Raw genomic sequence first — 1,153,433 nt, forward strand, 5'->3', positions numbered from 1 at the left:
ACTGTAATCAATGATATGATAAGAAATAACAGCTGAGAAAATATATATTCTAATATTCAATTAAAAATTGTGATCCATATTATGAACAGTTCCCTTCTGCCTACTTCCGTGATGTTACCGCAGAAAATAGCAGGAGGAGCTTACCTTAGATTGAGTGGTCAAAGACACCTGTTCAGAAGAGATGACCCTTAGCTAAGACCTTCCAAAACAGGAGTCAGTCATCGGAGAGAGGAAGATGGAAGAAAGAGACTGAACAAAGGCTCTGAGGTAGGGAAGAGTTTCACGTGTGACAAGCTCAAGAAGAAAACTGGACGCAGCATAGATTAGGAAGAAGAGAGTGGCAGGGGAAGAGTTAGAGGGTCACCCAATAAGCCATTTGGTCAAAGAGATGAGGTCAGAGAGGGAGGTAGAAGCCAGATGCTGCTGCTTTGTAAGGCAAGGTGAGGAGTTTGGATTTTTTTCTTTGTCCAAAGCAAGGCCAGGATCCATTTTACGTTGTAAGAAAATTACTTTTACTATGATGTGGAGAGGCGATAGATGAGAGAGGGCAAGATTAGAAGCAGAAAGGCTGCTTTGGAAACTGTTGCAGTACTTCAGTTGAGAGATGGTGATGGTGTAGGCCAAGGTGGAGTGGGATACAAGTAGACACGTTTGGAGGCTTGTTTGCATTTCTGATCTCATGAAGCAAAATGCTGGAAGAGTACATGCTGAAATTACCTAGTAGGTAATCAAAGCTTAGGTTATAGCACCATTAAGCAGTGGAACCTGAAAGAACATGAAAGATAATGAAGAAAAATGGAGAATATTAGAAAAATCTAGAAAAGAAGCATGTGAAAATGTAGGTGTATAAGTTGCTTGGTCTACTCGCTCCAAATCTCCTGGCTCCTTTAAGTGACGTGAGGTCCTTGAAACTGCAGAAAAATGGAATGACATTCAGGATTATCCCATTTTATTCACAGGTGACCTATATCAAAACATTTGTTGCTCTGCTCTTTGAGGTGCTCCAGCAAGCCTGTGTTCTTTAGAACTCTCCAGAGGAGATGGAAGAGCTGTTATCTATGGAATTGCATGCCTCCCAAGGTTGGGAATCTGACAGGCGCTTCCAGAAACTCCCTCCTCACCCTCCCCTACACTCTGAGAGCAGCCGTAGGAGGACCTCCAGCAAGCATTCAGTTGGTGAGAAAGGTGCACTCTCTCATTCTTATAGGTCCCCTTCTCCAAGGCTCTACAGTGATACTCTTGGGGTCTCCCACCTCACTTGGCCTCTAATCATAGTGACTGCATTTTGAAGTAGACTAATAACTTCTATTTTGACTTCACTTCTCTTCATTCCTCCTCATGTATTACTGGTGGGTTTATGGAAGGCAGGGCATAAATTGATTTTAGTAGAACTGATTCTACTTTCTTACTAAGGCTCTGGTGGAAATGCCTGGGACGCAAGTATATACAATCGACTGCTTTCTTATTTATTTACTTGTTTATTTATTTATTTTTATTTAATTTCTTGGGTGACATTGGTTAATAAAATTACATAGGTTTCAGGTATACAATTCTACAAAACATCATCTGTATATTGTATTGTGTGTTTACCACCTCAAGTCTTACTCGGCCCCCCCCCATCTACCTCTCCCTAGCCTCCTTCCCTCTGGCAATCACCGTACTGCTCTCTGTGTCCTTGACTCTTTCTTTTTTTTCTTCTTTGCTTAATTCCTTCACCCTTCTGTGGTCCTGGCCAATACCTGAGCAACAGGAAAATTTCCACCCAACCTCCTCTTAGATTGGTTCTGTTTATTTGATTTTATGATTACCAAAGCTAACATCAAGAACTGGCCAATAGTTTAGATCTCTCTGGTTCCATTTGTTGTCTTTTGGATTTCTTATGGTTTAAAGTTGGACTGCTACAGGGACTAATATGTTTTATGTGTTTGCTCGGATCTGTCTCCTGGCCGTGAGTGCTTCTTGGATGATTCTCTGTTTTTTTCTCTTTACCAGTGGATTTTCGATCACTCTTGGATTTCCTTGTAGAGATCTGTCACTTTCTTAGGGGGCTCTGGGTACCATCAGTATTATACAGAGAGATTTCCAACCAGTGCCTACCTATTTCAGGAGAGGGTATAGTTGTCAACTCCTTTCACTTGTTCCTTCCCAGTTTTTTTGGGTTTGTGATTCACATTTGGAAGAAGAGGTGGAAGGCAGAATGAGAGAAGTAGGAAAAAGTAGAGAGGAAAAGTGACAGGAAGTTCACCAGCAGTTGGATTTCTGGAGGAGATTTTGGAGTTTAAATTGTGAAAGGACCCTAAAACAGCTCTGGGGTACACTAGAGTTGGAGATAAGAAAAATAGGGGGTTTGGTGAGATTGTGCTGTGGGTATGTGTTAGCCTCACAATGATGGTTTTTGAGTGATGGAAATAAAAGCTGTAATGCACTTATAATTACTTTTTGTTGTTGATCTGTGTTCTTGGAACTTGAGTTTGTCCTACTCTGTGCTCTATCAGCCTATAATTTTATGGGGGTTGTACAAAGGAAACATAACTAATAATTTCAAAATGTCTGCTCTTTTCTCATATAAAAAGAGGGGAGGCCTGAATTCGGTGAAAGCAAAAGAAAATCAGCCCAAGAGGTGACCAGGTGATAAAAAGCACTTTGACAATCTTTGTAGATTTGGAGGTGGAGTGAAGGAAGCCTGGGTTTCCCACAGAATCTGAGATGGGTTGTCATGCATTCTGTTTAATGTTGAAGAAAACGGTAATCTCAGATGACAGGAGATCTGAGGGACATCCAGGTGGTAGGAACACGAGGTTCCTAAACAGATGACTTTAATTCAAAGACAAGGCCTTGGCTTTTGATGCTGAAAAACTATGCAGTTAGTTCTAAATTTGCCATGTGCAAATAAATGATGGACATTCTCTGGCAACCTTCACAGTATTCTTGCATTGTATTATAATCTGCCTTTGTTCAGCACAGTTTGGAAAAGCAGCAGTCTTGGTCTGTGGGCAGAGTTGATGGCCCATAAGTGGGGGAAAAAAGTCTATGTTAGCAGCTGGAATGTGGTATGTGAGCATTTTTATTTTTTATTAAAATTTAGAGTATACAGACATTTCCTCAGGGATCCGGGCTTGGTGGTGGGCAGAGCATTTTGCCTGCCTCGGCTGAGGTCCTCCTAGGTCTTATCTAGTCCACGTGGGGCTTACTGAGCTTCTTGTACCTCAACATTGTCACCCCAAAACTCTAGGAGTAACTTTATATAATTGTCACAGCTACCTTTAATGCATTCTGTCACCTGGCCCTAACATCTCGATGTCTAGTACTCTCTCTAGTACAAATCAGAATGAGTGGCAGTCCTGCAACTATGCCACAGCCACTGTGAGAGAGTGACAGTGAGTTAACCTGTGTTATAAGGCTTAACAAGAACTGAGCTCCATCAGTTGGCATAGGGCTTCTCACAGTTTAAAACAGTTCCTATGTATGTCTTTACACAAATTTATAAATAATATAGTACATATATATCCATATACACATGCATATATACAGGGTGTTCCAAAAATGTTTATACACTTTAATAGCTGATAGCTCAGTTTTGAAAATGAAGTGTATTTTAATAAACACTGCCTTTATAATTACTCCAAGTGTATGTATACTTTTTTGGGGACACCCTATATTTATGCTTTAAAGAGGGTGAAGAATATTAATCCAAAATATAAATACATGGATATATATTCATATCTGTATATATGTATATGAAGAAAACCGTAAGCTGCCTGTGTGCGTAGGCACCACCTTAATAAGTTTTCATATTAACTTCATTATTGTTTGCTCTTTGGGAGAGAATATAATAGTAAATAGCTACCGTGAGTGGGGCAATTTTTTGTTATAAGGCTGTTTGTATTTTACAATGACATTGAGGATTAATTTCCCTTATGATCACCTGTTACTCTTTTGCTCAGGCAGAAAAACATAATAAATCAGATTGGATTTAAAGACTCTGATATCAAGTCAACTGAAAATCAATGTATCCTGAGAGAAAGTAATAAATTTGTGAAACAAATTCAGAAAGCATGAGATTTGGCTCCCCTTGCTCAATCTAGAGATCTTAAAGGGATTCACTTGGTCTCTTGACTAATAAGTGGGCCAGTTCGTTTCTTTGTAGTGCTCGTCTCACCCAGGAGCTTTTCTTATCAGATTCTGCTACGTGCCCTCTTATTGGAGCCTGGACGCTGTTGTTCCTTCTAGTGTATGCTGCCCTTAAAGAGGCCAAAGGGTGTTCTTTTGAAGACGAAGCCCGTGACAAACATTTATTATCAAGGAGTGAATGTGGGCCTGTGTAAGCTGCAAGTGTATGAATAAGATTTACTGAAGACAGAACTATATATGACAGGCAAGTGCAGAACCCAGCAGCGATGCCAGTCCTTCGCCCAGGACTCTGTGTTGCAATGGGGTGGAGGGGAGTGAGAGCGCCTTTTAGGGTAGAATATGTAAGTTGGAAGGAACCACAATGCAGCATGTCCCCAGCGGAGTGGAAACAGAGTAATAGGGTGGACCGGTGTGCTATGTGCCTGACTCCTTAGCAGCTATTTATATCTGAAAACCTATGCATGAAAGAGACAGTAATAATTTGAATCATCATGTACCCCCAGGTGGGAGAGAAGAGTAATTTTCTGGTAATAATTGGAGTATTACGAATGAAAGAGAAATGGTTTCACTTTTGATTGTTGGGGTGGAACTCAGAGCCATTTGGACTTAAACCCTGTTTTATTATACATACAGGGGTGGGTAAAAGTAGGTTAATAATAATAAATAAATAATAGAATAATAATAATACAAGAATAACCTGTGTTTCATGCATTCACAACTGTAAACCTCCTTTTGTCTACCCCTGTATTTGTCACAATGAAGAAACATACAGGAGCTTCCCATAATAGAACTTCCTAGGTTAGGTATCAGATCTGTAGAATTCGCCTTTTCCCCAAAATTGTTTGCATTTTTAAATGTCTTAATGGATCTTTTATTTAAAATATCTTTAAGTTCTTATTTTTATCAAGCCTGACATTTTACATATGAATTGTTTGATCCCACCTATTTTATTTGTTACCACCTACTGATAACAGGCTTCACTTAGAATAGAGAACAGGAGGTGTGGCACCAGGAGACTTGGGAAAGCCTGGGGACATTACCCTCTTTGCTGGAGAGAAACTACAAAGAGGTGACAGAAGCAGGCCAAACTTCACAGCTGGAAGGAAGCCTGGAGGGCACTAAATCTGACCCTCAGTTTACAAAGGAGCAAACTCAGTAAAATACACAGGTAACAAATGGTTAGGCCAAGGTTTAGAATTATAAAAGCAACAAGATTATAGTTGTTGAAAAGCAACACATCTAAGTACATTGTTTTTCTTCCCCAAAGTGTCAGGCTCGTGTGGTGGGCAGACTTAGCTTAGGATCAGATGCCTGAGTTCCAGCCCATGGGCTCTGTGATCTCGTGACGCTCTCTCTGCCTGTGAACCTCATGTTCTTCATCAGAAAACCAGTGCTGACCCAGCATCTTAATCTTAAACGTCTGAAAATCAGTGGTTCCATATTCATTTGTTCATTCATTCACTTCTTCAGCAGATATTTGTTGACTCTTATGATGTGTGAGTGTTTACTATATTTTTGGGGAAGAAAACAAAACCAAAATCCTTGCCTTTAAGGAGTATACAGTGTAACATAGTATGTAAACTATATAAATGATTTATTCAGTATTAAAATTTGAATGCTATGTGCTTAATAAATGAAAAGTCCTAAGAAATGTACAAAGAGTTTATATAAGAAAGGGATTCTTTCTCACAGGGAGACAGAGCTTAGGCAGCTTCACGAAGGAGCATTTTTTTAAGCATTGAAGGATGGGTAATATTTCATCAGGTAGAAATCATCTGGGTGGGTACAGGTCAAGAACACACCCTAAACAAAGGGGAAAACCCAAGGTTAAAAGATGCAGGGACAGAGAGAAAACATGGATTCTATTCAGAGAACTGACAGAAGTGAAATAGACTTGGTTGGAAGTAACCCTGGAAGGATTGGCTAGAGTTGGAGCACACAGGTTTCTGTCATCAGGAGAACTCAAAAGCAAGAATCCCTTGAACTAGCTAGATACCAGGGCTATAAAGAGGAATAAGACATGGTGTCTGCACCGAGGGATTTGGACTTTATTCAGTAGGAAGTGGGGAGCCCTGAAAGTTAGTGAACAGGAGAAGTCAACGTGGCTGATTATGAGCTTCAGGTGGATGACTTTGGCAACACCACATGGGGTAGATGAAGACAAGAAACTGGACTCAGGAGCTACTGGGTGGGAGGAATGCTGATATTAACAAGGGGGACACTGGACCTGTGCTTGGTGGCAGAGGGATTGCACTTTCTGAGTGAACAGTCCTTGAGAATCTGATAAAAGCTGTAGCCCCATTCCTCAGAAAGGATGTCCATACATGGGTATGCAATTGCGCGTGGTTTCAGTAGGTTTACAGACATCATGAGGCCATTTGTGGACCCCAAGTTAAGAAATTCTGATCGAAAAAGAGTTTATGGAGGTTATGTCTATAGAATGCGTGCCATGGTGTAGAAAGTTGAAAATACCTCTAGGCTGTAAGCCTGGACGTTTGGGTGAACTGCAGAAATGGGGATGTCAACAGGATGAGCTTATTGAGGATGTCTGTGATCATATCTTGCTCTGTACTTTCCACCCATGGCTGGGAGCTTTTCCATGACTTGGTTCTTGCCTTCTTCTATTCTTCTGAATCCTATAATGAGAGGAGACTGGATTCATTTCAGTGAGTGGAGAACAGCTGCTCTAGACTTAATACACTTGAACATATTCAGACGTACTACTTGTGACCTAGGACTCAGGAACTTGCGTATCTCTTCTTTATCATCTTCATACAAGTTCTTGCATATTTTAATAGTTGGAAATTAATTTCTCCCATCGGCATTCCAAACATGATTAATGTATTCAGTATTCATGTGGCTCTGATATAAAATTATATGGAAATTCCAGTACAATTTCAGTAATTAATGTCTGCCAGTTATACAGGGTTATAATTATAGCACTCACAGGGACTTATGTAGTATACAAAAAAATACACAAATAATCAGAGAAAGTAATTTCCTATACTCAATCCTTCTGATAATGGAAAAAACTACTAGCTAATCATAATGTGAAGAATGTTAATAAATGGCCAAAACAGAGGGATACTTAACTTTTTTTCAGATTTCAAGGAGAAATGTTTCTTTACTTTTTTGTTTTGTGGTAAGAACACTTGACATGAGATCCCACCCTGAGAAGAGTACGTTAGTGTCAGATAAAAAGACACTTAGGAAACTAAGAATGAAATGATTTGTACTTTCAGTTCAAATATGAACTATGTGTGCTTACGAAATTTTTGACATGGTAGATACTTGGCTCAACTTTGTCATTCTAAATCTTAAATTATCAAACATTTAGAACTAGAAAGTCCTTCCCTAGAAATCAGCTAATCTAACATCATTTCCCCTTTGCAAATGAAGAACTGAAACACACACAAAAAAATGGTTATTTTTTTTTCAGTGTTCAGTGACTTTCCAAAAGAACAGGGACCTTGACTTTGGAAGGAACACTTTATTTCACTCTTGAGTCAGATCCTGGGATCCTCACAGATGGTGCACTTCTGAAGAATTCCAGTGGCCAAGGGTATTGAATGCTTCTTTACTCTCAAACAAGAGCTCTTGGTGAGGCAAAGTGTGCATTTTCTAACTGAATGAACTTTTCTCAATGTAATGAGTAATAAATGAAGAGCATTAGATTCTATCATTCGAACACATATCTAGAGTTTTTGTAATGAAGTATAGAGCTGCACTGTATATACCTTGCTTAGCAGACACTTAATCAGAATACTCCCAAGTAATTTCACAAATCCTACCAAGTTCTTTCTATCTCTAGGGTTTCTCCGTAGAATAGGAAGGAGGGTGTCTGCTGTTTCTACACCAAAGAAGATAACCTCAACCCAAACATGTTACATGTCAGACCTAAGAGTCGGATATAATGGCAAATTTTAAAAATGATGGAACCTGGTCATTTTATTGCTATTAAAAAGATAGAGGTTATACATATTTTTACAAATAAGCAATTATGTAATTACAGATACACACAGTGCCACAAAGGATAAGTTTAGGATGGAAGGTGGTCTGGGCATTAGTTTTTGCCATTAAACAAAGAATCTAAAAGGTTGCCTGTCTAGGGCAGCTGTAGCATTACCTCTGTGATGTTTTTGTCTCTGGTTCCTACTTTCTGTCCCTAGGCTATTTGTCTTAGCCTTCCTAATTTGGCTTATAAAAAAAGAACCATACTATGTTACAGGTAGAAGGGACTCCGCAGGTAGCTTTTACTCAGTGTTCTGAGATCAACCACATTAGAATTAGCTGCATTGTTCCCTGACCCCAGACCTGTACCGTCTGAAACTGCCGGGGTGAGGCCCAGCAACTTGTGTTTTAACAAGCCCTGCAGGTGATTCTAAAGCAAGCCAAAATTTGAGAACCACTGATACTAGACAACCCATCCAATTGACCCAAGAAGGAATTAAGGCCAGGGTGTAATTGGCTGTTCACTTTAAACATGGGTTAATATTATGAGCAACAAAATCAAAGTGGTACTTTCAGAAAAAGAATCCTTGCTTTATTTAAAACTTGAAGTAATTTTCTATTTCCCTTATATTTGTAGATATAATGGTAGTCAGGAAGAAATGAATTTTTAAAGTTTATTTTAAGATGTTTGCACATTCTGAAAGATCTTTGAAAACTGTGTTCAAGACTGTGCAAAAATGAGTTACCTTTAATATGCCTGAAATGCTTTGCATTCACTAGAAGAAAGACTCAATTTAAATCCAAAGGATTATTTCCAGCTTTTATCGCATGGCAGAATAAATCACATAGTTTGTTATTAGAAATTAGACTATGAAATGTTCAGTATTATTCAAGTTTTGAATAAGAAGTATACTTTGTCAAATATTTTGTGACTGCCAATGCAGACAATCATAAAATAGAGCCAGAAAAGGAACTCACTCAGTTTGTAAGGCAGTGTCTTTGCCTAAATGGAGGCTGCGATTAAAACAAGGCCTGGTCACCTGCATAGTAAGAGACGAAATTCTAGTCAACGCATCGCCGCTGCTAAAGTTGGCACTTTTATAGTCCCTCCTCCCTCACCTGCATTTTTCAATACAGTTGGCATCTGACCTGCAATAGATGTTGCCAGAGAAGGAGCAGAGAACCATGGAGCTCATCTGCAAATTCTCTGCTTTATATGTTGTTTCTTGTAATACTCTCAAGTTTCTGAGTGTCAATGAGAAAAAGTTTCCAGGGGAGAGAGGGTCCAGCGTTGAGGTCCATATCCTGCCATTGATTTCTGGGCAACACTCTCATCGACTTCAATGGGAGTTCCGCACTTGGATCAATGTCAGGATATGGGCCTTTACATTTAGACGTGAAAGTGTTTTAATAGTGGTTGGCAAACTAGTGATGAATTAGGGTGAAAGACACAAAGAATTGGCTGGAAATTTTTAGACCTATAAGCTACTCTTAACCATTAGAAGAGTTATTTTTTTAAAAATGGTGTCGGAAATTTGCATGTGCTGATTTGGGTCACTAAGTGTCCCAGCACACTAATTAAATTACTTGAGTCCATTCTAGGTTCCTTACAAACAGTGTGGGAAGTAAGTCCTTAAGCGATCAGGCCATTTGAATTAAATATCCTCTGGACCAGTGTGGAACAAAAGCACATGGTTTCCTCTCTTGACTGGAGGCTCATGTTAACGTTTACCTTCAGGATCTTATGGTTCGGAACATTAGCGTATTCCTAATAATTTAGTTGGAAACACTGAAGTTTAGGTACTTCATCCCTCTCTTTGGATCTAAATCTCTTCATTCAGATAATAAATTAAAAAATGATTTTTCACTGCCCTTGGTGGTAATCCAATTCTACTTGAAATTTTCTTTTTAGCATTAGATAGAGTATGTATATACATATATACAAGGTGGGCCAAAAGTAGGTTCACAGTTGTGAGTATGGGAAACACAGAGTTTATTCTTGCATTATTACTTATTAATTACTGTATTATTTTCCACACGAACAACTGTAAACCTACTATACAGCACCCCCTGTATGCTACGGTATTATATATATGTAAGTTTCTTTTTTATTGCTATACAGATGAAAGAATATGTGCCCACAGTCTCCATCTAAGTGAAAATGTTAATTACAGCTTTCAAGCCTTATTTCTTCTGGGCCAGACACTTTGTGGCAGTTGTAGCTTCCTGCACTTGCGTCATTTGCTGGTAGTTTTGTCTTTGTGATCCCCTTGCTCCTTTCTTTGAGCTGTGTGACTGTTTGTGTTCACGGAATTTTACTGAAGTAACGTTTTAGGTTTCCACCATGAACACCCCCAGAGCACCCTGTGATCACAACGGGAAAGCCCCTAACACTGAATTGGGAGCCAAGCATGATTCCCCGCTGGACTCAATGATTTCAGTAAGTCAGTGTTCCCAGGCTTTAGTGTGAAGACTCTTGACTCCTTCAGTCTCAATGAAGATCCAGTTATGAACATTTCTTTTCCCTTCTGACCTCCCTGATCATTTTCTGTTGCGTGATCACCAATTTGAGAGAGGGACAGAAATGGACAGTTTTTTAATTTCAGTTGAGTAAAAATATCCATTCCCATCTTACTCTCATGCATAGAGCTGTGTGCAGCTTAAATTATTACCAAAGGTACACCAGTCAGCTCTTCAGATCTCATCTGCATTCCGATGCGTAGCAACGTGGTTATTTCTAGTGATAGTTATGTCTAAAATAAATGTAATGAGTGAAGACTTTTGCAGGAAGGAGTGATATGTGATCTTGAGTCCGTGTTTGAGAGCACGAGGACCAGCACTTAGGCTTCCATCTTTCTCTTGAATCTCACACTAAACACTTCAGATTCTTACTGCCGGGACTAGAGATTAGTCCTGGAAGAGGACACGTGTGGGCAGAGAGGAGGAAGAAGCCTGTGCCAGGAAAAAGCAGGAAAGAGAATATTTTGTTAGTGGAAGGGCCGATGAACTCACAGTGACAGCACTAACTAAATGTGTGTACAGAGAGAAAACGCCAGTGGGATTTGAGACGTATAAAAGGTGGGCATTGTCAAGCGAATGCTTTCTTTCTGTATTTAACTGAATATTTGAGCAGTTACTACCAAGCTTTTTAAAAAATGGATTTGATTTTTAAAGCAAGACTCTCTGCGTAACACTTTGCCCAGGTATTGATGGGTCAATTCTGATAGAAACCTCTTCTGTAGTGTGATGCAGCCAGCTTCCTACCCAGCACTGTTCACGCACCTCAGATAGAAGCCGAGCGAGGCATTTGGTCCGTGGGAAAGCGTAAGTTCAGGAATTGTCAGGACACCCATTTTAGGTGAGGCGAACGCCAGATAGCATTCTAGGAAAATGGAGAGTAGTTACCAGGGAGAAAAAGGCCAATATTATGTAGCTTTTATTTTCAGACCTTACTGATTCAGTATCTCCATTACCTTTTTCAGTGTTTACATCATCTGTATATTTTTACCCATACATTGAACAGTTATTAAATTTAGCAATTCAATTAGGTTTTGAGAAAAAGTTGTAATGTGTTTGGAACTTTTTCATGAAGGAAAGAATAGACTCAAGTAAAATACTGTTGTTTTATTGCTTTTAAAAGTGCAAGCTTCAGAATAAATTAGACCTGTAAGGATTTTTTTAACTTTCTAAAACATCAGGAATTCTATATATTACATAGAATATATATATATGCTATATATATGTACATACATTTCTATGTGTTTTATATATATGTATATATTTTTTACACTAGTAGCCGATGTGAACTGAAAGTTTGTAACTTAAAGTCTAAATAACTTTGCTGAAAACATATAAAAGTGAATCTGGAAGGCGCCTTTTCTCAAAGTTACACAGATTATGCTTTTAAATTCACTAATATGAAAAGTAGTTTTACCAGCCTTCGTTGTAATGCCCCTTCTCTGCACCTAGAAGAAACAAAATCTAAATTTTTTTTAAATGCCCTGCACATTATAGATGTACAGTAAATATTTTGTTGAATAAATGTTGATTCACTAGTTATCCAGAAAAGTTAATTGTTACTTAAGGTCTGAGTTGGTGGTTATTAATTGTGGAATTTTAGTTTGTGCTTTCTTGGCTACAAACACAGATTAAGTTTTCTTTCCTTTTGTTTTGTTTTTGTTTTGTTTTGTTTTTTTTTGGTTTAGCTGAGCAGGTTGTAAAGCTTCTTTCAGGGTCAATGCAAACTCAAACTAGTGTCATTGCAAGTGATAATCCAGAGCTTAACTCCACAAAGAAACAGAACAAAATAGGGCAAGTATGTGTGTGTGTGCTTGTGTGTATGTATTTGTGTGTGTGTGTGTGTTTATTGTGTGGGAAAGAGAGAAAATGCGCTGAATTCTTTCTTCTGAAGCTGAGCAGCAGCTCATAATACAACTTTGTGGATTTATGCCCTTTGGTCCTAACCTCAAAGATACCACCCTCATCACACCAAGTTACCGGATCCCATTAGTTTGGGCCTTAACACTGGGTGGGATGTGCTCCCTCCAGCCCCACCCCGTCCTTTTCCGCTGCACAGCTGTGTCGGGCGCACAGCTGTGCTGCGAGCGCTCCAGCGCTGGCCTGTGCAGCTGTGAGAGCTGCTTAGGAAATCGTCGGGAGGCAGCTGCTCAGGCCGCCGGTCGTGGCAGCCTGTCTGCGTGAGCCTGACCGAGTCAGGATTCAGTGGTGAATGGGGGGCTCTTGTCACCTCTGTGTTCTGAACATGCACAGATGTGTGCTGTGGAATTTGAAGGGAAAAACTTAGGCCTAGGTTTCTTGCAGTATTTTAACTACTTTCATTATGAATCTCAAAATTATAACTGTTAAATAGGCTCCAGATTGTTGCTCAATTTCCATATGAACAGCCCCATAAATAACACATGCGTGGTTCTAATAGTATTTGAGGACTGGAGAATTCCCCTTTTATTAATTATTTCATAAAAAGTACCAGCTTATCTGTCTTTAGAATGAAATCATATACAGAAAATCCTGTACTAAGTCAGAATTTACCCCCTTAAATTCTCTTCTAAATACTGGCTTATTCTTAGAGGTTAACAGTTTCTGTCCCTGTTTTATTGTTTTCTACATGAGCTAAATCTTTTCCCACATTAGCTTTGAAGGCCTCTGTGAGCACTACTGCGTGCCCAGTACCATGACAAATTTGGGTTAATGACAGAGGCGAGAAATACAGGAGAAGGACCCCCTCTGTATGTTCAAACTTGAGAGGGGAGGTGGGAAGATAAGAGGTCAGGGTGGGGCAAGAGTAGGCTTACAGCTGAGTTTGTGAAACACAGGGTTTGTTCTTGTATTATTATTTATTTATTATTGTATTATTTTCAATATGAGTAAGTGTAAACCTACTTTTGCCCCACCCTGTATTTTAAACATTAGCTTAGTTTTAGGGAGAAAAAAACAATGTGGAAGTGTCCTAGCAAGTGGGTAAAACTTGCTGAGCAGTGTCAAAGGTGGGGAAGAAATCTGACGTGTTCGGCAGACAGAGCTGGGCTCTGTGGCGCGGAGGGTGCAGAGTGAGGAGCTGGAGACTCAGGTCAGATGGGCAGGGAAGAGGTGGGTTATAGAGAGTTTTAAACGTCCTCACATTTGCTTGTGAAAATTGGAAAATGTTAAGGGTTTTTACCTTTTAAACAAAACACCTGCGCAAGTTCAGAAGGGTAAGTAAAGGGCGAGTAAAGGCTCAGCTAATATTGACTAAGATGTTTTTGATGAATCAAATATCAGAAAGTCCTAAACATAAGTCAGAGAGTGTATTTAATCAGTACATCCGTCAGGGTTCTAGCCAGAACCAGACACATTCACTAGGGGTTGATGAAGAAATGTTTTAATGAAGGTACTATTTGCAGAAATGCAACCAGATTTAAAAGACCTGGGGGTGGCTGAGGCACCTTTGGACTAACAACAAAAGGCAGCCAGTTCCCCTGTAAGCCAAGGTCGGGGGGACACAAACAATAGCCTGAGCCCAACTGAGAACTGGAATTGTGAAAAAGTGGCTGCCAGACAGAAGCTGTAGTGTCAGTAACCAAGCGGGAACTGAGCGAAAGCGGGACAGAGTGAGAGGACTGCATGCCCCAGTCTTGCTCCCCTGTCCTCTGACCTCCTGCTCCGGGCCTCCTTGGCCAAACCCAGCCAGACACGGCGAGAGCACGCGATGAGTTTTGTAGAGGTCAACCTCCAAGGGCACAGCGCAGGCCAGGCGGACAGAGAATGGATCTGGGGCCGGTGGAGAAGCAGCAGGACGTATTTAAGATTTTTTTTAACTTTATTTCCTAAATCTAGAGGCAAAGATCTTGACTAAAATTTGAGTTCCATACACTATATCGATTTTCCTAATTTATATATGGCTGATTGAAAACAATTACACTTCTGTTTACAAAAATTCATGAGGATGCACTAGTTACAAAAGTGTCTTCACATATTATACTAAGAATAACATGGCATGAAGTCGTGTTTAGACGGTTGACAAGAGGAGAAATGCAGATGGCCAAAGAAATGTCATAAAATAGTTGAACTCACTAGTAAAGAAATAAAAATTAAGAAAGCGAATGTGGTTCCATGATTTTCTAAACAAACTGGAATGATGAGAAGAAAGGTGGAGCCCTGGTCACTGCGGCTCAGCGGTTCGAGCATCAGCCTGCGACTCGAAGGGTGGAGGGTTCGATTCCCAGTCAAGGGCACGTAACTCAGTTGGGGCGCCTGCGGGAAGCAGCCAGTAGATGTGTCTCTCACACATCAATGTTTTTCTCTCTCTCACCCCCTTCCTCCCTCCCTTCCTTCTACTCTCTCTGAAAAAGCAATGGAAAAATATCCTCAGGTGAGGATTGACAAAAAAAAAAAAACACGTAAAAAAGAAGAGGAAAGGTGGATTCTTAGAGTGAGAGTGTAATCTGACAGCATTGTCGCATATTGATGGCGAGAGAGTAAAATTGGGACAAGCTCTTTGGAAATCAATTTTGTGATTTATATCAAGAAACAACTAAATTCATTCTCTTTGCCCTAAAAAAAAATTATTTAGTGGGATTTATCCTAAGGAAATAGGCATGCAAATATGTATGTTTACTGTTATTCAAAATAGCAAATATTAGAAACAACTATTACCAGTTTGTTAATGGTTTAAAATATGGATTTCATTATAGAATATTAGAAGTGCTTGAAGCTGCTTTGCAGTAAATACATATAACAAAACAAATGTTAATTATGTAAGTATAAAAAGTGCAGAAAAAGTATTATTTAGCAGGAAGAAAAGTTTTCACTATCGTGATGAACACCGAAATGTTAGCAATAGTAATCTCTGAGTGGTGGGTTAGCGCTAATTTATTTTTCTCCTTTCCTGCTTGTTGCTTGTACCTTAGCAGTAGCTGTGAGGGCTCACACTCCTCACTCGTGGCATATGATTGTCTCAGTCTCTGAAATATCTTCTCTTATTTATATCCTTGATCCCCAACGCTCCTTCTCATTCCCCTTTTGTCCATGGTCGGTCTTGAATGGCATGGTGTTCGTAATCTTTTGTGTGATCATGACTTGTGCAATGTGCATTACTTTGTGTGTATGCATTTTTAACTTAGGTCAGTGATATTGTGCTGTTGGGTTTTTTTTCTTTAACCCAATACTTTGTTTTGAAGATCTATTTACATTGCTGGTTACATCTACTTCAGCTTAGTGTTTCATCTAAAAATTATAAATTTTATTTATATTCAGAAAAGTATAACATAAAATACGTTCTACAATGCTGGATTGGCATCACGCAGTCCTTCAGTTAACCCTTCACTTGGGGGGAAAGTGAGCTCGATACAGGGGACTCCTATGAATTAGTGCAATTTTCGGTTACTAGAAATTTATATTTTTTATTTTTGAAAATAAGTCAGGAGTCAGTATTCTAAGCTAGAGCTCTTGAATATTTTATTTTAGGAACTGAGTAACAAAGTTATCAGTGCTGTGCAGAAAGTTAAACGGCCTAGAGTGGCAGCTCTCAAGTGTCTTGGCCTCAAGAACACCCTTCACTGTATAACAATTATAGAAGACCCTGAAGACCTTCGTGTAAATTTATGAAGATTATGTAGATTTTTGTAGTTTATGTAGATTAGGTCTATCCATATTTACTATGTTAGAAATTAAACCCAAGAGCTTGTTAAAGCGTAAGAACACACACACTAGCTGTCAGAATGACAACAGCATCCCTTTTCACATAGCTTCTGGAGAATTCCACAGCACATTTGTGACAGAGCAAGAAGGAAAAGGGAAAACCATGTCCTAACATTGTTATGAAAATAATTTTCACCTCTTGGACCCCTAAAAAGTCTTGAGGACTCCCAGGGTCCTGGATCACACTCTGAAAACTGCAGATCACCTTTGAGAAATGCGAATGTTTTATTGTCTTTTGTTGGCACAGTTTGCACTAATTCCCAATCCAGGGCCCTGAAATAACATGCGCAAGGCCCCACATCACTCAGCAGGTTTAGTCTTGGGATTATAATATTGTCACCACCTTAACTGTGTAATGTCAGCAGTTGAATTCCTTCTACCATTGCTCTTACATATTTTTAAACTATTGGGCAAAAATTAACTTAATATAGAAGTGGTGAATGTTTTTTCTTATTCAAACATCGGGAGGTTGGACCCGACATAGGTTTATTTCTTCTGCTTATTTGTCAGCTTAATTACATGAACTACAGAGACATACACACAGAACCACCTTCCTTGATACTTTATCACGTTGCCCTTATTAAAAAGAATACCAGTATCTGAAACCCAAGTCTCCAAGTTGCTGTAGCTCTGGAGGTTACATTTGGCTTCCTAGTCAGGCTAATCAATGGCTCCCATTTGGTAAAACTCACAGGACCAGCAAGATAAAACTAATACTGAGATGTGAGAATGCATACTACCTGCTGGTATTGACCTTGGGTTCTGGTCTAGACATATGGAGATACTGGGAGACAGACTTTTTTTTTTACTAAAAATTCTCACTGGAGGATATTTTTTCCATCGATTTTCAGAGAGTTGGAGAGAGAGAGAGAGAGAGAAACGTCAATGTGAGAGAGACAGACCAATTGGTTGTGCCCCGAACAGGGGGCCAGGGGCCCCTGAGGCCAGGGATCAGATTGAGCCTGCAACAGAGTGCGTGCCCTTGACGAATGGAGCCGAGGCCTTTCGGCCCCCTGGCCGATTGTCCAGCCTGAGCCAGACTGGCTAGAGCAAGTCATCAAGCCTTTTAGCTCCTGGCACGTGTTGAATCAGGTCAGAGCCCTGAGCCCACAGGCACCCTGGGGACGTTGGTTAGTTGTAGGTTGGGGGAGGGTTGATAGAAGGGGGAGAGACAGGCTTCATCTTCCTGATAGTTCGGCCCTCATGTCGCGTAGGTGCCGGTGGGATAAAGAGAAGAAACGCAAAATGCCCCCAGGGAAAGTCCTGGAGGGGCCTAACTGGACCGCCCGGGAGCCGGAGGGCAAGAGCCACGCCGCACGCGGGCGCCGCCCAGCAGAACTGCCGCGAGGGGCTTGTCTGAGGCCTCCGCTGCCCTTCTCGTGCCCCGTGGCCCTCGGCCAGCCACGGAACAAAACCTTGTGAGAAACACGCCGAGGTCTTCATCATGATCATCACAGTGGCTGCCATTCGTGGGGTCCCGTGCTGTGCCAGGTCCGAGCAAGGTGTTTCATGTGGATGATCTCACCTACGAGAATTCTCAGAACAGCCATATGAGGCAGGGCCTGCTGTTTCCTCCATTCCTCACATGGGGAAAGCGAAACAGAGAGTTTCAGCAAGTTATCCAAGATCACACAGCCAGTAAGAGATTTAGGGTAGCCCTAGCAGAAGGCTTTGTGTTTTCAAAGACCAAGTACGTACAGAACGTAACGTTTTACCTAAAAGAATAATTCTCTGAAAGTGGGGTTTTAGGCACTTTATTTCCCTTAGATAGGGCAAAGATGGATTTTTGGGGGCAGTAAAGAGAAATAGCTTCCTCTGGTCACTTCCAATCACAACGCCTCTCGGGGCCTGTGGTTTGTACTTACTATTAGGAAACAGTTACCCTGGGACACAGGTGAAGGAGAATTTTCTTAACACATTTTGAAAATATGTTTTAAAATTGAAAATGCAAAGCCTTTGCTGCCCAGGGACTCAAAGAGAATCCAGAACAATAAAGTTAAAGTGATAACTGTGGTCTCTCAGAAGAGGCTGCTGAATAGGTTTGAAGTTTTATTTGCTTAGAATTGTCCTGATTCCATTGTACTTTTGCATGTAACGCGCACAGCCTGTGTACCAGCAGGCGCTGCCTGAGAAAAAGACGGCCCTTTGAAGTGTGACTCTTTCCCACACAAAACGCTGCGACCACCGAATGAAGATTCAATAGTACAGCACATTTGGAGCCCCTGCCAGTAGAGCAACGCGTGGTATGCTTTTGCCACCTTGTGGAAAAACACGTACTTGCACTTCTTTTAGGAACTTGAAGCAATTTTCACATATTTATATTTAAAAGAATGGAATGAAAGAATTATAATTTTAAACTAATAGATGCTATTATCTGTTTCCTTAGTTATTACATGGTAATTAAGGAATATTTATGATGTCCCAAAGCAATATTCAATATTATATGCTTATATATCTTACCCTATTTTGGTAATGTAAATACTATCAGTTATTTTAAAACTAATAATAAAATTATTTTTTCTGCCATATTCCTAACTTACACCTACAAACATAAATTATTTCATGCAGTATATTTCATGTTCAGTGAGTAATGCGTATTGCGATCAGTCTCGAGGGTTCCAGTTAAGTTTTCCATTTTAATATTAATATGCATTTTTAAAATTAATAAATATATGTATCAGTATTCTATATACTATTTATAATAGAACACTGTAAAAAGAAAACAAAATGTCAGCTGATTCATGGAACTTCCAAGTTTAAAGATAGCCTACACCACAGTTACCTATTAATTTTGCTTCATTTTTGTCAGGCTAAAAATCTATAAAATTTAGGTGAATAATTACATATGCAGACATGTTTTTATGAATTTGAAACATTTTACTTATCCCTAAAGGAATAAAATCATATTGTATTATATCCCAAACCATATGAAGAAAGGAATTCTTTTCTCGTTTTTAAATTTTGTGTGTGTGTGTGAGCTCGAATGCCTCTTTAACAGCGACTGCTCGTGAGGCTGAAAGCCATTAGATATTCCAATCAGCTCTCTTTTTATAGACATTTAGACATTGGAGATGAAAGTACGGTTATAAGATGTAATTTACTCATAATTTAAGTGCCCCTATTTAAATAATAATAGAGATTTCTTCTATATTCAGATCACGGGAGAAACATTTTTAATAAGATGGTATTATCCTATGTGATTTGGTTAATAAACAAGCCACAGTGTGTTCTGTGTGGTTTTTAAAAAATGATTAATGGAGTCATAGTCAATCTTTAATCTCAGGGTAGAGTAATCCTTAGCCTTCTCCCCACTGTCTAGGTAGCATTCCCTCAGGAAAACCCAACAACTATTTTAATATTAGTCTGAATAGAAGCAAAAGTACTGTAAAAATAATTAAATAATGCACATAAGGTAAAACTGGCGGAAAGTGGGGATAATTTGCCGTTTTGAATTTAAGGTAATGTAGACCATCAGAAGTAGCCTGGCATTAAAGAAAAAGGCAGTTTGGGAGTGAACAGGCCTGGGTTTGAATGCTAGATCCAACACTTAATACCTAAGTGATATTTGGCAAAATACCCAGCCTCTTAGAGCCTTGGATTTCTCATAAGTAGCAGCAATATAGACACAACAGGATTGCTGAGAGGGAAGAGGGAAATAGCATCAGTAAAATAATGGGTGCGTGAAAGCAGAAGAGGAAGGGAGGAACATTTATTAAGCATTTAATTTTTCGCTTTGACAGAATAAAGACATTGACAGACTAGGCTGTATGGGCTACAGGCTTGAACTCAAGGAAATCTTTGGATTAAAGCAGAAATGCAAGTTAACTTATACTCAGACTTAATGGAGTTAGACAGTAGACTTCAGAGACCTTCAGTAAATTCAGCAAATGCTGTACCTCATCTCTGTTCCTTTCATTTTGCAGTACAGTTGCAGCAATTTATTCTTGTTAGAGCCCCTGGATGTTGTTGCTGATTCTTAAGCTAGAAACTTAGGAGTCTTTCTCAGTTCCACACTCTCTTCCTGCCTCAGTGGAATCCATCAGCAAATGTGGTCAGTTATATCTCCCAGACATTCCTTAAACTCTTCTAGTTCTCTCCTCCCCACTGGTGTTCCTTTGTCCAGGCTAGCTCTTTTTCATTCTTGCTAGCAGTTCCTCAGCAAGGCCCTCTGATTCCCCTGAACCCTGCCCCCGAATCTAAAATAGTCTTTGCTTCCTTACTCCCATTTTATCTATCTTAGAAAGAACGTCGCCTGGCCGGTGGCTCAGTTGGTTGAGTGTCGCCCTGTACAACAAAAGGTTGTAGGTTCGATTCCCAGTCAGGACATGTACCTTGGTTGTGGGTTTCATCCCTGGTCGGGGCATGTATGGGAGGTAACTGATCGATGTTTCTCTCTCTCTCTCTCTCTCTCTCTCTCTCTCTCTCTCTCAAAAATCAATAAACATATCCTCGGGTGAGGGTTTAAAAATATTTTGTAAAAAAGGAAGAAAAAGAAAGAGCATCATCTATGTACCAGGAACTATTCTAGATATGGGATACATTGATTAATCTAACAGACAAATATATCTAATTGCAAAAGCTCACATTCCAGTACAGAAAATAAAATAATTAGATTGTATACTATAATAGAAGGTGGTAAGTGCTATGTAAACAAATAAAGCAAGGTATGGGATGGAAAGTTGGGGAGTAAAACTACAATTTTAAGTAATATGATAAGAAAAGTCCTCCCTGAGACGGTGACATTGTAACCGAATAGAAACTCCATTTCTTTAACCCTTTCTCGTTTCTCTCTATCCACTCCCATCGTTAATCATTAAGCCCTTAGCACATCAGATTCTGGTCGTTATCAAAGCCTCAGTTCTGTTGAGTTTCGGTCAAGCTGAAGATAACATCTTGACTTCAGTTGTGTTTCAGCCCCAGGTCCATGACGGCTGAAGACCCCAAGAGACCATATTCTCACACAACCAGACAGAACAATGCCATGGCTGACATCAGGACCTGAAACAGGGATCAGCTACTGGCTACCCTGGCCCCAACCAGTCAGTGGAGCTCACCAACCCAGCTCCTTTAGTCGTCATGGCTAATGATTTTTCTCCTATGTAACCTGTCCCCTGGAAGCCATCAGGGAGCCAGGTCTTTTAGACCTAGCTTACCTCTGACTCCGGGCTTCGCACCATTTCCTCAACCAGTAAACCTCCACTTCTTTGCTGCGAACTCCTATTTGTGTTTGGTTGGGCTTTGATGTGTGCAGGTGAATGGGCCCCTGTAGTCTGGTAACAACATCTGTATACATCATCTTAAAGGACTCTTCAAGGACGCGCATGGGGATGAGTTAAGCAAGTAACAGTGGGGACAGTGAATGCAGATGCTCTGAGGTAGGAGCATGCCTGGCATGTGTGAAGAGGGAGAAGCCAGTGAGCTTGGAGTGGATTCAGCTTTTGTCATAAGTAATTAATCCTTTTATTTATCCTTCTATATTCCTTTGTCACTGATCTCTATGAGGGAGGGGCTGTTTCTGTTTTAATCTCTGATGTATCCATTCCCCAAAGCAGCACTCAACAGAATCCCTAACGTATAGTGGACAGTCCATAAAATTGTTTCATGAATGATGTTCTCTTAGCCTATTATTGATGTTGACAGCAAGTGATTTAATGAGGACACCGGCTGTCGTGGGACTGCTCTTTCATTCATGTGCTCCTAGGGAAAGATGTTAATGTTAGAGAGGGAGATGCTGGCTGACTGTTCGGTTTCATCAGAAGGTTACCACACTTGGGCAGGTCCTTCCAGAAGCAATTACAGGTAAGCAGCTTGGCTAGAGGCCATCAAATAATAAAAGAAATTGCATGATCTTGAGAGATATTCCTTCGGGTAATTGTAGGTATAGTGATGAATTACCCTCCCTACTAAGATACTGGAGTCAATGTACTTTCCCTCAGGCCTGGGCTAGGGAGAAGCCGGAATTCCCTTGTCCTTTGTCTCTCCCTTTTCTAGATCCCGCTCCCTGAACTTCAGCAGTTTATTCTTTTCAGTTACTGTGTTTTGTTCCATAGTATGCTTATATCAGAATTTACGCATTCTGTTGTTGAACTACATTTGGGTTGTTTCCAGATTTAGTCTTTTATAAATAATGCTGCTATGAACATTTTTGTTTGTGCCTTTTGGTAGACATTCGTTAGCTTTTAGATAAATAATTAGGAGTTAAATTGTAGCGTCATAGGGTATAGGTTTGTGAAACTATTCAGTACGTGAATTCTTAAACATCATGTCACAGTCACCATCAACAACATTGCATCATTGTTGACAGTTCTAGCAGGTCTACCTGGCCAGTGAGTTATTCCCTGCTCTCTTTCCCAAGAACAGTTTACTGAAGCAGGGGGCTGTCGTATATGTGTGTGATTCCAATACTTCTTCCTCTCAGCCCATAGTCTGTTGGATCAGAGTTAGGCTCTAGAGTTTTTAATCTGACCTTGGATCACTTTTATGCTGTGAGGCTTTGGGCATTTTCTGGGCCTGAGTTTCTTGTTTTATGTCAACAAGATAAAATGTGGTGGCTCTATAGTGGTGTTTGGAAAGTCAGAGGTGAAGTATTTGCAGCATATTGTAGCACAGTAGGGCATTATAAGTACTGAATAAATGGTAACAGTAATAGCTGTCACTTAACGAGTGGTTATTAGGAGGCAGACAATCCCCACATATTATCTCAAGTAACCATATGGAGGTAAACCAGCTATTAACAAAAACTGTAGGGTTAATAAAAGTCTAAATCCCTTTAATAGGATTTAAATGTTTCTTTTTCTTGTGTGTGTGTGTTGTTGCTGTTGTTATAGTTATTGTTGGCAAGGCTTATTTCAAGACTTCCCAGTTTCACATAAGTATTTAACTTAGTATATACTTCTTAAAAAGAATTATTTCTGAATCTCCGACTCTTAAGAAAAGAGAACAGAATACCATCTGGTTGACAGTACATCATATGATCTCACCTTTTTGTGGAATTTAATGAACAAAATAAACTGATGAACAAATAGGTCCAGAGACATAGATATGTGGGACAGACTGACAGATTTCAGAGGGAAGGGGTGAGGAGTGGGAAGAGATTAATCAGAGAATTTACATGCGTATATGCATAGCCCACGGACACAGACAATAGTGCAGTGAAGGCCTGGGGTGAGGCAGGAGCCAGGTGGGGGGGCGGGACAAAGGGAGAGAAAATGTGGGACATCTGCAATACTCTCAACAATAAAAATAAATTTAAAAAAAGAATAGAAACTTTATACTGGGGATATAGTGGTTAATTTAATTCTCTCAGAATGTTTACAGCTAGTTTTCTTATTGCCCTATTTCAAAAGGATTCTATGGTTTAAGAATGAATATATACAAGATTTTTTTTTAGTTATTTCAGTTTACAATAGGACGAACATTTGATGGAAAAAGTGTGCTTTTCTGAAGCTCAGCTCACACACTTTATTTCCAACTGGCAGGTATAAATTATTGTAACAAAAAGCAATAATTTCTAAGTCTTACATAAAATTGAAGTATCTATACCTTGTCTCTCCTTAGAGTGCAAGAAAATTTATTGACTGTAATGAAAATAGTGCTACTATCTCCTCTCCCAGCTTCATTCTTGGAGCTTTGACATTTGAATTCACAAGTTAGCTGTTATTTTTAACAGTTGTTGAAAATAGACTATTTAAATGCCAACAACTCAGAAGTAATTCCCCCTTTTCTAACAATTTACTAGTGACATTCAGCCATGTGGTTTTGCCTTCCCATTGACCTAACATGATTTGAAAATATATATGGGGGGGAAAGAATTTCACAGTTTTTAATGGGTTAGGTCACTCAGTTTTTCAATCTAGACTGTGCGTGTGTGCATGTATATGTGTGTGTGTACGGACATAGGTATTTTAAGGAAGGTTAAATTAAGGAAGGTTATTTGTTGTTCATTATCTGAGGAAGAAGGTATAAAAGTGAAAAGCTTTCACTGTGAGTTTGCTAAGAATTCAGGTGTCCATTATTTCCGAGGGTAGAAGTTCATAAAAATATAGATGATACAGAACAAAAATCAGTCAAGAAAAGAATTGAATTAAATTAAGCACCAGTGGCAGCACATTCAATTGCATTAGGATTGAGAAGAGGGCTTGCCTGTGGTTTAATAAAGTACTTTCCAGGTTCCTGTGACCTCCTGGATGTACTTGTGCAATGACTTCAGGCAGGCATGGGTGTGTGACAGTCCTTCATATTTGCATTAATGCCAGAGACTCTTAGAAGTTAATGAGATGGAAATGTTGGAAAAGATTTCAAGGTTATTCTCATATATTTATGAGAATATTTATGTACAAGGTTATTTATTTAGCATGGGATTGTGTCTTAACAATCACAAGGCAAGAGCACAGATGATTCTGCTTAGTTTCTGTTTCCACTTCTCAGGCTTCCACTAGCCTTTCCTTTTATTTGTATTACATCATAGTTTCCATGATTACAACATATTTTCCCTCCATGGTTGTAGGGTTTTTTTTTAATTGGAAGAAAATGGGAATACGTGTTTCTTCTCTGAGTTTCCACTTGGTTGATGAAACTTTGAATAATGAGGGATAAAAATGAACAAACACTGTAACTGTCCTTCAGGAATTTTCCAGCTCGTGGATGTGTGACTATGTCTGAGGTTTGGGCAGTTTCGTCCTATTTCTATTTCACTTAAACTTAGCAGCCTGCTGTGTTTTATCAAAGTTCAACATCTAGTGCAGTATTCGTTTGGCTTCTCTTTGTAGTTTTCTGATGGAATAAATCACCTTGATAGATCTCCTCACAGTGAAATATCACTACATTCCCAGGAAAATCTCACTTCGGCATGGTGCGTGATTATATTAACACCACTGGATTCAACTTTCTGTTGCAGTAGCTAATCAGGATTTTTCATTAGTGTCCATAAGCGAAATCTATCTATAGCTTCCTTTTTCTGGTAGCTTAAACGAAAATTTAGGTTCTAAGGTTGGTACATTTAGCTGTGGAGGTACTTTTTCAGAATGTTTCTGTGTTGTAGAACACTATCACAGTCCAGATAGGAAGCAATGAAATTCATCTAGATCCAGCATCTATTTTTAATGCTGAATAAAACCTTTTTAGACTCTAGAATCTTCTTAAGAACCCCAAGGTGTCACTGAAAGACCACTTTATACTCTTTGGCAAAAATTGACCCCAAATTTGAAATAATTTAGATTTGTTATACAGAGAACAATTTGCCATTTTTTGTTAAGTTGAGTGTTTCCATGATTTGCAGTCGTGAGTCCGTAGCCTGTACGGAAGGGGACTCTTGCAGATGGTCGCTGGGCGACAGAAGCGTGCTCGCAGAAGCACGTGGGGAACAGCAGACCTGGAAGTAACCCAGACACCCCCCAGTGGCAAATGAATGAAGCAAGCGTGGCACACGCAGTTTTATTATATAAAAGCGAAAATGAATGAATTCATAGCACCTTTGTGCCTTGATCTTAGTGACATCAGGCTCAGTCCTAAAGCAGCCAGAAGATTCCCTTTTTCAGAAGTCCAGAAGACAAAACTAAACAATTCTTAGGCAATCGATTTATGTAATAAATCTATAAATAAAATAAAAGCCTAAAATTCAGAATGGCAGTTATCTCTGTGCAAGAGGAGTGAAAAGAAAAGATAGAGAAGCAGCACATGAATAACTAATTGGTAATATTCTAGGTCTTGGGTTAGGTCATGAGCTTATGAGTGTCCATTTTATTGAGTAAAAGCAAATAAGATAATAAATTAAATGACAAGGCCTGGCCTGGCAATGATGTTTTTATGAAACAAGGGTGATGATTAATCCAGTGCTGTACACTACACCCAAGATGTAATATATATGTGCTTATGTGTGTGAGTACGTGTGTATATGTGCGTATTTCTTATAATGTACCTTCATATAAGTCTCTTGGTTTTGGTCTTTCTCTTTCCAGCTATAATATCTCCTTAAAATCTATTTGCTTGTGTTTTCCAGATGTATAATTACGTCTTCTGAAATAATTTTTGTTTCTCTCCAATTTTCATAATTCTCCGTCACCATACCCATTATTTCTGGTTCATGAGAGAGCATCGACTGTCTTGAGCAGCTGAATGCAAAGTCTTTAGAAATCCTATGATAAAACCAATTCCGTTAGGACACACTTCTGAATCAGGTTTTCAGCTACTTCATTAAAGAATTTTTTTTCTAAAATCACATTTACCAGATTTCCACTCTTTATTTAGTACATGTTGATGAGTAGAGTTTAAAACAAGTGAGAAAGCACATTTTTTGTTTAGAGCTTATGATTTATTGAGACAATTTTTTATTTTCAAATGGTCCATTTGAATTTTATTGGCATTTTGTATTTGTTACCTAAGAACATGAAGATAGTTTCCTGGTGGAAGGAGAGAAGTAGCGAGGAAAACTAATTTGTGAATCTCCAAGGTAAATTTTTATTTCCATTCTAAAAAAAACAACAAATGAAAATAAATCAGGGGCAAATGTACAATAAATGACATATACTTCTTAAAATTACAGGTTACTAAAATCCCTTTTGAATAATAAGAACAGGAATGAAAGTACTTAAAGAAGACTTAATTTTTAAGAACGCTCAAGCATGCACCCACGCACACGTGCGCACACACACATGTACTCACACTCCCACATTGTACCCGGGTGTCATTTTTCTTGGTGCAGGTGTGGCTGAAGTGATGTGTCAACAGCACTAGCTTCCATTACTGCTTAACTAAATGAGCAATCTTTTCAGGTCTCCATCTGTCATTGGCACGATCTTTCTTTCCCTGAAGGAAACATTTGTTTGAAATTATTAACCCTGTGTTTAAGTACTGTTCACCACTGTGATCCGAGGGTCCTTGTCATTGCCTAGAAGGTCACCATTCTGTCGTTTTTGACCTGGCTACACACATCCACTCACCTGGCACTTCTCCTATGAAACTGTAAACTCTGTCTTCATATTTATCTCTTTCTTAGACTATAAAATCTTTAAAGGCAGTGACTATGCTAGTCTCATCCTTGCGTCCTCTACAAGGCTTAGCATGGTGTCTTACTGTCTCTGGAGCTAGTTTTATGATGGCATGGACAGTGATTTATGTCTACTAGAAACTTCTCTAAAGGACCCACTCACCTTTACAAAGGGAAGGGGGCTTTCCTTGCTGTGGATATTAACCCCCATTCAAACCCTGTGCTGAAGGTTAGCTAACCCCAAGCCTTGCGGCAAACTTCCTTCCTCTATTTACTCTCGCCACTGATCCTGCCCCACCGCCTTCTGCTCTTATGCCTTGGCCTGTGGCACCCTGATTTTTCTGCTTTCCAGCCACAGTATTTCTCTGCCTCAGCCCAGGCGAGCTGGGGCCACCATGCCTGAGCTGAAACACTCCAGCACCTTTACGGTGGCTCTCTCACTCCTGGTCAGGACTTCCCAGGCTGAGAGCAAATTTAGTTTGGCTCAGCCCGAGTCAGCTGCCCCTAAGTGCTGGATTTCACCAAGTCAATATCCTTGCCCAGCTCTGCTTAGCAAATGGTGTTCTCAATGCTCCCATTTTCCTTCCACCCCTAACCCTGCCTCGCAGTGGTTTTTGTGACACCTTCAGGCAGTTGCTTATATCACCAGCACCTAAAACGATGCTATGTATGTGGGAGGTATCCAGTACACTTTAGAGACAAGGGCAAATGCTTATGGTAACGGTGGGGAGGGCATTAGGGAAACCTTCAACTCCCACCACCAAACTCCAAATAATTTTAGTCATTCATCTGTGCCTGGAACCCCTACATGTTTGCAAGATAGTTAACTGGAATTCAGGTGACTTGAGACGAAGATTTCTCCTTCCAAACTAACTTATTTGGGTGAAGTTCTAAGTTGAGTGCTAAATTAAGTGCATTAAACATTAGCTTAATCTTCTAGTACATAAAATTTTCAGAGGGGTAATATTTTCCTAACATGTTTTCCTTCTTGATTTATCATTTTCTTGGGCATGTATTTTCCCCTTTAGCTGCTCTTTGAAGTTTAGGTTACCCACTGAGACCCACCGAGCGTAAGGGATTTTTCCCCGCTAGTATCTGTTAATGCACCGTGAGAGGGATTTGTTACAGGTTTTCAATTGTTTTAGTTTTCTCTACTTAAAGCTTATTTTGTAGCTTTACCTAAAGAGCAGCTGTTCTTCATATGTACTAGGGAAGTTGTGCATGTGTGGAGAGATAACACCTAATTTGATTTTGAGGATCCCTTAGGAAATGTGTCCGTTGATTTATTGAGAACCTGCTAAATCCAATCAATGCTAATCATACATTGTAGCTATAAAGGCGTTTGTTAAAACTTCCCATTTCCAGGAATTTATAACCTAAGGGCAATGGCTTATCTAAATGTTTATAATACAAACTATATAAAACTTAATATTTTTTGTAGAATTTATTTTTTTTCTATACTTGTCTCTTGGGAATGATGCAGCTCTTTAAAAAAAATCCACCTTGTCAGTTCATAAAGGAATATTATGGGGAAATTAATTCACAGCAATGACATATTCTAAATTGAATTACTATTAATGATTTTGCCTACATTTAGTTTTTAATTTCCTGTAATAGACTTCACTGTTTTCCAGAATTATCCATCATTAGTATATTCTAAAATTTATAGTAAGATACATAATGCCTATACTAGATTTTCTCATGTGTTACCCTAATAGGAAAAACTTGGGAATTAAAAATCAGCTCTTTCTACTCAAATTCATCTTTTCCCACCTTATCATGAATGCTTTGTAATACCATGCTGTGACCTAACGTAGTGGTCCTTGGTCATTTTCGCTACTTTCTGCTTTGCTAGTGTGATGCCAGTTGTGGCTCTTTTTCTCGTTAAAATGCACATGTGAACATAAGCTTAAAATTTACCATGCAGTTTCAGGTGTGCTTTTGGACACTCCGAAGACCATACGTGAACTCCCAGAAGCTCTGCACTAGATTGGTGTAATTGGAGTCCCGAGAGCACTAGATGGACAGCACTGAATAGAAAGCCCACTGAATATTATTTAAATCACAGCTCTTCCACATTAAATGCCAGAGAAATGATGTGAAGGGATCAGAGGTGGAATCAATTTGAGATTTATAAAATAGGAAAAAAGAAGGGATCATCAGAAGCCACACTAGAATTATTTGTAAAGAGGTGTGACATGTGATAGATTCTGGATATGAGAAAGAAAAAAAGAGATGGTTTTTAAGAAGAAAGGTTTTCAAAGCAGTTTTTACTCTGTCAAGAATTCAGTATCCAATGTAGGTGTTAGTCATACAGCACTGAACAAAGTGAAAGATCACAAAAGGGCATATAACGCCTCCTGAATCAATGAATCATTGAAACCTTTCAGAAAATTGAGATAAAATTATCAGAGCAGTAATAAAATTTCACTTTTATCAAAGCTGCCTTTGGTTTAACATTTAATATTTATTTGAAGGATTATTGGATTTATCTAAGAAATAAATGCCATTAATTCAGAACTTATTCCACTATTATCTCCATAGATGCTAAGGATCTCATTACATGTCCAGATTTCACATATTAATCAGGCAAAAGCAGTCCACAAATTACCAGTCGCTTTTAAAAGATCACTCATAAGTAATAACTTCCATTGCTATATATCTTCTGTATCAACCATATTTTTTTCCCACTAGGATGGCAAAATTTTCATGTTTTATATTGCTATTAAATTTGATTACCTTTAGTTTGGAAGCTTGAAGTGAATCCGTAGTGTGAAAATTTACAGCAATTTATCTACTGTTCCTGATTTTAACCAACGTATATGCAGATCTTCCAGATAGAAATGACACTTAAACCAACTTTACAGGCTGTCATGACAACATGGTTAGTGTTCCATGAGGAGGTTTGAGCTTGATCATATTTGAAGTTGTCCCGGCAAGATAACAATCTACCTGTATGAATGAGGGGTACTTTGACAGTTAGACTGGTTTTAAGGTGGGGCCTCTGTTGGAATATGATCGCTGTTTTGAAAATAGACACAGAAGAAGTAACAGAGCCTGAGAAGAGAGATGGATGCATATCAAGATAGAAAAGGAGATATGTGAGAATGAGAGCAGAGCATGAAAGGCGAGGAAGGAGAGAGGGAAGAAAGGAAGGCAGCCCATAAAGTAAATAAGGGACAGGAGGGTGGCATTGCTGAGTTAAGGAATTTCACTGTTCCGTTCCTGGGCAGGGAGGGTTGAACGTGGGAGCAGGGGAGAAGGTTACCATGGAAACAGGGCACCTTGACCGAACAAACAGGAGTGTCCCGTTGTGTTGTAACTTTGTTGTTGTTATTGTCTCACGGCTCCATGGAAGTCCACTGCGGTAGGTACTGTCTGCCACACAGCTCCTGCTTAATCTAGATTTGTCAACATTAGAGACTGAAAGTTCGAGAGATGTCTATGAGGCACTCTGGGATTTCCCCCTATCTACTTAACCAAACCTTTCCAAAATCTACACATCCGGGCCGTTATCACCGTGGCCAGCTCCATGGAAGCTGCCTGGTTGGACCTCACGTTAACACGATATCCTCAGACAGCGCTGAAGAGATGGTTGGGATTTGCACACACCCACGTATAGGAACAGCATGCCCCTTTTCATATCACTTGAATCCAGCGATGTTATGGAATCAGAACTTAGTCGGTTTCGGGTAGAGTGGCCTGTAATACATGCTAGGGTAGATCATTACCTTCGGCTGTATTACCTAGTATATTCCAGGAATGGTATGGGCACAAATGTTACTCAACCCTTACAACACTTGTTTATGATATCTATTATCATTCCCACTTTATAAACAAACAAACAAACAAGAATTTAGAGGAAAAGTAAATTATCAGGTTATCACTGGTGACACAGAAAGTAAGAGACAGACAAGGAATTCAAACACAGACCTGCTGACTAAAATTTGTGAGCATAATGTTTTGGTAAGATGCCTGTGAAAACTCAGGTTGGGGCTGAGCTGTTGCCCATGGTAACCAACTGTGTCTGAGACTGGGTTCAGTTCAGATGTCACATCACCCCAGGAAGAGCCTGGAGAGACTTTGGAATTATTCATAATAACCACAAATTGAAAGTGATGAGAAAATTGGTGCTATTTTCTTATCAATCTCTAGAAAGTAATTAGGCTATCTCTTCATTACCAGATATTTTTAAAAATTCTTACTGTGAAAGTTTGTTCCATAAGCTTCAACATTATTTCTAAGCCTGTTTTGCAACATTCCAGCATGCCTCCAATTATTTCAAGTATTGCAATAACGTTCTTAATTTCCAAGCAAAATTAAATGAGATTAAACTTTGTTTTAACTTTTTATTGTGGAAAATTCAAGCTTATTTAATAGTAATAGAAGAGCAATGAACCTCTATGTACCCATTGATCAAAGTTCAACAGTTATCAAGAAATGTCAAGTCTTATTTCTGGAAACAACCCAAGTGCCCAGCAGTAGAGTAGTGGATAAAAAAGCTGTGGGACATTCACACCATGGAATACTACGCAGCTGTAAAGAAGAAGGATCTCCCTTCCCTTGGGACAGTATAGATGGACCTGGAGAATATTATGCTAAGCAAAATAAGCCAGGCAGAGAAAGACAAACATCACATGATCTCACTTATATGTGGAATCTAAAGAACATAAACTCATGAACAAAATATATTCAGTGACGTGGAAGCATGGATCAGACTGACGAATCTCAGAGGGAAGGAGGAGGGCGGGTGGGTGGAGGGGGAGAGAGTAACCAAAGAATTTATGTGCATAACCCAAGGACACAAACGATGGTGTGGTGAGGGACTGGGGTGGGGTGGAAGAGGTCATTGGGGAGAAAAAGGGACATCTGTAATACTTTGCACAATAAAAAAAATCTTATTTATCTCGTTCCTCCCCCATACCCACCACAGGTGTATTTTATAGCAAATTCCAGATATCATGTCATCTTGATTAATCTTTATTTTAAATCAGAATGTCATGGAAATAATTGGACAAAGGAAATGAAGAAAGAGGGAACGCAACAATGGTATAAAACAAAACCCAGCAAGTGTAATGCAAACTCCTCATTTTTATTTTCCTCCAGGCCGTATCTCTTTATTCATTTTGCACAGAAATTAATATTTAATATATTTTTTATAATGATGATTTTCCTAAAATGCGATGCAAATAATTTCTGAGTGGGCATGAGCCACTGGGGGAGCTGGGGTAGACTGTAGCAATCCCCAGATGGCAGGACACTGGGGATCGCGGCGGGTGGCTTTGTAATATCAAGCACTGTTCTCTTTAGATTACCGACCATCGAGGTGCTGAGGGAGATGGTCTCAAGAGAACTCTCTTGTACTCAATATATTATATTCAAGATAATCTCTCTGGCATCCAAACAATTCCCACATGGAAACTGCTTTATTGAGACTGATAAAAGGAAGTATTTTGGATTTATATGCTTTTGTATGTCTCATCAATAATGATTGATAATAGTGCTGTACCTTCACTATGCCTTTAAAGATCAAGTTATTGAAATGCATACTTGTTTCTAATATGCATTTTAATGGCAACAAAATGACCTATCTACATTATAGTTTGGATTTTTTGTAGAATGTGTATAAATATTAAAAAATGTTCCTGTTCTTTGTCATGTAATTGGCATTGAAAACTCATATGAATTGGTTATTAATTTCTCATATATCTGAAAGTCAAATTATGGAAGAACATATTGAATATTTTCATATTAAGTTTTGTAAATTCATTTTAATCCCACCCTAAAATATCATTGTGAAATCTCAGTAAATTTCTGCCTCATTAGCATCCGGGATTAATTACAATGTTGTGATCTAATTGGAACCAACAGCTGTCAGTTCTTAAAAATCCAACAAGAAAATTAGGCTGTACAATTGGTTAACACATATAGAAAAATACTTTTTATATTTTTGCATTTTATAGGAACTTTTGTAATACCTTAAATTCAAATCACAATAATTATAATGGATTTGGTTGAAAAATGTGTAATTGGTATTTTATTTAATATTTTTACTTTAAAATATAAAGAAAATGGCTGGTTCTAGATAGTAATGTACTCTAAAATGAAAGGTTGTGTTCATCTTGTAGCATTTTTATTTTAAAAGAATAATTTTGTAAATCAAATATGCCCAGATAATTTGTGTAAGGGTAAATTAAGTGAGGCTGTACAGTAGCCCCTTGGATCTATACCTTTAGTTCTTGTAAGAATTAACTGGAGGCCTTTGAGAAGCACAGATTGCTGGGCCCCGCCCCACAGTGACTAATTCAGGCCTGAGGAAGGCTTCAGTATTTTCATTTTTAACAAGTTTCCAGGTGATGCTGGTGTTGTTGGTCCAGGGACCACAGTTTGAGAATCACTGCAGCAGATTAATTGGGGTTCAAAGATGTAATAATTATAAAAATGTCTTTCATAAATTGGGTAGTGCCTAGAGAAAGAGATAAAGAAGGTACGGATTGCCACTAACTCTAGTGCCACTAATCACATCTCTCCTCAAATATCCCAGATCCCCTCAGCTCTCCCCACCCTTAGCTGATGCCAAGGCTGTAAATTTACCTGAACTGATTAAAGAAATGGGAAGAGAGCTTCGCCCTCCTGCCGCCGTATTTGCCAGCTGCCCCCCCTTGGACTCAGGGGACTTTCACCTGACACAGTGGTTAGACTCTCTCTGTTCCAGTCTAGAGCTGCCACCTGCACTCACGCACTCGTCCCACTCCCACCCTCAAGAATTTTCTCCCACTTCTTTCCCTCTCCTGGGTTTGCTTCTCATCTTACTTGCGTCTTCTCCATAGTCTGCTTTGCTGGATTTTCTTTCTTTTATCGACCTTAAATACCAGACTGATTCCTAGGTCCTTATAAAGGATGTATCAGCACAGCTCTCCTGGGGAAGGAAATGGAGAAGCATTGGTCAAGGGCTGTGAGTCATCAGCCCCTCTGCACTCCAGGATGTAAATGCATGAATGAGGGGTGGGTCTCCTCAGGTGCCCCACAATGTGGTGTCAGAGAAAGACCTGGAAGCACAGGAACCAAGAGGCCCCCCGTCTGAGCCTGATGGACGGTGTAGTCAGGTTGCACCTATGTTAGACCTGGTCTCTGCAGCTGTGGCTGGAGTAGGAGTGAAGTTAAGATCTGACTTGCTACACAAAGGGGAATCCAGCCTGTGACTCATGTAGAGACACATTTGCTGACTTTGATAAGAAAGGAACATCTTCAGCTTTGGGCCGGAGGCTGAGGCAGGGTCATTGACACTATCTGATATCAGATAAAATCAGATAAAAAAATGTGTTCCTCTTTATCCTAGACAGTTTAGGTTTCTATAACAAAATACTAGTGGTAGCTTGAACAACAAACATTTATTTTTCCCAGTTTTGGAGGATGAGAAGTCCAAAATCAAGGTGTCGGTAGACCTGGTGTCTGGTGAGGGCCCTCTTCCTGGTATGGAGACAGTCACCTTTTTGCTGTAACCTCAGTTGGTGCAGAAAGAGGGCAAGTTCTCTGGTCTCTTATACAGGCACTAGTCCCATTGGGTCTCCACCCTCATGACCTCATCTAAACTAATCACCTCCAGAAGGCCACACTTCCAAATACTATCGTGAGGGGGATTAGGGCTTCAGTGTATGAATTCAGTGTATAAACAGTCCATGGCACTCTCTCCCTATATTTTGATAATATCTCTATATTTTCTCAAGAATAATATGTTGAGTTGCAAAAGGATGCATATAATATGATGTAATTTATCATATATGTAAAACATAAAATAATGGGATGCATTGTTTTGGAGACTTCTTACAAAAACATACGTAGGAATAATGAATAGCAACTTTGGGATGGAGGAGACTCTTTCCGAGTGTGAAAACAGAGGGAAAGAGAAAGGACGGCCGTATTTGCAGTAGTTCAGTTTTAGAGAGAGGAAAAAGAGGCGAGAAAACTGGGGGGGGAGAGAATGAGAGGGAATGGAGGCACACCAAAGGTAATGCTAATCTGTGGATGCGTCAGTCCCTAGTGTAGGACTTTCTGTTATTTTTATCCATTGATTTCTTTCCATAATGAAGTATTTTAGAAAGACATCATGCTAGGTTTCCTTCTGTAAAATGGAAAGGGCTCTGCTCCTGTTCCTGCCGGCTGCCTGCCTCGTTGCTCCGGAGGCGCAGGCACCTTCTGCGAAAGGTGGGAGATCATGGTCGCGGTGGTGTCTGCACAGCGTTGGGGCCGTAATGCTTCCGTCCTCTCTGACTGTTTCAGGGTTCTCTTCAAAGGTCGGCCTAAGTTTTCACTATTTTCCTGTCAGATCTGCAAGAGAGGGTGAGAGTCACAGCTGGGGGTCGGCCTCCTGTTTTCAGGGGCTCTACCTCGCTGTACATAGTCTTCCTTCTGCGCTCGTATGTTCAGTTGTCTCATCCATTATGTGCGGACCAGTAGTTCAATTCCCAGAAGAACGTCTTCCTTCAAAGTGACTTTGGGTTGGGAAGGGTGTGTGACCAGACACAGCACTGGCATTCCAGTATATTTAATGTCTGCATCTCACCCAACTTGAGGATGTTTACATAAATCTTTAGGTCCGTAATCCTAATTAAAGATAGTAAATGCCTATGTAATTTTCATTCATCAGTTTCAGGCTCGCTCCCCCACCTGCTAAGAAAAATTAGATGTTGAAATTATCTTTTGAAACACGATTGAAGAAAAGTCTTAGAGTAAGCAAGAAGGAAGAGAGAGAAAGCAAACGACCATCGTCAGGGCTCAATAATCACAGAAAATTAAATTTTTTTCTAGGTAACATAAAACAATGATCTTTTAGTCTGGCGAAAAAGTTCCATCTATCAGGATCTAAAAAAAAAAAAAAAAGTCCGCCTAGGACAATTATCTGTGTTGAGAATTCAAGTAAAGAGGTTCAGCGTTGAAAGGAATTTACACCAGGAAATCAATCAATCATGAAATATTCTGATTTTAATCTCTAGCCGCATCGGGCTGTTTATATATATATTAAACTCACCAGCACTGGTCCCTGGAAGTAAAAAGCAGTGATCATGGTTGTATTTCTCTGGGTAAAGCAGTTACTTTTTGGTTTTATTTCATTTATTTCCTTGTTTCTCCTCAGGGGTTTACTAGGCACTCAGGAGAAAGACTTGATCGGTATGTTTACTCAGCGTTTACACTGAGTTTCCAACCTTCTCGAGGCCTTTTCTTAACTTTCTGGCACAGAAAGCAGGTTCTCCTTCAGCTCTCCAGGCACTACTCCAAGTTCACTTCAACCACACCAGGATTTCTAATCCGTTGCCCAATCAAACTGCTTCCCACCATCTATCCTGTCATCCTGTCCTCATTCCGTTGTCCCACATTCTCCGGTCAGTCATTGCAGTCACCCTCTAATTCCTTGCTGCACTGTCCTGAAGTTCTCACCCCAGACCCCAAACCTGATTAATTCCATCTTTCTCCCTCTTCTCCTGACCTGCCCAGCTCGACGTGGCTGGAGAACAGCCCGTGGCTACACTGACTGGTCAGAGTTTAAAATGGTCACAGATATGAGACAAACTTTCTGTTTCTCCCAAGTCAATTCAGTCCCCAAGACAGTGATTTTTTTACACCTTCTTGATCCTCAAACTTCCAACATTCCCTCTCTACTGCTCACTCTCAGCTGATCTTGTTGCTTTTCTTTCCTCTGAGAAAAGACAGCAATGAAAGACTTCCTAATTTTTCCACTTTTGTACCCCCTCCCCACCTCCCCCAGCTCCTTCACACTGCAGCCTCCTCCCGTGAGATCTTCCTCGGCAGCCCTGTGGGAAAGTCCACCCTGACCCCACCTTTCGGTCTCCTTGCCCAGTTTTCCTTCATAGTCTCATCAGCTGGCGTGTTGTGTATTTAGAATGCAGACTCCACGAAGGCCGAAACTTTGTTTTCTTTAATAGTTTCTGCAATGCATAGTAGACGGCCAGCAGTGTTTGTTAAATAAACGAAATGCTCTACTAGCTCCCTGGGATAGCTGCCTTGATTTGATTATTACTGACCCAGGGAGAAGGGTGTAGTGTGAGAATTAGGAAGTTCTCTTTTACAATATGAGTCAGTACTTTGCTCATCCAAGATGTTCCTTCTTAATGAGTTTATTTTCCCCTCTCAGGCCAGTTAAAATTCGCTCCATTCCCACCCCTGCCACAATATTCTGATGTTATAGTTGATAGAGTATCTCCGGTTATGTAAGCGCTCCACTCCATCCATGCATGCATAATTTCCCAATGGCTCAGCAAGCTTGACAGCATTTTTGGTGTTGATCTTGTCTTTGATGATTACGTGAAGGAAGCACATTATTTAAATATTAACATAATAAAGGGAACACCCTTGTGTTAAAAGTTGTTTCTGGGTACTGATGACTTATGCCTTGTTCATCAGTGAAGTTGGATAAATGTGAGCCAAGGGGACTTATATTCATTTTGCCTATAAATGGATGTTTCTGATAATTGAACAAAAATATTCCAAAGACAACATGAAATATTTCCACCCAAGGTTATGGCCCTAAAGAGGTGTTTCATTCTTAATACAGCAAAGAGGTTGGAAGATAAAAGTCACTCATGCTGCATGGCATCCCAGCAGTGTTCTTTCCCCAACCAACTTGTGATCTTTCTTTTCTTTATATATCAAGCAGGAGACAAAATTTAGTGCAGACAAAGTCATGGAGCACAAGATGAATTAATCCAGTTAAGGATTTAAGGTCTTGAAAATTACCCTGGGGAATGAAGACAATCTATTCAGACATCTAGGGAGCATATGAAACACTCTAAAGTCAAAGGGTAGCCAGACCCCACTATAGGTTACTAAGATATCAAAGGCAATGTCCATCCACAAGCAAATGCCAAAGAGGGCTCTAATTTCATGTTCCTGCTCTATATATACAACTGTATCAATGCATATGTTAGTATATGTTATATACATGTAATTAAAACTCATTTCGACAGGAAAACAAATAAAGTATGTAACTTTTAACAACACTAGTTTGTAAAAAAATACATTTTATTTTAGTGTTTCCTGTTAAGTTTTCTGCAGAGCAAATTAAAAGCTAGGCTTTAGAAATTTAGAATACTTTTGGAACTGGTGCTATTTTGGGGGATAGCTGGGATTGGTATCTTTAAATGAATCTCTGCTGCTGAGATCAGTCTTTGTGGCCTCCAGTCCATCTTGTGTCAAAAATGGCTAGAAGAGGTTTCGTAAATTATGTAATCCCTTCCAGCCCTTTTCCTCATTGATACAATGAGTGTATGAGCCTGGCCAGGCGTGGCTCAGTGGTTGAGCATCAACCTAAGATCCAGGAGATCGAGGTTCGATGCCTGGTCAGGGCACATGCCCAGGTTTTGGGCTCGATCCCCAGTGGGGGGCCTGCAGGAGGCAGCCGATCATTGACTCTCTCATCATTGATGTTTCTCTCTCTCCCTCTCCCTTCCTCTCTCTGAAATCAGTAAAGATATATTTAAAAAAATGAGTGTATGACATTAGAGAGACACAAATATTGGACAACATTGGTTTTATTTACAAAATCAGTGGTTAATAAAAGGGATATGTAGGTCGCATGAGATTGAAGAAGTAGTCATGGCCCCATGTTGGAGGCCCAGTGCCATGGATGCCTGAGAGCCTATCTCGGGCTTTCCATCTGAGATGTGGGCACTGCTTGGCAAAAGAGGAATGCGGAGCTCCTGTTGGACGTGATGGAACATCTGCCCTAGTTAATCACTTTTCCTTCCTTTCAACATGAATCAGGGTGAAACTGGTTTACAGCCAATCCATGAAGTGGCCACACTTGTGTGTCTTGGCCAGTCCTAGCCTGGGCATGTACACAATGGGTGTAGGCACTTTTCTCACACACCTTGAACTGCATGGACATTTTTCTAACAGTCTCTATTAAAAAAACATTCTCTGTTTTCACTGCACCCATTCCTGGCTACCCTGACTAGCAACATGAAACTCATATGTATTGGTCTTTTACAAATTGTCAGTTGTGAGGTTCCTATGTGGCATGCCAGGAATGAATTATAGTTGTGTCAGGATATTGATGGCTTCAGCCCTCAAGGCAGCTGCACATGGCCTAGGCTGACCAGAGTCTGAACCAGTGACCTTTGGCTGTGTATAGCCACTTTCATTTACCCAAGAGTGCCATCCAAAATGGTCTTTTTCCCATGTGTTCTATGACGTGAAAAGGGTTGGAAAACACTGGACTAGACTGGTTAATATATTTTTCCATATCATACTTTGAATGCCCACTGTGGGAACCAAGGAATCTGTCCTGAGAATATAGAGATGGGAATGTCTACAAAACTCATACCTTGATGGTCTCTATGTAGCATGTCATTTCTAAAATTCTATCATGTATTTCCATTACTTCAAAATGGCCAATTTGGGGCAAAAATAATTATATTAAAAGAGACAGTATAGATGACTGAGTGTGGAAACTATAGAATTGTGGGGCTATAACAAAATATTGGAGTTCTTACTACAGCTAACTTAATTTTTTATCTTTTGAGTACACATTTCTATCTCTGCTCTTCTTTCATTGGCTATCTTTTAAGCTATGTTTCTTCACATTACTTTCATTAGGGTTTTAAGTAAAAAGTTATTCTTATGTGATCTTTAATTATTAAAAATATTCATAAATTAATTCATATATAGGATAGCTCAAACTTAACCACAGTTTCATAATAGCAGTATTATTAAATGTTACAAATAAACATCACAAAATACTTTTTAAGGCAAGAACAAATAAGTGAATGGGGTTATAACTTAAATGATAGGTCAACCCTTAGCATTTCCACACACAAAAAAACACTGCCACACAGTTATATCTTCAGAGTCTCTGTTTAGTTAGCTATTCTTAGCACTGTATGAATTTTTCTAAGAGAGAGTCTGTTTATAGATATGATGCTTGGCAATTGCAGTAGATATACAAGAATAATGAAATTTGGCAAAAGATTGCAAAGTCTTAAATGAAAATGTGGCAGCTGTACACGAACACAAACTATTCCCAATTAAAAGAGCACACATGTTTGTATTTTATGCACATCTAACAAACAATATTGAAAGCAACTTAATATTTTTTTTTTTTACAAAATAACACTTTTAAAAATATTTTTATTATTATTTTTTTTAGAGAGAAAGAGAGAGGAAGGAAGAGGGAGAGAGAGAAAAAACATCAATGTGAGAGCCCAACATTGATTCACTGCCACCTGTATTCCCCCAGCCAGGGATCAAGCCTGCAACCTAGGCATGTGCCCTGACCGGGAATTGATCCTGCAACCTTTTGGTGCAAGGGATGGCACACAACCAACTGACCACACTAGCTAGGGCAAAATAACAGTTTTTAACAATCAAAAATAGACTATATGTGCATTTCATTTAAAAATAATGACATTATAATTCTGAGCATGTACTTCTTTATTTTTCAGCTTTTTATTTTTTTATTTATATTTTTCATTTTTTCCTTTCTATTGAATTTATTGGGGTGACATTGGTTAACAAAATTACACAGGTTTAAGGCACACAGTTCCACAGAACATCATCTGTACACTGTATTGTGTGTTCACCACCCCAAGTCAGGTCTCCATCTGCCCATAACCACTATGCCCCCTGCACCCTCCTCAGCCACCCCCGCTCCCCGGCAGTCAGCGCTGTTGTCCATGTCCATGAGTTCATTCTCTTTTTTTTCTTTGTTTGCTCAATCCTTCTAACCTCCTCACCCAACCCCCCAACCTTCCCCCCTAAAAGCTGTCAGCCTCTTCTCTATGATCAGTGAGAGAAAACATCCTTCGTCACTATCTGTTTTTGAGAATGTTGTTGCTAAACATAATATAATAGAATATTTACCTCCCAGAAATGTCATTAAAAGAAGTCCATTTAAACATTCTCAAAAACAGATAATGCTGAAGGATCATAGTGTCTCTGATCATGGATTCACATATTTTGATCCCCTTCTGAGTGGCAGTTACATTGAATATATAGGCATCACCTGCTGGATGTCATGAAGATGAGGTACAATGTACAGTAATACTAACAGGTAGACTATTTCCCTTTTAAAAAAGTGACGTATTTTAATGTGTAATTTGTCTACCCAAAGCCTTCAATCAATTTTCTGAAAGGTTAATACGGCAAAGTCAATTGCCTATGTGTAATCACCCAATCACGTTAGAAAGTAAAATAATTAAACCATCACATATTGATCACCAATCAATATATTGGTTCCCATACAATTGTGTATATGTGTGGGAACATAGTATGTATTCCCTTTGTTGACACCTGATTTTCAAAGGTCTACATGTGATTTTGATGGCCTAACAATTGTATTTGAAAGGTAATTAAAGATGTTTCCCACAAATTATTTCATCAAAAATGTAGTGAGCTTGGGGCATGTACACTTTTTCTTTGTAAATGTTAGCCAAAATTATCATTTTGAGAAATATGAAATATGTACATTTTTTGAAATGTGGGAACTATAAACAAAAATAAGTTCTATATAGAAAAGGTGAGCTGGAAGATATTCTGGAAGATGAGCCTATATTCTCGTGGAGTTTTCACAGGTTACAGCAATTTGTCATTATTTCCCCATTTCACAGACTAGAAAATTGAGGTTCAGAGAGCTTAAGTGACTTGTAAAAGGTGCCCATAAATGCGAAAAGTGCCCATCTGTATTTTTATTGAATTTTACTAAAATTCATGTGTTTAGCTATTAGTTGATATTTTCAAGATTCTAGAGCCAGCTAAATTACTCCTATTTGTAATTTTCTTTCTCCAAAGTCTCACCTAGCATTTCACTTCTTGTGAATACTGAATAAATATTTGCTAATGACTATGTGTTCAACCCATCTGCTTCCTTTCAATTCAGAAGGAGAAAAGGTGGTAACTCTGGTTTCCCCGGATTCAGAGAGACAATAGAAACTTTGCCTTCCAGACAAAGGGTTGTCTTTCCCTTATCTAAGTTACACCTCATGCATTTAAATCTCTGTCATTTCCATGTATTTCCATTCAATTTTCTTTCAAAAGTCTCTATATTAATATTTTACATTCTCCACAATATTTCTACCGCACCTCCCTATTTTTGTACTATTATCACAAATAATATCACCACTTATTGTGGCAAATGAAGGTTTTTTCATCCCACTTATTTACTTTGGGAGCAATTCAATAATTTCTGTCAAAATTGTTACTTGGAAGATCATTCCAGACACCATTATCTCTCTGAACCAAAGGCATTATTAATTTTTCATTCGTTCTTTTTTCAGAAGCTCAACTTCCTAGATTTGTGTTGAAAACCATGATTACCTAGTGGAAGGCCAAAGTGAGCCTTCCAGTTAGTACTGCTTTTTACCAGAAAACGGGGAGAAATTGTCTTAGATTAGCAATATTATTGAAGGCTTTAATCACATTTCTATAAGTATCTGAAATAATTCAAAACGAGTGGTTAATTTATACTGACTCATTAGCAAATAACCACATACGTGTTTATTAGAATAGTGTTCCTGCATTCTCTCAAAATTCAAGAATTCAAACTGATTTTCCCTTCAATCATTTATTCATATGCATAAGGCTGGGAAGTTCTTGAAGGTGTTTTTAAAATCTGAATTTATGGTGCAATGCAGTGTTTTTCCCTTTGCTAAAATTTCTGGAATTTTTGCTTTTTCTCAGATGGCCCTAAAATCTAACCCTATCCTTTCTCCTACAGAGAAGAGTGCTTTTATGTGGCTTAGTGTTCTCAATACCAAACTTTCATTAAGAACTGACAGTTTATTTTTACGTTTAGAAATAATTTAAGTTTAGACGTTGCATTCCTTCAGGAAACTTCACCAGTGCTTTTATACAAATGCCTAAATGTCCATTGTAATTTTTCCTTTATATTTACTTGAGAAACCTGTCGTTTGATTCCTTGGCTTACGTTCTTTGACTTTCGGTTCTGTGCATGTATCTGACCTTCCTTTCAGTATCCAGTATTGCCAATTAATATGTTAGTTCTGTGGTCTGACGGCCAGATGAAGGTGCTTAGAGTCATCTTCCTTAGGCTTTCTATGCGTAAACCATCTTTACTCTTTCGAATGGAAAATTTCATAAAAATTAATAGGTTTAATTTAAAGAAAATTCTTTAAATTGCTTAGTTAAGAATTATGACAGTCACAGCGAATCAATGCATATCGACTCCGTGTTAATATAATTTCCCTATTGGCTTTGACCTTTTCTTTATTCAATTGAACAGATATTTTTCAATGCTTACATTGTGCTAGAATGTATAGGAGATAAAAGATGAAACATAAATCTTGTGCTCTGGCTGCTCTTTGCTTAGAGGAGGATTATATGTATACATATATATATATATATATATATACACACATATATACACACACACACACACATACATATATAAGTATAATGTGAGTATTAAAGTGAAATAATTATACTCTTTTTAAGCATATGATCTTTTCTTTCAACTTAGTAGTTTTATTAGTTAAAGTAATACAGTACTGGGTGTTATAACAAATCATGCGGACATCTCAGTGGCTCAACAAAATACATGATTCTCTCTCACAGACTCCAGTCAGCATAAGGATGGGGTGGCATTTGGGATTATGATCCATACACCATTCAGGGTTCCAGGCTTCCTCAACATGTGGGTTTCAAGGTCCAAGAGGAAGATGGGGGTAAAGAACATAAACCTGGATGTTCCTATGGGCCAGACCTGGGAGGAGGGTACATCACACTAGGTTCTGTTGCCATTGTTGTTGGTTGAATTGTGTCCTCCGCAAATTCACATGGTGAATTTTTACCCCCAGTACCTCAGAATGTGACACTTTTTGGAAATAAGGTTATTGTAGAGGTAATCAGTTAAATTGAGGTTCATACTGGAGTGGTGTGGGCTTCTAATCCAAAATGACCAATGTCCTTATAAAAAGGGGATATTTGGAGATAGACATGCAAATAGGGAGAATACTGTGCCAACATCAATTTAGAGATCAGAGATCACAGTGATGCCTCCACAAGTCAAAGGAGGGGTAGAGGCTGGGCAGAGTGGGGGGAAATAGGGGACATTTGTAATACTGTCGACAAAAAAATATATTAAAAAATAAAAAAGATTGTCACAACCAGCAGAAGCCAGCAAGGAAGCATGGAACAGATTCTCCCTCATAGCCCTCAGATGGAACCAACCCTGCCAACACCTTGATCTCAGGCTTCTAGCCCCCAGAACTGTGAGATAATGAATTGCTGTTGGTTAAGCTCCCCAGTTCAAGCCAGAACCATCACCGTCACCATCACCGTCACCATCACCATCACATGGCCATGTCTAAAAGCAAGGGACCTGGAACCTATATGGTTTTGTGAACCAGTTTCATCCCAATAAATTCAATAAGAATATAAATAAATAAATAAAAACAAAAAGAGTGAGTAAACTTATCAATGAGTTAAGTGATACTTAATAGGCTGACAGCCCGGCCGGGCGTGGCTCAGTGGTTGAGCGTCGACCTAGGATCCTGGCGATCGAGGTTCAATTCCCGGTCAGGGCACTAGCCGATCAGTGACTCTCATCATTGATGTTTCTATCTCTGTCTCTTCCTCTTCTTTCCTCTCTCTGAAATCAATAAAGATATATTTAAAAAAAAATAGGCTGACAAAATTGATAAAATTTAGATGATTATAAGAATAAAAAGGTGTTATAAAAAGTCAAATTAAAATAGATTAATGTATTTCACAAAAATGAATTCTGCAAATGGACAGAAGTATAAGCAACATATTAGTGGAAATGCAATTGTGAAATTAGCCCTAAAATATTCACATGACATTAACCGGAAATTGTATTTTTATAGAAATGCAAAGTGGTAATCAACTTATGGGAGTTTTTCATAATCAATTCCCAATATAAAATATTTTTAAAGATTTATTCATTTGGCTTCTAATTGGTGTTTTTGACCTACTTCTGTAATCTCTTGATCATTGTAATAAAAATGTGTATTTTGCTATGTAAAGGTTTTCTAGAGACTATATGTCCAATTCTCATTGAAGTCAGTGGTCGTTTGCATATGTTGAGGAAACGTTTTAACTTGCTTTACTTAGTGATCTAGGAATTGCTGTGACATGGATTCTTGCCGTCTTTACTGGAAGGGGTGGTTTTGCCTGCGCTTGATGTTCTCCGTTTGCCCTTTCGCTTTACTGTCCTCTCCTCCCCGTGCCGCGTCCTGGGAGGTGGCCCTCCATCGGTCACTTCCATGGGTTTTCTTGCCCTTGGCTTCCAGTTGGATTTATCCAGTGGGAGGCACTGGCAGCAGGAGAAGGGAGCATGGGAGAAAAGTTCACAGTATTTATTTTTCTAGGCACTCTTCCTACATCCTGCCAAGCCCCTTCTCCATAGAATGATTCTCAGTTTCTGTAACTGTGCCACCCTCAGACTTTTCAGGCCCGGGGTGATAACGGCTCCCCTGGGGAACTGTCTCTTCCAGCATCTCTTGCATAAACCCCATCCACGCCTTCATACTTACCCCTTTTTATCAAACTGTCTTCAATTAGCAAGTTTCGATATGTTTTCTGTTTCCTTCCAGGACTTTGATAATAAAATGCCTGGTGTAAACTGTGCAATAAAAAGAATTGCAATGACTAATGAAAAATATATCTGTGCTCCAGTAAAGCTGGGCCTTGGCAGTTTTCTAGATTTATGATTAAAGGTCTCTCTGAGCTCATCTCACCTTGAAGCCAGGTATACCATATAGCTGGTATTTAAACTTATTAGGCTCTTATTTAATCCATCCACTAATATGTTCCAAACTTTTCCTGTGTAGGCTGCCCTATGGTTAGTTCAGATAGGAGTATAGCAGAATAAGGTAGGGCTGCGCCTAAAGGTGCTTGCTCTCTTACCTGAGCCTGAAGACCCTTGTTTTTATTCCCTATTTGTTGTTCATATAATGAGCCAGCCATATTACGTGTAGGATGAAATTTAATATGCTAATTAAATGACGTGTCTTACTCAAAATAAATATATAATAATAAACTGTGTTTATGTTTCCCCTGTATAGTAAACGAATTGTGAGATCAGGACATTTAATCCCTGTTACCTTTCCTCAGCCAGCCTGTCCATTCTGGAAGGAGAAAGTATGGGGAGGGAAGAAGATACGGCCTTTTATTATTTAAAAATTTACTGTGCCGTTTCTACACCTCCTTCCAAGGCCAAGTGGAGCACAACTGGGGGAAAGAAGAGTTAAGTATTATTCCTGCATGTCTTCTTTATAGTGACCTCCTCCATGTATTTTTTAATACCTCAGGATAAATTTATCAGTCTCTTCTATGTGTAAGCTCAACTGGTTTAACTATGAGATTCAAGTTTTATTGGCTAATATTCTACTAGGCATAGCATTGACTGGTTGAGTTATAAAACGCAAACCTGAATGGGTAGTTTTTCAGTGGATTTCTACACCTAGGACTATTTTCATAAGAAAAAACTGCCAAAATTCATGCTAACAGCCTTGGAGTTGTCCATTTCCCTTTCCTCCCTGTCTCTACAGGCTCCCTCCACTTCGCTGCACTCAGTCACTCTTGAGAGCCCGTAGATACGATCTGCACAGGATTACTCTCCATCAACCGACTGGTTGCTGACTGATGTACTCCCCCCAGGTGCTTGGGGTGCCTCCATGAGCACAGCTCAGATGGCTGCCCTCCTTGACAGACGTTCTGCAGGGAGGGACAGTAAATAAGGAGCACAGTTATACATCACTCAGAAAGTGGAACGTGCCGTGAAGAATGACAAAGTAGGGGAGGGAGGATTTCCTAAGGGGTTGGGTGGCCACAGGAGGCCTTAATAGGTGGTGGCATTGGAACAGAGATGTGAAGGATGCAAGGGTGGAGGTGCCTGTGGAAAGTGCATCCCAGGCACCCGGAATAGCCTGTGATGGTCCGAAGGTGAGCCTGAAGGGCAGGAGGAATGGCTCAGGTTGGAAGGGGGCAGAGGTGAACAAACGGGGAGGAGTAGCAAGTGAGGCGGGGGAGAGCAAGGAATAAGGTCATCTAGGGCCTCGGCGGTCATTTAAAGGACTGTGGCTTTTACTGTGTGCCATGCAGAATCCCTGAAGGGTTTTGAGCAAGGAGTTACGTGATTTGACTCATGTGTTTTAAAGAGAAATTGGCCATGCTGGGATCAGAATGTGCAGGAGGAAAGGTAAAGTAGAGAGAGCACTTGGGAGGCTGCTGTGGGGTGCAGGAAAAGCACTGAGGGCTCAGGCCGGAGCTGTCGCCACGGAGGGGAGGGAGGCGGGTGGATTCTGAATGGGTCCCAGGTACAGCTGAGAGTTCATGGCAACTGTAAGGATTTCACCTGAGCCACTGAATGAGTGGAATGCCCATCACCTGAGATGGGGAGACACTATAGATGGAAGAGGTCTGAAAACTAACTTTTGATGGCAGTTGATTATTGTGATTCTTTTATGTAAATAAAAACAAAACAAAAAAAACCTGTTACTTGAAAGACTGAGAAAATGAGATAAAAACTTCTTTTGAAGTTTTCTCACAACACTTGAACTAGCAACCAAATCTTCAGAGGTATCATTTCACCAGAGAGAAGAGTTCCTTCTGGTCAGCTAATCTAGAAGAGCGACAATAATCTCATTGTAAATTGACACAATCGTCCCATTTGCTTTGCTGATATGACAGAATTACTTTAGGGGCAAAACAATCAACCTTGTAATCAGGATCCTAGAGGTTGGGGACTTTTGTCCAGTTCAAAAGAAAAATGCTTGTGCTGCCATTAGCAAAATTTGTTGTCACAAATGAGTCAAATTGGATTATTTGCTGATTTTGATTTGGTTAAGTTTTTATTTATTTACTAAGAATTACTTGTAGTAAAAGTAAACATCATTATGTTTACGGATCACTCATTCTAATTTATGTAAAACTATTTATACAAAATTTGCATATATTAGTGTATGTGCCAGTGAATATAATAATAATAATTATAGTCAGCATTAATTGACAGCTTACTATGTTCCAGTAACCATTCCAAATGTTTTACTTTTAGTCATTACTCCAAATCAATGAGATGGTTGTTAATATTATTCAGGACGGATGCATGGAGAGCTCAGGTAACTTACCTGAGGTTGCACACCGAGTAACTGGTGGCACCAGAGTCCTAATTTATGTAACTCAGCTCCAGAACTTACCATCTTATTTAATTACATATTATTTAATTACATTTTTTTAAAAGTCTCAAACTCAATATCATACTATCTCATAATATTAAATCTAAAGAAATAGATTGATAATTTGATGTTTATATTTTAATATTTTCATTGGCAATAGGGCAAAAAAGTTTTTAGTCTATCAGTCATTTCAAAGTCCCTATCTAACTTCCATTTAATTATTTATATGGAAATAAACATTACTATACTTTCTGCTGTCTTATTTTAATTACTTGGCCAAATTAATAGCTTTCATGTATTTCTTGAAAAACAAAATTGTTATTCCTTGACTGTCATTATCATAATGAAAATCTCAGCAGATAATTAATAAAGCATTTGTGGCAACAAATATGAGAATGAAAGAAACCAGCTGGGGAAACCAGCACCATCTTCATCCAGCCATCAAAATGAAATTATAATTTTAATGATCCTTAAAATTATCCATTTGGCTGTAAAGGAAATAAACCATACTTCATTTGATATTCCTTTATGGCCGATGAACTCAGTATTCTGTAGGCAGAGAGAGTACATCATGTAGACTGATGCATGTAGATTTTAAGGAGAATTTCAAAAGATTTTTCACTTTTCAAAAATAGACATAAAACTGAAAAGAGAACCTTTTCTGATGTGCGCCTTTTTGATCTTTTCGTGATACTTCTGATCTTCAGTGACACACACAACACACACAAATACATACAATGCATAAAAATCAATCAAACCAAAACCACAATTTCTGAAGGTCTAACTTTTTCCAAGTAATTGAAAAACTTTTAGCTTTAAAGGGAAAATTTCACTTTAAAAATCATTTGTGTTAATTGATCAATCCATAACCTATAACGTGCAGTCTTATTCACGCCACTGACGCGCTGTTGGACGTGGGGCTAATCAGACAATCTCTTTGTGCTGCAGCTTCCACAGCTGCAATATGAAAGCATCAGACTCCGTGATCTCTGAGATCCTGGCTGCTTTGGGATTGATCTGTCAAAAGTCATTCTGTAGTTTCTACTGTCCCAGTTTTATCATTCCACTGTGGCATAGTGTATCTGTTATCAGAGAAATTGGGGTGCTGGGGGTGGGGTCCTTATGATATCTCAAGAAAAAGAATTTTCTGAGACTTGCACTGGAGGATGAGTGGTTTTTATTTGCATGAAATTATATCCCTGGGTTTCCAAAATCCCATTCCAGTCACAGAAGTGAAGCTGGGATTTCAGTAAAAGCAAAGCCAGTGTCCAGTTTCCATTCCATGTTGTGGCCGGGTCCGGTTCGGTGTCAGGCTAATGAAAACCCGTTAGTCCATTGTGTGTGGGGGTCCACATGGCCATGGGCCCTGTGGGCCAGTACAGGAGAATGTGCCCAGAGCAATAAGAGTCCCAAGAGCACAAGAGAAACCAAGAGCACGGGAGCATAAGAGAGCGAGTTTCTTTGTTCAGGGAATTAAGTCTTGCAAATCTTCCCTGCTTGCAGTGGCCGCGCCCATTCTGGCCAGTGATCTCTGCTCCCACGTGTGACTGACAGCATGCACCTTCCCTAGGTCACCCCAACTTCACTGGGCATGCATCTCTTCCTCCCTCTGCCCAGTCCCTTCCCCCAGCCACCTGTGGGGAGTCGATTGGTGGCTCCCTGGGGAGTGGAGAGCTGCAGCTTCCTGGTGAAGCTGCCCAAATGACATGCCTATAATACTTGGCCTTCTCTTTGCTCCTTTCCTGTTATTAATAACTAGGTTAATTACAGTAGTATCACATCTAAATTAGCATCGCTGAAATCACACTAATTAGCAATTGTGGCAATATTATCAAGTATTTTTTTATTTGTCTCTTAGTTCATGGCCTTCTCACTGAAAATTAAAAAGTAAATTGAGATTTCATCATAATTTCCTTAGAGGTTGGTAGGGTGAGCAATAACAAGATAAGATAAATTATATATATAAAGTGCTTGGCACTTTGTGTAACATAGGTAGGTGTTCACTAAATTATACCTATTATTGCCATTAATAAGGACTACTTCGAGTGCTAAGGAGACTTTCTAGTTAGGCTTCAAACTCTGACATAGAATAGGCGAGTCATTTCTTTACAAACTAACAATTGATATATTCAGATGTTTGAACGTGCCCTTTAGAGTGTTCTAGAAAAAGGACCATGGCAATGCTTATATCTTCCACATATTTCCTTTGCCATACTTTCATTTAGAATAACCCAGCTGTTCATAAGCAATGTTTTTTTAAGTCAGAAAAAATCCCCACATAATACTGAACTCCAAGTTTTCCTAGATTTGTTTGAATGTTTGATGTGTTAAGTATGTTTATGAAACATGAAAATATCCATGTGGGTGTCACGGATGCACATATGGAACAATGTTGTAGATCAAACGTGTGCCATAGGTTAATACTCTAGCGTCTGTGTAAATTGAGCAGTAAGGTTATAGGCAGGAAATAGCGATTAGTTCTGTTTCTTGTTTCATTCTACTTAGAATAGTTGTTAAAATCTACTTCAAAATTAGTTTTAAAGCTTCGAAGCTTGCATTTCAGTTTCTTGTGTTGAAAGAAATAAATATCAAGCCTGTCTCATTGAGTTGACCTAAATCTTATACTACATCGGCTACCCCCACCAGTAATCCTATCTGGTCCTTGAGGGATTTATACACAGTCACAGCTGAAGACTTTCACTGAGGAGTGGGTGCCTTCTCAAGGACCCCAGGGTTTTTGTCACTATGTTCCCCTCTACTGTAATCCCGGGCTGGGAGGCGGAGTTTGCTTGTGACCAAATATTTTGAGCCCCAGCAGAATATCTGTAATTCCAGTGGTGGACAAGAGTAATTTGGGCCAGTGAGGAGTCCAGTAAAAGACCCACCAGAGATTAGTTAGTGTTGCCGGGTTAGACAGAATTGATCAAAAGGTGGACATGGAAGAATAAATGAGGAACTAAGGGCTACAGTCCCACATGAGGAAATGTATATGGCATAGTCCCTGAAAGAAACAGACACACTTTTATTGCTTCTCTATACCACAATTAATTTTGATGAATGATCATTGCATTTCCCCCCCCCCATTGGAACCCTTTAGCTGTCCAGTCTAAATATAGCTTAGGTATGAGGGAAAAAGTCAAAATCATGTTTCTTATCCTTAACTGTAGAATCCATTCCAAGTTTTGTTTTGTTTTGTTTTGTTTTTGGTGGGGGGCTCTTTTAACTGAATCATCTTTTAAGGATATGAGTTTTATTCATGGAAGGAATGATATTATTTATGTTTTAAACAAATTGATCATAGAAAAAATCGAGGGATTTTAGGAGTGTGGCCAAGAAATTAGATTTTAAGAGATTCTGGAACTACTAACTTAAAAAACATTGAAACAGCTTAAGGTACCAGAGAAAACAGAACCAATTGGTTGCCTATATTCATCTTTTCAAAAACACACCAATACATCCTCTGGGAGAACATATAAAAGTCTTCAGCATTACCTTATATTTAATTTTAAAACTAAGTCTTGGCTTTACCCTTTCAGGACATTTTTGTCATTTGCTGCTTTGGCTAAGAAACGTGCATGGCCTTTGTACCAGCGTGTGCTGAGGCCCTAACACTGTTAACATTGATCATGATTTCAGCAGATGTTTCATCAACTTCCCTCCAAGGCTTTGTCTTCCTTGTGGTCAGAATTAGTACAAACTACTTTACCTGGAAATCAATATTTGGCTTGTTATGTATAGCAATTAATAAGTGATTTTCTTGATCAACCACTAGTCCCTATGTCATTAATCAAAAAAGCTTAGATAATTCTATTTGTTGTTCAATACGACATAATCGATGACGAGTTCATAAAAGCCGAAAAGAAGAAAAATTTCATTTGATGAGATGAGAAAAACAGTATAGACTTAACGACCATTTAAAATGATTCCCAGTCCTAGACTTTAAAAACAGTTTCAGCACAGTTTATATGATATAATACACATAGAAGGAAATACGGTGACTGTGTTCCTCACATTTTTCCTGTGAGGCTCAGTGTAAGAGTTAAGAATGTTGGGCATTTTATCTCGTTTTCTTTTTAGGAAACTCACCTTGGCCAGCGGGAAAATTATAGGTAAATTATCAGATAAACATTTATCATCTCTTGTTACGTTTCCTGCCTCTCTTGGGTGTCCCCACTCCAGGACACCCAGTGTTTAATCCACCTCATTCTTTATCATTGGCCCATTTGGCAACATAGTTTAACCAGATTTCCTTTGAAGTCCTGGATACATCTCGTTAGCATAAATTTAAAGCTATTCTACATTAAGCAACCTGAAAGCTCAGCCATGCAAGCCCAGCATGAAGTTAAGATCAGGGGAGGGTGCATTAATGGGGAGCAACATGAGAAATTTGCCCGCCAAACAGCATACACGGGGTCTTCTCTAAATGGCCTCTTTGTTTACTTTAAAACATGCATTCTTCAGCGTGTCAGGCACATTTCTTAATTAGAAAATACACTCTTTAACGACAGGAATGGTGTGTGTTTTTCCTTTGCCTGTGTCATTATGCATTGAGGAAAGTAGAGTCTCAATAAACAGTTTAATTGTATGTTCATTAATTGAGCATCATTATAGTAAGTTAAAATTAATTTCGAAGTCTTAAAGATGTTAATTTTGGAAATATGGGCTTTTCAGCTTTTATTCTTCATAATTGCTGAGGATATTAAGTTGAATATATTCATTAAACAGCTATTTATGAAGCAGCTCCTTTATTGCAGGCATGTGCTATGGACTAGAGATACACTGAGGTGCTGGGGATACACCAGTGTACAGGACAGACCTGGATCCTGGCCCCATGGAATATATACACGTTTAAAAAGAATTAATATAAAGCAACACTAAAGAGTAACCCACTGCAATAATTACATTATTGTAACACTTAAAGTTTATTAGCATCTTTGACTGTCGCTCTTTCTCTTTTTAAAATTTTCGTATGTCTAAATCAGTATGTGCATAAGATTTAAAATTACTTTGCCTTTCTGAACTTATCAGTGTTACTTTATAGAGATTTATACTCTATTTGTACAGCATAGTGAGACACCAGGGCTATATTCCATTATAAATTCTGTTTTCATACTTGCAATCCTTTATCTGAACATGCATTATAGGGGACATTTCTGTTGAGAAATCAGTTTTTATTGGGGAGGGGCATTTAAAGAGCCAACGTGGTGCCAGTATTTTCTCTTCCACAGTCATCTTTTTGGATAGAAAGAAGGACTTGTGCTTGTTGACATAACTCTGCCTCTTTTTCCTGAATATAATCTGCTGTCCCTCCTTCCTCAAAGACCTATGGTCATGAACTGTGAATGAGACAATGTACTAGAAAGTACTTTGAAACCGTGACATGCTGTGGGTTTGCTGGCTGTTACTCGTTTCAAATTAAGCCTCTGTAAGTGTGGACTAAGGACAAAAGATTGTGAACTACATGTGTTGTGTAATCACATTTTTTGTCAAATATTCATGTATTAGAAAGAGAGGTAGGGAGGCAGGGAAGAGAGAGAGAGAGAAAGAGAGAGTGTGAGGCCAAGGGAAAACAATGATTCAACAGCCATTATCCTAGGTGCTTGAATTAAAAAAGACTTCGTTTCTTCTTTATATTTCTCTGTGTTTTCTAATGTTTTAAGCCAAAATAATATAAGAAAGAAATCAATTTCCAGACATTTCTGCCCTTGTAGTCTCTGCAGACTCAAGTAGTTATACCTGTCCAGATAGGTGGACACCAGCGTTATGTGATTTGAGTACAGGTAGGAATGTCCTGTGTAAAAAAAAAGCCATTAGAATAATATTGTATTTTTATCTCTCTGTCAGTATTTTAAAATGCAAATTACTCTTGCTCTGGGGAAGGGTAATTATGCCACAGATACCTTCTAATGGATTGTATTTTCATATCATGTTTTTAGTAATGCAGAAAATATTGATTGGGAATTTATGTGAAATAAGGCACTTTAAATGCTTAGTTATTAATTGGAAAAAATACAAATTCTCTGCATTACTTTCTTCCTTATATGTATAAAATCAATAAGATTCTCTGAAGCTCTAGAAGTTAGTAATTCTGTGATGGACCCTGAGTTGTTTAACATGTGATTCTGTTTCATGCTCCACTTGCTATTAGCTGTCTATTTCTGGGTGTCCACAGCTGAAGCCTCCAGACCAGGTTCCTTGAGGTGGTTGGGAAATGGGAGAAACACAGAAAAGAGGAAATGAAATTACATTTCCAGTGGACACCTTGCAGGGAACTTCATACCTACTTGACACCCACCCTGAGAAGCAGCATCTTTTTCCCATTGAAAGAAGGACACCTGGAACTCAGGGAATTAGCAAATTATCAAAGTCAGGATAACTTTGACTAACCCATAGCTGATTTGGGCATGGAACCCTGATATGTCTGGATCTAAATCCCTGACCTTTCTGTCACACCCGACCTCTCATAAAGAAATCGTAGCATCAAGGGTTGGGGCAGGAAATTGCTTCCAAGCCAATTGTCTTTCCTGCAGCAGGGCCATGTGTCAGTTCTCAGATGGCAGCTTGCAGTGCTGCAGTTTCAGCGGATGCTTTGATAGCTGACTGTGTTGCCAGTAATTTCCAAAATACTGTTGCTTTGTCTTTCAAGTTCTTCTGATCTCCCAGGGAAATGCAAGTATGGTGTCCAAAGACTGACGTTCAAAAACTAGAACCTAAGAGGTTGAGGATAATTAAGTGCCTGGACACGTCTAGAACAGGCTACTAGAGTTCAGAACTGGGGTTGTATTGACCAGGAACATAAAATATTTCTTTCTTGAGACCTTTTCCTTCATTTCTCTAACCTTAGAAGTTCAACAAGTATGAACTTGACAAGGTGAAGCTGACCGTGTGGTACCAGCTCAGTACTGGTATTGTTCTACAGGCTGTGGATTTAGGTGCTGTTTTGTTTTGTTTTGTTTCATTGCAAGCAGCAGTGAATGACCCTGTCTACTGTAAGGAAAATGAAATACATTGTAAGGCTAGTGTGTGTGTATGTGTGTGTGTGCGTGAGGATTGTGGTGGTTTTGGGATGGAAGATACATGGACTCAGCAAGTAGCTGGAGGGCCAGGTTTGGGGATACCCAGGAATCACAGGAGCTCTAGAGTGATCAGCCGTAGGAAGTGTAGTGATGGCCCCTGAGAAGGAGCAGTGTGGTCAGCATCAGCGTAGCACCCCCACTGGCCCTAAAGAAACAACCCCAACAGTTCCCACATCTTTGTACCGTTCAATCATGACTCAGAGTCCCAAAGAGTGTCCAATCGATCAAACCTAAATGAGCAGATTGCTGATTAGTCCCTTCATTTTATGTGTGTGACTGACTGTATCTTCACGATTAGGCCCCATGAGGGATTCCAGAAAGGTTCCTGGCTGGATGAAATAAAATTACGTAGGCTTCTTTATACATGGGTTCACAAGACAAATCAAATATGGAGTTCTGAAGAAATGATGTTATTTTGCTTTATTTTGTTTGTATAAAAATTAGTGAAACCTATTCAGGTATGGTAGAAATTTTTCTATTTCTCAGTAGTACAACTGCTTAATTTCCCTCTCATTTTTCTATTGAGATTATTTTATTTTATTTTATTTGCCCTTTACAAAAAAGACTTTTAGAGTATGGCCTGGAGAACTTCGGAGCTGTTCTTTCTTCCGACTGAGACAGGTACAAATCCCCAGTGCTTTATTTCGAAGTTGCCTGAACTAAGTAAGCTGACTCAGATCTACATACAGGTAGCTGTAATTAGGTAGGTGCAGTTGGGACTTCAACATGCCGAGATTTTATTTTGCTCCAGTGGAACAGTGACATCTAGTGCCTGAAAAATTGTCACTGGATCGACTGAAAGATAAGACTGGACAGGCTTTGAGGTGGATTGAAGATGAGCGAGGGATCCTTTGTTGGTCTCCCGGCAGAGTGGCCCCTCACACCGCCTGCCCTTCCTTCCCACGGCGCACACAGTGGCTGCAGCCCCCCTGGCGGTTCTTAATTCTGGATTCACCAAATGCCAGTGTATTACTCCTCGATTTGCAGTTCTTCAAGGAATCCCTACGTTATATTTTTCTCTTTTTCCTACCAATCTTATTTCCTGTTATTTCCCCAAACACGTGCTCAGGTACTGTCAGGCTTGATTTCTTAACTTTCAAAAAACAGATCAGGTTATTTCTACTTGCACAACTTGATTTATATTCCGCGTGCCTGCAAGGTTCTTTTCACTGTCTTTTGTCAAATTTTATTTATTGTTCAAGTTTTTATTTCCTGACATATCTTCCATTTCCCTTGTCTTATTAAACCACTTCTTATCTGAATTTCTATAGCATTTAGATTCTCCACAACTCCCTGATTTTTAGTTATACTCTGTCTTGAATTAATTGTTTTTGTCTCTTATAGGATAGTTTGGCCTCACCACTTAGACTGTAAGTTTCTTGACTTCTGGGAATTTCTGTACTTCTAAATAATCTTTTCAAATTATTTGAGCATCTCAGTCAATGATCAATAAACTTTTTGCTACATTTTTGAAATTTTGGTTTTATGTAATTTGGTAGGTTGGTAAATTTTGAGGTTTTTTTTATTCCGATATTTATATTTTGATAGATTCATTGTAATTTCAGTTTCTGTATTACAATAAACAGTATTCCACAAAGGAAAAAGAAAGCATATAACCTTGACAGTTTTTTAAATTTACAGGTGGGGACAAGCAGGCTCAGGTTAATTGAATTACATATACTCATAAATGTAAATATTATGTCATATATACATGTACTGAGAGTATATTCATGGAAAATAAGGCAGCTAACAAAGCTGTATGCAGAACAAAATACATTCATTTAGTCATGAGATAATAAAATATTTATATTTATGTATAATTTATGTATAACTTACAGATTAAAATGATTGCTTTTATTTGCTCTTTATAATCACACTGTAAAGTAAATAATTTTATTACAATTCTATACATTTATTTTTTTAACATGAACTTATTAAAGTCATATGTGTCTTGCACTCAGTTAGGTGCTGCGATACAAAGCTTGGCTCCCTAGCTTTGAGGGTTTTTATTTTTTCCGTTTGGTCCAGTAGATGTAACTGAAGCTGAAGGTTAAGTCATGAGCCAAAAATCACACTAACAGGCAGAGATACAGCAGTAGAACGGAAATCTTCAGTCACGTTCAGAACTGTTTCCCAATGTTTTGCTACCTATGTTTGAAATTAGTACCTCTGTTGGAAACGAGGCATCTAGTGACAATGCACGTAAACTTAAAAGGAAGGAACAGCTCTCATTCATCAGAAAATGACGTGGCTGTTTAAACTGCCCAAACAGAATAGCCGCAAAAAGTAATTTAGCTTTATCACGTTTAAATTTAATCTAGTGCATCTGTGTCTGTTGGTATCTGCTACTATTGTTTTTACTTAATTATTTCCTTTCATTTCTCCTTGTACGTATTGTACTCTCTACTGCACCACTCAGTGCTACGCAGTGTTTTGTGCTCTGTGTACTTGGAGATGCTTAACACACTTTCTATTTTCATACTGAAAAAAGGCGAACATATATGCAGGGAACTAAGAGGAAGTGACAGTGTCACGAAGCAGAGAAGGATTTGCAGAAGCAGAGATTCAAAATGGAACTGCCTGCTGTAAGGTAATCATTGCAACACTTTTGGATCCCTACGTTTTCTTGTACTGTAGATGTTAAAAAGCTGCTACTTACTTAAAAGAGATGTGATTTCACAGTTTAAAGGTCCAGTAACTTTAATGAAAAATGGATGGGTTAATGCAGTCAAAATCCCTTGCTATAATTCATATGGGAAGATTTTTCTTCTGGGCCACTCACTGCTGTTAGATTAGAATGGTGTAATGTATATTTTTGAAGGCCCGATAGCAAATGTAACTAGTGAGTAAATGAAGAGAATTTCTGATTTAGCATGAAAACACAGAACCTGTGGCACGTTGGGAAATAAGATGCAGTCCAGATATCAATGCCGAGTTGAGCCAAGTTTCATAAATGATGAACCAGAAGTGGCTGAGTAAGCAACCGAAGCTGTTGGTTGATTTGTTGGTTGGTTCCTGTCCAAGCAACTCTACAATTATGTCCAAGCAAAAGTTGTGGGGTGGTTGTTTTTGGCAGGTGTCTTAACTTTCATATGGAAATCAACATAAATATAATCTCTGGGTGGAAAGGGAAACAAGCTAATTATCTCACCAACCTTTAGCTACCTCTTGCAGCCATTTTATCCCCTTGACTCAGTCTGAATGACTTGCTGGAAGTATAAGTCTTTTTTTTAAATTTTTTTTTTTATTTAATATATATATATATATATATATATATATATCTTTATTGATTTCAGAGAGAGGAAGGGAGAAGGAGAGAGAGATAGAAACATCAATGATGAGAGACTCATTGATCAGCTGCAGCCTGCAACCCGGGCATGTGCCCTGACCGGGAATCGAACCCTGATCGCCTGGATCCTAGGTCAACGCTCAACCACTAAGCCACGCCCGGCCGGGCAGTATAAGTCTTTATGGCTAAAATTGCTAATTGTGATGCTTAAAATCTGTCCTTAAATTTTTCTAGAGTTACTAGAAATTCGAGTGTTACTCCTCTGTCTGGCCAGGTTGCCTGGCTCTTTTGGAAGCAGAGGATTTTCAGTAGATGCAGATGAAATTAAATGAAAAGTCAAGAAGGATTTCCCTATCCCAAGCCAAACATTTTGAGTTGCAAATCCCCATGGGTTGGGGGGGGTCATTGTTTGCATAGCACAAGACCCTGAAGGTTTATTCTTGAGCTCTGAGTGCCTGAAGGGAAGAGGGAGTTAGACGCTTCAGATTTAAAGGGTAATAAAAGGTGAGAGATTATAGCTTTTTTGTCTCACACTCATATTTCTAATAAGGTCACCTTTATCCAAATATTGTGGCAGGGTAAAGGGGTTATTTAGAATATTGGAAATTTATTTTAACATAACAGACATTTATTAAGTGATGATTATAAAAACATATTTTATTTGGTTCTTTGGCATGAATAAAATGAAAAGGAACTTAGGCTTTAGAGCAGTAGCTGTATTTATAGTATATTTTAGTGTGTGTATACATATATATATACATACATATTTAATAGAGAGAATATATAAATATTTCTCCTTACCTATATCAGGGCTACAAGTTAGCTATATGGGCAGTGAGGAGAAAGTAATTCTGACCAAGGGGTTGTTCCACCACCAGGCCCGTGGAAATCCTCTCTTCTCTGAAATTACATCTCGGCTGAAGTGTACACACTTGGCTCTACGTGATTTGCAGTCTCACTTTTTGACGGAGCAGTTCTGGAGAGGGAGGGGAATAGGTTTTTAAGGGGAGTCAGTGGGGAGATGCTGCATTTGTAAAAATGTGATTATCTATTCCAGTGGTATTGGTTCAGATACTTGGGTGATTATTGTGATGCCTGCTTTGGGCCACGGAATGATCTTAGCCTGCTTTTCAACAAATGAATTTTCACAGGAAATTGCATTAGGTTAGGAAGGAAGAATTAGCGTAGCAGCGTGTCATGCACTTTGCCTGTATTTTACATCATGACTCCCATCCCTGTCCCTTCTGTCACCACGGGTCATGTTATTGGTCTATTGCAACAGCCTCCTAAGTGATTTTCTTCCTTGCAGTGGACCCTCCAATCCAATCTACATGCTGCTGCTAACCTCAGCTTTCTTTTTAAAAAAATATCTTTATTGATTTCAGAGAGAGGAAGGGAGAGGGGGAGAGAGAGAGAGAGAAACATCAATGATGAGTCATTGATCGGCTGCCTCCTGCAAGCCCCCTGCTGGGGATCGAGCCCACAACCCAGGCACGTGCCCTGACTGGGAATCGAACCCCGATCGCCTGGATCCTGGGTGGGTGCTCAACCGCTGAGCCACGCCAGCCGGGCCAACCTCAGATTTCTTAAGCATCGCTTTAGTCATTTCATTCCATGCCTCCATTAACAATTCTTCAATTGCCCCATTTCCTTCTCCATTAAGGATAAAATCCCAAGTGCTACAAAGCTTTCCATGTTGTGATCCCAAATCCTCTGTTGCTTCTTTTAATGATATTTCCGAATAGAATGCCTTTGCTGCGTTCCCAAGTTGGCACATTGCTGGTCAGTGTGCCAAGTTCAGCCTGTGATGCGATTACTTTTTAAAAACAAATTTTCTGTCCTTGAAAAAAAATTTTGCCCTGTCAATTTGAAAATTCAATGTATAGAAAATTATATTTAGTTCTAAGTTACAAAAAGGTATCAGGAGAGCTTTTTGACCTATCAAAGAGGATTGCTTATAAAATTAAATTCCTGCCATCTAACACATTTTTCTAGAAGTGAAATTTCAACCCATAAAAAATAAAACAGCATTTTCCATTAATATAAAAAAAAAATCTGCATTTCCAGTACTAAATTTCTTTTTTACTCTTTATTATTGCTAATTCTGATTTTTCAGTATGTCTGAAATATGATGCATGGTGGGGTAAAACAAAGAAGCCCATATTTTGGGTCTATAAATGCAAATTTGGCAACAAACCAGTATTTTTCATTATAGTATCTAAATTAGAAGGGATACATGTAAATGAGAATAGAACCTGATACAGATAGTGGAAGAAGACAAGTAAGAGAAAGATGAAATTTGTTACAAAAATATTATAAAAGAACAAAACTACAAATAGAAGTTATCTGCAATTAACAGATGGAAAAAATGATGGAGTGAGTCGGCAGCATCCCCAAGGCCATTGTCACCTGCAGTCATTAATTGTATGAGTAAAACTGTACATAAGGTGGCTTCAGTTTACAGAGTTTTGCAACCCAGTTGGAGAGAACTTATACACAAATAACACAGAAGTAATTATTTCTAAGCCAAGCAAGTGATTCTCTAGTCTTTTTTTTCTTTCTAAACTATGTATTGCTCCAACCTAAATCATGTTTTCATCTAACAGCAATATGAGAGTATCACATGATTTTTTTTCCTGAAGCTCTTGTTTCCTGAATATTGGTGGCCAGCTGAGATAAATTCTTTCATCTCTCTTTAAAAATTTAGCTTATTTTACACTGTGTTGGAAGATGTTAAATAATTTCAGAAAAAACAGCTTATTTTTCCAAAGAAGAAATCGCAGCCCAAAATACACATACTAAATTAGTTGGATCACACGGCAGGAAATGCAATTTTTCATACATCTGAATTCTTGATAATTAGCCGTGCTCAGTTTTTCTGAGCAGTTTCCCTGCTCTTGACAGAAACCAACAAGGCAGCAGGGCTGTTTGAGATAATTACATAGTACACTCAACTCTAACTCACATAGAGCTACCAAATTTTATAGATTCCTACTTGTGATACTATAGTTAAGGAGTTTCTTGAATTTTTCAGGTTCAATTCTTATTTGGGGGGATTCTAATTCAGTTATAAAAATTTTCTCCTAGACTGGAAATTGATTTACAAAGTCTTTGTCGGAGTAAAAACACTATATGAAATTTTCAGAAATCTCACTAATCTCATATTATTAAAATGATTTCATATCATAGTAAAACCATATCTTTGCAACATATTCATATGTGACTTATAGTTGCATGTTTCTTTCCTTGTGTGTATTAATGTGTTCATCTGTTTAAAAAAAAATCAGGTTTCTTATACCATTCAGACTACACTGTAAAATAAATTTTAATATCAAAACATGTTTTGACACTTCTTTGCAAATAGATATCAGACTATACTGTATACAGGTCAGTGCATAGTTGAATGTAAGGAAGTAACATGTTTTATATAATCAAGTATGTTTTATAACATGCATGCACTCTTTTGTTTATATAAGCATGTATGTGTTTGGCATCATTTAGTCAAAGACTCCCGTTTGCCCTGTCATTGCTATTATCTACATTTGAGAAATAAAGTATATTTAGCTCAGTTTTCAAACTAATCGAGAATTTGTGGCCTATGTGTTTTAGCAGAAATATATATTTTTTTAAATGTTTGAATTTTCTTGCCATGTGCATTTTTATTTTATTTTATATTTCTTTATTGATTTCAGAGAAAGGAAGGGAGAGGGAGAGAGAGATAAACATCAATGATGAGAGAGTCATTGATCGGCTGCCTCCCGCATGCCCCCGACTGGGGATCGAGCCCGCAACCCGGGCATGTGCCCTGACCGGGAATCGAACCTCGACCCCCTGGATCCTAGGTTGACGCTCAACCGCTGAGCCTCGCCCAGCCGGGCAGCAGAAATATTTAAAAGAGGCAGTTTCAGGCCATTATCTATATTAAATATAAGAAGAGTTTAAAAGAATAAAAATATATAACCTGTGTATCTTCATATTATTTAGCCCCAATTATAATTTAATATGTAATTGTGGGTTATATACTCTATTTTCCATCATGAGATAGTCTGTGTTTCTACAGGAGCCAAATTTCTCAATCAAGCAGCTATAAAACATACAAAAACTAGCGCCGCTCTATTCGTTTATTTTCTAAAACTGAATGGGCAAGGCATCCTGTGTTTTAAGATTGGCTGGAGTTAACAGCTTTTAAAAATAACAAACAGCCAGGCTTTTGTATAATTCTGAGTATAGTCGTTGATAAAACCGTGTGAGTCAGTTAACTTTACAGCTCATCTGGTGGATCCGCTGTGGCTCGGGCTCCCCACTGCTCCCTGCGGTGCGTGCCGGCCTCCCCGCCACGTCACGCGTGCAGGCCAGACCTCCCATTGCAGTGCAGTTACACTGATGGGGATCAAAAGAATTCAGACACCTCTACTGAGAACTCCTTACTTGGTTTTATCTGTTTAAGAATAAATAAAGCTATTGCACATCAAATATAATTTCCTTCTCTTACTTCCAGAATTTCTCAGCTAATGTGAAAAAAGAAGTAAGCGAAAATGATAAGTACTTCATTTAAAAATGACATCTAATTTTAAAAGCATATTTTCTTGCTGCGAAATTGAATGTGTTGAATTTTCCATTCTTGGGTGACAGAGTACTTACTTATAAAACCAGAGTCACAAAATAAGAGCTAAGATAAATATGCTCAATTATTTTACTTTCATACTTCAAAGCATTGAATACAGTGTATTCAGTGAATAATCTAATCTGCAAAAGAGATCTGTTTGAAGAAGTGTAGAGTACGAGAAATAAAAAGAGATCTTGAGCTCTATATTTTTTATGAATTATATTATATCATGTTATGTCATATCATCTTAATTAATCCCCAAAGAGAGGCAGACTATTATGAGCAGACCACCTCCCATATTAAGTGGTCATTTGTTAAAGGGGCAATAAAGATGACAAGACTGAACTAATCACTGATCAGATAAATGCTCTCTATTTCTTTGCAAACCACAGACAGATTCTTGGAAAGAAAAAAGTGGACTATTTTTATTGCACGAGACTGGTGAGATATATGCTACTTTAAAATCTTTTTTTTTAATAGTAATTCATTTAATCTTCATAATACTACTTTTGGGGGGCAACCATCATCCTCAGCTGGAGGCGAGCCAGCTGGTAGGTGTTAGAGATGGGATGTGACCCTAGATAGTTGGGCACCAGACTCTGTACTCTGATCCCTGCACTATGCTGCCTCTATGGAATATTAGCCTAAAATGGAATTCAGTGACTTGTAAAGTTAGCAGCAATGTTTATAGGTGCATTAATGATTCTCTAGCATTGAACACCACATTGTTCAGAATTATATTTGGGTGTGGGGCCAGAGAAGGTTATGGAGGGTTTCAGCTTCTTCAGTATTAATGTTTTCTTTCACTGGCAAAATATCTTTATAAAAGCAATATAATATATGGAGATTTCTAGAAGGCCAGTTCTGAATCTGTAATATGAGTTAAGCAACCCATATTACATCATCCCACTCAACCCTGTAATAAGATATTTAAGTCCTTACTAGTAGGTGTTTGAAAATGGATTTTATTTTGACAAATAGGATCCCCAAAGATTATCTTTGTGTGTGTGTTCAGAACTCATCCTTTCTATGAAAGAAACACAAATACAGATTTGGAGAAATATCATGAATAATTTCTGCAAGATGCAAATATACGTAGTGCAACATTGCTTATCAAGATTATATAATGTTACCTGGAGTACCTCCTTTGGAAGTTGATACATATAAACTCTAATCATTACTAATATTGAGTGTTTTATGTAAGAAATCTCATATTAATGAAAATGTACTTCTAAAAAAGGGGCATTAATTTTCTCTCTAAATTAAAATTTAACCTGGATTTCCTAGAGAATATTTTTTATATTGATTGCATTTTGAGACAGAAAGAAATTTATAAACCATAGAATCTTTGAGCTGAAAGAACCTTTCCAAATCGAAGTCTCACTATAACCAGTATCTGTTTCTTTTGGCTGCCCAGCATCCATTCTCCGCTGTGCTAATAACACTCTGGTTTCCTTAGAGAATCTTCTGCTCCCCACTCTCAGTCCTTGTGATTAGGGTAACTGATCATGCTCTCAACCCCTCCCTTCAATATAGTTCTGGTCAATCACAATAATTCTCCTGATCATGATCTATTCCAGTCACATGATACATATCAGGCAAAGCAGATTCCATTTCAGGACTGTTACCAGGAAAGTGAAGCTCTTTCTAAATGAAGTGGCTGTAAAGATGAGATGGTAGCTTCAGGCAGTTGGTGTTTGTCTTGCCAGCCTCAGTATGAGAATTTACCTGGAGACAGCCAACACTTCGGAAGCAGAGAAAAAGTTGGAAAGAGACCAATGCTAGATGAGGCTGTTTGAGCCCTAGAATAGAGCTCTATGAGTTCTACCCACAAAGTCCACTGAAAACAGGGAAGTCCTACAATATTTATTCCTGTGTAATGTCATCTGATATCTGATTAAGTACTTAAGCCTATAGGGGCATCGAACCTCATGAGGAAACCAGTGCCACTGCCAACATCAATATGTTTTAGAAATTTTATCATATGGAAAATAGATGTGCTTCCTTTCTAGTGTTTCCTTTGATTCTATCTCTGCCTTCTAGTGATAAACAATGTTAGGCCCAATATTTCTTTTATAGGGAAGGCCATGAAATACAAATACTACCTTTCCTCTAAGTCTTGTATAGGTAAAACAGCTACAGTTAAGAAGATTGTAAGTAAATATATCTTTAAGTCTTTCAGTTAAATCATTCCAAAAAAGCTGTGAGATTCGTACTTTCTTTTAATAACAGTGAACTTCATCAGTCATCCATTAAGAATCCTGTTTTAAAGACAGAGAAAAATGCTGCTAATTAGCTGGGGTTAAACAGTGAGTTTGTCAGATGCATGGGCTCTGGCCTTATAATTAAGGTTGAGCACCTGCGGTTTAAAGGATGAAAAATCCCACCTGCTCAGTATTATCTTCTGAAAGTCGTATCAGTTACAGCCAGGGGCTGAGTGAATAAATATTCCCTGAAGAATCTATTAAAGTTAAATTATTTCATTTAGGGGAAATGCATCATATCCCGTAATTCATTAACAGCAATTAATCTATTATCAGGAATTGGAGAAAAAGGAATTCAGGAAATTTTTTAAGAGGAGGGGTTATGAAGAGGAGTACTGGCCATGTTCAAAGGGAACTTTAGGTTGGAAATTGTGGGGGCCCCCTTTGAAGTGCAGACACCAGGCTATGGGCTAGTGATGATTAAGTTATTGGGAGGATAATCCTGCTCCTCGCTTGTAGTGGAGAGGCCTTGGTCTGTCTCCTGGTAGGGGTGTGTGTGTGTGTAAATGTAAACATACAATCATTTCACCTTGAATCATCCTGGTTACACTAAAGGAGTGTTGGTATTGAATAAATGGCATTGTAGGTCTAATTGTTATTTATAACTCCGGAATCAACTTAAACCTATAAAGGGGATTTTGAAATACATGTCTTCTCCTAAGTTAATAAAAGCAATTCGAACTTAAAGTTTTCAGATGCAATTGTGCAATGTTAGATGTCAGACTAATAGTAGCAATAAATGCAGCAATTTGAAGATGTGTCTATGTACAAGTTTCCAACACAAATGACCACAAATGTGGTGGCTTAAACAAGACAGAGTTACTTACCTTACAGCTCTGTAAATCAGAAGTCTGACATGGGTGGGTGTCTCTAGATTAACTCAGGCTCGGGCTACATTCCTTTAGAGGCATTAGGGGAGAATTCCTTTCGGTGCCTTTCCCGCTTCTAGAAGCTGACCACATCTCTGGGCTCAAGGAACCTCCTCTGTCTTTAAAGCCAGCAATGGGGGACCAAGTTATTTTCTTCCTGACCGTTCTTTTCATTGTAAGGGCTCAATAATTAGATTGGGCCCACTCAGATAATTCAGAGTAATTGATTAGTAATTGTCCTTGTATCTGAACCCTAATTCTCTTTTGTTATGTAAGAGAACACATTTACAAATTCCAGGGATTAGGGCGTGGATCTCTTTGGGGAGCCAATATTCTGTTTACCACAGTCTGTTCCATAGGATATGTGCATTCCTGAAAAACCTCATGATCTGTTAAGTAACTCCAAAAATAATAGGGCATGTAGGAAAAATACAGCGTTGGAACAGGAAACTCAAAACCTTTGCAGTTTAGTTACAAGACTACTAACAAAAATGATAACCAAAAATAACTAAAAATTATGTTTAAATGGCATATTGAATTTCTAATAAATATAGGACTTTAAAAGCCAGGGTGGGAGGGATGTACTTCGATGGAAGCAGGCTAAGGAATGGATGGAACTGCTGAGTTATAAAGGCAAAGCAAAATAAAAATATGTGGAAGACAGGAAAATCTTACAATAAACTCTTCCAATAGCATGTGGCCGAATGAACCGGGAAGAACCAGAGGTCAAAGGGCACGCCTAGGACACTACCTCACCCCTGCTTTCTAAGCTCGGCTGTGTTGTCTATTTTCTCTATTTCGTGTTTTGACCTACTTGGTAGGTCAAGCCTTTATGGACTCTCAGACTCATGTAAGAATCAAAGGAACTTCTTTGCTCTTCCAAAATCTCCCCTGTGTACCAGCTGCATTTGAACTCATCCTCTAATTATATTTCCAAAAGCAAATTGTGTCACAGTGTCAAACTTAGTGCAAAGCCACCGTGGAGTCATAAGGAGAGTCAGGGTTAGCTGAGTCCCAAGATATTGTTCACTGACGGTCACTGACAGTGTGTGAGTCAGTTATTAGGGGTTGAATGTATTTAATGGAAGGTAGGACTGAACTTTTGGCATTTTCTTAGGCATACTCTAAGAAGTGCTTTCAAGAAAAACATCACAACCTCATGCAGAGTTTTAGGTAGTCATGGATGCTGAGAAATCTCTATGGCAAGGAATTGGGACTGTATCCCCTATGAAAGACGTAGAATGTAACTTGCCAAATCAAGTCGCCTGTAACTAGAGGCCTCACCCCAAACAGGGACACGCCAAGGCCTAATAAAGAGGGGAAACGAGCTAAATGAAGATGTCCTGTGGAAGGACAAGGTTACTAAGGAGGGGGAAGCGTGTTGAAACCCAGAAGGGTGGGTCAGGAGAGATCTGGGAGCGTTTGTTGTTTCTGTGCCTTACTGTTTGGTGAGCGGCTACATGGGCACCATATTAAATGGGAAATTAGCATGAAACTATGAGAGTTTAGTTTGGTCCCCCTCTGTTCTTCACAAATTACTTCTCCGGCTTATTGAATTCATCAGAATATCCCGCGTGGCTGCCTTGCCCGGGACACAGTGCTAAGTGCTGTCGGTATAGTGGTGAATATTAAGAGGCCGTTTCTGCCCTCACACATTTGGTGTCTGAAACAGGTTTTCAGCAGATTGTCACAATAATATAATTAAAAATTGTGACAAGCGCTATGAAGGGAATGTAACAATGCTCTAAGAACTTATAAGAAGAAGGCATAATCACAACATAGTGGGGTGTGTGGGATGGATGTTTGGGTTTACTTTTAAATGATCATCGCAAAGCAGTGTGCCGTGGAATCTATGTGAGGGACATTTCCCGTGCGCACAGCGATGACAACAGTGACATAATTTACATCTACTGAAGTTGAAACAAATCCATTGACCTTCTGATTTCATTTGCTTTAACACATCGTGGTTGACTACCAATGTCATGTGCAAACAATTATTATTTGAAAAGCGGATGGCACCAGGTACAATTCTAGCCCCTACACATCAGTACATTAAAACTGCTATTGAATGGTTTTATTTAAAACTTGATGGTATTTCTTCCTTTTGCACAAGTACTTTGGTGTCATATGTCCACTAGGGGTCAGTGGTGCCCTTTCTTAGAAAGCAGTCAGCTTTGCAAACCTAATTCTTCCACCTTAGATGCTGGGGGCAGGGGAGGAAAAAAAGGACGTTTCTCTGGTTTGGATATGAATGACAAGAAAGAAAAAAAAGACTTTTAAGATTAAAGAAAATGGGATTGCATAATTTTTTTAAAGGCCACTTTAGAAAAATATTTATTAACTGTTTGTTTTTAATCACTCATTTGAAAGACTGCCCAGAAATACAAATTAAGAATCCCTGATCAAGGAGTTACTCTTAATGCTGTCACACTATAAATTTAATTTAAAAGCTGTATTGGTTTTAATCTGTGTCACCAAAAATATTTCAAACACCTGTTTTGTAGCCAGAATCCCTATATATAGTGTATTTACTGTATTGTCTACCATGTAAAATGAATTTGTATGAGGGGCTTAATAATTAATTTCTCATTGTTATATCAATGTACAGCACTATTGAAGAACCGTGAATTTCATCACACAAACTACCTTCGTTAATTTTAAGTGATACTGTAGTAATCTAGGCTGATTTTTATACAATATAAATAAACAGCCAAAAATTCTGGTGTGTGAACAGTTGATAAATATAATACTTGGCTGGTGTTGCAGTGGCTAATGCCTTTATTATTCTGCATGTATCAAGGAAGAACATCATTGGTAAATTTTATAAATATTTTATTTTCATTTTCCTGATGTGTTCTGCTCTATTTATATGTGTTTTAGCTGGTCTGGTTAACATATAAAGTACCAAAAATATTTCATATGGTAAAAGAGTTAAAATGCACCCTACCTGTATTTCTGATTCAAATCTTCTCGTGATGTTTGACATATAATTTATTCCACTTCCTTTACTTATATTATTTTTATATCTTACTACTACTTAAACCTTTGCAAAAGTTAGACAAAATTATTTTATAGTTGATTTTAGAATTTTTTAGCACAAAAAGGGATTTTCTGGCAAGCAACGTATCTGAAGACATAAATGTAGTTAATTTAAGTCAATAGCTTCTTGATTGTCTGAAAAACGCCAATAGTCACATTAACCAATAGTATACTCCCTTGGTCTCTGTCCTTGATAAAAGGTCAGCTTCCCCCCCCCCCATGATGGTCACTGGAGCTGACCTTGAAGAAGGCAATAGTCATTATTGGTTCAATTAGGTAGAACTTCCATATGGGAAACTCCTAATAAAAATGCTTGCATAGATCTTTATGCATTAATGCTGCTTAAAATAAACTAAAATAGGACTGGCTTATGTAAGTGTTTAAATGATTGCAGACCAGGACGAGGTCCCATATGCTCGTAACAGAACGGTTGTTGCTGCCCCATCACCTGGCTCTGTTTTTTATTTCACACAGACTTTCTGATTATAGCCCAAGGGAAGTCAAAACATACAGTTTAAAATTACCTTCAGTTGATTTGATCAATAAAACGTATTTAAGTGTGTAACACTGGAATACTGTGGAATGCCTGGCATTCCTCATGGCACCTTTGCTACTTTCATAAATATGTCTATAATGTGTGCTGCGTATTGTGAACCGGGACCATGTCTGCACACACATACACTCTTCTAGAAATACTTTCAATTGTCTTGGGCTCTAAAGGCGCATCCAGCGTTCTCTTTTCTTTTCTGAAGTTAAAACACAAGTGTGGCCCTGGCTGATGTGGTTCAGTTGGTTGAGACTGCGGGTTCTATCTCAAGACAGGGCACCTGCGGAGAGTAGCCAGCTGAGGCTCTCTCTCGCATCTATGTCTCTCTCTCTCTCCTTCCCCTCTCTCTAAAGTCAATAAGCATACCTTTGGGTGAGGAATTTAAAAAAAAAACACAAAACATGGCCCTGTTAGTAAAAGACTAAATGAATATGCAGTAAAATTAAGTACATATTAAGCAATTTTGTCCATCAGATCTAAAACGTTCAGGAACAGAAAGGAAGATTCCTGATACTGGCTTTTCAATTCTTTGTGTTAGAGGTTTAAGAAGAAAAAGTAGAAGATAGCTTTTAGTCATAGAAGCTTCAAGCGAGAACTCAAGAATTGTCGGCATAAGAAAAATGAGCTGTCCTGAGGATGTGTGAATTAAAATAAAATCACGAAGCTAACTCATGCAAGCTTTGTAAGTTCAGATATGTCAGAAAAGAGAAAGGGTGGCAAAGCTTGTTATTTCCATGTGAATGCTACGAGGTCTTAGCAAGTTGTCAATCCAGAAAAATGTAACACTACAAATGCAAAAGTAAATATTTCTGGAACAGTGTTTTTTGTTTTGTTTTGTTTTGTTTATTTTTAAAGATTACAACCATCTTTACTACTTCTGCACATCACAGATACACACATACCCTAATTTATTTAATAGACATTTACTGGATACCTTTTTTCATAGCAGACATTTTGGTAGGGAATCTGTGATCAGGCCCAGAAGTAGGGAGTAAAATCAAGTTCAACAAAAGCCAGTTTACTTGCTTTAATCTGTCTGTCTGAACTACTCCTTTGTGTATATTTTATTCACATTCACAGCCCTGCCTAAATTATTCTGTGGTGTTTTGCAGGTTTATTAATCACTTTTGGGACCTTTAGATGATTGCAGGACACTTACTTCTGTATGCAGAGAATATCTCATGTGTTGTGCCTCAATCCAGGATAAATTTGGGCCTTGAGGAAATCCACTGCAGAGTTTTTAATTGTCGTAGTCCCGTTCTCCACACACAAGAGGAGCATAGAATTCTTTAACTATGTGTTAAATGAAACTCATTTTTTCCCATGGTAGCTTCTTGTGTGTAATCTTTTAAATTATATCCTAAGCAAAGCCATTTTATCTTTATTCAGGATTGGATGGCCTGCTAAATTTTAACCAGTTTCCCTTGGGGGAAATACGCTATTTTAGCATATCATATCAATAGCTATTGATATCTGCCTTTATTCGATGAGTTTGTCTCTTGCCCCTAAGACCTTACCTTGCAATGCTGATGGATTTAGCACTCGTTTCCTGAGTTCTGCTCTTTCATGTTTGTTTGAGCGTGGTGATCATGCACATTGACTATTGCTATTTGATTGATTTTAGGGAATTTCGCTCTTTAAATCCCAATTTGTTCTTTGCTTTCTTTAATATTCTCTGCTCTTCTTGATCATGGCCCTAGATTCATTTTATTTCTCCTTTAATGTTTAATAAGCGTTCCTTGTAGGTTTCTTAGAGTGTCTAATTATTGTTCGGCAGTCTTAATTCTTTTTAAAACTTTCAAACCTTTGATTAAGTGCCCAAAAGTAGTTAAAAACGATATAATTAGGTAAACTCTCAGAAGTGCATAGAATTCTTATAACTACTTTTATGTATTATATGAAATACAATGTAAGTGTTGATGTTCAACGCTACATGTGGAAATTCCAAAGTTACTTCCAAGCAGGCGGAGTAAGTGCGCAGACACGGTTCATGTGCGTGTCCCTGTGTTCCTGATGCTCCTGGTCAGTATGTGTGAATCAACAGCTGCGATTTTCACAGAATCGCTGCTGTGGCGGTGACAAATCTGTTTCACTGTACATTTTAAGTGGCTTTTCGGTTGAAAACGTCTGGCTGTACATTGGGAGAAATTTTCTTAATAATTTTTTACGGAGAAGCGATGTCTCCATTTTCCAAGTCACCCACATTTAAAACCTTGGTGTCATCATTGACTCTCGTTAGTCCATTATTGTCTCCTTCGGTCATTAAATTCTACCAAGTCTTAGAAAAACGACCTTGGCCTCCTTCAGTCCCTCTAAATCCCCACTGAAAGTATCATGTGGTCATATCCAGATTCCTAGACAACTTACCCCTTTCTCCTTAGTTAGACACGCAGACCGCGCCACAGCCTGGCTCAGGTCACCTTCCAGGCTAAGTCCCCACACGCCTCCCGTTTGGATCTTCTGCAGCACTTTTCCACTCCACTTACTGTCACCTTAACAAGTTACAGACGTTTCTGCAGCTGTGTCCTTTCCTGCCTAGGGTCTCTGCCCTACCCCCTTTGCAAAGGCCTCTTCACATAGTTGCCCAAAACCCGACTCACTCACATCTCATAATTGGCCACCTTGTTATTTATCGTTGTATGTGCAAGATCTGTCTCTTTAGCTGGGTTTCAGGAATGAGGCATATTTATCCCATCTCTATATCCCCAATTTCTATAAGTGTCTTTATTTAGTGAATACTCTTATTAATTACTTTAACTCCTCCCCACAAAGTACATAAATAATGATATCATGCCGTCATGTCCCAGTGAAAATGTTACTACATTTTCAGGACCGCTGCTGTTCTCATAGCAGCATTATTTCCCTCCGTGGAACATGGCCATCACCAGGCCCTTTGAGCATAAGGACAAAAATAACACAAATTTAATTAAAAAATGTTACGTCCTCCCTAACCAAATGGGTTTCCTTTTCATCAAGAAGACAAAAGCTCTGTTGAATGTGTTATTGCACTGATAAATTAATTTCACAATTAGATTAGGATGCAAATGAGTTGGCTAGGTTGTATTTTTTTCTTGGTAGAAATACGAGAGACCTGATAGGTGATTATGATAGATTTCTAGATAAAATTGACTTTTTATGACTTGTAAAAGTAGGATATAAAAATATTAGCTGACTATTAGTAACCTTAGTGTTGTCCTTTTCTGTGTGGAAGATCAAAAGAAAAGAAAAAACAGCCTTAAAATGTTTACATGTTCGGCAAATAATGGCAGCACAATTCTCACTGATATTATCGAATTTCTGCTTCATTTTGTATTGGCATTTTAATGAGCAGGCACACAGACAAGACGTCAGCCAGATGCATGTGAAGTCAGGAGTGCAGGCAAATGGGTCTCTCAGAATTATTTTTTAAGAAGCATAGTGTGTTTGCTTTATGTCATATTATTTTTACTATTTTCTTTCAAGGACAAAAAATATATCTGTATGTGGAAAACTAAAGACATCATACTTTTCACAGACTCTCTACCATGATCCCTTTGTAAAAAGAGGGGGAGGGAGAAAGAAGAAAACCAAAGAAGAGAAGGAGAGGCCGAGAGAGTTATTGTCAAGCCAGCGCAGTTTCATCGCAGTCATTTTCAGCAATCTGCCAGGTCAGAGCATCCAAACAGCTTTGCCTTCCTTCCGTTTTAGATTAAGTTGCTTATTTGGACCTTTGTACATTATTTAAAAAGAAAGAAAATCACAGCTCTTTATTTTAAAGCTTTGTCATAATAAAATCTAAATTAGCAAGTTTATCAAGTTTATGACACAATGCAATAACTATTTTTTTAAGAATGAAAGCTATTCTTTGAATTTGTTCTTTATAGTCAAAGTAATAGCATGTTTACAACACATAATGATAGAGAGTAACAAACACAACTTTTAGAATAAAATATAATGCGATTTGTCTAAAGCTATATGTGTAGATGAAAATGTTTTGTGGCTTCTGTATACCAGTTTAGTACATTTGATTCTGGAAATTATTTCTAAATTGTTATAAATTGGATTAAATTACATAACAACACACATAGGAGAAAATATTACATAAATTACATGGAGTAAGTATAAATAATGTGTCAGGTTCCAGACTCTGTTTTTAAGATTATAGCATATCTCTGAATACATCATACCAATTATCTTTTATATTTCTAGGTTACTGAAGTCAGCATACATTTAAACATAAACTAGCGTGAATTCAAATTTATGAAGAAATTTCAGTACATTTTAAAGCCCACGTTATATGCTAAATTGATATAATTATGACAAAGGTCTTCTAAGTTACACACCATGTAGGTATAATTAGAAGAAAATTATGTAAGAAAAATAGAAAACACAAAAAGGGAAACATATAATGATGTAGTCGTATGTGCCTAAATATTCCTTGGTTTCTCAGTCTGGAATATAGTGAAGCATGTATTTGAAACTCAGCTCCTTGAAGGCAGGCTCTTGTCTTATGACAGGGCTTTCAAACTTCGGGATTGAACGTAACACCTAGCCTAGACCACATTTATTAAACTCAATTGAACCCATAGAAGCAGGGTTTGTAATAGTTAATGAATGACACGAGACAAATAAATGAGCCATTCCTGCATGGCTCACTCTTTTTGGGGCCATCTTAGCAAACATGGGATGAACCTGATTAATTATATTCAATCTGCTCTGGCAGGTGTGGCTAAGTTGGTTGAGCATCTTTCCATGCACCCAGAGATCGCTGGTTCAATTCCGGTCGGGACAGATTCGCAGGTTGCAGGCTCCAGCCCCTGTAAGGGGCGTGCAGGAGGCAGCCAATCAATGTTTTCTTCGCTCTCTAAAATCAATAAGAACATAGTTTTAAAAATTACATTAAATCCATCTGATAGTCCTGTGCATATGTTTTCAAACTTTGTTTGGATTTTCATCTAAAATTTGGACTTTGGAGAGCAGGAATTGTCTCTTATTTATTTTAATATTATCCCAAGTTGCCTAGTAGAGAGAGGTTCACACATAGCAGGAATTAAATGTCTATTAAACTGGCATTATATTAAATCAAATGAATGTAAATCAAAAACATTTTCTATGTTATTTTCATATTTTACCAAAGAATTATATGCATGTACTCATAGAACAGTAACTATAACTATACACAACCCATGTATGTATACATGCATGTGTATGTTGTAAATAGGTTTGAAAACATGTTTCAGAATCAGTGCCATTCTTACAATTTTTGGAGTTAATTTTTAGTTTTAAATATTGTTTGAAATTAATTATGTATTTTTTCATGGTGCCGCTATAATTTTTATTTATTTAAATGTAATTTTATAAAAAGGAAAGTGGGAATTCAAGTAAAGAGAAATCTGCTTCACAGTGCAACATAAGAGTTCTTTCAATCATGTGCTTTTCTATATTGAATTGTAGGAAAGTGCTTTGAAGAGAACTCTTTTGAAACCTTTTGACATTTAGCAAGCATACAGTTAAGTGCAGATTTTTCAATTTTTCTTGACCCTTGAAGGTTGGTCTTGCTTGGCCTATTCTGTTTGATTTATTTCTTTATTAGTTATCTATAGAGAGAGTAGGGAAATATATATCAAATACGCAAATGGTTTTAAGCTCACTGAATTAGGTTGTATTTTAGGGAGGGAAAGGGGTGAAATTCAACAAATTGCCTTTATAAAGCATCTCACAAAAATTGCATAGAGCACAATGGGAACTACTATAAGTAAAGGAATTATGATGGGAAAAGCCCCCTTATTTCCACGTCTCCCTTCCCCTTCTAACTCAAGGTGGCTTATCAGCTCCAGTACACAGTACACAACTCAACATACTCTCAAGATCATTCATTTATTGATTCCTAGTTTCCAGGTGTATTAATCAGAGTTTGTCAAAGAAATAGAACCAATAGAATATATATAGGTATATATAAGAGGGGTTTTATTACAGTAATTGACTCATGGGATTATGGGGGATAAGTTCAGTGATCTTCTGTCTGCAAACTGGAGAACCAAGAAATATGGTGATATAATTCAGCCCAAGTTCAGAGACCCAAGCAGGAGCATTGATGTCTAAGGACAAGAGATGATGGGTGTCTCAAGTCAAGGGAGAATGAATTCTCCCATCCTCTGTGTTTTCATTCTATTTAGGACCTCAACAGATTGGGTGATGCCCACCTGCATTTGTGAGTGTGATATTTACTCAGTCTACTGATTCATATAAAAATCTCTTCCAGAGACACCCTCAAAGACCAAGAAATTATGTTTTACCAGCTATTTGGGTATCCCTTAGCGCAATCAAATTGACACATAAAATCAACCATCACACTGGCTATATTAATTTTCTATTGCTGTTGCAAAGCAGGAAGATCCAGCTACTAATCCCAAGTCAAGACAGAGAATGACAAATATTATCACAGTGCCAACTACTAGAGTAAGAGCCCATAGACCTCAGCCCACTGTGTCTTCTGTGGATTTGGAGTTACCAAGGAGGCTTCGACACACAGAGGTTGGAACAATGCGTTACTCACAGAAAGAAGAGATGCAGTAATATCCGCATCTTTAGTTTAAGTCAGTCTTTCTTGATGAGTGGTTCCCTCCTGGGGAGGGCAGATAGACCTTCTCATGCTGCAAGCGAAGGCCCCTCACCTTGTGGTGGGAGTAAGCAAGTTGTACTGGTGGGGCTGGCCAGGTGCGATATAACACATAGCTAAGCACCATAAGGAAGTTCACTGTGTTCCTAGAACGTGGGAAAGATTTCCCCTAAGAAGGAAGAAGAATCTGGGGCCAAGCGACAGCCCCAATACCCACTTTCCATCTAAGGGAATGTTCCAGGCTTAGGACACTGAGTGTGCAATCCTGGAGAGGACCAGTAGGTTTCATGACAGCTGCCTTCCCAATAGCTGTCCTGACAAATTACTGAAAGCTTTGTGATTAAAACAACACAAAGTTATTATCTCACAGTTTTGTGGGTCAGAAGTTGAGGCACAGCATGGCTTAGTTGGGTCCTCTGTTGAAATTAAGGAGTCAACAGGGCTGGCCTTTTATATAGAAGTGCTGGGTATGATTCCATTTCCAAGTTCATTCAGGATATTGGAAAATTCAGTTCCTTCTTGTCGTAGGACTGAGGTGCCCTGTTTTTTTTTTTGACAAGTGGCCCGTTTCATCTTCAAGCCAACAACAGTGTGTGGAATCCTTTGTTTGCATCTCTGCCACCCATTCTGCTACCAGCTGAGGAAATATCTCTGCTTTTCAGGGACAGTGTGATTAGATTAGGCCCAAACAGATAATCCAAGGTAATATCCCATTTTTAAGTTTATTTGATTAACAACCTTAATTATGTATCTCTTATGTAACCTAACAAATTCATAGGGGTGAGAGCAGGGGGTGAAGGTCATGGAGACAGAATTCTGCCCACCATGCCAGGTCTGACTGGTACTCTGTAAGGCTAATTTTCACTGAAACTCTGCAGCACTTGACACTGAATTATTCACTCACCGAAGCTCTGCTTCCTTGGATTAAAAAAATAATTTTATGTCGTTTCCTCTATGGCAAGGATATGGAACGTTTAGCCCACATGCTGTATATGGTGTGTGAAATCATTTGGTCTGACCCTGCCAAGGCCACCACAGGTGGGACTTGAAATTCAAAAATTCTGGGAGCTTTTTTCATAGCTAATTTTTAAGTTGATAATTTTGTATGGCCTGCGAATGATGTTATAAATATCCGAATGGCCCTTGGCAGAAAAAAGGTTCCCCATTCCTGCACTGGGACCCAGCTTTACTTTTCTTACCCTCCTTTACAATTTCCCCTTCCTGAGTTCATTCACCATTTACCTGTTGGGGTTTATCTATTCTCACTCGGCATAAATCCCTTTTTACCTTTCATTTTCTAAAAAAATTCTGTTCATGTTCAAGATCAATACAACTTATAGTTATCATCCCCAAATCTATTTCATCCAACTTAATAAGCATTTACTGAGGATCTGCTTTTCTTGTTAGGCTGAATGTTCTAGGAGGGCAAGGATCACCATTGTGATTCTCAGCATTTAGCCTGTGTGTAATATGGGATATAGCTTTACAAATATTTGTATGAATAAATGAATAAATGATAGGATGAGTAAATGAAGGGATATAAGTATAAACATAAAACTTCAGGATAATATGGTAAATGAAACAATTAAATGTGCTATAGAATCCTATACAGAAAATCAACATTGAAATCAGTGTGGGATTTCAAAGAACCCTGGAGGTGATGAAGCCTGGGCTGCGGCCTTAAACACAAATCCAAAACTAGAATTCTTTCCTAAGTCCAAACAAGAATATAAGTGTCAAACTCATTATATTTCTGTAGAGCTGTTTCCTTTTCTTATTTTCTGTTCCTTAGGGAAAGATGTTTCATCAGTCCAGCCTCCCAAGCCAGACTTGGAGATTCAGTGTTTCCTCTCCCCTCCCTTAATTCTACCCCCAATCTAACCATAGAATTGACTCTGTAGATTCTTTGCAATCTCTTTTGAATCCTTTCCATGATTATGTCCTTGATTATGTATTAATTACCCTTAGTAATTATAACAGCCAGCTGATCTCTGGATCAGTGTTGTCACTCCCCTTCCACCCATTCTCAGCTCTGCCGCTCATGTAATCTTTCTAAAAGGTAAATATTACCGTAACACTGCCTGCTTATAACCCTTCAAGCCCACCTCACCCAGCGTGACAAAGGCCAAACTTCTTTTCACAAGGGGCTTCAGGACCTTTCCACCTTCCTGCTGTCCAGTGTTCTCTTTAACCTGCACGTACCAAAATACCTTCTAAGACACAAATATGCCAAGTATTTCACCCGTGGCTGTGCTACATTCTGGTCTCTCTGCTTAAAATGCTCGAGCCAGTCCCCTGGGACTCTCAGTGTCTGGAAACTCCTGAGCATCCTCACACGTCCTACTTAGCTTTACTTCTCTGTGGACCCTTCTGGGACACTCCCCAATTCCCTCAGCTCACTCTAGTTGGGTAGATCTCTCCTCTGTGTTCCCAGGGTACCTTATGCATATCTTGGACTTTGAAATTACCCACATTCTTGAGATTTTTAAATTAGTTATCTGTCTCTTCCTGAGTTGGCAGTGAGCTCCGTGAAGGCAAGACCTGTCTGATTTATCTTTATTTTCCTGTATGGTTCCCTGTTAACGTTACTAAATATTCTATTATTTCACTATTTGCACTGCTCTAAGCATTTTTCAAATATTAGCTGATTTAATTCTCAAACTGAACTGGGTACTGCTATTACCCCCTTTTGCAGAGGAGGGAAACTCTAGTACAGAGAAGTTGGGTAACTCACTCAAGGCTGCCCACGTGGTGAGTGGCAGTGCTGAGACTGGCCCCAGGCGGTTTAGCTCTCAGGTTTCTGCTCCTCTCCGTGCTCTGTGACCTCTTCGGGAAAACGTGATTTGCAAGTTTCTTGAACTACAATGTCAGCACTTTGTAAACAGTGACAAGTTCTTTGTATTTTCTGCCTCTCCCTCCCTTCCCCACTACCTGTGTGTACAAACTCACAGCACCTATGGCCAACTACTAATACTCCAAAAACTTGTTCATTGAACATAAAGATATTCCAAAGTGGATTTATTTATTTTTAAATAGTCTTCTGTACTTAAATTTTCAGCAAGTCAATTTAGTATTTAATTTCTTTTTGAAGTTCCATTCAAAATATTTCTCATGCCATATCCATTGTGTAACATTTGTTTTTCATATTTTAGCTGCTACTTTTGATATTTCCCACCAATTCATAAAAAAAACCACCACAACCTACAAAAATGTTCAAAACATGTTTTCTCCCTTTTATCTATTGTTTACCAGTGATTCAAAAACTGCACCTTAAGCCCAGCACATGCTATTCTTTACTTTGAAGGGAAGGAGGGCCAGCTTGACTCACCTGCCCAGACCAACATGACGTGTCAGTGGAGGTGTTTTTCTAAGATTCAGGGTAGAAAAAGGGTCCCAATGTGTAACTATTCATTATATCTCTTTGAGGAGGAAACTAGTGGAAAATATTTATAGCTTTTGTCTCCCATGGGGGGAGGCGAGAATTCTAGTATGAAGGGGACCTTCCTATAGCCAGAGGCCGTGACTCAGCGTTTGGACTGACTCTGCAACATTAGCTTCCAGTTAATGGGAACTGTCAGCTACAGTGCACCAAGCTGTCACTTTTATAGTGTACGTGTGAAAGCCAGAATGATGAAATTTAATTTCTCCTTGATATGCCACCATTCCCATCTGTAAAACTATCAGAAATTATGGAGGGATTCAAAGTCCAAGGTAACAGTTTCAAAGATAAGAGAAAATGACCAGCCCTGCTATTGCTGCTGGTATTCTATTATCACACCTCTGTGTTCTCTTTAGAGGCGTCATGTGAAAACAGCAAATATTTAAATATTTAGTTGTACAACATAGGTAAATTTCTTATTTAAATGAAGAAGGAAGGAAGAAAGGGAAAAGACACTAATCAAATATAACAAGTTCATGGTTAGCAAAGTAAACATCTGTTATTGTTGAGTTTTTAAAAATACATCTTGGCTTTTGCCTGGAACATAGGAAACATTTCGGTGGCCATTCCCAGAAGTCATTCTCATCAATGCATTTTGATCAGATACAGTAGAGGCTTCTGGCAGCGTTAACCTTGTGTAATATGGGAACGTTTGCAGTGATGGTGTGCGCATTTCAAAAAAAATGTGCTTCAGGTTGGAAATGAAATTTTGTTCATTATTTCACTTTCTCATATTTTTAGCCAAGAATAGTAAATATGGCTTGTGCTTCGAATCACAACTTTGTTTGGTTTTGTGTTGCTACAAGGTGGTTTACTCAGTTCATTCAGGCGAGGAGCCGTCCTATGGTGGTTAAATGGAAAAGAGTGTGGGTTCAAGCTATCTCTGTTATTGCGATTTTCTCTTTTAAGTCTTGCACTCATTTGTTGGGAATAATATTGGGGTAGCTTTAGAAATTAAGCTCATTAAATCATGCATGCAAATGTTTCTTACGCAGGCACACCTTATTCTTTGCTTTGTGCTTTGCTTTATTGCACTTTGCAGATACTGTTTTACAAATTGAAGGTTTGTGATGACCCTACGTTGAGCAAATGCATGGGCACCATTTTTCCAACAGGGTCAGATGATGGTTAGCATTTTTTAGCAATAAGGTACTTTAAATTAAGGTATATACATTTTTTAGATGTGATGCTATTGCACACTTAATAGACAGCAGTGTAGTGTGAACATAACTTTTACATGCACTGGGAAACCAAAAATTTGTGTGACTCACTTCATTGTAATATTTGCTTTATTGTGGTGGTCTGGAACTAAACCCTCAATATCTCCAAGCTATATTTGTATATGCTTTCCCTTTATAATCTCTACATTTTATATTATATCTTATTTGCCGAAGCTAAAGCAAAAATTATAAGTGTTAATTTATTCTATAGATTATCTGCATTCTATAGATTATCAAGGCTGATGTACAGGGGATTTTTTTTTTTTTTTTAATATATCTTTATTGATTTCAGAGAGAAAGGGAGAGGGAGAGAGAGAGAGACAGAAACATCAATGATGAGAGAGTCATTGATCGGCTGCAGCCTGCAACCCAGGCCTGTGCCCTGACCGGGAATCAAACCCTGATCTCCTGGATCCTAGGTCGACACTCAATCCCTGAGCCATGCCCGGCCGGGTCATGTACAGGAGATCTTAAAGCTTCATAGTGCTTTGTTAGGATCAATAAGAAATATGATAGAGAAAAGATTTCAGGTTACCTCCCAGCCAATTAATATGAAATTAAGGCAAATTTTATATTATTTCTTTGGCAATAGAATCAAAGTAAACCCAGAAAATAGCAGGTTCTAAAAGCACATGTTGTGATTTTTATGACTATTTTTTGTTGATTTTCTAATGTTAAATTTAAAATAGATAATTTACTGGTAACTTTTCTCTCTGAACCCACTATTATTACTGTGGAAGTCATCTAGTTCTTTGTTTTGTTCGATCCAGATAGTATCTTAGCCTTGTGGGCTGGTTGGGCGTGGGGGGCCAGTGTGTTGGGTTAGTCATTTGGTTGGTTGGTTGGTTGGTCGGCTGGCTTGATTTGGGGACTTTTCATGTGTGGTGTGGTGGCTTTGTTTTGTTTATGCTGGTATTGGATGGTTAGTTTGGGGGCATTGAATGAGGATTACGATAGCTTTGATTGTGTGTATGATACTGGGCAAGTTGTTTGGTTGTGTGGTTGATTTGAGGGCATTTGCTGTGGGTATGAGTCGCTTTGGAGTTGAGGTGTGAGAAACAGTTTGGCAAAATCACGTTTAGTGGAACAAGGGAAACCTTTATTCCAGCTTGGTATAACATCAGGCAAGACATGAAATCTTCTCTTGATGGTAATGAGCTAAAGATAATATAGCTCTTAATGATAATAGACCCCTTTGATTTGTAAAGTAAGGTGTAAAACTTAAGAGTAAGATTACTGAAAAGATTTCAACTGTTTGAATAACTGTCATTATTTTCACATAATGAATTAAGTGGTTATTTGAAGACACCAAGGACACTGTTTCCTTTGGGCACTTTTAGATGGCTCGCAGCTGTGAAGTAGCCAAAATCAAGACAAAATTTATAATTCACACTGTGCAAAGTTTCCTTCAAGCACCCATTTTTCTGGGCGTGTGCTTGCCAAGTGTGCAGTTTTCCTCCCTTTCCTACCTCTCCAGATTTATCACATACCAGTTCTTAGGAGGCTAAAAGGCTATCATCTGGCTTGCTACTATTTAGAAACCAGCAGCATGTAGAACCTTCAGAAAGTTCATATGGCTCCTTCCCTTTCTGATCGGCAACTAAGAAGAGCTGTTACACCAGAAGTGTTCAGTTATGCAAAGTCAATTCAATTTTAAGCTGTTTAGATACAGAAGTACTGCCAACATTATGGATTTCGCTTACCATGTTGTCAGCTAAGAATTCTGAACATTTACATGTTCTCAAATGAAATCATTTTGGTGAAATTGACACCCAGAGTTTCCCCCCAAATCTCCTCCTCTGTCCCTACTTATACATCAGGATGGAGACAACATTTATTCAATCAGCTCTTGTATCTTTCTTCTCAGGACCAGCCTCTTTCATTTAGGAGATGTCTGGCCATGAGTAAAGGTGACCTTTATAAGAAAATAAATGGACTAATCCTGATAATTGTGGTAGTTGTTGCATATAAATCTTTAGTAATTTGTATTTGGCAGAATCATAGTCCTGATTTTATGAAAACCATACAGTGACCAACTGAATTAATCAGGCATTACACACCATTTACATGTCATTGGAAAACATAGTGGTGCATAATTGTGCACTGCTCTAGATAGTGGCCCTATTACGTGTATCCTAGGGGGCAGTTTAATAAAGCACCTAGCATCGCAGATGACCAAGGTGGTTGATCAGTAGTAGCAATGAATTAAAAGTGCCATGGTTTTATTAAAACTCATGTGATATTTATTGAATTAAATAAACTGAGAGATTCTGTTGATATGTGTGATGTTTTAATATTCAAAGCAATTGCCTGGGCCTTGCAAAGTGCAAAATCTGCAAAACTGAGTGTCAAGTCTATTCTGATTTGGGTGTGGACCAGGGCACACCATACTGTAATAATATTTTCCGCCAATACACTCACTTGTGAGTCACAGGACTGCTATGCTGGCTGTAGATAGAGCATGTTATCTCTGTATCTGAGCACCTGACTTTCTTAAGGACTGCATTTAGGATTTACCAAAACATCCCAGCTCTGTCCCCTGAGGTTGTGTTCTACGTCTGTACACAAGTGTCCCTAAAGCTTTTGTAGTTGAATTTGGCAGGGAAAAAAATCAGTTCTTCCCTCACCCGTATTTTAGGATAGTTGTTCTGATTTTCTTACTTAGGGCCTCCATTGAGGGTGTGCGTTTCCACAGTGGCTGCAAAGAGCCACACCATTGAGCAATTAGAGGACAGCAGAGCACAGGTTCCTGTGACATAGTAGAAAGATCACTGGCTTTATTATTTAAAGAGCTGGGTTAAAGTCAACCTATACTAGCTCTGCTATCTTCGACAAGTTACTGAAGCACACCTAATTTTGGTGTCTTCATTTTTGAAAGGGATTTTGATGGAGTGATTATGAAGTGTCCAATTTATGTTTCAGATTCAGATGAGAGGTTTCCTAGCCTTATAATTCCTGGTGTCAATATTATCCCTCCCCTCCCTCCCTCCCTCCCTCCCTCCCTCCCTCCTCCCATCCTTCCTTATGACCATCTATCCATCTATCAATAACACACACACACACTAATACACTTGCTCAGTATCTGATATTGAAAGTCAAGTTCAAGAGCGGGCATATTTCTCGAGAATCCCCTTTCCAGTTGCATCAGGGCACTGTCTTGTATCTCAGACCTCTTTGATTAGGATCTACCCTCTTCCAATTGTAACTCACTATCCTTTGGCTGAAGACTCCTTCCTCAGTGTAAATACCACACCACTGCTATTAATCAGCATCTCCCTTGCTTCTCTTATGAACGTTAGCTTTCATACCTGCCCTCAGAAACAGCCTCCCAAACAGATCCTGTCAGAGACTATCAGTTTATTACACTAATCTTTCACAGTGTCTACCTTAACATGAGGGATCTCTCCCCTATTATTTATCAGTTATTTTTTTAAATGATTGATAATTTGGCCATATAAGATTCCTAAATAATACTGTTTCAGCCACACATAACACACACTCTTATTTTTACATGTGATATATATTAATTTAGTATAAGCTAAGAAACTCAGTATTTAGGAAATCTTTCCTACACTAATAAAATAACAAACACACAAGTACATGAACACACAAACACACACTCTTGTTCCTGAAATAGGGAATCCATTGTTTTGTAAACCAAGTGACAATAGGTGCTGTGAGGACAAGCTGACTTCACAGTCCACTTGTTGCTTCATGTGGCTCTGCCACTTGTTCTGACATCATCTCTTAAATCCTGAAAATAAATCTGATATCAACACTGTATCTATTGTAGATCTCTCTAGTAACCAGAGAATGCAGGGAAACAAATTATACATCAAGGCCTTTCTCTGTGTTGTTTGGAAGAGAACAGAAAAGGAACATCCAGACTCATAATTTTAAGCATAGTCTGTCTCCCCTAGCTCTTTCACAGAACGACAGCAGAATTTGTTACTGTGTTTCTCATGTTTTGAAAATATTTACTGAGGATTTTTGCATCCCAGTTTTTCTTCCAAGAATGCTGAATCATGATTGCTTTAATCTGCCAAAGCCAGCTGACAGCCCACACACAACCTGTTATCAAGATGCTCTTGAAAATATGTTCTATTTCTAAACAGTCAAGAAACTTGCGTGTTTTTTTAAAAAATTATTTACCATAAAGCTCTCTTCAATTGAATAGTGTTATTCAGTACAGTGCATACTTAATAACAACCACTTTCCCTTCGAGAGAGACTACAAGGGAAGTGCCTGTTTATTTAGCCAATCACTCCCTTCTTTGTTGCCTGGCATAGGGTTCCATTGTCCCTGGAGGGCCCAGAAGCAGTCCCTCCCCCCGTCCTGAATGATTTGTGCAGTGTTTTTAAAAATCTAGTGGCCACAGAGTGGATTTCTAGCCTGTTATAAAATGTCTTAAGCCTGTACGAGAGCTTCGGTAAGTAAAACTGAGTCTAGCCTTTAGGGAATAGAATGTTGGCCAAGAGTTCAACGTGTTAGTTGCCTGATGACATGCTCAGTTTGAGAGCTTTGAAGACTTCTTTTGAATAAGAAAATTCTATTTGCCTGAAGTGGTCCCTAATTCCCTTGTTTCCTGTTTTCATCAACTCCTACCTGCTTTTCTATGTCACTACTTCCTCCCCTTTATTGACCTATTGAAAGGCTTGTGATGAATTAAGCTCGTAAGTGCCAGAGCCAGGATTTGAATGCAGGAATTCTGGGTGCAGAACTTGTATTCCTTGCCTCGTCTTTATTGAGTACCTACTCTGGGTCAAACATTGTACTAGAAGCTTTTTATTTATCACATTTAAGCCTCATAAAGCCCTGAGAGGTAGATATAATTGAGTTCAGAAGTTTATTGGGCTTGCCAGTAAATAAAAGATCTGGGGCAAACACCTTCTAGGTCCAGGACTCCTTATTACACCACCCCAATACTAACTTGAACCCAGATGTCACCCATGGATGGCATATAAATATTAGGGGTCATATTTAGAGCACAGAGTCATCAGAACACTTTTGTACAAAATCCAGGGCATGTTATCAGCTTTTACTTTTATAGCCTTTGATTTTGTGGGATGTCTTATATAGAATTGGTGTCTGGTTCATTATAGGGAAATAGTCTAGTATAGCAAAGTTATAGTAATGGAGTCAACGTGAGTACACACAGTAGACAGTAAATAGGTATCCTAAATTGATGCCATTAGGGGTGTTGGGGAGATTGCCAGTATAGAGTAGTCGTTAGAGCCAAATCTCATGACCTAGACTTGATCCAGGACTGTTCTGGAAACAGAGACATTCGACTTGCTTTCCCAGGTAAATTCCTGTGCTTAGTTCTAAATCCATGTGAAGCATTGAGTACTGTCTGCCTAAACTGCCCGGGATACTTTAATGGTGGAAACAATTATCTGGCCACTGGATGCCACTGTTGCTCAACCAGAAGTCACAAAATGGGAATTCCTGTGGCAATATAATATTAGCCAGTTAAAGAGCGTTGTTGCAACTACTGACTGTGGCTTTATGCTTTCCAGCTATTTTTCTTGATGAGTTCAGTCCTCTACAGGACTTGCACTTGCTGGGGGCAGGTGAATTTGAGAAAATATATAAATAAATGGTTAGCCATGAACTTTTTGATGTTTTTTACTTTTAATCACTCTACTATAAAAATGCTTTTTATTTTCTGCTTAGTGTACTGTAGCTGACAGAATCCATTAGTTATCAGCTAATGTTGCAGAGTAAGACCAAACAAGGTGTCATGGCCTTAAGCTGTTAGAAAGGCCTCTTCCTCCTAGCAGACCCTGGGTGAAAATAGTTCGCATGAACAGTCACTGGAATGCTATGCAGACTCACTAAGCACTGCATTGCAGATTGAGGGAGTGATACAGCTTCCCCATTTATAGTAGGCACACATACCTTAAAAATAACTATAGTGCGTACCTTTAAAAAGCAACATGAAAATTGTGTGTGTTTCAAAAAAGATCAGAAATAAATAAACATGAGATCAGTTTAGGAGTAACCATAATTGCTTTGTATGATAAGATTTGTATAGCAAACACTTCTGATTAATGCAGACCAAGGGCCATAGGACTGGGGACCAACCTCAGGATCTTTTCAGGATCTGTCCCTTCCAATCTTGAAGATGTAGCATTAGCCAGCACAATTAGTCATTGCTGAAATAATAGTTATTGCTTTTTAAAATTGACTTTTAGAGAGGGAGAAAGGGGGAGAGAGAAAAAATTGCATCAATGTAAGAGAGATACATCCATCAGTTGCCTCCCATACGTGTCCCGACCGACCAGGGACTGAACCTGCAACCTGGGCATGTACCCTGACCCAGAATTGAACCTGCGACCTTCCGGTGCACTGGACAACACTCCAACCAACTGACCCACACCAGCCAGGGCTGAAGTAATTATTTTTATCTTGCCGGCTATGTTGATTTTATTTATGTGGTCAAAGAAAAGTAGAGGTGCCAATTTTACATTAATAGTGAATTTCTATTTTCTTCAAACGTTGAAACAGGAGAGTTTCAAGAGGGTAACGCTTTTCAAGTCACAAATTTGAATATATAATGTAATTGCATATATACATAAAATATTCCAATTATCTAAAACATGTATTTTTCCCTAATTATTTTAAAATATGATGCCTTTATTGTCTGTCTTTTGATTGCCTCTGTAATTAACATTTTGCTGTCATCGATATTTGGTGGCTTCACGAAGGGTACTGCAGTGCAGTGCTTAATGCATTTTTAGTTTCTTTATTCCTCATTTAAAAATAAAAGCAGAATTATTTTCTTTAGAGAATAATCACTTGATGGGGAAAAATGTGGGAAAAGGTAAAGGGAAGAGGTCATATGTCTAGAAATGTTTACTTTGAAATTTTTAAATGTCCATGTCATACTAAACTGGAAAAATGCAATATTAATTATTTCAGATAGTAAAAGATTGTTGAAAGTAATGTTTTTCATTTTACATAGAGCAAAAATTTGGGTGAAATTATTGATATATGCATACACATACATATAATTATATGTATTAGTGTCTAACATATTTATTTCACTTCAGATACTAGAAAATAACATTCTGCTGAAATGTAATCATGTTAAGACAAAATAAAAATTAGTTCTGAATCTAGTGTAAACACTATCACTGATTGATGATCTTTAAGTAATATTCTGTGAGATTTATTATTCAGGGAACAAGATGACAGCATTCTGAATAGTATTTTGAAAAGAAATACTGGAGAAACAGAAAACATCTACAATGATCATTAGGTTTTCAGTATAATGTATTACATCTTCTCCAGTGTGTTGGGGAGTTCCTAAATGGAGTGATAAGGAGATGCAGTAGGACAAGCAGTAATTCCATTTGTCTAAAAATCTTCATTTAACAAAGTCACATTAAGCTGTATGAAGCAGACCTCTCCTATCCTCTCACTCTATCTAATAGACAACAATAAATTATCACAATTGTTTTATTTTCTTCCAGTATTTGATTAGGCAAAGAATGTTTTTCTTTCTCTCTCAATGTTTACCTGAAATGCCTACATAGGAAAAATGTGGAGTCAGTATACATGTATTATTAGCTAAGATAAATATTAATAACATATCATAATAGCTGTGAATATCAGTTTCTTGAGAAAATATATAAAATACACAAATTTGTTAATGGCAATACTTTATACAATGTGAGCAAATATTACAAAGAAGAAGCTAGTGTTTTTTCATTCATTTATACAGAGTAATATCAATTGCTTATGACTTAGTTTTATTTTAAAAGTAAGGCTCATGATGAAAAATCAGAAATGATAAGTATACATTATGGCATTATATACTATTAATACAATGATTTTTAAATAGACTATATATTTGAGAAAGTCTGTGTTGTTTACAAATTGTTTAAGTAAATGTCCCTAATTATAGTTAGGTAAAAGTTTCAATAAACAAAAAATATTTCTCTAAATTTATATAGCTTTAGATTTTTTTCCTTACTAAAATTACTTTTGTAAATGTGAATGTTCTAACCTGAAATTCAAAATACTGCCCAGCCTGACCTTTTCCTATTTTAATAAAATTTTATTGGATGCTGCTATTTTTGAGTTCAGTATTATCAGCTGTTTGGATTTTTGTAGTTTTCATAGGCCATGTTGTTTTGATATAGTAGTACATTACATAGAATATGTTTGTTGTACCAGCAATTTAAATATTCAAATGTAGATGTGAATCAAAATATATTCATGGTTGAATTTCTTAAATGATAAACTGAAACCTCAAAAGCAAAGATGTATCAACCAGTGTTTATATTTTGTAGAGTCTATAGGGATCTTTATGGCACATCAAAAGGGAAAACATTTATAGATCAATATAAATTAATTACCAGCCTTCTGTAGAAAATACATAAATATTACCACACATTCTTTTATTAGTACTTTCTCCCTTGTCATCAAACATGATGAAAAGTTTAACTTTTCTCTATTTTATCATTTTCCCATTTCTCTATTAAAACATTTTTGCTACTACTTTGTGAGAGTCAAAAATTCCAATAGGTTGTATGTTGGACCTTCTCTACTCTTAAATTATAGTATTAAATATTTTGCAACATGGAATATTTTCTGACATGCATAACCTGTGAAAGTAGAAAACTGTGATTCATTTGGGGCCAGGACCAAGAAGAGAACCGGCTGGTGGATGGATGGCTTGGGCCTCACTGTCAGATTTTTTCAGAGGTGGGGAGAGGCTTGGTAAGGGTAGGCACCGAGAGAAATGGACAACTGCAATTAAAGAAAGGGGACTAGATTATACAGAGAGGTAATTGATCGGGCAAGGAGGTACCAGGCTATTAAAGTATTGAAAGAAGAAGACTCAACAAGTTTAGGACACTTTCTGAACTATTAGAAGCTGTTTGCTGAAGTGTGAAGGCTCATCCATGCCCATACAAACCCGAGAAGAAAATACATGGTTTCTAAATGATTACTTCAGTTGACTATTTGGCAGGAAGGAGTTCAACAAAATTTCTAAGAATTCTTTGTGACCTTAGTAAAAATAACATCCATTTTTTTGCATGCATGGCAGATGTAACTTCGGATTCTATTGACAAATCTATGCGTTAACCATAACACGACCAAGCTTTTTGCTAAGTTAAGAATTCAGAAGGAAGGAAGTGAAACATAAGAGGCTACCTAAAAAAGAAAATAGCTACCTTTATCTTGGTTCAGATTTTAGGCCAGGTACAATCATAGCCTCAATAAGTAACCTCATTTGTTAACATATCCATAAATATATAAATAAGGAAAAAAATAGAAATGTTCCTTTTCTTCTAAGTTTTTAATTGGCAACTGATATTAAAGATTTACTTTATCTTTAAAATTACAGAGCAGTAGAAGAAACTATGTGGGATATAAGAACTTAGGTTAAGAAAATATGTAAAGCAAATATATAACAGGAAAAGGTTTTACTAGAAAAATTACTTTTTCATAACTTTGGAAAAGAATACTCTGTCCAGGAAGCTGAAATTAGTTTGCAGTTTCAACCACAAACCAAAAATGTCTGTAAGAACTTGGACAGACTGATGAATGAACATAAAAGTGACAAGGATTTGATTTATTTACGTTCAATCACTCCTCCTTAGTGCTTTAAAATTGAAGGCTTAATCATGCACATAGAAAGAAAACAACATTTATTAACCAAAAGTGAGGTCCACCTCTTTGGATATTAAATTAACTACTATAACAAAAATATTTCTTTAATTAATGTATATTCATGCATTTAAAAAAAATGCTTGAACTTTTAATTTTTTCACCTTTGAAACATTGAGCACCACCAAAATACCTGAGAATGTCAACTCTGAGGGTTAAGAGCAAAAATGTTGTTTCAAGTACTAGTTAATTAACAAAAACCAACCAAGCAAAAACCACCACGTGTCTGTCATTTGAGTGATCATCGTAGTACTAGACCTGATTTGTATTTACCAAAACTTCTTCTTGGCTGGTAGAAGAGTGAAGATCCAAAGTCCTGACACCTTCGCAGTAATATAGCAATGAGCTTATTTTAATATTTCCCTGAGGCGTTTTAATACATGGCTTTGTTGGTGCCCCATGCGAAGAGCTGTGTGTGGTTAAATGGGGGGGGGGGGGGGGATATCTAAGAAATAATTGAAGTCTGTGAAAATTATTACTTGCACCTGATAGGTGATCAGTAAATCATAGACTCATGAAGCCTTAGATTTGGAACATAACAATCTCTTCCTTTAAAGATGAGGCAATAGGTCACGTATATGAAGGAAGTTACTTGCGATCACGGAGTAACTTAGATGATGATGAAGATGACAATGGGAGGGAAATTAGAATGCTATATTTTTAAATGTTCAGGAGAAGATAATTGAATTGTCACAGCATCTTTTCTTTCTTAGTTGATTTTTGTCCCAAATGTACATTCATAGCCAATAACAAAATGTCTAAAACAGCAAGTTTTAGAAACAACCTGAAGATTGGAGTGATCTATATGTCTGGGACAATATATCTAATTCAACATTGAACTCAGAGATCAATGTATTATTTTCTCCCACCAGCACCATTGTCATTCATGGTGTCAAGACTCTCCTTGAATTCAATTACTAATGGAAGAAATGAAGTAAAGAAGGGGACATTGGAAAGGGCAAAGGCTAAAGGAAGTTCTATGTTGGGGTTATGGCTTCAGCCATGGGAAAGCATGAAAAACTGGAAGGGAAACTAAAGAATGTGGGCCATACCAAGATACCTTCCACAAGGGGTGCTTTGGCCTTTACCATCTCACTCAAGTTGGAGAAGCTCTTTTACCATTTCATGCTATTTCTGTTTCAGGTAACAAAAACAAAAACTGAGCTAGCATGAGGAAAAAGGGGTTTGAATAACTAAGCCACAAGAGGATCTTCAGACCTATCCAGAGAGGATCTCCACCATTCTTCAGACCTATCCAGACTTTTGCTCCTTTAAAATGGCAGCTTCATTCTTTACCATTGTCACCTGGTCATCTCTTCATCTCTTCGTAAAATGAAACAGGCCAGCTGTGGGCATTTATATCTCAAAAGCTACCAATGAATGACTGAATGTTAACTCTTTCCTTCCCATGTACAAAATTCCCAGAGAAGAGACTCAGGGAGAGTGACCATCTCTCAACCAGTCAACAGTGACCAAGGAATTTTGATTGGTCCAACTTAGAAGAGGGAGTGGGGATTGGTGGAGGCAGATCCAAGTTAAAAATGTCAAACTGAAAGAAGGGCAGTTCCTAGAAAAGGGGTCCTGAGCGGATTCTAGGTATTCATTTGTGGCTTGCTAAGTCACAGGTTGGTTATTAAGATTTTTTTTTCCAGGTTGCAAATAACAGCAACATATTTTAGTTAATTCAACCGATAGGGATTTATTATAAGGATACATGGGAAAGTGAATACATTCATCTCAGAAATGTTCTAGCAATCCGGTTAGCATGCTGTTTCCACATCAGGTAGCCTATGTCTCCTACTCTGATGTTCCTTGATGACTCAGTTTAGATGAGAAGCCAATGAGAGCAACACATAAAGAATTAAGTCTTGACTCTAGCTCATGGCTTCTACTGGTTCGGCCACACAGGGTACCACCTTCCTATTTGAGTCTCTAGGGTCTTGTATTCAGAGTATTTGAGCTAGACTCTGATTGGGTTGACCAGTCACCATAGAATATAGGCAGTTTTGTTAGGTAAAGCTTCATGCCAATTCATTTTAGAGGCTGCTGGTCAGATACCCAACTTTGGCCAGGTATTAATCATTGTTTTAACAGTTAGAACCAGGAAAATGGTGTCAAGGCAGAACAAAATGAGAATTAGAGGCAAATCATAGATGTGTCAAGTAATTTAATTGGTGGATACCAAGTATAGGCTGTCTAGCATCCCAAAAAAATGGACTGTTTTTTGTAACCAATAAATACTGAAATCCTTCTTTTGCCAAGAATTATTTTAGATGTATGAGTGAGTCCAAGAGTCCCTGCCACAGAAGAGATATAAAACTGATGAGGGAGTAAAAATTATCACAATGGACACAAATAGAAAAAGCCCCCAAATATTAAGTTTTTAAAAAGTTTCCCCTCAATTTAAGCTAAAATACACAATCTATTTCTTCATGTCTTACAAATTATTGTAAATAAGACTTCTTTTTTTCAAAAATAGAAACTTAAAATTTTCCAAAAGCACAACATTTTTGTTTTGCTTGTTTTAATCACTTAAATTGTTATTCGGGGACAGAGTGGAAATTTAAAAAGTAGCCTTCCTGGAAAAGAGGTATCTGAGAGTCATCATAGGAAGTAGAAGGGGTTTTAAGGAAAGGGGACTGAGAAGAGATTGAATGAAAGAAAAGAAAACAGGGCGGGGGGGGAGGGTGATAAAAGTAGAAAACAAAGATAATCCCAAAGAGTTGTGTGCATAGTTCCGAAACCATTACCATCCTCAAGTCACCGTGCGGGCTCTAGGCTTAGTTTCTCCGGGCCTGAGGCTGCTTCTGTGTGAACAGTATGCTCAGCTGGTCTGGCCCCCTCTCTGTGCCTGTTTGCTGTGGGCCTAGGAAAGGGAAGACTTCATGCTTCTGGGATGAGGCTGCTGTTTCTCTCTGTTCTCAGCTCCACGGAAATTCTCTGGGGACAAGGCTATAGATAAAAGATGTGGGGGAGGAGTGGGAAGGTCTTAGACGTTGAGTGAGGAGGCAGGGTGGCTTGATTTTTAAGTTCTCCTGATACTTTTTATTTATGCATTTGCTGCTTCTGGAGAAACTGAAAAAGGAAAACAATTCACATGTAGAATGCCTGTGCAAATAGCAAACCAAGAGTTTACTACCCGCATGAGATTCTGGCCTCTGCTCAGGGCACAGTTTCTGAGCTGCAAGAGGCTAGTGATATATACTCTGATAAGACCCAGTGCCAGGATATTTTAGATCAAGAAAAGCCCAGGATCTCCCATAGCTAGCAGTCACCTGGGGGTTGGGCAGGTGAGCTTGCAGAGCGGGAACATGGAGGCCTAAAGCTGGGTCCCTTGTAGAATACACCTAATCATCTGAGGTTGGTGCTCTCCTGAGGTGGCCACTTAAGTTCTTGCAGACTGAACAGCTCAGGCCTGGGACAGTTTCTGACCCTTTGTAACCAAACTGGTAGCTCTGGACTAGAATCTGTTTCATGAGAATGAGCCTCAAACCAAGTTGTCCTAGAGCCCAAGGAAAAAGTGAACAGACCCATAAAGCTAAAAATCCAAGGATGTATTTCTAATGTGGAATTGTAGTTTGACTCATTGTAGGTCAGTTTGGGAGGGTGGGAATGGGGGGCGAGGGAAGACAGGTGGTTATATACCTAATCTGCAGAGGCTGTAAAATACTAAACCAGTTTTTTGTGTTTTTTTTTTTTAATTTTTTACTGATTTCTAAGAGGAAGGGAGAGGAAGGGAAAGAGGGGGAAACACCAGCGATGAGAGTCATTGATGGGCTGCCTCCTGCACGCCCCCTCCTGGGCATGGAGCCCACAACGCGGGCTGTGCCCTGACCGGAAATCCAGCCCGAATGGAGCAGTGATCATCTGGATCCTACACAGGTGGATGCTCATCCACTGAGCCCCCGCCCCCCCTCCCCCCCGTTGGGCCTAAACCAGCTTTTCAACTAATTGCTTGAGTATGGAGCGTGAGGGGGAACAGAGAAGCGTGGAGGCCTTATGCCTGAAGCAACGTTTTATTTTCTATTTCTAGGAAAGTCTATTCTTTGGATGAGCACCTTGGAGCAATGGGAGAAATGGTGAGTTTCTTTTTATTAAAAAAAAAAAATCTTTTCTGTAAGCGTCCGCCCAGGGGCCTGGCACTCGGCGGGCCACCTGTCCCCGACCTCGGGTGAGCCCTTTAAATCTAGCTTCCCCGCCCACACGACCACGCTCGCGCGCGCTGACAGGTGTTTTCCCAACTCCTGAGGCCGAAGATTTTGGGGAGTGGCTGAGCCAATAGGATGCCCCGTTAGGGGAGGGGGCGGGAGGAGGGGCGTGGCTGCGGGCGGGGGCGGGGCCTGCGCGGCGGAGCCCAGCCGGCCGGGCTGCGTGGAGGGTGGTTTCACCCGCCCCCCCACCTTTTTTTTTTTTTTTTCCTCTCTGCGAATCTTATTAATTACTCCGCGGGGCTGCAGCTGGAGACGGCGAAGCGCTGGAAATGACGCTTGGAGCTGTAATTACCGCAGGCGCCGGACAAGTGTGAGGAAAGCTGGCAGGAGAAAGGGCTGGATACGGGGAGAAGCTGCGAGGAGCTCCCCCCTCCCCACTTTCCTCCCAATTTGGACGGGAGGTGCAGGGAAACTAAAAAGAGAGCCGAACACAGCCCGGCTGGGGCGAGAGGCCGGAAACCTACCGCCTCTGTGCAATCAACTTTTTTTGGAAAGCTTTTTCCCCTTCCTTTTTATTGTTGCCCGGCCAGTGAGCGAGGGAAAGTGCGGAGGGCAGGGGAGCGCGAACGGTCGCCCTGGGAAATAGCTGCGGTCCGGCCGGGAGCTCCACGCGAGCACACGCGAGCACCGTCTCCCACGCGCACCCTCGCGCGCACCCTCGCGCGCAGCCTCCCCCGCCCCCGGCCCCCAGCCCCGGCTCCGGCCCCGGCCCCGCGATCGCGGACTCCCTCGCCCGCGCTCGGAGCCGGTGCACCGCGCGCGCCGCGCGCCAGTCCCCCTCGCGCCCCCACGCGCGCCCGGCTGACGGATCTTCTCCGTGTGCTCGAAAGGGGATATGCCATTTGGACATGTAACTGTCAGCACGGGATCTGAGACTTCCAAAAAATGAAGCTGGCGACGGGACTGTGCGTCTGGGTGAGCCTTCTGGTGGCGGCGGGGACCGTCCAGCCCAGCGCTTCTCAGTCAGGTGGGTCGTGATTCCTCCTCGCGCCCCTGTCGCTTAAACCTGCTGCGGCGGTCTTGGCTGCCTGGGTGGCTCCCTCGCCCCCTTCGCCCAGCCTGACTCCCTCTGGCTCTCAGGAGAGGAGGGACCGCTCCACCGGGTCCTCTCCCGGGGCTCCTGGTCGCCGCTCATTCTGTCCCCAAACTTACCTTGACGGTAAATGCATTTTATTTATCATGAAAACACACTCTACACCCCTTTTTCCTTCACCCCTTTTTTTTCTTTCTCGCGCGTTTTCTGTGAGCCCGAGCGGGATGCCTTGTGGTGGCGCCTGTTGTGCGGGACGGGGAGACCCAAACCCCGAGCCCGAGGAGAGGCTCCTCTCTGCGTCTGGGTCCCCGAGGGAAGCAGCCTGGAGAAGCGCGCACCGCCCGGGCCGCGAAAGGACTGGAGTTCCGGGGCGGCGCCCGCTCGGCCCTTCTGCGCGGGAGGGCGGCGGAGCCTCGGGCACGGGCTCCGCACCTGTGCGCGCTGCCCGGGGCCACTGCGCCGCCGGTCGCCGGAGCCTGGCGGGGTCGGACCGGACCTGAGCCCAGCCTGGGCCGCTGCAGCTGCGGGCGCGCGCGCCCCGGCGCGGGGCCCGGAGCTCGGGGCTTCCCGGAGCCCTCGCCCGACTGACTTGAAGGGAGCTTGCCTGCCCGCCTGACCTCTTTTTTTTTTTTTTTTTTTTTAAAAAAAAAAAGGTTGACACACTTTAGCCGCGAGCCCGACCTTCCCGTCGGTGGCTGGGTTTGGCTCCAGGAAGAGTTCTTCCTGAAGTTAAACTTGCTATTGGCCGGAGTCCCTCCAACTTCTCTGTTTACAGCCCGGCGTGGCTACCGAGCCGACCCGTCGCGCGAACCGATTGACCCCGAGGCGGGCGCGGCCGTGCTGGCTGCTCGGCCCCTGCTGGCCGGAGAGCCTGAGCCCCAGCGACCTGGACAGGAGAAAGGCCAAGTGACCCCCGAGAGGCAGCGCGGTGGGGCTGGCGCGCGGCGGCGGGCAGGGCGACGGACAGCGCCTGCGGAGCGAGGGACCTCCAAGTTTCTGACACTTGAGTTTCCCGGGGATGAAAGTGGGACAGGAAAGGACTGGAGAGAATCAGTGTCTGACGCGGTTGAGGGGGGCCCTTTTGGAGAGCCGGAGAGATTTCCGGGACCCCCCGGGGCTGCTCGCGGGAGCGTGGGAGGCAGCCACAGGAGATACAGCCCCGGGCAGTGGCCCCAGGGAGAGCTGTCGGCCCAGGGAGGGTGTCCTTCTGACCTCACCAAGGAAACTGCGCGCAGTAGTTTCCCCGCTCCGCCCCCGCCACAGCCACCTCCCCCCTCCCCCTTGCCTTGCCCAGTAAGTAACAAGTTACAATCATAGAGTGTTTCAAAAATGACCTTCGAGCAGCACCCTGTGCGCCGTCTGTGCTGGCGCGCGCCCCCGCGCAGTTACTCTGAGAGTCTCCGCGCGCACCAGGTCCCGCGCTCCGGCGGCCGCCGCAGTGACACGGGCGCGGGCCGGAGATCCCCAGCGGCCGCTCGGACGCATCCGTCTCTCTCTCCCTCTGCACTCCGGGTCCCTTCACACTTCCCCTCAGTGGCTGGTGATGCACAGTGCCCCATTCAAAAGCAGCTGCGACCCACAGGCCGACTTCCCGGAGAGGGATTCCTGGGAGGCGACCTCCTGGGGGCTGTGCGGCTCAGCCTCGGCCGCTGGGGGACCCGGCTCCGAGTCCGCAGCAGTTTGCTGGTAGCTGTCGGGCTCGGGGCTGAGCTATGCCGAAGAGCCCTTTTCAGAATTTCTGCAAGGAATGTAATCCAAATTAGTTCTGCAGCTGGTCTCTTCTTGGCCCCCCCCCCGTCGCCCCACCCCCCCTCCCGAATTGTCAGACCCACAAGTGAGCCCATTTGGAGCGCGAGGATTAGCGTGCCATTGTTGTTCCCTGCGCGGCTCTGCACTTGAAATTCTGGGGACACAAAGGCGAGCCTCACTTGTTCGGAGCACAAAGTGATCGGGATGAAAGGGCCGCACAAAGAAAAGCTGTCGGGCGCATCCCGGTGTAATTGCAACACCCACGCTCAGGTGATCGGCTGGGAACCGTCCCTGCCCCCGGGGACCGCGGCTTCACCCCGCCCCTCCCGCGGGCGGCCGCACCTGGCGGGGACAGCTCCCCCGGCGTTACCGCGGCGCTTTTTATAAAACCAAGTTACCGTCCGGGGCGCGAGCGCAGACCCGCGTGTCCGCGGCCGAGCACACGCAGCTACTTCGTCTCCCCTCGCGTGGTTAGCAGTCAGGAGCGGTCTGGAGGAGTTTGTTTTGGACCAAATGAGAAATTAAGTGCGGATAAGTAAACTAAGCTGCCAGAGGGCGACAAGATGTTGAGTGAATTGCTTTTAGATGAAACAAATTAAGGAAACGAGGGAAGACAATCTGCTTCTTGCATTATTAGACACGCTTGGAGTTCAGGGGAAAGCGGCATATTTTTGAAATGCTAATTTCTTAAGGAGCAGAAGGAATGCACCTTATTTACTGCTCGATGTGAACAGAATTAAAGTATGCGGGGAAGGGGGCGGCGATGCTCTTGTATAGATTTAAGATATTAAAATAATTGTAACTGAAGAGGACCTTTTTTTGTTGTTGTTCTTTTGCTCGAAAAAAAAATCAGCTTTAGAGATTGTTTTCTGTAATTCGGAAAGGACTTTGCCTCATTTCCAAGTGATTCATTTTATCGAGAAATATTATAGCCAAGGGCCTTTTATGTGGCTACTCTAAAGCCTCTATCACTAAAGCAATAATTCCAAATTTTCTGTCTTCCTGGTGTGATTGAACAATAATCAGTATTACCTCTGGGTTGAAATGATCTATATAGTAGTTTGGAATTGATGGTCTCACACACCTTAATAGTTAAGTGATGACCAAATTCAGTTCCTATTTCTTATTTGCAAGCAACTTAGTCCTGCTTTCCATTCTGTAAAAGAACATACAGTTTCCTACATATTTAAGATATACCTCCAATCTTAGGGGCTGTTTTTACATTTGAGAAGAAAAAGCTTAATAAAACTTAGTTAAAAGATGTTAATTATATATATATTTTAAAAAAACCATCAATCCTTCTTCCTTCGTGTGTTTGCTGTTAGCACACCCATAGGTACACTGGTCCTTTTTTTTCTTCTTTTAATATTGAACTTATATATGTCAAATGGGTCTTTTAAGAAGGTATTTTTTTTTCTTCAGGAAGCTTCTTAATAAATTTATACTGATTACTATAACTGCACATCACTGGGAAACACTCTAATATGGACTGTTGGGATAAAAACTGAAAGATTCTTGGTTGTGTCATGATTCCTGTTTTCTGATTTTCTTCTCAAATGACATCACTTTTATTTATTTTAATCATGCATGCATCCAAAGTCAATTTTTTTTGAAAATCAAGGCACTTACTGCTTTATATATATTTTTCATTTAGTCACTGGAAATGTGTCTTAATTAAGAAATTACATTAGAATATTTACCAGGGCATGTGCTTCATGGAAGATTTACGTATTTTTTACTTTAACCTGAACACAGTAAGTCTGTACTGGCTGAATTTTAGAGTTTGCATTCATTTGAGGAAAAATCATATTTCCTCCTTAAAGTGGATTCAAATATTTAGCATTCATGAGCTTTCTTCCCTTTGGTTCTTAAATAGAAGTACTATTTATCATCTGTCTTATGCATTCACCCTTTCCATAACTATAGATTCCTTTTTTACATCTTATTGTTTATCGAGTTTACACATGTGAATGTATATTTTCCCGTCCACCACAAAGCATATTCTTTTCTGTGTGTGTTTTTAGCAGCAACCTGCCACTCAGCCACTGCAGGAGTCCTCTGAGCCAGTTCTCATTCTTTCTTTCTGATAAATCTGATATGGCTGGTTGGCTGGACAATCGCAAGACATTCCATTGCTCAGATTTATTCCTGAAAGAAAATAAAAAGGCATCGATCCAAGATCACTAGCACATCTTGAAAGTCCTGACTCCAAGGCCAAGTCTTTCTACAGAGAAGTCCCTTTTTCCCTCTCTCTCCCTCTTTCTCCTTTTGACCAAAGAAGGGAGGTAGATCACTGCCATTAAAAACAATAATAATAAAATAAAATAAATGCTAGGGATGCAAGCAATTGGTGGTCCTTCTAAATATCCTCTGAAGCTTGGTGATTAGAGCCATCTTCAGATTAATGACTATGTAAGGTGTACCTTTTAGACAATACATTGAATTAGGGAGCCTTAAAGTGATGTCATTTTTATATTATTTCAAGCCAATTATTAAACAAGTTTAACGTATATTAAAAACAGCAGCAAGTTTTTGCTTTTCTTTTTACAGTATTCTGCTGCTGTCGGATATCCATGTGTAATCTGTAAGTGCCTAAAACAGAAATACGACAAATGACCAAAAAAGATGTTCTGTTACCTCCAAACTTGTTGGCCCTTGCTGCTTGATTTCACCCTTTTTGAGAAATGCAGTTTTATAGAGATGTTAATATTTACATTGAAATTAGCTTATACATGTTCAAGCCTACAGCTGTTCTGCAAAAATTCATTGTCAATTATGTTTCATTGTTATCTTTTACAATGATCTCCAGAGTATGTTGTGCAAGCTAGAAATTAATCACATTATAAACTTTTCTACAGTTTATAACATTTTAGAAATGTTCTATGTTACATTTGACCATATGGGACCAAATTGCATCTTTTCTCTAATACTCATTTTCTAAATTATTATAAACATTGAGCAGTCGGAGTAAAACCTTACATTTCATGCTTTCTAATATAGCTGTTGATCTATTGATTGGAGTTTACAGTTTACAGTGACAAATAATTTCTTAATTTTTCTTTTATTATACTGAAAAGATCCTAAATCAATGTTTCCTGAATCTGTAGCTATTCTGCATAATTTGAAGGAGATGTTAAGTAATTTTGTAGGTGTGACCCAGGACATAACCAGGTGGTTTAGACAAGGATTTCTACATTGTGGGGGACAGTTCCTCTATTTCTTCTTAATACCTTGAATATCTCACTCAATGTCTTTGTCACTTGGCTTTTGTGCCCCAGGGGGTGGGGCACATGTACTCTGTTTCTCCACTGAATAACAGTTTTCTGAAAAATGTGATATTGAGGTACATTCCAGTAACAAGTTAACTGATATATTGCAAACATGTACATACATGTTAATAAACATAATGCAGGGTTTCTAGCAGACCATCCTTGTTACAAGAGCACCTGCCTATATGAAATAAACTGGTTAGTAACTCTAAAGTATTTGTATTTGAGGTAATTGCCCCAAAATATTAATTTTCAGAATTGCCCTATGGTCTCTTCAAATTTCATTGTATATGAGTTTTTCTCTTTTTCTGAGTAGTTGATAATTCTGACATGTTTATTAAAGAAATTGATCTATTTTCCAATGCTTTAATCAAAGCTTGAAAACTACTTCTTTGTTTTTAGATTTGACACAGTAGTGCTTTCTATTTGTACTAAATTTCAAGAGGGAAGAGAACTGCCTCACATTTATGACATAAAGGTGAAATATATAATATTTTGGGACCCAGTTCTAAAGTGCTTTTTTGAACAGGTAGTAATTGTTTTACAGTTATTTTCATTTTGAATACGTGATGATTCTGCAAGCCTGTTGCTTTGCACAACTCCAGGGGGCAGCAGCCACACAGAATTTAATGGGAAAGGTGCATGCCTGAGCTGTGGGCAGCGCAGCAGCAGCACCGCTGTTGTGTGATGCTGCAGAATAAAGCACCAGAGTAAAAGTGAGGAGAATTGGATTCTGGTCATACAGACATTTTCTATGTGATCTTTGGTTAGACTCCTTGCTCTGTGTCTCAATTTCTTCATCTCTGTTAGGGTAGCTAAAAGTGAGACCTAAAAAACATGATTCAAAAAAAACTGATGTAGCCCGGTGGACATGGCTCAGTGGTTGAGAATCGACCTATGAACCAGGAGGTCAAGGTTCGATTCCCGGGCAGGGCACATGCCGGGGTTGCGGGCTGGGTCCCCAGTCGGGGGCGTGCAGGAGGCAGCAGGTCAGTGACTCTCATCATTGATGTTTCTCTCTCTCTCTCCCTCTCCCTTCCTCTCTCTGAAATCAATTAAAAAAAGAAAAATTTTAGTTAGAAAAAGGATGTGTACGCTTTTAAGGAAAGAAACCCATTGCATTTCAATTATTTTTATCTTTATATTTATTTTTACAAGTGGGCCCCTTTTTTTCAAGTGAATTCATGTGTGTAGCCCTGGTACCTAAAACAGGTAAAAGGGGAAAAGAGAGCCACGGTGAGAGGACAGCTCTGTGTCCCTGCCTGTAGCATTTCACCAATTTCCTTCCACTGTTTTCTCTATTCTGTGCTGGCTTCACAGAAACTGAGCACTGTTTAGGAACCAGGGACCTAGTCCTCTTATTATTATTTTTTTTTAATCCTCACCTGAGGATATTTTTCCCATTGCTTTTCAGAGAGAGTGGAAGGGGAAGAGAGAATCATCAGTGTGAGAGAGAGACACCGATTGGTTGCCTCCTGCACTCGCCCCGACTGGGGCTGGGGATTGATCCTGCAACAGAGGTAGGTACCCTTGGTCGGAATCAAACCTGGGACCCTTCGGTCCACAGGCCGAACCACTGAGCCACACTGGCTAGGGCTAGCCCTCTCATTTTTAACTGAGGACACTGGGGGCACAGGGAAGTTAGGTGATAGAAGTTAGTTGGCATCGCCTGACACCAATATCATTTTCTTGAACATACATAGAAATACTTGAAAAGTTGCAGACACTTAAAAAAAAAATTAATACAAAGCTGTGTTGTTTAAAAAGAGAATTGCAAAATTGGAATGAAAACAAATGGATTGGAACCATGGGCCTAATTATCAGATGTGAAGTCCTTTTCAAGAGGAAGTCTATGGGATCATCATCTTTAATTTATATTTAGGAGGTAATCATAGATTGCATTTATAATTTACAGCACATTGAGATGAAAGAAGTAAAGCACCTTTGTTAAGACAGTTCTGTGAGAGGCTCTGTTTACTTGGCAGGGTCTATTCTGGACATTGCATTTTGCCCGTGAAAGCCAGATAAGAGTTGCCCACACTAATGTTTGTGTCTAAAGCACCTTCAAGAGTTTCTTTTACGCGAGACTAGAGAATGGTTTTACTTCATTCATTATTAAGTGATATGCATGCTTAAACAAAAGGATTATAAAGGATAAACAGTGGGCTGCTCATCGCCAGTTAGTTGTTGGGACTCTTTATCAGCAAACCACGGGAATACTTCAGATTTGTCCATGCCCATCTTCAGATCCAACTTACGTATCTTTTACACTGTCTTCATTGGGTCCCCTTTTTTCTTCAGGCATCTGCTTTGCAGAAATGTATAAGCTAAGTTTTAACTACTAAGGCTTGACAAATTTATTTCTGTTGCACATATGCCTCCCTCTAGTTGGCTTCTGCAAGATGTTGCTTCTGGGCCTTGTGAGTTTGCAATGTTGTTAACCTTAACTCTCTCTGGTTGTCGCTGACTTTCCACAAGCACCAGAGCTTTTTCAGTCATGGTCAGCATTGCATGGGCCATAGTGACAGAAAGAAACGTTGATGCTTGTTTTGGCAGGGAGAGTCACTTCCTGTTAGGAATTTGAGCTGAGAATGGACCCCTTAAAACAACATGAACAGAGATACTATGTAACTTCCTGTGCAACACCATTAAACCTCTTGCTTGAGAGGCAGAGGTAGGTCAGTATCATTTTTAATCGTGTCATTTCCATTATTGTAGGGATTACTGAAGCATACTAAACATCAATAAAAATATGTAAGATTCAGTGTCTGAATCCAGAGTGTTAAAGTAATAGAAATCAAGGCTGTATGAATGTATATATTTTATTTGTAACATAGTCTAAAGGTGTTTTAAGAAAATGAATGGTGTAATAAACAGTAGTTTGTTTTCCTAAAGTATCAGACTTGTAAATAATCACTTTCACCTATTACATCTTTACTACTCTTCTGACATTATGTCTGGTGCCATATGCATCTGGTATAGGTGGACATCCAGGTTTTAAGCCTTTAGGGTACGAGTGGGGATTCTAAACCTGCCTTCAGAAGATGCATTTGTTGATCTTTTGTGGTCTTCTGAGGATATCTCACATCTGGTTAGGACTGAAAAAAAGAATGGCCATGGATTCTCTAGTTTCTGTGACTGTATGTAGCATAGCTATCGCTTTAGTAATAAGTTGTGCACACCTGTATTTCAGGATGGGTCTCCTCCACTAGCAGGGGCTGCCTAATTGAGGTCATGGGTGGCAGTGAATATCTTGTTTTACATGAACTCTCCTTTTACTGAAATTATTTTTGTCATCATTTTCCATTCTTCCCCTTAGGCTTAGGCAATATGAATTTGTTTCTGTAGGGACCTATGAAAACCAAACAGGAATAAAACAATAGTACTTCTTTTAGATATGCACTTTTATTTTTAGAAGTTCCTTTGTCTGATCATTTTTGTCTAGAATTGGAGCAGTTAAGCAAAGTTTTTTTTTTTTTTTTTAAAGGGAATTTAATTGCATGGCTTATTAAAATCCATTCTCTATCATTTTTATTGACCTCACCCAATCCTTAAAAACCTCAGAGCAGGGTTATTGCCAGATCCTTCTTACTGGTTCTTTTGTTCGATGCCCTCTTACCTCCAAGACTTCCCTCTTATCACGGCCAGATGACCATTTCTAATATAATACTTTTATTACCCCAGTTTCTATTTAGAAGCCTTCAAATGTATTCCCCTTGTAAAATCCAAAGCCTTCAGTTTCCCTTTTAATCTAATCTTAAGAGTTTCTTGCCGGTATCCTAAGAACCAGGCTGGCCTAGTCAGTATTCCCTGAAGGAACCTGCTTGTTGTCTTTGCCTTTGCTGACCCCTTTGCCTGAGATTCATGGTTCACCTGGTGCCTCTGCCTGTCCCAACTGTGGGATCTTTTCAGATCCACATGAAATCATACCTCGTCATTACACCTTCCTTCACTGACTACCCTAGACTCTAAATAATCCCTGTCTATACCACTTACCTGGAGTTTAATCTTAAACCGTACTAATAACTTTTTAAAAACCAGAGTTTGTACTCCCTGTAAAGATGGATGTGGCACCACATACATAGTAAGTTCTTTAAAAATATTTTTTAAATGAAAGAATAACATACATTTACAGAAGCAATTTTAAGCTCATTCACAGATGGTTATTGTTTGTAATTAAACCATATAGTGCACAAAGTAAGCTGTTCTGAAAATGTAATTATAGAATTCTTAATAATAGATATTAGACATGTTTACCCTGGGAATTTCTGTAGTTGCTTTCTCGAGCTTCCTAGGGCATTTCTTTCAATGGAGTGTTTCCAAGAGTATATCATTTGTCCCCAATCCCATTTTTAGAGCCTGCTCATAATATGGTGCAAAGTATTTCTGTTGGTTTTATTTTTGGTGAGTTAAATATTTGTGAATATCATTCTTAAACATGTGTTTTGTTGCCCACTATTTTTATGTGGCCATTACATTTTGATTACTTACCTCCCATTTTTAAATTTTTAAAAATTAAGTGTATTGGGTAACACTGGTTAATAACATCTAAGTTTCAGATGTACAGCTTCATAATACCTCATCTGTATATTCCATTGCGTGGTCACCATCCACTAAGTGTAAGCAATAAGATGTACTGACCCATCAGTGTATTTCAGGACTGTGATAGGAAGCGAGGATGACATATAAAAACTCAAGATGCCAACTGCCCCCTTTCTTTTATGGTTAGACAAGGGCAATAAAGCACAGTACAAAACATATGTGGCTAAGTGATTTTCCAAACTCTTGCGAGGAATGTTTGCCTCTAGAAAAATGCTAATAGTATTTTATGAAAAAAGGGGTTCCAACGGAATGTGACATTTTCTATTCCTAGGTATATATGATAACACAGCTTTCTTATAACTGAGATCTCTCAGTGTCTTAAAACACGCAACTAGACATATGCCTACGGTTTCCACAAGATCCTGTGAAGGAAGCCCTTGCTCTGAGTGAGAGGTGACTGGGATCCTCTCGGCTGCTCCTTAGGTGATTCACTGTGCGTGCTGACAATCGGTGAAATGAAGTTAGCATTGATAGGGTCAGATTCTGCCAGTGAAAATGCTCCCCCAGACATTTCTCCTCAGGTTAGCAGAATCTGAGAAATTATCAGTGTTCCTAGATCACGGGGGTGCCCTAATTCTATCTTAATTTATAATGGCTTGAAAGAGTTAATATAGCTCTCCAAGGCCCCTGTCCCTCCAGCCTGCAGAGTAGCCTATTAATGAGAGACCTGGGCAATGGAGACGTTCCCACCTCTGTCTGAAATTCCTTTAGAACTTTCCTGATGGCTTTCCTTCGAGGATACCTGAGAAGCAAGTTTGGGTCAGGAATTATTCTTCCTTTTTGTAGATGACTAAGTAGAGAGATAAAGAAGTAGTAGTAAGGGGGAAGCCCCACTGGGGCACCAGCCTGCCCCAGGCTGCCGGCTGCCCTGCCCCGAGAGCCAGCTGGCTGTGCCCCTGCGGCCCAGCTGCCCGGGCCTCCCCAGAAGCCAGCGATGCCTCTCAGCAGGGTTCCCCCGCCCGCTGCACCCGCACCCCTGCCTCGGGGCGCAGCCCTGATGTTCCCCGTGCGGCCGCGGGAAGGAGCTTGTCGATGGGTCTGTCATGTAAGGAGCCCCTCTTGGGGTACCGCGGATCGCCCCTGCATTGTGTTTCCCAGAGTCTTTTCTGTGCGCCCTGTACCTTAAGGAAACCATCCTGTAAGCCTTGTCCCATTGAGGAAACTTCACGGCAGGGGCACAGCCAAGTTTCCGAGTCCCCGTCGATGTAGCTTGGGGACCCTCTTTGACAGCAGTCCAGAGACGGGCGCGCTGGGCGCAGAGCCCGAGGGGCGCCCGGCCAGGGCCCTAACGCCCAGCCTAGGAAACACTGGACACCTGCCTGCACGGGAAAGGCACACATTTTAGTAAGTCCCGTGACCCTCTTTAGCTGTGAATTTGGGCTATAATTACATAATTTTTAATTTTAACTTTTTTAAACTAGATGTAGTTAAAGTCCGCGCTATTCATATAGAACAGCGCATTGTTTTGAGAAAAAGAATCATCACATGTAGTTAAACCTCACTGTAAAGGACTTCGGTGTATCTCTGTATAAAATAATATGCTATATGGAGCTAATTTTCAGAATATTTTCTCTCTAAATATAAGCATGCCTAATGCAGATGTATACACACACACACACACACATATATAATTATTTTTTCTCTTTACATCATATTTTAAAAACGGGCCACGTATGCTCTTACGCAGTTGTGTACTTTATAATGGTTGGGTGTGATTTAAAAGAATCTTGCCAGTTTGGGTATATAGAAGCTATATTCCTAAGGCCCTACCTCTTGAAATATAGTGCGTTTAATTTTTAATCATTTGTCATTTAGCACAGATAAAAATCTATCCTTGACTTTTATCCTCTGGCTGAGTTAAGTGTGACCATTTTAACTGCAATAAACATTATTACCAGCAGTGCATCTAAATTAGTGCCAGTGCTCACCGAGCTCCGATATTTGTTCATATTTTAACTAATATGTTAGCGGGTTTAAGTAATAATAAAAGGATGGGTATTTCAAGTCACAATTTTACTAGGTAAAAATATTAACTAAACAGTTAATAATATTTCCCAGTTGTTTTAACTTCAGATTTAGCAGTCCCATTGTCTCTGGTGATATATCGAAACTTCTAAAAGTGTACTTGGAATTTATAGAAAATGAAGCGATTGGTATTCAGATATAATTCTTTAGTGGCCTCTTTCTTTTCTTTTTTTAAAGTACAGGATGAAATTTGAAAGTATAAAAAGCTTTGAGATAAATTGAAATAGACAAAACATTTTATGCAACTCTTGGTGAAAGGGACATTCATTATTTTTTCTGTACTTACTATATTGCTTGTGGCCAGAATTAGCACGCCATGAGCCAGGGAAAGAGATAAGCAAATAGAATGGCACGCAGCTAATTTTGTTTAGCAAATTTAGATCTGATACATGCTATTTCACTCTGACAAACTGACTCAGTCACTCTTTGAAAGGTGCCGATGAAGTTGGTCTCCCACAGTTTAACAGCTTTCACTCAATATTTATAGGCTCTATAAAAATAAATTTCTCTAAGTGCCATATTTCTCACTGGCAGGATGAGCACTGTGAAGTTAGATTTATTAATGAGCAAAACGGAAAAACAAAAACATTTCAATTATTCCAGGTCTGCAGAAAATAAAATATGTCAAAACATCCAAAATATCTTTCTTTCAAGGACACAGATAGAGAGTGTTTGGTATTCAAGGATTTTGATTACTTGTAAGGGAATCAGAAGTCCCATTATTTTATGGTAATTTTGTGATTTGAATCTGGTGTATGTTTAGACTCTTTCGGGAACTAGTCATTCTTTGGATGTAGAAGTCAACAGGATGGGGTCCACTGTAATTATCAGGAAGTGGCTATAAAACAAAATAAAAAAACCCACAACACCCTAAAACCCAGACCTTAGTCTTTGTGAAAAAAAGTGCCATCATCCAAAAGAAATTTTAGAGACGTTTCTAAATGAGCCTAACTTGTGTGAAAAAAATGGTCACCCTTGATGGAAATGTGATTCTAGAAAAAGCCAGGAATTTGTACAGTAGTATCCACACTTGGGAATTCCTAAAAGTATTTTTTAGCAGAGTGAATTGTAAGGTATGTGAAAAGTTATAACATTATTCATACATCTGCTAGAGCTTTGTCATGGCTCAAGACATTCTCTATAATCAAGCTCACTATCGAGAATAATTCCCATATTCATGAATTGTTCATCTCATCATATTTCCGGTGGTTATTTCAAGGTTAATTTTTTTTCAGACAGCTTCTCTCTTGATTAAAGTTCATAGTAATTGTGTATGTGCTGATATGAAGGTTTTCAGCTAACGACGTCTTTGATTTTATACCGAGTCAAGATCAAATGCTTTTCAATGCTTCCTATATATGAAAAAAATATATGAAAAAATAACTTCATTGTTTATTTTTGATTTCTATTAAGAATGTGGAGACTTTTATTTGTCACTTTCAAAATTCTTGAAACCCTTGTGTAAAGGTATCAGCAACAAAATATATTCTGTTGCCAAGACTAATATTTAAGACCTATGTTTCTTACAATTTTGATTACTAAAATATTGAAGTATATATTCTCATCTGATTGGCTTTCCCAGATTCCTCCCCAGCTCTGCTTCCTCAGACTTTTGCGGATTAAACAGCTAAAGCATTAATACCCAGCTCAGTAGTGGACCTTCAGATCTCTGCTTTGGCATATGCTGTGATCCACTCTGATATGTCTTCACCATTATAGTCACTAAATACTTTGTACTCTTACATATAATAAAAATTTTGCCATATTTTAAAGAATATGAATAGTATTGTACTAACTTTGCCACAACTAAGTATTAGTTTGAAGAAGGCATGTTTCTAAATTGTGTATTAGGGCATAGGTGCTTTTGTATGTGACTTGAAGTGGGAAATAAAATGGCTTAAAAATGATAGAATGTCTGGTGCACAGATTGAGTTGGCCTAGGTGAAAAGTCACATGAGTGAGGCAGGCCAAAGGACTTCAATAAAGCAGGTGCTATGAATTCTCCTGCAAGTAGGTGTGGATACTGGTGGGTCATATGTCTATTAATTGGGCTGCTGAAGAATCACAATTTGAATTTGTGGTTGCCATAATATATGTGGTAATAACCATCTCACATGCTTATATCATTAATCACAATGAAAGTTATCTGGCAAGGTGTCAGCTGTCCCACATGTGTGTACTAAGTCACTTACAACATGGGACTATTCTTTGAGGGCACCACACATATACTCTTCCCATTTGTGGCGAAGGAGAAGAAAACATCTAATTTAAAACTTTTTTTGCACAATTAAAATGTAATATTGGGATAGAAATTATGAGTTACCGTTATCGGCTTAATTATGATACTCTTGCTAAGTTAAATTTGTCTTTTTTTTTCTGCAAAGGAAACTGTGTTACCTGAGAGTAATGCAGTGCCATCTCATTTGAAGAATGATTAGAAGTAGATGCCAAGCCTGAAAAAGAGGCGGCTTGGGAAGGGGGCATGATAGCTATCTTCAAAAGTTGAAGGGTTGTTACATACAAGAGGGATTAGCACTGTTCTCTGTAGCCTTGGAGAACAGAAACATTAACAGCTGTTTGAAATTGTGAGGCATCAGATTTCGGCCGAACACCATCCAGGAGTTTCTCACAGCTAGAGCTTTCCAAAGTTGGCCGGGCCTGTCTTGGGAGGTGGTGAGTTCCTTCATGTGGGGGCTGGGGGGCTCTGATCTCACCTCTTCTGTGATGATAAGGAATGAATGAGGCAGCTGAGGGACAACTGTCAGTGATGCTGGGGATGGGGATTGGGTTCCTGACCTCTGAGGGCCCTTCCCACCCTGAGAGCCTGTCACAAGCACACCACGCCCAGATAATTCTCTCCTGGGCCCCCGAAATCAGAGGCATGGGACGTAAACTCCAATCTCTGTGGCTAGGATCCCCACCCAAATGCTTTTTATCATCATACCTTCTCTCATAGATCAGGAGATTTGTGAGGGATCTTTTAAAGATTGTTTTTCTTAAATATTTAAAAAAAAAAATGTTCTTATTTTTTTTGTCAACCGTCTTTATGTTAGACATTTATATCTCTAATCTAATGTACTGTCACAGATAAGTTACTCTCTATTTTAAAAACCAGACAACATAAAATAAAAATACATAAGCTTAAAAATATGTGTTTCGTTGTGCTCCCAGGTTATCCCAGCAGGTGTTTGTAAGTCTGGGTCTAAGGCAACTAGGGGGAGAAATATATAAGCAGGCGGGGGCATGGAGCAGGAATTAGAAATCTGGGCCTGCAGCTGTGAGTTGAGGATGAGCTGTAGAGAAACAGAAAGAGGAGGGTCTTCCTAAGGGAATTGAAAATTAGAAGGATTCAAAAAGATGAAGGCCCATGTGTGTCTCACTTGGTTACACATAAAGTAGCCCTTTAAGTTTCTGGATGCCTTCCCCTGTCTCGCTTCTGTGGAGGCTGTTCTGAGCTCCTCTTACCTTTCCAGAGCTTTCCTGTTGCCTCTGCCCTCTGAGTTTCGTTACTTGGATATACCAGTGTCTTCAGTTCAATCTGTTCAACATTTTACTTTTCTCGTTTCACAATTTAATGAGATTTTCTTATCTTAATTGGTATAAATTAATATAATAGCACAAATGAACTCTGCATTTGGTAAAAAGCCAAGAAATCAAAATATCTAACATGTTTTGAAGGCCCCTGGTGCCAGGAAGGGTGATAAGCACTCTAAGATACGTTAGCTCGCCTAATCTTCACAACAAGGACACCGCTGCCCGCATTTTACAGGCGAGGAAACAGAAGCTTAGGGAGATTAAATGGTTTACCAAATGGCACACGCCTGTGCAGGTGGCAGATCAGCGATGCCCAAACTCCTGTTAATTTTACGTTGTCCAAATGTCAATATTTCATCTATGAAAATAAACTAAAATCTCTAAAATGTTTAAAATACAGATTGTTTATTAACTATTTTCTACCATTAACAACTACTTTGTTTAATGTTCACAAGAATGATTAATAACCAGGTATATTTATGAATATGCCAAGCTTGGAAACAGCATCAAGTATATTAACAATATATGCTAATTTTCTACTGTCATATTACAATTTAAGTACCTATGGTACTTTATAGTAATCAGATTAGTTGCTTTTAAAAATTGACAATATTAAGTAAAATATTGCAGAAAGTTGAAGTAAAAGTTGAATGGAGGGACTTGATTATTAAATATCCCAAGTTTGAATTCTCACTGTGTAAAGATGGGTTAATTACATAATCTTTTTAAGCTTCAATTTTTTCATTTGAAACTGGGATCTAATATTAATAAGAACTTTATAGTTGTGAGATTAAATGAAATAGTGTGTATAAAACAGTGTCAATCACATAGTAAATCCTCGATAAATGTTAATTATATTACGTATACTATAGTTTTAGTATGGTAGCAAGACAGTTAAAAGCAAAGATTGAAGCATCACAAATTTAAAGTTATAAAATGTTAAATGTGAGAAGACTATGGACTTCCTCTTTCTCATAATGTGAATTTAAGTTGGGCTCATAAACAGATGATACAGCACTGGTTGGTTGAATTACTATAGGTGTGGACTGGCGTGGGTACTGTAAGTAGGCTATTTAGAGATGAATTTGGATCTCTCTGAGGGGCAGTTTTCTGGAACCATTTTTCCTTCATACTCTGTTTTTATAGTTTTGGTATTTTAAAAAAAGCGCTTAGATAGACAGTTTTGTTCCAAAGATTTATATTTACCTGGCAAACTCAAACCCTGTGTCCTTCCATCCTTACTGTTTTTTAAAGTGCCTTCAAGAGTAAGTGGTTTTTAATCAAGTTTATGGGATAACTTTTTTATGTTACCTTTTATAGGCATTTAAACTTTTCAAGATAGGGCACAACGAATATAATGTATGACTGAATATTTTTTGGAAACACTTTTGCATGCCGGAGCAGAATCTTCAAGGTCTGTACACAAACACTGAATGGGTTTTGCCACATGGAAAATAATCTGAAAATGGCTGCAATGATTAAATGCTTTCCCTACCTCCCGGCTTTTACACATTCATTTAGATAATTAAGGCATCAGGTAAAGGCTATGCATGTCCTCATAACGTCTTTAATTCCCAGATCTATGTCAGTAGAGCTCACTTATCGATTAGCTTTGGAACACCTCAAAACCATACGTGTTTAGAAATAGTATTAATTATGGGCAGGGCTGTTTTTGTGCTTCTGAAGTGAACTCCTTTCTTCCAACAGCCTCACACTTCCTACAGCCAGGGAGTTGCATCAAGAAAACAGGTATTTGTCCAGTTTGAAAATCTGGAGATTTTCAAAGATGCCGTAAACTGCCTGTTTTGAGGCTAAATAGATAAATTTTAGAAGGAATCAGGCTGTTATCTTTAGCCTGAGAGGTAGGTAGAAATTCACGTCACCAGCCCCATCGCCCCGCTGCCTTACTCGGCTGAAAGGTGGCACTTCGGAGTAATCAGGCCCAGGGATGGTGGTTAGGTTCCTGTCCGTTTCTGGTCCCCACGATGAGTTATTCCTTTGAAACAAACACCCGGCAGCAGTTGAGGTACTAGAACTTTCTGATGCGGGGAAAGTAACGTAACAAAATGATCACCACGTGCCAACGTCTTTTACATTTTTAAATGTGTTTTGTTAGATGCAGGTGTTGACTTCAGTAAGATTTTATGTTGCTACGGCTATGCTTTTTTACTTAAAGGCAACCCAAAAACTGGAATGTGAAACCGTAATCCAAGGGAATACCACTGATTTCCCCCAGTGATTTTGTTATTTAGCATCCACATGACATTCCCTCTAACCTGAGGTTGATCACAAATATAGACAGAAGTGTTACTTGCATATTTAAATACAAAGACATTTACAAAGATACTTACCCAGTTGAGAGGCCCTGATATCCGTATTTGAAATGAAGATGGCACCAGCCGATGAGACGTCAGGAATGCCTTCTGTAAAGACAATAGTTGTTTCTATGGCAACCTTGCCCAGGTGCTTGGCGGTGTAATTGGAATTAGTACTAATCGACAGTGAGGGTGGGGAGGTAATGGAAAGGAGAGTAATTAACATTCAGGGCTTGGGTTTCAAGGAAGACGGTATGCTGAGCTTGTGGGAAAAGCCCAGACACCGCCCAGGGCGAGTTGGCCGGCTGGAGGTGAGTGACCCCCACGCACCGTCCAGCCAGCCCCCTGCCTCCCTCTCACTCCGCGCCCGCTTGGGCTTTAGAGCCAGTTGTCGTCCACCCCGAGTGGCTCTGACTGCACCCATGAATCAGGGACCAGCTCCTCCTGTCCTTTCAAAGCAGTCTTCGTCTTTCACTGCCCGTCAGCATCCGACTGAAAACCAGGCGTGGAGAGTGCCTTTCCCATTTGGAAAGGGCAGTCAGCGTCCATCAGTTCGGATACTAATTTTGGCTTTAAAGTCCTATGGTTATTTGTTAGGTTTCATGTATGTACTTGTGAATTAACACCCCGCCCCTAACCCCTGCCACCAGATATCAAAGCAGTTTTCTGCTGTTCTACTTGTGCGTTGGGAGGAATGTGTCATGATTCTGTGTCCCTCGTTTCCTTCAATACTGATTTGAACATAGCCTTAATCTGTGTGTAGCGCTTTGTATTTTTAACACTTATTTTTGTTTTACTTTGTTTCAAATCATTTTGTACCCTTACTTAGTTTTTGCAAATATCCTGAAGTGAGTGGTCTGTGGAAATATCTGCCTGAAATGAACACAGCTTGAAAGCAGAGGCCAATTTCTAATAACCGTTTTATTAACCCTTCATCTTTTCATGCAGTAGCTTGAATATCGCCAAGGTTGCTATCACCATTAGTATATTCCTGAAAAAGATGATTTGCAGTTTTTCTAAAGAGGGAGTAGGGAAGTTGTGTGTATTGTTTGATCAAATTTTGGCATATCTGTATTACATAACACTGTAAGTTATATTTTAAATCATAATTGTTATGTTTCTAATAATGATAAGACTTCGAATTATTCCTTCCAACTAAGTGGAACTTACTGTACTTTTAAAAAAATTCAGGGATGAGTGATCGATACTACATTATATGGCTAAGGAGGAGGAGCTTCTCTGGATTTATTTACACTTTAAGAAATAAAGTTTAGCAAAGCAATTAGGAATGCCAGTGCATGTGATTCCGGGAACACACAAGAATGGTAGCAGTGGGAGTCCCAAATAAATATTTCAGAGGAGGTTATAAGCAGCTGTCCCTTTGGACTGTGATCCCTATTTGGAATAGTCCCAGGACTTGTGAAAGAAATCTTCTCTAGGATTATTGCCTGACATGCAACTATTCATGTCCTGAGACCTTACCCCCACCCCTTCACCCCTCACCCCCGGCCTCCTCCCCTGGTCACTGTCTCTCCAGCAGGAGTCAGATGCGCAGTCAGAGGCTGGGCCAGCAGATACTCCCCCAGCCCAGTGCTCGTTCCTTTCGGCCAATTCTCCCTCCTGTTCCTATACTTCAACTGCGAACAAGTTCATCTAACTTGAGCTCTGGATCTCTAACCTATTTAGAAATTATTAAGTAAAAGTGATTGCCAAAGTTGTCCTTCACACCAAGGATCAAAAATGTACCTAGCAAGGCCTTATAGTGCCAAAAATGGTTGAGTTTTACACACATATTTTGCTCCTTAGTGGTTTTATGCATCACCACAGTTCTATTCTGTTATGCCCTGTAGTTTTTATAAGTATGCAAATGTTGAAGTATATTTAACAGCCCTGACTCTAGAAAATGTCCAGTCACTTCCTAAGATTTTTAGGTGGGTCTTGGGAAATCCTGAGATGAAATTATATAATTCGTAATTGAGAAGTAACATTCATTCATGAATATAATTTGCAGTGAGGCATTCTGGAGGAAAAACACCAAGTGGTGATGTACCTGTGGTTGAAATCAGAGACAATGATTAGAATTATATCTCTAATGTAATTTTTTCTAGGGGTGGACTCTCTGTCCCTTGAAAACTGCAAACTGAGATGTACATACCAAGAAAAATCAATTCCTTATCAATTAATTTATTAGTCTCTTAGACTGATTTATGGTCAAAGTAGGTTTGTGATGTTGTCACCAGAAATTCTGCATTAAATATATATATAATGTATGTATCTCGTAGCTTAGAACACTCAAAACTGCATAACTATTCTCAATTAGTGGTACAATTTGGTTTTTTCTTTTCTAAGTTTTGTTCTTACCGACGTCACTTCTTTTTCCAGGTTGAAAATCAAAAGTGCCCCACAGTGTAGGATAGTGTTCTGTTTTCTTTCATACACTATGTGGTGTTTTAATTCTTAGAATGACAGGGTTGCTCAGTTTTCCAGCAGGAGGCCCCTCAAAGCAAGATGATGCCTCTGGCTTGGCAGATTTCCGTATAAATAAATAACACACTGCACATTTCTCTCAAATGTGAGAAAATGCTAGAGAACTTATTTTTATTTAAAAAATAGCTGTATTATGTCAGTGACCTGTAATAAATAGCCCTGCAAAGAGAAGTGACAGCCTCATTCACCTTGCACCCATGCAGAAATAACGGAGCTCGCTTTCCGGGGCCGCAGAGAGAAGAAAGCAGAGAAAGAGAGGCAAGAACCGGCCTTGGACTGCGGCACGCTCAGGCCAGCACGCGGGAGTTTACACCGACTATTTTTATTACACTGGATTTACCACTCAGCACACTGCAGATAACCCCTTGTATTCTAAGGATTCGGGTAGTCATTGATAATAATGGTGGATATCTGGGAAACAAGTCTATTTCCATTTCCCTGCGTTCTGTGTATTTTTCTGTTAACATTTCATCAGCTGGTAAAATATCGCACTGAGGAATTTTTACTGATTGAGCGAAATGATGCAGTGATGATAAATACAGTTTTTGGATAGGGATGGAAGTGTATGTTTAAAGCTTTTTCTAATTCAAGACATGACAATATCACCTTCATATTGTCCTCTACTTTCCCTAAAAATTCCATTAATTATAAACGTTGACGTGTTTAATAAAGAAAAAAGAAACCACATGCTGTAGAACAAACTAAGAACCTTTACATTCTTTCTCCATGAAAATCTTAAAAGATTTTTTTTTAATTTTGAATTTTCAGTTGTGATTCACAAACGTTGTTATTCTAAGACTTTCAACAGAGGCTATGCAGAGAATATAGAAAAGCTCCCAGTGATTGTCGGCCTGAAATTAAAGCCTTTGCTCAGCCTGATCTCATTGAAATGTATGGAAGTCATGCAAACAGTTCAGTGGGATTCAGTGCATTGGACTTATTTATGCATTCTGCCTCGCCATTCACTTGTCCAGCAACTAACAGGCAGTGCACAGCAGTGGGATCAGACAGCCTCATGTACAAAGACAAAGGTATTTGGCCTGGCACCACAATTAGATTATTTCAATTTATATAAAAAGTCAGGACTACAGGATTTAATATAGTTGCCATCCACAAGAGAACCTCAGTAACAACAACATTTGAGACTCTCAGAACTTCTGGGTGGTTCTTATAAATAAATAAATTCAGTCCAACCTACTGAGGTTGCAGATTATTTTGGTCATTACCATATTAATACATTTTAATGTTTACTCTGTTTCTAATATACATAAGACTTGGAATTGTTTGCAGAAAGAGTTCTTAAAATGATCATTTTCTCAAGTTATTTTACAGAAAATAAATTTAAATCTCAGATTGGTTGTTTGCCTAAGAATAGGCAACCAAGTTAGTGGGAAAGACTGAAACCATATCATCTGACATATTTGTGTTACCCGCACAACTATTTTATACAATTCGAGGAGAAATAGATCACTAGACAGTTTTTATACTGGATTCTATTTTGTACATTTAAAATATAACTTTTATATTATTAAAATAATATATTTATTCAGCAAAGTTAGTATATGCAAATGAGAGGGAAATAGCATTTGTAATCTCATCACTTAGGAAAAACCACCACTTATGCTTCATACTAATATATCATGCATGGTGATAAATGTTTTTTAAAATGCAAGTGAGTGTATGTATGTGTCTGTCTATAGTAATTTTTACAAAAATTGTATTTTCTGTTCTATTTCAAACCAAGACTTGTATTTATTTTATACCTTGTACATATTTTTATATCTGGAATTCTTATTTATCCCAACATATTTAGTGGTACTATATTTTTTATTATTTGGAAGCAGGTTATCTACTAAATTCTCTCATGTTGACCTTTATTTTTTTTTAAATTTTAATTGTTCCTCTTTGTTAAAACAAAAGTTTCAGAGAACATCCGTTAGTCAAATCTGTGTACATAATTGTGATTATTTTTCAGAATAAATTTATGCAAGGTCAAAAATTAAGAAAAATGTAAGCTTTTTGTCTTTATTGATTCATCACACTGAAGAAAGGTTTTACTAATTTACTCTCTTGTCAAACATTTAGAAGTTTATTTCTTTTATAATATTTTAGATTTGTTTTTATTTAGTAGCTTTCCTAAATATTAATATGAATATTAATGAATAATATGAATATCAACTTTTATTTTTCATCTTTATATTGATATGTGAGGTATTTTTATAATAATGTCATTTCCTGAGAGTATTCTTAAAAGTTATATATATTGTGAATTAACCACAAATTAATCCCTTTTAAATTACATTAAATTTGAAACTCTTCTTTAGTATTATTACATATGATTACATAAATTCCTGAATATCATACATCTGTTTATATTTTCTAAATTTATAATCACTTTTTAATTTTTTTCTTTTTTGCTCATCCCTCCACTACCCCAACACCCGTCCCCACACCAGAGTATAATCACTTTTAAAAAATAATGCCCAGAAGAAAACTTAAAAATATATATATATTTTTCTCTTTCCCCCAGATTATTTAACTTCAATGAGTGAAAATTAAATATTTTTACAAACCTTTAATCTGATCTTACATAGTAGTGCTAATTTTAATAATTTATTTAAGCAGAATTGGAGTACCTGATACGGTTCAGGTATTGAGTAGTGATAAATTGATGCTGGAGATGTTCTTGGACACAGCACTTCATGTTTTTGCCATAAAAGAAACCTCTGTGCCCAGCATGGAGTCAAAGCGGGGGCCACATACATGCGCGTCCTAAAGGACTGTGGTTTCCCTTTTCTTCATATAGGCTGCTGTTCCCATACTTCTGAAGTGAGTCTCTTCTTATTTATCATTTTATATTTTCAAGTATATAATAACCAGTGAATGTTTACTACCATATCTTGAAAATAAATATTTATAATCTTTAGAAAATATTCCCACAGTTTTTGCCCCCTATACTAGAAGCTGTTAATCTTCCCATATTTAATGAAATATTTGCAGCAATATATATTTAGGTGATTAAACGTATGTGTTTTTTCCTGTTGTTCTGTTTTTTTCTTTTTGCATCAGGTTACTTCTAAGTGCCTTAATGAATTTATTTTCAGCATATATGACTAAATTTGTGGTATGCATATTTATATGGATGTATGTGAAAACTATTGTATTTGAATAATGTTGGAAATTATGTGAGCCCAGGATAATATTTAAACAATAAAATTAAACTTGTAAAAATGTGTGTATCACGGCTTTAAAAGCACCTAACTCATTTCTTTATAACAAGTGTCATCCTTAGCATTCTACTTCAAGAGGAAGGAGGATCGTACTGTTATATAATAGTAAAAAATTGGGCCTTTTGCTTAAGAAAATACTTCTTTTAGGAGGTTTTACTACAGTGTGGCAAGGCACATTTTAGCAATTTCAGTGCAACAGATCAGGACAGGTGCTGTTGATGGTGAACAAACATGAATTTCAATAAAGGGAGAAAAAAGTTAATTGACGTAAGCTGTTCTGTTGTCTTCTCATGTCTGTAGAAGTGATTATTGTTTGTCTTCCTATAAAATTTAATTGTCTTGGAGCTTCCTGAGACCATTTCCAATTAAGAATAGGTAACAAGTAAGGTAACATATGAGGAATGAACGGTCTCCGTTCTAGAGTATAAAAACCAGCACTTGAGCTTTAGGGTCAGCCAACCCGAGTTAAATTCCGAGGTTTGGGACGTGCTAGCTGTCCCGAAGTGCTCCGTATTGGGCTGGTTGGGTGATTATGTAGGGAAGTGTTTGTAAAGCCCTTAGCATACTTGTGGCTCCTGGTAAGTCATTGAGACATATTGCTGTATTTTGTATCAAAATCTTTTTGGTGATAATTTTTAATGCTCTGTTTAAAATGTTTACATTGATTTATTTAAGAGACTTTATCTTTAGTATTTCATTTCAAAGTGCCAAATATATAAAACAAATTTATTTCCTTTCATTCACCCACATTTACCGAGTGGCTACTTCTGCACCAGGGATTGCATCAGGAGACATCTGATGTCATTGACGCAAAGACTCCAGTGAAGTCTCCAGTGAAGGCAGGGGAAAAAGTAGCCACATTGAGTATTTAATGACAAATGGTAAGCAAGACCTGCTCTGGCATGGAGAACAGGTACATTGACTCCCACCTGGAGGTCGGAAAAGTTTGGGGGGAAGATGGTTCCTGAAATGAGGCAGGAAGGTGAACAAGATCTAGTCATGTGAAGAGTGGTAGGGAGGGTGTTTCGGGCAGAAAAACCTGCAGCAAGAGACTTAAAGAAGCTGTAAGTTATCATAGAAAGTGCAGTGGACAATTCAGGGTGGTTAAAGCTCAAATATGTCGGGGATGGGCAAAGGGCGAGACTGAAAATGCAGAGGAAACATATCCAACTAGGGGCTTGTTTTGTTTGTTTTCTTTCTTAAAGTAATGGATGGGTTTTATATGCCGGTTTGATTTATGGAATTTATAGTCCGATAGTGTGTGTGATAAGCAGGTGCACGGTCCATAGTTCAAATAAACTAATATTGGGCACCCCTAACATTTAGCATAGTAGAATATTATGAATGAGATATTAAAGTATAAAGTCTGATAGCCTTCGTAAAGAAGGAGGACTTTTTACACTTGAGAATGTTGGAGACAGAATCAAACTTAGGCCATAATCCTTAGGTAGTTCCTGGGCTTCGGTTATAGTAAGGAAGGAACTGGGAAAGGCCTAGAGATGAAAGGAAACAGATGAAATAGTATTGATTGGCTTTTACCATGTAGCAGGCTTTGCGCTAGGCACTTTCACACAAATATCTCTGTATTTCCTACAACACAGACTTTAAAAATATCTATATAGTATCTGTATGTGTATCTATATCTATTCTATATCTACATTTATAGCTTCTCAAAGAGGTTAAGTAATTGCATAAAGTTAAAAAGTTCATAAGATACCAAGTAGGAGTTTAAGTCTAGTTTCCCCTGACTCCAAAGGCATGTGTTGGAAACCATTAGTCGTTATTTCCGCAGCGACTTCCTTTCTTGCTGGCACAGGAAGTTTTAGCTGGGTTGTCCCCCCTTCCTGGAGGGAGAATCATAGTTTGCCTAAGCCAGTCGTCATCATTTTATTTCCCATTCCAGTGCTGGACTGAGTGGTGAACATGGGATAGAATTCTGGCTGGTGAGGGGGGAAGACTGGCGGGCTTCAAGAGGAAGTTTTTTGTTTTTTGTTTTTAAATATATCTTTATTGATTTCAGAGAGAGGAAAGGAGAGGGAGAGAGAGAGATAGAAACATCAATGATGAGTTATTGATCGAGCCCACAACCTGGGCATGTGCCCTGACTGGAAATCGAACCCTGATCCCCTGGATCCTAGGTCAATGCTCAACTGCTGAGCCACGCCCGGCCGGGCAAGAGGAAGTGTTTTCTAATGAAAAGAGATACACGGGGAAAGCACGCCCTCTCTTTGGCTAGACATCCTCATGTCAGCATGTGGCACCTGGAACTGGGGAAGCCGTGCTGTGGTCCCAGGTGAAGACATTGATGCGGCCTAAGAAAGGCGAGAGTGGAAAAACACTTTCATTCTCTATGGCATCTTTGAGCCCCTGAACTGACCCCAGAATATCTCTATCTCTGGGCCTTCTATTATCAAGGAATTAAATCTTTTACCTTTTTAGTCACTTTTTCAGCCCAACTGTTTTAATTGATACAAGTCCCAAATGTTCAAATGCTGTTTGATTTACTTGCTCAGCTACATAAGTAGCAGATTCATTCAAATGCCTGCCTCCCTGCTTTAAGTTGACTTCCTCTCTGTGGCCATGAAGAAAGAATAGATAAATCCGAAGGAAGAATTGGGTATCTATTAGTGTTAGACAATCCAGATCTGAAAGAGAGGTGAGAATGTAGACGAAAGACTGAAAGACGAAAGGTTGCTTAGAGTTATACGGAACACGGTTATAAATTCCAAACATTTGTTGTGCAATTTCATTATTTTAAATTTGCTCCTACATTTTGTAATGGTTACAAGAGAAATAATAGACGTATATGGATCCTTTTTGGATATGTTTGGGTTCATTTTTGCCTCAACACTATACTTGAATTTTAGGTGAAGTTGTTTAATTGTCATGAGAGCACTGTGGTTGGGCTGGAAGGTGTTCTGCTCCTCACAGAGTTCTGCCTGTGGAAGCCTCGTATAGGATGTTTGTCAGCGTTCAGCAAAAAGGCCTGCTGTTTGGAGAATGCCTTAAAGTGGTTTGAGAAAAGACAAAAAGGAAGTGAAAACTGAAGTGGCATCTTTGGTCCTATACCTCTTTTGTTATTATTATAATAAATATTTTAACGAGTTTTAGAGAGAAAGGAAGGGAGAGGGAGACCAAGAGGGAAACATTGATGTGAGAGAGAAACATCCCTCAGCTGCCTCCTGCACCCCCAACCAGGGATCAAGCCCGAAACACAGGCGTGTGCCCTCGTGGGGAATGGAGTGGGCAACCCTTTGTTGCGTGGGACAACGCCCAACCCCCTGAGCCCCACGGGCCAGGGCTGGTTCTATGCATCTATATTGCCAAACTTTTTAATGTCTTTCAGGTAGAAAATATTCAATTTGGTGAAACATTAGCTGTTCTTTTCCCTTTTAAAATACCTATTTATTGATTCCTGCCATACACAAGAAGCTAATCACTGATGTATGTTACTGCATTATATATTTGGAGTAATATTTTCTTCTTAGCATTTTGTTAAGATATTTTTGGCTATAAATTAAATAGTCATGAAAACGATGAAGTCATTTGATACTCCTGGTAATTCCACATATATTTGAAAAATAATTTTACTTCAACTTTCTATTAATTAACGGACATTTGAACTACTATGACTAATGACTATTAGCTTCTTCCAGATAAACATTTCTCTGGTGCAATATATAGAAAGGGTTTATGTTAACAAATGTCCCACTTAAAATGTTGAAGATTGACATATGATTTTAGGCTTTTCAATCAGATAAGTATAATGTACAAAATATGAATTGCCCTGCTGTCCTATGTATTGGCATTTATGTGACCCTATTAGTTAAGAAATTCCTATTAGTTAAGGAGTTTCATAGTCTGATAATGAATCTCATTTCTACCATGCCATAGTGTTGTATTAAAGTTTGTTTTTCCTGTAATTTTTAAATGTCTTAACAAATAGTATAATTGATTATGGAAAACCCTTTTACCAAATCCTGTTTATGACTTAAAACCATGAGATGCAAGTTGACAAGGTCACGGAGGTCTTAGTCCGTAAGATGTTTTAAAATGCTTAAGCTCCCCGTACAGATTTCTCCTTCCTTCTGCACTTGTCAAACCAGTTTACAACGTCTGTAGTTTATATAATCATGTAGACTTCTGTACACTTCAGTTTTATTTATATTACACAATGATCATGCTGGAAGTTACCCAAAGTTATCGTTGACTTAGGCTATTAGATGAGAGTAGTTATATAATCATCCTACCTAGAGGTAAATGATTAGTATGCTTTTGTATAATGTCTAGTAGTTAAGTGTTAGGTAAGTAACTACAGTTGGCCTGTGAACAATGGAAGGTGTTGGGGGCACCGATCCCCATGCAGTCAGAAATCCCCATGTATCTTTTGATTCCCCAAGAACTTAACTATAGCCATCCATTGTTATCCGCAGGGGTACTGGTTCCAGGACCCCCTGCAGAAACCAAAATCTGCCTGTGCTCAAGTTCCTTATATAAAATGGGGTAGGACAATGCGTATAGTCATCCCTGTGCATACACGAATCAAAAATACTGGTTTTGACCCATGGTTGGTTGAATCCACAGATGTGAAACCCAAGAATAGGGAGGGCTGGCTGTATATTTATTGAAACAAGTCAGTGTATAAGTAGACCTCTGCAGTTCAATTTTTTAAGGGTCATATGTAAGCAAATACATTTTGAGAGCAAAGTGAACTGTAAGAGTGGGGGTGTATCTTTTCAGATTTAAAATGTTTGCAATATTGTGTTTATTTAATGTTACATTTTAATTTTATTTTTTATGTTATATTTTGAATGTTTCTATAAGTGCATGGTACATGCTGATGTTTGGTAACTAATTCTTCGGGTAGTTCATTGCTAACTGCTTGTTAATTAAGTATTGAAAGTAGTCTAAAGATCCCAAGTTTAGTAAACTATTTCATTAGGATAAAATAAGCAGCAATGAAAATAAAACCCATATGTGTATTTTAACCACTTCTAACTCATCTAATAATCAATATGTAGTATCAGTAACAATACTTGTTACTGCTATTTCTGGAACACAGACTATATGCCAGGCTTTGTGATAGATGCTGTACATAAAATATTTCATTAGTATCTGAAATACATCCTGCAAAGTAGGAGTTTTTATCCACAGGTTAGCAATGGAGAAATGAGGACATTTAGAGGACAGTAATCTTCCTAAGCTTACAAAGCTAGTCAGCAGCAGAGGCAGTATTTAAATTCACGTTTGTCTGACTCTAGAGCTAGGTTTAGATCTTCCCGTTTTACTACTCTATAATAGGCCTCTATAACATAAACTTACTTTAAGTTATTTATAAGTAATTCTAATAGTGATCATTCTTGATGATGGACCACAGAACAGTTGTAATAATTTTTTTATAAAAAGTTAAACATCTCAACATTATTAATCTCTAGGATGCTAGACTGAGGAAGGTATTCGAATATTGACGACTATTAACATCAATAGAATTTGACTCTATTGCTATTAGTTCATACCTTAGTATTATTTATAGAAGAAAGCAATATTATGAATTGCAAATGAATAGGAAATGAACAAAAGTCATAATACAAGAGAAAATGTAACAGCTGTTATGAAATGGTAGGATGAACTCCTAAATCTCACCCCTATATATTTTTACTCTTGACATTTTTTTAAGAAATTTCAATTATTTCCTGTTCTCATCATGGTCGGGTAATAGGGTTTTTAGACAATTATGTATTCATTAGTCATCATTCCTAAAGACATTGGCAAAAATACCATGAGCAATGTTTTATGTAGGCTGTTCCCAGCATCTACTTTTAGGGAATTACTCTGGAAAGAAACTTTAGGAGGAGTTGAACTCGAGTTTCAGCATATGTGGAAAGGTATAACAAGAAATTATACAAGGCCAAAGGATATTAGAAAATAAATGTCACATTAATTCAAAGACGCAGAGATTTTCAGAGGCTCTTGGCAGGCTCGGAAGTGCAGAAGCAGTCGATGATTGGAGTTGGCAGATGATGAAGAAGAAAAATTTGGAGATGCACTAAAAGCAAACTGGAAAAATTTCAGAAATAGACTCATCTTTTAAACCTCAAAAAAATGCCTGAGGGAAGACTGCATAATTGCCATTGTGAATTTTAAGAGCCTTTTAGAAAGACTACTAAGGGAAATGTTCTGGAATGCTGAAATTAGCATTGTTGCCCACTACGATAGCTGTATATGTATTCTGAACATACATATTTAGATGCTCCTGGACTTTATACATCATTTAAGAGATTAAATTTATGATGGCCTTGGGTTCTCTAAAAGCATTCCAGCTGTCTGTGTTAACCCTGTGATGATTTGATTAAGTATATAAAGAATCTCATGCTTTTAAATGTGAGTTTAGCTTCTTTTAATTAATTTTTCCCCAGGGTTATTGAGATATGATTGACATACAATGTTGTATAAGTTTAAGATATACAACATGATTTGATACATATTGCATTACAAAATTAACTTCTTTTTAGATAGCTTTGAATTTGACTGAGAAATTTGAAATTAACAAAAATTTTTCTGTGGCATAATTCAAAAAATGTGACTGCTAAATTATGACATAGTTCATGAGCCCATAAGTGAATTATGTTTAACAGTTTGTTCTTATATATAACTTGCCAGTTTGATAACATTAAAGTTAACCAAACTTGATCTCTATATAATACATGTGTGAGATTTGATTTTACCCTGCTTACATGCTAATAAGTAGTCTGCTACTGTGTCATACATAGATGGTGTCAGAAGAAATGAGACTCTTGGGTCAGAAACAAAGGACTTTATTACATCATATTATTAGTAGTAGTTTATTATACCTCCTCTATATACCTTTTCAATGTATATTTTTGTATTTTTAATGCTCACTCTAAAGATTAAATTATGTATTTTTAGGGTAATTCCAATGCATATTATCTATAAATTTAAGGACTTATCATAGAGGGTTGAAATTTTCTCTTAATTATTCCTTTGAGCTAAAGAATTAACCTTAGAAGAAGAGGTGCCTATTAACAATATAGCTAGCGCTGCTCCTTGGAAGTGGTGATGCATATTTAAAAACAAGACAGTACCTACCTATCAGTTATATGTACCATCTTCGAATCAACGCGGGCCTGTACTATACTGAAGTTTGGTGGGACTGGAATTTGGGGCAGTTGCACTAGGAGTCTCTAGTCAGTGAGGAAGGAGCATGAAATAGGTCAATACTTGAAAAGGAGTGTAAAAAAATAAATGTATTAGCAGATAATTTCCATATGATCTGACTCTAACCATGGCATATATATACACTGTGTCCTCCCAAAATGTATGCACACTTTAACAGCTGATAGCTCAATTTTAAAAATGAAATGTATTTTAATAAAACTGCCTTTATAATTATTCAAAGTGTGTGTATACACTTTTTGGGATACACACACACACACACACACGTACACACACGTATATGCGCAGATTTTGCAACTAATATTTACTAGTGGGAATTTCAAGGAGCCGACATACAGACACTTAACAACTAGATTTGCTTTCCGCAAGCGGTGACTTTGCTTTCCAGTCTTTCCCCTTCCATTTGTTTAATGCATCGGCATTCTTTTCTCTTCATGCCCGAAATCCCTTAGGACATAACTTTGGCCACACCTGGCAAAAATCAGGCCCTTCGAAAATTCAAAAACACCTGCGTGAAACACCGCCGCGCAAGCTGCTTTTTGGCTGCTCCTCTAAAGGTCACACCACCCTTAGTGTTTTCTACAACATGACACAGAGTGACAGAACAAAGTAGTTGTCTTTTGTACTTGTCAGCATTGTTATATCAACTTCAAATGATGAAATGCTTCTGAGTGTGCTGTTGCTTTTCCCCCGGGGGCTTGTACTGATTCCTTTAAACTACTATGTGCATCAAATAAACGATTCATTTATTATCCCTGACACCTGAGCTCGATCAAAAAAGTATCTAGACACCACTTCAAAACAGCATTTAGATGCTATTTGCATTTGAAGCAATAAAAATATAGTTTAAGTTACCATTTTTGCTTAACATCCCTGTTTCCCGTAGAAGAGGTCATGTTATCACTAAGGCGGTCAGGGCAAGGTTTAGATTGTCAGGAAAATAAATCATAACTTTTAATGGAAATATTTTTATTCAAAACTTGAGTCAAAGTCATAATTTGATTTGGTAAGATGACGTAACTTGCACAAGTTTGGGTATTAACAGGTGATAGAATGTAAGAGCCCTTACATTGTAGCCGCGTGGCCCACTGAAGTTTATTCCCATTGCATAGCACTTTCCGATGGCACGGCCTGGGGTCCCCAGCCTTCCCACGGCTCTCAGCGACCCTGGGTTATCTGCCGCCAGATGGGAAGGACAGTGCAAGGACGCACGTGGGAAATTTCCGTGAGCTAAGCCTGAAGGCGGCGTGCAGTAATTTTGCTCATATTCTCTTGGCTAGAATTTAATTCATTGACATACCCAGCTCTAAGAGGAGTGTGTTCTAGCTGTGTGCTTAGCAGTGGGCTTGGTAAACCGCCAGCAGATCTCCACTAGGAAACTTAATTGGGGAGATTCCCTGTTACAGTGGAGAGGGGTTTAAATTTGAGGTCAGTCAGCCTTAAGGTAAAAAATATAGCTCAACCATTTATAAGCTATATAACCCTGGGCATATTATTAATCTCCTATTTGTCAGAGCATTCTAAATTATAGAATGGGAAAACTATACCTTCCTCATAGGGTTGTTATGAAAATTAAATGATATAACGGGTACATAGCTAGCCAGAAACATGTGCATTTTAGCAGCTGTCCAAAGCAAATCAAGACAGAAATATTTATTCAGCACACCTAAATTTGGGGGGCAGCTAGGACCCATATATATACTTGATTTCCCACATATGCTTGTTTTTCTTCACATATACTTGATTTTCTTTTTAGGCAGCAGGTGCTAATTTTGAAGGTTTTAACTAAATAACGTTGCTTCATGGTTAGATTTGTTAAGGAAAGAAATTATAAACTTTTAGAGTAGTCAAAAGAGTAAAAAAAAAAATTGAGAGATAGAGAACAAAATTGAGGTGCCATCAGACTTGGTGACTGGTGAGAGTCCACTTACTAGTTCATAAATAGTCGTCTTCTCCTTGGGAGCTCTCTGGGGTCTCTTTTATAAAGGTACTAATCCTATTCAGAAGGGCTCCACTCTCATGACCTAATCCCCTCCCAAAGGCCCCACCTCCTAACACCATCACACTGGGGTATATGTTTCACCATATGAATTTGGGGGGGTGTAATTATTTGTGTGTGTGATATCACATATACATGGAGATAAAGAGACTCCATATCATTTCTCTAATATCTACCTTATGGTAATGTATCTCTCTTGTAATTTTAATATTTTTGAATCTTGGTAATTCAAGTCATTTTACATCTAATATAGTTATACATTTATAAAGGAAACTGGGTTACATACTTTAATGCCATGAGACAGAGTGTAAATAATCCATGAGAATCCACTTTTAGAGAAAAGTACAGCTTTTCATTAATTAACAGAAACAGCGTGACTTACACGCTACTCTTCTTTGTATATAAAAGAATCTAGAGGGTGAAAAACCATATTACCCGTATAAAATTATAAAACCGAGCTTTTAATAACAATAAAATTTATATTTCCATTTAAATTTCAGAGACCCCAGATGGTTGGCCACATGTAATTCTAGATCATTCATTTAGAGTGTTAGATTTGCAAAGCTTTTTCCTTCATCTGTTATCTCTGTTTCAAAAGGACTCTACAGTTTGTGTCAGGTTCTACTGAAGAAAAATCAGGACTGAACTTAATCTTTTCATTGTACAGGGTAGTGAATGATGGGGTATAAGAAGAGTGTCCTTCCATCTTTAAACTAGAACAAATATTTCAAGACAAGTATGGTTTCCAGAGTGAAGTCTTACCCGTGTTCCAAGTACTCGATACTAAATCCAAAATCCTGAAGATATCTTTTTTCTGTGATTGTCAAAAAGGTGAATAAGTGGGTAATTGGGGGGTGGCTTTTACTTTTTTCATTGCAGTTCTGTTTTTCTCTGAATTGATTAGATAGCTATTGAGCTGGTTTGACTTATCAAGTGTCTTAAGTAATTTCTGCCCAATCAGTTGATGAGTATTTACATGAATGGGGTTTGACCTTGTCTAGAGCATCATCGCTTCACATTCAAATTTACTCATTTCACAAGGCCTGCTGCATGCCAGCAAACGTACAAAACGTGCCCAAGATCTTAAGGTGAGTGAACATAGAGAATGGGGTGGGGGGGCATTCTTTTAGTGGTAGGAATGACCTTGCCTAGAAAGGGAGAATCTATTCATGCTGCTTTTGTCCAGGTTGTGCCATCAGATGTATAACCATGCGTCTTTGTCTTCTCTAACCGAAGATACTGCTACTGGTATTGTTTTGTCTAGAGACGGTGCTGTAGCTGACTGTCTACACAAAGCACAAAATCAGCTTCCCCCTTCATAAAGCCTACTGATGTTCTTTTCAGGGTCAGTTGACATTTATGAATTTCCCCCCTATTTTTGAATTCGAACAGAATTGTCCTTTCGGGAAGGACAGAGTTAGGGTGTCTCCTCAGCTTACGCAGGTGTATTCCAAGGGTTTTCTATCGCAGTGGACAGTTTCTAAGATTCCAGGTTGCTTTTTTTTGAAACTTACTTTCTTTCCCTCTTGTACGGTTGGACCTCTCAGCTCTGTGGATGGATTGAATATTTTTGGGTAGTTTGTTCTAGCTTCTGGGTTTAACGTTCATGTGACTCATTGGGGAGCAAGCACTTTGTGAAGCAAAGGTAGTTACCAGTCTTCTAAACGTGTCTCTGTTGCATGGCACAGTTATTGCCCCCACCCCTTGCAGCTTGGAATACATTTCCTTATTCCCTTGAAAGAAATCCGAGAGTCAACAAAACAGGGGTGGGGGGGTGTAATTAATTAAATGCCAGGGCCACTTTTATAATACCTCTATAGTAGTCATTTACATGTTAATATTTCACGATGACTAATTTAACAGACAGGTGGTAGTTCATATTACAGTATGAGACAGGGGCATTTCCTTGGGCCAGTGATTACCCAGTTTTCAATTAGAAAAGACCAATTATTTGGATTGCTTTTTATTTTAATTACTGGGTGATTAGGACAGCTAGGTAACCGTCCTAGAGCAAGGAGAGCTAAACTGTGTGTGGGAATCCCTGTAATGCAAGCCCATACAATAAATAAAGAAACGCAGCTCCAAGACGCTTCAGTGAAATGGTAGATAATTTACCTGGGGCAGTCCGTATTCTTTTTCTCATTTGATCAATAAAAAGTGAGTTTAAAATTTTAAACTGACTTTTTGTGAATTAGACATTGTTTCTCTAAGGAAAAATAAATTCAGGGGAAAGGGATTATAGATTAGCAATTGGTGTTTTGATAAATTGTTCTCTCGTTATGAGGAGTTGCTTAGAGAGTGACCTTTGCCCCCTGAAATATGACTTGAGGCGGGAAGAGCATGAATGGATTCTTGGTTTTCTCTTGTCTATATCTTCAGCTTTTTTGACTCAAGTTCCTTTTCTTAATCTCCGGTTAGCCTCTGAATATTTCCAATTAAGTGTCTCCTATCATGTTAACTTCAACAGATATAAACCAATTTTATTTTCTCCAAAAAATAAGTTGTTTTCCCCTCACACTTTTGTGTTCTTGTCTGTGCCAAAGGAACGGCTGTTTTAACATCCCTTCCGACGTGAATGGTTGCAGGTGTTGATTCCACACTATCATCTTCTTTTCTGGTCAGTAACCCTTTGGAAATTTCTTAGACCAGTTCCTTCATCTGCATGGGGGCTGTCACTTCTGTCCAGACAGTCACAGGCTCCCAACGGAGGTAACTGAAGTAGCCTTTGCTGACCAAATATTCTCATTTCTCTCAATAAGCTTTTGAATAGCAAACACTGCGTTTATTCACAATTATTCTACTTGGAAAACTATTCTGTTGATTAGTACATCAAGTATAAAATATCTAAAATATATTGCGTTAGTTTCAAGGCCTTCAGTAACTTCGTATTACCTAACTCGTAGGTAAGGAAGTACCAGTTAGTACCAAATTACTGAAAAAGGCTAATTTAAATACTTTCTAATTTAATATTATCCATGCATGTTAAGTCCCCTGACTCTCCAGTGAGATTGTAGACTCCTCTTAGGCATCTACTATGGCATTTAACACAGTTTTAGCAGAGCCGACTAATTGCTGATTAATTGAACTAAGCACTTTTGTTTTATTAATATCCTAAAAATTCAGGAGAGGATTTTTAAAAAATGTTATTGCTTTTACTTATGCCGTTGGTTCTCAGCCATAATGAACATTATAATCATGTAAGGAGCTTTAAATAAAATACTATTGCCAGAGCTGTGCTCTGAGAGATTCTGATTTATTGAGATTCAGTTGATCAGAATCTCAGTATATATGGGCCTAGGAATGTATTTTTGCAATTGCTTAGGTGATTCTGAGGCTAGCTGGTTTAGAGACCCACAACCTTATGTGCTTTGTCATCTACACCACTATTAATTATCACTAAATAAAAATGCTCTTTTATAAGTGAAATGGGTAGGGCTATAAAAGGTATGAAACTTATTTCTTACAGAACTCTAAAATATCCTGATGGATTTCCAGAAAGATCTAAATATTAATGCATTATTATAAAAATACTATCTCACTATGCTTTGGGTGATTCCATAAGTGAAAGAATATAATTAATCATAATTGCTTAGGATAAAGGTATTAATCATGGTGAAACTCCTGGCCCTAAGATGGAATATATATGTAATGAGAATAATAGAAATCATCTGAAAATAATTGAACTATTTTTGCAAAATGAATGTATGTGAGTTCTTTGGAGAGTCATTTAGAGATTGAAAGGAATTTATTTTCTCTCTTCTATATTTATTGTGTATTCTAGTATATTTTAGTATTTAAATAGCTTAAATATAATGTCCGATTAGTCAAGGTGGGAAATGTAAGTCACTCTCCAAAAATAAAGAAGCAAGAAAAGTGAATCTCCTGTCTTTTCTTAATAGAACAGTGGCTCATTTGTTTTCTTGGATATTTTCATTGGAAAGACAGGAGGTTCAAAGAAGGTGTATGCAGGAAGTTTGGGCAGGAGAATATAAAATCCTTACATACATCAGAAATTCTAGTGTGTGTGTATGTACATTTATGAAGCCATTTATTCTCCTGTAGGATGGAAATGTAACTAATGATTGGCTAGGGAGGGAGATAGTAGGCAGCAGTAGGGACTGGAGAATACAGATTTTATCAAAGGGGGTGACTACACTGTTCCAATTTACTGTTGTGGATTTATTAATTTTTTAAAAATAATATATTTTAAATTGAATTTATTGGAGTGACATTGGTTAATAAATTATACAAATACTACATTTGGAAATATGAAATTTATGTAAATACCCCCAATTTTAAAATGTGTGCAACTTACTCAATTTTCCTTATGCAGGAAAAATAGTCTATTTTGCTGAATTTGGTCACTGGCCTCCAATTTTCAATCTGCTATATTATGCCCTTAGATATTTATGTCATTGTAAAAATATCAAGAAAATCTTTTTATTTCCTTTACAGATCTTGTAACTATTCTCTCTTTTTTTAACTGACTGGTACTTTAGGCAAATTCTGAACAGTTGAGTAATATTTCCTTCATTACGTGAGCTAGAATGTTGGGCTTACACGTACCAAAAGCATATTGAAATTAAAAGTGGTTGGCTTTTTAGAATCTTGTCCAGATGTTTATATCATTGTCAAAGATGTTTGGTCAAACTTTCCACATTTTGAATCTATTAGTAATATTTACCTGTTTCTGTTGGTTCCCTAAAATATTCATACTTGTGTCTTAAGCAGTTCATGTCTAGGTTAATGAACTGACAAAAAATTGGATTTAAGTATAAGAATTCTCAGTTTGGTTTGATTCTCACTGTGATAAGGAAAAACAGAAGAAAACTAGCGTTTAAAAGAAAAGGTAATATTCAAACAGAGGTCTCTAATGTAGTTATTAAAAAAGCCACAGAGTAGTACTGTGATCTGGAAAAAATTGTGGATATGTAGGACATAGAATCTAAGCAAATTAGGAAAACTTATTAGTAGATTGTTTAAATCATACTCTTTCTTATTTAAATAATTCTCTAAAGTCAGCATGGAGATGGACTTGACATTTGTTGGTGTGGGTTTCTTCCCAGTGATTGGGGAAATGAAACTGGAATATCAAATTCTTATTTACTTGCATTTACAAAGAATTATCATCAAGGCTACATGAGGACGAAATTGTTTCTAATAGTCTCCCGTTAAGTCTTGTGTGTTGGGAAGACTTGCAAGTCTAATTATTGTGAACTATAGTTCATCAAAATTTGGGGTTGACAAGTGTCTCTATTAAGTATATAGAATATTGAGTTTCTATCAGGCTGTGGTTTCCTGATACCCTTACTAATATTTGCAAGTAATGGTATGATGCATTCGAGACCCAGGAATTACTCTTTGATTGATTGTGTGTGTGTGCACATGCACATGCATGTAGACCATAATCTGCACAATATACATGTTTTTGAATCAGAGGAACCAACAATCAAATATATTTTGTCTTCCTAAAATGTTTAGAGTGAAATGACAACGCCATCCATTTTGTGTGTATATAACATATTTTTGTATCCCCATCATAGGCATGGGAATCTCATGTTCCAAGACATCTGTGTTTATAGAAACATTAACTTTGTTCAGTATATGTGATTTTAAATCACAATTTTACAATGTAATTGTAAAAGTCATAACTCAAACGTATGTTTGTTATTTCTGTGAGGGGAATCAGGTAAACAAAACTGAGATATGTAAAAATTAATAAACACAATAAATAGTAATACGTATTACATGGTTACATTTGCAAACCATATGCTTAATAGGTAAAAGTGGAATCCTAACTTTCTAATTATGTACATGTGTGACACTCATCTATGTAATTTAGGAGATCTTGATTTTGTAGGAAAGTTAATATATTCTGGATCTGATCTTTCCTGAAGGCTGTAATTATGTTACAAGGGTAATTTTAGGCATCAGTGGTACTCTCACAAGTGCTGTCAGGTGAGGCAAAGCACATGATCAGCCAGGTAGCTTTCTCCCATGGCTAAGTATTAACTTTAAAAGTTTAACTATGTGCAGCATGAAAACAGACACACTCGTCAACAACATCTAGAAGACCAGATGGTTTGAGACAGCCACTGTTTCTTTAATTAGCTGCTAGTAGGGTTGAAAAATGCCCCCTTAATAGGCTAATAAAATAGTAGGTTTACAATTTAATGCAATTTCTTTTTTCCCCTTGAGGAAGAATGGGCACTAAAACTTATCAAGCTTAAACTACTTTGACACAAGAAAGTAATTCCCATTCATGGAACCTGTTTACAAACTCTGAGTCAAGCAGAACAGAGAAAAGACACATGGGCGAGAAGAAGGGGGTTTTCTTACATAAAAACAATACTTTCTTTTTTATTCCATCAAGGTTTTAATGAGGAAAAAATAGGTTTGACAAACATAATGATGTTAAAAAGCATCAGAATAAGTAACAGGGAATTAGGATAATCCTTTATTATGGACTAGACCTTCCTAGACGGTAGCTTTAGGTTACATCTGAACATCAATCTGAAATACAGTATTTCCCGCAGTCCTTTCCAATTTTAAATTTCTTTTTTAAAAAAGTAACCTGATGATCAATTAATTTAAACATTCAATGTGAGACAAAAACAAAAACATTAAGATTTGCAAGGAGAAAAAAATGTATTAGTCACTGGTAGGGTTTTCTGCTTGAATAACATCAACAGAAAAACACCTATTGTTATAGCTTAATAACCTGAACACAATTCCCACTCAGGTTCTCCTAAAATGTCCTTAGTACATGAAAACAAAGTAAGTAGGAAAAACACTTTAAAAGGCTTGCTAAATTATTAAAATTCTGTGTAAATTGAAATAAGAATTTTTACAGCCATGTTTTTAAAGCTAGCTTAAAAAACTCTTTCCAGAAAGGCAGAATTTGACTACAAACGATCACTCCCTAGTTTCAAGAAACTTGACTGTTTGTTAATTTGATAAGTTTAGGTGAAGTATAGCAATTGTAAAAAAAACCCTAACAGCTTAACAATAACCCACAACCTTTGGACCAACACACACACGCACACACACTCACGCACACACACAATATGAGATATTCAGCTATAAAAAATTGAAATCTTGCTATTTGTGACAACATGAATGCCTTTTCTCTCTTTATCTTGCCTGATTGCTCTGTGTAGGACTTCAAGCACAGTGGTACCTCGGTTTTCAAATGTGATCCGCTCCGGAAGACCATTCGAGTTCTGAAACGTTGGAAAACCGAGGTACCACGTTGGTTTGCTGAGTGAGAGGGGGGAGAGTGAGTGCCTTTGCCTTCTTCCCTGTCTTACAGAAAAAACTTTCAGCCTTTCACCACAGAGTATGGTGTGAGCTGTGGGTAAGCTGTATATGGCCTTCATTATTTTGAGGTGTATTCCTTCTGTACCCAATTTATTGAGGGTTTTCATCATGAAAGTTTGTTGTATTTTGTCAAGTGCTTTTTCCGTATCTATTGAGATGATAAATGATTTTTATTTTTCATTTTATTAATGCGATGTGTCACATGTATTGATTCACGTGTGTTGAACCATCCTTGCCTCCCAGGGATAAATTCCAGTTGATCATGGTGAATGATTTTTTTAATGGACTGCTGAATTCAGTTTGCTAATACTTGGTTGAACATGTTTGCATTGATATTCATCAGGGATATTGGTCTGTAATTTTCTTCCAGTGTTACTTTTTGACTTCGGTATCAGGGTAATGCTGGCCTTGTGAAATGAGGTTGGGAGTGTTCCTTTCTCTTCAATTGTCTGGAAGAGTTTCAGAAAGATTGGCACTAATTCTTTTTTAAGTATTTGCTAGAATTCCCTAGGAAACTATCCAGTCTTGGACTTCTCTGTGATGGGAGGTTTTTTGCTACAGATTCGGTCTCGTTAATCATTATTGCTCTGTTCAGACTTTCTATTTCTTGATGATTCAGTGTACATAGTCTTGTATGCTTCTAGGGATGCACCCTCTTCTATGTTTTTTAGATTGTTGGCCAGTAATTGTTCATAGTCAAGCTGGGCGTAGAACAGTGGCAGCATTTACTGGCCATGACCCATCAGAGCCCCTATCTGGGAAGGAGTTGGGGCTCACAGCAGTGAAAGTTTGGCCCTGTTAGTGAGGGTTTGGAACCAAGATCTGGGCCCCAAGGGTGGGGTTCAGAGCAGTGGCAGCTGAGGTCCCAAATATGGCGAGGTGCTGTGGCGTTTCTCCCCGGGGACGCTGAGGCACAGAAGCGGCCTGCTCCATAAGGCAGGTCCATCAGCAGCCACAGCGACAGCTTTAGCACCAAGTGTGGTGGCTTTGAGGGGACTCTAGGCAGCTCCATCAGCTGGGATCAGCACTGGTGAAGGATGTGGGAGACCTCAGGTATCCACAGTGGTAAGGCTCCCTGGGGTTTCCCCGCTCTCCTTTTCCCATGGGGTGGATTTCCTCTGATACCATCCCTCCTGGCTTCAGGGTTCTCTGGAGTGGAGAATGGGGTGACGCAGGTAATAGGCTTCCTGTTTTGAGCCCCACAGAGTTTTTGCTGCTGCTTTATTGTCATCCAGAGATTTTCCTGAGTTATTTTCTTCAGTGTGTAGTTGGTTATTTATTGTTTTTTGTTGGGAAGATGAGCTTTTAGATGCCGTAGCCCTTCATCTTGCTAATGTCAACTCCCCATTCTTAATTCTTAGTGTATGTTTCAGAAATCTGAAACTGGATTTTTTGCAAGGCTTTTTTTGAGTTAAAGGTTTTGTTTTTTGGAAGCTTATAAGTAAAAATCATTCTATCCTGTCATATCTGCATTAACTGTGTTGTAAAGTTAATTAAGCAATAGCTGGGCATTTCATAGGGATTAATGACTAACAGGGAGGAGTGGATGGCTCAAGGTATAGCCAAGGACCATTAACATCTCCTGCCATTAATTTCCAGAAAATGCCCAGCATCAAAGTCATTATTGCTATTGTGATCTGAAAATGGAAAAGAAATATCAGCATATCAGTTTTTTTTTTAAGGGTGATGTAGTTTGATATGTACAAGGCATTCATGGAGAGCTTAATTTTTGCGTATTAGCCAGTTGCATTGCTGCTCTCCTCTCAGGGTTCTATTTGGGTTATAATTGAGCAGTAACAATTGTAGACCTGGCTATTTCCTGGGGATTTATAAATGACTGGGTGGAGTTAATTGCCTAATGTATAGTTTCAGGCCATTAACCTCAGTTGGTCACTAGTCTCTAGGAATTTATTTTAACCGAGGTCATTATTTGTGCTAAGAAGAAAAATGCATTCAATTATTTTAATATTAATTCTAGTGCATTTTTGTTTTCTTGAAACATATCCAAGAATGGTAGGTATCTATGGAATCTTTCTGTAAGTCCATTTCAAAGCTACTTTTTTTGATTATAAACACTCAAGGGGTGGAGAACATACCTGTGATACTTAGAATAAAGTTCATTGATTAGATTGCTGTTTTTAGCCTCTTGAAGTAATCTATTTTTTACTCTGGTTCAACTTGGAAAAAAGATTGCCTTTGATATCAATCAATCATCTATGAATATTATTATTCAAAACTTATATATTGGTTCTATTGACCATTATGTTTTGTGATGTATATATTCTTAATAAAAATTTTCTTTGTGCTTCTCTTAATGGTGTATTACATTCTAGCAGTGATACCAATTTATTCGTTTTTTGTTAATGTGTTACTAATTACTGGTTTACTTGAAAAGTCAAATATTAAAAGGGTTTTTTCAGGCTGAAAAGGACAATTGATTAACAAAAATTCTAAGGTTACCACTTAAAATCCCATTTTGTAATGAAGCCATTATATAAGCTAAAAGGTGTAGTTACAAAAATGAGTTTTAATTTAAAGAATGTCAACAAAATATTTTCTAGTGTCATGAGAGAATGAATTATATTGGTTAGATTTTAGTGAATTCTAATGCTATTCTTTGACTAGCTTCAAAGAAAATAAATTTTAAAATGCTAATGTTAAATTTGCTATGAAATTTGAACTAAGTATCTGAAAAGTAATTGCTAGGTAACCTAAATATGACTGATATTGAGTATGTTTTTAGTATAAGTGAACTAATTGATATATTTATACATTTTTTAGGACTCTATACAATGTTAACAAAATGTACCATGTGACAATAATTAATGTGTTTAGATTTTCAGATGTTGTTTTAAATAAAAAATACTTTATAAATGAACATTATTTCCAAGTAATGTAATACTTTTATACTTGTCCATTTTTTCTGCATTAAATGCTAATAAACAAGATTTGAATATGTATCATAAGATGCTTTTATTATTGAAAAGCACAGGGAGAATTGTATGAGTCTGCATGTGTGCGTGTGTATACATAGACAGACTTTTATCGAATAGTTTCCAATGAGGAATTAAAGCCCTTTTATACATAAACTGTAGTTCCTTTGTTGTGGAGTTATTTAAATAATTAATTTGGTTCTTTATTTATACAAGTGTAGTTAGACTTAGATTTCAAGAAGCATGAATGAGATCATCAAAATGCTTTTAAGAACATTTAACACTAAAATTAAAATTTAAGAAGCTAGCAGACTTTTTAGCACCAGAAAGAAAATATGAATACTTGTATGGGAATTAGCTTGCTTTTTTTTAAAGTATTTATTATAATAAATGACTACTTTATGGAGTAAAAAAACTGGTCATCTCTATTTTATATAACAGCTTATTTCCTTATATTTTCTCTGTGTTGTAAAATTTATAAAGGCTTTTTCGTATACGTTAGCCCCTTTGTTCTAAGGCAACAATTGTTCTGTTTGAGTAAATGGTTGACTCAAACCTGAGAAATTAAATGACTTAAAGTTCTAAAATAAGTAAGTGGAGAGGTAAGCCTGAAGCATAGGTTTCTTTAAATCTTGTACCTTTATCCTATACCCAGGTTTTACTGCTAGAACATAATAGATCTGATCAAGTCATTTTTAGTGTATACTAGTTACATTAGGATACCCATTTTTATTTTGCTCATAGTTTAGCATTTTTGCACATGAAGACATAGCCATACTATTTCAATTACATTTAAGTCAATACCTACTTATAAAATCAGTTATGATATTAAAATGAGGCTGTTAATTTTCTTTCTTTCCGGCAGAATGATTAATATTAGTATGTATGGAATCTAATTTCTTTTGGAGTTTAAAATTACTATTTTAAAATTTAGCGGCCATGATTCAATTAGTGTTATAATAGATTTTCAAAAATTCAAATAAAAGTATTTTTTATTGTTATCAAACATTGTTGTATTATATTCTACTGTTTTTTTGAAAATCCATTATTTGAAATCTAATATATTGCTGCTGTTTAGATAGTCACATTTCAGTGAAGCTGTAGATCACCCTAAGTGCAGGTTTCAACCATTTAACTAATTTTTTCTTTACCTTAATCAAGTTTAATAATTTTTCAGAGCTTCATATATATTTTCATAAGATCTATTTTTTGATAACAGGAAATTTATATTATCTTTACTCCCTAATCCTGACTCTCCCACATGTCTATTTTGTCTCTGGTTAAAAGAACATGCCAATATTGATGTATATTTTTAAGTAGCACTTCAAAATCTGCTTGAAAATGCCTTTGTATGCAACATTTACATACAACAAGGAATATTTGTTCTCATGACAGGGAGAGTATTCAGGAATGCTGTGAAATGGAGACCAGGGTTAGGAAATTTATACAATCCAGATTTCATGTGTTATTTAGAATGTCAATAGTTTTGAATGTTCATATTGCTCGGGTGAATAAAGAACTAACGCATTGCATCTAAGGTTCAGAAGATATCCTAGTAACTAAGGTGAGTTTGCCAAAAATAATGAGACTCCGTTGTAGGAATAAAAATAACTTTGTAGACTACAGTTTTAAAGGAAGAAAATTCTAGATGGTGAATCGATTAAAGGCAGTGATCTACTTCGACATATACTATTTAGAAAAATTTAAAAATTCCACTGAAATTATTATCTACCAAGAGAGTCCTATTCCAAGCTTAATGTTTTTCAAAGTTTACCCACTTGAAAGCTGTAAACTCCACTTTTCACCTCTGTGAAATGAGCTCCTTTTCATTTTTTTATGGTGCCAGAAAGAAAAACAAACAAAAAACCAGTCTAAGCAACATGATACTATCACTGTAAGAAGAAGAACCCGTTACCTTTACAACAATGGGGACCCTGAGTTATGAAGGCCCTCGCGTTGTGTTGGTCCTAACTTTGATTCTGTAAAGTTAAATATTAATAAAACAAAATGAATCCAGGCATCTGAATGAGTCCTTCTTACTGACTTTTAAGAAAATTTATACCTAATAGATTCTCCGTTCATCGAGAACAGGTTCTAGATGTGCTTGGAAATAAACTAACTGCGAATTTCACACGTCCAAAGGGGAAAACAGCTCAAACATTTGCATCTTTCTTTAGCTGGTGATTGTTCAGTCCCTCTGATTTACTTACAGAGAGAGCCAGCCTCAGCTAGATTCTAGAATACCCTTCTATTCCACCCTTTAAAACTTGACCATCTTACTTTTAAAAGGGAGGAAGATAGTACAGCAGTAGCTGTGAAATAAAGAGGATCAGAGTAAAACAGGTTTAGACTGACCCTAGGACAAAAAGAAATTGAATCCATTTCAAGATAAAACTAATATGCACTTTCAAGGGTACCAACAACTTTAACATTCTTTAAAAAACTTTAGTAGAGGGCCATTTGATTTGGCGGAGGACTTGAAATCAATTACTGAAAACTACAAAAGTTACTTTTTGACTGTTTCTTAACATAAACATGTAAAGGACTATTTGAAGCCCAAAGTTAGTTATAAAAGAAAAGATTTACATGGAAATCCTCAATACTGTTGAACCTCGCTATATTTCACGACTTTTTGGGTACTTTTTATGTTTTACAGCACTGTCAAATGTGCAAATCAAATTTGCTTATAGAAAATGTCTTTCGTATACTATACATATTGTATGGAGTGCATTATTTTTTAAAATTCACTTTGAATTTGCATTGAAATTGCATTCCAAAACTCTCAGTAAATAGAGAGCACTGTGTCTAGTCAAAAGTAATTTTTGCTAATAAGAGACAGAGATGTGAAATCTTAGGTGTAATTTTCTGGGTGGAATAGAAGGCAGAAAGAACCAGATAGTGGGTCCATGGGAACATCAAAGGGAAACAAAAGGAATGAAAAGCAGAGGGAAGCAGAAGCAGTAGAGATGCTTTTGAAGTTATTTGATCAGTTTGTTGTTACATATTTGATAGTTCCATATGTGCCAGACAGCGTGTGTAGGGGATGTAACAATGAATAAAATATAGATTTCAGCTATTACATCAAATATAGTATGTAGACTAATAGAAATATGCATGTGAAGTGCAGAATGAAGAAAATGATTAATTATGTCCCTTAGCTGGGAGACAGGTAAGAGAAGACCTCACAAGGATACTTTTGCAAAATATTTAAGCATTAGAAGATTTATGTGCCCAAATCATTCCAAGGAGTGGTAAGAGTATAGTGGTTTTAGAAAACTATAAGGAATTCAGTATTGTTAGAGTATAATGTTCTTAGAAAGATACTGGAAGATGAGTGAGGCAGGTGAAAAAAGAAGAATCTGGATGGTAGACCAGAAGGCCTTCGTGACCATGTACAGGAGCATCACCCTTTAAGCAATGGGCAGACTTGGTCTTAAGTTGCAGAAGAAGTTGTGCATTGTGGAAGAGTTATCTTAATGTTCTGTTTATGATTAGCTACTTTGGGAAAAGTAAATTTAAATATATACACACACACACACACAGAGCAGGGAAGACTATATAGATTCATTACTCTGTGTTTTTTCTCTATTGTGAAATAGGTAAGTCCTACCTATACTGATGTTTGAGTTATAGATAATAATTGTTTTATTTAAATGTATAATGATTTACAGTTAATTTTCATTGGGAGTTAATTTTTATTGGCAGTCATGCTCCGGCAAGATTAATATTTTGATTTCTGATATAGGCGGATATTCCCTGTAGGATACAGATGATGAGCCAAGAAAGGTAAACATCCTACGCCTCGTATCTGATTTAGTAGATTTGAGAAAATGTATTCAGTAGATTGTTAATCTTTATGACTCAGGCTTTTGGAGAGAGGGCATAGGGGAGTACAAAAAGGGTTCTGAGTCTTGGTCAGTGGGGCTGTTATAGTGAGTGTCCAGCGTATTTAGTCATATATTGAGCCTTAAATCAACCTTGTCACCTTAGGACAAGAAAACAACTGAAAATGAGCTCCAGGGAAAGACAAGTCATGTTGAGCTGTTAATATGATATACATTGCTAGTTGCATCTAACCTCAGGACAATATCTATAATCATGAATGTCCGATCCATTTGTGGATATAAGGGGGAAAGATTATTGGTGCCAATTTCATCTTATTCGGTCCATTACACCCAATAATTATTCCTTTAAACTTCTTAATGACTTTTTATTTAGCTTTAGAGAATTTATTTTGTTTGAGACATATGGGGGTGTAAGTTGACATTTAGCAATTGCCTAGTAGATAAATTGTTCCTTGAGGAGCATCTTAAGAAAGATGCCCAGCAAGATGTGACCATCCATTACGAAGCTAAAGTGGGGAATGTCCTTTACCTATGCGTGACCATTCAGATACTTCTGCTCGGGACTTCGTTTTTTGGGGGGTAACAGAAATGGGAAGGTTCAGTAGAGATTTTTCATGGCATTTGCAATGAATTCAAGAATTTGGATGTGAGGTAATGAACGTGTGTTTCCTAGTTAAGAGTGTCCAGTGGCCATTATAATGGTGAGGGGAAGTGTAAGCAGAGTATTTCTGTGGTAGGAATTTGTCTGGGCCTTTCCTGCTTTGGTTCTTATTGGCGCTTCTCCAGACTTACTCTTGATTCAGTGAGTTATCTGGTAAAGCTCCAATTCTTGCCTACTCAGGTTAACCAGCCGGTTTCTGTCCTTTGTAACCCAGATACTGATTGCACAGTTTGGTAGGGTGATTTGAAATATGCTGTCTATATATTGTTTCTTTGACCAGGGGTGGGGAACCTTTTTTCTGCCAAGGGCCATTTGGATATTTATAACATCTTTCCCGGGCCAGGGCATGCCAAATTATCAACTTAAAAATTACCTATGAAAAAAGCTCCTAGATTTATTGAATTTCAAGCCCCACCCGTGGTTGCCTTGGCAGGGCCAGACCAAATGATTTTGTAGGCATTATATAGCCCACAGGCCAGACATTCCCCACCCCTGTCCGACCATAAACTATTCCTGAGCATGAGTAAAGATGCAACGGAGCAGATTTGTGATTTAGCAAAATCACTTGGATGACAGCATGGATGATGGACTGTGAGGGTCAGAGCTATTGGGATGAAAATAATTAAAAGACTGTTGTAATTATTCAGGTGGGAGAGAATGAGGGCCTAAACTCATAAGAGGCAGTGAGCATTAATGGGAGATTTAGGAATTAGCCTTTAGAAATAATTTCCGAAGGAATGAGGCAGTGACGAGTTCAGGAAGGCTCTCAGGTGTTCTCCTGGGTGGCCTTTAACATGCTGGCCTAAGATGCCAGTGAGAACACTGAGTAAGCAGTGAACACAAGTAGCAGGGAAAGCCAGGCAGAGCAGATCTTCGAAGCCAAGAGAGGAGAGACTTTCATGAAAAGGGAGTGAGTCAAAGCTTCCAGAAGTCAAGAAGAATTAAAATTAGACGAGAGCTGCAGGGTGAGTGGGTTGGACATTATCAGTGAACTGAAAGCAGTGCGTGGGAAATGGCAGGGTTAGAAGCCACATGTCAGAGGCCCGATCTGGAGGTGAGCAACTGGGCAAAATGAATGCAGGTCACTTTTCTAAGAAGCTTGGCTGAGAGGGTAAAAGGAGAGTATATGTTATCATGCAATTTGGAAAAGAAGCTATTGCTTAGAGACACAACGTGGAGAAAACCCAAGAAAACTAGAAAGTAAGTGGAACAGAGTCAAGATTTGAGGCCAATTATTTCTTGGAATCATACATAGTTTTCTCCACTGTAAAACTGGAATAACAGGAACCACTGCACGTGGTGTCTGTGTAGATAGAGATGCCAGCTGAGCATGGCGCCTGATATTTTAGATGGCACTGTCCAGGTGCCCCTTTTCATGCTATCGTGGTCAGTCGACATTTGCTGTTTCTCTAGTTCCTCCTCTGACCTCTAGTCATGTTGGTGGCGTGTAATTTGGATTATATTCTAGGTGTATTCCCAACTCTTGGAGCATTGCTCCCATATTGAGATTCTCATCAGATCTTTGTTGCATGAAGAAAACAAACAAATGAATGTTTAACCTGATGAGAATGTAGTAAATATTAATTTCTTCTTTCCTAAAACATTCCCGCTCTTTGCAGACCCCATTTAAAACATTAGTTTTCATTTGTCTTGTTGCCCCATTGTGTGTTTCTTTCTTGTAGGAGAAAATTTTACCAAAGTCAATTATACATTCTGATAAGGATTTTAAGATGTTTTTCCATGAGATAAAAACGTAAGAGCTACTTTTCATTTATTACAAACTTAAGGAAAATAGGAATGAAAGAAGATATTTAGTATATGGAAATATGACAATGTATAATTAGGACATGCTTTAAGTTACTGAATTACAGCTTTAAACAGAATGTTTAATGCTGTTATAACCCCTTGCTTCCCTCTCCCCAAAGCAAACCAGATATTTCTGGTATAGTATTGTCTTTATCATTGTAGAATCAGAGAATTACTAGATATATCAAGAGATCATCTAATTCAGTAATTGCCTCTAGCCCATGGCATTTAAAAATAATGCTTAAGAATAATTTTTTGCAAATATGGATAAAAGTGACAACTTAAAAAGGAATAAGTGTGGAAAACCAAAGTGAGGAATGTTTCTCTCTCTCTACTGCTGTTTTAAATTCTGGTGTTTTAAAAAATTATTTGTAATATAATATAACCTAAAAAGCTAATTGTACACTCATTGCATTATAGATTAGTTCTAACCATAAAAAAAAAAGAAAGAATTAAACAAAATAATAAAACCAATAAAAGCTTGAATAAACGTTGTTACTTTAAAGCCCTTGTGTCATTTTATCTGCGGTTAGTGTGGTCCTAACTCTCAGAGGCTCAGTCTTTGCAGCTCCCATGCTTGTGCTTCTGTCTGCCCTAATGACTCAGTTTCCCCACCGCTTTCTCCATCCACGTATTTCATGATGTTCACCTTCCTCATCACTCAGCCTTCACTTGGCGCCAATTCATCCATCCTTTAAATCTCTCAACTTGCTTTTCTCAGTTGCCCACTACAGTAAATCAAGTACCACTTGGTGGCAATGCAAATTCAGTCCCCAAAATGCAGGATAAAACTTGATTCAAAGTTGTCATTATGATGGTCATATTGATCATTCAGATTTTCCTGGAAACAAAAATGACTTCAAAATTATTTTTAATTGAAAAATCATAGACTGGGAAATACTGATTTTATAATATCTTGGGTAACCTGTTTAATATCCTTGGCAACTATAAGATTGTACTTTAATTCTAATCAAAATGTTGCATCATGTCTGTCCCCTGTTTTACGGTGGATGTTTTAGCTTTAAGTACTTTATGTTTATTGTTATTCTTCATTTTCTCAAGTTATAGACCCCTGCTAATGTTCTTAAAGGCCTCACTTTCATTCCCTATTGTTCCTCCCTTATTTTGTTTGCATTATTTTTCTATTATCTTCTGTTTTCCCACCATCCCTGTGAAGTTTCTAGACTGCCAGGCGGTCTGTTGTTTAGTTATAAGGGCCAGTCTTGCCTGAGTAGTAGTGTGCTAATGGCCTGTTAGCACACATCATATGCTTTTTAAATAAAACCTACTTTAGCTTTTTATAACGTATAATTTTTAAATAGCATCATGGTATTACTGACATATTCCTGCTGGAGCGGTGAAATCCCTTGCTGTTGTGACTTATCCAGTTTCTAGATTCTCTTCGGGCAATTCATTTCTGTGATCCGTTCAGTAGGTGTTGAATTTTTTTCTTGTGTGCTAAGCGCAAAGGGGACAGTACATCTGATTAAATTCATGCTTTCTAAGGCTTTATAGTTATAGTTGAGCACGTAGACTAGTAAAACAAATAACTTTAGGTTGGTGTTGTGGATTATGAAGGCACAGCAATACAGAGCAGGCAGGGACTAACCTTCCCTCTGTCAGGCACTGGAGATGGAGACTTTCAGACAGGGCTGCACAGAGCAGGTGATGCTGGAGCTGACAGAATTAAAAGAACTCTAGGAAACAAGGGGTTTTTCGGAACTTCAGTGGCTGGAATCAGAGTTCTTAGAATCAGAGCATCAAAACCCTCTCTGCCTCCCGTCTCTGCTACTTTCTGTCTTATCTTTCTCCTCTCTGTCTTTCCCATGAATGAAATCACAACTTTATTGTTTTCCTATTTAGTCCAGAAGAAAAATATTGGAGAAGGCCTTCAAATGGCTGCAGTTCGCTGACACGTTCATTTATGGAACAGTCACTGTGGCCGGAGAGACGGGACAGTATTGTAGTTTGTGCAGCAGTCGTGCTTGGGAACCGGGGGTGTGAGGAGCCCCTGCCCAACTCCAGGTGTCAGGGGCAGCATGTCACAGAAATGGATGCTGGGGCGAGGGAAGGTGGAGTTCTAGAAACAAATGCCCTCGTGTGAGCAGAGTGCAAGGTGGGCGGACTGTGCGAGTGGGAGGGAGACAGATAAGATGGAAGGTAATTGCAAAGGGCCTTTAAGCAATGCCAACGCAGTTTTCCTTTTTCCTCTCGGCAGAGACGTGAAAGGTTATTTTTAAATTTAAATAATTTTTATTATTATGTGCTATAAACCTCTTTACTTTTTTAATGATTTTCCCCTGGTCATAAAAACAAACAAAACAACACACAAGAAAGACTGGGTGAGAAACTGAAGAAAAATCTAAATAGCAGCAAAAAAGAAATTCCTCTCATTAAAACTCAGTAAATTCAAAATGTCAGTGCTTTATGACAATTATAAATTTACCTTGCTATGAATATATGGATAGAAAACTCATACAGAGAGGAGAGAGAGACACTAGAATCGGGTCATGGAAGAAGAGGGTGCCACTCAGCTCCTCACAAGCAAATCTGGCTTCGAGTTTAGGACACACTGACGTTTCAGTTCCATTCCACACTTATTTGAGTGAAGCATGTATTACACAGAAGATTTCAGGTGGCAACCTAGAAATCACACCTGGTATTTAGGACACTGAGTTTTTTATTTTTAGTTTATGAAAAATTGAAGTGTAGCAGACAAGCAGAAAAACGCGTAGGTCTTTAGTGCGAAATTAGTGCATTCTCACAAACTGAATATACCTGTCTAACCAGCACCCAGATCCAGAAATTGAGCATTAATACTACTTCAGAAACAGCTGAAGTGTTCAAGGAGCACAATAATAAGATTAGATTGTGTGCTTTTGAAATTAATAGGAATAGAAAGAGACTAGAGACTTTAGCAGGGGTCCAAGAAGAGGAGATGGGTCTCTAAAGTAGGACAGCATCTTTAAGCCAAGAGGAGAGAAAATATTTAGTGTCTGAGCTGTACATTAGTTTCTGTTGGAGAAATGTGGAGAATTGGTTAATGGGCCTGAAAACATTTTGCTTAAGAACTTCATTTACCAGGTACGAGTAAATAAATTTAAAATATGTTTAGTATTCATGAGATTTTAAGAAACTTAATGTCAAAATAAACCAAAAGTCTAGCATTAGGAAAACACCCTCAGAAGAATCTTTCTTTAGTTCAGAAACAGTGTAACAAAGGGAATTCAGTGAAGATCACAGCTGATGGACATGGATTCACCTTTAAGACATAACCAGTAGTCCTTTGGATTCCCGAATGTTCTTTACTTATCTTTTAAGTTTTCTTCCTGCAAATATTTTGAGCACCAGGAACAACATGTCAGTCATCTGTTCCAGTTAATTTCACAGGAAGATGGGGATCGAAGCTCAGCAGATGGTAGAGCCTTTGCTCTGAGAGTAGCCTGGGTTAAATAGTCACTCTGTGGGTACCTGTCTTGTTGATTTAAGCTCACTGAGAGCAGTGAAATGATTGGTCCCAGCCACTCACCCTGTCCTGTTTATCTACTAATAAAGCCCAAAGGTATGGTAGCAAGAATATTCGCTAGAGCTTAAAAGATATTCATTCTAGTACTTGTGAGATCCTGACTATTTGACCTTAATCAAGACTTTAGGTTCTCCAAAAATATCAACAAGGAAGTTGAGTTAAATGCCTTACTTCCTTCTAGCTGCAGGTAGATTGCTGGACTTTCTCTAAGGTTTATTTACTTTTGTATGAACCCCAAAATGTTATAAAAACCTTTTGGAGTTTCAATTTTTTTTCCTCTTTAAAATAATAAAATTTATGTCAGGATGTTAGTAAGAATCAAATTTGATTAAGGATTTTAAAATAATTTAATTCTAGTCTGCTCCACAAATTATGGATGTTATCACACTTCCAATTCCTTCAAACCAACGAGCTGAGGGAGAGGCATTTCTTTTCCTAAGAAAACTCAGTTGTGGAGTTATCGCCGCAGACCTGAACGCATTCAGCCCCAAGACTTGGTGAGATTTTGTTTGTTTGTCTTGGTTTTGATTTTTAATCTTAGCCCAGTCAGCATACATCCTTTCCCAAGTGAAATACATCTTACTCACTGGCATGCTTATGACTCGAAACCCTGTCGTGGTCGGTGTCAGCCAGGTTTACAGTGAACTCAATGTTCAGAGAGCTTCAGACAAAGTGAGGGGTGAGTCTCCAGAAGGTTCCCTGGGACGTCTGCTCTGCACTGTTACCTGATTCGCTTAAGTGTGCATTTTGGCTGATCAAGTAGTTTGTGGTGGTCTTTGTTGTTTTCTTCATGCTGATTTTTGCCCCTGAAAAAATAATTTTTTAATTAAAAAGTTATTGAATTTATTGGGGTTACATTGGTTACTAAAATTATACAGGTTTCATCTGTAGGTTCACAAGCCTTGATTGATGTTCGCCATCCCCAGCTCAATCTGGAAATATTGTGATGAAAATGTTACTTCTCCAGCTTTCCTTAAGCACGTCCTGGCTCTGGTGCAGTTCACAGCAATTGTCTGCGGGTACTTCATCTTTGGGAAACGTTGCTGCAGACACTTTCATGGCATGCTGCTGAAGTCATTTTCCAAAAGAGATGGGAAGGAAATGGGTAATGAGTTTATTCTGGTTATCGAATATTATCTCTCTTAATCTTGTTGCAGTTTTGCAAAGTGTATTGCTACTTTAGAGTTGAAAGGATTGGGGCTGAAAGGGGTGAGTTTCCTGTTGGGAGCATGTTTGACACTGGAGGCCCTGGAATTTGATTCAGGCGTCCGTGCCTTCTACGCTGGTTTCTCTTTTGTCCTTGGTAGAGCTGGAAAGGTTCTACTTAGAACCTCTCTGTGCTGGGATTAAAAGCATCCCTCTTTCCTTGCGTTTTCTATGTTAGAGTTCCTAATTTGTATCGTGTAAAACTTGTATATAATTATTTCTATCACCAGATAATGAACAATTTGTACCTTTGGAAAGGTTCTTTGTATTAATGCATTAAAATCTGCTTTCAAAAATAATTTATATGTATGTGTATATACATGCATGTATTCATGCATGATATATCACTTACATATCTATATAAGATGTATAAATTACATATGTAACAAGCCACATGTTATGTATATGATTTATAGATCTAATGTCATATCAGCATATTCAGTTTTGCTCAGAAAATACAAATATTTTAAATCCTTAAAAGTCGAGAGTACAATTACTCTTCTGTAAATTCAAAAGCCGCTTCAGGACACTTGGCTCCAAATGTGTATTCTTTTGAGGAAACAGCACATTGTCATTAGTTGCTAACTACATAATCGTAAGATTAGTAGTGTGAAGTCATTTCTTTTTAAAAGCCTCCAAATAAACTTAAATATATAATCAAATACAGCAGTAAAACTAGCAACAACATAATTTTAAGATACTCAAGGCATATGCCATAGCTGTACAGTGTGTCAGCGATGCCAACTGCACATATGGCCTGTTTCTTGCCTCTCCGTGGTGTCTCCCTGTCATTGGCAAGAGCCACAGCACACCACAGTTCAACTCGAAGACGTGGTGTTTACAAACATACTTCATGACACACATGCTTTATATAATATGGCACAAGCTTTAAGTGGTTGCGATAAGAATAGAGCTCTTTAATTCTTATTTGAAGACTCATGGAGAGTATCATCTGGTTTTCTTTAGAGATTTCTCATTTCTCATTTAGAAAATCAAAACTCTCCCCTTTGGTTAAGAAAGCTGTGCATAATACAGTGTTTTCTTCTTAATGTTTTTTCTTGCTGCTCTTGTTTGTGCTCCAGCCACACTGGCCTTCCTTTGGTTTCTCTTACATGCCAAGCCTTTTACATACCATGCCTTCCTGGGAAAGTGCAGTTGATAGCATACTTATATTAATAAGGTCCAACTTCATAAGCATTAGGAGTCTTTGGTGTACATAGATATTCAATGAAATGTCCTATTTTATTGAATCCAGGAAGCACACTATTTTTTCAGAACGTTAGCAAGTATTTTAAATGTGTTATATTCCTTTGATTTTGTCTACTTGCATAGAGGCAGACCTGAAAATTAGTCTTCACCTGGGTAATAATTAATCCCCATAAAAGTTAAAGGTGAGAATTTACTTTTGTTTTTATTTTATTGAGAAGCAGAAATACCTGTAGAAGTTTTCTTTGCTTATAAACATGACAGAAAAAAATATGGAACTATTATAAATGCAGAAATGTCTTTCAATAACACATGAAACTTCATGGGGGATGTGCCATGTGAGACCATGACCTTCTGTTAGGCTGAAATCATCATAAAGTGCTCTGTGAAGATGACATTCACTTTCATCAAACCCTCTGTGTGTTCTGCCTCTTTCTGTTTTAGTCTTTTAGCAGTTCTAGAGCTTATGGTCTCTATAGAACATATCCCAGAGAAACGTTAAGTACATTTTCTATCATCAGCACATCAGCTCTATTACAGGGTTACACATGGGGCATCCAGACAGACACAGAATTGTAGTGGTTGTGAGTAGAGTTTCTGGTTCCAGTTCATGTTTTATTATATGCTCAGTGCCCTACTTCCTAACACTGTGGGCCTTAAGCAAGTTTCCTTGTCACTAAAACAGGGATATTAGCGGAACCTTCAACCCAAGGAAGATATATAAGAATTCAATGAGTTAATGGCTTTTATGCAGAGTTCTTGGGACACAGTAAATCTCAATATTGGGTTTCTTGTTTTCATCAAAAAGTTACTTTTCTTAAATTGCAATATCAGACTTCCTCTTGAGGCGAGAGGAGGTTATCCTTGGAGCTTGGTATAATTGGCATCTTTAAAAGACAATGGGGATAAGATTTCCTGGTCATAGTCGAGGTGGCTGAGCTAAGGGAAAGAGACAGTTCTAGGAGATTACAAGCATTGATTCTAGAAATCAGGGGAGTGAAAGCAAATCCAACAACATGGCAGGAAGTGGAACTTGAATAGAGAAGGTGAATAGATTCCTCTATGATAGAATGACTTAAAGAAGAGGGATGCCTGGTATTTAAGTTATTTGCTACAATATACCACTGCTTCTGGTTCCAAATTTTGATAAAGCTGGCCATGCAGACACCTCTGAATGTGTGGTACTTTGGGGAGTGCAGGGATTGGGTAGTTCCCAGCTGGGCAATCATGATGCAGAAAAAGCACAGCAATGCAGAAGGCAAAATTTAGGGTTTAGAGAGAGAATATAGTAGAAGTGAGAACCCAAAGCTAGGGCTGAAGAGTAGACGATAAGTGACTATTGCTATCCCAAATTCCAAGATTTTGGGAGAGATGTAGGGTTTCTGGCGATAATTGAGATGAATGTATATCAGCCAATTTTTACTTATCTCTTGGAAAACTAGTGACCAAATCCGGTTGGAGTAGTTGGTGGCATTCAGCTTATGACATTATTAACAAGGGAGACAGTGGTCTTGGGGAAAATGCAAGGATAGGACAAGCAGAACGACCAGGCTCCATTGGAACTGGTATGTGCAGGCTTTAGGGCATTAGGGATCAGGAACTCTTAGGGGAGTAGGATCTTGGGGCTGGCTGGAATAGAAGCCATCCCCCCCTTTCTCTTTCTTTCTCACTCTCTTTATTTCTGCTTTTTTTCAGTACTTGTCTAGACTACTATCTCTACCATCTAGCTACTCTTGTTCACTCATGCTTTATATTTATGTATAACTTTTGCCTTTGCTTCCTTGTGAATCTCTCAATGCATGCTGTCTCTTCCACTCTTCTGTTTGGACTTTCTCAGCTCAGATGTCCAAGAGAGAGGATCTCCTTGCAGCCGCTCACATATCCAAGCCAGTCCTGGGAACGGGCATCCTGTGCCTGAATCCTACCTCATACAAAGTGACTGAGATCAGACTGGCACCAGAACACATACATACCTGCTATATACTCTAGAATTAGTCTTATGTTTTCAGATATTAACGTTTCCCTACAGAACCAACTTCAATAAATTAGACTTTCTGAAAATGAGGCACATTCACCTGTATTTGGATTTAATTTTTCTGGCCCATAGAATATTCCAGAAGACTGCATTGAACTCAAGAGTGGGTTGGTTGGATTTCTGCATTCCCGATGGAAGTTAGTAGCCTTGGTTGAAGCTTTCCAATAAAGAATACTCTTGCAAAGACAAGTGACTCAGCCCATTAAGATTATTCCTAGGAATAGTGCTAAAAATAAGCAGATAAACATCTGAACACTTCCCAGTTCTTTCTCTTCACGTATTGCGGGACAGTCGCCAGAGAATCACTGTCTGTTTCCTGTCCTCAGAACAGAGCCCGCTTGTTGGAAGCCTGAGTGACAGGCAATCTGGCCTACCCATATGACCATGTCGTTTTCTTTCCCTAATTAGCCCAGGCCTCACTGTGCTGATGAGGAAACAGATGCACCAGGCAGCAAATTACCTTCCTCTCGCCTCTGAACAAAAAAAAGACACAGCATTTAATTGTCTCGTTTCAATGTGGGCGATCAGAAAGCAATAAAGTGGAAATATTCAGGAAGGGAACATGGCTTTTAAAAACATGTTTTTCTTTTCATTCTAAAGTCACCACAGAATGTAGATTTGAATTATAGGAACTTAGCAACTTTAGCTGGAGATGATTACTTCTTATTAAAGGACTTCTAGCCGCGGTTGGTTCATTAATTGTCATGTGGATAAATAGAGATAAATGTAAAGTGTCTGGGGTCCTGAGGGTGTACAGCACGTTTATCTTCCACGCCTCGTTCTCAGTCAGATTAACTGTAACGGTTGCTTTTGCATTCTTTATCTGGTTGCATGGGAGAGATCCCTTTGCACAGCGATATCAAAGCGGCAGAGAGGAAACAAGGGCCGGAGAGGAGCTAATGAGAGCCAGCCAGACTGCCCGACAGACAGACACAGACAGTCTTTCAGCTTTGGTGTTTGCCTTTGCGTTTGGACCCCGTAGTGCTCTGTCACGTTTATTCATGTCTCTGTGATTTCCAGACCCAACATAGTTTTGAGTAGTTATTATTTTTAACTAAGATTTATTAGAAACTCCTAGGCTGAGAAACATTACACTGTTTTATACAGATCATCTCATTTACTCTCTCCAGTCGCACTACAGCGGAGGTACCATTACTGTACCATTTTGTAGATGAGGAAACTGAGGCTTAGGGCTGTAGAACACAGAGGAATCAGTGTTCTCAGCCAACCTGGGAGCCCAGTGAGAGGCGGAGAAATGGTTAAATAGGATCCTCACGATTGAATACGGGCTTCGGAAGTGGTATCGTCTTTAGGTTTTGCTTCACGGAGAAGCGATTCGCCGTGACTCACTTTATGCACATGTGGCAGTGCTCAAAGGATGTGTTTAAGATGATGCTCGAAGCCTTGTGGGTCTGAGTTCCGAAAGCATTCTTACAGCCCCTCGCTGCCTGTTTATAAAACGTGCACTCGTGTGCTGATGCTTCTGGGAGGGGAGAGGTGATTATTGTCCGTGAGCTCGGGGGCCTGGGCACCACGTCCTGCGAGTTCTCAGATGTGCGGCGGCTCTGCAGGGAGGAACTCAGATGTCCAGACTGAACGGATACTCTGTGGAATGCCTCCGATACCCATCGTATTCGCAGTTTAATGAAGTGAAGCACGAAGAGCCATGAATCAGGCCAGCGAATACAAACCATTGTACTGAAGCGCGCAGAGCAGGACAAGACTAATACCTGTTATCAGGATAGTCTTTGACGTTCCCATGCCAGGTTTTTAAACAAAAGGCTGCTCTTCAACATTAATTTGACGAATAATTCTTAGGCACCTAATACCCTCCAGGTATATAAGTGATAGAATGTGGAGCGAAGTAGACATCATCCCGAACTCAAAGTTTTCAATCTAGCGAGGGAGACAAGCTTAATTAATTTATCTCACCCAGAGTTATAAATTACAAACGCAGCTAAGTGCTGAAAAGAAAAAGTATATTGAGAGACGTTATAAGTGTGTGTGTGTAGGAAGTGGCTTGTTTTAATTTATGGGGCCATGTAATTCTTCTAGACATCACTAACAAAGTTATATTTGAGCTGAAATTTGGAGGAGGTACTTGAGGAATAATTGTGGTGGAGACACAGCCTGATTTGTATTTTAAAGACTTCTGATTGCACGGCGGAGGGTGGATTGAAGGCAGGCGCAAGAGCCCTTAGAATAGTTCAGGCCGGAGGTGAAAGCTGTCAGACTGAGTGGGGGGTGAAGGAAAAACTAGGGAGGAGTAGATAGTTTCCAAACTAATTTGGGATGTAGAACTGATAATACATATATCCATTTGCTTCAAAAACAAAACTCCAGTAGCTTTTTGTTCCACAGACACACTCATGAGAGTAAAAAGCAGCTACTTGTACTTTTTTTCACCTGGTTTTTGGGCTTAGAACAAAACTCGATCGTGTGTTTTGTGTATTTCTATGTTAGTTGCAAAATAATTCCTACTTCCTTCCTTTGTATGAGCTCATCGAGCATCAGAGGTACCGAAACAGGTAATAATACAGCCTCGTAATTGAAAATAATAGAGTTATTCCCATGGTGTTATTATGGGAGTGCTTAACCAAGCTTAATTATACAGGGGAGGCTTGCTGGGGGAGGTGGTAGCAGAAGTGAGTATTGGAGGATTTGGTCAGGAAATGAGACGTTCGCAGCAGAGAAAATGAGGTCAAAGATACGGACACGAGAAATTTCATGGTTTGTTTAGAGGCTGTGACACGGATTTTACAAAGGACAAAGGGCATGGGAGGCAGGACTGGCCACATAATCTGCAGGGCCCAATGCAAAAATGCAGGGCTCCTTGTTGAAAAAGTATTCACACTTACAAGGTGGTGATAGCAGAACAGTCGAGAAGCCCGGGGCCCTCTGAGCAAGTGGCCCTGTGGGACTGCACAGGCTTCCTTCCACGAAGCCGGCATGCCGGGAGGTGCTGGAGGGAAGTTAGGGCTCTGGAGAAGATCCCTAGATCTCAAGAATTAAGAAGACTTCCAGGCTTTCTACTGTGAGTGCTTGGGAGACAAGATGTTGACGTCACCAAGAGAAGCAGAGGCTTGGGAAGGAGACTGGCCAGGGCTCAGGCGGAGGTGAGGTGTCTGTGGAGTATTCTGTTGGAAATACCAAACCAGCAGACAACTGAAAATAAGAACCGGAATTTCGTGGGAGAGGGCAGGGCTGGGGAGTTTTGTGGATGTGGAAATCATGAGAGTACACGAGTCAATCAAGAAGACAGAAGAGCAGCAGGCCACGGACACGGCCCTTGGGCACCCCAACAGTCTCAGAAAGTTGGTTCATAGAAATCTTTAATACACAGCATGATTCTGCAGTGCAGTTGCTCCCCTGAGGCTCATGGTAAGTTTTCGGTGTGTCCCAGGGTATTTGTCTTGCAGCTGAGAGATATTAATACCACCCCATGGTGGCCGTTCCAGTAAAGCCAACATCAGTTTAAGCTTTTCTCTGCTGGGACAATGTGAAAGTTAATACCAATGTGGGACAGGCCTGGTCGGTGCCATTTCAGTCACCAGGAAATTAGCTGCTTTGAACCTTATAACTCTTGCAGGCCGCCTATATTAACATGTTTTAATTAAACAGTCACTGACTGAACTCCTATTTGCAAATGTCCCAGATTTGTGACATCACTGAGCAAATACAGTAATAAATCACAATTTTGCTTGTATTTTCAGAGGCATATTGGGCTATTAATTGGCTTTTCCATCACCCAGGTCTAATTTATTATCTTCTTGGTGTAGGACAATTAAATGGAAGTAGTGCCATCAAAAAATAATTGAAAAAATATGTTGATTTTAGATTTTACGATTTTCAAGCTGTCTTTTGTATTTCATTAAGTATTAAAATATAATTTAAAGAAATTTTTTGCAACTTACTGACTTTTATCAGCTGTCATAAAGTACTTATCTAAGCTATTTATCTATTCAGAATTAGTGAAAATATTAAAACACATACTTCAGTTATATGATGTCATGAAATATTTGTTTTTTCACAAGAGTAATAGCTAGGTTTTAATAGATACTGTTTGGTTAATACAAAACTTTACCATAAACTCTTATTAGATGTTCTTTATGTACTCTGAGCAAAGGAAATGCTAAATAAATGAAAATTCCAATATTAGTAAGCTGCAGTTTTATTCATATACCAAAACTAATAAGATAGTTTTATTCCCAAATCACAAAAAACTGTTGATAATTATTTAGAGTAATCAGTAAATACTAATCTTATTTTCCTCGCCATTGTGCTTAAGTGTACTCTGTGGTTAAGAAAATTAAAAACTAAATAACAATGTCATTATTTAGTATGCTCTACAAAGGCACTTGCTATGCCATGGGAAAAATTTTATTTCATGTTTCTTGTTTTCTGAATTTAATCATCACAATTTTTCTTGGCATCATTGCCCAGATCTCATGATGTAAAACACATTTTCACTTTGTCGAAATGCATTTAGGGCTCTATTATGAACTGAGGCCACATTTTGGAACATGGCAAGAGTGGAAGCTGTTTGATGTGCCAGCTTGGACAGAAAGGAGAAACACGCATTAGTCACCTCGTTTCTCCATTGCTGTGATTATCAGTACATTCAGCGGTAGCAAAGCATATCCCCTGAGCCTGTCCCCAAAAAAGACGAAGTAATTTAACTACAGAATAATAATTATCATATTCAAAATTAACTAACAGTGTTGCCTGTTGATGCTTAATAATTTTATACATATACACAAACACAGAGCAAAAATGAATGCTACCTTGGTTGCCGGCCCATGCTTTTCTGTCTACTTGGTCTAGTAAGACAATATATTTTTTATCATATTTTCAACTTGCTTTATCTTATGTGGACCTTTATTTTCTTTTATATAACCTAGCATAAAAAGCAACTTAATGAAGTAACAAGTTTTCACAACAAATAGTTTGGGAGATAGGATTTTTTAAAAATTTTAATAAAATCTATACGTAAATATACTTGCTAATATATAAGCTACATGTGTTAAACTTACTGTCTTTTTATCACCTGTCCTCTAGCTTAATTTTATTGAGTGTGGTCCACAGATTGCTGCTGTTCTATAGATAAGTACAAAAAATTGAGAATATGCACTTATATATTTTTATACCAATTTGACGCTGTGGCATGCAAGCACATGATCATTTCTATAGTAATTTATTTTTCTAGAAATTACATATTTTTAAAATTTGTAAAGTGGCGGTTGAAACCAAACAACCTGTTCCTTTAGCACAGGTAGTTTGAGAAGCATTGCTCTCTCCATTTATACTTTCTACCTCTCAGCTTTTACTCTCGCTAAATATTACTTCTGGTGGGCGATTTTATTTATGGAACTCCAGACTTTTCAAAGTAAATACTTAGTAACTTTATTTTCTGCCTATTTATAAGGGGTAAAACAAGAAGATGCAACAGTGCAAAGGAAAAGAAAGACTTTAGAGCCATGTAGATCTGGATAAAAATGAGCTGTACCACTTTTTTAGCTGTGCAAATCTGTGCAAATTATTTGCCATTTCTGAACTCTGTTTCCTTAATTGTGCAACGGAGACAGTAATATCTACATCTAAGTGTTGTGCCTATATATATCCAGGGTGTCCCCTCAGAATATATACAAACTTTCATAGCTGATAGCTCAGTTTTGACAATGAAATGTATTTGAATAAACATTGCCTTTATTATTTTTCAAAGTATGTGTGTACATTTTTTGGTACACCCTGTATTTTAGGTTTCATTGCATTTTAGCTCCCTCTTTCTCCCTTTTCCTTTCCCCTTAGTAAACGAGTTGAATTAAAAAAAAACACGTATGGTTCTACCTTTCATTATATACTATACACATTAATTAAACAAACCTACAGTTCATAAGCTTGAAGACTAGTAATTTATTTTGAATGCGTTTGATTGACATACATTATATTTGGCATTATTAAATATCTAACAAGTAACACATAGTTATAAGGTTGTAGATAGTTGATACACAAATGGATTTCCTGAATTTTGTAACAGAAATAGACTTTACTCACTCACAGTAGCAGAGATTTTCAAGTGCCAGTTACATTGACTCCAATTTGAGTCAGAGGAAGCGACAGAACTGGGATTAAAACCTCTCTTTTATCTCTGTTAACTGACTGGATAATTGAGCAAATGTGATTTAGATTTGCTGTTGACTCTCATGAAAATAGAAAATAATTATAATAATTGGTAAATTGTGAATGCTAGTAACACTGCCAGAATATATATGGTATTAAATATACTCCAGCAGTGTTATTAGCATTAATAAGTTACCAGTCAGGGAATCTGTGTATGCACAATGGGACTTTGGATTCCGCTGATGATTTCTGCCCCAGATAAAATAACAACAGTGATAGGTGGCGAAGGAATGGGTCATTTTAAACTGTGGCTACATGTTTCATTTATGTTACAGTGACTGATTTCAAAAACAATCTGGTCCTTATCCCAGAGGAAAAAGAGATATCCACACTCCCCCGTTCACGGCAGCCGCGTTTGCAGTGCAAGCGGCCTCGGTGCCCATCAGTGAGTGAACGTGTAACGGGGCGCTGTGTACCCACGGAGGGAGGGGTGGGGCAAGGGCGCGAACTTTCCACTGGAGCATAAATAAGTCCTGAGGCTCTAATGTAAAACTTGTAACACTGTACTATATAAGAGAAATTTGCTAAGAGAGAACTTAAATGTTCTCACAAAAATAAAGCATAAAAATAGAAAGGTGGATGCTCTGACTAGCGAGCGGGAGTCCCTTCACAATAGGTAGGTATATAGAAACACCGCAGCACACACTGGGTTCCCCAAAGAAGGCAGACACTGTTCCACGCTGGAGCTGATGATGACGGGGTTGTGACTGGGTACAACACAGAGAAGCCGGTCCCGTTGTCAGAAAAGTATCTTTGCCTCTTTGGAACAGTGTGAGGGCTTGTAGCTGGTTATGTCTTGGTCTGGAGAGCAAAACAGCCCATCATTGGACAATAGACTTGGCCTCTCTTCACAAGAAATTTACGTTCTCCTTGTAGAGGTATAATGAACCCGCTTAAAACAAAAAACATCCTGTTGTGAACTTATGGGACACTGCAGGCTACATGTGCACTTGAATTTCAGAGGATGTCAGGATCAGTATGTGCTAGAGCCCTGTGAAGATTTTGAAAAGTTCAATTTGGCTTGATAAGTAGAGCTAAAGAAAGCTGGTGCTCTATCCAAAAGGGAGAATTCAGGGCATATATTAGAAACAGGGATGAGCACCGGATGTCCCAAAGACCGTGACACTTTCCCTTGCAAAATTGAAAAAAGTTGAGAAAAAAGGTTGCGTATGTATAGACTAGATTATCGAAGGCACTGAGAGTCTGAAATATGTGTATGTTGTTAAAAACACAAATACAAATCAATACGTTGATCTCAAATTTGAGGTCTTACTATCCAAAACCATCAATACCATTAATATGTAATGAGTAGTGCAAGAGCTTTACCTGTGCAGTGATTGTCTCTAGAAAGCAGTCACCCAGGACATGAAAATCCGAGAAGCTTTTTATAGTACTGAGCACATTTGGAACTCAAGACATATTAACAGCTTTTAGAGCTGCAGCTAACAAGGGACAGCCACATAGCTCTGAGGCTGCAGTTGCAGTGCAAGCGTGGCCGGAACATAGACGTTATATCCTCAGGGCAAACACGCTGAACCAAGTGTACAGTTACTATAAAAATACAACTTGGCTTCATTCTGTCCCCCGGTGTTTCCAAGTGCCTACGTCTCTGAAACCATGTGATCTTAAGAGAGATTCAAATGTCGAAATCACATCACGGTTTCATTTTGGGAGAACACTTTGAGGTATTTTTATACCAAACATTCAAAACATTGTTTTATGGAACATCTATAAATAATAAGATGATGATATTTATAGTAATCAGAATATGTACTGAGATGCTTATTATTTGAAAGATGCCATCACTATTATAGGTAGATTTTAAAAAGCACTTCCTTAGTGAGTTAAATGATATAAAGAAACAAATCTGTTCCTTGTATGTTTGTTTTCTTTTGGTTGTCTTTTTTTGAATATTGGAACAGTTAAAATTTTAGAAAAATAGATTTGATGGATCCTTATAATAGTCTACAAATGAGCATTGGTGTACTGATATAATAGAGAGAAAAATAATTATTTTCCTAAGAAGAAACAATTGTAACTTTTGAATAATTTTTTGAAGTGGTAATATGGCAGATAAGTTCTAAAGGAAACCTATCATGTTCAGAGGTTACGTTGAATTTTAAATTATCTTGACTATTTAGAACTCCTTTGACACTGATAGTTTTTAGTTCAGCCCTAAGAAAAGCAATTTAATATCTAATACAGATAAAATAGTATACAGTTTCAAAGGATAAAAAGGAAGTTGCTATTGTTGAAATTGTAATAACATTTTAAACTTGTAAAATCGGATGATAGTTTATTGAATATTACTATAAAACAGATTTTATTTAGAGCAGAATAGAGACTTCTGAGAACTTTTAGGGTGCTTTAAATACTTCTAGGGTCTGTAGAAACTGGTGGCTCTGGTTCTAATTTTACTTAAAATTGATGGTTATCATTTTTCAGGCTCTTGGTTGGACATAGCACTGATTTTACCTTATTTTCTATTGTTAAGAATGCAGAAATAGCAAAATTACAAGCACCAAATTAATAGATCCTATTTAATAAGAGTTTATAGTGCATAGAAGAACAGCTCACAGACTTGGAGCTCTCAGAAATAAAGAGATGAAGCTCAGGGGCGTGACGTTATAAAATGAGGAAGTTGTTCCCTTTGCACTGGGTTGGTACAGTGGGGGGTTTCCAGGTGGCGCGGAGGTGGGTTAAAAGTGATTCTCTGGTACCATTTATAGGATGCTGGCAAGTTTCTTTTATGATAGGCAGAGACATTTACAAGAAATAACCCCAGTTTCGCTTGTGTTCATGAAATAAGCTAGATTTAGTTTTGCTTATGTGGCTGAAATGGTTTTGTCTATTCTGGAAATTATCAGGTCTGGTCCCCATTTTCTATTAGATTTTAACCCTATTATATCATTTTTACATGAGATATGGAATTGAAAACGGAAGAAGAAATTTTGTAGCAAACTTGGCTGGCAGAGAGCGTGATGAAGGATGTGTGTGTGCGTGACACAGCCGGAGGACACGGGTCCGCTGGAGCTGGTGCAGAGCGCGGGAGGGTATTGATGGGGCGCGGTGAAGCCAGAAATGGGGAAAGTCACAGCAGCCGTCTCATCCATTCAGATGATGCCAGATGCTTGGCTTTCAGGCCATCTCCGCCTTTTATTTGTCTTAGTGATTCTCAGTAATCCACTTACTGTTTCAAAGGGTTCTTTATAGTATGAATTGGGTGCATGCATAATTTGTAGGAAGACACTTTGCAAATAATTGATATAAAATATCACTCACAGTCATTCTGTTTCTGCTTCCTCATTCATTCATTCATCCATCCATCCATCCATCCATCCATCCATCCATCCATCCATCCATCCATCAAACAGGTATTCTGTGTCTATTGCTGTTTGTGTTCCCGTTAGTATATTCATATCTGCCTTCTCCAGAAAATTTCAAATAAAACCAAACTTGGGAAGTTTTCAGCACTTCCCCTTAGCAATTTGGATTATGTGATTACTTATGGCCCCCTTCATGAAATTATAAGGTAGGTCATTTAGTTCAACTCTAACTCTCTCTCTCCTCTTTTTGTTAATCCTCACTGGAGGCTATTTTTTCCATTGATTTTTTTAGAGAGAGTAGAAGAGAGGGAGGGGGAGGAGAGAAAGAGAGAGAAACATTGATGTGAGAGAGACACATCGATTGGTCGTCTCCCTGCTTGTTGCTCAGGGGAGAAACCTGAACCCGGGGTATATGCCCTTGACCAGGATTGAGCCTGAGACCCTTCAGTGCGTTGGCTGATGCTCTAACCACTGAGCACACCAACCAGGGCTCAGCTCTCTCACTTTAAAATGAGGAAACAAGCCCAGAGAGGTTCATATAAATGCTGGGTTGCAAACCAAAGCGTCTTCTTTCCTGGACCCCCCGTGTTTGCTCTTCAACACTGTGATCCTGTTTGCTTCACGGCAACGTTTATTTTAAGCGTGTGGTGTTTAGAGTCTCACAGAGCTAGATGATGACAGAGCTAGGCAAGGACCTAGTTTGACTGTCATTCTAATATTACTTCCAATAGTGGTTTAAATGTTCCTTTCTAAGTATTTTCCTAAACCACGTTTCCCTTTATAAATAGATTGTACGGCTTTAGTGATTTTTTAAATTGATTAATTTAAATACTTTTTGAGTGCCTACTATGTGTAAAACCTTGCTGTTTGCAAACATCATTATTGACCACTGCTTATTTTGTAAGAAAAGAAACATTTAAAATTCTAGAGGTAACTAAAAAATTATTTTAAGCAGATGGACTCCTTCTAGGAAACTGACATAGTTGCCTAAAATGTAGAATGTACTTCTAACTATGTCAGATTGAATCACTACTTGACAGAAGTTGTTACTTTTATAAACAGAACTTGAAACTATGAGCCTTGCCTGGCCGGGCGTGGCTCAGCGGTTGAGCATCGACCTAGGATCCAGGAGATCGCAGTTCGATTCCCGGTCAGGGCACATGCCCGGGTTGTGGACTCGATCCCCAGTCGGGGGCGTGCAGGAGGCAGCCCATCAATGACTCTCATCATTGATGTTTCTCTCTCTCTCTCCCTCTCCCTTTCTCTTTCTGAAATCAATAAAGGTATATTTAAAAATACAAACAAAAAAACTATGAGCCTAAGTGTGAGAACATAAGAAATTATATATTTCCCCATTGATCCGCAGGCTGCTAAACTGACACATCCATGTTGAGCTGTAAAATATTAACCTCAGAAACACTATGGAAAAAAATCTGTCACCTGTTTACAAACGTGCAGGAAAACAACAACAACAAAAGGCCAGAAGCGATTGCAAAATAATCCTGGCGGAATGGGACCTGGCTTGGAAATATCCCCTCGCCCATGAGAAGAGACAGAACGGAGCTTTTAGTATAAGAAATAAATCTATTTAGATAAGAAATATACCAATATTTTTGTGAAAGTGGTAAAAAAATCTACTTTAAAACATAACACAAAATAGTGAAAAAAGTCTAACAAAACCTACTTAACTACAAAGTAATACTTCCACGTTTGCATCACCCAGCATGCCTGGGTGGCAGGGTAAGGAGAGCCAGTGTTTTGAGCCGCCCTGGGAGACTGACACCCTTTTGTGCAAAACTAATTCTTGTTGAATGGCCTGTGGTGGGCGCAGGATGTTTCTGTCGCCCGGACCCGCAGGTGCTCAGGCCCTGGACAGTTAGCGGACAGCAAGTAGCTTCGGGGAAGAGCAAGCGGAGAACTGCTCTACCCCAGGGTAGGCTCGAGCATCACACACCCTTCTTAGTTCTTTGTATTTAATATTTAGACAGGTGATTAAGCTTAAATTAAAAAGTCCCCAGTGCCTTTGCCTCTATCATAGGTAGGATGGTAATTCTACAAAATGAAACTGGGGCCAGTTATCACCTTTTGAACTGAGTCATGAGTTCATTCACTAATTGAACTGAGTCACTACTTGAATGAAACTGGCTGGGGACATGCACAAAATAATTAGTTTGTACCTCTTAAGTTCTTGGCATTGGGATATTATAATATATTTTACCACATATGAGAACATTTATGCAGAATAATGTTTAGATTTTTTTTTTCTATCAAATAAGCCTATCCATATGTGTAAGGTTTAGCGTCTAAAAATAATTTAGAAATTCTATGTCAGATAAAGTAAATTACTGTTCATAATCAGATTAGTAGATGGCCTAGCTCTATATGTATATATATAGATTTAGTACATATACCTACTTATTAAACATATACAGGGTGTCCCCCCAAAAATGTATATGCACTTTGAATGATTATAAAGTCAGTGTTTATAAACATACAATTCATTTTCAAAATTTAAAAGAATCTGCAGAAATGAATAATTTTTTTTGTCAATGCCTGCTTTCAAACTGATGACCATTCTGGTCCAGGCCCTGCTGATAACGTGAGCAGTGGAATCGCAGGCATCAAGAATCATTTTGTTCGGTATTTGTGCGCCCTCAGTTCATCGACTGTTGCCAGTTTTGTACCATAAACTTTACCTTTTATGTATCCCCACTAAAAAAAAGTCTAGTGGCACTTTAGTTGTACATTTTCTTTGTTCAGAAATTAGTTTGACTTCACCCCTTATTTCAAATCAGTTAACCCTGAAAAGGAGTGAAAATTAAGCGAGTCATCAGCTGTTAAAGTGTGTGTACACTTTTGGGGGACATTGTATACATATATTGTCACCCTGACTTCCCTTAACTAATTTACAGAAAACTTCCTAGACTTGAGACTCTGGAAACCTTCCTTTCACACCCAGCACTGTTCTTGGAAAGTAACTCAAGGAACACAAACTAAAGGTGTCCTGGGTAAGATCAACGCATTGTGATATGTGGCCCCGCACTTCATCCTGTACAACTTACCTGTCAAATATTTGACCGCACTTAAATCTTTTCTGCTTTAGTTCTCAAAACAGATTTGTGTGTGTATGGAAATGGCTGATTGCAAAAATGAATGTTATTTATTCATTCGTTCACGGCATGTCAATGCCTGGAGTGGGCCTGCGCTGCACAATTGATGAAAGTGAATACGGCTTGGCCCTGGCTGGTTGGCTCAGTGGTTAGAGCGTCAGCCTGCAGACCGAAGGGTCTCGGGGTTGATTCCAGTCGAGGGGGGCATGATGTGTCTCCTCAGTGCTTCTCTCTTCTCTCCCTTCCACTCTCTCTGAAAAGCAATGGAAAAAATATCCTCTGGTGAGGGTTAAAAAAAAAATGAACAAGACATGTTTCTGTTCTTTAAGATGGTCTCTTGTTTCCCCTACCCATTACCTGTTGCTTATACTGGGAAGTTTTCAGTCTTACTTCATTTTTCATGTCTTCCTCATGTCTCCAAGTTTTAACTTTTGTTTTCCAATATTTCCAATATTTTATTAACCTCTGTTTTCATATATTTTGACATAAACTAAAGATATATTTCTTGTCCTTAAAAACCCTGTCAAAATTATATCCATTAAGTGTAAATGACACTGTACTCTTTTTTATTTTAATTGTGAGTTATTTCTGCATTTAAATACTTCTGGCAGACTATTTGTTTCTTAACCTTCACAATTAATCAACCCAGTGTTCTTTTTTTTTTTTTTTTTTAAGAGAAGATAACTAATGAAAGAAACACGATGGTATTTATAAACAGCAGACTCAGTCTTTTTATACTTAAGACGAATAATCAGTTGAGAGTACAATTCTGTAATAATTAATCAACTCTTACATATTTCTCTTTCTTCTACCTGTCACTTAATCTCGTACCCTATTTATCTCATCAGTATTTGTACTCGAAAAATATTACACTTATTTAAGGTATGCCACATTTTCTGACAACTGCAATATAGCTTTGTTGTGATTTAAAACTAAAAATATATCTACAGAGGTTGTTGTTAATGTATATTTTATTGCCATGCGTTACACCAACCTCACGTTAGGTAGGTAGAAGAATTCTTTTGAAGCCGTTTCTTGAAATTGCATTTTCTTTTATTCCAAAGGGTTGCTATAAGAAGATTAGATTTAATAAAAACAAAATACTGCTTTAGAGAAAGGTGTGCTGCAGTTTACTTTATAAAGCACTGTTTCCTCAGAATAAAAATATTTGTGCTTGTTTTTCTCAGTTCTCCTTCAAGTGTGAAATACACTTGAATTTTTAAACCCGAAAAGAAAGCCAGCTTGGGAGAGAAGCCGCTGTATATAAGATGTTTGGGGCCACGGCCGATGTCTGCGTATTTTCCTGCAGGATGCCCAGCACCTAGGATGGCGCCTTGCACATAGCAAGTGCCCAACAAGTGTTTGTGAATTAAATAAATGAATGTGTCACATTTTTAACAACATATGATTTTAATACTTGTTTTATCCTTATGGGATCAATGAACAGCAGTGCCCTCTTGCTTTGTGGCTAAGATTTCTAAAATGAACGCTTTTTTCATTCATTGTTTTCTATGCAGTTCAACAAAAAAAGAAATTGAGGCTGCAGCTGAGGTTTTCTCCTTCCTGAGGTTTATGTTTTATCCACATGTTCCTCCCTCTCCCCCCCCCTTTGGAAATGGACACCGGCAGGAACTGAGTACACACCAAATCACTTTTTTAATGGTAAAGAAACTGAGGCCCCAAAGCCAAACCCTCAGCTCTGCTCTCCGTGCTCCACGCGCCGCGGGCCACATGCTCAGCAGCCGCGTGTGGCTGGTGACGAGCTGGCTGCTGTCACTCGGGACCTTGCAGATGTAGGGTGTTCTCATCTTTGCAGAAATTTCTGTTGGGCGTCTCGGGGCTCGACTGTTGCCTGCTACCAAGTCTGAGAAATGGAGCGAGAGCAGGACTGGGAGTGGGACGCGCGGGCCTTGGCTGAGCTTGGGAGGCTCGCAGCCGGGTGGGCGAGAGGCCGGGCGTGAGCCTGGGCCTGGGGGAGGCCAGAGCCTGAGGGAAGGATTTGGGGACCGCCAGCTTGTGGTTGGTGATCACAACCTAGAGAACACGTGCAGCCGCCTAGTGAGAGCCACAAAGGCGCCCAGGGGGAACCGCAGCTGGGGGCTGGTGACTGGGTCCTGGAAAGTGGTCAGGTTGCGGAGGGACTGAGAAAACAATACCACGCGCACGAACGTCCTTCCTTTTTCATGAATGCAAAAGTACACTGGGGCCTCCAAGCCCAGCACAGTAGGGAGATCCATTAAGTCAGGAATTAACTGACACATGAGGGAGGGCCACGAAGCCTGCATGACCTGGATCAGATTTGCCGCGTCACCTGTCATCGTTTCCTAGCGTCTTAACATCCACACTTTGCATTCTGTTTTAAAACGTCATTCTCTGCGAAAATGAGTTCTGAGATGATGGTCGTTGTTCCTAATATTTTATAGTACAGGGAGAAACTCAGAGAATTGTAGAATCAAAACAGATCCTCTTAAAATTAAAACTATTTATTTTTAAAATTTTATTTTACTGTTGAGAGTATTACATATGCCACCCATTTCCCCCCTCTGCCCCTCTCTGCCTGGCTCCCACCCCACCCAGGCCTTCACCTGTCTGTTGTCTGTGTCCATGGGCTGTGCATATATGCATCTAAGTTCTTTCATTAATCTCTCCCCGCCACCCCTTCCCTCTAAGATCTGTCAGTCTGTTGCGTGCTTCCATGTCTGTGGTCCTATTTTGTTCGTCAGTTTATTATGTTCATTAGAGGTTATTATGCTGAGCAAAATAAGCCAGTCAGAGAAAGACAAGGATCATATAATCTCACCTATATGCAGAATCTAATGATCGAAATAGATCTTAATAAAAATTGAGGGCAACTTTTTCACTCTGTTGACATGGAGACAGGCCGAGAAAGTGAAAACGACTTACTCAGTTTGCACCATTTGTTAGCGTGCTCCTGAACAGCGCTAATTACGTTGCTCCTGTTCGCTGATATGGTCCAGCTGCTAGTGCGGGAAGAAATATAAATTGGTTATTTCTACTAGACGTTAAAAGTTTTGATTAATGAACAGTTCTCATCATAGACTCATGGGAATCTTTAAGCTATTTTAGAACAGATAAAATATTATTTACTGCAGAAACAATTTTCACCTTTCTACAGGAGCTCATAATTCAAAGGTTTTCATATTCTTATGCAAATTCTAAAAATGTGTGTGTCTCATGCATAAATAGTCTTCTCTGAAATATATCAGTGTGTGGGGACTCTCAGATATTAGCTAGCTTTTCAAATTGGCCTCTTCATGCTAAGCAGTCATTGAATCTTTCCATTTGACAGCATGTTTTGGGTTGTATGAGAGAGAAATCATCCTAAATTAGTCTGTCTTCTCAGTGAAAAAGAAGATGAATTGTCATCTTCTAGTGCCTCACCACGGTAAGCTTTCGAGGCTAAGAAATACAGTATCGTATCTGTTGACATATAAAAGTTTTGCAGTTTTGCAACGCACCCAGTGATGTTTGGAGAGTAGGCAGAAAATACTTGCTCTGTCTCTGTGTCAAAGATGTCTAAAAGATTGACAAAATTAGGTTTAAATATCCTAAACGTGAATACAGTCCACTAGAACTTTTCCATTCTCATTCCTCAATTTCTTTTTGCAATGCTTAAACACATTTCTCGGATAGCTAGGTAAAACCATTTTAAAATTTTAAAATAATAGCAATAACAAAAGCCCTGATACAATAATCATATGGGACATTGAAATGCATACCTCGTTTGTTATACAAAGAGGCGACAAATTACCACAAATCTCACAAAAACAAAATAGGCTAATATCAAAGTTTGGTGGATATCAATGAAATAAATATGAGATAAATGTGAACCCCATTAAAAAACACACACACACTGAGCTCAATAACACTGAGCTCAATAACTAGTGTTAATACTATTTTATCCGCTTTTGGAAATTGTCTTACTTGCTCTAGTATAAGTACAATTAGTGGGTACAGCCCACTGTACATTTTTAAAATATCTCAGTTATTGAAAGAAGGAGGAGTTTAAATTTATCTTCTACTACAGTCCTTGGCACATATCTCCTACTGTCCCACAGACCTCAAGTGGGAAATTAACATAGATCCCTCTTTTCAAAATAGATTTCCAGGGTTGGAGTCTATATGGGGGTGGGGGTGAGGAGATGTAAGGACTAACAGCTATACAGTTATATACTTGATAGTTTATATCATCATATAACATTTTTTGCAGTTACATCACCCTCACACAAAGCTATAGGTAGGTAAATATCATTCTTGTTTTTTTTTTTAGCTGAAATTACTCAGCTCTGACATGTTAAGTGATTCACCCCAAGTTGCGTAACTGGAAAATGTCAGCCCTAGAATTTGAACAGTGTTATCTCATCCCAGAACCTGAGTGTGTTCCACTAAAGTAAGTTAACAAATGTAGTAGAGAATCAACATTTTCTATTACAAATTATATAGTGTTGAGAAACAAGTTACTAATGCTAGCTTTTACATTTTCTTGTATTCAAATAGTTGTGATTGGTCCTGAAATATTTAGGTTTTAAAAAACAATTTTTAATTTTTTATCTCGATCGTTTTAATATGTCTAGTATGCAGGCCTGTCTTATAGGAAGAAATGACTTGCTCAAATGTTTGTAAACTTTAAGTTTATATTTAAGATTCAGTTTCAAACGTTGATTCTAAACTTTATTATAGGCATTGGTATATGTAAACATATTAAAATTTATATGGAAATATATACATCTGAATGTGCTAAAATGATAAGAGATTCTAACTGGTCTCTCCAAATAAATATTCATTTCCCCAGGAACATCCTTTGATACATTCCCGCAAAGATGCTCTGAGCTATTGTTAAATTTCCCTGACATAGATCAGCCAGGAAAGCTAAATGTATTCTCTGTTTCTTGGTCATATTACGTACGCATTTGGATATATATGTTGGTTTGTAACACATTATAATTTTGAAACCAGAAATTACAGGCACAAATATGTTTCCCCCTTCCCGCTACCAAGGTGACAAAAGACGGTTAAATTTTATTTTCACAGGCTTGACGGTTCTGTGTTTAAGAGACACTCTACTCGAAACTTCTCAGGAGACTCCGACATTGTCGCCGGTCCCTGAGTCTCTCTGGAGGTTGCAGAGTGCCCGTGGGAATGAAATGTGCAAGGTCATTAAGCTTGCATGATTTCAAGAACCTTGGTAAACTCCCTCCCCTCATCTTCCCCCTTCATTCCACACATAACTTTCTGCTCTGCTCAGGACATCTTTCCCCACCCCTACCCATTTATTCTCTACAACAAAAAGAAGGGTATTAACTGCGCCTGATAAATATCTGGAAAAGGACCGGGCGCTCAGAGCCATGCGGTGCACGTACAGGCGCCTCCCACGGCCCTCCCCTGGTGCCCTTCTATTGTGCCTGGCGCTGTCCCTGCCAGGGACCTTCCCTGCAGCCTTCTCCCCTCCCCTGTAAATCCTGCAGGCTTTGTAGCTGTGAGGAGCCGTGCCCTGTAGCAACTGGACAGAAATGAAAGGAATGCGTGCTCCGGGCTGACGTGGAGCATTTTACTGCAGTGTCGAAGTTCAGCTGCACCTAGATGTTGGGAAACGCTGGGACCTTGCTTCAGATGCTGCAGTTAATGATTTTTGGTGAAGGTGGTGATGTTTCTTAAGTGTTTCCCAGGTTTGCTTTGACTGCTTTATATAGTACAGTTGGGTTACTAAAGATGCAACTATTAGAGAGAAGCTGGGTGTGGGTTAATTTTAATACTAAGGTAAAATGTATTAACTAATGAACTAATAAAAAGAAAAATAACTGCTATACTTTAATTCGTAGTATTCTTATCAGTATGTAATCTTTTTTGTACGGTATCAAAAAACGTGATGATGGGTGGCATTAGCTGAAGTTAAGGAGGCCCTTACATAGGACTAGGCTACGTTTATATCAATTCAATCAATTCCATTGAGATATAGTTTAAATCTCTTAATTCTATTTAACATTGGAGTCTAAACAAGTAGTTGATGCTTTTTTTTCTTTCTATTTAAAAAAATATATGTCTTTATTGATTTCACAGAGAGGAAGGGAGAGGGAGAGAGATAGAAACATCAATGATGAGAGTCATTGATCGGCTGCCTCCTGCACGCCCCCTGCTGGGGATCGAGCCTGCAACCCCGGCTCGTGCCCTGACCGGGAATCCAACCGCTGCCTCCTGGATAATAGGTTGGTGCTCAACCACTGAGCCACGCTGGCTGGGCTGATGCTTTTTTTTCAACATTATGAGACACAGTTAGAAATCCCATTTTTATATTTTTTTGTAAACACAACTCAAATACCAACTTTTTTGGTAATGTCTTCCAACTGCACTGCAGAATATTAGTGGTTAATTCATGGACACAATGTTTAGCATAGCCCTCAACGATGGTATTTTATTCATGGCCTTCTCAACAACTGGACTATCAAACAACGAGGCTGGCTCTTTATTCTCTTTTATTTAAAACATTCCTCATTTGCAACCTTCTACTGCCTATTGGAGGGCCCAGGATATAGTAATCACTCTAATTAATATCTGTTGATGGATTCACAAACTTACTGTGCTAAGATGCAGTAGTTTTATCTGAACAATGACTGCCTTCTGCTTAACCTAATGTAGACATAGATTATGGGGAAACTACCATGCACTTACATTTCTCACTCATATTTTACATATGACTATTAGGTGCAACAATATGTGGCATTAAGCACTCAACTAGCTTTCTGCTAGTCTGTAGGGGAACAGGCCTCAGTGTAGCTTAGTCCCTCAGCAGCTGAATGAGTTTTATAACGTCTTCTGAGTATTTATCTAGTATCACACGGGGAGGATCTCTGTTCTAACCTCTGTTTATCAGCCTGAAACATATGGGGACCAGATAGTTACTACAGTTTCCCCTCTGTGGATTCCTTTCACACATAAAGGACAGGTTTGTTTATTAAGAAGTACATTGTATTACATGAATGACATGCAGCCAGTGTATTACATTATGTATAACAACATTTTCTCTTTTTAAAATGTGTCTCTTAATTTAAAATTTCTGGATAGAACTATAACAGGACTATAATGTGACCTGTTTTGAGTGCAAAGGTGTGTTCTATACCTTACTAACTGAAAGAGAGAGCTTACTTTCTGAGCTATATTGCTTTACATTTCAGCTGAATGATTATAAAAAGAAGAATTCATAATTTAGAACAGAAGTAGAAGAATCCATACTTTTTTAAAGGGGAGAGTGAAACTATGAGATTGGTCTTTATCTGAAAAAATGGAGGTAATTATTTTCATTAAATAGATAACGGTTTTCTGTGGAAGTGATAATCACTATGGAGATGGATGTAATTAAGTTAAACTTACTAAATAAAGTTAATGTAATTAAGACTGCAATTAGTTTTATCCTTAAAGCAAATAATATCATTTACTGTATTCTTTGCTTTCTTTTTTTCTTCCAGTTTCTCGTGCATTCTCATTCATTAACGTTATCGAACAGAAAGAGTTTGTCTACCCGGTGGCACTAGCAGAGCCAAACACTAAACAGTGAGACTTGCAGTGGAGAAATATTGGCCCCTTTATTATGAATGGCTCCATCCAGGAGAAGGGGAAGCCAATGTTCAAAAGTGAGAACTCCCCTGGTGGCCTGTAGGTGACAGGTGACATAGGGTAAAATCGCAAGATACTAAGGGTTAGGGGGTTCAGGTCGTGCTGGGAGCTGATTGGACAGAGGGAGCTAAGGGTAATAAACTGCTTCAGGTCTTGAGGACAGATCCGAGAGCTGTCCCAGTGTTCTTCTGCCTGGTTTCATGGGAAAGGTCATTCCACCTTAGGACTCAGCTTAGAGCAAGATGTTATCTTTAGCCTGCCAGAGGCCAGACCTTGTGACCATTAGGTCCAGGCTACTATCCTCTGCTCCCGAGGGGATTGCTCATCCTCTGGGGCAAAGGCTAGGTCTCTGCAGCGTATATCTAGAGAGAAAAATATGATTTCTAGAGCTAGGATTTAAAATTAAATTTAATCAGAATCGTAAGGACCCTCGGTGTCCCTTTATGTTCCAGGTAGGAACAACAGGAAGAATACAACCAAATGGATGGCTCCGACTTGAGGAAGGGAGCCGTCCATTAAATCACCATGCATGCAAAGCAGATGCACACAGCTCCCTGAATTAGTGCTGTCACCGAGCCACTGCCAGCTGAGCTCTCTAGGCAGAGTCACATGCTTTGGGGGACGCGTTTGATGCGTACTGAAATGCCTTCCCCGGCCGCAGACTGTTGCTGTTGCTGCCACAACAAATGACTACCCTTAGTGACTGAAAACACCACGCTTATTATCTTAGAGTTCTGGAAGCCAGGAGTCTAAATGGGTTTCACTAGGCCAAAGTCAAGGTGTTCGCAGTGTTGCGTTCCTCCTGAAGGCCCTTGAGAAGAACCCGGCTCCCTCTCCCGCTGCCCACTTTCCGCAGCCGCGGTCCTCTCCGCTCAGCTTCATCCCTCCGTGTCTGCCTCCCTCTCCGCTCAGCTTCATCCCGCCTGTGTCTGCCTCCCTCTCCGCTCAGCTTCATCCTGCCTGTGTCTGCTTCCCTCTCCGCTCAGCTTCATCCCGCCTGTGTCTGCTTCCCTCTCCGCTCAGCTTCATCCTGCCTGTGTCTGCTCCCCTCTCCGCTCAGCTTCATCCTGCCTGTGTCTGCTTCCCTCTCCGCTCAGCTTCATCCCTCCATGTCTGCTCCCCTCTCCGCTCAGCTTCATCCTGCCTGTGTCTGCTCCCCTCTCCGCTCAGCTTCATCCTGCCTGTGTCTGCTCCCCTCTCCGCTCAGCTTCATCCTGCCTGTGTCTGCTCCCCTCTCCGCTCAGCTTCATCCCTCCATGTCTGCCTCCCTCTCCGCTCAGCTTCATCCCTCCGTGTCTGCTCCCCTCTCCGCTCAGCTTCATCCCTCCGTGTCTGCTTCCCTCTCCGCTCAGCTTCATCCCGCCTGTGTCTGCTTCCCTCTCCGCTCAGCTTCATCCCGCCTGTGTCTGCCTCCCTCTCCGCTCAGCTTCATCCCTCCGTGTCTGCTTCCCTCTCCGCTCAGCTTCATCCCTCCGTGTCTGCTCCCCTCTCCGCTCAGCTTCATCCCTCCGTGTCTGCTCCCCTCTCCGCTCAGCTTCATCCCTCCGTGTCTGCTCCCCTCTCCGCTCAGCTTCATCCCTCCGTGTCTGCTCCCCTCTCCGCTCAGCTTCATCCCGCCTGTGTCTGCTCCCCTCTCCGCTCAGCTTCATCCCGCCGTGTCTGCTCCCCTCTCCGCTCAGCTTCATCCCGCCTGTGTCTGCCTCCCTCTCCGCTCAGCTTCATCCCGCCGTGTCTGCTCCCCTCTCCGCTCAGCTTCATCCCGCCGTGTCTGCTCCCCTCTCCGCTCAGCTTCATCCCGCCTGTGTCTGCCTCCCTCTCCGCTCAGCTTCATCCCGCCTGTGTCTGCTCCCCTTCTCGGATCTTCTCTACCTCCGAGCTTCCTGCCTTTCGTTTTTCCTTATAAATACCCTTTTGATCACATTGGGCTCACCCATATAATCCATTATAATCTCCCATCTCAAGCATTTTATTTAGTTAACAAAATTTTTTTTTCTTGATTTCAGAGAGAGGAAGGGAGAGGAAGAGAGAGAGAATCATCAGTGATGAGAGCAAATCACTGATCGGCTGCCTCCTGCACGCCCCTGACTGGGGATCGAGCCCGCAACCCGGGCCTGTGCCCTGACCGGGAATCGAACCATGATCGCCTGGATCATAGGTCGAAGCTCAACCGCTGAGCCATGCCAGTTGGGCTCAAGCATTTTATTTTTTATCATATCTGCAAAATCCCCTTTGCCATGTATGTTTAACATATTCTCAAATCGCAGGGATTAGGGCATGGACATCTCTGAGGGTCGTCATTCTGCCTGTCTCAAAGACGTAAGTATGGAGCAGTGTCGCAGGATCGACCATTGCCACCAGTGCTCCCTGCCTTCTGCTGGGTTTGAAATGAAACCCTAGGTTGGCAGTTCCCAGGCTCAGGAGATGTCGTGATCACCTCTGAAGTGTGTCCTAAGTAATTTGTGCCCAGGAATAGTTAAGTGCCAATTTTTTAAATGATTTATTTCTTTTCAAATAAACTAGAGTATAGGCAAGGCTGTTCCCATAACTTTTCCTCCTTCTGCTAATGATTTATTAAACGGGAGAGAAATAGGTGGGTAATATTCTTGCAAAAAAATATACATATCCCAAATCTATAGGAAACATCTGTTAGGCATATATTGTAAATGACTAGATATAATTATGAATTATAATTATAAGTGTGTGATAGCGGGAGAATCTTTTATACACGTGAATGCCATTTTTCATGTTGGTCATGGATCACTGAACAGCATTTGATAGCTTTGGCTCTTGAGGGCAAAAAGTTAACGCAGTGTGAATATTGTAAAAGTTAATCTACCTTGAATAGTGTCTACCAATGGCTTAAGTAAACAGTCATAAAAATGTAAATAATGCAAACTATGGTAATTAAATAAAAAATAATAAAAATAATCGTATGAAATGCCTTAAATCCAGTTTGGAAAATACATGGTAGCAAGTGTAAGTTGGGGTGATGTTTGTTGTTATCAACTCCGTGGGGAAAGCGGTACATCATTAAACACAGCCTTCATTCTTTTAAGGAAAATGCACATTTGACGTATTTGCTTTTCCTTTCAAAAATTTTACTTATTATAGAAATTGTGGTATTTTTCATCACAAATTACTAAGGATGACTTGTGCCCGATATACTTTGTACCTGTTCCCACCGTCGAAATTTCAAAGTCGGTTGATATTTACCACTGGCAATAAAAGAATTCTGATAATGACACTTTAGGCAGTTAATATACATCTGATTTCATGAAAAACTGGAAATACATTTCTAAGATCAACAAATTGGTGAGTAAATCTTTCAAGTTAATGCATAGTGGCGATGCTTTGTGCTCTTTACTACTAAAGATGGTATAAGCACTAGGAAAAGAAATTTGGACATTTTAATGAGTTAAGGGAAAATGAGAGAAGCCGCACTTTCCTTTTAAAAGGGAAACCCCCCCACCCATATACAAAATTAGAACTTAGAGTGAAGAGAAATATGAAAGGATAAGTGACTTTATCTGCATTTGATTGAGGCCGTGAGGCTAAGCGCAGAGGTAGAAAACTGAATGTAACCTAAGTGACCACATGACACAAAACCCAAACAGAAAGGGAATCTGGGCGTATCAGAGAATGAAGCTATAAAATCTTGAGCGAAGAGCTTACCCGCAATTAAAGTAAAGACAAAATTCTGGGGTGGATAAGCAAAGTAGCCCATTTTACAAAGGCAAATATGCTAGAATCGTGTAAGAGATTATGTAGTAACTGCTTTGAAATAATCGAACCAGAGACACAGACTTCCTAGGTTCTAAACCCATTATTTTGGCTCCCTGGTTTCTCCTAGGAGGCGGGCTAGAATCTCCATGCCTGGTGTTTATGTACAAACACAAGCTGCTGTTTCTTTCTTTCATTATTTCTTTTTAAGTGAAAGTTAATACCTTTTTTATGTTACATAGAAGGGGCAGAAAAAGTCACACACCCACGACGGTACAAAGCCCTGAAGATCAACTGAGGGAGGATTATACACATGGCTGGAGACAATTTATTCATTTGGACTTTTGCTTTGCAGATAACAAATGGTGGCATTCTGTCGCATCTTGTGTGATTAGCAGATGTGAGGTCGATACATCTTTTAACAGTTTTTGAGAAATAGCTTGAATTTTTGAATTATGGAGGGGTTTATTTGGAATACATTCGATTCTGAGTTTACATGCTTATCTCTTCCAGTCTTTTCCTTTAGAAGTCAACTCTGTTGAGTACACAGAGCAACAGGAACAAAGTTTTAGTCTTGACACATGCTTTAAAATCATTCCCGTTTTTTATTTTTATTTTTTGCATGCAAGTATCCGTTAAAAGTGTGACCACAAGCTGGAACCTCATGGTAGTATCAGCTTAGGGATCCTCTAGTTACCTTAGCGATCAACATTTTAATTGAACTGTCTCACAATGAGATCTTTTGAATAATTCAGTTACAGACACCTCTTAAGGCGCCGGATTTGAGCCTGAAACAAGACAGCTTAACACCAGACTCAGTGTGCCACTGAAATCTACTTCATGACAAATGATAGTGAGGTTCCATTCAATTCAATTAAGTAACCATTTATGAAGCACTTAATATTTCCACGAAAGATCTCAGATAAGCATATGGAAATAATTAAGACACAATGTAAGCAGGGCAGTTGGAAAGCCAGTGTGGAATAAAGCAGTGTTTTCTACAAGCATTTTCTTTGTAAAATGCACACCCCTGTGTTGAATAGATCTATACGTCTTTTATGAAGAGTTAGATTTTTAGTGTACTATGTAGGTGACAGAAAATTAGCTTTTACTCTTCATTGCTAGAATGCTCATTAAATTATTTATACATTTTCTTACTACTTTTATAACTTTTAAGTCTCATAGTGTTTAATATGTTTATTCCTTCTTTAAAAATGGAATTAAATACATACAGATGTTACTTTTAAGGAAACCCAAAAGAAATATTTATGGAAAACATTTTCCTTGATATAAAGTCTATTAAGTAATAAAAGACGGGGGGTTATCTTGAAAATATTTCTGGGGGCCCTGCTGGGCGTGGCTTAGCAGCGGTTGAGCGTCGACCTAGGATCCAGGAGATTGTGGTTCGATTCCCTGTCAGGGCACATGCCCGGGTTGTGGGCTCGATCCCCAGCAGGGGGCGTGCAGGAGGCAGCCAATCAGTGACTCTCATCATTGATGTTTCTCTCTCCCCCTCGCCCTTCCTCTCTCTGAATCAATAAAGATATATTTATAACATAAAAAGGAAAAAAATATTTCTGGGGAAATATAATTATTAGTCTTCTCTTAATAAGCCACAGTGTTTTAGAGAGAAAGATTAGGTCAAGGACGATTTGGAGGAATTAGCTTGAAACTCGAGGTGGGATGTATTAGTTTACCTTTTGAAAAACTTGCTATCAATTATTTTTGTATTGACTCCCTTTCCCAATAAAATAATCGATCCAGCTATTTCCTCCTATTAACCCAATGGGTGCTTTTCAGATATGTTCGAGAGAGGCATCGGGCTAGACATTCTTTATCAGTTCCATTCAATGTGGACACTTCAGGTTTACCGAACTTTAAATCATATCTACTCCAATATTAAAATTATGAGATTTGAGGTAAACTAGTGGAGTGCATGAGCCTTAATCGGCTGAAATTCCATTTTCCTTTAAAATGAAGAATAAGCTAGGTTTTCTCCTACCCTCTCTACTTTAGGATTTCCCTGTCTCTTTGGAAGAGTTAGGTTTTTATTATATTTCTGTTAAACTTGGCTCTCTTGTATCCTCTTTGGTTGTTCTTTGGTTTTTGTTTGAGTTGCAAGCTTGCTGTTATATCCTACAGGGCACCGAGTGCACCAGTCCTTGGCTCTCCCTCTCTGGCAGCGTCACCGTCTAGGACGCCTCCCCACCCTGACTTGCCATGCTATTGCACTAGCTTTCTTTTTTGACCTCCAGATGTGAAAAGCGCTTATTCCATAAAACCCCAGGCCTTTTATACTTTATTTTTGAGGTTGTTCTTGAGCATGCTTGCTCTGTTCAGGTCTCAGATGTCTACCTGAGTCTCATTAGAATAAGCTCTGTTGCTTCCTCAAGAAGGCCTTTCCTGAGTATTTTTATTAAAGCAGCGCTCTATCATATTATTCTGTTTTCTTCATACTTGCACCTGATCAATATTGTATAAAGTTTATGCCTTCAGAAATAATGCATTTTAACACTGGAGAACCGTTTTAAATGAAAGAATTGACCCTGGTTCAGCAAAATTCCATACCTTAGTGATCTAAATGAGATATTTTGAAGTGGAGAGGGCACATCTCAGAATCTATGAATTCACCACCACAAATGCCTTATAGATGTGAGTCACTAGACACATTTATCTAGATCACAGCTGAGAATGCATATTAATAGGAGGTCTCAAAAAAGATGGTCATTTGATTGAATTCATGGAAAAGTCTGGAAATTAGAGCCAGAAACACATTTTATGGCGAATTTAGAAGTGAGAATATTTGATTTTGAATGTGGGTGAGCTAGGAATTAAAGGTGTTCCATCCCCACCACCCCTAGCAGGGTACCTTGAGGCAGCCTTTTACCTGTGCCAGACTCAGTTTACTCAACCAGAAAACTGAGCCTCCTTTCTCAGCAAGGACCTGTATAAGGTCTGTAAGGCTGAGTCTGAGAACTAGTGATGTGCAGTGTTTAAAGTATGTTCTTTACAGTTAAGTCTAGTGTCTACTTACTTTCTAGCTTATGATTTGGGTGAGTTACTTGGTCTCTCTGAATATCAAACTGAAATCCAGTTGTTATTTTTGTGTTTTAATCTTCACTGAGGATATTTTTTCCATTGCTTTTCAGAAGGAGTGGAAGAGAGAGAGAGAAACATGGATTGGCTGCCTCCCGCACACGCCCCGACCAGGGCCAGGGACTGAGGTACATGCCCTTGACTGGAATCAAACCTGGGACCTTTCAGTCCGAGGCTGATGCTGCAACCACTGAGCAACACCAGCTAGGGCTGACATTCAGTTTTTAAAACACAATTTACTGTAAATTTCCCACTGATTTGAGATGCCATATTTATCATGTATTTAATTCTCAGATAGAAACAAGTCTGTTTCTGAATTCTCTATTCTGCTTCTTTATTCTAATTGCTTTGGGGCCAGTATAATAATGTTTAACTTTTCAATCAATTTAATGGCTCTTGTACAGTCTTTCTGGTTTGATAACAGTATCAATTTCTCAAAACTTATCTCACCCCACAACTACCACCCTACAAATTATTATTTTGATTGCAGTTACATTAAATGTGTAGATTCACAGGAAGGAGCATTACTGAAATGTTTTAAATTGTGTCATTGAAAGTTTGATGTTCCATTGATTCAGATTTTCTATTCATTCAATAAAATTTATAAATTTACTTGTAAGTCTTTTGAATTTTTCATTAAGTTTATTACTGGGAAGTTTATAGCTTTTTATATTAATGTGAATATGATTTTTTTCTCCCTTACTTTGGAAATGAAAATCTATTGATTTTTATGTATTTATCTTTTTCTGGCAAATATACTGAATAATCATATTAGTTCTAATAGTTCTCTAGTTAATTTTTAGCATTTTCCTATGTAGATCATTATAGCATCATGAAGTAATGATTTTTTTCTTTATGTCCAGTATTTGTTTATATTTATTTGGGGAGAGAATTGAACTACCTGTGTTATGTATGACAGGGAGTCACGTATCTTGCAGGACTGTGGTAAGCATTGGTAATAATCAGTATAAGACACCTGCCATAGAAGTAGGAATTTAGTCACTGTACTCAGTATTTTTATAGTACTCTCTATGACTCATAAAGTTACTAGTTATACTAAAATTTAAAAACTATTTGAATCGTTTACTTTCAAATGTATGCTATTTGCAGAAAAATATTTACAGTTGCATCCCACAGAAAATCATTGCTTGTTTCCCTCATAATTTTTGTTGCTTAAATATGCTTTAAAACATGACAGAAGTTATAGGGTGGTTAACAAGTAATCTTACTGTATTCTACACTGAATTGTGGTTATGCCAACACTGTTTTTTTAAAACAGCAGAGACATATGCAGCAAAAGTGCATCAAGGACGAGCAAACTGTGATGTTACCAATCTCTGTCCTAAACAAAATTACATGGGGGTTGTCATCCACACAAAGGAGGTTCGGGGTGAACTATTTATATTTGTTGCATCATTACTTAGGAAATGCCTATTAATTGGGAAATGTTTAAATGAATTTGGTATAACACCAGAATGTAATATTTCGTAGCCTTTGCCTTAGAATTTGTGAGAAAATGCATGCAATATGTAATGCCAAAGAGGAAAACATAAATGGTATCTACGTTATGGTAAAATTATGTATATACAAGGGTGGGCAAAAGTAGGTTTACAGTTGTGCGTACACAAAACAGAATTTATTCTTGTATTATTTATTTATTAATTATTGTATAACCTATTTGTCTTTTTGTTATTGTTATTGTTTTGTATTCTTATTTATGATTCACCCTTTAGGTAGTGATGGCTGGTAATTTAACCTACTTTTGCCCCACCCTGTATATGAACAAAAACTGAGGGAGAGAATATCTAAGATGTTGAAACTTTTTAATAAACAAGTTTAGGAGCCTGTTGACCTTCTGGTCTTGCCATGATATAATAATGAATATCATTATTTGCCATAACATAATGTAGGATGAAGACTAGAGATGCAAGTGTTGGGAAATCCTTTGTAAGCAAGGTGCTTAATTTAATTCATGTCTTTGGGCTTTCTTTTAACCAGGTTCTAATTAATTTTCCTAAGAATAGTTTAACAATTTTTTCTAGTCAGTATTAATCAGGAAATACTGCTTATTTTAATAGCTTGAGATATAGAAACATAATTTACTAATCATGTGTTTTTAGGTATGTATGTGTTTATGCATAATTACTTATGCATTCAGCAAGCACTTACAAAGTAACCATATTATATTTTAATTTTAATTTTGCTGCCAGTGTTGACTAGAAACCTTTTCTAGAGGTTACATATACCAACTTACTCATCAACTTCTGATCTTCTCTTTATTATATACAATGATTGACAAATTGGCACATCCTATCCTTGCATTTATGATTATAGTTATTCTCTTGTCTTGAGCTATGTTTTGAATTTCCTATTCATTGATCAAGATTCTCAACAGAGAATCACTTCATTACTGTAGCATACCAAAGGACCACTATTTCTTTTCTTTTTCAAACCACTCTATTTAAATATAAAGTTATAAGTATTAAAGCATTGTAGCTTGTATTACAGTATAAGTGTTTGGAGCAGGAACTTTGGGATCAGGGAGTGATGGGATCAAATCCTAGTGCTGGAACCTGGGCCAGGTATAATTTTAAGACTGTTTGTTTTTAATTAAAATAATATTAATATCTATCTCTGGGGCCAATATGAGTAAATTTGGAAATATACAGAAATACTTTGTCTAGAGTGTGAAATTTAGTATATGCTCAATAGATGTTAGCTTTTATCGTTAGCTTTATGTATGTTTTTATTTCTACAATATAGATTTTTTTATAGTTATGTTCTCCATTTACTTATTACATTTTGCCATAATAGAAATAGTAATAAGAATTTATGTTAGTTTTCTAGATTCAGTGGAAAGGGGTTTTTTGATGTTACCAATTTAGAATTCCAGGGAAAGGAAACATTATATATTCAAAATAAGCAGGTGCTAACCCTGCAAGGTGTTCCTTCCCTATGTAAGTGTTGCCCATCATTTAAAAAACAAAACAAAACACTGAGATCAGCGTTTTGTGGTGGTAAAGGACCTAGTGGAGGTTTTCCCTGGGGATTAGGTGGAATGGTGGGAGATGATAATTGAAAACCAGAGGTCACTGGGAGGAACATGAACATCATTGTGTTCATAATTTCATCTGGTCATGTCTTGATCTTAAATGTTCTCTTCTGAGGTCTTAGCTTTTTTCTTTTCTTTTTTTTAAGCCTGTGAGACATAGAAACAACATTGTTCTTTCCTAAAACAAATGTGAATGAACAAATAGCAAGTTATTCCAGTTATTTGATGAATACACTTTTAAAAAAACAGTCTTTATTGATTTCAGAGAGAGGAAGGGAGAGGGAGAGAGAGAGAGAAACATCAATGATGAGAGAGTCATTGATCGGCTGCCTCCTGCACGCCCCCGGCTGGGGATCGGGCCCCAACCCCAGCACGTGTCCTGACCAGGAATCAAACTGTGATCTCCTGGATCCTAGGTTGATGCTCAACCGCTGAGCCACGCTGGCCGGACTGAGGAATACACTTTTAAGTAGAAAAACGTTTGAGTTTATTTTTAGATCAGATAAATCTGGACTTAGTAACATTTTTTTTCTCCCCTGAAAGTTTTGAAAATGATGAAAGATGGAAAGTCTTGATCAGTAAAATTCTTCATATTTTACATTTTTTGTCTAACAGGCAGATAATAGCTGCACACACTTTATATCTCTCTGCTGGTTGTACTGAGAATGGTCTCCATGGTAGAAGAATGTGAACCGTGGTGTTTTGATTTCATAGCATAAGGAGACTATAAAAAAGAGTTACTGCTGGGAAATTGAGGAGAAGGGGTGTGTTTTGATTGTTAAAAGGAGCCATGCCACTGGCTCAAGACAAAGATTCAGGATTATCTCTGAAAATCTGAAGTTGGCTGCAGTGAATATGTTTGTGTATGTATACGAGTGAGGTCTTTTGACCCCCTTGCTTCCAACGTGAGATAAAAACAGCGCAGTTATTTTTCCCCCACAGCCTTTCCACCCATACCCCTCTGGCTCCTGAGATTCTCTGTCAGAAGAATCTTTCTCTTCTCTTATAACCCCCATATAGATGTTCCAAATATATAATGTTTCAAGTAAATAATATAGGGAAAAAGATGGATTCTAGTACTTTTTCTCAATCGCTAATATTCTGCAGTGTGGAAGAAAACCTGTCGTTCCCGTAAAGATCGTCTAGGTCCTTCAGGGACAGGTATTGTCGTTTGATCGTAACACTCTTTCCAGCACCTCTCAAATTCAAAGACTTGTCAGTCACATGAAATCACATTTCTACGCATGGAGTCCTGAGATTTCGGAATTCATCATAACCACTATGACGTAACTTGCCAGCGATCCCTGGAGCTGCAGAGGGCACAGCTCCGAGGATAAAACCAAGGACTCTCACCACGAAACTCCACGGGGCTGGCCGTGCTCCTGCCGACCCCTACGGAGTAAAGGCTTTTTCACAGGCCTTTTTAAGGCACGCACAGGAACGGGGACATAAAGTGGACGTAGCTGAGTCACCTTGCCTGATTGCACTTTGTGAATCAGTGGTTGCCTGAGAGGTAGTTGGACAGCTGAACAGAGACAGATAATGCTCAGACTTAAAGCACCCCTTCGGGCACGCTCTTTCAAGTGACACCGGGAGGGCGCGTGACAGAATCGTCAGGACACAGGCCTCGAATCTGGAAAGCGCACCGCCACCCCGCAGAGCTCGGTCACCCCACAGGAGTGTGGCGATTCCAGCGTGTCCGATTTGTGATGTGGAGTAGTTGTGTCTTCCTATTGACTTACTATAGAACCAAGAAATAATAAATGATATTTTCTAACGTTTCAAGATATATATGTGTTCTTCGCTGCCAATGAATGGGGCATAGATCAGAATTCTTCCGAGAAAGTACTTCTGTCAAGGACCCATTTTTTTCCTTAGATCAATTCTTCTCGTTGAGGACCTGGTGTATAGCGTGAAGAATAAGTAAAGGGTGAAACGGGTATTAGGGGGAGATACAATTTGTAACATTCGGTAGTTTGTCAGTTTTTAAATGTGAAGATGTTTCTGTCTATGAAATGAAAGTGGTTGAACATGTTAGCCTTTTCGGAAGTCATATATAATTTCTAGCGGAACTGAGACTTGTTAAATTTACCTCAGTGCCTTCCCAAATTAAGAAAAAAAGTATATATTGATCTTGGGGGAGAATGTTCTACATCTAATAGAAAGATAAAAAGAAAGTTTTCTTATACTTTATATACTTCTCCATGACCGGCACAGTGATAATGGGTATGAACTGGAACTTGAATAACAATATCCATTACGAAAATTTGGGTTAGTGGAATTTTAGAAAATATTTTAGAAAATACCAATTATCCTTTGAAGGCTACTCTGTAAGTGAAGTAATTTAGTTAAATTCAGTATAAAGTTTCTAAAATATTATGTCTTTAAAATATACAATGTGTAACTCTATATTTTAGTATTGAATTTCTACCACATAATTAAGGCTGTATAACATATGTGGAAAATGCTGTATTATTAGACTTAGTGATGATTCCAGGAGTTTGTAGCTGCCTTTCCCTCCGTCCATCTGAATAACTGAAGAAAGAGATGAGACAATCTAATTATATGAGTGATTCTTCATTGAACAGGCAAACTAAAAGTAGGTCCCTCAGAAGTCATTCTTTAAAAAAAAAAAGATGTTGTCCTCTGCAACTTCTGTGGGTCATTAGTGATATAAGCTATGTTTCTTGGAAATAGAGCTCAGTGATTCACAATGATATTTAAAAATCTAATTGGATTCTTATCAACTAAATCTCAGTAAGCTAATGTAAGTGCTAATTACTGTTGTTGGTGACATTTACATATATTGAAGTCTAATTTTGCCTTTAAATGAGAAAATTCAGGGCTATATTTACAGAAGCCAAGTTATTTGACACTTAGCCGGGTGCGTCTCTGAGAGCATTATATATAGAGAGAGCACCCGTTAAATTATCAGAGGGGGCCTCTGATTCCCAGTTGGATGCAAAAGCTCTACAGCAGGCTGATCCTGGTTGCTTACACACTAACAGTAACTGAAAAGCAAATTGCAACCAGTAGTGCATTGTACAGAAGCGTGAAGTCATGGGTTCTTTTCCAAGATTACACATTGAGGTAAAAGGCTTTAAAAATTATAGTCTGAAGTGGCTTTGATAATGATAAAGTTTTCTGTTGATCTTTGTTAATAAGCGTACACATTAATATTTTTTTGTGACCCTTAAAACCTTGCTCCCACCTCCTTTCAGGGAAAGTCATCCCTCAGGATGATATTCACAGAGAGAGAACAGACTACCTGGATCGCAAAAATAGTGTCTTTCCCTGACTTTTTATTCAGTTCAACAAATGTTTTAGTCATTGGAAAACAGGGGTTTAATGTTTTAAAAACAAGTCAGGAAGAAAGATTAACATTGGAAAATCCAGTGAGGTGAGGGAACCCTTTCTAGCCATCTCTAGGAATGGAAAATGTGTCTTCCACCATGTTAATACATTTAAATATATTATCATTTCCTTTATATAAAATTATTGCCCAGCTTGTAAAAGCCATTCTTTAACCCACAGCTTAATAAAAATTAGCAGTAAGAAAAATAAGATTCTGTAAGTGACTTGCCAGCTATATTTATAGAGTTGCAAAGGTGGAGCTAATTTAACTACATGAGCTTAAAATCCCATCTACTACACATGTCTCCAACACAAAGACATTATTATTCTAAGTTTTGTATTTATGTAAGTCATCTAAATAGTTTTAAAAATGATCAGATCTATGCAATGAAGCTTCGGAAGTTGCAGTTCCCTTCAAACCTTCCTCCTTCTTCGTATTTTAATGCATCCTGGTTTGGTCCCCTTTTTACTAGACAAGCATTGGACTGTAGCTAATGCATTCAAAATTCCCAGAAACTGACATTCCCTGGAAAATTGAACAAAAGGGACTGAGCAAGAAAGGCAGAACAATTTCAGGTATACTGAATAATTTCTAATAAGGCCCACTAATATTTCTTTTAGTCCCTGGGTACTCAAATCATTGCTACTCTACCTCATTATAAGACAATGTGATATATTTATAGGAAAATGAAGTGAATTGTATGACCAGTGATGCTATTTTATTTCATAATAAGACGTGAGAAGTATCTCCTAGACTGCAAAACACTTACCAGCACTCTCACACACATTCCCAATTCCCTCTTGTACAAATTAGAGGAAACTAAAGATAAATTTGAAGGTGCCGTTAGACTATGTTCAAGGCAAAATATGCAATAGAGAAAGAAGGATGACTTTTAAAACTAGTGCATCTATTGGTGTGTTTTGGTTTTCCTTAAGTCCAAGTACTGGGACTGACACTGTGATAAACTATCATCTCTACCTTAAACTCTCACCCCCGCCTTTCATTTGCAAATGAGCATGCAAGTGGCCTGTTTTTAACACATGGACCATTAACTGGCTTCTTCTATTTGCATAGTAATGATAGTGAACCAATGGTGATTTACAGCTCTGACTTGTATCATAAATAACAGATCATTTACGCTGCTAATTACACTCATTTCCATATCAATAATGCATTCTGGGTTGGGTTGGGCTACTGCGTTGGAAATGGAATGGAATGATAAATCGATTCTCTACGAAAATGGTGTAAAACGTGTACCTCTTGCAAGTAGCTACTATTAAATAATGTGGATTAGTGTACAAGACCTTTTTACACTTCATCCTGTAACTTAAAGCACCAAAAGAGTAGATTTATGAGAAAAATATGGTTCCAGGTGCAAGCACAAGTGTGTAACATTTGTTTACATCTGTTGGAGTCTGTCAGCACTAGTTGGAGTATGGTAATCCTGAGGCCTGTGCCTCGTGTTTCCTACGTGGTGGCCAGTTAGCTTTTAGCTCTGTTCTGTGATCCTAGATTACATTCACAATCTGCAATAGTTATTTTTTAAATACAGGTTTTACTTCAAAAGGGGTGATCATGAAGGTATGTGGATAGTGCTATGAACTTATCATTACTACATCAAAGTTCACTATATGCTTTACAGGTAAGTGGGGTTACACAGGCGCACACATGTGCATGCACATGTATATATCCTCATTATTAATATAAAAGTTCCCAAAGTTCATTTGTGTGTGTGTGTGTCTGTGTGTGCATACAGAGAAAGAGAGAGAGATTTTTTTTAAAGACTTCAATTAAAATATCACCTTCTGTGTTTCATCCACAGAAATAAATTATTAAAACATATTGAAATATGTGTCTAGAAGAAAATGAACAACGAAAAAGGCTGTAATTTGTACGTTATAACCACAGTCTTTAAAAATAATTATTTTAATATACATTTCACAATAAAATGCATTTAGGAATTAATAAAACCATCAGAAATTCTACTTTGAGGTATGATTTAAACCCTCTATGAAGAATGATACCATGTTAAAACAAAAAGAACAGTGACAAATAATATACTTCCAAAGTTGTTAGTCTAGAATAAATACTTTGCGGAAAGTTCAGCTTTTGTATAAATGAAAAAGGAGATGAGAAGTGTCAAATTGTAATTTTTGATGTAAGAAGACATTTCGGAAGATACATTGTTCAAATGTGAATTGATTCAGAAGGAAGCCTTATGATTATAATTGAACCGAGAAGCTAATCATCCACAGGATTAAGCGACTTATCCTGCATACCAGTGATTTGATTCCTAAAGCATCTAGTGGACAGGGTCAAAGAAATGAAAAATACATAAACTTCCCTGTTCCAAATTATGGTTTAAAAAGATGTATACCAGCTAGCAAACAAACAAACAAAATGCTAGAGGAGAATGGAATGAAGCACAGACAATGAATTTAACAGTATTATTCATTCATAGGTCAGTTCATAAAAAGTGAAATAATAAAGATACGTGGAATGATAAAAAGAGGAAAAGGTGGAGGCGTGATGAATTTCTAGTACATTTAATTTTCCTAAGATCTGAAGAACCCCCATCCCCCCAGAATCAATGTTACTTTTATATCATATTCCATGACCAAATTGCAATTGAATTATTACATTAAAATAAAAATGTATTTCATTTTGAGGAGGCTTTTTTGATGTTTGTGTTTAAAAAAAAATGCTTTTATTGATTTCAGGTAGAGGAAGGGAGAGGGGGAGAGAGAGATACAAACATCAATGATGAGAGTGTCATTGATTGGCTGTAGACTGGATTCCAGAATTTGTTATTTTTAAAAGCATAATCTAATATGATCAAGCAAAGAATTCAAAAATATTATTCAAGTTTTAATATATTTTTGGTGGGCAAAATTAGGACCATAGGCAAATCTTCCTATCATGTTGGCTCAGTCTTTTGAGTCCCATGATTAAGTAACCGTCTGTCCCCACCTAGTGAAAGTGTACCTTAATTAAGGGTTCTCTTTGCATTGTGTTATTAACCTCCTTAAATTTGCACACACAAATGCTGAGCTAACAAGACATAGCTTCAAATACACAGAATTTAATTAAAGAATGTTAAAAACAGATGTGCATGCAGAATTATAATTATAGTTAGTTTGTCTATGCTGTGTGGGTAGCAATTAATTAGCATTTAATCATTTTCATCTAGGTATTTGTACACTAACCCCAAAGTTTCATAGAGCAGACATCCCATATGTAGATAAAAATAGGGCACATGCCTGTCATACTAAGTTGCTGCTCTAATTGCAGTATGAACTGAAATGATCCCTGTGCCATTTTCCCACTGTAGATGCATGCAGTTTTACCATGGTCACCAGCTGTTGACATACTAGCTGAATCCCTACCTGTGGTCTTCTCCCTTTATCTCAAAGATGACACCTTTCTGTGATTCAGACTGTCACTGACAGCTTTGGGAACCTTCTTGTGTCACTTTTTAAGATATAGTAGCTAAGTCACAAAGCTTCAATTAGTACTGCCTGCGATGACTGTAATATTAGTCGCAAATATGACTAATAGTTTCTCTAACATGCTTATCTTTTCGCCTTCGCTTGTAGTTGGACTGTGTTTTTATTTGCCCTCCTCAAATACTTATTCCTGTGGCGTTGTCATGAATATTGTTATGTTACTAGCCCTATTCAGAGTAGTTATTTACACGGATTATTCTAAATTTTTACCACTTTTATTTTTATTACTGACCTCGATACTTATTTTGTTATTCTCTAAAATGATATCTACTATGATATTCTGCATATTTTAAATTTCGAATATTCTTTTTTTTTAATATATGTTTTTATTGATTTTAGAGAGAAGGGAGAGGGAGAGGGAGAGAGAAACATCAATGATGAGAGTCATTGATCGGCTGCCTCCTGCACGCCCCCTGCTGGGGATCGAGCCCGCAGCCCGGGCATGTGCCCTGACCGGAAATCGAACCCTGATCGCCTGGATCCTAGGTCAATGTTCATTCGCTGAGCCACACAGGCCGGGCTCAGATATTCTTTAAAGCTATTATATATACTCTACAGTTTATAAAGTAGTGTTCACACTATGAACATTGACAAATATTCTGTTGAAATGATGTTAGAGCTGAAGGGATTAATTTTGACAGTTTTAAATTGTCTGTTTGCCTTTGCATTAGTTCATTCGTTTAATGTCTTAGCTTGGGGCCACAGTAATGTCTAACTTGCTAACCCCCCCCTTACAAAAATTAATACAGGGCAAGGGCCAGTGGTTTTCTGAATAGAGTCTGCTACTCTTTCATGTCATATGGTGGTAAACCACTGCACTGATGAGGGGGGCCCCGTGAGAACTTTCCTGTCAGCAATACACCTGGTGGAAGCTGGTATATTCTAAGTAACTGAGGACAGATTGTTAGTTCGTGTTCCTGTTTTGTTGATGTTGCAGAGCTACTGATTTCCCCCCATGTCTTAATGCATGAATGCTTTTGTGACAGTTCACCAGCATACAGAATTACTAAGCATGCATTTATTGAGCCAGGCTCTGGGCCATGTTCTAAGAAGGGAACATCCCCTGTCCTCACAATGCTTGTTGTTTGCCTGGAAAGAGCCATTGAGTGTGAGCCATGCCATGAAATAGGGCTGATTGTGACCATGTCATGCTCTTTGTAACAATGGAAGGATGATGTATTTTGAAGTCTAGAATAATGAGATTGGGAATAATGAGACTGTTCTTCTGAGTGGGAGGTAGAAAGGAACTTCTGTAAGAGGCTGCACTTAGAACGAAAAAGCGAAAACCCTGTCTGAGAAGACAAAGGCCTGTGTGGGTCTGAACCAGACTTTTGACTTGTTGATTGGGAAATCTTGAACGGGTCTCATGCTCCTAGATTAAAGCACATCGCATATACAGTTGAAGCAGTAAGTATAAGACATTCTAAAATAAGTCAAAAATAATTTTAAAAAATAATTTAAATAAATGCATTTGCAAAGATAAAATTTAAAGTGCAACCCGAATATTTCAGTTTTCTTTTATGGAGCATTAATGGTGGGCTGGCTGGAGCCCATCATTTCTTATATATCAAACATTATTTTCTAAGTGGAAAATTAAGTTTTGCAATTTAGAATTTACTTGTTGGAACAGTTTTCAGAAATTCATTAATGTATGAAAAGACAATTGGACTGTATTTTTGGTGAATAGTGTACACGGTGGGACAAAACAGGTTTACAGTTGTTCCTCTGGAAAATAATACAATAATTAATAAATAATACAAGAATAAACTGTGTTTCCCATACTCGCAACTGAAAACCTACATTAGCTTCACCCTATGTATAATGTTTCCAAAATTTGGATTTAGGTATGAATGCTATAAAATGGATATATGTGTCACAATGATCTCTTTATGTATTAAAGGAAGGCCTGAATGTCTGATATTCTAAAATATTTCGAATATCACTCAGTGATATAATTTTTATAACTTTGCATGTAGAACAAATTCATTTCAGTCTAGCACAAATATTTATGAAATACGTTGAGTAAAATAGTGTAAACAGGTAGACATTATTTTAAAGTAGATAATACAATAAAGCTTTTCTACTGTAGGGCCTACATAGTGTCTCAGTGCAAAATGTTTTAAGGTATCTCAGAAATAATGAATTATTCTGGATCCTATTAACTATAGAGTAGGACACTAATTAATTCAACTCTAGGTATGAATTGATTGCCTAGTATATTCAGGTGTCTTAAACATAAATTATGCAAAAGTGAGTAAGAGGCATTTCACTCTCTACATAGAGTTAAGTCCTCAAAAAATTAGGTGAAGTATTGAAAAATGAATCAAATTACTAAATTAATGAATTTGAATTCTTAAAAACAGGGTATATAATAATACTATGTATTAAAGACACATGTATATATATTTATGTGTGTATGTGTATGTGTACACACACATGCACATACACATGGTATATTAAAATCACAAGCAAGGTGTCTGTTATAGCCTGAATGTTGGTGACCCCCAAATTCATGTTTTAGCTCTACTACCCACTGAAATTTAATATTTAATAAACTTCATTATAATAGACTGACTTCTATAGGACTGTAGTCTTATAGATCTAATACAAGGTTAAAGTACTTTGGAAATGCCAATTGTTCTGTTAATACTTTCTCAAGTTGTTAACTTAATATTTTGAAAATATGTTTAATTCCTTATCTTTTTAATTAATTTTTTTGTTTTCTTAATGTTTTAACAGTTGAAATGAGGCAAAACTTTTTATTTTATTAACTTCAATTATATATAGATGCTGATTTTTTAAATTTTTTTTATTTTTAGCAGAGGCTGACTCTATTGATAGAAGATTACTAGCACATGAAACTAGTGTGAAAATCTAGACTCTTGACTGTGGAGAATACACTGATTTGGACTATATTGCATAATATCCTCTAAGCTACTTTAAAGGACATATTTAGGCATTAAAATTGAATTACTAAATTTGAAGAACAGTAGAAAATGTTATCACTAAATGAATTAAAATGGAAAAATACCAGGAACTAGATTTTACAATGTTAATAAGCATTTCGTCTCATACCACTGATATTTACATTTAATATACATTAAATGTAATTTATTAGCATTTAGCATAGGTGGGAATTTATTAGTATTCTTTCTCATATTTTTTTTCAAAGGAGTACCAATTTAAATTGAAGTATACCTCATTTTTGTGTCATTAAGACAAGATTGACCTCAGGGAAATTTCATTGTAATAAGTGGATACTAATTGATGAATTGATTGATTAGCTTTCAAAGACAGAGGGGAGCAATAATTTTCATTGAGAAGTTTTAAAATTTGAATATTGCTTATCTATGGCTACCCATTTGTTTAGCACCATATTGCCATTACTTTCTTTTTCTTTTTCTGATTTTCATGTATTTATTGAGTTGTTTGGTTAATTTAAGGCAGTATAAGTGAACAAGTAGACAATCCTGATTTTTCTTCTAAGAATTGACAGACATTGCTATATCTGCCAAAAATTCTTATGGTTAAAAACTATGGAATAAATAAATTTTAAAAATATTTATCTAACATTTGTTTTAACTAGAAATGCACATAATAGACCTCAAATATACTTTTAAATTGGACCGGCAGTGCCATTGAAAAATTAAGAAGAGAAAATACATCTCTGATTTTTTTATCTTTGAACGCTAATTTTTGAGAATTTTTTAGAAAATATAAATTTTTCCCCCCTTCTTTAGTTAGTATGTTTTTTCTTAGAAGCATATACCCTGTAGTAAACCAGTTTATGAAACTATTTTATCAAAGGTCTATCATGATACTTTGGATGAAAGGGAGTAGGATTTAAATATGCTGATATTATCATGTGGATTAGTCAAGCTTTGAAACACTGAAAAAACTTGCCAATAACTGAAAGGTAAAATAATTATTATTACTGAAGTGTGCCTTAGACTGCATTGAAGGAAGAATTTCCTTGCCTAATTTCTGTAGCGACCCCAGACTACATATATATGTCAGTAATGTTCTGCATTGCTAATAATGATATAAGAGTTGAACTTGGGTTTCTCACAAAGTTAATATACGTGGATCAGTTCATTTAAACTTGTCATGGTCTTAAAGGCTTTGTTCACATTTTAGGTGAGGGCATTATGTGAGTTTGAATGAGCCAAGAACAAGGCAGTTTGAAATCCCAGAGTTTTAATTCAGATGTTGTAGGTATTTATTATCTTTTTGAATGTGGGAAGAAAAGATGCTGCAAGTGAGCGAACGTTTCTAAATGCCTTTCTGCAGGGTTGCATCTTTTTACAAGTCTCGGGTGGTGTGGGCCAGACCTTTCCAGCGAGGGAATGAAAGGCTGTTGGAAACAGTGCGCTATTGTGCGTTTCCATCAAAGGCAGGAAGCTGGCGGGCGGGCTGGGTCTTCATTCCCAGCGTCTTATCCTTGCTGCCGTGTTTTCAACAGGCTGCTCCTTTGGATGTGGCAGATAAATAGATATGGGTGGACCCAGTGGGAGGGTGACTGTCCATCGATTGAGCTGGTGAGGAATGCCGCTTTAGTAACTGCCCTCCGCGTCTTTGGCAGTCCTATTAGCAACACAAATGCAGGCCCGAGAAAGTTTGGGTGGCTCCACGAGCCTGCAGTCTGTGTGGTTACCCAGTGCCCCAGGCTCTCTTGGCACCATCTTGGAATTCTTAATTTAAATAAGAGACCCAAAGGTTTCGTTTTGAACCGGGCCCCACAAATTTTGTAGCTTGCTCTGGTCCCAAGGATGATACTATAAGTTGAATGGAAAACAGAAATTCTCCGATCTGTTGCATGTTGCTAAATATAGAGCCATATCTGTAGCTGACATAATTAGAGAAAACTAACACCTAGGTTATTATTTCAAAGAGGAAGACAAACACTATTAGAAATGCTGTTGAGAAAGTATTGGGGTGGTGCTTTATAGCCAGGCATTGTTACTCATTTTTAACTGGGTATTTTCTCTTCGTGTTGACCTAGAATATGAATGTAGGTCAGCGATACACACAGCGTATCAATGTCTTCCTAGTCATTACATTCAATGCTGATTAGACAAGTCTACCCCTTTAGTTTTCAAGGGATTTGGAAAGACTCCTGTTTGGTATATATATTTCCATCCAAATATGCCTGTTACATCCTTTATTTACTAATATTTTACCCCCATTTCTAGATGGCATTCCATTCAGCTGTAAGGAATAGAAAGATCTGCAAATGCAAGTGTAGAGCGTTCCGAGACAAGTGACACAAAGAGAGCCCTGTATCACTTATTTTTACCTATGTTGTTATTTTTTATTAAGTTTGTCTTGCCTTTAATGAAGTTTTAGTAAGGTGGGCAGGGGTTAATTGCAGACAAAGATATAATCTCTACACTAAGTTGTAAAATAAGAATTAGAAAATAAAGTAAGTGGTTAAGCATGACCCTTTTTTCAGAATCGAATTACATAGCCAAATATTTCCGTTCTCCGCTCCTGGATCTGTCCTTCCATTTCTAGAATTCCAAAGTAGGTAAGTGACATTCAACAGGATGATTAGGTTCCAGACCTACACGCATCAGACGTGTTTCTGAAATCATCATCAGATTCAGTTTAATAGATTCAGACACTCATTTGTTGTGAAACAGAAAAGCATGTTACTCCTAGTTGAATTAGCATTAGGCTGGCAGAGCTTAAGGCTACTTTTGGCTCGGTTGATGTTTGGATCTAGTTCTCAGAATGTTTATTTCGAGCCAAATGTCTAACTAGACAGAAATCTGTGTGTGTAGTCATTTACTGTGACAACAACTACATCATTAGACAAACCAGTCTGGTTACAGACTCCGAGTTAGCCTCTGTGTCTTTAGCCAGCTTCCTTCTGCGGGTTCCCATTTAAATCTGTTCAAGATGCTTTCCATTTCAGATTCATATGAGACAGAATGAAAGCTGAGACGGAAAAAAAAGGAAGTGCTGTTCTCATTTCTAATATCTGCATATTGCAGGACTGAGAAGGAATTGTTCAACTTGCCGTTTTTATTAGGGTCAGAAATTTCAAGCTTAAGTATTAACTTACCAATTTGGTTTAAAATACTCAGATTGGAGCCTTGAAATGTCTTTAAACTTGTCGTATTAGAAAACCCTGAGTTTTTGGAATGAAGCAATTCAGTGCCACATAAAGTTTTTACAGCATTTCAGATTTCTAGGAGAAAGATCACCTTCCAAATTGTCGATGAACTTCTGGTATGCAAGACACCTCTACCTACTAAAGACAGTCAGCCTGCTGAATTGCAAATATTAAATCACTTTGATTTTTTTAAACTTCTTAGTTAAAAGAATATAGCATGAAAATATAATTTTTATAGCCTTTCACTAATAGTGCAATGAATCTGCCAAGTAAGAAGTTTTACAAAACATTCCTCTACATAAAATACTCCTAAGCGGTGAGCTCTCTTGGTAAGGCATGTTCCTGCTGAAATGGAAGGATCTCTCATAGCAGCCAGGACATTTCAGGGAGAGAATCCCGTGAGGTACTGTACTGCTCAGTCGTCGTTGAGTTTCTGTGTTTGTGTGCGTAGGTGTATTTTAGGAGTACGAATCAACCTTACTGTAACTCTTGTGCCATTTCATGGAGCTATTTCACATACATCGTCTCATTATGGCCCAAGCTCCCTGGCAAGTAGTTAACTGGCATTTTACCCCTATTTTAGGGATGAAAAAGAAATGAAGAATCTGAATGATGAATTGAGTTTACTGGATTCCTATAGATCATCCCGTTATATATCGTTGTTTTATTTTGTTGAAGGTTTTTGTCTAGAACAGAAGCCCTGTAGATAATGTATCATCACCAGGAGATAACTGAAGTATTGTATGGCTGCCTGTGAAAACACACACATACGTACATGTTCAAATGCAAGTAAGTGCTTGTTGAAATAACCTTGGTAATACCTGTAAAATAGCCTAAGTAAGAGAAGCGGGAGGACAGACCTGAACTGGATAACGATTTCAAGCGCGGGGCCCTTTCGGCTGTACCATGCTTGACCCACGTTGTCTGTGTTCCTGGCTTTCCCAGTTCACCAGACGCTTTCCATTAGTGGACAGCAGACAAACAGCCTGCACCGGCTATAGGACTGCTTTACAGTTGCGTTCCTTCCGACCGCCGTTAGCTATGATCATTCTAATGAAATTAAACTTGGTGAAAATGGTTCTCCCGTCGAGTAAATGGGATGTAGCAGTGGAGACCTTTAATATTCTGAGTGATTTTAATAATGCAGCCAGACATGCAAGTGGGTATTTAGCTTTCCTACGCATTGGAAATCACAGGTAAGTGAGAGACTAGGTGTGTAAGGATGATGCCTTCACCCTTGTCAGGGGAACTTTAGGCAAGAGAATCCCGACTAAAGGGATAGGGGACAGGAGGGGATGTGGCTTCTTCCTAGAGCTCATTAAAAGACTTAAGAGAAGAATCACTCGGAACTCTTGGCAAGTTCTAAGAGGCCCAGCACTAGCTCCTTTACCATCAAGGAAGAACTTTCTGTTTCTCTCTATGATCCAGAGCTGGAGGGTTTTAGAAATTGGCATTAGCAAGCTGAGTAAGGGGGTAATAGGAGCACAGGCCAGGGTCAGAGAGAAGTCACCACGTCCCCTCCCTCGCTTCAGTAATTATTCATCGAAATAGGCATCACCATGAATGTCTATCTTTTCCATCATTGACTGTTTTGATGTCATTTTCCTCCTTTGTATATGTCAATATGTCTTTCTAAGTTTTGGATTCACAGGTACCCATCTTGATAATTTCTAAAATTTATAGGAATCCTTTGGGTAGAAAAAGGTTATACTATAAAGATGGATGATGTAGTTGAATTTGGGAAGGGACATCATTTAAAGACTGCTTTTAACCTTCTAACTTAATTGGTTATGCCACTGAAAAATATAACTTTGAAACCAGCAGAATAGAAATAAATGCAAAGACTTGTCTATATCTGATGCATTAACTTAATTATAAAAAATGAATAATGATTCTTTTTCTTTAATCGGGGTTCTAGTTACTGAGATAACACTTTATTACTTCAAATGTTAAATAACTTTAGGTGGGTTTATTTTGTTATAAATCCAAGAGTTTTTTAGTAAAATAGTTCCGATAATTTTACTTAAATTACTTTTTTATGTTACAACTTTTAGACAGGAATGTTCTAATTTGTCTAAATACAAATGGGATCAATAGAGTTGTAAAACTTTTGCTTAACTTAGTATTTAAAGGTCAGTCATCACAGCCCTGGCTGGTGTACCTCAGTTTGTTGGAGTGTCAACCATATACTGAAAGGTTGTAGGTTCGATTGCACGTCAGGGCAAATACCTAGGTTTTGGGTTTGATCCCCGGCTGGGGTACGTATGAAAGGCAACTAGTCAGTGTTCCCTCTGACACTGATGTTTTTGTCTCTCTTTCTCCCTCTCTCCCTTCCCCAATAAGCATATCCCCAGTTAATCATCATAGGGTATAGCTATACTTTATGATTTTGAGGCTAGCAATTACTCAATAAATTATCTTTGAGAAACTATATAAACATGCATATATAAGTATAGATGTGCATATTTGGTTACATGTTAGAAACATATAGGACGAATCATCACTACAAGAACAATTTAATTTAAATGTCATAATCATACATGAAATAACTGCTAATAATAGATATTTATATTTAAATTCACATTTTTGCTTTTTAGCTAATAACATACCACTCTTTTATTATTTAAAAAAATATTCAGCATTCTTGCCTTAAATAATTCTTAGTCTTAGATGAAAAAATCAGAGGAGGATATTACTAATGAGACCACACATGCACTTCATGGTATTGATAGGTCTTCTACATAATTTAAAACAAACATTAAATGACTTTTATATTTCCCAAACTGAGATATAAAACTTAAGGAAATAAAACGTAATTTTCTCAAATTAAATCTCTATATATGTTCCATGTTTTCTAGGTTTAAATTTACCTTCTCAATTATAGTTTATTTAAAAAGTAAAACAACCTCCTTCCCATTTGTGATGAATCACACACACTGTGAAATTTTACATATATTAAATTGTGCACTAGAATGTGTTTACTATTTTTCTTGACTGCTTCACCCTAACCCAGATTCTAACACTAACAAATGCATCAATAAAAAATATTACACACTTTTCATCATTAATGACAGTGACATATGTGTGTGTGTTTTTGAATATGTCTTTATTGATTTCAGAGAGAGGAAGGGAGAGGGAGAGAGAGATAGAAACATCAATGATGAGAGTCATTGCTCGGCTGCCTCCTGCATGCCCTCTGCTGGGGATCGAGCCCGCAACCCGGGCCTGTGCCCTGATGGGGAACTGAACCTTGATCTCCCGGATCCTAGGTCGATGCTCAACCGCTGAGCCATGCTGGCCGGGCTATCGTATGTTTCTTGATAAAACGTCATTGTGATATGGTCTTTTGCTGATTATTATATTGTATAGTTGTATAAAATGTCTTGCTTGTATTTACAGTTATCAAACCTATAAAATAGTTGAAAATCCAGAAAATTAAAATGAAATACAGTTATTTCTTTCAAATTTTGTAACTAACCAGACCATGAGGTCTCTTCAATATCTATCAATTTATGAGTTTATTACTTTAGATTTGCTGTTTTCTTGAAATAAAGCCTGGATTTATTTGTGTGTAGGTCTATAACTAGGACACACAAATTTAAACTGCAGAGTGCTGTGATGTTATCTGAAGAATCGTTCCATTCTGGAATTAGGGCTTGATGTGATGCCTTGGGAGAGCACAGACTTAGTTAGACATTTGTTACTGAACTGTAATGATCAACATTTTCATTGTTCCATCCAGTGATTTACCATCATATCGGAGACTAATGAATGTGAATCATGGTGTCAGCACAGTAGAGCCAACAACTTATTCTACAAATTCAATAGTGAAAATACTTAATGAATTCTCAGCATGAACATGTGATAAACCTCTTTGTACATCCTGCTTTACAGACCAGTCATTGCTGTTTTTACTTTGGCTATATTTTCACAATCATTGCACCTGCAGAAGAGCAGGACACTACCAGTTCTTACTCTTAACAAGCTATTTTATACACGTGATACATATTTTCTGAAATAGGTAAATATCGACATAATAATTACATATAAATATAGAACTTTATTAAGAATGGGCTAGATTGTACCATAGTAAAATATAATCCACATTCCTCAAGGACTTGGAAACATCAAGGCCATATTTCTCACTCATGTTAAAGGTCCAGTGGGACATGGCTGGGTGCCCTTTCCACATCGTCATTGTCTTTACTTCTAGACCTAGGCTGATGGAGCAGCCACTGTCTAGAATTTTGTCATTTGTTGTGCCAGAAGGAAAAGAGAACATGTTGAACTTCTACTGACTCGAAGTTTCTTCTTAGGAGCGACACATGAATTTCTGCTTACATTTCTGTGATCAAATCTAGTCACATGGCCACATGTGAATTCATCGGTGTGTGCAGTTTTACCATGGGCACAAAAGAAGGGAGGAAAAAGAAGTGAACTCTGTTAATGACTAATAGATATAGAATATTGATATGGAGATGTCGATGTAAATGTATTCATATTTAAATAGGTAGAGAGTTGGCCTTTGTAATTCCATATCTCCAGATAAACAGAAACATTACTATTGTTTACTTACCAGTTTTTAACTTGAGACAATATTTGTGATTAGTAACAGTGATTAGAATGAACAGGTCAGTTAGGGAATGGTGTGTAGTGTGATACTGTCTTGTAACATTTGTGTTTCTATATATTTTTACACTCATTCCAGCTTCACTTCCTCTAAATAACCTGTTGCCTGTCCAAACTACATGCTTTTCCATTTTAAGCCCGTGGAAATAGACACTTTATGAAATGAAGCATAATTCTGCATAATTAAATTTGGCAATTAGGTAGTACATTTAATAATGTCCTTGTACAGATGATTTAGTAAAGAAATTATTTTTATTATCTGTAAAGAGAATTAGCTGAAATGAAAGAAATTATATCTGAAGAATGAAGTGGCCGAGTAATAAATTTGGTACCAGAAACTACAAGTTGAGTTCTGTCATTGGTGAGTGGATGATTATTTGGAATGATTTCATTTGTCAGATTATTTTTTAAATGAGATGTGGAGGAAATTCCAGTAAAAAAAATCAGAGTAAATTCAGGTAAAGTTCAGTAGAATTATTATTTCCAAACTTTGCTGCATATTGGAATCATCTGGGAGCTTTAAAAAAAAATCCTAACGCTCAGGTATCAAAACATCTTGCTAGACGTGGCTGGAGAGTGTTGGTGGTCCAATCACCAGTATATTTTAAAGCTCCTTAGGCGATTCTAGTGTATGGCAAAGGTTGGCCACCACTGGTATATAAAATACTTAAAAAACAACAACTTTGGAATGTAAAATAATATTACTGAATAAAAAACAATTTTTAATATCTTTATAAGGATATGTTTTTGTTCTTAGACTAAATAAGATTCAGGTTTATAAATTATTAAGTAGGTTACTATGATATATTTGTTGGAAAGAATACGATTTCTAGATTATTAGGTGGTCTTTTGTCACACTTCAAATTCACGAGGAACTTACTTTGTATTGCTGTTTAGAGTTCATTCTTAAAAGTCAGTTTGTCATGTGTATACACAAGTAAATGTACATATATACACATTGGAACAGTATATATACATATATATGCCCATTTATTTACTTACTTAAAAATTTAACTATATACATATATTCAAGAACTATCCATAGGATAGTGGTAAGGAGCATGGAGTTTAAAGTCAGAGTGCTTGAGTTCAAATCCTGTCTTTGTCTGCGCCTAGCTTTGTTAATCTTCGGTTAATTACTTACATTCTCTGTGCCTAGGTTTCCTAACCTTGAAAGAGTGCCTGACAAGTATTAAGCACTAAATAAATGTTAGTTTCTGTTCTTTTTGTTTTATATTCAGCTATTCAGCTCAACACTTTTGCTTTTTCAAGCATGAATGAGACAATTTCCTTAGAAGTTTTAGTCCAGCGACAGACAAATGTATAAATGATCTTTCGAAAACAGTGTAATAAGCTGAACAGTAAGAGGATTTAGATGGGGAAGAGCTGCTAATTCGGGGGAATGGATCGTGGGGTTTGGAGAAGGCTTCCAGATGAAGGCAACTGTTTTAGGGGAATTTGCCTGTTGGGAGGTGAGGGATAGAGTATTTTTGCAGAGAAAGGATTACATGCAAAGGGACTAGAGCTGGAAGCGTGGCGTGTTCAGGAAACTGCAGGGAGCTGAGAATGGGCGGGTGAGGAATGTGTGGGGAGAGAGAGAAGAGCCAGACCACAAAGAACTTTGTGTCATACTAAGGACTTGGGACTCTTTCTTGGAAATGGAGGATTAATGAAGGACTTATAATGCAAGTTTTGGCATTTTTAGAACCAATAATCAATGCACTCTCAAATACATTATCCCAAATGACAAGCCAGAGTCGGTTGCCTGTCTGCGACGAGTCTCTGAAAGGTTTTTAACAGCGAGCGACAAAGGTAAGCGCTTCGTTAATGCACCTGTCCTGGACTCTTCGCTCCGCCTGGCTTTCCCATAATCTTCAATCATTTAGTCTGTATAATGAAAACTAGATAACTATAATATGTGTAATCATCTTTTATCTGCAGTTTGTAACAGCACATAAGTAGTAGTAATTTTGTCCCTAACATGGCTTTCAGCCATATATGCTGTTCCCATTTGCACCCAGAAATGGGCCATTTCAGCCTGTCACACTGAGCGGTCATGCTAGTTCCAGGTCTGCGGTCATATTTCTGTCCAAAGCGAACCTACTTTTGTGGTTTCCTGTGACTCTCAGGGAGTTGTTCTTTGTACAGTGAGTTACTAGGACATGAGGTATTACTGCAGGCAGGGATTTGAAGGCAAAAACATCTTAAGCTTAGTCTGAAGCCACAGCTACAGAGTCAGTGGCAATAGTGCTAAATATAAAATGAGTCACATTGTGCGATACTTAAAGTAAGCTGAAGGCCTAGAACAAAATCAGAATTAGGCTAGATAGAAACTGATAAAATATGTTGATTTTGAACTCCCTTATTTTATGTTGTGAATATGTAGATTTTGGGGATCCATCAGTCCACACTGTGAGTGGCCTTGGGCTTGTCCCTCAACATTTTGGGGATTCAGTTTTCCTTATCTGTGCTCTGAATGTGATGGCTCTAACATTCGGATAATCATACCCCTGTTACACTGTTACTCGTTGTTGAGCAACGAGAGTGCAGGGAGCTCTAAGTATGCTGCTGATTGACATCAGCATCTTATCCAAACTCAGGAATTTTCTGAAGAGGAAAGCCCAGTGTAGCTGACAGACAACTGAACTTCTAAGTTAAGAAACTTGAGAGATTTCATTCAACATATACTTACTAAGTTCCTTCTATAGGGCAGATCCTGTTCGATGTGCTGCCTGACAAATATGGTTAAGGCGTGGTCCTCAACCTTGACCCTTGGCCTGAGGAGGGAAATAGAATTGCACAATTAATTCTGAGGACATATCTTGACCTTCTTAAGATCTTTCATCAAATGTTATTCTTCCTTTGGGGGCTTTGCTATGTAGAATTACGCACACCACATCTAAATGCTTACTTCCTGTCTCTTCCATGCTAATTTCCTTCTGACTTTTCATATCATACTATAGCTAACATATCATGCATTTTACTTTTTTAAAACTTTATTACCTGTCTTCCCCTTCACCATTATTAGATCCATCAGAAAAGTGATTTTTTGGGGATTTTTTTTGGTTTGTTCTTTCATCCCACTATGCATTGGGCATGTAGTTGTTGCTCAAAGTTATTTGTTGAATGAAAGAGCAAATAGATACATAAGTGAATCAGTAATCAGGGACACTTTGGGAGCAGAGGTACGAGTGATTATTTCCTGCCTGTGGTCCAGGTGGCATTAACAAAATGTGACCTTTGTCTTGAAAAATAAAAAGAAGTTTACCGAGTATTGAAGGAAGAAGGCGAAGAAGGGATAACCTGAGGAAGAAATTCTAGCCTTGACTTGGCCATTAACTTGCTGCATTCATTACTATCTTTGGGCTTCTGCTGGAACTGATGGGTGTGTGCTATTTTTTATTTTCACTTTAGGATTCTACTTTTCTCTCTTGCCTCAGGGCTTGCGTGAGTAATCATTGCATTTTAACCTTTTTACTCTAAAACCTATTATTAAAATTGTTGACCAATGATGGTTCTTGTTTAGTAGTTTCAAACCGTCCAACAATGTTGGTCTGTTATAGCTTAAACTGGCTACCAAATTGGATCAAGGTGTCAGGAGTAGAGATGGCTAGAAGATTGCCCAGGGAAATGAATGAGATTTGCATTTTAAAAATTTTATTGTATTGTGGTTAGAATACTTAACATGAGATCTACTCTCTTAATTTTTTTTTTAAATCCTCACCGAAGCATATGTCTACTGATTATTTAGAGGGAGAAAGGGAGAGAGAGAGACACCAATGTGGGAGAAAAACATTGGTTGCCTCCTATATGTGCCCTGACTGGAAATCAAACTGGAAACTTTTGGTGTATGGGGCAATGCTTCAACCAACGGAGCCACTCAGCCAGGGCTTAGCAGGTTTTTAAGCGTGTCACACCGAATTGTTCACTATCGGCCTAGCGTTGGACAGCAGATCTCTGGAACTTGTTCACCTTGTAAAATTAAACTTTATACTGATTGATGAGTAATTCCCATTTTCCCTTTCCTGTAGGATTTTCTTTTCTTTTTTCTTCTGAATGAATAATTTTCCATTGTATATAAATATTATATATATATACACGCCTCATTTTCTGCACCCATTTATCTGTTGATGGACATTTAGGTTCCTTTCACCTTTGGGCTCTTCTACGTAGTGCTGCCGTGAACACGGGGTGCAAATACTGCTTCAAGGCTTGGATTTCAAATTTTGGGGGTAAATAGCAAGAAGTGGGATTCCTAGATCACATGGTAGTTTTAGTTTTAATAGTTTGAGGGACTGCCATACTCTTTTCCACAAAAATGAGTGCATATAAAAGCTCTATTATTTGTTAAGTTGAGGGAACGCCTAAAATTTCTGAGGATATAACAAGCACACTTGCATTGAACTATTTACTTTTTGTAGTCAAGCAAATGAAACCAGGGAGAAAAACAAGTAAATTTAATAGAATTTATTTTTTTTAAAGATTTTTTTAAAAGTCTATTTGATCTGTTTTAGTAACCACCATAATAAAAACCTAGTACACCATTATCATTGTTTTGTTCTGAAATTTGACTTAATTGGGATCAATTAATTTTAACTGTATGTCAAATAATTGTTTTACAAAGTCAATAAATGAACTAGTAGGCATGATCAATTTATAAAACACCCTGATTTCTAAACTGAATAAACTACAGGCCCTTTCGCCCTAACATTTATTAGCACATGGGAGCCACTTATAAAAAAGCATATGTACTGCTGTCAAATAAAAGTTGAATAAAACAAAATTCATCAGGAAGAAAATTAATGAGTTGTGTTTAATTATTTTTGGTATGACATTGATTTTGGTATGACATAAGTATTAAATTTTTATCTAGTATATTTTTTGTACAAAATAAAACAAAAATGTGTTTTTAGAGTTTATTTAGGTCTCCTATATTTATAGACATGTAGTTAAGTTCCCTTACTATTATCTATGGAATACCATTGACGTTGCTTCATTTAAGACTTTATTGCCCTGCCGGGCGTGGCTCAGCAGCTGAGCATCGACCTAGGATCCAGGTCAGGGCACAGGCCCGGGCTGCAGGCTCCATCCCCAGCAGGGGGCGTGCAGGAGGCAGCCGATCAATGACTCTCATCATTGATGTTTCTCTCTCTCCCTCTCCCTTCCTCTCTCTGAAATCAATAAAGATATTTTTAAAAAAAATGTATTGAGATAAATGTAGATTCACATGCAGTTGTAGGAAATAATACACAGAAAACCCTTGCTCACTCTACTCAGTTAATCTAATGGTAACATTTTGCAAAACTATGCTATCGTATTGTAATCATACATTGACATTCATGTAATCCCCTTTGTAGGGGTGTGTGTTTGGGGGGGTGGGCACGTGCGTCCCACAGCTTTTTCCCCTGTGGAGGCTCCCGTGTTCCCCCCTCACTGTCAGGATGCTAGACTCTTCCAGCACCACAAGGCTCCATATTATTCTCCTTCTAGAACCACACCCCCTTCTGCCCAGCCTGCCCTGTCCTGAACCACTGGCCTCCACGGATCTGGACTCCGTTTCTGAAATGTTGTCATATTAGACATTATACAATTGGGATGATAAAATACGGAACCTTGTGGGACTGGCTCTTTTCTCACTCCTCATAATTCCCTTGAGTTCATCTGGATTGTTGCCTCAATGTTGCATGCCTTCTGGATGCTGAGTACTGGTCTGTGGTATAGGTGGACTGCAGTTCCTGTAAGCATTCATCTGTTGAAGGTTTTCTGGGCTGATTTCAGGTTTTGCCTATTATAAATAAAACTGCTTTGAATTTTAGTGTACAGGCTTTTGTGTGAACATAAGTTCTTGTATCTCTGCAATAAATGCTCACAAGGGCAATCCTGAGTTGTATAATATATATCTAGCTGTATCAGAAACTTCCAGACTCTTTCTGGAGTGGTTGTACCATTTTACATTCTTACCCGTAAAATAGGAGTGATCCAGACACTCCACATCCTTGCTAGTATTTGGTGTTGTCACTGGGTTTCACTTTAGCCATTCTGAAAGCGTGTAAGAACATCATTGTTTTTTTAAAAAATACATGTGTGGCTTTTAGTTTTATCAGGGGAGAGCCTGACTTCACACTCCTAAGCTTCACTAACAGATTGCAAAGGAGGAAGCAACAATTGTATAAGAGCATGATTCTTGTACAAAAAGATCACAGCTTTGAATAAATAAACGTAATGGATCTTTCTCTGAGATGAGAAATTGATCATTATAAATAATTCATAATGTAAGCTTATGTTACTTATTTTGGCATATGTTCAGTCATTTTGGGGACCATTATATGTGCGGATATATAATGGGAACTACAAAAATTCTTTCAGAGCATTTGTATTTTAAATCAGTATGAACTTTCAAGCCAGTTTTCATAGAAAGGGCATATCTAATAAAAATACTTACTTAGCAGCCGATCATGAAGTGAGCTAATCACATATTTATATTGGGTTTCATCTTTTCACATATATTATCTTGCTGGGCCCTTACAATAACTCTGTGAGGAAGTCATAATTTCTCAGTTATTATGCTGAATTAAATTGCTGGTTAGGTCTTGTCCAAGACTGCACAGTTACTAGCAATGGTAGGAGCATGACTGGGATCCCGGTCTAATCTCAAGGCGCTGTGTCCAGTAAAAGCAGGAATGAGTAAGAAGACATTAGGTAAATAATGAAGTCCATGATTAATTTTTAAGATGAATGCTCACCAGATGAACACTTTTTATAACTATTTTCTAGTTGATATGAAATGCTGTATCTTTAGGATCACAAAATAACCTAGCTTTCTCTAGCGACTCAGTCACCTACTTAAGATTCAGCTAGCATTTATTGAGCTACTGGGAGAGGTGCTCTTTTAGGCTGTGCTATACACATCCAGATGTTAATTAATTTTGAAAAGACTCTGCTAATAATATTAACAAAAAATTTGTTACCTCCACACTCAAGTATAATATAGCCAGTTAATCTTTTAGAAGTTGTGTTTTTGTTAAAGTTTGGAGATGGAGTGTGTGTGAATAATTATTGTTCAATTAACAAGAGAGTTTAAGCTGTCTTGTACATGGACATGTATGAGGTGCAAGTAGGGTTGTAAAAGTTTATTTTTGTTGGCTCAATTCTCATCCTTTTAGCTTGATTTGAGCCCCAGAGATTCAGTCCCGTGGCTTTGTAAAAATAACATAATTTGAACTCTGATATAACCTTTAATAATTACATTTAATTTAAAAAAACACTAAAGTATATAAGAAATAGAAACAATGCATCATGGTTTATTTCAAGGCAGTTTTTTTCTTTATATGACTTATTACCCAATTAGATATATGGAAAAATACATAATTAAAAACTATTCATTGTGAAATTTAGACAATACATTGTTTTCCCTTACTGACTAAAAGAAATTATATAACATTTAATCAAGAGACCTCTTAAGGAGTCAGCTTATCTTTAGTGACTATGGAATTGAGCTCACCTATATTTTATGAAAATAAAGATTTGGGGCCCCACGTCTGGCCATCTGTCATTCTTGAAACCTCCTTGCCTTTCACTCTCACGTTCAGTCCATCACCAAGTCCTACTAATTGTCCTCCCTAAATGTTTCCCGAGTTCAGCTCCCTCTCTCGGTGCTTCACCGTCACCCTGTCCAGGCCACCACACAGCTGTAGCTCCCGGTTCCCACCCAAATGCTCTGCCCTCCAGTAGCAAGAGCGGTTTCAAATGCAAATAGAGTCATGTCCCTTCCCCACTTAAAATCTGTAGAAGTTTCCTATTCTGCTCTTAGGAGGAAGTCCAAACTCCTGCACAGATTTAAAGGATTTTTTTCATCTTCTCAGCACCCTCTCTTGCCACATTTCTCTTCAGCCATAACTGATCTTTTCAGTGTCCTCTCGTGGACACTGCTTGCTCCCTGGGTCACAGTTTTCTCGCCTTCAGAACATCCCACTGGCTCCCCGACAGTGCTTCTCTGCCCCCGGGACTGTAGGCCTTTGAAGCATCCAGAACCCTTTCCGTCACAGTCATCACAGCATCTGCTGTGTTCTGCTCTGTTGACTTCTGTTTCTGTCCCTGTCCCACTGTCCTGCAAGGGCCCTTGGTAGGAACCAGCTCTGTGTGTGTTGCAGTTGCTGCTTCTGACATGACGAGTGGAGCATAATTAGTGCTCAGTAAATTTCTATTAAATTAATCAGTGAGGAAACAAAAATGCATTTACATAATAACCTTTTCTGTTACTTTATTGTAAATCAGAAAAGACATGACTTATTAGCAGCTCTTAGATTGGAGGTGAATATATTGACAAAATTTCCATTGGTTGCTATTGTAAAAGACCATATTCTTTTGTAAACGAGTGTTAAAATAGGTGACCTCTTTAAACATATATTTGCATATACATATATATTCCTTTGACCGTGAGCCAGTTGTAATTGAACAATTAAATATTTGCCTCATATATTTTGTTTCTATACATAGAAAGCTTACTCATATTTTTCTTCCTATACTTAGGATTAGTAAATAATACCAATCTTTACATAGAAAATTTAGAATGAACAAAATGAATATTCTCAGATATAGCTTGAAAAGAAAGATTTTTCAGGAAAACCTTTATAATTATACCCTAATACCTAATGCTCAGTGTGCTTTGGTCTTGGGAACTTTGACTAGCCTTGAATTGGAATAATTGGATTGGTGTAATCACTCTCTTTGCAGTGAGTTTCCTCATTAAATGCTTCCCTTATACCATTGTCATAACATGATCAAATTGCACAGATATGTAAAATCATTTCCTAAAATGAACTGTCTTTTAAAAATATGATTTTTAGTAACAAAAATACAAATGTGGAATTAATTAGCTTTGTCTATAAGCAAATTTTGCAATAAAACACTTTAGCTCCATATTTAAATCAACATTTCACCCTGAGGTCTTGCCACTTTTACTGTTATAATAAAATTTAATTAATGTTGCAATGATCATGCCTGCATTTTGGATGAATGTGTTTGTTGGGATTAAGTATGTATCTTGCACAGATTAGAAATTTATTATGTTTACATATAGGTGTGGAAATCCTTAAGTGGCGTCAACTTTTTTTTTGTTGTATGCTTGGTTCAAACTGTCCTTGAATGTTGAGGTCGTAATATACATGTCATTTTATTTTTTGATTTTTCATTTCACATATTAACACGAATATTTTTCTTTGTTGTATAACATACTTAAAAAATGTTCTTGAAGAAATGGCTAGATGAAGTAGTATTATAGTGATATTATATATTCAAAATTTTAGCAAATAAAGTTTTACCAATTTTTTTTTTTTCCATTTTAAAATAACACTATAAACATCATAACAATAAAATAAAAAGGACTGGCTGGAAAATTTAATTGAAACATTTGACAAATGGTTAATACTCTCAGTTTATTAAAAGCTCTCCAAAATCAATAATAATAATAATAGATGCCCTGATAGAGAAATGAGCAAAGTGCAGCTGTGTGTTGTTCATAAAAAAAATGGAAAATTTGATCAACATTAATATTTAGTTATATATATCCAAATGTAGGCAAGACTTTGCCATTTCCTTTGGCCATAACATTGGCAGAATTAAAAAAGACTTATTAAGTTGATAGGATATAGAAAAGAAGGCAGTCTCCTATTGGCTAGTATGAGTAGGAGTACAACCTAGAAAAGTCCAATTCATTTGGAAGACAATGTAGCAATATATATCTTAAAAAGAGTCTTAAGCCATTTCAATTTTTAGAACTTTATTCCAGAAAAATATTTTGACATCTGTTAAAAAAAAAAAAAAAAGGGAGTTATTATGTTCTCTTTTTAAATAATAGGACAAAACTTGACAGTAAAGTTTTTTTAATCTAAATTATGGGATTAACTGGTTATGCAAGTAATTCTATCCAAATATAATTAAATAATATGCTGCCATTAAAATGAAATGTTATTGTGGATTGACAATGGATTACAAAACAACAATTTTATTTTACATGATATGTATGAATATATTCTTATGTGGTTAAAATTTAGAAGGAGGTTACTGTGATAAGAACTTAAAAAATTCTTAAACTTGCTCTTTTTCTGTGGACTTGAAGAAGATCAGTCACAAATTAGGGATGCTTAAAAATATTTTTCAAGATGTCATTTTCTAAAAACACTAATGTCATTAGGTAAAAACTAAAATACATATTGTAGCCATTGGTTTGGTCCTGCTATGGCAGGACTGTAGATACTGTGAATCGATTCCCTGAAAATATCTGCGGAATTAACAGTTTGAAAGAACCTTTTCACAGAGTTCCCTGTAGGCCCGAAGCTGCTATGAAGGGGATAATATCTAGCATTTAGGGATTCTTGCTGGGTAGGAGGCATTAGTTCCATTCCAAGAATCTTGTGTATATTAAGTCTCACAATAACACTATAATATAGAAATCTTGATTATCTCGATTTTTCAGAGGAAGGAACTAATCCGGATGCAGCGTTGGTATCTTGCTTGCTTCTGTCAGAGTCAGTGAGTGGCTGAGGTTGGACGTGAACCTAGGAAATACAGTTTTAAAGTCGTTAAACTCTCCTGTTTCTTAAGTTAAGAACGACAAAAACTTTGACGGGTATAAGTAACTCTAGAAGAGGGTCATCTCTGGATTCATCCTGAACTTTAGATGGGGATGGACTTCTCACAGTCTCTAGCAAAATACAGATTGGCCTGACATCTTTGAGGAAAGCTCTGGAGTTATGACAGCATTCTAAGGAGCACGTTGCTAGGCTATTCCTTTCTGTCCAGTCCCCAGACAAGTAGTTCGCCAACTCTTTCTTCCTGAGCACACTTAAACAGTAGAATTTTTGGCAGCCTATTTTAAAGGTATTAAAAGACCCCAGACCACAAGTCAGCGGCGATTAAGACACAGTCCCCACGACTAGGCCGCTGCCTCGCGGCATCTGTGGAAGCTTCAGTGTTATCCTCTGGGCTGACCTTCGCCTCGAGGACAAGGGTGTAAACTATCTATTTTGTTCCTTGACTCTCACCGATACTCTCAAGCCGTAGCTGCTCCCAAGGACCAGCAACGAGTAAACACACAGCCTTCCGTTGTCAGGCTCTCCGCTGCACAAGCCGAAGGAGGTTCTGTTTGTCGGGTTGGGTTTGTAGGTAAGTAGGGACCGTGGTAGCTAGGAACCCAGGCGAACAAATGAATTGATCGTCATGATTCATCATCAGCATCGGTCTTTGCAAATCTCACATCTGGCTTTTGTTATTTTAACGTATTTTGTAATAAAACGAATGCCCGTGAATCTATGGCCAATCCTAAAACATTTCGTGTAGCTCGTAGGAGGCTGTTGCTCCTTCTCCTCTCCCCTTTCTCTCCTGTTCTCCATCAACAGTAACCAACGTTTTGAAGGTTGTTAAAACCCTGTGATAAAAGAAAATTAAAAGAGTGCAAGAATTTTGCCTCTACTGTTCGTTAGATTGCCTGTCAGTCAGCGAGGGGTGCAGAGAACCCCGCTCCACGCCCTGACACGGCCGTTTCAGAGCAGGGCCTCGGGTGCGACAGCAAGAAGCGGGCACAGACGGAGACCTGGCGGCACGCCCCTGAGGGCACCCATGCGACACACAGCGGTCATTGCTCTTGGGCTTGGAAGCTGACATCTGAGGGCACCTGGTCTTCGTTTAGATTTGACCCAGTCCCTCTCTATGGGTAAAGGGGGGGAAGGAGACTTGTGGATAACACCCAGTTACCAGTAAAGAAATGAAGAAAATGTGATGTCTTTTGATGAGTGTCCTAGAGAAAGAGCTCATAAATCCATTTGAAGGAAAATGCATATGTATTAGATATTATAATCTTCCATTTCAGGGACTTGCATTCTGTAATCCTTCATTATATATTGAAGGACGCAGCATAGCTTTCTTTTCTAGCATGTAGGTCAGCAGTGGAATTTGAGAAATATAAATGAAGCAAAATAAAAAAAATAGATGTTCTGGACATACCACTTCTGCAGATTTGCTGGTTTAAAAATATTTTATACATTGATTCTTTTTTTTCTGTTATGGGTACAGATTATCTCAGAATTAACAGGTGGGAAATTATTTTATATTTAAAACAACAACAACAAAAGCAGAATGAAATAAAACTTGATATTTAAAATGCTTTTTAACCTACTTAAATGGATTCATACCCTCTTGCATAATACTTAAAATATTAATAAATGACGTCTCTGGTCTGAAGAGCTAGTGTCAGAATCCTTAATAAACTCAGTAACAGTGAACATTTCTTGTGCAGTATAAATACATTCTAAATATGTCTTAATGAAAATTTCTGGGATCTTACGTTATAACTTACAGATGGATTAAGTAATTTAAGATTCTGCATTAACAGCTTTTCCTCATTTAAAGTAACAAATTTCTCTTTCTAGCCTCTTCAACTTGGGCATTTTACCTCTAAAGAGGAAAATCACTCGATTTCTCTGTACCTCTCTATTCTCATTGGTAAACTGAGCTATTTTGTTTATTCTAGACATCACTAGCATAGCAGCATCAAGAGCATGGTTTTTGGGTAAGGCGGATCTGGGTTTGACTCATGGCTTTGCACATCCGTCATTGGAACCATTTTTAATATTTTCTAAAATTCAGTATGTTTTTTCTCTGTAAACTTCATCATTGTATGCTTTTAAAAGTTAGCAATTCCACAAAGCTCTGAGTGGCATTTAGAGTTATATGCACTCAAGAAAGATAAATTTTAGTACAATGCCTAGAAAATAATATATGTCCAGTAAATGGTCACTAAAATGATTTTTACTATTATAATTCTACTGTGCACTAGAACATGAGCTCCATGGAGACTTGTCTATTTTGTTCACTGCTGTATTCCCAGTGCCCAGGAGAGTGCTTAGCAAATAGAACATGTTCCATATATATTTGCTAAAAGATTGAATAAATGAGTGAGTGAGTGAATTATTTTACCCCCTTGGGAGATGAGTGACCAGAGAGCTGAATTTTTTAGAAATTCTTATGATTTCCGTTTGTACAACTAGGAGATAAGGAAAATATTAGATATAGTTTTGCTTTTGAAATTGCAGTTTTAGGTTTTACAAGTGCATAATTTAAACTTGAAGTAAAGTCTACAACTTTGGATACTGCTCCTATTTCTGACACAACATGCCTATGTTTGTATGCATATATAATTTCCATATATATGCACATATATATATATGTTTTATAGGTAGCATAATATCTGAGTGATTATGTATTTTCAATGTATATATTTATTTTCTTAATCATACTCTAAGGGTCACCTTTTATCTTATTCTATAATAATTCTGTAACTACATTACATTTACCAAAACATAAGAAAGGTTGCTAATACATGCTGTGGCAAAAGTAGGTTTACAGTTATTTATATGTAAAAATAATACAATAACTAATACTCACTAGTAATAATAGAAGAATAGACTCTGTGCTTTGCATACACACAACTGTAAACCTACTTTTGCCCCACCCTGTGTTATGGTAGATTACCAGACTTAGGCTCTAGCTGGTGACACTGTCACCTGAAACTTTGAAACTGCCCCATGGTAGTTTTGACCAACCTGCCTGATCCGTGGTCCATACATGTTCTGACTGGTTTTGCTGATTTCTGTAAAAGCTACTTATTGTCTTAGAGAGTTGGTAGACATTGCAGCTTAGAAGTTAAATAATATTTAAAGATATCTTGTCTAATCATTTTATTAGTTCATTTCCAGTTCTGATTCTTCTTTGTGATCAGAGAAATCTAGGAGCTTTCTCAACTTTTGAATTAAAAACAAACAAACAATGCTTTCCATCAACACATATCTGCTAAAAAACTTCGTTGAGACTCACAAGACAGGTCCCAATACCACTGTACGACTTCATGGTACCAAAGGTTGCACTTGCAAACACGTCTACAATTGTTCTAAATAGTCAAATATTAGCATATGAACTTTATTCATCTATAGATGGCAGGAACATATTTATTCCATACATTTGTTTATATAACAACATTTGATTGCCCATTTTTACATAGCAGATGCTGTAATGCATTTTGGGTAGGTAAACCGTGAGTTTTAATTCACCCAGAACTGACTACATTTTTACCTGTTGTGGTGACATAATTAATAATACAGACTTTCACACAAAAGGGAACTTATTTGGACATTAAATTACATGGTCACTTTGGATAAGGGAGATATACATAGACTTATTCAAGATGTGAAATGTAACATGTTCATAAATAACTGTACAAGTAATGATAAAAAAGAAATGTGTCATGAATGAGGTACATTTCTGTTGAAGTGGTACATACTAACAGCTCACTTTTACTTTGTGTACACAAAATAAAACTATAGAGCAGAAAGGCATCCTAAAAATTGTCTAATGTGATACTTTATTTTATAGCCAAAGAAACCAAATATATTCCATTTGAAGAAAATGGTTCATTTACTCTGAACTTTTACTTTATTTTTAAAATCAATACATCAAAACACAGGTTTAAATGTTACCGACTCTAAAATGCAAATGAAATATCCTTGCCTCCTTTTAGTTGTCACATTTAATGGGTTATTTTCTCACTTTCTTTCTTGAGAAATGATCTCATATTTCTAATGGCTGTGGGCCCAGCCTGTTTGGATGATACCTGGCTTTATCCACTCCGGTGCACTTCTGGCTGTCCTCTGCAGGGAAATTATTATCACCTCTAGCCTTCCTTTTTACCCTCTGAGTTCTGGCTCCTTGAAATCCCTCTCTGCCAAGTTCTGAGTATCTCATCAAGGAGAGCTCCAAGATGAATGGACCCATCCTTGAGTCATTAAAGCTGTATGCGTTTGCTTATTTCAACATCCTCGCGTGTAGCAAACACTTCTTAACTTCAAGTCTGATTTTTTTTTTTTTTTTAAAGAATCTGCTTTTTCCTATTTGGGCCACTTGAAGCACAACGCTTTAGAAAGAATTTTCTGACATCCAGTTTATCTGTTTCAGAATGTGCAACAACCAGTTTGTAGTTCTGTTTGTCACTAGTTCCAGCTGAATTGGAAAATCACTCACTTCTTCCCCACTTTGCTAAATTTTCGGTATCTTTTAGTAAAATTCCAGTTAATATAGTCAGATTAGTCATGTGCTTAGTAATTAATTCTCTGCTAAGTACTTTAAAGCCGTTTGATATATCAAGACATCTGGATAGCGTCATTGTGTTTTCTCTAAAGGCATTTCCGAAAAGGTATTTGCTTGCAATAAGTTGTAAATTTTTGTTACATTCTAATATTGGTATTACTTCTAGCTGGTGAGCCTCAAGAGATCAGAAAACACGTCTTGAGCAGGCTTTGCTACTTATACTCACTTAATTATACAGTCTTCTGCACATAGTATGTGTGCAGCCAGTGTTTGCTGGTGATCATCCCCGATGCTGACTTGTTCACATTAACCAAACCAAGTGTACTCTTGGGAAATGAAATCACATGCACAGACATATGATACTTAATTCTCTTACAGACATTTTAAAATGAAGTGCATTCAAAATGTTAAAGATTCAAAGGTTTTCTAACTGCAGGAGGCAGATTTATCAAATTAAGACTTAAGACAGAAAACACTAAATAACTAGTTGATATACTTCTGTTTTTCAAGGCATTTAGAAAGACTCCGGTTTTCCTTTTTCTCTTCATTTTATTTAGTTTTGTAAGTTTTGTCTTACTCCTCTTGTTTTCCAGACTTGGCAGTGTTATCATTTTATTGCAGTGCAAAGATTACAAATCAATGAATGTATGTATGGCTTGAGCTCAGGTTTTTAGGAAAGTTCTGTAAATGAAGGGTAACTGTCCAAATTAGTCAGGGCTCATCGTAGGCAGAATAAACAGAGGCTATCAAGGCGTAAAAAATTGTTTCGTCATGTTCTGAACGTGAGATCAGAATTCCTCAACACAGTTCATTGTGCGTATCCTTTCTCTCTGCTTGTTGTAGCTACTGGCAATTTTAAAACTATGTTTGATATTAGCTAAAATCTAGAAAAAGGCAAAGGGTTTATTTATTATTGGCTTTGTGCCCATAAAAGGTACATACGTTATGTACCTTCTGTGGTATTTCTAAACCTGATAAATTTAAATTGCCTTTTTTTTTTTTTAATACTGGGAGGAGAAAAATATTTAAGATACATTTTTAAAGTCCTTCCCTTTCTTTCAGAATGATTCACTGGCTCCATGTATTCTATCATTTACTTAAGGATTCATTCAGAATTTAATAGAAACCTGCAACAGTCAGGCACCAGGCAAGATGCTAGGGATATATAGGTTAATCAGACAAACTCATTGCTCTATGGGAGCAGGAGGCAGGTAATGGGGGAGATACACAGTATCAGGAGAATTTAACTCCTAGAACCAAATATATAATTAACATTATGGAAACAAAATAAGGGAAAAATATTTCAATAAAGGATGATACATCACTAAAAGAGCAAGATGAGTAGTGAGCGTATTCCAGGTAGGAGAGTAGTGGTGTGTTCATAACAAAACTAGTCAGAGGAAATGGTAGAACACAATGTATGGTTGGGGCCAAGATATAGTATTTTCATGCTCAGGAATTTTCCTTTGGAAGGAGGTGATTAAACTTACCAATAGATTTTTCAATAAAAAAGTATATATGATTTTATGAGGGAAAGGGGGATGAGTTCAAGATCTATATGGCAGATTTAATTGACAGGCCATAATTTCTCTCATGTCTGTACTGAGGACCTGGGTAGATCATTGCACCATTCCCCACCTCAAATCTGAATAAGGGAAGCACGAGAAATGCTAGGATGTGTGATCAGTTACTATTTGATGTGCATATGAGACATCAGGGGAACTGGAATATAAATACACATATAATGACATCTGAATTTTAAGAAGGATGTATGGGTCAAATGTAGAAGTATGGAAGTTGGTCTTGACCTAGAAGATGAATCTATGGGAGTTGATAAAAACACTTAAGGAGAAGATACCAAGAGAGAAGAGATAAGAGACAGAAAGAACCCTGAGGATAAGATGGAGGGACATAGAGGAAGATGCACAAAGAAGGTGACTATCTTACATTTCAGCAAATACAGAAAATAGGGGTATTAGGCAAAATGCCATTTTTAAGAAAAAAATAAACATAAGTAACACAGATTTTTAAAAATGCAGATGAAACAATTGGTCCGTCTGTTATGTAACACTGCCAAATACTGTTTGTGGATAATTTTTTTTTTTTTTAATTTTTATTTTATTTATTTTTAAAAATATATCTTTATTGATCTCAGAGAGAGGAAAGGAGAGGGGGAGAGAGAGGTAGAAACATCAATGACGAGAGAGTCATTGATCGGCTAGCCTGCAACCCGGGCATGTGCCCCAACCGGGAATCGAACCCCAGTCGCCTGGATCCCAGGCCTATGTTCAACCACTGAGCCACACCTGGCCGGGCTGTTTGTGGATAATTTAAAAAACAGAATTTTCAGTACATAAATTTTGTTTGCAAATCTTATCTGTTATTAATTTTATTTTTTTACATCTAGGATGCTGAGGTTTTTTTCCACTCTTTTCACTTGAACATATATTAATGTAGTTGACTACTGGAGAAAGCAAAATAGTAACAAAACAAACAACTGCTAATACCTTTCCTCTCATGATAGAGTGATTTGTGATTTACAATGTTAATACTAATAGCAGCAAGGCTTATGGGAATAAAACCAGAAAGAAGAGTCAGAATTTAAGTCTTCAAAATTATTTCATGAGTATAATAACTGAAAGCACTTACTGTCATTTTATTTTATATGAAGAAGAGAGTTGCCTCATTTTACCAATAATGGTGATCAAGTATGGACTTGTTTTAATCTTTGGGTTGGGTGCTGACTCATATAGATGAAAAATAGGATTTTCATAGTTTATTTTGAAAGGAAAACCTGGTTTGTTCATGATTGAGAAATTCATTTAATATCTTTGGCCACCTATTTCCTCCTATGCATCCTTGGTCAAAGCCCTATATGATATATTTGTGAATATCTTTACCAAACTTCCCACCCTAACTTTGATTGATTTATTTTAAATGTAGAATTAAGCCTAATAGATATAATGCATTAATTCAATATGCTAAAGTATATTTTTGCAAAAAAAGTTTTTTTTTTTACTGCCAGTGTGTGCAGTTTTTTGAAGTTAACTTGTCATCCCTACATTAGACACAGTCAAATTAGTTTTTTTAAGGCTTTTATTTGCATTGAAGTGCAATCTTCCAGTTAGTCTGCATACATTGCTGAATTTTTCTGTCATAAACATGAAAAGTACAGCTACACAAACAATTCTTTTCCTCTCTCTTTGAAAAATAATATATTATGGAATATCTTGTAGTTTACTAGCATATATATTTGTTTTGTTTTAATCTAAAAAAATAAATTTAAGAATAATAATTAGATTCTTTCTTTGCTTTTACAATGTTCTGACATATTGAAAGTCACTCCTGAAATTTAACTGCCAGATGTTTTCCTAAGAAAATCCATACCGGCTTCCATTACCTTTAGAAAACCTACTTCAGGTAGAAATGACCGGTGAAGATGAATGCTGTAATTTTGTCTGTAAACCGGCACAAATTATTGTCATTTTGTACTTAAATATGGTTAATTTGTTCTTTCCTGTATACTGCTCTATTGAAACAATTATAAGGTTCAAATATAGCTCTTCAACGGCTTCAAGCTGGTAAAGGAAAATTAGATGAAGCCTTTGGACATGGCCGTGTCATCAGCCTCCCTGCTAACGTACCGTCACAGTTGTTTCAGGAGCCCTGTCTCTCGAACAAAACAGCGGAGTTGTCACAGGCCTTTGCGTCCCTGGCGTCGCCCGCCAGGACCCCTTTCCCTGCCAGGCCGCAGCGGCAGGCAGCCGGGGGAGCAGTGACTGGGGTTAGCTGGAAAGGCTAATCCGTGCTCTGGCTAAGTGGCTGGAAGTGATCCCAGCAGTTATAGGCCAATTCACTTGTCTTAAGTCACTGCTCAGATTCTGGACAAGAATTTTGATGAGGTGTTACAATAACACTGTAACTCAACCTGTCCGCAAATCAGCCTCGTGAAGGCCCGCAGACAGGGCACAGCGGCCGGCTCTTGCTTTTTATGACGTTTCGCCGGAGGGAAGAAGCGGACGCGGCTTCTGTGTCGTTAGGAGTCAGTGGCCGCTGAGGCAGGAACGGGTGCCTCTCGCAAATTCGAGGACAGCTTTTTTCTAAAATACAACGTAGGGATACCTGTAAAATGCATAGTACTCGCTCGGGAGTAGGAAATGTTTAAGAAAACTGCATGTAAAATCAGAAGCAGTTAGCGGAACGGGTAGGGATGAAGCACAGCAATAGGCAGAGCAGCTGTGCCCAGTGCTCGGCAGGACATGGGAGATGCTTCTCGATGGTTACCATTCAGCAGCGGCCTGGCACTCGTGGGCAGCATGACACGCACTCGAGTCCTTACAGTAAATGTAGAAAGAGTTTCCGCAGTGACAGGAATACCTAAAGAAGTGCCCTGTACTCGCTGTTACTCTTGCTCTGTAGGACTGTCTGTCTATACTTATTGTATACGTGACCGTGTGCTTCACAGTGGCCTGGGGCGAGGCTGACATGCGGTAGGCAATAGCTCAGCGTTTTTCACATGGTTTATGAGATGCATTGATAGCGTTATTAGGTGCACGTACATGCTTACGTACGCACAGGTGTATGTGTGGCAGGCATGTGAAACCTTGTGAACTGCAGAGTCGGATTCAGTAGGTCTGGGTTGGGGCCTGGGGTTCTGCATTTCTAACAGGGTCCCCGGCAGTGCTGTTGCTCCTGGCTCATTCAGCCCGCAGAGTAGTGAGGGGATGTGGAACATAACACAGGTCCTAAGGGCTGTGGGAACTTCATCTTTCTTTAAAAAAAAAATTATCTTTATTGTTGAAAGTGTTACAGATGTTCCCCTTTTCCCCCCTTAAATTGCCCCCACCCAGCCTCCGCCCCACCCCCAGGCCTTCCCCATACTATGGCCTGTGTCCCTGGGTTACGCATTTATGCTGGAAAGTTCTGATTAATCTCTCCCCACCCTCTCCCCCACTCCCACCCCGCCCTCCCTCTGAGATCCCTCGGTCTGTTTCATGCTTCTATGTCTCTGGATCTATTTTGTTCCTCAGTCTGTTTTGTTCATTATTTTCAAAAACATTTTTTAAAACTTTTATTTGTTGTGGACAGTATTACACATAAAGGGAAACTTTAAAGGGAAACTTTATTTTTAATATTAAATGAAAAAAAAGAAAAAATGATAATATGTAGAACATAATTAACATAGGTTAGTTCTGGGTAATAGAATATATTTGTTATTAAAATATCAGAAAAATTAATAAAAAGTTCTGAGCTTTGACTTAGTTAAGGGTTGGTTTTCTATGAGTTTATGATACATTTTTGGGTGAATTTATTTATTTTTAATTTTCTCTTTCATTTATTTATTTTTATTGAGATATAAATGACATGTAACATTGTATTAGTTTCAGTTGTATGGCAGGATGATTTGATATTTGTATATATTGCAAAGTGATCACCACAATAAGTTAAGTTAACATCACCACACAGAATTACATTTTTTCTGGTGATAAGAACTTTTAAGTTCTACTACCTTAGCAGCTTTCAAATATACAATACAGCATTATTAACTATAGTCACCGTGCTGTCCAACACATCCCCAGGACCTATGTATTTTATAACTGGATTTTTGTGCCTTTTGACCCCTACATCCATTTCACCCATCCCTGCCCCTGGGAACTACCAGTTTATTCTCTGTATCTATGATTTTGTTTTCTTTGGTGAATTTGTTTTTATTACATTAATTTTAGGCTATGCCTAGATAGCTCAACTGGATTTTTTTGAGGGTCTGATTTTTCTTTCTTTTGTCATAATGTGATTCTGAGTAGGTCTAATGAGGCACTTGGGGTCATGACTGTTTGGCAGACAGCCCAATTTTACTCAAGTAGTTGGTGTGGTGGCATGGGGAGGCATACTACAATTACTTGGAGAGTTAAGTAACCCTCTGTTGTTTAGGTTGGGAGAGAAAACATGGAAAATCCCTCGTTTTCACATCACACATACATATGTGTAATAGGTTTGCTTAGGTTGCATACAGTTTTCCAAGCACCAAAGCAGGATCTACCACACCTCCAGGTTCTCAACCCTTACAGAGATGAGAAAGATTGTGTTTGCATCACCTTTTGTGCACTTCGCCAGTGCAGAGTGGAAAGCATCTCCCTCGAAGTGGTTCCTTAATCATTGAAGGCACAGCTGCTTCTTCTGAACTTAACCCCCTTGACCTTCTACCTAACCTTCTGAACTGACTCATTTTCTTTTATAAGAGCCTGGCTTGGTATTTCCATTATTTTAGAATAATGTGTTACTTTTCTCTTAAGCTTGTCAGCATTTTAAGCAGCAAATGAATGAGCAATAATTAGTCTGAACTTTTCATTTTATATGATGTAGGAGCACATGTAACAATCACATATTTTTCAGTTGGAATGCTATTGAAGTTATTTTTTGAATTATGGACAAATAATCACTTTTAACAAAATGATGGTCTCAAAAAAGAAACCTATCTCCTGCCCATAGTCTGCTTTAGAAAAATTCATATTGATTCAATTCTGATCACCTAGTATATGATTTTGTGAAATGGAGATGGACAATTTATTAACTTTGAGAATACTACATCTGTAGAATTAAAATAAATAAAAGAAACTTAATATATTGAATTAGGTCCCTAATTAAAATCTAGTGTCATCAATATCTTTAGTATCTCAAATGTAATTTTAACAGCTATAAAAACATATGCCATGCAATGGTTATATATGGTAAAGATGTATGCATTTCCAAAGGGCCTAAAATTTCAGAGAGGAAAACGAAAAATACTTTAACATATTTAAACATATAACAAATATATTTAATAAAAATTTTATAAGTATAGTTTAAATATATATTTTCAAAATTATTTTTGTGAAGTATACTAATCTCAAAATAAGTGAACTACCTTCCTGATTGTCAGTTTCTTAAGCCAATATATCAATCATGAGTCTGTTCCTACCACATAACATGTGTGTGTGTTATATTTCCATTACCATGCAACAGTGCAGAATAAAAATCTAAGATTTTACAGTGTTATTTAGATGGCAGCTATAAAGAGATGTGCTGTCCTGAGCACTACCTTCTTTTATGCTTTCTGCAGAGTAAAGCACATAGGGCTGCAACAGGTAGCTGGTAGGTATGGCTTTGCAGCATATTTATTTTGTGCTTTGTTTTAAACATTCACAAATGCTCACCGTGTCACTGGGCAGTCTCAACCCGTCACTGGGCAGCACGCAAACAAACATATGAGTGCACTTGCGCACACAGTGTAAAGAGGCATATGAAAGAGATACAAATGCAATGGGGAAGTTGAACTTTCTCTTTGAAAACATCAGAGCAGAGAGGTTAATTCGGATTCTGTCTCACTGTGTCATTTTTATCTTGTTATGATAATGGCCATTTGATTTTTTTTCATTTTCTTGTCTCTTTTTGCCAAAAATAGCTTATTAAAGATAAAGAGCTGTGGAAATGGCCTTCTTTGCAAAACATTGACAGAGATTTTTTTTTTTAAACATCTTTCGGGCTCCAGATCATTCTCAATGATCATTCCTGACCAGATGTTACTAAAGGTTGTCTATACAAACATTGAGTCTCTTTATATATTATTTGTTTCTATTGTTAAGTTTTCATTGTTGTGCCTTTAGATACAGTGCATTACACTCATTCCTTAATCCATGAGGTTTGAAAAGAAGTGGGTTCTGAACATCCCATCGCTGTGTTGTTTCTTATCATATGTAATTCCTGGCATATTGACAGCTGCTATGATTTTGTGTGAAAGAGCAAAAATCTTGTTAAAACAGGAGCGAAAGAGTGTAGGATAACAATAATGCCTTTGAGATCCACTTATTTTTATTTAAAAAAAAATACATCTTTATTGATCTCAGAGAGAGGAAATGAGAGAGAGAGAGACAGACAGACAGAAACATCACTGGGGAGAGAGTCATTGGGGATCGAGCCCTCAACCCGGGCATGTGCCCTGACCTGGAATCGAACCCCGATCGCCTGGATCCTAGGTCGATGCTCAACCGCTGAGCCATGCCCGGCCGGGCAAGGTTCACTTATTTTTACTACTGCTTTACTACAGTCAGTATGTCCCTGTTCTTTAGATAATCAAATATAATATTTTGATAGAAAACATCAGCTAAGGTTTGAAGCTCTCAACTGTGAATTCACAAAAACAGAACACTTCCATCCTGATTCTGAGTGCTAAATGAATGTAGACTTTGATTTTACTCACTATAAATAGAATGTTGTAAAATATTTAAAATTGTAAAAGAAAAGCTAATCAGAGGGATTTAATAATGAATATATTATAGTATTTGAGAATAACTACATTCTTTCCTTTAAAATGAGACAAAAATCTTTGCTTCTAAATACTAAATTAGTGTCAACAATATCACAAATGATAATACTTATTCATTTTTGTACAAAACTTTATAAGTTGTTAGCTAGTACATTGGTAGCAAATAGGAAATAATCTACTTTCCATCCAGTACAGAATATGTGTTGGTCTAAGTGTACAGTGTATCTCTGTACTCTACGCAGTTAATATTGTTAAAACTTTGGAGAAGTCTTAATCACGGCGCCACAAGACAATCAAAGAGATAACTAAGACTAAAGAGAATGTTCAAAGTAGAAAAATTTGACCAAGGAAAGAAAAAAATGCATGATTTAAATGATGGTGTTCAAATGAATGAAGGCAAGTCTGTCAAGACTGATTTCCCAAATGCATGTCAAACATAAAGAGGTATCTCTTGCAGTTAATATTTCCTAAGTAGCTTAATGTTTTCTGATCGTGTGTAGCGTCTTCATCTTTGAAGTAGGATTGTCAAGGACTGTAATACCACTGCTAGTTTTTTTTTGGTGTGTGTGTGTGTATTTTTTTCTTTTTTTTAATTTATTGACTTGGATAAGAAACATTCATTGGTTCTGTTGAGACTTTTAAAATTCTATATTTTGATAGTGTTATAACCTTCAAAATATGTTTTTAATTACCAGCGATATATAAATACTTCCCAAACTTTAGTCATTCAACTACCACCTCTATGATTTTGGAAATAATCACATAGGATCTATTTATTTTATATATATTCCCTCTTCCAAAGATATATTCAAGTAATAATAATTTGAAGTCTTACATTTGATATGCTAGTTTTTAATATTCTAATATGCATATAATAGATACAAAGCCATTAAAACTTTTCAAAATCATCTGCATGAATTATACAGTGCTGGTAACAATGCGAGGTCCAAAATATACATCAAAATCTAGGTTTAGGAAAATGCAATGTGAAGTGAAAAGACATAAGAGAACTATTTGTATAAAATTAAAATCAAAAGCTGAAATATGGTCCAAGACCCTCATTATCCAACACTTTTAATATACATTCACAGAGCCCCCATACACATTAAATAATATTTTTTGCATTATTTAAATAGTTGAAACACTCTGTTATCATCTGTACCTCCAAAATGTCTTTGTGATGGGTAGGAGAATTACAGGACACCTTAAGCTGTGACACTAAAGGCATGTCAACCAAGCAGTACCCACCTGCAATGAGTAGGCAGGGGAGACAATTTAGTAAAGGTTCTTCCATATCTTCTCCAACAATTGTTTCTACAGCCAGAAGCTAGATAAAGACAGATGGAAAGAAGCTGTGTTTTCCCAATGGTTTGCGTGCTTCTTTTCTATTCTTTGAACATATAAAAGGAAAAAAATATATAAACTGCTTTCCTTGAAGATCCTTGACATCAAAAATCAGGTAATAATCCACATCTGCTCTCTCAGAGACAGAATTGCCCAATCAAAGAGACAAAGTAAGTTTTATCAGCCTGCTATTGATAAAACTGCAAAATACAAACCATATATATATGGTGGCTGCAGTGAGAAAAGATGTATAAATAGTATGGTCTTTTTGCTAGTTCTATTTGTTAAAAGATCAGGCAGGATTAGGTGTCAAATAGCTATTTTTTTATCAGATAAGCTTTACGTTGTTTTAATTATATGTATAACTGTTTAAGCCTGGGACATTAAATTTATGAATCAAGTAAATTTTATTGACAACCTTTCAGTTGTTCAGCACAGTGTTGGGTACCACAGGGACACGGCAAAATAAGCCATATTCTCTGTCCTCAAAGCACTTAGACTCTAATTGGGGGCACTGAGTTATAGTGACCTACACAAAGCCATCTAGATCTAGTGGTAACTCCTGTGGTTTGGACTAAGTGTTATGAGAGCTATGTGGCTCATTTATGGAATGGAATTATAATATTTACCTCACAGAGGGGTTGAGAGGAACAAAAGAAATGTATGTAAATTGTTTAACTGGCCAAGTGGCAGCAGTAAGCAGTCCAAATGGGGTAGCTACTGAAATAATCCGTAATGATGGTCACAGATGAGTGAGGGCGGGTGTCATTTGGAAAGAAAATGAGCAGTGGATCTTGTATTGGGTATTAAAAGATGGCACATTAAAAGGAAGAATATAGTCAGATGTTGTGGGCCTTACACTACCAAGAGATTTGACATGTGATTTTTCTATAAAGTAGTAAGGGGCCTCTCAGTGATGCTTAACCAGGGAAGCGAGATGGTAGTGACATGCAGAGATGAAGCTGAAAATGGTGGGTGAGAGGGCTGGAGGAGGCAGGCCCAGTAGGACCAATTAAATGGGGGAAAGCAATGATCGTCTTTCCCACTGTGGTTGGGCAGTGAAATCTAGAGGTTTCATTGAAAGAAGCTTTCACTGAAAAACTGGTGGGAATGTGGTGACATGTTTTAGCCCTATACTATCTAGTTTATATGCCGTTAGTCACCAGGCGATTTCTAAAATTACAGTGCTTGTTAGTTACATCAGCAGTCAGTTAATAAAATGGTTATGAGGGAGAAATAAACTTAGGTAATAGGTATATTGAGTTTGAGATGACAAATTTATTAGGTAGACTTTTTGATATTTGATAAGAGGTGAAATTGAGAACTCGGATAAATAGACTTAGTGATAAAGATTTGTCGTTATTGATGTAATGGTTGAAATTATGTGAATACCTGCAGTATTTAACAAAATCGGCACCCAAGGGTTGTGTATTTTAATAGAAATGTAAATGGGTTTCATGATTCTGACCATTAAAATATTAATAAGATTTGGGGTTTGAGAGTAGGAGCATAAAACTCCTGATGTAACAGGAAGTAAAAATGAGAATAATCTTACCAGTATGTTACCCATTTTCTTAATTTTCATTAATTCCAGTGCAGTTATATTAATTCATAAAATTGTTTGTAGTGAAGGATGTATTTTTATTAAAATTAAGTTTGAAATGACACTGAGATTTTTTTCCTGTGCTTATAGTTAATTCAGTTTGAACAAATGATACAGAATTTGCAATAGATTGTCAATATTTTTAATGAAATTTGGGTTTTGGTCCTTAATTATTTCATTTTCCATAATTTCATTTCAGAATCGTTACGATATTTTGCATTATTACAATTTATTTGCCATATGTTTTCCACCTAAATCTTATGATTTATACATTTTTATTTCTCTTCCAAATGGGAATACATTTTTTCCAAAAGCGCTTTCAGAAAATCAGTGTTCACAAGATAATTTGGGCTCTTCCTTCTTATGTAGGCTTGTGTATTTTTGAAAACTTTGGTTGGGCTGATTTATTTCTATGCCTTTGCAAACCTTATTTTGTGCTCCTTAAGGAGTAATGATAGGCATTCGAGGTGACAGAAAGGCTAATTACAGGTTCAGAAATTAAATGAGCAGACGTTCTTTTTTCTTCTTTGGCTTAAAAAAGATTTTGACAATGTTACAAAAGATGTGATTTATTTAAACTTGGAGCAGAGACTCTAATCATTCATAGTCCGCAGCCTGCCTCTCTCACACACACACACACGCACGCACACACACGCACACACACTGCTCTGTTTCAGCCTCCTAGCTCAGAAGACTGCCCTCGCTGTCTCCCTGAAACGGGTGGCCCTGAATGGGTGGCGCTGGCATGCACAGAATGCGAGCCGGTCTTAATGGCCAGAGGAGTGTATTTTGGGCTGAGGGAGAATGGAATTTATTTAGAGTCTGCTCACAGCTTAATCTGCCACCACAAATGTGAGTGGCCTTGGCCCTCATTCCCAGCTTCTTTTGATGAACCACCAAACTCTTTTGCCCCCTCCTGAATAGCTAAGGTATAATTTGCCCTAATAATCAAAACTTTGCCTCATTCTGGCCGCAGCTGATTCACCTTTTTTTCATGGCCCATTTTCAAGGGAGAAAGCTAAGCATGAGCCTGTGGGAGAGCTGACATTGTTTGTAAGCCTTTTTCTTCCCTTTCTTTGGTGTTTTGTTTTGCGTGTAAAGGCTGCCCAGTTCCATTATCCCTGGCTTCCCTGCTCTGCAAATTGCTGACTGAGAATTCTTTATTAGCGGTAGTAGGAGTCAAGGGGCTTGAGACAGAAATTCATTTTTTTTTAAAAAAGAAAAAAAAAAAAATTCAGGTTCTAATTGGGCACAGGTCGGCTTGGAAGAGCGTAGCGTGCACAGGGTAGAAATTTTGGCAATTCATGCTCTGAATCACTCCCCCAGTGTTCTCGCATCTCTCTTTCCCCCCATCTCCCTAAACAATCAACTAGCTGTGTGCTGGGATGATTCAAGAGAATGACAAATTGCAGAAGAAATTACAACTACTCAAGTAGCCAAAGCAAGAAGTTGCAGCTCAATAATGAGATATGCAATATTCCACAATTGAAGTACAGTTTTACCATGTGTAGGTTCTTTAATAAACTGTCCACCTTCTTAAAGATGTGTGAAAGTGTGCCATTCCACAGTGCTCACTGCATGGTTTTCATGGTTCCTCTTATAACATTTAAAGTGTAAACACCTGTGTCCAGCTGGTGTGGCTCAGCGGTGGAACGTGGACTATGATCCAAGAGATCGAGGTTTGATTCCTGGTCAGGGCACATGCCCGGGTTGCCGGCTCCATCCCCAGCAGGGGGCGTGCAAGAGGCAGCCGATCAATGACTCGTCATTGATGTTTCTCTCTCTCTCCCTCTCCCTGCCTCTCTCTGAAATCAATAAAAACATATTAAAAAAAATGTAAACACCTGTAAGTACAATAATTCCTCCCCTTGATCTTCCCAGAATCTATTTGATAACCGAGAGTCACAGTTCAAATCTATAGTGGAAATTATTGCCAATAATAAATTAGTAGCTCTTGAAAAAGTTTGTAAATCTATATGTAGGCATGGATAGAGGTTGGTTTAGCTGTAATATTACTTCATAATAGGTTGAAAAGAAAAAAGCCCCACAGATATCAAGAGCTGTGTTTTATAACATTGGATTGGAAAAATCAAATAATTTACTTCTTAAGTCCAGGTAGGTTGTGCCTATGTTCACTTGGTACCAACATTGGCATTTAAATATGAAAATATCAGTTATTCTGCAGATAATTGGGTTATATTATTTCATTGAATTCATTGGTTTAGTCAAGTAGACAAAACTTACATTTTTATTTGTTCCCTTGTGTTGTAAAATACAATAAAATTATATTGCAGCATAAATTCATATATAAATTGAATTATCTAACATTTTTATGTAACTGTTTTCCAAATGAATGTGTAAGTTTACTTTATTAAGAAAGCAACAAATGCAGGTATCTTAGATGTATTTGTTGTCAAATGTAAATAATTTTAATTTATTTTGTACCTGGATAGCTAGCTTAGAGTCATTCTAATCTAAGTATATTATTGGATTTGAAATTGTTTTAGGCTAAATGTGGATATTACATTTTGAAATATTAACAATTCAGTGAAATAGAGATTATATTAACATATTCTATTATTTTTAGGCATCCATGTATATTTTACTATTCTTTTTTTAAACATATCTTTATTGATTTCAGAGAGAGGAAAGGAGGGGGGGAGAGAGAGAGAGAAACATCAATGATGAGAGTCACTGATCGGCTGCCTAGCCTGCAACCCGGGCATGTGCCCTGACTGGGAATCGAACCCCGATCTCCTGGATCCTAGGTCGATGCTCAACTGCTGAGCCACGCCCGGCTGGACTATTTTACTATTTTTAATGAAGCATATACAATATATTTTTGTCAGTGATAATGAAGTGCAATAGACATCAGTCAAGGGTCACTTTATTTTCATATTCTAATTTTAATTATTCACAATGGTCTTTTCCTTAATAATATCTTAACAAGATATGATGAAATTTTATTACAAAGAATTGGTTTATACTGAAACTTCTTCATAGCAAAAAAAATTTGTTATAGATTTTGAGGATGGAGTTGGGATAATACAGATACCACACATTTGTAAAACATAACAGTTAAAAAAAAATTAGCCACTTTAGTAACTTTACCCCTTTAAGTATCTTTAATTTGCTTAAAGGTTGAACTCCTTCATTTAGAATCTGTGTCCACTTGGCTGTGATTTAAGAGGTAAACAACAAAATTCCCTCTGAGAAACATCTATTAACAAAATGCGACTGTATCAGATGTGACATTAGCATAGTTTGAACTTACATTACCTGCCTGTAAACACATGAATTTAAAAACATGAAAAAATTTCTCAGTTCTTTGCCTAGTGTGTATACATGGATGACAGAATGACTAGTAGAAGATATTAAATTTAACATTTTGTTATATATTCAATTGTAATGATAAGACCAGATATCTGCACCAGATTCATACTTACGTAATATGACATACACTTTTTAGATTTAAGTGTTGTTGGGTAATATATTTTTTAAAGGCATATAATGTTTATAACTGTAATTAAATAGCACATGCATAAATATTTTGCCAAATATGCAATATAAAAAGACTTTATTTCCATGCGTTTCACCATGACTAATTCCCAAGCTCTTAGCTGCGTGGGCCTCAGTGTATACCGCCCAGTCTTCCATCAAAAACGAAAGCTGGGCAATTTCTGTGACATTAGACGCAGGCTGATAGGAGTATGACAAGTTAATACTCTCACGTAGGCTTATTAGGACGTAAAACATGTAGTGTAATGCCCGCTGTGTGGTAAGTCCTCTACAGCTTTCAGTTCCATTTCCCCCTTTAAGAAACCTACAGATGTTGACAGTGGCCACAGTGTGTTGTGGTACAGAAGGATTATGTTCCTCTCTTTAAAATCCCGCTGAGTATCCACAAACAATCGTTAATGAAAATGGACAGTTTTTACTGAGGTGGGTCCTTCAGCAACACTCAGCGATGGCCAAGTATTAGCAGGGACTTGCTGATGAAATGCTGCCCTGGGGGCTCCCAGGAAAAGAGACCCTCCCAGGGGCGGGAAGCTGGAGGGGTGAGGCTGGGGGCCTTGACATCCTGGGTGTGAAGGCCAGGGCGTGGGAAAGGGCAGGGGTGCATTGCAGCAAAAAGGGCTGTTTTCCCAGCACCTGGGCAGGAGGGCCGAGGAGAGGGGGAGTTGTCTCTGAAGGTATTCTTAAGGCCTCCAGGACTCTCTGGTCATGGGACGATGAGAGGCCTATTTAGTCTGAAGAATAGGAGGTCATCGCTGTGAAGTGAGAGAGGTTCTTTGTTAGGGACAGTGAGGTGTCAGCTTTCCACAGGTAGATCGTAGACAGACAGACAGCTGATAGGGAGGAACAGTGGTTTACTTCTGGCGATAAAATCGGTTACGTGATATGCTCGGGTTGATCAGTGCATTCAGATACAAAGGTGCAAATTCTCCTTGAGACAGCAGCTCCGTCTTTGACTTCAGTGGAAACGTTGGATATCTCTGCAGGCACATATTGAAAAACAAAACAACAATGACATTCTGTTTTGGAAAAGAAAAGTGAATGAAAAGTAGAGCATGCTTTGTTTCTAAAGAAAATGTGATTTTTTTTTTAAACCTTTCTTCTGTCTGGTTAGCATTTGTTTTCTTACCTTTAAGAAAACACAGAAAATCTTCACAATGGAATATTGGGTTCTGATTCCTTTGATGTAGTAATGCATATACAGTATTGCACTAATGATTAACTGTTGTGCCCCTGAGCTTTCCCCAGACAAAACCTCCTTTCAGCAGATTTCTTATCTGCTATCAGGGGAGTGTTTACAGCAGCTAAAACTCTTAAGCGCCTTGTCTCTGAGACTGATGGGGATAATTAAGCCAGTGTTTGCCAGCCCTCTGCTCTTCCTCTTTGTGAGGTTGGAAACTAGGAAAAAGGGATGCATTAGCCAAAAACAAAACCCTGGAAAGTCATGGTCAGCAATTTGGTATAGATTTTATTGGTTGACTTTCCTCTAACCCTTTCACTTTGTTTCTGATACATACATATTGGAACCATCAGGTAGAATAGAAAGCTGCTCTCTTAACGCAGATCATAAGTTTCTGTAAAGGAGGAAAAATATATAGTAATATATGTCATATATATATATATATATATATATATATATATATATATAATCTCTAAGCTTTAAAAAATAAAATATATTTTTATTTGCTGCCACATATCAGATCTGCCACATATCAAATTTAGAACTAGTTTAATATATGCAGTGGTATGGTATTAATAAGGGAGGGAATGGTGTTCTGAGTTAAAACCAGTCTTGTTCAAGTTAAAACCAGTCTGATTGTTTTAAAAACTATAGTTATTGTGAAATTGTGTGGCAAGATATGATGTTGGACTGGTCCATTTTCCCCATCTTCTGGGTCTCCGGAAGAGGAATTCACAGAATCAGTATTAAGTACTTTGTGCTAAAATGGAGCTGAAATAGAATAATTTATGCCAATTACTCATGCCACAAACTAGGGTAATATACTATTTGAACTTAATGCATATTCAGCACAAATGTTTTCTCTTTTTTCATGTATTGTAAACATATGTTGGCCCTAAGGTTTCATAATTGAAGTTGGAGTCTGAATCCAATGCTTAATGCTGGTGAGTTATTGCTGAGACATTATTAAACTACGAATGTTTCTTCTGTTCTTTAATTCACTCATAGTAAGTTGTCAATTATGGCAACATTTAGCTTTTGTGATCTTTAATCCAGTTAAAGACTATGCTATCAATTTTCCATAATACTTAAATTAATGATTCATAATTTGGACCACTAATATAAATATATATATAAAGAATTCCAGTAATGAAAAAAATCTTAATAACCAAGACATTCTAATTGAAAACCAGATTACACTGATCTAAGATGCCACATAAATGATATAATCAAGGAATAAAAATTTGTTCCCATATGAACATTTATAATCCTCCACTATTTGAATAGTACAATCATCCCCAAAATTTTGTCTGTTGTTTAAGTGCACTTTACTTGTCAATATTTTATAGATAAACCAGAATTTTGTCAAACACAACCATGCTAAGGATCGAGTATATTATTTGACAACAAATACTGTTTGCTGACTATCAAATGTAGAATGTATATGAAAATAAATAATCTTAAGATAAACTATTTAAGCATATGAAGTAGTTAGAAGTAATAATAATATAACATGAATAGCACAGGTCACTTAAGGATTTTATGAATTCCCCTATTGGAGATATTAAAATAGAGAATTCATATGTCGGAAGATAGGGCTCAACTATTTTAGAAATGGAAATATAAACAATAGATTTTATGTTTGAATATTATTAGTGTCAGGCAAATCTGTTTGCAAAACTTGAAGACATCTATAGGAAGCCATTTAGAAATGCTCCAAAAACATGATTTGACCTAGAAAATGTACTTTGAGAAATAGGAAAGCAATGAGCGCACTATGTTCAAGAGGAACTTCATGGGGATTCTGGAGGAGGCGAGTGGAAATCAAGCGGATTCATCGCCGTGAAATCCAGCATTGTTTGTCCACTATCTAAACCTCCCAGCTCAGGGAGGATGCGCTGTATTCCTGCAGTGTGATGCGGGCACCGAGGGACTGTAAGTCTGAACAGTTCCGAGTCTCCCACAATGTGCAGGGCCGCACACCACACCTTTGATAGAAAGCTACATTCCTGCACTATTCAGTGCTACACAGTTGTAAGGAGGCTGATACAAGGAAACCGTTGATGTGTTTATGAGACCATTTTCAGCCTGGGCTTCCTTGTGGGCTGTGCATAGTTCCATGTAATGAAGGTGGGACAGAGAGGAGCTGAATTATTTCAAAGTATTAAGCTTGATGAGACAACGATCTAAAGTATTATTATAAATTTCTGCTAAATTATCTTTTTCCGATTGTAACAAGTTAATATATTTTAATAACTTTTTGCAACTGCATATATATGGTCTCTATTTTTAAGTCATATTTTCCTAGCATTTCTGCTTCTCAGATACACGGATACACTCCTTTGTTTGATAAATTGGTCTTACTAATTTTTCTTAAGAGGTGGAGGACATCTTCAAAGGAACTTTGTGATTTATCCTAATAAAGAGGTAACCATGTAATATTTAAAGAAAATCCCTTTATTTTAAAATTCAGTGTTCAGCCTGGCCTGGCGTGGCTCAGCAGTTGAGCGTCGACCTAGGAGCCAGGAGATAGTGGCTCGATTCCCAGTCAGGGCACATGCCTGGGTTGCGGGCTCCATCCCCAGCCAGGGGCGTGCAGAAGGCAGCCGATCCATGACTCTCTCATCACTGATGTTTCTACGTCTCTCCCCTCTCCCTTCCTCTCTCTGAAATCAATAAAGATATATTTAAAAATAAAATAAAATTTAGTGTTCAAATGAAATAATATTAGCAAGGATCTGCGCGGTAAGCAAAGGGTAAATGGGAGGAAAGGCAAAGGCCAAGAGACAAATGATCTTCTGGAATACCAAAGTTCTCCATTTAGTTATTGCAAGGTAAGACACTGATATAGTCCATTATGTATCGTACCTGTGAAATATTTTATTTACATATATTAACATTCAAATTATGTTTAAAATTACATTTTTAAGCCACCAAATTTCTTTAAAATAATAGTAATAGAACAAAAAATATTCATGTTAGGTTCTTAAGACCTAAAATCTAGCAACATGTCTTATTTAGTAAGGTGTTCCTATGAGCAAGTTATAAAAATAGCCAAACCAAAGCATTCATATTCATTTTATTTCCACATAGAAATGGTGTTGCAGGTAATGTTCATGTAATTAGCCTCAATGTGAGCACTCATACTACTCAGGTAAAAGTTGGTAAGATCAAATTATCACACAAAGCATGGTTCCTACGTGGGCCCCTCTGTCCACCCGGGAAGGTAGAGTGCTGAGATCATGATTTAAAATCAGGGAGCATGTGTAAGCAGCTGCAGAAAGAGGTTGTGATACGTATTAACTTGTAGTAAAACACGTAAAATGGCAAAGAGTAACGCTTTTCTTTTAGGGACTTAAACCTCACGTGATCAATTGTCATGCTTTGTTTGAAATAGATTTTTTGTGATGGCTTTAACTATAATCTTGCTGTTAGAAGAAGTAGATGCAAAAAACAAATTATACCATCAGTATAGCCTTTAGATTTCTTATAATAACATTTTATTCTCTGTAAACCAAATTAAAACAACAAGAGAGTTTAGGGTGGACACTGGGGCAGACCAACTGGCCCTGACGGTGGCTGATGGAAGCGTGTGCAACTTCATTAACGAGGCCTGGCTTCTCCCCTGAAAGCACGTGCGTAACGTGTGTGGCCGTGTGGGGGTCCGTACAGCAAGCTGCTTGCCGTTCCCCTCTCGGGCCTGGCTGACGCAGGCGCCCTGAGTCGTTTAGAGCAGTAAATGCGTTCCGGAGGCACCGGGCTTGTTAACAGAATCAGCTTTTCATGCAAAAGGTCAAATTGCTTTTGCGTTCAAAGTTGAATGTAGTTGCGAGGCTAAATAATAATTGTTTTACCTTTGGGAGCTATTCTAAGTGTATTACTGTACCCAAAAGGGAATTCATTTAATTTTATTTGGTGCTTTTTGCTTAACCCCCGTGGACTGAAATGCACATTACAGATTTCCCTTGTAGTTGACGTGATTCACCTCCTCAGAGAAGGGGGAGGCTGAGGTGGGGACCGGTGATGTGCGTGTAGGTTGGCAGTGCTTTCACTCTGCTTATTAATATAAAACTTTGACTTCTTGTACCGTCTCCAACCCCATAATAGTTCATATAACATATATCCTGTAAAGCTAGGTTTTATTTAAATGTTGTAGTAAACTCTGTGCTGACAAGATGACTGTGAGTATATTGTGATGATAGACATGATTTTAAAACGTCTTTTATTGAGAAGCTGGGAAAATGGGGCTCCTGGTCAAGAGAATGACTGGTGGCATTGCTGCCTTAAAGCTTTAACATGCGGATTTCTTACCTCTCTCTCGGGTTTTTCCATAGCTGTTCAGCTGAAGCTTGGCAAATGACACCCAACCTTCTTTGACTATGTTTAAGGATTTCAATAGGTTTGTAGCTCGGGGCCCTTTTTCCTTCCAAAGGGAGCAAACTTCATAGTTTACTACAGACCACTTTAGCACTAGCCATGGAGAGGCCCATCTTAAAGTTTATTTAATGATGATAGTTTCCTTGGGATCCTGCAGTAGAGAATTCTAGGATTCATAAAATAAGCCGTTAATGTTCTTAACAGTTTTATCAAAGATGTAGTCATCTTGTCCATAAAATACAAGAACACCTGAAATGACACATAATAAAATGACACACAAGGAGTAAAATGCAATGTGATTTATGAAGAAAAGATACAATGAATGATTGAACTGGAAAATATAGCTTGTACCATTAAAATACAGGCTAGGAACTTTTTATTGTAAAATTATTTGAGATAATTTATATAGACAATAATCTTAAAATACACAATTTAAATTAAATATTAAAGCCTGTTAGACAGAAATGTCTGCCTTGTTCAACGTTAGGACAGTCCTAAGCCTAGCAGAGGTCTTTACATTCAATATGTGGTTAATAAGGGCTTCCCCAAAACAGAGGAAAAGAGAAGTGAAGCAGCATGTAGAGATGCTTTCTCAAGCCCAGCTCGAATTGAAGGAAGTCACTTGGAAAAATCAAGGGATGTACACCTACTTTCTTTCTCTAATTACCTTCCTTTCTTTTCCTTCAAGTGAAAGGTCCCGTGAAAGAGTCTCCTGGACCCAGAAATACCCCTATAAAGGGAGTTCTGATTTTCAGGGACAAGTGCCCACCTTGCTCTCTGTCTGTAAACAGATTTGGGAGGCAGGTCTAAAGATAAACAGATTTTTTTCACTTGTGACATTGGCGGTGTAGAGACACTCCCGCTGTTTTCGTGTGTATGTGCAAGCTCATGTGTGTGTGAGTGTGCCAGCGTGGACCTGGGCGTGCACCTGAGCTTACTTGGTGGGACACCGTGATCTGATCTGAAACTTCTCTTTGCTGGTCTCCCCTGTGGCCCCCTCACCTCATGTCCAGGCCCTGGTCTCCTTGACATAGGATTTACTAAGATTGCAAAGCTCCTCAGGAGTCTCTTGGCTCTTCACTATTGAAGAATATCCCATGACCCAGCTTTAAACTTTTTGCCAGCTCCTCTCGACATTTATACGTGTGAAGCTGCTTGGGGACAACTGCTTGAAACCTCATTTATACAGTAGTTATGTTTAACTATTGGTTGCCTCCCAAGTCACCACATAAGGAAAAGAAAGGAACGAAGGACGTCCACTGGTCCTTAACTGCATTAGCCTAGAAGTTACAACAAGTGTTATCACTCAACCCATTGGCCAGACGGAGCCACGAGTTCCTGATTTATAAGGGACGTTTACGGAATCTGTGCCTGAGGCCTGATGATCTGGTTCTTACTTAACTCTCCAGCCTGATGTTTCAAGATTTCTGCCCCCACCTCCTTTTGCACACTGTTCTACTAAATTATGTTTCAGTGTGGATTACCCCCCCCATTTTTTCAGCATGTATCTGAACTATGTTCTAGTTGAGCAGTTTCAGAGGTACTGCATACATTTTTAGTGTAGAAATTTTTGAAGGTACAGAAGAAAATAATAGAAAAATATTGAAATAGATTGTTTTTGTCTAGAAAATAATTCCTAGTAATCCATATCAACCCTTTATTATTAGGTAGTGGGCCCCCTATTTAACGTTTAGGATCATACATTCATTGCCAGACAATTTAAAGCTGGCAAAAATAGTTATTCCCCAAGACTGGTCCGAATTTTGCATTTGGCACAGAACATATTAAATTAGATTTGTGAAGTGGGAGTATGAAAGTTTCCAGAAAGCCAGGCGACTCACCATAGAAATAAGATTTTTCAATAGGCACTTTATTAATGAAGAATATTTTTACTTTCATTTCGTGGTTTGGAGTAGTTTGATTTGGCACACAAAAATATGATGTTATTATACAAGTAAATTTCAACTCATTTTATTTTTATGGTATTACACATATTCATTTATATATATTTTTTATTTAATGCATCTAAGAGAGTAACACATTTTTTTCTTTATGATGTTTTAATGTGGTATTTCAACCAACAACCTACTTTGATTAATATTACCTAATAAATTATTAGGGGTTTTTTCCCAATGAAGAATCTCTAGTTTATTGGTCAAAAGTTTTGTCTTGATTTCTGTATCCATACTTAGGGTATCCATTACCATTATTTCATTAAGTATGTTCTTTGTCTGAAAGTTGATACTGTGCTAATCTGTTTATGTGAGGGTAATTTGCTATTGTATGATTTTAGTGACACTATTAACTCTGTTGGTATAATCTATAGCAGCTGAGCTGTGCACACATCCTCTGGTTATATGTTCAGGAAAACGGACATTTTCTTGCAATAGCTATTGTGGCCATTAAACACTTGAAATATGGCTAGCATGGCTGAGGAACTAAATTTTTAATTTTATTGATTTTAATTTATCTGCATTTAAAGAGCCACATGTAACTATTGGCTACATTGTGGTCATCACTGCTTCAAAAACTTACAGATCATAATGAACCCAAGTTTTGTATTATTAAAAAAAATCCCCTCAAAACACACTCTTTAGAACAGCTAAAAAAATCACTCTCTATTCACTCATTTCTACTGTATTAGTTTGCTAAGGCTGACGTAACAAAATAGCACAGACTGGCGGTCTAAACAGCAGGAAGGCGTGTTCTCAGTTCCGGAGGCTGGAGGTGCGTGTCCAGCTGTGAGCAGGTTGGCTTCTCGTGAGGCCTCTCCTGGGCTTGCAGGCGGCCACCTTCTCTCGGTTCTCACACAGCCGTCTTTCCTCTTTGTTTATTATTACATGAGGCTATATTACAAACTTGAGTATTACAATAGTTTATTCCTTTTGGATGCTCAGATGCAGCCCTCCGCCTGGCTTTTTAGTTGTAAGTAATAACACTGACTCCTTTCTTTTCTTCGTTGTCTCCTGTAAGTCATTGTGTGTTTTTATCTTCATTCTGTGCCGATTTGGAGGAATCTTTTCAGCAGTATTATGGAGACTACCTGGCTCTCTATGCAGGCGCCCCAACAAAATAGGTGAGATTTTCTTCAGCATGTTTCTCAGTGTCATAAAGATACTGATTTGATGCTGAAACACCCAAGTGTTATACGTCAAGGCATGAGCCTAGTTTCAATGACGGGATGTTACCATTTCGTTGTTTTCCTGTGATTTTGGGTGAGTGTTCTTTGATTGTGAAATGATTATTTCATTTTATTTGTAGGTCCTAAACTTTTTCTTGATGCTAAGTGCTGTAGTTTAATTGGCTTATAAGGGAACTGACAAAATACCCTCCCACCCAGAAATATATGATAATAGGAAATTCTGATTGGGGATTGGATGCTAGTATGTCTAAAGCTAGCTGAACAGACTGGAAATCATTTTAAACTGTATTTTAAAAATATTATATTATAAAATGTTAGTTATTCTCAAACATTCTCCCCCCAAAGATCACTAAGACTTATTTAAATATCATATCCTGAATATATGTATTTTTTAAATTAGTAAATTAACAGTCCCTTTTTTAAACTAGTTCTTCAGATCTTAAAGGAAAGAGGTATAAAAGAAAAGCTAGTAATCAAAAAACATGACGCTGATTCTGTTCTGTAAAGCTCTCCAGCACCTATTTGTTCCCTCAGAATCCACTGGCTACAGTGGTGACTTCTGATGCTGTTATTTTTTTGAAGTCTCAAAATTAAGAATGATCTGAAAGCATCAACTAAAGTTGTATTCATTTACCCAAAATAAAGCACCAGAGGACACTAGTGGAAGTCTTGGAAGACATAGACACTCCTAAGTAATTGTCATCAGTTGTGTGGGTCCTAATGTATGTATTCAATTGTTTTGTGGGGTTTTTTTGTTTTTGTTTTTGTTTTGTAAATTAAATGCAGAGCACACTCTACATTTTTTCCTTTGTATTTAAATATCACTTGCATATTAGACTTCTAGAAAATGAAGTTTGTCAATGCTTCCACGAGGAGAGTGGGAGTTTGGAACACTCGCGGCCGCGTGCTTCCCAGGGCTGCGACTTACAGTGTTAGCACTCGGGCCTACCCGATAGGACTCCCTCAGATAAGCCTGTGCCAGGCGAGTCGTGCTCCGTCAGCTCCAAAGCCGGGCTGATTCATGTTCAGAAACCACTTTATTTTTATTTTTATTAATGAGAAATACGAATCAGAACTGAAATTTTAGTTGTCGCAAAGGTCCCTGGAAAACTATTAGTGTTAATGGAAAGAAGAGTTGACTTTGGCATTCCTAAAACTAATAATCATTGTGCTGTCTGTTAATTATTATTTTCCTCGCACCCTTGGTTCTTTCCATTTTTTTCTAAGTCCCTTGGCCCCGAGACTTACAAACGGTAGGGCCGTCCCTGTTCTCTAAAGTTTCAACAGGTGTCGTGCGAGAGATCCAGACACCAGTAGTTAAGGCGGTGGTGTCGCAGAGGCACATACAAAGTGCTATACAATAAACTACAAAACAGAGCTTGACAATTTGTTTTCACTTGATGTTTGTTTGTGTTTTGTATCTTTTTTTCCGGGAAGAATTTATGTAAACATTCGTTTAAATTTTTTAGTGCTTGGCATGCAGCAAGATAGCAAAATTTAGTGTCAATTGAATTTGAAAGTTTAATCACTTTAGACCAGATTATGTAAAAACAACAAAACACAAAACCTGAGCATGATGATTTAGTTTAAAAACTTTTTTTTTTCACATTCTGTATCACTTCATGGCCGTTTTGGGGGAGAGTCGTTGAGGAAATACAAAAATAGATATCAGATAGTGAGGAAATGTAGATACAGTAGATCTGTTAAATGTCCTGCTGCTATAGGGTGACAACATACATGTTGATATGCACCTGACAGAAATAGTGCTCTGGTATTCTTGGCTGTGAGCTTGTTTTATCTGCAGTGACAAAGAACTGCCTATCTCTACCTCTGAGAGTGTGTGTCTGAAATGGAAGTTAAATTGTCTAGACAACTAATATTAGAGAAAAGTTCACTTATCGGCTAAAATAAACTCTCCAGTACATGGACTTCTGAAAGAACACACATTTTTACGTGTAAATGCAATCTTGAATTTCTTAATGGATAGAGAGGGGAAAATATACATTATACTTCTGTATCTTTTCCAGAGTTAAAATGTTACACTTCCTTCTGCTGTCTAGTTACGTTGCTCTCAGAACGAAGGATTATTTTTCTTAAACCCAAATACTAGGTTGATTGAGATACAATATCACTGTCAATATAATGATTTAGGATTTACATTTTAAATTTAAATATAATATTTAGATAAGACTTAAAAAAATCAGTTTAAAGATGAAGCCACTTATTTTACCTAATTTCTTAACTCCCCTTATGTGATTGTTTTAATTTATAGCTTCACATTTAGCTGGTGCTATAGAATAACTGCACTGTAATTACTTACCCAGGAATATTTATATCATATCACCCAGTAACTATCAAGAACTTATCATCTCAGAGAAATCATATTCATGGCCGATTAGCTGAAGTCTGGGCAGCTCATCCTTTATGCTTTGCCCAAAGCCACACTATCAGAGAGCTATGAATCTGAGCTATATTTTGTTAGCTACCCATCACTTTGCTCTTTTCTAAGTCATTTTTTCCTAGATAATATTAGTAAAACGCCTTATGACACATATCCACATGATGTTAAGGGTTGTTGGAGATACCGATCGTTACATTAAATTGTTGCTTTTTTACATGGGCTCTAGAGGAACACATCTTTTAGGTGTTAGTATCAGCCTTCATTGTGCTTCATTCCCAGCAATTTTTGCCTAATGCAATGCAATGCTTTCTAAACTGTGCTCCATGAATCACTAATGTATCAGAAGATGTTTGTAAGAGAGTCTGAAACAGGTAGGGTTTGGGCTCAAACAGGTTTGGGAAAACTGCCTTACCTTCTTTCCCCTTGAACATTTACAGTGACATTAGCGTGACAGAAGGCACTGACCAGTCCTGCAGTAGAGCATCTTCTTTAGTTAAGAGAACGTTTTGCACACATTGTTTTCTGGTACCCTTTCTCTTTAAATACCTTTAACATCTCGGGGACTCTTTTTTCAGGTGACACTGTGTCAAGAATGCTGAGCCAGAGAACCCTGTAAATTACCTAATTGATGGGCTTCCCCTTCTGCGGGAGCAGGTAGAAAGACACTCTCTGGTGAAAAGAAATACGCCACTATCTTGCGACTTAGCTGCCTCCTCTTCGATATAAACCAGGGAAACGCACGCGTAGATCTTGCCAGGGGGCACGTGTGAAAATGTTCCCCGACGCACTGTGTGTGGTAGTGAGGTCCTAGGCTGTCACCCAGGAGCAGGGCGACCGTGTGGTGTGTGCCTGGCACAGCCCATCCTGCAGCCGACGCAAAGGTGGAATGAAGCAGAGCAGCCTGAATAGATCTTGGAAACATAAGCAGAATGCGGGTGTCCCAGGAACTCTCCCAGAGACGGAGTATATGCTACCCTAGAAGAGGTGGGGACTTTATCACATGCAGGATCGTCCCCGCCTCCTGCCTTCTCGCGTTCTGTAACTACCTATTTTGTTTACGAGTTGCATAACATTTTGCACCTACATTCGTGGTTTCCCGTCTCCCTCACTACACCTTAATGATGTTTCTAAGCCTCCTTGGGGAAACCTATATACAAATATACAAAGCTCATTTCATTTTAAAATCAAGAATTACATATCCTCCTATTAAGTGCAGGTGACATTCAGTTCCTTTTAGACCCTGGAGGCGAGGGAGATGGGAAGTGGGATCTCTGCATATGCATGGGACAGGTCTAAGCTTGGGCACTGATCTTCCTCTTGCCAAAACAATCTAGTTTTATTAGTACCTCTATGTACTCATCTGTTTATTGAGTGTGCATAAGAAGATAAGCAGGAAAAAAAAACTGATCACAATAAAAAAAATTATTGTATTCTTGCCCTAGCTGGCTGGGCTCAGTGGTTAGAGCGTCGGCCTGTGGAATGAAGGGTCCTGGGTTCGATTCCAGCCAAGAGCAGGTACCCTGGTTGCAGGCTCCATCATCCTAGGTCGGGGTGCGTGCGGGAGGCGGCCAGTCTACGTGTCTCTCTCACACTGATGTTTCTCTCTCTCTCCCCCCCTTTCACTTTCTTTGAAAAGCAATGGAAAAAATATCCTTGAGTGAGAAATAAAAAAAAAATATATAGTATTTTCTAGAACCTCTTCTTCTGAAGAAGACATTCTTCTTTATTTTGTAACAATAAAAATCAGGGCGGTTACCTTGGAAATCCGGGGTGAGGATGGTATATAAATTCACATGATTATAAGTAGCTTTTAAAGTAGCTTTTAAAGTGACATTCAGTGTTTATGCGTCATCCAAGAGTTAGAGCAATAGTTATAGTTTTGAATTGAAATTATGGTAAATTGGTTCAGATACCAAGGAAAAGTATACTTCTTATCTACTATATGGATAGGAGAGCTAAGAACTGTTAGACACAAGGAGCAGCTACAAAAAAAGTGAAGTAGAAGCAATTGCAAGGAGTCCTGCCATTGGAAAGCCTTGCTGATTATATAATAAAAATACAACTTTACTTCCTTTTCTCCCAGTGCACCAGGCAATAGAAACCACACTTTATTTGAACTCTAAAAAGTCCTAATTTCATGCTATATAATAATGCAGTTAAGGTTGATGGCATCACTTAATTTACTGTCCCATGACCCATTAGAGGCAGTATAGCAGAGGGGCTGAGAGCTCTGGCTCTGGAATCAGAAAGATTGGGAAAGAATCTGATTTTGACAATTACTAGTTGTAGGATTTGGGGCATGTATTTAAACTCTGAGACTATTTATTAATCTATAGAATGGAATAATGTCAGTAGAAATCTCATAGGGCTGTTGCAAGATATACATGAAATGATGCTTATAAAAGTCCTCAGCATATCGCCTCGCGTATAGTGAGTAATCAGACTTAGCCATGGGGTTATTATTGCTATTCTTCACCCAGTTATGTTCTTTTATTTAACCACATGTTTCTCAACTGAGAGCAGTTTTACCCTCAGGGGGCATTTTCCAATGTTTGAACTCGTTTTTGGTTGGCAGACTGTGGGGGAAAGAGGGTGGAGCGTCGGGGAGATGCTACTGGCATCCAGTGGCTGGGAGCCAAGGATGCTGCTGAGTGTTGCGAGGCGTCCAGAAGAGGCCCCAACAAAGAACTACCCAGCTCCACACGCCACAGGTCCCTAGTACAGAGGGCCAGGTATTTGCTTTAACTATTTACATTTGAGCACTAAGCATAGAGATATTATTTTTGTATACTGTTTAATATCTACTGGTATGTAATGCTTTCTTCTGCGATTTAGACAAATCAACGACTCACCCATCTGTATAACCACAATGTCTTCCTTTCTTAAGTTTCTCCCATGAATAAAAAGTTCTACAAAAGGGTTTAAAGATCATTTATTAATTTTTCTTCCCTAGAAAATAGAATTAGTTTTAGGATAGGCTAAAATTACAAAATAATTTTGCATTGAAATTATTTTATTACTTATGTACCTTTTATTATAAGAAATGAGTTCTCAGGAACGGCTGTATATGATATGTCTATGACAGTATGAATATTTGGTAAATGTAAACCTAGGTAGAAATGGAAAATATAAACTTAAGCATGAAAAATTAGTGCATAAAATTAGATTTAAGTAACGTAGCCTGATTAGTGAAATGCAGGCAGCTCTTGGCACACTCAAGTATGGTATTCCTTCTGTACTTACGTGAGCAGAAGGGCATTGAAAGTTATGTGTAATATGAATGTTATGGGTTGTTTTTGTAATGGACTTTGTTGAACGGATGTCCTTAGAATGAGATGGCAGGGATGGCTTTCCTTAGGTCCTTCACTTGGAAAAGTCAGGAACCTGTGCTTTCTTGGACTTCTTCCATATTCCGTAAAACTCCATTATACATTTTCACTATATTCAATGATTTGAATTTTATGTGGTAGAACAGGGTGATTTATAACATCCTCCTTACTATACCAAAGAAATCATGTGTTAATCCTTTCACTTTAGGATTAAATGAATGGACAAAGGTAACAATTTAATTTCATCTCAATACTCTGGACTGTGACATAATGACAATCGTAGATAAAGCAATGGATAGTTTTCACTTCTCTCTCTCAGCATTGACTTTATTTCTACATGATGGATTCTTACTGGAAGTGTGTGGTAGAAATCTCTTGAGACTTAGATTCACTTGTAGAAAAATATTAAAGTTCTAAGAGTATTATCAGTTGTTCAGTGTCAGCGTGACTTTAAGACGTTCAAAAGATATACAAAAGTATTAAACATGGTCATTGATGACCTAGCTGATGAAATGAAAAATATAATCTATAAAATTGTTCATAGCATATTTTCAAGGCTTGTACTCGGGTTTATTGTTGATAATTTGAATTGAGAGTTACTTGACAAATAGAACAAAAATGGGAAAGAAATTCATGTGTTAAAGATTAATGGAATAATTCCACTTGTTATAAATAAAAGCGGGCCCATAAATAGAGGACATGAAAGCGTGGGCCTTCTTTATTCATAGATTAGAAGCTAAATATGAACAAGAAGGGGAGTATTTTTAAAATATGTTTATAAAACCCCAGTATTGTATGATAGGAAGTCATTATTTAGGAACTACAATATAATCCGTTCATGACTTATAAAAGAGATAGGAAGTTTCATGATCTTGTAAAAAATGAAGCATACTTCTTGTTACAGTAATGTGGTGTTTTTTGTTTTTTTTTGACAACCAGGCAGGAATAAGTACTGCTGATGAATACATTTCCCGTTCATAATTGAAAACACGGAGATAGGGCTTTGATTTCATAAATGTGAGGCTAAAGATCCATTACTTTCAGCATCTTCATCTTTTTATTATATTTATGTGACTCATGGTTCTAATTACTAGGATAAGCACAATCATTTTCAAATTTTCCCATATAACTAATAAAATAATCAGGACAAAAATCAGTGAAAACCACAGTTTTCAGTCTTTTGTTAGACACAGAATCCTTTCTCAAGATTACACCTGGATATTTAATATGCAAAGCAGATGAAAAGGAAGCCATTCTAGTGAATGAACTCCCCAAACTTCAGGCATCTCTTTAAAAACCTTTACATTTAAGACTAAAAATTTGTACCTGTTCTGACATTCAGAGAAACATGATGATGTTCTAGAAATTAAACTACCAGCTTATAGGATTTTCTACAAATTGATAACCTGAAATCTTCATTTATGAGCTGCTATATGTAAAGTTGAATTCAGCATACACAGAGTTTAAAGAATAAAGATTTTTAATGCAAAAACATTTTTTAATGATCACAGCAGCTAATGGCTAGTAATTTCTTACTGTGATACCTATGAGACGGCCATGAAAAGCCCCTTCTCAGGTTTCCAACCGTGGCCACTGCTGAACATTACAATGCTGGAGCTGCGCTTGCGGTGCCAGCTCCCGGCAGGAGGCCCAGCGCGGCCTGGATGCTAACCGAGCATTCTCGAGAGACCTAGGACTCCTGCTTCTGGCAACTCTGACTCCAGGGCCCCCTCCGGCCTGGTGGAACCTGGAAGGGCAGAGCAGCCTGAGACTCAGACTCTTTCCGCCCAGTGCCCTGCCTTCCCTCTCTCCTTCCCAGGGCTCAGACCTGCGTTCAGGCCCGGGCTCTACCTTTTCCCCTCCCAGGCACTTACCCTCATAAATCTCCTGCGGGCCTAGGGCGGGGCTCACAGCAACAATCTAGTGTGTAGAAAACGTTTGATTCCATCATTATTTCCTAAAGCAGCCCACGGAAATAAGTATGGTGATTATTTCAATTTTACATGAAAGTGTTCCTGTAACGTTTTCTGTTTTCACAGTGACCAGGTTCGACATCTGTGGAACTGCTTGTTACTCCCACCCTTTGTTTTCCCCTTTATTTTATTTTTCCATCACCCTTTATTCCCCCGTACCCTCTTCCACCTCCACCGCCCCCCACGATTACCACACTTGTCCGTGCCCATGCGTCTCTCCCCTTTTTTCTTTATTGCTCAGTCCCCCCACCGCCCTAACACCCCCAAACCTCCAGAACTGCCTGCCGCCCTCTCTGAGCCGCCTGCTCTGCTCCTTAGTTCAGACCCTCTCCCTCCTCTGTTGCTTTGATGCAGCTCCAGCCCGTCAGCTGCAGAGGATTCTGAATCTGTGGTTTTCTCAAAGTCCATACTTTAACGTCTGTGACCGCGGCCTGACTCACGCGGCTCTCGGGCTCCCGCGCTGAACCGCAGGCAGAGTTGTGTCGCTTCCTGCGCTTTCCTGGGCCTGCCTGCAGCTCCTGCCGGTCCCAGGGCTGGGCTCCCTGGGTGGCGGGCCCTCCCCTTGCTCTGCGCGGGGCTGTTTCTGCTGTGCGGCGGGGTGCGTGGGGTGCATTACGGGGACCACCCTCCCACTTGACAGGAAGGGAAGAATTTCAAGTAGGCCCTGCAGATTCTGACAGAGCAGGAGGCCTTCACCCTGTCACATACTAACTGCCCATTCCCGATCCACGGTCACTTCCTCCTGTCGCGTGACCAATCTCTGCGGGCACTAGAATACTCTGGTTTTACTAATTAACTTTCTCGGGATTGTCCAATCAAGCTACTTTAGTTTTCTGTGTATTCAGTGTATTAGCTCTAAAACATAAAGTCTCGATTATTTAATGGTAATTCTACAGTTGCTCTTCTGAGAAGATGCTGGCTGGGTTACCCATTTCCAGCTGGTTTTCTTGCTCGGTAGCTCCCTGCCACCTTTGAAACTCAGACACCAAACTGATGGGCATGAAGATAACTCCTGACCAGCTGGATTCCTCTGTTTATCCACGCTCTCCTGAAATATAATTGGCATGAACTAGATAAAGGCTGGAGAAATGCCTTATTTTTAATATTTTTATAGGACATATATTCGGTATTCCTGTTAAACAAAGACACTTTTTAAAACATGTTAAAGACTTTAACATGAGGAAGACTTTATTTGAGAGGAAGGGACCACTGCAGTGGGGCTTCGCAGCAGGGGATAGAGCTCAGGCTCAACTCTAAATACAAGGACAAGTGGAGATTTACAGCTAAGGAGTGGGATGAGAGGGTCAGGGAATGGAAAATTGATAAGAGGGGAAACATCACGGCTAGCGGAATTCTTGCTAGATCTTCTGGACAGGATTCTTGCAGAAGGCAGAACAGGGTGATGACATATTAAAAGTGGAGGGCATAGAATTTAACCAGATGTCCAGGGTGATCAGATGCGAGGGTGGGGAATCTTTGCTAAATCGGCTCAGCAGGATTCTGGATGAAGCTGGCCAAGGACAGGTCAGGGCCCAGAGAAGAGGGTTCAGAGGAGCCTGACTTAAGTTGGGTCAATAACGGAGTCTGTGTCATTTAGTAAATAGAGGTGGTCTCTACTTTAATAATATGAGAGGCTGTTCCTCCTGACCAGCCAATTGCTCTTACATGCAATGAAGAAAGCTCGAATCAAAGAATTACAAAGGGAGTGAAATTTGATGCTGAAACTATATCTAACTAAATTTTTGTACATAGTAATAAAAGTAAAGGGTAGCTAAAAAAATTGCACATTTGAGCAACATCTTACGAGTTTTATGTATGCAAATAATAAAATGTATCAATGAAAATGTAAGACATTTCTGGGTTATGTTCAAAATTACTTAGTTTGTTAAAAGAACTTTATTTAAAGTCAGTTTGGCCTCTAAGATAATACTTAGTACAGTCTCCTAGGACAACAAAGAAATATCTTGTATCATAATTTTATATTTTTATATAATGCCAAATATTTTGGCATGCTCCTTTCAAAGTCTTTTTGCAAATATTAGCTTTTATTTTACTTAAAAGACTCCAGCGTTTTCTGTTTCATATTTCTCATCAGCTATTTGTCTTTTGTGGAAAAAATTAAGGATTCAAAATGAAATTAAATACTTCATTAACTAACACATTTGGAGACTTAATAGTGAGGCAGTGATTCATCTCCTAAATGAAGCGAAGAGCCCCATATATATTTTTTTAAGATATTGTGAGTTAAATCAACTGTGATTATCTAAGAATCTTAACTAAGAGAATATATACAATAAATGAATACCTACAAAACTCTAGGAGCCTCTAATAGGCAAAAATATATATTTTAAAATCATTGGATTTAACTACAGAAGAAAAAAGTGGCTGAAAATATCCCGAGGCCAGAAAATATAAGAACATAGATTTGAACCAAGAGCCTTAAAGTGCTGATGCATCTTGAAGACCTAAAAGTGCTATGTTTCTCTCATTTCTACTAGGAGCTCATTTTGTATATTTGAACACAGTTTAAACACATTTTTCTAAAATTCATATAACCAAACTATGGGAATTATAGCTATTTTGGCATTAATGATTTTTTTTTTCTGCTAGGAATTATGGAATGAGAATTTTCTGGACTAGAATGAATGATATTTTAGTATATGCTCTCTCAAAATCTCAATCATTCATATTTTCATATGTTTTTTTAAATGAAAAATCAGAAATTAGGGGGTGGAAAACTCTAGATTTATTGAAGTGTGCTTTCCCCTGATATTTTCTCAAATGCAATTAAATTAAGTAATCTTTCTCACAGTTTGGCTTCACTTTTAAAAACTGAGCTCTTTCCGTGAAAGAAGTGGAAAGAAAATCCCATGACCTTGGCCAGGTACACAATTATTTTGCAAATGAAAAGGTGATGTGTGTGACTTTCCTAATGAGACAAAATTTGCATCAAGTAGTAATCTGATTGCTAGTGTACACCACTTGAACCTGACCCTAGGGTTAAACCAGTTCTGGTTAATTTATAAAAACAACACATACCTGTAAGATTGGCCTGGAGTATATGATTTACTAATACTATACTGCATTTTAAAACTTTCTACTTAGTTTGTTGCTTTCTTTTAAACTAATGTACTGGAAACATTTCTTGAGGGTGATATTTCCATCTTAATTCTCTTAAAATATTCCAGTTGAATACAGTACGCAGAAGGATGAAGGAGCCTTTAGAATGTATAAATCTGTCTTCCTTCACGCTTTATATAATTAATGTTATGTTGTATTGTACAAGCTGTTCTCGATTTTCCTGTATGGACATGGAACATCCATTTAAATTTACTTTAATCCTTTTAAAATTGAAGAGGATTATTTCTCTGAAGGCCCTTTCATGTTTCACTGGATAAATCAATACAGAGCGACATGAGTCAGTGTTGATTCGATGCCTGAGCAGGGCCTGGTTTCCAGCCCGTCGTTGAGTTGAGTGGGTATGTGCAGGCGCATTGTGCATCCTAGTGCTTCGCTCTTTCCGCTGAATTACAACAGTTCTTTCACAGTTGGAAACATTACGAGAAAGATGATGAAAACATGTAAAGCATTCACTTGATGAAATGTTATAATGTTTACCTATTATTTTTCAGCATGAGACATTCAAGATGTTGGCCCTTCAAATATGGATGACTGTATTACAACGGCCACTTGAATTCCTGTTGTCTCATACGTACATATAGTCCTTCCTGTCCCACGTATTTGCACCCCATGGGATGAATTGGGAATAAACTTGCTGCCGCAGGGGCTGGGTCTGAAGAGATAGACTCACCTCCGGAACTGCCATGAAAGTATCTCCTCTGCTGGAAATCAGAATAAATGAAGGGTGTGCCAAGGAAGGTAGCAAAGGAAAGCAGTGACTGCTAGAAGTCTAACATGAAGTTCTGTAGGAATTTCCTATCTGAGAATTGTATTGGGATGGAGAGTCCAGCAGTAGACAACCTGCCATCAGTATTAAATGTGGTTCAAGATTTCTCTGGGTTGGGATTCAAGACCAGGATGACATACAGTCTGCTCTGGACAGTTCCAGTTTTATGTCAGTTGTCCTGGCATAATTATTACTAGCACTCCCTATTACTTTCAAATGTTTCTGTTTTGAAAGATACACTGTCTTCTCTGGGAAGATTTAGAGTTAAGGTCCTTAGTCCAAGAAGGCACAGTGAAACCGGTCAAAACAGTGTGTATGAATTTGAAAACACAGCCTTTGAAACAGTGCACAAACTTAGTTACGTAGCTCAAGGGTGGATTGATGTTGGAGCTTTGGTCAGGATCACTTCTAGGGCAGTGTTTGTCAAACTTTCTGATTATACGAAACATGCAAGAGGTATTTGCCAAAAGGCAGATTCCTTGACCTCCCTCCAGACCTAAAGAATGAGATTTTTCTAAGGTGGGCATGGAATTAGCATTTTCAGTAGCCTTCCTGGTGATACCTACTCACACTAAAGCATAAGAACTATTTTATTAGAGATGAGAGGGGGCCAGCAGTTTGAAAGAAGCCATCCAAAATGTTGTGAAGATGAGTTGGTTGAATATAAATTACAAATAAATATGTAAACTTAAAGAATCTGAAAGCTGTCTTCATTAGTTTTGGGTGATTTCAATAATCTTTGCATTATATTATATAAGTTGGGTTATCATATCCTGAGAATAATGGAAAGGTTATAATAGATCAAGAATAAAGTTTATTAGTTGGCCATATCCTACTGCATAAAAGTTTTCTTTAACAAGTGACATAAAGGGAAGAATGCCTGAGGGGAATGGCAACCTAAACATAAAGGAAAAAAAGCTAATCCAAGATATTTGTAGTTCTGAGGCATTAGAACAGATTGAAACTGAAATCTTTATACAAATTTATTTGTGGAGAAGGGCATGAATATACTCACAGTGTTTAAGTTATGATATGCTGGATATTAGGCAATAAATTTCATAGAAACTGAGGGAATTTGTTTCCAAGTCAGCAGTGACATTTTATGCATTTCAGCCTTGTTCAAAGGGGGTTCACCATCAGCAGTACAGAGGCGAGAAACGCCTGATCTCAGGCCCACCTCAGATCTACCTAATTAGAACCTATACCCTAATAAATCCTCAGGTCATTCAGAGGGGCCTAAAAATTTGTGAAACACTGCCCTACAAGCAGAAGTGCCTGGAAGGATGAACATTTTGCTTGTATTTGGGAAGCCTAATCTCGGGTGGAAGGAGGAGTCAGCTATTATTCAAACAACACTTTATTCCAACCCTGTTATGAATGAGAAGTTCTTGCAAGAACATCATTTACAAAAGCAAAAGCATCTCACTGGCAGTTCAGGTAGTTCAGAGCGGCGTGGTGCCCTCAGAGAAGGCTCAAGTTTTGTCTGTGATTTGGGGCTATCAAAATAAAAAAGAAATGTACTTCTATGCTGTAAGTGACTTTTCAGTATAGTAGGCAAAAGTGTTTCATTGGTATCAAGTGTGTACGCACCAATATTGGTTGAGAGTGCATTTTGTGTCTGTGAGCTTGCCAGAGGTCTTTGGCAGAGTTTTGTTTTTAGAAGAAAAATGTAAGACGTAAATGCTGAAAGAAAGGCAAGTACAAAAAATCACAGAGATAAATTTCCTTAAATTTGGAGGAAGATGCACATTTCTAAGGTTGTTTTCAATCTGTACTGATGACCTCATATCTTAATGAAAAGAAGGCAGAGACATTGTAGATATATTGTAAATTAAGCATTTAGCTCCTCAATTTAAGGGAAGCTGATGGAAAGAGGTCACAGATAAACCAAAACTGCAGTGGACACAAGTTGATCAGAGACCAAACCAGCAACATAGGCATATCCCCTGAGGGGAATCGAACTGGCAACCTTTTGGTGCACAGGACGACACTCAACTAACTGAGCCACACTGGCCAGGACTCCTTAGCAATTCTAAGTAAATCTTCTCTTGTTTTTTTTTCTTCCCCCTTATTAACCCATGTAATGGTATTCCTTATTGATGAAGTCAACCCCAACGTCATCTTATTATGGCTATCTTAAGAAAAGTTGTTTTAAGATATTGCACAAGAGCTTACCCAAATATGCACCTTAATACAATGCTCTACTCAGGAACTGTTTATTGCTTGATAATGAAATCTGAGCACTGAAATGAATGGTGGTCCCCAGACGTATTTACAATGATCCCTTGGAATTTATGTTTCCCCTACCAATAGAGAATATTGTCATGAATTGAAATGAGCATTTAAATTACTGTATCAGAATCATGTCTGAATAATCTAAATTCATTGGTATCAGACTTGTAGTAAGTTAAATATGGATTTTAATAGGTAGCTTGTTCTATTTACCCACTCATTCACTGTCTACCACGTGCCATCCCCTGAGAAGACTGAGACTTACATAAACAAGGCTTAGTTTGCATAAGTCATAGAAACAAATAATTATCCAGTATGACATGGCTAAAATAAATGTTATATCAACTGTCATTAGCCACTGATAAATGGCCAAGTGCATTTTAACTAATAATACCTTGGTGATATTTTTCATTTGTTCATTCATTTATTTATCCACTTATGCAACAAGAAATTACTGAGCAACTACTTTGTGCCAGGAACTGTCCTTGCACTGAGAATATGTCAGTGAACACATTTCAAATATGTCTCATTACCATCAGTTTATTGAGAGAATCTGAAAAAGTTAAATTGCCCAGTCTTTTCTAGATGTGGAATTCTGCAGATACCCATATTTTAAGGTTTTTAAGAGCTATGGATAGAAGAAGGTATAAATTTAAGTGAGTATGAGAGTAAGCTACTTAAATATAAGATTCTCCCCTGAAGAGGCCTCTAATCCAGTGTGCCTATAATTTTAATTGGCACGCAGGCCACTATCGGAATAGGAATGGTCCCTTTGGAGCAGTAACTCTAATGGGTTTATGTAATAGGTGCCTTCACTGAATTAGTTAATGGTGGTTTCCTCTTAGGAATAGGATTGTGAACCCGAAATCAGTGGTTCCACAATTCTGGTCCACAAGCAAGCTGAATCAAAATGAATGAATGATGGCGTTTAACACACACACACACACACACACACACACACACACGCACGCATGCACACACGCACACACACACACACGATCCCCCATCTCCCAAAGCTGGGATTCTGATTAAATAGCTGTATGGGTAGACCTAAGAAGCAATATATTTTTAAAAAGCTACCCAGATTATGCTGTTGTATGAACAAATATTGGAATTCTTACTGGAGGATTAGTTATGACCACCCTGATTCAGGAATTTCAGATCCAATAAGAAACGAGTAGGAGCGTGTACTGGGCCTCTGAAATCTAGCAATCAGAACCCGTGTCTTAACCAGGTTTCTCCCCAGGCATATCCTGGTACACCATGGGGACTTAATTATTTGCTGAACGAACGAGGGCACTTTGAGTGTACTTTGCACCGATCTACTAAAGTTCAGTGTCGGTGTAAGTATACACATGTGCAGGTGGCATTTTAACCACCTAACAGGAATTATCTCTGGGAATTGTAAGTATTTCTTCATCCAAGGAAGCTAGGTCGTGGTCCTGTGTTGGTCAGCATCCCATTTTATATTCATTGCTTTCTGGGCTCATGCTCTCCTCTTTAGTTGCAGAATCCCCAAGGAACAAAATCTACCACTTACTTTTCAATAGTTCTTAAAACAGCTCCAGTGATTTTTGGCAGGGAGAATTCAAATTTTCTTTTAGACCTTACCACAAAAAATACCAAATAGACATTCTTCTATTGACCTAATTTTTGAACTTTAAATTATTCCACCAAGCATCAAGATAAAAAAAGACCACCAATTTTTGGAACTAAGGGGGCTGTTTGAGTTCCAAACATTAAACTCTTTTCACCCTTTTCTGTGTAGATCACAGGAACAATGCCAGAACTTTTGAAAAGGTGCCATCTAAGAATAATAAAATATAATGAAGGCATTAATGATGTTAACTAATTATAGAAAAAAAATAGGACAGATAAAATAAATTTAGAATAGTCTATATTTGGTTGAAAAGCGTGAAAGCAGAGGGGTGGCGTATTTTTTTGCCTTCAGGCTTATGGAAGCATATTTTTAGAACAATATAAATAGTCTCTTCTAAAGAGACAAATTATGCTTACATTTATTAGTCACTTTGTCTGGAAAATGCCATAGGTAGGAGAAACCTAATTTATATGTGAGTGACCCGAGGCAATATGATGCCTGATTGGGTGGGTCTTCTGGAGCTGCTCTCCAGCAGAATATAGAATTACTTGTGCTTAAATATCAGATCAGTGTCTGTCATTAAGTTTAAGACTGTTATTAGTCAAATACATGCTGATTATCACTAACTAAGGGTAAGTCACTATGCAAAAATGCCAAAAATGTGTAAAACTTAATTCCTGTCCTCAACGAGTTTAGGATGAACAAAAAGAGAGTTATATTTTAAAAATTTTATTTTTCTGAGTGGGTTAAGCTCTCATCAGTCATACACACTAATTTGATTTAGTTTCAGATCATTATCTCTAACCATGGTATATAATGGAAGGAAGCTCTAGATTGGAATCTGTTATTTACTTTAAAAGATTGCTTTTCCCCCCACTTCTCTGAGCGCTAGTTTTGTATTCTAAAAAATGAAGTCGGAATAGGTTTTCTCTAAGTTGCTCGTTACTTTGCAAGTTCCTACTGCAGCACATTCCCGTCCGTGCGTGTGCTGTCTTGGTTGCGAGATTGCTTTTACTGGAGACTGGGGGCGCTGAGAAAGTCTGGGTTCAGCCGAGGACTCACCGTGTGACTGTGGCGGAGTCAATGGAAGGGTTGACCCAGGCGCTGTATCAGGCCAGTTCCTGACGTCCCTGAGTGGGCTCCTTGGTTAAAGAGATGGAAATGCGGATGGTTAGCAACAGCATTCCGCAGGCACATGCCGTGTTCTGCAAAACTAGGCATGCACGGGCTCTTGCCACACACACACACACGCCACACACACACGCCACACACACAAAGGGGTGTGTGGGTACATGTGTGCCTGTGTGTGTATGTGTGGACCATTAGAGCTGTGGATAGCCCATAACCAAGGGCGTGTTGAGTGATTAGGTGTAAATATGTATGTCATTTCTCCCACATATATTTTCTATTCTTTGGGGCTTTTTATCAAATCGGGAGGAAGAGAGGAAGAAAGAGGCAGGGTGGAAGCTTAGGCCCAACTTCCCCTTTCCAGCCCTGCACCCTCCAGACGTCTCCACTGCACCATTGCCTTGGAAACTGAGGCACTTGACCTCAGTTTTGACACCATTCCCAGGCAAGAGTCAGGGAGTCACCCAAACCCAGCCTTCAGCAGAAAGCCACTAATCTACTTGCTCCTTGAAACAGCCTCTACAGAGATGAGAAACGTACTGATACAATGGGAGGTATTTCAGTATTATGGGGAAAAACACATATTTTCACTTTAAGATCAAAGTTGCTAAACCTCCCAAACCTATGTTTCCTCGTGTGAAAAGAGGGAAACCAGTGTAAGATTGCTTGGAGATGGTAGATAGTCTTACTAGGTTATCAGCTAGTCTCTGAGTTAGTAGTAGTTGTTTTGATTATACACCTAAAATTTTATATATATTTTTACACCTACTTTTGCCCCACCCTTTATATTATCATGGATAAACCCAGCAAGATCAGTGCTGGCTGTTTGGGCCCCTAGTTCTGCTCTCCTCAAGGGTATATTGGAGACCCTCGTTTCTCATCTTGTGTAAAATAGGCAAATTCTTCATCTAACATGTCTTGGTAATAGGAGTAGTTTGTTGCCATATAATTAGGCTGATAAGATCATGGACAAATAATTTTATTTGGAAAGTAATAGGGGAAAATGTTTCTTGTATGTGTAAATATCTGTTCCTCAAAGAAATGTGTGCCTTTCGTTGGTAATGATAGGCCATTTCATACCTTTATCTCGGCTGCATTTTAGCTCAGTTTGGGTAATTTGGCTTTTGGTAATATAGCTTTTACTTACAGCTTCTCCTAAGCAGCTAGTTGGAAAACCTTAATACACAGGAATGATGAATTATAGAAACACATTTGCTGCTAACTCTCTGATAAACTTAGCAACAAAGAAGCAGCTGGCACTTTATTGACTGCAACTCCCTGTGTATTTCCCCAAAGTTCCAGCTACACAAGAATACAGTTATGTTCCATTTTTTTACTAATTCAGTAGAAAAGAAAAACAGAGGCAGGTATTGATAGGCTTCAGATTTAAAGAACTTCCATTAGGCAATCAATTAACCAATTTCTGAAGGATTTAATCTCACTTTTTTATTATGTTTCTCATTTTCTCCAGTCTTATTCTTCTAAATGGAAAACCTTTTGCTTTCTTTTTTCAGGGATGAACAGGACAGGTTGATCAGTGACGAAACTGAAGTATAGTTTATGTGAGAATATTTTCCAGATTTAAAGTCTACAAGTCTCTTTTTATGGACTATCTTTAGATTCATTCACTCTACTTGTACAATTTAAGGAGTCTCAGGGCTTAGACAGGAGAAAGTAAATTAAGAGTGATGAACATGTGTTCTCCCAAAAACGGATAAAGTTTCTAACGTAGAATACATATGCACCGATCATTATTTATTTTCAGTAATTTGGAGCTACATCATTCTAAGGACTGTGGGTATTTTTATTACATCATTCGAAAGGTCGGGATGAAGACTGTCTTTCAGGGGTGCTGGTAAAATTCAGCTTCTTGACTTGGATGATGGTGACATGGGTGTGATCACTTTGTTTGTTTGTTAAGCTGTACAATTATGACTTGTCTACTTTTCTGTAAGAACTGTCATGCCAGAGCTTAAGAGGAAAACAAACATCTGGGTCATGACTCAGTGTTAGGAACTGCACCTCTCCTCAAAGATTATCAAAGACCGTCTTCCCCAAATTCTATAAAACTGAATTCAGTGTTCCTCACCCACTCACAGATAAATAACCGGTATTACTTTAGAAAGATCTAATATGAACATTCTTTGCGATTGTGGTTTTATGAAGAATTCTCTCCTTCTTTCCTTATAGCAAAGAAGTAGGGTTAGTAATACAATTCTAATTATAGGATTCAGAAAAGTGTAAGCAAGATTCACCTATTTTTTAAAATTCATGTATTTTTAAATTAGTTGTACTCTTGTCATTGACACGTCGCATTTCTGTTATGCGGCAGGCACTGTTCTGTGAATGTACTTCTATAGTGAACCAAACAAATTAAAAAAACAAGTGCCCGTAAGCCGTTGAAGATCTCGCTGTAATGTTGTTACACACAATGGCTGAGTTAATGAAGGTCTGAATACACTGCGTGCGTGGAGGGTAAGGGCCCGATGGACTTTCCTGCTTGGTTCAGCCTGTGGCATCACCAAGCAAATGCTGCCTACATTGAGACTTAATCAAGGATGTATATAAAAAAATTATGATTTGCTATAACAGGAAATTCAGCATAATTCAGGTTATTTTTCCACAGGCTTAATAATGTTATCTACCTTTCACTGTGTTGACTTCAACTTAGCTCTGGTTAGCCTTGGCGTCCTAAGAAGGCTGCCCAAGAGCAACTGTGGCAACATGCTTCCTTTTTTCATGTCCAGGGAGAGGAAAAATGTCACAATTCAGTTATTCACTGAGGAGTGTCATGCGCTTACTGGCTTAGGCTGTTCTGGAGAGATATATGTGGGTTGATGGGACCTTAACACAGTTCAGGATGTTGTGGTGAAGGCAGTGACTTTTGTAACAATGGAATTCTTAAACAGGGCAATCCATAAATAGACTTTAATCAGGCCATGGATTCTTCAGATTTATTAACATTTTTTTTTTTATTCATCCATATATTTATTTTCCTGGGGAAAGGACCAAATCTTTCAGCATATTTTCAAGTGGTACATGACTCTAACGGAGAAGAAATCAGTACTCTAAAAATGGAACTCAGAATAATCACAGTAATCTCTGGCAACACTCTTACCTTTAAATACTAGCTTATTTTGTGTTACTTATATTTTTGCAGTCTGGGATACCATCATCGCCGTCATTACACTGTGAGAGGAGACACAACTGATGACTGCTGGGTCTCAGGAATTATCACTCACTTTTGAATTTTTTTCCCCCCCGCTTACCTCAGTAGGGAGCAGAGAAGGAACAATAAACATAATAATCTCAACCTATTTCCTATACTACCTTTCCTAATTCAGATGCCTTTTAAAAGATAAGGCAAAGTTATTAAAATAGTCTGTGCTTTAAATCTTAGATAAAAGTCAGAATTAGAAAAATAATTTTCATCAAACTGTGCTCAGGATGATGACTAATTTAGAGAAAATAAAAGTCTGATTAAGAATTATTAAATGAGTAAAAACATGGACCATGGATCTACACATAATCACTTAGAGGGCTTTTTGGTGGTGGAATGATTAAAAGGATCAAAGTATATAAGACATTTTCTAGTACGGAAATAAATAGAGATTTTTAAATTTGCATTCCTTGGATGTTTCCAGGATATAAAGGATTACTCTATCTCAAGTAGAAAATTTAGAATTATTTACATGTGAGTTAACAATCCAGTTTTTTATTCAATTAAGCAATCAGATCCTTTCTTTTTAAAGTACTGATTCAAAGATTGATATTTCTTTTTGCTGCTAGGTAGAATAACATTTTTTTGAAAATGTATCTTCATTGATAAGGTATAATAACATTTAATGGAGATACTAGCAAGCAGCTAGTTCTGTTTTCCATGCGTATATTAAGTGATGTGCTATTCGGGTGCTAAGTGTCCAGTGTTTGTACTGAAGGCTTCCATAGTGTCAATAATGACCCAATATTCAAAATTAGCTGTAGCCCCAAATTCTCAAATGCTTGACTAATCATTTTCTTTAGTAATTGAGTTCCTCATAGAATTCCACTGCTCTGATTACTCGCTCAGTAATCTAAGCATATTAATTTGAAAAGCTGCATAAGCGTGTGGCTAGGATAATGGCAGTGAAATAATTGCAAGGAAATCTTTTACAACAGACTTATTTTCATCTAATAAACTCTGCCCCAATGGTTAACTGGCATGTAATGAATGTGATATGAGTTCTAAAATGTATATGCATTAAATTATCTGTTGAGATAGTTGAAGATTAGATATTCTAGAAGATGCTTAGTAATCACTGTAAAAAGATGTTTTAAAATAGTGCATGTGTATTGTTTTTAGCTAATTAGGAGGTCTGGGTTTCAAGAGGAGGCAGTTAAATTTTTGAGCATCTATCAGGTCATTGATATCATGCTAGATGCCTTTCCTGCGTTGTCACAAGTCATCCTCACATCAACATTGTATCCAGCACTGATCCTTCTATCCCTGTTATGCAGATAAGAAAAGGGAACTGAGATTAGTGAGGTTATTTGCCCAAAGTCACAACTGTAGAGCCCCCATCAGGTCTGTCTAGTTCTAAACCAGGCCAGTTTTCAGCTCCTGCCTCATCACAAAAGGTTATAATTTGAGGACTGTATTCCAGCATTTTACATGTGTGTATAAGGACTCGGGTCTTGAAGTTGAGGGTTATATTAGATAATGACCCCTAAGGGGAAAGGAGGGCCATCAATGTTCTGCCTACTTCGTGGCACCCGTAGACATTTAGTGCGCCAACAATCACATTGCTCTCCATTGGATGGCTCTTCACTGTCACCCACAAGGAGACAGACCCCATGTTCTTATCTGGTTTGATAAGAACTACAAAGTCGGCTGGCGATGAGCCCCTTGGAGGAATGGTGAAGAGTGTATTTCTTGTTCAGTTTTCCATGAATTTACCACCAGGCAATCTGCTTCACTGTGAATAATTCCAGGGCGGTTTCTAAAACTTTGTTACATTTGAAAGATTCTGAAATGTATCCCAGCTGCTGGTTCGCAAGAGCAGAGGTTCTTGCTCAGGCCAGCTCAGCTGCCTTCTTGAAAGCACCACCCGCTGCTTTGGAGAAAAACCCCACGGCCTCTGCTTGGGGGGAAACTGGCAGTGCTGGAATTCCTAAACACATTTTGAAAAGGGGAGAGTTTTCTGGGTTCCTGGCTCCCAGCTTCGCTACTCCAAACAGAGCTCTTCAGGCACTGGAGCTCTTCAGTGCTCTTACAGACAAGTGTACGTTGAACGTTTTGGCTTGAGAAAAAGGGCCTGCATTGTTTACCTAAAGAGATAAATTCTGACTTATGTTTATTGATTTGAAAATCGATCTTTGGAAGAAAACAAGAGGCATATTACGTGAGGAACGACTTCTAAGCTTTCAGCTCCGGTCTTCTCAATCATAAACTGAAAGTGCTGGATGAAATTTACTTAGATGCTTCAAAATTAAAATGCCCAGCTCCTTATGACAGGTAATAAGCCATTTACTCAACATTGTTTCACCACTGGCCAAGTTATATTCGCTTATATCTAGATTTCATTTTTACATGGATTTAAATGCTTGGACGTGCTACAGAGCTATCATTAAGAAAGGTTGCATTTTAAATTGCTTGGAAATTTTGAGAAAGCTGGGCAAATATTTGTATGAAAACAAACAAATTCAATCACGAAGCAAAACGCACACACACACACACACACACACAGAGGCACACCCACGCCCCCACCCACAACTGACAATAACAACAAAAACAGACAGACAAGCCAGAACAAATGAAACCACGGTAAGGTGAATTGAAGGGCCTGGGGATGTTGAACACAGAGGTGCCTGAGGAGGGAAGGGCCCTTGGCTTGTTACTCTTAATCCTGTGAAATGCTCTGATGTATGAAAAATGAATTAGCTTTATTTTGTTTGGCTCAGCAGAAGTAAAAACAACATGTAAAAATTAGTACAAGCTGATACATTTTTGGTCCTAAAAATGGAAGAAATTTCTAGCAATTAGACTTGTCCCACAAAATAAATTGCCGGGAATGGTGGAGAGTTGAACACCGAAGGCGTCGGGTGTGACATAGATCACAGTGATGTTCTGGCTGGGCTCGTTGGATCAGGACCATGAGTGTGATGAATGTGTGGGCTCGTGCCCCTCACACAAAGCGCACGTTGCAGAATTACAGAAATTCGTTTCCTTGGCTTTGTTTAGCGGTGGCACGTGACAAGGTGCCACCAACTAGCCAAACTGAGAATCTTCTACGTCAGCTTTCTGCTTCTCCATCTATGCAGTTGTGGGGAAAAGGCCAGAAGTGTCAGCTTCTGGAGAGAATGTCCTGGCAAGACGTGCATGATAAAAAATAAGTCTTTTAAGTACAACCTTAGAAAACATGCATCGGTTCAGTAGATTTATTTATTATAATATAATAATCTACTTGGGTTTAAGGCAACTTTAAAAAACTCCAATCAAGTAAGTCAGCTTCAGTTTTCCCACAAACCAAAAACAACTACTGTCTCGTTCCCACCTGTCAAAATGTTCTAGGTAAAATTAAATTTACAAGAAAGATATCTTATTACGTTTTCTTTTTCCTTTCTGATTTTTTTGTTATTTTTCTTTCCCTTTCTATAGAGACTAACTCAATTTATTTCTTACAACATTTATTTCGAGAAAAGAAATAACTAGTTCAACACAATCCCTTTAGGAGAAAGAAATCAAATGCATAAAACAATAGACCGGGAAGAAAGTTTTTCCTCATTATGCTGCTTTGTGTTCCTAATTTCACAAAACAAGCAAATCAAAGAAAGGCCTGATTACCGCAGTAATTATATCAGGGAAATTGAAATACCCTAATTTAAAAATGCAGCCTAACTGAGCAACCGAGCAGGTATGTTGGTGGGCTGTATATTGAACTGTTGGGCACAAAGCCATTTCTCAGGTAGACTTTTTTTTCGTGTTGAACATATAGTGGGCTGCCTGTGCCATTAATTTCTGTGTGACTCTGCGCACTTTTTGTGATCCTTCCGAGCCTCAGTTTACTGAATGTGTAAACTAGGAATGTAAAAATCCCTCCTTTATAGGGTTTTATGACAATGAAAATGAAACACAGCCTGGGGCTACCTGAAGCCAGGGTAACTTTTCAGGCACTTTTGTGGTTATTTTAATTAACTTGAGGGAGGGTAAAGCCTAGAGTTTTACTCTTATCTCTTTTTTGGATACTTCTTTCTGTGTGGATTTTGAAAGATAAGTGGTGAGCATTATTCTAAAATTATAAGGTGGTTTATATTTGCTAAAGCTCTTTTTTTCATGAGATGCTTTATTCAGTGACTGTTTTTTTGCTCTTGCTTTGTTTTTTTCTCCTAGTGAAGTATAGGGCTTGAAATGCATGACTGCCTTTAAAAATTTTTTTTAATTTCTCTTCACTGGAAATTTTATAGAAAAATAGGGCAGAGCAGGGCAGTGGAAACAGTCATCCGTAAATGCTAGATTTTGCTCAGTGTACAGTAAATATGCAGATCCTCAAGTCAGTGGAGGGCTGAACCCTTCAGAGGAGCAATACACACTTAAGAAAAAGTATGCTATTTTTTAAATTGTGATTCAGTCATAATTTCAATTCAAAATAAAAAAAAAAAAAACAATTTTAAAGGCATGGATGCTAAGGAAATATAATTCCATGTAGCATGGAGAAGCAAAAAGAGTAGGTTTACAAGAAGTTTGTTTTTTTAACATCATCAGTTTTAAAAATCTTGTGTCACTTCTGAAATAGGAAATGCAAACTTTTTTTTCATGGCAGAGAACGTTAGCGTGGGAACAAGAAGGAATACGTTTGAGTCCTAGCTTAACCCTTCAATTTATTGGGCTGACACTGGTTAACAAAATTATGTAGGTTTCAGTTGCACAATTCCACAGCACATCGTCTGTACATTGTACTGTGTGGTCACCACCCCAAGTCAAGTCTCTTTCCATCATTTATCCCCCCTATACCCTCTTCTACCTCCCTCAACCCTCCCTCCTCCTGGCAATCACCACACTCTTGTCCCTGTCCATGAGTTTTTAGTCTTTTCTTGTTTTTTTTCATTTCCTGTTCAATCCCTCCACCCCACCCCAGCTCCCACCCAAGAGCTGTCAGCCTGCCCTCCATCTATGAGTCTGTCTCTGGTTTGCTTGTTAGTTCATTTTGTTCATTAGATTCCACGAAGGAGTGAAATCCTCTGGAACTTGTCTTTCTCTGACTGGCTTCTTTCACTTAGCATAATGCTTTCCGCGTCCATCTATGCTGTGGAAAATGGTAAGATTTCCTTCTTTTTTATGACCCAGTAGTATTCTATTGTGTAAATATACCACAGTGTTTTTTAATCCACTCATCTACTGATGGACTCGGGCTGCTTCCAAATCTTGGCTATTGTAAATAACGCTGCAGTGAACATAGAGGTGATATATTCTTTCTAATTAGTCTTTAGGGTTTCTTCAGATATATTCCCAGAAGTGGAGTGGCTGGGTCAAAAGGCAGCTCCATTTTTAATTTTGAAAGGTAACTCCTTACTGCTTTCCACAGTGGTGGCACCAATCTGCATTCCCTCCGACAGTGTACGAGGGTTTCCTTTTTTAATTCCCTCATCTATAAAACTTGATGAGACTAAACCAGATACTCTCTTGAAGGTCTTTTCATTTAGAAACATCTGCGTTCTAAGAATACTGTGAAATTATGTTTTTAAGGCTGAATATATATTTTGGACATATACTGTCAAAAATGACTCATTTCTGCTAATGAATTTTAAGTACCACTTGAATTAAAATCACCTGACTTGATTGTCAGACATGCTGATTTGGGAGTAACAGCTTCAGTTCCTAAGCATCTGAGTCTTGGCTGTGGCTCTACTAAAGTCTGTGTTTTTAAAATGTGTCCAAGTGATTAAAATTTAAGAACTATTACTCTGGAATTAAAAATCAAATATTTTTTGACCAATATAATATCTTTAGGCAAACATTTTTAATTTATCATAAATCTGTTTTACTCTTAAAATGAATGAAGGATCTATAAAGAAAATAATGAGATCAAAGAATTTCTAATAATTTTGTTTTAACCTATGTTTTTGAATATAAGTAAATGACTGAAAGACTTTTATTATTTTTGTACATTGAAATACTTATAAAAGAAATACTTTCTCAGGCACTTGATTTTTTTTTTTATAAAAGCATTTGCTGCAGAATTTAGAAATTATTGAATAAAGAACACATTACACTTGGGATTTTAATCTAGTTATCTTCAATATAGCTGTTCCCAAATACTCCCCTTAGACGTGTGGCTTAGTCAGATAGGTAATGATACAATAGCATTTATTCCCACCACTCTAATGAATAAGTAGTTATTTTTGTAAAAAGCTTTGTTGAGATATAATTCCCATGCCATTAAGGTGTCTACTTAAAGTGTACACTTCCTCCAGTTGTTTTTAGTATATACACGTAGTTGTTCAACCCTCGAGAGCAAGTGGTTTATTAACCACTTAGAAGTCTTTCCATTTTTAGAAAGATGCTTGCTCAGCTCCTAGTCCCATAGCTGACACCATACATTCCAGACAAGCAATTTCACTCAGCATTTTATTGACAAACCACTTTTATCAGAATGCCAGGGGCTATCTGGGTGCAATTCTGTGAAAGAGTGATTTTCAACTTACACTGGATCATTCGGGATTCCAAAGTAAATTCACCTGAAGGCTTATTTAGTGTGAATGAGAGTTGTCATGCTGCGTGACGAATGCAAAGCTGAAGAGGACTGATGATGGAAAAGGGGTGGGGGCTGGGGAGGAACTTAAGATGAATTTGCTGCAAGGGCACAGCCATCAAATTTGATTAAATGCTACTTTGCGGGTTAGATGGTCTTCGATGTTGGATTATCAAGTGATTCCCACCTCCCTCAAAGCAATATACATTTCAGTAGAGTCCAAATGGACATCCTTGTGTGTATGTGTGTGTGCCCGCCTGTGCATGGTCCTGAGCGTGCACCATCCTACTCTATGTAACAGAAAAAAAATCACCAACATTTTTTTTTTCTTATTTACAAGGATACTATTAAGAGAAAAATAATAGAAGGTACATAGGATACAAGATGCTTTTTGATCATTTCCTCAAAGGGTCATGCCATTTAAAGCCATGTTAGTCATGCTCACATACTTTCTTGGAACTTTTTAAACTTGTACTGTAGGAATCAATATTTGGCTTCTTCCTGATTTAATTAATATTTGGAGATGTCTTTATTAAAATATTACAATGAATCTCATGATACAGCTCCTCTGCTAATCTCATGATACAGCTCCTCCTTTTGAGTGACTGTAAGTTTTTACTTAGCTCCATATTGTCCATGTGTCCTCTGTAAATGCAATTATTGCTCTGAGAAAACATTTAGCTCATTGTGGTGTCAGGAATGGTATTGTATTGTATAATGTGTTCCTGTCCTTTAGCATCAACATTTAAAAAAAATCCATAATCAACAACATGTTTGAAATCTGGCTGTTGTATTTGGTGCTAAGGAAAGCTAAGTATCGCTTTTTGTGTGACCTGCCAAAGTGGCACAGAACATTTGGAAAATCACAACTGTGCTTTCTCCCCATACCTGGGAGGCTGTTTGCGTAAGTCTGGAGAAGACACTCTTTAGAGTTCTTGCCTGGTATTATTGATGTTGCCAACATAGAGTTAGTATCAAATCAAAGCTGTGTGTTGCTATATAGCCATTTTAAAGTAATTCTGAAAAAATTAGTAGACATGAAATATAATAATGTTATTTGTGGGGTGTGTGTGTGTGTGTGTGTGTGTGTGTGTGTGTGTGTGTGTGTACATACTGCTCCTGGGAAACCCCGGCGAGGCTCGGGCCGCCTGTCGCTGTGTCCAGTTCAACGGAGGCAGGGGCGAATCCCATAAGGCGTTTATTGAGAAGGCCACCAGCCAAGAAGACAGGGAGCCTACGAGCATCCCAAACCTGTCCTGCGGAGTGGCCTGAGGGACGGGGCTATGTGGGGCAAACTGAGGCTGGGATGGATGCAGCTGTGTGCCGTCCTGGACGTCATTCTTTTATCTTGGTCACCTGGCGATGTCTCGATAAAGCGACATCCTGGCTGCTGGCTAGGTGGGCCTGGCCATGCAGCTTGGTCTCCGTAAGGTGATGCCGTAACCCACTCACAGCTGCGCCGCCTCCTTAATTGCTTCAGCCTGGGACCAAGCGGAGTGCAGGGGCAAAGGCCTAGGAGGAAGGAGCCCGCGGGAAAACGAGCCTAGATCCCTGCTGGGGTAAGTGCATGTGCTCTACAGTTTTATAAGTAATATAATTATACTTCTGATTAATTCAGGTGCTCAATCTTTGGCCATTGTAAGTGCCCCTATCAATACCTGTGTGTATGTTATCTAGAATCCCCTTAAAAGCCATCTGTTGGGTTCCTACTCTTGACTTGTTAGTCTTTCTAAGACCTTTCTAATTAAGAGAAGCCAAATCTGTAACCCAAATACTCAAAAAGATGTGTAACTTGCTTGTTGTTATTTTTTGCATTATTTTATCTCAAGATTAATGTGAAAATCGAGACAGTCACAGGGGCATAATACTGTTACATAGTTTCTAATTTTTTCCTGTCTTATTTGCAACATCTATAAAGGAAGATGAAGAAATATTAAAAGGAGTACTTCAAGCTTATAATAAATAAGCATTTCCTGCAGCCCTTGCCTACGGTCCTCAGAGCTTATTATTTTGGTGTGTAGTTATAATTTGTAATGTACAAGGCTGAACGTTCCTGTTTCTTAGTGACTTGAGTAATCTCCAAGTACATGTAGGTACCTCAAGGTATGGCTGGCCTTTTTTTTTTTTTTAAGAAAAAAATAATTTAGTTTAAATGCTTTCATAAACATGGAGGTGTTAATTAATTCAGGCTCACCCCATTATACAATTAGAATTTAAACTCGTGTTCTCTACATCTGTTAACAATTGAAAGTAGTGAAAGAAATGACACTGATGATGATTTATAATGACTTGCCCCTAGTAAAAGAGGAAATGGAAGGGAAAAGCTCTTTTCAGGTTAAAAGACCTAGATGGATGTCATAGTTAAGCTGTTGGCTCAAATATATTTCATTCTTAATTGATACTTTCCCTTAATTTTTTTCTTAATAACTTAAGTAGTAAGTTAATTCACATGCTAATCAGTTGTTTATATTAAGTAACTTTCAGAAGTTTCAAAAGTTGCTCCTTCTTGAAAGGAGGTCACCAAAAGATGGTAGTTTTAATATTCCTTTTTCCCTTATCTGTACTGGTAGGTAAATAGAAAATGTGTTGATGCTATATAAGTAAGCTTCCAAAATACACATTTTTCCAATGAATTAATTTGTGTATCTATCTATCTAAGTTAAAACAAATTATAACCTATGTGTTATATACACACACACGTGAGCGTGTGCACACACACACATATATATCCACAAACTTTGATCAAAACCTCTAGGCACCCACTTTGGGAAGCTGTAAGTCACCAAGTGGTTGGTTGAAGAGACATTTTGAAAATGTATTCAGAAAAAAGTGTGATGGGGAAAACAACATAAAAATCAACCCATTGATGCAAGGATGGACAGAGACAGCTTGAAAACTCTATTCAGATGAATGTGAGTAAATATTTTCAGTTCAGTGCTTTTCAAAACATTTTTGACAAAACTGATCTCAGTTAAATTTTAAAATAACTTCATAACAGGCTTTCCTAGCTCAGTGTTTTAGTAAATTCAGCATTTGAAAAGAGATCTAATTTAATCAACGCATCTTAAAGTGTGCTTTCGTATTTTATTAGGGAAAGAACTCTCTGGTCTTATAATTCATTTAACTACATCTTTCACTGTTAAGCTAAGTATCTGAAAATGGATTTGGAAGGTGTAGGTCCTTTAAATTGGGGTGGAGGGAAATAGTAAGAAATGGAAATTGTCATGCTGAAGAGTGCCTCAAGAAACCTGAGGTTCAAACTTATTTACCACCTTGATGTTTTAAAAGCAGAGGAAAAAACTGTTAATGAAATTTGTAAAAGGGTCTAAATTGGTAAATGTGACCCAAGTTCATTAAGAATAAAGAAATGTTTTTAAAATGAGAAACTATGAAAGGTAATTAGAAAACCCCCTTAAGTAAATAATCCCTGAAAACAAAACTAAATTGTAATGTGTAGGGATGGTGGTAAAAGTGCCCTTCTAAGAGATTTCATGATATTCATAAAAGGACACATTTATTGCTTCTACACAGGTGAGACAGAACACAGCATTGAACCACATTCTGATTTATTATTTTAAATGGAGGCATTTAAATGTTTATGTTGCACTGTTAACGGAGAAAAACGTGCCTCCTCTCCCCCAGTTGCTGCTGGGGGTGCAGTCCTTGTGAGAGCCTGAAAAGGGGATTTTCTGAGACTGGCATGGGAGAGGGAGTCATTTTTATTTGCATGGAGTTAAAAACCTGCATTTCCAAAGTCCCATTTCCCTTAGTCCAGTCACAGAAGTGTAGCTGGGTCTTTTGGTAGAGCTAAAAATCAGAGCCAGTGTGCAGAGTTTCTCTTCCATGTTGGAGCTGAGTCCAGTGCAGCATCAGGCTCGTTGCAGTCGATTAGTCCACTGTGCGTGGGGGTCCGCACGGCCGTGGGCCACACAGGAGAATGCCAGGAGGCCAATCGTGAGCCCTGCTCCAGGCCGCCAAGAGGAACCAAGAAAGTGAACTTCTTTGTTCAGGGGGTTATCTATGCCAAATTTCCTCACACTTGCCATGGCCATGCCCATTGTGGCCAACCATCTCTGTCCCCAAGAGGGACTGACAGGCAAGTGCCTTCTCTGTGCCATCCCAGCTTTAATGGGCATGGGTCTGTTTCCCTTTATTGGACCCCTCCCCTGGTATCAGCATGACGTCAAAAAAATGGAGTAGTTGGCATTAAAAACAGTGTGTGAGAGTATGTTTCTTCACATGTTAAACATTGGCATACTCTGAAGTATATAAAATGTATGAAAATCAAATTATACAAGAAAAAAAGCTAAGTGTCATAAAATGAGTGCACAAGGGCAGAATGGATTTACTGATTTCTCAAAAGCTGGTTGTAAGAGCTCTAGTTTGATATTGTTCATTTGTCATTAACAAATTTTTCATTAATGAATGTTTTTGTAATTACGAGACATAAGATTTACTAGCTCATAACTTAAAAAAACCCATTTATTAATTTTATGAAATTTCACAATTAGAACGATTTTAGTAATTTTTCCTTATTAACTTCATCTTGTTCAGCTTCTGCTTTGGCTTTTATTGTGTTACATTCCAGCTCATTAAAGGGTGGGTTGCAATGTGAAAGAAGCAGTGTTTTCATTCATTTGGTGGAAAGATTTCTATCTATGCCATTGTCAGATCTGTGCTCCTGCATTGAGCTTGGAAGGCATGATAAGAAATGGGTGTTATCTTCTTGCTTAGAAACGATCTGCTACCTAAGATTTAATTAAAAAACAAAAGACGGAGAAGGTGGAAGGTGGAAGGGATGTAGGAAGAAGAAAAGAGGAAAAGCAAAGGAAATACAACAATAAGGGAGAGGAAAAGGGGGGAGGAGGGAAAGCAGTTTGGATCCTCTACTCACTTTAGAGCTGTTCCCTTCAACATATTCACATTCATTCCTGCTCTGTGCAGTCTTAATAACTTCCCTAGAAGGGACAGGAATTATTTCTCTGTATATCTGAGTTCTATGTTAATTTGGGGAAAAAGTCTTTATTGATTTCAGAGAGAGGAAGGGAGAGGGAGATAGGAGCATCAATGATGAGAGTCCTTGATCGGCCGCCTCCTGCACGCCCCCTGTTGGGGATCAGGCCCGCAATCAGGGCCTGTGCTCTGACCGGGAATCGAACCCCAATTGCCTGGATCCTAGGTCGACGCTCAACTGCTGAGCCACGCCCGACTGGGCACCTGTGTTCATTTTTAAAGAATTACATGTACTGCTTACATACTTAAACATTTTTTAGAGCAGATTTATTCTTTTAATTTGATCATTTAATCTTATATTTTGGAAGAGGTACCTGCCAACTATATCAGTAATTTTCTCAATAAGTAATTACTGAGCACTAAGTTAGTGAATTTATGGATAAAAACAAGTATTTATTGAAGATTTCAGAGAAGTAACATAGGTTGATTAGTGACGTTTTGGCTTCCCCCCCAAACCCTCTAGAAAGGTGGGTCAGATATTGTTTATGTCAGTTTCTCTGCTGATGCCACTATTAACTGGCACAGATATGAAGTGCTGAACAACACGGTATAATTAACAGTGCCCAACATGGTGATATTCACATAAATGCAAATGAAAATTGAAGATATATTAAAAATAGTATCAATATTAATAATTGTGGTTGTAACAGGGCGATTGGTGAATTTTAAATTCAGATGTGATGAAATAATCATAAATAAGCACAATAGTCCCTGTGTGAGACTTTAAGACAACAAGCTGGCATTTAACAGAGAGGATGTTTATTAGAGAAACCAGATTGCTGACATAGAAAAATATATCCATTTCTATGGAATCAGGCACTCTATCCCTTAAAATCTGAAGAGTCAGATCCTTAAGGTTTTACTTCAAGTATGGAACTCTAACATTAAAAATATTGCCCAGCATGTTTATGTACAGTTTTAGTATTGTCAAAGTCTCTTTCTCTTTATTACATACAGTGATAAAATCTTCTGAGATTAAATATGCTATACACGATTTTAGAATTCTCACTCTTATCACTGATCACAATACAGATGTCATAATTTATTCTGAAAAATTAAAGGTCTCTGATTCCTCAGAGAATGCCCTCAAAGCATACAAAGGCATTCAGCTGTGACACAGATTGCCACCTAATAAAGACCATGAGTTGCAATTATGTAAGTAATAACCTGAAGTGCCTTGCATTGCTCTTTGGTTATTGAATAGTTACCTCATCTTCAAATTTCTATTTAAAGAGTCTTCATACATGTCCTACACCAGGTAATGGTAGTAACACATGTTTATAAAGTGACTGCTATGTACCAGTCACTGTGCTAGATACTTTTGTTACCATCTCATTCTGGTATTTTACTCTCATGATAATCTCATAAGTAATTGTCATTGTCTTTATTGTAAAGGTAAAAAAGACGTACAGCTGAAACTGTATTATTCATCTTGGCTAAAGTACCTAGCCAAATCTTTATTTCATTTTAAGTATTAAATAAATATTTATTGTATGAATATGCTAATGAGTATAGAATGTGCGTTTCTTAAAGATTGTATCTTTGATGTGTTTAGAGTTTGAAATGACTGGACAAATTAGAACTAAAAATACTGCTTGGCTATATGTTTCCTTAGTTCATGTAAAAAGTAAAGTTCTCGAATTATAGGACATTAGGTAAGTTATTAAGGGCTTTTTAAAAGTAGTCGTCGATCTTTTCTCTCCATATTTCTTAATGAACCATTGCTGTATTTTCAAATCTGAAATTTACACTGATGGTTAGGTGGGCTCTGGTGTAATTTAATATTCTGTAATGTTCATACTAAGTCTGGTAGACCATCATATCCTCACTCAGATTGTGTGTGTTTTGTGCAATTTCACATATGATAAATTAAAAAGGACCTCAGGCCAATAACTTTTTTTTCATGCTGGGCTGATTTATATTCAACAATGGGCTATAGACCCAAACTCTACACACACAAAAAAATTTTCCTCTAATTAGCTTCCCCAGCCTGTCACATGTTACAGTTTACCGGGACTACCTAAATGGTGATATTCTAGTGTGGCCAGGTTACAGAGCTCTAAGTCTTTTTTTTTTTTTTAATATATCTTTATTGATTTCAGAGAGAGGAAAGGAGAGGGAGAGAGAGAGATAGAAACATCAATGATGAGAGAGTCCTTGATCGAGCCCACAACCCGGGCATGTGCCCTGACCGGGAATCGAACCCTGATCGCCTGGATCCCAGGTCGACGCTCAGCCGCTGAGCCACGCCCGGCCGGGCTGAGAGCTCTGTCTTGTTGGCATTGTTTCAACACATTTAATCAACTTCACCCTGACCTTCATGACCCAATATCCTGACTGGAAAAATAGCAGGCATCGGGTTCACAACTTTATTTCTACTCATCATTGCTAACCTTTATTTTCTTTAATTGAGGAGGGGAGAGTTAAAGGTGAGATATTTGATCAATATCTATTGATCACCCTTTGATACTTTAGACAGAAGACGCCTATGGGTCAAACCATATAACTTCAAAATACCTTTTGGCTTTTTAATGCTCCTTCAGAGCCTTTTGTAGAAATATCAGTTGTCAGATGAATGCAGGGAGGAATGAGGTGTTTGACAGGGAAAATGTCAACTCGAAATGTTATTAACAAAACTGATTCCTTAGGCTCATTCATGTATAACTTGTGCCTAAAATATAATATAGTTTTAGATGTTTAAGAGTCTTGCTGTCTTCTGCGCTGAATGAATGAATGAGGAAAGGAAATTTCTCCTGTCTGCTTTGTAAGTATTGCATTACTTCTGAAATAATTCTGTACATGCTGTACAATTTGGCTGGTAACATTCCCAAAGAGGAGTTTCATATGAACTGATATTGAGCTAACATTTAATGTGTATTTTTTGCCAGGTAGTATGCTTATGCTTTCTCATTTAACTTACAGTCAACAATCAAGTAACTCTCATTCAGCTCTATATTAATTATTTTGCAGGGATTATAGACTTTTTTGTGGGAGTGGTGGGTAGAATAAAGAGAAAAAACAGCAACTGCTTTATAAAAAGACAGTTATCTCTTTCTTGGTTAGGATACATGGTTTGGGGACTTCAATCTATTATTTCTTTGAACATTTGAGAACATGTAAAGGTACTGTTCAAAATCTTAACCAGCCTTCAACTGCTTCTTGAGAACACTTTTAATCAAGATGTGGTTGGTGGCCTGTTTTAGGGCCAGAAGATAAATCAAATCTTATTTTCAAAAGAAAATATTAACTTTGCCTCATATTACCTTGTTACTTAAAGCAACTGTGTAAAGTCCCTGTATTTTAGACACTAGCCTGCAACCTCAATCTCATATTATGCATGTGATAAAAATATCCCAAAGAATCGTTATTCAAAAGGACCAATTCTAGAAACATACTAAGTATTTATTGCAAGCATTTATTACTCAATTCTTTATGCTCGCACTTAGATAAATGATCAGAAAATTACAGACTTGGTTTCTATTACTTAAAATCCGTGCTGAAATACCTTTCAGAATGTCAGTTTAACATTGTGTTCTTGGTGGACATAACAAAAGGCTGCATACTTTTTTTATAATCTGTGCTGAATAGATTTTATGTAATCCAAAGCACTATTGTAATATATTTGCAAAGAATTGGCTTTTGTAATGTTTGCTTCTGCCAATAATCAGTGTTTTTAATTTTTTTATTTTAATGAAGTAGTGGGAAACATGAACATCTTAGTGTTTCTTTTTTTTACCTGGGATTCAAGAGCTGATATTTGTATTTAATCAGAGAAGCTACTTAGCTCTCAGTTGAACTATATGCTTTAGTCATCTCTTTCTTTATTGTTCAAGTAATATAGATTTTAGAACTAATGGGGACTTGGAAGGCCATCTGATCCAACTGTTGGTTAGCAAAAAGGGAAACTGAGGCTGTGGGAGATTAAGTGACCGAGCCAAAACACAAAGGTAATAGGGGACTGAGCTCAGATTGGAACGTAGGACTTCTGGCTTCAAGTTTAATATGCATTTTATTGTCAGGTCTGTTCTTGGACTCATTTTAATGATGCAAGGATATTTATGTCTTTCCTCTTAAACTATTTCAAATGCTCTTTGGAAGTATTTCATGAGCGATTAAATGTAGAAACCAAAATATTGTTTAGTCAATTGAAAATGCCACCCAGAAACCTGTACAATTAAATCTTATATTCACAGAAGACATAAAGAATTTTAATTGACTTTTGCTTTGTTTAAATTTTTATTATTTCTAAGTGTCAAATCATAATTGTTGGGTAAGTAAATTTATAAGCAGCTATTCATAATAGATTTTTCAAAAGCCATATGAACAAATGCATCTATACTTTAAGAATTAAATTAGAACGTTAGTTTTAAAAAAATGTGACCACACTGACTACAAATTTATTCAGAAATTGGACTGCTTTTACCAGCCAGGCAAGTTAGGACATGGAGTTTAATAAATATTGAATAAAATAAGGAGGAAATGTGAATTTGATGAAGTTTGCTGGCAATTAGAGCAATTTATTTCACTATTAACATGACAAGCTCTAAAAGGAAATCGGCTATGGATGAAAATGCAATTTTATTGCCTGGTATTCGGAGTGCCATGTAATTAAATAAAGAAACAGGGTGGAGGAAAGGGGCGCCCAGGCCTGCCTGTTCCGGCGAAGCAGCCATCCGTCGCGCCCAGGCCTGCAGCCGTCGCCGTGCTGCGACCCGGCTGTCTGAGCGTCTGTATGTGTGCTCGGGGAGAGTTTTATTTAGGGAGCCTTTTTCCTGCTCCAAATATTGTATCTCAAATGGAAGGAAGACAAGTATCTTGCTGGATTAAAAATGCCAGGGACAATTAAATGGTGTATTTTGGGGGGTTGGGGACTGTGCAGATATGAAAGAGCTTACTTCTTGATATAAAAATCAGATAAGAGCAGCCCGGCCGGCGTGGCTCAGCGGTGGAGCATCGACCTAGGATCTAGGAGATCGGGGTTCAATTCCTGGTCAGGGCACATGCTCGGGTTTCGGGCTCGATCCCCGGCAGGGGGCGTGCAGGAGGCAGCCAATCAGTGACTCTCATCATTGATGTTTCTCTCTCTCTCCCTCTCCCTTCCCCTCCTTGAAATCAATAAAGATATATTTTTTAAAAAGTCAAATAAGAGCAGAATGCTACTCTGTATTAGCTACTATTTTACACAATTTTATGCTATTGTGTATTGAGTTTGATATTTTATGTGTATGTGAGTGTATGAATATGTGCAGCCACCACTTAATTAGATGTTTATGTATAAGCAGCCAAGGTAAATATTTCAAGTTTGACATATTATAAAATATCAGGAGGTTCAAGTGATGTATTTTAGGATGTCAAAAAGAAGATACAGGCTATATCTAAAAATAAACACATATGTGTGTGTGTGTGTGTATATAAATATACATAAATATAAATATATATACACACACATATAATGTTTTTTTTTCTTTTCAGAAAACCATTTTATCTTTTGAATACTTTTTAAAAATTCATTAAGTATGCGTGCTTGAGGCAATGGATACATTTTCCTTGATATTTAGGGACATAATTAGGATCATAATCTATAATTATGTATTTGCATAGCGTATATTTTATTTTTGTCTACTTTTAAAGTTTACTTTTATTGGGTGTTGGAATATAGTTATTTGTGGAAGTATTTTAATAAAAATCATCAAATTAGGTTATAATATTTTATCTTTAATTTTCTTCTATAGAGACATATTGAAATTGTTTTGAAAATATTAAAGTATCATTAGCGTTTTGTTTTGACCTATCTCATCATAGATTCTCTTGTGAGGGAAAGTGCATGACTATATTATGAATGTGAGGAATTGTGCCGTCCGAAATATAGGTTGCATAAAATGAGGTAAAAGATATGAAGTGCATTTATCTGTGTAATCTCAGCCAGTTAAATACTATTTATTTGTAAAAGAATATTAATTCAAAGTAGATAAAAAGCATGAAAAATGTTAATTAAGATAGTTTCTAGAAAATATTTGACAAAGTATCTCGCTCAGAGTAAGTACTCACTAAAGAGCAAATGCTAATACTGAAACTAGCTGACTATGTTTTTTGTGTTTTTTATTTTGGTACAAGTGCTCCCAAACTAGTAATGCCTAGGAAGTATATTTTTGTTTACTAAGATTACTAAAATGGAAAAGCATTAGTTTACTGCATCTAGTTTCAAAAGAAAAGCGAATGGGGTAAGCCATTACAAAATAATTAACCATGTTAACTTACCATTCCTCAGTTGGGCACTCATAAATTTAAATATATGTTTTCCTTTTTTATGTGAAGAAAGCATTTTTAGTGCCTTATTAATGTTTTATATTAGATTTATATCTTTTTCTCTTTATGGCCCCAGTTATGTATATATAGTATATATACATGTACATACTAATATATACATATGCCACAAAAATAAAGTTACATAATTTGTAATTTTCATAGGTTCTTATCTTTCACTGATCATAAAAAATCAGGCGTTCATCAGATTGCTTATTTTACATTGTGGGCTCTAGTGAACCTAACGCATAAGCTATTACAGTAAGTCCTTACTTAACATGATACATAGATTCTTGGAAACTGCGACTTTAAGCAAAATGCAATATAAAAAACCCTATATTTACCAAAGGCCAATTAATATAAACAACAGTTAAGTTCCTAAGTCATATTTAAGCTCACAGAAATGTCACCAAAATTCTAAATAAAGACCCCTAATATTAAAACGCTTCTAATATTAAAAATTGAAATAAATCGGAGCTCTACATACAGTTAAGAAAGATGAGTAGAAACAAGTAAAGTAATTATTTTCCAGACCCCTTTTCCAGTTTGGGTCGAGGCGGCGGGAGCCTGTCCCAGCGGCTCAGGGCACCAGCTGGGCCCGGGCCCGGGCAGGCCGCCCTTGGTGGCAGGGCGCACCCCGCGTCCAGGCCACTCGGATGGGCCAGTTTACACACCTGGAGGCCCCGGCTGGGCCCACGCACACGTGGGGGGAATATGCAAGCTCCGTACATTTTCTTCTCATTAGTATTACAACGAAACAACGAAACAGTGCCGTTGTCTGAGGGCCTGCTGTGCAGTCCTTCCTTCTCTGTGGAAGATGTTGGGAGGAACGTCGGGTTTGCTCGTTTCTAGAAAGGCTCAGCTTCTTGAGCAGTGAAGCTGGAAACCTTACAACGCTGGCACATTGAAGCAAACTGGGTTTCAGTTTTCTACTCCTGTGGTTCAGGGAATGATTCTGGTCCAATTCAGATCTATATCTAGTATAAAGAACTGGAAGTTCATTGATGACTGATCAATAATTTGGCATGTTTTTTTCATTTCCTGCAGTGGTAGCTTACAGTACATTGGGACACCTAGATCTACTGGTGGGAATATGTTTCTGGATATACTGGATATGGGTTCCTTAGAGCAAACTGAGCACTCTGAGCACCAGCCTTGACATGACATGTGCCTTACTGTCCAAATGCATGTTGACCTTAGCGTGTGGAAGAAATTTCCCAAGGTTTCTGACAAAAGAAATTCAAAATATTTCTGTTACTGGTTTATTAGGAAAAAGTTTCCAAATTCAGGTATAGTTTGGAATGGCAGAGAGAATGTGGAAATAATGAGGCTCATTGGCTTTGTATGATTGATTCTAAAATTAAAAAGTAAATTGCAAAACAACCCCCCTGCAATTGTGCAGAAAGTTTTTGTAATTTCCCCTTCCACATCCTTCCCTTACTGTGCATGTTCTTGTATTGCTGCTGTGTTATGTGCTGAGACCAGAAATAAATATGTATAAGGAAAGGAATGCAATGACATGTAATAGGTATGATGCTAGAGATGTGTAGGGGTCTCAGTTGAGGCACAGTGAAGCAGTATCTAAGGTTTGTTTTCAAGAAGGTAATGAATAGTTAAAATAAAATATCAGTAGATTTAATGCAAGAAGAGCTTGATATAACAATCAGACTATGGGTGTCTGAAATGGCATGGTGAATCTGGGGAAGTGAAAATAGCCCGTTGATGATGAAGTATGCAGTACACTGGGCTTTGCTTGGTTTCTAAGCAGGAACAAGGCTGAGAATGAGCTCAGGGGATGACTTTGCCCAGGTCTTGCTCACGTGAGGCTGGGAGGGTAGAGGTGCTATTTATGGAGCTAAGAGATAGAAGCAGAAGAACTGGTTTGAGGAGAAAATATCATTATTCAATTTTGGACATGTAGTTTCGGTTGCCTTTGGAACATCCAGTGGAGATACTATATAATCACGTCTAGGGCTCAGGGGAAGTATCTAAGTTGAAAATACAGATTTTAGAATTGCCATCTTAGACTTGGACTGATGGACCTCTGGGAATCAGCAAGAATACCCTGGAAGAATGAAAAGGAAGTTAGGGACAGAATTTGGGGACCTCAACCTTGTAGGGTTGGCAGAGGAAAAGCAGTCTGGAATAAAGGCCACAAAAGAACAATCGGATTTTGTCAAATAATTTGAGGGAGACAGTGATTCTGAAGGAAAGGACTGAGCCAGTACGTGCATGTTGGCTTGGGAGGCAGCTGGTGTCCTTAGCAAGGTAAACTTCGCACAGGAGAGAGCAGAAGCCTGTGTGGCTTGAAGAACACTGGGGGAGGGCAGCAGAGGGAAGGATGGTTATTCTCCTTAGACTCTGAAAGGACATAGGAGGTAAGAGTGTTCACTTGAGAGCTAGTCGGTTGGCTATGTCTTTGTTGTTTTTAATGGGGGGAAAATTAGCATACTTCTAAGGATGTGGGAAATATAGCTAGAAGAGATGATTTGAAAACTTTGGAGAGTAAACCTATGGTGCAAGCTATTTTGATCCTGCAAGGGGCAGGGTTAAAAAATGTCCTGATACGCCAAGGTTGCGAGTTCGATCCCCTGTCAGGGCACATGCAGAAATCGACCAATGAATGCATAAGTAAGTGGAACAGCGAATCAGTTTCTCTCTCTCCCTTCCTCTCTCTAAGTCAATACAAAAAAACCCATATATACAAGTTCTACTAAGCTATATTAAATAAGGACCCACTGCTGCTGATGTTCAATTTACGCAAAATTTATTCACGTTCTCTTATGCTTTAGACACGTTTTTCTTTTAGACTACTTGTTTCTGATAAGTTGTTCTAGTTTCTCGTATTAGAAACTTCAAATTTTACCTTCAAATCTGTGCTCTTCATTTATACTTTCTGATATTTTCTGTATTAAGTATTTTGAGTTCATACTACATAGAAACTTCTTGAATTTCTAAACATCCCCGAATTTTCATTCTGCTGGACATGTCTTTGGCCAAGGCACATTTTCTCATTTACAGTACAGTCCCTGCCCCTGCCTTTATGCACGAGGAAAACATTCCAAGACGTTCAGATGATGCCTGAAACCACAGATAGTACTGAACCCTATATAGACTATGTTTTTTCTATACATACTTACCTATGATAATGTTTTTATATATTAGGCCCAGTAAGAGATTAACAACAATAACTAATAATAAAATAGAACAATCATGACTCTATACAGTAATAAAGTTATGGTAATATAGTTTGTCTCTCAGCAAACTAGCACAGATTGCATTGTTTGCCTTCACAATTTCACAGATAGAAGATTCATTCTTACTGTAGGTCTTAGCATTCTCAGCATACAGTTTATTTCCTTATTAAGTCTAGAACTTTCATCTTTTCACTTAGAGGAAGTACTTTGCAACTTCTCTTTGGCATATCTGAATTGCCAGCATCACCCTCCTGCCCTCTGGAGCTGTTATTAAGTAAAATATGGGTCACTTGAACACTAGCTAGCACTGCGATACCACAACAGTAGATCTGACATCAAGCCAAGATGACTAGGAAGTCACTAAGGGATGGTAGCAAACACAGCGTGGAGACCCGGGACAGACATGATCAACGTCCCCGGTGGGATGAAGAGGGACAGAGATTTCTTCACACCACTGAGAACAGCACACAATTGAAAACTTGTTTATTTCTGGAACTTTCCATTAATATTTCATATCACGGTTGATCACAGGTAACCGAAACCATAGAAAGCAAAACTGCAGATAAAGGGTGACTACTGGATTGCTGGCACAGGCATGATTTGAAATCTCTAGAATCTGGTATTGCTGTCAACTCTTTCAAGATCTAAGCATAATGATAAAAAGAAGAGAGAGAGATAATGTATTTTCTACTCTTTATGTTGGGAAATTAGGAAAGCTATTTCAAAATCATTCCATATACTTGTTTTCTTCCTGTTTCCTCTGTGTTTCTACTTTTAATGTTTTCAAAGAGTATTTTTCAACAGATATTTCTCCTTCCATGCACTTCAACCCTAAATTTAACATTTAGCAGATCACCTAGTTGTCTCAGGAAAACAGGGCTGCCTGAAACAAGCACATGCCCCTGACTTCAAGCATTTGTCTTCGTTTTAAAGCTACCCAGTTCAGTTTAAAGTTACTGATCAATAATATTTGTTTTGAACTCATCAAAACAAATGGCACGTTTGGGAAATGAAGTCACATATTAAAAATCATGGCCTAACTGTGGAGTCTATTACAAAGTTAATCTGGAATTCAAAGATATATATGATGCTCAAGAAGATTTCGATGAGACGAGTTCCCTTCTTTACAGCCATCAGGGTATAAGCAATATTAGACACGGGCTAGGTAAATAGGACCTGTCCTCATGATTTACAAAAATCAATGTCAACGGAGCAGAGTTGCTACCATTGTGTGAACTTTAGCCTGGTCGGAAGGGATAAATATCTTTATAGCTGTGGTTCAAGAACCATACCTATACTTATGTGATTAAGCAGAAGGTATAATCAAATCTAAGCACATGTAATTGTAGTGTTTTGTCAGGTGAAATACGGGGAAATCCTGACGGTCCCTCCCATGTGAAGCTTTGTAACCCATGAAGCTCTGGAGAAGGTGCTGGGGGCAGGCGCTCACTCTTGCTGAAGGCACTATTGCTGCTCATGCTGGCAGACCCTGGTTAGTGACTGGGGTAGATCACTCAGGGTGGCCAGCTGCCTCCTCTTGGTCCACATACACCTTGGGATGCAAATGTAAACCTTCCTCCCAACAGAAGGAAAATAAAAGCTTAAGTACCTTGCACCCCTCACTCTCTTCCCCTCCTTTTCTCTTCTCCCCACTTCTCTGTTCCCTCTCCTTCCTCCCGGCCTTCATTTCTTCCTATATTCCTTTGAGGAGTGAATCTCCTTTGCATAAACAATTGTTTATGTACATGGGCAGAGAGAATAGCTTTAAAATCAAGGCAAGAGTCTTTATTTAAATAGAAATAGAACATATTTGCGTACTCACTTTGGTTTTCTTAAGAATAACTTCCATCTTCAAACAAAAACAAACCCCCTCTAATTAGCCAATGCTAAAATATTTGTTCATTTTTCATAGGAGGTCATGTTTTACCCTTTGGAAATTCACAAAGCCATTCATTCATCTCCTTCTTTAATTACACACATTAGACTTTTGAGATGCCACTTATCTAATAGACATATACAAGGTGGTTGCTTAGAGATCCTGAAACTCATATTTTGCTAAGCCTTTCTTGTACTGCAATTCTGTGGAGTAGAAAATGGACTCTAACTCAGCCTTTATTTTGATTGCTCATAAATTCAGACCCGTGGAATTGTGGAATAAAAGCTGTTGCGTTGCAAAGTTGACTCTATAATACTGGATAGAGCTACAGTCAGTTTTCTGAAATGAGAAAATTTTGTACAAATAGTTTACATCTGTTTGAAGACAAGTGTATTATTAAATATTTGTTGAAATGTATTATCTTCTTGTCAGCACCTACCTACCTCCAGGATAAAGGGAAAAGAACTGATAGCTCTTCAATTTTTTGTGCGCCAGTTGATTATATATTATGCCCCAGTGAACAAGACGTTGAGGTAGCTGATGGTGGAATCTTATTACAGATGGGGAAATTGAGGTTCATAGTATTTAAGTAATTTATCTAAGATCACATGTCTACTAAGTGGTGGAATCAAACTGTCCAAATCAAATCAGGTGCTTAGCTAATGTGCTAATGGGAGGGTTTTCAAAAGCAACAAGACACAATTACGCTCATATGTGTCCACAGGGTAGCATCCCTGCTGATAGCATTTTATTACAGTCTTATATTTTATCTTAAGGGTTGTGTGTTAATTTTAGGTTTTTATATAAGTGAAATAGGATGTAATATCATTCACCAAACCTCAAAATAGTATTTACCCTGTGATTTCAAATGATTCCTGGCCCACATTATCATATTTGAGAAGCAAAGAATTAGGACAACGCACAGTATCAGGATTTTTGAAGGAAGTTGTGTGGGGAAAGCATTAATATTGTTGTCTGTGGGAGTGGGAATGCCTGGAATTGTGTGTGGCACAACCTCTGAATCTATATTCATCATCCCTGAGAATGTGGGGGTTTTAACTTCAGAGGTTACTCCACTGGCAGGAGTTCCAGACTGGTCATGTTTACTGAGGTATGTCCAACACCTACCATGATGCCTGGTGAGAATGGACGTTTCATTAATGTTAGTTGTAGAACAAATCATTTCTGAGACACATAGTATAGACTAAGAGAAGTTTGCGAGATGCAGTACATATCTCACAAACTTACTTTTATAGATTAAGTTTAAAATATTTTTTATCGTATTTGTTTAGATGGAATACATTGGTCACTGATTTTGAAATCAATCTACCCCTTTTCAATTGTTCAGACTATGCATTATAGAGAATTGGCATGGCGCCTAATGAAGACATGTGATGTTCAAGCTCCCCTTTATTTAATATTGTAAAAAATCTAGGCGAAAGAAAAAATAGGAATGGTAGTATAATCTCTGAGGGTTTTTAAATTATTATTTTATTTACTTATTTAATTTTTAAAAATATGTCTTTATTGATTTCTGAAAGAGGAAGGAAGAGGGAGAGAGAGAGAAACATCAATGATGAGAGAGTCATTGATCGGCTGCCTCCTGCACGCCCCTGACTGGGGATCGAACCCGCAACCCAGGCATGTGCCCTGACTGGGAATCAAACTTCGATCTCCTGGGTCATAGGTGGATGCTCAACTGCTGAGCCACTCCAGCTGGGCAATCTCTGGAGATTTTTAGATATCAGGGTAGGATTGTGGTAGAGGAAGCTATAATAAGAACAGGACAAGAAATGAAAGGTTTATAAAATTTTGAAAGTATTATCATAACATACTGGCATATACCATCCAATGATATTGATCTAGCCAGGTATTAACTGTGCAACTTTCCAAATCATTAAGCACAATTTATGGGAAACATTTTAATGAAATAATATTCCTTGCTTAATAAGGAAAATCGGAGAGTAAATCTGTTTTATTTTCCAGCATTTGAATGAAAACTGTTATGTTAGGAATTAAGGGTTTTTTGCTTTGTAGAGATCTATCTGAGTTAAGCACATGCAGAAGTGTTAGTACATTTTTCTAAAATTTATCTTTATAATGTCTGAGTAAAACAGACAGAAATAGTGATATTTGCACATTGGAAGGATATGTTTGTCTTTGGGTCAAAAGCATAGCTAAGATTAGAACCCAGGTTGTCTGAGTCCATTTGTAATGGTTCATCTAAAAAAACATAGGGAATTTTATTTCCCTTATTTTTGAGCATCTTATAAAATAACAAAGTAGGTCTATTGTATAACCCTGGCACCTAGTTTGCAATTATTAAGTGGTTTCCTTCAGATAGAACCCCTTGTCCTTTTTCATTTTACATCTAAATTATTAGTCACTATTGAAAACAGTTTTCTAGAGTAATACTTACTAACTTTCTTTTTTCTTTTTATGAACTGGGATCCTTTGTAAATCTGATGAAAGCTATGGTCAATCTTGCAAGAAAAATGCAGACACACTAGCATGCTAAAAGTTTTCAATCAATTTCATGAAGCTCCTGATCAAAAAACAAACACACGCCAAAACCAAGCAAGCTCTATATAACAACGTAAATTTTTATTTAGCATTCCTATTTGTATAAGACGACTTGCATTGTGTTTATGTAATTGTTAAGTAAAATTGAGAATGGTTTAAAATGTTAAAACCTAGAGCTTGTGATTATGGGTCACACACACGACAAAAATCATGAAACAAAGAGTAATGTACAAGTAGATAGTCTCAGGAGACCTGCTCAGCAGAAGGGCACAGTGTTGGATGTAATTTGTTTATTGACAATCTCTGACAATAGTGCAATGGACCAGCAAATACCACGAAAGTAATGAATCCTTTCCTTTTTAAGTAATTCAAATTACCCTGTGGTTTGAGGCAGGTGCTTAGGTGAACTAATTCGCTGATGTAATGACTTTCCTCATTTGTGCTCCAATGATTTAGGTGAGAAAAGGGGAGAAATGAAAATTTGGGGCCATACGTTTATATCCTACTGTAAAAAAAAAAAAGGAAAACTGCTCTGTTCTGCATGTCACATTTCAAGACTCTCTCCAACTGATCTAATGTAGGACACGGTAGTTAAAATGTCAAACTAAAAACAAACAAAATTTCCGCCATGCTATGCGGCTGTGCTGTGAATAAAACTGAATTGAAAGGTAGTTTGTGGAAAATATTATAAATATTCACCTATCTTTTCAAACAAGACTGCTGTTCTGTTGACTATCGCTGCTCATTAGTGCTTGAAGCCTGAGTTTCCAGAGCCTGCTGCTTATGCTGATGTCTAGGATGGTGAGACTATGCTGGCCTTATTGGGGATATTATTTATAAATAATGCTGCATCATTACCTCCATGTCCCTGCCATGATTATGAGACTCGCAGTAAAACCTCAGGGGAAGTTAGGCAAGATTTCACAGCACCTAGAACAGGTCCCTGTTAACCACTGGCTCTCAGGAAATATTAGCAGAGGGGATAGTGCACTTAAAAGTGTATATGTTGCCCAGCTGGTGTGGCTCAGCGGTTGAGCGTCGACCTAAGATCCAGGAGATTGTGGTTGGATTCCCGGTCAGGGCACATGCCCGGGTCGTGGGCTCGATCCCCAGTTGGGGGCATGCAGGAGGCAGCCGATCAATGACTCTCTCATCATTGATGCTTCTATCTCTCTCTCTCCCTTCCTCTCTCTGAAATCAATTAAAAACACACACACAGACAGAAAAAAATGTATATGTTATTTCATGTTTTTGAAAGCAATGAAAAATATTTCGTAAGTAATATGTCTATTCTATATTTGTAAACGACTTAGACTTTTCCCATAAACTCTGTGTCTTAAAATTGAGAAGGTAATCATTGCATTCTTTGAAGCAGCACTGGCTAGCATTAATGCCATTATTAGGACTTAGTGGTCTATAAATGATTCCAAAAGTTAAGGCAAAAATAATTTCTTTCGTTATGAGTAATGACCTCTCGCCTTCTTTGTAAAGTTGGAAAACAGTGTAGCATAGTGATTTGACTTGTTAGGTTTATTTTTTTTTGTATTATTAGCTGTGTATAATCTGGGGTTTGTTGTGAATTATGCCTCACTTCCTAGATTGTGTAAAATCGGAACAATTATAATACCTACCTTGCAGATTGCTATAAGGAATCAATGAGATAATCTGTGTAAAGACTTTATCCCCATAACTGGCACTTGGAAAACTGAGCTCATAATAAATGTTACCTATTATTACGGTAATTACCACCATGTGTAGAAAGATATTTCACAATGAAAGGGGAATTTGCCACAGAATACATAAAGACTAATATGGTGTTTCCAGGATGAAAAAAATGCCATATACGCATTTGAAGCAACCATTTATGACCTGCCATCCCAATTTCTAGGGATTCATTAAGCATTGGTTGATCTGATATCTACTCTATCCATGAGGGGCCCTTCACCTAATTCCCATCTCAACAAAGGTGTCACTTTGCTATGTATCTGGCGTTGCTGCATATGGTAAAGACAGCCCTGCAACAGAGCATATTAATTCTTTTATCAAAGCTCTTAGTAACTGCCTTGAATATGGAAGGGTTTCAGTGAGTGTCCTGAGCAAGTTTAAAATGATAGTGTCCTCGATATAGGAGCTACACTAGGGAGTATAAAGCAGGAAAGAAGGAGCCTTACTTTACCTACAGAAAGTTTTTTTTAAGGAACTGTGTAGACTTGGCAGGGCTGAGGAAGTAGTTATGATGGTTCCTTAAGGAAGCCTACTCTCAAGTTTCTCTTTCTACCAAAAGAAAATTATTTTATCCTAAACATCAAATATTATTTTCTAATTCCTGACGGGAAAGTTAGAGTATAGCAAATGTCCATTTTTTATCTTCTGAATTAGATTACATGGAAAGATAAGCAAACCTGTGATTATATTTATCCATGAAGTGAAGCTCATGTAAAACATTTTATGTAAAAAGTTATCACTTTTACCAAATAGTGTAAAATATGACTGATATTCAAGCACAAAAGGAGTGAGCATCGTAAAATTTACGGTGTCCTAACTAGAGCAGCCCAAACATTCAAAACTATCTAGGCTTATGTAGCTAAACCAGATTGTTTTTTAATTAAGTTCTTTATAAAATATTTAATTCCCAAAAGATCCCCCTTGAAAAAAAATCTGCTAGTGAGAAGTAACTATAGTAAGATAATGATACATTTTTCCAAATTGTTTTTTTAAATAAGTATAATTTAAGCACTAGATTTCAGGAATGTTTTCTATCTTCAAATAAAAATATGTTTTATTTATTTAGTACCATTTTTATGGATAGGCTGAAACTATTTTATTTCAAAATTCAAATATTTTCACATTGAATTTGATCTGTTTTTTATATAATGTTTTAAGAATATTTGGTCACAAATTTATTTAAAGTAATGAATAGAATCATTGCGAGTGACATATATAGATTTACATTTAATATAAAATTATATTTGAGTGTACATTATGTACAACTTGCATCATCTTTTAAGTTCTTTTCTGGAAACTTTACTTACTTCATATTATAATATTAAACATTTATCAAAATGATAGAGTAAAAGCTTAGTTTTAATTATACAGTGCTAGATCATATAATGTTTTGTTTGATTTTTTTCAAGCCTTTTATATGACTATTTCACTCAGGTTTGTCACTTACAAAATGGAAGGATTAGCTTTAGATATATCATTCTTTATCAGAAACATATATATCTTTTAACATTATAACGTTTGCAAGAAAAGGAATTATAAATTGTTAGTGTTTAAGAAACAGGCAAACCAGGATCACACTTTTATAGAACTGATCTGTTTTAATAGCAAAGGTTTTATCAATTTTTTCAAGTGTCATTTTGGGTAGGGATGGAGAAGAATGAAAAATTAAATCCAAAAACATTTTTGTTTCAATAAAATGGTTCCCGTGCACACGTGTATCATTCACAGGCATTCATTTTAAGTGAAAGCTAAATAGATTTATTTGATAATCTAAAGTGGATTATATATTTCTGCTAGTTAATTTTAAGGCCACTTACATATAGTGATGTTTACAAATATTTGTTTACTCAAGAAATGATAGTACTCCTAGATTTGTACTCAGATGCAAATAACATATTTATAAATTGACTTAAAACTCTGAAATGCCACTTTAATCACACATGATCCCTGCGTAAAAGAGAATATAACCTCAAGAGGTGTGAACCAGTAAGAGAATTAATAAGGGGTCATGTGAGGCAAAGATTAGCGACAGTGAATGGTTGCCGCCCTTAGGGTCGACCAGTTCCCTGGGATTTCAGTGAGCGCTGGAATCATCGAGGACAATCTGCCTGCAGGGCTACTTGTTGAGGGGTGCAGACTTGGAACCAAAAGCGAGGTGGGTGGATGTAGTTAGCATCTGAGAGTGAGTTCCTCCCTAAATTTCATACCCCGGGCTCCTTGCTTGCCTCACCCTGGCCCCAGCTACTGAATTCTTGGAGTCTCTGTCCTCTTACACTCAAACACCTCCTGACATTTCTTCAGATAGTTCACACTCAGGTGGAAGCTGGTGGCAAACAGGATGCACTCTCAGGCTCCGAGGCACAGGGTAGGGTAGAGAATGGGTTGGGGTGGGGGAGGAGCATACAGATTATCTAGCACAGAGGCAGAGAGAAGAGAGGTTGATGAGGGAATACTAAATTAATTATGTCCTTTTGAATATATTTAGGTATTCCTCCAAATTCTAACATATGATCTTGAAATATTTTTGCACATCAAATCCAATATGTCAGTGTCTTTTTCTGGATTAGAAGTAGATAAAATTCCCTTATTGGAAAGCATCCGTCCTCTGCTTTCTCCTTGATCAGCTGCTTTGTCCCATTCTATTATTATTCTACATTGGTCCAGGGGTATGTATTGATGAGTAGAAATTGGTAGAAGCTGCAAAGCGTCTGTAATATCTGTCTGGCCCTTTCTGATGCTTCAGCCTTTATCAAGTCTACTCATTCTGAATGCTGACTCTCATGGGGATCCCCTTGGTTGCTAATACAACATTATAGATTAAAGTTGTAATAACATTTATAAAGTACCTAATGTAGACCTGTTCACATATTGAGAGCTCAGTGAATGGTAGCTCTTGATTGAGTTGTTTTGTCCAGTGTTTATCCCAGAAGTTTTTACAACTGACAACAGAGCTTGATCAATCCTATAGTTATTTGCTTGAGATAATCTCAAAAACTAAATTGAAAAATGAAAACAGTAAGAGTTGACTGCGTAAAATCTGGTGATGAATTTGAGAAATCGCTGGCAAAATTTTTAGGGCTAATCAGTTTGAGTTTTATGTTCTCTGCTTTATAACTAAAATTCATGTATTTGCTCTGATTAGAAACAACACACATTTCAATCAGACTGTGCAAATGTATCACTTGCCTACATCACAGTGGCACAGCTATCATTTACTGCATAGCTGTTATGTTCTAGTTGCTTCACATACACTACGGCTAACTGTTCCATGTCACTGTAGCATCACTGTGACTAATTTGCACAATTCCATAGAACTAGGAAGCAAGAGGGCAGGGATTTGAGCTCAAGTTTACCTGCTCCTCAAACCCATGTCCTTTCTAATAGGTCATGATTTTGTGGTGGGCAATAATTTGTTTATATATGAAAAAATAAGTGCTGGTGTATGGATTTTTTTCTCATTTGGGGGAGAGAAATGCATGAACATAATATAGTCAGTGAAAATTCTCTCAATTTAAATTTATTTTTTTAAGTTAAAATTGATATCACTTGAATGCTCAGGAATGCCACCACAGCTGTATGATCCACCAATCTGTCTTACCTTCCTTTCCCCTTTTTTATAGTTATAAGTCGCATTTTGTAATGTGTTGATTTGTTCCTTATGGATGCTTCGAGTAATTTTGTATCAGGTAGAGATTGATATTTAAAAGGGTTTTATTATGTAAATAATAGCATTTTAAAAGGAAGAAGTTACCCATGCATTGAGGACATCAATATGTCAGACTTTTAATTGACAACTTGCAAGACCTGCTTGTGATTTATAGCTCGATTACAAGCTCACTCTTTCCCCTCTGCCAATGAAATTGGCAATATTTTTTCAGCCCAGATGGTACATTAGCCTTGGCCAGCTGGCTCTCCCCATGCTGCCTCATCACAGGACCAAACAGCAAATATTGCCACGTATGACCCAGTTCAGTAGGTAACACATGAAGGCTTCGTGCCTGGCTCTGCCCTCGGGGCATATGGAAGTGAACCTGAATGAGATTTATGCATCCAGATTTTTACGCTTTATCCAGCTCCCTGACTCACTATTCACTGTCCTGACTCGACTTTTGAAGCTGCTTAGAGTAGGCAAGGGGAGCCTATTCTATATTATTCATACATAGAGTTTTAAAAGTTCATGTCATTGTACCATCCTTAATTCTCACCTTTCAACTATTTTGCTAAATTCAAGATGATAATTTAAAAATCTAGGCAGTATTAAATGTTGTGAAAATTTTAAAACTGTGTTTTTAGAGGGTTTTAAATATCCTAGGTACAGTTTTGATAGAACCCATATAAATAGTTATAAAAGGTGATATTTCTGAAAAATGTCAAAGTCAACTTTTAATGGGGCGATTGGGTACAATAACAATAGCTAATGTATAATCAACTTTACAGGTTGAAACACATTTATATGTATATTTGAAGTAATAATTACTGTAGTTTTAACCCTTCAGTAAGGGAGAGGAATGTAAATTTAAAATCCAGTAAAGCACATCATTGTTGAATATATTTCAGTTTGGATAAAGGTAGGGACACACATTTCTCACTTCCAGTGTACTTTCAGCTTTCTCTCTAATAATTGTTTTCTGTTTCAAATAAAAATGATTTCTTTCAATGCAAGTTGTTCACTTTTATGTTAAAGTACATGAAAGGATTATGCCGAAGACGATTAAACTATATGTAGGACTATTAACTCACGTTCATAGGTGTTCCTTAGAATCAGATGTAACCCTACGTTCTCTTTATTAATTAGTACAGTCTGTAGGTAGTTGCCATGGGCCATGCAAAAGCTATTTCAGTCTTAAACATGCCTGGGCAGATAAGCATTATGACTCTAAAGAAGCATTAGGCCCCGGGCTAAATGGCTGGGGCACGGCTCTTTCGCATAACAAGCTTCCTGCCTGCCAGGCCGCGGGGGGGGGGGGGGGGGGGGGGGGGGGGGGGGGGGCGGGGGGGGGCGGGGTAATGTCGGGAAGCAGCCCTAGAAAACAGCCAGCGGCCTGGAAGCAGCAGCCTTTTCTCCGGATACTCCTCTAACCTTTGAGGAATCGTATTTACACACTCGTGCACGTTCCCGCTCAGTCACGCAGTCGTCGTGGTTGTGCTTCCAGCCTGTCCCTTAGGCTGTGAGCTCGTCAGTGACAGAGAGTTTACCCTTATTTGCTCTTCTCTGTGCTTACGCTGCTTGGCGTGATGCCTCCTGCGGAGTGCGCCTTGGAGATCTGTCACACAGAAGGCAATGTCTCTGGTATTTTCTCTTTGTCAGCTTTGTAAGGACATTAATATGCCTTCACACCACACACACACACACACACACACACACACACACACACACACACACACAGCATAGCATGTGATATGTGACTGTTAACAGTTGGTGGCCTGTCACTATGGAAAAACATCTCACTAGAAAGTAAGAGATCTTGCTTCATTAGAACTCTTCCACTAATTAGTTGTGTGCCCCGAGGAGCCTCTCTTCCCCTGGGCACAGAATCCGTAGTTATTAAATAAAAGAGGTGATTTCTAGGATCTGTGCCCACTGAAAACTAGAATTTTAAATTTACAGTTTGGATTTTAAATTTACATTCCTCTCCCTTATTGAAGGGTTAAAACTGCCACGCTCGTATCAAACCAAGCCTGTATTGTTACACATATGTGCCTGTATGTGTGCATCTAAGAGTAGCTGCGAGGTATTGCTCACACTTATAGTGGCAACTCTGGGGATGGGAGAAGAGGGAAATAAAACTACATGTGGATATCAAAAGGACTTTGTTTTATTTATTTCTCCCTTGCCTTAAAAAATATATGTGTGGGCTATCACACACATTACATATATGGTTTGTTGTTTTTAACAAAATACAAATATAAAGATAAAAAAGTTAGAACGGACGCTAATATGATGCAGGGGAAAGGAGGTGTTTGTTACAGTCCAAAAAGGACTACTAATTTGGTTATATGAATTACTGGCTGTTAAACTTATATGTGGCATTTTTATAGTTAAGGATTTATGTATATGCTGGAAATACGGGAGATATTTACTTTATGTTCCATACTGCCTTTTGCAAAGCTGACAGGTTCGGTCTCAGTTAAATCTTCTGTAGATTTTGTGTGATACAGAATCCAAATGATATTCAAGACTCATAGATTGAAACTCTAGTTGCAGGATATCACAATTTACAGCTAGTCTCTCTAATTAAGGTTTTTCTTTTATCAAAATAATTCAACTTAGGAAAATTGAGAGAGCATGAAAGCCCCTATGCTATTGTTGCTTTCTTTCTCCCTGAAAACTTTGTTGTTGTAGTTAAATCCCTTGCTAGAAACTGCCCTTCCAGTAGACTAAATTCTGCCCTCAGATACTCAGACAGAACTCCCATTGGGCCCAATTCTGCTGTCCTGCTTCAGGCTAAACTCTCCTTGAATTTAAGCAGTCGCACTGAGATACTATATTAATAGCGCCATAGATACACAAAGAAAGACAGTAAAGGGGAGTGTGTTTGTGCTAAGCATGGCTGACTCAGGATCTTACAGTATTCCACCAAATAATCGGTAAAGGATTTTGGCCATTATAAATTCTCCTTCAGATATCTACTAACTCAGAGAATTTCTCATGAATTCTTCCTGTTCTGCTGCATGGTGCTTCTGTTAGTCAGAGTAACCGGCAAGTATCCAAAGATACCCTAGCTATCACGTTTTCTCAATTCAGTTCTTTACCTAGAGAGAGCAGCATCTATCAGGCTGTCTCATGACTACGTATCTAAAACAATCAGAGTAAACAAGGGAAGACAGATGACAAACTTACTAAATTTATTTTTTTAGAAGAACAAGATTTTCCAATTAATACCGATGGAAAACAATATTTCAAACCACCCTTATTTCATTTAAAGTGTGTATATGAGCTATGGAGCCAGAGCTGGCCTTAGGCAAAATTGAGGATTAGGTAGTTTTTGTCGTCAGGTTCGTCCCTTCGCAGTGGTGGGCTCGGCTGTGGCAGGAGGCTCCTGTGTCCTGCTCTGCCTTTGGGTTTCCCAAGGCTCTCAGCTTCGTGGCTCACTAAGGCCTCCCGCTCTCTATACTTTTCCATTCTATTCCTTTCTCCTTCCTAATTTGCACTATCACATCTGCACTTAGAAAAAGTCCTTCTGTTTGATAGCCCAATGGAATAAATGAAATACAAATTGCAAATGAAAAGGTTGTCTGGGTGCCTCTTTTTAGGTAGGGACCTCAAGTATAGACCTAGAAGAAGCCATAGCGATTTATAGTCATGGTGACAGTGATAATACTATTATGTCTGTGGTTCCATAACCATACTAACATCTTGCTAGTCCCAGACAGAGCCTTCATGATACTTCCTCTGCTGGAAGGGCTGGCCGATCCTCATTTTACCCTCCTATGGTCATCTGTACCTTTTCATGACAGGCCATTTGGTTGTAGATTATTGGAAGGGAGTCTAAACGAGCTTAAGCACAGGGATTGTGGCGACTGACAAAAATGGGAAGTCCAGGGATGTTTGGGGCTAGATCCAGGGGTGATACCATATCATTATGACATTGTCTCACTTTCTTAATATCTCAGCTCTAGTTTTCTCTCTTTTGACTTCATTCTTAGCCAGACTTTTCCCTAATCATGACAGAAAGGGCTCAATGCAGTTCTTTTCTCATATTATCTTCACTGTTCTGTTCTTATTGAAAAAAAAAAGAAAAATTCCTTTTACAGGAGAAGGGAGGAAGGAAAAACACGTTGAACAAGCAAAACTATGTGTTCATGGTAGAGCTTATCAAAAGTTGTAATTATATACGGGATTTTGGGTGTCTCCTTCACTACAGTTCTGGAGAACTAGGGACTGTTTACTACTGTATCCAGATACTCTAGTTACCAGGTTTTAAGATATTACAGTGTGTAATATCTTATATTAAGAAGTCATCAAATATTTGTTTATCCATCTGTGTCCTTTAATCTTGACAGTTTTAATAGATATTTTCTCCATTTTAAAAGAGGAAACTGAGGCTCAGAGAGGTCATGTAACTCATCTAAACATGAAGATTGTATGTTGTGACCTGATGTAATAACATACAAATATTGCAGAAAGTTCCTAAAGTTACTCTTATAAATGTTACAGGTCGTACAGAGACCTAGATGGATCTCCAGACTTTCATGTGTTTAGTGACTTTCACTTATTGTGAATCACTTTTGTTTTTCCTAGGCCCACTTAAAATATTTTCACAACTTTAAAAAGAACTTCCTTTTGAAGTTAGTCATAGTGGACAATAATAATGTTAACATTTTAGCAAAGCTTTAGTAAACCAGAAGAACCAAGGTAATACTCGTCAGTGCCTCCCTAGGGAATAAGAAACACTAAGCCACCGTGTGCCTTTCTCTTTGAAATTCGGTCTCAATTAAATTTGAAGTGATTGTAAGGGAGCAACCAGAGGGACCAGCCAGAACTCATGTTAGCCGTTATGAATTATTTGAACATATCAAAGCTGAATAAAAATATTCTTAATTCTACATAATGGGCAAAAAGGAACAATCATGCCAAATTCATGTAGATAATATCTAATCAAGCCCATTAGCCCAAATATAAACATATGTAGAGAGAACTATGGATCCTACCTTCCAAGAGAGTTGTTTTTACCTACATTCCTGGGTATTTTTGAGTCTGATTATTTAAGAGTTTAGATTTATGTAATATCTACTCAGAAAACTGCATATCCTAAGTATGGGTGGATATCAATGCAAACTTTCATCGTATAAACCCATTTCTGAAAATCATTTTGTAATTGTTTTATCTTCTTAAAATAACATAAGCCATTTAGTTTTGAAACTGATTTTTCTTTTGCGCTCATTCTACAAGCTGAAAGCCTGTTCACAGTTATTCACTTTACATTCAATATAGTTGTCGAGATCACTTCTATGATGGTTTGCTTCTTAACGAGGATAGAGTCTGTAACTAGTATTTGAGACCATGCATATTGTTCCTCCACGAAAAGCTGTGGCTCGGCGCCTAACCCATTACCTACTCGGCCTCCTCCCGGATTTTGTCGTCATGGCAAGGGAGCTGTGTGAAGTTATTAACAATTTTGGCTACAGTCTCTTTTGGAATGTTTGTTGTCCTTAGAGACTCACAGCAGGCCAAAAAAAAAATAAAAAAATCACAGTCCCCTTCAGCAACCTGTGCTTCACTGAAATATTGGCTTTGACAAGCCTGCAGGGGTGAGAAATAATTTCGCGTGTGAGGGTTTGCACTTCATGGGTGTCTTTCTGAGTTTATTACCAGGAGGAAATGGAAAGAAAGCCATTCTCACCCTTACCTTAAACCACACAGTTACGTGACCATGGTGCTGAAGAGTCACTCAGCTTTGGGGAAAGTCTGCACTGAGCCTCTCTGTAGGTAGATACCAGTACCTGGCACAGCTCTTATTGAGTATATTGATATAAATACCAGGAACGCTGATAATTGGCTACCTTGTCTTTTCAGAACATCTCATGATCTCTTACATCTTGTTCCTCTTGCTTGGGGCTGTCAGATCACATTCAGGTTATAAGAGAAACCTGTTTGCCTCCGAATCCGGTATCGCTTGCGTTGTCGGGCTGCATCTCAGGGTGCTGTCTTACACTCGTCGGGAAACAGAGATGCTGATAGGAATTCTGCACAGTTGCTTAATATCCGAGAAGAGCTCTTTCCAGGGGCGTCTATCTACAGGCCACCCTGATATTTGTAAATAGACTGATATTTGTAAAAAGATATTTGTAAAAAGACGGCCTTCATGCGGTCTTTTGTAAATTATGCGGTCAGGTCACCAAGGGGAAGATAAAAAACCAAAGCTGGGTGTGAGGGATACATATTTAACATGTTTTAGGTATAAGTAAATTTTTTTCCCAAAGGCAACGAGCAAATGATGTTTATATATTTCATACTATGGAATATGTAGGTTGAAAGATACTCAAATACTCTGTCAAATACCTTGAAAAAGTGAACTACCTAAGCTTAAAACAGACAGAATATTTGAACTAGACCACAAATTGAAATGTCCCAGAAATCTTTTATCTGTTAGGCCTCGTGTAATAAAGAGGCTTTCGGAGTTTATATGCCACAGTCTAATAGGTGACTGTTTAATGGGATTTACATTCACTCAAACAAAATTAGGCTGGTAAAAGACAATACAACATGCTGTAATGTAAATGGGGCTGACGGCGGAATTAAATGTTTGTGGAAACAGGGCAGCAGATCTATCAAGAGCTAATTAGACCGAGAGTTCAGAGGCAGGCTTGGAAGTAAACAGTAGCACAAAGGAAGAAAGCAAGCGAGCAAGGATGGAGGGGAGAAAGGGACCTTTGTGCGGGAAGAAAAGGAACCATACAAAAGTTATTTAATTAGAAGCTCAGATGGAGTTTCTCCCATGAGAAAAACTTGTATTGTGATCTGAACCTGTTGATAATATTAAGTTGAATAATAACGTTGATAAACGATCGTGTGTCTAAATAGTTCTCTGCTGTAATTGGTCTTTGAATGCTTGGCTTTGCCCAAATTCTCTTCGCATGGTCACGTCCCTAGCTCGGTTCGCTCCATCCAGAAAAAGCTTCCTGAAGTTTGCCTTTGAAGTCCTTCGAACAGAAAGAAGAACACCGAGACGAAGTGAAAAGTTTGGGGCTCTAGCGAGGAAAGACCAAGTATAAAACTGACAATAAGCTATCACAATGGAGAACAACTGTGGATTTGAGTTTTAATTTGCACATGGACCAATATAATATTAATTTAGAAATTCAATATTTCATAAACCAACTCTTCCTGTAGTATTTTATTATAGTCACTATTTTTTTCAGCCGAGTTGTCATATAGGGAAAAGGACCTGGCTTTTGGTATAGCTGAGAAACTGTTTTTGATGAAATAAATGAGGATCTATAAGGTTGATATTTAAAGTAGTAAAGGATGATTACTTGATTCACTTTCTCTTTTAAATTCAGCATTTAAATCAGCATTGCATACATCATTTTTCATTAAGAAAAAAATTTAATGAATATTTTAGGATTTAAAGTTGCTTTCACACTGTAAGGGGTGATATGGATCTGTTTTGCATGAAACCAAAAGTAAATCAGATACACTTCAGAATATTTGCATTCTGCTAAGAATATGTTTTAATTATAATAATCCCTTCAATTTGTTGAAAATTCCAATCTACTTTGCCACTCTATTGGGAAGATAAAGTGGGCTAATGTATGTGTACTGTTCACATTACGCGATATAACAGAGAATCTCTAAGCATTTGTGAGACTCTGTTACTATGCCATCAGCATATGGAATTTTCTATGGCAAATGTTATATTGTGTAATTAAACCCAACACTTCAAGTCAAACTGAGTGCTTTTTTTGTATGCCTACTACCCAATCAAAGAATTGTTCTGTGGACACGTTCTAGATTGTTTGTGGTTTGGTTAATTCGTGAAATCCATGGTCTGCATTACTGTCAGCAGTTAATGCCCTGAGATTGCTTTGTTCTTTAATGAAAAGATCAGTAGGATTAGAATTGTTTTGTCCCTGCCATGGAAATAGACCAAGTACCAATGCCCAGTTTCTCTTTGGTGGAGTTCCAATTTGTCTCTGACCCAGAAATATAGGTGGTATTTGGCAGTTTGTCTACCCACTTGTGACAAAGACATCTATCTTGCTTGTTGGTGAAAGAGAGAAACTAGATTGGGACAATTTTACAATAGGTGTATTTTGTTTCAAAACATTTTAAACTTGTAAGGCAGGATCCTCTTAACTTTCGGTGGCATTGCCAGTGTTTCTAAAACTTGGCTAATTACCAGAATCACCTGGGGGGCCACTTAAAAATACAAATTCCCAGGCACCTTCCCTGGAGATTCTGATTCAGTGGGTCTGGGGCAGGGCCAGAAAAATCTCAAGTGACTTTAATGATTAGAGAAGTTAGCCAAGTTGGGAAAACACCCATGGAGTGGTATAAAATACTCCATTACTTTTGCCCATAATGAATAACAAATATGTAATTTACCCTTACTTGTCTTGAAATGTTTCTGAAACAAATGTGATGAACAGACTCCAGGTATGTACGTGACTTCACACCAGTCACAACATTGCCCAGAGCCTGTGCCCTCCCCCAATAAACTAAGGTGATGATAAAGAGAGGAAGTTGTGATGGTAAAAGAGAGATACTGGAAAAAAGAAAGTGATTTCGGTAGTTCCAAGAGCTGCTTTCGCCTGATTGTTATTAACAACTATGACTGGTATTTGGGAGATGGGTTTTGTCCCAGCTCTGTGACTGAGTCCCTTTGTAACCAAGTTTAGAATCACTTTAGCTTTCTGGATTTGATTTTCCTTACCAGTAAAATGAGGGGGTTGGGGGGAATATCACAGCTGAGGTCCTGCCAGGTTAATCTTTCATATCGACAGCATCCCGTTATGTGGCCTAGTCCGAATGGTAGAAGAGTGCACTTCAGGATTATTCAGTGACCATCAGAGAACATTATGAGAACCCGAGAGTTTGGGCATTTGAGAAGTGATTGGTTAATCTTTAGCCTAATTTGTGATTGAACGTTTAAGATACTGAACATTAATTTTTTTCACACATCATGGGGAAAGCTAGTTTTGAGTCACCACGTTATACATTAGCCTTTAAGTATGGGAAGGGTTTTTGGTTTCTTTCTCTTGCTCATTTATTGATCATTAGAAAGAGACACCAGGTACCCTAATGGAAGGCCCCTGGTTTTGACAGAACTGATATTTACGTCTTCTCTTAAAAACATGTTGGTTGCCATAGGAACAAATTAATGGGCACACTGTTAGGAGAGATCATTCTTTTCTCAAATTTTAGAATATAATAACTTCTCTTTTACAATTAAGCATTTTCAGCTTGTTTATGCAAGGACTTTTTGTACCCTTTCTTAGATTAAAGTCTTGTCCATAATTTAAGTACCCTCCCTACAAAACTAATGACCTATACATTCATGAGATTCCAACTTTAATTTTAAAGGGAAAAGTCTGCATTTCAACACAAACAATATCAAGTTTTGCCAACTTTCAAGAGAAAAATAAGCCTCTTACATTGGTATATTTTTTGAAGGAGGATGATCCCAAAGGTCCTTTGATTAATTAGGAAAGCAAAAGTTAGCTCATAAAATTAATGTAAAGATAGTTAGAAAAAAAATTGATAGCATGAGGATGAACAGAAATAAGATGCTAGTCATAGAATTAGCTTCTGGATCATTATGAACACTTATTGCTGTGATGGTGGTAATTATGAGATAAGTGTACAGCCTGATTTTCCTTAATAAAATGGGATCAAGTTATATAATTTTGAAATATAAACTATATATCCCCTTTTACCCTCTCAAAAAATTCCCACTGCAAGTAGAAATCAGCAACATTGTATTATTGACATGATGTTTCAGTATTTTCCTATGGAATTATAATAATTAAAATAAGTAAACCTAAATGGAGAGCTGACAGACTTAGGTAAGATCAACAGCAAACATTAAATCTGATATTTTATAAATGTTCAAATTATTATATGCAGTTCTAGAAAACAAAAGAAATTAAATTCTAATAGAGACGGATAATATAGAAAAATTCCATTAATTCTTCCACTCTCTTCTACTGTCATAACTCATTTTATTTATAAAATACTTATTTAATAAGCAATCAAATTATGTTGAATTCAAATGTACACAGGTTTACATTAAATGAACAATGTTTAATTATTGTGATATATTTAATTTTAAAACCCTTTCCTCAAAAGTGTGAATTTGATAATCTGCAATGTACATCTGCAATCGGCAAAGGAAACCATTCAAAACTTTGTAATCCATTAAGTGTGGTAGATTCTGTGCCCCTGACATAGACTCAAACTCTAGAATCCAAACAAATATTATAAGTGATTCATTTTCTGTGTGGGGATGAATGTTAATTGGATTTTTTAAGTGACCAATTATGTTAGGAAATGAGACAAATCAATATATTTTTAAAATATCGATATATTCATTTTATTAATGGAGGTTCTATTAAAAGGAAATGTTGCTTTTCTACTTTCATGCTAACATAACAGCTGCCAAAGGTACTAAATTTAATATTGTAGTTTTAAGATATAGTGAAAGATGAGAAAGGTGTGTGTGATTTGATTTCAGCTCGTCTGAACTTTTAAATAGAAATATTCTCAAATATGAGATGATAGAGAAGCAGAATTTTAATGGACAAAGCCCATGGACCACCAATTAAAGCTAATAAAACAGAACAAAACAAACAAAAAATTAAAATAAATGTACAAAACCGTTTGATGGTGGTGTGGCCTAAAAATCAGTCAACTCTGCTTCAACCAATGTGGTTATTCTGTGTGAAATTCCAGGCCTGTGCTGTGTCCCCTCACTGAGAAAACCATAAGGATTTCATTGGATAAAGATAGAGTTTTACCCATCTGTCTTCATTTTAGTAGAAGTATAAATTCAGTTATGTGTTATAAAGTTAAAGAGAAATTTAAAATTGTCCATTTCACAAATATAACATAAAGGACTCTTGTGCTGCCTGGTTGGCCCATGAACAGAAATCAATTGTCACTTACATCACGGCAGTTTCTACAGATTGCAGCCACCACTGTTTTATGTGGTGCCTTTTATATGGAAGTAGAATAAACAAAATTCCAACAAAAAGACAAACCTCTTTGTTTCCCCCCACGTCTCTTGTTGAAATATTTGAAGTACAAAACTGGTTATAGCCTTAGAAGGTTTGTCGTATTTAACAACACTAGCGGCAACTGCTGCAAAGGTCTGAGATTTTAGAAAATACATAAACAGTGGAGAATGGATTACTGTGAGACTAATTTTATCACAACGAAGTCCTTTGTGAAGGATTGCCATTATCAGCTTTTTCAGTTTGCTGCTACTGATAATGCAGTGGTTTAAAAGAAAAATATGTATCTTCCAAAATCTATTTTGGGCCATAATGACCATACTGCTCTGTTTATTAATAACCTCCATGACTTATTTAACAAGCATGCCTTCTTTCATTCATTTGACATAAATTTATTAAGCACCTATCATGTCCTGAGCTAGGTGTTGGGTCTATGTTGGCATATAAAGGCGAACAGGAAAGACGGGGGACCTACACAGGATACTTCCCTGTAGTGGTGAGTCTTTTTGATGGGGTGACTGGGGAAGACCTCTCTGTGGAGGTGATGTGGGAACTGAGAACTGAAGGGCAGGAAGCAGCCAGCCATGATATCTTGCCATCCACTGTGACCAAAATATTCCAGGTTCTACCCAGAAATGCAACGATGAATAGAATGAGACAGTGCCCTCAAGGAACTGCCAGTGAATATGTTTTGCTTCTGTACTTGGGGACATCATTTGGAATTCACTGTGGTCACAAAATCCCATTAGTTCAATAAACTGGCGTCAGTTGAAAACTTGGCATTTACTATTACCCCTTCCCATATATATTGCTTATTAACATGATGTATGATTTTATGTTTTACTTATCAAGGTTTCTTAAGGTTCATAGTACTGAAAATACTTCTCTTGATCTTTTCGGTCGAAGTGTATTGCACCCCACTGCCCTTAAATCTCTCTGCCAACTCATTTCTAATATACCTCATTCCCCCAGCTTGCTGACTCTTCTCTCACGTGATAAATAACTCTGCCTTATCAAGGTCAGTTGGAAAGGCCCCTTTTACATATCTCATAAATTTTAGCCAGGTGCCACTGATGTGAGATTAATGTAATGGCACCATGGCAAGCACTCAGCCTTGTCTTAATTATGCTAAGGTTGCCAGTTCACCGTTTCTCTTCATCTGTCTCCTGCTTTAGGGAACACTAAACACTATGTCATTAGACTGTCTGTTCCACAACATTGGCTCTTTGCATTTACAAAGTCATCAGATGGCTTATGACACAGCTTTTCTAAGAAATTAAATTAAACAAATAGTGAAAACAAAAATTAAGGGTAAAGTGCCTGAAAAAGCAAAGATTTCAAATTATAATCAGAGGGGGGAAATTCCTCTATGTTTTATAATGATTTTCCTTTTACTTACCTGATCACTGGGAAAATTTTGGCTCTGGATGATCACAGTTACAAAAAATTACAAGGTTCCCCTTCCTTTTAAGAATGAAGGCTCCTACTTTATGCTGTTGGCCATGATCCATGTGCACATTCTCCGAGATCTTTCTTCCCATCGTCCTTTCCCTTTGTGAATGCCTAGTTTTCAGAGGAAAGCTATCTCTAGGCCATATGTCCTACATGGGTGTTTAAATACCTCGTCTATTTTTTCCTAAAGTCCCCATCTACTTTCCAAAAAGCATGCCAGCATAGTCTCTTACTGAATTTGTGAATAAAAACAGTTCAGTAACCTGGGTTTCAAATTTGTGATGATTTGTTTTGATTATAGTTTTCAGATACTAATATACTTTTTATGAGGGAACAGTATCATCGTATGTGACATCTTTCCTTTCTTAATTCAAAACAAAATTCTTTTTGCATGACTATCATGTTCTGGGGGGCTCTGCTCCACCATGGGGAGGTATATGAATAAAGTCAGCCAAGCTCAAGACACTTGAGATAAAGATAATCTTTTGTTTGTGATAAAATAATTAGAGAAAATAATGCTTTGATTAATTTTATGGACAATGGTACCACATTTCTTAGATTTAAACCACACCTCCACCATTTACTAGCTCTGTGACCTTTGACAAGTTAGTTACCTTTTTTGTGTTTTAATTTCACATCTTTAAAATATGAGTAATAATATTATTGACCTAATAGAGTTATTCTAAGGGCATTGGAAGAGTGTAAAAGCATGTGGATCAATGTCTGACTTATAGTAAGTGCTACAGGGTGTTTGCTATTACTGTCTGGACTCTTCTTAAGCCACTAGTTCACGGTGCACTTCTGTGTGTTTTCCTTTCCAAATCTCTTATTGCATATCATGTGCTATGTATTATGAGAAACAGAAATATGGAGGGGAGGGATCCTTTGCTCAAAGAGTTTATAATTTACTCCCAAAATAAGGTACCATTAATTATAATAGTATAGATAAAATATTTCCAGAGTTCTGAAAATGGACAGAATACTTCTCATTGAGGTAATAAGACAAAGTTTCATGGGAAAGGAAGCATGACATAGACACCAAATGATGGGTGTAATTTGACATGAGGAGCATTTTTGAATAAAGAAATACTATAGTCAAAGGCCTAAAGGTATTCAGGTACTTCCCTTGTACCAAGAATAGTTGCCTTATCTTCAGCTTTTTGAAAAATAGGACGTGGGAACCAGAGTGATGACAGATACGTATTACAAAAGTTGGCTGTGGTAAATCATAGAAATACTTCCTGAATGTCAAACCAGGTTTTATAAATGGTATTGTTTAGGTGCTGGATCACTTCCATAACCTGAGATTTGCCTTATGAACAGGTAGGTAAATCAAGGGTATTGGTGATTACTGAGGTGACATAGGATGAAACCTCCGTGAGGCTCTGCTTTTCACATTCAGAGGTCCTGCCTCAGGCGCAGGTCTTTTAAAAATGTTAATGGAGGATTAATCTCAATCCTTATAAAAGAACTGGACTTTTAAATTTGCCATACGACCTCAATTTTACTACATGAAGAATACTAAGGAGATTCATCTGAGCTAAAATTTTAGAGCATCTGTCCTTTGCTTCTCTTGACTTGGCTTCTGTTTCATCAGAAAAAGAATGTAGATATATATCAGCCTGACAGTGCTGTCCTCAAATACTCTGTGGTATTATTACCAAATCTTCTTGGAGGAATTCTACATCTAAACGTGGAGTTCATATTTGTGAGGTAAAAGGAGTAGGCTTTTATCAGGAAAAGCCTATCAGGAAGTGACTCCTTGATTTCTACTTACTTTTTAGAACAAGAGGGCACTAGAGATAAGAAAGATGCATTGACAATTGTAAAAGTATCATTCTAGAAGGAATGCATAGCTCATAGTGATGTTTTCCAATCACTAAAAGTATGATGTTGCTTTGTGATTTGGGAAAATTAATTTTAATAAGAAAATATTAAAGATAGTTTGAAAATTCTCTAAATTTTTAACCATAAAATAAAATTCTGATAACTTTTGGAATCATTTTCAAGAAGACATTCTGAAAGTTGTAGATGAAAGTACTGTACACGTAATTTAGAAAAATACCAAATATCAAAAAACCTTTCCTGTTATTTCCTACCAACCTGAGTGTCACTTGTATATATAAGTGCAGTAAAAAGGATTACTGAAAAAGAGCTGATATTGCTAATGATCAGATTACCTCTGTCTCTTAGTTCCTTAAACAGATATTTACTTGTTGTCAGGCATTAAACTAATGCTGAAAGACTAAGTCCCTGACTATTTTGACAGAAATGCTAAAATACACGGACATTTATGTATTTATATTGGACTATAATGTACCAATGCATGTGGCTATGTCACATAGTCAAATTAATGTTTCAAAGAGCTACAAAGAACTTTGCAGGACTTTTGTTCCCAATGAGATCTTGATTTTTCTGATATGAAATGGTATCCCATTTTTCTGAAAATAGATAGTTTTCACCCTATTAAATCAGAGGATCAAAAATGGAAGTGCAATTACTTCTAATTTCAGGATACGGCACCGAGAACTACAGTGAAATTCCTTGGCTAGATGATAACCTTAGGCACACTTTTCTGCTCACCTATAGGTAGAAATGTTAACTATAAATGTTAATGTGAGATAAAATTTATGGTTCCCATTCTCCTCTAGAACATGCTAACTAGAAACTGCATTCAACAGTTGGTATGACAATGATGGTTTAGCCCTCTCTGCTGAAAATATTGTTTAAATTGGGCAAGCACACTGTTGATATTCAGGTAATTGTAAATAATGATTACTCTGTATTTTGACAAGGTTATCCTAAAATATATCCCTGACTTACTAACAGTTCCCTAAAATCACAATTAAATTCCTATTGGGCTATATACTTATTCCCTTATGCCAGATGTAATGGTGCCAGGTTTAGGAATGAGAATGTTGTGTTTTCTTTGGGGGTGTGTGTGCATTTTATTGGCATTATTAATGAAAACATTCAAATCCAGAGTTTGTCTACTAAAGCTGTCACCTGAAAAGTATACACTGAAATATGCTAAGGTAAACCAGCAACCTACACCTAATCAAATGTGTTACTGAAGTTTCATTTTTGTTTTAACTTATATATAAAATCTAGGATCTTTTTTACCTGTGAGCTTACCTCTATTATTACACATCCATATGCAGTAATATTCCCTAAACTTGCACTTGAAAAAGCGTAAGTGGGTAATTTTCATGGGGGATCATTTTCTTTTTATTGGTATTCTCATTTCCCATGTTCTGATTTCACAAACATTATGGTTTATTGAAATGCATGTTCACAAAGCAGCTCTTCAACTTAGCTTTTCCCTTTTGATTAAGGCTTGTTGAACAGGAGGCAACCAAATTTGGTGGTATGCAATATTTTGGCATTTTTATACTCTGTGTGCGTACAGCTATAATTTAGAATAGCTGTGACTGGCATTTAATTACCTACACTGAATATTTTAGACATTTGTTTATCTGCTAAGTCTAGATTTTAGTGCCCCAAATTTCAGCTTCATACTAGACACAAAATTGTATATTGGTGTAGGCTCTTTTCATTATGTTTGACAGGAATAAGTATAAATTAAGAACATTATGGGGATAATATCTGATGCTATGTGAACAAAACTGAGTATAATCTTTTTTTTTTTAACAAGGCCACTTATCCATTACGAAAATAGAGATACATAATGTTTAAAGAAAAACTAGAGATACATATGTTTGAAGAAAAACAGCTTTTGACAATTAAAATTAAAGAATCTGTTTGGGAATCATTTGGGCCTATTGTGTGTTTTTTTAAATATAAGGATATTTATTGTGCATTTATCCTGAATTAATGGTTTACATCTAATAATTTATATATATATTAACCATCTTGAGATTCATATTCATCCACAGGATGCCTGGATTAATTTTTTTTTAACTTTATTTTTATTGTAGGCAGTATTACAGATGTCTCCATTCCGCTTTGAACCACCTCTGCCCGGTTCCTGCCCCCTCTTCCCTCTCATTCATTTTTCATTTCCTTTTACCTTTTTCAGTATAAAAGCCTAATTTTTACTTAGGTCGACTTTAGCTGCAGTTTTAATTTCAAACTTAGTTAGCAGGTATTGTCTTTATTTTTAAATATTTAGTTAGCCTGAAGAATCATTCTGGGAATATTTTACCAATAATAATAACCCTGTCACCAGTTTTACTCCTCAGTTGAAATACGAGGCTTTTCCCCCCCTTTCAGCACTTCATTCATCTGTAGGATGGTCTCCTAGCGAGGGAGGCCGTGCAGTTCACGTGGAAGCCTCCTCAGCAGCAGTAGTGAGAGATTGGTAGTTTCAGCAGGTAACTTTTGCCTTGAGATCACACTTCAAAAAACCGCAAGTCTCCTTAGAACCTGCTGAGAAAGGTCCAAGACAGAACCAGCAAGGTCCCCTGAAACCTCTGCCACTGTCCTCTTTTGTCGCAATTCTGGTTTGGTTTTTGATGGAGACTTTCCTCGTAGAATGAGTTTCCATTCAGAAGGAAAGTTCTTCCTCTCAAAAGAAATCTCCCATTAAAAGTCATTCACTTTGGATGGCCTTATTCTTAAAGAAAAGGTAATTGACCAAAAAAACATTCTTTAATGTCCCATATAGCAATATCGTCCCTCCTAGTATTGGTTTTAGAAAGAAATGAAATTCCGTGTGAGGCCTACGCTAAGGGCAAAGGAAGGAAGAAAGAGAGTAGAACAGGGGTGCATGCAATCGAAACAGAGGCCCTAAGTCTCTCAAACTGTGATATGATTCTTTTTGAAGCACTGACATTCTCTTAAAGGGTATTGGAGTTCACAATGAAAATTGCTTTTGCAGCAGAGTGCACAACCAGGCCCGTGGGGACCGATTAGCAGAGTGGCTCTCTGTGTCCTATATACTGTACACTGCTTCGGCGGTCACAGTGACACACAGGGCATGGAGAAGGGAAAACTTTGATTCATGAAAGAACCCCACGTGACTCTCTGCTGGCTTTATTTTTAAAGTGTGTTTGATCATTTACTACCTCCTTTTAAACTAATTCACAAAGACAAAGTGATGGATGGATTAGATACAGTCTGTTGGTTTGCAGTGTAGGCAGAGAAGCGTTTTCTTGCATCATGGGGTATCTTTGACAAATTCAGTTTCCAGTCCCCCTTTCCTGCCTTTTAAGTTATATTCATAAGTTTCGGGATCTACTCATTATAATTTTTATGCTGACTGAAACTCAGAGGATGGCGTTGTCTTTGAGCAGTGAAGAGAGGAACTGAAATGCATAATTATAATTTAAAGAAACATTAGAGAGCCTAGAACCAGCAGGATAGAATCTACATCTCTCTTACTGTTCCTGGAAAGTCAGCTGCTTAGGACAGGACCCATAAATATATTTCTTAGGGCATGAATGCTCTGTTTTAATATTATTAAATTAAATATAGAGGGGAAAAAAGAAAAAAAAAAGATAATTGATATTCTGCTACCAACTCAGATTACTTTCTTTAGAATTTCTACAATTATTATAAATATCACTGGGTACTAGTCTTCTTAGCAGAAGGGTGACTACTCTTGTAGATCTGAATTCACAATTGATTTGTAACAGAATTTTATTTTTTTTAATTATTTTATTTTTTTAAAAGCTTTTTTTTTTTTTAATATATCTTTATTGATTTCAGAGAGAGGAAAGGAGAGGGAGAGAGAGAGAGATAGAAACATTAATGATGAGTCATTGATTGGGTGCCTCCTGCACGCTCCCTGCTGGGGATCGAGCCCGCAACCCGGGCATGTGCCCTGACTGGGAATCGAACCACGATCTCCTAGGTCCTAGGTCGATGCTCAACTGTTGAGCCACGCTGGCTGGACTATTGCAGAATTTTAAATTGAGAATAAGGAAACAAATTATTAAACTAATTTGAAGGATAAAACAAATAATATATCATAGTCTTCTTGTAAAAAAATGTAAGACCAGTATGAAGGGGGAACAGTTTCGATTGGCTAACTTTTGTGATAGGATCCTCTGCTTGAAACACAGAAACATTTTCATTATACAGAAACATTGGCTTGAGCTCTCAACGCATCGGTGTTCTGGCTAAAGTAGGTAGTGCTTGACCATCCAGGCTAACTTGAGACATAGTGAAGCATGAGCCCCCACTTTAATTTCCTTCCTAAAAGTGAATGTGCTGAAAGCAACTATTTATGTCTTACTATATCCTGGTGCTTATTTATATATATATATTCACACTCTGAAATATACCCCCTTCCTGCTCAAGCCCACGATTCTTACAGCGATAGGGAGGGGAGGTCTTTTTTCCTATTCCGTTATCTCGCTAGCTCTTGGCAGGTTCGGGCCCTGTGCATTCATGTTTCTAGCATTTCCAGCACTCAGTGTAAGAACCTCCCCCTGAGCCACCTTGGCCAGTGAGGACACTCCCTGGCACTCCTTGCCAGTGGTAACAATTCCCCCTTCAAAACTGTGAGCCTTGTAATCTCACAAGGATAAATGGATGTGAATATGTTATAATACTATGTCATAGTGCTTTTCTAGTTAAACTTCCTGAAAAATGATGTTACCAACAAGTTTGTAGCTGTTAATTTGAATATTATTCTAGAAAGCAATATTTAAAACTGTGCCTTGGACATGTCATATGATAAACACACACACACACACACACACACACACACACACACACACACACACACACACATCACATCATAGTATTTCTGACCTGCAACTGAGAATCGGCATATGTAGAGGGCCCACGTAAGTTATACACAGACTTTCAACTGTGAGGGTGGTCCCTGCCTCTACCCTTCCGTCGTTCAAAGGTCAACTATAATTCACGTCCTTGATGACAGCTGCTGTGACCTTTCCAGCGGTGTGAAATGATTGCTGCTTTTGTTTGTTCATCTCTAGCATGCTTCCGTTATGCATGCGTATACATGTATGGCACTGAGACCCTCAGAAACTGTGAGCAATATATATTAGGTCTTGTCCTTTAAATCGTGAGCTTTCCAAGGGCAGGGCTTTGGTGCTGTTGGCCTGTTTTCTTGACTTAAATCAACTGTCCTGAGCACTGAGTTGACAGAATGAAGGAGTGAGCCCATATTTCCCCTGTTCCTCTTGTGCTGCATAGAATCAACCTGTGTGGACCCCCCTGGGGGGCTACTCAGGGAAAGCACAGCGCCAGCAGGACACAGCCAACAATAGTCCAGTTCCACGTGTCTCACTAAATGGAAACATGATGAAGGGAACCTACCACAGGAGCCTCCCAGGCTTTGCTTATGTGAGGCAAAAAATTCATAATTTGCCTGTAGATTCCTTTTTATTCTTCATTCACAATGTGATTTACTGAGGCTGCTTTTCTATTGCCTGTTACTTTTATTTAATAAAGATTTGAATGTAAAAAGTTTTATACATAATATCCAGTTCTTTTTTTTTTTTTTTTTTTAACCTCAGGTGCATGCATAAAATGTAACATGAAAGAGCTAGCTCCTTATTTATAATATTTATGGGCATAATAATTTAAACACATTACTTTGTTGAAATAACATTGTCAATATAATCATGATATTTTAAGGGGAATGAAAATGCAGAGTGGTAAACCTGTCTGGATCATTTTGACAAGGGACTCTGAAAATTGTCCGTGGGAGCGTTGCTAAGGTACATAGACTCCTTGTCCATAGAACAAATGTGTGACTCTCCTTCCAGGAATATACAGGGCATGTGCTTGGGACAGTTCCACTTGGCCCAATCCCATTTTCCAGGCCAGTGAGCATAATGGCAGGGTAGAAATGAGATGTGTCTATGTGCCTTGGTAATTACTGAGTATATGTTAATGAAGAGCTATTTCTTGGCCTTCCACCAGCACAGTTAAATATGACCAACCAGAGCTTTTTCTTAATGAATGGAAAGCCACCAGTGCTGCTGTAGAATCCCATATAAACAAATAGCATTTGAGTGTAATTCTGAACGAGCATGAATGCAAATATTCTCAAATGGATTGTACTGTGGACCTTTACAGTTGAAGGGATTCTGAAACGGAATGCCTCTGTGGTGAGATCAGCAGTGTTGGTGTAACAAATGCATATCAAGGTAATAGGCAGCTCACACAATCTGAAACATACCCACACGATGCCAGGCATCGTGAGCAAAGAAAAAGGTGCACGGAGCATGCATGCTGCACTGTAGGAACTTAGCATTTAGCTGAGTGGATAAGACATGGATGCTTATCAACCGGTGGTCTGACGACAGGGACATCTCAGAAGTGATTTTCAAGATACTGTTAAAATCTCGACAGTATCTTGCAAAAACAGAGAATGTGAGGGAATATAATTATGGAAAAAAAAGAAAGATGAAGAGATGATTCTGGTGGTCAAGTATTACATTTATTGGTTTCTCTCCCCGGGGTGGGCAGTTAGCGTGGTCTTAGGAATCCATTTATTATGCGACATTAAAAGATTTTTAAAAGTAGAGAATAATATCAAATCAAGCATAACATTCTGTTATAATGTTTTTATAGTATTGCTCATAGGAAAGAAACTTTATAGAATTATTAGCTTTTCCCAGAAATAACACGTCATTTGTTTTCCCTTTTGATATCTCAGTAGCTTGAACATTTAACAGACTCTCAGCTCTAGAGTGACAGCGGAAACCCAAGCTGGGGCCTGGCAGGCCTCCGTGAAAATGTTTTTGCAGTAATCGGATAGGAACCCTTTTAAGGCATGGGTCTTTAGGCATACATATAAACATACAAATCGCAAATCCAATGTCCTGGGAACCATTTTGGATACGTTTCCATGTAGAGATAGTGTATGAGTTTCCTGGGGCTGCCATAATAAATTACCACAAACTAGGTGGCTTAAAACAGCAGAAATGTATTCTCTCACAGTCCTGGAGACCGGCAGCCCCAAACCTAGGTGTCAGCAAGGCTGTTTACTCTGGAAACTATCAGGAAAAACTGTCCCATGCTTTTCTTCTGGTTCCTGTTGGTTGCTTGCAATCATTGGCAGTATTTGGCTTGTGGACATTTCACTCCAATCTCCGCTGACATCTTCATGTCACCTTCTTCTCTATGTCTATGTGTCTCCCTTTTTCTTTTTTATAAGGACACTCTCACTGGATTGAGGGCCCACCCTTATCCACTATGGTCTTTACTGGAGCCTTGCCTTAATCAGATCTGCAAAAACCTTTATTACAAATAAGGTCACATGAATTGGGGGGGGGGGGGGATACTATTCAACCTACTATAGAAATAATTGCAAATAATCATGATAAACCTGGAGATTCTTGGAGTAACTATTTATTTCTTGCCTGATGAGCATTTACAGCTCCAAATATACCTTTAAATATAAGTAATGATTAATTTATTCTTCTTTTTATTATTTGTGTTCCATAGAGTTACAGAAAGAAAGAGAGAGAATGCCAAAATAAATGATTCTATGGATTCAGCTGATCAAACCCATTGCATTTCAAGTTTCTCTTTCTATGGCTCTGATTTGTTCCTTACTTGCTACTTTCATCCTACCTAGGGCCAGTTATATTAAGAGACAGGTGAATTTTGAGACTGAAGTGTAGAGACTACTTTCTAAGACCTGGGAGGGGCCCTAGCAATGGGTTCACCTAACGATATAATTTCATAAAAATTTGCAATAGGAAGATATTTTCACCACAATTGGTTAACACTGACCTCACTTTCCATTCTGATTTCCCCTCTAGAACATTTCCCGTCATAGTACAGAAGTGCAGGGCCAGAGGTGGTAGAGGGTTATTCATAAGCAGTGGTCCCGGCTGTGAATGTATATGGGTGGTGGAGGGAGAAACAGGGCTTGAAATGTGTGGAGCCAAGCTAGTGTGTGGAGCAGTCTTCGGAATCTTACAGCTCATACAGAAAAAGCTTGATAGATGCTTTCCCATTTGACAGCCATCCTAACAATTTGCGTGGCATTCCTAATTACAGGCTGCGAAGTTGAAAGAACCTTGCAAAAATGATCTATGTGAGAAAGGAAAATCAATTCTCTCTCTATACTCTCTATAAAAAATTATTTGCAACCTTTGTCATATGAAGAAATGATCTGAGTACACAGCCAAGAAACAAACAAACAAACAAACAAACCAGGAAAAATGTATGGAGCTATAGCACTCAATAAATATGCTATTTTTGGTGCAATATATGATGTTTTTGGTATTTGTCACAGTTATTAAACATTAGGGATGTGTTGTGATTTACATTCTCATTAAAAATAAATATTTGTACTTGTACTTAATTTTTCACATTTAGGTTTATGTTCTTTTTCTTAATGAAGTGTACCCAAACATTTATAAGCTTCAAATTTCACAAAAACAGAATCCATTTCTATTTTTATCTTTTCTTCAATAAAGAAATAAAAATTATACTTACACAGAATGAATTTTAATAACTTTGTCTCTTGCAAAATAAGATTAAAACACAGAGCTCATATGAAGCTGTGCTTTTATTACTACCCCCGAAACTTCTGTAAGTCGTTAAAACATCTGAACATTGAATAACATTTTTACTCACAAATTCAGTCCTCACATGTGGATTGTCTTTGCCTCTCTCTCGTACTTCTCCCCTTTCTTGGAGGGTCTTTGAGTAGAATTATTGGATAGTATTTTAATTCTTTTATAAAAAAGAAAACATTAGTATGGATTCTCTTGGGGATACCTTTTTGTCAAAGGCAATGCCTACTTACTCCCCGAATCCTCATATTTTTATAGATTGATTTTTAAAAAATATACAGCTATGGCACAGGTGTAAACTATTTTTGTTCTTATACTTCTGTTTAAACTTCCTTTACTTAAATCTACCTAAGAATGATCTTTATTAATAGCTCGTTATCACCTGGATTTTAACCCATCAGGAAGACCTCTTTTCCTCTCCATTCAATTTCTGTCCTTTATTTTTCCTATTATCTCTTGAAATGATCAAATACATCCCTTTATATAATTCCTGTGTATAATTAAGCAGCATCTTGATCATAAATGAAAAGTGCCCCAGGTATTTTGGTGCCATAGAAACCTGAGATTTGTATGCAGAAAGACTTTTTGAGAACGTTCAGACAGAATGACTCAATTTGCAGAGGCGGAAGCAGCTACAAAGATGTGCTTTGTCCAACGCAAAGCCAGAATTAGAACACAGGTTTTCTCAGTCTGGGTTCAAATTGAGTCTCCTTTAATTTTCATAACTCATTCTTAGAATTTACTCATATCCATATCTATGCCTTAATTCATAACTTTTATTTTTCCAAAAATAATTTCTTATTTCTCTGTAGAGAGCCTATTTCTTAATACCCACCACCGTTCTGTACCAAACTGTTGATGGAATTATGAATGTGTTAAAGTAAGCTAGTGCTACTGACTAAATTTTTGTCCCTATAAATTTGTAGAAAACTCTCATTCAAACTTTGATCATGATTTTTTTTCCTAACTCCAGTAATCTATAGTCCTTCAGGCGTAAAACCTCACTAATTTCAAATAGTGGGGCCCAAATTAAGCCTATCTTTTATTTTCTCGAAGTCTCTGCTTTTTTGTTTCTTGTTTCCGACTCTACAGCTATTCCTCCGGGCTCCTAATTTTCTAGTGTTCCCTAGCATACATTTGCACAGGACATTTGCAAGACAGTTTCACTTAAAAACAAGTAAAATTTTAATTTTCCCTTATCTCTTTAATGTGCATATTGTATAAGGCACATTTATTCATATATCTGTATAAGAAGTGGACTTGTTAACATACTCGGTTAGTCTTCCCATTATTAAAGCATGACATTTAAAATAACTACTTTAAATTAGGAAAAGTACTATTAAGTTTGCACAATTGAACAAAAGGTGCTTAAATAAAAAATTCTGGCACATTGTCTTTATTTTTTTGCAATTTCTAAAAACTGGAACTCACTAAATATTTAGATTATTAATCAGTGAACACAATTTTAAGTGAATGTCTTTTAGTTCAATGATACAGTATATATTATATTTTTAAAAGCAACATATCTGTATTTGTGTCATAATTGCTTCTTTCCAGTAAATATATTCACATGGCTTACTCATTAATTCCCAGCAACAGAAACAGAAGTCATTGTTTAAACTAGTTTTGCTTCCTTAGGTGTGGGTCAGAGCATTTAATGAGCTGTACCTGGAATTTCTCAACTTAAAGTGTGTGTGTGTGTGTGTGTGTGTGTGTGTGTTGGAAGGGCTCCCTTTGGTTTTCCAAGTACTTGTCCCAGAATAGATTTTTAAGTATAATTTATGAGGTGAAAAGAAGAAGTGTTGGTTAATAGAATTTTTAGTTTGTTATTTTAACATCCCATGTTTAAAAAAAGTGAGGAAAAACTAAAGATAATATTGACATCCATATATTACATAAAGTTAAATGATCTGATAAAATGCATTAACTCATTTCTTTTTTTCAATATTTTATGAAGATTTTAATATAAATAAAAGTTGAAAGAATTTTACAGTAAGTGCCCATCTACACACTTCCTAAATGCTACAATTACATTTTACTATTCATCATAAATAAAATTTGGGGGGCATTTTACGGCTAGGTGAAGTTATCGGTTGGCTTTGAGTCTTATTTCTTGATTTTGTTGGTGACTTCATATGACTTCTCAGATACTTTTGTTTGAGGCACAGGCAAGGAGTGTAATAAATTAAATGGGAGTTATAAAATCTTTTAGTATTAACAAAAATTGTATATGTCAATTCATGTGTTTTATGTGCACTGAAAAAAAAAAGGTGCTGGAAATGCAGGTTGTAGCATTGTTTGTGTACCAGCTAAATAATTTCCAGAAACACATTTCTTGAACCAGATTTTATTGCTTAGGCAGTGTTTTTTTTTAAATAGTTCCAATGTTCTATTCAAATCTAATTACTTTTGAAGAGAAAATGGTGATTATTTTCCCTGGCTTGTTGAAATAATTTGGAAAACTTACCTTTTACACACACACACTCACATACTCACAGAGTATTCAGCATAGCTATTTTTGGGTCCACAATTTTATTTTATATATATTTGGGTTATACTTATAAATTTCTTATCTTTCAAAGTTTTGGAAAAAGTGGTATAACTCAAGGGTAAGATTAAAAGACATTCAGGCAATTGTGGACTATAGCTTTTCAGTTATTAAATAATTTACAAACATGTACAATATGGAAATCTTCAGAAATTGTAACTTGGATGTTAAATTAAAAATTATTTTTTTACCCCTTAAAATGTAAGCTATTTGTCATTTGATGTGCCATTGTTCCTAAAACTGAGTGGTATTTTTTGCTATTGTTAAAAGTGTATGCTGGAGTTTTGTTTAGGTAAACAAATTTTGAGTGTTTAACAGATCTTTATGAATTCAAATTCCTTTTCGGTGGCTTTTGCTAATGTAATTAAGGAGTAGTCTGCAATGAGGAGGCTTTGAAAAGAGGAAAATATAAATACATTTTGCAGATAGTATATGAAATTATCCAAGACTTGTGGAATTCAAAACCCTTAAAATTTTAAAGAAATCTATTTTTACTAAGAACAGGGAAATAATCATAACTGCACATTTAATTTTTATTTGTGTTGATACATCCTTGTAAGCAGTTTTGTACATAAGTAATAATTCATACACTAGGGCTGTGAAATATTTTCAAGTCCATTCTACCCACCAGAATTCTTTGTTAAATAGTTTTTTTAATTCTTGACACTACTGCCGATGCCCCCCGTTTCCCTCCTCTTTGCCCCCCTGCCCCCCCGCCCCCCCCAGGCCTTCACCACACTGCTGCGTGTGACCGTGAGCTCTGCGCATATGCTCTGTGGCTAATCCCTTCACCTTCTTTCATCCAGAGCTTCTCACCGCCCTCCCCTCTGACAGCTGTCAGTCTGCCCCGTGCATCCAGGCCTCTGGTTCTGGTTTGTTCATCAGTTGATTTTGCTCATTAGATTGCACATATTAGTGAGATCACATGGTGCTTGTCTTTCTCTGATTGGCTTATGGACTAGTGAGGATATTTTCTCAAGGATGAATACTTTTGTTTGTGACAGATTGGGGGACATTTTTATTGACTGACAAACCCAGTCCTTTAACCACTAGACTGTGCTTTCTTCACATTTTTAAAACATATTCATGCATTTAATAAGATTTTGCTTGGTAGTGGGAACTTAATTTATTTCTCCTTAGATTTCCATAGTAGATAATATATACATATGACAAAATACAAAGAAGTTTGCTTGCTTCATTAAGATAATTTAATTTTATGTTTAAAGCATGACATTGCATTTAAAGTGAATTCCTAGCAGTTCTTGGATTGTTTATGCAATTTTGAGCAAAACTGATTAAACTTTCTGGGTCTTAGTTCTTACAGCACTGAAGTTTTAGTGATTTTCATTTCTTGGATAAAAATCTCCTTTTTGGGATGTAAAAATATATACTTTGGAAAAGCTGACAACGGGAGTTGAAGTTTACTTTCTAAAATTATAGAAATTAAAAACTAAATGATAGTAGTATTAAAAAATAGAAGATATGGTTTGCTGATTATTAAGGCTTGTTCATTGGAATTCAATCAGTTATTGAAAAATCATGACCCCAGCTGGGAAAAAGAACATGGAGTATTTCAGAATTATGTAACATTGTGTGTAAAGTACTCATGAAGTACAAACTTATTTAAGAATCCATATTATATAAAGAATAACAAAAGTTGCCCTGGCCAGGTGGCTCGGTTGGAGCATTGCCTTGTACACCAAAAAGTTGCAGGTTTGATTCCCAGTTAGGGCACATATCTAGGTTGTGGGTTCAAACATACCAACTGATCAATGCTTTTCTATCACATCTATATTTCTCTCTCTCTCTCTCTCTAAAATATCAATAAACATATTGACCCTCAGGTGAAGTATAGCAAATATTGTTTTAGATCCTTAGCTAACTGGAAATAAAATGCTGTTTTAGTCTTTATGAAACCCACAAATTTTGGACATGTTATAGAATACTGGTTGCTAAAGATACCATTTGTTCTACTCACAAATATTATAATATTTTGTGGTATTTGATTAGGCTGTGATGAAACTTTATCTGGGAAATTTACCAGCTTTATTAGATCATTTATTTCATCCAGTTGTGGGAAATGCTTTAGTTTTGGAGTCATGAGGATCCAGGTTGGAGTTCTGGTTCTGCCACTCACTAGCCCAGAAATATTAGGCTACTGACTTACTCTCTGTCTGTCTCTTTTACCTACAGTGTGAGGGTAAGAATATCTAAGGGCATGATTAAGTAAACTAAGCGAAGTATAGAGCATAGAGCTAATACATGTAGGTCCTCAATAGATGTCCAATAAAAACTCACCTCTCTTCCATCTCCGGAAGAGCTTCCCAAAGGAATGCATCTAACTGCTGATCTTTCTAATTCCAATGTTGACATCATCACTTATGATCTTTATTTCTGACCATCAAACTAAATTTCTCTTACACTAACTCACTACTGCCCAACAAGAGGCAACTGATATCATCCCTTAATGAAATGAGATGATGATGATGACAAGGCAAAAATACTTGACTGAGCAAACCAAAGTTAATGATGCTTTCTTTATATGTTAAAGAAATTGCTAGTTACCTAAGTAGTTTGTATTCATTATTTTATGAAGGTTATTATAGAATCAGATTAAGTAATGTATAGGGAAAAATCAATGCTTTAACAAAATAAACACTCAATTTTTAATGACACAAAATATTCTATATTACATATCTTGTGATTTGGAAGAATTAATATGTTCTTAAATACTTGCACCAAGAGCTGATAGCGTATTTTGACTTAACAGTACAAAAGTATTTTATTCGTATGTTTGCCCTTGGTTTCTTATTTGTACAATAAAATAATTGGCGCATTAAGTGAATTGTCCCCTTTGTACCATAATATTTTTGGGGAAAACTGGAAATGTATTAATTGAAAAATGAAAATTTTTTAAATTTGCCACTTAAGTAAGAGGTGAATGGCTCTTTCCTTCACCCCCAGCAGAATGATCCATTTTCATGTGTATTATTTTTAATCTTCTGGAGAGTGGCCATTTGGTCATTGTAGTAAAACATACTTATATTTCTGCTCATCTTAATGATATTAAGGATATGATTATTTTCATAAGTAGTGTAAAACAATAAGAATGTATTGATACAAAGTATTATTATAAAATAGTGAACCCTTTACCTCATTTCATGCTCTAATAAATTGTATATTTGTATATATGGATAGGTGGGTATATATGGATATGTGTATATGTGTGTAAAGGTAGATTAAAGTATAGCATTATAACCATTAAATAATCTAAGTTAGAATGAATTACTCTTTGCATAGTCATAAATAACATATGACTGTGATAATAAAATTCGGCTTTCTCAGAGAGTACCTCTCTTACTCACAAAATATGACAAAATATTTACTGTACAGTGTATTATTTGAGCCTTAAACTGTGCGGGTGGTTTGTAGGAACCAGCCCTCTGGACTGACAGTTTCTCTGAAATCAGACCTTTATAGCCTGTCCCCTTCTTCTAACTCATAAACACTGTGAGTCCTGAATTTTCATAGTATTTCAGAGAGAGCTTATTGCTTTATGAAAACAGGTTAGAAAGTTTTCCCAGCAGTAGTATGCTGTGTTTTTCCTATGACATGCTTTTAATAGACATAAACAAAATTACGAATTCATGGGCAATTGTGTCAGGAGCTCTTCTGAGAAACCCTAGGTGCCTGGTTATTGCTACCCTGAGGGTTTGTTCAGGTGCCCGTGATCCCCGAGCCGAGTGGGTTGAGCCAGTCTGACCTGGCGAGGGGAGCGGGTGTGAGCAACGCAGCGTGCGGGGGACACCGCACAGCAGGCAGAGCAAAGCCACTTACGGGACTGCAGTTTAAATAATGCCATTGGTTCTGTTCGTTCCCTTTGCAGTGTGATCAGTGTGACAGATCCATTCTAGATGTCTGCATTTTAACTTACTCTCCATTCCTTTGACTTTGCTTTTTAACGAGTGGATTGGTGTGAAATTAGGCTCCGTGCTTCAGGCAGTAATCGCACAACTAAAATAATTCCTTATTATTTTAGTTGAATTTTATTTGTTTAGTTGAATTTTATTTGTTTTCTTTTTCAGTTAGAGGCTAAATTGTATGTATATATTTATATGCTCTTCCAGGACTATACATATCTATGATCAACTAAAATTTTTAAAACTCTACTTAACTCCAACATTTTAAAAGGGAACCCAAATAATTTGACATGAAATAACTAATTTATTATCTCAACGTCTTCGCAAATGCCAAAGACACAGTGGGTTAGACCCTCATTACTTCACATGTGCTCTGCTAACCTGCAGCATGGACATGACCTGAGATCTTGTTAGAAATTCGGAATTGTAAGTCCTACTCCCGACCTGCTGTTTCAGCATCTACATTTTCATAAGATCCTAGGTAATTCCTATATACTAGAAAATTTGAAAAGTGTTGGTTTTACTTATTCTGGCTGTTTTTGTTTTTAATGCATATAAATGGAAGGACTGAGATGAAAAATACAGTAGAATTCATATTATATCACAACAACCTGAGTGGAATTTGAAGATGTTCATTTAACTTTTATTTACTTCAGCATTGTTAAATATTTAATTTTTTTAAAGTTATAGCTTCTGTCTTGTCTCACTTTTATTGTTTTCTTGGATCCAGGCACAAAATAAGAGTATTAACAGGAAGCTGGTGCACAGTTTTGATTTAACATTTTAGTTCATGAGCCCCGGAGCCGTTCTAGTTTATATGGTATCACTTTGGCAGCTCATGCCACGGGATGTTTATTCAAATTGAATGGAGTAAGTCTGCAGACATTTAGATTCTGAGAAATGTAAGCTAATGAAGCATGGAGTATATAACTGAAGGTTTTTTCCAATGAAAACCTAAGATGTAAATGTCAAACTGTCATGTATATTACAAGAAATGTAAATGATATTATACAAGTTTTATCTTAAGATACTTTTATTAATGTATGTTTTGATTACATACCTGAGTTTCTAGCGTCTTTAAATGATACCCTAAGGAAATGTGGCACTTTTCAACTTATTAGTTTTTACAATACATATATCTGTATTGGAAAAGAAATTTTCACCATCACACCTGCACAGTTACTGCCATCTGTGTCCCCACATGCTGTCTTGTCTTCTGTGATTATAGGTAAAATTTCTACGCTTTGAAGTCTCAAACACTGGCCTAGCAATTCTCTCCTCTCTCACGTATCATCAGTGTACAAGGATATTGTTATTTCTCCTTTCCTTAAAAAGCTTTCTTTGGACCCCACTTTATCCTTTGGCTACCACCCTGTTTTCTCTTTTCAAGAAAAAAATATCCTCTTAGAAATATGACTAAGTTTTACTATCTCCAGATTTTCTCCTTTATCTTGCTTTTTTAATGTATCTTTATTTCAGAGAGAGGAAGGGAGAGGGAGCGGGAGAGCGAGTGAAACATCAATGATGAGAGAGTCGTTGATCGGCTGCCTCCTGCACACCCCCAACTGGGGAATCCAGCCCGCAACCGGGGCATGTGCCCTGCCCGGGAATCGAACCACGATCTCCTAGATCATAGGTTGATGCTCACTGGCTGAGCCTTGCCAGCCGGGCTCCTTTATCTTTTTTTGAAACTACTCCAGTCAGACATTTGACCTTACTGTCTTACCAGACAGCTCTTATCAAGATAAAAAATGACCTCCATGTTGCATGCTCAAACTTTCGTTTTCATCTTACTTCTTCTATCAGCAACATTTCTCATAATAAGTGATTCCCTTCTTGAAACACTTTTTTAACTTGGCTTCCATGACACGAAAATTCTTCCTACCTCTCTGGTCTTTTCAGTCTCTTTTGCTCCTTTGTTTTCTTCACCTCCACTACCTCAAAACGTTCAAGGACACCTTAGGGCTGAGTTTTAGGACACTTTTTTCATCTATGATCATAATTAGCCTCATTATTTATTTAATGCTGTGTTGCTGACTCCCACATGCATACCTTATCTCAGTAAACTGAAACTAAATTCTCCTAGTTGCTCAAGCCAAAGATCTGGGAGTTATCCTTGACTTCTTTCTGAGACCGCGCACATCCAGATGTCAAAAATGTTGAAGTTTCTGTCTTCAAAATATATCTAGAACCCAACCATGTCTCAGCACCTCCACTCTTGCCACCTGTGTACGAGCCATCCCCTCTTCCTTGGATTACTACGGTGGCCTTCGGCCTGGCCCCTTCTTTCAACCCTTGCCCCTCATAGTCTGATTACCGTACTTTTCAACCTCATTTCTTACCATTGTTCCCTTGCTGCCTTTCTCCTGTAACACTAACCTTTTTATACCTAGAATATATCAGGCATCCCCCTGCCTCAGGACTTCTGCATTTGCTATGCCTTCTGCCTGTATAGGATTTTCCTGTCTAACTGAATGGCTCCCTGGCTCACTTTCTTCATGTACTTTCTCCAGACAGGCCCTTATCTTGGCTAACTCGTCAAAGTTGCAGCTTTCCTGACTCAACCTACCCTCTTTGTATTTAGCTTTTCTCTATTCCTTCCTACTGTCAAACATATTACATATTTTACTTGCTCATGTTTTCTACTTTCTCTCCCCACTAGAATATGAGGTATTGGAGGGCAGGGATTTATTTTTATTTTTTATTTTTATTTGCTGCTAGTTCCCGCTGTTTTCAAGTGCCTGGAATAATGCATATCAAGTACACGATAAATATTTATCAAATGAATAAGTGGGTGAATAAATAAAGCTTTTAGCTTCATAGGCTAGCATGTTAGTTTTAGATAAACTACTGAAAGCGCTTTTAAAAATAAAACAACAAACTGTATATGTAATTCTTTTGAAATATAAATTGAATTCTTATTGGAATTCAAAATATAAAGAAAAATTGAAAATTCAGTCACACATGCGCTCTACAGAATGACACACTCAGGCTTAGGAAATTTGGAAAAAAATTATACCCACCAACTTGGAGCTGAGCTGCTACTTCTGGTCATAGACTCTATCTGATAAATAAACGAGCTCCATGATTGTGCACCAATGTTTTAAAACCTCTTTCTGTTTCAAAATATCTCAGTCAATATCTGAATGTTATGCAGCTGTTTATTTGTCAACATCTTTAAGAAATGTTTGTGTTAAATATATTTAATTTTGAGAAGTGGAAATGAGAGAGCAGGGCTACAGAGCTTTTCATCTTTTGCTTTAAACTTTTCTGAAGTTTTAGTTGTTTTTTTTTAACACTATAAGCTTATTATTTTTGAAGAAAAACTTTTCCATATCTTATTCTCTGCATACCACTAACTTTTTAGCTACACCTCTTATGACATCTTTATATTTTGTATTTTCTCTATATTCTCACACTGACTTTAAGCTACTTGAGGGCGGTGATTATATCTCATTTACCTTTTTATCCCCTACAAACTCAACTGAGTCTTTCATTGAGTTGTTTTCAATACATATTTGTTGAATAGGTGACTGGAATGCAATACGGATTTGTTATCAAAGTGTTAGGTAACATTCCTGTTATTTTTTTTATATTCAGAGCATGGGATTTAGAGAGGGACCCAGAGAGGTCAGTTAGTCTTCATGTACAGAGCTCTTTGAGACAGCACATACCTGAGCCAGCTCTGATAGAGGATCATCTCTCCAGCCTTAAAGGCCCTCCGGAGGTTGGCAAAGGAGTGCTGAGAGATGCAAAGCCATTTGACCCAGGATGCCTATCTCCTAGGAAAGTTACAGCCGTACAGCATTTCACCCAGCCATGGAAAACATTTAATACATTATCTGCCCCTGAATTGTTCTCCCACCTCCCTTTTGTAACTGGTCAGAGGAAAGGGCAAGTATCTCAGAGAGTATAAGAAGAGCAGCGTTTCTGGGCTGCTTCTCTTTCCCTGACAAGCTGGTGTTATAAGGTGGGGGCAGAAGGTGAGGCTGGCTTATAAATCTGGCAGCACCATCCAGATTTGGCTCTGGATAGGAGCAGTGATGGTTGTTTCCAGAAAGTCTTGGAAACAGCAGTTGATGTCAGGCTCCATGCCATCCTCAGGATATTTTTCCCATAATAGGAAACTTGCCTGTGTTTCTATAATATAGGTTCACGTTTTCCAGTGGAATTAAAACTAAGGTAAACATTCCTTAGATTCCTCCTTGATAGGAGTGGTAGTGATACAGTTGGAGAAAGGGAAATCACCAGGGTTAAATAAAAGACATTAGGGTGAAATACAAGATTGCCAGGGAAACATATTTTCTCCTAATTCCCTCATTTTTCAGAGCTTGAAAAAAGTGGAAGCAGATTAGGATGAGTGTGGTCGCTGTAAAGCAGAATTAATAAAAATTAATTTCTCAGAGACCCCTCTCCCACTTTTTATCTTTTTAGTAAATTTTTATCTCAAATTCTGCTTGGTGGAGTTTTAAAGGCAAGACCACAGTTGTAGGCCTTGTCAGAATGCTTCAGATGTAACTTCTGGATTTTATTTTATGTAACACCCACAGTCTTTTTGGCTGAGACTTGTTCTATGTTGCCTTTGTAAACTAATAAGAAAAAAAGTTTTTGTGATATTAATATTACAATTGGGGGGAAATTGTATTTTATTATTTAATTATTTTCTTCAACATACCTCATAAACTTTTACTGTGTAATACAAACTGTTTCTGTTCATGTGCTAATTATTCAGGAATTGCATTACACCATTCTCTTTTCTCCCTTTCATATATCTTTTATTATGTTGTTAGAACCACCAGCATTTTACCCTGCTAGCACCTCTCCTGGAGGTTGTGTGCACAGTCAATATTAAGTACATAGTACAAAATACTGATTTTAGAGCACTTGCACTAAATTAACTTGAATTACACAGTCCGTTTTAATGTTCTCAAAGCACACCCTTCATTACACATACATGGCTTTTGCTAACTGTAATGAGGTTGATAAAGAAGCTGCTTGAAGGAGATAGACATCTTAAGTCCATTGCTATAATTGCTTATTGAACCCCGATCACTAATGAGAAGTCCTGTTGCTATTGTTTTCTTATTTCTTCTTTTTCTTGCTTCTACCTGGGCTTTCTGGTTCTATAGTTATTATTTCATTCCATAGGGACTGGCATCATTCAATAGCTATAGGATTTCTGCCTTAATTCCAGAGCCCTGGGGTGAGGGATTTGGGTATGACTACTTACTCACCAGAACTGAAAGTCATAGACTGACTAGCACAGTTGTCCCTGATTGCCCGAAAACTACAATACTGTGTACCAGAAAAATAACAATCTTAGAAATATATTGATTATGCTGGGACTTGAAGAGAACCGAAGTCCCTCTAGTTCATTCTATGAACTGATTCTGGTGGATGCAATTTAATCTATTTCAGGCGTTTAATCATCATTTTATTTTTATTTTCATTTTTAAAAACCAAATTTGAAAATAAGATACTTATTTATGAGTATTGGTTGCCAATATCATAACTAGTTACATTGCCATGCAAGTCCTATTCCACAGTATATCTATTCTAAAGCAAAGCATCCAGTAATAAAGTGTAACTGTAATAGATTTGGTTGCTTTCATGTATCTTTTATATATTGACAGCTGGTGTCACTAAGACTAACAAAAAGCTAAAAATTCACAAGTGTGATGGGTTTTTTTCTTTCTTACGTGCAATATCAGGCCATTAAGGAAGAGGTGAGTATGCTATGACCAAAAAGTTAAATTCCCTCTTATCTCATAGAATTACCCTCACTCCCCAGCTAGAAATCCTAACACCCAAATGTGGTTGTTGGTCATTATTTTGAAAACATTCCACCTTTACATCAGTTGAATGCCTCCTAAGAGGCCACAGTCTGCCAGATGCATGGCTTGCCAATCTGGGCACTGATCTTTTAAAGATTTTTTGAATATTAAAAAAAAGAAACTGCCTCGCTGCTAGGGAAGACCCCGTTCCGTGCCATTGATTAATTGGCATTGATAAATAAGCTACATTAGTTTTACAAGAAAATGGCATAACAGATTGATGTCGACTAGAGCTCTCTAGGAATAAAGCTGAAGAGAACTAGGCGCACCATCTGGAAAGACAATGAGAGGTGGCAAATGTCATGCAACGGGGAAAAGGAGAAGGTGCTTTTCAGACGCCACATATCTGAACTGACACTTTGATGTGTTCAAGTGCAATCTCCCCTGTCAAAATATTTCTTTCTTTCGCCGTATTTGGTCTAATGCAATCAGACCGCAGTGTGGAACGCTGCCATATCCTCTTAGGTGAGATTTGTCTTAGAGTAACAAGCTGCACGGCTTCCAAATTGTAGTGCCACAATTTAAATGATAAAAAGCAAATGAAATGAAGTAAAATAAAAACATGCAATACCAGCTTCTGTTTAAATTTACAACTTGCCGAGCCACCTTTAATAATAATTTAAAAGTTCAGTGTAGAACACTCAATTTAAAAAGAGCATACTTTATAACTGATCGAGGATTATCTGTTATTTTAAAATTACAAAATTTATAAATACAAGTCCATTTATTTTATCCTGCTCAAATTAATCTTTCTTCTCACTAGGAATTTCTACCGGGCTAATTTAATTGTCTTTATTGATTTATGGGGAAACTACCTCTGAGATGAGATGACAGATCATGTATCGTCATCATCACCATCATCATCATTAGCAACAGCATTTTTGCACTCCCAAGTTCCTTTCATAATGATTAAATAACTGTATTTATTGTAACAAAATATGTTATCTATATTATTCCACTTGTTCATTTTTGCTTTTGGTGCCTATGTCTTTGGTGTCACATCCAATAAATTATCACCAAAGCCAATGTCAACAAGAATGTTTTCTTCTAGGAATCTTATGGTTTCTGATCTTAAGTTCTCGACGTGTTCTTACCTCTGGGCACTGTGTGTGTCTTAAGAGATGTCTTGAAACTAGAGTTTGTCCAAAAAGGATCTGGGATGGTGTGGGCACCTGGTACAAAGTCATAGAAGAATAATTTTTAAAAAGCAAAATATTTAGTTTGAAAGAGAAAATCCAGGGAGAAGAAACTATGCTCAAAAATATAAAGGCTGTTATATGCAAGAGGGACGGGAAATTCTTTGAAAATTTAAGGGGTGGTGGTGGTGGAAGTTGCAGAGAAAAGATTTTTGCTGGTAATAGGATGGACTTAATATTAATTAAGCTGACTGAGAATCAAAGGGCCTCCCTCGAGGAGTGGTGCATGTCTCATCATTGAAGGTGGCTGTGCAGAGGTGGGCCTGACCTCTTGTTAGGCAATTTGTCGGTTAGATAGATGACTTCCCTGCCAATTCCAGAATCCTTTTTTTAAAAAAATGTTATATCAATCTGTGTATTTGTCATTAACAGTGAAAAGTATAGATAAATGTTTAGATTTCCTTCAAACGTATTGCTACTTTTTGACAGCATTATGAAATCTCAAGATTTTTCTGTCCCTTACTTCTCAGATACTTTAATTTTATTAATTATATGGAACTAAATTTAATAGCTAGTAGTTTCCTGGAAATAAAATTACATTTTTCTGTATGATTTCAAGAAAACATTCAAATCCCCGTGCCAGTTCTCTTAATGAGTAGCTGATAGTTTAAAGCAAACATCTATGCCCTGCTCTTATTTACTCCTAGACCATGTCCACGGAAGATCACATAAGACTTGTTTACCTTGCCAAGAGCATCACTTCAGGATTTCATAATTAGCAATTCAGAAAGATTAAGGTATCCTGTCATGACTACTAAGCTAACAAGATGGACATTTTAATCTCAGATTTGGATTTTACAGCCTCTTGCTGGATGTTCTGGCTGCTTTTCCATTTCGCTTCTTTGTGTATTACTTTTCCTCTTAATGTGTAACAATATTTTCCACTTAACTCGATTTTCCTCCTCTGAAAAGCTTCTTATTCAGTCCCTGTGGAATTAGAGTTCTGGCAAATAAAACATTTCTGTCTTTCACTTGTTTTCTGTATTTATCTATTAGCATAAATTGCTATTTCATACCTCTTGATGTGGGAGGGAATATGGCACGTGATCATTACAAACACCCCCCGGGAAAGCTGACTTGTGTTTTCACGTGGAGAATAAATCCGAGGCCGTGCATGAAAGCAAGCCTGGCAGCGAGGGAGCCTCGGATGGGTGCAGCTCCCCGCGCGGCCCGCAAAGAGCAAGCAGCGGAGGGACAGCACCAGGCCTTTGTGACATCTGACGGTGACCACAATCACCTCCAGAAGTAGCTTCCGGAGACCGGTTAGGAGGAAATAACTATCTTGATAATACTTTGGATGGCGACTCACTCCCCACAGAGCCCTTGGAAATGAGTTGTAACATGCGTCCCTCACACAGCCTTGTCAGGAATACCTGTGTGTGCTACGCCTGTTTACACGTGAAGAAGTGAAATCTCAGCCGGATTCAGTGATTTACTAGACCATTTCCCAGTGAATGCCAGGACTGACAAAGCACTTGAAGCCCATGCCCCAAATTCAGCGTTCTTTCCGTTGCTCTTAGCAGGAAGGTTTGGGGGTGACCATACGTGGCCCTCTACAAGAAACCGCAGCAGCCCATTCGGCTTCTTTAAGCTGCTGCGTTTCTCATGAGGAATGGGAAGGCTAGGAAACAAAATAAAACAAAAAACCTGCCATCCTCTCAGTCTTGCTGATAGTAGTATGGTTTATCCTTAAAGTAACTAAGTTCTTATTTTAAATTCTCTTAAAAAGGAGATTGAAGAAGGACCTATTTCTAAATAAATAATGAAGAAAAAATTAAATAGAAAAATGAACCAACATATTTTTTATCCCAGTTGATTGCAAGATTTTGGTCAAATAAATAAATGCATGCCAGGATTACTTGTGTTGGTATAGGGGCAGTAAAAATATAATGAGAAAAAAAATAGCATCTACACTGATGGATTGTAGCAACTTATTTTGTACCATAGGCCTCTAGGAGAACTAATGTGTAGAAACTGTGAACAAACGTAGGGGAAATATCCACACTACGGACCATTTCCCTTCTCCAGAATGAACCTTGGCAGGCCATATTATCCACGTAATTGCCATTTCCTGAGGAAAACAGAGGTTTCTTCGAAGGCATTTAACAAGAGCCAAATTTTTAATTCTGCTTCTGGCACTTACCTGTGGTATCCAGGCACTTTGCCATTTCAATCTGAAATAGTGAAAGATGGAAGGAAAAGATGCTCTTTTTTAAGTTCCAAGCCTCTCTGAGCATAAGCCCATCAGGAGTCCAGGCAAATGTCTTAAAACTGGTTGAAGTGAAAGGTTTTAAAAGTTGTTTTTCTCTGGGACACCCTAAGGTTTTGTCTGTTTGTATGACTGAAGTTTTTTCTCAATTCTTACCATGAAATCATTCCTTCAAAAACCTGTCGGTAATAATAGTGCTCAGTTATCTCTGATTTTCTGTGAAACTAGATGAAAAAATTGCAGAAACAGAAAAGTGAAGTTACTTTTGGAAGATCAAATCACCGACATAAGGCATCTTGGTAAACTTTGGCCAAGCATAATAATCTTCCTCTTTCCAAAATCTTTTTTTCTTTCTTTATATCCCATATCATTTTAACAGAACTCCAGCCAACCAATGGCTTGAACCAGGCATATGGTAGTTATTTTCAACCCTTTTTCTTTCACCGCCCCACCCCCCCATGGAATCAAACACTAAATCTCATGAATTAACCTCTCCTTTCCATTCCAGAACCACTCATTTCTCAGACCCTCCATATTTATCACCTGGATAATTGTAACAACCCTAAATACACCTTCTTGCTTTCCGTTATAACTCCCTCTAAAACAGAGAGAGCCAGGGAGAGCTCTCTGAAATGAACTGGACTGTCACACTCCCCTGGTACAGTATTCTCATGACCTCCTTTGCCTTGATTGTAAAATCCAGATACTGAGCTGGATTTACTGGCCCCTGGCTGTCTCTCTGTTCTCTGTTCTTGTGACGCCTTGACCCCATACTTATAAATCCTCTCTCTGTCTCTCTGTCTGTCTCCACCTCTCCTCTTCTCCATGAATTCATACTAATATTTTCGATTCTAAACAAACTCACAGATCTCATGATATCCTTTCTTCCTTGGGCATTTGTTCACGTCTAGAGATTCTAAGTCTTTAAGACAGGCATTTCAGGCTTGCCAGTGCACATCACACGTACATAAATTTTCACCTAGTTGATACAATTAGTTGACATTTATTGTCTAGATGATTCTAAACCTTACATTAAAAAATGAGCTATTTGAAAGCTTTTGTGCATGTGGCAGTTTGCTGTTGCATATATCACCATCTGGTTGGTTGTCTGAATTTTTATTTATTTGTCCAGATGTCTGGTGCCATATAGACAGACTCTTTTCCCCCATTCACTTGCCACTGTACTGCAGCACCTAGGCGGGGTTTATTGAGGCCTTTGCTTTTATTTATGTACCATCTCATATAATGATAGGCTCTGAAGAGAGAAAATTCTGTTCTCTGCTGCTGTCTTCCTTCAGTATTATATTTCTGGGCAGCAATATGAATAGAATGGCCCCATAAAAATGTTCTTGCTGAATGGATATGTGAATTAAAGTAGCCAACGAAGATCTTGAAGGCTCATATAGTCCACTGGAAATATGTGATTTTAATTACAAATTATTTCCCTTCCCTTCCTCTATTATATTGTACTCTAGCATATATCATAACTAAACTTGCATATACCAATGAGTTTTCGGAGGAGGCCTCACCACTGTGAGATGCTCAGATCCTCTAAGTGCCGTTTAGTGTTTAGAAATCCTCCACAGACATTTACAGCGTTTTTGTCTTATTCTAAAATTGTACAGCGCTCGTTTTTAGATGATTGTCTATGCTTCCAGCTTTTTGAGTAAATAGGATTATTTACCAAAATTGATTATTTAAAAATCCTTGTGGGGATTTCTGATTTTATCATGAGAGACCAGCAGAAGGAGCTTCACAGAAATCAGAGAGGTGGGCGTGAAAGGGAATGTTTTATATTGTTTGATAGAATCTTAGAACAAGCTAGGGATATTGGTTCCTCTATTGTGTAATCTTTTCATTTATGTAACATGATCTGAACATTGTGACATGCCCTTTAAGCTCAGCTTGATTGGCAGGAAGCCACGAATTCGCCCCGACTCTGACAGTGCGGTGCCAAAGCATACTGTCTCATCGCTATAAATCTCATTATTATTTATGCCGTGTGAGTGCGCATTGATTTTCATTCAGAGCAAGTTCCCATAGACTTGTTTTTTGTTTTTTGTTTTTTTACTACTGGACAGTAATCCACTGGGTTTCACTTAAACTCTCGTTCTTGCCCACAGGCTTTAATCATATAAGAATCCAAGTTGATATAAAGCTATTTGTTTTTTTTACAATTACAAGTAAGGCAATGATTTTCTCCATATAGCACCATTCAAAGACTTGATTACTTATAGTGTATTTCTTTCTCAAATTTATGATGCTCTGCCACCTCTGAATGTCCAGGTAACGGTCATTGGTTATGAGGAGAAAAAATGACTAAGATAAAGCTGCTATTTTGAAGGAATTGGCTCTCAGTATATAAGGCAACTATTCAAATTAATCATTGTCTGAGAGTTGAGAGAAATACTGAGATGGATACGTATTTAGCAAAGCTTTACTCGGGGAGATTAACCTCTCATATATAGAAGGGATCATCGTATATTCTCTTTTCTCAACAATAGGAAAGATGTAGGGATCACTGCTTTGAATGTCCCGAGCCAGCTTCCATTTCCTTCGATTATTTCTTCTACGGCTACGTCAAAGTCCATAGTGCTGCGTATTGGTGCCAGTGACCTCCGTTGTACTATATGGAAATATATTCTTAGATGCTATTTCCAGTTACCACATGGGAACCAGTTTCTCTCTTATAAATGGGGATCCCAGACTGACTTGCAGGAGGTATGTTAGGTTCCTGTCATTGCTGCAAGTGCCTGAGTCCCGATAGGAATTCCAACCTCCCTGATCTTACAAGCTTGACTTTTCTCAGTTAAACTTTTCATTCACTGAATTTTAAGTATAGTGGTAATCTGATAACACCTATGACATAAAGTAGACAAAAATTACTTTATGTTCTACGTAACATAGACTAATGGGGTATATGGCTGAAGGTGTTTGGATAGACTGATATAAAGCAGTAGTATGGAGTTATAACTGTCATTCAGCAAATAAGTTTATCAGTGATTATGTTTTTCATTGGTTCGTAATAGGTTAACATTAGTAAATTTCCCTAAAACGGAATAATATTGTTTTCTTTAGTGGAAAAGAAAACTCCTATGTCTCACGTAAAGCACTAAGACTTTTTGTTTTCTATTGCTAGTAAAAATTACCACTGACTTAATTGCTCAAAACAACATACATTTAATTATTCCAGTTCCTGTGGGGTAGAAATACAGGCACAACATGGCTGTGCTTCTTGCTCAGAGCCTCAGAAGGTAAAATCAATGTATCAGCCAGGGCTAAGTTCTCATGTGGAGACTGAGGTCCTCTTTCAAGAGCATTAAGGTTGTCGAAAGAACTCAGCTCTTTGCAGCTGCAGGACTAGGGTCTTTGTTTTCTTATGGCCAGCAGCCCAGGGTTCCTCTCAGAAGCCACAGGCCACTTCAGGTCCTAACCATGTAACTTCCTCTGTCTTCAGTTTGCAGTAGGACCATTTGCTCTGTTCCAGGCCAGTAGAAGAGCATCTTTGCCGTGTTGAATCGCTGACTTTTATAGTGCTCACCTAATTAGGTCAGGCCCACCTAGGATAATCTCCCTTTTTATTAACTCAAAGTCCATTGATCGGTGTTGGCAATTACATATGCAAAATTTCTTCACAAGCAGCAATATATATATAATTATGAGAGTGAAATTATATCATGTTCACATGACTCATGAAAATTTAAGGTTACACCATGGGACAGGATTTGTAGAATTCTACCTACCATAAAGACCGTGTGACTTTGGGAATAATTTGAAGGTAAAGGGAAAGAAATAGGAGGGAGTGAGAGAGAGGAATAGAGAAAGGAAAATGCTGAATGTAAAATTTCCATTATTATAAAATGTATATGGATGGATTAATTAATTCAGACATCTTTATGGGGCTTTACATTAAATACATTGTTTTAAGTCCTAATCATTTATATAGGTTAGATGTTTTTCATATCATGTGACAAAATATTACAGTGACTGCTTTGTTGCACTGTGATTGTTGAGACTTATTTTTTGGCTGACAGTCCTGTATAGCACATTTTAACAGATCATGCACAGTAATAATAGCTTGAATCTTTTCAGATTATAGCCCAATGATCTATTTCAAGCTCATGTTAGCAATGAGAAATTACCTCTCCAAGCTCTTAGGAAGGTATTTTTTTTAAATTTATCATATACTTAGTTTTGTAGCCTCAGATTTAACACATTCTTAATAACAAAAAAAATCACAATTCGTTAAATGTGTAACTTGATACTAGTAATAGTTTGTTATAGTATTAGTTAGTAATGGAACTGTTACAACTTTTTTTCAATATAAAAGCTGTAAATATTGTTTAAAGATAAAAGTTTTTACATAGTAAAATGGGTTAAAATTTTATGAGGAAAAAGGGATACAAAAGTTTTCTCATGACTTCTAAAAGAGACCTGAAGTATGAATGGATTGGCACATAATAAATTTATAATTTAATATAGTAAAAATGATTCAGAAAAAATGAATTTTGATTGACATTGATTAGTGTGGTAGTTAGAATTATTTCGACGTTACAAAGAACAAGGGCATGGTAACCTATATTCTTAAAATTAAAATGCAAATTCAAAACATATTTTCCAGTATTAAAAGCCTTGTTCTCTTTCAGTAAACTTTCAGTTGTTTCATTTTGCTACCCCATTTTTTTGCACCTTATGCAAGTTACCATTAAAAGACGTGGTGACACTAAATCCATTATTTCTTCCTTACTTTATATGTTTTTAAGCTGCATGTTGCCTCTGCCTGCCATCGTGCTTGTTTCTGCCACTCAGTAGAGGAGTTAAATGTTTACTTAGAGCTGTGCTCCAGATATGGGTATGACGGAGATATTTAATAGCCCCCCCTTTCTGTGTGTGTGTGTGTGTGTGTGTGTGTGAAGGGTAAACAGGTAAGCAGAAGAACAATACACATAGGTCCCTGTCTTTTCCCATCTTTGCTTAGCTGGAAACAGAAGTTAACTGGCTTTCATTGTTACTTACACCAGCAAACTTGACTTCATTATCTCCACCTCGCATCTCAAACAAACATAGCATAGCACTGTTGATCCCACCCAAGTTATTTCTAAGTGTCAGGCTCACGATCCACATGAAAATCTATTTGATAACTGCAGGAGAGCATATATGAAGTCACGGTGCACTGACTTTGCTTGACTTGTGACCTTTATTTTCAATTTCATACATCTTTGAACAATGAAGTTCATATAGATTGAGAAGAGGAGAAGGGTTGGATATGACTCTTGAAGTGACTTTTTAAATTTAGTATAAATATGTAGTTAAATAGCTTAAAAATTATAGCATTAATGTACTTAATTTTAGAGAATAAAAATGATTGATTCCACTACTAAACATGTTTGATAACAATATCAAATAATGCTTTTCTGCATAGAAAGAAATACTTCATAGGATTTTGAATACTTCTGGATGAGTTAAACTCAGAAATTTGACAGCTTATTATAGATGTGTTAGGTTACTGCTGGCCTAATGTCTGGTTATTATTATGTTGGGTGGAAAACAGTTAATGAAAAAAGTTCATTGGAAGTGTTCAGGGTTCATTTTCCTGGCTTGAATTTGAGTAAGTTCAAGCACTAATGATTCGATGAAAGAACTAAAAGTGTGATCATGTTTCATTGGCTGCTAAAAGCTTGGATATCAAAAATAGCGATTTACTAATGCAATAGTAATTTAAAAATGATATTCTAAGAAGAGAGGAAATCAATAACAAAAAAAATTAAAGTACTGAGTTACTTTAAAGGGGAGAACTACAAAAGAATGTAACATAGATACAACTTTGATGTGATTATTACATTTAAAATCACAGCTTCCTAATTATATACTGGGTCATTTCCTCAACATTTTGAGGATCTGATCATTGGTAAATTTTAACCAAAGGAACCCTTGTTACAAAAGGAATGCCTTGCATATCAACTGAAGTTACATGTTCACTTACTGCCTAATAATTGCCTGAGTCCCATGAGCATATGCTCTTTTGTATTGAATCCAGCAGCTGACATCTGAGTTGTTGTTGCAGATTCGTGTTTCCGGGTCCCATAAAAGCCAAGCAGTTTCGTTTTTATGTCAATTATATATATTTGCAGACTAGAGACTGCCACTCATATATGACTTCTCTTTTTTGAACCATGTTTCAATCACTATAATGTACAATTGTGCCTTCGTTTATTAACAAGTAGGGAGGTCATGTTGAAGTCTACTACAAACTGGGTTTCAGACAACAAAATTCTAGAACTAGATCATTAATATTTTTCAAAACAAATATATGAAACACTTTCTATCATTTTTTTTGGTTAGAAACCAGAAACACATAATTGTCAAAAATAAACATGATCTTTGTCCTCAGTTTACATCACTGTGAGGGTGTCCTGAAATATTAATGGATCAATCATACTAATAACGATAGGATAAGCTTAGAAGTACATAGGATATATAATTGGGGGACCTAGCCTGGTAAAGGAGGTCAGAACCATCCCCCCCCAAAAAAATTAGGAATACAAAAGCATTAATTGGATTTGACTGGGAGGGAAGCACCTTCTAGCCAGAGAGAAAAGTATATACAAAGACCTTTTAGTAGAATGGGTTGATCGTTGCCAACATGTTCTTTGTTGCAATCTCAATGAGATGGGTACTAGAGATACACTAGGTAATTCAGATGGCACTTAGTATGTATTATCCCAGAATCGAGAGGTCCTAGGGAACACTACACCCTATTTATTATCTTCTGTTAACAGTCCCCTGAATAGACTCTCAGGCTGGGAAACAAAGCCACAGGCCTACTTTGATAACTAGGGCAATGCAATGCTGAGCATTCAAAATGGTGAGTAAAAAGTTTTTGTGCCTGTGTGTTTGTGTTCACTTTAGTGTGTTCACGTGTTTAGATTTAATTTAGGTCTTCCAGTCTCCTGTGACATTGAAGAATTTATAGCAAATATGAAATAGAGTAGGTGAAAGGGACTCAATGAATACATATATTTATATACTCAAAAATATTGATCCAGTGATAGAAGAAGAAAGATTTTACTGCAGTTCTTGTTGCCTGAGGACTGTACATTGTGATAACGAAATTCTGTTTTGATAAGCAAGTTTCTTGATCTTTGGAATGCTACAAAAGTGATTTATTATCCAAAATTAAAACTATTTTCTTTGTCCTTAAGGTACTGCAATAGTTGAAATAGGTTTTCAACTTATTTCACCCTGGAAGGTTCCTTCACCTCTGGCAATGTGATGAAAAATACATTTTGGTTTTTTGGCAAGTTGATAAAAATATATGCATGTTTCATTTCTGAATTAAATATTCTTTAAAAATGAAAGCTCATTTTGGAAGTTATAAAACTGTCACTTTGTAATAAAAGACTGTTTTCATTGACAGAACTGGAGGCTTTGTGCAGAATTCTATTTTCGCCCTAGGAGTTTTTCATATTATCAGTTTGGCTACCCACACAATTTACACTACTGTTTATAAGGGTTAGGAGTAGAGGATACATAATTTCAGGGGTGGGTGGTCAGGACATGGGGATATGTGATGTAGTTGCCCATTGGCTCTTAATGGCTTCTAGGGAGGCTCAGTAAGTGAGGAAGGATGCTGCAGGCAGGGCTAGTATGAATCATTTATTTAAATTTTTACTCTTTCCCTCAAAGGTAGCTCTTCTGAATTTAACCAACACAAGTGGTAGAAGATTATCAAAGTGGGCTGTTCAGAATCACAATATATCTTGTCAACCTCAAGCTGAGGGAATTGCTTAAATAATCTTGTTTATATTGAAGACTATTGAAGAATTTTGAAGAATGTTATAATTTAGAGACTCTCTGCATGCTCCTTTAACAATTTTAAAGTATTATCTGAGTATGTGTGTGTCAGAATTACAATATAATGGTAGATTATAATATAAAGATATTGTAATATCTTTATTGAGAACTGAAAAAACTTTATGAAAACACTGCATTACCACTTTTAGTTGATATGTATACACTTTTCAGAAATATAATGATGTTTTGAGGACAAAGTAAAAAAATAGGCTTAGCTCATCACCGAGTGTTTAAAGTAATTTCTCTGGGTTTCATTCTCTTCATTTCTAACTTTAGGGGATTGGGCCATAATCTCTAAACTCTGCTACTTCATGATGTCGTGATTCGACAAAGTCTCCCTTCTTTTCTTAAAACTGGAAAATAATACTGTTGAATACAATTTTGGCATGGTAAAAATAAATAGATTCTAGCGGGAATCACAGGGTGCGTTCCCCATACTGCACAGGGAGCGTGTGTGTGTGTGTGTGTGTGTGTGTGTGTGTGTGTGTGTGAGTGTCTTCAGTACGTTCGAGTGGTTCACAAGGCGGCATATGACATTGCACAATAAACATTCTAGGAAAGATGATGAACTTTTAAAAAACATGTTGGGATTATAAAACAGTAAACGTGATTACATTTGAAATTGGGAGCATCTCATTCTACAAACTGAATGAACATTGAGAGACCGGGGTGCACCTCCCTTCCTTCTGAGACACAGGAGCCTGGGTCACCAGGTAGGTGCCGCGGCGCTAACCTGGCGAGCATGAGCCATGGGCGCCCGGAGCGGTGCAGGCAACCTTGAGCGAGGCAGGGGCGCTGAGACTCTCTCTTGCCAGCGTGAAATTCCTTATTTAACTAAAGTGGAATGGCAATATCTGGATTAATGATGAACATTGTTGAAAGCAATTAGCTGGTTGACTAGCTCCAGGTTCAGATGTTATTAATTCTAGACGTTCTCTCATAGAGCGAAGTCTCATGAGAACATGGCCTGACTTTGCCCTCTATTTTCTTATGGTCTTCCCGTCGCAGTGTCCTTATAAATGAAGAGACAAGCAAACAGACAAAACAAAAGGTTGATTGCTGCAGCCAGAATGAAAATGCTTTTGTCTTTGAAGAATCAAGCTAAGGTTTTGAAAATGAAAGATTTCATTTCTTATATATTATGGAAGGATTAAATTGCCTATAATTTTTTGAATAAACCTTCCTTAGAAAATATTTAATTTGTACAACAAATCTTATTAATTAAAGCCACACAGAACTGAAATTCTTACCAACTATAACTCAAAGTAGGTCCTGTAATTATGTGCAATCTAAAAAAGGTTTTATGCCAATATTCTTAAAGCGGCTCTCACCAGCAAAACAACTATTTCATTTTTCTAGTGTTAATTTTGAAGAAAATTATGTTATATAACGTCATACAGCTAAGCTGATAGTATTAGGCATTCAGTAAAAAATCTTTTAAAATGTCTTTAGCTCATTTACAAATAAGTATTAATCTTTTTGTGTGATTATGATGCACATTGGCTCAAAATTTTGTCTTAGGTTATGCGGGCAGCAGGTGGAATCTACACTTTAGTGATCATGTGTTATGTTCTAGAACCTACGTGTTGAATGAATTTATTATTTCATTCAATCTTCACAAAAATGCTAGTGGTTTCATTTTATAGATTAAGTATATTAAGCAAAAATATGTTAAGAAAATTATCCCAGCTCTGCAACATGGTTAGTGTCTTAAATTGAATTTGAAAGCGACTCTTTATGATTCCGAAACCTCTGTTTTAATGGCTCTGTTAAACTACCTCCAGCGTATTTGATGTGTTCTGATGGCCACGTGGTTGTCACTGTGAGAAATGGGATCGTTTCCTTCTTTGTTCATTGGGAATTTATGCTCCAGTGTCTATTGTCTGCCTAACCTTACCCTGGCCACCCTCTATCGACACGGTTTACTATACTAACAAATGATCCATGCCTGCTTCAGTTAGATTGTCTGCCCTTTTACTTGAGGAGGGAATTTTCTGCCTTATATTTTCCCCCATATTCTTTATATAGGGTGCCTAGCTAAATAAATATTTGTTGAGTGAGTGAACACATTTACAGTGAATTTTAAAAGTTAGATAGCATTTGAACTTTCAAAGATATCAAGATGTTTCGATAAGAGGTGATAGGGAGATATTGGAGATGTATGTTTTGGACTTTTGCTCTGGTCAGCTTCATAGGGGACTTTTTTATCTTAGATAAATGAATAAATATAGATCTTATTTTTTTTCAGCTGATGTATAACAGATCAAGTATGCATTGCCTTTCTGTCGAAATCAAGAGTTAATGAAAAATATATTCTGTCATGCAAGCTAATAATACAATTATCCTTAAATTTCCCTCAAGCCATTGATTGCCAATTGTCTGATGCTACCTTACTCTTTAGTGTGTGATTATTACATTATGGATTAGATGTTTTTATGTGCAGAGTTTTAACATATATACGTGAGGAGTATTGCATGATGTTTAAAAATGAAGCAAATACGTTCGTTAATAATTTGCTTTTCTACAAATAGAGTGGATATAAGGTTATAATAGTGTGAACTCTTGCTCTCTTGCACTGTGTTTAGTTCCCTTGCGTAGAAAACTAAAGGCCAGGAACTACTGCTAGAGAGCTGGGAATTTTATAAATGCCGTGAACTGTATCTGGGCGAGCCCAGGGAACGGGGAAGCACATGTAATCTGCTGCAGTGCAGTGGAGGAAAGACGAGAACTGTCCTGTAGACACAGCTTCCCGGGAAGAACAGCCGTACATAGAAGTTGAACGTCCTTACCTGAGTTCATATACAACCTCCTTTTTCTAACCTTCTCAGATGCCTTCAGTTGCTTCTGGATGAAAACACTAACTCTCCTGATAGGACAGACCCTGCATAGAGTCTCCGATTCATGATGTTAAAAAATAAGTTCGATTAATTGATTTTTAAGACTAGTTTAATAAACAAATTACAAAATCAGATAACTCCCCACTTTTCATATAGGACTTTCAATCTCATGTAAAAAGAAACTGTGTAGCATTCTAAAGAAAATGATCACATAATTAGTAAAAATAATTGTGAGATGCTCTCGGAAAATGCACAGACTAACTCATTTAAACAGATTACTTGTACATTTGATAAATACTGAATTATTACATTTTAATACCCCCCCCCCACACAAGTATACACAAATCGGAGGCAATTATTTCCTAATGGATGTTCACTTACGGAATCGTTGGATCCTGTCATGTTAAGGATGAGTTGAAAAATTCACATCAATAAAAAGGGAGGAAAAATATTATACGTAAAGATTATCACAAAATAATATTCTGATCGCCATGTCTGTGGAAGATCCATGCGTGACACAGGTGTAGCAGTCTCCCACAAATGAGGTGGAAACTTACAACACAGGAATGTTGCCCATAACACCAGAGCAAATCTTTTTTTATTAACTGAGTTGAACTTTAAAATTATGTTATGACCAAAAATCAATAAAGAGAAACTGATTTAAGTTCATCCAAGTGTGAAGGGGTTTATTACTAGTGCTACATCACTCTAATGATGTTCTCTTAAAAATTTGTTTTTATGATATATTGCATCTATTATTGCTAAAAGGATAAAACTGCAAAGCAACCTTGGACATTAATAAATCAACTTAAGAAAAGTGGGCATATAGCCAAAGGAAAAGTAAAAATTCGGTATAGAGGTTTTAAATATTAGGTAATCATAGTATATGCAAAGTGTACCCATATTAAATTGCTAATGAGGGTTTCCTTCGTAGGATTTTTTTTTTTAAACTAACCAAGTATTGTCCTTGTTAGTGACTTCCCAGCATGAAAGTAAGAAATATTTCTGAGGCTTGTTTTTCCTTTTAACCTTCAAGGTAGAAAAGTCCTATAAAAACACAAAATTGAATGTTTCCTGAATGGAATTTCTGGAATTGTTATTTCTCATGTTCTTACTTCTATTCTATACTGTATAGAATAGATCAGACTTGCATTTAAAATGTTAAGAAATCTTAACTCCCTTTATACAATACATTCTCTAAAATGTGCACTATACACAAATGGCAATGAGCTTATATGATGGAAAATGCAATTTTAGCCCTTGATGAAAAATTTCCCTTGGGCTTTTGACCTTTATCACTTCTATTTTTTTCAATGTATGTATTTATTGGTTGATTTTTCTCCTAAGACTATTTGGACTGTGACACAGAAATATTTGTGATGTAATATAATTTTTAAGGTAAATTTGATTATTTATTTCATGTATCACACACAGGCGAAAAAATTGTTCAAATCCTAAGCGTACATTTCTATGCACTTCCCCCAGTGAGGCACACTATCTAATCTAATCACCTCCCAAATCAACAAATTATGCAAGCACTTCAAAAGTCTCTCGCTTGCTTGTACCTGATCACTACTCATTTCCCCACAAGTAACCACAACCGACTTTAACACCAAAGGTTAGCTTTGCCTGTTTTAAACTTCATATAAATGGAATAAAAAATATGTGTACTTTCGTTTCTGGTTTTATCAACTCCACAGTATGTTTGTGAGAGTCAGTATCACTATTTCAGTGTTTCCTTGCTGTGTAGCATAATTCGTATGACTATGCCATTATTTATTTATCAATTCTACTGTCGTTGAACATGGAGTGGTTACTGCTTGGTGGCTGCTACAAATGATAGAGCAATGAACATTTCGTATGTGCTTTTTAGTGCATGTATGTAGCATCTCTGCTGGGATTATATATGAGAGCAGAACCACTGGGCAGTAGCTATTCATATGTTCAGCTTTAGTTGAGAAAAACATTTTGCTGGAGAGTTTTTCATAGTTGGTATACATATTTATACTTCTACCAGCAATGTATGGAAATTTTAGTTGTTCCTGTTCTACATTTTGACCAAGCATCAGTTATCACCTTCTTAAAAAAATTTCACTTTATTGTTGGAACTATTACAGATGTTCCCTTTTTTATCCCCATTGACCCGTCTCCATTTTTGTTGGGGGTTGTTAATTTAATAGTCATCATTCTTATAGAAGTATAGTGGTAGCTGATTATGGCTTCAAAATGAATTTTTTCAATTATTAATGAAATTTAGAACTCTAAGTGCTTATTGACCATTTTATTAAGTTTTAATAAAGAATGTCACGCCTACCTATTATCTGTCATCTATACTGAGATAAAACAGGATTTGTAAAAGGAGGGACAAGCAGGTAAAGCTAAACTAGGTGAGAAAAAGGGACACTAACACTCAATCCACAACAGTGATTTTGGTAAATTTGTTATGTAGAAATATGTTATTAATAACTACTCAATTTTAAAAGACAGGGTGCAAATTTGGTTAAGTTTCCTAGAAGCAAGAGAAAAGAGAGATGTACAATTAATTATTAATCATGGCTATTCCTGACACCAAGTCCTATGAAAGAATTATTCCATGGATTTCCATTAAGGTAATACTAAGCAACATGCTCAACAACATGCTTGAAACAAATAAAGTAGCATTAGTTTATTTAACTAATTCTCTCAGTATTCTTTAGTGCAAGTGCAGGACCATCACTTGCATTATGAGTCTGATGTACATGGTTATACTGATCTCTATATAGTCATTGGTATATGAGCGAGTGGATTTACAGAAATGTAAAGACTATATTCCTTAATATTATCTTATTGTACATATCAATTAGCAATATTATAATAATGTCCATGAAGCACAGCAACTATTCAAGGTAATTTAGTCTGTACTTCTAATTTTATTTAAAAACTATGCTGTCCAATACAGTAGCCATTACCCATATGCAATTATTTAAGTTAAATTGAGTTAAAATTAAATTTAAAGTTCAGTTTCTTAGTTGCACTAGACATAGTACAAGTGCCCAATAGACACAAATAGATTTTGGTTACTATATTGGACAGCACATATATAAAATATTTTTATTATTACAGAGAAATCTGTTGATTAAAGCTATTCTAAAGCTTTGAAAATATTGTTTCCTATAACTTATAAAAATTCTGTATTATTGGAATATTTCATTCATAACAACCTGTTGTCTGTTGGAACTAGATCTAATTTATCATGTATCTAAGTGTAAGAATTAAGAATTAAAGGTCAGTGCGATTGAAAGATGGTTCTTAGACCAGAATACCTCTGTTCTTCTCTTTACAGTGGCTCTGTGATTTAAAGAAAACCCTCAGTGTCAATAAACTTTAGTCTTACCTTTTGTACTCAAATAGGTTAAACTAAAACCTCCAAAAGAAATCTGACTTCTCTGAATTTTTTATCATAACCTCACATCTAAGGTAATAACAGCATGAAGACAATCTAAGGGATTTTGATGCATTAGATAGAAAAAACTATGAGGTTAAAGACAGTTCATCAAGTCTTAAAGATAACAAAGCAGGGTTCTTAGGAAGAAAGGGACATTCTTCTTCAAATTAAAGCAACACTGTTGAAATATAAGTTGCTTCCTTAAGATATTGCATGTTTACCCATTTAGAAATGCCCAATGAAGATATTAAAGGCGTAAAATCATTTATTTTGACATAAATCCATACTTTAAATTGAAATTGACCTCAAGTCTATACATTTCAATAAAAATATTTTCTGTCTGGATTCAGTTATATGTATTTTAAAAATATTACTTCTCAATTAAAAAATAATGGAAACAGTGGTTTTGGTATATCTCAGATCTTAATTGAACTGAGGCCTTTCAATGGTGTAAATTATTATTTTTGCTGACTTACGGACACCATTGCCCTAAATGATACGGAAATAAAAGTGACTTACTAATGACATTATATCACTCCATCATATTCAGTTTCTCTTTTATCTTTATTTTAAAATTTCAGCTGTATTGGGGTGTAACTGACTCCTTATAGGCCCTATCTCCAAATACAGTCAAATTGGGAGTTAGAGCTTCAACATATCAACCTTGGGGCAACACAATTTAGTCCACAGAACTACTAACAAGTGAGAAAGTCAGAATTTAAACCCAATGAACATAATACTCACATGTACTCTCCGAATCTCTGTTCTCTATTGCAGCTCTGAAAGTAGGTGGGCAAAAAGCACCTGCTGTAGAGTGTTGGGGAATTATTATAAGATATTATTCTCTTTGGTAGCAAAACAAACAAGTTATATTAAAATTTGGGGGACTATGTATTCAGAGTAGCCATTTTCACAATGGTTTTGTAACAGTTTCTTTTGATATCCAAGAAATGGCATATATACAATGAGATGAAAGATCTAATCTATATATTAAAATGATTATGGGTAATTTCTGACTATGTAGCCCATATTCCTGCTAAATATGAGAATGTTTCATCTGCAGAAAATTTAGTTGCAGAGAGTTCTTCTAACATTTAAAGTGTCTCTGCCCGGCTGGCATGGCTCCATGGTTGAGCATTAACCTGGGATCCAGGAGATCGGGGTTCGATTCCGGGTGAGGGCACATGCCCCCGGGTTGCGGGCTTGACCCTGAGTGGGGGGCGCTCAGGAGGCAGCCGATCAATGACTCTCTCATCACTGATTTTTCTCTCTCCCTCCCTCTCCTTTCCTATCTCTGGAATCAAAAAGATATATTAAAAAAATAATAATAAAAATAAATGGAGTCTTTGATATCACTTTTATTTACATAGAAAGATTCTGAATCCTCATATAAATAATGAGGTCAGAAAGTCTCCAAGAGAGCACAGAAGCTATCAAAGTTGAGAAAATCAAAAGATCTAAACTATTTCTTCTATGTTCTGGTGTACAAGTTTATTTAAATTTAATCCAATAAAATACATAGGAGTTACATCAGGAGACTATTTTTCTGAGTTAACTTTTTTGGAGCTCTTATTTGCATAGTTTCTTGAATGTATCAAAGAATGAAAGAGAAGCAATATCCTTCTCTTAAATACTTAAATAAAGGTATTTTTCATTTAACTGAGAAATGAAATGGTGAGGTTAAGTACAATTTTCCTTCTTTAGATGACCAATTATTTGTTTAATGCCAGAGTGTTACAGGATTGTTAAAAGCGATGCCATTGTTATTGGCACATCTTGACAGTTTCTCTGTTAAAGTGTCTACCTCACCCCCTGAAAAATTCAGGAAGCGGCAAAGCTTGTCTTCTTAGTGTCCCGATTTCTCACCCCCTCCAGCCACCCATTAACATCCCCAGGGTCTTCACATTAAATCCGTCATTCTTAGGTGGCGTTCATTCCAAGGCCAGTGAATTTTCTTATTATAGCAATTCTCGTCCTGTGGTTCTAAGCCTCAGTTGTATACTATTCCAGGATACGCACCTGCCTTGGCCATTTTTACATATTTCAGACTTTCTCTCTCCTTTATCCAACTCTCTTTTCCTCTAAGACATCCTCCTCCAAGATAAGTGAGCATATTATATAATGTATTATAGTAATGTGTCCGAAGGGGGAAAAATGAGGGAAGGATATGGGTTGAAATTTTAGATAAGGTGGCATGAGGAAACTTCCCTGGGAAAGTGACTTTTGAATAAAAACCGAAAGCAAGAGAAGAAATTAGTCAACAAGTGTGAAAGGGACCCAGGCAGAGCGAACGGCGAACGGAGACCGTGAGACAGAAAATGCCTGGCCCGTGCAAGAGGCTGGTCACTAATCAGTTCCCTTTTCAGTTTTCAAGCTTCATAAATATTCCTTAAATCAAGGGGAGAGACATCGTAAGATAAAGGGATCATATAGGGAAAAAATAAGCAAATATTTAAATCCTTTGTGCAAGCAGCTGCTTACTATGCAATATTGTGCATAATCATATACATTGCCCTTTAAAAATAAATTTTCAAAAAGCTTAGGACTTAAATTAGTACGGACTGATTTAGTCTTTTATCTAATTGTTTACTTGTCATAAAAAAGAACTACTCATAAACTAATATGCTTTTTAGAACAGAATAGCAGGCTGAAAGAAAGGAAATTACCTTCATTATGTGACACAAAGTTAGTTCCTAGTCTAAACTAAGGAGATGACCTCCTCTCGTAGGTAAAAGTCCATCCATTTTAGGGAGATTCTATGTAGAGAGTTCAAGTAACTCGTCCCAGATCAGAAACGAAAGAAATCTCGAACCTAAGTCTGTCATATTACAAAGACTATGCTGTTTCCTAACCGTGTAATCTGTTTCTGGCATTATGTGTATGCAGTCTGATCCCAAGTAATCCCTAAAAAATGTTTCGTTCTTATACTTGTTATTAATAGTATATATTTAATGTAGCATCGAATCACATTAATAATCTTAGATCTGATTTCACTTCAAGTTGAAATAATGTTTCATTATTCTTTGAGGTCACAATTAATATGTTTCATAGCACATGGCTAAAGACAAATTAATTCTCCTTCTTTCATATATTATATAAGAACAGATGCTACTGCTTCCAAATGCATAGCATTACTCACTGGAAAACAAACAGATAATTCTATTAGTTGAAAAATCTTTTTAGTATAAATCATGATCTACTGTCATTGCTCATATTGACTCCACTTTCTTTTCTTTCTTTAATGTAACTCGACCGGCTACATTTCTCTTTTTCTGGCTCTTATCAGAAGGAATTTGTTTTTATTTAAATGACAGTCCTTTATTCTTATCAAAAAGTTTTATTATAGTATCACCAATCATTTTAATAAGAACAAAATAAAAGGAATTGAGGAGATAAATTTTCTAGAATATATTTATATCCAATTCCAGCTTAGAAATTCCTGCAAAATAGGCATTTATAAACACGGCTTTAGTTTATGAAAACTTATGAAAGAATTTTTTTCGATACTTGTCAGTAGAAAATGTGGAGCATTGCAATCCATAGAACATTTAATTCTAGAACAGACTGAGGTAGTTCTTAGTGCAGTGTAAAGATGGGCGTGTCATTAGATCTAAACCATCCCCAGGTTTTCTTTTTCTTTTTGAATTTAATGTGTAACGATAATAAGCTTTTACATAAAGAGCTCGCTGCTAAATGCATGTACTGCCTTATTTAAGCCCAAATGGTAGTTGCAAACATTACAATATTTTATAAATGTATTTAAGTAATTTGCTTAAGGTCACAGAAGTAGAAGGGCAATTCTAGAATTTGAACAAGACAATTTTATCTACTGATATCTCTCTCTCAAGCATCATCATTATTTTTTAAATATATCTTTATTGATTTCAGAGAGAGGAAGGGAGAAGGAGAGAGAGAGAGAAACATCAACAATGAGAGAGGCATTGATCGGCTGCCTCCTGCACGCCCCCGACTGGGAATGGAGCCCGCAACCGAGGCATGTGCCCTGACTGGGAATCGAACCCCGATCTCCTGGATCCTAGGTCAATGCTCAACCACTGAGCCACGCCGGCCGGGCTCAGGCATTATTTGACTGCCTCCACGAACCCCTCCCTGGCGTGTGAGGCCCTGTGCTGGGGGCTGAGTTTGCAGAGGGGTGCAGGATAGCTGAGATACCTGTCCCAGGATACACTGTCAGTCTTCCAGAATAAGACAGGTCAGGGGAATCAGGGCCAGATGAAAAATGGGTAAACTTGAAAATTTTTATTAGTTCTGTGCCATAACTGACAAAATTATGAGAAATCAGAACTACTGATTATAAAATATTACTAACATTGTCCTGGGTACCGTAAGGGTTCACAAGAGGAGCCTCTCCCATACATTAGGGAACTTGAAGAAACCCCGCTAGTGCTTCCTCTCGGCCTCAGGGGTACTACTCCGAAAGCTCTGTAACAAAGTTCTGACATCAGGGTAAAATGGTAAATGACCCAATACGTTTCAGAAACTAAGCAGAGAGTATGCTTTTATAAAAGTGAACAGTGCTGTCTCGTGGGCAACTGGCAGCTCCTATTTTCTCTCTCTCGTTTACGTTGCTCTCAATCTGCTTCCTTCTATAAGGCCTGCCGCGGAGAGAGGACACTGCATTATTGACAAGTAGCAATGCTTATGACAACTAAGGATATGGCATTTAGTAATTGAATGGAGTTAGTTTGCAGGCATCAACTTGAATTTCAAGATGGGAGGGTTTTTTTGAATTCAGAAGGTAAATGGCACAATTTAACAGGGTAAAAATGACATTTAAAGTATAACTTGCTTAAAATAGTTCATGTATTGTATTATAAAACTATTTTCTCTTTATAACCTAGAAAGAGAGAAATTTCCCACCTGTAGCCCCCCCCCCCCCCCCCCAGTTCAGCAAGAAATAAAGGTAGGAATAAAAATGTGGATACTGGGCAACCCAATTTGTGTAAACTTTAACAAATAAATGATATCCTTGGAGAGACGGAAAGGTTTAGAATTGTGTTTCCATCGGATGTTGATGTTATCTCTTGAAGCCAATCATAGGTACTGATATTCAAGGGAGCCATTTGTTGAAGTTCACCATTCTTTATCTATGCACAGCCAACCAGAAGGGAAAAAGCTTTTGTTTAGAAACAAAAATGATTGCTATTTAATAAAAATATTTTAAAAGGATAAACACAATCTTTTGCCTTATTAAAAGACCAACTTCCAATTATTATTATGAAAAGTAATTTGCTCTAGCAGTAATATATTTCTTAGTAATTCGAGAGCAGATTGCTCCGAAGATGAGATATAATTGTAAAATCAGCTAGTAACTAATTTTACAAAAATAGAAAAAATAAACCTGAATAGATTTTACAGTATTAAAATTAAATGCTTTGGTGCTTTATGTTGCTAATTATTATAATTTTAGAGATTTATATTTGACTAACTGTTGATAAATCAGATAATATAAAAAAGATGGATAAGACATCAAATAATTTTTTAATAATGTGACTTAACTTGTGAATGTCACTAGTCATTTGTTTAAAAAGGATTTCTTACTCCCCCAAGCCCACATTCCTGTCCTGATAGTAGGCAGGATTGGAGATAAGAGAGTTATATATCTTCCTGTGACCTGAGTGACACAGAACGTTCAGATAGAGAGTGGAAGGAGGTTGGATTGAATTAACTAGTGTTTTGCTTCAGAGATTTTAGCAAGGACGTTAATTACTAGTTTTTGTTTTTATGGTGTTCACATGAATTTTTCATGTGAGCTATGATGTCAAAATAGGTAAAATATTATAATATTTTCCAAAGTTACAGAGTGCCTCTCTGAAAGGTTGTGCAGATCATGCCCTAAAGATAAACTCCTTAAGGGTGGAAAGTTTTGACTCTTGTTTACTGTTGTATCCTTTGTTTCTGTTGCATAGTAAATGACCAATTAATAACTTACGTAAAATTATTTATATAAGTAATGAAGGGAATAATGTATGCAATAAAATAATAATTTATATGAAATATTTTATATAAAATTATGGTTATTCCAGTTTTATTAATAAATATAATACTCAACATAATTAGCTGATATGTAAAAAAAAGTTTAACAGAAATTAGCCTACAATAAAACCAATAGTTTTAACTGATATTTTACTCAACTGAGCATTAATTTTGGTTAAAAAAGATGCCTGCTTCATGTTTCATAATGAGATTTCTGTTAGAGATTTATCCTGTAGTGCAGGCAGCCTTACTGATATTATTTCATTACATTGTATGGTATTGTTAAGATGAACTTCATACATATATAAATATTTCATGATCAAGATATATCCTCAGTGTAAATATTTATTGAATAAATGAATGAACAAATTATAAATATGCACATTTTACTAAACCAATGAAAATTAAGTATCACTGATAGAAGTACCACCATTTTAAATAAAATTAAATGTCCCTTTAAATGAAGGGAGATAGAATGCCGTATTATTTAAATGGGTTTATCATGTTTCAAATGCAATTCATGCTACAATTTTAGCTGTGATCAAATTAGCATTCCTTCCACAAACATCTCTTGAGTTGCTGTCACTGTTCAGAATATAGGATAACTAAGGAAGAGCCTTTCTCCTGGACCTTTCTCTTCTCAGTCCCCCAATTTTCTCTCTCATACATACACATACAAACACATTTGCACACATGTGTCAGCAAAACAAAAAGGTAACTATAAAGATAGAATGACTGTAAACATGGAATACATAACAGTTCTACAAATGAGGCAACACTCAAAGAATTGTTTTTCTTCAGGATATCAATGGACAATAGACCGCTGCTTTCTGGCCAGCAAGCCAAAAATATAGGGAGGGCGGCCCATTGGGACATCCTGGAGGCTGGCCCAGCGCGGTGTCGGGAGGGTGAGACCAAGCTGCCGGAGAGAATGAGAAGAAAAATTCCCTTCAGCTGAACTTGAAAAACCAGAGTGCGATTCAGCAGTTCCAATGTACTTTTTTAATGAAGGAAATATTTTGACAATGATCTTCTCAATGAAGCAATAGTATTATAAGAACATTAGAGATAAAAATCTAAGTTTAGCCAGTTAAGAGTCTTATATTTTTCTCAAGCACTTCAGAAAATATTTGTTGATTAAATCAAGACTGAGAAAAATTAAGCCTGTCCTGGATACACCTTTTATAACAGTGCAGAGTGCCACAGGGAGGACCACAGGCACCGTTCAGCACATTCAATCAGCCCGAGCTGTGTTAGAGCCGGAGCCAAAATAAAAACTCCCTTAACCTTTTAAAATATTCTAATATATTTAGAGCTGATTTCATGTAGTGTGAAAGGGAAAACAGCATGCTCCACTGATTTTTATGTGTTTTTTAAAGGTAATTTAACATAGTTATGGCTGCATGCTAATATGTTCATAGAAAAGAGGGAAATAGTCAACAAATATAGGGTAATTAAATATTAGAGTAAGTTTGAAAAGAAGGAAAACTTGGAGAGTTAAATTTTAAATGAACTTCCTCATATCCAACTGACTAATTCTGAGGGGGAAAAAGTAATGAAATAATGTGTATGCATCTGAATTGTTGTTAGCTTTTCTTCTAGCTTGAGCACAATGGAGCTGACATTCTTGCAAAGTCTTCCTGGAAACACGTTTGACAGCTGCTTTTTCAAACTCAAAAACTGTCCTACTGACTGACTGATTCCTAAGGCCAGGATTATAAACTCGCTCTGGTGTAGACCATATTAAACTCTTTCTGATTATAGGAATGTGGACTGCTCATTAATTAGTCATGTGATACTAATCAGTTACCACCCCTCAATTTTCTTTAGTGAAAATATTTTCACTTGCCTTTTCCTACAGAGGAAATGTGGAGAAAATATTCTATTTTAGGAGTAGAATGTTAGTAATTCATAATCAGTTTTGAATCTGAGTTGCTTCTAACTGCAACATATTTTTGACCAATAAGTATTGCAAAGTTGTTAGCCAATTGGCCTCATTAGCACTGTTAATAAATTACATTGGCAGAACATTTTTTTAAGCCAAACAATGTTCCAAAATCTTTCCAAATATTAGTGTGTCCAAGCCGTATAATAACTCTATGAGACAGGTACTATTATTAACTTTACTTAATACAACTTCCTTACTAAGTAGCACTGAAATTTATTCATATTGTAAACAAAAATAACCAATAGTCTTCATAGTTTTTCCATTCCAGCTTTGTGAAAACTGTCACAGAAATTTTCAAATGAAAAAGTTGAAACTTTTCTCTGAAGATATCTTTGGACCCAAATGACAAGAAGGAAAGACTTTAATGCAGCCTTTATTATTGGGATCACGGTTTACATATATGACTTTTCCTATTTGTCTACAGATTCCTTTTCCCTTATGTCTCTTACTGTGATTGGTTTGCCACTGAGTATCTAGGTAAGTTAATCTCCCCAAGATGGAATGAAATTAAACAGGTCTTTCTCATTTTCTGTTATCTGGGAGAAGGAGATTTTCATTAAACTGAGACCATTACCAATTTCTGAGTTGAAATTAATGTTGTACAGTCCCCACCAGCTGCCATGGCCTTTTTACAGAGCTTTAAACAAGGAGAGTCCAGAGTGCCAAGGACTTTCAATATTTTTCTTGTTTCACTCAAAATGCTTCAGTTCTAGTCACCTACTAACTTAGCACGTCTGCAAATAGTTTAACTCTATGAATTACAATTGAGCTAGTTTTCTGATGTCAACGTATCTTTTCTTACTTCACTGGACTGACTCCATAGGTCAGACTGGCATTCAATGAATTCTCATTGATTTGTTGGCTGTCCCTGGAGTCTATCCGACCAGAAGGTCAGTCAAGATTTCATGTTTTTAAGTTAAAGAAAATATGTGTGGGGTGGTGCTAATTCTTCATCTCTAATAATTTAAAAGCCTCAGGTTTCTGGTTAGCATTTCCATGAACAGTGTTGAGGAAGCCTACAAGTCTGAAGTATAGTTGCTCACTCAGATGAAGCTAGTCTCAAGAAGCTAAGCCAGGCTCTCTGTGATGCTTTATCGCCTGAAAAATTATGTGTCTGTGACTGACAGGTAGCTTAGAAAGCAATCCAGCCTGAATAATTTTGGTTTTGGTGTTCTTTCCTTCTCTGGGACCATAAGCATGAGGTTCATAAGCACTGGAGTCTTTAAAGTTTATTATGTACCCATTTCAAATCCTGTTAAATAATTCTGCGAGCTGGGTAAATTACTTAGGTTTATCCAAATAATATATACATCACGTCTGAGGTGAATTCATTCATTCACATTTTAAGTAGCTGCTATCATTACCTTAATGTAATAGACACTGAAGGACACTAGAAGTTAAAAAAAAAAGATGAAGGGAACAATGTATAAGAAAGTAAACAGAAAATTAAACTGCTTACCTGTGATTAGTAATAGCCGTAATTAGTTTGGGGTTCCTGGATAATGGGAAATTATAAAAATCAAACATTTCTAACATATATTGGGATTTATACACATGATAGATCAATCCCAGTCTGCCTTATAGACCAAAAATAACACTGATTATTTTTGAAAAGCAAAAAAAATGTGTGTGTCTGTCTGTATGTGCAACTTCTCTTCACCTCACCCCTAAAAATTTCTCCTTCACTAACACCTTTGTTTCACAGCTTAACTTTGTTCTGTTCTGTCCATCTTAGAGGTATGTGCTGATAAATCTTCAAGATTTTTTAGCTTTTATGACTTTGCCTAGCTATAAAAAGTTAATAACAGATTTATATTTTTATTAGCATTTATGCTGCAAATGCAGGAGACATCTTAAATTCTAATTTAATGCTCCTTTAAAGTCCTTTTTATTGGCCTGTTAATTCCCAGCCATACTGTTTTATTGAAATGTGCTGAAATGTGCCCTAGTCAAAACAGAGGTATGGATCTAGAATTGTAAGGGAAAAATACCTTTAGCAGTTGGATAAACTATACACTCAACCTTCTTGAATATCTACTAGAAACATTACTGGCCTGATCAAGCTATAAAAGTAATGACATGACTTTTAGTATTACAAATAAAGAATTACTCATATGTATACCTCCATAGGTAGAAGATTGTATTGTATACGTAAAATAAAATACCTATTATTGATGACAATTCTTAAATTCCATTTTAAATATGAATTTTCATCATGTAGTTTCAGAAACGTGTATGTGTAGAAATCTCGAGTAATAGGATTACTTTCTTGAGAACTAAATTGTACTGTTGTAAGAGATCTCATGTGTTTATGAAAACTTTTGTCTTTGGTCCATTGTAATTGTGAAATGTCTACTTGTTATGCTGTATGGCTAACCCAATTGTAGCATTTCTTCCATCAGAGCTCATGAGCCATTTTCTGCATTTCTTATTTGCATTCAGTGTGTGACCCAGCAGGTGTCAAGTGAGAGAAGACTGGGGAAGCAGATAGTCCACCTCTAATTAAATACCTAACGTATCCCCTACCATTTTTATGTGCATTTCCCCAAATGGAAAAGCAGATGGCATCACTTGAGCCTATCTAGTGACAACCTCCTTTTTAAATTTCTGCTGAAATAGAAAAGTGGGGACAATGCCAATTCAGCTGTTACCTCTCATTCTCATAATGGACATGATGGCACATTATTTGGGAGGGAGCAGAAACCCCCTGGAGGTATAATATAAGCCATCTTCATTGCCACCGCATCAGGCCAGCCGTATCCAAACCCAGGAGGAAAAACATGTGGGCCTTGCTTTATTTTGTACATAGCAGGAGCTGGCAGTAAAGTTATATGGTAAAATAGATTTCCAACACTTTCCCTGCCTTTAATTGTAATTTTCTAAGGTTTCCTCTGTGATAGAGTTTACAAAAGGGAGCTTTAGTAAAACTATCATTAGCTCTGCGGATCAATATGGTTTAGGGACTACAAAACAACTTTAGTTGTTTAAAAATAGGAAGTGTCAGAGGGTGTCCCCTCCTCCCCATGGATATCAGATCACATTATTGATTGGTCTACAGTGCAACTGTGAAAAATTTTCAGGTATCAGGTGGACTGGCTGGGAATACAATTAAAGCCACTCTATTAGCGAACATAGTATATGGCTCCTGAGAGACCACCTGTGTATCTCAGTATGAGCCCTTCTCTAAAAGACGTGGCCTGTGTCTGTGATAAGACCGTGAACGATAAGAAAGAGCTTAAGACCAAAGGCATCGTTCTGTTTTTCCCTATTTGTTCTCTTTTCCTTCATTTCTCATAACTTCTCCAGTGGCATTTATCAAGTAATTATGAGAAAAAAGTAGAGAGCAAATGGAAAAATATATATGGAAAAAACACATAAAGTAAATATGGAGTGAATTATAATCTCCACATACCTGGAATGATGGCATGATTACAATATTTAGAAGAAAATTTAAAATAAATAATTAAGAATATCAAGGAATTATTGCTCTCACTGCCCAAGTCAATATGAAGAATCAACCAAGTTCTATTTCAATTTGGAATAGTGTCTCACACAGCTAGCTTGTCTAGATTTTAAACACTGAATATTAGGGGGAAGTAGAATTATGGAAAGAAATGAAAAAGAATACATATGTGTGCAAGTAAAATTTTCTATTTCTCAATATACTGTGTATTAAAAAAATAAAGTCAAAACTAATTAGTGGTGACAGAAAGATAGGATGATTCCTTCAACCAGCGGTGCTCAAAATGTGGCCCCAGCCCAAAAGCATCAGCGTGATCTGGGGAATTGTTAGAAGTGCAAATACTACAGACACCACAGTGTTGAGCAGACCTACAGAACTGGAGAGTGTGTCAGCGGTCTGTATTGTAAGTCCTCTACGTGACTGCGATGTCGTCTAGAGTTTGAGAATTAGTTCCTTAGACCTTTGCTTTATGGAGCTGCATTTAGTAGTGAAATGTATACTTACTAGTAAAATTGGTAGTTATAGAGAGATGTATATTTTAACTTAATTTTTTACAATGCCCTTAGTCCTATACTAATCAGTATTCTGATCTTTAAGAAGGGGCAGTGGAATTTAGGGAAACTTATTATAGGCCAAATGCACCTAATTCAGATTCATTTTGATATTTTATATGTTACTGAACATATAGTATATGTTTAAAAAAATGCCATTCTGAAAATGATTTCAGAATGAATGAGGTTCATATTTGGTTTCTTAATTCCTAAACAGTACCTAGCTATTCAACAGTCATACTGTTTTTGATAAAAATAGGATATGCTTTAATTACCCAAACTATCTATATGGTAAAGATTTTCATCATTAGGATATACAGTTGATGAAGTGGGTTTCTTCTCTCAGATATAAGTGTCTATAATTTTAATGAATCGACATTGACCGTAAGGCTGCAGCGTACACTGTAGAGGAACAGATGGCTCTGTGGATAGTGTTCAGACTCTAACTGGACTTAATGCACTTAAGTACCATAGGCCCCAGGTCTTAAAAGAGAGTACCTGTGAGGTCGGTTGTGCCATTTAAATGAATCTCCAGTGAAAATGCTGGCTCTAGAGACTAAAGATAATCATATTTGAAATTTAAACATTTTCAGGTTCAGTAAAAGGATTTTTAGAATGAAAAGCTACTGACGACTATAAAATAATTAACATTTAAGAGCTCTTACATAGAAAGTAGTTATTTCTATGAATATTGTATATTGTATTTATATAGAATTTATTATTAAAAAGGAATGCTTTCGTTAACCTTACAAAGACATATTCCAGCATGATGAATAATATTATATCCAAAAGTTTTATTAGCAGTAAAGTTGATCTTATAATTAATCGGTTTACATCTTTTGGTTTCTCAAGATAAGTTTTTTAGCCTGTCAAAGTCAGATTTTAAAGTATAAACAGGTGCTATATAAAGGTTAGAAGTTGTATCTTACCTAATCATTTAAGGATGTTATAAACAAGTCAATGTGACTGTTTTGTACTTTAATAGACAATACTTGGATATTTAGGGTAAAAGTCCAACATTGAGAGAAAAAAAACCTTTTTCTTCAACTGGATTAAGTAGGACACACTCATTTTACTTAATAGCTTTAAATATATATCATGTGCCTGGAGCATATTTAGTGCATTACAATAGGCACTGTGTGGACTACAAACTTGTTAGTAAATTAGGGCATCTGAGATTCTTATTACTGAGTCTTTGTTATGATAATGTCAGGAAAGAAACTTGTAGGAATTGTAAGAATGGGAAAGAAAACCTGATGGTAGCTTGAAGATGTAGCAGGGTTTTTTGGAGGATTTTACAATTTTGATCGGCGGTAATGAAGAGGTGGACAAAAGTCTTGAAATAACGTGACACTAGGAATAGATAAGGGTGGGAAGATAAGACGACATGACAGTAGACATCTGAATGTTGAGGAAGAAAAGGGAACCATTGTTGACTCAGCTGATTCAAGGAATGGGGAGTTAAAGCCACTAATAATTCCAAACAACGGTACAATATTCAGAAGAGCCACAACTGCATGAGTTGGGCAACATGTACAGAAAAATAACCTGTTTAGGTATCTTTTCAGCTCTTAATGTTCAACATGCATTTACTAAAAACCCATGTGTTAGGCACAGTGACAGACATTGGGTCTCTAGCCTCATGTAGCTTATGTTCTAACAGGGAAGGCAGGCAGTGAACACATTGCAAGCTTGAGTGTGTGGGGGACTGTATCAGGCAGCATTCAGCTAGTCAGAGGAGTCGGGAGGGAAGATTCCCTAGAATACTTACGCTGGTATCTGAAGGATCTGTGTAAGGAGAGGGAGCAGGCTTGTTCTAGGTAGAAGAAACAGCTAGATGAAATGCAATTAAAATCTACTGAGCCATGAAAGAGGTGGTACTTGAAGGAACTGAGGAGGCAGGCAGAGGCCAAATTGTCTTGGTGATCAAGGCCAAGTTTGCTAAAACAATGGGAAGCCCTTGAAGAAGTTTACATAGGTGAGTGCCACTATTAGCTTTTCAGTTTGCAGAAGGCATTGTGACTGCGGTGGAGAGAACGAAGCGGTATAGAACACAGTGGAGGCGGTGTTCATGCTGATCATTTAACCACTTAAGGGGGAGTTATGGTCAGGCTAAAGAAAATAGCTTAGAATAGAGCTGAACCGGTAGGGAGGGAAATAAGAAGAATGAGAGGGAACTGAGTGATATTTGCATTTGCAAGGGAGAATTCACAGGATGTGGGCTTGACCAAGAGAGATATTCATCTCTGACCAACCTGAGCAACTGAGTTGATTATGGCTCCATTCCCAAAGATACAGATCCGACCACTAGAGCTGTGGGGGGAAGTGGCAGATTCAGATTTGGAGGCTTTTCTTTGTAGTGTATGTGAGATATTGCAAGGGTATCTCACCAAAGAATATTCTAAGACTGAAATTAGATGTCTTATTTCTTAAGGTGGTTAACTGTCAATGCACTAAAATTAGACTTTAATGAGTGAGAACATATCGCCATATATCAGAGCATTAGGAGCTCTCAGTCACATTATTTGTACTTTGTAACGTCACTTCTAATATTTCACCTTGAAGATCACTCAGGCCGCTGAGAGTAATTTGTATCTGCCTTGGCATTATTATTTGCTCTCCTTCACAACATTGGCTGCAGCCTTTGAAAGGAGCTCATTCTATTATCTCAAGTTGGAGTCACTTAAATGTTTCCTCTCCTTTGGAATTATATGCTGTCGATTTTACAAAATAGTAACAGATTGAGCATTGCATATTTTAAAATCTTGTCTTTTAACTTTTTAACTGGTTTTGGACTGCTATTCTGGCTGTGGAATTTGTTCTGATATTTTCAAACATAAGCTACTTTAATGATTGCCTGTTGTGGGGTATCTGTTGATAACACATATTATGAAAAAAGTAATGATTTTTTTTTTTCTTGTTGAAATCTTTAATTGGAGAATTGCCATCCCACGTGCTGGTGATTGTAATACAATATCTCGAATAAGAGCTTCAGTGTCATCTCTGATAATCAAATGTCCCCTGCACTGCGCAAGCGCAGAACTATCATGACTCTGTGTTTGTTCTTTAGCTGGTGACATCAGAGACCATGTTCCTCTGCTTCCCTTTAAACAGTAGAGTGAAGTACACTCCCAGTATTTTTTATCTTTGGGTTCAGTCTCTGAGCAATACCTAAAATCCCATCTTTGGCTAAAGAAAATAAAATTATACAAGTCTTACGTTTATACATTTAAATTTGATTTTAAGGGAGAAGTGCTATTTAAAAAAAGAATAGAGAAATTTATCACGACCTTTTTTTTTCATCGCTTCCCCAGAAATGTGAAAAGGAAATAAAGGCAGAAACAAGTCTGAAATGTTTATTTCTTGAAAGAACCACTATCATGAAAGGACGTAGGGACATTTTGACATGTGTGATTTTGTCGCATGCCCCATTGTTCCGTTTCTTCTTTAGAATATAATTGTGTTGATTTAGACAAAAAATATATAACAAACTTCTTGGATTTCCTTATACAGTTTTCTTCCATCGTTATGATCCCTGTTTTATTCTTTGACTCTTTGGTTAACTTTACCTAAAGAAAGAGCAGGGGACTTATTCGGGACCTTTAGAAACAGAAACATAATTAGACGGCCTCTTGCTCCAGGGTGGGAAGGTTGGGTAAAATCTGATTAAAATCGGGTCAGTAACAGTTTAGTGATATTAAGGAAGGGCCTGATTTATAGACAGTCTCTTCACACCCACACTTGTTTGAATGTTTTAATTGTCTTTACCAATGAGGTAAATCCAAAAGCGAGCTAAGTCAGATGGACACGTGCAGTTTGGCTGATGTGACCGAGTAGATGGATTACCTGCCTCTCTTGACCAGCGCAATTAGCCAGAACGGCTAAACCGGTTTGTGCGCGGACACCCCTTAATGCCGGCAGCCAGCAACTAGGATCCTCAACAAAGGCGGCCCAGGCACTTAGCCATATGTTGGAAATGATTTAGGTCAAGCTTGCCAGAGGCAGAAATGGAGTAAATGACCTCAGGTGCCACTTGTCAGTGTTATGTTTCTACCCGAATCTAATTTTAATTTTCAAATATATATGGAAGATATAAACCTATTTTGTTTAGAAATGCCTTGGGTTTAGTGAGATGACAGACAACGAAAAGGAACTCATTTCTTGTAAGCAAACATTTGAATTCAACGCCAACATAACTGTTTTGATCAAACATCAATTACTTTAAGTTGTAGGATAATTAACTTCGCTGTTTAAACATTCATTAGACAACTGCCTGGGAAATTTTAATGTATTTATTTGCATTTTAGAACAATGTAACATATTTATAAAATATTAAAATACATACTTTATATGCGCACAGAGAAATATAACTTTTCCAAAATATGTTTATAATTTACAAACTACTTTCTTCCCCCCTCTGCCGTCCCCCACACCCACTTATTTTACAGCCTGATTTTCAGGCTCCCTTTTGACCTTTAGCCACGTCGCTCCTTGATTCTGTCATTGCTTGTTTTTCCTCCGCTCACTGAGGAACCAGCCTGGTCCTGTTTCTCCAGCAGTTTAGACCGTGGATCCTACTGAGTATCTTCTCTCCCTCAGCACCCTTCCCGCAGCAGCCATGGCCCTCATGAGATGCAGAGCTGGCTGTCACCCTGGGACAGATCTGAAATACTTAAAATGTGTTTGGGGGATGTCCATATTTTAACTGAACATGATTCCACACAGCCAGAGAATTGAAAACCTCAGTAAATATTGTTTTCTTCAAGGGATTTCAAGTGGGTGAGGCTGTTTTTCACCTGAGTCTCAGCGAGCACCTTCCTAAGGGACAAGCAACCGTGATCTGCTGTGTGTGTGTTGTCAACTAAACAGCATACCTTGGGTGAGGGTTGTCCTGGATTGGTCCTTGTAAATCCACACAGTTTGCTAGCTTCTGAAGCCAGGAGACTAGATACTAAGAAAATCGGACTTCTCTGTTTATGAAATTAACCTCACCTCTCTTTAAGAAAGCCAGAAGAGCTGATGCTTGGGACTGATATTGAATTAAAATAGAATTCATTTGGAGGAACATGGGAAAATGTTTTGGGTTTTGAATAGCACTTTTTTTTTTAAATTGCAATGCTACATTTTTACTATTCCACACCTATCTAAAATTATAAAAAAAAGAAAATCATTGCAGTTTGTTTAAATAGATAGAAACAAGCAAGCAAACAAATAAAAATCTGGTGTATTTGTACTCAATCTATTAAGTAGCTTGTGAGCATTTACTAGGTGCTCCCAACTGTGAGAGGACACATGTTAAGTCTTTGTATTTGAAAGTGTCAGGGAGGTTCTCAGGAGTAGGGAGTGCAGAAACATAAGGCAGCGATTTTCAGCCTTTTTAATCTCAAGGCACACATAAATTGCTAAAATTCTATTGCACACCAAAATAATATATTTTTTGCCTATCTGACAAAAAAATAGGTATAATTTTTATTCATTCGCACCTCACACCGGACAGCTATTGTTGTGTTGGCTGTTGTCATCTTTTTATTTGACAATCTAAGGGGAAAAAGGTCAGTGTCCCTGACTAAGGAGTCAGGTGTGTGCACCACACAGGTTGAAAATCGCTCTATTAAGGCATAATCCTTGCCTATTGGAATTCATAACTTCTCAGTTAAATGACATTAATATAATTAAATCAACATTAACCAATTTAAAACCTCCTATGAATGAGTGTTATAGTGTGTGGTGTACCTCTGAGTGTTTGCAGTCCAGGGGGAAAGGGGTTATTGATGATGGTTGAAATAAGATGCTCAGATCTTCAGCTGGGCCTTAGAAAGTGGTGAAGTTCAGGTTTGGTGGAGAAGAGCAGATCAGGTCATTTCAGGAAAGGACCAAGTTTTAAGCAAAGTTTTGGAAATGAGATTAGCCCTAGGCAATAGCAGAGAACACGAAGAACCATGCCCCTCGATTCAGTCCATTTCTCACTCTGTGACGCATAAAATGTTTCATTTCATTTCAAAATGTTCAGGGCACTAATGATCTAAGGCAGGAGAAAAGCAGTTATCAGAATTGCTAGTGATGTGTTTGGTCACTTCATAAATATGATTTAATGATTTTGAAAACAGGCTGAGTAGAAACAGAGCATGCTGAAAGCAGTAATAAGGCATTTTTAAAAAGTGTCAGGTTCTTAAATCATAAATCGAAAATGAAAAAGAACAGACCTTTCTCCTGTGGTTAATCTGTAAAAATATCTTTGGAAAAATAAGAATATTCTGATTGTTCTTGACCAGTAATAGTAAAATTATGCAGAAATGAATTTCATGGTCAATTGGTTTGGGGGATTTTCCTATTGAAAGTATTTTAATTTCTTTTCCTGAAAGAATATCTTTTTATTTTGGCATAATGGAATGGTAAAATCTTGTATGGTCTACTTTTATAAAGTAGCTAAAAATCTAGCAAATTTTCTTCTTCATAGTACAGTATTTCAGTGCATTTGAATAGAAAGTACAAAGTTATCTGAAAAATGACAATAGCAGTTAAATTTCTTAAAGAACTCAAGGGAAGTTTTGTTTGAAGAATGAAGTATGTGTATGTTTTATGTCAACTAATATAGTCATATCTCATCTTTGATATTGTAACTGGAAAAGTTTTGCTCGATATAGACATCTTTAAGAATATTGTTCCTATTTGAAAACCAGTAACTGTGATGTCACCTGCTAGTTCAAAGTTACATGGCAAGTTCTCTGGGCTACCCATAACTCAATATACTTATTTTTAATACTGCAATATTAGCCTTAAGATATAAAAGCTACCGCCCTGGCCTAACGGCTCATTTGGTTGGAGCATCATCCATACACCAAAAAGTTGTGGGTTCGATTCCCAGTCAGGGCTCATACCTAGGTTGCGGGTTTGATCCAGGTCGGGGCAGGTACAGGAGGCAGCTGATCAGTGTTTCTCTCTCACATGGATGTCTCTCTCTCTCTATCTTCCCTCCCCCCCTTCCTCTCTAAAACCAGTAAGACGTGTATATGGGAGGCAACCAATCAATGTCTCTCTCTCTCTCTCTCTCTCTCTCTCCCCTGTCAAAAAAAAAGAAAAAAGAAAAAGATATAAAAGCTACCAACCTTTAAAGTGTCATGACAATAAAATTGCAACTCTTTGCCTTTCATATCCTAAGTATGTATGAGTTTAAAGGAAGAACTAAATTTTTTTTTAAAGTTCTAAATATTTTTTCTTTTTACCACCTCAGTTCTCTATGCTACAGCAGAACCTTAGGGTTTCTTTGCCACCTTAATGCTATAGCACCTCTAAAAGGTGTATATTGTGCTCATGCTTTTATTACAAAACACCTTAAATCAAACCTAAATGTTATTTTACATAGGTATGTCTAATAATTTATTTGAAATTTATAGTAGATTCTAAATTGAAACTGATAATATTTTCCACTTTAGAGTTTGTCTATATAATTTTTGAACAAATGGCTAAGTTCTGTAGTCAAGGTTTTAAATAACAGTAACCACAGTTATTAACAAATCCTTTCTCCCCTTTTCATAATTTACTAGACAAAAATATTCATCTTAAAGTCAGTAAGAATTAAACAATCAAAGAGAATACTGCTGATTTCATAGTGTTATGATAATAATTGAATGAGTTAATCGTTGATAGGGATTTAGAATATTTGTGGCATGTAGTGAGTATTTGGGGAATGCTGTTATTGCTATCAGGCATATCTAGTCATTCGAGGACTGTTTGAGTTATTAATTTAATTTTACACATATACCTATAATTATAGACCAGATATCAAAATGTGGTAAGCATACCATATAAATAATTTCTGATCTTACATCACCATAATGTTTTTCACAGCATATTGGTTATCTCACAAAAATATTTCTAACCCATGGAGAGGCAATAGAGGTTTTAACCATGATTTTCTTTGAAAGTAAATGTCCCTTACAAGGTAGAAAGAAATGTGAAGAAAGACCTCAAGATAATTCCTTTCCCCTTACGAGCCTGAAGACTCATGAATTTTGATTCTAATTGGAAATTGAGTACCTTGCTTTTATAGGTCTTTTCATAAAACTCTCTCCTAGTTCATTAAATCATTAAATGGATATAGCAGGTATGAGTTTTGATTTTTATTAATTGTGACTTGTTTTTCATTATGAGATAATTGTCAGCCATGAAACATAACTGCTGTACATTGGAGCAAAAGCAGATTTCTGCTGAATGACTGTAGAACTGAGCAGTATAAGTTGAAATTCTGGGTGTAACCATATGTATATTTTTATTATTAGTAGCAGCATGTGTTACTATTCAGAGTCCAATGACTTTAATAAAATACATTATTTGCAGTTTCCACAAGTAAACAAGAGGTCTTTGTTTTGTAGAATACTATATGCCATTTAATTTTGTGTCATATACACATACTTTTATGTATCTCATAACTAACATCTATCAGCAGCCTGATAGAAAAGAGTATATTCATGGCAGCTATTTGATGTGCGCAGAGCTAAACACTTGAAAAATAAAAAGTCAAATTTATATAAAATTGAGATTTAAACTTTATCATTAATCATGTCAAGTCATAGGAGAACAGTACAGAAGTGTGGTCAGAAACAGATGAGCTGGAGAAAGACTCCCTGGGTTCCAGCTCTGGCTCTCCTCTTGTAGATTCATGACCTCGGGCGGGTTATCAGACCGCTGTGGACCTCAGTGCAATCACCTATAGATTTAAGTAACAGCTCTGACCTCATAGGGTTATTGTGAGTAGTATTCCATGCGATGCACCTAGAATAGAGTCTTGTTCATAACATGAACACACTCGGTAAATATTAGTAGCTGGTACAATGAAGCTGTTGAGGGGATGCGACTCTGGAGGGCATGCTTCTGCTGGCCACAGAAACTTGTCGGGAAACATGCTGCCTGCTTCCAGGGGGACGGTGAAAGAGTCTTAGGCTATCTGCAGTTGAATTTGCAAATGAGGCAGAAGAAGATGTAATTAGAAATACACATTTCTAAATAAATAACGTGCTGCTAGGAAACGATAGAGGGGAAGTGCGTTCATCACGAGTTAAACAATGGGTGGCATGAGAGAAAATGTCCTAGAAGTTAGGAGTTTACCCTGCGTTTTACGATGAACGCCCCATTTGGTTGGTTGCCTTTTTGTTTTTCTGGCTGTTTCTTTTGCTTGGTGGTTACCAGAGGGAAGGGGTGGGAGGTAGTAAAGGGTAAAGGGGTCAAATATATGGTGACAGAAGATGATTTGACTTTGGGTGGCGGGCACACAGTGCAGTATACAGATCACGTATCACAGAAATGCACACTTGAAACCTATACAATCTCTTAACCAATGTCACCCCAGGAAATTTAATTTAAAAACACACACACATGAATGTCCCATTGCAGATATCATAGCCAGCAGAACGTTTTGTTTCTGAGTAGTAAGTTTTAAGACAGAGGAAGAAATCTGTGAAGGGGAAATCTATGAATATAAACCTGTCATGTGGAATATAATGGTTTTAAAGGCAAATGAGATGGTAGTTAGACGACTGCTGAACTCTTAAGGCGAGAGGCTCCTGCCCCTGCAAATTCTTGACGACAATGTTTTCAGTATAAGTGGACTTGTTTCTGAGATCACGTATCCACTGCAATTCTAATTTTGTGGCCCCGGGATGATCCAGGTGTTTCACTCTCCGGCCATCTGTCCAAGGAAAACTGTGCTTCTCCTGAATTGACAGGAAATCACATGCATTTAGCGAAGTTTATCTTCACAGTTGGGCAAGGATAAATAAAGCAGCAGTGTAGCCCCTGTGAGGATATAAGATCTACTTCAGTTACCGGTCCGTTATACCGGAGGCAGATGTTACATCCTAGAACCTAACAGGAACATTTTTGATCAGCAAAACCAATTATTTTGGTGTGCACCAGCATCTATCACCACCGTTCACTTTCAAAGGGAGCTGCATGGATTTATATAACCATTTTTAGTTACACAGTTTTATGGGAGCATACATAAAATCATATTTATTCCAATGGGCTAATTTTCTAGGTGCCATTCACTGAGATTTATTTCTTATTATCTCACATTTGCTTTCTCATCACAGTTATACCATTAACATCACTTTATAAAGGATTTTCTCAATATCATGAAAAATAACTGTTTTGAGAAATGTGTATAGATTTAAGAGACCATTCTCTGTAATGCAAGTGGATCAACCTAATGAAATATGTCATCGGAATGTTGTTTATAATTGGTGTATTTTCCATGGAGAGGAGCTTTCTAGCTCAAATATCTAACATCTTTGATTTATAGCAACTTGACTTAAAATAATTCACACTTACATCCATATTAGCACTTGTAAATGGCAACTCACAAATTAACATAAGTCATCATTCACTTTTGAGGAAATGAATCCGGGCACAAATGCTGCCCAAGGGCCAGCAACTTGATCTCTAATTCCCAGTCCCATCAACGCGGGGTAATCTTTTCCACTTCTGTGTTAATCTATTTCTTTGCTATTTCTTTCTCCCTAAATTTGTTTACCTTGTCCTTTTAGTCGGTCCTTGTTTATTCCTTCTTACTAATTTTAGAATATAATGTTCTTAAACCTAAACTATAGCCCACTGTTTTTTATTTATTTTTGATTTTTGGAGCACCCTTAATGTTTAGCAAATTGCATGCAAAAAAAACCAACAGACAAAAACACACAACACAAAGCAAAACAAAAAATCAACTGTCCTATTTGTTGGATGGGGCTGTATATGCAACAGCAATTTTTAAATGAGAAAAAGATAATAAAAATTTACAAAATGTCATCAAGATTCAACTGCACCAGTAAGACCTTTGATACTGTATATATTACCCGACTAAAGGTGTCCATTTGCCTGCACGCGTCAAAGCCCAAAAAGACATGAACAGGAACATGCAGCAAAGAAAGTTTATTAATTGAGGAAGTGGCTTATGCCCAGAGTCACAGGTGAGCTAATGCACAAAAATCTAGCTCCCCAAGGACTTCTAGGGGATGGGTTACACAGGGGAAAATCATTAATCCTGGGGACTAGGGGCGTTAGGTTGATAACCTGTACTGACTGGCCAGTGTTGGGTAGGGGTTAGTTGACCATAGCATCAGGTCCTGATGTCAGCCATGGCATTACTCTGTCTGGTTTCATGAGGGTGTGGTCAGTGGGGTGGTTCTGCTTTCTGGGTCTAGAGCTGAAACACAACTGAGGCCTAGATGTTATCTCTAGTTTGACTGAAACTCTGTCTCTGTGGTCAACAGACCAGAAGCTTTATTCCTAAGATTTTTTTGATGACAACCAGAACCTCACTGTCCTGAGGGCTTGATGATTAAGGGAGTGGACATGCAAGAAAGAAGCAGGCAGGTGAGTCAGGGTGCTGGGTGAGGCCAGCCTGCATCAAAAGGAAAGAAAGGAGAGCAGGTCAGATTATAGAAATGAAGTTGCAGCCGGCGTTACGTATACGTCCTGGCCGTGAGTCAGTCTCATCACTAGTGGAATGAAGTGAGCTTTAGTCACCTGGCATCACCTAGTTATTATCTGCCAGACAGTGTTCTCACTGCTGGCGATATGTTCATATAAAGGGGAATGGTCATTGGTTCTAGGGCTGAAGGAGAGAAAGTGCATAGTTTTTTCTGTGACTTTGGAGGAAAGCTTTACACACAGCATGGTGACATTTACTCTGGATCTTGAAGGAAAAGTTTAAACAGGCAGAGAAGGACTGGCATTCCTGGCCGGAAAACAGCAGCTGCAAAGCCATACAGGCAAAACCCAAAAAACCCTGTGGTTTGTCTTTAAAAATGTTAGACCGATTTTATACATCTGTAGTTTTGGATGATTTGAGTGGAACGATAAGAGATGCACCAAGAAAAAGTAGATTTGGATTGAAATTATGAAGACTTTGCCACGCTAAGGATTTTGTAATTTATCCCTAGTCAACAGGAGGAATTTAAAGATTTTTGACAAGAAGTGATGGTGGGAATTTAGAGTTTCTATTTACAATATTCCTTGTCCCTGACCCAATCAGAACCAACTGAAAGATGTGCTCAGAATGCAGATCAAAATTATAACTGGATTAAAAGTGTGAACAAACTGGCTCTCTCATATTTCACCTCAGAATGACTCTCATTCCCCTATGGAAAGATCAGGCTTCTTTCAGAAATGAACTTCAAACACTTCATGGAGAAACTTCAAATACCGACAAAAGGCCAACTCCAGAGAGGCAGATGAAAAGGCCAATCTGAGATTTTTAATTTTTTCCTTCCAGACTCCCCGTCATTACATTATTCCACCATTGCAGGGAAGGAGACAAGAACTTAATTCTTACTCAGAGGCCTCTATGTGGAAACATAAGGCCAGGGCATTAGGTGCTCCTCCTATGATGATATGATCAAATTTACAGAATAGATGCTAGAAACAGACAAAAATAGAGAGACAGATGCAGTGGATCAAAAAGAGAAAGAAGACTTTGAATTAGGAGCAAAGGAGTCAAGAAAGAGAAGAAGAGATACACACCAAGGACCTTTGGGTAGCAGAATTGAAAGAGCTTAGTGAGAAGTGACAAGGAGTTGTGGGAGGAATGGGGAGAGTGTGACATTAGATGACCACTCAGTATATCACCCATCCAAAGAGAAGCGGAGTTTGTTAATCAAGCTATAAGATTTAGGAGCAAGAACAGGTGGAAGGGAGGGTACAGAATGAATTTGGGTTGGGGTAGGAATATATTCTTGAGCTTGGATGCAAGACTGAGAGCTGCGGACTTGAAGTCACTGAAATATAGGTTGAAGCCTACATTGGATAAGATCGCCCAGGGGAGGAAAAGAGAACAGAATTAAGGACACAATCCTGTGGAACAGTGGCATGTAAGAGCCCAGGAAGATCATCCAGGAAACAAGATGAAGAAAAAGTATTAGAGAAACGCAAGGAGAACCAGGCGCATGCTTTCTCTGTGAAAAAGGAAGTAGGTTTCCACAAGGGGAAAGGAAGCCGATGTCTGTAATACCATCTGTGATGTCACACTTTCCAGCTGGTGCTGCCTGTGACCAAAATATTTTCAGGGTAGTATTTGGAGACGACTCATAGGAAAACATGGCTTAAAATAGACCCGGTGCAAAGATGAACCTGTTCAAGCAGGAGCATGTCCACAAATGTGGTCTTTGGACCCTCTCCGTCAGGTAGCATGGCTAGCATGGATCTTTTAAGAGGAATAACTTATAACAGATAAGAGTTTCCTAAGTATCAGGAGGCTTTTGAGAGTGTCATACTTTGGTTTTTCAGCAGAAAGTATGTGCATGTGAATGATGGTGGATTGATGCCATTTTATATGAAGCTGGTCCCTGGAGGCTTGATCCCGTTTTCAAATCTTGATTTATTTTAACTTATATGCATCAGTCCTCATGACTATTAATTATAAGAGGAATTGAAGGGAAGTTCTCAAAGCTTGCATGGGATATATTGTAGAAATGGGAGACTGCACACACGTGTAGTAAACATCTTCCGTGACTGACGAAAGCTAGGGATATAGCACTGCTCAGCAATCAGTAAGTGTGCACGGGATGAAAATCCAGAAATATCAGATGTCACAGCAGTCATATCATAGGCTCCTTTTCCTCCTTCCTCTGAAGACTTTCTCTGAGTGTCCTTGACACACAGGCCTCCCTCTGGTTTTCCCTGGGCCTGCAGCCTCCCATCCGTTGAGCTGCAGCGGGGATGGGTACAGGGCAGGGCAGGCCTTCCCTGGGACAGGAGCTCCGGGAGCGGCGACAGCCCACGTGTTTATACGGCCAGACTCGCTTCCTCTCCTCCTGTGATATATGAACTACTTCGGAAGCTTCCCAGCTGTTTCAGTGGATAAATCACGGCAGTAGGAGCTCATATTTAACCTTCGCTGTACTGGCTTAGTACTTTGTAGCCCTTGTCTTTTATCTCTTTGACTACCTGGAAGAGACTTCAAAAGGACCTGTCCTTGTGCAAAAGGCATCCTTCTGTCCCCCGGCCCTCCCCTTCCCTGTCCCCCTCCTTTCAGCCAGCCCCAGGAGACTCTGAATCTTTTCTCATGATTTGCCTGAACACCAATCAAAATAAAACCAGCACTCTACTGGAGTTCACGTTGTTTAGAGATTCATTTCCTGACATAAGGAAAGAGACTTTCGTGTGTGTGCCTTCGATGGAAGCCTCTGTTAACATCGGAGCCGTTGATACATGGAAGAGATTTTCTATTGTTTTAGGCAGCGATAGCCACAATCAGTATATGTTTTTGTGAATAACCTACTGTGATTTCCTATCACCTATTTCTTTCCACAACAGATTAGTTTTGCCTCTCCTGGAATTTCATTTGTATTTAAGTCATACACTCCAGACTCCTATGCAAGGCTTTTGTTCAGATAATTTTTTAAAAATCCATTCATGTTGCTGCATGTAAGTGTAATTTCATTTTTTCATTGATGAGTAGTATTCCATTATATGAATATACTATAATTCATTTTTTTTGTTTTCCCTCTCATGAACACCTGGGTTATTATGAATAAGCTGCTATAAGTATTCTTTACAGTCTTTTTATGTATATAGGTTTTTATTTCTTTGGTAAACACCTAGCAGTAGAATTGATGGCTCATAGAGCAGATATAATGTTTGGTTTTATATGTAAATTTTAGGCTTTTTATTTTCCCAGTGATTGCATTATTTCATATTTTCACAAAAAACCTGTAAGAGTTCTAATTGCTCTTTTTTTCAGTAACATTTGGAATCCTTGTTTATGCAACGATGGGAAGTAGAAGCATAAAGTAACGGGAAATGTGTAGGGCCATACCTGTTACTGTAGGAACTAAGGCATATTTGCAGCGGAATATTTTTACCACTAATTGCACTGTTTACTGAATGTGAAGGTTTAGTGGTGATTCAGTTCTTATATTTTGCATTTCAAAATCATTTATGGTCATATAACTCAAAGGACTGGAGCACTAGGGCTAGATTAATAATAAGCACTTTCCTTATCTTTTCATTCAAAATTTACTTTGAATACATATGATTTTCCCTTCTTATCTAAAAGGCAGTTGATAAAAAAGAGATTAGGAAGGTGATAAGAACTGTAGATTTTTAACAACATGAAACCTGAGAGGTAGAAATGCAAAACTGAAGACACAAACTCCTAACACAAAAGCATTCCGAATTTGGCAGAGCACTTTTTCTAGTCTTAATTCCTTTTTTTTCTTTTTTTAAATATATCTTTATTGATTTCAGAGAGAGGAAAGAAGAGGGAGAGAGACAGAAACATCAATGATGAGAGTCATTGATTGAGCCCACAACCTGGGCATGTGGCCTGACCAGGAATCGAACCCCAATCGCCTGGATCCTAGGTCGATGCTCAACTGCTGAGCCACGCCTGGCCAGGCTCTAGTCTTAATTTCTAACCATTAATAATTTTATCAAACTGTGAGAGAAAAGGAGGCATTATGAATATAGGGAATTATCCTGACGGTATTTCACAAGATTGCTACTACTCCTGTCTAGAGGCAAAGATAATTGAAAATTCAGGCAAATCGGTGCAGTAGTAATTTCTAGTGAAGTTAATTATGTTAGTATGAAGATCTTTCATGGGAAGGTATTAATAAAGAAAATATCATCAAACTGTCTTTTTATACTCAGTGAATATTGAATATAAAGATAGATGAGTGAAGGAGAAGCTACAGATATATTTTGATATGATCTTAATTGTGTTGCATATGAAGATTTTAGACATTCTGAGTTAGTAGTATTATTTTGGTTTTTATTTTAAGCAGTCTTCAATCTTTTAATGCTAAAATTTTATAATCTTCTGGATGCAACATGTATATAAATAATTATGTGATGTTAAACATATCACTTCTCTTTAATACATGTTTTTCCTCTTTCTGATTTCATTTCACTCTCGGCTCTGTTAGCATTTGCAGTGCCTCTTTGGAGTCTGTAACCTGTCTTTTGAGTTTGTACTTTTAGTAGTAATTGCTTTTGAAATCAAGTGCTTCCTCTTCTTCCGCCTACTCCCAGCCAGGGCTAAGTTTGTGTGGATGTCTCACAGAGGTTGAGGTACCAATTAAGGAGAGGTCATCAGAATGTCAGATGTCTTAGGCCTCAGTAGGAAAGTGGCTGGGTAACTTGATTAAGAAAATCCATGAAGTCCGGCCAGCATGGCTCAGCTGTTCAGCATCGACCTAGGATCCGGGAGATGGTGGTTCGATTCCCGGTCAGGGCACATGCCCAGGTTGCGGGCTCGATCCCCAGTAGGGGGCGTGCAGGAGGCAGCCGATCAGTGACTCATCATTGATGTTTCTATGTCTCTCTCCCTCTTCCTTCCTCTCTCTGAAATCAATAATAATAATTTAAAAATCCATGAAGACTCTCTTGAGTTCTCTGAAAAAAGAAAAGCCTTTATGCCTAGACTTACAAATTTCCAGGAGAATTTAAGATGTGGTATGTCTCTCTCTTCTGCTAAGAGGGGAAATATAGAAGCTGAAGTGAAATCACAGCAGGATTATAATGTAATGAAAATGTGGACTTAGACACTACGGGGACCTGAAAAGGGTATTTTATTTTTCAATTTTTCATTCACATTCATATACATTTAAAAGACGTGTGTGTGTGTTTGTGTGTGTGATAAATACAGATTTTAAAAAAATATTTCATTACAAGGGACTCATGTGGATGAATGGTGTGCCCTCTTTACTAGGGGATAAGTAAGTGGAAGAGAGGTGCAATTATGAGCCCCTGGATTATAAAGCATTTTTATATTATTAATTCTAAATAACCGTTGCCCACCCCCATCTCCTTCCTTGCTCCCCTCTGTGTTTATTGCTCCCATACAGACTCCTGAAATGAGGGGGTGAGTCTGAACCCCCAGCCCAGAATCCCTTTGTTTGGCACAACACTAACTGGTCCTTGTCCCACTTGAATTAGTTGAACCCAGTGTGTAAGAAGCATCTGCCCTGCTGAAGAAGGGGTGATGCTAAAATCAAGTGTAGAGTCTCAGCTAGAGAAAGGGTGTCTGGTGAAAGGAGATGGAGAAATATGAAGATGATGCCTTTGGGCCCCACGTGAATCTGTGTTGGGGAAGCCTGTTGGGAAAGAAATCGCCTGAGTCGAGCCTTTGGACATGGAGTAACCCTAAAAATAATGTCTTTTCGTCTTTATTATATTGTGAATTCTCAGTTTGCCAGTTTAAGTAGAGTAATTAAGACAAGTATATTAGCCAGTCATTGCAATTTTAATGGTAGGTTTGGTTCTGAGTGTGTTAAGACCCTTGAATGTGGATGTGCACAGCATTTCGGAGCGGTTTCAGCAACTACTGGATTGGAAAGTAGTGCTCGTGAAATGATTTTAATTTCATCTGCTTGTTGAAACTGGTTGCTTTGCCTTCTTCCTCCAGCGGTGTGATCTTTTCTTTAATTGTGCAGCCTTTCATTAGCGAGCCCGTGAGGATGATAGGAAACAATTCATTGCTGTAATTCCAACCAGCCTGCCGCAGGCCCCCTGAGAAAGCAGCGCACCCACCCCACAGCGCGGGGTCTGCACGGTGCGGCCCATCTGGCATCGCGATGAGTCCCTTTCCATTGAAAATACGTGAACTCTAACCCTTTTAAGAGTATAAGTAATACATGTGTAAATCTACGTTGTACAAATGTAAAATCTGTTTTCTAGCCTCGGTCATTTTAGTTAAGAAGCAAGTCTACAGTAGCGATTATCTGGCCATCTTAGGCCTCGGGAAAAGTGCAGGGGTCAAGAATAATGAAAGACTTGAAAGGCAGTGATGTCACAGAACTGCACGAGACAGGATCTGGCCTGTATTAATGACCTCTTTCTGAATAAAATATTACCTTAGAGCAGAGCACCTTCAACCAGCAAACACTTGTTATCGCACAGACTCTGAGGGTCACGTTAGGAGAGTGGCTCAGCAGCTCTTCTGACTTGGTCTCCGACGGGCTCGGGCTGGAGTCACCGCCAGGCCTGAGTAGGGCCGGAGAGCGCCCTTCCAGGCTCTCTTACGCCGCTGGCAGGCCGCAGTTTCCTGCTGGCTATTGGCTGGCGACATGCTTTTCTCACTTTTTGGACGTCTTCCTAGGTCACCTGAGTGTCTTCACAGCCAGGCAGCTTGCTCTCCCCAGTGTGAGTGATCTGAAGGGATGCGAGAGAGAGCAAGCGCGTACCCCAAATGAGAGCTTGATGCCTCTGCCCGTTTTACATTCTAACCGCAGGAGTGACGTACGGTCATTTCTACCATATTCTGATGATTAGAACTTAGTCACTCAGTCCAGCCCACACGCAAATGGAGGGGAATTGAACTCCAGCTCCTAAAGGCAGAAGTACCAAAAATTTTGTGGATATATTGTTTAAACTGTCACATGGACTTGGAGTTTTAAAGACAGGCATGAATTTCTTTCACAGAAGAGAAACTCAAGGCCTAATGAAAAGTGACTTGTGCAAAAACAAAAGGACATTTGACAGAGAGCCAGTGTCTCCTGACTACCTGCTCTTTGAAAAGCGTGTGGTTTTATGTGCATGTTTGTAAACAGACCTCAGTTATGCAAAGAAATTTGAGTAACTGACAATCTTAAATGACAAAATTGGTTCTGACCATATTAGATGTAAAACTTCCCAAGATGTATTTTTTTTCTCTGCCTCATCAAAAATACTATATTGACCACAGTCCACCAACGATTCACTCATCATGCAGGGTCATCATTAGGAACAGAATTTGTATTATTATATGAGCAAACAGTGATACAGTCCAGGTGGGTTGTTTTCCTGTACAATGTGCCAGGTCTCGGGCTGCAAATGTAAACCTGGGCCAGACCACGGAGCACCTGATAGGCCATGTTAAGGGGTATGGCATCCACCCAGAGAGCAGTGGGATTCCACGTGTGTTTTTGCAGTAGACTGATGTCAAGACTTGCATTTAAAACCATTATTTTGATGAACATATGGAGGAAAGGTTGGAGACAAGCAAGATTAAAGCCAAGGAGACCAGTTAGGAGTCCATTCCTCTAATGCTAGCTAAAATATAATGATGATCTGAACTAACCTAGGAACAGTGGGCCTAAAGGAAGTGTATTACTTTCAGGGATATTAGGGAGATAAAATTAATAGGACTTAGCAATCTATTTGGCAAAGGGGGTAAAGGATGTCTGCAGGTTTCTGTCTTGGATGACTGATTGGAAGACAGTATCGCTCATTAAGCTAAGGAGTTCGAAGAGAGGCATATTTAGAGGTGAAAATATCCTACTAGTGAGAGCGATAAAGTATAAAACTTGTTTGCTTACTTTTACCAAAGAAGACAATGAAAAATAAACAAATACCGTTTTCACAATTAGATAAGCTGCACAATCAACATTGATTTTTCTTTGGTCTTATGTGGAAAATAATATTCTGCAGTTTGAAATATTTGAGTACTGAATACAATTACAGGCTTGGTTGGGTATGTGTGCTCTCCACCCCCCCCCGCCCCTCTTGGGCTGACAATTTTTGATGTCTGCGCTGACTAAGACAATCTAGAGGGATGGACTGAATTATTTTCCTATCCACCATTTCTATTTATACAGAAATTACACTTGACTGTAGTGACACTAATCATGGTAGAACTGATCAAATCCAGCTCCCCCGCTGATGAACTCAGCCAATAAGCCATTCAAGACTGACAGGTGTTGCTGCTTCCCTTTGCTTTTTTTCTGCACCACTCTTACACGCACTGGGATTTGATGTCACCCTCCTTTGAGCTCCCACATCTATGTCCGCTCAGAGGAAATGCCAGGGAGGGTTTGTTTGATCAGAGACACGACTTACATTTAGCTTTCTCCACGCTTTCCTCTTCCCGCTGCAGGAATATAAGGCCCAGGAGAAATAGGACAGGGGCTCTTGACCTCCGTGTGTGTCACGATGCTTACGCCAGTCTTGTGAAGCCTGTGCGCTCTACTAAGAAATACAATTTCAAATACATCAAATCAAACACATAGAATTACAAAAGAAACCAGTTATAGTGAAACGCAGGTATCAAAATATTTTTTTTGATATTGTAATATATGTGCTCATTTCATAATTCATTAAGTTAGGAACTCTAGTAACTAACATGATTTCCAAGTAGCAATTAATGTCAGAAAAATTTGAAGATATCACTAAAAACTGTAATAGAGTAGGATGATTCCTCTTATTTCTATTGGTGACAACTCACAGACACTGTCACACTGCTGTGATCTGTGGACCACATACGTAACTCAAGGGGATGCTGAGTTTCAGGTAGAGTCCAGTGAAAGTTAAGGAGCTTTTTTTTCCCATCCCAAGTTCATGGGCCCCTGAATTCTGTGGCCACCAGTTTAAGAGCCTCTGGTGTAGGACAGTGCCTCTCAAGTGTTAGTGTACATGAGAATATTCTGGAGAGATTGTTAAAACACAGACTCCTGGGCCCTTTCCCAGGTGATGCTGACTCGAATGGTCTGGGGGGTGGTGGCCCAAGAGTATATACTATAAACATGTACTAAATGTGATTCTCACATATTACGTTCCAGAATTATCCATTGAGAAATAAAAACTTAGGATATAGAATAAGAATGGCAGACATGGGGGCTAGGGGTGGCTACTAAAAGGTTCCTATCCTTTGTCAACATTCCAGCTTTTGTATCTTTTCTATAATAATTATTGTTATCTATTATAGAAATTTTTGTATATAGAAATTATATATAGAGAGAATATTTAGGACACATATAGAATATATTATATATAGAAATTGGTGTAGAAATAATGTCATTATTTATTGCATCACCCATTTTCTCTGAAAGGTACAATTTTTTTCAAAGACAAACTTTCAGATATCTAACAAAATATCACTAAAGCATAGCGAGAGGTAATAATCATAAATGCAATGCAGTGTAGTCCTGTGACATTGAAATCATTTCAGTAATTTTACAGTACATTTGAATTGCGGCACCACTCATCCGCTGAGTTTCCATTAACTCTGCTTAAACTCTCTCTGTCCACAAAGAAGCACGAGTGTCAAGTTTCCCCTTCATGCTCGGAGCCCTGGCTTGCATCGCAGCGCCGCAGAAGGTAATTGTTATTAATTAAAACATTCCGATCAGGCTGTGTTTTGTTTTAATGCATATTGAACGTGTTCGTAACCTCTGCTGTCTCCATTATTGGAAAAGGAAAACAAGAGAGTACTGTTCTATTACTCTCCCCGGGCCTCCTGGGGTTCCCCTGGTGTCATTGAACAGCCTTTTTGATTGGGTGATACCTTTAAAAAAAAAAAGAAGTAGGGACACAGTATTATAACACGTTGCAGAGCAGACTCATTATTGTCAAATTAGATTCACTGACCTTCACTGCCATTTACCAGGAAGAGACAGGCAACACATCAAGGACGCTTTGCAGTGAGTAAATCCACACCAAGTGCCACTCAGCTGAAACTGGCTTACACATACCTTTGTGCTGTTTTAACATGTAGGCTTTTAAACTTGCAGCAAATTAAATGCTCCGATACATCGGTTTAAGTGGGTAACGTATACAGAAATCTATGCACATGAATTTTTATTTTTGAAGTAAATTTTATTCCAAAGGACACTCACCAGATGCTTGTGTGCACACAAACACGCACGCACACAATCAGCGTTTCTATGTGAAATCCGCAGCTTCCTTAATTTATAGAAGGAATCAGTGGCTTCCGTACACATTAAAGTGGGGCTGGCATGGTCAAAGTTTGTGGTCCTTAAGTTAAAAAAAATCCTTTGAGTTATGCAAACCACTTTCCTCTCTATTTCAAAGTTATATCCCTTTTAACTCAGTATTAAGACAGAAGGCTGTACCCCTGGTAGAATGGCCATTGCTGAGGAATTCATTCATTCATTCATTCATTCATTCATTCATTCATTCATTCATTCATTCAGCCCAGGACACTGTTCTAGAAATATGTTCCCTAATAAATATAGCTGTTATAGAGTTGGCTGTTTCCTGTAGCTCTCATGGTGGCGGAGTCTAAGAATGTTCATCGGGTTATGCCTGCTTTATTTTCACAAAGTGATGGAATGTATTGAAACATGTTCTCATGTGTCTCCTTTTTGAAATTAATACTGTATGTGTTCATTTTCACACCTGGTAGTACTTCCTTCTACAAACTAGAACTTGCCAGATAAGGTGGAATTTGATTACATTTATATATTATACATCATAGATATATTTATTTCATGGGGAATTTGGATAATGGAGGTCATTCATTCCATTGAGTTTAAAATGTATAGTAATTCTTTAAAACATTTTTCTGTGCATCTAACCATTACTGTGGGCGTTAGTGTGCTCAGTGGAACTCAGGAACCATAGCAATAGATTTTGCTTTTTAAAAATATTTTGAGACGTGAGAATTAAGAAGTTAGATTAGTAAAGAAAGTGTAGAAATAATAGTATCCCTGCAATGAGAAGAGAGTAAATACCTGAAAGGGAGAGAAATTGAGAGAAGTTCAGGATGGTTGAGTGAAGAGAGCTAATTGTGCAAGGATGGATTGGGGAACGTGATGCTGAACAGCGAAGCCCAGGCAAACTATTAACAGATTTTAAGAAGGGGCTGCTACATGATCATATTTCATTGTTTTTTAATTCATGTTTTAAATTATGGTTGTATGCAAAGTGGTTTGGATTATCATGGATGTGTGCAATCAGGAAAAAGCTAGGAGGAGTGTAGACTAGGATAGTGACAGTAGGATGGCAGAGAAATGAAGATAATTAAAGCTATTTGAGATACGAAATCACAGTGACTTGGAGATGTATTTGTTGTGGGGTATGGGAGAGAGCTGAGTGGAAAATAAGCATTTGGCCTGCAGTAGCTAAGCGCTACTGGTGGTTGTTCACCAAATAAGGAAACACAAGAGGAGGAGAAGCTCATTTTGACAGAAGGACACGTTGAGTTTTGAGCATGTTGATTTTGCAGGGTTTTTAGACTTTCGAGCAGAAATGTGCAATAGGCAATGAACTATACCTGCAAAAGTTCAGAAAGAGTGATGTGGCCTAGAGATAGAAATCTGGGCACCCTCAGTATATAGATGCTAATGAAAGCCCCTGGAGTAGTGGGATTGTTGGAGGAGTACATGTAGAGAATGGAGGGAAAGCCTAAGTTCCACATGAAAACATTTAGATGGAAAGGCCAAGGAAGAGCCAGTGGCAAAGAAGGTGGAAGGGAATGTCCAGAGAGAAAGAAGAAAACCAGGAGCGTCAACACATGAGTGCAATGGAAGATAATACATTCTGTAAACCTGATGATTGACAGCTACTGTTTATTGGAGTCCTAGAATGTGCTCGGTACTATGTATGCCCAGTGCTTTATGTAGATTATTTTATTTAATCATCACAGTAACTCTAGAAGATATTATTAACTATCTTTTATAGAGGAAACTGAATCAAGGAAAAAATTAAGTAGCCCAAGGTCACAAAAATAGTAGATAATGGAACAGAATTGACCACAAGAAGACTTATTTTAGAGGCAGAGCTCTTAACTATGTTTTACAAAAATTGAGAATTCCAAATAGACCTAAATTTATAATAAGCAATACAACCATATGACCTATTAAATGATTATTTTTATGAGCAAATGTTTGTGATATACTTTAAATTAAAACCATGTTACAAAATTTTTGTAAAATATAATCTTCATTCAAATATATCTGAATAAAATGACCGAGGTTGCCTGGAATAGGAGTGGGACTGGGAACTTTCAAATTTAGTGACACTATTATTCACAAATGTTAAAAGTAGCTATTTTTGGGTGGTATGATTATGGATCATTCTTATGTGTACCACTTTATATTTCTAAATATTCTAAAATTATTATGTGTAAAATTTAAAGAAATAGATGAAATTTTTAAATGCCTACCTAATTATACTCCTGGTGGTGGTGGGGTAATGTGATTTTATATCACATTGCCACAGTATATGATTTAAAAATAAATAAAAGTAACTTCAAAAAAATATGTGAAAGCAGAACAAAGAACATGTATACATTATTAGATGGCAGCATATTTGTTTTAATTCTACAGCTCAAAAGTTTAATGAGGGGATTAGAATATGTTTGTTAAACCACAACATCACATGCTTTATACTATGAAACTATGTATCTTTCCGGTTGGAAAACAAATGCAAATTAGAAAGCTTAAAAATGTTGAATAAAATATAACATTTTCATTCATACTTAATGGCTAAAATATTGATTTCATTTAATCCAGAACTGATTGCAGTAACCTTTCTCAAGGTGGGTACCAAGTTATGGAAGCAATATTTCTGTTGGAGGTTAGGGTTATGGCCAATATTACTGTCATTATTTTTAAGAGGCAGAGACAGCCATTCTTCCTGAGCAACCCGCTATGAAGTTCAAGCATGCATGAGCAGAGTTTAGTGCCACAATCAAATAAAACTTACACTGAAGGTTATCTCACATGAATTTAATGATATGCATAATTGTTATTCTACCGCATGATAATTAGGCATGAATGTAAGCAGCTCTTGCAAATGATGCTAATTTGTATGACTAGCACAGCCAAACCGAGCACCAGCAGAATGAGTCGAGCGAAATAATGGGTAACCTCAGGAGGTGAGAGGTGTGAGGGGAGTCTGTGTCCACAGTAGAGTCTCAAAATGATACCAACTCAGAGGAACAAAGGTAGGCAAAGGCAGGTTGAGGGAAACGTGAAAGTGCAGAAGAGAAAATTGCTGTCACTAGTAATGAGCCGGATTGTGTCTCCGCGAAAGATATGTTGAAGTCCTAAGACCCAGTGCCTCAGAGTGTGGCCTTATTTGGAAATAGGTTATTGCAAATGTAATTAGTTAAAACGAGGTCATACTAGAGTGAGTAGACGCCTAATCCAATGTGACTGGTGTCATAAGAAGACAGTCATGTGAAGACAGTGACACGGGGAGAACATCATGTGGACATGGGGGCAGAAAGTAGACTTGTGTTGCCACAGCCAAGATGACAAGGGCTACCAGAGCTGGAAAAATCAAGGCAGGATGCTTGCCTAAGGTCTTTGAGGGGAGTGTGGCCCTGCCAGCACCTTGATTTCAAAATTCTAGCTTCCAGAACCGAGAGGATATATTTATTTTTCTAAGCCACTCATTTTGTGGGACTTCATGATGAAGGCCCTAGGAAAGCACTACTCTCATTTTGCAAGTTGCATCTCCAGCTCTGATTCTGGGTGATTTGGGGTACTTTATACATGAACAAATACTTATTGAATGCCTTCTGCTAGGCTAGTGTTGTTTTAGTGCTTTCTGCGTGCTAGTCTCTCTCTAGTGTTGAAAAAATACTTCTGAATAAACAAAGTGAATGAGTGAATTCTGTTTAGGGGTGAAAGAAGAAAGTCATTTTACTGTGTAAGGAAGAAGCAGGGATATTGGAAGGGTGCATTGTGTATGAGTGTGTGTGTGCGTGTGTGTGTGTTTGTATTTTTTTAATGTAAGAACATCTCAGTGTCTCTGTAAATTAAGACTAAGAGCATGGAAAACATTTCAACTGCATATACTACTGTGCTGCTGTTTCTGTCTTCCTGTAGGTGAGTCAAATATTTTTTCCCTTTGGTGATATTGTTGCCTTCAGATGTTATTGCATTTTATAAGTTGTTTATTTCCATGTAAAAGTTATAACACATTTTTAACTCTTTATGACCCATTTCATTTTATGAATCCATAAAAACAATAAATAATTTTTAAAAATGAAAAATAATTCATGAAATGAACCTACTGCTTTAAAAATTGTATGTAAACTTTTAAACGTGGTACTCCAGGCAGCAATTAGTTTTTGTAAATAGTAAGGCATAAAAAACAAATTAATGATAAACTACCCATATTTGTATGACAAATATCATTCATATAAATTTAGCAAATTAATATTAAAGATAAAATATAATAATTTGTTGACTGTTGACCAAATGTGGTATGTTTGGTCTATAAATTCTTTAAGGAAATCAAGCTTTTTTTTTTTAATCTTTGAGGCCTCCCTTTTTCATTGCCCCTCCACCCCTCCTTTATTCCAGTACCTTGCAAAGCACAGAGTGCACTTGTATTTCTCATGTTTCTTTCCCCTGGTATGAAGGGGAAATTATACCATTTGATATGTTTTACTGTCACATTTATTTTCAAACTGAAAGAGAATCCTGAAAATGGTAATATTTTATTCTTGTACTTCAGAGAGATAATACACAAGCACACCCACCCCTAAGGATACCTCTCGTCCTTTTGAATTTTACCAGGTGAGCTGGAGGTACCTGCTGACACGCTTACCCCTCCTTGAAGATGTGATGTCCTGAGGCCCGCTAGTTTTCAGGCTGCAGGAGAAAAATGAGACACTTGGGGGGAAAATTCCTAATACTGCTCAGGTGTTTTGTACCAGTTTTTCCCTTGTAACTTTTCTCTGTCCTGCATCCAAAGAATGTTCTCTGGGAATCGTGCTGCCCCCTGGTGCCACGTGGAGTAATAGAATAGGATCTTGAAGTTTAGTAACATGTATTCATTAATAATGAATGCAAATTCCAACATAAAGTCTGCAAAAAATAATTCAGTAAACAGTGTGAACGCCACACCTTAGTTCTGTGATATTACAACAATTATTTGCCATATCTTAGAAGAGAAAGGAAAGACAAATAAGAGAAGAGAGGTCATTGGACTGAGAACATTCGGGATGCTACCTTCACACTGTTGCAAATGTGAAGAAACTTAGTATTACGGTGCTTTAGGAAGTCAGTTCCTCCAATCAAGGGTTACTGCTAAGCTTCAAACAGACAGCAAAACAGATCTTTACAATGTTTCTCAAATGAACAGGATTTCGTTTTAGTAGATATGATTTTCTATCTGAGAAGCCCTATACCCCGAAGGAGATTTTCAATAGACGCATCCTCAATTTATTTAACTTTGCTTGAGAAGATGTCTCTTTTCTTTCTTTCTTTCTCAGATGTTTACAAAGAGATTTTTAGAGTTGCGCACTATAGTAGTTAGAGACTAGATGGTGGATGCTTCACTTTCATCTCTGAGTTTTATTCTTTGAGTTTTAGCCTGTGTGCTTTGGGGTAATAACCCTCAGGTGATGTGCCATTACAGAATGCAACGTAGAGGCTCTCTAGATAGAATTTTAGAACTGGCAGTGACCTGAGAGATCATCTCATCTAACTCTTAAGTGACTCTAGATTAAGTCCACATATTGTATTATTATGGAAAAATCCAGTTATTGCAAAATTATAATTCTTGCTTGAAAGGTGCAAATAATAACAACAAACAGAGATTTTTCTTTCCCAACCTTTTGCCACCTCCCCCAGAATTCCTTTCCTTTGCCAGTCCCCATATGAGTTTTATCCTGTTTTAACCGACACCTTCTAGAATGGAGATCCTCGTGTGTTGAGGGAGAACTGGGGTAGCGAAGGGAAGTCTGGCACACTCTTCTGCTGCCGTTTCCAAATCTATTGAGAAAGCAAATCCGGGACAAACAAAGACTTCGCGGCCCATGCAGAATCGGTGTTTGTGCAGCGTTAATTAAGAAGCATTAAATAGAGTGAATGCTTGCAGTAGTTAGGGGCCTCTCTGCAAAAAGCCCCCTAGCTGTTCAGAGATAAAGACTGTAGGAGTCCTAGAGCACTTCAAGTGTTGCTCCTGTTGCTATGGAATCTCAGTGCTTCAGAGCCAGCACAGTGCTTTCTGCACGGGAAAGTCCCCAGGCGACACTTGGCCCTCGAGTGGGCTGACTTTTCAAAGGAGAGAGAGAAGCAGCAGTCCACACATAGTTTCAAATGAAGAATATTCCTTAGCTGAGGATTGTTTTCTCTGCGAACTTAGCACCGTATGCTTCTAGAGTTCCACTGTCAACGATTTTTGGCACTTGTGTATTTGGCTATTTTTTTCAGTGTTGAGGTTGAAAACAGGGTGATATCAACAGAAGGCAGAAAACTGACTAGAAACCAGCCCCCAGCCTGTGACTCGTCAGGGTAGCCGACAAGGTGTGCGTTAGTGCTGTGAAGGGGCCCCGTCTAAAATGTAACTGGCACCGGGGTGAATAATGAATTCTGTACCTCGGCTCATTTTTAGGTGGAAAGCTGGAGATATTGGCCAGAGCTGAGTCAAGCAAAGATAGGAAGATGCCAGGATAACAAGCAGTTAAATGAAACCTCAGGCTTGCATCGGACCTTGATGAGAAGGGAGCAGTGACCTGGCCCCTGCTGGAGACACTCTAGGGAGCGCATGTGGGCCATGACCCGTGGGGGCAGATTAGGGGCAAGTTCCTTGGGCCTGAATAAGGGAAGGGCCAGTTCAAGCAGAGTTTTCCCAAGCAGCGCGAGAAGGGAACCAGGTCAATACGGGCCGGCAGTTTTAAAGGGGAGGCGAGAGATCATCAGAACCCTGAGGGCTCGAAAACAGGTTAGCGAAGTGAAGAATTCAGAAAACGGGGTGGGGGTGACCGGATAGAGAAAGCAAAGGGATTAGCGAAAGAACATACTATACCCGCAAACTCCACGGACACAGACGGCAGTTGGTGAAGACCAAGGGAGGGGATTTGTGAGTGGGGGGGCAAAGGGGGGGCACACCTGCAATAATGTCAACATTAACCATTTTAAAAAAAGAAAACAGGGTTAGAAGGTACCAGAGAAAGAGCCCAGGAAATTGGGCTTATGGTGTGCTGGCTGCAGGGCTCCGGGCTCAGGGCTCCGGGCTCCGGGCTCCGGGCTCAGGACTCAGGGCTCAGGGCTCAGGGCTCCAGGCTCAGGACTCAGGGCTCAGGGCTCAGGACTCAGGGCTCAGGGCTCCGGGCTCAGGGCTCAGGGCTCAGGGCTCAGGGCTCCGGGCTCCGGGCTCAGGGTTCAGGGCTCAGGGCTCAGGGCTCCGGGCTCAGGGCTCAGGGCTCAGGGCTCCGGGCTCCGGGCTCCGGGCTCCGGGCTCTGGGCTCCAGGCTCAGGGCTCCGGGCTCAGGGCTCCAGGCTCAGGGCTCAGGGCTCCGGGCTCAGGGCTCAGGGCTCCGGGCTCCGGGCTCAGGGCTCAGGGCTCCGGGCTCCGGGCTCAGGGCTCAGGGCTCAGGGCTCAGGGCTAGGCGGGCAGAGCCAAGCTTGGCTGTTGAATTGGCTGCATTAGATGGCAAGTTAGAGCAAGTGGACTGGGTAGCTCTCAAGTTGACTGGTCTGTAGCTTTTCGTTTTGTTTTGTTTTATCCAGGAAGACTGTGTAGCAATGTGTAGAAAGGCGCTCAGAGTCACTTATAAACAATGGTCTTTTCCCTTATCTTTAGTCCTAAAGGTGAGGCAATTTTAGGATGGCATAAGAAGCACTTTTGATACTGAAAGAAAGTTAATTTTATACTGAACAACCCTGAAATGTAATACCATTGGTACCGAATACCGTTTGCTGAGGAATATGAAGGTGCAGGCATGGGGTGAAAGAGGCCGGCATAGCCGGTGAGTGAGTGGAAGCTTGGCCGTGTCCAGCGTGGCTGTCGCTGGGAGATGGGGCTGCCACTCAGACTAGGAGCCAGAGGACTGCCGCTGGAAACAAACAGCTTACTTTTTTCTCTAGTGTCTGATGTACCAAATGGATTTTTTCACTATTACAATTTTTAAACTTAGCATACATGGGCAATGAAAATGTATGCATGCATACACTCATAGTTTTTCAAAGCACTCAGAAAATGTTGGCATATGCTTACAAGAAACAAATATGCTTAAGTTTATAGAAGGCTGCTGAGTAAACATTCAATTGATTTTTTTTTAATCCCAGAAAAGTGGTGTATGAGTGTGAGGTATAAACTGTTAATCAATTAAGTCAAGATAAATGCTAAGACTGGAAATTTAAAAAAGTATTCTACACTTAAGCTATATCAAATCCAGTGTTTTACTTTATGTTCTTTAGCCTCTTAATTTTGGTATTATTATTTGCTCCGTCCAGGTCACAGTACACTAGTCTCGGTTAAAATCTACAAATCTTTGTCCTATTCCTGGTCTCCCTAACTAGTAATAACAGAACATAGGAAATATGAAAATAGAATAAATTTGGTATATAAATTTTAGGGAAATGTAAATTGAGTGAATAGTTCAGACCTTTTCTAAAAAAAAATATTTAGTCAGGTGTTGGAGGTAATGATGGTTATGGAATTTTTCAAAGACTTTGGGAGTATTCATGGTGAGGTGAAAGGAGTCACTTAAAACAAATGGTAGAGTTGTGTGTGAGTTGAATAACAGATGACAATTAAATCACCTTTTGATTATTTGGAAAAGTCGTTTGGAGAAAATAACTTTGGCTATTGTGGCAGGATCTCAATTCCTGGATAATCTTGAGTAGCAAACAGGTGACTAGGATTTGATTGAACAGGTAACGACACGTGAGTGATATTTAACACCATCTCCAAAGAAGAAGCCCTCATGTGCACAAGTGGTAGTGAAACATGTATTGGAGAATTCATGTTGAAAGTAAACTCACAATCCTAAAGAAGAAAAATATCAGGCCGGATCCAGCAGAGGCCCCTAATAACCAGAATTGCAATGGCGGTCAAAGCTCTCATCTACCCCTGATTGATTTCTAGTTAATTTTTCTGTATCTAATTAACTTCTATTTGGACAATATGTAAAGAGGAGGAAAACAGGGTTGAAACAGAGTTAGTCCATGGAAGAGCAGATTATCACCTCTCACTTTTCCCGTGAATATAGAAACGTTTAATCCACTGATTTTTACTGAATGCCATTTTTTTGTGTTTCTTCTCAGCGAGTCACTCGAAATACCAAGTTAAAGATATCTAGTATTGGCTGCAATTTTTGCCATCTCATTCCTAGATAAAAAATTTCAGAACCTCTTTCAGAAGTCACTGTTTTCCAGGATACCCAAAGTTTAAATTCCTGGCAATTACTTTAATGACTTTGGCTCTTATAAAATCATCTCTTAAATAATTTAGGATCAAGAAGGTTAATATGAATAAGACTGCTTTAAAAATTCTACAACACTTTTTAAATGCTATTAACTGTAATAATAGCTATAAGAATAATTTAATATTCAAATCCACTGACATTAAGCTGTCATACCATTGTGAAGTGCAGCTATGCATGTATTTAGGCAAACATGATCTTTGAAATTGGAATTTACAAAACAGTCAAATTCAGTGGTGATTATTTCCATTACAAAAAACTTACTTGTTTACGAAATGATTTTAAATTTCAGAAGTACATTAAAATTATGATGAAGCACATGATTTAGTTGAACTTTTTTGAAGATTATGTTCATCATGTAATATTGGGTAGCTTCTGAATACATGTAAAGAATGCTTTTGTTAAACGGACTCTTAAAAATCAAACTTTCTTTTTAAATGATATTTAACTTCATTTAACCTGGAATTGAAATAAAAGAATCTTGCTAAGGATCTATTTTCTAATTATATAATCGACTAGTGCTGTTCAGCCAAACGCTCTGAAGCACCATGCCAAATTTCATGATGTTGTTCTGCTACTGGCTGCACAACCGAAGCTCGGGAACCCTTTCCACGTAGCTGGACGGTTTCCTGAGGCCCTCTGAGTAAGGCGAGGCGCGGAGCCGGGTGCCCATAGCCCCGGAGGAAGAGCCCTGCTCCCCTTCTGCCCTGGACTAGCTCTCTGACCTCTCTTGAGCACTTGAACTTACCTTGTCTGTTTTCTCATCTATATGTATAAACTGGACTTGATCTCTAAAGATTGTTTAACATATAAAATGATTTTAACATTCTGATAAATAACATTTAGTTTACATATGAGCAGGGATTCTAGACAGAATTCTAACACTTTTTAGCCAACCATCCATCCATCCATTAAATATTGATCAGATGCCTACTATGGGTCAAGTAGTTGTAAATGATGTATATTTATATCAGGAAATAAAACAGACTTTCTGTTCTTATAGAGCTTATATTCTAAATAAAGATATAATGTGGCTGGCAGTGATAAGTATAAAGTGTAATGTTTTAGAAAAGTGCTAGTCAAAGTACCATGCAGGGACCAATGCCAGGCTGTTGCTGTTCCTCAAGACAAATTCGTATGTTGATAATAAGCATTTAGAAACTTACAGAAATGTCCAAAGATAGGCAAGATAGTCCTATGATCAGATCTTAGTAAGTCAAACATCATGGGAGATGATATCAGAAAAGTAGCAGGGCTTCCGATTGCATGAGGATCTTGTAGATCAAGATAAGGACTTTTAAATTCTGATTAACATGAGGAACCTTTGGAGATACTTGAACAAAGGGGATAAGTGATTCGATTAAAGGGTGAAAACATATAAAATCTCTTGTATTCGATACAGAAGAGCCCGAGAAGACAAGAAGAAAGGCAGGAGCATCCGATGGAAGCCTGTCGCCCTGCTCATGTAGAGCTGCGGTGACTTGAAGTAGAGACAGTCAGGTGTGGCCGATGGTGCCAGGCTGGTCTCACCGACATTTGGAAGGCAGAGTTTAGGGGAATTGTGTGTGACTTAGATTAGTGCTCTTAGAAAAGATTTTTACCTGAGTAACTGGCTACCTTTGCATGCATTTCCTTTATTCAATATGGTGACAAGTTTAAAATATTAGTTAGAATGCATTTCCATTCCACTTGTATCTCTATGTAAACAGTTTAAGTGATTTAGCTTAACTTTTTTATTTACCTTCTAGAAAATATTATTTTTGCACATATGAAACTTGCCAGCTACATATTACACATTTTTTTAGTTATACAATATGGAGAAGTTATATTTATTTGCACAGCCTTTCAAAGATTCACATGAAACTAGAAATGACAGTGCAAGTATTAAATAATTTTAAACCTATAATTCAGGTCTTTTTTTCTTAGTACTAGTCTCATTTTATATAAAGAAAGGAAATCATAGGTCATTTTTACTTTTAAAGTAGAATCTGATGCCTCAGAATTCATATGCCTTAGCATTAAATGTGATGTTTTTGATACGAAACTGTCTTAGATTAAATAATTTAGGAACTTTATAACACGTTTTGGCATCGATTCTTTTATTATCATTGCCTAAACATTTTTGATGAAACCAAAATGAAAGAAAAAGTTCAAATGTGTCATTACTATCTAGTAAATGTGATATCCTTCTAAGTTTTTTTAAAAAGAATTTCTCTTAAAGGTACAGACATTTCTGAGGTCACATTCAATAATAAAAAAAACAATGTTAAATGTCACTTCAGCTGTTTTCGTGTTATGTTGAATGATGTAGGTTCTACTAAAAAGTTGGACTTTTACATTTTAATCTTACTATAAATTTGGTTACTTTTTGATGCCATGTAATAAAGCTTCCAAGTAGGATATCAGATTTTTTGGAAATATTTTATTTTTCCAGCACTATTGAGATACAACTGACATGTAACATTGTGTGAGTTTAAGTTGTACAACGTGTGGATCACTTATATATCATATTGCCAAGTGATTACTACCACTGGAGCGTTATCTAATAACACCTCCATCCTGAAACGTAATTGCTGTTTCTTTTTTATGGTGAGAAAATTTAAGATCTACTCTGTTAGAAACTTCAAATATATTATACCATATTATTAATTATAATCACCATGCTTTATGTTAGATCTCCAGACCATATTCATATTATAACTTTTGCTCAACACCTCCCCATTTCCTCCATCCCCTAGCCCCGGGCACTGCCACTCTGCTCTCTGTTGAAGACAACAGGATGGCAGTTCCTCAAAAAAACAAAACAAAACATGGAGCTACTATATGATCCAGCAATCCCACTTTCGGATATATAGCCAAAGGTAATGAAAACAGGATCTCTAGGGACATCAGATCATTAAACCCAACTTTCATGGACAAACATCCCAAACTGATTGTCTGTGTAGCATCCAGTACCCCATTAGCTAATGTTTGAAGATTGTGGAATGCAGAGGGAAGTTGCTGGCGATATTACTGGTAGCATGTCTTGGTGATATCTCACAACTATAAAATCTTATTTCTGAATTAAATAAAATGAAAGAAAAAAATCCAAAAAGAAAAACTCACAACATACAGTTGAGTCATACAGTTAAGCCTGAAATGCACTATATAGTTATGAAAAGTAAGCCTACCCTGTCTGTATCAGAGAAATTTCTTTTTGTCGTATCTGACCAGTGAAAGAGAAGAGGTCTTCACAGACTGGCTTACTGAACAAATCATTTGTAAGGTGTGCTATTTCTTTAGACACAGATGCTGCTGGATACATTTATATCATTTACTACTCTTACAGAGAAAGGCCTCCTGGACAATGGCTTCTCACAGTGATGTCCACCTTTTATTATACAAAGCTACATGTATTTTTTTTCGGATTCATATTTTATTGCAGATAAGATGAATTTTGACATTGGGAGTCTTGTTCATTGACAGTGAATCAGTCGGGAAAAATTATCTTTAATAGCAGCCCAACTAAATTTGTAAACTAATGTTATTCCTAAGATTTATACAAAGAATTTCTATCAGAATGTGAGATGTTATAAACTTGAGAAGGGGATCTTATTTTTTCTTTCACACCTAGCCAGAAGCCACGTATGGTTGCCCAGTCGGGGCTGTTGAGTAAATGCATGACAGAACAAGTGAGTGAATGACAGAGATTGCCCTAGAGACTTCTATCTCCTGGTCAAACACCTCATTACAGTTAGTATTTACAGTTGATTATGTTGTGAAAATAACCACCCACAGCTCACCTAGATCTTTTTTAAAGCCACCAAACTGCCGACGATTATGGAATCTGATTTCTAGAATAATAGATGGCATTATGAGAAAACTGTTTAAAATAAATTATAACATGACGTATTTTATTATGTAGTCTGTATCACTATCAGATGGGTGCTTTTTTTGTGACTAAGAATCCCAGATTAAAATGTCCAAAAATTATGTTAGAGGGTGGTCTCAGATTAGGATTTTCATGCACATGAACTGAAGATACAGTGAAGGATCTTTAGTCAAAGCGTTGTCTGTCCGCTGATTGCCTTCCTCTTACCCCAAGTCTACGAATAGCATACTTTTCATTTGAAGGAACTTTTAGTTATTGAGACACAGTTTTACCTGGAATAAACCACTTTGGATGAATAATCCAGGACAGTGGAGTTAGCCAAGGCCTTTGCTTACAGTTTTGTAGGTGCATCGCTGCAGAAAGGCTGTGATCTAGGGGACACAAGGGAGTAAAATGCAGCCCACATCCCGATGGCCAAACCACATGTTCCCTACCCAGCACGAAGCTTATTTCACCCAGAAGAGGGGCATCTGACTGCGTTTGTCCAAAGGCTCCAATTGCCCCAGAGCAGCCCTGGGTTGTAGGACGCCTTAAGGAGAGAGGAACCTTGAAAAGGACCATGTGGGTGACAACAGTGCCACTTTCACTCTCACTCTTTCTCAACTTTGCCCATTACTGATATAGTTTGATTGACTGTCCCTAGAGCATACTTATTATATTTCATGTTATCAGTCAGGTGAACACTGGCTGATGGAAAGAACAAAAAAGAAAGCTTCATCCTCAGACCAAGGCGACAGAAAGGCCGTAGTCTTTCTTAAGTTACATCTTTATCAGTGCCTAAGACACCGGCCTTGATACGTAAGAACCAGTATTACATTAGGAACATCTAGTCCAATTTCTTCTTTTAAATACTTCTAACAGGGGAAAAATCCCACAAACTGCTACTTGAATGGCAGTGAATGGCAAAGGTCTCACAGTGATAAGGCATCACAGGCAGGCTGGTTTTTTTATCACACGCAAGGGGGTGGTTGAAGGCATGATAAACTAGAGAAGAAAGGTGGTTGCTAATGTTTACACGCTCCACTCCCAGTGGCATTTCACCAGTTTGGAGGTTCACACTGTCTCTCTTAATCTGGGAGAGTGAGTCCAGATTCACAGCAAGACTTCAAGGAGAGCCAGATGATGGGGCAGATGGCAGATGACTAATTTGGCAAGCCCTGATGAGTGGAAATTGTTTGCTTTAATTGCTTGTCAAGTCCAGTACCTACATTAAAGTTAAGGACCTAGCACTTCCACAGAAAATGAAATACTACAAAGTAAATAAGAAGGACTCTTTGTGTTTGGTGGGGGGAAGGGAGGTGATAAAAACAGCTGTGAGGGTATTGTGGCAAGAAAGTCATCAGGAATATACAATTTTTTCAAGAATAGATGACAGAAATATAATTTCTCAACTTGTGAAGTGTTTCTATTATGTTTTTAAGCTTTCAACATAGGAATTCTGTGAAACATAATTTAAGAAAAAATCCAATGAAACATTTAAAGGCAACGAAATGTTAAAGAACTGGAACGAAAATTTATATGTGAGTAGTTACAAGTCAGTTCTGATGGCCTATATAATGATTTTAAAATTATTTGTAGTTATTTTAACTTTACTAAGCTAACCTTTGAGATACAAAATGGAAAAAAATATTACAAGAATAACCTATTATATGGGGAAAGCAGACGACTCACAAAACACCATTCATAAATGGAGACAATCATGTATAATTTTTGGATCTATCATGTATTTTATAATCTCCAATGATGAGCTTGTTTCCCCGTGCAATATAGTTTAGCATTTTAAGCATCTCTGAAGGCATGTAGAGACTAGCATAAATAAACAAAGATAAAATACAGATCAAGTAAATTTTAGATGGATCAGCACAGAGCAGTGACATTTGAGCAAAGATCCGAACATACATTCTTACAGGCTATAGTAAGAAGCTTGGATTTTATAATAAGTGCGACTAGAAGCCAAGGATTGTTTTTAGTAAGGGAGTCATGTGAATGATTTATATATATATATATATATTTAATCTTCACCTGAGGATATGTTTTTCATTGCTTTTCAGAGAGAGTGGAAGGGAGGGAGAGAGAGAGACACGGATGGGAGAGACACACCGACTGGTTGCCTCAGCTGGGCCGGGGATCCAGCCTGCAACCGAGGTCCTTGCCCTTGGCTGGAATTGAACCTGAGACCCTTCAGTCCACAGGCGGATGCTCTAGCCACTGAACACACTGGCCAAGGCAATGATTTATATTTTTAAAGAGATCACCCTGTCTCCGTGCAGAGAATGCACTGATGGGGCAGAGAGGGAGCCCAGAAGTCAGTCAGGAAGATGCTGTCCAAGTTTGTGGGGGGGACCGCTGGGCAGCTGGGGGGAACCGCCGGGCAGCTGGGGGGGACCGCCAGGCAGCTGGGGTCACATGACTATAGCCGGAAAATGGCAAGTCTGGCCCCATTTCGGATTCATTGTGAACACAGAGCTGCCAACACCGGCTGTCTCCACGGAGCCATGATAGCCTCAGTAACAGGCCCTGAAAATGTTTGCTCCTCACGTTCTCTTTAAATATTTTATGTTTTGAGGTTTACTACAGCTCCAGCTTTCTAAATACTCAGCACAACACTGTGCGTTAAACGAAAGCATACTTTTTATGTTAACATTCTTGAAAGAGCAAGCAAGCACTTATTAGTGTTAAAAGAGATAGAAAAATTAGAGAATTTTTACCTGGTTACTAAATATTTTTTTATGCAGACAGTCCTTGAATGATGCACACACAATACACACAGAGCTTATCCATACTCCTTGCTTCTTACCTTCCCAGGTGCCTTTTAAAATGACATGAGCTCTTACAAGAGACCTTGGACATTTTTTTTTATAGATTTTTGTTTTAAATATATCTTTATTGGTTTTCAGAGAGAGGAAGGGAGAGGTAGAGAGAGAGAAACATCAATGATGAGAGTCATTGATCGGCTGCCTCTTGCATGCCCCCGACTGGGGATCGAGCCCGCAACCTGGGCATGTGCCCTGACCGGGAATCCAACCGAGATCCCCTGGATCCCAGGTTGATGCTCAACCGCTGAGCCACGCCCAGCCGGGCAAGACCTTGGACATTTTTATCAATGTACAGGGTGTCCCAAAAATACGTACACTCTTTGAATATCATTATTAATTCCAATGGGATAAATCTGAAAAGAAAGACATCAATTGAGCTATCAGCTATTAAAGTGCAACATTTTTGGGGACATCCTATATATTGTTCATGGTACTAGCTCACAGTAGATGCTAAATAAATAATTATTCATTTCTTAATTCATAGTTCATGTAAGCATTCAATTTGAAATTTAGGTGAAAGTTTCACTTACATTTATATATTTTTTTCTCTTCTTGTCTTTCTTGTGTAAGCCAATGGAATACTGGTTTCCATAGCCATAACGGGAGTAGAAGCAATACTGATTTTTAGTATTAATATGGGTATTGTTAATGTATCTTCATTTTGCTTCTAATGTATTTGCCCCATGAACCAAGTGAATAATTTTGTTAATCAACCTTTTTTTATATTGCTTCAAAATCCTAATTATAGTCTTATTTTTAATTTTTTTATTTTTTATTGAATTAAGTTCACTCACTGTTGGGTGTAAATTGTAAGTCAAGAAGAATTAAAAGCCATGTTTGCTACTATAGCTACATTTACAATGAAATTGGACCAAATAGAATAATTGGAGATTTTGTTAAGGCCTCACATACAGCTCTACTTCTGGAGTTACAGTTGGAATGAAAACTCTAAGGAGCACATGAAAATTGTGGATTTTGAAGCTTGAACCATTGTAAGCTTATATTTTAAGGACTTCATAATAGTGTTGGCAAAGGAGGCTGAATTTTGTTAAACTTGTTTTGGCTAGTGGGATGATTTTTCAATTCTGTTTGATAAACAGCTGTGTGAAATCAATGAAACTTGATGGTTTTAGCATTGTCTTGTATACATTGCCTGATTGTAAAATCGATTGACAAATAGAAGTTGTGAGGCATTCAGTGAGGGCATCGTGAAGACACATACAAATGATTTTTACACATCTACCCAAATTAGTTCTTTTAAAACCAAGTCTGTCTTTCAAGATGAAAGTTTAAAAGAATATTTAACTGATTACAGGTAGCTCGAGTCAAACAAATATACAGGAGATTCTCTCTGAGACAAAAATGTTTCCAAAATGGAACTGTGTGTAGTAAAATTCCAAAGACCAGAATGTTTGGAAAATAGATTATTCTGATTAATCAGATTTTCTGTTTATTGGAGAATTATTTTGTTGTTGAAAAATATTTTTTGTATGATATATATAAAACAAAGCTGATCATTGATTGAACAATGGACACTGTTCTGAATAGAGGGTCATTATCTGAATAGTAGTTAAAACTGTTTTATAACAATTAAATTAATATTATTAAAAGGTAATTTCTTGCAAAGCACTGTGCTCTATAGCTCAGCAGATTCAAAATAATGATTAATATATTGCACCTGTCTTCAAAGAGTTTACAGACTTTGTGAGTTTCTTATATAAATATATTTTGTAATAAAAATTAATAATTTTCTATTGTGTACCTTTTATATATGCAGATGAGAAACATGCAAAAATCCGTTACAGTTATATTAATAGATGTTTCTCTCAAAATTTGTTTAAGATTCTATAGAGAAGAATACACTAAGTATTTTAGAAACCTTTTCATTTAGATGTTTACATACTGATTTTTAATATGCTAATATTAAAGTAAGGGTTTTATTTCCAATTGAAAGAAACTTGTAGAACTCCAGTTGTACATAAATTGCAATGTGTCATTGTATATATTTTGGAAATGGTGCAGCGAGTTAACTGATTAATTACCCTTATCAGTAATTGCATTAAAATATAAGATTGTCTTCAAAGGAATTTAAAATAATTGAAATCCATATTTCATGAATTGATATAATAGTAGCTTTTTCTAGCAGACATTTAACAAGTTTACAAATATTTTGTTTATAAATTTGCTGAGAGTAATAAAATGAAGATCATGGATTATGGTGTTTCTTAGACTGTCTCTAGAATGTATTGGAAAAAAAGCTGGATTTTGATCTCGATGACAAAGATCATGTACATAAATCAATTGTTTCTTATATTCTCCTCTCGTGTTGGATATTATTGTAGTTATCAATAGAAATTCCTATTTTTAGTGTTTGTTGGTTTTAGCGACAATGAAAACTTCCACAGGACCAGTAAAATATTCAGATGATCAGGAATGATTTTGTAGTTTCATTGTGATTTGAATAAATTCAGTGAAACAACCAGACAGAATTGTTAAAATTACTTAAGGTCAAAAGCATATAATTTAACTAGAATTTAATCCTTTCTATGTATTGTATTTTAGCAGCTAGGAACAAAGTTCACCATTATCCTAATGTTAATGATAAACAATGTAAAACCTCAATTGTTTGAAAGCCCTGATTCTTTTTCGCTCACTTCTCAGTCTCTCTAAAGCATTTACTTCATCCTTAGGGTCCAAGGTGGTGGTTCAAGTTTAAGCCTCCGCATTTCTATCTCAGCCAACAGGCTGGAGAAAGGCGTGAGGAAGAAAGGAGGCCAAGCCGGGCTCCAACCAAGGTTTAAAGAAAGCTGTAGGAAGGGATCATACAACATGTCACAACCTAGTCCCTTGCTAAGCTTACCTCCAAAGCGATTAGAGAAAGGTCATCTTCATTTGGGGTGGCAACCTGCCTGGCTGACACTGTGCAGTCTGTTACTGTAGCAAGAAGAGAATGGATGTTGAGGATCCTAGATGTCTTTGCATCTGACCTTATCACCACTGAAAGTGCATCTCAAAGGCAACAAATGGACTCCAGCATGGTATATGAGGGACTGGCATTCAGATGGGAGAATTCCTAGGAGGTGATAAGCATAGGACTCTGGACAGAGGAGGTGACACTGAACATTTCTTTATATGTGAGATTTCAAAGAGAAATAGTCTAAAGATTATGTATTGATTTTCTAGGGCTGTCATAACAAAGTACTACAGTCTAGGTGGCTTAAAACAACAGCAATCTATTCTTTCACAATTCTAGAGGCTAGTAGTCCGATATCAAGGTATCGTAGGGTCATGCTCCTTCTGAGACTCTGGGTGGAATCTTTCCTTGCCTTTCCCTCACTTCTGGTAGTGACCATCAGTGGTTGGCATTTCTCGGATTGTAGCTGCATCACTCCCATCTTTGCTTCTGAGGTGACATGGCTCTCTCCCTGTGTAATCACGTTATATTTTGCTCTTCTTAGGACAACACCACTCATATTTGATTAGGGCCCACCCTAATATTGTCATTTTAACTTGATTACATCTATGAAGACCCTATTTCAAAATAAAGTCACATTTGCATGTACTAGGAGTTAGGACTTCTGTAAATCTTTCAGAGGGACACAATTCCACTATTAAAAGAGCATTTCTAGAAAATACACAGTTTGATGAGCTTTAGAAATCCAGACAAGAAAAGGTTGTGTTCTGTGTTTGTTTTTATAATGTGCTTATAATATGATTAAAAGTTTACATTATTGTTCAAAACTTTTAGATTCCAACTTCTGTTATTTTTAATGTCGCCAGGCAAAAGCAGGCTTAAGGTGGCCCTAATTATTAAGATATTCCCAGCTAGAATTTTATCTCCTTCCTGTACTGAAACCCATTTCACTGAACACCACATCAGGATCAGGACTACTTTGTCATTTCAGTGTACATGACACTCAAATGTGTGTATGACACGCTTACCAAGCTGTGTTTCCAGTGTCTTCAAAGTTTACACTATATATCTTACCTAAAATTTAATGTATATTATGTAACTTACTCAAAGAAGATTTATTCACTATCCAGTTTTTAAACTTTACATACTATTTTATAAGATCCATAATATAGCTTTTCAGTCCATTGAAGATTCAAATTGGTGCTTCAATGGTCTAGACTTTGTTCAGGCAGGTGAATAAGCCATGAGACATAATAACTAAAGCTCTGACTTCCAGAGGACAGAAAGTATATCAAAACAAAACCCAAAAACACACGTTTGTACACTCGTGTGTTCACATGTGAACAGATTTAAGAACCATGCCCCCAAAGGTGGAAAACAGATCATTTATTAACAGCCTATTGTACTGCAGAACATTGATGAATATATGTAGTGATGCCCCTGTTTATATCAAAAAGGTTAAATTTTATTATGTAATCTTTTTGTAGTGTATGCTTTTAAATATCTCAATCCAAGTTGTTTAATATTTATATTTTAAAAGATAGTATTTTGTGGGTTTAAAAGGGCAAGTTTTAAAAGGGCAAGTTTGCAATAGAGAAATATTTTTAAAAAAATCATTACTTTATTGCCTTTTGATTTTCACTTATTTGCAAATATAGAATTTACCCTGTTAGAAAATAGAGTGAATTATAAGTACAAAAGAAAATCTTGTTCAAATGAGATTAAATTATTCATCTGCTTGGTCTGCTTATAGGAATGTGATTCTTTTAAATTTATCTCCTTGCTATGCCTTTCTGTGGAACCTATGTCTTCTCACTCACTGTTGTTCGCACATGCAACTTATGAATATAAATGTGCAATATTACTTATATGTGAATCTTAAAAAAGGGGGCTCATAAAAGCATGAGGGGAACTCATAAAAGAATGGTGAGTTCCAGGGGTTACAGGTTAGGGGAAATGGGGGGCATGTCAGAGTACCAACTTCCAGTTATGAGTAAGTTCTGGGGATCTAGTGTATAGCATGGTGGTTAGAGTTAACTATATTGTGTGATCTACTTGGAAGTTGCTAAGAGTAAATCTTAAAAGTTCTCACCACAAAAAAGAAATCGTAATTATGTGAGATGATGAAGGTGTCAGCTAGCTATTGATAATCATTTTGCAACATATGTATATCCAACCAGCATGTTGCACACCTTAAACTTACACGATGCTATGTCTCAATAAAGCTGGAAAAAATAAAAGCGAAGATATCAGTGTGGGCTACAGGTCTTAATGGCCTTTGCGATGTTTTAATTCAGGGCATTGTATTTAATTCAGGGCTGTGGAACACAGAGCTGAGGGAGGTGTTATTGTCCGCGTCGTATAAAGGTTATGTGACTCCCCGTGTGTCTTCTTGTCTCGCAGTGTGCGCAGGAACAGAGAATAAGCTGAGCTCTCTCTCCGACCTGGAGCAGCAGTATCGAGCCCTGCGCAAGTACTATGAGAACTGTGAGGTGGTCATGGGCAACCTGGAGATAACCAGCATCGAGCACAACCGGGACCTCTCCTTTCTGCGGGTAAAGTCTCTTTCTGTCTCTTCTTTTTCAGTGAACAGTGGTCTCATGATGCATAAAGATAGACCAGCTTGCTGGCCCACGGGGACCGTGTCGGTGGCAGAAGATAAGAAATGCCAAGACACCCAGAGAGATAATAGGGGAGCACTGCCATCATGATGGGCATCCTGAGTTTAGAGCAGCCACCGTTGCCCTACGATGGATAAAGATTCTGCCAGGGCGTAGTGCGTGACATCTAGCAAGTCTGTCTTTTTTCTGAATTGCATGCAAGAGGAAAATTAGGAGAGTCAAAGGACCAGTCAGATATTAATTGGTAGCTTTAGCTAGTAATCTCCTTTTCTGCCCCTTTTTCTGTCACTTTAGAAAGTTTGGATTATTTTATATGACTGTAATGAGACTGATACTGTTAACTTTAGAAGAAAAAAATCACGTCTGTTTTTGAAAACCTGCAAATTATTTAAAGTACACTCACAGGAAATTACAAGTACTGATGCGGGTCGACATCAACGCATGCGGTCCGTGTATGCAGTATATGAAGTTACCCAGAGACAGCGAGGGTCTTTTTACAAACTTGCTCTGGCTTGCGTCTATCCTTAGTCTGTTAAACGGGCTCTCGGAGTGTTTAATGCCTACAGGTTTTTATATTTCGCTTTCACTGAAATAGGATTAGGGAAATCTGAACTTCAAAGAGACTTTGGGGATGCAATCATTTGTATGACTAAGAATGTATTCTTCATACAAGAATTCATAGGATATATAAAATCCATAGGATACATCTAATCTCGTTTTCAATATGTTTACACACTTTTCAGGAGCACTGTCTTGTATAAAGAAGACTAAAACAATTTGAATACTGATAGTACAGTAAACTGTTTAGTGGATAGTGAATTATTTAGAGAACTACAATAATTTTAATAAGTCTATACTTAGATAAGTAGTAAAACAGTGATTTCAAATACTTTAAATGTAATAAATATGTCTAGAAATGGTAATAACCTTAGTAGTTGAACCATCTCAAAAACCTAAACAACATTATGCAGCTTTGATATCTGTTTTTAAAATTATTATTATATTAGGTTTGGTAAAGGAAATGAAGGTTTTTCATATTATACTGCTTGGTTGACAAGACTCTGGTTCTATGAGTTATATGACAAAGCTTTTTTAATAATCATGTTTAATTATGACATTCTTTCATCAAAAGTAGGTAGTAGGTTCGTCAGTCTGTTCTATGCTTCTGTGTCACTGAATCTATTCTGTTCATCAGTTTATTAAGTTCTTTAGATTCCGCGTATAAGCGAGACCATGTGATGTTTGTCTTTCGCTGCCTGGCTTATTTCACTCAGCATAATATTCTCCAGGTCCCTCCATACTGTCCCAAAGGGTACGAGATTCTTCTTCTTTACAGCTGCGTAGTATTCCATGGTGTGAATGTCCCACAGCTTTTTTATCCACTCATCTACCGATGGGCACGTGGGCTGTCTCCAGATCTTAGCTATTGTAAATTGCTCTGCTATGAACATAGGGGTGCATGTATTCTTTCTGATTAGTGTTTCAGGATTCTTGGGATATAGCATGGATTAGACTGATGAATCTCGGAGGGGAGATTGGGGTGGGTGGGGAGAGATTAACCAAAGAATTTTTATGCATATATGCCTAACCTATGGACACAGACAATAGTGTGGTGAAGGCCTGGGTAGGGAGTAGGTATGGGATGGAAGGGGCCAATGGGGAAAAAGTGGGGACATCTGTAATACTTTCAACAATAAAGATAAATTTAAATAAAGAGGTTAAATTATTTGGAAATTGATCAAACAAAAACAAACATATGATGCCGTGTGGTGGATGCAAGCATCATCATGAATAGTGGTCCCAGCCCCGCTGGAAATGGCTCAAGTCATTGTCTAGGAAATCAGCGGATGCTGCTGCTCAGCTGCCCTCTGCTGTCTCCTCAGCTTCTGAATCTGGCTCGGAGCCCTCTCTCGACTAACTCACACATCTCCCCTTCATATGATAAACTGCTTATAAAAATGGTTCTTATTTAAAAAAAGTAGAGAGTAGAAGTTATCTAAATCCTAGAATGAGAGGGCCTAAAAAGAACTTAACTTTTTCTTTTGTTATTTGGATTTTTATTTTGAGAGGGAGACACATGCAAGGTATTCTAGAACAGCCATTTAAAGGAATATATCTGAGTATTCATTATTAAAATTTGTGTGCAAGATTTTCACCTGTCCTGATTGATTATTTTCAGATAGATTTTATTATTCAACATCAAAATGGAATCTTTATGGTAGATGAGCTGATTTGAAGATTTGTTTAGAAATACCAAGAAACTTGATGATGTCATAGAGAAGAAAAACAGAGATGAATTTGGAATCAGGGAAAATCAATAGTTTAAATAGTCTTTTAGATAAAGGCAATCTTAGATCTTTGTTTTACTTCTTATGATTTATTTACTTTGTTTGCTATGTAGTCTTTGTGGAACTAATAATTTATTCTTATACAAGAATTTATAGGATATATAACATAGATATAGAAGATTATACCGGCTTAACAAAATATAGTCATGAGCATTATAAGTGATAGTATTTAAAATAAGTAACATAAAGCTATTTTGATTACTATATATTTTATAATTTTAAACTCTTATAGCTAACAAAATAGCATGATCGAAAATAGAATTTAATAAATTTTTAATCTTTAGAAATACAAAATTTGATATACAGATCTTTGTGCAACAGACTCTGTATAATTGGGTAGTCTACTTTTTAGGAACCATTGTGAAGTAAAAATTAAGTTAATAGAATTAATTTATTTGGGAAATAATAAAATAAGGATCAAGGTTTCTACTTGGAGCAAGAAATAAGTTGGTTATTTAAAACAGTAGTTGTTGGTTTCAAAGTTGCATGTCTAAAAGTTCATATTAACTCATGCACATATCTCTACTTTTTATCTATTTAGTTAAAGATAACTCTAATAGGCTCTTTTCCTTATTGATGACATCTTTTTTGTTCCACTCATCTTTTGTTCCTTTGGAAAATAACAATTTCTAACTGTGTCATATATTCATTCACTCAGCAAATGGTGTTAGCCCAAGGATACAATAACACCTAATCCATTGTTCTTCATTTCAACAATCTCATAGTCTCGTAGGGGGTTACAGAAATGTAACACATAAGTATTGTAAATAAGTATGTTTGTATATATACATACAATATGTATTATATATATACCCTTATACACATATATAAAATTTTATAGTTATTAAGACAGAAATAAGAAGTCAGAATCAAAATGAAGGTATGCTTTTGTGTTCATGGTAGGTGTGGGTGCTGGGCCAGGAAAGGAATGTCTCATTCTGAAGGATTCAGGAAAGATTTTATCTAAACAGTGCTTGAATTGAATCATTCCAAAGCACATCATTGTCCAAAATTGGCCCATTAAAATAAGTAGAGTCCATGTAAAAGAAACCTAGTTATTTTATATTAGATTATCATTTTAAATAAGTTTTGAATTTTATGAGTGAATATTAAACTTGCATTAACCTATCTTATGAATTACACAGCCCTTAGACATACTTATATAGCTGTAATTCATTGAGCAACTTCGTATAGAGTGTGCACTTGTCCTTTCCCTAAGAATGATCCAAACCTATAATGTGTTTAGGAAGACGTATCATGGATAGAGGTCTCACATTTTATTGTGGAATTTATTTCTGTCTTTAGGAACTTAAGAAATTACTTTTGTTTTTAAAATATTTTCCATACTTATGTTCATCTCTTATTAGCAAAGTCATAAACCACTCTAATTTCTATGATTCGTGAGAGCAGTTTACCCAGATACCCTGTTTATCTCTTTCAACATCTGACTAGTGGGTGTCTAGTAAAGTGCCTAAAATATAATAGGTTTTCATTAAGTATTTTTTGAATGGACAAATTAATGATTACTTTCTTAATACGCAATAATAACTATAGATCACTATTTTGCATATGATGTATCCTCTAGAGGAATGAATATGTGAATCCCTTATCATGTGGTTTCAGTGTGAGACCGCCGCAGATCAGGTGTGTGGGCGTAAGGCACAGGCTGGGTCAGTCTGAGTCCCTTCCCATGAGGATCTGAAATTGTGACCAGGAGTATTTAGTTTCAAATGTGAGAAGACAACCACTTTTTTTCTTGTGCTTGAATGTCAGAGAGAGCTATTCAGACAGCAGAATGCAGGTAACACATGGAAACAGAGACAGAGAACATGGAAATATCATTCACCCCAAATTATTGATGAGGGAAGCATTCATTTCCAAGTTTCAGTCTGCTTACGAAGACTGGCTGCATTCTAGCCACTGAATTCAGAAGATGCTCCTGGAACTTGGTAGTAACTTTCATTTCCTCTTTTTTTCCTTAAGTGAAATAGGGTTGTTTTCTTTTACTATAACTAATATATCCCTTTTAGTACATTTTCAAAAATCTCAAAAACAGAAAAATTGGGCCTCTGAAATTGTATTGAAGATGTGCTCCCATATAATCTAAAAAAACCAAACTTCCAATATTTTGGAAATACTTCATTAATCTTACTACATATATTTTATTGAAATACTGTGAAGTGTATTATTTCCATGATGGATTTATTGTATCAACTTGATACTTATTTCTGTAAACATCGTAAACTCAGCTTTGTTGTAACCTCCAAGTTTTTACACTTTTTTCTTGTAAAAAAAAAATCTAGTTGACAATATTGAACATTAGACCCCTGAGACTCTACATAGTTGCAAGAAAAAGGCCCTAAAACTTATTTACTATGTACTTTATCAGTGTCACAGGTTAAGACATATAATATAAAACAGCAAGTTGTAAAAAATTACAGATTTCTGCTACTGTTTCATACTGTGAACCTCTTATACAAGGCAAAATATAGCAAATAATGGGAATGAACTATTAGATCTTTTACCCTCATTAGAATTCTGAGTTTTTTCTATTAGATCTTTTACCCTCATTAGAATTCTGAGTTTTCTCTCCTGTGTCATTGCATTGGTCTTCCTGACCACTGCTGGCATTTATAACTCAATGCTTCTAATCAGACACTAGACCTACCAGCTTTTATACCTTAAATTTATTTTCTCTGTTTTATATATTCACTTTAAGGAAATGAGCATTCAGTGTTAACTAAATATAAAGCAGGTGATATATAGTGCAAAGTATATATATATGAAGTGTTAGTACCTAACCTTAACCAGTGCCATAATAGGTATCAATTTTTAATCTTTTGCTTGAATTTGTTGTGAGCAAATTGTTTTGGAAATATTATTTATTAGGATTAAGAGATAAATTTATTTAGCAGTTGATCTACTGACCTAGGATATTAACAATATCAGCAATTCATTGGACTTCCGTATACTTAAACCTAGAGGCCTTAAATCTTAATGATTATGCATCTCTTTTATTACTGAAAAATGAATAAAAATAAATAATACATTAAGACATCTTTTCAAGTAGTAGCAATAATATTCTATGATTGATAGCAAAAGGCAGTGGTTTTGAAAACTATACTTTTTAAAAAATATATTTTTACTGAGTTTATTGGACTTACATTGGTTAAGGGACATAAATGGTGATGGAAGGAGACTAGACTTTGGGTGGTGAACATACAGTACAATGTACAGATGATGTGTTACAGAATTTTATACTTGAAAATGCAATTTTATTAGGTGAAAAACTATACATTTTTATTTTTTTAATTTTTTTCACCTTTTTAATTTTTCTTTTTATTTTTAAATTTTTTTTGTTTAAAATATTACAGGTGTCCTTTTTTCTTCCCAATGACCCGTTCCACCCCATCCCACCCCCCTCCCCAGTCCCTTTCCCCACCACTGTTCGTGACCTTGAGTTGTGCATATGTGCAATAAGTTCTTTGGTTACTCTCTCCCCCTCCACCCACCCGCCCCCCCTCCATCCCTCTGACATTCGTCAGTCTGATCCATGCTTCCATGTCACTGAATCTATTCTGTTCATCAGTTTATTAAGTTCTTTAGACTCCACATATAAGTGAGATCATGTGTCTTTCTCTGCCTGGCTTATTTCGTTTAGCATAATATTCTCCAGGTCCCTCCATGCTGTCCCATCGGGAACGAGATCCTTCCTCTTTACAGCTGCGTAGTATTCCACGGTGTAAATTTCCCACAGCTTTTTTATCCACTCATCTACTGATGGGCACGTGGGCTGTTTCCAGATCTTAGCTATTGTAAATTGCAAAATTCATAATCACATGTGTTATTCATTATCTGAGGTTACATTTTAAAAAATATTTTTGCTTTAAAAATGTATAGTTTTGTGGGACATTTACAATTTATAAAAGTTATACATTTTTAAAGCAAAAATATTTTGAAAAACATTGACTCTTTTTATTGTATATTTGGCAGAGCTATAGGGAGTTTTATTGAAAATAGAAGAAATGCCATCTAAAACTATCCATTAAAAAATAACTCAATTGCCCTGGCAGGGTGTCTCAGCTGGCTCGAGTATCATCCTCTACACCAAAAGGTCACAGGTTCAGTTTCCGGTCAGGGCACATACCTAGGTTTTGGGTTCAATTCCTGGTCGTTGGAACATATGGGAGGCAACCGATTGATTTCTCTCTCTCTCTTTCCTCTCTCTATCTCTCTCAAATCAATAAAACATATCCTCGGGGGAGATTAAAAAATAATTTTAATACATAAATAAATAAAACAATTATTTCTATATAGCAATCATATAAATTGTTCATTTTTTTCTATCAAAGAAAATATACTGTTCTTAAATTCAAATACTATCTTTGTCTTCTAGTTAATAATTAATATTTTATAATGTCATGGAACTCTCATTGTCTTTTATTTGTATATATCTGGGATTCTTCATGTATGACAATGTTGCTTTCAACCATTCTCCATAACACGTGGAATTAGCATTGCTTTTCCAGTGCTGGTAATGGACATGCATTGTTTCGTACTCACACGTAGCTTCTCTTTCGACTAAGGACAGATATTTCAAAGAAAGCAGATGAAGCTGTAACTCAGAGACTACACATGCTGACTGGCTCTGTAACCAGAGACCTGGGCTTCATTAGCATGGTTTTGCGACAGTAAAATCAGGGATGGTACACAACAAAAATGAGTTTCAAGTTGCAGAAAAGAGCCCTGCTTTTGCAGATCCCTTAGCTGTTTTCAGCAGGGTGAGCAACCAGTCAGGCTTAATATCAAATTCTGAAATACTTACATTTCAGCCTACATCAAAGCAGGTGACTAGAATGAAATCCCACAGCATAGGGGGTGGTTTTATATTTGCTTGTGCTTGTTCCCCATATTCTCTTCACTCACATTTAAATCTGGGCCTGGGCTAAGCTTTCTGCTGCATAGCATGATTTAGCAAAATGTTGGCAATTTTATATTTAAAAATAAATAGATAGCATACAAAATACTTTATTCTCTTGGTTTGGAAAATGATTTATTGAATACTTTGTGTAAACACTAGCTACCACGGCCTATCTGTGATTGTTTTTAGCTCATTAAATACCAGCTAGAAAGACTTGTGTGGGAGAGAGATTGTGTTGGAGGGACTGATTGAAATCAAGATGAGGAAAGTTGTCATATTTTAGAGTCATTAAAAATCGGAGAGGAAAACACAATTTGAATGAAACATCTATGGCGTGATAAGGTGGGTCCGCATGTATTATATTCTCACATTTGCCTAACGAGAATATAAATGTAGCATTTTCTAATACAGCATGCCTGTTTCAGCTGTTCACATATTTTGATTGGATTGCAAAGTAAGGGAGAGCAAGCCTGAATTTAAGTTTTCCTGAATAGCTTTGTGAGATAAATAAGTGGTATATTTGTAGCTCCGTTAAATGGAGGGCAGGGAAATAAGATTCCTACATCAAGTTTTTATATTCTTCAACTACTTACTCATTGAGCACAATAGTGTTTTTCTTCTATGTCACTAATTGGAACAGCTGTCAAGAAAAGACTGTGAAAATCAACGTTCAAAATACTTAGAGCAAACCATCTTTATGTTCAAAGAAACTTCACCTTCAAGGAATACATCAGTCAGGTCAGTAGCATGACAATAGGGTGTTCCAACTTTATATCTAATTTCTCTTTTTGTCTGAATTTCATGTACAACTACATTTGTTGTGAAATATAATGTATGTGCTCTGTTTAGATGACAAAATTTTAGCTGGGTGCTATGGGGAATACTAAAAAGGAGGTAGAGAGAATCATACTTAAATATGTCTGTTGGGCCAAAGCAGACGTTCTGGGCTAAATGGAATTTTCAAAGCTTTGATAGTTTCTGAAAGCTGGTCCTACCACTGTTAAACATAATACATATGCAATTTTGTATGTATGTATTTACAGCTGGCTTTTAAATTGAAACTTGTTTTTTGTATTAAATCTAATCATAGAACTTGTATTACATTTGAAAAAGTGTGCAATTTACACTTATCCTGGGGAAATATTTTTTTCCCCTCAGAGGTTAAATATTATTTAATCTGAAAATATACATTGATTAAATATTCTGATGCTGCCCAGCTGGGCGTGGCTCAGTGGTTGAGCACTGACCTAGGATCCAGGAGATGGAGGTTTGATTCCTGGTGAGGGCACATACCCGGGCTGCGGGTTCGATCCCTGGTTGAGGGCGTGCAGGAGGCAGCTGATCAATGACTCTCTCTCATCATTGATGTTTCTATCTCTGTCTCTCTCCCGCTCCCTTCCTCTCTCTGAAATCAATCAAGATATACATAAAAAAAAAAATTCTGATGGTAAATCAAACGATAAAAGTGTCTCTATTCTTGCTTTGGCTGTTATATAAGCATATTTTGAAAACTCTTCTTAATCATTTAAATGAAACATTAAAATATATTCAACAATTTTATGTCTATATTAAAAATATTAAATACACAATAAATTCAGTAGTACCTACAAAAAGATGTACATTTAGTAGAAAATAAATATTTGAGGGAGTATTAGAAAGGATAGATATAAGAAATATATCAGTATAATTTATAATTCTAATATATATGTAAACATATATGCATGTATTATAAATAGAAATTAGTGACCATTTACATTACATATGTAAATATTCATTCACAACAATTTTCTAAGATCGAGTCAAATTAGTGTAACCATACATAATGTTTTAAAGAGAATATTAAAAAAAATAAAACTGCTTAATAGAAGTTTTTTTTAAATCCCTAAATTGTAATTCACTTTGCAGAAAACAGTGCCCTTGTTGAAAATGTACTTAAATTAGAAATGAATTTATTAGGATGCTGAACAGATGCAAAGTGTTCCTTTATACCTCTGGGGGTTGTAGTATTTAAATTTGGCTTAAATGTTGAGTATAATGATTTTATAGGCTTGCATTAACCTGAATTAGAAAAAAATGCAAGTAACAAACCCATTTCACTCTATGATTCTTAGATACTCTTTGAATGGGGGAATTTAGCATATAAAGGTTATTTCTTCACCTCTTTTATTTATAAATATCAAAGACATTGGTTCAAAGAGAGAACAAATGATATGAGTTTTTAAGACTAGAAGCATTTTGACAATGGAATACCTTTTAATTCTAAAATCCAAACACTGGAATAAAATTAAATAAAACCTTTTATAAAAAAATCATAATTATGTGCATTTTTATTAGCTTTACTTTTCTCTGCATCTTAAAATGAAACATTTTATTTTATTTTTTTTAAAAAGACAGACTAACTTGATGTACAATTTTATATGAGATCAAATCAATTTTAAAGGTCTCTCTTCAGTCACATAGAGTGTAATTTAAAGTTCAAAAGTGGAAAAATAAAATGTGAAAACTGTTGCATTTAGAAACACTGCAATTATGTCTTCTGATCCCTAATTTGAACCCATTTAACTATAAAATATTATATTTAAATGTATAATGACAGTCATAAAAATGAAGGTATTTGTTTTAGTAAATACGAGCCTCTTTGAAATCATTTCTATTAACTCTCTACATGGGAATCAAAATATCTAATTGAATGTTGAAGTAAATCCTCTTAAACAATTCAGTCCCACATTTTTTCCCAAAAAGAAAAGTTTTATCAGTCACTGTACTTTCGTCCAAACTCATATACTGTACAACACTGCGAATGAACACCTAAGGTGAACTTTGGACTTTGGGAGATTATGATGTGTCAATGTCGGCTCGTTCTGGGTGAAAAATGCTCCATTCTTGTGAGTGATGTGGTTAACAGGGAAAGCTATTCATAGGCGGGGACAAGGGATATCAGAAATCTCTGTCTTCCTCTCAATTTTGTTGTAAACCTAAACTGCAAAATAAATAATAAAGTTTAAAAAATTCATTGAGGAAATAAAGCTTAAGTTAACTATGGAAAAAGAATACAGGCTATTAAAGAATCAAGAAAATAAAGAAGGAATTCTAGGAATTTGAGGTGTAATTCCACTCGGAAGATCTCCATTTTTAATTCACTGCACAAATGTGGCCGCAAGGAAAGACAAGAAGAGGAAGGATTGGCGTGTGGCACAGGGGGAAGAGTTAGATACAACGCAGATGGGGACGTGGTGGGACATTAAGGTAGAAAGGGGAGGCCGGGCCAGGTTGTGAGGGGCCTTGAAGGCTTGGCAGGCTGTTAAGGTGAAAGTATGGTTTGGGGAACTGAATCTTGTAGCAGGGTGGGATTATTCGAGTCTGAGGCATTAGGTGGATGGAAGCCTGACCTGGATGGGTGCGGTGACAGCGGGAGGCCTGGGATGCCTGAGTGACCTACGTGAAGAAAGCTTACTGGGACTTCATACTGAGCGCAGAGGCCGTGGGTGAGGAGGGAGAGTGAAGGACTCTGGGCTCTCAGAGCCGGCCACGTGGGCACATGTGTCGTCCAGGCTCTAAGAGAAACAAAGGGAGGAGCCAGTTCTTGTTAGAAACACCTGGTGGAAGCTTTTTTGAGTTTCTCTCAGTTTTTTAGGAAAATCCTCTCAAGGGAAATGTGCTTTGCACTCAGCTAAAGTACAGTGTCAGGGCTCAGTCAAATGTCAGGTTAGGAGGGTGGCCAGAGAATGGAAGTGTTAGGAAAGCATCTATCAGCATGACTTTTACTTGCAAAGACGAGGTGACCGCTGCCTTTTTTCAAGCTCTGTAATTAGGTTCAGCAAGCAAGAAGTTAAGCTCAGCAAATGGTTGGTTGTGCTTAAGCCTTTTTTGGCAATGACCTAATTCTAAGAGAGAGCGTTCCCTGAAGGGCTTGGCCTAACCTTTGGTTTACTGAATATAATGACGACACATTTAGAATCAAAGTGGGAAGCTACATTTTTATCGCAGGACACCATTTTAAAGCTGCCCTGATGATAAACTTCACAGATAGCTCCGCTCTGGGCAAGTCCCGTTTGGACTTTCCACCTTATCAGTGGAAGGACTTATTGGATGTCAATGGCATGTGGCTCAGTTGGGCGTTTTTGTCCCCGCTTCTCATGCTGCCAGTGGGGCAGGAGCAACAGCGTCTGCTTTATCCCTCCCCACGAAGGAGGCTGTTGGAAAGCTGCGGGCCTTCCCGGGGGAGCCATCCAATACCCGTCCTAAGGAGGCGGAGCCACCAGTTAACTAGCATGTGATGCAAAAACAGGGATATGTTGAAAGGAAAGAAGCTGAGTCCTTTGCAGAGGGAAAGGCCGCGTTAAAAGCTAGAAGCAAAGCAAAGCAGGTAGGAAAAGCCTGAGGACTGGGCGGATTTGACCAGAGAGGAAGCCAGTAGTGTAGGGATGTGCTCATAATGAAATCATGTGCTAAATGAGCCCCACAGTGCTTCCCAAATGGCTCAGATTTTTAATCTTTCGAGTAGGAAAGCTTCACCTCAAAAACCTTTGACTTCTCTAGTCAAGATTTATAAGGCACCTTTTGCCTTAGTGTCTTCGTGTTTACGCACAATTCGTCTTTTTAATTGAGCGAGTCTCGGCATCCCTGTGAAGTCGTGGGGCAATTTCATTTTTCTGATGAGGGTACCGAGGCCCAGAGAGGTTAACGGACTTACTCGGGGTCATGCTTCAGTAGCTGGCAGGACTTTACCGCAGATCACTCTGAAAAGACTCGCTGAATAACCTACAGTAAAATTTAAGTTTACGGATATTAATGCCCTTTATAGCCTTTACAGAATACATATTGTATCTGTGGCTACCTGCAAGGGAAACCTTATGACAAATCGCTGAACTGTGTTTTCAAACAAAAACAAATCTGGTCTGTGTTGATATTTAATCATTTAATCATGTCCTGTGTAACAGCCTCCAAATATAGGCGTAAAAAAAATCATGTGTCCTGCTAGCATGGATGCAGCTAAAGTGATAGTCAAATTCAGCGATTTTCAACCGGTGTGCCACAAGAATTTTTAATTCGTGAAGTACCTGACTAGTCAGGGGCACTGACCTTGTTTCCCTTCGATTGTCAAATAAAAAAAAAAATGACAACAGCCAACACAACAATAGCCGTCCAGTGTGAATGAATGAAAATTACACCTATTTTTTTGTCAGATAGGGAAAAATATAATTTTTGGTGCTTTGCAGAATTGTAGTCATTAGTTTATGTGTGCTATGAGTTGAAAAAGGCTGAAAATCATTAGTCTAATTCATTGGGTAGTAAAACTGCTCAGCACAGAAGCAACAGCTTTTCTCAGACTACATTCGGACTATTATGTTCAGATAAAGACCCTACATTTAAGGACTGACTTAGATTGCGTCTGTAATAGGCAATTGGGACAGTACCTTTCCAGAAAGCTGTATCTCCAGAGTAACGGTTCAAAGAAGTGGGTGCGTTGACCCTGGTGAGGAGAGTACTGGAGCCAAACACAGTACTTGTTTTCAGATATTTGAAGGGCCCTCATAGAAAAGGGAGGGGCCTAGTTCTGAGTTGTTTCAGAAGACAGAATCAGACAGAAGTTAAAAGGAGTCAGAGTCTGGCTTAAAATAAAAATTTTGCTAACAATTAGAGCATTCTACCCATATAATGGGCTGCCCTGTTAGATGGGGAAAAGGGACAGGAACTCTTAATTGAACACCTTGTATTTTCTAGGCCCTGGGCCATTGGCACCACAAAGCAACAAGAAAGAAAAGATGAAATTAGAGCCTGGCCCATTGTAGACACCTGTTAATAGTAGTTAGTTCTCTTACCTTCCCTAAGTGTTTCTTATATATATTCCCAGTGATCCAATGACATCGTCACTGTCATCAACATTTTGCAGAGGAGCAGTGTCTGCCAAAGTCAAACAGCGAGAAAGAGAAATAGAGAGATGGGGACCCAGCCAGGACTGGAATCCAGGTCTCTCTCTGCAAACCTCACTGCCTTGCAGTTCTCTCTCTCCACTGGATACTCAAACGAGGGACAGGATTTTGTATATTTGGTAGGAAGTTGGTAGAAAACTTCTAAAGTCTTTTTTATTCTGTTGAACTCTTCCATTTTCCAGGAGAACTGTGCTATTGCCCTCGCTGATATTCTGTGCTGTTCAGTTAGACTCGGACTCCTTAAAAAAAGAAAAAAAGGCAGATAGGAACATTTCTAACTTCCCAGGGATGGATTTAGCAAGGTGTCTGGTCTTAGCTGATACACTTCTAGAATCACAGCTTTATCTGAAAACTTTCCCTGAGTTCTCATTAGAACTGTATTCAGCTACGCCATTTGTTACCCAGGTTGTATCATTCAGGGATCTGGAGAGTGTTAAGGCATGGCATAGTTAATACCAGCATGGCCCCTGAACACGCTCCGTACCTTTCTTTCTTTAAAGCTTCATTCCTTGGGTCTCGAATGCTTTTCACTTCTCAGAGTCTTTTATTAAAATGCTAATATGCTTGGGTGGTTTGCCTTGGGAGGGTTAAAGCTTCTTAACCACCATTTGAGCTATTAGGTTTTATCTTGACTGGAGCAACTTGACATTTCACTGATCTTTCTTGATGACTAACAGTTTTGAGTGATGTCACAGAAAGAATCTCAATCTACTCCCTGAGCTGCATTTTGGGTCCCCTCCATATAAGTCTCATGTTACTCTTGCCCTTGCTTTGTCTGTACTCTTTCCTGCCTAAAACATACACATTTATGACTCATTTCTGCATAGCATTTATTTCAAATAGTTAATGGAAAAATAGAAAACCTCGGTTCTAAACTCTCCAAATAATGGTGTGATACCGTGTAAATTATTTAACTCTCTGAGTTTTAGTTTCTTCTTTTGTGAAATGAAAATATTAGATTAGGACAGTATTTTACAGCTTTAGTCAATATTAAACTTTCTTTATAATCTTTTTTGTGACCCACATGAAACTGTACTCTTCTTTTAACGTTTATTGTCATATTTCTATGTAAATAAATATATTTTAAAGTTAAGTTCACGATTACTACCAAAAAAATGACACTCCGATATCTCCAACATAAATATAACATCATAAAACATTAATGCAGAGATAAAGCGTGGCTGCCAAAGACTCTGAGCCCCAGGCTTTCTTTCTCTTCTTTAGAAAAGGAGAATGGCCAGAGTTGGAGGGTTGTTAAAGTTACAGAGACGCCATACTGAGACTTTCTCTTTGATGTAATCAGAAGGAAAACCGTCCATACAATGTGATTCAGTGCTATTTCATGTACTCTACGTACCTGGAATTGTCTTGATTACCACCCTTTGGGATACATTGGACTCAATTGTGTGCAATGGTCTCAAATCTTAGAGCCCATGATTTGGCAGACAAATGTATCATAGGATTCTAACAGTTGGAGATTTGGTAGATTTTCCTTGTGAATTTTAAATTGTATGGAATTCTACAGAAGGAGATATTTTGGGGCCAGTGGAATTTACAGAAGTCATCTAATCTTATTTCTTAGAAAATCCCCCAATGGAGTACGCCAGTCCCCAGTTATTTTGAGAAATGATACCTTGTTGAAAGAAAAAAGATTTCAGTGTCTCATTAATTCTATTTATTTGACCTTGAACAAATTTGAAGGTTTTATTTGAAAAGGAGATCCCCGCAATTAAAATTTTCAAACTTCTAAGGTTTTTGCCAGCAGCCCCCAGTTGGTGGGCTTTGTTGGCTGGCCAGTTGAGTCATGGTGGTGAAACTCTTCTTCAGCAATTCACGGCTGTGCCCCTCAGAGTCGGTGGTGATGTCCCTGCACAAGTCTCAATTACGTACCTCGGTGCACGATTTGAACTTGGGGACACTCTCAACTCATACCGGTCTCCAGCATCAGGTGTTAAAAATGTGTAAACTCTTTGTTTGGTTGAAAACTCCAAGGGCTACACAACAAATTGCCCACAGTATCAAGTTATGCTGAATCTTCCCTCCCTGGGCAAGAGCATAAGGAGGAGGGAAAAGAGAAAGAGACTGGACACCAGCAGTTTACATTCCATGACCTAAGCAGGATTATGTAATTTTGTAGGTTGATGGTCAGATTTAAGCTCTGGGCACAGTTAGTCCCTTCGATTAAGACCAATAGCTAGATAATTTCATAAACAAACCATAAAACTATGATGATGTCTCACTTTAAATGTGCTTTCCAGCTTCAACAATATCATAAGATAAAAAAGATAAATGAATATTCATTGTTTGTTTCATCTAATTTAGACATGTTGAATAAACTGAAATTTTCAACTCTCATGGCTAAGGACATATTTTATGCAGTATATGAGTCTGTTAGTTTTTAGGGAGGAAAATGCAATTTAAAGTTTACAGCAAACCAAAGCAAAACAACCAAAGAAAAATAAAGGAGACTCTCTACTCTTTCCCATTTTCTCAGTTTATTAAAAGAAATGGAATTTAAATTTTTAACTTTGTCTCATAGGCCGTCATAAATCTACAGTTATTCTGTATACATGTTTCCACATGCATGGATTCTATTTTTATAACAAACAGGTATGGTGAGTTTCAGGATTGTGAAGAACAATCATTTAATTTAAATTATTATTTGAACATGGATAGAATAATACTGATAAATTTTATGTTTTATTTTCAAAGTCATAAAAATATACTCCGTGGACCTATGCTCCAAATTAGGTTAACTTCGATCAGTATATCCTGTTATGTGCCAGATACTGTGTTAGATGCTATGGGCACCAGGATGAACAGGGTCAGCTCTTTGAACTTGAGAGCTCACCATCCAAGGGGAGAAACAAAAATCAAATTCTTACCATGCGAAACAATACTGATCATATGGGGGTAGGAACGAAATGCCCGGGCAGCATGAAATAGGGATAGGAGTGATCCACAGACCTGAACTGATGCAGTACACGATGGTATAGTTCACACGTTGATTTCTAGTTCAGCGGGATCACTGTTTTTAAACTGTTCGGATCGACTCATTCCTTCCCAGTTCTTAAGAGCCACTCAGTGCTGAGAGTGAACCATGAATTGCCTTTAAGAACAATTACCTGGCTCTGTTTTGTGTTATGCAAGAAAGTAACATGTACTTAACTACTGTGCTATTTCAAACTGTAAAACTTATTCACAAATGACACTGAATTTATAATACTTCACAGGTCTTTAACTTTTGGAAAGTTTCCCTTTTAAATCATGTATAATTATTATGTTCAAAATGGTAATATCTTTTTTACTTTAGAAGTAGAAGAGCTACATTGTAAAAAAACAGTCAAACACCAAACCGTGTTTGATAGGTAAAGCAGCCTCGCCTCTCTCTATCTAATAACCACTCTCTTCCTTATGCAACTTAAAAATCATTTTAAAATTTGGTGCATATTTACTCAGAAATATTTTTATCTTTTTATCACAAAAGAGAAAAGTCAAAATGCAGGTATGCCATAATTGTTAAATATGCACAGAATTTTGAGGACTTCATAAATAAAAAAAGAATATAAAATATCTCATTTATCATTTATATCAATTGCATACTTAAAAGATAATTTTGATATAGTGTTGAAATCGCCTATATTATTAAAATGGATTTTACCTGTTTCTTTTTACTCATTTAAATATAGGCGTGAAAAAAGCGTTGACTTGCACATGCAGCTGGTAGTTTGATGTGCATGATATTCACTGGAGAGTGTTGGTGGAGGGGTGGGGAAAGACTCCCAGAGGAGTGCCCTTCACCTCAGCGTACCTGAAAGCGAAGAGCAGTGTGAGGAGCACAGCCCAGGCAGGGATAGCAGGTGGGCAAAGCCTCAAGGCTAAGAGAAGCTGGATGGGTTTAAGTAACTGAAAGGAATAGAATAGTCAGTGTTGCTAAACTTCTGGGAGAAAAAAGGGGCGAGCACCCTCTACCTATAATGTAATGGATGGATGGATGGATGGATGGATGGATGGATGCATGGATGGATGGATAGATGGATGGCTAGGTGGGTAGGTGGGTGGGTGGGTGGGTGGATGGATGGATGGATGGATGGATGGATGAGTGGATGGATGGGTGGGTGGGTGGATGCCTGATTAGGTGGATGAGTGGATGGATGGATGGATGGATGGATGGATGGATGGATGGATGGATGGATGGATGGATGGATGGATGGATGTGTGGACGGATGGATGGGTGGATGAATGGGTGGATGGATGGGTGGATGGATGGGTGGATGGATGGGTGGATGGATGGATGAGGAGACAGACACAGCACTGCTCTGTATTACAGAGGATAAAGAGAAATAAAAGCTGAAGTGGAAATATTGGTTAGTTCCCTGCAGAAGTCTAAGCACAAGGAAATAGTGGCTTAGATAATGGAAGTTACTGTCATTTGAAAGGAGTGAACAGATTTGAAACGTTGTTAGGAGATAGAATTAATAATAATTGCTCTTGAGTACGGATTTCTGTGGTTGAGAAAGAAGAATAAGATAGGAGCGCAGTCTGGTGGAAGAGGTTCTGTTGATACTGAGTTAGAGTCCATGGCGGAGATCTATAGGTCAATTTAGGAAATGCTACATTTGAGGTACCAGGGAAACTTTCTAAGTGAGGTTATATCAAGTAGGTTTTTGGTATTATTGCTTATGATGTTCATATCATGCCTAGTGGCATGCCCTTCTGCACATGAGTATAAGGAAATGTTTTTTAATTGTCAAAACAATCACATCATGTTTTAGAAAAATGTATAAACATAAGAGAAACAAGAGAACAAGAGGAAAACCTTCCCATTGAAAAAGACTCTTTTTGCTATAGACTAAATTTTGCTTAAAGGTGAAACAATCAAAGAAATTGCAACAAACACCAAAATTGTTTTTTGAAGTTATCAACACCTGAGAGTCAAAAAGATGAATGAAATAAAATGGTTGTGTTTACCCAATTTATTGAAATCCAGAATAATTTTAGAAGCAAATTGATTAAATTTTTTGATTAGTACAAATAAAAACCTTAAAAAATCAATAGATCACTAAGTTTCCAAATAGGAAAACAGGTTCAAACACCAGAAATAGATAAAATAAAATTATGAGCCCGGCCGGGCGTGGCTCAGCGGTTGAGCATTGACCTGGGATCCAGGAGATTGTGGTTCCATTCCTGGTCAGGGCACATGCCTGGGTTGTGGGCTCGATTCCCCAGTCGGGGGCATGCAGGAGGCAGCCGATCAATGATGACTCTCTCATCACTGATGTTTCTATCTCTCTCTCTCCCTCTCCCTTCCTCTCTGAAATCAATAGATATATTTTTAGAAATTATGAAAATGATCAGTAGTAAATAGCAAAGATACATTTTTAGAAAAAGCCAGAATTAATAAAACATGTTGATCTGACTTGATGTTTTTCTATTTCTAAAATCAATTTCCTCTACGAAGACAAAGGAGAGGGGCAAGTTCAAAGTGCAGAGCTCTATACACATAATTTATTTTGAGAAGGAAATTATCATGGACTGGAAAAACCAAAGTGGAACAAATACTGTGCGAAACAAAGAAAGGTGTGATAAAAAAGAAAAAGAAAAGATAAACCTTGCCCCCTTCAGTAGGGTGGGGATGGGTACCATGGGGGTTGTGGTAAGGATAGAAGGCCACAAAATAAACTTCTAGGAGAGGAAGCTGTTTACAACCTTTTTGTAACTGACACAATCATATTTATGAAAGACCATCTAGTAATTTAAGGGAATAAAATAAGTGAGAAATATGGGCAATGAGTAGTGTTTAGGGTTCTAAGGAATTTCTAACAACTTTCATTTGCCATATAATTTTCAGTTCCAGGTGAGAGAAGTATTTTCAACTTTTTATTTTATTTTAATTTAATTCTTATAGCTCTGGGATAATTAGGATATGGCTTCTTTAGGTATAGATCGATTATTTTTTGTGGTCTGAATGTTTCATAACTAATTTCATAGAGTCCCTCAAGAAGAGTAGAGATCTTTGACCTAAAAGAAAAGAGTGGAAGAGAAATGCTTTAAAGAAAGTTTTTTTCTTTTCTAAGTTAAAAGTAAATTAATAATAAAATATATTTTTATCTTGATACAAATGAATAACACATTTCAGAGTTGCCATTTGTAATTTAATCTTAAATTGATTCCTTCAATCATTGTATTTTGAGTGGGATTTTCTCTCTGTAAGTTTTATTTTGTACATTGCATATCTGTTTATTAGTGCTATTAATGAAAACTCATAAGTTAGCTCTCCATGTTTAAGTTTCATATGTGGAAAAATGCATATTCCCTGACAGACTCACCAATCAAGGACTGGTCCCTTGGCCCTACCCAAGTCTATATAAACAAATAGTCATTAAAAATGGACCACCCCACACATCTCATACACAACACTAAAATGTCAGCAGATTTTGAAATGAGATGATTAGCAATGCAAACTTACCTATGGCTTACCATAAGCAGAATACACAAAACCCTTTATCTCTGGCGACTAGCAGCCCTCCAGAACTGTGCGTTAATGACCCTAAAGGATCCCAAGACCTAGTTATCTAAATGCTTAAAAGGCCCTTTGCATTCGATCAGGATTTATCTTTTCTGTAAAACCTTCCCCACAGCCACTCTAACAAAATGATTCTTCTTTCACTCTCACTGCTCCCGGTATCCACATCCGTTATTTCATTTATCATACTGTACTGCGGTCACATACAGGGTGTCCCCAAAAACGTATGCACGTTTTAGCAGCTCATAGCTCAGTTTTGAACATGAAATGTATTTTAATAAACACTGTCTTTATGATTACTCAAAGTGTGTGTGTACATTTTTATAATTATTCAAAGTGTGTGTATATGTTTTTTGGGACACCCTGTGTTTGCTTGGCTGTTCCCTTGAGGTTACGGCTGTGAACTGTGACGTATTTGTATTTGTATCCTGCTCCTTAGCACCGTGCCTAGCACACAGTGAGCATTCGTGGTTTGTGAGATTGATTTACTCTAATCATGTAAAAAAGGCACTCCTATAAATATTTATATGAACACATTGGTAGGGAGGTGACTATCAATGAGAATGACAAAATTAAGGCTGAGTTATACCCACAATTTATAAAGTCAATGAACAAAATAACATTTGTTTTTTGTATTGTACAGTGAAAAGGGAGAGAAGTTTGGCTTCAAAACTGATAGCAGCATCTTTGCGTCAGTACTAGGGACAGAAACCTACTTAGCCCTTTATCCCTCACCCACCCTTCGCCACCTTACCCTCCCCATTTAGATGCAGCTTCCTGTTGCGGTAAATGCTGACGTCCATAATTGAGGTCAGGATGAGGGCCATCCACGTAACAAATCAGTAGCTGAAAACACTCACCCAGTCATTTAGATCTATTGCAGGCTGTCGATCTTTCCTGGGATTCAAAAACAACACACACACACACACACACACACAGCTGTATCCTAACGCTCAGCGAGGACTGTGGGACCTTTGACAGACCATCCCTTGCCAGTGGTTCACTTTTCCACAGAAATGATCATCCTATCTCAGTGGAACAGCTGTTTTTAATCTAGAGCATATCTGCCCTTTATCTTCTCACCTCGTGCATAGATTTGATAAAGGTGGGTATCTGTGTGATCAGTGTTATCTTTAAAACAGAGTTAGCAGGCCTCAGATATCTCCCTAAGTGTAGATAGCCCTCTCTAATCCCCACTTGCCCCAATACTGATAACTTCATGGCTGGGGGGGAAAAAAAAGGAAGAGGGAAATTTAAAGGATGTAATTAGATAAAGTCAACCTGGAAAAAAAAATTCCTAAGTAAAGGTATATAGAGCTGACTTCTGAAATAGACTAGGGGAGTTATAAATTGGCATTGTCCTAGAGCCAGCTAAAGCTTTCAGATAAGGTAGAGCTTGTAAGACAAAAATGGCAATGTGTTTTTATACCTTAAGAAAAGTCATTTCATAGCTATGCCTGTTACATGTGAATCAGAGACGTGTCACTGATTGTGCCTTGCTACCAAGGCCATCAAACTGAAACCATGGCAAGGCATGCCCAGACCGCTGGCAGTTCGAAAGGCGCGTTTACCACAGCGCTCTGTAGCTATTGTAAATCAGGGAGGGTAGCTGTTATTTTATTGCTGAAGAGAAGGTCTTGATAGAAACTGTTTTATTCTTATAAATTTTCTTGTAACTAGATAGCATGTGATTTACTCTTTAATACCCTAAATCTATAAATTATATTATTATACCTCAAGAGGAATTCCGTGACTCAGTTTCTTTGAGCAGTGGCCTCAGTATGCACAGTCAGATGCCTTTAAGCGTGTGCAGGCCGTTACATGGGTTAGCACAGATGTTAGACAGTGGTCTCCGGCCCCACCCCTGGCTTGTCTGTTACTCCATGTATCATTTCTGGGTGAACCTAGGAGCCACTAATTGTGCACTTGAAACATTCAGAGGATATCGATCTTATAAGAGTGAGTTTATTCAAATGGGAAGGCTATTTTTTATATAAATATTAACATCCAGTATATTTTATTGAATATCTTTGGGGTATATCTGCACATTACATTATAAAAAAATATTCTATAATATCCCTAAGACATTGGAAAACAAAATAGAAATCTTTTTTTTCAAAGCATCTCCCAAAGGACTGACAGATCTTTGAAAATCAACACCCTGTTTCCAACTGCCTGTTAAATAATCCACTCTGATCAAAGAGGTTTCTTTTTTTTATTGAAACTATTGGGGTGACATTGGTAAATAAAATTATACAGGTTTCAGGTGTACAATCCTACAATACATCATCTGTATATTGTATTGCGTGTTCACCACCCCAAGTCAAGTCTCCTTCCGTCACCATTTATGCCCCCCCATACCCTCTTCTACCCCCCCCCTTTCTCTGGCCATCACCATACTGTTTCTCTGTGGAGGTTTTCTTTCGTCAAAGTCTGTCAAAGACTGAACTACCTACTTCTGCATCCCAGCACATTGATAAACTTAGATAAGCATTCATTCCCCTCCCCCCTTGGTGTTTCTTAAAGTAACTGAAGGGCAGAAGGCAGAATTTTTCTCAAATCTGGACCTCATTGCCTTCTCCCCACAAATTGTCTACATCCAGAATCTTTCTTCTCAGAGCTGGAAGAAAAGTGTCCCTTTAGATCCACAGCAAGTGATTCAACTCCAGCGTCTCCGACTCAGAGATGTCCCTTGCCTTCTTAAATTTAAGTGACATTCTTTTCCTCTTTCTCTTCTGTAGCATCCTGCGTGCACTGTTATAACAACAATCACATTACGACTGCGGATCTTCTGCTTGTCTCTATACCCCAACCCAGTCTCTAAACTGTGATTTTCTTGTGGAGACAATATTTGTCTTTCGCCCATGTATCCCCAGTGCTTTAGGCAGGGCCTTATCGTTAGGCACAAAATACACATTTATTGAATTACTTCATAAAGCTGTGTCTAAATGGGATGTAACTGCCCCAGCCTCAGCCATAACAATTTCTTGTACATTGGCTTACATTTTTTTTCCCTTAAACGTTAACTTAATAGATACAGGAACAAGTAGATACTAGATGTAATAACAGAGAAATGGGAGTCGAAAGGCCTGATGTAGGAGAGGTAGCCAAACCGGTAGGTTGCTTCTGAATAGCAAAATATTCAAGAATCCGCTGAAGAGATTCCCGCTAATGCCCATTGTCCGCCTCTCCAATTTATCGAAGCATCTCCAGCCTACATTTTCTTGACCTTCTGCGGCCTTTTTGTTGCCCTCGTTTTCCAAGGGCTAAGCAGATAATTCAAGCCAGATATTTACTTTGCATAATGCTAAAATGATGAGCTGGCAACTAGCAACAATAAAATGTTTAACGTGGAAAGGTCAGTGTAGTTTACAGAATGAATGATTTGCACACTATGCGAATATGAATGGCTTACTGAGACGAACTCAGGAAATCTGAAAGCCCGAGTAACCCGCCGTTTCCTTCGCTTCGAAGAGCAGGACCATCCTTTAGCTTCGTTTTCATCCCTCAGAGGAGAGCAGATGCTTTGTAATAAATAACATGTGAGATACGTTATTTAACATTTTACCAAACTCTCTGAGGTTGTCCTGCAGTCCCTGTGGCGGTTGCTTTCCTTTTCGTTCCTATTTTATCCTTAAACTTGTAGCTTGACTTGCACAAAGGCTGCCCAGCTATCAGTCTACTCAAGTCTTACATCCAGGATTTTCTTATCACTCAGTTCTCAGATTTTGCCTCCTCTGTGCTCATTTGTTAACTGACCTCTTAAACCCTCTCTCTTCAGTTCATGTCCAAACATGGACTTCACTCTCTGAAGCAAAATTCTCATTTTCTTTTTCTAAAAAAAAAAAAAAAATCAAACCAGAACATCATTTGCAGTTGGAGTAGTCTCTCTTCTTCCCCCTTGCGTATTGCCGATTTTGTCAAAATATTAGGACATGTAGGGAATAGCTCTCATTTCTCATTGTGAAATTTTTCCCATTGTGTATCCAACATACTTCCTTTGGAGAATTTTAGTTCTCAATTGCCTGCATTCTGTAAGAGCGATTCAAGTGAAAACTCCATAATTGAGTCAAAGACTTTTTCTCCTTTCTTGGATTTGTATCACAAAACAATTAATATTCTCTGGCTTTTTATATCTCCCTAGCACTGAATTCCAAAACATTTATACAACTTGGATGTTTTCCCTAGGGTTTTATGCAAACTTTGCAGATTTTATTAGAATCTGAGAACTTGATGAAATGTACCCATCCAAAGTTATCACCTCCATTATGAATTCTTTAGAAACGGATCCCAGGAGAAAGTTTGGCATATAGCAAATCAGCCAGGAACAAGTTTAATAAAATCAATTTAATAAGTGGGGGGAGTAAAACACGAGAATTGTTTTAATAACTGTGTGCCTCTCGTGCATAGAGCAACACAAAGCCAAATGCCAATTGCTTTCAGCACCTTAAAAAATTTCTCAAATTAGAACTCAGAGAATGCCTCACCACTGTTTTTGCTCAGACTAATTCTTATAAATGCGGCAATCAGGGCAACATATGCAGGGAGGTGTAGGGAGTGCTGTGGGGCAGTCTTTCTTCCCAATAATGCTACTTTTAACGTTTATGTAGAAAAGAAACAGATACTCTTTGAGAATCTTAGTATCTGTGCTGGAGAATTTTACGTATAGCTTTAAGCCCTCTGTTATGATCTGTTTTCATGAAAGGAAAATACACACAATACATTCATTTCATAAAAATTTGAATTTAATGATTAGCTATGGTGACATATATGCCTATAATCTCACAAACACAGACAGTTTCCTTTATGGATGAATGTGTTTTACTTTTAAGCTGCTAATTTGTAATTGGACCACGTTATCTCACTGTATGTAGCACTGCTATAACTTGCGTAGTTTCTTTCTCTGGAATACATATACATTTTTTTTCTGATGTATTAGAGAATTATAGTATCTATTTTTTTCTCAGTGATCATTAATAGCTACACATTTCTTACATAAAAGCAATAAAAGGGCACTGTACTAAGAGCAAACACTTTAATATTTATAATGCTATACTCACTGCTGAACATGCCGCAGCTCTAAGCACTCTGTATTAATTGCACTACAAGGTGAGAATTAGCAATTTCTCCTTTTAACACAGAAGACTGAAAAGGACATGTCATGACTGAAATGTACAGCTTGTTAATGGCAAGTGGAGATTCAGGCCCAGGCAATATGATTTCATTGTCTTCACTTGCGTTAATTTCTTTGCTCTTACCCTCTCCAGTATAATTTTTTTTTTTCTGGGGATAAACTTCTCTCTCACCACTGAGTTTATAGATGCCAGACAGGTCCCAGGAATTGGGTCCGGATGTTCTGAGGTTTCTTTCTTGTTACCTTTTACCACAAGTTTGTAGACTAGTTATTCTCTTATTGTTATCTATCCACCTCATGGGGCGCTCATGAAGTTGTAACGACTTACAGTATTTAAAAGCACTCAGTGTAGCGGTGAGTACTTGATAAGCGAAATCCAAGGTGTTATATTTTTATTGCATTACAGAGGCCCTTTCTAGACATGCTTTCCCACTGGGTAGCGCTCTCATCTACCCTTTGAGGGGGTCTGTTCTAAAGTTACCTGGGACAGAATAAAGAATGGAGGGATTTGCATGTGAAGAAGGGAGGGGAAAGGCTACCTAACTCCGCATCTGGTAGTTCAGTGTACAGCGCTGACCAGACACATTAAGTAAGCTAGGATTTGTCTCCGTGGAGTTTACCGTTGTTTCTCAAATGACCAGTTTTATTATATGGCAGCATCTTAAACTTATTTTCAGTAATGAGAGAGTGTAGTTCAGCATATATTATGGTAGTCAGAGAGGGAAGCAACAGTAAGCAGACCAGACTGGTGTTACTTAAATCCCTATATATTTAAATATATTTTAAAATTACCTTCCTTGAAACAATACAGTTTCAGCCTCATGAATCTTTACTTCCTGATCTATTAAGAGATACCACACACCAGAAGAATTGTAGTGGTGCTTACCTCTTTCACTCCTTGCCTGGCCTGCTTTCCTTAATGTGAACTTGATTGTAACATAATAGAGATATAAACGCTGGTACCATTTCCATCTCCAGGGAGCAGAAAGTGTTTCTTTTCTAAGTCTCTAAATTTTACTTTCTGAGCACAGAGCAAGAGCAGTATTAAGCCAATGCAATTGCGATAGCTCATGTAGAAATAAGACTTTAATTTTATCTGAAAAGTCTCTCTATCCTTGCTCTGCAACTCTAATAACTATGTATAATTCTCTAATGGCATTTAAATTGAACCATTGAACATGTTTTTCACAAAATATGTGAAAATTATATACACACAATGATCATAATCAGACAGATTTGGGAAAGAAATTTGTTTCCCATTAGACATCACTAATAACGCTCCACCTGTGACCTGGAGTTGTAATCATTTTTCCAAGGTCACAGAGGTTCCTTAAGTGAAGTAGAAATGCAGAGAACATCACGTGGGAGAGTCAGCCTTCGCTTGCCAATGTGCTTTTACTAATCTAAAGGGGGAGACCACTGTCCTGAGTGCCGAATTAATCATTCAATAAGTTTTGCTTCGCTTCATTAACTTTTAAAATATGCTTTGAAAATTGGTTTCTTATTATAAAGTAAATCAAGTTTATTTAGCAAATATGGACAAGCAAGATGACAAAAATCATTTTTTTTTTTTAAATCACATAATCTCCCAATCTAAAATTAGTCACTGTTAACATTTTGGTTTATATTTTTTTATTCTTTCTTTCTATGCGTATGCAAATAGATAGGATAATACTTTTGGAATTTTAACCAGTTTTTGGTCCAAAATGTCCTGACATCCTTCGTCTGTTCCCTCTTTCAGCTAGTCCAATGGTTCTCAATCTGGGAAAGCATCTCACTCCACAGGGTGCATGTGAAAATGTACGGGACTGGTGATGGTGGTAGGGACAGAGTGGTTACAGCTTTGCAGGTAAATTCGCCCCACCTCAGTGCGTGATAGTGCCTTCAAGCTGAAGGGAAATTAGGTGACTCTGAGGAAAAGTCAGTGAGGTGGGGGTGCGGGTCATTGCCCAACCATCTGAGATTTTAGTTCTCCTGCCTGGTGGGAAAAGGGCTCAGAATAGAAAAGTTTAGATTAAGATAACTTCAGTTGATCACAGAAAGTGAAGTTGTGCCCTGGCCGGTTTGGCTCAGTGGTTAGAGCGTCCACCTTTGGACTGAAGGGTCCTGGGTTCGATTCTGGCCAAGGGCATGTACCTCGGTTGCAGGCTCTGCCCTGGTCAGGACTCATGTAGGAGGCAACCGGTCTATGTGTCTCCCTCACAGCAATCCCTTTCTCTCTCTCTCTCTCCCACCCCCCCCCCCACACACACTGTCTGAAAAGCCATGGAAAAATGTCCTTGGATGACAATTTAAAAAAGAAGTGAAGTTGTGTGTCTTTCATACCTGAGTTTTGAAAGCGTCTGTCCCTGCCTCACAGGGGACATCAATTGCATTCCCTCTGCACCTTCCTCTCCGCTCTCTTGCTTTTCCACTTCACCCTCCCTCTCTCCCCCCAAAGAAATGCAGTTATTCTTCATATTCTCCTGTTTCCTCGTTTTAGACATGTAACATTTCGGATACAGGTGTTCTTGTCAGTTCTGGGGAAAGTGTTTGTAACGACCGCATGCTGAGTAGCTTCTTTTAAAGTCAGGTTATTTGGAGGGAAAAGGGACATCTGTAATATTTTAAATATAAAAAAATAAAATAAATAAAGCCAGGTTAAATAATCACATCAAAAGGGTGGGGGTGACCAAGGCAATATAAAATAGACATGGGATTTATTTGGGGCGGGGGGGTTGTGGGATAAAACAGACATTACACTTGCTACCGTATTAATTCTAACAGCTGGAAGGAGTCATCAGAGCTTGAGGAGAGAGGGGACAGAAGAAACTAACAAAGCCCTTGAGTCGGTGGCACCTTAAAGTAAAGCTTTGTTTTAATTACCGATCCCTTGAGATGCTGGTGAAGATGAGGTACCTTCATGGGGCACTTTTCACAAAACATGGAGTGTACAGACACCAGAAGAATTAAATCGGAATCTGGAGTTCTGGCCTGTGCCTCAGTGTTTCGTTTTGTTTTTAAGCTCTGAGTGTAAATTATAATGCACATCCAAGATTGAGAAGTGCAGCAAGCATGTCTCAGTGAGCACAGGTACGGTCAGACAAAAGGCATCCAACTTAGAATAAACAATATCGTACTATTATCAGAGCATTGCCTGTTGCATACTTATCAGAGTAGAACTGATAAGAACATGCACCGATCCTATGCAGTCCCTTGCATTAAAGTGGGTAGTCGTAGTAAACCATTTTACCAAAAGACAATACTCACTTTTGATTTTTTTTTTTAGTATAATGTAAACCTGCAGGAGTTTGTAATCAATCACACTTTTACATTTAAAATTTAGTAATAGAATTTTTAAGGAATGCTTTATTCTGTAGTTTCTGCACACAAAAAATGAGTTAACCTGGTATCATAAATGTACCGGCATCTTATTTAATATATTTGGTATACAATTCATTATTTGTATTTTTAGCCCCAGATATGTATAATATATAAAAAATGAATATGGTTTACTCATTGGTTCATGCAACACATATCTATTAAACTCTTAATATTTACAAGGTATGCTATTAGACACTGAAATTGCAGCAGTGACCAAAAATGGTCAGATCCTGCTTATAAGAAACTTGAAGTCTAGGATAATGTGAGGGAGACCGGAATATGTTGAAACAAAAGCACACATGTAAACAGGAAAAAGTTCGTAGCCACAATTACTATGCAAAGAATTAGAATGGAAGTGATAGAGGTTTAACAGGTCAAGCTAATTAGGTTGAGGGGTCAGGGGAGGGCCATGGGAGAAGGTGACATTGAAGATGCAACCGGAATGACAAGGCGAAGAAGCTGTTTGAAAATCAGAACACTTCACACAGGGGGACCTTACTTAATAACATAGCAGCTCATATGAAAGCCCTGAACCAGGATGGAGCCTGGCTTGGGGCTGGAGAGGTAAGTAGACAGGGACAAAACTGATTTGAGTGTGGAGTGACAGGGCACACCGTAGAATTGAATTTATGCTTTAAAAGATAATTGTGGCTGCTATGAATGGACTGAAGAGGGCAAGAGTGAAACAAGGAGACCATGGCGGGAGTTGAGAAGAAAAATGGTGGTGGCTCATATGCATGAAATTATAATTATACAAGAAATCTGGTTAACCACATGTGGAACCACAGAAACGTACCTCTAGAACGCCCCCCTACCACTTTGCTGACACTGACCATGTTTGTCATGTTCTCTCTTACACATCTAGAGCTTTGCATCAAATGAATAACGTAATAAGCATATAAATAGAAAAAAAATACTGGGGAATTTTAGGCAAGTTAAAAAAATTAGTCCCCTCAGTTTCCTCATATGTAAAATGAAGGTCTTGCATTATGAAATGACCTCCAAGGTTATCGCTTGTTCTGTATACCAGACAAGTGCAGTGAAAGTTTAAAGACAAAAAAGAGGAAAATCTGCAGTGTGGGGGACTCAGAGAAAACTTTCTGAAAAAGCGAGGCTTATTTGAGTTTTGAAATGTTTGTAAGAACTGGAAATTTTTTTTATGAAACAAAATAGAGAATATAAAACCTCCACTCCCCCCCTCCCTTGTACCCTTTTATGACCAGCCAACCCTATCAGGAAGAAAAGAAAAACTCTATTATTATGCCCATAGGAAAGATAAGAGCTGTAAACGAGGGGGGAGGGACAGCAGCGGGTTATGGTAATCTTGTGCGAACATCAGAATCCTCATGGTAGGCTCCGGATGAATACACGCTTTGCACTCCAGCCCTCAGTCCACACTGGTGCTTCTAGCACTGCTGTTTAATCTTTAAAATCCACTCCTTCCTTTGATAAACATAATCATTCCAGGCCTCCTTTAATGTGACTTAGAATTTCATTTATGCCCTGCTATAAAATAAGATGATGCCTGTAATGGAAAACTTCTATTTATTAAAGTGCTCACAGACCACACAGCTCAATAGCTCTTTGATGTTGTTACTTGATTTGTTCTTTATATATTAAAGCTGCAGGGTTTAGACTCCTTGATGGCTTTCCCCACAAGATTCTAATTAGATGAAGGAATCTCTGCTTGTTCCTTGCTCAGGGAAAAGAGCCGACATAAAACACGAACCAGAACAAACAAAGAACACCAGTAAGAAGGAGAGTCACCCAGTAGTGATTTCGGAGCGCTTAGTACCAGGCGCTGTCCCTAGAGCTTTCCATTCATTGTTTCATTTGACTCTCGTAACAGTCCTATGGAGTGTTCTTACTCCTACTTAACAAAAGAAGAAACTGAAGTTTAGAAAGCTTAAATACATTGCCCGGGTCATAGTAAATGGTAAAGCTAGGATTTTAACCCTTTGATGCTTTTAAAATATATCCCTGTGTTCTCCTTTAAAAAAAAGGGGAGACTGTTATTAGAGTTTAGCTCTGAGAAATATTTTGCGCAGGAAACATGTTTTACCGGTGAGGACAGTCAATGCAAGCGTCTAGACAGCTAAGGCTGAGAGCCTCACCTCCTGGCCTCCTGTTTTGAGCTCTTTTCACTAGAGTGCAAATGTTCACCTCTCAAGCTGTTTGCACTGTGCAGAGTGCTGAGCTGCTGGAAGTGTCGCAGAGAAACCCAGCAGGGTGAGGACTGTTAATAGATTTTATTAATTCACCACACATTTGTTAAGCATTTACTACGTGCCAGGAGCCATGATGATGTGGTTTGGAAACAAAGACTGATGACAAAATTATAGCTATAGAATGTAGTTTAGAAATTGGTGACATTAGTAATGTTGTTATGAATTGTGTGCGTTGGCTTGCATAAATTTATAGGTACAGTCTACTCATGACAGTAAAATTATTTGTATTTCTGGGTTTATTGGCTTTGTTTGTGAAAACGGTTCTTAGTCTCTAAGCAGCATAGAACAAAAATGTGGCACATTTGTTGTTTAGCCAAGCGTATGTCAGTGATGGCTTTTTATGGGAGGTGTCTGTGTATGCGTTAAAGTCATAAGATATCAGTATTTCATTTTGAGACACATTTGCTACATAGAGGCCTTTGGTCTTAAGAATTGACAGATGATCTTTTTAAGGAACCATTGCTCTGTATCACTGACACACACTCACTGGTATTTGCACACCTTTCCTGGGAGTGTACAAGTTGATGTGATTAGGTGAGACAGACGACGGGGGTAAGGCTGTGTCTCTGCAGGCTGTATCTGAGACTGTTGGAAGCCTACAAGTAGTCCTGTGTAGAATGTGAACGATTTGTTTGGCTCTTGGAGTCCAGAAGTCTTATCTTTGGAAAAGGTGTTCTCCTACCCGTGATCTTTCTTCCCTACATTTCTGGGTTTGAAAGAGAAGGGCATGTTTAATTTTTAGACTTTCTCCCTTTGCCCTACCTGGTCTGATACAGGACAGCTGCTTTAGTAGAAATCCTGTAGAATTAAGACACTATTATATACTCAAATTAATCTCCTCTTTCAGTTTGGCATCAGCCTCGTGAAAGTTGTATGAATCCTGGCAAATAATTGAGCTATTGTGGGCCTCTGTTTCTTCCTCCGTAGCATTAAGCAGCTAAGCTCAGGTGTACACCTGCCTCACTGCACTTACCACATTGTGTTACGGTCTCTTCTGCATCCCACCCACCTTTTCTCTCACTTGCTTAGAATATTCTGAAGGGCAGGAACCATGCTTTGGTTATCTTTATATTTCCAGTACCTGGTATAGTTAACTGGAATATAAAAGGTGCTCAGTCATTGTTTTCAATTCAGAAATGTTCAAGAAATACAGAGGAGGTCCCTCTTTCTCCTTCCAGGGTTCCTAGGGGTGGAAAACTCTTGGGAACTGCCCCATCCTCACCCCCAATGGACTCTTCCTCAACATACATTCAGCTCTTTCAGAAATATGGCTTGCTTGCTCCTGGAGTTGGAAAACCATCCTACCATTGCCCACCTGTATTTGTTTGGAAAGGCCATTTTTCCAGAGATCTGAAATATTTTCTATTTAAGAAGTGTTTTAACTCTATAGAATCAAATAGTGGGGAGGGCACTAGGTTTGGGGCCATAAGAGATGTATCTGCCTTTCATTAAGGACAAACTTGCTGAAGAAATGGTGAAGAAGGCATGCTGTCGTGTTTTGTTTTGTTTTTAAATCATTAAAATAAATTTCCTGCAGAAAGGGAATCTCAGCTCTTAGAGTTCCCAGTTTTATTTTAATATATTTATATTACGTAATAGTTTCTCCTAGGAAGATGACCTACAGCTGTCAAAAGCAGAGGCAAAGAAGATGACCTGAGCCCAGCTGTCAGTCAGATGTCAGGCTCCAGATACGAGTGGCAAGTGCCAAGGGGCAGGAGTGAGCAGAGAGAGGTTGGGTGTAGGCCTGATTGTCACCCATTATCAGAAAGCTTAAGCTTTTATCTATCACGCATTTGTATTCACTGCTGAATATATAAATATAGCCTTTCATCTCTAGGATTTCCTGAAACAAAGACAATACATGTAGAAATACTTAAGCTAATCATACATAATCTTTCATTAATGTAACACTCTGACCTTAAGTAATTTCAAATATATTATCTTATTTGATCATTTCTAAACAGAATGTGGAAAAGAAACACAGTCAGGATGTTCTCCCTACCCCAAATTTAGTTCGGATATCTTTCTTGGATATATGCACCAAGAGGATGTGTATATTAAATAAAGTAAAACAAACAGGTAATAAAAATACATATTGTAAGTGGGCAAAGATAGAGATAGGGGTTAAGAAAGATAAATGCTTATTTCTATCCACCACATGCCCATCTCTGTGCCTTATAATCGGCTGACCTGGACAGCATTTTTGCAGTTTTGCAGATGAGAAATATGAAACTCAGATTTTAAATGAATTATCCATGCCATATAATTTGTAAACAGGGAAGAAATAGTTACACTTAAGAATTCATGATCTCAAATATCATCATCTTTCTAACATCTTTTCTCCCAATTAGAGATGCTAGTTTTAAAAAATTCAGACTTGTAAAAAAATACATAAAATGGATTTTTGTATATATTTTGTATATATGTTTGTATATATTTCAAAACCAAATGTGACGTTTTCCACTATTTAATATTTGACATTCTGTGGGTGCCTATTTTCTCATTTAATCTATTTGTGAATTGTTAGATTTATTATCTCCATTTTCAGATAAGGATCTCTGACCACACCCATATATAGTATGTATGTGGCAGAGCCAAGATTCAAACCTTCGGCCTATCTAATTTCAAAATTGCTGTGATTTTTAGTAATATCTTCTAACTTTTAATGTCTCTACTTATGGGTAATCAAGAGTTGGTTCTTTAGTCCTTGAAAAATATTTCTGCTGTAAAAGTCTAAATCAAATTGTTTCACAATAATTTAGGCATTATCTCTCAATTGAATTTTCTTTCTCTGTGAATCTGAGTAACAGGGAAATTGCCCTCATCCCATGAAAAGAATTTCTTTCCTCTTGCGGATTTTCAGGCCATAATGAGGTGGTGCCCGTGACGCTTGCTGGTGGCCGTCAGATGCACTCTGTGGGTTAGCTCATTTAATGCATCCTCAGAAGTGGGTAACTTCATCGCCTTTATCATTTGTGTTTCAGTGCTCTCAGTTCCCTCTAATTTGTCGAGTTGTCTGATAGAAGGGAGTAAAGTAATAATCTCATGGAAGTCATTTGTCTCCCTGTTTATCTTTCCTTATATGTGTGTACAATCGACTCTCAATTATTTGCATAGATGAAGAGGGAGCATTGTGCCACGGATAATCCAAAAGTCATTTACTGAAGTTTTACCTTCCTGATTATCTTTTGTGTAGGTGATATTTCCTACATAAACGTGAACTGCACTCCTGCGGGAGGGGAAGACCTGTGCGTGTGCTCAGTGTCAAAGTACAGCCAAGTTATAGTTCCGTTTTTTTCCTGTGAATAATCCATATAGAGAAAAACAGAGAATTGAATGTATAAAGCCAGCCTATAAGGATATGGACTGGCCTACCTGCAGGGCAGGTGAGAAGTCAGATTTGGGTTAAACTGTAAGCCCTGCACTGCTTGGCATTTATTGATCTGCCAGGGTTGAGACATGAATAAGAGCCCGCGCCTCCTTTTTTAGAGGCGTTTCCCTGGTGAATGGCTCGTGGGGTGCCGGCCTGCTCAGCCAGCCTGTAACCCACCCACACCCTTTAACAGGCGCCCCCCTTTCAGCGTGGGCAGTCCTTCGTGCAGTCCCTCTTTATGGCCCAGCCCCTGTCTTCTTGACTGTTTTGCTGTCCCCGTGTTTATGACGCTTTCCAATTTCGTGTCACTTCTGAATTTCATTTGTGTGCTGGTCATTCCGTTTTGCGCGCTCGTGATGAAGATGCTGAAACTCAAGACCTAACTCAACCCGGGGCCAGCTCGGCCTCCCCGCAGCTCTGTCTCTTGCCATTTATCAGCGGCCCTTGTTTATAGCTCTTTAAACGCTTTTCACACCATCTGACAATAATCATCTCCAAGCCTGTTTGAATTAATTTTGCGAGTCAGAGCTTATGAAACATCGAATTAAATACTTTATGAAAACCCAAATGTATTCCCTGTGCTGCACTCCCTCCCCCCCCCCCATTAGTCCTGTAATTCTGTCAGAAGCGGCCTGTCACGATTTGTTCCCTGTGTGTCCACAGCGATCGTCTGTGACTCATGGGCCTTCCCTTATCGTTTCTATGTACACTGCTTTATCTTAATGCTTCTTTCATACAAAACAAATGATATTAGCTTAGTTCTTGTACAATCAATCATAGAAATACTGGACTCGCTCACTTGTTCATCAGGAGATGTTGAGGACGCACTGCATGTGCCCCCGACGTAAATCTTCATGTGACGGATGAGCGCAGGTGGACTGACTGACACAGGGTGGGCGGGTGAGACCAGGGCAGGGGATTTCTGATATGTGGTCTTCCGTTCCTACTATATGACTCTAATTCCAACAAATATTTATTACTGCCTGTACATATTATTGAGTCATAGTTTTATTACATTTTCAGTAGGCTATTTATTTTTCCTGGGACACTGCTTCATGTGTAGTTCCCTAGTACTTTAGGGACACCAAAATTCCTGATGAAAATCTTCCTAAAATCACTGTCAAGAAAGTTGTCTCAGGTTTTTCAGACCGAATGGCGTATGAATCCGCTTTGTGGAAAACAGCTATTCTAATAGAAAGTCAGAAATGCCTTGAAAAACTGCAACTATTTTCTTTCATAGTCATAGTCTTTAATAAAAAAGCCCTGTTCTAATAACCACATATGCCATTTTACTATGCGAAAATATGCAAGTGTGCTCATAAAATAGTATTTTATAGTCATCTTTATTTCTCAATTTCTTTGCTTGAAATCTGCATTTATTACTTTAATTTGAACATCATTTGAACAATATTGCCACATTTCACAAGCGCATAAAATCCCCTTGAATTTTCTCCTTTCTCAAAAATTAAACATAAGATATTTTAAGAGGAGGTATTCTATACAAATATTTAACAATTTATAATTAAGAGCATTAATTGATCCATATATAATCTAAGTCTAGAGCCAGAAGTTATAACCTGCTTTTCTACGTGTGTTATTATGGTCTCCTTACAAGACAGAATTGTCTTTTTCAAGTGGTCATAAGACTTACAGACTGTGGCTTATCCAGTAGAATGTCACTTACTGAAAAAGTTATTTCATACATATAAAAAAAACCACTGCTTTTTATATTCTAGATGTTAATTCTTTAATATTATAATTGTTCTTTGGAACTTTGGCGAGGCAGTTATTATGCAGACAGTTTTTTGCTGTAGTTTAAGTCTCATGACTAAATAACAAGTTATCTTTTTAAGTGTAATGAGGGCTGAAGTTTGCCAGTTGAACTGCTTCATAACTTTCTCATGGTTGCTGCCTGTAAGAATTAATGTCACATATGAAAAACTCAGAACTGACAACCACTGCAATACACACATATATTCTTAATTTTTCACTGGAAATGCAGTGTTGTGTTCAGCTTCAAGCATACAAAGAATACAGATGTTTATAGATTCCTCCAAGGCAGTCAATGACCATTTGAAAAGAATTATCCAAAGTGCTACATCCTGCTGCGATAGAAGCAGGAGAGTGTGGAGAAGTATGTGGTTTGTGGAAGCACCTCTTCGTAAGGACGTGTATCATTTTAATCAATAAATTTGCTCAGGGTCAAGCGCAGGAGGAGTTCTCCTTAACATGCTTAACATTAACATTGATCTCAAGGCAAAAGCAACGTTGTGATTTTGCTGGACAGAATGTGATTTGCACCTTTGATATAGCGTGATGACATTTTATGATTAGTCACATACAGTCATCCAGAAAAAAAGCTTTTTTATTTTATTTTTATTGTTTTTGTTTCCTTGTTTGTTTTTCTTTAATGCCTCCACGATTTAACACTCTTTTTTATCTGGCATGCAAACATCACTGCAGATTCTTAACTAACATTTCAGAAAAGCATTGCATCCCAAGATGTTCAGTCGCATTTCATCTCCCATAACCTGCAGGCTGAGTGCAGTTTAGTTGACCTCTGTGACAACAAACCCCCCCCCCTTCCTCACCACATCCCTTCATTATTTGCTTCAGCAGCCAATTTATCGAAAATGCCTCTGCTTAATCAAAATAACCTTCCCTGGTTCTTTGAAACTCTTACTCTTTGTCCCAAGAATGTCAGAAACATCTTATAACTTTGAGTGAGGAATTCTGTCCTATTGATAGGACAAAAAAGAAGGAAAAAAAGTTAGAATAGACACAAAATATCCAATACTGACATTAGACAGCCAGTAGATACATTTGCTGTAAACTGGGAAGGACAGACTATAAAGAATGTTTCAAGGAATATTTTTAGAAACACCTTTAAGTGATCTATCAAATGATGATAAAACTCTTGCCAGGTATTTGGTCCTGTTCAAAATATTTTTGGAGATATTTGGTCCACGCCACCCAGTTTACCTAACCCCATGTGCCATGAGGTAAGAAGGGTTATTATTGGCAATGTGCCCACATTTATTGTACCAAGATAACATAGTAGTATATTTTATGTATTAATTATGTAAATCAAACATATAAAAAATGTTATAGGCTATCTGAATCCAGGGATGTTTTCTAAGTGTGGATGTTTTTGACAAGACCAAATATCAAGGACCATTTGGCATGAACCAAATATGCTGATGGACATTTTGAACAGGACAAAATTTTAAAAACGTTTGGTGTGGACCAACTGTGTTGGTGGACAAATAGAACAAGAACCAATGTCTACTAATCAGTAAAGTATCTAGAAATAATACTCAGTTTATGGGGATGCTTCAAAACATGTTAGTTAGTATGTGTTCCATGTAGTATATTCAGCGTTTTGTCACGTTAGAGGTGATAGGGAGGAGGCCAGTGGAAAGGCTATGAGTCGTTTCACAAATTTTAAAACATGTTGAAAGCAATTTTTAAAGACTTGCAATGCAATCCTTCATAAAATTTTGAATGTAAAGAATGACTTTTTAGTATTTATCTTATATAATAAAATGAGATAAAATCCTACTGAGGGGGCTCATTTACTAAATTTTGGCAGGTGGAGAGTTTCCAGCATGTCTTCAGTTCAGTGAACTCTGAGGCTGTGGTGCTTTTAAAAGGCAAAACGTGTAAATTGGCATAAAAATTACAGTCTTCTCTAGAAACACATTCATAATGTATGACACACCTAAGATTGAATAACCATTGCTTGAAAAACAGTTTTATTGTAGACCTGATCCTTAAAAGATTAGTGTTCTAATTATTTGTTTACCTTTGTCTCCCTCATTCAACTACAAAGTAACTTGTGGGCAAGAAATACCATTAAATCATTTTCTCACATCTAGTTCAGTTTAGATATTGCGTAAAATAGACACTTAATAAACACTATGGATCAGATTGAACTGATTCAATCTCCTTTATCATATGGTAAAATCAAACAAGGCGAAGCATCTGTCATATTTATTTCTATCTCTTTTAGGATCTAACACTTCGTATATGGAAGTTACTTACAAATAAATAATTAATGAAGTATCTAAAAAGTTGAAGTAATTAAGTCTGGAATACAGAATATTCTGAAATAATTAGTTGTATTAATTTCAAATGTAAGTGTGATTTGAATTAGGTTAATATGGACTAATTAGTATAGCCCTTCAGAAATATTTTTTAAAACTTGAATTAAATTAGATAACAGATTCATCATCAGTCTACCAAATAGGTGTTCATATAAAACATTTTCATTCTTTTGGGTTTATTTCCTTAGGTGTTTAGTCATTCATTCTAAATTCTAATTTTGCTTAAATATATTAATAGAATAAATTTAAAACATTTTAGTCAGAATGATAAACAAATTAAGACATATCCCTAGCTATTATCTTCTAACTTGATAAGTTATCATAAATGTAACAGTAGAAGAAATCGAAATATCTTAAAAGTTACTTTGTAGCTGTAACAGATTTATCTGTGCTGTTTTCCATTTTGAAGTATGGAAAACTTTTCATAAATAATCTTTGCAATAAAATTAAAAAATATATCACATTGGAAATGCCTTAGTCAGTGCCATGATTGCTACATCAGTATTTAGCCCTTCAATTCAATTAGCGCCTATAAATAATATATAACTGGATAAAGAAGCTGAAGACAGTAGCCAAAGAACACATATATGTAGCCCAGGGACACAGACAGCACTGTGGTGAGGGCCGGGTGAGGGGTGGCGGGGGCCAGGTGGAGGGGCAAGGCAGAGGGGGAATGGGTGATATCTGTAAAAGTGTCAACAGTTAAAACATTTTTAAAAACACATGAAATGATGTATTTCTCTACATCAAGGAATTTATAAACTATAATTGTTTAAAAAGTAGAAAACTCAATTTTTTATTGATACCTCAAGTTATATAATATGAATTGCTTTGATGTTTTTTTCTGACCTGTTGGCTCTGAGATATACCACCCAAAATGAGATGTACCACCCACAGAGATGAAGTCTAATATAGTTTCCTTTATGTAACCCAGCCATTCCGAGAAATGGTTAAGCCTTTTTAATAAAAATACCTAACGTATAATTAATTCGATGATTGTATAATTTTATTCTGGTTTTCATCCAAGTTATACTGTGACCATAGAGTACACATATTAAATATTACATTTCATTGCCCCAAGACAGTTACTGCATGAAGTTTTCAACAGCCTTTACCCACTAAACCATTCTTACAAAATAAATACAGCTTGTCTTGTGCATGAAATTGGATTAACTAAAGCCATTAATTAGCACTTTAAAAAAAAATAGAAGTTCTAAAGCATAGAACTTTAATACTTTAAGTGCTCTAATTTTAAGAAAATTTCTTAACTTGTTTTATGCTCATTTTTATTATGTGTGAAGAGGAAAAATAGATATATTATGGTGAAAAGAGCCCTTTAATTGAAACTAAGGCTTGGGTTTGAATCTTAGTTCTACAGTTAAGCTAGAGACTTCAACAAATTAACCTGGTCCTAAGGTGTGGTGGGATGCCTCTGGAGACTGCCGGTTCCCTGTGACCTGTACGTTTCCAACAAAGTTTAGAGGATGATTTAGTGAAAGGAGAAGACATTAAGCACTTAGGAGGGCGGTGGGGCTAGGTCCAAACTTTCCAAGCCAAGCACTCCTTTAGAATCGATCACATATGAGCGCCTTCAAAATGCAAATTCCTCCACAGAACTGCTGATCGGTGTCTATTTTGAGAGAGATGAACTTGAGAAACCTAACACCAAATGGCCCGGATCCCTTCCAGATCTAATGCCCTTGGATCAGTCACCTTGTAAGATGGAGGTAACTGTTACCACCTTGGGCTCTTGGGAGCAGTCACTAAGGTGGCATTTGACAAAGTATCTAGTAACCCATTAAGTGCTGTATAGATGCAGGCGTGTATCTTAGTATCCGTGCAACTTCCGAATATACACTTGCATACTTACTAATGTGATTAAGCCCTATTTCCCCTCATAAACTCAAGCCCCGTGAAAATAGGGGCTTCCTTTCTCTTCGCCTTTGTGTCTTTGGTGCCTAGCCACGGACTGGCACCTAGTAGGCACTTATTATATGTGTCTTCTCCTAAGTGGCTGAATACATGAATCAGGCAAGGTGGCAAAGGCTGAGAGCGGGGGTGGGGAAACTAAGTGGCAGTGAGGGTCCGTGGAAAGCCTGCAGTTCATTGCAATGAGACCTGACTAGCAGATCTAAAATAACCCTGCCGCTGTGAATGAGCTCTCACTGCCAAGCCCTCCTGCTGGCTTTGGCGAGCGAGCGCCCTTCTCCAGGGGGCCCATTCCAGGACTGTCCCCCCGGCCCTTTGACACGCGGAGTCCTGTGCTGCAGCAGAGGGGAATACACTGTGGATTCAGAAAGATGAGATTCGGAGAATTGGCAAATTTAGACATTTGGATATGGAGAGTTACCACCACCCTACTGCGTGTCCTGCCAGTTGGCTTGCCGCCGTGGTGCCTAGAGCAGGGTGACTCGGACCGTCGCAATGATGTCACACAGGATTCGCCTAAAACAAGCATCCTAAAAATGAAGGTGGAAATAGCATCTGAATCCCAAGTGAGGATGATGTGATCCATCAAGTTTAGCAGAATTAGCCTGGAGTTTCCAATTCTACACTCATTCGCTCCGAGGCATTTGGCCCGAAGCAAGCATTTGGAAGGAACTACACAGAACACTAAGGCCGGAGCAGACGTCGGAGTCGGGACGGACCTGTGGCTAAGCCTGGCTGTGCGGCTGTGCGACGGGCAGGGCATCCCAGTTCCCTGCGCCTCAGTCCCCTTCCGTCACCCTGGAGCTCCAGCACTGGCTTTGTGGCACTGCCGGGCGGAGAAAGCTCAACAGGTGACCGAGAGCGACCGCCGGAGATGGGGCGCGGTCACTGCCATCCTCACGGACACTCCGGCCAAGGGAAATGACTCGCCCAGGCCCGATGCTCAGATGGCCCTTCCGACTAAGGAATCGTTTGGGAAAAGAGCATTCAGCCAGTGTCACGTTTACTTCAAATGCCGTGTGTTTCATCCGAATAACCTTAAAACAACAGCAAATTGCTTTCGTAACGATAAATGGCACACTCCGTCTATCTGTTGTTAAGGCGTTCTTCCTCATGAATAAATTTTGATTGAACATTACCTCACGCTACACACTGTAACGCAGCAGTTTATAGCTTTTGATGATTTCAACAGTGATGGAAGATTATTGTCTTTTGTACTCAAAAACTTGCATTCGTGAAGCTGCTGCCAGCTGATTATGCAAAGGTTTCCCAAGAACGTGAGACTGCGTTGCCTTGTACAGGTAATATCTCTTTGATTAGCGAGTGCGGCCACTTCTTTTAGGATCTGCTTGTGTTTATTGCTCTTTGATATAATATAGTGTCCCAGGAATCAATGCATATTGATTTAAACTGTGTTTCGGACCTATTTTTCAGTTCTTCTGTCTGCTTTAGTTGAAGTTGTTTCCTGTCCCTACAAAGGCCAGCCGTCGCTTAGAAATGTAGGTATAGATCAATGTATGGAAATCTTTATTCAAGAAATATTTTTATATCAAGTTCATCGCTGTATATGCCAAGAAATGGGAAATGTGATAGACGGAGTTACAGGTTCCTGAAGAAACTATACCTAGTGGGTCTTCTTGTTTCAACATCTTTTCCATGGTATACAGGGAAGCTGAGGTAAATGATATGCCCAAGATGCTTATTTTATTAATGTCAGAATTGAATGATCATGCTCAATTCTCAGTGCTATTACTTTGTCTTTCATCTAATCCAAACCACAGATAAATATAATTTTGAGAGAAAATTCTGAAAAATAATAAGAATGAAAATAATTTCTGTATAACTTAGTTCATTTTAGAAAAAAAATGGAATTTTTAACTATTCTTACATTATGAAAAAGAACTGTGAAATGGCAATCTGATTCTTAAACCTGAAAATAAAAATATGCTTTATTAGAGCAAGAGTAACAAACACAAAACTGGTGACATGATTATTTACAAGAAAGAAAACCTCAAATTAAATTTTAAAGCTGAGGATATTTAAAGAAAGAAAATATAGCAAGCCCAAGGTCATGAAGGTTGAAGCCTAATCTTTCTTCTAAGTGCTTTTAGGTTGAGCTTTTATATAGGTTGAGTTAATTTTTTCAGTACATTGTGAGATAGGGATTTATCTTCTTTCACATGTAGATACACAGTTGTCCCTGCACCATTGTTAGAAAGACTGTACCTTCCACATTAAACTGTTTTGGTCCCTGGTGAAAAATCAATTTATCCTAAATGCATGGGTTTATTTTTGGGCTTTCATCTTAATTCCATTGATCTAAATATTTATTATATTATGCCAATACCACACTTTCTTAATTACTGTAGCTTTTTGTCAGATTATAAAATCTAGAAGAATGAATCTTTGATGTTCTTTTTAAAGACCTTTCTGATTATTCTGGGTCCCTTAAATTTCTATATGAATTTTAATATCAGTTTGTCAATTTCTAGAACAAAATGCCATCTGGAATTTTGGTAGGGATTGCATTAAGTCAGTAGATCAATTTGAGAAATATCAAACCTTAAAAATACTAAGGCTTCCTATTCAAGAATGTAAGATCTTTCTGTTTACTTAGATCTTCAATTGTTTTTCAACAGCCTATTATAATTTTTAGTGTAGAAGGATTGAATTTCCTTTTAAAAATTTATTCCTAGTAATTTTTTAATGCTATTGTAAATTGAATCATTTTAACTATTTTTTTGTGTTTTTTCATTGCTTGTGAAGGGAATACAATTTCTTTTGTTATATTGTTTTGTATCTTAACAATCTTGCTGGATATATTTATTAGTTCCAAGAGTTGAGTGTGTTTGCATGTCTGCATATTGCTTGAGATTTTCTGTATGCAAGGGCATATCATTTGCAAATATAGTTTTCTTTTCATTTACAGTCTGAATGTCTTTTTACAAAATCTAATTGTCCCGACTAGAACCTCTTGTAAAGTATTTAATGGAGGAGGAAAGATTGGACATAGTTGACTAATTCCTGTTTGTAGAGGGGAAACATCCAGATTTTCACTATTAAGTGTATTTGCTGTGGGTTTTTCATAGATGCTCTAGGTTCAGTTAGCTCTATTATAACCCTAGTTCATTTAGCCTTTTTATCATAGCAGAATGTTGGACTTTGTCAAATGCTTTTTCTGCATCAATTGAGTCTTTTTGTTCTTTATTCTAGTACTCTTATGTGTTACATTAATTTATTTTTGGATGTTAAACCAACCTTGAGTTGCTGGGATTTATCACACTTCATCACGGTACATAATCCTGTTTATCAATTGCTGATTTGGCTGGCGACTATTTGGTTAGGGATTTTTGTATCACCATTCATAATAGACGTTGGGCTAAAGTTATTTTTGTTTGTTTGTTTTGTGTGTGTGTAATATCTCATTTGGTTAATACTGGCTTCAAAGAATAGCCGAGAAGCATTCTCTCCTTGGTTATGAAGAGTTGTTATTAGTCCTTTTGTAAATAGTGGGTGGAATTTACCAGTGAAAGCAGCTGGATCTGGACTTTTTGTTGGAAGTTTTAAAATCACTTAATTCTTTTTATTGGTCTACTCAGATTTTTAAATTTCTTAATGGGTCATTATTAGCAATTTGAGTGCTTGATGGACTGTGTCAGTTTCATCTCAGTTATCTGATTGTGAGCATATAGTTAGTTGTTCATAGAATTCCCTTACATTATTTTTTATTTTTGTAAGATGAGTAGAGAGACCTTCTTTCATTCTGGATTAGTAATTTGAATCGCCTTTATCTTGGTTTGTCTAACTGAAGGTTTGAAAAATTCTCTGGTCTTATCAAAGAACCAACTTTTGGTTTTGTTGATTTTTTCTACTTTTGTCTATTTTCGATTCTATTTATTTTCAGTTTCTTTCCTTCTGCTTTCTGTGAGTTTAGTTTTTTGGGTTTTTTTTCTAGTTTCTTAAGGTGGAAGGTTAGGTTATTGATTTGAAGCCTTTCTTTTTCACTATAGGTGTTCACAGCTATAAATTTCTCTGAGCACTGCTGCAGTTTTGAAATTTAGCACCATCTCAAAGTACTGTATAATTTCTCTTGAGATTTTGTCTTCTTTGACCCATTGGTTTTTTAAGACTATGTTGAATTTACACATATACGTGAGTTCCCCAAATTTCCTATTATTGATTTTTAAAGACATTCCATCCTGGTCAGAAAACATATTTTGTATGATTTTAATTCTATTAAATTTATTGAGACTTGGGTGTGGCTTATCCTGGAGAATGTTTCATTTGCACCAGAGAAGAAGGTGTATTCTGCTGTTGTTGTGTGAAATGTTTTGCAGATGCCTCAGTCTAGTTGTGTTTATTTCTGTTCAAGTCCTATTTCCTTGGTGATCTCTTACTTAGTTGTTTAATCTATCATCGAAAGTGGGGTATAACCTTTCCTATTATTATTGTTGCGTTTTTCCCTCCATGACCCTAGGAGGGCTCTTCTTGGCTGTATCTTCCTCCTTCAGCCTTCTAAAATTCTGGATGTTCTGCTGTATTGCTTGTATCAGAGCTGAGAGCCATCCTTTCAGTGCCCTCTACTGATTTCTATTGCTTTCAACAATTCCCATAAGCATGGAGTGCTCCATTCTCCTTCCAAAGATGGAGCTATGTGACACTTTACGCTGAAGGTCTGCCTTTCCTCCTTGCAGATTCCTCAGGCCATTGCACAGGAGCTGGGGATGGGAATCTGCTTTCCAGGAGTGACAGACACACTTGCCCTGTGTGTGGGCAATGAAGGGAGGCGGCCGAGCCCTAGTCTCATTTGTCCTTTGTCCTAAGGAACCTATCTCCTAGGGGAGAGGATGATCTAGGCCCTAGTACTCTTGGCCTACTGCACCTGGGATAGAACTTCTGCCCTATTGGTGGAAGCTGGGTGGGAGAAAGAGAGGTGTGGCCCTCTTGGCTGTGGCTGCCTGACACTTGGCTGTGGTTGCCTGATACAGAGTCTCTGCAGCTTGGAATGGGGTAGAGTGGGAGGGTGAGAATGCTCACAGTCCGTCCCTTCCAGGGAAAAACTGTAGGCCCAGACTGGGAGCTGGGGGAGAGGAAGCTGAGCATGATCTAAGTAGAGCTTCCAGAAGAGAGAGCTTGAGTGTAGGTTAATGATGCCAACATAGCACAAATTCCATAGACCCTCTCTGTTCTTATAGAGATTTGGTACATTTTTTGAATGAATGTTTCTTCATTCTCTCTATGCCCTTAGGGTAGTATCCAGATACTGTAAATGATTGTGTATATCTGTGTTTTAATGATTTTCACAGTTATATTGCTTTTTGCAGGAGGAGACCGTCTGCAGAGCTCCTTACCCCATCATTCTTGAAGTCCCACCCCACAGAGGGTTGTAAATTTTGTTTGCCAATACATATGGGATTAAATGAACAACCTTTGCTTTAACATATGACTGTAATGCAATTCACTAACTTTAGTGAATAATTATGTACTTAATGATAGCTCATGTTGGACAGTTAAATAATCCATAAGCAGGTTGCAGTATCTCAGAACTCTAAGGCTTATTGTTGGTATTTCAAGATTATAGAAAACTTTCAGAAAATAATGTAAGTAATGAAACATTAGCTCTACTACAATTACCCATCTTCCCCCACCCCTGCCTTCTAATTATCCATTATGGTGTAATGGTAAGAATATTTAATTGGAATTAGGGAATTAATTCTAGCTCTGCCTCTCATGAACTTTTGACCTTGGAGAAGTCATTTCTCCTTGTTGGCTTTACTTTCTTTATAAAATTCAGTAGCTTAACTAGATGATTCTAAAGCTCCACTTGCTCTGCCCTGATTCTAAGATTCAAGTGGTTATCTTTGAAAGTTCTATTTTTTCACTGCCTACATCCTTAAATCCATGCAATTGGACCTCATTATTAGTCACCCTCTTGCTACTAATCTCTCCAATGTGAGTACACAGTGCAAAAAATGTTGATGGTTTCTTGGGTCTTCTTTTCCTTGGCATTTCTTTTTCTTTTTTTTTCTTTTTAAATATATCTTTATTGATTTCAGAGAGAGGAAAGGAGAGGGAGAGAGAGAGATAGAAACATCAATGATGAGAGAGTCATTGATCAAGCCCGCAACCCGGGCATGTGCCCTGACCAGGAATCGAACCCTGATCGCCTGGATCCTAGGTCGACGCTCAACCGCTGAGCCACGCCTGGCCGGGCTCCTTGGCATTTCTGTAGCTTTTGAAGATCTCAATCTATCATAATTCTTAAAACAGTTATGGAGAGTTTCAACAATTGTTCAGTGTTCACAGAAAAAGTCACAGAAATAACATTGAGACATAGTTTCAGAATACAAGCCAATGCCTTTCTCATTGAAACACAATGCCTAAGGCAAAATGACACTTTGCTGTATTTCGCCTGGTAACCTCTTGGACATGGAGCTGAAGAAAAGTGAAAGGCAGTAACGCCAAGAACAGATCACATGTACTTCTCCAAAAAATGTTTGATACATCTGTGTATTCACACGTTCAGAATTTTTCTCATTGGCTACTGTAACCAGAGAGGGTGTCGCCATCCGAATGGAAAATATTAATGGAACTTTTCTCTTCCTTCCTGAATAGCTCTCCAGGGCACTGGGTTCTTCCGAGTATGTATATTAACATTGCCAGACTACTTTAAAGGTATATCACATTGCTGATGTTATGATTTTTTTTTTTTGGCTGGAAATCTAAATCCGCATAGGTGTTATCCAGATTTCATACATTCATGCTTCATTTCCTGGACAGCAACACAAGGATGCCATTCCCACTTTATGTAACAACTGTTCTCCCTGTTAAACCAAGACCTCTTTTTGCTTTTCTTAGGTAGGGCTGTTGAGGCAGAGGTTTGTTGAGTAGTTGTGCCTTTCCAGGAAAGTCACTCTGCTTCCCTGAAAACCCTCTTGATCTTTATATTCTTAAGCAGAAGTTTAGGGTACAAGTCAGAGCCAACCAGAGGGCTTCAGATTCACTCCTGTTGCTTCACATCCAGAATGAGAGTCTTTTAAGACCTAATTAAATGAGTAAGAGTGGCTACTTTCATCTCAAATACTCTTTTTGAGAAGTCTGTTCAGCAGTCAGTCTGAGACTAGTCATTAGAGTTCTTTTTTCGGGCTTGACGTTTAACTCAAATTGAGGGGAAATTGCCTAACATTCCCTGGAGACCAATTGCTTCCAACCAGACTACTTATTAAATAATTCCAGTTCAGACCCATGATTGTTACATATACCTTCAAACTCAGCTCGTGGAGGAAAAGCACATTTTTATTTCAAATAAGCATTAAATTCTGTAAATTAATCCTGGTTCTATGAGGTTGGGTAATAGTTCTTAGAAAGTGACTATACGTTGCTCCCCCACTTTCACTGATGAGCACTGAATACCTTCCTCATTCTGACCTTGACGTCTGGAAGGGATCATGATGATACATAATCTGTTTATATCATTATAGACATGTTCACACACTTTTCACTTCCTCTCCCTTTCTCACTTCTTCCCAAATATTTTGAGTTGCCTTTTAGGTACAGATTTGACACTGAATTAGAGAATTCTATAAAAACTAAAACAACAGTCTGTCTTTGAAAAGTAACCTAGGTATTGATGTAGATGTTGATAAACTTGCTAGATTAATGTGGGGAAATATGCCCTATCAAATTTGTTAGATACCTATACACAGTAATTTGATTATATTAAAAAATGAGGAAATAAAATCACTTTCATTTCTATTAGGTTTAAGCAAGAAGTTGCTCTTTTTGCAGGCAGTTTTATGTGGTTCACCCTAATATATTCAAAGATTTAGACACACAAGCTGAAATTTCTCAGCTTACGAAGGAAAAGAGTAGTCAAATGAAATTAACCCTTAAAGCTCAGACACTCTGTTCTCCAAGTCGGGAGGATGTGTCATTTTTTTCTGTTTTACAGCGTTTTGTACATATCTGTACTATAGTTAGTGGTTTAACGTCACCAAATCTTAGTTATCCTGTCTGTAAAATGCAGAGTAAAACAGAATAATCTCTAAAGTCACCTCCAGCTTTAATGGTCTTTCATAGCTGCCACCCTTAAGGAGGCCATTCAAACCCATTTCGAAGTAGTGGTACCAGGTAGATGGCAAATCATAGTTGATTCACAAGGGACAGGACTCTGAATTATTCTCTAGCTCCTGTGACTAGGCAAGAGTAATATATATATTTATGTATTTTCTATTTGGGGTTCTATCTTTATCCTATTTATGGATTTTTTGTTTAGTTGGTTGATTTTATTAGATTTTGTTTTAATTTTGTTTTGCCATCTATGAATTTTAATTATTATGTTCTCAGTTCTATAATTTTTCCGCTATAGTTACTAGGTTTAATATCATGCTTTAAGTGGTGATAAAATCTCATGCCTATAAAAATGTGCATTTACATTTTTTAGTATTTAAATGTTTTCTCTTTTATGTGCTACTCAGTTTGCCAGTTATCCACAGTTATTTACTGAATAACTCATTTGTTCCTCAAAACATTTTAGATAACATATTTACAATTTGTTTTATATATATGCAAACACTTTTTAAATTAATGGACCTAATTATTCTTGTGTTTCTGGTAATTCCTTTACATTTTTGTTGTTACTCTAAATCATCTATTTAAGTTCTAGTGGAACACGTCATTCTTACAGTATCTTTTTACTCTTTTCATAGTTAAATTGGAATAAATTATTATGCTTTATAGAAAGCTTCTTGATTTGGATGGAAAAACAAACAAAATTTTATTTTTTTGCCTAAAATAATGTATTAAGGGCATATTATTAATTTAATTGTGCTATTAAATAGGTCTCCTGTGTATGCATGTGAGAACTTCCATTGTGTTAGGCAATGTGCTAAACATTTTATATACTTCATCTAATTTATTCTTCACAATAACTCTGTGAGGTAGGCTCTATAGTCCTGAGTTTTACATATGAGGACAGAGACACTTAGGATAGTTAGCTAACTTGCTTATGGAGTTTTCTCTTACAGACACCATGTTTCAAAATCCTCATTTTTACCCCTCTTTTCTGTTCTCTCCTAAGCTTCTTTTCTATCTACCCCTGTACTCTACTGGGGATGTGACTTTTAAAAAGTAATTTCTCTACTATTTGTTGAGAATGCAGGATGACTTAGGCTACCCTGGCATCGTAGAATGTCTGTTGGAGAAGTGATGCTTGAAACCTGAATATACGTAAGAGTTAGCCAGGTGGAGAAGCAGGGGATTCTTCCAGGCAGAGGACTAGACCCGAGCGATGGCTTGGGGAGTCCGGGGAACTAACTAGGAGACAATGCAAGAGGGCAGCTAGCGGGGGAAGAAGGGTCTGTCTTGGGGTGCCCTTTGAGCCATATGACAGGGAATGTGTGCATTCAAAGAGCAAAGGAGAATCTTGAAGGGTTTTAAGCTGGGAGGTGGCATGATCGCATAGGTATTTTTCAAATTAATATGGGTTCAGAGTGAAGAAAGGATGTGAGAGGAGCAGGGCTAGAGGCAGCAAGGCCACTTGGAAAGGCGGAGAGCAGTGTTTGTGAAATAATTGTGGCCCAAATAGGGGAGGTGGCAATAGGGATGGTTAAGAGTGGAACCTTTAAGATAGTAACAAGAGGAAAAGTTACCCAACCTGAGTGACTGGAAGTTTAAATTAGGCCAGTGGGAATTAATTATAATTCTGGAATCTCATCTGAAAATGATGGAGCTAATTTTGCCCCTTTCTAAAAATACTCATTTTGGAGCAGCAACGGATTTGGAATGAGAAATGATGTGTGCTGTTTTTAAAAAGCTAAGATTGAGGTAACTTTTAGACATTCATCATGATCCTGTTAGGTATTATTCTAATTTTACATATAAAAACACTGAGGCCACACATTTTGTAAGCGTTAAGGTCAGAATCTGAACCTAAGTCTGACTCTCTGGTGTAAATTATTATTATTATTTTATAGATGTAGTGCTTTATACTACTCCAATATCAGGGTATTTGAGTAATTATTAAATGTGTAAAACAAGAAGGGTATTATGATAATAATAGGCAATGAAAATAAAATTTATACTACTGTAAAATTTAACCTTACAAATAAAGAGTCAACGGTAAGTGAAATAAAATAAAAGTTCATGGGAGAAAAGATACGGAAAAGGTGAGGGGAAGGGGGCCATATTATAGTCTAAGATAAGGTGGTTTTGTGTTCGTATGTTCTTTAAACCAAGTGTAATATCTTCCTAAATCCCTGTGTTTCCATAATTACTGATGGAAAGCACTTCCTTTGTCAATATAGGAATTTGATAGATTTCTTATTTTAGAAATGATATCACATTGAAGGCTAAGTAACATCAGTTTTAAATATATTATGAAAATATTCTTTAAATCTATTTGGGAACATCAAAAAATAAAAAAAAAAGCTTTAGTAAATACTATGTGATTTCATGCTATTTAAATAAAACCCATCAGTTGATAACAACTTTCTCTCTTGTCTCACTTTAAATCTTTATATCTAAAGCTATTTTAGACATTTACTATTTAGAGCACTTAAGGAAATTACTTGAAGAGTAATGTAAAGCAATTGCTTTAAAATACTTAAAGAAATTAATGATTTGTATGTCAATATGACCTCCGAAGCAGAACAAAGAAATAAAATACTAAGCTCTGACACAACCCAAATATTACCTTTCAACACTGAGAAGGCCTGCCTTTGAGACCCTGAGCAGGAGGCGCGGGCCTTCTTTCTAAGCATGCCTGCAGCCTGGGTGAGGCTGGCGTAGACCAAACACTTGGACTCCTGTGGCAGAGTCTTTGTTCTCTGGGAGACAGGCGGCTATTCTAGTGACAGTGCTGCTTTGCTACAGAAAGCCTGCTCGGTCACATTTCCTGCTTGTCTGCTGTGGACAACCTGCTTGCAAACGCACCTTCTATTGCTCTTAGTAAAGCAGAAATATGGAGGTGGGCTGGGAGTGGTTGTGGGGATTAGTTTTTCCTGTGTTACTTAAGGGTCTTATGTTTAAAGCAACAGAAAACAACTGTGGGGTTCTTAGATATCAGAAAGCAAAAATTAAAAAAACAAAAGGCCCAAAGTGAGAACAGTGCAGCATTCCTAATCACTCCAATAATAATTGTGGCCTCCTTGTTTTCCATGTAGTTCACATAATCAAGACAGTCATATTTAACTTTAGACTGAAACGTGGTAGGCTTAGTTTCTACTTAATTCTTTACTCCAGAAGTGATATCAACAGGGCAGCATTGATGCTAATTTAAATATTCCACTTTTATTTTATTTTTAAAAATGATATTCTGCTCAGAGCTGTACAAAAAAAGGTTATTTAAGTCCTAAAGGGGCAAAAACTCAAATTAGGATGACTGCTGTGCGTGGCAGGGTTTAACAAAGCATTCCACCAGTTTTATTACTTTGTATGTTTGGTAACACGAGGGGAAATGGAACGTTTCTTATTCACAAAGAAAAATGAAATAATAAAGTGATCGTATTAGGCATGTGCATTAAGCTGTGTGCATTGTAGAAAGTGGTTGTGTAAATGCAAATCTTCCCAGATACCCCAAATCGAAGCTTTTGTGCCAGAAAGTTTTAGAACATGAGAACTCGAGGTCCTTATGGAGCTATTGAGGGAGAGGTACCCTGTCCTAGTTCAGAACGCACACTCTACAAGAAGAAAAAGAAAGAAGGCATGAAAGCATGAGGAATACATTTGAAAGATACTATAAATATAGGAAACTTGAAACTTTGTAGTAATCTGTTATCAAAATCCTTCTTATTTTTCTTAAAAGATGACCCTAGCTTACATTTTGCCCCGATTCCTCCTAGTATTATATTTTTTCACTGTTCTTACCTGTAAACTTTCTCAAACTTTTACCTAAATTGTCACTAGGAAAGTAAATCAGAACACTTATTCTCTAATAATGATGCAGTAAATGCCATGTGAATGTAGACTTGCCATGAGGAGAATAATCACATTTTTAATATATAAGCTAAAATATAAATAATCAATCAGTATTCTTATAATATTACCTCCTCAGTTAGACATATATCATTTTTTTCTGGCAACTTCAAATGCTTAGTGGTATTCAGAAAAACAAAGGATGATTTCTTTTAAGTTCAGACATTGTCATATCTCAGCTTATGGCATAGTTATTCTCATTGTAGACACAATACAAATAAGCATGATTCTCTAGTCTCCTAACTCATAACAGACTAGAACGCAGAAATATATACTTGCCTACTAGAATCTGTCATGTATCCAAATAGCAACAATAACAGCAAATAATAGGGAAACAAAGCTGTGAAAGATTGATTGGGAAATCTCAAACATCAAATCTATACAGGTCCTATCATGTTTGTACAGGTAAAAAGTTGAAACCACATCAGTGGCCCTTACATGTATTACATGTTGCATGTTTGATGTTCCCAAAGATGACTTTAATTTAATAGAGATGTCGTAATTATGGTTTACAACCTGTATTTCACAATAATGGAAATAGAGAAAGATTTCTACTCCAAATTTAAGCCTAGATATATTTGTTTTAGATTGTTACATAACAAATTGCTATAAATTTAGCAACTTAAAACACAAATTGGTTATCTTACAGATTCCATTTGGTCATGAGTCTGGGTAGAGTTCAGCTCAGTGTTCTGTTCAGGGCCTTGAGGTGCCTGACTTACATCTTCATTTTTTTGCATGCTGTGTTCTGGGGAACGCTCTCAGTTCTTAGAGGCCACCCTTAGATCCTTATCACACTTGGTCCCCTCCAGGGGCAGGCCACAACATGCTCATTTGCTTCTTCAAGGAAAATAGGAACTTTACATTTCTCTGCACTCTGCTAAAGGGTCATCTGATTAGATTGGGAACACCCAGCATAATGTCCATTCTGATTAACTCAGAATCAACTGTTTAGGGACTTTACTTGCATCTGCAGAGTCCCATCTGCCATGTAACATAATCAGGGAGCCATATCTCACCATATTCAAGTCCTGTTGATACTCAAGGACAGGGGACTATGCTCGGTGTATACACCCAGGGGCGGGGACCTTGGGGCCGCCTTAGAATTTGGCCTCCACACTAGGTGTTAGATCTTAAAAGAATTAGAACATAGTAACATTACTTATAATATCCAAAGGGTGGCAGCAACCTGTGTCCGTTGACAGATGAATAGATAAAACATGGCATATAGAATGAAATATTATTCAGCCTTAAAAAGGAAGGGAATCCTGACTCATGCTATAAACATGGATGAAACTTGAGGACATTATGCTGAGTGAAATAAGCCAGTCACAGAAAGACAAATACTGCATCATTCACTTATATGGGACCCTGAGTAGCCAAATCCGTAAGGAGAGAAACCACAATGGGTGTTGCCAAGGACTGGGGTCGGGGGAGGGAGGAAGAGCGAGCTGTCATTTAATGGATGTAGAAGTTTCAGTTTTGTAAGATGGAAAGAGCCCTGGAGATTATTTGCACAACAGTGTAAATGTACTTAACACTAATGGACTGTATGCTTAAAAATGGTTAAGATGGTCAATTTATGTTATGTACATTTTTCCACAATACAAAAAAGAAACAGCTTTGGTATCTAGAAAATGTAAAGAGGTGTAAGAGTTCTGTTCCTGCTCTTAATTATCTGGGGGGGGGGGGAACGCAGTCAAAGAAATGTGTTGTGGGATGTAGTCATCGAGAGAGGCTTTGTGGAGACCGTAGTTCTTAAAATATATAGTGTTTGGATACGTAGAGAAAAGGAATGAAAGGGACAAATTTGCTAAGAAATTAAGTTGTCCAGAAGAGTTAGTAGAGTTATGTAGAGAGAAAATGGATGTTTTCGAAAAAAGTGAGGGTGAGCTTGTAGAGGTTTTTAAATGCTAAATTGAAAAAATGGATTTTAGTCTACAGTTTGTGAGGAAATATTGAAACTAGTATAATGTGTCTAATGATACTGTTGTCTAGGAATCATTGCCACATGTCTTAGGTTATACATTCCTGGAGGAAACAAAATGTGACTGCAGGATGTGCGATCAGTAGATCCATAATTATCATTTGTTTTCCTTACAAGAAGTTGTTTTTATCCAAGAAATTTAGTGCACTAAAAGAATCATTTATTGATAGTGAATCATCTGTAAACTTTCTCTCCAGTGGATTCTTTTTTCCATACTCATTCATAATTTTTCTTAATTTCTACAGAACTGCAAAGTTCTTGCCTAGATTTTATTAGCTCTTGGGGGCCTTCTCTTTATAATCGGGCTCATTATTTTATTCACTTAGTTAATTTTATCATATTGTCTCATCATCTCACATGGGTTTTTCTTGTTCTGTATCTAACAAAACATGATGTAGAAATATATTTATTAAATTCATCAAAAGTGCCAACAGAGCACTTTAAGGGAGACCCATGTGTTACACACACCAAACTAAGACATTTAGACATTTACATTTATATTACTTTTGACTGACGTTGGAATAGGCAAGTCCACTGAGAATTCTCCATTATTCTGCTGTTGCTTTTTTATTCAAAGGATTAAGGAGCTTAAAAAGAAAGTGCCAAGTGTGTATTTTATCATGTTACTTAAGAGCTATAGTTAATATGATATTTTTTTAAAACTAGTTTCATTTTTCTTCTCACAATTAAAATCTTTAAAATTTGAAGAAGTATCGCATAATCCATCATCAAGAAAGTTAATTGTATAATAATATAACAATGATGTAGTCTAACAAAAATGTATTTAATTCAGTACAATTGGAATAGAACTGCTGTTTCAAACTTTTCCAAATCTTAAAAGATGAGGCGAACTCATTGGTGCTGTCAGTGTTCACATTTAATAATTAGAATGGAGTACCTAAGTAGTTAGTATATTAATAGATGGACAGAAATTCTAACTGATGGAAAAACATAATTCTGCAGGTAATTACTTTTCTGTCGGGCTCCCTGAAGCTTCTCTGAGTGTCAAACAAGAGTCTCTGACCAGCTGTACCAGGCAAGACTGACAGGCTCAGTCGTCTTTACGGGACCCCTTTCCTCTGCTTATTTTCTACATGTTGAAGTGTCTCAGAGGTATTTTTCTTCTATCAATACATTCATTTTAGGTAATCACCTCTAGTCCCATGGTTTTAAATACTATACATATGCCATGATTCCTAAATATACTTCTCCATCCCTGTCACCTCCCTTCAACTCCAGATTTAAATATTTAACTGCTTATGTGACACCTTTACTTTGGAATAGAATATAAATCTCAAAAGTTACATAGTCTAACCAGAACTCTTAACTCTTCTCTTCCCAGTGCTAACTAATTATCACCATTATCCTCCACATCAAATTATGGCACTACTGCCCCCTCAGGTAGTGGTCTAAGCCAAGTATCTAGGGAAATCTTTGGTTTCTGTCGTTTCCCTACCCACCACTGTGCCAACTATCAGCGAGTGTCATTGGTTTTTTTCCAAAGCATGCCCCAAATGCATAGGCTTGCCTCCAGCTCTGCTATCAGCACCTGGGTCCAAAGCACCAGAGCTACCATCATAGCTTCCTATTTCCAGCCTCAGCCCTTAATTTAACTACTGTCAACATGATTAAAACAGTTGAAAGAAATTAAAGTGTCATCACTCCACTACTTAAACATTCCATTGTTCCCAGTATGCTTAAAGTAAGACCAAATTCTGCGCTTTTTTGTGAAATGATGAAATCCTACAGGATTTCCTTCTGCCCATCTTTCTTACACCATCTCACCTTCCTAAACCATGTTGCTCCAGCTACATGACACTCTTTCTATTCCTGCCCTAGGGACTTTGTAAAGCTATTTTATTTTCCTGAATTTTTTTTTTCTAATTTTACGTGCATTTTTTTTTTGTCCTTTTGGGGCTTGGCTTACATATCATCTCTCAGAGCCCCCTCATAAGCACCCAGTAAAACATAACCCTTGCTCCACACATCAGTCTCATTATGTGACATTATTTTAATACCCTGCAGAGAACCTGTTGCAATTTGCTTTGTATTTCTTTGTTTACTATCTGATCACTATACTGTAAGCTCCATGAAAATAGGGACAAAGTCTGTTTTAGAATTGTCACATGTCAAGCACTCTATAAATATTTGTTTAAAAAATTAATATTGTGGAGAATTGTTAAGCATGGGTAGATGGCAAAATGAGAACATTAAAATGATTTATATTCCTGAAAAATCCTGTGATTATTATGAACTACATTTTATAATTTTGTCCTATACAGATTCATTTTAGATGAACCATTGCAACTAAAGAGAATAATTTGGAGCTTTGGGTTTGCTTAATCAGTTGATACTCATATTTTATTCAAAATAAATATTTGAGTTAACATTGCTGAATAATTTGCAAAGTATAGGTGGCTTTGTTTAGGTGTAAGGGATGTTGGAGGTAGGCAATTAAAAAGTATTTTCTACTTTACCTTAGGATGATTTGAGTTAGGCAGTTAAAATTCAATGTAAACTTTCTCTTTCCTTAAATTTATGTTCCTTTTTGGAAAAGAATTGCTGTTACATGGATCAGAGAACCAGAAAAAGCACTTTTTGTTTGTATTATATTTGCACTCAGTTCTTTGTGCTTATTTCTATAATAGACTCCCAAATAGGAAAGGGGAAATAGCTTATAATTGGTATATGCAAGATATACAAACTCCTGAGAATATGCAGAATTCAGCAAGGTTGGGCAAAACAAACCTTTCACATATTTGGAGCATTAATTTACCTTGAACTCTTGGGGGAAAGCATTATTTTCCCATGAAAACAAGCAAATACAAAATGCTACATGACTCTGTTAAGGTAAAATATCACTCTTTGAAGAAATTTCTCCATTAGACCCGACAGATTTACGCCATGATCCACAAACCCCCCAGGCTATGTAATTTTCCTCTCCTGCTCAATGGAAAATAGGCAATTTGGTGGAAAAATTAAGAATCACTGCCCTGTAATACAAAGTCCTTCTTTATTGTAGAATTTCATATTAGTTGATGAATATGAAACTAAATGATATATAAATTGACAGCATTGCCAGGTATTGTGAGATGCATGAAAGAAAATTTATTTAGGAGTGGTATCAGATCTGGACCATCTCACATTTTTCTTTATTTTTTTTCAAACCTGCACACATTTAAATTATAAAAAGTAAAACTTCCCTCGCCAGTTTTGTTATTGCAGAAGCTTTAGGCTCAGAAAACGGAACCCCCAGCTATCCTGCCATTTACTATGTGGAAAACTTGGTTAATGGCATTCAGCTCTGTGGGCCTCAGTTCCCTCATCCGTAAAGGGGAGAGGTTCTCCTAGGTCTCCTGACCTGCTCTGATGCTGTTTCCTTTGGCTTTTTCATCATATCTCAAAAAAAGTAAGTTTCTCCATTTTCGGACTTTCCATATCTCTCTTCAAAACTACCCTTCTCAGGTTTTCTTCTCTATTTCACATGTCTGGAAAATGTTAATGTGGATTGAGTGTCCCATCTTTATTCATTTATTCAAATTCTCTTCTCCACTGGCAGACTATATAGATGATGACAATGATGATAGCTGGGGTCAGAGAATCCCTGAATACCACTGTCTACAGTTACTCATCCCGTGAGTAGGTGGGTGATGCAGAATAGAGGAGCTTGATAGCTCTGTCCTTGTGGTTAGTAATTGGCTACAAACACTCATCTCTGCCAGAGATACACTACTGGTCATTTGTAGATGGAACATCAGGGAATGCAGAGTTTCCTTTTGAAGTTAAGAGCTCATTGTCACTCTTGGTTACTTCAGCAGACTATTGGAAAAGCGATTCTTGGACGACGCAGTTGCGGCTCATCTATAAGAACAGGGAAAGGAGCCGTTTCATGTTCATCTATCAGCCTTAACTTTTATCGACCTTTCATGTTGGCACGAAGTCTTATTTCCAGATATTATCCACTCTTACTTAACCCTGTCCGAGACCAAAACTTCAATAGTAGCTTGGATCTTCTCAAAATGCTTTTATGGGAATGGGATTTGGCAACTGAATGAGAGTCCAAGCCCGTACACTACTGGAATGAAGTGTCAGTTTATTTCTCATGTGGTGTGTTTAACCATCAAGTGGGAATCCAAGTCCCTGAGGTCAAGCTGAGAAAACAATGAATTATCACGAATTTTATGTGAGATTCATGTAACATAATTAATTTAAAATTACAGTGAGAATGAACCCTTTTAAGCTTTTGATGGCTATTAGGTTATTATTATTACATGACTGGTGACCAAGTGGGAAAGGCCCACTGTTAGAATCCGGCTCACGCCATGGCTGCCAGATACTGATGATACTGAATCCCTAAGTACTTTGGCGAGTCTTGTTAACCTTCACAGCTCCCCGCCCAAACAGCAGGTAATAGTTGGTATGAGGAAGAAGCAGAAAAATAAAAAGTAAAAGTTTTCCCAGATTCCTTCAGGGTCATCTATGGTTCTTTTTCCTATTACTAGGATTTGGGGATCTAAGAGGTTCCCTCAAACATAAAGGTATCAGTTTTGTGGAATGTCAGGAGAAGATCCTCCGGATGGCATTAACAAATCATAAATATTGTATTCCTTTAAAATACTGAGTACTACCATTAAAATTTTGTGTTTAACAATTGAAAATTTATGTAGTCTTCAAGAGAATGTGGGAGAGAATTTCCAAAAGCCAATGGATGTTCACATTCATTGTGATATAAAAAGAGCAATCCTGGATATAGAAGATTTTCAGAAACCATTGGATGTCATAATTCATTGTGAAAGAAATATAGCAATTCTGGACTCTCCGTTTATAAGGGGAAAGGTTAAGTAGACTAGCAAAAACTCAGTACTTCAATTTAAAGGTGGCAGAAAAATCAACATTGAAAATAGGCATTTTGTTTTCTTATATAGAATAAAAAAAAAATGGTTGGTTTTATATCTTGAATAATGACAAGATCCCAATGGGATATAGGTGATTATAAAATTCAAATTTTGTTTTCATGTTGTAATCTGTGTATGTGATTAAAATTTCATACATATAGGTGTGAGGTGGTATCTCATTGTAGAAACTTGTATAACCTTATTAACCAATGTCACTGCAATAAATTTAATTTAAAAGAGATCACATTAGATTTCCTTTAAAATATATGTAAAAAACTGTAATCCAGATATGTATAGTTCACAAAACTCTTTAAAAAATACGTACCACTGGGAGTGGAGGCATGCCAAGTAGTACTGAGTTGTAGCTAATTAATTTTATGGCCCTAGAAAATGCAAAAAAAGCACTTGGACTTGAAAAAATTAAAATATTTTCCAGATCAAATATTTTATAGGGAATCATTACACCTGATGATTATGAACTTTGTATATGTGTTTTTCAAAGAACAGAAAGAAAAAATAACCTTTAAGCTGACAATAGGGAGTAATGATACTATTTAATATTTATTGAGTGATCGCATTATGCTAGATGCTGTGCTAAGTGCTTTATTAAATTTATCGCTTTATCCTTCCAATAACCTCACAAGATAGGTACTGCTGTTATTTTATAGCTGTGAAATAGGCTTAAGACGATGAAATAACTTGTTCAAGGTCACACAGGTGGTGTTGGAGCGGGACCTAATTCAACTTTCAGGCTCTTATCCTGTACATGCTTTTGCTTATAACCAATAGATAGGTTATAACCTATTCACAACAGCTGAATATCGTAGGCATTTTAACTGTATATAAATAATTAAAATCAATATATGGTTCTTATCTACAATGTATTAATAATTTGGAATGAGCATCATAAGTTATTCCAGCTAACATTCTGTCTAAAATCCTGACATGTGTGAATCTTGATTGCATTTGAGTCCTTTTGAACTTTAATGCCCGTCAGTAGACCAAGTTATATTTGATGTAGAGTGCCTCTGTTCTACGTAAAGATTCTCTTTCATTAATGGCTAAACTTTTTTTCATAACACAATTTAAAAAAATGGCAGTGCTAACACAGTTTTTAGAGGTCGAGAGATTATTTGTGACCCCAGGCAAAATAAACAACAGTACTCCCAGGAATGCCTGAGTCTTTTTCAGTTTAAAAGTATCAAATAATGATTAAAGACTTCTGAAGCCACACAGATCTAGCTGAAGTAGTTGTCACTTCAGCAAGGACTTAATCGTTCTCCTATCTCAAGTCAGAGCTACTTCTTTGTCATTACTTTCCAAGTATAATAATCCTAATAATCCTAAGTGGTTTTCTTAAGTTAGCAGGGCACATCCGGCTTTTCTCAGCAAAGAGAATTCCTCAAAAAATTAAAAAGGGAACTGCCTATGACCCAGCGATTCCACTTCTGGGAATATATTCAAAGAGATCTGAAACACGGATTCAAAAGAACATATACACCCCTATGTTCACTGGAGAATTACTTACAATAGCCAAGATTTAGAGGCAGCCCAAGTGTCATCAGTAGATGAGCAGATAAAAAGCCGTGGTATATTTACATAGTGGAATAATATGCAGCTGTAAAAAAGAAGGAAATCTTACCCTTTGAGACAGCATGGATGGACTGGAAAGTATTATACTAAGTGAAATAGACCAGTGAGAGAAAGACAAATACCATATGATTTCACTGATGCGTGGAATCTAATAAAAAAATAAAGTAACAAATACTATAGAAACAGATGCATAGATGCAGAAAACAGACTGAAAGCTGTTAGAGGGGAGGGGAATTGGGGGCTGGGTGAAAAAGGTGAAGGGATTAAGCAAAAAAGCCAACAAAAATTAAAAACCTAAAAATCTCATATATCTACTGACAACATTATGGTGATTACCAGAGGGAAAGGGGGATGGAAGTAGGTAGGAGAAGGTACAGGGGTGATAAATGGTTGCAGAAGGAGACCTGACTTTGGGTAGTGAACACACAATACAGTACACAGATGATGTATTGTAGAATGTACACCTGAAACCTATATAATTTTAACCTATATAAATTCAATGAATTCACCCCAATAAATTCAATGAAAATATTTTTAAAAGTTATCTCATTGAATAGGTCTTGCTTGTAAAATGAATTCCACTTTTTTTCATAGCTCGTAAAGTAAATTAATTATCAAAGTAATTATCTAAAAAAGATTTAGTTCTCATAAAATATGAACTAAACAACAACTGAACTACTTTGCAACATAGATGCAGCAGGTGGTCGTGGTGAACACCATGTGGAGATCAAGTATTTTGCAGTCATTAAAATTATATTCCAGTTAGTTCTAAAGTTTATTTGGGCTAAAGTAAGTCTTTATCCAAGGGGAGAGATCCACTTTCTCAAAGAAAACTTCTTAAGAGCTGAGACTAAAATCACAAAGAAAGAACAGGGGCACTTAAAGGAAGCTTATCTCATGCCAATTGGACAAGTCAGATAGAAGGATCAATTTTTTTTTTATGTAAAATAAAGAAATCAGAGAATTAAAATAATACTGTGTACCATGAAGCACCTGGTTGCTTTCATTGGGGAGCATCCCGTTGTAGTCAATTATACAATTGGTACATTATTTTATGTTCACAATCTTCAGAACTTCAATGTTTCTGGCAAAGCTTAATTTGAAGTACTTATAAAATAATTCATGAGGGCTATATTTCAGATAGATTTAATATAGTTTACACAATTTTACTTTATGGAAAATTTTGATTTTTAAAACAAAAATATGAGCATTTAGAACCTGCAGTATTCCATTGTTCCATAGAAATAAATTTGCCAATTTGTTTCTTCGATCAACACCAACTTGAGCACTTCTCCTTCTAAATTTAAAATCAAAATGCTTTGAGTACAGCTCATGAGCCTCCTTGTTTTGGGGGGGAAAGAACCACTAAAGCCAACTGAAGAGAAAGAAGAGATAATGGAGCCTGGAAGCAACCTCCTGGCAAAGAGGAACAGGAGCAGTGGAATAATTTAATTGCTCATCAGCTAATTATACGGTATTATAATGTTAATGTGTCTTCACCATGACAATGTAATAGGTATAGATTGAAGCATATGAAAAAGAAAGTGTTGATGCAGTAATTATAAGTAAGAGTGGAGCTGTTAGAGTAATTATAATGCTTCATCGGGTAATTAAGGTATTGTTCAACTTGAGATCTGGAACAAAGAGTGAAAAAGTTAAATATTGAAGGACGTGCCTTTGACATTCCCGATGAGCTTTTGCAGAGAATATTTTATGCTGATACAGTTATGTCCTGGTTCCCTTTTCCATAACTTACATTTTTCAGTTGCATGTGCTACGGAAGAGCCCAGTAATTTGAGTGTGAGGTGCTACTGGTGGTTACATTTTTTTATGTAACATGGTCCGTGTTGCTGCTATTTCTTTTTCATTTATGACTCATTTTGTATTCCCCAGGTCATTAAATAAGCTAAAAACTTTAAAATTAAACAAGCTCAAAATGAAATAATATATGTGAACAGTTGTATAAACTGAAGGTAGTGATAATTATTCTTTAAACATATCTGAGCTGTTCCTTTTGAGAAATGTTTGGCAGTTACCCCTTGATTTTGATATCAATGGGTAACCTGAATTTTTTCAAAACTTGTTAGCTGAGAAATATCTATTTACTGTAAAGGCCTTTGAATGGATTATAAAGAAAAACAGCATCAAGTAAACACTGGCAACGTGGTAGGCAGCTGCAATTTCATATCCAGTTGCCAATATTTTTGTAGTACTGGCTGTGTGACCACCTATATGCCACACTGCTCTGAATATTTTATGTATATTAACACATTGTTTCTACTTTAATTCTATCACTATCCCTACATTTTACAGCAGGGATACCCACCAGAACAGAGATTAAGTAACTTGGCTAAAATAACATATCTCGTAGTGGTAGAACTGGGATTTCAATCCATACTCTGCTAATTCTACACTTCTCCCAGTTGTCTGTTCAGAAATTTGTTAGAACTCCTGAGAGGTTTTTATATTCCAGTACAACAGAGTCGTTAAGCAAGATTTAATGAACTGATAGTGAAAGATAAAATAGCCCATGAAGGTAGAGAAGAAAGCAGCAATTAAATATTCGAACATGGAAGATGGCAAAGGGAGATCAATTTGCTTGCACTGGAAAGTCCATAAAGAGGGGCCCCAGGAGGAAAGTCTGGGGAGTTTGGAGTCCAACCACCAACAGCCTGAAAGGCCAAATGAGAAATTCAGCGAGAAGCTCATTAGCTCGCGCTCCTGGGTGGGTATGGATCCCAGATGCTGAGGCCGAGCCTACGGTAGCTGCCACGCTAGACACGGAGAGGGCAGGGCACTTAGCAGGAGATTTAGGGACAGTGAGGCTCTGCTACTTTAACGTGCTTTCAAATGAACAGAAGGGGACAGACTACATTTCTGAGACTGTAATTCCCACTGAAATTGTAGTGTGTTGTTTTGCAGAACCATCGATATGAATACTTTCATATATTCTTTAAAGGAGCTATATGCATTTTTAAATTCTCTTCTTACGAATGTTCACATCAGGTTGTGTTATTGGGAAAATAAACCACATAATTGAGAAAAATCTACAAGCATTTTCTTTTTAACATCAAGAGGGAAAACACACACATACACACACACTGCTACAGTCTTTTAATTTATCAAATAATGGTGTATTATTTTCCACCAGCAAAAAGTAAACTTTAACTTTGACCGATTTAAACATCAGCGTCTTCAATTAAGGCATATATTGATAAAACTGGTATGCGCTCTCAAGGTGTCTACTTTCTTCTCTATATTCTATTGAGCTTCTTAAAATTAAAAACAAAACCGAACCATAAACAAATTATCTCACTTAAATTTGGCAAAATGCATATTTACACAGCATAATTCTGTCAGAGGGAGGAGGTGGTTGGGTGTGTTTTGTAGCGTGGCAGGCAGCTGAGAACACAATCAGGAAGCTGGGGTTGGGGTGACACGGGCTCTTTTAGGGGATTTGTGAGGTGTCACCTCTATGGAAGGAGGAGCAGAGGCTTTGGAGCCAGAATGATCCCAGAAACTGACTCAATTAACCTCTCTGAACCTTATTTTCTCTATTGTGAGGGAGGTAATAATAAATGCTATCTTGCAGGGTTGTTGGGAAATTAAAAATCCATATTAAAACGGTTATCACGGAGGCTGGCGCATGGAATTTTTCAGTTAAAACTGCCTACGATTCTTGCTCTTCAGCCCGAGAAAGCAACTGAACAATGCTTAGCACTATTTAATGAGTCCTGAAAAGTGTATAACAAATCCATGAAATTAAGACTTTCTTTTCATATCTTAATTATAGTTGTTCTCAGTCGGTAATGAAAAAAGGTGCTAAGCATTAAAGAGACAAAATGTTGTCTTGTAAAGCACCCTCCTCGGTTCAAGATGCTTCACAAAAGGTGAAGAATTTCAATTGTCAGAGGTCAGTTTAAATAAATAAGGAAACAAAGTCTATTTCTAATTCGCTAAAACAAGGTTTTGCTTGTAATAATTCCCAGATAATGAATATTAGGCATATAGTCAGTATTCTTCATAGCACAGTTACAGTCCTTACACACACACACACCACACAAAGGGCCTACGGTGCATAAAACATTATAATTACGCATTTATTTACCTTCCACACATACTGAACACTCACTAATTTCTGTTAGGTGCTTCCCCTGCTAGACTGTGGGCATCATAAAGACAGAAATTTCCCTTTCGTTTTTACGCCTTCCAAAAACTGGTGTAGCACTGGGAATATATATTTAATAAGTAAAGAAGCAAGCGAATGAACTTTTATTATGTTTGGAGGTAGAGCCGGGGTTAGGAAGGATGTTGATCTTTTAAATTCACAGTGTAATTCACAAACCGAGTTTCCAGAAGGTATGTTTCTCTCTCTATAAAAAATGTGTATGTATCACAATGATGGTCAACACACGCATTTATATTATATTTAATTTAACTTTCTCTCCCTTCTCCTGACCATCCCCTAGAGGAAATGTCCATATCCAGTAAACACTGACGAGGGAGATGTTAAAAGAGGGCACTGGGTCATTTTTTAAGTAACTGAGAACACAACATTTTTTAAGTAACTGTGGCTCTCGTTTTTTATCTCAGTGCAGCACTTGACTGAGCAGTATTTCCCGTAAATATTACAACATTGACCTAATTCTCTATACATTTAACCTCATGATTTCTTGATATGGTGAGAGTTAGGAACTTGCCCAAAATGGACAGACAAGAAATGTCTCAGAAAGAAGCTTTTTTAGACAGACACACTTTCCAACCCTCGTTCTCTTTGTTGCAGTTACAAGCTTTGCTGGCCACCGGAGGGACCTGGTACAAGTAGGGCTGAGCTGGGTGCCATGGGCTGTAAGAAGCCTACATGCAGGGCCATCTTTTCTAAACTTAAAGAATTGTTAGCTTTTTTTTATCACTTAATTAATTTCATCACCAAATACCTAATCAATGAAATCTATATCTAATTTTTCTCTTATATATTTTATGAGGAAAAATAATTCCCACCAAATAATTCAAATATAATAGGTCATATTCTAGAATAAAGAATTTTACATTGTGCTCATTAAAGTAAATGTAAACATTGTCTCCACATTGTTTAAGAGGGGGCCATGCATTTCTATATACTTAAAAGGAAAGTTATCCCCAGATAGTATATTTTATCACCATAAAATATTTACACATGTGACCCAGATAAGGTATATACGTACGATCACTAAGAAATCAAAAGCATAATAAAAATAATGAAATTTTCTTTTATTTTATTTTAATCAACTTGGCAATTATTTTATTTTATGGTTGTTTGGGTGGGGTACTCTACTAGGACATGGGAATAAGCTGAACTCATTCATTTACTTATCCAGTGAAGTATTTTTTCTATTTACTGAGCACCTACTACATTCTGGGAGCTATTAGATTCTGGAGACAGCAGTCAACAGAACAACATGTTTGCCTTCAAGTTGCTCACTTTCTAGTGAGAGAATATTAGAAGGAAACATTCCCTGCTCTCAAAGAGTTTGTGGTCTAATAGAGAAGACTACCAGTATGCAAACAGAAACAACGCAATCAGACATGGGCAGTGAGGGAAATGTATTTATGTTACGACATTATTATGGGGCAGGGAGGGAAGGTTGATCCTGTCTGGAAACATCAGTAAAGGCTTTGTAAAGGGATGACCTTTGAGCTGGGTCTTAAAAAATAGATATTTTGAGGAGACATCTCAGATAGAAGGACTAACAGAAGCAAGGGCATGGCCTTGTAAAGCAGCATAGTGTGTTCAAGCAACTACAAACTATTTGGCATTAATGCGCATTAAGAGGGGTCTGAATGGGGACAGATAAGAACCTTTACATAGGTAGAATCTAATTATGCTAAGAAGTAGGGACTTTGTTCTGTAGGAATTGGGAAGCTGTTTACAGTTTTAAGCAAAAGATTAACACGGATGGGTTTGAATTTTAAAAAGAATACTTTTTACCAGTGTTGTTCGAAGAGGAGAATTGAGCTAATTTATATTCTGTTATTAAACTAGGAGCATATGAATTAACATTTAGATAATATCTTTAAGCTATCGTCAGAGATATTTTTCTTTTGTTTGTCAATGGGAAGTTATTAGATAGGGAAAATGGAAAATAACCTAGTTTTTAAAGAGTTTTTTCCTAAAAATATAAGCACAAAATGGAACTTTGAAAAAGGTGGAAATTCACTTTATTCAAGTAAAATTCTCTTTTGGGCTGAGCATTTTTTTCATCAGGTTCATATCTATTTTTTAGAGTTACATGAGAGAAAATCCATTGAATCTTTTCCAAATTATGTTTATATAATTTCATTTATGATTGTAAAATAAGAGAACAAGTCTATAACATCTTGATTATGTTGATGAAAAAGTTAGCATTTGATATATTATTTTTCCAAAATGCTTTCATCTATTAATCCCTATACTTAATTTAACTTGATATACTTTTAAATTTGTATACTCCCATTAACTACTACTCTAAATAAATATTTACTTACTATTTTACGCAGTAGCTTAGTGACTTTTTCTGAAGGATATAAGTAAATTACATTACACTATCACTTAGATTTTATTTCCCCATCAATCATTATCTCTAAAGGATAGCTTTCCCTTTGTCAGTTAAAGAATCATAACCATCACCCCTTTCTTATCACTTGTAGGACAAGAAACTAGAGATAGTTTCTATCAAAATGTAAGCTAATGAAGCCATTTTATTTGCTAGATATTTCTATTATTTTTTTTAATATTTTATGTAAGAATAACCTAATAGTCAAAAGCAGAGTTAATTGTCTGCCTTCCTCCTTACCCATCATAAAGTAGAAAACAGAAAAAAGCAAATATAGGGAAAGGTAGGGAAAATGCATAATTGCTATTTTCTACAGAGAGGTCTCTCTGGAGAGGCATGTAAAAGTGAGAAGAGAGATTTGTGGCTTGACACAAATAGCTGCTTTACTGCTCGAGTAATTATCTTGATTCTGCATACGCCCAGTGGGAACGTCCTGCCTCCAGACTAGGGCAGGGGCTTCTTTCCTCATGACCCCTACTGATTTTAAGAGACAAGACAAGAAATAAGACTTTTTTAAAAATTTTATTTCATTAAATCCACAGTTGTTTAAAAGGTTTTGCTTACTTCTATAGTTAAATGAGGGCATATAATGATTCATTATTGCATATGATTTATTGAGATTTCTTTTTACACTTTTTGTGACAGTACTTTTCTTATTTTATTATAGAATCTTCACAACCTCATTTGGTATTAATATCCCCATTTTACACATGAGTAAACTCAAGCTCAGGGATGTTAAATAATTTACCAAAGATCAAGTAGCTAATAAGTCACAGAGATCATATTAAAGTCTCTGTGACCTTAGAGCCTATATTTTGAACTAACCCCTAACACAGCTTTCGTGTTACTTTTTTCTTATTACTGCTGATAATTCCTAGGTTGTAAATGTGTATAATTTTTACCGTTTCATGGACCAAAATTAATATGACACAATTTATTTTTTAAATAATTATAAATTTTAAGAATCATTTTGTGAAGGTTACATAATTTTCTTGTGTGTTTAAATATAAATCTTAGAGGTTTGTGCTTTTACTATTTTAATATGTAGGCTCTTTGAAAAATGAATAAAGGTTTGTTCTTGTTTGCCATTGACTTTAATAATCTGACATGATATTGTTTTGGTTGCCTTGAGCTGCATTACTAAATTTAATGAAATATTATTTAATAATTCAAATGGTTGGCTACATACCCAGCTTCTCTGAGATCCCAAGGGTCCTCCACTCCCTTCATTAGACAAGTGGTTTTGATATCATTAATTTATTTTTTTGATGACCTACCTAAATGTACAAATAATAAAAGATTTGGGAATAGGAACTGGTCAACTAATATCATACATTTTAAAATAAGCTGAAATGGAACATTTTTATATTTGTAATGAGCACTATTTCCCCCTAACAGGTATTTAGTTTTAAGCTACTGACATAGATAGGGCAGTAAGGGAACAGACTCAGGGGTTCTCAGCCCTCAGTATCCCTCCCCATCTCCTTTCGGTTCTCAGTGGAAGTCAAGTATTTCACTCTTGCTCGGGGGTTTTGTTTCTGCCTTTTGCCAGCAGTCCCTCCTGCATTTCTTCTTTGTTACTCCTTTCCTTTTCTGAGAAAAATATAAAACAAACTGAACTCCTTTCTCTCTTATTGTATTTTCTGTCCCATATACATATTTTTTTCTGGCATTTCTTATTCCAAGAACCATTTTTTCCCCCATCTACTTCCTTATCTCTAAATTCATCAAGAATCAGCTCCTATAGAAATCTGTAGGGTGGTAATAATACCCTTCTTCTTCCCCCCCAAAAAACCATATGCTACTAAACAAGTACTTTCTCTACTGTCCTTATTTATTATAAGTAAAGAAAAATATGATTTTCTCTACAGATTATTTTCTGAAAACTCTGTCTAAAATAATCCATCTGGTAGAAAACTGATGTTTAAGCACATACTTAGAAAAAGTGGTAAAGGTGCTGTAGTAAACAGGTCTCTATCAGTTGATATTTGTTTGAATATAAAGCTATGAAGCTATCCATTTTTTGTAGCTCATTGCAAACATATGTTGGTCTATTGTCAATTCCTAGTAAAATAGCTTGCTAAACTGTTCCTTTAAACTTATGCCTCTACTGAATAAACATATTTTTATTTCCAGTTTTTACAATAATATATCAAAGTAAACAATCTCAATGCTGAAGTTAGGGGGAAAAAGTCACTGCCTTGCAATATTACTCTATTTTCAAACTTTTGGTAGTTGTAGAATCAAGTAATTTTTGAACATTAACAAATTTGTGCAAAGAGCTGAGGTTTTTTAAATCATAATCAGCAGAATCCATATATGGCATTCCATATTGCTTTCTAGCATCTTGAGTTTATTAGTGGGAAATTTAATTAGTGCTAATCAGCCAGAGGCAAAAGGAGTGCGAAATTAACTTGACATATATATTGGATGTTTTGTAGTATTTCTCAGTTTTGCACTATAACCACAACATGGCAGTTCAAAATAAACACACAGTCCTACAGTGTCACTTCCAATTACCAGGTTACTGTAAATAGTGTAGCTCACTGAAAAACCAGCCGCCACTCATTATCTTCTTGGATTTATCTGAGAAGGCATGGATCAGCGCTGCATCTGAAATGGCATGTTGGAAAATTCCAAACTTGCACTAATGGTCTGAACCTTGATTTACAGTCTCTATTTCAGAATGACATTTAGCAATATTAATACACTTAGCTGTGTTCTTTGTGTTCAGGCCCAAAGATATCAAAATTCCTTTCCCTTTCACTCTCTAATACCTGGTCTATATTCAGCAGGGATATAGCACTAAACAGGTGAGTGAGTGGGGAAATTGCCATAATAATCTTCCTCCTCACTTCTGTTCCCTTCTTTGAGTCTTCTCTGCTGTGTGATTTAATATTAAATGCCAGACAATAACTTCTCTGGAAAAACTGTCTTTTTAAAAAATGGTGATATCAAAATATGGTCCATAAATAAGGTAACCATTTATTTGGTTTTCAAACTGAGGCACTTTTGAAGAGTCACTATTAATAATTATGCCATGAAACAAGGTATAAATTGAGACTGTCCCATCGTACCCAGAGATCTGGTCATGTCACCTCGCCATAGATAATCAGTTGGTGTGACTCACAGATCTGAATTCTTAAAGACCAACTACTGAATCAGAATCTCTGGGTAGAGTCTGGGGACCTGCATTTTTAGCAGGCTTTCTGGATGATATTTAAGTGTACCGAACAAATAGTAATACACACATACGATGATTACCATGTACCGGATACTCTTCTGATGTCTCATATATGTTATTCCTTTAGCCTTCACAACCACAGCCGTAGAATGACAGAATGACATGTGTTATCAGTCAAGTGGAAAAAGTCACACTCCTCAGAAATGGGGCTACTTGCATATATTTGGCTGATTGATCAAAAAGTCTATGTTTTGCCTAGATTTTTGGCACCATCTTAGAAAAGAATTAGAAAATTGAGAGGAAAGGCTTTGGTGAAAAGCAACAGTTTAGCGGGTTCTTAATATCAAAGAGTTTGGGGAGCAAAGAATGAAGCCAGAGGGAACAGGGTGGGTGTATCATGCAGTCATAAAAGCATCTGTCGCGTCTGAGTAAAGAGGGAAGCTTCATGCGGCAGGAGCCGCGTGGCTGGTCAGAGCATGAAAAGAGATTAGTCTGAAAAGGTGGCCTTGTGTGAAATGTTAGAGAATTACAGGTGCTTCTGGATATGTCCTCCAGATCCCCCTCTCGTATCTTCTTAATACTTGAAATTGTGTGGCTACTACCTGATGTCAAACTACCCCTCCTGTAACTCTCGCCCTATGGCTTCGTCCCTTGGAACCTGCTCTGCCTATAGTTGGGGCAGCCAGAAATGCTGTGGAAGGAACATCCCTTAAGGAACAGTTCACAACCAATAACAAAATTTGGTAGATTAAAACCCAGGTCCCTCACCTACTGTGCTAAATAAGCCTGCGGTACCTACTCTCTACAGGCCCCCGGAAAGTCCCAGCAGGATTCAACAAAAGTAACTCGATTGATAAAACACCCTTGGTCACTGTTTTCTCAGCCCTGTTTCATTTTCCCGTTCCCCAATCCTTCTTTCCTGGAGTCAGTTCACCAAGCAATTGTTAGTGTTCGAATCTTTGATTCTGAGTTGGCTTCTAGAAGAACCTGGACTAAGACAGCGCTGTCTCTGAAATGATGAACAGTAAGTTTTGAGTTTGGCAACCTGGGAGTAGAACATCCGGGGCTACTTACTACCCACAGCCGTGACCCAGGGTGGTCTCTGTACAAGCCCAACAAATGCCATGTGAATCCATGAATGGCATTGCTTGATGGGGCAGCGCCTGGCCTGCAAAATGCTATGTGCCAGAGAAATGAGCATTGAGGTAGCTAACTTCGGGGGCAAGCGGGAAGGCTTGGAGGGGCAGTTGTTGAACTCGATTTAAAATTTTGTCGCATCGTCTTGGATATCTTACATAGTAAACACTGTAATATCCTGAGCATTATATACATAGGCGAACTTGAGAAAATGTTTGGACACATTGATGAAACCTCAGACATCTGGGTACAAATAAAGTAAGAGATCAGAAGTGATCTTTTGGAAGACTCTCTGAGAGATGAATGCATCTAAATGAAGCCAGCATTCTTGTCTTTTAAAATCTATAACCTAGATTTGCAAATTGCAGAAAGCATGATATCATGAATATTCAGAATTCATCTCTTTGTGCAGGCTGATTGCCTTAGAAAGTTAAGCCCCAAATACAATCTTGAATCATTTTTTTAAATGTGACTCTTTGAAAACGTTCACAGATAGTGAGCCCTTTGTAACTTAAACAGAAGCTGCTTAGTTATGTTTGGGTGTGACTCAAAACTGCTATTAAATGTGAGTGTAGAAATCTGCCAGTAGGATCCTACTCCAGAATGACCCTCTCCCATCTACTTATTTTTGCAGTAAAATTTCACATTTAGACATAAAGTCCTTTGGGTAAGTCTGCTTGGCACCTCTTAAAAGTGGCCTCTTCTGTAAAGGAAAATTGAAAAGACAGTGTATAGAATTTAAGTGTGTTGTAATTTTAGAGGGTAAAACAGGGGAAGAAAGGGGACAGATTGGGGAGGCTGAGGGAACTAAAGGGAAACTTCCATAATTTTGCTAATGCCATCCCTGTATGTAGCCTTTTAGGTTTAATACACAGTAGCTCTTGAAATAGTGGTATCCAGCCCTTAAAACCAGCTGATTTCCCCAGCTTAGAACATCAAATAAAGCAAAAATAGTTTTTGTAATTTATTAAAACCCACTGAGAAGGCTTTAGTCCAGTTTTCATTGCATCATTTATGAGAAAACTTGTGTTTCTGAAATTTAAATGTTGGGGCTCTTTTCATAAAATGTAGGAGGAAGACATGGTAATTGTATTTGTGGCACTAACCATGGATAATAGGGAATAGTTACAAGAAGGTGAAGCTCAGTAGGACAACTTAGTTTTCTTTAATATAATGAGTTGCTTCGGTTGTGGACATATTTAGGAAGGGTTTGGTTAAGACTCTTCCTCAGATCAAGGGGTTTGGGGAATTAAGGAATTCAGAGGGACCAAACTAGTCAGACCCCTGGTGTGTCACAAGATTGTCCTTTTCTTACTGATGTGACAGGGCCTCCCAGAACACACGGCACTTGAAGCTGAAAAATACATCAGGGGCATTGCTGATTCGTTGAAGGAAGTGTTGGTATCCACAGACAAATTCCCGAGTTGCTGCCTGCTGGTTGGACACTGGAACTAGCAAATTCCTCATTTTCTTTTGCTGAACTTTCCTGAGCTCCATACAATCCCATTTTGAAGACAAGCAGAGGTCTCCTAGATTTCAAGGGCTCTGGGTCCTGTGCCTGCCTTTAGAGTACAGTATTCAGAAGGCTCCACAGTTAGGGGTGTTTCAGATAACTCCACGTGACTTGGATGCAAGAAAGATTAAAATGAAAGAGAGTGGGCCCGGCTGGGCTTGGCTCAGCAGTTGAACATTGACCTAGGTGATTGGGGTTCGATTCCCAGTCAGGGCACATGCCCGGGTTGCTGGCTCCATCCCCAGTCAGGGGAGTGCAGGAGGCAGCCGATCAATGGCTCTCTCATCACTGATGTTTCAACTTTCTCTCTCCCTCTCCCTCTCCCTTCCTCTCTGAAATCAATAAAGATATATTTTTTTAAAAAATGAAAGAGAGAAAGATGGGGAGAGGGAAAGGGAGAGGAGGAGAGACAGGCAGACAAAGGTAGAAAGACAGAGCAGAAAAGTGGGCTTTGTTGAGCAAAAAAAAAAAAACACAACCAAAAATCCCCAACCAAAGCAGAAAATCACCACCAACCTTAGAACGATTATTCAAATCTCAGTTCTATCCAGATTTTTCTGCCCAAGGGACCAGATTCTGGACAATGTTTGTCTATAACTATCACCATGGAAATAAGTTCTATTTTCATACATCTAATAAATGGAAACTAAGTGATCAAGAGTGATGGAAACTAAAGCCAAAGAGTTAGAATCAAGATATCTCAAGTAAGAGTTTATATACATCTATCCCCAGTGTTGTGCCTAATTAACCTCTATTTACAGATGGAAAAAACTGAGGCTCAGAATATTAAACAGTGCAGCTATGACCTATTTATAGATTAAAAAACTAGCCATAGTATCTAATATCTGGACCACATGCCTTATGTTGATGTGACTTAATGAGATGCTGATGTGTGATACAACAATTTGCAAGACAAATGTTAGGAATTGTAGTTGGTATTAATTATTTTTGTTAGTATCTATGAGATATTGTCACAATATTAAATATGTTACTTTTATGAAAAAGCAGTTGTGTTTTCTTGTTTTAATGAATGCACCTTTCCTGACCTTGTTGAAAACATTGGATTGGAAAATAGCATGAAGACTTGTTTATAGTTTTGTGTTGAAACCGAGGTTGTACTAGAAAATTATCCCCCAAGAGATACCTGAGATTGCATAAATGAACCGAATTTCATCCATTGGCATATGTTGCTTCTAGGTAAAGTTAAAGCAAACTTGTATACTCAACAATATTGAAAAACATATATTTTGATCATTCAAGAGCAGAATAATATTGTTTTGAAATACTTTATCCACCATTTAGCATCAAGTATACAACATGTCACTGAGTTTTATTACTTGCCACCAAAGTTTTTTGATACATTTTAAATGGTTATGTTTAGAGTCGTATACTATTAATGTGGCTGCTAACAAATGAGTAAGTTTAAAATACCTTTTCCTACATTAGGATTTGAATATGAGAATTTGCTCATTGGTTCATGCAATATTCTTTCCACAGGTAGTTATAGTAGGTCTGGCATCTATGTATAAAATATTGTAAGGTGGAGCTCAAAGATGAATATTCTGTTTATTATTTTGAATAAAAATATTAAGACAACTTTTAATACCTAAACTTGAACTATTAGGATCTATTATTTTTACTGGATATTGTGATAGTTTCATTCAGATATGTTTTGTGCTGATTCATGTACTCGCATTTATTAATTATTTTATTTAATACATATTTATTAAGTATGTTGTTAAGTTACTATTTTTAAGGCCTATTTTTTGCTTGTCCTTAAATTTATTTTTTCGTCACTACGTTTATTTTCCCTTAGGACTATTGCTTACTCTGGCTTACATATTTATTTTATATTAATGTCAATAATAGTATTTGTGTAGTGCTATATAGTTCTCAAAACATTTACAAATACACTATTTATTTAGATTTCCATTGAAACTATCGGAGAAACAAGACAGTTACTTGTATCCCCCTCTTGAACAAGAGAAGGGATTATAGTTCAGAGATTTACTCTCAGTCACACAAAAGGGAGCACATTGAACGTACTTTATTTTCTAAGGACATTTCAGAATAAAATAGATCTAATTATGTTTTGACTAAAAGAAGAGTTTCTATAAATTTTGGTGCATGGGCTTACTTTAAGGAATCTTCTTTAGATTACCCATGATCTGTCCTAGGAAATAGAGAGGAATATTAGTATATTGACTGGTTGTCAGCTTGAATTTTTTTTCATGGACACTTGATTGCCTAAACTGAAAAGTTCTTGATAAGCTAATATGTTAAGGCATATGTTGCAAATAAAACAACAGACTTAGAAATATAATTGAATGATGCTGTGTTAGTGAGAAAAGAAAACAATCTTACAGGCTCAAATGAACTATTAATTTTTTTTCTTTTGGCATAATAAGAAAAATTATCTGCATTTATCAGGAGTGTACTTTGAGGATCAGCATTTTTAAAAATAATTTCTCTTTGGACAAGATTTACTATTTCTTTATTCTCTACAAATGCAGACAAATACAAAGTAATGGGACTAAAAGCAGGTACTGAATTTATTTCTAGGCTGTTAAACAGAATAATACTTATAAAATATATGTTGGAGATACTCAGATAGTGGTCTGTACATTGAGTGTCAGTCAAAGGAGTTTTCAAATGCCTTCTCTTAGTTGGATGACATTAGAAATGGATGATTATAATTTCTTTGCGTACCATTTGATAGTAATGCCCTCTTTATTTTCGTATAAATTCTAATTGTTCTCTCCCTTTTTAACTGTTAGCTTTAATCCTGATAACATTAGATGCCATGTATTAGATATCTACTGTATAATTAATGTTATATTAATGAATTACTATTTAAGGAATACATTGATAGCTCTTTATTATAGTGAGGACAGCTCAAGGAATTTTCATAGGGTTTTTTTCAATGTCACAGGGAATCTTAACCTACATTGTCCTGAATTCAGGTTCTTTGTTTGCTGCTACAACTTGATAGTTCTGCACATTTTCCTGCTCATACTACATCAGACTCCCAAGAGATTCTTGCTCTTTCGAGTGAAGGTCTTAGGACTGGTGTTAAGCCAGATGACTCGTAGATTCTTTCTGTCTGAATGCTTTCCTTAGTTTTTCCTTTTTATGTATTTGGACGTCACTTGACTTTTCCATAGGTATGGGGGCCAACTCATAAAACCTGCATGGTTTTGGGAACCAATGTCACCCCAATAAATTCAATAAAAACAATCTAGGGGAAAAAAGTTAGAGGTAAGTTGGAAGTAATAGATGTTGTTAGACTGTTGGTAAAAGAAAAAAATTATTTTGGAAACAGAAACAGAATTTTTTTGATCTAGTTCCTTTTGAATGTCAAAATGACTTAAAGAAATTTGGCAAGGGATTCTTAGAAGTATAAAGATCTAAGGAACAACTCGAGCTCATTTCTCTCTTAGAACTTGTGTGTGAACCTAAGCCATGATTAAATAAAGTATTTTCTTTGTGTTCATTGATTATTATGATTGTTTTTCTGGGAAGTCTCATAAATGAGGGAGATGTTATTACCCGCAATAATGTTAAATGTAAAGTTAAACAAAATTATTTTTGTTTTTAGAATACTTGTGAAAATTTTATTTTGAGGAACCACAATTTATTTTGTAAATAAAATCAGATAGAACCAGAAGGATATATAGGGTGTAGAAAGAAAGAGCTACAAATATAACCTGTAGATATTTTGTTTGCAGTTGTTTTATTTGGGTTAAGACAACCTATTCATGAAAAAGAACGAAACATTCTATGTCCCTTTATTCTTACTAAAGCAGTTCGAACTACAAAGAGTTAAGTTGGCTCACACCTAAAATATCTTGAGTACAGTGTATGTGTATGTGTTCAGAGACAAGGGCAGAAGAGATAGGAAGAATCAGAATGGAAAACTATCTAATTAGAATTTCAGGAATGAAAGAAAAGTGAAAGCTAATCTTACGGTACTGGGAGTCAGCTATTTGATTTTATTACTTTCCAGAAATTATAATAGATGTGCTTTACAAAAAAAAAAAAAAAAAAAGCCACTATTTTTGTGTCTAGTTTTGTTGTATACTTTATACCTTTGCCCTAAAAATTATGACAAACACATCTTCATTCCCTTCGTAATTTTACGAAGCTGTTTCTTTCCCGATTTAGGTGTCACTGCTATTCAGACACCTGTGGAGTGATTTGACTTAACTGAATCTCCTTATGAGAGCAAATAAGTATTTTTTTCTTTCTTCTTAAATAAGAAAGTTAGCAGAAACTTTACGTTGCTGTTATCCATTTCAGCAAATTTTTGCATGCTTTTTTTATTTTATGTTTGCATATATTTAATGAATAAATAAGGAATGAATATGTTAGCACAGGCAGGATAATTTACCTTTCAAAAGACTCCTGTTAATCTGGAGAATTTAATTATATCTTAGGTGACCATTTGTTATATAACATTTTTTTTTTTAGATTAAATAATACAAAACAAAGAAAACACACATTTAAAATGTCTATTTTGAATGCCAGTGGAATTATCTATTAAGGCCTAGGCATCATTTAGGTTATTACACACACAAGTAGAAATAAATAACATTTGGTAAAGTCTTCTGAGTTTGATGTGCATGAATATAAGTCATGAGCAGACTATAGGTATATAGCTATAGGTTTCTAAATAAGAAAACTGTTAAAAATCCTAAGGAAACATTTGAAAACTTTAATGCAGACATATTTTTATTTTAAAATGACCTAAGATTCACTCAGTCTGGAAATATCAGTTCAAACAAGTAAGAAGGCTGATAATCCCCAAGAGTAACTGTCATTTAATAAATGAATGTGTATTAACCTCTACTATGTGCTGGGCTCTAGGAGAGTCCTGGTGTATTGCACTTGGTGTTTTTCTTAGAGGGACAAGGCCAAGTGTAGTGAAGTAAAGGATACTGGCAAATTCAACCTTTTATGAACTTTAAAGACATCTAACTCCCAGAATAATCAGAACTCCTTTGCCTTAATAAAACAAAACAAAACAAAATAAGACAAAATATCCTAAAACAAAACCCTTCATCTTAAACCCCAAAGATGTATTTCCTGGCCTTTGAATATAGCTCTGCAATAAGGATACTGTGCTTTATGGTACTTATTTCTTAGGTAACTTTTCTTCATGATGACATAGGTAAGCATCACCTTTCTGCTAGAAATTATGCTTTCTTGAGCAAGGAGGTGGTTCTTTACAGTTTTTAAATTTACCTTATGAATTATATATGTGATTAAGTTACTTTCTTTGCTTTGATTGCTAGAACACGTAGCATTAATAGGGGCTCCTTGTCTCGCTGATTTCGGACTTCAGAATAAGAGATTTATCCCTGACCTATTATCTTCCTGTTCTTACCTTCCTTTTGACTTGTTTTTTTCTATTTGCCATTTCATTTATCTTCTTGTATTTTATGGTTGCATTTTTATGAATAGCCCTAAATGCTTTCCGGAAAAAGGCAGATACAATAAACAAACAAATGTGGAAAAATAAGGCTCATTTCCCACAAGGATTTAGTTTCATTGTTGCTCCTATTTAAAAACGGCTGTATAAAAACACACTGGCGTCATACGTACGTTCTTCAGAGGCCCAGGATTTCTCTAGCAGGGAAATCCTTCCTGAGAGGGATCGCATGCACTTCGTGAGCAGTCTTTTGTGCTGGACAGTCTCCTTGTCCCTCCAGAACAAGTCTCCCCCCTTGATGTCCTGAGCCTTGGGAGGCTGACCTCCATGGACTGCACCCCCTGGGCTTCTTGCCCCGGCTTCTGTTTGGTGCATGCCAATGGGGGCACTGGGTGAGATGGGAGGGCAGGAACGGAGTGAGGTCAGGCCCATCTGGACGCCCAGGACTACTGCTTCTCCTCGATCCCTTACGTCATGATTTCCCACAGCTTCTAACCGTGGATTGGGTTCTGAATTATTTCTCATTGCCTCTACTAAACCCTAGACATACCTTTGGAAATAATCCGTTTGTTAAACTATCCTTAAATTACCCACTTGGAGTATGCTACCTATCTCTTGTAAGTACCCCTATAGTATTGCCTAAGAATGCTTTGATATAACTGAAAACCTGGGATATTAATATGTAATGGTTGCTTCCAGGTGCTAAGAACTTTGGCTGATACGTAAAACTTCATAAATGTTTCCTTAAAATGCCTGAGACACAGAAGATATAGGGCAAAGATAAATGTACATAGGTGACAAAATCGTTTACTGAAAAGCACATGGCTTTTGCATCAGAGCTGAGTTGAAATGTATCTTAATTTGCATACTATCTGTAAATAAGATATTTAAATTCCCTAAGCCTTTTCTTATTTATAAAATGGATGTAATATCTACCTTATAGCATGTTTTTAAGGATTATGAAAGGACAGATATGAAGCAGTGGCTCATAGTTGTCATTCTTATCACTATTATAAAGCACCAGAAGCATGGAAAACATCAATGAGGAGTGATCATAATCTACAATTTAAAAAATTATTCACTAAGGTCTCTAAAATAATGAAATTCTCAGCATATTTGAAATTTGATTTACTTTGGGAAAAAAGAGCACATGCAAGATGAAAAATGGTTTTGCAGGTACTATGCAGGTAATAAAATGCATCTTATTTTAGTGTATCTCATCCTTAAATAATTTTTGGGGAACATGTATTATTTTTATGCTCAATAAATAAGTGGTATGGAGCACAGTAAGAAAGGTATATAAATATTATTTATAAAGCATAAAACTGCACATTTTGTTCAAAGTACTTTAAGTCCACACACACACACACACACACACAGAGGCACCATTCACTATAACCCAGACTGTTCCATTGGCCACCAGAGATGCTAGAATGGAAGCCATTGAGAAGACTGCCCTGGAATAAAATACAATAAAACAACTTTTCCAGGGGAAAAAAAAAGTCTAATCCTTATTTTTTGTAAATAAGAATGTGTGGGCTATACTGCTGTAGAAACACCTTATTAGTTGAAAATATAAATCATAGTCTCTATTTTTCTAGGAGACTTTATCATGCATATTAAATAAAGACTTTTCCACTTGCCTCTGATCTTGAAATCAGGCACAAGCCTATAGAGATATTAAATCCGACTTAAAGAACAAAACTTAACTTATGTTAAATAATATTTGATACTAGATTTTTAAAACTGGTGGAATATGCAATTGGATTATTCTTCGTAAATTTAACTAAAACAAAAGCACTACATGTGAATATCTTCCAGAATAATCGAATCTGAGGGTTTTTAGTGTGAACTTATTGGTCTGTAATTAAAAGGTATTATCTTTCATTGTTTCCTGCTTCTTTCCTTTTTATTCTTTTAAGTTTTTTAGAGTTGATTTACTTTGATTTGAGTCAGCTTTTCATTGGTTATTAAAGATTTCGGTCTGCGTCCCACTGGTTATTGAGCTGTTCCTCTGCTGAACCTGTTTCTATCTGATTATCCAGTGGTTCCCCTGATGTGAAGTTGATGAAAACCAAGTAGGGGGCATACAAATAATAATAAAAAAAAAAGTTAAAAAAACTCAAGCCATTGTTGAAGGGAAAGAACTGTTTAGCAACTGTAGACATTAACGTTTTTTGTGTGTGATTTTTCTGTACATTGTTCCTGGCAGGCAGTGCATCTGAGAGTTTTGCATATTTGGAGGTGGTGTTAGAAGATGAAATACTATTTCAGAGGTTCTAGGACTTAAAAATCTAAACATAGTTAATTATATACCTTTATTTAGGGAATTCTCTGTATTTTTATAAAACATATAGAAGCAGTCAACTATTTAAAAACGGGTTGTGCTGACCTTATATGTGTGGAATTCAGGAAGGATTTGAAGAGGCTGGCGTGGAGATAAGGAGAGAGCTGGAATGAGTGTTATATTGACGGTTGTGGGCACTCCCTTCATTTGAGTAGGTGGATTAAGGGATATGCAGGGAGATTTAAATTATGTGGGGAAGAAAGACACAAATAATTACCAGTAATGTTGAAAATGAAAATGGAAGAACTCTTGAGTAGGAACTTCAGGAAAGGAATAGAGCTAAGAGCAGTTCAGGCAAAGAGACCCCAGGCACAAAATTGTGAGTACATTTGTATGGGAGTTGGCCATTCATATGATTTTATAAGACTTTTCATGTTTACCTTAAAATTCCTGTTATGGGTTTAGACTATATCCATAGGGCAATGGACAGTCATTCAAGACGGAAGACAAGAAACACATTTGCATTTTAGAAAAGTATCTCTCTTGGCAGTGGAGTGGAAGAAAAAATATTTAAAGGCAACAATAAGGTACAAGGTACCAGCTAGATATCAATAAAGGGTATGGAAGAGCAATGCGTGGTCATTTATTTACCCAACTTTCAGTCATGATTTTTTAAAAATATGTTTTTATTGGTTTTAGAGAGAGAGGAAGGGAAAAGGAGAGAGAAAGAGAAACATTGATGAGAGAGAAACATCAATTGACTGCCTCCTGAATGCCCCCCACTGGGGTTCCAGTTAGCAGCCCTGGGCATGTGCCCTGGCCGAGAATCCAGCCTGATACCTCCTGGTTCATGGGTGGACACTCAACCGCTGAGCCACACCAGCCGGGCCAGTCAGGATTTATTAAAAGCAAGCTACTAGTTTAAGAATTAAGTTCCATGTTAATTATGTATTTAAGAATTAAGTTTACTATTGATTATGTATTTCAAATCAGGAAGAATAGTTGGAGGGGATGGATTTACTCAGTGAGATGAACACACTGCGTCTCCACGTTCAAATGAGATGATATGGAAGGTGGGCGTGGAAGCAGAAGAGAACGGTGGTGGAGCTGTGAACTCTAGTTCTGGACTGTGCTTTGGTCTTGACTTTGCTTCCTACCAGTTGTATGTCCTTGGACAAATTACTTACCTTGCTTGTGCTATAGTGTCTTCGTTAGTTAAATAGTGAAAATAATACTACCTATCTCAAAGTTCTTTTAAAAGTTAATACATTTTGAATGCTCAAACTGTATAAGACTCATATTAATTGGTTTGTAGAAATATTAGTCATTATTATGGAGCTGGCAAGAAGAAATTTTTCTACAAAGGTATCATTCACATTTGTCACATATTGCAAGAAATAAAGGATTAGCTTTGAAAATGGATAACTATGTTTTTTTGATTTATCAAGAAATGTTAAGTATCATATTTGTCCTTAGAGTCCCTAATATACTAAGAAAATATTATAAGTTTCTAAAGTGATGGAAAGATTATCACACTTATATGTTATTTAATTACACATATTCTATACTCTTAACAGGAAATTCAATAATAATTCATGCTTGTTTGTGTGAGGAAATTGGAAATGTTATGTATTTAAAATCGAAAAAAGATCAAGAAATACTCTCAAATTGATTTTTCTAAGAGGTATAGGTTCTCATTTTTCATTTATAAAATATACATTATTTAATAGACATCTACTGGGAGCCTACCAGGGTTTTAAAAGATTAAGACACTATCCCTGACTTCTGAGAGTCCACAAATTCACGAGGGAGAAAAATACAGAAATAAATATTTATAAGCTGTGTGACTTTAGGTACATTACTTAACTGCTGAAATCAGTTTTCAAATCTGTTTAAATGAAATTTTATATATATGTATGTAGTAGGTAGACATTTATGTAAAAATCCATTATAAATAAAGTTTACATTGTGCCTGTGTAGGTGTTCAGTAAGTCATAACATTTTATACATTAAATATTACTAATACTATAATTAGTAGAGAATATATATTTAAAGTTTTATTGCTAACATAATACAATATGAAAAAAGTATTTAAAGAGATATATGGAATGTAAATGTTAATGGAAACAGGAGCTTTTGAGTATAGTCAGGAAGTGTTAGTGGTGAGAGTAAGTTCATCAGTGAGGAAGGGAAGGGGTTCTCTCTAAGGGAGTTCTTAAGAGTGCAAGGTATGGGAAGAAAGGAAGGCAGGATAAATTTTGTCTGAATCTGAGAGATAAGTAGCTGATTTTCAATATTGATGATTAGGAAAATATATATCTTTATATCTATCTGCTTTCTTTGTGATTTTTACAATAATCATGGATTAATTTTAATCAGAAAAATTTTAAAAAAGTAAATAAAGATGTGTTTTCCATGACCTTGGAGCTGAGTGTTAGATCCCCTTCAGGAAATTTCTGTTACCTTTGAATTATCTGAACTGCACACACTGTGATCTGTGTACTATTCAGATGCTGGAGCGAGAAAGCAGGGGTGAGGTGTGGAAAAAACCTTCTAGCTCAAAGCTTCGCATTCAGTGGAACCCAGTACTTTTCAAAGACAGAGTCCAGATTTGATCAATGAAATCATAGTGTAAAGATAACATATGTCTAAATATTTGTCATTGACCCTGTTTACGATAGTATAAGGTATACATTCTCTCCTGTTTTCTGTGACATCTATATGTGGGCCTCTGTGTTGTGTCTTGAACAATGCAGATTTGATTGTCCAATTTTACTTTAAGTCATTTTTACACAGCCTATCTCTATTTGAAGATGGGCATTTGCACAAATAGTTTTACTTTAAATAAGATGTTTTAAACTGCATTCCAAGCAGGTAAGAGTTGAATTTGCAATGGATTTGTACTTAAAACGTGAGCAGCAGTAGCAGGTGCCAATATAATAACAGTTTTAAGATGTGTTCTGTGATAACCCAAGCTCATTAAAGTCAGTTCAGCAGGAATGGCTGGGTACATATTCAGTATTTTGCTGTAAGGAACCATTCTGATGGTTTAAAACGCATCCTTGGCATTATAGTTTGCTTGTGGGAGGTGATGAAAACCTAGTTTCACAAAAGGAGTGTTTACACGGGTGAAAACCTCAAGAAGAATAATGTTTCATATAAAAGCAAGTTTTTCTATTCAGTTTCTAAATGCCCTTTGCTACTCTTGAATGTTTTTATTTTTGAAAAGGTTTCTTTGCCTTCTATCACCAGTTATGCTTCATCTCTCATGGAAGCAAAATCACTTTTACTATTCAAAATATATAACATACATAAATATGCTGTTTAAAAAATAAAACATCTACACTTGTCTCAGCCTAGAGAGGTAAAATCTTCAGAATTCGAACCATGAATTCTGTCTATTCTAATATTTAACTAAGGATAGAAAATAGACTTTAAAAAAAAATTTTCCTGGTGAATTCTCGGTTAAAAATTTAGCAGTCTGTTTACAGGGAGAATCATTTCTTGGGATTGAATTAGGTGGCTGATGACACACTGTTAATTTTCCTGGTATTTTTGGATTTCTTTTCACAAATTCAGGACAGTGAGCCTGTGGAAGACCCAGATGAAATAATGCCTCCTCCATGAAGCCTCCCTGATTCTTCCCATTTTAAAATATTTATTTCATTCCTAAAAACTGTCCCTTTCAATTGGCCAAAGCTACTTAGAGACTCCTTCATGAATTATGAATGAAGATGAACCAGTTGCTCTATCTTCTTTCCCAGTGTTAAGGCACTTGGCCTAGAAGTCTTAACACTATTGACATCACTCACCTCAGTCTTTTATTGTACAGCTAACTATCTGGGTTTTCAGTGAAGCTTATACAGTTTTGAGATATGTAAACATGGAAAAGCAAGCAGCTTTCCCTGATGTTTTATAAAAGAGGTACTTCATCGAAGACATCACACATTAGTTCCTACACCCATAATATTAAACTAAAGCTGCTTAGTGCTTTCACTTAAAATTTGGAAGGGACAGTGGTGAGAAAAGACTGCAGGTTCATTTATACATATAATTATTTGTTACATGGTAGAAAAAATGTCAATTATGGATATGGCACAAATGACTTTAATTAAGTCTTTAACTTTTTTGCCTTGATATAATGAAATAGTCTTGTAATTTCCCTCTGCCTTTAATCCAGCCTCTGACACATACTTCTTTCACTAGCCCTAAACCTTAGTACCACCAAAATAATGTAATATTCCCTGCACGTGGCACGGTTCCTTATATTTCTAGGCCCTGGCAAACTCTGTCATGCTCTGGTCATAGAAAATTCCTGTATACTGAGTTTTCAGAAAGCAGTTCACACATCACCACTGAGAAGTCTTCCTTAACAGTTACAGGCTGTTTTCTCTATGTCTAAAGTTCTCAGTGTCTATCTCTTATCAAATGTTATCACCGCGATTTGCTCTCATGCCTGCCTCACCAGCTAGACAGCGAGCCCTCTGGCAAAAGAACACATCTGCTTTTTTTCTGTACCTTGTAATTTCTCTCCCTCCTCCCATAATGTAGCATAAGGAAGTTCTCATAAAACATGTGTCAAATTAACTAATAGCATTCTTATTATAAAATAAGAAGTTTTCTTTAAAAATAATCATTTTTTTTTTTTTTTTTGCATTGGCAAATAATTCAGCAAACATTTCTTGGAGGCAAGAAATGTACTAAGCCTGACTTTTACTAGACTAAGAGTATTAATATAATGCTGTTGACAGTGATGAACTCCTGGTTCTTACCATGATCAGCTTAATAAAGACGTACAGTTTTTCTCAAAAATCTTGTCTACTTATATCTGGGAGGCCCCAGCGATGTGCCACATAGGCTGTGTATGTTAACATTATTCCATAATCTTTCTCCCTGACCTTTCCTTGTTAATGTCGACTGTACTTGAAGCCACTTGAGAATGGCATCTCACAAGTGCTATTTTGGCCACCATCCACAGCGACAATGCTAAGTCTGGGTCAAGAGAGCGTTTCTTTAGTGTTTCCAAAGTCACAAATTCCAAAGTCTGTGAGCATTAAATCCAAGTTGTGTTCCACATAGAAATCAGAAAAATGCTGTTCACCACACTCAGTGTCATGTTTGGTTATTGTGTTCATTTCCCAAAACCACTGTAACAAAGAACTGCAAACTGAGTGACTCCAATCAAGGGACTTTTTCTCTTTGATGGTTCTGGAGGCTAAAAGTATGAAATCAGTGTGTTGGCAGGCCATGGTCCCTTCAAAGGGTCTGGAGAAGAATCCTTCCTTCCCTCTCCTAACTTTTGGTGGTTGCTGGTAATCCTTGGCATTCCTTGGCTTATTTTTATTTCATTATTTTTTTTATTGATTTCAGAAAGAGGAATGGAGAGGGAGAGGGAGAGATAGAAACAGCAATGATGAGAGAGTCAATGATCGGCTGCCTCCTGCATGGCCCCTGACTGGGGATGGAGCCCGCAACCCCGGGCATGTGCCCTGACTTGGAATCGAACCCCGGTCGCCTGGATCCTAGGTCGATGCTCCACCACTGAGCCACGCCGGCTGGGCATCTTTGGCTTATTGATGCATCACTTCAGTCCCTGCTCCCATCTTTGCATGGTCTTTTTCTCTGTATGGCTGTGTCTCTGTGTCCAAATTCCCCTTTTTTTATAAGGAGGCAGTCATATTGGGTTCAGGGCTTGCTCTAATCTACTAACCTTATTTTAACTTGATTGCATCTGCAAAAACTCTATTGCCAAGTATCACATTCACAGGTTCCTGTGGGCATACACCTGGGCTAGGGGCACCATTCAGCCCCAGCATACTTACCCAGGCCTCACACTGGAGCGCTTATGATAAGCCCTCCTGCTTTGTCTATAGGGCTCTCGTCTAATATGTGCCTGGATGTGGACTGGTCATTACTCTATTCCTTAGCTGTTCTCAAAGATACACAATCTTCTTCTGGAAAGCTAAAAAACAGAAATAACAAAAATAATTACCCTTCTGTTCGAGCAAAGGAACACATCCACTGAGTGTTGTCAGAACAGTGGAATCCCAGTTAGATTTAAGACTCCTGCTCTAGTACTAGTTTCTGAGGATTAAAGGCAAATAGCAGTTAATCGCTGTCTTCAAGGGAGACTATCTAGTAGGGGAGCCTGAGGGTTACTTAGATAGCTGGGCTCAGGACACTCAGTGAGACACAGGGAGGCATTTCACCCTGCCCAGGTCAGCTTTGGGTCGGTTTGGTCGTAAAAGAGGCCAGACAGATAGATAAGGGCTCCACCCTGAAGAAAATTGTACTCGGGTAAAATACAGCCTTAGGCAGGGACAATGGAATCAAACCCACTGGCCTTCGGTGCGCAAGCAGGTGCTCTAACCACTGAACACGCTGGCCAGGGCATCTCTTTTCTTTTGCAGATAGGGAAAGGGATATGAATTCCAGCATAAGTAATCAAATAGACTTATTGCCAGTTCACCCATACTTTTATTAACTTGTCTCTTCATTAAAAATTTTAAGGATTAAATTATTTAATATAAATAATCGAACAGGGTCTGGTACACTGAGAGCAATCAATAAATGTTAACTACTTACTGCTTATCACTATTAACATTATTACTATTAGCACTTGTAGTAGTGTAACTAGATTTCAGCAAATCTGAAGCCATTCGTTTTAAGTTGAATTATTATTTTAGGTAATAAAGAAAATTCTAATTAAACTCTGCGTTCTGATCATCAATTTTAGTATGCATCCCAATCTCTGTGAAGTTAAAATGAGAAGGGATATACACATTAGAATTGATGAAATTCGGGTAATATTTTCATGAATACATTGGCAATGGAATTCTTTTCTCTTTTGAACTGGCAAGATACATAAGCCTGGAAACTTGCTATCATAAGATAGTTGTTGCTTTGCCAATCAGTCCAGAGAAATTGGGTACACTGAGCATGATATGAAACCTGGCATATTGATGTTTCTAAGCCACAGACTATATACCAGGGGACAAGTAGTAATCTATTAATGAATTTATTTGGCTGCCTTTTAGGTTTTAGAATTTAAAAAATACAAAAAAACTTTCAGGTTAAATTTTATGCTCTTTGGCATAATTGCATATTTTAGAACTTGAAGTGAACATTAATTTGAGATTTCTTAATTGAGATATTTTTAAGTTTGGTGTTATATAGAAAAGCATTTTGTAAAAAAATAAACTTTACATGTATAATTTAATGAAGCAGATTAAACTCTTTTTATGTGTTATTCTTAAAATGTTCAAGTTTATTTTCCTAGGATAAAGAGTAGTCAGAAAGTGTTTGGGATTTTTAGTCTTCTAAACAACCACAAACACTATTTTATCACAACACATTCAAGTAATATTCTCTCTGGGGCCATTGGTTAGGTAATAATTTTTAATAATTTATTTTATAACTTAAGTCAGTTAATAATGCTTGTACAAGTTTAAATTAAGTGGCATTTTTCTTTTTCTTCTTTCAGAGGCAGGTCATAGTTTTATAGAAGAACGTTTTCTTTTATCCTAATATATAAGTTTAGGTTATTGTTAATATATAGCAAAAAATAAAATTTGGCCCAATAACCTGGAAAATATTTTTTATGCTTATTTATTTCCTTTCTTTTTGTTTAAATTAAATTTATTGGGGTGACAGTGCTTAATATGAACATATAGGTTTCAGACTTGGGTTTCTATGTTACAAGATCTGTATATTGCTCTGTGTTCCCACCACCCTATGCTTATTTTAAGAGCTACTTTTATATATTTTACCATGTAAATCCATCAGGCACAGTTGCTATCCTGCCAGAGGGTCTTCTGAACTCCATATGCTATTCCTGCAAAATCTTTCCTCTCCAGACTCATGTGTTTTCTGCTTTCATGGTTTGGAACATTGTCCCCAAATTCCTTATCTGATCAATTAGTGCTCAGTTTAGGCGATAACCTCCTCCAGGAAGCCTCCCTTGATCTTCCAAGGCACCTATAATATATTCTCTATACCCACCCGCTATAACAGAACATTGTATTACATTGTAATTTCCAGTTTACAGTTATTGGTTATACAGATTCTCTTGTTTCTGACTAGAACTTTGTAGATGTCCAATAAATACGTATTTGAATGCAGATATAAATGGTTGCAGTACCCAGTTCCCCATTACTGTGGCCACTGAGCAGAGCGTTTGGAATAAGAATCCTAGTCTTTTGCGCTCTGAACCCTGACTGCTGGACCACTTTGTCTTATCTTGAGAGCACTCTGGGCTGAGATGTGGACAACGAAAATTAATAACCCGGCCTTTCACATGCAGTTCTTTGAGTGCGTAAAAGTAAATCATTGATCTTTATAATTTACTGCTGCTTTTTCTGTTTGCGGTTAAGTCACAATGATGCTAATTTGACTCGCTGTGTTAAAAACTGATTTAGATGTAGCAAAGAGCCCCTTTCCTCTTCTATGTCTTCATCTTCGTTCAGCTCCTCTGACTAAGACAGGAAACCTAGACTCAAAGTGAGGGGCCGCGATGCTCATAAATCTGCCAAGCGTTATGGTTCATTGATTCTAATGCCCTCATTCATCACAAATTATGCCAGAATTAAAAACAGAGAGGCAGTAAAGTACTTCCAGTCACTGTTCACCGATGCACCAAGAACTCGAGTATCTGTTTGCTGGGATTTGAGCCATCTGATAGAAACAAGGTATGGACTTAGCCGTTACTGCCTTTCGCAGAACGATGGTAATTAAAGACACGTGCCGGGACTGGATTTCAGTGGGAACAAGATCCCGTGTCAGTGGTACCGCGAGTTTTTCAGGTCTAAGGTTTTGAGTCACTTCCATGAGTTTCTTTGGATTCCTTGGGCAGGTTTTGTAACGCGTTTTGGAATTTTTTGATCCACGCTGCCCATCTCTCTCTGCCCCTTTCACGGTACCGCCGTCCTCCTAGCTGAGCCCCATCGAAACGGCGTTTGCTTTTTCTCGCCTTCTCACTGCCCCTCTACTGCGCACCCGGTCACTTACCTTCAAAACTCCTCCATGCCAGTGTCCCCCCCATTCTTGCTCTCGTCTTTCTTTTGTTGAGTCTCTGCCTCGGGACTGAACTCCTGTTTTGATTTGCAACGGCCTTTCTTTTCCTGAAATGAGAGTCTATAAACTGTAAGTTCATTGTCCCTAAAGCAATTGTTTCGGTGAGGCCTGCCCCTCGAGCTGATCCTGCCTGCTCTCCAGAGTCTAGACCCTTTCGGAATGTTTTGCTTTCTCAATATTAGTCTTCTCTTGGGCTTATTTATTTGCCCTGGTGTCTTCTTTTGGTCATATAATGGGGGCTGTCGGTGAGGGTAGAGGTCACTGTGGCAAGTGGGCCCTCTTGATACAGGATTGTTCTTGATCGTTTGTTTCACCAGCACCCGTATAATAAGAGTAAAAAATGTGCATTTCTTTAGAAACTGATTTATACATCTTTACCAAAATTATAACCTTTAAGTTCCAAGACACTACCAGGTGTGCATTTTTTAATGGTCGCACTGGTAACACAAGGCTGAATTTGCCTTATTGGCTTCTTTATTGGAAGTTTTTAAGCACATTTCTTTCTGAGCCTGGATATGGACAGTTGGCTGCCTCACAAGAGGCTGATAATTCTTGGATGAAGCAATCTGTACGTCTTAGTTTGAATGCTTCATAACATTTCTTTTGTAGCAAGAAAAGAGATGCTTTCATCTTGTCATAGTTTTTTGTTTGTTTGTTTTTTTGAGTTTATTCTGCTGAGCTGAGCTCTGCCAGGGAAGGGTAAACAAGTAACTTTGTCTCCTTTAAACGTGGTTGCCATTTAAGCTACGCTGTACGTGAGCATATTCCTGTGGTAATGAGCTGTTAAGGATTTTACTAATAGCAGTTTAGTAGCTGTAGCTAAGGATTTCCCTACCAATAAATACAGTTTCCTTGGTCATTAGGCAGAAATCCCTGCATAGCCTCTTAGCACAAGTGACACTGATTAATGTCCATGGAAAACAAATAATGTTCTCAGGGAGCAAACATAACAACCTATGAAACCATTCAAGTTGAAGACAGAAAATATTGAATTCTGATATATTTGGGAAAGACACAGGAATCTCAGGACATATGAGCAATAAAAAGAAATAACTGAACTTGAAGTAATTAAAAAGATTAGACCTACATCCTATTGGTATGAAGTGAAGCAGTGATCCTTTCCTTAAATAACCACTGTCCATATCTAGAAATTAAAATGATGGCCTGAAACAACTATTGTTTATGGAAACAAGTTAATAACTCGTTAAATGCAGTAGATGTGAAGACTTAATATCCGCAAACCAAAATTTAAAAGAATATAATAGTATAGGTCATATTTAAATAAAATTTATGTTTGAAGCACAATATTTTAAAAAACCGTCTTTAAAACTTTATGTGTTTGAGCCTGGCCGGCATTGCTCAGCGGTTGAGCATCAGCCTGCGATCCAGGAGATTAGGGTTCGATTCCCAGTCGGTGCACATGCCCGGGTTGTGGGCTTGATCCCCAGTGGGGAGCGTGCAGGAAGCAGCCCATCAATGACTCTCTCATCATTGATGTTTCTGTCTCTCTCTCTCCTTCTTCCTTCCTCTCTCTGAAATCAATAAAGATATATTTTTTAAAAAAAGTCTGTGTTTGAAATAATGTTTATTTTCCATTGAAACATACAATATAAAAAAGAAATGATGGAATATCCTCTCTACCTAAGATGTGCACTGGTGCCCGTTGTTGGATGTAATTTACTTTTTTCCTTACATTTAGGACAAACATAAATGTTCTGATCTTTTTAATGTTCAGGTCAATACTGCATAATGCTTATCTCCTTCTAGTTTTAAATATATCTTTATTGATTTCAGAGAAAGGAAGGGAGAGGGAGAGAGAGAGAGAAACATCAATGATGAGAGAGTCATTGATGGAGCCCGCAACCCGGGCATGTGCCCTGACTGGGAATCAAGCCCCGATCTCCTGGATCCCAGGTCGACGCTCAACCGCTGAGCCACGCCCGGCTGGGCTCCTTCTAGTTTTATATAACTAAGGCTATGTTATGAAATATACTTGTATAGGTAATTTTATTTATATATAGATTTTGGTAGATTTCTTTTCTGACCTTGTTAACCATATTGTCATGGTTTTGAATTATTGTTAACTTTTGAATTTAAGCCAACTCAGGATTCAGCTTTAGAAAGATTGACCAGGCCCCTATGCTAAATGGCAACATTCACTCTGCTTGGCTCACATGTTCTTAATTCAGAATTAGCTGTGGTTCTGTTATTTGCTACAGCCTGGAGGACAAATGATTACTAAAGAAGGGAAAATAGAACTTCCACTTCTCCCTTCTGTCAAGCCCTCTCCTGGCTTTATGCATTGTTTCACTGCCAGACCTGCTTCTTCAATTATCAATAGCAGAAATCTGCTGAAGTGGCTGCCAGTTAATATTGGAAAACCATTCCTGACGGTTGCTAATATCAATCCAGCACAGGAAAAATGGTATTATTTCTAACCCCTCATTTCTCTGAGGTCAATGTTATGTAGCTGGCCATTTAAACTTAATGTCAATGACATAATTCATGGGGTATATGATATAAGAATTAATCTTAGCACTCAAATGTCAAACAACTGACAGATATTAAGTAAAGTCTATCTGATGCATTTCTTCTTTCTTATTGACATGGAAACCATGAAACATAAATGCTAGAATTAATTAATTTATTAATTTTTTAAAGTGAGGTTATGAAGCCTTCCAAGCAATGTCATATGGTTAGAAACTATATATAACGTATTTTAGAAAATAATTATGAAATCCCTCAGATGTCCTGTTAGTTACTACTATACTGTAACTAGAGACAACGTATAACATTTTTAGTTTTCACAGGTTCATATTATGTGGTCTAATATTAAGAAAATTTTTAAAGCCCAGCCGGGTGTGGCTCAGCGGTTGAGCATCGACCTAGGATCCAGGCGATTGGGGTTCGATTCCCGGTCAGGGCACATGCCTGGGTTGCGGGCTGCAGTAGCCGATCAATGACTCTCTCATCATTGATGTTTCTATCTCTCTCTCCCTCTCCTTTCCTCTCTCTGAAATCAATAAAGATGTATTTAAAAAAAAGAAAAAAAAAAAAGTTTTTAAGTGACAAAAATGAATAAATGATTAACCTGTTACTGATCATTGAATGAAACTTCCTACAGTTAGATTCCATAGTCAAATATACGAGTAAGATGGTTCTAACCCCCAAATATTAGCAAATTAAAAAAAAGAGAGAAATCAACTTTCAACAAAAATATAATTTATAGGTAGTAGCAAAAGAACTTAAGGCAAAATGATTATTTCACAAAGCAGTAAAAGTTGGGGTCTCTGTACTGTACAGGGATTTTTATACCATTCTCCTTCTTCTGTATTCAGTTGTTTACCTAAATATTGCTCTTAGTTCAAGGCACCTGAAACTAATAAAATTTAATAGAGCTAAGGGGTCTGGACTATTCAGAAGTGTTCAAGAATTATCAAGAGACCACACTGCTGACTTTTAAAAAAAATAGGGGCAAAGAGGATATTTTGTGTAGTCATCTGTCCAAGGGAAGTTGCATTACTGTTTTAAATACCATGACCCAAGAGTATGAATTCTAAAAAACACAAAATGGGAAGCTAGTAGGAAAGTGAGTTATGCTAATAATTTAAAACTAATTAATTATAATTACTTATGTTATCACAAGATCAATTACTAATATGTTTTGTCACTTTAATTAAGGCAGTCAATAAAATCAGTTAAATGAGAGGCGTAGAGTTATATGAGAAAACTAATTTTTCTACATAATAAAGCCTGCTATAGGTCAGAAAAGAATATACTATCAGTTATTAAACACTCATAAAATCTAATTATATCTCTATGGAAATGTTTTTGCTAGTTTAATTAAAAGTAAAATACCCTAAGAAATGTAAAAAAAACAGAGCATGGGATATGACCAAACATTTTTATTATAAAAGATTTTTGTTAAATGCTTAAATATTAACCTGTATAATACTTGAAGTTTTTATTATTTTGTTCCCCTGTGAAGAAAAATTGACATAAACATAATCATGTAGTGACTTACAATGTTTTCTTATTTATAACAAAAGGTTATATAGCACACCACAGTATGAAAGGTAATATATTTATATCTCATCTAATCCTCACAACAACCCCCAAGGTATTATGGTTGTGAAATTATTTTTGAAGAAATTACAAAGTTAGACTTCTAAATTGTTTATGAACACAGAGGCATTATACTGACCATTAACATTTGTTAGAGATCTTACTTCAAAGGACTAGTGTCATTTTGTACCCTAAGACAGAAAACAAAAGCTTCTCTTACATTTTTTTTAAAGTAATTATTTCTCTAATAAAGTCTGTACTGATTTTTAGACATGAATGATTTCTAATAAAAAGCATATTTCTAACTTCTAGGTATATCTGAACTTAACACATTATGCTTTCTACCTAAACTGAGGTGTGTGTGTGTGTGTGTGTGTAGAATAATCTCAAGATTAGTACAGCGCATTAAACAATCCATAATGAGTAGATTTTTAGGTGGTAATGGAGAGATAGCTTAAACATTTATCAATTTTATGTTATTCTGAGCATTAAACAAGATAATACAGACAAAGGGAGCCAAAACGGTTGTTTCTGGTACTCAATAAATGCATTAGCTTATACTCAGTCCTTAGTAGGAGAAAGGGGAGAGGACAGGGAGAGAAAGAGAGAATGAAAAAGAGAATAGACACCTATTTTATCTACGACATCATTTATATCTGTATAGTAAGAGACTGAGATTGGGAAAACAACTGATGAATTAACATTAAATCAGTCTATAGTGGAATTATGACTGAGTTATAATTATCAACACTATACCAATGGTATTGCATTTTTTAAGGAGTGTTCGATAATAATGTTTATAAACATTTAGGATATATAGAGTTTATCATTTAATAGATACATAGATATCACTTATGTCTATGACATCAAAATATTTTATATAGTATTTGATGTTAAAATTATATTTTATATTAATTAAACTGTTGAGTTATAATGTTCTATGAATTATGTTACTTATTAAAATTATCCTCACTTTAGAGATTACATGGGTATAAACCCATGCCCACTAATTGTACTAAATATATTTCTTCTACATGAAATCTTTAAAAAGTTACTCAGTATACACACAAATATGTTCATATGCGTGTGTGTGCACACACATACATTATTACAGCACCGCCGCCAATACCAACACCAACAGCAGTTCCAGCAGCACCACCGATAATACCAGCCCCACCCCACGCATGTGGATGTGATGGACCCCAGGAAGCTGCAAAATGTTTCATTACCTGTTGTTTGAATGTTTACTAATATATCTCAACTTTAATTAGTCTATCTACAATACATTGACCTGAATATTTGAAAAGAGATATTTGGGGACAACCCAACAGGACATATGTATTAGTCTAGTTTCTTCATATAGGGTTTAATCCACATATAGTGTTATTACTTCATCAAGAAATTTGCCAAGTTTTTATGCCAAAAATAAATATAAGCATGCCTTATTTTAGCCAAGTTATAAAGAAATCTTTTCTGAATAGATGTGATTCTGCCAAATCTTAACAAATCCTCATTAGTACATGCTTACTTGCAAATGGGTTGAAGACTTCTCACCGATATACAACTAGCTCATTTTGATTTTAATATCTAGCAGTTTTGTCATGTGTTTATTAAGATACATATGTCTCCTTTTGTAAACTTTTAGAAACATGGTTTCAATTTCAATAAATATGATTGTTTGAAATTTTTTTTGAGAAATCAATAATTGGATTTTGGGTAGGTTGTTTGCTACAGTAAGTTTTATATATATATATATATATATATATTTTTTTTTTTAAATGTTTTTTTAAGTGCAAGTTACCAGAGGTCCTAGAGAATTTTTTAAAAAGGAAACAGTAGTAGATTGAAGAAATTTGCCTGCTTCGGAATGAACCAGCCTTCCTGACGCTGCTTTGAATTTTAGAGTGCTTGACTGGGAGGGAGTTAAGGCCCATCGCCTCTTCCATAGAGCCGAGGACAGACGCTCATCTAAATTTGCAGTTAAGGCAGCAAATCTGGGCTTCACATGCAAGATTCTAGAAACATTGACCGCTACTCTCTTTATCTTATTTCTTAAGTTGGTCAGACTATAAATTACAGATTTTCCATTTCTTCCATCACCCTCTGCTTCATGGCTAAATGCAGTCCAGGGAGGCATCCAAGCCCTCGCAGTGATACGTTGTCCTTAGCAAGAGTGACCGTCCATGTCACAAACACAATGAAAACCTCCCTTTGCTCTTTTCTGGCATCCAGAATCCATCTTAGTTTCAGCAAGAACACTTATGTTTTATATCGTGATTGATTAAATTGAACACATATGACCAGATAAGGAGCCAGCCTCAGGGAGACCCTTCTCTCACGCATTGACACATAAGGGAAGTTATTGATGAGTGAAATAACCATGTACAAGCTCCTTTGCTGTACAAACAACTCCACTGCCAACTAAGGGACTAAACCAAAGGCCTGACTAATCAGGATTTGCACATAAAAGATTGTATTATTTAAAAACCTGTGGTCTTAAACAAATATTTTTTAATGCCTTTTTTTTTTTTTTTTTTTTTTTTACCGAGCAAGTAAACGTACAGCTTGGGCAAAAACCTTAATTAGATTTTAACAGTGGGTGCTTTCAATTTCTAATGGGGTTCCTCTGGTTAAATACATGGGATAATCACTCCCCGTAGGCAAAACTAGCAAAAATAGGTAATACCTTGTTATAAATACCCTACCAGCTTTCATTCTTAAATTAGGAAGGGGGAGGATCCAAAACTTTTGTCTTGTTTTGAATAGTGCCCAATATAGGAATATATTGTATTTTCAGTAGTTACCAGAGGCTGATAAATAATAAAACTAAGTATAATATCTAATCTTAATTTGATACTTTTGCCACATAAAAAAATAAAGGATAAACCAAAATTTAACTTTATAAAAAGATATGGAGTCTTGCATTTAAATGACAAAAAAGAAAAAATTCTACCAGAAAAGTCATTCAGTTGAGGGTGGTTGAAGAAATGGATATGAAATTCCCAACAAAAGGCCTACTATGTCAGCTAGAGTCATCACTAGAATTCAATTTTAATGACCTATTTTAAAATAGCGTTGAGATTTAACCATAATGTGCTTGTTATATACTGAATTTTTAAAACAATTTTTTAAAAGTCTGCATATGAGAATTTGCATTTCAAATGAATTTTGTCCTTTGAAAGGTTTTTATATAATTAAAATAATATTGCCATTTAACATATTTTTAGTATAATGTTAAAATTTTCCATTCCCATAAAAAATCTGGATTTACTAATTTCTATCCTGGTACTTATATTGAGTCATACCTTATTTTCATTAGTGGCTTCTAATGTTTTTATCTTCTAAACTTTGCAACATCTGACATCCTTAAGAGAGGCTCATCCAAGATGTCATTTGCATGCCCAGGCTAGACTTTTCACTTGAGCACCCAAGAAGCAGACTGAGTGACACTGGTTCTAAATTTACTTGTGAATGCTTTGCCTGCTTCAAATAACATAGCCATAACAACCTGAGTATTTTATATTTTACAAATTGCTAGACATTGAATTATCCTAAATTGGTAATTGCCTGAATAGTCTCTTTATATTATTATTGTTGTTGTTGTTAACTTAGCAACCTGATACAATGCTATACATATAGTAAGCACTCAGAAAAATCTTGTCAAATCTTGTGGAAAATGCACAGTTATTTTAAAATTATCTGAATATTAAGATAACCTTCTAGGAACATATATAATTTTTTGTTAAAAAGAAGTAGGATGTCTACAATATACACAAATACATTGAAATTGCAGGAACTCCTCTGCCCCTAACTGTGTTAAACCCACAGACATTTTTATGGGTTTCTATTATAATGATGCAATATAAATTTCTGAAGCATACAATTCACTGCCCACACAATAATACACTTTCACATTTCCTGAGTAGACGTTTATTCAAATGCTTACTAAGAATTATTTAGTGCCTGGCAGATTCATGATTGGAAATGGTCTGATAAATTCTTTCTTTTATTTTATAAAGAATTTTAAGAGGATTTAATAAGCATTAATACTAATATGGTATCTATTTTCCCCTAAATTAATTAAACTTATTTTCAGTGGTTATCTTTACTTGCTGATATAACTTTTATTGATGTTACTAATTTGTATAATAAATATGGTAGCAAATGCAAGCTAAGAGAGAAATGATTCTATTTTGCCCTAATTCCATATACCAAATTCATATTACCTAAATGAATGAGAACTCTGTTTCCGAGGAAGACAGTCAAATAAAACATGGGTGGAATTAGAAAAGTGAATGTAGTACTCTTTTAATGTATTATTAACCGTGTTCACCAAACACATTTTTTTGTGCATAAAGTAAGTAGGGGATGCCATTAAAATACTTTTCTGCCAGGATAATCAATATGCTTTATAGCATAGCAGATCACCTACTGGCTAACCCCAATTGTTGGTCCCTACTATCAGTTAAAAAATGGAAACAATATAAGATGGTGGTCTTGTTGGAGGAATTTGAATGCATAGCAAAATTGAGAGAGAGGACAAGAAAAATATTTTTTCCTTACTATTTTACACTGAAAAAAGAAGTATTATACAAACATAAAATATATATTTTAGGAATAGTATAAAGGAACAACTAAAATCAATGGAACATAGGATCAATCTAAAGAAACAATAGCATTAGCCAACAGTTATCTAAAACAATTAGAGTTGTAAAATTCAAATGAGCAATTCATTTTATATTAGGAAAATTTTTCAATCAAACAAGTGTGTAAAATTAGAAAAGAAAAAATAAATAAATGCTTTGCTTGGGGAACATACTGCATAGTATTTGATAAAGTTGAAGACTTTGCTGGTTCGTTCTTGCAAGGAGACCTGCTGACTTACAGGGGCTTCAACCATGTAAATATCTTCCTGAAGACCCTTCTCATCAAAGTCTGTCATCTGGTAAACATTTGTCTTTCCTTCCTGTGATTTTTATTGTTCAAAAGCAGAAAAAGAACCTTTAGGGATTTCTACTGTGGTCACAGTTCTATTCAAACCAGAAATAAATGGAGATATAGAATAAAAAAGAAACTTGGGAAAATGGCAATACCATCTTAGAGTTTATATTAATGAAGGAAGAAAATACTTGTTAAATTCATGCATAAATTTTTATGTCAGAAAAGTAAATTTCAAATAGGCCAGATCAGTTTTATGCATGAAGAGAATGAGACAGGGCCCGGCCGGGCGTGGCTCAGCGGTTGAGCGTCGACCTGGGATCCAGGGGATCGGGGTTCGATTCCCAGTCAGGGCACATGCCCGGGTTGTGGGCTCGATCAGTGACTCTCTCGTCGTTGATGTTTCTGTCTCTCTCTCTCCCTCTCCTTTCCTCTCTCTGAAGTCAATAAAGATATATTAAAAAAAAAAAAAAAAAAAGAGAGAGAATGAGGTAGGGAGGGAAACCAAGTTGCTCAAGATTAGAAAACTAGCAAATGGTATGAATCAGAAATTAAGTAGTCATAGTTTGAACTCACACTTAAACCCTCTGTTTAATAATAACTGAGAAAACTAATTTATCATAAGCTCATAGGTATTATTAATAGTATACATATTTGTACTCTAGAAAATCTTTTTCTTCTGCCTAATAAATTATTTTTCTTTAATCAAGCTTAATTTTATCATCAAAAAGTCCTTATTAAAATTTGCAAAGAACATTAAAAATAATTACACTGTTATTTTTTATATCAAGCATATTTTTAAAGTTTATAAAGATCAGAAATCTATGTCACTAATAATACTCCATTTGAGAATGATGAAGTCACAGAAGGTATGGCCCTTAAAAAACTAAACTTTAGTGATGGCTTCTAACTTGGTTAAATTACCTTAAGTAAAATCTCTTTTAAATGCCCAAGATATTAAACATTTCCCTTTTTATTATTTTTTCAAACTCTAAAGTTTAGTTTTGGTTGAATGTATTATAAATCATTTAAGATTTTTAAATCTCTAAAGCATTGGCAATGTACTTTGTAACTGTAAATTATGAGGTATTGGAAATGAAGTACAGTTGTGTTTTTTGCTATCCTAATCTCATCGCCTGTAGCTTAATGAGATAAAGATGTATAAGAAAAATTAGGTAAGAAAAAAAATGAATAAGAAAATGAGAAAGCCTTCATCTAAATCAATTTTTTATGATGTTAATAAACTAGGTGCAGTTCAGTTCATCTAAATGTAGTTGTAATTATTATTTGTTATTCAAAGATCTCATCTTACCTACTAAAGTATTTAGCAACATAATTCCTTGATAAATAGAAGAAAATAATCATGAGTGATAGATTTATTCACATTTATGGCTGGAACTAGTATCTGCATTAGTCCTACCCTTAGTTTGAAAATTATAGAAGAACAGGGACATTTTTTTTAAATTTATTTTTATAACCTGTTACATATTTTCATTTTTAAAGGTTAACATTTATTCATTGTTATCTCAACATTTTCTGAGCATTCTCCAATTTAATAATAATAACTAATAATCTTTTTTTTTTTCTCATTTTATCATCAATTGTAACCATATATGAAGGTTTATCTTATACCTTCATTTATTTCTAAGTACGGTAAAAACCTGACTAACCAGCAGAGTTTACAAATTTGGTACAATTTTCACTATGCAGATAAACTACTGTCATTTTTTTTTTAAACCAGTCAGTCAATAGCAGTTATTGAGCAGCTAATGACGGTGTTAAAAAGTAGGAATTCAGGCAAAAAAGGGGAGAGAGAGAGAGAGAGAGAGAGCCCATGTGGATTTCAGAAGTTAATGCAAATGTTAATGAGTTTCTAAGGTAGGAATATGCCACAGTGGTGGCACAGGAGAGAATTAGTTCTGCTTGAGAGTGTCACAAAAGTGACCAAAGGGAAAAATTTCTAGAAGTGACTTGAGCGTTTTGAGCACAACGGAATGTAAAGGAGACCATTCCACATGGGGGAAACAGCAAGAACAATCCAGGTTGGCAGGATATGTCTTGGGGAAATATCATTGCAGCGTAGCTTGCATTTAAGGTAGAGGCCAGAGGAGATCCCAAATGGCTTGAATGCCATAAAAAATAATTTAGACTTAAAACTGTTGGCAAATACAAGCCACTAAAGTGTTTTAAGTAGGTTTGGCATTTAGAAATTCACTCTATCAGAGTGTAGGGGAGCAGTTTCCAAAGTGTTCTTCACTGCAAGATCATATGTCAGACTTTTGTTCTTTATATAACATTTTATCTAAAATAATAAGAAATTAATTAAGTTTTCCTAATATGTGATTGGCACTGGTGTCCTTTGTAGTCTGTATGCATGTCAGAAGTCCCATACAAGGCACTTACCAGGAATTTCTCTTAGGGGTGCACAGGAGTACACAGTGGTGCCCTCTCTCACTTATTACTTTGATTTCAACTTATTTTTGTGGATTGCAGATTGTGTTCCTGGTTAAGTGGTTTTTACAGTTAATGTTATTGAGTTTTAACTAAACTGGCACTTCACAAAATACTATAAAGTTATTTCAAAAAGACTTGGGGGTTGAACAGAAATGATGATATAAATACAAGTTGGGGGGGCAGAAAAGCACTGCCGACAGGACATTCCTAAGCAATTCTTCGGCTACACTACAAGGTTAAAATAATCATGATGATCTAATCAACACTGACAAGGAAGCAGCAAGAAATTGAAATGATTAAGAAAACTGTATGAAATATAGATTTCCATATACTATCTTTAATGAAGAACTTTGTTTGGCCTACTGTATATTGAGACATGAGCTAGTGTCAGTATTGGCCTTCAACATTTGCATGACATTTTTGTGCAAAGCATCAATAATATAAAGACAAATATATATATATTTAAATGTTTAAAGTTTTATAATACTGAATTTATTGTTTTAGTAATGGCACTTAATGGTGAGTGTCTATACATTTCTTTTGAGGTTTCTTATTGTGCCAGTAAAGTAGCATATCTATAAAGTGTAACATATACACATATTAAGGAGACATGTTCAAAATCTTCACTGTGAAAGCAGTGTGTAATTTTTAGTTAGTTGAAGTTTGTTCAATGAATGGATCAGTGGAGCAGGTACAAAGAGAAGGAATCTCATGGGAATATTTTTGTTAAGTGGATGAGAGCATATTTTACTTTTCGGTCTATTTGTGTAGCAATATATTTGACTAGGAAATTCATAAAATATCTTCACTGAAAGCACACTTAATCAATAGGCGAAACAGAGTCAAGAGGGTCTGAACCACATGTTTTCTATCCAGGCTTTCATTTATTAGGAGATAAATTGATGTAGTCACATGTAGTGGGTGGTTGATGAACAACTGTTTTTTTAAGCAAGCTATTTCAATGCTCAAGCTTTCTCTGCTGATATAGTCACTGAAGAGGAACTTATACAGGCTTGCCAAGTTAAAATAAGTCCACTGGCATATGGAGAAAAGAAACTCAAAATGTGACAGACAGTTCTATTATAAGTTAGCATTTGCTAATGAAGGAATGAATTGAATAACTTCTAAGAAATGATTATCTGCTTAAACTCTGTAAAGATAAGGCGGTTCTAAACTAGAGAATATGGCGTTTATGATGTATAACTGAAAATGTTCTTCCTGCTTTCCTGTGGCTTTGTCTGCAAAGCCTTCATTCACATCAGTCTCAGTCAATCCTGACTGGAAAACAATTACCTCCCTCTAGTTTCCCACAAAACTCACCACATTTATTGTATTTATTATTAATGTTTTATCTAATTTAGTAGAAAGTAAACTTCCTTGAAGGTCAGAATGTTTTTGTTTGTTTGTTTGTTTTTATATTTTAGCTTCTGACGAGGCTAAGGTTTTACACCATACGTACTCAGTGGAAGTACTTTGAATTGAATAAAAGAGTCTGCTGCTAAAATATTGGTCAGTTAACAGTAGAAATCAAGCATCAGGAATATTACATAAGTTATTAAAACTATTAGTTATATTTATGCCACTGTGAACTTGATTCACCTTTGCGAAGGAGAACGTGAATAAAAACATAATTTATTCTGATACTCAGGATTTTCTGTATACTTCCATGCACTTATGGAATTTGTACGTCTCTACTGCGTTTGTCACCAAAGGAGAAAGATAAACTATTAAATCAGTATAGTATGAAAGCATATATGGGTGCAAAAGACTGTGCGTACGTATTGTTCTTTTGTTGAATGTAAACAAAGTTCATTTGCAATAAAAATTAAAAAGAAAACATTTATTAAAATAGCTAGTCTTCTGGGTAGTGAACTCATAGGTTCTTTTTGAATTGGACAGAAAATGTGAAATTTACTCTTCTCATTGTGGAGTGCTGTCACCCCACCTCATCGCTGTCGCCCAAACCTAGAAAGGCAGCAATAATTTACTACTTGGAAAGCTGAGGAAGCTCTTGATTCCTGCTGTGTGAATTTGAATGATTTGTCTTTTGTATAAATGAGCTGATGAAGAAGGGTGGTTTGTGATGTTAGCGCTTTTGTTTTCCCACCAGGAAAACAGCCCCTTATATTCTTACATTGTTTAAAATAAATACACAAACAAAGAAACAAATGGAAAGCCTGGAGGACAGAAGTAATGTCTCTCCTGGGCCTGTAAGTAAATAGGGGTGGTCATGTAGACCGTGCTGTTAATGGTCACGCTTTGAGAAGAAAAGGTTCAGTAGAGAGTTGAGTGAAAAAACCTTTCAGCCACTTAGGTTATCAGCCCTCAGTCAACTGAGCCCTTTATAGTGACTCACTGTGAATCAGGCTTTGGAGAGCCTCTGAATAGTTCTTAATAACTTTCAGAATGTTAATTCTAAATTTGGCATACATTTTTATTGCAGAAGTTACTATTTTAAATAGTTTCTTGATTTTTAGAGAGGAAAGGAAAGAGAGAGAGGAACATCTATTCACTGCCTCCTGCACACCCCCGACCAGGGATCAAGCCCGGAACCCGGGCAGGTGCCCATGGCCAGGAACCAAACCTCTTGGTGCATGGGACAGCACTCAACCAACTGAGCCAACAGGCCAGGGCAGAAATTTGTGTCTTAATACTTCACATTCCACTAATTCTTGTAATCAACATATGAGTGAATTATACATTATTTTCCCCAAGACTAAGTCTCAATTCTTTTTATTCAAGGGACTTGTCCAGACAAGTAAAACGTCCAGTAGACCTAGAAGACTTCATTTAAGTTTTAAAATGATCACCATGTCCCATGGTGTTCAGGAATCTTCAAAATAATGTTGCCGCTAAATGTCACACTGGGGAATCCTCACTGTCATCATATTGGCAACTCTCCTGCATTGTGATACTTGTGGTCTTGCATGATTGGAAATACCATTGAAAATATCTATTGAAGAAAATTGTTAAGCAGAGTTGATTTGATGTCTGTGGCTTGGAAGGAAAATGGAGGGACAGTAATTATATGGTTAGTTTGTGGTTGGCAAAGATATTTAAACCATCTGGTATTCCGATATATAAATATTATAGAATCAGGAGTAGCTGTAGGAAGTGAGCATCGGGATCAGGGGTGAAGAGCAAATAAGGTCTCTTCTTCCATAGGGGGTGTGTGCTTGTGAGGGGGAACATCAGTTTAAAAGAAAGGGAATAATTAAACATTTTACTGAAGACAATAAACAATATTATGTGAATTATAGCAGGGGAAGCTGGACTTCTATGAAATGACTAACTTCTACTTTTCACTTCTTGGCTACGTCAACCTGATAAAGTGACCTAAGCATAAGAAGAAAGGCAAAGAAAAGAAATATTTTAAAATAAATGTTCCTTTAAAATTAACATAATCTTAATTTTCAGAATTGCTAAAAGTGTAATTTTGTTAGAAGCAGATCTAAAGTCTAGAACAGCTCAGCAAAGAAAATCAAATAATCATACATTCTAGTGCAGTTTAAGAACCTTTAAACTTATATTACACTTCAAGTAATGAGGTTGGTAAATAATAAATAAATAAATAAATAAATAAGCTTTTCAACTAAGATAAAGGATGTAAAATATTTTCGGTTCTATGAATGAACAAGAGATGAAGCTAATTAATTAAAACTTTGGGAATTCCTTTGAAGGAGTCTGTGATTAAACACAAGGCTTTATCATGAACCAATTAAGTAAAGTTGGCCTCAGGTATCCTTGCTCATTCCCCAGGGAATGAGTGATTAAATTTTGGTTTAGAGTTAAACTTTATTAGATATTTATCTATTTTAATGGATTCAGCTTTGGTTATAAAACTTCAACGGAACAGCTGATGCAAATGACATATTATGTTAATATGTGAGCGTCCCATGTGTTACCTTCAATTTCAACAAAAGATGAGAACATAAGTTGTCTGACTGTTCTGCACAAGAGCATGCAATATAGAAAAAATAAAATGGACTGTAATAGTTTGTATTATCAATAATATTTTCTTATGCTAGATGAATCCTAAGTATTCTTAGATACCCACAGGTAGGCACAGAAGAGAATTGCAGACTAAAATTTAAATAGAATGTTTAAATAGAATATTACTGAAGAATGATTGATTAGTTGGAAAAAGACCACTTTTATTAACCCTTTTTTTTTTTTTTTTGAGTGAAAGTTTTGGTTGCAAATAAAGCATTTTTGAATGCATAAATTGCAAACATTGATTTTTGGGGGGGAACAGCATGATTACTCATAATAAATGCATTGGCATTTACAAGATGATCCATCCTGTGAATTCTGTTACTAATGATATATTGAAAAATTTTGTATAAGAAGTAAATGAAATAAAGGTAAATAAGGCACACATTTGAGTGCCTCCTCATATTGATAAATGATCAAAGAATATTCTCTTTAGTGACAAATTAACTTATCCTTCAAAAGATGTAATTTGAAACAAACAATACAAACTAAGTAAGCAGAGGACAAACTTGTAATTTATTTGTCGATTGTTTTTATGATAGAGTTCCTACGAACTCTTTCTTTGACCATCTGTCTTTTCAAATGAGGTTGTTCTGTAAGGAGACCGAAATGGAGTAATGAGTGATAAAAGTATGGCTGGGTTTCAGTTTCAACCTTAAACAATTTTTTTAGTATCCTCCATGGTTTATTTTAATACCTTGGAATCAATGAATTCAGGGTCCATTGGACAAAATTGGAAAAGATTTATTTTCCTTAGGGTCAGTTATAAGTCTTTATTTCAGTTTCATGAGCATTATGGAGATGATGTAAGAACTTAAAATCATCGATTATACTAATTTTTTTATGGGGATCCTATGAATGTATGTATTTCAAAAGAGTGATCGAACATTTATATTCTGCTTAGTGAAAATATTTAGAGGAACACATATTAAATTGCGAAAGTAATATTTCTATAATGAGGAAAAAAATGTACTGTAAAATTTCAGCTGGAAGGAATCTCGGAGATTCTATAACAGACATCCTTTATTTTAGAGATGAAAGAAAAAGGTTGGGTAACTTACTCAAGGTTGTATTGCTAATTGGCACAGTTTGGACAACAGCCAAGAGTGCTTAAGAACTAGCTCAGAGCTTTTCACCCTGTTCTTTCCTTTTATCATTCCATGTCCCCCTCCCCCTTTATGACTTTCCTTTCTTTATTCCTTCCTTTCCATAATCACGGAGTTTTTACTATGAGCTGCCTTGGGCATTGGTGTTACCAAGATAAAGAGTCTGGCCTGGCTGAGCCACTGTAACACAAGTGCGGGTGAGCTCTGAAGCTCCGACGGGCCGAGGCCAGCGGCGCTCTGCAGAGGGCCCTGCAGTCAGCGTGCACGGGCCAGGGCTCCTCGGCTGCAGCGCAGGCCTCCACCTTCAACCACAGTTCTCAGCTCTATGAATACAGTGACGCAGAAAGTATATCGAGGAAGACCTATCTGCACTTAGAAGAAAACATGTACCTATAGTTCAGTATTTAATTAGCATCTCTATTCTTACATACAGGAAACCACAAGCGATAGGCAGTAGTTCAGACTCTTTTTTTTTTTTCTTAAATATATCTTTATTGATTTCAGAGAGAGGAAAGGAGAGGGAGAGAGAGAGTTAGAAGCATCAATGATGAGAGAGGCATTGATCAAGCCCGCAACCGGGCATGGGCCCTGACCGGGGATCGAACCCCGATCGCCTGGATCCCAGGTCGACGCTCAACCGCCGAGCCACGCCCGGCCTGGCTAGACTCTTATCGTTAAAGAACTTGATTGTCTTTAGGTAAAGAGATACTTTTCTTTTTTCAAACCTACATGAATTCGTATTTTCTAGCATATTGCTCAGACTCCTCTGTGCATCCAACTCTACATGTAGAGCTTTATAAAATGTTTTATTGGAGTTATTAGGTATCATTTTCACTTGTCTTAATTTTTGCCACTGCGTTGCTAAATCAGCCATGCTTACAGTGACAGATGGTTACTGGACTTAGTGTGGCGATCACATCGTAAGATATATACATGTTGAATCACAATGTGGTACACCTGAAACTAATATAATAGTGTATGCCAGCTCTATTTTAATGCAAAGAGCAGACATGCTTTAATACACTTCTGAAACGTTCCGTGTTGTTTTCCTTCCTATCTCAGTATGGCGAGGTGATACGAAGCTTCTCTGCATCTCTGTTTTGATTCAAGGATTCAGTGCGGAGGGTGGGGGAAAATTGGGATCCTGCATCTGTTTTCATGCTGCTGCTTCATTTGTGTTGTTTACTCTCAGTGGCAAAATGAGATGAAAAAGGGAAGCTTTAAACTATTTTGTTTGGCAGGAAATGCACACTACTAATGAGGGTTTGGCTTTAGTTTGAGTGGATTCTCATTGGGTAGAAATGAAATTTCTTTTGTGAATTGGAGAGAGCACGTTGAAGGGATGAGAGGTAGAACATAAAAAGGAAATCGTTACTGAATCATTGGGCAACTGTTAATGGGACAGATAAGTGTAACCACTTGTGCCACAAAATAAAAATCTTGAAGATATAAAGAAGAAATAAATATGTAACTTAAACAGAAGTTACTGATTTTATTTACTTTCATTGGTGGTGTGATCTGGAAATTTAGAAATCCCTTATAGCCTTATTACTTTATCCAAACCAATGGTCATTTTCAGCTTATGATTTGGAAATGTTCAACACATTTAGACAGCTGACAAAAGGTATATCACAACAATAAATGAAATATACCTGCAACACTTTGATTAAAGAATAGTTTAGTTAAAGTAATAAAAACTGGTGGGGTGAAGTATTCTGAGACAGTCTCTATCCTGTATACTTCATGTTCCACTCTAATTCATAAAAAATGCCCTCTCCTAAATCATAGCCATGTTGGACCTAATTAAAATATGCATTGAAACTTATGTTCTTCATATTTTTCATTGTGAAATTTTGGGGAACTTGCAAAACGATTCTTGAAGGGATGCTCCATTAGCTTTACTATCAAGCACTAGATAAACTATTTTCATGAACTGTGTCCACAAACTATTCAGTTAAACTTGAGGGTGTTTTCACTGAAGACTGCTCTGTACATCTGAAAAACCAGAGATGCCTAGAGGAGTTTGAAATCACAAGTTTGTGAGATAAAAAAAATATGAAAGACTATTCAGCTTGAAGGAGAAAGCAGAAGAGAATGACTTTGCAAAACAGTTTGACATTTTTATTACATTACTTTAGTATGTAAATAAATATGCATATCTCCCATAGATTATGGAATATTTGAAATGTATAATTAATGTCATTTAATGTAATAACTGTAGCTTAAATTCAGTTTCAATAAAAATTGATACTTTATGATACTCTGGCTTGTTTTACATAGTTAGAGTCACTATGAAGAATAAAACTATTAACTTTATGTAACCTTTGCATATTATCAAATACAGGGCATAAAATAATAAATGCTATGTGTAATGATAGGCTATACATTGTTAACTAATGAATAAATTACTAAGACATGTTCTAATTCCATAAGAAAACAATATACTTGAATTCCCAATTATGCTAATTCAGTTTCCTCTTGACTCAGCTTTGCTGCTCGATGGCATTGCGTTATGTGGTTATCACCTTCGGAACATACTCTGTGTACATAGCTTTCATCTCGAGTTATCAATGAAATGCACTTTCTGATCATATCCTAGGCTGGTGTTCTTTGTTGGTTTCTTAAGAAAGCTAATCAGGCCATCATTCATGAGGCCTTGCTCATAAATTTTCAGACTGTTGCTATTTTTTTGGTAATTTTCCATATTACCTACCGTGTTTATAAATGGCTATCAAAAGACTGGAAGATGGAAATACTTGGGTTTTCCTCTGCATTATATCATAATTTGCTGATACATCACCTCAAAATTCTTTCAATTCTTCATCTTTATCACTTTCTATAACATTTATGTAGCACAGCTTAATTTCTCTGTACAGCACCACGTAATCCCCCCTGCCTGAAAGATCAAAATCTGAATTTCTATTTTTGTTTTACTTACTTTCTAGTTAGGTCCCCTGTCCTCCTAGCCTCATTTTTCATTCCGGGCTTTTAGACCTGTGAACACGCCAGGATCTCCCAAGACACTCTCCCAGTGGACAGGTCATCGTCTCTGCCTAGAGTGCACAAGTGTGCCCTCCTAACATATTCATTTCCCGAGTTTGAATAGAGAAGGTTTTATAAAGAGGAATACCATGCAGTCTGAAATGGGTTGATTCCTAAATTTCAGACATCAAAGGGTAAGATGTGAAGACATAAAGGGACATCTTTATGTGCTTCCTTATTTTTTCCACCTAATGACTATTTTTATAACCTTTATATTGCAAATATGAGACAAATACTGGAAACTTCATAAAACAAATACATACCTTAAGGAGTATTTAAAAGGCACACACTCTTATAACTATCAATGTACATCAAGAAATAGCACTTCGCTAGCTGTGTCAGAAACTCAACTATGTGCCCTATCCCAACCCCAATCCCTTTTGTCTACACAGGTAACCACTATCCTTACTTTTACAGAAATTGCTTTCTTGTGTTTATTTATAATTTTATAATAACTAAATAATGCTTCCTAAGACACCATAGTTTGGTTTTTGCAAAGAATTTAAGACTTTTTAAATTACAGGTTCCTTCTCCCTCCACTAACCCCTTATAATTTATCCATTCAAGCCTAGGATATTTTTTCTGGAGAGTTTTCCTGAGCCTGTGTTTTGTTGATTACTTTTTTATGATGGAGGTTAAGATGTCCCTCTGTCTCCTGTAGTTCCTCTGAATTGGTGGTTGGATCCAGAGACTTTATCATATTCATGCTCAATTCCTTTGGTAAAACCAAGGGTGGTGATGAGGTCAGCCAGAGGCACACAGTGACTGGTTGTTGTCAAAAACTTCCAAAGGTCTGAGATTTTTAGCCCGTTTGCAAGCTAATAACTTAGCCTGGCACTTGGTTTGGTAGAAGATGGGATTCTAAGGGCACAATGCATGAGGGTCATGTTACGTTGCTTCACTTTGCCTCCTGGGCAGTTTCCATGGGGGTGATTGGGAGGCAGGCACAGGTGGATCCTGCAAAATAATAAATAAATAAAATGGATTTTTGTCACAGTTGAAACACTCTGAGTTGAGGAAATCCTAGCTTTCTAAAGAGGCCTGGCAGAAAATGTACACTCTTCCCTGGAGGGAGAAACCATTATTATAGTCCTGTGTTGTTTGCTATGCATACACCCTTGAAAACATAGTCCAGAACTGAAGCTATTACAAGCAATGCAGAAATGCCACTCAGAATTGTCTCCCATTAATTTTCTCCATTTGTGTGATATTATTTGTAATGACCAGTCATTGATGTTGAATACCTAGAACTGTTCATTCATAAGAAATTTTAGAATGATACTGCTTTAATTTTTAAAATAAATTTTATTATTAGAAAAGTTTCACGTATACAGGAAAATAGTGAATTACAGACCATTCCGATATAGCTCACATTCAATTTTCTTTATTTTTTCATCTTACATCACCAGGATTTTTAAAAATTTTTTACAACTAATAAACCAATATTGATTAATACTCATTTTAACTTTTTTCTTATTTATTAGTTGGAATACTTTATAAAGAAGTGCTATATTTAACCTATTATATCGTTACCCAGTGTTATAACTCATATTAAAAAAATAAATGCTTGACTATTTTCTTTTATTTACTGGTTATTAAGAAAATGAATCGGTTCTATATTATTGTCCAAATGTGACTAATTAATTTCAATTTATTGTTATTATAAACTCATAGATTATAGTGTGTTTCATGGGACTCAATAATTGGTCATTATTATCATTTTTGTAATTCAGGTTGCCCACCATCGGCCAGGAAGGGGCTCTTCTAATTGTCTTTTGAGCCCTTTTGACATGACTGTAGTCATTTGTGATAGTGTCCTCGCTACCTGGTACAAAGAAGTGTTCCAGGCTCATCTTGCATATTTATTGCCCAAGACCCAGAATCTGAGATTTCTTCCACAACAACAACAAAAAAGGGTATTTCAAAGTGTATTTCATGAAAGCACATTTCAAAACCACAAGCTAGATGCTAGGTCCCTGGGTATTTAATAACCTAAAGCAAAGCATTACTTCTAACACACTATATAGTTTGTTGAATGAATGAAACCAAAAGAGTCATGACATTTAGAAAATATTTTGAAATCAATATATTTGTACCTTGTAAATAATATATAAGCTATCTTAGAAGACACTATGTGATTTCCTCACTTTAGAATTCCTGTAAAGGGGGGCAAAGGAGGAAAATGTCTGAGGGTGAAGTTGTTTATTTGAGGCTGCTGAAAACACACACACACACAGGCAGACACATACACAAGTGCACCTCTTATCAAAAGAGATACCATATCAAAAGAAAAATGCAGGTTCTTTCTCTGAAATGGAAGGTGGCAATGTGTGACAGAATGTGGGATGACTTTATACAAGATGAACAGATGTTTAATGCATGAAATTCTAAAATAAAAATTTATGCTTAAAGAAACAAAGATATGAGAGTAAGCTTTCAAGACACTGTATATCTTTCTTGGCTGAGCTTTTATCTTAGTGCCATTCTTGTCATTAGACTGAGATTGGAAGTGATGAAAGGTAGTAAGCACCATGAGTGGGAACCATGTCTATTTTGTGCGCCACTGTGCCTCCAGTACCTAGAACAGTTCTTCTTACATAGTAGAAGGATGATAAACATTTGTGGAGTAAGTAATTGGATGGATGGATGGATGGATGGATGGATGGATGGATGGATGGATGGATGGATGGATGGAAAAGGCGAAAAGCGTAGAAACTTAAGGATATTTTTGAGGAATGGAAGTCAAGTGAATATTTATTAAATGCCTAGTATGTGCTAGTTGCTTTTAGATATTAATTTATATATTGCCTAAATTTAAAAAGAACATAACGGTCTTTCATTTTCTTACTCAAAAATCTGATTAAGTAAGCACAGCTTCACTATGTATATTGGGTACTGGAAATATGGGAAGGAACACTCTGTAAAGTATATGATTGTCTAACCACTGTGTTGTAAACATGAAACTAATAATAATAATATAAAACAAAGCACAGTTTTAGCCAAGTACTATAACATATTGACATACGTCATACAGTTAAGACATAGTTCTCCAAATTTAAATAACTTGCTTTATCCACCCTCATTGTTGGTGGTCCTGGAAGTAGTACTCGATCCTTTTATATCAGAATTGTTTTTTCATATTTACATGGTACATTCATGTACAGAATTTCATTCGCTTCATTCTGCATATCCATTTAAAAATACTTCTTAATTTCTTGACACCTATAAGAATGCTGTTTTAAACTTTTAGTTTTATCTTTTGAACATATTATACATTTAAAATTTAGAAATATCAGAATCACACTACAGTGACTTTTGACAGATATTCTGACTTAGCTCATATTTTCATCATAAAGAACTTAGTATATTCTTCCTAAGTCACAGCTTTATGTATCAATGCATACTACTTTCAATAAGGAAGACTCCTCACCAATTTTTTAAATAAATATTTTAAATGAATGGGATTTTGAACTCTGGAATGAGACATCTTTGTTTTTTAATATTCCTTCTTTCTTTTGTCTGTATGACTTTGGGCAAATTATTTAATTTTAATTTCTTTGTCTATAAAATAGAGATAATAGTATTTCAATCAAAGAGTTGATGTGTTTAGGAAATTATATGACATAAAATAATGCTTTCATACAGAAAACACTAAATAATTATGAGTTAATATAATTATTAGGAATAATATATAACCACTTAGAATTTTTTTACTTTCATAAATATACTTAAATATGAAAAGCGTTTTAATTGCTAGCCTCCAAAACCCTGATCTCAACTTATAATATGTCTGTAGTGCTGACTGTATCCACAGATATATATAGAATATCTGCTGTATTTGTTTGACTTAAATATTAAGAATATCATAAGTAACAGAAGACCTCATTGTCACTGGAGGAGATGACTCAGACAAGTATTTATTCTTTTTTTTATTTATCCTTATTGTTGAAAGTATTATAGGTGTCCCCATTTTCCCCCCCAATTGACCCCCTCAACCTCGCTTCCACCCCCTCCCCAAGCCTTCACCCCATTATTGTCTGTGTCCATGGGTTATGCATATATGCCTATAACTTCTTTGGTTAATCTCTTTCCACCCTCCACCCCCCTTCCCTCTGAAATATGATTGTCTGTTGCATGCGTCAATGTCTCTGGATCTATTTAGTTTGTCAGATTCTTTTGCTCATTAGCTTCTTCTTAAAGAAGGCCCTTCAACATTTCCTATAGTACTGGTCTGGTGGTGATGAACTCCTTTAGCTTTTCCTTGTCTGAGAAGCTCTTTATCTGACCTTCAGTTCTAAATGATAGCTTTGCTGGGTAGAGCAGTCTTGGTTGTAGGTTCTTGCTTTTCATCACTTTGAATATTTTTTACCACTCCCTTCTGTCCTGCAAAGTTTCTGTTGAGAAATCAGCTGACAGTCATATGGGTGCTCCCTTGTAGGTAACTAACTGCTTTTCTCTTGCTGCTTGTAAGATTCTCTTTGTCTTTAACTTTTGGCATTTTAATTATGATGTGTCTTGCTGTGGGCCTCTTTGGGTTCCTCTTATTTGGGACCCTCTGTGCTTTCTGGACTTGTAAGATGATTTCTTTCCCCAGGTAGGGGAAGTTTTCTGTAATTATTTTTTCAAATAGGTTTTCAATTCCTTGGTCTCTTTCTTCCCCTTCTGGCACCCCAATAATATGAATGTTGGGCTTCTTGAAGTTGTCCCAGAGGCTCCTTATACTATCTTCATATTTCTGGATTCTTTTTTCTTTTTGTTCTTCTGGTTGGGTGTTTTTTGTTGCCTCATATTCCAAATTGCTGATTTGATTCTCAGCGTCCTCTACTTTACTGTTGATTCCCTGTAAATGATTCATTTCAGTTCGTGTAGCCTTCATTTCTGATTGGTACTTTATTATTTCATCGATGGTCTCATTTGTTTTCTTAATAGTCTTACTAATATCCTTGAGCATCCTTATAAACAAAATTCTGAACTCTGTATCTGTTAGCTTGCTTGGTTCTATTTCATTTAGTTCCTCTTCTAGAGATTTCTTCTGTTCTTTCCTTTGTGACATGTTTCTTTGCCTCCACATTTTGGCTGCTTCCAGGTGTTTGTTTCTATGTCTTAGGTAGAGCTGCTATGTCTCCTGGAATTTGTAGAGTGGCTTTGTGTAGTAGGTGTCCTGTAGGGTCCAGTGGCTCAGCCTCCCCAGTCACCTGAGCTGGGCCTTCTAGGGGCTCCCCTGTGTGCACTCTCCTGTTGTAGTTGAGCCTTGATTGCTGTTTGTATCCCTGGGAGGAACTGACCCCCAGGCCAATAGGCTGTGAGAACCAGCTGCAACTACAACCTGAGTGTGGCTGTGCTGGAGACACCCCTATGGAGCAGGGTTTACTTCAGCGGAGCTTTGGTATTCACCAAGTGCGCCCCTTGAATGTCACTCGTGGATATGGTAGGGTTTTAATCCAGCGTGGTTGAGTCTGACCACAAGGTGCACTGTCTCTGGGGCCTCCCAGGACATGCAAAGTCAGCCTGTGCCAGTGCCTTGCCCAGGGCCCCCCAGCATGAGCTACAGAGCAAACCATAGTTGGCTGCTACTTGTGCAGGGCTTGGAGGTGCCCAGGAGAGGCCTAGCTATGAGCCAGTGCAGGCTGACACGCTAGTGCCAAGCCTGGGGCCACTTATCAAGCCGTATGGGGCCCGCTGCTGCTTGTTTGAGAGACTTTAGGAAAGTCCTAAGCATGAGGCTGGAGAGGCCACTTGCACAGAAAAGCCCCTGGAAATGGCCTGGATGAGCTGCAGGTGGGGAGGGGCGGGGCCTCCTGGAATCACGGGGCGGGGCCAAGGGTGTGAGTCAGGTGCTGGAGATTCAAACATGGCGCCTGCCTGCTGGCTGTGTGCGGGGAGGACTTGCCAAAGGAGCCATGGCCTCCGCCAGCCCTTCTGCCTGGAGGAAGCCGCCCCTCCAGCTCTCGCCCGGATTCCAGGCAGGTCAGTTCCTCCCCGAATGTCCCAGGTCCTTTCAGGCTGCTGCCCGGCGCTGGGCTCAGAGGGAGCGTCCGAGTGAGTCCGTGCCGGGCCCTTTAAGAGGAGCTGCTGGGGCTCCCGCAGCCTCCACGACCCTCAGGGACAGTCCCCGCTGGTTTCACAGCCCGGAGTTGTGGGGACGTCTCTTCCCGGCCCTGGAGCCCTGGGCTGGGGGCCTGCTGTGGGGCTGGGACCGCTCACCCCTCCAGGAAACCCCCACCACCGAGATTCCCTCCAGGTGTGGGCCCGCGGCCGCATCTCCGCGATTCAGCCCTGACCTGCCCGCGTCTCCGCCCCTCCTCCGGGTCTCGGTGCTGCTTCAGCTCCCTGGCTGTGGGGCTTCTGTGCAGCCTGATCTCAGGAGGTTCTGAGTGGCAGTGGTTCTGGATTTTAGTTGACATTTTGAAGCTGTTGCGGGAGGCGGGGGTGCAGCTGCTACCTACGCTTCCACCTTGTTCCTGTCTCAGTATTTATTCTTTAGAAATTAATTAGGCGTTTTGCTTTCTGTTTTTACAAACAAATATTTACACAGATATTCAAGTGCTTCTTGGCAGTCCTGTCAAATCCAATCCTGATACGCTGGCTCTACTATTTCTGAAATTGCTCACCCTTTTCATTTAAAAATAACAACTGACTAGTCACAAAATCAGCCACCTCTAACTTCTGAACCCTCAAAGGCCATTTCCCATATGCTTTTCAGAAGAGGCAGCTGTTGTCATACATCATCTCATGCAGGACCATTTTCCTCTTTAAATTTTCAGAGGGGGAAGAAATCGCATTTATAAAATACCTCGGACTGGAAACCGTCACTCTCAGTTGTGGATTGAAATGGTATCCAGCAGCTTTCTCATGTAAACTTGGTGATATGGAGCCATTCACTTAGAGAGAGAAGCACAATTCTATGTATGCTATGCCATAGGGGCAGCCTGTTGAACAAGATTAAAAATTCAGGAGTCACGCACGAAAATAACAACTAACACTTAGAGCCTGCTGTACCTTAGGCCTTTTCTTAAGCCACTTACAGGGGTTTATTTATTATTTATTCATTTATTTATTATTTTTATTAAATTTATTGAGGTGACATTGGTTAATAAAATATAGGTTTCAGGTGTACAATTTTATAATATATCATCTATACATTGTATTGAGTGTTCAGCACCCCAAGTCAAGTCTGCTTCCATCACCATCTATCCCTCCTTTACCGCCTTCTACCCCCCGTCTCCCCTTCCCTCTGCCAGTCACTATACTGTCGTCTGTGTCCGTGAATCTTTCATTTTTTTTCTTTGCTTAATTCCTTCAGTTCCTCCCCTCTGACAGCTGTCAGTCATTCTCTGTATCCATGAGCCTGTCTCCTCTTTGTTGGTTACTTTATTTCGCTCATGGATTCTGCATATAAGTGAAATCATATGTCTTTCTCTGACTGGCTTATTTCACTTAGCATAATATTCTCCAGGCCCATTCATGCTGTGGCAAAATGTAAGATTCCCTTCTTTCTTCTGGCTGAGTAGTAGTATTCCATTGGAAATAGCCCAAGTGCCCATCAGCAGATGAGCTGATAAGAAAGCTGTGGTACATTGATACAACTCAGAGATTTGCTTCTCAAAACAGCCCTAGGAATTTGGGACCTTAGTATCTTCATTTTACAGATGAGGAAACTCAGGTACAAAAAGATAAATAATTTACCCAATATAATGTTGCTCTGGCAGTATATTAGTTTGTTAGGATTGGGGTAACTAAGTGCCACAGAGTGACTTAAACAGAGATTTATTTTCTCTCAATTCTGGAGACTATGGGCTTTTCACCTGCTGTGTGTCAGCAGGTGAAGAGATTAGCCAAAGAACGTATATACATGTATGCATAGCCCATGGACACAGACAACGCTGTGGTGAAGGCCAGAGGTGGAGGTGGTCAAAGAAGGAGAAGTGGGGGTCATCTGTAATAGAGGCAACAATTTAAAAAAGTGTCAGCAGGGTTGGTTTCTTCTGAAGCCGTTTTCATTGGCTTGGAGATTACTTCTTACTTCATTTCACATCATCTTTCCTTCATGTGTGTCTGTGTCCTAATTTTTTGCCCTTTAAGGACATCAGTCATATTGGATTATGACATCTTGATGACCTCATTTTACTTTAATTACCTTTTTAAAGTCCCTACACCAAATACAGTTACATTCTAAGATACTGGGCGTTAGAGCTTCAACATATGAATTCTGAGGGGTCATAATTCAGCCCGTAACAAGCAAACTGACCAGAGTCCACACCTTTGTGCACTATGTAGCATCAATTGTTTAATTAATTAATGCTAATACCAAATGTATATTTGCTTGCATGTTATTTACCATTCCTAAACTACACAAACTATTTGCATAATTGTACTAACAATATAATGAAATTAATGATTTTTTAAAGATCGTCAACTTTTAAGCATTTAGCAGAAATTTGTCCTATTTTTTCAGGAGAGAAATTAAATTTAAATAGCTTGTTTCACGTCAATAAGTAATGGAGGCAAGAGTCAAACTAAGACCTGTCAGATTGCAGCACCCAAATGTAGTCATTGGGCTACAATGCCCTCACCAGTTTGTCTCTCTGTGGAGAAAGACACTTATCAGGTATATAGTCAATCACGTACTCCCTCTACATGCAACAGGAATAGGTAATGTTTGCTCTATGCTTACTAATATTTTTTGCTGGTAAATTTCTAAATATTATGTCATAGTTACGAATGTGCTCTGCTTTAGAAATTACCAGACTTGCTGTAAGGGACAGAGACAGAAATTAATTGCCTAGGGAAACGTAATGGAAAGCCTTCCTGATAGAGAGGTTACAATTTGCTACAGCATTTGTCACTGTCAGAGAACACATACACTCTACAGTCATTACCAGGAGAGGGACTTTCCTCCCCCCGAGAACCCCCCATAGTTCTCTGCTCCTTAGTCTTTTCTGTGATACTACAGATTATTTAATTTCAAGTCTACGGATCAGAGTAATCACTATTATATCTATGGATGTCTTGACTGATGGAATATGTTAGTATTATTTGTGGATGATATATAATTGAGTATGAGTACATAGGGCGCAGGAGTAGAATTTAAGAATTCAGAACTATTTTGACTTGCTGCAGAAGGTCTTGCTGCAGAGGTACATTTTCAAACGATGCTTAGATTGAAGAAAAACAGCCAAGAAAAATAGATTTGATGCATAATTTGGGTAGGAGAAAATCTAGGAAACAGTTTTACATACTTAACCAAGAATGTATAATTGTTTTTAATGTACATAAAATTGTTCCTAAACACTGATTAAATTTTCAGGAATCCTGAGGTTCTGCAATCCCTTAAATCTTAAGGTAGAAAAAGGAACATTTAAGGGATATTTACTACTCCCACTGAGGACCAAATTAGGGAAAACTAAAATAAGAGAGTAAAGGAATTGTGTCAAGTTAAAAAATATACAGTTGTTCTTAGTTGTGAAATGAAATAGAGATTTAAAAATAATACTGATTTTTTTTCTGGAATGATCTGGAGGTAAACGGAATGCCCATTGAAGCAATACAACTTTTCTAATCTTTGATAGAATAGCACCCAGTGGAAATTCTAGGAAATTTATAACTACAAATGTCACATTTTTCCTTAAAATATTATATGAGATAAATTGCTATAAATCTTTGTCCTTTAGAATAAACCATATATTTTTTAAAGTTGATCATTAATACGGTGTGGGAAGTTGGTGACATTTATTTTGTTTTGCCATTTCTTTTGATTTCCATCAAATGCCACAAGCAAGACAAATCGCCCCTTGGGTTGAAAGAGTTTTGAAGCGTTTAAGGCTTTAATGATCTTCAGTTGTATTCACTCCTTAAACACAGCAGATGTAGAAGCGACATTGACAATGGAAATCAATCAGTTATAGTCAGCAGAAGTTTATACCACAAGGAGAGAGATATCTTTAGGTGGATATTCACTCTTCAGTTGACAAAATAGGCAGTTTCCTGGGACTAAAACTTACTGAGCCAGAACCAGAGTCAGGGTTTTCTCTTGGCTGGGGCATTCTGGTGATGTCTACTCACCACTGTGGTCCTTGGGCACACATCACGATTGAGTTGTTCAAACAACATTTTTGTTAGTGGAACATTTATGAAACATTTTCTATGGAAAACATATCAAAAGACCTTAAGCATAGTTTTTACTTTTCAATTCCACTCCATTCAGCAGCCATTATTGAACGTTTGTTCAGTGCCAGAGTCTGTACTAAGGCTATAACTTGCACAAAGTATAACGAACCAACTCTTTAATTTAGGAATAAATTGCAACTTGAAGAGGCAAGATGTAAAGAAACCAAAGTTACATAACAAAGGAATGAAAAGCAACTGTTGTGTTCTGTAATGATGTGATAATTAGTTTTGTTTTCAAATCCAGTTCTCCATAGAGAGTTCATTTGGCTATTGTCAGAGATGATATTTGTAATACCTAGCACCTACTGAACACTTACTGCTTGTCAGACACTTTTGTCATCTCTTCTAATCCTTAGGTATTGCTATTTTTTTAACAGATAGAGAAACTAAGGCTTAATAAAAATAAACAATTTGATGAAGGTCGCAAAGCTAGGAAGAAGTAAGACTAGGATTTGAGCCCAGCTTTGCCTGGAGGTTGAACCTACATTTCTTACTGTTATAATTTCCTTAGATAAGTCCTTTGTTTAAGAGTTGTTTTTATTTTCATAAAAAGTTCTGAGATCATTAAAAAGATTGTGCCACTAAGATTCTTATGCCTGAAAGGAAAGGAACAATGGACAACTGGCCCGGTTGTCTGACCCTCATTAGGCATTGTAGACGTTAATTGACACCTGTAGATATCTCTCGACTTTTTACCAGGATAGCGTAGTGAGCTGCCAATATTAACACATAACTGTGTTATTGACTCTTTTTTAAAGAGGATATTAAATTGTTGGTTGATTACTCATGATAATAGATGCCACACAAGCTTCTTTTCTATCTATAATTTTATCTGGTACCATAATTCAATGTAGATACATAGCATAGGATGTGCCAACAATAATTAATAATCAAACTAACTTTTAAAGGTGAACTAAAGGTCACAACATGTAACTGTCAATTCAGCTACACCAGGGTTTCTGAAGAGAATGGTTTTTGCCCCCAGGCAGGTTGTAAATAAATTTCAAATGGAACCTGGCATCACCCTGAAGGAATTCTGACTTCACGCTGTTGGCTTCAGAGTAAACTAACTTTACACAGCACATTTTAAAAAAGACACGTTTATCAGAGTCATGATCAGACTGTTACATCTTTTTCAGCATTAGGCTGAAAGTAATCTGACCATTACTAAGTTGTTTCCTGTGATTTTATTTGCAATCAGTATGCATTGTAGTTCCTGTTATCTGCAGTGGAGCTTCTTATTGAGATATTTCAAGATATTTGTTCACAGACAGGACTTAAGAGTACCTGAAAGGATGTGACTATGAATAATAGAAAAACAGAAAACTGAGGAGATGAAAATCAAGGCATAATTTGTTGCTTTTAAATGTAAGAATTTTAAATGTATCCTCTATAATTCTTTAAAAAGCTGTTGGTTCTGTGAGTCCCTCCAGATATAAAATGTTGGAGCAATAAATCTTGGTTTGAGAGATTGCTATTATCTTTTCCCCCTATTATTTCCATTATTTGTCTGAATGGGGGAAAGGGATATGTGCGAAAAGAATAGAGTCTTCACCACTGTTATCATCAAATAATTCTCTATGCATGAATTATATATTACCTAGTTATGGTGGCTGTGTTTCAAAGTGGGTTAAACAGATGCATCCTCAGAACTGACATATAATGATGTCCAGAGTTCACATAGCAAAACGATATTTGTTAAGCCAATGTTTAAATTGCACACACTATTTTGCAAGGCAGAAGAATAACAAGCAGAATGTACAGTAAAAAAAGAAAAGACTCATTGTCAACACCAAAATCTCAGTTATAATAAACAATTCCTCCCGTCCCTGAATCTCAACAAAGGAGTAGCTGTTGCTTTAACCTGGATTTTTATGAAGAAAACAAAACTGTTTCTAAGAATAATTGAATGAATACTCCGGAATTACTAACATGTACATTTTACAATGCTATTAATTCAAATTTAAATGCCTTAAGTAATATGTAGATGCAGATATGCTCTTGCTTATGGCTTGCTTTCTCTTGTAACTAAGGTCACTTGGAGCTTCCTCCTCTGTGCTGGGTGGATCCTTCTCTATGTGCTCAGCATTGTTCTTGGCTCACCTAGAGCACTTCTTATATCAGAGGCCTTATTATTTGCTGGTTATTTGAAGCTTCTGCCATGCTGAGTGGCACACCTTTATCAATTAATAGCTAGAAAGAGTTCATCTCCCTAACCAACACTGTAAAATTGCTACTGATTTTGCTGCTTTGCTCATAAGCCTCTATTTATACCTGAGTTTGCTTCACCTGTGTTTTCTCTGATAATCCCATTAATGTATCCCTTCACCATATGATAAGCCAATGGATTTTTCCAGCTTTTGATAAGAAGAATCACGTCCTAAGTGGATTTGGAACTAAGGTGAGCCTGTTAGAGAGAATGACAGATATTATGACGTATTTTAGGCACAAGATGGATAATACATCCCCCATCACCAACATTCATCTTAGTGCTATCATTGTAACCTAAAGCACTTGATAATTATTGTATACAATTAGAGGTTAAACTGTTTTCATAATGAGTGAAATAATTTTAGTATTTAGACCAAATGATGTTACAAAGTGTGCATGATCTCTCTTCTAATAATTCAAAGGGATGACAGTTCAGCCATTGGAAGGACTTGTAGGGCCTAAAGCTGTATTATTCCAGGCAGGTGCAATTTCAAACAAACTGTGGTATACAAACAATGCCTGTCACTGTGACCTTCAACCCCTCTTCTATATTCCCCTAACACTCATCTCTTCGATCCAAAATGCACAGTATCATCTCAGGAATGCTCATAGTGACTCAGGATTCCCAGGCTGAAGGCAGACATGAGTAGTTTCATCTGTCCTGTGCCCCTTCACCTCCACCTTTGCTCCATCACGATTCTACTCTTCTAGGTGTTTAGTGTTAGCATGCTCATCCTTAAGAACTGTAGTACCTGGCACAAAATTATGAATGGAGGCCTACATGTTTATGTCTTATTATTTATTATAAATCAAACAGATATTATTAAATAAAATGTTTTGTCTTCCCATTTTGGCAGATATATCTTTATAACAACCTGAATGGCAGGTAAAGTGTTAGAATTTTTGGACTTCTCAGGAATACAGTGGCATAGAGAGAGATGGACTCCAGCCCTTAGCCCATCCTCTAATCAATTCTGTCCTGTATTGTGAGAGGCTGTGCACACAAGTGAATGGCCACTCTAGCCCCCATACCCAAAATCCATGCACTCACCTCTCAAACATTTGCACTTGGACCACCCATCCTTCTTAGGTGCATTGGTGGCAGAGTCTACTGTCTCGGGGACAGAACTGGGAAAAGCCCTGTATCACAAGCCCTGGATGAGGGCCCAGGGCTATATGGAAATGGAATTCTAGAATCACAGGGGTTTGGAGCATGGTGTAGAAAAGATGAGTGCTGACTCCAGGTGGGCACTTCTCTTGACTTCACAGAATTTGCCTAGTGGTGAAGTTGTGGCCAGAGAACAACCAGAGGGCTCAACAAATATGTGTTGGTTTCTTACTATGCACCATCACTGTTCTGGTCACACAGGACACATGATTGAACAAATCTATGTTCTTGCCCTTGTAGAGCTTATATTCTGGGAATAGGAGAGATAGACTCTTATTATTGAATGTAATAAATATATAAACTGTATAGTGCATCAGAAAGTGAGAAGTACTGTAGAAACAATAAAAGTTAGAGCAGGGAAACATGGGAGGGTTGGCATCAACTGAGAAGTTGAGATTTGTGCAACAACTTGAAGGCAGTGAGGAAATTGGCCAAGAAGATAACAAGAGCGAGAGAAACTCAAGCCTTTAAGAGTATAGTGAGCACCTTGGACCACAGTTGTCATGTCAGAAGAACAACAAAGAGACCAGCAAAACTGGAATAGAAAGAGCAAGGTGGAGAGTAAAAGAGGAAGACAGGAAAACAAATTAACCAGCAAACAAAAACAAAAAACCGATGGCCGTATCACATAGTGCAGCACTATCTAATAGAAATATAACGATAACCATAAAAATGTAATTAAAAATTTTGTGTAGCCACAATAAAAAGTTAAAGAGGACCATGTCAAGTTAACTTTAATAATCTATTTTATACAACTCAGTTTATCTAAAATGTAATTTCAGTGTTTAACCTTTGAAATCCAGAGTGTATTTTACACTTAAAACACATCTCTCAATCTGTACTAGCTACGTTTCAGGTGCTTAACAGCCAAATATGTCTAGTGCTTACTGCACTGGACAGACCCGGTAGAGGTTTTGACTCATCATTGAAAGAACTTTGTGACTTGGGAGATATTTCAGGGTTTTAAGAATTTAAATGTCATGATTTGATTTATATGTTAAAAATCAGGGGTAGCCTCCACTGAGAAAACACCATAAGCAATCAAGAGTCTGGTGTGGCTCAGTTGGTCGAGCATCATTCCCATGAACCAAGAGGTCACTAATTTGATTCCTAATCAGGGCACATGCCCAGGTTGTGGGCTCTATCCCCAGTGGGGGTGTGCAGAAGGCAGCTGATCGATGTTTCTTTCTCATGGATGTTTCTCTCTCTCTCTCTCTCTCACTTCCTCTCTCTCTCTAAATCAATAAAAACATATTTTTTAAAACAAGTAGAAAGAGGGAGATTTATTGTAGTAACCTTGATGAGAACTGAGGGTGGCTCAGATGAAGCGGTGGCTCAGATGAAGCAGTGGCTGACATAAGAAGTGGTTTATCCCTGATCATTTAAAATATGGGACAAAAAGGAAGGGTTGCATTTGGTGTGCAATAGGGGAATGAAGAATGATTTCCAGGCTTTGTCCTGAACAACAGGAAGGATGGATTGACTTTAACTGAGATGAGGAAGGCTACTAGAAGGTTGGTGGAAGGAAGATGCCTGGTCAGTTTTGGATAGGTGTGTCTGAGAAGTGTATTAGGCATTCAGGTACAGATGTAGAGAAGGGAGTTGGACAGGAGTCTGGAGTTTAGGGGACAGTTTGGAAATAAAATTTGAAGATTGTCAAAGTTGAAACAGGATAAGATCACCAAGGGAGTAAAAGAGGACAGAGAAGAGAATCTGAAATTAAAGGTATAAAATAACATAAAATTGGCATTAAAATAATATAAAATATTTTACTACTTTTGCAGTATATTTATTTTTTTAATGTAACACATGTTCTTAGCTGTCATTATTATCTTGTTCTTTTTACTGAAAAAGTGTACTTTTGTTTTTTTTCTTTTTTTTAAGTTGAATTTACTGGTGTGACATTGGTACACTAAACCATCCAGGTTTCAAGTATACAACTCAACAAAACATCATCTGCACGCTGCATCGTGTGTTCACCACCCAAAGCAAAGCCTCTTTAAATGATACCTGAAGCCCTTTTGGTGACTTTTTTTGCTTTAAAATGTCTCACAAAACTTCAGTTAATTAACTCATATTATGGAAAGCTACATTAAAAAACAGGCAGCAAATATAAAAACTGTGGCCATAATCAAATTAGTGACCATAATGCCTTTAAGGCATATTTTTATATGTGTTCCCCAGAGACATACAAGGCAACTGTTCTTTGATAGCGATAGTTCAACACCAGATCAGTAACTTGAAACCTGTCCCACAATTTACAAACTGATACAGCTTTGTTTTATTAGTCATAAGTGTACCGGTTTGCATTTTTTTATATAAAGTTTGATTGATGGTTATGTCTTCTTACTCATTTTAGTTTGTCAATAAATGAGAGCTTTATGCCTTGAATTATATTCAAATCTCAGGTATGAAGACTGCTTCATAAAACAAAACCCATTATTTTACTGTAGACACATCCATGATTTAAAATAAAACAAAAACTCATATTTCAAATGAGATTTTAACTCTTTGTGATCTTGTATTACCAAGGCAATTATTGGCAATATGATGTGGAAATGGCTCTATAATTAAAACTGAAAATTATAATTAAATGATTTATTTTTATCTAAATGACTACATAAATATACTGACAAATAACCTTTAATATTTTAACACCGGCATTTGTTTGTGTTTTTCCAGTCTATCCGGGAAGTCACCGGCTACGTGTTAGTGGCTCTGAATCAGTTCCGTTACCTGCCTCTGGAGAATTTACGCATTGTTCGCGGGACAAAACTTTATGAGGATCGCTATGCCTTGGCAATATTTTTAAACTACAGAAAAGATGGCAACTTTGGGCTTCAAGAACTTGGATTGAAGAACTTGACAGGTAAGGAAAACGTATAAAATAGCGAATACACTGTCATTATCGGTGCAACGTATAGACACGTGTGGGAGGGTGCACTGTAGTATGTGCTACATTGAGGAACACTAAAGCATTTAAATATCTACCATTTATTCATTTTATGAGGAATTATGGCCTGTGAGTCCCTTGTTTTATTTACAGATTTGTGAGTGCAGTCTGAGGGATACCTTAATACTGTTATCTCAGGCGAACAGCAGTACACTGTTCAGGAAATGCTCAGTGACTGAAAACTGAGATAGGAAGCAGGTTGAAGAATGTGTTTGGTGGTCTCAGGTGAATGGTGGACCATATCATCAAATCTGCAGTAAAGCAACCCTCACTCTCCGGAAAGCTCAGTAAATGCACGAGCTGTTATATCTAGTATTTTGCACAATTCTTTATTTTTGGAAAATATATCTATTAATTCAGTTTTGATTTCTCTTGTTTAGCAACTCACTAAATGCCACTTGTAATTCTTTCTCAGAATTCTTTAATATCATACCATGCCATCAGTGATTTTCCCTCCCCTAAGACTGCAGATAGTCCGCCAACAACCTAATATTATCATCTTGCTACAAAAAGCACTTTGTAGGAATTTGTTTTGTAAACTGGTCCTTCCAATTCTGTTGATATCTTATCAGTTCCTATAGTTCATAGTTCATAAAGGCTGTGGTGGGAGGCTTTTTGTGATAATGTTTCTAATTATGAATTTTGCACACGTGCCTGTAATCAAAATGTGCTAATTAGTAATTATCATCCCACAGTGGGATAAAGGAGTTGACACTATTAATTTAATCTAAATTAATATCTATATATTTTGCATCAAAATATGTAGTGCCTTTCTGTGTATTTGAGTTTACTCACTGGTAGTGTTTCTTGATATTCAAAAATGAGATAACTTGCCTGGCTGGGTGTGGCTCAGCGGTTGAGCATCAACCCAGGATCCAGGAGATGGTGGTTCGATTCCCGGTCAGGGCACATGCCCGGGTTGCAGGCTCCATCCCCAGTCGGGGGCATGCAGGAGGCAGCTGATCAATGACAAATCTCTCATCATTGATGTTTCTACTGTCTCTCTCCCTCTCCCTTCCTCTCTCTGAAATCAATAAAAATGTATTAAAAAAAAAAGAAAAGAAAAAGAAAAATGAGATAACTTTAGATATAGTACCTTAAAATATTAAGTAACGTATAAGATTATTATTATCAGGATATTAAAATTATTTGCTGCTTTTATTTTCAGTGGATGTAAAATATATCATTTTAAGTTAGAAGTAGCTTTGTAATTAGCTAGACATGAGACCTAAAATTGGAATATTTTGAAGGAAGAAAGGAATACTGATTATGTTACTTACTTTGGACATGATTGCTATAGAATTGATGACATAATGGTAAATGCAAATTGTTCAGAATTTATAGATTCTTTCATCAACATTTTTATTATTATTTCTTTTTGTTGTTTCAAAGATAGTTATCTTACTAAAAAGCAGGGTTTTTGACTAAATTACGACTTGCATGGAAATAATGATAGAAGGAAGAACTTGGAAGTGGAATAGAGAAAAATTAAATGATTGAAATTAGGAATCTAAAAATAATATGATCCAGTTAAAAGCTTCATAGGAAGCATTATGTTTTCTTCATGATTTTTCTATGATTGAGTCGAAGAAATGAATAATGTTTTTGAAAAGTTTATAATACTTTAATTATACTATTATTTTATAATATGTGATATTTGTAGACTCTTGCCATACAGAACATAGGTACAAATTTAATACATGAATATGTACATTTTTCTTACCAGGTTTTACATTAAATATTTGAATTTTTACTTTATGAATTATGAGGCTATTTCTTTGAGTATGCGAAATTTGGGATGCTACAAATAGACAACGTAAGGTTTTCAAAAGTCAGCCAAATTCTCTCCTTTTTTAAGACCAACATATTTATCTACTAGGGCCTTTATTTAATATTTTATGGATATTCTAATTGGTTAACTGCATGTTAGGTCATCCCGATTAGATTATTTTTGAGATGTGGACCAAAATTTTAAACAAAAAATGGAATGCTGAAGCTATTTTTGGGGAGGCCTCAATAAAAAAGTAAAGTATATATTAATTGTACTGAATTCTGATATACTAAATATAAAATAAATGCTTAGTCCAGGAGATATATCTGAATGATGTAACATTTGAACAGTGTAACATATGACGTTTACATCTGAATGTCTGCCTTCAGATCTGCACAGGCTATTAATTAAAATAGTACATCAAGTTACACAGTACCTTTTAAAGTTTAAGTTTTTCAGCTCCCCTCCACATTATTCAGTAGCTGTCAAATAACCTAATTACAGTATTGAAATGGACAGGCCATTTGTAATTGACTCAATGTATTTTAAAAAGTATCAGTGTGGAATCAGAAAATTCTCTATTCAAATACAAGATCATGACTTACAGTCTGTCTCTCTTTTCTTCTTTAAAACTGATAAGAAAATTCCACCTCACAGTGTTGTTACAGGCCTTCATGGAGTAAGGCAGGGAACTGGTCAACCATAGATAGCCCCTTTCTCATAGATTACAGAGGGTGTTTAAGGAACTTTAGTTTTCCTTCTCCGTATTGTTTCGTTTTTAGCTTCCCTTTGTGTGGACACACTGACGAAACAATTGCTCGTGTTTCTGCATATTCAAATAGGTTCCTGTTGCTTTTATGAGACTTTGAAAGGTGACTTGTTTAGACACAAAGTTGGTCTGAATTTCATCATCTCTTCTGATACTACTCTGAAAATGCTTCTAGTATAAGATCTTTTCTCTGGAAGTGAAAAGCCCAGGCTTTTCTTCATCTACTCTCAGTAAGATTGCTGTCCTCAGTACTCCACAGGACGGCTCTCCTGTCCTTCAGTGGCTCAGGCCAAGCACCTGTTGCCCCAGCCCTTCATTTCAAATCACCATCATCATGTTCCATCCTTCATTACCCCGTTCTTGACCTAAGCAAGAGACACTCATTCTGAGTTCTTTTTCTGACATTAGAGTTGCTAAGCATTCCTTCAATTGCTCTGTGAAAGGTCTTAATAACACTTGAGTGGGTTTAACTAGCCTAGTTCAGATTGTTGTTAGACACAATGTTTGTCAACGGTACTACTAATATTTACATACTGTGATATCTGCAGAAAATAATTGATTCCAAGAATACTCCCAGGTTAAGGATAAGTTACTTGGAAAATGGTTTGATCAAAACTAACATACTGAAAATTCTATCAGTCAGCGGGAATCTGTGAAGAGTGGTACATTTTTATGAAGACGTCAATTTTAAGATCAGGTCCACAATTACTAAAAAATGATACTCTAATAAAAAATGTTCAAGAACATTGTTTGCTTGTCACATCAGACAACGCATATTAACAAAAATAAAGAAAACCATAAGCGACGTGTTTTTGTGTATAGTTAAAACAGAAACATATTTGAAAGGAAATGTTATAAATATGGGATCAGGTAGAGTGACCATTTCAGCAGATTTCTAGGACATGTTTTCAGCTTTTGAGAACTGATAAGTGAATTTATGGCTCTGAATGAAGGTAAAATGGAAATTTCTTATCCTGTTGTACCAGTGATCAAACTAGAGACTGATACTGCAGTCATAAGGCATGGGGTGGTGGGACTTAAAGGGGATAGAACTATTCCTTCTCTGCTAGCTCACATGTTTTATGTCATGAGTATTAAGATAATCTGCTCAGACCATAAGAAGCAGCCTCCTTGATTTAAATCCCACTCTCTGTACTACATTCTTTTTAAACTCTATAGCATCCTTAGGAAAAATCCAGGGCAAGTCTAGCATTAGGAGAGTTTCTCAGGAAAATTCCCTATTTGGGACTTCCTGTGATTATACTTTGTTGTCCCTAAGATACACTAAGTTCTGTATGTTCCTTTCCCTAAGAGAGAAAGCATATTTATTCTAAGGAAAGAAAACATGTAAGGTCAAAAAACTCCCTTATAAAGCTCATTTGTTGAGAAAGCATGCTTGTTTGCTTATGACATTCAGAAAATGGAAGAGAGTCTTTGCTCCTCAGGGTCTCACATGCAATAATAGAAATTGATTAGATATCATCATGAATCTAGGATTTCATTCTGAGGAAAGCAGTAAAGATATCAGAATATCTGCTTCCTCACCCTTTTAGCAGGTCATTAGCTTTGTTGGGCCTGCAGATACCAATGGTGATGGAAAGAGGCTTGACTTTGGGTGGTGATCACACAATACAGTCTACAGATGATGTGTTGTGAAATTGTGCACCTGAAACCTATTTAATTTTGTTAACCAGTGTCAGCCAATAAATTCAGTACAGAGGGGGTAAAAAGAGTTGGCAAGTTCTCTGCATCCATTCCTAGTCACCAAGCAATGCTGGGGACAGAATTATTAATAGATCATTGCACATCCTCAACTGCTGGAATCAAATCAGAGCTTTGGAAGCAGTGTGAATCATGTTTGGGGATAACATGAATCTGTATTTCAGAAGGAATAAATAATGCCTGACGAGCCTATTGCAATTTAAAATATATGTAAATATATTATCTAGTTTAGTTAGAAGAGGCAGCCCCAAGCTTGGCACACCCTAAAACCCTGTCAGCCTTAGATAAGAAAGAGGCTTCCTGCTGTTTTCCTCCAGTGTTTATCAAAGGTGTGGTAGTTATAATTCCTATTTTGTTATGATGTATACATTTAATAAAATGCTTTCAGGTTCCTTTTTACTTTGGTTTTCCACACACGGCCCAGTAATGCAAACTGGGAAAGTATTTTTATTGTTATTTTGTGTATAAGGACAGCAGGCCCAAGGTCTTGTGGCAAATAGGGCCAACTTGTCTGGAATCTAGATCTATTTCCCATCTTTTCATACTGTGCCATTCCTGACAAATGCTTAGGATATCTTCTCCAGGTAAGACCACAGTCAGAGAAATAATAAATTGCCTCTAAACATAAACAACTCAAAATTAAGCAGAAGATCTTAAAGTTATATTTTAGAAAGAACTTTGACTTTAATCGTGGTATAATACTTGAATACATCATGGATGTATGTATGGAAAATGACGGTAAGTTGACAAAAGCATATAAATAAATACACAAAAGGATAATATTGTGAATACTGGATATGATTTAAAAGTATATGATCTCTTAACTAATTTTATAAACTCTTAGCCATAGCTGACAAATATTTATTAATAGTCTCAGGTTTATTGGGAAACATTTAGGATTCTTTGGAATGTAATGTCAGCTCAAATATTTGTTAGCTTTGTTTAGTTCCACTTGTATATTCAGGATACAGTGAGCTAGGAGCTCTTCCAAATTGTCTCTACATACCTGTCTTCTCTCAGTAAATATTAAATTTCTCACAAATATTTGCCCATGAGCCACTATGTGAAAGCATTTGGAAAGTATTCATTATTATTATTATTTTTATTATTATTGTTATTACTACCTTCTAAAGCTCCACTGTCCAATAGAGCTTTCTATATGATAACTGAGACAGTCTATGCTGCACAGTTGAATAGCCAGTAATGAAATGTAGCTGCTTAAAACTTGAAATATGGCTAGTAAGATGAAGGAAATTAAATTTTAATTTTATTTAATGTTAATTCAGTTAAGTTTCAATAGCCACATGTGATAGTGGCGATCATATTAGTGCAGCGCTGAATGGACACCCTGTTTTACCGAACCCGATCAGTAGGTGAGGGTACTTCCAAGCCGACTAGCATGGCTAGTCAGAGCACGGGCTCTGGATCCAGGCTCCCTCTCTTTAAATTCTATTCTGAGGCAAGATTGTCATCTTTCTAAGCCTCGGTATTCTCATCTTCAGGGGAGTATAATGAGAATCCACAGTTGGTACGGTGGTTGTAAAAGCGGAATTATAAATTACACATATAGCTGCTGTAATAAATGTTATTCATTATTTGAGAGGTATGCTTTTGGTAAAAGGTAATAGAAAGAGTCTATTTTTATAATCATTGAAAGCATGTTAGGCTTATATAATTAAATTGTAAGATATAAAATGTGTCATTTATGATTTAGGATCTAACCCTATGTTATATTTGAGTGAGCTGGGTTCTGGATGGCATGTATCGCTTCTTAATGTGCTTTAAGCTGCTAGTTGTTATGACTAAGGTTTTCATGTTTGTCAGAAATATGACTTTAAAAATGAGATTTTTTTTTTTACTCTCATGTTCACTTTCTACACTATAAGTGTATAGTTATAAAGAATTCTCAAATTGAAAAGTGTTGAGAATTATTTCTGGCATAGTCATTGCTGATATCTTTAGGATTCCCCAGTCCATGTTCACATTTTTTTCCATAATAGAACATTTATTTAATAACAAATAAAAAAGAAAAACAACTCCTCTATAAAATGTCTTCTAAATTAGATGTTTACCATATGTCATTAAATCTAAGTCACCATCAATTGTAATAAATATTTTTGAGTTGTTATATGTAGACCACACTAAAATTGGATGTGAAAGCCCAACATAAATGTAAAAATGATACAATGAATCAAGACTTTAGAGATTGTAATATAAAAATATATGCATTTTAGAACTGATAAAATATAGTAATATGTAAAGAAAATAGAGGTGCAACAAACCTCTTATTACTTTCCCAGACTTATAGGAAGATATCTGCTATTATAACGGTGAAACTCTTTACTATAGAAGTATATAAAACAAGTTGCAGTAGAAGTGACCAATATTTCATAAGTGATGAATGGAATTTTCCACTTATCTATATCTATCAGGGAATAGATAAATGCGAATTTGCATGGCTTGACACCTTTTGATGTAATAAACGTTTCTAGCCAGGAAATTTGAATTATTGTGTGGTGGTTGTTTTTCTGAGATATAGCTGATTTATTGATGCTACTGGTGAAAGAGATGAAACTATTGTTCAAAGGAGAAAAATCACTTACTCTAGGAAGTGTCTTAAACTTTGCCCTCTTAGTGATCCATGTGAGCTAGAATTCATGATCGGATATCAAAGAGAAAAGAGGATCTTTTCCCTTGTATCTTCTTAACCCATCTAATACCAGTCTACCTGAAATTCAACACATTACTTTTCTCTGCTGCTCTAGGTCTCATAATATTTTCCCTTCCCCCACCATTAATACTTTATGACCCATTCTGGGCAATACATTTTATACCTCCTAGCTGTAATTGTATTGTAGGCTAAGTCAAATTGTTTTGGTTATTGAATCATAATAATCATAGCAATTTTCAGAAATACTTACAGGGAAAAGTAAAGAAAGATGGCGATCCATAACCTTTTTCTTCCTTCTAAGATCATTCAATTTACTCAATTTCATTTGCTCTGCGATGGAAATTAGAGGTTTGATTTTATAGTATCAGTAATATTGAAAAAAACTAATATCAGGAAGGTTATTTTTTATGTTCAATCTACCATCAAATAAAGGGCTTCAGACTTTAAAGGTTTTTAATGACATACATAATGAGCATATTCTGACAACTAAGTCTATGGGCTATGTGTATATGTTCTTTGGCTAAACTCTTTACTTTGTTTCATCCAGTTCCCATCTCCCCCTCTCCTCTGACAACTGTCAGTCTGTTCCATGTATCCACGCCTCCGTTTACTACGTTGTTCATCAGTTTATTTTGTTCATTAAGATTTTACATATAAGCAAGATCATATGGTATTTGACTTTCTCTGACTGGCTCATTTCACTTAGCATGATGACCTCCAGGTCCATCCGTGCTGTCGCAATCCTGTGATACATCACCTGTACATTGCATTGTGTGTTCATCACCCAAAGTCAAGTGTATTTCCTTCCCCTTATGTTTGACCCCCTTTGCCCTTCATTACTTCCTATGCATCTTCCCTCTGGTAACCATCCCACTGGGGTCTATGTCAATGAGTTTTTGTTTGTTTTTCTTGGTTGTTCATGTATTTCAGTTTTATATCCCATGTATGAGTGAAATCATATGGTTCTTGACTATGTCTATCTGATTTGTTTCATTTAGCATGATATTTTAAGGCCCATCCATATTGTCACAAATGGCAGTATTTCATCTTTTCTTATGGCTGAGTAGTATTCCATAGTATATATGTACCACCTCTTCTTTATCCAGTCATCTACGGAATGACACTTCAGTTGTTTCTATGTCATGGCCACTGTGAATAATGCTGCAATGAACATAGAGGTGCATATATCTTTAAAATAACCCCACTTAATAGATGATTGTGATTATTTCCATTTTGAAGATAAACTGCAGTTTTAAAATATTAAGTAGCATGCCACAGAGCATACAATAATTTATGGAATTCAGGTTTAAAATAAGGTAATATAATTCCAGATTTTCATTTTATCAACATGCTATGGAGATTCTGGGAAAGAAGGAGGTCACATGACACTGAAATTTTATCATCTTCTGGTTTGTGTGAATGAGTTGAGGATCTATCTTCTCATTAATGCAGTCTCTTTTCTTTAGTTTTTAATGAGGTTTTGCTTAGTGTAGGTATTTAGAAATTGACTTCATGGCTTTTCTTTTGCTAACACTAGAATACAAAAGAACAGATAACTGTATTTCAGGTGCATTCATTTGTTTTGATTTAACTCTACAAGTTATGTGTTTTGTCAAGATAAGGGTTTTTTGCCCTTATCTTAGTTTAGTATTCTTTCTGTTATGTTATTTTAAAAATACAGTTTTATTCAAGGTACTTGAGAGAGAGACGTAACATTTTAATGTTAAAAAAATATGCCGATCTCTATGTGCTTAGGTATGCATTCTCACTTATCAATGGGAAGAAAATGAAACAAAATAAATTCTAGAGTTTATGCATGACACAGTTGTAACCCAAATGCATCATTTATCTACAAAACACTATGAAATTTCACGTGAATACTGTTTAGTATGTTTTGCAAGGCAAAGATAGAGAAGATAATGGAGGTAGAACTGGACATGTCTACCGATATATCTTTGTATAGCTCTGGTAGAAAAATGAAATGAAGCAGAGAAGGAGCCCATGTCCTTGCTATCACTTTTCACATAGCAAATGTGTGACTGAATTTCACACATATGCATTACATTGTCATTTCATGTAGTTAGAAATTACGTGTCATAATGATAAATCTTTGCAATTAAAATTGGATCATTCTTCAAATGTAGGCCTATTGTGATCAGGGAAAAGGGGTGAATCAACAATTAGTGTCTTGGCTTAAGCACCTCTTAAAAATTAAGAAAAATCTGACTATCTTTTGTGTTACATAAATACATCAGAGGTCACAATATAGATTATCAACTCCTTTGTGACTTTATTGAAGAGTATCTGCATAATTTAAGTAGCTATCCAATGGTTTTATATATTTAATATGTATTACCATGGGCAGTGACTTCTTAATTTGCTTTGTTATTAAATATAAAATATTGAAAAATATTTAAAACTCAGTAGTATTTGTTGAACCATCTCATGTCAATATGGTGCCTGATTTATATTTAAATCAGGGAGAAATTTAATGTAACTTTTTAGTTCATTTACATTTTAATCCATTGAAATGTGACTTAGATATATTCTCTATCAGAGAAGATTTGAAACATTTTCCTTCTGAATCACAAAATCTTACATTTTTAAAGGAGATACAAACAATAATATATATAGTCCTTCACTTAATAGAAGTTAAAGCTCCAAACTAAATTTTGCACGTACAAATAAACGTAAAATGATGGGCCAGGAGATGGTTTCTCTTTGAAAAGCATTTCTAATTATAATTGCAAATGACTACTTAAGCCAACTAGTTTGTAAAGTAGAAAAAGTCCTTTGAAATAAATGCAATAAAATCATTGAGGTACAAAGGACAAATATAGTTGAAAGTCATACATGTCTATAATCTTTGTGTAAGTAAGAGCCAACTCTGATTGTTGCCATTTATAGTTCTCTGATTAGCACTTCATTCACGACAAAATGTAAAGCAATCACAGAGAATTAAGTAGCTTTTTTGTATGAAAGACATACTCTATGATTTGGACAAAAAGTCAGGAATAATTTGGGGGAGACGGAAGTGATCAAAATAGAGCTCAGAGGTAAAATGATTGAAAGATTCTTGATATAGAAATATCCTTTTGCCTTAGAATTTAGGATCCACAGTTCAAATCTAGTCTATGTGTTCTAGATGAAAAAGTATGTTTCTAGATTATGAAAGCAATATTTTCAACATACTCTCAGCAGCATGAAACAGGAGAAAGAACTTGAGTTTTGAAACCTGATAAATTTGAAATTTTATACTAGCACTGCAATTTACAAGGGAAATGTCAAAACCATTTAAGTGCAGTGCCTCCGTTTTCTCATCTGAAAATGAGAATTGAATGAAAATAGATGTATGCAGACTTCCTAGCGTAGTGATTAGCACAAGAAGTATGCTAATTCTTTTCCGGTTTCCCCTTTTTATATAATTCTTGTTGGAGTAATGATATTTGAGTATTAATTTCTTAGTTAATTTTTGTCACTTCTGTTTAAGGTGTTCTTTACTTTTTTATTTGAGAGATGTAGTTGATTTTAGTCAAGCCTCACCTCACTAGTAACCAGAAATTTGAATTCTCATCCCACTGGTATATTAAATAAATCACCTGAAACCTCTTGCACTGATTTTCCAATTCTGAAATGAAAGAATATTCTTAGTCTTTTTCTTCTTTCTTCCTTTCTCTTCACTTCTCATCTTTTCTTTATCCATTGATCATACCTGCCTGCTGCCTATCTTCATGGAAAAGTTCAAAGGCAAAGTGTGAGTCACATCTTCTTAGTGTTTAACTTGCTTTTCTAGGACAAGTGAGGACCTGACATTAGCCCTTTCAAATAAGCAGAGCATGACACTAAATTTTTGCTTTCTGAACCCTCGGGAACTGAAGTTCAAGCCTTTAATTAAAAATGCAACTCCATGTGGATTGGAACCTCTATTAGAGTTTAATTGTTCGGTGTGTATTTGTTTCCTAACATTGGGATAACAACAAGCTGCAATAATAGCATCCACATGTGTGTACATTGAGCTATGTATCATTAAATACAGATCCACTATTCTTTTAATAAGTTGTTTTACTTTCCTGGTAAGACTGTGAAACCAATTCAGTTGGTTTTAAATACTGAGTTTAGGCCAAAAAGTTTCCCAGTGGTGCCAAGCAAAGCCTATTCATTATGGTTCATTTCTTAATTTCTTAGTTCCTCTCAAGTATTCAAATGCTCCCGCTGGGTAAAGCTACCAGTTGAGCTACGAGTTTGTTTCCCCAGAGATTACTTTTATACAGTATCTGAAACTCATTAATCATTGCTTCCTTTGAAATCCCCATTACACAGGAAAGAATGGGATTTGAATGCCTACATATTCCATACTCCCTTCTAAATAAGCAGAAACAGTACAAAGTCTATTTTCACTTCTCCCCACTTGCTGAACTTGCAATAAGGATATTTTGATGACTTATTTTAAATAGCTAAATCTATTTTAAAAGATATATGCTGAGGCTTTTCTCAGTAATTAAAACATGTTATTTGCTTCAGAACTTGAACTTCTAAAGGGCAGGGTCGTGCTGTTAGTGTTTTTGGTAGCTCAATTGCTATAGCACGGCTGGGTCTCTCTGTCAGTGTGTGAAAAAGAAGTGAACCGTGTGCTGTCAAAACAGTGGAGATGTGAGGCATCTGCAGAGAGTCAGCTTGGTTTCCAGACTCTGTGACCACATGAAGCTTTGGGGTTGCATTCTAAAATAAGCATCTTTACTTGAAAGATAAAGACTTAGGGAAGAATTTTTAGTGGCGTTTCTCATACGTTTGTTGACCTAGTTTATGTGTTTGTATATATTATTTTACCCTATAATAAGGTAATCAACAGCTTAGACCCCTAATCACACAGAATCACTGTAGAGCTCCAATATAATTTTTTAAAAATTTCTATATACAATACCAAGGCGTTTCTAATGTAAGCAAGAAATTACCATGACTTTATTGCTTGCATGGCATAAAGGCGTATTTAACAACCATTTCTATCTCTTTGTTTCAACTTTTTAAATTCTGTGACTTGAGAGAAAAGTTGTAGTAAATAAAACATTACTCTATATGTTACATTATAGAATTAGGTTTTATAAAATAATTGTAATAATAAATCTATACAGGTGAACAGATCATATGTATTTCATAGTTTAAATAAAAAATACAGACACATACCTAGAATTAAGCAAAGTACAAATAAGACCAAAGAGAGACAAAGAAAAAATAGGCTTATGATAGATAATAGATAAAGAAGATATGTGTATGTAATGTATATTTCCATAGAAATATAATATACATATATATATATATACACACACATACACAGAAATATAATATATATATACATGTATATCTTATATCTCTTCATGGAAATGTAATTTGCATATGGATATATACACCCATACACAGATGTGTGCATATGTTGATGTGTTTATATAGTTTCTGACTGTGTTACATAACTATGCATATTGCTTGTCATTGGCACATATCTGAGGAGCAACCTAACCAACTAGTTATAAGCCTGCTTTTCTAATCACATGTGAAATGATATGTGGCTTCCAAGAACTCATTTTCATGTTGAATTATTTTTATAGAAAGCAGGATGGACCTCACTAGACAGAGTGGGAATGAGTGATCCATATGCATTTATATCTATCAACAGGGCACTGAACCTTTGGAGTGTCAGGGGAAACGTGCCCGTGGGCTGGAAAGAATGCACAAAGGAATCACACAGGGAGAACATGCTGGAGGGGTTTTATTTGATGTTGTCAGACTGCTCTAGGGTCTGTCTTGCAAGAACCCTTTTGGTTTTCTTTTCTTTTTTTTTTCCTTCTTTTTTATGTTTTAAAACACATGGGTTTCTTTTGAAACATCCTGCCAAGAGAAAGAGTAAAAGAGTAAATTACAAATGAACTATCATATTCCCTCTCTCCCTCTCTCTCTTTCTCACCCCCCCCCCCACACACACACTCACACAGGCTCTCAAGATAAATATTCAATGTCTGTATGTGTGCCTACAGAGTTAGCTGCCACGGTCAATGGTCGGGATTCTTGAAATCTCATTCTCAGAATTTGAGGTCATGAACTGCATTAATTGAGGGCAGAATAAAGAAAGATGGCACTGAAAGGAATACATGTTACAGGCACCTAATGTTTGTTTCTGTCTTCTTATCGGTTTATATATTTATTTATTTAAAGCTTAGTTTTACACTTTTCTCCCACTAAAGGGCACACTTAAAAGCACTTTTTAAAAACTTAACTCTTAACCTAAGTGATCAAAGGTTGAAACCAGGCTCCTAGTCACCTTAAACGTACACATAGGGACATTGTTTAGGAAGCTGTAGGTTCGAAGAAAGTGTCATGGTAAATGTCTGTCTAATATATCATATAAAGCTAACTTTTATTTTAAAGACTTTACCCAAAATTCAAAAATTTTATTAGTGTTTCAGTTAGTCATTTGTTTGCAAGACAAACATAGTTTTGTGCCATACTAATAACATTTTCTTGTCATGAGTCCTTTATTTTTAACCCCTCCATTAAAGCTAGACAAGCATGGGAAGCTTAATATAACTTTATTTACAATGCTGAGCTTACACAGGATGAATGTGTTTTCAAGGCTTGATGGTAAGAGGCGTGCATGCTCCTTTTGCTCCCAGGAAGAAAGCATGCTGCTAAACCTCTGTTTGCACACAAAGCTTTTTCAGAAGAGGTTATGTTGCTCTGTGGTTTAGAAGTCAGAGCTCTCTTACCAGGGGTAGCTCCCAGGCTGGCATTTGATAACAGTGAACAACAGGTGCAGTCCTCCGGCTCTCACATTGCTGGCTTCTCCACAGGACAATGGTAGTTTTGTTCCCTGGAGTGGGTGGTGGAGGGGCTGCCTCTGCTGAGAACAAACCCACTCTTGATGAAAGGTTACAATGATTATTCTTACAGAAATTCAAAAATATAGTTCTACATACAGATAAAGTTCAGGACATGAAATTTGACAAGACTTTTCCACTCCCGCAAAGGTCTCAGTGAAATTTAACAAATCATCAGTGCCCTGCCTCTGTCCTTAGGGAGCAGTCCTTGCTGCTACTGGGATTGTAGGACTATCTAGGTGTGTGGCCCATGTTAAATGGTGTTGTTTCTGGGAAGACCTGTTTCTGAATTTCAAAAGGAGGGAAAATATTTACGTGTTCCCTTCAGCCCTCTGCATGCTTTAGAATTGTATGATAAATAGTTGTAACAGATTTGCTACCATATACATCATAAAAGAAGACTGAACTATTTTTAATAGAAAAGATTGCAGAGTAAATACTAAAAATAATAAATACTGTTAGAAAATACACATTTACTGTGTAAATACTTATGAATGCATAATAAAATACTATTGTATTTTGCCAACAGTTATGCCAATTAAATAGTATTTATGCTCCTTTTAAGTATAATGTTCTAGCTATGGAAGGGACCAAACTCCCTTAATTTACAAATAAGTGAACAATTAACCAACCAATAAAATGAGACCTGGAGAGGAAAATGACTATTCAGAAGCCACTGAGCTAGCTGGAGTCATGTGTAGAAACCAATTACTTTGAACTTTGTGTAGTGGTTTTACTTTCTTCACTCTATGTTGGTGTTTCCTAGAATCTAAAACCTGTATGGTCACCATGCTCTTTTGCTTGAAGGCCCTTTGTTGATGTAGAGCCTGATAATTGTCTCTGTTTACTTGGCGATCTCATTATTTACATAAATAGGACAGTAGATGAATCATTCTTTTTATTTCAGAAGCCAGAAGTAAAAACAAATGTCCTTTTCATTGCTTTGATGGTGGTATTATAACTTGATGTTCTAGAACATGTAATGCTTGTTTCTTCTACTTAATGAAATTTATATATATATATATATGTCTTTATATATATATATATATATATATACAGAATGTATTCTCATTTTTAAAAATTTTTATATTAACAAATCATTTCTTTTAACTTAATAAAAATATAATATCTCTGCCCAGGAATTTACTTTCAAAACTAAGCACAACATGCGTTAACCAGTAAGTCACTGTCTTCACCCTACCCTCCACCATCGTCTTCTAGAACATAAACCTATCAATAATTGCAGCGTTAAGAGACATAATTTAGTCAAGTCTTACTTGCAGTCATTTACTATCACATAATAAAACAAAAACTCCCTTCTACTAAAATTGTGTATCCCATTTAACTTAAAGTCCATGTTCTCATGAAGAATGTAGTTTGGTTTTCTCATGTGTAGTTTATTATATTTTGCTTATTATATTCAAGTAATGTCCAAATATTTAGCAGGCCTTATATATTAGTACACAACATCATAGATCAATATCACCTAGAACTGAACAGCTCTTAAGAGGGAGCACAAACAGTAACTGAGGGAGTAGGTTAGAAAATATCTAGTATGCTAGCCAAATTTGGATGATGATATAAGGAGCCCCATGAAACAAAATAAAGATATAAATTTCTTGGGCATGAAACTGGATTGAGTTTGAAGAATATTCCAGATAAGGAAGTATAGATAGGATGGTATATACATAAAGTCTATTTATTTTCTGAGTTCTTAGTTCTAGGGGTTGAGTGGGTTGAGAGGTAGGTGATAGATTGGTAATAGCACTTGTGTAACCATACTTCTCTGTTTAGCAGTCTTTAGGCAGTATGTATGGATCATTAGGAGAAGGATTTTTATGAAAGAACATTAGATTATATTAGTTGCTAAGATGAAAGCCGTTAAAGTCTATAAAATATCATTCATGTCACCTGGAATTCAACATTTCACTTCCTTTTAAATATGATATATTTTAATTTAGGCGAAGTATACTAGAGTAAAGGAGAAGAAAGATGTGTCGAGATAAGGAAATATTAGAGCATGGGCCAATTCTTGTGAAATCATATAGAAAGAATTTAAAGTTAGCATGGTAGAGACAGCCAGTTGCTCACCAATATGTTTTCTTTCTGACAATGAATTTAGAACAACATTCCCATTCTCCTTTGCAGTTAAGTGTGAGTATGTAACTAAGTTTAAGTCAACCTACTCTGAATGGAAATGTTATGTGCCTCTTTTAAGTGTAGTCTATAAAAGGTTTTCAAATATATTCCCCCCTGTTCACCTCTACAAAAATCACCCCTTGAAAATTACAGGTACAGTGTCAAAGAGTGAAGGTCAACCTGGATCCCTGATGGCTGTGTGGAATAGAGGCCCCTCCCTCTCTGCTGTCACGAGTTTGATTCCTCTTATGCTCTCATGACAACCTGGATCCCTGATGGCTGTGTGGAATAGAGGCCCCTCCCTCTCTGCTGTCACGAGTTCTTGCCTATCAATCTGAAATATTTCTTATACACTCCTTACACATAAGGGGTTTGTAAATATTTCCCAGATTTATGAACAAGAAATTTCTAACTCTCTATGTTTGGGCCATTGTGCATTTTGATTCCTCTTATGCTCTCATGACAACCTGGATCCCTGATGGCTGTGTGGAATAGAGGCCCCTCCCTCTCTGCTGTCACGAGTTCTTGCCTATCAATCTGAAATATTTCTTATACACTCCTTACACATAAGGGGTTTGTAAATATTTCCCAGATTTATGAACAAGAAATTTCTAACTCTCTATGTTTGGGCCATTGTGCATTTTGATTCCTCTTATGCTCTCATGACAGGGGCTAATGCTAATTCTATGATGAAGAAAGAAAAGACCTTACCTAATAAAAATACTGACAGTAGAGCAGTGGTGTACCACGGCCCCACCTTGGGTGCAAGCGTAGGGGTAGATTGCTGAGAATGGAAAACAGTAATAAAAATCAATCATTTAAATTATCACTGTGGACCATGAATTTTAAACCATGGCAGTTATAACATACATTTTAGTGAAAAATACTTTTATTGACCTAAGTTCTAGAAGTAGAGTTGCTGCGTCATACAACAGTTACATTTTTAATGTTTTTGAGGACCCTCCGTATTGCTTTCCATAGTGTCTGTACCCATCTGCATGTCCAACAACAGGGCACAAGGGCTCCCTTTTGTCCACACCCTCACCAACACTTGTCATTGGTTGATTTATTGGTGATGACCATTCTGACAGGTGTGAGATACTATCTCATTGTAGTTTAAAAACATTAATTTAATGATGTGTATTTGAATTATTAGGATTATTTAAGATCATAATAGGGGGGGAAAAACAAGAACTTACTATGGACAGAACAATATGATGTTCAATGAAGCAAATATGCTTTCCTAGTCTGTATTTCAGTGGTTTGAAATTCAAGCTATAGTATTTTTTCTTTAAATATTTATGTGCTATGTGTGAATATGGGTCTTATTTTATAACTACTTAGTTAATTCCAGCTGACAAATGTTTTTTAAGTAATATCCAGCAGCCAATGGTAGAACTTAATGAAGAACTGAAAATACATCTAATATAGAATGAGGTAAAGAAAGAAACAAAGTGTGTATGTGTGCGTGTGTGTATGTATTTGTATGTCCGGCTGACTACACAACCATGATATTGGTCTTGACAAGGGGAGCACTTATGCAGCCTTCAGACATTCCTCGTCATAGCTGATTGACTTAACCACCTCCCTTCAGCAATTCTTTGTCTTTCTCTCCACAATAGATCACAGTTTTCTTTAGCCTTTGCCTTCTCAGCTGGCTGTGAAGCTTGAAATTCCTTGGTGCTGCGTTTCAATTTTATCTAGTTCTACTTCATTGAGGGGAGGAGTAGAGTTTAAGGTTAAATGCAGAATATTACAAGGTCAGCTCCTCCAATTAAAAATGAGTTTATTATGTTCTACACTCAAAAGAGTGCAAAAGAAAAAGAGAAAAAAAATGTACGAAATGAAATGCCTTGTTACTTCACCCTTCTCTCTTTGTTTATAGTATGCATAAAGATTATACATATTGCTAAAATAAAATATATTATAGCCTCACATGACACTGAATATCACCATGTACTTATATATATAATTTTAAGAAGCAGCCTTATTTTCATTCCCATGTGGTCTTGTTCCATCTTTCAAAAATGATAGGATCAGGGATAAATTGGTAGTATTTATATCTTTGACATTATAAATAACTACATTTAGTTTTATAATGAATTAATCTTCTGAAGGTCTGTGTGTTGGTAAAATCTCACTAAACTTAGTACCGTTTTAGTAAGGAAAATCTCACTAAACTTAGTATTGTTTTAGTAATGAGGTATTTTTCTACCACATGGCATAAATGTTCCTTATTTCACAGTTATTAATGTATGAAAACATGTGTATACTAGAATAGGTGCAATAAGGTAGCAGATAGTCAGTGACTGTTCTTCCTTCCCCCAACTCTTCCCATGACTGGTTCCTTCTCATTATTCAATTTTCAGTTCCAAAGGCCTGACCCGAGGGGCTTTCCCTGGCTCTCTTGTCCAGGGTAACCCTAGTATAAAATTACCTGTTTGATTTTCTTCATTGCCTTTATTTTTATCTGTTGTTTTATGGATTTATTTATTTTTAATGAAGGAGTAACATTTATTTTTTGAGCCTATTGTTTGTTCCTTCTAGAGCATTCGCTTGAAGAGAACAGGAATCTTTTCTCTCGCTCACTGATGTAATATGGCTTTGTTGAATGGACAGATGGAGAGAGGGAGGGTTTTCTAACTTGATTTTTAGACTCACACATCAGTGGGCAGTCTGTTAGCTTTGTTTTTTAGTTTGATCTTTTTTATTTTCTCTTTCAAAAACAAGCCTTATGCTATCTTTACACTCAGCTCATATTCTTCGTAGACCTGACCCAGCCCAGGTCCGGCTCTCTCAGCTGTTACTTTCATGGAATGAGGGGATCATACTAGCCAGCAAGAGAGGTTATCTTCTCAGATATATTATGAAGATTAATGACCAGAAAGGGAGGGAAAAAAGAAATCTCTGAGTAAAAGGAATCTGAGATACAGCTGAAGCTCAAGCTAAAGATGTGCTTGTTATGATAGAAGGAGAAGGCCTCATTTCAGTAAGGTGTATGAGAAATGATAGTATTTCCCAGGAAACTGAATATGACGAAAGATGCGACAAGGTGATTTAGCAAGTTTGACACCAAGTTTATTTCCCAGACAGGCAAAGACTATTGGTTATCTTAAAAGCATATCTGTATTTCAATGTCTTATTCATTTGTGCTTAAAACATACATTGGGTTGAATGTAATGAGTCATGTAAAAACACTTCAATATTAACAAACAAGTTAAAATGTGTGTTTTCAGTAACTCTGTACCATATCATACTCTGTTACCGAAAGGAATGGGTAAAAGAGATTATAAACAAGACTGTCTAATTAATTATCACCCTGCAAGTAGGAAAGAAAGTACAATTTTGTAGGCGTACAAAAGCTCATAGGCTTGAGGCAGTTCAAAATGATAGCCAGAGCACTCGCTGTAAAGGAAGTCACGGCCCTCCAAGAATATCAACAGCTTGCTAATAGCTCACTGGCTTTTTGTTCCCCAGGTGATTTAAAAGCCCTTTCTATGTACAGATGAGGGGTTTTGTGTTGTATATTGGCAACCTCTTCTTGCAGTGCTCTGGTCAAGGTTGAAATGTGCCAAGCTAAAGCATTCATGCTGGAGTTAGAGGTTTTTAAACTCTTTGATTACAATAAATAATTGACTGTATGCTGGGAGTAATAAACAACTCAGAGTGAAATGTACCACCTCTCAGCATTTCACTGCATGAGTAGATACTCTTGTTAAAACCCAGAGATCTATCATGTAGTGAAGGAAGAAGGCTGATACACTTTGGTTCAATTTTAGGAATGAAATAAAATAGTCAATAAAGATAAGCTTGACTTGCATATCTATTAAAGGTGAAAGCTATAGTATATAAGAGTATACAATGTAAGAGTTTAGTGACAAATCCTTTATGCTTTCTGATGTGCAATAAGCCTAAAGGGCTGTTTTGGAACTGGACAGGTTTCACTACATTCTTTATTTTATAATTGCCTATAAATGAAATCAAGTGACGTTTTCATGTCAGTGCTTAGGTCAATTCCATTTTTAGCTGTACTTTTAAATATTATTTTATTGATTTTTTTTTTTTTTTTTTTTTTTTTAGAGAGAGAAGGGGAGAGAGAGTCGTCAATTGGTTGCCACCCACATATGCCCCAACCATGATTGAACCCGCAACCTAGGTATGTGCCCTGATTGGAAATCGAACCAGAGACCTTTTGGTGCATGGGATGATACTCCAACCAACTGAGCCATACCGGCCAGGGCAGTCAATTGCATTTTTAAAACCACAGTAATTTTTGCCAGGCTTTTTTGTCTTTTAACCACTGTGGATTAATTTATAACCAAGCTTAGGACAAAGTTATGGTTTATTATAAACATACACACACAAGTCCTTAAGTAAAATGGAATAGTTCTTCATACAACCCAAAAAGTCTAGTAGTTGTTCATAATATTATGTATTTTATAAGGTGATTTTGCAGAATAGATATTATTTTCCAGCATTTTGATCAATGGATTTGGCAGAGTTCATGGAATTTTTCTTTGCAGCATATGAAAGTATGTCTACATATTGAATTGCCCTCCCTGGCACTATTTCAGCGAGTCTCTGGGATCTGTTTATCACAGGCCATGCATGGAAATGGAACCATAAACAACTTCTCACTTCTGAGGACTAGAACACTAACCACTTTTATAGTATGCCTGATGAAATCTGAACACTAAATGTTGTGAATTAAAGACATTAAAAAGTACTAACCTTCCAGTGTTCAGTAGCCATTTTAAACTGTTCCATTTCAAGATCTCCAAAGAATAAATACTGTGAAACCTTATGAGATCAAATAAGAACTCTGCATGTTTATGCAGTTTATTATTATTTTCTATTTGTCCTACCCATTCTTTATTTTATTTAATTTTTATATACATGACTATGATGCCATCTAATGACCTAAAAGTCCGTTTTCCTGGCTTGATTTTGGATTTCTCCTTGTAGGCAATCATGTAACTCTATAATTTGAAGGGATACTACTTATATTGAATATTATATGTTTTTTATGAAGCTTTAGAAAATAACATGGCTCCATTTAAAATGTTAATAGTTTTTAAAAGTTTATTTTAAGGCTTATTTAGTAAATCAAAATAGCCAGCCATTGGGCCAAGAATATTAGAATTTTTATTGCGTTGAAAACTGATAAAGACATTGGAACATTTTATGCAGTCACGGTTTACAGTGCAGAGGTTGAGTAGCATGCCCACCGCTGCTCTTAGTGCTTGTTTAGATGTCAAACCCATGTCGTCTGGCTCCAGAACGAGTACATGCTTAGGCTCCTATTGCAAGAATGTCTGAATAATAAAAATTTTTGTGAGTAATTAGTGTTTTTTTTAATCTTTGTATTCCATATCTTCTGGTTGTTCAATAGGAGAGTGGGAATGGAAGATGAATGGCATGGGAAATTGGACATGAGAGGATTTTCTTTTGTTTTCTCTCTTTCTTCACAGAGCAGGAGGTGATTTTAGATAGACAGTCAGCTGGATTCTCAGGGTGGATGATCACATTCGCCACTTGCTCCCAAATTTCACCTTTGCCTCAGTTGGAAGGCACCTGGAAATCTTCAGGGAGGACTTATTACTCTTTATTGTTGATAAACGGTTAAACATTTTAATTACTTTGGAAACTGCCACCTGAAAAACTGATTCTTAAACATGATAATTCACAGAACCACTGGACCGCTTCCTACTTGTTGATTTATGGTTGGGAAAAGAACAGCTTTGGGAAGAGATGGCCTTCTATGTGAAGGGGAAAATTTTGATAAAACTGTATTCAGAAAAGTCTGAAAATAATAGGGCCAATCTAGGGAGGTGAGACATTCCTGAGTGCAAAACTCTCTGAGAACATTTCAGTTCAGTTCTATTTTTCTTATGCCCTGATCTGTCCCCAGTGGGAGGTTCGCAGAGGGTGTTGGCTTTATGATCCTCCTTTCAGCCTTGACAACCCCTCACCCAAATCCAAGGGCCTCTCCTTAGCGGTTCCATCTAGTACTAATATCTATATGATTTTCATTTTCATTTTCATAAAAAGGTCTTAGTAATCCTTAAATGTTAACACACATAGATCTGCTGTACCTGGTTCTAGTCTATATTTCATAGTATTTATGTGCCACGGTATAAGTGCATTATCAATATACTCATCAACAGACTATTTTCAGTGTCTTTCTTTAAACATTCCTCCTTATGCACAGGTAGATATTTCTTTATAATACCTAGTAAAAATTGATATATAGGCATTTAAAATTTTAATAGATATTTTCAAACTCTCCTGTAAAATGGATAAAGAAGTTTACATACATAAAAGGAATAAATGAGGTAACACATTTGCACACATACACAATTTTCTGTTTCTTCTCATTCCAAGGCCCTTTGTATCCATTTATCTATCTACTTTTGTAATATTTAATTTAGATCAGACCTTAACACTTTATCCAATTTGTTGGATTACAAGTAACATCTTGCTTTTGTTTTTATTTTTAAATATCTGGTTATAATTTTATATATAACATATTATAACATTTTTGCATTTTTTTCTGCTTACTTAAAATCTATAGACTAATAAGAACTATTCACATGAACCTCACTATTTAAAAATAATTTCATCAGATGGTATAAATGTTCCTTATTTACACTAATTGAAATGCTAGTACCCTAGGTGTTTTTAATTTAGTATAGATTATATAAAATGATATTTAAACTTGATTACACTTGAATAGCTGAATAAATAAAATTATAAAAGCAAATAAGCCCTGGCCAGTATGGCTCAGTAGGCTGGTGTGTTGTCCTGTACACCAAAATGTGGAGGGTTTGATTCCTGGTCAGGGCACATACCTAGGTTGCCCTTTAATCCCAGTCAGTATGCTTGCCTGTAGGAGGCAACTGATGAATGCCTCTCTCTCTTTCTCTCTCTCACTCTCAAATAAACATATAAATAAGTAAATAAATAAATGCAAATACTGCAGTATGAATTTAGTTTACTATTAAATATATTGTGTATAATTTGTTCAGACTCTTGCTTAAACAAAACCTTCTAAGCATTCAAGAATTAATAAGTTATTATTTTAAAAGTAATCAGTACAGATCCAGGAACTAAGAAGTTTTCAGTGACATTATTAGCTGGTTGATTTTTAATGTTGCTATTACTATTATTATTATTATCTTAATTATTATTCAGGTAGGAATATTAGTATCATTGGTCAGTTTATAGTATTTTAGACATATACAACTAAATTAAATTGCAAATTTCAGTGAGTATGAATTTCATGGAAAAAAAGTCTAAAAATAGTGTGTTGTATTTCAATATATACTTTGGGCTCTATCAGTTTGGCTGCTATGTGCAATTTAAAAACAAAATATTTAGCCCGCCCGGGCGTAGCTCAGCAGTTGAGTGTCAACCTAGGATCCAGGCGATCGGGGTTCGATTCCCGGTCAGGACACATGCCCAGGTTGTGGGCTCGACCCCCAGCAGGGAGTGTGCAGGAGGCAGCCCATCAATGACTCTCTCATCACTGATGCTTCTAACTCTCTCTCTCCCTCTCCCTTCCTCTCACTGAAATCAATAAAGATATATTTTAAAAAAGTAAAAATTGAAATTAAAAAAACAAAAAATAAAAACAAAATATTTAGTAATGTAGTAATGCCTCTAGTGAAAGTTTGGGTAAATGAAATTTTTAAAAAATTAAAATAAATCAAAATATTTCATCTAGTACAGGATAAAATGTTGATGTGGTATTTTAATTAAAATCATTTTTGAAGGAAGGTCATGATTGCTGTGAGAAAAATGGTGTAATCTAAGTTGGAGAAATAAATCATTAGCCACCAACGAATGCTGGGAGTGCACCACCTTCATCTAGGTACCAAAAGCCATGAACTTAGGGCTTGCTGATAATACTGGAACATCAATTATTTATAAGAAAGGGTTGTTGATATTAGGATTAAGTCCAGAATTCTGAAACAAATTAACATTGGCATATTTGCACAAATATATCTAGATCAGAGGGGAAGTCAATAGATTCTGTATTCTGCTCCAAAGTCTTTGTCTCGACTTCCCCCAAACCTTGCCAGCAACCTCACCAAAATTCTCAGAAACTTTAAATAGAAAGATGATAGACAGTATTCAAGGAAATATGGTTGGGGTTTTAAGAAAATGTTTGTACTAACATGTCCTGTAGGCCAGAAAAGCCACTTACTCTTTTATTCTGTTTTCCCTTACATAGAACAGGTATAGCAATATATCAATCAATGATATTGGTGAGATTAAATACTTAAAACAGTGAAACATGTGAACTTTAGGACATTAAATGTGTTTCAAATTATCAGTTTATTTGGATTATATTTATGTAAAATGTATGTTCCTCATAAGTATATTTATGTGCAATTTTGCTTATGTGTATTTTTCTATTTTTATAAACTTTTAACTTTAACATATATTTAACAATTCACACATAGCACTTAATTTTCCACAAATCTCTCTACTTACTTGCTTAAAACCTCCTCAAAAACATACTTATCTCTATCTTAGAACATTCTTGCTGTGTTGTTATTATTTGATAAATGTTTAATGAATTATTAAAAGCCTTAAGAGATAAACTTTAAATAAAAGTTAAAACAAATGAACTGTTTCTCCAACACCTCTGCAACATTTGTTATTACCTGTCTTGTTGATAACAGCCATTCTAACAGGTGTGAAGTGGTATCTCACTGCAGTTTTGATTTGCATTTCTCTATAGCGAGTGAAGTTGAACGCCTTTTCATATATCTGTTAGTCATTTGTATGTCTTCTTGGGAGAGGTGTCTGTTCAGGTCTTCTGCCCATTTTTTAACTGGATTGTTCGTTTGGCATTGAGTTGTATGAGTTCGTTATATATTTTAGATATTAACCCCTTGTTAGAGCTGTTGTTTGCAAAAAACATCTATTCAGTTGGTTGCCTTTTTGTATTGTTGATGGTTTCTTTTTGCTGTGAAGAAGCCTTTTAGATTGATATAGTCCCATTCACTCATTTTTGCTTTTATTTCCCTTGCTTTTGGGGTAAAATTCATAAAATGCTCTCTAACACCAAGGTCCACGGGTTTAGTACCTATGTTTTCTTCTATGTAATTTATTGTTTCAGGTTTTATGTTTAGGTGACCAAAAGGGAAAAAAGTCTATGAGCTCCTTCAAATTGAAGTGTATTTTCAGCTTATACACATTTTAGAATGTTTCCGCGATACAGACAGCAAGCTGCAAATATTTCTTACTTACATAAATTATGGAGTCATTTTCTAGTGAAAATAGCTGGCAATCTGTAACAAAATAGATGTATTTTGTTCTTGTAAACATTGATGCTGCAGGCCATGCTGTACCCTAACAGGGATGATGGTTATTACTTAGAAATGGTTCAGTTTGGTTGGAACTACTCGGTTTTGTCAAGTATGGATAAAATAACATAGTCCTTTAATTCTTAGTAAAAGAGTTTTCTTTGAAAAGGAAAAGACATGTGATAATATAGACCTATTGTTCCCTTATAAAGTACTTTTAAACGCATTTTAGATTTGTGGGTCCAATGCTGTTACCATCCGGTCAATGGGAAATGAGCTTAAATAGAATAACAAAAATCTATATACTGTTTTGTGGCCTGGCAAAGAGGTAAAAATGTAATCACTGTATGGAAAATCAGAATGAAACTATAAGCCAATCATCTACAAGACATGACCATTTACATTTATTCATAATCTATATAAAAATGTTGTTCAGACCTTGGAAAGTGTATTAATTCTGACTTTTTTGTTAGTTTATATTGGTTACCTTGTCCTCACATCTAGTATTTAAATGGAAAAGTTATGCACAGAGAGAGACACACACACATACATAGATACATATGGATATATATAATCATAACCTTATGACAATCATAGAAAAAATAAAGATATTAAAGGAATTGAACACATAAATCAAATCTACACTGTTGCACTTCCTCACTGCCAGGAGATATTTGTCAAAAAGAATAGTGGAAAAATGTATGGTTTTCAAATAGCTTGTGGATATATATTGCAGAAACTACTCTTACACTATAAAAATACTGAATACCATTGTAACAAATAAGCATATAGGAATATAAGCATTTAGAGTCAATTGCTTATTTGCTTCCAATATTCTAATAAATTACATAGGATATAAACTTTATTTGTAGTTACTATTTTACATTTTGAGTCAGTCTTTAAGTTACAGATAAAATAGTTAAACCTATATTGTTTTTTCTTTTTATTGACTTAGAAATGTATTTTTACCTAGCTTGTAAAATATATGAATTCTCTATTTGTGATGCAATTATTTCAAGATAGACTAAATAAAGAGGTCAGGTTCGTGCTGTTCATGTGCTTCTGGACACACTACGCAAAAAGGGTAATAGATGTCTTCATAGTGTACTATAATTGCCTCTGTATTTTTATCACTTATTGCTGAGAACAATTTGCTACAAAGCAATAATAAAATGGAGTGTAATCAAATGTCACTATGGTCTGTTATACTGCAGTAATGTCAGATAAGAATAATAGGTTTCATAAAAAGCTGGCTGACTCTGGGCACAACCTGATTCACTCGGTGTTCGGATTCATGGCCCAATTAAATTTATTCATATACAATTGTTGTACAAACATTGATATACAATCAGTTATATCTGTATTTTTATTTAGTTTTTATATAGATTTTTCCCCGTAGTGGATTATTGACAGACTTTATTAAGTAAGATTTGGTGAGCCCAAATTCCTCAATAGATTTGAAGTCACAAGTTTAATAATAAGAAAATCTATATAATGGTTCTTATTTCCAGCCTTCTTCACTATGGGGAAAAAAAGGAATGATGTTCTGTTCTGTCTGCAGCCCCAACTTATAATAAGGTTTTGAAAGATACATTATTGTCAGGAAAATTTAGCTAATTACATAACATCAATTCCAAGACAAAAAAGTGTTACTATAACTGTTATATTCAGAAATGTTTAAGTCTATGGTCCTTGATACCTAAATCATCTTTAACCCTTCCTAGCCCATTGAGACTTTCAGAGCTCAGGTCTTGGCTCCCAGTCTGATGAAACTTGTAATCTCTTCCTGGTCTGGTGCTGTCTGCATAAAGCCGTGTGCCGTGGCTGTGAAGGAGATTCCTGAATATGCTCTTCCAGTGCTTCAGTACAGTTGCTGTTAGAGACAAGGGAAGATATATGGATTTGGGTTGTGATGTTTCACTATGAAGTTTCTGTGGCTGATCTGTACAACATAACATGTTGTATTATGTTTGTGTAAGGGTTCGGTTCTTCAAGAAGAATGATTTTTAGCTTGAACTCCCAAACTTCTATTCCTATCAGTGACAATTCTATTGGATTCTTGTATGAATCAGAATGATGAGCACTGTGGACAGTTGTGGGGTTTGATGGGTTCTAGAAAGATAAATTTTTACCTGATTCACTTAGATTTAATTTAAAAAGTAGGTATTGCTTGATCAAACAGAACACCTATGCCCTCTGGATTCTTTAGTATATGACCTCTGATAAGGAGAAACCCATAGCACCAAGAACATAATCTTAAATATCCAAGTAGAAAATAAAAGTCTGTTGTGTGTATAGTAAAATAATGAATAATAAGATGAAGTGCTCTTCTTCCAAGGCAACAGGTCACTTTTCTACTCTGGGCTTGATGGATATATGTCTTCTAATATTCTGGGTAGTACTATGAGTCTGTGGAATGCAATCAAAGAAAAAAAAAAAATCAAGTCAAAAGCCATACTATTCAGTGCCTGTTTCATCACAGTGGAGTGGACCTGTGAATGTGGTGAAAATTGATTTTTGCCTAAAGAAAATGCTGGACATATGCAGTTTGTCCAACCTCCAGGCTTCAAATACCATCTAGATGCTAAAGACTCCCACTTGCATGTCTCTATCCTTGAACTACCCCCTGAACACAAAGTCTTATAGTACAGGAGTCAGCTGCCTCATCAATATCTTTACTTAGAAGTTATATTTAATTAAGCACTAGCTAAGATGCTATAAAACATCCCAAAATATATTGACTTAAGCAAATCATCAGCTCATCTCTCTTAGGTAGATGATCAGGGTTGGTAGGACAACATTTAGCAGCAAGAATGGAGAAAGGGTCAGGGAAATACACATAGAATTCTTTTAAGGGCACAATCCAGAGCTGGCACACATCACTTTCTCTAATAATCCAATGGCCATTAATAAGTCACATAGCCACGCCAACCTTCAAGGGAGACTAACAAATGTGCCCAGCAACAACTTGGAAAATCTGTTATTAAAGAGGCAAGGGTGAATATTGATGGATTCCTGTTACTATCTGACAGAAGAATCCCATTGGTATCCAAAGTGGAGCTCTTCATTTTTCCTCCTACGCATGCTCTCCCTATAGTTTGTCCCAATTCTGTAAATTAGCTATATTCTTCCAGTGGTTCAGGACAGAAATTTTGGGGCTGTACAGGATCTTTTTCCTTTGTTTTCTAAGTTCACCTTCTGTTCACCCATAAAATGTATCACCCCTTCATTCTAAATACATCCAAATACTACATGTTTCTCCACCTCCTGTGCTTTCAGCCTGGTCCAAGACTCTGCATTGCTCACCTGGATTAGGAGAGAAGTTGGGGAGCTGGTCTTCCTGCTTCCAACCTTGCCATGCAACAATCTGTTTGCACACAGCAACCATAATGCTGTTTTCCAATCACGAGACTCTTCTGCTCAAATATATACCTGACTCCTAGTTTAATAAGAAGAAGCTCTATGTGTTGTTACCTCTTTTCTCCCTCATATTCAGACTACCCTTCTCCCCTCTCTCGCTGTATTCCAGTCAGACTCTCCTGCTGTTCCTCAAGCACACCCAACACCTTTCCTCTTCAGAGCATCTAAACTTTCTGTTCTCTTTGCCTGAAATTGTTCTGCTAATCTATTTTCAGTATTTTTACATCTTATAAGTCAATATTCAAATGCTAATTTTTAGAGAGGCCTTTCAGATCAGGCTGAACCTGACCATTATATACACAGTAGTAAAAGTGTGTATATGTGTGTGTGTGTGATTTTCTTTTATTTTTAATTTTTGTTTTATTGCTACTTTTCATAAAGCATTTAAGACACATTTCAAATATTAAAGTGAACTAAACATAGTAGTTGCTCTAAAATTATCAGAGGAGAACTGGGTGAGAGTCAGAATAATGGCTGCTCACAGATGTGTGCATCCTAGTCCCTGGAACCTGGAATCAGTTGTCCTTAAAATAGTAAGATTATCCTGGAATATCTGAGTGGGCCCAATGTAATCAAAAAGATCCTCAAAAGTGGAAGAGGGGGACAGAGGGACAGTAATGTAGGATGAGAAGGACTTGGCTCCTTCTTTGGCACTGACTTCAAAGATGTATGAGGGGGCCATGAGCCAAGGAATGCAAACTACCTCTAGAAGTTAAAAAAAGCAAGTAATCAGATTCTTCTCTAGAACCTTGAGAAGGATTGTAACCCCGCTGACATCTTGAGTTTAGCCCAGCAAGATCTATTTCGGACTTGCTACCTCCAGAATTGTAATATATTAAGTATGTGTTGTTTTAAGTAACTAAGTTTGTGGTAAATTATTACAGCAGCAATAAGAAACTAATACAGTTACAGCGTATTTTAAAGTGTAATATATTTTGGATATTCTCTCAACTAAGGCAGGGTATTTTCTCAAGTTGGTGATTTGTATAACATCTATGAGGATACTTTTGTTTACTTCCGATAATAAAAATAGGAAACCAAACAACTTGCCTCCTTTCCTTCCTATCTAACCTATAATACTACCAGCATTTTCATAAGTGTGAGTTGTGTATTTGTGAGTCAGTGTAATTGTTTTCAGTTTGTTAGTGACTACCAAGTCTCTTTTTAAGTCTAACATGGAAAAAGTAGGGTTGAGAGCTACTCTTCTTTTACTAATTTATAACCACTCTATTTAGTGTTATTTAAAACTCTAATAAAACACATATATTAAATAATTAGAAAATTAGTAGAAAAGTATGCTCTTATGAATTCAAGTAACATGGTCTGATAATAAAATAGATAATAACTTTGTTTATTACTTCACCCAGCTATTAATTAGCTGTTGAATAATAATAATAAAGTAATAATTAAAATTTATTTAGCACTATGAACCAGGCACTGCACTACTTTATATGCAGATATTATGTCTATATGTAATCCTAGAAACAAGACTTTGTTATAAATTCAATTGTCAAGGTATTTTACAGACTGAGAAAACTGAGGTAAAGAAAAATTAGATAAATTGCTCTGGGTCCACAAGCAAGTGACTATTTTGGAAAAAGAATTTTCTCCCAAGTATTCGTCAACTGTATACTTTAAAATCTTGGACTGGCCCTGGTCAGTTAGCTCAGTGGTTAGAGCAACATCCCAGCACACCAAGGTTGGGGGTTTGATTCCCGGTCAGGATACATACAAGCATCACCCAGTGAATGTATAAATAAATGAAACAGCAGATTCTCTCTCTCTCTCTCTCTCTCTCCCTCTCTCTCTCTCTCTCTCTCTCTCCCTCTCTCTCCCTCCCTCCCCCTCTCCCCTCTCCCCTCTCCCTCCCTCCCTCTCTCCCTCCCTCCCTCCCTCCCTCTTTCTAAAATCAATAAATAAAAATAAAATAACTTTTTAAAAGCTAGTAAAATCTTGGACTCTAATGAGTTAAACAATCACAAGTCACAAGGAGATGGAGAGCTACTGTTTACACATTTATATGAGCTCATTACTTTTTGAGGTTTCTCTGTTTACAGTTTTCTTCTCTCTGCATTTCAAGGGAGCTAGTTTATATTATGCTCTGTGTGCATGTCTATGTGTGAGTGTCTGTGTGTGTGTGTGTGTGTGTGCGTGTTGCTTCTGCAGCTGCTAATCGTGCACCTGCAGCAGCCTGAATCCAGCTAAAACCCACTATTAGTGCATATTATCTGGGATACTTGGAATGGTATTTGCTTGCCTTTGACATTAATGGCTGACCCTAATGTTCCTTTATCTTTAAACAGCCAATATTCTTTTCAGAATATTCTTTCTATAGCACTATATTTAGTGAATAATTTGATGTGTTGTCATTTTTTCTTCTTCAACTAGTTTTGAGTTTTAGCAATTTAAAATCTGTTTGATATAATGAAAAAAATATGTAAGAACAAGCCTCTAGCATATATTATTAGCCGTTGTGTTTCTTTTCTTCTTAAACTTGGTCGTTCATCATATAACCAAGAAGATGAGCTTGAAGTATAGGTGGCTTTTCTTTTTTCCATTTTGTGCAATCAGTGCTGCAGAGCAAAATATAAGCATTTAACATGAACCTTTTTTATCTGATCAGTACATTGTCTAGGAGACAAATTAAGCAAAGGAATTAACTATTATGGTTCCTTGCTGAGTTTCTTCCTTGAAAAATAGTCAGTCACCTACATATTAATTGAATACCTATTTCAACAGGAAACATGCATGAAATTTAAATTGTGTATTCACGTATATGAAAGATATGCACAAAAGCAACCACATTTGCACACGTGAATGGAAGATACAGAATTAGAAATTTCAGACATCTGACTCCAATTAATTGGTCTTTCTCTCAAAGTGAGATTCCTTTTACAATTTGTTTATTTGGATTTTCACGTTTTGTTTAGGTTTCTCTTCTTTCTTCTTTTACCTTCAAGATCACTTTTTAGGGATTAAGTCCAGCTGATCAAATTTGGTCAAACACTATGGGACATTAAGATGTTTCTTCATTCAATATGATGTTTATTTAACTATTCTAAAATAAAGTTGCAAATACAGAGCTTATTTTTAAATTAATCACATGGTTATTAATTCTCGAGAGCCTGTACAATACTTTTGGAACCGTGAGCGATAACATTTATATCGTTCTCAAGATCCAAGTGACTGGAATGAGAGAAAGGGAAATTGTGGGGGATTTGGAGGAAAACAGACTTGTAAGTTATTGCAATAAGCAGCTAAAGAGGAGAGAAGAAAAATGCAGTATCAGGGTTATATATGAGACATTCTGAGAGAAAGTTCAACATAATTAATTATTAATACATTTCAGTGAAATACGGTATACAGATTGAGGCTATAGAGATCATTTGTTTCACTGAATGAAGTCTCTTAGTTTTCTAAAAAAATGGTAGTTTAAAAGAATTACCAATAGTTTAAGGTATATTTTAAATAAAAAATAATTGATTTTAAACAAAGTATAAAATAAACTTTCTGAATTAATTTTAGAGTGATTTCTCTGTTTGGATTTTTTTTTCTACTTGTTGCAATATCATTGATTAAAATATCTAACTCGGTAATTATGATTTTAATAGACCACAACAGTCTAATAATACATAGAAGGAAATTATTCAATTTTGGGACTTCATTTATTAGTTCAGTAAATCTGCTTTGCAACACGTGATTTTCAGCAGGTATTCAAAAAAATATTTGCTGAAACAAAGAGGGAAAGAAGAAATCAAACTTCTAGAAAATTGTTTTGTTTTGAATAGCTAGTTTCTCCTATGCACGTATAGAACAAATATTTTGTTTTAAAATAGGATTGTATTTAAATTATCTTTCTAGTCACTTTTTTATATATCAGCTCTTAGGTGTCAGTAAATCCTCTGTGCAGTATTATCTGGTGTGAAATAGGACCCAAAATCTCTTACAATTACATGTTACAGATAGTAGAAATATTTGTTGTTTTATTTGTTTGAATGTTTGGTGTGAGAAAAAGATCTCCCCTTAAAGTGCCATTAGACATTACAAACAATTTCTACTTCTTCATAATTTAACACAAATTTCATTGACTACTTTTTGCAAGACAAGGGAGGAGTCTCCATGGGAGCCCCCAGATGAAGCATAGGGGTCTCTGCCCTCAGAGAAGCACGCACCATCCCATGAAGCGAGCACAGACTTAAACCGGCCACCTGACTGAGTAAAGCAGCACTGCAGAGGAGTGAAGGAGTTGCATGCACGTGAACTGGGAGGTTTACCAAGCTCTGTAACTAAAAAGGCAAGCTATTTTGTAAATCCAAAAATCTAACCAAAGTCTTAATTTAAAAAAAGTCAAACAAAAGTGGGGCATAATTTCTAACAGAGACGCACAATTTCCTGTACCTACACATCCATGCCTGAAGGGTGGCATTTCTACAAAGGGAGAGAGCATTGCAAATTAAGCACTTTTGCTACCATGATTTGCAAAAGCAAAATTTCCCCTACTCATTGCCTTTTCACATTGTACTGTGGGTACAGCATCCTTTATCCAACTGCACCAGGGCCAGCATCGCCTGAGAGTTTGAATATCAAAGACGATAAAATGCAGGAAGACGTTAGTAGGCCGGAGGATCGTCAGTTTCTTTGACAGCCCCAAAGGTGCCAGATGTGCTCATAGCAATAATTATTCCAGTCGTCGTGATCCTTCGGCCCTGGGGCGCTGATGGGGGCAAACCCCACCGAGGCACCTTCAGGTGGGACAGACAGAGTGCAGGTGGTGAGGGTCCCCGGCGCCGCGCACAGCTGGGCCAGAGCCTGTCACAGCCGCCACCGGGTGAGGAGTCCCCCGGGTGGGAAAGGCGTGCGGGACACTTGCAGCACTCCTCCCATCACCTCCGTGGGCCGCGACAGCGCCTCACTCACTGTCCCTGCCGGGTCGGCGCGGGCACGCGGGGGAACGCCATGAGCCTGTCACGCTCCCAGAAGGGATCAGGCCTACCTATTATCAGACAGTCTTTTCTCTATCACAGGAAAATTCCCATTTGCTGCCTCCGTCTCTATAAAAAAGAGAGAGCAAAGACTGTTATAGGTGAAGAGAACGAGTTTCAGGGTAGCTAAGCGACTTACCCGAGGCCACGGGCAGGAAGGGGAAGAGCTAAGGCACGTACTCTGGGCTTTCTCATCAAGAATATAATCCTTCTATTCTGTTGGAGCAACTTTTCAATCATCCATATCATCACCCATTTGCTTGACCTAGTGAAAGAAAAAGAGAAAAGAAATAAAAATTTGTTTTAAAATAAAAAGCATTTTATAGTATATATCACTAAAACCAAGCAACCATTTCATTGATTTTTAATATTCAATTTTTTCCTGATCTCATTTACAGGGGAAAGGTTAAATATGATTGCATTAAACATACAGACTTGAAAATGTGTTGTTTAGCCATTCCAATTCAGATCTGAGATGTGAGCTTAGGAGATGTTCCTGAATCTTAATATATAACTTTGAAATGGAAAAAGCAATAGGCCTATAAATATTCCTTAGGAAAATAGAAAATGCCGATACATTTAGGGCAATCCTGCTGACTAAACTTCAGCAATGGGCATCTGTGTTGCTAGGAGGAGGCACTGACAGTGTCTAGTAAATAAACTAGGTTACTTATAAACAGTGAACATGTGACAACTCTTGGGCAGACACAGCTCTTCTAAGTGCCCTAAGAGGTCATGTCCTCTATGAAAGCCTTAGTAAGTTGCTAAATATAACACCAGGATTAGAAAATATAATTACCTCTCATCATGAATAATCTGAAGAGTCACCCAATCCTTCACTTTAAAGGGTAATTACTTAAAATAGAGTTACTTTGAAGGACCAATGTTTTAATAGAAAATTTGAATGTGACATCATTTTTAAAAAATTCTTGCAAATACCTTTTTTTCTACTTTCCAATTTTTAAAGATCAGCGGGTTTGTTTTACTTGCATCTGTGTTCCATGCCATTATGAGAAATGCACAATGGAAAGTGTGTCTGTGTGTGTGTGCGCGCACGTGTGTGTGTGTGTGTTTAAACATAAAATAGTAATTAGACCCTGACTGGGAAGCAGAAAGGTTAAATGTTCAGTCTGTGCTATTTTAAGATGTGGGAACAACTGCTTTCTCTGTGTTGATGTACTCTGAAATTCCAGTTAGTATGAGGAGAATTTCTAATTGAGCATGCAAGAGCCACTAACTTTTTTGAAGCTCTCCTCCTTAAACACGCCTTGTGTTTAGGGATCAGATTATAGTTCAGGAAGTTTCTGGGTGGACATAGTTGGAATACTGCCTGTGGTGCAAAGCTGAGACCTCGGGTTGGTGTGTCTAGAGCAGCCCCTTCTGTAAGAGTAGGAGTAGGACACCTTGTCGGCTGAAGGACAGAGAGGCATTGGAATTATGCCGCTTGTAACAGGAGGACCCATGAAACTTACTTGAGGGTTACAATATAAGTTTATAAGTTTGGTGAAGTTCACATTTCTCTTTACCTAATTCTAGAGATTTTTGTTTTTGTTTTTTTTTTACCAATAATATAGCATTTGATTGGTTTCCAACTAAGACAAAGATATTAGACTTGACAGCAACCACTTTCATTGTATTATATTATTATCCTTAGGGTTATAGTAATCTATAATTAAGAAAAATAAATGATGGTTTGTGGTAAACTCAAGTTACCAGAGACATAGCCTTGTTCCTTTATGGAATCCTATAAGTTAACTAGAGTTTAGATCTAAGACCTTATTAAAAATGTATTCTAACACATTTAAATTACAACTCATATCAGTGGAAATACAATATTTAAATCAAATTTAAATGTTGCAAAAAAATACTGTAATTTTACAGGTTGTTTTGGCAAGGGTATATCACTTAAAATTTTTGGTAATCTGTTTTGTAGTTGGTTTCATAATTTTTGTTAAAGAGTAACAGTCTATTAACTTGTTCTTTACTTAAATTTTTATTTGGAGGTATATAATAGAAGTCATATAAAATGTTACTGATGGATGCACTGTCTGAATTTAAAATATGGTTTTAGAACAGAAATAAAATAAATATGACCAATTAGATCACTAATGCTACCAAGGAAATATGTGGATAAAATGAAGGTAGCTTCAGAAATTTCAAGCCACAGGTTCTGTAGTCATTTTATCAAGGACAACAGGTGAGATACAAAAGGAATTACTTCCTTGTGTGCTTACAAGTGCCCTATGAAGTGAGTAAAACTTCAAGCTATCATGGCTAACTATTATAACTTCCATGAATTTTATATTTGAATGAAAGTCTTGAATATATAATCATCTGCCTTGCTTCCCATCTTTTTTTTTTTTTTTTTTATGACCAATTGATTCACACATTAATTTGATAAATATTTGTTGAGTATTACAATATGTAAGGTACTGGGCAAACATGATTCAAGTTTATAAAAACTGAAAAAGTAAATGTATTATAGGAAAAGGAAATTTGAGGATAATAGATTAGATGAACGCACTTGAAGATTCTATTTCACAAGTGTTAATACTGGTCTATAAATACAGCTATGAGCTTTTAGAATTGAAGGTCAGTAGGTCCCATACCTTGAACGATAGGTGTGTGATTTCAACATAAGTAACTAACTACAGGATGTTTCATCAGTAAAAGTAATTACTAATTCTATTCTCATTAGAAGAGAAATACAAATTAGTTAATGATTTTCTTTTCTTATAATTTTTAATTTAATGACCCTGAAAATGTTAGATAGCTATTTGCTCTTTGAATTAAAAGGAGTCAAGTAGTACATTTTTTAAAACATTTAATGGATTTTCAGTCACTGTGTCCTAAAAGGTTATCAAATTTCTATAGTTATTCTATCTTAAGTGCAGAAAATGCCTTATAAATAGATGTAAGATAGTTTTAGAAACACTCTTTTACAAATTGCTTTGTCAGATACATACTAACTTACATTTATAATGTATAAGCACTTGAAGAAAATCTATTACGCCTCCATAATATCATTTGTGGGACTGAACTCCAGGTAATTTTCTAATTCTTCTGTACTAAAGGCACAAATTAAGTTTAAAAGAAATGCCAATGAAATAGCATGTTAAATCCAGTCATTAGGCATTCTCTTTATATGGTGTTTATATCAAAATGATTAAACTACTATAGATAAAAACTTTCCCTCCAAAGCCTTGGGATAATGCAGACTGGCAATATCACTTTAATAATATAAATTAATAATTTAATGTAAAGGAAAAATATATAAAGTTTACAATGTTATTTTTTGCCCTTTTGAAAGCTATTATATATGCAAATGTGCTAATATGACCTCCCCATTTTAAAGTTTACTATTCTTATTAGAAAGAAAACTCACATATAAAAGGTACTTTTAAGAAACAGGGTTGGATCAGACAAGTAAAAAGGATCCTTAGCATTGATTATGTTCAGGTTGGCACAGAGGCAAGGAAAGTCCTTTGGGGTCTAATTCAGAAGAGCCAGTGCAGGAAAAAATAAATGTCTGCATGAGCCAAATTGTAAAGATCTGATTCAATATTCTTAATTTTTCAATTTGTGTGGAGTACTTTAATTATAAATTTAAAACCAATTATGCTTTGTGATATTATACCAGATGGAAATAGCCCTTCCTGTGCACCATTATAAAGGTAAAATGCTATTGCTTAGTTTATTTATGTTCCTACTTAACTAAATATCTATATACCTCTAGTAGTAGCTAGGAATAATTCATTTCAGAGCTGTTTAACATGAGATAAGTATGCACATAATTTCATAAAATTATGTCTATATTTGATTAAAACAGTTATATTAGGTATGTATGTAAGACTATAGTAAAATAAGGCATACTGTTTAGAATGTGTGCATGTGTAGTTCTTTCCTTTAGATTTTCCTTCATTTGAGTAATGCAATCTTACTTATATTTATCATAATAACCAAGAGCTTTGAACTTAGATAATGTTTGTATAACATCAAGAATATTTTGTATGAAAATATATTATAATTTATAGAATATTAAGAGAATATAATTACAGTGCATGTGATATATTTTGGTGAGGAATGATGACTATTTAAATTAATGCTAAATCCCCAACTGAGTGTTCTAGCAGGTTGGCAAATTTGACTAAGCAAATTAATTCTATATATTTTGTTAACAAAGCCCAATAAATAGGATTGTAAATTGTAATGGAATTACACCTTGAAAGAACAAATACAACTAGCATGTTAAATTATGCTGAAAACGGCTTTTCGAAATTCTTCTAAAAAGCAACTCTATTCATATTTCTTTTGACTTAATGTAACATGTTAAACCACTTTCTTCACATTTTCAAAAGTTGATGGAATGACATATATATGAAGTTCAGAAAAGTGATATGATCCAATTGTCATTTTAAAAGGATCATTCTGTATATTATTATTATTATTATATACCAATCTTCTTAAGATTATACATTTTTAAATAGATCACCTAGGCTTCTGTGTGGATGACAGGATTTAGATAAAAAAGGTAGAAATAAGAAAACCAGTTAGAAAAGTACTGTAATAACAAGAGTTGAAAAATGAAAACAACTTGGAACAGGATGATAGCAGTGGAAATACTAACAAAAATGGTTAGCTTTGGGCTACACTTTAAAGGGAAAGGTTTACTGATGGACTAAGTGTGGAGTAGAAAAGACAGTACTCAAGAATGAACCTGAATTTTGTTGTGTGTTTTTTGTTGTTTTTTTGCTTAAATCTGGAAGAATGGATTTATCAGGTACCAAATAAAGAAGATTGGTGAAGCTCAGGTTTGGAGAGGAGAGTCAGGAGTTTCATTTTGGACTTGTTAAATCCGAGATGCTTATTAGACAAAATTACTCAGGAAGCAGTTGGATATGTAGGTCTAATGTTCAGGTAAAAGGTCTGGGCTAGGCATACATTTTGTCAGGCATCTGTGTGTAACTGGTATTTAAAGGCATGAAACTTGGGGTGGAACAGGTCATTGGGGAGAAAAAGGGACATCTGTAATATTTTAAACAAAAATAAAATTTAAAAATATAAAATTAAAAAAAAAACATGAAAAATAAATAAAGGCATGAAACTTGATGAGAACATCTAAGTCTGTGAGTTCAGGCAGAGAGAAGAAGGAATCTAATGTCTGGCCTTGGACATGACAACAGGGAGAGGTGAGGTGGGAACATTCAAGGAAGCTAAATGAATGACTAGTGAGGTCGGTTTGAGGGAAACAAGACAGGAAGTGTTGTGATAAATTGGCGAGAGGGTTTAGGAAAGGGGGCTGGGTTACGTGGAAGAGGAGTCCACCTGAGAGCAGTGTGTGTCACTTCCAGCTCACATTCAGTTGGCAAGAACTTAGTCACAAGGCCCCCACTCACCTCAAGGGAGACTGGGAAATGAAGCCTAGTTGTGCATACAGTAGAGGAAGGAAACAGGGATAGTGACCACACCATGTCACCTCTGTCATAGGAATGAAAGGAACCCTTATTACATTATGCATTTGAAAATTAAACTACTTTTCTTTAATGTACTATCTTAGCAACTAGGCAGCTGAGTTTAGTCTGATTAATTTTTACAGAAATTACGTTGGACACTAGTGATTATAAGCTCTTTTTCTCTGTGTTCACAAATGGTTCCTTAAATTATCCATCGTAGACTATTACCAGTGATGTAGTTTATGAAATATGACCTTTTCCTATTCTTTTTGAAAATTGAAGTAGCATTTACTCACTCGGCATTACAGATCAATCCAATTTTCTATGACTGTAGCATTATCACCAACAGAAGCTCAGTTTCATTGCATAATTGCTATCTGTAACCTGGGCTATAACTCAGCCACGTGAAAAAGATTCAGAGTCTTTTAGCAGATTTGTTTTTCTTCAAATTGTGTATCACAGCTCAGTAGTGGTTTGTGAAATTAATTTAGTGACTTGTACCTGCATAAATGGGACATAGTAGAATAAAAAGAAAAATAGGATGGATTGCATTTAGTAATGACAAATATCCCATTGCACTTGTGAATACATATATAAATTTATATATACACACCGACTTTCTTGTGTGATATATATTCTTGTATATATAGATGTACATGTTTATGTATGTAGAAACTTAAGTGGCAATGTAATGTTTTCTAGAATAACGCTAAGTAAACAACTTTGAAAGTCGCTGTTTGAGAAGGCTTTATCTTTTTTCACCATCTTTTACCATGTTTTCACTAACCTTGAGCTTCTGTTATTTCTTATAAAACCTCACTGGCCTTTGTTCTGTGCTTATAAAAAAGTATTCTCTTCAGTAGAGTAGCTCAAAGGAAAGCACTCTGGTTGTGGAGTGGCAGTTGAAGAAACTGAAAGTAGACTTATGTAAGACTATAAAACAAAGTTCCTTAAAAATGACTAATTTCGAAGAGAAAAATGATCTGATCAGATTTTGTTTTAGGAGACATTTCTAAGGAGAGGATTCATTCACCTGGGGAAATCTTAGGAATGCATTTAGCTAGGAGAGTTATAATTTTCCTGAAAAGTGTTAATCAGAGCTTAATTTGAATCAGACTCATGGAGAGGAAGCAATTAATCAGGGTCATTTTGAAGTATAAAATGTATGAAAATCCTTTATAGAGCAATATTCCAAGTGCTTGGGATATATCAGTGAACAAAACAGACCAGCTTTGCTGCATCAACAGATTTGTGTGATAACTAATAGATGATTAAATAGAAAAACAACATTGGAGGTATATGACGAAGTCATTAAATATCAGACTACAAACAATTTGAGAGGAAAAGCATAGGCATTTGAAGAGACATGATTGGGTAGATGTGTTTACAAAGTAATATTAGGAAAAATATTTGAAAAGGTGAATTAGAATAATATCAAAGAGGACTATGAACAGCGCAGTCTTTGTCATTTTTGAGGTAAATTAGAATCCTGCTGACTTTTAATTAGATTAATGAAATGATAAATATGGCATTTGAGAGATACAAGTAAGTGCTGAACAACATGGAGTATGTTAAGTCCACGAAATCTTGATTCCAACACATGTATAATACAGCCTTTCGATGTAGTTATCTAGGGTTAAAAGTAATCCTTCAGTAAACCTACTTGCCTTTCTTCCCATTGTTTTCCATTCGCGTGTGGGTGTGTGTGGAAGATCCCCCTGTGATCTTCCAATTATAACGTTCACTAGTTCTAAACCAGGGTGCTGTGCATTATCTCCTGATTGCATTGCAGTAGAGATCTAACTGTGACACAGATCTGGACTTAGGAGAGTGGTCTTGTTACAAGGAAGAAGAAATGACGGAAGTTGGAGTGCATTATGTCAGAGCCTATTAAGGAATATTGACGTCTTACAACCAAAAAAAATATGCCAGAGAATAAGTTAAAAAGCAAAGCCAAGAATTCAGAGTTTAAAGATGCACGGTGGTGGTAATGAAATTGGAAATGGTATGGAACAGATGAAAGCCTTCCGCAGCTGTGTCTGGGCACCCGTGGTGAATCTCCACGTCCGGGATGTCAGCTGTAAATGAGGGGCAGCTCAGTGGCCTTCGATGTGCAGAGACTGGGCGGGCTTAAGCATAGGTGCTGGCAATATGTTAAGCCCATAGAAGTAATGAGATGGTCTCACTGAGCAGCTGACATGGGATCAGGAGAAAAATATGGGTTGCATTTAGGCTTCTTACTTTAACATTAGAGTCCTTTTTTCATTTGTGCACATGCTCTGATAAAAACCACAGCACAGCAGAGCCTTCCCCAAGATACCATGTTAAACTTAATAAGGTTCTTACCATGTTCTTCTACTTCTAGGACTTCTGTTTTTCTCTGCCTTCCACATTTCTTTTAGCATCTTAAAAAAATAAAATGAATATATGTTTATTTTTTCTTCTGAACTTTTTTGAATTTCTAGTTAAAAATCATTCTCTTACCTTATGATTACTTTCTAGGTTTCCTTCCTCATTCATTTTTATTTTCATAAATGCCTATTGAGGACCTTCCGTGTGGTGCACAGTATTATTGTTGCTGAGAATATAGTAATAAACAAAATTTTTAAAAACCTTGCTTTTGTGGAACATTTGAGTGGGAAGGTAGATATCAGAGCTTAGAACTGGTTGGGTGGGGTTTGAAACTTCAGACAGGATGGGCAAGGAAAGTGTGGTTAAAGGGGTGTATTTGAATTAATACCGAAACAGCAAGGGAAAGGACATACAGATACCTATGAGCAGTAGGTTCCAGGCTGAGGGAACAGAGAGTGCAGATGCCCAATAATATGCAATCGAAAAAATAATTCCTCGCCTTTTGCAATGAAATTAGAAGCATGTTTTCACCTGTCTTCTATGCTTTATATAATTTGAACTAGTAAAAAATACTCAATTTACAGAAAGTTTATTAAACAGATTTAATTTTCCCCATCATTTGATTCTTCTGACTGGCACATGATTTGCCTTCTAATTTACCTTTCTCTAAAATACTGAAACATAAATTTCAGTATTAAAATACCAACAAGGACCTTAAAGATTTGTTTCATCAAGATCCATTTTGAACTAACGTTGAATGCTGTGTGAGGCTGACTGCAGAGGATGAAACTCACTTGGACTTTTAAAAGAATCATAGCAGCTGTTTATTTTCTCTAGAGAACTTTTGTTACTCTTTGTTCAATCTGTTTTCTCTAATAGGTACAATTTCAGAGTAGATTTTCGTCACTATTACTAAAGATGCAGCTTTTCTGGTAAAAGCTTCAGAGATTCATTTATTGACTTTCTTTCAGGCCTGGTAGAGAAAATGTTAACCTTTTGGCCTCTCTTTAGTATAATACATGCGTTCAATTTTTCTTTGATTTGTCGTAACAAATTATAATTGGTGGTAGGGCTTTCTTGGAAGGTTTCAGCCAGATTGAAATTGAAGAGATGTTGAAGGCCTCATTACCTTTGAAAGAGTTTTAATTTTAAATATCTCTTTGATTTAGAAAAAGCTATACATTCAGTCATCATTTTTGCAAGATTAATTAAAGAGAAGCAAATACATTTTAAAATATATATATTCAACCCATGATCTGAATTGCTAAAGTAGAATTAATCTCTTTTTCCTTATTTATTTTTGTTTCAGAAATAAATGTTTTTTATTCATGGGAATAAGGGGATAAATAGGATAACACTATTATTTGTTTTATTTTTGAGAATAAAACAGATAATAGTAGATACCATTATTATTGTTATTGAAATTTTATTATAACTTTGTTTAATTTTTTTCTGAGTTTTCCCTACATAGAAGGAAAAAAAAGTGAGATATAGTGTTATGGTTAATTTCTTTGAGCTTAATCAAATTGGAAATGTACAGTCTTCACTAGAAGGTACGTAGATATTAACGGTTGGTTGCAGGTCTGGGTTGATGAAATTAGGTCAAGAACAGGGGCTGTAATCTCAATGCGTAATGAGTGTGGCCTGGTAAAACACCATGCCCTGGACAAGCAGGTGTGACTGGTAGGAGAAGAGCAGAGTCCTGCAAATATCATGCATGTTGAAAATGGACACATGTAGAAAATTTTGGGTAGGAAGCCATTACTAATATCCGGGAGTCCCCTCGGGCAAGATGACCCTTTTGAAAGAAGGTTCTGTGTTTACAGTCTAGATTTAGGGTTCAGAAACAGGTTGGACAAAGGAGCAAAAAGTAGGAAATTCACATATGATGACAGAGTAGAAGTAAGAAATAGATTTCAGGGCCCACTTTCGTAGGGTGTCAGGAAAGGGAGGTGGGAGTGCTAGACTGCTCGGCATGCCAAGTTTCAGAGCGCGGGGTAGCTTTTACCATATTAAAGCTAGAGAGAAAACGAAGAGAATTGATAAGTAGGGGCAATGCAACCATCTTAGGGCCTTAGACTTAGGGTAACACAGGACGAATGTGCTGGCACAATAGATGAACAGGAGGGCTGCGGGGATGAGGGGTCCAGAGTCGCCCCTTAGTGTAAAGATAGAGTGCGAGGGAATTGAGAAACTTGAAATAGACTCCGTTCTAATAAAAGCAACACTGTTTATATTTAGCTGTTTCAGAAGCAGATTGTAGACCAATAGGTAGAAATTAGAAGGAGACGTATTTTAGTTTTAATTTCAAACTGATTTCCTCTGTTAATGCTATAGAAAATATGAATTAGAGATTGTACTAGAGAATAAATCCCCAGCCATAGAATTATGTAAATTGTCTGAGTTATCATTTGTTAAGTGATGACAGCATATTGAGATTTTCTATAATGTGTAGACGGTACAAGGCAATTATATCTTAAAAACTTCCAAGTTTTAAAGAATACTGTAGTTTTTTTTAGGGGGCATGTGGGGGGTGGAACAGGAGGTAGATCAGAAAATATTAGAACCCAACACAGATACGGTAGTAAGTAATAGATGTGGTTTAAGTGAAATGAAGATAAATGGCAGAAGGATTGGCTTAATGCTGATTCACAGTTTTCTGCCAGTCTCTTCAGTTGTTAGAACTGGTACCTGAGTGTGGCAATTTGTAAGCTGTTACCTGGAGTCAGGCGGCTACACTTGAACAGTTTTAAGAACTTCACATTCTCCACCTTGTTAGCATGACAAGATTTTACTAATGATACAATTTTAATAAAGACAATTATGCTACCGCATTAACACTAAATACGTTTCTCTAGGGCATCATTTATCTTAAAATTGTTTAAATATTAAGAGCATTGCCGTGCCTCTTGTTTCTGTGTGAATAATTTTAATATCCATTTTCCCAAAGAAATGAAAGCAAACCTCAGTAATTGACAAAACAGTCACATTCATTGTCATTTTTAAAGTTATATATAATTAAATCTATATTTAATTATGCAATTCAGTGAACATTTTTTTGAGCATCTACTGTGTACATGCTTGAGAGCTAGACGTGGCAGAAAGATAAAAAACATATAGAAGACATTGACATTGAGCAGCCTACATGTTCCTAGAGAAGAGAGGCATGTACAGGTTATATAATACATACCATATTGTGGTAAGTTCTCTTGTAGTTTTTTGGGTTTTGGTTTTGTTTTTATGGAAAAACAGAAGAGAAAATGTAGCACAGAAAGTTCCAAGGTGTAAGTGGCATTTTGAGAAGTACCTACTATGAAAGAATTATTGACAGGTAGGATTGGAAAGAGGAAAGGGGAAGAAAACAAGCACTGTCTTGGAGATGGGAATGAAGTCTTAATCCAAAAATAAGAGTGTTCTGGTGAGGGCCTTCCTAAGAATCAGATTTAGCCACTGAGTGTAATGAATGGCAGGGAGAGGGCAGAAAGAGTATCCTGGAATGCAACGATTTTAGTTTTGTTTTTTTCAAGGTGAAAATATTTTTACTGTCTTTTGTAATGTGTGTAAATAATTATGTTAATATAAAACAATGTAGTCGTTAGTAAGGAGAAATACAACTCTTTCGGTACTATTTCCTCCTACTCTCATACCCATCCCCTACGATCCTACACTCTGCCCCAGTCAGTGATGAGGTTTTCTTGTCAAGTATTCCTGGGTTTAAAAAGCACGAGTAAAACGTGTATACTAACATAAATAGGACCCTTCAATCCATCGGACTGTGTAACAAAAATTTTTATTTAATCGTTTGCCATGGTCGTCTTCACCTTAGGATTGTATGTTTATGTGTGCCCCTTTCACATTGTTGAATGACCTTTGATTGCGGAAATGTGCTATAATTTGATTAAGCAATCTCTGCTAGATATACGTTTAATCAGTTTCTAATTTTTCACTTTTACAAATATGACTACAGCGAACATCAGCTATTAGCTTCATTTTCTTTTTATTTAATTAGGCTAAATTCTTAAAAGGGCCATTTTACCACAAAGGGGTTAATGCACATTTTAAACATGGGTACATATCTTTCTTACATTGCCTTTCAAAAACTTTTATAAATTACTCCTAACACAGTACATGAGAGGGCCTGTGTTGCCACGCCCTGGCCACAGTGGCAGTGACAACCATTTGAACACTTAACAATATAATAGATGAAAGTAGAGCATCTTAATATGCTACCCTTGGGAATATCTGGTTATCAGTTAAGTCAAACATGATTTTATTTGGTTATTTTTCATTTATATAGCTTTTATTGAAAGCTGCTTTTTTATGTTTTTGCCTGGTCTAAAAGGTATTTATTGTTCATCTTTTTTTATTGACTTATAAGAGTTTCTTAAGATTTATCTCCTATCTATCATATATTTTACAAGTATTTTTTTCTTGGTGGAATTTAACTTTTTATTCTGTCTTTTTTCCATACTTAAATTTGTGGGTTTAAGTAGTCATTTTTGTCACTCATTGCATGTCACTCATTTCACTCAGAGTCAGCAAATTTGATATTCTTAGAGTGGGTACAGGGTTAGAGCAGTTCAGCAAATTTGAATATTTTGGTGAAATTTAATGCAATCAGTTTGTTGAGTATATTCCTTGATCAAAAATTTTATGTGTCACTGTGGAAACTGAGGAGAAGAAGGCTGATATTGTGAATGTTAGGTGCTCACATATTCATCAGTTCTTATTTGTTTCAGAAGTATATGTACTAATATATTTTCCTTAACACTTATTATTATTTTAAAGGGAAACCGAAGGAATACATATAAGTGGGAAAAGTATGAAAAATAATAAAATTACCATCAAAACAGAGAAAGCTAAAGCTCTTTGTAATCATAACAGCATAAGATTATTCAGTTCTTTAAATTAAAACAAGAGCTCAGCACTCCTAAAATTTTTAGGTAATTAAATGAGTTCTATAGTTTGGCTACTTTGACTCTAATCTTGCTGATTTGGATGGTATTTTATTAATGATATCTCAGGGGGAATTTGCAATAGCTTGAAAATTAATGAAATATTAATAACCAGCAACCAAAGAAATGCAGATATGTCTGCTTTGGAAGAGACGTGACCCACATGCTCCTTACATTATAAACATTTTATTTACTTTCCATTTGTATTTGTATTTCAAGCATGACAATGCAATGAAAATGGGAATTTCATAGGAAAAATAGTGCACATATTATTGTGGTCTTTGAAAAACCTTTGTGTAAAACTATATTTCTGAAAATTGATATATTTGGGGGTTAAATTTTTTTTTCAATAATATAAGTGATTTATATTTTTATGTAATATATGTCACATTATTCTGTGGCTGAGGGAAATAGGTGAATTTCTTTGATTTCACTTGAAAAACATATGTCATCTACAGAATGGAGGATGGTTAACCTGCTGGAGAGGATTCTCTGTGCTCCTATATGGCGGGACATGAAACTGTGGGGTAGTAAAAGTCAAAATTTCACTCAGTTGTGGCTCAGTTCGCTGAGCATCTTCCTGTACGCTGAAGTGTCACAGGTTCAATATCCCATCAAGGCACATGCCTTGGTTTCAGGTTTGGTCTCCAGTGGGGGAGCGTATGAAAGGCAATGGGTCGACGTCTCCCTCTCACATGGATGTTTCTCTCTCTCTTCTTCCTTCTCCCTCCCTCTCTCAAATCAATTTTTGAAAATTTTGCTCATAATAAGAAAGGATTTTATGCTATCCTAAAGCATCACTCTGGTATGGAGAAGTGCACTCATCACTAAAGGGACCATACAGCTACAATGTGTGGAGACTAAAAATACAGAGATGCTGTATAGTAAAATCTTAAGTTATACCTAGTTTATTGAAGGAAATATCACCTTCATCTAGCCATTAAAATACCAAACCTCAGGAAGAAGTGTAAGTATTGATCAACATTAGGTAGGGTAGGAAAAGAGTTTAAATGAACACAGAACTACAAAATAAAAATGAATCTTAGTGATTTAGTCATATTTTTATTTTATTTCTTTTAATTGGGTTTTTATTGGCTCAACAAAAAAGAGCTAGAGACCAATATCAAAAATACCCTATTTAGTCTTTACTTCTTGTTATATAAATATATATAGATAGCAAAATGAAGTTTTTTTTGACAAAGCATGGAATTATTTGTAACACATTTATGTGATATAATCTTAAAGTATTAATTTAATGATTTTTGGAAAATCAGAGTGAAGATTCTGATACTAGCTCATATATACTGAGAGTTGTAATAGATGTATTTTTCAAGACAGAGTATCAATATCTATTTTTTTATAAAAAGACATTATTTTATTCAGTTATTTCACTTCTAAGGACTTAGGCCACAGAAAACACACTGGGCAAAAATGTATGTATGAAGAATTGCTGGTTATGGTAAAAATTTGGAAATAAGTTAATTCTCACCCCTAAACAAATGGTTAAAATAAATAAGAGTTTGGTGTACATTTTAATGTTATGCAGTTATACAAAAGAATTAGCTAGTTCTACTTGGACAAAGAAGGGAAGTTTTCCTTCCAGATATACTTAGTGTAAAAGCAAGTTGTAGGACATCTTTAAAAATGTATGCAGTGTATCTAAATACACTCTTAGGAAATCTCTTAGGAATGGGATTTTGGAAATCTTTCCTATCCTACATTTATACATTTTTTGTATGATGGAGAGAAATTACAAGTTTGTACTGGTGTCTCCCCCAATATAATTGAAGGTTTTTAAAAATAATTTCCTGAAATTGCAGGCCACTAGTGACCTCGCCACAAATTCTTAGAAAAGTAGATGACCACACGTCTAACGAGTTTTTGAGGTTACTGATGCCCAGCAGTGAGAGCTGTGCTGGATGTCCTCTGGAGGCCTTCCAGTTCTGAGAGTGATTCTGGACGCTGGGAGACAGATTTAAAACCTGTTAAGTTAAAAAAGAAAGGCTTAGCTTCCTCGTGGGATTCTGACCACAATGAAGAATTTAGTCTTCCATTTATTTTTTTTATTTTTTAATTTTAGGTTCTTTTTTCTTCTTTTTTTTTTTTTTTTGTTCAAAATATTACAGATGTCCCTTTTGCTCCCCATTGACCCCCTCCACCCCACCCCCCTCCCCATTCCCTCACCACACCCTGTCTGTGACCTTGGGTTGTGCATGTACACATATAAGTTCTTTGGTTACTCTCTCCCCCTCCACCCGCCCCCTCCATCGCTCTGAGATTCCTCAGTCTGATCCATGCTCCCGTGTCATCAGGAGGGGTTCAGTTGGGACTTCACAGTGTGACGATCCATTTGACAGCACAGCCACAAATAGGTTAATGTATTTGAGTTTACCCTTTTAAAAGTTATTTACTTACTTCCTCTTGTTGATGCACCAAGAAACATTTTCTACCTTGTAGGGCCATGGCAGAGCAGGTCTAATTTCCCTCCTCATAAGAAGTTTATCAGGAAAATCAGTAAGTCTAATGAATCAACACACATGATAAAAATTGTATTACTAACAAGAAATGTACATTTATAATGGGGAAACTATAAAAAGTATATATACAGCAGTTATTTCTAACCAGATTTGGATAATTGTTTTTGCTTGTTTGTTTTTTTTGATGGGCAATTACCATTACACATTAACCTTTCAATATGTTGACTTACTGTTTAATATATACATGTTCTAGCATGACTGAATCTATTTTTTTACTAAGTAAAAACAGAAAAAAGAAAGCTTTTCTGATCATTTGAGAATCTGTTTTCTCTACAGACTGGGGGTATTTTTATACTCTTAACTCAGAACGTCTTAACAAAGGCTTTGATTTTCAAACAGTGTTCTCAAGAGAGATTGAAAAGAAAAGCCTTTAAAAAATATTCTAGCTGACATTTTCAGAGACTTCTATGCAAAGTCATCTATTAATACATATAAAATTTTATTATAAGCTCACTACAAAATAATTCATTAACAATAATTTTTCTGTGTACATTATATCCATCTATGAACCTGAATGTTGTAATTTGTGACATGGAAATGTTCTAACAAACCAAGCGTTAATTATAACAAGATCAAACACTGAGACTTTACAAAAATACTAATGATGTAAAAGGTTTTAGCCCTTCCATATATATTTTTTCATTTGAAGAAATGTTATTTAGCAAGTATGCAGTGATATTTTAGTCCAGAGAATTAATAATTCATTCATGAATAATCATTAAAGGCAATTATTAAAATGTATGTCTGACTTCACAAGGCATAATATTGAAATGTGCGCTTATTTAACCTGCTGTTTGCTAGTTGCAGGCCTGCTTCTTGTACTCGGCATCTCTTAGTACCTTCCTTCAACTTGGAATATCTCTTTTCTTTCTTTCCCTCTCTGTTCATTTGTATTACAGTGATCACATATAGTCGTATGAATCTGCGTTTACCAGGTTTAGTATTCTTTAGTATTATTATCATTTGGTATTAATAATTAGTAACATAATTATAATAATAATTAACTTGTTAGTTAGTCTTTACTATTCTTTAGTATTTAGTATTATTTAGTATTCTGTAGTGTTCTCCAGTTAGTAAGAAGCTTAATAGCCACAGCTGTTACTTGATGTTATTGTCACCATAATGTAATTTTTAGAAAGAATTTTAAAAGTTATTTGTGACAAAAATCTGTATCCTTTGTTTATGAATGAAAACACAGGTTAGGGAGATTTTGCTGAATTTAAATTCCCTTTATTCATTTTTTAAATAAGGTTCAAAGTGTGTTATATAGATGTACTACATTAGTATATATATGGCTCTGTGCTCTGAAATTTGCCCACAATAGAGTCTGAATGAACCATATTAAAGTTTTTCTTTGCTGTCAAGACATTGCTTTTGCAAAAGGGCCTTTAAAGGTGCATGGTGCCTGGCCAGATTGGCTCAGCAGTTGAGTGTCAACCTAGGATCCAGGAGATCATGGTTCGATTCCCGGTCAGGGCACATGCCCGGGTTGCAGGCTCGATCCCCAGTAGGGGGTGTGCAGGAGGCAGCCGATCAGTGACTCATCATTGATGTTTCTATCTCTCTCTCTCCCTCTCCCTTCTTCTCTCTGAAATCAATGAAGATATATTTTTTTAAAAAAGAAGGCACATGGTAAAGTGGTGTCTAATCAATGAATCCCGCAGCACAGATCAAATTATGTGACTAGCTGCTAGGAAACACGACCCTAGTGAATAGGTGTTCGTGGAGGTATCTTTTAACAGGGTGACACCTTCTACCTCACTGTTCAGTGTCTTTCTTCTCTCTCCAGATTTCATGCTTGGTGATAGCCCACCTTTCCACAGCTTCTTCAGGAGAACTTACATACTTCCTGACAATGCTGTTAAAATATTTTGCAACGTTGAATGTAGCACTAATCACACTATGATGTGATATTTAGAATTATATCCCCACACTAAAGTGTGAATTCTTAAAAGTCAGTTCAGGTCTTAGGTACATTTGTTTCAGGAATTAGCACCATGCTTGCTATGTGGAAGAAATGTAATAGCTGCTTATTGAATGAATTATTGAACTCCCTAATACTGCCCCAGACAATAAGAAATCAGCATAAGGCAAGCATTTTTATCAAAACCCAATATTCTTTATTTCATTAGCCACAGACTTGGGGATTCTCACTGATGGCTCTAAATTTACAAAATGGACACTGAGAATGTATATTTCATTTTGTTTTGGTTTGTCTAGATAAGGCAGCATTGTTTATAATAAAAATTACTTACCCACTTTGAGGTACCCTTTTGCAAATGGAAGTTGTATGTATCTCATAATTCTATTTTTAAAATAATATAAATATCTCAATAAAGAATATCTGGCTAAATTTCAAAATTTCAAGATACAGGCCACAACATTTGGAAAATACCATTTCAGTATGGAAATTAATTATTAACAAATATCTATAACGTGAATGGTTGGAACAAAATATTTCAATACAATGCCACAACTATATTAAAAAAAACACCTTAAGGGCATTGATAAACTTGATGTAACTTTAGAAAAGAATGCTATTTTTATGGCCATTGGTACTTGAGAAGTTAAAAAGCACACACAATGTTCTATAGATAATTGGTGGGAACAATAATAAATATTAAGTTTCATTCCTCAAACTATGGAATGCTAAATGGTATATTTTTAATTAAAATTTTAGAAATCTTATTGGAATTGTATAGATAACTATAAAATAATAATGTTAGAAAACAGGAAGGAGAAGGAGACAAGTTGGAGAAAGAAAAGCAAGGTGATGGATACCCAGAGGAAAGCTAGAAAAGTCAGACCTCAAAGAGGACAGTGGAGGACAGTGGACACTTACTGACTACAACTCAGCCTAAGTCTCAGACACTGTTAGAAGTCATACTACTTCTTAAGAGAATTGTAAGTCTATCTAGATAAGTCATTTGCCTCCATGGATGTTTAAAGGTCAACAAAACAGGTTTTTATGATATATATACACACACACATATACATATACATATATACATATATGATGAAATATATCTATACATATATACATATATAATGAAAAAATAAATGCTAAAGTTATTAATATAATTTACATATTAATAATACTCTACTAGAAAAGGCAATAAATATGCTCCAACAGAATATGAAAATATTCCTTAGATACATGTTGGAGCTGAGTTTTTGTCCAATGCTGTATTTTAAGCAATGCAATTTAATTTTTGCATTATTTTACCTAACTTAGTGTAAACAAACGTTTATTGAAAATTCTCCTATGGGCCACACAATATGCTAAGTACTAGGATTACTAAAATAACAAATTGGCCTCCATAGTCTAATAAATCAAATTTGCAGTGGTAGAAAGAGAATGTAAACAGGCCAAATGTTCCTAGGTGATAAAATGCTATAATAAAGATGCAGTAATTATTATAGGATACAAATGGGAAGGTTAGGAGAAGCCAGGTTAGATGAGCTTGGTTTTAAGCTAAATTCCACAGGGATGAAAAGGCATGCCATAGGAGGAAGACAGGTTTAGCAGACACAGGGAGAGGAGAGTGAATGGATACAGGAGTAGCTTTCATATTGTCATAAAAGTCAACTGCTGCCGGCTATTCTTGTAAGATTTTACATGTGTAACTTCAGGCATCTGGCTTCAGTGTTTATGCTCTTAACCACCATGCTAAACTGTGTTTCATGATAATATAGTGTGTGTTCTGGCAGGATTGAAACCATTCTTTGTGATTGGATCAAATGGTTCATGTATTAGGTTGATAACCCAGTAGCTATTTTTTTTCTGTCCACTTAACTTTCTTCTCAGAACTCAAATCTGAATTTGTCTGAGTGATTGTGGCCTTACTGAAATATTAGCAATTCCTAGCTAGTTACAGCACATGGATACACTATATCATCAATGAGGTAAAGTGAACCTGCCTCAAATAGGTGAACAGAGATTTAATTAATATCTTCCATAGAACTTAGCATAAAGCTAAACATTTAAATGCTCCATGAATGTTTGGATTTGATATAAATGGCTTGTTGTATTTCTAAAGATACTTCCTTCTAAATGTCTATTTTGATTGTATATAACTTTCTTCCCCAATATTCAGAATATAAAATATGATGCATGTACACACACAGGAGTGTGTATGTATGTGTGTGTATAGTGCATATATTACCTGTGGTAGATGAGGAAAATTATAAAAACGGTTCATTGTTAGTCTCTAGCTAATGTCAGTAGGGTTTTAAAATATATATAATGTTGCTGATGGTGATATTCGAAGCATTTTTATATCCCATCAATCTTGCCTTTGGGTTTTTTTCCCTAATTCTTTTTGAAATGTATTTCCTTTTAGTTCAAAAACAATAGATTTAACAAATAATTTATTTTTATACCAAAGTATTTTTTTTAAACATATCTTTATTGATTTCAGAAGGAGGAAGGGAGAGGGAGAGAGAGAGATAGAAACATCAATGATGAGAGAGTCACTGATCGGCTTGCACGCCCCCCACTGGGAATCGAGCCCGCAACCCGGGCATGTGCCCTGACCGGGAATCGAACCACGATCTCCTGGATCATAGGCCAATGCTCAACCACTCAGCTACACCAGCTGGGCCCAAAGTATTTTTAATGGTTGTTTATTAAGGAACCTAACTCCAGGGTAGTGTAAATGTGGTCATGAGTATTCTTTTGTAATATTTAAATAAAACATTTAGATTTATATAATTTTGAAAGATCTCTATATGTTACATAGCACTGAGTATTGCTATGGAAAGAAATATAATTTACAGCATTTACTATCAATAAGGTTGAGCATCCTCCAGTGCACCCAAAAGGTCACCAGCTCAATTCTTGATCAGGGCACATGCCCAGGTTGCTGCTGGATCCTCTGTAGGGGTGCGTGCGGCAGGCAACGGATCCATGTTTCTCTTGCACAGTGATGTTCTCTCTCTCTTTTCCTCTTCCTTCCTCTCTCTCTAAAAATCAATAAAAACATATTTAAAAAAACAAACAAACTTTAATTGTGCCAGCAAGAGGGCAGAAATGCAGAAAATTACGCTTTTAAATGTGTGAATTGCTTGCAAGTCAGAAGGCCTAGTAATTCTTCATCTAGATGGGTAGCGTGCAATAAAACCGAGGGACATTGATAATTGAGGTGACTTCATCTTGCTTCAATTCTGTTATCACATAAAAGGAGCAATCTCTTTTTAATCTAAAAGTTGACATGTATAAACTTGCTTTGTGAGTTTTCTTGATGCTCGCTAAAACAAAGAAAGCAGCAATTTAAGATAGTTAGGTTTACAACAATCTTTTGAAGACCCTGTAGCTGGCAATTCATCAGAATAATGTTGAACTATTAAGAAATAATTGGAGTAATTAAAAAGCACAACTTGAATCTAATTATAAAGAGTGAAAGGCAATATCTGTTTTTAAATTTTTTTATTATGTCCAGCATCATACAACCATACTTTCCTTATTGTTCATGAAAGAGCTCTTTAGACTCCGTGAATTACTATAGCAATGGGCTTGAGGCTGTACTCACACAGGCTTCTAGAATCAAATTGATTTTTGACAAATAATTAGCATGAATGCCGAGAAGTTTTGGTATAAAACAAAGACTATTTATGTTTTTGCACAATTATAGGAACATGTGAGAGAAGTTTAGTGATCACATCAGCAACTTTATTTTGTTTTACCATTGACACTATAAGTTTGAAATGAATTACTAATTTGTGATTCAATAGGATAAAAAGGTTATTAAAAAATGGCATTTCTCATGCATTATTGTTAACTATTTCTGCTTATTGCACGTTAAAGAAGTAAGTTTTACAGAACTGATCACTTCTGAGCATACAAACTACTAATTGCAAGTGTCTATCATTCTTACCTTCAGCTCTTACATCCAGTGTGAGATCATGAGAAACTCAATTCACAGATTGAGCCATCACCCCAAAGTATTTCTATAATAAAAACAAGGGAATACTCCAGTATAAAGTCAGTATTAATTGTATGTGTGTGTATATACACATATATCATATATATATATGTATATATGTGTATATATATATATATGTATATATATGTGTGTATATATATATATGTATATATATAATTTGTTTATATATAACCAGATGACATAGCTCTATAACTGTGAAGTGAATTTAAAATTCACTTTGGGGACTTTTAATATTAAACTCAGTCACACATAGCATGATGTTTTAAAGGGGATATTTACCTGAATAAATACATACAAAAATATTTTTATAATTTGACAATGTCAGATAATGCATGTGAACCAGACAGGATTGAGTTATCTCTTAAAAATAATGACCACTGTCTATTTGTGAACTGCGTCTATCAAAATGCCTTTTCTAAAGCAAGAGATTTCAAGGGATGGTATGTGGAATGGGTAACAACAAAGACTATTCATTTTGATTTCATTGCTTTCTGAATAACTCAATGCATGTATAGTTTTGATTGTTAAAATTGAATGATTTTTAGCAATACATCCATGAGGGAGGTGGAGCGTAGCATTATCACATTGCATTGAAAGATATATTGTCTGTTTGGAATGGGAAAATCATATAACACACCAGATTGTAATGAAAGGTATATTTCTATGGCCTATCTAACATTTATCTCAAATTTTTATTTCTTATATACAACTAGGTTTTTGTTATAGCTAACAGTGAAAATGCTAGTGGTGTTCCTTGTGGCTGGTAGAAAAAAAATCCCCCTTTGGAAACTATGATTTCGTTAACCCTTCACTCTCAGTTTTGGTTGTAACGTTCCTCATTTAAGAGGAGTGGAGAACCTTGCTAAACTCACACAAAATGATCTAAACCAAAGTCTATTGAAGACTTTATTATTAGTATCTGAAAATTTGTTTTGACTTTTTATTTCATAAATTCTGAATTTCACATTTAGGAAAGTAAATTTATTGAATATACTTTCACATGATAACAGTAGATAACTTTGTTAGGCAATCAGTTGCTATACCAGAAGGCTGAGAGGGGCTACTACTCTGACCCTTGGAATGACGTATTTCTTGTCCTTTCTGTGTACATTGGCCAGCTCTTCTTCATTGCTCATCCCTGGATCTGCTGGTCCCTATGTCACTGTGTGTTTTTTCTCCTTCCTTTTCTCTTCCTCAATTTCCCCAGCCCTTCTCAATCTCATTCCCCTAATAGCAACACATATGTATGCAAACCTAGTTGTAGTTCTGTCCAAGGGCATGTATGTGTGTGTGTTACATTGAGAAACACTTGCACGCCTTCAGATTACAGCACTAGCAGCACATCAGATTGATCCTGCCGCCCACTAGCTGCGTCTTCTTAGATCCTCCAGGTACTCACCTTTTGCCATAGGCAGATGGCGGGGGATTTAGTATGAATTCCTTACCCATGCACTTTAATCCTACAGTGATAAATACATGCATTTTCTCATAGTGGAGAGTTCAGAAGCTTCAGATTCCCTCTTTTTAGATAATCATTTTGCCTCTTGAGCTACTTATCATAATGTGTAAAACATTAACCTTTAATCCCATATTTGCCTTCATAATAGACTTTACCAAATACAACAGTTTCAGGTAGATTAATTTTATTAATATTTGGTAAGTCATTTTTTTGAAAAGATGCTTTTATCTTATTTCTCAGAATATGCTGAGGCTTATAAAATTGTTTTTTTAATCCCAAGTTGGCTTTATGTTTTTCCTTTTGTTCTTTATTTTGTTTTTATGTTTTGATTAAAATTCAGAAGCTATGCGGAAGAAAAACCAAAAGAGAGGCTGAGAAAAAGTAAGTTTCAAGTTATTCTGCCAAGAGGTTATGACATGTAAAATGTATGTTAGTATAGCCGCTCTTTTAATCTGCTATGAGGAGACTAGACTGAGAGCATTTTTAGGAGCAGAAACTCAGGCTGTATACATGGATTAACAGGATTCTTTACGGGAATACTTCCCAGACTTTTAGGTTTTATGGACTAACAATTTTTTCTTTTAATTGGGGGACTGGAGTATGGTTGACAATGTTTTATTTTCATTAATAAACATACACAAAAAGTTGAAATGTCAGTTGGCAAGCACTATTAGAGAAAGAATATTTTAAATACATGCACACACACACACACACACACACACACAAGTGAGAACATAACCTTGGTAGAAAATAGAGGCCTTTCCTGGTATTGATACCTGGCCAACATATACCAGCGTATTTTTAATACAGATGTTTTAATTATCTGAATGCTGTAATGTAACATAAAATGATATTACATATAATATCTTCATTAAACAATTTGTTGATAGTACAACACCAGATCTTCCTCTTAATTGCAATGACTCCTTTTTGAGTCATTGTAGCTAATGGCTTATTTATTATAGAGCCCTTTTCCCTGTGTGTGCATGCATGTGTGTGTGTGTGTGTGTGTGTACACAAATTGAGGGAAAATATAACTAACAGGATTAGTGTCTGTCATTCAGCATAAACAGTATAAAGTCCTAAGTAGAAAAAAAACAAACCATATATCTGATGGTTACCAGGGAGTTTTTATTATTAATTTTTTTTTATATACCTTTATTGATTTCAGAGAGAGGGCAGCAGAGGGAGAGAGAGATAGAAACACTAATGATGAGAGAGTCATTGGGGATCGAGCCCGCAACCCAGGCATGTGCCCCGACCGGGAATCGAACCCTGGTCGCCTGGATCCTAGGTCGATGCTCAACTGCTGAGCCACGCCCGGCCGGGCACCAGGGAGTTTTTGATGTGTGTGCTTGGGGATGGGTTAAGAGGAATGATTTGGGAATACTTGTTTCTGCTTGCAGGCCAATAACTAAGTTTGCACAGAGGTAGCAGTTCAGGCTGTTGCCTTCACGTAATTGAGGATTCTGTACTTCTCTTTGATAAGAAAGAGGCTGATGACCTCCAGACCTGAGCCATCAAGAACTAATCAGTGTGCCTAAGAGAGTTTAGGTCTGAATCTGCCAGAGGTTGTGAGAATTGTCATTTTTAATGTCAATCGTGCAAGTAAACCTAAGTGTTTTTCCAGAATTATGTGACTGAAGTTGTCACTGTAGAATAAAGGCCTTGACCTAAAATAGAGAGAATAGACTCCCAGTTAAAAGGTAGGTAATGTAAACTGCTCACTCTGAACCTATCAACTTACTGCAGGAGTATGGATACGTAAAGGAAAAACAAAGAGCAAAATTTGTGGGTGATTCAGTCTTTCTCAGGCAACTGTGTGAAGATCTAGTTTGCATTTTCAGCCCCAAACTATACACATGTGAGAAAGTTCTGGAGTCTCATAGATTGGTCTACTTAATACTATCCTTTGTATCACTCTCAGAAATAAGACCTGTATCTCCCCAAGAAGAGGAAAGGATGTCAGTAGAAGGGAAGCAGAAAATGACAGGACTAGACCCAACAGTAACTGTGGTGACAGGACTATGAGGCCAGCAGCAGTGGCACTAAGAATTTAGGCCTAGCCGGCATGGTTCAGTGGTTGAGCGTCCACCTATGAACCAGGAGGTCACAGTTCGATTCCCTGTCAGGGCACATGCCCCAGTTGCAGGATCGATCCCTAGTAGGGGGCGTGCAGGAGGCAGCTGATCAATGACTCTCTCCTAATTGATGTTTTTATCTCTCTCTCCCTCTCTTTTCCTCTCTCTGAAATCAATAATAATACATTTTAAAAAAAATAATAATTTAGGAAGTTAACATGGTATGCCATTGGGGGTGGTCTTTTTATTTTATTTTATTTATTTTATTTTATTTTATTTTATTTATTTCATTTTATTTTATTGTATGAAGCAGATCTCTAAATTCTGCCTACCAGTAGCAGCACCAGAGAAGGGATCATACAACTTGCTTTTTCCTTAAATATCATTGAACTAAGAAAAGCATAACCTCTTGCAGCAAATAGGATCCTACACGAGAAAGTTAAACATCTCTTTTTTTTCATTTATTTAGACAGAATAAATGTAAGCTATCAGATAATAAAATAAATAAAAGCTTTGTCCATTGAAGTGTGGATAGAGCACTTAGTGATGGCAGTGACAGAAAGTGTTGGCTACTGTACCATACACTGGTGTGGGCTAAAGATCATCGTTACTGAACTCTCCCCATCAAATGGAATGTCAAAGATTTTATGTAGGCCAGTGTCAGTATGGTTTCAGGATAATGTCTGTCATCTCCTATCTGTTCAAATATATGTTGTCCCTTGGTCATTAAGAGAAAGTTTAAATATATTCCTCCCTCAGTGTCCTTTGACTGGAGTCAGCGAGTTTTTCCATGGCTTGAGCAGGAAGTGATGAATGGAAAAGAAGGGTTTTGGGTGATTAACCTGCTAGTAGCAAATGAAAATGTGAAGCTATAGGAAGCATTCAAGGCCCACGAGAAACTGACATGGAATGATGGGGCCTAGACTAGAGTGGAAGCAATGGGGACTGAATGGAAGTTGCAGATAATGAGAGAGATAAAATAATGCATGTTGAGGCTGATTAATGTTTTCAGTTGTTTTGTGTGACTATTTTGCAACATATCTTTATGGCAGGGGATATCAACACAGACCTTATTGGGCTTAATACAAGCGCCTACCATGGTATATATTTTTCAGTGTTTCATAAAGGTAAAATGTAGAATGCTTAGCCTCTGGTCATCTTTTCTGCTTCTGATTTTTAAAAAAAACAATTTTTGAGAAGCTATTTTTAAGAAATTGGTCTTGAAATATTCTATGCATGTACCTCATGTTTACTTTTTTACCCATCCTATCATCACAATAAGATCAAAAACATCTTGAAAGCAATGACCATTTTATGCCCTTTTTAGTCCCAAGATATACCATGTGATTCTGGTAAGTATGAGCATTTTATGATCATGCACAGGATTCAGTTTTACAGTAACTGTGTTATTCAACTCGCATGTATTTGTTATTTATCGTATTTTAGAATATGTAGTCAATCTTTTAAATATAAACATGCAAAAAGAAGGGCTTCTAGTTTAGCAAAGGAGAAAGCTGTAATAGATTCCAAATAATTGGACCATATTATTTTGACCCAGTAGATGCTTTGCTGCTTATATTTTGACCTAGTGCTGATTTTAAAATTATTTTCTAGATTGAACTGTATGAAGGGAATTTAATTCCTGAACATACTTTTTAACATGTATATTTTTTCATTTTTCTTTTTATTCTACCAAATTTATTTTTATTGGATAAATTATTTTGTTTGTAGATCTTAAAATAATTTTCTCCATTGGTTAATATTATGTGATGAATCTTATCATTTGTGAATTCTCCTTTACAACTTTTATTTCTTACTGAGTTCCATTTTCTCAGGTCAAATTATGTATATCCTTTGTCAATTTTTGTTCAAAACAGACTTTTGTATGCCATTATACCTGTTATTAGTTTTGCTATATGCCAGTTAATTGTAAAAGTAATAATTTATTTTGAATATGAGTTTCTGAAACAATTTAACATGAGCCACAGTTGTAATTGTTGTGACTAACAGGCAGAGCAGGGTCAAATCAACCTTTGAGTCATATGGCAAAGTCCAGATATCCTGCCTTAAACCTAACACACATAATTGGGAACATGAATCTAAACTCTTCAGAATCTTAACATAATTTCTATTATTACTTATTGTTAGATATCCAGCAGGTCTAAGAAAAAGAAACATAATTTTAGGTAGTGATGTTGTACCTGTTTGTGAAGAAGATTGAACCCTTGAATAAAGAACTCTGAACCGACTCATATAAATATTAAGTAATTCCATTCTTCCAACACCTTATTCTGTCTATTGTTCACCCATGGCAGCTCAGCATCTGAAATGACTATCGCTGTTAGTGGTCAACTCAGTAAGTTTTCTCTAGTTACCCCAACCAGATATCCTTTCTGATTTCTGAATAACTGTAGAAAGCTCTACCTCTTCTTTCATATATCATTTAATATCTGTGGTTATCTCTAATATTAATTTTTCTCCTCTGCTTGATTATATGTTTACTGAGAGTAAGAATAAACTTTATTCATGATTGTGTTCTCTAGAATCCTTGGTGCAATGTCTCACCTTTTTTGAATAACTACATGCATATGTCAGCTGAATAAATATTTTGATTACTGCTTAGATGGAAAACAAGTGAACATGAGTTTACAATAGAAGAACTCGAAAACCCAGTCTCAACATGTAACAAAATTTCAGCACACAGTTAAACAAAGCATTTTCAGAATTCCCATAGGATAATTGTCAATATAAAAGTTGCTGCTTACTACTGTAGCTTAAGTGGGAAGAAAAGGTAATTAAAAACTAGAAACTATTGGTAAATAAATACATAATTCTATCAGAGCTGTGGTGGAAGCTTAAAGTTTGGATGGAAGATAGAAATGTTAGCAGCATGAATAGCATGATTGCAGGCAAGACCTGTGAGACAATTTGGTCAACTCTGGATATAATATTGAACAACATAATAAGAGCTTAATGAATAAGCTGAGATCCATGGAGAAACTTTTATTAGACTGTTTTATGGCTTTCCCCGGCAGTCATTATTAAAAACAATACATGCTATTTGTACATAAAATGTGCAGTTCTCTACCTTCTTTATATTTGTCCTTTGCTATGCCATAGGATAGTATATTTGGGGTTCTACTCTTTGGAATGCCAGTGTAGAATGATGACCTTAATAAAAATGTCATTTGGAGACTATGTGTGTTTTTGTGTTTGTAAATAAGATCTCAGTAATGTTGCATATTGAGAATAAAAAGGAAAATAAAATCTTGTGTTTTTTTAAAGGGAACATAAAAGTAATGATTTGGTTGCTGCACACTCTTAAAACAATAAGTAACTTTAAATATGTCTATAAAGGAATATTTAGACAATAGACGAGCTAGCACCATATGCCTATTTTAAAGGACTCTTGCTCAAGATGTATGTCAACTTTGATAATTAAACATTGGATGAAAACATAATTATTCTGTATTATTACTATAATAATTCAATACTCGCATCGTTTCATTGAAATTGCTTTCATCCACTGTAATGGAGAAGTGAGAATTTTATTTCAAACTTTGAATTATACAGAGTAAGAGTGCAAATTCCTCTGCAGTGCTTTATAAGTATGGTGGCCATATGTTCCAGTTTGCCCAGAATACCCCCATCTGTTTTCCCAAAGTTAGTTATTAATGTGTACTTTCACTATCAAAATCATCCTGGGATTGGGTAATAGAAAATATGCACATACTATTTATAAAGTAGGGATGACTAGTCACAAAATTTTCCATGCTGAAATTCATAGGGAAAATATATGTCTTCCATATTCTCCAGAGAAAAAGAAAACTCTCTTCATTGCTTACACATCACCAGTCACAGTTTTCCATAGTCTAAGAATGAGCAGGGCTATTTAGAAATAGATGAATGTGAGAATCATTAGGTTAGGCAGAAAATTTGAACCATTACCTGCTGAGAAAAATCATTTTATATGTGGTTTGCTCAGCACCATACCAATCACTTCTTTGGAGGTAAATTTAAGCGCTATAAAGACTAAAGGTTGACAATGTCAAGTTTAGCTGAACATCTACTTATAGCATGCCAACTGATAAATTACTGATTTACTTTCACACATTTCTATTTGTTACTTATGTAGTAATCTTTACTGCCCCTCATATTTGGAATCTCTAGGAAGACTTTAGAGAATATACTACATTCTGTTGGGTAACTTCCAGATACCTAGCCCCTAGTCCATTGGATTTCTTCCTGCATACTTTTATGTGCCAGAATGACCACAAAGACTAATGCACGCTCATATTACAACTTTGACCAGGTTCATGATTGCTCTCTTTTCACCTCTGAACCAACCTAGAAGCAGAAGAATGATACACAAATTAATAGATACTACTCCTTATCTGCTTCCCAGTTCCTAAAGAGGCACTCCCTGAGTCACGTGGTCCATGTAGCCTGCAGAGACTTGAGGATCCTATGCAGTGGGAAAGCAGCAGACTTGTGGCGTTTTATGCTCTTGGCTAAGGACCACATCAAGACTCGAGGGTCAGTGTCAGTCTCCACATAAGGTAGAATCCTTGGCACGCCGCACTACTTACGCAGACTCTTTCCTTCTATTTCACCCTGTTACTCTGGCTGCACCAGGCCAGGCCTTGGCCCATCATGCACATGACACAAAGGGATACATCCTCTGCACACAGAAATGGATCCACTTTAGCCAGGGTCATGGTTTCTACATGTTTGCTTGTTGGGCCTAATATCAAGAAGACAACATCTCAGTCTTCATGTTTCAAAATACCTCATGACAAAGAGGTCCAGATAGAGAATTAAATTCAGGGTACAGGCTGACATTGGACATTAGCATTAATCTGGAAAATAACAGCAAGACCTCTTAAGTCCTATAGCCCGCGTCTCATACTTGCCAAGTGTCCTCGATCAAGGTCCATACCCTCTCTAGTTCTTAGTTTTCTCACCTGTAACATGAGTATTGTAATAACCATATACATCTAAGTCAGACCAAGGGTAACTTGAGGCAAGTTTATAGTTCAAGCTGAACAACATCATAACACTATTATGAAGACTTAATAAGAAATACATGTTAACCCTGGAACATCGGATGGCCAAAAAACTGAGAGCTATCTCTACCAGTCACCCCAGCAGTTGTAGTGTAGCTGTATCTTTGCCTGCAGCAGTTTCTGAGCTTGTAGAGAAGGTACAGGAGGTTGTGCGTTGAGACACTTGAATCTTCTTGCTGGTCCATGTAGTGTCTTCATATGGGCTCAGCTGGGAGCGTAATGAGTGGCAACTGAATTAATCATATATAATATATTTTCACATTATTACAATAATCGCTTGATGACTGTTTAAAGAATTATGAAAATGCATCAGCCAATTGTTTCTGCTTTCACCTAATGGGGAAAAATTGGAACTGAAAAAGATTTTTCGTTTTGCTTGTTTTTTCATTGCAGAAGCTTATTTTGGGAGGAAAAATAAGGCAAACTGGCTTAATACATAATTGGGAGGTAAAAAAAAAAATCACAATCCATCCATTAAATATTAAACGAAGCTTAAGGTCTTAGAGCATCTGCATCTTTGAGTGTTTGCTTTACTCCAAGGATGGCATTGTCGGGGGAATCCCTGAACCCTCTCCCTGCTTCAGTTAACTTCCATATGTCTTACAAAGACCCCAACCACCCTGGCATTATAGCTAGGGCATGGACTTAAAAGAAGCACCCAGCTGTTTCACATCATGCTGTTCTGGACAGCTCTTTATTTCAAAGCTCTTGTTACAGTTGAATACTATTAGATGTGCAATAGAGAATCAGAGAAATGTAACCAAGATAGATATTTTTAAGAAGAAAACTTGTAGGACTACTCTGCTTGCATGAAGACACCAGCATTCCCTTTAAACTTTGAAAATACTGAATTTGAAATAGGCTATTATTTTCAAACTTAAATTGTCGACATGTTTAACTCCCTTGAGGAGGGAGGTGTGCAGGAGGGTATACATTTGACATTTAAAGTGGGATAATGGATCCTGTCGCTACTGTTTGAAAGGGAAACTTGAGAATTTTAGGTGATCAAATTATCTGGTCAATTGCAAAACATGGTTTCAGGAAGAGTCTGGTTTGAACTTTTTGTTGTTGTTAAAATAAGTGTAATATTTCTCCAGCTCATTTTTCATAGCACTCTCTCTTTTTAATATTTGGCGCAGAGGACATTAGCCTAGGGATCAGATGGTTTACAGAGTGGAAAAATATTGCTTTATAATAAAAGGAGGATATTGAATAAAGCCCAGATTTAATACCCAGCCGAACAGAACACCCTGATGAATGTAATTGCATTTTAAGCATTCTGATTACATTTTTTGATCCATATTGCATTTGTTTTGCCTTGTGAATCTTTTATGGAAAAAAAAGTGTCTGGAGATTAAAGGATTAGTGAGTTTTTAAGAAGCAGGGCAGCTGCTAAAGCATCTGAATATTCTTTCTTAAAGATGGTTGGAAAGCTGCATTAATCTCAGCCCTCAGCCCTTACAGTGAGTGATATAGCTAAAACGAGCATAGTTAGAGGAAAATGCCCTAGGGACAAATTATTTCTGTAGTGGACAGCATGAATGATATTCACTATAAATGGGGGGGGGGAATTTAAACAATGTTGTAATTGAAAAAGCATTTATCGCCTATGCTGATTTATTAGGAATAATACTTTGCCTCCCTTTTCGTCTCTTAGGCTAATTGACAATTCAGGGAATGTGTAAAGATTAAGAAATAATTTTCATGCTCTCAAATTCTAAGTGCCGTTCATGTTCTTTGATAACCAGACAACAAAAGGGATCACAAAGTAACACAGCTATTTTACCTTGGGAGAGGTGAGGCTTATCTCACTCGGCCAAAAAACTGGTAAGATAGAACAAGTTTGCCATAGATGAGCATGTTTGGTACAAAATTCAATTTTTTTTTAAATTTATCTTTATTGTTGAAAGTATTACAGATGTCCCCCTTTCCCCCCCATTGATCTTCTCTACCCTGCATCCACTGTACTCCCAGGCCTTCCCTATACAGTATCCAACTTTTTAAACAAATGGCCAAACATAAAATATAGGTACTCTTCTTTCTTTGTTCAGAAAAGTATTTTTAAATCTTTTACAAAAGTTGAATGTGCTAAAGTCAAACTGGGGTCCCCATTCACAAAGAGCTGAAAATTATATATATATATATTTCTTAGATCCCTAATCATGGTCCACATAGGCCCTGCGACCTATGATCAAGGTGATCTAGTGAAATACTGAGAACTGTACAGATTCTCTGAAAGAGATGAGGCCACTGGTTGCCATGTGAGCTGCTGCTGACACCTACAACAGTGATGGGGAAGCAAAGCCTTCTTACAATTTCTGTTTGGGAATGATATGCAGCCAGTTCTCTATGTGTTAATGACCTCCTATGGGATTCTACTCCTCTAAGATGGCTTTACTGAACAGACAAGTGCTATACCAGTGGTTCTTAACCATAGCTGCTCTTTAAAATAATCTAGGGGAGAGTTGTACAAATTCTGATTGGAAGGATTTTTTGAGGGAGTGGTAATGGGGTAGGGGAAAGGATACAGGGTAGCATTCTGATTTAATTTGTCTGGGGTGTTCGTATTTTTGAGAACATCATGATTTCCTAGCAGAAGTCATCACCAGAAAAAATCTTGATAATCTTTTTCTCTTTTATTATGTATACAGTGTTTCAAAAATTAAAATAAAAACTGTTATTTGTCCAGCAGGCAGCAATATTTGAAATAATTCAAAATACCTGGTTTAATTGACTTACCTTAAGTATCTAATTCAGGAATTAATAAATTGCTATTTTCTGCCATTACTTTTCATTTAATAGAGATATGGTCAGTAATTTGGGGCTGGGTGGAAAATAAAACATGTTTCAGCCCTGGCTGGTGTGGGTCAGTGGTTAGAGCATCAGCCCGAGCACCAGAGGGTCCCGGGTTTGATTCCTGGTCAAGGGCATGTGCCTATGTTGCAGGTTACATCCCAGGCCCCTGCTGAGCCGTGTGCAGGAGGCAACCAACTGAGATGTCTTCTCACATAGATGTTCCTGTCTCTCTCTCTCTCTCCTCCCCTTCCCTCCGGAGGCAACCAACTGAGATGTCTTCTCACATAGATGTTCCTGTCTCTCTCTCTCTCTCCTCCCCTTCCCTCCCTTCCACTCTCTCTAAAAATCAATGGAAAAAATATCCTCGGGGGAGAATTAACCACCATCACCACAAAATGTTTCATTGAGGATGGTATAATTCTGGGACATATTTGAAATAATCATTAAAACAAAATTGTAAGATAAAAATCACTACATATGATTTTAACTGCTGAGTTAGCCATGACTACTTTTTAAATATTTGTACAGATTCACTAAGCTACAAGTTCCCACTGTTCAACTGAGGACTGCCTCGCAGGTGATAACAAATTTTCATTCTAATCAAGTCAAACACAATTGATAATCCCACTTTAAAATCACATGTAAATGTATTATTGACATTTGAGAGGTAGATGGCAATGATATTTCATTTGAGGCAAATACGTCAAATGAGGGTGAGGCAGAGCTTCATTGCCATGGTCTACTCTCTGCAGCTTCAGCTTTTCCCTTGGGATTCCTCCACCATGTGTAAAATCAGGACTTTGTCACAGCTAATGATTAAGGGCCCCAGCATTAGTCCACACGTTATGTGCTATTAGCAAAGCTTAGGTTTATTTCCACTTATTTTTTGGTAAAATAATGCATAGAAATAGAACTTCTAACATATAACTAAATAGTTTCATAATTCTTTAATACAATAAGTAAAATGAATGACTTAATAAAATAATATATAAATATATTGGAGAATAAATGTAAATTAAGAAAAACACATTTTCAAAATACCCCAAATATATACCTATTGTGGTATACTATGCCTTTATGCCACATTTTATTTTCTCAGCCCTAATGTTAATATTTCAAAGGATGCACCTTCTAACTAATAACAAAGTGTGTTATGACACTAATTTTGCCTTCTTCAAAGTATTTTATTAAAATTAACCAATATTATTGATTGCCAGGCATAATTTTTTTAAGACCTTGGTTAGAACCATCACTTGATGAATGTTGTTGGTTGATATTGTTATAGTTGTTAAAGTAAATTTTGATTATAATAACTGCTAATGTTTTAATAGCCCAATAGTCGTGAAAATCACTCAGAGAAGCCCTCCCTTCTGTAAACAAAAGACTGGTGCACTGGAAACCAGTAAAAGTGGCATTTGCTTAAACATAGCAACAGCTTATTTAGTTTCCCAGTTTTGAATTTTATTTTTTTGAGGAGGGAATTTCTGAAATTTTTCACATAAAGTAAATTATGTTATATTATTTCAAATTCTTAATGCTCAAATTTGTATAAAATTTCATCATGTATATTTGAATTGCATTCTTCATTATAATGGAATTGACCAATCTAAGCAAATATTGGTGTGTGCCATTTAGGAAAATAGAAAAAATAAAATTTATTACTTAACATTGTTAAAATGTCTAATTTAGCCAAAGGCAGTTGACCAATTGCTCACTTGAATAGTGATCTCCAAACTTTAAATAAGACTCACCATTGCTAAAAAAAATAAAATTATTTTTGGAAATTACATACAAGTGCACTTCTGTCATTAGCTAAAATTTCAAACCTTACTGAGACAAAGTTTGTCATTAATGATAGTGGACATAAATCCATATTGCATAGTTTGCTTCACATACTTGTGTTTTTTGCCAGCTACTTGTCAGACCTGATTAGCTCATCTTGGTTTCTACTGCATAATGTGGTTAAGAACTTGCACTCTTGCTGTTTTCCTGTACTTACCTTATTAATGTTTTCCTCCATAGTTTTGAAGAAACTTTTTAAAGTCATTGTACTTTTCATGAGGGTTAGTGTAATTAAATCTAGGTGATGTAATTTAGTAACTTCTGTAAACAGGCTCATGCATGTAAACTACAGCAACTTGAAATATGCTGAAAGCAAACACATCAAATGGGGGTGAGGCAGAGCTTCATTGCCATGGCCTACTCTCTGCAGCTTCAACTTTTCTGTTGGGATTCCTTCACAATGTGTAGAATTAGGACTTTGTCACTGCTAATGAGTAAGGGCTCCAACATCAGTCCACACGTTATGTGTTATTAGCAAAGCTTATATTTATTTCTACTTATTTTTTGCTAAAATAATGCATAGAAATAGAACTTCTAACACTTTATTTCTTTAACCCAGTGGATACCTTATGGACACTCAGGAGTGCATACAATCCCCCCCCCCCTTATTTTTGGAGACCATTACTTTAGTGACTTACATAGACTGTGAACGTAAAATATTAGCGTTCAGTAATACTTAGATCAAGAAGGATTTTTAATTTGCACCAGTATTTTAAACATTTTATTTTTTGTACCAATGCATAGAATTGCCTCAATATATTTAGAGAGGGATTTGGATTATAGAAACTTAATATCAATGATTTTGCTGCAGAATAAATTCAAAGACATGCAGTTATTATTTTTATTGTTATGGTGATGGTGATGATGAATGATGACCCATGACTTTCATTTTGTGGTATGAATGCACACTGTACTATGGGAAATATAAGCATCTGGGAAAATCTAAGTAAGAATTGTTTGGGGGACCAGCCAAAATATGTTTTGAATCTCTTTACCTTAATGCTTACAATACAGTATGTTGTGTATTCATCACACGAGTGCTATGTATCCCCTAAAGGTTGAGTTTTATTTCTTATAAAACCTTGCATATCTGTTCTCCATGAAAAGCTACTTTTTAAGTGAACTACAGCTCAAGGCACAGAGAAGATATATGAGAGTAAAGAGTAACAATTAAATTCTCTCTTTTTTTTAATCTTTGCATTTCTTGCTTTGATTGGGGGGATGTATTATGTAAAAAGCCATCTCTTACTACAGCACAAAGAGGTCGTCCATAGTTGTACTAAGCATTAAGAATGTACACACAGTGAAATTGCTTTGGCTTATTCAGTTGGTAAATCATTTTTGCTTTTCTTTTTCCTTGCTGTAAGCAAATTTCACAGTAGAATGCTTAGAAAATAGCTTTTTCTTGGGTGAAAAATCAAAGTTTACTAGTTCCAGTTCTATCAACATCTCTGAAGGTGATCCAGTTTACACTATACCTTAAAACAGGAAATAACCTTCAATGCAGTTATCTTCAAATAACAGACTCACTGGTGTATTTCTGGAACTTATTTTATTTCTATTGTATTTTCAAACAATACAGTTTTTTTTCCAGTAAGAAGAGTTTAATAATATTTTAAAATATTGTTTATTTTGATGCCATGCTAATTGTATACATAACTAAAAATGGGTGGCTATGGATTCCATTGAGTTTTGAGGATCAAAATGAGAAGGACAATGGAAAAAGAACAACTTTACACATCACTCCTTACTAAAACTAAACTTTTTTGTGATACAATAATATAATTTCATATAACATTTATTAACTTATAAAATTAGTATTTATTTACTATTTTATTAATTTACTAGCATAACATATGATAATATGTGGCAAGCTATTTTGCAACTGCTATTATACAGAAAAGAGTAGGCATAACAGACATGAAATAGATATTCATAGAAAGTGCTGCTTGCTAGGTTGGCCCTTGAGAATTTGGATTTCTGGAGTGTTTCAACCATTTCCCAACTGATAAGAATGGTTTACTGTTCATGCATTGTTTGTGCAAACAATGTGGTTTATGCTGCACACCTGGGTCTGGAATTTTAGTAAATATTAGGCAGAGGGTACACACTATATGCCCAGCCTCCAATAAAAGCTTTGGTACCAAATATCTAATGGGCGTCCAGGAAGAAACATTACACACATGTTGCTGCATGGTTATTGCTAGAAGAAGAATGCTATCTGTGTAGCCCTCATGAGAGGGAGAGAGCATAGGAGCCTGCACATGGATTCCCAGATTCTGCTTTTGGTTTCCTTATCATCTGGCGTTATGTCCTTACTAAGATTGCTGTAATCAACTTTAGGCATAAATGCAACTATATACTGAGTTCCATGAGCTCCTCCAGTGAATCTCCAAATGTAGGGAATCTTAAGGATCTCTGAAACAGTCATCATTTACAAAATATATTTACATGAACTCACTTTGATCCTTCCAACTTCTTCATAAATTCCCATGAAGAAAGCTAAATATATATTAACAGCCAACTTTTTAGAAAAATAAATAGGCATAAAGATCTTTCATGAAATTGTTGGCCTTATCCTATTTGCATTTAACATTTTTTGTTCTTTTAAGCAGTACTAGACATATGCAGTATTATATATTTTTCCCTTCTTTGTCTTTTATGTTCTTCCCAACTTCAGCTCTAGGGGGCTTTCTCACCAAACCCATCAACTCCAGGGAACCCAGTGGTGTCCCATAGACACACACGCCCACCTTCCTTGAAGGTCAAGTTTCCAGTGCCTCTGTACCTTTATTGTTGCCTGATGTAGCATTTGCTTGTATTCTCTTTTAATAGGATCAAGACCCAATCCATGATACCAAATCTTCCTTAAAATGCATTTTAGCTAAGAATTTTTCTTTAGCGGGACTTTCTAAAAAGAACAAGTTCAAAGTAATACCTATAGAGATGGGAACGTGAAGAAATGAACAATGTGCAGGGATGATGATTAAGATTAAACATTTTGGGATATGCTTCAAATTAGGATGACCCCACTCACTGGATGTGACTTCACTGATCATGAGATGAAATTTTAGGGCCACCCAAAATTGAAGTATATTTGAGGGTCAAACATGCTAGCTTGTTCCCAGTTAATTAAAATTCTAAATTAATATTTAAATATTCCCTGCATGGCTCTTTGCTGCTTTTCCTGAACACATGAAACTATAAATGTCAGAGTGGTCTTATGTGGACAGTCTTCATGACTGACTTGTACTGGGGTGTGATGGATGGTATAGCAGAGGCTACGGAGTCACATTGATCCAAGAGTTTCTAGAAATTCATCACGATAATGTGTTCCATTAATGATAAAAAAGATATTTTGGTGACATTTTATAACCTTCAAAAAGAAGTGGAGTTGTTGGAAGATGGGTAAAGATAGTTGATAAAGCAGAGTTTGGGATGGTGATTAAACCCAGTAAGATTTCCTCCCATGAGACAATAGTCTATGTCTTCATAGGTTTAATGGACTTTTTTTTTTTAAAGATATTTTCCTAAAATAATTAAGGAGAATTATTCTGTATGAGGATGTGGTAGGACCTCTCAGTGAAAGGTTGGACTTCACATGTTTATGTGTTATAACTGAATGCCAAACTTTGGACTATATTAGCTTAGGAAAAAAGGTCTTTAAAATATATAAATAAGTTTTAAAAAATGCTATATGGTATTGCAATTGCTAAGTCAGTGCCCTGTGAGAGACTTCAGATTCTCCTTAACACCAGCATCTTTCATGCTCTCTCTAGATGATACTTCAAGTAAGGACCTGCCTATTACTCTACCATTAAGTTTCACCCCACTACTAATTGAACCTGAGTTCCAAGGTTTGTTAAATTAAGAATCGATAACAGATTTGATTAATATTTACTGAGGTTGCCCGGCCGGGTGTGGCTCAGTGGTTGAACATCGACCTAGGATCCAGGAGATTGGGGTTCGATTCCCGGTCAGGGCACAGGCCCGGGTTGGGGGCTGCAGCTGATCAATGACTTTCTCATCATTGATGTTTCTATCTCTGTCTCTCCCTCTCCTTTCCTCTCTCTGAAATCAATAAAGATATATTTTTAAAAAAAAATTACTGAGGTTTACTATTTTTTATGCCTTGCACTGGCCCTTTGTATTTATGACATCAAATTAGACAGTTTTAGCCTTTTGAGAAATTTTTTGTTGTCAGCTAGGTTTTCTCCTAGTTTGTTTTGAACAAGGTGATACATTTTTCCTGTTCTCCTAATATGGTTTAATTAAAGATTATCTCTCTTTAAAAATATATTAGTGGCCTTTTCTTTTACAAAATGACCCACTTGTTGATAAAACCAAAATTCACATGGAAATGGCTTAAAGGCTGTAAGGTTCAGACTATCCATAGTGGATCCACCCCTGCTCTGTGAATGGCAGATGCAGCTATTGTCAACTTCACTGCTTTGAGACCTGCAATTAGAGTCGGAGTTATTGAGGAGTATTGTAACTTCGCTACCTCCCTTTCTAGAGGACCGGAATTCTCCTGCACTGCCCCCAGTGTTACTTCAGGGTAAACTTACAATGATTTTGGTTTTTTGTTTTGTTTTGGTTTGGTTTTGCTTTTGCTTTTGCATTTTCCTTAAAACTAACCTGCTTCAGTTCTGTTATGTGGTAATTTATCTGATATCTTTGTGTCATCCTTTTGTCCTATCATAAATTTGTGCAGCTCAGCAAAGACACCTTGGGGCAAACTGATGTGCTAGCAGATTGCTGCAGGAAGACATATTGACAAATCCATAGACAAATGTTGAAGAGCTCAAAGGAATCCTAAGGTCTATACACTGGTTTTCAGAGTAATTGTTCTGAACTGGTGACTAGGGGTGGCCTATGGTGAACTGGTCTAGGAGTAATGCCGCTTTGCTAAATTTCAGTTTCTAGCTGTTATTAAGTGAGGCTGATTCATTTATTTAACAAATATTTACTGGATGGTAGGCACTTTTCTAAATGCTTGGGAGGCACCATGGAATAAAACAGAGATTCATGCCCTTGTCGAGCTGATATGTTAGCAGGGGAGACAGACAATCAGTAGTAAACATAAGTTAAATGCTATGAGTGATTGATAATGGCTATAAAAAAAAAAGACAACCCCCCTCCCCCCCCAAATTCATTGTTAAACAACATTTTGAAAATCTACCATTTGAAAGATACATTCCATGCAGGCAGGCTAAATATATGTTTGCTTATAATTATAGCCCCAATGCATGGCACAATGCCTGAAACACAGTATATATTCATTCATATGTGTTGGTAAAAAGCATAAAGGAATAAGGGAATATTATGTACTTTATGATTCTTGATCATAATATTATTTTATGCAATTCTCACGTCAAACTAGCACATTACAGAATATCTTTAAACCATATTGAATTATTAAAGTTCAGAGTTTGTTTATGTTTACTATGTTTTAGTCCATTATTTTAGTGCTCTATGAAAGCCCAAAAGCTTATCATAAATTATCTTCATGTTATCTATGGAATAAGTTGATTTTAGGAAACTTATATGTAGATGGTTAATATTTATAACATTAACCCGACTTGGGAGTTCTGATCTAAGAAAGATCTTAGGGATCATTCCCTAAGTCAAAGCTCCTAAATGTACAGGATTATTTCGTTTACATGAAATAAATGATGATGCATAGATATAAATATATATATAACAAATATATTACATTTCTACCTGGACTGCTTTAAACATTCAGCTTTGTCTTAGAGAATATTTTTAAAAAATCATCTTTTCACAACATATTACAAGCTCCTGGAGGTCAGGGACTGACTCTCATTCCTCTCCATATCTTCAAAGCATATAACACATTGTAGGTAGTTAATAAAGTTGCCTGAATTCCTGAATGCTCGGACCAATTAGATCATGAGCTGGGGACTAGAAATCATTTGGTTAAATAGAAAATTTCATAATAGTGTTACAGAGAATCAGGATGGAGTATTTAACTTGTTGTTGCTTAGTTATAGAAGACAAGAGAGACCAAAAAAAAAAAAAAAGAAGAGAGATTAGATTCATTTTGCTATTTATACAGTGACATCTTTGGCTCTTTTCATTGAGCGGGCTCAGGGTTGCTCCATTCAGGAAATAATAAGGGCTCATAAGTATGAGCTCTCAATTGTGTAGTCTCATAAAAGCTCTGGAAATCAATATAAGTATGTTCATTACTGTTAACTACTTAGTATAATTATGATGATAATAATAAATCTACATTTTTAAATTTTATTCAAACTGTTCAGCAAACTTCACAGTTTAAAACATACTTGGGTTTTCTACTAAAGAAAACAAAGAATGATTTGTGACATGGAAGTACAGCCTGTCTGTGTTCTCCCTTGTGAAAAAATTTATATCTGCTCTGTCATGTTGCAATAAATTTGTTCCTCTCTTTTGATTTATTAATTTTATTTAAATGTCATTTATAATGCATTCATAATAAGCCTTAAAACAGCATTACCGCATGGGAGGTAATATACAGAAGTATCACAATTCACTGATGTAGAATATAGAGATGTGAACAAAGGCCAAGTCAAATGCACGCCTTGCAAATGAAGTAACCATTACAGAAAACGTCAGAAGTAGGAAAAATAATTATAGTCTGGAGTAATGTGCAGTCCATTTTCCCTCTTTTCTATTCTCAGGTCTTATTTAATTTTATCCATCAAATAATTATTGTCAAAATTTTATTTCTTTTCTATAGAAACTTATATTTTAAATTCAATTCTTTCTGGTATAATACATTTAAAGAACTTTGTTATTCTACTTAGGAAAAATGAATATATGAACTTTGAGCAGTTATTTGAAGAAACATTTCATCTTTTCAAGGAAAATAAATTAGTATGATGTGTTGAATTTAACTTAAAGGGAGGTAATTTGGTCCCAGGACAGATCATATGTAAATGAAATAGACAGTTGTCAAAATGATACAATTTGAAGCACTTTTGATACAGTTTTGAAGCTACAAAACTTTTCTTACCTAAATTATTTCCTAACCTCGGCTTCCATCTGCCAGAGATACACAACAACATAATTTCATTCACCCTTGAGGCATGTGCAGGTACCCTTTGCTAAATAATTAATACTCTTGAGCCAGATATCACATGAAGTAGTCTTGTCCTTCAAGGGGACTTAGTTTACCAGATGCTGTTTTTCTAAATCAATTAGCTGAAAGGGAGAATCAGGGCAGCTGAAACATTAAAAGCGGGAATAGAAGAAACTGTAAAGCAGAAATTTTTTTTCAACCCTCACCTGAGGATACTTTTTCCATTGCTTTTCAGAGAGAGTGGGGGAGAGAGGGAAAGAAGCACTGATGTGAGAGAGACACACTGATTGGCTGCCTCCCGCTAGCAGCAGGGTGAGGGGTTGAGCCTGCATCTGAAGTGCTTGCCCTTGGTCAGACTCGAACTCGGGACCCTTCAGTCCTGTGGACTCTCTAACCACTGAGCCAAACTGACCATAGCATCAGAAGTAAAGAGTGAGTTTATGATACCTGTCCAAAGTTTGTCCTGGAAAATAAAAGATATCTATTTTGCATGGTTGATATATATGTATGTTTTGATATTTGTAATTGAGTAGAGTCAGAATGAGATATATCACAACTATGCCTAAGAGAGATTCACTAAAGGCGTTAGACCTGCCCACCTCTGCCAACCTCACCCTCCTCCTTTGACAAGTAGGTACTCTGCTCAGTTGAGGCTCCAAATTAGAGAGGTTTTCCATGCCTTCCCTGTGGTCCTCTCGAAATTTATAGATGTATTCAAATTTCAGCATCAATTCAGTTTCAGGGCTCTAATTGTTTGAAGCCTTTGAGATAGATGGTAAACAGGCTTAGGTCTTCATGTTGTTTAAAAGAAATGATCAGCTATAAGAAATCCCCCTGTAACTTTGTGAGATGCACTTTTCAAAGGAAGACCCAAGCACCATAATCAAACAAGGAAACCACACTCTCACATTAAACAATCTACAATTATCTAGGCAGGCTGATTGTAATTAGTTGAAATCAAGCCGGTACATTGAGTCGAACACTTCCACTTTCCCTGAAAGGTCCCTTGAGATTTTTAATGGCCACTTATGCTCAAGCCTGGAATTTTGCATCTCATCTAGAAAATTGTACCTCTGGTCCACCAGCACAGGATATCTTTCTATTTATATCTCCTTCAGTTTCTTTCATCAATGTCTTATAGTTTCCTAGTGCAGGCCTTTCATCTCCTTGGTTAAATTTGCTCCTAGGTATTTTCTTGTTCTTCATGCAATTGTAAACAGGATTGTTTTCTTAACTTCTTTTTGTGATAGTTTGTTGTTAATGTATAGAAATGCAACCAATTTAGTAAATTGATTTTGTACCCTGCAACTTGACTAAATTTGTTCCTTAGTTCTAACACTTCTTTTTCTTTGGTGGAGTCTAGGGTTTACTGTATATAAAATTATAGCATTATTATTCTTAAAATGTTCATATTACCCAAAGTCATCTATAGATTCGCTGCAGTCACTATCAGAATTTCAATGTCAATCTTTCACTTTTAAAATAAATAGCTCATGGGGATGTAATGTACAGCATGGGTACTGTTGTCAGTGATATTATGTTACATATGTGAAAGGTGCTAAGAGAGTAAATCTTAAAAGTTATCAGGAAAAAAAAACTTCATCTATCAACAGATAGTAACTAGACTTACTGTAGAGATCATTTTGTCATGAATACTAATATTGAATCATGTTGTACCCCTAAAAGTAATATAATGATATGTGTCAATTATACCTCAATGAAAGAAAAAGAAAAAATAATGCCTCTGGGAGCATAGCATTTCCAGCTATATTGCTTGCAAACTACTGACAATGTTTCTATAAATAGAGGAGGTAAACATTAAGTACTGATCGCAAGATTTTTTTCTGTGAATTCACTCTTATTTGTTCAGAGAGAACTGTGTATTTTATGGGTGGTGGTGCTTGTTGGTGATGGTTGATTAGTGCGATTTAACTATTTTATTTAAAACTTGAGGAGGTATGCGACTGGTTTTTCCAATACCACAAAAGTTCAACTTTTTTTTCAGTTTTATAAAAGTTTATCAATGTTTCTTCATAAATAATATGATATACTTGTGTATTAACTATTTTATTGAGTTAAGTAGAATTTTTACATTTTCATCAACATTATACACCATACACAAAAATACAGAAATTTAGTTGTATGCTATGTGCAATGAATTAAATGTTTTTGATGGAATTTGTCACTGGAAGTTATTATTAACATTTTTGACAGTCTCTAGAAATTTAGTAGAGTACTTCTTACCTCACACTTTTGATTGACTGATTTTTCCAAGAGAAGAAAACATAAGACCTGAGAAAAGCCAAACACTTTTCTTTCTATAATAAAGTTATTTTTATGAAAAATATATTTGGTGTTGTAAAAATATTTTAATATTATAACATTTTATGTTTCTTAACTTACATGATAAATCTTATTCATGGAGACTGCTATTATTCTGTTTGTCACAATAACTCTATAAAAGTCACTTTTCTTTGTCAGAAATTTGCATTGTTTGATTTGGCAAGCTTCTAATATTTTCACTTATACATAATACTGTTAAAAATATTAATTTATTATGATTTTTTGGTCTAATTTTCTGGTTAAAAGAATGACTAATTTAAGATTTTTCTTTCATGCTTATCAGTAAACTGATTTTGAGAGTAGTTTTGACATTAGTATTATTAAATATATCAGATTTTTAAAAATTAGAAGACTCGAGTTGCAAGTTTTCTTGAAGGAATTCAGGAGTCGTAGCACACTGGCCTTTCTTGAAGAACTAAGTCAATTAGCTTTTACATGCTGTGGCTAACACAGATTTAGGACAGGGCCAGTAACATACAGTCAAAGGGAAAATGTCCCCAAAATGTTTCTTAAAATATATATATATATATATTTTGAAGTTTATCTTTATTGTTGAAAATATTACAGATGTCCCCCTTTTATCCCACTGATCCCCTCCACCCCGCATCCATCTCACCCCCAGGCTTTCCCCTGTTTTTTGAGGTATGTTTGTAGTGCTATGAACTTCCCTCTCAGGACTGCTTTCATTGTGTCATGTAGATTTGGAGTTGCTGTGTGTTCATTTTCATTTGTTTCCAGGAAGTTTTTCCTTTCTTTCTTGATCTCTTTGGTAACCCATTCATTGTTTAAAAACATACTTTTCAGCCTCCATGTGTTTAAATGTCTTTTAGTGTTTTTGTTGTAGTTGATTTCTAATTTCATGCCACTGTGGTCTAAGATGCTTGATATGATTTCAGTCTTCTTAAACTTGTAGAGACTTGTTTTGTGTCCTAACATGTGGTCTATCTTTGAGAATATCCCTTGTGCACTTGAGAAGAATGTATATTCTTCAGCTTTGGGGTAGAATGTTCTGTAAATGTCAATTAAATCCATCTGATCTGGTGTGTCATTTAGGGTCACTGTTTCCTTGTTGATTTTTTTGTCTGGAAGACCTATCCAGTGAAGTCAGTGGGGTGTCAGAGTCCCCTAGTATCACTGTATTGCTGTCGATCTCTCCCTTAAAGCCCTCTAGAAGACTTTTAAAGATTTAGGTGCTCCTATGTTGGGTGCGTATATGTTTATCAGGGTTATATCCTCTTGTTGGATTGATCCCTTTAGTATTATGTAATGACCTTTCTTGTCTCCCATTATGGTCTTCATTTTGAAGTCTATTTTGTCCCATATGAGTGTTGCTACCCCAGCTTTTTTTAATTTCCACTTGCATGGAAAATTTTTTTCCATCCCTTCACTCTCATCCTGTGTGAGTCTTTTGTTCTGAGGTGGGTCTCTTGTAGACAGCGTATATTTGGGTCATGTTTTCTTATCCATTCAGCCACTCCATATCCTTTTATTGGGGCATTTAATCCATTTACATTTAAGGTTATTATTGAAAGATACTTATCTACTGCCATTTTGTTTCTTTATGTCTATGTTTCTCATTCTCTTTATTTCTACTTCTAATTATAACAGTCCCTTTAACATTTCCTGTAATGCTGGTTTTGTAGTGATAAAGTCTTTTAGCCTTTTTTTGTCTGGGAAGCTCTTTATTTCACCATTTATCTTAATTGATAATCTTGCTGGATAGAGTAGTCTTGGTTTCAGATCCTTGTTTTGCATTACCTTGAATACTTCATGCCATTCTCTTCTGGTCTGTAGAGGTTTTTTTGTTTTGTTTTGTTTTGTTTTTATAAATATATCTTTATTGATTTCAGAGAGAGGAAAGGAGAGGGAGAGAGAGATAGAAACATCAATGATGATAGAGTTATTGATGGAGCCCGCAACCCGGGCATGTGCCCTGGCCAGGAATCAAACCCCAATCGCCTGGATCCTAGGTCGAAGCTCAACCACTGAGCCACACCTGGCTGGGCGAGGTCTGTAGAGTTTTGATGAGAAGTCAGATGACAGCTTTATGGGGGCTCCTTTGTAGGTAACAGACTGCTTTTCTCTTGCTGCCTTTATGATTCTCTCTTTGTCTTGAATTCTTGGCATTTTAATTATGATGTGTCTGGGCGTGGTTCTCTTTGGGTTCTTCTTGCTTGGGACTCTGTGCCTCCTGAACTTGTGTGACTTTTTCCTTGACCAGCTTAGGGAAGTTTTCTGCCATTATTTCATCAAAGAGGTTCTCTAACCCCTGTTTACTTTCGACTTCCTTTGGCACTCCTATAATAGGAATATTGTTACCTTTCATGCTGTCCCACAGCTCCCTTAGACTGTCCTTCTGTTTTTTAATTGTTTTTTGTTTTTGGGTCTCTGATTGAGTGATTTTTTTTCTATTCTGTCTTCTAATTCACTGATCTGATCTTCAGCTTCCCTTAATCTTCTGTTTATTCCTTCCAACATATTCTTTATTTCTGCTATGTCATTCTTTATTTCTGACTGGTCATTTTTCATAGTTTCCATATCTTTTTTTCATGCTGTTGAGTATCCTTACAATCAGTATTCTGAACTCTATATTTGAGAGATTGCTTATCTACATTTCACTTAGCTCTTTTTCTGGAGACTTCTCTTTTTCTTTCTTTTGAGGCCTGTTTTTTGGTCTCCCCTTTTGGCTACTTTTTTGGGTTTGTTTTTAAGTATTATGTAGGCCTGCTAGGACTCTCAGTCTTTTTGGAGGGTCTCTGGTACAGGCCAATGTCAGATGCAATTTGTGACTGGCCCTGAGTACCCTGTTTGGAGCTATCAGCAACCCTAGGCTTGAGGTCTCCACTGCTGGGGCTGAGTGCATTTAGACAGGACCGAGATGCACACCAAAGTCTGCTTTTCTAATGCCCAGGTCTGAAGCACATCAGGCAAAGACTCAAAGCACCCTGAGGTCCGCTTCTGCCTGCAGACTGATTAATCTGATTCTCTTAATGAGCCTCAGTCTGTAGAAGCTCCACAGGGTGGGGCAGCTGGTTGTTATCTGTGTGTTAACAAGCCTCAGATTGTAGAAAGTCCTCTGGGGAGGGCGAGAGGCTTTCCAGTGGGGTGGGGCAATTGCTTACCCTCTCAGGCAAAAGCTGAAAATTCACTGCTTAGAAAGATGTCCTCCACAGTATGGGGGAATGACTCTGCACAGGAATCCAGACGGGCATCCCCTGACCTCACTCTCAAGAGCCTGCAACCCCAGACTCTCCCCACACAGCTCCAGTCCACTCTGCCCTCCCTCTGCCGTAGCCCAAGGTGAGTGGCTGCACCAAACTTTTGTGCGTTGACTCTTTAATAGGATGCCTGCATTTCCAGCTGCCCCTCCCTGGCAGACAGAAACCTGGCTGCTTTTAACAGCCAGATGTTATGTGGGCACCTTTCTCAGTTCTGGTGCTCTGGGCTGGGGAGCCCAGCCTGGGCTTTAGGACCCCCACAGCTGAGATCTCCCTCCAGACCTTCAGCTGCTGAGCCCTCTCATGTCCGCACTTCCTACCAGTCTCTCTGTGGTTCCCCCTTCTCCTCCTTGGTTATGACGGTGCTCATGTGCAGTTGGTTTTCAGGGTGGTTTTTCTGTGTTTTAGTTGTAAATCCAGATTGGCCCCAGGAGAGTGTCAGTGTAGCTCCCACTCGGCCTGCTGTCATCTTGGATCTCTGTTTCTTAAAATCTTGATGTTCTTGAAGACATTCACTGAATGCAAAGATATGTGCGATAACATAGGGGAGCACACAGACTTTCTCTGAAGGAAGGAATATAGGAAATAGAAAGAACATTGAATATTTTCTGTAACAAATTATGGTGTAAGCATGGAATGTGCCGTAAAACTGATCCCTGTTGGATTTTTAACTTTTTATTTTTACCTTTCAAGACTCAGTGCTTCATAGGTTTCAAAGCAACACAGCATTGCAACTCAAGACACTTGACAGCGTATTACCCTGGCCTCTGAGATCCATCTCCAATATACATGGCCAGTACTGAATGGTTTCAGCTTGTTTTTTTCTCTATTTATTAAAATAATAATAATAATAATGATAATATATTCACATAGTTAAAATCAGCAACCTCCTGTTTTTCTTACACTCTAGCTTATTAAGCTGTTTGGTTATCAAGATATGTCTTGAATATGATTATTTATTGTTTTTTCAGTTTTAGACATTATTTGTTGAACAGAATATGTTACTAACCTTGGCAGTTTCATTCTTTAACTATAACAGATACCATGTCCCTTTGATTAAAAGTTGAAAAGCAGTATACAGTATTTATATTAGTGTAATTTTAAAAAAAATCATTTGTCAGACAAAACATGAACTATCTATATAATTATCTATAAAATAGGAATAATATTTACTTTGTTGGGTTACACTGAGAAATACAATTATGTTTACAAGAAGTGGGTACATTCTAGGTGTTCAAAAAATGGTAGCTATTTCAAAATAGATCATTAATGTAGTGCAGAATACTCTATCCAAAGTATTTTTAAAAATATGTGCACATTGGTTAAATTATGTGTCTTTGGGAGGAAAGAAGACCAATTGAAAACTTCTGAGAGTCATAGGAAATCCTCATAAGTTAAGTCTGGTGCATAGCACATCTATTTTAGAGATAGATATATTGAGCTAAAATAATATTAAATGCATTTCTAAAGGTGGTTAAGAAAAAATTGGGGCTATCTGTATTTTATAAGATAAAATGTTCCTGAGAACCACATCATAAATTCTGTAACTGTTTCTCTCACACTGAGTAATCCTGGGTATTGGATGAGTTAACCCTCGAAACCATTTCTTGTCTCCTCTGTAACTACATTCTGTGACAGCATTCGGAGCTGTTAGATTTCCCTCTGTCCAGGTCAGGTTGGTGCATAGCTCCACAGGTCACAGTACCACTGGAAATGTCCAGCGGATCTTTACCCCCCTCTACCTCTACCACCGTGCTTCAAAGATGTTAGGTGAAATTCAAAGGATGGGAACAAGTAAGCCCACCTCTCCTCTTCATTTCAAAGACCTAGTGTTTTGACTGCAGCAGGATGGATTGATTAGGACACACAGAGCACTGTTAAACACAACTGTGTATCTCAGGGTTGAGCAGGAAGGTGGGATTGCTCACAATTTTGTTTAAATTTATTTTGTTGGCTTTTTTTTTGATAAATCAATAAAATGGGTAATAATAATTAGATGTGGAACAAGCATCCCTATAATAACGCTGTTGGTTTACGTAAGGGGAAAAAAGGTTTTACTTTTCAAGACAAGATGTAATCAAATACTATAATTACTCAGAGATTTTAAAAGTTAAAGCTATACATTTAAAACATTTGAGGGAAAAAAGTCATTCAAATGTCTACACTAACTAATTACATTATTTTTAATGAATCATTACAGCCCATGGCTCTAGCACTCTCATTTCCCCCATTTTAAAATTTATTTTTATATTGTGAGATTTGATGTCAGAATATGTGCCGCTATGCAATGTTATAGCTCCGTAACCTATGTTATCATGTCTCCAATATAAAAGTAAACTTCTACCTTAGAGTGATACCACTTTCCCAGGGTTAATAATGAAGATTTAAAAATTTGCTGGGCTATCTGGCTGCTCTTTGAGGCTAGACATGAAGAAATGACCCAAAAGCCATAATGTCTTCCAATGTTAGAGGGTTTAGTCAACTCATGATGCCAGCGTTCAAGAAGGGGAAACTGTTGGAATGTAAATAATGTCACAGGCTATGGGGTCAGACTGGGCAACCATGACTCCACCATAGGTTACCTGTGGGGCAGTCACATTAGTTATTTTGTCCAAGTCTCAGTTTCTTTATTTATAAAATGGGATACAGATACTATCAATACCTCACTCCCAGGGCAATGGTAAGGAGAACAAGTTTGACATATGTTAATGCTCACCACAGTGTCTGCCATACAGCAGATGTTCAGCTAATGTGCTGTTATTATTCTTATTAAGGGAAAGAGAAGAAAAGTTCTCTGGCAAGTGGATTTCACCTATCTTACTTAAAGATTTTCTCTGTTCCTTCTCATAAAAACACTTTTGAGAGAACTGAGCCTGGGGCAGGATTATTAGGTCAAGTTAGAATGTGTGGGTTTATGTTTGCTCATTTAAAAAAATGTTTTCAACATACATATACAAATTTCAGGTGCCCTTTTCAGAGTATATTATGGTTTCTGGATGCCCATAAAATTACTTAAGATCCTTAAATTCAGAATGTTCCTTGTTTGGGTGGAATTCCTGTATGCCAAAGGCATAACAAATGAGACACAAAATAATTAAGCAAGGTGCCAAAAATGTCTCACACATACATAGGGATCAAGCTAGGAGTGAAATGCCTGCTTATCAAGCTCCAAAAGCCATTGTTGACTGGCTCACGCTAATACCTCTTGGTCAGTGCTACCGTTATTTGAACATATTCATAATGCAGTATTTCTCTTAATCCTTACTGAAGTCCCATGAGGTAAGCATTACTAGTCTTATTTTACAGTTGAGAAAAGAAGTTTAGAGAGGTAAATAACTGGTAAGAGTTCTAGAGGACTATGATCCCAGCTCATTCTAACTGCTGAGCTGGAATTCTGCTTTTCAACTTTTTAATTCTATGCTGCTTTCATAAGAGAAGGAAAGACTGAGAAGTTTAAAGGACATTTTAAGCAGAACTAAGGCACAACTTTATCTTACGTACTCTAAGTATAATTAAGAATTCACATAATTTCCCTGAAGTACTTTTCAAAAATATTTTATTGAGTTGAAAGGTAAAATTATGCTTTTAAGGTATCTTTTCCACATGAAAAGCTATGCATTGAAACAAAAATCTTGGCTCTGTTAGATGCCTGGACTCTATCCCAGCCTCATCATTGGAGGTGCATTCCTATTGCCTCTGTCGAAAGAAAGTCGACACAGAGGAAAAGGAAACATAATAAAACTTCGAAAATTCAGCCTGCTTATAAAAAAACCCTTCAATTAAGTAAGAAGACTAAAAGAAAAAAGGAAAAAACCTACAATTTTATTATATTCAAGTACTGTCAGAACTCTGTGCTTAATCCTTGAAAGTTCTTTTGAATGAGTGGGGTAAACTGATTTTTAATTAACTTATCCCAGATCACAGCCTAAGTAGAATCTGCCTCTATGTGCTTTGCAATTGTTTTTTTAAAAACATGAAGATGGGTAGTTGGATGCACAATGCATGTGGTTATTCTGACCAAATCTACATTCTCCTTACAATGTTTTTTCCTGTTAATTTTTGTTGAGCAATTAATACAAAGAGAGGAGAAGATCAAAGCATTCAAATTGGTGAAATCAAATTAATGAAAGCTGATTCTAATACGAAGCTTAATATTCTAATCATTTTAAAGTCAAATGAGGTAAAGCTCATATGATAGAAGGAAATGGAATTCAAAATTAAAACAGATGGTTAAATATAGCTTTATGAGAATATCTTCTCTGCAGGTAAACTTACTGAATTGAATTACATACCACTCAATATTATTAGAAGACTGAAATATCTTCTTGGGGCATCAATCTTTAAAATTATACTCCTATCTTTGTTTGATATAATTCAATATATTCATCATTAGACATGTCTGTCAGATAACTTTAATTTAAAACAGTGGTAAATGAGAGAGGTGATTTTATATGGGAGGTGAGGATACTTCATTCATTTATTTTATTGATATTAACTTCATAAATGTACCAAGAAAACAGATACGTATATAATATATGTAGAAGAATTTTTATTCTACTTCTAACAAAAGGATATGATCAGACTTTATTATCTTTTAAAGTATAAAGTCCTTAAATTTTCTCGCATATCAAGTAAAATTAGGAAAGATATTTTTAGAAATTTTATGAAACTAAACATTTAATTGTAAATTCAAAAAAAATATTTAAACTAGGTAATTTAATATGACCTTACTAAAGAGAAGATTGCATAGATTATCTGTGTGCATTTATATTCTATGTCTAATTTACTTTTGGAGGACACGTGTGTATATAGCTATGTCATATTTGAAAGAATTTACATAAAAAATTAAGCTCCAGTGATAATATCTATTAAGAAGAAGGCAGAGGAGGAGGCCGAGGGGAAGGGGTACGGAAAGAAGGGGAGGGGGAGGGAGAGAAGGGGGGGAGGGGGAGGGGAGAGGGAGAGGGAGGACCAGATTAGCATAAAATTCTAGAAAACAATTGGGAGTGTTAGCAGGAGTACCACTAGGGCCCTCAGTCTTACTTTCACCATTGCTACATACACATCTTTCTTTATAGCTAAAAAACGAAAAACAACACACAAAAACCCAAAAAACAGTATTTTCTAAAAAGCTATAATATTTTGAAAACTGTTCTTAACATTTTTCTAAGTAGCCCTGGTCCGCTATTCTCATTTTACTTCAGAGCTCAGAGCAATTAGATGGCAAATTTGGGCAAGTATTGTCCCAAACTAGATGCTAAACAAAATTATTTCCAGAGAACATGGGGAGATCAGAGTAAAGGAATGATAACTTATACCTTAAAATACATTTCTGAAATTAAAAACGCAATTTTTAATATTGCTTCTTGGTGATCATTTAATGTTTCATTTTGCCCGGAGCCTCTAGAGTTGTAACCTGGGTGGCGGCTGGAGGAGCTGCGGCCTGGCTCCCGCTCCAAGGCCTGCGGCGCCCCTGCTGCGGGCAGGTGCCATTCGCAGCCCAGTGGAAAGTGCTCCCTTGGGCCAGAGTCGGAGGAGAGGGGGGAGAAGTCGCAGGACCCAGTTTCAGGCAGACCCACCCATTGGGTGCCTCTGGGCAGATTTCTGATGCTGAAAACTCATTGAATTTAATGGTTCTTAATTTCACAAGATTTCTAATTACAGCTAGGATAATAAGATGTGACGGGAAAGTTGACAAAAAGTTGGCACATTTTCAAGGAACTTCCTTCCACACAATGTAGGCGCCCTAAAGTAATGAAGTGTAGATGTTTATTTATTGATACCTTTCACCCGTTTACTTGCTCAGCTTTGTTAATAAGCAGTTTTGGATCTATTTGGCTGACAGGTGGCACATGCATATAGATAACAGGACAATGTATCAAGGTAAATTTTTTATCCAAACCTACATTTCTTTTCAGAGGTAGTCAGGAAGTCATTCCAAAGTACATCATTACTCATTTAATGGATTTTTTTTTTAAAAAAAGGACTGCATTCTAAGAAAGGAAATAGGCTTAAATGACATAAAAACAAAAATCATAAAACTTTCTATAATTATATCTATATAGTGCATAGTAAGTTATTATTAAAGTCAGTATTATAATGAATTCTACAGCACCTCCTCTTTTACATGCTCTGATTGACAAAAACAAATTCCTATTTTAACTTCTAATGTCTCCTGGAGCTTGGTCTTAATGGGTAAGATAAGGGAGGTTTAAGGAATAGAGAGAGAGGGACTCTGGCAAACTGGAGAGCACATGTTGTAACTGAAAAGAGCAGTGACTGCCCAGATCTGGAGGAGTGTTACCAAGAGACAATGTGAACCCAGGGTCACCAGAGGTCAGTTTTGTTCACAGGGGCCAGAAATCCATAATTTATTGGTAAATATTTCAATTTTTCTACAGTGTCTATGAAAAGCACATCTATGGGCCAGTTATGGTCTTTGATTAGCACATCTGGTTTATTAAATAACTAAATCTGGTAATTCCTCAATAATTACCCAGTCTTGACATCCATAACCATATTGAGATGGGGTATTATTGGTCAAGTCTTATCAGCTCCTCTACCTACTGACAGAGAATGGAAAGGGACAACAAGGCAGTTACATAATTCACAGAAGAGTAAAGAATAGGGCAAAAGTTCCTACAGTTACATGAAGGATGGAGTCTAGAAGGCCATGGATTCTATACTTTGGCTTCATTATTTTATTTATTTTATTTTATTTTATTTTATATTTTATTTTATTTATTTTATATTTTATTTTATTTATTTTATATTTTATTTTATTTTATATTTTATTTTATTTTATTTATTTTATTATTTTATTATTTTATTTATTTTATTTTATTTATTTTTTATTCTTTTTAATTTTTGTTCAAAATATTACAGGTGTTCCTTTTTCTCCCAATGCCCCATTCCACCCCGTCGCACCTCCACCCCCAGTCCCTCTACACACCATTGTCCCTGACCTTGAGTTGTGCACATATGCATATAAGTTCTTTGGTTACTCTCTCCCCCACCCACCCACCCGCCCTCCTCCATTCCTCTGACATTTGTCAGTCTGATCCATGCTTCCATGTCGTTGAATGATTTCTGTTCACCAGTTTAAGTTCTTTAGATTCCACATATAAGTGAGATCATGTGATGATTGTCTTTCGCTGCCTGGCTTATTTCACTTAGCATAATATTCTCCAGGTCCCTCCATGCTGTCCCAAAGGGTACAAGATCCTTCCTCTTTACAGCTGCGTAGTATTCCATGGTGTGACTGTCCCACAGCTTTTTTATCCACTCATCTACTGATGGGCACTCTGGCTGTTTCCAGATCTTAGCTATTGTAAACTGCACTGCTACGAACATAGGGGTGCATATATTCTTTCTGATTAGTGTTTCAGGATTCTTAGTATATATTCCTAGAAGTGGGATCACTGGGTCAAAAGGCAGCTCCATTTTTAATTTTTTGAGGAAACTCCATACTGTTTTCCATAGTGGCTGCACCAGTCTGCATTCCCACCAGCAGTGTACCAGGGTTCCCCTTTCTCCACACCCTCGCCAGCACATGTCATTTGTTGATTTGTTGATGGAGCCATTCTGACAGGCATGAAGTGACACCTCATTGTAGTTTTAATTTGCATCTCTCCAATGATTAGTGATGTTGGGCATTTTCTCATATGTCTCTTGGCCATCTGTATGTCCTCTTTGGAGAAGTGTCTATTTAGGTCCTTTGCCCATTTCTTAATTGGATTGTTTGTCTTCCTCTTGCTGAGTAATATGAGTTCTTTGTACACTTTGGAAATTAGCTCCTTATCAGATACATCCTTGGCATTATGATCCCTATTTGTTGTCAGGGAGGTGGCATAAGCCTCTGGCAATATAATGGAATGCATGGTGCTGAAATATCCCTACAGGATATCACACTCCCACCACTGAAGTCACATGTGGATTTTAAATAGGTGAAGGTTTACATGTCACCTGGGTAGAAAAGAAACTTCCCTTTTCTGAAATCACACATAACAAAGATGTGCTTAAAATATGAACTAATTGATTAACTAATTGTGTCACACTCATAGAATGGAATTTTACACAATAAAAGTGAACAAATTACTAATGCAGGCAACAGCATAAATACATCGCAAAAACATCATTTGGAGTAAAAAAAAGGCAAGAAAAGAGAATATATGCTGTATGATTTCATTTATATAAATTTAATATACAAGCAAAACTTTAAAAATGTTTGCTGTTTGAAATTGTATTATAATCATCTTATAAGATTAAATCATTCTTCTTCCTCTTGCTTTGTCTTTTATTTGCAAGTCTAAGCTTGCCAGCAGCAAAAATACAGAGCGATGTTACTTATTATTGATGTCATCAAGAGAAATCATATTTTTCGGAACTACTCTAAGGGAGAAATAGTAAAGCAATGACACTGTGAGAAGAGTTATTAAAACTCTACAAACTAATATCGTAGGTGTGATATCTGAAAGTGACCTTGCAGTATATCCCAGGCTTATTGTGGCAAAGCCTGTAAATTAAAGGGACAAATCATTTCTGGGTATAATATGACATCCCCCTTATTGGTAATGAAAACATTATACTCTCCTGATTTGTTCTACTGAAGTAATTACATTTTCTGGAAACTTGGAGCGGTTATTTAAGAGGATTGTTGTCTGTAATGAGGGCTTTCTGGTGGATAGGGGAATAAAAATATTTGATGATTATGTAAAGGAGTATCCTGTCTTAATAGCAAGAAGATATTGAATGTCTCATTCTTTTCTCTTAATATACCTTTGATTGTGTTCATTTCTCTTATTAAAGACATATTTACTTAATGTGCATGTTCCATCTATCTTCCAGAATTCATACTTCACTCTTCATTTTCATAATTGTTGATATAGTTTAAAGATATTTTAACATTCCAAACTGTCATTTTGAAAACTCTGAGTTAGTGCCCCACAAAAAAGTTAAAAAGTTAGGAGGGTAACACTTGCTACATTAACTTATTAAGTTGTTTACTAATAGCCTGAAATAGGGATTAGGTTTTCCACAGTACTCTGTGTTTCTCCCATAGGGAGACTCTTCTTCAAGTAAACAGACGTAAACCTTTTGACCTTAAAAATTGTACTTCAAAGACAGTATTTAAGAGGCTCAACTTTATTAATCATTGGAGAAGTGTAAAATAAAATGATAGGACTTCATACCAACCATAATGGCTACAATCAAACAGGGAAAAAAACAGAGGTTAACAACACTAAGAAGCAAGTATGTTTTTCATACACTACTAATGGGAATATAAATTGGTAAAAGCTCTGTGGAAAACTGCACTAAGGCCCAGAAATTCCGCTTCTATGTATGTACAGTCACCGAAAAGCATATGCAAGGTTGTTTGTAGCAGCACTATTTGCAAACTATGAAAATAGATAAAAGTGACCTTGTTCCAAGTCAGGATGCAGGTTCTGATAGGGAGGGAGTGATAAAGAAACTGTGATGAAGGCCTTTGTGGTAATGGAACATTCTATTTCTTGATCGGGGTGCTGGTTACATAAGTGTGTTGAGTTTGTAAAAATACATTGTATATGATATAGTCACATCTATGGATGTATATTATACTTAATGAAAAAGTTGGCAAAAAATTGCATTTGTTTAAGTCATAAGATTTATGTTTTATAAATATCTGGAAGATGCAAGGAGATTTTAGAGTTGGTGTGACAGCTTGTCTCCCAATATCCATTACCACTATCCATTTTAAATAGATATAACTTTAGCTAGCCACGTGGCCACCCAAGCCAAAGGCTATGATTCCCTACCTTCTCTTTGCCTCACTGTGGCTCCTTGACTGAATTCAGACCAATGAGATATAAGTATAAATGTCTTTGGCTGTTTTCAGGGACCTTAATTAAGAGACAGCATGCATTCCTCCTCTGTTCTTCCTGCTTTCCTCTATCTTCTGAACCAATATGACCAGATGGAAACTTCTCTTGTATTAAAGATGGTGGAGCAACAAGATGAAATGGAATCTGGGCCCCTGATGACTGTGGATTTTCCGTAATAGCTTGGGATCACCTAGCCAACCTATTTTATGAAAGAAGAATAAAAATCTATCTTTTAAATGGCAATCTAATCTAATACTAATACTAAATTAAATGAATACATAGCAAAAACATTACTCTTGTTTATACCAATTAGTAAACCACTACTTGAGTAATTAGTAAGTATAAAATGTAATATAATCAACAATTGTATGACAAATACTATGAGTACAATATTGTCATAGAGGTGAACCATAAAGGTAAACAAGGTCACACATCTAGCAAGTAGAAAACTAGATTTTAAACTCAGTTTTACACAGTTAGCTAGGTTTAGTATTATTGCCTTCCCTCTCAAAGCCCTCCTGGCAGAAGATCTATTTATATATCTATCTAACTTTAATATACAATATATTATAATGTTAACGTGCAAGATGGATTTATGGAGAGGGTAGGTTAAAGGCAAAAAGTTGAATCTGATATGATATAATAGAACCTGAATTAAGGCATAATGGTGGATGTAAAAAGAATGGGATAAATTAAAATAAGCATTATGAGGAATTTTATTTAGGGTATTATGACTGATTAAATATAGAGGCGAAGGAATTAATGATAAATCTCAAGTTTTGATTCCACAGTATACCCTTGAACAACATGAGGGTTAGTGGTGATGACACCTCATCACAGTAAAAAATTTGTGTATCACTTTTGACTCACCCCAAATTTAAATGTGAATAGCCTACTATTGACTTAAAGCCTTACTGATAAAATAAAGTCAATTAACACATCTTTTGTACGTTTATGTATTCTATACTGTATTTTTATAATAAGGTAAGATAGAGAAGGAAAATATTAAGATAATCATAAGAGAAAATATATTTATGGCATTTATTGAAAAAAACTTGTATGAGTTGACCCACACAGTTCAAACCTGTGTTCAAGAGTCAACTATAATTGACTTTTTCAGCATGTTATTCTGATTTTACCAGGAATAAGGAAATACAGGGGGAGTACAAGTTTAGAAGTTATTAGAGGAAAAATATTACGCATGTTGACACACATATAAAATTATAAATGAAGTTAGTGAACAATTTGAGACGAAAATGCTGTATTTATAAAGACAGTTACAAGACAAAATTTATTTTTAAAGTTTTCCAGAGAATAGCAATGATTTAAGTGGATTACTACTTCCCTAATAGAAATAATTAATACATTAAGATCGCACTAGTTTTAATCAATGTTTTATATTATTTATAGTGTAAACGTTATCTAGTGCTTGAAGAGAAAGCACTAACATTATGCTATTAATTAAGCCAGTAACAACTTCTTTACAAATGTCAATCAGGTTCTAAAGATCTTAATATCATAATAATCACTCAAAACATTTAATTTCTATTATGCGTCTCACACTTTCTTTGACACAAGGGCCACAAAAAAGATGTATGTCATGGTTCTTATCCTCTAGAGACTTAGAATATTATAGGGGAGACAAGACAAGTGCACAAAAAAATAAAGAATGTGAGGTAACATTTGCTCTGTTAGATGAGTGGCTCAGATATTCTGTGTTGTATGAGTTCAAGTCAGTTAACCTCTAAAAAATAGATGGTTGCAGTAGACTTCACAGAGGAGCTGGGACTCAAGTTGAAACATAATGAAAGCTAAGAATTGTAGTGGACCCTAAAGTGTATATTAATGCTTTGTAGCATTATGGAGAACATTACTGAGGTCCACTGAGTTGAAACCAAGATAGTTTTGCTATTATTTTCAATCTTAAGCTGATTTTTATCCAATGAATCTAAAAATTTCTCTAGAAATTGCCTTGCTCTGATAAAAAACTGTCTACTGTTATTTCCTAACATTTGGTGTCCGCATCCATGAGCTTTTGACTCTGATCACCGAGCTGAAATATAGAAGGTTACATCACTCATTTACATTATCACCCTCTCCCCACTCCCAATACAAATGTGACATTTCAATTTTGCACACTTCAACTCTCCTTAAATCATCTGTATAAAAACTTCAAAGCTTGATTGATGATGAATGAGCCATTGTCTCCTCAAGCACCCGGTTCTCATTAGCCTTTAGAGTCTCAGCTTATTAATAACGAACCTTGAGGGCTGACCCAGTGGGGTAGCAACTATTCATCGTGCTCCCAGCTGAAAGGTCTGGGTTTGGGGAAGACACAGGAATCTCTGGACCAAGTCCATTCCAGAGATGATGTATTAAGTATCACAGGTCGATGATGTGAGCTATATTACTTTTGTATCACTACCTGCCAACAGACTTGTGTGGATTAAGGTGATGACAGTGAGAAAGATGCATTGCTTTATGTCTGAGAAAATCTAGTAACTGCTTTTGCAGCTTCATCTTGAAGATGGGCTTTGCCACTTTTCTCTTCTTGACCTTCGGCTTGGATAGGCAATGTAACTCTGATACATGCACGGTCAAAACATTCCCACTGTAATTAGACAAGTGCAATATTTCTAATCTTCATTTTTATTGTCATTGTAATTCTGAGGTTGACGTGTAGTTACACCCATGCAAAAAAAGACATGTAGCTATCCCGTCAAGGACTGAGGTTAAGTGTTCCATCCTTGCTTCTTAGGTCTTTCTTATAGGATTGTGGGTGGTAGCTTTGTGAGTAGAAGTAAAATATTTACTATTGGTACCAGTCATATAGACTGAAGTGGAATATGGCTGACTGCATTTAACATTATAATCTTTAATCTATAAAGAGAGAAAGACATTCAATCTTCTTTATGAAATGGTTGCCAGTTGTGCATGGGGTCAAAGCAATTTTGTCAACTTCTGAAGCCTAGTAAAAAGGTCATATTAATCTGTATTTTCAGCAGGGATGCTACATCACAATTAGGCTATTTCATACGGGGCAGGAGAAAAAGCCACGATTCAGTGTTTTGTCACATTTCCTTTTGAGAGAATATATTTGCAAAATGTCCATGATTCTCTTAATGGTCACTCGTCCCCAAATTCACTATAATAACTAGCATTTGGAAAGAAATGAAGAGCACACAAGAACTTCTTTAAATGACACAAACATTTATTTCTTCATTAGACTTATGCAAATGGGAAACAAGGGAGGAACTGGTCAAAATGACAACTTTTGGGATTGGAAGCTAAGTCACTAGTACTTTATACCCTCTTTAAAATGCTATTTTGACACTTTAGACCTTTTAAAAAATAATTTAAGGAATGATATGAAGTAGATTTATGGTTCAGTATAAAAATATGATTTTAGACTTCTGGGTAGCATATGCTAGATAATTTGCACAGGTATGGGGGAGTTTGGTATGTCTGGGGTAGGGCAAAATCATGATTCACTTGATAAATAATTGAACTTGGTTCACAAAATAGGTTAGGGATACCAATGAACACATCTAAATGTGTACTGTAAATATTAAACACACTGCCTGCAATAATTCTGTACATTATCAGTTAAAAGCATTTTATGTAACTGTTATTTCTTTTTTATCTTATAAAAGCTCTAACCTCAAAATTAGGTAGATACTTTTGATTTTTCCTAAACTCGAGATATTAAGTTTTCTTTAATGAGACAAATAGTTGTGTATCTAGCTTGTGGCTTACATGTTAGACACACTTTTGAATGAAACAAACTTTATAAAATGTAGAACCAGATAAGATGAGCTATTGAGTATCTATGGAAAAAGATACTTTTAATCTTGATCTAATTTCATCAGAACATAATTTAAAATTAGGAACAACAATAGAAGTTAATGTTGGTGGCAAATTCCATGGTACTTTTATTTTTCAGCTCAATTTAAAAAATATCCATTGCTTTAGGTTTGATGCTATAAATGTAGGACTGAAAAATACCCCCTGCCTTCACGGAGTTTAATCTTTCAGTTACAAATTGTGTGCTATACATATATTAAATTCAATATATTAAAGAATAGTGTGGTTTACAATTTACTTTAAATACAAAATGATTCATAATATTTTTACTTGACTTGCATTAATCTGGTAGGAAATGTTTGAGACACAGACATATTTGTTTACTGGACTTTTTCTGTAATGAAATACTTTTTTCATAGAATGTCACATTTAATATACTTCACTATATTTAGCCATGACATTTTTTTAAGAAGAAACAGTACTGTCTTCTGAAATTACTGGAAATACTTTTATATAATATAAGAAAATTCATAGTAGCTTTTTTCTACCAATTGTTCCAGTGGCCCAGAATCTGATTGTGTCCCTCTTAATTTACTCCAATATATTGTCTACAGTGGAAGTGAAATACAGTGGAATGAGATTACCTTGAGTTTATTTACTTATTCAATTTTTTTTGTCTTTCCACTCTTCCAGACTGTATGCATCTTTGTTTGAATATCAATTAAATTTGCACCTCATTTGCTTATTCTGCTTGGAATTAGAAATTGTCCTTTCTGTCATGGTTTTAAATTTTAATTATTTATAATTGTATTTCATGGCAGTGGGAGGGAAACTCTTGGTGTAAAGACATGGTACCTCCAATAAATCTTAATAATATTTATGGAAAGCTCTGCTGTTCTTGTGTTAGCAAAGACAGATCTAAAGTAAAGCCAGACATTTTGTTTTTGGTATCTTTTTAGATAAATATCTTATCAAGCTGTTCTCTTTTTCTAATATTTGTCCCCCTTTCTAATAAAAAAGTGTGATCATGTCTCTACAGTCAACCAAGGCAGAAACATTAATTATCCATTTTTTCCATTACATAATTGGTGTCTTAAGAACTTTCTTATAGGTTAATACATTTCACTAGAATTATCTTATTCTAGAAATAAATTTAAATACTTCCCCACAAAACATAATAAATTAATATTTAAAAATCATATAAAGTCTTAAAAGTCAATGTGAACTATACAAATGAATACATGCAATTTTAACATTATATCTTGACATGTTAGGTAATCAAATTGATCAAAAGAAAATGTAAGATATATTAAAACTCTCCTATAGATGTCAATCAAATCCGCATTTTCTGATTGTGGGGTTTGACATTCAGTAAAGAATAGGTTCTAAGCCAAACATAAAGGAAAAAGACCTTTTTTAAGGTAAACACACACACACACACACAGACGAATAAACTATCCATTATTAAATACAAAAAATTTATAAATCCTCCTGATCAGAATTGCTAGCAGTTGCTAGGTTTTGAATTAGGATGACAGAAGTATCCGTACTTATCATGATTGCAGTCTTAATTTGAAATTTTAGCCTGTAAGATTATACTTGAATTATTACTGCCTCCTTTCTAAATCCTTTCAAAGTACAAATCAAGCTCTTGAGCAGAATATTTCTAAGAAACAAATGTAAACATTGGTAGCAGATTAATATTGTTGAAGGAAGGGATATGATGAGATTATTATTCAATATAATATAATCTGATTCTATTTGAATATTTCTAGATAGGAAGTTAGAGATGGATACTGTGTTCCTTCTGTATAAACTATTTGCATTAAAATGTGACTCCTGAAAAATACAGGCTCTTCTACAATCTGTGAGCTATTACCTTTTCTCTTCACTTTTTTTTTTTTTAAAGTAGAACTTTCCAAACTTAGACTGAAAAATAACCTTTATTTCTTGGAAAGCAGTCAAAATCTCCTTTCTTTGTTGCCTAATGAAGAATTACTCCTATAGAAGTGCATCACCTAATGTCTCATGAGAAAGCTATTAGTATGAGATCGTCACATTTCTTAGATAGAAACTTAATGCCAAACATTAACGTAGACATTCATTTTCACAATCGTTCTTACATCTTACATCTCCCTTCTGCTTTGATGAAGGTTGTGTGGGTAGGTTATGAAAAATAATGAACTGAGTTTTAGAAGGAGAAAGATTATCTAATTCCTTATTGTTTCTTTATTTTTTCTCACTTGAGAAAATGGAGCTGATAGTCGGTGAAAGGATTGATGATGGAACTATGAGTGATTTTAAATGTGGAAAGCTGTGCAATGTCAAACTAAATCTGGAGGATTTTACACATGCAGCACAGAGGCAATTTAGATGGGCCCCCTGGTCTCACTTTCACAAACACCCCTTTTACGGTGTCACCTGTCTGCTTCATCTTTTATCTCCCCTGTTGGTTTTAGCTGACTCATAAAAATTTCGCTTGAGATACTGTGCAGGGTCCTCTCAAGGCCACCATGGGAGACAGAGTCGCTTGCCTCCCCAATATCCATGGTCCTCCCCCTCCTCCCTAACACTCATGCTTGTTTGGGTTTTGTTCGTGTAGCAACGCATCCACCTGAATACTTGCTTCCTTGGCCTCTTTTGCACTAACAATGGCTGTGGATATTGCACTGGCCAGTGAAGTGCAGACTTAATTCCCGAGGAGAGCATGTCTTCCAGGATAGGTGGCCGGAGCCTTCCGAGGAGGAGGCGTGTTGCTCCCCTTTCTTCACAGGCCCTGACTCCAGACTAACGCCGGTCTCGTGCCTGGAGAGAGCAGAGCCAGCTCTCAGGCAGGCAGTGGGGCCTGCGGAGCAGCTCAACTAATATCTGCAACTGCTGTCTACAGGTCTCTGATTATTACAGGAGAAAAATCACCCCCTATCTACTATTAATTGGGTTTGGGGTACTTGTAACTGAATGCTTTATAGACTGGTGTATGGCTTATCTTAAGTTGTTTTTTTTATTAAACAAGAGGAGAAAATGTGGTAGATATTGAGCGGGAAGGTGTTATGTATATTTCTAACTAATTTCTTCAGATAATAACAATAGTATTTTCAGAAGAAATATTTACATTTTTTTTCTGGCTAACTTAAAGCTGACCAAAATAGAATCCAGGTATATGATCAACCATTGTTCAGGGAGACAAGTTACCTGATCAAGGCAAGTGTTGTGAAATAAACAAGTAAAAGTTGGCACTAGTGCATTTTATCCCACAGCCGTGCCATTGTTCAGTGAACATAGCGTTTTTATTCTATCTCACATTGTGTTATTCTCAGAGAATAATTGGCAATTCTATTGATTCCATTCAAGACAAAGAACATTTTTGTGATTGAAGCAGTCATTAATTTTAGCTTCTGTTTGGGGCTAATTATTTACCTACGGATTCTAGTCAATGTCACATTGACCGAAACAATTTTTCTTAAGGGAAATTTGATAACTTGGACCAAAAGCCTTAAAAATACTCATACTGTATGATCTTATAATATAATTTATGGAAACTTATTTTAAAGAACTAATCTGAGATAAATAAGTTAATAATCAACAAGAGGAGATTGGTTAAATAAGTCCTATTTAGTTTATACTCTGGTATATTCTCACTAGAAATAATGTATAGGAGTTTATTTAATTGCCACTAACTATTCACCATTTACTATTACAATTTGCAGGTTATGAAATAGTATGGGCAATATTACCCTGATTTTAGAAGAAAAGAGACTGATAGTGTCTATGCCAAAATGTTAAGACTGTTTTCTCTCTGAACATTTGGGTTATGAGTGGTTGTTTTTCTTTGTATTTTTTATCTCTTCAATTTCTGCCATTTAATTTATGTGACTCAGTAACACATATTTAAAAAAATATCCTGACTATTAACAAAATAACTCTAATTTAACACTGAAAACATTTTAAGTGTAAACCATTTCGATTGACTACCTTTTCATCAACAGAAAGTTTGACGACAAATCTGTTTCTTTGTTTTAATACAGAAATCCTAAATGGCGGCGTCTATGTAGACCAGAACAAATTTCTGTGTTACGCAGACACAATTCATTGGCAAGACATTGTTCGGAACCCGTGGCCTTCCAACTTGACCCTGGTGTCGACCAATGGTAGCTCAGGATGTGAGTAGCATTGTCCTTTCGAATGTCTGAGAATGTTCTTCTACCTCTTGTGAAAATGAGCAGCTTTTGTTTATCACGCCATTAATAATACTTTGAATTTCAGTCATATCCATTGAAATCTTGTTTTTTATGACAGAACAATCTTTTATTTCTAATTAACTCTCTTTTTGGATTGATACTTCCCCTTTACAGAGTTCTCATTTTCTTAACATGACCCCTTTCGATAACTCTAAATTATGTTACCATATTTTCAGTGTCTAAGCGTGTGCCCCATTGTCCATAAACTTAAGGCTGGTGCCTAACTACTGGTTAACTCTTTGTGACCCATACACCACGGAGATTAAGGCAGTGGAACAACAATGTGCCTTCCTATTTATTATAATTAAAATGAACAAACTTTTGAACCTTTTAGAATTAATTCCTAAGCCTTCATTTGCCCCTAAAACCTTCATGAGAACCCAAAACATGATAAGTAGAGTGCAGAAATATAGATTTTATATAGGAGAAATATGTCATTTTCTGGTTCTAGTCAGCCAAATAAACAACCCAATTTCCCATCCTAAAAATGTATTATTTCCACCACAGAGGATTTATCAGATTCAAAGTGTTTTAATATAATTAAATGATAAGCCTGTGATATTTGAACTATCATTAAAACCTTTAAAACTTTTTATGCCAGGAATGAGTGTCATTTTCATAAAGCAGGCTACGTTGTCCCCACATTTATTACTACTGATGTTTGTATGAGAACAGAAACTTTATCAAGTGCTAACCTGGGTTTTATATTTCTCATCTATTATTTTATATTTCCCACCTGAAATCATAACTATCATCACACAGTTCAACAATTATCTGAAATTGTACTGATCGTGTTATGACGCTTTATAGGAAATCAAACTCCAAGGGACAATTATTAAGTTTCATCATGGCCCTAAGAATTTAATGGGGAAATACGAATACATTTGATTCAAACTGACAGCTGTGTTTTCAATAAATGGCTGAAACTTTTCTTTTAAAAAGTATAGTAACATAATTTTCTTGTCACCTTTGAGCAGAAATTTGTATGTGATTTCATCTTTACAGTGTTCAAGTTGCCTACCTTGTAAAATTACATGTGAATAAAAGATTGAATTTGTTCACACCAACAAGGCAAATGCTATGTTTCAGAAATGGCTTTCATTTTCAGTCTGCTCAGACTATGCATTGCGTATAGAAAATGCCTAATGGGTTGATAAGAGGAAAGGCCCACTGACTGTCAGCTTGTTAGAAGGACTGGCCCGAATGCATGAACAAGATCCGGCAAGAAGAGAGCCCGGGGCAGAGGGTAAAAGGAAGGGTGTCCACCAGCCTCCCAGGAAGCTGGAGGAAAAGAGGTCTGAGGGGTTGGCTGCACTTTCCCAGATGGCATCTCTTTGTGCTGTTCTTTTCAGGGCAAATTTGGATGGTTGCGCCTATAATTAGACAACCAGAGCTGCATTTCTTTTTGCCTGCAAATAATTGCAAGCACAAAAATTACAAATGCAAAGTGGAGTCATAATGAATGGTCCTTTACAAATTAACTACCACTTGCTCATCGAAGTTTAATTCTTTCCATGCTGGTTCTGTTTGCTGACTCATTTTATATACTGCGTGTCTCCATAGCAGATGATAATGAATTGGCTGGTCTTTGAATATTGATTACCTATGGCTTATCCTCAGTCAGTTTCTTCCTTTAATTCTCCCCATGGGTGATCACAGGCACTCCCATGGTTTTAAATGCAACTTCTACCCTGATGATTCCCAGAGCTACACACCACCAACCACTCAGTCACCCCAGTTTAAAATTGGGCAGTTATCATTGACTTCACCTTTTCCTCAGTCTTGGAATTTATTTAATCATTAAATCATGATGAATTTGCTTATTTCTTGATTTTACATAGTTCCTATTTTCATTGCTGTAGTTCAAGACTTCATCTGTTGCCGGTTACTGAAAAAAATCTCTGAATTCTTAATATTTTTTGAGGCCACAGACCCTTGTGGCAGTATAGTGAAACCCAGAGTCCCCTTCTTATAACATTTTTAAATGAATAAATAGGCAAAAAAATAAAGATGTTATATTTTAAATGCATAAAATTAATAAATGTATGATATGTATTACAAAGGATTACAAGAAAAATAAATTCTATTAAAATACATGTATCATCATACTTAAAAGGTAAATACATGATGTAGTAATAGCGTCTTTGGCTGTACATTAAATTAAAAATTCTAATAGTAGAATTTGTATGTAATGGAGTTTTGAAGCAGTGTTAGGCATAAGTATTATTTTTAAAGGACAGTTTCTTTAACAAATAGTGTTGGGAAAACTAGATATCCACAAGATTAATGTTAGACTGTTATCTTACAATATATAAAACAATTAATTCAAAATTGATTAAAGATCTAAATATAAGATGCCAAACTATAAAACTCCTAAAAGAAAACATAGAGGAAGAGCTTCATGACATTGGATTTGGCAATAATTCTTGGATATGACAACAAAAGCGTAGGCAACTAGAGCAAAAATCAGAAAATGGGTTTATATACAACTTAAAACTTATGTGCATCAAGGGAAACAACCAAAGAGTGAAAAGGCAACTTACAAAATGAGAGAAAATATTTATAAATCATATACCTGATAAGGGGTCAATATCAGGAATATGTAAAGAACCCGTACAACTCAACAACAGAAAAATAAACCTGATGTAGGAACTGGCAAAGGACTTGAATAGACATTTCTCCAAAGATGATATACAAATAACAATGAGCGTATAAAAAGATAGTCAACATAACTAATTCATAGAGAAATGCAAATAAAAACCATGAAAAATCAGCTCACACCCATAAGAATGATGATTATCAAAATAATAGAAAATAGTAAGTTTTGGTGAAGATGTGGAGAATTGACACACTTGTGCAGTTTTGCTGAAATTGCAAAATAGTGCAGTTGCTATGGAAAATGGTATGGTGGTTCCTCAAAACTTAAAAATAAAACTGCCATATCATCCAGCAATCCTACTTCTTGTTGTATATTAAAAAAAAAAAAAAAAAAAAAATGGAAAGTGTGGCCTCAAAGAAATATTTACACACCTATAATCACAGTAGCTTTGTTCACAAGAGGTAGAAGCTCCCCAAATGTTCATCAGTGAATGACTGGATGAAAACGGGGGTATATACAAACAATGGGACATTATTCAGCCTTAAAAATGGAGGAATTATGAAACTTGGTCTCACCGAGACACTGAAAGGACCAAACCCCAGATGCTCTAGATCCTACATTCTTTTATTTAGCTTACACCAGATGCACCACTAATTCTCAAATGCTTCCTAAAACCAAAAACCGGCTAACGATAGAAGTGACAGTGGGGGGAAATTGGCAAATCCATAAAAGAGCATTATGTTCACAAACATAATTCCAGGAGTAATTATTTGTTTAAACCAGATGTTCTGCCTGAGTTAAATCTATTAGTAAAACTTAAAACTATATTTTTCATTTAATGACTCATATATCTTAATAATCGCTGGCTCCTTACTAATATTGCAAGTTGAGCCTCATATACATAACTTTCTTGAACTAGAAAATAATTGTCTCAAAATGGAGTAGAATTAAACCTGATTTTTTTATTTATCAACATTGTCACTTATTCAATATCAATATATACATAAAATAAAAGCACTCTTCTAAGTTTGAACTTTTGTAGAAGAGTTTTTTTTAAAAGTAGCAGGAAAACATACCCACAATGCATTTCGGTACAGCTTTAGTTTATGTGTATTATATATGCAGATATCCAGTTTTACATAAATGCAAACATAGTCAAACCCATACCTTTTTTTTTTTTTTAATTTTCTAATTTTCTCTTTATTTCAGGAATGCCTTGAAAAATGCTTCTCCCATGGTAGAAAACTCTTTTTAAAATATTTTTAAATAAAAGCTTAAATTAAGGAAATAAAAAAAGTATGTAAAAAAGAATAAATGAATCCTTATGAACTCAAAAGATAACATTTAGAAAAGACCTACAAAAGAGAAATAGATTATTTATGGACCTCAATAATAAAACAAAAACAAAAGAACTAAAGAACACTTAAAACTTTAGTTGCAATTATTCTATGTAAATATTAGCAAATAGAACTAACAGTATCTGGGGATGTATTTCAAAAAATAAGATAAAGTGACAGCTCTGCTGGGGTTTTTTTTGCCTTTTTTTTAATCCTCACTAGAGAATATTTTTCCGTTGCTTTTCAGAGAGTGGAGGAGAGGGAGGGAGAGAGAGGAAGAGAGAGAGAGCAACATCGATGTGAGAGAGGACACCTTGATTGGTTGCCTCCCACATGCTCCCTGACCAGAATTGAACCCGGGACCCTGCAGCCAGCGGGCCGAAGCTCTGACCACTGAGCAAACTGGCTAGGCTGCGCAGCTGTCTTTTTAATATTCTTCATGAGAGTAAGAACTGGAGCCTGACCCATATCAGAGAGGGCCTGTGAGACTAGATTCATAAGAAGAGATTTTCATAAAATTCATTTGTATGTAATAAATATATATATAAACATATAAATGTGTATACACATAGTTATATATGCACATATTGGTCTCAACAATTTGATATTGTTAGTTTCCATTTCCCTTTTGCATATAAATCACCTAAAATCTGCAGAAGTTTCTTAGTCTCTCCTCTTTGACTATTGTTACTGCAACCCAGCCTCTGCTGACAATGACTCCAGTAACCTCAGCTCTTTCGGGCACACCCTCAACTGATTTAAGACCCACTGTACCCCGATTCCTTCAAAATACAAATGAGACTACTTATTAACATAAGAATGTTATAGGAAGGGGGGACAGAGAGGCCCATACTGGACATCTGTGTTCCTGCCCATGTGTTGCAGGTGGGGACATCCCCTCTGACCGTTTCCAAACCTTGGGTACCAACTCCTGTAATTTCCCTGGGCTCCTTACTTCTTTTCCAGGTGAAGGCTCACTTCATCTTCTGTTTCTGAATTAGTGGAAACATCAATTTGTTTCATAAGGAAAAGCCATTGCAGGCACAGCATATATTGTGACCTCCTTAGAAAAGTTTTAATAGTGCATTTCCCAAAGCACTGTTTCTTCAGCCTTAAATTATACTACATGTCAGCAGTGTGCTGGTAAATGTGTAACAGCCACTCTACAAAAATAGGGGGAAACACCTTCATTTGTAAAGCCTGCTTATTTCCTTGGTGTAAACATGCCTAACTTTGTCCCTTTTTAGCAATGAATGTGGATTTTGGAAGAGATGCCTAGTTTGCATGCCTTTAGGTACTATTTCCACCATACAGACTCAAAAGATGTAAACAAAGTCAGTTGTACAGCTAATAGTAAAATATAGTAAATGAATCGGGAAATTATGAATTTTAAGTATATATTAGCTTTGTTTCAACAAAATTTAATTGGGGATTTATATACTTTAATATTTTTCAATGGCTGTATTTAACAACCAGCTTGCAAAATTCTACAAAATCTGACAGTAGCTGCAAATGAGCCAAATACTGAATACATGAGTCCCCTCTTAGAGAATATATAGCTCTCTGTTATGTGAAACTTCTGTTACTAATTTCAGCACTAACAATAACAGTGCTTTAAGGGCCTGTGACCTTCTGGGCCTGGTGTATCACGTGCATTTAAAGAACCCTATTTCTGATTCTTACAGAAATTCTGTAAGGTAGGTTTTAAGAGCCCCATTTGGGGTAGCTGAGAGCCTTGAAAACTTGGGATGTTTGGTAATAAGGACTTGCTGTCTTCCAGTGAATGGTTGAAAAGATGAAAATGTTACGAAATAGCAGATCTCTGGGGTTCAAATTATCCAGTAGGGGGCAGCCTTCAGATTTTATTGTTTCTCAGAAACTTACGTTAAAGTAAATTTTAACAAGTTTTCACTATGGGAATCTTCACTGAAAAAAAAAAAAAAATCATTAGTTAACTAAAAGTCACTGGTATTATGGAAAAGGCTTGTATGCTGTACCGACAGCATGAATAAAGGCCACGCAGTCAGAATAATCAGTAGCTCCTAACATTTCTTGAGTTTTTGAATTTGGAGATTTTTGGAACTGGGTGACATTTATCTCATTTGGGGATAAAAAGTAATAAGAAGTACACACACTGTTTAAATTTTATGACAACCAAGAAAAGTCTAATCAAGGTAATCGTTCCAACGTTTATGGATGGATGAATGAATAAGTGAAATATGGTATTTACATGCAATGGGATATTATTTTGCCTTAAAAAAAGCAAATTCTGACATAAGCTACAACATGGATGAACTTTGAGGGCATTACGCTAAGTGAGGCAACCCAGTTATAAAAAAGACAAATACTGTCTGATTTCCCTTGTATGCGAGACTTAGAACAGTCCACATCCTAAAGGCAGAAAATATGCTGGTGCTTGCGAGGGGCTGGGGGAAGGAACGATGGGAATTGTTTGATTAGCATATTATTTCATATTTATTAGATGACAAGACTCATGGGCATATATGTTGCACAGAGTGGGACTGTATTTAATACCACTGAGCTGTACGTTTAAAAATGGTTGAGACGGTCAATTTCGTTATATGTATTTTTCACAATGTTTCTTTTTAAAATATAAATCAAGGATTATTAGTAAGACACATCTAGTGCTCTGCTACATTTTTAATTCCTTTTTTTATAATTTAAAAATGTAGCCCTATATAAAGTTTTAAGTCATCTTCCTATAGGAGAATTGCAATTCTAAGCCTGGAGGAATTAAGGATAGGCGTTGAAATGCTAGCTCATAAGAACTGACTTAAATTTTTAAAAAGATACTCATCTGAACCAAATAAAATTTATATTGACTCAAATAACAAGTGCCTGAAACGATGAGATTCAAAACGAATTTCATAGTTGATTTTTTAAGACATAAAACCCTACGCGTATATTTGGTGTTTAAAGCAACTGTGTAAAGTTGAATGAAAATTATGCTGGATCCGTTCAGCATTACCCGCCTTCTGCTTCTCTCTGATCTGTTTACTCTGCAGTGGGTTCAGAGTGATTCCGTCTGGCCTGTGTCCTGTTTTGCAACCATCATTCATATGTTTCATGACCGTTCACACGTTTATTCCCGTTTACTGACAGAAGTGGTTTCGTGGAACTCAGTTGCACCATTCAGTAGACTTTAAGAACTTAACTATTTTCCTTTCCCTCTCTAATTTCTCATCACTTAGAGAAAGCTTTGAAGTAAAAGGAGCATGTTTATTACAAGTCACTGAAAATGGTGTAATTAAGCCCCTCTTCTCATAACGTTTACCAAGGTGGCGTCGTATGTGTGTCGTCCCTCCCGTCTTGGTGTCCCCTCACTAAGTCACTTTTATTTCAAAGTCTGGAGCAGAAGCCGAGAGATTGCTGGTTGCACGGGAGGCCTGGGGCGCGGGGCTGGCGTCTCTCCAGGGAGCTGGGGGAAAGGAGTGGGGAGATCAAGCTGCTAACCCACTTAACAATCTCGCAAGCCTAGATTGTTGCAAGCAGCCGTATGCAACTTTTTATTTAATTCTCTGCTGCCTGGCAAGAACAAATTATGTTCTATTTAGAGGTGATTCTTTTGGCAATTGTAGGTGCTCTTTCTAAGCAGGGAAGAAAAAATGGGATGGAAATTATGCAGTGACATTTCACTTAAAGTTCTCCTTTAAGTATAAGTAAGAGAAATATACAAAAGAAAAAAAGAAAAAGCCTGATTTAAAAATGTGCAAAGGAAAAGTCATCTCAAAATTAGGTGTCTTGATCAGCCACTTTCATTCCCTACTTCCTCACGCTTTATTAAACAAAGATTTTGATCTAGGTAGTTTCTTTCAAAAATATTTTCTATAGAATCAATTCAAACTCTGCACTTAAGAAGTAGAATACAGAATTGAACTAGTTAGCTACAGGCCACAGTTACTTCTTTGTTAATAGTTAGCTCTTGCTAATTAACGTATGCCAAAGTGTATTTTCCAGACTACAAAAATTTGTTTTACAGGAAAATGACATGATAAAACTATAAAAGTTTTTAAAAGCAATAGATTACTGGTTTTTAAAATTCTATCTCATTTCTAAATTTTATTATGTTGTATAATTGAAAATATCAAACATTTTATTGAAAAGGTTTGCTGTGTGTTTTTAGTGGAATAAACAAATGCCTCAGGGCCCTTGTATAATTGCAAGATACCTGTGTGGTTTGAATTCGTAGAGGAAGGTAAGAAAAGATTGCGCAGTTTTGTAACATTCTCATGAAATGATAAATGATTTCCGTTAATCCATACAATGGACCCAGACATTTTATCTGAGGAGGGGAAAAACCCAAACATTGTTCCCTCAAGAGTAAATTAATTTAGGGGAAGAGTGTCATACCTGCTCCTTTAAAACTACTTAAGTGGATAACCATAAAGGGGGCAAGCTTGCACCTCTGTCCCTCTCCCTCTCCTCCTCTCCACTAAAACTTTTACAGGACCCTGTTCTAGGCCCCCCTCTGAATCTTCATCTTTTTGGCACCTTTCTTCTACTCCTTTGGCTCGAGGAGTAGCCTAGTGACTAACCTCAACCTCTGGGGTTCTACATGAATTTGAATCTTGACCCCAGGAATTTCTGACTTAATTACGGAGCCCCTTTGTTCTTCATTTTCCTCACATTAGACTGAATTGGCTTAAAACACCGCCTGCCACATAGTGAGTGTCAATAAATGTTAGTTGTTGCCATTTCTAGCGTTTCTAGCGGATCAGCACCTCCTGTGAAGACGCCTCTTCCCTGGTAAGGTTATCCTGCCGCTGGGGTTGTCGTCGGCCTTCTCTTAGCGCCCCAACGTAATCTACAAGCAAATACGCCTCCGGTCTGTGGGGTGGGAAGCTGGGTGGGGAAGAACAGGTTTTTGATGCTCTTGACATCCGTATATAGTACCCCCCACCCTGCGCTTTGAAGTTACCTGCTCAATGCTGCTCTTTCCCCCCCATGCAAACCAAAGATCTTGGCCAGAGTGACCAAAAGTCACCTTTTTGACTCCAGGCACGCCATTGCCTCAGGGACTCTGACTAAGTGTCTGGGTGGTTGGTCTCTTGCAGCTTTCTCGCCTAATGGTGTCTTGAACCCCTGGAAACATCGAGCTTCCTCCATGTCTACCCTTGTCCTGTGGGCGCCAGGCCGATCGCGACACCAAGTTTCCCTTCCCAGTGGTTTCCATCCTGTGCTCTGCCCTCCTTGCCCCCGGGGACTGCTGTATTCTTATGTCCGTTAACATAAATTAGATACTTGGTTATACACTGACCAAGAGTACGGGAAAAACAAAAGATTGGAATCCAGAGCCCACATTTCCGGGCTCTGATCTCAGGGCGACCTCAGGCCTGTCACTTACAGTGTGATCTTGGACAAATTATTCGGCTTCCCTGGCCTCAGCTTTCTCATCTGCAGGTGTGCTTTTCTTCTAAGGTTGTCACAGGAAATAAATCACCTAGAACAGTGCCTGCTACGTGATAAAATGGCATTATATCTCAGCCGCGGCTAAATCTCTATCATGCTAGCTCACAGGGACTTCGGTTCTCTCGGGAGGACTTGCATTTCAGATGGTTAAAATAGCAATATTTTTATTTTTATTTTTTTAGAAAACAGCCTCCTGGGGTAGAATGATAGGTAATAGGGCTAATATTTAGGCTTAAATCATATTGCAATGGAATACAATAGGTGTGTATGTGGTGGTTTGCAAGTAATTTATCTTTTTTTTTTTTTTTTTTTTGGTAAATAACTCAGTTTTCAGATCTGTCTAGTAGTACATCAAGAAGCTCCATTGAAATGCCTGTTGATGGAATCCCATTTTAAAAATAAATTATAAATCCATTATTCTTGAATTTTAGTTTTTGTGTATGAACTTCAAAGGCAAATTAATGAAGACATTTTGCACCAAGACATTTTAGGCTCATTACTAACTGTAATGCTGTTTGGGTCACTTTCTTATAACCTCCATCAATTTTAAAATCACATTTCATTCCTTAGGCTTACAGTGGCATTTTAGAAATGTGCCTGTTCTTTAATGTGGTTGTTCTTACTTTAAGTGTGAGGACTCGGAGGGGGCGAATATATATCTACCTATATAGCTAAGTCCCTTTGGCAGATGAAAGAATTGTAGGAACACGAGTTGAGACTCCTGGCTGCTATACCCCAGAAGAGTTTGTTTCATATAGTGCATGGAGCTACCTAATCTTTTTCAATTTGTTACCCATTTTTCTTTGTTATCTGTCTCAGTGATGTCTCTTCTCCCCAACTGACTGCTACAGGCCAGCAATCTATAACAAAAACTCAGTCTCAATCTCAGATACAATAATAAAAAAGAGAGAGAGAGAGACTGCAAGATTAATGGTCCCAGCTATAATTATAAAGTCCCAGGCCACAGACATGATAAGACCCTTCATTATTTACTCACGGTGGAGGGAGCTGGGTTGGCACTATAGCGTGAAGATACTGGCCTCTTTGTGAAGGAAATGTTGGGTTATTCAACCTGGAAAGACTACTGTGTTTGGAGAAAAAATGGTTCCTTTCCTTAAGGAGCTTGTCATAATTTCATCCATTTCAGTTTCCCAATGATAATACCCATTTCTTAATAATTCATAGAGAAGATAGATCTATTCTTGGTGCTGTCGAATGGAAGAGAGATGAAAACAGACTGCTCATGAAGACCATGCCACACACAGATGATGGGAACTTCTTTATGCTCATGGTGAAACAGACCAGTACACTGCTTCTCAAGCATTATCCACTCTGACAGGATAAAAATGACAAATGTGGGAATAGTCAGGGTTTTCCTTTCCCACCTGCTCAGATGTTCTGTGTCTGCCAGCCTGATCTTTCTCCCACTAGACCCAGCTGTCTCTCTCTCGCACCTACACACACACACACACACACACACACACACACACACACGTCTTCCTAGACTTGCATTGCACACTCAGGATACATAAAATATTAGCAGATAATTATTTGACCATAGAGCTGGATGGAAAAAGTATTTAGGGAGGATGGCTAATTGACGAATGACATAATAATAATTCAATGGGGGAGACAGGAGGGTGAAAGATTTATGATGGGAAATGAGAAATGAGAAAGAGAGAACTTGGGGGTGGGGTTGTGTGAATGAGAGACTTCAGAGAGGGAGAGATGTGTGAGTCAAGATTTAGAACTGTGGCCTTGGGCAATGCAATGCTTTGGATCCCATTTAATGCTCTTTGAGAGGAGTCAAATTTTTGGATTTTAATTTTAGTAAAGTTATTTTGGTTGCATTTTGGCTGTTGAACCATGCTTCCCGAATGTGACACCACTTACTAACTGGATATGTGGATGGTTGCGGTCCTTCAGGGACCCATTTGCCCCTCTGATTGGCAGTCTCGCAGATGAGGTCATGGAGCGGGAGAGACCCAGCATCAGTGATGTCTGATCCTCTGCAGTAGTCCAAGGAATTGCTCCACCCATTGGATCCTCTGCATTTCTGACACATACCTTGAAATAGTATCTGCACCCTTCCCCTCCTCCCATGTACACTAGCCTGGAGTATAAAAGTGCGATATCCCAGCAGTAGCGTGGGATGTCACTGTGCTTGGGTTATTAGTAACATCCCTACTGAGACTCTGGCATCTCAGACTTTGCCAAGGCATACAGAGACCTCTGACACCCACTTGTCCCTGTCTGCCAAGCCTGCCAAAGTTCCTAAGGTGTCACACCCTCCCCCTTTCCTATTGCTGGACTGCGGTACCTACTGATTATTTAACTGTTTGCATAACTATTTCTGTCTCCAGGTTACTTGATTTGTCTGCCACACCACTGTCTCTGACTCTCTGTCTCTCTTTGTTGTTCTCTAGTATTTTTATACACAGTGTTGTGAGGGAGGGAGAAGGAATTTAGCATTGATTGAGGCTTATTACATGCCAGGCCCTTTACCTATGTTACTCCACTTAACTACTTCTAACATATACAGGAAGCATCATCATCATCAATATTTTACTAATGAGGAAAGTCAGCTCTTAGGTTAAAGTTCCTTGACCAAGCTCCCACCAATTATAAATAGTGGAAACTGGATACAGATTAAAATGATTGCAAAGCCTGTATTTTCTGCATTTTACCAGCACTTTCATGAATATTTAGACCAATAAATGACAATATTATAAATTGCTTACATACTGACTAGTATTTTCAAATATTTTATTTTCCCTAAACTAGGGCTATAATTTCATACAGTGATTATAAATGCCAATTTGCTAAAATTATTTCTATTGAAGAGACATGTATTTTAGCCTCATTTACTGCTGAACCTTAATAAGCAAGTAATAGAATTAAAGTAAATGCCACTTAGAAACAACAAAATTAGCAAAAAAAATGTTAACAAGTAAATATGCTTTGTAAAAAAGAGCTGATATGGCCCAACCAGTGTGGCTCAGTGGTTGAGCATCGACCCATGAACCTGGAGGTCAGGGTTTGATTCCCTGTCAGGGCACATGCCTGGGTGGCGGGCTCAGTCCCCAGTAGGAGACGTGCAGGAGGCAGCCGATCAATGATTTTTCTCACCATTGAGGTTTTTCTCTCTCTCTCTCCCTCTCCCTTCCTCTCTCTGAAATCAATAAATATTTTTTAAAAGAAGAGCTGATATGATATAAAGGAACAAGCCTCTGGCTCCACTTTAAGGATGCTTCTGTTATTTACCTATAAAATGGGCCAAATAATAGTAGCTGGTTGACCCTCTGTATGATTTTTAAGAGGTTTTGAAAAATGGCACTCTCAGGATTTCCCACTCCATCTGGTCCAGCCTTCTAGTTGTATCATTTCTCCTCTAGCTTGATTTATGTTTACAGAAGGACTCAGGAAAAAATGAAAATTTGCTAAATAGGCTCAGACTTTCAAATCTTGCAGAATTCTGTGTGCCTGATTAACTGGTCAGTCCATTAGCTGTCTGTCAGTAATCCCCTCTGCGGTGGTACCGGGAGAGATGCTCACTCCTCTGGCCGTCATAAATTGGCTATAGGGAGTTGAGCCCCTGAGAAAAGGTGGGTAGACATGTTGCAGACTAAACCTGATACATTTCACACTTTTGTTCAGAATTGCTGCTGATTCCATAAGTATATATGCTATTCTAAATCCTTCGTCTCTACATTGTTTGACTGAATAACATAATGGTGCTTGTAGAAAAACCAAGCTTGATGAGATTGACATTACCTATTTCTTTTTCAATCCAGGGATTACTTAAAGCATTTCAAAATACTAACTCTTGATTTAATTTATTGCTAGATGAAAATTCCATTATAAGTAGTTTGTTTTTTTTAACTTTGTCTTTCTAGTTAGTGAAAATACCTGCCCATCTTTTTCTGAATAACAAAATGTATAAAGGTTAGTTTCCATTCAAAAATTAACTTTCAAATCATAGGCGAGATAAGAAGATTGAATTGAGAATGGGAGAAAAATGTAGAGTCAATTTACATAACAAAAGTACGGGCATGACAATGGGAACTGTCAGACAAAAACAAGGGAAATACTAACATCTGTTGGAAAAAAAAAGAGCAATTCCATATTACACTAATGTCTTTAAACCCTACTAATATATTATTTCTTGGAATATAGTTTAACTTCATTATAATACAGGTAGTTTATAATAATTTAAATTTGAAAAAGCTATGTATGTTTTAGGACTGCTGGGGGGAAAATGCAACCCACTGGAAATATATCCACATGTCAAAGAGGAAACACTGGGAAATGAGAGACTGCATAATTTTTATACTGCTTAATTCTGCAAATTTGCTTACCAAGCATCTGATTAGATCTAATACTTGAAGTACAGTAGTCCTGCCTTATCCCAGGTGGATGTGTTCCCAGACCCTGAGTGGATGCCTGAAACGCAGAATAGTACCAGACCCTGTATGAACTATGTTCCAATCTATGCATACATACCTACAATAAAGTTTAACTTCTAAATCTAAATCTCTTACTGTAAGAGATTAACAACTAATAATAAAATAGAATTGTTATAACCATATATTGTAATCAAATTTACATGAATGTGGTGCCTCTCAACTATCTGAGGGTACCTTCCTCACCCTCCTTTTGATGCTGTGAGATGATTCAGAACCTACAGAATGAGATGAAGTGAGGCGAATGACACAGGCATTGTGATGTGGCATTAGATGTTACTATCAGGGTTACTTGAACATAAGCATTGCAATAGTGTGACAGTCGGCTTGATAACTGAGATGGTTACCAAGTGACTAATAGGCAGGTAGTGTATACAGTGTGGACATGCTGGACGAGAGGATAATTCACATCTTAGGCGGAGTGGAACAAGACAGTGCAAGGTGTTAATTTTATTATGCTACTCAGACTTGCATGCAATTTAAAACTTATTAACTTTTTTCTGTAATTTTCCATTTAATATTATTGGACCATGGTTGACTGTGAGTATCTGAAACCACAAAAGGTGAACCTGTGGATAAAGGGGGGGTACTACTGTATCGTCTTAAGATATGGCCATGATGTTAACAGAGTTTGGAATTATATGTCCAACTGGTATTTCTTATATTCTGCGTGCTTTGTCACCATGAAACCATTTTCACCAGACACCCTGGTATTGCTTTTTCAAAATATGGGTTTGTGTACCTCACCCCAGACTATTGAACAAACTACTCAAGAGTCCACAGGAACTTTTGGGAAACATAACAGAATCCCTCTTTATACCCTGAGGGTCAAATCCTATCATTTCAGTGCTCAAAAAACTTGGCCGACTCCATAATGATTCTGCAGAGTGAACTCCAACCTGTTTAGGAGACTTCCAAGATACTTTGTAAGCTCACAGTGAAGCTGCCATTTCCATGCACACTGCTCAAGGGATCCTAAGCTCTTCACGGCGGCTCCAGAGAGCTGTGCTCGTCCGTGCCTCTCTCATCGCTGAGGTTAATCATCTGGCTGGAACGCTCCTTCCCTCCCCTTTCTCCGCCGGACAGACGAGACAATCCAGCCCGGCAGAAATGTCCAGCCCTCTGCAGAGCCTTTTTCAAATCCTTCCTCCCCATTTTATGCATACCTATAGCAAATATTGATGATTCTCATCATTATTTGCTATTTTACTGCCGATCCCTTACGTCTTAATGGCTCCTGGAAGACAGGGCCCTGACTTCGCATCGTTTTATCCTTTGGCCACGACAGGGACTGGTTTAGTGTAGGCTTTCAATAAATGTTCTGCTCCCCTCTTTTGAATTGTATGCTCATAAAAAAGATATTATTATCTCACTCATTCCCCAGTAAAAGTAATTTTAAGAGGTCAAGACTGCCATAGTTTAAAAGGACTGAGAGGAGAACCCGGAGCTGTAACTGTGTTGTCTTTAGCTAGAGGCAGTTCGAGGCTGTAATCTTTTGTGGCCGCCAGTGACTTCATGTTCTGTAAGCCTTCGACTGCCCTGGCACGTCGCTTGCAGAAAGCAGTCCAGAGGTACAATTAAATCCCGCCTCTGCTGTCAGTTCCACAAACAAGCAAAACTTCCAGCATGGATTTCTGCCTCTTATAAATATCAAAGTGGCTCAGGGACTCTAGTCCCTAAAAAAAGAATGCAGAAGCTACATTTTTAGCAACATCTGCTGGACAAGCATAAAAGATGAAGTTGGTCCCATTGCTCACTCCTAAGATGAATAATGCTTTGTCAAAGCAGAGGTGATTGCCTGTGAATTAGAAAAATGCTGATATGCCATGAACAGCACTTATTGTAAAAGATTTCAATGGTTGGTTAAGTGATAAAAATATTTGTTTACAATTTTTATTTTACATTTTACCTCTTCAGTTGAGCCAGAATGACGGGAGGCGGGAATATTAATTTAAGTAATTTTGCTATCACTCAGCTGAGTTGGACGTGTCAGATTCTTATTTGTAAGTGGCGTATTTTCTCACACAGTTTTAAAAGAGTTACTGCAATAAACAATAGAAAAGAATCAGATTTGGACTTAGCAGATTTGGATAGTGCTGGCAAAGGGTTAGTGCCCTAAATCATTTCTCCCATTTACAGAGGCAGGTTTCTGACTAATCCCGTTTTTGCTGTCCTCATTTTAAAAATGTACTACTAGAGATATAAAACTGATTGACAATAAAAATTAGTGACATATGGGGCCTCTTTCCCTCATGATATCAGGCCTCCTGAGGTACTGCGTATCTGATAACAGAGGGCAGAAAGTTCTCCATAAGATACTGAGCCGTAGTTGAAGTGCCCCTCTTTTTGTTAGGAGACACAAAAGGGACCCTCCAGAGGCCACACTTATCCTCTCCACTGAAATGCCCTGAGCTGACTTCATTGTAGATGTCACGTAGATAAATCATTATATAAGGAATGTAGCAGACTTTGAGCCACCAGTCAATACACTGGAGATGACCCAGCTCAACCTGGTTTCATCCTACTCTTTCCTGAGCTAAGGGACTGTTAAACATTCAGATTTACTGGTTTTCTTTCCTTAAACCCATAGAGAGTGAGTATTGGATACAGAATAGTCAAAATTGTTCCCTTCAAAATAATGCTGAGTTAATTCTAAACTCTTATTAGTGTAGTAACCATGTCTGTTTCAGCCTAACTTCTATACTGAACATAGTTCTCAGTACACAGCCCTGGAAGGTACTCAATGGATAATTATGGATAGATGGATGGAAGGAAGGTAAGAAAAGAGTTTGTGGATTCCCCCCACCCCCCAATTTTACATAGATAATTACTAAGGAAACCTTTTATCTACCCTCTCGTTTTTTTGACACTTTTGTGTAGCAGAAATATTTGGAACTAAAAACAGAATTTAAAACATAGTAAATGTAATAGCCCATCAAACTATACTACCCAGTTGTATATTAGAATCAAACCAACGTTGCAGGCATGAAACTGTGGCAAATACATTAATTCAAAAATATATCCAGTTGGAGATTCTCATAAAATATTTTGACATTTACTTAATTGCAAAAAGTGAGTGAAAATAGTATTAGCACAAGTGCCATGTATCGCACCATTTGGGGGACGGATGCTGAGCAGAATGCCTGGGCAGATTCTAAAGTCAATGCTCTGGAGATAAGGGGAGGGACAGGGCCGGATGAGCAACCACTTACAGAAGCAGAAGCATGTGTGGGGACGTGGATTCTGAGATGTGACCCTTCCTTTGGATTTCCAAAAAGGGGTGGGGGGGAATACAAATAAGACAGAGTAAAATTGCAGAAGAGAAGCAATTGTTGACTTCCTTTTATAGCAATAATAGGCATTTCTGTTTACGTGTGAATGAAAACTACCAAACAAAATCTTATAATTACATGTAGGCACTCAAGGTTAAATTATTTAAACTTTGTGTGTATGTGGGGAGGGGGTGGGCACTATATCACTGTTCCCAATTGGCTGGACATCACCATGAGACTTTGTCAAGAACCATAAACTAAAAGCAAAATGTATTGCCCGGTCAGTGTGGCTCAGTGGTTGAGTGTTTCCCAGTGAGCCAGGAGGTCACAGTTCCATTCTGGACCAGGGCACATGCCTGGGCTGCAGGCTTGACTTCCAGTAGGGGGCGCACTGGGGGCTTGATCCAGAATCAATGATTTCCTTTCATCATTGGCATTTCTCTCTCCCCTTCTCCTGTCCTTTCTCTGAAATCAATAAAAACATACTTTTAAAAAAATTAGAGTCATAGTCCTTTACTCCTTGGATCTGGGAGTAGGAGGTTTTGGGGTAGCAAATGGGGACTACAAATGTAAGAAGGTAAAACATGTAATCCAATAAAAAGGGAACACTGAAAGTATTGAAATGTCTAATATTACTAAGCTTTTTTCCAGCTACAGGTCGTACTCTAGACACAACGAATAAAGCTATATATTTTATTAGCCCCAAACGCAATTAGTCAAGTCATAGTGTAAATGGGAGTTCATCCTCTGTTTCAGGTAGTTTCAGTTAACAGACCACTTAATGGGTCGATTTAAAGGATTTTAACACATCTAACAAAGCACATTAACATTAGCTGCTTTCACATAAAAAAGTTTGCACTCAAAAAAAAAAAGTTTTTACTGCTTCCCATTTTATTTCACAGTACTTTCTAATTTCCGCTGGTATAAATCAATTTAGATTTATTAGCTTTGTACAAAAGAACTCCAGTAGGTTTTTAATAATAATTATCGTTATCACTGATTAAAGTTATATTGTTCAGGCCAGATGGAGTCCCTTTCCTGTCAGCTAGAATGAGCTTGATTATGTAGTTATAATGTGTTTAGATCTAAATAAACAGATGGCCGAGTGACAGGATATTATAGGCTGTTGATGTCAGCAGCAGCGCTTCACAAACAGAATTGCTTTAAATAAACTCTGTTATGGCAAGGATCCTGACACTTTTAAGAAGGTGACTGGAGCTGAGCCTGAGTGTTATATTAACTTGAAAACAGTACTGGTCACCGGCAGAAGGGTAGACCAGTAGGATGGTCTGAGGTTCAGCCAGAGAGTGTATCTGCTGAACTTGTTTCTTAACTGTGAAAACATGTAACTTAATACATTTACTCAGTCAGTCTCATAAGGAGAGAGGAGAGAGAGAAAGAGAGATGCTGCCCAGGTGGAAGAACTTTCAAGTTGAAGAGTTAAAAACTGTGTGTCAAGAAAAGATGAAAACATTTAATAGAGCCCTATTCCCTAATTTTTGCAACATATTATAATAAATGTCTTACCTAGGCATACACGCATTTGCAATTCATATTATAAAATTAACAGAGAAGGTTTAGTAAGGATGCTATAGCAAAGCTTTCATCGTTAATAGTTTTAATGTCTACTTTTCTTTCTAAACATAAGCCCCTTCCATATCCCTGTGCCCACAAAAATGTAGAGTGAGCCTATAAAATTCAGAAACAAGCTTCAAAGAAAATCATTATGCATAATTTCTTTAGCTAATGTTCTTTTGTTGAGACCTTATGGGAGTTTCTCTGTGGGACAACTGTATTTTCTGAGGCAAATAGCCATGGTAGCATAGTCTTTAAGAGGAAGACACCACTGCAGCAGATAAAGGCTGGTATTTGAAAATGAAAGTAGTAACAATAATAATTTTAGAGGGTGATATGAAATAATGGAAATTACACTTTCTAAAAGATTTTAGCTATCTTATTGCTTGAAATTTTTTTATAAAGATATTGGTTTGCACATTGGCCGTATAGAGAGACGGATGAAAGAGGCAGGCAGCTCTAGATTGGTAGGTGGCAGGTTTAATAAGCAAGGGAACTGACACATGAAGCTTGTCTTAGATGGCCACAAGATGAGTAGACTCCCACCGCCTACCCCCACTAGAATCTTCAAAGTTTGTATAGAGGCCTTCACTGGGTTCAGTCATGTATTCAGTCCAGATGGTTTCAACAACGCCTTATTCTCTCAAGGTAACACCCTTGAAACAGCTGCTAGTTTGGAAATAGTCAGGATGTACATTCCAAGGACAGGGGAGAGGTGAGGGTCCTCCCGTCGCCCAGGTCCAGGTCAAGGTTCATCTGATGGTCAAGGACTCTTCATGACTTCCTACAATTAAAGATCATCTAAATTATATATACAATATTTTATTCTGATGGTTTGTTATGTGTTTATAAGAACATTCTTGTTTTCACAGACTTCAACTTCTTAACTATTGATTGATCCTTAGTAACTATTGGTATCAGTAAGCTACGAACTGTAGAAATTATATCAAATACAATAGGTCGTAAGCATAAAACTGTTCAGTAATCAAAGTAAAACTTCTTTAATGTAAATATTTACTTATTACTAGCTGGTAAAATGTACAAATTCATTTATTTCCTTTTTTATAAAATGATGAGAGGATTTTGAATATGAAGAGATTGTATTTCACTTCCCATGTATTTGACATTCAGGTTTTGTCACTTAGGCAGGCATTTTATGAGCTATGTTTCAACTCAAGTATGACATAAATATCCTCATAAAGGAGCAAGACCATTTCCTTGGAGAGATGCTCACAGTCGAAGAGTGAAAGATTATAAGCTGCATGTGATTTTTTCTCTTCTACAGGTGGACGTTGCCACAAGTCCTGTACTGGCCGATGCTGGGGACCCACAGAAAATCATTGCCAGACCTGTAAGTGCTCACCTGTTAGAAAACATTGGCTTGAAATGGTCAAATAATTTTAACAATGGATTATTTTCAGACTTCTTTTGATAAGAAACATGAAAATGAGCTTTTGCTTCCTGGTGGTGTCTGTATTCATCCCTGCCCATTTTTCACTCAAATGTTAGCATGCCTTGTGTGCTGTAATGCACCCTGATTTTTTCACTTCATGCATATGTGCATGAGTTTACTTGTGGCATTAATTCCTAGAAGTGGTAATTGCAGGGTCAAAGATACATGTATAAGAAATTTGTTGCTAGAGATCACGGTCTCTATAAATTTTGTAACTATTCTTCTACCAGGAGCAATGTCTGATGAGTGCTTCTTTTCCTGTTCCCTGGGCAAAGCAGTGTATTATCAAATCTGAGTCTTTGACAAAGGGTTAGAAGAAACGTAGCATCTCAGTGTAGACTTACATTAACTTACTTCATAGACACAATTTTTTAGGGCAGCAACGTTTTGACAAGGATTTTAAGCAGGATTCCAAAGTAAGATTAGATTACTGTTTGAAATATGTATAAGAACTATACTATCTGTAGACATTGTTTCAATAGCATCCTACCAAGGCACAGGAGAGCCTGATTCTACTCTCACGAAACAAAGAATAATTACTCAGAACAAAATGTTAATAGCACTGAAGTTTAAGAAATCCTATACTAAGAGCAGATTTTGATTCAGGCTAGGCCAATCCGATTCTCTCCCCAGAGAATTTGAATTTGGGATTGAGATGCTGTGGCACTACTTTAGAAACTTGAAGAGTTATTAAACCTAGTAGATATTTCCATTTTGAACCAGTGTGTTAATGAGAAGCAGAAATGGCCAGTCCTCAATGACTCAGAATAAAAAAATAAAAATAGAGAATAAATCAGCCATATAGAGGCTAAGGAGTATCGGAGTGAGAGAGAAACAGTGTTGCCAGTTCCTGCCTCTGAGTTCTCTGGCCTTCATGAGGTCCAGCTGTGCTCTATCCTTGATCTCTTAAGAAAAACAATGTTTGTCTAGTATATTTAAATGAGTTTCATTACTTGCCACCAAGTGGGGATGAGAGGGAATCTTGACTAAGAAAATCATCCCACCATAGCTCATGTATCAAATCATCAGCCAAGAGGTCATTCAATTCACCTAATTTTTCAGCATAGAAATTGTGTCAACTACAATAACCTAAAATTGGCTTACTGGGCACTGTGCCTACCCCACAGAACTGAGCAAATTTAAATTCAATAAATACATTGACATGTATTTGATATGTTCAAGTCCTCATTTTAGAGTAGTATCCATTCACATAGATCTGTGTGGTTTATAAAACATTTTCATTTTAAAATTTATTTTCATAATAGTCTTGTGAGTTAAAGAGAACAGTTATCATTAACCTCTTTTTACAACTGGGGAAATATAAGCTGAGGAAATGATTCAGAGAGCTGTTAAATTTACACATCTAGTACCTGGGATTTCAACCTAATTGTCCTGAGTCTAAAGACAACACTGTGCTCTGTGTACCATATTGTATAGTACAACTTAGTGGGCGAGGGCATTAGATTCAAAATGAGCCAGATGAAACAAATCCCAGTTGTTTCCACTTGCTAGCATGAGAAAGTGACTTAACTTTTTAAAATCTCAGTTATCTAATCTATAAAATAGAAATAATTACACTTACCTCAGAAGGTTGCTCTATTAGAATCAAGTTCAATACCATAATGTAGTTGTAATGCTTAAATATTTTGGGGCATATACTAAGGACCTAATGAAGAATAGCTAATATTATAATAAACTAAAGGAGATGCTTTTAGAAAACATAATCCTTCTTAAGTCTGAATGAATGCAAAACTCCTGTAGCCCAGTTCCACCTTGTGAAGGCTCCTGACCATGGGTGCCTGGGGAACTAGAAAGGAAAGACCTGGACTGAAGTGGAGGCTGCTTGCCCTTGACATTCACTCCTGTTGTCTCTCATTTGAGCTACCCGAAAGGTAAATTGCTTGTTCATATTTAAAGAGCCCAACATCCTGAGGCAAAATGTATTTTGGAAGTACTCAAAGATGTATGTACTTGTTGTAGGACCTGAATTTTAGAAATATGATCATATTTTTTTTAGAATTAGATCTCATGAGAGATTCCATAGAGATACCATAAAGATATACATACATGATGAAAATATTTAATGTAAAATTATCCAGGCTTCTTTTAGATTTCTGATGGTCTTTCAATTAGTTAAAATATATGACTTCCCCTTAGACCCCCTTGAGATGCACTTACCTCTGAATCCTGACTGAACATTTTAAAATCAGAAAGCATACATTGTGCAGGTTTTTGAAAATATTGTGCTCTTGTTGATTGACCACTCAAAAGTACATTGTAAAATCTGAAAGACAGAGTCTTATATTGTTTAGAAATTCTTTCTTTCTTTATGACTGCAATAAATTTGAGGGCTTCTCTGGGAGTATTCAACACCATCATTTTTCAAGTTTTTTCTTATTTTTTACAAATAATTATTCTTTGAGACTCTTCATGCATTAGGGGAAAAAGGTAAAGGTATTTAAAATCCCCACATCTCAGATGTTAAGAATCATTTTCATTCACCACATCATATCAATGCTGACATGTCCCCACAGGAGTCTCCTCCTAAAACAGCGAATGTGTCAGGAATTATCCTCAATAAGACTAAAAAGTGACAAGTGGGAGTAAAGAGAAATGATTCAGGCTCTGGGAGAACTAGTCCAAGATAATGAATGACTTGTAAGGGTGAAATGAAACAGTGGCAATCAGAGAGCCATCTCTGAATAGAGATATGGGAAAACAGGAATGCTGGTAACAATGGTAAGCTTGAAGGGAGGTCTGCAAGGGGCAGAAGTTGGTTTGTTTAAATTTTATTTTTTAATTACAGTTTACAATCAGTACTATTTTGCATTAGTTTCAGGTATGTGCCCTACATTCCCATGACTGTCTTGTGACCCCCAATTTGTACTTTTTAATCCCTTCACCCTTTTCGGCAATTCCCTTAAACCCCCCCTCCCCTCTTTCAATCATCAGTCTGCTCTCTTTATTTATGAGTATATTTTTATTTTGTTTATTTTCCTTTTTAGATTCTACATATAAGTGAAATTATATGGATAAATCAAGAGGGCATTATGCCAAACAAAATAGAGAAAGGGGCAGAACTTTTAAAGGAAAAATGAGAATGAGGCTTTGTTTTTTTGTTTCTTAATAGATGTAGTGAAATGGAAGGAGAGTGTATATAGATTGACAGCTTACTGTGGACATCAACTGATGAATACCTATAGGAATTTTAGTAAATTAAAAAAAAAATTGTTAAATTTAGTAGCATTTTGAGACTTATTTTACGTACTGGTTTGTGTATTATATCTAGCTTTGATTGCATGTTGAATAATTTAAGCGTATAGCTTTCACTAAGGTTCAGGCTTTGACCTGCAGAACCAGCATCTATTTTTAAATATTTCTTTAAGGTATAAATTATTTTTATAAACAAATTTCTGAAGGAAAAACCTTAGACGATGGAAATAATTTATAAATATTAAAGTAAGTAGACAGTGCTTATAGAATCTAGCCAAGTGTTCCATTCTTACTGTTTTACTTCGTGATTCTGATTTTCTAAAGTGATTAGAATTCATTCTTCTTTAATTCTTTTTGATGTTACAGCATCATGACCCTATAAACCTAACAGGAACGTTTCCCACATAGTTTTAATGGATCAACATAGAACCCATGATTGGATGCTGAGAGCGGCATTACATGTGGAGAAGTGACTCAGACTTGAAAGTACTTTTAAGCTCAGTTAAATCGTGGCCGCCTTACTGCACAACACAGCTTACCCTTAAGTAAATTGATTCGGTGGATTAATGTAGTCCTGTCAGGGGAGACAAACTTATCTGCTATGTAAAGTCTGAAGCTTACACAATATTACTTAGCAGGCTTACTGGTAAGAATGACAACTCTCTCCAGTCCTAGGAACTGAGTCCTCAGGTCTGAGCTACGTAGGTTTAGGTGTGAGAGAGACTAAGCTTTAAGACATAAATAATAACGATTAAAAGAACAAAGTTATCTGTGTCCCTGCAAGATACATAAAGCACATTTATCTCATTTAAAATAGATACCGCAAAAGTCCCTTTTTATCTTTGAACACAGTATCGGGTCAGTTCTCTCCAGTCACCTATTACTAGGCAGCGTGAATGTTTCATTTTATACATTCCTTGTGTCTCCTAGACCCGCTGTCATCTCAGTTAGACACTGCTTTTTTTTTTTTTTAATTTTTGTAGTATGACAATATATCAAAATATTAGAGTTTGATTCCCCTAATCCTTTCGTACATTTTGCATAAAAGTAGTTATAATTCTCTTCAGCTGCTGGTTATATAACTAAAATATGCTCAACTGATTACCACTTGATATTCTCTTCAGTCTTCTAAGTTGTTTTACATATGATATTTCTTGCTTAGAGACTAATTGAAAATGTAAGTGGGTTTGACAATAGTATGTTTCAACTACTCTGACCATTGAAATGTCTAAGAAATTGATTAAAGCTATTCTATTATTTTAACCAAAGGAAAACTTCTAGTGGAATTCACCCTTTATTCTACAGTATTGTTTCTAGCTAGGTTATCTCAAAATCTTTTTTTTTTTTAATTAAAAATAGAACAGCAATAAAATTAATACAAGCAGTGTATTTGTTCTATTGTAGGTAATTGTGAATGGAGCACTTTACTGTACTGGCAAAGTAAAAACGTGTTCCAAACAATAGTGTATGTTACTTATTGTTTCTATGCAGATGCTATAGGAAAATGTAGAAATTATTTAGCAACTTCCTCAGGAATTTATTATATTTATGTACAATTAAAATTAGTTTCAGTAGTTGTAATATATTAAATCTTTTAGTTTAATAACAGAAAAAATAATCAAAAACAAACAAAATAAAATAAAATAAAAAACACCTTGGCCTGGCTATGGATTTCATTTACTACTAGGGAAAAGTTTAGAAATACATATATACATTTTTAAATTTATCTTTATTATTTTATTTGTTCTAAAAATATCTGCAACTTCTTTGAAGAGAATATTAAAATCTAAGAAGATAATTATGTACTTTGGTTCCTCAAATTTTCATCAAGCAAGAAAATGTAGCAACTCAAAATGAAAATGTACTTTTTTTCATGAAATTTCCAAAAGTTTCCTGTAGTTGTAAAACCAAAATGAGAAATTACAAATGTAATAATAAACTAATTATTATATGCACACATACATGCACACACATACAACTTGTTTAAAGTGTACTTGTATTTACAATCTTAGTGGAACAAATGTTATTTAAAAAGAAAGTGCCAATGAAGTAAATATCTAATCAGAGCAGAGAAAGGCCAAGTGGGAGCTAATGGGGAAAAAAGAAAGCTGAGCCAGCAGGCTCGATCAATCAGGATAACAGTGAGCCTTTGTTAAAAGCCAACATCTTTAATTAAAATTCTTGTATTTTACTAATAACTTTGCATGTCCATAGACTTCTTATTGATTTCAGTTATTTCCTGGTTTCCTTTTTTAGATTTGTAGTTTCCAGAGATATTGTAAAGTTAATGGAAACACTGCAATGGACTGATTACTTGCATACATTTATAAAATTATGGCCATCTAAAACATTTCCAAGAGGCCCAATAATTTGCTTGTAGAAAATAAGAGAAAAATCTCTTTTAATATGCTGTTGATAATGCTATAAGTTGATCATATTTATTGTAATTTGGTGACTTTCTTAAAGATTTAAAAGAATGGGATGATTTCCATTTTAACTACAGAAGATATAGTTATATTAAAAGCTCTATAAAATACAGTTTAATGTCACTTAAGTGATAGTGCTTAATGTCATGCTAAAGGATCAAGAGGTATAAAGAAAATATATAAAGTTGTGCATGTTCTCTGGAAAGATTGTAGGTATCAGGACTGGCACTGGGCGCCTGACCCATGGGGTCAGACCAAACCTGGGTTCACCAATCCCTATACTTGAGTTCTGGCCAGGAAAGAATTCAGAGCCAAGACCCAAACTGCAAGAGAACATTTATTTGGTAAATTACAGAGGTGGAAAAAGTAATTCCTAGAAGAAACGGGTTTAGAAAATAAGTTACAGAGGCAAAGGAAGGGCCCTTGGAGCTTGGGAGTGAGGAAGGTAAAGATAAAGCGCCTGGTGGGGAGGGGAGGAGATGGCATGGGTGTGCTCCCAGGAGGGAGAGCTCTGGGTCCTCCATCCAAAGGGTTTTAAGGGAGGAGATTTTAGGGGGGGGTCCCAGGGGAAGATCTCAGTAGAATGTTCAGCAATTTTCCAGGTGTGTCCTTTCAGGGTTGTGGTCTCCACTGATTGATTGACTGGAATATGATTGTGGTACTTTATATAATTCTGCTTGGCTAAGTTCAGTTATTTTTTAAAATTAAATATCTTCTCTGAGAGCTTTCTTTCCAGTGTGTCAGACCTTATGTTGCTGGTTAAAATAACTGATAAATACTTACAGTGAAAAATCCCTCCCTTATCCGAGTGAGGATATAGCCTTATATAGCCTGAGATCTCCCCGAGTGTGGCAACAGTGACTGGTTTCAGCAGCCTGTGCTCTAGTGGGAGATAGGCAATAGCCATGCAGCTCCAGACCCGTTTCCACCTCTGCTCTCCCGTCTAAACAGACGCCTTACCCTACGTGGGGTGTCCTCTCATAAATCAGAAGGAAGAGTCTTAGAACAAAGATTTTGAAATGTTGGCTTATAAAGGCTACTTCTGGGAAACCAGGGGCCCCATGGGTTTTGGCCCCTCCTCAGACTTGCTGAATGAGAAGGGGGGAGGGCCCTGCATCTTCCCCGCGCATCTCCCCGGGCCACTCCCAGAGTCTCCTGGCACTCAACACGGGGGCGTCCAGTTATCGTCCTTCGGAAGCACAGGTATTGGTGACAGTTTGAGATGACGTCCCCTCAGCAGCATCCCCTAACGGGAACATTTGGCTCTTAGACTTTACACACCTGACTCTCATGGATATTTTGAATGAATCCCCAGTCCCGGTTTCAAGTTTAGTCGCCCTAATATAATAAACATTTACCTTCCCAGATTTTACTTTATTTATTGAACACAGTTATTACTGAGGTACCGCCAATGAATAAGCTAGTTAATATTTGACCCAAATATTTTAATGCACCCAATGCAGCCATTTAGACAGGATTCTGAATGCAGGGGAAAACGCTAATGAATTAATATTCAAGCAAGGATGGAAATTAGTATAACCAAAGCAATTATAAGTTAATGTTCCCATCGAGGTTAAGTGAGTTATCTCATTGATTTCAGGAACTGTTTGTGTTTTGTTTCCATCATAATAAAATATGAGTAGAACCTGATGTGTTTAATTCATAGTAAATAATGTTTATTAATCAGCAAATGTCATGAAGTAGATTGTACAGAGAGAATGTTTTCTTTCTAAAAGCAGACCTCACACAACAAGGTGAAGAGATGTTTCTTAACTATGTCATATCACCGTTTAGAGGTGAAGTGCGTTTTGTCCTTTCTGTTTACTTATATTATTACATGTCAAGCAAATACTTGCAAAATGCTTCATGCTTACTGAACTTTCAGTTGGAACTAAGGCATGTGAAAACCATGGTGGCAAAAAGTGCTATTTTTAGTGTTGAATGGGTCTTACTTTTTATTTTTTAAATCAATTATAGCAAATCCTGTAATTTAATTGTCTCTTAATAGCTTAAATCAAACATTTTCAAAGTAATGAGTTAGAGAGACATTTATTTGCATGTTCCTCAAGCGGAATGGTATATCTAAGATCATAGTGTCCTAAAAAAATATGAGATATGTGACCACTGTATAAAAGAAATAGCTATCTTGAAAAATTTGCAGTCGACTCAATAAGACACATGATGTAATTACTTAACATACATGTTTTAAAAGTTCCACAGTGTAATAATTATTATAGCACATAAGATTGTACTATGAGATTATATTCATAACATTATTTTCATGCTAAATAGTGTACTCAATGTAATGATCCTAATATGAACATTTAATAAATAATTTTAAAATAAATTTATGGTTAATTACCTTTATAAATATTATCTACACTAATTTCCCTATTTTATGGGAAAGGCCAAGTAAAATATATACATAAAGAGAAAACATTTTGTAAAGTTACCTTTAATCACTATAGAGTTAAAAATAAAAACACTCAATGTACATGACTTGGATTAAAATATGATGGGACCCACAGTATGTGATTGCTGACTCACTTCATGCTATTTTCCAGCTGAGCAATTCCTTCCCTCTAAAAGCAAATTCATAAACTATCCTGTGATAACACCTATTCCAAATCTAGTAATTTGTTTACTTAACATTCATCTGCTATTTTAATTAGCAGCTCTTGGTATATCAAAAAAACCTTCTTAAATCAGAAAGAAGAATTATATTTAAATCCATTCTTTGTAAAAGTATCTACTAGAAGTGTTCTCTTTATATGGTATGGTTTACTAACTAGGACATGTAAATAAGTATAGCACTAGGTAAAATTTAAGAACATTAACTTAAGTATAATGTATGACTATGAAGTGGATGTAATTTATTTGGGTATATTTAATATATAATGTAGAAGTAATATATATGTATAATGTATGTGAAATATAAATAAAAAGTACATGAATGCCAGGTAGATATTGGAATACATCCGCAAACAAAATAAGTGTAATAGTAATAAATGAGTTGTAAAATACATTAGGTGGTGATTGATGCTGTAACAAAGATACAGGAAAGAAGGGAGGGAGAGAGAGTGGGAGGGAAAGAGGAAGGGAAAGAGACAGAGAAGAGGGTCCAAGTGTCCATCAGCAATCAGTAGTTTGAAAAGATTCAGTATTAAATAGGGGAGACTTCATTGAGAAGGTGAGATTTTAGCAAAGACTTAAAAAAGGTAAGGGGCAGGCCTGGTGGACTTATTTTGTAGAATTTTATTTTTGAATACTTACAGAAGAAATTATTTAGTTCAAAATTTAGTATTATTCAAGTTGCAAATACAAAATATACCCTCACAAACCCAGACCTAAAATTTTGTTTTTCTCAAATCTTCTATAAGCTTTTGCTAAGACGTATCATATTATTTTATTTTTACAAAATAAAAACAAGACAGGGAATGAATCAGAATGCATTTTTAGTTTAAACTCTATTTGTTGTTTTTATTGATTGTACCACATGGGGGGGAATATAATCATGCCCAGTGGGAGAATATAGTTCAGATCGAAACATTGTAAATTTTTATCAATATCATCATCATGTTCTATTAAAAAGCATCCAAGTGAAAATACGGGAGTATGAAATAACCAGTGGCATAATTTAAGGAGCACTTTAGTCTAATAATAGATATAAACAATAATTGTAAGTTATTTGCATATTGATATACTCTGTTTCTTGATATTTCAGTATTTATTTATATTTCTTAGTGCCCTGTCTCTTTAACTCTCTACCTTTTATCTTCTCTGATAAGGGCATTAGAGATTAAGTAACAGATACTTTGAGTTGGTTAATAAGACTTATTTATTCACTTGGAGGGAATACATATTTATTTTGTATTAAATGCCAAACACTGTGCTCGTCACCAAAGATACAACTTGACTAAGACAATACACTCCAATAAATTACACTAATAATTTGGCAGAGGGAGCAAACATGTAATAACTAAATAAGGGCCTTGTTAAGCACTCTGTGACCGTATCTCTGTCTTCAGTCGCATTAGATAGGCGCTAACCCAGCTCCATCGCAGAAGGCATAGAATGAAATCCAGAGAGGCAAAGAACCAGCTGTATCACGGGCGGAGCTTGCCTCTGAGCCTCAGCCTTCAGGCGCAGGGACTCCTTCCCCAGCTTATCGTCCTGCTCGTTCAGGAGCAAGAGCGACAGACTATCCCAGCCTGGAGATGAGCCTGGGAAGGTTTCAGAGCAACAGTGGCTGGCCCTCTTTGTGGACTATTTGCTAGACAGAAAAACAGGAAGGGATGTTAGCCTGAAGGGATGCGTGGAAAAGGCAATGAGAAGAACCACAGTTGTATGCGGTGCAGGGAAGCAGGCGTCGCAGGGGCGTTTCCCTGTGGCTGGATGCAGCAGAAGCACAGTGAGAGACTGAGAGATGTCCGTAGAGAGGGAGATTGGTCAATTAGTGAAGGACTTTTATCTCTTGCTAAAGGTTTATCGTTTTAGTATAGGGATGGCAAGTAAGTTTTATGCTGTGAAACAACACTGATTTCTATAGATAGTGGCTTATATTTTCAAGCCATTGCTTTAGAGCAGCACGGAGGAATCACTGGGATCTGAGTAAACTTTTATAAAGCTATGCGATCATTTAGAGATAAGTTTCTGAACAAAGTTGGAGTAAAGAGGAAGGGCCGTAATGAAGAATATTTACTGCTAGTACTTGGTAATGTTGTTAGGTATGAGAAGTGATGGTAAGGGGAAATGGGAAATAGAAAACACACCCCAAACATTTAGCTTAGCTGCTGGATGGATGGAGGGTGCTGCCATTAGTTGAGATACAGGAACAAAGAAGGGAGATATACTTGGTGCTGAAAGAGGGAAAGTGAGTTACTTTCCATTTCTACATTTTGCGATATCTAAATGGGGACTTTTGTAGACAACTAGGGATTCATGCTGTGGCTCAATAGAGAATTCACATCTGGATCTGAAAGTAACCTACCTATAGGTAGACTACAGAGTAAGAGATGAATGATTTCATCAGGCATGAGCCCATAGCCCAGTAAAATTCTCAAGATCAACCAAGACCCATTCTGAGGAATACTAATGTTTTAAGAGAAGAGCCTTGCTCTAGTAGCAGTGAAGGAAGCTTTGAAAAACTAGTAAGGAGGTAGGAAGAAACAAGTGGAAATCCAGAAACCAAGAAGTGATGTGCTACACATAGCCTGTAAAAGTGTTCCTCTAGAGCTTTTAAAATATGTCTTTAATGAGTGAGATAAGTAGAATAGGTTCCCCTGGTACTATCACTTTGAAGCCCAGCCTATAGCACTGATTTTACTAAACTATACTTTGATAGGATTCCGTCAGCTTGCGTTAGAGGATGTTATAAGAAAAGACCAAAGGAAGTTTTTGTTGTGTTTAGTATGAATGTGTCTTCTTCCTCCTTTGTTCCCTCACTCCCTTTTTTCCTTCTACTCTACTTTCTTCTTTCCCTCCTTCCTTCCTCCAAGAATGTTGCTCTGTTCCTTACATGGCTCCCTCTTTTTGAAGAATCTTGACAGAAAGTTCACTGATATCTCAGGAATGGAAAGAGTTGTGCTACGGATTAGTTCGCTCTCTCCCTTTCCTCCCCCTCCCTCTATCCCTCCTGCCTCTCTCTTTCCATCCTTCCGTCTGTCTATCTGATATGAATCATGTAAGATATGATGTGAATCATGTAAAGATTTATATTTTCCTTTTTGCACTGACTGGTAAAAACCTTAGATTTATTTCTGGGGACACCCGCTGTAGGACCCACCAGTGCACAGTGGGAATGGACGCCACCTTCCATAACCCGCTGGAGTGCCTCATTCAAGCTTGATTCTCTCCTGCTGAATTGTATGATTTTCATAAAGCACAGTAGTATTTGTTAGAACAAGAAAGAATATAGAAACTAATTTATGTGTTAATTTTGAAGGTTTTTGTAGAGTAACTTTGACCTGTTGCAGACTTCATTCAGTAAACGTTTGCTGAATATCAATTGGGTCAATTGATATTCCAGAGCCCAGCTTTTCTCAGCTACTCCAAGTCCCCTTAGAAGTTCCTCTTGGTGGCTGACTTTGATCAAGGCTTCATATCTGTCTTCTGCAGTGACAAGGACGGTGTGTGCAGAACAATGTGATGGCAGGTGCTATGGACCCTACGTCAGTGACTGCTGTCATCGAGAATGTGCTGGAGGCTGCTCGGGACCTAAGGACACTGACTGCTTTGTAAGTCTGGGTCCTCTTTTCCTGTCCTCCCTGGTTTGACTCAGGCATATTGAATCTTTAATATCTTATTCAAAAAGATCTAATTTAAGCATTTTAGGATGAAGAAAGATTCTCTGCCTTCCTAGAAGTCATGCATTCACTGAGTGGCTATTGATTAACTTGGATTGCTCTTCATATCTTTCTACTGTAATTTATATTACCAGTGAGGTTTATTAGAGAGTGTGAAGGACAGCATATTGAAACATCTTTTAAAAACTAGTAGCATCTTTCCAAAATTTACAGTGATCACCTGATTACGTTGGTGTATCAGTGAGTCTTCTGAGTGAGGGGACTTGCATTTTATTTCTTAAATATGAGTTTAAGATAATAGCAGATACATTTATAAATTTAACTATTTTTAGCTTATATTGTTTAAAATTCATATTATTCAAAATTTATGAGACTTACAAATACACACTTGAAGCAGTTTACATGCTAATCTGTGTGATTTTTATTTTAGAAGAGGACACTTTTGCTTTCTTAAAGTTAACATTGATCACTTGCTGGGGACACTGTTAATTATATTTTGATATATCTCATACAGTTTTGTCTGTTCTTTTGAATATATACAAGCAATTCTGTGAGCTATAGTTAATGCAATTTCATGCGCACAGATCATTAGTTTCATTTTAAGCTAAGACTTTGTTGTTGTTGTTAAAAATAAGCACAGGGACTTATTTTCTTGTTACCCCTTCTCAAATATCCAGAGAATATACTATATATATTTAGAATTCAGTATATTTTTCAAATTGGCACTTAATTCTGAAAATATGCAAAATGTAAATGACAGCTCTTATGATATGGTCATTTGTGAATTTTCTTAATGTTGCAAAGAATTTAAAGTGTCTACCCTAATTCTACAGTGAACAAAAGTATGCATTGCAAAAGTGAGTCATGAGGAAGAAAAAAAGACTATTAAAATGTTAAAAATGTAGGACAGCTGCCCAGCGGGTCTTGGACTGAGACCGTTTTCATTTGCCTGTGTCCAGACATGGGCAGAAAACTGGATTTGGGGGATGCTGAACGGGTGTTGGGTTAACAATTCCATAACAGTAACATGGTCCCACTACCACGATAAGCAGAGTGCCAAGGGAGCTTCAGAATTTTTATTTCGTTATTTTATGGAACGGTCCCATGCTTCCACTTTGGCATTGGCTGCAGAAGTGCTCGGGAATGCCAGATCGGGGCCTTGGTGTAAGCCGTGTTGTTTTGTTTGTCTGGTTCCTCTGGTCTATGTTCCTTTGTTGCCAAGCAATCTGTGCACAGCACCACATAAAGTATGTTAGTAAAGCAATTATGAGGACATATGAAGTTTTATAGCCCTAAATTAAAACTTACTGGGTTTTCTAGATTGGTTTTTAATAGATTCTTCCTGGAAAGTGTCATCTTAGTAAATAACATATCATCAGTGATTCTTGTTCTGATTATGCATCTAGTAGCCCATCGTCAGGGAATTGTCATGTTGGTGATAAAGTGCTTGCTAAAACAATTGATGAAGAAAGTGTTTTGAGGAAACAGAATAAATTAGTGCTTATTAATAACCTTACATAGAATTTATGATGTCTGTAAAATACTACTTGAGTTCACATTAGCTTGCTTTCCAAGGCCTAAATTATTCCTATGAAGGTTTAATATTTTTAATTAAGAGAATTGGTTCATCCACTCTTTGTTAATAGCATGTTTTTATGTACTTATACATATGTTCTGTTTTTTATAATAAATACCTCACTCTCAGGTAGTAAAATTGTTTTTAATTATTTTTAAAGGCATTTGAACAGTTTAACAAATTGAGATTTTAATACAAATATCTGTCAGTGGAAATGAATTGTTTTACTTGAAATGGTGGCTTTTACCAAACTGTGTGCATCATGAAATAAATCGTGCAGGAAATGGCATCATATTATTTAATTTAGCATTAAACACCCCCTACATTTACTCTTTGACTAGTTACCTGCCAGAGCCTTTTCTCTGAGTAGAGTTTAAATGGTCATCGCATGTTTTCTCACTATGCAGTGAACTCTCCAAACATCAGCTTTAGAAAAGTCTACCCTATAGAACTGGATATTTATTTATTAGTGCTAGACTCTGAGACTCAATATAGACCCTTTGAATAAGTGTGAGATTAAATCAATTTTCACTGTTAGCTAACTTTAATAATTTATACCAATTCTCCATTTAGAAGTTAGTGGGTAGATACTAAGCAATTTGAACTTCAGTAACTATAGATGGTATATTTACTGACATTGGAAAAACAGTTTTATAAAATTGTAGAAGTCCTAAGCAAATTTGAACTTAAAAATTAAGCACTCATGACTATAAATTATCAAATTTTTCAGTTTTTATGAAATTGATCTATAGTTAGTAAAGCACACAAATGTCTCTAAAAACTCTTACAGTAGTGTTCTTCTAACAAGTATCATGAGGATTATTTTTAAATGAATTGAATCTTTGCTGTGTTGCAGGCCTGCATGAATTTCAATGACAGTGGAGCTTGCGTTACTCAGTGTCCCCAAACGTTCGTCTACAATCCAACCACCTTTCAATTGGAGCATAACTTCAATGCAAAGTACACATATGGAGCATTTTGTGTCAAGAAATGCCCACGTAAGTAATGGGATAAAAACAGTCAAATGAATTAGATCATTGTGGAACAAAAAATAATTTCATGTAAATTTATTGTAACCTCACACTTATAGTAATATCATGACTTACTTGGGTATGGGGACTCTTGCCACCATTGCGAAGATAAAGAAATTTAAATTCAAAACATTAAAGTGATCTGTCCAAAGTCTCAGAAAAGGAGGGGTATGTTTGAGGCTAGAGTGCAGTCTCATTGACTTCCAAACTCATTATTTTCACTCTAGCATTGTTTTTGCACATGATGTTGTCTCAGAAAAGTGATTAGTTTTGTGGCAGCAAGCTATATAATGAATGAAGTATGCTCCTAATACCAATGAATTTTTACCTAAAGTTATTTGTGATTACTTATTTATAAAAGAATATATAGCATTATTGTTTTAATATCAAATCTCATAGTAAACAATAACAATAGATATGAAGGGCATACTAAAACAGGACTTTACCAAACTGATAGCTCATCCTGGGGATATAAACTGAGCAGATTAACCTTCATCAAGAATTCACTAAAACATGCCCTGATATTTGCTTGAATCTGTTTCTTTGCTTGGGTGACCAACGGGATATTTCTTCAATGTTCGATGTACTGGAAAGGCTGAAAAAATCACCGCATTTGTTCACATACTCAGTTAAAAGAGGAAGGCTTGGCAGTCTACAGCATGCGGATAGCATGGTTTTCTTGGCTTTGTGCGCGTGGTGGTGCAGGGAGCGTGACCGACGTGGGATGAGAGTGACTGTAGGTTCTGGTTTTGCTCACTTTTAGCCATGTGCTTCTAAGTGAAGTAGTTCATTTTTTTATGCCCTCCTCTTTAAGACGCTGATGGTAATAATCATACCTTCTCTCTCTTTCCCAGAGTCATTATAAGAATCAAAGGGAGACGGGAAAAGAATTAGAGATACAGTATATAAAAACAGGTTTTTTAATACAATGACAATTCTAGCATTCTTATTAAATATTTACATTAGTTAAAAGAATCAGTATGCATATGTGTATATACACATGAATTTAACATGCCTCTGAATTAGGATTTTAAGGTCACAGAAACATTAACTCTAGGATAGTAGAGATTTTTCCATTTTAAACACTTTCATATTCAAACTTACGTTCTCGATCTAATAACACCTCCTATCTAAAGTTACCCCTGCAAAATGGGCTTGAAAGTATTATAAGATGAGACTAGATGATGAAATTTTTCCTTTTCTTAGACAAATGTTTTCCTATTCTACTCCCTTCAAATTTTGGTGCCTTGCCCCAAGGCAGTCAAAATTATGCTTTTGCATGCAGGAGGCAGCTGATCAGTGACTCTCATCGCTGATGTTTCTCTCCCTCCCTCTCCCTTCCTCTCTCTGAAATCAATAAAGATATATTTAAAAGAAACAAAGCAAAACAAAAACTATGCTTTTTTGGGATATTTGATATTTTCCTTTCTATTCAAGTCCTGAAGATGAGGCCCAGGACGTGGGTTGAGGTGGAAGAAGTACCATGACAGTTTGGGCTCGGGAATTCCCTTTTTTGTTTTACTATATCCTTTAAAGGGGCTCATCTGAAGGCTCTTAACTCATAAATTGTGGCAAGTGGCTGAACACTGAGAACTATTTGGTGAAATTACATGCCCAGCTACCTTAGATATGGTAACTCATACACTTCCATTTTGGGGTTAGCTTAAGTCTATCAAACTACAGATTAATTTAAAACACTTCCGTATTTAATTAGAATTCACATATTTGATGGGCTTTGCTCATAAGGCATGGTTGCTAAACTGGAAAAGCAAAGATGTTTAGCTTCTAAATACTGCTCTACACTCCTTCATCCAGAGTTCTGAAATTCAAGAACTCCAAATAACAAATATGTTTTGAAACTCATTTGGTTGCAGAATCTGAAACTAATGGGCACAGAGCTATTTATAATCTTTATTTATTCTACTTTGCATCAATTGCTGCAACAATGTGGAATAAGAGGTATTCCTAAAGACCGTGTAGACAGGATGGGTGCATATTACAGAGTATGTGCACCTGCTGCAGGTTGGGGCCCCCTGCGACAGGTTAGGTCGTTCAGGAGCCTTCTCAGAGTCAAGACCTGTGGAGGAAGGAAGGGGGGCGCCCACCGGCTGTGAGGCGCCGTCAAGGAAGCGCGGTTGTGGGCGCCCCCTGGGCCGTGGGAACTTGCAGTCCACGCTTCTTCACGCGTCCGCCCACTCTAATGGATTCTTGTTTATCCCTCTGCCCCACACTCCCTTCAGTTCCAGCTTTTCTAGCATTTCTTTTCCCCAAGCAAGCCACTCCTCATGAGTTCATATTTATTCTAAGCTTAGGTTACTTCCACACAAAGTAAATGACCATTTGCGCTGCCCAGAATTATGCCCATTGTTGGACTTTTCCTTGTGACTACCTCTCAAGCCCACTCCTTGGTGAGGACACTGGGCAGCTGCCATCTGTTTTTAGCTGCTTGCACCCACGTACCAGGCTCAGCACTGGCCCTCCTCCCTCGGCTCGTCATTAGAGCCCTGTCTTGGTCCTTACTCAGCCTTGGGTGTGAGCTGAGTGGGAGGCGCCAACACGATGGGAAATGATGAGGTGTGGACCCCCCACTTACGCAGTTTACTCGTGTCTCTGCCAGTGGCCACATCCAATCCCAAATCTACTGCTTCCAGCTTGCAATCGATTTCTGTGGACCTGTCCCACATTATGACATCATGGTTTTCACAAAACTTTGCTTATTAGGGGCAAGTCTGACTGCGAGGTCAGTGAATGAGCCATGGTTAGGTAGGTGCTCTGTCTCTCCCATGACCCAGGAGCATGTCGAGGCTGTTGATCAAATGGTGTATAAGCTTATGCTGCAGATGGTGTGGCTCAGCTCTAGAATCCGAGACGTCTCTTGTGATTTCCCAAGTGGGACTTGCCCGTAGCTCCACATGGCATATTTTCCCACTAGAGATCCTTCTAACGCCATAGTGCCTCTTGTGTTTTATCCAAGTGGCAGCATTGCTTGCGTCCCAGCCTGGACCTGCTCCATATGCCTTTTCTGCTCCGGGCCCCCTTCAAGGCCAGAAGCAGGATTCACAGACATGGAAGGATGCTGCCTTTAAGACCCAAACTGGCCCAGCAGCTGTGGGTTTTCCCTTCATTGTGGAAGACTCTAAATGCAATAATTTGACCTTTCTTTGGGAGAGAATATCCTGTCATATTCCAGATCACTGGAGTCCTAAACATTTTACCCACATGCCAGGTAATTAGATGTTCCTGGTTTATTTGGTACACCTCTCTTAAGTAGTGTCCCTTCAAATTTTATTTTGCTTCATCAAATATAGCTATAGGATGGTTTCTGTGGCACTCCAGTGAAAGATGGGACACATTTTAAACATTTCCTCCTGGATATGAAATGCGCTCTCTTGGTCCAAGGCAGTTTAACTTCAGCTTCATTTGTGCTTTGTGTTACTCGAAGTATTTTAGACTTCAGACTTGCATCATGACCTGAAATGAAGTGGAACTATTGAAAAACAACAAACTAAATGTCATGTAGTTTCCTAAGTCTGTAAAAGAAATTTATTCTTTCTCGGGGGCAATTCAGGATGTGGAGCTATTATAGTCAAGCTAGTGTACTTGTTAGCACAGGCTGTCCTAAGATTTGAATGTGAGTGTTTCTGGATTCGATTTCAGGTTGAGGTGTTTAGATAGAGTGTTGTTTTAGGGAAAGAGACATCTATACTGTCAGCGATGGTAATCATTTTCACACCCTAAAGTAGCTTGTTGGAAACTTGTTTGCTGAACATCATCAACATTATTGCTAATTTTGCCTTTTTTATCAGATAACTTTGTGGTCGATTCCAGTTCTTGTGTGCGTGCCTGCCCGAGTTCCAAGATGGAAGTGGAGGAAAATGGGATTAAAATGTGTAAACCCTGCACTGATATTTGCCCCAAAGGTGAGTGATAGCTGAGAGGGCCTATAACAAGGATTTTCATTTCCTTTTTAGTGGGCCGACGAAGTTCACCTCTCAGAACGCACCACTCCCACTAACAAAACTCCTTCCTCCACTTTTCCATAACTTTGAACAGTTCCCAACAGTATCTACTATTGGAACTGTGTATATTACTGATTTTGAATGATATATGCTAAAATGATCCAGATGAAACTCAGAGTTAACTTTGATAGGAACTCAGAAATAAAGTTGCATTTTATTCTATACGCAGCAAATCTTAGAAATTAGGAGCAAAACAAGTGTTCACTCAATTATTTTAGCATCAAGAACACATATTAGTTGCCTGTCAGTGTATCCAAAATGATCTGCTATGCTTAGAAAGGGTACAAAGAGAAATGTAACATTACATGAAAAAATATTTTGAAAGGTAAAATATATGAAACGATAAATACGTTCACTGTAAGTGTTAAATAAATGTTGCAGCTAATTTATATTCTAGAATTTTAGTGGAGGAAGAAATACCTTGCAGCTATGGTGCTCAAATTCCTCACCAGAATTAAACTTCAATTAAACAGGACAAATATGCAGTTCAAATTTTTCTAATATGATTAAGCTTTGCAAACTAACAGGAGAGTCTTTTAAAAGGGCAAACTTCACACTATTAGCCTACTCTCCCTTTCTCTCTCTCTCTCTCCCTCTCTCCCCACACATACACGTGTTGTTTCTTTTTTTCAAGAAGAGCCTTCAGAAAGCACAGGTAATACTTAGTTTAACTCCACTCACATCATTAGTACTCTGTTTAATATATATTCTTAATTAGACCAATGTTTTTAAAACTGCAGGTTGTAGGCCATCATTAGACTATGAAATTATTTTGAGTGACCAACATCTAAAAAGTATTAAAAAGAATTTTTTAGGATGGATTGGAAAGGAGGTGATTTTATGTAGTGAGGGGAAGTATTGATTGTGGAAAGTTTTGTTTTATTTTTGTATCTGTTATGCGTATCTACTGGGTCTTGATATAAAATGCAATTCTTATGAGTCATGCTCACTAGATGATAGTACAGGGACAATATTTAAATGCAGGCCAAGGAGTCAGTGTTGCATGAATGGGTGATTACTTTATTTGTTAAAAAGCAATTTATTTCTTATGATTTTTTTTTACTTTATAATGAAAAAATACTGTTACTTTATAATGAAAATACAATGATTTATTAACTAAAAGAAAATGTCTCAATTTCCCGACTGTGACTCTTGTTTCTCCAGCTTGTGACGGCATTGGCACGGGATCACTGATGTCAGCTCAGACTGTGGATTCCAGTAACATCGACAAATTCATAAACTGCACCAAAATCAATGGGAATTTGATCTTTCTTGTCACTGGTATTCATGGGTCAGTATTAAATTTTTGCAGGAAAATTATTTTACGAAGTGTAGACAAAGCTTAAGAGAGTCTTTAGCTTTGTCTGTCCGACTCCTTTTGACCCAGAAGTGCTCTGCCCTATTTAATGTTCTTCTCCAACAAAATCAAATGCCAGGCTTTTCCAGCAGTCATAGTAAACCAAAGTTGGGGATACATCCAGATTATGAGATTAATGACTACTTATATTTAAAAATATAAATTTATATAAAAGCTATAATGTATTTGCAGGGCATTCTTGTTAACTCCGTAGATTTGAGCTAGCTTGACATATTTTTAGGTGTGATCAGGGAAACAACATCAGTGGGTGAAGTGGAGAAATTCATTCAAAGTCCTAAATAATTAGTTTTGTGTTTTTTAAAAAATTTATCTTTATTGTTGAAAGTGTTACAGATGTCCCCGTTTTCCCCTCCACTCAGCATCCACCCCCACCCCCCAGGCCTTCTCCACACTATTTAAACAATTAGTTTAAAACAGCATAAGTTAATATTCTTTAAAAAATGTATCTCACAAGAAGCAAGTCAGGGAGTCGAAATTGTCCTGAGCTTTCAGAACTTCTCTTTGCACTCACGTGTGTTTCTCTCCTTTTTTCTAATACTGGAAAGTGAGTATTATTGTGAGAGATCTATAAAATGAATTTCATTTTAGCCATAAAAATTGTAACATTTTCTGGGCTCCTTCATTACACAACCACCTGCTGGTTTTAACTAGGAAAACAACTCAGTTTGTAGTCTTTCAATTGCAATAAAAATGTCAATATTTTTACTTTATATTTTATCTATTTGTCTATATTACTACTTAATCCCTAAACATCAGTGCTACAGGCTACAGATAAAGAATATCACTCACATATTTCAGTTCAAAATCTTACTCTAAACAGATACGACATCATTTCTAGAAGCAACATAATTTGACACATTTTGAATAAATATGTCCTAATAGAAACAGCAAGAGAAATAGAACAGTGTTTCTTCCTATTCAAATAAATTACTCTAGGTCTTATTGCATAAAGCATTTCTTTAATTTAAAATTTAGCTTTTAATATGGGTCTATGCCAGATATTCTAATCCTATGTATACACTTTCTGCCCCAGGTATATTATATTTGGCCCATGCAGTATTTTTTGAAGATCAAGATTTCTAACCTCTTTTTAAAAATATATGGACTTGGTTACTGTTAGCCCACATTTTTGCATGGCAACAATCTTTTGGAGCTAGGTAGGACTAGCCATTTTGAGATGGGATGGGACACATTCAATGAAATTTACTAACTCTGAATCCATTTACAGAGCTATCACTGCCTCCTTGGCCATTGAGTAGAAGACCTGTGTTGATATTTAGGTGCACCTATATAATTTAATGCATATGTGACACTTAGTAAAACATTTTATTCATATCTTAACTATTTTAAACCTAGGTATCACCATAAATGACAGATCATATGATATTAACAATGTCTCCTGAGAAATAAAGCATAGCCACTTGATTCACATTGCCTGATTTCACCTGGGTATAATAAATGAATTGGCCTCAAGTCCCTCAGTGTGGGGAAATCTTGAAAACAGCCTCATGAATTGCATTACACAAGTGGTTTTTATCCCAATCAGGCCAATATCCATCTCTTATATTTTAAACATTTTCATACTTCCTTTTCAATTCTGAAATAAAAATCATAGATAAGAAAGCCTACACACATACACACACACATATACACACATACATATAATTTTATAAAGTGATTTTAATTTTCCAGTTGTAATTTAAAGAAGAAATAAGAGAAAATGTTTACTTTGTAGCACAGTAGTGCCACTGCCAGAAATAGACTAGGTACTCTTATTTCCTTATTTAGATTGGGAACCTCAGGTAAAACTCAGTGTTTACAGTTATCTATAGGAATAATCCCCTTTTAATCTTGTCATGTTTGATGTTATTTATGTGCATGTGCTTGGATAAACAACACGATCACCAAATAAACATGTCCATGCTGTGTCACAATGAGAGACTCACAAGAAAATATTTATATGACAGACTGAAATAATTATAGACAGTGGAAATGTGATAATAGGTTGAGTGAAGAAACAGATTTCACTGCAATTGTGAAAACATGTTGCACTGCCTTTATATCGAGCCTCATATTGAATCACCAAAACAGTGACAGAGTAGATGTAATGTTCTTACTCATGGTTCTGAATTTAGCTAGGAAATTTCTCGCTTTTATAGTTCTGTGGATTTCAAGTGGCTGTAGAATGAAAATCCCTAGAGGTACTTTGAAGTTGGTAAGTGGGATTCTGTCAACTTATTTTATGAGGGTCCTGAATCTCTAAAATTAAGTATATAAAATTTCTGTGGTCCATTGGACTTCATGTGAACAGTCCAGAATTCATTTAATTCCAAGGATTGGACTCACCCCATTATTGTGTGCTCTCTGAGTTTTGAGTGTTTCTCAACAAAGCCAGAATATTTGGATTGTATGACCAGAGCTGTTCTATACACTGCTTTTCATCAAAACTCAAATGTTGAAAGTTCATTCTACTCCTGTAGCGCTGATATTTCTTCTGCATGCAAAAGTCTTTGCTCATAAAATAGGATAACAGGAGTTTTCTCACATGGTGAACTTAATGGTTTGGCTTCCTGTTCATCCAGAAAGTACTTATTCATTCTATGCATCTTCAGTTACAATAGAGCAACTTTGCTAGGACATTTAATTAAGACTTTAAGCTTTCCAGGGTCCTTCATGTCACTTTGAGGAAAATCTTCATTGTTTATGTGTGAATTTTAGGGAAACTCATTTACAGTGTTTCTCCAAGCCTTCCATAACTCTCTATGTTCAACTAGTTGTACAGTATATCGACTACACTTCTTAGCCTGAAAGAGCCATTTAATCAAGCAAATATTTTTTTCCCTTTGAGGATATGGGATGTTCACAGTCTAGAATAATATGTTAATGAAATCAAGTTGAGAGAGCTACCACTTGTGGTGGCTCCATATATCACAGTTACTGGAACTAATAGAGCCTCTACGAGGTTCTAAGACTGGATACGTAAATGCCAATGGATTCAGACTCAGATTCCTAGGAAACAGGCCATATGCCTATCTGTCACGGGATTGCAGAGTACCTTGATTGATGGTCCTGTTGGGCCTGCATCCAGGGGGTCACCATATCCTGGTGGTTATGCCCTGAACACGAAAGAAGTTTCCTAAAGATTGGTGAAACAACAGGTGTCCTAACGTAGACACAAACAGTATGGTGATTCCCGGAGGGAAGGTGGTGGTGGTGGGGGTAGTAAAGGGTAAAAGGGGTCAAATATATGGTGACGGAAGAAGATTTGACTTTGGGTGGTGGGCGCACAATGCAATATACAGGTGAGGTATCATAGAATTGTACACTTGAAACCTACATAATTTTATTAACCAATTTAGTTAAAAATAAAAAAGCAATAATGTAAAAAAAAGAAAACAAGTAAAGAGTGTACACATATAAGGTACAAAAAACAATGGCAGATGTCCACAGCAAAAATAAAAGTTGATTGGTTGCCACAGGTGGATACATGCTTCTAAAAAAGCCTAAGTTGATTGCTTTTAGAAGGTTTGACCTCTCTTGGAGAAGTGGCCAATAAGTAGACTCCAGTTTTTCTGAAGGGTTCATCTTAATATGAGGTCTCTACTTGATGAGGATAGCACAGAATGGCCTTTTAAAGTAATAAAACATTCAAAAAAATACTATGTATTTCTTAAACACTGAAAATATGGTTTGAATTAATGAGAAATGTTTGGTATTATTATGTTTATGTTTATGTTTGGCTTAATATATTCAAGTGTGCAATCATTTTATATGGTTAGTATATTATACCTGAAAAAATGCTCTTAAGATGAAAACCTCTAAAAAAAAAACCCTATTAAAATTTATTTTAAAAGATGTTTTATGTTTATTTTTAAGAAGACAGGGCATCTCTCTATGTATGTATATCAAAAACATTATTTACAAAAATATGTGTGTGCATTAGATGATATTTTTAAAAATCTTCAAATTTACAACACCTTTTGAGTATTATTAAATTTGTTGTAAATTGTGTTTTTAAATGTTAGTATGATTTATATAGATGGAAGCAAATAGGTCTGTGTTTTAAAAATGAATATCAATAAACCAGATAGGAACACATTTGCTCTAAATAATTCATATGAAGGGTAACTTTTATACAATGTTGTAAATATTATGAAGATTCTCTAATAGATAAATGTGAAGATACTGCAAAAAAGGTGACTTCGTGATTTTTTTTTTTATCCCTTTTAAGATATTACAGGTGCCATTTGCAATTTAGAGTGCTTTGAAGAGCCTAGAAGGCAATGAATGTCCTCACCATAACATAATTTACTTGCAGAATATATTTTCCCAATTAAGAATAAACATTGAAAGCAAAATAAAATAAAATGGTTCATAAATGAACTTGCTATATTTGAAGATTTCTTTGGTATAGTCCAACTGAATAATTTCTCTAAATCTTGAACAGCCTTTGATGAACTCATATTCTGTGTCATCAAAATACTCCTCAAAGCAACTTTTAATTCCCCTCTACATCTAGTACAGAAAAATTTGCATAGACATTGCTAACTTTCTATTGATAATTAACATTCAATTTAAATAAAATAATGTCACAGTTTATATATTTTTATTCATTTAAAAAAATTTTAAGTCTAACTGCTTGTCTCCTGGGTTTTTTTAGGGACCCTTACAATGCAATTGAAGCCATAGACCCAGAGAAACTGAATGTTTTTCGGACAGTTCGAGAGATAACAGGTAATTTTTATCAAGTGTAATTGTTGTGCTATTAACTATGTGACTATTACTGTTTTCTTGAGAATATTACATAATACTGGAATTGGAAATTCATTTTCAAAGTAACTTCTAGCCTTTACTCCTTAGCATGTGTGCACATTTTGAAAGCCCATGGAATTTAAAAAGTAAAATATCCTTGAAATTTTGATGTTCCTGTTTTTGGAAAGTCAGCTGATCATTGAACCCATGTTTTTCTTTTTAGTTTTCCACAGGAAGTACTGTTGGACATGGGTAATGTGTAGCATTCATTTAGCACATATTTTTAGAGCACCTAGTACATTTAGTACAGTCATAATAAATGATATGGGCCTATAGACATGAATTAAACATGGATTTGCTATTAAAAAATGTAAAATCAAATGAGGAGGTTTGCCCTGCCTGCATGACTCAGTGATTGAGCACCAACCTAGGATCCAGGAGATCACAATTCTATTCCTGGTCAGGGCACATGGCCGGGTTGGAGGCTCGATCCCCAGTGGGGGAAGTGCAGGGGGCAGCTGATCAATGGCTCTCTCATCATTGATGTTTCCATCTCTCTCTCTCCCTGTCTCTGAAATCAGTAAAGGTATATTTAAAAAAATGAGGAGGTTTAGGTATATATTTATGTGCCTTACAATGCAAGATAGACAACTGATGTCATAAGTGCATAGATAAGTGGTAAAGGATTTCAGAGAAACTGAAATTATATTTTTCTCTTTAGCTAGACTAAATAATTTTGCTTTTAAAAGAACAGATTAAATTAAGAATTATTTATATAGTTCAACATATACAATTATATTATTCCATATGTGTGAGAAATAAAGCTTCTTGGTGCTTATTATTATTATTATTGGCAGTATTACCAATGCCCCCCTTCCCCCTGTCCCTTTGCTCCCTCCTTTGATATTCTTTATGTATGGAGTGTTGGAGCCCTGAAACTTTTGATAAGACACTCAGTTTTGGAAAAAGAAATATGAAATAGAATTGTGCAAAAGTAGGAATATTCACTGCTTCGTTTTTCTTATCTTTTAACACATTTTCATCATATTTCAAGAATAATCAGTATTAAATACTATTACTAAGACAGTGATATAATGAATTTTTCTACTGTCTTATTTTTTTGTAGGTTTCTTGAACATACAATCATGGCCCCCAAACATGACTGACTTCAGTGTATTTTCTAACCTGGTGACCATTGGTGGAAGAGTCCTCTATAGGTAGGTTTATATGTTCAAAGATGCAGGTCTCCCAGATTTCAAGAGTAGCATCATGTGTATGTTATGTCAAAACTATCAACCTCATTAATTTACTGATTCTAGAAATATTGGGCTTTTACTTTTAATTCTAATGTAAGCTCAAGGAAAAATATCCCAGTTGTGCTTAAAATATTCAGAATACACAATTGGATTTTTTAACCACTTATCATTAAAGTAATAGTGATGTTTTACAGGTATGAAATGCATGATGTGAACTGTAAAATAAAACCTTTTTTATCATATTTTATTATAATGGAAAGATAGAGTTGGATGACTTAGAAATGGCACCTGTGTACAGGATGCAAATGCCATACCAGGAAGTTCTCGTTTTATCTCTGGTGCTTTCATTTGAACCAAGCATCATAGAGCTGATGTTTCAGGAATTGGTCCACCACCCTGCATGCAGTGCTAGTTGTAATAAACAGAAAAATCTGGACTCAGAAGGACATTGTTATAACATCATTTTTATTCATATAATAAAAATTGAGTTAGTATTTATTAAGCCTCTGCTTTTATTTTATTTCAGATTTTTATATGAAAATCTTGTTTATGAAGGGTTAAAAGCTGATTTACATAAGGGTATTTTGATTTAATTTTAATGCTTAAATCTAAAAGTTGCCTAAAATCAATATTGTCATCAAATATTATATAATAGTATTTCACAGAAAATCCATTGAATTTTGCTATTAAACCAAATATATTTGTAAGAGCGTTTAAAATGTAAAGGGGAAAACTGTTAATATAAAAGGAGTTGAGATATGATTTAGTCAAGCATTGTAGGCAACCAATTTTACTATCTGTTGAATAAAATGTTATAAATCTATCAAGGCATATTGTACTCACATTGTAATCAACAAATCAAGGTGTTTATAATGGGAGCAAAGGTATGAGAGAATGAATTGAGTACACACATACACACAAATATTTTCCTGATATATTATCAGCAAACTATATTTAAATTTAGAAATAAAATAAAAGGGAAGAGCTTAGATCTTCAAAATGTATAATCAGGTCCATTAGTCTATTGAAATGTGGGAAACACATTTATTCTCCAGAGAATGTAAAAGGAACTTAATTATAACATGTGAACTATATTGAAATTAAAAATAATTTCCTTGAAATGATAAATTGTTTTCACAGTGTAGTTATTTAATTTTTAGAAGTCCTTACCCCAGTCATCCAAGCCTTGTGAGTATTTTGTAAAATTGAAATTTAATTTCATTCTTCTCTTTAACTTTTAATATCTCCTATCTTTACTTACACATTCTTCAACTATTACAATTATACGTTTGTTTCTGAATAAATTAAAGCTAAATATCAAAGACATTCTCTGCAATATTGACTCTTGGAATGCACTCTAAATATATTAAATAGAGTATAATTAATACCTTACTTAGGGTAGATGCAAAGTCATTTCATACACGTTTATGTAATTATTTAGTCTTAACACAGGATTTCATCTTTGAGGAACTTAAGATTTGAGGGGTAGAGGAGTCATTGAGCAGATATGTCAGTGTAAATATGTAGACAGAGACAGAGATAACATTAATATTCATACTTCAAAAAATAAACATTTTTCTTTGGGGTATTACTTTTTAAACCACCATTGTATAGTATGTAGAGAATTAATATTCTGAGCACAGATGTATTGACTCAATCATTCTTTGTGCTCTGTTTACCTTATTTTGGACTAAGATGTGATAGCTATATTTTACTTTGGGAATGAATGTCCTGCCCAGAAAGTATTTATTATTGTTCCATGCTCCCTCTCTCCTCTCTTCAGTGGCCTCTCCTTGCTTATCCTCAAGCAACAAGGCATCACTTCCCTGCAGTTCCAGTCCCTGAAGGAAATCAGTGCAGGAAACATCTACATTACTGACAACAGCAACCTGTGTTACTACCACACCATCAACTGGACAACGCTCTTCAGCACCATCAACCAAAGAATAGTGATCCGGGACAATAGGAAGGCTGAGAACTGTAGTAAGTACATTACTCAGACATTCAACCATAAAAGCTTTAAGCATTGTCTCCCAATCTAAATTGGACCATGAGGTTAAAAATAACAGCGGATCAGAATGGTTGTCTTCTTTTTCTCAACCCTTAAGAATGGTTGGTATAAAAAAATCAGAATAGCTGACTTTTTATAACATATTGAATGCTTTTTATGATATATTATGTATATGCAAATCTTGCCTAATTATAAGTACCTCCCCCCCCCCCCCCCCCCCGTGAAGGTTTAGATTCAATAGATGTAAGTGGAACCTGGAAACCTAAATGTTTAATAAGCATCTGGGTGATGCCTTAGATCCATTTTGCAGAAATTCGCCCCATTGAATTTTCTGTTTGCTTTCAGTGAATTTGATAACAGAGAATAAGAGTATTTGCCATTTGGGAGTGGTAGAGAAAATGAAGATGTTTGCTTCTAAAAAGCGTGAAACGCTGTTCAAGAAGAAAGTTCATTTCATAAATGCATTTCTGTAGTTGTTTTGCTATCTCTTTTCTCACTTATTCTGCTACTTATTGATCCACTTCATCATTTCTTTGTTACACAGAAGTTCATAATGTTTTCATGGGTGCATAACTAGACCATTTCTGTCTTATACTTTGACGTTCCACTGATTAATACTTAATTCTTCCCTGTTTTTCTACTGAGTACTACTCTTTTTTATATCCTATGAGTTCCACTACTATGCATTTAAGTGTCTGACTTGCTTATGATAAATATCAAGTAAAAGACTTAGAACTTAAATGATCTGTTTACAGATACATATTCTAGTTGTGGTTATGATGAGTTAGTGTTGTTTAAAAGTCACATCTCCCCACAAAGCCACTCTACAAATTCCAGGAAGCAGAGCAGCTCTACCTAATACATAGAAATAAACACCTGGAAGCAGCCAAAATGTGGAGGCAAAGAAACATGTCACAAAGGAAAGAACAGAAGAAATCTCTAGAAGGGGAACTAAATGAAATAGATCCAAGCAAGCTAACAGACACTGAGTTCAGAATTTTGTTTATAAGGATTTTTAAGCATACTATTAGGGAAATAACTGAGAAAATAGATAACATAATAAAGTACCAATTGGAATTGAAGACTACAGGAACTGAAATGAAGAATAATTTACAGGGATTCAACAGTAAAGGACACTGAGAATCAAATCAGCAATTTGGAACATAAGGAAACAAAAAGCACCCAACCAGAAGGGCAAAAAGAAAAAAGAATCTAGAAATATGAAGATAGTATAAGGAGCCTCTGGGACAACTTTAAGAGGCCCAACATTCATATTATTGGGGTGCCAGAAAGGGAAGAAAGAGACCAAGAAATTGAAAACCTACTTGAAAAAATAATTACAGAAAACTTCCCCTACCTGGGGAAAGAAATAGACTTACAAGTCCAGGAAGCACAGAGGGTCCCAAACAAGAGGAACCCAAAGAGGCCCACAGCAACACACACCATAATTAAAATGCCAAAGGTTAAAGACAAAGAATCTTAAAAGCAGCAAGAGAAAAGCAGTTTATTACCTACAAGGGAGCACCCATACAACTGTCAGCTGATTTCTCAACAGAAACCTTGCAGGCCAGAAGGGAGTGGCAAGAAATATTCAAAGTGATGAAAAACATGGAACAACAACCAAGACTGCTCTACCCAGCAAAGCTATCATTTAGAATTGAAGGTCAGATAAAGAACTTCACAGATAAGAAAAAGCTAAAGGAGTTCATCACCACCAGACCAGCACTACAGGAAAAGTTGAAGGGTCTTCTTTAAGAAGAAGCTGATGAACAAAATAATTTGATGAACTAAATAGATCCAGAGTCATTGACAGGCAACAGATGATCATATTTCAGAGGAAAGAGGGAAGGGGGTGGAGGGTGGGAAGAGATGAACCAAAGAAGTTATATGCATGTATGCATAACCCATGGACACAGTCAATAATGGGGTGAAGGCCTGGGGAAGGGGTGGGAGCGAAGTGGAGGGCGTCAATTGGGGGGGGGGGATGGGACACCTGTAATACTCTCAACAATAAAGATAAATTTTAAAAAAGCCACATCTCCTGCCCAGCTGGTGTGGCTCAGCAGTTGAGCATTGACCTCTGATCCAGGAGATCTAAGTTCAGTTCCCTGGTCATGGCACATGCCCAGGTTGCTGGCTCCATCAGCCAATCAATGACTCTCTCATCACTGATGTTTCTATCCCTCTCTCCCTCTCCCTTCCTCTCTCTGAAATCAATATAAATATAAACTCTTAAGAGATCAACATGATTTAAGCTTACTTAGTAAACTAGTCAATGAAGTAATTTATTTATTAATACTCCACCTTCTTTTAGAAAGGGTTTCAGGCAGCTCAGGTTACCAATTTTCATAAAACGTATGTAACTATAATTTGTGAGGAACTCGCATTTTAGCTGCTTTGGATTTTGAAAACGACTTTCCAGAGAAAAGAGATTTTTTGCAACGTGAGGTTCCTCTTTTGCGTGAACTTAAGTTCTTGTGCATTCTTTTATTCCACAGACTCGAGAGGTACAAAATGCTATTGTATATTAAAATATGCATGCTCACATTGAATGAGATGCCTCCTTTCATTTAGCCTGCATGATATCCTTGGTTTTATACATTTCTGGTTCTTGACAGAAAGTTTGCTTTTCTCTTTTTTTTAATTCTTAAGCTATTTACCCTACATTTACTCAACCAGTGGTAGACATGGAAGAAATAAGAGTAATAAATAGAAAGAGCCTAGATATTCAGGAATTTAAAAACGATCTCCTAAGTTCTTAAATGATGAAAAGGTCTATGCTTGACCCCCCTAAAATGTTTTTGCCTTTTCTCTTGTAATTAAAACATTTTAAGGTTGGCTTTTAAAGTAACAGTGATGTATGAAAATATCTGCACAATATGAATTTAGTATACTGGTTCAGGAGACAAGTATTTGGTGATGTAGAATACATGTTTTTTGCACAAAGATTATCAAAGGAATATACATTTCTATGTTTACCTATGATTTTGATGTTCCTGAAATGTGATAGCAGAAAAGCCTACCTCATTTAACATGAAATTAGGAAAAAGGAATTGCAAAACTATAGTTAATTACTAATGACTGAACACTCTGCATTTGCCACACTTTTCAGTAAACCATAGCTCATGAATTATAAAGTGTGAATTATAAAGTGTATAATTTAGAATATGGTAAAATCACTATTCCTCTAAGTAATCAGAAGGTAGAAAACCTTAATTGTACTTTTAAGATTTTCCTTTTTTATTACCAAAGTTATACATTAATACAATGTTCTTTGTAAAAAAACAAAAAAAACAAGTAAGATTTCTTTGAAACAGCACAATGTCTAATTACTAACAAAGCTGCAAAATGGTCGCTGTGTTCTTGTTAAAAGGGTAATAAGCAGTTACAACTTCAGAAACGGCATCTTTTCTATTTGTCATCTGGGATTTCTGGAGGGATGAAGGGCCGCCCAATAATGCTAGCCAGGGTTCCTGCAGGCTTCAGTGTGTACTACAAATGGCAACACTCTAATGACTGGCCTCTAGATCAGTGTTGGAGAAATTTTAAAGCAAAAACTTTTAAATCTGGGCTCAAATTTTCAGTGCTTGTTGTTTAGCTAATATTGTGGCTTATTTTGTGTCACTCTTCCCCTTATTTAGTTTTATAATAAATCATTTTATTATTTTTTATTATAAAAGCAATATTTGTTCATTACCAAAAATGTCATAAAATATAGATAAACTAAAAGAACATTAAAAATAACCAAGCTTCACATTAAGTTGACTATTTGTAGATTCCAAAATCCAACATTATACTATCCTGCCTCCCTTCAAAAACAGTAATTTATCCATTTCCAATAATAATAATAATAATAATGTGAGTTGGTGAAATAAATAGATTAACAAGTTGATGGGCTGTCATAAACTGGGCAGTAACAAAGAGGTACTACTGATCAGGCTTTGTCAACAGCCTGAAGGCAGAAACTGAAATGTATTTGAGGGTCTTACACAAGTTGATAAAGAATTTGAGGCATTGATTATGTTTTCTATAATCACCTGAAGGTGATTAATAGAAAGAATCAGAGATTCAGGACACTGAGCAACATGATTTTGAATATACTCTACTTGTCTTTACAAGTTGCTTTTATAATATAAATTATGGTTTTTTTCCCCCCTCTTAAAGATTTCCTCTGATGATCATGTTTATTCCACATGAGAATTGGAAATAAATTCATATATGTTTTAGACTATGAAAAACTTTATAAATAACCTTAACATGGCTGAATATTTTTAAAAATGGGTATTATAACTTTATATCTATTAATAGCATTGGTCTTTACTCCTTTTTAACTCTTCATCTATTATAGGGAATTTGATCTTACACATTTACATTCTGTCAGCTTGGTTGAACTATCTTCTTACATCTTCATTAATCAGTGGGAAGTCATTTATACATCTAAGGAATCAGTGATATGAGACCCTTGTTAAGATTTCATTTCTACTGACATTTCTTTTGCACAGTGAGAGAACCCTCTTTCTGTGCATTATGAATGAATCAGAAGGAAAGAATACTTGCAATTAGTTTAAAATCAGTATACATAATAAACTGTCAGAATTTCTCAGGTAGAACATCAAATCATTCAACTTTTGCAGAGTCTCCACATAAGAAGAGAAAAATAGTAATATGTTATTTCAATTTACTAGATCTTTAAAAATAGAGAGAAGCACAGTTTAGCAAAGTCTGCTAAATTGATGAGTTACCTAAAAAATTAATAATATATTTGAGAAGAGGGACAGTCATATATATACAGGAAAACACTATTTGATCTCTGTTCACTCAGATTATCTTTAAAAGTTACCTTTATCTGTTATTTATAATAACTATTATAAATTAAATAAATTAAAATAGAGTAGAAGGAACTGTAATTTTCAATAGTTTGTGTGTGCTTAGAAGCTGTGGGAATTTAGGAGAAATCCTGTATAAAACTTTTGTCTATAAAGAGAAACACCAAGTAATCTCACTTTGGATTTTCAAAAATAAATATTGGATGTCTACTTCTGGTCAGGATGGAATAAAAGGAATCATATTTACCCTCCCTTATGAAACAGCCAAAACATGGACAAAATATATGAAATGATAGTTTGCAAGGGAGTGGATATCAGTTAATGTAGCAGAGAGAGGAAACAAATGAGGTGTGCCTTGTGATTGCCCTGGCTAACTACCTTGAGAGAATTTTTGAGCCATGGCATAGTCAGGAGGGACCCAGGTAGAATCCCAAAGACTCCTTGAGTTGAAGGGGCAGAGCTGATAGTCCAGGGAGACTCAAGTCTGCAGACAGTGCCAGAGAGAAGAGAGCAGGACAGGCAGAAAACCACACTACAAGAAACAGTAAAGGAAGGCTGTTAGGAGGAAACAATTCCAGATGAAAATATGATTCTATACACAGCTAAAGAGCACTCCATGGACAAATATACAAAAATGCCTTATTATTTAATTCTTGTCATAAGGCAATCTAATGTTTAAACTAAAATTATGAGTGTGGGGTGAACAGCATATAGAAAAGTAAAATGCCTGACAGTAGCTCAAAGGTTAGGAATGGAGAAGGGGAAGGATCTTATTTTTAGGCTCTTAGAGTTTGCATGAAGTGGTCAAGTATAACTTGAAAATAGACTGTAGTGACTTAAAGATATATACTAGATTCCTGCTTCTGGGAAGATGAAATAGATAAACTTTTCTCTAGCCCTCTTTGCTGAGTACAACTAAAACCCCTGAACATTCATATGAAAGAAACTTTAAAAATTTGGAATGTGGGTAGAAGAAGGAAGACAGGTTTGGCACCTTGGAATCCAAGAAACACGCAGATGTGAGTTCCCTAGGTTTTATTTTTGTGTCATATAGCCCACATTGGAGGTGTAGAAATTGGCAACTCAGAGTCATGAACAGACCAAAAAGGCCCCGAGAAAAGCCCGTTGTCTCTTCCACAGGGTCTGGAAAGATGCAGACATACAAAACAAAAGCCTTTCAGACAATAATTGTTCTACCCCAGCCAAACGCCACAGAAAAATACTGTGGCCCCAACTTCACCCATGCAAGCAAAAGAGTGAGGAGTGGGGCTTCCCACCTTCGTGGGGCTGTAAGGAGACTCCCCAACTCCCCACCCGGTGGTGTCAGAGAGGGCGGGGTAGGGAGCCAGTACTTGCATCCCCACCGGGCAGTAGAGCCCAGGCAGGGCTGGGCTTAAACCCGACTCTCACACTTGTGGCCTTGGGCAGCTTAGCCTCTCTGAGCCTCTGCCCATCTGTAAGATGAATGGACATTCCTACTTTCCAAAATAGATTTGAAGATTTGGACCCATATATGAGCAAAGAGTACCCTGTGCCCCTGAAAAAATAAAAAGTATGAACCATTATCTCTCTCAAGAACACAGAATCAAAAATCCTTATCAAAGTCGTGGCAAGTAGCATTCAGCAATATGTAAAATTAATATAAAGCATAACCAAATGGGGTTTATTCCAGGGATACAAGGCTAACTAAGTATTTTTAAATCATGTTCAGTGTCTCTGAGAACCCTAATATAAAACTAATTCAAAATGGATTATACACCTAAATGTAACACCAAAACTCATAAAACTTCTAAAAGAAAACATCAGAGTGCAGGCTTCCCACTTTTGTTACTTTGGGTTAGACAAAGATTTCTTAGATACAATACCCAAAGCACAATTCATAAAAGAGCAAATTGATAAGGAGGAATTACAAAAATTAAAAGTTCTTTTTAAAAGACAGTATTAAAAGCAGGAAAAGTCAAGGCTAAGACTCAGAGAAAATATTTAAAGAATTTATAACGAACTCTCATAGTAAGAAAACAGTCAATCCAATATAAAATGGACATAAAATTTAGTGACACTTCACCAAACAAGATATATAGATATCAGATAAGTACATTGAAAGATTTTCAACACCTTTAACCATTTGCGAAATGCAAATCGAAACACTAAGACGACAGCAGACACCTGTAAACGTTTATTTCCATTCCTTTCTCTTCTTCTTACCTTCCATATATTCTCTTTTTCTTTCATTTCCTCTTTTAATATACTTTTTGTTTTATACCAGGCATCATTTGTTCCCTACCTTCATGAAGGTGTCCTATGGAATTGAAGCTAGAAGTTTGGTATAATTGTGGGTGAAAAGGTTGTTGGCTTGAGAAAGGTGTGGTTCGTTTCTTACCTTAATTGGAAGGTTAATTTCTATCACAGGTTCTCCCTAGAGTTTTGATATAGACAATTGACATTTGTATAGTTTTATTTAAAAAGCAATGTTGTTATACAAATACAGTGACTGAGCCCTGCCATATGGAAGACGTTGGGGATAGTGTGAGTCACGGTGACTAGATGGGCCACCAAAGTGCTCTGCCGTAGATCTCTTTCAAACAAACGCCTGCAGAAATAACTTTACTTAGGAAGATTTATATTAAAAGTGTAAGCTGTGACACAAGCTTCTGTTCATTTTCTCTGTTTTTGGTGTGTTTTTCAGCCGCTGAAGGAATGGTGTGCAACCATTTGTGTTCTAGCGACGGCTGTTGGGGACCTGGGCCAGACCAGTGCCTGTCCTGCCGTCGCTTCAGCAGGGGCAGGACCTGCATCGACGCCTGTAACCTCTATGATGGGTAAGCATCTTACATGTCACCCTCACCTCATGACCTTTGAGGGACTGGTTGGTTCAGATTTTAAAATGATAAGAGAATTGTAAAATTTCAGTATGGCTGTACTGGCCAAGGTTTTTAAGGCCAGCTTTTGCTGTATAAAGGAGACAACTTACAGAAGACTTATTTAAAGAGGAAATAATATTCTTGGAAATAACAAATCCAAATATATATTGACTATTATTCACATTTTAAAAACATGTAACGAAATAGGTAATTCTTAATAAATTATTGAAATTTATCTTAGGCAAAATTGAAAAATATATATCTATTCTCTTTATAAAAAGGATTATTATAAGCAATCTTTCCTCTTATATGTCCCAATAACCTATTTTTTCACACTTTCTATTAAATTTATCTATAATTCTACATAATGCTTTTTTTTTTTCATTTAGGTAGCATGTCTATTTGATTTTGTATTTGGAATGACACACATTTCTATGTCTCTGACAACCGCTTAGTCCTGTAGAAAAATTACCTTAATAGTTTCTAGTTGAATAGGTTTTTCTAAGTATTCTGCCATTTTCTAAAGATAACCTAAGAAATATTTTAAATCAAGTGTTTTAAATTTCTCCTACTACTATAATAAAACCTAGTATATACCTTGCTGCATGACATCTCATATGCTCATAAAATCACTTTATCATAACATGCCGTTTCACGCATCACAGTTGTCCTTCATTAGTGTGAGAACACATTTTTTAGTACTGTCCCTGAGTCAAATTTTTTTATATTGCTCACAGAGAGTACTTTCAACAGTTTTGCAAAAGTGCAGTTTTTAATTTCTCCATTTCATTTCTTCTTCTGCCTCATGGATTATCCCATTTTAACCACTGTTTTCATGATCCCAGATAACATTGTACTTTTGTATTTTATAACAGAAAGGTTAGAGTGTCTGAATCATGGTGATATTGATGTGTCTCTTCTTTGAAAGATGCCAAAATCAATTCTGTCCATGAAATTTAGAGGAAAAATATTAAAATTAAAAAATAAAGTATGAAATTTTAAAATAAGAATTTAATAGTTTTTCAGGAAATTTCAGCTTGTAATTTCGTGAGGTACAATCGGCTCATAAATTTGATAATGAATAGCAGATTATTTCTCTCACTGAAATGTATTCATGCTTGTTTATTACTGTGTAAGTATGATAATTTCTGTACTGAAATAGCTCGGATCAAAATATGCTTGTTTCTGTGTGGAAACTGATGCCACTAAAACGAAGCTAATAGACTTGAATTCCATTGAGTGAATGTTACATTGAAAGTTTACGTGCGGTTCTGTAGAGGTAATGAAGTCTAGGAATCATGTTACCTTACAGCAGCCTCTCATGATCAGTGAGAACTGGCGCAACTGGAACTGGCCAAGGCTGTCCCGCTGCAGAGGAACGAAGCCAGCGCTTTAACCCAGGGCATCGTGTTCATTCTCTTTCCCTTCCCGATGCCATTGCTTTTCTATAATATTCCAACTTTAAACTTATCAAAAATATGAAATTCATAAATACGTGGATGTAAACACCATCCTCTCTCTCCCAGTTGTGCAAAACACCGAAGGAAAAATAAGTTTTCTAAATAAACAACGATTACAAGACTGTTTCTGAAACTTAACATTCTCCATGTTATTCAGTCAAATGTATTAAAATAACATAAAGCTTTTCATGCATTTTGCAATAGTAATTGGGCCCTAGAATATCATACTCACAGGGTTAATTTGAAAGATAATAAATAAATGTATCTTGTGAGATTCCGATGTAATTCTCGCCTGCCCGAGCACTGACAGATTTCCCCACCTCCAGTCTTGCGGTACTGGATAATTTCCTCCAACATTGCCTGGTAGTTAGGGCAGCCTTTGAGGAAAAATAAACCCAAAGCTAACTCCATTGCTTCCTAGTTGAAATGTCCAATCTCGCACAAATAACCTAATCATTGTAAACTCAGCTTTCTTATATGGAAATGGGAATAGTACTGGTGCCAACTTTATAAAATAGTTGTGATTATTAAATAAGAAAATAAGTAATAAATTCTTATTAGACTTCTTACCATTAAAACTGTTATTTTCTTTCCTTGTCTATTAATATGAGCTGATTGAATGGTTAGGTAGAAACTGCCCAAAATAAATACAAATACAATATGACATTTACCAAAATCTTATATACATATAAAAGAGGTTGATTATCATAAGAGAAGAAATCCTAAATAGAGGACTTTCTAAAGGGTTAGAAGAAAATCAGTCAATTTCTGGCTATTGACACTCAAATCCAAATCCTTTGAGTCACTCTAGTTTGGCAGCTCTTAACTACGATGCACAAGCAATCGGAATGAAAGGGAAGGCTAATTGCAGTGGAATCTTGAATTTTTTTAATCTGGCACTGTGATTAAACACTTCTGAAACTTTAAGAACAACACAGAAACATCAAAAAGAGTGCCAGTCCAGGCTCTTTGTAGGCATTTTTACATTTAATAATCACAACCTCGCATTGAAACATTAGTTTTCCCTTTTACAGAGGATACTTAAAACACGGAAGCTTTGAGAAGCTGAGGCATTTAAAGCCTGCACATATTAGCCTGGGTGCTGGCATTTAAATTCCAGAAGGAAGTGACTTCAAAGCGTTTGCTGTTGATCGTAGGATTGGCTAAGGTAGCAGACATAGCAGAAAAACAAGTAACAAAAAAACTCTGTACGCAAAGCTCATGCTCAGTAGACCGATTTGTTAGGTCAGACTCAGGTGAAAGGGGATGTCTGGCAAAGCCGTGGTGGAGTCACTAGGAGACCAGGAAAAGCGACGGTGGAGACAGTAACAATGAAGAGCAGAGTGACGGAAACTGCAAGGAGGAGCAGTTTGGAGAGCAGAAAGGAGAGGCAGAAGCCCTACAAATGGAAGTGTAGCCTACAGGGGGAAAGGCAGCTAGCTTGTCTCTAGGATTTTTAAAATCACATGTTCTGATTTTAAACTTTACATCATCAGCTCTGTGTATGAGAAAGGAGATACTAGAGAAGAGATACATAGGCATGACCTATGTTTTGGTATCTTAACAGTGAGGACCTTCATTTAGCACCATAACCCTTTATCACCCCACAAACCTGTTTGCAGAAGTGATTTGCTGATGACGCAGGCTTTGCTGTAACTGTCATGTAATTTCATTAGATAGATAATGCTTTTGATTCGCTTTACAGTTAGCTACCCCTCTCCCATACGAGGTCATTTTTCCCTTTATATTCTGAAGGTTTTCTAGTGAGTACTTTATATCACTCATGCTGATGACACATGCAAAAGAAATTGGATATAGCTGAAATTTTAAACATACGAAAATCCATAAAACATTTCATCCATAGCAAACTAACACCTCACCTTAAAAAGGTAAAATCCATGTGACTAAATGTTTGCATTCATACATAACTAAACCATCAACTGATGCTATTCATTTTGAAAAACCAAATTTAATTATTTTGCCTTGGAGTAGATGTCGCCTTAATCTATCTACCAGAAAGTAGAGCCCATCCTTTGCACTTCTGTCATTTATTAAGGCTTTAAAGTAACCAAATGAGATAGTTCACTATGGAAAAAAAAGCAAATATTTCACTCAAGGGAACGATAAATTTGAATTTATCACCTAATTAATCTATAATTGCCATATTTGCAATGCTATTAGTTGGGAATGGTAGCTCATAATACGAAGGCACAAAATAATACAGTAGCTATAAATATTTAGTCAGGTTTTGTTAATGACTCATAGCTGACATCCTAAATTATCTTTACCCAGTACCTCATTCACTCACACGGTAGTGGGAATAGAGTAGTTTAAACATATTGTACATGACTGGTTACACAATTATTAAAATGAAAATTTTAGAGTAGATATAGATTACAAAACTTATGTTGATACCATTTAATATTCAAACATGTAGCCACAACATGTAATGGTGTGAGAAGGGATGACCATCATCTCAGATTTTAATTAGAAAGTTTTACAATGTTACCATTAAACTTTTATTTTATTTTATACCGTATAGAATTACTTCAAAAAGAATTTAAACTGAAAAAGATGTGATAGTAGAGCAATAATCTAAGAAAATAAAATCTACCATAAAAAGATATTTTCTCTAATTCTCTAAGGCAGATATTTTAAAAGAAGAAAAGAAATCAAAGCCTTTTTTGAAGCTTCAGCAAAAATAAATGAAAGAGTCTTGGGATTTGAAGGACAAGGATGGGACACATTCATGTAACTCAGCAGCAAGAAAAATACAGTAGTTCTTTCAGGGTTTTTGAAAACAAAGCTTCCACCAAGAGTAAAATTTTATAGGGAGATCGGCAGAGACAGCCTTACTTAAAAAGTTAAAACTGGTTCTGCTGTGTCATCAGAAGAGTTATACTTTTTATTTATTTTTTTTATTTTCCTGAGATGGCTATGGTATCACTCATAAGTGAGAGGTTTCCTGAATGAGTCTCTCGTTGAACCCAGCAGAGGGCAAGGAGAGCCATCTGGCTGCAGTTTATCTTTTCTCCTAATGAAGAACTTATTCCTTAATGTACAGGGAAATGGTTCTGATGCTCCTGGCACAGAGAGAAACAAACTCTAGAATTTACTCTGCCAATAGGACTTTTAGCAGATGTTACTTCATTTGTTAAGTTGACAGCTTGTTTGCTTACACCACCTCACGCAGCTGATGTTTTCACAGTGAATTTCGGGAGTTTGCGAACGGCTCCATCTGTGTGGAGTGTGACCCCCAGTGTGAGAAGATGGAAGATGGCATCCTCACGTGCCATGGACCGGTAAGCCTGAAGACATCTGTGCTTGTGTTGGCTTGTTTAGTTTCATGTATGAATGTTTGTGTCATTGCTGCATTGTTTATCCATCCATTCAAGAGATATTTATAGCATGCACTGGGAAATCGTGTTTGATATTCCACTCTCAGGAGACTTCAGTTTAGTAGTGGAGAAAAAATATTTTAAAAATTCAATTTCTTAAATATTTATGTCCCAGGTCATGTATTCAAACGGAAAATATGGAGTTGAGCCTGAAGATTACACAGTGTTGAACAGAAAAGAAAGATGCACAAGTAATTAAGTTGAAGCAAAATAATTGATAAACTATAAATATGTACAAATTATTATAGGAACCCAGTTGAGGGAGAAGCTAAATCTGTCTTTGGGATGGAAAATGGGACATCAGGGAGGCCATAGGGAAGTGAAGTTTGAGCTATGCTTTGAAGAAGAATCTGGAATGCAGAAGCATGCAAAGACATGCAAATGTGAAAGTTGTTTTGAGGTAAACTGCAATGCCTTCTGCGTTTTGTTGTTTAGCTGTTATGGCATTGTGAAGGACAGCGGAAAGAAGGGGGAAGGCAAATACCAACTAAAGTCTCAAGCAGTGTCATAAATACTATGACAAAGAGGAAAACTGCTCTACGAGAACCTAAGGGGAGGGTGTGGGATCAAGAAAGTCTTCATGGATGAGCTGACATTTATATAGTTGGAAGTTAGCCTTCCGGAGAGAATGATAATTACTTTTCAGACCTCCCTTCGGGTCCCATCATTCAGGCCTTTTCTTAATAATGAGGTTAGTATGGGTTTGTCATTCCAAAGTGTCACACTCATCCTTGTTTAGACAAATGCTCACCTTATTGGTGCATTGAGTCATCTCTCAGTAGATGACTTGGGGGCCAACATTTGGGTATAGCCAAGAGCTCAACATTTCTCAAGAATAATTTATTTTAAAATTAAATGATATTAATTTTTCTACCAGGGTGCTTATTCTAAGCACTTAAATAGCTTAGAAAAAAATATATATCATTGAGCCCTCCAAGCTTCCATTAGGCTCCCGTGAGCCATATTGGAACTTCATCTAAAGAAGGGTGTGGAAACTGGGACAGTTCAGAGCACTGCCACAGGATGGGTAAGCTGGGAAAGTCAGACCTGTGAGAAGAAGAAGTGGCGTGATTTGGCCTGAAGAACCAAAGTCTAAAAGACAATTTAATATGTAACAATCTCCAAGTAAGTATGTAAAGGGCAGTTACAGCCATTGTCTTTCACCATGAAGGATAGTAACAGAAAATACAATCTATCAACAGCATGAGAAACATAAAGTCTGTAAAGGGTGTCATGAAACAACACGAGGAAGTAAAGTTTCATAATGGGTTATTAAAGAGAGAGCGATATAAGACTTCTTCAAAATATAACATATTTAGGTACCTTCTTGACCGTAAGTCAATGTTTTCTAATAATAATAATTGACATTTTATATATTACATATATATATGTTTACCAAACACTGTTAAATCTGATGCATACTATCACTCTCTTCATTTAAAATATAAAGAAATTGAACCTATAATGATTAGAAAGTTACACCAAAAAGTCAACAAGCCAGTAAGATGTGGAACTGACACTCACTTATAGAAGTTCTGACTCTAAATTTCACTCTCTTTTCATCACTTTTTTTTTTCAGGCCACAATGTCTGTAACATAATGAGGGTAAAGTGCTTTCTGGATACAGACACTTACATGTAAAAGGGGATGGTATTCAGCTTAAACGTGACAGAAACCAAGATACTCTTGAATATTTGACATACGCTTGATAGATTTGAAACAGAGCAAGGCTTTGCTTTCATAGCCTTGTCTGCCTGCACTCGGTCTTCTTTACTTTATTTCTTTACAATTTTATCTTTTCTGCCCCTCTGTCACCACTCCTGTACCATTGAGAAGGATGAGGGAGGGAATGTGGGAAGAAAGAAAAGTAGGGAAATCAGACAAAGGTGTAAGAGATCAAAATATACGCCAGAGAGAGAGCAGAAGAAAAGAGATGGGGGAAGGAACTCCGTTTAAAAATATATTTTCATAAAAGCTAAAGTAGTTGTTAAAGTCAGATTGATAAAAGTAGTGCTGCCATAACAAACAGCCCTCACACTGCAGTCGCTTATAGAAAAACGTTTAAATCTGTTTTGTGTAGAATGTACTGTAAGTCTGGACAAGGTTCTCAGGCAGCCCTCGTCCATGTGATGGTCTCGCATTACAGGGTGCTTTGATTTATGGCACCTCCACATCTCCATGGGGCCCCTGCATCATGGCAACAGGGAAAGAGAAGGCTGGGGAGTTTAGCATTGGCAGTCCCATAAATCCCGTCTATTTAATTTCATTGTCCAAACAAGGATACCTCACCTCTGGTGAGAAGAGAATTTCAAGAGTCCATGTAGCTGGAAGTGGAAGAGAATTGGATACTGCTGAACAATAGCTTTGTCCCTAAGAGTTGCTACTGGGAAAATCATCAATTGTCATTGAGAAAAAAATGCAGTGTTTCCATCAGGATGTAGTTTATATTATAGTTGTCTGTCTAAATTATTTAGTCCAAGGGTAACTTAAAATCAGAGATAATGAAGAATATTGCCTTCACTTCTGTTTTCTATTATTGCATTTATTAGTTCATTCACTGAACCTAGGTTCTTTTATTTCAATTTATCTTTATTGTTGAAAGTATTACAGACATTCCCCTCTTTCCCCATTGACACCTTTCACCCCGCACCCACTCCCTGCCCCAGGCCTTCACCACACTATTGTCTGTGTCCATGGGTTATGCATATATTCATATAATTTTTTTGGTTAATCTCTCCCCACCTACCTGCCCACCCCCACCTTCCCTCTGAGATTCATCATTCTGTTCCATGCTTCTATGTCACTGAATCTATTTTGGTTCCTTAAAGCTTTGGGAATATAATGATAAAAGAATAAGCATTAGACACACATATATTTCTTTAAATCTCTTTATTATTGAAATGAGATAGAGATTTCTTAAAAGAAATCTTCATTTCTTTTAAGATTTGCCAGGACATTTTTTAGTTATTTCAGCTTAAGGTTTTGTATCATGATAATATAATGAAATAGTTAAGAGTTGCTTAAACAAACAAAAAAACCCACACCAATTTATCTTATTACAGTGTACTTAAAGTTTAAATGTGAATTGAATTTTAGTTTCATAATTTTTATATCTTCTGATTTTACCTGGCAATTATTTTCATTACAATAATTTTATAGAAAAATAATTTCTAATTTCTAATTGCCACTATAGCTGCCTAATTTACCATTAGTAAGTTTTATCCTTGTGTTCTGCAAGAAGACATCAGCATGTCTCGTGTCTTGTACAATAAGTCATGCCACTGAGCATACTTGCACAGTAAATGATTTTGTATAATGGAAGGCATTACGTGCCTAAGTACCCATGAGCAGGTGTTAAAATTGGAAGCATGTGAAGTATTCTTTTCTGGTAGGAAATAAGAAGTTGCCAATAGCAAACTCTTCAGTTTGAATAGGGATTAGGTATCACAGGATAATTTATTTTTTCAATGCTCTAAATCTCACATCAAAATAGAGATAGAGACAGGTGTTTGATTGAACCTTAGCGGTCTCAGGAATTCAGAAAACATCTTCCGGTTTACTACTATTCTTCTATATCTTTAAATTTTAAAATATTATATTTCTTGATTTCCAGATGCCTTATGTTAACCAGTTTGCAAAGTTTAACTGCTTTTGGGTTAACATTTATGGAAAGATGCTATGCAGTCCCATGAATGACTGATCCCCACACTCCCTGTCTAATACATAGCTCTGTATAAGGTTTGCTTACTCTTGGCCCCCAAATTCACATTGTTAGTAATTATAAACCTAATAAAATGGACTATCTCCCTCTATACTTACTATATCTTATTTCTCTAATTTGTGTTCAGTGTGAACTGTCATAATTATTGAATCATGTGGATCTAGATAGTTTTCATGGACAAATGTATCAGGGAAAGAAGTTCCAGGAAGGTGGTCAAAGAAAAGAGAAATCCGAAGACAATATGATATTCAGGAAGGGGAACTAAAGTAAATTTCAAGCAAGTAATATCATTGTTTCAAAGCACTGAATATGTGAAAATGTGGGCATCTTTTAAGAAAGTAGCATTTTTAACCAACATGTTCTCAAAATGATCGCAGTGTATACTACTTATGTCTTGCAGATTTACTATCCCCAGCACCAAATGCCAATTAGTTTTTTTTGTAAAATTATTAGGTGTTTAAAATAGTTTTAAATTTTTATTTTGCTATGACATTTAGATATTTTTAATATATTTAATGCATATTATTATTGCTTATTAATGTTCTACATATTATAAAGTTATTGTATATTATAAACATAAATATATAAAATGAGTTAGTTGTATTTAAATTTATTATGTTCATATTTATATTACATTCATTCTTAGATAAGTTTCCCCATTAATTTTTTTGTATGTATTTACTTTATGAAGTTTTGGGTATTTGACCATCAGAATGTATCTTTTTACTGCTCTCAGCACTGTTCTGTGATTTAGTAAAATCTCTAAAAATCAACATGATATGGCTTTTAGCTTTATCACAAGCTGATTTGAAATTGGAATAATTTAGAAATTAACTTCTATTGGCCTAAACTGCCTAATTTCTGATAATTCAGCCATTTTAATTTTTAATATTTATTGTCCAAATTGTCATTGGACAACCAAAGGAGAGTTAACATCTTACTTTTATATGAAATTTAGTGTTATGTAATTCCTATCATTTTCTTTTTCTCGTTACCTGGTTAGCAAGAAATCTCCCCTATTTCCAGTGATTGTGATAAAATGCCCCTGGGGAAAAGGTGTTATCAAACATGGCTGATCTTTAATATCACCATTAATAAACGACAGAAAGAAAATACTGATGTTCTTCTGGAAAAGCCCTTGGAAAATATTGCTGATCAAAAAGCATAAGAGCTACCTCCCCATTTGTGTTATTGAAAATGTTCTCCAATTCCCTAGAGGAATAGTGGCCACCCACTCAAATCTCGGTAACTAAGCCAGATGATGACATTTCAGAGGAAATGGCACCCATTTTTCTGTGTCTATTTTGTTTTGTTTTTCACACTCCAGGGACCTGACAACTGTACAAAGTGCTCCCATTTTAAGGATGGCCCAAACTGTGTGGAAAAATGTCCAGATGGCTTACAGGGGGCAAACAGTTTCATCTTTAAGTATGCTGATCAGGATCGGGAGTGCCACCCATGCCATCCAAACTGCACACAAGGGTAAGCATCCTTACTGACAAGGCTTGTATGTATTGTTAATCCAAAGGCACACTCACCTGCCTTCATCCCTGACAGTCTACAAAATGTGTAGTGTTCTCACACAAAATTCTATTTATCTTTGTATTTAATATATTGACTTTAAAAGAATTCCTTTCTAAGAAAATCATTTAAAGAATCAACTTTATATCTTTTGAAATATTTTTGTTTAACATTTAACCAGAACTATTTTGTTGACACCTTCATGAAGCTGGTGTTGGGTATACTTTGGATGGAGTGTAAAAATTCTTTCAAACTTACTGGAGATTGAAGTTATCAGAAAAGACATGACAGTAATGATTTGAGATATGTGCTTAATAAATCTTTAACAGAGGTTTTCTGTGTTTGTTGCTTTTTTGTTATACCAGTTTAAAGTAAGGTTATCTCTCTTTGGTAAATCTTGCCTTGGATTACTCCATCAACAAAATATAAGCTAAAGTAGTGGTGGCAGAAAAAAACAAAGGAACCTAGTGACATGTGTTTTAATAAAATTATGAGTGCTTTTTTTTGCAAATAATTTTTTTGCAGGTTAACCGGTAACTGAGAATTTTTTTGTTTGATGTTGATCAATTCAAAGTAGGACACGCATTTTTCTTTTTTAAAGAGGATGTCATAAAATGAATAAAAATTCGATTTATCAACTGATAACATTTGAGTAACAAAGGGATATTACAGAAAGAAGAAAAGCACTGGCCTATAAAGGAAATATAATATCAGTTATCTCACAAATCCCAACAACTTTTCCCCCCCAACAAATTATGTTAGTGAGGTCTTTTCTTTTTCTTCCTTCTAGAAGGTGAAAAATTTTTGAATCTAGAGCAGTTTCACATACTCCATCTTCCCTTCTGTCCATAAAACCCCATCTCCGTTGTGCATGCCCACACTCATGTGCACACAAGTACAAACGCATCCCCTTGTTGAGAATATCTTGGTTACTTTATATCTGGCAGAAAAGCATGAGATTCCATAAAGAGATTTTCTGCCAGATTAAGGGCTAGCTGTTAGGGGATATTGGAGAAGTAAGTTAAGCAACATTATCTTCTGCCAGGAGGACATCAATTTGCAGATGCTGCTACAATTTCCTGCAGGTCAAGAAATCAGTTTAAGTCACTCTGTGAAGTGGCAGATCCTCAAAGGTAAAGTCATATCATGCCATTGAAATTCAAATTCAACTCAGAAGAGCTAATACCAACTCATCGGTTTAGACATAAGCATATAGGCTGAGGATACTGAAATAGTCAGAGACTCTGTGCCTCAAGGAAACTAAAAGGAATAAACTGCTCCCTTTGCAAGTTTTTGGCACGCTCGGACTAAGAGTATTTCATGAAGAAACAACTGGTACTGGTACCGCTGGAGCAGAAGCGTCAGCAACCGAAAGAGAAAACTTTGTCGGCTAAAATAATCATCCACAAGAGGGTTTTATTGTTTTGCAGCTAAAATTAAACCAGTAAATTATTTAATATGATGTTGATGTCAACAGCTGTTGCCATTCAAAATGAGGCCTTTTGCTGTTTTTGCAAATCTAATTACAATGAAGCCATTTGGGAAATGAAAGTGAGATCACAGAGCCCTAGTCTGCATGTGTCACTGGTGTGTCTTCCCCTCAGCCCTTTTAAATCATGATTATAAAATAAAAGAGAACATATATCGTGAGGCAGAAGTAGAAGGAGGGACAATGAAGAGATCAGTTTGCCACAGCAACAGAAGTTGGATGTCAGCCAAAAGGGAGTAGGCAGGTATAATAGGGAAAAAATCTTACCAGATCATTTGGGAACTCCCAGTAAATAGAAAGATGTTTTCAAATTCACTGCTACAGAATGATGGGGAGACAGAGTCTGAATTTTGTACTCCTTGGCATCTTCCAAGGTACATGGATTTTGTAATGAGTGACTTAATCCTGGAGGATTTCTGTTTTTCTTTTTATTTAGTTTAGTGCCGTCTTTTTTCTGATAGCCTGCGTATAGTCCAGGTTCACTCACTTCAGGAAAGTTCTGTGGCCCCAGCCACACAACAGAACGTAGAAATTTCAAATTTTCCTAAATTCCCTCTGTACAGTACTGCTGGGAAGCACTGTGCTTTGAGACCTGTCACTGAAGCAATGGAATGCTCTGTGCAGCCTGGGAAGATGACAGGGGCAGTGGCATGATGGGACCGGTGACTATTTTATTCCTAAACGCATGTAATTACTGATCTATTAGGAAGTGCGAGCTCACCAGGCCAGCTCCACTTCGGAAAACAGCTTTTCTTCTATGTGCCAATATTGTGTCAGCTAGATAATTCAAGAACCAAGTTAATGGAAATAGTCTTTCAAGTCACTTTTTTTCTAAAGAAGGAAAGTTCTTACTTTGAATACTGTTTAATGATTTTCTGAAAATGAAATTATCCGTTTAACACCTTAAAAGCACATTTACTACTCTAAAAGTACATTAGATAATATTGGCTCTAATATGCTCTTTTGATACTTTTTTAAAATAGGTTATCCATTTAGCACCTATCAGGAGATTCTCACTAACATTCCTAGAGGGGGAACAAAATTAGGTTGTCTCTTTTTGTCTTGACTAAAAAACTTTTATTTTAGCAGCTACTGGTGATAGCTAAGTTCAGAAATGGGCAAGACACAGCTCTGGACCACTAGGAAGTCACAGTCCAGTGACATTTTATTCTTACAGTTTAAATCCTTCTATTAGAGATCCTTGCCCACATTTTGAAATGATGAGGAAGAATGTAAAACTTAGGAATGATTTTCATACTTGAAATCAGCAAGATAGAAATCTTTAAAGAGGACTTGTAAACTAAATTTACTATGTAATTAAATGACCATAAGGGCAGGGATTATAGTTTCCTCACTAGCGCCACTCAAGTCCATGATAAATGTCAACTTAATTTTGATTGTTAGACGTGGACTGGGATATTTATTTTTCATAAGACATCTTTTAAAAACTTTATTAAATGTGTATTAATATTAGAATCATGATTTTATATTATTAAATTTCCTCTATGCCATAATGTTTTGTCAATTCTTTTTTATATTTTTAAATTTATTTTGTGAAATAATTTACATTAATAGAGAGAAGGAAAGAAGGGCTGTTTGTGGAATTATTGTCCACACTATTTTAATTGAAATCTTTAAATATTCCTCCATTTTCATTTCACAGTTTGGAGATTATTTGACATTATCTCAACTATGTTACTGGCAAATATTAAACAGCTGAATATTTGAAGTTCTGATACTTTATAATAAATTACATTGATATATTACAATTTCTCTTTCTGATCTTCCCATAGTGTCCTCCTTTAGAACACTAATTCTGTTGAAAGTTGTATTACTCTGTACCCTCATTCAGTCTCTTATTTGAGACTGACTCCTCAAAAGTTTATTTTCATTATTCTGTGATCTTGTTGAATTAATATAAATTATATGTGCTAAATAGTTGCTTCTATAAAGTACAGAATTGAAATAGATTATACCTCTTTACAGACACTGTGACTTGTATTTAGAAAGGATAGTACCATTGCAGCCACACCCTCACTCATTTCTGTCTTCCATTGTTTCTTTTATCCTTAGCTTATAAATATGTGTCAGTCTCAAGTATCCTACAAATATCCTACACAATTCTCTCAACAAATCTTCCTCAACACACACCCTGCCCCTTCATTCCCTCCCTTTCCTTTCCCCTTGCCTCTGTCTTCAATTTGTTTCTCAGCTCACAACAATCTAAATTCTAGTGACAATGATGCCTGAAATACTCTCAGTAGTTCTTATTTTGCTAGACCTCTCGTTGCATTGGACACTGATGACCACCCTGCTTCCTGAAGTTCACTTCTGATTGGGCCTCAAGGATGCTGCAATTCATTCATTTCACTCGATTGTCTTTCCCCATGCTTCTGGCATGAGCTCATCGTATGTCATTTACTGACTAGTTGTTGGGGTTCCTTGGGTTTCAGTCCTAGTCTGTGTTTTTCTCACTTCATAGATTCTTCTTCAGCCATCTCATTCACTTACATGATTTCAGTTTGCTCCTGTGTGCTGTTGCAAAATTGATTATTACACTGTGCCCTCTGCTTAAGCCCCCACCCTCCAGCCACAAATTCATTTTCCAGCTGCTGAGGAGCATTTCCTGCTGGATTGTAGAACAACCACACTAAGTTCTAGATACACAAACCTGAAATCAGCAACTCCTCCTGCCCCACACACCCAAGGTAAAGATTACCCTCCCCTTGCATTCTCTCACTAATGATATCACTAGTCTCAAAGTTAGAAATATGAGTCATTCTTAACTCTTTCTTCCACTTTCATCATCAAATCAGCCATTAACTTCTCTTTTTCCCCTATAACTGCTAAGATATTTTTGGAATCCATCCCTTTGCCTCTATCCTAGGTACCATTTTCCTAGTTTAGTCCATCATCTCTTGAATGGACTAAAACATTCTCTGTGCCAACCAAGTCTTCCTGGCTTCCAACTGACCAGCCTCCACACAGAGATATATGTAAAACACAAGCCAGGCATTTCACTACTTCGTTGAAACCCTCAGGTGGTTTTCCATTAAGTTTGGGCCTGGCAAACAGTCTTCAAGTTCTGGCTCCTATCTCATGCTCTAGTTTCTTCTTTTCCCTGTCCCTGTTGCCTCATCTGTCTCCTTCATTAAATTGTGAACTCATTTAAAATAGGCAAATATCTAATTCATCTTTTTTTTTTCTTTTTTTTTTTTTTTAATCTCCAGCTCCTAGAACAGTAGCGACACTGAGTAGGCATGCAACACAGTTTTGTCTTAATGAATGAATGATTTTTCATTATTTACACTTTCTCCTTAAGTTTAATTTCACTTTGAAATATTTTTATTTTTATTTTTCAAAGGTTATTATAAAGCCATAGATTACAAACTAACCATAGCTTTCAGATTCTCACTTGAAAATAAGTAGACTATTAATTCTCCGAAATGACAGTATTGTATATTTTAAAATAACATTTTGAGGAAGATATAATAGGAACCTAGAAAAAAGAAGTTCTTCAGAATAGAATAAAAAGAAGACCATAATAAGACAATTTGAAAAATTTGTAGTAGTTAATTTTCCATTTTTAGAAAATGCTTTAATTATAGATTGTGGTATCAATTCAAAACTATGCAACCTAGTTATTTATAATACTTTTTACATGCACCTGTATGTTAAAAAATTTTCCCATGCACCTATATGTTAAAAAATTTTCTGACCTCTCAAAAACAATCCTCAAGACAAAAACAAACCAATTCCACTTTTTCACCTAGTATGAATGTTATATTTTTGAAGCAGGAAAATAGTTACTTAATTACTATTGGGCTTAGTTATAATAGTTCACCAATGAGTAGTTATTGAAAGATACAATGGACAGTCTGGCCTTATGCATGATATGTTTTTTATTCATTTTATAGGGATTTTAACATTAGCTTCTTTTTCTGTTTAAGAAATTTTAGTTTGGAAAAAGCCATTTTAATTACCAGCAGAATTAGAAAGTTCTATAAGTCATAGCTGTAGGAGGAATCTTGATAATGCACTGGAGCTATGTCTTTGATGGGGAAAAACAGAAAGAAGCAATTCAAGTACATTGGAAGATGGAAAAATAATATGCCTAGAATACCTCAAAATGAAATTTTAGGGCCTGAACATCTGAATTTGGTGTACTTATATTACTTCACTTAAATGTTAATCTCCATGGATTTTTCAGTTACCTGGGTCTGAACTTATTCATTTCCTTGGAGAGGATTAATTTATTTGTTATTGTGTAAGTTAAATATTTTGGCAGTTTAAAACCTGTTTTTGTTTGCCTGTTATGGCACTGCTCTTTTAAAAGCGGGTGTCGAGATAAACTGCAGTATGGTGAAACAAGTTAATTTGCTTTTTAAATGAATTCATGTTTAAAGATAAGTATGTTTTAAAGACAGCCACAACCAAGGGATGGGATAATGTGATTATGTAAAGTGTCTATGAGAATAGCAATAAAGAATGTTAACTCACTTTCTGCCAAAATCAATCTTTAATGAGTATTAAGCGTCGGGTTATTATATTATATTGAATAGTTCCTGTTTCCTTTTCTATTGATTTTGTTTTTTACATAAATTGAAGAGCTTTTAGAGGAAACGGTATACATGAAACCCTTATAGCCATTGAAATATCAAAGTTATTCACCAAGACATATAATCATGAATGATGCAGATGAACTGAAAGAATTAGAAATGAGCAATCTGTGTTTGGGAGTTATCCGCGAAGCAGAGTAAAATGTTGTTTTCTGTGGATATGTTTCTTCGCATTCCACTTGGGCGGTATTTGCAATTTATTTCTGGGTATCCATCAGCAATAATCTTCTTACTGCCTTTAAATTCATGGTGTTCCAGAATTGCCTAATAACTATAATTAAGAGTGTGATACAATTGGTATTTATCTTATTGATTCTTTAAATGACTAATTTTTTTCCTTGTATTTTTAAAATTTGGATCTTCTGCAGGTGCATAGGCTCAAGTATTGAAGACTGCATCGGCCTGATGGATAGGTACTTGGTGTGCTTGTTCCCCATGTGCTTCCTGGAGGCTCCGTGTGAGCACTGGCGCATGTGTGTGCATGTCACTGTGAATGGAGAATGATGTTTTCTGTTCTGTAATTGCCTGCAGGTGTAGCGGTCCCACTAGTCATGACTGCATTTACTACCCTTGGACGGGCCATTCCACCCTACCACAACATGCTAGGTAACATCTACCATGTTTCCATTTTGCCACTCAAATCCCTTCCCAATGATCATGGGTGAAAAGTACTAACCAGTTGGGTGAAACTTATAATATGTTAAATTGGGGAGTTAGGAAGTGGCATATAGCACTTTACTTTCCAAGCCACATTTCTTGCTGCTCCTCACTCCATTGATTATGACTTTAGAATCCAAATTAGTAATATCATTATTCTTAATGTTGTACGAGTAAATGAAATTAAATAATTTTGAATTAAGCTAGAACTTTAATAGAATATTTTATCTTTAATTCTACGGATGATTTTGAAAAGAAATATTTTAAGAGAGAAATTTGCAAAAGTTGATGTGTTTTTGTAAAAGGTTTTTGTAAAATATTTGATTCAACTTCTGATTTTATATTATTTTGAACTGGTTGGTATATGCTCTAAGTATCAGAATTGCCATAGACTAAAGGCAATAAAGAAAATATTTTGTGCACATAAAAGTACAAGCTGGAATTTCAAAACAAAATATGTCACTCACATTCATACAAAAACCTAAGTGTGAATGTAGTGGCTTCATTCAAAATCACCTGCAGTTGGAAATTGCACCGGTGTCCTTCAGCTGTGGTGTATCCATACATTGTAACACTGCTCAGCAAAAGAAAGGAAGTAACTGTTCACATACACGAGCATAGATGGATCTCAAAAATACTGTGCTAAACGAAAGAAGCTATACTTAAAAGAATGCATACCATATGATTCTATTTATATGGCATTCTGAAAAACACAAAACTGTAGGCACAGAAGACGGACCAGTGTTGCCAAAGGCTTGGGTGGTGAAGCATGGGCTTGACCACAGAAGGGCACAAGGAAATCTGGGGGGTGATGAAACTGTTCTGCATCTTGATGGTGATGGTTGCACAAGTGTATGTGCTTGTCAAAAGTCAGGGTTCAGAACATTTAAAAGGATGAATTTTACTGTATATAAATTATACCTCAATAAATTTCACTTTCAAAACTCATATTTAGGAAAATAATGATTTGACAATGTTATATAGACATATTACTAGCTTTCTTTATGAAACGTTTATTCTATCATTTGGAAGAGAGAGCAGTGATAAATTACAATTAGCAAAATGAGTTTTTGATGACTTGTTTTTTATTGTTTTTTAATTTAAACATTTTTTAAACTTACTGATTGATTTTAGAAAGAGAGAGGAAGGAGGGGAAGAGAGAGAAAGAGAAAGACAGACAGACAGACATCAATTTGCTGTCCCACTTATTTATACTTCCGTTGGTTGTTTCTTGTATGCGCCCTGACCAGGGATCAAAGCGGCAACCCTGGTGTATTAGGACAGCACTCAAACCAACTGAGCTTTTTGGCCTGAACAACTTACGGTTTTTTAATGCAAACCATTGTGTTGAAATATATATAGTGTAAAAGTATGTAAAATATAAGTGTAAACCTCAGTGAATTTCTTCAAGTGCAACATTTGTGTAACCATCAGGCAGGTCAAGAAGAAACACAATAGTATCAGAACCAGAAACCCCCTTGTGCCCATTGCAAGGGTAACAACCACTGTCCTGAACATTAACACCATAAGGTCATTTCCCTGTTTCTGTACTTTATATAAATTATATAAATTGAATCATTGTATGTACTTTTTGCATCTGGCTTCTTTTTCTAAATATTATATTTATGAGATTCATTTATGTCATTCAATTCAGTCATAGTTTTTAGATTTATATGGTGTTTTGCCTTTTTTAAAGCAATTGATATGTCTTACTAATGTTATTTTTTAAGTGATATGTCTTACTAATGTTATTTTTTAATGAAATAAATAGACAAATTCTAAAAAGAAAGAATGTGGTAGAGTTCAGTGATGCATACAATAGTGGTACTTTGGCACTTGGGCACAATCAAGACTAGTTTGTAACAGTTGTTTAGAGCAAGGCCAAAATAATGGGGGGAAATCAACACATATGAGAGAGAGAAAGAGAGTGGGAGGGGAGGGAGAGAGAGAGGAAGAGGGACAGGGAAAGAGAAGGAGAGAGAGAGAGCACCCCTGTACCCCAGACCCAAAGTGAAGTTTTATAAGCCAAGGTTTATTTTAGGTTGGAATGGAACTATATTCATGAAATACTTTTTCTGCCTTGAGCCTTTGAGTCACTTTACTATAACTTTGAAGGGTGTTCTCACATTTGTTTTGATGATTTTTAACATAATTATTTTAACCAACTACTGAGAGGCAATATAATATGGTGATTAAGTGTGCTGTCTTTGGAATCAGATTTTCTGAGGTCAGAGCCAGGCTCTACCATTTTTTAGATGTATGACCTTGGCTAAGGACCTTAATTTATCTGAACCTCACTTTCTTTATGTATAAAATAGGAATATTATTAATAAATTGGTTATGAAGATTGAATGAATCACTAGAAGAGTGCTTGGAACAGATAAATCACTCAATATATGTTATTTATTATTTTTCTATATATCAGGAATTTTAAATGTTGGTGATGGGGAAAACACCTCCCAGGGGGAGGAGAAAAGTACCTCAGAGTCACCCAGGAAGCTTTTACTTGTACCTCTACCCCTCTGATGGGTTCTTTGAAGGAAAGGAAGTCATTTCTTTCTTCAATTTGAGAATCACTGTCATAATGAGAGCCACAGGTACCAATGGCAGTAGGTCCCAGGCAGAGGCATATACAGAGACAGAGAAGAGATTAAAGCCATGGCAATAGACCACTTGTGGTTTTCAATGCTATAATTAGGTTATATAACTTAAACTCAGAGTGTCTTGTCAACATATAAAACATAAAAACTATAGAGAGTATGCCAAACTGATGACATGTCAGGAAGCAAGACCTCAAATGCTCTGGAGAATCACAGTTTTACTGTTCCTTTTATGCATTTGGAATTAAGGAACATAAGGATTTCATGAAGGGGGAGAAAGCAAGGTACAGGGTAGTCAACAAGATTATGTGTTCCCTTAAGGGTAGTTAAGCCTCTGAGGGGTCTGAAAAAGAGGTTTACTCAGATCTTTCAAAGGTGTGTCAACCTCCATGCACAAGAACAAGGGACAGGGCTTGCTTAAGGCTAAATAAAGCTTTTATAGGCCTGGGGGGTGACTACCCACCAGGACCTGCTGGGTTAGGAATTTATGATCAGATCAACCTGTGAGGTTACTTTTGGTCAGATTTATTACAGAGCCTCTTTTTTTGTTCATAATATCTTATTATAGATTTAGTATTTCCAACATTTAAACAAAGGTGATTTGGGAATTTTCAATCCTACTACTTGCCTGGGTTCCCAGGTCATTCCCTATAGTCTCAGATTAATACAATAAATCAGATTAGCTTTGTCAAAAATAGATAACCATGAGCAATAACAGAGGACAGATAGTCCAGGTCAGCCTGTCATTCCTGTGAAAAGTCACCTGTACACCTTTGTACAGATAAAGTGCAGGGTTCTTGAGTATGAAATTCGGGTTTCAAGTATTGGCTCTAGCATGTTTCGTATCTGTAAAATGAGATGATAATGGTAATTTTTAAAATGGGAATTCTTATACCTTGTAAGACTGGTGTTAGGATTAAATGAGATAATGCACAGGAGCCATTAAATAGTATATGTGCACTGGTGGTAATTAAGTCTCTAGCTGAAACACTGGAAAAATAATGTTTTGTGAAATTTCATGAGATTGCATTCTATTTTTATACATCAGTATGGCATAAATTCAATAGTTTAGTGACTATAGAATTGACATATATAATTTCTCAGGTTTTAAGCATTTAAATTTTGTATGATACTTTTATATATAATGAGCTCAAAAAATTCATAGTAGATAGCTAACTACTCCTTTTAGAAAACTTTTGACATATTTAATTAATACCTATGTTAAAACTCAATACCTGTTTTAGGCTTAAATTTATAGCAAACATACTCTGTTCTTCAGTTGTATTGACTTGTCAGAATTGACTTGTCAGGGCCATTTATAAGGCAGTTTGGGATTTCCATGAAAGATTGAGCATGCACACTTTGGAAGAGTGTTTATGACCATGGGGAATTTTGACACAGGTTGAATGAAAAGCACAAGTAACAACCAGCCCCTTTTTCAGGTCCCCGATACCGCAGAAAATGTTTACCTCTCTGAAATGGGGTGGGTACACTCTAATTGAAAGCAGGGGACTAATCAAGTAATATTATGGGTCATTTACCTCTTCATAAATTCCATAATAGTTTTTTTTAAAGCTTTTGTCTTAATTAATTAAAGTGGATCTTACCTAAAGGAGGGCAAACAGCATGATGGAAAATAATAGCTTTACGTTTCATAAACCATGTTCTAACTGGGAGATTATCCAAATGCCTAGTTTTCTTTTCAGTTGCAGAAAATTTTTAGTTGCAGGAAATTACATTCCGCGTGTCACTGTGGGCGTTTTGAAATATTTAGAGTTCCTACTCCCTCCTGCCCCTCTATGCTGTTTCTGAAACCAGCAGGAGGAAAGATTGAAGATTTAAATGAAAACAGGTGAAATGTTTCCAATCTTGATGGACTTGCCATTTCTAAGCAGTGCTGTTCTTTCCCAAGCCTGCAATTTGCGAATTGGTTTCCACACTCCATTTACGTTCCGGGAGCTGCTGGAATTTCTTCCAGGAAGATTGGATGGTACAGAAGAGAATGTTGTTGTTTCTTTACCCGTAGCCTCCTAGCATATAGCACTTACAATGAAAACAATACTTGATATTGTAGAGCTTCTCCATGCTTTCCTCATCTGAATTATATGCCTAAAGAATAGAATTTATCTTTGATGGACTTTCTTTCCCATCGAGAATCTTATGAAGAAATATGTTCAACAAGTTTTTATGTTTTGCTTTTTAGGTGCTCTTTATGTTACCTTGCACAATGCTATTTTTATATAGATTCTAATAGAACAAAGCAATTGAAAACAAAACAAAAACCAAAGCATTAGATTCTTTTTTAACTTAGTTTCTTTATCAAATATATATCCAATTTTTTTTTTATAATCTTAGTTTCTTATTTCATTAGGGCCTAAATTTATTAATCTCAACAAGCAAAGGCTCTATTGGTAAAATAATTTTTTGTTAGCCATCCAAAATGTAAACTAATAATTTTTTTAAGTTTGTGACAGAAATTATGAAAACTGTTACCTCTACCTGTTCAGGCATTTTTTTGTCTAGCTATTTGGTCCAATTCAATTAATCTAGATATTTCGCAATATGAAATAGGTAATTGAATTCAGTTGTACTCTCTCAATCTCGTACGGGCAGATATTGGAAACGTTTTGTATGCCTGTCACGTTTTAATGCCTATGTCACACTTTTACTTTATGGTAGTAGAATGGTTATTACCTAGCGTTCAGCGGTGTGACCCATGTGTGACGTCTGAGAGAGATGATGTGACATTCCTGGCATAACTTTCACCAATGGCACAATCTTTTTTCGTTGTTGGTTTTGCCCTCAAGGAACTCAGTTCATAATTTATGTCTGAATCAAATGGTCAAAATTGCCCATAGATACCTTAGATGAGTGACAGTTGGGTTATGAACTCTTTAAGTCCAATAAATAAAAGTACACAGGCTTTTTAATATAAGTCTATCCTCAGTCCACTGCATTCTGTATATTAAATTTACTTTTGAATTAGAGTTTGAAGAGGTAAAGGAAACTGTGAGTTTCTTCTTTGTCAGCTGTTTTGTGCTCCATGCTTTCAGCACACCTAAAATACAGAAATTATCCAAGAATTATAGGGCAAGAGTAAAACATCTCAACTCAGTTGTTAATTACTCTTCATACAGTTAAAGTGGTCACTTCATACAAAAGTATTTAGTGGCACAAGGTTGTGTGAGTGGCCTTATGATGATAACAAAATGCTCACACATTGTTACCAAAGCTTTCAGACTCCCAGAAACATTAATATTATACTCAAACCCACTGGCTGTGAAAATGTGATCAGAAGTCATACTTATTGTTGAAAGTCAAAAGACACTGTTAAGAGCATTGACTTTAGGCCTATAATAGGAAATCTAAAGATAACATTATTGAACTAGGGAAATGTTGATTATACTGGTTAAGGGTCAGACCAAAAATTCAATGAGTTGAGTGAGCCATTATGAATATTTTACATTTCTACCCCCCAAGCATCTTTCTATGGTATAGAAATTATAGTGTTTATTATTATGATTAATTTCTGAATTGGAAAGATGTCAGGACTGCTTACACTCTATTATCTTGAAACACCTTAGGCTTCATTGAAATTTGTTACTGACAATCTAATGTCTTTTATTAAAAATAAAAGCAAAAAATGTGAAAGATATTTTTGAAGTCTTTGCTTCTCTTTTTAGACAGATATTTAGAGTTTTTAAAAAATTTTGCATGTGCTTTTCCAAAATTTGATCTCTAGCATTATTTTTTTATAAAGTATAATTTAGAGGTACAAGTATATCATCAGTATTACTCAGGATTTTTTACTAGCATTTTAGTAGATTCGAAATATTAAATTTTATCTCATAACATTTTATTTTTAACCTACAAATTTTTTTATGGCTTTTCCATGTATTTACAAGTGTAGTGAGTCTTCCCCAAGGGTGTTCTAAACCTGCTCTGTTCTATGTGTTGACCACTAGCTACATGTGGACATTGAGCACTTTATCTGTGGCTAAAACAAATTGAGATATGCTCTAATTGTTAAAAGTACACTGCATTTCAACAACATAGTATGAAAAAAGAGAATGCAAAATATCTCATTAAGCTTTTTTTGTATTGATTGCATGCTGAGATGCTAATAATTTGGGTATATGGGATTAAATAAAATATTATTTTAATGAATTGTATCTTTTTCAAATATGTCCACTAGAGTATCTTAAATAATATATTGGTTTGCATTATGTCTCTGTTAAACAGTACTACTCTAGAGTGGTCATCATAAAACTTTGACTACTCTTACCAATGAAAATTTTTTTATCACACACATCTATGCAGTTATATAAATAGAATTTATGATAGATATTTTAAATGATGAAATAAAAATTTAATGTAAATATAAATTACAATACTTTTTTTTTTTTTTTTTTTTTGCTTTCCCACTTTGGAGGTCTCAGATTTTGATTCTAGAATGTCATATATGGATGGAGAGATAGTAGACTTTTGTCTTATGAATGATATTTTGGTAACAGTTTTACGCACAAGAACGGTGAAGGGGACTCTTTTGTATATTCACATAAGGGTTTAATTTTGCATCTTCAATAGGTGACAGATGGGATGAGTCAGACAGAGCCAAGGAAAAACATCTGTTTGCCTAACCCCATTGTCTATACCTGTACATTTATATGTCTACATGGGTTTTATAAATTTCCAGAAGAGAAGACTAAAATATGATAATTTGAGTCTGTGTTTAGAATTTCTGGTATTGCCTACTCTTCAAATTAAAAATTACTCAAAGATTTGGAATTATGTAGTACAGACTCTTAAAATTATGTTTTATAGCCAATATTTCTATTAAAATATAATTTCAATTTTTATGTCACAAATGAAAACTATACAGAAAGATTTAAGTATAGGTCAAAGTTTCTTTTGTTAGTAGAGCAAAATAACACTAACAAAAACCTCCTTTCATAAAAAGTTTACTTGTTGAGGCAGGAGAAATCCTCTTTTTAAAAAAATGAACAAAGCAAAATCTACTTCCAGACCTACTTTTTTTCTCTTGAACCTCTAGATCCCAAATCCCGGAGATCAGATCCCAAGTGCAAATCCCAGAATAGATAGCTGAATCCTTCTACACACCAAGAAATAAAGGACCGGGGGAAAATCTCAACACCAGTTCTTATTTCTTTCCCAGAATAGTGTTGCTTTTTCCAAAATCTTCTCAGATTTAGCTAAAAGCTTGTTTTTGCCATTCTTTAAAAATAAAATAAAATTCTAATGTGTGTACATATATATATGTCTCAGGTGCAATAAATTATTATATTTAATTTTTATGATAAGCATATGAAAATAGTTATCACCATTACAATTTTACCAATGGGGAAACAGGATCAGAGTAATTAAGCAATTTATAAAAATCACTTAGCTAGTACGTGGCAGAGCAAGGATCTGAGCTCAGGTGTGTCTGATTCTAAAGACCATATTTTTTCCTTCCTACCTGATTTTTTCCCTAGTAGAAAAATAGTTAAGAGCTATTTCTATGATGAAGATGATTGAATATTTATAGTCTACTAAAACACTGTCACCCATTGTCTTTACCGTAGCCTTAAAGTTCTTCTACCCATTGAGCCTTCCTCCAATGTATAGGATTTTGCAGTGCTTGTTTCCACACAACATATTTTAGTCTAATAATACATCTGGCATTTCTTAGTTGGGTTAGAGCAATACATGACATCATCTAAGCATATACCCCTGTGTATTGGAACATAATGTAAATATATATTTGTATTTTTATATATTCTTAATATACCAGTGACTAATCTAAAACATTTATGAGTAAACAGGATCAGTAGGTTTTTTAATCTTTTCTAAAGTGCCACTTATTTATAAATTCTGGAATGACATGGTAAAATTATTGTGGTTTTGTAAGAGAACCACTTTCATTAAGACCTGATACTAATTGATTAACGGCTTTTCTTCCCAGCTCTTACTGTAGGATTTGTGAGATGGTGCAAAGTTGATTGAGAGCAGTAATGAGTTTGGGTGGTAGACTGTGAATCCTAGATTATGCATCACTTGGTTCCTTGTGTTTGATAAGGTGAATAGTTACTTATACTAAGAAATATTCTTTCCACTGTTGGCACAATTAAACCTATCTTTTTGACAGGATAAACAGAACGCCCACCCTCCCATATACAGTACCTGGCATTAATCAGCCAGTAAATATTCATTGTCTTTACTCCATGGCAGGCATTGTGCTAAGAAACAGGATAATACGGAGCAAAACATTAACATAACCCCCAATATCATGGAATGTGTGGTGGCGTAGAGATGCATATCTTTATTCAGGACAGTTTTATAGTTATATATTTGCATGATTATATATTATGAGAAAATTGTAAGTGGATTGGATGGAGTGAGGGTCCTAAGGTAAGGAGAGTAACTAGGCGAGAGATGATGCCTTGAACTGAGATGAAGACGGCTCAGAGGAAAGTGGGACACATTCGGTGGAGAAAATTAAAGAGTCTCATTGGGGACATGATAAGGTTCAGATTATTTGATATCTGAATGAAGGTTTTGCATAAACGGATGAACACTGTGGAACTCAAGAGAGGGCTCTGAATGATCAGTCGTCTTTACACCCGTAATATTGGGTGAGATCCCACAGGCGGCCGTGCAGCCGGGAGGGAAGCCGAGCAGGGCCCGGGATGTGCAGTGGGAGGGCGGCAGAGACGGGCCGGCAGGAGAGGGAGGAGGCCGGAAAGACGCAGGGACAGGACAGCCCAGGGGGTTGCCCTGGAATGTCCTGTTCCCTGAAGCTCTGGGTGAAGTCATCTGGCCACAAGGGAGGCGTTGCCGGGGCTCAGGCATCAGCCTGCGGGCCGAAGGGTCTCTGCTTCCATCCCGGTCCAGGACTCGGACCTCGGTTACAGGCCTGACCTCCTGCCATGTGCAGGCAAATCGACGTGTCTCTCTCTCCCCTCTGTCTCCCCCCCTCTCTGTCTCCCTCCCTCTTTGTCTCCCTCCCTCTCTGTCTTTCTCCCTCTCTGTCCCTCCCTCACTGTCTCTCCCTCCCTCTCTGTCTCTGTCTCTCTCTCCCTCCCTTCCTCTCTGTCTCTGTCTCCCTCTCTGTCTCTCCCTCCCTCTGTCTCTCTCTCCCTCTCTGTCTCCCTCCCTCTCTGTCTGTCTCTCCCTCTCTGTCTCTCCCTCTCTGTCTCTCTCTCTCTCTCTCTGTCTCTCCCTCTCTATCTCTCTCCCTCTTTGTCTGTCTCTCCCTCTCTGTCTCTCTCCCTCTCTGTCTCTCTCTCCCTCTCTGTCTCTCTCCCTCTCTGTCTGTCCCTCCCTCCCTCCCTCCCTCCCTCCCTCTCTCTCCCTGTCTCTCTCTTTCTCTCTCTCTGAAAAGCAGTGGGAAAAAATATCCTCTGGTGATGATTTAAAAAGTAGGGTTGTAAATTCTCTGAAAATGAGACTGCTTAAATCTGTATTATGTAATTGTGCCCAGTAAACACTGCACAAATGTGTGGCTTAATGCTCTGATAGATACAGGCAGATGCAGTTTGCCCATATGATATGATCTCTGCTGGTAACCCAGGAGTCTGAAATTATAGTGCTCAGAATGAATGGCCAGCTTGAGGTTAAAGAGATTTTAGCATACGAGAAAAAAGACTGGTGCCTGCAATGACCGAAGCTCCTCCACTGTCTTTCATGAAGCAGTGCTTGTGTAATATTTACTGCCTTATCTGAAAAATGATAAATTCCTTAGCTGAACCATTTGGGTAGGTGACACAACCAAAGTTGTAAGAGCTTTATCCTCAATTTTGTAATCGTTTGGCATATTGCCTCAGGTTACCACATCTATGGAATAGTATTTAGTAGATAATGTATTTTTGATTAAAAGTTTACAATATATTGTTTGTGGCATTAAACATATTTATATATTCTACCTATGTAGACAGTGATAAAACTGCTCTACTAATATAGACAGTTATGCTACTGTTTAATAGATGTAAACCGTGAAAAAAAATATGAGCACGAAAAATTTATCTGAGCTCATAAAAAGATCTTTAAAAAGAAAAGTGTTTTCTGGTCTAATTCCCATTCAGTGCTTTTTTTATAGAAATTCAGTTATCTGTCAATTATACCTCAATAAACCTGGAAAAAGTTCAGAGGTGTAAATTCATAGGTGAATTATAGCTATTCTCAGGATGGTGTCTTTAATCATAGAAGGATTGCCTCAAAAATCGAATGTACCAGTTTGTATACTTCCCCATAGCTTGTAACAAACAAACTAAAACCTGTGGGTATGTGTAAACATGGCCTATAAAGAGGAGGAAGGAATTACCATGGAACTGTTAGAGATTTTTCTGAGTTGTTAATCCTAGAGATAAAGAATCCAGATGATATTACATACTGGTTTAATGGTAATATCTCTCCTGAAACACTTTGTATCACTGTATTAAATCATATGTAACATTTGCATATTGAAATAATGTTGGAAAAAATGTTTATTTTAATGCAGGAGGAAAGATCAAGAGGGGTTAAAATTTGGTTAGGAAAAGGGAGAGTATCCTGCAAGTCATTCACTTCAGCACTGATATCCTCGTCATATTTAAGGTATAACTGAGGAATTTCAAGTCCTCATCTAAGGCTAGAAACATACTAACACCCCAAGTCTTAGCAAGTCCGAACTGGAACTGCCAACTGAGATCTACGTCAGATTCTGACCCAGATCATATCCATTCGCTCGAAAGGAAAATATGTGTCATATTTATAGAGCAGGCGGAATTCTGGGTCAGAATAAGCACAATTTGCAGGAGCAAAAAAAATCTTGTTAATGTGGCTCTCCTTGCCCTAGGCAGTAACCCTTCAAATGTCTTCTGTGGAATTTCAGTGTTTCCCGTGTTTCAGGGTTTCCTGCTTCAAATCCCAGCTGCTTTGGGGAAGACTGAGCAGAGCAGCCGTGCTGAGGCCCGGTCACTGGGATAACAGATACTGCTGCTCTTGGCCTTTCTTGAAGGAAGTGCATTTTTTTTAAAGCCAAAAATATCATCTTAATGGTTTTATCCCTGAGAAAATAAATAAAATGAAGGTAAATAAAGAATCATGTCACACACTCGGTAAGGGCATAAAAGATTTAATAAACTTAAACCACAGTGAACATAGCAACGCAGTAGAAATGGCAGTCTGGTGAGAATCGCAATAATAAGATGCCAGTAAATATAAAATCAAAGGGTCTATTAGAACCCCTAAATAAATTTGTGCATTCTTTATTCTCTACTATCACGTATAGGTGTTAAAGATAAATCTCATGAATTATATTTATCTACTTTAAAAAAAATTCTATTGAATCATCTGTAGAAAGAGAGACAACAGCTAAAAAAAATTAAGGGACTTGAGATTCTAAGATGTAAAATGTTAACATTATTTATGTTTTACCTTATCCAGGTATACTAGCTATCTGAGAGTCTATTTCTTTATGTTGAGTGTAAAGGTTATAAGCTCTACATTACATAATTATTGTAAAAATATACAATGCATGTAAAATGAAATTGTAATAAAAAATATACAAATATCATTAGAATAGAAAATTAAATCCAATCTATTTACATTATTTGTATTTAAGGTTAGTATATCAGACAAAATAAATCTCTCTGTGGAAGGGAATGTTTTCTATACCGGATAGAGAGTATTTGGCATTTTCATTTATATTAGATTATTTCCCTTTGAAAATGAGGTGAATTGTTAGTGACACTACATGTTCTATAAAACCCATGAGCACCTTGACCTTGATGTCAGTCAAACCTTGTGTTTCTCTTGCTATTAACTTGCTATGTTTAAACTGCTTACAGTATTAATACAATATTGAAAATGTTATTTTCAAAGTTGCATTTCTGTTTCAGTTGGCAAGTGATTGTCACAATTTTTTTACCCAAAGCATTCTCACAAAGAGTAAAGCATTAACTTAACTGTCACTCAAAAATGGAAAATGGAGACCTACTCTATCCTACACCCACAAATATCTAAAAATCATCAAAACTGGGGGGAATAGGATATGTGTAAGCAGTATTAACTTTTCAGATTAGCTTGGTTTTGTGAAATGTGGTGTTAATTATATGAAACAGTGGTAATTAAATGTCTCAGACACATTAAACTATTATGAATAGAAAAATATATGCTAAAGTAACTTAGATTGTAAAAGTGAACAGGGACTGTGAAAATGAAATCTTAATTGAAAATCACCAAGTAAACATTCAAGAAAGAGAAGATAACAAGGTCGTTTTAAATAAAAAATAAACTTAGTTTTGATTCACTATAATTTTCTTATGGCAAGAGCAAATTAACAAACATGGAGTACATTGCTGAAAATACATTAACCTCTGGTTTATGCTAGAGTCATGCTTTTGTCTGCTGTTTTTCATAAATTTAATAAACTTCTGTTTCAAAAGAGAAATAAATTCACTGTAGAAAATTAGAAAATTCCCATGAGTAAAAACACAGAAATTAGAGCACCATAGTCATACTATTCAGAGACAATTGCTGTTTAGCATCCAGTTGTATATTATTCCAGATCTTTTTACATGCATGCACCTGTGCACACACACACACATGCACACACACACACTCAATTTTTCCCTAATTGAGATTCTACTGTTTTGTAACCAAATCTTTCCAATTTCTGGCCCACATGTTTTCATGACAGTAAATTTTCATCTCATCTACTACCCAATTCATATTCAAACTTCTAAGTTATCTCAAAAATATCTGTATAGCTAGTTTGTGCAAATTAGAATCTAATCCAGAATTGCATTTCACAACTGTTTTTTTATGACTATTAAGTCTTCTTAACCAAGACTATTAGCTTTTTTCATGATATTCACTTATTAAAGGGAGCATTCAAGTTGCCTGATAGAATGTTCCCTTTCCTGATTTCTTGGTTGCATCCTTGTGGTTAATAGTTTGTTTTCAAGAGTAAATTCTGATGTATATGAAAAATGCGGCCTTTCAAATGTCCGACAAAACCTTTATGTGTGATCTTTAGGTACAGAGCTCGTTTTTTACTTCTTCAGGTTGTTTCTACCTCTGTCATTTCTGTAGAGTGGTAAGAAAAGAAAAAAGGTAAAGAAATATAAATCAACCAAGAAACTGCTATGGCAAAATCAAAAGTAAATGCTAACAATAAAACACCTAGGAATTACTGTCTATTGAGTTTTTGAATATTTTATTTGTTCTGCCATGACAAAAGGAAGTAGGAAAGCCATGAAAATTGATATTCACCAGAATTAGATTAAAAGAAGAGAGACACACTGGGCTTGTTTTGTTCTATTATTAGTGAATATTCTTAACATGAAAACAAAGAGAGACAAATACCAAATAGGGCATTTCTTGTAATTATAGTAACATTGACATACATTTTTTATAAATACATACCACTTATTCTTTTGCAAAATAAGCAGAGTAAGTTTAGTTTAGTCCAAATCTGGAATTAACAAAATGTTGGGCACTATTCTCAATCCTACATAATTCCTTTGCAATAAAAAATTGGACTGAGGAAACAAAAATACAAACCTTTTTATAATAGTGGCTTTTCAGGGATATGTTAGGCACTAGAGCTAAAAATTGTGCCTCAAGTTAAAAGCTTAAAATGTTTTCTGAAATACCTATTTAACTGGCATGCTCAAAAATATGATCTTACACACTCCAGAACACATCACAATGATGAGTTTGTAACTATAGTATAGTTTAATTTTCTCAGCATAGATTTTTATACCTTTAGAAATTTTATTTAGGAAAATCTATTTGAATTATAGAAACATTGCAGTATGCTATAGTACTTTTAGCTGTCAGAAACAATCTTTAGGATGAACTAGTCTTTAAGGTTTTCCTGCAGTTTTATATGACAATATAACAGCCATAATCTTTGAAAGATATGGCTTTATGTATTGATGGTACACAGATTTTTTTTTTTTTATATAGAGCTCTTTAAAATTTTAAAGTTTTATTTGGGATCATTTGCTATCATTATTTCTGATCTGTCTTTAAGCAAAAGTTTATTTTGCAAGAGCAAGTAATATTTTTTCTAAAAGAGTAGAGTTGTAGAGAGTAGATTCTTCTACAAATAGAAATATAAGATATAAAATTTTTAGTATGGAAAGCATGGGCATTCAGGGAATTCTTTTCTACTTTTGATATCTATCATGGCCTCATGGTCAAATATATATTAGATAACACTTATGTGTTTTACTCCAGGCTATTTGCTATGGCTTAAGAAATTAATATATTTCAGGGCTCTGACCACAGAAAGCTCTTAGATACTACTGTACTCTAGAACAAGAAGTTAAAACCACAAATATTGCTTTTAAAACAAGGAAAAATTTTATCTTAAAAAGATAAATAAATTTTATAAATTTAATAAATAAATTTTATTATTTTTATAATAAAAATGATCAGTTTCAAAACTATATCTTAGTTAACAACGTTAAGAATAAAAATCTTACTCAGTCTTTTTCTAATCTCTTTTTGGTTTTAAATTAACACCTTAATTATGGAGGTGTGGGGTTCCATGAGTGATTTCAATAGACATTTGACAACATCTAGAGACATTGTCATGACTGGAGGACAGAGGTGCTACTGACATCTAGTGGATGGAGGCCAAGGATGCTGCTGAACATCCTAAAAAGCACAGACCAGTCCCCCACAACAAATAGCAAGCCCAAAATGCCAATAGTGCCACTGTTGAGAAAGCCTATTTTAGAGAAAATGTTGAAAATAATATTATTTAATACCACAATCTAATTAAAATGTATTTTCCTTTCACTTGTAGATAAAAGTAACATTAAAACAATTTAAAATTGTTTTAAATTGTATCAAATGTATTAACATTTTGGCATGAGTTCTTTGGTGTTACCACGTTTTGCATTTTTTGATGAAATGGCATGTTGTGGCTGCTCACCTCCCAAGATTAGTTGTATGTGCATGGATTATTATTATTTTAAAAACCATAAGCAACTGCCTTTTTTACCATAAAAGTTTTGTTATAGCTCTAAAGCATTCTTATTTTTATTACTTCTAACGGACTAGATTTGTGGTATGTGGAGATGTACAACTGCTCCCCCCCTACCCCCTCGTCTTTCCTCTCCATAATGTTTTGTCTTTTCCACTCTGTTTGGCAGAACTCCTCTGATTGCAGCGGGAGTCATCGGCGGGCTCTTTATCCTGGTCATCATGGGCCTGACGTTTGCAGTTTATGTGAGAAGAAAGAGCATCAAGAAGAAAAGAGCCTTGAGGAGATTCCTGGAAACAGAGGTGACGTGTTGATTTCTTCTCCTCATGTGTTTAGGGATTTTCAGTAGAGTTGGAAGGTTTAGATGTTACTCAATTTTTAATCCAAGTGAAAATTTTGCTCTACTTTCTGCTGAGGGTTTCAATTTTATAGTATGTTATACAAAGCTGCTGAAAAATTAGAGTATATAGTAAAAGAAATCAAGGCATGTTCATGGCTTAAAGAGGAAAAGCATCAGAGGTCAAGGAAATCACCTTGTTGAGGAGAAGACAGATCTGTTTCTTTGATGGGAGGGGTCCCATTTTCAAGTTCTAGGATATCACGGTAGCAGAGCTACTGTTCTGCTCCCAGAAATTATCTAGATAGTGGATATCTCAGTAGCAGAACTAGAAAAATGCTAGGGATAGAATTTTTCTGGTTCAAAATAAAGCCAGATAGACAAGCAATTTATGCTTTAATTAGGGTCATTAAGTTGGTAGCCACTGATCTCATTACCGCAGCAGCGAAAGGCTGAGCTTACAGGATAAAGTTTCCTGTTGCAATCACACAGACCTTACCACACAATTTATGAGATGCATTTAATATTGTGCATGTTAGTTATTGTGAATATGTGAATTAGCATATATTATTATAATTTCTTTTCTATTGCTGCACTGAGTTCTCTAGCATGCAAGCTGATAGTTTTCCCTGTACTGGTCATGGGGGAAAACAAATACAGAAGAATACGCATTACCAGATTCTTCTTAACTCAAATACTACCGCTCTCCCCTGATACACACATCCTGCCAGCCTGAGCAGCTCAGGGCCAAGCTGTTCGGAGACGTAGCCTTCCCTGGGTTTGTTTCCTTCTCATCATCAGTATGACCACCTTGACTTTTCCTCTTCACAGTAACAGAAATGGGTATGTTCATGCATTCATAAATTGTGCACACCGATAATGAATTAAATTCTAGCTCTTTTCCTCTGGAAATCATCATTACCTACAAGAGTAAGGAGCTGCTTTACAGTTACATATATGAGAATACTTTATAAGGATTGGAGTGACCTAGGAATGGGCTGTCCCATCAGGACACATGTGCAAACTTGCCAAAGGGAATTAATTACATACCGGGAACAACGGTAGCGATTTCTAGTTGAGTTGGATGTTTACCCAAGATAAACTTGGTTTCCTGCGCGCATATGTGAATAAGCTTGAGCACAGTGCATGCGTCCTGCATATTTTCAGCTTAGTTAGGCGGGATGCTGGAGGCAGAAAGCATTTCCCTCATGTTTAGCTTGGGGCAGGCAGTGAGAGAATTCTGGAAGGCGAATGAACTACATTTGGAGAGCAATCAAAGGCTTGGAACAGCAGTGGACATTTAGGTGATCGAGTAAACAGAAGAGAAATTCTGTCTCCTAACAGTGTGCGGAAAAAACTCATTGTTATGAGGAGTTGTTTTGTTTTGTTAATATGGTGCTTTTTAAGAATGTTTTTTGAATTGATATTTCTTTACTAAATAAACTCATACTGATTGGTTTCATAAGTAAATTCTATTTTCATAGAAAGTTATCTTTTAGAACTAAATTAGGTAATTGGTGAATTCATTCCTATCTTTCTCTCAATAAAAGTAAATACCTATGATTTTTTACCATTTAAATAGAAAAGGAGTTTTTAAGAGGATCAGCTTAAATTTTTAATATTGAAGCAGAAAATTTCACTCAGGTGTGAACAATGTGTTAAAGCATATATATTAGAATGTATTAAACGTTGACACACTTTTCCAAAACTTTTGCTTCAGATTATCTTTCTTCTGTTACAAAAGAAAAGAAAAAATATATTTTTCAACATACACATTGAAATTCACTATAAGCTTGGTGTTTTGATAGATGCTGTGATGTATTAATGAGAGCTGATCCTACCCCTTGAGAGTAACAGATTCAGAGCCTGCATGTGGCAGGAATGTTCCAAAGTTTTCACCCTCTATTATATACCATTTCCTTCTTTAAATCTTTTAAAGTAATTATTGCTATCCCTGTTTCACAGATGTGAAGTGAGGGGGCAGGAGGGGTGAGTTGCTTTCTAAGACAGTGAATAGTAGCCCTGGTATACAAACCTGTATTTGTATTTGTAAACCTATGAGTTTATTTAGTAAGGAAGACTCTAGACTCAATTCTTTTCCCACCATACTGGCTTGCAAAATGAAATTATGCTTCTTTTATACTCATCTTCCTGGAAAAAAATGTGTTTTCAGACTATTTTAAACAATACCTAAGAAAATTGCAGGAGACTAAACATCTCAGATAGAGTTGTGAAGCTTTCAAAGTATAAAATTATTGCATTGACTGTGCCAAAGCATGGATATAATATATATTTTAAGTAAAGTTAACCTAAAGTGCTGAAATCTAGTCTCCAATATTGGATATGATTTTATATGACTTTTGTACATGATTTTAAAAAGTAATTCATAAAAGTTCCTCATTATACACATAATGTGTATATCAGAATCTACCAAACAAATGCTACACAGCAGAGTTGAATTCAGATGAAGGAGATTCTCTTTAGGAGATCCGTTTTCAAAGTTAATAAAGAACTTTTGGGATTATTTCGGAGACTTCTTTTATGTGACTTGAATGCAGTTATATGCATTTTTACAATGCAAATTTGAAAATGCAATAGAAGTGCATTAGTTGTCAGACTGTTAGAAAATAACCTAAGTTTATTGAGAATTTTATCATCTTCTCCCCAAAATTCTTGCCATGGCTAAACTTCCCTGTACTGAAGACTCTGTTTAGCTAATTAAGTGGACCGTGGTGCTCACAGAAGCATGATAGTAATAACCAGGCTGGAGGGCCACGGTGCACATAGCCCTGTAGCCAGACATCTTGAAATATTGTGGTGCTTTTCAAGAAAATTTGAGTAGGAGTAGCCCTTAATTATTTCCTTATGCTGAGAGAGAATAAGCTGCTTGTCTGTGTTTAAAATTTAGCTCCTTTAACTAAAAAAAAAAAAAAAAAAAGCAACTTCTATTTCACTTGCCTTTTCCTCAAGCATAAATAAACCTTTAAAATTTGAACATAGCTTACAGACTTTTTGGTATCGAGTCTCTCCTTTGTCTACCTATTTTTTGTCACATGGGCAAGAAATTAGCACACATTCACATCCCCTCCCTTCCCTACCTCACCCTCTCTGACTGAGTGACACCTAAACTGCCCTTTAACAGTATTAGCCCAATGTTACCCCCTCCTGCCACACCCTGCCCAAGTCAGGATCCGGTGTTCTCCACCCTTCCGACCCGGTCCACTTCCTGGGGTATTCTGCCTTCTCCTTGACTCTGTGTCCACACTGTTCTTCATGGTGGCAGTGACCTCTTTCATGTCAATTTGTTTTTATCATTTCAAAAACAATTTTAAAGTGTTCCTTCTTTAATGAACCCAACTCCTGGATATTGTTTTATTCCTTTGCATTTCCTAGCATTCACTTATGATCTAAAATCAATTCACAGAATTTTAGAGTTTTTGATCTAGAAGATATCTGGTCCCTGCTACTTAAAATGTATTCAAGGATTGTCATCATACATAAGAATCTAATGGAGTTCTGTAAAATGCAAATTTCAGCCCCAACTGCAGACCTACTGAACCAGAATCTGCCTTTTCAACAAGAACTTCAAGTAATTCATATGTATATGAAAGTTTTAGAAGCACTGTCCAGCAGTATTGGCATTGTGCTAACTTTTTTTTCTCTTCTGCTGTGTTGATCTTGGCTTTTAAGTCCAAGAAGACAGCACTTCATGTTTTGTTATGTACCAAGTCTTCTTAAATGAGAAAGAAAACTTTACTAGGGGATGCAGACATAACTAAAATTTCCCAGTCTTAGCTGAGGATGCCAAAAAGGAAGGGGCTTGAAAAAGTAGAGTGAAGAGCCTTTAATTAGTCTCTAAGTTTTAATTAAAATGGGGGGGGGGAAATAATCTCCTAGCCTAGTATGCCTCCAGGTAGACACACATTTTTTACTTGAGCTCACCCAGGCAAAGAGCATGAGAAGAGAAAGCATATGGTCTGAAGGAATGGTGACTGATCCATATTAAAAAAATACTGTTTTTCAAAACAAAGCGTGCTTCTGTGTTTTTGTATTTGTGAGAAGGGGAACCAGTAATGGATTAAGAAAGAGAGTGATTGTTGAATTGAAAGTTGAAAGTTGTAACCTGTGTGTGTTGTTTTTCAGTTGGTAGAACCCTTAACTCCCAGTGGCACAGCGCCCAATCAAGCTCAACTTCGTATTTTGAAAGAAACTGAACTCAAAAGAGTAAAAGTCCTTGGCTCAGGTGCTTTTGGGACAGTGTATAAAGTAAGTAAATATATATATGTGTGTGTGTGTATATACATATACATATATGTATATATATATATATATATATATACATATATGTATATGTATGTATTTTTTTTTTTTTTTTAAGTTTTGTCCCAGACTTGTTTTAAATAATGGCCGGAGTTATTGCTCTAACCAACCTAATTTCTTTTTAATATCCAGAGAAGAGAACCTTTTTAGTGTGGATATGTTAATGCACAAATGAATTTATTAATTTTTATTAAGCAAGTTGGGAACTGATACAAATGAGAGAGAGCAGGAAACACTGGTACAAAGCCAAAGTATGGTTATTAGTCTCCATGCCCTTCCGAGCCCCTTTTGATACCATTTCCCCTTTGATACCATCTCCCAACTTTGTTCTCCCCAAAATACCCAGCTCCAGCCCGCTTTCCTTTCCCTCACACAGTGCTCTAGGAAGTCCCAGGCAGGCAGGGTGTGTACCGAAGTCACTCGCTCTTCTTGTTTCCCCTTCTATCCAAACTTCTCCCCACTTAGTTAATCTCGTTTGAATCCACACAAATGTGCTCACACCTCAGTAGGACAGGTCTGGTTTCTAGTCAGCTTCTTGCCTAACTGGTAACATGTATGATTTAACAGAAAATTTCCAGTTTTAATGTCCTCACCATTATATGCAAACTAAGAAAAGTGACTATATTTGTGAAATTCAGGTCAGAGAGAAGGAGAGGGTGACATCATGGGTTGTCAATAAGAGAAACATTTCTGGAAAGGGAAAGTTCAAATGATGGCATTTGCGTGTTTACTTATTTAGCTTAATTACAAAACCAACTCACTGTCCAAGCCGAAAATTAAAGGTGGTGGATTTTATTTTTAACGGTAAATAACAAGAACAGGAAACTCTGGTTGGTCAGCGCTAAATCTTTCTAAATGTTCATCCTTCCAATTCCCAAATTTACTTTGCCAGTCTTAAATATTTCTTAAAGCTACATGCAAGCCTACATTTTCACAAATATATCTGTTAAAACAGATTAGACCTTAGGAATTTTGCATTTTAAAATGTTCAGTTTTTTTCTATTTAAAACAAAGATTTTTAAAAAGAAACTATTAACAATTAATATAAGCCTTAATTTTCTCTACTGAATGTTCTAAAATTAATCCAATTTTAAAACAAAATTGTTTGTTCTAAGGTTAAAATGCTGAAGTTTCTTAATGTTAGTATGCGTGCTTTATTCAATTAAATTCAAAATTGCTATTATTATTATTATTATTATTATTATTATTTTCGTTTCCTTTACATTTTTATTGAATTTATCAGGGTAACATTGGTTAATAAAATTATTAACTGAGCACGTAATTGAATAGAAACTACTCTAGGCTGACTTGATGCCTTCTAGATATCAATTATTTGTATTTTCAAAGAAACACAACTATTCTGTTTCTCTATTTTTATTGTGCTGGGAAAAAATGGGCTTCCATTTTATAGACAACTCAGACTTGAATTGTCCCAGCATATTATCACCCTTATACATTTTTAAACATGATACAATTTGGAAACTGAATATTATTTTAAATACTGTATACCATGTAACTCAAGACTACATTTGATGTTGTGATCTCAGCAAGGAAAAATATTACCCATTTAGACATTTATAAAAAAAGCTTTATTGATATATTCATTAAGAACAATTATTTGGCCCTGGCCTGTGTAGCTCAGTTGGCTGAGCATAGTCCCATGCACTGAGAGGTCACCGGTTCGATTCCAGGTCAGGGCACATGCCTGGGGTTGCGGGCTCCATCCCTAGTAGGGAGCGTGTAGGAGGCAGCCAATGGATGTTTCTCTCTTTCATCGACGTTTCTCTTTATCTGTCCATCTCCTTTCCTCTCTTGCTCAAATCAATAAAAACATACTTTTTTAAAAAGAATAATGATTTGTCTGTTATCCATGATGTTGTACCTATATTGAAATTACTTGCATTGAAAGGTTATTGAATGTTCCATAAGTATATTTGAATTATACCTGCAGTGTGTCTATAATTGACCCTATGTGTTAAATAATATGTTAATTCTTTTAGTTTATACTGTCTAAACTATAAAGAATTATTCTTAACTATACAAGTGCAAATTGACTTAAGCAATTATTTGGTTAATTATTTCTCCTGGTTGGAGATATTCTGTGTTTAAACATAAAATATTTGAACCAATATTATGGGTATCAGTATAGTTAAAATTTCATCTGGTTGGGTCTAGAAATTAATGACTAAACTTCATTTAAAAAGCAGTACAAATTAGGTAACATTTAATTCATAGTGTTACTTCAAAAGTATGCCTTGGGAGTATTTTAATATTGATGCAATAGTTTTATAGCTTAATCACCTCTGAAGTTACCTTTTTGAATAATGGTAAGTCTGTTCTCCACTCTGGGTACCATCAGTGAGAAAATGTAGCCTATAGGTCCCGGGCTTTTGGTTATTTTCCCCATTTAAGCATTAATAAATTTTGAAAATTTTTATACAACAGGGAACTTGTCATGTTATTTTGCCCTTGATGTATAGCTTTCCCTACTCCTTCTAAAAAGAATATAACCCTTATCTTCACCTTCTAAAGGTTAATGTCCATTTTTCCTTTATTATTTTGACTTTTTAATAATTCTTGTTTAGGTCTCTTACTTTATTGCAACTTTGGGTATCACAAATACATAGGTTTTCGCATAGAAGCACAAAGTGGAAAATTTTTTTAATCTTCTTTGTATGACTACAATCCACTAACCTTCAGAAAGACAGGAATTAGGGCTGTTCTATTCAGGAGTAAGAGATCGTTTTTTCCTTTTATTTTATTGTTAAAATTGACCTAAGAAGACTCCTTCAGTTTCAGAGCTAACAAATTAAAATTTGAAGTTTAAAAAAATATAACTTCATATTTGCTTCTGTGTTCATTTGGGACAATACACTTTTATTTATTTATTTTTAATTTTTTAAATTAATTTTTAAAGAGAGAGGAAGGGAGAGGGTGAAACATCCATGAGAGAATGAAACATCTGTCAGCTGCCTCCTGCATGCCCCCTGCTGGGGATTGAGCCCACAACCTGGGCATGTGCCCTGACCAGGAATCAAACTGGCAACCTTTTGATGCAGGGTACAATGCCCAACCAACTGAGCCACACTGGCCAAGGCGGGACAATATGCTTCAAAAAAATATTCTATATTCCATGTATCCCTGTAAGCCTTACAAAAATCATGGTCCTTATTCAAATGATTTAATTGTTTATGCAGAAATGCTGTTATTTAGTTTAATGTTGTATTTATACTCTACCTACTATATACTTTCCCAATGTACAGATGCTGTTCAGATATTATAATTATATTTCCATAGGAAGAGAGAACTGGCAATGGCCAAAACAAGTATTTTATATTACTTCAGAGAGAAAAATCCTTGATATACACACACTATTTAATAATATAGACAAATTAATATGTGCTCAATACTCCAAAGTACTTGCCTTTGAAAACTAATTCCTAAGTAATCCCCTTCAAAAATTAATTCTTAAGTCAATCTGAACTTCAGAAACATGAGAAAATGCTTTTCTATTTTTATTTTTTATTTTCGGAATTAATTAGATAATATTAACACTGCAAAGAACCTCCAATATTGCTTAGTTCAGTCTTCTAAATTACAGATGAGACAACTGAAGTTCAGAAGTTGGAACAACCTTCTCAAAGTCTTGGGAAGATATAATTCACATCAAATATTATTACTATATCTTATTTCAATATTTTATCACTATTCAAAACCTTTTTATGTACACAAGTTGAATTTTATAATAGCGTGAACACCTTGAAAGCAGAAAACATGTATGATTCATCTTCAAATAATAAAAGCAGACAACAAAATTGCTGAGTAACATGTAACATATAACAGGTGTTTGTTGATTAAATGAAAGAATATAGAACTTCTAAGTTATTGTTTAAGAAATTAATAGGTTGAGTGGTTAAATCAAATTTTGTTTCTGGCATAAATGTTGTATAAATCTTAATAAAGATTTAATGTGAATTTTTCCCCCCAAAGGGTATTTGGGTACCTGAAGGAGAAACAGTGAAGATTCCTGTGGCTATTAAGATTCTTAATGAAACCACTGGTCCCAAAGCCAATGTGGAATTCATGGATGTAAGTACAGACACAGCCAATCACATTTTTATCTATTATGAATAGACTACTTTTAGAATTTAAAAAAAGAGGCTCTACTACTTATGAAGTTTCTTTTCTGCAAAAGGTATAATCTTATTAAAATGAAAGGATTGTGCTGGGGCAACATAAGAGAGCAAGAGAGAACAAGGGACAAGAGGACTCTTTTGGGGGGATTTACCCTTCCAAGCTTCTGTTAGCTTACAATGGCTCCACCCTCCCAGCCAATGATCTTTTTTCCCAGGCTATACTGACAGGCAAACACCTCCCCTACATCACCCTGACTTAATGCACATGCGCCCATCTCCCCCTTTGTTTGATTCCTTCCCCCAGTGATCTGCAGGGAGTGAACCGGTGGTTCCCTGAGGAGTGTGAAGCTATAGCTTCCTAGTGAAGCTGCCCAGATGACCGTGCTTACAATGTCTGGCCTCCCTTTTGCTCTCTTCCTATTATTAATATTAACTAGCTAATTATGATGATAACATCAACACTCTTCTAACAGACATTGAGTCTAGTAACTAGAAATCTTTCCTTCTGTAGGTCTCTAAAAGTTCTGACATTCTGCGGCTACCTGTCCTGGCTCATATATTAAAATGTAAAACTGAAGCTTTTTTCAGTAATATCATAATCAATTTGATATTGCTATAAATTTGTGAAGAGACTTCTCAGAGAAAGTAAAAACTAGAAAGTGACTATGTGTAGGTTAATGTGTAAAACTGATAGAAAAATGATCTTGCCCAGCATAGACTGCATCGGAAGCTGAGATTCACAAGAATGCTAATGATCTCTGCTGGAAGCTTGGACAGTCATTTTTGTCATATTTCCATGGAAACAGACTGGCATAAAGGGGTTAAGAGGCTACAAAGTAATCACCTAAGAAAGAAGCTCTAAAACCCTCATCATGGTTTTGAATGATTATTTGAGCGCTCCTCACCCCATCCATTTCTTTTTTCCTGATCTGAGGTCTATCCCCATGGTAACATGAATGGGGGTGGAAGCTTTAAGTCGTAGTTTTCTGATGAATTTTAAATGAAGCTGTGATGGAGCCATGAAAGGAGTCATTTTCTTAGATGGTCGATGGGTGGTGACCAACAGACTCCAAGGAGTCTTTTTTTTTTTTAGTTTTAAAATAGTTAAGGAAAATATTTGTGCCTATTGTACCTTGTAGATAAATGCTAAACGATGGACAGATTAATCGATTGCTACCAGCAGAACATCAATAAGTATCAAACAGGAACACTTCCTACTGTTTTCATGACTTATTTAAAAGCATTAGAAGGATAGCACAATGATTAAAACACAGTTGAAGTGACAAAATTAATGGTGGATTTCATATTTTAAATAGCCTGGTATAATTTTAAGGCAAACATATGCCTACGTTTCATACCTACATTGTACCTCAACTATTATTTGTGTAGATCATTATAAAAACTTGAACAACATAACTAATCACAATAAAAATGGTTTGTGTAAGGAAATTATTTGTCATTTGTACCTAAGGATTGGGTTAAAACTGCAAATACTCCCAGGGTTATTAAGTTAGAAGTCATACGATTGGCTTATGTCTTACTCTAGGTTCTTCTAGAAGCAGAAGCTGAAGCTGAGACAAGGATAGGAGTGAAAGTAGTTTATTTGGGAGGTGAAGGACTATCAGTAGGAGAGTATGGAAAAGAGACAGGGGAGCCACTGCAGTCAGCTGCCATCGTGAGTGAAGGGACCTTTTGTCAATTAGAGAGACTCTGGCAGCCAGTATGGGACATAAACCTCTGGGTTGCCCTACTCAAGGATTAAGAGAGCTGATGTAAAGACTCCAGCTGCCAGTCATTGGTTGAGAGCTCCTGCGTGTCCTACCTGCCAAGGGTGGCAAAAGAGGCCTTAGTAGCAAGAGCCATTGGGCAAAGAAAGGCAAGTAGAAGTCAGCTAGTACAAAACTATATTAGAGAGTTCCAAGGATAATTTTCAAACTCAAATAATGCCTACTGCAGTCATGCCACCTGTCTCTTTTGCAAACAAATACATGTGTGTATTTGTATTTCTGTGCATGTGTGCATGTGTTTTATATCATTTTATAGAAGAAAAATTAAGCTTCCAAAAACAATGGAAACTGCGTACTCTTATTAAGCATTAGGCATCTCCCCCACCCCTCCCCAAGCTTTACACTTAGGATAGAATATTCTAGACTCAATAACCTCTACTACCAGCTTTATCAGATATAGCTGTGCTTTACTGGTTATTGTAATAAGCAATACAAATGCAGCAACTTAATACTGAAAATTCACTACATTTAACATTTCTATTGATATCCAAGGGCAAAGGAGAGGACTTTAATATTTTCTTAGAATTTTTTACTAAAGGCAAAAATAAATAAGAAGCAATTTGTGTTCTATTAAATGCTACACTAAAAGCAAGAGGAGGAGAATTTGGTCACAAGGCTGTAACTCAGCTCACCTGAATATGTCTAATGGATCCATAATGACAGTAATAGCATCTGCTAGTGAATGGCCAGTACATTCTGCATTCCCAGAAAGGAAGATCACATTGAGCAACATTAAGAAAATTACTCTAGAGGTCCACCTTTATAAAAAGAATGCCTACATCTATACAGACTCCTCATTCTTATTTCAAATAGTACCGCTTCATTGGGAAAATGCTTTGATATATTTTGTCTTTTATTTCATCCATCAAATGGTATAGAACACATACCTGAAAATTAGGCTATTGAACAGGATTCTTGGAATTGGGGCCCCTGGTTCATTTAAGTCAGACAGGTTCTGAAGTTTCTCTGTTTCCACCACTGTTGTTTTTGTGTTTTGTTTTTTTCCTGATATTTAAATCCACTATCATTAGACATAATTATATTTGCCTAGGAAGGACATATGTTTTTAATTATTTTAAATTAATGTCTTTTCTTAAAAATTAATATCGGGATAAAAGAAGTTCTGTAATTATCATAAATTCTAGCGCCTTATCAATAATAGCTCCAGTTCACTGAGTCTTCTAGGCTTCAGATTCACTTTCCCCACCAAATCAACCACGGAGTTCACAGTAAGGTGCTACAAGGAAATGCATTTCAGATCACCCAGCTGCATTGTGCAAATGGTGATTTTCTTATTAAAAGAGGGATGATGTCTTTCCCTTGCCCTATGCGATGGGGCATTCTGTTTATCTTACACTACTTTCATGTGCTATTTATTGAAGAAATTTCCATGTGAATTTTGTTCATATGTTTCTGTTTTCTGTACTTGCCTTTATGACCATCAATGCCTTGACAACAGTTGTTTCAACTCTAATTGATGTCATATTAGTGGCAGGAAACAAATAGAATGTGTTGGCAGAATTTATATATTCTCTCAGATTATTGTTGATTTATCACAAAATGATTTGAGAAAATATTTTGTTCTATAACCCTATTTTCACGTTAATAGCTTCACGCAATTAACAACTCTTAGCTAGATCCTGTCTCATAGTAATAGTGGATTTTTAAAAAGTCATATTATTTAATCATATCATATTTTAGACCTTATAGATTTTTCTCATTTACGTACATGAATATAATTCATCAATTTCAGAGGTAAAAATATGCAAAATTCTATTTTTAAGGCCCATTACTTAGATGTCATAGGATTCCACACTACTTGCATGACCCTGAAAGTTAGTTAGCCAATCCTTTTTCCTTAAAAAAAATAAAGGTGAAGTAGTTAAGAAACATGGTGGATAGTTACTTTACTTATAAAAATAAAATATCTTTAAAAAGAATTTTTAAACTCCATTAGAAACAGAATTTAGGGTCTTTCAAAGCTCTACTAAAATGAAAAGAAAAGAAAAACGTCCTAGTAACTAAAGTAAATTATTTCTTTTATAGTTTATGTCATTGTCCTTTGTACCCATCCTGTTAGTGTATAGAACTTGGCTAGAAATGACATCACATCTGAAATCACTATTTCAACCCCCCCCCCTTCTCCAACGACATTGTCCAGCCCCTCCAGTTATTTTTCTATAGTACTTACATGAGGAAAATGTCATCCTCTTAGCTATCTCCCATTCATTGATCTCCCCTTTCTCACTGTCCCCCAGCTGCCTCCTAACCTCAGGCCCCTCCACGGACAACTTATCTCGTGGCCCATGGTTGTAATGTCATTCTTACAAAAATCTCCAACTGCCTCACTTTTCAATATTGAGCTGTCAGTAAGCATCCCAGAAATAACTGAAATTTCTCAGTGCCATGTTCTGTATCTCCTTTTAGTCTACACAGTTTCCCTAGATCATCTCACAAGATTATCAAATCGCATCTCTAGTCTATTTTATAAAGCTGACCTCATCTCTGCCCCTGATATGGCCATGTGGAAATCGCAGGGGCATCTCAAGTTTAACACATTCAGAATGTACCTCTTCATCTTCTTTTCTAAATCTCTCCTGCATTTGATCTCATGCATTTAAGTAATTTGTATATACATCCACACTGTTTGTCCCTATTAGAAATTTAGGATTTACCCTTGAATGGGACAACCTCCCAAACGTTCCGTTTCCACTTCCAATTCAAGAGCAAATACTTTAATTCTATGCCCAAAACACATTTGGAGAGCAGCTACTTCTTTTTATATCCCACTGCCACCACCTTGATCAAAACCATCAACGTCTTCAGTTTGAATTGCGAGAATAGCTTCCAATAGTCAATACAAAGAGTTGAATTAAAACTTTAGTGACTCTATGAAGTAAAGTAAAATACTAGATCTTTGGCACCTCAGGCTCCTACTCACTTTCCCAGGCCTCTTTCTCTTTACTGAATTCCTTTCCACTCCTTTTCCAAGCCGAGCAAGCCAAGCAACGCCTTTGCCTGAGTTTCCTTCCCTAATTCAAGCTAATGGACTCCTAGTTATCCTTATGTTCTCAGCTCAAGTATACTTCCTCAAAGATCCCTTCCCTGACCACTTAATCTAAATTGTAACCTACTAACAGTGTTCAGAAAATTTCCTTAGTGCATCCCTCACGGTAGGTTATTATATGTATATGTGTTCTAGTTTTTATTGTAGATTCCCACTCTCCACCACTAGATTCCAGGATCCCCGATGACAGGGGTTGTCTGTTAACTCGACCTCTGCATATCTAATGGCAAACACACTGTATATACATTCACTGCGCTGTGGTGTGTGGATAAATTACATGTATATTCTCCGTCATATTTTTTAAAGTGCCTCTGCAACTTTAATTTCACCACTGGGTGATCATCTGTTACAATTAGCAAGAGGTTGGTATTGCTAGAAGTGATAATACAAAAGTGACTACTTCCCAAGGATATCTTTTTCTTATAATAGTTTTCTCAAAATGACCAAATGGTTTTCACATTCTACCTCTCACCACTGCTATGTTAGTAACAGGTTTATGTCTACATTTTGCACAGTATAGACTGTCCAAAACTAAACAAATCAACAAGGAGTCTGCTTGCATCAAAATATTTGTGAATAGGAACTGTCAGCATTGCCTCCGCTCCATAATCATCCGTAAGTTAACAGGCATAGTACAAGGATCCTCTGACATGGACAGATAGAGATTCACCTCCGATTGCTAGAGATCTTCATGTTCATTTAAGCCCACATTTAGAAATAGGAGTCAGTAATCCAGGATCACACATGGGGTGCTTTCCATCCAGATGAAAGATACTGTGTGAGCGGGGCTGAATTTGGGTACTGTTTTGTTTGCACCCCGCCCTCCCTCCCTTTATGTACCTGCAAAAGCTGATCTGTGCAATTTGGACAGATTTGGTGGATTTGGACAAAGCCTTTAACTCAATGACAAAGCAAAGCCAGAGTGAGAGGGGAGGGGTCTAGCACGTCCCTCTTGATCATGTTCACCATGAACCTACTATTAACAGCAGACATTTTAAAACTGTTTTCTAGAACCTAATATGTAAAGTCGAGATCAAAACTACAAATTAGAAAGCAAAGAAAGAAATGACTTTTTGCATCTAGACTGAGGCAAAGGAAAGTCTGAAGATGGGTATTAACATGTCTATTTTGTGAGGAGAATGAAGTTTGCAGATAGTATTTCAATCATCTTTCTCATTCCAAAGCCAGTAAGGGAAGACAGCGCCTGGATTTCAGTGGCAGTCTCTCCAGCTCCAGTGGCTTCTCCTGCCATTACTCTGTCTTCTCCAAAGATCGCAGTGTCTAAGCGAGACACTTGCTGCGGTAATAAAACAAGTAACAGTTCCTTTATAGAGTTTTTATCTAAGTGAGACACTTGCCGCAGTAATAAAACAAGTAATAGTTCCTTTATAGAGTTTTATTTCTTCCAAGTTTTTTCTTCTGAGTTTCTGAGGTGGCCTTTTGCATTCATTGAGTTCAAGGTTTGCTCTTTAAAGCCTTGCAGATGATCTCATTTCCTCCTTATTTGTTATCGTTTCACATGACATTTTATGTCACTCATTCTTGCTCTCAGATTAGAAAATCAAACTGAGTATGTATGACTTTCTACCAGACAAGAATCCAGACAAATCCTCTGATTTATACAAACAAAGAGAATTATAATGCATTGTATTGCATAAACATTTTAAACTCATAATTACCAGTTTGCATAACAGGATTACCATATGCATACTTCTTTTAGCCTGTTAAAACAATAAGTTGTAATATTCATGCTGCACAAACAGCTCAGTTGTTTGTTTTTCCACGAAAATATCGAGATAGTCTCTGGAACATTTGTGAATGCTGCTGCAGCTCCTAAGAAGCATGTTTTTGTTGCTCACAGCCTAAACTTTACGCAGAGCTCAGCACAGTGTGGTTGGACATAGGAGCGAGCACCTCTGAGGTAGTCAAATTAGGAGACCAGCTTGTCACAGAAAGTAAGCAATCAGAGAGGGTTCTTTATCTCAAAACTAAAAAGCTTAGTGTTTTCTACAGTGATCCTCGATACAGCAATTTTATCTAGGGTTTTGATCCACTTACAAATTTAATCTAACCTCTCTGAACCTAAATGCTCCATTATCTGTTAGAAAGTAATTAGAAGCTATAAGCAGAAGTCTGCATTCTTGGAGTTCCTTGGGAGTCCCTCAGCTCATTGAAGTGAGGAGTTTGATGGATACTGTTCAGCTGATGTTGGACCAGCAGCTAATAATAGCAGGAAATGCTGCTTAGCTAGGTGAGAAAGTTAACTTGGGAAAATGAAAATGAAACATTTGGGATTTATGGTCAGAAATAAATTTCCCTTTTTCATTTGTTTCCTGGTAAGAAAATAGCCAAGGGAGACAGTTTGTTTGTTTTTTGACAATTTATAATTAAGATGTAAGGCCCACTTGATTTCACTCATATTCATTGTAATTTCCTTGTACCTCCACAATGAAATTTTAGTGAATCAGGAATATATTTTGTATTATGCCTACAAACAATAGGTGAATCTGACCAGTAAATTAAAAATTGTCAGCTCTGGCAAGCATGTGGCAAATTAACTGTGGGAAACGTGAGCTTTTTGGGAGGATGGCAAACACAAGGGGTTTGATTGTAGAGGCCGAAGAGGTGTTTCTTCTTGTGATTAAAGCAATGAGCCAAGTTCCCTTAAAATGAAAGATAAATTAATTTCAAAATGTAGACCACTCACTTGTTTAATGAAAGTGTTACTATATTCTTATTAAAGGAAAAGTATTTTGTTCTTTTGCAGAGAGATGTTTTAAAATACAGTATTGTCTAGTTTTTCACATAATGTTTATTTCAAAAGTGTGAATCTCAACCTGCATGACTCCCCTTTCTCTGACACTTTCTAAGTTTATAACGGATGCACTAAAGAATGGCCCCGGACACCTGCATGTGACTCTTGCATCCCCAGCAAGGTCTTCAGTGTCCTTTGGTTAATAGCTACTTCGTACATTGTAACCCCCACAATATCCATATGCTGAGCAGAAAGTGTTCAGTAAATATTTGTTTTTAGTGTGGAAGGATGGGTAAACTATATTTACTTTACTTATTTTTTATTAGACTTTTATGGAGTGCTTACTATATACAAAGACCCATGCTACCTGGGTACCCTAAAGACCGCAAAGGCCACGGGTGCGGCACAGGCTTAACCTGACTGAAATTTGTCTGGTAGCGTATTAAATTGATAACAACAGAGAACACTTCATCGGGTTGGGACAGAGAAAGCACGATAGGAGATAAGTAGAAGAGAATAGTGCCATTAATGTAGGCTGTCGGGATCCTTTAAACTCCTCGCCAGTTCAGGAATATTAAAATGACTTGCCTTCCAATTTATTTGCATGTGTTTATCTAAAATGCATGCATTTATAAAAGAAATTGACCCTTGTTTCAGTTTATTTGTCTACCCTCATTTTATTTTTGCCATATATGTGTATGTATATACACACACACACGTATGCATTTTTTAACCATCTTATGTGTGTATGGTTTTTATTTGTTTATTTTTTGGAAGCTGTTTTAAGTAAGGAGAGGATACATGAATATGCAAATATTTTCATATAACTCATTTAACACTGATATCCTTATATGATATTAAAGTTTAATACAGTTCTAAAATGTAGGTGCTCATTTCTTATTTTAAATGCTGAAACTCATTGTTTCTAACATGTTTATTTTTAAAATGTTTATAAATATTCTATTTTATTTAAAAGCAAGAACTTATTAGTTTCCATTTAAATGTAGTTATTACTTACTGGGTTAGCTTATTAAGAATTTCTCGCCATAAATGCTCATGCAAAGGAGTAACATAAATGCTCTCCCATGTTATTGGGTTGTAGGTATGAGCATATTTTGAAAAGGCTCCGACCTTTCTTTTTTTAAGCTCCTTTATCTTTATTGTTGAAAATATTACAGATGTCCCCTTTTTATCCCCATTGAATTGATCCCCTCCACCCCACATCCATCCCACCCCCAGACTTTCCCCAGACCAATGTCTATGTCCATGGGTTATGCTTATAAACCTGTAAGTTCTTTTATTAATCTCTCCCCACCCCCTCCCCCCTCCCCACCTTCCCTCTGAGACCCCTCAGTCTGTTTCATACTTCTGTGTCTCTGGATCCACTTTGTTTATCAGTTTATTTTGTTTATTATATTCCACATACAAGTGAGATCATGTGGTATTTGTCTTTCTGACTAGCTTATTTCACTTAGCATAATACTTTCTAGTTCCCTCCATGCTGTGCCAAAGGCTAAAAGACCCTTCCTCTTTACAGCTGCATAGTGCTCCATGGTGTGAATGTCCCACAGCTTTTTATCCACTCAGCTACTGATGGGCATATAGGGTGTTTCCAGATCTTAGCTATTGTGAATTGTGCTGCTATGAACATAGGGGTGCATAAGTTCTTTGCGATTGGTGTTTGGGGTTCCTTAGGATATATTCCTAGAAGTGGGATCACTGGGCCAAATGGCAGGTCAATTTTTAATCTTTTGAGGAACCTCCATCCTGCTTTCCATAGTGGCTGCCCCAGTCTGCATTCCCACCAGCAGTGTACTAGGGCTCCCCTTTCTCCACACCCTCGCCAGCGCTTGTGGTTCTTTGACATGTTGATGGAGCCATTCTGACAGGTGTGAGGTGATACCTCATTGTGGTTTTAATTTGCTTCTCTCTGATGATTAGCGACATTGACAATTTTTCATATGTCTCTTAGCCATTTGTGTGTCCTCTTTGAAGTGTCTATTTGGGTCCTTTGCCCATTTTTTAATTGGATTGTTTGTCTTCCTTTTGTTAAGTTGTATTTCAAGTTTACTCTGTAGACACAAAATGTAGACACTATTTTTAGTTTATCTTTATATTTTTGAGAGCTATGAATAATATCAACAGGTTCATTAAGATAAATCAACTCTTCTGCTTGGTAATCTATTTGTCAGTGAAAGTAACTGCCTATAGAAAAAAATAGTGCCATTACAAAACATTTTTTTCTCAACTCTGTTATCTTATAGTATCTCTGTATCTCTTTAGTAATCTTTTTTTGTGTACAATAAATCTGTACTTAAGTACTGCACAGACGTTTGTAGCTGTTAAAGAAATAACATCCCTATTTACAAGTGGAAATTAAGATATTTATAAACAGTTTATATATAACTGGGCTAGCAGAGTTTTCTAACTGAAAATAAAGGACTTTCTTAATAAGGCATAGAGTCTATCTACTGCTCCTGAAGTAAACAGAATTGCTATCAAATTAATGCTTTGTTTGTTGTCCAGAGGAAAAAATCATTTGCATCTGAAATTATCCAACGTAAACTTATAGGTGACTTTATTAAGACTTGCTTAAAGAGAGTGATTTTATTTTTTTATTTTAATATTTTAATAAGGATGTGTTGTAAATACTAATTAGGAGACCTCTTATGTAGAGGAAATACTGAATTTAGGCTCTTGGTTTAGAAGATCTTTTTCTAAATTCCAGTTCTCCTACCTGTAAGTTGGAAGCCAAATGGGCAGGCCAGCTAATCTCTTTGTTTTTGCAAAGCACAAATCATAAAAGATGATTGATCAAATGTTGTTAAATATGCTAAAATTATTTTATCTATAAAGTATTATATAAATATAAATTAATATAATGTTTTTTAATGATTCTGGCATGTTTTAATCAGTATAATAATAAATTATTATTAGTGTGAAAATATTCATTATATGTTAAATCACATGAAGTAATTCTGGGAAAATAGCCTCTATTCATTTTCATTTTTAATCTTTTGAGTGATGTTCCCTTCAGGATGGCACACTTTAGAACTGGGCATACACTGAGAATGACAAAATCAGTTCCAGTAACTCTTAGGTCTCTTAAGAGGAAATCAATTCTAGGACATTTACCAAGACTTTGGTTGACTTCGGGGGGTTAGAAATACAGCAGGGCTGTGCTAGCGAGCTGGGCAGTGGGTGAAAATGCATATATTTCCCCAATGTGGTCCAGCAGAAATCACTGTTCTGTCTGAAAAGAACCCCATCTCCAGGTACTTTTCCATAGCCTTTTTTCTATAGATAGAACAAATACACTGTTTCCTAGTATGAATGAAGATGATGTAAATTTAATATTTATTTCATTTCAAGGCTCATGTCATTGCCCATTTTTAATCATTTTTCTCCCTTTTAGATTTAGACTTTGATTAGCTTGAACTTCTTGAAATAATACCAGGAAGCAAAAAAGAAAGAATTTATGTAAAATCTGTTCACTGTGATCCATGTGTGTTGAATAAGTTTTCTCACATTTATCATAGTAATAAAGCAACAAAGACCATCCAGTTCTAAGGTATACTTTAGCTCAGAGACCTGAACAATTAATGCCATCTCTTCACAATAAGAAAATGAAAGCCTATGCTTAAGAACTTCCTATTATTTCAGATTTTTTTCTGCATGTCTCTTTTTCCCATTAGCAATTCAAATAGATACAGTGATGTTTCATTTTCTAAAGGGTCATGTATATGCTAGGTTGTTATTATGTGGAGAGTAAATGAAGGTTTTAAGGAATCTCTGTTAATAATACAGGATATTATTGTCAATGCCTTAAATGAAATGTATTCCAAACGGGCCACTGTTAGTTCAAGGTTAACAGTCAGCCAGTCAAGACTTGATGAAAGACATTTCTGATATGCAAGTCAACCAAGCAGTCTGCTTAGAAATATGTATTTGCCAGCTAAGCCATTTTTGAAGCACAATCCTAAGTTATCTAGCTGTCCTTTTGGTGATGAGATGTTACACTACAAGGTCTCTTTGTGCTATGAATTTGATAAGGCTGAATGGGAACACTGGCAAACACCTAAGCTCTTTGACTTACAAATCAGCATTAGAGCATAACATATTCAGGGACAAGGGGCCTTGGAGGATTACAAAGTGATATTTATCATTTGGATTTCTCATTCTCAAAAGTGCCTACATTTGGGAATATGTCAGTGTTTGATAGGGAATAGTGGCTTAATTTCAAGGTAAAAATACTCGTAAGAATAAAATTAGTTTCACCATTTAAAAAGTCATATGAAACAAAACAATAGGTAGCAGCTCAGTTAAGATTTAGAAAAAGGCCATGGCCCACAACAAGCATATATGTTGGCTCTCAAATCATGTTTCTTTCTCTCAGGGTGTTAATTACTATGCAACACTTTCTGGAGAGTAATAATATTTTTTTCCATTTTGTCCCTGATAACTGGCATTTTTAATTTACCTTTGCAACATCGATTGACCTTCATGTTAGACTATGAGACTCAATCTGTAGTTTGTCAAGGAGCAAACATAACATTTTTTATAAACTAACAGACAGTTTGAGAGAGTAGAGTTTCTATATAAATGTGGGACTCTGTAATCAGAAAAGTAAATTAAATACACCCACTTGAACAAAAATGGTGATCTGGTGGAACCCAAACGGCAGGAATATAGCTGTGACTCAAGAATGAGCTGGAACGAGGAAATTAAAAGCTTTAAGGATCTCAGAGAATTCTCTCATCTCAGCTTCTACGCAGCTTGTGCACAGCGCCCCACCAGCTCCTAGTTAGAGAGCAGGGTTTAGGAAGAAGATTCTTCCTGGCCTCTCTTGGGACCATGCCTACCCCTCTGTCCAGTGAGGGGTTAGAGTAGCTTTGTTCAGAAAGCCTGCTGATGGCCCAGAGATTTTATCATGGACATTGAATAAACACTAAAGATTCATAATGGGTCAGGGGGAGACTGGAGAGGCAACCCAATAGGTGATTGCTAAAAACAGTTAATATTTTTTGTTCAACAGGAGATAGCAAAAGACATTTTTTATTTCAAACTACATATTCACATTTTCTCCCTTCTGTTTTCTTTGTTGTTGTTACTCACTTTTCTTTTTGTAGTGGAAAGTTTTAATGGGTTTTTTTCCTCAATCTTTTAATCAAAGAAGTGTGTATAGATAGAATAAATAGAAATATATAATATCTATTAAGTATATAAATATACAAATATATATTCTTCCAATATAGATAAAATACAGAGCACTACAAGCTTATAATGATAAGAATTTTTAAAAAGCCCCTTGGCCTCTGACTCCCCCCTGGGTCTTGCTTTCCAGAGCTGAGTTTATTAGCTGTGTCTCCTGGTATTTACCTCCACATTTCAAAAAATATTCTTATATTGCCATTTCTCAGTGTGTCAATTTTAGATATAATTTATTGACTTTCTAACATGGAAAATGAAGACTTGGCATTCTCAGATTCTTTTCTATCCTTTTCACTCATATTCCTCATATACTATTTATATCATAATTTCAAATTCTATTGATAATTTAGTTTTTTTAAGAATTATTACTCTGCATATTTTCCACACTGCTAATAATCATTTCACTAAGAAATATATATTTACGCATTCTATATCCCTATATCTAATTCTTTCCAAACTTATGAAAATAATTTTATTTTCCACTAGGTCAGATTCTTCAAGAAATCTCAGTTTCTTTTTTTTTCTTTTTTCTCTTACTTTCCTTAAAAATTTCACTCCCATGTTTGAATCTGAACTGGTAGTGTCTAAGTCAGAGGCCCAGCTGTACTCCTGGGCCCTCTGTTCATCTAGAATTTCCCTTTGCTTATTAACTCTGTTAGATCTGTTAGCTCCCTGATACCGACAACATATGCACCCTCTAATTTCACCCATATAATAATCTCAGACCTTTTCTGAGAAAGGTTTTCTTATAAGGAACAGCATTAAATGTGCTTTGAAAATTATTACTCATTGAGAATGAGAGGACTCCTTACACATATGATCTTGTCATCCATACACAGGAACAAGAAGGACCAGAAGCATCTGTACTAAGAAATGGTGGTTTATTGCCCGGCCAGGAAAGCTCAGTGGTTGAGCATCCACCTAGGATCCAGGGGATTGCGGTTCAATTCCTGGCAGGGCACATGCCCAGGTTGCAGGCTTGACCCACAGCAGGGGGAGTGCAGGAGACAGCTGATCAATGACTCTCTCATCACTGATGTTTCTATCTCTTTCTCCCTCTCCTTTCCTCTCTCTGAAACCAATAAAGATATATTAAAAAAAGAAAAAAAAGAAATGGTAGTTTATAGCTCTACCCAAGATAGTCACTGGAGAGAGAAATAGCTAAGACAGTATCTAGCTGCTAATTTACAGTTAAAAGTGAAGTTCTCTTTTGAGTATCCTCTTAAGTTGAATTTTTAAAATATTTAGCTAAGAGTTATCCTTTTTGCATTAAGTATAAGAATGGCTTTATGGGAACTAATATGCCCAATCTAAATTGTCTAAGAATGGAGGCTGGCAGTGCCATTGCCAACCCTAGTTTTAATATCTCCAAAAATACTTATGACGCCCAAGGGTTTCCATAGATTATAGAGCTCTAAAGATGACCAAGGTGAAAGAAGGCATTTCACAATGACATGACTCTGGCAAAACAAATTGAAATGTTAACACATCAAATATTTTTGACTTAACAGATGAATGAAAAGAACAAGCAATTATTTTTGTGAGCCTGGTAGCTCCAAGAGTGTTTCCCTAGCATTAGGCTGCGCATAACTGAAATTAGCATGGCTAGTCGTGGTTTTATATTTTCTTTGTAGGAAGAAATAAAAAGAGCTTAAAGCAGGGGTTATTATCATTTTTGTAGTTGAGAGATTTCTTTGAAAGAACTGATAAAAGCTATGGACTTTTTGTTCATCAAAAGTGTGCATACATGTGTATTCAACCACAGATTTTATTTAATATTGGGGAATTTGTAATCTCTCTGAAGTGTAGATACACAGTCAAGAACCACTGGCTTAATATCTTTTCTTAAATCCCAGTGTTATTTTGCTAATATAACCCTAAGGGAGGCTTAAGGAGTCAATATCTGCACTTAGACCGCCCAATAGGCTATTCTATGTCACTGATATATCCATGATGACAGCATATTAGACAAATTGCCAGGAGCTTTGTGTATCTAACCTTGTTTAACCGCACAACAGTCTGGAAAATAGGTTTCTATGTGAAGAAACTAAAATTCTGAGAGGGGAATAAATGGTCCAAATATTCACAGCTAGTAAATGAGGAGACTATTTAAATCCATGATTTGACTCAAAAAATGTCTCCTTTTGCCAGGTTATCATGTCACATAGTTGAATAACTTTCATAAGAAATAATAAAATTTGGGACTTAGAATTTATTATATGTATTACCGTAAAATATTTGGATAGTGGGAATTTTATTCAGCCTTGGAGAATATAGGAAATCTAAAAAATAGTAACACCATCTGGATGTGAAAGAATGTCCGATTTCTCTTTTACTAGTCTGATGTCTTTTTCTATTTATATAAGTGTGAATTTTCACTAGACTAGGAGATTTTTTTTAAATAAATGAAAAATAGGTAACATTTACCTAGAGGTTATACAAGAAAAATAAATTGGATATTTTAGTGGTAAAAATATTTCAGGTTAAGATAAAAAAATAAAATAGATTTCCCAGATGTTTGCCCCAGACTGTACTTCTGAAATTTAGATCAGAATATGTAACTGCTTACTAATTAAAACAACATGGAGGATTCATAAGCCGTCATTTCAACATGCCCCAAACTGACCCGTTCTTCACTCCTAGACCTGACTTTTCTTTTTCCTGCGTTCCTGTCCTAGGAATTGGTGGCACCATCCACTGTGACCCAAGCATTTCCAACTTTCTTCTATTTCTCATTCCAACACCAAATTGTAATGAAACTTCCAATCTGAACTCTCCCTGAACTTTCTGTTTCCAGGCTTAATCTTTTCTAGTCCAAGCTCTGCAAGCCTGCCATAAAGGTCCTTGAAACATAAAGCTGATTTAACTGCAGAGAACTTGTCTAGAATTTTTCTATAAAGGAGTTTAGAAGCATCAATCCTGTTGTAAGAGACAGGGGTAGGGAGACGGGGGGTTGGGGGTGGCAGGAGGGGAACGTTGAGAGATGCGTGGTCTAGGACTCTCTAGTCTTTCTTAGTAGTTGGTATTTATAACATAAAGGCCCACAGTGAGTATACCAGCCGTACTAATGCCTTATACCTGCAAAGAAGAGGCTGCCAAGAGCCATCAGATGGCCCTAGCTAAAGTTTCCTCTCTTCCCCACAGGCATGCAAACTGCTAATTCAGTTGAATTATCCTTTCCCCTGTTTCACAACATTCTAGATTATGATCTAAAATTAATGAAATATAAGATCTTCTCATCAAACAGTAACATTATAAGAACACATACATTTTCTATTTGGATAAATTCCATTTCATCCTAAAGAGTTGGACTCTGAACTGTAAAATCCACTGATGAAGTTCGTTTAGCAACTGATCATTTAAGTGATAGTTTTACTATGACATGAAAGTTCAAAAAAATAAAAATTTAAAAGATTATTTGTGAAGTAATGGCCATTTTGATACTTTAGTTTTTAATTAAGTATAGTTTTAATGAAAATGAATATGTAAAAGATACATTTAAGTTGTGAATTTATTCTGAAATATTATATAATACAGTTTGCCTTGAGAATGAGAATTTAACCATACTCTATAATTATTTTACTTTGAAATCGTTTTATTATATTACAAAAATTATTTAACTCTTAAAATGCACTTGATACATTGCTGGATAGCTGAGTTACAATGAAGGAAACATTATCCATCAAATAGTTGTATATATGGCGATTGAAAAGGAAAGTTAACAGATTCTGTACAAACAAATCACTTATTATGTTCTGACTATAGATGAATAACTATTCAAAAAATGAGGAATATACTTAAGTAAAAAGTGATAAATATTCTAATTAAATTGAGAGATCACTATCAAGAATTTGACATATATCTTTGAGACTTTTTTTATTTTCTTGACTTGTTAGACAAGCCCCAATCCCCTAATCATATGTCATAGACAGTAATGTACTAATAAATGAGGTTTTAATTCTAAAAAGTTGGAATATCTTTCAAATTATTTAAGTGAATAACTAGCTGCATCCTCTAGCTACTCAATGTGCAGGAGAAAGGGCATTTCAAGAGTTGATAGCTTAGAGACAAGCAAACAAAGATCAGAAGACCAAGAATGCAAAACCAGAACATAGAGAAAATTCTTCAGAGCTAGGAAGGGAGCTCCCAGGGGCTCTGGGGCACTAGAAAAGAAAGGAGAATGTAGCCATTTAATAGGCTTTTCTACAGATTCCCTATCGGCACCACTTGAAACTTTGAGACAAGTGGGAGTTAATATAAATATTTCTATTTATGCTGTTTTTCTCTTAGAAGGACACTGTTTTTGTTTAGATCCAAGTCACCAGCACAAGTAGGTTTATATCTTCTTTGTAACTAAATTACCAGAATATAGTTATCTTATTTTGAAGCCTCTGTTCTGTTTACTTGTCTATTCCTACTTCAGAAAATGAAATATAACCCCGCTCCCTTTACCGCCCCCTGATGGCACATTTAGAGTTTTGAACTGGCGAGCATGCTGCCTTTGTTCTCGTTACTGCTCAAAGCACCGAGAAATCTGGCCACCCTCTGGTGGCATTTTTAATTGCTGTATTAATATCTCTTTCTTTCCCAAGCGGTATCTTATTTAATATTGAATTAAAGATGTAGCTTAATTTTAGGGAAGCTGAATCTGTACAATATTAATTTTTTTTCATTTGGCTATACTTTATGATCTTCTTAAATTATGATTGTGTTTTCCTTACTGGGCTTATTTCTAGATATTTTGTAGTTTTAGTTCATATTATAATTATAATATTTCTCATTTATCTTTTTAATTGGATATTGTTGACACAAATGAACATTTCTTATTTTGCATATTTATATTATATCTAGTCTGTTACTTCTAATATTTTGTCTCTTTCCTTGGTTAAAAATCTCATGTATAACTAATGTTGATTTTATTTTTTTATTTTCTAGTATTTAAAGGCCATTATGTGTGTGTGTGTATGTGTGTGTGTATATATATATATATATATATATATATATATATATATATATATGCATGTGTGTGTATATATATATATATATAGTCTTATAGCATTGTCTGGAGCCTTTAGAAAGATGTTGAACAATAGCAGTGTTTTCCTAATATTGCAAATCTTTCTAGCAACTATTACTTTATTTTGTTTCTAGGTTCCCTATAGTTTTACCCTTTTTTCTTATTCTTAATGTTTTAGATTTGTACTTTCTATTCTTTATCAGGGTTTCCAAGGCATTCTATTACCGTGATATCTTAACCATACTTTAATTTTTTTTTCTATTTCCATTTAACATTTTTTATTACCTTTCTACTTCTATCAATTTAGTGACTTTTTTCTTTCTGACATGTCTTTGTTTTTTAAAGAGTCTTTCTTTACTTATTTTAGAATTATATACTTGTCAGTAATCTTATCTTTTACAATTTAAAATGGCTTTACTAAATAATCTTTCACAGTCATGAAATGTTTCTCGCAGTGCAGATTTTCCAAGGGATTTGATTAGTTGTCTTTTCCAGGCAAGCCATCGCCTACAACTTTTCAGCAGATTTTTACCCTAGTTTATGAAAAGTTCTACCTGAGAAGATACTATACGTTTTAAATGCCCACTTTATTTGAATTATTGTTATTTTCAGACAAATTTATGATAAGCTAGATTCCTCAGGCTGTAACTTAAACTGCCTCCTAGGTACATATAAAGAAAAAAGAAATTCTCCTCAAAAAACAACGGTAGAAACTGCAACTTGGTTGGAATAAATTCTTCGTAAACTGGATATGTTTAAGCAGATTAGATGACTGCCACGTTTTTTATAATATCTATCGAATTTCAGTCTTGGATTGTATTGTGTTTACTTTTGGGCACTTGGTGAAGCTTGAGGTTATGCAAAAGTGAAACCCCTTCTTTAAGTAATTTACTCATTAAAAATTAACAAAACCCTTTACCTAAATTATCATCATTTTTCTTTTTACATGGCTTTAGCATTTCTAATGTAAGGTTTCATGTCTGTTTTGGCCATGACTTTAGTTCCTAGTATGAAGAAGGAGACAATATGAACAAACTAAATTTCCCAGCTTCATGGGTAGGAATTCTATATGTGATATCATAGCTGTTTCTGAAATGTCTAAAAATGTTGCAAAAAGAAAATTATTGCTTAGTTTGCTTTTAAATGATTTGTTACAGATTGTGTTCCCCAGGAAAGATACTCTGAGATAGAACTTAATATGCAAAATGTCTTTTGGAAGTGCCCTTGAGATCAACAGCTAGGGAGCTGGGGTGGGGGCACAGGATTGGACAGACATAAATCAGGTTCGACAATAGTCTCTTCTGACCCTGTTCTAGCTCTGGAGCTAAAATGAGCCACCAAAGCTGTCCTGAGCTGGCATCCAGCAGCTGTTAGATATGGGTCGCCCTGGGAAGGAGCGTAGATGGGTGAAGCAGTCTCATGGAGCTGAGGAAATCTCTGAAGGGTGTGTCTGCAGGAGGCAGTTTGCCAGTGGCAGTCTTAGATGCTGGGGCAACCAGTCCTTCCTTGAAGGGGGATCAGGACAGTGGTCCTCTTGCACCACCACTTATCAACAAATAAACCTATGTCCGGTCAGCATAAACCATGCAAAGAGAGGGCCAAGTGTTAGATTATCTCTGTGTTGCATAAGATATGGACCTAACTTACAATGACCAACAAACTATGTGATGGGGGATGTGAAGATGCTTGAAGAATTAAAAATGGAATAGTATAAAGCACTATATTCTGTGCTTCCAAGAACAGAAAGCTTAATCAATACAGCAGCCTTAGGGAGAAGCAAAAAGGCTAATCATTTGGATTTGGTTTGGCTAGGCGTAGGGGACAAAGAACTCACTGCACTATCCTTAAGTAAGATAGATTTGTCTTGTATTTAATAAAAACCATTCTACCTCTGAGAAATCAAACTCAGATTTCCAGCTGTTGACTTCCATGACCTTTTCTAACATTTTCCTTACTCCCACACTTCATTCAATAGTTTCTTGGCCTAACTCAGGGCCCCTAGGCATCCTCTCTTCTCTGTTAGTGGCCACGGCTGCCTTATTCTCATAACCCATCATCTGAACTTCAACTTCTTCACCTACTTTCCTATCACCGCCATCTGGCCTGTTACTGCTTTGATTTTTACCACCATTGTTTGTGACTTTCTGTCAAAATCACCTTGCCAGCCTCCATCCAGGCTCAACACAGCAGGATTCTCCCCACCACTAGTGTCAACATGGAGAAAGACCTCACTCTTGTGCCAGAAACTTTTTTCCACTTTTTGGGATCCCTGCATTTCTTCTGACTGTTGAACTGCTCTAAACCTCCTCGTGTGCTTCTCCTAGTGAGATTCCCTTTCACACCATCTACCTTGACCTCTGTGAATTCTTTATAAGTTTCAGAAACCTGCCACCCTTCTCTTCTCTCTCGCCTTCCATCTTCATGCATCCTTGGCAGCAGTCATTTACTGGATGTTTACAACACGCCAGGCATTAGCGCTCCACAATATAAAGAACTCACATGCTACAGAACCTCAACAAGGTCGATATTATAACGCCCATCCTAAAAATGGAGCAGCGGGGACTCAGTGAAATAATCAACTCAAGTTACACCGCTTATGTATTTCAAGCAGGATTCTCATTAGGGTCTGCTTGATGTGTACTTAGAGGACTTTTCAGCTCATCAAAAAAACGAGTGGCAAGCACTGTGTTTGGTGTTAAAATCCACAGAGGTATTGGACACTCTGTGTGCTCTGAGGACCTCACAGTAAGTGTGAGGAACAACGTGGACAGGAAGGGCTGCAATGGTGCACACATGGCATGCCGCCGGGGCCTAGGGGACAGCATTTACTCCGCCCACGGGAGTCGCCCATGATTGCATGGTACAGGTGATGTTTAAATTATCTCAGCCGATGAGTAAGACAGTCTGTCGGTGATCAGCTGAGGGAGGGTGACACACTGTCACACAGCAGCATGGTGAAAGGGAAGGGCCTGGCGTGGTGGAGTGTAGCATCAGAACACCTGGCTGGAAATGTCGGTCACTGGGTGAGGCGACAAGGGATAAAACCAGAGAGAGAAGTTAGGAAAAACTGAAGAAAGCCTCATATGTTAAAAGCAGGTTCCTCCTTCCCCTGTCCTCTGCCCCCTCTTTGACAGATAAACAGACATTTGTCATATATAATTGGAAAACTGACACTGATGACTTTTCTTGTAGTTCTGACCAAAATCAAGGAGCTTATTTGGATAATTAAATAATGGTGCTTCATTTACCCAAGTTACAATTCCATACAAGAATAATCAGTATCTTTATTCATCTGCTGAATAGTAGCCTCTAGAATTTTTTGTAGTTATAGCAATTTTGTGCTAGTAGCATGTGATAACAGACCCTGGGCGTGATTCTTACAGGGAAAGTCTAATTAATCACTCCTGCTTAAGTGTTTAGGATCATGTTTGGTGAAAAGAATTATATGGCTTAAGACTATCATCACTGTTGTAGAGAAAGTTTCAAAAAGTGTTTAAGTTTTCTCCTCCTGCCCCATGACCAGATAGCTTTAATTTCATTTATTTATTTTATTTTATTATTTTATTTTATTTTATTTTATTTTCTCAATCTCCATTTGTCCCCTCCATCCCCTCTTCCACCTCCACCCCACTTCCCTCCACCCTGCAATCACTTCACTGTTGTCCAAGTCCATGAGCTCTCTTTTTTTTCTTTTTTGCTCAATCCCTCCAGCCCCCCAACACTCCCCCGTCCACCAGAGCTGTCTGCCTGCTCTCTCAAACAATCCAATTAAAAAATGGGCAAAAGACCTGAATAGACACTTCTCCAAAAAGGACATACACATGGCAAATAGACATATGAAAACATGCTCAAGGTCACTAACCATCAGAGAAGTGCAAATTAAAACCACAATGAGATATCACTTCACACCTGTCAGAATGGCTGCCATCAACAGATCAACAAAAAATGAGTGCTGGCCAGGATGTGGGGAAAAGGGAACTCTCCTGCAAGATAGAAAGATTTTAGTTTAAATGAGTAACCTCTCCCTATAGACATCTTTACTGTAAATTACCTGGAAAATGTATTTATCCTTAGCATGAGAACTCTTCTTTGTTTCAAGAGTTCACTATTTCAATTATATGTTCATCCTATTTTTTTACCAAAAGTTTCTTTTCTACAAACAGAATAGGTGTATATATTCAAAAATTAATAACATCATTAACACCTCATAATCATAGGTCAATAATTAGAAATTATGTTTATTTGACCCAACTAATAGTTTTCATCATAATGATTCAGAATGAATGCTAACCGTTGCAGCCACATTGATCAGATACTCTGTTCTGATGACTGAACTCAGATGACTAATAGGGCTACATTTAAATGGACATTTTGAACATAACTATCTAACAGTAATCATCTTTATGATGGGCATTTTTCATTTGGTGCTCAATTTGGAATTTAGTTTGGACAATACTCTGAATAGATTTTCCCATTTTTTACTGACATAATTAAAAATCTACCCAGCCATTTTGATATATAATCTCAGTTACAAACCATTCTGTACTGTTAATACTTAATCAGATTGTTGCTCCTGGGGCTTAGAAGTTGGACCTGCTTGAAAATACCTTTCCATGGGAGTGGAGAGTAGGAAGAGGGAAGGATACACTGATGGCTAAGTCATAAGAGTTACTCAAAGGTCTGTACATTTGTTTTGAACTGAGTCTGGGTTGATTTAAGGAAATTATTTGTAGACATTTACTTCTAAGTCCTTGAACTGTTAACTCGATTTGTGTTTTTACACTCAGTTTCATTCTTATATTTTCCTTCACATTGATTCTTGAAAATCATTTTCAGACTGACACATTTTCTGGACGTGGGTATTGAATTTTAATTAAAAAGCAAGCCTAAGGGGAGAAGTCGAGAAGAGAGCATGAGTTACTTTAGGGAACAGGGATATATACTTTTTGCTTTGGCTACCTTTTAAAAATCTAAGAAATTCATAGTTTGTAAATATTATTATGTTAATATTTGACACACCAGAAAGCCTTTTGAATTGGCCCAGATTTGTTGGCTTAAGATCTTACCTAGGGCAACATTGACCTTAACAATTTCAAAGCTGATTTGCAATGATAGGTGTTCAGGTTTTGAACATTGTTTTATCTATTTTCCTCTGATATTTGCCTCATTTAAAAAGAAAATATAAATGGATCTGTGTATGTATTATATTAGGAGGAAGAAAAATAAGTGGATTTAATACACATATATATGCATAACACCTATTTACATGTATTACATATATATTAAAGTCGGGATACATGTATTTAAGTTATTCTCTATGAGTACTTAAATATGAAGTACGTTTTTATTCTGTATGATTTTATTTTTTAATTAAATTTATTAGGGTGATACTGGTTAATAAATTATATAGGTTTCGAGTATATAATTCTATGAAGTATGTTTTTATGCTCCTTATTTACACATGTAATTTTAATCTTTAAATGCCAAAATCCTGGACCAAAATTTAAAATTTAGTAATAGAGAAAACTAGCCTAGTGCTCAAAATATATCTTGATCTATGTTCTCAATCAAAATATAGCACACCCTCTCCAGAGATCAAGAAAGATGAAACCAAACACGCTAACCAGGATACTCTGCAGAGACTTATACGTTTGGATTGGCAAATGTAAAATCTCTCAGTCCTAGCACTTATTACATAGGTTGTTTTAGAAACATTTGGGTCTCTACGTTCATGTTCTTGATGAACATATTTATCTTCAAATATACAAATGATTATCCAGTAAATTGCCTATCTTTAACATCACATGTTCTATATATAGTCCTATGAATTGTAAACATAAAAACAAATGACGAGAAATAACCCTAAAATACTTGAAAATTTCTGGCTGGCCTGAAATATGTTATGGGCTTAACACATCCAAAGAAACATTTCTTTTGGAATTACACCTGAGCTAAATATGTAAGCTCTGTGTGACTGGATCTTCCTTGAGGCCATTCGGATATGCATGATAGATATGGTTTTTGCTCTTGCAATTACTTTAAAATTAACGAGCTAAAATAAATAAATAAATAAAAATAATAAGATTAATGAGAAAAGGAGACTATCTAGCATACTACCTCTCTTTTCACAATACATTTTTTATTTTTCTCAAGAAAACGAATAGCCAAATAAAAAAAATAAAAGCTTAAATTGCTTTTTAAATTGTTTGAAATACATTATTAAAGGAAACCGAGGGACAAAGGCAAAATAATAACTTATTTCTTATTTCTAACGAACATTTTTAAAACCTAGAAAGAAATAGAAAATACTGGTAATTAGTATAATTTACAAAAAATAACCTCTGTGCCCCTTCTGTATTCTTTCTGTTCATCACAGTGTTTATATTAACATGTCATAGCTACAGAAATATTTTTCTATATTTCATTCCTCTTTCACTTTTTTTAAATTTAAAGGAGATAAAATACAAACCTACAAGTATTTATTTGTTACAAGTAACCACTATATCCTAACTTTTTATAAGGGGTACATTGTTTAATAAAGTTTATTTTGAATTTTTTTTTAAGAAAATATAACTCTTAAAATATAAAAACAATTTATCCAGGGAAGATCATTCATTGTACTCAACTTCCGAAATCATGGAAATATAAATACAGTAATGTAAAAATAATTCTTAAATGATGTTTTAATCAAAGTTTATTCTTTTTATGTAGGTTTTATTTACCATAGCTTATTCTGAAAAATTTTTTAAATGATCAAAATTTATTTCTCTCAACTTTCCCACCATCCAATAGTACTATTTAAAAATCTTTGTAACTTCATAATAACTAAATAACAATTTTAAAATCTGTGTTGAGACTAAAAACGTGAAAATTATAAAAGGAAACTGTTTATGAATGTCAAGTGATATACAGTTTATTCTTGTTTTTAGAATATGGCTGGATACATTTAAATGCTAAGTAAATCTTTGTGTTTATTGATTAAATGAATTCAATTTTTTGATATTTTTCTCTCAAAAAGTACACAGTTCCATTAGAGGCTCTTAGCTCAGCATCAGAATATCTGTAGGCATTTATTTTCAAAGTTATGTAAAGCCAATCAATAACTACTAAATGAAGTATTCAAATATTTCCATCACATTTTCAAATAAAATATATTAGATGTGCAAAAATGCCTTAATGTTAAAGAGCACCATAACGCTGTACTGATATTGCAAATATTCTCAAGTTCGTTGCTTCTTTAATCACACTTAACATTTAATTGCATAGTTTTCACTTAAAAATCACTGAAATTGGTTTAGAAGAACCTTCAGATACTTGCTTTCTTTATACTATGATTTTAAATTTGAAATAAATTGTAGGTTATGATGTTCCAATACATGTTTTAACCCATCCGTGAATATTAATTTATATAAATTTCAATTCAAGTGCCTAAAAAGTGAAGAATTTATTTCTTATGAGTGGGTTTTGCATACCATTAGAAGATTTGATGAAAAATTACTCTGAATACATGAATTCTTTTACTTTTAATCTAAGGAAGTTATATGTTATCATAAATAATACTTTTCTGGTTCCTCTGATGAAACAAAATGAAGCAAAATATCTTGAGAGTTGAACTGCCGCAGAACCATTTTCTAATAACCCAAAATTTTCATAATCATAAATACTGTTAAATATTTTTTAACTCTCAAAATGATCTTATATTTTGGCTTCTAGAACCGTTCACTGTGTGTGTCTTTTAATTTTTTTTTTCTTTATTTGTATTGTTTACACTATTACCGGTGTCCCCATTTCCCCCTCTTTTCCCATCCCCTCTCCACCCTCCCTCCCCCTTCCCTCTGGCCGTCACCACACTGTTGTCGTCACGGGCATCAGAGCCTTAACATTAGATGATGTTTACACAGGGAATTCAGAAATTCTGGAAGTTATAATACTGTAAAGTATCAATAGTGGAAAAGATTAGTAGAATAGCCTCAGAGTTTGTTAAATTCCCATAAGTAGGGATAGAACAATGACAGCAACGATTAATAGAGACCACAGACAAAAGTTGCTGTACCTACACTTGGAAAGCTGTCCCTGAGTATATCTATAAAGGACCAAGAGAGTATTAGATATTACACTGGCTATTGGATGGCGTAACTTCTTTTGCCTTTTTCAGAACTGTTTAGTAGAATGGTCAAAGAGAAGTCATCATGCCCATGTTGAACAAGGCAACGGGTCTCATTGACTAACACGCACATGAAATTCGATGGGGGGCTAATGCACCCATTAGGCTTAAGAAAGTACAACCATTGGTGAGAATGGTGGAAAGAAAGATTCTGAGAAGCAAAAATCTAATATTACATGAAAATTAATTCCCTCTGCAGAGAGAGATTAGAAGAGTGCATCTCTGTCCAGAAAGAGCAGGAAAAAGTTTTATCTTGACTTGTAGGTGAGGTTTTCATCATCTATAAGACAAAATTCTCAAAATTCCGTTACATATTGAAGGGTTTTTAAAAAGAGTCAAAGTAGATAACCCCAGACACAGCACAAGGCCTTTTAAAAATGCACCTGCCTTTGGCAAGCTAGGCATTCATTTCAGATTCCTCAGGACGCACTGTCTGGGCTGGGATCCCGTTACCTCATTCATGGACAGCAGCTCCCCAGTGTCTTGGCATTCAGAGCCTTTCCCTCTGATTTATCCCGGGCCAGTGCTTCCAAATTAGGTGAGTTCTTTGGACAGGAACATTCAGTTGATCCCCATTTTGCTTAGGATAAAATTCAAATGTCAGCCTGTCATTTAAACTCCTCCAAGCCCTAGTCTCAGCCTATCCTCCAGTTTCATCCCTTACTGTGCTCTCTCATATACTGGATGCTGCAGATCAGCTGATCTATTTGTATTCCCCATGCTGGTGACACTTTCTCAATTTCTTAATTTTAAGAGAAAAGGAAGGTAATTATATTGGGTTACTGTAATGTACAGCCCCTGTCTAGATCCTTTCATATATATTATGTGAAATTGTTGTTCCCAGGATGGGCCTTATTGATCCTCTGCTGTGTACAGCCAAGGGGCCTGAGGTTTTGACAGTGTGAGTGACTTCCTTATTGTCACACAACTAGTAAAAGCTACAGCAGACTCTGGAAAGAACTGGCGTGAATCCGTGTCCATACCTCTTTCCCCTCATCACACCACCCACCCATGTATTTATTAGTTTATGACATATTCTTTCCATATACTAAGATCTACACTCAGATTTTTCTCCTCAACAAAGCTTTTGTTTTACTGTGTTCAATTTTTTTAGTTAGAAGTTAACCTCTGTCTTCAATGAATTATTGTAGAAAACTTATAAATATTTATCACAACTATTGTTAATATCCATAACCCATTTTTAGTAAATATAAAAGACTTCTAGGATATTAGCTACTTAGAGTAGAATGTGTCTTTTTAAGTTTTGTACCCTCATGAAATATATAGAGTAATCCTCAGTCAATATTGAGCGTGAATGAATGAAACAATGACTAGGTGTTTCTTATGAATACCCCTTAACTCTATACAGTTATTAATAAAGTAATATGTCACACAGTAACCACTAGAGTACCCTGCAGTAGGTTTGAGATTGCTGGTAATGAATATAATTATGATGAATGAACCTTTCCTAGGTTAATTAAAATCTGAGATACCATTTCATTTCTAAAATATTGGTTAATTTTCAATGGCTGTTTTCAAATGCCAGATCAAGACTCCATATCCTTTTGCAGAGATTTTTAACAAGGGACTCTTCACTGCCACTTTCTAACCCCTTCATGGTGTGTGTCTAGCCACAAATCCACACACCCCTTTGACTCATATAGTCCTGAAATAAACTTTAGCAGTAGGGGTCTTTGTGACACCATATACTTTTCTTTCAGGGTTTATCATAACTTATTTGCTTGTGTGGGTGGTGATATTATTTACTACTCCTATATTAAAAACATAAAAGCACAAAATACATTAATGCAGGTTTTTACTAGTTATTTCCTCTAATAGAATGCCCTTGACATCAGGGTAGGTGTAGAATATTAAAATAACATTGACATGAATATTTAATATAGAAGCTTGCATATAAATCATGGTTTCAAATTTAATATATCTGATGGTGATAATTAAATTCATTATAAAAAGTAGAGGAGATAAGAATAAAATAAATGATAGGACAAATGATTTCTTTATATGAATTATCCTGTGTGAGCATGAGACTGGTAAGTAAAAAATGGAAGACTTAATTAAAGTCACTCACTGTTTTATCTTGAGTGAATCATAAAGAACACCCTCCAGCCTGCTCCTTTGCCAGCATTGTCTGTGAGATATTTTATTAGGTGTTAAGGGAGGATTTCTCTAATTTTATTTAGTTGTTTGTCATTATGTGCCTTTGTTATAATTATCATTAATTAACAGATTTTTTTTTTTTTGCCAACCAGTAAATTGTCTTCTTTGAAAGAAGATGCAGTATATAAGAGAACAGAATTGAATATTATTTCTGTAAAATAAATGAAACAGCAAATCATAAAGTTCTAAGTGATTAAATGAGAGCTATTAGCAAAATTGCTAGATTCTTATGTATCTTAAGTCAAGTTGAATTTTTAAAATTATTGATTAAGCACTCCTAAAATCAAGCTCTCCTGTGCAGAAATGAGAATAAAGACAAGAATTGGCCATATTCCCTTTCTGCAGGGCTACTTAGCATTTTATTATTGGAGGATTAATTTAAAGTAGTTGAAGATAAATTGTGCTCATAATTTGGATAAATTGTGATTAAAAAAAGGATAGTTTTAGTACCTGTTAGAATGTCACATCATACAGAATCCATTAACGGGTTAATTTTATGCGTGACCATTCCTGTTAGGACACTAGGATAATTCCCGCATAGTTAGCTGGCTCTACCTGGTTACCTAACAAGGAGACAACATGGTAGAAAGAGCCTTGGCTGTAGACACAATGAGAACCAGATTCGAATCCCAGGTTGGCTTCTTACTAACTTTAGGATCTTGGCAAATTTCTTATCCTTTCAAACCTGTCTCCTTATCATTTAATTGATTGATTAATATCTGTTAGACAAGATAGGATTGCCTGAGAACTGAGTTCCTATGTAAAACAAATAGTCTCATGCCAGGCACAGTTCAATAAAAGGTGGCAGTTGTTATTATGATCTGAAGAAATTATTTAATAAGTAACTTCAGAGGATCCATAAATGTGTTTACTAAGAACTGGTAAGCTATAGATGAACTAAACACAGGACTTACCCAATGGATTAAATGACCCTTAAACTGATTTTCATATGTAGAGAGAACAAAATGAAAGCAACAGATATTATTTGGAAATTAATTATGTCTTCTTCCTTGGTAGTAGAATATATAGTCTGAGATGACTTATTCTGGATCTAGTATGTTTATGTTTTTATTCTTTGTGGCATAGTGTAGCGTCCTCTGCAAAAGATTCATGTTGGACCTTGTTGAGTTTGTTCTTCTGTATCAGTACTGAAATGTTAATTGCAGGCACCTCTGTGTTTCGCTTTCTGGAACTTTACTATGATTAATCAGTAGGCAATAAAGTATCTCTGCCCTACTTAGTGTAGTCCCCCCTTATCCATGGGAGGTACTTTCCAAGGACCCATGGTGGATATGTAATACTTCAGATATATAGATATACTATTATATCTGTATACTACAAAGAGATATACTATTTTTTCCTTATGCATACTTACACTTATGGCTTCTCTTTGGCATATCTGAATTGCCAGCATCATTACTCTTGCAGTTTGGGGCCGTTGTTAAATAAAATAAGGGTTATTTGAACACAAGCACTGAGATGCACCAATAGTCAATCTGATAATGGAGATAGCTAGTAAGTAAGTAAGTGACTACCTGGTGGGTAGTGTCTGGGCAGGACAGGGAGGGATGACCTGAGATTTCATCACACTAAAAGTTTCACACAATTTAAAACTAATTAATTCTTTATTTCTGCAATTTTTCATTTAATATTTTCAGACCATGGTTAGCCATGGGTAACTGAAACTGCAGAAAACAAAACCACAGTTAAGGGGGACCACTGTACAAGCATTCACCCGTACCCCTTGGTCTCTGTTATCTACTTTAACCCAGATTGCTGTGTATCATCATTACTGTTATTGTGCTTACTCTTTGTTACTTGTGTATCCCTTCACATTCTCTTGCAACTCCATAAACTGATTTTGGTCTTCTCTTAACTTCTCATGATTACTATATATTGAAGGTAGGAGGAGATAGTTCTACCTCTCCATGGGCTTAAGTAGAAGAAGAATAGCTTCTAAAATGCTGACAAAAACCAACAACAAAATCAATTTGCCTGGCTTTTTTTGGTTGGGTTTCCTGACTTGCATTCCAGGTATCTCCACTGGCCTGTAGACGGTTGAACTGACCACTTACCCTGTAGCTGCAACTTTTTCCCAGACTCTTGGCCATGCCTTTGCTATTCAACAATGTCATCCCCTTTAGATATAATTGGTTTAATACAAATGCAGTAATAGGTAGAGTATAACTAAGCACTGTGATAAGCCCTTTTCTTCTACTATATCATTTAGCTATTACATATATACATTCATTTCTAAATGAATTAAAAAATATCTGCATCACTTAGATCAGATTAATATAATACATCCAAACTAAATAAGGTTTCATGGCAACATTAATTTTTAAAATATGTATAAAATCAAGGCAACAATGTTTAATCTCACCTTTACCTCCCAGTAAATTGATTTTTGTTGCCTAAAGCATTGAGTTGAGAAGGATTTTGAGTCCTCGTGTAGTCCAGGCAGGAAAGAATACAGTAATGGTGTTAGTTTCCTGAGGCTGTTGTAACAAATTACCACAAAGTTGGTGATTTAAATCAACAGAAATATATTACGTCACATTTCTGGGGCCAGATTTCTGATACCAAGGTGTTGGTGTGGCCGCCTGCCCTCCAGGAGCTCTAAGGAAGCCTTTTTCTTGCCTCCTCCAGCTTCTGGTGTTCTTTGGCTTATGGCTGCATCACTCTCATCTCTGCTCCTCCTTCACTGTGTGTCTATCTAATCTCCCTCTGCTCTCTGTCAGGGTTCTTGTGAGGGCATTTAGGGCCCACGTGGATAATGCAGAACGATCTCTCAAAATCTCTAACTTAACCGTACCTGTACAGACTACTTTTCCAAATAAATAATATTCACATTTTCCTTGGATTAGGATGTGGTCATATTTTGGGACTCATTATCAGCCCGTCACAGTGATTGCTTAGCAGTATTTACCATGGGTAAGTTGAGGGGGTATCGGTATGCCATGCATGCCATGTTTTGCCGTCAGTGACCTAGCGTGCCATTTTACAAATAAGTGTTAGGTTGTATGACTTGTCCAAGATTAGTGTATCAGGAAAAGCCCCACAGGAAATACACGGTGTACAAAGTTAGAGTAATAGAAGACAGTTTAGCAAAGGATATTTTATAAAGGTGTGGGCAGGGCTGAGGAACTGGGATTGTTGAAGTAACTCAAGCCGAGTAACAGAACTGTTAGGCCGGAATGAGCAGGGGGAAGGTTACCCTGACCTGACAGCAGCTGTGGCCGTGGGTAGAGGTCTGCAGGAAGTGGAGGGTAGGGGATAAATACCAACCTCACTCTTCTCTGTCTTCTTCTGTTGCTTGTCATTGGTTGAACCCAAGTGAAAGCCAGGGGACAGGTAGCCTCTTATCAGGCGTTTGGGTCAGTTACACTGGGCACATGGCAAAGTAGAGAGGTATGTAGACTGAACCTGGCAGGGCAAAGAGGATTATACAGGTCAATCCCACAGGCCTTTAGTGTCATAGGTGGGAGCATAGTCTAAGCTTCTTCATTACAAAAATTATTGCAATTTTCAACATATCCAATTTAACAACAAATGTTTATTGAGTATATTCAATGTTAAGGCTCTCTAGGTAACACTCCAAAAAATTCCATAGATTTTTGTAGGTTATAACAAAAACAGACTGAACTTAATGAAAAAAATCAGCATTCTTTTTACAGTGCTGATGTGCATCTGATCTTAAGTAGGAGTCAGAATGAAAATACATAGAAGGATACATATTTGAGCCACATTGGAATAAGCATTTATTAAGACTTGGCAAAATATTGGATATGGAATGGAATGGAAAACAATAAAAAAGAGAATGCCAAGTATGAATCTAAGATTTTAAAACCGAATTAGGAAATGTTTCTGAAATTTATGAAAGTGATAGAGTTAGCAGACCATCTCTTATGGAGAAGATTATTTTGGGTCTTACATTTGAGGTCTAGTGGGATATCTGTGTCAGTATGACCAGAGACATTTTAAATATGTGTTGATTCCTGGGATGAGGTAGGATAGAAGTAGGGAATATAATAAAGATTCTGTTCATTTATTAATAAAATAACATTGATTTTTTACCATGAGCCATAACTGAACAGGAATTTAGTAATAGACTAATGCATAAGATCAGCTAATACTACTACTTTCAGAAAAATTATTAGAGACGGCAGACTCTTAAGAAATACGTCTAATAAGACTCTGATAAGTATTATGATATGAGAGGTGTACATTTATAAAGACCTGTTAGTTTCTGCTCATAGATGACAGTTGAAATTACACGAGTGGCCAAAAAAAAAAAAAAAGCTTGGAAATGAGCACAGCATAATTCTCATATTTGGGATATTTCAGACAGATATTTGGGATGTGATGGTAATGGACTTTATTATCTGTCTCTGTAAATAGCAATGTTATTTAAATAGTTTTGAACTAAATCAAATCCTGAAAAACCACAACATTTTTCAGCTGGTTCCATGTTTTTGCCAACTATGTTATATTTTCTAAAGATATAGTGTATACCAATGCAAGAGATTATAGATGAAAACAGAGGATATTAGGGACAAAGCTAGGTAGCACCTCCACAGAGACTGAAGATTTAGGATAGAATAAAATAATAACATCGGACAGAGAGGGACTTTCAAAATGAAGGGTGTTCAGTGAAGTCGAACAGTGCAGAAGGTCAGGAAAATATTTGACTGAGAGAATAAACCTGCTTACTGGTGAAAAGGAAGTCAGTGGGGACTTTTTCAAGACGAGTTTGAATAGTAAGAGTGCAAGAAAGTTGCAGAAAATTAACCCCTAAGGCATGAAAGAGGGGAAAATAAACAAATGGCCAAAATAAGAACAGCAAATATTCTCCAAGTAGAGAAATGGCAAAATTGAAGGGACTTCCATTTTTAGAATAGGAGGCATCTAACTGTACTTAGAGATTCCTTAAAGTTGACAGTGTAGAGTGAGGTTGAAGTTGTGCTAGAAGTAAATGCGGTAAAATGATCAAAGAGAACCAAATGGGATGATGTCAAGAGTACATTGTACAGAGTAAGTACTACAAACGGTAGAACTTTGTGATTTTTTTCCTGTTCATCAATAGAGGTCATAATAAATGTATTAAAGAGTCAATGATATATTAAAAATGGAAACAGAGGGCTGTTTTAGGAGGATCAGATCAGGAGATTTAGGACAAATCCCTGTGAATCCACGCCTTTCTCTAGCAGCATCTGAAGCTTGAGTGCTCAGGTGGTGGGAGTTGCCTTTGCCCAAGAAGTGGGCGAAATAGGAAAATCAATAGAGAAACAATCATACAGTGACGGTAAGTGCTTTCACTGAAAGTGTTAAAATTGCAGTGCAGCCTAGGAGAGAAGTAAAAGAGGCCTAACAGAAAGAAGGCATTAAAAAAATTACGAATAATTCCAGTCTTCCTCCATGACTGCAAAACCTTTCATGATCGGGCTCCTCCTTCCGTCTCGTGCCATTGCAGCTCTTGCTAAATCCCAGGCACGTGAGCCTTCTCAGAGCTTCCAGACTTTGCCAAGCTCTTAGGCTCTTTCCTCATGTTTGTCTATCTAGCTTCTCATAACTCAGATTTCAGGACACATTTCCGGAGTACCCTTATCTAAAGGTGCTGTGCAACCACCATTTTACTACTTATCACAAAACCCTCCTTATTCTGTCGATAATCCTTAATATAATTTATAATTATTTATTCATCGGTTTTCTATGTATTCAGTTTTTGTGTTCATTTGTTGCCTCTCTTGGCAGAATGAAAGCCTCATGAGGCTAGGGATGATATTCGAGGCCCACCTTTAATCAGTGCCAGGGACAAAGCAGGTCCTCAATAAATAATTTTAAGTGAGTGAATATATAAGAAGGATAAGAAAATATGATGAGAATGAAGAGAAATTCATTGTGATGAGGGGTAAGGGAAATGTAAAAACCCAGCCAGGAAGTAGAATTCTACCTTATGTCAAATTATTCACGAAGCTCTTCATTGTGGAGCATCTAAATCTACGACAGCCTCCCAGTGGGTGAATGATGTAGAATGGAGATGGAAAAGGGGTGACTTGAAAAGTTGGGAGGATCCTAATCTTGGTTGTTTGCATCCACAAAAATGATTCCAGAGATTGGGAGGGAGTGCGAAGGCCACCGAGCAATGTGGACGCACTTAAACCGACGGCCTTAATTCAGCCTGTCTAGTGGCTGCTCACTACTTGCCCACGTAAATTATTATTTATTCTAGACTTGAGGGAGCAGATGGAGATTTCATTTATTTTATTATCTGGGTACCATCTGCAGCAAAACAGGTTTGTAAGACATTATTATGGACCAATGATTTTATTTCATTTTTCATCACTGCCAACACCATTATCTCCTTTGTTTTCTTCATCACCGTCACCACCACTGTCTACGGGAGGCACTCCTTTTGCGCATTCATAAATCTGCTGACTCTTGCATTAAGCACAGTTTTATGTGTCCACATTAATTGTCTCTCTTTTCTTCTTTTCTATCTCCGTTTTTTATCTTCTTTATCCCTGATACAATGAGATTTCCTCCCATTTTCTGCTGGAGGGCATTGAATTAATGGTCCATAGATATAATGAAACAGTAAAAGTTTGGCTGAAGTTTACATTTTTTTAAAACAGAATAGCCCATAAGTTTTCACTGCCCATATGTGGGTTTTTTTTCTTTTTTTCTTTTTTTTCTTTTTGTGAAACCACTAACCAACATGAGTGAGAAAATAAGTTTAAGTGGCAATGTATAAACATCTGAAGGCTGGGCAAAATGATGCCTTAATGTGACAAATGGCATTGCTCAGTTTTTTTATTGTACAGAAACGTCGTCTCTTTGAACCAAAATAGAGAAACAAATAGCAGAAGCTTGAGAAAAATGGTACACGCACGCTTCAGAGATTTTGTCTATGCCCTGGTTGTCCCTTGGTGGTTTTAAAAAAAATGCCCTTACACAAACCAGGCCTCATTATAAAGAAAAATGTTCATGCTTTAGTTTTCAGTGTCATACCTGTTACATCTTCCCCCCTGTCCAATGAGAAAATACTTTAATTTACTTCCAAGAGGAATTTATAAAGCAAAAGGGAAAACAAAGACTGGGAGTAATTTTATTTCTGGAAAAATTGATAATGCACCCGCCAAATTGTACTTATTCCAGTGGTATTGGTGATATTTTTTAGTGACAGCAGCAAAGATTCCAAAATTCTTTCCATGGGCCACACGAGATCTGGAACAGCGGACATTATTAGTTTTAGCACACAGTAATTTATTGAAACCCAGCACTCTATTATTAAAACATTGGATTTTTTTCCCCTTTTCATCACACTCATCACTCTAAATGAATCCATATTCTCATTTTTAAAAATCTCTTCCCCTATCCCTCCAAAAAGCCATCTGCTATTTTCTTTATGAAAAAATAAAACCTACAATTAGTGTCTTGTTCATCTTTTCTTTCTCAAAAAAGAGAACTATTATGCAAATACTCTGCAATTTAGTTTCAAATACTCTTTGTAGTGTGATGAGCAATTTTCCTTAATACAACCCCAGCTTTTTTGCCAGGACTTGCTAATAGATATTTTAAGAGAAAACTTTCAAGCAATTTTTTTTACTCTCTGCTGATGGGAACTTTTAAAATGTGTATTTAGAATAGAATTATCGTAACTCCTTGAGTTGTAAAAGAAAAACACACACACCACATTGTTTATATATTTCATGCTGAAAAAGAAGCCTGAAATAACCTCAAAATCTCTCTTTTACCTGAAATTTCATTATTTTCTTTATCTTAAGAAATGTCCTATATCAAGTAACACTCTTAGGAAATCAGAGAGAGATGTTTCTTTGGCTTTTTCTGAAAGTTTATTATGAGTGATGGCAGTTTACTTGTAAGCGTGCCTTTGTTGTTTGGTTTCAGTTGCTCCTCAGGAACTAAAGTATAATTAGGCCCAATCTATTCAGATATGGCTAATTCCGGTGGAAGGGGCTGTCTCCTGGTTAGCAAGACAGGCATCTGCAGTGCGAAGTGCTGATGGAACCAAAGTAAAAAAAAAAGAAAAGAAAAGAAAAGAAAAAAAGTTTTTTTTCTCTATCATAATAAATAGTGCTGCACTAAGAATCAGAAAGCAGGAGTCTCAAAACGGATCCATTTGTCAGATGACCTGAGGCAGTCACCCCACCCACCCTGGTGTCCTCATTTTACAGGGGAGAATCACTACCTCTTTTGACTGCTTTAGAGGGTTATGATAAGCATCGAAACACTGTTTCATGTTTTCATTTATGAAATGGATTATAAGGATGCAAATTTAATGGAGATGTTCTAGAAGGCCTCAGAATTTCATATTTCCTACAGTGGCTTCATCTAGGGAGCTCGTTACAGATGCAGATTTCTGGTCTACTTCCAGACCTGATTTTCTGGGAGTGGGATCAAGAAAGTTACACTAGGAATAAACTTAGGTGACTCATGCCCATGAAAGTCTGAGAGCTGTCAGAGAAAGGAAATAGAGAGAATACAGTTAGTATACATTTGAGTTAATGAGATAGCTAATATTTAACGTCTAATTAAATATTTAATTTGGTACTTGATTAAGTTACATATTTAATCTGATTACATGTTTTGCTTTGTTGGTATATATGTGCATATTTATATGTGTGCATATCACAATTCAGCACAGGGACCCTCTGGCTTACATTTTTATATTGATTAATGTTGAATTAATTAATTAATCTTAGTACTAGATTGACTAATGGATAATTTAACTTGGCTAACATTCCTCTCTGTGCCCGCTTTACAACCATAGTTCTTTGCTTTACTTCACATGTTTATTGAAATATACAGTAAGTAAAACAAAAATGTTGATCCAGATGAGGCCATATTAATAACTAAAATTCCTGGCTTTGCTGATTATGCAGAAACTCCAGTCTCCAGTGAACCTTTCCCAGGTAGACTGGGAAGTTACTGGGTATCTCATATACACTCATAAGCCAGTTTTCCAGCTGCAGTCACCCTGTGGTATCTGCAGTGTCCTTAATCTTTCTTACCGGTCCTTGCCCCCTTGTGGAGTCACTGAGAGGCCCCTCCCCTGGCACTGTTGACACTGTTGACTGGTACCGCCTGAGGATGCCAGTGTCCTTGCCAGAGGTGATGCCTCTCCACGCTCTCTGGGCTGCCAGCCCTCAAGGTGTTGCAGTGGTGGTGGGGTCAGCCAGGAAGCACAGAAACTGGTGCTCTCCCTGTTCTGTGACTCACCTGGCTCCCTGGGGTGACTTGGAAAGGGGAATTGGAGCCCCTAACCTACTTGGAAGCCATCTGGGAAATGACGATTTCAGCTTCTGCCTCTATGGGCCTTTCATTACGGCCCATACCATGCTAAGAGCTTATTTCTTCTACTTGGCCCTGAATCACTCCTTTCTCCGAGCATTTGCCCATATGGCCCCACCCTTCCTTACTCAAAAACTAAGATGTTACACCTCACATACGATTCTGGCTAGATTCAGTAAATTTATATACTCCATCAGACACTCGCCATAATTGTGAATAATCTTAAAACTCAGCTGAACCCAACACCACTAAAATAGCAGTGGAGGCTAAAAGTGACTAATATCCTCAGAAATAGCTTTAGGATAATAACAGTAAAAGCCAAGTACTTGTTCAGGGCCAAAGATGAAAAGCAGCAGTCTCTAGCTACCCACCTCTCCCTTCCCTGACCCCATTTATTTTCCATGGGCCAAAGCAATCACTTGCAACTTTTTGGCAATTTCTCCTGTAGCTTAGCTCCATCTATCTAAATAATATGCTTAGTCTGTCAACTCTTGTTTTTTTCAGTTTTATGCACCATTTAGTATTAACTTTCACCGTATCAACAGGAATATACCTTTTGCTTCCTTCCCATCACCACCTTGCCTAAGTGGACCTCCCTGCCCCGTCCTCCAATACAGTCATATGATGTTTGTTTATTTCAGCATTTCCTGTCTCCGTTGCAATGATTATAGACCGATTTCCAGCCGTGCTCTGTAGTAAATACAATCATTTTCTTTTTTGTGAATTTCTTGTGTTTCACATCAAATTAATTATTATTTTTTTTCACTTTTGCTTAGTTCTCTATGGATCCCTAATTTGATTTTCAACCTCTGCTAGGAAAATAGCTATACTCTTAATGCACTTTAAATGTGTTAGTTATTCTATCAATTCCATCCTCTTGGGTCACCTCTTCCAGAGCGATATGTCCTGCTCCAGACTGGATTGTTTCTTAGCTCATTCTGTTGTACATCTTTTATTCTGAAATATCCCATCACTGCTATTTCCTTGTTTCCTCATTTTAATGCACGCTTTTCCATCCCCACCCTTTACTTAATATGCACATCTAACAGAGAAAGGAAGCACCTGACATACAATGTTTTAAGGACAGATACGTCTGAACATGTCTGTATAGCTAGTCACCTTGTTAAAATTTTCCTGGGTAGAGAATTCAAAGTTTAAACACAACTTTCAGAATTTTGAAGCCACAGCTCCATTTGGAAGAAGGAACTAGAGTGTGGTCCCAAGTTGCACCATGTATTAATTTACATAATTCTAATATTTTTGTCAGAATACTTCTCTTTCTATTGTGCCTAAAAGCCATGGTTCGTACTCCTTTGGTTAGTCTCTCCTAAAGATGCAGGGAAGGAAGAGATCTGTAGTCTAAGTCCTACCTAAATATGCTTTGCCGCCATCCTGCTGAAGTCATGCCCTTGCCCTCCCGCTCAGCATGCAGAGGTGTGTGGTGTCACCTGTGTACACCTGTGGTTACAGGTTTTCTTCTCAGGTTCCCAACCCCCTGCTAAGTTAGGCTTCAGATTTCTCATGTTTGCCAAGTCAGTTACTACTTGTAATCTGCTTCTTATTTCCAGTATTCTTTCCTTATTGCCTCCTCTCTGTGATTTTTGGTATCTGGCTTTTTATGAATTCCTTTGTTGTTAGTATAAAGGAATTCATAAAATTAATATAGTGGAATTGAGAGCCGGTGGAAATAAATGTGTGTGTTCAGTTTGCCTTGCCATCTTAAACAGAAGCCCAAGAGAGCCTTCTGTCCTTGATTTTTTTGTTCTGAAAAATTTCAAAGCTACAGAAATTGTTCAAGAATAGTACAATGAACATAGCTTCATATAGGTAAACTGATTGATAATAATTGTCATATATGTATCAAACCCCTCTGTGTGTGTGTGTGTGTGTGTGTGTGTGTTAGGTCATATCTGTTTCAAATTCAAATAAAGACATTTAAAATAGCTTTTCACTGGAAACTCACTTTACAGTGCACTAAAATCCACTTTATCTCCATTAAATGCCTTTATAATCATGATAAAAAACCTAGAACTGTTTCCTTATTTCATGAAATTGTGAATTTGGAATACACAATTTTTTATAGTCTCACCTAGCTCTCAGATTTTATAAATCTATGACTAAGATGTCACTTATAATTTTGAAAATAAAATAAATTTGAATTAAGGCAAAGTTAGGAGCAAAATGTTTATTAAAATGTTTGTTCTTTGACATACATACACAATAGGTATATAGCTTATAATTTTTTAATTTTCGATACTATAATTTATAAATCTTACCTGTGTTTGCCTTTTGAATCCACATGAATAATGGATGACTTAAATTTGGATCACCTTATTCTACATGTAAATAACTGCATTTGTATAAATTATTGTCCTCTAGAATCAAAATCAAAGGTTAACAATCCACAGTATAAGGATTCAATTTCAATTTATCTAGCAGTAAATAACACTTAATATAGTCTGTATTACAAAAGAGAAAATACTGCTATTAATTTCATATGCACTTATTCTAAAACATTTTCTACTTTGATAAATGTATAGTGTTTTGTTTTTCATTTAATTTTACTTCAGTTAAGTCACTAAGAATATAATAGCAACATAATGTCTTTTCATTTTTAATTGATTTCATTGAGTGAGAGTACATTTTGAAATCCTTATCAGCACCATTAGCACAGTGCAAGTAGCTATATTTGTAAAGAACTTTGAATTGAAATGATGATGTTATATTTTTTCTGACAGGAAGCTCTGATCATGGCAAGCATGGACCATCCACACTTAGTCCGGTTACTGGGTGTGTGTCTGAGCCCAACCATTCAGCTGGTGACCCAGCTTATGCCCCATGGCTGCCTGTTGGACTATGTCCACGAACACAAGGATAACATTGGATCACAGCTGCTGCTTAACTGGTGCGTCCAGATAGCTAAGGTACGTGCCCGCCACTTCCTGTGGAAATGACTTCTCTCGCTTTGTCCTTCCTGATCTAGAACAGGTTAGATATTGAAAACATGTCACGTTTTTCAATCTATTCAAATATATTCTATTTGCTATTAAAAGATATATTAGAGAGGTATTTACATTAAAACCACAGATCAAAGGCGTGACATACTTACATATTTTTGGATTGTTATATTGACCGGGTGACAAAAGAAATAGCTTACTGGCCAGGGGGAATAATACATATACCTATGTTTTATAAAGAAAAGAAAAAGGAAACCACATTCCACCCACACCTCAACTGCTAGATAGAAGTAAGTCAATTTCTCAAACAAAACCTAAGTGAGGCTTGTGCCTTGGAATTGCAATTTTAGGCCTTACAGCACAAAAACCCTTTCAAAGAGAGCTCAAACAGAAATACACAGATTTTTCTATTTACTCTGAAGAGGCAAGCACAAAACACAAATTGATATCTTAATGAAATTTTTTGCTGTGCATATAAAAGCAAAGCAGAGCCATAGAAAAATTACACAGAAAAGGACCCAGTTCAGAAGTTTCTTTGTATAGATGGTGAAACTTTTAAAAAAATGGATATCAGAACTTGTTAAAAATTTGGCACATTAAAAAGCCCTATAGTATTATTCAGTTTCATGATTTTAAAAAATTTTAAGGCATGAAATGGTTTTTCCAAGTGAAATTTTACTTGAAAATCTGAAGAAATAAAATCAAGCCACAGCTCCGGCAGCAGAAGGGTGTTGAGAGGGCTTAGTGCCCCTAGGTCCTTACAGAGACCAGCATTAAGACCATTTGATGTGCTTGTGTTGAAGATATATCCTGTATTTGTTTGGCTTTTTGTTTCGGTGCAGTTTAGTGAACAAACAAAATCCAAGGAAGTAGAGAATAAATGTCTTAATTGCTGCATTTTTAGATGATTTTTTGAAAATTGCATGTACATTCAATTCTCAGTATTACAAATGGTCAAATTTTAATGCTTTCCTGGACATGTTGATAATGCCCAATTGGTCTTTAATTGTTGAGGATTTTATCGCTCTGACACAAGGTCTTGAGCATGGAACATACATAAGGGAAGTGGCCTGGATCTCAGTACCTGGGCTGATGCGGGAGGTGGCTCTGCGGTGAACTTAAGAACAACTGCTCGCCTGTAGGAGACTGGTTTTCCCACCAGTATTCTGATTCTTCAGTGTTTTTAAGAGGGACCAGACTGGATGTTTTATGTGACTTCTCCAAATTTAAACCTTTGCTCAAACTTTGAACTGCTCTGAGGGCCAAATACAGCATTCATGTCCTGTCGTCCGCCCGTGTTCAACTTCTGGTATATATCCTTCATGTTCAAGAAACCACTTTTGATTACCTATGCCAAGGATGTTTCTTGGTAATTTTTTCTTTCTCGATGGATAGGACTGAGATGAGTTTTAATTCACTTTTTCAACTCTTATGTCAAAATATGACCCGATGTTCTATAAATCTACAGTTACAGCCATCTTTGCATTTGTATTTTAAAATGACAAGATGTTAATTTAGTGGCCTTAGCCTGTTTCTTCTTACAGCCAAAGAAAGAATAAGAATACATTTCTCGAAGCAGAGTTTTGAGATAACCCTTAAAGCGAGAACCAAAAAAATTATTTGAAGGGAAATACCAGTTTAGCTTTATGTACCATAAATCTCAGTATAGTTTCTCATGGACCCTGTACTATAATTCTGTGAATATTGCACGACAAACTCACAACTGGGAGGATTCTTTATGGTAATGAACTTTCAAATATAACTCTTCAAAAAGTGATTTACTTACCTAAGAACGTCTATAATTTATAAGGTGAGCTAAATATGCAATAAGAATTCTCAAATCATCCTAGCCCTGTACATGAAAACAAAGCTAAGTTCCAAACGTCTTAGCTCTTTTCTCTATTTCCTGCAGTGTTTTCCATAATTTAGGTTTTGTCCTTAGGGATATGTGGCATTAATATATCATTTATGCAGGACTGTACACTCTAATAAAAGAAACCGCTGTGAGTCCCCTGAATAATCACTGTTTTAAACCTTTTTTGCCTTTGCAAATGCCATCTCTCCTGCTCGGAAACCCTTTCTCATAGGTCCTTTTTCATTCATCAGCTCTGATTGGGCTTCCTCCCCTTACGGAGTCTGCCCTAGGCAGCCTCTCTCTCTTTAGATAGAAGTAATCCTTCCTCTTCTGTATTAGTTTTGGTCGCTGAGCACATCTGTATTATTTAAATGTGATACTGTGTATTTATTTACATAGCTCTCTGACTGTATGGCATACATATTTGTGGGCACCCACCACGTGCCAGCTCTGTGCCAACTGACGCGCGCCAGGGCGAACACCATCAGAGTGCGCCTGCTTCTCCCTGCACCCTAACAGCACCAACAGCTATTCAGTAAACAAAACAAGCAAAGGATTAAACACTGGGCTTCAGCTTTTGAAGAAACAATTATAGGGAAAACTTCAGGGCAAACCCCAATGAGTCCTCAGGGAAAAGACTTTGACTCTGGGAAGAACATTTAAGAGGAGAAAAGATTGCACAAAACCCTATAAATATGGAGCCTATATAAATTATCATCTAAGTGGAAAAATTTTAGAAGCTAACGGAGGCTCTGTTACTAGTGACTCCAGGGCAACAGGCACATAAATGTCCTAAACAGAACATGGCATGCCTGAAAGGCAGTAGGTAGTTATTGAGGTATTTTACCATGGAATTGACATAATCCAATTTATGTTCATAGGAGTTTATGTATGGAAAACAGATCGAGACAATATAAGAATGGCAATGGAAATACCAGTTAGAAGTCTGGGGGTAATGAAAATAATGAGATGTAAATGGCATTAGGATATGTTTTTGAGACAAATTCCAGGTATTTAATTATTGATTAACTGTGGGCTCTGAGTGCTGGAAGCATGTTTCCTGAGGTGGAGAAAGCTGAGGGACTAAACTTATTTGCCAGAAAAAAATTAAAAGTTCAGTTCCAGACATGGCAAATTGAAAAAGTTTATAGAACATGAAACTGGAGCTGGCAATTGGATAGCTGAATTTGGTCAGGACTCTTGGTGTAGAATTAGGGGTTACAGGCATTTAACTACATGGGAAGATAGGGGGTTGCTAGGGGCTGACTAGGTCTGATTCATATTTCCTCTCAGCACCTAAAATTGAGTCTCAAATATAGTAGCCATGCAATAAATATGTTTTATAAATATTTTAAATAATAAAGAAAATTTAAAAAATCTACTTTTAAGGAGGATATCTTTCCTTGATCTTGTTTTCCTGTTTTGGGGGCAGAATTGTGTAGTGGAAATAGCATTAGAGTCAGAAGGACGTACATTGGTATGTCGATGACCACTTTGTAGTTTTGTGAGTTTGAGTAAGTTATTCAGTCTTCTGGAATTATATTTCTCAAATGGAATTAATAATTATTCTTTTTTTTTTTTTTTTTGCATCTGAAAACTAAGTAGGATAATATCTACCTGTGGTAGACTAAAAAACAATCCCCTGTCCCCAAAGATATTATGTACTATCCCCAGAATCTACAGATGTTTCTTGACACATTAAACGAGAAAGATTTTCCTGGGTTATCCAGGTGGGCCCAGGGTAAAGCAGGGAACCTTATGAGTGCGAGGTAGAAGGATCAGAGTAAGAGAGAGGAGATATAAAGATGAATGCAGAGTTGGAATGATAACTTTGAGGGTGAAGGACAGGGCCACAAGCTGAAGAATTTATTATACTTCTAGAAGCTGAAAAATTGAAGGAAACCAGTTCACCCCTAGAACCTCCAGAAGGAACCCAGGTTTGCCAACATGTTGGTTTTAGTCCAGTGAAACTGATTCTGCACCTCTGACATCCAGGGCTGTAAGAAAATAAATTTGTATTGTGTCAAGCCACTAAAACTGTGGTAATTATTTACAGCAATAGGAAAAAAATGCGCTTCCTCACAATGATTTGCAAAGATTAAATAAAATAGCTATGGAAGGTCCCTGGCTCAGCTCCTAGAACACAGAGTATTTTAAAAACAATCTCCTTTATTAGTTATAGCCTGAAAACCACAAAGCAGAGAACCGTCTTAGAAATGGATGTAAAATATAAGTAGCGTAGTCTGAGTAAAGAATGCCTTACAAATAGCTGTTTCGATAACCTAGAGGCTTCTTTTTCTTGGCTTGCAGTTCTCACCGAGAGACTCATGAAATAAGAGAAATATCAGCCTGCTTACTCCAATCCCCGCTTTCATTTTGGCCGCATCCTTTGTTTGTTTGGTGTTTGGTTTTGGTTGACAAAGCTGGGAGGAGGGGAAATGATGCTGCAAAATAACCAACTGATATTTGTGTTATAACATAGTTGTGGAAAGTTCTACAGTATGTAGAAGAAATACTGATTATAGCTAATATTAAGCACTGACTTAGTGTGAGGACAGCTATATATTTTATTCATTAGTTAATTAGTCTCATCACCAACCTCTGACATTAAGTATCGTTGTGTCCATTTCACAGATAGAGAAAGTGAGTCACAGAAAACTTAAGTAACTTGATTAAATTCACACTAATAAATGACCAGTGGGACCACTAAGCTCTGTTTTTATATATAAGGAAGAAAGTATTTAAAGCATATTTTCATCCATATTTCAAGTTGATCTCCCATTCTCCTGTTGGTCCGTTACTCTACAGACTGTTATGCGTTAGGAACACAAACTTGCACGCCAGCGTTGGCGCTTGCTTCTCACAGGCAGCCACGCTTGCCCTGCACGCGCGTCCTTTGAAACCTGCTTTGCTGGGGAGGCCGAGCGGGACACCGTAGGACGCCGGCGCCTCCCAGGTGCTTTGTGAAGCCAGAAGGCGACGGCGACAGTTCCTTCTTTCCCAGCTGTTCCTAACAAGTTGGGCAAACGGCTCTTGAAAGACAGTTTAGCGGCTTCTGAAAGTGTATTTGAGTTTCCGGCGAATAGCACCGGGCTGGTTGTGCCGTGTGGACAAAGCTGGTCGAACCCTCCTGGCACCGGCCTGTGCCCGGCCTGGGCTGTGCTGTTTCACACCCGAATGTCGCTCTAGTTACAGTTAGTAAGGCCACCGCCCCCCTTTGCGGGTGAGGAAATGGGCAAGTCAGGCCCTAAAGCACACAATAGACGGAGATGCCTGGATTCTAGGCCGGGTAACATGCCCGAGCCAGGTCTTTAAAGCACTCTGCTCTCTCTTCCTCTCCAAACACACGCACACACATGCACGCACACACGCATGCACACACGCGCACACACGCACACGCACACACGCACCACTGCAGCTGGAAGGCACTCAGTCTTCTCCAGCAGCGCTTCTGGATTTGAGGGCTTTTTGAGGAGCATGACATTTTATCTGTGGTTGTGACTCACCATGAATGCCACAAGAGAAAAGCCTGTATCATGAATAACACTTTTTATTGTGTTCGTGAGAATCCTACTGCCACATCATCAGCATCTAAGTCACATTTTAAGGAAAAAGTACTACATAGTCATCTGTAGGGGGATTTTTTAAACCTGTGTTTTTTTAATAAAATATAATAAAGGAAGCTAAAACTGTTTTGTGAATGATTATGTAATATAAATACTGATAACAAGTGACGCTGTAAATTAAGAACTTAAAATGTGTAGTTTGGCACTGGTTTCTGTTAAGCAGACACTAGAACCAGACTGAATAGGTTCAAATCCCACCTCTGCCGCTCATCAGCTGTGTGGTCTTAGACAAGTTAGTTAATCTCGCTGTGCCCCCTAAGAATGGGGACAGTATTAGTACTTACTTTGTAGAGTAATTATGAGAATGAGGTAATATTTGTAATCCGCTAAAAATACTGCTTAGCATAGAACAGGCATGTACACTATGTGTTATTTTGGATAATATCTGAGATGAAAACAATTAGGAAAGATACACATTTACAGTTACAAAACCCTAATAACATCATTTAAAAATACTCAATTTTAAAATCCCAGATATAAAAGGTTAAACATTTGTTCTTAGACCACACTGGGGGTAGGAGAACATAATCTCCTGTTTAATACTTAATATTTCTGGTTTTTGGAAGAAAGAACTTGAGTCTTCCATCCTTATGTGATTTCCTACAGTTTCCTAAGATGCTATTATCATGACCTCCAATTCTCATGTTAGAAAAGTGGATTATTTGTAATATTAAAAACATGTGAAACCATCAGTGAACTGTCAGAGATCGGAGGTCAGTTATAATTCTTTGAATGAGTTAGTCCATTACTGAAGAGGAACAAAGAGAAACAAATTTTAGCTTTTCAATCTCAAGCTAGAAAAGCTTAATATTGAGTTGACTTCCTATTACTGCAGAGCTGTAAGCTCCTGACTCCTTTCTAAGGAAAATATTATTTGAAGGTTTTTGGTGTTGTTTTTTTTTCTTGCTGTTGCTACTGTATTTGTAAAGCCTGAATACTGAATATAGGCTACTGTTATTTTTCAAAATCTTGAAACCCTCCTCAGGGCTTTGCTGGCCTATTTTACTTTACTGTCAGATTTCCTCTGGAGCTCTAATTGATTTGCAGTTTAATTCAGATGGAGGGTCCCAATGGCTTTCTTTCTCAGTAGTTTACCATTGAAACTAGTTAAAAAGATGATTCTAAAAACATATGTCATTGGTGCATGGTACACTTCAAGATGATTCATTGCCTGATTAAGTCATAAATTGACCCAATCTTAAAATTCTCCCATAAGGAAATGGAAATGAAAATCAGTCAATATTTTAAAGAATAAAATCAAACCTAATATGTTTAACCAGAATAATTTAGATTTTGCCTATAAATAACTCAGTCATAATTTTTATAAATAGATTGATTCCAGCATTTATGTTTTCTAAGAAAAGTATTGTTCAAAGATCAGCATGACTTTTAGGCCAGTTTAATAGATTTCCTCAATTAAACATTTCAAAAAAAATTTTATACTCCACTATGTTTGTTCCCAAATTACTTTTGTTACTAATGAGAATTCTATCGTGAAACCTGACTTTTTGTGGCCATTGGAGGTGTCTGTGCACCTACCTTTATTTTAACTATTGGTGGCAGGGTGGGAGTTGGGGGGGGGGGTGGAGAGGAGAGAGGGACCTTTCCCAGTTCAAACGCGGTTCTCAGTGATGGGAGAAGGTCAGAGTCCTGGGTTGAGACGCGCATCCCCCTCTGTGCCCAGATACAGAGCTTTCCTTAAGGCCTGAGTGTGTACCATGAGCAGAGCCTTCATTTACCTTCTTTCCTCTTTTCCATTTTTCTCTAGCAACAGCTACACAGTCACAGGAGATGTAATTTCCCATCTGACCTGGCCGTTCCCTTCTGCATGGATACAATTAAATGCAAATCTGAGTATCTTATGCTAATTAAACTCATGAACTGGGGACTGAAGTTTTGTATTTGTTTATGGTCAGGACCAGACTCTATATGTAGATGTCACCTCAGTCATATTCACATAAGTATGGAATATATATAAAATTAATATATCCAGTTTTAAAATAATAAACAGTCTGGAGAAAAGTCAGAACAGTACTAACATTCTCAAAAAGACAAAATTGGTTCTTATCACTTTTAATAATGTAATAATGATATGTAAGATGTTTCGGAGTTTGAGAATACCCATCTACTGAATATGTTCTTTGGGTATGTTTTGGCACAGAGAAATTATTATATTTTATAAAGGTGAAATAGAAGAGGAATATTGGAATTGGAAGTATTAGTGAAATAGCTAAACTCCATTTAATGACAATTCACAATTTAAATTAAAATAGATTATTTTTTCTAGTCATATAACTACTTTTTGGGAGAGATTAGGACATAAGGTTGCTTAATATTTATATTTTACTGCTAGTATTTAACTTTCAATGCATTATATATTCTCATAAATTGACATTACATCATTAGGAAAATTCAGTGCCATAAATCGGATGCACAAGTAAAATTACATTCAGAGTAATACCTTCAGTGACTTTCCCAGGGTCATGCTGAAAACCAGTCCGAGAATGAAGAACTGAACTCAGAAGCATGGACAGGTCATTGATTATTTCATGAGAATCCAATTTTTTTTTTTTTTTTCTTTGAAAGAGTCAGCCTGGCGGGTTGAATTTTTCAGAATGTCTGTCCAGTCTTAGATCCATGTCTTCCTTAGATACTTGAGATTTGAATACCAGAGAAAGTATCTCTGGTCGTTTATTTATTAATTTAAAAAAATATTAAGCTATGGTGTAGCAGTTACTATCCCAAGATCTGAAGATTCAAGAAAGAACAAGGAGTCTCTCGATCACAGTTTTCATGTCCCACTGGGGAACCTAGGCACTGAAAGCAGGTGAACAGCCACATCGCCTCACGTAGTAAAGGTAAAGCGATACTGACTGTTCAAGTGTTTTAGGGCAGGATTGAGAAGGAAGCGCCCCAGTGTCCCAGTTGCAGCTGCACCACTTACCATCTGTGTGACTTCAGCAAACCACTTAATGCCTCGGCTTCGACTTCCTTCCCTATAAAGCGGGCAGTGGCCTCCGCTGGTCCCTCTGTTGTGGGGTCAATAGCTCATGCATCAGCTACGCACGCTTACGGCCACAGCTTCAGTGCCTAACAGATAGTAATATAATATCAAGTGAAATGATAATACATTATGTGATATTTATCATCCAAATTAACTTAGACATGAATTCTATACCAGGGCAGCATAGAGGAGCAGGAAAAATATGAACCGCAGGGAAATACAATCTTGGTCTGAATCCTGAACCATAGTTACGAGACCTTTGAGAACTATTTTCTCTTGTGCCAAGTGAGAATGCTTATGCTTGAATAACCTATGCTTATCAAATTTGAGTTAATAAATAAATAGGGGCAACTGATACTAATCTGAAAAGTAAGACAAATGTTTCCACAAGACAGGAATATAGATATTTCTTTATTAATCTGTACTAACTTTTATATTCCATCATTTCCTCATGTTAAGCAGAAATAAATATGGTCTGATATACTAGATTAGAGAAATATCACATTACATTTTTTCTAAATTAAAAATTATTCCAGGTTAGTGCTGACCTATAAAAGTCAAAAACTCCATTTCACCATTTACTGGAAGGTTCCCACAAGGAATTCGCCTAGGGATGGGAAGAACCTGGTGGCGCTTCGCGGGCAGGGGCAGGATGTCCAGTCCTCTGACCTTTAGAATTGACACATAAAGGTGCTTCTGTTCAGCTCCATGGAAGCAGAGCTCTGCAATCTGTCGGCTATGGGCAACCATCATAGCTTCCAAATTACCACCCCTCTCTCTTCTGTGTTTGGCATATGAGTTTATTGCTCGCGAGCCTGGACCCGCTGAGTGGCCCTGGGGTCCTGGCTGCGCGCTTTCACTGATCCCATGTGGCTGAGCTGGTCTAGGCTGAGCTGCCCGGGATGGCTGGAGAGACTGGGCTCCCACTCACGTCACTGCTAGGAGATCATGTGCCTGCGACCTCCAGGTCACGGTGATCAGTCCCTCGGGCTGGGGCAGCCATCCACACGCCCCATGAGAGGCTAGACCTGCGTGGGCACAGAGTGAGAGTAGAACCATCGGTCCCCCACCCCCACACCAGCCCACCCTCTGCGGAACCGGTGAACCCCCTCCCTCTTTAGCCTTAGCCAACTGAACCTTTTCCTTCAGGTTGCCGGGCTCGGCCTCTTCCATGTTCCACCCTCCCCTCCACTGCTCGACAGAAATCAACCAATTTCTCAGACAAAACCCAAGTGAGGCCTGTGCCTTGGCACTGCAAGTTTAGGTCCGACAGCACAAAAGCCTTTCGAGGGAGTTCGGACAGAAACACGCAGATTATCCTATTTGCTCTGACGAGGCAAGCGCAAAACACAAATGGGTATCTTAATAAAATGTTTTGCTGTGCATATACAAGGAAAGCAGAGCAACAGAAAAATGGCATGGAAAGGACCCAGTCCAGAAGTTTCTTTGTGAAGGTGGTGAAGCTTTAAAAAATATAATGAATGTCAGGACTTGTTAAAATTGTGCCACAGCGAAGAGCCCCAGATTATCTAGTTCTAGCCCAGGTGCTCCAGCCTAGATCCACTGACTGACCGCCAGCATCCCTTACCCCAACCCCATGGGATTTTTGGGTCCCACGTCTGTAATTTAGGTAAAATGATCATTGAAATATTAGAGAGAATCAGTCTATACTTCTCGTGATAATTTTTAAATGATCTAATAAACTCTTTCCCTAATAGAATACTCAATGAGAGGCGGCTAGCTTGTTTTAGCACTCTGGTGTTTTTAGATTACCTTCCAAGGTGTTGTTGTTTTTTTAATATCACTTTTCCACCAATAGTTTTCCCTCTCCCTCTTTATATCATAATGTCTAATAATGTTGCATTCTCCCAAACTGGTGATAAAGCACCTGGCTGAATTTGAATTGTGTTTATTCCATCTCCTAAACAACCACATGCTTTTTATTTATGTGCCGAATTCTCATTGCCTTAAGGAGAGCAGTATATAAGGGGTAGTAAGGGATAAAAGAGAATCTCAATTGCACCAGATGAGAATAAAGTTTATTGAGGCAGTTTCTAGAGCACAGGTCCCAGAATTGCACTGAAGCCTTAATTATTTCCTGGGGTTTCCATGAAATATGAGGGTCTCTCACTTAGAGAAGAAGGCATTTAGTTTGCTTTTTGTCCGACCTACAAAATAGCAAGCTTCCCTCTTGCTTTGCTTGCTTAGCCTATGACTTCGTTTGGCCTGCTGAGCAACTCTAATTCAGAGAGTCTGGAAGTTACTCTACAAATGGCAGAGGTTTCATTCACCTACCATACACATTAGAAAGTAAAGGCCTTAATTTCTTTACTGTAAATTTATGCTTTGGCGAATACTTTTAATGTACTTTTTTGACAGAAAAGTAAAAGCTATCCAATCTAAATGGATGAAATTGTAGCTCAGGTGTGTAAAGCGCTCACAATGACACCTATTAGTTACGACCCTGGGAAGCTTGGTATTGTAGCAGATTTTGGGAACACAGTGGTTTTCCTAAATGCAGAATCAAAGTAGCAAGACTGACACATCTAGTTGATGGCTCCCTATGGCTTTTGTTCTACAACTGTAGAGGTAGGTGGGTGTTACAGTTGCTCTCAGGAAGTCGTGGTGCAAATTCAGGATCTTTCAGATGCACACATGCAGTGTCATTTCTCCACAGATTTAAAATGTTTACAGTAACTCAGACAGATAGGACTTGCACTTAGCTACACCTAAGAGAGAAACAAAGGGTAAGGAGATCAAGTGGTTTGACTGGAAGCAGAGGAACCATAGTGGGAAGGGAGACAGAACAGACTTACGTCCTGCTACACCTGCCCAGTTCTTTCTCCAGGTAGCTCTTTTTAAAATCTTTTGGTTTTGAAATGATTGTAGGTTCACAGGAAGTTTAAAAAAATTTAAAGAGAGTTTTCCATGTTCTTCACCTAGTTTCCCCACCAATCACATCTTATATTGTAGTGCAATGTTGCACCCAGGAGTTCAATATTGGCACAGGTGCAACTCCAAAAAGAAACCTCTCTTTGGTTTTGTTAAATCCACAGTACATTTCAACTGAGATAGTAATTTTCAAATATTTTAGGGTTATTTCTTGGCATTTGTTTTTTATTTGTTTATAATTCATAGATGCATATCTATAACATTTGATGTTATAGACGTTCAGTGCACTGGGTAAATAATCAGTTGTACATTTGAAGACAAATATATTTATCAAGAACGTAAACTCACCTGCACGTCTCTCTGTATGTAGTTCTATGCAATTTTATCGCGTGTTGATTTATAACTACCACCACATTCAAGTTATAGTGCTATTTTATGACCTGGTGCCACTCCTTTATAATCACACCCACCTCCTAGTTTTTTTTATTGTTAATTGTACGTGGGTCTTTACCGTGATCAATATTTGTAATAATGACTTATTTTTTAACATCTTCTGAATTTACTGTGCTTCAAACATTACAATGGACATATACTAGTCTCAACAGTATGTTTTATCCTAGTGTTAATTTGACAGAGTCTTATTTCAAGGGAGATCTTATATAAGTTTGCGTAAAAATATTCCAGAACAGTGGCTATGAAAAAGAGGACTGTGGTTGAGTGTAGTTATGTGACTAGGAGGGATGCAACAGTCCAAATGTAGTACCAGATCCTCTTGCAATTACTTAGTGGGAACATCTACACTCCTACTTCTGCACCTTCTAATCATCATAGAAAACTGGTTTAGAAGGTCACTGCTGTAGAAGAGAAATAGCCCAATCAAACCCTGGAGGGCATGGAGCCAGAGGGAGGAGAATTAGGTTAATAATGAAGACAGGCTGAAAGCGAATGAGAGAAAGCGGTTAAGGCTGTGTGCCAGTCTTCTGTCTTCTGAGGAAATTCCAAATTTTAGAACGATTTTATTTAGTATCATGCAGGATGAAATAAAATATACACAGCTCGTGCGACATGTACATGTGCATGTGCCTGCAAACATACATATGCACATAAACATACGACTGGTATTTTTATGTATCTTGAATATAATTAGTAAGAGGAACTTATGTTTTAAATATATAATAAAATCTACGCAGCCAAAATTACACAAAAACCAATTCAGTAAATATTTATGAAAAGGAGCGTAAGATGGGGAGAGCCGTTATTGTCATGATTAGAAGTCCTAGAGGCTAAACCAATATCTACAAAATTTCACTTTCAATCATTTAAATTTGATGGATTAAAAAGAGCTGCTGGCAGATGTTAATTTTCATCAGGTGAAGGTGAGAGCGGAAGAGAATATATGTGTAGTTGTGGGAAGGAAGGGGGGCTGCGTGGTTATGAGCCCATGAACACGAGTGGCTATGGGTCAACGATTTTCCTTCATTACGAATCCTGTTCGTAGGCTCAGTGTCTACTCCATCACCAAGTGAACAAAGGATGAGCTTAATGACAGTCATCTATCAGGTGGCCACATTTTAAGCTGCAGGATCCTTCTATTCCCAGTGCTCCATGCCTTGACAAGGCTAATTGTATAATTACAACACTACATCACCCACTCCTAGTGCACTTTCCCTGGCAAGGACTAGAATGAGGGGCTCCACGGTGATCATCGCCCCAAGCAAGCACATTAGCCTGAATAGACTTTACTAATGGGGCTGCTCCATTAGAATCTGTAGCGCGGAAGGTTTAAGTCAAGGATGTTGTTAGGAAGTCTCTTGTAGATTAGATGCCAGGCTGAGTTGAACTTTAAAATTAATTTTTATTTTTAAAACAGTATGAATGATTATATTTTCATATTCTTTCTGCTATGTATTAAGAATTGCCAAAGTTACTCTGCTAAAATGAAGCAGAATTAATAAAGATTTCACCGAGAATGCTTTAAGTGCTAAATAAAATAATATTCTTAAGCTGATTTCTATACAAAGTTAAAGAATTCCATAAAATATAGCTAATAAGGCCTGGCAGGTGTGACTCTGAGTCACAGCTACTCTTTTTATTCTCACCTAAGGTGTGTTGGTTTTTTTTATTAAAACATAGCTAAGTGGACTGATAGTTTATTCCATTACTACCTTTAGCTGAGAATAGACCAGTATCATCCATATGACACGAACTAACGTTGTATCAAAATGTTCCTCGGCAGTGAAACTTTAAGTGGGTGACGTTAGCTTCAGCCCAAAGGACAGCATCCTCTCCATGCTCACTCTCTCCTCGCGGGTGCCCAGGGTCTTAGTCACAGTTGCCCCGAGGTGTCTGGCCTCCGATGCCTCACATTTTCATCAATCATCGAGGTAGTGGAAAACTTTTTTTTCTTTAAACTTGCATTCCCCAAAAGACTGGATTGGAAAAACATTATTGAAAACTTCTTCTAAATCAGATTCAGGATATTACAGCAGTGTCTGCAGGAGTCTGTCAACATTTTCATTATAAACCCATATTTTCCAGGCTTATTTCTTAGCTGTAAGATTTTCCTGTGGACTGTGATGCAGAATACAGAATTTCAGCCCAAAGCAATTTTTATTATCATCACTCAAATATTGAGATTTTCCAAGTTATGGTTGTTGTTGTTTTTTAAAAAATGCCACTAAAGTCAAATACTTTGGGGGACAGCTACATAGTTTAAGCCCTTTTTAAAATGCAACATTAAAAACAATTTGTTCCTCATAAGAAACAAAGAAACAAATAAGTAGAATCTCAAGGCCTCAGGGGAAACTTTGTGAGCCCACATGGATTTATTTCTTTATGATTTGGGGGCTAATTTGATATTGAGATTGAGATTTTTAATATTTCTACAATAAGCTTTCAAGAAATTGGCACCATATGGGTCTAAAGAAATTGGATTGTAGCAAGGCAATATAACAAATAAAGACTGGAAATGCAACCCACAGTATTCCCAAAGCTACTGAGTTGGTGCGATCCAAGATAGTGCATTTTTCCCCCTACCAGTAAGTCTAAGAAAGACTGATAGGAAATTTATAAATAGTTAAAACATTGAATGGACTACTAGAATCAGGAGTTTTATCAGCAAAACAGCCCCTGTTACAACTTGATTGAATTTCTTGTCAACACAAATTGTTATGTTGGAAGTTCTCGATTTTTCTATCCCCAAAACACATACTACACAGGCAATAAAAATGTGGATTTCTTACTCTGACAGCTTACTCTTATAGTTCTCTAAATAAAAGGTTTTCACAGGAAAATACTACCTGGGTGTATACTCTTCCCTGTTGGGACTGAATGAATTTAAAAACCTCTACTTTGGGTCAGATAAGGCAAATAAATTAGCTACATTTATATCCTCAAAGAATTGTGATTTCAGAACTTAAGAGGAATCACTCCTGAGAGAGTTCTGGTCATTAATAATTTTAAAGACTTGAAAACACATTCTTGAGTAAGGAAAGGGGAATCTGTATTTAAGTGCTGTAATGGGGGGAAAAACTAGACAGAAGTTTTACTACCTTGGCTATTCTTAGTCAAAGCTATCAAATAATGTCCCCAATTCCCTAAAGTGGGTGGAATAAAATTTAAAATACAAATTTTTACGATAACCACTTACTTGCCTCCTGTTTTCACAAATATATAAAAGCAGCAGATGGTATTTTATTAAAATTATACAATAAGTCCTCACTTAACATCGCCAGTTGGTTCTGAGACTTTAAGTGAAATGACACATAATGAAACCAATTTTACCATAGACTAACTGTTGTAAATGAGAGTTAAGTTCCTAAGGCATCTTATCAATGTTATAAAAAAGCCGTGTTGAATGAAACGGCGTTATTTAAGGACCTGCTGTATGTATCTTAGCATGAACGTGGCCATGGAGGGTGGGGAAGAAAGGTATAGGATCAGTAACGCTCCTTACACTGGTGCTAATGAAGTGAGTTTACACAGGCGTCATTGGCAGACCTAAGAGCTGATTTCAAATTCTTTATAAATTTTGAAATTACAAAAGCAGATTAAAGGTGATAGTCAAAATACACACAGATGTCAGAGGACATGTACCCATGAGACATGGGCATTTATGGGTATATATATGCCCATATATGCAGTGGCCCAAACTGCAAGCATCCAAATACAAGGAGGCAGGAAAATCCCTTAGGAGACTATGGAAGAGTCTGCATGAGAGATAAATGATGATCTCAGCAAAGGGCATTAAGAGCAGGACAAGGGGTTCCTACCATTACTTGATCATGGATGAATGATTGTGTTTAGCAAAATACTTTTGAAATTACTATACCTAAAATAAATGGCAAATAGGCTAGCTCACTTCTCATTCTCAGAGTTCAGGAGAACTCCCAAATTTAAAGGCTCTGACAAAAAATATTTGTCATACACAGTTTCGATTTGGTCTTCTTCGTAATTATTATATCTACTGGCATCTCTCTCTCTCTCTCTCTCTCTGTCTTAGAGGCATCCAATTCAGAATTTATTCAACTGACAACCCCCCAACCTTAGATCAGTTATCATATTGAATATTTACAAGTATAGTCACACAAATTTGCACAAAACTCAGTATTTTTCCCTAAAGACACAGAAGTAGAAAAGAGCTTCAACAAGCCCGAGGAATCGCAGTTACATGGGATGCGGTCAGACCAACAGGGGAAGGAGTGGGGAACAGAAAGGGTGGGGTGGAGTCAGGATCCCAGGTCCTTTTTCTTTCTCTTCCGTCTTATGGTCTCACAGCCAGGAGCCCACGGCAAAGAGATGTTTTTCCTTCACCGTTTTAGAGAGAGAATGTCTAGGGGAAGCCACCAAAGACCCTCATTCTGGGGCCGAGGCAGCCTGCGGCCGAGGGAGCGACCCCAGCAACCCGCAGGCCAGCCTCCGGCGCTTGCAGTAAGGGGCACTGCGCACGGAAGCTGCCGGCCCTCCAGAGAGCCAGGCGAGGGCCCGGGGAACTCTCCAGGCTCCGGTCTATTCAAGGCGGAGAGGAGTGCGCAGTGGAAAGAAAAGGGTGAGCCAAGAAGAAACCCAGAAAATCAAAAGAATCTGAGCAACAAGATCAATAAAAATATTAAAAATGTGGACGTTCCCTCTGCCATGTATCACAGCTTTGGCATTGGTCCACTTTCTAAAACTCAGGATCCTCATTTGGAAAATGCTAAAAATAGAAGAACTTACCTGCTGGAGTTGTTGGAGCATGAACATAACTCACGTGTCGGGGAACATGCATAAATAAGTTTAGTACAGGGCCTGCTGGATAGTCAGAGTTTAATGATGCCTCATACGTAGGGAGAGCTTGACAGGCTTCCTAAGTGATAATACTGATGAAAATGAGACACGTAACCATTAAAGCCAACTAGTACAGGGGAGAGAAAGGAGAAAATACACATCATTGGAAACTGTAGCAGTTGTAAGCATCTACACTTATTCCTTTGGATAACGGCCCATGGAGATCTTCTAGGCCGTAGGGAAATAAGACAATTCTCATAGCCACCTTCAAAGGCTTCTTACCCAAGATTGAGCTTTGATAATTATCTGTCCCTTTCTAAGGAAAAGGGAGGCAGCGACATTATCTGACAAGAATGTTCAGCGGCAGGCTCTCTTTCTGGGAGTGTAAGACACCACTCAAACCAACCAAAGTTAGCTGCATGTCCTGGTGAAAAAATAATGCCGTTAAAATAACAGAGCTGTATCCCAGGCCTTGGACTTTGAAGTCATGAATAGGAAATTAAAAGATAGTCTATGGAAACACAAGAGGCAGTTTGGCTTCTTGTTTTATTTTGAAAGGGGAGGTAGACTTTGGAACAATTATGTAAATGGAATCCAAGAGCAGAATTTTAATTTTTTTTCTCTTTCATGGCTTATCAAATCACTGTGGTCTCAGTGAGGAAATAACGTGCATCTCTTGAAAATCAAGAAAAATATATTTGACTGAAATTTCTATTAAAGAGACTTTAGAGAAATAAATAGCACATTGCACCCACCCATTGCCCCCCCAAAAGGGAAATGCAAATGTACTGGTTTCTTATACATAATCACAAACTGAAAGACAAGAGAAAACTGACTTCTCCTTTCTGAAACCTAATAAATATAGAGCAGACTTTATATATGCACATAAAATTTATATAAAATTTTATGTATAAAATACTTCGATGAAAAATATTTGGGATTCAAGGCTAACTATACTCTAACACGGACTACGCAGTTTCTTGTGTCTCAACTCAGCAGTGGAAAAACAAAAAACAAAACAAAACAAAAATGAAAACCCTTCTTACTTCTCTACCCAGACAATAAAATTGCTGTCTTAGAAAAAAATCAGTGACCAAGTCCAAAGGTAATTTTCCAGTTCTTGTCTTAACTTCCCTGAAGCATTCATCAGTCTGACCTCCTACAATTCTCTTTGCTTAATATCTTTTTTGGGGAAGATGATCTCTTAACTCTATTGATGACTCAAAACTCAGCTTAAATGCCATCCTCTCCTCAGCATCACCCAGCTCCCTCTCCGCTGCCACCGGGCACTTGCTCCCCTCCTGGATGCCGTCATAGAACTTAAAACATTTGTTTCATATCTTCCATTGCATTGTCATGATTTGTGCAGGTTTCTCTCCCCTACCACTGATGCTTAAAGGGTGGGTACCAGCCCGTACAGTGTTTACTGCACAGCAGGTGGAGCAAGGGGCTCGAAATAAGTACATAATAGAAAAAAAATCCATATATTAGCAGGTGGATCAGCAACAATATTTATGGGTGCAGGCATATTTATAATAATACTTAGAGAATAGATAATACGAAAAATGAGCTCGAATTGTTTACACAAAGCAATAAATTTGATATCAGCAACATCACCAAGACTTACTATGCTGGGATAGAACAGGCATTTTTGTATCACTTAAGGATATATCAAGAATGTGCACCAAGAAAACAGCTTATAAAATCAAGGACAAGCGATAAATCCTGGCACAAACTTGAAAATAATATCACAAAGGCTACAGTGCCCAGTGAGTTAAGGCTGTGTAAAGTACAACAAGCAGTGGAAAGGATTTTAGAAATTTAAGTTTTTAGCATAAGAAAGAATTGTTCTACTGCTTGAGAAACCTTAGACATGATAAAGTGAACATTAAAAACAAAACAAAACAAAAAAACTCTTAGGGAGGATTATCTTCCCACCGGAAGGTTAGAGGAGACATTCTAGGATGGCACTGCAACATCAGACAAGTAAAGAGATGTCCTGAGTGCCTTGGTCTTTTAAGTGACTTCAGATGAATTCTATTGCAAGGATTTGCAGCGTGCTCCTGGAGCCCTAACCAGAATTCCTGAAGCATTGTCGAACTCAGGAATGGGGCCAGAAAGCTTTACGTGTGTGAATGACATTTATTTGTTTTTGGAAAAAAGGGCAGGATATGAAGGCAAACTGTATCCTTGTCACTGATTATTAAACACATGGTTTTGATACTAAGCTAAGGAAGGCTGCAGAGAGGCTCAGAGGGGCTCGTCGAAAACAAAACAAATCGATGGGTTTATTAGGCGGGTGGGTCAGAAACGTTCCGCAGGCAAGGTGTCTCTAATTTTGGCACGGTATTTGGGAAGTTTTTACAGTTGATGAGAACACGAAAAATCATGGGACAATTAAGATTTAAAAAAAAAAAAAAAAAGCACACACACAAAAAAAAGGACTGATAAGAATAGTCTTACAAAATAGCTTTGATTAATATACCAACACCAATCTGAGTGACTAGCCGTGTTTTAGAGCATTTTACTCTTAGCCCTTCTAGGTCAAATATTTTATTGATTATATGAATGAAGATGTAAGTTGTGCTTTAAATTAGGTAAAGCTAGCAGAAATTGATAATTTTTTAGATAACAAAATCAAGTATTCCATGCATCCGGAGTTGATACCATGATAAATATGAAAAAATTTCATATTTGGTGTCATATAGTCAGTGTACAGTCAAGATGGGGAAGGCTGGCCAGGCGGTCAAGCGTGACAGAGAACAGGCTCTGAACTGCAGGGAAGTCATGAACCCATAGGATAATCCCATGGCAGTTACATGCTTCCTGCCCTGCAACATACGCATATTCACATCCACAGGAAAGGAATGGGAATCGCAAATTGTCTGGATAACGCATCCCTGTACACCACAAGTTCTAAGAAATCCAGACTAAGAACCTTTTCATCAGAGTGCCTTCCTGAGCACTCGGCCCTCCTTCACAGACCTACAAGGTTGAGACTAAGGGGGCCTGCCGGCCTTGTTATGCAGATTGCATATATAAGGCTATGCTTATTTCTGGGTCAAATGTAGGTGTAATGAAATAGGGACAAGAGCATCCAGACTGATGGTTAGAGAATCGTATCGTATGAGAAACATCTGGCCAATTCTATGCCTAGGAAAGAGATCCCAGTAAGGGATTCAATAATTGTCTTTAACATTTGTAACAGGTATACCTTGCAAAAAGGGTAAAATTATTTGCCATTCAAAATTGGTAGAAAAAGACCAAGGATAGAAATTCAAGAGTGAGACTTGACTCTTTATAAGGAAGATGCACTTAATATTTGGACTCATGTAAAACTAGAATGGGGTGCTTTATAAAATCATGATATCAGTGGAAGTATTTGGGTAGAGTACAGATAACCTCCCACCTGAGGCATTGTGACAGGGAGGCCGATAGTGGGAGAAGTGAGCCCTGGGATGGATATTCAAGGCACCTTTCAAACGTAAGACCCATCTGATTATGTGCTTAAAAAACACTCAATGACAAAAAAAATCCATAGTTATTATTGTTAAATAAACAATAGTCAATAAGCAGATATGGACACCTATTATTGTATGTTTATGAGTGTGCCTTAATTTATATGTATTATTCAGAATCTCAAATTATTTTCATCTGAATTTCTCAATTTATATTTCGAAATAGGATGATAATTTTCTAATGGAAGTACACATATAAAATCTCACATTTTAAAGAATATTTTTTTAGAAATGGTTCTTAAGAATGATTGGAGGAAAGGAAAATTAGGGAAATTCACACTGACTTTGTATTCTAACATTACACATTGATAAAATACAAAATGAACTTCAGTCTTGACTTTTGTTTCATTACTTTTATTACGAACTTTAACTCAATTCAGCTTGGATTTTATGTGACATAGGTATAAATTTTAAATTCACTGAAGTACTTTTAATGTTGAATTGGACAAAATGTTATATTTGGAAGCTATATTTATCTTGATATAAAAGAATGTACTTTAACAAAGCATACTTTCTTCAATCACCTCTTTTTCCTGAAATGAAGTTACAATAACATAGAAACACCTAGAAATATAAAGCTCTTTCCTTTTGAAGGAAAATGTATTTTAAAATTAGGGTCCTGACTTAAGAAAGGGTACAATTTAACATTTTATAACTCTGAGAAATGCTTTCCAAATTATCTTTTGTTCCCGCCTCACTCACTGCAAAACTACACAGCTTTAAGACACCCTTCCTCTTTACATTTTTTTAAAAGAAAAGCTTTTTCACTCTTTTGAGAAATTTCAAATAATTAAAGAACTTTCCAAACAAATTGAGTTGAATTGTACTGAAATTACATATTTTACTTTTTGTTCTGTTTATAAACATCATTATAAACCACAGTATTAGATGGAAAAATACATACTATCTGTACCATTCGGCTAATTGTAAAATGGTAAAGCCCTGGAGATTGTTAGGCTCCTGGTAAACAGAGATGGGTACAAACATTAGGAAAATTGATATACCTTTAATTTTAATTTTACACTGTGTTTCAGTGTAACTTATAAAATAACTGTAAAAAGTTTTACTTAAAGTGTGTATCTTTTACAGTATTCTGTTTTTAGAATTTATGAAATTAGCATTGCTACAACCAAAGACTAAAGAAAAACTGTCTTTTTAAAATGCTTCAATTACAGTTGAAACTCAATATTATTTTATGTTATTTCAAGTGTACATCATAGTGGTTAGACATCTGTATAATTTACAAAGTGATACCTGGCACCATGCAGATTCATTACAGTATTTTTTACTATATTCCCTGTGCTGTACTTTACATCTCCGTGACAGTTTGTAACTGCCAACTTGTACTTCGTAATCCCTTCACCTTTTTCACCCAGCCCCCAACACCCTTCCCCTCTGGCAACCATCAGTTTGTTCTCTACACTTATGACTCTGTTTCTGTTTTGTTTGTTCATTAATTCTGTTCTTTAGATTCCACATATAAGTGAAATCCTATGGCATTTTTCGTTCTCTGTCTGACATATTTCACTTAGCATAATATCCTCTGTGTTATCACAAATGGTAAGATTTCATTTTTTATGGCCGAGTAATAGTCCATTGGAAATATGTACCACATCTTCTTTATCCGATCACCTATCAATGGGTACTTAGGTTACTTTCGTATCTTGGCTATTGTAAATAATATTGCGATGGACATAGGGGTGCATATATCTTTTTGAATTCGTGTTTTGGATTTCTTTGTATAAATACTTAGAAGTGGAATTGCTGGGTAATAAGGTGCTCTATTTTTAATTTTTTGAGGAACTTCATACTGTTTTTCATAGTGACTGAGCCAATTTGAAATTCCACCAGCGGTGCCTGGGGATCCCCTTTTCCCCACACCCTCCTCAGCACCCCTTTCTTGATTTATTGATGGCATCCACTCTGACAGGTGTGAGGTCATGTCTCATTGTGGTTTTAGTTTGTACTTATTTCTCTGATAATTAGTGAGGTTGAGCATTTTTTCATATGTCTATTGGCCATCTGTATGTCCCCTTTGTACTAAAACAATCATAACTTCTTTCTGCTCTACCTATTGGGCTGGGAGAAGAGCGGAGAGAGAGAGTGATTGATGTTATGTTGCTCTGTGAGCCAGAGCACCCGAAAACTAGAGTTCACAGGCTATGGGCAAACCTATCAGTGTCCTAAGAGTTCCGAGTGAGTGCAGGCTAAAGTCATAGCATAGTCATAGCGTGTCACATCTGAGGCCCTGCCTGTCTCCTAGTTGCTAGCCCATGAAGTGCTCGCTACCTGACTGTAGGGCACCTCAGCTTTCCCAACCTAGTGTTTATTTGTTTCCATTCCCATTGGCCTTTATCCATCAGTTTAGACAAAACAACTTATAATACACTTAGAGTCCATTTTAGATGTAGACATAGAAAATGATGGGGGTGTGGAAAGGGAAATACTTTTATTATCATGTTGAACTGATTGGTACCTAAAAAGTTCCTCCCTACTTGAAAAATTTTAAATTCAAGAGTGCAGCTCATTTTCTCTTAGTGTCCAAATGTAATCTCTTTTCCAATGCAGTGGGGTCAGAAGAGAGGGTGGGGGAGGAGAATTCCTTTTCAGATGACAATAGTAATGATCAATTAACATGGTGTACTTTAGAAATATTAAATGTGGCCTAGACCTAAGTCTCTGTTCCCAGTTCACTTTTACTATATGACTTTGCTATTCTTTAAAGATTTAAAAAAAAAAAAAGAAGGATAATTTATCTTTAAGAACATGTGTAAGCCTTTTAAGGTCCACAAATGCTGCTAGTAAATGCATATAATATCATAATTAATATCCGCATTCCTCCAAGGCTTCTTAGCTAATATAGAAAGATTTCAGTTTGGGGTGTTCATTTCTCAGCTGGCTAGGAAGTTCTGTACTTTCACTGGAAATAAATTCTAGACAGATTCGATGAGCACAGTAATCTAGATTTTACACTTGGCATGCACGCACATATACGGTTTTCGCAATAGCACTCTGTTACCCTCTTTTGGACATAGGAAAACTTAAGCACGAGGATGCCAAATTAGCTATAAGCTCACTTAGCTAGTTTGTAGTATAACCAGTACTGTTACCTAAAATCCTGAATTCCATGCCCAGGGTGTATTTCAGTATACATCCAGGAACGTTAATTTGGTAGCTGAAAAGAGATTAAAAGTCTAACGTGGGAAAGAGAATAGGAGACGGGCAGGAGTCTATTGTGTACAGTTCTGGGAACTCCTCACCCGTCAGAATGAAAGGTAGTTCACCGTGAACAAAGTACTTAATTATATAGTCGTGCTTTCAGAGTAAATAATTCCTTCTTTTTCACCATAGCTCTTATTAAGCCACAAAAAGGCGCCACATACTATATAGGTTTACAAAAGAGGCCCCCGAAAGAGCAAGTATATCAAATGTTCCCTGTTGGAAACAAAGGCTACTCTCACAATAAACCCCACAGCAGTTCAGTCGCACGTGGCCTCTGAAAGAGGGGAGCCCAGTTCGGATGTTTATTCTCTGGATCATGATTAGAGACTGTATAAATCTCCCCAGCCGTGGAAACAATAGAAAGACCAAGGTGAGCCTGTTAAATGAAATGTGAGTGAGCCCTGGGCAGTTCCAAGTGGCCGCTGGCACAGTTTTAGGTGTCCTGCCAGCGTTCCAGCCCACAGGGTCATTTGGCAGTCGGGTGGCATTAGTCAACCCTCTCCCGCTCCCTCTTCCCATCTGTTTTGGTCCAGCCCATTTGTGTAAATCACCTCTCTGCCGCAGCAGGACTCAAACGGGCCATGTGTTTCCCTCCCGCTCCTTTGTCCTTTCATCCCTGACGCCTCACTCGGACGTATACTGATCACTTGACCCAAAATTTAGCGCGAGAGGCGAGATAATGGCAGCAATTAATATTCCGACTGTTACAAGAGCAGCCTCCCTTACGACTGCGGTGAAAGGACCGCTACAGACAGTGTAATAAATGTCAGAGTCAGAGCTGCCGCTGGCCATTTCAAATCATGATTATCATCAGAGGCCGAAATGTAACGACGCCCTGTAAGAGAATGGAGAGGTTATGTGATTTTGTGGGGACAGTTTCCAAAGTTAATAAGCAAAAGAGATCCTTGAAGAGAGTGCTGGTCCTAGCTTAAAAACAGCAAGCCCTTTTAGAGAAGATGAGAAGAATAAAATCTGCTTTCTTCTGAGTTGACCCTGTCGTTTATTAACATGCAGAATGCCCACTTCTCTGTTATTCCGAGTCATAAGTGAGCCTTTCAATTATGTCTCAGTGCTACGAGGACAGGTAAGGGGCCCAGCCCACATTACTCAGCCAGTACATACGCTGCACAAAAGAATTCAGGGTAAGTGATTATTTATATGACAGCAGCTGATAGCAAGGAATTCCCACTCTGAGAAGGATTTGAAACTGAAAGGATAATTTGCTAAGGACGGATAAGAATAAATCACAGTGAATAATTCTGCAGCCGCATCAACAGTGATAATCAGTCATGTTGGAGCAACAGGTATGGGATACACTACTGATATCTAATTCCAGTTTACACAAAATCAGAGAAACCTTAATCATCTGAGAAATTTTCGCTTCTTACTAATCATGAGCATCAAGATGGTTAGCCAGATTTACTGGATTTTTCAAGTTAAGTCATTTTTGTCACATATTTAACCAAAGATTTCAGCCCATGTTTTTTAGCCCATTGCTATTTTGTCACATATGAAAAAATTTAAAATAAAGTTTAAAGTCATATACTGCAAGTAATTAGCCCTAACTTCTTAAACAGTTACTAAAGCATCACAAGGTTGGGAAGTTTCTGAAAGTAATGTAGACTTCCCACGCACTGAGTACCTTAACATGCTCTGAAATGACTCCGTAAGCAGGTTGTCTGGCCCATATTTAGATATTTCCAATGACAATGAGCTCATCACTTTCCGAGGCAGAAGATCACATACTTGGATAATTCTGGCTCTTTATCAATACCCATATCTATATTCAAAAAGATTACTCAATACTTGCCAAAGATTTTTTCCCTTTCAAAGTCCAACTTTAATTTAAGGATTGTGATTATCAATTTTTTAAAAAATATAAGAAAAGTGCCTAAGAAAAATGACAAAATTATATATGCAAACAGGCATTTGAAAGTGACAACTGAGCCCAATGTAAAATTAGAGGAAATTTTAAAAATACAGAAACCATGGGCAAAAGAGTGTCCATTATTCATAATACCAAAGTAGTGAACTATCTATATGTCTAAAAGAGAGGTGATATCCAAAAGTGAAGAAATTAATTATGGTGCATGCCTAGGGAAATTTATAAAGCAATTAGAAATAATGGAGTATACCTATATGTTACCTATCTGTAAGAACCTGTAAAAATATAACATACAAAATGAAAAAGTAAGATACTAAAAGACCTATATAATATATTCTCATTTGTACAAAATCAATAGCAACCAATGTTACATATATGTATATTTACATTAATAAACAAATGCGTAGAAAATGTGTTGATTGATATATAACCTAAAAATCATTAATAGTGCTATCTCCAAAGAGTGACAAGTATCTGGGGTACTTAAGTGAGTAATTTCTTATTTCAAAATGCAAGATTGAACATTTTAATGTATTTTAACTTTTGGAGTTTAGGTATTTATCTTCCCATTTTTTTAATTGTCATTTCCTGATCTTTTTGTTCAGTTTGGTACATAAAACTGTGTAACCTTCTGTCTATAGAGATCATCATTGGATTGTGAATATTACCTTCTGATTGTAAATATCACTATTGATACAATCTGGTAATGATAGTGGAATGTTTGACATGGCTGCTTTTTTCCTCCCAGATTCTAACTGCTATAGATGTTGCAATTTCCTTTTAATTAAAATCATTAAATACAATGTCCAATATTATTTATTATTATTTTCCCTGTTTTACACACCTTCAAAGTTTCTCACTTTACTGCGCTAGATAATTAATACATTTAATACATTTTATTGCCAAAATCCATGTAAACAAAAATTCCTTGTCACTATATCCTTCTAGACCAAGGGTTGGCAAGTGTTTTCTGTAAAGGGCCAAATTTTATTTTATTTAATTAATTAATTTATTTTTTCCATTGGTTGTTTTCTTTTTTTGTTGTTTAAAGTTTCTTTATCTTTATTGTTGAGAATATTACAGATGCCCCCTTTGTATCCCCATTGAATTCATCCCCTCCACCCCACATCCATCCCACCCCCAGGCTTTCCCTATACCAATGTCCATGTCCATGGGTTATGCTTATAAGCGTATAAGTTCTTTGATTAATCTTTCCCCACCCCTTCCCCCCTCCCTACCTTCCCTCTGAGATCCCTCAGTCTGTTCCATGCTTCTGTGTCTCTGGATCCACTTTGTTCATCAGTTTATTTTGTTTATTACATTCCATGTAAGTGAGGTCATGTGGTGCTTGTCTTTCTCTGACTGTTTTTTTTTCACTTAGCATAATACTTTCTAGTTCCCTCCATGCTGTGCCAAAGGATAAAAGACCCTTCCTCTTTACAGCTGCATAGTATTCCATGGTGTAAATGTCCCACAGCTTTTTCATCCATCATCTACTGGTGGGCACTTGGGCTGTTTCCAGATCTTAGCTATTGTAAACTGCGCTGCCACGAACATAGGGGTGCATAAGTTCTTTCTGATTAGTGTTTCAGGGTTCTTAGGATATATTCTTAGAAATGGGATCACTGGGTCAAATGGCAGGTCAATTTTTAATCTTTTGGGGACACTCCATACTGCTTTCCATAGTGGCTGCCCCAGTCTGTATTCCCACCAGCAGTGTACTCGGTGCCCTTTTCTCCACACCCTCGCCAGCACTTGTGGTTCTTTGACATGTTGATGGAGCCATTCTGACAGGTGTGAGGTGATACCTCATTGTGGTTTTAATTTGCATCTTTCTGATGATTAGCGACGATGAGCATTTTCTCATATGTCTCTTAGTCAATTGTATGTCCTCTTTGGAGAAGTGTCTATTTGAGTCCTTTGCCCATTTTTTAATTGGATTCTTTGTCTTCCTTTTGTTAAGTTGTACGAGTTCCTTATATATTTTGGATATTAACCCTTTATCCTATGTGTCATTGGCAAATATGTTCTCTCATATAGTGGGCTCCCTTTTCATTTTGTTGATGGTTTCCTTTGCTGTGCAGAAGCTTTTTATTTTGATGAAATCCCATTTGTTTACTTCCTCCTTAGTTTCTCTTGCCCTAGGAGATGTATCAGCAAACATATTGCTACAAGAGATGTCTGAGATTTTGCTGCCTACATTTTCCTCTAGGATTTTTATGGTTTCATGTCTTACGTTTAAGTCTTTTATCCAATTTGAATTTACTTTTGTGTATGGTGTAAGTTGGTGGTCTAGTTTCATTTTTTTGCACGTATCTGTTGAATTTTCCCAACACCATTTATTGAAGAAACTGTCTTTACTCCATTGTATGTTCTTGCCTCCTTTGTCAAATATTAAGTGACCATAATGGCATGGGTCAATTCCTGGCTTCTCTGTTCTGTTCCACTGAGCGCCAGTACCAGGTTGTTTTGATTCTAGTAGCTTTGTAGTATAAATTGATATGTGGTATTATGATCCCTCCAACTTTGTTCTTCTTTCTCAGGATTGCCGTGGCTATTCAGGGTGTTTTTTGGTTCCATATAAATTTTCGAAGTGTTTGTTGTAGATCTGTGAAATATGCTGTTGCTATTTTAATAGGGATTGCATTGAATGTATAGATTGCTTTGGGTAGTATGGAAAAGGCCAAATTTTAAATATATTAGGCTTTGTGATCCATATATGGTCTCTGGGCTCTGTAACATATTCGTTGTTGAGGTTTTTTTTAATATCCTTTTTAAAATGTAAAATCCATGCTTGGCTGACAGGCAGTTTCAAAACAGGCCAAAGGCTAGATTTAGCCTAAGGATTATATTTTGTCAACATATATTCTAGATAATCTCTTTTTTCAATACCCCTTCTTTCCTTTTCTTTATTAGAGACACTCTGCTTGACAATATGGAAAAACTAGATATAGTCCTTAAAATACATTTTCCTAGGCTTGAAGCAAATGTCAGAATTACCTCCTACTGTTAAAAATGTTACCTTCTGATGAAACCTTCAAAAGCAAACAAACTGCATAAACCAAAAACCAATATTCATTTCTTTTGAAATCTTGGGATGGGCTTTACCAACAATTTATTACTGAAATACAATGCATAATGTTTCAAAATAAAGATTTCTTAAGATAACTGTCCATCTTTTGGGCTGATTCTCACATCATTTGTAAACATAATCCATTGGAAATCAAGTCAGACAAATAGAGTAGATGTGACCTCAAATAGCATTGTATTCAAGGCATCTCCTCCTTTCTGTTTGGGTGAATTTGTAATTTCTAGACTTCTGTGAACTTTTTCTTTATTTTTTTGTCTGAAATTTAGAAAATAAAACATAACAATTTTTTCAAGTTTAATTTTTAAGAAACTTTAAACTACTATTCAGAAACTCTCTGGATTCATCCTACAATAGTAGTTACATGACTTCAGGATCATATGGCAGTGGAGAAGGTGGGAGAGGGCTTTAATTATGACTGTCTTACAGCTATGTCACCTTGATCTACACCTTTAAACAGAAAAGGGAAATCCACGGCCAATTGCCTGTGTTAACTGGATGTAGCCAACCAAATATTTCAAGTAGTTGATCTTCTGAATTGCAAATATGAATAGTCTTGTGGTTAGAATCAGATTGGGTTAGGTGAGGAAAAGAGAGGCGGGTTTTCATTGGATAAGATTTCATCTTGGATTCCATCTTCTCTTAATGCTTGGCTGATCCTGCACATTGGTATCCATCTAGATCTAATGTTTTATTTACTTTTCAATGGTGCTCCTATTTATTGAACTTATAATTTATTTTAATGGGTATTTGGTTAGGAAATTTCAAATAAATCAACCTGAAATTGACCCTTCCTTAATTCATAATATCTTTTCCTTGCACCCATGATGGATGAGGTAAATATTCAGGGAGGCAAAAGGCTGTGCAGTCAGTTTTGGATAGCAACTGCACCTACCCAATTAATTTTAATCTTCCTTTGGAAGAAGAAAAATGTTTTGTTTTAAAGAGATAACTTGGCTGATTGAAACTAGTTCAGCTTCACTCAGTGCAGAGAGTTTAGGGAAGTGAGAAAATGCCAAGGTGTTGACTGACTTCCAGATCCCTGTGATACCAGGGCTGGAGGCTAGAAAGGAAGCCTGCAAAGCCTCCCCTTGACTGAGAGGAGCAGAGAGGAGAGCTGGCTGAACATGAATCCTTTAGGGATAATGTGAGCTTGCCAAAGGTAAGTTAATGACAAAATGAGAAATCAAATTCAATAGTAGACTCAATTAATCAACCTTATCTCTGATGTAGAATAGTAACTAGCTAACACTTATTGAGCTCTTACTGAATACAAGAGACTTCCTGTGGACTATTTTATTTAACTCTTCTATCAGCCCTGTGAGGTAGGTGGACTTGTATGCCTATTTTATAGGTGTATAAAACTGAGACACATAGAAATTAATTTCATTCTAGACCTTGCCCTTAGCCCATATTCAAATAATATGCAGTAAAAGAAGTGTTAAGAGAAACACAAAAATAAAAAAAGAATCACAGGCTATGCAGGTGGTTGCATTTATTGTATAATCACTAGTGAGGGGAAATAATTAGATAGGTACAGCCAGACCGGGCAGAAATGAAGGAATGCGCAGTGGTGAAATGATGAATATCTGAAAGAAAACTACCTGGAGGTAGTAGAATTTTGAGGCTGCTTGAATATGAAAGATAACTGTAATTTCACATTTCTCTGTGATTATGAACAGAGGAGACATCAAAAATAAAATTCACCTCCTCTATTTTGTATCATTATTTATCTTGGTGGGAATGGCAATTAATTATCTGCATTTCAAAAGTACTAACAGCTTGCAAATGTTCTATAATGCATGTCTTGGACTTTAATTTATGTAAGTATAGTGATTTGCTTTCTTGTAATTTATACAAATTTAATATATTCCTAGCCAGGAAATAACATAAATGTCATAGACAGAGCTCTCTTTATCTAGGCAACATGTGCTTACATTTTGCAAGGACTAAAGACAAAATGCAAAAGAAAACAAAAACAAAAAACAAACAAAAAACCCCCATCAGCAATCACCATAAAATGTTCTTTCCAGTTGGTAACATTGAAGAATGTCAGATTTTGAAAAGATTCAAGAAACTATCTTGGGGGAAAAAAACCTTTGTTTTCATATGGTAAAATGGGAACCCTAAGTAGCCAAATGTCTATCTCAATATAGTCAGTTCCTTATGGTGCAAAAATAAAAGATATCCCTCATTATTTCATTGGTAATCTTATAAAAATTGGCTGAGCAGATTTTATTATCCCTATTTCACAGATAAGGGTATTTAGTCTCATTTTTATGATTGGGAAGTATAGATTTGTTGCTAGAACCCAAGTTTTTTGGCTACCAGTAATTTTAAAATTCCCTATTTAGATATGGCATAATTTACTTAGCTGTAAAATCCTAAGGGACCATCCTTTTAATTTTTTACTAGCATGACTAATGCTGGGACAAGCATTTCTATGCATGATTCTTTGTACAAATTTCTCATTATTTCCTTGGGAAATATCCTTCTTAATGAAATTATTGGGTCAAAAGATTTTAATATTTCAAAGTTTTTGATAATATATCACAAAATTGTTTAACAGAAGGATTGTCCCATTTTGCATTCCTGCCAGGCATACATGGCAATGCCTACCTCTTTGCACACTCTACGGGACTGAAGCTATGTCTATGAGGTTTTCTTCTCAGAAATGGAAAGCTCGAGCCCTTGTCATATCCACATAAACAGTCCAAAGTCCTTCATTCATTAGTGGGCCTTGCAAAGGGATAGCCCATCACTAAAGAATCTAGACCAGTCGTTTGTTCCCGTGAGACCAGTCCTTGTTTCTATATTTTCACTGCCCTCCCACTCCAGACTTGCTGTCAGAGCTCACCCGGCCAAAGGGAGTGGCTGAAAATTCCTTCTACAGGGCTTGAGAGAATAAATGCATAAGGCACCATCCCTGAGCGCTCAAGTAGGCCAGGGTTTTGTGCGAGACCCTAAGAACCACATCTTCCACCAGAGGCAATCAGTTCTGCTCAAATCAGGATACTGTCTAATGGCTTCAGTCTGACCCAGAAACAAAAGCCTGACCTCATCATGAAAACTTATGTTCCAGTCAATGATTAATTTCTACCCCAGTGCCTGCGACTTCCTTTATTTAAGCATATTTTCAGAAACGTATGAGGTAACTATGGCAATGGACACCTAGAAAGGAGAAAGATCTTTGTTATTAATTTCTACATGCAGAGATGGGTCAGGTATTTAGTTGTGTTATTATGCAAATCTCTAAACATGGCAGTGGGTGACCCGCTGAGAATGTTCCTGCCCAGAACAAAATGCCCTTTTCAAGAATTGTACTTTGAGGTTAACTGTTTTTGTTAACACGTGAAGGCATAACATTCTTTGAAAATGAACAGCAAATGTGTTTTTCTTACTGTTAAGAAAATGACAATTTTTTATTGATTAGAAGGAAACATTTTATGTATGTTCAGAGGTAGTTCTGAAAGTAAAAGCTACTGTTTTAAAAATGTCATGTGGTTTGTTCTCTCCTCAGAGGCAATGCAGTAGTGACTTCTAATAGACTTACAAATGTCTGAATGTTGTCGTCAAATCTCCTTCTACAGAAAAGTGTCAAAAAATTTTTTTATGAAGAATAAACAAAGAGAACCCTTCAGCTCTGAAATTAATACTCTGTTGAAAGGACATAGCCTTTGAAATTTATTCTAATTACAACAGATCTCCAATTATTATAAAATAAGATTTAAGATGACATTAATGGTGGGAGGAAGAACCATATGTCTACAATTTACAAATGGGACATGTGACATTAAGTTCATACTCCGAGAGTTCGTAAAGTAGAAGACAAATTAGTATACTCTGGCACATGGGATTGTAAACCACAGAGCCAGCCAACATTCCAAATTGGATATTTCCCATTTTTTTCCAAAGGACACCTTTTTGAATTTTGTATTTGAAGTCCATGATGTTTTATCATTAATAATGCTTTTATGCAGTAATTTTAAACTTAAACCGATGCTGTGTGAAGTTTTGTCACATCGCCCACTAGTGTAGCTTAGGATGCCCTTTGGCATGCCATGTCTCCATGATTTTTTCCCCCAGAAGCATGGGAATATGACCTTATTGTTCCATAAAAGTCTCATATTCTGCCTTTCAAATGACACCACTTAAAAGGATTATGGCTCCATGAGCTGGTAATCAACTAACCAGCTCCTCACAAAACAATAGTATAAGGGAAAAAATACTCTTCTGAATATTTTAATTTCAAAGTTACCATGGTAACAAGATACAATTGCTTTATTAACATAATCTCTTCCATTTTTTTCCCAGTGCTTTTGCTCTCTAGAAAGGATTTCTTTGATATGATCACAATTTAACAATGGATTCTGAAATGGAACTGGCATTTATAGGAGTTGGTAACAATGTAAAACAATTTTGCTTATCTGAAAAGCATACTGCTTTCAAGAAAATTTATAGATAGCTTTTCAAGGTTTGTCATTTCTTATTAGGGTCGATATGGCTCAAGTTTTGCTTTCTCAGGGTATAGCATCACAGGAATTTTCCATTAAATTATTCTCTTTCAGTAATACTCATGGTCCATTTTCATTTTTGTGTCACTTCTTATAATATCACTGTCACTATTGTGTAATGTTTCTTTCTGTATGTATTTAAGTACATGCACATACTCATGCTATGAAACTCAACAAAAATAACTAAAAACTCTGACATTGCTAGCAGATCACATCACCTATAATTAGTTTAACATATTTTTTCAAGCTCCTACCATGTGCTAAAAGGAGTTATATACATGCTCAGCACTTTAGATTTTTAAATGCCTTATTTAAATTAGGGTGTGTTTTGTTTTGGCATGGCCTCAACTAAGCAATTTTAGTCCAATAATATGTTGATTTGGTAATTATCTTGTAGTTTATTAAAGTAGTGGCAATTAATCCAGTCATTAGTCTGACACCTCTGTTAAGATAAAATTATATAAGCATTTTAAAAAATATTTTATTTGAGGAGCAGTATCTTGCTCTAAACTCAGAAATTAAAACCTCAGCAGCAGTAAGGAAAAAGTCTGTCCCAAAGCTCATGCATGTTAGTTTATATTTGAGGACTGACTAATCTAGATACTTGCATATAAAAAGTAATATAGACAGGTAGTTGTACTGAACAGTAACAGCTTCAGGTAAGGGGAGAATCTGGAAGAGGAAGAAATGAAAACAAATAGTTCATGAATGCTCGGAGACTTTAAATGTGGCCCTACACATCTCTAGCTGCTGAAGGCTTGTTTCATTGCCGCAGTGGAGGCCACCTGGTGTCCATGCAGATGGCCCTGGATTGGCAACATCATATGTTTAGGTTGTATTTTGCGCATTTGATTTCATAATTAAAGGAGTACAATACATTTTAGATAAATGTTAGTAGCATGATTAAAATAAAAGCAAGTGAAATGGATGATTCTTTTTAGGAGAACTATGGTTATATGAATTAGATCATGGATGTTATCATTAGATAAATATAATATTGCTATGTATGTATATAAGTACTTAAATATGTCTGTATATACACTGGGAAAGGACAGGAAAGAGAATTATAAAACAATAATATGTTTTCTAAAAAACAAAGGAAACAAGGCAAATGACTTGTCATGCTATTTAATAAAGCATCCTTTGAGGAAAGATTGTTTTTTTAATAACTCAGTTTCAAATGAGATATATAAATGCTTCCCTCCTTTCTAGCTTCTATTGGATGCTTACCTTTTTATTTATTTTTATAGGTGGCCTGTATAAATTAACTAGGTAGTGTTCTTAATGGAATTACAAATTATGAACAGATAATGGCCTTCCAGTGAAAGATGTTTTTCAAATCTTAGCTCAAGTAATGAGACAAAATAGACTTGGAGACAAAGGAAAAATGTTTACTTTTGAAATGTTAGACCATTACAGTTACTTAGTCACAACCTTTCATTTCATTAATGCCAAACCTATTATTATAAAGGAGTCACTCTTTTAAAGATGAAATAATTAGAATGACCTGGCAAACCAGTGTTCACAGTGGGAGATATGTACAAACACCTTTCTCAAAATTTAGCTTTCAAAAAACTGTAGAAAAAGTGCTAACCCACAAAAAGCTAATTTAGAAATGTTAACTGTAATATGCTTACAGAATATTAAAAGAAAAGATTCTTCTATTATTCCTGGCAACTGTGACTCTTTGGATATTTATTTGCAATTCTTCAGTGACCCAAGAGAAGCAGGTTTTAATAATAATTCAACGATAAACATAATATTGAAGAAGCATTTTTTTCATTTGCCTGGAATGAAAAGTGAATTTAGGTTATATTTTTAATGAACTAGATTCATATTTTTACAGAATCAGATGTATTAGTGAATTAAAATTTAAATAAATTACTTTTACTGTGGTAAATAACTCAGTTTTCAATCAAATGATCTATTTTTAAAGGGGTTTTGTTAGCAAATAAGCTTCAGACTATTAGCTAGAGTTCTGCTAAATTGCTATTCTAAATATAAAGCAGTGAGAATTTTAAAAAATCTGTTGCTATTCATATACCAGTGGAAATATTGTGTCAAATATTTGAATAAGTAATGTGGCTTAAATTATCCTCTTTTAAATGGCTATAAGTGAGGGAGAAACTATGAATAGAATTATAAAAGGTCAGGGCAGACAGGACCATGAGCAGATAGAGAAAATAAACCCTAAATATTTTCAGAGACTCACTTTCCCTCTGTCAAGATTACTTTACCCTTTCGTGCGTGTCATTGTTCCATGGAGTGCAGATGCCACTGCCCAGCTGGAGTAGGTGGGAATTAGCACCACTCACTTGTAGGGGACAGCATTCTGCATTATTTCTGTTCCCCCCGTCATCCAAGCGCCTAGCTTTAGAAATATCACGTATTCCTACAAGAGCCCTTGAGATGGGATATTGAGTTTGAAACCAACAAAACTTTTCTCCAAAGCAAATTTATGATTGTCCTATCTCAATTTGAGAAAGCTTATACACAGTCTCAAAACTAGGACTTATTTTTGATGTGTTTTCATAAAACGAACAAAGAAAAATACCCTGAAATCAATCAGAAAATGTTTGTGAGTTCCCTTCTATATTTGCACGTTCTGGTGACCCCAGACCTCAGACATTTTTTCCATCCATGGAAAAACCAACTCATCCAGCTCTGCTGCTTAGTATTTGTACACATTAGTTAAACTCTCTGAGTCACAATTTCCTTGTCTCTAAAATGGGTATCACATTCATTAAAAAAAAAAAAGTTGAGTTCAAGTACATAAGCAACTGGCCCAGAGCCTGATGCCTAACAGGGAATTAATAAATGGAAGAAATGATGAGGGTTTGGACAGAACTGTTTAGTTGTTCATTCCTCAGCTGAGCAAATCGATTGTATGCTTACTCATGCTCTGTGCTAGCGGTAGAGTTGCAAAGGAGAATGTCACAGAGGAAGCCACTTCCCTTATGGAGCCTACACGTGGCCGACCTGCCTCATAACCCATTGTCGGTCAGTCCCGCTGAGTGTCCTCATCTGGTCCCCGATGGAGGCATCAGCAGCTACACAGTGTCACCAGTTGCATCCATGCTTAGTGTCTGGCCCCTAACAATGCCCTCTGGTTACATTTCCAGTGGAGGTGGTTGCTCATCCTACCCAGTTCTCTACCTTCCATCTCTCAGAACTTGTAAACTTCCTCAGACCAGCTTCTTTCAAGACTGCCCTATGCATGAGGTTTCTTTGTCAAGTGTAATGTCAGTATGACTGTGTGAAAAGGATTGTTGCAGAAAAGATCACTTTTTCAGCTTCCTGCTGAGAAATTTAGAAAATATGTGAATAGCCATTTGATGAAGCATTTGAAATTTCTACTATGGAGTCAACCGGATACTATTTATGACGCTTGAAAAAACGGTTCATTAGGAAGGTATTTATGTAGCATAATGTGTATTTAAGACTGTCTTAGAATTTTAGTGAATGTGAAATGTGCACAATATACTGGCAGGGGCAGTATTTAGAAATAACTACAAGCAAATTGTTCAGATGATAATATGTATTAATATTACATGTATACATTAATATTATATACATATATACATATACATTAATATTAATGTACCAAACTTGAATGAACTAAGAATTAGTCTTATGACAGAGGAAAAAACAACAAGTAATTCTTTGAGTTTAATATTTCCAATCTCATGTCCTTCAGGGCACTTGAATACCAAATCCCACACAATGAAAAGGCAGGATGAAGACGTTACCACCAGCGAGAGCACAGATCACTATGAAAGTTTCTTGGTTACCAGAAAGCAACAGACCATATTGTGAGGGACTGGGGTACACTTGGAAAGCCGTAGAGAGCAATAAGACATGCACGTATCTCTCACTAAGGGAGCGAGGGGGCTTCATGTGGTGCTCCACACGGGGTACCAGCATCATCTTTGTCAAAGGACTCAGGTGTCTTGGGGATGGTCCACAATGCAGTCACCCATGAGTGAACTACCGACAGAATCTTGCCCATAATATTTCTTTCATTGTGTATGTTTCACCTGCTGCTAAACATCTTGGACATACTGGCTTCTGACATTTCTTCCTGTCTGCCTTTGGTGGGTAGGCAAAAAAAAAAGGTGTCATGTGAAAAATTAAGCAACTATACACTCTTCTGCCTTTCAGAATCAGGCATTTGTACAATATAGGTAGCAAGATATATTTTATTTTCCAAATATATGGATTTTCCAAGAAATAAATAATCTCTCTCCTAAGAGCCTCATCCGTCCTTTAAGTATGCTATCTTTCATCCCTTTATTTCCAATATTGTACTCAGTCACTTACAGCAAGTCCTATCTCTCCTTCAACTAAACATATGTCCCTCCTTCCCTCATATGGTAGTGCTCTCTTAGAAAGCATTTCCTTCATGTGCTTCATTCCTCTCGGTGTCCCTACTGAAATAGGTGATGCCCCCCCTTCTTCTCACATATCTCACTTATCAGTGATTTTTTTTTTAATTTATCTTTATTGTTGAAAGAATTACAGATGTTCCCTTTTTTTCCCATTAACCCCTTCTACCTCCCCAGGCCTTCACCACACTATTGTGCTTGCCCATGGGTTATGCATTTATGCATATAAGTTCTTTGATTAATCTCTTCCCACCTTCCCACCCACCCACCCCCACCTTCCCTCTGAGATTCCTCAGTCTGTTCTATGCTTCTGTGTCACTGGATCTATTTTGTCCATCAGTTTATTATGTTCTTTAGATTCCACATATAAGTGAGGTCATATGATATTTGATGGGTTGCCAGAATGAGTAGACAGATGATTCAGCACATACTGAATGCCTACCCTGTGTCAGAAACTGCCCCAGACACTGGGGCTGTTCTGTCTGTGCTGCTCTCGTAAAAGTGCTCAGAATATAATGGAAGAGAGGTGAAAGCAAACACCAGAAAAACTTTGCGCTCTACCACTTACACTCATCTCCAGTATTTTTAAAATCGGGCCTGCATCTTTCTCTTGTCCAAAATGTTCCTGTGTTATTAAAGAGTTATTAAAATATAAAGGTACATTATTAGAATATTGTATGCCAATAAATTGGTCAGTTATATTTCATTATAAGTGATTTTGACATTTTTGAAACAACATATTCAGTATGTAAACAGCTCTAATTCTGCTCATGTATGCATTCAGTAAATATTTGTTAAGTGCCTGCTATGTACCAGGACAATTCTAGGTGATAGGGACATATGAGGGAAAATAATGCCTTTAAGGGGTTTAGGTTCAAGGGCAGAGGAGCAAACATAAACAAGTAAATAGGAACAAAGCCTATGAAGTGTCAGGGATAAGTGAATGTGTGTGCCTAATTTTTGATTGAGTGGAACCCTGATGGCATCATCGAAGGGAATACTTGAGCGAAAACATGAAGTGAGGTAGTGAAACGTGATTGTCTGGAGGATATCACAGGCCAAGGGCACAACAGAAGTATGTGAATATAATTTTGTAAATTTTAGGGTGCTATACAACTTTATTATTATTACAGTATATTGTTTAAAATTTGTTCTAGCTAAAATTATTTGCAAGCTAGTTCATTTTTTCTCTGGTTATTTTTAGAACTCTTTAATGCTTTTTAATTGAAAGAATTTCAAATGTTATTGTCCATCTCCATGTGATACTTTATTTTTGCTGGCTTCTAGAATGGACTGACTTGCTCCTATTAGAAAGGACAATATATTTGGCTCCTAGCTTATATTAGAGAGATTCAAATATCAGACAAAGCGTAACAATGATATTATGAGGTTACGGGAAGGTTAATGCTATTTAGGCAGATGGTGAATTGAAAATTCAACCTGTTGTCACAATAATGGGTATGTAAAGAGACATTGGTGCTGCAAATAGGAGAAAAATGAAACAGTTTTCTTTCGTGCACACATATGCACACAAACTTATTTTTAACAGCTCCTCCATAGTAGTAATTATTTTTCACAAAAACTGATGGTTATATTCTCATTTATCAATAATTACAAGGAACAGTATTTTAGATTATATTTAAAAAATTATTTTGGTCTGGCCGGGCGTGGCTCAGTGGTTGAGTGTCGACCTAGGATCCAGGCGATCGGGGTTCGATTCCCTGTCAGGGCACATGCCCGGGTTGCGGGTTCGATCAATGACTCTCTCATCATTGATATTTCTGTCTCTCTCTCTCCCTCTCCTTTCCTCTCTCTGAAATCAATAAAGATATATTTTAAAAAAATAAAAATAAAAAAATAAAAAATTATTTTGATATTTTTTTCCCAGGTAACAATGGCTTAAAATTTTAATCTAAAAAAATTGTTTTATTAAGTTAAAATTTCAGTTTATTGATATATCTATTCTTTGTCTCTAAGAACAGATTTCATCATGCCTATCAATCTTGGTCCCATACGTGTAGTTCCTATCAAGAAACGAAATTTAAATTGTATTCTCCTTGATTACTATCATCTCCCATCCCCTCATTTTTAATAATATATCTCATAGCCTAAGTCTTCCAAATCAAATACTAGGATATTCTCACTTGTTCAAAAATGTGTTCTAATCAATATGATCATTACATTTCTTAAAGAAAAATAATATTTAAAATTTTCTTAAAACCGATGCTTTGATTTTTTTCTCCCTATTTTAAAAACTGCCATAAATTTTGGCCGTATTGCCTTTCAGAGAAAAAAATTGTTTTCTCAGATAGTTTCCAGTGATATGCACAGTGAATCCTGGTGCACATGAGATGAGATGACTGTGAGATAAACAGCTGCCCCCTGAAAGCAGCCAATTAAGCAACACACGAGTTTGGAGCTACCACTTGAAAATATTGTTAGGTTATCTAAACTAGTAAGTGACTGAAAACTCTGAACTAACATCTTTTAAACGGGAGTCATGCAGGCTTCTTTCAAATTTCAGAGAAACATTAGAGAACAAGTAGGTAATTATTCTGAAAAGTAGCTCAAAATACATTTTCCATGAGCAAAGAGAGAAAGGCAGCTGGGTAGGGGACTGACTTTTGGACTTATATGTGCACAATAGAAACAGGGCCAAGTCAAGGGGAGACGATGGTGCTGTATTTTTTAATCTTGTAGATTTAAAAAGAGTGAACTTTTTTTGGCGGGCATGTTCACCACTCCAGTGTTTTGTAGCCTTAGAATTTTAATCTGACTCAAAATAAGCAACCAACTCTTGGGGAAAGTCATCATCATCTGGAAGAATGCTAACTATTCTAAGACCATCACCATCCTTGTTACTGTATATAGACCATTGTGAAGACTATCTAAGATTTGTATATAATATAAAAATAGGATTAACTGCAAGATTTTTGTTGATGGAGGAATGAGGCCAAACTGACACTAGCTTAAGTACTCAAGTCTGCTGAAGGGGTGGATTCCCCAAAGAAGAAATGGAACCAAGCAAGGAAACAAAAACCTATCGTCAACCAGTTACTTTACCTTGTTTATAGTGGTTGATTGATTCATAGATGGAGAAATGAAACCAAACAACACACACACACACACCACAAAAAACTGTCAACCAGTTATTTTACTTTTTTTAGAGCAAAATTGTTTTACGGCCCATTAGTTATGCGGCAAAAATGCTTGCAGCAAAGATGCTCCTGTGAAAATACCTAGAACAGTATTTATATTATGGAAATCAGGAAATGCTGTAAATTAGGTCTTTATTTTCAGAAAGGTGCTTTACCAGCACATCACAGGGCGAGGCCTGAGAATTCGCATTTATAGCAAATTGCCAGAAAACACTGATGCCATCCAGAGACCAGTTTGAAAACAAGTAGATGTGGGAGACATTTTATATATCATGTACTTCTAATTTCTTAAGCCAGCTAAGAACCTTAAGCTTTGAAAAGTAGAACTTCTTCATAAAGTGATTATGTCCAAAGATTTAATTATAATAGAGTTGTATAAAATATATATTTCATACCACCTGTAAAAAGCTGACTCTCTATGATTATAGAGCTTAAATATAAAGCTTAATTTGAATAACATAATATAACCATGAACTGCTATGCAAGTTTTTTTATGACCAAGTCCAAATTTATTTTAACACCCTGTCATTTTCAATGTGTTAAAAAACCTCATATGTTAGCGGGAGTTCTAGTTCCCTGGGACAGCGTGCCAGAGGCACTGAAATTCACCACCTTTCTCTCCCATCCCCTAGCAATTCATCCAATTCAAGTCCACGGCTGCAGAAAGCCAGGAGTTGTCTCTATAGTCAGTCTGCTCCTCTGGTTCCTGGTCTTTCTTTCAAGGTCAAGGAAGTCAAGATATTTCAAACAGGGAACAAAACCCCAACTGAGCTTCCAGCTCAGGTTTGTAAGCTGGAGAAAGGGAGGACCCTCCTGTCTGCAAAGAAATAGACAAAGTTGAAATGAATTCCTTCTTTACAGCTTTGGGTGGAGGGTTGTCAGGGGGAAGAGTCCTGCAGAACAAAAATGACTAGAAAGATTTACAGATGAGAGTCCATTTCATAGATGAGAGTCCCTTGGTAAGTGTAGGCTCCAGACCCTAAAACTGGGAGGGGCCTGACCAGACAGTCTGGGAATTGCCACACGTAAATAAAAACAACCTTAAGAACAGATCTCCTCTACTTTGAGGTCAGATAATGCTTTTTTTTTTTTTTTTTAATTTGGTCATTCATTTTGTCTTCATGGCTCAGTATCCCAAATTACTTTCTTTAATTTTATGCTATAGGGAAATTATTCCTTAAGAGATTTTAATAATGGAATTTTCAGTTAAGCAAGAGAAGAGAATGATAGAATATATTTTATTATTGTGTTCATTCAATATGTTAAATTGGGCAATATTTTCCCCTCAATCAGCTTTCTATCTAAAAGAGAAAAGAAATTCAGCATTTGCTTTAATGAGGTTAATAGGTATAAAGATATAAAAAGTATGTTATAAATAATTGAAAGAGAAATTCAGATTACTGTAGTAATTGGAGAAAGAAAAAAAAAAGTGTTTAAAGTGACCACAAGGGAAAGCTGGCTGATAAACTCCCAAATGACCTCATGGTTTGACATTTATTTCTCAGTCTCTAGCCTATGACTCCATCTCTCTGGGAAGGCTTAAGTTGACCAAAACCATTCATGATACATAAAGCTTGAATGCCAATTATTAATTTACAGAATATAACATCAGGTAGCCTGAAGTGCTAGTGTCTGCTAGATTAGCGTTTCTCTCGCTGGAGATACGTTATGTGGAAGGTTAAATTTTAGTCACTAAGTCATCTTTAGTGAGCAAGAACCAGAGCCAAAGCATCCAGTTGGATGTGTTGAATAAGCAGTTGATCCGATTAAAACAACTTGTATTTTTTAATTCGAACATAATCATTATTATGAGTAGTTACTAGTTATTGAATATTACCCATGTGTCAGTTATTGTGACTTAACTATAAGTAGGTAGTATGAATAGAGATTGAGAGGGTGGGCTCTGCCCGGCTGGTGTGGCCTAGTGGTTGAGCATCAACCTCTGATAGAGGAGATCGCGGTTCGATTCCCAGTCAGGCACGAACCACCCAGGTTGCGGGCTCCAGCCCCAGTAGGGGCCACGCAGGAGGCAGCTGATCAATGACTCTCTCATCATTGATGTTTCTCTCTCTTTCTCCCTTTCTCTCTCTCTGAAATCAATAAAGACATATTTAAAAAAAAAAAAAAAGAGAGAGGGAGTGGGCTCTGAGGTCTGATAATCTGGTTTCGAATGTGGTTTTGGCTTTTTTGGCTACATCTTAGATAAGCATGGTACAACATTTTCGAACGCCACTTTTTTTCCCTACTTCAGTAGAATCTACCCCATTGGGTTTTTATATGAATTAAATGAGAGCATACATGTAAAGTGTTTAGAATAGTACCAGGCACATAATAAATCCTCAGTGATAGGTAGATTGTTATTATTATTGTATCATTTCATTTGATCCTCACAATAAATGGTATTACTATAGCCATTATTAGCTCCATTTTACATATAAGAGAAACAAAACTCATAAAGGCCGTACATTGTCCAAGGTTCTATTGGAAGTTGTCGAGCCAGGATTTGAGCTCTACTCTATGTAACTATGAAACCTGAGTGGACCCAATAAAGTCAACCAAATTTATTAGCTAAGACTTCTTCTTCCAGCCAATATTTTCATTGGAAGCTTTTTTTTTTCAGGCTCCCAGGTCAGTCCTACCCTCTGAATGGCATGCTCTCTTTAACTATTACAGTATATTCTATTCAGGTACAAACAAGTCCTTCTTGAGTCTTCCTTCTTTCTTATGACAAATTTCCCCACATTTGCTGAGATTCGTTATGCCCTGGATTAGCCACTGCATGGTGGGCATCCTCACGTTCTTGAGTGGACACATAATGGAGGATCCTTAGTACCAACAGCAATAACAATGTTTTAGTACAAATAGTCTGCAATTCTCCCTGCCTCAGGCCCTGACTCCTCAGGCTTTAATATTATCATTATCATTAAATATTTATCCAGTTCCTACTGCGTACATGACCTAAATGAGGCATTACTAAAAGATTTAGAAATGATGTGGTGGAGTAAGAACAAAACAAAACAGAAAGATGTTTCTGCAACCAATTAACATTTTAAATGTTTTCATTGATCCTCATGATTTGTTTTAAAACCTCTAATTTGAAAACACACTTTACTTTCTAATTCTATTTTTAGAATTTTCTAAGGCTCTAATTCTATTTTTAATTTACAGTATAATCACCGTTCCCAGGACCTTTATAATTTATTATTCATAATATGATATAATTACCAAACCTAGCACAATTTCTTAAGAATAGTAGGTGTTTAATAAATATTTGATGATGTATATATATTTATAATTACAGTGGTGTTCTAAGACATATTAAATCGATACCCTAGATACTTATTAAATGTATTAACCACTCATGACCATTTTCAAGGAATGTTGGTTTTATTGAAATAAATGGTGACGCCCTTTTTGGTTTTCTTTATACAGATGAACAATTGTCAGTTTCAGGCAGTTGATACTGATTCACATCCTGATCCTGCCCTGATTCTGCCAATTTACCTCTCTGGATCTTGTTTCTTTGTCTATAAAATGAAAGAATCAAATTAAATCCCCTTCGAGGCTTGGTCAAGCTCTAAAATTTGGTTTTGTTCTAAAAGATTTAAAAGAAGAAAATATCCACCGCACCAAATTGCTAGTAAACTGTTACAGTCACTTCTGCTAAATCAGTCTTTGATAAATCTTCCCTTTCATGTGAACACTTTATGTCCTAGAAGTATAAACATCATTACCTGGTGATTGCAGAGACTTCATAGATTCCACAGGAGACCCTGAAACAGTCAGCACCACATTAGCATCCAGGCAGGGTCCGTGGTGAATGCGGATTTAACAATGAGGGGTTTCGTCTTTCTGGTAGCACGCGTTAAATGAACAATAACTGAAACGCCCTGCGGGTTCTCATTTTTAAATCTACACACCACTGCAGCAGAAAATAATGTGTTCTCATAGGTAGGTTATGTAACAGCCTTCCGGAGAGCAAACGGCTAACATCAAAATCTCTTTCTCCCCCTGTGTTTTACAGAGCTTGTACTGTAAATTAGGGGGGAACTGGGAGGCGGTGGGGTAAAAGAAAGAAAATGCACATCGCCTTCAGCACGCTTTCCTGCCCAGTCTCATCTCACAGACCACGGGCACTTAAACTTGCTCCCTTCCTTGGGTTGGCGTGAGCTCTCCAACCGGGGCCCACCGTTTCATTCCTTTGTACCTCCTGAAGGTCTTTCTCTGGGCTGCCTGTGATTTACAAAAGGTCAGTTAGATAAACTAATCACCAGTTTGCTTTTCATTCAACCATTCATTTATTAGCATGTATTTATTGAGTTCTACTACTACGCCTTCAATTGTGCTGGGGTTCAACAAGAAACCAATAAGCATCCCGGCCTTCCTGGAACTCATAGTCTGATGGGAGAGAGAGGTTATTAAGGAATAAATCGATACATATATAATGGTTGTTTATGTTACAACTCTGAAGGAAGAAATGATGAGTTTCATGAGGGATTCTCGTATAAAGACCTAAGTACGTGGTTCAGAATGCTTTCTCCGAGGGTTGGATCTGAAGGATAGGTAGCAATTAGCAAAAATGCGAGGAGAATATTAATTTCAGAAACGCACTCAATGGAGAAAGATGAAAACCCAGCATGAGGGGAATTTAGTGAGTAGTTAAAAAGTAGGCAGAAGGCAAGAAAGAAGGAGCAACTCATTTCTTAAACTGAGGGACCAAGCTTAAATCCTGTGGGGAAGGATTTTAAGTATGGAGTTAACATAATGAATGTCACTTTTTGGGGGGAAAATTTTTTTTTCTGATAACTCTATGGGGAATGGATTAGGAAGAGTAAAAATTGCACTAGAGATGAGGGCGGCTTAGACTAAATTGGTGGCAAGGGGAACTAGATAGGAGTAAGAGACCTGGGAAATATATTACTGAGTTAAAATTGACAAAATTAGATGTGAGGATAATGGAAAAGGAGGAATCACGAATAAATGCCCTGTTTCTGACATCACAGAGAATGTATCATATTTCTGACATGTTTGGATAGAGTTGTCATTTATTGAAATTGGAAAAAAACTAGTTGAATGGAGTTGAGGATTTGGGGAGATAAAAAAAAAAAAAAAAGGCAGTATTGGACGTGTTAAATTTGAAATGGCTGCGAGCCAGCCATGTAGATGTCAAACTGGCAGTTAGACTCATATATATCCCCCTCTCCTAGCACTAGCCCAGGCCCCAGACATGTTCATCTAAGATTGATCACCACAGAGATGGCATCTGTGGGACTAGACAAGCTCACATAGAGATGGTATATCAAGTGGTCCAGCAATGACCTGTGACACCTCTGGTGTTAAGAAATCAAGGACAGGCGCTACAGTCTACGAAGGAAACGGAATGAAGGAGCAGAGGAAAGTCAGAACACACAGTGCTCCAGGGAGGTGTGGGCCCTTGTAGAATAAGATATTGACAATCCAAAGAACAGGAAGCAGTTCTCTAGAGAACAGAAACTCTGCCCCAATTAAAAATAAAAGAGTAAATCTTTAAGTGATGTTAAGAATATCAAATGTCATTGAAGTCGTCAAGGCACGCTATTTTTCACTTCCACGGGTGTCTCGGCACTCCTTGGGTGACACTGGCAGTGCAGGACAACTTCACTTTTAGTGAAAAGTATATTTGAAAATAAGATAATGAATGTGAATTCATTTAGTGGAAATTTCTAGGAACTAGAATATTTAGAGGGGGGGAAATCACAACAATGATCTATCCTTCTGTGATCCAAGATTGACGTTTATAATGATATTAATAATTATATCAATAATTTGCATTATAATAGCTGCTGTTGCTACTACTGAATTTTGACTACTTGCTCTGGGCCTGCCACTGTCTTAAGTAAACAAGTGGCTTCAAATTTTTTTCACTGAGAGCTGACAAACTCTAAGGGTTTAAAAACTATTATCCTAGACACTTACCCCAGTAATTAAAGATTTATACAAACACAATAATACTTGTTTCCCAGGTTATAAAACAGAAATGATAGAAAAGACCAGACCAAATTTGCTTTCTTAAAGGTATGCTAAGAAAGTATACCACATAACCTCTGAGTTCTCAGTAGTACTCATCAGTACCTGTTTTTTCCATTCACAGTTCTTTAAAGCCAAGACCTTATGTATTGTGGTCACTATTAATATCTTCTAAATGTGACATATAGTTGGTCCTTAAAATATTTTTCCAGAATAAGAATGAATGGATGAATAAATTAGTACTGTGTAGTTTTCTTTCATGTCCTATTTGTCACAGAGTTTGTGTGTATATGTATTTTAAAATTATCATTGCCTAGCCAGGATATTCCACAAATCCTGGGGCTGCTTCTAGTCGGTTCTCCAGTGTGCCTCCAGTAACCAGCACAGTTTCTGATTATAAATACATGTTGAAATATAAATCAGTAATTATTCATATTCACATTACTCTTCATTTTTGCATTTAATGAGTATTTTGTATAATAACATCAATAATAGCCATCATGTAGTATTATTGTTCAAGGTATTTTACATGTTTAATCATTATAATCCTCTCAACAATGCTTTAAGGTTGTATTATTATTCTTCCAAATTTGCAGTTGAGGAAGCTGAGTCATAGAGTTTAAATCACATACCCAGAGTCATGTAGCTATTAAGTAAAAGAGCTAGGAATCAAACTTAGACGTTCCGGCTCCCCATGTTTAGCTCATTACCACCACATTATACTGTTTCATCGTAGTGATAATCAACTGTTGCAGTTAGAAAACATTTCTGTTATCTATTTAGTCATATTTTAAAATTAATAATCAATAAACCATCAACTGTGATGAAAATAATCATATTTAGAAATTATGATCAATTCTGCTTTTGGCAAAAGTTCTCTCAAATTAGCAAAATACCTTGTTTATTCTTGGAGCGCGACTCATTTTCTTCCTGAATCAAAACATGGTCTACCTGGAAAATGCAAAACGTTAGCTCTCGTGTCTTACCAACCGTGAAGTCTGCTACTTTGGGGAGATAAATATTTACCTCTAATGCAGTCTGATTAAAGAGCAAATTGGCGAATCACAGCTACAATTAGCCATGTCGACACAAATGCTTAATTCAAAGTGCAGAATTTATGATAGAAAAGACCAGACCAAATTTGATTTCTTAAAGATACACTAAGAAAGTATACCACATAACCTCTAAGTTCTCAGTAGTACTCATTAGTACCTGTTTTTTAAAAAGGCAAAAAAAAAAAAAAAAAGTTGCTTTTAACGGAGGAGTTGCCTCCTACAGCGTGTGGGAGGCTCCATAGCAGACTCTCCTGAACACTATGCTATTACCGAATTATTTTAATTTAATTAATATTTGTTCAGTGTCTAATACTGCCACATACTCTTTCAGGCCCTGGCAATACAATGGTGAACAAGAAAGGCAATGGCTCTGTTCTCATGGAACTTAACATCAAATGAAGTAATGAATTCATAAACATGTGCATAAAGATACTTTCCAAGAGTAATAAGTGCCATGGGAAACAGCACAGAGGGACACGGCAGAGAGCCTAGGGGCTGGGAGGGTGGGGTACTTGGGGAGCAGGGCTCCGAAGGCGGTCCATCCAGCTCGCATGTGACCGGCCTTTTCTTTGAGCATGGGAGGCAGGCATGGAGGTAGGCAGGGAGAATGGCAATGTTGGGTTTGTTTAGCTATTTATAGCTCACTCTTTTGAACTGCAGGATTATTTTTAGAACAAAAAAAAAAGAGAGAGAGAGGAAAAAAAAGTTATTCTTCCAGGGAAAACACTGTGTGGTATGAGTGCTAATTTTCCCAGGAGAAGCACTGACTTTTCTTGATTCCCCCTTTCATGGGTAGTCATTAGGGCAGCGACTGGGGGTCAGCAGGGCTCTGTTCTTCCAAAGCCCTGCAGAGCAGTGATGCTGACAGGACAGGGCTCCAGTGTCCAACACACTTTTCCTCTCTTCGCCACCCCAGCTCACTGCTCTGGCCACCGGTTATCGTGGAGCTCCTCTCCCCTTCTGCAGCGCCACGGCCCCCTGCTGTCAGGGTAATTTACGGGAAGAACGTAATATTCTCCAGTTACTGTGCTTTCTTTCCTCCTGGTTATGTAAAGGCACAGCTTCCTTTTATCATATTTAAGTTCTGAATTGCCTCACCAACGGGTGATATCCAAGCTCTGGATTAATGGAAACATTACAGTGCCACTTGTTCCTGTTGTCCCAGGAATTCTGACCTTTATAATGAAATAGAAAAGAATTGTTTTTTAAATGTCAAGTTGCTATGCTGAAGGAGACATTTTCAGTATATGTCCACATAATGCCAAAGTATGTAGTCAGTTCAGCTACAAAAAAGAAAAAAAGGAAAGAAGGGAGAGAGGGAGGGAGGGAGGGAGGGAGGGAGGGAGGAAGGAAGGAAGGAAGGAAGGAAGGAAGGAAGGAAGGAAGGAAGGAAGGAAGGAAGGAAGGAAGGAAGGAAGGAAGGAAGGAAGGAAGGAAGGAAGGGAAATTAGCCAAAGAGTTTGGCATTATGGTTGAAAAACAATGATATAGTGTTTAATTTGTTTTTATTTATAAATTTGATTACCAGTTATGCTAACAGTATATAAGCAGTCTCACAGTTGGGTAACATAAAGCTTTGACTTTTTTTTTTTTAATAAAAAATAAGGTTTCTCCAAATATATTTTTAAAAATAGATTGATTATTTTGTAAATACATTCTTTAATGAAGCTGGTATCTACTGTATAAAGATAATCTGTACTAAATCTACTCATCGATCCAAATAAAAGGAAACTGTTACCTTTTTTGCAAATACTCTAAGATTCATCAAGCATTATGACATTTTGGGCACTTAATCTGCTTTGAGTTCTTTAGACCTCATCTGTGATTTGGGTGCTAACATCATCCACAATTTTCACAGGAGGAAAATTGAGGTTTGAAGAAATTGTGGTACTTGCACAGGGTCATGTAGGGTGATAGCAGAGATGGGATTTGATCACAAATCCATTTAAAATCAAAACCTGAGCTCCTAACCTACGCACAGTTCTTACATATTGGATGTAAGGTGGCTCTAATATGATTAGACACATTTCCACATTTTTAATAGAAAACTGTCTGTCTTAGGTACTTCACAACTGTCATTTGTTTCTGTTTGAAATGATCTTGGGCTGAAGTTGTTCAAAAACTAGGGATATTTAGAATGACTTTTTAAGTTAGAGTCCATTTACAACAAGGTCACTAGAAGGAATGCTTTAGGGAAATCCTTCTCCTCTATTGAGATGAAAAAGTGGAAAAATTAATATTTAATATTGTTTCTCATTTGCTAATAGCATTCATTAGCTGTCTTTTTTTTGCACCTGGGAATGAGGCAGCACTAAGCAGCTTAATTAAGAGGGAGGGGAAAAGCACAGTACTCTTTTGCCTTGAATTTACAGTTATCAGCAGATACAAAGTTTCAAGAAAGATGAAGTTTTGCTAATAGCTGTAACCTTTTTAGTAATTACATCGTGTGCCTAGTTATGATGACTTGTTATGAACAAAACCAGAGTCAAGCTTCTAATATATGACCAATACATGTACAGATCAGTACAGAAAAGCACCAACGTAAGAATGAATGTAGTGGCAAAAGTTGATATAAACCAGTTTGAAATTGGAATAAATTTCCTCAGAAAACAAAAAATCATAAACTGATTCTCGGGGTCCTATAGCAACCGACAAATCCCCAATAATTTATTTTCATTGGATTATTTATGCAATACCTGTTATTTGCAGGACTTTCCTAGACTTGGAGGGAAGGATGTTCCAGCATATTCAAGACAAAACCCAATCACCTTATTTAATTTACAGCCTAAATTGGGGGACAAGACATTTATGTAAGATGTTACATCACAATCAGGGGAAATTGGCTAAGTGTCAAAATAGGGGTAGAGACAATATAGCCTATAGGAATCGAGAGAGAGAGATTGAAAAAAAAAAAAAAGACCCCTGAAATTAGTTTGGTCTAGGACGTCTTGTTTGAAGAGAGAGAGTTTGAACTGGGTCAGAAAGAGGAAATAGAGAAAACAGAAGTGTATTCGACGTGGGGTGAGTTATGAGAGTAAGAAGGTTCTCTGATGGGCTCCAGTTGTCACATGGATGAGGGGTGAGTGGGCAAGAAGGGTGACAGGGGAGCAGGGCAGGACCTTGGATACAAATCACTAAATTCGGACCTTATGTTTCCATGATGTATGCTTTTAGTGTTGTTCTTAGATCCTGAGGCAGAACTAGGTTCTGGGATATCTCACAAATCAATTAAGGGTTAAAGAACTGGGACACACACAAAACGAGATGCAGGCAGGTAGGAAGAGAGCCAGCCTCTGGAGTAGCATGGAACATCGTTTCCATCTCCTCTCTCCTTTGTTTCTCTCTTCATAATGCCTCCCCCACACTCTGCTCTTGGTGGGAAGGTGAGTGCTGACTTCTGAGTTTCATATTTTAGCTTCAGTCCATCATGACAGAGCCTGTTCTATCTCAGTCGTGATTTCAAAATATTTGAAAATTCTGGTTATATCAGTTTGAACAAGGTATGGGCCCACTTCTGAACTGATCAAGTTGTCCAATTAGTGAGATCAAGCTGATTGATCATGTTTAAATCATCTATATCCTCACTGATTTTCTTTTTACTTCTTCTAACAATTATTGAGAAATGGATATTGAAATCTCCAACTATTCTTGCAGGGCTTTTCTGTGTGTGTTTTTTTTTTTTTTTTGTCTTTGTAGTTCTATTGGTTTTTGCTTTAAATATTTTAAAGCTCTGTTATTAAATATTTAGTATTATTATATCTTCTAGAAGAATTGACCCATTTATCATTATAAAATTCTATTTATCCACAGCAATACTCTTTACTCTGAATTTACTCTGTCGCATATGAATGTTTTCATTCCATGCTTTTGATGTTATTAGCAAGTTATAACATTTACTGTCCTTTCACTTTTAAATTATTTCTGTCTTAATGTTTAGCTTGGGTTTTGTAGAGGCAAGTTATAGAGGTGTTATTAAACCTGACAACATGCCTGTACACCAGGGCTCTCAGACCATTTAATGTGATCATTGGTGTGACTGAGTTTAGATCTACTATCTTGCTATTTCACTGCTATTTGCCCCATTTGTTTTTTATTTTTTTTGGCTCCTATTTTCTCTTTTTAAAATTAACTGAATATTTTTTATAAGTCCACTTATGTCCTTTGTTTAATCATTAACTATAACTCTTTGTTGCCTTATTTTAGTGGTATCTTTAGGGTTTGCAGTATATATTTTTAATTTATCATAACTTCCCTTCAATATTTCTTTAATAATTCACACGCAGTATGATAACCCTACAATAACATACATTACATACATTTTTTCTTCTACCCGTCATTCATGCTATTGTTATTTTTCCAATTCTACATAAAATGCACAATACAGTTATTAATTTTGCTTTAAATACTTGATTTTCTTTGAAAGAGATATTAATACTATGCAAAACAAGCATGTGTACTACCCATGTTGTTCACTATTTCTGGTGTTATTAATTCCTTCATGTAGATCCATATCTTGAATGGTGTAATTTTCTATCTGTTTAAAGGACATCCTTTAACATTTCTTGTAGTGCAAGTCTGCTGGCTCACAATTCTTTCAGCTTTTGTATTTTTTAAAAAAGTCTGCTTCATCTTTATTTTTAAAAGATTTTCTCTGGGTAAAGAATTCTAGTTTGGAAATTTTTTTTCTTCCAGTAATTTAAAGATATCATCTCCTGTCTTCTCACTTGTGTTGTTGACAAGAAATATGCTGTTATCTTTATCTCTGTGTATAAGTGTATACTTATGTGTATGTGTGTAAATGTATAGATATATGTATATGTATATGTATATGTATATGTATATGTATATGTATATGTATATGTATATGTATATGTATATGTATATGTATATGTATATGTATATGTATATGTATCATGTATTTTTTCCTCTGGCTGTTTCTATTTTCTCTTTAAGATTTATTTAAAGCAATTTAATTTATTACTATGACTTTGGAATAATTTAACTCATGTTTTTTTTGGCTAAGGGCTCATTGTAATTATTGGATCGATGGGCTTATAGTTTTTCTCAAATTTTAATAATTTTGGTCATTATTTCTTTAAAATGTTTCAGTTACCCTTCCCCCCTTCTTCTGTCCTTCAGGAACTCTAACCGAACATTATCAAACTGCTCCAATTTGCTCATTAGACTGGCACTCTGTTAATTTTTCTTTCAGTCTTCATTTTTAATAGATTAGTTTCTATGTCTTCAAGTCATTCATGTCATTCTTCTGCAATTTTAATACGCTTTTAATTTCATCCAATAGATGTCCTACCCCAGAGCTTTTGGCTTTCTCTCTAGAGTTCAGTTTGTTTCTTTTTTTAATCTCCTATGCCTTTTGCTTCTTAAGCAGATGGAACACAGTCATAATATCACTGTCTACAAGTACTATCACTTGTATTATTTCTGGGTGAGTTCTGATTCATTTTCCCCCCAGTATAAATTTTATCTTTCAGCTTTCTTGTGTGTACAATGGGATCTTTGATCAGAAACTGTAACAGAAACTTTAAGGTATTTTTAGAGCTGGATTAATTTTATTCACATATATATTATTGGGTGTCGTTCTGGAATGCTGTTGAGTTACTTGGAAATACTTTGGCTCATTCAGATCTTGCTTTAAGCTTTGTTAGGTCAGACTAGAACTATACTTAGTCTAGAGTTATTTTTCTCCCTTACTGGGACATAATTTTTCATAGTTCTTGTTTTCCCTCTTTATTTTTTCTCCATCACCATTTATCCCTCCTACACCCTCTTCATCACCACCCCCACCACCCCACAATTACTACATAGTTCTTTAATACTTCCCAAATTATAAAGCTTTCTACTCTGGTTATAGGGGAACAAGAACTGTTGGGTGCTGATGCAAAAGTCAAACACTGTTCTCTGTAATTATTTTGGATGCTTCTTTACCTGGCCTTGAGTCATTTCTCCACACCCTGACCTAATCAAGAATCCAGTGAATCCTAAGAGAGGAATTCCGCAGTCCTAGGGATTCTCTGTCTGCAGCTCTCTCCTCGGCCTGCGCCACCACGTGTACTCTTGCCTCCTTGTCATTCTGGAGCTGGGTCCCAGCTTCATCGCCACAGCCCAGGGAGACTCCTAGTCTGAATCTGCCGCCCCAACCCTGCACCATGGCCTGGAAATTTACTCCAAACCATAGACTGGAGCAATATTAGGGCTCACTTCCTTTGTTACCCATCTCTTGGGGACCATTTTCCTTCAATGCCTGGTATTCAATGTCTTAAGTCACATTGTTTAATAGATTTTGTTTGATTTTTTTTTACCTGTTTCTAGTGTGAGGGAAAAATCCTTTTACTGTTTGCCCACCTTGACCATAAATATAAAACGGAGGTGATTTTATTTTTTGATAATACATAGGTTTCACAACTATGTTAGAAGACCATCACAAATCACATAACAATTTTTCAGAACAAATGATACCCTGAAGTGGTGTTTATTCAACATTTTTTCCTAAATATATTGTCATAGTTGCTGTAGTAAAGATTAAAGGCTCAAAATTACTTAATAAACATCTCCTTTTCTCATGAAATACGTATCCATGAATATGTATCTTTTCTCACAAGTGTGCCAACATTTTCAGACAGTATCTGTTGGTGTGTGAGAAAAAAAAGTGATTTCCAGCCCCAGTTCTGTCACGTTATGAATGACTGTAAGCAAATTCTTCTGCGTTTCTGAACTTCAGTTTCCTCATCTAAGAATATCTGAACCACGAGTGCTGTACTAGCTGCCCTACCTTCAGACTACTGTAAAAGATGAAGAAATGAATGCAGGATAGCAGGGGGATGTATGGAGGCTTCAGCTGGAAGTTGAAACTAATAGAATAGCCTTGATTTCTTACCATTCACACATATATATACACTGTGTAGCTCTTTCCCACTTTGTAGTTTCATTACTTCATATCAATTCTCTTTCTTGTTACTTTAGCAGTACTTTTGAAGTATGCCACTGTGCTTTGGTCTAAGTTAAAAGTGGCATTCAATTACTGCTCACCCATGTTCCTGTAACCCCTTAATGGAACCCCAACAATGAAAGGAATGCTATTTAGAAAGAAAGAGATGTATTTGTAGATGCAGGTGTGTAATTGGCAAATCAATTGACTGGCGGTTGTGAGCCCCACTTAACAGCATTGAGCAGTTATGTCATGCTGATATATGGAACTGATTGAATAATAGAAATGGCAGTTTATGAACTAAATATACTAAGTCATAATGTAAATAATGAGCATGCTATTCCCAACTCAAATAAAAACTCGTTTCAAAGGCTTCATTAAACCTTTCAAGACAATGATATATTACCTTATAGCACCATGGAGGCTACTCCTCTCAAGAGAGAAGTAGATTTATGAAGTGCCCCAAATAAACGGAACATATCCTTCCCTATCCTTTGACGGATAGATAGACTGCGAAGCCTAGTGAGATAAACTATTCCACCAGCTACACAGGGACAGCAGTAAAACCAGAACACAGGATTCCTCATTCCCAGACCCATCTAGGACACCATGTCACCTCCCTAAAGAGAGCAAAAATAAAAACATGAAGGTTAAATACCCTATATAGTGTTTGAGAAGGGAAAGAAAGAAAGAAAGAAAGAAAGAAAGAAAGAAAGAAAGAAAGAAAGAAAGAAAGAAAGAAAGAAAGAAAGAAGAGAGAGAGAGAGAGAGAGAGAGAGAGAGGAGGGAGGGAGGGAGGGAGGGAGGGAGGGAGGGAGGGAGGGAGGGAGGAAGGAAGGAAGGAAGGAAGGAAGGAAGGAAGGAAGGAAGGAAGGAAGGAAGGAAGGAAGGAAGGAAGGAAGGAAGTCAGCCAGCTCCAGTGATGGCAGACGGATCAGATCTCTGTTCATGTGTTCAAGTGTTTGTTGGCAGAGATGAGTTATGCCACACGTCAGCATGCCCATTCCCTGCAACCTTGTTCTGCATTTCCAGTGAGGCCATGAGACTTTTTATTCAAGATCAGTGTGCTCTGAAGTTTACCCTGCCTCTGAAGAAAAAGAGAAAACAGTTAAATACATGATATTTGGATAGCAAATACTGACTTATCTTTTCCTTGTCATCAGATGACAAAATACTTTCATTGAAATGCTTCAATATTTTCCCCCAATATTTTGCCCCAAAACATTATTATTGGTTTCAACAGATGGGAGCACAGCAGGAGTCCCAGATTCACTGGCAAGGCATAGACATATGCACAGTGAAAACTAAGCTTTCCACCAAAAGACAGCTTTATATTACCTTGGCCAGTTTACCCACCGGGAGTTGCTTGTGTTAGCCTCATTATAGGCTCTTTCGGGTGGATTTTTTACCAGTCAAAAAACATTTACTTTCTGTCTCACAGATAAAACATTGCACTTTACACTGTGGATCTGTAATTTAGTCATTTTTACACATGGATACTCTCCTCAGAAAGTTTACAGTCTATACAGAAAATTAAATTCTACCCCATGACCATATGAAAAATGGGTTATCTTACGTGTTGTAAGAAAGATAGAAATATCACACTGTAGGCAGTCAGAGAAAAGAGAAATGCCTCCATGCCTTTGGACTGGGAGCATTTGCCCAGAGAGAGGGGGAAATGATAACGAATGAAGACTTGAATGATAGGTTTCTTGCAGAAATAGAGATAGAAGGAAGATATTTAGTTAGCAGTGGTTCTAAAAATGTGATCCACAGACCAATAGCAGTAGCACCGCCTGGAAGAGTATTAGAAAGTAAATTTCCAGACCCCACCCCAGACATACTGAATCAGAAACTGAGGCTGGTGCCTAGCAATTGTGCTTTAATGGGTCCCCCAATGATTCTGATGCAGGACCACTGAGTTAGAGGAGGCAATTGGAACAAAGGGACAGGTGATAAATTATGCGCTATACACAGGAGGAGGCCCAAGTGAATAACTGAGGAATTGTGAAAGGTTAGACAGACAAAACCAGACGTGTAGTTGGGGAAGCATAAAGAAGCCTTAAATTCCCAAACTGAGGAATTGTAACATTATGCAGTAGATAATGCACATATGAAGATTTTTTTCTTGGTTTTAGTTATGTGTGTGTGTGAAAAAGAGAGATGTTATCATTAGTACACATGAAAAATATGAATGTAATGATATTTTATAAGAGGAATTAGAAAAGATAAAATAGTATTGTGAAGTGTTAGGAAACTCATAGTAGTCCATACGAGACGTCTAAGAGCTTGAATTAGAGTGTTGAAAGCAAGAATGAAGAGCAGTGAATAGATTCCTGTGGTTTTTTTCTTTGTTAAATGAAAAGATGAAAGAGGTGTTTCAGGAACTTCAAAATCAATAGCATTTGGCCTGTGGTTGCAGGTGAAGAATGAAGAGGAAGGAAGATGAATTTGTTTCTGGAAATTCAGATGGAGGTTGTACCAAGAAGAGAAATGGGAGTGTTAGGAAAATACACTGTGTTTGGAGGAGTCTGAGATGCCTTTTGAACATACACACTGTCAGGTGCTCGTGACTCATTCAAGTAGAAACAGCCAACATAATCTGGAAATTCAGCTCTTTCTTTTAATATTGGAACATCAAGCTGTATGATTATTCTTTGGTACCCCCAGCTATTCAAATACTAATTTAGGAATTCTTAGAGGTTCATTAAGTTATTTCTCTTAATTGTAAGCTGTTGGTCAATGCTGGTATAGATATTGTCATTTCTCCGAAGTCTTCTTCAATTCTTACCCTGTAGCCTTTATAGACTGTTTCTAGTGATCCATGAATGGGATTGGCACCTATTTATTTGGCTGAGTGTGCACCTGCAGAAACTGGAGAGCAGATCTGGCTTCCTACTGGCCAAAAGTGGTAAGAATTCATGAGCCAAGAGATGTTGTAGATGTTGTAGCATGAACTGTTCAAAAGAACCTTTTCTTAGCTGATTCACTCACAAAAGGTGAGCTGCTCTCTCGTACCTCCAAATAGTCCTTTGAATTTATCCAGCTACAACTATTATGCAAAATGTTATTTAGCTGTTATAGTATCATTCTTTTACTCTACTAAATAATAGGTCAGCTGTTCTACAGAGGCAAAGAGAAATGTTATGCATTAACTATTGGTTTAGAACAGCCATTTTCAACTGATGTACCACAAAAGACACACCGGTGTGGCACAAGAATTTTTAAAACATGTAATACCTGACTACTTAGTCCGGGGTAGTGACCTCTTTTCCCTCAGACTCTCAGATTTAAAAAAATGACAACAGCCAACATAACAATAGCTGTCCAGCGTGAAGGAATCAAAATTATAACTATTTTTTGGTCACATCGACCAAAAATATAGTATTTTTTTTGGTGTGCTGCAGGATTTTAGTAATTAGTTTATGTGTATCATGAAATGGAAAAGGTTGGAAACCACTACTTTAGGATGTTAATACTTGCCTGGATGGTGTAGTTCAGAGGTTGAACGTTGACCCATGTACCAATAGGTCGCCGTCACATGTCTGGGCTATGGGCTCAATTCCCATTTGGGGACGTACAGGAAGCAGCCAATCTATGTTTCTCTCTCATCAGTGTTTCTGTCTCTCTCTACCTCTTCCTTCCTCTCTCTCTCTAAAAACCAATAAAAACATATTTTTAAGAAAAAATATTAATACTTAACATAAATACTTAATGTTAATACCTAAAACCCATACCAAATTTATAGTTGCTAAAGCATTTATTCTCTGATTTGAGTTACCTATTACTAATAGCTAGTAACTTCTACAGTATTTTCCTTTCCTCTAGTCTCTTGCTTTCTTTTTATAAAATCTGAAACAAATATAGAAACATAATGTAAAGCTTATACACACATTAATATATTTTATAGGATAAATACCCTTGTTAGCATCAGCCAGATCAAGAAATAAAATTTTGCCAGACAGCCTAGAAGCCCTTTGCAGTTGCCCTGTTTCCATCACAGCTGTGTCCTTCATCCCATAGGTAACCACTCACTTGACTTTTATGACCATCATTACTCTGTTTTCCTTTATAGTTTTATAGCACAAGTGAATATCCCTGAACACTAAAATTTATGTTTTTATGTTTGCTTTTGTCCTCTGGTATATATTTTAAATCTCTCTTTATTTATAGTGTCTTAGTCATATATAATGTGTATATATACCTATATGAATTGGCTCGCTTGACTCACACAATGGTGGCGGCTTGGAATATCTTAAATCTGTGGGGTAAACCAAGAGGCTGGAGACCCAGAGAAGAGTTGCAGTTCAAGTCCACACACAGTCTGCCGACAGAATTCCTTCTTGCTTGGAGGGGGTCAGTCTTTGTTCTTGTAAGGCTTTCAGCTGATTGGATTAGGCCCACCAACGTTATGGAGGGTAATCTGCTTTATTCACAGTCCTCCAATTAAAATATTAATCTCACTTTAAAAACACCTTTACAAAGACATCCAGAATAATGTTTGACCAAATACCTATCTGTCCACCATGGCCCAGGAAAGTTGACATATAAAATTAACCATGGCATATGGGTTTACTGCTCTCTACCCTCTTTCTTTCTTTGTAACTTATTTGTTGAAGGAACTGGATTGTTTGACTTGTAGAATTTCCTACAGCTGTAATTTTGTTGACTGCCTCATTGTTGTGTAGTTCAATGTATTCTTCTGCTGTATGTATTTCTTCTAAAGTGTTAGTCGGATCTAGAGACTCAATCAGATTCAGATTTTTTTCAAGCCAAGTAGATAAATGATATTGTATTCTTTCATCACTCAATATAATATTTGATTGCTTATCTTTTGTAATATTAGCAACCATTGGTAATCAAATCAATTGATTCATTAAGGGTTGAATATAGTGATATTCTAATTCATTCATTTCTTCTTTACTGATTAGCTAATCAGTACTTCTAAAGAGAAACTACCCCTCTCTACTCTGTAATATTGTTCAATTTGACACCTTAGGTATAACATGTAGGGAGTCAGAGACAGTAGAGGATCCAGTCTGAGCACAGCCCCAGTGCTAGGGCCACCAACACTTCTCCATTGCCATTCAAGAATGTTGCAGCCCTCTTAAAATTTGCAATGTAAATTAGGAACTCAATTTTCACATTTCATCGCTACTACCATTTACATTAGTAGGATAAGTACTTCTTTCCATTTGAATATGAACTTTTTGATTGCTGCAGGAAACCACAATGAGTGAAGCTTTCTTTAAAAAGAAATCACTAATTGCTTTTAGGAGGGATTAATTGTTAATTATAAATGTTTTATACTTTAAATAAAAGGAGTGCTTTGTTCTTCATGTTTTCAAGTATACGATTATAGCTAGAACTCCCGAGTTCCTCAGGTATCTCTCTTAATAAAATTTTATGATTTAATACTTGGGCCTCCCTCCCAAGCCCATTTAAAGACACTCAAGGTTCACTGTTTCCCACTGGGAGGCTGCTGGAGCAACATCTTTGTTCTGCTAAACATTTTCCTATTCTTAAAAAGAAAGGAGTAGATAAGCTATTACACTCCCTCCCCAGATACAAAGGTAGGTGCCTTAGTTATAACTGTACCATGACAAAAACTTGTATATGACAAAGATATGATTTAGATATGACAAATATTCTAATTAACATCTAGTCAAATCAAATTTTATAACTTTTCAATTTAAAAAGACTAGTTTCTAACCAATCTTGCACAAGGTCAAAATCCTTCCTTTGGTTTTTTTTTTTTTTCTTGAGATCTAAAGATAAAGAACCTAGTAAAGACGTTTCTGTAAGTGAATAGTTTGTTGTTTGCCTTGACGTGCTTGTCTCAGGTTTTAGCTGCCTGGAAATGTGCATGCCTCTCTCCTGTACACAGGGCCGCGTGTTTACATCTCCACTCCTCCCAGGGGCCTGGGAAGGTTCCCTACTGGAAAGTGTGTCTCACTTCTCACTGCATCCCACACACTTCGCACAGCACCAGGCACATGGCAAGATTTTGATCAATGTTGAATAAATGGATAAATAAATGAGCGTGTTTACACGGTGGCCCACATGGCCGCTGACCTCGCTGTGAGATACTGCAGCCTTTTCATGTTGTTCCATTGACGGGAAAAAAGTCAGGCCGCTGAAGGGGAAGGTGAGCAGGCCAGCGCCTGCCTGCGTGTGAGGAGGTTTGCGAGCAGTCCCCCAGCTCCGTTTGTCTCCTACTCACAGCATCAGGTCTCCGCTGTTCCCGACTCCGCGCAGCCTCAGCTCGAGCCCTCCAGGGGGCTGCCGGCTCTCTCATCTCCGCCAGATGAGATGACAGCCCTGTACATGAAACACAGGGCTCGCCACCTTTAAGGGTTTTTGTTGTCGTTGTTGCTCTTTACAGAGGAAAATGTCCACATTCTCTGTTTGTAGAAGAGTGTGCTGGGTTTCGGTGGTGGTTTTTGTGTTGTTGTTACTCTTGTACAGGAGCCAACTTGCCCAGGGACAGCTCTGTCCTGAGGCTAATAATAAAAGCACTGCTATGTTATTCCGTTATTTTACATTTGGGGTGTATGAAATATTAATCCCACTTTAACATCTTTCTGTTTATAAGTCCTTCTTAAACACCAAACGCTGCTGCTCTCCTTGGTCACCCCCGTTTCCTTGACGTCCCAAGACTACTGAGCTCCTCTGAGTTGGGGTGTGTAGGTTTGGGGGCCATTTCTCCCACCCCCTGGGTTGCAAGTACATTTTCCCTGGCAACCAGACCCCTCTGTGTCTGTCACTTCAAGAGTGTCACGTAGGTTTTGTACAAGCGCATGCTAGTCTCTGTCAGCTGCCCTCGTCCTGTGTGTGCTCCTGTCTGTCCCCCATCCAGCCCCAACCCCGCATGCCTTGGCACGCTCAGCCACAGATTTAGATATGACAAATATTCTAATTAACATCTAGTCTCAGCCCACAGAGGCCTGCCCTTGACCTGACCCTGCGGAGCCTGCCTGGAAGCATCCCTTCCCTTCCCTTCCCTTCCCTTCCCTTCCCTTCCCTTCCCTTCCCTTCCCTTCCCTTCCCTTCCCTTCCCTTCCCTTCCCTTCCCTTCCCTTCCCTTCCCTTCCCTTCCCTTCCCTCCCCTCCCCTCCCCTCCCCTCCCCTCCCCTCCCCTCCCCTCCCCTCCCCTCCCCTCCCCTCCCCTCCCCTCCCCTCCCCTCCCCTCGCACCCTGCTTTCCCTGTGGCGGCAGGTCCTTCCCCTACGCAGTTCTCCTTCCTGGGCCTTTGCTGTCATTTCCTCGCATTCCCCTCTTCCTCCCCTGTCTTTAGCACCCCAAAATGGTGTTTGCATGAAGACGAGAGCCGAGAGCCCTGCGTGTGTCCCCAAACCCGCTTGCCCGTACATACATGGCCCTCTGTGGCATGGCCCACCCACTCAGAGCCGCGTGTGGACCCGGCCCTCTTCCTCCCGGCCTCTGTGAGCAGCTGCTTCCAATTTGGGGGTAGAAGCGCCCTTGATGCCCCTTCGGGTTTCCCCAGCAGGGTGTGGTTTACGACTTTTCTACTCGAGCCAAGAGCCCGAGCAGCGCAGTGTCGCAGGCATCTTGGGGATCGCTGTGCCTCCTGACTTCTGCTTGTGGGTTAAATCTCTTGTTTTACGGGGACAGGGCCCTCCGGTGTGTTCGGGGCAGGAGTGCGCCCCCAGGTGCTGTGGGGCCAGCCTCCCCCTCCGACAGGGCCACAGCTCCCCCTCTGCGTCCAGCCCCGTCAGCCAGGAGGACACTGCAGGTGACCACAGGCATCCCTCCCTGCAGGCCCGCACCCGCTGCCCGCAGCTAGCCCGCGGCAGACGCGGCATCCAGCCTCTTGGCGCACTCTGTGTTGATGCACACTGGCCTGGGACCCTTTCCGTAGAGTGTCCCCACGGACGGAGCCAGTGCCTGGACAGACAGAAGCATTGTGAGCACGCGGACAGGTGGGTGTTGCTAAGACGGAGAGCAACAGTCATTAGGTGGATCCTTCCTGGAAGGAACACGCCTAGTAGTGAGCCTGCGCACCTGGCTGTCACTGTGTGCTTTTGCAAACCTGTTTATAACCATCATCTAACTTAAGCCTCACAACAACCCAGTCACTCGACAGGAAGGATTTTTAGAATAATTACTAATGTGGGCATTCGAGTCCAGCCTGTGGCACATGTGAACTTTCCAGCCCTATGTATCATATGTTGAGCCTGAAAAATATATTTTTTAAATCAAGAAAGAAGTGCTTTACAATATTGCCATTTATTACACATTTCATAAAGGAAAGCAATTTATATGTAATTAAATGCTGGTGAGAGAGAGACAGAAACAGGGAGAAAGGCAACTACAGGGTGGGGCAAACGTAGGTGACAGTTGTGAGTATACGAGCGTATTCTCATATTACTATTTATTAATTATTATATTATTTTCCATGTGAGCAATTGTACACCTACTTTTGCCCCACCCTTTACTACCATTTATAAGGTGGGAGTTTTTCCTCGGTACAGCACAGTACTTACATCTGAGCCTTATAATCTGGAGGCTCCTAGATTTCAGATCATTAGCAGACCTTGTTTCTCTGACTTTGTGTGGAGTAAGTCTGTAGGGGAGGAAACATAATTTGTCCCTCCCCTTCTGAGTTATTAGCTGAGACCCCTGTAATAAGCGACAGATTAGCTACAAAAAACAGAAGTTTATTCACATGTAATACATGAGAGGGAACCAGGAACTACGAGTAACTGCCCGAGGTGGCTGGAATTCAGGATTAAAACCACCTTAAAAAGAAAATGGGAAGGGAGGTGGAGGGCTCTTAGGAGAGAGTAAATGATTTTTAGGAAAAATAACGAGGTCCTTGGGAGAATAAATGGGATGTGGGTTAGTTTGCGACAACGTTCGTCTAGGTGGGGTGTTGACTTCTCATCTCCTGTGGAAAGAGTGAGTCTTCCCTGGTTGAAGAAACCCATGAGGAGAGAATTTATGACAATTGAGTCTCTTTTAGAGGCAGGTAAGGGGAATTCAGAGAAGCCTCTACCTGCATTTGCTTTTCTACAAGTGCCTGCAGCTCTAGATAATCAATATGCCAAAGTGGCAGATTTTGAGGAGGCATATTCTGCTCCTCTTCAACTTACTGCAAAAACCTTTACGCCCTAGCATTTTTCTATCACCTGTTTTCTTCTAATCATTGAATTCATTGTGTTTACATAAGAAATTAAAAGTACTAGTTTGTCACAGGTGTGCCTTATTTTTTTAACCACTGAGTGTTTCAGGGATGGCGCATTGTTTTCTGTTACATTTAAAATTTTGTTGGGAGGTCAGGCCCATCACATGTAAGTCAGTACCAAAGAATCCAGCTTGGCAGCCCGTCCTAGATTCAACAAAAATCGAGTCCTCTGAGTCTTGAGCTTCTCGACAGTAACAAGGATGTTAACCACGAATCTGAAAAAGAAAACTCATTCATATTTCACTGCATCATGAATGTGTTTCTTGGTTTAAAAAAAAAAGCTGCAGAAGAGATGAAAACATGTTACTTGCTTGTCATAGGAAGACACCTTTTACCTCTCACTGAAAAGTTTAGCAGCCTTGGTGCTTAGAAAGTAAACGCTATTGTGCTGAACAACAATGGCACCACGGAGGACACAGATTTCTATAAAGGGTTAGCAGTATCTCTTTTAAAAATGTCAGAGCTCTTTCTGAGTTAGGAATATTCTTCACAAAGTTATAATAGAATGCCTGTGACTGCCTGTCCTTCCACAACAACTCCACTTGCTTGCTTCTACCTTCTTGCCAATCGCTAGACAAAATGCTTCAAACTGGGACCCTACTTACACAAAGCAAGGGCCCCAGCCAACAAGGGCTGACCTTTGATTATCTGAATTTAGCTTCAGAACCGACTAAGACCCCGGCTGAAATTCCAGCAATGCACCTGGTTCATCAAGGGGCAGATCCCCACTGGTAAACCTGGAAGTGGCTGAGATTGTGCTGCCTTTGAGAAGTGCTAATCATTAACAATAGACTCCCACCAAGGGGCGACTGCTCTAAATCACAGCTGAAAATTCAAAATTGCTCAGGTAGTGGGTTGACTACTCTCCATTGACACATCTCAGAAAAATCAGATAGGAAGTTTTTATGTTCTATATTTTATTGTGTTTTGCTCAATATAGATCTCTATTTATAGGGACTTGCATAAATGAGTCCATTTGCTTTTCTTATAGGAACAAATAATAGTTGACATACTAGCTGCCATTTAGGCTTCAAACATAAGTGAGATAGGTCAATGCCTGACTCAATTTTAAGGATTTTTAAAGGCCTTTCCGTTCCTCTCCTCCCATAACTTGTTTCCTAGTTTACACACTGTGTAGAATTTCTGCCATTAAAGTCACTCTTTTGGGCTATAATGTCTTTCTCAAAAACCTAGGGATTTCAATTACCTGTTGCTGTAATACAGCCTACCCCAAACTTAATGATAAACAGTAGTTTATCATTTGTCTTGATTCCTTGGTTGACTGGGCTTAGCTAGGAAGTGCCTCTGCTCCCCGTGGAGTGTCTGAGGCCCCTCATACATTCAACTGGGAATTCATTGGGGACCAAAATATCTAAGATAGCCTCTGGCTCACCAGTGTATCGTCCATTCAGTAATCCTTGTTGGGGAGGCAAGCTCAAGCCTCTAGAGCATGGCAGCTGAGTTTCAGGAGTATTAGCTCCAAGTGCAGGTACTGACCATGCCTCCGTTAGCATCATGCTTCCTAATGCTAGTATCCCATTGGTTTAAGGGAGTCTCCTGGCCAAGGCCAGAGTCATTGTGGGACTGCATGGACATAGTGAGGCCTGGTTCACTGAGACCACCACTGTCATCACATCAGGTTAAAATGCTAAATGTGAATAAACCCGTTTATACTTATATCTAACACTTTGTTACATAAAAATGCTTTTCTCATATTAGTTTGCAAGATTCTGTAGGGTAGGAGAAGCATTTGTTATTTTGTGATTGTTGTTTTATCATTTAGGAGAACACGCAGCACTGAGGTTAGTAATATACTATTTAAATCAGGTCTTTAAGTGATTTGACCAAGACCACATAGACGATAAATGACAGAGCTGTGACGTGAACCAAGCTTTTCTGACTTTAAAGATGGTTTTGTTTCTACTCTTATGCATTAAGCACAATATATTTAGCCTTTAGCACAAACTGACAAAGTATCAGCCTCCCCAGACCTAAGTGTCCTCTAAAATGCACATTCACCTTTAGATACTGCCTCATGAGCTTTTGATTAGGTTCTGTTGAGATGGCCAAAATTTAAGAACACCGTTATACCTGCAAAGATCTTTTTCTGACAAAAGAGCTTATGTAGGTATTCCCCCATTGCTTGTAAGGCCACAATATTGCATGACTCCGCACAGTGTCTCATTATTAATTCGTATGCTAAATCAATATTTAGTGAGTGCCCATTATATATGTTCCACGCACCCTCTTGGATGCTGGGTTAAAAAAGACTCAAAAGTTCTGCTTTTGAGGATCTTATCTTCTAGTGGAGAAATCAGAAAATAACCACATAGGTGCTCAGGAATAAAATAAAGCAAAGAAAGGGGAAAGAAGCATGGAGGGGGCTTGCAATTTTAGATTGGATGGCAGGATAGTTCTTCCTGAGAAAGTAACATGTGAGACAGGCAAAGGCGATGAGGAACCTCGGCATGCAGATATTTGGGAAAGAATACTAAAAGCAGAAGGAAGGAGAGGGCATGTCTGGTGTGTTGGGGGAACAGCAAGGACGCCAGTGTGGCTGGAGCAAAGTGAGTGATGGGGGGAACAGGGAGACAGAGAGGGGGTGAGAGTGGGAAAGAGGCCTAGACCAGGTCGGGTCCTGAAAGTCATTGGGGGGACCTTTCACTGTTGCTATGAATGAGATGGGAAGCCACCTTTCGAGGAGCCATCTAAACTACTCTTCAGCTTTTCCACAAAAGGCCTGCCAGAGGAGGCTGGAGGGTACTTGATAAAAATGCTGATTCTACCTCAAATCTGGAGAGTGAGACTGCTTGGGCACGGGGTTATATAATCTGTATTTTAAACTGCTCTCAGCTGCATCCTGTGTCCACTAAACTTTGTGAATTACTGCCTGACCCATTACCACAGTTTAGCTTCCAAAGAGCAGATAATAAACCCCAATTTCACCATCTGGGTAATGCTAAATGAGGCTCGCTTCCAGTTAGGTTAATAAAGCTACAAAGAGACGACATGCTTCTGCAAATCTAAGCTGATCTAGCACCTTAGAAACTCCCCGGAAGTCCCCGCGAAGAAATACCTGCAAAATCTCTGATGCGTGCATGTGCAGAATCCACGCGGCAGCATTGAATTAGTCTTCTTAATCAAACGGGTAGCTTTGCAATTTGTATGTGAACAGCCCCTGCTGGTATTTGAGCCAGGAGGCTTGGAACTGAAAACTATGCCTCCGAGTTCTGTAGATGAAGGAGAATTACCAATTACACAGATAAGCACTGAGCTTCCGAGTTCCTTTCCCAGGCCTGGAGTCATCACGAAGCAAAGGCATCGGGCATGTAGCTGAAGAGCATGTTCCATCCGAGCCCTTTAGTCCCCAGAAGCTCCTTTATCCGGGATAATTTTAGAAGAGGTAAATTACTCCTGAACCACCCGTGTGGTAGCAGAAGACATACTTCAGCAGTTTATCCCTAAGGAGCAACAAATGGTTTTCTATCAGATTTAATTTTGTTATGATCTTAGATTTTATTTTATTTTTCTGTTTAAATAGAACAGGGAAACTGGAAAATATAGTTTGGGTTTGGACTGAAGAAAAATAGAAATCATTATTGTTTTTGGATTTTAGATGTGCAATTTCAGGTTAAAGATCCACACTATGTAAACATAGACCAAAATGGAATGTTTGGAAGTTTGATAAAATATTTTCCCCTTAAATTAATAGATTGCTCCAAAGTATTGACTTTTAGAAGGGGATACCAAGGGGATTGCAGACTTTGGAAAAGCTCATTTTTCCAAGAATGCTAAGAAGCCTAACAGCCCATTACAATGCAGGACAAGCTAGATAAAATAACAATCTTTTGGGGGTCTTGATACACCAATCATTTCCTTAAAAAGGTAATCCTTTTCTTCTTCCACCTTCTGGACCACATGAAACTTGCTTTCTGCTGCTTTCTGGTCTTTCTAATGATTATCTAGGTAGCTGAGGCTCACTTATTATCACTTGCCTCCAGTTGCTTTATCTCCACACTTGTATTTCCACTTGCAAGTTAAAAATAATATATAGTAATTTGTAAAAGGGTTGTCCCAGGGTGCCTTAAAAATACATTACCATTTTCCTTTTTCTCACCTTTAAAGTTTTATTACTATTTTTTAATGAACTCTTCTAGGTAACCCCTGCTCAGCTGGTTTCTTCATTTGGCAGCCAGCCTGCCTACATTTCCATGCTGTACACCCCCTGTCCCTGCTTTAATGTCTGTGGTTATTTTTGTTTCCACCTTTCCTCCATCCCCTAACCATAAACACACTTTTCCAGGTCAAATATAAGCAGTGGATAAGTATCCGTGTCTTTATACTCATTTTAAAGTCATTGGAAAAAATGGTTTCCCACAGGCCAGATATTGAGAAGATGGGATACCACAAAAAAGGAAAGGAAAAAGAAATTGCCCTGATGCAATCCTCTGACAGCCCTGATCATTTTTCTTGCCTCTACTTTACTTTAAACAGTAAAAATCACTCTGAAGCCTATTTGTGTTTTCTTCCATCTTATATCTACTACCCTGAGATCATCTTAGATTTTATTCATCCAATTAGTATTGATAATACGAGTAATACAGAGACCCATGAACAGAAAGTGACTTATTTTGTCTTAAAGTGATTTTTTACGTGTACAATAATACAATTTTTGTCTCTTGAAATGATGCGTGTGAGTTGCCAGATACATTTTAAATTAACCGTGAAGGAGGATGACCCAACCAAGAGCAGGGTGTCCTGCAGTCCCTGGAGTGACACAAGGAGACCACACGAAGGGCAGCAGCTCTGATGTAAACCACACTGTCAGCAGAGCCCCTGAACTTCATTCCCTACCCTCTGCGATGGCGCAGAGAAGGGCAGCGGCCCTGGTCAAGGTCAAGGAAGTCAGTGCGGGGCTCCCATAAGTGTAAATTCAGAAACAGAGTTTCCTTTAGTTTCGGGAAGAAAGTTTTACAGTTCCTAAGCTGGGACTAGACTAGACGAGCCAGCCTCTAGAGTGTGATCTAGGTACAAAATTTTATTTTATACCAAAAATCTGTAAAGATTCACATACTATTGAAATGAAAAAGGGGCAGGAAAATATAAAAATAAAAGGCAGAATTAATTCCCTTGACAGACCTGGATTCCATCAATTACATAGGAAGCCAGGCCCTGGCACTATTCTTCAATAACGTAAGAAATTATTGATAATACATAATACAAGCGCATGACTAGAATTTGGTTTATCGGATTTTTGTCAGGAGGAAGATTCTACTGACAAATTATGCTGATTTCGAAACTGAATTAACCTGGTTTTTTAAACAGTGATTATGCTTAAAATTTGCATGGTCCACTTCCAGTTGTTTTATAGTGAATATATTATGGAGATGCACAACTCTGAGTTAACAATGGCTATTAACTCACTCTAAGAAATTAATGTTCTGGTAATGCATAGGCTGGTTAAGGTTCCACAAAAATGCATTCACTTATTCAGGAAATAGTTATTGACCTCTTATAAGCAAGGGACTATGTGGAGCCCTAAAGTTTTACAAAGATAAATCTGTTAGACAAGCCTTTCGAGGTAATTACAGTTCAGTGGAAATTAGAAGAAAATTATCAGCAACAGAAAAAGTATTTGACTCAAGAATGATCCACACCAATGAAAGAAGCTGTGAGGCTTACGCTTTATTTTTATTGATAACAATAAAAACAATGAAAGGCAGTTATCTATAATAATAGTGTTGGCATTTTCCCGCAGTCCTAGGAATCTGATCTGGAATTGGTTGAGTAGGTAATGAAAGAGTTAGCTATTATGGAGATTTTGGAAACTACAGGCCTTCTGAAAAAAAGTGGAAATCTTTATATGCATTTTTTCACAGCTTCCATTCTGACCTTCATTAAACTTTACACTTCTTTTGTTCCGCTCTTCCTACCTTAGTGACCTGATGCTGACTGTTAACAGTATGCCAAGGGTGTGCCTGTGTGTATACATTAAAGGAAGTTTCACAAGTTGGCCAATTTGTGGGGATTCAACTCAGGGTTCTTTCTAAAGATATGAGCAACTATGAGAGGATCTAAAATTATGAAGTTTTTCTTTTCAGAGACAAAGGTGCAGTAGTTGTTTTTTCCTTGGTCTTACTCCATTTTCCCAGAAGGAGAGTGGTGGGATTACCATCTTTGGTAATATTAAGGAAAACAGGCTGTTCAGATAAAAAGAATGTCCCTTCTCCAAGGAGCCTGTAGTTCATTCACCACAATTGCATTTTCCTACTCAGTTGTCCTTAATCTCTTCTCAAAACAATTTGTGCTACAAATTACTAAAGAAATAAGTGTCTTCTACTTCAAGATGTTCTGAACACTGACAAATGCTGCCTTAGAACGTCCATATATAACCACTTATAGGGGGTGATGTGAGCCTCCGAATGAGGCAAATCATCTTAGTATTTTTTTGGAAAAACATGATTTAGATGTTTCTCTGAAGTCCAGTTGGTGCTTTTATGAATAAAACTTATGGTAAGCGAAATCAAATTCTCAATTAAATTCAGAAGATTCTAATTTTAATCATTTTATCACTATGTAGGCGAAAAGAAGAAGGAAAACTGTCATATTCCAGACCATTTGGTTGAGCCAATAGCACCTCTTTGCACCTTTCTTAGAGCAGCAGAAAACTGTGACTTTGCTCATTTCAGTGTTTGCAGGGGATTCTGCAAGTGCTGGTAATGGTTGAGGGATTTCATTTGTGTTTGATTTGGATTTTCTATTTTGTTCGCAGTGTGTATTCTAGCCTGGATTCTTCTTAAAGCAAAGTTTGAAGCAAAAGCCCATGTGCTATTTCCTTTGTCGGAGCACGATCTCAGGAAAGATGAAGTCAGGCAAACCTTCACCCATCTCTCGGGGCGATGTGCCTGTCATCGGAATGACTGTATCTCAGGAAAGACCCTCTGAGGGGAACTTTGTTTACAGGGTCCCGCCTCCCATTGGTCAAAGGCTCTTTCTCCAGGAGCTCGCTCCTCTACCCTTCTGGTCGTGCGTGTGTGGTCGCTGATCACCTCTCACAGCCCCAGTGTCAACAGGCAACCCCAGGGAGGGAGGTGAGCAAGGGGGAGGTGTTTTGAGTGAGAATGAAGCAAAGCGCCTGCTGATGGTCCCACCCTAACCTGCTTGGTCACTCAGTGGCAGCCAGAATCGAAAAATGCCCAAGGCCCAGGAGACAAGCGAGGCAAAAGGATCCGAAGTGGCTTATAAATGGTGTGAAATTTAGTGGATGAACCTAGGACTGACACTGGATCAGAGAGGCCCCTCTAACTCGTGATTTGGTGTCTAGCAGTGGCACGAAAGGCTGTGATAGTAGATGCTATAATCTCAATTTATGAAGGTTAGGAGTAAAATCCAAATCAGCTTTATTTACATTACAAACTCAATTATTCATTGATACAGAAATATATTTGTTTTTTGTCTGCTTAAAGCATGTATGACACTGCGCTAAGTGCTGAGAATAAAAAAAATCATGTAATATTCTTACATTGTTTGACTAGATTATTGCCTAGTGGAAAGATGGGCATACAATGATTTTAAAAGCAAACAGTAATTCTTATTATAGAATGTTTTATATACTGTATACCATTCTGTTCTCATATCAAACCTGTGAGGTAGCTGTTGGTATCACCCACTTAACAAAATGAAAAAATATTAAATTTGAAAGAAGAGTCTTACCTCAAATTCCTCAGTTGTCATAGGTGGCTTCCCAAATGCATGATCCTCATGAATTTATACACAATAAGTTTGTACATTTGATTTGCACATGGATAAGTGTGCATATATGTGGATGTGTGATACTAAGTGAAACAGATGAAGCAGATCACCATATGTTTAAATGCCTGAACCTTCAAGAAATTGAAACTCCATTCTGTGAACTGGCTGAAACTTATGGCTGCTCTTTAATAAAATCACTCAAAGGAAAGTCATTACTAGTGGAATTATAAAATTAGGTGTATGTAAATTGTGAAGAATCTGAGAAAACACAAAAAAAGAATTATATCTTAAAATTGGTAAAAACTAAAGCTATAGAAGCACTCATTTCAGAGTGCTGCACTTGTGGACAGATTTCACTTTTGTCTGTTTTTTTTTTTACTCCAAATAGTAAAGTAGGGCAAAATAAAAAGGAATCAATCACATATGACTAAACTAAGAAAAAAACTATGATAATTATGAACATTTTTTTATGTGATTTTTGTTCTCAGGTAATCATTTTAACTTGTACTCCCAAATTATGAGAAATCTATATGGGCTTTATATGTAGGCATATAGACTTTTGAAGCTTTCTTCTCCCCACCCCCCCTTTTTTTTGTCTGGTTCTGGTGGGAAAGAAACTGATTTCATCTGGCCAAAAACCCAACCAACCTACCAACCAACCAACCACAAAAAATCACACACACAATGGACAGCTGAACAGTGCTGCCACCTACTGCTCAGAGAGCTGTCAAGCACTCGTGTGAACCCATTGTCCCCTGCAATGCGCCCAATATGATGGCATTCAAATGACAAGCCCATTGAATTACCTTCAGAAATACTTTCTTGAATCATCTGGTAGGAATGATTATAATCCCTTTAAAGAATTGCAGCTTGCAGTCCATAGTAGATTTTGCAATGCTGAATTTTGTTCCAGACACTCAAAAGATGTAAGCTGTCTGTGTAAGAGTATTTTCCGCTGAAAGGGATGGTCATATTAGACAGGGTGATCTCTGTTTCATTGTGCTAATGAAGTTTTTTGGAGGCAGAAATAAAAAGGACACTGAAGGGGCATCATTGAGGATAAAACACAGTGTGGCCCTCATTCAGCAAAAGAATGGTTCATAGAATATTAGAGTGCTATTTAGGAAACTGTTTCAGAACTCGCCAGGCGATGTGGACAGCACATGCTGTGTGCTGGTTAGCCAGCCGGCCCCTTACGAGAGGGAGGGGACAGAGCCATCCCGGCGGGAAGCTGGTGACAAGCCAAGTGAGAGGGGGCCATAGTCTGTGCTTAAAAGGAAAAGTCGCTACCTTTGCTTGTTGTCCCAAGAAGGCTAATGGAGCGCTCATGGTCTCTCCTCCCGGACGCTAACATCAATTACAATGACCCCAATTAAAACAGGAAGGGGGAGATGTGAGGTTCAAAATGAAACCAATAACCCCTTGGCTGGCAACCTTCGTAAGTTCCTCTTGTCACGTGTATTCCTTAAAATTCTGGTTTCCTGCATCAACTCCCGTCACCTAAAAAATCTTTAAAACTAAAAGAAAAGGGGTGGGGTACAAAGGCATCTGCCCTAGGAATCTTCATGCCCGAGGTCTTCTAGCATCGGTGGGTTCGGGACCTGATTTTCAAAATATGTCCCACATCCCCTACATGCAAGCTGTGACCTAAGCAGTGCGAAACACGGCGTGAGCAAATCCGTGGATTTTGAATAAACTGGATTTTCAACTTTGTAATGTCTTAATATAACTAAAATATTTTACTGTTTGATACCTCCTAAGCTGTTATTCATGAGCTCTTCAGTCTTAATAGGTCATAATTCATATACTCTACATAAGTATTCTCAGGTTCCAACTATGCTTGAAGGAAGATATTTTACATATGTAATCAATGTATAATTTTTAACAAAACATATTAACGCAACAAGAAAAGGCTGGATTTATTCTAATATTAATCCATGATATTAACCCCATTAAAAATGCTGATGTGTGTATTTTACTAGTTAAAAATGATGGGAAAACTACACAGTACACTTGTAGATAAATGTTTGGAGGTTTTATTGCAATCTTTTCTTAAAGTTATTTAGAGACATGTGTACTCTAATTAAATTAGTATTTATCTAGTTAATTATTGGGCTTTCTCCACTTGTGAGAATATGTAGAGTTTTTGTATTTTTACTGTTCCTATAGCTATTATTGAACTTTAGTGGTTTAGGTTTTTGTCCTAGACGGTTCTCTGAAGCAGTATTAGTGAGTTTTGTGAAATGGGATGTACAGGTGCGTTAAAGCCGAAAAACAGCTCTCTACAAAACAGCAAGCGGACAGATGGTTTAGTTGCCATAGACACATTTTTAATGTCAGTGAGCCTGACGCAACTCAAAATATAGCTTCTGTCCTGGGATCCATGTCTGCTTCTCTGCTATTTCCTCGTGAATGAGATAATAGTATGATTGATAGCACGTGTCTATGAAGTTAAGACCCAAAGCATGCTAATGCAATGACATGAATTTAGGGAAACGTTAGAGCCTTTCATTTGAAAATGCGCTTAGTAGATGCAGTAAAAAACACATTGTACCCTATTAATTCTCTCGTGCTTTCCCGTTTCCCTTGTTTTCTTCTTTTTGTTAAATGATAATTAATTAGAGAAGGTAGTGAAGAGAACTGGAGTATGAAAAGGGGGACATGGGGGAAATTGCAAGAGGAGTTATAAGCATGGTAAAATTAAATGGACCACAATTCTGTATGTGAATAGTGCTCTCTAGAGTTGTGAGATGTCGCGGCCCTGAGTATTAGCTACTGTTTTGGTATCTTTAACACACTTTTAAAATGAGCTCAGGACTTTGGAGACCTTAAACTTTTAAAGATATGAATTTAATTATACTCCTAGTAAATGAGAGCAGTATAATTTTTTTATTTAATCAAATGTTAATGTGCCCCTTTCTTGAGGTGTTACCATCTCATTGTTAAAGCCATTACCTGGCTCCTTGAATAAAAAGACACATATGACAATTAGTAAAGCAACAGCAAGTCATTGGGAAGCTAGGCTACAAATTTTCTCCTTGAAATCTAGTATTAGGGAAAATAAATTAAAGATGAATTGCATGAGTTTAATGTATTATAGAAGATGAAAAGAAAATGCTGTAAATTAAAATTTTAATGTCTTCTAATTAAAACACTCTAAGGGACATCTTTAATTATTTGTCACATTTTTAGATGAAATCATACACATTTTGCTGTACAATACAATTTTATGTCTATATTCATTGTGCTTTGTTCATAAAGTATTATTAGAGATATCAAATTATTTGACACGAATACTGATAACATTATTTTAGGAAAAACTCAGTGAGATTTCCTACCAGTTTGAGGTCTTTGAAATGTAATTAGGGCCCTAGCCGGTTTTGCTCAGTGGTTACAGTGTCATCCCTCAGACTGACAGGCCGTGGGTTTGATTCTAGCCAAGGGCACGTGCCTCGGTTGCAGGCTTCATTCCTGGCCTCAGTCCGGGTGCATGTGGGAGGCAATCACTGGATGTGTCTCTCTCACATCAATATTTCTTTCTCTTTTTCTCCACTTTCTACTCTCTCTGAAAAGCAATGGAAAAAAAAATCCTCAGGTCAGGATTAAAAAAAAAGAAATGTAAAAAGGATCTTATACTATGAAATACATAACCCATGAAGATTTCGAGGGAAATCTTTGGTAATATTTACCTACCATGACTTCATTTGGCCAATACCATATTCATATAGATAATGTGCTGTAAGTTGAGGTAGTTGGTTATAAAGCTACTTCATTGTTATTATTTTCTGTGGATATCAATATTTAGTTGATCCATTAAAAACATATGGGGCAATACTGATTTTTCCATACATGAAAAAGAGGAAGAAATAAAATCTATTTATATATTTTTATTAAAAATGCTATTACCTGAAACACAACTAAAAATGTAATTCCTTCTTAAGCAGAAATATATGTGTTCATCAGTAACTCAGGTTTAATTACGTGTGCTTGAGTTCTGAATATGTGGTATATATCCAAAGCCATTTCTTGAGATGAATGTCACTTAAAAGAAGTACACAAAAAAAAAGTTTCCCAAGAGTACTACTCCTAGTGAAATCTGATGGCTACGGTATGAGAAAACAAGCCAAGCCTTTAGGTAATAGAATTTTACTCCTGCTAATTTCACACTTCCAATACCTAATACTTCTTGAGTCCCCACTATATGCCCTGCTTAAGTTAGGCACTAACAACTACTACTTGAAACTATCAAATAATAGTTCTTTCTAAATCTTATTTTGAGACAGGGTACTTTTATGTAGCCTTAAGTTGTGCAGCATGAGTCTAGGATACATTATTTAAGTTAGCTCCAGGGGATGAACAATTTTGCTGACCTGGAAGCTTTGCAAGAAGTTGCATTTAGTTTTGATCCTGTTGCTTAAACCAGCTTAATGTAGCTTAGTCCATACGCTGGGTTCTGTGTGCCCCTCTATCCACCTTTGCTCTTCTCTTACCACCCACTTCCCTGACTAAGAATAATTCTCTTTGGGCGAGGCTCTTGACCAGATTCTCATGACCACCTTCGAGAAGCGTCTCTGGGTTTTGCATCAGTATCTCTATCGTTACTATTCCTTGCTGCGTCTCTCTGTCCATCCCTCACTGGTGCCCGGCCTCCCTCCATTCCTCCATAGCCGCACCTCTCGAAACAATAGATGAAACGTGCTCTCTCCCCATTTTCATCTCCAATTCCCTCCCCAAGCCATTAGCCCGTCTTCTCTCCCTAACACTTGGGCAAAACTTCAGTCAGGAGCACTACAAATGACCCAAATGCCTCTCACCTCCAGTAGCATCTCTGCACCCCTCTTCTCATACTGACTTTCTAGATTTAACGTTGCCTATCGTTTCACTTTTTAAGTGATATATCCCTTGGATTTTCTCTGCACTGCTCTTTGTTGGACCTTCTCCTGTCCCCCTAATTTGTCATCTCATTTTTCCCCCAGTGGTTCTTTTTGCCTCCTCCCTTTGGTTTCTGGGGCGGGATCTCCTGCGTATCCACAGCTTTAATCATTTCACTCTTCTGGGGACTCTTCCTCCCATTCCTGTATTCATTCAACAAAAACTGATTGCCCCCCTGTGATGTGCAAGGCCCTGTTCTCAAGGGTGGAGAATTCAACTTAAACACGAGGGACAAGCCGTCTGACCTCAGGGTACTTTCATTACAGGTAGTGGAACGGACAGTAGGCAGGTAAATAAATAATATGCTTATCTATTGTCAGTAATCATAAGTGCTGTAAAGAAAAATAACTCATGATAAGGATTTAGAGGCTTACAGAGCGGAGGGTGATATTTTAGGTCAGAGTTGGAGAAGGTTTCTCTGAGGAGATTTAAGCGGAAACCTGAATAATGTAAAAGCTACTAGCCCTGCATATATCATCATCTCGTCAGCAGCACCAACTAAAAATGGGAAGTTATCTTTGACACCGCCTCGCTCCCATGTTCCTATTACATGTGATGTGATATTAACTGCTGCTGAGGTTAGCTCTGACATATCTTACCCATCAGCTCTGCCACCGTTACTACCCCCCCCCCCAGTGCAGGCTGCCATCGTCTCTCATGCGAACCCCGAAACCACCTCTTAGCTCTGATCTTCATTTTCATCTCCTGCACACTATAGTCAGTGGGGTTTGCTCAAAATATAATCCAGCCTTCCCGGTTGAAACACCCAGGGACTTTCCTTACCCTCAGGACAAAAGTAAAAACCCTGAAAATGGATTCCTGAGCTGTGGGTTGGTCTCTGTAGACCCGTCTAGCCTTATCTCGCACCCAGCTCCCATCTCGTTATTTCTGCCCAGCCACATTGGATTTCTTAGACACCCGCCAAACTTCATAATCCCTCTAACCTCAGTTTTTCCTATGCCATTCCCTAGACCTGAAGTCAAACTGCCTAGTTAAAATTCCAACTATATTGCTTACTATGTGTCTTTTGCAAAGTCACTTAACATTTCCATGCCTCAGTTTCATTATCTGTAAAATGGAAATAATCGTAGACGTACTTCGTGGGGTTGTTGTGTAAAGTGTGTGCGACAGAGCTGATCACTTAACAAATACTCTGTGAGGGTTTAACATTATGTAAATCCTTGCTGGTGTGTCACAGCACTCAGAACACAGTAGGCCCTCTGCAAGCCCTGCCGGCATGATCACCGGTTCCCTAGATGGCCCTCCTGTCCTCTAGAGCACATGCCCATCTAGACCCCTACCGTGTGTGGGAATCAAGTTACCCTTCTTTAGCCAAAGAGTATTGTAGCCAATATCTACAGTATTCCTGTTTGTAATTTCTCATTTCCATTAAATGAGCTTTATTTTATTACACTCAACTCATATTTTATAACTCGTCTTCAGTAATGAAATGGGTTGTAATGCCTGATACATATTAATTAGGGAGGCGGCGACGTCTTCACAGATGGTACGTGAGCCTCCTGTTTCATGCTCAGGTTTGACCCAGATTGTGCGTGAACTTTTTCTGTTCAGTTTAAAAGTGGATATGAGCTCCTGTCCTCAACAGAAAAGAACAATTAACACGTTCATGAGTTATAGCTCAATTTATAGTTATATTATAATGAATAACCACTTGCTAATTTCATAAACTATGCCTCAACTGAAAATGTTAATAGATGAAAATAGTAGTTGAACTTTGGACTGACTATTAAATTCAAAATATTAGATTTTATAAAAGAGTTAAACCCTTGAGGAAACATCTTATTTTCATATCATTTTCAATATTCTGTTAATAATACTATACCATCTAAAGCATTTCAGGAAAATACTGTAATAGCATAAAAACACAGATTGTTTATAAGTTAAATTCTGTCTAGTTCTGCCAGATGATTCTGATAGAAATTCAGAAATACTATCACCAATAATTTACTTAAACATAGAGTATTCACCAAACTCTATGTGTGGAATGCACTATTAGGTATTAGTGGATATTAATATCTAGACAAAAATAATCTTAGTTCACAAAGATGATTGAATTTGATGCTAGATGTGTAAATAGAATAGTGGTTTATAAATTTATGATCCATCTTTTTAATTGGGAACACTGAAAGACATTGAATATGTATACTTGAATATTATAGCTTGTCCCACAAGAGTTTGAATATTGTAAGAATAAGAAAGGTGCCTTTATTTTTTTCTTAACTCTCTCACAATTCTTAGTCCTGCATATATTTAGTGAATTAACCTCTCAGAAGAAGATATACAATATATGACTTCAGTGCTAACAGACATCCAACATAGATCTACATACCTATTTTAAACATTTTATTAAAGTAATTCCTTGTTTCAAAAAACATTTTTACCTATCCTTGTGTTTAATCTCCAAAGAGTAAACAAGTGTACTTTTTAATGCAGTGTAGCTCTACTAAAAAATTTTCCTAAGCTTTATTGGTCCTTCGAGATATATGTTAAGTCTCACTTTTTTTTAACAAACATCGCTAAATACTCCGTCTGGATTTCATCTTTCACCCCCATGTATGCACAGGTCTTTGCACCTCCAGTATAGCATTAATCACAGTCTGCATGGCATTGTATGTGTGTGTGTTGTTGCATAGATTTCAGTGGACGTGCACATGCACAATTGCCCATCACCTCTAGAAGATTATTAAGTGACTGCTAGAGTATTTTTCCCGTTATTGATTCTTCAACAGTACTGGGATTAAAACTCAACTTCTCTGGGATGGAAAATTCAGAAGAGTCTCCCCCAGTGATATATTCTGATTTAAATTAAACATAAAATGATAATAATAAGGCTAAACAAATATATACTGTGGAAGTTCTCCTCACTTGTCAAAACCTCAGCCACATTCCTTGAAACCTATATGCTAAATGAAGTGCTCGGTTTTGTAAAGACTCTGCTGTAAACATTCTACTAATCATGGGTGTCAAAAGTTGGATTTTGTTTTTTGGTAAATCTAAGGTAGCACTTTATTTTCAGGTTTGAATAGCTTTGCTCTCCTGATACAGTCATTTACTTGCAGTCACAATATACAGAGCAGAAAGTAAGTTTGGTTGGAATTCAGTAAGAAAAATAATCTGTCTAATCCTAATGGATGGAGAGTTGCTTTATAAAAATATTGGTCTTGAATGTAGCTTTTGTGGGTTTCCGAATGGTTGAAATTAACATATAGTTTCAAGTAGCCTCTATGTAACTAAATTCAAAGAAAGTATCATTGTATTTTAACGTATTTTTTTTTTTTGGCCAAAAAACATGGTATTGCTACCAGAATATTGATGTAGAAAAAAAACTATTTCATTTTATTTTCATTTCCTTGCATAAGATTGTGTTTACAGTGTCATTATCCACGAAAGCCTTCCATAGAGTATTTTTTTCTTGTAATTAAAACAGTAGGAATTAATGACAGGCTTGGGAAGCTTGCTGTTTTTGTAATAATGAATTGGACTATTTGAATGGGTAAAAAATGTTAATACAGTGATTATTGCAGACTGAGCTAAGTCTTCTCATAAAAGATAAAAGTATTAAATTTGCATTAAATGTTTTTAAAATGAAATTGAATACTGTGAAGCCATATAAAGGTAGTCCAACTTTGCCAAACATTATTACAATTGTAAAGAAATATAGAAGTTATGATTCAAATAAATTCTCCCTGACAGCAAAATAAACCCACTGATTTTCATAACCCAAGGTGACCAGTTTCATTAAATCCATATATTTAGCTCCTTGGCTTGTGGGCGTTACTTCACTGTACTACTCTTTCAGTGGTTGATAAAAGGTCTGTAGTCTCCCTAAAGTTAGTGTTACTGGACTGAAGGGGTTCATTTGCCTGCGTGCATCAAAGCTCAGTAAGACACAAACAGGAGTTTGCAGCCAAGAAAGTAAAGATTTATTAAGGAGATGGAGCCACGGCCAGAGCCACAGGTAGCTTCTGCTTCCCGATGGCTTCTAGGGGATGGGTCATAGAGAGGAAAAATCATTAATTGTGGTGACTAAGGGAGTTAGGGTCGTGGTCAAGGCCATGCCTCTGCTGATTGGTCAGCACTAGGGTAGCGGGTAGATTCAGAGAAAGCAGTGACTGTTCATTTACTTCTTTAAAAAAGCACATTTTTGTTGTTGACCGCTGTTTCTCAACTCCTTGCTTACCCCAAGTCCACTGCAATCTGCTGGCTTTCAAAAAAGACACCAATACTGTGGACTGGATTGTGTGTCCCCAAATTCATATATTGAAGCCGTAACCCGCAAGTGATGGTATTTAGAGGTGGAGGTAATTAGGTTTAGGTAAGGTCATGAAGGCGGGATTACTGCTGTGATGAGAAGAGGCACCAAAGATCTTGTTTCCTCCCTCTCTGCCACGTGAGAGCACAATGAGAAATTGGCCATCCGCAAGCCAGAAAGCTTATCAGCCTCCAGGACTGTCAAAAATGAATTTGGGTTGTTTAAGCCACCCAGTCCCTGGTACTGTCTTATGGCAGCCAGAGCTGCCTAAGATAGATTTTGCTACTAATAATGGGGTGCTACCGTAGCAAGTGCGTAGCTATGGGGAAGTGGCTTTGCATCTGGGTAATGGGTAGAGGCTGGAGGAGTTTTGAGGTGCATGCTAGGATTATGGATGACAAGGGAGGTACTGGCGAGATCTCAGATGGAAATGAGGAACACATTATGGGAGAGGAGGAAAGCCAGTTCTTCTTATCAAGTGACAAAGAACTTGGTTGAATTGTGCTTGTGTTCTAGTATTTTGTGAAGGGTGGATAGAACTTGTGAGCAATAAAACTGCATATTTGCTGAGAAGACTTTTAAGCGAGGGGGACCCAAATTTTGCCATCCCCAAAACGTGTCTTTTGGGAGATTGTTTTTAAGCTGGCTACCATTGAACAGACACTATTCTAGTTTTACATTTACTTGCTCATCTAATCTTCATATCAACCTACGAGAAAAGCAGAAAGGCACTATTATTATTCCCATATATAGATGGAAATACCGGCAAACTGAGAAACTAACATAGCTAAGGTCACACAGATAGCTGCGTACAGGGAATGGCTGAGCTGATGCTGAAGCCTGGGGAGCCTTGTTCTAGAGCCAACATCCATCATTGTACTCCACTCTCTTTCAGCTGTCAAAAGTGAACTGAAGTGGGCTGACAGTGACCCTTTAAAACATGGGTTGTGGGATGTGCATTTTCAACTTTCTTCTATGTGAGGCATTAACTGTATAATCTGTCAACTGGAGAGGAATGCAAATAAAGAGGACAGCTTTCAGATTCCGTTTTGGCAGGATGCATGAAGAACACCCTGATTTCCCTACCTTTGTATAAAAATAGATAGTATTTAGCAAAAATCCAAAGTTTTCTGGAAGTAAAAATATTTGTTAAGCAATTTGCAACTTACTGTGTGCAAGTAAGCTTGAAAATTAGTAGGTATTTGATATCAAAAAAAGCAAAGGAACAATATGTTGAAAATCATCACTATCATTACAAAATTGCTTCCAACAATATTAAACATTTATTATCCTTTTTCTATCTTCTTTACTTTTAATTGTTATGAGACCGTACACTTGTGAGAGTATTTATTACTGCTGTGCGTGCCTTCTCTGCCAACCTGTTGATTCAAAGGCGATAGATAAAGTATGGGTGGATAGGTGCAGGAGGGAAGGAGGAATCAATCAGTGGACTACTGTTTATTGGCGTCTGAAGTGTGCTGGAATTGGTAAGTGTGAGGAGGGGTAAGCTGAGGTATGTCATCTCAGCAAGAGCACACCATTCACAGCTCCAGAAAGCTAATCATTCGTAAGAGTTTGAAGCAAAAGAATTGAAAGATGGTCAGGTTAAATCTTGAACTTTTAGGATTAAAACAAACCAAAACATAACCTTCTACATCTATCCCTCACTTTGGTGTTTAATCACCATAAAAATAGCGTTACAAACTAATCAGGTTAGTAGATGAGTGCTCAATTAGGAATCAGATGTATTTAAGGTTCTTTCCTACTCTTAGAACTGATAACATTGCATAACATGCTGTATAGTATTTCCAAAGCTTGACCATAGAAGACAGTCTAATTTATAAATATAAAATATACATTCTTTCTGCTTTATAAAGTAAATTTGATCAAGTTATACACAGAAAATTGTTTTACAGAAATGCTGAATAATCTCAGGGTTTAGGTTTAAGTAAATAGATAGATTGAGTTAAATAGGGAAAACTGGACATTATGAAGTCATATGATAGGATGACACAAGCTACTTGGGAGTGACGGAAGGCTTTATGGAGGAAATGACATATAATTTGTGATTAAAGAGAGTGTTACATTTAACCAGGTCTGTCTGAAGTATGGTAGGAGGAGTGTAGCAGTGCATGGTGAGGGGGTGTTTCAGGTAAAGGGAACAGTAAGTGCAAAGACAAGAGAACCAAGAGAATGTTTAGATTGGCTTGGGCCCTAGCGTTCCAGCTGAGGCATCTGAGAAAGAAGCTAGAGTGACAAGCAGAGTCAAGTTGCTTAAGGACTCTCTTTGGCTACAAGAGAGAAGAGGTGATTCAGTGCATGCGCACGTGTGTGTGCATGTGTGCACATGTGTGTTGGAGGGTAGTAGAAGGTGATGAAATGACAGGAAGTGCATGGGGGCAAAGATACCAGCATTTTCTCGGGGGCTCAAGCTGAGGGTTTAATGACTGCAGGTGTCAGTGAAGAGTCTCGAGATAAAGAACGAATAAAGTATTTATGAACATCTGTGAGGCTCCCTGGGGAACCCCAAAAATACCTAGAAAAGGTTTCTAAGGGACAAGCAGGTTGGGCCTAGAAATAGTGACATTTGTGTTAATTCCTGTGACACAATCTGTATGTGTCTCTGAAGACAGCGGAAACCCAGAAGACAACATACCAGTTAAAACAGGGACAGGTCATCCTCCTTCCATAATTATGCCATGATATCTGACTCTACTATGATGATGTTAAGCTAGAAAGTGAGCCAAAGCAGCTGTGAGGGATTGAGATGAAAACTGAAAGCTCTGGTTCAGACCCTTTTGAGGATTTTGCAGAGGAGCCTGGGTGAAAGCAGACAATTGGGAAGAAGCTAGCTGACTTCCCATGGGAAGTCTGTGGGTACCACCGTGTGAGTTTTACATGTGCTGGGCAAGTGTTTGCACCATCGGAACAGGTCCGTGGGCACCCAGATAAGACAGAGGCTGAATTGAAGTGAACGACATATGTTACATGTGGACACTAAATTGGTTCAAATCACATGAGAGCGCTTAGTGTTCTAGAAATTTCACCTTCTTTTCTTGGGAAGATACTTATTTAAAAATATTCAACAGTTACAACTAAACTCAACTGCCTGAACTCATAAATGTGTAAACCACACTTAAGAAAACAGTCATTGCATTTCTTTAGTTCTATATGATTGCAGAAGTTTTGCTTTGTAATGAGGATACTTCATAAAAATTGATATAATTATCTTAAGAGGGAAAATTGTAGACATAGTCCCACTAATTGAGCCTTATGGCTTTCAGACAGCAGATGCAAGTCTGTGAAAGTACAGAATACTAGGAATGATCTGTTTCTGCTCAATTATAGCTAAGGTGTCAGATATTCAACCTCCTCCCTATAGCGTTTGAGTGTATTTGCACAGTATGTATGCTCAGAGAAAGGCTCAGCTTCTATCTAGAGGTTGCTGTATTAATAGGTTGCACACTTCATTGATTTTTAATTAATTTCTTAAGAGACACAGAGGGTAACTACTACAGCCCACATATATCTTTGTTCTCATTGCAATCCACGTCTTTATTGATCAGCTGCCTAAGGAGCAGAAGTAATCCATTTTAAGTATACTTCTCCGAGAGAGCGTGGACACTCTACAATTCACTCCTCCCACTGTAATTATATTGGCAAGAGGTCAGGGAGAGGGGAAAACGGGAGTGTGGTTAGTGCTCTGTTGATCCAGGCCACTGAGCTTTTACCTGCAATTTATTTAGTAGGAAAGCGGTGGCTTCTCACACATGCTTTTTAATCTTCCTTTGTTTACTTGTTCTATTTTATTTTAATTTATTATTTTATTTATTTTATTTTATTTTATTTTTTCTGTTCTTTAAGAGAAGTTTGAGTTCCAAGGCGGCTGACCTGCAAATTCTTCCAATGAAAATTTCCAAAAGTTTGTGTAGGGTGGTAAATGAAGGTTTTGGAGAAATATTTGAAGAAAATGTAGGGAAGAAGAAGAAAAACATTCTGCTATCACTGCTAGCTTCAGACATCCGTAAATGGTGCCTGCATTCACTCCCCCTGGTATTCCAGCATCACCTTCCGCGCCTGGCCTAGTGCTGCAGGGCTTGCTTTCCTCCATCCCATCATAAATATTGTAGCCTTTTAAATTTATTTGTTCCACCTACAAAGACAAAAATCGCTTCTGCTTGGACAGCCTTACAAAATTTTGGTTTTATCATTTATTTAATGCAACTATAAACCTGTAGTTAAATGGCAGGCAATCTAAAAATTGTCAAAAATACATAGTTCAATTCATAAACAGTTGGTTTATAAAATGCCTCCAGAGGTACCACCCTAGGGGAACCCAGCAAAACTAAAGAGATCTGTTTATAAGCCTTAAATGGTTATTATGCACAAGAGCTTTCATTTCACTGAATTCTTAGAGCACCGCTTGTTTGTATAATAATCATTCAGTTACATGTGCTGTCTTTGGTTAGTTTCATATAGTCTATTGACTATAATGGTAAAATTATTGCCTCTGGAGTCAACTGCCTTCAGTCAAGTCTTGTTTGTTGTAAGCTGTGTCCTGCACTAACCATGACCCTTGTGCAAGTATCTTACTTCTCTGGTCCTTAGTTGCCTCATCTTGAAATGGAAATGATAGTAGGACAGATCTCTTTGGGTTCTTTTGAGTTTCTAATATAAAGCACTTAAAACAGTGCTGTGGCTCAAGGTGCTTAAATAAATTTTAAATATACATAAACATACGTAATAATAACATACACAGTTATATTTGTCTTCCCCATATGATTTCAGTGTTCTCAAATAATAAGACACATTTCTATGTTGTATCATCCATAGTGACTGTTGCTATTATTATGTGTCCAAATTTTCCTATGCTAATGTTAGTGCTGATAGCATATTATTTATATGGTTCAGCAAATTTATAGCATTGCACAAATAGTGTAAATGCTCAATTCAATTTGTGCAGACATGAGGTGAGCTTGGTGCCCATCAGTAGGGAAATAGACAATAAATTGACAGTGCATGCCTGTGTTCTATGTGTGTATATGTCTGAGTTTGTGTGTAGAATTTAATGCAACAATGAGAAGCAATAAACTGGATTACATATAGCAACATGTTTGAATCTAAAGAAAGCATAGTGAGCAAAACACCATCCTATTTAAATTTAATACTATTTATATATTAGAGATAACAAAATCACCTTTTAAAAAATATAGATAAAAGTAAATAAAATATGGAGGATGGATTGGAAGGGTATGCATTAAACACACTTTCGTATATATTTATGACGGATAGAATAATGAGATTGGTGTGGACAGTGGAAGGAAACAATGATAATATCACACACATGAATTACAGAATATGATTAGCTCGAAATTCTGTGTTCCTGAGACTGTAAAAGAAAACAAAGAAGAAAGTCACACACATTGCCTTAGGTTGGCTCCCAGAAAACGGTCTCTGAGACTGATTTGCATGCAGGATGTCATCCTGTGAGTGTTCTCGGGAACAATATCTGTAAAGCAGTGAAAAGCAGCATTAGATTCAGGGAAAATTTGGGCTATCGTGAAATTGTAACTGAGGTCCCATCCAACCCCATGGGGTACCCTGGAACCGGAAAAGCTTGTCATATCCAAGGGGGGATGGCCTTTGTAACCCTGTATCAACTAATTACTGAATGTAGCTGCCTTCTGTGGAAGGGGGGAACTCCAACAACGTGACTCCCTTCACAGTTGGGTTGGGGTTGCAATGCCTCAGAGCTGATGCAACCTTGACGAGAGCCATCAGCAGCCAACACAGCCAGCAGCTGGGAGCGTCAGTACTTTGGTCCTGCAGGGGTTTCTGGGTGGCACATCACAGCATCTGCTGTATTTGTGTGTGCGTGTGCGTGTGCGTGTGTGTGTACACACATGCGTGTGAATGCTCTCATCTGGTATTGGCATTCTGTGAAAAACGTGTTTCAAATAGCAACAAGCAATCTTTTCATTGCACATTATTAAAATGACAGAAATTCTGTTGTCTTCAATATTCAAAAGCTCCTTAAAAACTGCAACCTGGCCGAGTCTCTTGAAGATCACAGGTGCCATTGGAAGAGGTGAGAATTAACCACTATTAACTCCAGGCCAGCCTCGGACGGCCAAGTGAACCTGCTTCCCGCCCCTGAGAAGCGACAGGAGAGCAGGCAGAGGCGAAGAGCGTGAGAAACAGAGGCTCCCTCCGCAGGCACTGCCGAGTCCCCAGGGCCGCCTACCCTTTTGTCTCCCGGTGGTCAAATAGTATTTTTAATAAGAGAGATGAAGCCGAGGCTGTCTGTTTATTTAGCAAACCAGGGTATCTCAGAATATTGGGTGCTCTAGGTGTTTTACAAACATATGGCATTGACTCCTCAAGGCGGTCCTCGGGGTAGATCTGCCGTTATCTCCAGTCAGTGGATAGGGAAAGTGAAATACGAACAAGCTGACCAAGGTCATGCAGCTAGTAAGGAGCCAGGTTTATCTCTAGTCTGGCGCCTTAAACGTTGGTGCACTGAACGGTCTTCCACTAAAACACATTCATGGCTCTTGAGCAACATTGAAAGGGAGGCATCTGGTCGACTTCATTCTTTTCTGTTCTCTGTGTCCATTGTTGGACCGGAATTTAATATTTTAGATAGATATATTTTACAGTTCCTTCTATCATGGAATAAAAATTTAAAGCTAGAGATCACTTAGGCCAGTCTGTTACTTTTATAGGAGAGGTAAAATGAACCTAGGAGTGATGTGTCCGAGACTCCTATCATGCAACAGTCAGCTCTGTGTTCTTTCTGCTCTTCTGTGAACCAGCTTTGGCTGGTTGAGAAGACTTCTTGGTTGATTCAGTTACAGAGCCCCCTTAGTTTCCCTCATTCACCATTTGGATAAAGTCAGTTACTTCATTAAAATATGTCCCTTTCTTCCATTGAACACACTCATCTCTTTAGCCCTAAGAGTAGAGAGAATTATAGTTGGATTTTTTACTCAGGGATAGAATTGCTTTTAGAAGGAAAGGTAGAAAAGAGGAGTGATTTTCATTTGAAGCCAGCTTTCCTGAAACTTCCTGTTATTAAGAAAGCTTCAGGTTATTAGAATGAAAACTGAGAAAAAGGAAAAAAAAAAAAGCACTCTTGCTAACTCCAGAGATTAGTGCCTGTGAGAGCTGAGTGCAGCTTGAAATTTTTAGCTCCACACGTTTCATGAAATTGTCGCATGGTCTGTATATGGGAAGCAAATATTTATTGTCAGAAATAGTCTGTTCTCTCTTGACTTCTGTTAGCTTCCTGCAGCTGGGCAGAATACATTTTCACATTGAATTAAAACAATAATAATGCGGGTTTGCTAGACAGCCTGACTCAAATATCATAAGATTGAAAAGAAGGTCATTGCTAGGTGTTCTTCAATACCAGTATTGTAAAATGGAGTCACTGATTTTTTTTATAGAGCAGTTTATACGAGTTGATTCTTACCAGAGATTAAAACTTTAAATTCAATTGTAATAAAATTATCTTTGGATTTTATATTAAAGTGCATTTCGGAAAGTCAGGAGTAATATTTGACTTTTCCTAGCTAGTTTGTATGTATTGATGCACATTTTAAGAGGTATGAGAAAAACAGAACATAAGTTAACATTCTTTGAAAACGTATTATAGCATACAGAGCAAGTATGAAAATGGCAAAATTATGAATGGTTTGGGTAATGGTAAGTTCTGAATAGTTTCTGTAAAATCAGACTCATAGCACCTAGATCAAGAAGTAAACAAAATGCCCCTAAAACACAGCTACCAAAACTTCCCCTCAGTGCTGAGTGATAAAAGGCAGATACTTTGGTACAACAGATCCACTGTTTTATTTACTCATGGAAAATATTCTCCATCATTGAAAACTTTCCAACCTTTCTTGTTCACAAACTTTATTTTCACTAAATGCCTGAATTTGTAATGTACTTATGGAGGGCACCAAATCTTTTAATACATTCCTTAAATTTTCTTCTCTTTAGATGACAGCATCCCCAGGCAAATCATTATTAAAATAATACTTTGAACAGCAATGATTCTCAGATTTTGATCTACACATTAATAATGATGAGTAGGTTATGGGTATATCTATCATCATTTGCAAACATGTATTGAATACCTACTGTGATCTATTAGTTGAGGTTCACAGATTTTCTGAAATAGGCAATTCAAGTTAATGAGGGTAAGAGATTCTTGTGCACACTAGGACTATTTATATCCATCTATGGAACAATAATGAAAACATGCTAGTTCTGTACTTACTACATGCCAGTTACTATTTAAGTGCTTTACATATATTAATCTATTTAATCTTCACCACAACCTGTGAGATAGGTGCTGTTATGGCTGTAGCAGAGATAAAGAAGGTGAGTGACAGAGGTTTTAATTAACTTGCAAGAGTCACACAGCTGGAACATGGCAGAGCTGAGGTTTGATTCAGGCAATTGACTCCAGAATCTGCGCTCGAACCCACTACACATCCTATATACCCTGGGGCCAAAGCAAGAACCGAGTTTCCAATTTACACAATTCACATTCCTGCTATTTATAAAAGATTCTATAATTTAGCTGTATTTTAAATATAAATGCAAACAACTCAATCACCTGCATTATGCCCTGAGTGTCAGGGAAATATCTAACATTTTTTTCTGCAAAAGTACTAGAATATTTTAAAGCTATATGACTTCACTGTGTACATTGATTTCTACATGCCCAGATGACCCTGTGACCCATTGAGAAAGGAAGTAGGTTTAAATGTGCAGACTTGGGTCCCACTGCAAGGGATCAAATCCATGTTCTCCCACTCATTAGATAGATGACTTGGAGCAAGTACCTTGGCCTCCCTTAGCCTTGGTTTTCCCATATTTAAAATGGGATGAAATCAGTATGCATCTCATAGGACTAAGTTAACCTACCGATGTAGAAGTGTTTAGTTTAATGCCTGCCGTGTTCTAAGTACTCAGTCAGTGTTAGCTGTGGTTGTCACTGTCACTGTTCCCATAATGTGCTCCACCTGAGCTTCCATGGTAAGGACATGGGAGTTGCTACAGGGCAGAGTAAGAGGTTTATTTTTAATTAATGCAGCATCCCTCTATCATAATGATTCTTCTTTAACCATCCTTGAACTTTAAGGGACATCAGTTTATTTTTGTCTCCTTTTAATAACTGTCTGCCTCCATAATTGCATCACACTCTGATTTAAGGAGTGATTTCATTTTGAAGGAATCTAGCACAGAATATGACTCTAATGAGAACTTCCAGTAAGAAAATCCTATCTTAATGACTGTGATGTGGAGAAACCTGTAGTTAGCAATCCATAGACGATTCAACACTCTAATTCAGGATGTGAAAATAGAACTAAGGTGGCATTCAAAATTAAGGATTTGAAAGTGTGCGTCTGTACAGTGATGTTTCATAGTTACACAGCAACCATACAAATGTACTTTGATGGTTTGGTAATGACATAAATGCTTCTGTTTGTATTTCTTTTATTTCTTTTAATGGTGGGCGGGGAAAATCGTATAGAGATTATCATCTGATTTCCTGAATTGAGTTTTCATTATTTTGAAGAATATACTCTTCCTGGATAAATATTATTGAGGTTCAGGATACTGTATGACTTGCTGAGGTTTGTGTATAGAGTTTCAAAGACCTTTCAGAGTTTTTGAAATTTTGTTTGTAATGTAGAGTGTGTCATTAGCCTTGGTGAGTGTTAGTTCCCTATTGGTACAGCATACACCATCATTCCTGTATGCTGAAGAAATATATACATGGTATTTCCTTTAGGATGATATTTAGTTATAGGAATCATTATTTACTATCCTCTGTTATTCAGTCAGTTACCTGGGATAATTATTTTATTTTATAAATGCACCTGGAAATTATCTGCTTCCTAACATTCCTTCTGGCCTAGTTTAGTTGAAGATTCACACACTCTATGTAGGAGCTGGATGGATGTCATAAAGCATAGTAGCAGAAGGGTGGGATCCTGAAACTGAAGACCAGATGCCCTCAATGGGGTACATGTAATAACTAGCTAAAGAGGATGTTTGAACCTTGCCCGGTATGGGAGCTAAAAACATATACATATATGAAAAACGGATGTAGCTCGTGGACTGCCTATATGCAACCTGGATTTTACACTCTCACCCCTTTTCCTCTGGATTGTGGCAGTGGCTCCTAACTTTAGCAATATTTGTGGCCCATTTAGGCTCTATCCTGGCACCAAGACACTATCGATCATTGTCTCACTGTCCTTTTTAAATCAATTTCTGCATCACCACATTGAATGCTGCACGGAATGCAAGGCCAAGTTCTCTACCGTAGGATGGATGGGATGCTTCTTGGATGTAGCCTCTTCTTAGTTTTTCAGTTTCTCCATTCACCGCTCCCTTTCCCTTATTCCTAATTTTTCAGAAATACAGAATTATGTCATTGATGCCCTGCACTTGCCCTTTCTATCTGCAGTGCTGCTCTCATCTTGTCCAACGGGTGGCTACTATTCAAACCTGACTTGGGGCCGGTATCTCTCTGAAGCCTCCCTCTCATGCAGGTTTGCTGGGCTGTGCTACAAACGGTCCTTACGATGCAGCTCCGCTTAAATGCCTGCATGCATCACACCGATCCACTCGAGTTTGTATTCCACATCTGCCCACTTTATGAATTTAACTCTGTCCTCCTTTAATGCATAGACTTTGACCCTTTTTTGTCTCTCTGGTGTCTAGCACAGTGCTAGGCACATAATATGCATTTGTGTTCTATGGTTGTGTGTGGGTCTGAATATTAACCTGTTGCCAATACACTTCCCATATTCTGATATGAAGGTGGTAAAAAAGAATAATGAATGTTATTGTGGACATTTCTTAGAATGACAAAATTAATGATAATAATTTATCTCTGAGGCAATATATATTTTTTTGATCCTTCAAGTCACCTAAGGGCTGCCTGTTTTCAGATTCACTTCATTCTAGGAATTTCCAGTTTGGAATAATCAAATAGAAAGCAAGTTTAGGAAAGAGGGCAAAACCCCCATAAATCCCAGTCGTGGGCTGATTTCAGAGAACACTAATACATGCGGTGTCACCCGGCTACTGACTGATTGGACCATAGCCGCCGCTATCTCCACTGGTGGTGTTTCATGAACATTTATATAGAGTTTGGCTCATGATGCTGTCTGAAGCAATCTTCTCTTTACACTACACTGGGTACACGGTTCATAATTTTTTGACCTGTGTGATTTATGTGTCTGTTTTCCACAGCTTTTGTTTTGATATCAGAAACGTTAATCCTTCAAAGTCCTTCAGTTGTAATGTTAACTGCCAAAAGCATTGATTTGCAATTGGCATGAGAGTATGCGTTAACCATTTATAATAATTCTGATTTGCTTTTGAATGACAGCTTTTTCGTTTTGCCACTGAAATCCTCCAATAAAAGATCCCCCCTAACTCTTTAATAAAACTATGTTTATTAAAAAAAAATATATTCACTATAGGCCTCTGAGTTCATTTCCTTGGTTGTATATCAAACTTTTCCATGAAGCTAGTGTATAATGATTCTTAGTTTCCCTACTACTGAGGTAACAATAATTATTGCTTCTATGAAACTTTAACAATCTGTGTAGATACTAATATATATGTTATGTCTACATAGATGACATATACATATAACATATATGCATATTTCTATATGTATGTATCTATACTTATAGATACATATGTGTACGTGTATATTCCAGGGTGAGCCAGCTATATCTCTTGTTAGCAATCAGCAATATATTTTACTTTTAATTACCCTGTGTGTTTCATGAAGTCAACATATTAAAGGCTAATTTGAGGTTCATTAAAACTATGTAATTTCACTTGTGTGTTCTTATAATTACTACTAATGTCATCAAAGCCTTTTTAAAATTACAGACGTTTAATGACTCTAGGGTATACTTCATTTTTTGCATAATTAATAAGAATAATCTAATTCTTCAGCCTTGATAGAATCTATGATTGTGATTTTGGCACCATTAAATCTTTATACGAAATACCTTTTAAAATTATGTGTAGGTGTATTTGTTTGGAGCAGGTATATATGGGGGAGATGACATGACACAGGAGTTATTAAGAAGAAAACAATTAGGGATATGTGGATCGGTCCAAATGTATGCTAGCTTATCTACTAAGACACCTGCACACCTCAGTGATGAAAGTGTCTGCAAAAGAATATCAAGTCTCTCGGGGGGAAATGATCTAACACTTAGCTTGTGTGCAGGTAATTTATTCTTCTTTATAGGAATTCTGGGAGAAATGGCCAAAAGCTGTTTGTCATTTGCTTTTCTATCCCAGGTTTTTCCCCTCATTTTGAAAATATTCCAGGACTCTGCTTCACTTCGAGAAATTAAGCATTTTAAACTGAATGCTAAGAAACTCCTTTTAAATCAACAGAAAAGATGAGGCATTAACTGACTATCATTGGGGAACTTGGTGTTTTTCAGGGAATGATGTATCTGGAAGAAAAGCGGCTTGTTCATCGCGACTTGGCAGCCCGAAATGTCTTAGTGAAATCTCCAAACCACGTGAAAATCACGGACTTTGGCCTAGCCAGACTCTTGGAAGGAGACGAAAAAGAGTATAATGCAGATGGAGGAAAGGTGAGTATCTTTTTGAGAGTAATATTGCTTGTAGACTCAGCATGGTATCCTTTTATCTCCTTATATTTTATAGGAAGAACCCAGTAAGCCTGAGGTTTAAGAGATTATGAAATCTCCATTCTACCATAGGCATTCTCTCCTGCCCAGAATAAAAAATATACAGAGGGAATATATAACCAACTGCTATTGCTCAAAGGTAGCTAAAATAAAACAATGCATTTCTGGACCCATGTGGTCCTTTTGTCAGTCCAGTGTTGAAAAGTGGGTGGATCGCTAAGGGTTCCAGAAATTTAACTTTAATTCAGGGCTGTAGAAATTGTTCTGTTGACCCTAAAAGCATGGGACCGACTCGTATAGAGGATACAATTTCTTGTAGACTAGAGAGAAGCTCGGCTACTACCTAGAACCGTAGGCAGATCGACCATCCTATTAACTCCTAATCCTCGAAACAGATACAACAGATTCCTCTTATCTGACTTTTTTTGTTTTTAGTTTTTATCATAGTGCGTGAGTTACCAATTTATTTTATTTATTACCGGACTCTTTCCACTAGGATTTAACTTGCTGTATCCCAGGGGCCTGGACAGCCACAGCTTCTCCTGACCTCTGGGACCCTGTAGCCTTGGGCCCTGCCTGACAGCTGCGCCCCTGCCTCTCTGACCCGCCAGTGGCCGTGCCGTGGCTCTTCTTTTTTCCCACTCCCTCACTCTAACTTGCCATCCTTGGCTAACCAGCCCATGTAGCCTTCACGTGCAAGTCCCTCAAGCTTGACCTTGGGAAGCTTAGATCAGGACGGGGCAAATGAAATGAACAGATGCAGCCTTAACCTTGGGTGACCCAAAGCTAATGCTAACCAAAAAATTGTTATTCACAAGTCATATAAATAAGATGTTTATTATGTGCCTAATTCATCATGGGCCATCCAAATATCGGTTATAAATATTTTGTAGTGATAGGATTCCTAATGCTTAACATCGATTTTTATATTAAATTCATACATAACCATATATATTCAAATATTATCACAAGGAACAAAGACACAGAATTTATTTTTTTAAAAAACAACTGCAGTTTTGTAGTATTATCTGGCTTTTTCCTTGATTTTATTGGCCTCTTTTGCCTCTTTACTACCCCATTGCCGCAGCTTGAGACCGCAGCTTTGAAATTCACTGCAAGATTGCACAGGAGGAGAAGTCTATAAATCACATGACTTCACTTGTCTTGAGAACATACAGCTGTAAGATTTGTCTAAAGCAAGATTCATTATAGCTTTAAATGCCTGGTAACCATTAAGTCTTTATCAAGCCACCTGTGATTTCAACTTACTTCTTTAACACAATGTCCGTAGTCCATGAAGTCAGTATCTCCTTGCCCACAGGGAAATTATTTTCAGTGTGTCTTCTGTTCCCTTTCACTAAGTAACCATGATTCTGTCCCAGCGTTACCTTGGTATCACCTTGGTGAGCGGCCAACCTCATGATTTCAAAGGCCTATTTAGTTTAAGCTTTTAACTGCCAAGTGGAAGTGTTTGTCTTTATTCCATAGAGTCTAGTTCTATTTTCTGCTACCTAGTGCTGCTCTCCATAGTTGAAAACTCATTCTGCTGACCCATCATCAGGAGGGCATGTGAGTTCAGTTGTTTTTCTTGTAGTGATGGGGGATTTGTACTGACTCTCTCACATTCTTTTATATAATTTCTGTACTGAAAATGGCACGTGTTTCCAATACTGGCTAACCGAGATGAGGGCCATCATTTGGGGCTGAGGCAAAAGCAAGGCTAACTTTGGAAGTTATCATGTTAGGTGTTTTAGTGACCAAATTATATGAAAGGAAAAGGCAGGGGGCAAGTGTGGAAAGAGTCTGTTTTACTGGTGGCCTGACACTGGCCTGAGGATAACTGAGAATTCAAGGAATCTCATTTTTGGGGGAGGAAATATATGACCCCATTTTTAGAAGCACATGTGTTGATGTTTTTATAATTGTAAAACAGTATTAACTAATGATTTAATTACTACATCAATTAAGAATTATAAAAAGTGATACTTATTTTGTTATTTTAGTTTTCATGGTTTATGAAGATTTTTAAAAATAAATATATCTTTGGGTTGGTTCATTTTAAGAATTTTATAAATTTCAATTTATTTGTTTCCTGTATTGAAAACCAACATATTTATATTTTCAGTACGCACGATCGAAAGATGTAATTGAGGTATGACTCACATTTAGGAAATCAATATAGAAAATAGTTTTTATATAACTATAAAACTTTCACATTTTATTTCTCTATAGATGCCAATTAAGTGGATGGCTCTGGAGTGTATACACTATAGGAAATTCACCCATCAGAGCGACGTGTGGAGCTATGGTAAATAAATCTTCCCTGTAAATTAAAGCATTCAAGACATAAATAAGTAAATTAGGTCCATGTAAAATATCTTAAGTCAAATTATTGTGTTGTATTGTAAATCCTGTTTATAAGCCTTGCTTTCTCAAGGAATTCACTCTTTCCTTTTCCATTAAGAAAAAACAAAACTCTAATGGTATTGTTACATGCCTTTTTTGTTATTTCTTGGTTCTCTAAAAGGTAATATATTAATATCTTGGTTGAGTTGTCTACCATAACCTTTGGGTTGGTAGCAATCGCCTGATCATTTTGACAGAAAAAAGAAACAGTAAATTTTAGTTTAGGTACAATGTCATAGAATCTCACGGCCTTAACTTTCAACAACTCTTTGAAAGCATAACTTTAAATGCAATGAATATTTAAAAATGAAGAACTTTTTTTCTTATGGGAATTTCTGTTCTATAGTAAAAAAATAATAGAAGTTATTGTTATAACAAAGAGCAATTACTGAAAGCAATTAGGTGAAGTAGTAAATGTGAGGAGAGAGATGAGAGAGAAGATTGCTAATTGCAGCTTTGATTTTAATTTACCAATACTTTTGGAGTAAACAGGTATGTTACAGAGCAAATAATATGAACTGGAAAAGAATGATTTTTAAATTTAGAAAATTTATTTAATTGCATTTAACTGAACTGTTGAGATGAGCTACTTAGCATCTGTCTGACCTTTTACAACTTAAGTCCAACTAGGTATTAGTAAGAATGAATCAAAGCCTTTTCTAAGTATAAATATACCATATAAAACTAGTATGCCTTACAAATTAAAAGAACATTGCCTATTTAAATAAAAAGGTGGTAGTGGAACTTAAAACATGGTAGAATTTACTTAACTCACTTTTAAACTTAGTTTTTATATTTTCTTTTAACTTTCAGAGAAAATAATTAAGCCATTCAATCACTAAAGCACTTACACCTCTTTTGTAGTAAAGCATAAATTATCTTTCAAAGAATTAGACATTTCTATAAAGTGGTTGTCTCCCCGCACACATGTATGCCATAGGAGGTGTTAAAATTTCCACAAAGGCCTCATGTATTCTGCTCAGCTTAAAAGTAGGAAGTGTTGTGTGTTTGAGATTTAGGCAAGTACAGAGGAATTACTGACAGACTTATTTGTTAAACTGCAAGGATTAAATAAAAAAATTAATTTATCATATAATATATATGATAAATTTACATACTATGTGATATGCATTAATATGTAGATAAGCATTTATATATTAGATGATAAAAATAAATTTATATATTATATTTTATATGATAGATTTATATATTATCATTTTTAAATTTTTCTCTACTTGTGTTTCCTTGAATTAATGTGGCAATCTGCCGCAGACAAAATTTGAATGACTTCTAAAAAAGAGATTATGTACTCTCTTGAGGGTGGTTATGGCTTTTTTCAAAGGTATGTCAACCTAGATGCATAGAAACAATAGGCAGGGCTTGCTTAAGACAAAGATAAGCCTTTTACTAAAGAAGTTATATTCCTGGGACATGACTACCAACTATGACCTCCCACTTAGGAATTTATGATCAGATCACCCTGTGAGGTTACTTTCCATAGAACACCTTTTTTTGTTTATATAAGCATTATGCGCTTTAAAAAGACCTCATTTTGAGTAAATAATTTATTACAGATGGCCGTGGAAAAGAAACCACAGCCGTAATTAATACATTTATATTAAAAGATACCTGGATATATGCATCAGTGAAACTTCACTTGGTCATACTATTGTGCCCAGATAGCTATTTCTGAATTATAGTCTTTACCCTTAAAAAAGCTGTACCTTTTTAATTATATAATTTTAGATCAGAATAAAGAAGAGATCTGGAATGTATATACTTTTGCTTAATTCAAGATCATTATTATTATCAATGCTGGCTATTTGCATGCTAATATTTCAGGTGTTCTCTTTTACCAAGAAAATCAATGTTCCAGTGATGCAAGAAAGTGATTTCATTATCTAAAGAAAAAAACTATCATTAATTCCTTTCAATTTTGTGATCCCCACTTCACATGTTTATATCTTACATAGGGATCATTCTTCACTCAGGTTCTCACGTGTGCTAAAGAATCAATCTGTTTTTCTTCCACTTGTTCTCTTTGCATTAGTTACAAAGAGAGCCACAGTTATTCAGCATAACGAACGATCATCGTTTAGGAACCTCAGTTTAGCCCTTAGGGCTTTTAATAAATAGCCAAGATGTTAATCTTGAATTTAGTCAATACCGGATTTTACCTGCAATCACATTTACTCGGTACTGAGTACACATGTATATAGTAAATAAATTGTTGTATAGGCTCTAATGTGGTGTAGTGACACTTAACTTGGGTCAGCAAACGCTAGCATCACTTGCAAGTAATAAATGGGGAACAGACTTTTTATTCTGATATATACTCTGAATAGTCTCTGCTGCCCATTAAAACTTTCAAGACAATAATAAGAGAATTGAATTTCCCAGGAAGCTTTTGCCGTTGGGTGTCTAACAATGGGCACAGGAATCAGAAGAGCCTTTCTTGAACCTATCTTTGATTGCCCTCTAGGGAGCATTCCTTTGCCTCTGGTGTAATGCTCAGTTGCTCACAGTGTGTTGTTAATATGCTGACGTAAGAATTTGATATCCAATTTAGGAGTCACCATATGGGAACTGATGACATTTGGAGGAAAACCCTACGACGGAATCCCAACCCGAGAAATCCCTGATTTACTAGAGAAAGGAGAGCGTCTGCCGCAGCCTCCTATCTGCACCATTGACGTCTACATGGTCATGGTCAAATGTAAGATAGCAAAATAATTTTACCATCGCCACCATCGTTCTTAGTAAAATAGTGGCTCAGATTCATCTGCCTGCGTAATGTCTCTGTACATCGGTAAATACAGAAGTTCAAACATAATTCGGGGAGGAGCATGCAAACGCCTGTAGTTTTGTGATCGTTGCTCAAGCGAAGCAATATCATGCTTCTGTGCTATGAAGTCACGTTGTATGACTGACTCTCAGTGTTCATTCCACTTTGAGTCCTGTCGTGTCCCTGACAACCAAACTGTCTTTCACAAAGAGATGTAATTAGTCACAATATTAGTAATTTTTATTGGAAAGTAGCAGACTAACTAAATGATCTAAATATAAAGAAAGCAAGCTTGCCACTGACAGCAAAAAAGAAGAATGAAAGGGAAATAGGTTCTTGGTGAACAGGAAATTAGCGGGGCAGAGGGGGAAGCGGGAAGAAGGGAGTTTGCATGCAACCCAAAGGTTACGAATGTTTACTTTCGTCAATGTGATCATTTGTTTACATCTAACTCTCTCCTTTCTGCTTTCTATGCCCAGACACGTGTTTTGGAAGCCGAGGCTCTTAATTTAAATAGAATTAGGAAAGTCTCTGGAGTTTCTGACTTAATTTAAGTGAGATTAGCATTCGGCGATCTTTCTTGTGTAATCTGGGGTTCTCCCCTTTTGATTTGCGCAGGATTAGCAGAGACACAAACTGGTGAAGGTGAATGAGCATCTTATTAATAAGAGACTTTGGACCCAGGTCTACCTGATTTATATTCATGACATGTGTGATACATTCTGACAGTGAGGGAAGAAATAAAAAATGTGCTTTCCAGCTCAGGTCAGCTTGCCCTTTTCTCTAAGCACAGTTCTATTTACTCAATATTTAGTTAGAAAGAAACTGATACCTCACTGTGAAGTTAACCTTTTTTGGTTCCAATCGTTGCAGAAACACCTATCTTCTTATTAGCATCTTGACATCAAAAGCATTTTAAAAAATTGTTTTCAGTGGATGCATGTAGAATAAATATAGAGTGTTTCAACTTTGTTAGGAGAGAAAAAATTCAGGTGTAATTAATAATACAGGGTGCCCTCCAAAAATGTATACACACTTTAACAGCTGATAGCTCAATTGTGAAAATGAAATGTATTTTAATAAACACTGCCTCTATAATTATTCAAAGTGTATGTAGACATTTTGGGGGGACACCCTATATATAAAAATGACACCCAAAGGCTTCCCAGAGCAAGAATAAAAATTGAACTCCTGGAGAAAGGAGAAAGGAGCTTTATAGCTTTATTGGATCAGGCATTGATCAGAGTCATCTATGGAAGAATATTTAAAAACATGCACACATTATATAATTTGATCCCATGGCTAGGGATGATTTAGATACTTCATTTAGATACCCTGATGAAATAATGAAAAATTAGGAAAACATTTTGCCTAATAGGGAGTTTTACCTCACTTTTAGGAATTTTAATACTTAAGAAAAGGGTCTTTTGACAAGAAGATCAAGGGAAGCTTGGCGCTTTTATTCTTGTCATCTCATCAGCTACACAGAGCCTGGGGAGATAAGACCCACTTTATCTAGACTCCCAGCTAAATAATAATGCACACTTTGAAAAATGCTGAGAGTATTTTTATTCTGAAAAGGCTAGTGCTAAAATAAGCTAATGGCTAGTGCTGAATAAACATTAACAATCATTTTGCATTATTTTTCTTGGTGTTTTTGTTTTGTTTTGTTTTTTCCTATCAGGAAAAATTACCATTAAAAAGTAGCTTTCTATTCCATTTTTCCCTTTGGTGCCAGTATACCACATTGTAACCAAAGTTTTATCCCATGTCACTCTTGATACAAAATAATAAATTACATTCCAATCACCTCTTCTATTACCATCAAAGAAAAGTTTTAAAAGAGAGTTCTCTCCATACCTAAGAAAAAAGATCTGAAAATATATAAGTTAAGCTAGGTTGTATTTTCTAGGAAGAAAACAATTTATATAGATCAAGAAAATAAAAAGTTCTGTTTTCCTACAGTATATCACATTTAGTTATGAATGTCACCAAACTGATTGGGGTAGAGCCTTTGCCTATTGGATTGTTTCTTTCATTCCCTTTCTTTGGTTTTCAGATCATTATTATTAAAACAATATTTTTAGCCTATATTTTCATAAATTTCACATCCCACTTCTTCCTAATTATGAATATAGTGACTTTTATTGCGTGTGAATTTCTAGGTTGGATGATTGATGCTGACAGTAGACCCAAATTTAAGGAACTGGCTGCTGAATTTTCAAGGATGGCTCGGGACCCTCAAAGATACTTAGTTATTCAGGTTAGTACATATGACTTAGATTTTTAAAGAATTTCCCAATGGCAAACTCCCTACAAAATATGAATATCTGGACTTTGGAACTGTGGAAATCACCACTCAGAAATACATTAACTAAGCAGAATATCATGTGAAATGATTTATGGAAAAGAGCCTTTTACTTGCACTTCTAAGCACCTTCCCTTGGTACTCAAGTGCTTCTGATATTGAACAGCCAGATAATTATGATTACCCATATACATAAAAAGCCTTTATCCTTAGACTAGCCTTCTAGCACTCTGCTTTTCATTAACATTATGTGAAGTCATTTCATTATTATAATCTTCCCTTTTCAGAACACAAAAAGATAAATTTTTATTTTAATCTTGTCCATGATTGAGGACAATAAATTAAAGCTTCAATATATTGATGTTCCATTTCATAGAAAGCTATTTTTAAATATGTTTTGTTTTGGGAGATATGCAGTACCTAAGCATAACTCAGATTCACATAGAATGAGATACATATAAATTAAATAACAGGCCAAAAGATGATTTTATGTTTAACCCTAGAAAAAAATGGGTTAGATAATTTTAAAATCATAACATATTTTTCTACGATGATTTTTACCTAAACCATAAGCAAATCGACCTTGACTTACACTCAATAAAACAAGGTAGTGTTTCTCTTCACATCTATAGTCTGACATGAAGATAAAAGCTGTGTATTACAAGGTAATGATTTCCAACTATCTTTATCTCAAATTAACTTTTATAAACAAACTGGTCACCAAAAAAATCACATAAGTTTGAAAATATGTATGTAATGAGGTAAGAAAGAGTTAAAACAAGAGTTTGGGTGTCTCTCCCTCTCCTCTGTATTTCTGTGCCACTGGAACTGTGACTTTGAATGCTCGCACTTCAACAGTGTGGTGCTGTAGGACCAGTCATAGAGCCCATCCATTCTGATCACTCCCCACTATCAAACAAACGCCCCAAAAATGAAGATTGGTGAATCAGTTGCCCTTTATTATTTATTCTTAAAGTCAAACCCAGAACACCATGTTGGCAGTGAAGCCTGCCGTGACTCTCAGATCTGAAATGGATTTTGCCTCCCTCAGACACAGCACTTTGCTTTGTTTGTCTCTAATGACATTTGTCATGTTCTTCTTGTCTTAAATGTATCTTACCTTGTCACATCTGAGCATATTATCGGCTTCTTTATGGCCAACACTGGTTTTGATGTTACATAAATTTATGGTAAAGGCCACATATTTAAGATAAAGGGAAGACTCTATTATTGTGTTTCTGATGGGCAATCCTTCAGGGCGACGATCGAATGAAGCTCCCCAGTCCAAACGACAGCAAGTTCTTTCAGAATCTCTTGGATGAAGAAGATTTAGAAGATATGATGGATGCTGAGGAATACCTGGTCCCTCAGGCTTTCAACATCCCACCGCCCATCTACACTTCCAGAGCAAGAATTGACTCCAACAGGGTAAGAAGTAATGAAACACTAAGTACCATATTATTACTGAGAAATGAAATTATGTAAATATATTTAAGGGCTGCTTATTATTAAAGGAATTGTGCTTAAGTATCACTTTTATTTTCAGGCATTTTAAAGCTTTACTAGTTATCTGTTGTTCTATTTTTTTCAACCTGGCTTTATGTAACTTTTATGGTAATTTCTAACATGTGCAAATGCTTCCACCCTCTTCTTTTCTACGAAGCTAAATTATGTTATAGTTAGAAAACAAATTACTTCAGTTTTAGGTTCTATGGACAATTTAGGTGGTAAAGGAATATCTTAAAGTGAATTTTAATCAAATGTTTCTTAAGAATATTTGTTGGACTTTGAAATAAAAAAATAATTCCGTTTTTAAATGTAGACCGCTCACTAGCCAAGAAGCTCTGGGTAATGTTCTGAATGGCTTCATGACTTTGTTTCCTCCTTTGCAAAATAAACACGATAATTTTTGTCCAAGATGGTTATTAGGCAAGTGCCTTTTAAAAATTGTAGAGTATCTGAAGTGCCAGGCAAATAAACACCTATTACCCACTGTTTAGAATCACCCAAAGATATTTGGTTGAAGACCAACCAACTAAATGAGAAAAACAGTCTATTTATTCAGAGCTGGCTGTGGCGAGGGCTCAGCCACCATCACTTGTGTTTTGGCAGAGACTCAAAGGCAGGCAGAGGACTGGGAAATCTTTACAGGGAGGAAAGGGGAGGCTTTGGGTGTGTTCTGAGTGGAGGCTGTTGGCCTGGAGAAGCTGTAAGCGGCCGACTAGAGGCGGGGCATCCTGTGTGAATGGTTAGGGGTGCTCATTCGGCTTTCTCTGATCAGTCCTATGTTGAAGTGGGGACAGAGATTAAGGAAGCTGTTAGTTATTAAACAAGTCTTGGCCATTTTGGGCCAACTGTTACAGAAGTTATGATTTGCTTTCTGGGTTTCTAGTAGAGATAGTAATCTGGCCCTTGCAAGTCTGACGCAGCTGACTGGCTTCAGGGCTGTGGATGGTTTCCGGGGAAGGTTGCTGTCAGTTGCAGGTTAGACTTCTATTTTTACAGATGATCCAGCCACTGTCCCTTTGTATAGTCAGTCTATCAATAGGGCTTAGGTTCTATTGCTGCCTTTCTTCTCTCTTGGTATATTTACTTAAATGTATGTTGCCCAACATTTCAATTAAATGTTTAATACAGTTTTGAAATTTCTGCATAAGTTTATTTTCTGTTAATGTGCATAAGTGTTTTTTTTTTCTTTTGAGTTACTTAGATTTGTGTTTGTTTGGTATAATGAATTGTACATTAAATGCAACCGCAATAAATATAATACATTAATGTGGGTAAAGCTATTTTAGCTATAATGATAGTAGAAGGTCTAATGTAAAAGCTTCAATGAATTTTTATAGAGGGTGATATGATTTCAGTTGTTACAGGATCATTCAGTCATTTGTGATGAGTAGTTTTAAAGATTAAGTGCCCCACCTCTTTCAAGATGTATCAGCTAATTCCCAATTATCCAGGCCAGCAGAAGACAGGAATTGTAGCTGCTGCAAATTGGCAAAGCAGGAGACCCATACTCGATATATCATTACAATTTAAATATTCTCTGCTTCTTTCTGATGTGCTCAGGAATAAATATATCAACAGATTTGTATTTTCTCCCTCTTTTTGCCCTCTCTCTCCTAGGATGGGTATATAAATGAGAATGTGTGGCAAAATGTAGTCAGAAGAAGTAAAGGGTGAAGAAAATAAGAGTTTGGTACCTCAAATTTTGATCCATTTCTAAATAATTGAGTGTAAGCTGAATATTTGACTTCTCAAAAAATGTGACTTCTATATATACTTTCTTTTGTGCCACTATCACATTGCCCTCAGATAAGATTTCATAGCTTTGATAAATGTATTTTAGTAAGGTTGCCACACACATTGTAATTACCTTTGATGTTTTTATTAATTCATCACTTAAAAAAATAGAAATAAAACATTGGTCTTCCTATAGGATTTATAATATTCTGCTATATATGTTTCTAATAATGATAAACTAGTAGAAAGTCAAGCAAATTGACAATACAGAAACAATGTCATTCTCAATAATGACATTAGAAAATATGAGTTTCATTTGGATTTGGCTTTGCAGTTCAATAAATCAAAACATGACCTTCTATCTTATGAAATAATAAAAATAGTGATAATAATATCTGCTAAAGCGTACTGTTTACTATATAACCCAAGAACTATGCTAAGTGCTTTGTATTAACTATTTCACAAAGCTCTATGAAGTAGGCACTAATATTTGTCCAATTTTAAGAGTTAAGAAAATTGAGCTATGAATAGTTTAGGTAACTTACAAATGATAAAAAGCAGAGCTAGAGCATCCAGCTTTCAATAGTCCCACATGGAGTCCTATTCTTAACAGAAAGAGTTACTGTTAAATTTCTTGCTATTTATGGAATCAACACTTTTGTTTCACTCAATGGTAATTGGATAAAAGGAGCAAAGTTAAATGTCAGGAATTTCACGTTCTAGAACCAACGCTTTGATATTTCAGCCTTGGTCATATCATTTAATCAGACTCAGATTTTTCATTTTAATGATGAGAAGATTGAACTAGATCACCTATAAGCTTTTTATAATTTTAAAAATACTTTATCATAGAATGGCTTTTCGAAATGAAGATTAGATTTTATGCATTCATATTATATTTACTTGTGAAGAATATTTAATTGGAAAATGACCAAAAGCATTTTGGGTTATCTCTATACACAACTTTTTTTTCTTATGTGATTGAATATAGAAGAGAAAAACCTAAGGTCATAGTTAAGGGAGCATCTCATAGCTAAGTGATGTAGTGGGAGAATTTTGTGATGATATTACAAGGTTACTCTGGTTGAAATTTACCAAGGATCAATATCAAGTCTAACAAGAGCTGCTACTTGATGATAAATGATTGTAGACTCAGGATATTGGTTTTACATTTCTTCCAAAATATGTCAAGGATTCCTGCAAAATATCCTTGGTATGATGCTTGGGATTATATATATATATACACACACACACACACACACACACACACCCATATATATTTATGATCTATTAAACCAAAAGAAAGAGCTCTTCCTATTAAGACACCCTATATCACTAGGTATTTTTTGTCACAATATGTTTCTTATGTAAGTGGTAATGTTTTAAATTGTCCAATTTATTGTGATGAAAGATTAAATGAGCTAATATATTGAATGTTTATCATGGGCTAGGCACTGTGTTGGACATAAGGGTCCAGAGATGCAAGACAAAGGTTTCTGCCCTCAAAAAATTAATATTCTAGTTGAGATAATCTTCTAAGAGCAGTATGCCCAGATATTACAGGAAAAAGACAAAAGAAATCAGATCAGCTAAAGAGGCTATAGAAAGTTATTTTAGCTGTGTTATTATTGGAGGGTGAACATCTAAACACCTAGCTTGAAACAAAGGTAGAGTTTTGGTAGAGCAGGTCTAAAATTTGACAGAAGGCAAAAAAATTTAAAAAAATTAAAAAAAGAGCAAAGGCAAGAAAATATGTTTTTAAATTTAAGTTTAAAATCCTATCTTTTCGATTTTGTTTTGTTTTGAGTGACTTTAATTCAAAGCCTTAAAGCTATGCTAATACTGCCTGTTATGTATTTGAAACCTTGTATTGAAATCTTAATATTTCTATACAGTACAAGCTTGAGAACTCTTCTAAGCTGTCTGAGGAGGTAGGATGGGCCTTCTTCCAGTTTTCTGATTTTTGATCAGTGTTATGAAGGCATGAAACATGGTTTTGAAATCTCCTGCTTCTCATGAAAATCATCCAATTCAAAACAACATGCGTTTTAGCCGTCTTGAAAAACAACTCCCAAGTGCCTAACTTCTGTTTCTCCTGCCATGACTCCAATTCAGGCCCTCAGCCCTTCACAGGGATTAGTGCCGTCTCCCCCTGACATCCACTTTTTCTGAAAAAGTGCTCAATTTCTAAATACGGTGCTTACGTTGTTCCAGATGGGGAGCAGTATTGGTGAATCTGTCAGGCGCCTGACCATTTGTCAGCGCTGCTTCCTTTTATATTTTTGTCCTCATGTATTTCGAGTACACCTATCACTTTCATCAGTGAGATAAGCTTCAATGATATGTGTTTTATTAGATCTCTCTTTATATGATATATGATCCTATTGTCACAAATAGTTGAAGGATTGTTGAACATTTATCCGAGGAAATGCCTGGGTCATTCCAGTTGACCGGTCACTGCAATTTATTTTCTACGGCCCTCTCTCTGGCTCACACGCACAAAATTACCCAGAGCCGCAAGCATGATCCCAGCGCTGATCTCTTTCAAAATATAGATCATGTTGGTGCTTTCTCTTTTCTATTGATGGCGTGGGTGGGCGGTTGATTTATTTTAACAAAGAGCTGTCTTATGCATTATGGATTTGCCTTTTTTCCTAAATAGGAACATAGTGTCCAATTACATTTGTTTATTCTTCCGAGTTCTTGGAAATGACAGAGATATCAAAGAGAGTACTGATCTCTCTAATTCTCCACTAATTTGAGAGTATCCCTCACCCTCTCAAATGATTACTTTATATAGCAAAAATATGGCTGTCTTTTTGCCCAGTGTATTTTCTGTCAGTGGCTTCCTTACAATCTGCTCTTTGTCAGCTTTTCTTTGATGAAATACAGCATTTTTTACCCAGTATTGTTCTTTCATTTCTCTCTGACTCCCTAAGGATTTTCATTACGTTTTGGCCGTAGCATCTTGTTAAACATAGTGATAAACCCTCTATAGTACCAGTGGATTCTTCATTTAACCCTGTGTTTAGGAATTACAAACAAAAGTGATGACTTTTATTCAATTTCTTAAGTAAGAAAGAGATAATTTTTAGACTTTATTTTCCAATTGTATCTCCAGGTATCATAAAAATCACTTCTAGCAGATCTGGACTTTGAGAAGTGCCTCCTTGTTAGAGTATATTATGATTTTCTCTATAGTTTTTGTTTGTTTGTTTTTCGGTAATCCTCACCCAAGGATATTCCATTGAATTTTTTAGAGAAAGTGGAAGGGAAGGGGAGAGACATAGAGAGGGAAACCTCAATGTGAGAGAGACACGTCGATTGGTTGCCTCCTGCCCACGAGGTACATGCCCTTGACCCGAGTCGAGCCCACGACCCTTCAGTCCACAGGCCCACACTAGCCACTGGGCCAAACCGGCTGGGGCAGTTTTCTTTCTCTCCCTCATCTACAAACAAAGCCTAGCCCTCGATATGTTTAAAACTAAACACGAATGCCTGTAATTGCACACTTGCCCATGTCATGGGGGGGCCTTTCTCACAGCGCGGTGGGCCAGTGACCCTCCCACCCCTCGCCCAGGCTGGAGTGGCACCGAGTGTTTAGAACCTCCCAGCTTCAAAGCTGAGGAAGCAGAAGACGTTGGCAGGAAATACACAGCAAAAGAAATTATTTTCTGTACGTAAATCCCCACACTGCCATTTACACACAGGCGCTGGGCTCTCCTTGCCATGCTAACAACGCAACCTTTTAACTTCACCTGCTGCTTCCCTTTCCTTCCTTCCCCCCAGCATGCATGGCCTTCTCTGCACACGGCTCCAGCTAGGTTTTCCCTGAATGGAGTGTGGTTTGTGCAGATCACACTTGGCCCAACTGTACAGATCAGCCGTCAGCATAGTAATTTGCACCACTGAGATAGCCCATTGTAGTATGAAGTGGGTGTGTAAGTAATGACAAACTTACAGGGTGTCAGGGCTGGAGGGCCTCTTAAAGGCCCTCTAGTACCAACGCTCTCATTTTACAGATGTGTAAACTGAGGCCATAGCTCAGTGGCGTTTGCTTCTCAGGGGGAAGCAGGAAGCCATGCTCCAATCTCTCCTAAGTCGAGCACCCATAAGCCTAGCATTCCATCCAATTCTCTGTTGCTTCTGTCTGCTTATGTGTGTGTGTGTGTGTGTGTGTGTGTGTGTGTGTGTGTGTGTGTGTGTGTTTCTGGTGAAAACTATGGAAATCTTGACTTTGACTTAAAGTCTAATGAGATTTAGCATCAATTGGTTGAAAAGGCTCCTGCTGGGAGTGCAAGGAGAAGCCAGGGCCCTTGCTCCTGTTTGGCCTCCTCTGTTTTTTCTCCTGTGAGACTCCCTGTAACCAAGAGGTTATGGCTTAGGAGGACCTAATGGAGGTGGCAGAGCCAAAAAGTCAGGACAGGAACCCAGGGAGGAGAAATCTGTCTGTATGGGGTCTCAGGGATAATGGGCTTCAAAATAAAATGATCCTTCCGAGTTTCACAACTGTCTCAAAAATTTCAAACACGAGCTTAAATATAGCAGCTACCATGTATCGATCACCTATTTATGTGTTAGATTCTGCTCCGAGCCTTTGCATTTATTAACCTTAACCTTCACAACAAGGGTAAGTGGAAAGCATCACTGTTTCCATTTCATAGACAGAAACAGAAACATTGAGAGTCAGTGTCTTTTTGCTAAAACTTCCAGCTTGTATGGTAAAGGGTGAAATTTGAGCTCAGACCTGTCTGGTCTGCAGTTTTTACTTCTGAGTTCCAACCTTCATTTGGTTAAAGAGCATGCAAAATCAATATATCATCTTTAATAAGTAATAATCAAACAAAACATAAATATAAACCTATAATTATCCAAATGAAGTTCATTAAAAATAGTTGGTACAGACTTCCAGTTTCTTTCATTTGTTTTTAAAATATTTGGGACAGTCTTTATGAAACTCTCTTCTTTGACTCTTGCCTACAAAGTAACATTTTGAAAATTACCTTCACTCTCCCTTGAATCCTTTGAGGATTCGAAGTCCACTGCAAGTCATATAATTTTAAAATCAGAGAGGAACTTCCATCCTTGGAACGTTCACAGAAACAGATGATAGCTAAGTAATGCCTGAAAGTTTACGAAGAACTTTGATACACGGGGCATTTTCTTTTCACACCAGAATCCCAATAACACAGTAATCCCTGACCTAGTCAGTGACTTGGTACCTTGGTCTAGAGGTTGGTAACTTGAGAACCAAACCAGTGTCAGGTCTTCTAGCTGCGAACCGAGCGATGCACGTATTAACCGTGATTCTGAAAGAACATCTTGCAGGCACCGTTGCAGCTTCTTCCCGGCACTGGAGTCAGACCTGCAACAGGCTCCTGCAACACTGACACAGCCAGGCCCACGGCAGTGCCGCTCGTTTAAGGAGAGTGTGGTGTTAAAGCGCATTTCAGTGATAGCGATGAGATTATTTTACTCTTGAGCAATTGCCAGCTAGCATACGAAGCCTTTTTGAACAATCAAAATAGGCTTTTTCCCCTTGTTCAAAAGTGGAAAAAGAACAATCCGACGTCGGGAAGGAAACAAGGAGGAGGGAGGGGCAGCTAGAGAGGATACTTAGATTTCAGATGCTAATGAACATTTTATCTAAATCATTTAGCCGGTTACTTTTTAGGATTATTGACACAAGATTCCCGGCTCTGACTGTACGTTATGGGAAGCATCTCATCAGGAAGCCTATTCTCTGCGGCACTAGACCTGGAGAGCATAATTATGAGTTTCTTTACCCTTTGCACAATAGAGCGGGGAGATTATCATCAACTTTCCATTCATATTCTGTGGAAGTTAATTGATGTATTTATTGATGTACTTATTTATTTATTTATTTGTACAAATCCGTCTTTGTCTGCCGGAGCTCCCTGTTCAGGCCAGCTTGCTATCATGATTTTTTCTGCAAAGACTTGAGAGAGATGTTCTGTTTCCCTCTCAATAAGGGCTGATGGCACTGGGAGAGGCTCAGAATATCCTTTGATTACTCTGCGAAATGGCTGGAGGAGAGAGTTGTGGATGGTGGGGGCTGGGCTTCCTCATCAGCTTTCATTTGTGCACTTTCTGCTGTTGAGCATCCCCTCATCACAGGCGGCTTGTGTCTCAGCCTCTCCTCGCTCACCTGCCCGAGTGAAAAGTCCCCTGTGTAGCTGGGAATTCTGACACCAGTGTGTCCTAAAGAGGCGAGTCTGTGCTCTGTACGGACCCGCCTGTCACTACACCTGAGCGAAAGCTCCATCAAGGGGTAGGTGGACCACTGTGGGGAAAATGCCAAATACTTTATATCTTTGCTGCAAAATGTTTTCTACATTGTGATGAAAAGTGCACTGTGAATCAGAGAGGGAAGGAATTCGGATGTTTAATTCACAACCAATTTGGTTGCTTTTTTCAACAATAATCACAGGCATTGTTTAGTAACATCTACACTTAATAGTTTTGTGTCTCTGGAAGAAAATAATAATGTTTAAAATTCTTTAGCACACTGGAGATACTGAGATGTACATAATTCAGATTTATTTGGAGTCTGGTATAGTCTTGTTTAAATTGGGGCCAGATACTGTAGTTGTGTGTTAGAGAGACCAGGCCATTGGATATTCCTGGGTTGAAATGACTAAACTCATTCCTTTACTTCTAGTAATCACATATATTTATGAGTATGATGTGTTTCAAAAAATAAATGATAATAGGTGATACCTACTATCACTTATTTGGGCCAGATACAATATTAAGTATCTATTATTTATTACTTTAAATTCATGAGAACTCTATGAGACATTTACTATTATTATTGCCTATTTGTTATGTGAGGAAACTGAGGCACAGCTATTGAATAAGAGAACCAGACGATGCATTGCCTCTCACCCTGCTTCTGATAGTTTTTTGTTGTTTTATCATTGTATAAGATTAATACTCAGTACTTTAAAGATGAGATAACTGCATCGGAAAAGAATTTTGACTTTTTGAATTTTTTATTATTGATTTTTTTATTAATATTAATGGATCTTTCAGGACTAACTGAATGGTCTTACTAGTAGCTGTTTATCCACTAATTCAAGCTTAGAAATTTTTGCTCACCTCTGTCAAATAACAGATTTCAGGCCCGTAGCAAAGAACACCTATTCATTCATTTATTCATTGATAAAACATTTATTGTATTATCTACTATGTATCTGATCTCTTGGTTGTCTATTAGGACTAGGACCACGTCCAGTCTTGCCCTCAAGAAATATATAGATAAGTAACTAGTCAATAAAATGTAACGAGAAAAGTGTTAACAACAGGGACAAAGAATGCATAAGGAACCATAGCAACAAATTGGTGTTCTTAAGTGAAAAGGTTAGATTTGCTTCTAGTGAGAAAATTCTGACAGCTTTTTGAAATGTAAACTAAAACAGACTGATTATCTCCTGAGGCAAAAGAGATAGCATATAAAGTTTGATATAAGTGACTATTTTTGGAATACAATCAACAGCAATTGAGTACCAGTTGAATATTTCAGAATGAGGTGGAAAGAGAAGGCAAGGTAACCCCACGTTTTCTAATTGGGAGGCTGGAAAAATGTTAACACTGTCCTTCATGCATGAGAGACCAGAGGATGCAGAAAACGGGAAGATAAATAATGTCTTGAAATGTGAGTAGACATGGCCACTAGCTACTCAGGAATGTGTGTCTAGAGCTCCAGTTGAAGTCAAGTCTTGATTTTGAAGCCATTATTATGATTTATGACATATTGGTCTTCTTTTTAAGAGTTATTTTAGTAGAATGCAGAACTAGTGGAGAACAAAATACAATTGACTGAAGAGCAAAGGCAGGACATGGGAATTTCTTTGAACATTTTTTTGTGCGTGTAAAGTGAAGAAAGGAGATATAATGTGAGTGAGGGTGACAGACGGGTCAGAGGAAGCGTCCTAGGATAATGGGCATCCGAACGTTCTTGGAGTGAAGTGAGCTGGCAGAGCCACAGAGACAGAAATAACAGGAATCGGAGAATAGGTGCAGAAACGTCCAGGAGGCGGTAGGGGAGGGTAAATCCCAGTGCATTCAAAGAACGCTTCATCTTAGACGGGGCAGGTCATCTTCGGCAGGAGGAAGTCTGAGAATGAGATTTTAACCTGTCTGTCAGATGGGGAGGCTTCTGTCCCCTGAGCACTAGATAAAATTTTATTCAACCTAAAATTTACAGATGGAACACATTCAAATGCATTCCCTATTTTTTTTTCTTCTAATTCACTGAGAGGGGGAAAAAATATATTTATTGAAGTAATTTGGTAAACTGGCCATGTGTAACACCAGACCATGGGCAATGAGATCTGACTATCAAGATATAGCCATCTGGTGGTAAAAGCGAAGTAGAGGTAAGATCATAAGAAATTATGGTGCTTAGATATTCAGCGGCATTCATGGGGAAAGGAGTTTGAACTGAGTCAGGTATCACGGAGCAATCTGAGTGATGCCAGGGAACAATCTGAGTGTTGGAAAGTGCCTGCAAAAACTGTAAATAATAACCACAAGGATAAGGGCCTGTAGAATTAACATTTAGCATGAACTTCAAGAAGAGGAGGGGCTGGAATGAATTTTGAAGAGCTGTGATCTGGAAGGTTACAGCACATTGCTAACCTGGGCTCTGATGCCTGAGTTGAACCATGGAATGAAGATTCTCCACTAGGAAGGATATTCCAAGGAAGCCCCTGGGTGGGCAGGATGGTTGCTGCTGAGCGCAGATTTCTGATAAAGAGTAAACTGTAGGAAACATTCTCTGAAAATGGGGGTAGAGTATGGAAGGATTGAGGCTCTGTGGAGCCAGACACATCGTTGGGAGTAGGGGGTGAGGCCTCTAAGAAAATGAATGCAAAAATAAAAATAAAAACCTTACTTTTTCAAAATTTACCAAATCACGTGAACCTAGAACTGAGCTCTTTCCAGGCTATGCAATCGAGGGCCTGAAGTTTTAAGCCTTATGCTTTAAGGTAAATTCAGCCTTGGTAGAGGTGAAATGACAAAGGGGAAAGAATGGGTTCTTGGTTTCAAATACCACGTTAGTGAAAAGCTTTGGGGGGCTTCTCTGTTTAGAAACTCAAGATGTGTGGGCCGAAATTGAATGTAAAAAAGGACCCTCTATTCACTGTACTTCCTTCCCCCTTGTGAAGGAGGATGACCCAGCATTTTTAAAAGTTTCATCTGTGGGCTGGTAGGCTCTCTATGAATGCCGCCTGACCGTACGCTTAGGATGAGTGTGCCGCTTCTCTGGACCAGAATGTTCGCGCAGGCGCATGTGAAGGTACTGCAAAGCAAGCAGTTCATACCCTGGGCCTGAGGCCAGCTCTGCTGGAAATATCCCCTCCTCCATAACTGACATGCGATGTCCTTTTGTGTGGTAACAGACTGGATAGAAATCCTACACATGCTGTCAGGGTGTGAATATTACTTCCAGTGGTTCTTAACTGAACCTTTCATTACCTACCTTTCAATAAGACTTTAAGGGATCAGCCCTAGGACTGGTCAAAATGTCCACTTCTCACTTACTGTTTTTGCAAAATCTGAGCTACTAGTTCTCTTTGAAACACTTAGACAAGAAAATTTGGGAGAAATGAGAGAGATGACATACTAATACAACTGGTTGGTTATATATAAGGACCTTGTTATCCTAAGATGATTCAGATGAATTAGGAACAGTTTCTAAAACTCCTGGAGAATAGATGATGATAGATAGATGAGAGATGATTAGATGATTGATAGATAGATAGATAGATAGATAGATAGATAGATAGATAGATAGATAGATGATAGATAGATAGATGATAGACGATGATAGATAGATAGATGATAGATAGATAGATGATAGATGATAGATAGATAGATAGATGATAGATAGATAGATGATAGATAGATAGATAGATAGATAGATAGATAGATAATAGATAGATAGATAGATAGATAGATAGATAGATAGATAGATAGATAGATAGATAGATAGATGATAGATAGACGATAGATAGACGATGATAGATAGATAGATAGATAGATAGATAGATAGATAGATAGATAGATAGATAGATAGATAGATAATAGATAGAGATAGAGATAGAGATAGATAGATAGATAGATGATAGATGATAGAGAGATAGATAGATGATAGATGATAGAGAGATAGATAGATAGATGATAGATAGATAGATAGATAGATAGATAGATAGATAGATAGATAGATAGATAGATGATAGATAGATAGATAGATAGATAGATAGATAGATAGATAGATAGATAGATGATAGATAGATGATAGATAGATAGATAGATAGATAGATAGATAGATAGATAGATAGATAGATAGATATGAAAAAAATAATAAAGGTTCCTAAGAAAGCCTGGGGTACCTAACATTAAAGACATATGGCAAGAAAGACAACCATACTTTTCTTTGTGATTGTACTCATAAGATCAAGTATTATTATTTTCTTTTGTCAAAGCATAGCTTCACCTTGGCTTAATCTCTTCCTTTAAAAATGATAAATAATAATTGTGCTAGTGTGTAATAAAAGACAAAGTGGCCTGGGAAATATACCAGGGGCCTGTCTTATCTGTCTGGTATATTTTTTGTTTGTTTGGCAGTCCTTGGGAGAAAGCCCAGGATTTATAATATGTGGGAACATCTAATCTATTTTATTTTTCCCAACTCCAAATCATTTTTCAAATTATTTCAGGTTGCAAATCTAAGCACTTTTCTGTAACTGAGCTACTTTCTTTCCCAGACATGTTTTTCTTAAAAGTGTTTAGTATGCTTATAAAATCTATAAAATGCTTCAAATCTTAATTTATTAAAAAGGTAACACAGAGAAATTCCCTTTCTACCAAACAGAATAAGAGACTTCAAACATTTCCTGCATTACTATTTGTCTCTCTTAATGTGCCACCTTCCCCTAAAAAGATCAGCAATCATAGGGAAGAAAAAATTCCATCTAAGCACATGTTCAGCACTGGGGACTTTCTCCTTGGCCTGTTGACAACACCTCAGCATGAATTCTGAGACATTTCTTATTAGGAGTCTGTCTGGATGCATTCAAGTGCTCACTAGAAGTGATTCAGAAAAATCAAGGCCAACACATACTCTGCAGAGATATGAATTTCTAATGTTTATATTTCATTGACTTTCATCATCGTCTTCTAAAGAAAACAAAAGTAATGAAGATTTTATTTCAGTTTATCATAATCTCTACTGTTAGGTCATTCAGTTCATTTCTTTTAGTTGGTTAAGGATTTTATCATTGGACATTTAATATGCACCTTTCTGTGACTAAGTGAGGAAAGAGTTCTAAAGGGTCTTGCTTTGATTTACTGATACACAAAGAAAAGCATATCATTATTTGTAATTTCCAAAGGAATGTTTTATGATGACTTTATGATGTATTAATTAATACACATTCAAATAAAACTTGTAAAATTATTTTCCACTATTTTATTTACATCCGTAACACCAATCATTTCTGACAGTTGTTTCAAATGATGTGTGATTCTAAATTTTCAAAAAAACCTCTATCATCACACATAAATATGTAGCTGAATAGGTACTTTTATTCTGGTGTATAAGAAATGTATGCTTATTTGGTTTGCAGCTTTCAATATGGTTTGTGGGAGTGATAATTGGACAAGTTAGCATTCAGCTGTATTTTCTTTAATTTACTGGACATAGTACCATGTTGCACATGAATATAATACATTATTTTATTCAAAGACACTTAACAGGAACATGAACCTATGAAATTCATAAAGCAGGCAGGACAGACATTATTATTCCCATTTTACAGATGAGAACACAAAACTGAGTAAAGCTTATCTACGGCCGCAGAGCTGTTAGGTGGCAGTGATCTTGCCTCAAGTGCAGCTTCTTCCCTGTCTAGAGAACAACACTCTATCATTTTGATTTGAAATTTCAATTATTTACAACTATACTATTCAGCCACAATTATCTTAAAAATGCTTTTTGAAAAATTTTAAATGATTCTTCCTTAGAGGTGTCTGTGTAATGCACCTTAGTGTAGAAATATAGGTGTGTGGTATGTACCTCTTATAAAAGGGACTTGTAGGGATTTGTGTTTGATTTTATGAGCCAAAACTACATTTTCCATCTGCCTGCAGGCAATTTATCCTCAAGGTCTGTCTTTCCTTTTGTTCATAGTTAACAATTTATATTCTTCGGGGCTAAAGCTGAAGCCTGAGCCTTCTAGACCTCTAAAGCAGTAGAAAATACATAGGTGTCTCAAGGGATTGCTGTCATACTAGCGATAGGCTCCTGAAGTTTTATAACTAGAAGTGAAATGTCCATTGTATTTGGAAACATTCACTGTTGGTAAGAATACTTTTCTTAGCATTAGAATTAAGATTTCAAACAGTGCCTCTAGAAATAGTAACTGACAGGAAGGGTGAGTGTACTAGATGAGATATGCTGTTCAGATCATTGTTTCACAGTTCAATTTCAATTTAAGATTCACCCAGAGTAGCTGAATGGCCGGATGGAGTCCCTGAGGTTCACGTTGATAGGGGCACTCTTTGGGTTTAATGTATCTTCCTATGTATCCATCCTTTGGCTCAATAGACCCTTCCTGAGCATTCGCTGTGTCCATGTCTCTGGCCAGTGGTAGGTATCGATGATGTGACGGTAAATTAGAGTAAGTCCTCTAAGTAGCTTTGGAGCCTAAGGAAAAAGACATACTAATGAAGTAAATGGACAATTAAAATACAGGTGATAAATTATTTATATGGGGCACATAATAAGTTCTTGATAAATATTTTTGAAATAATAATTAAATGTAATCACTGCAATGATGATTTTTTTTTTTTTTCAAAAGCAGGAGAGTGAAGTGTGAACATCAGAATGGAGTGAAGTGAAAGACTAAGGTTGAGGAGACCCATTAGGCAACTATTTAAGTACTCTAGTTAAGAAATTGTGTCATAATTAAGTTTATCACATGTTCCCTGTTGTTGCTAAAGAGTCCCGGTTCACTCCTATTATCCCGTTCTAAATATTCACAGCACTTTTTTTATGCTCAAAGTATTCCTGTTAGAATAATAAATTTTGTGACACCTTCACCACAACTAAGATAGTGTCAGTGTAGATGGAGAGCATGGTTGAATTCTCAAGGTGTTAAGGCACTTGGATGGGTAGACCTTGGATGCTTAGGAAGGAAGAATAAAACAAAGCAGTCAAAGATGAAACTAAGAGATGTGACGAGTAGAAGTAGATAAATTGTTGATACCATTCACCAAGCCAAGAAGGATAAGGGAATTAGATTTGAGTAAGGAGAAGAGATGTTCCTTTCAGTCTTGGAAATACTCCACTTGAAATGCCATGGAGCATTCCAGTTGAGAAGTAAGGCCAACAGTTAATTATGTGGGTAAGAATTGGTATTCAGGAATTCAGTGTTACCTGCTGCAGGGCCATGATGATCTACAAATACCAATATGAGAAAAATTCCCCAAGTTAATTAGACTGAAAGGGTATTCTGTGGCCAGCTAGAGGCAAATCCCTGAAGAAAGAATAAGAGTGTAGATAAGGGAAGATGTTTTGAAATGTGAGTTACTGACTCAGAATGTTACATCTCTGATGGGAGGCAGATACAGATACAGTCGCATTTCCTATAGAACCAGGACAGGAACCCATGGGCTCTGGAGTCTGTCAGGGAGAAGTAAAGAAACAGGGGCCTGCAATTGAGAAGTCAAATATGAAGAGGAAATGTAGTGATCAGACTTCAACTGCTTTAGCGTTTCACCGGAGTTGCCCTTGATTTAGTTAGGCAAACTTAATCTAGGTATTCCAAGTAGATTTCTTTCTACCCATAGTAAACCATAAAAATATTTTTCTAATCAAACCTATTGATTTTTGCTTGTTAGTAACCAGCTGTGTGGCCTTGAGAAAAGTTACTTGCCACCTCTATTGCCTTAGCTGAAAATAGAATGTGATTGGTGATTTCTGGCATCCATGTTAGATTTAAACTAGATTCTTTTGTTTCAGGTCTATTTTATAGTTTTCCTTCTTTATATTTTTAATTAGAGTTTTAGCCATTTTAGAGCCTATAGGAAATTATTATGACTGTGGTCTTGGCTAATCTAGGTTGACTTCGGCAGCAAAGTATATAAATAAGAAACTAAGAAGTACTTATTGGTCATTTTTGATTTTAGGACATTCCAAAGTGGTTTACAAATAGATGCAGGAATTCTTTGTGTATTTTCTTTTTCCTTTTTATATGCAGCAAAATAATATTTGGGAGCTTTGGGGAGAGCTCTTTTCTCTTGGGGTGCTTCCTTCAATCTGATACTCATTTTGGCTCAGATCAGTTGTAAATAGCAGCCTGTTTCTGTGAAATGTAGCTGGTGTTTGCTCTGGGCTGATGGGACAGCCGCGCTGTTTGCTCTGTCAGTAGCTGTACCCGAGTATCCACAGTATATTATTCAGATCAGCTCACACCAACCAGCTGTCCTAATTCCAGGTGGACTGTTAGAAATCTTGTTACTTACAGCAGCAGCTGTGCCACCTGGTAGCTTAAAGAGCAGTAGTTGGATGAATCAACCATTGTGACAGTCACTTTTTATCTGGTAAACAGTTTGCATAAAACTAGCATAACTGAAGATATTTCCAGCCTGGTCCATACCGAAATGACATGAACACTGAAAACCGTATCTGTATTGTGTTAAATTGTTTGCTTGTTGCCAACACCTGTCATTTAAGACACTGAATCAATTCTAAATGCCAAAATTAGTTTTATAAAATTTGCAGTTCTGTTTTCTATATTATTTGTTTTCTGTCTCTCACTACACAAACTATGCCCTTTGTAATTTTTACATTTTCACGCAGATATTGGTCTAACTACTGTCGTTGTTATTTTGAATATCTAATAAAAATTCTTGAGCTTGGATTATTGCCAAGGAGGTTAAATTATGGAATATTTCACTATTGTATTATTGCTTATAAGTAAATAGAATGACTCCAAATAGCCACTAAAGAAACACTTCTAAGTAGAACACTCTCGTACATAGCGTTTTAGTGAAGGAGAGTCACCTGCTGATAAACAACGTCCACATGTAAAGAATGGAAAGGCGCAGCAAACCCGGGCCCGCCCGTGAGCGAAGCCTGGCAAAGAAAATGTTTCCGTTTGAGTGGTTAAATATACCTTTGCTACCGGCTAGAAGCTATTAATTTCTTAGTGTGTGTACGAACACATACATACGCATGCACACATGTGCACATATACACACAGAGCCTACAGTTGTGATTTAAATAAGTCTTTATCAATGGAACGAAAGGACACATACAGGCTGGGGCAAAAGCAGGTGTACAGTTGCGAGTTTGTGAAACACAGAGTTTATTCTTGTATTAGTATTTATTAATTATTGCATGATTTTCCATAGGAACAGCTTAAACCTGTTTTCCCTCCACCCCGTATTATACCCAGGTCAAGGCATAGCATTTCCAATTCTAAAGTAATGTCATTCAAATTTAGAAGGTTCACAGTTTTCTTTTTTCTCATCTTAGTTCAGACCTGCCCTGTAAGTTCCTTAATTGTTAAAACTATTTCTGTAATCCCTCCAAATCCTCTTATTATATACTTATCAATAGACATAAACACTATTAAGGTAAAAAATGCATATATCTAGTTTTTAATAACTGGCTTTTATAGGTAGAATATTTAAATAACATACTTCCTCTCTATGGAAGGCAATCTTTTATATATAAAGTATCATTTTAATAAACTCTGCTTTTAATTAATCTGTGTATGGATAGCTTTAATCTACAGTATTTAATATTATTAGGGTATTACTTTCACATAATAAACTTATAGCTTATTGGATAAGAAAAATTGGTATCTGTCTTATAATCAAGCTCCATTAAATTCACTTTAAAAGTATATCAATGTGTTTTTCAATTAAAAACAAATACCATAGTGGTTAAGGCCAATCCTTTCAGGTATAGTAAAAAATTATTTTCTGAAAAACAAAAAATGTACCACAAAAATTCTAAAACTGACTTTTTATCATTTATTAAATGCCAGTTTGAGGCTATAAAATATAATGTGATGCACATTAGGTGGGGACTCAGGGAATCTGTTTCTAGTCCTGTCAGTCCTTTGACTTGAAAAATTAACCTGACCTCTTAGAGCATCAGTAGCTCCATCTGTCAAATGAAAAGTTTAAATTCAGTCATTTTATTTCAAAATGGTGTTTCCACAAGTCACCATCCAAACACAATCATACCTTCCAAAACATACAATTATATGTTACCTATAGGCTAAGACATTTCATAGATATTCCACTTAGAAAAAGGGGGGAAAAAAGAAAAAGTGACTGATATACTTTGAAAATATTTATGCAAGAAAATTTGTCAGATGTCTTTGCTTTAACACTAATCACATTTTACAGCATTTAACAATCAGTTTTGTGGGCTTAAAGCAGAATATTCATTTTACATATAAACAATTTGCTAGTTGGAAGTGAACTTTCTCATTACCTGTTCTGTAGCCCCATTGCTCTTTTCAGAGTTAAAGAAACTGAGTGCCCAAGGGATTAAGGAATTTGTTAACAGCCACATGACATAGTGACAAAGTTTAAGAATACAACCCTAGAGGCGGAAGGACCTTATATGACCACTTGTTCCAGGTCCATGGAATTTTTTTTTTAATTCTCACCTGAGGATATTTTTTCCATTGCTTTTAAGACAGAGTGGAAGGGAGAGAGAAACATCGATTGGTTGTTCCCTCTCTCGCCCCAACTGGGGCAGAGCCTGCAACCGAGGTTTGTGCCTTTGGTCACAATTGAACCCGGGACCCTTCAGTCCGAGGGCTGACACTTTAACCACTGAGCCAAACCAGCCAGGGCAAGGGCTATGGGATTTTTATCTTCAAAAGTTTCCTCACCTCAGTGCATTGTTCGTGTACTAAGAAGTCTGCAGTAAATAATGTTCATGATGTTGGATAAAAAACACTCAAGCAAAGACACAGACAACTTCATGTCTTTACTTGAAGACTTAACCAACCTACTCAAGGATTTGGGCATACTAAAGGCTAAATAATTTTATTCTGAGTCTTATACAAAGATATTGCAGTTGAACTAGATATTCTTAAGAATAAGTTAAAAATTTTAGGAAAAAAGGCCATACCATCCTTAGAAGAAAAGAACTATGGGGAGGTCTTTTAGAAACCTCCTAGGAGTGCGCCTCCTTAAAGTCCTCGCTCAATGTGTTAATTAGTAGCTAAGTGGTATTAGGAAACCATTCAAATATCACAACAGGCTGTGAAAAGAAATATAACAGGCGAAAGAAAGTTGCCAGAAACCAGAAAACAAAAAACGCTTACAGCTCCACCAAGGTTAAGAGACATAAATTCCATGTGATTACTAATCTCAAGAATGGTGACAAAATTCTTATTGCTTATCTTGAATGAAGCTAAGGAATGTTGGCACTAATATAAAATCATATTTTTATACCCTTTCTTTTTTGACTGTGCTAATATGTTTTTTGACTTCATCATATAATATGAGCATCGACTTAAAGCAGGAAAGTATAAAGTGAAGAATTTTCAGCTTCATTTCATCGACCCATCTAGCCATGGATATTTTAGACTATCCTCTTGTTCTGCCACATTTGGAAAGGGTAGAGGAGTGGCTGCCTGGGGACTCAATAGCTTACTTACCCTTAGTCATGCAGGAAAAGGAATCTGTGCCTTGTCCCTGGACTAGGAACACTAAATTCATAAGCAAGAGTGTTGCCATGGAAAATCTTTGTGCTCTCCAGTTATTTAAAACTATGTCCTGCTCTGGCAGGGTGGCTCAGCAGGCTGGAGCACCGCCCCTACGCCAGAGGGGCACTGGTTCAGCGCCCAGGCAGGGCACATACCTGGGCCGCAGGTTTGACCCCCGTTGGGGTGCGTACAGCAGGCGGCCCATCACGATGTTTCTCTTGCACGTGAGTGCCTCTCCATCTCTCTCTCCCTCCCTTTCTGTCTCTAAAATTGATAAACATATCCTCATGTAAGGATAAAAAAATTCCTTCTGCTTCAGGGCTGGCTTTGCTCTTGGCAACGTAGATAAATAAATGTGTGTGTGTGTGTGTGTGTGTGTGTGTACACACATATATGTATGTGACTATGATTTTAGATCAACAAGAAAAAAACTGTTAGGAAAGGATATTTTTCATATATATGTATCTCCTCTATTAGCACTTAACATTCTACTTATAGTTTCACTTTCAGTTTAAATCCTGTAGTTAATTCAAATGCAAATAAGTTGGGAGGGGCAGTGGTGTAAAGCATTATCAGTATTTTGTGACTAAGGCTAGTGAGTTTTTCAAATTCTTGCTTGAGATTATATTTTCCCAAGAAAAAGAAACCTCAAGAACTTACCCAACGGAAGAGTTCAGTTTCTATTCAGGGGCAAAGGAAGGGCAAGGAGAAAATAGAAATGCTAAAGTGAAAATCTGCATGTGGCATAATGAAAGGTAACAGATTCAGATAGCCACCTGTGGCTGTGTGTACATGGGAAGAAGTTTTAACCTTCCCAACCCTCAGTTTTCTCATCCGTAAAATGGGACTCATAAGTTTTAATCATGATAGTGACCTTCAGACTTCAGAAAAATTAATAAAATCTAAAATAGTCTGTGCCATCTGGTAGGTACATGATACATGTTAGTTTCCCTTCCTATTTATCAATTTTCTTAAGAATGGACATTATAACTAAGGGGACTTCAAGAACAGACTTAAAGTAGAATTGTCAATGTTTATAAAAGGCACTATGTTCATATAACTTGTAAAATCCATTAACTCCCATTTATATTTACTGATGCATTTCACAGCTTTCCGTTATTAAAAATAATTTTCTGTAATAGAATAGATGAGACATCTGTGAAAAATTAAATGTTCTAGGATTAGTGAAAATTGAACAAAGGGTAAGAGCCCAAGTTAATATTTCTTCAGCTGGATCATAAGGTCATTATTATCTGTTTATTTATTACAATGTTATATCATTATGTATTTTATTTATATATAATTAATTTACTTATATTTTTGTGTGTAGAGTAAAAACCTAGTTGCTTTTAAAAAAAAGTAAGTATTCCACATACTCAAACCAAATAGATAAATACATTAATAAATAAACACAAATAAATGGACAAAGGCCATTTCGTATATGTGTTTGTATAGCATATGTGTGTGTGTAAGCCAGCTGCCTAGGGTCAATAGGCTTATCCCAGTCCTTACTGGTGTTTGGTATATGGACATATTTTGTTTGTTTTCTTCTGGTTCTATGAAAAATGAAGATTCTAAATCTAGATGTCTCAGACACCGATAGGTTGAACTCAGTTGGGAAAAAGAGTCATGCATCAGAAATTGTACGTAATGCAAAAAACATTTAATCTGTCGTCTACCTGACCTGTGAAAATGTAAAAATACCCATCCGAGTGTTAAGAATGCATGTCAGAGAATAAAATAGAGCGCCCTTAATAGTTACTATGCGGAAGTGTTCAGATGATAAATTAATGCTGATGGATTAACAACATCTTACGGAGACACATTCTATTTTAGTTAAAAGGATTTGGAGTGTTTCTTGGCCCTAGAAACTTTAATCCTATAGTTAATATTGATAGTAACAATTATCTGAAGATTAAAAAGAACTGCCTCTCGTTAGGCACATGCTTAATTTAGATAGAAGTCAAGCATTAAGCTTGTGTTTTTGTTTGTTTTGTAAGAAGATAGATTTCTATGATACGTTTTAAAAATATAACACACAGTTCATCTTGTTAACAATTTAAAATTTCCCAGGAACAATATTAAATAATACAATATTTTAATTAAAACAATAAATATGAGAAACACAGCGCATCTAGTAAGACAGAGGCTCAAATCTTGATCATTCAACTGAAAAGTAAATTTTAAGACATGATGTATGTAAAAGTGCCTTTAACACTGCATTTGATATATTTGCTGACATTTGCCTTCTCTATAACCTCTGGCATTTGAGTACAAGTTAATCATACAGTGTCCCAGCAACATGGCAACAAAATTAAACTTGACTCTCTCCATCACCCTTACAAATCCCGCCACCGGAAAAAAAATCTGCCTATCACCTGCCAGTGCATAACCCCTCCCTGCCTCCCCGCCCTGCTGGCAGTAAACGCCCTCGCCAGCCGATTGAGCAGATGCGCCCGGGCTGCTTCCTGAAGGTGCGCAGAGCTGCCCCATGGACGGCAGAGAGGGGCCCGGCGGGCAAACAAAAGCCTTTTCACTGAGAGCCCCGCTCTGTTCTGCTTGGAACGCTAAGGTCACTCCAGCGCACTCTGACTGTGGGGATCTTAATTTTTACTCCACCAACTTACTTGCAGCTGTCATTCTCTCCAGCACTAAAGTTCAGCTCTTCGAGTGTGGGGAATTGGAGGGCGGGGGGTGGCAGGCAACGAGAAGAGCTTGTTGCAAAAACGAAAAACAGCAAAAACAAGTAAAATCTGGCTTGGCTCTCAAGTACAAAAAGTTATTTTCAAAGCCTATAAATTATGACACAGTGATTAACATGTAATTTAAATATATTAAAACAACAATTATATCACATTCCCAGCCCAGCTAATTGGCCTCACAGATGTTCCCTTGTAGCTGCACTGCCCTTCCAGGGGGAAATGAATGAGGTGCTTTTCATCACGGAAAACAGGGGGGGAAAAAACAAATGGAAAAAACTGGAAGCAGAAACATAAAAAGCAGCCAGTAACCCTAAAAAAGGAAGAATGGCAAAGGGGCTTTGCTTAGCAGTTTTTTCTATTCTCTTGGTGCTCGCAAAAGCATTTAAAGCTGGAGAAAGCACGAGGACTCTCCTCCCGGGCTGGCGTCTGGCAGGCTATCAGATGGCGCTGGCAGGTTGCTCAGGACTTGTCAAGGCAGGGACGGCGGGTGCATTCTAATGGGGCCGCGCCTCTCTCCCTGGCCTGGACCCACGCGGGGTGTGAGGCCCAGCTATTTTGAATACAACGCCTTTGCAACCGAAGGCGGTCTAGCCCAGGTCATGAATATAGATAATAAAGTAGTTCCTGATGAAGGATGACGTGTGAGCTATTCCTGTGATCATCTCTCTTTCATGTTTTATAAAATGTGGAATGTGCAGCAGCCGAGGCGGGTCCCTGAGCCTTGATTCCAGTCAGACATTACCTAGTACAGAAACCCTTGCAAAGTAAGAGGTCAAAGGAACAATGCTAATTACTAATATTTCGTTCTACCTTATCTTGTAATGTGTAGTCATAGAATTGAAATAAATCCACTCCGGCCTCATTTCCCTCTCGCCTTTTCTTCTAATAACCTCAGGTAATGTTTGATAGTACAGTGTAAATTGCAAAAGACCAGCGACCATGCTTCTTAGTGGATCGTGATACCTCCAGCATCGACCACAGTTCCTGGGCTTTCATTGTAGAGAATTAATAAATATTTGTTAAATGCTTGCTAAATATTGAGGGTTTGATGATAGGGTAAAACCAAGGCTTGTAATATAATAAAGTTCCACCAGGCAATAGTCACATTTCTGATACCATCCCTCTACTTTAGATATCACTGGACTGTACAGAAAATTCCTTTCTCAAGTTATATGAACAATATATTTGATTTCATATCTTTCTAAAAGGTAGCAAAATATACTTATAGTTAAGGTGATGTGGAGGACAGGTAAGCATTTTTTCAAATGTCCCTTTGATGAGTAGCTTTGCCATTTTAATTGCTTGACTTTAAAAATCCGATTTAGCAGATGTAAATATTTAAATTTTATATATTCTCTACATTTGTACAGAGTTTTCAGAGTTCATTTATAAACATTAACTTACTTTGTCTACACTAACAAGGAAGTAGAGAGGCCAAGAATGAAAATGAGGGCCTGAGGTGTTTCATGACTGACCGTAATTGGGACTGGAGTTCAGAGCTTCTAGCAAATCATAAGACAGCCTGTCTTCTTGATGCACAGTACCTCCTCTTATGCACTGCATTTTAACTATATCTCTAACTTCCCATGTTTTTAAGTTATGTTACCAGAGAAGGGAAGAAATAAGTGTTTTCTATGTCATCCTGTAAGTGATTCGGTTATCGGGAAATTTGAAATGTAAACTCACTGTTCAGAACTCAGAGGTTTAGAACTAGTCCCTTGATTAGTCCAAAACACTAAGTTAAAGGAATTGCACTCTCCTGTAGTTATTAATTTACATTAAACAGTTCATCTCCATGAGGCCATATTCTTCTTAGATTGTTTTATGAATTGTGAAAGCATTGACCTGGAATAATATTTAGCTCTATTTTGTAGATGTTTCAAGAGGTTGTTGTCTTGGTTTATTTCAGTCATCTCTGTTCACTCAAAGACAGAATGCAGAGAATACAAGCTTTATAAAATCAACTGTTTTTATTTTCTCTATTATTCCAATGCTTAGAAAAGTGCCTGGGACACAGACAGTAAGTTCTCAAAAATGTGTTTGGTGAATAAATTTGCATAAATAATTTGTCTTTTTTTTATTAAGAAACAGATTTGCTTTACATACAACCCCCTCTGCTTATCCTAAGGAATATTGTATTTAATGTTCTATCATATTTTTATATCTACTTTTACTTAGCACAAAGGCTGGATAGAGTATTAAGCTGTAAGAATATAGATATCATTTTGGGTTTTTAAATATGTTTTTTATTGATTTTAGAGAGAGAGGAAGGGAGAGGGAGAGAGAGAGAAACACTGATTGGCTGCCTCCTACACACCCCCTAATGGGGATCAAGCCCGAAACCCAGGAATGTGCCCTGACTTGGAATCGAACCGATGACCTCTGGGTGCATCTTTTTTAACTGATTCTACATAAATGAACAAATGTATGTAAATCAGGTTTTCAGGAAAGATTGATTTTCCAAGATTTTTTTGCTGTTTCTTAACTTAAAAAAAATTTAAGACTGAAGAGAGAATAGCATATACCTTTTTAAAGGAGAGCTCAAGAAATTGACCCTTTACCAAAATGGTGGAAAATAAATGTAAGTTGATAGAAAAAAATTATTCCAGGCAATTTGAAATCCACTCCTATCTCCTTCGAGATAAGTGTCTTCTTCTAAAAGAAAAGTTGATGCTATGGTATGGGGTCACTTCCGTCACTTAACATTAACAAAGAAAACTGGTCCTTGTTTACAATTATAGTTAATCATTTACTGTTTTTCCCTTTCTTCTAGAGTTAATCAGAGGAATATCCATTGTCAACTTAATTTTTAATACACTTAAAACTTTTACTTTTTAAAATGTAATTATTTTTTTTCAGGGATTGAATTAAAATATTTAATCTCTTCAAACACATACATAAGCTCACTTGCAGTCAGAGTGCATAAAATTTTACTGTTTAGCAAACTTCACTGTTGTGCATGGTTTCCTCTCTGGTTCATACAACTCGTGTGGCTTTTCTTTTTTCTTTCTTTTTTTCCCCCATTCATATTACCTTTTATTATATCCATCATTCCATTTTTCTTTCCTATTAGAGTGAAATTGGACACAGCCCTCCTCCCGCCTACACCCCCATGTCAGGAGTAAGTATTTCACAATCAACCTTCATCTTTTAGGATTTTTGGTCTTTGCTTACCATGTTTCCTCTCTCGTTTCCCCATAATTTCCTCATTTCCCCTTTGCCAACAGTGAGTTAAGAATTTGCTGTAGACTGTCTAGCTGCTTTTGTAGATATATTTTGTTTCCATAGATAATCCAAAATTGAGATATCACACATTAGTAGTAGCTTTTGATTTTTACCTGGGCTCAAAATTTGTGCTTCTAGGTGAGAAGGCTAATTTTACTTCTACGGTTATAGGTTGTGCGATATAAAGTCAGAATCTCAGTGGTGATTGTCCAGTTAGGTACTGAAGACTCAAAGTCCTGGTAACTACAGAACAGAATGCAGTAAGGAACTGTCATCACCCAAATGGCATCACCGTGCTTCTGTTCTTAATGGCAACTGTCTATAATTAGTGATGTTGCTACTTGTCATGAAAATTCACTTGGAATTTTATATCAAAAATGGGCAATGGGGGGGGGAGGAAGTGAAATACGTTTTATTAGATCATGTGGTAGGTGCTTAGTAAAATTAAAATACTGTATATAGTTTCAAATTGTTTTCCATGATTTAATTTTTAAGAAAAATTGGAATTTGGGCTGTTTTTAGTCTATAAATCAAACCCATTAGCCAGTAGTGAAAATAAGGTCAACTAAAAAAGAAAACTGACATTTCTCTGAAAGACAAGCTTCCATATCCTTTGGTTTTTAACATTCATTTTTTTCCAACTGTTCCTAACAATACCTGTTGTCCACACGTGTCTCTGCTGTTGACAGAACCAGTTCGTGTACCGAGATGGGGGTTTTGCAGCAGAGCAGGGTGTGCCTGTGCCCTACAGAGCTACGACCAGCACCATCCCAGAAGCTCCAGTTGCTCAGGGGGCCACAGCTGAGATTTTTGATGACTCCTGCTGCAATGGCACCCTCCGCAAGCCAGTGGCACCCCACGTCCAAGAGGACAGCAGCACCCAGAGGTACAGCGCCGACCCCACAGTGTTTGCCCCAGAAAGGAGCCCAAGAGGAGAGCTGGATGAAGAAGGTTACATGACCCCTATGCGAGACAAACCCAAACAAGGTACAAACAGGATGTTCAGGAATGATTGCTAGTCTACATTCACATCCATCAAAATAAGCAAAGTATAGAGGGGATATTGCCAAACCACTGGACTATGCAACATCTGTGACCCAGAAAAGACCTCAGCTGCTGCCATTCAGGTCACACTGTCTGAACCAGCAGCATCCACAGCAGTTATGGGCTTTTTACAAATCAGAATCTCGGGCCCCACTGGATAGGAGCCTGAATTTTAACAAGATCCCCAGGTATTTTTTAACACGATCAAGTCTGAGAAGCACTAACCTAAACGTACCTTTGTTGGAATATTTGAAAGAGATAGTGTATCATAAGCTTTCAGAACTATTGTTTTATTGCACTTCTTGTGCAGATCGTAAAGACTGGTATTGTTGGCCAAAGTGTCCAAAGCTTTTAATGACACCAATAAAAGGTTTGGTTGATTCATTAAAATGGTGTCATTAAAATGACCTAGTTTGTTATTACAGGAGATTATGATTTCTTCTATGACACATTTCAAAAATTAAAGTTCTAATCCTGCATATACTTATATGTATACTATCACATCTTGAAAATATTCACAGGGTGTGGTTTTACAAAGCACAGCAATAACATTACAATAGTTCCTTCTTATCCACAGTTTTGCTTTCCATAGTTTTAGTTACCCATGGGGAACCACAGTCTGAAAATATTAAATGGAAAATTTCAGAGGTAAACAATTTGTAAGTTTTAAAGCATGTGCCGTTCTGAGTAGTGTGAGGAACTCTCATGCCACTCTGCTCTGTCCCACCCAGGATGAGGATCCATGCTGTGTACACTATCCACTCATTCGTCACTTAGTACCTGTAGGTTATCAGGTCAACTGTCTCTGTATCACAGTGCTTGTGCTCAAGTAATCCTTATTTTATGTAATAATTTCTGCAAACTGTAAGAGTAGTAATGCCGGTAGTTTGGATGCCAAAGAAAAGCCATAAATGCCTTCTTTAAGTGAAAAGTTATGTTTATATAGGAAAAAACAGTGTATATATAGGGCTCTGTACTGGTCACACTTTCAGGCATCCACTGGGGGTCTTGGAACGTACCCCCATGGAATAGGGGGGACTATTATACAAGGTTAGTGGTAGAAATATTAAACACCCAAATCAAGTAACAGTTCCATTTGGAAAAAGCCTCTTTCCTTCTACATCAACAGCATCACAAAAAAGAGGAGATTGATGATTGTTGTTAAAAACTGATGATCCTGTCTCAGCATCCTCAGTGTCAACAGTAAACTCTATTTTAAGACGCTGTATGAGCACCCATTATGTCCTGTAACATATGGCTATATTCACTTTTATAAAATGCAATTTAGGGACCCTTAAGTACATATCGTAAATAGCCTGTTAAAATATATACATCTAGACATAGAGAAGTATTCCTTTTATATGTTTATGTTATAATATATGATGTTTATGGTAACCCAGTAGTGACACAAATACAGGCTTTCAGAGGATTTGGCAGATCCCCCTGAAAGTAGACTATTCTCTGGGAAGATTCTCAACTCAGCCACAGAGTTACCCCTCTATGTATAACTGCTACACAGGTTTGCATTAGGATCATAGGTAGATTGAATTAAGAAAAGGTAACATAAATCTTTAAAGGGAAAGGCAAATCAGCCATATGGACTTACTGTAGAGCATCCCCAGATTTTGCCTCTGGACACTAAGAGACCAAATTTCTCTAGAAGGATGTTCTACTCGAGCTTAGTTCTCAGACAGTAGAGCATTTTAGTATAGACATTCCTATACTCTCAATTAAGAAGTTCAGGAATGTGGTAAGAAGAAACAATTTCTGGTTTCCTTATAAATTTACTTACATATTTTTCTTAAAATGACAGTAGCTTTGAGCCCCTTTCAAATTAAAACATTTTATCAAAGGTGAAGTTCACCCTACTCCTGTAGGGGCAATAACGAAAACAGTGCAGTAGAACAAGAGAATTACTCAGTAGGAGTTAGAAGATCTGAATTCTAGCAGTTCTGCAATTGCTAATCGTACCCTTGGTACATTATTGAATCCCAGTCTTCTGTCTATGAAGCTGGAAAGATACAGCTTGCACTTGCTCTTTCACAGGGTTGATGCAAGGATGAAATGGGAGTGCCTTGCAGACTGTGAACCGTAATTCACGTATATGATGATGAGATGTTCATTACTCTGTCTTCACTTGCATGCGATGCTAAATACTTAACTATATGCAGTAGGCCTATATCCAGGGGGAAATAACCCTGAATTGATGAGATTTTTCTCTCAGTATGTCAGGCTAAGCATGGAAGATAGAAAGTTTGCTTCAGAATGGTGACGTCTCAACAAACAAAATAGGAATGGCTGAAGTGTCATTTTTGTACTAAAAGACAGGACATAAATATGGTCTACGTATTTGGATACGTGTCTATATAGAGTCATCTTATAGAGGGGTGAGATTAAACTTGAGGAAAACATTAATTAGCAGCATTTAAAAAAATGCTGGGCCAGTACCCATTTTAGATCAATTGATTAGATTGAATCATACAAAATAGACACTAATTGACCATTTTCAACCTACAAAAAAGTGACATTTCATATGATTCAAGCTAATGGCTTGCTATTTTGTGATTTTTGTCAACCATTGGAAATTGTTATACTTTATTGTTAAGCATATGTATTGTCAAGCAAGTCCTTTTAGAAGCATGTGAGATGTCTGCCAGATCTGTTTTATGAGTTGAGGGTTTTTTTCTTCCTAGATGTTTCCTTTCCTATGTGTAAAGCTCCCTGGAGAACATCTCTAATCAAATCCTTGTTATCTAGACAGACACCTCAGTAAACCAGTGCTAGCCTTTCACTTCATCTACTGATCTGGGAGTGGAATTCAGCTATAGACATTTTGATTTTTCCAGCATCCTTTAAAAAACTCTGATTTCTCCACATTTAAAGGCTATTTAACTCCGATAGGTTGTCTTATCTTCCAACATAAGTTATTGACTGTTAGGAAACAGAAGCACTTAAATAACTGGCCCCATGTGTAGGAGAGGCAGATGCGAGCAGAAGGAAAAACAACCACCTAAGCGACAGGACAGTGTGGGCGCCTCGCTCTGTCCTAACCACTTTTGACCCATTTACTCTTTTTGTATGCCAGTCGCAGTCAACAAAAGCGTTCGGTGAGAATCCGTGGCTTGATTGTTCTGAACAAAGGAGCTGAGCGTTCTGCACAACCTTGCCCGCTGACCGTTTTCCAGGCCGCCGATGCTAACTGATGTTCTCGTGTCCCCTCAGAATACCTGAACCCTGTGGAGGAGAACCCTTTCGTTTCCCGGAGGAAAAACGGGGACCTTCAAGCTCTGGATAACCCCGAGTACCACAGTGCCGCCCCCGGTGCCCCCAAGGCGGAGGAGGAGCACGGGAAGGAGCCCCTGTACCTGAACGCCTTCGCCCAGGCGGCGGGCAGCGCCGGGCTCCTGAGGGGCAGCGCCCTGCCCGCGGCCGGCCGGGCCAGGAGGGCCTTCGACAACCCCGACTACTGGAACCACAGCCTGCCGGCCCGGAGCAGCCTGCAGCACCCGGACTGCCTGCAGGAGTGCAGCACAAAGTACTTTTATAAACAGAACGGACGGATCCGGCCCCTCGTGGCAGAGAACCCCGAGTACCTCTCCGAGTTCTCGCTGAAGCCAGGCCCTGTATTGCCCCCTCCACCCTACAGGCACCGAAACACTGTGGTCTGAGCCCGGCGGTGGCTCCAAAGGGGACAGACGCCCTCTCCGGCTTCCCCGCCACCTTCCTTTCCCTGCAGGCCCTCCTCCTGCTCCCGAGGCCAGGAGCTTGGAAACCCCCCAGGGGAAGGCCCGGAGAGGCGAGGAGAGTCCTGTGCTTGCCTGACTTGAACCCCAGAAGGAAGGACTGAAGGCGGAGGACGGGAAGGGCCACCCTGTGTCTTCACGGCCCTGCGTGGGCCGGCAGGAGGCAGGAGCGGCCAGGGAACCGGCCCACACGGGGCAGCGCTGCCTGCTGTCAAACTCGTTTTCAAATTCTTTTCCTTCTCTTAAATTTCTTTCTGTTTCTTTCAAATGCAGAGTCTTGAAAGACCCACGCCATCTGTCCCTGTGCGCAGGAACCGATGTGGACAGTTTCAGCGCCCCTGGAAGCCCTCATGAGCTTTCCACTGGAACAGATAAAAGGGGCATCTTTTCTCGAACGTGTGATAGTCACAGAGGGAGAATCCTGCTTCTTTCTCCAGCTGTTTCTATCCTGACAAGCCAGGATGACTAACGCAGCTTTCAGAATTTTTGAAACGACATCAAAATTATAACTAGTAATTATCTTTGGAGGGCTTTCTCGTTTCTGTTTGTTTTTTTTTCTGTTCTGGTTTTGTTTCGTTGTGCTCTGTTCTTACCCTCCCGTTATGTTACTTTCTTCACGACTTTTGGCTTTAATTTCTAATTGCAAAGATTTTTTACATCAGAGCTTCTTCTATGTCGCTATAAATGGACAGAAATTTAAAAGAAGATTTTAATATAGTGAAATGGCCACTATTTTAAATACACAGTCTTTAAAATTAGAAAGGGAGGCCAAGATATTAGTCAAATGTAGCATCAGATCCAACTTTTGTGTCTTACACCGTTGACTCTGTAGCCCCGCATTCCTTTACACCCCTCAGTGTTTTTTCCTCCATAAATGACAGTACTTGAGAGGCAGTTGGTGATGTTAAAAAAGAAGGGAAACAAAGAGACAGTTCTGTGTGGCTCATGAAAACTACTGACATTTTCAGGGGTAATCCAATGTGGAATCCATTGAACTGGAAGAAACACACTGGATTGGGTATGTCTACCTGGCAGATACTCAGAAATGTAGTTTGCACTTAGACTGTAATTTTATTTGTTCTTTCTGAACTCCATTTTGGATTTTGAATGAAGCAATATGGAAGCAACCAGCAAAACAACTAAAGTACATTTTTTAAAAAGTGCTAAGAGAAAGAAAGCCTGTGGAAATACCAAACCAAGCATATTAGGACTTTGGAACCCAGGGATTATGGTGACAGGGCCAGCATGTTATCTACATGTGATATCACATTTGCTACGCAGGGGAAGTTGTCCAGTTCGTATACTGCATATTAAGGAATGCAAGTAAGGATTGGCTTGAATTCCATGGAATTTCTAATATGAGACTTTATTTATATTAAGTGGAAGGTAACTCTTTGCACATAAATTGGTATCATAAAAAGAAACACAAACATTCAAAGCTTATAGGTAGGTCCTTGGGTCAAAAATTGTAAATAAACTTAAAAAATATTCTCATGTAATTATTTTAATATCCAACATACTAGTCTTTTGATACTTTCTATAATAACTTTTTCTCAAACACAGCATCCTAGTTCTAGAACCATCTTTATGTATTGTTTTTAAAAGAATACCTGCTGAGTTGAGATGAGCAATGGGAACAAATGGTAGGAATGAGTCTCCAGGAAAAGGGAACCTCAGGTCAGTAATTAGGAAAATTGGATATGTCTCTCTTTTCTAGGAAAATCTTCCCAAAGTCATTTGGACTTAAAAATATTTTTTTTCTAATGTTAACATATTAGGATCAAAATTTGAGTCTATCACCTAAAAGAAAGCAATTAGACTAAAAATCTCCAATGGTGAACTAGAGTTTAGAGGGGAACAAACACACAAAAAAAAACAAAACAAAAAAACCACAAAAAAACAAAGTGTGTTTCTGCTTATTTTGCAAATGTAAATCCATTAATACCTTCCACTTATTTTTTTCAACTGATATTTATTTAGAGTTTCCTAAAAGCACTGTGTTATGTGGAGAATACCGAGATAAATGTAATATTATTCCTAACTTAAAATTGTAGTCTAGATGGATTTGGGATGACGCTTGAATTTGTGTATTTGAAGAAGAAGATTACATGAACTTTTTGTAAGTAGTCATCATAAAATCACTTGTTAGTTAAAGGATCTCCAGTGAACTCATTTGGGACATGAATGAAAGATCCTACAAGTTACTGAGGTTGACAGATAGGTTAGTTTCAATGCTATCATCTAAGCACAAACCGGTCTATAGAAGGATATTGCATCACTGGCTTGTTGGCCTGATCTGGATTCTAACTTGACTGTTAAATCAGCAGTTGATGTTGGTCTTTGGCCAAGAGCCTGGGAGGCATTGGGGTTGGCTTCATCCTAAGTTATGAGAAGTGAGATAAGGTAAAAGAGTGAGGAAAACCAAAGAAGATCCTTTCTGGTAAAATTCAACCATAAATTTCCCAAGAATAATTCAGAGGCCGCAGCCCAACAGCTCCGAGCCTTCTTACCTGTTCAGTGGAGTCTCTAGGAAAAGGGGACCTCGCACCAGTACTTAAGAAAATTCACATATAACCCTCCCCTCCTGGATAATTCTATACCAACTCAGCACTGACAGCACCCTTGTTAGATACTAGAACTTTATTGATTTTTTTCTTCTCATTTACAACATTCATATGTTTTTACTGGGATATGAAAAGCACAATAATTTATTTTGAAGAAGGAATAAAAAATAACTTTTTTACTGTTTAGGTAATAGAAACGTATTCAGTGAATATAATCTCCTTCATCCTAAGAACACAAGACCCTTGGACACAGGTAATCTTCCACTAATAACGAGGTAGGTGCGAGTATAATCCAAAATGACCCAAAATGTTTCACAAGAGCTCCACTTTATTGTTCCTTCTAAATGACTTCTGTAGTATATAGTTGATTTCAGTTGTTTTAGGGTTTCTCTTTTGTTTTATTTTTGTCCCCCCAAAAACATATTTCAGAGTGAATGAGAAAGAGAAAAAAAAATCCCGTTTGTTCCAAAGCATAACCTGTTCAACCCAGTGGAGTGAAATTTTAAAATGCCAGTAAAAGCCTGACAAGTGCATTGGAATATCATGTTCCAGAGGATAAATGTATCAGTGCAAATGAGCAGAATCAATTAAGTAAATTTGAGGAAAATTAATATTAAAATTGCACAAACTATATTTTTTAAATCACCCAATTTTGTAGTCTATACCTATCTTGGGGGATCCTATTTTCAAGCATGAAAAAACTGTATAATTATAAGTTTGTTTGAAGAAGTAGTTCTTAGACAGGTGAGCAAAGATGTTCTCTAAACCAGGGTAGACCCAGAACCACAAAGCATCCTGTTCCACGCAGAGATGCTTGGAGTGCTGAGCAACAATTGGTTTTCCAACTATTAGTAGCACAGGTTAGGATGAGAGTTCTTTCTCAAGTAATAATCCTGAAATAGCATTAAAAAATGCAATACTCAAATTATATTAAAAGGTACAAAGTAAAAATATGGGGTTCTTTCTTAGTATATCACTAAGAATGACTGATTATCTGTAGCTTGAGGGAAGAAAGAGTATTCTTCTAAGTGGTATAATGTGTGTTAATAGCTTGTAAAGGCGGGACATGGCATGAAGGTCATGAATACTCCCAAGGCCGAGGACAGACCTTTAAAAGGGCTGTGAGGTTATGCTGCTAGATGAAGTCAGAGGGGCTGTCAACGTGCTTCTTGAAGTTTCGAAAGTGAAAATCAAAGTTCAGTTGTTTAAGCCCGACAGGGAAGGATGTAAATACGAGTTTTTCTAGCTATCTAATCTTTATTTCAAAACTCGAATTATTCATCCATCTATAAATGTTGATTATTTAACTAGTGTATGTAGTTCATAAGGTAATAGAGAAGGTGATCATGAAAGCATGTATATAACTGGGCAGACCATGGTAACGCTGTAAGATGTAGATTTAGTTAGGTTATCAGAAGTTAAATGATTTTAATATTATTAAATAAATTAAACTAGAAAATTAACCACAAAATAAAAATGTAACAAAATAAGATGCAGGATATGAAAGTGTAGGATGGGTTTTGCATAGTAAAAAATTACTTTACCATTTAAAATTGTTATTTGTTAGGTTTAGCTGAAAGTAAGCATGTAAAGAGCTGGTTCCACTTGTGAAAACTTGCTTTAAAGCACTACAATTAATTCTACAATTAATTTTTTTCTCATACACTTATTCCTTTACCTTTGAAAAAATGTATTAAGTGTGAAGAGAAATTTTTAAAATTTGTTTTGCAAACACCACCTTGAAGAGTTGAACAGGCAAATATGTTGCTTATGACTTTGAGAGGTCTCCAAAATGAAGTCAGGAAAATGTAAATGTTCTATTACCTTATGCAGAGACAAAGAATGAGTGGTGCCATTTAGTAAACAAACAAGACATTTAATTTGTGATGTGTCCTTTCTTTTTCCATGACACCTCCTGTTTCCAAAAACAGACCAAGGAATTAGTTAAGAATAGTCTGATAAATAAATGCTAAAACAAACATTTCAAACTGCTGTATCTCCGTTATTTTGGACTCTAGTTAATAGACTGATGATTTGTACTATGGCAGATAAGAAATCTAGGTATATAAGCTGCTAGTTGTTAAAAAACAAAACAAAACAAAAAAACATACAAATTCACTCCTGTATATGCTGTGGACAGAGAATCCTGCTGTGCCTCTCTTTGTATATATGGTTTTTGAAGGACAGCCTTGTACCCATGTAGACACATAAAGGCAGACTCACCTCTTCTAATTGCCATTTGCTTAAGAAAGAATAACATTATAGAGATAGACCGGGTATGATTTTAAAATACTAGGATCAGTGGAGACCTTGATGTTACAGTGGGGCCAGCTTTTATATTTCTGGGCAGAATTAATATAATTTTCTAATCCCAGAGATGCCTTTGAGAGCGTAGTTATCTACAGTTATAAACCCGAAGCTGTTGTGCGCACTGTGTTGGGTCAGGAAAACCTTGTGTCTCTGTGGACAAATGGCTTTTAGCACCATGGGCTGCTTTTTTTCTGTTCATTAACAGAGAAGTCCCCATAAAACAACAGAAATTTTAGACACCGTTTAAGTCCCCCTGATTTTGTGGGGTTGCAGAAATGTAGGATATGTCATTTTTGCAGACCCCTGCCTCACGCCTTCCTGGCCAGGTGATCATTTGGGCAGAAGAAAACGCTTCTCTGGTCATGAGCTGAAAAGACCCTAAGCCCCAATTTCGTGGGGGTATTCACATGCTTTCCCTGGAAAATACTCTTTGACAGTTTTACAAATGATTATCTTGTTATGAATCACAGAAAATTTAATTTCTCTCTGGACCTTAGAGGAAAATACCCTTATTTCTTTTCCTGTTGGCACAACCACCTGCATTGTCTCCACTCCACCGCTCCAGTTTGGAGTGGTCCTGATGCTGTACCTCTCTTAAGCCATAGTGGATCTCTGAGGTCCCACGCCCTGCTTTGTGAGACAATGACTTAGCCTCTGCTCTCAAATGCCTGACTTTTCCATAGAAGATCCTAGCAATTTGGACATTATTTGAATTATTTGTCAAGTAAATTACTGCACAGAGTATACTTTATGATATCAAAATGTTTCCTTCATGTTTTTCCATGAAGATCAATTTTTTTACTATGCCCTTCTCTGTAGGAATTTGAGGTGAGTCAGCCCTGCGATGAATCCTGAAACCCATATGGGCACATGCCCTTGGTAGGTCTTAGATTTAATCTTTTCATGGAAACCTTACATATCACTGAGAAGTTAGTTTTGCCAGCACATTAACTTATTTACTTTATTTATCTTATTTTATTCCTGATCTCAAATATTTTATAGCTGCTGTATTTTTTCACAAATGAAGAGTCTTATTATGATAAAGGTAAAGGCTATTCAGCTTCGAGAACCACGTGTAACCCTTTGTTGGTTCATTCATCCATCTAAGAAATATCTAATGAGTGCAGTTTCACTGTAATGGAAATTCATGTTGTCTACTAGGTTGCCATTCTTTCTCTACTTTCGCTTTTTAAGGACATTTTTCTTTCAAGACTCTAATGAGTTTTACTCATATCATGAGACATGGTTATATTTGTACAAATTTACAAATATAAGAAAACAAAGTTTCATACCTGTAGGCAATAGTCTAATTTGTCCAAACCACTTTGCCTTTACTGCAGTTTTTATCCCTGATTTGTAAATGTTTGCCCAGCCTGTAGCCTTTTGAAGGAAAGCAAATCATACCTCCTATATATTGACATAACGTGGTTTTTGAATCTCATTTCCAGATTTTTCAGTTAACGAAGGGTTGTACTTTATCCCTAATGTGAAAGTCATTTTCCTGTATATTTCTGGATCTCTCAGGGGCTGGGAGGGGGGAGTGAAGGGACTACACCATAGCACTCCAAGAACCCTTTTGGGATTACTACAGTAATCAACTACGAAAGTTATTTTCTAAATGTAGATATGTGCGCTGTTCTTTTAAAGTAAGGTACTTTGAAATATGTAGCATAAATTGGTACTGCTGTTAAATGGGTCGATTACTAAACTGAGCAGCTGTGCAAGGGCAGCTAACTTTGAATGCACTCCTCACTGGCTGGTGTGTTCTGCATCTCATGTGAGCACCAGGGACTTGCATTGCTGCATGTCGAAACTGCATTTTCACATGGTGTGGCTAGTTGTTCATCTCGCTCTTGAGCACCATTGTTACAAGATCAAACGAAAATGAGACCAATCTGTAAGGCAATTCATAGCACAAAAAAATGTCATGTTAAATCTTCTCTCAAACACTCATCTCATACACGCATCAGGATAGTTGACTGAGATCAGTTTAGGTGTTAAAGGGAGACACTACCAAAAAGACAGAGGCCTAAGGTATTCTATACATTCATATTCATTTCCTTGTGTTCTGAACTTGTAAAGAGAAAACAAGCCCTCTCTCTTGTGAAGTATCTTCAGAGGACAGGGGTGCAAAAATACCTAGTTGGTAAGCCATCAGTGTTTCATTTAAATCCCAGTGTTCAAAGTTAGCTGCCTTTTGAAATAAACAAACAAAAAATACTACTGTATGTTTGAAGATGTGAATAGTATTTTTATAGCTTGTTAAAGACATGGCTAGTTGCATTTGTAAATAAAGATAATGTTGCTTTGATTTTCTTTTGTGGACATCTTGATTTGGAACATAATTGTCTTTAGGGTTGATTTGTATATAAGTAATCGGCTTGTGACTGTTTCTTTTTGGTTGGAAGTTATAATTTTGACATTACTTGTGATTCTGTGTTCAGCACTATTGTGACGTGTTCAACCTCTGCACTCGCTTACACAATAGGATATGACAATTGTGTGTTGTGTAATGTTATTTTGATTTTTTTCTATTTTATCTATGAAGGATTATGCACTTAACAAATGCTAACTTTTTTAATGTTAGGTATATTTTTAGTATAATTTTCCTTATTTTTTTTCTTCTCTAACCCTTCGCCCCATTCTTTTTTTCCTTCCCCCTATCTCTGTTGTTATTTGAAAATGAGAGACAAACAGTGTTTTAAATTTCTGTAATTAGGCCTTTTGGTTAGTTCTCAAGGATCCTCTCTTGGCTCTTGGGAAAGAATTGTACCTGTAAAGGCAATTATCGAATGCGACCTGCTTTGCCTCATTCCGTACTGATCATCCCAGCTGAACAATTTGAAAACTGTTCTGCTTTTTTGTTACATGAATCTGTCAGAAATATATTTTTAATTTAATATAAATGAAATTCAATAAAATATGAAACAAATTTTCTCTTCTGTGTCAGAAATTTGTCCTAAGGAAAACCAGTTGGGAAGAGGAAGATTCGTTCTTGATTTAATAATCTGAAGATGTGTAATAAGCTTATTTTAGTCCATATTTATGAATCTCATTAATTATTCCCGGGAACCCTTTGGTTGTTTGAAATGTGACACATTCCATGTGTTTTTACCATCTAGCTCGAATGCCTATTGATGTGTACAGACTTACTCATCTGTGCAAACTATCCTTAATTAACTATGGTTGGTTGGTTTCTTTGGAAATTAAAAAAAAAAAAAGAAATATTGAGTAGGTTGTATCCAAAAACCATTAATATATATTAATATATATTTTTTCTTTGTTCAAGGTTAAGCCTCTATTTTATTTATTTATTTATTTATTTATTTATTTATTTATTTATTTATTTATTTTAAATATATACATATATATTTTTCCCATCACCACTTATCCCCCACGCCCTCCCCCATCCTCCCCCACACCCCTCGCCCCCACAGTCACCACTGTTGTCCATGTCCATGAGTTCCTTCTCTTTTTTTTTCTTTTTTGCTCAATCCCTCCACCCCCTTCCCCCAAGACCTCCCTCCATCCCTGAGCTGTCTTCCTGCTCCCTATCTCTCTATCTATGAGTCTGTCATTATTTTGCTTTTAGTTAAGTTTGTTCATTAGATTCCACACATAAGTGAAATCATATGGTACCAAACTTTTTTCTTTATGCCCTAATTGTAGTCTACAAAAATGGTTCTGGCAAACCTTTTGCTATAAAGGATATCAGGTGTTAGTACCAGGCTTAAAGTGGCTGGTGACTTGAGGCAAGCCCACAGAAATGTGTGAGTGATTTCAGAGACACCGGTGATATGAACAAATCCCTCAACATGCTCTTATTCCAATTTTCCTATTTTAAATATTGCTTCTTACTCCATATCTCCAAACTGTAAGAACTTTAAGATTTCCATAACTCCTCATTCAAGATTATATTACTCTTTAAAACTAGTATGGTTATTTGATTATGTATGATGTCAGCTGAGTCAGTGGAGAGAAAATATTTTTTGGCAGTATATTGGACTAAGTTCTCTTAAAGTTGTTCAGTTACAGTTTTTTAAAGATCCTGTTGATTGCGCCTCTTGCTGTTTTCATGGACATGCACACGTTCTCTCCCTTGGATGTTTAGACCCATTTCTTTGGGATCATAGTCACTCCATATGTATTTTAAGCCACTGATAGCACCATGTTTGTTCATAGCAGTTGCAGTACTTACTAATTCATGCTGCTTTATCGTGTATAAAATTATTCTGCATATGTTGGTTCATTTGGCTTAATACACAGTTTTTGATGGAATAGTCCTAGTCATCCAGATTAGAAAAAGAAGACAATCTAGAGTCATGTGACTGTTACTCAGCGTGGTACTCATCCTCTAAGCTCCATCGGCTGATGAAGAGGTAGCTTCTTCCTCTAATTAGTCAACACTTCCCCTTCTTGCTGCTGAAAAGGAAACTTATTCTGATAGGAGCCTACTTTATGCTAACACATGGACTTAATTTAAGATCACCAGGGGTCTTCATTGGACCCTTGGCAAATATTTTTCTGATATAACTGAAAACTTCACTTCACCTCCTCACACTACCCCAGAGCAACTCATTTATGATGGAAAATCAGGTTTATTTCATTCAAGAAAGAAAAACAGCATAATCACAAGTAAAAATATTTCTAAAAATAATTATGTGGCGAGTCTACTGGTTGTGTCCCTTTTTCAGGGTCTTGCAAATCTGTTTTGTAGAAGCACCACTTATCCCCTACATATATCAGAGACTACGGCATATAACTTTGCTTGTCTCTAGCAATGTTTTACATACATTACTGATAACAGAAGTCAAACCTCACATGAAGTGCTTAATTTATAAATAAGCTGATAAATGTTGTAGAGTTTATTACAAGATAAATGACCACAGGAAACAACTTTGGAAATATTCATAGCAAATAATCTGATCCTGAACCAATTTCAAAACTTCAGTTGAAATGATGATGATAAGAGGGAAAATTATGAAGAAGGTGTGAAGTATACAATAGAACAGGTTAAAAATTAAAAAGTGTGAAAATTCAGACTGCAACTCAACTCTTCTGCATTATACTCTAAGATTCCTGAATTAATAATCTTCTTTAGCAGTGTGGGAGTATTGTGTGTATATATATATATATACATATATATACACACATACTATATATTATATATATTATAGAGAGACTTTATCACACAAAATATTTAGATATATGTTGCAGAATTTCATACAGAATTTCTATTTTTAAGTGATTTTATTACAAGCCCCAAGATGTCAATCATATTACAAGTTACGCGCATAAAATTCTAAACTGAACAGGTGTGTAGTTAGCTAATTGTATTTCCCTCCACAGTATTATCAAGCTGCTGATGAACCATGGGGATTAAAGCTACTAGACAACCATTTTAAGATTAGAAACAGAAGACTGTCACCTAGATAGCAATTTTAAAGCTATAAACAGAACAATTCACTGCAAGATAGCAATCAGGAGACTGTAAACCAAATGGTACTCATGAGACATGTGAATATTGAAATACCTGCTCTTGCAAGTTACCCATAGATTTTTAAAAGAAAAATACCCATCTTGCAAACCTGTTTCTACTTGCTTATATTTCCAAGATCAGTAGTGTGCTGCAAAATAGTATAATCCAAGTTTTCTGCCTGTTTTAGAAAGAGTAAAATAAAGATCTCAAGCTTTGAAGACATATTCCATTAACTGCCCAACAATGCCTATTGCAAGAGACACATACATGTCATACAATATCTTTTCTTTTTTTTTTTTTTTTAATTCTCACCCGAGAGAGTGGAAGGGGGAGAGAGAGAGATAGAAACATAGATGTGAGAGAGACACATCGATTGGTTGCCTCCTTCTCAAGCCACCAACTGGGGCTGGGGATTGAGGCTGTAACTGAGGTATATGCCCTTGGCTGGAATCAAACCCGGGACCCTTCAGTCCATGGGTGGATGCTCTAACCACTGAGCCAAACCCACTAAGGCTCCTACGATATCTTGAAGGTAAAATCTTAATATTTCATTCCAGTTAAACATCTTCTTTTATCACCCTCATTGTTCAAAGGTCAACTGTATATATCTAATAATATTAATTATGATGTAGAAGGTATGGTTTTTCCTCAAATATTTAAACTCAGTTATGCAATAAATTTAATTCTATTTTCTTTCTACAAAACTTAGCATCTTTCCCAGAATTCCATTTTATCCAGAAGTAGAACATATAAAGTGACAAAGAAATTTTCAGAATTAATTTAGAATATATTCAGCCAACTTAAGTTTTTTTCCATCATTTCCTATCAGGGGTCACTTTTAATTCTGAAGACCTGTATTAATAAAAATTTTCAAGATTCTGTAGCCATGAGAAACAACCCTGAAATATTATTTGCTTACCACTTAAATGCTAATTTTCTGTGGTGGGTCTGGCTCTTTTCTCTCAAATGATGCCTTAGGAGATCAGACTAGCTTCATCTTATGTCTCATCTATCTCAACATGTTACCTCTATGATTGCCAAAATAGAGAAACGTATGTTAGAGGGTTCAAACAGGGGCTTTTCTTTTCTTTTTTAAATTTTTAAAAATATTTTTATTGATTTCAGAAAGAGGAAGGGAAGGGGGGAGGGAGAGAGAGAGATCGAAACTTCAATGATGACAGAGAGCCATTGATCAGCTGCTTCCTGCACGCCCCCTGCTGGGGATCAAGTTCCCATCCCGGGCCTGTGCCCTGATCGGGAATTGAACCGCAATCTCCTGGATCGTAAGTCAATGCTCAACTGCTGAGCCACGCCGGCTGGGCCAAACGGGCTTTTCAATGCCACAGCCTAGAAGAGACATATCACTTCTGCTCACTGTTCATTGATTCAAACTAGTCAGTTTTGCCAAGGTTCAAGGGAGCTGTGGGAGCACATAAATATTGAGCAAACATATTTTTTTCTGACATGTGGCTGATGTAGCATTATGACAATGAAGAGAAATGTCTAGCCTTTGGCCAAATCTGTGATGCTATCTGCTAGAATATTCACTCTAGATGTAACTGTTTGTAATGGTCATTCTTTTACTCTGTCTTCCACTGAGATGTCTACATTCCCATCTAGGATCCAGTAATTTGGTCTAATGCGTATTCCACTGTCATATGCCCTTAATGTGACCATGATCCTCCGACTCTCCTGCAAATCCCTGGACCTTCCTAGAGGAAATATTAAAATTTGTTTGTTCACACTAGTATGAGACTTGGTCCTGCTACCTAAGGCTCACCATACTGACACAACTACCCTGTTATGTCCAATCCAAGGGCAGGTAAAATTATTTGAGGCTCCTTCTTTAAGATCAAGTGGGTAATTATTTGCATTTTCAAACTTGACCCGAAGGAGGTTGCAGAACAAAATATTTCTATGAATAGAATCAGACTTTATTCATGGGAACCCACCAGAATCTGTCATTTTCCTATTCATCTGGGTTCTTCCTTCTCACGTCTGAGGAGCTTTATAGATTGGAAAGTTATAAAACAGGAGGTTGTACTTGGGCAAAGGAGACAGCTTGTGAATGGCATGCTGGGTAAAGTTAGGTAGGCTTCATAGGCTTCCTATAGATTATTTTGAATAGTTCTGCTGACCTAAGAAGAGGCCACCCTAGATATTTGGCATCTGGGGCCTCCTGCAGCTAGTTGGGTATGTGCATTGTGACCCAGGAGTGTTGGAGCCTGATAAGGGGGAAGGTGTTGGATTGTAAGCTTGGCAAACTTCCCACAAGAAACATTGAGTTTTTAGCCATGCTTTCAAAACTGGGTCAAGACAGCACTTGTGAAGTATTATATTACATGCTGTCACAGTTCCTGCTTTTCAGTTAAAGTAAGTGAAATATAGAATGCATACGTTACTTAAAAAGCAAACAACTAGAAATTCTAGGTCCACCTAGATCTTGGCTATACTGCTTTCTAAGTGGGCCTGATCTCGTCTACATTTCCTTTAGTAGGGCTTCGTTAGGCTTTCTTTTCACTCTTCAGTTTGGATCTTTTCTCTCTTCTGTCTTACACACTGTGCATTTTGCATGACTACTAGGAGCTTTGGTGTGTGTTGAGTTTCTGTGTAGTCACCCCTCCAGGCCCTGTTGGCCCACACCTGCTTTATCTTGGCTCATTCTGCTTTTCAAACTCTCCATGCTTGGTACTCACTTGTCTCCTGGATTTTCCTGGGGAGGAAGGAGAGAAACTGTACTTACATTATTCCAAAAACAAATTTAAAATTTTACATTAATAATAAAATTACTGTGCTTATTGACATCATAATTCTGGTAAAAGAATGTTTTGGTATTCAATGGGTTATGTATAACATACTGTTTTGCAGGAGAATGTTAAAAACACTCTCCTTCAACACTAGGAATATAATTGCTTAACACTCTACAAAAATGATTGACCTCACCCTTGTTATGTGCTAGGTTCCTTCTTTCAGTGAAGGACAGAACAAGCCATGATCATCCCAAAGGCACTTAAGACTCCAATAATTGGATGGGTTGACTTTATTACTGTGTAAGAGACATAAATTTTTGTTTCAGTGTTATCAAATTGCATTAGCTAATGCAAAGATTGTAGAGGTTGAAGAATTATATAATAAAAGTATTTTGACTTTTTTTTTAGTAATAGAAAAGACATGGCAGAACAGATTGTAACATTGGTGTGTCCTGAGTTGCAATTCTAACTGAATTTGGTAACACTCCTGCCATTGTTGTCAAAGAATACATAACAAGGTCCTAATCAGCTGCTCTGCTGTTTCCTGCCTAGCCAGAGGTTCAGGTTTACTTTTAAGGTAAAGGAAGAACAGACAGTATTAGAAGATAGGTCTGATAGTGTCAACCACAGGAATAAGTTGAAGAGAATTTAAAGTTTCTTGGAATAAAGAAGATAGGCCTTCTGAAAAATTTGAAATTCATTAAAATAAAATAGTTCCAAAGGAACTGATATGCACAAAGATATTATTTTTTCAAACATGTTAGAGCATTTGCTTTTATTTTTTTAACTTAGTCCCTTGAACAATATTAAATTTACTTAAGAGGAATAATTATAAATCAAATTAATCACTTTGATAGTGAAAGCCCATTATTATAATCTGATTCATGGATTTCAAATTCCAAATGACCAATAAACAAAACTGTACTGTGCAGCCAACCACCCCCAATTACCCCATTTCAGGAAACTTTGAGAAATCTAAATTCTTGGAGGGGAAAAATATGCCTATTCTCTCAACTATAGTTATGGTCCTATATAGGAGACATGAGAATGGCCTATGTGCAAAGGGGAAACATACATAAATGATAGTTGTTGATTTCCCAGTAGGTAGATCTATAGCAATAGCTAAAAGGTATGTTACCAGTGAATCTTCATGACTGAAGCATAGTATACAAAATTTCAAAACATCTCAGAGATGTTCAACAAAGGATTAATGATCTAAAAATTATTTTCTAGGAGAAAAACTAAAGGAACAAAGTACACAGCTAGAGACAAAAGGTTGAGGAGGAAATTAATAACTCTTCAGGTACAAGAAGCCATGGGATGAATGAGAGTGAACATCAGTGACTACATCACCTAAAGAATTGCCCAGAATCAACTGATACCAAAGAACCAAAGGAACCAAAGCAGCTGCTGGGAGCCTAGGCACTGTGGCTTCTGTCTGTTGGTTTTCTCTGCAGCCACCATCTTAATAGTCCCCTGCCTGGGCCCTTCTGGCATTCTCTTTTTTATTCAGGGTAGAAATCTCACCACTGATTATATTGGTCTCTAGGTCACAGGTTTTTGTCTTTGGGTTATATTGGTCTCTAGGTCACAGGTTTTTGTCTTTTGCTTCACAAGTGTCCCAGGAAGGCTCTCAGCTCTGGGTGTAGGAGTTTAACTCATCACAAAACAGAAAGAGGTGCCCATTGAGATGAAACTCTTAGATTCAGTTGCTCAGAAAGATTGTTAAGTAGATGTACCTCAGACAAATATCAAATACCATCTTGGTAGGAAACAGAAACAGCAACACTGTACAGTGTGCCAGCTGTGAGTGGAATTGAGAGCTTATGTTTGGGGGGTCTGCCACCCTGAAGTTTCCTGATTCACTGGAAGAACTCACAAGATGTATTCACTGCTAAGGTTTATTATAGCAAAAGGAGCCAGAGCTACAGGAAAAAGGCGCACTCGGGAAGGAGTCCAGAGAAGTTAAGAGCACGCTTCCGAGTCCTCCCCTTTATCAATCATGTAAGATGCACTTTTCTCTCTAGCTGGGAAATGCTGAGATGCATGCAAAGTGTCTCTGCCCAAGGGCAGCCTGCTTAAGTCTCAGGATCCAAAGATTTTATGGAGGACTGATCAGGTAGGCACATCCTGCTGTGCAACCAACCATGGTAACTGAAGTTCGGAATCCCAACAGTGAAACCAGGAACATCATCACTCTTCATGCTTGCGAAAATCGATCCTGACAAGTCCTGACAAGCTGGTACAGCATGCCCCTTTGCTCCAGGTGTCCATAACAGCATCACCAATTAGTGACAAAGAAAGCATTCTGAGGGCCACATTCCCAGGAGTTAGCCAAGGATCAATCATGATTTCAGACTCCCCTGGAAACATGCAAAAATTGAGCAACCGGACCTGATATGCTAATGTTTTCCTCACATCTGTGTTGATGTGTTTTGGGGGTAGGATTGAAATGCATTCTCTGCCCACCCCTCCTCTACCCCATCCCAAGAATGGAGGGAGAGGGTGCTAAGCTTTATCATCCTTGGAGGCTCTACAACATGACAAGTGTGACATCTAGGAAAACTTTCTTGCTCTGCTTGGGAGGAGTAAACCAGAGGAAGGTATTCTGGGGGGCTGCTTAGTCTTTTTCCCAACAAGTGGATGAAACCAGAAGGGCAGCTTTGCATTGAGGTCCTTGAACCAGGGGAAGCCAGCTAGGCTGCTCTTTCTGGACATGGTGAGAATGCCCCAGAAAGTCAGCAGGCATAGCACAAACTCAGTACTTTAACTATCTTGGTGCTAGTTGATTTTTAAATTAATTTAGATTTTGCTTTACAAATCATACACGTTTATTGGAGGAAATTAGAGTGTACAGAAGCAAATAATAAGAATTATAAAACAATCATATTATTTCATACACATATCCGTAAATCCATACAGAATATTTTGCAAATATGGGATTATTTGCTGTATATGTTTTATTAGTTTCCTTTCCTCCTTTAAAACATAGAACAATCATTATCCAAATCCATAAACATTCTTTGAAAAGTTTGTTGATAATAGTTGCATATTCTGTTGTCTGGATGTATTAAATTTTTAATGACATTCTTTATTGGTGACACCTACATTGCTATGGTGTTTCATGTACATCACGCATTATTTTCTTAGGACAAATCCTTAGAAGTAGAATTTCAGAGTCAATCAATGTGCACATTTTTTAACAAACTATAAAATAATGTTTTAATTTGCAGTGATTTGTCTATCTGGCTTTGGGGGAATCTTTGTGGACAAACATACAGTCATTTAAAACAAAATAACAACCCACAAGGGACCACTTCTGCCAGTTCAGGCCTCAGAACTCTGCGTGCAAGTGTGGCTAAGGGTGTTGACTTCGAGCTCTCCTCTCACAGAGAAAATGTTTTGTGCGGTGTTTCTTTTTTAATTTTTATTTATATATTTATTTTTTTGGAAATAAGATAGGACCTGGAGGATTTCTTTATTGCAGGAAACTTCCTCATCTTCACTGGCAACATTTTACCCAAGCGACAATAACTTCGATTTCATTCCAGTACCGGGAAAGTGAGGACAGATGGAAAATTGATCTGAGATCAGAGGCCAAAATGTCCTTCCCTATAAAATTGTCTTCAACACAGGAATCCACAGAGCAGAGACACAGACTGTGAAGCCACAGAAACATCTCTTCCTCATTTGAATTACTTCATTCTTAGCCACAAATAGGAGGTCCAGGGTGGCATTAGTTGTGTGATATAACTTTGTGATTCTCCCTCATGGAATCTGAAATACATTCCTTCAGCATCCACTTGATAGCTCTTAAATAAGCCAGCTGGCATTGGTGCTGCTTTGCTCTGGGATCCATTCTTTTACTTTTTCCATTTTCTCCCCGATCAAGGATGCCATTGCTGCTGCTGCAAGTCAGAAACGATAATAGATTATACTAAATTTTCTGTTTTAAAAAGCATGGGGATTTAATAGCTGCACTTTAAAGACCAGGTTCTTACACTTACACATTGTTAAAATAAAACCATGCATATCGTCACTTTTCCTCTAACAGTCTTAGAGCTCTTCGAGAAGTAATACCACTTATTCTCAACAAAAAATCAAGCTCACATTAAAAATTACATTGTAGATTGGAAATACCAATGAGACCCTGCTATCCATTTGAAGGGAGCTCAAGCTACCACTAAAACAGCTCCCACTCCATTACCTACCCTTTTCTACTGGTAGCCACTGCTACTATTTTTATATTTATTTTTCACATTGAAAAACCATGCTTTGGAAGCAATAAAATAAGCATCAGTTGAAGAATTTAAGATGAGAAATAGCCAAATGATCTAAATCATTTGGGCATTTCCACTGAAGGTCTGTACCAAAAGGGCTTTGAAACAAAGCCCACAGGAAAGCAAGACCCTGGATGATAGGGGAGCTACTCAAGCTCCATCAGGAGATCCTTTTCCAAGAAGGCAAAGGGAAATCTGGTTTTTACAATAATTTTTTAAAAGAAGTTTAAAATTTTCTTTCTGGTTATTGAGTAAGCAGTATTTATTTTAGCATAGAAATGAGGAATAATAATTTTATGGGGTTAGAGAGTAAATGCTTATTAAACTCTAGTCTACAACCCAAGGATAGAAGTACTAGAGAAGTACTTCTAATTATCTTATTAGAATATGCTGTTAACAAGATAGAAATACCACAATAGCTATTCAGCCTGATATAATCCCCTTATTCCCTGGACAAATTAGAGAAAAGGGGAAACTAAAGCTTTTAACTGCAAAGTTGTTTTGCAAGTAAAGGTGGTGGCTGCTTTGTGTTTTAGCTAAAAGTATTATATCACAGTGAATTTCCATTTATGTTTCTCCTGGGGCATTAGCTATATAGATAAAAATCTTCCCAGGCAAACTCCCTTTCATTTTAATGCTGTGAGTTTTGGCAAGTGAAATGCCCTAAGTCTAAATGCTTGAACACCTCAAATCAAACTCTCTCAATAGATAAATGTGTAATCTGGACGCAGGTGAGCATTTTATATTTAGTAAGAAAAAGTAAAGGTCATTTAGCTCTTCCAGGAGTATTTTTAAATATTCCAATTTCCCCAGGTGCCAACTATTTGTTTTTTGAACGACTTCAATATTTTACATTCACTAGCCTGGAAAGGTCATTTTCTAGAAATTTAATTTTCTTAACTGGAAATGTTCATGTTTCTCATTGTTTATTTGGAATATAAGATTATGTTGACTTGCGTGTAACATGTCCGAAATAGATGTGTGCCCTGACTTACACAAAGTTCACAGCCCCGAGTTGTATGTTGGGTGGAATGTATGCCTGCTTTCCACGTCTTTACGGCTCTCTCCTGGCAAACACTGGTTTTCAAACTTTGTTTCATTAGTCAATGAAATGTTAACATATTTCTATAGCTTTCAAAATTTGTACTTACAAAGTAATTGATAAAAATATTCTTTTGGATTGTATGTGAGGGAGGTACAAGCAGCAAAGATAATACAAGTGCTGTGTGAATCAGCTGTGGCTTCTTTCTCTCCTGTTTCATCTGAGGCTGGTTTCTTTTCTTCCAGGCCCTTCTCATTAAGTTTCTTGGTTAGTGCTGCCTCTTTTCTTTTTGCTCCCTCTTTCCCTTTAGTTTACACTTTATTTGTCTGAAGATTATGTTTTCCTGCTGGTATTTTGGCCCATCTCCCCTTGGGCTCTCCCTTCCCTGCCCCTTCAGCTGACTTGACCTTCCTCTTGGATCCACTCACAATGATTGTTAAAGGGCAAAGCATGGCCGAAGCCTTTGAGGATCTGGGCTGCCTGGGGGGTTGACGCTGCTCTTGTTTTTTTAGAACTACCTTTTGCCTCACATTTTCAGATAAAATATTTATTCGGAATCAAGCGGTCATTAATATTGAGTCTCTTCAATTTGTAGAAGAAATAGATTCCCTGTATTCCATATTGGGGTCTGCAATTTTGGGGTATAATTCATCTCAAGATGATCTTATCCTATTGAATTATTTTTTCTCTTCCCAGTGGCAATAATGTTCTTTGGGTGCAGGGTTCTTCTTCCAAGAAAATTCTTAAATATGAATGTTTAATTCATTTCTGATCTGCCTGAAGGCTTATGGAGAATTTACTTCCTAATAAATTCTACAAATCCTAAGTCACTCCCCATCCCTCCTTTCCGTTCCTATATCCATCATTGTCAGTAACTCTGACCTGAAGAGTTGACCTGTAGTGACACAGCCTGCAAAGTTGTTTCCCTGACTTTGATGTATTAAAGCAGTCTTGGCTCTAATCCCTGCTTAGTCTCTGTGTGATATTTAGCAAATCATTTAACCTTGTTAAACCTCAGTTTCCTGAAGAAGAGTAGTAGAATATGTACCCCAAAATATGACTGCAGGAGCTCAGGACCTACAACCCCAAAATATGACTACAGGAGTTCAGGGCACCCAATCCCAAGATATGCCAAGTTGGTGTTTTGACTATTTTGAGATGTAGGCACTTGAAAACATAAAAATTGAGGGAGACATTTTCTCTGAACTCCCCTTTTCTGCCGAAAGACGTATCCTCCAAAAGGAGCTCAATTGTCACAGATGCACTCCCCAGAAGTTTCATCAACCAGGGACATTTGACTAATAACAAGAGAGGAGATAAATGGATACCACACCCAGACAAACTTTGTCACAAACCTTCCATCTGTTCTACCCAGGGCCCATTCATCTTTCCTAAAAGCCATTTATTTTCCCTAACAGGCCTATATCTCCCCTCCCTTTTCCCTGTGAGGTGGTGTTTAGGCCTGAATTCTAAGCCACCTTGGAGTTACTCCTTTTTTCCTACATATCTCCCATGTATATATGAGGTTTACATGTTAATAAACTTGTTTTTGTTCTTGTTAATCTGTCTTTTATTACAGGGGTCTCAGCTAAGAATTTAAAAGGGCAAAGAGAAAATTATTTTTCCTCTCCTATACTCTTATCAAAACCTTGGAGACTTATTAGATCATCGCTTCTCACCCTATTCTCCCTACTATACTCAACACTAGTCCCAGCTGAGCTGTCAGTCTGGACAGCACCAGCCCTTCTCAGGCATTAATGTGTATGAGTCATCCAGTGATGTTGCAATGCAGATTCCTGTTCAGAAGGTCGGGTTTGACCTGAGGTGAGATTCTGCATTTCTCACAAGCACCCTGCCGTTGCTCCAGTCCACAGACTGCACTTAAGCCCCAGACTGTCTACTTGCTCACTGCCAAACAGGCATGCTCAGGGCTGCTCCATCTTCCTAAAAGGCCTTCCCCTATTCTTTATCAAGATAATCCCTAGCCTTCAAGTCCCAGTTCAATACCATCTTATTTAGTAGGTCTTAATTATTCAAATAACACACACCCAACTCCCTTAAATTGAACTCTTGTAATGTCATAGGAATGCATACGTGGCAACTTTTCTGCTTTCACTTTGATTTTTCGTTAATCCTCACTGGAGGATATTTTTTTCATTGATTTTTAGGAGAGAGTGGAAGGGAGGGAGGGAGGGAGGGAGAGAGAGAGAGAGATGTGAAAGAGACACATTGATTGGTTGCCTCCCAAAAGTGCCCCAAGGGGAAATGAACCTGCAACCCAGGTACGTGCCCTTAACCAGAAATTGAACCCATGCCCCTTCTGTGCATGGGCGATGCGCTAACCACTGGCCAGGGCTCTCTGATTTTAAAGTTCTTTTGGATTATTACCCATCCAAGCCACTGTACTTTATTCCACCTCATTGTGTTTAGAGCAGCCGGTCTCACACTTCAGGAGCATCAGAATTCCCTGGAGGGTAAATAAACCCAATTTGCTGGTGGAGATAATAGGTTAAGGTAGGAAAATACATTTTTATAAGGGCACCAACAAGTCAATAGTGATGCTGAGATTTTAACAGACATCTCTTTAACTTCAAGACTTATGTACTTTTTAGTATCCATGGAAAAAAATATCTTACGTCATCAAGAATTTATTTTTAAAAGTAAAAATTTTTTTAAAGGCCTTGCTTATTATGTTAGTTTGTGACTGATTTCTCTTAGGTCTTCAGAAGCTCATAATTTTCACAATCAACCAGAACTCTCCATGACAAATGTCTTTCTAAATTCAAGGATGCTAAAATTATCCAGTCTGAGGCTATCACATGATTTTCTAAATATGCCCACCAGTGCCTGACTTGGGGACGACAGGCACAGCATTTACCTAGGATGAGCTGAAATGCTCACATATTAAATCATGTGAATAAAAAGCTTCCCAACTGATTCTTAGGCTTCATGTAGTATGTACAGTACAATGCGCATTCATGGTATCGGGTGTGTGTGTGAAAGACATTCAATTACCATGTAATTGCGGTAGGCATCAGCAGAGCAAGGATGATGGGCCAGATACAGAGGGTCACAGGGCAGAAAGTCCTGGTTGTCTAGCAAAGGACAATTGTAGGGTGGGACCTCGCCTCCAGGTAGACATTTCCTCCCCTGCCCTATCATTGGTCATGCTGTTTGGGCCCCCTGACCTTTCCTTCCTAGAGATAACATCTAGGCCTCAATTGCATTTCAGCTCCAGGCCCAGAAAAGCAACAAAACCAGGCACAGCTGAACCTCAAGACCGGCTGCATTGGATAATAGCCCCTGCCCTGGCAAGGATCAATCTATCAGTAGAGACCACAACCCTAAAAGGACACACCTGGAAAGCTGCTGAATATTCTATTAAGATCTTCCCCTAGGACCGCCCCTAAGATCCCACCCTTAAAACCCTTAGCACCCAGAACCTGGTGCGCCTCCCTCCTGGGAGCAGGCCACGGCTTTCTCTTCCCCCACCCAGGTAAGTTATCATTAGCTTCCTCACTCCCAAGCTCCAAGGGCCCTCTCTTTCTCCCTATAACTTGTTTCCTAAACCCATCTTTTAAATTACTTCTTCCACCTCTATAATTTACCAAATAAATTCCTGCTAGCTTTTTTTACACTTTGTCTATTGATTGGAATTTCTCCTTGAAGAGGCTAAGAACCCGAGGTCTCGCAGTCTCCCTGGTAAACTCTAATATTTCTCATTCACATCCCAATAGTCCAGTTCTCTTTCCCTTTCGCTCAATAAATGTGTCCTCTAGTATCAACCTGCATCACCAGATCTCAATTCCCCGCTTCTCTCCCTGCCGATCAGCACTTTTTCCTTATTTTCTTCTCTGTCTACTCTAAAGTCCATCATCCTAACCTCTCTCTTGACTACACTCTTAGCATCCTTACTCCTACGCTCCCTTTTCACCTTTCCAGAGCTTTCTGAACCTGTGCTCTTACTACCACTGTCCACACACTCTTCACACTAGCTATTCTGAATTACTTCCCGTTTCCCAAGGCTGCTTTGCTTTCTTTTGCCTCTGATAACCTAGGTACTCTCTCTGCTTAGGAAGGGCATCTCCTCTCCCTCACTTTGTCTGTTAGGGTACAGTTAGGTGTCATTCTCTCTGGGAAGCCTCTTCAAACCTCTTCCTGCTCTCAGCTCTAGCCCCAAAAGATACCTGCCTTGCATTCTTAGTATCTAAAGGGAATTTTTATCTTATGTATTACTTTTGTTTATTTTATTATCTGACTTCCTCAGGCGTCTTTGGGATAGGAACTATGTCCTTTTTGTCATTAAATTTTCACCTTCAATTCTTAGAAAGGTACTATATATAAATGAAAAGAGGGACTATCAGAAAGGATTCTTCTAAAGTAAGAAAACCTGTGAAATTGTGTGAAACTTTATGTTTTATTCTTTAGCTAAACGATTCTGGTCAGGATAAGTATTATTTGATTGTGCACAAAGTGTTTTTTGTGCAACTCTACCTCCCCGGGTCTCATTTAATTTTCAACAAATGTTTACTTTTAAAAATAAATGAATGGCTTTATGTAGCCAAAGTTATCGTGAGTAAAATCTTTGCAGTTTGTAGAATTGGAATATTGCAATTATGCTGGTCATGGCTCTCTGAGTCCCATCACCCCATAACTCACTTTATGTTCTACCTATCACAATCCTGTGCCCTTGCCCAAGTTGGCTCAATGAGAGTTAGCACCTGACTAGAATGCTGCCATCCAGAACCTGGCCACCAGCCATGATGTGACCTGACATGGCAGCTCTGCCTAACAGGTCTGCTCTGTGTCACACAGTGACAGCTGATCTAGTCAGATACTCTCACTGGAATTTTGAGAACCGTCCAGAGACTGAATAAATGAGTCAGGGCAGAGAGGCGACTATGCTGAATCCTCAAAATCTCAGACCACTAGCTTAGGGGACACCTTATCATATTACCAGAGTGCCTGAGGGCTTCAGAGCTGTTGCTGGGGCCTGCATACTCAGGAAGCCTGGCTACGCAGCTGTGTAGCCTGTTTCCTGGTATTTCTTACCTCCACGTTTTCTTTAATTAAACTTTCTATCAGTTGAGATAACAAAACATAGTTTAATTTCTTGCACTCTATAAACACCTAATATCTGAATACAAAATCTGCAAGTTCAGAGACTTCAGTCTTCTCATTGACACTCTATCTCCAGTGCCTGGATCAGTGCCTGGTACACAGAAGTCTTAGCTATTTGACTTAAATCCTTGCTAAATGAGTAAATAACTGATATTAATTTGGCTAGTTTTCTATAATTTGAGGAACTGTATCTCATTAGGTTGAGCTCTGGTGTCTGACTGCCTATGTTTAAATAGGAAATCCTTCACCTACCAGACATTTGGCTTGACTCTTTCTATCTGGCATTTAGTTCGGTTTAGCTTAACATGTAAAATCACAACATTAATGTTACCAGCCTCATAGCATTGTTTTGAAAATGTGATGAGAATGTATGCAGAATTGTGCCTGGCATGTAGTAAAAACTCAATAAATTTTGGTTATTATAATATTATCATTCAATCCTGGTTTTTCTTTAGGTATGATTAACCTGGGTAAGATAATTATTTTAAAGATAGGGTACACAAGTTCACAGTGTAAAAGGAAGAATAAAGGCCAGAAGTCAGAAATCCCAAATTCAAATCCTTCTTCTGTCACTATTTAGCTTTGTGACTATATAGATTAGTTTATTTTTGTTCAGTGCTCAAATTTGTTAAATAGGAGAGTTGGAAAAGAGTCAGAGTTATGCTCTCAAAGGTCACTTTCACCTTTGAAATTCCATAAATTTACATGAAAAGAACAGATTCAGTATAATTCATATTGTTACTTAATAACAGCTGTAATTAAAATGTTATTTGGGGAATGATGATTGATTCAGGCCTAGTTTTAAAATTTATTTTATTTGGGCACATAACTGCCAGAATGTGAGTGTAGCACAAGACTAGGAACTATTTGTATTATAAAACTAATTCAATTACCATGTAATAACTAAATTATTCCCATGCTCAGTGCTATGTTCCTGGAGGGTGTTCGGTAGATATTAATTGAATGACAGGGGTGATATCTTAAATAGATTTGATTGACCAATTAATAACAATTAAATCTGCTTCGGCAATCAGTTTGAATGTAGCTTAGATTTGGCAAGAAAGGAGGGGTAGATTTTCCAATTAAGTTGGTCTCATTATTATTTCACTTGTTTTTTATGAAATCTCATAATTCAGGTGGCAAGAATAAACACTTTTTGTAAAGTCAATCTAGTTTTGACAATGAGTACTGATTATGTTGGTCAAGAAGACCGATGAGAGCAACTGGGGCTGTTGTCCCTTGGAGGCATGGACAAATCTCAAGGGCTTAGGCTCTGGGGCGGTCCCTCCGGCTGGCAATCAACAGCCACCTGTTCCTGACATGTTATTTCCTTAGCGATCGGTTCACAGGAAGACCTCAGGAGCCTGGCTCTGCAGCTTCTGCACATGCCTGAGGAAGAGCCTCTGTGAAAAGCTGGGGAACCAGGTGGCCATTCTTCCCTGGGTTCTTGACGCTTCCCAGTATGAAGCTAGAACCAAGGGTCCGTCTTCTGTTTTCTCAAGTCTCTGGTCCCTTGCTGGTCTCCAGGGATCAGTTAGAACTAATTGTAAAGGCTCCCCCAGAGACACTAGCTCTTCAGATGCTGCTGAAGATAATTCACATCATCCTTTCAGTGAGTCACCGGGATGTAAACCAAGGCTACTTCTATTTGTCACCTACCACAGCCTACCCCTGAGGCAAGGCAGCACCTAGCCCCCATCTGCCTAAATGGGAAAGGAAAACACTGGGAGACAAACAAAAACTATCCCAAAAAAGGATTCTACCACAGCAGGCCCATTCCCACTAAGTCACCTCCTGTGAAACCCATGGTAACATTTGTTCAAGGCTGTTCTCAAAATTGTCTTTCCTGACTTTATCTTTCCAGGATTATTTTTGGCTGAGAACTTTGAAAATGCCTGGGGCTATTATCTAAAATGTGTCCAGCCAGATGTATCTTATTTTGATTCCATGGTTAATTCTTTTATTGACATATTACAACCAGGTACTTATATTCCATATAGCAATGGTCACTATGACCACCCTATAATATACAGAATACAAACATTATTAGTAGTATTACTGATAATATTTGTGATAAGATAAAATATAATAAGAGATGTTATATTACTACACAATCTCAAAGTTATCAAGATGCAGAAGCAGGAATGGGGTTTCAGATTCTGAGTTCAATTCCCTCCACCTCTGCTACTCATCTTGCTATAAGGGGCCATGGCTTACTTGCAAGAAAAATTGAATGAGCTAAACTTTCAAGAGAAAAATAATTAAATTTTTCTTGACTGAAGATAAAGAGGAAACACCATTTCTTAGACACAGAGAGACCCAAAGGATACAAGAACAAAACAGTGATTAGTTGATAGATTAGGAAGTAACATTCTTCCAAGTACCCTTTTTTTGTCATTTTCAGAGTCCCCACAAGAATCAGTGTGGTATAAGCCATTATTTTTAATACCTTGAAAGTGACCTATGAAGAAAGGCATAAGGAAAGTTTCATAAATAAGTACACTGGCCTTCAATTTAAAGTTCAAAATGTAAGCACCCTACTGTTAAACTCATACGGTTGTGTCCCCAGGTTAAAGTACTGTGCACACACCTGTGGAGTCTTGATTCAGACGTGAAGCCTCCCATAGGAAATATCTCATGTTTGTTTTATTTGTGCCAGAAAATTCTGTCTGGCTTCTGAAAGGAGCTAAAAGGTTTAAGATTTAAATATTAAATGTACTTCCCCTCTTAGAGCACATCTCCCAGCCATTAGAAAATATTCATACCGTAATTTGTACAATGCTTTCATTCCTTAAAAAGAGACATTTAACACTTGAGTGGATTATATTCCGACACAGGCCAGATAGTGTTTAGGCCTCTGGACCACATTTACTCTTTGGTTTCTCACCCCAGCTTCCCAGTGGCTGCCACATGCCACCCAGCCTCCCGTGGAATCTCCAGTGCTTGGCAGTGCCATGGTCTGCTCTTTTCCTGATTTCTTGGAGATCACTCCAATCTAGTTAAAAATACACACACACATATAAATATACATATAAAGTCGTTGACCCAACTGAGAATCCCATTACGTGATTTTTGCCACACATCCATCCATTTCTCTCTCGGTGGGTGAGGGGGAGAATATAATTCAGATGATGCCCTTTCAACATTTGAGTGCCCAAGGTGCCAGAGAACTCTATTCAGATGGTAATTCACATTTTGTTTCTCTGCCGGGGAAGAACCAGAAAGAATAAGAGTCCTCTGTCCTCTGTCTTCTCTGCTCTGTCATTCCAGAAGGCAGTGCTTTATTTACCCATTTATTTTTCGTCTCAAGGACTTTTGTGCACAACCACCTTCTCAGAGGCTGTGAAAGTCTCAGTGACCTGATGTGTTTCTGGTAAGGAGATGGAGGAGCTCCTCCCTTGGTGGGGCAGTCCAAGCAAGAAAGTGGGGAGAATGTTTGAGGCTAGGAAGGGGCAGTGTTTGGAGACAAGTGTCCTCAGGGGCTGGGGGCAATGGCAATATTTCTGAGGAGAATGGATGCACAAGACACTTAGGAAGGCTGAACCCTGGCTCTCAGCCTTGGCAATGATCCTCTTGTCCACCGGCAGCAGAGAAGCAGCAGAGCCAGTGGAGATCACAGAACACTGTGTGTTTCGGAAATGAGCTATTGGGGGAGCCATCTGTGTGGATTGCAACTGGAGATGTCATTCATGGATGTTTTGCTCCGCATAAGCCACTCAGATCATTTGGAATCTTCCAGAAAGATGAATGTAAAATTTACCTTCAAGGGAGTATGAAGCAGACATGGAGTCAGATTGAGTTTGATTTAAAGAAATAAAGCAACATAGGCTTTCTCACATGCCCATACATGTAGCTTCAAATTCATATGTACTTTACTGTGTCAGCATGCCCATGGCTGGCAAGGGACTCAGCTTTCTATTTGCTCCAAAGTGTGTGCCTGACCCTTCATCATAACGCCCCTGAAGCTGGTACTGACATATCTTTATAATTTCTAGAGAAGAGAAAAATTTATGGTACTTATATTTAAAATTTTTTTCCCCACATCAAACAGTTTCCTCTTTGTTTCCCGTCTTGTTATAGGATAGAGAAGAAGACTGGAAGGATGGGCATGAAAACAAGCCAAACTCGCACTGCTGCTAGCAAATTAAATTACAATTCAGCAATCCTCCGATTGGGGTTTTTCCATCCACAATGCAGCCAACACTACTGGAAGCATTCTAAATTGCAACTACATAAGGTAAAATTCTTTTTCAATGAGTGCTGTGGCAAAGTCTTTCATTAAACAAATAACTTTTTTTTAACATTGAAAGGGCAGCAAATGACTGTTCACATAGCAGTTTTTTAAGAAAAATATACCATTGTGTAATAAAACTTTGGATTATCATACTAATTTTTTTAAAAAGCAATACTAATGAAGTTTTTATTAGAATGGTAAAAGCCAAGGTGAACCTGGGCCCGTCAGCATCTCCATACTCCTTCTCATGAAAAGGAGCCGTGGCCAGGCAAGAGCAGCAGGTGCTGTCCTGGAGTCTGGAGGAAAGGCAGTGAGTGCTTGGAAGGCTCTTCTTTGATCTTCCCGTTACTCAGACCAGAGGGCACACCAGCGGGGGTGGAAGGACTAAAGCAGGGTCCTTCAACTGAGGCTTAAGAAATAATTGTGAGGACAGTGGAGAAGCCAAAGCCTGCTTTCATTAATAACACCGCAGGTATTCTTTGAAAATCTTCCCATCTCCTGTTTGCAGTCAAATGCACCCGATATGATCCATATCGTGCTTTTTTCCTACACTGCTATCCTAGATTCATTTGTTGAACAAATAAATGAATGAACAAAGGCACACTCAGAAGATCTAAGGGTTTCCTGCTGAGAGCTGAGATTGTGAAAGGAAAAGAGAAAAATAAGAAATTGCTTATTCCAGTCAGATTGACCACTTGTGGAGATTTTTTTTTTTTTTTGCATCTATGAACTGCAAAATGAGTCTTTGATTAAAAAGCAAAAAACAAAACAGCATTTTCATTTTTGCTTAGCTTGAGTGGCCCCTGACAATGTTGAGCTTTACCCGAGCCCTGTGCTCCTGGACAAGTGACAGCTGAGAATTCCTCCATCATTTTGTATTCTGGGATACAGCTTACTGCAAAGAGCTACAAAGAACCTTCCCCTTCCCCTGTGACTTAGCTAGGACCCGAGGTGCGTCCTTGTTACCTGTGACAGGGCCAGACACACACCCTGCAAATGACTGTTCTTTGTCTCATAAATGATTAGCTTTATTGTTTGACCCTACTGTCCAATGTTGGCAAAATGCTCTCAAATGCCCTTTAACCAAACTCTAGTCATAGTTCTCTCCTTTTCCATGGCCCCTGAACTTTGGCCTAGTCTTAAGCCTTAGTAAGCATTGTGGAGCCACCCCTTCAATGGCCCTTTCCGACAGGAAAGAAAAGAAGATTCTGCTCAATTGTCTGGTCATGCCACCTGATTACCCTACTCCCCTACACCTAGCTCTTTCTAGCTTTGTTTACTGGCCCGTATGAAAGAAAAACCCTTTCTACCTGAAATTTGAAATAAGTCTAGATGGTATGGTTGGAGTACTCTCCCTCATAGTCTCTCTCCTTCTGTTGAAACAGTTACCCCCCTTGTATTGAAATATCCCCCTTACCTTATTGTAATGGTCCCTCTTCCTCTGGTACAATGATTTACCCACACCTCCCCCCACCATTACCATTGTCTTTTGGAACCCTCTCCTTATCTAAGTCTGGATTAGTTTTTTATTTGACAACCCTCATGGGTAGCTAAAACTCATTTTAGTGAAACTTTCAGTGAATTGAATTTAAACCATGTTTCATAATTCCATGAACTTAAGCAAACATTTAGAAAAATTGAATTTATATTGATTGTTATTTTATCTCAAGCATTCAAAGGAAAAAAAAAAAAAAGAGTGACATCAGAGGAATGGTGGCGTGAAAGATCCCCTTAGTCTCTCCCCTTGAAGTTTCAACAACTTGAACAGCTATATTCAACAAAGGATTCTCTGCTTAACACACAAACACATCTGAGAAAGCCATGCATTGAAACATCTAAAGGTAGGCAAGTGGGAATGAACTGGGGAGGCGAGAAGGGAGAAGAGCTCAGAGGATCCATGGATGCATCCTTTCAGCCCAGAGCTCACAGGAGCAACCTGGTTGTGGCTGGTACTTCCTTCAGCTGGGAGGAGCAAAGAGATTTAGTAGACATTCCTGCAGGAGTGGGCAGCACAAGCTACAGCTGGGTGCAGTGACCTGGTCAGGGACAAAGCACAGAGGCGTGGCAACAGCTGTCTGGCAATCGGCATTTTAGAAAGCGAAACAAAGCCAAGGAGCCTGGCCACCTTCCCTTGACCTCCCAGAGCTCGCCTCCCCTCCCCTCACCCTTCGTGTTGAATCGCAGAGCACATTATCTGCAAACCCGAGAACTAGTGCCACAGAAACACTGTTTCACTGAACAAAGGGTACACTCTGTGACTCTTTCCAAGGTTGGGTGGAGGCACGGGGGGATGCCAAAGAGGTCCACTGATCGCCATTGCTGAGAGGGCAAAGCAATAAAAGAGGCAGCTGGGTTCCCCCAGCTCACCCAACCCCCAACACATCTAAACTACACTGCCTGAGATATCTGGTTTTGAAGGGCAGCACTGGGATTTTATAAATTTGGAGCCTAATCACCCACCACATTCCTCTGCAAGGTTGGTCCTCTGGGACTGGAGTGATCATATGACAGGGGAGGTGCCCACCTTCTCAGGAACGCAGGCCATTTTCCAGTACCTCACAGAGATCTGTAAAGTCATAGAAGTAGGAGAGCTTAAAGTACTTGTGATTCAGTGCCACCTACTGGAAAACCATAGAAAGATTTCTTATCAATCTAGAGAAATGCCTTCCATACATAGATGCCTAGACAGAGAAGGAATCCATCAAATACCCAAAATAACCACGGTAAAGAGGCAGTTTAGAAAGAAAATAAAGTATCTCCAGAAAATAAACTTAAAGACGTGGAAATATGTGATTTAAATGAAATAATACAGATTGTAGTGTTTTGCATTTTACCTTTTCACTTAGCATGATGTGTTTTTTAAATTTATCTATGTTGTTGCATATATTAATATTTTGCTCCTTTTTGCTGTTGAGTAATATCAGGTAATATAGATTGTCACATCAGTTACCAGTTGATGGAGAATAAGTTGTTTATAGTTTAGGGTTTTTATGAATAATGATATATTGAACCCTGTATACAAGTATTTGTGTTTTCATTTTTATTGGGCAAATACCTAGAAATGAGATCATTGGGTTGTACAATTAGAGTGTGGTTAATTTTTTAAAAAAATCATCTATTTTCTAAAGTTGTGCTATTAGAGTTTCTTACTAACACTTGGTATTGTCAGTCTTTTGGATCTAAAGGACATCTCATTGTAGTTTTTTAAATTTCTACTTTCCTAATAACTAATGTCATGGATTGAATTATATCCCCTCAAAGAAATATTAAAATCCTAAGCTCCAGTACCTCAGAATGTGACCTTATTTGGAAATGGGATTATTGCAGATGTACTTCATTAAGATGAGGTCATACTGGAGTAGGGTGGACCTCTGATTCAATAAGGACCTCCATGAAATGACATTTTAAAATTATATTCAACAAATGTTCATTGCAAGATTAATGTGCCAAGGGCTAACATAGGCTAAAGGATGATCAGTGCTACATTAAGGCATGCTCATTGCCCTCCTTTGTTCTGTATTTTCTTAATGACATCAGTGTGAGTATAAGCTTACAAACTTGAGATTTGTGTTTAACTCCTCCTCTTTCTCTCCTTTCTGCATTCAAATTGTTCTTTGTATTTATCTCAGAAACATCTCCTGATTATCATTTTATGCTTTAAAGAGTTCAGTAGCTTGATTTCCCTTGCTCCTGTCTCTCCGTATGGTGTAATCAGACTTCAGATGACCCCCATCTCCTCTTCGTGATACGACATTGTAACAGGGTTGGCAGATGTTACAATATATTACTTCTGAAATTAGGTTTCAAAGGCAATACAGCTTCTGCCTTTGTCACTCTCTTATTCTCTTTGTCTTTGTTGGATCACTTGCTCTGGAGTAAGCCAGTGGTTATGTCATAAGGGCATTGTATGGAGAGGCCCATGTGGCAAGTAACTGAGATCGCTTGTCAAAAACCATGTTGGAATTGGATCCTCCAGCTTAATCAAAACTTCAGATAACTACAGCCTCAGTAAACTTCTTGACTGAAGCCTCATGGGAGACCCTTGTTTTCCTGACTATCAGAAACCAAGAGAGATAATAAATGCATATTGTTTTAAGCTGAAAGTTTTGGGATAAATTGTTATGCAGCAATAGATAACTAATACACCCTCTGTGGCTCTTAATTTTTTATACTGATACGAGAGTTATCTTCTTATTGAAAAAAAAATCAACCCATTCCCCAGCTTTCTATGCTGCAGCACTTCTCTTATTCTGCTGTGGCAATGCTATTAATGTGTGCCTGAATTTAATGTAGAACTTAATAAATAATAACCATTCAAAGGATTTGGATATAGAACAAAAAGCATAGAGGAAAAGATGTATGAATTATACTTGAAGAGTACTTTGATTGGATTATAGAGAAGTAATTGGAGACGCTGTGATAAATCGATTTGGAGATGTATTGTAGAGATTATTGAATATAAGGAGGGAGGAATTTGGAAGAAAATTTGATTACATTGAGGCTAGGAATTTGTGTCATCTGGTAAGAAAGAGGAACCTGAGGGAATATATCAGAGCACCAGTCACTTGAAAGGAAAACGCAAGCTTGGAAAGGACAGGTTCTACACACAGGTCAGGAGCCAAAAAACATCTGTGTATGTATGTCTGTGTGTACACATATGTGTGTGTGTGTGTGTGTGTGTGTGTGTGTGTTGGTGGAGGGATGTAGGAAGGGAATAGAAGTATAAAGGAAAGATAATCTAAGATTCTTATACTTGGTAGAGAAGAAATGAAGATTACAAAAGAATGTTTTAAAAAATAGAAGAATGACATTAATTTGTCTTTCTCTTTAAGACTAGCACGTTGAGCAAGAGCAGCATGAGAGGAAGGCAAAAACATCAGAATCTGACAAATCTGGTTTGAATCCCAGTTTTGCCACTTAGTGGCTGTGTTGTTAGAGACGTTAACTAATATCTCTGAGTTACAGTTGTGCATAGTAAACACTGAGAATAACACTTTTCTGCAGGATAAATGTACTAAGATTCATATGCAAAGAGTTTTGAGTGGTGCTGGGCACATCAGCGTTCACACTAGGGAAAGCCCATGAAGCCTCTCGTAATATAGCGTACAGGCCTACATGTGATTATAGAGTTCTGAGCTGTAATCTATACCTACTCAGTAAACTAGATTTGTTTAAATTAACATATTCACTTCTCTGCATAAAATATTTGCTATAAAAAGAAATTCTCCCCAAAGGCATTTGGCAGGGCTCATTCTGAAATTTCAATACTCCTCATATTTTTTTATTAGTGTCTCCATTTCTAAATTCCACTATCCCTTGGGTTCAAGGTGCTTTTCAATCTTTTATTTTCTGATTGCTTTTCACTTGATCCTCACTGCCCATGAGCTCAGAAACAGCATCTTTGAGAACTTAATGTACTGATAGAAAGGAGGTTAGGAGTCCCCCTCTTCCGATCGTACACTGAGTCCTGGGGCCATGGTGGCTGTCCTTAAGACCTTATTACTGGAATGAACCTCCCAGGATTTTGACTTAAATGGCAATGCTATTTAGTAGAGAATATTTTTTGAAGTTAGTATTTCCTATTAAACATAAAACCAATTATTTAATGTATGTATATAGAGAATTTGAATTCTCCGTATCTACAAAGTTTTCAAGAAACTATTTGTCAAATTACAATTTGAGAACACTAAAACTGTATTCAGGCTGACTTAAATCGCCAATGAGCCATAATAAAAACAATGCATGAGTTCTAATTCTCTGCAAAGGAGCAGCAACTCAACCCCTCATATTCCAGCTGCCTGCAATGATGTAATGAAACAAATGATGAGACCTGATGCTTTATGAAAGTCTGGGTATATGAAAGCAGAAACACTAGTCCTTCCTTGTCAGTGACTGTTAACTGAAATTCATTATTGATCATCAGGTGCACATTCTTAAGGCAAGGAAAAGGTTAATTCCTCTGTGGCTTGCCTCCCTCTCCAGGAAGAATGGAGGCTCTCTCTTATTCAGAGTCCTTGCATTTTGGAATTTCTTTATGCCTTTCTGTAACACCTTTTGGATTTTTATGTACTATTTTTTTTCAAATTCTGTTCATAGATTTATGTAAAAAAGAAAGAAACTAATGGAGGTGGTGTGGGATAAGGGAGTAGAATTTTCTCCTGGATTTCTCTCTTGTTAGTCATCATAAAAGTGTGTTTTTTAAAATTCACAATTCATAACCAGGAGCAATAACATAAAAATCAATAAGCAAGAAGTTAGGGTCTCGCCAGCCATCCCAAAGAACTTAAACCTTTTTTTTCACAAGTAGTTTAAAAGATGCCAGTTGAAGGCTGAATCAATGCCTAGATGTGTGACTTTTTTGCACCCTCTGCTAAGATAAAAGACAGAATAGTGCTTCATTTTGCAGGTGCCTTTGCCAGGACAAAGCTGGAAAACCCCAAATTAGGCAAATGTCCCCTCACTTCCTAAAAGTGTTTACTTGGTTACTGCTCAATTAGTTGTTAATAAAATCTTGCTAAAGCATTAGCTGATAATTAATTTAGATATATTCCCTCCCGAAGATGTTTTTGAAGTCCTCCAGGTACAGAGGAATTGAGGTGGCATTGGGCTTGGGCTGCAGAAGACAAAACAGTGACCAATTAAGAAAATAGGCTCTGGCCCAGCCAGCATGGCTGAGCAGTTGAGCATAGACCTATGAACCAGGAGGTCACGGGTTGCGGGCTCGATCCCCAGGAAGGGGTGTGCAGGAAGCAACCAATCCATGACTCTCTCATCATTAATGTTTCTATCTCTCTGCCTTTCCCCTTCTCTCTTTGAAATCAATAAAAACATACTTAAAAAAATAATAAAAATACCCTTTCTTCTTAAAAACAAAACAAAAACCAGACTCTGATGTCAAAAAGGTCAGTCCCACTACTACCAAGTGGGTTAAGGTCCCAGTTACTCAGTTTTTTCACCTGTTCATAAAAGTTATTTTCATTTCTGCTTCACAGAGTTGTTGGGAACAGTAAGCACAATTGTATATTAAAAGCACCCTGAACTCGGTAGCACTGGGGGAACAGCTTTCTCCCTCACCACGGCCACTCTTAGTAGGTGTCTGTGTCTTCCTTACCTCTCACCCTCCTCCTCGAGCTAGGCAAGTTGTGTTTCTAACACTGGGAACAAAAAACAATCTTACTAATACACATTTTACACGGTGAAAAACACACACATGAAGGAAAACTTAATGTACAGAAAATCTAGAAGTGGCACACCAAGAGTTTTAACTACAAAATTTACCAGTGTATATTGTCAAGCAAACACTTTTGATGAAATTTAAAGTTATACCATTCATTCACTGAGCTGTTTCAACTGCTGTTTATGTTCATTGTCCTATTATATTTTTACAGTGACTCTTTTTTGTTCCAGTAAATAATAAATTATTTTTCTTTTATCTTTGATAAAGAAACTGCACTTTTTATATATACAGAGAGTTAGTTAAATATAAACATAATATTTCATGGTAAATCTTTTGTAAACTAAACCTCATTAGAAGAAGAGCTGGTAATGAGGGAAACTGAAAAAAAAAAAAATTGCCTCATTTCCTCCCATTTTTCTTTTCTTTATTTCTCTCTGACCTTCTAATTCCTGTTTTTCACCCCCTGGCAAACAAACGTTTCATCTGTGGTATTCCATTTAAATTCGCCCCGGGCTTGAAATGCTCTGTGCATTCCTCTTCACTATTCCTCCTTTGTTATAAATACTGTTATTTTATTTATAAGATTTTAGCAAACTTCGAGGAGAAAAAACTCTCTCCAAGTCAGTCTTCTTATGATGTAAATGACAATGCAAACATTCTCTGGTTATTATTTTAAAAAGATAATACTTTAGAAGAATTATTTTACTAGACCCATAGAGAATGGGAAGCTAGCGTTTCTCTGAGTCTTTCAGAAGTTCAGAGCTAAGTAAGATAATTGGACTGAAGGAATCTTTAATGACCTTTGCCATTCCCATATCATCTGATTTTTGTGTGTTTTAATTTTTTTTAATTTTTTATTACAGTTGGCATTCAACATTAGTTTCAGATGTGCAGCACAGTGGCTGGGTGAAAAGGGGAAGGACCTCAGAAGCTCAGACCGGCAGTTACAAAATAGTCACAGGGATGTAAAGTGCAGCGTGGGAAACACAGTTAATGACATTGTCGTTACCGTGTATGGAGTCAGGTAGGCGCCAGGCTTAGCAGGAAAATCACTGTAAATACCATAAATGCCTAACCACTGTCTTCTGACTCTTTCCTTCTCCTTGGATCCTTGTACATCACACTACGTCACTGCACAGTCCGGGTCAGTACAGTATAATTCAGGAGAAAAAATTAAGCGTCAGTGCTTTTAAAATCCTACAAAAAGATAAAAGGCTTATTCCCATGATTTCCTTTCCCACTTACTTTAGACTAGAGCTGTGAAAGCTTGTACACAGTTTATCTGGAGCCCTAGGGAATATATCTGGCGGCTCTCAAACTTTACTATGCGTACGAATCACCTTGACAGCTTGCTAAAATGTTACCTTCCTCTCACCTCCTCGTGTTTATTGTCTTTCTTTCTTTTCTTTTTACCATTCTTCCCCGTCTGTTCCCTTCCACCCCCTTTCTTTGCCCTCCTTTCAGTCCCCCTTGCTCCCCATCTGGTTCCCTAGATCTCCGAGGGACCAGGAAATCTGTATTTTTCACCAGCATCCCAGGTGATAGGGAAGGTGACCGTCCCCCAATTCTTCTTTGAGATGACTCGAGAGTTTAGTACCCTGTTTAACAAGGAGGGGAGTAATAACTCATCTTAAGAGTGGAAATATTAAACAATGTGTAAATGTAGATAGAGATCTACAGGCTTTTGAAAACAGCAAGAGCCTTACTGTTCCACTTCCCTCTCATTCTTTGCTCTCGCTCAGGTTTCCACCTTAAGGCCCCGCAACACAACGCCAGCTGTGGCTCAGGGGTTCCCTGCAGTGAGCCCCCCCCGCCAGGGGCTGCGCTCTTCACTGCCACCCCGCTCAGCCCTCCTTAGTTTAAGGTTGGACCCAACACTCTCCATTTCTGGCCCAAGTTCACCCCAGCCCACCCCTTTTTTACTTTTCCCCCTCCTGAGACCCAAAGTTCCCCCCCCTTAGAAAACATAATTTGGGGTATAAAGTTCAATACAATGCAACAAAAATGGAGGGACTAAATGTCTCTTTCCAGCTACTTGGTACTCTCTTTGTGAGAAAGTTTCTAAGAAAATGTGAACATAGGGGTTTTTGTTTTATTTTGTGAAGATGCTGTGTTGTCCTGGCCAGTGTGGCTCAGTGAGTTGGAGTGTTGTCCGGTACACCGAAAGGTGGCCAGCTCTATTCTCTGTCAGGGTGCGTCCCTAGGTGGTGGGGTCGATCCCCAGTCGGGTCCTGTAAGGGAGGCAACTAATTGATGTTTCTCACATCGATGTTTCTCTCTCTCTCTCTCTCTCTCTGTCTGTCTCCTCCTTCCTCCCTTTCATTCTCTCTAAAAATCAATAGGAAAGATATCTTCGAGTGAAGATTAACAAACAAAACACACCACCAAAAAAACCCCTTAAACTCAGATTCCAGAATTCCTTCTGGAGATGTCCCTCATAGGTAAAAACCTTCAAAATGTGTGGCCTAAGATGAAGCAGTTTATTTTAATGAGTAATTTCAAGGGATTATCATGATTTGCCTTTGACTCCAACCTCTAAAATTGGCAAATTCCATAAACTTTTAATGGCATTCTTTCTCACCATTCAAGATGGATGGGCTGTAGTTTCCGTCTTTGTTGGTCTTACTAAGAAAATAATTGTGTTTATATTTTGTATGACTGAAAGTTTGCTGCTGTTTTTAGCTCTTGTCACTGACTCATGGTTGGATTTTGAACAAATCTCTTGATGACTTCATTGTTACTGACTTTCCTCCCAGATGCTCTGGGAAATCATAGGCTCCCTGGAATCTGCTCCCCATCAGTAATATCAAGGGTAGTGCTCCCGATTAACCTGTATTTGATAAAGAAAGAAAATGTGTGAGTAGGTGTTAGATTTTAGTGCACAGAGCCAAAGACTACTGTTTGGTTAGTGCTTGGCACACACGTTCACATTAGACCTCTGCAAGCTACTATTTGGTATGCTCGGTAAATGCGTTGCTCACACTAGTATTTAACTTGTTAAATACAAATAAAATATAAAACACATAAATAAATATATCTATCTCACTTAACCAAAATAAGAAACTTTATCGGCGTGATTACTTACCTATTATACTATAAGACACTGAGCTCTATACACACACATATTCATGGTGATTGTGGTCAGATTATGGTTTTTTTGTGTGATAAGGAATGAAAGAAGAATGTATAACAATAATCCTGTGTACCACATATATCATTAACAGGGTTGGGTACCACCTTTACTTCATTGCTTAAGTGTAAGGTAATCAATAATCTTAGATTTAAATTTTTTTGTTGTCTTTGCAGGGATAGATATCCCAGATGTCCTAGCTGTAGTTACACAAAACAATAGAAACAATCAAATCATCAAAAATAACAGAAACAATGGTAGGCTTGAGTTACCTTGCACACGATCATATCAAGACTTAACTAATGAGAATACTTTATGACTAATGAATATTCAGCCACACATTACCCCTGACAATTCAAAAACAAGTCCTAGAGCTTAGTAAATTGTATTAACATGGATTGGTGGGTTTCTTCCTCAGGAAAAGAGCATCCTCTCACCTATGTTTATCATGTGTGATTATAATTTGTTAAGAAAAGATTAAAAGTGTATCCTGATAGCACCATATAACATGTTTTTTCCTTCTTACGGAGGTGAGTGCCTGAGCTGTTACGCATCTTTAGTAGAAGCCAAGATGTGGCACATTTTGTACCAGAGATCTCCACTGGTCTATTGTGCGTGGCTTCCAGGTTCTAACAGTGTACAAACACTTCTGTGAAAACCAGTTTTTCCCTATAACTTCCGGAGAACTCGGTGCCAGAACGGTCATGGCTGGCTTGAGCCAGAGCCTGCCCTGTCTCAGGTGACAGGGAGCAACGAGATTTGTCATTAACACTCCAGGCGCCTTTTTATTTTGCCGTCCAGATATTTAGAGGCATCATTTTAGAGAAGACTATGGAAATGATAAAGCATTTTTTTTTCCTTTCGCTTAGAAGAATTTTAAGTAATGTTTTAATAATATGATTTCTTGAAAGAATCACATTTCCTAAAGGCTTGCCTACTTTAAGTGGGAATTCAAAGTTCAAATAAAATGAAATGAATTTTTACGTTGCATTTATAAATCCTAAAATTGTGGGTGAATAAAATAAGTATTAGTGGTTCCGATCAGGAACGGAAAAGCTGTGTTTGTTCTTTGAAAATGCAATTATTTTAAAAGAAAAAAAAAAAAGACTGAAAAAAATATTTTGGAACAGACCCACTGTAAATGTTTTTCCTCCTGAATTTTGCTTGATAAAATGTCATTATACAGAAACAATGATACAAACACAATTCATTATAGGGTTTTCTTTCTTCATATCTACCGATCTCCAAATGACTGTTTTTTAAATCATGGGAGATGGCAAATGCAGAGTAAACGTGATATTTTGAAAATTTCCAATGAGTAGACTCTGCTGTCAGCAGCTAGCTTGCAGGTCACTGTAAGAGTGAAGGTCAGGGATCATTGTCATTAATGCTGGACCAAGTGACTAAGGAGAAGGGAGCAGGGTTGGCCTAGGAGGCAGGGTGCTGGGAGGAGATAGACCAGCTGGCTTAAAATGTGGTTACTCTCTGTCATCAATTTAATAAACATACTCTTAGCAAGAAACATGATAAAATTGTTTATTTCTTACAGAGGGGCTGCTCTTTACATGTTCACCCGAAAACAGGCTGTGGGTTTAGAATGTGTCAGAATGATGGATACTCTGCTTTTCAGAGACTAGTCTATAAATTTCCACAACATGCTTTGGTAGGGAAAAAAAGATTCAGGCTCAGTCTCTTATAACAAAATTTGTACGTAATCAAGCAAATAATCAGTTTCTCATTTTAGCTAAATCAAGTCAACGTCAGCGAGCATTGTTGCATATAATTGAGTCTGAATCTCAAGCCATTAATTGCCTTGTTTAAAAACTTATGTTCAATAAAATTTATATTGAAATTAGAGGATAAATCTGCCCCACCACTTCTCAAAAATATTACTTTTTCCAAAAAAAGTAAAGGAAAATTAAAGTTACAGGGGAGAAATGGAAGAACATTTATGGATATTGTGAGTTCAGTGACATCTTAGCCTTTCCTACCCATCCTTACCATCTGTTTCTTAAACTTACAGGCTTTCTACGGGGATGGGGGGAAAAAAGGTTAGAAATCCATTACATTTAAATATTTTTTTTAAAAATGGAAAATATACTTGTTCAAAGTTACAGCCAATTGAGGATACAAAGAGAAAAATGTTTTTCTCAATGATTTCTGATTTCTTTTGAAGGATCTCTAGTTACCTTACAAATTGAGAGACATGTTACTGTCCTCCACACCTGTTCTTAAGGAAACTGTGATTTAGACTAAAAAGCAGACATCTGTGAAAGGTAATTTTCCTAATGTTATGAAATTAGAGTGTATGTGTATGCAGTCGGGAGCTCCTGCCTCTGAGATCAGTGCATTGTGCACACAGAGAAGCTCTCTCCTCAGATTTCTTAAGTCTCAACTACCATTTCAATTGAGACTTTTCTAGACCCTCAGAGTTCTGTGTGATTTACTAGTTTATTTGGGAAATTTGTAAACTCTATGTATGTCTCTGTGTGTAAGTATATATGTAAGTATGTAACACTGACAGCTGGATCAGATGCTGTGGAACATAAAGTTGAATTGCAAGGCTAATTTATGCAAATTATCCTTTGAATTTTAAAAGAGCATTGTTTAACGAGAGAATGCACCCTTACATATTATCTTTAGAATAATTTCAAATTTGAGAAATAGAATATATTAATAAAATCTTTATATTACCTTTAGTTATAGCTCTGATTTAAAGTGCACACCTCTTAACTTACAAATACTACAGGGAGTACATTAAACAGTGGAAGCAAATTGCCCAAACTCTGAAACAAAATGGTCCTCGGTTGTCTCTCTGTCCCTCACTGTGGGACCAAATCACTGTGACCTGGTTTCAAGTGTAAGTGTGGAGAAAAGTATCACTGAATCCATTCAAAGATGTGGTTTATCCAGACAAGTTGAAAAAAAATAATGGGTTTACAATAATGGTAAAGAATATTATGAAAATGCTCACCATGAAATGTAAGATAGATGAGAAAAATGTTAGGAAAGAGAATGCCCTTGAGAGGGAAGGCAGATGTGACAATGAAGACATGACAGTTCTCTAGCTCATGCTAAGGTCCCTGCATATCTTACACATATGCCAAAGCACACTGTTTGACTGGTAGTGGTTCTGCCTGTCATTAGAGAATAGCTGTAAAGGAAAAAATTTTAAAGGTCAATTCGGCCAGAAGGTCAATTTGGCCAGAACTATGAATCCTGAGATTTATATGGAATGATAAATCTAAGGATATGTTAGCATAATACAACCCAGGAGTATAAAAAGACAGCTCTTTTTAATGGTTTTGACATATTAACACTGAGCCATGAAAACATTGACTAGCTAGCACATAAAAACCATAAAAATTAGTCTGTATCTTTAATGCCATTCCTAAAGAAAAATCCTACATCCTTTCCTTCCTTTCTCAGCTTTTCAAAAGAGTTTGGATAACATCAAGGCTAGATATTCATGACTAGAGATATATTTTTATACAACCACTTCAATTTACTGAAGGAAGCTGTCTGGGAGTAATAAATAGATGTCAAAAATGTGACCAGCCTATGGCAGCAAATGAAAAATTCAGAAATAATGTTGTAATGGAGATGGTCTCTGTGGACATTGCAAAGGTGGTTTTAAAGTGTGGTCAGGAATTTATTTTTCAGATTTAAGACATATTGGTGAAAAATACTAACATGTTAGATTTTGGTTTGAAGACATCTCACCCATCTGGTAGGTAAATATATGAGAGATCAAGAAGGTTTTTCTTTCTTTTCCTTTTTTAACTTAAGCTGTAAGATTTTTATTAAAAATGAACTCATTTCAATAATGTCCACCAAAGGAATATGGAACTATAAATCTCAGGATAAAGTTAGCATAATAGAACCAAGGAGTATAAAAAGAGTCAAAGATTTTTTATATGGAATTGAATAGATCAGCCAGTGTTGCTATATGCGTTCAAGCTCCCAATAAAAAGTCAATGCACTCTACTGAGTAAAATTACCAGTAGCCTTGGGAAATTTTATTCTATGTACTAATGAGCTATTATGACAAATTCCATACATGATTATACTTGTTCCTTTCTTGGGCTCTACTTGGCCAATGAACAATTATATTCCCCCTAAATTTTCTTAGTGTTTTGCTTGCTTGTTGTTTATTTTTAGGTAAGGAATCTTATTTTGCCTCTACTCTTATTTTTGTTTGTTTGTTTAAAACAATGTTAGCTCTAAGTTTTATGAAATCCATAATTATCCCCTCTGGCTTACTTATTTTAAAACAGTAGAGAACTTCTCACTGATTCAAATGACAGAATGAAAATGTGTTTTCTTGTACTACGATATACTGTTTGCAACAATTATCCACAGGTATCCAAGCTTATTAGACTAAAATAGTTAAGTTATTTGCAAGTAGTATTGTCATGTAGATACAGAATCCAACAGGAAAAAGCCCTGTAGGATTGAAGAGCCTAAAAGTAAGAAATGCGAAGAAAGCGTGTGTCTTACATGAAAACAGTTGAGGGAGGCTTTTCAAACTGATAGTAAGAATTAAACTGACAAGCAGTTTCATTTCATGCCTTTTAGCATAAATTACTATATTGTACAACTCTAATGATAATACCAAACAATTTTAAATAAAAATACTTTCTAAAGACGTTATTAGAGTATATTGCGTTATTGTAAATGGATATTGAAATCAAAAAAGTACATGCTATTTTGAATTTCTCATTCTCACTGATGCATGTCATTTACTGGGTTCTACCACCATTTAATTTTTTAATTTTAGGCACCCAGAGGGTGTGATGTATCTTTCTAATTTCCAGCTCCAAAATTTCTAGAGAAAGACTAGAACTGACCCCAGTTGAAATACTCTTTGGTAGATCAGTTACAGATTTTTTCTGGGATGGGCACTGTGCACAGGGAATTGAAGGAGACACATTATAATAGACTATCTCCACTGAAACTGTTGAGTAATGTTAGTAGGAGAGGACAGATTCCTAGAAAATGATTCTGACAGGTAATATCATGGCTAGCTATCTACTATACACATATAAAGAGATATGTGTCATAATAGGAGACATAACGAGAGTATATTAGTCTGCTGCTACTAGTAGGGCTACTATAGCAAAAACCATTGACTGGATGGCTTGAACAACATAAATTTATTTCTCACAGTTCTGGAGACTGGGAAGTCCAAGATCAAAGTGTCAAATAATTTGGTTCCTGGGGAAGACTCTCTCTTCTGGCTTGTAGACAGCTGTGTTCTGCTATTTTCTCAAATGGCAGAGGGGAGGAAAAAAGAGTTCTAGTTACTTCCTTTTCTTAAAAGGACACTAATACCATCATAGGGGCTTCACCCTAGTAGCTCATCTAAACCTAACTACTTCACAAAGGCCCTACTTCCAAATACCATCACATTGGGGCAGGGGGAGGGCCTCAACATATGAATTTGGGGTCATAGTGACATAAACAAAGGTCTATAACAAGGGCCAGTAGCAACAGAGATTTTACCCAGATTGGGAATTCAGAGAAGACTTGCTAGAAGTAGTGAAATCTAAGACTATGCTTGAAGGCAGACAGGTTAGCTATGTGAACAAAGGAGACGAGCGAGGAGGAGGGTTTTAGGCACTGTGGTCAGTATAGGTAATCTGGTAGCTGTTTAAGAGATGCTACTCTAACTGCAAAAGGGTAATTGACTGAAACAGTGAAAGAGGAGTCAAGCAGACCAACCAGAGGGGTGGTTGCGATACCTCGTGATGCAGAGAAGAGTAGCCTAGACTAAGGCGGTAATAATGGAGGTGGGGGTAACTTGGTGCTGCTGAGAGCTATTTAGATGGCACAGTGGACAGTGGGTGACTCTGTCACTTTCTATTAGGTTCTGTAACCTCCCAAAAGAAATGCAAAAGGAGACGGCTGTGTTTGAGGCTTGGGAGACCTGTCTTGCTTCCACCTAAAACACTATAAAAGGTTGTTACACAGTCATCCTAGACTTCCTTGAGAAAGAAACTGAGTACTTAATTCTTCATTATCATGAACTTTTATTTTAGCTCATTGTTGTCAAAAGGAATTATTACAAAATTAAAAGGCATTAATGAACAACTGACTAAAGAGATGTAGATTTACATCGTATAATAAAAAACAAATACACTAGAGCAAGAACATTGCAACTACTTTACATACACTCTAAAGGACTGCTCAACCTCTATTTATCATACATATTTCATCTACAGGTGAACTATACTTTCCAGGTTTCTTACTGATTGATGTTCTTGTAGCTCCACACATTTCAAGGGACACAGTAGACATAAGTTGTACAATAAAATGTCCAGCAAAGAGAGCAGCATTAAATACCTCTACTGGCACCAGTAAAGACTGGAATGATTCAGATCTTCTCAGCTGCTTTTGTACAGGGGTGCTTTACTAGTGGAATCTTGCGTGCTATTTAGAAGAAAGATGTTACATCTTATCTGACAGAAGTTGGGAAAAGAGAGATGGGCTATTGCTGTTTACTTTTCACATTAAATCAAGTGTGAAAGAGCAAACATTGTTCATTAAAAATCAGTATTACATTATTAACGAGACTCCTGTCATTAATGTTTATAGAATTATTTTTACATTTTTAGAAAAAATGTATAAATCTACCAATAAAATAAGACCAATTTGCTATGCAATAGATAGTTCAAGTAAATATATATTTTTAAATTATTTTTATTACCCCATTTTACTTTCTAAAGGTCTAAGACTAAATAATAAATTATATGGTCTACTTAGTACAATAGAATTCATTTGCATTGTTATTATTTTATTTTAATTATAATTAAATTATTTTATTATTAACTAACATTTTGAGCTAGATAACAATACTGTTTCTATTTTGCACTGAGAATACAAATTCAGAGAATTAACTGGTCAAATATCTGAACTGATTTATATTTTGAAAAGTTGTTTCAAATTAATGCTTATATTAAAAAGCTAGTTGACTTTTTATGACCTTTTATAATGTAGAAAAATCTTAACATTTCTTTAATTTTCCAATGCCTTTTTTTTTAAATATACCTTTATTGATTTCAGAGAGAGAAAGGGAGAGGGAGAGAGAGAGAGACAGAAACATCAATGATGAGAGAGTCATTGATCGAGCCCGCAACCCGGGCATGTGCCCTGACCAGGAATTGAACCCCGATCGCCTGGATCCTGGGTCGATGCTCAACCGCTGAGCCACGCCCGGCTGGGCTCCAATGCATTTAAAAAAAAATAATGAATGCTACATTTGTTTTGGGCAAAAGACATATTGAGCAGAAACAAAAGAAGCTGTAATCATTTACATTCCAATTTGCAGGACAGACATGGTATGCTTTCGGGTAATTTTATATATCATGCTAGTAACATTTTCAATCCTGTGTATCGAAATGCACCCTTCTTCTGGAAAGAAATGAGAGGAATGTAGTTACCGTGGAAACAAGAGCTCCCTCATAAGCTCCTAATTTTCTTTTTGACAAAATTTTTATCTTGGATGATTTTTTGTTTGTTTGTTTCTCTGCAGTAACAGCATCTTATAAGAAAATTGAAGTGTATGTTTCAAGAACTGGCTTATTATTATTATTGTCTCAAATTCAGGTAATGAGTGATGTATATACCAATAAACCAACAAAATATGTGTGGAAGTATAGGTTTGACTAAAAGAAACTTTTAATTTGATCAACATTTCATTCAATTGCTTAAAAAACAATGTTCTAAAAGATAAAGTTTTATTAAAATTGCTTAAAATATATATGTATTGTCAGTTGGAAAGTATAAGCAAATTTAATTTTAAACAACTAAGCATATATATTTTTACACCTTGCTTTCCCCATTGCTCCTCAGTGTCGGGAATCTGGGGGGACTTCTGGCAATGAAGGGGAAAGGGAAGTCTAGATAGTGGAAACCAAATTCATGGGTGTCAAACTCTGTGAAGTGGCCATCCATCCTTCCAACTCTGGTCCTCTCCAGGATAGCCCATCTCAGTCAACGCCATGCTGTCAGCTATAAATGCCAGAAAACCAGGCATCGACTTTGACGTTTCCCTCCTACATGCAATCATGTATCTAGCATTCTCAGTTTGCCTTCTTAAATTTGTCCTGAATTTCTAATCAGTTCCTATCACTACCACCATTTTAAATTAATCTACCTTTGTACTTTTCTGAATGCCTGAACTCTGATCATCCTTCATCTACTTTTATTTTCCAATTTATTCCCTGTACAATGCTGGAGCAAATGTTCCCAAACTTGAAACTCATTGTGCCATCTCCTTGTTTAAAATACCCAATGGTTGTCCTTTGTTCTGGGTGAAGAACTATCTACTTCTCCATGTTTCTTGCTCTAATACCCTTCTGCCTTCTTCACCCCATCTAGATAGCATTAGGATTCTCCTAAACTGTGAATTTCCACACGCTGGTTCCTGCACCCAAAAAAACCATCCCTCCACATGTATTGCTTCAGAGCATGTTGTTCCTTTAGGGAAGCCTTCCCTGAATTTCCAGACCATGTCGCGTCCTAAAAGAGAGGACTTCTTTTTATAGAACCGTTTTTCCTTTAAAATATTTATCACAGTTTAAAATCAGATATTTATTATTGTTATTTCATTAGTGTACATCATGTCTTTATTTTGTTTATAGTTTTCTCAATAATATATCTCCAGAGCTTAGCACAATGCCATCACATATTAAATAAACTGCTTTACTTAACTAAATTAAATAAAATTAATAATGGTTAGATTGAAGCCTATAAAGTGGGGGTTAAGGGAGTGTTTGTTTTAAAAAAAAAAAAAGAATCAAATGAATCAAATGTGCGTGTGTTGATAGAAAAAAGCCAATAGAGTTGAAAAGATTGAAGATACAAGAGAGTGTGAGCCCTGATGCAAGCCTGGGGTTGAGCATTCGGCTGACATTGGAGAGGCAACCCACTAGGGCCTAACAGCAATCTAGCACATTTCCCAGCACAGGAGAGAAAGGGAAGTTAAACTGCATATATAAGAATTTTGTGGGGTTGTGGCAAAAAATTGCAAAAGTACCACCCTAGTGAATTCTATATAATTATTTATAAGAAGAAAGGATAAAAGAAGAGGGGAGCTGGTGGCTAAGAGTTTGGCAGAGCAGGGAAAGGCTTGAGGTAGCTATGGTGGGGTTGGCTAAGAACGCTGACTGAGAAATGAGAATGAACCTCCAGTGCAAGAACGGGGACAGGCTATTGGGATAACCCAAATCTGGAGTTTTGCTGCATGGGTGTGGTGAAAGCACAGGAATGGCACGTGCTGGCAAAGGGAGCTGTCATTTGCTAAAACAGTGTCTTTCCAAAACCATTACATTTACTTACTCTCTCACTTCGCTTCTCAAATGTAATTTGATCAGAGTTCTTCCCTGTTGATTCTGTTCAAGATGTTACTGATCTTTTGAATTTTCATCTCCCTGAAATAATTTATTTCACTCTTTGTTCTTGCTGTTATATAATGTAGTTATCACTGTACCTGATTGTTTCTTTCCTTCCCCCTCTCCCTTCCTTCCTTTCATGTAATATTTTTTTCCCTTCAAAATGATGCTATATGAGAGCAAGGACTTCTAAAAAATTGTTAAATCCTAGCCCTAACTGTTCCTGGAACATATAGGAGCTTAATCAACATTAAAATTTAATAATTATTTAAATAATTATTGCAAAGACCCTGAGCACAAATAATTTATAGAGGAAAAAATGGGCTGTGTGTGGTAAGAACATACAAGGTGATAAGTTGTATTTTCAAGGCTGGTCAGTCCTTATTTTATATGCAGTTGTATGTAGTTTGTGCTCATTTCTGTTTAAATTTTTAAAAAATTTTAAGCATTGTCATATTTGTTGGCTCATTTAACTGTCACAATAACCCTTTGAAGGCCCTCTCCTTTTCTTTGCAAATTCATAATCTAAATTTAAGACCAAACTCTTCTATGACTTCTATGAGTGTTTCTATTTCATTTTCATAGATTAGTGCTTTATTCCCACAACACTTTTTTCCCATATCTTGATTGCCCTCAACACAATGTACTGAATTATTTATTTATAGAATTTGTCTTTTACTTTATAATGAATTCTTAAGTTAGACTTAAAATTACTCTTCTCTTTATCCCCTCTATTCAGAGTCTGGCCCCATTATATTTGAATAAATATGTGTTGAATGAATGAATGAATTAGAGAAGAAAACTGAGCCTTGTAGTGGTTAACTGATATACCCAAGGCCACAGAGATGATAAGGGAAGGGGCTCTGGCCTTTTGATACCTAGGTAAAAGTTTGTTGTCAGCAGTACTATGCTTTAGAAATTTGTATTTCTAGAACTACCATGTACATTTAATATTTTCAAAGAATCTGAGCATGAATCACTTAACTAAAGAGATTAAGCCCTCTGTTTTCTTTTGCACATTTCATATCCTTTTGTGCAAATGTTTTTCACATTAGCTGCTCTAAAGCAAAGCAGCATGATTATATAAACAGCAGCACAGAGCAGTGTCCTGCAGCTAAATGGGATGCCCCCTTGTACCACGACAATCCTTGGGGCTTCAGAATTCCAAATGAAATAAGAAATCTCTTCAAATAATAATTTTAAAATTATTCTTACAAGAAAATTTTCTTCCATAAATAATTTTTTGAAAGGACTTTATATAGTAATAGAGGCATCTTGGAAACTATTTTTAGTTAGTATTTCATACATTATATTGTTTGTAAAACATAATCTTAACTCAGGATAGAATGCTATTCTTTTGGGGGGCATGAGGTCAAGAGAGATTTGGCAAGTTTTAAGGACCGGTCAAAGTCATAGGTCTTTAATCAAAAGATGTAGGCAAGGGAATTCAGGTATTTACTCTCCGTAAAAGTAAATCTACTAAATTCTAGGGATTTCATGAGGTGAAAAGTACAAAACACATTGATCAAATGGGAAAAACCAGGAGTCCAGAGATATGCTGAAATACCAGATAAAGATAATTTGAATATGTCTAGTTCTAGGGTGGTGATTTTGTCCTTTGAATTATTTTATAATCCCTGCCTAGGTGAATAAAAGTCTCTAGGGACTGGTTATTGGAAACTTTTTTTTTTTTTTTTTTTTTTTTTTTTTTTTTGAGGTTCTTACCTATCTCTAATTAAGGAATACAGGAAGGAAGGAGTAGGTAAAGATGTTGGCCAATTGGTTTTGTGACCTAAGGCAAGTGACCCGACTTCTCCACTCCTTAGTTTTCTATCAGATAGGCTTGTTGTGAGGATTCAAATAAATATTTACTATGAAAAACACACACCATAGAATAGTCAGTATCTCCAACCTCATAGAATATGGTAGAGAGTAAGCTGCCACACTTTGCCATAAGCAATGCCTATAGACAAAAGACTTCATTTTTGAGACCAAGATTACTCCAGCAACACAAGTAGCATGAGCACCAGCATAGTTGCAGCAGTTTCCCTACCCCCAAGTCCATGGGACAAACCTAGTGGACCTCAATGGATGCTACACATGCAGAACTTTTACGTTGGAACTGAGAAAACTGGAGCTTAAGGAACTTTTATAGCAAGCAGTAAGCAAGCCAGCTACATAAATAACCTGGAGAAATGGCTGAGTAAAAGAGAAATCAGGGCCTGACAATGTTGACATAATCAATACAAATTTTAGTAGCACAAAAGGCCCATGGAGGACTACTTCACAACAGAAAGAAATTTGACAAATAAAAAACATCATTACCCAAGAGGAATGAAAATGATGTCCATAAAATATATAAATGTATGTTCATAACAGCATTATTTATAATAGCCCAAAAGTAGAAAAAACTCGTATGTCTATTGACTGCAGGATGGATACACAGAAGGTGGTATATTTGTAAAATGGAATATTATTCAGCAATGAAAAAAAATAAAGTACTGAAATGTAACACACATGGATGAAACTTGAGAACATAACACTAAGTAAATTAAACCAGTAACAAAAGATCAGATGTTGTAATGATTCTATTTACATGAAATATCCAGAATAAACAAATACATAGAGACAGAAAGTAGATTAGTGGTTGTCTAGTTCTGGGAGGTAGGAGAGAGTGGGAATGGGGGTGACTATTAATAGATACAAGATTTTGGGGGGTGGGTGATGAAAATGTTGGAAGATTAGATTGGCATGATGATTAGGTAACTGTGTATGTTAAAAACACTACTTAATTGTTAAATGGGTGAATTTTATACTATGTGAATTATATTTTAATTTTTTTTCTTTTTAAGAAACCATGAAAGATGCTAAGTGTCGGATTGTCTGTGCCAACTTCATATTACTACCATTCATTGCATTATAAGATATTGCAAAGGACAGCCTAGAAATGACATTTTCCAGAATATTCTTTTCCCTTCCATTCCTGGTTAAAATTGACTAATGAGAGGTTCCTTGGTGAGATTTGGAAGGTGGAAGAGAAGGAAAGGTTATTATTTTCCGGAGGCAGTTGCAACCAGAGCATAGGCACATGCAGGAATCACAGAGAGCCCTTGAGAGTGGCTGGCTTTAGTGCGACAGGTTGAGATGATCTATGGCAGTTTCCCTGACCTTCACCCATATTCTCCCTATATTAAAACTCCTCATTCTTGGAGTACATAGAATGATTTACTGTTTTCCTGATTGAACTGTGAGTGAAACAAAAATTTAAAGATGGGAATCTGGAATTTAATCTCTGATTATATTAAGTTTAAAAGCATTTCTCTATCACTTCGGTCAAAATGGATCAAACTCTTTGTACATAAAGACCTCTGTTCATTCATGCTTTGTCCATGATATATTAGTCATGCAATTTGCTGGAGATTGATCCAACTCTGAGGGGAAGTCCTGGCTCAGTAAAGCCTACCAGTGACTCTTATTGCCCTTGCCTGGCTGATAGACATCAGCTGCTTGCTCATCCTGAACCATAAGTAGTGAGACCATTTTCCTGGCCACAGTTATTGGTTCAGGGAATAGCATTTCACCCTTGTCACTTCATCAGAGGAGCCCAGTTGCTCTGTGTGGTGCTTGGGGAAGCACTGGTAAAGGCTGCATGCAGGTGAGAGGACTGAGGACTGGGGACGTTAGAGACACTTGGTACCATGTGTGAAGCCATTCTGAGCTCAAAGCCAACACAGAGTGGAGTGTGGAGGCCAGAGAATGACAATCAACGGGACTAGAGTCCTTGCTTAACTCTCCTCTACTTTGGGACGTTTCAGTTACGCAAGGTGATATATCTTCTTCGTGTGTTATTGCAAAGGACTATTTAGCTCCTCTTCTATTTTTCTGCAACTAGATATAATCCCGCACATTTCTAAAAGAGGTCCAGGAAAGCAATACGGTATAGAGAGGAAACTATGATTGCATTTCCATTTTTAATTATATCATAAAGCTTTGAGTAAAAAAGGAAATGAAAAGTAATGGAGATTAAATTCAAATTCACATTTCAAAATCACTCCAGCAGAGTAATGAGTGTTAATCAATAATCAAGTTTTCCCACTTTGTTTATCCAATTCACTGCGACTTGCTAATCGAGAGGGACTGCCCTCTGCTAACAGTGTCTGGGTGTTGAATTCCGTGAGACCTAAGAATCTTCTCAATACAGGGAAAAAATTAAGTAATGGAGACTCTGGGGCATACTGGGAAATAAAAGGAAGCTATTAAGTTGGTAATTTTATGCAGAAAGAAATCAAAGCACCAGAAGAGAAACAATAAGTGCAAGACTTTCAGGAAGCTCCAATCTGTCTCCTAAGATTCTTTTACATAACAAATACAACTTTTTTCCTTAATCAACATTGTAAAGAGTAAGTACTAGGATGGCTGTCCCAGAGCTGAACATAGTAGAAAATATTGTTGGGGGGGGGGGAGAGAGAACTTGCTGATAATACAGTACTTGCAAAACAAGCTTTTGCTATTTCCCTCTTGACTCCGCCTCTGTTGTCTACCAGAGCAATCATATCCAACAGTAATTGTCTAACAATTGTTCCGTACTGAGAAAAAGACTTCTGATTACAGACATTAACACGTTTAAGCATTAAACCTCCTCACTGTAATTACCCTTGAGCTTATTCTCACGAATGAATTAATATGCTGATCATTTGGACTAATACAACCAGCAAAAGGGTGATGAATTGCTTCCAAATCAGATAAAATGAAGCATCACATCATTTAATTAATTTCACGGAAGTGGGGGGTTGAGGCAGAAAGGAAACACTTCCACAGGGGCTGGGGCTGTCTTCCCAGAATGGGGTGTGAAGCAAGGACAGGAAGTGGAGAAGCCCAGTGAAATCTAGTGTCACTAAGAGCTGCTCTGCTTTTGAGGAGGTGGGTTTGCATCATTTGAGAGGAAACTTTTGTAGCCAACCACCCATTTTGTGCCTCAGAGAAGGGCTTAGGCAGGGAATCAGTGATTGTTTTTCCATTCTATTGCTGCGAATGATGTGCCTTGTTAAATGACTGACTTGAACTAAAAGGATACAGATACCAAAGAATTGGTACTGAAATAGAAAAGCAAACAGGCAAACAAAAGACAAGGATACATGGAATAAAAGATGTGCGAACAGGGTATGATGAAGACGCAGAATAAAATACCTTCCTCACGTGCACCCAACAAAGGTTGGGTAAGGAACAAAGTGGCTGGGTACATGGACGTGAATGCTCCTGATCTGAGTTGGAAGGTGAGTTGTTTAGTACAGTCATCCATCTTCCTGACTAGTGCCCGAGTTGTTTAGTCACCCAACAAAAAGAGCTCTAGCAAAGCTACTAACAAATCAATAGTGTTTTATTTAGGCCATAGCTTGATTCCCTCCACTATCTCCTGCCCATTTCCACCTTTCAAAAAGCCCGAAGCACCTACTTACAGATTTTTAAAGGAGATACCAACTTCATTTAACGTGGCTTCCTTCATTAACTTTATGTAGAACTTAAAACGATCTTTAAGATACAGGACAGGCCCTGGCCGGTTGCTCAGTTGGTTGAAGCCTTGTCCTGTACACCAAAAAGTAGGGGGTTCGATTCTAGGTCAAGGCACATTCCTAGGTTGCAGGTTCTATCCCAGGTGGGGGCTCATATGGGAGGCAACCAAACAATCAATCTCTCTCTCTCTCTCTCTCTCTTCCCCTCTCTAAACTTATCTTTGGGGAAGGGTTAAAAAACAAACAAAAAAAGATATAGGACTGAGCTATACCTTTAAAAGTCCCATTGATAATAATAGAAGTTAAAAACTTGAGACTTTTGAGTCATAATTTATATTCCTATATTTGTAAAAAAATAAATCTTGTTCATGTTTTATTATATAACAGTAATCAAAGACAATTTTTTTTCAGTTTTCGTTTGTTTTCCTTTTATTGAATCATGCAAACAACAGGCTCTCAGCAATACTTGTTAATTATTTAAATTCACATATGTTCTAGTGCAAGCTCAGTAATTCTATAGTCTGGTTTAGATTTCAGCTCCTTGCTGTGTGACTTTAGGCAACCTATCTGAGTCTGCATTTTCTGAACTGTAAAATGAGCTCAATAACATACTCATAGACTTGTGCAAGGATTCGACGTAGGAAACATATAAAGTAGCTTGTACTCAATAAACATTGATTTTTCTCCTCATCAATTGTTGAAATGGCCAATATTTACTGTTAGCATGACAGTAAATATTAATTCAACATGTTGCTCTCCCATGCAGTCAATGTGCACTGACGCCTACACCCTTACACGCCCCCTTTCCTAGCATCCTGTGCTCCCACTGTTACTCATCTTCAAACATTTTTTGAGTAACAGAATTTCTTTGACTTCTAACTCCCCAATTCATCTACACTGCTTTCAACTCAACTCTCTTCTTTTCAAATATTAAAGAAAGAATAAAGGCTAGGAGACCCAAGAATGAGCAGAGAATGGAAAACTGTTATTGCCCAGCAAGGAGTCCAATTTAGCACAGTCTTGGCTCTGGGTGGGAAAGTTGGACAAGGGGATAAGGGGAAGGTCTTTTAAAGTCAAAAAGAAAAAGAGAACATTTTGAGTCCATCTGAGGAGAGCAAAGTCTCTAGTACTGCTGGTTGGGTAGTTACCTTTAGGCTTGTTGGCTTAGGTGAGTGGGGGGCTTAGTGGCTTTTGCTGAGCGTGTGAAGGGCCTGCCTGGGGTGGTGGTGTCCAGCTAACTCTGTTAAGAAGTCACTGTGCCAGGGTCAGGATGATGGTACCCAGTGGGGTCGGCTCCATGGCCCACAAGGTAGGTAGCCAGGTCAGGGTGTGTCACAGCCATACTGGACTTCTTCCAGTTCGAGAAATAAACATGCCTGTCTCAAGGCCTTTGCACTTGCTGTTCCCTCAGCTTGGAACCTTTTCTGCTCCTCACATAGCTCTCTACTTCTCTCTCCAGGCCTTACTGTTATCATCATAATTAGCTAGCTAATACTGTATTAAAATAGGAAGGGAGCAAAGGGGAGAACTGACGTTGCAAGCATGGTCTTCTGGGCAACTTCACCAGGAAGCTGCAATTTCATGCTCCCCAGGGAACCACTGATCCATGATCCATTCACAGCAAATCACTGGAGTAAGGGGTTCAACAAAGGGGAAGATGGGCGCAAGCATAGTGAAGTCAGGGTGATGTGGGGAAGGTGCTTTCCTGTCAGTCTAACCTGGGAACAAAGGCCATTGGCTGGGGGATGGTGCGAAATTCTAAAATGTTAATTGGTTAAGCTCCTAGTTATAACCCAGAGACAAAGAGTTCTTGCTTTCTTGCTTCCCTTGTTTTGCTCCTGCATCCTTGAATTCTCTTGCCCTGTGACCGGCACTCACCCATCCTCCCTCCACAGCCATGTGGCCCTAGAAACTGCATGGCCCACGGCAGTGCGGACCCCACACAATGGACTGCAGCTGGGAACACAAGCTAAGCCAGGCAGATGCTGGACTGGACTGTGCTCTAATGTGGGCCGAAGACTCTGGGCAGTGGCTTTCATTCTAGCTCTGCTGAAGACAAGATGGGACTTTTCCCTGGTGCGACAGGGGGAGATGGGACCATGGAGGGGAACTCCCTTCATGTTACATCATCCCTTCATGTTACATCATCAATAAAGCTTTCCATGAAACCTCACCCTCCCATGGGGGCCTCAGGAAATCCTTGTTCCTGCAACACCCCAAGGGCTTCACAGTAACAGGTGGGGACACATAAGCCACCCCATCGGTAACATTATCTAAAATTCTACCCATTCAGAGTTCTTTCCTGATCACCCTTTATTGTCTGGTATCATTCTGGACTAAACAGAAGGAGGTTTGGGACCTCACATGGAAGTAAGGCAATTCACAGGGAGATAAAGAGATTTAATGTTCAGTAAACAAATGTTTGAATGGCCATTTTAGGGGGACTTATCCTGAATCCCTACATATGTATGCATCTACTAGTCTTCCTATTAGTCTCTGTATCCGATTGGACTGTAAGCTACAGATGGGGAGCAAGCTAAAGTACAAGATGAAGAGGATCATTTTTTCACCTTATTTTCTTTCATTCAACAGGCAAAAGGAAAGCTATGATGCCTGAATGCATGTCAAAAAAATTCAGCTATATTTAATTCATAGGTATTACACAAAGATGCCACTCACATTTTTGAGGATTATTAACAGTGGGTCAAAATGATTATTTCTTTATTTAAAAGCCTAAAACTTTATTTTTGCATCCTTAGTGTTAATATTCATATATTTGTATGCAGTCAGCCTTTGGAGCAAGCAAATGTCCTCTAACTGCAATTTCAGAGTGGTCAAGGTAACAGACCTTTTTCATTAAGTACTTCCAAATTTCCAATCTACCCCTGAACGTGAAAAATCTGTGCTAATTAAAGCCTGTCATATAGGCCAATAGTGCAGAGAGGAGGTTCCTGGGATTTAAAGGAGTAGGCTCTGTATTAAATATAACTAGGGTTTTCTGCACCACAGTGCAAGATGTGGCTTCATTCTGGCTCTGTCACCTGATTTATGAGCAGCTGTTAAAATGTTCAATGGCATTTTCACCTTGTAAAATGTTGATCAATTTTTGTAGCTAAAAAAAAGGAAACTACCCCAATGCAGAGACCATTTGTGAGAACAAATTTAATGGGTAAAATCCCCACTTCTTTTACATCATTCTGTCATGTGCCTCAAGGATTTCAAAGGCAAACATCTTCAGAGGCCTGGCAGAGTGATTTTATGTTTTATTGGTGGCTGGACTGTGCAAAATGAACTGCTCTGACCTAGCTAGAGGGGGTAGCCATTGTCAGTTCCAGTAATTTTTCAGAAGACAGATATCGTGATTTTTCAAAAATTATATATATGTATGAGATAAAAATTATATATCTGTTATATATAAAAATGCTGGCATCTAATTAGAAAAATAAAAAGCATTGCATGGACAAACAATAGAAATCTGTCTATTAAGCGATTTCTACCAGTGTGTGGCTTCTGCACTAAGCTATACCTTTATCTTCTAGTGCAGCTCTGTTCATTAGAAGTATAATGTGAGTCACATATGTAATTTTAACCAGTTAAATTAATATATGTAGTTTCCTTAACCCAATATATCTAAAGTATTGTACCTTCACCACGTAATTAATATAAAGTTTATTTATGGGATATATTCTTTTGTTGTACTACATCCTCAAAAATTTTAGTGTATTTTATACTTACAATACATCTTAATTTGGATAGTAAGTTTTCTTTGGAAATATTTGATCTGTATGTAGAGTTCATAAAATGTACAGTTGAACAGGCTGATTCATATATGCAATTTTTAAAAAAATCCCTAATGTTTTCTAATAATTAAATTAAGTACCAGTTTTGAAACTAATTAAATTAATTATAATCAAATGAATCTAAAATTCCAGTTTCTTGGTTGCACCAGTCATATTTAAGTGCTCATATCGGACAGTGAAGCTCTATAGGACTCCTTGCTACACTTGTTAGCATTTGCTAGAGGGGGAGTAAAATGTTAAATATGAAGGCAGAGGGAGACCACTGATTTCTCTATTTATGCACAAGAGAGCAGTTTCTAGGGCCTTGGTCATTTCCTTTCTGGTGGATTGGACTGAAAATCAGACATGCACGATTGACTTTGAATGAGATTCTCTTTGCCACTGGGAATGTGCATCTTCAACAGTGTGAACGGTCCTATTTTAGTTTGTCTGAGTTGTCCCAATTCATTATTGAATTATCTATATATTTTAACTTAAAAATTACCCAATGCTTGTTTATTATTAAAGCATATACACATAAATTCTGAGCCCTAAAAACTGAGCATCACACCACCAGCTCCCTCAAATATCTAACTTCACTACCAGAGATAAGTTCCATAACATTTAGAAGTGTACCTTTTTAGACCACACACACACACACACACACACACACACACACACACACACACACACAGAGGTATTTATATATTTTGTGAATATTTACATCTATCATAACAGGAAGGATTAAAAGCTGCTTTTCAAAGCTGATGATATTTTGTGTTGGATGCCCTAGTTTAATAGAAATTTCTTTTAGGGAGATAATGACTCTTTTGATTAAGTAAAAGCTTATTGAAGTGTCTCTTAATTGCAAAGTTTCAAACTTCTAGATATAGTCTGCAATGAGAGGGTTATAAAAAAAATTAAATTGATTTACCTATATAATAGAGAAATATTCACACTTTTAGTTGTTTTTCTAACAAGCAATAGTTTGAGGATCGGGAACTGATTGAACAACTTACAGAAGGTGATTCCTAAAGTGTGTCCAAGCAACAGGGCAGAGGAAGCCTGTTGGGTGAGAAATGTGTTGTGGTATAGATGACCTAGGGATTTAGACACAAAGACAATTTCTAAAATCATTTCTCAAGAAACTGTTAACAACAGTTGTCTCCAGGAAGAAGATTTGAATAAGTATATAATGATGTACTTTTACACTCATTTTTTACTTAATAAAAATAACATTAGGATTCTTTTAAAAAATAATGTAAAACAACAAATATGATGAAGAAAATACATTGGTTTATCATATCTTATGTTCAGGCATCAAATGCCTTCTCTATCACCTGAGAAATACACTAAAAGCAATGGAGTTAATTAAAATGCCCTCAATATGTTAAAAAGTGGGTAAACAAGCCCAGTGGACCCATTTCCCTCTAAAACTCCATTTTTATATACTTGAATAAATGCTAATTAGTCCCTTAGAATAGGGTTTATTCCTGAAATGTCACCCCCTGTATGTTATCACCACTAGCTTATACAGTATTTTAGTGTGTTAATTAAAAGAGTCATATGATGTACTAGGTTAGGCCATGGCTTGTTTCTGGGTTAAATGCACTTTTATTGGAGCTCTTCATAATTGGCTGGCTTTTCAACATTTAAGAACAGAACTATGAATAGCTAGCATTTTTCATAAGATACTGAAACCTATTTCTATTTAATTTCTAAATTAGTGAAGCTCATTTCTACATGATTTTGACAATACTATATGCTACGATTTTCTGAGATTTTTCCTTAAATTCATAGGGCATTATTTAGATAGAATATGTTTAATTGAATTGAAATATAATAGTTGATTATCACGAACAAGGAAAGAGTCCCAAATGCAAAAGAAGGACAGATTCAAGCGGGCTATTATGGTTCATTTTGTTGCATCTTAGAAATAATCCAAGCATATGTACACCACCATCCTATGTCGATCCCCTTTGAAAGAGGCTAGGAATTATTGAAGTTGAATTTTGATTGTGAAGAAATAAAATCTGTATGCTAGGAAAGCGTACGCAGCTAGAATGCTGGTCCAAACAAAGGAACACAGCAGCCTGTTAGCTTGTTTTTAAAATAATAACACACGCTTCACAAGGATTTTCTTTTTTAGTTATTCTTTAAACATACTTGAGGTCACTTCTCTGGGCAGGAGCATGACTAGTACTATTTGAAACATATCTCTTTCTGTTGGAATGTTTTTGTGAGTTTTTTTCATAGCTGATGAGCAATTTGATTCATTTCATTTGAGGAGAGTCATCTTCACCAGGTTGCAAAAACAGCATATACTGGGAAATTAATTTACTTTTTGAAAAAGCTATTATGTTTTGTTAAAAATTGGAAGAAATGACTGTGACGTCACTGAGGAATTAAAAAGCCCTCAGTCTAGCATAGTATACCCATTGCTTCCCAGGATTTACCTATTTTTCTATGCCAATTTAGGTTATAAATTTTTATGTTTTAGTCGCTTAGAAAATTCATGGAATGAAAGCAAGCTGCTCTTCTTTTCTTTTTTTGTACTTGGTTGTATTTATGTATGCAGCCTCCGGACTCACAGGAGGAATCTTATTTTCTTTATGTCTTCCATGTATTTCTTAGGTAAAATACGTGTTAAATTTTGGGGGGCTGGGAGAGCAACATTTCAACTCTCAGAGATGGAAAAAAAAGAGACGACTTGTCAATATTACCCTCTTCATCCCTTGGGGCAGCTGGTTCATCACGTGGATCCATTTTACATTTAAAGTTTCCAAATTACTGCCAAGAAATTTGCAAATTGCACATATTTTCAGAGAAATGGCTTATTCTACTTTCTCCTAAAATTAGAAGAAAATATTTTCAAAATTTTATTGGTGCCACCACAACCCTTGTATAATGTTTGGATAAAACTGACTTTTCTTTAGGAAATCTAATGCTAGTTTCTTGACAGAGACCCTTTTGCAGTTAGTATTAAAGCTGACCTAAGAGAATGCAACCACGTATACACAGACGTGAGGATCGCTTTTAGTTGAATTGCACAAAGATAAACACTGAATTAATTCTTAAAATCATATGTCCAGAGTCTCACCTGGCTCACTTTTCTCCACCAAATCTAATTATTACCTTAAAAATTTTTTCACAATCTAACAGATGCATTTTTTTTCCCAGTAAATCAAGGTTTTCCTTAGCTTTATATTTAACAATTACAACTTCAGGTATGATCTACAAAACGTTGCATTCTTCTGATTACTGTTGTGCTTTTATAAAAATACTTTCGGCTTAAGATCTTTTTCTTTTTCCTTCCCTCCTCTCCTTTCTTCCTTCTTCCTTTCTCTCTCCTTCGCTCTTTCTTACTTTCAAGGTCTTACTTGCAAGTGGATTCAGAGGACTCTTCCTAGTTGTCATCAAGTTGATCTATGACTCAGAAATTGGTAGACCAGCACTGTCAGTCTGGCCTCCTTTTTAGCAGTCTAAACCACTGATACTAAAGAGCAATTTCTCTTACTGAGTCATCGTTACTTTTACAAAATAGTCAGTGATGCGTTTCATTTCTGCAAGAAAATGCAGAGAATGTGGGAGAGTAGAGCATAAGGTATTCATTCCAACAGTGGTGACTCAAAGAATGCCTGGTAAAGAATAATTGCATGACATTTTTTATTATGGTAGACAAAATTTTCATTAGTTCTGCTTAACTATAAAATATGGTAACTTTCCATAAGTTGTGTACTTGCTGGGAGAAATTATAATTTCTTCTAGGTTTTGAATTTGATGTCATGTCCCTTCATATATCTATTGTTACAGAGATAGAGTTTAAATTCCCATTTATGAATATATTGGACAAACAGTGTATTTGTAATATTTCCTTTTTCAAATGTTTGAAAGTGAGGTGCAAAAGGTAGAGATAATCATACTTTCTTGAATAGTTGGTTGATTGTTTCCTTTTTACCCCCATTTTCTCTTTACTCCCATATCAGTCCCCTCCACCAAAAGCAGCTTCATTGATGTTTTAGATATGCAAAATGTATAGTACTATTTTAAAATATATATTGAGCTATAGACTCTAGTTATAGTATTTACTCAGGGCTATGTTTATGTAAGATATGCCCATGGCTCTCTGCATATGTATGTATGTGTGCATGTATATGCTTGTAAAAGCTGCAAAAATATATCATGGAGTCATAGACTGTACAAGAATTCCTATATTAAAAGATGCCAATATAGTTTCTATTGCTGCTGTGATAAGTAGCTGCAAACTTATTGGCTTAAAACATCACAGATATATTCTTATAGATCTGGAGTACAGAAGTCCAAAACGATTTGGCAGGTACCTCTAAGGAAATCTGTTCCTTTGCCCTTTCTTCCTTTTAGAGATGACAGCATTTCTTGGCTTGTGGTTTCTTCTGTCTTCAAAGCCAATGATATAACATTTCCAAACCTTTCTCCTTCCCTCTCTCTCTCTCTGACCTCTGCTCTATTCTCGCATCACCTTCTCTAACTCTGACACTTCTGTCTCCCTCTTTTAATGACCCTTGTATAAATTGAGCCCACCTAAATAATCCAGGGTAACCTCCCCATTTCAAGATCCTTAATTCAAGCATATTTTCAAAGTTCCTTTTGCCATATAAGGTAACATATTCACAGAATCTCGAAATTAGAACGTGGGCATCTTTGGAGGATTATGACTGGTCCTTGACTGTCATTATTTTTATTGTTGTTCTTAGGACAAGTTCTACTTTTCAAAGAGATTACAAAGATTCCTCATAGGGCTTTCCACTCCACCAACTGCAGACTTGTCCATAGATCCCATGGAAGGCCTCAATATGTGTTCAGCAAATGAACTTCCTGTTATCATTCCCCCACCAGTGACACTGCATGCAAGTCAGTCACATATTTCTGACCCATAAACTCCTCCACAGTTCATCATCTCCCCATTTCAGCAAGCTAACTGGAGGTATTGTCTGTTCTAGCCACTCTTGGCCTTTCCAAGCCTTCGTTTCCCCCCTGCTCACAGGTTACCCAAAAAAACATTGCTTAAGTGAGTCTGATCTTTTCTGAACAGAAAGCTGTGTAATATTGCCTCTCAAATTCTACTTTGGCCACCATTTTTTGAAACAAGTATAAGAACTTTTTATATTTAGGAACACCATGATTTAGCTACTTTTTAAAGATGGGCAAGCATACTCCTACAGGAGTAAAAGGGAAAAAGAATCACACAAATTACTAAATGTAATTTACCTACCAAATTAGCTAATGTACTTAAAAGTTTTCTTAGTTCTGTTGGTTTTACTAGCTTTGTGAGATCATAAACAGCAGCCTAGGAAGATGGCAGAATCATGACTGGACACAAAGAAATCCTGCCAACTCAGATGGGCATGTCTGACTCTTATTGATACACTTAGATGTACAGATTACCAGCTTTTTCTGCACCTTGTACCGGTTGAGCAGCTTTTCCCTCTTTTCCCTCCTCTGGTGGAACGTAACTGATTCTAATGCATTTCCTTTCAAACAATGTTTTGCTTTACCTCTGATTGGCTTGTGGCTCCTGCTGATGGACAGGCAAGTCTACAGCTGTGGGTTCTCTTTTGAAGCTATTTTTTCTTTCCTCTTTGACTTTCTTCTGATTTGATGGGATTCACTCTTGGAGCACCCTGTGAAAAGAACCCTGATTGCTCTCTTTTCTGCTGCAAGATGGTAGATGGCAAAGCTCACTCAGAGGTCTTATCCCTTCTTTGTTAGGACTGCTGCCCATGGAAGCCCTGGGAGTGCTTATCGCAGCTGGCAGATAACTGCTCCCAGGTTTAAACTTCAAAGGCAAAACCCAGGCAGCCCCAAAGAAAGGAAGTTCAGTTAGCTTAAGGGGGTGAGTAAGCTACTTTTGGAAATGTGAAAGGCACAATTTAAAAATCAGGCTAGCCTTGAGATCTCGAGGTCACTTTTTCACATTTAGATAGTAATTGCAGGGTCCTGGGAAAGAGCCAACTCCTTAGTTCTATGGGCAAAAGCAGTGAAACTCTCAGCAGGTGGGCTGTCAACAGAGTATGTACTGGCCTCATAGACTCATCAGGTGCAGTAACAAGGTGACTCCCCAGGACTGCTCATTAGCTGCAGCCCAACCGGGAGTGGGATTTTTTTTGTCACAACAGGAGCGATTCATGTTTAAAATTGATAAATCATGTGCATTTAGTAACCATGTCTCAAGATTCCATGGAAAAGTCTCACACTTTTTCCCCCCAAACACAGATATCTGTTAATGTCTACAACATATTTTCTAAGCTTGAAGTTAGGATGGCTAGAGTGTCAAAGAAAAACGTATTCTAAGTGTTTCCCAATGATAATGGCATAATAACCATCCATTTTTCACTTTCTCTTTCCTCTTTTATGCACACATATGCACACTTACACACAGTTTTTTCATTGGGCTCACTTGTGGAGGAGCACGTGGTGGAAAGAACCCTGGTTATTACCCTTTTCATTGCTACAATATATATATGAAAAACAAAACAAAAAGAAAACAATATTTAGAGCAAATCCTTGCTTCCTAATGCTCTGAGCTTCTGCTTACTTTGTGGCAAGTTTTATCTTCAGTAATGCTTAACTTCTCTAAGCATTATTTGTTTCATCAAAAAAATTAAAAAATGAGCTTTATAGCAATAGCAACCTTACCTGGTTATTGTCAGGAATTAACGAGATAATATTAAGTGTTCAGTAGATGTAACTGGTTATTATTATGTTGTGCCCTTCCATGTTTGTGTGTGTGAGTCGAGGCTGGAAGTGAAGGGGAAGGTGGTTAATCTGATTCTCACACTTAGAGTTGGTACCCACGCCTGTGATCACTCTGTCCTGTTGTCCTTTTCTGTCACTTTGCTTTGATTCTTTGAGCTTTGGCCTCCTAGTTGGTTGTTTTCTACTCCATTGTCAACTTCCAGACCACATATCTCCATGAAGCCTGGGGGAGGCTGTCAGCACTGGTGCTGACCCTGCTAAAGTCTAGTCTCTGGGGTTTTTCTTACTTGTCTAGGAGAAAAATGTTTTTTGTGACCAGCTCTTTCATATAGGATTTTTTTTTTTTTTTTTTACTAGAACCTTTAGGCCCTGAATAACATCGTTCTTGTTTCTAAGAACCATTATAGATGGTGAGAGAGTGGCACAGAGGTCCAGGTTGGCAGATGGCGAGGCAGAAACAGTCTCAGCTGGAATCATTGCTCTCTTTAATATATGGACTGCTATTGCCCAGTCTGCCTACTCTACGGGTCTTCAAAATGCATAATGAACATCTCTAAAGGGCCCATTGTATGCTCTACCAGTCCTGCTGTCCATGGAAAAGGTCATTATATATCTGAATCTCAACTGTGCCAAAAGTTCACACTTTCCCACAGGGCTCCTGACTCAACATTTGTGTTATTATCAAAACATCCTCAAAAAAATAAAAATAAAAAATCCTCAAGTATGATGTCAAAAAAAACAGCTAGTTCTGATTTTCTAACAAAGATGCTAGACCTTGCCTAAGCGCACTGAAGTCCTAACTTGGTGCCTGGTATATAAGGGGAACTCAATAAATGTTGACTTGTATATTATGAGGAAAATGCCATATGGTTTTTAATTTCTATTTTAGGAAGTTATTTAGAAATTATGTATTAAAAACAGAGCTTGTATACATTTATGCTGTGTATCTGGGGTCCAATAAAATAATAAATAAAATGGTAGAGAAGACAAGTCTTAGTCCTCTCATGACATGCTACTGCTGAGACACTGATGCCGACCCAGAGATTTCATGTGTCAGTGGGTTCACTTCATTTTCTGAGAGCTTCTCTTAGGACCTCCCTTTCTTCCTCTTTCCCCCATTATCCAATCACCTTTCGAATTACCCTTTTCATATACTTACACACATTTATGGAGCTCAGCTTCTGCTCTGAGTTACTTTCAGGTCTAAAATTGGGACTATATTTGCAGCTAAGTGAGTGAAACTTTAATTCAACCATGTTGTCTTTCTTAACCCTTGGCAGTGACCTTCCTTTTATGACCTTTGTGACCGGGGACTACTGGGTGCCATCAGTTGTCTCCAGACTATCTGTATTCTTACTACTTCCATTATAGAATAATCAGTATGGATTTCAAAGTAAAATGTTAACATCTACAAACAGTTAAAATATATTTTCCCTGGTTGGAGGAGATGTATAGAGTTACAGTTTGAGAGGTTGATAGCCATGGTGGGGGTAAAGGAGGTGGGATTGACTCTGTTTCTCCTAGATTATCATTCAATCCAGAAACAGTTACTCAGTGCCTGTTACATGTCAGGAACTGGTCCTGGGAGTGGAGATACCACCAACTTTGAATATAATGAGTAAGGTCCCTGCTTCATTGAGTTTACTGTAAAGTCAGGAATGCAGGCAGGTGAATAAGTTGTTACTTTTTTAATATACTAGAGTGTGATAAGTGTTTTGACATGAAAAGTGCAGGGTTCTGAAGGATTGTATATGAGGAGTGCCACATTTCCCCAAGTGTTTGGGGTTTGGAAAGTGGTCCGGCAAAAATGTTTGGCGGCAATGCCATCTAAGCTGAGATTTGAAGGATGAGAAGGAACTAGCCAAGACAAGAGAAGAGGGAAGCATGTTCCAGACAAAGAAAGCAGTATGTGAAAGCACAAGGGAGCGTGGCTCATTCAAGGATAAAAGCCATCTCATAAGGGCAGAGCAGAAAACACAAGGGCAGAGGTATATTCAGAGAAAACGACGCCTGAATGAGCCCCAATATAAACAGTCTTAGAATTCATGTTAAAGAACTTAGATGCTATCCTGAAGGTTTGGAGAGCAGAGTGACCCTGTGGTCAGATCATCCTGGCTGCAGTGTTCTAAATGGATGGGGAGGGAAATAGAATGGAAGCATGAAGACCAGGTAAGGGACTCTTGCAGAAATTCAATCAAGGGTTTATAGTGGCCAGAACTGTGACTGCAGGTAGTATTGTAAGTAGAATAATGGCTTCCCAAAGATATCCATGTTCTAATCCTCGGAACTTGAGACTGTTATTTTTCATGGCAAAATATGTATGGTAAAGTTACTTGGTACCTATTACATACCAGTTGTAGAGTCAACTTACTTTAAAGTAAGGAGATTATTATTATTTTAATGATTACCTTTTTATTTAAAAATTATTTTAATTTATTTTTTATTGTTGACAGTATTGCAGATGTCTCCATCCCCCCCCCTTACCCCCCTCCACCCAGCCCCTGCCCCTCCACAGGCCTTCCCCACACTATTGCCTTTGTCCATGGGTTATGCATGTATGCATATATGTTCTTTGGTTACTCTCTTTCCATCCCCCCAACCCCCTTTCCTCTGAGATCTGTCAGTCTTTCCATGCATCCATGTCTCTGGACCTATTTTGTTCATCAGTCTGTTTTGTTTATTGGATTCCACATATAAGTGAGATCATGTGATATTTGTCTTTCTCTGACTGGCTTATTTTAGCATAATAATCTCTAGGTCCATCCATGCTATGGCAAAGGGTAAGAGCTCCTTCTTTTTTACAGCTGCGTAAATTATCTGGGTAAGCCCAATGTAATCACAAGTGTCCTTTAAAGTGAAAGGGAGGCAGAAGAGGAGCTTAGACTCAGAGATTAGAAGATGCTATACTGACGGCTTTGAAGATAGAGGTAAGGGCAGTGCACTGAAAATACAGGAAGTCTTGAGTTGCTAGAAGATGCAAGGAGATGAATTTTCCCTAGAGTCTCAAAGGAAATGCAGCCTTGTTGACACCCTGATTTTTGGTCCAGTGAGACTTTGGACCTACAGAACTATAAAATAATAATATCTGTTCTAAGGCACCAAGTTTGCCATAACTTACTGCATCAGGAATAGGAAACTGATATAAGTAGAAATGAAAAGAAATAGAGAAGGTTGAGAGATATTTAAGTGGTAGGAATGGGAAGTAGTGTTCAATTTAACTTAAAAAAGGAAAGTGAGCTAACAAGTTATTTTTGCAAGAAAGGTTTCCAATGTTTATCAGTTACAACTGGAGAAGACCTCATACTAATATGACCTATAGCAATAAATTTAACTAGTATCTTTAAGTCAAAATAGCAGTGAATAATATTAAATATATTAAAGACATACATGGATAAATTTTATTTAAATGACTAATAACTTATTTCTCTGAGTATTTTAACATCTGAGTACTTCTCCATTAGGTTGATGATGGATTCACATCATTCAGATGTTGATATTCAGGCAAATGCCATGTATAGATAAATAAAATTAAATGCTGAATATCAGGCACATTATATAAATAACAGCTACCACAAAGTCGTAAGATTTTTCATGTCCTAGAAAAACCTTGTGGCTCTCAGGAGTGAGGGACATTATTTAACTATGAAAAGAAAATAAAATTTTTTTGGAAACTTGGTGAGATTTAATTTTTAAGTTAGAAAAAAACAATTCTAGAACATGTAAATCAGAAAACAATAATTATAAACATGACTAGCAACTATCCAATACCAATGAGTTCAGGCAGGTGATCTGAAAATTTTCATAATTGTAATTTGCAGGAATGGGGGTGTTTGGATATTAACAAAAAAGTGTTGAAACAAACTACTAAGGTACCAAGCAAAAAGAGAAAATAAAACAAAACTATGAGAGGTGATGGGCTATGAGTAAGTGGAGGGAAACAGAACTCATAGTTCTTTAGGAATTAAAAAAAAAAAAGGAATGGGAAGCCTGAAAAGGGCAGGAGATTGGTTAGGATGATGACATTTTGGATTTTAAGGTTTACCACAGGAGTTTGAGTAATGAGGCCCATCATATTGTTTTGGTGGTGCTTTAGAGGGAAGGCAATTGGAATAGGAATGTTGATATTGAAGTCAACTAACTGAGGCTATTTGTTGGAAAGACTTATCTATATATAGAAGTTACCCAGTTGGTAATGGTTGATACTACTGTGGGAATAAAGATGATAGAGCTAGGTTTCAAAGTCCATGGTAAATGAATAAGGATAGTCAAGATTACAGAGCATGGCATCAACAAAGAGGGGTAAATGACAACATACTCAGTTATCATGAACCTTAGAAAAAAAATGATTTTTTTCTTTAGGATAAAAAATATTTGGAAGCAAGAAAATTACCAGTAATAACTCTAAGCCACATGTCTTTTTGGTTTGGAAGAATAAAAAGCTTTCACTCAACTGGGATACAAAGAAATAGGTATTTTCATGGGAGATTCGGGTTCCAAATCAATAACTAGGTTTCAGTGAATAGATTACGGATACCAAGCAGTTTAGTAAGAGCATGAGGGTTCCAGCAGCCACTGTTAAAAAGGAAAAGTCAACTGTGAAGGGAGGAACTGAATTGGAGAGGATAATGATGCCATGTGATACTAAATGAGTGGATAATTAACAGAAGGGCCTTGAATTTGATTGGTGGCTAACCACGAGAGGGAAGAGGCATAAGTGAAGTAATTATCCTCAAGGTTACTACTTTGATAAGAATAGTAAACAGTGGTCTTTGTTGACTGTTCAAATGGATTGATTGGGCATTTGTGTTTCAAAAGAATACTCCTTGGACATCCAAGAAGGAAGAACTATAGCAACAATTTAATCCAGGAATATTTCTAAAGAGATTTGTGAGGTTTAGAGTATAGCTCTTCAAGCTCTTCAACAAAACTCTCTCCAAGATCTTTGGAAAAAAATTAAATTAGACCCTCAAAAGCTCATACTCTAATTGAGTTTGGAGCTCATTCTTTTTAATCAGTCTACTTTTACTAGCTTCACTTGGAGCAAGTTGGCAGAAGGCAGAGGTCTCTTTGAAGACCTGAAGAGCCTCACTTGAAGACTATTCATAGCGTCACTGAAGTGGGAAAGAAACCAAAGACAGCGTTAGCCAGGAAGCAGATCAATCAGGGCATAGAACAAATCAGTTTGTGAGTCACCATGAAGGGTTCCACCAAGGACAAAAGGAGAACTTGATGAAAGATCAACATATGTTGTCAGAGATGTGGGATAAAAAGGCTAGGAGGTGGAGAATCTAAGCCCAAATGGACATTTCTTTATCGCAACAACAGCAGATCTTTCCAGGCTTGAGAAGATAAATTGTGCCAAACTAAATACCACAGACCCTTTAGTCCAGGATGAAAACAAAGTCCTAAAGGACTCAACCTAGGATAGTCACTCAGTTCTGTCATCAGTGAACAAAGGCATGGCTTCCTTCTAGTAATCCATGAGCCAGGAAGTCCTGTTTTTGATCACATCTCAAGGGAGATCACAGTAATTCTAGATTCTAGCTTTGGCCATTTCAAGCAGTTCAATTTCAACAATGTTCAAATACCATTAAAAGCCTTTTTATTTTTTTAAGACTGTGGAAATTTTCGGGTAAAATGGAAACAAATTGCTATAAGTAAACCATTTGTCACAGTCTGATTACTTTGCAGCCACTCTGGGAACACCAATTTGTCATGCTAGATCAAGATAACTACAGCCTGACTAGAGGAAATGGCTTTTTGCCTACTAGTTGTGATTTTTTTTTAAATGTTCACCCAGAGAGACGTGCTCCATGGAGTCTTCGTGTTCCACTCCAGCTGTGTGACTGAAGAGGAAAGCGAAGGCATTAAGGACAAATTGCACCATCTAAAAAGGATTTAAAGGCAAAATAATTAACTATGGCTAAATGTAAAACTCAGGGTTAGAAGTAAATATACATTTAGAGTACAATATTTCATTGTTTATGTTAAAGTTATTTAAGCGAGGAAAAGTTAAAGAACTATTACTTAGAGAAAGGAGGCTGAAGAATAAACAAATAAATCTTTTTGGTGCACTAATTTCCCACCCTAACGCAGGCACGTAAGGGATGCTTGGCGATTTCGTAGTTGTTCGATATGAAAGAGACTACCAGTCTATCCTCTTGTTTTTATTAGATTTTAAAGTCCAGAAGGATTTTGTTTTGTTTTGTTTTTTATTGAATGTATTGGAGTGAAATTAGTTAATAAAATTATATAGGTTTTAGGGGTACAATTCTATAATACATCATCTGTATATTGTATTCTGTGTTTACCACCCCAAGTTGAGTCTCTTCCATCACCATTTATTCCCTTTACCTTCTTGTACCTCCCCACTTTCCCTCTGAGTTTTTTTTTTACTTAATCCCTTCACCTTTTATACCCAGCCCCACAATCTCCCCCTTCCCTCTGACAGTTGTCAGTCTGTCCTCTATCAGAATGTTTCTATTTTGTTAGATTATCTTGTTCTTTACATTCCACATATGAGTGAAGTTATATGGTATCTGTCTTTCTCTGACTGGCTTATTTCGCTTAGCGTAATGCTCTCTGGATCAATTCATTCTGCTTCAAAAGGCAAAGGGTATGGCTTCTTTCTTTTATATGGCTGAGTAGTATCCCATTGCGTAAATGTACCACAGCTTTTTTATTCACTCATCTAATGATGGACCCTTGGTCTGCTTCCACATCTTGGCTATTGTAAATAATTCTGCAATGAACATAGGGGTGCATATGTTCTTTTGAATTAGTGTTTCTTGTGATATATTCCCAGAAGTGGAAAGGTTTAAATATTAGATCATTTAATCATCTGATCTGAGACAGTGCAGTATAATTTGGGCTCAAAGAGCATAAAATTATTTAACATTCATCCCATTTTTTCTCATAACCACTCAGAGTATAACAAAAATTACATTCGGTAAGCGGGACCTAAAACTTGCTGAAATAGCTAACACAGGTCAGAAGCTCCTATTAAATTGTGTCCCTCAGATGAGTTTTGTAAACTAAGTGTGTCTCTAAATTTCCTTTGCCTCTCTAATAATCTTTACCATGACAAAGGTCACTTTTTCTCAAGAACACTGATAGTTCACCAATGCCATCACTGATCACAGTTAAGTTTAGAGCAATAAATGCACACGTTGCTTTATTAATCTTGTAAAAGCTGAAACTGTCAGCAAATATAGTTGAGTCTTTGCAATATGCCATTTGTCAAGTAATATTTTGATAAGGACATTCAATTGGGTATCTCTAGTTCATTTTGCCCATGAGTGCACCTTTCAATATATATTTTGAAAATATTTTTTATAGGCACAACCTGAATGGCGGGTCTATAAAGTAAGTATCAATATTTATAATCTATTCTTCCTCAAATTTTCTTCAAAAGGCTTACTTTATATTTTAATGCAGCCATAAGCTTTTTTGAAGTAAGGTGCTATGTTCTAATTGCTTGATCTTGCAGTATTACATAAACTCAGATATTATGATATTCTAAGCAAATATACATCTTATTCCATCAAATCTTAGTGACAAATCTTTCTGAGAATTCTTGCAAGAATTACTTTTGAAACCCAAATATCTCCTAAGCCTCACCAATTTATTCACCTCTTGGTCTTGGGTCTTGGGACTAGTAATGGAAAGAGAAGGAGGAATTGTTTAACAGAATTCACTGCTATTAAATATGCAAAGCCTCTGTTCTAGTGTCCATTGTATCACTCTAGATATCCTGGATATGCTATCTTTTGTAGAAATGTTATCCATGGCCCAGAGGCTGTTCTCATGGTTAATAGCTTAGGAAAACATTTATCATTTGATTTAATTTACAGTTGTTTGCTTTCAATAACTCCCTAATATCTAGCTATGTAATTTACCTATTGATCTATAACTCTGTCATCGATTTGTTTCTAATTGCAAATATTTTTAAAATTTAGGAACATCATTTACGTATTGGGGATATAAGAGAACATGACTCATAGTGTTTTGTTTTGTTTTCTTTATTATTAATTTTTTAAAGCAGTTTTAGGTTCACAACAAAATTGTGATAAATCAGTGATCAAGAGGTTTTCATAGGCTTTTGCAAATTCTCCAGAAGGCCTGGATATATTCTGTCTGTATGCAGCACATCTTTCCAACAAATGTATTAAAACCGCTTGCAGTTCATTCTTTTTACCTTAACAGGGTGTGGCTAAGACTAAATTTGTCTTCTGGGAACTTGTCCAACATACTTGTACTTGTTAATCCTCACTTATTTGTTTAGCCTTATACACCTGGCACAGAGGCTTGGGAGATTAGTAAAAGCGCTAAGTATAAATTTTAGGGGCAGCCCTTCCAGATCATTGCAGTTCAATAAAATCTGATTTGTGTTTAGGGGGCTCTTTAAGTACAACTTTTTCTTATTCCCCACCCACAATAAAGAAAACCAATTTTAAAAACCTGTTTTCCAAGCATACACCTCAGGAGGAACACAAGGTCAAATCTTCACTGGTTTAGGCCCTGGGAGATGTACCAGAGGACTTGTTAATAAAGATACTTGATTTTTAGCAGTAAAGGAAGGAAATACATGAACATTTCTGCCAGCCAGAATATGTGGAATAATAATAATAACAATAACAACTACTACTGCTGTGATATAAATGGGTTTAGAAAATATTTTTGAAAAGCAGTCATAATTATTCACTTAGAATACTAGGGGTATTTTAAAATATACTTTTTAATTTTTAGTTTGACATTTGGTAAAATAAACTCCAAATTAATTGATGCCCTCCTCAGTCTGAATGCTGGGCTGGATGGAGAATAGCACTTACTTAAGATGGCATTTTTTTCTATTCTTATTTTATTTAAAATAATTTTATTTTTTAAGAGTCCTATTCTAACAGCCTTGCTTTTTTAGTAATCTAGAAATTTGGCATTTCCCAATAGAATAGCATTTTAATTGTGATGCCATTTGGGTAAAGCACCTAAATAAAAGTAAAGCAAAAACACTAAATCTAACTATTTTTATAAGATAATGATACTTAAATCCTTTGAAAATGAAATCATGCCTTATTTTCCTTGAGGGAGGAAACATACTGAATCTCCCAAATTAATGAAGCTACTAAACGGGTAGGAATGTCCAAGGAAAAGACTTATATCAAAAAGATATAAGAAATTTTCGGGCTGTATATTTCTACCTAACATTAGCCATGCCCCTGAAAAATATCTCTACAATAGATTTTCAGTCTCTCAAAATTACTGACATATATTCAATGTCTTTAAAGTCTTTTATTAAAATTGAATATCAACTTAAAAAAGCAAAACCACCTTTCTGTTGTAAGTCATACGGAAAGTCATGATGAAGAGAGAAAAAGTTAATGGTGACACAAGTATAATTAGAATTATAAGTAAAATATGTGAATTGCATTCTACCCAGTATAGGCTGGCATTTATTTGTGTGATAAAATATTCCTACTCAGAAAGTCTGTGCTCTTCATTTTAATAATAGAGCTAGTTGGTCACAGGCATGATGCATTCTGACTGCCAATGGCTTAACAAATATAGTTTAAGTACTATGTTTAGAATGCCAGTAATTAATCTACTACAAAGTTTACTGTAAGAAGATTTTAAACTGGTACTGTTTTAATGCATCACTGTGTATAATCATTCCTTTAAAATCAACTAAAGCATAAAATAATGTAAACACTGGTTTAATTTCTACTTTACTGATTAAGGAAAATAGTTATACACGAGAAAGTAGTTAACTACTTTTGTCTTGTATGATGCCAATTTCAGGATGAATTTCCCAGACTTTTCACTTTTCCTAGAATTCTCAGTTATACTCAGTGTCCAAGAAGAACGTTGCTATGTCTGAGACCTTAAGGAACATTTCACATTTTGAGCACTGCACAAAACTGGTAAAAATGATGAAGTATTCTGAAATAACATTTGGCTTAGAGTCTACTCCATTTGGTTGTGCACAATATTGATCAGCGTACTTGCTAGGTTAGCAACAAAACTTAGCAACATTATTCAGCACTTTTTAAGTGCAGCTGAAGGAGCTCATTTTCTTTCTTTTCCAGTTTTCTCTTTTCTCCCCTGATGAATTGTACTGAACTATTTCTACATTAGACTGGGCAGTAGGTGGGACACTGGGGTACATCCATCTGCATTTTGAAGTACATCTCTTGGATCAGAGGGGCCTTATGGAAAGAAAATGAACAGTGTGATTCTTTCTACCTGTTGAAAGTTGAACTTACAGAATATAACTGTAAATTTATCTTCATATTTACAGACTTCTATCTCATTTCTAACAGTACTGATGATAATTTGACAGACTCAGCTTCTGAATTCACTTGGTTCAAGTGAAGATTTACTCCATTCATCTGGAGTCTGATTGCCAATCCTGCAAAAATTACTCCTGATAAGCCTATTCAAATCCTTCTATATAATGCTCTTTTGTAATATTTACCATAATTAATATCACAACTACTCTTTGCCCCCTCCAAAACCAAAATCACTGCAATTAATAACATGTCTTCAACTACAAGTTATGTGCCCTTTTGCAAAGACTATTTTAGATTGGACAAGATAAAAAATCTTCCATCTCAAGGTAACAGTTTTTTCAACTTAAAATTTGAAGATACCTATTGATATTTGCCTTTAACCAAAATCAATAATCACATTTTTGTAACTTGAAGTTGATCTGTAAGTTCCATTAAAAATGCATTTGTATTGGATTACCTCTAGTAACTAGAGGGCTCTTCATTTCAGTTGTACCAGGAATCTCAATCTTTCCACTTAGGTCTTCTCTACTACATGGGACTCTTGCAGGAGCCTGCTCAGAGTTCATGCATGCACTACCTGGGGATGAGATGGAGTTAGCAACCCTCGACTAAAAAATGAGCCCACAGGCTGATCTCTTCTGTGGACAATACTCTAATTCACCTGGGAGGTCTTGGCAGCATTGATCTGATGACCAACATGATAATTCACGTTTGCTTTGACTTTTCCACCTTTTTTTTACCACTCCTTCAATTCCTTCCTTCCTATTTCTTGAAACCATTTTCTCTATAAACCACATTTGAAATCCATCACCTGAGAATATGCTTTTGTAGACAACCCAAACTAGCAAAGCATCCTAATTTCATTTTAGAAGATCCAAGCCTTAAATTGAGAATTATGAGATTGTGTTCCTTCTTGCCACTAAAATATTAACATTTGCTAAAGAAATCTTCTTGTACTTATCAGTTGTAATAAGCTTCAAGTCAAAGGTTTCTTTTTCAAAGAACTTTAATGTCAGACAAGAAAGTTACCAGGTCTAAAGAAATGCCCATCAAAACTTAAAGCAACACTCCTTGCTTTCAAAGGGTTCAGGTGATTTCCCAGATCTTACCAACCGAGGGCTTTAAATCAAGAAGCATCAACCAAAGTAATGGCAATAAAACAACAGCCGCTCACTCAAGCACCCCTCAGTGGACACACTGGACCCTCAGCCTCCACTAGGTGTATCCATCCTGAGCATGGTCCTGACTGAAGTGGCTTAAGACTCTGCTGTAGTTGTCCATGTTTGTTAACCTGGACCCCTGGTCTGAACTAATAGGGCCTCCAGTCAGGTACAGGGGCTTGTTTCCTTCCTATCAGTGTTATTTCTGTCTCTTATAATGCCCAGTGCTACTGGAGCTATGGTCACTATGTTAAACCCCTCTAAGGCCAAGGTTAACTCTGAACACTGTCCCTTCCCGCCACAGATTTTCCAGCTCTCAGACACCCTGTAATGCCAGCTGCCCCCTGGGTTTACACTGAGGCTCTACTCATCAAAGACAGACCAGTTCAGGGCCAAGCTGCTGCCCAGTCACTCAGAGGCTCCTTCCCAGTGGCTTTTCCAGGTATTTCTTTTACAAAGTTGGCTGGGCCACTGGAAAGGCTCACCAGGCTGCTTCTCCCATGAGAGAAGTCTGGCTTTTCTGCCCACACAGCTACTATCACTTTCTGACTGTTGTTGCTTCCCCAGATTCTAGGAAGCAAGCTGATGTTTTCCCCTGGAAAACAAAACAAGACTGAATATTTTCCTGATTATGCTCCAGTTCTTCTTTCTGTACATGTCAGGGTCACAGGCAATCAAGGATTTTCAAGTTTGGCATCCTTGTGCCTTAGCTGGCTGCCAAGCTTAGTGTATAAGTGAACTAAACAGCCCTGCCTATTTTTTTGTGTGTGTCTGTAGCTGTGCTGTTTATAAGTGATTAAACTAGCTCATTCATTTAAATTGCTTCACAGTGTTTCACTGTATCTACATATGCAAATGTCTCTATATGCCAACATGAATAATCTTGCAAATATAAAATTGAATGAAAAATAAAATATAAAATGTTACAAACAGAGAGATGTTAGTTATGTAAAAAGACACATAAACACTAAGAATGCAACACCATATGCTATCATGGGTACAAATATACATAATCAAGATGTAAAATGAAGACATACCCAGAAAGACTGTCTACTAGCTTCAGGTTATTGGTTATCTACCCCTAGGCATGAGGGGTCATACGAAGACAGGGCAAGAGCATGTTCTAGATGTAACTACAACTTCATAAAGTATGCAAAAGCAAAAGACCCAAGAAAGAAATATATCTGAAACAAATATGACCAAATATTGTTAAATCTAAGTGGGTTGAACATTTATATTACGTATTTTTTATTAACTTGAGTATATGTTTGAAAAACTTAATATTTAATTATTTCATAAAATAATAAACTAAAGCAATTAACAAAATATTAATGGCATAAAGCCACAATCCAAAAAAAAATCTGCTCCACTACTAGGTAATATTTTAACCTCAGATATGTATTTACTGTGGATTCCTATTAGAAATCTATCAATTGAGATGAGTTGTACATTCCCAAAAGATCTACTTTTCTATTTTTAAAAAAATCCTATTTACTTCTCATTCGTGCTTTGGTGGAATGGAAAACCAGTTAATAGTGTCTTCTATATAAGAACCCATTACAATCTACAGCTTTTTCTTCACCTCCAGTCTAAATTAATGATTGTTGCTTCCTTAAGCCAGTTATCCTCAGCTAGGAGGGGTTTTTGTCTCCCTGGGGAACGTTTTTCAATGTCTTGACACTTTTTTATTATCCCAAATGGGGAGATGGGGTGCTGTTGGCAGCTAGTGGGTCCTCGTACTGCGAGGCCTCCTGCAAATCACAGCTTCCACAACAAAGAATTATCTGGTCTAAATGTCAATAGTGCTAAGGTAAAGAATCCCTGCCCTAAGCACTCTTATTTTCCAAATATTTAGGCATTTAATTCTTTCTTTAAAAACAAACAAACATGTGAAAGCTCTTCATATTTCAAAAATTGTGATATTTTAACAAGAATCTGGCCTGCCCTTGGAGGAAAATTTTTTAAATCTCATCTCCTCCTTTCTTATTTATCTTCAAATGCTGGCTACATTTTCAAAGTTACCTCAGTAGGTTGTTTACGATGATCTTCTTTCTGATATTACTTATTTGTCCATTTTCACTATCCTATCAAAACAATAAGTTCCTATAATTAACTTTTATCCTTTTGGATTTTTATTCAAGTCATAAAACTAAGTCTCCAATTCCTTGCTTGTATTTTTCAACATCACCAATCTGTGAAGAAGAGAAAACATGCTAAATTCTATATTTTAATAGCAAAATTTTTGTATTTCACCTTTCCTTAATATATTGCTTATTTGTACAAACTAACAAATATTGAATTTTGTTGTAATGAGAAAGAAATAAAGAAGTAAATGTTTGTTTCCACAGAAGTACTTGCTGCCCACTGGGGTCCTTTAGCTGCTTTCATTGAGATGCAGAGGAAACTACCAAGTTTCTGAAGTAAAGCATCTGCCTCTGCAAGTAGCTTACTCAGAGGATGTTTACTTTTCATAGCATTTTAGGAAAAATTTGGAGAATACACAAAATATCCTCACCAAGGAAAGTACTAGAGCCTTACTTGTAAGGAAATAACGTGTGTGTCTGTGTGTGTGTGTGTGTGTGTGTGTGTGTGTGTGTGGCGTGCACCTATGGGTGAATGTGTGTGTGCACATGCAACTCTATTTTCTATTACATGAAAGATAAAGGAGTAGAATAATTCTTTTGAAAATATTTTAGAGGACTTATAACTGTTCATTCATGGAGGCATCACTAAATTTTATATATAATCTTGATGCAAAAAGTATTAAACCACAATATATGTATCAGAGTAGAGCCAAGGTTGAAGGAAGCACATTTGCATTGGAAGCAAACACAAGATTTGTTCTGATCAATTTGGGGACTAGAAAATCCAAGTTGACCTCACATAATAAAAAATGGGATACATCCTTTGAGCCTTGGCATAAGGCAATGCTTGAAGCAACAGTGCCAAGGATGATATCAAGTCTGAACTTTCATGTACTATGGTCAAGTTTGCCTCATACACAGCTGTACAATGAAATCTACTCTACTAAAGAAGTACTGACTTTTTTTTTTACTTTTAACAATACCATGTAATTTGAAAACATGTAATTTGTACTGAGAAACCTTAAAATTTAGTGTGTGAGTTTATGTGTGTGTGTGTGTATTTGTTGGATGTAAGCCCTCAAGGCAAGAAATGACTGTGGCAGACAGGGGAAGGGAGCAGTTTGACAAACATCTTCAGTACTTTAAAAGGACTTTTAATTGAAAAACACACAAAACTAACAGATTGTGTGACCTTGAACAAATTACCTCGGTATTCTCTGCATTTAGGTTTTCTGTTCAATAAAGTAAGAAAATTAAGTTTGTTAGAAAGATTAATATGTATACAGTATTTAACACAGTGCCCAATATCTGGAAAGCAAGCAATCCATATTAACTATTTTCATTAATAATGATAATCATGTAATTTTGATGGAATATTTTGCAAACCATATTTTAAAAATAATAAAGTACATTGATTTTCTAATATTTTAGAAGTAGAGGATTGAAAGTGTTCACTAAAATAATGTCAATTCCAGTCATTAGCATTCTAATATGATTTTCTGAGTGGGAGACAGAGCAGTGACGTTACAACGGTTGTCCCCCAGATCGTGCTCTGCCTGCTTGTCAACTGGCAGAAGTGGCACTGGCCCAAGGTGACTTGAGAGCCTCTGGTGGAAACTGTTTCACGAGATATGGGAACAAGTGGACAGTGAGAGATGAGACGGGTTGTACAGCCAGTTGAAAAGGACTTTGAAGGCCATGGTAATAAATTTGAATTATATTCAATAAGAAATGTTACTGATTTTTCAAAGCAGTAAAGAACAATTTGTCGCCCATTCATCCACCCAGCTGAGCGTCCCAGAGGCTCGCAACAAGACATGCTGGCCAGCGGGGGCCTTGCGAGGGTGAACACAAAGCAGCACTGTGTTGGGGACACAGCGTTGGGGACAGGTTAGAGAGAGGAAAAACTAGGTGAAGAAAATCTGCTCTGAGGATAGGAACATGGATGACAAATAAGGTAAATGAAAAGAACTGTACTATAGTCAAGTTCCAAACCCCTGGCGCGCGACCTTTACTGATCTTAATTCTTTCATAATTCTAGCGAATATATTTTTCTCTCTTTCATGAAGTAACATTTGGCCTTGAGGTGTCACCTAGTCTTATAGATGACTGAGGTTTGGTTTTGCTTCACCACCTGCTCAAACCATCAATGCCACTGCTCCTTTCCTCCAACATAACAGTGCTAACAAAAACTTACTGCGCAGAGTTAAGTGAAGTGACTAATATTATAATATAGTGTTCTTTGCATGGTGTCTCTCACAGAGTAAGTGCTCAGCAAACGTTAGCTATAATTATTCTCTTTCTACCTTGCCCATGCGAAGACAAATTCCAATCCCTGAAATCTCTCCCTTATCTCTGTGTGAATTCCTCTCTTAGTTCTTAGCTAAAAAACATGTTTTCCTAATTGACATGGAATGCAGTCTAGACTCAGCCAGTGGCAGGGAAATCTTACTTGTCTCATTGAATGATTGGTGGGTTTAAAATTGTTAAGTGAATGATTAGAAATGATAATTGGTCAGAAATACCACTTGTGGCCCTTTTGTTAGCGACCTACCAGTTCCACCATAATAGGAAACTTAGAATATCTGCTTCAGTGAAAATAATCACCGTAACTGCCCCAACTTATTTGCAAGATTGGCCTCTCACAGCAACATTTTACTCTGTGATCACCACCCTTGGAACAAAGGCCTCCTGGCCTACTCTGGGCCTATAAAACAATATTTCCTAGAAATTTAACAATAAATAAATAAGTTCTTTTTTTCCATTTTCGTTTCATAAACCACCCACATTCTTATCACAAATTTCTTGTTTCTGCTCAAGCTGGCCTTTATTAGTTTCTGTAACTTCCATTCAAAATATTCTGACATTAGTATGTACCATATATTTTATTTCAAACTCAACCCAAACCTAAGACCATCTCAACAAATTGATGGATGACCAAGGCTCTATTAATATTATGTTGGAAATATCAACACTGACACTATATTTATTTGAACACAAAGCAGTGAAAGATTAACAACACTTGTCCTCATCTTAAGGTAGGTGGATGGAAAGGTCAAATTTCCTCAAAGCCAGGTATTATGACTTTTTTTACTGTGCTTTGTCTGTTACTCCTAATGTCTGGGAGCTGTAGGCATCACTGCTGCTTCACATCCTTGGAGGTTAGACGCGTTCATTTTTTATTGGTGATCACACACCTATATTGCACATACATGTTATAGGACAAGGCTCACAAAAATAGGTGAGAATAAAGGAATCTAGTAGACATGCCTAGGAAAATGAGAATGACATTTATAAAAACCTAAGTTCAAGGTCTTGGACAAAATAAACACATAATTCCAAGATATTTACTGCTTTTCTCAGACTTGACCTTTTGTTAAGATAGAGGACTACTATTATGATTGCTTAAGGGGTTTATATTTAACTGGGAAGTGTTGCTTAAATATTAAATCATACAGCTGGCGTACAGAGAAAGTGAAGGAAACAAATTATGGAAGGTGCTTTACTAGATATTTGATATTAGCCTTCTTTAAAAAACAAAACAAAACATGGGAAATGAAACCTACTTTGCTACATACAGGAAATAGAAAACTGCCATCCCTAGAGTTCGTGCTGATCCAAATCATTTTCCACATGTAAGACTCAGTATTACGTGAGCAATACCCATTTGAATTGAACACAGTTAGTAGAAGTAACTCAACTTATTTAATTTTAAAAATGTGGATTTTTTATGATGAAAGTGATTTATATTTTTAAATTAATAAAAACAATGTTCATCGTGGATCATTATCACTTTTAAAACTTACACTCAATTCTTGTCCATTTATTGCAACATCTTTTTTCTTCCATAGCTGACTGAAGATATTGAAATTCATTTTACGAACCCAGAGGGGAACAACATTAATATTAATTTTCATCCTGAACACTGTATAAAAAGAGATTTTTTTTCATTATTAAAAAAGAAACAAACCTGTTTAGCATATCTAAATGAAGAATATACAGTTTATTAAAGAGCACAATAGCAATCATGAAAACTTACAAAATGATATTATTCTCTTAAGACTTCCATCAAACCAGCCATAAAAAGTGAACTATGAAATCTAAGCAAAACTGTTCAGACAACCATGCATAGATGTATATTGTAAATACGTCTGTTAAGCTTATTAAAGATTATCATATTGTCTCTCTGTAATCTGTGTTTGTTTTATCAGCAGAGAGCACTGTCTTTAAGCTATAGTATCACTTTTTTACTGAATTTATTGGGGTGACATTGGTTAATAAAATTATGTAAGTTTCAGGTGTACAATTTTATAGTACGTCATCTGTATATTATTTGTGTGTTCACCAACCCAAGTCAAGTCTCTTTCCATCACCAGTTAATATCCCCTATGCCCTTTTCTACCTTTCCTTACCTCCCTTCCCCTCTGGTAATCACCTTACCGTTGTCTATGAGTTTTTTTGGTTTTTTTTACTTAAATCCTTCACTTTTTCAACCCAGTCCCTCCAAACACTCTCCCCTCTGACAGCTGTCAGTCTGTTTTCTGTACATATGAGTCTGTTTCTATTTTGTTTGTTATTTTGTTCATTAGATTCCACATATAAGTGAAATCATGTGGAACTTGTCTTTCTCTGACTGGCCTATTTCACTCAGCATAATATTCTCTAGGTCCATCCATGCTGCACAGTAGGTAAGATTCCCTTCTGTCTTTCTAGCCAAGGAGTAGTCCATTGTGTAAATATGCAGCTTTTTTATCCGCTCATCTACTGATGGGCACTTGGGCTGCTTCCAAATCTTGGCTAATGTAAGTAACTCTGCAATGAACATAGGAGTACATATATTCTTTCGAATCAGTGTTTCAAGTTTCTTGGGATATATCCCCAGAAGTGGAATCACTAGGTCATAAGGCAGCTCTATTTTTAATTTTTTAAGGCGACTTCATACTACTTTCCACAGTGGCTGCACCGGCCTGCATTCCCATCAGCAGTGCACAAGGGTTTCCTTTTTCTCCACACCCTCACCAACACTTTCGTGGTTATACTGATGTGAGAAGCGACATAAATTGGAAGGTAACTCGGATTTGGTTCAGTTTTGTCAGATAGCTAGAAGTTCAGGCTCTGGAGGCAGAGTGCCTCAGTTCAAGTCCTGATTCCACTTATCATTTGCTATATGACCTTGAGCAACTTAACTTAAGCTCTCAGGCCTAAATTTCTTCATCTATAAGATAGGAATGATAATGCCCACCTCATAGAGGTTGTTATGAGGCTGAAATAAAATAATTTAAGTTAGAGAAATATATATGTAAAGCATTAAGTATTTTAGTTATTACAATTGGACAATGCTTTTTAACTTACATACGTTTTGTTCTAAATCTATCCACCTGAACTGGGTTTGAGATTTCCATGACCTGTTGCAATGAGGCTGAGGGTCACATGAGGTCAATAAAATCTCAAGATTCTGCAACAAATCATACTGACCTATATTCTCTGAGTTAGCCATAACCCTGCAGTCTTTGGCCTTTAAGAGGTGGTAGGAAAGTTCTGTTATCAGAAGTTTTAACTTTAAATTCCATTCCACTTGCACTTTGACTGCTCTGCAAATTTTTAACAACTCTAGACACCAGAATCAATCAAAATTGGCCAATAGCCACTAAAATTCCAATTATTTTTTTTCCTATGAACATTCTTTCCAACATTTATTGATAGCGAGGGATTCTATTCTGGGCTGTGACTGTTTTAAGTTAGGTCCACATTCCATGTTTAGCACAGTAATGCCTAAAATAGCCAGCTAAGCTTTAAGTCAAACTGGGTGGGCACTCTTAATCAGATGCTCTTACATAACTTTATTGGTGAAATTTTAGTGACAGTTACCCAGAGTCAAAAACTCTGTCTGTGTGTGTACTTTCAAGAAAATAATAAAAGAGAAAATAAAATTTTAAAAATAAAATATGGCATATTACAATAAACTGCCATCAGTTAACCTATGTTACTTCAACTCTCTCAGCCTTATTATGTATAAAATTAAGCTCTTTTGGAATAAACAATGTCTATGTTTTTTTAATGTTTACATTTAAAAGGTTAAACATGTCATGTTTATATCACCATACTACCATATTTAAACCTAATTTACCCCATGCCTCTAGAAAGTATAAGCCCCAGACATTTACTGAAAGCCTACTATGTGCTAGACAGTGTGTTAAGCAATTTTACCAGCATATTTGCAGAATACTCGGAACTCAGTGAGGTATATATTATCATTTGTATTTTACAGGTGAAAATCAAATGAGGCTTAAAAACTTTGGATCCCTTCCCAGGGGTCCCAGAAGGCAGCACACATCAGTCTGTCTGACTCCAGCCAATGCTCTAGCATTCAGTTCCCTTACACACAGAATCTATGTATAGTTAACCAAAGTAAAATGGCATTCTTACTGATTAGAAAAGTACCCATCTCAGTTCACCCATTCTTAACATTTTTGGAATAGGCTAGGATATCTTTCTGAAGTCCTACCTCAGAGAAGAATATTAATACATAAGTAGAATCTTAGTGCACAAGTAGGCTTTAGTGAATTTCCTTTAATATGATAGTCTGCCTTAATTCCCACAAGCTAAGAGTCTAATATTTAGACATAAGGTGCTCCCAACAAAACTAAACTTCAAGGGAAGAATAACCCATAAGTGTTCATTTATTCAACAAACATAGTTATTGGGCCCTTGCTGCGTGTCAGACACTGTATGCACAACCAGTTCAAACACCATCTTCGCCCTGAAGGGTGGATGGTTTGGTATGAACTGGGAATGGCAGGCCAGTTATGCGATGCTTAAGTGTGAATACTCATAGTCACCTTACATTTTCACATGTTTCTCTTGATAGAAATATTGCCCAGGTGAGAAATAAAAGGTCACTCAGGTTTTTTAAATTTTCCTTAAGTTCCTTTTACTTAATAAAAATTAGGCATTAGAAGTTGGAAAATATGGAGAATAAAGATATCTCTAATGAATCACTTCTTTTGTGTATAAGTTAAAGTATTCTTTATGGAGCTCTAACATTAAATATAAACATTAAAATCAAGTTTAAAAATTAAATCTCATTATAATTTTATTGAAATTAATTAAAGTTAAGTCAAGTCTGTGAATAATAAAAAGCATGTTATATTGCATATTGCATTTTTATCATCAAGAAAATTCTAGAATCCAATATTTCTGATTTTTTTTTTCCTGACTAAAAATCTCCAGTCTCAGAACCACAGCTGATGCCAAAGATAAATAGAATTGATTCTAAAGCAGCTCAACAGGCAACGTAAAAACCATTTCTGCTGAACAAGTTCTTTCTACTTTGGGAATCCAAAGCCTAATCTTGGTACATTTGAATGTGTAACCCCTGTCCTGTCAAGTTCTGATAAGCATCTTTTATTGCTTGGAGGAGCAATTTTCGCTTTAGCTTTAAAAATGTCTGCCTTTACTATAAATAGCAAGTGATTTATTGTCAACTTGCAAAGTTTATTTTGGAATTTACATTTATTTTCACTTGTGTGATTATTTTTAGGTTTTGGAAGATATTGAAATTTTAAGTGGTTTTGATTCGCACTATATAGTCTTGCTTTTCTTATTTACCTCGCTTACCTTTCTAACAAAACTCCCTTTCAGAGGATCCTGATTTGGACTTATTATTGAGAATTATTTGGTCTTGAAAGATGAGGCTATTGGGATTGTGCATGGATCAGCTTTACACAATACTTATAAATGATAAAGAGTAAACCATGCAGACACAATATAAATTAATTCTTTGCCAATGAGATTTTAATTCTTTTGATCTATTCTGCAAAACTGTTTTAGAATATCTCTGTTGTTTATATAATCATAGTACATTTGCTGCTCAAACATCCAAGCTTCTGAATACGGGTGAAAATATGAACATCAGTTACATTCAAAATACAAATTTTATACATAGATAAATATAGTTCCCCAAACTTACCCATGGCTACCACAATTTTTAAGTTCTCATTCTTGAGCCCCACACCATCCTAACATAATTTCTGAGAAAGTAGGTGCCCAGTAAATTTGAGTTGCATGAATGTCATTCAAGATCTGTGCTATCAATTAATCATTACTCATTTTGCTCATCTCCTCGTTTCCATAGAAACATCTGGTAGAGTTCCTTTCTCACTCCCTGCCTCTTCACTAACTCTTCCCAGAAGACAAGGGGGTGCCTGCTTATTTATGACTTTGGAAGAAGAAACTGGGCACATTAGTTTCAGATGCCTCCTCTCTTTCCCTCTGACCTACTCTTCCTACAGTAGGTTTCATTGTGTCATCTCATTATTTTTGGTCTTCTAAAATTCTAATGGTTTATAGAATATAAAAAAGCTAGCAAGACTTCCCATATGTTTGATGGTGTTTGAGAAGCTGCTCTCAGATTCTCTTCTTCAATGAAAAACACCCAGTCTGGTCTCTCCTTAACAGCTCTCAAAGGGAATGGCATAGCAAAGAAACAGTTTTGAGGCAATAACCCAGATGAACATACAGGTTTCTGATTGTGCTTTACCAGTGGTTCTCAAACTTCAGCATGCAACAGAAACTCCTGGAGTCCTTGTTAAAATATAGGTTGCTGAGCCTCACCTTCCAGCATTTATGATTCAGAAGAAGGTCGGCCATGGGATTGAGAATTTGCATTTCTGCAAGTTCTCAGGTGATACTGATGCTGCTGTTTCAGAAACCACATGTTGAGATGCGCTGTGATAAGCCAGTGATTCTCATACCTGGTGACATCTTAGACTCACTTGAAGAATTTCTTTAAAAATATCAGTGCTTGGAATCTACCTTCAAAATATGTTGCTTTGATTGGAGAGGGGCCCAACTATCAGCATCTGCTTTTTAAAGCTTCCCCACATAAGTGAAATGTGCACTAAGAGTTGTAAACCACAACCATACATTAATCTTAGCAAATCAATGGTTGTATAGTCATTAAAGGCAATGCAGGGTTGCCTTAGGTCATGCTTCCAAGTTTTCTTGCAGGGGTAGATTCTTCTACCTTGCTGGTGCTATATTCATTTACTTCATCACATAAGCTGTTTTGGTGTTGTTTTGTTTTGTTTTACTGCTACAATATCTCCTGCTCTATGAGGTTACAATTGGTAATGTTACACTGAGTGAGGTTCACAATGACAAATGATTGGTAAACTGGTTGTACTATTAATCATTAAGAGCAGATAACTCAAGAAGGATCACAGAATTAATGTTATTGCTACATGTGAAAGAATTAGAACTAAAAACACCATGGTATATAAGACAAAAACATTGAAATGAAAGATGACTTTTTATAACTAATTGCAAAGCCTATCTTCTTATTTATAATTTATCAACTACTGTTGGAGCCTAGAGCCATAAAGAGATTAAAAAATAAGACTTATGAATAAAAATCTAGATATTAGCCCACATAAACATAAAACATTAATTACAGGTGATATTTTGCCAACACAAATGTAAACAACACTTTTAGACCAAAAATATGCTAATTTATGTTTGTGCCATTTAAAAATAAAGAATATATTGTTGCCTAAAAGGATAGCATGTTCCACCCAATCTTGAAGCAGCTTAACCTATTTAAACAAATCTCATGCTTCAGTCTATAAAACAAGGCTCTCTGCCTTTATTCATGATGATAGAAAGAAAAATAAGTCATTATTTTAAGAATCTTTTAAATTAGAAACTGAAAAAAATAAATAATTGCAGTATATTCCTAAAGCTTATTCATAGTTTTAAATTGTGACTAGGAGTGCAAGATTTCTGAATGAATGGAAAACATTGTGTGAACTCTCATATTTTCTCTATTTGAAAATGCTGGTGATCCTTGTGTTCAAGAACTTGAGGGTCTCATTACTCAAATCACAACCTAAGGAAATAGACTCTGAAATGCACTATGCAATCTCTTGAAAAATTATTGCAAAATGCTCTAGTTTAACTTTATAACATTCCTGGTTGATGCAGGGCACAAGTGGTCAACTGAGAAAAGCTTTTAGGTGAAACTCAAGTGGAAAGTTCTCTGGTCCTTGGACTTATTTCCTTACACTTTTGAGGTTCTATCACTTCTGTATTACAACTTGCATGCAATTTTCAAATAAAAAAAAAAAAAAAAGTCCTTTCTATTTTCAAAGTTCTCCAATGTGTATTCTTACCCCTGCTGACAAAGGTCACTTTTTATTCAGGGAGGCTCAAAAAGTCTTGTCTTCTAATTTGCCCTGGTAGTTCTCAACTAAAGTTTCTTCTAACTTAGTTTAAAGCCCTTTCCTGGGCCAGTTCCAAAGGACAACTTCATTTGAATATCAGTTCTTACACAGATGATCCCTTTGACCCTAATTAAATGGAGCCAAATCCTTTACCATCTTCCAGGAAAGTGCTATCTCATAGGAATAAAGACTGATAAATGTAAACTAATGAAAAATTCCAAGCTAAACAAAGTGAGTAATAAAGAGCAGCTAGCTATGTGCCAACTAGTCTGGGCTAGGACCTTAAGAAAATTAACTTAATGGTAAGAGATTAAAAATATATGTAGTCATCTGGGCCAATAATTGTCCCCCATTGGATCTGATCTCTCTTAGCTATGAACAGTCATAACACTTGGCTTGAACCACATCATTTTAATTGTATGATTTTGAGTTAACTACATAACCTTTCTGAGCCTCAAATTTTCAACCCCTAAAATTGGGCTAAAAATAGTCACAGATGACTGGTGTGAGATAATTAATGCAAAGTACTTAGTACAATACTACTTGGGTTATACATTAAATTATATGAATCCTTTGAGTGTATACATATACTATAAAATACTCTAAAAATTTATCGTAATAGTAATAATAGGAACAACTTATATAATGCTTACCTCTACTCCAAATGGTTTACATGAACCTTTATCGGACGAAAGGGAACTTTAGTTCCCGGCAAGGAGTGGGTCCCGCTGGCCGAATTTAAATGCTGACGGAATTTAAATGCCGTCTTTTAAAGGTTAAATACTCAGAAACCTAAGCATATATGTTCTTTTTTACAGGCAAAAGGAAAGAAACCATTATTTGTACAGTTGATCCTGGAAAATATATGGAGTTTGTATGATGCTGTCTTTTAAATGCCACCTTTTAAATGTGAATCAGTGTATTTAACCCTCACAACAATCTTATGAGGCAGAACCTACTATTATCTCCTTTTGACAGATAAGGAAACAAAATGCTTGGAAAAGTAACTTAACCAAAGGTCAATCAAAGTAAATTACTGAGCTGTGACTTAACCCAACTGAATTGCTACTAGCACTATTTTTTCCAACTTGTGTGCTCTGTCCCTGCCTCAATCAGACCAAAATAATGTCCATATGAGGAATTTAAATGTATCTCTCTTCATAGTATGGAGACTTATCTCCCAGTGATTCTGACTCTGACTCCATTTTTGTCTGATTTTTCATCTCATTTCTAGTCACTAAGCCAGCGGCCTGAGACCAAATCTCCAACTTCGAACTCCAGTTCTCTGGACTAGGGACACCCATTTGTAACTGCCTGAGTCTCTGGGTTGACTTGATTGCTTTTTTCCCCAATTTCTGTAATTAAATGCTTTGCTCCCTTATTTTAACTTTTCTTGTTTTATAATAAATATATTTTCAAATCTAAAGTTCTCTCTAACTACAGTTTTAGCTCTGTTCCACAAATTTCACATTCAGTGCCCATCATATTAATCTTTAATTATTTCTTCATTTGCCTTTAAATACAAGAATTATTCAATGAGATAATAGTTTCCACATATTGGATTTTTATTAATCTGTTATTAATTCCTAATTTTATTTCATTATGGCAAAAACATAGTATATGTAATATTGGTATTTTATAGTTTGTTGAGTTTTAATGACTGTAAATTGGTGAGATAATTTATGTACAAATTATAATAATTATTATATCATGATTTTTTTGTTATCTCACTTAATATTTTTACATGCTGTACTTTTTTTCTTTTGCCTGTCCCCTCCCGTTGGAGGCAACATCTTCTACTTTAGTTTAAAGTTATGCATTTTTTTGTTCTTATTACATTTTCTATCTTTGTCTTCTTTTCTGCTTCTTGCTGGGAGAATTCTCATGTGTGATATTTATGTATTCTTCAGCGAATGTAAATCTTACTGTGTGTCCCACCTGTTTCCTAGGAGAGTCCCAGGAGGGACAGAACCAGTGCTTATCATGCCTATCCGTTTCCGCCTCCCCAGGAGATTCTCTCATCGAGTTTTCATCTTTAATTTTTTTCTCTTTTCAAGACAAGAATATTGGGAGAAGGCAGTCCCCTTGGGTCTGTAATCCATCAGGCCTAGGGTTAAGAGGAGGGAACAGAAGAAAGATTGTCAGTAGGTGGTATCTCAGCCCACATTTAGCTTCTTTATTTCCTTGACTGATGTATTTCTATATCCCTGAGTTTATCATGCAGGGGCCCTAGTAGCCTGGACTGTTGCTGCCAGTTTCTGAGGTGAAGGGAAAGCACTCTTTGTCCAAAGCCAACAGATGTTAGAGCAAAAATTAAAACTCTTTTCTTTCACTCTTGCTGTGACTAGCCTTAGCCTTGACCTCTCACAAACATGGCAGACCTAGACAGCCTTTGTTCTCTCCATATTACCTTATAATTTTTATTTTCTTTTGTGCTGTTTTGTTAATAGAAACCAAGTTTATTTTTACTGCTGTCATTTAAGTTTGATGTTGCTGAATGAAGTCAACAGTTGGGCTATTTTGCCATCTTGAGAATCCTTAAGTTTTTGTATTAGTAACTGCCTTAGATTCCCAAGCTATTTAGGACTTTACCCGTCTCTTTCTAGCTTGCAGGACCCTACATACATACATGCAAATATATGTATGAACACATCACCAAACTAGAGTTCCACCTTCAAGTCCCAGACATGTGTTTAGGTTTCCATTGTTGGCTAATTGCCTTGTGCATCTGCCTGTTTGGATATTTGAATCTAGCTACTGTATTAGTTTTAATCAAGCCAGAAAAACTGCCATTTAATATAAGGAATTGGGTGTCTAGATATGGAGGGCAGTAAAGCTAAAGGGGGTGACCAAAGTAACATCGAGATAGTAAGTGCTGGGAGCAGCTACAGCCGCTGGTGCTGGAGAAACACACAGATAAGTTTAGGGTTGTTGGGACACAGAATCTTGGAGGAGGGGAGCACTCTGGAGCTCATCCTAATATCTCTGAAAAGGGTGCATCGGCTAATTGGGCTGATTATGAGTACAATGATGCTGGCATTGAGAGTATAGAAAATATTAGAAACTGGACCAGGGGTTGCAGCTGGGGTGATGCTAACAGAAAGGGAAAGCAAAGAGGAAAGAGTGGCTTCTTTTCCTTTCTTCCACCCTTCCACTCTTCCTCAAAGCCCCTACTAGCATAGCTTCACGAAAGCAGATGGGGTGGTTTGCACAGCCCAGCCCCAAGATCACAAAGCAGAGTATAGGATGATGGGTTTGTAGCTGAACAACAGTAGTTTCATCACCAACTGCTCCTGGATTTTCTGCCTATTTGGTGGGCAACATGCTTACATTTACCTATAGGAACCTCTTCCAGTCGCCTGCCGAATTGCCTAGTAAGAGGCATAGTGAGCACTAGTAATATTCCAGGTTGGATGCCCAATAGAAAAGGAATGGACTCTGAGATCCCTCCTGGAAAGCACATGTTAAGCTGTAACTGCCAGAGGCTTCCAAGGCCATCAAGCTGTCATCAACTATTTTCTCCATTTATAAGAACAGTTGCCAGAGACCATGACTTTAAGACTGTGATTAAATCTGGCAGCAGCAGGTATTTTTGTCGGGATAAGGGACCTTTATTTCTACTCATCTCTGAAACAAAATGGGAAGAGAGCTCATTGCTCACTTTATATTTAGGTGGATAGGTAATAAAAAAATCATACATTGGACTAGAAGACTTGATGCCCAAAAAGATTAGATGAACTGCCTCAGGTCACATAGCTCATTAATGCCAGATCCATATCAAACTTTTGACTTACTGGTGCATTTTTTCTATTACATTAGAGTATCAATTAAGTTTCACTTTAATTATAGATATAAGAAACACATCATGTATATGTGTAGATACATATATATGTAGAGAGAGGGAGACATATATGCAAATCTATTTTCCCAAAATTTGGCTGTGTCAGGAGATACAAGGTTGAGAACAGCACATTTTTTGTCTGCAGTTTGTAATCTAAAAGGAAAGATAAGACATGTACATACATAGCTACAATCAAAGATAGAAGGAGACAATCCCTCCTGAAGCAAGGCAAGTGAACGTGGAGATCACAAATACTTGGGAAAAAAACAGAACCTACCCAAACCACTCAAAATGGCCAGTAGGAATAGCTAAGGAATGCCAAAATATCATCTAATGCAGGAACTTCCTGTAGTTTAAAGTATTTTCAGTTCTGATTGTGAAAAACTAATCCTTCTCTTAACATCAAGTGTTAAGTTACCTAAATTTTCTTATTTACAATAATTCCTTAAATGCCATTTTCAGTAAGAACAAGCCAGTACAACACAATGAACAGAAACACCACATAGCCACAAGAATGAGCTCTGTTTTTCAAACCTGAGAGGGAGCCTGCATCCACCAGAGCTATTAGAGAATTGCATTCTTATGTATTTTGTGTTAAACCAGCTATCAATTGAAAGGACAATGTATTGCTCAATTGTTGGAGAATACAAGATCAGCTCCAAATAGTTGAGTGCAGATAAACTCCAAATAGTAGAGCAATTGCAGCTGTTTACCATGGAGGTGACACCAATATGGATTTGACAAAATGAGCTAAGGTTTTTGATGGCAATCCGTAGGCTGTTCTGCTTGTGATATCACATCATGTAACCTGCGGTGATGAGACTAAAGACATAACATTGATATATGAAAAAAATAATTTCATAATCACTAATAGTAAAAGAAGACCAGGAAAAAGTCCCAAAGCACTGGCCTGCCTTTTGGGTTTTTTTGTTTATTTGGTAAACTGGTTTCTGTTCTTCACAGAATGTTAATAAGGTAGAAATCTTGAAGTGGTCTCACATTTTCTCCACTGCCTTGAGGCAGGTATATACTTGAAACGATTCAAGAAAAATGCCGGCACACTCTGGATATTTGCTAAAACACTTTAGAATCAGAAAGTTATTTTAGCTAAACAATCTCTCTCAGAATATTTAAGCTTTTATCTTTTTAGTCAAAATGCAAATTGATACTCCACATCTGTCTGTTTTACCCATCCATATCAAAAAGTAGATTCAAGTCTCCTTTAGTTACTCTCAAGATTTTGCAACCTCAGCACTACTGACACTGGTCTGGACACTTCTTTGTTATGGGGGGAGCTGTCCTGTGCATTGTAAGGTGGTTAGCAGTATCCCTGGCCTCTACCCACTAGATGTCAGCAGTACCCACCCCTCCAGTTGTGGCAACCAACTATGCCTCTAGGCATGTGCCCTCCAGGCAGAATCTCTCGGTAGTTGAGAACCTCTGGAATATCTTTCATAAGCTTATCTCTAACTCAAGGCGTCTATTAGATTGGTGCCTCCTTATATTAATTGAATCTATTAAAGTCAAACATGGGATATTAAGTTTGGAGAATGTATGGGATAAAAAAGATGTGGAATTGAGAAGCAGTAGCTTGAGGAATATAGGACAATAAAGCATTTTACCAGCAGCCCTGTCCATTCATGCACTTAGTAGACATTTAATATATACTATTTGCCAAGTAAACTAACCTTTAAAGGGGAACCAGGCTTGGGAATTTCTGGGATGTAGGAATAAAAGTGCTAAGAGGAAGCTGGAAGAAATGAAGTTGGAGAGGACATAAGTCAGTATAAAACTGAAACAGCCCACCTACCTCTCGTCATTTCTGTCACGTCTCTCCTACCAAGCCTGTTTTAGTTTGCAAATACGTGTTCAGTATCATGAACATTGGACACTTCTGAGCAAGTATCAGAGACACCATGAATTCATTGTGAAATTTTTTTAAAAAGGAAAAAAAGTAACTAATGAACATTAAGAAATATAATGTTCAGAAAAATTGTATTATATTGCTACTGTATTTAAGTCTTATTTTCAAATCTAAAGACTTCCTTCTACAAGGATTATAATTCAAGTGGATCATGTTCAGAGAAGAGCAAACTGGCTGATGAGGTATAAACCATACCACATAAAGGAACTACTGGAACTACTGTAGACCTTAAAATTATATAGTATATGTAAATTATTTTTCAATAAAACTTGAAAAAATTGTATGATGTTTTATGAAGTAGTGACTCAGCCCCAAGTCATGCCATATTAATAGCCAAGAAAGGACTCCCAGGTCTCTTGACTTTTAATCCAGGCTCATTTCTACTCTGTGTTTTCTTATGCTCTGAAATGTAATTTTTAGTTTCTCTAGAACAGTTATCTCCTTTATATATACCTCCTCTTAGCTTTTTACACTTGCCTTTTTTCTTTCTCTGAGTATGCTAGCATTTCACAAACTTCAGCAGGTTAGGGCAAGTGGTAATTCTTAATGTTATTTGACTAACACTGTACACTGACAAGTTTCCCCCTGAAACAAAACACAAACCCAATAATTTGAATGTAATTACTGAATTAAATTATAAGTTCTTAGGGTGCAATGATCAATGAATGATTTATTTTTTTTTATTTTATGAAAATGTACTAGAATAGAAAAGAAAAGTAACAACTAATCAGAATTAATTCCTTTATCGTTTAGTTTCAGCTTTCTTTGGCAACAAATCTAGAATATAAATAATTGCCAAAGTAAGCACTTGTGTTTGTTTATTTTGAATTAACTTTGTAATTAAATAAACAACTTTTCTCTTGAATCAAACCCATATTTAAATATACATTGACTATTGATCAATATCCTACAGACCTAATTTTATGTAAAAATGATAGCTGCCATTTATTATTGAGTGTATAATTTGGACAGTTGCTGTGATAGCACTTTAAAATAATTGTTCTAATTTTGCTGATGAGGAAATGGATTTTCTATTAGAGAGTTTAAGTTATTCAGAGTTACACAGTTTGGTGGAAGGTCAAGAATTTGAACTCATATCTGAAATTCCTGCTTTTGTGATTTTTAAAATTATGTAGAAAATTTGAAGAATTTTAATTTGATTGAGAAATAAAAACACAAACACATTTACAACAACCATCTTTCTTCAGAGAAAATAAGCATTTTAATCTTTGTTCAGTTCATTTCAATGGATATTTATTGTTTTCTCTTGAGAACCACTGGGTTGGGAGCTCTAGATAATGTGGAGTTGAGAATGGCATGGGCTAACTTCTAAAACAACTGTTATGACAGTGCTTTCATGTTATGTTTATAGCAATATTATTTATGATGACTTACTTCTCTCTGCCTTAAAGAATCACTTAAAATAGTAATGGGTTCATGTCACACACATAAGGATAGTTCTCAATTGTCCTTGTGCCCTGATGCTCTTGAGAATAGGGTACATTCATTTTAGTAACATTGGATCATGACAGTGTGTTTCTTGCTCTGGGAAGAGAGGTGTAGTACTCCTTTCCCTTCCCCACTTTCCATCTGCAAGTTACATTTCTGGGCAAAAAGTAATGAAGGTGGACAAGGTTCCCTGTTGCTCCCTGGTTGCTTATAGTCAATGGGCATCATAATCTTTAAGGGAAACATTCTGTGTAATTAGACAACACTGCCACATGTTCAGCTGATTTTTCCTGCCATAGCCTGTTGAGAAGTACTGCTTTAGAGTATGTGTTTCTTGTTGATGACTAAAGTCACAGGTTTTGACAAAATAAACATGTTCACTTATTCCCATACAGAATGAATATTGGGATAAAAAAAATGAAAAGAGAAAAGATGAAACTGGGAATAGTGCTGCATTGCTCATCAAAACAAGATTAACCGAAAAAGGATTAACCAAAAAAAGAGAAGAGTCCATCTTAGAACAGCGGATAGAAAAAAACATCCGAAGGATTTTGGATAAAATAAGCCAACACTGATCTTCCTGGTAGGAACTGTATTCTATTTTCTAAAAAATATGCCTTAGACAAACTATGTTACCTTTTCTTTATTTTTCTCAATATTATTTCTTATCTACCCAGTTATTATTATTATTTTGAAAATATGTCTTTATTGATTTCAGAGAGAGAAAGGGAGAAAGAGAGAGAGAAACATCAATGATGAGAGTCATTGATCAACTGCCTCCTGCACACCCCCGACTGGGGATGGAGCCCACAACCCGGGCATGTGCCCTGACCGGGAATCGAACCTCAATCTCCTGGATCCTAGGTCGCTGCTCAACCGCTGAGCCACGCCCAGCCGGGCCCACTGGTTATTTTGAGTTGTTGAATCAAACTGCTTTTTTTTCTTTTTTAAATTTTACTGTCAGGGCCAAGAAAGTGAAACTAAAGCCACTATACATTATAATCTTTTTCTGTATACTGAGTGAATCTTAAAAGAAAAATTATAAGATTATAGAACGTTGCATTAAAACTCTTCCTCATATTTAGGTTTATGGATTTGAACGAATTGACGCAGAAAAGTATAAACTTCCAGCTTTCTGTGTGTACGGTGGCGGGGGGGGGGGGGGGGGTTGCGGCAGGAGAAATGAGAAGCCCGTAAGGAAACTAGGCCTGGCCCTGAAAATGTACTTGCTATGGTCAAACGGCCTAACTTTAAAGTTAACTGGGTTAGACTGAAATATCGTCGTCTATGAATTCTTTTTAAGATAAGCCTTTCCTTAAGAGATAATCCGGAAATGGCTTGATTTGTAGGACTGTAGGACATGACTGTCGCCAGCCGCTGTGCTCAGAATCACGCACTCTGCTCCCTGCAATGCCAGACCCGTCCTTGTGGCTTCAATCCTGCAGGCACAGAAGTCAGACGGAGGTAATGTGTGCAACTCAAGTCACTACAGAAAGTGACATTTTCTTTTCATCGAGAAAGAAATCTTTGGACTCAGATAAACCAGAAACTGTTAATAATAAACTGTAATTAATGTGTCAAGAAAAGTAAAGCATCTTTTACAGAATTGATATTGAGTGAGATGAGATATCCTGGCTCTCCTGTGGGGATTTAATAAAATTCTCTTTATTAATAACAGTTTTTGCAAATCATAAAATATTTTATGGAAAGAAGTAGGTGAGATTTGCAATATCTTTAAAGTCTTAGCTCATTGCTATATCTTTTCCCTAGATCCATAATTCTTCACACTCATTGCTATATCTTTTCCCTAGATCCATAATTCTTAGATAGCATTTTAATTATTTAAATGTTTTGTGCCTTCTATAAAAGTCAAGTGTAGTAGTTAGAACTATTGTGATTGTGCCTGTACTACAGATGTACAGATTTTTCTCTTGTCATTTTTCTCTAAACAATACAGTATAACAACTACAGTTGACCTTTGAACAATGTAAGGGTTAGAGCACGGACAACTGGCACAGTCAAAACTCCTTGTAAAACCTTTGCCTCCCTCTCAGATTTAACTCCCCTCAGTATCCATGGAGGGACTGGTTTCATAATGCCCCACAGATATGAAAATCCACAGATGCTCAAGTCCCCTCTATAAGATAGCATAGATTAGTGCATACAGTTGGCCCTCCACATCTATAGACGCCCAACTATGGGTCAAAAACAGTTACAGGTATTTACTGAAAAAAAAATCCTCATATAAGTGAATCCATGCAGTTCAGAAGCACGTTATTCAAGGGTCAATGAAGTTCAGAGATGACTTAAAGTATGTGAGAAGATGTGTGTAGGTTATATACAAATATTACACCATTTTATATAAAAGACCTGAGCACCTGTGGATTTTGGTATCACGGGGGTCCTGGAACCAAGCCCCTGTGGATAGAGAGGGATGACTGTACTAGGAATATTTCTCCCTTTATTCTGCGGTGAAGAAAGTAGGTCACCCACTGTGGTGTCAGTTTTCCAAGTGGAGAATCTGCAAACTTGAGAGGTCAGATTGCACAAGGCTAGCGAGGCCATAAGAGGCAAGGCTAAGACTTGAACCTGTTTTATCTCCAAAACTAGTATGTGTTTCACTATCAGGAAATCTCAGAAAGGAGCTTTACAGAGTTTATGAATATTTTGAAATAATTGCCAAAACGTTGTTTATAGGTTAGGATGTGGTCTACAGATTTAATTGGATTCTTAAAAGGCCTGTGACCCCCCCAAAATTAAATAATAATAATTTAAGAACTACTGGATGTATACTGCATCTATTAAAATGAAGTAAACAAATATGAGTCCCCTACTTCTATGCAGCTCACACCTTTCTCTTTCATGTTTGAGAAGCTATAAAAAATACAACTAAATGACGATGGGACAGTGCATCCACTATTTACTAGTTTTGGCTTATTTACACTCACACTTCCCAGAAAGCATCCACAGGAGCATGTCTGTAAGAGAAGGGTTGCTTTGTCTGAGAGGTAGTGACAGGAATCTGCTCACTTCCACAGTTCTTTGAATGGCCTCCATAAGAAATCACAAAGGATTCACATTTAGCCCCTACTCTTTACGGCACTTGCACAAGTGCGAGAAGAAGATTGCCAATTTTTCACTACTGTGAAGTGAAAGAACGTGGACCAGGTCCTTTCCTAGCTTCTGTAGTTGTCCCAAGGGAAAGCTAAGTGCTAGAGGAGATTAACCTCAAGGTCTGCACGTAAGTAACTGATGGGAAAAAGGGACTGGAGACCTATCCTTCAATAAACTTGCACTACTTTAGAAAATACAGTAAGTCCCGGATTCCCCAGGAAACCAAAACAGAGCATTTCTTCTTGGCTGTAAAGGTAAAATTATAGGTTTAACAGATGTGAAGGTGCTTTGGAAAAGTAGTTAAAGAGCCAGAAAAACATGGAACTTTATGATGGAAATAAGTCCCCTGCCCCCTCCTCTGAATGCTACATTACAGTTCGCATGCAGAAAACTGGTAGTAACAAAATGCATTATTGAGTAAGAGCACATAAGTAGGGGTTGACTTAAGAGTGATGACTATTACAATTAAGCATTGGCATACTTTAGTAGGATTACGTAAGTCTATTTTTTTCACTGGTTTTTATTTGGGGGACTTAAGGATTTTTCCCTTTGGAGCGGAAAGATTAATAGAGGTTAGTTCTATTTGTGTCTGGCTGAGTGTTACAGGACTGATTCTGCAGGTTTAGGTAGCATGCACAGATGAATTTACACAAAGCTCCTCTTTGCTGGCTCTATACTTGTTTCTGATTTCTCACTCCTAGGTAATGGTTAAAACTCAATTCTAGGGAGAAAAAAGGGCTACGTTCCAACTTCAGAATTCTTTGTTCTTCATTTTTAACATCTGCTGGGTGATTTAGAAAAACAGTACTTTTCCACATACTCACTCATCATTTCTTAAGTAAATAATAGATTGAGGTATCTATATACACAGGTCTAAAACTTGTTTACACAAAGTTTACACAAAGCGGTATACAAGAAGGCAAAAAATGAACACAAAATTGGAATTCACTTCTCTTCTTGCATCTATCAAATTTCTTACAAGTATAACCAGCTACTACTTTTTTCATGATCTTTCCCCAAAGCCACTTCTGACTATATAGATTAACTGTGCCACTTTTTCATTCAGTAAGAGGCTTTCCCTTAGGAGACAGCAAGGAATTACGTTGAGGGAGCAAACACAAGGGAGGGAAGAGAGAGAAAGGCTGTGATTACTACATTTTGACAATGTTCCTCATATCCTAACCATCTTTATTAGTTTGGGTTTTCCAAGAAGCAGAATTAGATGTGCAAGAGATTTACTGGGGAAAACATTTGTAAAGGATAGAAGGGAGATTGAGACAGAGCAGGAGGTGAGAGATTTCACATCAAAATGTGGACCTGACACTTGTGAAAAGACAGAGAGAAGGAAGGATTGGGTAAGAAGGGTCTCATGTTGCACTATAGTTCTCAAAAAGTTTTGACCAGACCAGTGGGAGGTCCCCAAGCAAATGTTATGTTTTGGACGAGTCCTGTGAAAGCAGGAACGGGTGGGCACTGGCACCCCTGCCACGTTCAGTCATTAACTGGGAACAGCCCAGTATAGTGTGAACTTGGTACAAATGTGCTGATGAATCCAGAGGTGCAGCAGGTAGGGCTGTCAGTCATCTTGGCTTCCTCCTGAAGCAATGTTTCTTTGAAGGTATGAGAGGAAAGAGCTTAGAAACATGAGAGGAACTGGCAAGAACAGTGGTGCCAAAGCCAAGGAGAGGGAGTTGTGTGAATTATACAGCTATGAAGGGAAATGATGTAGAAGTCATCTTAAAACTACAAATTTGAGTTTGAGAGTGTTGTCCTGTGAAACCTGTGGTTAATAGCCATGTGCAAAATGTGCATAATTGAGGCAGCATTAATACTGGAGAAAACATAGTTCTGGAGAAAATGATGGATTGGCTTTAAAGTTTAGAATCATTTGTAATTTTCAAATACGCACTTTGAGTTGATTTGAAATATTTTATACTTGAGTTTCCTAATGGAGTTAATTAATCACTTCTGATTTCATTGCAAACACAACACCACCGAGAAGCAAACATAGCCACGGTGCAAGCAGAAATCAAGTCCTGTCACGCCTACGTAGTGAGCGATAAGAAAGGGTTTTTCCTAAACTTTAATTCTTACATCTTATAATCACAACTGCCCAGTTTCTACATTATCTTTCTTTGGTGATTTTAAAGCTATCACCTTTTTCTATTATTTCTATGGATTTATTCCTGAAAAAAAAAAAAAAAATGAGTCTAGATTTCAAAATCCCTACCTAGATATGCATAACTGTCAACTATTGGTCCAGAAAGAGGCGAAGATCCATTTTTAGGAGTACTTTGGTTTGTGTCCATCACATATACACAACAACAAAAATATGGAGTTGAAGGAGGGCAAGAAGAGAGTGGGGAAAATCCCAACTTATTACAGGTCACTTCTGACCTACCAGGCTGAGTGATGACCTCCTTGATAACCTCCTCCAAGACTTTAGAGTGAGATTGCTCTGCATAAGAAGGGAGATGGATTTGGATCTGTGTGGAGAGTCCAAGAAGGAAATTCTGAGAGGACATGGCTAAGTCCTGGAGTGGGAAAAAGAGAGGAGCTAAAGCAAAGTAAGACTATCAGTTCCATAAGGGTGGGCACCATGTCTATTTTTGCTATTTGTTTCATCACCAGCACAGTAAGGACCTATTGGCAGAAATCAACAATTTGCAATTCTAATGTTTGAAATTAAATGGATTTTGTTCTCAAATTGACTCACGTTTTAAATCTAATTTCTACAACCAGCTCAGACTATAAAGTATAAGAGAGTATCACTTTTTTATAGTTTATCCACACAGTTTAGCCCAGTTCTAGACACAGTATAGATGTTTAAGAACTATTTGATGGAATTGAATTGTTGCAAAGTTTTTAAATGATTTAATCTCTGAAATGTTTAGTTTGTATGATGTGATCACCATTAATATCCCCTTTTGTTTCTGGATAATCAGTATCCAGACTTGAGTTTTGAGGAGAAAATCTTTCTTCTGCAGTCTTTAGTGTCTAATAGTTTAGACACTTTTCTTTACAACTCTAAATGAAAGGGGATGGTCTAGGGTCATCTTATTGAAATCAAAGCTGCCTCAGATGAACCTAACTGCACATATCAGCTAACCAAGCCTAACAGATTCTTCATATAAAGTAGCTGTATATTAAAAAACATTCAAGAACTGGATAAGGGTGGGTCCCCACATCCACCACAATCAGACCTCTGGTTGGCATCCACACCTCTGGGTTTACACAAATCTGCTCTTAACATCACCAATTTAACAGAATCATATTTACATTTTTAAAATTTTCAGGGTATGTTGATTTTTAAAAACTGGAAGAATTGTATGATTAATATCTAAATAGAGAATACTTTTAAAAAATAATTCTGCTTTACAGTGAGCTCTATTTCCATTTTCTAAAAACCAAAGACGTGCATGTGCATGTGTGTATACACATACACAAAATGGGGAAATATATGCCATCTAAGTGTATTATATATACATGTATACATATACAAATATATACATACATATGCATATATACATATGCATACAAATGTATGGATACTTACACACACAGCATAAAAGTGTAATGAACTTCTCAATAGAAACCAGGTTTTCAAATCTGAGCAAATATGGTTTAGCATATAGGGTGTTTTAAGCTTGCTGTTTTTGACACTGGCAGAGCTCCAAATCTTGAAGCTAAAATAATTACTTTTGCTACTATTGTGAAATGTATGAAATTGGAGTGCTTTTAGGGTCATATATGATGATGAAAACAGTTGAAGTCATTAAGCTTCAGTGAGTTTACTAAAGTGTTTACAGATCAAGGTGACTGTGTTTTCAGCTGAATTCAGGTATATCTCTAGAGGGGGCATCAGTAATCCATCTGAATTGTCCATTATTGATAACATTGGGAAAAAAAGTAAGAAAAAGGGAATTAAAATTATAACTAAGCCAACACAGAAAAAAACCTGAGACAGAAGAAATTTATAAATTAAGGCAAACATTTTCTTTTTAGAAAGACATTCAGATTTTCAAAGATGTAATAATATTGGGCATATATTATATATTTCTTCAATATACATTCAGATGATCAGGAATTCCCCATTTACTTCTTGTAAACATTTCCATAGTCAACAAGTTGAACATCCAAGTTGGAATTATTTATAGACTTTCACATTATATTAAAGGGGGGAAAAAGAAGCTGCAAAGCAGAGTGAGTAGTATAATTCCTTTTATGTTGCAAATATTTTATATTGTTAGTAACATAGATATATAGACCTGTGTAGTTCTGTGTACATGAACGTGATGAATATAATATTAAATTTACTTAATAACAGTTAATCCGGAGGTGGAGCTTTGTGGGAGGTGATGGAAAGCTTTCCAATTTCATGTTTTACCTTTCAGTATTCTGAATTTATTGATCATGTATCCCATTGCTTTCATTTAAAAAGTCAATAAGGGCTCTAAGCCCTTTTGGTTTTCATCTTTATAAAAAAAATTTAAGGTAGAGAAGTTTGGTTTCTAGCATTGTTTAAAAAGATTTTAAAAATAAATTCTAATTGTCTTCAAAAATATTTTTGAATGATTATTATTTCTCTTTTAAACTGGTTGTAACATGGGCTTATGTGTAGGGAGTTTGAAAGATATCTCACTAGGGGGAATAGAAATAAGATTTGTGAAAGAGATCACTGAAAAGAGAGGCTGTTGACAGATTTAGGGGGGTGGAACAGAGGTGCAAGGAGAAGAGAAGGCTTCTGGAATAATGCAGAAAGTTCCTTGTCTTCCCTATGACACCAGCAGTGACTAAGGATCTGCGACAGGTGAATTGGCCTCTCAGAGGAAAATGAAGGTTGAAGGTGCACCATATATTATTTTCAGATGGGTGTCCATTGAGCTTTCTAGTGCAGGCTAGAGAGCTGCTGGCATATCAGGAAAAGCAGGACATTCAGCAAAGCTCCCACCAAATATAATAAGAAATTCAGATATGAGAGAAGAAAATATGTCTGGTAGACATGATGGACTAAATACTTAGATCCCTACCTTTTCTCAAGACACCATTAAAACACTAGTAGATGGGGGAAACAGGTAGAATCCTTTAAAGTGAGGCTATAAGAGCAGACAGAGCTAGGAACCAATTTTTCAAAGCAAGAAGCTGGATGGTAACAGGCAGAGGATAATGTTGAATCCCAGTGACTGCAGGGAGGACTCCAGGGTGAGGCAACCCTGAGCATGGTGTCAAATTTCAGAAAGGCTCAGGAATTAGAGGCACCCTTTAATGCCGACATCCTATGTGAGGTGTGGGGTTGCGAAGGGGGCTGTTAGTTTGTCTGTATAAAGAGAGCATTAGATCCTGCTTATCCAGGCAACTGCAGGAGTCTGGGGAGCACTGAGTCATACCAGGGCCCAGGCCCCAAGCCTATAAATTCTGATTTAAGTTAGTCTGAGTGGCATCCAGGTATGTATGCTTTTTAAAAGCTCCTGAGATGATTCTGGCATGCAGCCTGGAGTCAGGACCTCTGCTCCTGTACAAATTGAAAAGGAAGCAGTCTCTAATTTAGGGATCTTAGCCAAGGTTTCCCATCTAGTAGAACGGAGCTAGAATGAGAAACAGTTCACTGTCTCTAGGTTTTCTTTTCACTGGCTGCCCTGCCCCCAGTTCTGCCTGTCAAAGGCGGTGTGACTGACCCTCCAGAGAGCCCAGCCAGAACCAAGCAGAGGATTGTGCAGGTTAGAAACTGTTCAAATCTTAAGAGAGAAAAAGCACCACTTTCATGCACTATTGAAAGACAATCCTGAAAATATTTTTTCTCTTATTTACACATGACTCTTTGCCCCATGAGGAAAATAACCCGTTCACAAGAAAGAAAATATGTTGGCAGTCAGGGAGTTAGATGCCTGTTGGTGTCAACTTGAACACTCAGATCACTGCATTGAAAATGGAGAATGCAGGGTTTCATGCCACGTGTTTGCATAGCAGGAGAGCAATTTTGATCTGAAAGAATACTGCTCTGAAAAGAGCGTGCCACCCCTCAGAAGGGAGGCAAACGAGGGTTTAGCATCCTTGCGGGCTGCGCCTTCCCTACTAATTTGAGTGTGAAAGTTCCATTTGCAAACCTAAGTAAACAGGAATGCAGACAGCTTGAGCAAGATGAAATTGTGATATCGCCCAAAGGAACATGCTGATCAGGGAGAGTTCAGCATGAATTTGAATCGCAAGCATCTGCAACAACTTGCACTGTGCTCCATGCTGTCGGGCTGGGCTGGACAAGGGAGGTTTCACCCTGGCACCTGGGAGGGAGGGCAGAGCGCCATACACTAGCCATTCTGACAGCCTCTCCAGATTTTTGCAACACGTGGGGTTTGTGCTAGACAATGACCACATCCAGCTCTTCTGCAGCTGTCCATCAGAGTAGGCAAATTCCATTCCTGAATTCATTAGCAGCAATAAATATTTATTGCATGTTGAGTGAGCACACTGGGAGCAAGGCTGAATTGGCACTAAATTTGAGTATAGAATGTCTTCCAATTTAGACAATACACATAAAAACACATGGCAGAATTCTTTCCTGCGTGTAGAATAAAAAGCCTCCGAGCCTGCTATCACCCAGGGTTCTCTGTGGTTGAAGGATAGCCTAGTGAAGACACAGAAAGAGTCCCTTTGGATATGAGGACTCTGGCCCTGTATGAATCCAGCAGTATTATCTCAGTTAGCTAGGGCTCTCTGCTTGAGCAGGCAGCCAAATAAAGTGGCAAAAGTGGTGTTATTTGGACTCATGAAGTTTCATTTTTATAGAAACTACCTGAATGGTTACTGAGGCTGTGCAGAGTCAGTGGGGACAGATGTGCCATCCTACATGGGCAAGGTGTGGCTTCAGGGAACGTCCAACTGTGTTTCAACAAGCGCTGATCCAGGAGAGCTAATCAAGTTGAAGAGTGAGATTCCCTGTGGGCAATGGAAGCGAGGCCGTCATATGCACACAGGCAAGAGTTAAATGAAAACCTTCTCTCCTTAGGGATCCCAAGTCTCTTTTCTCTTATAGTTTGTGTCCATAGCTGTGTGGAATACAAAATAATTTTTCCTACTAATTAAAAATGACCTTCCACTGTCAGGCTCTACTTGGGAGGAAGAAAGATAATCTGCTTTGGTAAATTTATTTTTGGTCATGTTTTGATCACCAATGGAAAGCTAAAAACATGAACAAAGGAAAAATCATTTCCTAAGAGTGGAAATGAGGTAGAAAGCAATGAATTAAAACTAGTCCCAGAATAATAAGATTTCAATTTTTAATTATCAAACTGTCTTGATTTGATGCGCTGTATATGTGTGTGTGTGCGAGTGCACGCACGCATTTTTATACATTTAGGTTTTCTCTATGTTCATTGTACAAGAGTCATCAAACTAGAAGACTGGGAGAGCAGGGCAGCCGCTAACAAAACTTAATGGAAAAGGCACCCTTCTGGCTAGACAAAATAGAAAAAGTGTGCTTCTATCTCCGGGAGGACTACAGCCCAGCTATAAGGCTAATGGATTGAAGATTCCAGCCCTCACTCAATCTCTACCCGCTCCGCGGGTGCTTTTGTGTAGGGCACAGCCTGCATAATCTTACTGGTTTACCATCCTGGAGAGCAAAATATATGGTTTTCTTTCTGTCTTCTTTAAATTACCTTATGGGGAAAAAACATAAAACCACTACTTGATAAATTTTCCTACTCCAAAGGGTGACATAGTTAAATAAGGGTGTAAGCCAAAGATTCTAAACATAAGGCTCCAAGTGCCCTTGGCAATGCAATGTCTTTTGCATATGCACATCTGTATTTGTCTAGGGACAGAGGGTTTATAAATGTGTCAGTGACCCCAAAAAGTTAAGCCTTAGGCCAAAGTATAGTGGCATTAATTAGTTAGAAACACCCAAAGAAGAATAATTTAACTTTTAGAAAGTGCCCCTAGATTATCCAAATGAATATCGGATGCATTAAGTTCTCAATTCACCAATACTGCTTGAATTTTAAAAAAAATAATTTTAGGGGATGATTTCAAATGAAAAGTTTAAGCAATTGTTTATAGTATAAAATGTTATTCTCAAAAGCCAAATGAACGAACTTCTAAAGTTAGACTGGAGGCCCTGACCGTTCAGTTGTTTAGAGCATCACGCCAAGGTTGTGGGTTAGATCCTTGGTCAGAGCACATACAAGAATCAACCAATGAATACATAAATAAGTGGAACAACCTCTCTCTCTCTCTGCCTCTCTCTCTCTCTAAAATAAATAAATAAAAATTCTTGAAGGTACATTTTAGCTTCAGTTTTAATGATGATAAGTCCTAAATCTCAAAAATAAATGCCCTCCCCCCCTGCCCACAAAAAGCCAAATAAAGATACCTGCCTCCTATGATTCAATGCATGTTTTCTTAGTCCATGGCTCTAATTTCCCTTTAGCATCCTGGTTTCCAATTTGGCAAAAATATTTAGTGATTGAAAATCAAGCTAATTTCAAGTGATGTTGTATATTTTTTCCCCTCTCATGAGAACCACAGAGTTGGAAGAGCCTGAAATCTCTTGCTATTTTTCCTCCTTAATGCAAAAGTATACTACATGTGGCTGGATTTTCTTTCTTCCATTTTAAAGATAAACCAGTTAAAGAATTTCTCTCTATATACCATATAAACTTAAGAAACATTCCATAAAACAACATATTATTAATAAATTAGCTGTTTCTCCATGTGCTATATACACTATGATGTCTGCATTGTTATTTAGAGCCTAGGTTTTTCTAATTATTGTTTTTATTACAATAAAACATCACTACTTTTGGTCCCACAGTTTAAATTTATGATTTTTCTAAAAGGACTAATGCTGAAGTTAACCTGTATGCCTTTATAATACTATCTTTATTTTTTAATTCTCTTAACATGTTTTTCTTCATAGATGGAGAAATTAGTCTCATGAACATCACAAAATAAAGCAGAACATACTTTTTATTGAGTTTGATGAAGCTGATTTGATGCATTTCTTTTCTGTTCTCTTTTAACTAATGAGCACAAGGTAGCTTTAGTCTTTAGCCTCAAAAGGACAAGCAATTTGCTTTACATAAATATTTCCTTCTATTCATATGAATACACTTTCAGAAAGAATTCACACTGTAGACTTTCTAGAATTCATTCCTTATGATGGAGGGAGAAAGAAAGAGAGAGAGCGAGCACCCAACACCACCCTCTGCGTTTTCCTTAGAAGTTTTCTGATGAAGATCTTTGTTTTCTCCAATTTTGATGGAGATTAGAATTCTGATCTTCTGACAAAACTCTCTCTTCCTTTCACCCAACTTGTCTGTTTATTTTCTAATATAGAACTATAAAATTAATCTGTGTCTATTTCAAAGCATGTCATTTAAGCAATGTGATATTTGTAACTGTTAGAAACCAAGAACTCTTTAAAGGTACTTCTGGGGTTGACTCCTTCTCTTGGAAATACAGGAGTAGAAGCCAGCTGGGCGGTCCCAGGCATCTGGCCGTGCTGGGTCCGAGGCTTCCTGGGCACTGACTCCCCTGTTCTCATTGGTGACTGCAGCCCTGTGTGGGCATCAGCTGCACTGGCCTCTGCTCCCTGACGCAGGCACAGTGGCAGCCCCTTCTTGTCTTGAGCCAACTTTTGATGTCCTCTTAAATATGGATGTCCTCTTTAAAGCTGTGGCAGTTCACTTTGGGTTTCCACACAGCTTCATATCTTGCTAAGGAGTCAGATCCTCCCTGGAAGCCCCTCTTGATCCAGTCTCGGGTCTATCCTACTGCTCTCCAGAAGCGCCCGTTTCTGAATTCAGGTCCTTGTGTCCAGCTCGGGACCTGCTAAGGCCAGAACTGGCTCAATGTTTATTTCAGTCATGCGGGGGAAACACAAACATAACTTGTCATCATGTATCAAGTTCTTTTATTTGGCAAATACACAGAATGCATGAAACCCTCTCCTAGGAATTATGTCATTTTTTTAAAAAGTAAGCCATTTCATTCCAGTTCTATGTACTAAATTGTATTTCCCTCAGCGTTGTATGTTGAAGCTCTAAACTCCAAGGTGACTATGTCTGGAGATAGGTCCTAGACGGAGACAATGGAGGTTAAATGAGGCCACAGGATGGACCTCAGGTCATAATCTGAGAGGACTTTCCTCTTGGACGTCCAGCCTCCAGAACTGTGAGAAAATCAGTTTCTGTTGTTTAAGCCACTCAGTCTATGGTATTTTGTTATGGCAGCACTAATGGGCTAAGGTATTAATACATGGAAGACTGAGACATAAAATATTATGATCAGAGTGTTATGTGAAAAATGGTGTAAGAAAACAAAACCAGGGACATAATTAAGTTTCTTCCTTTCCTGAGAAGGAAAACATACTACTTCTTTCCCCATATTATTTACCCCAAAGTAACAAGTCCCAAAAACTCTGAGAAACCAGGAATAAAGGTATTAGTCCTCCTGAACTGAAACTAATGAAAAAAATATTTCAGTTCCTTTGTTGTTTTTTACTATCTTACTGGCCCTCTTGCAACTTTTTATAGCTCTTGGGCTATTGCTCTCTCAGGGACACGTGGAAGTCTGAGTGTAGAGCCCATCTGTAGTTAAATGGTCACTGACATAAGCTGAAATAAACAATTCCTTTAAAGGAAGCAGATACTAAAAGTGGGAGAAGTTGGCATCATCTCCAGTCTTGATCTACCGTGTGTCCCCAAACTTCTCTAAAGGCAATTTTCCTTGGGAATGGAAATGCCTAAGAAATAAAATGGAGTGATACCAGGGTTAAGATTTAGGTTAAATGGATTTTATGAAACAAAAAACTAGTCAGTGATAGAACTGGTGATCTCCAGTTTTATAAAACTGAGCACTGTTCTACTTCTCAAATTTTCTTCCACTTCTCCTCCCTTTATATTTATTATTGTTCCCGTGGAAATTAGGAGCCTGAGCCCTCTCACCAGAACTTGGGCTGTAACCTTAAGCAGATGGCAGCACATTGCAGGTTGGATGAGCCGGGGCCACTTGCATAGGGCAGTGGAAAATAAGGGAGGTCTCAAGTGCCACACAGAGAAAGAGTGCGGATTTTGAGGGCCTGGATTTAGAACACTGGATTTACATTTAATGATCCCACCTCAATGCATGCACGTCGGCAGATGATTTTTGACTCTTAGAAAGTAATTCTGAGGAATAAACTCAAGACTAACACTCTTTTGAGACTTCGGTTCTTGCTGCATTTTGAATTTACAATAAAAGGAAGTCACTTTGCTACCTGTTTCTTTTGATGGGACATTGTGAGCAGTGCTAGAGCGTTGCAGACTAGTCGATTACCTTTGATGAACATCACCCATCATGAGTCACTCCAAAATTTAAAAGATGCTTATGACTTAATCGCTATCATTTTATTCTTTCTTATTTTGATCCATTAGTTTTTAAATTCAAAGACATTTCTGCCGTTTGTTTCTAAATAATGTATTTGTGCTCAGAAAAATCAGTTTCTAAGCCTTTTATGAGGGTGGAGTGTAAACAGAACTTGTTAATTATAAAAGTCATTGGACTGATTTATATTTTAATTAGTGACCACACCATATCACACAATAATGGTTCTTCAATTGGTTATGAAAAAATATATTTTTATCTTATTATTTGTAGTGAGAAAGTACATAAATACTATGAAACTTAAATAAATGAATCAAGAATACAGAAATAAAAGGATTAATAGCTGCTTTTCTGATAGGTCAAGCGGTCTTCATAATTAAAAACAAATACATAAAATTTTAAACTAATTTAAAAAATTATTTTTATTTTAAAAAATAAATTATTTCTGCTATGATAGCATCTTTACAGTGGTAATTTAATCAGTTCTCTTGCTATTAGGAAAAGTAGTTTGATATATGAGGCATGTATCTAGGAGAGCACACTCTAAGCTTTTCTCTTGGGTAAAATGTTTTAGATTTTTTGTTTGTTTTTTGAGGGTAAAATGTTTTTGATAGTACTCTTTACTGGACAATTATAGAACAAATCATCCTTACACTCTTTATTAGAAAATGCCCACTTACACAATTCTTGATGCTCTAAATAGTTGGCCACTGGATTTCTCCTAAGAACTTTATTTTCTCAATGTTATTTCCTCTTTTTGCATCAACATGGGTGCCTCTTACATATTGAGAAAACATTGATCATCCTTAGAAAATTAAGTTTCCCAGTGGTCACAAACGACTTGTGGATGTGGTGAAAAAAAGTTCATTAATCTCAAATCTAATAATCCTGTATATGCAGACAGAAGCCTTTATGAATTCTCTTTATTTATAGGTTTCTATTAAGTGGCTCAGCACATAGGACTCGAGGTACTGGCTTTATCATTATGATTATGCCTTTGAAGCCAATAAAAAAATACCAATGGCAGATTATGAATAAAATCTGTTTTACTTAGGCCTGTATCCATTCAATTACACGATCCCATTAGAATAATTTATTTCTTCAAATTTCAATGAAACCTTGCTTCTTTGGTGTTTTCATCCATGTGATAAGTCATTTTCCCTAAAGCTTCGTTTTACCAAGCACTTATTTAAATTACAGTCTCATCTTAGTCCATATTCATTTTTTATTAAAAACAAAACAAAACCATGAAATGATATTCTTAGAAACTGTAAAATCAAGTGAAACTATCCGAAGAATAACATTCACTTATGATAATATACTAATAGCATTTGAATTAATTAATTGAAAGAAATAGTTTCTGTTCTAATACATTTAAAATATATGCTTAAAAAACGTGTTTGCCTGCATAGCCTGTTCTTCATAACCTAACATTTTAGTGTTGGGCTGAGGTATATTTAGGTAACAGAAACCTGTAACCAAAAAGGTACAGCTGCCAAAACAATTAACTAAACAGTGAGTTTATTTCTCTAAAGGTTCAACTGACTGGCAAACAAGAGATATGGTCAGAAAATGAATGGTCCCCGCTGTGCTCTAATTGCCTGCTAGTCACCTTGTCAATGAAGTGCAGCCGTAATGTTCTTGGGGAAACTGAACAAGGCCCCTGGGGTGCGTCTGCCCTTTCAAGGCAAAGGAGCATTCTCGCCCAAGCAACAGCCAGGGATCTCTCCTCACCCCTTTCCCCTCGTTTATGTCCCCACCCTTTCAGATTTCACACTCAGGATGAAGGCTCTGTCTCAGAATTGGCCCTTTGCCCCTCCGTCCACGGCCTTCCTTCTTCTGCCCTAAGCCTTCACCCCTGGGAACATGAAGCTCACGCTCAGCGCGCCCTGCCAGCCGGGGGAGTGACGTGCGGGCCACACACGGCTGCCCACGCGTGGACCTCAGCTGAACCCAGCTCAGCCCGGGGAGGCATTTCTCCCAGTGACGGCGCCGCAGCAGCGAGGTAACCTGTCGCAACCCGCTGTTTTTCAGAGACGCAGCACCTTTATTTGAGTAACAAACATTTATGTGCTAACATTGAAAAGTTAATGTTAATAAAACTACTGCATGCAAACCATCTCAACCACTATGTAAATACAGAGAATGAAAAAACAACGTAATTACAAATCCAGACGGCTGTGCTCAAATATACTGTCAAAATATAAAGAGGCAATACCATTAGATTAAAAAAATAAGAGACAGGTTCTCTGTTATAACTATATGTTATATTATAGTTTGAGCATAAGTAGGATTTGAGGCATAAGGAGAATTTATATCGTAATTATTTTGCCTTGATTATGAGCTAAGCAGTCCTTTAAGGAGGTTATGCTGCCGAGGAAGTTTCTGGGCTGCTGTCAGCAAGTGTTTGACAGGATCAGTCCCCAGTTCTGACCGGCGGCAGCCTGGCTGATCGATCGCGGCGCTCTCTCTCGTGGCGTCGGAATTCAGCCTTGGGTTTCATCACAAGTTCCAAATCCATTATGCTTTATAACAGCCGCCTGAAGAATTGTGTTGCACAACATTGTTTTTGCAGTTCCAGTCTTGGGTGGCTTTTGGGGGTTAAAACAGTTGAAGATCGCGGATGCCGAAGAAAATGGCACAAAGTATATAAACGAGTGAGGTACGATTTATTATTTTATTATTAATATTATTGTTATTATGACAGCTACCTCTCTGAACACTGAGTGCATTTTCCGTCTGAAATGTTTGGGTGTGTTTGTTGTGTTAAGTGGTAACTTCAACAACCACCTTAGGTACTGTATCACTGAGGAGCTCGTATGTCATTGAAATGATTTTCCAGAAGTAATGTGTTTTGGGCCTAGCTTGTCTCTTTATTTTATTGAATGTATAAAAAATGTTAGTAATAGCAACACTTTAAATTATCAAAATGATCATTTATGTTCCTGTGGGAATATTGTAGATGAAAAGCAACAAACTATGGCCATATACCTAGGATAAATCTATGGACCTTTTTTGGGTGTGCAATATTGACTAATTTAGTGTTTATATAATGTCTAATGGAGATTGTGGAAGTTATTTAGAATTTCTTTTAAAAGCACTATTAATTTTATTTTTAAGTTAGCTCAGATATTTTGCTTTAAAATAAACTATGATTTTTTTTGCTTTTCACTATAAAGATAACAAAAGTTAAACCTCTTATGAATGTATTTGTAAAATATTTACAAATAGAAATAATAAATTGTTCTCATATATTTAGCTGTATCACATAATATAAATTGAAATCAAAATCAAATTAAGCTATTATTTTTATGTTACGAACATCTCACTTACAAATATTACATTATTAATAAACCTCAATATAAAAATAAGAAAGGAAGGAGGAAAGTACACTGGGTATAATAATTAATATTGATAATTACTGTTATAAGTTAAAAAGTGCTTATTACTTGGCAGGAGTGTGCTCACTGCCTTATGTGCATCATCTCATTGCTCATCACTGCGGTCCTATTAGTGGTCATGGCACCTTTCCCCTTAACCAGTAAATAAAAATAGTCTAACGTAAAACAGTGTGCTTGCTTTTAGAGCTTTAAGAAAATCCTCTGTGTTTTACTCCGCTTGTCAGAGGCTGCCATCCTCTGATACGGTCTCAGGCCACCACCACCTGCATTGTAGATCCTGTTAGCGCACCCATTTTGCAGAGTGGGAGCCAATTCTGGGAAGATTAACTTATCCACGGTCCTACATCCAGTGACTGTCAGAGGTGGTGCTGGGGTCACCCACTGCACAGTCACTTTCTCCACTTAGGTTTTTTTTCTATTTATGTTCATCTTTCCCTTTCTTCTTACCTGCTGTAGAACTAATTGTTGGGAAAAGTTTAGTGTTGGTTAATCAAATGGTTCATTCGTTCAACTCTCCCATCCTACAAAAAAGCTGCTCCTGTTGGTGCAGTTTTTACAATTCACGCCTCTCCTCTTCCTCAGAAAGTTATGGAAGTAGCCTGCTCCCGTCTAGCCCCTTGAGAGCTTTCAAACTAGTATTTTTCCAACATTGGTTTGTCCCATTCTTGAAAGCAGGTGACAGATGACAGGTGAAGTGTAACTTCTGAGGCACTAGAGCAGCTCCCAGCAAACATAAAAAGGGGTAGAGTAGTGACCTGAAACAAAATTCACTTTTAAAATTTTACTCTGTGTGTGCGTGTGTTTGCAGTTAAGATCTTTGTGTCTGCTTCCTATATTTTATTTAAATGGACTGTGAGATTAGACTGACCAGATACCTGTGTACAAATGCTTTAAAACAAAGCCACTTTTTAAAATGAGAGCTTATTTGCAGAGAATATTGTGTAATGCTTTATAGATCTAAGACATAATTAGTTTGCAAGTCCTTTCAGAATTATGAGATTACTTTAATTCATTTAGAAAATGTAATCATTCTACCTTTTATCAATGATTACTACAAAACAATATTAAGCCTTTCATTTTGATCCATGATACATTTTTGTATGTTCTGGTTATCTTAAAAATTAATAATAAATAAAATAAAAATGAAGCATACTTAAAGACTACCTTTTACACTGCTCCCAAAACAATGATTTTGATTCTATGTATAAATAATATAAGAAAATAATAAAGCAGCATCTGTTGTGTCAGTCAAGATTCCTCCAGAGAAGTAGAACTAATAGGATGTATATATGATTTATTACAAGGAATTGGCTGACATGATTATGGGGTTTGGCTAAACAAGTCCAAATATGCAGAGAGGCAGTCAAGAAGGAAAGAAAATGAGCACAATGGAATCTACACAACAGGCAGATTTTTTTTTTCAATCCCAGGAAACTTCAATCCTGATTTGAAGGCCGCCTAATAGATACAGCTGGGTACACCCAGATTACCCAAAGTAATTTCCCTTACTGAAGTCACCTGATTATAGGCTTTATGTCTCCAAAATGCCTCCACAGCAGCACCTAGATTAGTGTTTGAGTAACTGGGGGATGACAGCCTAGCCAAGTTGCCATCTCAATAAAGCCATCGCATCTGTGAATTCCCTGCCCTCCTCAAGAGCTATCACATTGTCAGACTTGAAGCCCTCTCTGAGCTCCTGCCTGTTCATACTCTTCTGCTTTGCCTTAGAGAACCACCATATTGAACCACCATGTTAGATTTTAAGAAAAATTCCCTTGCTTTTGAAATGTATAAAACATGGTACCCATTTTGATGTAACTGTTGTCATTCATTTTTAATGTTAGGCGTTATTGGATTCTTTGAATGCATCAACATTTCTTTATCCAAGCTCCTATTTATGCTTATTTCATCTGCCCATAATTATTTACTATTCAAACAAAAAATTTTGAAATGTTCTGTACATATATACTTGTTACCATGTTTAAGGGTTTCTCTGACTAACCACTGAGGATTGGGATCCTTAGGTCTGACATTGAAAACACAGGGTAAACGTAAAAGATATTTATATAGTGGTAATATCTATTCCCTTTGCTTCCTTCAGTATAAAAATGCAGATCTTTATGAACACATGGTTTTATCAGACTATATTAGCTTCCTACTGCTTCTATAAAAAATTACAACAATTTAATGGCATAAACAACACAAATTTATTCCCCTAGGATTCTAGAGGCCATAATTACAAAATTAGTTCCTCTGAGCTAAAGTCAAGGTGTCAGTAAGGCTGATTGCTTCTAGGAGTTCTGAGGGGAAAATACACATCCTTGACTTTGTAATTTCGAGTGGATGCCTGTCTTCCCTGTAGCCCCTTCTTCCAAAGGATTCAAAGGGTATGTGTGTATTTTTATTTGCAAGATACTGTCAAGTCTTCTTCAAAAATGTATATTTCTGCGTTTCTACTAGCAATGGATATGAATGACTTTGGAGATTTTTAGTCAGTTTAATTTCTTAATGATTTTCAGATATTTAAGTTTCTCATCTTCTTGAGTTGGTTGTAGTAAATCATATCTATCTCAGAATTATTAATGTTTTGGCATAAATTTTTATAATAGTCTCTCTTTAAATTTTATCATGACAAGAACACTTAACACAAGATCTATCCTCTTAACAACTTTTAAGTGTGCAATTCATTACTGTTGACTATAGTTCAATTATTGTACAGCAGATCTCTAGAGCTTATGATTTTACTTCACTGAAACTTTAAGCCTATTGATTAATAACTTTCTATTTCCCTCTTGCCCCAGATCCAGGCAACAACCATTCCAGTCTTTGATTTTATGAATTTGACTGTTTTTAGATAACCTCATAAAAGTACACTCCGTTAGTACTCACCTCTTTGGGTCTGGCTTAGTCCACTTACCGTAATGGCCTCAGGGCCCACTTTGCTCTTGCTGGTTGCAGAATTCTCCTCTTTCTAAGGGTAAATAATGGTCACATGCAGTTGTAGTTTCAATTTTTTAAAGAATCCCCATACTGTTTTCCGTAGCAGCTACACCATTCCCATCAGCCATGTGCAAGGTTTCCAACTTTTCACATCCTTGCCAACTTGCTGTTTTTGTTTTCTTGATAATAGTCATCCTGACAATTGTGAGCTGATAGATCATGATTTCGATTTGTATTTCCTTGATAATCAGGGACAATGAGCATTTTTCATATACCTATTGGTTATTTGTATGTCTTCTTTGGAGAAATATCTATTCAAGTCCTTGGACTAGTTTTTAATTGGGTTATTAGTTTCTTGTTAAGTTGTAAGAGTCCTTTATATATTTTGGAGATTTAACCCATTATAAGATACATGGTTTACAAATATTGTCCTTTATCCATCCCATAGGTTGCCTTTTACTCTGTTGATTGTTTCCTTACTGTCAGAGAGATCTCCCACAAGTGACTGATTAAATAGCATATAATTCTATTTATATTTATATTTAACTTATATGATTCTATTTATTTGAAGTTGTAAAAGTGACAAAACTAACCTGTGGTAAAAAAAAAAATTAAAAAAATAGAACAACAGTTGTCTCTGAGTAATGGAAGGTATTTCCTGAGACAGAATCCGAGACAAATTCTTGGGTGATGGTGATGTTTGGTATTTTGACAGAGGTCTCAGTTGTATGGGCTTATGCAATGGTCAAAATGCCCTGAATAATAAAAACACTTAAAGATTTGTACATTTTATTGTGTGTAAACTTTACCTCAAAAGGAATTATAAATAAATATTAAACTTTAATAATGATGACATGTACACTGAATTATTTAGTAGGAAGTATACTCATGTCTATAACTTACTTTGAAGTGTATACGAAATAAGATTTACTAATGAAAGGAAAGGAGAAATAAAAGTATGGAAAGATGAAATGTTATACTATGGAGCAAGTAAGATTAAATATTGACTACAGAATCTGGGTAACAATGTCAGAGTAAAAGAGTTCACCATGTAATTCTTTCAATTTTTTTTTGTATTTTTGCAAACTTTTATAATAAAATATTATCAAATATGAGTTGATACATTTCTATGGAAAATATCTCCACAGAATAATTGACAGTTTTTCAGAGCTTTTGGGCACAGAATAAAATTCAACACTATAATATTACTAAGGGCCTGGAAATTTTTATTTTACCATTATAAATTTAATTGCCTTTGTTCGATTACTTTCATTTAGGAAAATCTAAATTTCAAAATTAAATATGTCATCATGATTCCATGAAATATCTTAAAGTTATCAAACACTTATTTTTATGAAATGAAGGTAAAATCAGGATGATGACATTGTTAATGTAGATATAAGTCCCCACTTATTTTTTAAGTAGTTGATTTATTTCTAGTATGTTGAGGGCATTATTATAGCTATAAAGCTAAAAACTGAAAGAAAAAAAGAAAAGAAACTAAGCTTAGTTTCTGCAGGTATTGCCTAGGGGAAGAGCATTTGATTAAAAGGGACCCTGTTTCAAATCTGGATGCCTGCTAATAAGTTTTGCAAATGGAGAGCTCCATCGAGAAAGTGTGTGAAGCTAAAGTACTTGGCCATTCTTGTTTTAGTTTTTGTTTTTTCCCCCATGTATTGTCATTTGGAAACTTAACAAAACTGTTCATGTGTTGTTAGCTCACAAAACAATTTTTATAATGCTTTTAGGTAAAACTTCAGACTTTGCAATACATAGACATGAAAGTTAATCTCATCTCTGATTTACTAAGTTTGTGTTTTGAAGTAAATTTTGAGCAATAAGTCTTATTTTGCTTATGATTAAGGAAAAATAATTATTTCTCTGAAAGCCATTGTATTCATGGTGTTCAAATTATCCTAAGCAATAACTAAACCAGTGAAAAATCAGGGATATTGTTATAGTTTGTGAATTTATTTGCTTGTGTTTGAATTTGAATTGTTGAAAACTAACTGTGAATTCTTTTAATACAAAGGATTAAAGAGAAAAGAAACAAGGCAATAAAATCCAGTGACCAATAAATAAGCACAAAAGCCTGAACTCTAAATGAACATCCCACCTCTGAGGATGCAAAACATTTGCAAATGATGTGTGGAAATTTAAAACAAGTTCCCCTGAAATTTTGAGGACAAAAGCATGTTTTGATTTTGTAAGACTTGTCCAGAAGTTTATATGTGTTATATTCACTCATTTCAGGAAGGACTTGAATGAGTATTTGTACTTTCTTTTAAAAGTCAGCTTGATACAGGGAAATCGCACCTTTCCACTTGTCACAAACATCATCTCTGATTGTGCTCAGGGAAACAGACCCGCTATTGTCAGGGTCAGAAATAATTAGCGGATTGCTGCATGTCTTTTCCTGATAAAGACCCTAAATTCCTCAGAAAGAACATCTTGAAATCATCAAAGAGGAGAAGCCACATTGGATCTACCGAACACCATGAGAGGTGAGTGTTTGGAAAATTAGTCGTTGTCCCTAATGAAAAGATAAATGCTGGATTAAACTTGCAGGTCGGTGACTATTCCCTAGTTCTTTCCAATAGGATCCTATGTATCAAAATGTTTTGAAAGGCAAAATAAGCCATAAATAAACCATTACATATTTTGTTTGGTATAATACTGAGAACTTAAATTGTTTTGCTTCATTTTTCTTACAAAACCCCTAAAGGTGCTACTCATTTATTTTTTAAAACAAGGCCATTTCAGCTAGCCAGATGAAAATATAGAGTTTCAATGTAATAACCAGAAACAAAAGCAAAACTACAACAAAAAAACACCTTTGTTCTACAAGGATAACAGAGCCCAGATCCAAACCGTAGAGAATAAAGCAGGATTTTTGCTTACTGACTGAGCCATATAGTTGCTCTTCAAATTAATTTGCTAGCTATGTTATGACTTTTTAGAGGTAGGAAAATAAAATTAATAGCAAACCTGACGTCTGTTTTTAGACACACATATTGTTTTTGTTCCAGAATCACCAATATTTAGTCTTTGCATAAAGTAATGTGAGTAGAGAACTATTTGTGTCATGCACCTTATTAAAAATTCAACAAATACTTTCTCAGTTACCTCTTCTAACACCTCTGTGAGGTAGCTACTATTTTCCCCGTTAATAATTTTCTCCCTAAATGAGGAGTTTAAGAAACTGGTCAATGTTTGACGGTTTGTAGGTGGTGGGATCAGGAATGAAATGTAGGTCTTGCTGGATCTCAGACCAGAGTGCTTATTTGTCTCATTTTACTGGCTCTCAGATATGTATTTACTACTTGCAAGGCCATTTATGGAGTTCTAAGCAAAATAAAATGTGAGAAGGAGTCACTGTCCTACAAAATTTATAATACTATTAGATTTAAAAACATCAACTAACTGAACTAAAAAATCAGACTTTGATATGTGTTTTATTAAAAGATAATCTGAGGAGAGAAAAGTTCACCTTGATGACTGCAGAAGGTTGTTTCAAGGAGATGAAATTTCATCTGGGCTTAAGAATGACCAGAGACAGCAAAGAATTGGCAAAAAAGAAATAAGTTAATAAAGCAGGATATGGGTAGAAAGTCTAATTCAATCAGCTCACTTGTTCTAAGTGACTAGATAAGCATGAAATTTGGTGGTGCTCATAAAGGCGTAGAAGAATATGCATTACTTGTTACCATGGTTGACACAGCTAACTGGGCACTAAGTTACCCCAGGTTCTTGACATTGTTAAAGGGCTTTCAAATAAGAATTTTCTTGATGGTAGAAGATGAAAAGTGGAGTAAATGATAGCAAAACTTAGACCTACACTATATTCCTTGGTGTGACACCAAACTTCCTAAAATTGTTTCACAAAACATTGTGTCAAGCACTTTGTCTCAAAAAATTCTGATCTGATCCTTCTTTGATCTGTACAAAACACTATTTGTTTTAAAAGGATCCAACTTGCTAAAGGAGTATAATTCTTATTTTCACCAATTTTTGATACTAATAATATTTAGAAAATGGCCAAATGATACAGGTTCAGGTGTGAAGTGTCTTTTCATCATGAGGATTTACACATTTTCTAAAAGTTGTATTTTTCCTTTCAGGTACAGGTTAATGATATGCTATAGGCTTTGCTGTTAAAGTTGGCAGGTGAAGGAGGGGAAAGCTGTGTATGGCTAAACATTAAAGTGTTAGATTGCATAAAATTAGTAATACCCTGACCTAGGTTATGAAAGATCCTGAAACAGTAGAAATGTGAGATTTTTATTAAAATTTAAAATATGCATACTCAACACCAAATAAATCAATGCTGGGTTATTCTAGCCCTCATAGCCTGAAGGCCTGTGTTACCAACCATACAAAATTTGCTTGCATAGAGCAATAAAGTAAGAATTCAAATAATATCAAACTCTCCAGTTAGCCAGTAAGAGTCAGAGATGAGCTGCTCTGGTTGTAATGATTCCACTATAGATGAAGTCTCCAAATAAGGTGAACCTTCAGAATTATGTTACAAAACTGAAAAAAATCACCCTCTCATAGTAAAGTTAATAAATATAAAACGTGGCATTTCTCATTTTAACAAACAGGGTTTACTGAACAGGTTTAGAATAAAGGTGCTGCTGAGATTGGAATCTTTCCAAATTCCAATCAAGAAGGCTTGGGTTTCTCATAAATCAGAAATCTGTTCCTTTCCCATTACCTTACCTTTGACCTAAAGCACATTCCTTCTGATAGTCAATCGACAGATGCCTATCACTAGGTCAGCTCAGCTCAGCTCAGATTCTTCATTCTCTAGAAATACTTTTCAAAGTCTCAAGTGTTTTTTGTTTTTGTTTTTGTTTCCCTTGTGATTCTATAGTTCCTTATGTCCTAGAGATTATAGTAATTGTCATTGGAAATTAGAAGTGTTTGTGTGCTAACCTTTCTTTTGCCTGAACTGTTACCTTTCTGAAATACAGGACTGGCTATTTTTATCTGTGTCAATGCCTAACATGTCGGGCAATTAGAGTTTGCTGAATGAATCTTGAATAGACAGACGTACAAATTGCCCCTAAGCATAGCCAGGTTGACAAAGGTCTGTCCTGAGATCAGGTGTACATCAGAAAAAAAAAAAAAAAGCTAGATAGTTTTGAACATATCAAAACATTTTCAAACTAACTTTAAACAGAAAAAAAAGGGAAAAAAAGAAGTTGTCTATGTGGCTTTTAATTATTTTCATTTTTAAGGAAAACCAAATAATAGAATATATACATATTTCAATAGTTCAGAACAGGACAACAAATTTTAAGGACAATTATCAGTTATTTGGGTGAAAATATCTTTCAAGAAGAAAAGTATTCCTCACATTTTGAGTCCTATATTTAAATGTCCTTAAAATATACGACTTTTTGTTTTAGTCCTGGGCACACAGATCAGCCCTCTGATCTATAATTCCTTTGCCCTGGGATGATTTACAATCAGGAAGGAGAATTGGGGGAAATGACAGGCGCTGTTTATCCTGCCAGATATCTCTGTCACTGTGAACATATAAATTGCCATTCTAGTTTATCTCTCCTCTTTGTTGTGAGATCAGCCACTGTGAATCAGTTCCTCAGAGCATAACCATATCTGGAAGGGTAACGCCAGAGTTCCCAGGCTGCACACCTGAAGGCTGGGTCTTAGATTGGGGGAACACCACCAGCGGCGTCTTCACCAAAGCAGTGGGCCAGCCAGGCTCCATGTGGAAGCAGCAGTTGGTAACTTAATGTTCCAGTTTCCGGTAAAAACTTATGCAACATAATTGCTCACGTCAAAATCTACTCTTCTCATGCGGACAGATGGTAAAGTGTCTTTAGTTGTAATTTCTGATATTGTAAAGAATTAGAGCAATACACACACAGGGTGTCCCCAAAAATGTATACACACTGTCTATAGATTCTATTACATTTTGATAATGAAATGTATTTTAATAAATACTGCCTTTATAATTCAAAGTATTTATACACTTTTTTGGACATCGTGTGCGTGTGTGTGTGTGTGTGTGTATTAAAGTACACACCAAGATTTTTTGGCTTACAGGGGTACTATCCAAAAGTATTAATTGCCTGTATGACAGAGGTCGCATCAATCAGAACAGCTGGGAGCCAAGCAGCTATAGGGAGTGCACCGCTTCAATATCAGTTTTGGAAATGCTTTGTACCTTCACTATAGATTACCAATTTATCCAACAAAGGCTATACCGATGTACTTTCCTCCAAAAGTGGAACTATTAAGAATTTAACTCTCTTTTGAAGTTTGCACATGCTCTCAGCTTATCTTATCATATTAAATTATATTTATTTATTGAAGAGATATACTTAACCTGTATTTCCCAATGAAGAAAAAGAATTAACCAAGGCCAATGTTGGTTATAAGTTTCTGCTCTAGAACCTCTCCTTTATAATACCAAAATAAGACCTCTATAACCAGTAACCAGTGACTTTTTTTAAGGCTGAGAGTCAAATTTTATGTACAATTTCTGGTGCATTTTTATTCTTACCAAGAATAAGAATAAACCAGAAAGAGAAAAATAATAAAACTTGGAGACTGAAATACATAATGCAAAATACATACAAATCTACATATAATCCCCATGTACTTAAAGATTTTCTTGATGAAAAGGATTTCATTCTGAGTTGCTGCTGCTTTTGATGCAAATGTAATACGTACCATGGCCCACAAGCCTATGGCTTCAAGTAGATAGAGGGCAGTCATTATAAGTTATTCTTTGTTAATATTTTGATTTCAGAGTTACGCATGCCTTGCTAGCCATAATTGTGCAGGTAATCCCAACCAAGGAAAAGACACTGTGGAAAAATACAAAATATTTACTCTACCAGTGACTTTTTAAGCAAAACCAAAATTTAGTTGAAAAGATTACACTTACATATGATTGTTATATATGATTATTACACATAAATTATTAAAATATCATAAAATGTAAATGTGCCAGTATATCTATAAAATATTTGCATATAAGTAGAGTGTGGGTCTAGAAGTACATACCATCCTTTTTTCTTAATATTTTGATGTAGTATTGGCAATGAGTATTTGTTTTAGCCCTGATACAGAGTGTTGTTCTTTTATTGTATCTCTCTTTTTAAAGATATTGTAATCTGTATTCCAGATGGGTCACGCCAGGTCTCATTGTTTCTTAATACCAAAGCAAACATGCATGAATTTTTGTGGATAATTACAATTTTACTTCAGGCTATGACCTTGTATAGTTTTCATGCTCTTATGATATATACAAGTTATTAAAATTCTTTCTAATGCTGATTTTTCCATTGCAGATGCTCAAGATAAGTTTGTGTACAGAACTGGGTAAGAGCTACATACAAGGTCAGTAATTGGGACCTGGAGTCATTTCAAACAACAGCATGATTACCAAATACTTTATGGTATAGGACTTGGATAAGATCCGAAATAAAGAAACGCGGCCAGACTTTAAAGCCCAGAACATAGCCAGTGAGTAAATTAGGTTAGTGGTATTGGACATGGGGGGATCAAAGAAAAACAAAGTTCAACCACAGGAGACAAAAATAATTAAGGAATTACATATTGATGAAATAGATATTTTTGGAGCAAATGTCTAGTGTTCATTGAAACTTTCAATTGGTCATGGAAGATGGGGTTGGTAGGACACGCAACACAGAGATGTGGAGAAAGCTGTTTAGAGACCTAAACTAAAAGGGACACGTATTTCCAGAATCACCAGTAGTTAATACGGAGAGTGAGATTATTTGAGATTGAAGTCATCCTTATATACCTCCAGACATGTCTTTAGTGGAAATACAGCAAACAAAATAGTGTCTTACACAGGTATTCAAGGTATAATTTTCTAACTGCTGCACTATGTCTACTGTAATATTCCATAGCTAACATCATTCAAGCCCAAGGGGTGGGGTGGATGTGGGGTGGAGGGGATTAATGGGAAAAAAGGGGGACATCTGTAATACTTTCAACAATAAAGATAAATTAAAAAAAGAAACAGAAACTTAAAAAGTCAGTCTACATTATTCAGGTAGCAAAATTATTATATATTTCCTAGTAATCACACCTGAAGACAACAATCAGAAATTTTCTAAATGAGTTGTCCTGCAGCATTCCATATTAAAACTCATCGCTCTAACTCTGGAATCAAATGCAGGCTTGTTTGCCTAAATATATTATTTCTAAAGGCATAATGGATTTAGTTATTCTCAAAATAATCTTGGAACAGAGTAACAGGGAAATTTGTATTGTTTGCCCTGTTATTAATTAATGCTGCTGGCATTCAAAAATGAGATTTTGATATAATCAGCAACTAGAAACAATTGCTTCTATAGAGAAATATCATTACCATGCTTTGTGGATGATCTCAACTGAAAAGTTGAAAGGTAATGGGAGATTACTGAGTAAAATGTGGATCACATATTGAGATAAATATTCACTCAAATGCTTCATTTGGGTAAAGGCAAAATTCCTGTGTAAAATATCAGTGTATCCTGTTTTTCTAGATTTCTGAAAACCACAAATATCACATATTGACTCCATTATAGGTGAAAATAAAATAAATTTCCCACTTTGGGAAAGCACTTTCTTTTCTTTCTAAGAAATTGGGTTATCACTATGAGTTAATTAGTAGAAGTGATTACACGGATCAGAGTAGCCAGAAAAACAAACCAAAATAAAACAAAAACTATGTCTTAATTCTTGGCAATCTTCTTCCACAGTCGTTGAAACTAACAATTCTTACTCATGTAAATTCCTTATTTCTTTGATGGAAGCTCTTTCTCTGGTCTCACTTATACTGAGTATAATAAAACCAATGAATTGTATTAGTATATTTGATATATAAATAAGAATTAAAAATTAAGAATTAAGCTCCAGTTCCAATATTATCAAATGATCTCCATATCATTATTTAGCTTTCAATAAAATATAACAAGCCCAAATTCTTAGAGTTAGTTTTAAGTTACTGTAAGAATTTGGACTTGTTAAAGTTGGTTTTAAGTTATTACTAAGCAACAATTGGATTTGGATAGTATCACCTCCAGATGGGTTACGCTAACACATTCAAAAGCTCTCATGATTCCTACTAAACTAAGAGAATCTGAAGCTCAGAAAATATTAATGTTTCTGCTAAGAGGGGGGGTGTCATGATAGAAATCTTTATTATATGAAAATTAAAGTCCTTTTGGGAGGTGAAGCAATAAAGAAGAAAAGGAAAACAACAAAGAAAATATAGGAGAGATGCAAACCTTATCACTGGTGGCTGGATTCCCACTAACAAGTTTATAGCTCTTGTTCCAGTCTTCAGTGCTTCGTTCAGTGGGTGGCAGGATTTCTCTCCATCAAATTACTGTCACTTTCCCTGAACATTTTCTGAATGAGCTGGAGAGTCATTAATTGCTTTTCCTAATAAACAAGTTATTGAAAAGCATATGCTGTTCCAGGGTGAGAACATTAACTACAGTTTTTCAAGTGGGAATCATATTTGAATGTTTCTCAAAATATCTATTTAGCCTTTAAAAGCATTGTTATTCTTCTGAAATAATTTATATTTGTAATATGTAATTATATTGATTGACCAACAAAATATCTTTAAGTGAATAAAATATCCATTATACAGATATAGAACATAGTCTTTGTCAACAGGAAATGAATCCTTCTCTTTATTAAGATAGCCTACAGAATAGCTTCTATTTTCAGTCCTCCAGGGCCTTGTAATGTCTTTGGAGATGCTGGCTAACATTCTTCTCATCCATTCCCCAAGGCAATTTGCACTACCCTCCAAAGTATCATACGGCTTCTAATTCTTAAGAGTCATTTCAACATTTCTGTATTAAAAATTGACACTTATAAAAGTACAGATTATTTTAATTTAACCTTAATTACATAGTTCAGACAAGGATATCAGAAACAGCTATTCCTGATAAAGTGTGGACTGAGGATTCAAGATATTCTTTATGTCAAAAACACTGGTAGAACCAAAAATAAAACTAAACTATTCTAGTCAAGACATTTTCTTTTCTTTAAAATTTAAATTGCCTCAGGAAGCAGAAATAGGAACTTCTAAAGAAGAATAAAGGTTATGCCTCATTGTACTTTTGCCCTCAATGAATGTACACACACACATATATATGTACACACATATATACATACACACACACTTTTTTCCTCCATTGACATTATTGTATTACACATTTTGAAGTCTAATTTTATGCCTATAAATGACATAGTTCACTTCTCTAATGCTTAGTGCACACCTGTGCTTCTGCTAGGCATAATTCTAGGCAATGAGAACACTCACAGCATATTTATGATCAAAAGTTAAAATTTTCAATATAGTCAGTGTTCAAAATATTCAAATAATGATTTTATATGTGTTGCATTGTGGCATTTTTGGGAGAAAGTAATAAAAACTTAGCTTATGAGTTATTTAAAGAAAGGGGAGGAGGGATGGCCCTGGCTGGTGTGGCTCAGTTGTTAGAGCATCCACCTGTGCACTGAAAGGTTGTGGGTTCCATTCCCAGTCAAGGGCACTTACCTGAGTCCAAAGATGGATCTGTATTAGGACCCACCTGGATCCAGCATTTTGAATGTTATTTTCATCATCTTTTTTCATCTCCAGAATGGGTACTTTCCTCTATGTGTAAGACTCCTTCTAGGGATCCAAAGTATGCGAGGTATTTTCTCTTTTAGCATCACAAATCTTAGGGAAAGTCCTGGCTGGCCCGGCAGTGGGACCCGCCTACAACCAATCCTATGAGAAAGAGGTGTCTAATTCTGTGTCTGGATTACATGCTTATTGTTGTAGAGGGAGTGAGGGGAAGAAAAAGGCTGTGATACAACCCCTCAAATTGTATAGCATGGGTTTGTCATAGGAAAATATCTTCAGAAATCAGAATAAGTGAGGAATGTTTGCTGGGCATAAAACAATAGCCATGCTGTATAGTGATTTTTAGTAAATTTGAGACATGATCATCTGTTTCTCTACTATTCACTTAAAGTGCATAACTCATTGCCTTTTCATCAAAGGAGATGTAAGTGCTATTATAATTATGCACTTCCCAGATTTAGTTATTGACTGGTGTTCTTTGAAAACCTAATTCAAATTCTTGCTGATATTGCTAATAAAATATAATTTGATAGCTGTCAAATATAAACTCCTTATTAAAACTAGCCTAGAAATAACTATAAAAATTAAATAGCTTCTAGGCATGAGAAATAGAAGCAAAATGAGGAAAAGGTGGGGAAAACTAATATTTTTAAGACCAAATATTATGTACTGGGTCCAATTCTAGGCAAACATTTTACATTATCTCACCAATTTCTGACAATTATCCTATAAGAGATACACTGTCACTTAAATTTCAAATGAAAAAGTAGACTTGGACAAAAGCAGACATCTAATGGTAGATCATTCTGACTCTGGATTTCCTGTTTCTCCTCTATAGAAGAAATTATTGGCAATGACCTTCCTGAATATTTTCTTCCCCTCCTCCCATGGAAGTTGTATAGTTAATGATTATTAATCAATTCAAGTTGGTCTTTAACTAAGCTCAAATTAATTGCTTTCAGGACATATGATTATCAAATGAGCTATTCTTCCACAATCAAGGTTTATATGGAATTGGTGTTAGATAAGCTGTGTAAAAATAATAATAATAATAACATGAATAAAAACTTTAGTTACAAAGGCTAGACTTGATAAAAATTTATAATACCTATAATACTCATAAATTTTAAAGCCTTCTAAGTAGTTTCAGATTTATAGACATGAAAGGTACTTAGTCATGTTCATAGTTTTAGAACTTCCAATATGCCATTATTGTTGACCACACATTGACTTTAATATTGTGTTGGCTGGGAGAAGATACCTGAAAGAACATTATCAGTTATAAATAATTGCTTTCAGTTTTACAGACATGAAAATGAATACTTTGGCGCTGTGAGTTCCAGTAAGTACAGTATTATAAACCTTTCAGACCATCCATAGTAATCATATTTTAATTATAATACAAGGTGAATAGCTTTTATTCTAATAGGAATAACACTAGATGTTAATGAGCATCATCTAAGCATACTTGATGAGTTCTCATTTTCTGAACAATATTAAGTCTTTGGTTAGTTCTTCCAATAAATTTTCTTTGTATAAAGTGTGAGTAAGCTATAGAAATAAGGAAGGACCCAAAATTCATAATGAGAAGGAAGAAGTTATCCCTCAAACTTAGGCCCCTACATGATGGTTTTTCTCTCTACTTGAGTAAGGGGAAAAGCATTTCTATGAGCACCTTTTACAATTTTCCATTTTCACAGAATGGAGGAAGATGCTGGCCAGCTGGTCCTATTTGTAAAATTACTTTTAAAATCAATAAGGGACAAATCCAAGGTATTATGTAACATTTGGTCAAGTAGATTAATGCTGCTGTGACTAGTTAGGTTTTTTCCAAGGTGAAAAATTTGACCTATCAAGGTCTATGTCCATACTGAAATCATGATTAAGGTTGTTTTTTCTTTCCTCACAAAAGTTTCTGCTGTTCCAAGCTTGCTTAAGAAAGCCTGTGAAATGCTTCATAGGTGCATGATTCTTAAATTCCCTGTTTCAACTGTCCTTGTAGTGAGTGAACAATATTCAGGACCAGTTGGCTCACTGCCTTTTCTCACTGGAAAAATAAAGTGTAAGCATATTTTATCAGCATCTCCAGAGGCCAGCGACCTTATCACTTTGGACTCTCCCTTTCTCTGAAAATAATTTTGTTTCCAAATTACCTCACTAAAGTTTCACTTTTTCTACAGTTGGTTTCTAAGTTAAATTTTTATGAAAGGGATTATAGTATAAATATGGAAGGACTATAGTTCTATACCTCTGCCTTTTTTCTCCCAGAAATCAAAGGAAAATAGAAAACAACAGGAGTTACAGAAACACACCACAACCACTTCTACTGACCTAAAAGCACTAATTTATATGCAGTTACATTGTTGGTCTGAAGGTCATGCTTTACCAATCTCTGCTGTATACCCACAACTTAAAATAAAAACATTACAGAATTAAACTTTCTTCTTTAAATTTCATCTATATGGTATTTGTTAGAGGAAAATAAAAAACATAAGGCAGAGAAAAATTGAAACTAAAAAGATGTAAAGGTATGCCAAACAAATACTTTTACAATAAAGAAGTTGCTATAATAATGTCAAACAGAGGAGATTTAAAGCAAAAAAATCTTTACAAATAGAGAATAGGATAAAAGACTAGGCTAAAATACTATATAACCATGTATGCAGCTAACAGCATTGCCTCAAATTTATATATGTGCATCCGCACATAAATAATATAAATTGACCATCATAAAGGAAGATTTTAATATATTTCTCTCAGTAACTGATAAATGAGGCAGACATAAACTTAATAATGATATAGAAGATTTGAGCAACACAACAACATTAATCTAAAGGACATATGTAGTATCCTGCAGCCAGCAATTAGGAAATTAATATCTTCTCAGATACATGTGGAATATATTGGAAAACTGTCACATACTATGCCACAAAACAACTTCAGCAGATTGTAAAGCTTAATATCTTAAAGATAAATTAGATACAATAGATGTGATATGATAAAGTAGAAACCAATAAGCAATTAAAAATAAAACAAAACCAAGTATATATTTGGAAATAACAGAACTTCTTAATAAGATGAAGTATTCAAAATGGAAGTCCGAAATACCTCAAATTTAATGATGAAATACTATATACCAAAACTTATGGAATATAAGTCAGTGGCAATAAAGAGTAAAATTTATAGCAATAAACACCTACATTAGAAAACAAGACAGGCTAAAATTAACAAAGTATACAGTTTCAAACATTGGAATATAAACAAAAGAATTGGAAGAAAATGATAAATATAAGAGCTGACGTGACTACATATACAAAATAATAGTACAATGAAGAGGCTTAACAAAGGCAGAAGCTGGGTTTTTTTTAAAAAAAAAAAGACTGTTTAGTCATAACCTAAAGGTAGGTCCTAAGACAATGAGTAAAGGTGTTACATTTTTATTAGGACCCTCCATCCTGCTTTCCACAGTGGCTGCCCCAGTCCGCATTCCCACCAGCAGTGTACTCGGTGCCCTTTTCTCCGCACTCCTGCCAGCACTTGCAGTTCGTTGATCTGTTGATCTGATTCTGACAGGTGTGAGGTGATACCTCATTGTGGTTTTAATTTGTATCTCTCTGACGATTAGCAATCTTGAGCATTTTCTCATATATCTCTTAGCCATTTGTATGTCCTGTTTGGAGAAGTTTCTATTTAGGCCCTTTGCCCATTTTTTAATTGGATTGTTTGTCTTCCTTTTGTTAAGTTGTATAAGTTCCTTATATATTTTGGATATCAACCCTTTATCCGATGTGTCATTGGCAAATATCTTCTCTCATACAGTGGGCTCCCTTTTGTTTTGTTGATGGTTTCTTTTGCTGTGCAGAAGCTTTTTATTTTGATGCAGTCCCATTTGTTTATTTTCATCTTTAGCTTCCCTTGCTCTAGGAGATGTATCAGCAAACATATTGCTATGATTATCTGAGATTATCTGAGATATCTGAGATTTCACTCCCTATGTTTTCCTCTAGGATTTTTATGGTTTCATGCCTTACATTTAAGTCTTTTATCCATTTTGAATTTACTTTTCTGTATGATGTAAGTTGGTGGTCTAGTTTCATTTTTTTGCATGTATCTGTCCAATTTTTCCAACACCATTTATTGAAAAGACTGTCTTTACTCCATTGTATGTTCTTTCCTCCTTTGTCAAATATTTATTGACCATAATGACTTCAGTCAATTTCTGGGTTCTCTGTTCTCTTCCACTGTCTGTTCTTGTGCCAATACCAGGCTGTTTTGATTACAGTGGCTTTGTAGATAACTTGATATCTGGTATTGTGATCCTCCAACTTTGTTCTTCTTAGGATTGCCATGGCTATTTGGGGTGATTTTTGGTTCCATATAAATTTTCGAAGTGTTTTTTCTAGATATGTGAAATATGCTGTTGGTATTTTAATAGGGATTGCATTGAATGTATAGATTGCTTTGGGTAATATGGACATTTTAATGATGTTAATTCTTCCAATCTATGAACATGGTATATTTTTACATTTGTTTATATCTTCCTCTATTTCTTTTTTCAGTGTCTTGTAGTTTTCCAAGTAAAGGTCTTTTACATCTTTGGTTAAGTTTATTTTTAGGTATCTTAATTTTTAATTGCAATGGTAAATGGGATTGTTTTTTTAGTTTCTGTTTCTGAGAATTCATTATTGGTGTATAAAAATGCCATCAATTTCTGGGTGTTAATTTTGTATCCTGCTACCTTGCTGAATTCATTTATTAAATCTAGTAGTTTTTTGGTGGAGTCTTTAGGATTCTCTATGTTCAATATCATGTCATCTGCAAATAATGACAATTTTGTTTCCTCCTTTCCAATTTGGATGCCTTTTATGTTTTCTTCTTGTCTGATTGCTGTGGCTAGCACTTCCAGGACTATGTTGAATAAGAGTGGTGAAAGTGGACACCCCTGTCTTGTTCCTGTTCTTAGGGGAAATGGTTTTAGTTTTTGCCCATTGAGTATGATGTTGGCTGTAGGTTTGTCATATATGGCCTTTATTATGTTGAGGTATGATCCTTCTATTCCCACTTTTCTGAGAGTTTTTATCAGAAATGGGTGTTGGATTTTATCGAATGCTTTTTCTGCATCTATTTTTGTGATTTTTATCTTTCAATTTGTTTATGTGATGTATCACGTTTATTGATTTGTGAATATTGTATCAGCCTTACATCCCTGGAATAAATCCCATTTGGTCATGGTGTATGATCTTTTTACTATATTGCTGGATCCGATTTGCTAATATTTTGTTGAGGATTTTAGTATCTATGTTCATCAGGGATATTGGCCTGTAATTCTCTTTCTTTGTAGTGTCTTTATCTGGTTTTGGAATTAGGCTAATGCTGGCCTTGGGAAAAGAGTTTGTAAGTGTTCCTTCCTCTTGGATTTTTTGAAATAGTTTGAGGAGGATAGGTGTTAATTCTTTTTTGAATGTTTTGTAAAACCCCTGTGAAGCCATCCAGGCCAGGGCTTTTGTGTGCTTTAAGCCCTTTGATTACTATTTCAACTTCATCAGCAGTTATCGGCCTATTTATACTTTCTGACTCTTCCTGATTGAGTTTTGGAAGGATGTATTTTTCTAGGAATTTATCCATTTCATCCAGGTTGTCCAGCTTGGTGGCATATAGTTGTTCATAGCATTCTTACAATCCTTTGTATTTCTGATGGGTTAGTTTTTATTTCACCTCTTTTGTCTCTAATTTTGTTTATTTGGGTCCTCTCTCTTGATGAGTCTTGCTAAAGGTTCATCAATCTTGTTTATCTTTTCAAAGAACCAGCTCTTGGTTTCATTGATCTTTTGTATTGTTTTTTTTAACTCTATGTCATTTATTTTGGCTCTGATCTTTATTATTTCTTTCCTTCTGCTTACTCTGGGCTTTTCTTGTTGTTCCCTTTCTAAGTTTTTAAGTTGTAGGGTTAAAGAGTCTATTACAGGTTTTTCTTGTTTTTTTAGGTATGCTTATAGTGCTATGAACTTGCCTCTCAGGACTGCTTTCATTGTGTCCCATAGATTTGGAGTTGTTGTGTGTTCTTTTTCATTTGTGTCCAGGAAGATTTTTATTTTTTTCTTAATCTCTTTGGTAATCCATTCATTGTTTAAAAACCTTCTTTTCAGTCTCCATGTGTTTAAATATCTTTTAGTGTTTTTATTGTAGTTGATTTCTAATTTCATGCCATTGTGATCCGAGAAGATGCTTGATATGATTTCAATCTTCTTGAACTTATAGAGATTTGTTTTGTGTCCTAACATGTGGTCTATCTTTGAGAATGTCCCATGTGCACTTGAGAAGAATGTATATTCTTCAGCTTTGGAGTAGAATGTTCTGTAAATGTCGATTAAACCCATATGATCTAGTATGTCATTTAGGGTGACTGTTTCCTTGTTGATTTTTTTGTCTGGAAGACCTATCCAGTGAAGTCAGTGGTGTGTTAATGTCTCCTAGTATGACTGTATTGCTATCTATCTCTCCCTTAAAGTCCTCTAGAAGTTTTTTTATAAATTTAGGTGCTCCTATATTGGGTGCATATATGTTTATCAGGGTTATATCCTCTTGCTGGATTGATCCCTTTAGTATTATGTAATGACCTTTCTTGTCTCTTGTTATGGTCTTCATTTTGAAGTCTATTTTGTCTGATATGAGTATTGCTACCCCAGCTTTTTTTTTCATTTCCATTTGCATGGAAAATTTTTTTCCATCTCTTCACCCTCATCATGTAGGAGTCTTTTGTTCTGAGATGGGTCTCTTATAGACAGCATATAGTTGGGTCATGTTTTCTTATCCATTCAGCCACCCCATATCTTTTTATTGAGGTATTTAATCCATTTACATTTAAGGTTATTATTGAAATACTTATCCACTGACATTTTGTTTATAGCTGTTTCTCATTCTCTTTATTTCTACTTCTAATTATAGCAGTCCCTTTAATATTTCCTATAATGCTGGTTTTGTAGTGATAAAGTCTTTTAACCTTTTTTGTCTCAGAAGCTCTTTATTTCACCATCCAGCTTGATGATAACCTTGCTAGATAGAGTAGTCTTGGTTTCAGATCCTTCTTTTGCATTACCTTGAATACTTCATGTCATTCCCTTCTGGCCTGGGGCTCTATGGATTCTTCTTGCTTGCAACTCTCTGTGCCTCCTGAACCTGTGTGCCTTTTTCCTTGACCAGGTTAGGGAAGTTTTCTGCCATTATTTCATCAAACAGGTTCTCTAACCCCTGCTTACTTTCCACCTCCTCTGGCACTCCTATAATATGAATATTGTTACATTTTATGCTGTCCCACAGCTCCCTTAGACTCTCCTCCTGTTTTATAATTGTTTTTTGTTTTGGGTCTCTGATTGAGTGATTTTTTTCTACCCTGTCTTCTAATTCACTGATTTGATCCTCAGCTTCTTCTAATCTGCTGTTTATTCCTTCCAATGTATTCTTTATTTCTGCTATGTTATTCTTCATTTCTGACTGGTCATTTTTCATAGTTTCTAATTCTTTTTTCATGCTGTTGAGCATCCTTACAATCAGTATTCTGAACTCTATATCTAAGAGATTGCTTATCTCTGTTTTACTTGGCTCTTTTTCGGGAGACTTCTCTTGTTCTTTCATTTAGGGCTTGTTTTTTGGTCTCCCCATTTTGGCTAAATGTTAGGTAGATCTTCTAGGATTCTCAGTCATTCTGGAGGGTCTCTGGTACAGGCCAATGTCAGACGCAGCTCGTGACTGGCCCTGAGTACCCTGTTTGGGACTATCAACAACCCCAGGCTTGAGGTCTCCACTGCTGGGGCTGGGTGCGTTTGGACAGGACCATGATACACACCAAAGTCTGCTTTTCCAAGGCCCAGGTCCCAAAACAGATCAGGCAAAAACTCAAAGCACCCTGAGGTCTATCTCAGTCTGCAGACTTGTTAATCTGATTCTCTTAATGAGCCTCAGGCTGTTGAAGCTTCACATGGTGGGGCAGCTGGTTGTTTTCAGTCTCTTAACAAGCCTCAGGCTGTAGAAACTCCTCTGGGCAGGGCAAGAGGCTCTCCAGCAGGGTGGGGCAATTGCTTCCCCCCTCAGGCAAAAGCCGAAAGTTCACCTCCCAAGAAAGATGTCCCCCACAGTCTGGGGGAATGACTCTCCCCAGATTCTTCCCACACAGCTCCAGTCCACTCCACTCCCTCTCTGCTGGAGCCCAAGGTGAGTGGCTGCACACAAAACTTTGTGCGTTGGCTCTTTAAGTGGATGCCTGCAGTTCTCCCTGGCAAACAGAAACCTGGCTGCTTTTCACAGCCAGATGTTATGTGGGCACCTTTCTCAGTCCTGGTGCTCTTGGCTGGGGAGCCCAGCCTGGGGTTTAGGCCCCAGAATCCTCAGTGGGAACCCCCACAGTTGAGATCTCCCTTTGGCCCTTCAGCTGCTGCCTGTGGGAGCCCAGCCAGCCCTATTGCGTCCGCACTTCCTACCAGTCTCTATGGGGTCTTCACTTCTCCTCCTTGGTTATGAGGGTGCTCTCCAGCTCGTCTTCAGTTGGATTTCAGGGTGTTTTTTCTATCTTTTAGTTGTAAATCCAGATTAATCCCAGGAGAGTGTCAGTGTAGTTTCCACTCAGTCCACTGCCATCTTGAAAAAACATAACTTGTTGCTCAAAAAGAATTAACAATGCTAAATAAAGTGATAACCATGAAAAGAAATTACATCCACAGTTTAAAATCTACCTCCCAAATCAGCTTTAATGAACAGTAAGGAAGAAGACAATTGTAGTTTTACACAACTAGAAGGCAATTCTAGTTTTATACAACTTCTTTCAGAGGAAAAAAATGAAATATTTTAAAACAAATCCAGCAAACAAATAATAAAAAGTTTACATATATATGTAAACATATATATATATACACACACATATATATGTATATATATACACACATATATATATGCATGTATATTTGGTTTAATTCAGGAATACAAGAATATATTAACATTATATTTATTAATGCATTTTAGCAACTTTAAAAAATTAAATATATAAAACTATATGGAAATCAAGAGATACGGGAAAAGCACTAAATGAAGTTCAAAATCTAGGCTTCATCTTCTGATTATGAGATTATCGTTTATATGAAATTAACACCTTTACCTAGAATAACTAGAAAAGTAAGAGAACTTCTGGGGCACTCAGGACTTAGATCAATATCTCACACAGAAAGGAGGCCTAATGAAGGGAGCCAAGTATTTGGAACATCTAATCTCCCCCAACTTCTGTGGGGTATTTGATGAGGTTTAAGAAGCCTAAGGTAAAAGGCACAGAAGCTGGCATAGTTTTCATAAATCTCAGAATTTAAGAGAAAAATTTAGATTTGAGACCTCCAAGACCTTGGAGGATTCCTCAAAAAATTAAGAAAAGAGTTGCCATATGACCTAGCAACCCCTCTTCTGGGTATCTAGTGTTAACTTAGGTTCTTGACATGACAACCCTTTCATGCTGATACATCAGCATGACAAAAAAAGCTTCTCAGGCCACAAACAAAGGAGAGAATGCACCAGCATAAGTCAGTTTACAGCTAAACCTGGCCCTCTTAACCTCTCAGGAAATTGTGCTCTGTGAATGTTTTTATGATTTTTTGTTTTGTTTTGTTTTTTGTTGATTTATTTTTGCTTTTGTTACTGGCTAAATGGACAATTAGCACAACTCTAAAACATAAAGGGTCCATCAAGGGTGCTAATGTTGCTAAGGTGTGAAAGAAACAATCACAGGCAATTGAAGAGGTAGAAAAACTGTTGTTAATTTGGATAAACCAAAAGCAGTTAGTAGGTGATATCATTTAGGAGGCAGTGATATGTGAAAAAGTGAAGATGCTGCATGTTGACCTCCTCAAAGACACCCCTGGAAAGAGTGCTGAAAGTGATTCCTTTAAGGCTAGTAGGGGGTGGTTCAATAAATTTAAAAAACAAAGTGTTTGTTTATAAACTAAACAGTACATTAGACAAGTTCTGTATATAAAAAAAGGTTAAAATGGAATCATTTGGGGGCCTGGAACAAATTAATTCAATTTACATTATTTCTAATGGGGGGGAAATGACTTGGGTTTTGAATAAATCGCTTCTTGAACAGCCTTCCAGAATGAATTAAATTAGAGAACCGAAGTTCCTCTATACTTGAAAACATATATGCACCCCTATGTTCATTACAGCATTGTTCATGATGGCCAAGACATGGAAACAACTTAAGTGTCATTTGATAGATAATTGAATTAAAAAGAAAATTATTTTAGTAGTTTTTGGAATACAGAACAGAATGTGGATTTGGGAAATATTTCTTGGGTTGAGTAGACAGTACTTGGTGACTTACTGGATCCTGGGAGAAGGAACGGGTAAAGAAAAGAATTACTTTTCCATTCAACTTACTAGTTTGGTATTGAGTCCATTAGCATGAAAGAGGCTAAGAGAAGACTTCGAAAAAGAAGACAGTGAACCAGGTTTGAGTAGATGGTATCTGTGAAAGAATTAGTTGGAGTAGTTCATAAACAGTTTAAATTATTGGTTCAAAACTTGAAAGGGAGTGTTGTGACATACACGCCCGTGCTGTCAGTTGAGGTAAGAGGAGCAGGTGAGAATATCCAGAGAGAATGCAAATTGAGAAGAAGAGGAAATAATTTTATTGCACGTTGTGGACGGAGTAAAAGGCCATAGGCCCAGATACCACAGAGAGCAGTCAAAGAGGAAATCCAGGAAAATATGGGATTATGTAGCAGCAGAGTTTTAAAAAGAAAGGTTAATCTGCTTTATTAATGCAGCAGACTATTGTCCTTTCCTTCACATACTAAACAAATGAAATACTCTGGAACCATAAACGCTTTCACTTTTTACTTATTTTTTTTCACAGAATGAGATTAGGGAACACAGACATCAATTATGTGAAACACTCATTGATAATATGATAACTTAGCCAGACTGACCCATATTTAAATGAATCAGCTAATACCGCTGTTAATACAGCTAATTAATGTAAAAAGTTGTCAGGAATATAAATGGAAAATAAGCAGTTCATGTTAACATTAGTCAACACTGGTCAATCAGTTAACATCAATGTCAAGTTGGCAAGTATGTAAACTCATGCCCTTTTTATCACACACTAGTATCTCTGGTTCAGACATTACCCTTACACCTTAACCATGGAGGCTTAGATGAGTTTCAAAACCTTAGTGTGCCGATTGAATCTAAAGGTCCCAAGTGTAAATCATTTCTCTCCTTTTGTATTTGCTATGATAGGGAAGATTTATGTGCTGGAATGTTGTCAAAATCATTTCCATGGCAACCACCTAAGATACCTGTCTAGAAATATTATGCCATATGCTTGTATAGAAATTATACATATGGGCAGAGAATAATAATAAAAATATTCTTAATTTGTTTACATGCCAATTTGCCCTAGAGAGCAAATAAAGCTTACTTGAAAATGTCTGTAAATTTTCTTTACTAGAAATGTTCTGCAAAGTCTTTGTTGCTTTCTCCCCTCCCCCAATAAAAAGGAATCCTGAAAGAGCAATAGTTCAGATGCAGAGAAATCATTAACAATTAAAATACATTTGAAACCTTGACAATACCTCTTTGTGGCAAGACATTGATCTCTTCGCAATGGGCGGTTTAGTAACAAACAATTAAAATACTGATTGTAATATACAATCCGTTTATTAAAAATCTACCTCAGGGATTGATTTTGCCCCTCAGGAATTGAAATGAACTTTCCACTCTTCATTGTTATTCAGCCTACCAGGCGTTGGGGGATAATCAGTTCATTAGCTGAGCTTAAGAAATGACCCTCAAGTCACCTTTTTTGTTCGGTTTTACAAAGGTCACATGCAAATAAATATGCATGTTTTGCACTAAGATAGGTTCAGAGAAATGGCCTCTGTGGCAAGTTCTGACCCTTCTTTCCCACCCTCCAAAAAGCCCTGAACTTAGAGAAATACACACTTTGAGGTACAAAAAATGTAAACAAAGCAAGTCTGGTTGCACCTAAGAAACAAACACAGCTAGATGGAAATAGCAGGCCTTTTTCCATATTAATAACAAGACATTGTAAATCACAATTTAATGCAAGAAAACACACTTAAAATATCACTATCTGCACAGTTGTTTTTTCCCATAAATATTCAAAACATGACCCATTTATCTTAGCCCACAGGACAAATTTAACTGAAGTAATCTCTCTGTCATCAGAAAACATAACCTATTATACGGCTTCTCAGCTGATGAGAGCAGATGAATAGCTGAAAACAATGAAATAAAAAATGGAAACTATATGCTCTTTCGGAACTAGTGGTTTCACTGTTTTGATCTATAATGGCAAAGTAAAATAAAGCTATTGCAGTTATTTAGTAAATCTAGGCCCTTAAACCTCAAATTACTACTTTCTTCCAAAAGTTCCTATGAAAATACAAATATTTGTTTTTGTCTATATTATCACTATAATTCCACAACGTGCATTTTTACTTCACTATATCAAAGTAAAGTAATACCATTGATAGTTCACAATAGCAACAACAAAATGATAATATTTTTGCATCAGAATTGATCAAATGGGTTCAGAAGTAGCTGGAAACACGAGGAAACAAATTCAAACAAAGTAAAAAAAAAATGAAGAATTGGAACAGTTTTTGAAAGTGATTTTCTGTCTTCATGCTTCTTTAGCTTCTAAAATATCTGAAAAATGAAATAGGTTAAGGGGAATAGTGAGAGTATGAGATTGAAAATTTTTTTCAATCATTAGGAAACATTTCAGATATTCATAATGGCAGGAAATATTATTACAAAATTTGTGTACTAAGCCTTACTCCAGCTTGAGAAATAAAACTGTATAATAATTGAAACCTTTCCTTCCTTATCACACCCTCTTTCCTACTACTTGTGCTGAATTTTGCATCTGTTATTACATTGGTAGATTGTTATAGTTCATCCTGCTCTACCATTTAATTATGTTAACTTTGGACATTTTTAATGAATAGCAATGATAAACATATATCTCATTTTTCTAAATTAAATATTTCTCTATCAAATTGACAAGACAGTTTATGTGTTTAAATTCAGAGTAAAGAAAGTTACTATTAAATAAAGGATAAGTTTCCCTCTGTACAATTCTGAAAAGTTTGCCTATTGTTGTAATAGGAGACTTCTCTGTGAGCCGTTTCAGCAGGGTGATGGTGATTGATTGAAATGCCAACAGAAACAAGCAAATGGCACAAGTCCTTTTAATGTAAGTAGATAAACACTTAACCCTGAAAACTGACTATAAAGATAAAACTGTATTCTCTCTGTTAGAAGGACAAGCAACTTTGGCTTTTTAAATCCCAGTAGAGCATCCCATGATACATCTGGACCTACCCCTTCCCCTCCAGGCTTCTTTACCCTTCTGTGTGCTCTTTAATAATTACCTGTCCTGCTAACTGAGGTTTTGTGCAGGTAAAAGAGAAGACTATGTCTTATCGGGTGAATAATGTAAAATATATTAAAAACCCTCTAATAGATTTTATTATGAATTGATAACATTAAATGGCATATTGCAATGTCTTTTAGCAAAAAACAAAAATTGCATCCATTTTGCTCTTCCTCTTTTAAAAACTTATTCTGTTTTGAGCAAATGTCAGATATTTCGTTTCTGTCCCTCCAGGATATTTTTAAAATAGAGCTTACCACATTGCACTAACATATTGCTTTTCTCCATATGACTATGTGAGAGAAAAAAATACCTTTTAAATTTTAGTGAATAAAACAATATCTGACATATAGAAGATGATTTTTAAAAAAGTGAAAGACAAGAGGAGATAATTGGAGAAAGAAAGAAGGGAAAGAAACAAGAAAGGAAGAGTTGGCTTAAAACAGCCAAACTTTGCAATGCTAAAATTTTCTTGGTGTGCTCGTGTGTCTCTGGATCTCCTCCACGTAGTAGTGTTCAAAGCACCCCAAAGTAATGCTAGAGTGCATGACAGAGGCAGCTCCATTCTCTTCTCCATTAATATAGAAATTCTCATTTTAAAAGGGCTTATGCTAGAGCCTCTCTTGCAGCTAGATTGAGAATATAACTAAGCTCTTATCAATGGAAGGGGAGAGGAAGTAATATGAGCAATGTCCTGGTCATGCTTTTCAAATGAAGTGTTGTGCTTTCCCCTGTCCCTCTCTCCTTCCTGCTAATATTGCCAGAGGAAACACTGAAACTACAAAATGGAAGTTGCATGTTCAGGATGGGAGAACAAGAGAGAAAGAACCTAGATCCCCCAGAGTTGCAGCTACAAAATCAGTAATGCATTTCTTTCTTTTTTATATCGTTATTGATTTCAGAGAGAGGAAGGGAGAGGGAGAGAGAGAGATAGAAACGTCAATGATGAGAGAGAGTCGTTGACTGGCTGCCTCCTGCACGCCCTCGACTGGGGATCGAGCCTGCAACCCGGGCATGTGCCCTGACCGGGAATCAAACCCCGATCGCCTGGATCCTAGGTCGACGCTCAACCGCTGAGCCACGCCGGGCCGGGCAGCAATGCATTTCTTAAGCTTATTCAATTACTGAAAGGTATTCACTTCTATCTTAGATACAGTTGTTATTTGGGCTTTATCTTAGCAGTCAACTAATCTTGCATCCTTACCAATACGGAGTTAAAAATAAGTTTAAAGTACACACACACACACACTCACACAATCCTTTTTGTTCTAGTGCTAAGGCATCAGCAATGCAACAGAGACACAGTCATAGGCAACTTTAGATTCAACTACAAAATTATAGATAAATGTTTCTTAAGAGAACAGAGAGGTTAGTATTGATTTTATCTTAATATCAAAAAACTAGAAATATAGAAAGTTTCGTTATTTAAATCAGAGCTTTAGAGTTAAGCATTCTAAAACTGTTGCAAAATGCATTTAAAGTGGAGGTTAACTGATTTAAAATATTCATAATTAATTCCCAATAAAAATGAAAATGTTGCAGTTTTGTTTTCATCAAGCCCTCTTATGTGAAACAGAGTCAGTGCTATGGGATCGTTCCACTCACTGACTTGGCCGCATATACCGTGAAGATACACCGTATTGTTCCTTATTTCCCCCTTTTAGTAGCAGCTGTAGAATTTCATTGAGGGCACTGCCACATTAATAGTCCCACATGTGTCAACATTTGCATGAGATAAGCAGTCATCAGCAATTATGATTTGCCGGGAAAAGATTCTTTAAACCCTTCTCGAAGCCAATGACAGATGTATGTTTCCTGATTTTAGGATTTAATTTACTCTCGTGCTGAGCAGCAACATAAGGAAAACAAATTGCACATCTTAAAATCAGTTCACTTAGGCCTACTAAAGGGAAGGCTTACCCAGAGAATAAATGCAACCAGTAAATCCGATATTCTTACTCAACAAGTGTGAACATGGTAAAGCTTGCTGCTCTTTCTCAAGGCTGAAAGAAAACAAAAGAATGTGTTCATGCTCACGCGTGTGTGCGCGTGTGCGCGAGCGTGTGTGTGTGTGTGTGTTTGTGTATACAGAGTGGGGCAAACGTTGGTTCACAGTTTCTTGTATAGAAAAATAATACAATAATTAATAATAGTAATACAAGAATAATCTGCGTTTTATGTACTCACGAAAGCCTACTTTTGCCTCACCTTGTACCTCAATGTTTGGTTTTTATCCAATAAATAAGAAGACCAAGAGGGCAGCCTATATAATCTAAATCATTAAGTGCACCTGCCTTATAACATCACCTACAAGATATTGCATATTTATTACAGCCAGCATGTCCAAATTGTATTCATTTTTCAGATAAACATGAGCTTGGGGAGAGAGATGCCTTTGAAAGGCTAAGACCTAAATTTGCTATTTTTTCTTCAACAGGATTGAGAATGTCTTCAGGGACTGCTAGTAGTGTTTGTTTGCTTTCATGGTTAAGAAAGCCCAAGTAATCCTTTCTGATTATCTGTCAGGAGTAAAAGTAGCATAATCAGATAGCACAGTTAAGAATTTTTTATAAAGGGAAGGGGTTAAGTGAAAAAAGAAATAAAAGACTGACAAGTTTTAGAGCAGAACATTAGTGGGCTAGTTAACACAGCATGTTTTTGGTGCTGATTAGTATGTGTTACATTTGGCAGAATCTTAGTTTTTCAATTTCTTTATTATGTCACCTGGAAATTGGAGATAATGTCTAGAGAGCAGGAATATTCCTGACTGCATTCTTGAGAGCAATACTTTTTAGGTTTCCTTTAAATGTAAATTTTTTTTAAAGATGAGAAAAAAAGAAATAGTTTTCTGGCATCTGGTATAACTTTCTGTCATGGGTTTTACTTGGAAGCAATCTGCATAGCAAATTTCAATTAGGGAATATTTTAAACAAACCCTGTTCAATGACCAACATGGTTTGACTTCAAGCTTTCACTTGTCCAATATCCGTAAGTGAAAGCTGCTCATAGAACACGTATTCTGTCACAGCAATCCATTTTTACCTTGCAGGTGGGCAAAGGAAGTTAAAAGGTTTTATAGTAGCAAAAATAACTTTTTTTATTTTGTCTTTGTATGCTAAACCAATGAATGAGCCTATCAGAGAGCTAAAGAAGGGCAGAGCAAGATTCCAACAGGTCCTTGGTCTTGTCTTGTAGACAAAGAAAATAAATTGAGTCCTATTTCACAGCTGTGGTAGTGATCACAATGGTTCATAGACACTTGGTGTGGGAGTCAGAATCATGGCCCTTCAAAGTTCCACATTTTTATCCCTAAAACCTGTGACTATGTTACCTTAAATGGCAACGGGGACTATGGGTGCAATTAAGGATTTTGAGATGGGGAGATTCTCCTGGATTATTTGTGTGGACCTGACATAATCACAGAGTCCTCACAAAAGGGAGGTAAGAGGGTCAAAATCAGAGAGAAGACAAATGGCAGAAACAGTACTTTGGAAGGGACCATGAGCCAAGGAGAACAGGAGGCTTCTAGAACATGCAAGGAATTAAAACATGCAGGGAAACAGGTTGTCCCCTAGAGTCTCCAGAAGGAACACAGCTCTGTGGACACCATAATCGTAGCCTTTAAGACCCATTTAAGACTTCTGACATCTAGAACTATAAAATTGTAAATTTGTTTCACCTACTGTTTGTGGAAATTTGTCATAGCAGCAATAGGAAACTAATATACTCTGTAAGAAAAGAGAGGGAAAACCTCGTGTGTATTTTTTCTTAAGAAGGAAACATGTTTTTACTCTTTGAAGAGCCAAGAGTCATAAATCGTGCATGTTTTATAGACAATGCCTGGCTCTTGCGTCCTGCCTTAATGCGGGCTGTTACCCTTACAAGACTGACTGAAATGAGGCCCAGAGTGTGCCTGATGGATGCCTAACATCCCCCAAACCAGCTTCCACTGCTGCAGTCAGAGATGCAGACCTGACCCCACTACTCCTCTCTTCAGAATCCTTTGCTACCTCCCTAGAGCATTCAGGATGGACTGCACGGAGCTTCCCTCCCTCCTGACAATCCCATGTGTCCTCTTCCATCACATAACATCCCTCCTGACAACCCCGTGTGCCCTCTTCCATTTCCCTCCTCTCCTACTCCCAATGCACACACATACACACACATACACACACGTGCACACAAGCCTCTCTCTCACTCTCTTGCTCTCCTCGCCCTCTCTCTGGGCGTGTGCGGGTAGGATGCATTAAGTCTTATAGAGAATACAAAATGACTTATAGAGTCATTTCCCTTTCTTGGATTTATTTTGTTATCTAACTGACCTCTAATTCTTCAAAGTTAAGAAAAGGGTCATTTTCTCCAGAAAGCTTCCTTCCCTAACACCTCCTTTTGACAATTACAATGTAAATATATATATATTTTTTTTTAATCTTCCCGCTGAACACTTTACGTCATTGTTATAAGACACATCAGTCGGGGCCGCAACAGTGCATAATGTGCTTCTTTCCCACTAGACAACTAACTCTCTGATAGCCATAATTGAGTCTTTTTCAATTTTGTATTGAGCATCTTTGTAATGTTAATATTCTACATGGTCAATACATGTCAAACAAATGAATAAATGTTGTGATGATGGGAAGGGTGCTGCTCCTTGAGAGTAATAATTATTCTTGAGAGTTTCGTTTGGTTTTAGTACAATTATGGTCACAGCCGTCAATCTTTTCTTCAAACCTCCTGTGATAAAAAGCTCACTTTATAAGACAGTTTTCTGAGGGAAAACTTAGACCATAGACACCCTCCAGCTATTCTGTGGGAAATAATTTTGGAAAATACTAGTTGTCAGGGAATGATGAAAAATTCATTGGAACTAGTTTTATACTAAAAAAGGGAAATTATATTGGGGAGTTTATATCATAGATTCCTGAGTTGCAAAGGTCCTGAAAGTTATTGGCCGCATCTATAAAGACTATAGAACTTAGGAGAAACCAGGATTCATAAAGGAGGAGTGGAAGAGTAGATGTAGCTAGACTACTCTAGATCTGTTAGATCTCTCTAGGTTTTCTCAGGAACTGAGTAGAAAACCTGAGAAAAATGGGCCAAACTCTTAATTATTAATATATATTAAAAACTTAACTGTGACTTAATAACAATATTAGTAATTCCTTTAACTCTAAAGTTGCTCCCCCAAATATTAATATGATTAGTCCATGTGGGAGGGGGCAGTTTGTTGAAGACTTAAATTTCTAGGTAGTATAAGTTAACTCATTCATTCACTGGCTCATTCATTCATTCAACAAAGAGAATTCTATACCTACTGTATACTAGCAATTATAAGAGTTATGAAGGGCTACAAGGATAAAGTAGACTCAGTCCAACTCTCATGGGCTGTATCTTTAAAAGCAACATTTATTGTCAACTCACCTTTACATAAAACAGTTTGTTAATCATAGACAATCATTTTTCTCCCTGAGTAAATATATTGACATTTATTTTGTACTTTTTATCAACTTTGGGAAGTATATTAGAACAGAATCCAAGATAATACCAGGAAACAATTTTAAATTTCAGAAACCCAGCTGGCATCCGTGAAAATGAAAACACTGTTAATGAATGTCTAAAGGCTGTTGGACGACATTCCACTTACAGTTAACAGTCAAGGCTACAGGTAGGAAAGATACAGGTACAAGAGACTGTGATAGGAGATGCTCCCCCAAAGCACCAGAAAATAGAGGATAGGAGTGTCTATGACACAGTAATTTTTTTTTTATTCAGTGACTTCACTCCCTTTCCCAATGAATACACATAAAACTTTGTGTCGGCAATTTTCATTTTAGTGGAATTTCTGGTTTTGCTCTTCTAGAAAAAGAAGACAGTGGCAAGGAATAATCACATAATAAAACATTTGAGTGCAACAAGTGCTATGTAATTTACATGGTAACTTACTGTTGTTTACATTCATACTGTGACTACATTAAGCAGAATCCTTGTGCATAGTAAACAATAAATCCAGGATCTGAATCACTCAGTTTTTCAAAGCCCTAGAGTTCAGTTACTCTCTCATGTCATTGCATATATATATATATATATATATGTGTGTGTGTGTGTGTGTGTGTGTGTATATATATACATATATATACACACACACACACACATTTATATATGTATGTATGTATATGTATATATGTATGTATGTATACATGATATTAGGTGAAAGAAACAGCATGTGGGAGACATGGTAAAAGGAGAGATCAGATGATAAAGAATGGTTGGAAATGGGAAGGAAAAAACCAGCTCAGTTGTGAAAGAAGCCCTTTTATCAGCAAACTGACACTTACATCTACAGCATTGTTCTCCTGGGAACACTTAGACAGTCCCAGAGCTCCCCGGGGAATACAACACAGAGTAAAAGAAATACTGATATGATTAACATGTAGTTTTTTAGATCAATAGCAGCAATGGAGGTGGCAACAGCCAGAGTGTGCATTTATTGACTGTTACTATGCGCTCGACAATGTGTTCGGCTCTGAGGAGATACGAATAAATAATTGACATGGTCAGTGATAGCCCCATATAATCAGAGATTGCACAGTTTATTAGGATATTTATAACATTGGGAATCCATCATTTGTAGTGTTATCGTATGAATAGAATAGATGATGCTATAAAAAAAGTATATAAAGCTTTTCCCTCTATAAATAGATTTGGCCTGGGACAAAAAGAAAGAAATTACTTTCCTCATTTGGAAAACATAATTAGTGACAATAATAATAATAATAAATTTTGGCTCCTACTCTGTATTATGTCTTTAATATACTTTCATTCACCCAGTGTGGCTGCTGAGATGCATGAGTGACCTTAACTAAGTCCAGGGGATCTGCTTAGCACCAACCTGCGGAATCATAAAATTTTGGAAAGGTTTGCTGTGCATTAAAAGCCACCTGACAGGCAGAGTAGAGCTCAAAAAACATTTATGAGCCTTCAGTATTGCAGTGATTCAGTCACAAGTGCCACTGAGATACCAGAGAGAGAAAAGAAGGTGAGCGTATAGGAACAAAATCTTGGGATGCCTCCTTGTCTAAAAAAGTGGAAAGAAGGAAAACTGGTGCAATGGGAATAAGAGTGAACAGCATCTTTTAAATACGTTCTGGTTTTATTCAGCACATTATAACCAATGGTCCAAACATATTTATTCTTTTTTTGGTGGACCTACCACAATATTTACCTGGGGGACCATCCTTCCCCTGCTGCATTTCCACTGGCTTCAGCTTACGTTGCCCTGGACATTGTGATGGTTCAGGAAGGTCAGCTGGCCCAGCCCCAGCCGGCGGGACAAGCACAGAGCTGCCCTTTCCTGCTTTCCCAGGGCCCTTGAACGTGGCAGAGCGGGCCCCGTGCTGCTGGCAGCCGCTTGGGGAAGCCTGAGAATCTGCAGTCCAGAAAAAGGAACAGCAAGGGCGACGTTCTGTAAGCCCCTGGCCCAGGGCACGGCTGATGCCAGGACCTCCCTGGAATTTTTCCCTTTCACGAGGTAATAAAGTCCTGTTTTGCTTAAACCATTTGAGTGGAATTATTATTATTATTATTATTTTGTCTTTTACTACCAGAAGAATTCCAATATTTTAAGAAGCTTTTTTAAAAAATTAAAATTTTGCCCGGCCAGGCGTGGCTCAGCGGTTAAGCGTCAACCTAGGATCCAGGCGATCAGGGTTCGATTCCTGGTCGGGGCACATGCCCGGGTTGTAGGCTGTAGCCGATCAATGACTCTCTCATCATTGATGTTTCTATCTCTCTCTCTCCCTCTCCTTTCCTCTCTCTGATACAAATAAGAAAAAAACCCTGTCAACTTAAAAACCACTTGGACCATTTGTTTTCCTCATCTCTGGTAAATACAAAAATAAATTTTAACCAGGTTTTTCTAGATATTTTGTATAATAACTATAATAAGCACACATATACTAGGTACTCTGATATGTACTTTATTATATATATATATATATATATATATATATAAATGTATATATATGTATAAATTTTATTTAACCTTTAAAATTGATCTGCAAGTTAAATATTATATTAATTTTTAAAACGAGGAAAATGATATATGGACAGTTAAACCCAGTTATCTATTAATAAATCAAATCTAATAACTGATTTTTCTGTATATAGTCTAAACGAGAGAAAATAGTCATAATTTATAAAATCATGATTTAAATAAAATTTATATCCTTCAATGTTAAAAATATAGAAAACATGAAATTAGTGTATCGTAATATCATTTCAAATATGATAAAGGCTTTTCCATTCTTAGAACAGAAAAAAAAATAAGTTGTATACTAAAATTCATCCCAGTTAACTAAGGTTGTAGGTTCTCACATGTTAAATGTGGACATTGGTAGCGATTTGAAAATATGGATGAGATTCACACATGCTCATTAAATTACATTCTAGTCAATAAAACATATTTTTACTGAGTCAGATAATCATTTAATGTAAGCTCTCTAATCTTTTTTCCATTGAAAGCGGTTAAGACGCTTTGATAATTGAAAACTCTAGGATGGTGATTATCTAATTCTGTTCGTCACACTGCTGCATTTTATCGACTAGGCATGTTTACCACAGAACATGCATCTGACATCCTTTTTTAAGTATTTTTTGACTGGTAGACCATGTAGAAATAGATTGCAGTGTTTAAAATTTAATAAAACTTTGCAGATTACAAATAACACACTAAATCAACTATTAAATAAATACGTGTATAGCTATAGACTCAATAACCGGAAAAAAATTAATTTTTTGAGCCCGGCAGGGCATGGCTCAGCGGTTGAGCATTGGCCTAGGATCCAGGAGATCGCTGTTCAATTCCTAGTCAGGGCACATGCCCGGGTTGCGGGCTCGATCCCTGGTTAGGGGCGTGCAGGAGACAGCCGATCAATAACTCTCTCAGCATTGATGTTTCTCTCTCTCTCTCTCTCCCTTCCTCTCTCTGAAATCAATAAAGAGACATTTAAAAAAATGGATTTTTTGAACCCTTAGAAAGCTAAAGCATGGCATGATTTCTAGTTTAGGACAGGTTAGGCAATTCCTTATGAATTCCTTTTTCTTTAGCCAATGTTTTTCCCTTCCCTCCCTCCCCACAAAAGAATTAAAAAACCTAAACCTATGTTATCCTTTTAGTTAACTATTATTTTCAAAGAGCACATTTTGGGAACTTGCAGAGACCATATGTAACTGGAGGAGGCCGTGAATCTAAAATGAGTGCAGCCCTATATGATGAAAGTGCCCATAACACCCAGGTGACCCAGGGGCAGTAAAATGCAAATCACTATAGATCTTTTCCCCAAATGCATCTCAAAAAAAGTTATGTTTTGTTTATTTTTCTGCCCCTTATTTTAATAAATGATGGATCATTTTCTGGTTTTAAGGTTTTAGTTCCTTGTCAAGAAATTCCTTTTGGGGATCAGCATTTTACAGACTTTTTTTGGAAAGTGGACAGTTCTGTGGTCATGGGCAAGTGCTCCCCAGGTGCCCTCTCCAGGTGTGCATGTGCTCTCTTCTGCGGCTCGTTTGTGTGTGATGAATAAGCCAAGGCCTGTGTCCCTGTGAAATCAGAATAGAAGTCATCAGCCTACTGCTGCTGGCCTCAGTTAATGCTTTTAGAAAATAAACATTCATATTTACAAAATGCTGGGTTATATAATACTTCCTCTAAGACAGGGTGTAATCTTCAGTTTGTCCAATCTACCAGCATTGCTATACATGGCTGTTAAAAGAAACCAAGTCTCAAATTTGTTATCCATAAGAGGAATAGTCTTTTGGACATAAAAAGCCAACCCCAATGTGATTTTTAATCAGGAGACTGCTCTATAAAAAAAAGACATTGATGGTTTTCAAGGCTTTTTCCCAGTGTATGCACATGATTTATAGGAACTTGTACCCCAAGGAATTCAAGTCTCCATCCACAGACTTCACTTTAAAAGATAACTGAAAATTAAAGTGTATTAGAGGAGTGTGGATCCTAAAACTCATCTAATAAAACAGTTTCCACGAACTGAATCTTTTAAATTGTAGATACAAGCAGTATGAAGTTCATGTTTAAGGCAATCGAGGATATTCAAAAGGGGATCAAAAATAAGTGAGGCAAAAATAATACTCTTTTTGCTTCCCAGCTGGCAAGAATTGATGGGAATAAAGCCATAATGTTCTAATGATAGAGAAAGAAAAGGGAGAAGCCAAATCATTCAGGAAGAATTGCCATATGGCTACAGCTGAGGACAAATGTGGATGGACTTACACATTAGGCAGTTACGCAGAAGGGGTGCCATCAATAACTGGTGTCGCTACAACTGAGATTTGTAGATTTTCCATTCCAAATTCTGCCTGTAAATCCATTCTTTCAATAAGTATTTATTATTGTCTTGGAATAGAGTTAATGAGAGTCAAAGAAGTGACTTATATGTAAACAATCAAACTTGGCATTGCATATTTTTATACTATGTGCAGACAAAAGTACATTTTTAACAGCTGTACTTTACCATTTTAAAACAATCCATATTCTTAAAATAAAACAAGTATTCTAGAATTACGAAAGCTGATTCACTTTGTCAAACCACCCAAACATAAGCTTATTTAAATAGTATTAGGCTCTATAATTAATTATATTACATTAACTTTTAAAATAAATTAATCTTTTTAAAAAATAAGTCACATGGGGTTTAAAATTCAAATCTTGAGAATTCATAAGTAGAGTTATTTTTATTATAGTTTATCTGATGAAATATCTTTTTTTATATATAGCTATATATGTGCATGACTAAAACTGGTTTCCCCCAAAGTGAAAGACTAGTCATACAAGGAAAGGATTTCAAATTTAATAAAATTCAAAGGCTTCTCATTTTTCTTTTTAAAAATTATTTCATTCAACTATTTTTATTTTTAATTGTTTTTAAAATTTTTAATAATTGTTTAACTTTTCTTTTTAAAAATTTAGTTTTATTTATTAATAGATGATGCTTTAAAATATGTATGTGTGTGTGTAAATATATGTGTGTGTGTATATATATATATATATGTAAAATGAGACATTTTTTGTTGCTAATAAGGGTGATTAATTTTTTTATAAAACATGGAGGAAATGTTAACTTTGGTTTTGGATCTTGAAGAACCTCCTCAAAAGAATAAACATTTTCTTGCATAGTTTATTTGTTAAGACTGAGATTGGACCATCTCTTGAGGTTCCTGCCAGCTCAAATTGAATACTTTTGGTACAAGTTGCCAAATAAAAAGGAATAAACATTCCATAAGGCAATGCATCAAGATAAAATGATTTCATAATAATAATGACAGTAACAATGGTTTTAGTAGTGGCCAACATTTACTGAGCACTTATCATGTGTTAGGCACATTTATAAACATGTCTCATGAGGACTCATCTGGCCAACATACGATCCTGTGAGATGGGAACTGTGCTTATGATGACCTTACACATGAGGAAACTGAGGCATAAAGAAGTGAAGTACCTTTGCCAAGGTGGTACGGCCAGTAAGCTTCAAAATGGGAATCTAATGCCCGCGCTCGTAAGCATTAATGATACCGCATCCCCTGTGAGACTGTGAGACATCGGTTGATTAAACAAAACCAGGGTAGATATTCTCCCGTCTTAACACAGCTTCAGTTTACAGTAAAATAAACATGCTGGTACTTATTACTCTGTATTCAATTTTTAAAATAACCTTTACTTCATGCAATACAATTATGACACAGTTTTAGTAAAATAAAAAGATAAAGGGTAAATTTGTAGCTCTGAGCACCAATTTTCAATTTTCTTAAGAAGAGCAAGTAGACAAGAGTATCGTGGCCTTGTAAAGGACGCATGCTTGGGTTCTAAAAACGTTCCTGTATTTGGGGGAAATAACATAGAGCAAGAAAAACCAAGCCAAGTCCGGTGTGCTTTTCTCATTGAGGCTGCACACAGAAGCAAGTTTTCACCACCACCACCCGCCAAAAATGCGGCTCTTTGGAAAACGCTCCCCAAAGCCATTGAACTTTTGCCAGTAAATATCCCTTAACACTCTGGAATAAACAAGAGCATCTGGCACTACTCCGTGTGAGCTGTCACCTTTACTCTGCCTGTTCATAGACTTTCTGGAAAAGAAGGGAATGCTTCCATCTGGTCACAGCAGCAAAGAAAGCAGAAAGCAGTGAAGCGCTTCCCTGGAAAATCTGAGACCAAACCCTGCAAGACTGTACCCCGAGGGGAAGAAGAACAGGGCGCTGGGTCATCCTCATAATACACAGTCCCCACCTGACACCGGGACACGGAGCACTGGGGGACTGGCAGGGGATCGCCTGCAACTTGCTTATGTTCACGTGGGGCCGGGCTATTCAAGGTCACAGAAATGTAACCACTCGTGATTTTCTTCTCGGCAGTAACATGAGGACCTTCGAGGTGTTCTGAGGACCGCCAGGTACACAGGAGAGTCACTGGCTTCCTGTGGGCCACTGAGGCTTTAGAACTTATTTTCTGAAACTGAAAGCATTCAAATAAACTATAAGTAAATCAATGATAGAAATACATACATAAATAAAATAGACAGCTGGGAAAAGGAAAGCTGGTAGAGAGTAAGATTAAGGTTACTAGAGAATAAAGTGATTTTAAGCTTAAGAACTGAACTCTACTTGGGGCCGGGGTGTGTAAGGGGAATATTTAAGATTTGAGACTGCTGGCTGTGGTTTCTGGGAGTGGCATGTTGAAAAGGTTTATTTTATTTGAGGGACTATAACTCCCATCTGGAGTCGGGTGCTTGCTAACCATGTTTCCTAGTAGAACAGCCATATGTTAGGCCGCCTTTTGTTTTTTCCATTTCCAGACCAGCAGTTCTTAACTTTAAGCCTTTGGGTTTCCTGACAATCTACTCGAAGCCTGTGTGAGTGAGTGTGCATTGTGTGTGTGTGTGTGTGTGTGTGCATGTGTTTCTTTTCCTTAGGTAGGGTGAATCTAAAGCATTCTGAGACGCCAAAAGCTTCAACAAAATGCTACTTTGGATTCTTGTCAATGACTTGGCTCCTTGACCTAAAATAGATTTCTGTCTTTGCACCACACCTAGGAAAACACCTCTGTGGCCCCTGATTAAGGCTTAATTAAGAAAAAGTGACAGTTGTAGCGAAGATGGCAATGGTACCAGTTAGCCTTAATAAGCTCATCAAATGCACTCAAGCTAATTGCGAAGAGTAGTTTTGCGTATGTCTGTGTGTGTGAGGGGATAGTACAAAGGTACTATATTTCAGCTGAATTTTTATAGTAAGTTTAATTTTATGAAGATAGGAGGCCTACAAGCTGAGAAACAAGCTGAGATGCTTACGTACGACCTTTGGTTTGTCTCCTCGACGTGTCGGTAACAGTCTCTTCACAAAGGCGTTGGAGCAGCGGAAGCAACGGTCCTAGGGACCTATCTCTTTCCACCGATTAACCAGGATCATTCCTCTTGGTGCTTTAAATCTCTATGTCAAAAAATAGGAAGTAATATACAGTTATGCTCCACACAATGACGTTTCTGTCAACAATAGGCCACATATATGAAGGTGACCCCACAGGGCTATTATGGAGCTGAAAATTCCTGTCGCCTAACGATGTCATAGCCATCATAAGGTCATAGTGCAAGCATTGCTCACGTGCTCGCGATGATGCCGTGCAGACAGACCTACAGTGCTGCCAGGCTTGAGAAGTATGGCATGGACAATTATGCTATCGGCTTAAGTATTTACTATAGTATAGTTTATTAATATTTTAGAGTGTTCTCTTTCTACTTATGAAGAAAAGTTTGCTGTAAAATAGTAGGCCGTGTTACGCTGCCAACAACCTCATGTATCTCCTGTTTACCAAGGCCCTCGATCACCTCATTTTTTTGCTGTGCCCGACTTAATCTCATGTTGTTTTGTACAGTAACATGCTGCACAGGCTTGTAGCTTAGGAGCCACGGGCTATCCACCAGCCTAACCACACATTTGTCAGAATGTATCCCGGTCAATGAGCAGCACACAACTGTACTAGGCTAGGAGTCAGAGAACCTATTTCATTTTAGTACAAGCATTGTCACTAACTGGACATATAATCTATGACATGCCACCTAGCCTTTATTTCTCATCTAACATGAGAAAGGACGAGTGATTTCTTAAAAGTTGTTTTTCTAGTTATTTTATGATTTAATAGCAGTCATGGTATCTTAATCGTTACCTTTAACAATTTTCAGAATCTTTGTATTCATTACTGCCTTTGAGACTTAAAACCACTTTTGTAAGATGGCAAGGAGAGTTATAAATATAGATATAAAGTTACAGATATAAAGTTTAAAGGAGTTTTGCCAAGAGTTAGGGAGTGAAACCTGAGCCTCAACCCTCTGGCTTCAGGGCCCATCTCTTTACGTCCTCTTGACTCTCTTCGACTTGCTAACCCTTTGATTTAGATTTCATAATAAACAATAGTTACACATGTACTGCTTGGGTGCCCCTCTACACATGTATATGGGTTTATTTGTTCACTGCTCCTTCTTGCATATCAAATATTCTTTGGGGTCATTCTCCATATCCATGAAGTCTGTTCTCTAGAATTCATTAAATGAAGGTCTCACGCTTGTAAACTGTTTTTGTTTATCTGAAATGTATTTATTTAGACCTTTGCTCTTTTGAAAATCTCAACCCTATATCTCGATACATTTAAAAAATATTCTTACACAACCCCGATAAAGATACAGAACATTTCCACCATCTCCTGCGCTCTTTCAGTCCTCCTAGGGTAGCCTCTCTTCTGTCTCTGGCACTATAATTTTGATCATTTTTGAACTTAGTAAAATGTAATTATCTAAGATGTACACTTTTGTCTTTGATTTCTTTCACTAAACATTATGTCTGTGGAATTAATCTATACATTTCAGTGTAATATTAATTTATTCCTGCCCATTGCCCTATATTAATTTATTATATAGATATATCACAATTTTTACTTATTGTGCTGCTGTTGAAATTATTTGGGTAGTTTCTAGTTTTTCATATTTACAAGTAAAACTACTGTGAACATTATTATGTACATGTATTTTCGTTAATATATGCCTTTTTATTATCTTGGCTATGTACCCAGAAGTGAAATTGCTGGGTCACAGATTATATTTAAAGACTGTTTTAGTTGATTCTGTCAAAGCATTTTCCAAAGTGTGTTTACCAATTTGCAATTCCACAGGAAATGGAAGACTTCCGACTGAGTCACAGCTTCACCACCACTTTGTACGATAGCGTGTTTCACTTGGCTGTTCTGTGGGTGAGAGGTGGAATCCCGTGTGGATTTAGCTAAGCTTTCTCTGATGACTGTTTTTACAATTATTGTCTGTTGGGTTATCATTTTCTGAAGTGCCTGTTAAATATTTTGTCCACTTAAAAAATTTTGATTGTTGATATTTTTTATTCATTTATAAGAATTCTTTAAATATTATTCATGTAACTGCTTTACCACATGTAAGTATTGAGAATAGTTTTACCTCATGTACAGCTTAACTATTATCTTCTTAAAAATGTCTTTGGATCATCTTGATATTTATCTTTTAATTCATTATTCTTCTTTTTAGTAATTACTAATATTCTGTTTAAATTATCAGTTGAGAATTCTTGGCACAATTATATATATTTTAATTCCAGATTTTTTTTTCAAATGTATCTTATGTCTTAGTTTGTTTGGGTTGCCTGAACAAAATACCATAGACCAGGTGCCTTAAACAACAGAAATGTATTTTGTCATAATTCTACAGGATGAAAGGTCCAAGATACAGTTCCAGCAGAGTTCAGTTTAATAAGGGCTCTCTTCCCGGCTGGCAGACGGCCACCTTCTTTCTGTGTTCTCCCATGGCTTTTCTCTGTGCATGCAATAGAGAGAGAAACCTTTCTCTCTTTGTCTTCTCATAAGGCCACCAATCCTATAAAGTTAGTATTCCACCCTTATGGCCTCATTTAACCTTAATGACGAACTAAGAGCCCTGTGTCCAGAGACGATCACATTGAGGGTTAGGACTTCAACATATGAATTTTGGGAGACAATTTAGTTCATGACACCTTGTTATACTTAAGTTTCTTATTGCATATTTTTTGTCAGTTTAGGTTTTATTTCTTTAAACATTTCATGTTTTTATGTTTTCCTTCTATATCTGATCATTTTAATATTTCAAGCCTTGGGAATCTAAATCCAAACAGACAGAGAAGATGTGTAAACACATAAGATTTGAGGTATAGAGCATTTCTATTGCCTCGAAATGTTTCTTTGTGTCTCTTTTCTGTCAATTTCTCCCCCTCTCATGTCCCCAGGCAACTACTGACCTGTTTTCTGTCTCTATAAATAAGTACTGCCTATTTAAAGATTTTTCAAAAATAAAATAATCTAGTATATCTTGTTTTGTATCTGGCTTCCTTCACATAACATGATAGTTTGAGATTCTTCTGTGGTGTTGTATTATCAGCAATTTATTGATTTTAATGCTGAGTAGCGATACATTGTATGAAATATTTTGTTTCTTCTTTCATCTGTTGATGGACATTTGTCTTCTTTCTAGATTCAGGATTTATAACTAAGATTTCTAGCTTATATAAAGAACATGTACAAATCTTTGTATGCGTATTTCCTATGATTTTGAATGTATTCCTAGGAAGGGAATGGCTAGTTGATATGGTAGTTGTATGTTTAACATTTTAAGAAATTCCCAGCCTGTTTCTCCAAAATGTTTATTAATCTTCCATTCCTACCATCAATAGATGAAAGTTCCATTCACTCCATAATCTTGCCAACACTTTACATTATTATTTGAAATCATTGCCATTTTACTTGATGTGCATTAGTATTTTCAAGTGTTTTTAATTTACATTTCCTTGATGACTAATGATGTTAAGCATCTTTGTTCTTATTGGTCATTCATATATCTACTTCTGTGAAGTGTCTGATCAAACACTTCACTTATTTTTTCTTTGGGCTGTGTGTTTTCTTATTATTAAGTTGTAAGAGCACTTGATATAACCTAGATACGAGTCCTTTGTCAGGTATATAATTTGCAAATATTTTCTCCCACTTTTTATTGCCTTTTCATTTCCTTTGAAGTTTATTTTGGAAAGCAAATGTTTTTAATTTTCAAAAAGTTGGATTAGTTTGTACTTTTTCTGTGTTTTATTTGTATTTTAATTAAAAAACCTTTGCCCAAAGTCACAAATATTTTCTTTTATTTTTTCTTTTACATGGTTTTCTTGGAAACATAGCCAATAAATTCTTTTGTCTATTTATTCTTTAGTACCACATGCTTTTAATTATAGATATTTTATAGTATATTTCAACACCTGATAAAAGTGGTCTCCTCTTATTGTTCCGTCTTTGCAGTTTTTCTGTGTATTTCTGTGTGTTTATTTTTCCATATAAATTTTATTAAAAACTTGTTTACTCCCACTGATGTTTTTATTTGAATTGGATTAAATTTATAATTGACTTAGAGAGAACTGACATCTTGGTCATGTTGAGATACTATAACCAAGAGCAAGGGAGGTCTTTTTATTTGTTCAAATTGGTCTTTTTTGTCTTTCAGGAGTATTTTATAGCTTTTTATGTGTAAATTTTGAATATACTTTGTTAACTGTATTCCTGTTATTATTTGTTTGTTTGTTTGTTTGTTTATTACTCTTTTGAATGGGATTTTTGTCATCTTTATATATTCTAACTGGTTATTATTTGAGTATGTAAACTCTATTGATTTGCATGTTAATTTTAAATCCTGCTATTTTGCTGAATACATTCCTATTTATATTAGTTTTATCATTAATTCTCTAGCATTTTCTGGGTATACCATCATGTCATTTGAAAACAGAGCTAGTTTTATTTTTTCATTTCCAAATCTTAAGTCTCTCATTTCTTCCTCTTTTAAAAATACATTGGCTATTGTCTCTATAGAAAGTTTACTAATAGTGAATGATTATAGTTGGCATTCTTGACTGTTACCAAACACAACAGAAATGGTTCTCATATTTCTTATTACACGGAACAGGCCATACACTTTATTATTCTGAGGAAAAATTTACCCATTCTTATTTTTCCAAAAGTTTTAATAAAAATGAGTGGGTGAATTTTGCTTTAGGCTTTTCCAGCATCTATGAAGATAATAACATAATTTTTCTCCTTAGACCTATTAATGTGGTGAATTTGTTAGTAGATTTTTCTAATATTGAGTCCCCCTTGCATCAGTGGTACAAAACCCCACAAAAGCATGTTGTTGTTTTATTTTCTTTCTATGGCTTTGTATTCTATAAGTTAACATCTTATTTAGAATGTGTGTACCAATAATTAGGTGATATTAATTTGTTATTTTTTGTCTTGTCTTTATCAAGATTGCCTATTAATTTTATACTTGCTTTACAAAAATAACTTAGAAGTTTCCTTTATTTTTAATACTCTGAAATGATTTATGTACTTTTGGGACTATCTCCTAAGTCTTATTCTTGAGTTCAGCAATTTGGTAATTAGAGTAAGGGGTAAGTCTTACCTTTTCTGCTCGCTGAACCCATAGTCTTGTTGTAGTATCCAGAGCTTTCAGTGGCAGCTGTGTTGGAATTTGGAGTTTATTCTGTACTTTCAAGTAATTTCAGATCCTTAGTATTCTTTGGTACCTAATAATAATGAAAGGTCAGGTTTTATTTGCATTCTTTGTTTATCTAAAATTTATTTATTATTTTATCACATATAGAGAGATTCAGTGATACCCATCATTATTTTCTGGATGTTTTTAAAAGCTTTTAAATAACCCCATGCAAACATTTAAGAGCATTTTTAATAATCATAAATTCCATTTGGAATTTAGCATATATTCACTATAACTTGTTTTATATGCTGTTTAAAGTTTCTATCTATGATAAATGTAATAAAAAAAGGAAAATCTGAGGTGAGTCTTTCAATTTTACCAAATAGATAATATTATTATGTATTCTGTCTTTTAATTTAAGGAGATATGCATGCGTCACATTTTCAGATTTCAGTTTGCCACATTCATAAATTCAGAAATAAGTTACCTATGTCAGGTCTTTCATCACTGTATTTAAACACTTTGAAATAAACTGCTGTTTTCAAGTTCAATATTAATAAGAAATCCTGAATATTTATTCTAACACATATATTTTTAAATCCAATTAAAATAAGAATAATTATTGTTTGGGCTAAGGATTTAACTTTCAGCAATAAATTATAATATTTAAGTTATATTCTTCCTTTAGGAGAAAATATAGTCTTTATAAACATATTTTTATTAATATTCAACTGAATATTTAATGATATGTTACATATGACATCGCTGATACTGTGATGGAATAAAAATGGCCATGATTTATTGAATCTCCTCTATCGAGATGTAGAATGTATTTCCTTACCCTTTGAACCTGGGCTGACTTGAATTGACCAATACAGTGAGACAAAGAATATTATGTGACTGAGCAAGACCTCAAGAAGCCTTGCAGTTTTTACCTTTTCTTTCTAGGATGCTGCTATCCCCGTGTGACAGTCATTTCAGCTGTTTCAAGTTATCTCAACTGAAGTTCTAGACATATGAATGAGGCCATCCAGTATGCAGCATCCCTCAGTTGTCCTGTCTCCCAATTTTATGTACAGGTGACCCAAAACAGTCCTGCCTAAGAAACCCCTACTAAGCCCGGTCCAGCATAAAGAAAGATGTGCGAGTAAATGGTTCTTTTAAACCATTTATTAACATAACAGGTTTTGGTTGACTGCTTATGCAGCACTACAAGACTGATCATTGATACAGCTTTGACAAGAAAACAATCTTTATGTTGTTGGTTTTGACTTAGAAGAGGGTGTTTTAAAAAAACAATGGGAAATTTTCATGTGTGCCAGAAAAAGAATGTTGAAAGTGGAGATGATTTTTGCATTAATATGGAATTTTGGAAATATCTGTGAACGCTATTTGCAAAGTAAATGAAAAGCATTGAGTCTAAAATCAGAAAAGGTCAGGGTTTCTCAGATTAAAAAATAAAATTTTATAAATGCATATGCATTCTTTACATGTGTTTAGTCTCTCTAAATCTTGTGATAGATACAGGAATGTGTATTTTAATTTCAGTATGCTTGAGTGAATTAGAAATTGATTTGACAAACACTTTCAGGAATGGAATTGATATCGCAAATTGAAAATCTATGTTATTCCAAATAAAAATGGTAAACATCGAAGATAAGAAGACTACCACAATTCTGTTAGAAAAAATTATATTGATTCCTGCTATTGATGTAGAGATACTTGCTGGATTATTGGTGGTCCACTTATAAAATTATGTGCTTTAATTTTCTTAATCTCGCAAAAAAGCAAATGAATGACACAGTCAAAATTTTAACATTATAGCATCCAGTAGATCACTTTGCCTATAGGCAATTTTTTATTAAAATAAAAGAATAGGGGGAAATGTGAACAAGAGAGAAGATGTATTCATTTTACTTCATGTAACGTGGGGACCACTCAATGGCTGCCTGTCTTCCGTCCTGAAGCCTCGTTTTATGTTACCTGAGATTCAGTCTGCAATTATTGTTTTCTCATTGAGGATGAACAAGAACTTCTGCTTGATAAGAACTTTAAATTCTTTTCTATTTTGGAGACAATGAAGTTCACTGGGTTTAAAAATATGCTGCAGTGCTGAGTGGATGGAATGTTGGTTACTAAGGTGGCAGGAATCCAATGACAGGAAGACCACCTCTGAAGAGCTAGAGCTTGGTGTTCAAGGACAACTTCAGCAGAGAGACAAGGGTGATATCTTTCTTTTCTAATTAAACAAGACAGAAAATTGATCATCAGAGTTGTTAGAGATGCTGCTCCAATGAAAATGCATATCTATATCTGGAAGGGAAATTTATGTTCAATAGCAGTGCTTAAGAGGACAGTGTATTATATTCACCCTGACTTTTATATACAGCACTATAACCAATGTGTTATTTTCATGTTTTCAGTCTTATAATAGCAAACCTTTTGTTGAGCCTCCTTGAAGTCATGGCCATGCAGGTTCACACTCAATGTAGAATTATTTGCAAAGCAAACACCTACTTGTAAAACCATGCAATTTGCACATGTGTAGAAGCTCTTTCTTTTTTAAAAAAAAAAAAAAAGTATATATATATATCTTTATTGATTTCAGAGAGAGGAAGGGAGAGGAAGAGAGAGAGACAGAAACATCAATGATGAGAGAGTCGTCATTGATCGGCTGCCTCCTGCACGCCCCACAACCCGGGCATGTGCCCTGACCGGGAATCAAACCCTGATCTCCAGGATCATAGGTCAATGCTCCACCACTGAGCCTCGCCCAGCTGGGCTAGAAGCTCTTTCTTAAATCTCCCTTCTATCACTTCCTTCCCACATAACACTGGTGAAAGGAGACAATGTATACAACAGAGCTTTGCCACTTATTCCTTAACTCAGTTTGCTTGACTTCCTAGATGTCTCACATACCATCTCAGGCGATATGACATATCACTACTGTCACTACAGGACTTTATATAACTTTCACTTAAGGAATTTGTTATACTTTTCCTAGACCGATTTCTTTCACCACTTTTAGATTTTGCAACTTGAGTTTATTGCTATGGCTCTCACTGAAGAAATTAGGACCCGAATGAGATGAACAAACAGCACTTATCACATAAACTCTTCCCCATTTCAGGCATGACTCCCATTGTTTCTGTCAACTATCCATTCCCTCAAAATAACCCCAACAACTTATTGAGGAAGTAAGGTAAAGTAAGTAAAGCGTAGATAAGATTGTTGTTTGCCAAACTAAGGAAGATCATTTCATTGATAAAGTCTTAATATTGTCCAGAGGTGGGAAGGAACAAAGAAAAATATTTATGGGTTTGGGGGATCCTATTTAAAGAAGGTCTTTCACTGTGAAGGTCTGTTGGGGATGAGGCAGAATTCATGATATAATAATATTGGACCATGGACAGTGAGCCCAGGGTCCAAATTAAGACTCTTGAGAAGTAAACAGTCATTCACTGAGCCTGGTTGAGCTAGTTATTGTCCTGAGTCCTTTCAGGGGGTCTGGTTGAGTCTTCTACTCAGATCAATGGATTTTCAAAAAAGTCTTGAAACAACCAATAAAGTTACTTGTGATTCCATCTTCCTGGGAAAGAGAATCCTAGAATAGTTCAGTCATGTTATTGCAGATAGTCAGCTCATTGGTTGCAGATGATTTATCTTTGACTTCCCAAGATCAAAAAGAAATCCATATCCAAAGTTTAGAGAGAAGTTGAAAATAGGTAAAAGCCTCTCAGAGTTATTACATAAAAGTTTATTCCCTCTGAAAATTTTGGAGAAGCCCAGGAAAGAGCTTAAATTTAACTGAGTCTAAAAGTAAAAAATAAATAAAAGATCACACTATCAACAGCAAAGGAAAGAAACCACTAAGCTATGAAAACTCTTCGAAGGCCTGTGTCATTTGTTCACTGAGCACTCAAGGCTGGATAGCATTATTCGTTACTGACTTCGAAGACAAGAAGAAATATAACAATGTTCTCTGAGGAGGCAGCTTGTTCCAAGATAAGACTGAGTTTAATAACCAACATTGTTCTTTGCCCAAATGTGAAAAGCTTTGTGTTTCTCTTTACTGTAATTGAACTAGTATTGAGACACATGAAGAGGGATAAGAAGAGACTTTGGAAACAAACAAACATACATTATTGCTTGAATAAAATTTAACTTGAAAAAAGAAAAACTCTTTTGACAATCACAATTCATTTAGGGACATCTCACTGTAAATATGATCAATGATAGCATACAATTCAACTGCGCACAGCTTTTCTAAAAGACTTAATTATTGAGATTATTGCAAATGTTTTATAGTAATAAAGTTTTAATTGCAATATAATCATGCAAAATAATTAATCCAAAGAATAACATTATGGTAAGTTTAAATGGTTCCATATATACTACTGAGACCCTCAAGGGGCATGTTTAAGAAACAACAGCTTCCACATTCTGCTAAATTAATGTGTTTTTCCTTTATTAAATAGGGTGTCTTAACTGAGGAGATGTTGCATTAAAAAATAAAGAAAATTTTAGACTGCCTAGAGAGAAGAAAATAATGAGAGAGATATTCTGTCTGGTGGAGAACAGGAACTTTGGAGCGGTGGAGATGACAGGGGTAGAAAATAGAATGATCCCCAACCATTGCAGCCTCCCAGTTCTCACACCTTTGTGTAATCTCCTTCCCTTGAGGGTGGGCTCATTTTAGTCTCACTTCTAACAGACAGACTAAAACGATGAAATATCATTTTCAAGATTAGATTTATCAAAACTATAGCTTCCATTTTGAGGGCTCTCTGTTTCTCTCTCTAATCCTTTAGTGTTAGGGAAGCCAGCCCCCATGTTCTGCATAGCTCTAAGGAGACACCTACATGGCCCAGAGCAGATGCCTGGGGACAACAGTCAGCGAGAATTTGCCAGCAACCATGTGAGTGAGCTTGGAAGCAGATCCTTCCCCAGGTCGGCACTGAGAGGCATGCAGCTCTAGCCAACATCTTGATTGAAGCCTTATGAGAGAACCTGAAGGTGAGACGTCCAACTGAGTCATATTCAGATTCTTGGCTTGCAGAAGTTATAAGAAAAGAAGTTAATGTGTAAGCTAACAGGGTTTTGGAGTAATTTGTTGCACTGCAATAGACAACTAACGCATGGATATTTGACTTTTCCTACACAGTGCTTGATGTGAAGCTTCTTGCCCCACTTCTTATAACTCCCACATTTTAAACAAAAGATCCAAATCTCATTGAATTTGGGGATGCAGCGAACAACTCATTCCTCCAGGTAAGTGAGACTTTCAAGAGAGGTTAATTGCAGCTAGGATATACATTTCTAATTGGTTGTTATAAATCCTAAAGAGATCTTTTGGGGACACAAAGAAAGACAAGGTAAGTAGCAATGTCACTTTTGAATGAGCTGGCAAGTAACATGTGGTCTTAGTCTTGCATAAATCTACATCTGACCTTTTACTTTCTAAAGTTTAATCGATGCTTTATAGAGGAGCAATTACACTCACTAAATAAAATAAGTCACTGGGACAGCAGAGGTTCTTCTTTCTTTAAAGCTTGTAAGCCATGGCCCTAGAATGTCACCAACCAAAGGGGAAAGAAGACCCGTACCCTACACTTTCAAAACACAGTAACTGGTTACATTAGGGAAAGAAATTAAAAGTACGCATGTGGAAGAAATAAAGTATTTCTACCATTCTGAAAATAATTTTTAAACTTCATATATAAACTCCAGTCAACATTCATTTGCATTTTCAATAGAAATCACAAATTCCTAGCCTCCTACTCACTCTCCCCTTGTCTTATTTTTTTTTAACACAGTAGAGGAAGTGGTCTTGTAAAACCAAACTCAGATCATTTCTCTGCTTAAAACCCACTGTTGGTTTCCCATTTGAATAAAAGTAACTAGGAAGTTTGTATTATGATCCATAAGCCCCTACCTGACCCATCTCTCTCCTATTTCTCTGGCCTCATTTTTGATCATACTCTGGCCATAGTCACTCTGCTGTTGCAGTGATTTTCCTTCCCTCCCCAACACTGGTCATTCAGCTTCTAAACGTATATATCTTTTAGTCTCCCAGACTTATTATGCCAGAAGGAGAACATCCAATCTTTACCCACAAACATATTACTCCTACAGTTGTGTCCCCAACCTACACATGAACACATGAAGTTCTATATGAATGCTAACCACTAATTGCTATAATAGTTATTTTTCTCTACCTTTACGCGAGAAGAGTGTTTGTCTTTGTTGGTCACCGTTGCAGGTCAATGCTTAGCGAACGCCTGGCATGTTGACTCAAATATTTTTTAACAAATGAAGATACTTCATTTGCTTTTGGCATATGCAAGGTGCAAGGTTAATTTGTGATAAATTAACACAAAAGGCTGTGGCTTAGGTTAATGTTCCAATCTTTTGTTTTTGCTTTGTTGAGAATACTTTTAGTCATGGTTATAAACTGTGCACTGGTGTGAGCCTGAGGTACTTTGGGCTGAAAAATGTTTGTTTTGCCTTGGCACTCCTGGCTGTTTGCACTGGAGAGATAGGCATTCCAAACAAATGTAAGAAAAAGCTAAACACCACAGCTTGGGCCCTGAAACCAAAAGAAATTTCACTGCGGCGAAGAGACAAATGGAAGAGCGCCTTACAAATGATGTTTGTAGGATGAAGCACAACTGAGATCTGCAGCTGCATTTATGGCAATTCCTTCATAGCAAACATCTAATATATCTTCTTCCAAAATATAGCCCTCATCTAATATTTTATTCTACGTTCCTTCCACCTTGCATCTCAGCCAGGTGACAGTAGGATGCTATTGTTTCGTATCACCGCCAACTGGCTTTCCTTATTAGGAATTATATTTGGAGTTGTGCTGAGTAAGATTTTTAAATTTTGGACAACTGGGCTCCTGCTGTGAGTGTCAAGGTTTCTCTAACCTTTTGGGTGTTGAAGCCACAAAACGTGGAGCTTCAGACTGTGTCACAGTGCTTGGCGCTGATAACCCTCCTCTCGCTTGGAGCATTTTCAGAGCGCAAGGAGGTGACTGAGGTCGGGATGCTTCAATTCTTGTCCTAACTCTTCATATTTTTCAGAAAGTAGGGTACACATTTCAAAGAGAGGCTCTTTTGTTGTTGTTTTCCTAAGGACTCACTTTAAAAACCATAGAGACTAGACTTGCACTGTCCAATATGGTAGCTCATAGCCACATAAGACTATTTAAATGGAAATAATTTAAAATTAAACAAAATTTAAGTTTATATATTCACTTGTCTTAGCTAAACTTCAAGTGTTCTGTAGCCACACACGGCTAGTGGTTACAGTATTGAACGACGTAGGTATAGGGTATTTTTGTCATCACAGAAATGTCCACTGGGCAGTGCTGATGTGACCACAGTCGCAACGTTTCCTTCGTGAAGAGTATAAGCGTGTAAGGCTGAAACGCGCAGGCCGGGAGCCAGAGCTTGAATGCCTGAGTTTGAATGATAAATCCACTGCTTTACAGCTTTGTGACCGTGAGAAAATAACTTAACTTTTTTTATCCTTAGTTTTCCTGTCTATAAAAAATGAGATGGTAACAATAATCTACTTCATAAGTTTGTCTTGGAAAGTAAATGTGTGTTACATGTCAAGTATTTAGAACTGTACCTAGCACATTGGAGGCTATTTTGTAAATTAAAGTAAAATGCACATAAAATAAATTCAAGCATTTTAAACTGTATAATTCCATGGCGTTTAGTAACCACCACCCCTATCTAGTCCCAAAGCATTTCCTCGCCTCAAGGTAGAACCCTATGTCCATTAAACAGTCACCGTCGACCCTCCCCTTCCCTCGGCCCCTAGAAGCCTCCAGTCTGCTTTCTGTCTCTGTCGATTTATCTCATGTACATGGAATCACAGGATCAGCGGCCTTTGTCTGGCGTCTGTCTCGTAGCGTGAGGTTTCGAAGGCGTGTCCAGGCTGTAGCAGGGACCAGCTCTGCGTCCCTTTTTATGCCTGAATAATATTTCATTGTCTGTGCAAACCACTTCTTGTTTATCTGTTCTTCCACTGGTGGGCATTTGGGTTCTTTTCACCTCTTGGCTGTTGTGAATGGTGCTTCTATGAACATACTGGTACAAGTATCTGTTTGAGTCTCTGCTTTGAATTCTTTTGAGTATATTCTAGCGTAGCACTACCAGAGCATATGGTAACTCTTTGTTAACTTCTGTTACAAACTGATACATTTTTTTCCAAAAAAACCACTTTTAAACTGTTACTATTTTCTCTCACCGAAATCTTATTTTAAAATATTACTTAGGTTCCTTTGTTGAAGTAAATCACAGGGGAACACTGTTTCCCAGATGGGATCTGGCCCATTGTTATAAAGCCTGGTTAGTTATAACCCTCTCTCAGCCATAGGAAGAGCCTGGGCCATGGGTCCTTCCCCATTCGTATTAAAGCCTTTCTCTTATTTTGTGAATCTCACTCATTTGTTTAGGCGATCCATCACACTATGCATTACCAGAACCAATGCTTGCAGCCTCTCAGATTTCTAAAAACAGCTCAAAAGTATCCTACCTTGAAGAGGTAAAATTTGTTTTTCAGTTACAAAGCCACCTTATCTGAGCACTGGCTTCCTAAGATCAGAGGGACCTGAGTTAACATCCCATCTCTGCGTTTTACAAACAGTTTGACCTTAGACAATTTCCTTAACCGCCCTAAGCATCAATTTTCTCATTTATAAAAAGAGATCATCCTTTAGAAAGAAGTTCTTGCAAGCAACAGCAATTGACTCTCTATAAATTTAAGCAGAAAATGATTTTTTGAGGGTGGCTATTGGGTAGCTTAGAGAATTAAAGGAAGTGCTAGCAATTGAGGCTCAAAAAAGGCAGGAACCAGTATTTAGTAGTTGCCTAGTAACTGAGAATCTGATTGGGGGGTTGGTGCTATTGAATTGCTCTGATCAAGATTCCAAGTTCTTGCAAGAAGGAGTTCAGTTAAGTTAGTTTGGGCCATGTGCCCATTGCTTAATTCTGTGAGGACAGAGTCCCTTAATTAACAACTCCTTCAAGCCTGATCTCACCTAGGCAAACGGGGAGCCTCAAAGAGCAAATCAAGACAGTGTACCTAATGGTAATAGGAATGGCTTTTGGTCTTTAATGAGAAGTAATGCCATTATACATTTAAATAATTTAAAATTGTTGACACACGCTTGTCATTACTAATATGACAATGACTATTTATATTAGTTGGATAGTTGGTAGATGCCCCGGAGTGAACTTCTTCAATGACTAAGACTTTCACCCTAGGATATGATGAAGAATGACAGTAATCAGACTCTTAAGGACTCTTGGAATCAATTTTAATATGTGTATCCTATAAGATATATGAAATTTAAAACACACCTCTACTCTGTACCTGATTTTAAGTCTCATCTATTGGTTGTTAAGGGAAAGAATTTGGGCAGATAGAGGGCAGGAACTTTCTCTTTAGATACTTTGATCCTTTCAAGTGTTGCCTTCTTTTCTAGTAAATCTGAACATGACTATTTTAACTCTTACCTTCTCCTGGCAAAATATAGATTTTTTTGCTTGGACATATGAAAAATGTACTTTGGCTTTGTTCATTACAATCCAACCACCTCTGAGAACCTGAATACTGGGATTGGAAACAGGTATATTGGAATCCCATCTGCAGCTGTTGTGTAATAATTGATTAACTGGCTGTTGGCCAAAAGGACAATTGTCATAACCGAAATGAGAAATGTGTTGCCAGAATAGCCTATAAACAGATACTAATGGTGAGGAATTGTAGTATCACAAGTTAAATTATAATTAGTTCAACTGGTGTTTATTCTTATCTCTAAAAAAGATATGTTGGATATTTTTATTCTTGTGTTAACTGACTTGAAATCCATTAGTACTTATTAGTGGAAATGGAAGGTTAGTTGCTAAGAAAGGTAAGATGGCCTGAGGGTTTTAAAAGCTAAATTTAAGCCCCAAAATAATATCTCCAACTTTCATTTAGTTGCCTCAAGAGAGACATATCTTGTGCATTATAGGCTCTATATGCTTCAAGGCCCAGCCAGAAAAGCAGTAAACATAGGTATTTGTAAAATAGTGTGATGTGATACAAGGAATTGGTTTGAAATTGAAAAAGTAGAAAGGAATGCTGAGCAACCTCAGTATTAGTAACTGCAGGGAGCAGCTTCTAACCCTGTTGTGGGTGGAATGAAAGGGAAGAGTTGGAGTTATCAGCATTCTGGAGCTGAAAGGAGGGACCTCTACATAACTGCCTGTCACCTGAACCTCAGTACTCAGCAATACTTTAGGGGAGCAATAGTTTTGGAGCAGCTCTTGAATCTCAATAGCTCACCCATTCCTCTAAATAGTGTAAGATCTGTCCACGGATAAAACAGCAGCACTACAGAGAGTTACACTCCTGGGCCCCATCGTTTTTATCCCACAGAACTACTTTCGGTGCATTCACTCTGGCATCATGCTATCGGCCTACATTAAGGAGCATCACTAAACACAGTTTGTGAATCACAGTGCAGTGTTTCCTCTGGAGGTGCTTCTGTAAACACTATTTACCACATTTTGTACAGTTCCCACATGAGAACATGAGACCAGGTTTTTTTCCTCTGAATCGAGTTTGAGGAGTAATTGTCCTTCTGAGTAAGTGATTAGTTTTTATCTTAGGAATCTTCAGACACATGCAACTGACAATGTTTTCTTCTTGTTTAGAATTCCAGAGAGCTCTTAGTCAACGTTGAGGCCCGCTTTTATTAGTGTATTTATGCCATAAGTATTGTGTAGTAACTATTCACAGCTCCATCTTTTCTTTGTTATCCATGGTTTTTTCTTTCACTTTCTTTCAAGATTTTCAAACACAGTGGGAATTATTTCTTTTAATTGCAACTGAAATCATATTATATACTAAATTATATATTAAATACAAGATAGTTACTTAATACAAAGTGATTTCTTCTCCAATTTTCTAATTAATTTTAATTTTAATATTTATTATTTACATTTTAAATTAGTTAAGGCAGGTGAATTAATACTTACAGAGATTATATTAATTCAGATTCTTTAATTGCAAACCTAGAAACTGAATGTGTCTAACTTCAATAAGAAAAGGAAGCATTGTAGCAACTTATACTCACACAATCTAAGGGAAGATTGTTATTTGTAAATTGATAGAACCTAAACCAGCAATGAAACAGGGACTACAGAAGTCATTCTTATAACAGAAATAGTTTGCCTTTGCTTTACATGATCGACAAATTGTCCCTGTGACTTCCATCCCTCACTCAAAATTCAAAGCTCTAGAAGAGGCCATTTGACTGAGTGACAGGTCCACACCCTCGGATGTATGGAGGGTGGGAAAGGGCGGAGGGATTCTGCCCTTCAGCTTCCATAGGAGGCAAAGACCTGGTTTCAACATTCCCCTCACACTACACACACAAAGACAGTGGAAATCTTCTGAAAAGAAATGATGTACTGGTAGGAAGAAGGAATAGAACCTTGGGGGAACCGGTAAAAAAAAGTCCTCCACAATAAAGTGAGGTATGATTTCATTTGCAACTTTTGTTTGCAACAGAAAATGAGAAGCCCCAGAGAGGAAAGGCAGAAGCTTCATATTTGAAGCGTCTCCCTTCCAAAGTGAGACTCAGCCGTGGAGGCTATAACAACAAGAGCAAGACAGAAAAACAATCGCTATTCTCCTCTCAGCCTAACAGCAAGGATTTTATTTATTGGAAAATTGCATTTATGGCAGCAGAGAGATGAAGTAAGGAAAGCACATGGTTTTGAGTCAGAAGCTATAGATTTAAATTCCCCTTGTGCCATTTATAAACTGTGAAACTTGGGGTTAATTATTTACCCTCGCTGACCCTCAACTCCAACATGTACAGAATGGGAATGATACTCACCTCGCCAGCCTGTTGTGAGCGTTTAATAAATTGTGTAAATATAATTCTTGACACACATTCTTTGCCATACACCTGACCTTTATCTTGCGTGAGATGGAAATTCACATATATACAGATCGTCCTTTGCTCATGATCTTTGAACCTAGCAAATTTCACGTGCCAGGGACACTTTAAAAACCTGTGCAACCTGCCCACCACCACTAACCACATGCGCCAGTTGTGTTGTTTACTATCTCTAATGTATTGTTGTAGTCAGTCTTATTTCAGAGAGATTTTACAAAGAACATTCATTCCATTATGTGCAATGAGCACAAAAGCAGTGTTAGTGCCACCAGTGCTACAAGAAGCCACAAATTAGAATTAGAAATATTTTCCATGCAATTGGTAAGACAAGGTCAAATGTTACTGCATGTTATCTCGTGAAACTCAGGGAGAAATTATTTAACAAACCGCATGATCAGAAAACAGGATGTCAAGCTTACCAAAGCTTGTAAGTTTCAGGAAAAAGTTTAAATATATAATGAGAAATAGAAACTGGCCCAGACCCTTGTGAAGAACAAATTGTTGATAACTACTATATGACAGGAATGCCCAACTCAATCTTTCCCTGGTTTAATTCTCAGAAATTACATTTAAGTAATATTTAGATATCACACTCTAACTTCCTACCTACATATAGAGGCTCTTTTTCTTAAAACTTATGGACATCAAACTTACTGTCACTACCTCAAGGACTGGTTATGGGCTGAATTCTCTGCTGTCAACTTGGCCTCATCACCAGCCCCAACTAAAGTAGTTCTGCATCCCAGAGCAGAAGATAGGAAATACATTTCCCACAGGCCCCTTCTCCAGCTGGTTTCAAAGGAGAGTCAGCTAATGAGAGACCCTTGCCAGAAATCTGGACAGCGAAAGACAAAGATAAACCATTAATCTCAAGAGACAGTTATATACAGACATGTAGGCTGGTGTCAGAGGTAACATTAGGAACAAACTTCTCTCCTCTGGTAAACTGGGAGAAAAGAAATTGGACAACTAGCATCAAGTCTATTTCTCTTGGGAACTTCCAGACATTTTACACTAGACTTGCAGAAAGAAGTTGATGCCTCAACCTACTGCCACTTGTCAGTACAGTTGGTGTATTGGAATTGAGGAAGGAAGACAAGTTCTACTGTAGAAGAACCCCTGTATCAGTCATCTTTTGCCCTGATAACGCTGCATGACAAACAACTGCAAAAGCTCAGTGGCATACAACAATACACATTTATTTCAACTCACGGGTCTATGGATTAATTGGACGGGTCTGCTGATTTAAGCCAGACCTAACTGACCTTGACTGGCCAAGTTTATTATGCATCTGGGTCGGCTGGTGGGTTGATCAGGCTTAGCTAGCCTAGGGCGATCTCAGCTTTCTGGGCTCTGCTCCACATGGTCTCTCGTTCTCCAGCAGAGTAGCCGGGGCTTCTGCTCTTGGCTGAGGTATGTGTCTGGGAAAGAGTGGTAGAATGCAAGGCCTTTTGAGATCTCTGCTCAGAGCTGGAGCATCATCACTTCCATCACATTCTTTTGGCCAAATCAAATTATAAAAAACACACAAATACTTTAGAGTCAAAGGGAAAGCAATAACCCTCTTGATGGGAGGAGTTGCAAATATGTTGCAAAGAGCATGAATAAAGGGAAGAAACATAGGGACTATTTTGTAATCAGTATCTATAGGGGGTCACATTCTAGCAGGATAAAGAATGTCCTGTCTATACTATAGCCTTTCTCTGCTCTTTCTGTTACATTTTGCTCCCAGTAATCTGGGAAAATAATTTTTTTCCATACATGTGACCACAATTCGATAGGATGATTTTCTTGTTCAGCTAATAAAGAGATGAGAGAGAACTGAATAATAACAGTCCAATTCCTCTAAAAATCTAGGGAAAGTAGAAAGCATCATACTTCACACATAAGCTTCAGTGCCAAGTTGACAATAGCTACAAATTTTATTCTCTGCCAATAATTCCTGGTTTTGTCTTGATATCTGCAAAGTTCCCTATCAATAGCTAAGAGAGAAGAGAATGAATTTGTTTTGTTTTGCTGTGTTTTCCCCCTAAGTTTCAAGTTAAGAGAAAGAATAAAACTTATTGTTTTTGATAAAATACAAAGGTAAAAAAATATGGGGAAGGAAAGGAAAAAAGAGAGGGTGAGTGAACATTCCCCCTGTAATGAGCAGGAAACTTCTGATTCCGTCCAAGGTTGTTTCCTCGTTTATATGTCAGGTGAGCCTTTAAAATCATTATGTTGGTCCTTACGAGCCAGGTCAATATTCTGTATTTCAAGGGACTGCCAAAGAGAGTACGTGATTTGGTAAAGGTAGTTGAGCAAGTTCAAGTCGTGGTTCCTAACTGCCAGATGATAGTTAGGCCCCTGAGCCATGTTAAATTCAATAAGCGAGTTTATTGTCTTCCAAAGACTCAAGGAAGTTGTCAGAGGTCCTGATTTATTTAATACAGCAAAAGGTTACTCAACCACTGTAGCATGTAGCTCTCTCAGTTTTAGTCTTTTTGATTTTAAAAGCACACATTCAGTTTATATTTTTCTCTAAGGACTTTCTTCCAGAATGCCAGCATCGATTTGGCAAATGAAGTGCATGCTAAACTAATCCAAGCCTGAGTTTTTATAACACGATACTGTATATCAGTAGGTTTTGTGTATCCAACGATAGCAGCAGAATATTTAAAAGGTATCAGCTCCTGCTCCTATCAACGGCGAATCCTTCACTTCCAGGTCCTTCCGTCTGGCTTTTCCTGTGTCCCCCTGTGCGTGGTACTGGTGACTTGCTCTCTTAACTTGATGAACTGGGCACGCTGAGGGAGACACTGACCAGCGGGTGACGAAGCAAGGCGGTGGCGATCATGCCTCCCCGCCTCCTTTTTGACCGCATTTTTCACCCCAAAATTCTCAGTCTCCTTTCCTCCTGCCATTACTGCTTTCCATAAGGTCTGGAAAGAAGAAAGCAGCTTCACACAGAGTGCCGTGCAGCTGATAAGGCTTATTAAGTCTACACTTAGTGTTTACATGCCAGGGATGTAGAACATCTCACTATAAAGGAATGGTGAAACTGCTGGTAGCTGCCTTTAAATGATGCAATTTTTTTTAAAAAAAAAAAAGAACATATTTTATGTTGTCTCTTTCTCTAGAGCCCTAGTCACTCTCAATATTGACTAAGTTTTTGGCATAAGTAACACAGCCAGAGAGAGGAGTCGCCGCCTGGTGTGGCCCTGTCCCAGTCGTCAGCCCTCTGGCAGAGCAGGAGGAGGAAGGGTCTGGTTCAGCCTCCATTTAGCTACATAATATCTCAAACTAATTAATGCCGTTACTCATTGATCCACAGCGGCCCATTAAATAGAGGTTTATCTTGTAAGCAGTGGCACGTTAGAGTCAATGAAATACAGTGTGATATCTATGTGCCTGCTGTGCCTTCTCTCCACCAGCATCCCCCAGCGGCACCAACTGGGACGCCTGGTTGCCTCGCATCCGACCCGGTTGCTCTGTAAGGGACCTGTACTCCAACTTAAGGAAAATCCATGCTAAAAAGCAAAAAACAAACACACACACACACACACACAAACATGAGACGGTGACATTTAGATTATGTGTAAATAAGTAAGTTAGCCTTCATTGAAATCATACTTTTGGTTGGAATCTAACATGTGCTTCTTTTAAAAGGTGGAGCTTGGTGAAGACACCGCTTGGGAGTGTTCCTCCAGGCTGTGTATTTCTAAGAGGCTCTGGAAGAGCGACGCAGCGTGTCCCTCCTGTATGGCCTTTATTTGGAGGACTTTAGGTTAAAGGATGAATTACCCCGGATAGTTCCATCAACGTAACTGGGAAGATGTCCATCAGCCACGAGTAAACGGATTTTAGATCCATAAGGTGGCGCTTTCTGGTTGTCTAGACAGCTCGGGACAGAGCGGTCCCGTGAAGGTGGAAGGCCCTTCTCTCTGCGGGCATTTGAAGCAGAGCTGTGCGTCGTCCGTCAGGGATTATGACCAGCTGATTGCTGCTTGGGTGACAAAGGTAAAACCAGAGGAACCGTCCCTTCCAGCCTCTGAGTCGAAGTTTCTGTGGCATGCCAATATGTGAAAAGCCATATAGCCTGTTTTTAAGAGGCATGTCCTAACTACAGAAGCTATCAATTTGCCATTTCTTGAAGGAAAACAAGAGAACAAATCAATATTTCTCTTTTACTATCTATGACATTACTGTTTTATGTTCAGATAGGGTCTCGTTTTTGTCTCCTTCAACCCCTAATGTGTTAAAAAGTAGACCGTTAAAGATGGGTCATTTTTAGAAAAGAGCTTTAGGTTACTCTTCAGAAACTGCTGACTTCAGTAAAATAAAAATAAAAGTAAAAACTATTACTTCTGAAATACTAGCATCTATTGTTCGGAAGACTGCCTTGATGCGGTCGGGGAAGAATTTAAAGGGTATATTACTCTGCAAAGGGCCTAGTCGTATCAAAATATAGAAGAATGCAACTCTAGTGGGTCATAAAATTCTTCCAGACCCTGACATGCCTTTACGGCCTCATTCACAGTTTTCCCATTTCATTCGATACAACGTAGCCCATGAATGGAGCGCTCGTCAGTCCTGCCTCTGCCTTCTGTCCCGCTTTGGATGCTGTGTCCCTTCTCCCGCCTCCGTGCCCCTGCATCCACCATCGCAGAGGCAGGCAGAGACCTGCCACCAGATTCGCTCTCCAAACCTTGTCTTTTTACGCTGACTGTTACACATTCAGATTATAACCCGACCTCGTCAAGTGGAAGCCTGCTCCCGCTCAGTCTGGGAGGAAATCACCAGGTCTCCGGAGAGTCGGTTTTGTCAGGACATGCAGGTCTAAGTAGGGGAACTGAGTCACACTGGCCCGCCTTGGGCAGGACCAGCACGCACATTCTAACCGACTGTCTGCATTTACAATTCATGCATAGTTGCATCTTGAATGCCTGCTAAGGGCTGGCACGTCCTATTCTGTTCCCTGTAGAATGCCCAAAGGAAGAAAATACCCATCATGAGGGATTTTTTTTGCTTGTTTACTTATTTATTTTTCTTGATAGAATCTAATAAGAAATCTACAATATATCTATAACAAATCTGTAGCGAGCATAATCAGCCTATTTCGTTGGCTCATAGATCCATGTCTTTCTCTTTTTCCCCCTGCAGACTTTTTACTGCTTCTCCAGCACCCTGTATTGAATTCGATCGACTCCAGGGCCCTGTCTCGGGTATCTCAGGCTGGCTTTCCCTGATGTTGCGGAAAGAGCCAGGGCAGCCGACCAACACACACATGCTAATGACTGTACTCAGCTGAATCTCCACTCTACCCCAACCTTCGGTTCATCTAAAACCTGGCTTCTCTATCTCCAGAACAAGTTCTCTAGAATCAGAATGGCTTGTTTTCAAACTAGGATCACGACTATGTACAGGATGGTTTACAAACCCATCTTGAAAATAAAGCCTAGGAGACCAGGTGTCTCTGAGCTCCTGCAGGGAAGTTGTCAGTTGCTTATGAAACCAGATGAAGTGGGGCAGGCATCCTCGCTGAGCTTAAACCACGACTTAGTGACTTAGGCCTGACGTGTGGGATTAGGAATTGTTCCCACTTCTTGGGTCTGTTTATGTTTACTGATTGGCAGGTGGACTCAAGCAAAAAGAGAAAAAACAAAGTAATGACCTCCCCAACAAAAGAGTAACCTGAGGCTTCTATCAGGATTGGCTTCAGGCAAATAGAGCTATGTTTGGCGTAGCAGGCAGGGAAGGCCACAAGAAAGAGTTTGCTCCAGGAAGAAGCGCTCACAGAACAAGGCCACACCCAGCAGCAAGGCCTCCTGGCTGGCGGTCGGCGTGATCCGTGAATTGTGGGAGTCATAGGCACAGGTTTTCCACACCCTGCCATCCTTTCGCATATGTGAAATTGCTGGTCTTTAAGGGGGTCTGTTGCTGGAACAATGAGGATATCGTTGGTGACTACGACAGTGTAATATTTAAAGGCATTTATCTCATTTTATCAATACTATACGCTTTTATATTTTCTCTGATTCTAGGAGCAAGTTGGTAGCTCCTACAATGACTGACACTGAAATTCCTGCCAGGATATTGACATGGTGACCCAAACTCTGGTATAATGTAACTTAAACGCTAAATAAATGGAACACTTATTGAAATAGTAAGGTTGAGAAATAAGACTTACGCCCATTATGTTTCTAATACTTTGAAGTCAATAAATCCTCTTGCAAAACCCTCTTAATGACAGAGGAACGCAGTCTTCCTCTCTTGATCTTGCACCGAAGTATCCTGAGTCCTGAACATGTGAGTACTGGTGGCAGTTGCTTTAGAGAAAAGGTAATCAGGCTACGATGGCCTTCAGGTCAAATCCAGCCTGCCATCTGGTGATGACTTTGTTAGCCTTTGTGTGGATTTTGTTGTTGTTGTTTTAAAAAATATTTTTATTGATTTTTAGAGAGGAAGGAAAGAGGAGAGAGAGAAATATCAATGTGAGAGTGGAAAGTCAATCGGGCGCCTCTTGCACGCCCCCATTGGGAATCGAACCGGCAACCTTTCGGTACACAGGACGACGCTCAACCTGCTGAGCCACACCAGCCGGGGCAACAATTGTTAAGTGGAGCACAGGGTGCTGGGTGGCGAGCCACAGTTCCACGGAAGACCACAAGAGAGAGTGAAATAAGTTTATTACTCACAGGTTCTGGAGAAGGTACACGACATCCCTTAAGGGGCCACCGGGGGATATCAAGCAAAATGCACACACTCAGAGGTAGGACCTCGGTGGGGAATGTGCCTTTATTAAGTTCTGTGGGTGGCGTGCTTTGGGGGTCCCCACGTTAAGGGCAGATTGGTCAATTAACCCTAAAGAGTAAGGCAGGAGGCAGTCGATCAATGACTCTCTCATCACTGATGTTTCCATCTCTCTCTCTCTCCCTTCCTCTCTCTGAAATCAATAAAGACATACTTAAAAAAAAAAAGAAAAAGTGAGGTTTTGATAAGCACCGTGGGGTCTTGTTTAAGTGGAGAGGCTGCTGATCACATGGGATTTGGGGGAAGTCCTTCCAGGAACTCAGATTTGTTTGTGAGTCTGTGGGCTATCTAGGGTCTGCACTCGCACGAAGGGACTGGTGTCAGTTTAAGCCACTTGGCCAGATAAAATGGTGAGGCGGCAATACCGGGGGTGGCTTCCTGCTCTAGAAGCAGGGCGTGTGACTCATTCTGCAGAGCGAGTGGGTGACAGAGCAGCCGCCGCGGGCCCAGAGGCCTGGGCTCACAGCCGAAGGGCCGTAGCATCGCCCAGCCGCAGCCGCCTTCCTGTCCAGGCCCTGCACCCCTTTGCCCGCCGGTCCCCTTTCCCCCTTGATCTGCTCTGCTCTGTCCTGCAGCGCTGTGCGTGCCTCCTGCGGGAGTCTGTCAGCCGGCTGCCGTCTGGGTTGAGACAATGACAGGGTCCCAGGGGCAGATCGGAGGGAGGGAAAGGAGTCTGGGTGTTTATCTACCTCCACTCGGCCCTGGAAGCTTCTCAAGCAGTAGCCGCACCTCTTTCTTGAGTCCAGTTCCCGACAGGCTCTCCTTCTGTGCAGCAGCTTCCCCCCCGTGGGCGTCTGGTTGCAACGCTTCCTCCAGCTCAGGGGCGTGCGGGCTCCGCGTTGCTCATCCCAGGGTGGCTCATGATCACTCCCTGTTGGGATTCCCAGCTCTTGTACCCCCTAAGTAACCACTTCTCTGCATCAGATTTCCTTTGTGTGAATACTGGGGGTGATTTCTACTTCTCTAGCAGACCAGGGAAATAGTGGCTCCGATGAGAGGAGACAAAGCAGGCCTGTGTCCGTGGCCCTCGGTGGTGCTGCAGGGGACGCCGACAGCTTCAGGGAATGGCTCTGCTACGGGGGAGGGTGAAGGACAACCGCGCTCAGGTCAGGCTGCATTTCAGTCACATCTCAAGAAGTGTGGAGTAATCAGTGCCCGTGTGAGCCGCTGAGAGCTTGGTATCAGTGAGACTCAGGCACAAATATTAATGTGACTTTAATTACACTCACGGAGTGGTGAAAGCTGGGACATTTAGGTTATAGAAAGCATTCCGTTTTGAATTGTAGTGCTATGGATTTGTCATTATGTGTAATGCCACTCAACATTTTCCTTAAAAACTAATTAACAGAGTTACCATTTCTTCTACGGGAAACAAAGGGGGGAACTGAAGAGATTTCAATCTGATAATGTTTTCATTACTGCCACTAAAGATAAGGCAAAGTTTCAGACGTCAGTGCCCTTCCCAGTTTTCTGGGAAAGTCTGGGGCACTTACAGAGGCCGCTGCAGTTTAAACTCATAGTTTGTAGACATAGTCCGGCCTGGTTAAATGCCGTCAATAGCTAATGCAGTTTGGACAGTTTAATTATGTACTTGTCCAAACACTTGTCACACTTCTGGTGACTTCAGAGCACTGCCGTTGTCTTTGGCACTAAAATTTGCAAAGTGTTTCATAATTACTTGTATTAGTGCTTCTTCATAGTAGATCACCAGTCAAAAGAATGAGATATGAAGAGGCTAAGTAACTTGACCAAGACTAGACGGAATTGACAGGAAAAAAAAAAAAATTGAGAACGGAAGCAGTTAGCTAAATGATTCATGTGAGATTAAAATCACATTCTTTTGTTTGGGGGAGGGAACGAGGGGGGGGAGTGTAAATGACTAAACTAATTATCTGGTAATCACTTAAATTGCAGATCTAAGCAAGATTAAAATTCATACTCCCCGAGTCAGTGACAAAATACTTAGTGTATTGCTCAATGCTATGTTTCTATTAAAATTAGAAACCCTTTGCATTGTCTGTAAAGATTCTGATGCCTTATTCTCAGAGTGTTGCATATTTATATCGCCACCCAGTGGGCGGATTTGCAGAGAAGGCGGACATATGGTTTAGGGAGGAAATAGGGGAACAGATGCTCCTAGAGCCACTCATCCCTTATGGGCACCTTATCTCTCAGTTGCTTCACCTCTAAGGTTGAACCTGAAAATTTTGTTCTGAATATTAACTCCCAGAGAAAGAAATTCAGAATCATGTTATTAACAGACATGTCTTGCCTCAAGGAGAAACAGATGAATGAAGTTCCCAGTGGCCAGGAAAACATGAACATATGCTAAAGTCATTAATGGCTGTGTTGCTTCTGTTTCGCACAAGGTATAATGACACTACTGATTTGCTTTCTCTTCATTACGAGGTGTTAACAAGGAGAGTAATTACGACAGGGAAGATGGGGACAGGGGCAGTCTTTCACTTAGCAGGAAAGGGTAAATCTAATAATGCATTTTTCAGTAAAACTATGTATTTTATTAAAAATCTACTTGATATTATGAGCTGTGTCTATTATGTTCTTAGAGATTAACTGGGGCTCTTGGGGTAACCATTCTCATTGTCACTTGAGTATAGAACCGCCCTTACTCAAACAAAGGGCTCGTGGTGTCTGTTTCCATGTTAGGGTCATTTCTGTAGGATATTCTTTTAAATGTAATATTCCTTATATGTCCAAGATACTAAGAGTTTACGCCTTTGCCTTTAGAGACAAGGGCGTTCTTGTAACGGACAAGCATCCTTAAAAGAAACAAACTTCTTTTTGTTGAATCAGCCTCTGCGTGTGTACCACTCCTTTAGACTTATAACAAGAATGGTTGGTAGGAAGAAAATGACTGAAGCCATCCTCTGTATCATTTAACCATATGTATCAATTATGAGAGCCAATAAATCCTGAACATTTATTAGTAATTGTTGGAATCTTCTGGTTATTACAGAATTTTGTCTTAAGGATAATATGCTTTGCTCCATTAAATTACCATTTTACATAAATTTTTTTCCGCCTTTTCTAATTATTATTAGTTAATTGGTTGAGCATGTTTAAAAGTCTCACCAAGAACTACCAGGTAACTACAAGTTATATAAAATACCCAAAATTTAAAAATAGGTTGGTCATTAGGCAAAGATTTCACACCCAGCATTTTTCTTCAGTGTGTTAGCATGAAATGAATACAAAAAGTAGATTTGCATTTGGAGCTACTAGGGAGTGAATGACCTTTTAAAACTCTTGGGATCTGACAATGTGTCTGCTTATTGTTACTGAAAAGCTTCTGTTGAACAACAAAAAATAACAGTTCCCTACTTGCTCACTCCCATTTCTCAGAGCACAAAGACTTGTATCTCTTGAAGATGAATCCTTTGGTAGTGACATGAATGCCTGCAAATAAACTAGAGCTGATAGCCCCTGTGGAAGTGAGGAACCTGTTCCTTCCCTCCCTCACTGAACCCCACGGCCTGGGCTTCCTTTCCATACGCCTCCCTCATAGTCACAATATCCTAACCTTGTCATTTCATACAGATCATTTTCCAAGTTTACCTTATGCCATGTTAATTATAATCACAACTAAACAATATGGTAAGAGGTAATTATTTTTATTTTCCTGAACAATTCTGTGCTCTCTCTCCAGAAAGAGATTAGGGATTGCTTTATTTTTTATTAGCTTAGTTTTTTATTTTTTAAAATATAATCTACCATGAAAGCCTTTAGTCAGTTGTCTACATGGTCTCTCAAAACATCTAAATACGCCAGGTATTCTACGAAGTCTATCATCGCAAAGAATTCCCTCCCAGAACCTTCTAACTTGCCTCAGTCTAAACTGCTCTCACTCTGCCTGGACGCAGCAACCGTCCTGAAGTTTCCCTCCTTCCCTTCTGGATTTTGTGCTTTCTCTAACCCTTGATTCTTTTTTTTTCTTGGATTACCCTCCTATTTTGTGGAGCCTGTTCTGAGAAAGGATATAAGGGAGGTAAACTTTTGAGACCTTGCCTGTCAAAATACTTTATTGTACTCTAATGCTTGATTGATAGTTTGGCTGTGTATATAATTCCAGTTTGGAAATGATATTTTTCTCAGGATATTGAAAGCATTCTTTCACTGCCTTCTAGTTTTCACCGTTCCTGTTAGGAGATCCAAAGGTATTATAATCCCTGACCTTTTGTATAAATTTATAAGAACTTGTTGTCCCGAGTTCTCTTGATTTGTATCACAATAGCCTTTGTCGCATGTCAATTTTAACCTACTGGGTGAACATTTACTGGCTCTTTCGATCTGAAAAGTTACTTTCTTCTCTTGTAGGAGAATTTTGTTAAATTATTTCATTGATATTTTCCCCCCTTCCTTGTTTTCTTTCTAAATTCCAGTGTTTTGCTGTTAGATTTTCTGAATTAATAACGCATAATTTCCTTATATTTCCTCTTTTTTTTCTTTGTCGTTTTGTTCTATTTCAACTTTAACTTTATCTCCAAAATCTTCTAATGTCCTCAGAATACAACTTGCCTGTATTATTCCTTTTCGTTTCATTTTGACTGCGAAATCTGTTCGCATCCCTGAGAATATTAGTGACAACTTTTTCACTGTTTTTCCCTCTGCGGTCTCCATTTTCTCCAATTTCCCCCTCTATTTTTAATGCGAGAGGATTTCCTCGAATATGCAGTAGCCACTAGTTGCCTGTTCGTATTTAACACTAACAACTGACTAGGAGGTCAGGTGCGGAGCTTGCGGCGTGAGCTTTGCTGTGGGATGTCTTGGATGATCCTTTAGCTGGGGAACTTCGATGTCAAACTCGGGCTGGTCAGGTTTCCCAGAAAACAAATTTCAAATATCTTGCTGAGGGAATAAAGATTAGTACCCTGTGTTCTGTAAGTTAAGGGAGGAAAGAGAGCTGGGAAACAACAGCATCTAGTATATATGTGGCCAGAGAAAAACAGAATTCTTCCGTGGCATCTCAGGAAATGCATTTCAGGGATTCACGCTTAGGAGGACTTGAGGCGAGATTCACTGGAGCCAAAACAAAGGGCCGCTCCCGGGTCGCCCATGCCCGTGTCTCACCCACGACCAGGTGGCTCAGCTTCATTCTGCAGGCCTGGGCTGCAGGCCCGCTTGTCGGCACCAAGCCCGGGGGACAGCCGGGGCCCAGGGTCCAGCCCAGTCTCTGCTCCCCTCCCACTGCAGTTGTCACTGTGCTCTGGCCCCTTCTGCTGCCGAGGAAGGAGAGTGGGCCGGGGCCTTTGCTAACCGTCCGCTGTATTTCCTGGGGCCTGGAGGAGAGCAGCTTTCTTTCCAACGCTCCAGCCTCTTTCCTGCATCTTCCCAGGGCTGTGCGGGTGCCTCGCCCTTCCCGCTCGGGTCGTTTCCCAGGCTAGGTGCCCTTTTGTGGTTGCCACCCTGGCTTCTGCTGCTCCTGTGCCCAGCAAAGCAGTTTCTCCTTCTGTTTATTTCTGCCCCTGGTTAGCTGGGCGAAAGCACCGGCTGTTCCCTGGGGTGACTGGAAAGCCTGCGCTTCCTCCCTCCTTGGTGACAATCCCCTCGGAGGGTCAGCGCAGAGTGCCTGGAAAGCTGTTATTTCCTGGCTGAAGCTCAGCCAGGTTTCTGCCTTCTCCGCGGTGATCACCTAATTAGCTCTCTACTCGAACATACATGCGTTTACCTTGGTCCCTAACCTCCTGGCTCATACCTTTGCTCTCAATTATGTTGGCATTGCTCAGACAAGGGAACAGCTATTTTATTCTTTCTAGAAAATAAACCCCCAGTCTTTTGTTGTACTAAGGGAGGGGCCATGTCCCACCGTGTGGAATAGTGGATGGGCATCTGCTTCATTAAATTGATTTTTTTAAAGCAATCCCTCATTTCCACTTTCAATATTGTTTTAGAAAACTAAGTTTTGGGATAGTTTGCTCTGCAGCAATAAATAACCTGTATGCCCAGTAGTTCTGATCCATGAGACATTGAGGATTCTGGTTTAAGACTCGTTGGTCCTTGAGTTGCTTTACCACAGGCTCGGGATTCTGTTTGCTCAGCTCTGTTAAGTCGTTTGCCACTAGTAGAACTATGGTTTCTGTCGTCTCTTTCCCTTGTTCCCAGTCTCTGTGGGTGTAGGCCTCTAAAAATAAATCTCTCTGTACTCACCTTAGAGGAGTGTGTAAAGGCTGTGTAGTAGGTACTTACATCCATGTTGCCATTTTTACTTGAAAATCCACTATTATTTTTATTTGTAAATATCTAATATTGTTCATTCTCCCACTTAATTGAAATCCATGTGAAAAATATTGCGATGATGTTTTCTCTGTGTCCTGTTAGTGGGGTGGAGTGCATTCGGTGCCAAAGAAACTTTCCACATCCCTGGTAGGTATTGCTGCTGACAATCCTGATATTCTATTTACTGCTGTGAAAAAAACAGGGCTCTCTTTACCTGAATTACCTCTAATACTTTGAAATACGTTACGCCTTGCAAAATTATTTTAATTTCTAAATAACCCAATTAAAATGTATCACTGAAGTGTGTTCATTTTCTCTAAGAAGTTAACCCATCAAGCAGCATATATATTCATTTCATTTTACCTTTCTTGTAAAAGGGAATTTTGAACATGGTATAGAGATGTCATCATTCCATTTTCTAGAAAGTTCCTTAAGACTTGTTCTCTCAGGTAACACTTCAGCTCGGTAACTAAGCCCTCCATCAGCCAAGTCCATTCACTGGGTTTACCCTGAAATTTCATAGCTTTCCAGCTAGTCAGATTGCGTCTTTTTAACAATACCTCACTCACACAAGATAGTCTCTTAATCATTTTTTTACTCCAGCTCAAGATTTATTTCTTCTAAGAAGCCTTACACGGCGGAATGAAAAGAGAACTGTACTTGTCTCAGAAAAATCTAGCTCCATGGACCAGTTTTTTCCTTAAGTCTTGGCTCATTTCCTCTGAGGACCAGGGTAATGTGTTACCATCTCTGAATTTGGGATTCTCATCATTCACCTATAAATGAAAATAATAACCCTTCCTCAATGTTTGTGTATGTGCATGTACCTGAATATTGGAAAATGTAAGGATGTTACAACATTTGTACACAAGTGCAATGAATTATTTAATGTGACGTGAGGTGACCAACAGCAAGTATATAAATCACTGTGCTATGGACAAATTCCCCATATTTGGCTCATTTCCTATTTTCACACTTGTGTTACTTTCTTGCTTCAAAAAATTAATGTGAACATGTTTTATTTTATGTTCCTAGGAAGGGTTTTGGTTAAAGATGGATGTACATTTTAAAATATATTAAATTTATTAAAGAAACATGTTTGGTGTACATATTTTGCTTTGAATACTATTAATATGTGTTTCTAGACTCTATATTAGGTCATATTTAAAAGAATGCATGTATTTTAATGAATATGTTGTGTGTATCATGACATACATTTATTATGTTGCTTAGAATTATTTCCTAAATTAACCATATGGGTATTATATTCCCAAATTAATTATGATCAATTTAGGATAGAGACATTACATAATGTACTTTGTCCTTTGTCCAAATCCAACTGGCTTACGATGGGCAATAAGCAATTTCTAAATACACACAGAATATATTTGGCAAAACATTTCCCAGCAAAATGCCAGGGAATTGGAGATGGAGAAGACAGTTTATCTTACAGCTCCAACGTTATGGCTCAATTTTATACCAGTCAGTGATTTTTCCATTTTCAGTTATACAACTCCTCCAGCCTTCCTACTGAAATATATTTCCTACTAAATATGTTCTAGTTTTATATTCAAATATTTACGCCTGTCCCCGATGAGTCACTTGCAACTGGTCTGTCGTTGCCTGCAGCAATTGCTAGTTTATCCCAAGACAACTTTCAACACAACTGCCTGATTCTGTCCATATTTGTCCCACTGAACCTGAAGGTGAGCACTGGCATTGGTCTTTAATTTTAAAACAAATGGTAGCTGGCAGAAGTTTGCTAATAACCCACCAAGTACTAGGCAAAGGAAGAAGTGATCCTATGTCTCAAAATAGTTAATCTCCGGCTTTCTCTTCCTGATTATATACACTAACTAGATAGCTTCAAAGAGCTAGAGTGAATAATTCATCTATTCACGTTAGATTTTGCAAGCTGGAGATTTTCCTTGGAGTGGATTCAGAGATGAGAACTGACAGGAAATGCTTCCATCATCTTTATTTATGAAGGAAAAAGCACAAATATAAATAATCACAGATTCTTAATATATAATGCACATTAATTCCTATTCTGGGTAGCCAGCCCTAAAAGTATTTCCTTGTCACAAAATGTGTTCTGTTTATGTTCTTGGCTCGAACATCCAGAATGGAAAGGTCCAACCTCAAAAACAAAGGCTGTCTGAAAAAGAACCTCCGATAATTATGTGTCCGTGAATGGCCCAGTCTACTCGTATTGCAGGAATCTATTCTTAGTATTGACAGATTTTTTGGCACAAGGTAATATGCAAACGCAGAGAAGCATGACCTGCATGGCATAGGTTCATGATCAGTGCCCTGCACAACCCTCACCGTCCCTGTGCAAGGCCCTAGGCGCGAGTTGATTATAATGCAACAATCTAATTCAATTAAAACTACATCTGGGGAACCATGTAAATTTACAGTCAGTGTTGATAACTTGTTATGCAGCTTTCAATATTTTCTAGCATATATGGCTCATGACCTTCTTTGTCCTCTAGCTCTCTCTAGTTTCCAGAAGTTTCTCACTCTAGTCATTCGATTTAAATTTTAGCCTAAGTATTTATTTCATGTCTGCAGCATTGGAAGTGAAGAAAACCACACACCTACCTTGTTGCACAGGTTTGATATAAGCTTTTTCCAGAACAATCCTTTTGCAGGATTAACATCTAGGTAACGAACAGCATGAATATTTTTCTATCAATATAGAACAGAAGGTGATTTCACTTTGCAATCTATTCCCCAATAATTAGCACCTACCTCGGTACTGTGGACGAAAGGATCCTGTGTTCATTTTGTTGACAGGATGATTTGAGACCAGGAGGGAATGTCATTTGACAACTTCTGCGTTCGCTTCATTCTGGGGAGAAGTGCATTCTGCTAGCTGTCCAATCAATTATGTAGACAAAATGAATTTCATCATAATTCTGTCAACAAAATGCTAACTTGGTTAAATTATTCTCTCTGCAAAATGAATTAACTTAAAAACCTTTTTGTTCACAAAATAGATTTAAGCGTTTAGTGAAGCCTTGTAAATACGATTGTTAGTTCAGGGTGTGTAATGCAAATATGCGGACTGGCTCTGTCAGCGTTTCTAGTTCTTCGGAGGCCGTGGGCCTGTCTGCTGTAACTGCCCTTTCATTTAAGGTCAAGTGGAGAGCAAAGTCAATTATCCAGACAATTGCATATGGTAGATAAATGCAGCTCTGTCGAAAACTACTGCGGTTAATTCCACTTAAACGTCATGCACTTTTACAATATATAATTTAACAAGCTTGCCAACTAATTAAGTCTTTAATTAGAGCTTCAAATTCAACAGGTCCTTTCAGGGATAATTCTTCAGGAAGAAAGGAGACTAATGGTTCAACACCTTGACCAATTGCTGTTAAAGAAAATGAACTCTTTAAACATATTACAATATGTCATTTAAAAAGGATCCAGTATCACCTTCCATGATATTTTTCTCCTCTCCGGGTATGTAAGATGTTTAAAATAAATGCTTTGGAAAATGTATGAGATGTGAACAATGAATGTTTTCTTAAAAAAAAAAAAAATTAGTTGGACCCAGCTTACATTACTTGACAGCAGGTTTTTAAAAGGATTGTTCATCAATGTGATGTCCAGGAACATAGAGTTTGATGCCCATTTATTTTAAATCACTAAATTCACTTATTCTTGAAAATATGGAATAGCAGTTCAAAAGCAATATATTCCCTTTCGATTAGTGTATTTAGTAAATTGTGTAAATTGGCGTGTTTCACCAAACTTAAATCCAATTAGAATGGAGAACTTTAAAACTATTAAATATAGTCTTTAATTCCTATAAATATTTTATTGGTTTTGGAGAGACACAATTACCTCCTTTTATTCCAGTATTTGTCAAATTATTTAATTTGAAAGATGGCCACGTTTCACATTACATCTCCATAAGATTCTTTCCTTTGATCAGAATAGAATAGATGAGGCAGAAAAAAGACTGAACAGGAAAGTTAATAAGATAGTTTCCTAAACACAGTATTGCTCATGGTTGAGAGACATAAGGCTTAGGGGAGTGATGACCAGGGGCACGCAGGTGACTTTCCCAAGCAATGCTTGCCTAATAAAGCCATAAGGTTTTTAAAAGCAGAAGACGGCGTGGCAATGCTATACCGCTTAAAAGGCAACGTCCTCCGTGGTTTCACCGTCACAGTGAAATAAACACATCACTAATAAATGCTGTAGAGACCAGCACATTTTCTTTCTAACTAAAATAGGTAATAGAATGATTTAAACAGAAAATGAACTCAGTTGCCCCACCGGGTTTAGCCCAGGAGTCAAATGAAAATCAGTCAGGGAGATGTTTTGCAGAACCATTGCTCTATCCCCAACGGGAGAACGGTGGCTGGCACTTCGAAGCTGGTCAGCAATTAATGGTTCAGTAATTGAATCAACTGTCATAAAATTTCCTCTTCTCAAAAGGCACCAGATTTTATGCAACTTGATCAAGATAGGCAGTACGTTGCGTTCACCCTAAAAATGTTCATCTTTTGCATGAAGAGCAACAGCGTGTGTACTGAAGAAGTCGCATGGGAACGAAATGGGGTGCCGGGCTTGCCTGCTTCTGACGGGGGTGGCAAACTAGGAGCCCGAGTGCTGATGTGACTGTTCCCACCTGGACCAAACGTGCCTATGGGTCAAGTTCTCATTCCTCCGCAGGGTGATCATTTTGGAATCTGTTTTGTGTAGAAGACACAAACTTTTAAAACTGTCTGATGTAAGAGAATTTGTTATTGAAGGGGAAAGGACAGATCCTATACTACCTCGACTCCTGGATAAAGACTATGCCCTTAAATAGAGAATTTGAGAGAAAAAATAAATTGATTAAATACCCAGTTTCCGTTATTGAAAAGCTTTCTACTCAATGCTGGGCTGGGAAATACTGTTACGTATCACTTCGCACCCACAGGTCAATGCTGTGATGTAGCAGCCCCACAAATGCAGAACAAGAGGCTTAAAGAAGTGAATGAAACACAAACCCATTGAAGGTAATGCTGCTAATAAAGAACCAAGTGACCTGACACAGTTTTTTCTTTGTGGGAGGCAAGACCTCAGTGGAGGGCTCAGCTACCCAAGGTTTCTGAGACCCACTGTTGGCTTTTTAGCCAATATGAGGGTCAAATAAAATATTGTAGGCAAATGAAAATTAAGAGTTGTAAAACCCCTAAATATCATAATTATTTTTATTCCTATTATTCTGTGAATCGTCACACTTAAGGCTTTTGCTGTTGAAATAGCTTGCATAATGTCCTGTTCTTTAGGGTATGCGAATCTTGATTAGAAAGGCCATTTCTATTACATTTTCTGTCTTCACCAGAAAAAGAAGCAAGAAGAGATTCTATACCGACGTTTTCTATTTTGCATTATAATCACATCCATTCCAAGAATTGTACCTTTAAAGAAATAATAGAAAAGTAGCAAGCTATGGTAAGCAAAGAAGGGTACTGGTGATATCTCCACGCGAGTAGAGTCAGTCTTTTGAGTTGGCCGCACGACACAATGAACAGTGTTTGGAAGCTAAAGTGATAATTTGAGATTTGCTATGTTGTATCACTACACACCATTTCTCATCTACATCTTTTCTTGTATAAGCTGAGAAGTTAACGTTTAGCAGAAGTGAAAATGAACAATAACAGGGGCAAAATATTGCATTAATACTTAATGAAACGCTTTTTGAGAGTACAAAGAAAATAATACCATTCAAATGCAAACGCCATCTGCAGGGGTGTTTTCAACTTAAATGTTTTGCTAGAGTTTTTCTTGTAAGAAACACACACTGGGAATAACTATAAGCTTAGCTTTTAACATTTCAGTGTGGAACTACGAGGGTCTTCTCACTTTTCCCATGGCTCTCTGAAACAGTGCAGTAGTTCCTATAGTTTTGAATTTCATGTATCAGTTGTAGGTTTACAAACTTTCTATTTCAACAAAAAAGGACAGTTTTTTAAAAACTACTGTATAAGTCCAACCATAATCTTATTAAATAAAAGAAATGTTAACCCACTAACTACAAAAAAATAGTCCTGTGACTGAATATTTCTCATTTTATGAAACACTATTCAAATAAATTTTCCCCATCTTATTAAAGGACACAAAATCTACATTTGGCATATAGAATAATTCTCATTTTTATCTCCATTGGAAAAAAAAGATGCACAGATTGACTTTGGATCTGAAATGATGTTACTATTACTTAGTATATGTCTAGTAATACTTAACGTATTATTAGATTTTAATTAAATACTTTGAAACTTCAGTTCCAGACTTTATAAATCAGAATATAGTCTATGCCTCAACTTTCTTGACTGGATATTTCAAAAGTAGATTCTTATTGCAATGTTAAATTTCAGTAAGAAACCAATACTCTATAAAAGAAATCAATCAAACATTTTATATTTCGAAAAATGAACTCTTTTTTTAAGGGATTTGAACCAGAGGGTGCTTTTTAATGATAAAGTCATTTTATCTTCTTTTTGTGTTATTTACAGAACCTAATGAAAAAGGCGGCCTAATTCCCCAAGCTATTATATCGCAATATCTGAATTTATGCATATGTTCAACATTGTCTCATATGCTTGCAGAGAAGGACATTAATGTCAGTGGGGAGTATGATTCACTACTTTAATATGTTCTCTTTATGGATTTCAAGACATAAAACATATGTGATTTCCAGTAAGCAACTAGGTAAATAACAGTTGAAATAAATTGGTTAAGAGAAAATTTCTCCCTGCTCTCTGTGACTGTCATTAATAGAACTATGTTCATTCTGAAGAAAATAAAGAACAAATAAGAATTTGAGAGATAAGTAGAAATAATAAATATTTTTATGAGAGAAAAAAAGCAGATGAGATAAAACTGAAACATTTGGCCAAACAGTAACCAAGCAAAGGCCTACATTAACAATTCTGATTACTTGACAAGCACAAATCCCAAAGAGGTAAACAAATTATTTGGCAGTCTGCATGAAATCTTAAGTAGAAATAGCTAAATACCAAATGGTTTTCTAAAGAAATTTTGGAGAACAAATGATCTCTCAGAGACTTTAGAATTAGGTAGTGTTGAACCCTAAATCTAGCATTTCTAAGTTCCAGGACATTATGATTTCTTATTATTCATATAACTCCAGCCAGAAGAAGAAAAGTCAAAGGATAAGTGTTAAGCTTTTTCTATGCAAGGCTCTGAGCTTGGGTGTTGAGATATTTACCTGGAGGTTGCATGTAAATCCGCTCTGGTGAGGAGTTGAGTGACCAGAAATGGCTCAGGGCAGCACCCAGCCCTGCTGTCTTTTGGGAATGGCTTCAGGATCAGGTCATGTTCATTAAACATGGTCAATAACCTTTCTAGAAATGTCTGGGATCCAGAGAACAGACAGCTGAAAGAACAGGTCAGAAGCAGCAGGTATTCAGGAGACCACCAGGAGGTCAAGGTGTGAGGGAAGGGAGTGGCATGGTCAAGGTGGAGCGTGGTCCACACTTGAGGAGAGCCGTAGGTAATGCATAGATAGTGCTAACTGAGCAGAGCACAGGATTATGCGTTTTAGGCCCAAACAGAAGGCCTAGCGTCAGTGAAAATGAAATTCCTGTAAGGACACCTGATCTTGTAAGAGTATCGGAAAGGCCCTGGAACCAGAGGAGCTAAGGCAGTTATTAGGGAATGAAAGCAGGTTATTGAGCATACAGGTAAAAACTAGAATCTCATTGTTGGGGAAATAGGAGAAAAAAACTGGGCCTTGGTCACCGGACAATAATGTAAAACTCGAAGAACTGAAGGCCAGCAGATGCAACAGTGGCAGTAACAGATGAGGCCTATTCACAAGCTTTAAAAACATTATTCTGAGTTTTCTTTCTTGATACCTTTCCTCTAATCTGAACCAAGCTCATACCTGTCACGAAGATCAATAAGAAAATGTGATTTAATTGCCTTCATCTTCTAGATTCAAATTTTTATGTCAGGAGCCCAAATGATCTGTAATATTCAGAGAACCAGTTTTTCAGCTTTTAGCTTATTTCAAAACAAAAGTTAGACATTAAGCAATTCTTCCCAAAGATCTGTTGGAGACAGGGGAGCTGGTCCCAGGCAGCACTGGTACTTATTAACACAGAAAGGATAGCACAGGTACTATTGCTTTCTAAAGCTATGCACTAGCATGAACTGACCTACTGCCACAACCTACCTGGCAAGTGTACTGAAATCAGTTTAACTCATTTAAGTCAATCCATTATTATTTATTGGTTATTATTGTGTGGTAAGCATTATACTAGGGCTTGGAAATACAGAGATTAAAAAAACTATGAAAAATCATAGTTCTCAAAAAGCTTGAACTAGGCAAGAAATGCCCATAAACATACATTCCAAAGCAAATATTTATGATTTAGCTACAAATGGAGCAATAGGACTCTGCATACAGTAACAAACTCACTAAGAAACACAAAAATGCAGGATGGGGGTGATTAACTCTGAGTGAGGACTGTTGGAAGGGTCAACAGTAAACTTCATCATTTGTCATTAACATGTTCCTAAACTCTTCAAAAGGCAAAATGGAGCAGAATCATAATATCATGAGTTGTGTCACTATTTTTTTAAAGGGAAGGGGCCTTGAGAAGAAAAGGTTGAATTATATTGTTAAACGTTAACAGTTAAGCATTTTTAACTAGCATTTCCAGGCTATTGCCTTCTTTTTCTTTTTTCCCATCTACTTTGGTGCCACAAATTATAACCCCACTACATACAGAGGGAATGCATACAAATTTCATAGTTAATTTCTAATCTCAGGCCATATCCCTCAGCTGTGGGACAGAAAGTTTCAGGAAATACCAACCTCTTTTGCAAACAGAGAGGGCAAAGCAGAAAAGGGAAGCTTCACATCCCTCAATCCTTGAGCCAAAAAGAACTGGTCTGAAGGTTCTTCACCAAAATTCTATATTTTGTTTTTTTCTAATATATGCAATTATAAACTGTATAAATACATATGACTTAAATTTATAAGAATTTCTTAATAAAGAGCTATAAATCTGACCGGGGTCAGGTACAGTGTTTAATATATGATATCTCTTAATAAATATGCATTGAATAATTTAATGGGTGAATGAGTTGGAGAAAGAACATACTGGATAACATGAAAAATCAGAGGGATTATTTTAAAATTTCTAATTTATGCTAATGGGATTATTTTGAACTTAAGGAAGACTATCAAAGTCCTGTGTGACACGAGCTTTCATAGCAAAGGAGATAGAACCTTGTCTAAGTCAGGGAGGTAGTAGAGCTGACTATGCTGATGGAGCTGTTCACACAGGGGGTGCTGAACTGTGCTCTCCCACCTGCTGCTACTTTTTCAACTTTGTGCAAATCACTTAATCCTGGTTTTCCCTGGAAACAGTGCACAGAACTGACAGACATTTTAACATTTGGGTAGTGTGAGACCCCGGTATCCTATGCCACCTCCAGAAGCTGTTAGTATTGATCATGGCTAGCCATTTTTAACTTATCATTTTTTTAGCTGTAAATGTGGACTTTATTAATACATAAATAAACTGTGAATGTGAAACAGTCCCAAACAGCAGAATTGGCTATTACCATTTTAAAACTTTCCTCTGCAAAAATTGAACGGGCCTGTCATTGTAAGTCTGTGCAGAAGTGGTCTATTTCCAGCTCAAAAATACTGACCTTTGGGACTTCTGATTGAACTCTGGAGTAAAAAACAAGCAAAATCAAGTAACTGATTACACACTGGCATAGAAGGTTATTTGCAATCTCTGCAAACGGACAGTCTTAGGCAGAGAGCCTGTGGCCCGGGAAGCTGCGGTGTTTGGTGACCAGGCGGGGCAGTTCTGATCGCATCTTGCACTCAGCTGTTGACTGTTGCTCTTTGCGTGATGGCTACAAGAATCCCAGAAGAGCAGTTACAGGATGACCACAAAAATGAATTTGATTTTATATAGCATCCTTCATGTGCCCTGTGTTTTAAAAATGGAAATGAGAACTCATGAAAGATGTTGTGAATGACAGAAACAGAAATGAACGACACTCTTTTGTGGGTGGGTAGAAGTCAGTCCAGTGGTGATGCAAACTTTTCCCCACCAGGGCCCATGGAACACAGCCTACTGCTCTGGAGACACTTGCAGGCATTGAAGGCCCTCTGGCTCTGTAAGCACAGCCTTCAGCTACATTCCAAAACTGCTAATAAGAATACAGACCCCACTTGTTTTATTTTTATGTGGGCAGAGTTCCATAGAATTGTTTTGGAAACACTCCTTGTTGACTCTTCATTTTCAACCAGAAGATGAAAATAATATCAAAGCTGATTTTTCTAGGACTCCCAGCACAAGGAGGACAGGTAGAATACACAGGATTATACTAAATAATCCTTATAACTCTCTTTAGAAGTTAGAGTTTAATTGCTTGTCACTGAGCCAATTATATTAGTACTTTGTAGTGCGTAACTGCAACACAGTTAATTCTCTAGCAAGCTAGAGAGGGGATTCGAGCTTTCCAGTGTAAAGTGCTTTCTCTCGTCCTTGTAACTATGCACCTATTGTTTTACTATTGTAGAAGGTACTTTGAGAACAAAGAATAATATAACTAGATGGCAAAATGCCTTATGCTAAAAACAATGAGATGATATTGATATACTCCCTTGTATATTCTTCAGGAAAGCCTTTTCTAACCACCCCACCCTTCCAGTGAGGCCAGAACGCCTGCTGTATGTGCTCGCAACACTGTGCTTCTCAGGGCACGTGGAATGGCTCTAACACCACATCTGATAGAGTCTGTCTGGCGACTGGACCACAACCCCTAGGTTCTGCTTGCCAGTGTGTCACCAGTAATTAGTGCAGGGCACATTCAGTTAGTATTTATTGACACGATGAGTCATTTATGTCACAAACAAGCAGCCGTATTTTCTAAAAATCACAATTGTCATCAGGCTTCTATTCTTAAATATATCCATTTTAACAAGAAATGATCTTCATGTTAGGCCCTAGATTTTAACCAGGTTAGTTGGAGCAAAGTCAGTGAAGCAAGCTATCTAAGGCTTTGAGAGACAGAATTTCTAGCTCACTTTCCTTTCCTTTAAGACCTTTATTGGCAATTTCTGCATACCCAGCTCAGAAAGGTCAAGTCCCCCTAATACAGCTGCTTCCCAAAGGGGACACTGTGCTCCCTGAGAGACCATACTCAGCTCGCTCAACACATGAATCTAGACAGAAGGGGGAGCAATGTAGCCAGGGGGGTTCGCCTGCAAAAAGATTTGTCCGTGACTAACAAATTTTAGGACAGAACTGTGGTGATAATATTTTACAGGTGTAATTATATGGTGATTTTCTGCCTGGGGGTTCAAGGCATTATTACATTTGTCCTTCCAGGTAGATTTTTTAAAAAATTACAAATGGCTCATCACACAAAAGCCAAAGACAAAAAGGACAATATTAACACTCAGGGGCCATTTTCTTGATTAATGCAGATTAGTTATACTCCCACTAAAGCTTCATCATCCAAAAGACACCAATTGAAAAACCACAATTATCCCTACTGTTTCTTAAACAAAAAAGTAATCAGAATCCATAGTTCATTTATCCTAATAATGACTTCCCATCATTTTCTTTATTCTTAGTCTCAGACCCTCTGCAAAAAATCATACTGAGAAAAATCATCTAGAGATTTAAGCATATATATGTTTTTATTTCATTCCCTAACTATGTCCTTCCCATGATCCTAATGTTTTCTTTAGCATCACTGTTATGAATTTGAGGCCCATGATTAGATTAAGTACTTACAACAGTAACGCGCAGTCGCTATGATTATCTGCACCACGCAGATGAGAAGACCGAAGTCCAGTGAGGTTAAAAAATTTCCTAAGACTACACGGCCAGAAAATGGTGGTAAATGGCACAGTTTTATGGAAATCTAGTGTCGTGGGTGCAGAGCCGGTTGCTACTGTTAGTCACGTAAGTTTGTTGGTTTGCTAACTGAGAGGAAAAGGAGAGATCGAAGGAAAAAGACAATTTTAGATTGGTAGGTGGCAGGTCTAATGAGCAAGGGAACTTGCATAAGAGGCTTGTTTGGGGCAAGACAAGTAGGTCTCCCCAAGACAAGCAGATCTCCCCACTCACCCGCCAGCATCTTACAAGCTTATACAGAGGCCTCACCTGGGCTCAGTCACACACACAGTGCAACGATCTCAACAGCACGTTGCTCTCTCCAGGCTGCACCCTGAGAACAGCTCCCACTGTGGAAGTGGTGGGTGGGACACTCATTCCAAGGCTGGGGTGGACTCAGGAGCTTCCAAGGCATGCGCCCCGTTTCCAGGTTACCTGGCAGTCACGGCCTCCCCACGGCCCCCTCCAACGAAGTTTCTACAGATGAGAGTCATATATGCATCTCGTTAGAACTCTATTTCCCAGGGGGTTTTTTCCCCACAGAAAACATCCTACAAATATTTATTGATTAAAACATTTGTCCTTCCAGGTAGGTTTTTAAAATGACAGATGGCTCATCACACAAAAGCAATTTTAACTTCTAAAAGAATTGTAGAGCACACATTTTTGTTTCATGAGATTCTGCATGAAGAACGGAGTTCCGTTCACCACACAGCTAAATATTTTTTTTTTCAAAGAGGCAGAAAAATTAGTTGCAGGTGAAGAGAAAAAAAGTTACTGATATTACAGATCAAACTAGCTGAGTAGGACTGTACCCAGCCACGCAACGTTGTCTTGGCTTAAAAATAAATAAATAAAAAGTTGATGAATTGTGTGTGTTGAATAAATAAATAAAAAGGTGATGAATGATGTGTGTTGAATGATAATCCCTAAGCTAAAACAAAATTTAAACATTATCAATATCTTTTTGTTAATTTTGCTTCTGGAATTTATTTATTCAATACTCAACAGTTATTGAATTCCAGCTTGTACTCAACCATATTTTGCAGCTTTTATGATTTGCAGCACTTGATCTCAAGCTTCTCATATTTTAAGACACAAGAATCATAATAAGTAATATTTTTGGTATGCAATTTAATTTTGGAAGTTTTTATTAAGGGCTTAATATCAACGGAACTCCATGCTAAATGTAATGGAGATAGAAAAGAATTATAGTCCATAATATCAAGGATTTATAATCTTTTGGAGAAGTAAGACTCACATAAAGTAATTATATACAAAACAAATAGAACATATTGACAAACACAATTTAAGGGAAATTTTAGCAAAATTGGGCGTCTGTGATATAAAGTAGTTGCTATGAAAGGGAATTAGCTACACCCATAAATAAGCAGAAGTGAGGTGTCTCAGCAACGACAAAACTGGACAGAGGGTTCTGAATTTTATTAAGTTTTAGAAGAGCAGAGCAAAGTGAGTATGCCACAGGTAGGATCATTCCATGAGCTGAGCACGAAGATCTAAATGATTGTGACGTATCTGGGACAGCAAGGAGTCTGGGCTGAGTGAAGACACGACAGTCACGAGGAGGAGACGGTTCACCTGGGTGGGTTAGGCCGCGAGGGTCCGAGTGAACCCGAGAGCCAATGCTGGGCTGCCTGGGCTGGGAGCCGGGGCAACAGGGAGCAAAGGGAAGATGAAACCCGCCCATCCCCACACTTCTGCAACTGTCAAAGCCTCCGGCAGGAGTTCTGCAGCGAAGGGAGCAGCCACAAGGAGATTTACAGTTCAGAGGTGGGTGTTTTTCTTCTTTCCAAGACATCTAAAAAGGGAGTGAGTTCAAGGTAGTGAGTTCATGCCCTAGGCAGGGAAAGGCCACATTCGGTGGGGCGCGGGAAACCATTCCCTTCGCATTGTAATTCCGTGATGTCCCTTGCCGGTCTGTAGCATGGGACAGCGCCACACAACTCGGAGGCTGTGTTGTGGATACAAGTGAGGAAAAAAAGTTCCTGGTACTACAGCTACTAAGATGCAGAGAAATATCCACGTGGCGTGTTCACCCTGGGGTGTCATCGAGCGCCTCCGGGCTGGCAGGATGAAATAATCCCTCGGGCAAGCAGCAGGCCGCCCCCCTCCTGCGCCTCCCCCCAGCTGGCAGTGTCTGCTGTGGCGTCGGGGTGCAGAAGGAGAGGGGCGCACATGGCAAAGACATGCACCGAGTTTTTTCTGCCCCTCGGAGCACTTGGTCGTGAAAACAGAGGCCGTCATTCCTGCTGTTCGCTCACTCTTTCTGGCCCCTCGCCATCCAATCTCGCGTTAGGATGGCATTTTCCTGTCCCTTTGTGATCAGGACCTGGCAAGGCAACCCCTGTGTGACTAGTTCTGGCCAATGGGTTATAAACGCACGAGGCACATTGTACTTCTAGGCCAGCACATAGACTTGTTCACGTGAGACTCTAGAGATTTCTGTCCCTCTAACAGGTTCGAGGCAGTGGGTGCTTCCTTTCCGTGGCTCTCTGAGGGGCCTGTGATGGGTGGGGCCCCTGGGCTGCCTTGCAGTAGACAAAAGTGTAAGAAAAAAACTTGATGTGACTGAGATTTCATGGTAGTTGGTTACTGGGTCATAATCGAGCTTAATCTGACTGGTGCTCTTGCCCGGACACCTGCTCCCTATTTGAAGGTACCCAGTTGAGCTCTCTGGGGAAGTCTGTGCAATAGGAGATGCTGAGTCCAGGATGAACAGCAGCCAGTGCAGGCGGCCTGTGAGAGCTGTAATTATGGTTCCCTTCACCCCCACATGCAGCTTTCATAGAAACTTGGTACTCTACTGTGAAAGCTCTCTCTTGCTAGTATTCAAAAAGTTACAAAAATGTCCTTTTTTTTCTTTTACAGATAAAATGTAATATATTTGATGTTAGAAAGTTAAATATACAGGAATAGCTTTGAGATAAGTAAGTTAGAGCAAACAGTTGTTACCTCCACCCCCAGCAAATGAAACCACAGAGGGAAATTTAAGTTCCATTTTTACTCCCAGGGCTCTGGTGATTCCATTCCACAGAGGTAAGAATGAAGTCATGTAAAAATAAGTGGAAATTTATGAGGAAAGTAACAATTATGTTCATAATAAAAAGAGAGTGGAAGGAACAGTTTATTCACAGTAGCAGATGAAACAACATTATATATTGATGAATTTTATGGCAATAAAGATTTTTCTTGATTGGCGATAGATGATCCTAGGCTCCAAATTGAGAAGGGTCCTGATAAAATACTAGACTTTTATAAAATGTAACCTCAGGAGGTAAATGATGATTTCAATTATATATAAAAATATTTGAACTTGGCCAATTTTCCAAAAGTCAAACTATTTGGTCTTCTGCTGTCTGCTGGAGACACAAAGGAACAAGGCTGTTCGGATTGCATTTAACAGAAATGAGGACTGAGAGATTTCTGCAAGCGCAGTACATAAAAAAGAAAGGCAATTGTTTTCCAACTGCTTGATAAAAAACTCAAACCTGTTCAGCTGTCTTACATTTTTCAGTTTATAGTTAATATTGGAGACATCACACACGCTTTTATTCTCAAAAGTTTTATTGTGAGCCTCAAAAACACAGCTTTAAAAACATCACAGGTGAGTAGTCAACAGACTCCCCACAGTAAAAAAAAAAAAGCATACACGGGTAAAATAGTTTAAGGACCCTTGACTATGACTCTTACATTTAACAAAAACTTAATTAAGAAAATGACAAATCATTAAATAATAATAATAGCTCCTGCTTCTTTCAGGCTCCTGACTTCAGGGAGTTCCCAGAATTTGACAGATTTTTTAGTCAAAAAGCTCCTATGAATGATATAAAAGGTAACAATTACTTTGTTTAAAGAAATTCATGTACTTAATAGAACTACATATGTGCATATGTAAATGTGTCTTCTGCTTACAAATGTAGATAGACGGGTGGATGGACAGAGAGATAAATGGGTATATAATAGATAGGTAGACTAACCCACAATTACTCAATTGTCTACACATAGCAGACGCTTTTTTCCCCCTCAGGGTAGATACTTTTATTCTTATTTGATATGAAAGAAAAAAGCCACAGAAATAATTTTTGCATAAGTTCAAACAATGAAGCCAATGGTAGCAGTTGGAATTAAATTAAAATCTTCTGTCTTCCAGGCAGGAGGGGCTTGCCAGGGGCTGGGAGGAGGGGTTCACGAGGAGTTAGTGGTTAGTGGGTGCAGAGTTTCAGTTTTGCAAAAGGAACAGAGTTCTCGAGATGGGTGCTTGGGATGGTTGCACAGCGTGAATGCACTTAACGCCACCAAACTGTACATTTAAAAAAGGTTGGAAGATTAAAATGTATATTTTACCATGATTTAAAAAATGTAAGAACAGACACACAAATCTTCTAGTTCTAATTCCAGTGATTTTTCTAGTATATTCTACAGAGAACCACTAACAATTTTCACTTACATATGATTCCACGACATCTAAATAGAAAAGCAAGGCATTGCCTATTCCATGTCCCCTCATGCGTGGGGATGACACTGCTCCTGCATTTGATAATAATAACCAGATCCGGGGACACACAGAGGCCCCTGACTCTTACTGCAGGCTGTCATCTCCACAGTTCCTTTTTTACCGAGATACGGAATGACAGGCATGCCCATAGTATTAAAATGATGACCAGGGCAACAGGGACGGCGAGTGGAGCTGAGGGGAAAGGCACACACGGCTCTAACTTCGCATGAAGACGTACCCCCCCCCCCCCCCCCCCCGTCACAGGGACCATGTCAGCCGCGAGGGGAGGCCAATATCATTCAGTCCATTCCGAGGAAAACCTCTGAACTCCGTAATCAAATTCATTTGCTGAAATACCTGAATAACCGACCCACCCCTCATCTCTTGGAGATTCATGTTGAAAAATAGATCATCGAATATTCAAGAAAATTCTCGGAGCATAAACAAAAGCAAAAGTCAGGTTAAACTGACATTTTACCAAACTATTTTTATTATTAATGAACATTTATTATATCGCATGTAACCTGGTTGTAAAATGATGTTCCACTATAACCTTCTCTTTTTCCAGATGAGTATGGTCAATACAGATGAGCAGTTATTCAAGGTAAAATATTGTTAATACAGAATCTAAATTCTTAGATCATAATCCATGTTATTTTTACTGAAAAACATACAGCCTTGCATTTTAAATGTGACAGCAGGAAAATCTAATTTTTAGCATGAAGGTAGATTCAGGGTACTTGTGTTTTCATTCTCAAAAGAGTATATAGCATAATCCTGATCAGTCACTTGGTCGAAGTATTCTCATTGATAAAGATGTCTCCACACATTCAGTGTTATTTCTATTAAAGTCATCAATAGAATTATCATCAACCACTCAAGACTATGAAATCACCAGTCATTGTATTAAAAGCTCCATTTTCATTAGCCTATAACAGACTAATTTAGATTTAATTTTTATTATTAATGAAAATATTAATATTAATTATCAAATTATTTATTTCAGTTTTATTTACGTTTAATGTATGACGCACTAGAAAGTCATAAATGTAAGCAAGGAACAAGCCGGCTTTCTTTAAGCAAAAACTTTCTAAAACTGTTTGGGTCAACTCTACTCTCTGGGAAAAGAAAAAATTTCACTAAAATAATCTTTATCAAGTGTCTTCTCCAGGCCCGGATCTGGAAAGATACTTCCTGAAGTATAATTGCGTTATAAGACCTAATCTGCCCTTAGTGAATTTTCAGTATTGTTGGGCAGGTAAAATTCCTATACAATTAGACCTCAAAACAATAAAGTGCACCACAAAGTGTTAAACTGAATTCAATCAAGTGCCAAATACATAAAATTGCAGTGAGACCAAGAACAGATCCCAGGGGTCCTGACTTGCAGCCCAGAGTCTGATTTACCCAAAACAAAGCAAAACAAAATACAGAATTTAATTCGAAATGAAAGGTCTGGTCACTGAAATATTTCAGAATGGGCATCCATCATTTTTGCATGTCACAATCATGTCAAGGAGTCCCAAAGGAAATTACTCCTGTGAAAACATTGATTTTCTTTTCTTTGTTAAAAATTGTTCCAACCATCTCAATCAACAAATAAGAGAATTGTTGTGGTTAGAAGCTTCTTTTGTACATAACTGGTATCCAACCTATGTCTATTTCAGACACAGCCATATTTTATTGACTTTATCATTTTCAACTCAAAAGCCCGCAAGGATTCAGAATCACTATATTGGGCATCAGCAGTTTTAGAGAGGTAGGAGCAGCTAACAGAAATGTGCACCCAAACATTGAATTCTAAGCATCGATAGGCATTTTATTTTTTTTTTTAGTAACAAAACTGACAAAAAAGCTATTTAGCTTTGCAAAGGCCTTGATTTTCTTTACATATATTCTAGACCACAATTAAATACTAAGCAGCATTAGAGTTATTTCTCACATGAATGATAAAACGACTGTGAAAAAATCCTATCATATGATCTGCTTCTAAGTGAGGAGATAAAAGTAAATTGTAAAACGAGAGCCTCACCTGAGACTCCTGCTGGAAATAAGGCTTCTCGGAATGAAGATCAGGAAATCATCTTCTACTAAGGAAGCAAACTGAATTCCACTCAGGGAATTTGCTCTAGGAAACAGTTGTAAGGAAGCCACATTAGCATTTAAAGAAGTCATTTTGAGTCAGAGTGCAGAATGTCATCAAAGAATGATACATTTTTTTTTCTGCTACTCACTCTTGTGAGCCTGAGTGATAAAGAAAAGAATTTCCCAATAAATAAATGTAACACACTTTGCTCCCCAAATGTGTCCTGAGACATTGGCTAACCTCAGATTGCTACAAAGACTCAGTGTTCTTTCCATCTCTCTTTCATCTCTCTTCACTGCCTACCTCCTGAATATTTTACCAAACCAAATTCATTTTGAAACATCACAACAGTCATTTACTATGTATTTTCCTTCATCAAGAACAAGGCTATTTTCAGAAAAAAAGCCTGAATGTTGGCTTCAAGTAAGCATTCATTCTCATTCTAATTCAATTATTTTGCTGAAACCTATTTTAAACAATTAGTTATTGGAGCCAGTGATAATCAGAAATTACATATACTAAATTGTCATGCAGCCCAGAATTTTGAATAGTTTGTACAATATAATAAAGAGGGCTATCTAGAAGGCATTATCAAAAAAAAAAAAAAAAAAAAGATTCCCTCCCCCTCTTTAAACTGGTATTTATAGTGGATGTAACTTCAAATGTGTCCAAAATGCCTATGTGCGGGGTTGTGTGTGTGTGTGTGTGTGTGTGTGTGTGTGTATAGATGGCAGAGGTTGGGACAGGTAGGAAAAAATGAACAGAATGCCTCTGTGTTATCTGCTTGAGGGACAATGAAATCAGCATGGTAAGCTGAAAGAAAGAATGTGATTCGGATATAATAACAATTGTCAAGAGGGAGTACCTGGGGCAGAGAAGTGTCTTCATGCTCCCATGACAATTTAACCAGGTAGCTCTCTCCGTATTTTGGAGTCATCCATCTCCCCAATCATAGTGGCTACAGAACTTAATTGATGTTTTAATTTTATTTTGATGATGATGATGATGAAAGTCATCAGTTCTTTCCTTCCCTCATTCTTTGGACTCTCCGATACTTGTCCAACCCAGTTTTCTTGTCTATGTCAGTTAATATAGGCCAAACTGGCTATTTAAATATTGAGGGAATGAGAAGCCATTCTCTTAATAAGAACTTAAATTTGCAAATTTTCCTGACAAGAATGAATTTTGAACTAGATGATAGAAAGGGTTGAGCAGCATGGATAAAAATTTAAGAGGACATTTTCAGGAAGGACATTAAAACTGAGCGAAGATTCAAAACATGGGTCTTTCTCCAAACTATCACAATGTAATTAGCTTTCTTATTACAAATTTTATGATTTTATTTTCAAATGCCTCCTCTTCTAAATCTAACCCCTTTGTTAGTAGAACAACCCACACAGCATCAGCTTGCATCTATAATGGGTGGAATACTTAATAACCACATTTAAAAATAGTCCCTCTTCTTGCTCTTGCTTTTAATCTCAGTTCTGGTCTCCCTTTGGACCATGTCCTACACACTGTAAGTCTCTGAGGTTACCCAGAAGATACCACTTTAATTGAGATAAATTCAACATCACTTACTGTCTCCAGTGATATCCCATAATGACCAGGTGGTATCATAACATGGAATTTTGTTACCATGGAATTTTCCTTTACTGTTTGTCACATTTTTATAAAAGCCCTCTATGTTAGCTAGTTAACCCTATACGTTGCCTGTATCCATCTCTCTCAAGACAGGTAGCTGGAGAGAGAGAAAGAGGGGGAGGAGAGAAAGGTGTAACTACTCTTACACACACTTTGATTCCTTGAGATGCTTTCTAGGAAATGCTTCTTTATTCCTGTTGGTGTTACCTGTGCAACATTCTGAGTCTACTGCCAAGTGGTCACGTACTTCTTTGCTCTAAGAAGTTATTTCGTTTAGGTAAACATCTCTAACATTTTGAATATAGATACAGCTCCCTGTAATGCACTTTGGGATCCTTCTACCTCATTCCTCTGAATTATTCTCCCCTTAAACACACCCCTGGACTTTCTAGGAATTGCGTTTCCTAAACAGGACAACTGTAAATCAAAGGCTCCAATGACAACTTCTGCCTACGATGGGCTTCCAGTGTGAACGAAACATCGTGAAAGGTCAAAAGTAATAGAAAATTGCTACCCCAAAAATTCACAGAAATTATGCAATTAAGAGTGCTTTCCGCTAATCCCTCACATATGCATGTTTGCGGGAAGCCCAGAAAATGTTGGAGACAGTGATGTGGGGGACACCACGGCCTCAATACAGGGGTTCTCACTCGTACGCTATCCACAGGCCTCACCGTTTGTCTCCTCGTGGGCTGGCTGTGGCTTTCCCGGCTTTTCCTTAAGGCTCCCAAGCCAGGCGGGGAAAGCTCAACACCAGGAAAACGCAGAGTCAGCTTCTAGCAAGGAGACTGTGTAAATACGACTCCTGAGCCGAGTGCTGACATCTCACGACCCAAGCTCGCTAGCCTCGGGTTCTTCAATTAACTGCCGCACACAGAAAGGTGGGCTGCTAACTCATTTGTTTTCAGACTGCACTGTGGGTTTATCCAGAGACTGTACTAATTTGCCCATTAAACACATTTGTGTCACTGTCATGTTGCAGGCAAAAATAAATAAATAAATAAAATAAATAATAAAAGGAAAAGGAAAAGCTTTTCATTCAAGCATTAAAATCAGAGGCTCCCTGTAGACACAGCATGAAGGCAGTTGGCCTTTTAAAGGCAAAGGAAAGGTGACCTGTTCTTAAAACACTTTCTTTGCACATTTTACACAGACTTCAACTTCTGCTACCTCAGGAGTTACTTTTTTTCTGGGGCCCTAGTATTCAGCTGTGACTATGTCATTTGGAGCATGAAAATCTCATTTCTTTTAATATTTTGGTCCATGAATGATTATAAATCATCCACCAGGAGCCTGCATCATCGAAGAAAAAATACATTGTTTTACACCATCAAGAGCCCCCACCCTTTCCCCTTTGAAACCCTAGAAGAGTCTATATTATCGATGGAAAACATATTCCTTAGCTCCAGAGGGAAGACCTATTTCTTAACAAATGATTTATCATTTTAGAACAGAAAGCTGTGTTAGCAAACTAATGAAAATGGCTAAAAGTGTAACCACTTTGCTGGCAATTATATATGTGACAGATTCATTTATCTACCTGTACAGAGCCTTAATTTACACCAGCACTTAACAGTTAATTGTTGAGGTGCACTTTTCTGCAATAATAGTGGGATTTTTTGAGAGTACCCTGAAACAGAAAACACTTTTAAATAAACACCCATGCCATTAATTATCCAATCAAAACAACACTGAAAAAGTCCCAGAGGAAAGAGATAACAGAGGAAAAAAGGGAAAATACCATTTGTGTAAAGAAATTAAAACATCAATTATTAAAAGATATCATCATGCTATTTCCGGACCAATGAAGGATGAGTTTACAAACAGTTCTTGCAGGCAACTTCTTAAAAATATCTTCATATAATGGTCTTATTTTTACTTTTTTATACTATTTGAGAATTAGAACATGACTAGAAATCTTCAGTTCTCTGTTTTATGTATATTTATTGTCATAACTTTCCCTGTAGTTTGTGTTTTCTTTAAACTATTACTCAGTGAAACTCCCGCATGTGAATGGGTTAGTGATAGGAAGGGCATGCCGTAAACATTGGCAACTTGCATGCTGCTTGCTTAGTAAACATAAACTATGGAGAAGGAATTATAAATTCTAATCGTTTTATGCCAAGTCAGTAAAAATCATAATCGGAAGAATTTGAGAAGAGTATTTAGGAGTCTCTCCTCATATTCAGAAGTTTAAATGGCACATGGCCCGGGGGTTTCGTGAGCACCTTGGAGAAAGAAGGGGACTCTCAAGGCCGCAAGGGAGGGCCCGGGAGGCCTGGGCCGGCAGCTCGCGCGGGAAGCCGACCTCACTTTGCACCCTGAGTGACCATAAGGAAAGAAACTCCACAAGCTTCAATGGCCTCCACTTTAGAAAGAAGATACGTATGCTTTTTCACGAGCTGTGTGTGGGTGTGAGTGTGGGTGTGAGTGTGCATGTGTGTGAGAGAGAGAGAGGAGAGACCAAGTGAACTCTGGTTCGTTGCTCACTCCAGCTGCTGCTCAGCACAGACAGTGACGGTCCCTCTCGCACTCCCTCAGGCTTCCCTCCTCTAAGACTTTCAAGAATTCAACCAACAGGTAGCGAGTAGCTGTTATAAGCCGGGATTTTGTTCAGTTTTGCAAAGATTAATGAACAATCGTCTCTGGATACAAAAGACCCGAGGTTTCTTGCTCTGTCTCTCCATGCCCTTTTTTCCTGCCTCCTCCCTGCCGCTTCTGAAGGTGTTTTCCTAGATCTTTCCCCAAACTGCCAATTTCCACCCATGTCTTCGCCTGCCAGCGAGTCAGAAGCGGGCTCTCTGCCCCCCCCCCCACACACCCCAGGTCCCCGTCTCTGATCCAGCGCGTTACACGCTCAGCCTCAGCTCTGCCTTTCAGCCGGGGCCCTGTGGGGGTCACGCTTAACTCGGATCCCCCCTCCTCCAGGGCACAGGGATGCACCAGGTGCCCCGAGGGTCACAGATGCACTTTTCTTGCCCAGAGCTATTATATCAAAAGCAGAGCCCAAAGCCATACCTGGGAAAGAGAGGGAGGGAGGCTGTGAATGGTCCACTCGGGATTTTAAAAGAGCACTACATTTTTCTGCTGTTGAATGTACCTCTTCCTGCAAAGCAAAGTTTCCATATGGCTCCCAAGAAGGCAATAGGTTTGTATATCCACACAGATCAAGCTCTCCTTTTTATTTTATTCCACCACCTCTTGCTCTACAATATGTATATTAACTAAATTGTGCCCCATTTTTTAAACCAAGATATTGAGACTGGGCAGAACTTTCTGAGTTACCTAGAATAAATGGTCATTTTTACAGTTTTAATTTTACTATGAAGAATGAGCTCAGAGACAAGAGAGCAAGAAGCTAGTATTTCTTAAATATCTAATTTGTACAAAGCGTTTCCAGTTTGGCTTATAGAAATCTCTGTTTTACAGATGAGGAAACAGGCTCATTGCGCTTCTGAGCACAATTTTAAAATGGGCTTAAGACTTGAATACATATTTCTCCAAAAAGAAGATATAGACAAATGGCCAACAAACACACGAAAAGATGCTCAGTGTCATTAGTCGTTAGAGAAATGCAAAACAGAGTCACAATAAGATAACCCATCACACTGGCGAGGGTAATCATGGACAAACGAATGAAAAACACAAAATAAGGTGTTGGCGAGGCTTTGGAGAAATTAGAAGCCACCTGCACTCCTGGTGGGAGCGTGAAAACAGTGTGACCATTCCTCAATAAGCTAAGCTTAGAATTACCATATGAGGCGTCATTCTACTCCTAGGCATACACCCCTAAGAACTAAAAAGCAATCTTGAAGGAAAAGCTTGTTCAAACGTATTTATAGCAGGTATATTCACAATGGCCCAAAGTGGAAACAACCCGAACGTCCATTAACTGATGAGTGGATGAACAGAATCTGGTACATCCACACCGTGGAACAGTCCTCAGCCACAGAAAACGCAGTGCTGCCGCATCCTGCAACATGCATGAGCCTTGAAACATGGTGAGTGAAAAAAGTCAGGCACAAAAGGCCACATATTGCATGATTTTATTTATATGAAATGTCCAGAATAAGTAAATGCATAGCGGAAAGCAGGTTCCTGTCTGGGAGGTGGGAGGGCGGATGTGGAGTGACTGCCACATCTGTTTGGGGTGATGAAGATGTTCTAGAAACAGTGGTGACTGTTGTACAACATTGTAAGTGTGCTAAATGCCCCTGCATTGTGCACTTTAGAATAGTCAAAATTATAAATTTTGTTTTATATTTTACAACTATTTTGAAACACACACACACACCCCTTTATGTATGTAACATATATAATATGTATACTATTTATGTATGTGTATATAATGATATAAATTAATTCTCCATGATAGTTACTGGTAAGAATACTTTATCATAATCACAGTTCATTATTTCTCCATTTAATTGATGGCATGCTATCAACTGATTTTTCCAATACAGCTGATCTTAAGATTCAGTAACCAGTTGAAAATGTCGTGTTAATATGCTTATTTACATTTAAATACATGATTCACAACAAGCACCAAAAAGACAGCACAGTTTTGAGAATTTCCCATATTTTAAATGAATAATTATCCCTGCTGCTTTGTTAATAAGAACACATAATATAAGATGAAATATTAATAAATTAAATTCCCTCAAATAAAACCTTGCTTTCAGCTGCTCTGTGTCTGATATTTTTTCTCTGGTATTTTTATTAATTATTAATTTATACATTTATTTTTATAATTAATTTATTATTTATTATTAATATCTATTATCTGCTAACATCTGATAGGATCATGCATGCAAGAGTTCCATGCTTTAAAATATCTGCATATAGTTTAGACCATAAAAGCACAGCACACAATTGTAATTTTATAAACTCAATCTTAAAAAGTTATATATGGAAAATCTGTAAGCATCTTGCTTCTGACACTCATTCAGCTAGACATTTGTATTACTGGAGTAAAAAAAATAAAAGCAATAAGTGCTGAAAAAATACATGTTTTTTATTTTAAAAAATTTTGAATGTGTTTTATTGATTTCAGAGAGAGAAAGGGAGAGGGAGAGAGAGAAACATCAATGCTGAGAGAGTCATTGACTGGCTGCCTCCTGCACACCCCCGGCTGGGGATCCAGCCCACAACCCAGGCATGTGCCCTGACCGGAAATCGAACCCTGATCTCCTGGTTGATGGGTTGACTCTCAACCACTGAGCCATGCCAGCCAGGCTCAAAAAATATTTTAAATACAGAAGTGTATATAGAGAGACACTCCATCAGGAAGGATACTGGGCAACTGCTCTGAGAAAAAAATGTCAGCTTTGCGTGAAACTTCATTTCATCAGTGTGTATCAGCCCAATACACTAGTGCTTCCTATCGCTCAGTAATAAGATAGGCAGCTTTTCCTTGCTGAAATGAAAAGAATAATATCTGAGTTTGATTCCCAGTTCTGTCATTTGCCAGTTGAGTGAACCTGAAAATATTTATGTCTCCTTAGAACTCTGGTTAACTCATCTACAATAGAAGGGTAATAATTTCACTTTGCCAGGCTACTGAGTATATTAAATGAAACAATAAGATTAAATGCCTACTATAGTGCCTGACATATATCACACTCTTAACATATAGTGCACAATGATATTTTTGTCAATTGCGTATCTTCCCAAGCATATGTTTTATAAGTTTGGACATAGAATCCCAGTACTAATCTCCATTCTATTATCACACTATATAAAATATAAATGTAAAATGTATGAGGTATAAGCCAAAATTTGAACTTTCAGTAATTTTGTCATTTCTAAAGATTTTAAACTCTCAAGTTTTATGAAGATTTAAACGTGTTAAATTCAATATCTAATATAAAAAAATAAAAATTGGAAAACTGATGGTCCTGTTATTATACCAAATTTCACAGAAAAGAAGAAAAAGATATATTTTTTATTTTGATGTCAGAGTAGATTTGCCAGAAACTGGTATTGATCTGGAAACAACAGGAGACCCTAAATCAAAAAAATCTAGCTTCAAATAAAAATGTATAGGTTAGAAAATTTGGGGCAACTAATTCAAAGATTCAGAAAAGTGCACTTAAATGATTTATTTCTCATTATACAAAATGATTCTCTTAAAAATTTAATAATAAGAAATTTGAGACTTTTAATCAAATAATATGTTTATGAGTGACTAAATAGTTATTCAGATCCTGTTGTACATTTGGATAAAGAACTCACATCGATTGATTATAATGTTCCAAGCAAGTTTACAGAAACTAAATCAAGTGCCTGATGAAGAGTTTCCAATATTTCTTACAATGGAATATTATTCAGCGCTAAAAAGTAATGAGTAATCAAATCAGAAAAAGACATGGAGTAAACATAAGTGACTATCACCAAGAAAAGAAGCCAATCTAAAAAACATACATGCAAAACTGTGGATCAGTAGTTGCCAGGGGTTGGTGTGGTGAGAGAGGAGCAGGCAGAGCCCAGAGGATTTTGAGGGCAGTGAAAATACTCTGTGCAGTATCATAATGATGGATACATGGTATTACGTATTTGACCACATGCATGGAATGTACAATGCCGAGGAAGAACCCTAAGGTAAACTATGGATTTGGGGTGATTATGATGTATCAATTTAGGTTTATCCTTGGTAGGAAATGTACATTTTATTTTATTTTTTTATGTTTTAATTTATTTTTATTGTTGAAAGTATTACAAATGTCCCCCCTTTTCCTCCCTTCACCCTGTATCCCCCCCAAGGCCTTCACCACACTATTGTCTGTGTCCATGGGTTATGCGTATATGCATATAAGTTCTCTGATTAATCTCTCCCCACCCACTCCCACAGCCTCACCTGCCCTCTGAGATCCCTCGGTCTGTTCCATGCTTCTGTGTCTCTGGATCTATTTTGTTCATCGGTTTATTTTGTTCATTATATTCCACATATGAGTGAGATCATGGAATACTTGTCTTTCTCTGACTGGCTTATTTCACTTAGCATAATACTCTCCAGGTCCCAAAGGGTAAGAGATCCTTCTTCTTTACAGCTGCATAGTATTCCATGGTGTGAAAGTCTGAGAAGATGCTTGATACGATTTCAATCTTCCTGAACTTTTAGAGACTTGTTTTGTGTCCTGACATGTGGTCTGCCTTTGAGAATGTCCCATGTGCACTTGAGGAGAATGTACATTCTGCCGCTTTCGGGTGAAATGCTCTATAAATGTCAATTAAATCTATCTGATCTAGTGTGTCATTGAGAGTCCCTGCTGATTTTTTTGTTTGGAAGTCAGTGGGGTGTTAGATCCCCTACTATGACTAGAAATGTACATCTTAGCGAGCAATGTTGATAACGGGATGCTATGCCTGTGTGGGGGCAGGGGTTATATGGGAAATTTCTGCACCTTCCTTTCAATTTTGTTGTAACCCTAAAACTGCTCTTAAAAAATGAAGTATTAAACGAGAACATTGGGAAAATGCTTTAAGAGTAGGAGGGAAGGGAAAAATCACATTTATTTCTTAAAAATATCTGTGGAAGCTTTTTGTATGTGGGAGGCACAGACAATGGGGTTTTCAGATTTTCACAGAAAAAGAAAACACATCCACAAACAAAACAACCTTGAGAGACAAGCATCAACGCTTGTATTTTACTTTTAGATGTGGCATAATATAAATAATTAGAGTATTCCCGAGGAAATGAGATTTTGTGTCTTTTTGTTTGTTTCGTCTTATCCAATTTCCTTAGTTGAACAAAAGCCTTCAAAAACCTTTTCATTTTAACTCCTCACAAAGTAACAGCCCCATACGTTTTGCCCCTTTTGTTTTCCATAATAAGGTTAAGTTCAGTTCAAGCTCCTTGTATAAACAAGTCGAGATTTCGTGGCCCAGCGTTTGCCCGTCAAATCGACCTGCACGCGTCCCTTTGTACGCGCCTTAGGCGGACAGTCCCAGCGCTGCAGTGACAGGGTGACCAAGTGCGCACCTGCAATAAGCAAGCTTGTTAACAGGCACCTTTATTTTGCTTTGCAAAACTTCATTTTCTATTTAGAGCACTGCTATTTAAAAGGAGAATAACCCTTAACATTTTCGTATTTAATCCTAAAACCCCCTTGCATGTCCCCGTCTCGCCAGCTGCCGTGTGTTTGTTCGGTGTTAGGTTTGCCGTGGGCATTATTTCCACTGTGCCGCGGGGGCCAGGGAGCACTTGCTGCCTTAGACGCCGCTTCTTCCTTCCTCTTTTCATCCCTCCCTTCCATTGCTGTCAGATGATCTTTGTAAAACCTAATTCAAGTGTCCCCATTGCTGTGGAACTTAAATATTCTGATTTTTTTTTTCTTACTTCTCCTAGTGACACACATACAGACACACAGAAACATGCACACACGCACACACACACACACGCACACACACGCGCATGGCCTAACAGTAAAAAATCCCTAATGTGGCAGAAAATGCACGTTTAGCGACACCTCCCATGCGCTCCGGGGCAACTGTATGCTCCAATCACGTTGATTTGCTCATTTTTTGTCCCCACACAGCTGGCATTTTTATATCACGGTCTCTTTCCACCTGTAGCTCCTGTTTCCTGGAAGTTTCCTTTTTCTTGAGGAGCCTCACACTTTCTATGAAAGTCTCACTGCCTCCAGCGAGCAGAATCCTGCCCCCTTTCCTATCTCCTTAATGACATTTGTTCACCTATCGGTGTATTTCTCATATGCTATGGACGGTTTTATATTAAAACGTGTTGCTTCTCCCTGATGAGGGACACCCTATTACAGTGATAACAGCTTTGGCTGCGAGATCTGCTTTCTCCAGTGGTAAAGAGCTTCGGTTTTTTCTTTTTTTCTGTCACTGGCAGAAGGCAAACAGCTTTCTCTAGTTCTCAATTTCCCCATTAGGAATATGAGAGAAATGATGGCATATAATATAGCATAACTGCTTAGCAGAGTTCTCAGGACATAGTAGTTGCTTAACAAACCCTCCAATTATTTTTATAATTGTATAATGATTGTTTTCCAAGTTTGTTAGAGGGGAAAAAAAGCATGAAATTGAAGGAGATTAAAGACGGTGGCAGACTGAGTGGAAGCGACACTGACACTCTCCTGGGACCAAACTGGAATTATAACTAAAATATAGACCAACCACCCTGAATAATCAACTGAAGATGAGCTGGAGAGCACCCTCATAAGCAAGGAGGAAAAGTGGGGACCACTTAGAGACGGATAGACGTTTTGCTGCTTTTGCTGGGGGGGAAGCAATTGCCCCACCCTGCTGGAAAGCCTCTCACCCTGCCCAGAGGAGTTTCTACAGCCTGAGGCTCATTAAGAGAATCAGACTAATCAGCCTGCAGCCAGAGGCAGGACTCAGGGGGCTTTGAGTCTTTGCCTGATCTGCTTCGGGACCCCCGCCTTAGAAAAGCAGACTTTGGTGTGCATCTTGGTCTTGTCCAAATCCACCCAGCCCCAACAGAGGGGACCTCAAGCTGTAAGTACCCCGATAGCTCCAAACAGGGTACTTAGGGCCAGTCACAAACTGCATCTGACATGGGCCTGCACCAGAGACCCTCCAAAAAGACTGAGAGTCCTAGCAGATCTACCTAACACTTAAAAACAAACCCAAACAGGCAGCCAAAAAGGGGAGACCAAAAAACAACTCCAAATGAAAGAACAAGAGAAGTGTCCGGAAAAAAAGCTAAATGAAATGGAGATAAGCAATCTTTCAGATAGAGAGTTCAGAATACCGATTGTAAGGATGCTCCACAGCATGAAAAAAGATGTGGAAGCTATGAAGGACATGAAGAATGACACAGCAGAAATAAAGAAGACGCTGGAAGGAATGAACAGCAGATTAGGGGAAGCTGAGGATCGGATCAGCAAATTAGAAGACAGGGTAGAAAAAAGCATAAAATCAATTTATTCAGGCTATAATAAAGTAGTAATTATCTGTGACCACTCACCATTTTCAATGCAAATTTTGTCTTCTAATAGTTTTTAGTTAGGATATCTCATCAGACATTATGGATGGAATTACAGAAGCCCTAGCTGGGCAGAAGGGATTGAGGACTGGTTCTGTAATAATTCTGTAAAATAGCAGCATAAGGGAAAAATCAGATGATCCCCCAGATGCACTCTATCTAGTATGATACAGGTGAGACGATGTGGGAAGGGCCATCCCTGGGTAGCAATACAATCTAGAATTGACCTTTAACATTAATGACATTTTACTGAGTGTCAACATTTGGATGAGGTAGAGAATTGAAACCAATCCCAATCGATCAGCTCTCCAATACACCATTCAACATAATTTTCAGCTTTAAGACCTGGCAGAACATTCACACAATGATGTCTCATTCAATATCTCCCACAGAGCACACATTTTCTACTCTTCTCCAAGCAAAACAATGATGAAAAGAAGCCAAAAGCAGACTTGTTCAGGTTCGATAATAGAATCCAGCTTCTGCACCAAGGTCATGCTTGGCAAGAATAATTGTTGTCCAGAAACAATAAAACCAACTTATGAAAAATGCTCTTCAGTTCCAGCACACATTTAACTGTAAATCACTATTTATGAAGTATCTAATTTGCACCAGGATTCTATATGATCATCTTAGCCAATAACAATCTAGTTTGAGAAACTAATTTCTTAGCACTAAGAGATGTGATTTCTATGTTTTGATGAAAGAGTCACTGACAGCTTATATGTAACTAATCTACAAGATGGATATTCATATTTTTGTTTTGTCACATGATAAATTGAAATTTACTTCATGCCTTCAAATAGGTGTTTAGAACTGATTGGAATCTGGATTGAAAGATTAGTTTTGGTTAAATTAGGTTTGTTTTCCTCCAAATAGAAAGGATGTAAGTGTGCACTCATTGGTTATAACAATAAATTTATTGAAAATCTATTAATCTATACTCCAAATTCAGCAGGGCATATTGAAATCTCAAAAATATTCACCTTTATATTCCTTCTTCATGAAGAACCAATAAACACATTTTATTTGTGTATATTTTTACCTTAACTATATCTTATTGTATGTATTTGCTGAACCTTGGTCTTCCAAGGACATGGATTAATCTAGGGGAAAATATATATATATATATATATTATTATATATATATATATATATAATCTTAAGAGACATAGGTTGAAAAATTAGGTGATCTGAGCAGAATAATTTAAGAGGAAATGAGGCCCAGGGCAGTTGGGGCTGTGATAAGAGCACCGTTACTGATATTTCTCTAAGATTTAGTCTGATAATGCCACTAGAATAAGATTATCCTGGACTAGCTGACTCCCATTAAATCACTAGCATTTACTCACTGCTCTCATGTGGTAGGCATTGCCAGCTGACAAATATGGGATTAAGGTTATAAATCAATCAGCAATATTGATAAAGCAAGATGTTCCTAGCACAGTGCTCATTAAAATGGATATGTATATTTGCATTAAAGTATTTTTTCATTTCCTTTTAGTAGCGATACTTTACCACAATTTTAAATATAACTACTTTAATTTTGCAACTGTATTGTTCAAACCACTAGCATAAAAAAGCCTGATTGGAAATAAACCAGGAGATCTAATTACAAGCCCCAGATGCTGAAGCGGGCCTCCACTTCTCTGTGCACTGTAATCAGATGGCTTTGTTGTGTTCATCTAGCAATACAAAGAGTTTGAGAAAATCAGTGTGTGACATAATTGCTGCATTTAGCTACATTTATTGCTTGTATTTTGGACTATTTTATGCTGGACAATTCTGCTTTGAAGCATAGATTTATTTTTCAGACATTGCATTTGTTTAAACATTAATAGACTGTCTGCATTTCTCTGTATACCACAGATATAATTAGTAGCCCTTTCTCACCCTCTCTGGAGGAAGGCCTCCTACTAGAGTTAAGAAGCTGCTTATGCAATATGATCATAGGACAATGAGAACTATATTTTATTAGCACCTGTCATGAAACACCTTTCTTGCTTCCTTGTTGACGAGTAAAATCCCACCAGCGTGCATTAATTTTTTTGACGTACCTCTAACATTTAAGTAGATACATTCCTAGGAGTGGCTGGGCAGCCGTGGGTGAAATCTCTCTTGTGTCCTTCCTCTCCTTCTCATTTTCTCTCATGCTTTTTTGCTCTCAAACTGCTTTTGCTGTTCTCCCCCTTAACATGTATGATTTGATTTGTAAACACAATCAGTGTATGAAATGACTCCTCTTTACAACAGGCAGGACAGGCTGAGGGCTGTGAATATTGTCTTTGGCTCACCCAGTTAGCAGGAGAAGTAAAGCATCTCCCCCTTCTTAATGGGGCAAAGAATAACAAATGCTGCTTGCTATTTATCAAATGTAAATACAATTAAAATCAGATTTAAGTAGTTTATGATACAGTTCGTTAAATTAGAACAAGCCTGGGTCTCTGTTCATTTCTTCTTTCTTGACTTTCCTACACTTTCCCATATGTCGTGTTCATATTCTTGATCCTCACAGCCACTTTAAATCCATTTTAAGGCACTGCAGGATATTCAGAAATAAGCACTTTAACAAATTCAACTATACTGTAATTAATCATCATCTTGGATCTAACTTTCAATTGTGGTGATTTGAGCTGAAGTGAGAAAAAATATTCCTGCATGCATTAGTATGGGAAATATTAAGACACGTGCAAGATGCTGGGGAGTGAAAATATAAATCAGATAGTGAAAGACAAGGAATATATTTGGATAATAAAAACATGACATAAAATGTATTGAGTAATAACAGTTTTAAATAAAAAGAATAAATTTCATTACATTTTCTATTCCCCACAAAGACCAAGTCACTCTTTCAACTTCCAGACTCAGAGGTACCATGCGATAAAATCAGACTTTGTTTTTGGAGAAAATTTTCAAATCAGGGAGGAATCGAGAAACTAATGCAATTGTGGTGAGGCTTTGGAGGAAAAATTGTAAAACCGTAACACATCGTTTACATGAAAATGGGTATTTCTAGTCTTTTTAAATTTTCTTATTAATTAAAATTGAATTTTTAATAACAACTTTGCATATAGAACGTCTTAAATTGAATTCTAAGATTACAGGTTTGAGAAAATATCAGATGACTTCTGTCACTAAAACCAAATCTTCATTATTTTATTTCTGGCAATATTTTTTCTACCTGATCCCATTTCATAGACCACAAGTACACTTCCACTTGGGCCCCACTTCAGTTAGGAAGTAATTATGTTATCTAGTCAGCCTGGGCTGCTATCATAAAGTACCACAGGCTGGGGGGCTTACACAACAGACGTTTATTTCTTACAGATCTGGAGGCTGGGAAGTCAAAGAACAGAAAACTAGCAGATTTGCTTCATGGTGAGGGGTCCTCTTCTAGGAATGTAGACAGCTGCCCTCTAACTGTGTGCTCCCGTGGCCTTTCTTAGAGATGTGCACATGGGGAAAAAGGGCTCTGGTCTTCTCTACTTCTTCTAGGAGCACTAAGCCCATCATGGAGACCTCACCCTCGGGCTCTGTTTCTTAGGAGCCCAATCCAATACAGTGGATGTGTGTTGTCTTTGGGGCTGAAGAGACTGAAATGTTGTGCATGAAACACCAGAATAATATAGGCTGCTTTTCATAGAAATTGAAATATAAAGAAGAGATCCTAGTTTTAAAGAAAAAATGATAACAATTAGTTTAGTAAGGGACATTTGCATTGAAGCACACATTTTCAGATTTAAAAATGATACTCAGAAAAGGAAGGCCTAGTTGTTGTATGGGAGCCTAGCTACAAGGAAGAGGTAAAATGAATGAATGAATAATAAAATAAATAAAGAGAAGAAAGATCTGCAGAGAGACACTACTAAGAAAAAAGAGAGTAGATCCATGGGCAAAATCGTAGGACTATACTGAACCTATGGATGTCAACGGGAAAAACCCCTGGAAGTAATTCACAAGAATCCGTCTCCAGAGGGAATGGATTTTCACAAAGGAACAACGCAATATATTTTAAAGAGGGGTCAGAGAGTACATAACCCTAGAAAAGGTGAATGCTTTGGGCAACGAAGGGGATGTTGAGTTCAAGTGACAAGTCAGTCAGTGACTTCCGTGTGTCGGTGGAGAAAGACACCAAGGCTGCCAGGGACTGCATGCATGTCAAAGATGGAAGGCAACCGGAGTGATTGTTTTTGCCAAAAATTTACTAGACTTCATGGTTCAGCAAACTGCTGTGTCTCTCTAGCACTCTCAGGACACAAGAACTTGAAGTTTAGCAGCAAATGGGCTGCTGAGAGCGGTACTGGAAGGCTCGTGCCAATCTATTCTTTGGAGCCTCAGAGAGAACATTCAGGAGGTCTTCTAGCCCTACAAGTTTGTCTTTCTGATTTATTTCTACCACCTTGATTCCCACTGTCTCCTCCTAACGTGCTCTTGTCTTTGAACAGAATCAGAAGGAGACGCCTTCCAATCTTGCCCCATTAGTGTCATTTTCTATATCCTTCATGTAACAAAATTCAAATCCTCTAAGCTTTCTTCACACTCCCTAGAATGTTGTGTAATTTAAGACTGAGCAAAAACGATTCATTTTAGGGTAGCCTATAGCATGAACTTGAAACATGAAAATATATCTCCTTAAAGCATTAGTCCATCTTTTCAACCTCATAATTTCAAAAATATCAAAGCAGTGAAAGTAATGTGTTAGATTCTATCAGAAACACAAAGGCCTTCACAGATGAACACATGAAAAATATCCAAAACATTTGCCTAAGGTACAGAGGTAAATTAATTGGCTTTAAAATCCTATTATCCTATTTTTAAATGCACCTTATACTTTCTCCCTTCCCTAATATTAAAAGCTTTACAGTTTCTATGACCCAGGTATACCACAACATTAGTGCTGCCTTTAAATTATTGTTAAACACATTTCAAACTGTCTAAATGTTCAGCAAAACCAGTTTTTTTTTGTTTTAAGAGTTATAGTAGTAATATAAACAAAATCCCATCCATTTTTGAGAATAAATGGTTAATAACCAGAGTGCACTGGAGCAGCAGGTCCCACGACAGAACCTTACCCAGACCAAGGCTTCACTCAACATTTCCACCAAGAAGGTGTGACAGGGGAAAAGTACAACGTGAGTTTGAAGACATGGATTTGTTCACCTTTAAACAACTGATACTTATAGATACAAAACAAATTTCTCTTTCTCTCTACAAACAAAAGCACCGCTAGTTTTATCCCTCAGGATCAATACTAATCATGCCATATAACCAATTCAGAGCTCTTGGTAACAAGCACGAGACAACGAATTCAATTTCATTTTTGTGAGTGAGCTGCAAGTCAATATGTTCTGAAGACAAATAAAAAATCTAATTTTTAGGCCGGGCTATAATAGGAATGCATTTATGAAACATCACTTTCAATATTTATACAAAGGCATTGCCTGGGTCTAGTTAATGTTAAAATACTGTACTCATCACTGTCAATGTAACTTATCCCTGACTCTTGAGAGGTATCGCTCTATCTGGCAGAGTCTTTCCGAGCGTGTTTCCTCTGCCCTCCTCTGTGTGGGAGAATATTTGAGTTTTGAAGGGTGAAAGGGCTGCGAGATCTCCGAGTAGAAACAGCGAGGTCACTTGTAGTTTGGCAAACGCAGCAGGGAGAACAAAGTAGAGGGAGTGAGAAAGGAAGGAAATAAAATGCAACTTGGTAAGACAAACCCAGTGGAGGTGAGCACAGGGTGAACGCCAAATTGATTTTACGAAGGAGCAGAGGTCTGTTCCCAGTACACACTCGCGGTATTATCAATGGATTCAGTGTTTATTGCTTTCCTTCCCACGTAGAATGTAGGAAGACACGCTCATTAAACTGCATGAGCTTTTAGGAGAATTTAAGTTGCACAACCTCAGCCAGCAAGCAGAGTACACTGTGCCTACAACTTGATGCAGAATTAATCTCCATTCTGTCTGATGGTCAATCGGTGCATTTAAAAATATTTTGTCATTCCTATGAAATAAAAACTGCACTTAAACTTATCATATTGACCCAATGAATCTCTCTTTTTCAAGACCATAAATAAAACTAAGCTTAAATCATCTCCTGGCCCCATCGTCCTCAGAGGAAGCAATAAATCAAAAATTGTTCTAATTTTTCTTCTAGTCCTTAATGGTCCCCCTTCCTTCTTAGTCCTAATATCCTCCGGTATTACCACTTAGTCATTGAAAAGTTCTTGCCTTTTACTTTGCTTCACTAGGTTTAACTGGTTTCAACTCTCTCCCATTTAGGTATCACCTTTGTGAGACCTTCTAAAATCATTCAAACTGACTTATGGTTTAGTTTGCATTCAAAGACTCTAGTGGATGGTTGGGGGGAAAAATACTGCACATTTTAATATTTCCTGGTGTGTTTAAGGCACTGCTTCTGGATTTTCTTTAGGAGGTGATCATTTGCAAGGTATATGAGTGTAGGGAGATGTGGAAGGGGGCCTCAGTCTGTCCCCAGAGACTGATTACTTGGAAGCAGTCATGCGAAGGGCTCTCTCAGGCACCCAGAACAGATCACAACAGTGCTCTCCCGCCTGAAGCTGCTTCAGCACCACCCATACCACCTTTAATATTCACCCTAAGGTGAGCCCCTGAAGCTTACCCAATACTAGTGGTATGAAGAAGATTTGTTTGTGAAGAGACAGATATTTTTAGTCTTCTTTAAAGGTTGGCATCATTTGTGAATATTTGAAAAATATGCCGATGTGATTTACTTTAGAAAATGTCATATTGTTTTGTGGGTATTATAATTTTTCTGTGTTTCAGAGGTTTAAAGAAAAACAAAATTATCTTTAATACATAGTGCATAAAAATAAATAGTAGCTGCAGTACAATTTGTCAGATCAATTTTCTGAAACTTTGACCCCACTATTTCTCAAAACAACTTCAAAAATTAAAGTGATCAGATTTATTCACTCTGAATGATGATCTAAGTTGAATTCACATCCTACGCAAATGCCTGTCCCACACGTGTACCTTATCACATCAAATGGAAAAAGAAAAGATAAATTATGTTCATTCTCTTCCATTCACGAGAATGTAGATATATGCATTTTATGAAGATTGCCAATAATCAGGAATGAAATAAAAGAGGCTTCTGATTTTACCAGAAAATGAACTTAATCAGAGCACCTGTTTCATGAACAGTCTAGTTAATGGATGTTTTACTACATTAACTGAGATTTCAGTAGCTGCTTAGTAGATAGAACTGCTGAAGACAAGTACTTGTAAAAGCAAAGCAAAGCTTGTCGGTATTATTATACTTGTTTACAGCAGGCAGTGTAGCATCTTTGCTAGATAATAAAACTTTTTTTCTGTCTTATAAACCTATACAAAGCTCACAAAAATAGACAAACTTTCCTTGTAATGATCACCAATGACCAATAATCATACCTTAGCAAACTGAGGGGTATCTCCTCATATATGTCTCTCTTTCTGAATGAACGGCTGACTATCCCTTTGATGAAACTGGATTCTATAACAACACATTAATAACTGATGCTGGCACATTTTCAGGATCAGTATCATGGTTCATCCATACAGGGCCTGCTTTCCTCATTGCCACTCTTACTATCTCAGTTCAAAGCTTAATTGTTTATTCCTGAATTACCCAAATGTCTTGTGTTTACTCTTTATTTTTATTGTTTCTCCAACTCCAGTTCATCCTGCCCTGGGTTTGCACTGGGACGTTCTCTGGCCAAATGAATGTTGGCAGGGACAATGGTGTATGGTTCTCAGGCCTTCAATGTCACATTCCTCCGCTGGCCCCTTGAAGAGCTTCTGTTCTCTGCTATTAAAAGAAATACCCCAAGTAATGGATGCCCTTAAAGACTGCATCCCAGAAAGAGAGACACGGAGAGTTAGTTCCTGAACATGACCTACAGCTAAAAGGAAGCTTCCCCAGGTGGTCTGCAGATTTATGAGTGAGAAATATATGCTTATTGTTGTAAGTCATTGAGATTTTGGATTCCCTCTTTTCCATTTTTATTAAATATATTGGGGTGACACTGGCTAAAAAATGTATACAGGTTTCAGGTGTACAATTCCACAACCCATCCTCTGTATGCTGTATCGTCAAATCAAATCTCTTTCCATCACCATTTATCCCCCCATACCGTCTTCCACCTTCCCTCACCTCCTCTCCCCCAGCAGTGCTCACACTGTTTTCCATGTCCATGAGTTTTTTCTTTTTCTTTTTTCTTCAATCCCTCCACCCAAATCATATTTTTGCAATAAATACCTGCTTAATACAGTGCTATTCCCACTGTACAAGTAAAGCAAGCAAGACTCACAGTAAATCACATAGGCAAGGGAAGCCTGGAGACTCTGACCGGGTCTCTTACTCAAAACTCTGCAGTCATTTCGCTGTCTAACTTGACCTCTCAAATATTTCTTATTAAGCTTTCCATGTGCTTTGGACATGATGTTTTTCTTGCCCATTGAGATTTCAAGCTAAAATTTGCCATCTTATACTTTTTCTCACTTTTGTTTACAAAACACTTATTGATTTATTACTGTGTTCTATACACAATGATGGGAGCTACTTGTACAAAATTTTATCCTATTATAAACTAAATATGTTGCAGGCTCCCACACATTTCTCTGAATAGCGTCATATCTGAAAAAGCACTGTTCATAGCAGGAAGTACTTCACAAGCATTCCGATGGCTCTCAGTTTCACTACAGTAAATTCCTTACAATGGCCTGTAAAGTCTTCTGTGATCTAGCCCTTGGTCAATTCCTGGATCCAGATCGTCTACTCTTTCCACCTTTGCTGTAGCCACACTAGTCTTTATGTTCCCGAGATGCTCCTGTCTTAGGGTCTTTGTTACTCTTGCTAGAGGTCTGTCAACATTATTAGCATTTTCAAAGAAAAAAAGTTTAATTTTTATAATCCTGTGTATTAATTTTTGTGCATTAATTTGTTCACTTTTATTTATCTTATTATTTGATTTTGTACAATTGTGATTTGTCTAGCTTCTAGTATTGGATGCTTAGTTCACTTTCTTTTTTCTTTCCTAATGTATAAATGTAAGCCTATAAATTCTTCCTAAGAACTACATTTTGCATTTTATAATTTTGCTAAGAAGTCTTTTTATTATTGTTCAGTTCTAAGTATAATTTTCATTGAGATTTTTTCCCTTTGGTTCTTTAGATGTTTAAAAGTGTATGTTTAATATAAAATATATGATTTTTAAAATATTATTTTGAAGTTGATTTCTAACTTAATGTCACTATACTCAGATAATGTGGCTTACGCTGGAAAATTGTTTTGAAATTCACTTTCTGCATAGAATGTGATAAAATTTTATAAATATATTCCCTAAGGGCTTGAAAAGTTTTTAGGTTAAAATACTCTTTAGATGAACTATTTATTACTGTTGTTCATTGCATTATTAAAAATCTATATTCTCACTGATTATTTTGTCTGCTTGATTTACCAATAGGTTAGAGAGGTGTGTTAAAGATCAAATTTTTAGTTTCTCCTTTTAATTCCTTTAACTTTACCAGATAGGTTTTAAACCTATATTATTAGCTTCACAGAACATTAGGATTAGAATACCATCCTCACAGATTGAGGCTTCACCAAAACATAGTAGACCTCTTTATCTCAATTAATGCTGTTCTGTCCCCCAAATCTTGCTTAGTCTGAATGTTTTACTTTTTTTACTCAATTTTGCAACTTTCCTTGCCCATCTTTAATATGTACCTTCTTTTCGTCTGTCTGTGCAACTTCCTTAGATCTTTTTCCAAGTTCACTACTACTCTAAATCCTCCATCCAGCTATATTCAACATGTTCATTAATTTAATTTTTTCATTTTATATATGTTTATTTCTAGAAATTCTGTTCTGTTTTGTTTTTTAAATAGGTGCATATGTTTTGTTGTACATTTGTTTCTTGTTACTTCTTAACACTTTCTGTATTCTCTTTTACTTCTGCCATAAAGTAGGCAAGTGTCCTCACATCTCCCACTGCAGGGTAGAACTTCCCCACGCCCCTGTTATACTCAGTGCTTAGCATTAGTGGTGTCTCCGATTCAGCTTTTCACTAGCTCTGAAGTTTTCTCTTCTGTCCCCTCTGTACCTTCATGTAAATCTAGGCTACATATTTAGCAGATCCCTCAAGGAAATGACACCTTCACAGCTTGCTTACTGCCTTGGATTTGACTTTATTTACCAAAAAAAAGATTTCACATACATTTATCCATAGTTTTAGATGCTCTATCGTTTCCCTGCATATTTTGTTCATTTATTTCCATAAATAGATATTATCTCCTGCATGCTCTTTATGGCTCTTAGTTTCACACGTTTTGCCTCTGGACCTACTATCCTAGCCTCTACTTTTGGGCCAATGGCCTTGGCCTTGGCACCCAAAGCTCTGCCTCAGAGTCATTTCTCTTTTTTCTTGAAAGATAACCAATCTTTTTAGCTGAGTATCTCCACTGGCCTGTTGCTTGTCTATAGGAATTCTGGGAGTCTGACAACCTTCTGTTATTTCATCCAGACTCTGTCCCTTTAGGTCCAAGCTGGCAGTGTTTCTGCTGATATGGCATTCCCAAAAGTCACGTGAGACTCCCATGTACGTCATGGAAATCCACACTATTAGACAAAAAAGGTCTCCACTGATCTTTCCTGGAAAACCCATCTCTCTTCCTGGCTCTGCTCAGATGGATAATTAGATCTATTAGTCACATACCTCATCTCTTTACCAGAAGTTGTCCAGCCACACTGTTGGTCCTCTCCCTAGAGTACACTTTTTCAACAGTGAATTTCCTAATTTTAGCATCCTTTGCTATCTGAATAGACTAAGAATCTCCCAAATCGTTAGATGATGGTTCTTTTTTGCTTACCAATTTCTTCTTTATCTCTTTCCTCTTTCATTTTATGATAACAAGTAGCAAAAAAGAAACCAGACTGCACCTTCAATACTTTGCCTGGAAAGCTCTTCAGAGAAATATTCAAGTTCATTACTTACAAGCAATAGTTTCCATCCAACAGTAGAATACAATTTAGCCAAATTTTCTGACACTATGTATAACAAGGGTTGCCTTATTTCCAGTTTGCAATAGTATGTACCTCATTTCCTTCTGAGATCTCACAAAAAGCACCTTTAATGTTCATATTTCTAGCAGCATTTTGTCCATGACTATGTTCTCTCAGATGATAGAAGCTTTCTCTGCCATGCTCTTGACTGCCTTCTGAGCCCTTCCCATAATACTCTTTAATGCCCCTATGTTTATCAACAGTCCCTTCGAGTCAACGTAAAACTTTTTTATCACATGCCTCAAATTCTTCCAGCATCTACCCACTACTGAATTCCAAGGCATTTTCACGTTTTTTAGGTATTTTTGCAGCAGCATCCCACTTCCAGTAACAAAATTCAAGTTAGTTTCATAGGGACCCCATAACAAATAACCACAAGGTGATGACTGAAAACAACAGAAAAGCCTTCTGTCCCAGGTCTGGAGCTAAAGTCAGAAATCACACTGTTGGCGGAGCCCCCATACCCTCTGAAAGCCCCAGAGGAAAATCGTCCCTTGTCTCTTTCAGCTTCTGGTGGCTCCAGGTGTTGTCTGGCTTATGGCAGCTTAGCCCCAGCCTCTGTCTCCATCTTTCCATGGCCTTCTCTCGGGGTCTCCATATGTTTCATCTTGGTCTCTAATAAAGACACTTGACATTTGATTTAGGGCCCACCCTAATCCAGAATAATCTCATTTTAAGATCCTTACTTTAATTATGTGCGCAAAGGTCTTTATTTCAGATATGGTCACATTCTGAGGTTCTGGGTAGATGTATCTTTTGGGGGACACCACTACAGATCTCTTGAAGCAATACATCTCCAAAAGTATATTTTAAGTAGGTGTGAGCTCACTGTTATGAGAAGTATCAGAGTCAGGCCTGTCTACAACATTCACGTCTTCCCCTTCCCTCTAATGCAACAGAAAGACTAAGGATTAAATTTTAATAACAATCAATACATGGAAATTCAGGTTTGAAAATTGAAACTAAATAAAATAAAAGGTGAGGGCCTTTTATGATTTTTGCTTTCTTTCTACTGTTGCAATAAGATTTTTAATTACATTCCTAAGGGCAGAGGTAGAAAAATATCCTAACAATATGACAAGGCCCTGTGAGCACTATGATTAAGTTCTAACAGTGGGACTGCTGGAGCACAAGGAAACAACAGACCCCATGTCACCTGTTCACACTGAGACATCACATTCTTGAAAATAACTTAAAAAAATCACACCCAACAACAAGCTGTCCCTGCCTCAAGACAATCGAAAAGATTTCACAGCCAGGATAAAAAGAATGTTTTGGAATTTGTTTCCTGGGGATAATGACAATTGAAATGGAACTCAGTTTTACTCCCACTTTGGTGCCCATTATGTGAGTGCAAAATGTCTATCAATACGGCCTTCGATAGGTTGAACTCTTGTAGCTTTACCTGGCATGTGTCTATTAAATCCTTGCATTGTCAACAGACAGAGAAACCCTAGCAGGCATTAACTATGTTTTGGTTGATTCTAAAGAGCACAAAAAGTTAAGAGGGCGGAAAAACTTGTCCATGGATTGATGATTTTCTTCCTCATTAGTAGCTCTAAAATACAGCGAGTGAACCACATGGAAAATAAATCATGACAGCTGTTTCTCAACGGTAATAACTGTCAGTTATAATGAGCAAAAGGCACATATCTAATTTTGACCACAGCAATGTAGAGAATGCTACAGTCAGAGCCAGTCCCGGGGAAATCGGGAGTCTGTCTTCCACACTCAGCATTAGGGGAAGGCCTCCTTTCCCTGCCTCATGTTTATTTTGCAGAGCCTGTCACTCTAACCCATCCTCTCATGTTATTCAACAATCCGTGGTACTGATGTAAAAGATGGTCGTATAAATATTCCTCGGATTTTACCCCTATCATTATTCTTCCCTGCTACTGTTGATGCAAGAAGCATCCAAATCTGTACAGAATTTTTCTGAGAGTTCATTTGAGCCAAACTGATGATATATGCCAGGGAGCACGATCATGAATGCTCCAGAGAGTGACAGTTTTGCAGCTTCTTTTATGCATTTGAAATTAAGGTGGGAATGTAAGAACAATTATAGAGAGGCGGGAGAAGCAAGGCAGTGATTAGATTACAGGATAGTAAATCCAAGAATGTGTAGTCAAGGCTTATTTCAAAGGTATGTTAACCTACATGCACAGAAACAATGTATAGGGTTTGCTTATGGCAAAGATAAACTTGAAGTTGTATGTTAAGGTGAGACTATCCACCATGACTTGCCCAGTTTAGAATTTACAATCAGATCACCTAGCGCCCCTTTTGCATCTGCACTGTTATAGAGTTCTCTTGGTGCTCCATCTACTAGGGAAATCTTATATCAACTCTCAGGGTCAATGATGAAGTTACCTTATAAATAAGTAAATTCTTGCTAATTTGATACTTTTATAGTCAAAGCAGTGGCTTTTCTATCCTGGAAAGGAACAGGAGGAAAAGATTACCAGGGGGCACAAGAAAACTCTTGAAGAATGAGAGATATGCTTATTATCTTGATTGTGGTAATGACTTTCCTGATGTAAGCACACGTCCAAATGTGTCAAATTGCATGCATTACATTTGCACAGTATATTGTATACTAATTATATACACCAATACAATAAAAAATAAACTTAAATTGATTAAAATGATCAAAATACAGTACAATTAAAAATTGGATTCCTCGCCTGGCTGGGCATGGCTCAGCGGTTGAGCATCAACCTAGGATCCAAGAGATCGAGGTTCGATTCCCAGGCAGGGCACACACCCAGGTTGTGGGCTCAATCCCCAGTCAGGGGAGTGCAGGAGGCAGCCGATCAATGACTTGCTCATTATTGATGTTTCTATCTCTCTCTCTCCCTCTCTCTTCCTCTCTCTGAAATCAATAAAGATATATTTTTTTAAAAAAAATTTGATTCATTAGTCATACTAGCCAGTCAAGTGTTCAAATGCAACTAATGTCTACTACGTTGGAGAACAGAGAACATTGTCATCACAGAACTTTCTGTTGGGCCACACTGGTTTAAGCAAGATATAAACCTCCAGATAACCTATGAGCTGAGCAGAAAATTTCTCAAAAAATGTGGGAAGTGATCTCCGATGTAGCATAATGAGATGATTGAATATGGGGGGCAGTAGGAAGACAGAGTCAGAAGAGAAGCACAAAGGGAGACAGGTGAAGAAAAGGACCAAGACAGGTGAAGAAAAGGACCATTACATTCTAAAAAGGAACTCAAACCACCACTAGTCTCCCTTTCCTTCCCATGAATGCTTTCAAATATGATTACATTTAGCTTCAGTGAATACTGAGAAGGTGTTCCCTTCGCGAGATATTTTTTTGACACAAAGGATACCTTCATTTTAGTGTCAAATTAAAACTTTCTCTAGTGGTTCAAAATTTTAACTCAGAATGAGTGATGACAAACTGGTTAATATTATATTTTGGGTTTGTTGCGATTACCACTAAACACCTTACTCATACATGTAATCACTTAATGAAGTGAGACTATCAGCTTCAGTCATATTCCATAATAGTGTCTGTAGTCATATTGACAATTCAATGGTAAAACACTTTTTGAGGGAGAAATCATAAGAGAATTATGGTGTAAATGAAAGCAAATATATCACAGAGTCCAAACAATTTATTTGGTCCTACCCTTGATAGTTAATTGAAAATGAAGAGAGGAACAACATGGTTTTTTTTTAAAGGATGGGTTTGTTGGTTTGTTGGTTTGTTTTACTGGGTTGATATATCCAACCTAGAAGAAATTTTTACATTTCAAATTCTTAATAAATTTTATAACAAAGATGTGCTACCTGTCTTCATAATCATTTTATACAAATTTTTTCAAAACTTCCAACAATCTTCCTGAAAAATGAGCTTAACATGTAGGTTGGGGCAATGCAGAAAGCTCAAATAGCAGAGTTTTTAGTAGGAATATAATGTGATTTGAACTATATAGGAAATTGATTTGGCAATAGTATAAGATAAGTAGAAATGAGTGGAGACCAATGATGGAAAACTAGCTGAGACATTATTACAAATATCCAGGAGAGATGTAATGATGTGTGAACTATAATGATAAGTGTATAAATGGGACAAAAGGGATAGAAAAAAAGACACATTGTGGAAATAAAACTGTGTAACTTAGAAGATTTAGCAACAGACAAATTGGGGGGAAAGGAAAAGTCAGAAGTGGTGTTTCAATCCTGGGAGTTCGGGGACATGATTGTGCAATTTAAGCTAATGGGGAAATCGAGTGGAAGTTACCATCAAAAGAAGAAAATCATGACTTTTTTCTGTACTATTATTAAGAACAACATTTTACTATGTCACCTAAGGGTATAGGTTCAATTGTACCATAGTTGTGGGACAGAAAAAGAAGGCAGCTGTGGTTTTAAATCCCTTAAGACCAATGAAACATGATGTAATACACAGGAGAAGAGAATGGGAGCAAATAGAAACTTGCGGAACTTCCATCACTGGGGGTGAAAGAGAGGAAGAGGAACCAGCAAAGGAGATAAAGAATGGAAGCTCACATGAGGAAACAGAAAACCTGTGTCTCAAATTCCCGAGGTAATTTTAAGGAGTGGAATAGCCCTTATCTTTCAGTAATGATTTCAGTGGAGTGAAGAGCTTGTGAGACAGATTTTAGGGATTACTGAGGGAGTGTGGAAGTGGAGGTTGAAAGCACAGATTTCTCTTTTTTAAAAATAACTTTGGCTGGAATTTGAGAAGATATTGGGTCATATCAAAGTATTTTGTTTAGCTACGGTAGGACTGAGTGTATCTGTATGTATAAAAGACATAGCTTTTCAACAAATGGTGGTGAAACAATGGGACATCCACATGCAAACACACACACACACACACACACACAAAAACCCAAAACCAAACTTAATACACTTTTCAAAAAATTAACCGAAAATAGATCATAGGCCTAAATTTTACACTCAAAATTATAAACCTCCTAGAAAATAACAGGAGAAAATCTATATGACCTTGTTTGAATTTGGTGATGATTTTTAGATATAACTTTGAAAGCACAATTGAAAAGAAATCAATAGATAAATAGTACTCCTTTAAAATTTAAAAAAAAAAAGTTTGCTGTGCAAAAATCTTGTCAAGATAATGAGAAGACAAGCCACCGGTTGGAAGAAAATATTTTCAAAAGACATGTCTGATAAAGGACTGTTATCCAAAAATATGATGAACCCTTAAAACTCAGTAAGGAAATTAACAACCTGACTTTAAAATGGGCAAACAACTGAAAAGGCAACTCATCAAAGAAGATGGACAGATGGCAAATAAACATATAAAAAAAGTGCTCAACACAGCATGTCATTAGGAATTTCAAATTAAAATAATAATAAGATATTATTACATGTCTATTAGAGTGGCCAAAGTCTGGAACACTGAAAACACCAAATGCTGTTGAGGATGGAGAACAACATAAACTCTCATTCATTGCTGGTGGGAATGCAAATGGTCAATGTGGAAGACAGTTTGGCAATTTTTACAAAACTAAACACACTCTTACCATACAATCCAGCAATTGTGCTCCTTGGGATTTGCCCCAAAAAGCTGAAAACTTATTGATTCAAAATCACCAAAACTTGAAAACAACTAAGCTGTCTTTCAGTAAGTGAATAGATAAATAAACTGTGATATATCCAGACAATAGAACATTATTCAGTACTAAAAAGAAATTAGCTATCTAGCCATGAAAACACAAGGAGGAACCTTAAATACATATGGGACAGAATTAACAGATTAGATTTTAGAAAAGAAAATATTAAATTTAAACGATTAATAATAGGCACCACCCAAAATAAAAAACAGAAGAAAAACTGAAATATACTAACTTACAATTAGTGACCTGTAAGAAGACTTTGTGTGGCCTCACATAAAAATATTTGAAGTTACAGAGTGGAATATGGAAAAAGAAAAAAGATATGAAGAAATAATTATGAAAAGTTTTAGGATTTGTTGAACACTATACTCATAGAAACATATAAGCACAATGAAATTCAAATAAATAGAGTCATAAATGTACATTATAAAAAAAATGGGGGGGGAAACAGTAATAAAGATAAAATAGGGGCATAATGATACAAATGACAACAGATTTCTCATCGAAAACAATGCAAGCTAAAAGACAGTGGAATGACATCTTTAAAATCATAAAACAGAAAAACAGACAACAGAATTCTATGCTCAATGAAAAGCTCTTTCAAAAATAAAAATAAAATAATGATTTTTCCCGACATTTAAAGGTACCAGAAATTTCAATACCAGTAGACCACAACTACACAACATGTTAAAATAAATTGTCCGGGCACAATGAAAATTATATGAGGGGGAAATCTGGATTCAATCAAATAAATAAAAATAATTGGAAAAAATCAATGAACTGAAAACTGGCCTTTTAAAAAGAGAAATAATATTGATAAATCTCTAGCCAGGCTAATCAAGATAAAAAGGAGACAAAAGACAAATTATCAATATCAGAAATGAGAGAGAGAATATGAATATAGATTCTACAGACTAAAAAGAAAATGAGTATGTTAAAAATAGCTTTATGCCAATATATTTGAAAACATTTTGAATTTACAAATTTCTTAAATCTCACCCAAAAAGAAATAACCTGAATGGCCATCTATCTTTTAAAGAAATTGAATTTCTTTGCAAAAACCTTCCCAAAAAGTAAAGGCCAGGAGAAATGGCTTCATTGGTAATTTCTACCAAATGTTTAGAGAATAAATAATTTAATACAAACTCTTTTAGAAAATAGAAGAGAACTGAAAACTTTCCAACTCATTCTGGAGGCTAGCATTACTCTGATATAAAATCAGACAAACACATTACAAGGAAAAAAACTCTGGAACAATATATTTCAAAAACATGCATTTTAAAATTCTTAACACAATTTTAGCAAACAAAATTCAACTGGATAGCAAAAGGATAATGCGGCATGAATTCCATGTCCATTGTCTCTTAGCCTACAAAACTGACCGTATTCACTATAATGTGCTTGCTGAGAAATTTTTATGTCAATTTTTTAGTACGGTCTGAAGAACTCAGTGTGTGAACTGTTGTTAAATCTTTTTCCATTATTCAATTAAGAAAAAAAATACATAAAAGTATATTAAAATCTTCTGGATCTTTTGTGTGAGAGATGGTGAGGGTTCACAGAAATTGAATAAATTTAAGTTTTTGGAACTGTTCATGATATTTTTCTCATGTATACTAAATTATTCTATCTAGTGACCACATCATATAATCTGATTTTATAATTCTGGGTCAACTTCTAGAGATAAATGGAAAATTGGGAGAAAAAAAGATGGCAAAAACTTGGCTTTTGTCTGTGCAGAGGTAAAAAAAGGCAGCCAAATAATGTTTTCTTTCTGGTTCTCTTCAATTTTTCTGGCCTTATTGAGATATTATCAAAATATAACATATGTAAGACAAGGTACACAACATGATGATTTGATACACAAAGATTTTGTGAAATGAATACCAAAACATGATTCTCCTCTTCCATTTTTAAATAACAGCAATGAATTGTGACATAGAGATGCAGAAAGGAAAGAGGTTAGTTTTTCTGATTCACTACCTCTTCTGTAACCCAACTCACTGATAAATATCTGAACAGCGTGAACCAGTACATTGTCTATCAGCTAACACTTTCTCCTGGATCCAATCCTGCATGGGCTCCAATACCAGACAAGATTAATTCCTGCTGGTGCCTTGTTTCAGCCAGGAACCACTGCCAACTACTTCAAAAAGATACTATCCTTGCCTGTTTTGGACTGAACTGCCCCACACTTTGACATTCCAAAAAGGATCTCTGTTTCTGGACAGTGACAAATACCCATAAGACTCACTACTCCTGTTAATTGACATTTTGGCATTATAGGATTTTTTAAAAATCTGAGATGTAGCAAAAACATATTCTTTGTCATTAATAAATGTCAACCTCAAATAATTTTTGAGTTTTTAAAATGTATTCCCCTAATGTTGAAATTTTAAATAAATCAAAGTAGGTTTGTACATGAGAGGAAAAAGTAATGAAATCAATGAGAGCATGGAAAGATTTAAGTGAATTCTCAATATTTTCTTTGGATCATTAACATAAATAACAGTCCGTGTTTACTAAGTACTTACTGCATTTTGGCACTGGGTTAAACACTTTACATGTAATATTTTACATAATATTTAGGCAATAACCCATTGAAGAAGTTATTATTCTCATTTTTCTTGCAAGAAATCTGAGGTTTAGTGAGTTTAAGTCATTGCCCATGGTTGCACAGCAAATCAGTGTTAGAGCTGAGATGCAAATTCAGTCTGTCTCTGTGTCCAAAGGCATGACTCAACCACTAGACTGTGCTGCCTCTTGAGAAGACATCTATCCCAAGTACATCAAGCATTAAAGTACAAATACAAGTACAAAAACATATTGACATGCTTGAAAGCACACAGGACTATAAATAATTGCAATTAAAATGATCTCCACCAATGAACAACTTATAGTGTTTCCTATCACATACAGACAAATCAGCACTCAAAGCAAATCGTATATAATTAAATTATAAAAATGAGATTATAAGAGTATTATAAAAATATTGATTTTTTTATATTACTTATGCACTATTCACTATCCACTATCTGATTTCTTCTATATAAACACTGCTACTAAATGTTCTAAAATATTTCTTAACTTGTTCACTTAAAAATTTAATACTGCATCAGAGTTCACCAAACTCTACAAATAATTTAAATAGAAACTTCCTCTGAGCATCACCCCATACTCTCCTGTATCAAAATTTAACTGCTCTGTTTCCCACACTTTTTGATGTCTTGTTTCTCACTTTTAAGGACTTCTGTATGTGTGTGTGTTGTGTGTTTTATTTAAAGATTTTATTTTTAACACAAACAATTCAGCAATGAGCACTCTTTTTTTATTTTTTAACTCTGTTTAATTCTGAAAATATGTGCAAATGATTTATTTTACTAAAACCCTATTAGATATATTACTGTTGTACCTAGCAGTATTTCTGTTAGGCTGCATCTAACAGAGTTCTGACTAAGGGATATAAGCAAATAGGTATTTATTTATCTCAAGAAGCATGATGTCTTTTGGATCAGTCAATGATGTCCAACAGTGCCATTGAGAAAACAAGTTCCTTCTATCTTCCTGCTCTTGTATCCCTGGCACAGGATTTTGCATCTCAAAGTATTGTATTTGTTCTAAGCTGAAGAAATAGCACTAAGTTCCTCCATCTCTTTCACCAAAATTAAGTAATAAAGCCATGGCACAACCAGCTGCATAGAATCTGAAATATATAGTTTAGATTTTGTTTTACTTAGCTCACCAACCTTCAAATAGAGAAGAGCAAGAGAGAAGAGGGAAGAAATAGATGCTGAATGAACAAATCTACATGATTGGCTTTTTTATATAGCCCTACAAGTGCACATATCCCCCCTGGATAAGAAAGCATGATTGTTCAAGTTTTTCTGAAAGTAGCTGTTGTGTTTGGAATGCTAGTTTCTCTAGATTCTTCATAAAAGGACTTAAAATGTAAACATCAATGACAAATAAGAGATTCTTGGTGCTGTTTTGTACTCTGATGATTAATTTAAGGCAAAAAGTGAATGTCATTTGTTTCATCACTCACCTGATTTCACACCTTAACTATATATGCATGTATGTATCTCTATATTACTTATATTATGTGCTTTTTGATATATTTTAAAGTCATCTTTGTCTTTCAAAGATTCAGTCTAGGCTGCATTTTTTTTTTTCCAAAAAATAAGTTTTTTGAAATATTTGAAATGTCATTGCTCATGCACAACCCTTTTCAAAGAACTAAAATTATACAGTTCATGTATCCTTTTTATACAAAATATCCCTAAAAACGTACACAGTAACTGGAATATAATGAGTTATAAGCATATCTTTATTTAACAATTGAAGTAGAGCATTCAATGTCTTTCATGAGCTCTGTCTTATCTCCTTATTTCTCACAAATTGTTATGCTAGTTTTGATTATGGGTCATAAATGAAAGAAGAAGCCTGAGGACTGTCTTAGGAAGCTCCTATTTTAAAGGTCTGGAAAAGAAGGAAATATGAAAGGAGACTAAGAAATGGCCAGAAGACCACAGAAATCAGTTATCTAGAAGCCAAGTGAAGACAGTGTTCCAAAAGGAAGTGTGGTCAAACTACATCATCTAGCTGACAGGTCAAGTCAGATAATGACAGAAAACCGACCCTTGGATTTGGCACCACAGACATTGTTGATGACTTTGACAAGAGCATTTCCAGTAAAGCAGTTGGGATGAAAGCCTGTGTGCAGCACAGAATGAAAGGAAGAGAATTAGAGCGTGTGCAGCATTTTTTAAAAAAAGAAGGAAATCTTACCCTTCGCGACAGCATGAATGGACCTGGAGGGATTATGCCAAGTGAAATAGGTAGCCCAAGAAGTACCGTACGATTTCACTCATATGTGGAATCTAATGAACAAAATGAACTAACAAGCAAAATAGAGACAGACCCGTAGAGAGCAGGCTGGCAGCTCCAGTGGGGGTGCTGGACAGCGGGGCTGGGTTGGGGGTGTGAAGGATTGAGCAAAAAAGAAAAAAACAGAGAAAAAAACCTCATGGATGCAGACAACAGTGGAGATTTCTGGGGGGAGGGAGGTGGGGAAGTTAGAAGAGGGTATGAGGAAGATAAATGGTGACGGAAGGAGGCTTGACCTGGCGTGGTGAACACACAATAGAGTGTAGGATGATATGTTGCAGAATTGTGCACCTGAAACCTGTATCATTTTGTTAAATAGTGTCACCCTAAAGAATATTTTAAAGGGAGAAAGAATTAGAGTGTGTAAATACTAAAAACTCAATAAATTTTGCTGTAACAAGGAGCAGAAAACTGGGACGGTGCCTAAAGAGAAATGTAACCTCAGGTAGGGTGACAAACTTGTTTACTCAGGACAGAGATGATAGTTGGTCACAGCAAGAGAGGTGTTGTTTTTGTTTTACAAGATTGAATACATCACAGATCGTTTATACTTTGGTGGGAGAGAGGCAGTAGAGAGGGGGAAACTGTTGTTGTGGAGCGATAGGGGGAGAGAAGGGGAAAGGAGATGAAATTGATACACAATGGATATCAGGGACAGTTAAAGCGGAAAGGAAGGGGGTACAATCAGGACCCCAGATGCAGACATGTTGGTGCAAATGTAAAAATTCCCTTCCGGTAGATTTCACATTCACAATGGAAAGCAAAACATCAGAGTAAAGTAAGGAAAGGGTAAGGTTGTTGAAGGTTGAGAAGAAAAGAGAGAAAATAAAATAGCAGTTTAGGAGAACTGGAGAGTAAATGTAAAACAAAAATGTAGTATGACTGTGGCTCATCATTAAGAGCCTCTTGATAAAGGTCATGATGCTAAAGTGAGACTACTTCATTTTGTTCAATTGTCTATTGTCCATCTTCTCTATTGAAATGTAGATGCCATTATGGAAGAGATTTTTATGGGGATGTTTTTATCTTTATAACCTTGTTGCCTAAAGCAATATGTGGCAAAGTAGGAACTCAAAAAATATCTTGATATATTTTCTGACACCTATAAGAAATATTTCATTTTGTAATTTTAACTTAAAAATAATCGTTACTCATATATAGAATTCTCACAGATGTATTCATTAAAAAGTATGAAATTTAAAGAATCAGAGTCTGATTAATTAAAATCCTTACATACCACTTTATCTCACATATGTGTCCTGGGTTCATCCTGGGAAATTTTTTTGTTGTTTTAAGTCCAATTATCCTGGAAAAAATTTGTAATGTCTCTCCAAGTGACTAATTTCATGGGAGTTCATTTTAGTACATTAATCAACTCCTAAATGATTATTTTGTTGACACATTGGCATATACAATGAGTTTGACTGGAAGAGGAACCTTTTTTGAGATGCATCAATTCTGTAGTAGTTGTCAATGTTTGCTTCAGTTACAATAGCCTAAGATTTAAGGAGATACGAATTCCCAGGCCCACTTCCTATCAATTAAGTCAAGCTTTCCAGGGCTAGGGTTCAGATATCTGTATTTTACATTATTTTTTAAAACTTTATTATTTTATTTTTACCTTTGCTCTGGTAAATATACAACAGAAACTGTGATCAAGCCTGTATCTGGTAACCATGTTATTTTGCCTAAAGCGCTACCACTGGTGAGGTTCATATTTAACTTAGTCTTAAAAAAGATACCCTACAGCCATTTTGGAGCCCAAATTTTTATGTCCTGTGCCATTTTGTTTATAAATATTTCTGAATCTTTGAAAATAGATAGAATGCAACCCATTTTAACCTATTTTTGAACAGCATAAAACTGGCAGGATCCCTTTCGCCTGGCATATATCTTCTCTAATGGTAGAAAATTATAGATTTTACAAGTTAGATTCAGATCAAAGAAAATGTCCTCATCTTTTTCACATTTTAGTAATGTTATCTAATCAATCTCACTTTCAAAATCTACTGATACAAATCATCCATGATGTTGATCTACAATTTTTGAATGTGTTCTTTGTGCTACAAAAATCTCTAATGTAAAATACCTTAACCACATACAAAATCAAACATGAAATTACCAAAATATTATCAAAATAATATACTGGTTATCAAAATGACAATCTGTGATTATGCATTTCTAAACATGAATACCTCAACATAATTAAAATGAATATCAAGATTATTCATCAGCAAGGCAATGTATTTTTCTATTTAAGTTGAAATGTCTATATCTATCTATATCTATATATCTATGTCCTATATAGATATCAATGGTGGCAAACATTGTGTCTTTCCTTGCAAATATCTCCTTTATGTTAGAATATACTTAGAAAATTTAAATCCTCAGTTATTTTTACTACCCAAGAAAAATTATAAATTATATATCTCCTTTAGAAAAAAAACCATTATACAGTGAAATGACTAAAGTTAGACAGCATCTCTTTTGAAATATGTAGGTATTTTTCCTGACACCATAAAGATCTTAGTTCTATAAATTGGCACTCAATAAATGCACTTTAGAAATTAAAATTATGGTGTAATTTATAGTTTCAAAATAGCTCTATTTTAAAAATACTTTCTATGGTTGCATTCAGAAGGAAATCATTTTCAAAATTATTCTAAACAAGAATATTTTATTTACAATGGGGTAAATTTAACATTACTTTACTTGTCATAACTTTGGTAGCCAAAAGAGACACTAAGTAAAATAATTTGTAGAAAATCAGAAGAATTAGCCAACTTTGTGGTTTAGAAAAAATAGATAGTGGCTTCAGATGATCAAACAGTGCACTTGCTAGTCTTTCACCTGGACTTATAACTGGAAGTCCTCGTGTGTCATCTCTAGGGACTCTTCTGTGGGCAGTGTGGTTTTAGGTGGTAACCCCCTGCGCCAGCAGCACACAAAGTAGGAGACCTCAAAGAAGAAAAGTGGAGCTCAGGATGCAGACAGTGCTGGGTGCTTGTGCTGAAGCATGTGTCTGAAGACTAGCTGTGGAAATGCTCAGACCTTAGTAGCTGAACTCTTGTGCTTAAAAGCAGATCTTCAAGTAAAAAGGTCAAGGTGACAGCATTTTGAAATTTGTTTCTCTCAGAGGTGGCAGCAGGAACTTGAAGGCTGAACTTGCTCTCCCACTTGTTAGTTCAGAAATACCTCCGACGCAGTGGAAAGTTTGCATTCACCCAGCAGTCTGGTCCCTCTGCTTTGTCTCTTGGCTCCACACGTTCTAGTCCTCACACGCCATCCCAGGAGCCTTTTCTCCAAAACATACTCCGATTCCTTCCCGTCTGAAACAGGGAAACCCCCACGGTCCTTCTGTAGGCTCCGTGGCCCGCAGCTGCCTCTCTAAATCTTATTTCCTACAGTTTCCCTCCCGTTCTCAATCACATTTCAGAAACAAATTCACAGAGCAACTCATACAGCATTTGCACTGCTGTTCCCTCTTCACAGAGTGTTCATGTCCCAGATATTTTTACGGTTCCTCCCTAATTCATTCAGATCTCTGCTCATATACTTCTTTACCAGAAGGAATTTCTCTGCCCACACATATAAAATGCCATTCTCTCCACCACTGTCCATGCCTTTCCCTGCTTTATTCTTTATAGCATTTATCACCTAACACAATAAATGTGCATTTATTTGGTTAGTGTCTTTTTTGTCTTATATGAATTGGAAGTGCCTTGAGGGCAGTGACTTTGTCTTGTTCAATGATATTTATACCTCTTGCATCTACAACAGCGACTGCTACATAATTAGCACCCAATAAATAGTTGCTGAAAAAGAGAAAAGCATAGAAAGAAGGGAGGAAGAGAGGAAGGTCTAATAAAGCTATTCAATTTTTTTAGAACTATCATTAAACTTACTGCCTCATTTGTCATAGCAAACACCACAATCATTATGAAAATTCCCCCCAGTGGCAGATAGGATTCAGCAGAGCTGTTTCAGTATGGATTACACTTGCCAAAGCCATTATCTCCGTTCAGAAAATAGGTTTTATTGGGGGCTGATCAGGGAGTCCGATCCCATGTAAGCTTAGAAACAGTCATAGTACGACTTCGCACACTATTCGTCTCTTTCTGATTCACTGGGTATGTTTGATGCTAAGTGTAACACAATAAAACTTGGCTTTATGGGATTTTCTAGAAGCATGGACCTCTGCTCAACTGGAACAATAATAACAATTAAAAATCCATTCATCAGCAGACTATGTGGAGCACTGACGGGAAAATGTCCTTGGCTGTACAATTGTCCACGGTTTCTTTCAAAGAGCCTAGCAGCATCGCTGTATCCTGCTTTTTCACTTCAGCAAATATACTTTCAGGAAAACAGGAATGGAATTCCTCACTTTGGCCCCTGAACTTTAGGCTCCGGAAGACTCAGGTTTATATCTCAGTGCTGACAATCTTCCTAACACCAGGTTACCATCTGGGAAGAACTAAACCCTTTGGCCTATGAAATAAATTAAATATCTACCTAGCAGCAGGTCAAATTGGTGATGTGCACAAAAATGATGTACATGTGTCTGGCCGGCTGCAAGCTACTCCCATAATATCATAATATTGCTTCAAGTTTTCTCATTATTTAACATCTCATTTTAAATTATTGCATGAAGCCAAAGGATTAAAAAACAGATGGTATAGAATTCAGCAAACCTAGCTTTTCTGCATGTCCTGGGGTCAGCTGTGGCGACGCACTTTCTCCTCACTGACGTTTTATGCACCCGAGGCTCACGGACGACCCTGCTCTGTGACCCTGACCCGATGGGGACAATGCACTGTGAAATGAGCTGTTGACACACAGTTATTCGGTGGCAGAGCTCTTTCTGAAACATGTTTTTTATTTGCTTGAAAAGGTCTGTGATGCAATTTATTATCGTTATTGCAAAAGAAAGTCAGTATTAGAAAATAATCCACTCTTACTCTATCTTCTTCGCACCTTCGGAGTCCCTGGGACAGAGTCAAGTTGTGGACTGCTGGCAGCCTGCAGTTGATCTCTGAGGTGACCTGGCTTCTTTCCTCATTTTCTTTTGTGGTTCTCTGGCAAGAAAGGTGAAATTATTTCCATGTTACGAATATGCCTGGGGTGACATGGAGCTCTGAGGACTCTCTGGCTGCTAAGTTTATTTTTTAGGCTCAGTGCACCATAAAATCATGCCCTTTCTGTGTTACAAGTGATGTTAAATAACGATTATCAGTAAAATAGGCATCCGTTACTTCTACTTGATATTTTCCAGGCAGCCAATTTTTTCTCATTAAAATAGTCTTTTGCTCCCTCAAGGAAAAATTGGATTGGGTATTATAAAAAATAATTTGCAGACTTGGCTGTAATTTTGTGGTTAATGAATCCTAATATAGAACTAAAATATGGGAATTTCTTGTGCCATAACTGCCACTCATCTTAACCTCAATCTCTTTACCATCTTATCTTTAGTTGTATATTTCACCTGATAAAAGAAGCTATTAGAGGCTAGACCCTACACTTAACTAGGATCACTTACTACTATCGATGATAATGGTGCTCATATTTATATCAAATTCATGGTGTTAAACATGTAACCAACACTCAGTTTCAATGTATTTATGTGTTACACACACACAAACCTTGCATATTTAATAAATTACCAGTAAATTTTATGATCCTATGCCAAAACACAGTATGCTAGTAGGTAGAGAAGGGGCATCATGGTGAGAACTCCAGAGAGAAATATTATATATATATACACAAAGATGCCACCAGCCCTATATTCAGATGCGCATATTACATACCTTGTGCTTTCCCTGATAATTCAAGAAGTTTTGTTTACACATCCCTCAGAGCAAAGTCCAGGCAGACGTCTGCCTTCACTGCTCAAAGAATGCCCCCTTAAAAGATAGATTGTACAGTGTACATGGCTCGGCAGCTTGGAAAATGTAGTTCTTGCAAAGATCTACTAGCTGCATATGCCAGATTTGCAGACCACAATATTCTCCATCCTGAGTCATCAGGAGAATAAGTTGAGGGAAAATGGTACCTGGGTTTGTTTCCCCTGGATGGTTCAGGATAGAGAATTTGATGTGTTTTTTATTAACACATTTCTTTCCTATTCAAAATTAACCTTTTTTATTATCTGATACAAATTAATCTTTGCTAAGGTGCAAATCACTAAGGTGTTTCAACAGTTACATTCTCCATATTCTCTAATAAAATTTAATCTTAATTAAGCCCCAGAGAATCTCTAAATGCTGAAATTTTAGATAGAATGGAAAGCCAGTGAAAAATATGTTTTCCAGGAGTGCTTTTGTTTTAGCTGCATTTGTTGAAATAACTATCATTCCCATTTATTTGCAAAGATTTCACTTCATACCAGGTCAATAATGAGGTTATATCTAACCAGTCTGTCTTACCCATTCAGGGTGCTAAAACAAAATACCACAGACTGGATGCTTATAAAACAACAGAAGTTTATTTCTCAGAGTTCAAGAGTTGGAAGTCCAAAATCAGGGTTCAGGCATGTTCAGGTGATGGCCCTCTTCCAGATCATAGGCTTCTTGCATCCTCACATGGTGTAAGGGGTGAGGGAGCTCTCTCTGGCCTCTTTTATAGAGGCATTAATCTTATTTATGAGGACTCTACCTTCAAGGTCTAATCACTTCACAAAGACCCTACCTCCTAACACCACCACATTGGGCATTAAGATTTCAGCATATGAATTTGAGAGAGGGGACACAAATATTCATCCTATAGCAAATTTTATCTCTTAGCATCACTGTTTCTATGCAATATTGAAACAGAGCTCCTAGACAGTACAGTGAAAAGTTAATAATTAATCAATACTTTGAGATTCCATTCACAACATCCAAAATATGAGTTACCTAGAAACATATCTACAAAAGACATGAAAGATATAAATTATAAAGGCTTATTGAAAGTTTTAGAGAAAACATAAATAAATGAAGAGACATATTTGTTCCTGGATTAAAAAACTCAGAAGTCATTACTCTCCAGATTTATCTACAGATTCATTGTAATTCCAATCAAAATTCCAATATGAGTTTTTGTGGACTTTGACAAGCAGAGTCCTTCTAAATATTTTATGAAACATCAAAGGGGCAAGCATAGAAGAAGCTCTTTGAAGAAGAGAAGCATTGTGGAGGGGCTGATGAAAACAACTAACACATTTATTTATAAAGCTATAATGATTAAGGCAGTGCCCTATTTGTGAAGAACTGAACGACTGTACATGTGAAGAGATCCAAATATATATAAAATTCAACCAATATACATGAAACTTGACGATGGCTAAGTTGGCATTGCAGAGTAAAGACAGGTAATAAATGGTACTTAAACAATTGGTTTTCTACTTAGGAATCAAAAATGAATCCATATGCTACAGTCCGCATGAAAATTGATTCCAGGTTCATTAAAGATTTAAGTGTGAAAAACAAAAACTTAAAACTTTAGAAGGACCTTTAGAAGAATATAGGAGGAAATGATTTCTTAAGCATAATACAAAAAGCAAAAACCACAAAGAAAAAAAAAAAATCTTTACTAAAAGACACCACAAAGATAGTAAAAAGATAATTCACAAACGGAGAGAAAATATCTATAACATATATAACCAAAAAGGCTTAGCATTTTTAAATCAACAGCAACAAAAAAAGATTAATAACTTATAGATATTGGGCAAAAGTATAAGCCAACATTTTATGGAAGAATCTTAAATGTCTTATGAACATAAAAAGATGCTCAAGCTCATAGCTAAACAAAGAAATACAAACTAAAACCATGAGACACCATTTTACCTACACCAGTCTGACAGAAGCAAAAATGTTTGACAATTCCAAGCATTGCAAAGAAGTGGAGCAATAACACTACTCACACATGGCCAGTAAAAGTGTAAATTGGTACCATCAGTCAGGCAATTTGGCATCATCAGATAAAAGCCAGGTTACCCATACTCTAGGATTTTTGTTAACAGGCTAAGGTAAATCCTGAAGAGCAATCCACGTACACATTCAGGGAATCATTCTTTTTCATTACAGAAAAGAATGTTAAATTAATCCAAACATTATTAACTAGAAAATTAAATAATAAAAAGGAATTTATACATACACATATAGATAAAATTCACATGCAACACAAATAACACAACTATTGCTCTAAGATTCAACATGAATGAGCATCAGAAACATAAAAGTAAATGAGAAAATCAAATTAAAGTATACACAGAATATAATTTCATTCATATAGAAAGTTCAAAGAATGAATAGTAAATTACTCATTGTTAAGGATCTATACAAGTGTAACAAAACTATTATGTGAATGAAAGTAATACTGAAGACAAAGATCAGAGTATGAAACACTTGGAAGAAGTGAGAGCAGTGAAATCAGTAAGGGACATATAGGTACCCACATAAAATCATTCTACTCTAGAAGGTAGGTAGTGGCACATAGGTGTTAATTTTAGTAGTTTTTGTCCTAGTTACATACGCCCTATATGTTTATTTTTGTGTATGAAATGTTTCACTGTGATAAAAGCTTTAAAAATCTAAGATTCCAAGGGACCACTTCAGAGCATTTAGATGATAGCATTAAGCTATCTCATTAGCACTCTGCCCTACATATTCTTACTTGGTCTGCTCTTCTTCCTGGATGGAGGTTATGAGAGTGACATCATTGTAATGAGCTAATTATAATAGGAAAGGAACAAAGGGAAGGCCAGACATCGTAGGCATATTCCTTGCAAAACACTGGGGGAAGAGGGCTGGACAAAGGGAAGGTAGTCAGATGCCCATTGAAGTTGGGATGACTAGGGAAGTTGCTTGTTGTCAGTCGTAGCTGGGAACAGAAGTCACTGGCCAGAATGGGTGTGGACACTGCAAATGCTCAGAAATTTGGAATAAATAATCCCCTGAACAAAAAAGTTTGCTCTCTTGGTTCCTCTTGGCAGGCTTGACTCCTGGCTCATGCTTGGCTCCCTGGTATTCCGCTTACGGCCCCTGACCATGTGGACCCCACGCACAATGGACTAATGGAGTGCAACGAGCATGGTGCTGGACTGGACCCAGCTCCAACAGAAACTCTGGACACTGGCTCTGATTTTTGATCTCCTGAAACCCCAGCTACACTTCTTCAATGACTAGACTAAGGAAATGGGACTTTGGAAGCCCAGGGATTTAATTCCACGCAAATGGAAACCACTCACTCTCCTGTGCGAATCTCAGAAAACTCTTTTTCTCAGGATATCATAAGAAGTGCACCCCCAGAAACACCCAGGGGGGAAGAGGACCCCCCCCCACTTTATCAGATATCAATAATACACCTGAACACAAACTCGGTGTTTATTCTATTTTTGTTTTACTGAGTGATTTGCTTTCTGGACTGCATGGATCTAACTTAATGAATACCTTCAAGTCTGAGAGCGTTGGTTTTTGTTTTCTTTTCAAAATTATATATTAATAACACTATCGAGTGATAATAATGTTCTTTTTCCATTTATCCTTTTTTACTAGTGCTGTATTTTTCCAGTGCCCTAAATAACTCTTCTAAAGGAAAGGTTTTTATTTTTCCAAGGTCAAGTATAAATTCAGACAATGTGGTATGTTTCATTTGGCTAGGTAACATTTACGGAGAGATGCTAAGAACACAAATGCAAATAGTCTTAGTGCACAGAGTAAAAACTCAAAAGACAAAAATATCCCTAGTGCATGTTTTTCACTGATAATTTCCACTCACAATGTTGAAACCGTAACCCATACTGATTTAGGTGTTAGACCAGAGTCAGGCAATAACAAAGAGCTTAAAAAGATTATGTGACAAAATTCCATGGCAGAGCATCTTTCTCTTAAAAAAGAAGATTTAGAGAGGAGGGATTAGTAAGTAAATGAGTAGTGAAAGGCTAGGGTTGGCATAATCCCAGGTTAACAAAAACCTGAGGAAGGCATGTCAAACCCACTTTGAACAACCAATCTGAGCATGACACAAACACCTTGCCAGGACCACTCTGGGTCCATATGGTTACTGACTCCAGAAATGCTTTTACTGCTTAGCCAAGCAACTCCTTAACACAGCTGCAGAGGCAGCAGGTAATTTTTATGCACAAAAGACCATTCCAACTGCAAGTTGCTGTCTTGAGATAAAGATTTAGATATACAGATATAAGCAGAGAGGTAAGTGCCAAAAATGAATACCGTCAAGGCGGCATGGACATTTATATGGGTGTGTGCACGTGTATGCAACCTGCAGGATTTCTGAAAATTTTTTCTTCTTGGGAGTCCCATGCAGAAGATATTCATGAGAGATTTATATGGAAACACTTTCAAAGTATCAGAAAAATCTTTAGTCTTTTATAACATACAAGCATGCATCGCAGAGCTATCTCTTCTAGCACATTCATCTTGAAGGACTCAGAAGCTTATTACCTTTGTTCATCCTCTATGACTAAACATCTATGATATAAATGGGATATTTTTGTAACATTTATGATTCCAAAATTCCTATCATGTTCTGTGTTATTTTAATAAGAATAAGCCCTTGGATGTAGCTATTTTCTATAACTAGGATTTTTCCATTGGCTTTTATTCTACCCAAACATGTATGTTTTTAATTATATTTTATTAATGAGAGAATATATTCATGATCTACCTGACCAAACTGGTCTTTCATTTTCTTTGGCTCTGCAAAATAATTAATCTCTTCCATAAAATTTTTCTCCTATTTCTTTTCTAGTGAGATATAGTGTTTTAATGCTAATTTGGGGAAACAAGAAAGTACTTAAGTATAAATGTAACCATAATCTAAGTAATTTACTTAATACTTTAGATTCTGCTTCCTAGTGGTTTTCAAGTGTCTCCCCAACTCGCTATTTTAATTTAGTGAGCAAGTCAGAATTGTACAAGTAATAATTGAGAGGGTTGTAGCAGCAAGAGTGAAAATTCAGTTCAGATATCAAGCATGTTTAAACAAAAACACAATAGCGTAAACACTGCAGACATAAGAACAATGCAGCCAGTTTAAAAGGCAGAGACTTTCAACCCTATATTAACTTTCATTTATACTCCCATTTTGTTCGACAAATGCTACACAGAATACTGACGACCTTAGTATTAAAGCATTGTGGATTATCAGGCAGGAATTTTTTACAGTAGGCAATGAAATTTGAGAAAAAAAATAAAACAGCAGCAAAAACAACGTGAGAGGCTTTCTGGAAGATTTTGCTTTCATAGATTTCTCAATGTCACTCCCTCCACACAAACCATTCACTTGTAAAATATGGTGTGATTCTCATAATAATTTTAGATGCTTTCATGTCCTTAAGACAAAGTGGAATTCCCTGCAGTAATAGCTTCTGAATAAGAGGATTTTGTTTGTACACATTTACAATTCTGAATACTAAAAGATACATTTATATACAGAAGAGGCTCTTTAGGGATTAAAATAACTCAGATACCGCCCTCCTTAAGAAAAAAGAATTAGACTAGGTGACATTTCAAGGTCACTTTTTAGATCCAGATGTTGTAAGTGGACAAAGGGAATTTTATTTTAAGAGAAAGGCAATGGTTATAATACGGTGAGCTGTAAACTATGTGAAGGAAAATGTACATGTGACATCTGTCACTGCTATTTACTAAGGTGCAACTTGAGACAAGAAAGGCCTTCCCTGAATCTCAAAATCCTCATCTGTGCAGTATATCTCAGACAGCAAGTGAAATAATGTTTGCAAATAGTCCTTATAAATTACTAAGGGCTGGCAGGATCAGGCTAGGTTTTAGTTTGGTAAAAACAACCCCACACCATCAAGGGCCTAACACTAGAAACATTTATTTCTCATGCATGCAAAGGTCTTTATAGACCTAGGCGACTCTCAAGGTAACTGTTCCATGGAATGACCCAGGAAACCAACTTGCTTTCATTCTGTGTCTCCACCACCCCAACACAAAATTTCCCTGTATGTAGGGACAGGGGAAGAGAGAGAGCTGAAAAGTCATCAAGCTGTCACTTCAACCAATAGCCCACTGATGAGAACTGCACAGCCCTAACAATATGCAAGAGGGCTGGGAAATAAGAGAGTGAAAAGGCAACAGAAAATTCAAGGGGGTAGACCACAAATCATTACTAGTCTTGAGAAATACAGTGGGAAAAGACAACCTTCTCATCTACAAAGGAAGGCAAAATTAGTGTAGGCCAAAAGATAAATAGATACCATAGACATAATGTTAGGAATGTATTGTTTTCTTGAATATGAGGATAGTTTAGCAAATCCTCTCCCCAAGAGTGAAAAAATAATAATTCGAACAACAAAGCAAAGACAAAGAAAACTCATTCTAGACAAACAACATTATGTCTTAAAAACAGTTTAGTTATCTTAGCTATTTGGGGGTTGCCCAGAAGAGAGTAAATATTTCGAAATAATCTAGCCAGAAGGTCAGAGAAGTTAGAAGCCTCTGCACTCTTGTTATATGGAAGGATAATATTCATTATTGACTTGTGAGCAATAAAACTGAAATCCCACATATGCTGGCATTGATTCTCATAGGTTTGGTATAGCTTCAGCTAATGGCTTATAGATTGTAAGCTCATCAGGCCTTGCTGAAGAGCTTATTAAGTCTGACAATGGAAACAAAAGGTCACTGGGCCAGGGCCGTGTGAATAGATTTCCTCAGTCATGTGGAGAAAGCACTCCCTAACCAGGTGCCCTCCTTCCTGAACCCAGATCAATAGAGACACCCAAATATGACACCCACCCAGGATCATTGTGCACCATTAGGCCTCTGTGATGAAGAAAGTTTTACATCACAGGGTGCTGCTGGTGTTACTTGGGACATAAAATAAGATCTGCCCAAGGTTAGGCAGGACAATGTCACATGGGTTCACACAGGAGCAGAGCTATCATCCCCCTGCAACCACTCAGCCGGGAGAAACTAATTATATATATAATATTTATACCCTATATGGTTAAATGTAAAGAGAAAGATAATTTTTCTTTCTCAAGGACACCTTAATAATAATATTAGATATGAAGAATCTCAGTTCAGCATTCTACACATTATTCCATGGAAAGGTTTAAAACAAATTGCTACATTAAAAGAGTTGATCCAAACATTGCACCTAAAAGACTCCATCTTCATTCTGAGCATGCCTCTAACCATTAAAAGGCTGAAAACACTATGAAATGCAAGATGGCTGCAGATTTTAAATGCTGCCGTTAGATCTCTGTTTTTCAATTATCCGCATGGTAAAGGGTCCTAGCTTTGTTTAGTCTTACCTGTTTTACGACAGAAAATTTTTAGACCATAAAACTATACATGAAAAACAAGATACTATGTCAATTATACATACAAGGCAATGAATATATTGAATTAGACCATGCCTTACTGATACAAAATTGACCTCTTGATGTTTATCATTTAATTGGCTAAGCATATCCCTCACTTAGTAAGGTCCTGGTAAAATTGGTTAAGAATATTCTAAAATAATTCCAATAAAGACATGGGTCATCCCCCCAAGATAAAATAAATTCACAGATAATTTATTTCTTATAAGTTCTTGCATACTTACATAGTATTACAAAATGATCCAAATAAAACAAAATGTAAATCTATCTAAAATAAGGTAATAAGTAGTAACCCACTATATCACCTATTAATGGTTTGAGTTGATGTCTTGATAATCTTACAACTCACTTCCAATTTTCTGAGATTACTAAGAAATGATATGCATTCAAATAAGAAGACAAAATCATTTTGTTGATATCGTGGAAAACACTTAATATCTCCCAGTGCAGAGATTCCCTGGTAAATTGTGCTCCATCACACACACACACGTTATTTTTCTTCCTTTCTCAGTATAGGAGAAAAGAGGATGGTTGTCTTGTTTCAAATAATCCATTTTTAATAATAATATAGAAAATATTCTCTATAAAATATCATAAAATAGAGTAATTATTTTTGCCCAATACATCTGGACCTGTAGATGAAACATATTATTATTTAAGGAAATTAATAATTTATGGAAACGTTACTTAAAGTTTGGTATGTGGCTATGAGAGACGTTACATACATGGAAAGCCCAAGGAATATCAAGGAAAACCAGTTATAAACTCGGTAATTGGTGTGATCTCACATCGTCGAACAATGCACAAGAGTGGTTTCCATCCTACTTTGGCACCAAATCAGAAGATGATGTTTCTAAGAGATACTTCAAAATTTATATCTCAACAACACATTATTGCATTGTACGGTAGGGCTTATTAGGCTATAGTGAGAATCATAAATGTGCACCTGTTGTATAAAACTAATGAACAAGGGTATCAGGACGGCAGGCTCTTGCATACCTTTGCCCAGCTATCTCAATCAGGTAACAAGTAGACGTTTCCTACAAAGTAGATAGTGTCTGGACACAATGTTGTATATGAACCAGTGATTATTCACAATTCCATAAGAGTTCGGTGAATCTGAGGTGGCATACTAAAACTCTCTAAAACTCTTTTTCTCAGTTAGGCTTGCTATATACTAGTTCTGATTTAATCATTAAGAAGAAAATGTCACATACTATTTCACTGCAGTTGGGAGATGTGTTAGATTACATATGGATTGTATGTGTATATATATATAAAATCTAACAGCCACACACATATGGCTACTACAGGCCTATATTGTTAGGGTCTAAGGGGCTAAAAATGTATCACACATTTTTCTTACCTTTAGCAGCCTTGCGTACATTTAGAAGGCATGAGCAGGATGAGTAACAGAGACATAGATAAGGAGGAGGTGGGGCGACACTGGGGAGCTCAAGTGGGCGATCCTGTTGGGAAGGTGTGGCTGTGGGAGCACGAGGGAAGGAAAGGAATTGCTACTTAGCTAAGGCAGCGTTTTCTAATTGTTCCCTCAGATCTAAGTGCACTGAGCTGTACTGGGTGTTCCACAAAGAAAACATTTCACCGGCAATACATTAGGAAAGTGCGACCTGTTCATCCCCCTTGACTCATGTTTACTGACAAATTAAAGTGTCGAGACATCTGAGAGTAAACACATGGCACACCTTTGGCCTTATATTTTCCAAGTTATCTGACCACATTTTCCACCTCAGAACACTTATTCACATCTCAAGAGATGCTCCATGACACTCAATTTCAGAAATCCTCACCTAGTGTGCACTGTATGCTGGTGCTTCGCCTGGATGGCTCATCTGCTCCCCCGCGTCACATGGCACCTATGAATAAGTTAACACTCGCGGAGCTTACTAATGTGTTCTAATTCTCACAGTAGTTATGCAACTGGGATAAAATTTAGTAAGATTCCTGATTCGAGCCATGATTGTAGTTTCTGAGAGAGGCATTCAAAGAAAATCAACCAACCAACAAACAAAACAGCAAGACAGAATCTCAAAAGGACTAGGGTGATGCACGAGTCAAGTGCAGAGGGGGTGACTCACAGAGAGTACAACAGAGCCCACTTGTGGGAACGGGGGTACGCATTGGGGACCAGTTCTTATAAACAAGGTATAATCAAATAATTAGCCTGGATATAGGACTAGGGATTACCTAGCAATTACAGCCTCTCTACATTGCACAGTGGAGTCCTTTGAAATAATAGGGCTTACATTTTGAATCGGTCCAAGACACACCAGAGACAAGCCTATGAATCCCTATAAAAGGCGTTGGAGGTCGGGGGATAGGGAAGGCAAAGGGGTCTCCGTGAGAATGTGCACTGGGGTCAGGCACTGAGGACAGGTACGAAGGGACTGGGAGGCTTGTCAGAAGAGCCAGTCTGAAGGGGCTACACGCTGCATGCTTCCAGTCGCAGGACACTGTGGAAAAGGCACAACCACTGAGATAGTAAAACTGTCCGCTGCGCTGCCAGGGTTCGGAGGTGTCGAAGGAATGAATAGATGGAGCACAGAGGATTTTTAAAGATGTGAAAATACTCTGTATGAAACTACAATGATGGACCCATGCCATTACACATTTGTCAAACGCATTGAATGCACACCACCAAGAGTAAACCCTAAAATAAACTACAAATATTAGGCGATTATGATAAGTCAGTGTAGGTTCGTCGACTGTAACACGTTTACCAATCTTATGGGGATACTGATTATGGAACAGGCTATGACGGGGGGTGGGGGTGAGGGGTATATGGGAAATCTCTTTACCTTCCTCTCAATTGTATTGTGAATTCAAATTGTTCTAAATAAATAAATTCTTCAAAAGTATTTAGGAGGTAGGCAATAGGGAGCTATTACATACTCTTGAGTGATGAAGGAGGGATTTTAAGGAAATTGGCAGGGATCAGATATTAAAAAGAGGCAGTATTTTCAGTGAAGTGCAGCTCATATTTATATTAATAAAAAACATCAACATATTTTAGGCCATTATCCCTAAAAATGAATCAAAATATATAATTTTGCACCTGCCTTGTGTTATTTTTTGTAACAGAACCAAAGGTTTTTAAATTCCCCAAACAACAACACAGTACAAAATAAAAGCATAACACCCAGAATCTCATGCTTTGAATTAGAATTCTACGTACATTTCTTCAAGTTGTAATTTTCTTGTCTATCATTCCCCGGATTCCAAATTAGACTTATTTGGCACCACGCCAGAGGACGGGCCTTTAAATCATAATGAGACTCAGCTTTTCCACGCAGCGCTATTGATGATCTGAACTGCAAAGCTGGGCAGTGCGAGGACGGACCGGGCGACAGATGCAGTTTCAGCTCTGGCAGAGGGACTTAAAAAAAACACGCTAAAATTTAAATATAGTTTAAAGAAATTAGACACACATTAACCATCGGTGGGGAGAGGGAGCAAGTGGGAGACAGATAATATCATATTAAAATATTTTGAGAAGCAAACATTAAAATGGTGTGTGCTTTTTAAAAAAATTGTATAATCAGGTCTATGTAGTTAAATACTCCAAACACTTTTCAGAAAGGAGCTAACCATTGACCTCATAAGTTTGAAGGTATTATATTAAATTGCAAGTTAAGATAATGCTTAGGTTTCGTAGTAAAAATCTCATAGAACAACTTCACATAAAAAAAATCTTCCCACTTGTTCAGATTAAATCAGGTATCAAGATGATATAAAGTACTCTCGAAACAAAACATTGATATAGATTTGAGGTATCAGCTAGCAATTATAAAAAGGGAATATTAGAGACAGGAATCTCACATTAAAAAAATAATTTATTTGGTTTAATGATTTTACCGAAAAGGATTTCAGATTTCAGAACAGCCTGGTAACTGAAAGGTATTGAAATGCAATTCATACTTTTGATTAGTCTACCTGCAATTAAGATTTTATTTGACATTAAAATTATATTAACCTAGTTCTATGCTTTACAATTCTTAAAAGCTAGTTCATATAAGTGTGCATGTTTATGGAGATATAAATCCTGCGCAAAATAAGTTTAGTGCGGCAGATTTTCTGTGGTATTGATAAACATATTTGTACTATGTGGACATTTACCATGAAAACAAATAGGGGAAGCGGTTTTGCAACCATGAGTACATTGTAATGTGTCTTGATAACAAATAAAATATACGTATATTTCTAAGAGCATCCCAGGAATATTTATCATTTTCAGCAAAAACTTTCATGACCAAAAACTTTTCTTAAAGAAAAGGTTTACTAAGCCAAGTGCTAGCCAGGAAAAAGTCCAGGTCCTGGGGCTCGCAGCCTGAAGCTAGGCAAGCAGCAAGGCCAGGCGCAAACGGCAGACTGGCACCATCCTGTACTTGACAGGTCTCTTTTATAAAATGAGTCTGGGGAAGAAACATGGAAGTTGTCTTGAAAGAATTTACATTGTCTATAGATAGATGGGGTGAGGGCAGTGACGAGGGGCTAGTTCTAGAATAGGTGCATATTCTGTGAGGAGTGGTTGCTCTTTTTGGATTAGCTGTGGGCAACAGTCTGGAAAGTTCCTAGAAGGGCAAGATACTGTGGTGTCTGGTGGTTGGCATTTCAGCTATTCTTTCTAGATAATCATGGAAATAGCCACCTGGAAGTTAATTCAAAGGTTCAACATATATTCAGGAATGTAAGTGGCCTTTTGTTGGTTTTTGGCCCACAGTTGTTAACTGATTTACCTCTCTTGTCTCTTCCTTCCACCCTCTGGCCTGATGTAATTTAATTTAGGACATCCCAGAATGTCCCTCTTCTCAAACATAATGATAAAAAGGCTCATATGAGTATCTCCAAAAAACCCAGCACTGAAAAAGGGGAGTTTTATTTTTGCTTTATTTTTACCTTATTTTAAGGAGTTCTCTTGTCAATACAAATATGTACAAGTCACTCTAGTGCTTACATGTAAGTGATTGTTGATAACAAATATAAAGAAAGAGGTTTGTACCAACAATTGACTTTTCTAACACAAGAGGCTTATAGAAACATTTACCCCTTTGGGATTCATGTTAGGGAAGCAGACAGTAAGTGAACATTAATGATTTAATACTTATTCATTTGCTGAGCTATGACTTACGTGTGCTAGGAATTAAAAAAAAAAAAAAGTGTGTCACACACAGGAATAGAGACAGGCATGAGCTCACCATGTTAGAGGTTCACAGCTATCCAATTGTGTGGGCAGTTAAATTGTATGTGATCAAAACTTACTGCCATTAGATATAACAATGCAACAGCTGCAATGAAATCTAAAGGTGACATAAAATATGTAAGGCACTAGCTGTGATGAGTGGGCAGAAAAAATATATATGTGCATTTAGAAAGGCATTCACAAAGAAAACAAATAGGTGAGGAACCAAGCATCTCATTTACTTAGGGATCCAATCAGTCCGCAATCAACTATTGCCCTATAGTCTAGGAGGTTCTAAATTAATATCTTCCTAAAAATCCTATTTCTCAATTGGATTTGTTCCTAACAGGAATTATTGATTTTATTATATAAACTAGAAAAAATATTAATTATAATTTCTTTAGAATAAATATCCCTGAAGCTAATTTTTATTTAAGGCTAAAATTTAATTCTATCAAAAGGCTATTTGAGCCCTGGCCGGTGTGAATCAGTGGCCGGAGCATCCTCCTGAGCACCGATTCCCTGTCAGGGCACTATGCCCTGGTTTCAGGTTCGATCTCTGGTCAGGACGGGTGCATGAGGAAACCAATCAATGTCCCCCCTCCCGCACCCCCAACCCCAGAATCAATGAAAAACATATCCTCAGTTGAGGATTAAAAAAAAAAAAAAAAAGTCTATTAGCAGTCAAAGTTCGTTTATTACTGATAAAAAATAATATTATTGAACCATCTACCAAAGAAAAAGTATCAGAAATATTTTTAAGACAACCCCAGAAATGGACTGTCCATCCATTATTATTTTTTCTTTGTAGAGAAAACCTTCCACTGTCACAGCTATTTCAAGCTTGGTGCTGGCAAAGGAGTACTTAATGAAATCTCAAAACACTCAATCCACCTAAGCCAGACACATTGGATTCACAATGGAATCCCATTGATATTTTAAAGTTTCTTTTAGAAAGGCTGATACTCACAAAGCTTTAATTACAGCACTTTGCTTTCACTCCACATCAATTTAGAATCCAGGCATCAGTGATGTCATTAACATAAATTTACATACAAGTAAAGATTACATAAATATCACTGCAAAGCTAGCAGAGAGCTAACAGAATTAGATGAGCTCTAGATGAAACTTCTTTCAACATCTTTTGAGCAGTAGCAGGTTTTAACCTGGCACATGAATTCTGTTAATGAGAATCTTCAACTAGATGTTTTGTTTACACGGACATTGACTGTGCTAATGAACTTGGAGCACATCTAAGCACACTCCCTGGGTTTTGGGGTCCCGAATGCTTTTTTCTCCCTCCATTCTCCATTAGTCAGTAAAGGGAATGCAATACTATGATTTCTGTATAGGATATTGTCCTACTTGCACAAATATTTCAGATTTACAGCAATGCAACTTTTGCTTGATCTAATAGCATAGTCAGAATTTTTATTTATTAATCTTGCCAACAATGCCATTCTTTGCTTTTTTTTTTTTTTTTTTGCTTTGGCTTCTTCCTGAAGCTCTTATTACTCTGGGCTTGATTTCCATTTAGATAGAGAAGACTCCCAAGTATAATACATCAAAACACTCTCCTATATTTGCTATTATTTAAAACTATCCTAGAAGATGTATTAGTCAAAGTTAATCCACTAAAATTTTAAAGAACATTTTTCTATATGATGCAATCTTCAGGATGGTTTCACCATCCATTTTGGATTTTCCTTGTACTATTAAAATTTCAATTATTCCTAGGGAAATTATTCAGCTCCCATCCCACACAGGAAAGTATTTCCTGTGCCTTACTTGGGGTCACACACTTGATTTCTGCCTTCCCCTGGAAGCAAAGGATCTTTACCTGTGTCCTGATGACCAGAGATTTTCTCTCCATTTCCATAGGCAGTTAGGTTTTGATTCTACTCCACCAAAGGGAGTGGCTGCCTGAGCCCCGGGGATGGGGGAGTTCCTACCCATTCCCAGAAGATTAAGCTTTTACATCATGTGACACAAAGGTCCTGGGTAGTGTTTTCAGTCTGTCCCCACTGTCAACCAATTGGCAATAAAACTTTATTTTAAAATAAATAGTAGGCCAGATTTAGCCTGTGGCCCATCGTTTGCCAACCCCGTCTTAGAGGATTCAGAGGGGCGCAAGATAAAATGCAGAGAAAGAGATGCGGAGAGAAAAGGGGCCTCATGCTCTTTCCTATGTGCTTTTTCACTAGGCACAGAAGCCTAGTTTCACCTTCCCCAAAAAATCATCCCACAAAACTCTGGTAAATAATCACTGGTACTGTCAAGCTGCCCCTTTCTCAGTCTTTGATCCCCCTATTGATATTTACTTTACCCTATGATAATTAAGAGAGCACACATCCATTGTGTTCTCCTAATCTATTGTTAGGTCCCTGAGAGAGGGCAATATGACTCACTCATCTTTGTAAAGGCATTTTTAGGAATGCAATCATGAATCTGGCAAGACAACTAGAATAAAACAGATGAGCCACAAAAATGACTTTCCTGATGTTAAATCACACCCATTCAGTTGTGACCAAATCAGCCTCTTTTTATTATTTTCTTGAGCAATTCTTGGCTGCAAGAAAAGTGAAGATATGTTCAAGAGTGAAATAAAAGGAAAGAAATCTGTAAGAGGTCAACATGGGGGGAAAGGAGGACTCTTGCAACAATGTAAACATTAAAACTTTTAAAACGTATGTAATAAAATCTCAAAACACTCAATCCACGTAAACCAGACACTGGATCCACAATGGAATTCCATTGATTTTTTAGTGATGGGTGTTCAGTGGTGGCAAATGTGGTGAGGTAAGGAGAATAAAAGTAATATTTAGATAATGTATGAAAATAAGATTTAAAATTCAAGGATTATTGATGCAAATTTAGGATTATTTATATACATGAATGTCGTCCATTAATTTTCATCTTTCTCAGTGGAAAAGTGCAAATATGGTTGAAGTTCATGGTGAAATGACCGATTACTAACTCAGGAGTGGAGAAAGTCTTCTCTACTTGGCAGAGTGTGAAGTGTTTAGATGTTCAATAAATATATTGATTGATGGTCATAGAGTCTCCTCCCCCAGGTATTTCTAATTGTTTCATCTGGACTGTGCCAACTGAAGGGATAAAAATGCAGGAAAAGCAAGAGAGGGTGTTTCTGCTACAATAACAATCACAACACTGTTGCTACTGACAAGAAAAGGGTATGGGTAAAACTTGTCAAGTTCTTCAGATTTAGAAAATGTGTTCAATATAAAGTGAGTGATGTATTTCACAAGGTATTTTTGCATTTCCTTTGAGCAGTTCATAGTAAATAGATTCAGGCTTCTTCAATCTGTGTTTCAAAATTCCAATTCCAGTGTGACTTTCTATATTCCCATGTGTTGCCATGTTTCCAAATCTTTCATTTCTCTTCTGTCTTATCTCAAAATTGAAAGAAGTTTATCATATTATTAGACAACAATGCAGAACAAAACAATACATCAAGACACAGCACTTGGTATTGTTTTGCAGGGGAAATCAGGTGAAATTTTTTTTAATGTGGGATTAGAGCAACAGAATAGGCTGCCCCAGGTACCGTATTTCAGAACAAGAAAAGACTTGATGCACCAAATTAATGGTAATGGGATAAAAGTATAGCAAGTAGATTAGAAAACAAGTACTAATTAAAACAAACTCTGAAAGCCTAAATCCTGAGAGAAGAGATTTATTAAATCAAGCTCAGGACTACGTAGGAGAGAAAGAAGTTCTGAGGTGGCATATGAATTAAACACATAATAGAAAATTTTATTCAATCAGTTAAAAGTGTGACTTTGAGTCCAATTGTCATTATCTTATGTAAAAAATTCTGTTACCGTTATGGAGATAAAGATAGGTTACAATTTAATCCCAACATGTCACCTGTATTGATTAGTAAATTATACTATTAATTTATAAGGTTGGCTCTTCTGTGGAAAGAGATATCTGAAATATCCATAACTTCATGTTTTTAAGCAGTAGTCATAAAATGTTAACCTCTGTCATCTTAAAATATCTTCAATTATAAACTAACACAGAGAAAGTTTGGGGTTGTTTTTTGTTATCACCCAGATAAATTTTAAGAAAAATTGGGATTAACATCATTAAATCTTTGGGAACGAATATAGGGCTTGTTTTATCTTCAATGTTAGAAATAAATGCATTTCAGCTGTGACTTTTCAGGCTACTCTGGACTCAATTTGCCACACTGAGCTTAAAGTTTGTGAGAAAGTTTGTCCTATGGTATATATAGTTATAAAACAGCTGATGTGATCATTCAGGTACATGGTCTAGATGATTATTGCACGAGAGGGCAATATAAGGCACAAGAGACATAGAGCTCCTGAGAAATGCAGTCATTTTCTCCACTCACAGGCCCTGAAGCTCTGTTTGCTTATGAAAAGCTGTATGAAAATGCCAGGAAAAGCAGCCCCAGTCCTGAGCCAGGGCTCTGCAAACCAGCCAGCCACCCCAGCAAGCGTCTCCACTAGACACAGAGCTGGGCTTCAGGGCAAGCCTGTGTCCCTCAGGTTTTACCTTTAAACTTATACTTTTGGTCTGGTAAATAACACATTCCTAACTCTTATGCTTTTCATAAAAACTTTAAAAGCATCATGATAATTTTTTAAAGCATGATTCTTTTTTAGCTTAATTTTTTTCTTGCATACGCTAATATGAGGGAATTTTAACAGGAATACAAAATGAATTTCCTTCAACTAGACCCAATTAATGAAATTTTTGTAGATCAACTACGCTAAACTGTGGAAAGTTAGTCTCATGGAGCTCAGGATCTAAAAAAAGAAAATTGAATGAATTTTGATATTAACAGTAAAGTGAAATTCAGGCTAGCTATTGAAAAGTTCTGAATTAGTAAAATGAGACAATTTAAAGTATTTATTAAAGGGATCTAGGAAGGAAGCCAGTATGCAGAAATGAGGAAATATTTGGTATTTTCTGAGACCAACTGGTTCTCAATTTGGTTGATACGAAAAATTCCTAAGAGAGAGGAAGGAACAACAAACCTCATCATAGTTATAAAGATGTAAGGCATGAAGACAAAGAATAAAAAAGGCTCTGATGACTTGAGAATTAGGAGGACACTGTGTAACGCTTCAAGTAAATGATTTTTTCCCTCCAGAGATATAAAGTTCTGTCTCAGTTTGTTTGACACAAAGCTTAGAGAGTCAAGCCAAACTGCTCAACACAAGAAGAAAAGCACTGTAATACTGAAAGAAGCCAAAGTCCTTTAAAATCCTTTCAGTGTGTGGAATAAATTTCAGGGCTGCCTCTCCTGGAGTCAGCCAGCCTAAGCATGCTAAAATTGTCCAGTCTTATTTTCCACACCAAATGCATTAGAAATCCTTGACCACACTGTTCACACTATTAAAGTAGAAAAGGGCTCTCAAAGTGGTCTTATGTTCTCTTCATATTGTCCTTGAAGTTTAAATAACAAAGGTAAACAGAAACTTTAAATCAATTTTTCATATGAGACTTTTCTAAGGCACACACTTCTATTGTTGTGTGCCCTGGTCTCAGACTAGAGTTTTTAATAGCTCATCCAGAAGGCAATAGAATAGGTAGTCATATTTTACTTTCTTTCTCAACTTTAAATTGTTTATTCCTGTGTTGCCATCAGTTAACTATACTTACTATAGGAAATAAATCATACTTATTGCTCCTCTTATGTTCTTGCTGAATTTTACATAGAAGTTTCAGTTTCTGTGGAAAACACAGGGCTACTAAACTCAGGATTCTCACTGTAGTTAAATCAAACTTTGCCCCATAATTACGGTTGAAATATTGGCATCCATGTTTCATTTAATCCTGCCATATGTTTAATTATTGTATCCTTTAAAATTGCTGTAGCAAGAGACATGTACAAAAGAAACGTTGGAATTAAGACCTTTGAGTTAGAATTTTATAGCATTCATTCCTACCTAAATTTTCACAGTAAAAGTATCTCCTTTGGCAAATTTGAACGTTAGTAAAATGTAGAAATCAGACTGCATTGCTGGAACTTCTTCATGGCTAAGGTCACAATGGGAAAAGCTGGTCTCTTTCATGAGGTTTAAAAGTAGGATTTTCAAGCCTTTCAGGAAGTGGCATTACAGGAACTGAAAAGCACTAACTTTCAGTAGAGCCTTTCATGAAAGACACCAGTGTAGAGTACAGTCATTGCCACAGGAAAATCTTCTATCACTCTAACCAGCGAGCACAATAAAAGACTTTTACAAAGCAAAGAGTTATGGTGCCATCCCTCTAGTAAAATATTACTGCATGCCAGTTTCTGGTTTCAGGGAAAGAAGCTGAATTTGAGAAGTCCCTTCCCCTCATAACTAACAGTGGACTAAAGTTAGAAAGACTATATACTTCAAATAAATAAAATTTACTGCCTTGAAAAGAGATAAGAGTTTGGGCAAAGGGTAGAGCATCATGCAATGTGGATTATAAAGTCATTTGAAGGTTTTTTCAAATGCATATATATTTAGGGATCTTGCATTGGTCAGATGGTGTGAGAGATACTCTGAATTTTGAATAGGTGCATGGGGAAAATTGCTAAAATTTTGTTTAGAATTTTGCATCTATGTTCATGAAGCATATTGGTCTGTTAGTTTCTTTTCTACTAATGCCTTTGCCTGGTTTCAGTAGTGAAAGTTTTCAGAACAGGCCTCTCCAAGATGTACTAGTTTGGCACGTGGATTATTTTGAGCTGTAGGCAATAGAGACCCTGTGGGCTCAAGAGAGACTTTACCCCTCCCTTAAGGAATTTAAATTAGGGGCCTTGCCCATAATAAAAGCTATTAACAGAAATAACTTTTTATGATCTATCTACGGAGCAGAACAAACTTGTAATTACTTAAAATCTGTTTTTCTGATTTTCCGAAGAATTAACCTTCTCCCCTCCGAAGCCACAAGGTGCCTTACTGTATTCTTAGTTCAGATTGTCACATGTATCTCACTTTACCTTACTGTCTCTGAACCTTGCATGCATGTCATGTATGTGTGGGGCCTCTGACACTCTCCTATACTTGAGGTTCCTGTATGTATGCATGTAATGAAATTTGATTATATTTCTTTTGTTAATCTGCACCATGTCAATTGAATTCTTAGATCAACCAAAGAACCTAGAAAGAAAGAAGGAAAAGATTTTCTCCCCATCTCCCCGCCCCCCCCCCCGCCAAAAAACTAGGCTATTTAAATCTGTATATTGAGCATATATTATATTTTTTTTTAATGAGTTATTTTTAAAATATAAATACATTTTTCCAGAAAAAAAACAACACCTATGCACATGTGCTACCAGCCCCACACTCATACTTACTTTCACCGACCTGGTCCTGAAGGTCAACTGCAGAGCTGATTTGGAACTGCTCAGTGGGCACAGGTTTACCACCCAGAGTAACGCTGCTGCAGTTCAGAAATAAGAGATGGAGGTAAAAAATCAATATCTGGCCCAGCTGGCATGGCTCAGCGATTGAGCGTTGACCTGGGATCCAGGCGATCGGGGTTCGATTCCCGGTCAGGGCACATGCCCGGGTTGCGGGCTCGATCTCCAGCAGGGGGCGTGCAGGAGGCAGCCGATCAATGACTCTCATCATTGATGTTTCTCTCTCTCTCTCTCCCTCTCCCTTCCTCTCTCTGAAGTCATTAAAGATATATTTAAAAAAATTAATATCTGTTTCTCAAAGTATAAACATACACAATGGATACATCCTATTGGTAATAATGGTAATCTATATCCAAATAATATGTTCATTAGTCACTGAAAACAAAAATAAAATCATTGATTTTTTAAAAATATCAATATAAAAATGTAGTTGAGTATCCATATTTTATATAATATACTACAGCATAAGAATTTAATGACAAAGAACTAGTAACTGAATAATGCAAACAAACATTTTTCATC

General features: G+C 37.1%; 1 protein-coding gene across 1 annotated transcript; it reads left to right on the forward strand.

Annotated features, from left to right (window-relative positions):
* Window positions 1-95,997: 95,997 nt before the first annotated feature.
* On the forward strand, window positions 95,998-892,208 carry ERBB4 (erb-b2 receptor tyrosine kinase 4). The gene is made up of 28 exons (XM_016196749.2): window positions 95,998-96,238; window positions 397,770-397,921; window positions 523,319-523,505; window positions 622,070-622,204; window positions 642,244-642,309; window positions 654,168-654,286; window positions 656,788-656,929; window positions 660,769-660,882; window positions 662,146-662,272; window positions 667,020-667,093; window positions 668,238-668,328; window positions 670,151-670,350; window positions 677,891-678,023; window positions 682,734-682,827; window positions 687,972-688,126; window positions 694,805-694,879; window positions 710,682-710,814; window positions 714,993-715,115; window positions 719,160-719,258; window positions 759,538-759,723; window positions 852,844-852,999; window positions 855,289-855,364; window positions 858,032-858,178; window positions 860,413-860,510; window positions 861,813-861,983; window positions 887,345-887,392; window positions 888,186-888,483; window positions 891,763-892,208. Exons 1-28 carry the CDS (start codon window positions 96,157-96,159, stop codon window positions 892,206-892,208), a joined length of 3,927 nt encoding a protein of 1,308 aa, XP_016052235.2. The 5' UTR covers window positions 95,998-96,156.
* Window positions 892,209-1,153,433: the final 261,225 nt, after the last annotated feature.

Source organism: Miniopterus natalensis, chromosome 8 (genome assembly GCF_054644295.1).
Source record: "Miniopterus natalensis isolate mMinNat1 chromosome 8, mMinNat1.hap1, whole genome shotgun sequence".
Classification (NCBI taxonomy): Eukaryota; Metazoa; Chordata; class Mammalia; order Chiroptera; family Miniopteridae; genus Miniopterus; species Miniopterus natalensis.

What these genes read in the sequence shown, in the direction of transcription:
- ERBB4 (XM_016196749.2), top strand. Translation starts at nt 96,157, where the DNA reads ATGAAGCTGGCGACGGGACTGTGCGTCTGGGTGAGCCTTCTGGTGGCG. An exon ending in GACCAATGGTAGCTCAGGAT is followed by an intron (nt 622,205 to 642,243) that starts GTGAGTAGCATT and finishes TCTCTTCTACAG; the next exon opens with GTGGACGTTGCCACAAGTCC. An exon ending in TCCTCACGTGCCATGGACCG is followed by an intron (nt 682,828 to 687,971) that starts GTAAGCCTGAAG and finishes TTCACACTCCAG; the next exon opens with GGACCTGACAACTGTACAAA.